The sequence below is a fragment of the Gorilla gorilla genome, chromosome 6 (genome assembly GCF_029281585.2).
Source record: "Gorilla gorilla gorilla isolate KB3781 chromosome 6, NHGRI_mGorGor1-v2.1_pri, whole genome shotgun sequence".
NCBI lineage: Eukaryota > Metazoa > Chordata > Mammalia > Primates > Hominidae > Gorilla > Gorilla gorilla.
This window is the reverse complement of record NC_073230.2, coordinates 102,194,146-103,303,205: the sequence shown is the minus strand read 5'-3', so window position 1 is coordinate 103,303,205 and position 1,109,060 is coordinate 102,194,146. Positions and strand designations below refer to the sequence as shown.

The 1,109,060-nt window shown below is 34.7% G+C and overlaps 2 long non-coding RNA genes and 1 pseudogene across 2 annotated transcripts; 1 reads left to right on the top strand and 2 right to left on the bottom strand.

Annotated features, from left to right (window-relative positions):
- Positions 1 to 145,663: 145,663 nt before the first annotated feature.
- Positions 145,664 to 1,073,301, bottom strand: LOC134758937 (uncharacterized). The gene is made up of 7 exons (XR_010134715.1): positions 1,073,242 to 1,073,301; positions 818,200 to 818,289; positions 708,045 to 708,096; positions 641,324 to 641,402; positions 476,813 to 476,879; positions 159,801 to 159,863; positions 145,664 to 146,675 (listed from the first exon to the last, which is right to left on the bottom strand). It is a non-coding gene; the product is annotated as an uncharacterized lncRNA (long non-coding RNA).
- LOC134758938 (uncharacterized) lies at positions 279,574 to 334,373 on the top strand. The gene is made up of 5 exons (XR_010134716.1): positions 279,574 to 279,624; positions 288,795 to 288,859; positions 318,668 to 318,700; positions 332,369 to 332,427; positions 333,984 to 334,373. It is a non-coding gene; the product is annotated as an uncharacterized lncRNA (long non-coding RNA).
- Positions 744,342 to 779,720, bottom strand: LOC101135655 (suppressor of cytokine signaling 5-like; annotated as a pseudogene).
- Positions 1,073,302 to 1,109,060: the final 35,759 nt, after the last annotated feature.

The window sequence follows — 1,109,060 nt, the reverse complement described above, 5'->3', positions numbered from 1 at the left end:
AGCTTGGGTGTGCAATGACTGGGACAGATGGTCTCATTATCCATACCCATTTATCTTTTCTTTCTTAATTTCATTCATTACTCAAATAACAGTAAATGACTACTATGTGCTCAACAATATGCAAATTACAGTGCTATATAAAATTGAGAGATACACAGGTTTTTTTCCCTCAAGATACTAAGGTTGGTTGAGGAGTAGGATATCATTGCTAATTGAAGTATTGTTTTAGAATCATGAATTCAAAAATTCCATTACATTAACTGATTTGTCATACAAGGCTCAATTAGAAATCAGGAATAATTAAATATATTTACCTAAAAATATCTGAGTGTCATTTGACAAATACATAAAGAAAGAGTGATTCAGCAATCTGTATTCATGACAAGTAAGAATCATATTTTGGCAATACTTGCCCTTCTTTGAAAAGTTGTCTTTTGCAGTTTGCCTTAGAAAACAATTTGGAGAATATTGCTTGTTGTTCATAATATGGTTGAAGTTTCATATTATTACAGATAATATTTTTGATTCATGAACTTCACTTACTCCTCTCCAAATTTGTTTTAATAAGCCACATCTAGATTTTTAAAATTTGGAATGTGAAGGCAGACTTCTATGCCACCAATTATTTTCCTAACCATTTTCCCTTTTCCTTTCCTTTCTTTTTTCTTTTCTCTTTTAAAAATTTTTCTTCTCTTTTTTCCTTTTCTGAATAAATCAGAGACCAAGATTCTGTGTTTGCATATATCAGCACAAATGGCCCTAAAATACATGTAATGTTTCATTTAATTCAAAACAGTCTTGGTGGATAACAATAATTGGGTGAACTATACAGATAGGCTCCTCCTTGGTTCTTCACCAAATAAGCCTAGTGCTCACAAGCTTTGCTCTCTATAATCCTGGCACCTGAACAACATTAGAAACATTGCAATCCATCTAAAATAAGGAAGGTTTTCTAATAGTTTTAGAATTACAAAACTATAGCTACTTTCAAATTACCTTTTAAGTTTTGAAAACTTTAATTACAGAATTTTATCTTGACTTATACAATGTATACTTGAATATATTACCTGTTATTGTTAACATTTAATTTCCTTTTTGTTATAGTTAAGAAAAAATACATATTAATAAGAATAGCAATATCTATACAATAGTTTTTTGGGTGTGCCATCTATGCCTGGAAAAATATTAGATTAGACATAAAACACAGGTAGTTTTATGAAAAATTTAGTTTTCATTTTCTATTTGGTCACCTTTACTTTTCTGAATTACCTGTAATCATGGGCACATAAGCAAAACATTGATGTCTTATAGAGGACAGTACTAACAACATTAAAAAAGAAAAAAATTACCCCCAGCGATTTATACTACTTTTAAGATAGGTTTATTCAGGAGGTTAGGGCTTACCAGTACCTCTCTACCTCCACTATGATCTTCACTAAGAAGACTGTGTGGGAATTATCACTAAATTGGTGGTGTTTTCATTAGTTATGGCATCTAACCAAAGACATCTGAGGGGCCATATTACAAATTTGAAACAGCAGAGAAAACTTGCCTTTTGTTTTCCTTGTGGAGTAATTAACAGAAGGTGCAGAGTATCATTTCTCTGTAAATTGCTTGGGATATATTTCTAAATTAACCATCTCCAAACATTTTATGTATAAATAGCATTTTATAATTCCATGCTGTAATTACTTCCTCATGCTGAAATCAAAGTTGGTAAAAATATATCAGCTTCTTTTATTGGACTTATTTTTTATACTCTTCCCAGTTTACCCATTGGGGATACACTCTCCAAAGTTTTTTTCCATAAAACAAAACAAACAAACAAACAAAACCTTTAGATGTTTGGGTTTCCATATTTAGCCAAAGAAAACATTGCATGTAGACATCCAATGTTTCTTTATTAAATTTTTAATTCTTTATTAAACTCCTGTCCTTTATTTGAATTTTCTTTTTACCATTTCTTGTTTAAATCTATACAAGACCATGGTCCTCTAAAAGCCATCAGTTTTACTTTAAACCAAAATTTTAATTTACATATTTTTTCAGAATTCTAAATTGAGCCCCAATGATTACTCTTACAGTACAATAGCAGTGTTAATATAAGAGTCTCAAAACTTATACAGAAAATAGTAACAGGTTTTGACAGAAATTTCAAATGTTTACCTACAAAACCATATATAATGAGATTAACATATGGCTGAAACACAACACTCATATCTTATTAAAATGATAACTCCATGGAAGTGGAATATTTTATATCCTTATTTTAAAAGCTAGCTGTGTTAGTTTGGCTGGGCTGCCATAACAAGGTACCACAGACTGGATGACATAAACAACAGAAATTTATTTCATACAATTCTGAAAGGCAAAATGTCCGAGATCAAGGTGTCAGCCAGGTTAATTTCTTCCGAGGCCTGTCTTGTTGGTTTGCAGATGGTCATCTTCTCTGCGTATGTTCATATGGTGAACATACCATGTTCTGTGTGTGTCTGTATCCAAATTTCCTCCTCATGTAAGGACGCAACTTATACTAGATTATGGCCCATTTTAATGATTCCATTTAAACTTAATTACCTCTTTAATTACCCTATCTCCAAGTACAGTCACATTCTGAGGCACTCTGGGTTAAGGCTTCAACATGTAAATTTTGGGAGGAAATAATTCACCATAATATAAGCTGTTAAATTGAAAATGCTGTATTTAAAACACTATCTACATACTCTATTTTAGAAGTAAGCACAGGTTAAGAGTTGAAAAATTGTTAATTATATATAAAGCCAGAATTTAGTAATTCTTCCAGAAGCAAAACTTATTTTCTTCTTTAAATAATATCCTTAGTATTTTGACTGGAAAATGTTCATTAACTAGAATTTTAAGCACCTAATATCTAAATTCATTGGTAGATTTTACTGCCAATTCATTTGTGGTAACTTTGTTACTTTGTCTTGGAGAAGACAAAGATCAATAAGATACTGGTTCTGTCCTTAAAATATCCACTCAAGATTCAAGGGGGAAGGCATATTATTCCAAGAAAGAAATGGCTATTTTTCCTGAACAAATTATCATGGACATATAAATATTAACGGATATAAACAATTTTCTACTGTTCTTTATTTTTTTATTATAATTTCGCTAGCACTGTCAAATTTAGGTAATGCCTTCATTATATAGAAATTAAATACTTATTACTTTTAAATATTAATACATTTTGTTGCAATTCAGTTCTGGAACAACGAAATGCTTAACAGGAAGAGGAAAAAGGTTCAATTCTATGGGTCTGCATAGCAACCAAATTAAAAATAGTCTAAAAATACCTAGAATAAGGCAAGGGAAAAACTGCATGATTCATTTTTCATTTTGATACTTCAATGTTTTTGACACTCTTCACACTGATGTAGGATTTTTCTTCTTTGTCATTTTGTAAGCCAGGACCCACAGCTGGCAATGCTCTGCCTGGGCCTCGCTTGGCCATGCTGGTGTGCCCCAGGTTGCCTGTGTTGTAGCTTGCACTCATATTTGGTGGTTCCTGAGCTCTTGCACCATGTCCAAGAAGAATGAAGATACACAGGACATTGAAGGAAGGGGAAGGTGGAGAAGAATTTTATTGAGTGAAGGAAATGGCCTTCAGCGAAGAGGGGATCTGGGATTGGTCCCCCTACTTGAAGGCAGGAAAGGTCCTCCACCTCATGTGGCTGAGTCTGGGGCCTTTTGTTGATACAGAATGGGGAGTGCGTGCTGATTGCGTGAGTATACAAAAAAAGATTAAAGCAAAGACACCACTCAAAGGTGGGCACCACAGTGTAGAAAATCAATTAGGAGAGGGTAGACATATGTAAAATAGTTGAAGAGTGGGGATCAATCAGAGGAAAGCATGCCAAATGGGAAGACAAGTTCTCAATCCAATGCAAGGATATAAGTTGTAGCTTGGCTTTCAGGCTTTAAACTGTCTTTGGCTTGAGGTGGGGTTTCAGCAGCAATTCCCCATCCGCCTAGGCATTTAGCTGCCTCCTGCCACTCTCAGTATCACTAATAAATAAGCACTGAGTTAATTTAGCTTATTTTCTGTTAAAACGTTTTATATTGTAAAGTATGGAATACTGATCTTTAGTAAAGATAGCCATACAATTGGAAAAAAATCAATGTAAAGATAATGAGTACGTATTTAGTTTTGTCCAATATCAATCATTGCTTCTAGAAAATAATCTCTCACTATCTCTTAATTTTATAATTCATTTGAATATTTTCTAACACAGGATTTTGCTAATTCACATTTTAAACTGTTTTTATGAAAGTAATTGATGTTAACACAACTTCGTAAACATTCATGCCCATGTTCCTTCTTCTCTGCAGATTAAAATTTTTCATCATAGCCATTATATCTCGTTCTGATACTGCTAAGGCAAAGTAAAGGTAAAAAGAGGTAAGTGCTCAGAAGAGCTAGAAATGTAGCTTATTTTTTTATGATAGCATGTGCTGGTAACCTTATATCAAATTCCATCACCGTATAACTGAATATTAAACTAAAAAGTATGTAATAATTTGTCCTGTATGTATCCCTAAAGTGCATTTTATTATAGCCAATGTATCAGAATACGTTAAGCTGGACATACTCACCTGAAAGAGGAAATAAATAATTTTTTTAAAAAATCAGTCTGAAGGAGGATTGTCCATCTTTTTATATATTAAAAAAACTGAGCCGGGGCGGTGGCTCATGCCTGTAATCCCAGCATTTTGGGAGGCCAAGGCAGGCAGATCACGAGGTCAGGAGATCAAGACCATCCTGGCCAGCATGGTGAAACCCCGTCTCTACTAAAACTACAAAAATTAGCTGAGTGTGGTGGCGCATGCCTGTAGTCCCAGCTACTCAGGAGGATGATGCAGGAGAATCTCTGGAACCCAGGAGGCAGAGGTTGCAGTGAGCAGAGATGGTGCCTCTAAACTCCAGCCTGGTGACAGAGCGAGACTCCATCTCAATAATTTATAAATGAATAAATAAAAATTAAAAATTAAAAAAACTGAAAAGAGAATTCTCTAGTCTATTGCTTTGCTGTTTTTATTTAATGAATACAAACTTCCTATCATTTCTCCTTTTTTTCTTGCTATTAACATGGAAAGAAATATGTAATTTTGTATTTGTATTTAGTAGCTCCTTAGCTACAGTTTCCCTTTCCCTTTCTCTTTCTTTCTTTCTTTCATTGGAACAAATTATGTAAGGACATTATATAAATTTTCTTAGATATTATGCTTTCCTCTTCTAAAATTTTCATTTGGTTCCTTTAAATTGTTTTCATTTCCCTTAAGATTTCTTACTCGTTCATTACAAGCACATTTTCCTTTATACCCATGCACATAAATGTAACAACTGTTTTATCTAGTAATTTCAACATTTTTGTTATCTCATGTTGGTTCCTTTCTTACTGAATACAGGTCACATTGCCTTTCTTCTTAAATACAGATCACATTTTCTATGTGTCCTGAGTATTGTGGATTAGAATATTGCAGACATTCCAATTTTGGTTATATTCCACCAAAGTTTAATGAGTTTTGTTTGTAATAAAACACTGTTAAATTGGCTAAGTCAAACACAACTTTCCTGAAGTGGTTAGCAGCAGAAATTTGTTTAACTCTTTCAGCCTTAGCTGGGCCGTTTGAAATCTGTCACGTGCATCCATCATTCAGCAGTTGGCTAGAGATTTGAAAAGAGTTCATGTGCAGAATTTGAGGATGTTTCCCCCCATGGATCCCCCTTTTTTGTGGAATTCTTTCCATTTGTAATAGCTCTCCTTTCCTATGGCTCTTCATGCCATTAAGCTGTAAGATTCTAAGTTTTTGTCATTTTGTATGCCACCAACTGGGGCCTGCTTTTAAGGTAAAAGCTATTAAAAAAAAAACAAAAAAACAAAAACAAAAACAAAAAACATGAGAAAGTCCTCTAGCTTCGGCTTGCTTTTGGTCATTCTCCAGTACCTCTAGATAATTTACTTATATTATTTATTTATTTTTCTCCTAAGATCATAATTGTTATTTCTTGGAGAAAAGGTCTGACAAGATCTACTCTATCACTATCAGGGCAGAACTTTCTGTATAAATTAACATATCTAATCTTCCAAACTTTTCTCTAACACAGAATAGTTATTTCATTAAATTTCATGACACATATGTAGCTCTTTTAAGAATGGTGCTATTCAACATATCCTCATCTTGCTCCCCAATCAGATGAAGAGCAAAACTATTTGTTTTACTAACATTATGTTTAAAATATGTCTGGCCGGGCGCGGTGGCTCACGCCTGTAATCCCAACACTTTGGGAGGCCGAGGCGGGCGGATCACGAGGTCAGGAGATCGAGACCATCCTGGCTAACACGGTGAAACCCCGTCTCTACTAAAAATACAAAAAAAAAATTAGCCGGGCGTGGTAGTGGGCGCCTGTAGTCCCAGCTACTCGGGAGGCTGAGGCAGGAGAATGGCGTGAACCCGGGAGGTGGAACTTGGAGTGAGCCGAGATCGCGCCACTGCACTCCAGCCTGGGCGACAAAGCAAGACTCCGTCTCAAAAAAAAAAAAAAAAAAAAATATATGTCTACAACATAGATATATTTGTATAGACATATTGTCCTACAACAATATTCAGTAACCAATATTTTCTGATTTCCATGCAACTTCCTCCACATAAAACAGTACACATACAATAATTTTACCTCAGGAATGTAATACAAATGTGAGACTGTAACACATAATAAAAAATTACTTATTAAAAAGTCTATATGTTTTCATTTTAATATAAAATGTGTCTGGCTTATAATTCATGCTGTTTTATAATAATCGGCAGCATTTTGAAAAGGTTGGTGGCACATTATAACATGATGCATCCTATGACTGAAAGTGTCTTTGATTTGACGGATTAAAGTAAACATTTTTGCATATATGCATATAATGTTGAAGGAATCACAATAAACTTGTGGAAAATATACTATATCGTTTGGATTCACTTGGATTTAAAGTAATGTACTTCACTAATTATAAACCAAAATCAGCATACACTTGTTTCATTCATTTTACTGTAATCTTCTTAAAATGTGACAATAAAAATTGCACATAAAAGTGTAATTTTTTTCCTAGTTGCTTTCGTGTATATGTGAGTGTGCCCCTGTATGTGTGGAATCAAACAATAAACTGAACATTAATCAGTAAAACACCATCTTCTACAAAAATCGAAGTGAGCGCTTTACTATAAAATCAAAGTCTCAGCATATTAAGAGTAAAAACCCAAGGGATAGATATGAATCTCATATGGATTATAGAATAAGGAATAAAAGTCACTGTGTTTCCTGTCTAACATAGAAACTTCAGCTGAAAAATATTAATGACAAAGCAAAAAGTTTATAGAATACATAAAAGAAATATGTTTTCAAAACTAGGCATTTGGCCAACTGTGACTGTGTCTGATTCTATACAAAGTTTTTAAAGCCAAGGCTGTCAAAATGAACTTGAACTAAATTACTAGAATTATGAAACTCCCTATAGAGACAATAGCCATTAAATAGCTGGTGGCCAAAAAGAGTTAAACATTCTCTATTTGATTTCCTTCTTTTGATCTTCTCACCATGATTTAAATGTTAGAAGAATGTTAATAGTGATGCCACAAATTCTAAGCAGTTATTTATTTACATAATTCCAGTTATGTGCCCGAGGAGGAGATTGAACCTACTGACATGCTTCTCTAGGAAGAGGTTGGCCTTAAAAACAGGGAAAGAAAAGAAATATATGAGATTAACAATAAGCAAAGAAACTTAGACTTAACTTTAACAACATCAATAAAAATTAGAGTTGGAATTGGAGACCGATTTGTAATAACTCTGTCTCCTGTGTGGCTGACCTCATGTTAATTAAACTCTTTGCTGCAATATCATGGTATTACTGTTTTGGTTTTGTCTGTGCAGCAGGTAGGAAGAACCTGCCAGGCAATTATAAATTTGGGAGCTCACCCAGGATGTACCCTTGCAGATGCCTGTCTGAGGTTTGTCAGCCCACTACCGGTACACAGACCTGGAGGTGAAATCCGGTGGCCACTTGTTTCTCTTGAACTGAGGGCCATCTGTGGTGCTGTCCCTGTTGGGGGCAGTATTACTGACCTATAGTGCCTGGACCTAATTGCAGTGGAGAAATAGTTCTTGGAAGACATCTTTAAACTGGTCTGGTGAGTATTTTAAGCGCAGCCAACAACTCCTTCCCTCTCTGAATTGGTTGACTCCTTCCAGGGTCATGGTTGGCACCTTCTGGGATCTTGACCCGCTCTCTCTAAATGATAAGAAGCATCTTTGTTTGGGGAGATTTATCCCCAGTTAGATGGAAAATAGGAGGTTCCTTTGGAAAAATACTCTTAGAAAATTTGTGTTAGAAGTCTTGGTTTTGAAGGCCTTTTTTCCTTTACCATGTTGTGTGTGTTTGTAAGTGTGGAGAGGATTTCCCAAAAAAATTGCTGGCAGAAGTTCTGTAGGCTCTCCTAGTTTGATTGACTATTCACATTTGGTGAGCCCTGAAGGAAGCTCATTAGTCCTAACTCAGAGTGACCATCCACTCTTCTACCTTGACTGGAGACCATCCGTATAACTTTTGGTCAAAGATCATTCCATCCCATTTTGAGTGGATAAAATATAACAGGGCCAATGGAGGCAAGTTTGAGCTTTGTCATGTCAATACTTGGGTGCTGAGTGGGTGACTGGTGCATAGACAAAACCAATTTATTAAGACTATGATATTGCAGTAAAGAAAGAATTTAATTTAAATGAGGTCAGCCACATGGGAGACAGGGTTATTATAAATCAGTCTCCAACCCTAGCTGTAATCTTTATTGATGATATTGAAGATATTGAAGTTACTTGTTTCTTTACTTATTGTTAAGCAAAATTGTGGTCTCTTGCCTATGGTGCCATTAAATAGAAAAGGATAATTTTCTTTTGTAACACAGCTTGGCCCCTACTGCTATGGTGCTGTGAGCAGGATCATCAAAACCTGCTGTGTTCTTCCAGAAGCTGCAGATAAAGGGAACCCAGAAACCTGTCAAGCTGGCAAAAGCATACTAATTCCTTAGCAGCCAGGCTACTAGTCTCTCTCTCTCTGCCTCAACCAGTGGACTGAATGATAAAAATCACTGTTTTTCTTCTCTGCAAGATTCTGATTAATGGGAAAAATGATCTGTGAGACTAGTATTAGGCTCTAGTAAATCTGATGTACTTTGTGCTATAAATGTGTCTTGTTGTGTTATTCTGTCATAAGGAGGGCTACCATAGGATACAATGCAGGCCTGGGACTCCTATAACCTTGTGTTCAAACTGAGCTTGCAGATTGGTCAATTAAAAATTTAGCTGCATTTCCCTTAGGCAAAAAATCTGGATATGGTTTCCCTCTTGTTTTAACTCTCAAGAGCTTGACTTTGTGATCATGTAGGGATTCTCTCCCTTGGTCTCTGCCATCCAGAGGGTGGGAATTTTCAGGTTCATATTAGGTTACTGGTCTGAAAGGACCAAGGGTCTGAAAGGACCAAGAGTCTGAGATGCATTAGCACATTGTTCATCCCAAACGTGTCAAGCCCTCTGATGAGTTTTGTTTTAAAATGTCCCATGCTATGGGGTTTTCGTCCTCTTTTGCTATATTAAGCCCCTTTCTGAGGGTGAATATTTGGGGATCGTGAGGATGCCTTCTCTATCATCTCTCCAGGAATACCTCTTCTGTAGTTGATAAGAACCTGGAAAATTACCATCTGAGTTTTAAAAGGGCTTTTGGATTGAGTTACTATTTGAACTAAGTATGCCATTGAAAAAAAAATATTTTTATAGATATTTTATTCTCAATAATTGAATAAAATGGTTTAAACTTAGAAAATGACATATAATAATGTCATGGATTCTCTTGGGCAGTGAAAATTCTTTGCAAGCTTGATGGCTGTTCTAGACTTCTTTTCAGAAAAGTTCTGGCAACTGCCCAATGCTGTAGCTTGGTAGCTAAGGCTTTGCCCTTTCATGATGGTGGCCTGGGTTCATATTTCTGGCTTAGGAAATGAGTCCTTCTTGGCTTAATACCTGGGGGAATTTTGCTACTTATTGATTATTTTTTCCCTCCATGGACAGCTTCTGATGTTCAGTCCTGCACCATCTCATCTTACAGTGGTTCCCTCCTTTGGGGGATTCAGGATTTAATGTAAAAATTGGATCCTTGACTTTTGGGGATCTAGTCTGCCTTCCACCTATCCCTCCCCATTAGACCTAGAAACTGCATGCTTTCTTGGTGCTGCTCCTTATAAGATTCCACCTTTAAGCCAGTAATACAATTAAGAAACTTACATCTAAGAAAATCACCACATGTAAGGATGTCCTTCTTTTGGCCATTTGAACTTCTACTAATACCATTTTCTCAGAGTTTGAGTAAAACATTAATTATCTGTTTTGTTTCACTTAAGAATTACTCCTTTAGAAATGCAAATTTAGGGTTGTCTAGCTGATATCTGTTTAGGACAGGGAACAGGTAATCAAGAGACTAGTGGCCATTAAATTCTAGGAAACACCTGGGTACCTGTAGAGTTAGCAATGTCCCTTGGCTGTGCTGGGAAAAGTCAGACAAGGTCAGGAGTTCTATTTTTGTCCTGGGTTCTGCAATCTAATAGATAAATAAAGTTATTTACTTGGCTGATGGGTGGAGCAAAATGGCAGATAGAAGGCTCCACTGATTGTCCCTCCATCAAGGACACCAATTTAACAACTAACTATACAAACAAAGCACATTCATAAGAAACAAAAATCAGGTAGGCACTCACAGTACCTGGTTTTAACTTCATATTGCTGAAATAGGTACTACAGAGGAAAGAAAAACAGTCTTGAACAGTCAATGCCACTCCTTTCCCATCCCCCTAGCAGGGGTGCTGTGGTGATGAGAGCATTTCTGCTCCCTGTGGAGAAGGAGAGCCAATAATTGTGATGCATTGAACTCAGTGTTGCCCTCATTATAGCAGAAAGCAAAACTAGACCAAACTCAGTCTCACCCATGAAGGATGCATTTAAACCAGTCATAGCCAGAGAGGAATCACAAATCCCAGTGGTTGGAAATTAGGTTCCTATACTCCTTGCTACCATAGGCTAAAGTACTCTGGGGTGGCAAATTAATTTCAAACATAGTTGAAGCCACTAGAACTGCAATGCCTAAGCAAGTTTTTGTTCTGAGCTATGCCTAGGTACTACATTGAGGGCCTTGGGTGAAATGCTGAGACTTGCTGGACTCAGGTGAGACCCAGCACATTCCCAGCTGTGGTGGCTGTGGGACAATACTCCTGATTAAAAATAATAGAGGAAAAAGTGAAGGGGCCTTGTCTTGCACCTTAAGAACCAGCTCAGCCACAGTAGGGGTAGAGCACCAAGGAGGCTCCTGGTGTCCCAAATTCTAGGACTTCACTCTTGGATAGAATTTCTGGACCTACCCAGGTCTGACATACCCTCACCTGTAAGGTGAGTCCCAGGCTGGACAACATTCACTAGAAGCTGACTAAAGAGTCTGTGAGCCTTAAGGGAACCTTGGCAATAATCTGGTAATACCCCCCACTGGACTAAGGTGGCAGTGATTACAAGGTAAGGTACCTCTGCCTTTGGAATGGGGAGGGAAGAATGGGAAGCACTGTGCCTTGTCATTTGAGTGCCAGCTTAGCTGCAGTACAGTAGGACCCTAGGTGGACATCTAGTTTTTGATGCTAGGCCTTGGCTCCTGGACAGCACCCCTGGACCTACCCCAGGCCTGATGGAACTTGCCACCACCCAAAGGGAAGGAAATAGACCTGGGCTGGCTTTGCCAACTGCTGGTTGTAGCCCAGCCCTCTCCCAGGGCTTTGAGCAAAAACATAGGTGGTAGCCAGGAATTGGTTACAGCAGGCCTTGGATGAGATCCAGCACTACTGGATTCAGGTCTGACACAGCACAGTCCTAGGTGTCCTAGGGGTGGTGGACACAGGGGTGCTTGTGTCACTCCAACCCCAGTTTCAGGTGGCTCAGAACAGAGGTACAGATTTTGTTTGGGAAAAAGTAAGGGGAGTGTACAAGACTCTCTGCCTGGTAATTCAGAGACTTCTTCCAGAACTTGTCCAAGACTATCAAGGTGGTATCTCTACAAGACTGAAAGAACTACAGCACTAGTGGCCTTGGGGTCCCCCTAAAGCAGATAAAGCTTAGATTACAACATTAAAGTCCTTTCAAATATCTGGAAAGCCTTCCAAAGAAGGATGGGTACAAACAAGCCCAGACTGCAAGAACTACAATAAATAGCTAACTCTTCAATGCCCACACATAGACGAACATCTACAAGTATCAAGACGATCCAGAAAAACATGACCTCACCATGGGAACTAAATGAGGCACCAGGAACCAGTCCTGAAGAAATAGAGATATGTGACCTTTCATACACAGAATTCAAAATAGCTTTGTTAAGGAAACTAAAAGAAATTCAAGATAACACAGAGAATGAATTCAGAAATCTATCAGATAAATTTGACAGAGATTAAAATAATTAAAAATAATTAAGCAGAAATTCTGGAGTTGAAAAATGCAATTGTCATAATGAAGAATGCATCAGAGACTTTTAATAGCAGAATTGATCAAGCAGAATAAAAAATAGTGATCTTGAAGACAGGCTATTTGAAAATATAGTCAGAGAAGACAAAAGAAAAAATATAAAACAATAAAGCATTTCTACAGGAGCTAGAGAATAGACTCAAAAGATCAAATCTAAGAGTTATTGGCTTTAAAGAGGAGATAGAGAAAGAGATAGGAGTAGAAAGATTAAAGAAATAATATCAGAGAACTTCACAAACCTAGAGAAAGATATCAAAATCCAAGTACAAGAAGGTTATAAAACACCAACAAGTTTATCCTAAAGAAGACCACATCAAGGCATCTAATAATAAAACTCCCCAAAGGTCAATTAAAAAAAAAAAGAATTCTTAAAGCAACAAAAGAAAATAAGCAAATAACATAAAACAGAGCTCCAATATGTCTGGTAGCACACTTTTCAGTGGAAAACTTATAGGCCAGGAGAGTGTAGCATGACATATTTAAAGTGCTGAAGGGGGAAAAAAAATCCCTTTTACCATAGAAGAGTGTATCTGGTTAAATAAACTTCAAACATGAAGGAGGAAAAAAAGACCTTCCAAGATAAAGAAAAGCTGAGGAATTTAACCAACACCAGACATGTCTTTCAAGAAATGCTAAAAGGAGTACTTAAATCAGAAAGAAAACAATGTTAATAGGCAATAAGAACTCATCGAAGGTACAAAACTCACTGGTAATAATAAGTATACAAAAATACATAGAATATTATAACACTATAACTGTGGTGTGAAAACTATTCTTCAATGGAAAGACAAAATGATGAACTAATCAAAAATAAGAACTACAACAACTTTTCAAGATATATTCAGTACATCAAGGTATAAATATTAACAACAAGAAGTTAAAAAGCAAGGGAATGAAGTTATGGCATAGAGTCATTATTAGTTTTTCTTGTTCATTGTTTGTTTCTTTGTTTATGCAAACAGTGTTATGTTGTTATCAGCTTAAAACAATGACTTATAAAATAGTATTGCCACATGGTAACCTCAAATCAAAGAAGATACAAAAGATACCTAAAAACAAAAGGAAGAAAATAAGTCAATCACTTCACTAAAAGGAAGACAAAAAAGAAAAAAAAAAGAGAGAGAGAGAAAAAAGAAAAGACCACAAAAAAAAAAACCAGAAAACAAATAACACAATGGCAGGAGTAAGTCCTCACTTAGCACCAATAACATTGATTATAAATGAACTAAAGCTTCCAACAGAAAGACATATAGTGGCTGAATGGATGAAAAAACCAAAACCCTTTGATCTGTTGCCTACACAAAAGACACTTTACCTATAATGGCACACATAGAGTGAAAATAAAGAGATGAAAAAAGATATTCTATGGCAATGGAAACCAAAAAAGAGCAAGAGTAGCTATACTTATGTCAAACAAAATAGATTTTAAGACAAAAACTGTAAGAAGAAACAAACAAGTAAGGTCTGATAAAGCTTGAATATATAAAAAATTTAAAATATATATGCTCCAATAGTCTTTAACATCTAACTTTCAGCATTGAAAAAAATCTTCCTGACACAAAATCAACAAAGAAATATTGGACTTAATCTGCATTATAGAACAAAGAGATCTAACAGATATTTACAGATTATTCTATCCAGTACTTGCAGAATACACGTTTTCTTCAGCACATGGATTATTCTCACAGAATGGAAGAAAATATTTGCAAACTACCCATCTAACAAGGGGTTAATTACCAAAATACATAAGGAGCTGAAACAGCTCTGTAAGAAAAAAATCTAATAATCCAACTAAAAATGGGCAAATATTTAAATAGACATTTCTGAAAAGAAGATATACAAATGGCAAACAGAAATATGATTAGGTGTTTAACATCATTTATCATCAGAGAAAGAAATGCAACTCAAAACTACAATGAGATATCATCTCACCATGGTTAAAATAGCTTATACCCCAAAGACAGGCAAGAACAAATACTGGTGAGGATGTGTAGGAAAGGGAACCCTTGTACACTGTTGTTGGGAATGTAAATTAGTGTAACACCATGCAGAATAGTTTGAGGGATCCTCAAAAAGCTAAAAATATAGCTACCATACATACCAACAATTCCACAGCTAGGTATATACCCAAAAGAAAATCAATTTATTGAAGAAATATTTGCACTCCTGTGTTTGTTGTAGCTCTGTTCACACTAGCCAAGATTTGGAAGCCACCTAATATTCCATCAACAGATGAATGGATAAAGAAAATATTGTATTTATACACAATGGAGCACTACTGAGACATGAAAAAAAATCAGTTCCTGCCATTTGCAATAACATGAATGGAACTGGATGTCATTATGTTAAGCAAAATAAGCCAGGCACAGAGAGACAAAGTTCACATGTTCTCACTTATTTGTGGGATCTAAAAACCAAAACAATTGAACTCATTAATATAGAGAATAGAAGGATGGTTATCAGAGTTTGGGAGGGGTAGTGGGGATATGACGGGGAGCTTCAGATAGTTAATGGAAACAAAATATAGTTACAATGAATGAATGAGACCTGGTATTTGATAGCACAACATGGTGACTGTAATTAGTTATAATGTGTTAATTTGGAAATAATTAAAAGAGTATAATTGGATTGTTTTTAACAGAAAGGATAAATTCTTGAGGGGATAGATACTCCGTCTTCCATGATATGATTATTACACATTGTATACCTATATCAAAACATCTCATGTACTCCATAGAATATGCACTTAAAAAAATAAAGAAATTGCTTATCAGTGTTTTCACTAAAAATAAAAGTTTATTAAGAGTTAACATTGTAACATAAGTAATTTGGACTGCTGAAGAAACAGTTTTACATTCAAGGCATGTAAGGAAAGTAGAATGTGTTCTTGGCGAAAGATTATAAGACATGGAAATATGCTTTTTGTTAAAGGAAAAGTAGCTTTGTATATATTAGAGGGGTTTTATTGTATTGTACTGTGTTAAAAGAATGATAAAACAACACTGAATATTCATGCAAGTTGTAAAATATTCATAAGAGATTGATTTACAAAGGATTTTCTATGTGTGTAAGCAAATTTGCCCAAATTTAAATGGGATTATTCAATATGCAATATTCAAAATTATTCAATTTGTTTTTCAATGAATTGTACATTAAAGCACATTGACACAGGGCTAGCATCAGCTATTTCAGAATAACAAGATTTTCTTGTAGCACTGATTTGCTCTATAATAGAAAATTACAAAAGTTATAAGAGGTTTATGAATATCTCACTTTATGGTCAAACTGATTAAAACTAGATTTATTTACAAAATCTTCTTAAAAGTAGCTTTAGCATGAATGATACACTAATGCAAAGGTCAAATTTGGTTTTCTCTTTTAAACTTTTTTTTTAGAATATTGAGATATAATGAAAGTTTATTTAAGCGCCTTTTGATTAAACTGCAGGAAAAGTGAAAAAATAGGGAAGATGGAAGAGACAGATTCAGTTGGCCTCATCCCATCTTTACTGGGTCTTGTTCTTTGGAAAGCTGAGTCTCCCTTCTATCAGCAAGTAAAGATTTTTTCATATTTGAAATCTTTGAGCTATAACTTCTGCTAAATGAATAATTTGTGATCCTATTCTGTGATATCCAGTGTTTTAAATCTTTGATATTTGACAAAGCTTTCAAAATCGAAATTTCAAGTTATAAACTAAGTCCTTTTGACCTCATTTACCTTTTAGATACTAAGTTCCCAAGAGCCCGAAAGAGACATTTGGCTTATTTGGTATGTTAGAGTCACAAGGAAGCATTGTCAGGTATAAAATGGTGTTTGTCTTTCTTTGGGCTGTCTTTGTATAAATGGGTCCTTGGTGTGTATTTCAGAATTGTGTGAGACTTCTATAATTCTGATATGACAGTGTATACTATTAGTAAAAATTGATTGTTATGTTAAATTCTTGTGTGCCACACAAATGACCCAATTTCTCTGTCAATTTTGTCTTTAACTGTGGTTATTCTAAGACTTTTGTCATCCACAATTGTTATACTTTGATTCTTTTCAAAAGGTGCTTTTAAAATCAACTATAAGACTCTGTTGGGTGCTGTTAAATGCAGGCTCCCCCAAAATTTGGAAATAATGTCATTGAAATAAAGAAAAAAACTTTCCAGGACTCTCATGGAGAGCCCAATATAAAGTAAAACAGAAGTTAATTGCATGAACTGACTTAATAGAAGACTACGATAACCTTGTTATGATGTTTTGCTTAAAACATTGCTAATTATTTTTGTTTTGTATTTCAGAGTCAAGAAAACATATTTTCTTTTGAGCCATTTACAACATTTAATAGTTGAGTAAAGTATACTACCGTGAGAAAAAATAGAACATATCTATATGTCCCTACATGATTTCTCCAGAATTTTGAAACAAATTGTGAGTATTCTTAGTTTATGGCAATATAGTTATTTGCGTAAGTTCAATAAGAATCTGTTTTCTTTTGTAACACAACAGAATTGGAGACACTGGTTATTTTACCAAGACTTTGAATCAAATGGCATGTTTTCAGACTGCTTTAAGAAATTGAAGTTGACCTATAGAGCTGATAAAAGCCTTTTGGAAAAACTGTCCTCATATCTTGTTCTGTACAGAGTTTCTAACCCTGTAAAATATCTCACTGTCTGGAAGGCCCAGGAACCCCAGGTTATTTTTGGACTTCAAGAAGAGAGAAATTCACTCAATTTATACAGGTATCTGCAGGCACAAATAAATCCTTGGCTGGGTTCAAGAGGCTTTTAAAAGACCTAATTTGAGATTCCTTACGAAAAACTTCCAGCAAAGCCATAAAAAAAAAAAAAAAAAAAAAAAAAGCCTATCTGGCTACAAATTAGGTCAACTGTGATAAGACTAAACCTTATTTTGCAAATAAATTGGTCTTACTCTGATGTGTCTTTGGCAGAAATGTAGAAAGAAAAATTATGTTTCACAAAAACTATAGTACACTTATTAGATTGCAGCCCTGTTCGTTGTTTTTGAGTCTCTCTGATGACCCAGCATTTGATGGGTTCTCGGGGTTATTCACCTAGATCTCTCAAGGCTTCGAATTAGCTCTCTATGGACTCCTGAAGCTAGGGCTTTCACTCCTGTGATAGCGCTTACTAAAACTGTGGATTCTCAGTAAACTATCGCAAGAACAAAAAACCAAACACCGCATATTCTCACTCATAGGTGGGAATTGAACAATGAGATCACATGGACACAGGAAGGGGAACATCACACTCTGGGGACTGTGGTGGGGTGGGGGGAGGGGGGAGGGATAGCATTGGGAGATATACCTAATGCTAGATGACGAGTTAGTGGGTGCAACACACCAGCATGGCACATGTATACATATGTAACTAACCTGCACAATGTGCACATGTACCCCAAAACTTAAAGTATAATAAAAAAAAAAAAAAGAGTGCCTGAAGCAGCTACATTGCCTGGGTATATACTCTGGGGTTCGTTGTCTCACGCCAGGAAAATTTAGGACATGAACACACAGTAGGAGCTTAGCAATGGAGGTTTAGTAGGCAGAAGAGAAGAGGAAGAGAAACAGCTTTCTTTATATATAGAGAGAGGGGTCTCTGAGCAGAAAGGACCAGCTGGCAGTGGATGTGCTGGAATTTATAGTCCAGTTTGAGGAGGTAGTGTCTGATTTATGTAGGGCTCACAGGTTGGTTTGATCAGATATGACACTTACATCGTTTGTGAAGAAGGCTGGTGGCCTCACCCTAATCTTATTACGCAAATGAATTCTCCTTGGCTGGCGCCATCTTGTCTGTTCCTTACTGTACATGTGGCTGGCAGAGAAGGGAAAATGGAGCCACCATCTTGAACATGTCTAGTCCCTAGCTTCTGCTGGCATTCACCTGTGCAAGCTCCGAGCTTGCTTGTCTGTGTCTGAAGTTTGACTTTACAGGATGCTCTTTGTTAGAAAATAATTTGGGGCTGCTTTTCATCAAAAAGAAAAGCCTTACCAAGGACTCCTGTACCCCCACTATCTGCCTAAGTGATTTCTTCTTAATTCCTGTATCAGTACTAATGTTTTTGCTATGTGGATGTCGAAATTTAAAGCAGACACCAGTGAATATATACAGACAGCTGCAAGATGATTTCACTCCTTTTACCCTGAGAGCAACCCTTACCACAACTATGCATCCTGTCAGCAAGAAGAAGTTAGAGTAGTTGCCAGTCTTTCTCATCTTCATGGCTCACACCTCGGAACTGAGTCAATCTGAAGCCCAAGTTGGGTGCCTAAATAACCTTTACAGAAATTTTAACACAGAGAAAAATCTAAAGTAACTACGTCTTGCTTCTAGTTTCAAAGGTTGGCTGTCTTCACTCATTCCTTGGCATAAGGCAAAACTAACCATGTAGAAATTTAGTTTATAATTTAGCTTTGAAGCAAGGGTGATAATAGGCCTTCTTGAAACTGATCCCTTCCTTGTTCAGTGACTGAAATCACCTTTGTAAAACTAATGAAAGGCCACAAGATTAGGATCATGGGCGGGTCCTGAATTCTGCTAAAATGTAGGTGTCCTTTGCTGCTTAGGAGTCATGTGTCCAGAGATCATAAGATTTATGACATCCCTAATTGCTCCTACAGATAGCATCACTATTGTAGAGCCTAAGATTGGTCTTTGGAGATGTTTTTGACTACTTTTGAATTCTCAGGACTGACTGACCCCACCCAGACTCATGACTCATGGCTCAACTGGTTCGGTGGTCTCCCTCCCTAAAGGCAGCCTCAGTGTATGAAGACCATTTTCCCTGCCCCTATGATTGCATCCCCAACCAATCAGCAGGACCCATTTCCTAGTACGCTACCCACTAAACTATGCTTCAAAAACCCAAAGCTTCAAGCCTTCAGGGAGATTGATTTGAGTAATAAATTTATCTCTTGTGTGGCTAATCTTGTGTTAAACTCTTTCTTCAATACACTAATGATAATAAAAAATAGTGTTGAAGATCAGGAAATTACTACGTTGCAAGGTAATTTATTGTAAATTATAGCTTGGAGTATTATGTTTTAGCAGACTATTTCCTCTCAAAAGAGACTGGAATCCTTTCCTACAAGTAGAATCTGAGAGACATTTTTCTTAACTAGAGATAGATTTATACCTAAGTATTTTATGTGTTTGAAATGTTCTTGTTTTCTAACATGCTTTTATTAAGATAAATAACCATATTAGTCAAAAATTTTAGATATATTACTATTGCCTGGTTTGATTTGCACAGACTTTTTTGGTAATAATTTCTCTTAAATTAGGTTGTGAGTACCTAGAGCTGAGGCATTGTGATGTGTTCATCTGTATAATTCAGGAACTGTGCACTTAAAATTGAATTAGCCCCAATTGGAACTGAGTTAGCCCCACATGTAAGTCCTCAAGTATCCTAGATTCATTATGATTTTGAATGAGGGAGCACTTCAGAAGACTTAGCCTGACAAGTGATCATCAGATAACGAGTCATCAAGTGTGCTATGCTGGCATTAATCGAGCTTCACCAATTGAATTTATTTCTATTTCCTGCTTGTCATTGCTAGAAACGGAATTCTTGTGGGAAAAAATTCATCTATTGATCTCCCTATCATTTCTACTTTGCTACACTTGGCTCATTTCAGCAAAAGTCCAAGTCCTTTTATTCAATAAACAAATATTTATGGCTACATTTCATGTTCCAGGCACTGTTCTAAGTGCTTGGCATATGTCATTGAAGGAAACACTGATCGCTTTCCTAATACAATTCACATTTAAGTAGGGTTGGGGAGGCAGATACAGAAAACGCATGAAATGGATAATATGCCAAAAGAAGAAAAGTGGTAAAGGAAAAAACAGAACAGGGTAAGGAATATCCGGAGTAAGAAAAGTAGGAGTGTTTCACATTGCATTTTATGGAGGTGGTCATTGAGATGGTGATGTCTGAGCAAATAAAGGAATTAATCTCAGAAAAAATCCTTTTATGTACAGAGCAGTCAGTGCAAAGGCTGTAAGTTGGAGGTACATGTAGTATTTATAAATGATAAGTCCAAGAGCTGGAGCAGTCAAAGTAAGAGGGAGAGCAAAGTAAGAGGGAGAGACAAGGTTACAAAATAGTAAAGGGGTCAATTCAAGCACTGTCTGGTCATTACCAAGACTTATGTTTGCTCTGAATAAAAATGGGAGCCAAGGCAGGGTTCTGTTCAAATCTCCTATGTTTTTACAGCCTCTATCTTTATTTCCTCTATTAATAATAGGAGTACATCAAAATATCCCATTATAGTAGTAGATTTGTCTATTTCCCTGTAGTCTTAAAAGTTTTGCTTTAAATGTTCTATTAGGTGAATGTAAGTTAAGAACTGTCATAAATTCATGGTGAATTTGATGTTTTAAAATCATTATATAGAGGCTACTACTAATAAAGCTGTTTTTGTACAAAAAATTATTTTGTCTGAGAGTAATATGTAACTATTACAATGCCTTTTGGCTATTATTTGTCTGATGGATTTCTTTTTTTCATTTTATTACTTTCTACTTTTCTTTAGCTTATGGACATATTTTAGAGAAGAAGAATACAGCTTGATGATGGTTTTGCTTGTTTCCTTGTTTTCTTTTTATCTTTTCCAATTCTATCTGATATTCTTTACATTTTCACTGACCCATATTTTATTATTTTTACATTTGTAGTTATTGTGCTTTCTACATCTTCTGTATTTTTATGTTCTTTCATTATTTTTTGTCTTATATTATGAATTGATTACTTGCATTGTTTTTAGATTTATTTTATTGATTATATATGTTAATTTGAGAAGTATAAACATAATTTCACTTTATAAAGCATATGCTTTGAAAATTTACTGTGCACATTTAACTGGATATTAAATTAAATAATACCTTAGTTGTTACTGGATAAACATAAGAATCTTAGGAAATTCCAGTTTGATTATTTTAAATGCTAACATTGTCCAGTAGTTTATTTATCTTCTTTTTAAAAAGAGTAAAACCAAATAAAAACATCATTATTATAAGGATTACTTTTATATATTATCTATTAAGTTGTATTTATTTCCCCAGAGGGAGTGTTACAGCACTCTTTTAGCTCTGCCATCTGCAGACAGTTTAAGTGTTAACAGCTCAGTGGGCCCTCTGTCATTTTGCATAAAGTGGTTGCTTTCCATCAGTGTGGGCAAAGGGGAAGTGTGATAGCCTTTTGTATTCACACTCGTGGCACCTGAGCTCTTGTATGGCTTCCAGGAGAAATGGTGTCCCACAAGCAAATTGAAGGAGGGCAAATGCAGGCAATTTTATTGCTGATGTAGGTGGCTCTCAGTGGGAAGGGGAGCTGAAAAGGGGATAGGTCAGGAAGGTAATTTTGCCCTGCAGTCCGGTCAGGGGACCCACTACGTTCCACTCCTCACTGGACGAATTATATATATATATAATGTGTGTGTGTATACATATATAATTATAATTTTATATATATAATTATATAATATAGAATTATATTACATATATTTCTTTTTGCATTTTTTTCTTGGCATTTCAGTTGAAAGTTTTTCTTGATTTGGCTTAACGTTCACTTCAGCTGTGTCACATTTACAGACGAATCATTTGAAGTCATACATCATTTCTATTTTTGTGTTTCGTACTTCTAGGATTTCCTTCTGATTATTTTATAGTGTTAATCTCTCTGCTTACATCATCCATCTGTACTTTTATTGTGTCTCTTCATTTCGTTAGAACCTATAATATATTATAACCTATAATTTATTAATCATAGTTATTTTAAATTCTCTGCCTGATAATTCCTACATCTGTGTCACATTTGAGTCTGGTTCCGATGATTGCATTTTCTCTTCAGAGAGTGTTATATTTCATAGCTTTTAGCATGCCTTCTCAATATATGGTGACAGCTGGACATGATATATTGGGTAATAAGAACTGAGGTAAATAGGCTCTTACTGTGAGGATTTATGCTAATATGCATGGGAGCTGTGAAGTTTTTAAGGTTTGTTGTAGATGTAGGTGCCAGAAGCTTCCACGTCTTTTAGTATCCTTGATTTTTCTCCTCTCTTGACCTTGGGCTTCTGGAAGTACTCCTTCTTAGATAGAGTCTGTCTTACACCTCTTTACCTGTTATCTTTATTACTGCACCACAACCCTGGTGTTAAGTTGTAAGAGAAGGTAAATGTTGTACAGTCATATAACTAAACTTTATTCTTTAAATGGGTTTGTGTCTCAAGACTGTGACATCATATTTTAAAATGTTATCATACTTAAAACAAATATGATAGCCCCTCCCCAAGACTACCTATCTATCTATCTATCTAGATAGAAATATATATATAGATAGAAATATATTTCTTTTTGCATTTTTTTCTTTTGGCATTTCAGTTGAAAATTTTTCTTGATCTGGCTTCCAGTTCACTTCAGCTGTGTCAAATTTACAGATTAATCCTTTGAAGACATATTTTATTTCTATTATTATGTTTTGTACTTCTAGAATTTCCTCCTGATTCTTTTATAGTTGTCATCTCTCTCCTTACATCACCCATGTGTACTTTCACTTTGTCTCTTCATTTCATTAGAACCTATATTAACCATAGTTATTTTAAATTCCCTGCCTGATAATTCCCCCTTATTCCCCATCCTCTTCCTGTTTACAGCATTTTGTTTGTTTCTTTAGTCCCTTAAACATTATTTATCATACTCCCCCTCCCTTAGATGAGATAAAAAAGGTTGAGGGAACTACAGTTCCGAGGGATTACCTATCCCCAGCTGTTATAAAGGTTCAGAATTATCCATTGGCAAAGTATTTTCTCCTAAAGAATAGACATTTTTACAGAGAGGCTCTGGATATGCCTATTCCCCAATGCACTGAGCATCTTCATTGCTACCTCCACACAAGGAAGAGAAAATTCTTCAGAGATCCTAACAAAGAAAACCTGGTGAGGTTTCTGGAGGAAAGGATGAAAATGTGGGAGGTCTTCCTAAGACTGTAGCCTCCAGGAGTTTTCTCATTTTTGTGCTAGCTCACACTCAACCTCAAGTAAATCAAAATTAGTATTTAAATGTTCCCAACAGTTATGGCTTCAATGGCTGTTCTAAATAAAGTAGACCTTAGTTGCTCTGTCTCCCTGGATGAATTTGTCTCTCCAGCTTTTCGACTATTAGTTTGTCCTTAAAGTTGATTTTTTGATGGATCCAAAAAAAGTAATTGATTCTAAGTTTTTCCAACTATTTTTTGCTGCAAGGATAGATGAGATGACATTCAAGAACATTACGTGGTGAATTTGATACCAGAAGTCCCCAAGTGGTCTTATCTAAATCAGTAAAGACAGTGTAATTGCCATCCCCTGCCAAATGTGATATATTCTGTTCTGTTCTTTCTTCATCTTGACCCTCTGCACTTTTTGATTACTAATTCCCAATCCAGGGTTCTCTTTTCTTGCTGTGGCATAAATGATGAATATCAGAATCTGATTCATACTTCTAAATTTTTGGATCCAGAACTTTCTGGGTCCAGATCATCTTTTCAACTTTCTACTATCATTCTTCTACACACTCTTCTCTATTCAGCGTACACATAAAACAATTTCTGAAACTGTCTTTGCAAAGATTATAGCAATAAGAGGGAGATAATATCACTGAGTCCATCTTGCTTCTAAAGCTAACTACCCTTTCTTATTCTTGCAAGTAGGCCAAGTTAACTATGGAAGGAATTTAGTCTATAGTTTAAAACAAATATGATAACAGCCCTTCCCCTAGACTAACTTCCTCCTCACTCAGAGACAAAAACTATAGCATTAATGAAAGGCCACAAGGTTAGAATTGTGGTAAAGGCCTGAAATCTGTTAAGACATAGACAGAAGTTAAATGGTAACCAGCCATTGTTCCTTAGCTTGCTTTTCTATAATTGTTTACTTACCACTAAGAGAGTCATATAACTGGGGTCCAGAAGATTTATAACTTCCCCAAATTTCTCCTGTAGATAATACCTCTATTATGAACCTCAGGACTAGTCTTTTAAGATATTTTTCAGTTTGCATTCTTGCGGACCAACTGATGCCCACTGAACTCACGACCCATACCAAGGAACTGACTCAATTTGTCCTGCAACCTCCACCCAGAAACTGCCTCAGAGTATGAAGATAGTTTCTATACCCCTATAGTTTCATTCCTAAGCAATCAGCAGCCTCCATTCCCTACCCTCTTGCCCAGCAAATTATCCTTAAAAGCCTTAGCCTCTGAGTTCTTGGGGAGGCTGACTTGAGAAATTTCTCCCATCTTCCTCTCTCAGCTGCCTTGTGATAATTAGACACGTTCTTTGATGCAACACCTGTTGTTCTCAGTGTATCAGCTGTTTTTGGACAGTGGGCAAGAAGAACATGGTTGGGCAATAATATTTTCTGCCAGAATTTCAAATAACTGGTATGAAAATAACTACACTTTGGCACAATGTTTTGACCACTCTTCCTTTTTGAATGTAACTTTTCCTGAAATTTACTTTTTGTTTTTATTTGCTCAACCCAAGTTTATATTTATAGTATGCTACTGGCTGTGCTTTCACCCTCCATTTCTCCTCACCCCAAATCCTAGAACTTCCAAAATACATTATTATAACTTTTGCACTTTAGCCTCTTTTGGAGTTGATTGCAATTTCCAGTTCAATCAATTTTATATGCTACCATTCTGAACTCCATACTATAACCCCAATATGATTGTATAACTTGTGTAATTACAGAGGGATTCTGAAAAATTCCTGTAAATATTACTTCTATCTAGATTATAACATCATATTGATCGACTTCTTGCTTTGTTTTACTCAGAGCTTTAGAGAAAACGTGCATGGCTTTAGAGACGAACCTCTTCATGTAAAATCTAGCAGCTGTATAATTTTGAATGGCCAAATTCCTCAACTCTTTGGAGCTTTTAAAGAGTTGCCATATTGTACAACCTCGCAGAGCACCGTTTACATAGACTCCAGTATAAATGACACTTTCCAGAGGGGCTACATGGTGTTTCTAATATTTGTATTAACTATAAGTAACAAGACATTTAATGGGGTATATCCTGTTGTTTAAAAATCTCATACAAATTCCTGCAACTGAGAATAATAGCTGATAACTGCTTGATGTCTACTAAACTCATCCATTCAGAACATATTAGATAGCAGTACTAGTGTGCCTATCATCAACCTCCAATTCAAATTCAAGTTAGGTCAAAGAAGACTAGAAATTAGGAGATAATTTTATCACAGTAAGAGTGTTTTAGATTTCTTCTCTCCCCATGAGGTTGTAGGAGTATATTCTACAGTTGCATAAAGTCAGAAGGTAAGGTACAAGAGAATTTCTTATAAGTATGGGCTTTCAAGAAGGGAACACTCTTATCTTACTGCCTGCCTTAGTACAGAAACCAGAGACAAATGCTATGAAAGGTCTTTTTGGCAAAATGGACGTGTATTCCATAAAAACATTGAGCTAACCAAGAATACAGAGCCTGCTGGCTGCTTTCTACCTGAGAAGTTCTTTAAATAGAGGTTGCTTGGAGCTGCGTCTAACAGCATGGCAAAGAGAAAGGGCACTGGCAGCAGCAACCTTCACAGCCATCTTCTGGCGTGGCAAGGATGAATGAGTATTCCATGGAGCCAAGTGAAAACAAAAAGGTCATTTCAAGCCATCTTTGTCTAAGAAGGTTTCTGTTGAACTGCAAAGACTTTAGCATTAGAGGCCGTAGTTCTGCTAGGGACAGAAAGTGAGTAGTTTCAAGAACTGAGCCAAGGAATGACACATCCATGTTAGAAAAGACAGCAGTGAGGAAATCCTTGATGGCCTTATAAGGACCTACACATTTACTGTATAAGAGTTAGTATTTGGACACTTCTTTCGGTAGAACACAGAGTAGCTAGGTAATGTTAACTAGGAGACCAGAGCAGCATAAGTAAAAATATCTGAATCTCTAGGTCTCCAGTTTCTCCTTATTTTTGCTCTGACTCTGGAAGTAGAGTGGGGCATGGAGGCCTGAGTCTAGAAGAGTGAGAGACAATTTTATGTCCCTCCTTTTCTTATAGGAGGGTGTCTATAAACAGGAGTCAGACTTGGACTGAAGGAATCAAATTTGTTTTTACTAGATATAAAGTTGAAGTTTTAAATTCATATTAGATTAAATATTTTAGTTATTTAAAAAATGAATTCATGAATCAATCTATATCGCTGAATGATATCTTTATAAAATAAATGCTGAACTATATCATTATTAAATGTCTATTTTCACTGAAATAAGTATGACGTAAATCTGGGTGGACTCCCAAGTCGATTTCAACTTACTAGAATGATATTATATATTTATGAGATAGAGACGCCATCCCTATCTGGCTTGTCATTAGTTCTTTATTATTTCCTAATAAAATTTCTGTAAGTTTCTAAATAAACATATATTAAAAATAAGTAGTTTATTAAATGTCTTTTTTGTACTTATCAGTCTCATATGTATACAAAATAAAGTACCTAAAAGAATAAGAGACTATTCACAAGTAATTTATATTTGATTAACAGAAAAAAGCAGATACAATTTAATAAATGTGTCAGTAATTTAACATATACTTTAAAATATACGATTTAAAATATATGATTTAATAAACTAGTATAGGTCATAAGATACTTTCTTTTTCAAAGTAAATTAGTTATGCATGAACAATCAACCAAAAATATTAAGAATAATGTAACACTAAAAATCTGAGAAGCCCGTATGAATATTCTTGTAGTCATATCTCTGCCCTTGAAAAAGCAAGTAAAGCATCTTAAGATAATAAATATTCTTTTAGGTTTTGCATAGAAAATTTTTACGTTTTCTTTCTGATTCTCTTTTGCTTCATTTTTTGTCATGATATCATTCTCCATTAAACCGAAGATCCACAGTATACTTGAGGTCAGTTTCCTCTAAAGATTTCTTTTTTTTTTTTTTAAATGTTTTTAAAATGATCTATCATGCAAAGACATTTTAAGAGTTTACTATTTATCAGATTGAATTTTAGAAAATATAAACCTTTATGCTCATATTATAAAAAAAGTCACAGTAAATCAAAAGTGAACATACTTTCTTTTAGAAAGTAAAATAAAGATAGAATGCAAATTTCAGACTCAACTACTAGGAAAAGAACCCAACAAATTCTAATTTTGGGGGAACACAGAATATTTTATATTTAAACAATGAACAAATAGGATAGCTTTCCAACTTTAGCAGGAGTTACATATCTAAATTATTTATAGAAAAATTAAATATGATTTCTAAGCAAAATAATCTATCCACAAGGGATGGCACAAAAATAATTAATCTTTATTTCAGAATTTTACTCATATTTTTGAATATACAATTTGTTCCATTTGGAGTAGAAATGTTTTGATGGACCACCTTGGCAGCAAGAAAACAATTGCATATATTCCCTTCTGGAAGAAATTACAAATGGAATAACTTCCTTTTAAGAAAAAGCAAAACTATAATTCTTTATAAGATGATAGAAAATTATTTAAAAAATCAAAGTAACTTATCATTTGCCTGTGTTATATGTGTGATATTTGTACTTGGTATTTGAAAAAGAACATGGGAAGGGAGAGGAAGAGAGAGAGACGGAATGAGGGAGAAAGTTCGGGGAGAAGGAAGGAGGGAGGCAGACAGAGATAGAAGGAGGAAGAAAAGCAGGAGAAAGGATAGAAGAAGGAAGGAAACTGGGTAATTTATATTACAAGGGAACAACAACAACAACAAAACACTATGCCAAATCCAATGGCTAAGCATGTGATATAAAATTTTGGTACAAAATATGTGGTATAGAGGTTACATGCTTCTTTAGAATGTAAGTACCTCAACGGCATAGACCATAAACGGCACAATTTTTGTTTGTTTGTTTGTTTGTTTGAGATGGAGTCTCGCTCTTTCACCCAGGCTGGAGTCCAGTGGCGCGATCTCGGCTCACTGCAAGCTCCGCCTACCGGGTTCACGCCATTCTCCTGCCTCAGCCTCCCCAGTAGCTGGGACTACAGGGGCCCAACACCACGCCTGGCTAATTTTTTTGTATTTTTAGTAGAGACGGGGTTTCACCATGTTAGCCAGGATGGTCTTGATCTCCTGACCTCGTGACCCTCCCGCCTTGGCCTCCCAAAGTGCTGGGATTACAGGAGTGAGCCACCGCGCCTGGCCGGCACAATTCTTAAGAATGTTTATTCCTAATAATGTTTTGCAGCATAGTGGAAAGAACTGCAATAAGCTAGTATCCAGGAGTATTTGATTTGGATCTGGCTGCATAACCAGTTTACTACTAGGGAGATATGGATAAATTCTGTTAATATCACTAGACTTCAGCTGCTTCACACGTTGTTCTGCTAAAAATAAAATATCTAACAAAAATACCATTGAGGTATTAAAAGTAGCTACCAATTGATTGACAATATTTATTCATACTGCTTAAAAGGGAAGTACATGGTTGAATTTAGGTCATATTTGCATTTTTCAAGCACATCTATTTAATGGAAATAAAGACTTAGAGCTTCACTCGAGTAGGTATGTTTAGGCTCAAATTTAGTCAAAGATCTGTAGCCATATTTGCCAAAAGAATCCAGAATGTCATGGACCCAGGAGTACTTGTGTTACAATTTTGAAACCATATTTGGAAAATTGTTCCTAAAATTAAGCTAACTTTTATAAATTTGGCAAAATAATATACATGTGGATTAGACAAAATAATTTAGATACAATGCAGTGAAATGAATTATTGATTTTACTACACATAGTAAATTAAAAAAAAAAAAAACTAAATAAGCCCAAACAATTATCCAGAGATACCATTTGACATCTACAGGCTATATGTAATTCATATGATCTTAATGCATTAATTTGCCTCAGCAGAAAAGAAAAATTAAGTAGTATTTAATGAAACAGTGGCTCACATATTGAGCTAGAGATACATGACTGCATATTTTTGAAGCTCAAACATTTGTGTGACATGTTACTGCCTTTATTTATTAAAGAATAATGAATAATGTTCTATTTAATGACATTCTGTTTTTTAAAATGTGTATACTGTACTGCCAGAATTTATAAGCAAGAAAAAAAATGATTTTTTATTACTATTTTATACTAGACTATGTTGGCACAAAGAGCATTGTGGAGAAATGGGGCTATTTTCCATCAGTGAAAAAAGCCTATTGCACTTACAATTGCTTGTATTACACTAAGATTTTCTACTTTTTCAAAAACATAACACATCACTATATAATTTTATGTTCTGCAATAAAACTATCAAGTGAGCTGGATTCTCAGCTTGTAAAGCAACACATTATTTCACTATAAATGAATCTGCAGGAGATGCCAAGTTGTAAGGGGATTTGAAGAGTTTGAAGTAAGAGACAACATACTTACTGTAAAATTGAACCAATTGATTACGCAATTCCATTGTAGCTGATATTACCTTATAATTATATATAAATGTATATTTATCTATTTACATCCTTTTTAATTTACTGAACTATACATTTCATGAGGGAAATATCTACTTTTTTCACTCAGTATTTAGGAGAGTGCTCAAATTTGAGCAACAAATATTTGTGAAATGAGTGAATACACAAACGACTGGCTAGTGATATCTAGTTATTCTATCAGAGATTTTTTAAATACCCGTTTAAACTTTAACCGCCAAATGAAAACAAATCATTTCATTTTGAAGAGTATTATCAAGTTAGTAGAAAAAACAGGAAGGCAAATCATCTGACTCTCAGCCTCTTTTTTCTCCGAAATTAGTTAAATATCTTTTCATTTTAAGGTTGATTGTGGTTGCAACTTTGGCTGAGATGCGTGTGTTTGTATGTATAATTTTATTAAATATATAAAATATACACGTATAATTATATGTGTAATTTTCCAAAAATAGATTGTTATAAAAACAAATAAAAACCCCAGACAGTGAGAATATAAATATTTCTTGAGCATTTATTTACAGCACATTTCAATAAAAGATTCTGCATTATTAATACACAAGTCCCTTTTTCTCTTTTTTGTAAAGAAAAAATGAATTTAGCCATCAACAATGGGCCTGAAACTTATCTAAGTTCTGCATGGTTGGAATGTTTTGCCAATTTACAGTGGACTGAATTACATGGGATTTTTAAAAGCAAATAAATGAATGTAATCTTACACTAAGAGAAAGGGGAAGGCTGGAAAGAATTCTCTTATATAAGCACTGAGTCTATTTTCTATGTGGCATGTTTCCAAAGTGATAAAGGAGAAAACCAAATCCGAAACTGATATAAATATGCTGTATATACATGCAGCAGATTTCTGTACTAGCACTCAGGAGTGCAGTTAGATTCAAAGAAGGAAGGGAAAATGAGAGTGTGGGTATAAAATCCCAAATCACTATTATAGGAGAATTTTTGCCTTGTCAGCAGTATTCTCTTCAGTTGGAAAAAATACTCTTTGTGTATTTGCATATGTTTGTGGGTATGTTCGCACACAGATTTACCATGTATACTACCAGGTCCAGACGGAGGCATGTGGATGCCCCAGGCAGACTAATAAACTGGCACTCTCTGAAACCAGTATGTTTTCAGTGTTTCTTCTATATTCATGTAGAAGAAGGTTGACCTCTATATGGCAGAAAAGGAGGGAAAGTGGTATATTGGGAAGAGTGATTAGCCTCTTCCTATTTTCTCAGACAGTTTATCTTTAGCATCATAACCTACTTGGCAAAACAATCTTGTAGTTAATGAGGTCTATGTTTAAGAAGGCAGTTTAAAGTTGCTCTGTTGATACTTGATGCCTTTCCTGTGTTTTACTCATTTGCTTAATCAAAGAATTTTCCTACCTCATGTAATTCTTCTAAAAATGATCTTGCAAACATAATATTCTCTCTATATTTACATTTTAGTGATTTTAGAACCTGTTTTGGATTTTGTTCCTGAGCAATTACCTAGGTGGCCTGACACCTGAACCATTTTATTAAACCACAAACCTGTTCAGCCGAACCTGTCAAAGCAAGATGGAAGCAACCCACTGAGCTTCTGTCATGAAAAGCCTCCTTACGGTGGAAATGTCTGCACCACCTTTTATTTATTTAGACTCTTTAAAAACCTCTTGACCTCATTTTTCTCCTTTAAAATTCTACTCTCAGAAAAAAAAAAAAAAGATTATACTGCCAATGTGTACACTTTGGAGTGTGTGAATAGGTAATCTCTCCTCAAACACTATCCCTATTCAGATATTCTAAAGACTTTAAAAGCTTCTTTTCTTTTAAAATATATTGTAAAGTCCAAAAGACAATTAAGAAAAGGACTTTATAAGTGGTATAGAATATCTTAATGGAGTCACACCACGTAATATACTTAGGTATTTAGGGGATTTACTTTTACTTTTTGGAAGTCAGTATATTTAATTTTATGAGTTGGAAGTTTTAGACTGATATGGTTAACTTACTTTTCTAACACAAGTAAATGATTGCTAGTCTTTATATATTTCTGGTAAAGGCCAGATGTGGAGTAATGGTTGTATGTGTATATAAATTAATGTACATTCAGGAACACACAAGCACATGTACACACACACACACACTCACTACCAATAGCCTCTCTCTATAGAGTAAGAAGGGATAGCAGACTTTGGTAAATGTTATTTGTTTGTCACTTCCCCTGAAGTTCATAAACATGCAAACACAAACACAATTAAAAATCATGCAATAATAAATATTCTAGGCTATTATAATGGCGTTTAAAAAGATTTATTTTAAAACATAGACTCAAAGGAAGTTGCAAAACTAGTACAAAGAGTTCTGTCTACTCTTCACTGAGCTATCCTAAATGGAGATATGACAAACTCAGGAAATTGGCTTGTTACTGCTAACTAAACTACAGTGTTTTCACCATTTTAAAATCTGCATTTATTTGAGAGTATATACAATTCTGTGCAATTTTGTACCATGTATAAAGATATATATCCACCACCAAAATAAAAATACAGAAGAGTTCCATCACCACAAAACAACTCTGGCATGTTACCTCTGTGTATCTGTATCCACGACATCACCACACACATATCCTGTCACCTGGCAACCATTAATATGTTCTCTGCTTTTATATTTTTCTGATTTCAAGAATGTTATGTATATAGGACTACACAGTATGTCACATTTTGAGACTGACTTTTTCCATGAAGCATAAAGCTCTTGAGGTCCATTCAGATTGTTGGATATATCCTATAGTACATTCCTTTTAATCTATGAATAGTATTCCATTGCATGGATGTATGAGAAGGTATGAATATTCATATATTCACCAAAGAAAGAATATGTGGACTGTTGTTAGAATTTTTCTATTAAAAATAAAGTTGATATGAACATTCATGTACAAATTTTGTGTTTTTTTAATTTTTTTTTTGATGTGAACACAACTTTTCATTTCTCTGGGATAAGTGCACAAGAGATAGCGCATGTTTAGATTTGTAAGAAACTGCCATACTCTGCAAGAGCAGTCGTACCATTTCACATTACCACCACCGATATAAAAGACATCTAGTTTCTCTGCATCCTCTCCTCCTTTTAATATTATCACCATGTTTTATTTTATCTCTTAAAAAGATACGTAGTAATATATCATTGTGATTTTCATTTGCATTTCTCTAATGACCAAAGATGTTAGAAATATTTTCATGTGTTTATTTTGTGTTCGTATCATAGTCATGTCTTTTGCCTGCTTTCTGATTGGATAGCTTGTTTTTCTACCTTTGAGTTTTGAGAATTCTTTATATATTCTAGATATAAGACCTTTTTTGTTAGTTATGTGAGATTACCTCCTCAAAAATGATTGAATTCTATGGCAGCAGGAAACAAGCGCCTTCTTTGGTACCAGCAAAGTAATACTTTTTAATCTATGTTTGTTATACAGGTAGTTATTGTATTACTAATAATTAAACTGTACTTATAATTATATATTGTTTTTATATGTTGTATATTTTCAAATAAAATATAATAAAATAGCAAACAAAAAAATGGTATTGCTTGTTTTGTTTTGTTTTGTTTTTGAGATGGGATCTCACTCTGTCACCCAGGCTGGAGTGCAGTGAGTGACCTTGGCTGGCTGCAACCTCTGCCTCCCAGGCTCAAGTGGTTCTTGTGCCTCAGCCTCCCGAGTAGCTGGGATCGCAGGCCTGTACCTGCAGGCTGTACCTGCAGCCCAGATGGGGTTTCACCTTGTTGCACAGGCTGGTCTTGAACTCCTGGTCTCAAGCAAGCCGCCTGATTCGGCCTCCCAAAGAGCTGGGATTACAGGCTTACACCACTGCATCCAGCCTCCATTATTTTTTAACTTTATTTACTTACTCTAGTCCTTTTTCTCTGACGTGGATCCATGGATGATACACACACACACCCTTCGACTTTGCTTTTGCTTCTCATTCTTCATAACTTAACCTGGTGTCTGATCAGCTCATAAATTAAATGAAGAGAGTAATGTATTTTCTTTCCCTGTACAGTTCTTTCAACATTGATGTATTTTAATCATATTTCTTGTACTCCACATGTAATTAATATATGTAAATATTGTCAGTACTTCCTGTGGGGCTGGGGGAGTGGAGGTACAACCTAATGCTTTTGTAAATTAGTTTTCATTTTTGAAAGAGCTTCTGGAAATTTTATGAAATCTGGAATTTATTATAATTAGGTAAAGCCTTTTACTATCTGTTTTGAAAGATCAAGTAGTCAGCAGAAAAAAGAAATAAGTTTAACTGCTCTATATATTAACAAGGGAAAGTGAATGAAATCTTCATTCATTTGATAAGTGAACAAATAAAATTTAATTTTAATTTTTTCCACAGGCAAATAAATCCAGACAGACATGTAACTTAATGATATTACTTAAGAAAAGCTTATGGTATTAATAATTTTCTTTAAAAATTGAGTTTATAAGTGTAGGCACATAAAAATTATAATTCTGTTAAAAGATGATATAGGTATAGGGCCGGGTGCGGTGGCTCACGCCTGTAATCCCAGCACTTTGGGAGGCCGAGGCGGGTGGATCATGATGTCAGGAGATCGACACCATCCTTGAAACCCTGTTTCTACTAAAAATACAAAAAATTAGCTGGGCGTGGTGGCGGGCACCTGTAATCCCAGCTACTCTGGAGGCTGAGGCAGGAGAATGGCGTGATCCCGGGAGGCGGAGGTTGCAGTGAGCCGAGATCGCGCCACTGCACTTCAGCCTGGGCAACAGAGGGAGACTCCGTCTCAAAACAAAAAAAAAAAAAAAAAAAAAAAAAAATTAAATAACTAACTAAATAAAATGATATAGGTATAAATGTTTATTCACCAAATATGTGGAACAATATATTAAATAGTGTCTTATTTTTGCAGTTTAATTAATTAGAATAATTAAGCAGTATTTTTCACATTAAATCAGACTTTTAAAGTTATTAGTAAGACCTCTTTTATTCAGGAATAAAATCAGCTGGGGTGGTTTTTATTCATGAAGGTCATCTTTGTATCACCAAATGTGTGTTAAGCTTTTTCAAAATATCATTGTAACTTGTATGAACTACGTGACCTGATACTAATAATACACAGGCATTTATCATGAAAAAAATACGTTCTGTTCTCCCTTCAGGAATTAGATTTGTTTTTCTATTTGTGAATAACAACTTGCCTTGTAATTCATTGAATTTATTTTTAAAATACTCTAATTTGTGTTCCAGTTTGCAATACATTACTCAGACTTAGCTATTAATAGAACTATGCTCCAAGTAAACGTATAGCATATTTCCAACGTTAATAACCACCCAATTTATCATGTACTTGCTGATGATAGAAAAGTGCTTTTTTACATGATTTTAAGGATGATAGGAATAGCAATTATAATATTTTTACAGAGTATTTTGCAGTTCACAATGCAGTCTAAACTGATTGACTATTGTACAGTCAATTTTACAGATTGAGAAAGGAGAGTCAGAAAGCCTAAGAAATGTACCAAAGTTCCATAACTTTCAAATTTTGGGTGACGAATCTTTGTGGTTCTGCAACATTTGTGTTTGTCTTATAAGCAAACACAGATGGCTCTAGACTATTATTTCAAGAATATTTGTAGGTAGAGTAACCACTAAGATAGACCAAATGTAGGCAACTTTGCTTGAAGCCCATTAAAAAAGATCAAGACTCCATGGTGTATATGTGCCACATTTTCTTAATCCAGTCTATCATTGTTGGACATTTGGGTTCGTTCCAAGTCTTTGCTATTGTGAATAATGCCATGGATGAAATTGGAAATCATCATTCTCAGTAAACTATCGCAAGAACAAAAAACCAAACACCGCATATTCTCACTCATAGGTGGGAATTGAACAATGAGATCACATGGACACAGGAAGGGGAATATCACACTCTGGGGACTGTTGTGGGGTGGGGGGAGGGGGGAGGGATAGCATCAGGAGATATACCTAATGCTAGATGAGGAGTTAATGGGTGCAGCACACCAGCATGGCACATGTATACATATGTAACTAACCTGCACAATGTGCACATGTACCCTAAAACTTAAAGTATAATAATAAAAAAAAAAGATCAAGACTCCTTCAGCTTGATGGTTCCTAGCTGTGATGCAAACCTACTGTGTCAGCTGCATCCATACTGACTGTTCCTCATCGGTCCCTTGGGAATTAGGGACAAAAGAAATAGGCAGAAAAATGAAGCCACGAATAATAAAGTTATTCGTCTCTGATTCAAGAGTTTTGTGTCTTTTATCGGCACCTATAAAACTGTAGCCAACTTGTTAGTATGAAGTTATTTCAAAATCTCAAACCGTTAACAGTTCTTGACAATAAATTGTGCAGCAGAAGAGCTAAAGATTTCCTTTGTTTCATGGTTCAGTACACATTTTACATACTGTGATGGGTCCTAAACAAATTAACATATTCAGATTCCCAGGATATATTTTCTACATAAAAATGAAGGATGTATGCTATTGTATCCTAATCGGGCTAAGTATCTCATGTACAGTCATTTTGGTTTTATGTATATGTTTGGATATAGGATGTCTCTGGAATGATATGAACAACTGACAACAACGGTAGCATCTGGCAAAGGAAACTACATAGTACAACAATGGGAGTAAGATTCCCTTTTCAACACCATACATGTTTGCTCTTACTGAATGCTATTCGATGTGAAAGGCAGTATATTATAACGGTCAATAAAATCAAGCTCTCCAGGTTCACAGACTTAACTGACTGTGTTATATTGATTCAATTTATTTACAGTTAACTTGTATATGCTTCAATTTCCTTATTTATAAAATTGTGGAGTTATAATATTTCCCAACAGGTTGTAAAAATTGAATAAGTTTTTACTTTAAAGGCTTTAATACAGTGCCTTAGAGTCAGAGTTCAGCAAGAGTTAGCAATAATTATTCAAAATAATTTTAAAAGATTTTCAAATAATTTTCACTTGTTCATATATTTCTAAATTAATTCTGAATGACAGAGTATTTCATTATGTGCATACAAGGTACAACAGTAGTTGAAAAGACTGACAGAGTACAGTGTGTGTGTGTGTGTGTGTGTGTGTGTGTGTGTGTGTGTGTGTGAAGTCTTCAGTTCAGACTGAGACTGAGATGTAAATTACTGATGCCAGAACATACATTTTGAATATGTTGTATTGAGGGGATGTAAGAGAACACTGGCTGTACTAAGAAAAGGCTAATGATGCTACAGATACTGTAAGAAAATGACACAAGGAATTTTCAAGAGTGAAAACACAATCTGTTCATGACAAATCTGTCCCTTAAATGAGCACTACTTCAGTAAACGGTTACCAATTAATTATTTTCCCTTGCTTTTCTTATGCATTTATTTATCCATCAATTCAACCGTTATTTATTCAGCACCTTCAATCTGCCAGGCCAGTTAATAATGAAGAAAAATGCTAATCAAATAATTTACTATTAATAGTACTTAATAGGTACTCTTATAGCCCTTTAACAAGCGTGGGATTGAGGTTTAAAAAATTCACAAAGTGTGCTGAAAGCCACATGGCTCAGTTTAAATTTCCCAAATGTTGATAAAAATTTTATCAATTTTTGAGGCTTAAGCAATATAATCACTGAAAATAACTTATTTCAGTGCTTATAATTCTGATCGCAGACATACCATCCTTTGGAACAATGTGTGATAGTTCTGAAATTGACACACTCTGGTACTGATACTTTTTTGTAAGTATAAATCTCACTTACACAGATAATACATCTCACTTCTATCTGATAGTATACCCTCTAGCCATCTTCTACTCCCCAAAAGGGGAATAGATAGGGTGCTTATGAAACTAAAGTTCTAGAAGTACAGCTTTTTGGCTCTAGCCCTGAGGACCTAAAGTTAAAATGAATTGGAAAAATACCCCTTTGTTTTGTAATAACTGGTTGACTGTACATATTGGGTCTTAACATATGTACCAGAAACCTAAGTAACATCTGCTCACTTGTTTGCTTTCAGCCAGACCATGTTAGCCCTGGGATGAAGCCATTGTTGTCTCAAATTAACACAAGTATTTTAGTCACATCCACAGGGTCAAGTCGCATCACTGAAGTAATGCCCACTACTTTTCTCATTTTCACAATTTCTTCTAGGAATTCTAGCTCATGAAAATGTAGTCCACATATGATCCCTAGTCAAATTAGGACTTGCAAAGAAATATGGACGAAGTATGAATAACTAGAAAAGAAAACGCTACTGGCTTCAGATGAAATCCATTACCCAGCATGGTTTTTCTGCTACCAGTACTTAAGCATCCCTCTCTGATTATAACAATTCTGTGGACACGACCAAGGCAGTGATGTTGTAAGTCAGGCCAGATCTTAAAGGGAAGTCCCATTCTTGACCAGCGTTGTGTCTTTCTTATCTATGGTGCCATGTGTTAACAAGATGTATCAATCAGATAGTCAGGATAGTTGGGAAGTATACATCAAGACCTAACTCAGTTAAAAATGTGAGGCAACTCCATAGAATTGTGAAAGTGAACTCTGCCAAGACATTTCTATGAGAGAGAAAGATCTTGGAATTTCACAATCTGCATCCTGTTTAGAAAAGCTGCCTAAATTTTCATATGCCTAAATATTATTACATCTGTTTGTGATAGCCAGAACTCTAAGATAGTGCTCCCCAAATTTCCAGCCTCTGGAGTATACATATCTTTTCCCAGTCAATTACACCCTGACCTGGGTGCTGCTATAAAGGAATTTTTCAGATGTAATTAAGTTCCTAGATAAATTGACTTTAGCAATGGGAGAATATCCTACCTGAGACTGATCGAATCATGTTAGCCCTTAAAGGGATCTAGCTTTTCCCAGTTAGAGAGATTTGAGGTATGAGAGGAATTTTAGATCAAGATTTTCTGTTGCTGAGTTTGAAGATGGAAGGGGTCTCATGGCCTCCGGGAGATGTAGGAGATTCCATCTGAAAGCCAGAAAGGAAGTGGGGACCTCAGTCTAACGGCTACAGTGAACTGAAAGAGGACTTCAACCTCCTGATGAAAATGCAGTTGCTTGACACGTTGATTTTAGCCTGTGAGACCTTGGACAGGATCCCAGCCACACTGTGCCCAGATTTCTGACCTACAGAACTATGAGCTAATAAATGGGCGTGGTTTTAAGCCATTATGTGGCAATTTACTATGAAGGAATAGATATACAATATACAGTTTGGCTGTGCTCTGAATGCAGCTTTACTGCACTATTATTTGATTTTTAGAACTTTTTCTATTTTCTAGTCTACTCTTTTACCTGGGTAACTGTATTAGAATTTAAAAAGTTTAGTAGTCTATCCAATATATTACAAAAGTGAGGGAGAGTTCGAAGAGCTTGGATATAAATGTACAAATGAATAAATGTCTCCTGCCAACATTCGATAGAATTATTCCTGAAATTTTGTTTAAGTACACATGTTTCCATAACATTGAACAGACATTTGTCTAATTGCAACAGAAAGTCAGTTTTTTAAGCCTCTTTCTATTAGGGGCTCAGGAGCGTTGCTTGATTTTCTTTGGCACTTTCCACCATATGGAAGACTTGAAGGTCCAAAGACAGTTATACTGAGGCTGAAGTATTTAGCCCATGTACCACTTCAAGGGAAGTCAAACTTTCCATAACAATCTTTCATTTATTTCATAGTTTCCAAGACTTTTCATTTCTGTGGCATTTCCTTAGTGTGGCTAAACCACACTTCAACTCTCATCCTGGCAACAACTCTGCTTCCTGGCAAGTGCTCAGTCATTTAGAGTCGACTGTGGGTTACATAGCCTGCTTTATAGTCGACCCCAAAACATCATGGTCTGAAGCTGTTTCAGCATTCCAACGTCCTGTCTTTGCTCTCCTGGAGCAATCTATCGCTACTTAGAAGCTCTGAGATAGACAATGAGACCTTGTACACTATCAGAGGGATTAGCCTGATTTCTTACAGGAATGTTTACATAATCTGTCATTTGTTCATTTAACTTTATATTCCCAGCAAAATAATAAATGTTAAGAACTCATAAATATTCACTGAGTGAATTAATGACTCTTTGTATTCTAATTATCTATTACAGTTAGCAAGGTACATGTTTTTAGCCATAAACAGCGGTATTCAAGTTTCACTTCTCTGCTATGTCCTATACATTCTATAGATGTGATATAGGAGACTGCTTGAGAACAAAGGAACAAAATTAAACAGGTTAAACTTCTAGTCCCCACCCCTACCTCCATGAGATAAGGCCCAATTAAATTCACTTCTTATACTGGGCTTTCCTGTATAATATCATTCATATTAATGAAAGTTTGAAAACCACTGTGATATGAAATGAATGTTTATATCCCCAAAACATTCATATATTGAAGCCCTAATCCCCAGTGTGACTACATTTGGAGACAGGGCCTTTAGAGAAGTAATTAGGTTTGATGAGGTCATGAGGAAGAGACTGTTACAAGATTAGTATTTTTGTAAGAAGAGACACCAGAGCTTGTGCTTTCTCTCTCTCAGCCATGTACGGACACAGTGAGATGGTGGCAGTCTATAAACCAGGAAGAGAGACCTCTCCAGAAACTGACTATGCTGGCACCTTGATCTAGCATAGCTGGCACTATGCTAGATTCCAGAACTAAAAGAAATGAATTTCTGTTGTCATGGAATCCTGAACTGACTTAGACACACTGATGAAAGGAGTTCACATGTATTGAATGCACACAGTTTTAAAATTATATTAAAGAATGAAATCCCCCAATAACCATATGAGATGGCGTTTTTATTATTATTCACATTTTACAGATGAAGGGAATAGGAAAGAGACAGTACAAATATCTTACCCAGGATTTCCTGGCTGCTAAGTGAAGGAGTGTATTAGTTTCCTATTGCTGTCATAACGAATTACCACAAACTTGGTGGCATAAACAACAGAAATTTATTTTCTCACAGTTCTGCAGACCACGAGTCCAAAATCAAGGCACTGGCAGTGCTACATTCCCTCTAGGGGCACTAGGAGAGAATTAATTTCCTTGTCCTTCCAGCTTCTGGTGGCTGAAAGAGGTTTGTGCCCACACTGCTCCAGTCTCAGCCTCTGTCTTCATATTGCCTTCTCCTCTGTATTGGTCTCAAACATCCTTCTGCTTTTGTCTTAAAAAGACTATTTGTCACGGTTTTATTCCCCATCTGAATAATCCAGAATGATCTCCTCATCTCAGAGTCCATAACTTGCTTACATCTGCAAAGATCTTTTATTCCAAATAAGGTAACATTCGTAGGTTCCAGGAATTAAAATGTGAATATATTGTGCTGGGGTCATCACTCAACCTAGTATAAGAAGCCACAATTTAGAACAGGTAATCTTGTTCCAATAACTATAAGGTATAACAAATGAATTAAGGCAACATTTTAAAACCTAAATTTAAAGCAATTTGGTCCTATTTTTATATTTAGCCTTATACCTTTCACAGAGTACATATGAAGACCTTCTGGATAATAAAATCTCACATATACGTGAGTTAAATTGCAATAAGCAAAGCATCATAACCCCAAATTATGCTACATGCATAAGAATGACTGAATTCTTCTGATATAAGTTCCTCTTAGACCAACATTGACTCTTTCTTATAAACACTATCTAAAAATACCAATATCTAAAACACTATCTAAAAATATCCATCATGCCAATGTGTCTCAAAAAATATTTGTTGATTGTTTTGTAAAAAGAAATCTAAGTACACCTCCCAATTAAAATAGTTTTCTCTAATTACCCAATATTATTAAGAACTAAGTTTATTGCTGGAGATAGCATCTGGAGATTTTGCTGGAGATATTTTACTGGGGTGAATGATATTTTAGACTCAATACAAATACTTCCTCTAGGCCTCTCAGTGATGTTCTTTTGGGGAAGTCACATTGGATCCCCTGTGATATATTTCGCTGGAAATACCCAATTAGATTGCCTGATTGGTATACATAAAATATGGCATGTAGAACAAAAGATGCTGAAAATCTTTGATAAATATATGCAATGGCAGGAGTATTCTTGTATCAAAAGTTGGATATGAATGCCAGAAAAAAATAAACTTTTAAAATACCATTTTCTTTCAACAAACAGAATTGAAAATATGTTGAGTGTTCTGCCAGCCATTTTCATTTTGTTACAATTATTCTATCATTTTTAGGACTGATATTATATCCTCTCTTTATTATCTTACCAAACATACCAGAGGTTTTGAACTAAATTTCTCTCCCTTAATTCTGTTTCAATAGTATAAACATTTCTTAGGCATATAACCTCATTTAAATATTTTCTTACTTTAATTTTATCCTGAAAACCCCATGTTAATTTTTAAAGGCAATTCTTAAATGAAAAATTTATAATAATGACTTAGTATTTTGGTGTAAATCAACTAGTACTGATGGGGAATTAATTCTTGTGGTTATATTCTGCAAACAAAATCACAAATGCAGAAACACATTTTGCATTTCATATAACTTTGAGCGTCCCATTTCAAATCCCAAGCTGACTGCTATAAAAAGGGAAATAAGTGCAATATATGCCAAAAAATGAAAGAAACATAGAGAGACACTTTAAAAATATTAGGAAATATGTGACAAATCTTGGTGTTATATTATTACTCACTCTTAAGAGTTTGAACATTAATTTAGAAACCAACTGACATGTTGTTTTCTAAAATAGCATTTTGCTATCACTTTTATTTTAGGTTTCAGACATGGCAAATTCTTTCCTGGATTATCATGTATAAATTATGAAGTTTTTAAGTAGGAAAAATGGAACAAACTAATCATACAAGTGCTCAGATTCTCTTTCCTAAGCCATTAGTGGAGAGTCAACAATTTACTTCAATCTCCAGAAATAGAGTAGGCATTGACGATATATAAACCTTTATTTAGCCGATAATGGTATAGTAAGGAGGAAGGCATATTATCCAAGGTACACATTAGAAGATGTAATATTTAAAAGAACACTCTTTTTAAATAGGAAACTACATGAAGATCTCTCACAGGTTTAGAAGAAGAGTTTGCAGACTATAAGACATTTAAATGTTTTAATGCTGAAACAATGTTATCCATATTAAGACTATGTTAAATATTAGACAAGAGTCTGTGGACTAAATGACAGCATTTTTTTCAGTGTTAATTTTGTAATTTTTCAGGTAATATTGTGATAACAGAGAATTTATCATTTACAGGAAATGTACTCAAGTATCTATGGGTTATCATGCATTATGCCTACATCTTATTTTCCTACAGTTTAGTAAAAATGTTCTTTGCATTATTATTGTAACTTTTCAATAATTTTGAAATTATTTCTTGGTATAAAGAAAAAACATATTTCCAGGACAATTTTTGGGTTAGATGTAGCTCAACTAACAAGGCTACACATAAACCAAAATGTGGTAAAATATGATCCTGAGTAACCTATAGTATTAACTTATAAATAAACAATACATGGAAACTATAAGAAATAATAATATAAATTACTTTTAATTCCTTATTTTTTCCTTTAATACTAACAGTGACTTTCTAAAATTTCAAATAAGTTTATAATTATAGGGGAAAATTGCAAAAATTGTGAAAAGACCTTCATGTTGATTACCCTTCATTTAGGCTACCCCAATCGTAACCTTTTATTATATTGCTTTGTCATGTCTCTATTTTATATACTTATCATTATTACTATTGCTATTCCGAATCATATGGGAGTAAGTTGCTGAATTACTCCTAAATACCTGAGTGCCTTTTTCTACTTTACCACTCATACTAATGATGCTAATAATGTCCTTTAGAGCATAAGGAAAAAAAAAAGTTGTAGTCCAGGATCCAATGCAGAGTTACACTGCATTTACAATCTGGAAGAATTCTTCAGTCTTGTTTTCTTGTCTTCCTTGATCTTTACATTTTTGAAGATTACAATTTGGCTTTGGAGGTATCTATTACTAAAATATCCTGATATAAGCAAGAAAGTCTCTTTCTGGGTATTTGTCCTAGATAAACCACATATAAATATATCTGAGCTTAGAGAAGCAAACTAAATAATAGCTAGTTTTAGAGTTATTTAATATTTTTAAATATGTATGTATACAGCTTTAATAAAGATTAAAATTAAAAAAAATTAAAAAGTGAGTAAATTTAATCACATAACTGGCAAGCCCCGTCTTACCAATTATTAGTAAGGAGAAAGACAATTTGATTTTAGTGTTTGAATACAAGGGCTGAGCCCCAACCTGACCAGGTTGCCAGGTTACTATGTCTGCTCTCAGGCTTCCTTTCACAAATACTCCTTGGATCATAATGACCAAGACTGCTCAGGAAATCAAATTTATCCTTTAAGGTTGGTTTTCAGATATATATATATATATATATTTGCCTCACAGAACCCTACTTCTAATTCATGGTTTCTTATCTGGCAAGTTTTCAGCAGATGGGGCATTTTGTTTCCAAGAACTCTACTATTGTACAGTATAAGACTCTTTTCTCCTCAGAAATCATCCACTATTTGAGAAATGGCATTCTGCTTAAGGCAATGAAACATAAAGATCCAACATAGGTTCTTGCTCACCACATAAAAGTTATGGAGACCAAGATATAGAAATCAGGGTGGGCCAAAATTCTAGAGTAAGGCTCCCAGAATTGTAACCTTGGATCTGTGAATAGATTTCAGAGGGTTCATGAAACTCTATGGGCAAAAACTGTATACTTATTTCACTAATTTCTAATAAAACTGAGCACTCTCTTCACTTAACAAAGTAGTCAACAAAGTTTAATAAGTTTAGCAGTACCTGCAATTTTTAACGGATATCACATGTTTTCACACAAGTTTAATGACTCTTGGCCTGCTGAAGTTGTTCATGCCTGTAATCCCAGCACACTGGGAGGCCGAGAAAGGAGAATCACAACATAGGGAGACTGCATCTTTACAAAAAATAAAAGCAATTTAAAAAGTCCAGGCTTGGTGGTACATGCCTGTGGTCCCAGCCACTCCAGAGGCTGAGGTGGGTGGAAAGATTGAGCCTGGGAGGTGAAGGCTGCAGTGAGCCTTGATTGCACCACTCCACTCCAGCCTGGGAAACAGAGTGACAGCTTGTCTCACACACACACACACACACACACACACACACACACACACACACCCAAGATTCTTGATGGAAGATCTTTGAGTCCTTGCATATAAAGTTGTCTTCACAAAAGCAAGTCATGGTACACATGTAACTGAGTTAAAAAATAGTTTCATGTGAGAAATAGACATTTTTGTAGTTAAATTTGCAGAAAGCCAATTTAATAAAAGCCAATTTGCCACAAAGAATCAACTTACCTAATCAACTTAATACATTTTAAACTGGTTTTAAAATCTTTCAAAATTATTGTGCAAATATAGGCGATCAATTACTGTGTTAAAAGTGTTTTTCCATTTTATGGAATATAAAATGTTCATAAACTGAAGAGCCAAAGAGTGTTTAGTTGATACATGCAATCAACATAAATATGTATTTGATTAGGAGTAATAAAAATATCATCATGATCATGTTGGTGTCATTTGTTCTTCGAGAAGAATTATACATGATCTTCTGAATAGAGACAGAAAAAAATTTGATATGATTCAGCACCCTGTAAAAGTCTGGAAAATAAACCAAGTGAAAGACAGCAGCGAGAGGAATAGAGAGTGAAGTGCCACACTATTTAGAGTGTGGCAGCAAGAACTCAGATACTTACAGTCAATAGATCAGTTATAAATGTTTGAATCCCAGGTGAGATGGTTGTATTCCAAAATAAGAGCCAAAGCTACTACTAAACTGTATGCACAGACTGCTCTTGCTTTACCAGGCACTGGCTAGGTGCTCTCCCTCTGTAGTGGTAGCTATCTAGGGCAATCTCCCACAGTGCCTGCTTCCAGTGTTTAAAAAAGTTGATATCCCAATATTTAACTTCCTGTCCTCCTAAAAAGTTCTTTAACTAACTTGCAACATAAATACTAATAATTTTTTTAAAAACCTGAAACTCATAATTCAGATATTTATTAGTTGTTCTACAAAATTTAGACTCTGGGAAACAAAAAGAATAATATTTGTGTGGCATTTTGCAATGATTTTGAACTGGTTAGTGGTAAAAAATGTCAAATATTTTTACAATGTAAATAAATTTCTGGGGGAATAATTGTACTAGAGATGTGAAAGCACTCATATCTAAACAACGTGCTGTGTGTAGTTGAGGTAGATGATGTTGTAAGAACCAGTCCTAGGCACAACCATTTAAGTCATTGTGCCCATGTACAAATTAGGAACATTATGAGAACTCTTCACAGTTGTAAAACCCTGAGAAACTTTCTCAAATTCAATACGTAGATCAAATCCTTCTGTCATTTTAAAACTCTAAGTATAACAACGTGAAAAGTCACATAAGAAGAATTCAGTGTCAGAGAAGCCCAGCCCATTAATCCATTTCTCACCACAACATTATAATTTCTCTGGCTTCAATAAAATGAAAAAAATATATAGTGTATAGTTTTGTTATCTGTTCCCCTGTATGAATGCTCTCCTTTTCTTTCTCGAAAATCTCTGATTTTCATTTGTGAATCCATGAGGTTTTGGGGGAAATGACACTATTCATATAAAACTGAGGTATCTTACCTGTTCTAGGGTAATCAGCATATGAAATAACCTAGAGAGAGTGATTAATTTATAAATAGGCATGTGCCTCAAGCCAGTCAAACGGAGCAAAAGTCAAGATTTGTGAGGCAAATAATGCCTATATAGTAAGGATGGTATTTGAAAAATATTTAGAACCATTTTTGCTACATTACAAAACTAATTTTAATGAAACTAACACACAGAGGAAGGGAATAATGAGGAAATCTTAGATAAATGGAGCTTTATGTCATTGTACGTCTCTGAAATAAGACTCAGCTTTATTCACAAATAATTCAGTTTGGATTAGTATTTCTGTTACTATTGTCTGTAAAGTAGTCTAACTGGGCAAAAACTGTTCACTTTAAATATGATTTTGATGCAGTAACAAATCACAGGGTACATTATGTTAGTAACTTTTTTATAAAATATAAACTTAGATCAAAAGCAAAATGTGATATACTTTCTTAAGCAGGATATAAATTTCGTTAGAATGTATATATAGTAGTTATTTGTCTTTATTAGGAATATGACTGACTGTGGCTATTTGTCACACCAGTAGCTAAAATGTGGATTACCTCAGAAAAAAAGCCAAGTAGGAAGAATAATATTTGAGGGACCTGCTTAGGAAGAGAAAATGTGAATTAAATACCTCAATTAATTATTTCATCAATCTTTAGAATGGTTAAGAAATTCAGTCAATAAAACTCTATTCACGACACCATACAATCATGTCATAAATATGCTAAAATAATAGCTTATAAATTGTGAAGGACAGATTTGCATTTCCATTAAGCTGTCTCTCTTAAAGGACATTGTAGCAGTAATTGATTTGTATGTTTTATCTTAGCCATAGCCCTTTTTACACGAATCTAATTCTTTTTGTCTCCAAAAATACTTCGTATAAAGTTTGATTGCCTCAAGACGTACAATCTCATCAAAGAAAAGTGGTTTTTTTTTTCCCAATACTATTTTGTATTATCGTTTATGGGGCTCAAGGAACCTATCACAGTAAAATTATTACTTTATGTTTTGGTGAGCTAGTCTTTATTTGGTGAGCTAGTTTTCCATACTGTATAGATATTCAACTCATTAACTCATTTCATAAAATGAATATACTTTATTCTCAGAAATTTTTTCTTGCAAGCATCTTTTAACCTTTCTACAGGAGATAATTTATATATTTATAAAAATACCATAAATATTATCACAATATTTACAAATCTCTAAGCAAATAAGAGAACTGGAGAAAAGTGTTGATATTCTTTCTTTTTTATGCTATTTTATAATAATTTCTTTTTCATTAAAGAGTTGAAGTTTTACAATATGGCCAGAGATTTTCTAGAAATTTTTGTCTGTTTTGTATAAGGTGTAAGGAAGAGATCCAGTTTCAGCTTCCTATATATGGCTAGCCAGTTTTCCCAGCACCATTTATTAAATAGGGAATCATTTCCCCATTTTTTGTTTTTGTCAGGTTTGTCAAAGATCAGATGGTTGTAATTGTGTGGTTTTATTTCTGAGGACTCTGTTCTGTTCCATTGGTCTATATCTCTGTTTTGGTACCAGTACCATGCTGTTTTGGTACTGTAACCTTGTAGTATAGTTTGAAGTCAGGTAGCGTGATGCCTCCAGATTTGTTCTTTTGGCTTAGGGTTTGTCTTGGCAATGCAGGCTCCTTTTTGGTTCCATATGAACTTTAAAGTAGTTTTTTTTCCAATTCTGTGAAGAAAGTTATTGGTAGCTTGATGGGGATGGCCTTGAATCTATAAATTACCTTGGGCAATATGGCCATTTTCATGGTATTGATTCTTTCTATCCATGAGCATGGAATGGTCTTCCATTTGTTTGTGTCCTCTTTTATTTCATTGAGCAGAGGTTTGTAGTTCTCCTTGAAGAGGTCCTTCACATCCCTTGTAAGTTGGATTCCTAGGTATTTTATTCTCTTTGTAGCAATTGTGAATAGAAGTTCACTCATAATTTGGTTCTCTGTTTGTCTGTTATTGGCATATAGGAATGCCTGTAATTTTTGCACATTGATTTTGTATCCTGAGACTTTGCTGAAGTTGCTTATCAGCTTAAGGAGATTTTGGGCTAAGATGATGGGGTTTTCTAAATATAAAATCATGTCATCTGCAAACAGGAACAATTTGACTTCCTCTTTTCCTAATTGAATACCCTTTATTTCTTTTTCTTGCCTGATTGCCCTGGCCAGAACTTCCAACACTATGTTGAATAGGAGTGGTGAGAGACGGCATCCCTGTCTTGTGCCAGTTTTCAAAGGGAATGCTTCCAGCTTTTGCCTATTCAGTATGATATTGGCTGTGGATTTGTCATAAATGGCTCTTATTATTTTGAGATACATTCCATCAATACCTAGTTTATTGAGAGTTTTTGGCATGAAGGGCTGTTGATTTTTGTAGAAGGCCTTTTCTGCACCTGTTGAGATAATCATGTGGTTTTTGTAGTTGGTTCTGTTTACGTATTGGATTATGTTTATTGATTTGTGTATGTCGAACCAGCCTTCCATCCCAGGGATGAAGCCAACTCGATTGTGGTGGATAAGCTTTTTGATATGCTGCTGAATTTGGTTTGCCAGTATTTTATTGAGGATTTTCGCATCAATGTTCATCACGGATATTGGTCTAAAATTCTCTTTTTTTGTTGTGTCTCTGCCAGGCTTTGGTATCAGGATGATGCTGGCCTCATAAAATGAGTAGGGAGGATTCCCTCTGTTCCTATTGATTGGAATAGTTTCAGAAGGAATGGTATCAGCTCCTCTTAGTACCTCTGGTAGAATTCGGCTGTGAATCCATCTGGTCCTGGACTTTTTTTGGTTGGTAGGCTATTAATTATTGCCTCAATTTCAGAACCTGTTATTGGTCTATCCAGAGATTCAACTTCTTCCTGGTTTAGTCTTGAGAGGGTGTATATGTCTAGGAATTTATCCGTTTCTTCTAGAATTTCTAGTTTATTTGGGAAGAGGTGTTTATAGTATTCTCTGATGGTAGTTTGTATTTCTGTGGGATTGGTGGTGATATCCCCTTTATCATTTTTTATTGCATCTATTTGATTCTTCTCTCTTTTCTTCTTTATTAGTCTTGTTAGCAGTTTATCTATTTTGTTTATCTTTTCAAAAAACCAGCTCCTGGATTCATTGATTTTTTGAAGGTTTTTTCTGTCTCTATCTCTTTCAGTTCTGCTCTGATCTTAGTTATTTCTTGCCTTTTGCTAGCTTTTGAATTTGTTTGCTCTTGCTTCTCTATTTCTTTTAGTTGTGATGTTAGGGTGTCAATTTTAGATCTTTTCTGCTTTCTCTTGTGGTCATTCAGTGCTATAAGTTTCCCTCTACACACTGCTTTAAATGTGTCCCAGAGATTCTGGTATGTTGTGTCTTTGTTCTCACTGGTTTCAAATAACTTCTTTATTTCTGCCTTCAATTCGTTATGTACCCAGTAGTCATTCAGGAGCAGGATTCAGTTTCCATGTAGTTGTGTGGTTTTGAGTGAGTTTCTTAATCCTGAGTTCTAATTTGATTGCACTGTGGTCTGAGAGACAGTTTGTTGTGATTTCTGTTCTTTTACACTTGCTGAGGAGTGCTTTACTTCCAACTATGTGGTCAATTTTGGAATAAGTGTGATGTGGTGCTGAGAAGTATGCATATTCTGTTGATTTGGGGTGGAGAGTTCTGTAGATGTCTATTAGGTTGGCTTGGTGCAGAGCTGAGTTCAAGTCCCGGCTACCCTTGTTAACCTTCTGTCTCATTGATCTGTCTAATATTGACAGTGGAGTATTAAAATCTCACGTTGTTATTGTGTGGGAGTCTAGGTCTCTTTGTAAGTCTCTAAGGACTTGCTTTATGAATCTGGGTGCTCCTGTATTGTATGAATATATATTTAGGATAATTAGCTCTACTTTTTGAATTGATCCCTTTACCATTATGTAATGGCCTTCTTTGTCTCTTTTGATCTTTATTGGTTTAAAGTCTGTTTTATCAGAAACTAGGATTGCAACCCCTGCTTTTTTTTTTCTTCCTTTTGCTTGTTAGATCTCCCTCCATCCCTTTATTTTGAGCCTATGTGTGTCTCTGCACGTGAGATGTGTCTCCTGAATATAGCACACTGATAGATCTTGACTCTTTACCCATTTTGACAGTCCGTGTCTTTTAATTGGGGCATTTAGCCCATTTACATTTAAGGTTAATATTGTTATGTGTGAATTTGATCCTGTCATTATGAAGTTAGCAGGTTATTTTGCCCGTTAGTTGATGCAGTTCTTTCCTAGCATTGATGGTCTTTACAATTTGGCATGTTTTTGCAGTGGCTGGTACCAGTTGTTCCCTTCCATGTTTAGTGCTTCCTTCAGGAACTCTGTAAGGCATGCCTGGTGGTGACAAAATTTCTCAGAGTTTGCTTCTCTGTAAAGGATTTTATTTTTCCTTCACTTATGAAGCTTAGTTTGGCTGGATATGAAATTCTGGGTTGAAAATTCTTTTCTTTAAGAATGTTGAATATTGACCCCCACTCTCTTCTGGCTTGCAGAGTTTTTGCTGAGAGATCCACTGTTAGTCTGATGGGCTTCCCTTTGTGGGTAACCCGACCTTTCTCTCTGGCTGCCCTTAACATTTTTTTCTTCATTTCAGCCTTGGTGAATCTGACAATTATGTGTCTTGGGGTTGCTCTTCTCGAGGAGTATCTTTGTGGTGTTCTCTGTATTTCCTGAATTTGAATGTTGGCCTGCCTTGCTAGGTTGGGGAAGTTCTCCTGGATAATATCCTGAAGAGTGTTTTCCAACTTGGTTCCATTCTGCCAGTCACTTTCATGTACACCAATTAAATGTAGATTTGGTCTTTTCACATAGTCCCATATTTCTTGGAGGCTTTGTTCGTTTATTTTAACTCTTTTTTCTCTAAAATTCTCTTCTTGCTTCATTTCATTTATTTGATCTTCAATCACTGATACCCTTTCTTCCACTTGATCAAATCAGCTACTGAAGCTTTTGCATGCATCGCGTAATTCTTGTGCTATAGGTTTTAGCTCCATCAGGCCATTTAAGGTCTTCTCTACACTGGTTATTGTAGTTAGCCATTCGTTTAATCTTTTTTTCAAGGTTTTTAGATTCCTTTTGATGGGTTTGAACATCCTCCTTTTGCTCAGAGAAGTTTATTATTACCGACCTTCTGAAGTCTAATTCTGTCAGCTCATCAAAGTCATTCTCCATCCAGGTTTGTTCCGTTGCTGGTGAGGAGTTGCAATCCTTTGGAGGAGAAGAGGCTCTCTGGTTTTTAGAATTTTCAGCTTTTCTGCTCTGGTTTCTCCCCATCTTTGTGGTTTTGTCTACCTTTGGTCTTTGACGTTGGTAACCTACAGACGGGGCTTTGGTGTGGATATCCTTTTGTTGATGTTGATGCTATTCCTTTCTGTTTGTTAGTTTTCCTTCTAACAGTCAAGTCCCTCAGCTGCAGGTCTGCTGGAGTTTCCTGCAGATCCACTCCAGACCCTGTTTGTCTGGATATCAGCCGCAGAGACTGCAGAACAGCAGATATTGCAGAACAGTAAATATTGCTGCCTGATCCTTCCTCTGGAAGCTTTGTGCCAGAGGGGCACCTAGCTGTATGAGGTGTCAGTTGGCCCCTACTGGGAGGTGTCTCCCAGTTAGGCTACATGGGGGTCAGTGACCCACTTGAGGAGGCAGTCTGTCCATTATCTGAGCTGAAACACTGTGCTGGGAGAACCATTTGTCTATTCTTTTACCAATACCACACTATTTTAATTACTGTAGCTTTATAGTAAGTAAGTTTTACAGTCAGGTAGTGTCAGACTTAACTTTGTTCTTCAATACTGTGGTGGGTAGTCTGGGACTTCTGCTGTATACTTAAACTTCAGAATAATTGTGCCTATTTCTGCAAAGTAACTTAAGATTGCATTGAATCTATGTATCAAGTTGGGTGGAACTGATATCTTGACAATATTGAGCCTTTATCCATGAACATGGAATATCTTTCCATTTAGTTCTTTTGGATTTTTTTCATTAGAGTTTTGTAGTTTTACACATATACATTTTGCACATTTTTGTTAAATTTGTAAGTGATGCTTTTTGGTGCTAATGTAAATAATATATGTTTTAAATTTTGAATTCTAATTTTGTTTATTGTTGATATATGGGAATGATTGATTTTGTGTATATCCTTATATCCTGTAATCTTGCTGTAATTGCTTATTAGTGATATCGGGATGTTTTTGGTCTATTATTTCACATTTTCTACATAGACAATCATGTCATCTGTGAACAAAGACAGTTTTATTTCTTCTTTCCCCTTATGTATACCTTTTGTTTCCTTTTCTAATCTTATTGCATTAGCTTGTACTTTCATTATAATGTTGAAAACTAGTGGTGAGAGGGGACATCAATGCTTTGTAGTAAATATTAGCATGAAAGCTCTTAGTTTCTGAACATTTAGATTAATGTTTACTGTAGGAATTGTATAGATATTCTTGATTAAGTTGAAGAAGTTTTCTTCTATTCCTAGTTTACTGAGACTTCTGTTTATCATAAATAGGTGTTAGATTATGTCAAATGCTTTTGAAATCATCATGTGACTTTTCTTCTTTACATCAGTTGATTTCCAAGTGTTGTATCTGCCTTGATATCTATGATAAATTCCACTTGGTTATTGTGTATAATATTTTATACATTGTTGGATTTGATTGGTCATATTTTGTTGAGGATTTTGCATTTATTTTTATTTGAGATATTAGTCTGTTGTTTTCTGGTCTTGTGATGTTTTTGCCTGGTTTTGGTAGCAGGGCATTAGCCTCATAGAATGATTTAGAAAATATTACTTCTACCTTGTGAAGTAGCATATAGAGAATTGCTATAATTTCTTTATTGGAAGTTTGGTAGAAATCAGCAGTGAAAGCATCTGTGCCTGTGCTTTCTGCTTTAGACCTTTAATTATGGATTCAATTTCTTTAATAAATACAAGCCACTTAAAATTGTATGTTTTTTCTTGTGTGAGTTTTGGCAGATTATGCCTTTCAAGGAAATTTTTTATTTCTTATAACTTATCAAATTTGTGGGAATCAAGTTGTTCACAGTACTCCTTTACAATCTTGTTAATATACATGAGTTATATAGTGATGTCTTTTCTTTCATTTCTGATATGAGTACTACAGCTACGTTTTTCTTACCCTAGCTAGAGGCGTACTGACTTTATTCATCTTTTCTAATAAGTAGCTTTTGGTTTTCTTGATTTTATGTTTTTAATCTTATTGATTCCTGCTCTACTTTTTATTATTTTGTTTCTTCTGCTTACTTTGGATTTAATTTTCTTATTTCCTAGTTTTCAAAGATAAAGTTGTGGTGATTTATTTTGGATATTTCTTCTTTTCTAATATATGTACTCAATGCTATAACTTTTCCTCTAAGCACTGATTTGCTGCATCTCACAAATTTTTGATCAGTGGTGTTTTTATTTTTATTCAGCTTACATTATTTTTGAAATGTGTATTCTGCTGTTGTTGGATTTAAAAAAATATAGAGATATCTGTTATATCCAGTTGACTGATGATGTTGCTGGGTTCAGCTAAATCCTCACTGATTTTCTGCTAGCTGCATATGTCCATTTCTGATAAAAAAAAAGTCTGGGTTTATTTATTTCTCATTTTAGTTTTTGCCGCACAAATATTGATGCTCTGTTGTTAAGCATGTACACCCTAAAGATTTCTATGTCTTCTTGGAGAATTGACCCCATTATTATTATATAACTTTCCTTGCTCTGAAATCTGCTGTGTCTGAAATTAATATAGTTACTCCTACTTTGTTTCGATTAGCGTTATTCTTCCTCTATTTATTTTAAATCAACTTGTTTCTTTATATTTAAAGTGGATATCTTATACACAATACATAGTTGGGTCTTTTTTTAATTCACTCACAGTCTCTGTCTTTTATTTGGTGTATCTAGGTAACAGTAATTAATCATGTTGTTGGATTCGTATTTATCATATTCATGACTGTTTTCTATGTGTTGCCTTCACCTTTGGCTTCTATTATTGTCTTACACTTTTTTTCTGCTTTTTATGGTTATAATAAGGCATATCATAAAATTCCACTTTTCTTAACATATCAGTTGTACTTTTTTTTAAATTACTTCCTTAGGAAATTTTAATTCCTTTCTCTCCATTCATCTACTATAATGTAAGGAGTGTGTACATGTGTGTATGTCAATATCAATAAATATATGTTAAATGGATTAACTGAAGTAATTAAAGTAAGCTCTGGCACACAATTGTCCTTTGTAATAAGTACATCAAAAAACCATAATTCAGGTGAACTGAAAAATAATTAATTTAGTGTTGCTCATGTGTAAGGTATTATTTTTTAGTGTTGCAATCCTATTATGCATCTATTTGATTTTAACTCCTCACACAGGTTCTAAATTTCTAAATCAAATAGACGACATACTTTTGACAATGCTGATACTGGCTTGTTCCTTAATTATTCCTACAATTAGCCTATAAGATTCATGAAGCTCAATTCATACCCAGTACAATAGAATTTGGCACATAACTTTGCAATTGGTCAATTATATACCTGTGTCTTTAATCCCTGAGAGCAGAATGATGAATATTTGAGCCCCAGTATATCATATATACATGTAATTAATTTTAAAAAGGTAATTCAATATTCAGATTTATTGCAAAGGTGGCCAAGACAGTGCAAGTGTTGACGACTTATAAATAGAACTACATTGACTATTTACATTAGGTTCTTGAGGATTGAAATAACATTCTTCTATTTTTCCTAGTAAATGACAGGCTTATGTACATAGACTTGAGTTAAAAATTGACCAATATGAACTGCCATGAGCCCATGGTGAACCAATTATTGCCGTCATCTAAAACACAATAATTAATAGATTAATTACTAGGATTTACCAAAATGGCTTTTTGAAGATCTATTTTTAATGTTGTTTTCTGTTAAAAGCAGCTTACACAAGTTTCCTAAATCTATACTTCCACTAATGATAGTACCACAGCATCTTAGTATAAAATTTCTGGAGTTTGAATGTTTGCCCCCTCCAAAATTCACGTTGAAATTTAATTGTCATTGTAAAAGTATTAAGATATGAGACCTTTAAGAGGTGATTAGGACACCCAGTATTATGGGTGGAATTAATGCCATTATGAAAGAATGAATTTGGTTCCCTTTTTCCTCTGTGTCCTTTGGCCATGTAATGAGACAACAAGAAAGCCCTTGTCAGATGTCACCACCTTTATATTGGACTTTCCAGCCTTCAGGTCTGTAAGCTATTACATTTCCATTCATTATAAGTTACCCAGTCTTGGTATTCTGGTACAGTAGCACAAAACAGATTAAGACAAAAAATGTTCCCTCATATTTATATAAGAACGAATAGTCTTCCTTTTAGTTCTTTTATTTCAATGATCAAGATTTGCTCGTCCATCTGCCAGTTCTAGTCTTGCTGTGTTATGTATTGATTAAAACAGTTGTACTTAGTTGAAACATTGGAACTCACAGGGCAGTAAACATACATAACAAGACAGTATTGAATCTGTGGTATTCGTTATAACTAAGGAACTATGTAGAGGCCAATTACTCTCACCAAATCACACCCATAAAAGTAGCTTAACTATAAAAGGGAAATTTGATATTTGAGATACTGGTCTTTCAGGTCAAAGTAATTATACAGTCAAATTATGTCCGTAATCTTGGGAAACTTATAGCATAAACTGCATAAATGATAACTACATGCTCTGGAATATGTGCAAGTTCTTGTAATGCAAACATAGTAAGAAAACTGTTAGCAAACTTTATTTTCCCTAGGAAAATTATTCAAAATTATGTCATGTAAAATATGATATTTGAATTTGAATGTCATAAACAGGTGTAAAATATATGGGAAAACACAATGCAATTTTGATATCCGTAAGAATTCAAAATTTAAAACCTAGCTTATAATTAAATTTTAGCAATGTTGTCTACCACTTATAGCATACTCAATGCGTGCCAAGGATTTTACATGAGTAATTTAATTTAATCATCACAGTTCCCATATCAACTAAACTACACTATTCCAAATTGCCAAATAAAGTAAGTAAGGCTCTGAGAAGTAACTTAGTTGTTAAGTTCAAAATTAGATCTGTTTGACTCTAAAGACCCTGCACGTTCTCTAGGCATATCATGCTTTTTTCAGTTGGCCAAAGTTGTTAGGGAAGTAGATTTGTTTCTTCTTACCTCTTATGGCTGAAATTTAGAAACACTCAGATAGGGAAAAATTATAAAATTACATTTAGTTTCTGGAGCAGAGGGTCAAATGGCCCAAAACACTCCTCAGTTCTCTTTAAGCAGACACATATAGCATTTTTTATTCAGGGTAAATGTCTGGAAGTACATTAATTCAAGTTAAGAGTTAAGTAATTTTAAGGATAGAGACTCATTTTGAGGAAGACGCAAAATTTAAGCACCTAAAATTGTTGAGTTGTTTCTCCAACATATTCTTCTGTTTCAGCATATGATCCTATAATAGTGCAGTACTTTTTGAATTGGCCTGCCTCATGTCCTCCCTGTTTCAGCCCATTCTGCCAAGCACAGCTGGCAAAGTCATTATTCAACAGCATTTTAGTAAACACAGGCTCTTTGAAGACAGAACCCAGGTTGCCAACAAACCATCAGCGGATACATAAATAAGAGCCACAAAGCTCTGATAAGTATGGTATCTTCTAGAAATCATAGTCTTGTTTTGCCAAAGTGGACCCCAGAATTTGATTTAAGGCCATCTTCATTATCTTCTCTTTTTCTCATTGCCTAAGGTGCTCAGATATGGGATGGAGAAAGGAGGTATGGGGACAAGTATCATGATCATCTATTCCAGCCAGTTGTTTATTTTGCTGCAGACTGATAGTCTTTGCAATATAGTCTAAGAAATTTCTGGTATTATGGTTTGTACCATATATACATGTCTTACAAAGCACATTGGGAAAATGATGTAAATGAAAATTGCATGGAATAACAAGTACTGTTGAAGATGTAGAAAGATTGCAATCATTATAGCTGGTGAAAGTATAAATTATTACAAGCATTTTGAAAAATTCTAGGGCAGCATCTACTAACGCATGTAACATATAAACTTAGGTTATATACTAAACATAAATGCATACATATATGCATCAAAAGGTGTGTTCATAGAAGCACTATTCATAATAGTCCCAAACTGGATAAAACTTATAGTATATTTATACAATGGGCTATCATATGGCAATGACAATAACAAGCTACAACAATTAATGGAACTTCATAAATGTTATGTCGAGTGAAATAAACCAGACACAGGATACAGTCTGAGTAACTATATTTATATGAAATTCAAAAAAGACAAAGCTAATCTTTTGTATTAGAAGTTATAATATGGTTATACGGATGTAGTGATGAAAGTTAATGTTAGGCAATCCTGGGTTTCTGCTTATGTTCTATTTCTTGACCTTATTGCTTGCTACCTAGGTGAATTTATTTTGAAAATCAAAAAAAATTACCAGTGTATACACTTCGATCTGTATTATTTTCTACATGCATAGTATACTTTAATATAAAGTTTGTATTTAAAAAACCCACTTTTCTCTCTGGAGTATGAGATTTGAAGCATGTTTAAGTAACACTTATATTTTAAAAAATATACTTTACATAAAAGTTCCCTGTTACTCTCAATTTATCCATGTAGCCCATCTCCCTAAGTCAATTTTATGGGAAAGACAAAAAATGCTTGTGTTGATGTAAGTCACACTATATCTGATTTAGGCTTATCATGCAGCACATTCTGTCACCTCTGGTGTGACTTCAGGGTCTATTGACAAAGATTATTTTTCTCTACAGGTATCTTCCCCACTTAATGTAAATTGGAAAACCATTCTGGACCTTTGTTTTGCTAGGAGCTTTTATATTTTAATGTGGATTTGCCTAGTGATATAATAGTTTGAGTCATTTATGTTCTAAATTAGTTTATAAAAATAAACATAAAATTTACTGACATAGCAGGCAGGAGAAATATGAAAGAGAAGTATGGAAAGCTCATAGAGTGGAAGAACTGACATTTCTCCAGTTTCATAGATTTATGTAGAGTTGAGATAAGGCCCTCTTGAGTAGGGTAGAGACAGAGAAGGCCTGTGAATGAAATTAATATTATTCATCTTATCTTTGAAGTAAAGTTATAAATCTAGTAGTAACTTTGGAGCAATGCTTAACAATACTGCATTCATCAATAGAACTAAAAAATAACTATACTATATATCACAACTTTTTTTTTACTTTTTCCTTCATGCTTGCCTTCTTTCTTTTTTATTTTACTTTTATAATTGACAAATACTAATTTTACATGGGCTACACAGTGATGTTTCAATACATGTAATGTAAAGTGATTAGATCAGGGTAATTAGCATATCCATCATCTTAAACATGTATCATTTATTTGTGTTTGGAACATTGAATATCTTCCTTCTAGCTATTCGAAATTACGTAATATAGCTAACTATAGTCATCCTACAGTGGTAAGGAACACTAGAATGTATTACCACTATCTAGCTTATAACCCTGTATCCTTAACAAATCTTTCTCTATTCCTTCATCCCTCCCATTCTTCCCAGCCTCTAACATACTCCGTTCTACTTTTTGCTTCTATGAGATCAAGTTTGTTTAGCTTCCATATATAAATAAAAACATGCAGTGTTTAATTATCTTTCCCTGGTGTGTTGGAGGACATAAAGTCCTCTAGTTTCATCCATGTTGCCGAAAATGACAGAATTGTTTTACATGGCTGAATAGTGTCCTTGTGTGTGTGTGTGTGTGTGTGTGTGTGTGTGTCACGTTTTCTTTATCCTTTCATCTGTTGTTGAACACCTAACTTGATAAGACCTCAAATGCAAAAACAAAAATAAGAAAATGGGATTTTATCAAACTATAGAGCTTTTGCACAGCAAAAAAAAAAAAAAAAAGAGTAAAAAGGCAACCTACAGAATTAGAGAAAATATTTACAAACTACTCATTTGACAGGAGAGTGATATATAGAATATACAAGGATCCCAAACATCTCACCAGCAAAAAAAAAAAAAAAAAAAAATTAAATTAAATTAAATTAAACAATGGTTCTGGGCTTATATTTTTGTTGGTAGGCTATTCATTTCTGACTCAGTTAGAGAGCTCATTATTGGTCTGTTCAGGAATTCTATTTCTTCTTGGTTCAGTATGGAAGCGTATATGTATCCAGGAATTTATCCATTTCCTTCAGATTTTCTAGTTTATGTGGTTAGAAGGGTTCACAATATTCTCTGATTGTTGTTTGTGTTCTCTAGGGTCAGTGGTAATATCTCACTTGTCTTTTTTATTGTGTTTATTTCAATCTTTTTTTTCTTCTTTATTATTCTAGCTAGTGGTCTATTTCATTAATTAAAAAAAACAGCTCTTGAATTCATTGATTTTGTTTAAATTGTACAAAAAAGAGCTGGTACCATTCCTGCTGAAATTATTCCAAAAACTGAGGAGGAGGGACTCCTCCTAACTCATTCTGCAAGGGTATCCTGATACCAAAAGCTGACAGAGACATGACAACAACAACAAAAACTTCAGGCCAATATCCTTAATGAACATGCAAAAATCCTCAAAAAAATGCTGGCAAACTGAATCTAGAAGCACATCAAAAAGCTTATCCACTATGATCTAGTAGGCTTTATCTCTGGGAGCCAACTTTGGTTTAACATATGCAAATCAATAAATGTGATTCATCACATAAACAGAACTAAAGGAAAAAAAAGCACTTAATTTCAATAGCTGCAGAAGAGGCCTTCAGTAAAATTCAACACCCCTTCATGTTAGAAACTCTCAATAAACTAGGTATTGAAGGAACATACTTCAATATAATGAGAGCCGTCTATGACAGATTCATAGACAACAACATACTGAATGGGCAAAAGCTGGAAGCATTCCCCTTGGAAACTGGCTCAAGACAAGGATGCCCTCTCTCAACACTGCTATTCAATGTGGTATTGCAGTCATGGCTAGACCAACCATGTAAAGGAAAGAAAGAAAGGGCATCCAAATAGAAAGAGAGGAAGTCAAACTATCGCTGTTTGCAGACGACATAATCCTATATCTAGAAAATGCCATAGTCTCAGCCAAAAAGTTCCTTAAACAACTTCAGCAAAGTGTCAGGATACAAAATTAATGTGTAAAAAGTCACCAGCATTCCTATACAGCACCAGTCAAGCTGAGAGCCAAATCACAATTACCACACACACACACACACACACACACATAAATATCTAGCAATATAGCTAATGAAGGAAGTGAAATATCTCTACAAGGAGAGCTATAAACTACTGATCAAATAAATTAGAGATGACATGAACAAATGAAAAAAAGCATTCCATGCTCATGGATAGGAAGAAACAGTATCTTTAAAATGGACACATGGCTAAAGCAATTTGTAAATTCAATGCTATTTCTATTAAAATTACCATTGACATTCTTCACAGAATTAGAAAAAAAAAACTATTTGAAAATTCAGGTGGAATCAGAAGATAATCCAAATAACCAAGGCAATACTAAGCAAAAAGAACAAAGCTGGAGTAATCACGCTACCTAACTTCAAACCATACTACAGGGCTAGAGTAACCAAAACAGCATGGTACTGGTACAAAAACAGACACATAGAACAATGGGACAGAACAGAGAACCCAGAAATAATGCTGCAGACCTATGACTATCTGGTCTTTGATAAATCTTTCAAAAACAAACAATGGGGAAAGGACTTTCTATTTGATAAATGATGCTGAGAAAACTGGCTAGCCATATGCAGGTGATTAAAACTGGACTCCTTCATTACCCCATTTACAAAAATTAACTCAAGATGAATTAAAGACTTAAATGTAAAAACCAAAACTACAAGAAACTCTGGAAGATAATCTAGGCAATACCATTTTGGATACAGGAACGAGCAAAGATTTAATGAAGAAGACAACAAAAGCAAATGCAACAAAAGCAAAAATTTAAAAGTGGGATCTAATTAAAGAGTTGTGCACAACAAAGGAAAATGTCAACAGAGTGAACAGGAAACCTACAAATGGGAGAAAATTTTTGCAAACTATGCATCTGACAAAGTTCTAATATACAACATCTATAAGGAACATAAGCAAATTTACAAGAGAAAAATGACGCCATTTAAAAGTGGCCAAAGGACATGTATAGACACTTTATAAGAAGACATACATGTAGCCAACTATCATATAAAAAAAGCTCAACATCAATGATCATTAGGGAAATGCATATTAAAACCCCGATGGGATACTATCTCACATCAGTCAGAATAGCTATTATTAAAAAGTCAAAAAATAACAGATGATGGCAAGGTTGTGGAGTAAAGAATGCTTATACACGGTTGGTCACAGTGTAAATTAGTTCAACCATTGTGGAAGACAGTGTGGCAATTCCTCAAAGACCTACAAACAGAAATACCATTCGACCCAGCAATCCCATAACTGGGCATATACCCAAAGAATATAAATCATTCTATCATAAAGACACATGCAAGCATGTGTTCATTGTAGCACTAGTCACAATATCTAAGACATGGAATCAACCTACATGTTCATCAATAACAAACTGGATAAAGAAAATATGATACATATATACCATGGAATATTAAGCAGCCATAAAAAAACAAGATCATATCTTTTTGCAGAAACATGGATGGAGCTGGGGGTCATTACCCTTATCAAACTAACACTGAACAGAAAACCAAATACTGCATGTTCTCACTTATAAGTAGGAACTATATGATGAGAATACACGGACACATAGAAGAGAACAACACACCCTGGGGCCTATTGGAGGGTGGAGGATGGGAGGAGGGAGAGGATCAGGAAAAACTGATAATGAATTCTAGGCTTAATACCTGGGTGACAAAATAATCTGTACAACAAACTCTTCATGGCACAAGTTTACCAATATAACAAACCTGCACATGCACCCCTTAACTTAAAATAAAAGTTAAACTTAAAAAAATGGGCAAATGATCTAAACAGATATTTCTCAAAAGAAGGCATACAAATGGCCAAAAAATATTTAGAAAAATACTCAACATCACGAATCATCAGGGAAATGCAATTCAGTGTCATCTCATTCCATTTAGAATAGCTATTATCAAAAAGACAAAAAATAAATGCTGGCAAGGATGCAGAGGAAAGTGAACTCTTATACATTATTGGTGGGAATGAAAACTAGTACAGCCACAATGGAGAACAGTGTGGTAGTTCCTCAAACACCTAGAAACAGAGCTACTATATGGCCTTCTTTCTTGAACAGAGGAATCAGTAAGTAAGTTATATGTTTTTTTCAGAATGCTTTGTATCTCAGATTTTCATTGAGGTTAAGAATTCACAAAATATTTATGACTCTAAACTGCAAAATAAATTTTCAGGGAAAATGATAAATTTTTAATGCCACTTTCCTTTTTAGTCTCTCCTTGCCTATTTACAGGGATGCACACAAGCATATTCATATTTTAAACAAAATATGCAAGATATAATATAAAAACATGCAGGTAAGTACTTTTTCTTAGGAGAAAAAAGGAAAAGGAAACTTTCATAAATTCAGTGTAAATAGCAAGGACCTCCTCCATTGCCACTGCTTCCTCAAGTACTTCTTGTCTTCTCCACACCACTCACCAGTGCTCCATATTTTCAGTCACTGATAGTTACCAACCCTGCCTGGTCTAGAAATCTCTATCACCATTTAGCTGACACATCTTCTGCAAAAGCCATAGTCATGACCAGGGAAACCAGGGAGGGCGAACTACTATGATAAGTGACCTCTGACCTTCATACATAGGTTTTAAAGACAAGAGTGGCAAGATAAAAAAAGAAAAATGTGGAGTTCCATATATACTTCCATATTAAATTTTACAACAAGATTATACTTTCTCCAAGTTGGCTGAAAAAAATATAATTTTATCGTTTAGTAAGTCTTAATAATCTACATTGAATTTTTTTTCTCTGCTTTTGTTTTTATCCTTTCTTATTCATGTTTTCAATATAGCCCTGTCTGCTATGGATGGCACAGCATAGCACTGTCTGCATATGTGCAGACTGAAGAACTCCTCAACAAATAATTATTTATGAGAGTGTATCCTAGAAAATCTCATAGTTAAACAGGCTGTATTCTCATAAGTGACAGAGAAGTGTCAAGCCAAGGTCAGCCAGTAACTCTGACCTCCCTGGAAAGCTGGACCTTGGCTAGATTTAAGATTTCATGCAGTTCACAAGTGACAACCATATAGTCTTCCTTGAGGGACATGGTAAGATAATAACAAGGAATTTCAAAGCAGTTAGAAACCCATGATTTCCCCTATAAATAGTGTTTTTAAGTGCATGCACATCTCTTGGTTAGTAATAGCCAGTAACCTGCAAGTTGCATTATTTACGACACACTTTCATATACATACTGCCACCTGCTGGTAACTGTGTAAATATCAGCCCACAAAAAGTCCTAAATCCTGATTTTTCAAAGGACTGGTTGTTTCAAAAGCCCAATGACTCAGCTTTGGATTTTAATCATTCTTTCTGTTAATAATTAGAGAAATGCACTGCTGTCAACACCTAGATTCAAGTGAATACTTATAACGATAACGGAGGCTTTTATACAGGGTTTTGTAGTTTAATTGAATCAACTTTTTGAGACAAAAGCAAGCAATACTAGTGAAATATATGGTGAACTTTTTATAAATACACTGACTAAGTAATTTGTAACAGTCTTTTTATCATTTTTATGACTTTTAGTTTACAAATTAATTAAAGTTAAAAACATATGACATTCTTAATTATAGCTGCTGTTAATATGGAGGGTGTATTATATCCCAACTACATTAATTATCTCTTTCCATCCTTACAGCAGCATTATGGGGCATTTACTGGAAAATCCTCTTCTTAAAGATGAATTCAAGGACACAAACCTGGTAAGTGGATTATAAATAGATCACTGAATATTGTGAAATATTAGACAACGTCATTGTTAAATTAAACTTGTCCTCCAAACTGGCTGACTTAAAAATTGGAAACTGTGACTTTCTAAAAACAGCAAACATTTTTGTTATTTTGCAATAAATCTAATTATGATCCTACATTTAATTATAAAGGGCTTTATGTGATGAAAACACACACGACCGGCAGCTACTTAAAAACACAAAATTGAACAATTAAAATACGTAGTCATGATAGTACACACAATCAGTAAAGGCCTAAAATGAAAAATTATGCGGACATTTCAAAAAAGTTATGCAGTATAGATTTAAATTAGGGAGGAAAAAATGTTGAAAACATGTCTAGGATGATGATACCTATGCTATTACCTAATACAAATACAAGAAATCATTTCCAAGTAGATTCTAGTGATTTAATAACTAATAAAACAACAAAGACATTTTAAAAACATATATTTAGAAGACAAAGCAATTTCTAAAAAAGACATATTAATTCATTTTTTGAAAAGACTGTCACTTAAATTCTGAATGGTGTCCCCTAATGCGTATCCATTTACATAGATTTTAGAGACACAAATGATGTCAGAAGGATGAGAAACCTGATTTGTTTCACCATGCCGCGCTGAAAAGCACAATGTAAGACTTAATCATATTTATAGTAACCATATGTTTTTTATTTTCTGGGACAGTCAGGATATCATATTTGCTTTTCAATAAAGATGACCAGTTAAACTTATAACTAATACAATTTTATTTTTATGCCTTTAGAGTGATAATAAATATATCACTTAAATAAATACAAAGTACAGTACAAAATGTTTTGCTTTATTGAATGCACTCAATTTTTATTTGTCCAATATAATTATTCTTTGTGTTATTGAGCTGTTTTAGGATAAAGGAATTTGGTTGTATCGAGGGACAAGTATGATTTAGAACCTTGAATTTTCTAGTATGTCCAGAAGTATCTCATCTTATGAAATGATGTAAAGAGTGACCAGCTACCTGTAGTCAGGCTTAGGACCAGTGAAATCCTATGCTCTGATTATCCTTTTACCTAGCTTACTAATTTGAAACCCCACCTTTAGATGCCTACTCCTTTATTCAAAGTAAACATAGCTTTATACACTTAAAATGGAATTTCTCTGTAGAAATCTCTATGTATTATGAGTTGTGCATTTAAATAACTTATATTATTTCATATGATCAGGTGTCATAGAATACTGAGAAGACAGTGTGATCCTGAAGGGAGAAGCAGAGGTAAACTTCATCTACCTTACTATTATGCTTATCTACATAATATGATGCTGTTTTTGTTCAAATGGACCTAAGTTAAAGCTCATTTGTCATGCTCTCCAGATGGTTCCATAAACCACATATTGGTAGACTCTAAGATTATTATAATATAAATAAATTCCATGTTAAGAAGATTTTTCTCCTGAATTTTGACATTTAAATGAAATAGCTGTACAAGCTTTAAGGCACATTACACATAAGTGTTATTTTCTTCTTTTCTCGAAGTTAACTATGACCAGGTCCATACATAGCTCATGTTATGTTCTCAAAAGTAAACTCCAAACCACATTTTCAACCTTATGTTGAATGTTTTTCTCTGATTGTTAATTCAACAGACATTTTTAAAAAATTCAATGAAACCACCATCCATTTTCATACTTGCACCACAAGGAGAGTACATGTATGGGTAAGGCCCAAGCTATGCTCTTAAAAAGCTTATAGTCTAAGAAGAAACAAGTTAAACATAGGGATATGCTGATAGGTATTTAGCAATCACCTCTTCAGGGAAAAGAGAGAGCCTGATTTGAAGCATTTGCCAATATTTTTGGTGTTAATGCTCCCACCATGACAGGATTTAGGCTACCAAACTGAAGTCATTGAAGTAGGGATTGGGAAGGAAATGTGCATAGTTAGCTTTTGCAAATTTGTAAAAGTTGACACTAGCACACCATTGGTTATGTACACATTATTTCAAGCACAATGTGATAAATGATGTGATTGAAACATGTCGTAGTGCTGAGGAAACCCAGGAAAATGTAGGGAGTTTTGTCAATCAAAATCAGAGAAGGCTTCCAGCAGGGCAAAGTCAATAACCCAAACTCAGTGTGATCTCATTATTTCCTCAACTTTATTATTTTCCTCATCTGCTTGCTTATATTAAAAATAAAATAGTATTTTTTAAGTTACTTAGAAGAAATACAATCTTAGATTTACCATTATTTCTTCTTCTTTTTTTTTTTTTGTCCATCACCGCATGTGTTCAGATGTGAAGCCCCATTATTTTGACTTTCCTTAAAACATTAATATGGATCTCCTGACTTCTGAGCCTCACTGACACAATCCTTTTGCCCTGGTCTAAGACACTTTTCTGATCAAGATAAAGCAGACATGCATTTTCAAGGTGTTGAAAGAGGTTATCTGTGGTTTAGCATTTCTAGCCTCATTCTCGCCATTCATTATATCTATATTTTCTTTGTAATTATTTATTTGCCTTTATAAGTCTTCCTTCAATAACTTACAATTTGCTTGAGGGCAAATGTGTTGTTTTATTCACCACAGTAGCCTTAGGACCTAGCAGGTGTCTCATATTAGTATCCCCAATAAATATATATTGAATAAATGAATTTATAAATAAGTATCTACTGAATATTTTTTCTTTATTAGTTCTCTAATTATCCCTCTCCTCCATTTTTAGTTTGATCTTCATATCCTTTATTAGACACTGCTCTTTTACCTACAATAACATGCATTCTCTCCCTCCTAAGTAACAAATATACTCAAAGTAACAAGACTTGCAGCTACAGGTTGGTTTTGTTTGGCCTCTCTGTGGCTATATGACTAGAAATGGCTTTGTGACTATTCCTATCCAATGATAAGTAAGTGGAAGCGTCTAGGAGTAGTTCGAGGAAGTCTTAAAAAGAAGATAGTAGGCTTTCTTCACCCTTTTTGCTTTTTTGATGCTGGAACACAAGTGTAATGACTCATCTTCCATCAGCCATGTTAGGACACGAAATGACTTCTAAAATGAAGGCCATGAACAGGACGGTGAAGTAGCAAGATAAAAAGAACCTGTGTTTATGACATAACTAAATCATTACGTTATCTCTGAATTAAATTTCTCAGAAATTAATTGACTGGAGAGATAAACAAAGAACACTGAATTCTCATAGAAACTACTATAATCATACAAACTGCTCCTATTTCTTATCAAATATAGCATAACCCAATATTAACCAATACTGTTTCCACCATTTCTTGCTGTTCCAACTTTATTTTCCAAGGTCATTTTATTTCCTCTCATGATCACCATTTGTTTCTATTATGCACTGTATCTTCAGCCTGATCTTCTAAATCAATTACTGATTGATTAAGGATTTCTCAGGGCCCAATACCATCTTCTTGGGGGACTTGTACAGGTTTTGAGCCTCTCCAAATATCAAAGCCCAGTATATCTGCATGTGGTTATTGTCTTCTGTTTCTGAAGCCGCTTTCAGTTGTATTCCAGAAATAGTGCAAGTTCTCCAAGCCAAAAAAAGCTCTTCCTTTATCTTGGAGATAAGGAAAAATTGCAAACAGACCCCTTTAGCAGATTTGTCTGTAGAATGTATTTCTTTTATTCTGGGTTTAGCATTTTTCTGATATATGTCACTGAGATTCATGACTACATGGAAATATCAGGCATCTGTATAATTCACTTTGTGAAGTTTGAGACTTTGTCCGCTTCATAAGATACTTGCCCCAAAATATGATGGTGTAGGTAGCTCCCTGGCATCACAGATGTGGAATGGAAATCACTTAAATGTATGAAATTATGTATAGTTTACAAAGTTTGCCATTAATTATCTGATTGCAGCCTCACAAAACTTAGTGAGGAAAGAACCAGCATTACTACTTATATATTGCACAAAAAAGGATTGAGACTCAGGGAACTTGCCCAAAGAAAATAAGAATAATTAAATTCGACACAGGTGTTTTTAATGCCAAGTCCTATGATCCTTCATTTTAACATTTCTTTGGACCTCTGCTGAGCAAAATTTGAACTTGGAATACATTTATTATGAGGGTATTAGTAAAATCTTTCATTTTAATATCAACAGGAAATTATTAATCCCCAAATACCTTTTGCCTGGTTTAATCTTGAATATGGACTAAGGCATGTTGCAGTAAATGATGGGCCAAACATTTCAGTAGCTTAAAACCACAAAAGTTTATTTATTGATGCCTTTTAATACATACCCTGAGTAGATAAGCTGGAGTAATATGTTAAGTCAGTCAGATACACAGGCTGATGGAAGCATCGTCTTGATTCACGTGTCCACAATCACTGTCTCAGTTCTTGCTACAGGGCCCTGTACTAACAATTAAATGCTTCCACCTGAAAGTGACTGTCTTCATTGATGCTCATATTTTACTGGTCAACACAAGCCACATGGCCCCAAGGAATGTGTGTTAGTTTCCTAGGGCTGCTGTAAGTAATTACCATTAACTTAGTAGGTTAAAATAACAACAACAACAACAAATTATTTCACAGTTATGGAAGGCAGAAGTCTAAAATCAAGGTGTGAGCAGGGCCATTCTCTCTGAAGCCTCTAAAGAGAGTCTTTCCTTGTCTCCTCTAGTTTCTAGTGGCTCCAGGTGCTTCTTAGCTTGTGGCTGCATAACTTCAGTATCTGCCAGTGTCTTCGCATGACCTTCTCTTCTGTTTGCTAAAAGATACTTATAATTGGACTTAGGAGGATGGATGCAACCAGATAATCCAAGATTATCTTATATTAGTATGTGTCTTGTTGGGATAAACCCTAAATATTCACTTGCCATTTGAGTTTAATTTCTGCTGCTTTTGCAGGGCTCATATAATTTGGCTTCAATTTGGGTGACTGATGGTATCCTAGTTTCCCTTTTGGAATGGAAGTCAATACTTTCCCTGCCTCTGCACCCCCTCCCACCACTCTGCTTAAGGCCAACCCACATATTTCCATATTTCCATATCTCCATATTTCCATATCTCTTATATATGGGACATGGTAGGCAGAATTCTAAGATGGTACCCAAGATTACTGCTCCTTGATTTACATAGTCTATGTAATCTCCTTCCCTTGAATGTAAGCAAAATCTATGAAAATGATGAGATGTCACTCCCATGATTATGCCCTGGTATATGGCAGACGTTGTTTTAAAGATATAACATTCTTAATCTGTTGATACTGAGTTATTGAAAAAGGAGGTTATTCTGGGTGAATCGAACCAAATCACGTAAGCTCTTAAAAGAAGTCAGCAATCTGAAGCCAGAAACACTCACCTACTAGCTTTGAGAAAGCAACAGGCCATGTTGTTGAGACTGCCACGTGTCAGAGAATGATGGGCATCCTCTAAGAGCTGAGGAATTCAGTCCTACAACCACAAGGAAGTGAATTCTGCCAACAATTTGAATATGCTTGGGAGTGAACCCTGAGCCCAAATGACAACTGGATTTGGCTGATACTTGGATTTCAGTTTTGTGAGATCCTGAGTAGAGAACCTCTTATGGTAAACCGGATTCTGAGCTACAGAACTGTGAGATAATAAATGAGTGTTGTTTTAAGCTGCTACATTGGCTGTAATTTGTTATATACCAATAAACAACTAATATACGGAGCATTGTACTTTTTATTGCTTAGTAATGTTTGGCTTTAGCTCCAAACGAATTAGCCACAACAGTAGCCTAAACAGTGATACTGTCACACATGTAACTCATTGACTTACTGTTTTATAAAAATGACAGCTTCCGATTTTTGTCTGTGGAATTATAACCCCCTTATAAGTATTGATGCTGGCCCATGATACATCTAAATATGTCACATCCCTTGAACACTGGTTTTTTATTCTGCCACTGGTCATAAAGCTCACCCATGGTGTAACATTAAGCCAGTTATGACCCATTCTCTGATTTCTGGTTTCTTTCTTTTTCGGAGTAATTACTGATGGGAATTCCTGTCTATTTAGCAGCAAAGCCAGGAGGGATTGCAACAAACATATGGTTAAATTGATTAAAATTGTAAGAGAGCGGTAAATGAAGATGCCACTCTTGGTTACCATCAATGAGATTTCTAATAAGATATTGCTTAGAGTAGAAAAAAATAGATGGTTTTAGATCATGTGAATTCAATCATATAATAGCAGCAGAGCTGTACATCTAGTATTTTCTTTGTTTTGACATAAAATAAGTTTTCATTTTCACTGAGTTTTGTACTTCTGATTATATGGGTATTTTTCCCTTTTATTTCATTGTGTAAACATCTAATAATTTCCTATTAGAACTCTGGTTACATTTGTGTGTATTTATATATAATCCTCTCATTTTATTCTTTAAAATATGCATAGTTTTGAATTCCTTTAAGCCCATTTGTACTGCACACCTCTGTATATCATGTCAGTAGTGAAAAGTTCATCCCAAGAACAAAGATGATGAAGAGGACACCACAGCAGGGAAATTTAAAATAAAAGAAAAAACATAATTATTAGCATGGCTATAAGAAGGAGAAAGATGTATATTGTGTAGAAGACCTTCTGCCAACTCCTCAATTTAAACTCCCAACAGTCCTCATTCAAAATAGAAAGAATTCCTCCCCATTTGATGTAAATTCCTTTGCGCTACAAGAATCTGCATTGGACACAAGGGAAGAAATAGGCATGCTTTCAAGAATCCATGGAGGTTACCAGGAAATCAGGAAAGACAAATGGCAACCAACAAGGAGTAGAGTAACCTGGCATTTTAGAAACCTGTGGAACAAATCCAGAAGAAGAAAGGGCACTTTAAAAGCTTGAACAGTCAAGACTCTGATAAATTTGATTTAAATTAAAACTACGTGTCTCTTTCATTTTTAAAACATGGATCTTGCTTTGTAAGAGACAACAAACAACACAGTGGAAACCTGGCTGCCTGGCTGCTAAGCTCAAGTTTGGCCCTGTGTTCAGTTTAATCTGTAGTCTTGAGTAAGTCACTAAACTGTCATATCCATTGGATTGCAGATGTTTAAATCACTAAAATAATATTTACCTAACTCAGGGGGATTTTGAGTTTTTTTGTTTTTAATTCTTATTGCAAAGCATTTTTTTCTTTAAAACTTTTAAGTGAACAGTACTGAGATATATAAAATAGCATTATCAGTTTCCTTCTAATTGATTGATTACAAAAATGCAGTCATGTCCCAGTTTTCACCAATGAGTCAAGTCAAAATCTAAAACTGGTTAAGTCTTAAATTTTACCTTTTTTTTTTTTTTGATAAATGTCCCAGGCCAAATGTACAATATATCTTAAATACATGGCAGGAAAAGAGGTAAAGACAACCCCATATGCACATTTATCTTACTATATTCAGTAGACAGACTTTAGTCTCAAGGTAATGGATAGTCATTATCTCAAATATTTGAGATTAAAACAACACTTAGTAAAAAAGAAAAAACTTGTATGCTCTTGTGGCTTAGTGCATTATATCTGTAACAGCAGAGTAACTTTGAAATCTCACATTCAGACATATTTTATAGTTTTTTAATTTAATATCTTCCAAGGTGACCTCACTAAAAACATCTGAGGCTTATACACTAGAAATTATTTTATACTATGCACGTTCTGTATATTACTACAACTTTTATTAATTATTTATTTCCAGGTAAACTACAGTGGCTTATAATTAGCAACTTACACTTCTATGTATTGTGGGACTCACAAAGAGTGTAACCACTCATCCTCAAAGAATCTAAATTTTACATTGGTAGGTCAAATATGTAAACATAAAAACTCATTTAGAAGAGAATTAAAATACAAAGCATCGCAGGTTCAAAGAAAGCACCAGAAACATTGTTCAAAAATAATTTCTTTCAGATGCATTTCCTTATAAAACAACAAGAAGACCAAAATGTTTCCTTTTTTCCAATATTGGTGTTCCTTTTGTAACATGTGAAAACTGAGGCTCAGCGAAGTTAAGAAACTCTAGAGTAGAAAACAGAGAGAAAATCTTTTGTAAGTTAAAGAAGTCGGACTGCCAATAGCACATGTAGGGTGAGGAATCTAGACTGACTAGAGCAAGGAATTCAGTTGGGGAGTAGTAACATAATACTAGAGAGAATGGTTAAGTTGGTATCTGGAAGAGATTTTTCTTAAGAAATCAGCTTAATTATTTTATGAGCACACACAGTGTCATCTAAGACAATAGAGTTTGGCTTTTCAGTTTTTTAGCATTGTCTTCTTGTTTGAGATAGACAATTATCAGTGATTCTACTTGGTTGCTGTGAGTGTAAAGTACACTGGTAGAGTAGATGATGATTTTTTGTTCCCCTGCGTTCCTTCTTTTTTATATATATTTATATATATATATTTTTTGCCACCCAACATCCGTTAACTTTACATCTGACATTAGCCACCAGTTCCCACTTGAGATTCCATACCATATTCATTCTCAGTCTGTGTGTTTCTGCCATAGCTAACAGTATTCTTGATGCCAAAAATGGCACGTAACTTCAGCCTTAAAACCTCCAGGAACAGTGATTAGATTAATAATAGGACTCAGGCCAGGCAATAAAAGCCCAAGACGTTAAATTGAGATTTTTATTTTGGCTAAGCGAAATGGACACACAATGTGGTTGGAGCTGCTGCAGCACTCATTTTGGTGAGTTAAAGGAAATAGAGCTGAGATATTGAGAGAAATATGGCCCTGGTGAAATAATTTATACAAATATTCTAGATGAAGCTCTATCTGACTAATTCTATTCCCTAGAATTTTTTGGAATATGAGTTTGGTAGGCAGAATAACGCCCACCAAAGGTGTCCAGGTTCTAGTCCCTGGAAGTCATGAATTTACTAGGTTACATGGCAAAGGAAAATTAAGGTGGTGGATGAAATTAAGGCAGAAAAATCAGATGACTTCACAATAGAGAGATTAGTCTGAATTATCTACTAGACCTAATGTAATTGCAAGAGTTCTTAAATGTGGAAGAGTGGGGTGGAAGTAGAGAATCAGAAGATAATCAACCTAAGAAAAAAGAGTGAGAATGTTGTAGTATTGCTCTCCTGCAAGATGAAGGAATGGGGGTCAAGAAATGTGAGTGGCCCCTAGAAGCCGGGGAAGGGAAGAAAATGGATTCTTCCCTAGAGACTCTAGAAAAGAACGGCCTTATGACACCTTGATTTTAGCTGAGTGACATGCATGTTTAATGCTAATCTATGGAACTGTAAGAATAAATTGCGCTGCTTTAAACCACAAAGTTTATGGGAGTTTGTTACAGCAGCCACAGAAAATATATTGAGCGAATAAATCTCCCCCCCACCACTTATTTTATTTCTCAAAAGTTTTCTTTCACTTGCAGCAAAGTGGTTTAACTGGTTAAGGTGAGAAAATATATAAAAAACTTACAACTACTTTAAATCAGCTTAGGACTTTGTGACACAGTCCAAGGACTACATACAAATTCCATAGTACAGCAGCTTTATGTTATCAGTTTGAGAAACTTAAAACATTACGCTTATTGCTAGGATAGATTGATTCCTTGGAAAATTGATGTTAACAGTGTTGATGTCTGGGGAAATAGAGTGAACTACCAGGTACATTTCATGTTGTTTCTTTTTCTGTAATTTTTATTCTTAGATATATCAAAAATCATTATTTTTAAGGTAATTTCTTTCAAAAGAATCATTACAAGACATTTTTAAGGTAAACAAAGGGTTAATAGATCTAATTTTATACAACAATGCAATTTAATTTAAGGAAAATGAGTTTTCTGTACCTAGTCAGAAAAAGTTATATTAATTTAGAGCAAGATAGGGGAATTCAGTATTGCATTTCATGAATTATTTTTATAAAGTATCTGTTATGTTTACCATTTATAAAATTGTATTGCTCATGAAATGTGGTTAATCATACTCTTATGTTCTAGGAAAAACAAAACAAAATGTTACTCTTTGTAGAAACGATGAGGCCACCCCATTTAAAAATACCAGCCACATGCTTTTAAACTGTTTTCCAATTCATAATGTGTCTAAGAGTGTTAGTGGATTATACAGTCTCAACATACGTTTTTCATTCAGCTGTGGCCTGGAGCCTTGGAGAAACTTTGCAACTGAATCAAGCAATTTTTGTTAGAAACGTGTCTTTTCCTTTTTTTTTTTTTTTAAAAAAAAAGGCTGAATAGTTTGTTTATGTGCACTCATATATACAACAGCAGCCATGCAAGTTATTAATGATTATTAATTAAACTATACGTAGACTTAAATGTATCAAGGAGAGTAATTTTTTTATTGGTAACTAGAAACAAAATGATGTAAGATGTGAAAAAAAAATTGTAGCTTCAGAAAACCAGGCTCATAGCAATATTGGACAAATAAAAGCATGCTTTGTGTTCCTGACACAGATGACCACCAACACAGTTATGTGACTGTCTTGAAGTCTTCCAATCTATGAGGCATGCAGGAAACAATGACAAAGTAGTTATTCCACTTCACTTTGAGCTGTTGATAATGAAAGCAAAGAAGTCATAGAAAAACTAAGAATTCAGACAATTCTCTAGTTTCAGAACAAATCCATAAATGCCATCAGCTAATTCTCAGAAACTGGATAAACCAGTCCTTATTAAAGTTTTAAGAGTTGACAAGTCAGTATCGTAGAAGCTGAGCTATATTAGGAAAATGAACCGGATTCTAATCTTGGGATCAAATTCTTAAATTACGTATTAAGTGAAATACTTAAGAGAAAAAATACTGTCTTCACTTAAATACTTTTATTTTCCCCAAAGGAATAATTACCCCTGCTTTATGTTATGGAATAGTAGGCTCTCAATGTAGCAATTTGAAAACACTTGGAATATTTTATTATGGTTATCTCTTTTCAAGAATATTTTCTATTAAATTTTTGGATGACATATCTGGAGAAATTAATTCATGCAGTTGATGAATCATGATCCAATCTTATGCCCCATTATGTGTAGGGCCCCATTTCTTCATGTCCTTCTAAAAGTACATTCTCTCCTGCTTACTTTGGGCAGGAGGCTTTTTTTTTTTTTTTTTTTGAGACAGAGTCTCGCTCTGTTGCCCATGCTGGAGAGCAATGGAGCGATCTCGGCTCACTGTAACCTCTGCCTCATGGGTTCAAGCAATTCTCCTGCCCAGCCTCTTGAGTAACTGGGATTACAGGCGCACAGCACCACGCCCAGCTAACTTTTGTATTTTTAGTAGAGACGAAGTTTCGCCATGTTGGTCAGGCTGGTCTTGAACTCCTGACCTCATGATCTGCCTGCCTTGGCCTCCCAAAGTGCTGGGATTACAGGCGTGAGCCACCGTGCCTAGCCGAGGATTTTTCAAAGAGTTGCCTGCACAAGTAAGAGCAACCTTACTTGGCTGTCTTCACAGAAGTATGCTGCCTATATGTGTGAAGATGATCATATCTCATTGCATCCCTGTGGATGTTTTATAATATCAGTATTACACAATTGCAGGCATTTGCTGTTCTAAGCACTTAAAACAGAATTTAAAGTATAAAAGCTATGATAAGGAGCGAAATGCTATTTTATTGCCAGAATAAACCTTAAGAGTATGCTGAATGAATTACTTTTTGGCAACAATCTGATATTACTGTGTTGCTCCACATGTATTGGCATATTGCATTTCTGGCTTGCTATTTAAAAAAAAAATGTTGATTTCAATATTCCTTTTGGTGTAAAAATGAGGGAAGCAATTATGTTTGACTCAAGCCAAGAAAAAAAATAGGAGTATTCCATTTGTTATGATAAACTGATCATGTAAGTAGGACAACGTCAATAATAAGTATGAGAGAAAATAACCATGCTTTTGGGCTCACCAGTTCTCACTAAATTTTTATAAAAGAAAAAACAACCTTAACTAAACAATTGGCTATAATGAGAATAATAATAAAATAATCATTTACTGAATATAAAGTTTCTCTAATCTGTCATTTCCTTTCCATCCTTACTAACAAATCCTGGGTTAGATTTGTATCTTTTCTCCCTCGATTGTTAGTCTCTCTCCCAGTGCAGCTAAAATATTCTAACTGAAATACAAATCAAACCACATTATCCCCCTACTAAAATCTCTTCAATGGTTCTCTATGTTTAAATCCACTACTTGACACTTACTTACTGGTAGGTTTTGTTGTTGTTGTTGTTTTTGAGATGGAGTCTCGCTCTGTCACCAGGCTGGAGTGCAGTGGCGCAATCTCTGCTCACTGCAAGGTCTGCCCCCTGGGTTCACGCCATTCTCCTGCCTCAGCCTCCCGAGTAGCTGGGGCTACAGGCGCCCATCACTGCTCCCAGCTAATTTTTTGTATTTTTAGTAGAGACGGGGTTTCACCTTGTTAGCCAGGATGGTCTCGATCTCCTGACCTGGTGATCCGCCTGCCTCGGCCTCCCAAAGTGCTGGGATTACAGGCGTGAGCCACCATGCCTGGCCACTTACTGGTAGCCACTCGTTCTTTTATGACTTAGGAATACAAATTTTGTTCAGTAGAGTTCCACACATACCACATTCTGGTATGCTTTGTTGACTTATTCATTCCCTCTGCCTAAGGGGTCTGCCTATGTAATTTTTGCCAGGCCTATTTTAATTTATCCTCTATAAATTAGCTTCCTGGAACTGAGTTAACTTTATTATTCCTGCTTGAGCTAAATACTCTTATGTTCCCTTAACTACCCCTCCTCCTTGGATATCTGTATCTTAGCATTTATCACTTTATTTTGACATCGTCTTTCTCTTCCATTAGATTTTAAATTCCCTAAGACCATTTATGTATTCTCAACAACTAGCATGACTGACACATAATTTACTTGCGATGAATTTTTGTTAGGATGAATTAAGTTAAATCAGATAACTTAGTGCATTATTATCTAAATAATACTCACACAAACATTTCAGATAGTCTTCACTAATATTATTATTTACATTTTATGTATGAGAAAACCGAGGCATAAACAGTTCTGGTGATTGACCCAAAACCACACATTGAGTAAGAAGAGATGCTGAAACCAAACTCCAGACCTTCTGATATCAGTTTTCTTTCTTTCACTGCTTTTCTAGAACATGGGCAATGACAAATCAAAGTTCTGATTTTGACTTTTACATTAAATTTACTATGTGACATTAGGCATGCCATGTGAGTTCTTTTGGTTTCATTTCCCTCTTTGTAAACTTTGAGCATTAAACTAGACTCTAGAGTCCTGCCATTTTGTTTTATGGTCCACTGAAACCAAAACAAGCAGTTTGTTGTTTCACAGTAGTACATTACTCTGATTGCGCACTTTTACTTGAACTTTTCCATAATATAAACATTTTATGGACTTAAATTTTGCTCAATTTCAATTAGCTCCTGTGTGCTAGTTGTTGAGGATTGAGGGAGTCCACTCAATAGCTCTATTCTTGCTTCCCTCACATTTTTACCAAACCAGATACCAGAGTTAGCCAATGGAGAAAAAAAATCATTACTGTTGAAACAGGCCAAATTTGAAGATACAGTTGAGTGTGATTGTGAAAACAAGCTTTCTAAGCCCCCTTTCTCAGTCTTGACCTTGAATAACTTAAGAGCACAGGCTCCCATAGCTCTGAATGAATAAGCAAAAAGAAAAATACCAACACTACCTCTTTCAAGATAAGATGCTCTATTGGTAAACTTCCTTCAATCCATAAACATGGCTAATGGCAATCACAACTATTTAGCGAATAATTTTCTCTGTGTGAATAAAAAGACTGGGGATAAAGCATTTATTTTAATATGCATATAGATCAGAATAGCCTCGTACCAAGCAACTGGTGGGAGCATAGTATTAATAAAGGACAAAATTATAAATTTAATAAATTTATGGACCAGTTTTTCATAGAATATATCATGGTTTCAACAATGCAGCTAAATCGCTAATACCAGTCTATAATCCCAAAAGACGGCAGGTAAGAGGCAGGATTTTAGCTGAGTCGAATTCAACACGCCTATTAGAAAAACAAATAAACAAGAACTCTGCAAACAACAAAACTCAAAAAGCCGGTGATTATATATAACTATACATAAATGTAGTTATGCTTAATGAAATTGCTGTGTAAGCTCTCATCAAATAATAATTATGAAATGTGGACAAAATATTTTTGAATACTCAAAAGCACTGGAGAAAGACTAAAAATAAACAATATCTACTCAGCAATAAAAAGATATTAAAAAACTGATACAACATTAGGTCGAGTGAACAGTCTTTCACAAAATAATACATATTGTATGATTCTCTTTATGTGGAGTTTGAGAACTGGAAAAACTAATCTGTGGTAGAAAATATTAGAAGACTAGTTGTCTCTAGGGGAGGGTAAATTTAGCTCTACTAGGAAGAGGCGTAATGGGACTACCTCGGGTGAGGGTAATATACTATAACTTGATAGGAATTATAGTTATGTATTTACTTGCCAAAACACAGAAAATGATGCTTTTACAGTGTATGCATTTAATTTATGTGAACTATACCTAAAATAAATAAGAAATAAATATTTAACTTTGGTTAAAAATATGCATTCTGAAGTAAAAACTGAAGTAAACTGACATCTACAGGTTTGAAGTACGCCACAAATGATGGAAAGAAAGATAGAATAATTGATAGATGGATAAATATGTAATAAATCAAGCATAGAAAATATTTATTACAAAACCTGTGTAACATATATAAAGGTATGCAGTATAAAATTATTTCAGCTTTTCTGTATGTTTAAAAATTTTTATAATAAAAATATAGATTCATGAAAAACATGTATGTATAATGTAGATTACACATATGTGTAAAATATTATAAATAAATGTAAAACACCTCAAGCAGAAGTTAAGAAGGTAACTCACCTTTGCTGCATTGGGTCTTGTGCTAAATACTAGTTCAGTTTTCATTATCCTACAGAAGATTATGGCTCAATTGTTTGTGGGAGTACTCATGCCTTGTAGATATATGGTTGCCTTTGACAACCATTGGATGGTATTGACATCACCCTGAATCCAGGAGAACTTCCAAATTAATACCCTTATTTCACAGTAATGGGTGAATAATCTAAAAAGTTTCAATTAGAATCAATGTTAGTAATTTAAAAAAAAACTGTAGGGGAGATGCTCTCACTCACTTAGATAAGTATCAGAAAGCATGCAGCTGTTTTTGTACCCATACCATGATGTTTTGCTTACTGTAGCCTTACAGTATAGTTTGAAGTCCAGCAATGTGATGCTTCCAGCTTTGTTCTTTTTGCTTAGGACTGCTTTGGCAATTCAGCCTCTTTTTTGGTTCCTTACAAATTTTAGAATATTTTTTTTTCTAATTCTGTGAAAAATAGCATTAGTAGCTTGATAGAAATAGCATTGAATCTGTAAATTGCTTTGGGCAGAATGGCTATTTTAACAATATTGATTTTTTTCCTATTCATGAGCATGGAACGTTTCTCCATGTGTTTGTGTCCTCTCTGATTTATTTTAGTAGTGTTTTGTAATTCTCATTGTAGAGATCTTTCACCTTCTTGACAAACTATTTTCCTGGGTATTTTATTCTTTGTATGGCTATTGTAAATGTGATTGCGTTCTTGATTTAATTCTGAGCTTGGACACTATTGGTGTATAGAAATGCTATTAGTTTTCTTATATATTGATTTTGTATCCTGAAAAATTACTGAAGCCATTTATCAGTTCTAGAAACCTTCAAAAACAGACACAAAAACCAATGGAACAGGAAAGAGAACCCAGAAATAACATCACACACATACAATAGTCTGATCTTTGACAGAGTCGACAATAACAAACAATGTGGAAAGGAGTCTCTATTCAATAAATGGTGCTGGAATAACTGCCTACCCATATGCAGAAGACTGAAACTAGACCACTTTAATTATATACAAAAATTAACAAGATGGATTAAAGGCTCAAACGTAAGGCCTAAAACAACAAAAATCCTAGAAGAAAACTGAGGAAATACTATTCTGGACATCAGCCTTGGCAAATAATTTATGACTAAGTCCCCAAAAGCAATTGCAACAAAATTAAACATTGATAGTGGCACCTAATTAAACTAAATAGCTGCTGCACAGCAAAATAAACTATCAACAGAGTAAGCAGATAACCTACAGAATGGAAGAAAATATTTGCAAACTATACATCCAAGAAAGCTGTAACATCCAGAATGTGCAAAGACCTTAAAGCAGCAAAAGAAAACCCAAAAAACAAAAAACAAAAAAACTATTAAAAAATGAGCAAAGGACATGAACGGCCGCTTCTCAAAAGAAGATATACATGCAGCCGACTCTATGAAAAAATGCTCATCATCACTAATCATTAGAGAAATGCAAATTAAACCACAATGAGATACCATCTCACATCAGTCAGAATGGCTATTACTAAAACGTCAAAAAACAACTAGCAAAGTTGTAGAGAAAAGGGAACACTTACCCACTGCTGATAGGAATGTAAATTAGTTCAGCTACTGCAGAAATCAGTCTAGAGATGTCTCACAGAACCTGAAACAGAACTACCTTCCAACTTAACAATCCCACTACTAGGTATATACCCAAAGGAAAATAAATCGTTCTACCAAAAGACACATGCACTCATATGTTCATCACAGCACTATTACAATAGCGAAGACCTGGAATCAACCAAGATGCACATTAAGGTGCACTGGATAAAGAAAATGTGGTATATATACACTGTGGAATGCTACCCAGCAATAAAAAAGAACAACATCATGTCCTTTGCAGCAACATGGGTGCAGCTAGAGGCCACTATTCTAAGTGAACTAGCACAGGAAGAGAAAACCAAGTATCACAAGTTCTCACTTACAAGTGTGAGCTATATATTGAATGCACATGGACAAGAAGAAGGGAACAATATACACTGGACATTGCTTGAGAGAAGAGGCTAGAGAAGGGAGTGTGTTTTGGAAGGCTACCTATTGGGTACTGTGTTCACTAACTTGGTGATGGGGTCGTTTGTACACCAAGCCTCACTGCCACACAATTTACCCATGTGACGAACCTGCACATGTACTCCCTGAACCTAATATTTTTTAAAAAGCAGGTAATTATTCTTCCCATGCGTGAAGCCAACCTGAAAATAAAACTGTCTCATGCAGTGGGGCAGAGCCAAGAGAGCCACAGGGAACTCACAGGGATCTGGATTTGCAGTCTTGAAAATACAGTGGCCTCTGGATCAAAACAACATTATTTCTGATAATTCTACTTACATGAATTTTCTCACTGTTCCTTGATATTTTGACTTGAAGTTTTAAGTAATCTGCCACCAAAGGCATACTACTATTACACAAGCATATGCCTTGTATATATTAAAACATATACTGTCATCTAAAAAGTAGCATCTTTCTGTTGTATATTCTCTTGTTTTGCTGTGGTTTCCATTCTCCTCCATGTCTACTTACTGGGTATTATAAGGCATGCTGTGCTGGATAGAGCTGATAGTCAAGCATGGCATTTTTATTCCCACATGCATCTATACCCCCTCTTCCAAGTTTCACTTCTGTGCCTTACTTAGTTACCACCTACTACTTCTTCGGATATTCCAGAGTACTAACAGTGTAAAATTTAACTTTCTTAAATTTTTTAAGCTTTGGCTTTCTTATGTTTATAATCGGCATTGTCCAATACAGTAACCACTAGCCACATGTCGCTATTGAAATGTGTCTGGTGCAAATTGAAATGTATTCTAAGTATAAAATATATACTTCTGAGAGATTTCTTATAAAAATAATGTAAAACATTTTATTAATATTATTAAATATTAAATGTATGTTTCAATGATAATATTTTGGACATATTGGGTGAAATAAAATATATTATGTTTACCTATTTACTGTTTACAAAAGTAATTTTTTTAAATTTAAAAAATTGTGGAGATTTTAAGTTGTATATTTGAATCACATAATTCTATTGAGCAACACTTTATTATGCTGATAATAACGTATGCATCATAGAATTATGGTAAAAATTAATTAATAAAATGTGAAACTATTAACAGAGTCAACACATAGTGAAGACTCAATAAACATTATCTATTTTATTTTCTTCATATAAAATACACATTAATAGTAATGAAATATTAACAGTATATGTGAAAAAGTAGTTTGCATAAATTTCTAATCTATTCAGAAAAATCAATCTCATATTTTTAATATATGTAATTCCATGTTGTATAAAATAAAGCTAAAATATAGCTTAAATTCGTGACTTACTTATAAATATTTTATAAATGCCTATGAGATAAATACTGTCATTATTCAAAACATAAATTAATAGTTTATTTTAAGAAAAATAAATATACCAAATGTGACAAGATAATCCACTTTATTTGGACAGTTTATTAGAGAAAGCATGACTCTCAAATCACATTCTTGTAAGTTTCCACTAGAATCATTCATTGACAGTTGAGTAATTCGTTTAAGCTACATCTACCATTAGCATATGCTATAAACCAAAGCGTGGGAGGAGGACAGTGTTTAATATTTTTATTCAGGAAATATCTTGACACATCCCAATGAGTAAAGTGTTTTCATAAGGCCAGAAGGGAGTCCTGACAAGCGGGAGTTGAACCACTCTCCATTGTAGCCACACAGCCAAACAGGTAACACAGATGGGATGCAGACTGACAAGGGAAAAGACAGCTGTTGCAGAAGAGAGACTGCTTGAGTGTACAAGTAAAATAGAGGGTCAATGTGGTTGGATAGTCACAGTGGAGGTAGTGAGCCTTCCACTATCTCCTACTTGAACTCAATTGTTAGACTGTACAGAATGTGTCTTAAGCAGTATGTTAAATTAAAAAAAAAATGACAGTACTGATTTGACGAACTTATTATAACCATTGTGTAAACGCAAGAATGGAACATGTAAATGCAGTAAGGGACCCAAAGAAATTAATCAACAAAGTCCTTAAAGTAGAATGTAAACAGGGGGAATACATTGTTAAGCAAGGTCACCGCTTCCTCAAGAAAGAGGAACTGCAAGGTGACAGTACAACTGCTCTGTACATTTCTATTTGTTGCATCTACTTCTGCTTATTTGGTGTATAGTAAATTGCATATAGTTTTCATCCTATAATGATAATGACAATCCTTTTTTGGATATCTAACTTGTACAGTTAAATAACGTTTTCAGATATGGTTATAGCCATCTAAATATGGTGAATACTACTGAAGTATTATATAGAAAATTTTGGAGTGTAAATAGGCAACAGGTAAGTATTGCCTATTTATATACTGAGTCCTTACTTACTGGTCTATTGAGGCTAATTTCTGACTGAATAGGCTGTATGTTACCTTATTATTTCCCTTTTTTTGTTTTCTTCTGAGTATGACTTTTTCCCTTTGGTCTCTAACTCTTTCTCCTTAAAATTATGCGCCACCTCCATATAGTCACAGTCAAACAAATTGTATTTGACAATATATTAGTCAGAAACAGTGGAGTTTATAGAAGTTCCCATTTCTCTCCCATTGGGCTCCTGGGAGGAATTTTCTAAGATGGAGTTTAGTGTAAAGGAGATTTATTAAGCCATATACTTAAGATCAAAACCTGTAGAATGCAGAGGGAGGAGGAGGAGTGGGTGGGGGGAAGTTGAGCTCCAATGCAGGCCCAACAGCAGCCTTGGCCAAACCTGGGGAAGTACTGAAACTAGAATAACACTTCAGTTGTGTCCTGAGTTGGAGAGGTAGCCAGGCCTTTAAGTCCTGTCTTGAATGTTCACGAGATTTGGTCACCTCTGGGATGAGCATAGCCTCAGGTAAATCTGCTTTGTTTCACTACTGTACACTAGAGTATTTGTCATTTAATATTAACCAGCTACAGAATATTTTCATCAAGTATATATATATTTATATATATATTTATATATATTTATATATTTATATATTTATATATATATTTATATGTATATTTATATATATTTATATATTTATATATGTATATATGTATATATATTTATATATTTATATATATTTATATATGTATATATGTATATATATATTTATATATGTATATATATTTATGTATATATATTTATATATATATTTATATATGTGTATATATATATTTATATATATAAATATATATATATATAAAATTTTAGAATTTTGGCCTGCAGAAATAAGTCAATAGGGCACTCTGCAATTGTAGTCATATTATGTGGAAAGTTAACTATTCAGAATAGCTACAACATAATTGTACATTATGAGAGAATGACAGATGTATTAATAATTGAAATGCTTTCTACCATAAGTGGGATCATACAGGTTTACTCCACCCTTGAGGTTTAGATTAAATTATTTTATGGCAGGAGATAACACGTTTATTAACAATTTGGTGACAAGTCCTTCCTCTCATTGTTAGATTTATGTTTCCCACTCAAGTCTTTGCATGGCTTCAGTTTTCTTCACATTGAGCCTAATGTGGACTCCCAACCCTTTTCTTGGATTTTCACCTAAACACTCATCATTCGTATGATATATGTGTAGGTGTGACAGATTTGGGGAGACAAAACACTTTGCATCACAGAAATAAAACAAATTATTAATAAATGAGCAATTGCTCTAAAAAATGCCTTTTCTCAGCCATCATGTTCAACCATTTTTTTCCCTCTTTCTTTCTCTCTGTCTCTCTTCTAAGACTCAGTTCTCAGGTATCTGCTCATATATATATATATATATATATATATATATATATATTTCATTTTGCTATACAGATGAATTTAACTTTTTACTCTGTTATTTGAAGTTTTTTTTAAAGATGATGCACCATTGTTTTACAGTTCACCTCCACTGGTTTCCAAACTCAGTAGTACAAAAATACAAATAGGCACTGAAATTTGAATCTTTACTTTTCTTCATCACCTAACAGTCTGTGAGAGCAAGGGAGTAGCGACATAAGGAACTTTTCTTCTAGTAATCTTTACTTCATACTTCTTTGGAGGCAGAAGTGGCCACAGTCAGGGTTTCTAGAGTATCCCTGTGATATCAAACCAAGACAAAACTTTAGCTCCACCTCTACATCTTCTCTCGCTGTCCCAACTTTCCTGATGGCATTCATGTTGAGAGAGAAGGAGAAAGGCTGTGAGGTAAATTAAAGTGAATGAAATGTGTAAAGATAAAAAATTGTTTTCAAATGGCTTAATAAATAATTTATAGGAGGTTGTCTTGCTTTAAATTGAGGAAGTTTAGTACAGGTAAAATTAAAAAGCAGTAAGTGGAACCAAATATTTTTTTTTTCAATTTAAACATAGAAATCAGAATTTCAAAGATAGAATAATATGATGTGTTTTAGAGAAGATTACTCTGACATTTGCAAGCATGGTAGACTACAGTGAGAAAAGAATACACATTTGAACTGAAGCCTTATGAAGGAAAGGAAAGCAATAACTATAGCTACTTTTTGATCTTCAAATTTTTTTAATGAAGAAAGGATCACAAATTAGAAATATAGAGAAAGAGTTCATAAAACCACTCACGGTAAGTAACTTTTAGAGTTTTCAATGAAGTGAATTTTTAGGATTGCTCTTTGAACCAAATATCCCTAAGTCTAGATACAGGAAACTAACCATCCCTAAGTCTAGATATAAGGAAAATAAGGATCAATTCACAGTACTTGATTTTAGTCATAATATTATTTTAACTCAAGTGCCTCATACATTACAATTTTTGAAGACATTTTCTATCAAGATTTTTCAGGACGTTAGTCAAACAGAATGTGGCTAAAACTGATTTGTGCAATCAACTGTTAGTAAGTATTAAGTATTACTAAGTATTAGTAGTAAGTGTTACAGACAAATTTGTTTTTAATTCATGTACCCTATGCTGCTATAAAAGTGTTTAATATTTTCTAACAGCTATACTTCCTATTCAAAATGTCTCATGAGAAGCTACTTAGAAGAAGGCTTTCTGAATAGCTTATCATAGGAATGATAAGCTCATATTTACATTTTTTCCACATACTTGCATTAGTTAGTGACTTTATAAAATTATGTCAGGAGTTGTGTGCAAAGGGTTAGTGACTTTAAAATCATGACTTTAAAAAATTGATAACAAGGCTTATTTCTTGTATATAATGTTCATTAGCACTACCGAGGATTAATATAGTATTTTTCACAATAATAGAAAAAGAAATAATTGATCAAATATATTCTAATTATCAAGGTAATTTTCAGAAATGATAATCTGTTTTTCCTGAGTTTTGCTAATGTTTGTCATTTCAGCATGTGTTCAAAATACACCAGCTACTTCATTTTCAAGGAATCTCTGAAAGTCCATTATTACTCTTGATTTTCCACAACACATTTATTGAAATTACAAAGCAAGGAGTTATTTTACTTTCTAAACGGAGAATTCTTAAATTATCTTAATTCAAGTTTCTGTGACAAGCAATTTCTATGAAGCCACAACAATGAAGACCTCTGCTTTTGGAAATGGTGAATCACTTAAGACCAGCCTTCCCAATGAGAACAATCAGAAAACTGGTTAAATAAGTAAATAAAAAAAAAATGTGTGTGTGTGTTTGTGTGTGTGTGACAGTATCAGACAGTAACCAAAGCAGTAAGGATACACAGAGCCTAGTTCTCAGAGAAGAAGAGATGAGAGAGGTGAACTTAATATTTGGTGCAACTGTCCCCCTTCAGGCATTTGCCAATTGGAAGGAGATTATTGAGATATTGATAAAATGAGTAGATCTTACATCAAATTCATGGGCTTATATAAATAAACATTATAATACAGATCATGCCAAAGAAAAAAAAAACACCCAAGGATTTCAGTAAGGATCATGAAGGGACACACACATTCACAGAGACTAAAGCCCATCTCCAAGTCCAATATTTGAGTGGATTAAGGTGCTCAACTCTTACTGACATGCCTGCTAGAAGCAAACATAAACATACTTGGGAAAAAAATATCATAATCTAGAGGACCAGATGATCACTACCTTTTATTAAATCTACCATGTTTGCCCCCACATTAATTACCATGCAAAACACAAGATTTGACCAAAGTCAAGTTAAAAATATATGCAAGAAACAGACCATAAGAGCTTGGATATTGAAATTATCTTACATGATTTTTCGAATAAACATCAAGGAATTCGATGACAAAATACATAATTTTGCTACAGAAATGGAAATTACAAAAATATATTGAAGAGAATAAGAATATATATAAATTATTAATTTTTATATTAGAACATAATGGGTAGTTTAAGAACAGAAACATAATATTGATGAGGACACCTCTGAATAAAAGATTGGTGAAAATTTTACAGCCTGAAGTGTAGAAAGAGAAAGAGCTATACACAGCACACACACAAGATTCTAAGAAACACACATGGTCCAACACATATAGTCCTAGAAGGAGAATAAAAACTAAGGGCAGCAGCAATATTTGGAGATACAATGGTTATGAAATTTCCCAAACTGACAAAAGTGGGCAAGCTGCAAATTCAAGGAGCACTACCAGCACTAAACAAGAATGCAGCAACAAAAACAACCAGTCAACCAAAAAACCTCATGCACATCATAGTAAAACTGACAAAGAAAAGTAAAACAAAACAAAACAAAAATTAAAAGCAGGCAGAAGAAAATATGTAATATTTAGAACATAGCAAAATTAATCTAATTACCAACTTCTCAACTAAATAAGTGGTAGTAAAAAGAAAGTGAAAAATGCATTCATAGATAAAAAGACTAATCTTAATATAATAATAATGGAAATTATTAGAATCCCTAAATTTCAAATAAAATAATCTTGAATTCCTGGGAAAATATTTTTATTTTGTTTTGCCAAAGGCTTTATACTTTTCAAGTATTTCCTAAGATGCGTAATATCAGAAAAAATATATAAGCAAATTTCTTTCTATTTGACCAGTTTAAGAAATCATAAACTCTGAAAAGCCAAAATGCATTCAAAAGAAAAGACAATTTAGAAAGAAAATTCAGACATCTATTATCTCTATCTTAGATTTATAAATAAACCGTGAATGACAAAACTAGACATTCTCTCTGTACTGTTACTGAGAAATAAAAAAGCTGAGCTAACGCATACTCAAAAATACAGATGCCAATGTATGTAAAACACTGTCTGACAAAAAGAAAGTGAAAAAGAAAGTGAGTTTAAAAGTTGATTTACTGTGTGTTTATTTTAAACGTAAAAAAATAAAAATAAATGAAACCATAATAATTTTATTTGTAATGTTACCTTAACTAAAACCCTTCACAGTTTACATATGCAAGATCATTATTTTATCAAAACTTGTAATTACAAAATAAACTTTGAACTTGTACAATCTGCATCTTCCAAAAATACTTTTTAAGCCTATCTTTATTCTAATGAAGAATCATTGACAATAATCACAAGATGGCCTGATGGAATTTATCATATGTATTCTGTATATTTTTTTCAGTCGTAACATGTTCAGTCTTAACATTTTCTCTCTCTCATTAAAAAGGATTGAATTTAAAAAGGCAGGAAATTTTAAAAATTACTTTAAACCAGTTAATACTCGTTGTATGCATGTATATGGCTGAGGGTCACGGTAGTTGGATTCCCAAGGCTCATAAGGATGTTTTAGGCATGTATAAGCAGAAGCATAACACATCATTGATTGCCAGCGGTACACTCCTGTGTGTGCTCTTGAGTCAGAATAATCTGAATAATCTGTGTTCAAATTTGTGCCCTATGATTTATAAACTGTGTTTTCTTCATTTACATCTAAAGTCTCAGTGGTCTCCTCTATAAAATAATACCTATGTCATGTTGTTTTGTAATGATTGAATGTAATAATTCACAAAATAATCTACTTAACATAGTTCCTAGAATATAATGCACACTAAATTCATATAAGTTGTTTTTGTTATTGGATTTTTCTTCTTATTATCAAATATAGTGAAAATCACAGACCCAGTCCTTTCCACATTTTAAACGGTTGAATTACAAGTCATTAATCTAATTGGAAAACAAGACTCAGTAAAAAAAAGAGGAATGAGTTGAGTTCAATCAATTTATTAGCATTTGATCTTTTGCAAATTACTTAATTTCTCCAATAATTGTAAACTAGAAATAATAATAATAACTTGACTCATAGCATGAATGAGAAATATTGTGGTGGTGCTTAAGATACTAAAGGACACATAACAAAGACTCCGTTATTGGTAAGTTTCTCTCTCTTTTAAAAGTTTACTCAATTCTATACCTGACAAAGAGACTGTTTTTTCCTGTAAGTGATAAAAAATTTTGAGGTAAAACTTGGTCTCATGTACATCAACCGCCAAATATCATTTTGAAAAACAAATAATTGGGAAGGATAGACAGGCTTATGAGTATTTTTAAAATTCTAATACAAATACAGTTTCCCAAAAAAATAAAATATGAAGCCTTTATAGAAATAATAGCTATATTGTACACATGTTTTTGAAATTTTCCTTAAATTCACAACAAGACTGAAACTGGGGTATGAGCCTAAGGTTCTCAAACCCCATTTTGTTCACAAAATTTTTATGCTTAAAGCATTGGACAAATAAAATTTGCATCAGTGATTCTGATTCATAATATTCACATTCATAGCCTTAATTGGTTGGATTTTACTCAAAAGTTAAAGTTGCTTGATAAGGATTTCAGCTTAGGGAAGTTTTTTACAATTCACATTACTCCATTCAAATAATTTCTCTTTAGGCTTTTGGATGGGTTTGGAGAGACAAGGAAAGAAAGATCACCAATTATGTATTCCACCCATGGCAACGGGGAATTTATTTGGGAATTTATAGAACAAAACAATGATTATCTTAAACAAATGAAGATTTAATACAGTGTTTAAAAATGTGTTGGTTTGTATTCTGATTGGAAAATAAAATTTGCAATTAGCAAAATTATATTTCCATTTAGACACTACAAAATAAGACATATCCAAGTGTACCCAGGGAATCTTTCTTTTGATTATTTCTTTTGCAAATCCATTAAGCTCATACAACCTTTGCAAATAATGTGACTGATAATTTATGATGTCTATGCTTTAATTATTAGATAAATGGGCAGATTAAAAAAATAAATTACTCCAGCTAAACTTTATTTGACAAGTATGTTTCATTTATACTGTAGTACTTTTAGTCTAATTTATATATGTTATTTTATACACATATATAATACAATTAATTATAGACACTTAACTATATTTTTCAAAAAAATTGATTGAGTTTGCACTGCAGATTTGTGTGATTGAAGAGTGTAGTTTCAAAATGTGTACCTAAAATGAAAATAATGTTTAGACAAAATAATTACTTTGAAAAATTTCTTAATTCTTAAAGTATCGAGATTATACATGTCACTTGCCAATAACATTACATCATGCTGAGGTGGGCTTGACATAGATGTAGACCTGGACCACGTAACTAAAGTTACATGGTCCTTGAGTCATTGAGTCATTGAGTATAATGGCAGTGAGAGTCTCTCTCTCTCATTCTGTTGCACCCTTGCTTGCTCTTGCTGTTTATCTCTGCTGATTCCATATAGTTAAATGTGTGATTGTTATATTTCCACAGTAACAGATACAGTACCATGTTTTTGTATGTGTGTGCTATTCTAGTCCGTACTGAAAGGTTACAAATCAGAATAAACCAAATTTCAGAAAGCAAGGTATAATCTAAATGTAGATTTAAACATAAACATGTATGTATATACACATATATATACATGTGTGTATATATGTGTGTATGAATATATACACATATAGCTTTCTTCTCTTCCTAAAAGTCCTAGCCCTGATTTTGACACTTTTAATGTGCTGCAGAAAGCTGAAAGTGTATGAATAATGATAAGATTTGTGTTTTTAACTTTATAAAACATTAGGTGGTTTATAGTTAGGTTTTTAACCTTTTGAAAAATTTAACCTTTTTTAAAGTGCTGAATTAGTGCACTGTAAGATTGAAAAAAACCATAAAACGTATTAACTCTTGAAATCTAATATATGACTTGACCAAATGATGATAATATCTGTTCTAAGAACTAAGCTAGTTTGGCCTTTGTGAAACCCCTAGGTTCATATTATGCATGCAGTACCCTGTATAACTTTTAAGGATGACTAGTCATGGAATCTATTATCTATTCCCATTGAATATGATATTCTAGCATAAATTAGATTTTTCAGATTTCATACAAGGTGAGGTTGGGTAGATGTTTAACTGTGGCAAAATATTCAAATATTCAGGTCTTTATAAAGCCCATGATAAACTATTATCAGTAAATGTACTATTTTACTAATTTTTTAAAGCAGAAATATCCTATACTTGCCTATACTCTGGCATTAGAAGTTTTAAGAATGTTTGAAATGTAGAACTTTCTTACATAAATACTTGTTTCATCCAAAAAAAAATTTAATTAACATACAGAGTGTGCAATAATGAACATCAAATCAGTATCTTCACACTTGCTCCCAACTTGCTTATCTAAATTATTTTACTCAACCGAGTCTTGAGATCTTGTAACTTCTTGCTAAATGTGCGATTTTTAAAATATTGTATGTTATCTTATTTTATTGCCAAGGGTCTGCTTTGTAAGCTTCAGGTCATGTTTCCCCCCAGACTCTAGGTAAAATATATCCTTGGCTGTGTGCTTGGTTCCTTGGATCTTTTAAAATTGATCACTCACTATGTAAATTTGAACAAAAAGGAAAGCGGATGATACTATTTATTTCTGTTATGTTATACCCCTGTAGACTTTCCTCAGCGCGCCTTTCTCTTATATCGCCAAGGTGTCTGTTTGGCTGATTAGTCACTTTTGGTCTTTCTGAAATCTTGCTCTCTCTCTCTCTCTCTCTCTCTCTAGGCCCCTCTTATTTCTAGTTATTTCTTGAGTAAACCTTTCCTCTTATCCAATTCTTAAATTTACAACCATAGTCACGTTACCTAAAGTGACAAATTACTTGCAAATTTTTAGGAAATGTCTAACCCCAACTTTCTAATTATAATTGATGCTACACTCTTGTTTCGTGTTGTAGCTTATATATACTAAAATTAGCTAATCTAGAGGGAATCTGAGAGTCCTACTTAGTGAGAAATAACTGAGTTTTATTACCAGAAGAATAATTGAGTATGTACGTTTATAGTAAATCAGTTATGTACATGGTATTGAAAAACTGGGGAAAGAGAACTGTAACGCAGTTGTTCCTGCTAATAGATGTGATTCAACCCTTGCTGAAAATTCTCCTTACTCAGAATTTTGGCATTCCATTTATATAAACGGCTGTTCCACCTTAAATTTCTGGTGAGATACATTCATCTTACAATATACAATAAAATGTAAGGAAAAATGCTGTATTACTAGCTTTCAAAATGTGCAGTATATAAAACAGATGGCTGAAGCACACCAATACATCCATTGTGAATACCAGGCTGTCACCACACCTCTGGCACATCTCCTGCAAGCCCTACTTCATCTGTCATTATTAATACACTTCATTTTAAAGAGACATAAGACAGAGTAGAACATGCTCCTGAATACATTTTCCTGCTTAAAGGCCTCAAATGTGCTCCCATTATTATTTTAAGTAATTAACTCATGTTATTGGGCAGGTTCTGGCCCAGAGATAAACTTTAATGTCTTCTCTAATGTTTTAGTATCTCTGGTATGCAGGTGATAAAAAAACAAAGTCCACATTCTAGATAAACCTTGAACAACTCCCTGAAATAAACTTACTCCTGTTGAATAGAGCTGTCATTTTCCTCTCATCTCTTGGGCAGCAAGATTTGGGAGGTCTCCTTTCAAATTAACTCTAGAGGACTATGTTCATTGCTCATATGGGCTACGTTTACTGACTTAAGAGCTTGTGCTCCACCAGTATCTGCCTCTCTTAAGAGCTGACAGATCTGCAATTCCAAGTGGGTTTTAAAATTCAGAATATTCTATTTTGTTTAATAAGATTATTGCCATGAAAGGGGCCGGCCACTCAAATATTCAAAGAGAGTACAATGAAGATGCAGCCTATGAAATTGCAGTTTTGTTAATGTGGGATTATTTAATTTCAACCTTGGACCTTGAAAATAACTTATACTAGTTCATTGGAGGAGTTCTGAATTGTGAATTACAATTACAGAAGTTTTCATAGAGATACTTTTTGCAAAGGGCTTATTATTTGATAAATTATACTTATTTTATGTATTAACTATATAAATGATTGCACTTCCTATGCAACTTATGAGACCAACATGGCCCTGATACTAGAACTTGATAACAATATTACAAGAAAATATCATAGGCCAATATGCCTCATAAATATGTCTAAAAATTCTTAATTAAATATTACAAATGAATCAAACAATATATAAAATTGATAACACATCATCATCATAACCAAGTGGGACTATTCCCCAAATTCAGTTAAAGTCTACATAGTAAACCTCATTAACAGAATTAAAGAGAACACCATTTTTAATCTCACTAAAGAAGCAGTATCTCTTCATAATATAAAATTTATCTCAGTAAATTGAAAATGTGAAAGAACTTCCTCCTTCTAATTAAGGGCAAATATGAGAAAAAATTTTAACATCGTAATTAATTGTGAAATATTAAATATTTATCATTGGCTATAAATAATTCAAGGATATTTGTTACACTTGCAATTAGGCAAAAATTAGAAATAAAGAATTAAGAGAAGTAAACTTTCATTGATTACAGATGTTATGACTTACACATAGAAAATCTTTAAAAATATATAAACTATTACAAATAATAAATGAAGTTAAGAAGCCATGAGGTACAAGATTAACATAAGGTACAGTTATTTTGTTATATCTAATAGCAATAAACAAAAAATTATTTTAAAATATGCTTTAATAGTAGCATGAAGAAACATCTGATGATGAGGAATGACTAATAAAAACTGAATAAGACCTCAATACTGACTCTGTGAACAATGTGAAAATAAATTAAATACATAAATAAAAACAAAGATAAGCCATATTCATGGGTTGGAAGATTCTGTATTATTATTTTGATTCCCTCTAAATTGATTCATACATTTAGCCATATTCCTGATTAAAATTTCAAGAGGCTCCTTTGAAGAAATAGACAATTCTCAAATTACATGTAGGTGAAAGTATCTAAAATAGCCACATCCTGAAAAAGAATAGTGAATTATTTTATATATATCTTATAAATAATGTAATTATAAAATGTACCACCTGAATTAAAGGTTCACTATAAAGCTACAATACAGACAATGTGATATTGGCACACAGGTAAGCAAATACATCAGTGTAGCAAACTAAAGAGTTCTGAAATAAATCTATCATCTATCTATGTATCTATCCATGTACCCATGTACGTATCTATTACAAATAACACTACTATTGCAAATAATAAACTATTACAAATAATAAATACAGTTAAGAAGACACAGGATACAAGATCAACATAAGGTACGCTTATTTTGTGATATCTACTAGGAATAAACAAAAAAAATTAAATTGCTTTAATACTAGCATCGAAAAACATATATATGGGGTCAAAGGCTTTTCATGAAAGATGCCAAAAAAAAAAAAAAACCTCAATGGAGAAATGACAGTTTTTTAAAAAAATGCGGCTGAACAACTGGATATTTATGTAGGGAAAATGATTATTGCAGTCTATACCCCCAAACTTGAGATAAATTGTTGATCTATACATAAATCCCAAACCATAAAACTATCAGAAACACAAAAGAATATCTTCATAGCTTTATGCTAAGAGAATATTTATTGACAGAACACAAGAAGCACAAATCATAAAAGAAAAAAATATAAACTGGAATTTATTAAAATTAAATTTTTTTCAACCATAGAAAGATGTCATTAAGGAAATGAATAAACAAGTGACGGACTTGGGAAAATAATCACACAGATCAGACAAAGAACTTGTGTACAGAATACATAAATAACTCCCATGAATTAGCAATAAACAATTTAACAGTCTCCAAAATGGTCAAAAGACTTGAATACATACTTTATAAACGTAAGATACAAGTGGGCAATAAGCACATGAGAAGATGTTCACCATTATTAGCCATTAGGGAAGTACATATTAAAATCACAATACAATATCACTACAAACCCAGTAAAATGACAAACAAAAATGACTGACAATAACATATTGATGAGAATTCCAGTAACTTTCATATTATTGGTGAGAAACTAAGCCTATGAATTACTCTGGAGAACTGCCAACAATTTTTATTTAAAATTGAGTATACATCTGCCATATAACCCAGCAATTCAACTTTTGGTATTTACCTAAAAGGGATGAAAATATAGCCACACAAAAACTTGCACAAGTAAGTTCATGGCTTTATTCATAATAGCCCTAAGTTGGAAACTTTCCAAATGCCCATCAACAAAAGAAAAGATAAACAAATTTTGATACAGCCATATTATCTAATATACTGAGAAGTTAAAACAACAACAAAAGGAATAAATTGCTGAACACTCAAAAATAGGAAAAATCTCAAAATATTATGTAAATAAATGAAGCCAGATGCAAAAGAGTACAGAGTGATTTCATTCCTCTAAATACAAATACAAAAAAATAAACAACTAATCTATGTCTTAGTAATTGTGATAATGACATGAGTGTACTTTCTGGGGGCTTGTAATTCATGCTCAATATTTTCATGAGAATGTTCGTTACACATTGATCAAAATATTGAACAGTTAAGACATTTTATTGCTGGTTAATTGTATCTCCATTTAAAAAAAAGAACAGCGTGCCATTTAGAAAATGGATGATCTAGTTTGGAAAACTGAACTATTTGATACTGTATATAGAATCACCACAAAATGTATTTTTTATATTGAATGTATGTCTATATTATTTTTTAAAAAATCCAAAAATTCTTTTTTCCTATTTTTGTGTATTTTTATAAAACATTTATTTTCTCAACTTTCTTATTTCTCTTTGTAATACAAACTCATTGTAAAAAGGAAACTTAAGCAACATAAAAGTTAAAAACAATACTACAACTTGGAGAACAAAATAAAACAAAGAAGCAAACAAAAAACCTCACTATTAACCATTTGGTGGATACCCTTTCCGGTAGCACTCTGAGTAGTAGACAGCTTGATGGGTAAATTCAGATTAAAATGTGTTCATTAACACCAACACAAAAAATAAAATAAATTGACTTAACCAACTGTTTGCAGAAATGAGAATATACAATGAGAGATAACTTTTAAATGAATAAAGGTATTATTTAATTAGTATTTAGACAAGCTTGCTTTATGACAAGTGGTTCCAATGGGACATTTGAAACTATACTCTAAAACCTCTTCAAATCTCTTTTTGTTCCCCTTAGAGATTAGCCTACTCTATGGATGTTTCACATCCATCTCTATGGACACTCATTATCACTTTCCTACATTTACTCCTTATGTGTTGAAGTTTTCCAGGGACCCTCCTTTGATCACTTTAGTACTCTCTCTTGATGATGTCATCCACAAAAACAGAACTCATAAACACTCATACACTGAGGGTCTCAAAATGTGTTTCAAGCATAAATTATTGCTCGAGGCTTGGAGATAGCATTTTACTGTCCACTGGCATTAACGATTCAACATGTTCAAAATAAACCCTCTCCCTCTGCGCACCTGCTTCTTAGCCTACCTTGTTTCACTTAACAGAATAAATGGCATAAACAGACACTCTCCTGTACATAACAGAAACTAAAGAGTCCTCTTTATTTCTTTATTTTGATTTTTTTTTTTACTCTTTAACAGCCATACACCACAACCTTCCCAACCTATTTTCTAAATTGCTTGTAAACAAATTTTCATTCTCCCTTGCTACTGACACTGCATTAGTTCAAATCCTCAAGCTTTCTCTTGCCCCTGGTCAATACACTAATCGTGTTTTTTCTTTTATCCATTGGCTTCTTACTGGGTCTGTGTCATCTTCCACTAGTGAAAATATAAGAAGGCCATTTTCTATTTAAATCTGCTTATTACCCATTGTATTTTGGTAATTCTTACTCATTCTAAGAATCAGAATTTGCATCACTTTCTCAATGGAGCTATCATTTACATTCCTCTTCTAACTCTAGCCTAAGGCAGGGGCCTTCTCCTTTGACCTAGTAGCATTCTTTGCATATCTTCTCAAAGCACTTATTACTCAAAATAATTTTCATTTGTCTATCTTTGCTTCTTTACATTGTCCTCTTTGATGACATGAGCTTTTTGGCATCTCTTTATAGTTAGCGACTAACTCTAAACCAGTACATGGTAGATTTTGAAGAAATATTTTTAAATGAATGCCATATATTGAAACCATTTTTCCAAATAAGCATACACCTACATTAACACAGTAATGTTGAAGATTAACAGATAATTTTAGTCCTTCATATTGAATGCATTCATCATGTCAACAAACATTTATTCAGTGGCTCTATTATGACACCCAGGGTGTTTAGTGCTGTGCATGTGTGATGAATTACACAAGGTCTATAATTTAAAACCATTTTTATTCTGAAATAGAAAGATCCATGTAGATAAACTGTTATTGAACATTTTTGGAAGTATGAGATACATAGCTCAGAAACAGAATGGGAGACTATTGGAAAATCTTTGAAATTAATCTTAAGTAATGAGTTGTGTAGAGGTAGTGTACAGATAGATTCGTGGAGTGGGTCATTTGAAATACAAGTGATTTCAACAAAGTCATGGAAGTGTGAACCATCCTGCACTTAGAGAACCTTTATTGTAATTTAGGATGGATACAGTAAAGAGCAAAAAAGAAGTTTCCAGAAGAAATGAGTTTGGCAAAAGACAACCAGATTTTGCAGGCTCGTGTATGCTATGCTAAAGAGAGCAAAGGGGAGATAAAGTCAAGATGGGAAAGAGAAACAAAGCCATGAAAAGTAAGATAAGGAAAGGAAAAGCAGCTAATTCAAATGTGCAGAAGCCAGAATTGTAACTGAAGCACTAGCATGGTAAAAAAGAAAAGAGAACGGTAGAGTTGTGGTTGAAATTGTGGAGTATGTCAGACAACGTTGCCAGAGAAGGATGGATACAGGGTCAAAATCGTCTGCTTCAGATATTAGGCAGACTCATTATTCTGGCTATCTCTTCTATTTTAACTATTTGCTATACTGTTATCTGGATAACACGAAATGTGTTATGTTGCTGAACATAGGACTATTTGCATTTTTTTTCTAAAACAGAAGTCTGTCATGAAGAATTTCATAGAAAACCTACTCTAAAAAACAATTGATATAATTATTGGCAATTAGTGTATAGATGGATTTAATTTCTATGTTTCTTTTAAAAGTAAGTTCCTATACCCTTAAGTTTTTATTTGGAAAAACATCAAATTGATGGAAAAATTTAAAAAATAGTACAACACTCATGAATACACCTTTCAACTACAATCATCAATAGTTAACAATTTATAAAGTCACTTTCCTTCAGTTTTCTCTTCCTCTCTATTTACATGTATATTTTCATTAGCTGAAAATCATTAGAAAATTAATGGCAGACTTTATGATATTTCACACTTAAGTACTTCGCAGGAAATTCCACAGGATGATTCCTGGTTGAGCTAGTTAAATAGTGAAATAGTTATTGGAAATGTTCCCCTGCAAATTATAGCTCTGGTTAAGTTCTTTAAGCTCCATCTTTCACTTCTTAACAGAAATGCATGCTTAAAAGGACTTTTTCTATGGCCCTTTCTAACATAGTTCCCAACTCTATCACCTCATTATGCACTATCTCAACAACCTGATTTTTGCTTTGCCAACATTATTTATTACTTATATATTTCTTTTTACTGTATATAATAATATGTATTTTATAAAGGAAAAAAACCTTTGTTTTCTTCACCATTTTTGCATTAGGACTAAATTGACAATGCAAGACTCGGATTTAGAAACTACATCTTCTACTTTTGAATTCACAAGTTTCTTTATATTTAATATCTTCATTCTATTTTCAATTAAAAAAACACTCAGGGCATTTTTGCCTTTTTGCCATTTTCAGAATTAAATTTTGGATTCTAAACAACAATAACTTCTAGGTCTTTTAATAACAATCAAAATTTTCTCACATATTGGCATATTATGAAATGATGAGATTAATTCACTATTTTATTTTTAATGATTTTGTGTAAATTGAATATAAATAGGCAGTCTTACCACAGATGTTATTTGTGTTGGCTAGACATTAAATCACTGTATTTTGAATTTCTTATATAAACATTGAGATTTTGTTTGGAACGTATTCAGGTAAACAGGAGCACATGGATTCTATTTTCCAGTGTAGAACTATCTGGAAAATCCTCTTAAGAACCCACGCCCAAAGACCTGATCACTTTCCATTTTGTAAGGCTATAAAGCTTAAAGTATTTCCATAATTTGCAATTGCCGCATGTAACTCAGTAGGGTTTAAAATTAATGTTGCCTCTCAGATTTGTTTTTATAAGCACCTGAATTTGGAAATCTGTCAAGTGGTGTTTTGTGCTTGCTGGTAAGAAACATCTTGATTTAATTTAGCATATGTATCATCTAAAATGAACAACTTGCTATATGACAAGGTATCCTACGCAGCAAACGTATACCCACAATAGCCTTGACAAGCCCATGTGCAGCATTTCCATTCGTGTTGTACTGCAATCAGAGATGACCAGAATTGATCACAGAGTTGCTGAATGAGATTTGAGACAGTTTCCCTTGCATACTATTGCCTGGCTCTTTAAATCCCCCTCCCCCACAAAAGGAAATTAAAAACCCATAATTTATTCTTCAGGCCTTCTTATGTTTGGCAAGCACAAAAATTTAATTTTGTTGAGGTAAGCATGATTTTAGCATGGTTTTCAAATTATTGCTCTTCACCACTGTAAACACACATATACTCATCCTAAATGAAATATTCAGTCTTTCTTTCATCTGATTTTAGGTGAGATCATTTTTTCCTCCCATTCAGATTATGACAATATGCCTTATCTTATTTAAACTAAAGTATTATTATTGGTGGAGAACTGCTGTTTATAAGTCACTATGCTTGGGTCTTATGAATGTGGTGGAATAACACTGAGAATAAGATATATAATCTCTGCTTATAGGAGTTCACAGCAAAGTTACTTCATATGCATACACTTTTCATGTTTCAATATCTGCTGATGTCATTATAAAAATATGAAGTTCAGATATTACCTCAGACTCAGAAATCTGGCTGGCTTCTCTCTTTTAAGCATGATGGCTTACTCCTTATTCTACTAATATCTAGACACCAAACTCATATCCAATATCAACTTTACTAAATGATTCGATGTGCTGTTTAAAAGCTATTATAAGTATATTGGTAGTTTATAAAAGCAAATGAGCAATGTTAATACTAATACATTAATGTTTACTCAAGAAGAGTCTATTTTTAGTAATAAAAGTTCATCATAATAGGAATACGCCTTGGTACACTGGATAATAATGAATTGCTGAATATAGATTTTAAGTCACAAAAAATGTCAGCATTTGAAACTTAAGATATATACTTAGTCTAGACAGAGAAGTGAAGTTGGCTTAAAGAAAATGAATTTCATCACTAAACAAGCACATCAGAGCCTCGTGGTTGGGTAGGGCAAGTAAAAGATTTCCCTGTTCATCAGTTCCCAGGTTGGAAGGATCTATGTCTCTGAACTTCTTAAAGAAGCAAGGATCTAGGCCGGGAGCGGTGGCTCACGCCTGTAATCCCAGCACTTTGGGAGGCCGAGGCGGGCGGATCACGAGGTCAGGAGATGGAGACCATCCTGGCTAACACGGTGAAACCCCGTCTCTACTAAAAAGACAAAAAAATAAAAATAAAAATTAGCCGGGCGTGCTGGCAGGCGCCTGTAGTCCCAGCTACTCGGAAGGCTGAGGCAGGAGAATGGCATGAACCAGGGAGGCGGAGCTTGCAGTGAGCGGAGATGGTGCCACTGCACTCCAGCCTGGGCGACAGAGAGAGATTCCGTCTCAAAAAAAAAAAAAAAAAAAAAAAAAAAAGAAGCGAGGATCTAACCACCCACGAATTAGGAGAGAGAAGGAAAGCTCCTTCCATTACTGACTGCCAGTCACTGTTGAGTGGTTAGTCACATTTGCCTTGTAAGCAAATAGCCTTAGTGATTCTTGTTTCTCTTCTTTCTGATATCTGAATCCTGATACTCCTTTAACTGAGTAAAGTAAATTTGCTTTTATTCTATAGCAACAGATAAAATGCTTAAACTGGCAGTGTTCCTGGGTTCATGGTTTTGAAAGTAACCACATCAAAGACAATCCTCGATCTTCTATATCTCATTGTGGAGAAGGTGAATAAACCTGACAGCTTCAAACGTCTATATTTGAGGAAGAGATAGAAACCTTAAGATAGACAGGCTTTTCCCCGTGCTAAATATTGCTTCTATTGTAACAAAAAGGGAAAACAGACATTTTACTTGAATCTATGTTAGGCATGATGACACATGCTGATAATGGCTCATGAGTAAAAATATAATGTGAATGACTTATTCTGAAGGGGCCTAACGTCCAGAAAATATTTTAATTCAGATAATATTGCTAATATTTTTCTGTTTTTCAATGTTATGTTCTTGGCACTAGAGATACTGAGAGAAAAAAAAATCCACTTCTGCCCTTGAAGAACTCAAAGTTTGTGGGATTTTAACAGGTATGTAAATATGTGCGATCTTAAAAGATACCTTCAAAAGGTCAGAAGGATAAAGAAAAGGGGGAAACTAACTGTGGGAATGGCTTAAGTCTGGAATGGGTTCTTGACATCCTGGATATAGGATTTTTTCTCAGTCATGGTTCTTAGACTTTTGTTACTACTTACCAGTTAATAAACACCAGCAAACTACAGCACATATGAATCACTTTTAAGTAGTATTAATGGAAGTAATTGGAAGTGGTGAATCATCCTATACCACCATCTTGCCTTTTTTGTACCGTAGGATATAATTCCTTTTGCAGAGTTATAATAGAGTCATATTTCTGCTGGTAAAAGTGTTTCCACTTCACATGAGATAATTAAATATGTCAGTATTTCATGGTCTGTTGTTATGGCTATGAAAATCTCCAAAGAACACTATGACTTCCAGGTGCTTTTCCATATTAGCACTGGGCCAGATGATGTTTAACATGTATTCCAGCTCTATATTTTTGTAATTACTTGATTCACAATTAGGTATGATGTAGTCAAACTGAAATAACACATCAACACAGACTTTCAATAAAACGACTTTCGAAAGTGACTTTCATAAAACTATTGAGGTATACTTTACATTAGATTTAACCTTTTACATTGCCTTATGCTTAAGAAAGATCACTAAATGATGGGTGAGGATGAGTAGTGAGGATGTCAGTCAGGATCTGGCCAGGAAAACACACACTAGATAATTTAATAGAGAAAAAATTAAATATAAAAATTGTTTTCAGGTATTAGACAACTAAAAAGGCAAATGGAAAATATTGAGGTATCACAGATATAGCAAATGAAGAAAACAGTTACCACTACAAGGGCTGGGAAAACAAAGGGAAATGGTGGAATTTGGACTGCAGACTAGAACTTGAAGGAGAGGCCCTGTCTGTGGTGCTGGGGCCCAGATACTTGAGAGGAGAACACTACTCAGCTGGTGCTTGTGCTTCAAGAGCTCAAATGAGAGCCCCTGTGCAATTGAGACAGAACTCTGTGGCCAGGGAGCCAACCAGTTGTTGCTGTATTTCCAAGGGGACTCAATGAGGCTAGTTCTGGGAGTGTGACACTAAAGTAAAGAACCAGAACCAGGGTAAAGAACTATTGCTGAAGCAATGCTGATGGGATCGGGAAGCAAACAACAGGAGTAAAATCCCTTTTCTCTCCCAGATTTCCCATCTCCCTCTAGTAAAACCTAACATGGAGCCAGCTGGTAATTGAAAAATGTGTTTCTCAGAGTCCCACACTCAGCCTCACACAGCAAAGTACAGAAGGAAAGCTGCAAAATAATAACTTTATAACCAGCACAGTGAAGTGGGGGGGCGGGGGGCGGGGGGCGGGTGACAGGCATTGTAACAAAGATTTAGAGTACAAGTATACATTCAAAGGTAAAACTGGGGAAAATTGTTAAGCTATGAAAGCAAAAGCTGCACTTTTAAAAGCTTTATATTTCTACAAATGAACTTAAAATTACAGCTTATTTATCTTGCAGAAGAAAAAGAACATCAACTTCATTGTTATACTGAACAGTTTTTTACTAGTCAGATGTTAAGTAATGACAATTAAGACCTACCAATTCTTTCTTTACATTAAATAAAAACTGAAGCCCTGGTACAAAGTAGTTTTTTTTTCTTTCCACAGGACTCACAAATACAGACATGCAAATACAGATGCTTAAACAATTATTTTTTAATCTGATAATTTTATTTTCCAATATGGAACATTAGCAAATAATGGATATAAGTTTAAAACATTTATTCCAGTAAGTTGTTTTGAGAATCAAAACCTAAAATGCTCAGAAGATAAAATGCTTTTAAAAATAAATTGTCATTTAATGAAAAACAAAGCAGAACATAGAGGTTTACTTATGTTAAAAGAAAAGAACTATTGTAGTAGAAATTCACTGAAATATTTACTCACAACTTAGGTAACTCTATGAGTGCAGTAAAATTTATACAATGTTATTGTATGGCTCTTGGAATGTTCCAGCTGCACTGACTGTTTAATTGATCTACCCATTTATTTTTCACTACTGAAAAACATTAATTAATAAAAATACTCGAACTAATCATTTGAGCATTGTGTAGACATAACAGATTTAAAAGCTATTCTGTATCTCCCAATTAATATAAGAATCAAGAAAAAAGTTAAAGTAGAAACTGTTAAATAGACAATGTTTGGTAAAAAAAAAATCAATCACTATTTTTCCAATTTTATATAACTAAATATTAAATAAAGATAACTATGGTTTATTTAATGTAAAATCAAAAAATCTATATCCTTTTGCCCAAGCATATTGTAGATTTTAATCTAAGCTATCTTAATAGGATAATATACTATTTTATAATTTTGCTGTTTGTTACAATATTTCAGTGAGGTTGGAACAATTTAAATATTTTCTTATATGATTATGCACCTGTTGAAACTTATGTTAAATGCAGATTTTCATCTTTAACTTTTTAGTTTAATTCATTTTCATAGAATGACACAAAAATGTTGAATAAACTATTTTATGCCAGCAGCTTCTGATTTAACATTCAGAAACCCAGAAAAAAAAAAAACAACAAAACTTCTAAATTGTGCACAGGGATCATAGTCCTGAACTTGAAAAAACACTATAATTTATATTAAATGAATTACAGCTTTAATTATCATCTTGATGACTTCAGTCATTCATTCAATAACATTTTTAAACTAATATTTATATGGAGGACAGACAGGGTTCTAGGAGTCATAAGGAATTAAAAAATGTGTAATCCCAATCACCGTACATTCTCAAATTTCCAAGACATGTCAAATTAAAATATTTTGTTCCCATATGAGACCTGTGTATTTTAATATTTGGTTCATAAATATAGTCAACACAGTATAAAGCTTACTCCTTGCCCTTGAGTTCTTACAATTTAATGGGGCAGTAAATTGTGTAAAAGACTAAATGCCAGACAGCTTTCAAAATAGTCACCAAATTATTTTTTTAGGACATTAAGGGACAAACACATGACTTCCCAATGTCTTTATTACAAACTAGAATTCTTTTGAGCACTGCTGTTGGAATCTATAGTTTAGAGAATTGTCCTTTGCAATTGTTGTGACATTCTTCACTGTCTTAACAATCTGGTGGCTACCTTGTAAGCACTTGCCAGCTATTTAGTGATATACCTCAGGGGCATATTGGAACTATTTTATATGAGAAGTCAGCAGTCTTGACAGCTAATAGAGCTTTCAGTGGCTGAATATGTCAAAGTTGTGACACCTGCAAATTCCTAAGATATTGCAAACTAAAAAATCTAGACAGGCAAATTAATGTCCATTATATGTAATTATAGCCTGAATTCCAGCTACCTTTTGGAATTCAGAGAGAGCAGCTGTTGCTGCTATATATTTGAAACTTTTTTCTGGAGAGAAAAGGAATATTTGTCCATCATAAACAGTCCTTAGTTTCTAAAATAAACATCTTGTTTCTCAAATATTTTGGCATAAAGTGAGCAATAAGTCCTCAAGAAAAGATTTTCTTGCTCCTTTCTTGCAGATATTCTCCTGAATTGTGCCCTTGTCTTTCTGTTCTGTTCTCATCCATAGCTGAGAGAGGATTAGAGAGAATATTTTTGCTTCCTGAAAGTGTCTTGTACTTAGTCAAAGAATTCTGTAAGTGCTCTCATCAAGAGAGCTGTGAAAACATTGTTTATGATTATGAATTAAATATGACACATTGTCCACAAAAAGGTAATATTTTCAGTAGATTGTGTTCATTGCAATGATGATTAATTGGCATGTAAGTTATTCCAAAGCAGGTGGATTAACTTCATGGTTTATCAATGCTTTCAGTAAACTCAGTACATAAGACACAATTTAGAAGCTTCTAAATCCTCTGGTACTTGTATAAAATACCTTCCTAATAACTTTTTTTTAAAAAAACACTGCTAATTATTTTAGCTAAGAAAAATAATAAAGATTATGTAGGAAAAAATTGATTTGTAATAAATCTTTTCTTACCAGAAAAGAATCTTATTTATCTACCTATTTTGTCATTTTTATTTGTAACTCTTCAAGGGAATTTTTAGTTTCTTTTCATCAAGTCACATGGGAAGTGTATAGATTGTCTGACCTCGTTCTTGTTATTCTTTATTAATTCTCTTCATAACCTAACTTACCTTTTTAATAAAGTTATTGAACACTTTACCTTCTTGAAATAAAGTATGCTATTTTACTTGAACAATATTCTTGCTTTTCTTCTGAAAAAAAGGCAAATTTTGTTATATTTGTTTTCACCCTCAGATTTTTTTGAAAAAAGTAAATCAAGACATTTTAGCCCACTGGTTAAATTCTTCTTACTATTCAGGACCATTATGTTGTCATCTGAATAACTGAGGACTACCTTTAATGAGGTGTGCGTGCCTGGTTGCATTAGCTGCCTAACAGATGTCTGAGTGATTAAAGCTCCCCTGAGTACCATAGCTTTGGTATTTCATTGAATCTCATTTGCTTTCTGACCTAGGAGTTCCACTGTATATTCCCAATTGATGCTTTATTTTTCCCTTTCAACTGTTAACTGGATGATCAAAGTAGTTTATAAATATCTTATTATCAAAGGTCATCTTCCTGGAGTTTGTACAAAATTATTCCTTTTATCTTTATCTCCTCTAAAAAATTCCAGTGTCAATGAAACAAATAAAAATATTTAAGAATTTTAAACACCCTATTGAGAGCAGGTGGTTATAGGCGCACCTGGTGTTTTGTTCTGAGTCCCAGAATTGTTGCAAATACAAAGTTGTGCTATTGAACAAACAGACAAAATAATCTTAAATATCTGTAAAATATAGCCAGGCTATGATTTGAAGGTGTCATTGAAAGATCCCCACTTCACACAAAGAGCTGGCTTTTTGGACCTAGTTTATCTGCTTCAGAAAAAGGAAGGGGTTGGTTGACAGGATTTAAACCTGTGGCTCCAGGCAGTCTAGGCACTCTAATTTGGATTCTCAGATCACTAAGCCAAGTCTTGTAGCTCTCTGAAACTCTGTATTTATACATAGATAACGATTATACCAATCAAGTTGACATTCTAGCAATAAGAATTTCACCAAGCTTCACTTATACCTTCAAATGTGTTATTGTTTAATCTCATCATGTAAGTCAAGTTGAATGAAAGCCAGTCTTTCCTTTTTTTCCTTCCAGTATCAATTATGAGTAATTTTATTTAGCTTTGTTTCTTGCATTTATAGACTCTGTTCTCAAAAGACACTGGTACTAGTTTTGATGAAATATAATAATGCTGCTTTAACTATAAAAATATGGAAAGAAGTCACAGTTTTCTCTAATTGCAATAAAAATGATGTAGTATATTGAGATTGGTGTTTGTAAAGAAAAAGTTGTATAACATACATTGGGTGCAATTTTCATATTACATAAAGGAAAAATCATTTCAAAATATAGTCTTATTTAATCCTCCTTTTCATATTCAGTTGGCTCTAAATCTATTATTCTGCATATTTGACCTATAATACAAGCTAGAGAGTAATTTTCTGGGCATCTAAAGTAGATAAATAGGAAAATATATCTAATATTTTATATTATAATTATATTATTTGAGATTGCTGTCAATACAGACATTCCCCTCATTAACTTTATTCTTCATTTTACAAGATGTCTTAACAAGTTAATTCACTGATCATTTAATCTCTGTATAAAATTACGATAGGAAAAATGAGATAAACATCAGGAAAGTTAAAAAAAGAATTTAATGGCAATTTGTAAAACATATACTCAGAAACATATATAGAAATCTTCCAGTTGAAAAACATGTCCATTGTTTATAAAATATAGCATTCAAAGTTTAATGTATATTGAATAAAGGTTCAATAAAAATAGCAGATAATGCTGAATACTTACTTGATATTAGCTATTTTATGTACATATATAATGTGGTAAGTGAAGTAAAACAACGCTAACCACTCGTCTGTGCTCCCAGTTATACTAGATGGCAAATTAAGCTTATCTCTAGACTCTGCATAACAGAAATTTATCAAGACATTTATATTACGATTGAACAGCTTCAAGTTTTAAGGCATTTTTAAAAGAATTTCTTCACTGAGGATGAGGCCTCAAGAAGTGACATTGCTGGCTCACTCTCCAGAGGAGGAAAAAAAGAGAAGGGTTGCACTTTGACCTTGCTGTCCTCTTTTTGAAGACTGTATACTCTGTTATTTTGATTTCTTACTGTTTAAGGTGTTTATAAAATTATCTCATTTAAGGCAAATAATGACAAGAATGTAGACATTATTTTTAATCATATGATTCCAAATTTGTCCTTATTTTTAATATTTCATTTGAATAAAAGTGAAATATTCACAGGTAAAATTAGTTGTGACATACCTTGAAACCATACCCTATGTCTCCTGTATATCATATCATACATTTCTATCATACATATTCATACATTTCTAGACAAGTTGAATCATACTAAAAATTCAAATATACCCCACCCCAAATAAGCTGGAATAAAATAGATTTATATTAAGTGACTAAAGATGAATTTGAAATGAGAAAATCTAAAAAAGATATTTTTGAATGGATTGTACTCCATAAATGAACAAGTTAATAAGTAGAAGCTTTCAGAATTCTCTTATGTGCAAAATATATCAATTATGGCTATTTCCTTTTAGATTTTTTACATGTCTCTATATATAAGATATAAAAGTCACAATAATTGAGTAATGGAGGTGTAGCTTTTAATTATGACAATATGTTAAAACATGAATTTCACTATAAAAATATATCTAGCTATTTATTTTGTAAGATGGTAGAGTATAAAAATAGACTGAGTTATAAAATATCTAAATTTTTACCCAGTGGATTAAAACTCACTATCGACCCACTAATCCTACCTTGCGTTTTTGAACTATGAGTTTTCCAGCTTGGGTACTGTTTACTTACTGAGTTGTCAGTAACTACATAACCTTGTATTATACATTTTTCTAAAAGCATTTTTATTCGTGTTCCCACATAACTAGGAGATACTTTATTGCAAAAGCTGAATTAACACTCAAATCATGCCTTACTGCATTTTATTGAAACTCTCTAAATTAACCTTAAAGCTTATGTATGTGAATGCTTTTGATCTCATTCCTCTTTATGACTGATCTTACCATTGATTCTCTCACTATAAATCAAAAAGCAACTGGCATAATTCCAGGAGTCTTGAATAACATTTAGTATTCATTTAAGTAGAAAATAAGCTTTATACTTTATCAAGTGGTGAATTACTTCCGCTGCCTCATTGCAATGTACCATTATGCAAATGGCATTTGTGGAGTTGTGTGGTGCACAGCCTAAGCAGCCATACACACAGGCAAAAAGCAACAAAAATAATCTGTGTTGTAGAGATTCAGTGTAAATATCTTCATTCCAATTCTTTATTTTTAAAAGGCATTGCTATAACTACAATAAAAACTAATATTGATTGGGACACTTACAATGTGCTTGGCATTATTCTAAGTATCTGCAATTGATTCTCTTAATCCTCATAACAATACTATAAAGCAAATATTATTATCCTAATTTTACAAAAAAGGAAATTGAGGTACAAAGAGGCTAAGCAGCCAAGGTCAAACATCTGGTAAGCGGTAAGTATCCTAAGCCTCTTTAGATTGCCTTCACAAATGGATATCATAGGATTTATACCCTTCACTTTTTTCCCTCAATTTCTTAATTTATCTACATACTTTTAACCAGTCCTTGGGTCTACTATTATCTATATATCAGTGGGATATTAAATAAATGAATGAGTGAAATCTGGATCTTTAATAAAAGTATTTCCTCTATGCTAGAGACATATACAAATATCCAGCTGCCTGCATTCTATCTGCACTCCTTACAAACGTCTTAAATTGAACTACCTCGGTTCTAAATGCATTATCTACCCCATCAGCAATAATGCCTCTAGTCTCTATAGAATTGTGCTAGTTACGTACCATTTTCTGTGTCAGAAACAGGCTCACCTTTTTTTTTTTCAAAGAGCCTCTGTGAAAAATCTGCAAATTGCATTCCTCCTTTCCTAATGGGCTTCCTTGTTATATATCTGTGAGTGGCAACACAGGATTTCTTAACAATCTGTTTGCCATTCCTGTCAGCATCATCCTAGCAGCAGCTGGTTCCAGCATCCTGCTTCTCTAGCACCCACAAAACCAGTAGCAGCCAGTATTCTCACTCAGGGATATAAGTCCCAGACCACAGAATCCCTTCTCTGAGCTTCTAGGTTCTGACAGCAGAAACTTCTTCCATTTATTTCTCTCAGATCTAGGGATAGTAGCACTTCCTTCAATTATATTCCTAGAATATCCTTTAATTCTTCCAGCCTCTAAAACCAGTGTAACTAACTAAATTAAATTCCATCAGTTAAAATACCTAATGTGATTTCTGTTTCCTGACCAAACCTCCATCAATATATTCATGTATTAGAATTTCCTCTAACTACCCCAAGAAGTTTTCCTTTTATTATTCCAGGCACTTTCTTTAGCCACTTTCGTTGCTTTTTCTGCCACATTCAACTGATTTCCCAAAACTACCAATTATACTCCACAATATCTGAAAAATCTGTCTTGTTCTTTTAGTGCCAATCAAAATGCAGTAGTAAAGAGCAAGGAGTTTTGATTTAAAAAAAAAGGCATGGTTTCAAAGTTACTACTGTTTGCTAGGTCTAAGCCTGAAAGAGACTTGATAGTTGCCTGGTTTAACATCAATAGCCCTAGAAAGTGCTAGTTTAGGGGAAATACTGTGACTGTAACCTCACAGAACAGGCTACTGAAGGAATTACAATCTTTGCATTTTATTTCAGAATTATTCTTTTGTCCCTTTCTATTTCGCAGAGGCAAAGAGAAGGAAAAAGGGCAAGAAAATGAGGGAAAAAAATAGAGGAAAAGGAAACAAAGAAACCAGTTAGGGAAAGAAAAAAAATAACAGAAGTAGAGGAAGAATTTTATATATATATATATATACACACACACATACACACATATATACATATGTATTTCTGAATTTATATACCCATATATAAATATAAATTCTATGTATAGTTTCATATATAAACATGTATATATAAACACATATGTGCATATATGTTTTTATATGTTATACATATTATTTTATACTATACATAATTTTAATATGTTAGGAATATATCATATATATACACACCATTGTGTCATCAGCACTCTTGCTCTGAGGCTGTCTTAGCTCTAGTGACAAATGTTGCCATCATCCCTTAAAAATTAGGAAGAACTTATAACAAATGCTATGTTTACTGAAAAATAAGTGTTTTCAATTATTCTGTTTTAAGTATATTTATCCTGTTTTCTTTCCTCTTTTAAATAACTTTTCTAAATCAAATAAACTAAAACTATATTCTAGTAGATAAACTAGTCTTCTCTTAAATATACAAGTTTACCAAAACTCTAAGTGGAGTTCTGTGAAAAGATACCAACATAAAATTATGGATATTAACTTAAATTTAGTGTATGGTATATTTATATTGTACAATTTTGGAATGTTCATCTGGCAAAATGCAGCATTGTGATTAATAAAATTACTGTAAGTTCTGTGCATATGTAATAAAATAAATTCACTTATCTAACTTTTTAGAATATTCTTAAAACATGTCTGTATAATTAAGTTTGGTAGTTATCATTATGAATTGCAATAAGCTGTAGTTGAATTCTAGTGAGTAGATAATTCTGGTGGATAGAATGTCAGATACGCCATTTTTGCTGCTTTGGGCAACATTTGTTGAGCCTTGGTCTCTCATGCCCAGGCAAATGAAAAGTTCTATAAATGAAAACTTTCCATCTGTTCTATGCTCTTTGACTTTCTACCTCATAGTGTTGGCATTATTCCCAGGTCTCTCTAGTTATTCATATAATAACTCTATTGAGCTATGGATAAAAGACATTGATATGTTCTTTTAAAAAATCCAGTAAAGGAAGATGCTTTCTCATGTTTAAAAGTTCAAAATTACTTTTCTGTTTCACTGTACTGGTATGTTTCCACATCTTAATTATTATAAATAAAGGTAGTAAATTTAAAGCTTTGCTTTTTACTAATAGTGTTTTTGAAAATGTTCAATGTATATGTTTTGTGCAACCAGAACATATGGCATATTTCACTAATGTACAGTTATATTCAGGTGTTTCAAATAACTTCCTGGAGATACGAGCTATATTAAAAGTGCTTTACATGAAAAAATACCACACAACAAAACAAATGTTGAAAAGGTTTTAAAACAGCTGTAGGTGTTAAAAATAATACTTAGAACAGCCTGTTCAAAGTAGACTACATAAAGGGATTATGGGCCCAATTGTAAAATAAATTTTTTTAAAAAAAGAATTTGTGGCCTATGACATAGAGAGCCATGTATTGTATATGTATTTTATTTTCCTTACATATCTGGTTTGGCATTCTACACACACACACAAATTTTATTTACTGACTGACTAAGCCAGTGATAGGTCTCTACAGATGGTAGGACTGTCATTCCATTCAATCAACAGGTACTTATTGATTGTTTCAAACACTCGTGACCTGGGGATACTATATTGGACAAATAAGCATTATGCATGATTCCATGAGTTTAGTGTCTAATGGGGGAAACAAATTTTAAAATAAATCAATTAAAACAATCTAACAGAATGTACAACAATTACTAACATATTTACCAACATGGATGAATATATTTATATACATATATATACACATACATACACATAAACAACAAAGACCTAAAAAATTTAAGTGAAAAGGTACATTAGAAATTATTTACAAAACTTATCATGTCAAATAATCAATTCCCAGAATATATAAAATACTCATTGGAATTCATTTCTTTTACAAAGACAAATGGCATCAAATAAATAAAAACAACAACAACAACAGCTTGCATTTTTTTCCTTTTACTCTGTTGACCAGGAAAACACACATTTCTTTACAGAAGAATAAAAATTATAAATTATACCCTTATATTAATAATTACAGAAATAAAAATGAAGGCTTCAATAAGGTATTTTCTCTTTTTAATTCTTAATATTTGTGGGTACACAGTAGGTATATATATTTATGTGGCACGTGAGATATTTTGAAACAGACATTCAATGCATAATAATCACATTATAGAAAATGGGGAATCCATCCCCTCAAGCATTTATCCTTTGTGTTACAGACAATCCAGCTACAATCTTTTTGTTATTTTAAGATGTTACAATTAAATTATTATTGATTGTAGTCACCCTGTTTTGCTATCAAATAATAGGTCTTATGTATTCTTTCTAATGAATTTTTGTACCCATTAACCATCCCCCAGTGTCCCCCACCTTTCCACTACCCTTCCCAGCTTTTGTTAACATCCTTCTACTCTCTGTCTCCATAAGTTCAACTGTTTTGATGTTTAGAACCTACAAATGCATGAGAATATGCATCATTTGTCTCTCTGTGACTGACTTATTTCACTTAACATAATGACCTCCAGTTCTATCCATGCTATTGCAAATGACATGATCTCATTCTTTTTTAATGGCTGTAAATAGCACATTTTCCTTATCCATTCATCTGTTAAAGGACACTTAGGTTACATCCAAATCCTGGCTATTGTGAACAGTATTGCAAAAAGCATAGGAGTGCAGATATCGCTTTGATATACTGATTTTCTTTTTTGGGTATATACCCAGCAATGGGATGGCTGGATCATATGGTAATTCAATTTTTAGTTTTTTGAACAAGCTCCAAACTGTTTTCCATAGTGGTTGTATGAGGGTTCTTTTCTCTCCATCCTCACCAGCCTTTGTTATCATCTGTCTTTTGGATATAAGCCATCTTAAATGGAGTTAGAAGATAGCTCATTGTAGTTTTGATTTGCATTTCTTTGATAATCAATGATATTGAACACCTTTTCATATGCTTTTTTCCCTTTTGTATGTCTTCTTTTGAAAAGTGTCTATTCAAGTCTTTTACTCTTTTACCCATTTTTAAATCAGATCATTCTATTTTTTTCCTATAGAGTTGTATGAACTCCTTATATATTCTGGTTATTAATCCCTTATCAGATGGGTAGTTTGCAAATATTTTCTCCTATTTTTGGAGTTGTCTCCTCACTTTGCTGGCTTTCCTTTGGTATGCAGAAGTTGTTTAACAATGTGACCCCATTTGTTCATTTTTTCTTTGGTTGTCTGTGCTTGTGGGATATTACTCAAGATATTTTTGCCCAGACCAATGTCCTGAAGACTTTCCCTCAATGTTTTCTTGTAGATATTTCACAGTTTGTGGTCTTAGACTTAAGTAATCCACTTTGATTTGATTTTTGTGTATGATGAGAGATCGGGATCTAGTTTCATTTTTCTGAATATGGATATCCAGTTTTCCCAGCACCATTTACCAAAGAGACTCTTTATCCCAATGTATGTTCTTGGCACCTTTGTTGAAAATGTGTTCACTATACATATGTGGATTTGTTTCTGGGTTTCCTATTCTGTTTCTTTGGTCTGTATGTCTGTTTTAATGCCAGTACCATGCTGTTTTGGTTATTATATTTTTGTAGTGCAATTTGAAGTAATGTAATGTGATTCCTCCAGTTTTGTTCTTTTTGCTTAGGATAGCTTTGGCTATTCTGGGTGTTTTATGGCTCCATATAATCTTTAAGATTTTTTTTCTATTTCTGTGAAGAATGTCATTGGTATTTTGTTGGGGATTTCATTGAATCTGAAGATTGGTTTGGATAAAATGGATATTTTAATCAATATTGACTCTTCCAATCCATGAATACAGAATATCTTTTCATTTTTTGTGTCCTCTTCGGTTTCTTTCCTCGGCATATTTTGGTGTTCATTGTAGAGATCTTTCACTTCTTTGGTTAGTTAATTCCTAGGTATTTAATTTTATTTGCAGCTATTGTAAATGGAATTAATTTTTGATTTCTTTTTCAAGATACTTTCTTAATCCCCCAGTTTGGCAAAAATAGAGTTTTTGATCATACCAAGTGTTTGCAAGCATGTGAAATAACCAGAATCTACATGAATTGTTGGATTGTAAATTTAGAAAAACCCATATGAACACTAACTTAGTATTATCTTATAAACTAGAAGATGTATAGTCCCTACAATGTCCTTTCAATTATAGGTATGTATATTCTATAGAAACACTCACACATTTAAAGAAACAAAAGAAACTATTGAATAGCACCAGACACTGGCAAATTCTCAACAGATTAATTCAATCTCCAAGCACAAAATATTATCATGGCTGAGCCTGGGATATCTTACAGTATTGTTTAAAATAGCAAAAATGTTAGAAACAACCCAGATAATCCATTGTCAAGATAGTGTACAAATAAGTTATGGTGTATTCACACAGTGTAATATATGCTAGTGAAAAAATGAGCCAGTATTACACCAACAAAGTAAAAACCGTTATAAGTAACTTTTAAATTGAAAAAAAAACTCATACATATACGTACACAAATTGTAATACTATTTTCACCAAATAAAATATATATTGTTTAAAAATACATATATTTAAAACCATATAAAAACAAGGAAATGCTTACTAAAAATATGTTAGATAGACATTGGAAGGTAAGGATGAAGAGAACTATAAAAGTAGAGATTCAATTATGTTGGTAATGTTCTAGTAATTTTCTTAGATTTTAGGTATATACGTATTTCTTTCATTAGTATGTTTTAAAAATTACATGTAATTACATGTATAATATTATGTGTAGAAGATACTACAAAATAAATGTTGTTTAAACTTGAATAGAATAAAGCATTTTTTTTTTTGAGACAGAATCTCACTCTGTCTCCCAGGCTGCAGTGCAGTGGCACGATATTGACTCACTGCAATCTCTGCCTCCTGGGTTCAAGGGATTCTCCTGCCTCAGCCTCTTGAATAGTTGGGATTACCATCGACCACCACCAAGCCTGGCTATTTTTTGTATTTTTAGTAGAGATGGGGTTTCACCATGTTGGTCAGGCTGGTCTAGAACTCCTGACCTTGTGATCTGCCCACCTCAGCTTCCCAAAGTGCTGCGATTACAGGCATGAGCCATCGTGCCCAGCCAGAATAAATCAATTTTGAAGGCCATATTAAATTTGGATTTTCTGGAAAATATGCAGGTAATTGCATCAGATAAACAATCAGATATGCGAATTGCAGCAAAGAAAGATGTGGCTAGTTAAAAATGTAGAATTTTAAATTTTGGAAATATATATATTCTATATGAAATTCTAAGATTTTATATATGTAAATATGTATAGTATTCATTATATAGTATATATTATATATGCACTCATACACATATGTGTATTTAAAGAAGAGAGATTCTGGGTAGAAGCCATGGTTCGCACAGTTAGGTGGAGAAAGAGGGCCAAAAAAGAAGTCTGAGAAGGACCAGTAATTTCACTAAGAAGTAAACCAGCAGTCAAAAGGTAGGAATCATTTAACAAGAAGGGAGGTGCAAGTGTATAGATTTTTACCAAGAGGATGAATAAAATAGAACCAGAAAAGATGCATGTCAAATTTTAAAACTGTTTTTCTAAAATGTAGAGTACTAGATGCAGAATCCAGATGAAAGTGAATTAAAGAGTGAATGGTGAATATATTGGAATATCCTGAACAAAACTCCACTGTAAACAACTAAAAATATTAGATGCAATTTAGAAAATATGACTTTCTATGTGCTGTTCAACTGGGAAGAAAGTAAACAGTCAGTGTCTATGAACCAAACAAAAGTATGGATTCAGTGAGATGAACTAGCCCCTACCCTAAGAGCAGCTTCAGACTTTGACTTTTAGCTTAAGAGCTTCCTAAATAACAGGACTATATGGATTAGGGATAGCATTAGGGTTAGGGTTGGGGTTAGAGTCCAAGCCCCGCACATGAGTCTGAAGCGAGACATTGGCATGAAGCCTGGACTCCAAAAAGACTATATTCTCCATGGAAGGTTGAACCACAGAAAAAATTGCTTGCAAAGACTGAAAGAACATGCAATTGTCTTTCTGAAATCTAGCTCTGAGTGGAGAGAACAAAATAATCTCCTTTGAGTATTTGTAACCATGAAATAAAGTCCATGAATATTTGTGTCCTGACCTCAGAGTACCAGAATAACACCTAATCATCCTCAAAATGCTCTGATAGACAACATTTATATTAAAGAATTAAGGTTGACCTGGGCTTGTAATGGTTGTCAGTTACTCAGCAAAAGCTAATGCAGATCCTCTCTAATAGAGGGCACCTTGAACACAGGCCTTAAAGAATCTCCACATATAAAAATTCATATGAACAGGAGCTCTTAATAAAATGGAAAAAGCACATACATAAAGAAAAAGGCACAACGAACAAGAACAGGCACATGAGAAAACACAGAATAAAGACTCACAAATAATTCAGATATTAGAATTATGGGACACAGAATATGAAATATGTTATAAAAAGCAGAAAAAAATAAGAAATCATGAAAATAAGATGAAAATTTTAAAAAAGATAATTTTTAAAGAAAATTATGTATACATAAAAACCGATTGAATGGGTTAAGCTGTAAAATGGCAAATTTCTATCTACTATAAATCTAATTTGGTTCTTGAAAAGTATCCTGTACACTCCTAGGAAACTCTGAGACACTTATTTCAAGGAGTCCTAAAGTTAAAATTAGTTTCATAATAATACTACAGAGTTAATAACCTTTTTCTACTGTATTTATATTCGCAAAAACAATAGTGGGTAAAATCGCTGACATCTTTGAATAACCAAGGCAATGGCAACAATATATACTAGTAACTGAATCTGTTATTACTATGTACATGCAGTTAAAAATAAAACATAAAATAAAAGTCCAGTTCATACTTAAAAAGGGCATGAACAGAATAAAAACTACTAATTATTTACAATCTCCTTCCTTACAAAAATATACAATCTTTTTTGTATTTTCTGTAGTTACATGGGGAATATGTATAAAACACTTGTGCTGCATAAACTACCATAGTTATTTCAAGGAAAATAACTTGTATGATGTTTGAATTTTTAGCTTAGCCAATCAGTTATTCATGAAACCCGTCATTTTAGTTGAAATAATAACTGACAAACTATGGTTATTCATACTTCAGTACTTGCCAAATAACTTCTTGAAAATGAACAACAAAAGCCTGTCATATCAAGAAAAATAGTTGACAGTATTTGTTGCCAATAGTAAAATTGGATCATGGAGTGAAAATTAAAATTTTATGTAACTTCTATTCACCACTATAACTTGACAGTTTCCCAATTCTAAAAGATTTGTCTAATGAAATCTGTAGCAAAGTAACAAAACTTATTGTTTGGTATGTATTATGACATGTCAAAATTTGGAAAATCTGCATACTCCAATCAAGAAATATTTTCCAAATGATCAACTCATGATGTTGCAAAATCATGCTTTTAGCTAAAGTATATAATTAAATTGCAAGATAAACTGATGGATTTTAATGTAACAGAATATAAAATGTTTACTGATAAGGCTTCACATTTCACATTGGAATCATCCTTTAAGATATTACCTACCACTTGTCAGATTTTAGTGCAGTAGCAAAAAGGAATATTTATAGTTATCTGAAAATGTTACTAAAACCATTCTTCTTTTTTCAGTTACATATCTGTATGAACTTTGGTTTTCTTCATACACTCCAACCAAAATGACATGTAGCAAAATTTTGATAAAAAATATGAAAAACAACTGTTTTCTATTATGGCAGATATTAAAGAGATTTGCAAAAATACCGTTCTTCTCACTGGATTCCTTCTGTTTTGGAAATATAGTTATTTTAATAAAATATGATCATTTAATTAAACATAGGGTTTTTTTGTTTTGTTTTGTTTTGTTTTGTTTTTTGACAGTCATGATCTCGGCTCACTGCACTGCAGCCTTGACCTCCTGGGCTCAAGGGATCTTCCCACCTCAGCCTCCCAAGTATCTGGGACTACAGGCGCATGCCACCATGTCCAGCTAATTTTTTGTATTTTTGTACAGACAGGGTTTTACTGTTAAAAAACAATGGTCTTGAACTGGGTTTGGCTGGTCTCGAACTCCTGGGCTCAAGCTATCCATTGGCAGCTGCTTCTTAAAGTGATGGGATTATAAGTATGAGACACCATGCCCATCCAAAATATAGGTATTTAAAAAATATTTCCATTTATATTACAAATAATATTTTCATTTTAAAATTAATTATTTGGAGTCAATTAATAATAGCCTAATTTTTTCAGTTTCTAATATACTCAATATTGACTTTGGAGATTATCAGTAATTTTTAAGTAAGAAAAGAGTTCATGAGACCAAAGTACTTAAGACTGTAGATAGACAAATAAATAAGTAGATATATTATATTGGTGCAAAATTAATTGTGGTTTTCGCCATTTAAGAGTAATAGCAAAATTGCAATTACTTTTGCACCAACTTAATATATAGAGTTAACAAGCGCAGTTATCAGGGTCCAGTGGAGAGAGGCCATGGGAGAAAAAAATTAATAACAATAAAGTTATGGAGTATAGAATAAGAATGACTAATATATGTTTTAAAAGATTACTGAAAATAATTATAAATGAATGTGAGAGAGAGTTGGCAATATTACAAAATATGTAGGAGAATATAAGGAACTTCCAGAGTTAAAAACACATAAAATTCCAAATTCAGGAAATATAACGGATCTGTCAAGACAAATAAAAAATAATTGATACTTAAGTCATATTGTAATTAAACACCAAAATCATATCAAATATAAAGTGAATATTTAAAATTTTACCAAGAGAAAATTATTAAAAAGGGCCTACAAGATTGACATCAGAATTCACAAAATCAACAATGAAAGCCGAGGTATTTATACAAAATAAAATGCCATCTAAAGTTAAATATCCATCTCACATTCAAGTATTAGAGTAAAATTAAGATACATGTAGATAAAAAATACCACTTGACCCAGCATCTCATTACTGGGCATATACCCAAAGGAATATAAATTATTCTATTACAAAGATACATGTATGCGTATGTTCATTGCAGCACTATTCACAATACCAAGGACATGGAATTAACCCAAATGCCCATCAATGATAGACTAGATAAAAAAGAAAATGCAGTACACATACATCAGGGAATACTATGCATCCATAAAGAAGAATGAGATCATGTCCTTTGCGGGGACGCTGATGGAGCTGGAGGCCATGATCTTTAGCAAACTAATGCAGGAACAGAAAATAAAAGATAACATGTTCTCACTTATAAGTGGGAGCTGAACAATGTGAACACATGGACTAAGGGGGGAAACAACAAACACTGCAGCCTATCAGGGGGTATAGTAGGGGAAGGGAGAGCATTAGGAGAAATAGCTAATGCATGTTGGGCTTAATATTTAGGTGCTGAGTTGATAGGTACAGCAAACCACCATGACACACATTTACCTATGTAACAAACCTGCACATCCTGCACATGTACCCAGAACTACAAATTTAAAAATAAATAAAACCACAAAAAAGTTTAATTGAATTGATTTTGCACCTTTGTCAAAAATTAGTTGTTGTTGGCTATATTTCTTGACTCTATTTTTTTCCATTTGTGTATGTGTCTATTCTTTGTCCACTACTACAACAGCTGTATTTTTATAGTAAGTTTTAAAACCAGATAGCCAGAGTTCTCCAACTTTGTTCTTTTTCCCAACTTGCATTGGCTAATCTAGTTTACAAATTTTAGAATTGTTGTTGAGATTGTTTTGAATCTAGAGATCAAATTAAATCTGAAAATTCATTAGCCTACTATGTCTCCCTATTATTTAGGTCTTATTTGATATTCTCATTAATGTTTTGTAGTTTTCAGCAGACAAATTTTGCATGCATTTTGATAGAGTAAAAGTGTTTTCATAGTAGTGTGATGAAAGTAATATTTTCAAAATATCCAATTGTTAATGATACTAATAAGGAACTCAATAGGCTGGGCATGGTGGCTCACACCTGTAATCCCAGCACTTGGGGAGTCCAAGGCTAGTGGATCACCTGAGGCCAGGGGTTTGAGACCTGCCTGGCCAACATGGTGTAACTCTGTCTCTACTAAAATTACCTGGGTGTGGTTTGGGGGTGCCTGTAATCCCAGCTCCTCAGGAGGCTGAGGCTGGAGAATAGCTTGAACGTGGGAGGCAGAGGTTGTATTGAGCCGAGATCACATCACTGCACTCCAGGCTGGGTGACAAAGAGAGACTCTGTCTCAAAAATAAAATAAAATAACTCCAATTGATTATCTTATATTGAATGTGCATCTTATGCCCATGCTTAAATCACATACTTATTTTAATAGCTTTTTATTAGGATTTTTTCAGATTTTCTACATTCACTATTATATTGCCTGCAAATATAGACGGCTTAATTTATTTTTAAAATATGTATGCATGTTATACATTCTTTTTGCTCTGCTGAGTTTACTCCAAACTTCAGTACAATGTTAGATAAGATTATTAAAAGTGACTATCCCAAATGTGGTTTTTATTTTAGGAACATACCTAACCAAGGAAGTGAAAGACCTCTACAAGGAAAGTTATCAAACACTACTTAAGGAAATCATAGACAGAACAAACAAATGGAAACACATCCTATGCTCATGGATAGGTAGAATAAATATTATGAAAATGACCATACTGCCAAAACCAATCTAAGAATTCAGTGCAATACTCATCAACATACCACCATCTTTCTTCACAGAACTAGAAAAAACAATCCTAAAATTCATATGGAACCAAAAAAGAGCCCACGTAGACAAAGCAAGACTAAGCAAAAAGAACAAATCTGAAGGCATCACATTACCCAAATTTAAACTATACTATAAGGTTGTAGTTACCAAAAAAAAAAAAAAAAAAAAAAAAGAATGGTACTTGTATAAAAATAGGCACATAGACCAATGGAATATCATAGAGAATTGAGAAATAAAGTCAAATACTTACAGCCAGCTGCTCTTTGACAAAGCAAACAAAAACATAAAATGGAGAAAGGACACTTTTCAACAAATGGTGCTGGGATAATTGGTAAGCCACGAATAGAAGAATGAAACTGGATCCTCATCTCTCAATTTATACAAAGATCAACTCAGCATGGATCAAAGACTTAAATCTAAGACATGAAACATTTTCCAATGTTAGAAGATAACATTGGAAGATAACATTGGAAAAACCCTTCTAGACACTGGCTTAGGCAAAGACTTTATGACCCATAACCCAAAAGCAAATGCAACAAAAACAAAGATAAATAGATGGGACCTAATTAAACTCAGAGGCTTCTGCACAGCAATAGAAATAATAAGCCAACTAAAAAGACAACCCACAGAGTGGGAGAAAACCTTCACAATCTATATATCTAACAAAGGACTGTTATCCAGAATCTACAAAGAATTCAAGCAAATCAACAAGAAAAAAAAAAAATCCCATCAAAAAGTGGGTTAAAGACATGAATAGAAAATTCTGAAAATAATATGTACAAATGGCAAACAAACATATGGAAAAGTGCTCAACATCGCTAATTATCAGGGAAATGCAAATCAAAACCACAATGCGATACCACCTTACCAATGCAATACCAAGAATGGCCATAATCGAAAAATTAAAAAAAAAAACTAGATGTAGTCACCACTCACTAAATAACATATCCATGTAACAAAACACCACCTGTTCCCCAAAAGCCTACTGAAATAAAACTAGTTTAAAAAATTTAATTAAACTTAATTTGAAAAATACAAATGGCAAACAGGCATATGAAAATATGTTCAACATCATTGATCATCAGATAAATGCAAATCAAAACTACAATACAGTGTCATCTCACCTCAGTTAAAATGGCTTTTATTCAATAACAAATGCAGCAATGTGGAGAAAAGGAAACCCTCATACACTGTTGGAGGAAATGTAAATTGATACAATCACTGTGGAGAACAGTTGAAGGTCCATCAAAAAAGTAAAAGTGGAGTCACCATACAATCCAGCAATCTCACTGCTGGGTATATGCTCATAAGAATGGAAATCAGTATATCGAAGAGATATCTGCACTGCCATGTTTATTGCAGGAGTGTTCATAATAGCTAAGATTTGGAAGTAACCTAGGTGTCCATCAACAGATGAATGGATAGGGAAAATGCGCTACTTATGCACAAGTACTATTCAGTCATCAAATAGAATAATATCCTCTCATGTGCAACAATATGGATGGAATTGGAGATAATTACGTTAAATGAAATAAGCCAGGAACAGGGAGAGAAACTTTTCATGTTCTCACATACTTGGGGGATCTAGAAATCAGAACAATTGAACTTACGAAGATAGAGAATAGAAGGAGGGTTATCAAAGACTGGGAAGAGTAGTGGAAGGGAAGTTGTGAAGATGGTGAATGGATATAAAAAAATGAGTTAGAAAGAATGAATAAGATCTAGCATTTGATAGCATAACAGGGTGACTGTAGTCAAAATTATTTAATTGAACATTTAAAAATAACCAAAAATGTATAATTGGATTGTTTGTAACACAAAAGAAAAATGCTTGAGACTATAGACACTCCATTTTTCATGATGTAATTATTGTACTTTTCTGCATGTATAAAAATATCTCATGTACTCCATAAATGTATACATCTACCATGTACTCACAAAAATTAAAAATAAAAATAAAAAGTTTGAGGTCTCTGGTGAGATAGCCGATAAGACACAGACAAGTGGAACAGCTCTCACAAAGAGACGAGATGACTGCTGATCTTTTAACAGATCTTCAGAGGTAAGGCACGGAGAGTAGACTAAAGGAAGACACAGAAGCTGGGCTGAAGTGGGAGAAAACTGGCAACCCAGCACTGGGCTACCACACACAGGGACTTATTTTTGAACCAAAACATCTCTGAGGTAATGGGTGATTTGAACTGTCAAGGAACAACCTGCTGTCATCATGGGCCTTTGGAACCCCAACAGCAGGAGACCCCTCTACCACCACGGACACTAGAGGATGTAGGGAGAGCTGCTTACAGAAGTGGTGTGGGCAGGAAACCAGCTTATGTGGAGCCCAGAAGGCTTGGGGTGTGGGAGCATCTCTAACAGAGCATGGCCAGGGATGCCCATTCTCCCTAGGTTCAACTTGCTCTCATATGAGACTTTAGCCCCAGGGAAACTGTTAGACCTAATCTCTGCAGGTTGGTTTTGCCTATCAGATGGAGCTAGTTTGACCTGAGCACCCCGTGGTCGGCTGGCCTCTCCCTGAACCCCATCTTGGCCACACCTGCTTGCAGGGCAGCCCTGGGGACTGTGCCAGAGCTTCCATGCTGGTGGGCCATGCCTGAGCAGTGGAAAGTTCCAGGCAGGCAGTCCCTGTGACCACGCACCAGTCCGCATGCTGACTCCCAATACTGCAGCTTCCCCTTGGCCCATGGCAACTCCCCATATCACTTTGCTGTTGCACGGGAGGGCTTTGCTTTGCTTGTCTTGTCAGCACACAGGAGTGCAGTTTGCCCCCATTTCCCCACTGACCACCATCGCAGAAGGAGCTTTGGTGGGCACAGAGCCAAAAAGCCCAGCCTCCACCAGTGCCCTTGCACTAACACTGCATAGAGAACAGCAAATCCTCCCACACACTGAGCGATCACTCTTGCTTGCAGGGTACAGAGAAGGCACCCAGACCTGCATATCTATGGAACTCTCCACTCCAAAACAACAGAATATACATTCTTCTCATCACCACAAGGCACTTATCTAAAATCAATTACATAATTGGAAGAAAAACACTCCTCAGCAAATGCAAAATAACTGAAATCATAGTCTCTCCAAGCACAGCACAATCAAACTAGAAATCAAGACTAAGAAATTCACTCAAAACCATGCAATTACATGGAAACTGAATAATCTGCTCCTGAATGACTTTTGAGTAAATATTAAAATTAAAGTAGAAATCAAGAAGGTCTTTAAAACTAATGAGAACAAAGATAAAACATGCCAGAATCTCTGGGACACAGCTAAGGCAGTGTTAAGAGGGAAATTTATAGCACTAAATGCCCACATGAAAAAGTTAGAAAGATCTCAAGTTAACAACCTAACATCACAACTGAATGAACTAGAGAACCGAGATCAAACAAATCCCTAAGCTAGCAGAAGACAAGAACAAAACAAAATCAGAACTGAACTGAACTGAACAAGATTGAAATACAAAAATAATTTAAAAAATCAACAAATCCGGGAGCTGGATTTTTGAAAAACTTAATAAAATAGATAGACCACTAGCTAGACTAATAAAGAAGAAAACAGAGAAGATTCAAATAAGCATCAGAAACAACAAGGGGGATATTACCACAGACCCCACAGAAATACAAACAACCATCAGAGAATGTTATAAATATCTCTATGCATGTAAACTAGAAAATCTAGAAAAAAATGGATAAATTCATGGACACATACACCCACCTGAAACTGAATCAGGAAAAAAATAAATTCCTGAACAGACAAATAATGAGCTCTGAAACTGAGGCAGTAATAAATTGCCTACCAGCCAAAAATTTTTTTTTTTAATTAAAAAGCCCAGGAGTAGGTGGATTCACAGCTGAATTCCACCAGATATGCAAAGAAGAGCTTGTACCATTTCTATTGAAACTATTCCAAAAATTTGAGGAGAAAGAACTTCTCACTAACTCATTCTATGAGGCCAGGATCATCCTGAAACCAAAACCTGACAGAGATACAACAAAAGGAAAAAAAAAAAAACAAAACTGCAAGCCAATATCCTTAATCAACATGAAAAAAAATTTCACAACAAAATACTGGAAAATTGAATCCAGCAGCACATTAGAAAACTTACCTACTATAATCAAGTAGGCTTTATCCTGAGATGCAAGGTTGTTTCAACATACACTAATCAATAAATGTGGTACATCATATAAACAGAACTAAAGACAACACATAATTATCTCAATAGATGCAGAAAATGGTTTGAAAATGCAGCACCCCTTCATGATAAAAACACTCCATAAACTAGGTATTGAAGGAGCATACCTCAAAATAATAAGAGGCATATATGACAGTCACTGCCAACATCACATTGGATGGGCAAAACCTGGAAGCATTCCCCTTGAAAACTGGCACAAGAGAAGGATGTCCTCTCTCACCATTCCTATTCAATAGAGTATTGAAGTCCTGGCCAGAGCAATTAGGCAAGAGAAAGAAATAAAGGGCATCCAAATAAGAAGAGAGGAAGTCAAACTATCTCTGTTTGCAGATGACATGGTTCTTTATCTAAAAAACCTAATAGTCTCAGCCCAAAAGCTTTCAAGCTGTTAAACAACTTCAGCAAAGTCTCAGGAAAAACAATCAATGTGCAAAAATCACTAGCATACCTATACATCAACAGTCAAGCCGAGAGCCAAATCAGGAAAGTAATCTCATTCATTCATAATTGCCACAAAGAGAATAAAATACTTAAAAATACAGCTAACAAGAGAAGTGAAAGATCTCTACACGGAGAATTACAAACGACTGCTGAAAGAAATCAGAGATGACGCAAACAAATGAAAAAACATTTTATGCTCATGGATAGGAAGAAGCAGTATCATTAAAATGACCATACTGCCCAAAGCAATCGACAGATTCAGTGCTATTTCTATTAAACTACCATTGAGATTCTTCATAGAATTAGAAAGAAGTGTTTTAAAATTTAGGTGGGATCAGAAAAGAGTTCAAATAGCCAAGGCAATCCTAAGCAAAAAAACAAAGCTAGAGGCAACATGCTACCCGACTTCAAGCTATACTACAGGGCTACAGTAACCAAAACAACAGGTTATTGGTACAAAAACAGACATAGACCAATAGAACAGAACGCAGAACCCCTAAATAAGTCCGCACACCTACAACGATCTGATCTTCGACAAACCTGACAAAAACAAGCAATTGGGAAAGGATTCCCTATTCAGTAAATGGTGCTGAAATAACTGGCTAGAAATATGCAGAAGATACAAACTGGACCCCTTCCTTACACCATGTACAAAAATTAATTCAAAATAGATTAAAGACTTAAATGCAAAACCCAAAACTATAAAAACCCTGGAAAGAACCTAGGCAATATCATTCACGAAATAGGCATGAGCAAAGGATTTCACGATGAAGATTGCAAAAGCAATTGTAACAAAAGCAAAAATTGACAAATGGGATCTAATTATACTAAAGAGCTTCTGCAATGAAAAGGAAACTTCCAACAGAGTGAGCAGGCAACCTACAGAATGGGACACAAATTTTGCAAATTTTGCTTCCCTAAGGTCTAATATTTAGCTAATATTTAGCAGAACTTAAACAAATTTACAAGAACAAAAGCAATCCCATTAAAAAGAGGGCAGAGGGCAGAGGACACGAACAGGTAATTCTCAAAAGGAGACATACTTGCAGCCAAGAATCATATGACAAAAGCTCAACATCACTGATCATTAGAGAAAATGCAAATCAAAATCACAGTGTGATACCATCTCACACAAGGCAAAATGGCTATTATTAAAAAATCAGAAAATAACAGATGCTGGCAAGGTTGTGGATAACCAACACATAATAAGAGAAACAAGAGTATTTTTATTCGTAAAATAGATAATTTTAGTAAAAGAAAAAAGTTGGCATAGTACATGTATTATTTTTCTATGAAATATAAATAATAAATACAATGAAGTTGCTAAGTTTCCAAATATCTTGAGATTTTAAAACTATATTTATTTTACTGATTTTTGGCTTAATTCTGCAGTATTCAGGGCACTTATATAATTTTGCTCATGTTATTCAAGTTTGTTTCATAGCCAAGAATATGATCAATTTTGGCAAATGTTCCACGTGTACATACTCTTAAGTGCACATTGGTGGGTATGGTTACTGTTAGTTGGTATTGTATATAAAGACAAGTTAATTAATGATGTTGTTCAGAGCTAGCATACCAGGAGTTAGCAAAGATTTTTTGAAGGACTAGATATTAAGTATTTTGATCCCATAGATCATATTGTCTATCACAACTACTCAGCTCTGCTGTGGTGATGTGAAAGCCATCATAGACAATATGTGAATGAACAGATGCATCTGTGATTCTGTAAAACTTTATTTACAAAATCCAGTAGTTGCTCCATAGATCATAGTCTACTGAGCCCTAGTTTCAGACCCTTTTGGTGGCTGATTTACTTGTTATATTGATTACTGTATGGGGCATTGACATCTCCATCTATAATTGTGGATTTGTATTTCTTTTTTCAGTTCCATCAATGTTTGCCTTGTGATTTTTAAAGCTCTGTTCTTATGAGCATACACATTTTTGGATTATTATGTTTTCTTCCTGAATTGATGTTATCATTATGTAATATCTTTCTTTTATCTTTGAATTTTTTTTTAATTGACGGAGTCTCACTCGTTGCCCAGGTTGGAATGTAGTGGTGCAATCTCGGCTCACTGCAACTTCTGCCTCCCGGGTTCAAGTGATTCTCCCGCTTCAGCCTCTCGAGTAGCTGGGATTACAGGCAACTCCACCATGCCTGGCTAATTTTTGTATTTTTTTAGTAGAGACTGGGTTTCACCATGTTGGTTAGGCTGGTCTTGAACTCCTGACCTCAGGTGATCTGCCTGCCTCCGCCTCCCAAAGTGCTGGGATTACAGGCATAAGCCACCACACCTGGCAGAATTGTTCATTTTTTAAGTCTACTTTGTCAGCAAATATAAAAAGTTAAACTTTATTTTCATCAGTATCTTTATGTCATATATTTTTCCATCTTTCTGCTTTAAATTTACTTTCTACTTCTCAAACACTTGAGATTTTGCATATGCTAATGCCTCCCCTTCTTTCTGCATCATATCTCAGTTTATCACAGATGACAATCCTAGCAATTGCTATGCTAATGGATTCCAGGGACTATCAATCATACACCCACCATCAGTGATGAGAACCCGTAATTCAGTCAATGATTGACTGTCCCCATACAAAATTCCAGAGCAAGAAAAATCTGTGGGAACACACGGATTTGTAAGTAAAGGCAACTCCCATTAAACTAAGGGGAAGTGTCCAGAAAAGGGGAATGTTGTAAGCTTTTAGCAATCTATGTTTGTAGCAGCTGGAGGAAGGATGTCCTGGTTTGTTAAAGGAAATCTGAGGTGAATGCAATGGCCTCTGCTATAAAGGGAAAGCACAGCGCTTTGCACAAAACCAGATTAACTCAATATCATCTGAATGATTGTTAGCCTTTTCTACTTCCCTAAGACTTTGTTCACTAATACCAACATCATGTCCTTTTGTATATGAAACAAAAATTCCTTATTTCTCCATTTGATGATCACATTTCACATTGAATATCCTACAAATAAAATGAATTTCTCCTAACACACTTGTCAAATACATTGAACATGTTTTTTGTGCATACGGCTTTGCCCTTTGGTTGATAGTCCTTCCTTACATGATTTTTAGTATTTTGGGGGGGGGGGGAATTTTACATATCAGCTCACTCTAGTTTTAGTAGACAGTAAAATACACATTCAGAAGCCTTTCCTTTACATACAAATTTACAGTGAAATTTCTCTCTTATGTTTGGCAATAATTCTACCAGTACTATTCATTTAGACCTTATGTAATGGTGTGCATTACTACTTACCCATTTTGGGGTATATTTTATCCACACAATCAGACTAAGTTGCTTGAAACAATGGGACTATAAAGTATGCCTGTTTTTATTCTTCTCAAAATTAAAGAAAGTGTTTCATCTAAGAGGGCATTGTGTAGCAGTCTCAAAGAGAGAAGCCAAATCTATTTAAGTTGTGCCCCCATCATATTGCATAGTCCCTGGCACATAGAAAACTTCACAGTAGCAAAGACTTGGAACCAACCCAAATTTCCATCAATAATAGACTGGATAAAGAAAATGTGGCACATATACACCATGGAATACTATGCAGCCATAAAAAAGGATGAGTTCATGTCCTTTGCAGGGACATGGATGAAGCTGGAAACAATTACTCTCAGCAAAATATCACAAGGACAGAAAATCAAACACTGCACGTTCTCAGTCATAAGTGGGAGTGGAACAATGAGAACACATGGACACCAGGAGAGGAACATCACACACTGGGGCTTTGTGGGGTGGGGGGCTGCGGGAGGGATAGCGTTAGGAGAAATACCTAATGTAAATGATAAGTTGATGGGTGCAGCAAACCAACATGTGACATGTGTACCTATGTAACAAACCTGCACGTTGTGCACACATGTACCCTAGAACTTGAAGTATAATTAAAAAAAAGAAAAAGAAATTAAGACAATTCATTTCTGCTGGTTAAGTGCATATCCTGGCATGTCTGTCTGTTTGTTTGTTTGTTTATGGGTGCTTATACAAAAACACAAATCTAATAACTTGATTTTTAAAAAATGGGAATATTCTCTGAAATGGCAGTTTTTTTTTCTAAATTGCATTAGTCTGTTTTTAATTACTATGTGAAAAGTGGTTAGTTTATTCCATTTATAACCCACATAGTGATGAACATTCTTGAATTTATTTCTCAATTTCTTAAAAACCACAGACATACAGATGAGTTTGAATCAGATCCAAAATGTATGGTTACTTAAAACATAAAACACATGAGGACAGGCTGCAGATTGGGGGGAATTCCATAACCACAGGCACATGACAGCTAGAAATTAGGAAAACAATTTGAATGGAAAGAATTGAGCCATATCTTAGTTAGAACTAAATTTACTGACTTGTTTATGAAATAACAGCTGAGGTAAGTTTCTTAAGAAAATACTGGTGAATGTAAACCAGTTTCATTTATTTATTTTGTGCACATATTTACAAGCCCTTAGGATTCTACATTATAGTCAGAATAATGTGTGTTTTTGTAAGGCTATACAAGAGTAAAAGAAACTGAGCTGGTATTGCCAACATAGCCGAAAGAGGAAGTATCTAAAATCTAACGAGAATATCCTTCCATTTCTGAGAAGTATTGCAGAACAGTTTTGCAAACCTAGGAGATTTGTACAACCTAAGAAAAACAAACATTTGAGTGCTTATTCAGACTGACTCTGTCAAAATGTGCCCATTATTAAAAGACAAATTTTCTCTGGTGGGCTAGATAATTTCTCTTTTTGACAAATGAATTACCACAAGGGAAGCCTGTCAACTCTATTATGTGTCCCTCTTTCTCTTTTATTTGACTTCTAGTCATTTCAAAGCCATTTTCATTTGGCCTCTACTACTTTGACATTGATGTTTTTCTCATTTTTTCCCTCATCTTAGTTATTTGATTACCTCCTTAGATACCTTTTAAATTGCCCTTTCATTTTGTTCTCCTCTTTTGTATATTCCTCTTCCGTATAGAAATATACTTCAACCATTTTCCTCAAAGCTGTGGTCACATTTTATTACAATGCAGTAAAATTATACTACAATCTCAGTGCAAATGTGCTTCAGTATTTTGTACATGCTATTCTTTTTTGAATAAAATATGCTCATTGTCCCCCTTCTATCACATGCCATAAACAATTCACGCTGTATCCTGTTCAACCTGTGGCAAAACACTCATTTGTCAATAGTCGGCTTGGCTATCATTACTCTTGAAATATCAACATTTGGTCTGGTTTTTCAGAAAGAAACAATGGAAGAGTATTTGGCCCTTGAATGAAGCTAGCACTAGGGTTTTCAGGAGTAAGAATCTATGAGTCTTCAGTCTCATATCACAAATATTGTGACATCCCACTGAATATGTCTTCTTTCTTGTGACATGTCAGCAATTGCTAACATTCTTCTCTACTTTTAGTTTAAATTTCCAGAAAAGAGTATCTTATGATCTGAGTGAATTACTCACTTCTGCTAAGCCAAACTCCTTCATGTCTGACCATATATTTGTGTTTTGACTTGCCTAGGGTGGAGTTATCTTGGATTACATGTCTGCTACTTGTCCAGTCATTGGTGGCATATAACATGGCTAACCAGTGGATAAGGGCTGTGACCTGGCAGTGCTCCTCATTCGAGCATGTGAGCAAGGAGATTGCAGTCACTGACTGACATCTCACTTTCAAATTCTTTTTTTGTAGCACAATCTATTTAATTTTTACTTTTTAATTTTTGTGGATACATAGTAGGTCTATACATTTATGAGTTACATGAGATATATTGATACAGGTATGCAATGCTTAATAATCACATTAGGGTAAATGGGGTATCCACCACCTCAAGCATTTATCCTTTGTAACACAAACAATCCAATTATACCATTGTAGTTATTTTACAATGTACAATTAAATTATTTTTGACTGTAGTCACCTGTTGTGCTAGGAAATACTAGGTTTTATTCTTTCTTTCTATTTGTTGTACCCATTAACCATCCCCATATCCCTCCCACCACCCACATACTCTTCCCATCATTCTGTGGGTTGTCTGTTCACTTTTTAATTGTGTTTCTTTCACTGTACAGAAGCTTTTTAACTTGACATGATCCCATTTGTTTACTTTTGCTTTGGTTGCCTGGGTTTGTGGGGTATTTCTCAATAAATCTATGAGTTTTAATTGTTTTAAAACAATTAAATTAGATTGTTTTAATTTTTAGCTTCCCAAAATAAGTGAGTACGCATGATGTTTGTCTTTCTGTGCCTGGCTTATTTCACTTAACATAATAACCTCCATTTCCATCCATGTTACTGCAAATGGCTGAATCTCATTTTTTTTTTTTTAGTGGCCGAATAGTATTCCATTATGTGTAAGTACCATATTTTCTTTATACATTCATCTGTTGATGGACACTTAGGTTACTTCAAAATATTGGCTATTATGACTAGTGCTGCAGTAAACATGGAAGGATTGCAGATATCTATTTGATATACTGATTTTTTTCCTTTTAGGTATATAACTAGCCATGGGGTTGCAAGATAATATGGTAGCTCTATTTTCAGTTTTTTGAGGAATCTTCAAATTGTTCTCCACAGTGGCTTACTATTAATAATTTAGATTTCCACCAACAGCGTACGAGAGTTCTCTTTTCTCCACATCCTAGCCAGCATTTGTTACTGCCAATTTCTGGATAAACGCCATTTTAACCAGGGTGAGATGATAGCTCATTGTAATTTTGATTTGCATTTCTCTGATCGTCAATGATGTTGTGACCTTTTCATATACTTGTTTGCCATTTGTGTGTATGTCTTCTTTTGAGACATGTCTGTTAACATCTTTTGCCCATATTTTCATCATTTTATTCAATTTTTTCCTATAGAGTGGTTTGAAATCCTTATATATTCTAGTTATTAATATCCTGTCAGGTAGGTAGTTTTCAGATATTTTATCCCATTCTCTAGGTTGTCTCTTCATTGATTGTTTCCTTTGCTATGCAGAATTGTTTTAACCTGATATTATTCCACTAGCTCATTTTTGCTTTCATTGCTCGTGCTTATTGGGTATTACTCAAAAATCTTGAGCCAAGATTTTTGGCCTAGTCCAATGTCCTGGAGAGGTTTTCTAATGTTTTTTTGTAGTTGTTTCTTAGCTTGAGGTCTTAGATTTATGGCTTTAATCCACTTTGAATTGATTTTCATAAATGGTGAGAGGTAAGTGACTACTTTCATTGTTTTGTATACAGATACTCAATTTTCCCAGAACCATTTATTGAAAAACTTTCTTTTTCCCAATGTATATTATTGGCATCTTTGTCAAAAATGAGTTCACTGTAGATGTGCGGATTTATTTCTGGGTTCTCTATTCTATTCCATTGGTAAATATGTCTGTTTTTATGCCAGTACCATGCTGTTTTGGTTACTGTGGCTCTGAAGTACAATCTGAAGTCAGGTAATGTGATTTTTCCAGTTTTATTCTTTTTGCTTAGGATAGCTTTGGCTATTCTGGGTCTTTTCTGTTTCCATTTAAATTTTATATATTTTTTCTATTTCTGACATTGATATTTCGAGAGGGAGTGCATTAAGTCTGTAAATTGCTTTGGGAAATATGGACATTTTAACAATATTGATTCTTCTGACTCACGAACATGGAATATTTTTCATTTCCTTGTGTTTCTTCAATTTTTTCATCAATGTTTTATAATTTTCATTTATAATTTTCACAGAGAAGATCTTACACTTCTTTGACTAAGTTAATTATAGGTATTTTATTTGTAGCTGTTATAAATTAGATAAATTTCTTATTTTTTTCAAATTATTTGCTCTTGGTATATAGAATTGCTACTGATTTTTGTATGCTGATTTTTTTATGCTGAAACTTTACTGAATTTATTTATCAATTCTAATAGTTTTTATATGGAAAATTTAGGTCTTTCAAAATATAAGATTATACCATCTGCAAACAAGGATCCCTTAATTTCTTCTTTTCCAAATTAGATGCCCTTTATTTCTTTCTCTTGCCTCATGCTCTAGCTAGGACTTCCAACTCCATCTTGAATAACAATGGAGAAAGTGGACATCCTGCTTGTCCTCCTGATCTTGTAGAAAAGGCTTTCAGTTTTTTCCCATTCAGTGTGTTACCAGTTGTGAGTCTGCCGTATGCGGCTTCCATTATGCTGAGACATGTTCTTTCCATACCAAGTTGTTTGAGGGTTTTATCAAGAGGGGATGTTGAATTTTACCAAATGCTTTTTCAGCATCAATTAGCCTTGCATCCCTAGGAAAAATCCCACTTGGTCACGACGAATGACTTTTTAATTTGTTGTTAAATTCGGCTTACTATTATTTTGCTGAGGGTTTTGGCATTAATATTCATCAGAGTTACTGGCCTGTAGTATTATTTTTTTGAAGTATCTTTCATTTTGGTATCAGAGTAATATTGGCCTCATAGAATGAGTTTGGAAGTATTTCCTTCTCTATTTTTTGGAATAGTTTTGGTAAGATTGATATTAGTTCTTTAAATATTTGGGAGAATTAAGCAATGAAGCCAATGGGTCACAGGCTTCTCTTTGCTGGGAGACTCTTTATTACAGCTTCTATCTTGTTACTTGTTATCGGTCTGTTTAGGTGTAGGATTCCTACATGGTCAGTTTGGTTTTAGTTGCGTAGAAATGTGCCCATTTCTCCTAGGTTTTCCGACTTATTGGCCTATAGTTGTTCATAGCAGCCACTAATGATCCTTTGAATGTCTATGAGATCAGTTGTGGTGTCTTTTTTCATGTCTGATTTTATTTATTGGGTCTTCTCCCATTTTTTCCTTGTTAGTCTGGCTAAAGATTTGTCAATTTTAGACATTTAGGTAGATTCCACTGACACAAAAAGGGGAACAACAGACACTGGGCCTACTTGAGAGCAGAGAGTGGGAAGAAGGGCAGGATCAGAAAAAATAACTATTGGGTACTAGGCTTAGAACCTAAGTGACAAAATAATCTGTACAACAAACTCTTTTGACATGAGTTTACCTATATAACAAACCTGCACGTGTACCCTTGAACCTAAAATAAAAGTCATTGAAAAAAGATAAAAAAGAAAAGTTGTTTTATTTATTGTTTTTATTGGTTCATCATTTAGTCTTTCTACTTAAGATACAAGTAGTTTACACACCACAGTTACAGTGTAATAATATTTTGTGTTTTCCTATGTACCTACTATTTCTAGTAATTACTGTATCTTCACTGCTTATTGCTCATTAACATCTTTTATTTCTGATAGAAGAACTCTCTTTAGCATTTCTTACAGGAAGGGTCTGATGATGAAATCCCTCAGTTTTTTTTTTTTTTTTTTTTTGGTCTGGGAAAGTCTATATTTCTTCTTAATGTTTTAAGAATATATTTGCCTGTTATAGTATTCTAGGGTAACAGTTATTTATTATTATTATTATTTTCTTTTTGCTTTTTTTCCTTCATCCCTTTAAATATGCCATGCCACTCTCTGCTGGGCTATAAGGTTTCCACTGAGAAGTCTGCTGCTAGACCCATTGGAGCTCCCATGTTTATTTCCTGTTTCTTTTTTCTTGCTGCTTTTAGGATTATTTCTTTACCCTAGACCTTTAGGATTTTGATTATTAAATGCCTTGAGGTAATCTTCTTTGGGTTAAATCTGTTTGATGTTCTATAACCTTCTTGTACTTGGATATTGATATCTTTCTCTAGGTTCCAGAGTTCTCTGTTATTATCCCTTTGAATAAACTTGCTATCCCCATCTCTTTCTCTATCACTTAAGGGTAGCCTCAGCTGATGTTTATGCTGTTTACATGGGATGACACTCTGAGAGTCACTTTTGTAAAGAATAGCATGTTTTAATAAGGAAGAAGAGACCATTCCATTTAAAATGATGCTGAGACATCAGGTAAGATGAAGAGAAGATTGTTCATTCACCTTAGCAAGATCACTTGTGGTCTTCATAAGAGCCACTTTAGTAGAATGGGTTGGAGACATAATGAAGTATAGTAGAGTGAACACAACAAGCCTAAATAATTCTTTCAAGAAGTAGCTTTTAAAAAATATTAAAATTGCTTATATCCTTTGGGCAGTGAGAGAAGATATACTCCAGAGCACAACTGGCAGGTTTTCCCTTAGAACAGAAAAGAGAATTCCCACATGATATTAGAGAAGAAAAATAAAGTTGGTCATACACGATGAGGTCATCAACTCCATCACCAGAGAAGGAATTATAAAATAATTACTGGAAAGAAGGGGAAGTTATTTTCTAGAGTATCTACTAGGCTTTTCTGGCAACAATGGATGCCTATTTGAGATTTGTGATTATAAATTTAAAGGGAGACCAGGTAGAGCTGGAAGCCAGTATTGGCTATTAAGCTAACATTGCAACTCTCAAGTCAGAACATCTGAATTCAAATCTTGCTTCTATCACTTATTAGTTGTGTGAGCTTGGGCCAATTAGTTAACCACTTAAAAGTCAAACTGCGTTTTATAATATTAATTTAGATGAGAACATGTCAACATTTGATGGTCTAAATACTACTGTGTTAAACAATTTATTGTTCTACTCTAGGTAGATAATTAGTGCCATGTCTCACTTTAATGCTAGGCCTATAGCAGACTTGCCTGAGTCTGATCAAACAAGTAGTGGCCCCGTGACTATAATGTAGTAAGTATTGTGTTTGTTCCTAAAACATTGGGACTCAATCTAGGAAAAAACACAATACGAAGAAGCTTGTGTTCTTGATTTTGTGAAACACTCTCATCCCTGCTTTTATGGTTGCTTTGGTTTTGTGCCATTAGAAAAACGAGGTCAGATAATGAAAAAAAAGAGTCACACGTCTTGGGTAGTTTAATCAATTATTTGTTAAACATCTTTTCTTCAGTGAAGGTTCTCCAGTGAGCATTAAATGTAATTAAAGTATTTTCAAACTTGGGATAATTATTGGAGTAAATTTCATGATCTTTCCCAAATCTTCATTATTATCTAATATTTCTGTCTTGCTACTTCCAAATCACCGACCCACTAGTCAAACTAGTCAAACTTACTAGGACAGTCAGCTTCATCGGCATGTGCTCTGTACAGTCACACAGAACCCCATGCTGAGAAGGGTTCCTGCTTTGTTAATGCTTTGCTTTCACCATCTTGAAATTCTTTAGACTTCAGTTTTCTAAGTGAAGCCTGATGGAACATTATAGCCTGCATGTAAACAGAGGGGACACACTGGGTGTCAGTGCAAACACATGGCAATGGGCCAGCAGCAGTCAACACATGCTAGCTCAAGCTTGTGGGATCAGTGGGAAGGATGAATGCATAGCAATTGGCAACGCATGCAAGCAAATGCCTTGGGGATGTTTGTGGTACCACGGGGCTTCAAGGCGGCTGCCAAAGCAGGACCTGCTCCCAGACAGGAAGCAGCAATGGCTATAGAAGCAACAAAAATGGCAGTGGCAGTAGCCACAGGAGGAAAAGAGGCTCTGCTTGGAGTGTCAGGACATGTGGTGGAGGCTGGCTAGCTTGTCTGTTTCCAGAGCCTGTGCCTGAGGCATCTTTAAAGATATTAACTCTCCAGTTTGAGTGCTGGCAGTCAAGAAGCAAACTATATCAGTAAATTATTACAAAATAAAAGTTTATTCTGAATGTCATAATGAAGACTACTGGGATTCCTAGAAAGAACACTTCTAAGCGATTAGAATCTCCAGTATTAATAACTGACACAGCGTTGCAAATTAAATATACACAGGCTTAAATATAGAAATGACATTTAAACATTGAAATATTGGAAAAGAACACTATTTTTATATGAGATTTGGGATACAGTGATATATTTTATAAACAGGCATTTTGAATTATGTACAAATCATGAAGTTGCTCTCTTCAGAAGAAAGTTGCTTTCTTCATAGAAGTGTTTCTTCTATGACCTCCACAGTTATAGGAATTATCAGAGCAAACATTAAAATGTCTTTGTATAAATTCTCATTTAAATTAAATTCAGACTTACACAAAACTGACTTCTATGAAGAGTTAAATCTTTTTAGAAGAAATGTGAGAAATATCAGGTCTAGAAGTACTAAAATATATATTTCAAAATGATTTGTCAAAAACATTTCATCCCTGTCACACCTTATGAAATACTCTCAATAGTTCCAGAAATTTTCAGCAACAGAAAAAAATTTCTTCTCAAAATTAAAAATTATCAAAATTATTTGAGATCTTGCATTTATCAAGAGCAACTGAAGTTATTTTCAATTATATAAATTGTAAATAAAGTGGTGATAACTATAAATTTTGATAATTTACCAAGCAAATTTATAGAAAAAGGAGAAAAAAATCTTATGGTCAATAAATATTTTACAGTGAGAAGTTATTGTTATTTATGGCATTATACATAGAAAAACTGTAAAATGTGTAAAAATTGCTACAACTATAAAAAATATTTACAATTTATAAATTAATATTGTTTCTCATGTATCACTGGTATACCTATTATGTTTTATTAGTAACAAATTGTTTTAAAGAAGAATGTTACATTTTTGCTTATTTAATAATGAGGTAGTAAGCAAACAGTCCCACATTTTTATTTTGCACCGGGCAGTACAAATTATGTAGTGTAACTTGCCAACTACCTATAAATTATTGCAAATCCTACCTCTAGTTAACCTCCTACTCAAGCAGAGTAAACCTTGAAATGTAATGTTTAAAGATCTACTGTTGGGAGAATCTTTTGTTTATTTCTTAAGTGTCCCTGAGAAGGAATGTCTTTCACTGCCCACACAGACTCATCCAGGAAATATTTCCAATCTTTGGGTGTAGATGCCAGATTTTATATCATTGATAACACCCCACCATATTAATTAATGTTGGATGTTTAAAAGCTATCAGGGTAGCCAGTCCATAAGGTATTCAGTGAATTATGCCAGGGCATTTAATAACACAAAAGGGCCAATTAGATACAATTTTTAGTTTTGATTTCATCATTTTAGAGTTGTATGATCTTGGGCTGGTAGGGGTGGTGACTCTCATGTAATCTCAACATTTTGGGAGGCCGAGGAGGGCGGATCACCTGAGGTCAGGAGTTCGAGACCAGGCTAGCCAATGTGGTGAAATCCGATCTCTACTAAAACTAAAAATTTTAAATTAGGCTGGCATGGTGGTGAGCACCTGTAGTCCCAGCTACTTGGGAGGCTGAGGCAGGAGAATCTCTGGAACCAGGGTGGCAGAGGTTGCAGTGAGTGGAGATCAGGCCACTGTACTCTAGCCTGGGTGACAGAGAGAGACTTGGTCTCAAAAAAAAAAAAAAAAGTTGTATGATCTTGGACAGCTCACTTAATTTTTCTCGGCCAAAGTACACTGATTTGTAAGATGATAGATTTGTTCAGATATCTTTTGAACTCCCTTTTAACTACAAAATTTTATATAACAAAAGTAAATACTTCAAATCACAATGATGGTCAACTTCTCAAACATAAATGCGATAACCAGAAAAATAGAGAATTATAATGTTAAAGCAAAATTAATAATTAATAACTTAAATCGTGGAAGGTGTCATTACTTACATACTCTTGGATTGTATCACAGAATCAGTACAGATCAGCTTTATATAATTAAGTGGTCTGGTTTTACCGAAGAGTTCCCGTTTTGGCTGAATAAAAATAGCAGCATAAACCAGGGTATAACATTGACAAACTTAGTTACAACATTTTTTTTTTCTTTTTTAGACACTCTACAATTTGGCCTGTGTTCCCTAACCCATAATCTCATTTCTTTGTTTTCTTTTTTCACTTCTATATGTTGGATTTACACTGTATTTCAGAAAGCATATTTCCAGGTATCAAAATAGAGGTTTTTTTTCAATTAAATTTAGAAAACCTTTCTGAAGCCTAGTATTCTCATATTAAGAAAGCCATGTATTCAAGAAATTTCCTGATTTATCTTTACAGCAACATGAAAAATGCATTTGTTTTACCAAAAATAAAGCAACCAGTCGTTAGAAAGAGGTAAGTATTTTCTTGTTCCCAAAGTGTCACAGGTCATTAACTGAGTGGCTAATTGACAGGTATGGCATAGTGTTGTCTGTTCTTAAGCAAATTAGCTTATTCTTCACTGAAGAGCCCTAAATAGTGTGTTGTGATTGCTTAGTGTGATGGAAATGAACAGCCCTGAGTAATTGATTGCAGTGTTCACAATGCCTGTTTGTTTTTAGTATTCTTTGCAATCTCTGGATCTGTTTATTCTGGGCCTACTCATTCCTTGGTCCCAGACACTCTGCTGGTTTTTGAACAGAGTTCAGACTGTTCTTTGTAACACAGCCTTACAAACAAGGATGAGGAGATGTGCAATAGCCTGGTGTTGATCTGAAACTTCTGAAGGATTCTGTGCAATACTTGGCACACTGCACAGACTTTGAGCAAATAAATGGATTTCAGATCAGTCTTCCACTTCTTAATTTGACTTCATAAAATGGAGGAAACCATGTGGATGAAATTAGGAAATTTAGATTAGAACAAGAAACTATTCTGGAATGGAAGGCATGCTATGTTGTAGAGTCCTCTTTTAGATAGGATGTTGGCCAGAAACCTTACTAAAACTAAAAGGGAAATGCTTAGTCATTTCCCCATCTTAAACTGCATACTATGTATACTATGTTAAAACAAGAGAAAAAGAAACCTTCCCTAAATTCGGTCAAATGATAATTTAAAAAATTGTTTAATAGAAATCAGTGACAAAATTAATACTTCACAAATGTATATCATGCAAAATGTATCAACTATATAGCATTTATTTTTATTTTAGAATAAAAAGTTCAGAATCACATTATCCAAATTATTTTTGTACATACTCTGTTTAAAACTTGAAAAATGTAATTAGCAATTTATCATTGATACTGTCATCTTTCTAAATATCTTCCAGTTTAACAGGCTTTATTGATGAAAGCATTGACTGTTTTTATTTCACAATGCAGTCATATGGAACAATTATTATTATCTATAATGCTTTTTTAGAAGTCACATGAAAATAAAAATGTACTCATCAATATTGTTTCTTAGCTTATCAGCTACAAAATAGCTAGCAAAAATCGAAAAATTTTATTACCATCGTCAACATTAACTTACTGTAGATTGAAATTTGGGTCATTTAAAAATCATTTTTTTCTTTTTAAAAACATTTTAATTGTTTCATTTTAAATTAATGTATAATAATTGTACATATTTATGGGGTACATAATGATATTTCAATACATGTTATGTGTAATGACCAGATTAGTGTAGTTAGCATATCCGTCATCTCAAACATTTATTATTGCTTTATGTTGGGAACATTCAATATCCATCTTCTAGCTATTTGAAACTATGTAACATATTATTGTAAACTAAAATCATCCTACAGTGGTATAGGAAAGTAGAACTTATTTGTCCTTTCTTGCTGTAATTTTGTATTCTTTTAAAAATCTCCCTATCCACTTTTACCCCTTACCCTATCCAGCCTCTGTTCTACTTTTTACTTCTCTAGATCAACTTTTCTAAGCTTCCACATGTTAGTGAAAATACGAGGTGTTTAACTTTCTGTTCTTGGGTTATTTCACTTAACAATATGTCCTCTGGTTCCATTCATGTTACCACAAATGACAGGATTTTATTAATTTTTATGGCTGAATTGTATTTTATTGTCTATGTATGCCACATTTTTTGTCCAGTCATCCGGTGTGGAACAGCACAGTCGATTCTCTATCTTGGCTTTTGAGAACAGTGCTGCAATAAACATGGGGGTGCAGATGTATCTTTAATATACTGATTTTCTTTCATTTGGATGAATGTCCGGTGGGATTCCTGGGTGACATGGTAGTTGTATTTGTAGTTTAAAAATATTAATTCTGCATGTTTGTATTTCTATATAGTTTGTATTTAATTGACCTTTATATATAATTAATTTCTTGGATCCAAGAAGGTTAAACCTGAAACAATCAAAAAACTTAATAGCTGTTTATTCATGGAATTATGTCCTTCCAAATTAATATGTTGAAATCCTAACTGCTAGTACCCCAAAATGTGACCTTATTTGGAGAGAGGGTTTTCACAGAGGTAATCAATTTAAATGAGATCATCAGAGTGGACCCTAATCCATAATGACTGTTTTATTTATAAAAATAAATATTATACATATGGCCAGGCGCCGTAGCTCCCACCTGTAATCTTAGCACTTCGGAAGGATGAGTTGGAGACCAGCCTGGCCACTATAGTGAAACCCTGTCACGACTAAGAACTAAAAATACAAAAATTATCCAGACACAGTGGCCCGCACCTGTAGTCCCAGCTACTTGGGAGGCTGAGGCAGGGGAATCACTTGAACCTGGGAGGCAGAGGCTGCAGTGAGCCCAGATCATGCCACTGCACTCCAGCCTGGGTGACAGCAAGACTCTGTCTCAAAAAAAAAAAAAAAAGAGTTAGTTTGGAGAGAGATGCGCAGATAGAAAGCCATGTGAAGATGAAAGCAGGGACTGGGATGATGCTTCTATAATTCAAGGAATGCCAGAGATTGCCAGAAAACAACCAAAGGCTAGGGACGAGGAAAGGAACAGGTTCTTCCTCACAGATCTCAGAGAGAAGAAACCTTGTCAACACTTGATTTAGGACTTTTAGCTTCCAGAACTTTGATAGAATAAATTCATGTCATTTAAACCATCCAGTTTGCAGTACTTTGTTATAACAGCCCTAGCAACTAATAAAATCGTACCATGTAATATATATATATATATAATGTGCGTGATACGTATTCAAACATATATGCACATGTTTATAACTCGTATCTTTATCTCTATTTATCACACATACTATATATGTATATATGAGTGTATGCAAATGCATGGACAGAGAACATTTTTAACAGTGGTGGTGAGAGTACATGAGAGGGATTGTTAAAGGGTTGTGTTCATCTTTAACATTCTAATTTGTAAAAGGACAAATTAACAACCACTTATGGAATTTAATTATAAAGAAAATAATAAACTTTAACTTTGAACTTGTGTTGAAGTTGTTATTATATTTCATCTGAAAAATTACAAAAGTTTCCTCCTGGTTTTCCTTTATTTAAAATCTCACATAATTCATTATTTCTCCACTAGTAGAAATCCTATTAACACTTCAAGAACTAATCCTTACCCTAATACTGATAAGTAAAAGTAGTTATTCCTTTGATTTTTGGTATAAAACTTAAAAACTTGATATTTTATAGGGATAGTTTGGTATATTTTGTGTCACTTACTAGAGTGCGAGCTTCTTGGTATGAGAGATTTTTCTGCAAACATAATATTTATCATTTTGCTTTATAAAAACAGGGATGTTTTAATTATTTTTTGAATTTTACAATATACTGACTAAATGGAGGCTAATACCACAGCATTCAGGAGCATACATTTTGGCACTGGACAGATTTGGACTTTTATTTCAGCTCTGACAGTTACTTGTTCTGTGATCTTGGGCAAATAACCTAAACATGTATCATTTAAATAATGGCACTGAGCTCAAAGGTTTATTGTTGACATTTAATGTGAAATGCATATACAATTTTTTTGGCACCCTGTTCGTAGTGTTAGCTTTTATATAAATACATTTTTATTTCTTGTATCAAGTAGGTCTACAGATTTTAACTGGCAGAAGATCTTCATCTAGAAACTAAGAATCTACAGCACTACATTAAGATCCATGATGAAGCAAGTAGGCTGGGCACGTTTGAATAACATAAATGGAAATACTAGGGGCAGTGATTATCTGGTAATGCAGGTGCTCATCTCATGGTGATTGTGGAATAATAATTACAAATATATATATATACACATATATAGAGAAAAATATATAGATGCATATGTCTTGAAACCCTTAAAAATCTCTGTAGTTATAGGGGTGGTGGGAATCTTTTGTTCTGTTACTTAATCTTTGATCCTGGTTCCTGTCACAGGGCTTCTAAATCCCTGGGAATTTCCTAGGTGATAGTGACATATTGTGTTCTAATGAGCTGAATCTTGATAGGCTCCTAGATAAAGCTTCAGGATAGAAAGACCAAAGCATAATAAGAAACTTAGAACTTACAGCTGGACAGAAGTGTTGGTAATCTGGGGACCCACTACTCATGGTTGGTGTTTGAAGAAGGAGGTAGTATTGTGGTCTGAGCCCTTAACCTGGGGATTCTGCCCTAATTCCAGGGAGTTTGTGCCATAATAGAATTGTATGACATGCAGTTGATGTCTGAAGAGTTGTAGAACTGGTTAGTCTGGGTAAAACTGGCACATCTGGTGTCAGAAGTAGTGAATGTAATAAAGAAAAGAGTTTGTTTTTTCTGTATAGTGATTTACCCACATAAACATTGACAGTGTGTTTCTCTCTCTCTCTCCTTGTTTTGACCTCTACTGGTACTGTTTTAATCCTAAATTCCGTGTGATTGACTTTTTTTTTTTTTAATTTTTGATGGCTTCTTTATGCCAGCTCCTGATTTTGCTTACCTGATATCCACAGACCATCTGATTGTTTATCCTGTTTACCCCACTTTTGCTTGAAAATGTGGCTACATACTTGAACTTGGAACATGTTCTCTTTTAGAATCTGCAGCTGGAGAAGGATGTGTAGAAAGATCTGAGAGACAAGGCAAAGATGGCAAATAGTCTGGAAACATTGTTAAATGAAGAACAGTTGTGGAAAAAGCTAGAAAAGAAACAAAATACTAAGAGACATTAGTAATAGCTTTTAAATATTTGAAGAATTGGCATGCAGATTCTGGAGTGAACTTTATTTCCTGGAGATCAAGGCAAATAGTAATGGTTGAAAGATACAGAATGAATAGAAATTAATTTCAATATAAGATTCTTTACACATATTTAAATATCTCTCTTTACATTTTTTTGCACTTGCTTTATTAAATGCATCTGATACATTCTGTCAACTAAGATGCCAGAAGCAGATGGAGTATGATGTGAGTAATCTTGAGAAGCGGTTGTAACGAACACCCATTTCAAGCCCACAGCATCTGCAGATGCTCTGTTACAGCCGCCAGCCCTACCTTACATATGATGCATTGGACTCCAGAAACACAGCAGAACCTGTACTCCTGATGTGAAAACAAATGCTGTTCGGGCCCTTTTTCAACTAGGGGCCATGTATGCCTCTCCCTGTTCTTCCTTCCTAGACTCTCTTCTTTCCTCACAGAATTTTATCTCCATCTTCAGGCATTCTCCCATTTCCCGCCTTTTGCTGTCAAGTACTAGTGACAGAGTGTTTTGTTTGAAAGCATAGTTGCTATTCCTCGGACTCTGGAATTTTAAATGGTATCTTCCTTTTCCTTATGGTGGCTCATTGAATGGTCCATCCTCTAAGCATTTTTGGTAATCCCTCTTTTGAGTACAGCATCCAAATTTCTGGTCTTCATGAGAAAGCCTTCTAGGATAGCTTTCAGATAATATAATTATGGGAAACACACAAAAAAACTGATTGCTTTAATTAAAACATTTCAGCAAAGGCTGAATGCTGCAACTACTAGGGATACTGCAATGCTTACCTTAGCAGGAAATTGAAATACGACATTTGTATATCTATAGGAAACCTCCTGGACCCACTTCAAATTCTCTTTGTCTGAACTCTTATTTTAGACATTTCTTTATTGACAAGTCCCAGAAGTCTTCATTCACGTAGGTATAACATGGATGTGCCTTGACTCAGACTTCAGCCTCAGTCCCCTCACTTCTTCCCGTTGGTCTTCACTGATACTGCAACATGGGACAGCCAGGGGAATATAGCTGGCACATTTTCCAGCACATCTATAGGGAACAGGGGTTATTATTCCATTAGACAGCTCTCGATGCTAAGACTCAATATGGCACCGTTCCTCCCAAAAACCAACCACTTGGCAGTGTGTGGATGACCATCATATCCCTTCCATCGTAGAAAGACAAGTAATTCATTCTTAATAGAAATAACACAAAAGCCAGATATGGGTTCTATTTCTCTGTGTACAGTGCATCTACAAGCATCATCATCTATATGCCTGCTTTACCAGCATAGTATATAGCACAATATTGTCTCATATCAACTCTCCCATTTTATGTCAATAGAGATGCAATAATAGGCGTGAAACTATGGGATCTGCTGGTCTAAAGTACATTCTGTCACTCCAAAGCAACTGGTCTGGTGAAATGATGAAATAGTCTGTTATTATAAATAACCTGTTATCCTTTGAAATATAAAATATATTTCTATAAAGACAGCACCAAATCTCGAGCCCACTCTGTATAAGTCTGTCCCAAGGCTGCTCTGTCCAAGCACTCAAAATATGCAAATAGAGAGTGTAAGGAAATTAATATCTCATGGAGCATTATTTTAACATAAGGATAGAAACTGATAAATAAGTATTATTCCTTTTTTTTCTGCCAAGTAGGCATTCGTGAGGTTTCTTATACGGTCTTAAGAAATCAAGTACCTTGTTTTCATAGCAATGAAACAATTTGATAGCATTGAGTCTCTCTACATTTCTGATTTCCTTGTCTCATCCTTCACTCTTGGTCTCTGGGATTACTCTCTCAAATAAACTAGTCATACATAATCCTTTGTCTCAGGCACTACCTTCTGAGAAACACAGGATAAGAAATACTTAAAGTCCCTACCAATATTGGCAATGTATCTACTTCTCTAATGGTAATTGCACTCTAAATCTGGCCAACTTTTCCATAATAGCCCAGCAGAAAGATCCTGGGCTCCTTATTCTGAAAGGAGCTGTCACTATTTGCTTTTGATCGAAAGGCCAAGAGGGTACAGTAATAACCTATTTTTAGTCCGTGGCTTAACGGGTACAGTTTTGTGCTATTAATCATTTGAAAGACAAAATAAAACTGAATCCAAATGGCATGATTAACACAACAGTGCCAAGTTTAGGTATTAGTATTTGACAATAAGGACATGCAATAGAAATATTTGGCAATGGTTGTTGCTGTGGGTTTATGCAGATGAGAATGGACAAGTTTTCTTTGAGGCCATGAAAACCACAACATCATTATTATAACATAAATAACATTAGACAAAGGGTCTTGAGGATTGTATCTGACTTACTGTGAAGAAACTAAAGACATTTTTAATCCTTAAATATTGTTTTATTCTTTAATCAAATATAAGAGCATGAGAAATTCTGCCACTTAATCTTCTGATGTGATTAAGCTTAGTCTGTTTTGTGAGTGCTACCATGACAGATGATGACTAGACTTGTAGATTTTGGCTACTGATACACCTAACTGGTTTGCTGTCAGTTGAGGTGAGTTACTCTATTATATTCAGATGAGAGCTGGGTACTTAGGATTGTCACTTTTAACTACCATTTCCTCCTACTTGCAGAGGTTAAAAAGCTAAAACAAAATTTCCCAGAGTCCTTTCCTGGTTCTAAACGTAAAATGCGTTTTGCTCATTGGATATATTTGATGAAGTTTTGGAAGGCAAAAATGAGGTTACGCTTAGCTTCCTGTGGCTCTTGACTATCACAGCAAGCTAGCAGTATAGATTTATGGGGCTTCCCCACAGTGGTATTCTAATGTCCCCTCCCCAGCTTCCTAAGTATAATAGATACTTACAGAATGATAGTGGTTGTTTCTTGCTCTCAGTATAGCCTCAGAAGAGTAACTGCTATAGTGGTTCAATGCTGTATTATTTATGGAGATATTCAAGGAAGTCATGCATTCCAGGAGCCTATTTTTTTTTTTTTTAGCAATTATAATGACTTCCTAAGCGTTTTAATTCCCTGAGTCAAATATCTTGCTGCTTAGAATGTCCAGATTGGCTTCTATTTTCTTCCCTGATCCCTAATGGATGAACCCAGTTAAAGAGAACTAAACCTCATGACATAGTAAAGAGTGGAATTTCATGTGATTGAGGAAGTACCATCACAGAGATAAAGACTATGCAGTGATATCTACGTCCACATAAAATATTTTTTTTGTAAATACCATGTGTTAAATATATTAGCAAAATTGAGAGAAGCAAGGTCCAAGATAAAAACCCCTGGCTTGTGTTTATTTTTGAAAGACTTAATAGAGTTAGATGGATTTGGTGACTGGGAAAGAGATGACACTAACCTTTGGGCATATGTGTATTCTGGACTTTAAACCATGATCCTTTCTGTTGACCTTAAAAAAATAACATAATGTCCTTTTTTGAAAAGTAGGGGCATACTTAAATTTTACCTGACTTTGATTTTTTTAAAAAAATGTAAAAATACAAGATATACCTACACACTCTATGTTCAATTCCTAGCTCCCATTTAATGATCTTTAATTCAGAGTAATATTCTGAGGGAAAAAAACATTTTCCACACTGGGCACTCATGTTTCTTTGATGAATGAAGGAAAGCTGTTATTACAGCCAATGAATGTGCATCCTGGACCCCATAAATTCCTGACACTTCCATCAGTACCCAGAAAACACGGTTTATCAACAGATTGTAACTTTAGGAGCAATTCATAGACTCTAGAAGATGGGAGTTTAAAAGACACTAGACATCACCTGATTTTCTGAATATTAGCTCTTTGTTAGCTTATGTTTTAGAGTTCTAAAACAGTACCAAGTCTTACTGGCATTATGATCTGGAATTCATTAAATATAACATGTATGCAAGAATTTTTTTAAAGTTACACATTTTTCAGTTTTAGTAAGTGGTGAAAAAGCTGACTCTTAGAATATATTTCCAATCATGTTATTTTGTTATTGCAGGAAAATATGGATTCTTTCCCATGTTCACTCAACAGCTCACAGTGACTTTTGAAATTATGAATGGCATACAAAAACAGTCTCTTGCTCTTTTGTGTTGCAGCTGTTACCACTATCTCTGTTTATAGGAGTCTATGCATTTTTCATAATCTTTACTCTTAAATAGTGATTTGCATGGCACAAAAATGTACAAATTAAAATAAATTAAATGGCATAGAAATCCCTCAAAGATACAAAGTTTTTTAATGAAGTCCAATTATTTTCAGATATCCTGAAGATGCGGTTATAAGAACAATGATCATTAAAACATTCATTGTGCTAAACATATAGTGAATAAAGAAAAATACACCAAAAACACATCTTTAATTTCTTTAGAAGCAAGAATAAAAATTTTATCAAAAATAAAAATACGGTGATGGAAGTGGCCTGGGCTTGGATGTTGAGAAGTATATTTCTGCTATTTACTGCTCTACTGAATATAACTTCTATGCTTGCTTAGAGTTTGAAAAATGTATGCATATTGTTGACTTACTGATTATTTAGTACAATGCTTCTCTTAGTGCAGCATTGTCACTGGTGACCTCTTTGTCCTGAAATTAAGAAGATATTAAAATAGACATTTTTACTTAATTTGAATTTTTAATATCTGCCTCTGTCAAGCTGTTTCAATGCCTGCCGCAGAGGAATGGAAATGAATAAATTCTAAAAATATTTCCCTTCCATTGGCCTGAAACATTCCTTTGAGACAGAATTGAAAGTTGTAGGGGTTCCTCTTCTATCACAGAGGTGATCTGTTCATACAGTGAGTTGAATGACTAATGCATTAATGTCTGGAAGACAGACAATGGAGATTTTAGCAGAGCTAGCATGTTCCCTCTGCATCCCCCATGCACTCCCACCCCCCTCAACACACACACTCACTTTTATAAAAGCACCTATCATTTCAAGTTCACGTGGTAATTGTTTGCCAGGAATTGCCTTCACTTAAGGGAACAGAAGAAACAAAGAAAAAAAATTATCTGGCAAGAAGGTACATATGCCATTTATCCCTTTTTCTGTTGCTCTTTGTAGACATTCGAAGGATAATATGATCAAACAAATGCTTTATCTTCTATGCCAAAATTTCTCCAAGGAAATATTTCATTTGGCATATGGCTTTGACTTGTCCTGTCAACCACCTCTCTTCTCCCACAATTTTTCCTTCTTTATTTCTTTTTTACATTAATATATTACACAAGGGAGTAATATTTTCACAAAGGAATCAAGCCAGGATTTAGAGCTCTTTCCTTAGGCTACTAATCATTTCACAAAATTAATTGATAGTTGCTGATGATTTTTCTCACCACTACTTAACCATTTGCAAGCGGTTTTCTACCCCCCTCCCCAATCTGAAAAATATTTCTATCTTCAAAGTCAACAGTGTCTTTCCAATGGCTAATAACAAAGATTTTCTCTCTGCGTTCAATATTGTCACCCACTTATTAAAAATTTTGTTTCTGTGTTTATTTATGCAATATTATGTATTTAGGCTCTTTTTCTACTTTCCTTTCTTTTCTGTCTCCCGGCTTTCTCTTTTCCTGGTGTGTTTTCCACCATTCCTAAAGGTGTTCACCCAAAGTGTGTATCTCTCTTTGTCTTTATACTCTTTATGATAAGCTTCTGTGATTTCATCATCATAATTTTGAGAGGAATCTAAAATTATACACTTAGTATTAGTCTTTTCTCTCCAGGTCAAACATATGAATTTAAAAATGGGTATGATAACTCTGCATGAATGATGAGGTATCGCAAACCCAGTATGTACCAAACCAAACTCAACATTGTCACTTCTTATGGCAGGCAGAATTTTAACTGTGACCAACATCTCCACTCTCCTGTCTGCACATCTTGCATAATCTCTGGGACTGTGAATATATGAGGAATTTTACTCCATGACTCAGTTATATTTTATGGTGTATTTGACATTAACAAAAAGAGATTATCCAGATAAGCCTAACCTAATAACACCAAAAACTTTAAATCCGAGTCTAGAGGTCAGAGACAGAGAAAGTCAGAGATACGGGCATGAGAGGGATTCAAAGCGGGGAAGAGTCTTTGTATCTGACTTTGAATATGGAGGGTAACAGCATGACAAGGAATGAAGGCAGCCTTTCAGTGCTGAGTGGTCCCAGCTAACAACCATCAAGATAATGGAGATAGCTCTACAACCAGAAAAAGCTAAATTCTTCCAATAACCTGAATGAACTTGAAAGTAGATTTTCCCCTAGAGCCTCCAGATGAAAACTCAGCACAGTGGGACACCTTGATTTCAGCTTTATAATTGCTTGAACAGAAAAACCAGCCATGCTGTTCTTATATTTTAATCTATGGGAGGAGGGGGTGTGGAGAAAGAGAGAGAGGAGAGGAAGGAAACAAGGAAAGGAGGAAGGGAGGGGGAAAGTGAAGAAAAAATACTGGCTTCCTATCACTTACTAAAAGTCAAATACTGTAGCCAGAAATTTCACATGTAGAACCCTAAACTGGCATGTTAGTGCAATACATTTTAAGCAATGAAATAATGTTATTAAGGTCACAGGATCTGTAGCCAACTTGGGTTTGAGTCCCACTCTTTTAACTATTTTCTTTCTGTTATTGGGCAAGTTATTTTATCTTTATGTGTTTTAGACTTTTATCCATAAAACAAGGATGTTAATAATAACACCAATCTCATAGGGTTATTTGAGGATCAAATGAACTAATATATTAAGTACTTTACAAAGTACTTGGTCCATTGAAACCTTTATATATTTTAGGCTTATATTTTCTCAACCTAATTTTTAAGAATTAATCAACTATAATGTGTCTGCTTTATTCTCTGAATCACTTACTCTAGTGTGTTACAGTGTGTACTCAATTCCAGATTATTGAATGAATAATGATTGAACAGACACCTTTTCCATGAGGCATAGCCACTCATCCTTCCTTGCCATGATACCTGAGTTTGTTCTGGTGTTTATGTGCTTCAAGAGGTTGGGCTCTTTTCCACCTTCTGTTGAGGAATCTTGTAGATCATAACCAATGGTGGTAACTCCATGCCCCTGGCCAGTAATTCATTTAGAAGTAAACATGTGCCACAATTTTGGCCAAGGAAATGTTAGGCCGTATCTGGCATGAGAGTGGAGGATGGCATTGTCAGATAGTGTTTGTTGTTTTTAAAAGAAGGTATATCAAAAGAGGAGATTGTCTTTTCTGCCTGTGGATGGTGTCATCTGTAACACCTAACACCTATGCAGCCATCCTGAAACAATGGGTAATGTTTATCTGAAAACAGAGTTAGCTGAAGAGCACAAGTTAATGTGATGAGGATGGCATAGCAAAAGATAGAAGGAACCTATCTTGTATCATGTCACTGAGCATTAGTAATGCTTAAATTGTCCAAACTCAAGACTTACTCTTTTGTGAGATAATGAATAGCCTCAATTCTAAGCCATTTATAGTTACAATTTCTATTGCTTTGAAATGGAACACTCCACCTGACACACTGATGTGTATAAAACTCATATTAGCCACAGGATTAAATAATGCTAATTTTCTAGTTATAAAGTGTTCTCTAACATTAATTTTATATATCTGAAATTTTTAATAAACTGATCAAACCAGGTCTAATTTTCTCAATTATGCTCCTTGCTATAAAATCAGATATTTGTTTTTCATTACAGTTGGCTTTGGGTTAGTTACAGAGATATACTATTTCAACAACAATTATTATGAAAGTTATGAAAGCCAAGAAAATGTAATCATCCTGTAGATAAATTAATTATTCTGGGAGACGTTTTAATATTTCAGACTAATTGAAAATGTGGCAAAATATATGAATATGTGGCTCCATATTCTCAATAAATAATTTTTAATTGCATATATTTTGCTTGTGTACACTGACTGTGCACTGAACCCATGCCCCTGTTATCCTAACTACACCCCACCTATAAATGCCTATTGACTTACTGATTTATCCAATTTGGATTCACAATAGACAATTCTTGGCAATGGCTGACTTAATGATTACTTTAAATGTGCTGAGAGATTACTTAAAAACATTTGGAATATGGCTTCTGCTATAAATTCACTCAGATTATTTTGAAACATTGATTTTAACCTTACAAATTTGTTAACTAAGCAGAAGAAAAATACTATCCCCAATGGCATAGCATGAGGTAGGTTTAGAAGTAGAAACAGGACACATCCCATGTACATGACATAGTTTCCTATAGATCGTCTCACATAGCTTAAAATCATGAAGAAAGTGAGATAATTACACTATCTACAAATCTTGAAATAATGTCTAACTCTCTCAGTTACAAATTTCTCTCTTTCCCTTAAATTCCAGATGCTACTCAATATGGGTAATTATTGGAATACTTTCTTTTGTCCTTAATTAAGTTTTCTACTTTTAGATACCCACTTAAAATTTAGTGAGTTTAAATAATTTGAAATTATGACAACACTAAATTTGTATGTAAAGATAAATTAGAGATTGAGTACACCTGTTATGACCAACACCACATCTGTGGGTGATGTTCTCAGTATTTGTAATTACAAAGCCTAAGTCATGATTTCATACTTAAAAATAGAAGATGTTTAAAAAATGAAAATGGCAGATCAGTAAAACCATGTTTTTAATTGATATTTTTTATTTAACATTTGGGTTGGTCTACCCTCAAATTACCTTTGTTCATTAGATAGTAAAACAAAATTTTAACTAAAGACAGCTCTGTTACTCTTTGCCCTTTTTATTCTGAAAATCTGTTTCATGTTAGCACTCTGTGCATAAATAACAGAGTCAGAGAATTATGCGTGTCAAGTAGACACTCATTCATTTAACACATGTACAACACACTTTGCTCACCAACTTGCTCATCACCACTGGGGTTCAATTCTAGGTCACAAAGGAGATATCTGGGTTTTCTCTGAAGTAAATGGGGACATTTATTTTTCATCTAGGCTTTATTTTCTTTGTAGAAATGGTGCTATGTCTTAAATACCAAGATACAGAAAAGGAAGTTAGAAATTACAACAAAAGTAATTTTGTGATTGCAAGTTAAAACATACAAGAAAAATTAGCAAATGTGAATGAAGTCTATATGTAAAAATAAATTTAAAACCCCATAAAATCCAAATCCATTGTTTCAGTCTTTTCAGTTATCTTAAATTACATTTTATCTTTTATCATAGCAGGTCACATTTTTTGTGCTATTTATGTCAAACATAAATAAGACATTTCATTTAATGTTTGTTTAGTGCTATAGATAGATGCATCTTATTGTCTGGAAACATGTGCATACTAGGAAAATCTCAATTAATTACAGCCTAACTAATCAGTATATTTTATAAGTAACAATTCTAGTATTTTATTTTACAAATAACAAAGGCTACTATAATTGCATTTAATTTCATCAGAGAAGTTGAGCATATTGGAAAAGATAAAGAAAGAAAATACAATCTGTATTAATATCTAACATTTATGAATGATACGGTTCTGCTGTTTCCCCCTTCAAATCTCGAATTGTATCTCCCAGAATTCCCACGTGTTGTGGGAGGGAACCAGGGGGAAGTAATTGAATCATGGGGGCTGGTCTTTCTCGTGCTATTCTCATGATAGTGAATAAGTCTCACAAGATCTGACGGTTTTATCAGGCGTTTCCGCTTTTGCATCTTCCACATTTTCTCTTGCTGCCGACACGTAAGAAGTGCCTTTTGCCTCCCACCATGATTCTGAGGCCTCACCACCCATGTGGAATTGTTAAGTACAATTGAACCTCTTTTTATTCCCAGTCTTGGGTATGTCTTTATCAGCAGTGTGAAAACGAACTAATACACTGAGGTTCGGCATAGTGAACCTCACTATTTGTAGAAGTTTTAATAAACTGACTAAAACAAACAAACAAACAAAAGAACTTCTGTTGCTATCTGAATAGATTCACTGAGTTGATGAAGTCATCATGAACAGATAATTAATATCTGTTACTTTGGATAGTAACCATGGAGAACTCATAAATCTTCCATCATTCAATATTTTACCTTCAACATGTAATGGGCAATTAAGTCATTTGCACTGATGTGCCTGTACCATTTTCCAATTCAGTGGGGGAAAAATATGTAAAGATATAACAAACAAAAATGAAAATTCATTTTTTAAAAAGTCTGAATAACACAGAACTTTGTGTATTTTTTCATAAATATACAATAGGTGTTTATTTCACTGAAAATTACAATTCAAGCAATGTGAACCTGAGACTTTGTTTTCATCATCAAAAAAAAGATGATCTTAAAGTTTACATCTTTTCAGTACAAACAGTTAAATGTTGTATAAGCCCATGTAGACACTTAAAGCCAACAAGCTTTTTATTACTTTTTGTTAATCCAAGTCAAATAACCATTTTAACAATATATTAAAATATGAAATTCATTTATATTATATGAAATCAATGAGTAAATGCCAAAATAGTTTATTTTGAAATGTCCACTTTATTAATAATCAATCTCAAGCCAGCATTAAAAAAAGAAACTACTTGAAAATTGCTTCCACCACCACCAAAAGTCTCACTCTTGTAGATGCTGTATTTTATTTTATCTCAATAACATCTAATTTCATTTAGAAATAAGAGATTTTTTTACTTCAGTTAATAAATTTGATTTATCTTTCAAAATGCAATTAATTATAACATGAATAGAAAATACCATAGAGGGGGCTTACAGAAGCACTTCTGATTTTATCCTTATGTGAGTGCTATGATATACTTAATAATATAAATAATAATATGATGAGCAAGATGAATATCCATGGAAAAATGTCAGTGTCAGCTAGGATGACAGCAAAATATATGTCTTTTTTTTGACTTCTCAAATCTACATCCTTCAATTCCTGAAGCCACTCACATTCCCTGAAGTCACACTTTCTACCTTGTGTTCTGAGGTTATATCATCTGTCTCATTTACTACAAAGTTCACCAAGTGGAAACTTCCCTTAAAATCATTGGGTTTTGCATGCAGATTGTCTTGGCAGAGATATAGACCGAAAAGAAAAAAGTGGTTTAATAATTCTCATGGGTTGTAGACTTAGAGAAATTAGCCAGTAAATCATTGCTGATGTGACAAAACTTATACCGTCTATCTTCATGAATAGGAGGATTACATATGGAAGACTTCTATATTAAGTTATGTTTAAGAATAGAGAATAGAATTTTCTTCTCAGTATAATTCCAAATAATATTTTATCCTCTAGTTCTAGTAAGTATTTTGATATTTAGTAACAATATTTTAAAATTTTGATAATTTTCTTATTCATTGCTGTGGCTCTAAATCATCTTTTATATTAGTATGTTTCATCTTCCCCTTTGTTATTTTGCAAGTACCATGTTTCTTAATTTAGAATTATATAGCTATCATTAGGAATATTGTTATAAATAAGAAAATAAACATACTTTTACAATACTTTTATTCATGTAATAGTTATTAGGTGGAAATGCTAATTCAAATTCTCGGTTAATATCTGAGATATAATGGTGATTAAGACACAGTTCCTGCTCTCAAGGAGTTCAGTTTAATCAAAGAAAAAAATTAAACAAATAAAAAGCATTCATTGTTATATCTTCTTTTCCTATATGTAAAATGACAGGCTTTGAATCTTTTTTTTTTTTTTTTTGAGATGGAGTCTTGCTCTGTTGCCCAGGCTGGAGTGCAGTGGTGCCATCTCGGCTCACTGCAACCTCCACCTCTCGGGTTCACGCCATTCTCCTGCCTCAGCCTCCCGAGTAGCTGGGACTACAGGCGCCCACCACCATGCCTGGCTGATTTTTTGTATTTTTAGTAGAGATGGGGTTTCACTGTGTTAGCCAGGATGGTCTCGATCTCCTGACTTCGTGATCCGCAGGTTTGAATCTTAAATACTGAAAATATCACTTATATATATGTTGTTGGTAACGACAATTGTACTCAATATACAATTTATCTTTTCATAAAAACTCAGTGCTATAATTTTAGATTATTTAAATGTGTGAAGTTGCACTATGGAAGCATAAGAAAAAGAACACTAAACTTGGCCTGGAAGGAGACAGAGATGTTTCCTCACTGTATTATTTCATTTTCATGCTGCTGATAAAGCCATACCCAAGACTGGGAATAAAAAGAGGTTTAATTGGACTTACAGTTCTACATAGGTAGTGAGGCCTCAGAATCATGGTGGGAAGCAACAGGCACTTCTTACATGGTGGCAGCAAGAGAAAATGAGGAAGAAGCAAAAGCGGAAACCCATCAGATCTTGTGTGACTTATTTACTATCACGAGAATAGCACAGGAAAGATTGGCCCCCATGATTCAATTACCTCCCCCTGAGTCCCTTCCCCAAAACATGGGAATTCTGAAAATACAATTCAAGTTGAGATTTGGGTTGGGGCACAGCAAAACCATATCATTCAGCCCCTGGCCCCTCCAAATTTCTTGTCCTCACATTTCAAAATCAATCATTCCTTCCCAACAGTCCCCCAAAGTCTTAACTCATTTCAGCATTAACCCAAAAGTCCACAGTCCAAAGCCTCATCAGAGATAAGGCAATTCCCTTCCACCTATGAGCCTGTAAAAAAAAAAAAAAAAAATTTCCACAGTCCAAAGCCTCATCAGAGACAAGGCAATTCTCTTCCACCTATGAGCCTGTAAGATCAAAAGCAAGCTAGTTACTTCCTATATACAATGGGGGTACAGGTATTGGGTAAATACCGTCATTACAAATTGGAGAAATTGGCCAAAACAAAGGGGTTACAGGGCCCATGCAAGTCCAAAATCCAGCAGGGCAGTCAATTTAAAGTTCCAAGATGATCTCCTTTGAATCCAGGTCTTACATCCAGGTCACACTGATGCACAAAGTGGGTTCCCATGGTCTTGGGGAGCTCTGCCCCTGTTGTTTTGTAGGGTACAGTCTCCCTCCTGGCTGTTTTCATGGTCTGGCATTGAGTTCCTGTGGCTTTTCCACAGGCACGGTATAAGCTGCTGGTGGATCTGCCATTCTGGGGTCTGGAGGATGGTGGCCCTCTTCCCACAGCTCCACTAGGCAGTGCCCCAGCAGGGACTCTGTATGGGGGCTCCAACCCCACTTTTCTCTTCCTCACTGCCCTAGCAGAGGTTCTGTGTGAAGGCCCCACTCCCACAACAAACTTTTGCCTGGACATCCAGGTATCTCCATACATCTTCTGAAATCTAGGTGGAGCTTCACAAACCTCAATTCTTGACTCTTGTGCAACCACAGGCTCAACACTACCTGGAAGCTGCCAAGGCTTGGGACTTTCACACAGCCTGAGCTGTACATCATGAAGCCACAGCCTAAGCTGTACATTGGCCCCTCTCAGCCATGGCTGGAGCAGCTGGGACACAGGGCACCAAGTTCCTAGGCTGCACACAGCATGAGGACCTTGGGCCTGGCCCAGGAAACCACTTTATCCTCCTGGGCCTCCAGGCCTGTGATAGGAGGGGCTGTTGTGAAGGTCTCTGGCGTGGCCTGGAGACATTTTCCCCCATGGTCTTGGGGATTAATAATAGACTCCTTGCTACTTATGCAAATTTCTACAGCTGGCTTGAATTTCCCCTCAAAAAAATGGGATATTCTTTTCTATCACATTGTCAGGCTGCAAATTTTCTGAACTTTCATACTGTTTCCCTTTTAAAACAGAATGCTTTTAACGGCACCCAAGTCACCTCTTGAATGCTTTGCTGCTTAGAATTTTTTTTCTGCCAGATACCCTAAATTATCTCTCTAAAGTTCAAAGTTCCACAAATCTCTAGGGCAGAGGCAAAATGCCACCAGTCTCTTTGCTAAAACATAACAAGACTCACCTTTGCTGCAGTTCCTAAAAAGTTCCTCCTCGCCATCTGAGACCGCCTCAGCCTTGGACCTTATTGTCCATATCACTATCGGTATTTTGTCCAAAGCCCTTCAACAAGTCTCTAGGAAGTTCCAAACTTTCCCACATTTTTGTGCCTTCTTCTGAGCCCTCCAAACTGTTCCAACCTCTGCCTGTTACCCAGTTCCAAAGTCTTTTTCACATTTTCATGCATCTTTTTAGTAACTTTCCACTCTGCTGGTACTAATTTACTGTATTAGTGCATTCTCACACTGCTGATAAAGGCATACCCAAAACTGGGAGAAAAGGAGTTTTAATCGGACTTACAATTCCACACGGCTGGGGAGGCCTCAGAATCACGGCGGGAGGTGAAAGACACTTCTTACATGGCTGCAGCAAGAGAAAACAAGGAAGAATTAAAAGCAGAATCCCCAGATAAACCCATCAGATCTTGTGAGACTTATTTAATATCAGGAGAATAGCATGGGAAAGACTGGCCCCTATGATTCAATTACCTCCCCCTTGGTCCCTCCCACAATATGTGGGAATTCTGGGAGATACAACTCAAGTTGAGATTTGGGTGGGGATACAGCCAAAGCTATCACTCAGGGACTCAATGTGTTACTGAAATGCTAGGCATTCAGTCTAGTTCCTCTTGCTTGCCCCACAGAAAACCAGTATTAGGACAATGAGTATTGCCAGGGAAAGAGAATTTAATAGGATGGTGCAAAATGACCATCGCCATGGAAGCAGAATTTAATGGGGTGCTTTAACAGGGTGCTGCAGCCAAGAATATTGGAGATCAGTCTCAAATGTATCTCCCCAACCAACTAAAATTAGGGGTTTATAAGGCAAGGAGAAATATAACTACATGTGAGAAAATAGGAATTAGGGAGGGGTAAGGAATAGGAGTTGGTCAACAGGCATCAAGTGGTCGATTAGGCAAACATGACAAATGAGGGATCTGACATCTTATTGTCCAGATGAAATGACCTGGTAAGTTTCAGTTCCTTGATACTATCAGGGAGACCTGAAGGTCGGTTTCCTGAGCAAGGAACTCAGATAAGACGAATGCAAGTTTAAAGCTTTAAGGCCGGGAGGGTCAAATTTCTGTTTATCCAAAAACCATAAACACTAGTCCTATAGTGAAGGTGGGCAGGTTTCAAAAGTCCCTGGGTTGTCTTTTGACTGAATACATTGAAATAATGTTAAAAGTAGCCTACTTTAAACATTCTAATTTAACTTTTCTGGAATAAGTTATCAAGAATTATATGTAATTAAAAATGTGTAAACTGATATGTTAAAAAATTAAGTTTTTATCTTTAGTTAGAGACACACAAGTTCCTGTTCCCAGATGCAATTGTTCTTACTAAATTAGTGGGTTTACTTCCGGAAATGCTCACATAAACTGTTTCTCTCTCTCTTTCTCTCTCTCTCTCTCTCTCTTTCTCTCTGTGTGTGTGTGTGTGTGTGTGTGTGTGTGTGTGTGTATTTGTGTTAAACTTATGGATACATAGAGTTGTATAGTTTATAGGTATACAATTTATTTAAATAGTTCTAATAATAAACATCTATATAGTTTCTAAACTTTGCAAAGTTTTTTCTTTTAAAAGATTGTTCAATTCTTACCATTGACCTGTGTATATGCCATATCAAGCTATTTAAAGACTAGACTTTAATATTTTAGTATCTGATAAAAATAAAGATCAGATGTAATTTTTAGGAGTTCCCTGAATTTTTGGTTATTTATTTTCCTATGAAGTCTTCGTAGTCTTTTAAAAATAGTACTTGCATTTGAATAATTTTAAATTGATAAATTACTGTAGTGAGAATCACTATTTTTATCTTGTAGAGTCTTCCTAATGAAGAACTTTTTGATCTCTTGGAATGTTCTTTTTGTATCCTATCTTTCTTTATATAGAAATGGACAACTTCATGTTAAATGTATTAACAAGCATTCTAAATCTTTGTTATTCCTAACATGCAATAACTTTTTCTACATTTTATATGCCGATTGAGTCTTGTTTGATTTCTACAAATGTATACTCTTAGATTTATCAGGTAAAAAACTATTTCATCTTTAAATAACAATATTGTGCTGTGCCCTACTTCTATAACTTTAATTGTTTGCTTTTTTTTGCCTAGTAGTATTAAATATTATTATTGATTTCTAAAAATTAGTTCAGTAGCAATTCTTCCATAGTTTTCTTACTAACTTCAGTGTTGTATTTTGTGATACAGTGGATGTATTTTAGCACGTAAAAAAACTATTCATTCATTCCTGTTTATTGGGAGTTTCAGTCGAAAGTTTTATTGATTGTTATAAATGACTTCACAGAATTTTTTCAGATATTTTAATTTAAAAATTAAAATAAATAGATATGGTATAAGATTGATAGCCTAATACTAATTCTGGAACCATTGCACTTTTAGACTAAACATCATTGTGTCATGTAGTTTTATTATTGTTTTAATGTGATGAATTTTTTTTGTTAGAATTGTATTTAGGAATTTCTTCATTGATATGCACATGTTACTTTTGTGTTGACATCCTATGTAAGATTTGGGGAGCTCCAGTGACCCAGTTGGTTAGGGCACAGTACTTATATGTTAGATATGATATAAAACTTGCTCCATCAAATACCTAAATGATTTAATGCCTTTTTTTCCCCAAGTATTGGATAATGCTAAATGGCATAGAGTGAATTTGTCACTTAAAGTCTCTGCGAGATGCTCTTGTGAAAAAATTCTAACCTGGTTCTTTCTTGAAGAGAGAATCTCTTAGATAATTTTATTTACTCGATATGGTCATTTATTTTTTCAGTTTCAACTTCCTATATTCTGATTTAGTTTCAAAGTTTATATTTTTATGAAATCATCTATTTTATCCATGTTCACTAATTTACGTCATAAAGTGGAACAAAGAACTTTCAAACATTTTTTTCTAATTTTTTCTATATCTGTGGCAACTTTCCACTTAACTACCTTTTTATTGTATACAATTTTCTTTTTTTCTATCTTGATTTAATTTCATCAACATTTTATATGTTTTCCTATTTTGTTATATAAAGAAGGATTCTTGGTTTTATTCATTACTACAGTAATTTCATGGTTTTGAATTACTCAATTTTTGTTACTTTTATTGTATTTTATCACTCTTTGATTTATTTTGTGGTTTTAAAATTATTTTATATATTGGTTGTTCAATGATTTTATTTTCATTTTTTCATTTAACCTAACACAATTATTTTCTACTAGCATCTTTCTCTAGGAACTGCTTTAGTTCACTGACCTAGATTGTGATATAAGGAATTTTCATTGTAATTATTTGCCTGAATATAAACCTTGAAATTGATTTTCACTTTAATAAAAGCTTAAGAGGGAAAGATTATTTCTCCCACCCAAATAGGTAATTATTAACTGTTGTCATTTTTTTAGATTAATTTTAGTATTATAATTTCTTATACTATGTTTTCTGTTCTATTTATGCTGGCTATAATTAGATTTTATATTTTTTCTTTAAAATATTCCATGAGTACTTGGAAAAAAGAATGTGTTTTATATGTCTAGAGTAACCTTCAAAATATGGGCATCATTAAATAAATGAATTATATGTGCCTTATTAACTATATTATTAGGTATAGAAACTTTGTTCCTCTTGTTTGATTATAGACTGATAAAGGTACATTAGAGTTTACTAATATATTGAATTTGTTCTTTTTTCTTGTGCTTCGTATCTATTTTGCTTTATGAACCACACAATGATCTTTTTGCTTTAATATGTGATATGATATAGCAGACTATTTGATCATGTCTATCCCATTTTATTTTTTGTTTTATAGCATTTTTCCTTTCATTATATCATGTTTGTTATATTTTGTGTCAGTTTCCTGTCACTATTTGAGAGGTAACTATTTTATTTCATCTTCCTTTTTATCTATAACATTATAGAATATATTTAGCCAACTATTTAGGCAGTGTCCATTGATTTTCTACTAGGTGTAATAATAAAAAATAAAATTTTCTAATGTTTTCTCCGTATCCTCATTCTATTTACTTTCACGTATTTATAAGTATTATTTTACTTTTGAGTATCAGAGTTTATTTTACACTTCTGCTAGAGTTTACTGAAAAATAATTTGCTGGAAAATAATTACCCATATATGTGCTATTTTATTAGCTTTAAATAATTTTTATGTGTGCGAAAAAAGAGGAAATAACATTACGTACCAAATTTTTCTTCTCCTTTCCTGACATCTCTCTCTATTTATATATTTTCCAGTTTAAAGGTTTATGGTAGTCACACGGTAATTTGTAAACCTAAGCTCAATATCAACTTACTCGTAGCCACACATTGCTCTTGCCATAGTTTCAGCATTATCTCAGGTTTGTCTGAAGTTCAACCTCAAATAGTGTGTTAAATAAAAGCTTATGAGCAATATGCAAGCAATATATTCCCTGAGTTATTGTAAATTCATAAAGATCTTTTACCTTTATATTTGAATGTATTTGGGTTGTATATAAAGTCATTGAGCCATATTTTCTTTTTCTTTCCCGGAGCACCCTGCAGGCATCGTCCAACTGTCTTTTACCAGTGAACATCCCTAGAGACAATGCTGAAACTATTTTCATTTTCCTCTGTGAGTTCATCTTCTTGTGTGTTTGTACAATAGTTTTTATTTTCTTTTATATTTAAAGCCTAGTACATTTATTAGGCTGTGTCTTACTGTGTGGGACTATTTATCTTTTTACTTTTCCTGATATTGAGTGTGACTCTATTCTCTGGATAATAAAATCTCTACTATTTAGTGAAGGTTTCCTCAAATTATATTTAAAAACATTTTTTCTTATATTATTTTGGTGATGTTCATCAAGGAAAACGTGATTTACCTACGGAAATCATGAGATATACACATATACATGTATATATACACACACATACAACTACATGTGTACATTTACTGTATGTATATACACATATACATACATATACACGCATATATATACACACATATACACGCATATATATATATATATACACACACACACAAACACACAAATGTACATATATATAAATCTAGTGAAGCAGTGGAATGTGGTGATTAAACATAAGACTCTAAAATGGACATGATTAAAATACAGACTTTGGCTCCACCATTTATACATTGTGAGACCTGGGAAAATCATTTAATTATTTAATTATCATTGTATCTCAGAGTTTTTCATCAGTAAAATGGGAATGATCATATTCTTAAAAGTTTTTTTTTTGTTTTGTTTTGTTTTTTTTTTTTTTTTGAGAGAGAGTCCTGCTCTGTTGCCCAGGTTGGACTGCAATGGCGCGATCTCAGCTCACTGCAATCTCCGCCTCCCAGGTTCAGGAGATTCTCCTGCCTCAGCCTCCCGAGTAGCTGGGATTACAGGTGTGAGCCCCTGCACCCGTCAGAAGTTGTTTTGACAATTAAAGTTTATATGGTTAGATTTGGTGGAGAGTAAAACATTCAGCTCATATTATTATTCATATACTAATTGCTATTATTATTACTTTCTAATACATTGCTAATTTTCGTTTCAATTTGTTCAGTTTTCCTAATACTAGGCACTCCATTATTAACGGTTTTCTGCTCTATCGTTTATCTTTTCTTTATGTTGCTTCCAGTGTGTCATTCCTTTATGGATTTGCATTTTTAAAAATTTTTATTAAAAGTATTATATGCTGCATTGTCTTATTATGCTCTTGTTTTGCAGTACTATACGTGATTTCTTGTGTTTTATTTTGACCTTTGTTTCATAAAAGCGATTTTTGTTATTAAAATCCTTTTAATTTTTTTCATCATTTGTATGTATTATTTTAAAAATAATAGTTTTAGCTATCTCTTTGGCAATTTTACTTGTAGTAATTTTGCATTAATTTCATTGCGGTTTTTAAAATTTAATTGAATTGGATTTCTGTGCCAGTATTTCCAACAGCTTTATTTTGGAAGGGCCTGAGTCATTTCCAGGATAATGAGATTTATTTTTATGAGAGGGTTGTGTGAGCGAGTTCTTTTGTCTCTTACTTTTCTCAGGCAACCTAAAGTACTGCTTCCAGTTCGGTCACTGCCCCATCCCAGTCACTGCCCCGAGCTCCATGACAAAATGCAGCTCTCATAAATATTGCTCATCTGTATGATTGAAAACCCAATCAAGTCCTAGAAAGTTCCGCCTGCTATCCCAGGGACCTACTTTCAGTGCATGTAAACAAAGTTGTATTAGTTTGCACCTTTGCTTTTACCCCTGTCTTTAAGAAATGTAAGTTGCTGCCCAGTGTAGCCTTGGGCCAGCTTATTGCGTCTTCTTGGACACCTGTTTGACTCTCACTGCATTTGGGATTTCTTCCAATGAACTTGTGACATAAGGTTTCAGGTTTTTCCATAAGGTTTATCAAAGATGGAATTTACGTTTTTATTTCTCATTCCTTCTAGAATTTTGGAGTAAATCCCAAGAAGAGATAAGGAAAAATACAAACAAGTTCACTCTGATAAAACCAGTTTTAAAATATACTTTTATTATTTTTCAAATAGTAAGCTACATGGGATGCTATTAAAATTGTATTTGTGGAGTATTTGACTTAAAATAATACTTTATTTTTCAAATTCAGAAGATAACAGATACATCATTCTATTTGGCATTACGAGAAAGAATTAGTAAAAGTCACAGGACAAGAAGAAAAACCAGAAATAATTTCACACTGATTTATTATGTTTATATGTCCCCTTTTTCAGTTTAAAAGTAATGGTAATTTTAATGCATTCATTAATTTGTAGAAAATGAATTACAATAGTCTATATTTAATAAAAATTAAATGTTTGTGTTTCAACTTGCAGGTCAAAATTATAGAGCACAGTTCTATGTTCTATATATCTTAGTGTATAAAATAACTCGAACATAAAAGCAACATTCCCCATTTATTCTTTTCATATTCTGCTAATATCTTAATTAGAATTAATTAATTCTAATTGTATTCAGAATTACATTCTAAATAAAATGAATATAATAGTCTAAAAGATTTATTTTCTAAAATATGAATTAGTTATTTTGAAGTCAAGTATTTCAAAATATAAAGATGTGGTTTTAAAAAAGACATATAGGTTGGGCATGGTGGCTATCACCTCTAATCCAAGTACTTCGGAAGGCCAAGATGGGTGGCCTCAGCCTTCCAGCCTGGCCATCAGGGTGAAAGCATGTCTCTACTAAAAATACAAAAATTAGCCAGGTGTGGTGGCATGTGCCTGTAATCCAAGCTACTCAGGAGGCTGAGGCAAGAGGATCACTTGAACCTGTGGAGGCCGAGGTTGCAGTGAGCTGAAATCATGCCACTGCACTTCAACCTGGGCTGTCTCAAAAAAAAAAAAAAAAAAAAAAAAAAAAAAAGAAAGAAATAAAACAGACATGTAAATCATTAGTATGATACAACTGGTGAAAAACTCATTTTATTTCCATGTGGTCTTGGATTTTTTGTTGTTTTTTTTCTTTTATGTAGTGTTGTTTTAATGCAAGTGTTTGACAATATTGATTTATAGCTACTAGCAAGATGTACATGTATAACTCACGTATGTGATCAATGTCACTTACTCATTACAATGAAGCAACAATAAATCTTACAGGAAATGCTGGAGAGTAATATATATATTAAAGACACTCATGCATTTAGCAAAATATTTGTTAAACAACATTAAAAGAAAATTTAATCGTATGTGAAGAACTGCATAATTTTCAAATTATGTATCTTCTGCAACCATATGAAAGAAAATACTATATAGAAAGAATATCAAAGGCAAGAAAACTTGAAAAAATATTTAAACACATTTCTCTAGCATAAATCTTGTTATGAATTGTAATAAGATTTTCAGCCTCCTACTTGTAGAGATATTTCATCTGTCAATACCTTAAACTTAAATTAAAAACATTGAAATATGAGGGCACATTATTTTGTTTAGAACTTTTATAATATCTTGGACATGCTAACTTATAAAACTGGAAAAAATATGAACTTAAGAGTTTAGTTAGCAAATATAATTTAATGATCTTTTCATGCTAAATGTTTAATATATTTTGCAATGTGTGAAATTAAAAGCCTTTATTTAGAAAAATATATTTTTAGAATATCTTTTGTTTATATTCAAGACACATGTATTCATGATCTAAAATATATGAGGCACCATGACACCAGTGAGAATTGAAAGACAAAACAAATACCTGATATTTTTGTTAAACAATAAAATATGTTGTTAATAATTCCTAATTTCAATGTCCTTTTCAGTTGAGATATCACTCACCTGCAGTGAACTGCACTCATCTTAAATACACATTTTAATGCATTTCTACCTGTACTTTCACCCATGAAATCATCTTCCAAATTAGGATGTAGAATTTCTTCAGCATCAGAGAACCCTCCTCCTTGCCCTGTTTAACAATCAATATCATACACATGCAACTTCTATTTTATTCTCTGTCAACCACAAATTAATTTTCCCTGATTGTGAACTTGCTCCCACTCTTGCCAACACACTTGATAAAAGTATAGTGAAGGTATATGAGTGTGCTACGGCTTAGTTACCATTACTCAACAAGTCACACATTGCTAACCCTTGCCTCATCACAGCCCACTGTGGGAACTGGTGTTACCTCAGTCCCTTGAGGCTTTTGCGGAATGAAACAGGAGGTTGAAATTTTACAACTCTCCCTGACAAACCCTTCAGGTACTTTCAAGAAATTTGTTTTGCTATCATAGCTTCTGATACTTTCTCTTCATTTTCTTTTTCCAGTTTGAGCTTAGACACTAAACAGAATTTATATTGAGTTTATACACTAAATAGAATATAACTTTTTGTGCTTGTATTACTGTCTTAAGAGGGATATGTAATGAGTATTTGTGGCTAGTCTGTCATGTTTATTGGAAAATTTACAATGTTGTTAAACATTATTGATCACGTATATGGAGGTATAATGAACATACAGTAAAATTTCACCTTCTTAGAGTAAAAATTCTGAGTTTTTACACTCATATATTGCTGTGAAACCACTATTACAGTCAAGGTACAGAACATTCTTAACCCCAAATTATCTCTTGCACCAACTTATAGTTAAACATACCCCAACTCCCAATCCTTGGCAACCTCTCATTAATTTATAAATTTACTTTGTTCAGAATGTGATATAAATGTAATCACAGTCTTCTGGTTTGCACCATTTTTAATGAGAACATTTGGAATGTTTCCAACACAAAGAAATGACAAATGTTTGAGGAGTTTTTAATTCTTATCGCTATTCCTCTGAGTGTAATGCGTCCTTATTCTATTACCAGTTGTATGATTTTTTCTTTATTTTTGGGTTTACATAAACTTGAATATGATGCATATAGGTGTTTTCTATTTGTTTATTGTTTGTTTATTGCTCTTTGTCCTGCTTGGGAATCAATACATACAGTTAATGTTGAAGCTTACTGGTATTTTTGAACAATTATTGGTCATTCAGTTTTTTTAAATTTTTATTTTAGAAACTTTTATTTTATTTGTATTTTTTTAATTTGAGACGTAACATTCTATGTTTTTATCATATACAACATGATGTTTTAAAGCATACATACATTGTGGATGATTAAATCTAGTTCATTAACAAATTCGTTACTTCATATAGTCATCGTTTTTGTGATAACACTCAACATCCACTGTCTTTATATTTTTCAAGAATACAATATGTCATTAACTATAGTCACCTTGCCATAAAATAGATTTGTTGAAATTTATTTCTCCCATTTTATCATTCAATCTTTAAATATTTGTTCTCCCTTTTTATTTCTCTCCTTCTCCTTCTGGAATTTGCACATGTTACAGAGTTTGATATTTTCATCCAAATATTTGATTGACTGTTTCTTTTAAAATTATTTTAAAAAATTTCTCCATGTGTTTTAAATTGTGTGATTAATACTGAATAATCTTCAAGGTAACTGTTATTTTCCCTTGGCTATCTTTAGTGTACCTATGAGTCTGTCAAAAATATTCATCATCTCCTATTGGGTATACTATTTTCTAGTACAGACAGTCCTTGACTTACAATAATTTGACTTTCATTTTTTTTTACTTTATGATGGTGCAAAAGCAATATGCTTTCAGTAGAAACCATACTTCAGATTCTGAATTTTGATCTTTTCTAGGCTAGCAATATGCAGTATGGTAATCACTCGATTCTGGGCAGTGGCAGCAAGCTGTGGCTCACAGTCAGTCATAAGATCATGATAGTAAACATCCAGTATAAAGTACAATATCTCCCTGAAGCACGCCATCTCTGCTAACTCATCAACTATGATGCCTCAGTGCCTTCTATCAGCTCTTCTTGAGCCTCATCAGAAAAGAGAGAAACTGATGACCCTGCATCTGTAGCAACCCCATCATCCAGCAATTAATTTTAGTTTAACACTTAAAATGTTATTCAGGCCCAGTGTGCTTTCAGCTGTGTTTGTTAATAGTGAGTACACACATAACCATTCTGTTTTTCACTTTCAGTACAGTATTCAATAAAATACATGAGATAGTCAGCACTTTATTATAAAATAGGCTTGTGTTAAATGATTTTGCCCAACTGTAAGTGAATGTACATGTTCTGAGCACATTTAGAAAGCCTAGGCTAAGTTATGGTGGGTTTTCTAGTATCCATTGAAAGGTAAGGAGCATCTGTGCTTCCATTTGACCCAATTTCATACATATCAGCTTCTTGCTGAAATCCTGCCATCAGTTTATGCAGGTTGTCTACATTTTTACTAGGTTTTTAATCCTATTATTGATTGTTATTTTCAATTCCATGCCTTATAGTAACAATATTTAGCTTCTCTCTGAGTTTTATCTATTGAATGCATTATATCTTGAAAGTGGGTTGATTTTTCTTTCTTTTATCAGTGACTCATAAACTTTGATTGTATGCCAGACATGTATAGGGTATATTTGAGATAGAAATAAACATATTTGTGCTTAGAACTGGGAGTGCCTCTTTCTTTTTCTTATTTTTTATTATTATACTTTAAGTTTTAAGGTACGTGTGCACAACGTGTAGGTTTGTTACATATGTATACATGTGCCATGTTGGTGTGATGCGCCCATTAACTTGTCATTTACATTAGATATATCTCCTAATGCTATTCCTCTCCCCTCCCACGACAGGCCTGGTGTATGATGTTCCCCACCCTGTGTCCAAGTGTTCTCATTGTTCAATTCCCACCTATGAGTGAGAACGTGCAGTGTTTGGTTTTCTGTCCTTGCGATAGTTTGCTCAGAATGATGGTTTCCAGCTTCATCTATGTCCCTACAAAGAACATGAACTCATCCTTTTTTATGGCTGCACAGTATTCCATGGTATATATGTGCCACATTTTCTTAGTCCAGTCTATCATTGATGGACATTTGGGTTGGTTCCAAGTCTTTGCTATTGTGAATAGTTTCTCCTAGGTCAGTGGTTTATGCCATTGTAGTCAGAAGTTGAGATAACTTTAAATTTATTTTATTTTATTTTTTATTGCCACCTTCAAAGCACCTTTGAGTTCAAATTATTGCAGTCTTACTCTAAACTGATTGCTTGAGGGGTTTTTTTAATCATTGTTCTGCTCCATTCTCTACTCTCAGTTTCCTTTGTATGCTTATGTCTCAGAGAAAGTCTGTTTTGAAGATTTTTCTCCTCCCCTGCCATATGTTACTTGCTACTTACTAATCTGGTGGTGCTGTGAAAGAAGGAGTTGTCGCTGTCTGTTGCCTTAATCCACCCTAGGTCTTAGGCAAATATTGTGCCTCTGGATATCAGGGGTTCAAGATTTTCCATAATCACGTCCCCCTTCTCCATGGGAGAAAAATTCTGGCTTAAAATATGTACAATAGGGAGTTTCCCTCTCTTTTCCTAGTGGTAGGAGACCTCTATTGGCATTGTTTCCTGCCTCTGTCCTAGGGGTAGAGGTTTTTTCTCTCTTCCCTTATAACAGTTGCATCAGGTCTTCACCTGTGCTTTGGGAGTGACAGAGTTTTCCGATTTTCTCTAGAAACACAAAGCTTTTGCTCCTCAGAGTGAGAATCTATGTGGGGCTTCACGCTTTTCCTACAGCTGTGGCTTCAGATGAATCAGGCTTTTTCTAATGCCTTATCATATGATTGTAAGAAGAGTGAAAATAACATATTTACCCAAAAACATCTCAAAGGAACACATGGTAGTATGTCAGATAGTTTGTACACAAGAAACTAGCTCCATGGCCTTAAATTTTTGTTTCAATATGGCTGTCTTGCTTAATGCAGTGAAAAGCATTTCAAAGGAAGGGAAATCAGAAGAATCTATCCACAATTTTTAGGAATTTTCCCATCAAGCACAGTCAACAGATACACTGAAAAGACAAACAATATATATATTCCTTAAAAGGAATAAGATCTAGTCTTAACAATAATCTATTGTGTATTTCAAAATATCTAGAAAAGAAGTATTTGAATGTTCGCAGCACAAAGAAAAGGTAAATGTTTGAGGTGATGGATTATTTTGTTAAACTATTTAATCATCATGCATTTTATAAACACACCAAAATATCACATGCACCTCAACAATATGTTCATATATTTTGTGTTAGTACAAAAATAGTATTTCATAAAATCACACACAGATTAGGTAAGTAAGACTTATCATTGGGATAGATTGGGTTCTTAGTGTTCAGAGAGAGAGAGAGAATATGAACATTTTAAGTATAAGATAAAGTAAAAGTAGCATTAAAGACATAAAACACTTTTAGAGTGTTACAGATTCCAACATAGGTGAATACCTAATATGGTAAATAAATAATGAGAAGTAGTGCTGGAAGAAAAGTTGTGGACCAAATATTCAGGACTTTTGTTTCACAGACAAATTATATCACTTTGCTATGTATCAAAACTGTTTGGAACAAACAGTCGAGGTGTTCTCTACACATAGAAAATGCTGCTTTGCATCATACTGTCTTACTACCTTGATTTCAGCTGATCAAAACACAAATTAACAGCAATCTCCAAAGCAAGGTATTTATAGGATCTTGGCTTTGATATGGCTTGGCCTGAGAGAACTGTCAAGCTTGTGTACTCTAAACTGTACGATGTCTGAAAATCTTGATCAATCTTTCTCTCTGATATTTCTAATGTTAATATTCAGATAGAGAAAAAAGACCACAGTTTGGGGGCAGCATGCATGATATAGAGAAGACAGTGAACAGAATCAATGAGATGCAAAATAATTAAGAAAATATAATCTATATGGTAGAAAGAAAAGGAGATCAAATCAGTAGAGAGTGATTGGAAAACCAGGAACAAGTGAGAGATAGAATGAGAAGGCATAGACCCTAGACTGAAGGAAAACAGATACTTTATTCTAATGTGATAATTATGTTACTTTTGAGTCAACTATAACTGGTGTATCAGAGCTACTATTGATATCTTGAAGTCCATTAAATTCCCATCTGGGCTGGCAGCATAATGCCTGAGATTATTTTGGAGTTTCTTTTCCTATTAAAGCAAATTTTATTGTGGGTGGCTCCAAATCCATACCGAAAGCTTTCTTTTTACTGCATCACATGATAGAGAATGGAAAGCGAAATACCGTACTCACTTTTCCCGTCTCACAGCCAGTGAGGACAACAAAGCTTTGTTTTAATCTCTGAATTATAAGTGGAAATATGCTGCAAGGGCTTCTGGATGTTTTTTGTAGTTTAGATGAAAATAGCAAAATGCATCTGGAGAACATTTCCTACCTACTTTATGCCATTAAGACAGAATTTTTGACATTACAGTGGCCATCTTGGGCCCATAGAACTGTAAGCCAATATGCTAAGAATTGTAGAGCTGAAATGCAGATGAAAGCTGACTCTTTAATACTGTTGAGCTACTGAAACAATCATGAAATTTCTGCACTTTGACTTTTTAAAAAAAATTAGTCTTGAAAAAATAAAATATTATTCAAATCCAAATTCTAAATTCAATGATTTGTACTTCTAAAAAGAGTTGGAAATATAGACATTTCAGATAAATAAAAGCTAAGACATTATGTTACCAGTAAATCGCACTACAAAAAAAAGCTAAATAATGTTGTTTTTTTTTTTTTCAGAATGAAGGAAAGTGATACTGGATAGATTCAAATTCAAAGAGAGATTGAGAGAACTAGAAATGGTAAATAATTGGACACATATAAAATTTGTGTGTAATTCATAGCAATATTTCTTTAAAAGGCAAGTAACTGTTTAAATAAAGAATAATAACATGGTAAGACAGAATTTATGACATAGATACAAATAAAAATTATGACTAAAATAAAAATAATAGTGGTTAGGTAAATGAAATTATATAACTTTATAACACTTAAATGGGAAATATGAAATGTGAAGTAATAAAATATTTCATTTAAATAAACTTTGATAATTCATGCATGCAAATCTTATCCAAAGCTACCAATCAATGTAATTAACAATTAACTTTCTAAAAATTAACTATAGTTGTATAGGCTAGAAACAAACAACTATATTTTAAATGGCATTAAAATATTTAAACTACTGAAGAATAAACATTTTAAAATGTGTCTAAAACCTGTATTTTGAAAACACAAAATATTTCTGAGAGGAATTTAGGAACCCTAAATAGATTATGATGTATACTAAGTTCATGAATAGAAAAAAATTATTATTAAAGTAGCAAATTTCCCCCAATTGATCTATAGATTAAAACATCAAGGAAGTTGTTTTTCCTTTTTTGTACATACTGACACACTAATTATATTATTTATATGGAAACTAAAGAACTTAGAAAGTCAAAACAGTATTTAAAAAGAAAATTTAATTGGATGACTGACACTATCATCTTTGAAGACTACTATAAAGCTATAGTAATCAGGAGACTGCAGTTTGTTAAAAATATGGACACATAGGTAAATGACACAGAATAGAGGTTAGGACTAGATTGGTATACATATGGGCCACTAATTTTTCCAGAAAGGTGCCAAGATAATTCAATAGAGAAAGAATAGTTTTTCCACCGAATGTTCCTGAAACGAGGTATCTGTATGTAAAATGTAAACATTGACCACCTACGTAATATTATAATTCAAAATTAAAAATGAATAGTATCCAAAAATATAAAAGTTAAAACCATAAAAAATAATAAAGAACAAGAGTAAACATTTAATAAACTTGAAGTAGACAAAGATTTATTGGAGGGAACACAAAAAGAACTAGCAACAGGTGAATTCATAAAGTTGACTTAGTGACAAAGTATTTCCTTTTGAAAAGCGGCTGATACTGTAGGATAAATCTGTTTGAAACATAAATCTGTTAAAGAGCTTATATCTAGGATACATATAGAGACTTTAACAAATACATAATAAAAAGGCAAACTTTTTTATAAGTGGACAAACGTCTCCAACAGACACTTTGTAAAATAAGATATATAGATTGCCAGCAAGATCAAGGAGAGGTGTTCAGCATAAAAGAAGAGCTTAAAACTAAGACTACAATGAGAAATCATTTCATATTCACTAGAATTGCAAAAAATTAAAAACAGTCACACAAGGTATTGGCCGGAATATAAACTATTTGAACTTTCATACATAATTAAAGAATGACTTCAAAATATATTTTGTCATTTCCTGTAAAACCCTAAAATTTTTTGGTATTTTTCCAAGATACATAAAATCATGTCCAATGTTTTATATGTTCACCAATGACATATACAAATAGATTTATTTGTAATAGTATCAAACTAAAAGAACACAAATGTATATAAACATGTAAGTGGAAAACAAACTACTTTATCAGAGAAAAGGAACACTTTTTTGCTACATTCTACAACATCCATGTCTTTCAAACATTGCGATGAGCAAAAGAAGCCAGAGACAAAATAAAAAAAAAAACCACATACTGTATAATCTCTTTTATATGAAATCCTGGGAAATATAAAAATAAGTTACTATGATAGAAATTAGGTTAGTTGTTGCCTGGCGTCAGGGTATGGGTGAGAATTTATTGAAAGAGGGGCATGAAGGAACTTTCTGCAGTGAGGGATGTCTTTACTATCTTAATTGTGGTAATTGTTTAAAGGTGTTTACAGTTGCCATAACATTAAACTATGCAATTAAAATGTGGGCATATTAATTATGCAAATTATACCTCAAAGAATTTATCTAAAATATTATAATCAGAAAGATAATTTGTCAATGATGTTTATATGTAGTGACGGTTAGGAAGTAGGGGTTAGACAGATTGAAGGCTGGTAGATCGATTAAGAGAGTATTGTCATAGCCTATACAAGAGGTATGGAAAACCTGCCAAGGAAAGCATAAATAAAACACTCCCAGCACTTTAGGAGGCTAAGGCAGGCAAATCCCCTGAGGTCAGGAGTTCAAGATTAGCCTGGCCGATATGGTGAAACCCTGTCTCTACTAAAAACACAAAAATTAGCCGGGCGTGGTAGCATGCCTCTAATCCCAGCTACTCGGGAGTCTGGGGCAGGAGAATCATTGAACCTGGGAGGTGGAGGTGGAGGTGGGCTGAGATCGTTCCTCTGTCTCAAAACAAAACAAAATAACAACAACAACAACTTAAAAAGGGAAATATAATAAAATAATTGAGGAATTTAGTACTTTGCTTTTGTTGGACTTCTGAACTTGTAGAGTCAAATCTTTGAAATACGTAGCCACTATATTTTCTTGTTCGAAGTTATTATAATAATAGTATACTTTATGCTATAGAATGTTTGTGTCCCATGAATTAAGAGACTGAAGCTTATCCCCAGTATGATAGCGTTTGAAGGTGGAGCATTTGGGAGGTAATTAGGTCATGAAAATAGAGCCCTTATGAATGGGATTTGTGCTCTTACCAGAAAAGACAAAAGAGACTATCTCTCTGTTTGTGCCATGTGAGGACACAGCAAGAAAATGTCTCTAAACCAGGAAGACAGCCCTCCCTAGACATTGGATATACCAGTCCCTTGATCTTTGACTTCTTAATCCCTTAACAGTGAAAATTAATATTTGTTATTTAAACCACTCAGTCTATTGCGTTCTGTTAGAACAGTCTGAACTAAGACACTTCACAGAAGATTTGTTAATCAACAAAATAATAGCCACAGTTTACTCCATGGCTACACTGGAGCAAACCTAGAATATGAACTACATATTTACCAGTCTATGCTACTTGTACAGCTGTTTTCTTGTTATAAGTGGGTAGTAATATATGCTAACACAAATGAAAATATTTCTGAAGTATTCACTCAACATGTCCAAATACTCTGTCAAAAACTATCACACTTGCATTGAAAGTCCTGTGGATCCTTGGCTTACCTGTAATGCTTGGGGAGATTTATTTGAAAAAAATTGACAAATATAGCGGAAGTACATATAAATCCTTCATTTGGAAATTTTTCAGCAATAACCTTTGCAGCAGTAATGAACTATCGTGTTCATGCCCTATTGAAGGCATTTAGACTTCAATATATTAAATAGTGGATTTTAATTGTACTAAGAAAAACTAGACTACAAACCTGGTTTTGCAGAATTAAGACTTTTTTCATATTGCAAAAATTTTATAAGGAAATACTCTGATTCTTTTCTTACTTTGCCTAATTTACATGCTGTTTCAGTAAAAATGAAACTCTGTTACAGAAAGAAACAGCTGGAATTTTTCTGTAAGGTGAAATAGAAGTATTTTGACAAGATTGCCATGAATTAAGGTGAACTGTGCAGTGAAGGCAGAAGTAGCCAACACAAAGGAGATGAATATTCTGAGAAAAGGAAAAAGAGTCTTATAGAAAGAGGTTAAGGGTTAAATACCACAGTATTTGAATGTTGGCCAAACAATACTCTGTAGTTTATATTTTAGTTCAAGTTCTGAGGTGTAACCCTTTCCTTTTGCCAAGAAAAAATGATAATAATAAATAGGTTTGTGTTAATATATATTTAAAGTGAGGAATTTAGAGGAAAGAGATACTTGAATTTTAGAAAGACAGGAGGAGATACTGGGACATGGAACAGTCTATGCTCTGGCAAGACTTTAGCGAAGATGCTATATTTAGGGAAATGTTCACTTAATGAACAATCCTTTTTGTGTTTTTAGCACTTTCTAAGTCATTAACATTTGCATATTTAGGCAGCAAGTCTTAGAAGATCACAGTTATAAGTTATAATCACTCAGCCTCTAGAATCATGAGAATAAATACTGTACTCTAGAATCATGAGAATAAATAGTCTAAAGCAGTTTCTAAATCTCAGGATGAGAAAATTTATCATCAGAAAGTTAGGGATGTTTCTAATTTAATTTAATCTTTCCTTATGTCTTTTATAAAAACGCATAATTGCACAACTTAGTCATCCACAGAATTTTAATTTGTGTATATCTATAAGTTTACTTTTTGTATGTGCGTTTTTTTCCAGAAAGCTGTGGGTTACATATAATTCTTTTGTTTAAATTATGACAAATCACAGGACCGTCTCTGAATTCTTAGACTAGTTTTGACACCTCACACTGGGCATTTTATTAGTATCATCTGCTACCCTATTATTGCCTTTGTCATATCACAATATGATCTCTGGTTTGTGTATCCGGGACTATTGTAGGTTCAATGAACGCACAGGCAAATTTTCAAGCACAGTGCTCGGAACAGAAATATAAGTGTTCAGTATATATTATTAAATGAGTTTTTAAATTGAGCACATTGAAAACCAAAGGTCTTCAGTTGACAACATTTTAAATAAATATACATAACGCCCTTTAATTAACTCAACAATAGTGAAGTAATAAAAGATATAACATATTTGAGCGATAAGTTAAACTGTCTTCTAATTTGTAGCTCCTTCTTTCCTACTATGTGCACCTGGTCTGACATCAACGGTTTTCCTTAAGTCTCCTTAATAAAAAGGACACTGTTATACTAGCCACATCACTGACTTTTACATGCTTTCAACATAATCCAACCGAGAAAATTGTTTTGTGAACAATTAAGAATACAATAAAAGGATTTCCTGATAACATTCTAGTTATAGGAATTGTACTGTTACCTAATGAGAAGCCAGAAAGTAAAACAGTTTTGATGAATTATATATTTTCACCCCTTTCTATTGCTTACAAAAAAATCCCTGAGCTTTAAATAAGCTCAAAGGGACATGACAGATTTAAAATAATATTCTAGTACTAAGCAGTTTTTCCTCAATGTCCTCCAGGTAGTTAAAGAACCTTTGATTTTTCCCTGGTTGTTTCCCCTGTTTTAAGAAAAAATTAATCATTGACTAATTTGAAAATGCATTTTGTAAATGTGATTTATTTTCTGATGGCACTAAAATACATATTTCCGAAAGGGATCTCCAGTGTTCTGTTCATGTTTTCAGATATGAAGAAACTTAGACAGAAAGGTAAACTTATCTGAGCTAGCAAGGAGACTGAAAACCTGGCTCTGCAGCCAGCCTGCCTGAGTTGGTGTCTGGGTCAGCACTGAGAAGCTTTTTTACATAAGGCAACTGATTGAAACTCTTTTCCTTGTTGTAAAATGTGGATATTAGTGAAGCCTAAACCATAGAATCATTGTGAGGATTAAATAAACAAATGTGAAACACTTAGAAAAAGTAGAGGATAGAAAACAGAGACAAAAACTAATTTTCATGATTGATCTAAACTACAACTTGGTAAATAATAAATGTCTACTATTTTTTATTTTAAAATCTGAAATCAGTTACTGTTAATTAGTCCAAAAGAGAATATTTAACTAGATGCAGGTTTTATTAGATAGCAGTTCCAATAAGTGGTGTCAGTATAAAATGTTAAATAGATTAATTAATCTACTAAATAGTTATCTCTTTTGAATGAATACATTTTCTTAGTAGCATACAACTAAAATTAGCCATTCCATTTCCTGTATTTAACATTTTATTTTTGTTTAGGAAGATTTTATCACAGACAATTAAATGTTTAAGGAATACACGGTTAAAAACTGGCCAATCTTCTTCATTAACAGGCAAAAACATAGAGTACCATTTATTGTTCATTTGGCCATATAATTTGGGCAATACGCTTTCTTCAAATCCCCAACTACTCCCCTTAAATTCCCTCAACTGTTCAACAGAGCACAGTTTTTTCTCCTTTTTCAGAAAGACATGTCTGTCACAAGCCCATTCTCGTTCCCAAACACTGTCAAGAAATGTGAAGGGTCTGGAATTTTCCCTATTTACAAAATGGTAAGTTAACTTGCCACAGTTTCACGCAAACTGACAAAAGACAGAAACTCTCAAATTAGAGATGTCTTTATTATTCATAGTGAAAACAGCATTCAAACTGCCAAAATACTTACGCAGTTTCTCTGACCACCAATTTCCCCAGGACCACATGAAGGGTCAGATGATTCCTGTGCATACTGTAGGTGGTTTTGGGGGGCCAAAGACTTAGTACATTTTTTTTTCTTTTTGCAAGTAGCAAACATTGTGGCAAACAACAAACTAACCAGCTTCCCCACCTTTTGGAGCAAAGTTTACTAAACTCACTCTGTGGTCTCCATAACCTATTTAGTTGCCCATGTGACTAGCTACAAGAACTTCTCAGAATCAGGACAAGCTTTGTAATGTGGTACATTCAGCAAATACAAGCAGAGATATTAAGGGATTTGGGGTGGTAGATTGTTTCTTCCAATACACACCACAAAAATAATAAAACTAAACCAACAAAATTAGGACTAAACAGTAAATTTAGAAACTAAATTTACTTAATCTTGCAGATGACATGATTGTATATTTAGAAAACCACATCATCTCAGCTCAAAATCTCCTTAAGCTGATAAGCAACTTCGGCAAAGTCTCAGGATACAAAATCAATGCTTGTGCAAAAATCACAAGCATTCCTATACACCAATAACAGACAAACGGAGGGCCAAGTCATGAGTGAACTCCTATTCACAATTGCTAGAAAGAGAATACGATATCTAAGAATCCAACTTACAAGGGATGTGAAGGACCTCAACATCATCAACAGCTGGAAATTAGATTACAAAGCCAAAATAAAAACCCATCATCACCTTTTCTTTTTTAATTTAATTTTTGTCCCTCTCTTATCCCCCTTTTGACCTTGGCAGAGTCTCAAATTGTGATATCTATAGTGATAGCTGCTGGCAGGGAGTAAACAGAGAGAGAGAAAGGAACATCCCAGCCTCTTTATAATCTGCATATTCTGCTTGTTTCTGGCATTAGTTATAAAAAAAAGGAGTGTTATATTTGGAAGACTAAAATATCAATAGATAAATGAAACTGGACAGTTTTATTGCCAAGTGAAGCAGTACTTACAGCATAAAGGTGAGAGGTGAAGCCACCTGGACTTCCTGGGTCCAGTGGGGACTTGGAGAACTTTTCTGTCTAGCTAAAGGATGATAAATGCACCAATCAGCACTCTGTGTCTAGCTAAAGGATTGTAAATGCACCAATCAGCACTCTGTAAAAACACACCAATCAGCACTCTGTGTCTAGCTAAAGGATTGTAAACGCACCAATCAGCACTCTGTAAAATGGACCAATCAGTGCTCTGTAAAATGGACCATTCAGCAGGATGTGGGCAGGGCCAAATAAGGGAATAAAATCTGGCCACCCGAGCCAGCAGTGGCAACCCGCTCGGGTCCCTTTCCATGCTGTGGAAGCTTTGTTCTTTCGCTCTTCACAATAAATCTTGCTGCTGCTCACTCTTTGGGTCCACACCACCTTTAAGACCTGTAACACTCACGGCGAGGGTCTGCGGCTTCATTCCTGAAGTCAGCAAGACCACAAATCCACCAGGAGGAACAAATAACTCCTGACGTGCCAATTTTAAGAGCTGTAACAGTCACGGCGAAGGTCTGTGGCTTCATTCCTGAAGTCAGCGAGACCACGAACCTACCAGAAGGAAGAAACTCCAGACACATCTGAACATCTGAAGGAACAAACTCTTGGACACACCATCTTTAATAACTGTAACACTCACTGTGAAGGTCTGCAGCTTCACTCCTGAAGTTAGCGAGACCAAGAACCCACCAGAAGGAACCAATTCCAGACACATTTTGGTGACCCAGATGGGACACAAAGGGATGGTACTTTTCTTGCTATCCGAGAGTGAAAAGTAAAGTAACAGGACTTACCAACATAAGTTTGGATCTAGCTCTCTTTTAATGTGGCTAAAAATCTTCTAGCTACCACGAATTATATTAGTTATGTTAAGTCAATTCCCATTTTTTAAATTTTTGTTACTGTGCATGTTTAATGACCTCTGAATAGCTAAGATAAATTTAATATTCTTAATCCATAAATATATCAGATATGAAGGGAATGATCAAAATCACATACATTTGGGTTACACAACCCAAATCAAAGTCATTTGTTAACTTGAAACCATAACTATCTAGAATTTTGGTACATGCTGGGTCCTTAGAGTTTATATGGATTAATTATTTTGCAGGACAAGTTGAAGCTCAGTAATGCATTGATTTGCACAAGGCCATACAGTCAATTAATGGAGAGTTGGTCTAGAGACAAGAGTCATGACACCCAATCTAATTACCTTTTCATTGTAGCATGACTCATGTCAAGTATTTCAACCTAATTCATGTAACAACAGAAAAACCAGAAATAAACAAAACTTAAAAAAACTCAACATAGTTGTCAAAATAATTAATTGTTGAAATAACATATCTTTGAATATTGCATATAAATCTTGTCTTTATCTGGCAAGAATTTATAATTTCCCACTTCTATTGTTTTCTTCTCTTTGCGACAGGTCACTGTCAGGGTAATGATATTTTGGAAAATAACAGTTAGGTTTGAATTTAGTTAGTGAGTTACCTATGCCCATTTTCATCAATACTCTGTGTCACCAGACAACTGGGGAGCAAAACAGCTTATAAAATCCCACTTTTGATCTGCCAAATGACAGGTAGAGATCCAAATTTAAGAGGAAAATATTTGTGGTGTATTTTTTGACTTTTGAAACTAATATATTTGGAGAATGTTTTAAAAATAAAATCCAAGGGCGGGGAGATACTCAAAAGTATGACAATCTGCCCCAGAACCATAAATTGCACATTGCTTACTTCAGATGACTAAGCCTTTGCAAAATAGAACTGAAGAAAGATAATTCACCACTCAGAAGTACAGAAGTCCACACACCCAGATTTCACTTTCATACACTACCTGGTGTTGCTAGCCTAAAGTTATACAACATCCTATCAAGTGTTCTCTAAACAACTTTTAACTGAGGCAATTTACAATGCTTATTTGGCTTAGTTTCTATCTTAATGGAAATAAAAAATTTAAAAAATTCAATTAAAATAATATCAATACAATAAAATATTTTGGTTAACAAGTGCATAATGAAAAATGTCCACCTGCCTAACTGACTTTGTGCCTTTTGACTCCTCTTCTTTGTAATCAATAACAGTACTTTAGCTATTTTTCCCTGTTTACTTTCACATTTCAAGTTACAAAGCTTATATTATTTTTAATATATCCACTTTATATACTTTTTCATTTTATGATAGATAACTATACTGCAATCTTATATCATCCTGCAGCTTATTTTTCTCACTTCACCATTGTAATTCGTTCCATCAAAAATTTACTAAAGTATTTCCCAGATATATATATTGAGCCAATATTAAGATCATCTTTAGATTACATTTGAATTCCATATATATTATTCAATACATGATTATCTAAGTAAATAATATATATTTTACATGCATATGTGTATGTGTGTGTTGAGAGACAAAGAGACAGAGACAGAGAGACAGGGAGTAACATATAAATTTAAAGTTAGATAATTTATATAAATATGACTATGCAAACCCTTCACTCATGGTTCAAGTCACTCTCTCTACAATTTTTGGACTTTTTTTAAGATTATAATTATTTTATTTGCATTATTTTCTATAAAATTATTCCAAACATTTAAATTATTTATGACATTTTCCATCATTGGTTTCTGTTTCATAGGTCTTCACACTTTTTTTTTATTATACTTTAAGCTCTAGGGTACATGTACACAACGTGCGGGTTTGTTACATATGTATACATGTGCCGTGTTGGTTTGCTGCACCCATTAACTCGTCATTTACATCAGATATTTCTCCTAATGCTATCCCTTCCCCATCCGCCTTCCCCACGACAGGCCCCAGTGTGTGATGTTCCCCACCCTGTGTCTAAGTGTTCTCATTGTTCAGTTCCCACCTATGAGTGAGAACATGTGGTGTTTGGTTTTCTGTCCTTGCGATAGTTTGCTCAGCATAATGGTTTCCAGGTTTACCCATGTCACTACAAAGGACATGAACTCATCCTTTTTATGGCTGCATAGTATTCCATGGTGTATATGTGCCACATTTCATTAATCAAGTCTATCACTGATGGACATTTGGGTTGGTTCCAACTCTTAGCTATTGTGAATAGTGCTGCAATAAACATACATGTGCATGTGTCTTCATAGTAGCATGATTTATAATCCTTTGGGTATATACCCAGTAATGGGATTGCCAGGTCAAATGGTATTTCTAGTTCTAGATCCTTGAGGAATCGCCACACTGTCTTCCACATGTTTGAACTAGTTTACGCTCCCACCAGCAGTGTAAAAGTGTTCCTATTTCTCCACTTACTCTCCAGCACCTGTTGTTTCCTGACTTTTTAATGATTGCCATTCTAACTGGTGTAAGATGATATCTCATTGTGGTTTTGATTTGCATTTCTCTGATGACCAGTGATGATGAGCATTTTTTCATGTGTCTGTTGGCTGCATAAATATCTTCTTTTGACAAGTGTCTGTTCATATCGTTCGCCCAGTTTTGATGGGGTTGTTTGTTTTTTTCTTGTAAATATGTTTAACTTCTTTGTAGATTCTGGATATTAGCCCTTTGTCAGATGGATACACTGCAAAAACTTTCTCCCATTCTGTAGGTTGCGTGTTCACTCTGATGGTAGTTTCTTTTGCTGTGCAGAAGCCCTTTAGTTTAATTAGATCCCATTTGTCAATTTTGGCTTTTGTTGCCATTGCTTTTGGTGTTTTAGACATGAAGTCCTTGCCCATGCCTATGTCCTGAAGGGTATTGCCTAGTTTTTCTTCTAGGATTTTTATGGTTTTAGGTCTAACATTTAAGTCTTTAATCCATATTGAATTAATTTTTGTATAAGGTGTAAGGAAGGGATCCAGGTTCAGCTTTCTACATATGGCTAGTCAGTTTTCCCAGCACCATTTATTAAATAGGGAATCCTTTCCCCATTTCTTGTTTTTGTCAGGTTTGTCAAAGAACAGATGGTTGTAGATATGTGGTATTATTTCTGAGGGCTCTGTTCTGTTCCATTGGTCTATATCTCTGTTTTGGTACCAGTACCATGCTGTTTTGGTTACTGTAGCCTCATATGTAGTTTGAAGTCAGATAGTGTGATGCCTCCAGATTTGTTCTTTTGGCTTAGGGTTGTCTTGGCAATGCAGGCTCTTTTTTGGTTCCATATGAACTTTAAAGTAGTTTTTTCCAATTCTGTGAAGAAAGTCATTTGTAGCTTGATGGGGATGGCATTGAATCTATAAATTACCTTGGGCAATATGGCCATTTTCACGATATTGATTCTTTCTATCCATGAGCATGGACTGTTCTTCCGTTTGTTTGTATCCTCTTTTATTTCTTTGAGCAGTGGTTTGTAGTCCTCCTTGAAGAGGTCCTTCACATCCCTTGTAAGTTGGATTTCTAATTATTTTATTCTCTTTGAAGCAATTGTGAATGGCAGTTCACTCATAATTTGGCTCTCTGTTTGTCTGTTATTGGTATATAGGAATGCTTGTGATTTTTGCACATTGATTTTGTATCCTGAGACTTTGCTGAAGTTGCTTATCAGCTTAAGGAGATTTTGAGCTGAGATGATGTGGTTTTCTAAATATACAATCATGTCATCTGCGAACAGGGACAACTTGACTTCCTTTTTCCTAACTGAATACCCTTTATTTATTCCTCTTGCCTGATTGCCCAGGCCAGAACTTCCAACACTGTTGAAGAGGAGTGGTGAGAGAGGGCATCCCTGTCTTGTACCAGTTTTCAAAGGGAATGCTTCCAGTTTTTGCATATTCAGTACGATACTGGCTGTGGGTTTGTCATAAATAGCTCTTATTATTTTGAGATACGTTCCATGAATATCTAGTTTATTGAGAGTTTTTAGCATGAAGGGCTGTTAAATTTTGTTGAAGGCCTTTTCTGCATCTGTTGAGATAATTATGTGGCTTTTGTCTTTGGTTCTGTTTATATGATGGCTTATGTTTCTTGATTTGCGTATGTTGAACCAGCCTTGCATCCAAGGGATGAAACAAATTTGATCTTGGTGGATGAGCTTTTTGATGTGCTGCTGAATTTGGTTTTCCAATATTTTATTGAGGATTTTCTCATCGATGTTCATCAGGGATATTGGTGTAAAATTCTCTTTTTTTGTTGTGTCTCTTCCAGGCTTTGGTATCAGGATGATGCTGGCCTCATAAAATGAGTTAGGGATGATTCCCTCTGTTCCTATTGATTGGAATAGTTTCAGAAGGAATGGTACCAGCTCCTCTTTGTTGAATTGATCCTTTTACCATTATGTAATGGCCCTCTTTGTCTCTTTTTATCTTTGTTGGTTTAAAGTCTGTTTTATCAGAGACTAGGATTGCAACTCCTGCTTTTTTTTTTTTTTTTTTTTTTTTTGCTTTCCATTTTATTGGTACATCTTCCTCCATCCCTTTATTTTGAGTCTATGTGCATCTCTGCCTGTAAGATGGGTCTCCTGAATACAGTACACTGATGGGTCTTGACTATCCAATTTGTCAGTCTGTGTCTTTTAATTGGGGCATTTAATCCACTTACATTTAAGGTTAATACTTAATACTGTAATGTGTGAATATGATCCTGTCATTATGATATTAGCTGGTTATTTTGCCCGTTGATTGATGCAGTTTCTTCCTAGCATCAATGGTCTTGACCATTTGGCATGTTTTTGCTGTGGCTGGTACCAGTTGTTCCTTTCCATGTTTAGTGCTTCTTTCAGGAGCTCTTATAAGGCAGGCCTGGTGGTGACAAAATCTCTCAGCATTTGCTTTTCTGTAAAGGATTTTATTTCTCCTTCACTTATGAAGCTTAGTTTGGCTGGATATGAAAGTCTGCATTGGAAATTCTTTTCTTTAAGAATATTGAATATTGGCCCCCACTGTCTTCTGGCTTGTAGGGTTTCTGCCAAAAGATCAGCTGTTAGTCTGATGGGCTTCCCTTTGTGGGTAACCCGACCTTTCTCTCTGGCTGCCCTTAGCAGTTTTTCCTTGATTTCAACCTTGGTGAATCTGACGATTATGTGTCTTGGGGTTGCTCTTCTCAAGGAGTATTTTTGTGGTGTTCTCTGTATTTCCTGAATTTGAATGTTGGCCTACCTTGCTAGGTTGGGGAAGTTCTCCTGGATAATATCCTGAAGAGTGTTTTGCAGCTAGGTTCCATTCTCCCTGTCACTTTCAGGTACACCAATCAAACGTAGATTTGGTCTTTTCACATTGTCCCATATTTCTTGGAGGCTTTGTTCATTTCTTTTCACTCTTGTTTCTCTAAACTTCTCTTCTTGCTTCATTTCATTCATTTTATCTTCAATCACTGATACCTTTCTTCCATTTGATCGAATTGGCTACTGAAGCTTGTGCATGCATCACGTAGTTCTCGTGCCATCGTTTTCAGCTCCATCAGGTCATTTAAGGTTTTCTCTACACTGTTTATTCTAGTTAGCCATTTGTCTATCTTTTTTCAAGGTTTTTAGCTTCCTTGCGATGGGTTCGAACATCCTCCTTTAGCTCAGAGAAGTTTGTTATTACCGACTTTCTGAAGCCTACTTCTGTCAACTCGTCAAAGTCATTCTCCATCCTGCTTTGTTCTGTTGCTGGCGAGGAGCTGCGATCCTTTGGAGAAGAAGGGGTGCTCTGGTTTTTAGAATTTTCAGTTTTTCTACTCTGGTTTCTCCCCATCTTTGTGGTTTTATCTAACTTTGGTCTGTGATGATGGTGACCTACAGATGGGGCTTTGGTTTGGATGTCCTTTTTGTTGATGTTGATGCTATTCCTTTCTGTTTGTTAGTTTTCTTTCTAACAGTCAGGTCCCTCAGCTGCAGGTCTGTTGGAGTTTGCTGGAGGTCCACTCCAGACCCTGTTGCCTGAGTTCCACCAGCAGAGGCTGCAGAACGCAAATATTGCAGGACAGCAAATATTTCTGCCTGATCCTTCCTCTGGAAGCTTTGTCTCAGAGGGGCACCTGGCTGTATGAGGTATCAGTTGGCCCCTACAGTGAGATGTCTCCACGTTAGGCTACACGGGGGTCAGGGACCCACTTGAGGAGGTTGTTTGTCCATTCTCAGAGCTCAAACACCATGCTTGGAGAACCATTGCTCTCTTCAGAGCTGTCAGACAGAGACGTTTAAGTCTGCAGAAGTTTCTGCTGCCTTTTTTCAGCTATGCCCTCCCCTAAGAGGTGGAGTCTATAGAGGCCTGTGGGCCTCGTTGAACTGTGGTGGGCTCCGCCCAATTCAAGCTTCCTGGCTGCTTTGTTTACCTACTCAACCCTCAGCAATGGCAGACTCCCCTCCCCCAGCCAGGCTTGCTCCCTCACAGTTTGATCTGGGACTAGCAGTGAGCAAGGCTCTGTGGGTGAGGGACCCGCTGAGCCATGTGTGGGATATAATCTCCTGGTGTGCCGTTTGCTAAGACTGTTGGAAAATTGCAGTGTTTAGGTGGCAGTTTCCAGATTTTCCCAGTACAGTCTGTCATGGCTACCCTTGGCTAGGAAAGGGAACTACCTGGACCCCTTGCTCTTCTAGGGTGAGGCAATGCCCCCCCCGTTTCAGCTCACCCTCCGTGGGCTGCACCCACTTTCCAACCAGTCCCAATGAGATGAACCGAGTACCTCAGTTGGAAATGCAGAAATCACCTGTCTTCTGCATCGATCACGCTGGGAGCTGCACACCAGAGCTGTTCCTATTGGGCCATCTTGAAATGGGGCTTCTTCACACTTTTCAGATGTTCTGATGACTTGTTTTAATTTCTTTGACTGTAGCCTAATGATTTCCTCTTGGAGAAGTTCAAATATTTTGTTCTGCACATGCTGTTCTCTCTGTAGGCCCCAGGCTTCCCATCACTGCTTTTTCTGTGCCACACTTTATCTCTGAATCCCAGGTCTTCTTTATTGGTTTACTCCATCACTTCTAGTAAACAAAGATTCAAAGGAAAGAGTGTATAATAAATCAAAATTTGAGCCCATAGGTATCTGCAAATTTATTCTATACCTTTGCTTTGGCAGGCTGAGCATATAATTTCAGGCTAAAAATCATTTTTACTTATACTGTGAAATTCAAAATTGCTCTATTTTTTCCAGAATCTATACTTGTTCTTAAGAAATTCACTGACATTTTATTTTCCATTTTTCGCATATGATTTCTAATTTTCTCTGAATTGCTCAGAATTTTTTCTCTAAAAACAAATTAATGAAAGTTCATCATGTCATATTTTGGTGTGATTCCTTTACAGTCATCATTTAAGACCACTTAGTGGTCACCTGAAACCAGGTGACTGCTGCCCTTAATTTCTGAGAAAATTTTTTTTGTTATTATTTTAATCATTTGTTTAAATTTGTTTTTTGTTGTTTCTTTCTTTCTGGAATTCTTAGTTGGCACTGGAAACCCCTGAGTTTATTTTGCAGTTTTCTAATAATTTCTCTCCTATATTTCATCTCTTTATTCTTTGGTTCTATTTTATGGTATATTTATCAAATTAGTCCCAACAATTCTTATAAAATTTATGAAATTTTCTTTTACTAGCTTGATTATCTTTTTGTTATACCACCGTGTTTTGCTGTTTTTGTGTTGGATGCAATATATTTTGTCCTCTTAGAAGATTTCCATGAAATTTATTTATTTGGATATTTTTATTTTCTTTTGAATTCTGAATTCTCCAGGATTAATTGCATGCTATTCATCCATATCATGTTAGAGGCTTTCTTCAAATAATCTGAGAATCTGTGGCTATCGATTTATATTTAAGAAGAATGCACTGGAAAGCCAACTAGAAGCTCTGTGTGCATAGATGGATCTTGTTGACTTCCGGCTTTAATTTAGAATGGTCAGGTGGCAGGCCAGATTTGGATAGGAGTTCCTCACGTCAGCCTTTTCTTTGAAACTATTCTGTTTCTTCAGGAAAAAATATCTTAGGAGACCATGTACTGCTACCTGTTTTATTTTGGTTTAGAGTTATAAGGCTTGAGAGATGCACCGCATGGTTTGTACAATTATACTTAAATAACCCATTTAATACCACCTTTAGACCTGAGCAAGCTATGCTCCTGTTCTGGGCTGCTTGAATGGTTGCCTGGGATTTTGAGTGTCTTCCTTGAAGGATACCCTACTCTAGGACTTGACTAGGGCTGAGAGGGATTCTGGGACTACTGACTCCCACCTCTGCTATTGTATTGGCACCTGTGGTATGTATGGTATTTCTTTCACTGGCTCATATAAGATTGGGTAACAGAAGGTTGCTGACACAGTGATTTTGAGTTACTCTCAATTGAAGTTGAGGGATTTGGACTCCCATACAATCTACTGTCAAACCTTGAGGCTGAGCCAAGTGTGGGGGCCAGTGTATGGGTTCTTGAAAATATTTCAACTACAGTGCTATTTCATAGCACATCACCTGAGGAAGAAGGAGGTATTAGTAAGCGTCTTTTATCCCGTGTCCTACTTTCCAACCAAACCCTCACTTCTGGCACCAACAGATAACTCTACCTCTCCATAGGCTTCATACAACATGACAAATGGTGATTGGGGATGGTCATATTTATCACCTCAAAGACATTTAGATGTTATCATTCCGTTAGGTTGAAAGAACCTTCTGATTGACATCCTCCCCTGTGTGGAAGGTGGGAGTACATATAACATTAAAAGAGATCATTTTCTAGGAATTCATTGGTTATAGATTAATTATTTAAAAAGTCATAGTTAGAGGATGTGTCACTCTATATTTATGTTAATAAATGATTTAGGATAAATTTAAGATGGCCAGAAAATGAATTGTTGTTCATATGTTTATTTACAGTATGGGTAAGATTTGCATTTGCTGTCATCATCAACAAAATATAATAATATAACAACCTTTGAAAGAATCATTGGAAGCCAATATTCATAGGCTACACTACGTATAGTACAGAATCCTGAGTGATAACATGATCGGTATGAAATAACTGGTATTCAGAAATTGCAGAAGTGATAATTTCTATATTGTTTCATGGCACTCTGAGTGTGAATAACATTGCTGCCTTTTTCCCTGGGTTGGAAATATAAAATTTCCTAGGATGGCACACTTAAAAATAACCACAAAGCCTTCATGAATATTAACAGGAAGAAATGGTGCCTAGACACTGCAAAAATTGCCATGATCAGTGATTGGACAATAAGGGAAATGCAGAAACTTCTCATAAGGCTGTACCTCTTCTTTGCCCATTATTCTGAATCTTCATTGATACCTCACTTAACATGGTGTTACTTATTGTGTAACTAGATTCTTCTTGAAGAGCAAAAGGCCTACCAAATATATTTCCTCAATATTCTACAAAACCAAAATATTAAATTAAAAAGTGAGTCTCTAAAAAACATCAATGGAAAGACCAGCTTCAGTGCTTCAGCACCTTGATGCAGTTGGCATTTTTCACATTTCAGTCAAATAAGGGCCAATTTGAATAAACTACTCTTCATGGCTTCCACTGTCACCTAGCGTTCTGAGAAAGGTTGGTAAGTTGAAACTGTTATGAGTCTAGAAGTGAAATTAAAAATTTAAAAGCACTACTGTTATTTGTGGTATGTGTATATGACAATGAGATCAACACTGCAACCACACTTCCAAAACTGTGAACCAAGATACTCTCTCAAATGTATTACCACACTTATGGGGAGCTGCATAATATTTTAAATTTTCAAGGAAAACACGGTGATACTAAGCATCTGTCAGACACTGAGTGCACTAATAGCTTGAGGTAATTCACAATCTCAGAGTTGCATTGTGTTACATTCCTTTTGATGACATCATACCTTCCTAAGATGTGTTTCTTTCATTGCATGACAAAAAACAAATGCCATGTGGAAATCAATGTAGAAAAGGAAATGAGCGTGACAGTGCTTGATCTGACTTAAGGTCTTGGGGCATTGTGCAGTGCCAAACAGGTGCATGCATCTAATTTGTAAGGTACTGTGGTTATTTAAGAATGAACTAAAAATATAATTTCGTTCTTTGGATTTATGTGTATTTTTTCCAAAAGCCTACTAAACTGTTAGAACATAAACATTTATTAAGTTGTTTGGATTTAACTACTAAATAGATGGAACTGTTAGATACTGCTTTTGGCCAAGAGTGTATGCAAAGAAAAGTTACTAAGACATTAAGAGTGTTGTGAATCCAAACGTTTGGGAATCTCCAAAGCTTTGGAAGAAAAAGGACTGTTTCAAATAAATTTTTGTTAGAGTAAATTGCATTCTCTTGACCCATTGCTCCTTGGGAGATTTAAATGCACAAGCCCAGACTTTGAGGTTAATCTGTCCCATCTGAAAGTTACTGACATTTTAGAAACATCAATGTGTATTTAGGCATCTATGTAGTAATTCCTGTAAGGCTAAGGTTTCATTACTTTAACAAAAAATGTGAATGTGAAGAATATGAAATAAATTGATGTGTAAATGAATTGGACTCATTTTAAGATACTGACATGTGCCCCAAATTTGAAATTGATCATATTGAGAGACAGGACTAGCTAGATTTCCTCGGCCAACAAAGAATCCCTAAGCCTAGCTGGGAAGGCGACTGCTTCCACCTTTAAACACGGGGCTTGCAACTTAGCTCACACCTGACCAATCATCTAGGAAAGAGAGCTCACTAAAATGCTAATTAGGCAAAAACAGGAAGTAAAGAAATAGCCAATCATCTGTTGCCTGAGAGCACAGCAGGAGGGATAATGATCGGGATATAAACCCAAGCATTGGAGCTGGCAAAGGCTACCTTCTTTGGGTCCCCTCCCTTTGTATGGGAGCTCTGTTTTCACTCTATTAAATCTTGCAACTGCACTCTTCTGGTCCGTGTTTGTTACAGATCAAGCTGAATTGAGCTCGCCATCCACCACTGCTGTTTGCCGCCATCGCAGACCCGCAGCTGACTTCCATCCCTCCAGATCCAGCAGGGTGTCTGCTGTGCTCCTGATCCAGCCAGGCGCCCATTGTCACTCCTGATCAGGCTAAAGGCTTGCCATTGTTCCTGCACCGCTAAGTGCCTGGGTTCGTCCTAATGGAGCTGAACACTAGTCACTGGGTTCCATGGTTCTCTTCTGTGACCCACGGCTTGTAATAGAGCTATAACACTCACCACAGGGCCCAAGATTCCATTCCTTGGAATCCGTGAGGCCAAGAACCCCAGGTCAGAGAACACGAGGCTTGCCACCATCTTGGAAGTGGCCTACCGCCATTTTGGAAGTGGCCCGCCACCATCTTGGGAGCTCTGGGAGCAAGGACCCCCAGGTAACAATATGTAATCTATACCCTCTAGTTTCTAAGAACTAACAGTCAAAAAGAAAAAATCAAACAGTGAAATGTAATGTAATTAAACTTCCTTTTTAAGAAAGACAGGTCTCAACTAATTTTGTGACTATCCTTAAAACTTTACAATCTGATTCTGCCAAATTCCCCATTTATAAGTGGAGCATCTGACTTTGAGAAAGTAGACTTGTGATTTAAATTTTAGCACTTCAAGAGTTTTGTTTTTATGTACTATATGTCACTCTGCTACCTGGAAGTGAATAAATCATTGCTTGAAGGAGGCAAACCAGCAGTGCAACTGAAATGAATTAATAGCAATGGATTAAAATAGTACAGAAGGCCAGTGAGAAAGATTCTTTCTTAGGTCCATTTTGTGCACTGAAGGATTTTGGCATATTTTATGTGAGTAATAAAATTAAGTAGCCATTCATTTTTCTAAACATGTTGAAAACCAATTTTATTAATTAAAACATATTTTTATAATTCTGATTACAAAACAACTGCTCAAATATTTGTAATTAAAGATCACATTTTTATACTGCATGTTTTTTAATAGCTATCCATAAATGTGGCATAAAGTGAGTGTAAAATCAGTGCACATTTCATTCTCAAGCTAGTAGTCAAGGTTTGGCTAGTGATACAGAGATAATTAGTATTATGTTCATTTTTACTTATTCTTTTTCTAGTTGTTTGACTCAACAGTATTCTTTTCAGTATGACTTTCTACTAAATAGGTGTGGTCTTCATTAGAGGGCAAAATGACCTTCAATGTGAATATAAGGGAATATGTGAATAAAAGTATTTTGTGAATATGGCTTTTTCCCATTGTGGAATAATCCTGCAGATTACTCCTTAGGGATGAAATGAGTATCAGACTGACATTTAAATGCTTCATTATTAGTTTAAAAATGAATGAAAAATTACAGAGACTGATTAGATAAAAACAAGAAAAATGATCATCAAATTTCTATAAACTTGATGGTAAAATTATGGTTTTATCAAAGCATTGTAAAGCACATGGTGTGTGGTATAAAGCGCATCTAAAAGTGTTTTAATCCCTTCTAACTAAGTAGCTTCCTTCTATCCCTTGCTCCTCCTTCTAATCATCCTGCTCCTCCTTCTGAGAAATATACCTGATTAAAGCTTAGTGGAGGGAGTGTGGTCCTTGGAGTGAACCCAGATTTAAGTCAGAATCCCATAGTGTGTAGTATTGGGAAAGATATTTAACTTGATAATGATGTGAACCTAAAAAAAATGGGTACAAAATCATTCTCTGAGGGTTTGTATGTGGATTAATTCTGATAATGAGCATAGATGTTTAGTATAATGTGTCTCTGATAAGGTTTGGATATTTGTTGCTTCCAAATTTCATGTTGTAGTGTAATCTCCAGTGTTGGAGATAGTGTGTGGTTGGAGGCATTTGGATGACAGGTGCAGGTCCCTTGTGAATGAATGGCATAGAACCATCCCCTTGGTGATAAGTGAGTTCTAAGTTCACATGACATCTGTTTGTTTAAAAGTATGTGGCACCTCCCCCACTTCTCTCCTGCTATCATGCTCATCATGTAACATCCTGGCTCCCTGCTGCCTTCCAGCATGATTGCAAGCTTCCTGAGACCTTGCCAGAAGCAGATGCTGGCATCATGCTTCCTGCAAAGCCTGGAGAAACATGAGTCAATTAAACGTCTTTTCTTTATAAGTTACCCAGCCTGGGTATTGTTTTAAATGGCAACACAAAAGCAAACTAACACAGAAAATTGACACCAAGGAGTGAGGCATTGCTACAAAGACACCTGAAAATGTGGAAGTGACTTTGGGGGTGGGTAATGTGCAAAGGTTGGACAACTTTGGAGGGCTCAGAAGAAGACAGGAGGAAGGGGGAAAGTATGGAATTTCTTAGAGACCTGTTAAATGGCTGTGCCCAAAATGCTGATACAAATATGGACAATGATGACCACACTAATGAGTCTCAGATGGAAATAAGGAACTTGTTGGGAACTGAAGTAAAGCTTATCCATCACCCATGTTACATCCAAGAAAAGAACTCAACTGCATTGTGTTCATGCCCTTAGGATCTGTGGAATTTTGAACGTAAGAATGATGACGTAGGGTATCTGGCAGAAGAAATCTTAAAGCAGCTAAGCATTCAAGATGTTGTGGCTTGGCTGCTTCTAACTGCCTATGAATAGAGGTGGAAACAAAGAAATAATTTAAAGTTGAAACGTGTATTTAAAAGGGAAGCACAGCATAAAAGTTTGAAAAATTTGCAGTCTATGCATGTGGCAGAGAAGAAAAAATTTTCAGGAGGGAATACAAGCAGGCTTTAGAGCAAGCAGTTACTTGCTAGAGAGATTAACATGACTGAAAGGGAGTGAAGTGTTAATATGCAAAACAATGGGGAAAAACTCCAGCCATGTTTAGAAGGGCTCTGGGTAATGCTTAAGCTGCTACTCTACAGGATGCAAGCCATAAGCCTGGGTAGCTTCCACCTGGTGTTTTCTGCAGGTGCGCACAATGCAAGAGTGAAGGAGGCTTGGCAGCTTCATTCTGGACTTCAGAGGATGCATAAGAATGCCTGGGTGCCCAGGCAGAAGCCTGTTGCAGGGTTGGAGCCCTCACAACGAACATCTACTAGGGTAGTATAGAAGGGAAATGTAGGATTGGAGGCCCCACACAGAGTCCCCAACAGGGCATTGCCTAGTGGATCTGTGGAAAGAGTGCCATTGCCCTCTAACCCCAGAATTGTAGAGCCATGGGCACCTTGCATCCTGAGGCTTGAAAAGCTGCAGGCACCCAACTCCAACTGAGAGCAGTCACAGATGCTGTACACAGCAAAGTCACAGGGGCAGAGCTGCCTAAAGCTGTGGAAGCTTACCTATTGTACCAGTGTGCCCTGGGTATGGGACGTGAAGTCAAAGAAGATTGCTTTGTAGCTTTAACACTTAATGACTGCTCTGCTTGGTTTCAGATTTGTGTGAGGCCTAGTGTCCTTTTTGGGTGATTTCTCCCTTTTAGAATGGAAATATATGCCCAATGACTGTACTACCATTGTATCTTGGAAGCATATAACTTGTTTTTGATCTCACAGGTTTATAAGTGGAAGGAACTCATCACTAGATGAAACTATGGACTTGGGACTTTTGAGTTAAAGTTGGAAAAAGTTAAGACTTTTAGGAAACTATTGAGAAAGTATGATTGTTATTTACAATGTGAGAAGGACATGAAATTTGTGGGGGGTGGGCAGTAGCAGAATGATATGGTTTGGATGCTTATGCCCTGCAAGTCTCATGTTGAAATGTAATCTTCATTGTTGGAGGTGGGGCCTGGTGGGACATGTTCGGCTTATGGGGGCAGATTTCTCATGAATGACTTATCATCATCCCCTTGCTAATGAGCAAATCCTGGCTCTGAGTTCACACAAGATATGGTTCTTTAAAAGTGTGTGGTGCCTCCCCACTACTCTTTCCCCACTGTTGTCATATGATGTGCTGGCTCCCCATCACCTTCCACTGAGCTTCCTGAGGTCCTCACCAGAAGCAAACGCCAGCATCATGCTTCTTGTATAGGCTGCAGAACCATGAGCCAAAATAAATCCTTTTTTTAAATAAATTACCCAGTCTCATGTATTTTTATAACAATAAAAGTGGAGTAATACAGTTTCTCTTACTTCCCAAGCATTTATTTCCTAGCTCTGTCAGATTACTCAAGGTCTGTAACTTGCCTGAACCTCAATGTCTTCAATTAACAAACCGAGGCTAATGGTAGTACTTACCCATAAGATTGTTTTAACAATTACATAATGATCCTAGTAAAATATACTTTAAAATTGCTGCCACGGGTAATATGTATTAGCTGTTTATGATTATATTACTTAATTACTATATTATGATTATATTACTACCTTTTTTATTACTACTAGTGATGTAACTATTTTTCCAACAAGTTCCACCCACAGTAAACAGTTTACTACAGCCCTTCTTTTCATGCTTGACAGTATAGATTCATTATAAAATTAATTACTGAGTGAATTAAAAAACAAATTGAATTTGGCACTATTTAAGTATCTAAAAATTTCAAAAGAATGTTCATGAGATAAATTGCACTTTCATAAAAGGCCTGTGGTTCAAATATGTTTTCTCAGATGAGTTGGATGTATAACTGAAGCTGCTCTCCCATGTAAAAATTGAAGATCTCAATGAGAACAAAGTAGAGAAAGGGAATTCTATCTGTTTGCAAAGGCAGCCAAAATAATTTAAGATTGATTCTCTACCCACTGGGAGATTTCATACACTCATCACTTTCTTTTAGTCTGATATACGGGCAGTTCCTTTTAATTCTCTTATTCTTGGCTCCCAAAAATGATTGCTTTGCCAGAAATAAGGCCACAACTCAACAATGCCAGATGGGCTGTGCTCCACATGGGCTCAGAGAAGGCCTGAGGCCTGTTTGTGACACAGGTCGTGTCTGAGTTGAGTTAGAGATTTCTCTCAAATTTCACAAAAGCTTATGGTGGTATTCAGCAATTGTTTGAAATGGAAAAAAAAATCAATTTGCTTTTCATAATGTCACATGAAGGGACACAATGCCATGCTTGTAAATAAAGTACATTGAATAAGATAGAGTATGAAAGCCATTTTTAATTTAAAGAGCAGAATACATCCAAAACTGAAATTTCACATTTGAAAAACATAGGCCCTAAACTTGAATGCTTCTACCTTGCTTATTGATTCTTTTTAATTAAAAACTTGTTAACAGAATTAATATTATATGGATTAATAAATTAGTAAATGGTTTGCCAGGACTTTGCGCAGGATTCTTATGAATTGTAAGACTGGGAAATGCAGTGTAAACTTTTTGATCTATTTTGACATTGTATCAGACATGTCATTGACATAGCTATCTGCATATCAAAATCAATTTTATTCATTAGAAGCTATGATGTTTTCTACTAACATTTGCCCTGAAATTTTAAGACTAAAGAGTATTTCTGTAACCCATTTTTCTGAACTAGGATTTGAAATAAACCAGTTGTGATGCTTCTGGGCACTGGAAGATTTTCCTGATCTCACCTTCTCAAACCTCATATGCTATAAAGATAAGATAAACAGGGACTAAATGCATAAAACAGAATTGTATATCTGAAATTCATAGAAAACATGTCAAAATAAACTGTTGAAGCACTTGTTTCAAAATCTTGAATTGTATATGAGATCACAAAACAATGGTTTAGAGATTTCTTCTCGATGGTGGCTTTCTTATGAGGTTGGAAAGCAAGCACTACGTAATGCTTAGTCTGCAAATGTCAATGCGATAATACATAATGATTTAAGATGAAATATTAAATGTGAGTTCCTTGACGACAGAGACCATCCCTTACTTATATACACATACATATAGCATTACAGAATCCATGACCTATTGCAGACACTCAAAGCATGTTTATTAAATGTAACTAAATTGAGTCACACCATTTCATTGTAGAGTAAACAGAACACTAGATTGGCAATCTAGGTCAGCAGCTCTTAAACTAGCATGCACAAGTTTTCCCAGAAGAGCTTTTAAAATAATTTTCTTGGCCGGTCGCGGTGGCTCACGCCTATAATCCCAGCACTTTGGGAGGCTGAGGCGGGCAGATCACGAGGTCAGGAGATCGAGACCATCCTGGCTAACACGGTGAAACCCTGTCTCTACTAAAAATATAAAAAATTAGCCAGGCTTGGTGGCGGGTGACTGTGGTCCCAGCTACTTGGGAGGCTGAGGCAGGAGAATGGCGTGAACCCGGGAGGCGGAGCTTGCAGTGAGCGGAGATTGCGCCACTGCACTCCAGCCTGGGAGACAGAGTGAGACTCCGTCTCAAAATAGATAAATAAATAAAATAAATAAATAAAACAGTTTTCTTTCTCTCTCTCTCTTTCCACACACGTGCAAACATGCACATATACACAGATATGCATGTATTCATGTCTAAATGCATGATATGCATGTCTAAATTAATAGTACAGGATAAAAATTCAAATAATAAAGAGAAAAGAAGGGGAAAAAAAGAAACTCATGTTAAAAAAAAAAAATTCCTAGGCATTGAGAAGAAAACAAGGCCATGTCTTCTAGCAATCAAAACAAAGGAAATATCTTTATGTCCATTTTATTTAGAATTGAATACATGACATTCGTAAAGATGAAGAGGAAACTACTGGTAAGCGGCCATGTATCAAGTAATGAGAGTCTTTTTTTTCCTAGGCATTTCATCATAATTAAAATATTGTTATAAAATAATTCTGTATTCCTGTAACTAAGGAAATAGCTCCCATTTTAATTCCATCTTAGAGGTCTTCTGTCTTAACCCCCAACTGAAGCCAACCTCAGTGAATAATTTGAGCAAAATAATGGGAAGACAAAAGTTAATAGAAAAAAATGGTAGAAGCTTACAACACAACACTATCATTTGTAGTAACCTTCCACACACGCATGATTTTGCATTTTTACATCTAGACTATATTTGGTCTTAGGGTAAGATTATTTTGTAAAAACTAAAGCTTCCATAATTTGTTTGGTTTACAAGTTATGTGAATTGACTGCTTAGAGCACATGGTAAATTTGTTTTACAAACTTTGCAGTAGAGTGAACTCTACCGGGTTTTACACTTTTTCTGAAGATTATTTGATTTGAGAAATCCTTGTGCATCCTGGGGTTACCAAATATAAAATGCCAGGTCGATCTACTGTCAGGTCCTTCACACTGAGTCTTGGGATATATTTAGCAGTTAAAGTGACTGCTAACAGAATGTGAGTAAAAGTTGACTTTTGGTTGAATGTTATATTGACATAATTATTAGTTCCATACTCATTAAGTGAATATCTCATCTATATATATGGATGTTTATGTTACATTTGGCAGTGTTTAATTAGTTGAAAATGTTTTATGGTACGTTTTATAGTTAGTAATTTATTTATTTTTATTACAAATCTCCAGTTGTAAAGAAAATAGCATTCCCTGTCTAAGTACTGCCTGAATCTATATATTCTAGCCAACGGTGCTATGGGTGTTCATGTCAGCTGCCTTTCTCTTATAGCTGATGCAACCTGGAAATCAGTATCTCCCAGTAAAGCCAGTACAACTGTACTAAGGACAGATCCTAGATTGCACAGGGAAGTGAAACAAATGGAAAACCATGCCACTGCATGAAGAGACATTTTGGAGTGAGGTTCTTGCCGAATTCATTGGAAGAAAACAATGCCTTTTAAATAAAATTTATATTTAATTAATCACTCTATGAAAGCCATATCTAAAGTTTAAAACTTGAACAATTGCAAATCATAGCATCTCTTTACATCCAATTAGTAATAAAAAAAAGTTATAAGGAAATGAGCATTCCAAAGTAGAACAGAGGGTGTGTGAGCAATGTGAGATATGGAGGAAGAATAGGCAGAGAGAATAAATCAGACCATACACTTCCCATCCAACAGATGCATAAAGATTTCACCAATTCTTAGTGAAAAAAGGTTGAATGAAACTTAATAGCAGGAAACAGCATATGTATTTGTTATTGCATACATTATTACCTTACTTAACTATATGAAAAAACTAATACTTTTTTAGATTTTGGGGGACCAAATTCTGGTAAATATGTAAAACAATCCAGTTATTTTTGCAGATTGATCTCTAGCCAATTGGACTGTAGCTCGCAATTGAAATAGAAGATTTCATTGTGGAAATTAAGAAGATGAGGCAAACAGCATTCTTTGTGGTGGATTTAGCTTAGTTGATACGTGTTCTGTACTGAATAAGAGTTGAGAAAGCCCTATACAGAAATCAGACAATCTGTCTTCACCTTTTAATGCTGCATTCAACCAGCAATGGATCCAGTTTTGAAATATCTACACTTAGACACGTAGGCTAGGCAGCTAAGTTTTCTTCTATCTATAGAAGTCTTAGATATTTCCTCTTCTCTAAGAGGCAGAATTGGACAAATTATGCAACTTTCAGGGCCTCAGTTTCCTCATATATAAAATCAGTATAATAATGGTATCTATTTAATATGGTTGAGAAAAGAGTGTTTGAATTAATACATACAAAAAAACTGCAAAAAGCCTCGTGGCACATAATATATGCACAAAATCATAGCAAGGCAGAATAATAGGGTGTCCAAGAGCACAACACTACTAAAAATTAATTGCCTGAGCTCAAATTCAGGACTCCCCCACATCCTAGTGGTGTGACCTGACTTCAAGCTCAGTTTTCATATGTGTAAAAAGGGGATTAAAATAGTACTACCTTACAGAGGCATTTTGCTGAATTGAGACTGTATGTGTAAAACACTTAGGGCAGCTTTGTAAAATTTAGTTACTTTTTTGTAATTGTCATTATGAAATATTTATAAAATTATGCATGTTAGTACCTATGTAAAGCGTTTTTTTGTTGCATTCAATAGTGTAGCTTTAAAGGCTTTATCATGTTTACTTATAAGGAAAATGGCTAAAAAGTAGAATTCAGGTTCTTGGGTTAGTATTCGAAAGAGAAACTGATGTCTTCTGAGAAGTTTAACATATCAGCAAAAACATCTACAAGGCAAATTATTATTGCCATGTCATGGCATTATAATAATAATAATTCTCTAAAAATGATAAAAGTTGCTTATAGAAAGAATATGCAGTGATGTGATGTGATATTGGAAACATATCCTGGTTACTTAAAAATAAAAATAATTCTTTTTGCCATGTAAACACACCAAACACATTAAAATCAAGGTAATTGATGGCCCTGTCTGAGAATTTTTGTTTCATATTGTTTACAACTATAGCATTTCATACCTTATGAAATTGAAATATGTAATTTCTCTAAAGGAGGGTGGTTATAATTACATGATGAGACACTGTGAATAAAAATTGTGTAATTATTTGTAATCCCACAAAGTGAATTATTCAATTAGATGTTTCCACATAATGCTGAGCTCAAGAAGGAGTCACCTAATTTGTGCAGCCTGTTTCTCCATTTTCTCAGCCTTCTTCTGTGCTTTAGAAGCCTGAGTCAACCAATTAAGTTTGGGATCTCAGGCATTTTTTGCTGAGATCTCATAAATAAATAACTGTCCTTTATTTCTTTTCCCCTGTCCTTTTCCTGTTGTTGCCAACCCATGTTTTATAACAGCCACTTCCTTTAACATTCTTACTCTATGGCCTGTAATGCACGCACCCTTAATAACCACTTAGTTACTGATGGCCTGCTTCATACAGTAGCTTTATACATATTTCATACATTTTGTGCATTCCTTTAAGTGATTTTTACATCTTCAAGAGATAATCCATTCCACTGGTAAACTATAATAATGATGTCAAATGACACTTTCCAGTGGAAGGAGATTGTATTTATGGAAATTTTTATTGAAAGCTTTTACTTTCCAAAATACTAAAATTTAAATCATGTAAAGGAAGATGTATAATAAATTTAGCTTGATTTTTAATGATAATGTGTCTTATTCTCTGTAGTTGTCTTCTTTATGCTGCACGTCTCTTGTCCATCTGTTCTCCATTTTGTGATGCTGATCCAGGTGGTTCTTCAGTACATGAGTACATGAGACTGCAGGAATTTATAGATGGAGAAGAGCACATGGTAGTCCTATTACCATAATCAGATTTTGATAGAGAAGAGCACAAGGTAGTCCTATTACAGTAATCAGATTTTATGTTGGTTTCAAAGTGAGAAGAGTGTTTTGAAATGCCAAAAGCAATTTCATCCTATAAAAAGACCAGATTGCTATTGAAAACTTTCCTTAGGCAGCATTAAGCACATTTTTTTTTTCCTGGAAGTGATTTTGGTTCAGAGCATAAAAAGAAAGTTAATGATTTGGGGAAAATTTTTCCTAACTCAACATGTCTGTGATAAAACAGTGGGTTTACTGATAGCAGAAAATCATATGATGCAGGGTTTTGAAAATTAATCCTCACTACCATACACAGTGTTTGGGCTATTGGCTAGTAAATTATAGCTTCTGGCTTTTTCTATACTTTTAGCTCTTATAAAATGCAAAATAGCATACACCTGGCTTTTAAAAGCAGTAGTTAATCAAGCACTTGAAATTAATGCTGGCACTCAAAATAATTATGTTTACTTTATCCTAAGTTTTAAATCTTATAGTTTTCAAATATATATAAATAAATTAGTGACACTATTATTGAAATCATATATTTATTTCTTATAAAGAAATGTATGGAAAATGTATTGTTCAATGAGTGTGTTCAGTTCGTTTTGGGAGAACATTTCTGCATGAGAGAATTGCTAATTGTTTTGGGAGAAGACAGTTCTGCATGAGACAATAGTAATCTTGTTTCCAAAATTTTATTACCTTGGGCAAACCATGAATTATTATTGTGCCACTGTTTTTTGAAATCATGTTCAATAATCTGAAGTCAATGTATTTAATCAGAAGTAGTATGAAATGAAGTTTCTTGAATGAAGTGTTTCAAAACAAAATGATATAAGTTTTTTATAGCAATATTTTGAAAATAATTTGGTGTATTTTTAAATTTAATATTGCATTGATATTACTGGACTCATTTCTATTTTATTGACACACAAAAAAATCTTAACATGAAAAGCCTTTCTTTATTCTTAAACCACCATAAATATTTCAAATATATAACCTACTGGTTCTTTTTAAGAAGGAAATAAATTCATGGCACTAGACTTTGGAGGGAGCAGACCAAAGCAACATACCACAAGCATGAGACTTATATAAAAGTTTTTATGATGTGTATCCTGGAAAAAATGTAATTCTACCTGAGAATATATCAGTGTACTTTTACATACCAAAACATAAATAGCATTTATATTTCTTATCTATTAAATAACATACTTTCCCCCAAAACTCCAGATAAAATTGAAAGAAAGGTCTGCTTAGTTATCTTCTAAGGAAGCTTATATTTTTTCTCACGTTTACAACTAATCTTATGTTTTGCAGCAGTTAGTGCCATATTAGTACCGATTTTTAAAGCTATTTTACCTGTATAAGATTATAATTTAAACTCCATGCCTTTTTACTTGCATGAGCAACTTCCAGGGCCCTTTCAGAGGACCTAGCAATGTATTCTCATGTACTTATATTTTCACTACAATGTACCAAAGTAAGTTATTTCAACAAAAATCACTTGAGATTATTGTCTCTTTACTCCAACTTCGATGGCAAGTGGCTTTGAAGTAGCCATGGGCATTTTTGGAATCTGCCTAAGGGCATGTTTGAGATATATCTTGTCTGAGTTTAGTGCAATATCTTTTTATTTACATTTGTAGTCACTTCTGTGCATAGTCAACTTATTGCTCATGGTTTCCTCCTAGCAAAGGTTTCTAGAAGTGCTGTGCCAACTTGTTCAGCATTGTGGCAGGGAGGTACAAAGCCAAAGAGCATATTGCAGTGCAGTATGAAAGACTTGTTTTATGTCATGAAATGTATTAAGCTACTTATTGATGTCTGTAAAAGTCTTTCCATTGGCTGACACTTAGGTCAAAACAAATTTATCCTCTTCAGATATATACTCAATCCTAAAATCCTAGAGCTAAATAATCGTTTATAAACATTTCTTTCATCTGTGCTAAAAGATAACTTCAACTATTTCTCTATAGAGCTAATACAAAAACACTATTATATAAAAAGGTAATGATGTTTACACCAAAAATAGTAGGACAAAATGTATCATACGATTGTGTCTGGCTGATAATTAAGTTAAAAACACATTTTTATTATTTTTCTGGATTTTTGTAATGTACGTACTATATGTCAGTTTGTTATGTTATTTTTTGTGATTTAGTTTCCCATTTTATATAAATTTTCATTTTCATGCAGTAACTCAATTCATAATGTTTTATTTTTAAACAGAATCCCACAAATTATATAAGCTCCAGGCCTCACAAAACTGAATCTGCCTCAATTTATAAATAATAATTAATTTATATTTATCTTGGTTATGTTATGATTTAGATCATGTAAGTAACAAAATCAAACTTGCATCTGTGATAATCTAAGCTAATAAATCTTCAAAACTATCACAAAAGATAGCACTTAATTCTAATAAAAAATAACAACTAGCAGTTACCAGGTACTTTTCAAACACTTTTGTCCATTTTAACTTAATTATTAATTTCTGTAAGCTCATAAGGAAGATTCAATAATTATATTAACTCTATTAAATAAATAAAATTGATGCATAGAGAGGATCAGAGATTTGCCCAAGCTTGTATAGTGAAAATTTGAATCCAGGCAGCTTGATTCCAGCATCTGTACTCCTAACCACTATACTATACTATGGCTCAAGGTACCGTCTTTCACCTAGTAGGAGATCCTCAAATGGTAGAAATGCTCAGATGAACTTAACCAGCTTACCACCTTAGTAGTTGTTTGTTGTTTTTTTTAATCCCATGTTTGGGCATGGAAACATATGAAGTGATTAAGAATCATCTAGTATCTTTTTAATGTCCAGGAAGCTAAGGCATCTTCCCCACATGGTGTTGGTTGTAGGGCTCAAAACTGTATCTGTATCCTGAAAATTCCTCCAGGTCATTCTGACATACTTTTTAGATGACAACTACAACAATAGAATAATTGCAAGAATAGATTATGAAAAAAATTAGAGAAATTAAAATTCTTCTCGAATGAATTGGCATTCTGTTTTTTTAATGGTACTCGAATTTGGTGTCCCCACAAACTGTTGTGTGTTTATACTAGTTTTAGAAAGAGAAGAACTTACACTTAACATGCTAGAGAAGGTATCCAAAGCAATTCAAACAGATTTAATTAGACAATGAGCACTTTAAAATGACTTAAGTAGTACCTACTTGATCTTGGAAACATAGCTGAGTTTTGTTTTGTCTTGTTTTTGAAATGTACAAGATTGAAAAAGCAACACCATACAATATGTTACTCACATATATTTGTATATGTGATAAAACTCATTTTAAAACTTGGCAATAATAACACAGTTCAGAATAGTGGTTATCTCTGCAGTAGAAGAGCTGGGAAGAAAGGAAGAGAAAGAAGGAATAGGCAGATATGAATAACCAATTATATGTGTGGGTGTTTGTAGGGAGTTGGGAGGTTGTCTTTTTCAGTTTGCTTTAGTTTTGAGTTAAATGATGTGTTCTCTATTTCAGTAAAATTATTTTAGTAAAATAAACAAATGAAGTAAAAAGTTAAATGCAAGCAACACTAAAGAGTATATTATTTAGGCAGACACATATAGGTACTAAAATAATTTTTTAAAGGGTTACGCATAAACCAATAAAAATAGTGTTTTACCAACCAAGTATGATGTTTATACTGTACACATTACCAAATCCAGGAAAATAATGAAAATGTGTTTTTAACTTAATTACCTGCCTGACACAGTTGTATGATACATTTTTTCCTACTATTTTTGGCTTAACACTCTAACTTTCTATATAATCATGCTTCTGTAATAGCTCTGTAGAGAGTTTTAGCACAGATGAAAGACTTTTTTAAAAATGATTATTTGCTCTAAGATTTTAGAGCATTGTGGGTGTATACCTGAAGACTGATTTAGGCAATTTCCTGCCCCAGAATGGGTGCATGTCTTTACTTAGTACTTCTTCCTATGTGCTTAGTGCTAACCCAGTTCTTCGATTTTTTTACTTGACCTACAACCTAAAAGGAGAGATCCTTGAAAGAGGAGGATTTTAATTTTTTTCTGCCTTCCTGATGGCTCAGTGTATGAAACAAAAGAAGCAGGCAATTTGCTTAACAAATGAATGAATGCTGGCTATAATGTTTATTAGTCATATCATGTATTATTTATTAACTCAACTCTCTCTCTCTCTCTCAGAGCATATAATCATTGTAAAGTATTTACCATGAAATAATATGAAGAGCCTCTAATAAATGTGGATTGTTCATTCAACCTGATAATTTATTTTAAAAACCCACAGTGCTATTAAAATCATAGAGAACTTAATAAATTCTTTACTTATTTTTAGATCAAAAGAAACATACAGTTTGCCATGTAGAAACAACTACTGAGAAAATTAATAGCCATATACCTAGCTAGGCCAATTTGAAAAAAATCAATTCATTTGATTCCCAAATCCCGTTACCACTCTTTCTCCTTTTTCTTTTTCCAGTACTTTTGCTTTGAACAATACCTTTTCATAGTTAATGTACTTGTAATATAAATCCTGGATATGTGTCAAAAACTTTGTGAGGGTAGGGTGCAATTCAATAGCCCCACGAAAACATTGTTTGAGTTATGTTGGTTTTGGATGCTTCTCATTAAAATTTGAAATTACAGCTATCAGATGAATAAGATGAGTGTGTTGGTATTAACAAGATCTTATGATTATGAGGTTTTCTTTTTGCTGAAAATTCTTGACTTCTGGTCAAATTGGATATGCTTCAGTAATTTTCTCTTGTGTGCATTAGTATCAACTTTCTCTCATACATTTAATTAAAACTTTGGTGTTCTGCTTTAAATTCCACTTCCCTTCTCTAATCAGAAAGATGGTAATTATTGGGAAGTTTATCAAGACTCCCCATAGGCACACATGAAGGCCATAATTTTCTTTAATCATCATTTATTAATACCCTAAATGCAAATATTATGAAGTAAGCGTTTGTATGCATATAAAACAACATCTTAGTCCAAACCTTTAAAATTTTACAAAGCACAATATTACATAAAGGGTATGCCATTTGGAAAATGTGTTTTCCATTTCTTTCCAACTCTTGATATTCTCCTTCATGTTCACTCTTTCAGAACTCTTTCCACCTGGTCCTTGACCTAATGCCTCAGGGTCCCACTCTTTGTTAGCTAATCATACTATTCTATTTGTGTTAATGTTTTATAAGTGGTAACCCTTAAAGTTTTGTATCCTTCCAGCTAACAAATTTCAACAGAAATTTTTTTGTCTCCTGTAATCCAAAGACAGAATTAACACTGAGGGTTTCAGACTTTCTAGCAAGTCATTATAATGAGTAATTTTCTGGTTTTAGATACCTTTGGTATTTAAAAGAATCAGGAATTTCTATATTACTAGATGATTAGGAAAGAGAAAGAGACAAATACTACCTTTGTTTCCTCAGAGTAGCAATTCTGAGAGTGAATATGTGCTCCTCCACGAGTAAGTTCTGATATGATACAGAAAAAAAAAATGTGGTAATAGAATCCAGCTCTCATGGTAAATAACTCTGGCCCTAGTAGTATGCAAAGTGTGAGAGGTGCTAACTTATAGGCCAGTGCATACTCCCAAGTGAATTAACCTGGTTTTAGATGTATAGAAACAAAATAAAAAGAAAAGTCAGTGGTTAAAAAACACTAACGTTCGGGCTTTCATGCTGTAAAAATGAAAGCCATTGTGGAAAGGCCATCATCTGAATCATTTAACAGGAGAAGATGAAGCATTTGGTAGTATTATTTGGGGAGTAATGTTTCAAGTGCAGAAAGAAGCACTGAAGGAATAAAATGGGCCAGCGGGCATTTTTCAGTTTTAGGCTGTCTAATATTATGGTTCTTTTCTATCTTCCTTTGGCAATAAAAATGGTTTGTTTCAGTATCCACAGAGCTTTATTCCTTGAGGTGAGTTTCATTCTCCTCAATGTTTTCAGACCGTGCCTATCTGGGACATACACCCTCAAGTGAAAGAAATATCAGCATGATGATAGTTTTTTAGCTCCATGAAGTTAGAAGGTCAATCAAAGTTTCTTTTCCATTGGACTATTTGACATCTGTTATAATCAAGTAAAAGCATTGTCTAGCAACTGAATTTCTAGATATGCTTTAATGTTATTGCAATTATGCCCTTAAGTTTAATTAGCTAGATATTATTAGAAGTTTATGGAACGGAGCAAATTGGTATGAAATAGAGTAAAAACAGAAGTAATGATATTTCTTTTCTCTTTCCTCATTGCATATCAGACAAAACTTTAACAATATGGGAATTTTAGAAGACACTGTTTTCTCACTGTCTCCTCTGAATAGACCCTATTTGTTATTTATAATCTCATATTTAGAAAGCTCTTTGCTATACATTTTACTCATATTTTATTAAGCCATGACACAGTGGTCTCAATTTAATAGATGAGGTCATTGAATCATATGCTTATTAAACATAAAGAGATGCTTGGGCATTTGAAGTTAAAGTAGAAAGGGACAAAAGATGAAGAATGGTGATGCAATATGTATATACCTACAAGGGAAATAATTCTGACTACTAGAGAATTAGGAAACATGCTTTCATCAGCGGGTGAATATAAGTCTAGGAATAGGAATGTTTTGTGCATGGTTATAATGTTATATAATTATATATATACACACACTTAACATATATAATTTTAATATATTTAATATGATACAAATATAGATATATTTAAAATGGTATATATTGCTATTTAGTGTAAATATCACTAATACTTACTATTCCATTACAATAAAGTATACAATGGAATATGCCTAGCGTATGTGTTTGATTCCTCAGCTCACTATTGAATGCAAAGAAATTAGAAAAATTTTATAGTTAAGTGAATTATCCATAAGCTTCTAAAATTATTTAATTTTCTTCTCAAAATAATTCCCTGCATTTTTATATTTTATTTTTTTATTTTCTTTTTCATCTTATTTTCTTATTTTTTATTCTTATGTTTCTTCTTCTCCTATTATAAACCTTATCTCATTGATTTCTAACCTTTTATCTTAAAACTCATTTTCAATGTTTAGGATTTTTAAATCCTTAAAGTGAGGAGGTAGCATGGCAAAACAAAACAAAACAACAATAAGAGCAAATATTTTAAAATTGCTTACTACAATATAATCTATTTTAATAATTGTATTCATATTTAGTCTGCAGACAGTCCTTTGCAGTAGATTATATTATGATTCTTGCTTTCAAATTAGAATATTGACATTGAGAGGTTCAATAACTTGTTCATGTCACACAGATAATTAATGTCAGAGCCTGAATGCAAACTCAGAGCCTTTCTGAACCTTCCCTGTTGATGCTCCTTTATACATATTCTATGTTTTTCTGAATGTTTCCAAAAAATTTACCACAAGGATACCTAGAGGCTCATTGGTTAACTTTTTCCAGAACACAAATTATTCAATGTACAATTAACAGACTTGAGTTTTTGAACCAGAACTAAATCCTTGCCCTTGTAGGAAGGGATTTATGTCTTAAGGTTATGGCATGTACAATCAGTACATTTTGAGTAAAAAACAAAAACAAGTGATGGATAGAAGTCAGAAGATAAATGTAAGGGAGGGTCCCTTCTGGCAAGACTGTTTCTCAACTTTGCAGAGAAATGAAGTACAGTGGATATCTTAAGAATCAGTAGCAGAAACTCAATAGAAAGATTATACTCCCTAGCTCTGACATCGTAAATATTCAAGCCTGACTCCAAAAGCATCATTTACCGTTTTTCTGTCCCACTAAAATTATTGTTGGAATCATGTGTGTATTCTGGTGGTATGTGGGACCCCTCAATATTTTCTGTTAATTATGAAGTCAGTAGAGACTATTGTGGACAGTTACTCCAGAAAAGTTGTTTATTTTATAATAAGAGATTAAGTGTGGTCTGCAAAATGCTTTTCTTTATTTCAACTGGAGCCCTCTTTATTTCAGCCTGAGGCTCAATCTAACCCAAGCCTGCAGAATATGCTAGCCATAACTTTAATATTTGTGAATCTCATTTTGGATACATGAGGATTGAACTTTTTAACACCAAATATTTCCAAGTAAATTATTAATAGTTTAAGAAATAAGATGTTATTGGCTTTCAGATGCATTATTTTATATAATACAACAGCTTCAAAATTCAGAAAATACTATTATTCCTTCTTTATAGGTATAAAAAAGTGAAAAAAACTGCCTTAAAAATAGCACATCTGCTAGGCTGAAAGGCCCATTTAAAGGCTATGTCTGCCTCAATTCAGAGATCAAGATCAACATGTTAGCTTTCATATTTGATTAGTTTAGCTTCTCCAGATACTTACTTGAGTTATTTGTGGAACCTAAATAAAGAACTCTCTCTTTTGTTAGGAACTGCTTTCTAACTTTTGAATGATAGCTGTGATTATATGCTTTGTCTGGCTTTATTTTATTTCTGAACCCAGATCCTCTACCAGTGCACTTTACCCAGTTTAGTCAATCTCTGTTTAAAGTCTAACCATGCTCCATATTGAGGCAGTAGAGAGATAAATACCACTTAGCACCATATTAGTTTGATTTACCCCCAAACAGTTATGACATTAAATAATATTAACTTCTCTAGTGAGGCTGATTTTTGTATTTTTAAAATAACTGAATTAATCTCTGTCTTCAATTTATTTCCTTTTAATTTTTTATTTTATTTTATTTACTTCATTTATTTTTATTTTATTTTTTATTTCCTTTTTTATATTATCAATTCACTTATTGACTTATTGCATCATATGCATTCTTATAACTATAAACACCTTTTTGAGCATCGTATGATAAAACTAGATGTATTCATAATTAGTACTGTTACTTATTATTATTAATGCTTACGTTAGGTCCATTATTAAATCAACATAAACACACATGAGACTTTGTTTTAAATGAAGCAGAATTTAAATTAGTATTCTCTATCTATTAATGTTTTTATGGATATGATGTCTATAAATTTTTATGGATGTTATAAGCTGAAAGTTACATTTTTAAATAACAATCCACTTTTTAAGTAACACACTAAATAACATTTAAAATAATCCACACTTATAAAATAATTCACTTCAAAATAACTTTAAAAATAACTGCCTTTGAAGCAAAAGAAATGAAGTATATAAAGAGCTCTGTAGCCTGTGAATACATGCATTTCACAGATTGGAGAAGGGAAAATGTGAACTTAATTTCTGGTAATTCCAGATGTTTGATGTCTAGGATGCATAATTTAAAAAGACATTGTTGCTACAACTATCTGATCCCTTCTTAAATTTTGTTGTGTTTTGCTTTCCGGTTGTTCATTTTATGATTACAAAAATTACTTTGATAACAAATATAATGTTTATTTTAAAAAATAGAAACAGGAAACAACTCAGTATTTTCTGCATGAAAAATGAAAATGAAGACTTTCATTGAAAAATGACATCTGTGCTAACCTCTGACACTGCCTCTTACAAAATCCTAATAAAAGCACATTTGGAAACAGAACTTAATTATAAGATTGTTTAAACTCAGTTTTCAAAGGTCTTGACTTAATACATAATTTATCTCATAAAAAATGATTTGAAAAATAGGAATAGATGTTACCAAGAGTGTCAGAGGTGTTCCAGCCAGGGTGGCTCCATCTTGAGTGAGGGCTAGGAAAATGATGCTGGGACTTCCTGGGCTGCATTCCCAGAAAGTTAGGTATTCCTAGCCTCTAGATGTTTACAGTTCAGGGAACAGATTGATAATGTTTACTAAACAGACCCAGACTTGGGAGTGAGTGTCCTTATATCCGATATCTTGAGAACAGAAGTATTCCTAATTTTGCTTTAAAGATAATATTGATTCTTGCAAAATATAGTGATTAAGTAAATTAATCCTTTATCACAAATCCCTGTAGCAGAGCATATCTCCTCATGATCTTTTCTTTTTTTTTTATCCTACATAAACGAGTATTGTATGGTGGACACATTCCTCCTTTTACTTTTGGAAATGTCCCACTCTGTGTGGATTAGCTGTACTTTGACTACTTTACTTTCCTAATAAACTTGCTTTTGCTTTGCACTTTGAACTCACCCTGAATTTTTTCTTGCATGAGATCCAAGAACCCTCTCTTGGGGTCTAGATCGGGACCCCTTTCCTATAACAAGACTGTCATGAAGAAATTGAAAATCCAAACAGACCAATACAAGAAGTAAGAAGATTGAATTGGTAATCAAAAATTTTCCAGCAAAGAAAAGCACAGGACCAGAAGGCTTCACTGTTGAATTCTACCAAATGTTTAAAGAAGTATTGATATTTATTCTCTAACTCTTCTAGAAAATTGAACAGGTTGTAACATTTCCAAATTTATTTTATAAGGGCAGCATTACCCTGATATCAAAACCAGACAAGGACACTAAAGAAAAACAAATTACAGACCAATATCTCTGATGAACAGAGATGTAAAAATCTTAAGATTAAGTACTAGCAAACTGAATTTAAGAGTTCATTAAAAGGATCATGCACCATGATCAAATGGGATTTATTCCTGGGATGTAAGAATAGTTCAACCTATGCAAATCAATCAATATGATACAACCTATAAACAGAATTAAAAATATAAATTGTATGAACTTCTCAATGGATACAGATAAAGCATTTAACTAAATTCGATATTATTTAATGTTAAAATCTCTCAACAAATTAATTGTAGAATGAATGTATTGTTCATCATGTTAATGAGTCAAAAAAGAAACAGCATGGCTTTAGTCAATAGTTACCTTAAAAAAGTTGATGGATTTTTCCGAAATTCCATGTTGAAATCATAAGAGGCTATGCTCTTTGAACCAATGTCTATTATTTCACATTTTATACAAATATATATATTTAAATCACAGATTAGAGGCATATTTCCCTTTTTGAAACCTAACAATTCACACAAATTCAGTATTATTCATAGGTAATGCCACAGTGGATGAGTCCTTACTAACAATATAACTGAAGTTTGCTTTAGAAACCACAGATCCGGCTTGGATTGAAAGTGATAGAATCAGCCGGGTGTGTTTCCTTAAGCTTGTCCAAATTCTTCATTTATTTTTTTTTCTTTTCTTTTTTTTTTTTCAATAGCTTCTGAAGTACAAGTGGTTTGTGGTTACATGGATGAATTGTATAGTGGCGAAATCTGAGATTTTAGTGAACCCATCACCCAAGTAGTGTACATTGTACTCAATATGTAGGGTTTTTTTTCCAGCTTCTGCAGAATTCAGTATTTTACTAGTATTGTTAATGTTGATGTAGAATTACCTCTAAATTCATTATTCAATTGGTTGATCTTGGCTAAGTACTTCAAACACCTTTATTTTATTTATAGGGAATTTGGGTTGGGAGGAGGTTAAATAATTTGCCAAAGGTCATGGTAGGGAAAGAGAGGGAGAAGAGAATGTTTAAAGGCAGAAAAATGACAAATACTAGGTTTCCTGAATCCTCAGTTGGAGTTCATTCCATTTCACAACGCTGTTAACTAACAGGTGAGACATTTGTAGGTCACGGATAAATACTCAACTAACTACCTGAGGGTGAAAAAATTTGCATACGCCGTTTTTTTATGTTGGGTTTCTATAGGACTGAACTATTGGGTTTTCTATATTGTTAAACTTTTAATATGTATGCAATAAAAACTCACATGTGATATAAAAATATAGTTTAATTTACTAATAGAATGTATTTCTTATTTATGACAAAATATAAAAAAGTCTTCATCATAGAAAGGAAACAATTCCACTGCTTATAAGCTGTATGACCTAAATCCTGTGTGGTTACCATGAAAACACGCAGATCATATATCCAGCTGTAAGATGCATAATTAACCAAGGGTTCCATTCTCTTCCCCTTTGGATACCCCACCATAGTCATGCCACGACTACATATCCCCGCTGTCACTTTCAGTCAATTGCCTAGCATGTCAGGTACTAAATAAGGCAGGCCCACTACGGCGAGATGTGGAAATCCTCCATTGGAGACTTAATCTCATGATATGCACATCGTGGATGTAGTAATAAACTAGTTTAATACAATTATTCTTATTTCTCTCCCTATGACTCACAGGAGTCACATCATTATCAAGATTTGAAGGATCTCTCAAACCTTGCTCATTACATTTTTTGATGTATAATTTCCTTTTGCATCTCTTTTTGGAGGCATGAAATAACATACAGTTGATCTTACTGTAGTCTGGTCTTGGTTTTTTTTTATGCTTTAAGTTCTAGGGTACATGTGCACAACGTGCAGGTTTGTTACATATGTATACATGTGCCATGTTGGTGTGATGCACCCATTAACTCATCATTTACATTAGGTATATCTCCTAATGCTATCCCTCCCCCCTCCCCCACCCCATGACAGGCCCCGGTGTGTGATGTTCCCCATCCTGTGTCCAAGTGTTCTCATTGTTCAATTCCCACCTATGAGTGAGAACATGCGGTGTTTGGTTTTCTGTCCTTGCAATAGTTTGCTCAGAATGATGGTTTCCAGCTTCATCCATGTCCCTACAAAGGACATGAACTCATCCTTTTTTATGGCTGCATAGTATTCCATGGTGTATATGTGCCACATTTTCTTAATCCAGTCTATCATTGATGGACATTTGGGTTGGTTCCAAGTCTTTGCTATTGTGAGTAGTGCCGCCATAAACATATATGTGCATGTGTCTTTATAGCAGCATGATTTATAATCCTGGTCTTGGATTTTTATATTCATAAAATGTAGAAAAAAAATATTCATTTTGCTGATTGAGTAGGATTTCAGTTTAAATTCTTTTTTTTTTTTTTTGAGACTGAGTCTCTCACTGTCGCTCAGGCTAGAGTACAATGACGCAATCTTGGCTCATTGCATCCTGCATCCTCTGCCTCCCTGTTCAAGCTATTCTCCTGCCCCAGCTATCTGAGTAGCTGGCATTATAGGTGCCTGCCACCATGCCTGGCTAATTTTTTGTATTTTCAGTAAAGACGGGATTTCACTATGTTGGCCAGGATGGTCTCAAACTTCTGACCTCATGATCCGCCCACCTCGGCTTCCCAAAGTGTTGGGATTACAGGCATGAGCCACCATGCGTGGCCCCCAGTTTAAATTCTTAAAGAAGGCACAGTGCTATTCAAATACACTGGGCATATTTTTGTCTAATCTAAGACACATCATTTATTTTTTCCTATACAATGAAAAACAGAAACTATCAATAAACTGTGAAATCCCAGAAATAATAAAATGCATCACAATTCCAGAGACTTATGTTATTTTTTAACTTTAATGTGTTTTAGAATTAGTAAATTCATCATTATTGTTTTTATTATGCACAGATATTTTCTCAATACAGATACTGTATAGTATATTTTTCATTTTTTATAGCTACTTTTTTGCTGAATTGTATTTTTTTTTTGTCTGGAAGAATACACGTTAGTAAAAATCTCTTGCTTCCTTAGTTCTAAACATTTGCTTAAACATCTGGTTGTACATAAGAAGAAACATAACAGTTTAATTATACATACTATACATTTAATTTAGTGCAAGTGCCCTTGAGAAAAAATAGGAAAGTTCTGAAAGCATAACTGATCATTGGATTTTATGAAGTGCTTTTAAAATTTTCAGAGTAACTTTTTCTAATTTATTAACTGATTTCTATCAGAATCCTGGGGTAAATGAGTTTTTATCATCTTTTTGCAGATGGGAAAATTGAAAACTTAAGTAACTTCGTAAGTTTGAACAGAAAAGCAACGAAGGACAGGTATATATGGTCCAAGATTTTGACCACTCGATAGGACTTGTTTAAGTTTTTCTTCTGAATGTATTTTATTAGCTTTCTGAAAACTCATTTTTTAAAGGTAATTACTTACATAAAACTATACTGAGACCATTTTGAAAATCTTACTAGTAACATGGTCTTGTTTTTCAGTTTTAAAAAGTTGAGACAATTAAAAATATTAGTTTAGGATAAGTTTTCTGAACGTTGAGTTTCTTGGCTTTTATTCATTTGTAAAATGCCACACTGATTATTTAAACTTGGTGATTATATTTTTGACAGCAGTGCTATGGGAACACTGTTAGGAAAAACCTTTAATAACAATGAGATTCGAACACCACTTTGACAATTAAAGCCTTCTAAATAGTGAAATGGCCACCAGGAAGCATCTACTCAGCTGGCATATAGCAGACTAAAGTACATCATTTGCAGGGTATCATATGTGTGAGTCAGGGAAATGCCATTTCATCAGGCCAATTCCTCTTTTTTTCAGTAAGTTTTCATTTTTTTCTTTCTGTCAATCATCTCAAATACTGCAATGCAAAATTTTTAATAAAACTTTTGGACAATTTTATAAGTGTTTTCCTCTTTTTTCTCAGCTTCATATTCTTCCTCTCATTACTTGTTTTTCAGAAAATAATTATCTGTTCTTTCCTAGTCCATTTTTAGATATGTGTGGAAATAGTTCTGCAGTAAGTAATAGTTCTGTAGTAAATTAATTGCTGTGATTGGACAGCAGTCAAATGGGCATGGTTGTGTCTTCTTCAAGACCCTTTGGAAGTCTCAAATCTTCTTGTGACATACACATGCTTCCTCTTGATGAATTGTAATCAATATTTTTTTCTGTTTAAGTTATTAGCAAATAATATTTTCTAATTGTTGGCCAAGTTCCAAATTTACTGCCCCCAATATAACATTTATTTTTTAACAAGAGAAAATAAATATATTGAATGCATACCATGTTCTTGATGTGTGAGGATTCTTTATTTCTAGCCTTTATTCCTTGAGTTATTATGCTAATATTTCTGTTTATGGGCTATTAGCAAGCTCATTACATCATACACTCATTATTTTGTTTCTAGTTTTGTTTTCTCCTATCTAACTTCTCAGTTAGTGGTTCCTTTATATGCACAGATGCCAGAAATTAGAAAATAACTTCTGATTTTCCGTTTATCCTAACTCTCCTTTTCCTACTCAATTACCTAAGAACTTCAAATTTTGCCTTATTAGCAGTGATTAGATTAAAACCTCTTTCTACTTCCCATGGCTCTGCTTTTGTTCAGGTCTTATTTTCTACTTGAATAAATGTAACAGATTTTTAACTTATTTGTCTGCTAAACCACTTTAATAATATTCTCCATTTTGGTACCAGATTAACCTTTTTGAAAAAACACAAACCTAGTTATGGTCCTCAACCCCTTTAAAAATCCTTCAGGGCCTCCTTATTTTTGACCATGTGATTTTTAGTGTTTTTTTTTTTTTATGATGTATGAGGATCTTGCTCATTTTTACGGCCCTGCCTGTTGATACATGACTATCACATTTTATACTTTGGCAATATTCAACACTGGAGATTGTTTCAGAACTACATGCCTTCATATATATGTTTACTATTTTTGATGACTGTACTATGTGGTTCGATAGTCTATGATTCACTTGTTAAAATTTAAATTTTTTATATATCCAGAAATAAGCTGTAATATTTAAGTTTAACATCTAAACTATGTCTGACATAGCCAAGGTAGTAAATGGTAGCTGCTACTACAGAAACACCAGGGGCTTAACAAGACAACGTTGAATTTATATTCTCGCCAAGACCTCTCCTTCAAGCCCGCTCAGAGTTCCAGGCTACCTCTGTACTGTGGCTCTCCAGCCTCCATAAGACTATTACCAAAGGAAAAAAAGGAGAGGGGGGAATCTGTCTTGTGATACATAATCAAAAGGCAGACATAGTAATATAGTCTCAAACCAACTGCAAGAAATAGAATAAATTAGCACATAGAATATTGTCTGCCATTTTTCCTGACTTGCCTCAACAATTTAATCATAACGCCATCTGTATTTCTTTGCCTGGTTTGCCTTTGTATAATTATGCATGTGTTATATTGTGTTGCAATTGTATGCTTACATTTCTCTCTCTTCTCCTACTTAGAATGTAAACTTTTTGATAATAGAGGAAGTTTGTATTTATCGTGCCTCTAAAGAATCACATAATGGCATATAGTAGGTGATTATGTCTACAGATTGAACTCATACATGTGGTTTTGATGTTTCAGTATGATCATGACCAAATGTACTGAGGCAGTTCTATGTATCGACTATATAGAAAACAGCTTGTAGACTTTGAGGATAAAGAGTAGGAAGAAAGAAATTAGAGAGGCTTTTCAATTCTCATATATAAAATTAGATGTGAAATTTTGGTCTATGTCAGTGTGCCTTGTTGTGTGTTTATTATTTAAAACTCGAGTCAACATAGAAACATAACTTATCAGAATATCTTGTGCCACAATTTGTCAGAAGTGCCACCATAAAATGCCATCATGCACCCTAACATCAACAAACATCGTAGTAAGTCCCTAATGGAAGCAGAAAATAAAATCTTTTTACCCACAGAGTTCCCCACATTTTTATTGCATTTCTGATGTTCTATGTGCATCTCTACTACAATTGTAATTTTGGTCTGTTTGCCATGTATGATGTTGTCTTTTATGTCAGGGAAACCCCTTTGTTATTATAAGCATAGATATCTGGAAATCACACAAAAAAAGATCTTCACTTGGAATACTGACCTTTCTCAGGGCTTGTGGAACTAGACAGTGGTTGGCTTGATGACCTTCCTTCTATGGGACTAGCAGGCAGCAGCTTTTTATCTCCTAAGTATACCACATATGATAGTAAATTTTTCCCTTTGTAGAGTGAAGAGCTTTTTGCTTCAGCTTCTATTAATGTCACTATAGAGACAAATCACTGGTTACTTCTTCCGCTATACTGGAAATGAAATGGATTCTTTTATCAATAATTCTTTTGGGGAAATTGCTTTTGACATACACATTTTAAGTTGCATATGTTTTATTCATAAACACATACATCCAACATTCAAAGAGTGACAGAGTTCATGTTCTAAGATGACAGAAACTCTCTGATGTTTGTGAGCAGTGTGATGATTAATCTGCCAGAGGTATGTGGTACTGAGGAGAAACTGCCGGTAGCAGACCAATATGAGGCTCCTACTATGGTTTGAGATAAGTCACACAGACTGAAACTAGGCTGCTAGCAGTATTAGTATTTAACTGAATCTTGTAAATCACTGAGGGACAAGAGCTTGAAGGAGAAGATTTGGGAGAGAATAATTATTCCAGTTCTCCAGGTAAAGGCATAAGGGAACCAGTAGGAATTTCTCCAACAGCTTTAGGTTTAAATATTGTCATAGGAAAACTGGCTCCAATAACAACTAGCTAGATTAGCAGAAAATTAGTATCTCTCTTTCTCTCTTCATGGAACTGGCCAAACAATAAAAACCTTTGTAGTCAAATACCTTCAGAGGTTGAAGTGGAATCTCCTACTGCTCAATTTACCCCTATATCCTTAGTCATTGTTCTCAAAACATGCAGGCCATGTTAGAGTGACTATTTTGGATTTGGGGTACAGGTATCCAATGTCAACCACTTTGTTTCAGAATGAGCCTTCCTATTGACAAGTTAAATCCTAATTCCAGACTTTTTATTCCATCTCAGTAAGTTTCCCTTTCTCTGGGTGAGGGTGCCCCTTGACATCCTTTCTTACAAGCATATATCAGTTGGGAACATATGGACCCATTACGGAGTTTTGCTGTTTATGAAACTAAAAAGGAAGAAGGATAAAGCCTTGATATTCTCTCCTTCAAATATATTTGATCATTCAAATATTTAACCTACAACCCAAGAGCATTTGTGTTTGCCTAATATTGGGTATTGGAAAAGTCTTAATTACCTAAATATTCTGTTACATCTTTCTTATGTGATAATCAGTGCCAGTTTAATTTACATCTGTATAACTAAGAGGGGTGATTCTAGTAATTCTTTCAAAATAATGACCAGTTAAAGTGACTTCCTCTTTCAATATAGATTGCTAAAAGAACAGTATCAGAAAAGAAAATAGAAACCTTTCCAGTTATTTCAAGTGAGAAAAGACTGACTGCCGGGAACTAGTTTCTGTCTTACTCTGTTGCAGAATGATTGGAGTTGATAGATCAAGAGATTGCTATTGCAATTGTCGTTTCAGAGCTCAGGAAGCTTCAGTTGCTAAAACCTATGTTAGTACGTCTTTCTCTTAACAGCAGGTTACTAGTCACTGCAATGCTGTGTCCACCAATGTAACTGTTAATAAACATGCACATCTCCAGGATACTGTTCAAAACAGAAACACTTCTCTGTCTTCTAAATCTCAACTGAGTTTGGCAATTGCTAGTACCGAAGTCACATCTAGAAACTGAGTTCTAAGGAACTTGGAAAAGTAGATTTTAAGTTTTCTAGTCTCTCTAATTTCAAGAAAGTGTGGGAAAGCAATTTTTACAAAGTTTTTCAGCCAGTATAGGGAAAAAAAATACTATGCGGAATACCAGCTTAGCCTATCCAGCATAGGCAGATAAACCCTGCAGAAATGAAAAAGATCAAAGTAAGAATGATGAGAAGTGTAAGGGATTATTTTAAATTGAAGAAAGCACATCATATCTAAAGAGGAACCCAGATTTTTAAAATACTAAAAATTTATATATTTATGTAAAATGTTCCATTTAAAAATATATACTCAATTACTTAATAATATTTAAGAAATAAATCATTAAGTCTGGCTCAAGGGCTTTTATTTTTCTGCCTATGACTATATATATTTATAATAAGTTATCAGCAACAGATAGAAAAAACTATTAATTATTTATTTTCATAATTAAGAAATTATATTTGAGGTATACTTAATGCTAATGTGGCTCTAAATAAAAATATATACCTTTGTCATCATCTTAATCTAATTAACAATGTATGATTTTCTATAAAATTATTGTGCTATTTCAGGTAATCATTTTGTCATATAGTTTAAAAAAAATTTACTAAACCTTTCTTTTTCTGATTTTAAAATCAAATTTACAAATATACATTATATTAGTTATATTTATTCTAAAGAGTAATATCTGAAAACTGAAAAAAACTCAGAAAGAAGATACCACAGAAATACCCTGAAACTATGCTCTAGACTATTGCAAAATGTTTGACCTAATTAAATAAAGTGTGTAACAAGATGATCTTTCTACTCCAATTCTGATGTCTAACCTGCCTTTGGAGATTGTCAGCTGCTGGCATGGAACATGGAAGATGTTTCACAGATTTTTAGCAAAAACATGACTTGTGTTGTAAATGTAATGAGAACCAGTGACCTAACAGCATGTGTTTTAAAAGCATATCACATTAAAGAACTTCTGAGCCATTCCACTCCTCCAAGGATTTTATTAATTGGGTCTATATGTTTCCAACTGTGCTTTAAAAATACATTTTTAAATAATGACAAACGTGATATAAATCAATTTTTCTGGAGCAGAAACTATTTTTAGTCTTGTTGGAACACCTGCAAGTTTTAGGTCTTAGATCTTGAGCCAAACATAGTATTTTTGGCAATCATCTCTATGCTCATCACACCTACAAAGATTTGAATCAGATAGCAGATATTAGACTTGTTACCAGAAAATTTATGCTGACTACTTTTTCTGTCTATCACATTGAATCTACTCTTTATAGCACTTAGGACAATAAAAGATAAGTAAACTCTTAAAAAACAAAAAAGTTACTGTAACACAATATCAATGATTATAGGTTTATTAAATAGTTTAAAAGAACTTGAAACATACGCACATCAATTAGTCTATCTATTTATACACATAATTATCACTTACCAAATATCTTTGTTATGGGCAAAATCTGGGTCTCTCTGTGGACAAGGCCTTTCATATGGCTTAGTAACCATACAATTCAATGATCAAATTGGGACAGTTTTGAGAATAAAATGGGACTATATTCCTAACTTACCAGAGTGGCAGACCTGGTCTAGATCTGTTCCAAGCAAAGTTGGACATAAGTCTCCCACATATTGTGTATATTAGGGTAATGAAAGGTTCATCCTTCCTTCCAAGCAGAACTCACACAAGTCCTATTTGTACCTGACATTACAGAATTGCCTTTGTATATCCTTTCCTTGAATAGGGCTTTCAACTGCCAAAAAATAAATTCCAGTGGGGAAGTTGACATAAGTGTTTTTGTTTGTTAGCTGAAATGTAAATGAGGTCATCAGCTGTTATCCTGAGAGCATTTCTTGAGAGACTACCTAAAGTTTGAGTAAGCAAGAGAGGTGAAATGTGCAGAAAGTAAAGGCTGGGGAACTGAAAACAAACTTTATGACTTCAACATAGTGCGATTTACTGTATCTGAGAACTGTGAAAACCAAAATGCAAATGTAAAACATAAGTCACATGAAAAACCAGAAAATAAAATGCGATGGATTGAGTCAAGTGTATTACCACTTCCAGAAAAACAAATGAAAGTTCATATATTTCTGTTGGTGTGTTAAAAGGGTTGACTTTATATATGTAAAATGGCATCATGATGCTAGCTATTGATTTTTTTTTTTTTAAGATGGTGTTTTGCTCTTTTGCCCAGGTGGGAGTGAAGTGGTGCAATATCGGCTCACTGCAACCTCTGCCCCCAGGTTCATGCGATTCTCCTGCCTCAGCCTCCCAAGTAGCTGGGATTACAGGTGCCTGCCACCTGCACCCGGCTAATTTTTGTACTTTTAGTAGGGATGGGGTTTTGCCACGTTGGCCAGGCTGTTTTCGAACCTCTGACCTCATGTGATCCACCTGCCTCGGCCTCCCAAAGTGCTAGGATTACAGGCCTGAGCCACCGAGCCTGGCCTTGATTGTGTATTTATGTTAGGTTCCATTACTTATTGAAAATTGGCCAGTATTATCATGAGTTAAATTTTCATTTGACAGCAAAATAAAATATTCTGTTTTGAACAGGTTGAATGAAGTTAAAAGCTTAGAGATATTACAGCACTTAACACTAACATAAAACTGAGTACTTTTGTGAGAAACAAGGTCAAGTTTTCATACTGCTTGAAGAAGCCAAATGGTAATGTGGTCCATCTGGATTTCTCGAAACTCAAGTGGAAACTCTTAGGCATTTTACTGATAAAAAATGGACTGTAGCATGTTAGCTAAAATATAGTTAAACATTTATAAAGCCTTTCCAACGAAGCATTTACAGTATCAAAACATACACTGACATTCACAGTATTTCATCTGTTCACAGAACCTCCTATTAATAGGTTTCCAAATAATTTGCTACAAAAGAAGATTCTATATTGATTTATAATTATTCTCTAAAGTATACTATGTTTGTGAATATTAACATAGGACTCTTATCAAATACAATGATCAAATTAGTTTTCATAATCCTATTAAATATCGTAAATGCAATTGAATATAATTGAGGAGCAAATTAGAGTAAATTTTTCCACTTGAAATATGATAGATGTCATTTTAGACAGGCCTAACCAAACTCCAGGTGTGAGTTTTTGTTTCTTAAAAAAAGCAAGCATTTCTACAAATTTAACTATAAGAGTATGTAGAAGTATATTGTGATAGAGATTGTTACCTATATACTGTCAATTTCAATTGAAATGTTTAAAATATTATGATTATTCTTGGGTTTCTTGCTAATTCAAAACCATTTGTGTCTGGAATAGATAAACCAACTTGCATACCATTACTTTATTAACATTTATTATAATTAAGAAAAAAACATATATATTACATCTATTTATCTGAAACCTTACCTGTTATTCATAAATAAAAATATCTTTTTTACTTAATATAAAATTATTTTATATAATATAATAAATATTACAAAATATATATAAATTTTTTTTTAAGATTAGTCACACAGAAATTTTTTTCAATATTATCCGTATAATCGTATGGGATATATGTCTACAAATTTTCATTTTTATTGCCTCACACTGAAAATTAAGATAATACAATGAATTTGTGAAGTATTTCCTGAATCCCTAAATATTCTCCTTTTTCTTAGCCAAGTAGAGTGGTTTTCTCTTTGTCATGTGCCCATTTGCCCTCTGCTCATATTTATACACACAAAGGCCATAGTGGTTTACAGTGTATTTTTAACCTAATTAGACTATTAACTCATTGAGAATAGAAGCTATCTTTCTTTCAGAAGGATTTTTCCCTCCTGACTACTCCTTAGCACAGTTTAGCACAAGATTGATACTCAATAAATCTTTTTTACTTTAAACTTTTTATTTTGTATAGTTTAAAATTTACTAAATGTTTGCAAAGATAGTTGAAGGAAAGTACACTTTCCATTCGGCTTTCCCTAATGTTAACAGAATGAGTACCATGGTGCTTTAGTCAAAAGTAAGACTCTGTTAACTAAACTGAAGACCTTATTTGATTTTTATCAGTTTATGCACTAATGTCATTTTTTCTGTTGTATGATCCAGTCCAGCATACCATACTGCATTTAGTCATCATCTGTCCTTAGTCTCCCCAGATAGTAACCGTTTCTCAGTCTTTCCTTGTTTCTCATGACCTTAAATGAAAGAGAATTTTGCTTAAACAAATAAATGTCTTGTATTGAAAAATCAACCAATCTAGCTTACATATTAAGTGTTTTGTATATAGAGTTGTGTGATATATAATAAATGCTCATTCTATTATTTTATTATTATAAAATATCTTGTAGGTATTATGTAACATAGCTTAAATATTTATATAAAGGCAAATGTAGTAAGAAAAGTTAAACTTTTTATTCTAATTGTAAATTTTAAATGTACAAAATATTTCCAAAGATAAATGATTATGGACTTCTGCAGGGAATAGGAATTAAAAACCAATAAGCCATGTAATGGTAGTGAGACTAAGATAGAATGGATTAGGGTTAAGAGCATCTACTTCAGATTCAGAAAGACTTGGATTTTGTTATCAACTTAGTCATTAACCAGCTATGGACTTAGATGGGTTATTTCATCTTTCTAAAACTTAATTTTGTCTTATTTAAATAAAGGTAGTAATGTTACCTACCTCGCAGATTTATTGTAAAGATTAAATGATATAATAAATGTATCTTTGTAAATTAAAAGTAGCCTTTAATATATGTAATTAATAGATTAAAAAAGCAGGAAAAGGATATAAAAAGAAATAATAATTTAACCATGTTAACAAAAACTTATTAAAACTGACCAAATTAGAAGAGATCATACAGTTTCTCAGGAGAAAACCCAGACAATTGATTTGTTATCTGTTGACATTTAATGTATATCAGAAAACTGTATAATTATAGTCTTCTTTCATGTTTTAGTGTTTCCTTGTAAATTAATTTATCTTAATAGAGAACTTCAATATTAATGCAACACGCACTAATAAATATTCCAACATTTTTTTTTTTTTTTTTTTTTGAGACGGAGTCTCGCTCTGTCGCCCAGGCTGGAGTGCAGTGGTGTGATCTCAGCTCACTGCAAGCTCTGCCTCCCGGGTTCATGCCATTCTCCTGCCTCAGCCTCCCGAGTAGCTGGGACTACAGGCACTGGCCACCACGCCCGGCTAATTTTGTGTATTTTTAGTAGAGACGGGGTTTCACTGTGTTAGCCAAGAAGGTCTCGATCTCCTGACCTCGTGATCCGCCCGTCTCAGCCCCCAAAGTGCTGGTATTACAGATGTGAGCCACCGCACCCGGCCCCAACATGGTTTAACAGTTTCCTGTGACACCAAGGAACTCAAGAAAAAGAACAAGAATTAACTATTGGCTTAATCTCCAGGCACAATCTTCAGCAAATTTATTGATCGTATAAAAGTCATATGTTTTATGTGCCACAAATAAAAAGTATACTATGCTAAAAATATTTTCCATAGGAAATTTATCAGAAAATAGAAAAAAATATTTTTGTAAATCTTAGTTATTTCCCACACTAGCAATTTAAACGGGTTTCACATCCATTGCTTCTGGCTATTTCAGTTTGCTGCAGAAAGAAGAGTCCCAGCTTCATGTATCAGTTTTCTGTTGGAGTTTTACTCCCAAATTCAAACAGAATCCCAATAAATGTAATTGATAAGAAAGGCATAAATTGATGATGGAGAAGAAACAGACTGAAAATAGTAATATCCTAACATTTGTATGTTGTTTACATATTTCAAAGCTTTTAAAACATTTTCTCACTTTGTGTGTATCTGATCTGTTAAACTAATCAGGAGAATAACATTGGATTATATATGTAATAGGAAAACTGAGTACAGACATATTAACTTATTATTTCTGTTATCCAGGGATTTCCTGACAAAGCTGGTACTAAAACTTGGTTTTCTTTAATCATAATTCTGTTTTATTCCTTAGACCATACAAGAAAATGTTTTTGTTGAAGTCAATCATCTGGAATGGTATCTTTTCCCACTACTTGAACACACACAGAGGTCTAACCAAAGGCCTTTTTTGACTCCATAGACAAAACTGATTCTCAGGAACATCAAAGATATATGGATCAGAGAGAGTGAAAGACTCTACAAACAGCAACATTACCAGTAGAATGGGAAATGTATGCATATCTTGTTTAACATCTTATGCAAAAAAAAACCTATTTGTGTAATTAATTGTACAAACTTTTCTTCTAAAATCAAGTAAGCAAGCAGAAGTGCTTCTTAATTTTTTTTTAAAGTTCACAAATACCTGGAACATTACTAAATGTCAGAGCTGCTAGCTCTTATCTCTCTTATAAGAAGATGTCAATCTACTTAGAAATATAAGACTAACATATATGCATAACTGTAGTCAAATATTAAAAACTAACATATTTGACAAAATAATATATTAATATGGCTATATTATACTCCCCACTGAATGATGTAAGAGATCAGAGGGAGGGAAAATCAGTGAAAAGATGAGCAATCAGGGGAGGTTTCCTGTTAAAAATTTGAAGGAGGCTTAGCCAAGGAGAGGGTGGAGGGTGTTCAATACTAAGGAAATATAAAGAAGTACAATGATATGAATGAAAATTTGGAAATACCAGTGTCTGGAGAGAATTAAAAGAATCTTGGTCTGAGTTTGGTGGCTCAGGCCTGTAATCCCAGCACTTTGGGAGGCCAAGGCAGGAGGATTTTTTGAGCCCAGGAGGTTGATATCAGCCTGGGCAACATAGTGAGACCCCATCTCTACACAATTTTTTAAAAATTAGCATGGCGGCCGGGCAAGGTGGCTCACGCCTGTGATCCGAGCACTTTGGGAGGCCGAGGTGGGCAGATCATGAGGTCAGGAGATTGAGACCATCCTGGCCAACATGATGAAGCCCCATCTCTACTAAAAATCCAAAAATTATCTGGGTGTGGTGGCTCATGCCTGTAGTCCCAGCTACTTGGGAGGCTGAGGCAGGAGAATCACTTGAAGCCGGGAGGTAGAGATTGCAATGAGCTGAGATCGCACCACTGCACACCAGCCTGGCGACAGAGCGAGACTCCGTCCCCCCAAGCCAAAAATAAATAAATAAATAAATAAATAAATAAACAAACAAACATAAATTAGCCTGGCATGGTATGGTGGCACACACCTGTGGTCCGAGCTACTCGGGGGCTGAAGTGGGAGGATGGAGACTGCAGAGAGCCGTGATCCCGCCACTGCACTGTAGACTGGGTGACAGACCAAGACCCTGTATTAAAAAAAAATTTAAAAAAAAGAAAGAAACTTATAATTTTAGAGCATGAAGGGACTTCAAACATTATACAACCCAATCTCCTGTTTTCTCAGTTTGGGATCCCAAGAATAAGAAAACAGAGGTGACTTGCCAAAGACACACAGCTTGTTAATGATTCAGTTGGTATATGAATGTGGGTCTCTTGATTTTCACAGTCCAATGCTTTTAAAAATAAATAACAAGTTAAATTTTACTAGTTCACATTTAATTCAATGTGAATGGAACAATTAAAATTAAAGACTGGAAAGGGGAGACTGGCAAACAGAGGGCTTGAAAATATGTTGTTGCAATTATTCTTAACCTGTGAGAGTTTCATCATGTTCACTTATCTTCCTGTTTCTGGCAGGAGTCAGTATTTCTGAAATCTAATGTGGCCTCATGCAATTATTTGGCATGAAATGACCTAAAGAGTGCCAGAAATATCATGAGTGAGACTGTACAGCAAAGTTCCCACCCCATTTTCAGTGCTAAGATTCAGACAGTTTGCTTAAAGCTTCTGATGAGAGGTCCAGGCTTGGAAGTTCTAATGCACATGTGTTAGATGGTAATTGCATCAGAAGGGCAGGCAGGGTTACAATTTCACCATGCAGATGATTCTTTCTGTTATCTTGATGACTAAAATGTGTATTGAGGTATAAACTTGTCAAAGTTGTAAAATATACACTATGAAATTCACAGTAACTAATACAAATAATGATTTTCATGATTAGATACGTTAGGAAACTAACTCGACTAATTCAGTAAAACCTCATATATACAATGAATATTTTTATTGTTTCCTATGTGCCAGGTACTCATCTAGGTAATCACGACACATGGATGAGCAAACACTTATAAACTCCTGTTCTAATGCAGCTTCTGTTAGTGGAAACTTATATTCTAGTTCATCTTCTGCATTCTGGAAAAAGTGTCAAGAAAAGAATATGAAAAGGTGAGACAAAACTGACCTTTTGCTTACAAATTCATTCTAAGAGGAAAGGCTGATATAAAGACTTAAAATTACAAAACAACAAGGCATGAATACCAGCTGAAAATGTATTGTGTCACACATAGCACAGAAGAAAGAGTGAGTCACACTATTGGGTAAAAAACAGAAAGAGTTTTGTTAAGAAATAGGCTCTATTTTGGCTGCATTTTGAAAGCAGGGTTAAAAGTTGCTAAAATAAAATTGAGTATGTTAGCAAATGTACAAAATCTAACAATTTTGGAGTGGAGATAAAGGGTTATTTTAACAGCAAGCAAAATTTTGTCTTATAAAATTTTACATTCTTCTTGCTTCTTCCTTTTATCCCTCTTTGTATGAAAGCATTATAACTGTTATAATGGAACCCTTTGCAAGATGTATTGGATAATTGGATGTAATGAATGCAGATTAAGAATGTTGTGCATTTACTTAGTAAAATATAGTTCATTAAATATAATATTGAGATATAACAATTACTTCTTAAAATTTGAGTCTTTTTTGTTGATTACTGCTCATGATTTCCACATTAACCTTAAGGCATAGAACGGAATTTACATACTATAACAGCAGTGGGCTCAGATGGAATCAATTTTTACATTAGGTTATTAACATCTCTCTAATCATCTGCTATGCCATCTGCAATTTTTATCCACCCAAGTTAAAAAATAGCCAAAAGGAACACAATACTTAAAAATTGCTAAATGTAGAGGGGAGTCATGTCCTGGTCTACTTTTAAAAGGCATATTCAAATAATTGAAAATTTATTTGGAAATGCAAGTGGATAAGTTGTATCAATTTTGGCAGCTAAATATGACTTAAAAATAATTTTTGAACTTCACAAGCCCACCCAGTATTTTGATTTATTTTCAGTGGAGCGCTTAATTTTTCTAATGAAATATCCATGACTCCTAATAAAGATAAAGGTATCCGGTGACTTTAGAAACTCCCACAACATTGGAGAAAAATCTGAATGAAAGAGAAAATAAAGAAAATGGATTTTTAATATGAATTGTTGGTAAGTCTAGCTTAAAATTGTGCTGATCTATAAGTTAAAAGTTGTTTTTGTGGCTCTCAGTTTACCTAAAATGAATTTCAGAGAGTAATAGTAACTGTTTAACAGAATGTTTGAAAAGCAATAGCTCATCATATAAAGAGTAGAAATTGTAAAAAGTTGAGACACTTTGAAATAATGTATCAAATCTGTGTGTGGTTAAACATTAGAGTAGAGAAAATGTACAAAGAAGTAACATTACAGGGAATATATGGACACAGATGAGTCCACAGACTGTGCAAGCATGTCTCTCTCCATGAGTTATCATCATATGACCACTTATACACTAAGCTCAGGGGTAGACTGAGAGGAGTGTAGACTGAAGGGGAACTGAGTCAATCCCATTCGAAGATGCATACTTTGCAGGCATTGATTTTATTCTAAGGAATTCTATATTGTTGTTTTCTTTTTTTAATATGAAGAAATCCTGAGTAAGGGTGAAGGAAAGATATCTGAGAAAAATGATTTTGTTTTGTTTTCCTCTTTGATTAGAATTACATGGGATATTTCAGTTTAATATTTTCCCTTTGATACAAGAATTAGAATGGCTATATTTGGTTATTTAAAATAACTTTTCCAAGAATTATTACCCTTTCTTTGAAATGAATTATTAGATCTCTCTAACTGGTCTCCTCTCCTCACTTATAAAGTTGGTTTCTCTGAGACTTAAATGAGATAATCTACTTTAAGCATAATTAAGTGTTCCCTAATAATTTTAATAAAATAAATGGCAAGCTGTGGATATCCCTCTGATTCTCTAAAGGGATTATTTTGTTTTGTTTTGTTTTGTTTTTGAAACAGGTACAACCCAAAATATTTAAAACTTTAAAAAATATATAAATATTAGTTTCCTACTATGCATAATGCTAGGTTCTATATAAATTACAGAATTATAGCTTATAAACTTTAGCCCCAAATTGTAATCTCTTAATATACTGTAATCTAACTTTAGAGATGATAAACTAGGCTAAGATTTCCTGCTACATGATGCAGATTTTAGTTAGTAGCATGACTTCTTACAAACTGAAAATTTATCCTCGTAATATTTTCTGGGTTTCTATTATATTCTATGGTTAGATAACTATGCCAGTGAAACCCTTTTATATCCATAAACAAACCTCCTTGAATATAATCCTATAGAAACCAACTTCATCATCACTAAGCCAAAACACAATATGGTGAAGCTATAAGGCACATTTTACTCAGCATTCTAATAAGTATAGAAAGCCAACTTTGAGGACAGAAGGTTCTTAGGAAGCTACACTCATTCTTTTGCATATTATTTTGAACATTCAAAGGAATGTTTACTAAATGTCACCCTAAATGTCTAAATGTCACTAAAACTTTCTCTAGTTCTAAAAATTCATGATTCTATGATTCTGTAATTTAGCCTAGAAAAATATGCTTCAAAACATAACTTGGGCCATTCAGGAAATAATACCACAAAGCCAGTCATGTTTGTGCTTCTGCCTTTTGGACAGACCACTATTTATTTTTACAGCTTTCCCCCTGATGGACCTATATGGGAGGGGGAGATAGCAAAATAGGATCCTCATTATTGTCAGTTCTTAGTTTTTGCAAACTTGGAATTCAATTGGTTGAAAATCATTGATTTAACCTGACTCTAGTAAGTTTGTGTTGGACTAAGGTTGGTAAGTAAAATAAAATATTGGACATAAAATTTCTATGACATTTCCAAACAATATAAACCCTTTTTCTTCTTTTATTTAAAGCACCCTCATGAACTGTGACTTGAGTTGGATTAATTTTTCTCTGTAAATTGGAAAGTGCAGTAAAAGGAAAAATTTTAAGTGTCTCTGATTTCATATTTTTAAAGCTACAGTTAACTGATCAAAAAATGGAAAGTGAAACATATCAAAGTGTGTGACATCAGCTCCAACCTGTAATTAATTACATCTCCAAAGCCTAAAAGTGTAACCAATTATCAAAGATCCTTGCATTTTTGAACCATTGGTGAATGGTTCAAAACATGTATTGTATAAACATATATTTATGTTTATAAACATATATTTATGTTTATGTTACAAAATATGTATCTATTATAGATGTTGTGTATTATAATGCATACATAAATATATAATACATTCTTAGTATATATTTCAACATAAGCACCAGATTAAACTAAGGAGACTGTTAGCAAATAACACTACTTAACATGTTTTGAAATAATTTTCTTTGTAAACATTTTATTTTCAAAAATATAAAATAATTGAATAATTGACACATCATAACCCTGATATCCTTCTTAATCATGAAATAGGTTCAGTTATTTTAGAATTGAGAAGTTTATCAAGCAAACTTAAGGTATAATCAACATAAATCTCTCCCAGATTTCATTTTATCTCAGGTAAAAAGTTGTAATGAAGTTATCAGCAGTCCCCAGAGAAGCTACAAAGTTTTTTTTACACATTTCAGAGTAATCAAGATTTGAATAAATTTTATTAAATGTGTAAATTGGAGTAATACTGTAAGATGATAAAAATATAGCATTTTGTTGTAATTAGGTATTTTGGAATTTTAGGAATACAGGCATTATAAAATTTACAGCAGCAGTGCTGCTTTGGGAATAGTGATTTGTGCATTTTACTAAAGAAATGGTGTCTAAATCCTTTTGTGAAGGTAAATTATGATTTTTTAAGGGAAATCCTTAACTAAATGTCATGAAAATGTGCCTGAAAAACATATTTTTGTTGTTGTTGTTGGTTTGTTTGTTTTTACTTCAAAATAAAGTATCAAATCAGGTCACATTAGATTGAGACTAAAAATTGCTTCAAGAAACATCATCATACTACCTTTTGTGACACAAAAGGGCTTAATCTTAATATCCAGAAGGAATATTTTCTTTTGGGGTGGAGAATGTGATGAAAAGTCAGTACTAGCTGTACCTATGCCCTGATTCTTTTATCATCTGAGGGACATAGAGAGAGGAAAAATAAACACTGGAGACTTGGAAAAGTGAGAGCGTAGGTGAGGGATGAGAAATTACCTAATGAGACAATGTACACTATTTTAGTGATGATTAATCTAGAAGCTGAATCTTTACCACTACGCAGTAAATCCGTGTATCAAAACTGCACTTCTATCCTCTAAATCTATAAAAGAAAAAATACATAGAACACAATAATAATAATAATAATAAGTAAAAAGGGGTAATGGTGGGGGAAAAATGCTTGGATCATTCTTGGTTTGTTTCTCCCAGTGATATGGCTACTGACGCAGAGTATGCACTTTAGACTGAAAAATTTTATTCATTGTGCTTGAAATTCCAGGAAGATGGAATGTCATTCTTCATCTCCCCAGTTGTCAGTTGTAAATTTGAAAAGTTGTATTGGGGTTTCCATTGAATTATGTATCGAAGTGGTTTTCCTGTTAAGTCCAGCGGAAATCTGCTGAAGAAAGGCCACAACAGAATCCTGGAAATCAATACAGAGCATTTTGTGTCAAAAGTACTTTCTGTCAACCTAGAGTACATTTTGCTCAAAGGAGATGACTGGTTCAGGCATAGATAAACTATTATTAGAGAGACACATCCTCAGAGGCCTCATTGCATTTATTTGTTGCTTTTAATTTTGTTTTTAATCAACTACACCTATCCTTATTAACATGACCTTTGTACATGGCTTGGTAAATTGAAAATATCTGGAATTTAACAGTAACTTTCCCCACCTGATTAGGGTGATCAGGATCATTTTCAGAATGCAAAATTTGAATATATATGTTTCTGATTTATTTACAGTTAATTCAAAAATAGTTACTGTTTCAGAGCAGTTTAGGGTCCAAGAATGCTATGGACAAAAATGAAAGGTCATCTATCCTCTTTCCTTTAGGTTTAGAATTATTTTACTGTATCCACACTCTCATTTAACCTCATCTAGTTTTAGCAGTCACAAGGTTTCTTTTACTTCCCCAGGGAGATAATGCTATAATCTAATAATTTTTTGTGGTTTCCCTAAAATTTAATGTTAATTACTTTGTGGTTTTTTTCTATACTCAACAAAATATACATTTTTTTAATACCATTGTAAGTCATTTCTTCTCTTCCAAAGGATACATAATATTATACTCTTGGATAAAAACAAAAAGCAGTTTTTGACATTTTCTTTGTAATGTTTCAAATAATTATTTTATTTATCAATGTATGCTGTTGTGCTGAAGTGTGTGTAAGGCTTTAACAGGCTAATATGGTTTTAAACAGAATCTATATAAAAGGTCAGGGGTAGAGGCTGGGGGTGACTAAATACAGTATTAAGGATGCAACTATTTATATGCTCTAGGTAAAAGAAACATTTATACTCAGTATCTTTACTTAACTTTAGTAAATGTTTCATTTTATCTACTCTGATCCATTCTGTCAAGTCCATTGAGTCAACTGATGTTAATATTATAATCCTTCACGAATGTATTTCTGTAAAAAAAAAACTCTTTTGAATTTGGCCATCATATCATATGCACATTGTATGCATTCTTATAGCCCTTGTATATGCATTATATCTCCAATTTTTTGCTTATAATCTCGGTAAAGACAAGCCTTTGACTTAGGCCTACAAATTTTTATTATTTTTTAGTGTTTACAAAAAGCATTCATATACATTTACATGTATATGTATAGAGCTATATTATCTCAAGTTTCTTTTCACAACAATTCTGTCCAATACTTGTTTAACAGATTTTTTATTAGTTAATAAATATGGAAACAGAGATTTAAGAGGTTAAAAAACTTGAAGAAGGAATCATATCTAGTAAGTAGTAAGACTAAAACTGACATCGAGGTTTTCTGATTTATCTCGTAATGAGAATAATGATGATGATAACTAACATTTATTAAATGTTCATCACGTAAGAGATACTGAGCTATACCTAATATAAACAAAATTTTTTTACTACTCTATTATAGTGCTCTTTCCTTTCTCCAATATTTAATATAATCCGTTAACAAGGTGGAAACCCAGTAAGTATTTTTTATTTAGAATTTTTCCTTATTAGATCTGAATCATCTTTAAATTTCTGGATGTCGCTATAGCTTTCCTAGCAGAAAATAACTTCATTATAAGCTTTTCAGGCAGACTGAATATATAATCTTTGTAATTCCAGTCATCTGGTGGTACAAACTGTATGTAGCTGTGTCAAAAAAAGGTGGGCAACATATTACGAAATATCACTATGTATTAGTTCACATTTTAGCCACAAATGACAATTTGTCTATCTCCCAGTTTCCTTTTCAAGCTATTTTTTTCTTTTTTTTTCTTTTTTTCTTTTTTTTTGAGATGGAGTCTCGCTCTGTCGCCCAGGCTGGAATGCAGTGGCGCGATCTCTGCTCACTGTAAGCTCCACATCCTGGGTTCACGCCATTCTCCTGCCTCAGCCTCCTGAGTAGCTGGAACTACAGGCACCCACCACCACGCCTGGCTAATTTTTTGTATTTTTAGTAGAAACGGGGTTTCACCGTATTAGCCAGGATGGTCTCGATCTCCTGACCTTGTGATCCGCCCGTCTCGGCCTCCCAAAGTGCTGGGATTACAGGCGTGAGCCACTGCGCCTGGCCTCAAGCTATTTCTACCTTATTATCAGCCCTGTTGAAACCTCATTGTTCGACGTGGCCCTTTGTGAAAACAATCATACCATATATTTCCAAATAAGCCCAGGCCTAAATTACACTAATTATTCTTTGCATTTTTTGGCTAATTCCTCCTGTCTCAAATTCCCAGTAAGAGAACATCTTTTCACCTATAACTGTCCCTGACTCCATCCACCAAAGCCTCCCACCCCACTGTCAGTTCATTTTCTGTGAGAGACTTCTTTCTTCAGCCTTTGTCTAGAATGTTCTTACACTTTTTAACATTGAGCAATTTTCATTTTCCAGTTGGTATTTGAGTCTCCTAGAATCTTTCAGTCCATTTTTTATAGAATCATATATTTGATAAATAGGGGAAATTTATGTATCTTATGAATACAGAAAAAAAAGGACTATAGGGATTAAACACATGTCCCAGTTGACAAATTTTGGAATGTCTTTTTCTTACTTGTTTTATAGTTCCGTCTTACCCCATCTGATTTTCCTTGGCATTTATTTTTCCTTTCCTAGGCACAAGATGTATTCTTTAGCATTTCAACACCTTCTACCCTATTACAAAATCATCACTCACAAAATTTTACTTGAATCACATGTATATGTTTTTGTTTAAGGTAAAGAGAAGGCGTGTATATAATTAGAGGATAAATTTGAGTAATATGATTTTAAAAATGATTTTCAACATTTGATATTAGAAAGTACTTTTTTACTTTATCAATTTATATCATTTTGTATTATATCATTTGTATTCTACTTTAAGTAAATGGAATTAAATTTGTATTTTAGTTTTGAAATATGAGACATAACATAAAATATAAATCCTAATTTAGCATTATCTGAAATGTCATAAATATGAGATTGTTTCACTTTTCCATGTCATTAATACATTTTGGTATTAAGACCCCTGCTTTCACTAGCCTATTAATCATGTTTCAATGCAATTGTTCTTAACTCTAAAAAAGGGCTTTTTATGTTATCTATTTTTATTTCAATTAATATTTATTTCCCTTGACAATGAATACAATGAATAACTAAGTCAAATAAAAATAATTTCTATAAAATAAACTAAAAGTAATATGTATTTACTTTGATCAAAATGTGTCTAAAGCTATCCTTTATTATCTGCAAACTCTAAGAAAAAATAAGGCTCTCTGCTCATAATTACACTATTTTCTGAGCTGTTAGTGTCAGATTTGCACATTTCTAAAAGTAACAGTGTTATGTTTTGTTGTAACATTCTGCTCTGTTTCAAGTTACTGGTATGCATCTTTCTCTCCTAATTTTGTGTCCTCATTAAAACCCTCCCTTTCAGAAGATAATACTGTATCTTCTGGATTTGACATGAGATTGTCTAGTTTTAACCTATTATTTTGAATATGAGAAATTCAAGATGCAACATAAACATTTACATATATATAAGATTTGCTTAAGGTCATACAATTTTCAGACATTGGATTAAGAACCATACTTCCATTTTGTTTCTGAAAACCCAAGAAGTCATACAGGATTTTTGTATTTGTTCTTATGCACCTTCCAGAATCGTTCACTAATTTGCAGTGCCCAGAATGTGGACATAAGCAGTTTGAGATCTTGGTGAGATTTGGCCATTTATCTGTACCACCATTTTTTATTTTCCATTTTTTTAAGGTGGTGATGTAGCAGGCAAAGTAATAGTCTCTAAAACATGTCTACATCTTAATCCTCGGAATCTGTGAATATATTGTGTTATATGGCAAAGGGGAATTAAGATTCCAGGAAGTAAGATTGCTAATCATTTGACTGCTGAATAGAAAGTCACAAGTGTAATTATATGTGGAAGCAGGAGGCAGGAAAGTTAGTGTCAGAGTGATGAGATGTGAGAAGAACATGGCCTCCCATTGCTAACTTTGAAGATGATGAAAGGAGGCTACAATCCAAGAGATGTTGGCAGCCTCTAGAAGCTGAAAACGGCAAGGAAACATCTTAACTTAAAATGCCTCCAGAAGGGAACACGGACCTGATGACACTGACTTTTAGTTCAGTAAGACCTGTTTCAAACTTCTGACCTCTAGAACTGTAAGATAAGTTTGTGTTGTTTTAAGCTACTGTGTTTGTGGCAATTTGTTACAACAGCAATAGAAAACTAATACGGGTGGTAATCCTTCTTAATGTATGTTAAAATTTGAAAATCTCATTCATTGGAAATGATCCATTAGTGAAGTATTCAGAGAAGACTCTTTTCCACTGGTTCCCTTAGTAGTTTTCCCAAAGTCTACCTCTTTTTTGATGGAGGCACAGCGAATAGGTTTTAACTGTAGTTGACTCTTGAACAACATGGGCCTGAACTGTGTGGTGGATTTTCCTCTGCCTCTGCCGCTTCTGAAACAGCAAAGTTAACCATTCTTTTTCTGCTCCTTCTCAGGCTATTCAACATGAAGACGAAGAGGATGACCTTTATGATGATCCATTTCTTCTTAATAAATAAAAAATACATTTTCTCTTCCTTATGATTTTCTTAATGATATTTTTTCTAGTTTACTTTATTGTAAGAATATGGTATAAAACACACATAACATATACAATATATGTCAATTGGCTGTCATTGGTAAGGCTTCCAGTCAACAGTAAGCTGTTAGTAAACAAGTTTCTTGAAAATCAAAAGGTATAGACAAATTTTCAACTGCACTAGAGGTCAGTATCCCTAACACTGCATTCTTCAAGGGTCAACGGTATTTGCATTGTAAAAAATAATAATAATAAAAAAAGAGGTCCAGAACATGGGTGTGTGCTCTGGCATTCGGCCCAGGCAGTGTGATTTCAGTCAGCTGGGATTGCCGTTTTTGTAGACAACAGATAATTGTGACACTGGGACTAGAGAATCATTCAGGCAGCAGGAGTTTTCAAATAAAGACAAAGTGGGCTTTAATTTCTTTATAATATACTATCATATGATTCCTCTGGCTTCAGATCCTGCACCTATGAATTAAATATGATATCTTACAGTTGTACAATCAAACTAGATAATACATATACAATGCCTTGTGCAAAAGCTCATGTGTAATAAACATTTAAAAACAAATATTTTGTGATACTTTGCGTCCTGGACCAAAGAATTTAGTTTATTCTTACCTGGGTGCATATGCCCTCTAGGAAAGAAAACAAGCAAACAAAAAAGGCGTTATAAAATCAGTTTTTCTCCCTGAGGTTTGTGACTACCAAAACAATGGAAAAGAAAACATGCGTTAGCCTTCTTTTACCATTCCCCCAATTTTTTTCTCTATTAATATATTAACAAAAACAATGTAGAGATGTGTAATATTGTCTTTATTTCTATTCTTTAGTCAAAATAAGGATGAAATTGTAGAAATGCTTTCTTTTTGGAAAGACACACCAAATTCATCCCAGTGTAGAGAATGATTAGGAGTACAAGTAAGTATTTCAAGACGGTATTGCTTCAAGTTCTAATTTTTGGAAGCCAGTATTTTGATGTCAGTAATGACCATGACTTAATCAGGAAGAATTTTCTTATTGCTGTTTACTGTTGCAGGAAGTCAGGGACCCCAAATGGAGGGACCGGCTGAAGCCATGGCAGAAGAACGTGGATTGTGAAGATTTCATGGACATTTATTAGTTCCCCAAATTAATACTTTTATAATTTCTTATGCCTGTCTTTACTGCAATCTCTAAACATAAATTGTGAAGATTTCATGGACACTTATCACTTCCCCAATCAATACCCTTGTGATTTCCTATGCCTGTCTGTACTTTACTCTCTTAATCCTGTCATCTCGTAAACCGAGGAGGATGTATGTCCCCTCAGGACCCTGTGATAATTGCATTAACTGCACAAATTGTAGATCATGTGTGTTTGAACAATATGAAATCTGGGCACCTTGAAAAAAGAACAGGATAACAGCAATGTTTAGGAAACAAGAGAGATAACCTTAAACTGTGACTGCCAGTGAGCCGGGCAGAACAGAGCCATATTTCTCTTCTTTCAAAAGCAAATGGGAGAAATATCGCTGAATTCTTTTTCTCAGCAAGGAACATCCCTGGGAAAGGGATGGGGGTAGGTTGTCTGGGGGTAAGATGGCCCCTCTGGGTGTGGTCATTTTCTATGGTCTGTAGACTGTAGGGGTGAAATAAACCCCAGTCTCCCATAGCACTCCCAGGCTTATTAGGAAGAGGAAATTCCCGCCTAATAAATTTTGGTCAGACCAGTTGCTCTCAAAACTCTGTCTCCTGATAAGATGTTATCAATGACAATGGTGCCTGAAACTTCATTAGCAATTTTAATTTCGCCCCTGTCCTGTGGTCCTGTGGTCTCGCCCTGCCTCCATTTGCCTTGTGATATTCTATTACCTTGTGAAGTACTTGATGTCTGTGATCCACACCTATTCACACACTCCCTCCCCTTTTGAAAATCCCTAATGAAAACTTGCTGGTTTTTGTGGCTTGTGGGGCATCACGGAACCTACCGACATGTGATGTCTCCCCAGGACGCCCAGCTTTAAAATTTCTCTCTTTTGTACTGTGTCCCTTTATTTCTCAAACCGGCTGACACTTAGGGAAAATAGAAAAGAACCTACGTGACTACTGGGGCAGGTTCCCCGATAGTTTACTTCAATAAAGTTCTAGCTGGAAGGATGCTCAGCTAGTGTCAATGGATTATCCAAATTCTACAATAAGCAGAATGTAACAAATAACTGAAATTTGGCTCATCAGAGGACACATATATCTTAGCATAGTTTCCATTTTCAAAAACTGGATTGGTTTTGTAGACATTCAGATTGTTAGCTTTCTCTCTTCTATTCAATCCCTGTGTTTTACAATGAAACATCAACATGCTGACTCCTCAAACAATCCTCGTACATATTATAGGCATTCTGCAGCACAAACAATACTCACATTCCCTCGAAGTTACTGGCATTGCTCCTGATACTTAAAAAGTGCTCACTCCTGCCAAGATTGTGCCACTGCACTCCAGCCTGGGCGACAGCGAGACTCTTTCTCAAAAAAAAAAAAAGAAAAAAGAAAAGAAAAAGGCTCACTCCCTTCTTTGGTCAACTAAAATTCATGTAAGCCAAAAATTTTCATCCACATCATTTGACACTCTGGAAAATATCCGTGTTGTTTATTCAGTTTTTAGTTATTGTATAGCTTTACAAGTCTATTGATTGTGTTATTTAAATCACAAGCTATCTTCTAAAGTTTTATATAAAATCCAACTAGAATATCACAATTCTTATTTATAAATACATATACTTTTTACTCCTAATTTTTGAACTTGTGAGATTTATCATTTTTACTTGAGTTGTTGACAAGATTAAGTGAAACGCTCGATGGAAAAATAACGTAGGAACAGTAAACTTATAAATAGTAGCAGTAGCAGTAGTGTTGTATCTTTGATACGTTTGAGTAAGTATTGAGATTGTGTGTATATGTGAAGTGGAACCTCACAAAGAGATGCAAAGTAAAAGTCATGGTTTCAGGCAAGAAATCATAGTATTTTCAACCATAGTAATTGCATTATGACAATTCTATATTACATGTTATCTACATTGTAAGTTTTATTAAGATCATGATAAAGACATACACATTTGTTAGGCAGTTATCTTTATCTTTTGACTCATCTTTCTTTGTAGTTTACTTTTTTTCTCTTCCACTAGCCATATACATCCTTTGATGCATGAAAGTATGAAAATCTGAAAGAAAGAAATAATGTTTTAGAAAATCAGTCAGTTGCTGTCCAAACAAATATTTAAAAAATTGCTTCCCCCTTGCTGCCTGTTGTCTGTTGTCCCTGTCCTACCTAAGTAACTTGACCAAAAAGGAACAAAACGAAACACAAAATGTATTTTTAAGTGTTGGAAAAAAGTGTGCTGAGGTTCTTATCTAGATATTAAGCCTAAATAAACAAAGTCACATTCTCTGAATTCTAAAGCCTTGATTCAGTTCAATAAGCATCTATTAACTTGGCTGAGGAGAGAAGGATAAAGGAAGCCACATTCTTCATATCAATTACCTATCCATCTAGATGAGGGAAACTTGGTTAATAGACAACAAGCCTATTGCAGCTTAGAATACTTGTCCATCTCAAGACAATACAGTAAAGTACAGTACTCAAGACAGTAAGAAGGCTAGTGCCAACTTATCTTTTTTATTTACCAGAAAAATTAAAAGATTTTTTAGAAACATGCTGTAGTTCTCCAATTCTGCCCCTCTGATTAGGAATTCATCACATGCCCCCTTATAACAGCAAAGGAAAAGAAAATAATTTCTGGTTGAGCTCATTGCCCTCCAGGGCAAAAATCTGTGTTTTGTTAATAACGAAAAATGAAAGAATGGATTGTTACACTAGAGTTTCTCCCAAGCATCCCAATAAATTACTTGTTTGCTGCTGATGTCCCATAAGAAATTCAAATGGGTATTTTCAGAAAAAGAGACAATGTGTTCTCCATGAGACCAACTTTCAACATTATTTACTAGATATTGTTATACTAGCTGCTAGAAAACACGTTTTGTTGATTTGTTTGTTTTAACTCCAAGACAGTGGACCAGAGGCTTTGTTAGCATGCCTTACCTGCTTAGAAAGAGCAAAACAGTGTGTAGAGATTCACACTGTGAACATTTATCTAAGAAGCAACACAGAGACTCAACAGAAACCTGAAAGAAACAACAGACACTTTGAAAGAAATGATGGGGAGCAGTGAGCCAGGCAGAAAACTTTCTGTCCAGAGCATGAAACGAGGAGAGACTGCCTCTGCGATGCTCACTCTCATCTGGGAGGTGGGCAGTCCAGGTCACAGGGGAGCTCCTCAACCCTACCCAGCACTGGAGCGTATTTGGTGAGCAGTCGGGAACACATGAGAAGGAGCTGCATCAGAAAATGCTTTGTATGCACTCCCAGATCCCAGTGGGGAAAGAGGGAAGCCATTCCTGACCTTGCAGAAGTCAGCCAGCTCACTCAGGTGGCAGTCACAGACAGAAGCTCCCAATTGACATTTGTAATCTAATCTCAGGTGAAGGTAAATCCCATTGGCCAGAACTAAGGAGTGAGTGAAAAGTGTGCTCTTATCATGGGTACAGGAGCTGGGAGCTCCTGCTTTCCAGGCAAGTCAGGAGCGGCTTGGCCTAAAAGCCATGGTTTTTACCACGGGTGGGAAGGCTTGTGGTCTGAGGCAGTTTTGCATCCTGAGAACAGGCTGCTTGGGATCCAGTTAGCTCTTGCCAGCAGAATACTGCAGGTGTGAGACCTGCCTTGTAGAGGGAGTGGGAGCTGGGTGGGTCTTATTGCCATCTGATACCCTCTCTCCCATTTCTGTGCAACAGAGGTAGCTTGCTCCTCTCTGGAACATTACCCCAGCAGCCAGAGAACCTCCCTCCAATCCCCACTGTGGCTACTGCTTGCACCCACACGTAAGGAGCCAGAGCATAAACTTGCTTGACCCAGGCTTCACCTGGTCAAGATGGACAGAGATCTTGGTAGGTCCATGGCCCTTCCCAATTGCCTGAGACACATGAGTACTTCCCCTGGGTAACATAAGCCAAGCACAAATCCAACAGCCACCACGACAGCTGGCTCTTTCCTGCAAGTGCCACTTTATGGCTAAAGGCCAACCAGCACAACCCATTACTGCATCTGCTGGCACAACAACACAGTATCCAGGAAGCCGAAAACTTTTGGACAACCTGTGCTAACACCATTGCCTACATCACCCTGGCTAATCAGAAGGTCTTGAGTCTGTCCATGTGCCCAGTACATTAATACTACAGCTGACATTTGAGAAAACCACCACAATAAAGCCATTTATAATGAAGAAAATCATAGAGTTAATATCATCACTCTGCCACCCCCATCAGAGCTAGTGCTTGCACTGACTGCGAGGAAACCAGAGGACAAGAAAACTTGATCCAGCTCCACCCAACATTGCCTCTCTCTGGAGCTAAGCGCAGAACCCAGCCACTGCACACCGTGCAAACCTGTCCACAGCCTGAGGCAGCAGAGAGCTTCCCTAGTTGACTAACAAGAGATGCTAGTGACCAATTCTTCTCAGAAGGCAGAATCAAATTACAGGTGAATAATCAGAGTCCAAATGAATTGGTAAAGGGAGAGTGCTAGACTCTATAGGAAAGTTCACTGGAAGAATCTACAACAAACACATATACAAAGGAAGTAACAAGCTCACAGAGATCAAACAGAAATCAAACCCTGAAAAACTTAGTAATCCATGGAAAGGATAGGTGAGAGCGCTCTTGACCTCTCTAGCTCTTGCAGTAGACTGCTGATATATGAGCTCAAGGAGAGCTTCTTTGCTTTTGTGAGCAGAAGAATTACAGTGGGCTATAATTTGGGGACTTTCTGAGGGCATTACCTTTGTTTATACAATGCTTTTTCCCTTTCCCTCTGGATCTAAGCTGTAATAGCATACACCATACTGAATGCACTCTCACTGAGGGACCTTGTTCTATTTAAGGACATTCAACCCTTGTACCTTAATAACATTGCATCCCTTGTAGATATTCCCCAGCACCACCTGGAATGTGGAAGCCCTACCAGGCACCTAGACTCAGAAGAGCAGCAGCATTCACAGTAGTCTGGCCTTCAGGGACCACCATTCCTAGGAGAAGTGGGAGTGTACCACATCAGGGGAGCACCCTGTGGCACAAAAGAAACCAGAGTACAGGTCTTGAGTCCCAGAACTTTCTGCTTGTGGGAAGTTTCTTTCAGCAGAGTCACAAGTGCAGTGCTGGTCTCAGTGAGGAAGGACTGCAGTTCTACGCAGTAGTTGGGCAGCCCAAATACTCATGAAGAAATTTGGAGGAGACTTTATCTCCTCCTTACCACCACTGCGTACACAGCTGTGGTTTCTCCCACAGGAACTCGGCATGGGTCCGCCCATACCTAGCCTTTCCGGAGCACTTAGAGGTGACTGCCTCCCCACAACATGAGTGTCCTCCAGGCTCAGGCTTGCATGAGGAGTAGAGTAACAATCTCGCTTTACAAGGAACATCAGCATTCCTGAATCTGGAAAGAGGCACCTATCTGATACGAATAGCCAGAACAATGAGACAAGTGCATAATGTGGAGGCAGACAGCTTTCTTACTGTTCTGAAAGAGGAGAGAAGGTGGCTTTCTCCCTTCCCCTCAAAAAGACCTGAATGTATTTCAATGAGTGCTCCCCCAACCACCACTGTCAAGGCTGTGAACTTTTCCCACCATTGAGGTATTGAATATATCCACCTACTTCAGCCACAACAAAATTTTAGCCTTGGCCACCTCCTACTAAACCACGGACTGGTTTCCAGTTTAGTTTTCACCAGGTTGATGCCAAACTCGTTAACCCGATGAAAACTAAACTAGAAAAAAATTTTAAAAGTGTACACCACTGGGAGATAAGATAAGCTTCATTATACCTCTGCCTTTCCAGCCCCACAAGAGACAGTGAGCCTGTTCACACACCAAGGACATTGTTAATACAACCAGCATCAGAGAAAGCCATCACAAAATGATTATCTATAACCAAGGAATTAATACAGAGTCTCTACCATGGAAAGCATTCAGAGCCAAAGCTAGGTCAACATAAACTGTACATTAAAGTCGCATCTTCAAAGGAAAAAAATATTTTTAAAGAAACCCAGTCAAATCAAAAATAAAGTTAAAAAAATGAGAAATAGTCTACTCAAATAAGAAGTAACCAGCAATATGAAAAATCAGCAATATGAAAAATCAGAACTTCTGGAAATGAAAGATACATTTTGGGGATTACAAAATATAGTGGAAATTTTTAACAGTACAGTAAACCAAGTAGAAGAAATAATTCCAAAGCTTGAAGACAAGGCTTTCAGATTAACCTGATCAGACTAAAATAAAGAGAAAAGAATTAAAAGAAGTGAACAAAGTCTACAAAAAATGTGAGACTATGTAAAATGTCCAAACCTAAGAATCATAGGTCTTCCTGAAGGAGAAGATAAAGCAAAATGTCTGCACAACCTATTTCAGAAAATAAGAAAAAATTATTTGGTCTTGCTAGAAATTCAGACATGCAAATACAAGAAACTCAAAGAACTCCGAGGAAATTCATTGCACAAATGACATCACCAAAGCATATATGATCAGGTTATCTAAAGTCAATGTGAAGGAATGAATTATAAGAGCAGTGAGGAAAACCATCAGATAACTTACAAAAGAAGCTCAGTTGGAAGTAAATGCTCAGTGCCGCAAAATGAAACCTGCCCTCAGGCAAAACTTCTTTTTCAGAAAGGCAATTTACTTCTGCAGAATGGTGCTGCCTGTGTCAATCATGATAACAAGAGCACACTGAACAAAGGAGGGAAGGGGTTTTTATTTCTGAGGTATAGTTCCTACATCTGTGTTACTCCCCCATGGGCTGGTGTTAAACTGCACAGTCTAAGCTGACCCGATTGGCTATTTGCGAATATTTTACCCAAATAAGGAAGTGGGAAAGGGAAAGTGAGTTACAGTTGTTGGATGTGCAGTTTTGGTGGGAGGAATGGGTACAGAGTGAATAACCAAGGTAACAGATGTGAGTTATTGATTAGCACTGACGAGAAGGTTGTTTATAGTAACTAGGGGCAAGGAGGCATGGAGAACAAGAAAGTTAGGTTCGAGAACAAAGAACAAGGAATTAACAGGATGAACCTTTGAAGAGGAATTTTATTGTATCCTAGAATTCCCCCTTCTAATTTTTATAGTTCTTCCTCTTCAAACCTTTTTAACATATCTTTGCTTTGTTGTTCAACTTGATCCTCTAAAAGGAAAAGCTTATCTGAATAAGGTGGAGGAGAACTAAGAGAAGTTTTAGTAAGTGCCGTTTCTACAAGCCTTTGTACTAGCCCATGGGTGTATGGTATAATACAACACCCAACAAGAATGAGTACACCTATTATGACTTCAAGAGAAGTGAGAATTGAAGCCGCTATTCCTTTCCATTACCGAACCATTTTTCTAGTCATCCTGAAAAAGGGTTATCGACTCCAGAATTTCTAGCTAGTTCATTGGATAAAGTGATAAGTCCTTGTGAAGGCTTTGTTATGTTTTCATCGGGGGCAGTATTGTTTGGGATGAAGGTACAACACTGAGTTTTAATCATAACTCAAACTCCACATTTTCAGCTAACATCATTTCTAGGGCTACTGTGTTTTCCCAAGCCATTTGGCTAACAGGCCCTAATTGCTTGGCTATTACTTTGACAGCATCTCTAGTGTAATTAATAAATCACTGTTGGTTATAATAGATTTAATTTATCTGGTCTATATTTTTATTAATAGTTACCCATGGAAATACTGATTCAAATCCTGCAGCTATTTGGTCTCAGGCTTTGAGTTTATTAGGTACTCCCTGTGGGACTTCAATTACATCCAAATAAACTTCAGAGTCAAAAGACCCATAGGGGCTTTTCTTATTTTACAGTGTTGTGATTTTTCTTTATCTGGCTAATGAAATATCAGGGTGAAAGGGATAGTCAATTGGACAAGAATGCAAGTGCGGCTCCAGTTACTTCATAGAGTGTCCAGTAAGGGTCTACCATAATACCACCATACATCCACTTGAGGATGTCTAACGGTAGACTGATAGGTAAGCTCTTAGAAGGGCTTAAGCTCATTACATCTCATTAAGTTTTCAAGGAACGCCAAGTTCTCCCCTTGTCATGAGAGACATGAGGTGAAATTGACGTTGGGAGATGGAAGCTGGATGGCCCTCGGGGGCTGATCCGCAGGGTGTTGGACTTCAGGATAGAGCAGAGAGAGAACTTGGCATGATTTATTGTCCCAAGCTGTAGAATCCTGGGGGAGAGCTTTCATGCAGCCCATGTGTGCTCTACTGGGAGACCACTCAAGTGGAAAGGGGACAATCTGGGCCTCTGGAGGCCGTGCACACAAGCATAACAATTGCTCTTGTTTAATGTGTGGATGGAATATTTGATTCATTCCAACCAGGAATTTATATGTTGATATACTGTTTCAATTGTTAAAGTTTACCTTAGATAATTTACTTCTACAATATTTGCTTTAGTATTATCATTGGATATAGAAGGGATGGCCGTCTGATTAGAAGAAAGCTCAGAAGGAGAAGAGAGGGAAGGGGGCAAACAGGATAAGGGATTAATAAAAACACATTTCAAAAGACCCTGTGAGGTCTGTGCCAGGAAAGTTGGCTCCTATGCCATAGAAGTGACTCAAAGTAGGGCTAGGGTCGGTAGAGGTGGGAATGAGAATAGAAATTTGCACTGGATTACATTGGTTACGCTGGCAACTGGGGGGAGTTCTTTCTTTAGTAAAGTGAATGCATGGTTTTAAGGATATACAACCACCTGTAGATGAGGTCCAGCCTTGATACTCGGTTGTCCACAGAACATCATTCCAGCTATGACAGATCTGTTTTCCTGCATTTGTTAAGGAGCAAGAGTCTTGGTAGGGGGAGTCTGTTATTTTAAAGGGGCAGAGATACTTTTCTGAGGCTGAGAGTTACCTCTGACTTTGGAGATCTCTATAGGTTATGACTAAACAAGCATCAAACATAATAACTTGGGGTGAGTTTGATTTAGTTACATTGATAACAAGGTGGTCAGCAATAGAATGGGCAAAGAAGAAAGAGTAATAAAATAGATGGAAGAGTGCTAAACTTTTTTTAGCTTTAGTTTGAGGGAGTATTCCCCTGTGATAATGGCCCATGACTCCTGAGGTGGTGGTGCTTTCTTGACTCGGGTGTGCAGTCCTGCTGTCCGGACTGCAGTTTCAGTAGTTAGAAGTACCAGGTAAGGCCCTTCCCAGGCCAGCTCAAGTTTTTCCTTTTTCCACCTTTTGATGAGGATGTGATCCCCAGGCTGATGTTGACGCATCGGAAACTTCAGAGGTGGCACCTGTGCTAGGAGACTTTTGGTTTTAAGTAAACAGAAAGCAGAGGAGAGACCAAGTATGTAATTCCTGAGGAATTGGTCTTTCATTTTAAATGTAGAGATGTCAGCAGTGGAGTGTAAATAAGGCAATCCATAGAGCATCTCATGAGGAGAGAGGCCAATATCTTTCTGAGGAGCAGTTTGGATTCTTAAGAAGGCAACAGGAAGACAATTTTGTCCATGGCAACCAAGACTCTAGAACTAATTTGGTTACGTGGCTCTTTAAGGTTTGATTCATCCTTTCTACTCTTCTTGATAAAGGTGGGTGCCAAGGAGTATGATACTCTCATCTAATGTCTAGTGCTTAGGATAACTTTTTAATGACATACACTGTGAACTGGGTTCCATTATCTGAGTCAATATTTTCTATTAGTCCAAACCTGGGTACTATATTTTCAGTTAATGCTTCAACTACATTATTGGCTATTGCATTGGAAAAGGGAATAGCTTCGACACAGTGAGTGAGGTGATCTACTATCACTAATAAGTACTTTAGATGAACTATTGGGGGCATTTCAATATAGTCAATTTGAACACTTTGGAATGGTCTTAGGCCTGGATCCCTCCCCCCAGGTGTGATTTTTTAATAACTTGTTTGTTGGTTTTCTTACATATTAAGCAACTGTCTGTAACTTTTTTTGGCTAGGGTATAAATTCCTATACACCCATAAACCCTGAGAACTGCATCACACATGTCTTGGGGTCCCCAGTGGGTCCCTTGATGCACGTGAGACAAGATTTCTCTCATGAGGGGTTTGGATAGCATTTCTCTTTGATCTGGTAACACCCATTTTCCTTATGAATTTTCTTTGGCTCCTATTCTTATTAATTTTTCCTTTTCTGCAGCAACGAAGATAGGGGTTGCAGCAAGGGAAGGAAGACAAGGAGTTAAGTGAGAGATAGGTATTTCAGATGAAACTGCAGCGCGTTTGGCTACTTTATCTGCAAGGCTATTTCCTTGACTTGTAAAGGAAAAGTCTTTCTGGTGTCCAAGGACATGTACAATGGCCATTTCTTCTGACAGCTGAAGATTGTTTAAAACATGGACAATTAGCACTTCGTGGGCAAGATTTTGGCCTTTACTATTAATAAGACTTGGCTTAGCCCAAATTTTTCCAAATGTATGTGCTACTCCAAGACATACTTAGAATCAGTATAAATAGTTCCTTCCTTGTTTTGTAAGCATTTTAAAGCCTGGCTGAGTGCAAATAATACACAAGATTGGGCAGACCAACTGTTGGGCAACCTCTTTGATTCTGTTTTTTCAATAGTTTCTCCATCAATTACTGAATACCCATTATGCCTTTCTCCTTTATTTACTTGGGAGGAACCATCTATAAATAAGTGTTGCCCTGTTTTGAAAGGAGTTTCTCCTAGATCTGTCCTGACCTTTGTTTGGTGGTCAATTAAATCTAGACATAAGTAATTTCTTTTTAGATTTGGATCTCCTGTCAAGAAACCTGCTGGGTTGACTGAATTATCAGTAGTCAAGGTTAAATCATCTTTTTCTAGTAAAATGGCCTCATATTTTAAGATTCTGGAGTCACCTTTCTGCTTTTTGATTTAAAATTGCTCTAATTTGGTGGGCTGTTTTTACAGTCCATTTCCCCCCAAAAGTTAATTTTCTACTTTCTTCAATTAATATTTCTGTAGCTCAGTGGATTGGATGCATTGAACCCACCCACATGTGACTGGGTCCAAAACTTTTGATAGGAAGGCTACAGGCTGCCAGAGGCCACCATGTTTTTGGGTAAGCACCCCCAAAGCTACTCCATTATTTACATTAACAAAACATGGAATGGTTTTTCTAGGGAAGGGAAGGCTAGAGCAGAGGCGGTTATGAGCCTTTCTTTTAGTTCTTCAACCTGATCGACTTGCTCAGACATCAACAGGAGACGGTCAGGTTGTTCCTGGGCAAGTTTTTGGTATAGAAGTTTACTGTTTAGTGCATATGAGTCAATCCATAAGCAGCAGTACCCAACTAACCCTAAAAATTTGCTGAGTTCTTGCTTAGTTTGGGGTAAGGGTAAGGACACAAGGCCTTCAACTCATTCAGGCCCTATTCTTCACTTACCTGCACTTATTAAGTGGCCTAAATATTTAACTTTGGGCTCCATATACTGAAGATTTCCCTTTGAAACTCATAACCCCTCGAACTCCAGATGGTTAAGCATATGTGTAGAGAAGCCAGCTGCTTTCTCTATATCCTCACCAGATATGAGAATATTATCCATGTACTGGAGCAGGCATATTTGATTTGGGACAGCCACTTTTTTCAACACTTGTTTTAAAATTTCACCATAAAGGTTTGGGGAGTCTGTAAACCCTTGAGGTAAAACTGTCCATCGATACTGTTGTTTATGCCCCTGAATGGGGATCCTCCCACTCGAAAGCAAATATGTCTCAGCTGTCTTCAGCCAAGGGGCATGCCCAGAAGGCATCTTTTCAATGTATTACTGTAAACCACTGATGCTTATATGGAACTTTCCTGAGAATGGTGTATGGGTTGGGGACAACAGGATTCATAGTTTGGACTACATGATTGATGGCTCTGAGATCTTGTACCAGTAAGTATGACTGGTCTGATTTCTTGACTGGCAATATTGGAGTGTTATAAGGGGACACACAGGGTTCAAGAAGCCTATCTTTGATAAGACTTTCAATTATGGCCTTTAACCCTATTCTTTCCTCTAGGGGAATGGGGTATTGTTTCCTCCTTACCACTTCCCTGGGGGTTTTAACTTGATGTGGATTGGAAGGATTCAGAGTATCCCTCAGTTTCCTTCCCTTGAACAGACATTGGGGTTAATATATTTTTCATTTGCAGTGGTGAGTAGGTTTAATTAAGTAAGGAATCATTTAGGGCTAACTTATAGACCTATACCAAATTTTAGGATTTAAGTCTCTTCCTAATAGATTAATTCCTCTTTCAGGAATCAACAAAAAATGGATATGAGTTAATCAATCTTGTTATTTAACTGTACTTTCTATGACTTTTGCTTTAAATCCTTGTCCTTTTAACCCAGAGACCAAAGTTCTTTTGAAGAGCAGGCAATGTTGGATGGAGGGAAATAAACAGAGGAGTGAGCCACCCCTGAATCAACTAAGAAGGTGATAAACTCATGTTTGGGTCCCACCTCTAAATTTATCAAGGGCTCTTGGTAGGACTTGAGGTAAGAGAAACAGAGCCCCTGACCCCCCTATTCTTCCCCAAAAGTCATGAGTGGAAGGGCTTCTTTTCCTTTTTTAATTCAGGATATTCTCTCTTGAAATGGTCTGTCCTTCCACATTTGTAGCACCTATCCTGTCCTTCTCTCTCAGTCCTGGGATTCTGCCACTGTGCCCTCCCCCCATATTCTGTAGAGGGGCTGGTAAAGAGGGCCTGGGTAATCTAGACAGTGGCTTGGGTCCTTTAAATAGGGGTCTGGACCCTTTATAGTTTCTGGCCCCCTGGAAGCTTTGTTTAGAAGCATGTGGGTTTGGAGCCACCTGTAGGAAAGTGGATACCATAAATTTTGCCTTTTGTTTCTGCTTCTCTTTGTCTTTTCTCAGGTACGCTTTTTGAGTTTCTCTGAGAAGTTCACTTAGTAGTCGGTTCTCCCAGTCTTCTAATTTTCATAACTTTCTTGAAGTATCTGGCCAACTTTTAGTTATGAAGTGTAGCTTTAACATTCCTTGTTAAGGGGATCTTCCAAATTTAGGCCTACATATTGTTTCATTTGATCTGTTAGTCTGTCTAGAAATTTAATAGGTCCTTTATCTTTTTCCTGTTATACATCAAGTGCTTTAGAGAGGTTTTGGGTTCGGGGTACTGATTCCCTAATTCTCTTCACTATTATTTCCCTAGGTATTGCATATTTTCCTGTCAAGCTGCATTATTATTGTCCCACCAGGGGTCTTGGGCAGGAAACTTTTCATCTGCAGTAGGAATGTTTTGATCAAGAGGGTGTTCACATTCCCAAATTGCCATAGCAGCCCTATGGATCATGCTTCTTTCCTCCCCTGAAAAGAGGATGCCTAGGATGAACATTAACTCGACCCAAGTGTACAACTTAGGTCCCCAAAATTGATAAACTGGATCTGCCACCCCATAAGGGTCACCCAAAAATGGCTTAAGTTCCTTTTTTAAACTTTGGAATTCTTGACCTGGTTAAGGGAGGATTCACAAAGCCAATAGCTCCTCCTCCTTGTGGCACCTCTTTTAAGGGGAAGAGAGTTGAGGCTGACTCCTTAGGTGTGGAGGGAAGTGGGACATTTTGAATATCGTTTTTACATTGTTCTATCCCATGATGGAGTCTTTTGGGGAAGAGTACTTTGGCTGAGACGAAATAGGTTCATGGTATAAGATTCCCAACAATTCGGATTGTAAGGAGGAGGAATAATATGAGCAGGGGAGGGTTTGAACTGGAACAGCAGTGGCTGCCTGAGGGGAAGGGTTAGGAGCACTGAGCGAGGGAAGATGGTCTAGGGGATCCCATGTGCTGGATTCTTTAGGCACAGGAATTGGTTTTTTTGACTCTTAATTTTGGTGTTCTTGATTTAATTTTTCCCTAATTGTCTTTAAGGGAAAAAGGAAGATAGGTCCCTGCCTCCAACAAAGAGCACAGTCCAGTTATTCTTGAGAAACCAGACTTTTCTCACTTACATGTTGAATTAGAAGTTGGCACATCAAATCCTCATTTGACCTAAACTTTGGCCAGAAGATTGAAGGTTTGAGGATGGGTCCCTGAGTCCAAATAAAACAGCAATATTTTATCACTTGTTGCTTTTTCTTATGTTTAGTTCTCTCATTATCTTTCCAATATTTTAACATGAGTCCTAGGGAACTATCGGGGGAATATCTTTATTACTATCTTTATCCTTTTTATTCTGTCTTGCTTGGGGGTATTTCCCATATTGGGTCCAGTTAGGCTCAATCCCTCATGCTAGAGATTAATTGCCTATCTGTCTCTGAAGGCTTGCTGGGGCTCAATCCCTTGTATTAGAGATTTCTTGCCTATTCTTCCCTTGGGGCTTGTTAAGGCTCAATTCCTCATATTAGAGATTTCTTGCCTATCCTTTAGCCCCACCCGCTGGAGGCTCCTTGCACACTTCTTTTGCTTTGTCCACTCTGGCCCCTTCCTCAAGGGGAATTTAAGTCCCTGCTGGCATTGGTGTGCCTGTATAAACCCCATGGCAGGATCCGCCCTAAGCCGTATGAGGTGACCATGGAACCACCGATAGGACCCACTCACTCTGCAGAGCAGTAGTGCTTAGAACCATTCACACAAGCAGCACCACAAGCAGTAGTGCTTGTGATCATTCACACACTTTCAACCTCCAGAATATCCCAACCACGAAGGAAATACTTTGTCACCTTGTGATGTTTCTTACCTTGGTCTGTGCACAGAGTTACCTGGTTGCCGTGGTGTTGCAAGCCTTTTCCTCCCCATGTTGTTGAGGGTCCAGGTTTATTTGTCACACCAGTTGGTTGGGGGGACCTGATCCCTCACCCTGAGACCACAACAACGAGGCAGTGGGATGTGCCTCCTCATGAGAGGTGACCATAGACCCCTTCCCCAGGGGAGAATGGGAATCCTGGACAAGCCCCAAGAAATTATTGGAAGTAAATGCTTGGTGTCGCAAAGTGAAACCAGCACTCAGGGAAAAGTTTTTTTCAGCAAGGCAATTTACTTCTGCAGAAGGGTGCTCCCTGTGTCAATTATGATTGCAAAAGCACACCGAACAAAGGAGGGAAAGGCTTTTTATCTTGGAGGCGTAGTGCCTACCTCTGTGCCACTCTCCCGTGGGCTGGGGTCGAACTGCACAGTCTAAGCTGACCCTATTGGCTTCTTGTGAATATTTTTCCTAAATAAGGAAGGGGGAAGAGGAAGGTGAGTTACAGTGGTGGGAAGTGAAGTTTTGGTGGGAGGAATGGGTGCAGAGTGAGTAACCAAGGGAACAGATGTGAGTTATTGATTAGCTCTGACAGGAGATTGTTTACAGTAATTAAGGGCAAGGAGGTATGGAGAACAAGAAAGTTACGTTTGAGAACAAAGAACAAGGAAATTAACAGGCTGAACCTTTGAAGAGGAATTGTATTGTATCTTACAGCTCTATCAGAATAACAGCAGATTTCTTTGCAGAAACTTTATAAGCTAGACAGGTTTGGGGACCTACCTTTAGTCTCCTCAAGCAGAGTAACTATCAGTCAATAATTTTATATCCAGCAAAACTACATTTCATAATTGAAGGAGACATAAAGCCTTCTTAGACAAGCAAATGCTGGTAGTATTTGTCACCACCAGCCCAACCTTACAAGAAATGTTAAATGGAGTTCTAAATATTAAAACCAAAGGTGAATATGCACCAGTATAAAAACACCTGAAAGCATAAAGCTCACGGGAATTATAAAATAGTAACACATTGAAGAAAATAAAGCAACTAAATAACAATCAACAGGATGATTGTAACTGTACCTCACATATCAATATTAATGTTGACTCTAAATGGTCTAAATTATCCACTTAAAAGACATGGATTGGCAGAATGAATTAAGAAACCAAAACCAAGTATCTGCTGTCTTCAAGATACCCATCTAAGTTGTAAATATTCTTACAAACTCTAGGTAAAAGGGTGAAAAAAATGCTTAATACAAATAGAAACCAAAGATGAATAGGAGTTGCTATGCTTATATTGGATAAAGATGACTATAAAGAAACAATAGTAAAAGAAAAGACAAAGATAATTATTATTCTATAATAATTTAAAAATCAATTTAATTAGAAGATATAACAATAGTAAATATGTATTCTCTAACTCCAGAGCTCCCAGGTTCATAAAACAATTAGTACTGGATATAAGAAAAGAGATAGACATCAAAGCAATAATAGTGGGGGACTTCAACACTATACTGACAGTAATAAACAGATCACTAAGGACAAAAGTCAACAAAAAACACTAGACTCTAGAACAAATGGACCCAACAGAGATTTACAGAACTTTCTACTACAATACTGCAGAATAAAGATTCTTCTCATCAGCACATAGAAATTTTCCAAGATAGACCATATGACTGGCAACAAAAAACAAGTCTCTATAAGTTTTAAATAATCAAAATCATATTAAGTATATTCTACAATCAAGCAAAATAACACTAGAAATTAATTCCAAGGGGAAACCTAAAAAACATACAAATAAATGAAAATTAAACAATTTGCTCCTGAGTAATATTTGGGTCAACAATGAAATCAAGATGAAAATTTTAAAAAATTTCACAATTAATAATAACAGCCACACAAGTTATTAAAATCTCTGGGATTCAGCAAAAACAATACTAAGATGAAAGTTTCCAGCACTAAATTCCTACATCAAAAAGACACAAATACCACAAATTGACAACCTGACTTCACACTTCAAGGAACTAGAGAAATGAGAAAAAACCAAACCCAAAGCTAGAAGATGAAAAGAAGTAACAAAGATCAGAACAGAACTAAATGAAACTGAACCCCCCCCCAAATAAAAAGGATCAAAATGGTGCTTTAAAAGATATGCAAAATTGATAAACCACTAGATTGATTAACCAAGAAAAGATTCAGTTAAGCTCAATCATGAATGAAAATGGAGACATTACAGCTGATATCACAGAAATATAAAAGATTATTTGAGGTTACTATGAACACCTTTATGCACACAAAATATAAAGTCTAAAGTAAATGAATAAATTGCTAGAAACATATAACCTGCTAAGCATAAATCATGAATAAATAGAAATCCTTAAGCGACCAATAACTAGCAGTGAGATTGAATCAGTAATAATAAAAATATATCTTCCAACAACAACAAAAGTCCATGACCAGATAGATTTACAGCTGAATTACACCAGACATTCAAAGAAGAACTTGTACCAACCTTACTAAAACCAGTCCAAAAAATTAAGAGGAAGGGAATCCTCCCTAACTCATTCTACAAAAACAGTATCATCATAATATTAAAGCCAGGAAAGGACATAACAAGAAAAAAAAAAGAGAAAACTACAGATTAATATTCCCAATGAACACAGATGTAAAAATCCTCAACAAAATATTAGCAAACTGAATCCAAAAGCACATCAAAAAGATAATTCACCATGATTAAGTAGTTTTCATCTCAGGGATGCAGGGGTGGTTCAATATATGCTAGGCAGTAAATGTGATTCACCACATAAATGGAATGAAAACAAAAACCAAATGATCATCTCAATAGATGCAGAAAAAACATTTGATAAAATCTACCATCTCTTTGTAATAAAAACCCTGAACAAACTAGGCATAAAGGAACATATCCCAAAATAATAAAAGCCATATAAACCCACAGCCAATATCATGCTGAATGAGGAAAAGTAGAAAACATTCTGCTCTCAGAACTGGAACAAGACAAAGATGTCCACTTTCAACACTTCCATTCAAGGTAGTAAAAGACTTCTAGATTTGATAAACGAATTCAGTAAAGTCTCAGATTACAAAATTAATGTACACAAATCAGTAGTACTGCTACACACCGATGACCAAGCTGAGAATCAAATCAAGAACTCAATCCCAGTTACGGTTCAACAGTTACAAAATTAATAAAATACCTAGGAATATACTTAAACAAGGAAGTGAAAGATCTCAACAAAAAGAACTATAAAACACTAATAAAACAAATCATAGAAAGAGGTGAGGGGTCAAGATGGCAGACTTAAAGCAGATTACCTGTGCTGCTGTCACAGAGAGAAATCAAAAGGCCTATTGAACACTGACTCTATAAGCTGATAATCAAACCACATCGGAAACTATCACAGCAGCGAGTGAACACAGAGAGCAAAGAGGAGCAAAGCTGGGCAGCAGCCAATCTGGAATCAATGTGGATCCAGGAGAAGCTCCATAACGTAGGAAAGCATGAGGGAGTGACTGAGGGCCTCAGAGGGATTCATGCTCTACACAGGGACCGTGCTTCTAAACTGAGGCAGAGAGTCACCCAGAGACTTTGCAGAGATAGCTCCAAATTCTCGACCTCTACAATCCTTGGACCTGGAAATAGACCTTCACCAGCACCATAGCCCCAGTAGAGGCTGCAGTCAGGGTGCCTGGGAGCAGGAAGATTCCTCTAACTGCCCTGCACTTGCCAGACAAAGATCTGTCGAGCTTCTGGCCAAGCCATCCCACTTCTATCCAAACTCGGCTACTCCCACTGCATCTTGCTGCCCAGAATGCCCTGATGGCAGAGCAGGCAACCCCACCTACCCCCACCATTGTTAGGTGGGCAATGCCTGATGGAGCTTCTAGCTCAACAGGACAGCAAGGCACAGCCTCCTGCTGTCCCAAGAAACACCCAAAGGGCAGGGTGGATGACCCCACTCACCTCCACCACTGCTGGAGCTTCCACTCCAGTGGTTCAGCTCCTGCCTGAACTCAGTCAGGGGGTGCAGCCTCCTGTTGTCTAGGAAGCACTAGGACAACAGGGAGGGTGACTCCGCCCGCTCCCACTGCTGGTAACCAGGCGGCCAATGCCTACTAGAGCTTCCAGCATCAGCCATCTCACTTCTGCCTGAACTCAATCAACACATGCAACCTCCTGTTGTCCTGAGAAGCCCCAGACGGCAGGGAGGGGGCGCCCACTCACGTCGCTGGTAGTCAGGCTGTGAACGCTTGCCAGAGTTTCCAGCCCAGTGGTTTTGCCTCTGTCTGAACTCAACCGGTGGGCAAAGCCTCCTGTTGTCCCTGGAAACACCTGGATGGCGTGGGCGAGGGCAGGGAGTGGTGGTGGTTTTACTCAAACCACCCCCATCTCTGTATTCAGGCCGGCCACACCTGCTAAAGGTTTTAGCTCAGTGGTTCCACTTCTGCCTGAACTCTGCAGGAAGGCACAACACCTTTTCCCCCCCAGGAAGCATCTACATAGCAGAACAGGTGAATCCACCCACCCAGGCAGCTCCTAACTGAGCAGGATTTGAGGGCGTGGGCAGTGCTAAAGCTGGTGGGAGCCCTCATTCTCAGATCACTGTGAAATGTACAACCCGGGTTCCTAGGGTGGTTGGTGGAGGAGCGAGGTGTGCCTCCCTCTACAGGGCCCACCTGACAAGGATACGACCTGCCTGCCAAATGTGGCCCCTGCCTGAGGGAGCCTTGTGGACCAGAATGCCCAACAAAAAAAATGCAAGCACGGTGCCTATAATCGGAGGGGGCACCTCCAAGGCCCAGGAGTAGACCAGGTGAGGGGGTCACCTCTCTCCCTCCTCACAACATACCACTACTGCTAACCGCACCAAAACACAAAAGAGTCGTACAGTTTACTAAGAACCTCTCTGCTAATAGTCTTAAGCGCCACCTGCTGGATTGCAGCCCAAAATACAACGCCAAAATATTTTGCTCCCTTATAGTGCCTATTAAGACTAAGGCAAAGGTTCCTGACAGACCCCTACCCTAACCAACGCACATGCACCTCACACCGCTGCTGCAGTTGCTGACACGGCGCGAGTGACCACGGATCCCACTGCCACGTCCCTACAAAGCGCTCTGGCAGGCAACTTCCAATAGAATATTGAGGCCAGCAGACTGGAAACACCTTGGCCCCTTCAGCCTAGCAGATTCCTAACTCCAAAGAACAAAGCCAGGCACCTGTTATCAACCCCCTAAGTTAGAATATGCAGCCTAGGAGTGCTGAGGTGAGCTTTGACCACCTGAAATCTTACAGAAACAAAACCAATCGACAGAACAAGCCAGTCAATTAAACCCACAATCAAACTTCCAAGCACATCAAAAAAGGTAAAGACAGAAATTCCTGTGCAATGGACCTCAACTTCAAAGATTAAAGGAACAACATCCCCACAAATAAGAAAGAACCAGCACAAGAACTCTGGCAATTCAAAAATCCAGAGTGTCTTCTTACTTCCCAAACACTGCACTAGTTCCCTAGCAATGGCACCAGACTGAAATGGCTGAAATGACAGATGTAGAATTCATCATATAGATAGGAAGAAAGATCATTGAGATTTGGAAGAAAGTCAAAGCCCAGTCCAATGATTCTAAGGAATACAACAAAACAATACAGGCGATGCAAGATGAAATGGCTATTTTCAAGAAAGCCAAATTGATCTAATAGAGCTGAGAATATCACTTCAGAAATTTTATATATAATCTCAAGTATTAACAGCAGAATCAACCAAGTTGAGAAAAGAATCTCAGAGCTCTAAGACTGGTTCGCTGAAATAACTGAGTCAGATAAAAATAAAATTTAAAAAATGAACAAAACCTCTAAGAAATATGGGATTATGTAAAGAGTCCAAATCTGCAATTCATTGTTGTCCCTGAAAGGAAACAGATAAAGCAAGAAACTTGGAAAACATATTTGAGGACACAGTCTATGAAAATTTCCCAACCTCACCAGAGAACATTCAAATTCAGCAAATACTCGCTCAGGTACAACAGTAGAAACCTCCTGTGAGATACTATACAAGACGGCCATCCCCTAGACACATACTCATCGGATTTTCCCAGGTTGAAATGAAAGAAAATGTTAAAGGCAGCTAGAGGGAAGGGGCAGATTACCTATAAAGAGAATCCCATTAGGCTAACAGTGGACATTTCAGCTGAAACCATACAAGCCAGAAGAGATTGGGGACCTCTATTCAGTATTATTAAAGAAAACAAATTCCAACAAAGAATTTCATATCCAGCCAAATTAAACATCATAAATGAAAGAGAAATAAGATCCTATTCAGAAAAGCAAATGTTAAGGGAATTCATTATCACCAGACCTGCCTTACAAGACATGCTGCAAGAAGTTTTAAATACAGAATGCAAAGATTATTCCTAGCCACCACAAAAACACACTTAAGTATGAAGACACTATTAAGCCAGCACACAATCAAATCTGCATAATAACCAGCTAACAACACAAAGACAGAATCAAATTTGCACATATCAATATTAACCTTGAATAGGATGGGCTGAATGCCACAATTAAAATGCACAGAGTGGCAAGTTTGGTAAACAAGAAAGACCTAACTGTATGCTGTCTTCAGTATGCAATAAAACTCGTACTCTCAAAGTAATCAGATGGAAAAAAACCTACCAACCAAATGGAAAACAGAAAAAAAGCAGGGGCTGCTATCCTAATTTCAGACAAATCAGACTTTAACCCAATGATCAAAAAAGACAAAGAAGGGCATTGCACAATGGTAAAGCTTTCAATTAAACAAGACCTAACTATGCTAAATATATTTGCAATCAACACAAGAGCACCCAGATTCCTAAACCAAGTTCTTAGAGACCTGCAAGGAGATTTAGATAACCACAGAATAGCAGGAGACTTCAACAACCCACTCACAGTGTTGGATCATCAAGGCAGAAAAAAAACAAAGATATTCAGGACTTGAACTTGACACTTGTCTAAATGGTTCTAATAGACATCTTCAGAACTCTCCACCAAAGGAAAGCAGAACATGTATTCTTCTTACCTGTAGATAGCACATACTCTAAAATTGACCATAAAATAAGCCATAAAAAATTATCAGCAAAACAAAACAAACAACAAAAAGAAATGGAAATCATATCAGCCACACTCTCAGATTACAGTGCAATAAAAATAGAAATCAACATGAAGAAAATCACTCAAAACCATACAATTACATAGAAATTGAACAACCTGCTCCTAAGTGACTTTTGAGTAAAAAATATAATTAAGACAACAATGAAAACAATCTTTGAAACTAATGAGAACAAAGATAAAACCTACAAAATCTCTGGGACACAGCTAACAGTGTTAAAAGGAACATTTATGATGCTAAACGTCAACATTGAACCATGAGGCTTGTCTTACAAGAGCTCCTGAAGGAAGCACCAAATATGGAAAGAAAAAACAGTTACCAGTCACTGCAAAAACATACCAAATTGTAAAGATTATTGACAATATGAAGAAACTGCATCAACTAATGGGCAAAATAGCCAGCTAGCATCACAGTGACAGGATCAAATTCACACATAACAATGCTAACCTTAAATGCAAATGGGCTAAATGCCCCAATTAAAAGACACAGACTGGCAAATTGGATAAAGAGTCAAGACTCATTGGTGTACTGTATTCAGGAGACCCAAACTACGTGCAAAGACACACATAGGTTCAAAATAAAGGGATAGAGGAATATTTACCAAGAAAATTGAAAGCAAAAAAAAAAAAAAAAAGCAGGGGTTGCAATCTTAGTCTCTGATAAAACAGACTTTAAACCAACAAAGATAAAAAAGACAAAGAAGGGCATTGCATAATGGTAAAAGGATCAATGCAACAAGAAGAGCTAGCTATCCTAAATATATATGCACCCAATACAGGAGCACCCAGATTTACAAAGCAAGTTCTTAGAGACCTACAAAGACTTAGACTTCAACAAAATAATAGTGGGAGACTTTAACATTCCACTGTCAATATTATACAGATCAATGACACAGAAAATTGACAAGGATATTCAGGACTTGAACTCAGCTCTGGACCAAGTAGACCTAATAGACATCTGCAGAACACCACCCCAAATCAACAGAATATACATTCTTCTCAACACCCCATCACACTTATTCTAAAATTGACCATATAATTGGAAGTAAAACACTCCTCAGCAAATGCAATAGAAGGGGAATTATAACAAACAGTCTCTCAGATCACAGTGCAATCGACTCAGGATTAAGAAACACACTCAAAACCACACAACAATATGGAATGTTGTGTGAATTCTGCTCCTGAATGACTACTGGGTAAATACAGAAATTAAGTCAGAAATAAATAAGTCCTTTAAAACTAATGAGAACAAAGACACAATGTACCAGAATCTCAGGGACACAGCTAAAGCAGTGTTTAGAGGGAAATTTATAGTACTAAATGCCCACAGAGAAAATGGGAAAGATCTAAAATCATCACCTTAACATCACAATTAAAAGAACTAGAGAAGCAAGAACAAAGAAATTCAAAACCTAGCAGAAGACAAGCAATAAATAATATCACAGCAGAATTGAAGGAAATAGAGAAACAAAAAAACCCTTCAAAAAAATCAATGAATCCAGGAGTTGGTTTTTTGAAAAGACTAACAAAATAGATAGACTTCTAGACAGGCTAATAAAGAAGAAAAGAGAGAAGAATCAAATAGACACAATAAAAAATGATGAAGGGATTGTCACCATTGATCCCACAGAAATTCAAACTACCATCAGAGAATACTACAAACACCTCTATGCAAATAAATTAGAAAATTTAGAAGAAATTGATGAATTCCTGGACACATATACCCTCCTAAGACTAATTGAGGAAGAAGTAAAATCCTTTAATAGACCAATAACAAGTTCTGAAACTGAGGCAGTAATTAATAGCCTACCAACCAAAAAAAACAAAAAACCCAGGACCTGATGGACTCACAGCCAAATTCTAACAGAGGTACAAAGAGGAGCTGGTACCATTCCTTCTGAAACTACTCCAAACAACAGAAAAAGAGAGACTCCTCCCTAACTCATTTCATGAGGCCAGCATCATCCTGATACCAAAACCTGGTGGAGAAACAACAAAAAAAGAAAATTTCAGGCGAATATCCCTGATGAACATCAATGTGAAAATCCTCAATAACATACTGGCAAACTGAATTCAGCAGCACATGAAAAGCTTATCCACCACGATCAAGTCAGCTTCATCTCTGAGATGCAAGGCTGGGTAAACATACACAAATCAATAAACGTAACCCATCAAATAAACAGGACCAATGAGAAAAACCACATGATTATCTCAATAGATGCAGAAAAGGCATTCAATAAAATTCAACACCCCTTCATGCTAAAAACTCTCAATAAACTAGGTATTGATGGAACATATCTCAAAATAATAAGAACTGTTTATGACAAACCCACAGCCAATATCGTATGTAATGGACAAAAGGTGGAAGCATTCCCTTTGAAAACCAGCAGAAGACAAAGATGTACTCTCTCACCATTCCTATTCAACATAGTATTGGAAGTTCTGGCCAGGGCAATCAGGTAAGAGAAAGAAATAAAGGCTATTCAAGTAGAAAGAGAGGAAGTCAAATTGTCTCTGTTTGCAGATGACATGATTGTATATTTAGAAAACCCCATCGTCTCAGCCCAAAATATCCTCAAGCTGATAAGCAACTTCAGCAAAGTCTCAGGACACAAAATCAAAATGCAAAAATCACAAGCATTCCTATACACCAATAATAGACAAACAGAGAGCCAAATCATGAGTGAACTCCCCTTCACAATAGCTACAAAGAGATAAAATACCTAGGAATACAACTTTCAAGGGATATGAAGGACCTCTTCACAAACAAATGGAAAAACATTCCATGCTCATGGATAGGAAGAATCAATGTAATGAAAATGGCCACAATGCCCAAAGTAATTTATAGATTCAATGCTATCCCCATAAAACAACCATTGATTTTCTTCACAGAATTAAGAAACAACTACTTTACATTTCATATGGAACCAAAAAAGAGCCAGCATAGCCAAGACAATCCTAAGCAAAAAAAACAAAGCTGAGGCATGACACTACCTGACTTCAAACTATATTGCAATGCTACACTAACCAAAACAGCATGGTACTGGTACCAAAATAGATATATAGACCAACAGAACAGAACAGAGACCTCGGAAATAATGCCACACATCTACAGTCATCTGATCTTTGACAGTCCCGATAAAAACAAGCAACGGGGAAAGGATTAACTATTTGATAAATGGTGTTGGGAAAACTGGCTAGCCATATGCAGAAAACTGAAACTGGACCCCTTCTTACATCTTATACAAAAGTTAACTCAAGATAGATTAAACACTTAAATGTAAGACCTGAAACCATAAAAACTCTAGAAGAAAACCTAGGCAATACCATTCAGGACATAGGCATGGGCAAAGACTGCAAGACTAAAACACCAAAAGCAATGGTAACAAAAGCCAAAATTGAAAAATGGGATCTAATTAAGCTAAAGAGCTTCTGCACAGCAAAAGAAACTATCATCAGAGTGAACAGGCAACCTACAGAATGGGAGAAATTTTTTGCAATCTATCCATCTGACAAAGGGCTAATATCCAGAATCTATAAGGAAGTTAAACAAATCTACAAGAATAAAGCAAACAACCCTATCAAAAAGTGGGCAAAGGATATGAACAGACACTCCTCAAAAGAAGACATTTATACAGCCAACAAACATATGAAAAAAGCTCATCATCACTGGTCATTAGAGAAATGCAAATCAAAATCACAAAGAGTTACCATCTCACGGCAGTTAGAATGGCAATCATTAAAAAAATCAGGAAACAATGGACGCTGGAAAGGATGTGGAGAAATAAGAACACTTTTACACTGTTGGTGGGAGCGTAAATTAGTTCAGCCATTGTGGAAGACAGTGTGGCGATTCCTCAAGGGTCTAGAACCAGAAATACCATTTGACTGAGCAATCCCATTACTGGGTATATACCCAGAGAATTACAAATCATTCTACTATAAAGACACATGCACATGTATGTTTATTGTGGCACTATTCACAATAGCAAAGAGTTGGAACCAATCCAAATGCCCATCAATCATAGACTGGAAAAAGAAATGGGGCACATATACACCATGGAATACTATGCAGCCATAAAAAAGGATGAGCTCATGTCCTTTGCAGGGACATGGATGAAGCTGGAAACCATCATTCTCAGCAAACGAACACAGGAACAGAAAACCAGACACCACATGTTGTCACTTATAAGTGGGAGTTGAACAGTGAAAACACATGGACACAGGGTGGGGAACATCACACACTGGGGCCTGTTGGGGCATGGGGGGCTAGGGGATGGATAGCATTAGGAGAAATACCTAATGTAGATGACAGGTTGATGGGTGCAGCAAACCACCATGGCATGTGTACACCTATGTAACAAACCTGCATGTTCTGCACATGTATCCCATAACTCAAAATATGATAATAAAAAAGAAAAAAGTTAGAAAGATCTTAAACTAACAAACTAACATGACACCTAGAAGAACAAGAAAAACAGAGAAAGCCAACCTTAAAGCTAGCAGAAGACAAGAAATCAATGAAATCAGAGCTGAACTGAAGGAAATACAGACATGAAAAACTGCAAAATATCCACCTATGACAAACCCACAGTCAACATCTTACTGAAAGGGCAAAATATGGTGGCATTTCACTTGAGAACTGGAACAAGACAAGATTGCCCACTCTTACCAGTCCTGTGCAACATAGACCTGGAAGTCCCAGATTGAGCAATCAGGCAAGAGAAAGAAATAAAAGGAATCAAAATAGGAAAAGAGGAAGTCAGATTATCTCTGTTTGCAGACAATAATACAAATAAATAAGATTTAGTACACTAAACAATTCCGTGTTTTCTGAGGAAGATATTCTAGATCTGATTAACAACTTCAGAAAAATTTCAGGATACAAAATCAAGGTCCAAAAATTAGTTGCATTTCTATACACCAGCAGCATCCAAGTTGATTGCCAAATCAAGAACACAATCCCATTTAAAACAGACAGACAGACAGACACACACACACACACACATTTAGAAATACAGCTAACCAGGAAGATAAAAAATCTTTACAATGACAATTTTAAAATACTTCTCAAATAAATCAGAGATGACAAAAACAAATGGAAAAACATTCCATGCTCATGGATTTGAAGAATCAATATTGTTTAAATGGCCATGTCTAAAGCAATTTACAGATTCAATGCTATTTCTATCAAACTACCAGTTACATTCTTCACAGAATTATAAAAAAAAGTATTCTGAAATTAAGAATGAAAAAGAGAACAAATAGCCAAAGTAATCCTTAGCAAAAAGAACAAAAATGGTAGCATCACATTACCTGAATTCAAAGTATGCTACAAGGCTACAGTAACAAAAACAGCAAAGTAGTGGTATAAAAACAGACACATAGAAAAATGGGATAGTATAGATGGCCAACACATAAAGCTGCACATCTACAACCATTTGATATTTGATAAAATTGACAAACCGAAGCGATAGGGAAAGGACTACCTTTTCAATAAATGGTGCTGTAATAACTGAACTGTCATATGCAGAATATTCAAACTAGACCCCTTCCTTACACCATACACAAAGGTCAAATCAAGATGGACTAAAAGCTTAAATGTAGAACTTAAAACTATAAAACCCTGGAAGAAAATCTACTAATTACCTGTCTGGACATAGGCCCTGGGAAACATTTCATGATGAAGACATTAAAAGCAACTGAAACAAAAACAAAAGTTGAAAAATGGGACCTAACTAAACTAAAGATCTTCTGAACAGCAAAAGAAACTATCAACAGAGTAAATAGACAACCTACAAAATGGGAGAAAATATTTGCAACCTACTTATCTCACAAAGGTCTAATATTCTGAATCTATAAGGGACTTCAATGAATTAACAAGCAAAAGACAAACAATTCCATTAAAAAGTGGGCAAAGGACATAAACAGATACCTCTCTAAACAAGATATACACATGGCTGTAATGCATATGAAAAAATGCTCAACATCACCAGTCATTTAAGAAATGCAAATCAAAGCCACTATGCTTATTACCTGGGTAACAAAATAATCTGTTCATCAAACCCCAAAAACACGTAATTTATCTATATAACAAACCTTCACATGTACCCCTAAAACTAAACTAGAAGTTTTAAAAATAATTTAAAAATATATAAAATGCAAAAAAAATCATAAATGATGTAAGTGGGAAAACATCCCATTCTCATGGATTGGAAGAAACAAGACTGTGAAAATGACCACACTGATCAAAGCAATCTGCAGACTCAATGCTATTCCTATCAGAATACAAATGTCATTTTTCACAAAATTAGAAAAACAATCCTAAAATTCACATGTAACCAAAAAGGTATCCAAATAGCCAAAGCAGTTCTAAGCACAAAGAATAAATCAGGAGGCATCACATTGCCTGACTTCAAACTATACTGCAAGGCTATATTATCCACAACAGCATGGTACTAGTATAAAAGTAGACACTCCAATGGAATAGAATAGAGATTCCACAAATAAAGCCAAATACTTACAACTAACTGATCTTTGCCCAAGCAGACAAAAACATACACTGGTGAAAGGACACCCTATTCAATTAAAAGGGCTAGGAAAATTGGATAGCTACATGAAAAAGAATAAAACTGGATCACTATCACTCACCATATACAAAAATTAACTCAAGATTGACTAAAGACTTAAATATAAGACTTAAAACTATAAAAATTCAACAGAAACCCTAGGAAAACTGTTCTGGACATTAACCTAGGAAATTATTTACAAATAAGACTGAAAAAGCAAATGCAACAAAAACAGAAACAAATAAGTAGGACCTAATTAAACTAAAGGCTTCTTCAGAGTAGACAGACAACTTACAGAATGAGATAAAATATTTGCATACTATACATTCAACAAAGAATGAACGTTCTGAATCTATAGAACCTATAGAAAGGGCCTGGAGAACCTACAGAACCTATAGGTTATAGGTTCTGTAAACCTATAGGTTAACCAGAATCTGTAGGTTATCAAGAATCTACAAGGAACTCAAACAAATCCTCAAGAAAAAAACCAAATAATCCCATTTAAAAAATGGATGAGCAACATGAACAGACATGTCTCAAAAGAAAATATACAAAAGGCCAACAAACATATGAAAAAATACTAAAAACCACTAATCATCAGGGAAATGCAAATTAAAGCCACAATGAGATACCACCTTACACCAGCCAGAATGGCAATTATTAAAAAGTTAAAAAAAAAAAAAGGTGTTGGCACAAATGTGGTAAAAAGAAATGCTTCTTCACTGCTGGTGGGAATTTAAGTTAGTACAAACTCTATGGAAAACAGTATGGAGATTTCTCAAAAAACTGAAAGTAGATCTACCCATCGATCCAGCAATCCCACTATTGGGATTTCCTACTACTGTAGGAATTTCCTATGGATGCCCATAGGAAAATAAGTCATTATATCAAAAACATATCTGCATTTGTATGTTTATTGCAGCACAATGCACAGTTGCAAATACATGAAATCAACCTAAGTGCTCATCACCTGATGAGTGAATAACTAAAATGTGATATATATTTACCAAGGAATACTACTCAGCCATAGAAAAATAAAATACTGTATTTTGCAGCAACTTTGATGGAACTGGATGCCATTATCTTAAGTGAAGTAACTCAGGAACAGAAAACCACATGCAGATACTCTCATATATAAGTGAGAGCTGTGTGTATGCAAAGGTATACAGAGTGGTATAATGGACATTGGGGCCTCAGAAGTGGTGAGGGTGGGAGGTGGGTGAGGGATACAACATTGCCTATAGGTACAATGTACATTATTTGGGTGACAGGTGACATATATTGTTAAGTATATGTAACAATATACATGTATTGTTTCATCTATATCCATATGTAATAATATAATTCCATGTAACAATGGAATTGTTACATATAGATATATAATTTCATTACTAAATTTTATACTCTACATTGTAAAGTAAAATTGCACTAAAATACTTAGGAAGAAGGAATTGCACAACTTTTATAAAGTCTAACAATTGAGATAATAATTTTGAAAGTTAAAAATTACACATAAACAGAAGAAAAATAAAGTATTTTAATCCATGGTTAAAAAATATTTACAATGCCCTTTCAAGGATTCACCTTCTAAACATTTATTCTGTAAAGGCAGTTCCCACAAACCACTATGATGTAAATCAAACTCCTGGTTTATTTAATAACTATGAGGCAGAAAAGAGGTAACCATCTGAGCAAGGTTTATTTTTGTCTAACTAATGGCTATATCATGATGAAAAAGTTGTATATGCTAAGTAATTTTCACTTGCTTTATGTGTTGCTTATACAGTATTATTAATTCCCTAATGAAGAAATATATAATAATGTGACATAAAATTATATCAATCATATTGAACAAACTTAGTTTTTACACGATTTGCTATGTTTAACCAAAAATACCATCCATCCAAATGACTGTGAAGTTTCAAAGAGAAAAAGAACAAGAGTTGTGTTGATACAGTATTTAATTGGAGGCCTGTTTGGGGCTTCTAGTGTTTACTTCTTAATCAGCAATTGGACTTGAAATTGTGGACTTGAATAAGAAATACTGGAACACAGCGACCTTAGTTGAAACCCTTTATTGGGTTGATGGTAGAAATGGGAATAAATCCTGTAGCCATATGAAAGACATGTAAGCCACAGAGGCAAAATATTGCCAGAAAATTCTAAAAGCAAATAAATCAGATTGTGTGCACGTAAGTAGAATTTCATAAAAGCAAAATTCATTTCTGTGGTTAGTCTGATTAGATTGAATGGTTCTAATATGTATATTCCAGAATTACAACTGAAATCAAACTTTCTATACATATATACTTTTATCTGAGGGGTTTTATCCTCAAATCAGGAAAATAATACAATATTACAAACCTAGGCATATAATAAGCTTTTTCTTTAAAATTATAAAAAATGAGATTATTTCTTTTTAAATAATCTTTGCATTTCCGGTAACTATAATGTTTGGTACTACAGTATAATTCCTCCCTACTAGTTATTGTTTTAAATACCACTGTGAGTCTATGTCATTGTGAAAAGAAAGAGGCAAAATTGATCAAGACTATCAAGAAGATATAAGTCTTGCAAAATAATCGAAGGCCTCTTCAAGGAAACATTGACTTGGGAGTTTAGGGAAACAAAGTTTGAAAACAGGGTGAGGGAAGAAATCAAAGGCAAAACACAACAAGCTTAAATGATGTTATTTTTCAATTAAGATTTCTTGGAGTAAGAAAAGGGAGACACACCATTTTGCCATTTATCAATTTCATTTAAAAATTACTAGTAAATTGAACTTAGCTCATAAAATTCTATATTAGTAAGTCAGGAGTCAGTAGATAAGTGAGGAGAGGAGCTATTGTAGGTTTGTATTTTGAAAATAGTGAAATCGGTGCCTGAATGTAGACTCCCAGCTGAGTTTAAGGAAATATGACATTTATGGCCCTGTATTGTTTTTCTTAAAACTTGTGTAGTGACTAAAGTAATCATAAATAATGCAAAGGAATATTAAAAACTGGAAATTGTAGCTCTATAAAGGAACACCAAAATTTAATAATATTTTAACTTTTTTTCAGTGATAAATCTATACATCTAACTGGGTAGAAATAGCACTGGACCAGGAGTCATAATGCAAATAATTCTTTCTAATTATCTTTCCATTAATTAACTCTATGATCTTAAGCCTGTTTTTCAGCTTATCTGTAACACATGTGTCTAATTTATAATAAAGAAAATTGGAATACATAATTCCAGACAGTCTTTGGAGAACTTGAACTTCTTTACCCTCCATAATGGGGAGCATTAAGATGGTGAAAACACAATGTGGAGGGAGGCCCAGCGTATGAGTGCAGTAACAGTAGGGTTAGAAAAGGGTAGATGCAGAACATGAAACTGAGATTTGAATTACAGAATAAAAATGAGGTATAGTATTATGAATGTGTGTTGAAGCTGCCAAGAACTCAGAATGATAGGTAACAAAGATGTAATCAGGAAGTGGAAACAGACTCAGGAAAAAATAAAAGTAGAGAAGTCTAAAAGCAGATATTAGAAATGCATGACTTTTTGTAAACTGATTTTTAAATTTTATTTTTACTTAGATACATAATAATTGCACATATTCATGGAGAGCAGAGCGTTATTTTGATGCATGTATATGACATGTAGCAATCAAACCTGGAAAATTATATCTATCACCTCAAATATTTTTCATTTATTTGTATTGGGAACATTAAAAATTCTCCCTCCTAATTATTTAAAAATAAACAACAAATTATTTTTAACTATAGTCACCCTATAGTGCTATAAAACATTAGAATTTAATCTGTTTTTAATGGGCCATGTGCATACTTCCAGTCCAGCCATCCAAACATGGAACTTTATGTTTAATTTTTTCAACTGGAAAATAAACTGGTTTTAATATTAGGATGCTCTGTAATCCAGCAGGCCTGAGAAATGTTTTGATTTTCTAATGCTCATTAAATAGTCTCATTTATATTAAAGTCCAGAAGTTCCTGAATGTCTGCAAAGATTTATCTTAGTTCGAGTTAGGATAATCTACATTTATCAAATGGTTTTGTTAATTGCAAGAAACTCAAATGATTAAGTTATATAAGCCCTTTTCCTATAATATGCATGCAAAGCTCATCATAAAAGAAGGCAAAATCACTTTAAAATGAGAATCAAATGGTCCAGAAAGATATATATGTATATATATTTTTTATATATCTTTTAAAATTAATTGACTTGTTCGATCAAAAATTTATTAAATATATATTATTTATATATATATCATATCACAAACATACTCATTATGGAAGAATAACAGGGCACCTTCTCAGTTATGTGGATGAGAGTTGATGAGTTGATAGTATTTCTTCTTAACACCTTGTGTGCCACTTGGGGATTGTGCTATTCCTCTCCCACTTAGCGTTAATAATAATAAGTATCTTAAAATTCTCTTCTGAGGGAGATAATGCTTTTGGTTTAATGACAAAATTCCACTGGGCCTCTCATCATTGTTTATCCTATCAATCATCTTTTAAAATGTATACGCAGATAGTCCCCGAGCTTTTTTTTGACTTGGAACCAACCCAAATGTCCAACAATGATAGACTGGATTAAGAAAATGTGGCACATATACACCATGGAATACTATGCAGCCATAAAAAATGATGAGTTCATGTCCTTTGTAGGGACATGGATGAAATTGGAAACCATCATTCTCAGTAAACTATCGCAAGAACAAAAAACCAAACACCGCATATTCTCACTCATAGGTGGGAATTGAACAATGAGATCACATGGACATAGGAAGGGGAATATCACACTCTGGGGACTGTTGTGGGGTGGGGGGAGGGGGGAGGGATAGCATTGGGAGATATACCTAATGCTAGATGACGAGCTAGTGGGTGCAGCGCACCAGAATGGCACATGTATACATATGTAACTAACCTGCACAATGTGCACATGTACCCTAAAACTTAAAGTATAATAAAAAAATAAAAAAATAAAATAAAATAAAATAAAATGTATACGCAGATAGTCCCCGAGCTTTTTTTGATTTTTTGACCTTATGATGGTGCAAAAGTAATACTTAGTACATTCCTTGACATAGAAGGGTTTACTGGGACATAGCCCCATCATATGTCGAGGAGCATCTGCATTCTTATTTTTTATGCACCGTGCTTGTCAAGGATTTCCTGTGGCCTTCCTTGGCCGAGAAGATATGCTTTTACTTCATGACTTCCCTACTGGGTTCTCCTTCTGAGGCTGGTTCAGAGAGTCATGAGGTATTTGTTTTGCCCAAGAAAACAAACAGAAAAGATCTACAGCAGGCAACTGCTTCAATAACTTTCATTATGTGTATATAGTAACATATATAAACTTGCAAAAGAAAATAAAACTTTAATTAAACGTCAAAAAACTTTTTTTTTATTATACTTTAAGTTTCAGGGTACATGTACACAATGTGCAGGTTAGTTACATATGTATACATGTGCCATGTTGGTGTGCTGCACCCATTAACTCTTCATTTAACATTAGGTATATCTCCTAATGCTATCCCTCCCCCCTCCCCCCACCCCACATGAAGCTGGAACATCTTAACACCTCCCTTAACACCTGGCATGAGACATATCATAATTCCAGTCACAACTATGGTATAACCTTTATTCATAATCACACTGATCAGTGCCTGGTTTTCACTACCCATCCATATGTTTTCCTTATGGGAACTAACATTTCCATTACACCCCGAAACTCACGTTTACAACCCAGGTGCAGGGACAGGCTTGGTTTGCCTCATGTATCACTCACTAATCACAATATATCTAATTAAAAAATTACTAGTGTCATGGTATTAAGGAGACAACCTGAGGCATTTCTACCAGTCAATTTGACAAGTGATTGGCAAGGTTCCTCTGCCCTTGCCACCTTAGAACGTGGCCTGTCCCAGGTCAGACACAAAAGATTCATATTTACACTTATGGCCTTTATAGTCTCAGCCATAGTCATCCTGTCAACTGCTTGGGTTGCTGTTGCATCTATTCCTGAATCAGCACAAACAGCTGCTTTTGTAGATAATCTGGCCAAAAATGTGTCTAGTGAACTTCTCTTACAGCAAGGTATAGATCAAAAAATTCTTGCACATCTGCAAGCCCTTGAGGCTGCTTTAGAATATGTGGGAGAGTGACAAGATACAGTAGCATTCCGTCAACAGTTAAACTGTGACTCGGAACATAAACATATGTGTATCACTTCTCTACCATGGAATCAATCAATACATAGCTGAGATGACGTGAAACAACACCTCTGGAGAACCTTTCACGACAATTTAACAGCAGAGGTGAAGCAACTTAAAATTAAAATTTTAGAATCCCTTCACACCATATATCTGCACACCCAACAAACAGCCATATGGAAGGGTGTACAAGATCATCTCTCCTGGTTAGATATCCGCTCCTGGTGGTCACTCTTTGACTGGAAAGTAATGTTGCTAATTGTGCTTATGGTTGTTTTATGTTATTTGCTAATCCTAGGATGCAAAGCTGGAATAAGAGCAGGGACCGCCCCCCTCCCCGCCTTAACTGACAAACCCATGGCTAACAAACCTGCGCTCCCCAGTAAAAAAGAAAAAAAAAAAACTTAATGTAGAAAATAAAAAAGGGGAAGATGCTGGGATTCGATCAGGCTGGTGGAAAAAATATTAGTTATGATAGCCACAAAACCTTTTTGGAAGACCTGAGGGTTTTCACATGACTTCGGTAATAGACCGGCGTGGTCCCATTACCTTTAGCTAAATAGATTAGAGTAGTAAACAAAGGGAAGTTTATCTTACTAACCTGTTTACTTATATGGGCTTAAGACTAACCTTTGTCCTACCGCAGGTACTTTACTGCCTCCTACTGCGGGGAGGGGTCAGGGGTCCCTAGAAGTTTATTACCCACAAATGGTGTTTGCTTTAGGCCTGGGAACCTGGCCTTTAATCTTTATGTTCTAGTGGTGTTTACTCACAACTTTTGTTAATTAGTCTTACTGAATAAGTGCAAGCCTGACTATCTGATCCGGGCTGAGTTGCAACTGTTTACAGAACTCAGCTTGGAGCCTGTAAGCGGCTCAGACCCTCAGCTGGACTGGCAGAGCAGAATATCTGTGTGTCAGTGTATGTTTTACTCATCCATCGCCGAATCAGGGGTTTGCAAGAACAATCCCCCCGGCAGCTAGTGCCCCCAGGAAAGGAGCGCTGCCTCACTTATTATTTCTGCTGCTGATGCTCCTTCATACGTGATATTCCAAATTTATTTCTGGTATCCTTCTGATGGAAAAGCTTCTTTTAGTAGGTCTTTTGGTGCAGGTCTAATGGTAACAACTTCTCTTGGTTTTATCTGAAAATGTGTTTATTTCTCCTTCACTCCTAAAGAATATTTTCACTGGATATAGAATTACAGACTAAAAGTTTATTTATTTAACACTTTAAAAATTTTGTTTCATTAATTCTTTTATAAATTATTTCTGAGGTCACGTTTGTCAACCTTCAAATTATTATTCTCCTACAATCAACATGTTACTTATTCTGGCTAATTTGAAATATTTTTTGTCTTTAACTTCCAGTACTTTTATTACAATTGGTGTAAATGCAGATTTCTTAGGGTTTATTCTCTTTGAAGTTTGGTGAGTTTCTTGAATCTGTAGATTTATTTCTTTCAAAAAATTGAAAAAGTACTCAGTCAATATTTCTTCAAATATTTTTCTTGCACTATACTTTTCCTTGTCTTCTTCTGAATCTATTTAATATTATCTCATATGCTCCTTAGGCACTGAGCATTTGTTCCTAATATACTTTATTTCTGCTTGGATAATTTCTATTCATCTACATCAAGTTAACTTTCTCTTTTCTATGTCAATTCCATTATGGCTTAATCTAAGCCTATCCAGTAGGGGTTTTCAAAATGTATCTTATTATATTTTTTAGTTATGAGATTTCCATTTGATCCTTATTTATATATTCTATTAATTTGCTGAGATTTTCTAGTTTTCCACTCCTTTCAAGAATGTCCACTTTTATTATTTGTTGTTATATGTTTTTAATAGCTATTTTAGAATCTTGTCAGATAGTTCCGACATGTGTGCCATCTCATCATTGATATACATTGATTATTATATCATATCTTTGTTGATATTTTCCTTGTTTTTTGTATAATGAATAATTTTTAATGTATCTTGAAAGTTTTGAATATTGTGTTATGAGACTTACCTCTTCTTAAAAAATCAGTGGATTTTTAACCTTTTCTTTATAGACAATAACTTTGGCTGGATTTATGGCACAATTTCCAACCAACTATCTGAATTGTGTTTTCAGTATAATTTTGTTTTCTATTTCCAGTGTGTGCTAGACACTGGAATTGTCTGGGAACTGGGTGATTATCTGTCTCTTAATTTAATTCTCAAGGCTTTTGGTTTGCTGTTTAAGACGTGTGCATACCTTAGGGCCAAGAGGGGGTAATCCCAGGACTTTTAAACTATTTTTATAGATTGGTTTTCTCAAGTTCCTTTCTCTCTGTGTTTTCCTTACTACCTTCTAATGTCCGGAAAGTCACCTTTATAATCTTTTATCTAGAATGCTGGGATTTTATACACTGTGTACTGCTGTACATTCCTTGTCATTTTGCCTGCATTTACGGCCAATGTCAGGTGGACAGAAATAGAAAAGATTAACAGAACATTACCATAAATACTTAAGATTATAGCTTCTCCAATCAGAACAATGTCCACCTCCCACAGTTCCTGCTGCCTTGTTATGGCTTCTAGGAAACCTCTTTATCTCTCCTCTGGCCTGAACTAGACAGCAACTCCTGAAGCATGCTCTACATGTGCCAATGCCCCCTTCCATTGTAGGCTTCCTTGATTCCAGGCCAACAAATCCTGGAGAAAAAAATATATAGGTGACTTCACTATTGATTTAGTGTTACCTCCAACTGTGGTTTTTCACCCCAGATACTCTGCTATTTACTTTTTGGAGCCAACATATATTTTTTATGTTTAGGATTTTTAGCTTCATTGAGTCAGAATGACAGGGTTGAGTGTGCTTACTCTATCATACCAGAACTGGAATACTGATAGCAGGAGGCAGACAAATGCCTAGGCAGATAGGGTGAAATCCCACCTATAAGCTGAAGACAAGCCTGAAAGCCAAGCTACAAGTCAAATCCACAGACCAGATTAAGACCCTGTCTTCCCATTTGGCATGCTTTTCTCTGATTGATTCTCACCCTTCACCTATTTTGCATATACCTAAGCTTTACTAATTGCTTTTCTATACTACTGCGCCCACCTTTGAGTGGTGCCTTTGCTTTAGCCTTTCCTTGCATACTCACAAACCAATCTGTATGCACTGCCCTATTCTGAGCCCATAAAAGCCCTGAACTCAGCCACATTGAGAGAGAAACCAACTAACTGTGGGGTAGGGGACCACTCCCCACATGCCCTCTCCGCTGGGAGCTGTTTCATCACTCAATAAAATTATTCTCCACTCTCCTGACCCTTCGAATTGTCAGCTTAACCTCATTCTTTTTCAACACAGGACAAGAGCTCAGAAACCACAGAAGGCAGGTAGAAGCTAAGACACAGGTGAGCTGGAGCATGCCTGGCCCAGCCATGGGTGAGCCAGTGCACAAGCCAGGCTTGACACAGGCAGGCCAAGTGGGTGGGTGCCTCCAGCAGGAGGCCTGAGGCTGAGTAAGGCCCAGGCAAAGTGGCCATTGCTGGCTGTGAAGGCCCCTGGTCAGCAAAGTGGCTGAGAAAAATCTTGCATCAATACTTCTGATAATATTTGAGGTATACTTATAAATTATAATTTCTTGATAATTGGCTAATCTGAGTCAGAAATACAGTTTTTGCTTATCACATTGGATATATTTACTTAACACTTTGAATATTCCTCATGAATAGATTATTTCAAGGTCAGGGCCAGGAAAAATAATGGCACTGTAATGTTTTGTATTATCATCCTTTTGGAGAGGAGTAGTGACTTATAATTTTGCTTTGGTATTTTTACATGTCCATCTCAAGGAAACATCCTCCCACTTCACACTTTCACATTATTGATCATTTGTGAAAATAATGAGAAGTGTTTTGTTCGGATATGATTTACATATATAAACAAAATTTAAAGTAGAATAAAATTTGAGAAACACTGTCTTAGACATATCTTTCAAGTACTTGTTATCATTATCTTTTAAAGTAATTTTTAAGTATTAAAATAGACATTTTTTTTTTTTTGAGATGGAGTCTTGCTCTGTCACCCAGGCTGGAGTGCAGTGGTGCAATCTCAGCTCACTGCAACTTCCACCTCCCGGGTTCAAGCAATTCTCCTGCCTCAGCCTTCTGAGTAGCTGGTACTACAGGTGCACATGTCGCCACGCCTGGCTAATTTTTTTGCAGAGACAGGGTTTCATTTCATAGCAAATGCTTTTTTATTTAGGTTCTCAATATCTGCTGGCAATATTTAATTTAAAATAGTTTTTAAAATTTAGTTATCACTTGTAAAGTATGGGTAGTAATTATAAGTAACAGACAGTAATTTCTGCTATCTGATTAAAACAAAAAATCATCTAACCTTTACATGATCATGGAATCGAAAAAGTACCTGCCATTAGAGTCAATCTTTACCTCAAGACAATGCTATATAGATAATGTAGTGCCAAATGCAGATTTAACAGAAAGTCCATTGTACAATAACACAGAGCATGTTAATACATGACTTGAATCTAAATCATGTTTAGAAATTTGTCATTTAATATACAACATATGTATGAAAAAGAAGATTCCATAAGACGTCTGATTTGGAGTAGCAGCGACTCATTTCAGAGTCATCATTAGATATAAAAATATATATCTATACCACTACATTCTTATAGTATATAACTTAAAGAAATGAAACTCAACATTTTTATGTAGATTTAAGTTCAAGATTGGGAATAATACATCAGAGTGCATTTAAAAAGTACAAATGAAAATGAGACCAAACTGAATTAGCTTAGTCCCAAAGTTGATATTTTCAAATGATTTTGGGGTTTGTCAATGTCAATAACTGTAAATTGTCCAAAGATCCAAAGATATAAAAAGATCAAACACACACATTCCATACCTTCTACAATGCCACAATAAAATCCCAAAATACCATCTGAGCTCAAAATAAGAAAATTCACTTTGATATTTAAAATACAATCTCTTTTTGATAGACCTTATAAAATAAAGTTTGTATATTAAATGATAAAGGTGACTTACTTTAATTAGGAGTATTATTTTAGAGTGTTTTGGCAAGCTGCCTGCTTTGTGTATGTGTGTGTGTGCATGCTGAAGCTGATGAGATCAGCAAAAGAAAGTAAAATCTTTTGATGATACAAATCCAGTGGTCCATATAAGGTCACTTTTTATGGGATCCAGGGTACATCCCAAGCCAATGGTCAATTAGCACTAATATGGAAACTGGCTTCTATCATTGCTGCAACTCAGTACTTACAGTGTGCAATAACAACCTAGAACAGACTTGGTGACCTACACAAGGCCAAATGCCAAACCTAAATTATGATAGTTTTGCAAGCGAGACATCTCATGTTACCACAAACCTTTTATGGATGATTTCTGCAGTGTTTTTAATTATGACTAAGTAGAATCACATCATTTCTTATACTTGTATTGTCGTCTCTGAACATCAATTTGATATTCATATGGTATGTATATTTCTGATTGTTTGTAACTATCCAGTTCTTCCTCAGTAGGATAATCTAGGTTTTGAGTTTTACTTATAGGTTTTCAGCATGCTTTCTGAATTATAAGCAATACAGTAGACACAGCATTCTGGATTTTGGTTTCTCCTTAAAATGCAAGTCTATTCTTTCACAATGTGTTACCTACGCATGCATTTGATACAGAAAGTTCTCTGAGAGTCAGAATCTAATTTAGAATAAAAATGTATTTTAAGGATAGATGTGGTTACATTTAAATTAAATCTGATGCTTGAAAAGATAATCTATATTTAGAAATATTTGGTCAATGACTTGCCGCATTGTAAAGTTGGTGCATGTATGTTTGTATATGTGCTTAGTAAATTACAAATGTATCTAGAATATAGAGCAATACTTATGGCTCTAATTCTATTCCAAGAAGTTGTGTTTATATTCCCAATTAATTTTGAGGTTTTTAATTTAAAATAGAAGAAGAAATTTTATTAATGAAATATCCACTCAGAGTCTAAATTATTTATAGAAAAAACCTATATATATATATATATGTATATATAATACTTTCCTGCTAAGGTGAGCAAAATTTCTAATGACAATCAAGTATATATACTTTGTAAATAGCAATATAATTATTGTTGCTTATTTTAAGGCTCAGTCTTGCATCTGTTTTTAAATAGTAATTCTTGTTGTTATTAATAGCTAACATTTTGTGTTATGAATTAAGTCTGGGTTGTTTCCCCCCATTAGACTGCTTCATCTTTTACTTACATAATCTTCTTATAATAGTCCTGCACCCCTATAATTATTTATCCTTTTTATCCGTCCAGTGGCTTGCTCTCATACACTACTGAACTGATTCTTCATATGAGCACAGAGACAAGTATCTATAAAAGTAGTTCCTTCCATCAATATTCAAAAATCTCAGTGTGCCAACCTTAAAGCTAATGTAACTACAGAAAAATTACCGTCCAAACATTAAACTTCTAGGTCATCAGAAACATGTTGTACAGAATTCTATCCAGACTGATTTGCTTCCAAATGTTTAGCTAAAATGGGGGATAAAATAACTCATATTTTCCTCAATTGAGTATTTAAAAAATTGAATGTGTGGCAAAACAGTATATTACATCATACTTAGTGATAAACTTAGTAACAAGACATACACACACACATATATAGATAGATATAGATAGATATCTATTTATATATATATATGTAGATAGATCTGTACGTATAATATACCACTACACAGGTTTATTTCATAGCTACAATTATTGTGGGATAGCATGGGTTTCCACTTCAGTATGTACTAAATTTTTATATGTAAATACATATACTATCATATATATAACATTTTATAATATAGCATTTATAATATGATATTATATATATAAAATATTTAGTACATACTGAAGTGGAAAGCCATGCTATTCCATAATAATTGTAACCATGAAATAAACCTGTGTGGTGGTATATTATACATGCAGATCTATGTATATTAAAAAATTGGATTTGATGTGATGCTCAATATTGAGAGAAAGCAACTTCTGCTATGATTTTTATTAAGCATTTTTGAAAATAAATTTTAATATTAGGAATAATTTTACATATGCTGTCATGGAGATTCCTGCTTTCTTTAAGCATCAGTCTGGTGTGTAAAAAACACAGCAATACCATAGTAAATTCTCTAAAGCCCAAGATTTAAAGCAATGCAAAGGCAATCCATACATCAATTACACTTTCATGCAACAAGTAAAGGAGTTAGGAACATGAGAAGTGTGTCAATTATTATTTTTTTAATTTCTAAATAATCTATCTTCATTTTACAATAACAATCACATGAGTTTTCAATATAGATTATTTAGAAACAACAACACATAAACAATAATTGACACACATCTCATACCCCTATCTCCTTTACTTATTGCCTGAAAGTATAATTGATGCATGGTCTACCTTTTCATTGCTTTAGAATTTCTCAAAGCATTATTGATATTCTGGCTCACATTGTACATGTCCTTTCTGAGGACCTGAATTTGAAAATTATGTGAATCTATTCATAAATATAATTGTTCATATATTTAATTTCTTACATAAGCAAATGAGATTTTATGACAAAACTTTTTGTTAATATTGTATTGATGGCATACATCATCAGTATCTTCAAGTATTATCTTCACAGTAACAAAAAGTCACACTGAGAGAAATGTCTTACATACCAACTGTTACAAAATAGTCATTGATAACTTAGATTATTGATATAAACTGAGCAATCTGGAAGCAGCTTATAAAATAACTTTATACAAATCTATAACTATGTTAATTATACTGTCAATATAACACATATTTAGTTTTCTTTAACTAGCAAGAGATCTTTGCTTTTGTGACTTAGAATAGATCAGTTTTACAAAGGATATGTTTCTTAACTTAGTACAAATCAAGTATTGTTTAAGTTTTGACTTAAATGACCACAGATTACATTTTGTGTTCTCCAAAGTACATAACAAAATTCAAATACAAAAAAACACACTAAGATAGAGTAAGATGTTCTTACATCAGCCTCCAACTCCCCTTCATTTCTGTGTATGACACATTTTCTCCTCCATGCCAGATGTGCTGAGAATTATCACTCTTTGTCCCAAGGGCCTTTTTAATATTTTCATGTGGTCCTCAAGTTTTGCTAAAGCAATTGCTAAAAGTGTTTGTGTATATATACACTTATCCAAGAATTGGAAAGTCACAATAACACAAAGGAAAGCCTCTATATTCAAATTTTAAAGAGGCTTTAACTTGTTTCAGTATGACTTGTCAATTCCTGGATGCCTATTTCATTTATTCACTAGAGAAGTATGCAAGCTGAGTTTGGAAGACTCAGCCTGTCTGTTATTTGACTGTTTTGCAATAATCTGTATTCTTAACCACACTGCAGTTATGGAGAGCAAAAAAACTTCTATTCTCTTTGGTGTGAATAGTTACTTTTGAATGTGGTCAAACTGAATTTCTATTCCCCAGGAAACAGATACAGGGACACGATTAATGTGACATCATTAAGTAATACAACTACTCCACTTTTTCTATTTTCTGCCCATTAATCAGTTAACAAAAGTTAACTTGCAAAAGTTAGAATGTAAGCTGAGTTTCTCACAAGGGTATATTTCAGATATGTTTGTTGTGGTTTAGACTATGAAACACTGGGTATCATACCCCCTCCTGCCATAGCTTAAGGGATACAAGCATGCAGTATAAAGTTACACTCGATTACCACTCTAATTTATAACATTGACTAAAAAATACTTTTCTATTCTGAAGAAAAGGTTGAGGAAAAAGGTGGAGTCAATGAAACATACTCTACATCATTAAAGCTGCTGATGTGACTGAGAGATTGAGATCTACTATGGAAATAGGGGTTGGGAGAATCTGAGATTGCTGATAGGAAGAAAATGTTAAAGGGGTCTCAGTGTCACTTCAGTCCAAGACATGAACCTTGAAATATGTTCTGTTCTTTATATGTTATCTTTGATTCTCAAGGTGGCATAGCTACATCAGTAATTTATAAACTCTAAAATCAGACTACTTACTAACTCTTTGAATGTAGGTATTGTATACAAATTTCTCTGTGTTGGTTTCATCATGTGTAAAACTGGCATGAAAATAATAGTACCTAATTTATAATATTACTTGGGGGATTAAATTAGATAAAATGTGTAAAACGTGAAATAGTGTTAGAAAATGAGGAATTGCTATGTAACATTGTTATTGCTATCATTTCATATTTTTAGAACCTTGTCTTCTGTCTTGTCTAATAGACATTTTGTCCTGCTGATTACCTATTGGAAAAAACAACACAAGGAGATAAAGCACACAAAGCCTTGGGAAAACATTTGATTGGCTTGGGAATATTTTGAAATGTATGTTGTAATCTTGATATGTGTCAGATGGGATAACATGTTGTGACTCTTTTTACAATAGTCATAAACTTGAAAATGCCTGTTGTTATTAAGGAATTTGATTTATAAATTTCCATTTTGATTCACCAGTAAAATTTTACTACTGCTACTACTACTAATGATAATGATAGAATCATTACATTACAGTGATCAGTGGTTTTTTCTTCGCAAAAAATACAATTTGTTTACAATTTTATTATTAAAAATCTCAAATACCCAGTATAGTCTATGCTTAAAATGTTAAATTCTAAATGTACAAATGATGATATTCTCTAGATACGATATCAGCAGTTTTAATGTTAAACATGCAGATCTGAGAAAGAAAAGCTACTTACAATTTATTCATATATTATAAAGCCAAATGCAAGAAATAGCCTTTACACATTGATGTATCAGGCAGATGAGCCAGGACTCATGTATCCCTAGATCAACCATTGATTACGTTCCCTGACATGTTCCTGGCTCCAGAAGGCTTCGCCAGACAACACCACGCTTTCCCAATACCTTGGCATATCTGTAAAAGGGTAATACACTGGAATGGAGAACTGGGATGAGGTAGTGTTATTTTCTTCTTTTTTTTTCATAACGTAGCCAGTAAGTTTAGATGGATTTCACAGAGCTGCAGGACTAACTGAATCCACAAGAACAAAAAAATCAAATGGACTCTTTCTTAGGAAAAAATAAAGAAAATCAGCAATACCTCAGAAAACTCTGAGTGAATAAACTGCCAACTTTTCTGCTAAAATACAACTAATGTCAACGCTTTGTAATTTCTAGTTACTTTGCAAGCCAAAATCACTTTTCCTTAAATTAAAGACAATAAATGTGATTGTGTGCCAATAATTCTAGTTTCTATACGGTAGTTATACGTTTTGCCTTTGCATCGTATATGAAATGAGGCCATGTAGACAGCACATATATGCAACATTGTACATCAATTACTGAAGACTTTGCAGAAATATTGAAGTGTCATATCCCCTTTCCAGCAAGCCAGTGGGCTTTCTCACAAGTGAAGTATTTATCAGGCAACAGAACACTTGGCACAAAAATTGTTTGATTATAACAGGCTGTATCCAGAGCTAAAATACAAATAATTCTGAAATTGGCTGCTAATTAAGGGAGTACAGCCGAATGAGGTTACCAGATACATTCTCTCTCAATGGAATTCTATTTTTCAAACACATAAAATCTAATTTACCTTTCCCTATATTATTTACTAATCTTACAAGAAGACATGAAGTAAATAATTATTTATAAAAGACTTTAAGAAAATAACTTATTAAATATAAAGCACTGATTATTATCCAGCCCGCCCACAATATTATTTTCATCATAAAAAATGGGATACAAAGACATGAGTAGAATTCAACTTCTTTTCATCTAGCATTGTTTCTTTGTTGCATCAGAAAAACTGCCACTTTCAGGACTAAATTTCAAATGATTCATAATTGTATCTCCAAGTAAACATGGGGATTGTATTATGCTGATGAATATTTTCTCTTTATTGGTGGCATTAACTTAAGACGGTGCATCCTGTACAGACCTGACCCTCACATTCTGAGGCTGGTATTTCTTTAAAAATCCTAATGCAAGCTGACTTCACCTCTATGCTTGGTCTATGATTTTAGTTATTGCATCTACAATAATAGCTTTCACACTTTTTAAAGGAAAGACAGATAAATATACACAAAAGTTGTTTCCAATACATAAAAGAGAGAAAAGACGAACCTATCTAATTGAAGAGTTAGATATTGAAGAAACAACCCCACCCTCTTTGCTCTACTTCTATCCTATCCAAATTCTTCAGAGGCTAAAATCTACTAACTTAGAAAATTACCTTCTTTTCTTACTATAATCTAAATGGACATAATCACAAGACTTTTCCCCGCATTCACTGTCTAGAATATAAGAGCCTTTGACTGTTCTGACAGAATAGTTAATAAACTGCCATTCATTTTACCTACCTTAAATGCTTGCTCCTGATGTTTTACCTAAAATACATAACTTAAAAATTTCCTAAGTGGCCTGATTCTGAAAGACACTGGAACTCACAGTGAAACATAACTTATACACTAACCAAACAGATTCTGTGCATTACACATAAGAAAACCTTGACTATTGTGTAGGCAGGAAAGAAAGCAAACAAATTCTGTTTTACTCATTTGCACATTGCATTACCATAATTTTTCCCTTCCAAATAATATGCAGATGGAACATTAGGCAACATGCTGCTGTAAATCACTGTTAGTGCTGTGGTAGTGGCAGGAGAAAACAGTTAAGGGATTCATTTTTATTCCAAGAAAATCATACTTTTCAAATCCATCTGAATCACAGCCAACGGATTACTTCTTATCTGGCTATAATAAATGTTCTTTCCATCAGCCTTGTATGTAAAAAAAAAAAAAAACACCTCATTGTACTAAAAAGTACAATGCACTTCAAGGTCAGCTACAGTTGCCCAGCTTTCAAATAGGCACCGCAGCTTGTGTTTTTATAGAGAACAGGTGAACCACAGACTGGGATGTGGTTCCTGCTTTTAAACTTCCTGTATGTGTAGTCTTTAAGTGAGTCTGAGCATTTTGAGGTGCAAGTCTTTACAGTCCTTCTGATTGCCCACTTATTTACTGGATTTGTGAAAAATCTGTGAGAAAGTCAAGAAGTCATTCTGTTCTCTAGGATGAGGAAAAGATTCTTACAGTAAATGACAGAGGCAGTGTTATAATTTATGACACCTCTATCTCACCAAAGGAAGTCTTCCTGAGAGCCCAGTAAATCATTTGTAGCACAATGATGGGTGAGAAAGGGAAAAATGAAATAAGTTAAATCACCTGAGCCTCAGTTCACATCCTGCCATGTAGGTCCAGGTGATAGGGCCCAGCAGGCCTAGAATTATGAAGTTCACAAATACATATTTCCGTTCAGCCTACGCCTAAAAAGCTGTAAGAATCATTTTGACATACTATGTGACTATATTGTATAGGTACATATCTGCATTTATTTCTAGCTTTAAATCATTTCCATTCTCTAAATGCACACGTTTTTCAGTATTATGAAGATGAGGAATCTTAGAACTTCTAAAAGTGCTTTCTAAGAAATGAATCAGATTAAAACAACAATTAGCAAGAAAAGATAAAAGCAGAAGAAAGATGAATGAAATTTACATTTCAATGATGTAGTGATGTCAGATCAAGAGTTAAAAACAATGTATATATGTATCAAAATATCACATTGCACTGTATAATACATACATATAGTTATTTATCAATCAAACATAAAACAAAAAATAAAAATAAAAATACGAAAATAAACTAGATATAAAAATGATGGTGCTATTTCAGTGAAAAAAGCCTATTAAGCAAAGGTTTGGTTGTCAGTTTCACATGACAAAAATGTAAAATTGGAGTAAATTTACTGAGTGAGTTACACAAATGAAATTATGAGCTTTGGTACTTCCAACTAGATGATTACTACTTGAAAAACGCAGCTGTTTGGTTTGTCCCACTCATGGAGAAGTTGCAAAGATAGAATATATTGAGAGAACATTAGGAGAAAAGTTGTATTCCCCTACCTTATTATTATTATTATTATTATTATTTTACTGAAAAGTAAAATTTCAGATAGACCAAAGATTTAAACATAAACTATAAAATACTGGAAAGACACAAGGATTCTATTGTATTTTTTGTAATACTTAGAGGAGTAAATGTGTCTCTAGAGACTCAGAAGCTACTGAATAAAAAGTAGACAATAAAAAGTAGACTACCAAATATAAAGTCGACTTTATTATTTTTAAATATGTGGATAAATTAAAGCAATAGTACTTTCATCTTCACAATGTTTAAAGAAAATTAGGACTGTTATTTGAAACAAATAATATACACAACACATTTATTATATAACCCAAAACTCATAAATATAAAAACAAAAATAGCCATTCTAAATAAATAGGGTAGGGGTGTGTTTGTTCAAGGATTATACCATGTACTTCACAGGGAAAAGGATGAATGGCCAAAATGTTATCAAAAGATGCTCTATTTGTTTGACTTGACTTACCATTAAATACATTCATATTATATTAATAAAATATTAATTTTATGTATGTATATAATTATATGCATGTACATATATATGTATATATACACATATACACACAAGCTGTTTTAAGGAAAAAAATACTCTCATATTCTGTGGATGATATTTAAACGTAATTGGAGTGAATTTTGTCAATAACTATCAAAATTTAAAACACACATTCCCTTGGATCCAAAAATTCTACCTTGGGGAGTTTATTCTATGATTGATTATACTTCCATGGAAATCATATAGAGCAATTTTGAATGCAACATTCTCTAAAGTAGAAAAATATTTACATAAACATGCATCAATAAATATGTATATGGAAATAGGCCCATGATTATTTGTTAAACTGTTACATAGAAAAAAATTTAACACAATGTTTGATTGATAATGTGTTAAAAATACAATTATCTGTTCATAAAACACATTTTGCATGAATCCACAATAGACTGTTAAAGTTCTTTCTGAAGTTTGTGGTGCTTTGGACCTCTTACTTTTTAATTTACAATCTTCCCATATGGTTTGGGATCTTTGTATAAGAATACATGATGTTTATAATGAAAATAACTGTGGTTTTTATGAATTTCAAAAATTGAGTTTTGTACACTAAATGTGCTTAATTACTCTATTGTTTTCAAAACTGAGTTGTATAAAAATTACATCTTGATAAAAACTAGAAAATTGCTTACACTAAGCTCATGATTTTTGATGGAGTAGAGTTTACAAAATTGGAAAAGTAGTAAATTAAGAATGAGAAATGAAGTTTTCTGGCTTCAATTCTTGTTTTAAATCCATGCTTCATTATTTACCACTTATGTGTCAACTATGTCAGTATGCTCCCAAAAGCTTGATTTTTTACCTTTTAAAATTTAGTAAGATAATTGTCCTCTATGTTGTAATTTTATATGATTAAATAGAGGAAAGCATGAAAAAGTGCTTTGTAATTTATTTTTGAAGTTGTTCTTATCTATTTTATTTAGGATATACTGAACTTCACTACCTTTATGCTATTGCAGTAAGAGACAAAATAAGGCTAAATTTTATTAATAATTACCTGAGTCAGCTGGCTCTAGCCTATGCCTTTCAGTGTAAGACTTAAAACTCTCTTCAAAATTATTTTCACTTATTTTGTAGATGTTTCCTGTGTCCCATGGACAAGTTTTCTCAAACCCTGTGGCCTCTGGTGCTTCTACTAATCAGTAAGAAATTCCCTAAACATAAAACCAAGAAAAGGATCTTTCTGTGCGCTAAGTTACCTCCAGTCTGCTGTTAAATGTTGCCCTTGGTTAAATATTGCCCTAGTAGCGCCCAGTAGCTCACCAGGAATCCCTGGATGTGTCCAGCCACTCTTGATGGCATTGCTACTACCAGGTTCCCGGATGCTATCATGGTTGTTGCCTCATGAAAGGGAAATAATCGTTTTCAAGAAGACTCTTGGGTGACAATAGTTACATTAGATTTTGTTTTCTTTTTGTTTTGTTTTATTTTCTAACAAATTTTCTCCAAAGGCACTGAGACACAAATCACTGGAGATAAACTGGAGAAATATGTTTTGTCTTCACACTTTGGGCAAAGCTAGTCCTCTCTTCCAAAACTTCCAGAACTTTCATTATCAATAGCGTTTCTCAGTTCTCTCGAATTATGATATATCCAGGTAGACCATGTAGATTGTCATAAATAAGGTCCTACAAGAGGCTTATAAACATGTTGGACATATTGACTACTTGTGGCAAATAGCTCATTATAAAAAGGATTTGCACATTTTTTTGTTTGTTTTTTTGTTTGTTTTTTTGTTTGTTTGTTTGTTTGTTTCTGAGACGGAGTCTCGCTCTTGTCACCCAGGCTGGAGTGCAGTGGCACGATCTTGGCTCACTGCAATGTCTGCCTCCCAGGTTCAAAATATTCTTATGCCTTATAGCTGGGATTACAGGCCACCACACCTGGCTAAATTTTGTATTTTTAGTAGCGACGGGGGTTTCATCATTGTTGGCCAGGCTGGGATTTGCACATTCTTTATGTCCACACCTTATCTACACATATACAAGTATAATATACTTCTATATAAAATATCTTTCTGCTTTTTCAAAGAATAAAAGAGAAAAAGAAACTTTGAGAGTATTTGAAAATGCATTCCTAAATTCCTACCAGGTTTTGTAACCCCACAAATTCTGTTTTCTCATAATAGCTGTTCTGTATACCTCTCACAAAGTTATCTGAAAGTTCAAACGAAATAACAAATGTGAAAAATGCTATTTGTTAACAATGGTGGAAAACATGAAGTAGATAAAAAACCCATAGCACCAAAATGCTCTATCTACAATTATGTCTCTACAATTCATGCTGACAGCACAAACCAAGATATGAAGATCACTGTTCACAAAGAATAGCTTTACACCTCTATTCAAAATATATTACATCATGGCAAAAGGCTAGAGACTTAGCATTAGGTCTTTAAACAACAGAAGGATCAAGAACAAAAATGTATTCCATGCCAATTATGAATGTATTGGGTAATATTAATTTATCCATGCATTGAACAAGATAGCTTTTGAGTACAATATGCCAAGGCATTATTTCATACACATGGTAATTAATCTCTCTGAACTCGAGATCCATCTTCAAAATATGAAGGGAAATGATTTAGTCTGGTTCAGAAGTGGGCTGTATTCTGAGTTCTAACTTCTCTAAGAAATAGGCATTTGGGAGAACATACTAAAAACAGAGCCATCTCTGTATAAAGAAAATACTTCCATTTAGAAGGTACTGAAAATAAGCATATGGTATTAACAGCATTTTGAAGATAATTTTTTTAAACTGAGAACTCTATTTTAGAGGTTTACATGATTTTTAATGAAATACCAAAACTCATGCATCCCACAAATCTCCAATTCCTGGAATTTTTTTCATAATACAATTTGAGAAGATAATAAAACATTTGACTGCCTTAATTTCCTGGGGAATATAAAAATATATTTGTTTTCCATAGATTTTCAATCAGAAAACCACTTACCACACCACCAAGATGAATCACACAGACTATTTCATTTGGCAGTTAGTTATATCTTCTTTAATTTTAAAAAATTGTTTGCCAAGGTTGGGTGTAAATTATGATAAACACTATGTCTGTCTACTCCTTCAGGGTTGTGTCATCATTTTGGTTGAATTCTATTAGCTACACTTTGCACTCGGTAGTTGTTATGTCTGAAGACAAACAAGTATGCTTTGGCTCCCCAGTATATATTTTCTTCAAAACTATCATGCAAACGATGAAAGAAATACTATTTTGAGATTCTATAGTTTACTATGTACCACATGGTCTGTTCCAAAAGATCACAGATATCATTCTTGCAATAGATAATCCACAGAGGAAATGTGCAGGTTTTAGGTCAGTGCTTTCTGTCATTGTTTCACTCTGAGACTTAACTAGATTCAAGTGTTTAGTGAAATTTGCAAAAAGAAACAGGCTCATACTATTTGATGAGTGCTTTCTGTCATTGTTTCACTCTGAGACTTAACTAGATTCAAGTGTTTAGTGAAATTTGCAAAAAGAAACAGGCTCATACTATTTGATGCCCATAGGGGAAAGAGCCTTGTCTAAAATTAGCTTTTTAAAACAGATGCATCCATAGACACAAATTAAAAGAATCATTTTAAAAAGAGTGATTGAATGGAAAATTCAGGCTCTGTTTGCCAAAGCTAAAGAGCACTGTTTAGTCATGAAAATAGCTTGAATTTCCATGTAAATTTATTATTTTCAAAATATTTCATAAACGCTATTGCATTTAATCCTTAACAATCACTTCCACATGTAACTAGGATATGTGCAACAATAATATAAATAATAAAATGAGAACAATCAATATTCTTTCTATGTGCCAGTCTCCTTTCTGCACGCCTGAAAATAATTTTTTATCATTAAATAAATTTAATAATTAATTTAATTACTCTTTGAGTTACTCTGTGAGTTAGGTACTATTTATATCACCATAAAAAAGTGAAGAAAAGGGAGATTAAATAACTTGTCCAAGAAAACAAAACTAGTAAGTGGAGGAGCCAGACATTCTACTAATGTCACCTCAATGATAGGCCAGCTAGGCTAGACTCGTTTAGTTATTTTGACAAGTATATATATATTTTTGGATATATTTTTAAGATTAAAGAAAGAAAAAGATACTTCAGAGACTTTCATCTACTGATTAAACTGAGAATAAATTAACAACATTTTAGTCTAATGTGCTTCCACCTCTAGTAATGATCACTCTTCAATTTTCTAATTTAGTTTTTTAATTGACAGATATAATTGCATATATTTACCATGTAGAACATATTCTTTTGGAGTAAGATACATTGTGGGGAATAAATAAATCTAGCCAGTTAACATATGTATTACCTCACAGTTATCTTTTTTGTGGAGAAAAAAAACCTTACATCCATTCTTTTAGGGTTTTTCAAGAATACAATATATTGTTTAATATAGTTACCAAGTTATACAATAGACCTCTTAAACCTCTTTCTCCTATCTGAAATTTTGAATCCTTTGAGCAAGATCTACCGGCCTCCCTTCCCTAACCATTTCAGCCCCTGATAACAAACGTGAGATAAACTTTTTTAGGTTCTACATATGAATAAAATCATTTGATAGTTGTCTTTCTGTGCCTAATTTATTTCACTTAACACAGCATTCTTCAGGTCCATCCATATTGTCCCATATTACAAAATTACCTTCTGTTTTAGGGCTGAATAGTGTATATATACCAGATTTTTTTTATCCATCCATTCATTTATTGATGGACATTTAGGTCGATTCCATATCATGGCAGTTGTGAGTAATGCTATAATAAACAAAGGAATGCAGATATCTCTTTGACATACTCATTTCATTTGCTTTGCACATGTATTCAGTAGTGGAATGGCTGGATCATGTGGAAGATTTATTGTTAATTTTTTAAGGAACCTCCATTCTGTTGACCATAATGGCTGCACCACATTATATTTCCACCAAAAGTGGAACAAAAAATGTTGTCTTCTTGCCACATCCTCATCAATACTCATTATATTTTGTATTTTTTATAATACCCATTATAATAAGCATGTATGTAGTGTTAATTTTCATTTCCCTGATGATTAGTAATACTGAGCATTTTTTCATTTCCTTGTTGACCATCTTCATGTCCTCTGTAGAGAAATGTCTATTCAGGACCTCTGTCAATCTTTTACTTGGGTTATTTGTTCTCTTGCTATTGAGTTACTTAAGTCCCTTATATATTTTGAATATTACCCCTTATCAGATGTGTAGTTTGCAATTTTTTTCTCTTCCCTATATTGATTTTTGTTTCTGTGCAGAAGAGTTTTAGTTTGATGTAACTTCATCTGTCTATGCATACTTTTCTTGCCTATGCCGATATTGTCATGTCCAAAAAATTATTGCCCAAGCTAATATCATGGAACTTCATCCATATGCTTTCTTCTAGAAGTTCTATAGCTTTGGGTCTTACAATTAAGTTTTTAATCCATTTTGAGTGATCTTTGTGTATCATGAGAGTTAAGAGTCTAATTTCATTCTTCTGAATATAGATATCCAGTTTTTCTAACACCATTTATTGAAGTGTCTGTCCTTTCCTCATTGTGTGTTCTAGGAGGCTTTGTTGGAAATCAGTTAACTGTAAATGCATGAATTTATTTCTCAGCTCTCTGTTATCTTCCATTGATCTCTGTGTCTGTTTGATGCCACTGCCATACTGTTTTGATTTCTATAGCTTTGTAGTATGTTTTGAAGACAGGTAACGTGAAGCCTCCAGATTTGTTATTTTATTCAAGATTATTTGGCATTTGGGGGTCTTTTGTTTTTCTGCATGAATTTTAGGATTGTTTTCTTCTAATTCTGTTAAAAAACATTGCTATTTTGGTAGAGATTGCATTGAATCTGTAGATCTCTTTGGGTAGTAGGACATTTTAATAATATTAATTATTTTAATATATTAATACATATCTCTCTATTTATTTGTGTCTTTTCAGTGTCTTTCATCAGTGTTTTCTGATTTTTAGTGCAGAGATCTTTCACCTCCTTATAAATTTATTCCCAAGTGTTTTACATTTGTTAACTACTGTAAATTGGATTGATTTCTTGATTCTTTTTTCAGATAATTTGTTGTTAATGTGTGGAAATGCTACTGATTTTTGTATGTTGAGTTGTGTCCTGCAACTTTCCTAAATTCATTTATTAGTTCTAAGTTTTTGATGGAGTCTTTAGGGTTTTCTACATGTAAAATTACATCATCTGCAAACAAGAATAATTTAATTTCTTTCTTTCCAATTTGGATGCCTTTTTTTCTTGCCTAATTTCTTTGGCGAGGACCTCAAGTACTAAGATAAATAGATGTGATAAGAATGGGCATCTTTGCCTTGTTCCAGATCTTAGAGGAAAAGTTTTCAACTTTTTCCCATTGAATCTGATGTTAGCTGTGGGTTTGTCATGTATGGCCTTTATTGAGGTATGTTTCTCTTGTATCTAATCTGTTGAAAGTTTTTTATTATAAAAGTATGTTGAATTTTGTTAAGGCTGTTTCTGCCTGATTGAAGTAATCATGGATTTTGTCTTTCATTCTGTTAATGTGATATAACACATTTATTGATTTGCATATGATGAAACATTCGTGCATCACTGGGATGAATCCCACTTTACCATGGTGAGTGATTTCTTAAATGTGTTGTTGAATTTGGTTTGGTAGTGTTTTGTTAAGAATTTTTACATCTTTTTTCATCAGGGATATTTGTCTATATTTTTCTAATAATGATCACCTTAACACACTTATCAAAATGTTCATGAGTGTTTCCTGATACAGATTCAAGACTGTACCCTTCTGTAAGTGCAGTGTTGTTATAAAGTAGATGAGTAATCAGGGACCATCTTTCCCCTGATATCCATTTTTGGCCGTAAGACTGGTTTGCACAAGTAAAGTGTAACCCAAGGTGATTTGGAAGAAACCTTTTCTACCATCTGTTTTCCCATATGTGTATTAGAAATGGATGACCAGGGAAAATTTTGAAAGCTTTTGTTAAGGTTGGAAGACCTGCTAGCCAATTTGGACTATCAATTTTGAAATTTCATGAATGGTATGCCACGATTTTGGATTATGAATTTTGGGAATTTCTTTAAGATTTTCCTTAACCTAGCTTATACAAAAGCCTATTCAGTGAGTTACAATTTTAAAAGTCAAAAAATAAACACATTTCAAGTTACAAAAATTATATAACTTTTGTATTTGTATAGATGAGGCAGGGTGGGAAAGGGGTTTTCTATTCTTGTTTATCTTTCTGGGCTTTTGAAACTCTTATTTTTCTACCAGCTCAGCCATGCAATTAAAGAGATATGATACTCTATCTTTACAATTACTTCTAAAATATGAAAATGATAATGTATAATTCCAAACTAGTAGATAAAAATAAAAAAAATCTATCAAACAGGCGACAGAAAACAAGTATAATAAAAATATAGAAAAAGCCTAAGGATTAGATAATAGGAAAAATTCTAATATATCAGTAATTTCAGGACATTTACTTCCCAAGGAAAAAAAAAAAACTTCTGTATCTAGCAATATGGAAAACTGGATGTCCAGATAAAGTTTCCAAATAAAGAATATGTTAAAGTATTTGATGAAACATTAACTATGGAGGGTTGTTAAATAATACCAATGACAATGGTTCAAATTCTTTGAATTCCCATATAAAAAAAGACTAAAAGTATTTAGCAAAAACAAAAACTCGTGGATAATGTTTACAATGAATCTAAGTGGCAAGTTTTTCCTATGAGTTCAAATATATAAGTAGGTGGAATATATGAAAAGCACAGAACTTGCATGGCATCCATATCGGTGAGGCAGAAACCAAGGAAAACTATAATGCATCTGACAGACCTGAAAGCAGTAGACATCTGTGCGGGTTATCTTGATACCAGTTGTTGAAATGGTGGTGGTGGTAGAGGAGAGGGAGGAGCATTGCCCAATGAAATAGTGTATTGGTGCAAGGGCTCCATAGTAAGCACTGAAGGACTAGATAAGCCTAGCCTTTAAGATCTCCCCAAACTGACTAAATTCTTCCCAAGACAGAACAACACACAGAGAAAAAAGTGATGAGAGTACAGGAAAAAGTTATAAGAATGAGATATAAACAACAAAGAGAAAGAAAAGAAAAAGTCCAGACAAAAGTGGAGTAAAGGTAGGAGACCCAGAAAATCTGAGAAAGTGAGTTACTATTTGCTTAGACTATTAAAAAACAACAGAAAATGGAACTCTGCAGGTAGGACAGTCCCTGATCCAAGACATTTAAAAACTTAAGAAAAACACATTTTTAAAAATAAAAATAAGAAACAGATAATTGTCAAGGTCAAATCCCAACATGTGTATTATTTTTATAGAAAAGATAATTAAGGCCGGTTGTGGTAGCTCACATCTGTAATCCTAATTCTTTGGGAGGCCCAGGCAGGTGGATCCCTTGAGGCCAGGTGTTTGAGACCAGCCTGGGCAACATGGTGAATCCCCATCTATACTAAAAATACAAAAATTATCGTGGTGTGGTGGTGCACACCTGTAATTCCAGCTACTCAGGAGGCTGAGGCAGAAGAATTGCCTGAACCCGAGAGGTGGAGTTTGCAGTGAGTGGAGATCACACCACTGCACTCTAGCCTGGGCAACAGAGTGAGACCCTGTCTCAAAAAAAAAAAAAAAAAAAAAGAAAAAGAAAGAAAGAAAGAAAGAGATAATTAGGTGTAAAATAATATCCACACAGAAAATAAAAATTTTAAGATGGGTTTTAAGCCATTTAAAAATGATGTATAACAGAGCAAAATAAATGGGAATGAGAAGAAAACAGAAATAAGGTGCTACAACTTGGGGAAAAAAAAAACAGAAATAAGAGAAAAATCACTTTATAAATGACAACCAGGAGAAACACAGGTAAATAGATATAACATAAAATAAAAATGCCTTCTGTGATTTAGAAGATTAAAAAGGACGATTTAAAAAATCAAAATAAATAAAGAGACAAGAATCAAATAAAAAGTAAGTATTGAAGCTGGGCAAAGATGATCTAAAAAATGTATTAAAAAAACTTTCCTGAAGTTAAAAAAAATGGAAATTCATAACGAAAAAAGTTCATTTTTATACCGAAAAAAACACATTAAATACCTAAGAATCTTGATCTAGAAGACAAAGCTCAAGACATACTCTAATAAAGTATTGAACTTAATATATTAAAACAAAAGCTCATTTGAGCACTAAGACAAAAACAGTAAGTAACTTACATAGGATAGAAAATTAGATTGTCATTAGACCTTTCACCAGCAATGCTTTTGTCAGAAAAATAGAGTAACATATTTAATATACTCAATACAAGAAGATAAATGACTTACCAATATAACAGCATGAGCAAATTATAATCAACATGGAAGAATTCAGGGAATTATTGGGCCTTCCTGGGAACTCTACTAGGAAATAGTCTTCAGGCAACCAAAATGGGTACACAGGCATCAATATGAGAAGAGTGGTAAGAATTAAACATAGAGTTATCTATAGAATTATAATTGAAGAAAGGTTAAACATGAAGAACAGTATGCAATAACTCTATGCTTAGTCAATATAGATATAGCACAACTATTAAACCTGAGGGAAATTGGAAAAGCATATGCAAAAAAAAACTCTTCTCAGTAATTGCATATGTAATGTGTATATTGTTTTTCTGATAAACTTGTGTATACTTTTAGATAAATTAAAATAATGGTTATAGAATATACAAAATTTATTACCTCTGGTGTACCAGAGAACTTAAATTATCTGTGTAAAAGAAGGGAGATAGAAATGTAATAGAGCAGATAATATACAAAAAGACCTGTGGCCCTAAATTTGAGTGGAAGTATTAGTAAGATCTCATGAAGCATAATACATTCTAAAAATGTGTATTCATTGACTGTCTATCCATATCTATCTACCTATCTATTCATGTAGCCATCAACCTATCTCCTTAGCTCAGTCAACTCCAGAGGCCCATATAGTATGACCAACCTTGTATCAATAAACATCCTTATTACCCAGATTGAGGTTTTAATTACTTATACCACTAAGGACAGTGAGTACCTCTCACAGAAATAGCTGATTCCAGTTTCAGAGTGGGCAATGTCCAAGAAAAATATGGTATATGGTGTCACACAGGATAGAGGCAAAGGTATTAAAGACTTCCAGGGTCACACTTAAAAGAAACAAAAGCCAATTCAAAGAGGTCACTCATGCTAAAAACAGAACAATTTGAATTTAATTTTGAAAGTGATAATAATTACAACTGATAAAAAACAGTCATATATGTTGGGATGCATATTATTCATCTCAAATTACGTAAATAACATCCAATTATGTTTCAGATTTTTAAACTTTTTTTTCATTCTAGATAATTAAAATGGAGTTCAGATCTTAACTTTTTGTTTAAATTGTTAACACTGAAGGAAACATATGTTTTGTCTTTTTTAAATCTTGGAATAAAGTTGAGAAATCATGTGAAAAAGATGCTAAAACGACTAAATAATTGCTACAAGACTTCTACAAATGACCACAGTTTGAGTGATAGGTAAATTTTTATGAGGTTTTTAGGGAGTCCTAGGGGGTGAGGGAGGGAGGAGAGTAAGGACTGAAAAAGTATATATTGGGCACTATGCTCACTACCTGGGTGACAGGATCAATTGTACCCCAAACCTCAGCATCATGCAATATACCCATGTAACAAATCTGCACATGTGCCCCCTGAATCTAAAATAAAAGTTGAAATTAAAAAACAAACTGGACAGGGGAAAAAATAAAGTTTTCCTTATATTAAAAAAGATAAAGAGAGTTAGGGTAGGTCGAAAAGAGAAGGGATTAAAGATCTGCTCCTAGTTTACTCTAATATTCAATTAGGGAGATGAAGATGGAGCAAACAAAGGCATTGGGATGGATTGGGAAGTTGGGAAGTGGAGTGGTAAGATTCAGGAGATGGTTGTGACCTTGAAGCTGATAGCAATTTCAAGGAAGAAAAGATGACAATTTTTTCAAATGCTGGAAATAAGTATTTACTTGACCAAGTAAGTTGAGGACTGAGAACTGACAACTGGATTTAATGAGATAGTGTTTGTTGTTGACCTAGTAGAACAGCAATTTTGTTGAAATAGCAGAGCAGAGGCATAATTGAAAATGTTTCAAAAGAAAATGAGAAAAGAAGAAACAGAAGACATGTACCTCCAGCACTTTCTGGAGAAAGATGTGGGGCCAAAGGAGATGTATGTTTTTATTTGTTTTGAAAAGAAAAGAATAGAAAGAGAAAAATCTCAATAAGAAATACAAGTTTTATTGTCTAAAGTGTTGTTTTGTAATTGTTTGAAAATAGTCAATTACTCTGAAGACAATATGAAGACATCTTGATTTTGAGATTAATTTATTGCCTCAGTATGATATTTATGGCTCAATTAACATAAGAGTTAATTGACTTAATGACTGGCAAATCTTGTCTCTTTCTCGTTTTTAACAAAAGCTATCCAAATTTTATTTTTTATTAATCTAGATAGCTATCAGTGGAAAAGTCACACATGCATATTATCTGTTTTTCAATACTTTAAGGTGTTTTGTTTTAAAAGCTTCATTGAGAGTAATAGTGTTTCTATTTTCTTAAAGCAAAGGGATTTGAAGTTTCCATTAAGATTTTTTTCTCTAAGTCACTGAACTATACATCTCTTTCCCTCAAGCTTTATTGGATAGAATTACATAATAAAGTATGTTGATACATATGAATTCACCCAAATATATGTACCATTTCCTTTTCTTTGTATCATATGCCAAATTACTATTTTACTCACCCAAAAACTCTCTATATAGAATAGTCTGTTCCACTCACGACCCAAGAAAAGTATATGTCAATTATAATGCTATTTTTCATGTGCCAAATCTTCATTACTAACATCTACAACTAAAGATGAAGTAATAACATACATATCTCATTTCAGACCTCATTACTTAATGCATTATGATATTCAAGTGCTTATGCTTTCTCAATTATTCACATTTCATGAAAGCATTCAAGTCTTGCCAAAGTCTTCGAGTCTTAAGAAATCCCATGAGGGATTATAAATTGGATGAAACTAATAAACCTTCACTGTTTTTATACACTTAAAACTACATTTTCTGCCAGGCTCTGGAATATTTAATCATTGTTGAAAGGATAGGGATCTACCTGAAACAGTCTTCCTAGTAATTAAATGAAGGGTTGGATCGTTCTAAGATGGCTGAATAGTAACAGTTCCAGTCTGCAGCTCCCAGCATGATTGACCCAGAAGATGGGTGATTTCTGCATTTCCAACTGAGGTACATGGTTCATCTCACTGGGACTGGTTGGACAGTGGGTGCGGCCCACCAAGGGTGAGCTGAAGCAGGAGGGAGTGTTGCCTCACCTGGGAAGTGCAAGGGGTTGGGGAATTTCCCTTTCCCAGCCAAGGGAAGCTGTGACAGACGGTACCTGGAAAATCAGGACACTCCCACCCCAATACTGCACTTTTCCAAAGGTCTTAGCAAATGGCTCACCAGGAGATTATATCCTGTGTCAGACTTGGCAGGTCCCACACCCACAGAGCCTTGCTCACTGCTAGCACAGCAGTCCAACATCAAACTGCAAAGTGGCAGCCTGGGCTGGGGAAGGGGCATCCACCATTGCTGAGGCTTGAGTAGGTAAACAAAGCAGCCGGGAAGTTTGAACTGTCTGGAGCCCACCACAGCTCAAGGAGGCCTGCCTGCTTCTGTAGACTCCACCTCTGGCAACAGGGCATAGCTGAACAAAAGGCAGCAGAAACTTCTGCAGACTTAAACATCCCTGTCTGATAGCTCTGAAGAGAGCAGTGGTTCTCCCAGGATGGAGTTTGAGCTCTTGAGAACTGACAGACTGCCTCCTCAAGTGGGTCCCTGACCCCCATGTAGCCTAACTGGGAGACACCTGCCAGTAGGGGCCGGCTGACACCTCATACAGCTGGGTGCCCCTCTGAGATGAAGATTCCAGAGGAAGGATCAGGTAGCAACATTTGCTGTTCTGCAGCCTTTGCTGGTGATACCCAGGCAAACAGGATCTGGAGTGGACCTCCAGCAAATTCCAACAGACCTGCAGCTGAGGGTCCCGACTGTTAGAAGGAAAACTAACAAACAGAAAGGAATAGCATAACATCAACAAAAAGGACATCCACACCAAAACCCAAAGGATTATAGCTTAACAGCTATCCATACAAGAAAGCACCCTCGTAAGAATGAAAAATCAGGTAAGTAATCACAATACCTGGTTTTAACATCATAGCAAGGAAAGAGGCACTGAAGAGAATAAGAAAGAGAGTACTGAATTGCTGACAGCAACCCTCTTTCATCCCCAGCAGTGACCACATGGCACTGAGAGAGATTCTGTATATTTGAAGGAGGAAGATTGTAGTCATGTCGGACTTTGCTTTGGAATCCAGTGCTGCCTGTCACAGCAGAAAGCAACAAGGGGCAGAATGCAGCTGACATCAACAAATGTATCATTCAGACCAGCCATAGCAGAGGGGAATTGTCCATTCCGGCAGCTGGAACCCCATCACTGAAAGATAAAGCACTCTGGGGTCCTAATAAGCTTGAAAGGCAGTCTAGGCCACAAGGACTAAACATCCTGGGAAAGTCCCGATGCTGTGCTGGGATTGGAGCCAGTAGACTTCTGGTGTATGTGACCTAGTAATGTACCTGCTGGGGAACCCAAGGAAGTACTTGCATCACTTCTCCCTCAACCATAGGCAATGCAGCTTGCAGCTCCAGGAAAGACACTTTCCTTCTGCTTCAAGAGAGGAGAGGAAATAATAAAGAGGATCTTGCTTGCAACTTGGATACCAGCTCAGTCAAAGTAGAGTAAAGCACCAGGAAAAGTCCTGAGGCCCCAATTCCAGGCCCTAGCTTCCAGATGACATTTCTAGACACACCCTGGACCAGAAGGGAGCCCAGAGTCTTGAAGGGAAAAAACCAGTTACAGCAGGATCCATCACCTGCTGACTAAAGAGTCTTTGGGCCATGAATAAACATCAAAGATAGCCAGACAGTACATGGGCCTTGGGTGAGACTCGGTACCATGCTGGCTTCAGATGTGATCCAGCACACTCTCAGCTGTGGTAGCCACAGGGAGAGACAGATTCAGCTTGAGCAAAGGAGAGGGAAGAGCAAAGGGGACTTTGTCTTGTAGCCTGGGTACCAGTGAACCCACAGTGAGGTAGAGCACCAAGTGGGCTACTGTTGTCCCCAGTTCCAGGCCTTGGCTCCTGGAAGGCATTTTTTGACCAACCCAGGTTGAGAAGGAAGCCCATTGCCATGAAGAGAGAGATACAGGCCAGAAGCATTTACCATTAGCTTATTATAGAGCACTTGGGACTTGAGTGAACATTAGTGGTAGCTGGGAGGAGGTCACCATGGGCCTTGGGTGAGACCCAGTGCCATGATGGCTTCAGGTCTTACCCAGCACAGCCCCAGTGGTGGTGGCCACAGTGCTGCTTTTGTCACCCTTCTCTTAGCTCCAGGCAGCTGAGCATGGAGAGAGAAACTCAATTTTTTTTTTTTTGGTCAAAAAATAGGGGAAGGAACAAGAGTCTCTGCATGGTAACTCAGGGAATTCTCTCAGATTGTACCCAAGACCACCAAAGCAGTACCTCTGTGACTCTGCAAGAGTTACAGTGTTACTGGACTTGGGGTGCCATCTAATACTGATATGGCTGAAGTTACCAAAGACTTAGATCACAACAATCAATTCCTATGAATACCTGGAAAGCCTTTCAAAGGCTTGTTCCTTGTACAAACAAGCCCAGACTGTGAAGACTACAATAAATAACTAGTTATTCAGTGCCCACATATCAACAAATATCCACAAGCATCAAGGCCATCCAGGAAAACATGACCTCCCCAAATGAACTAAATAAGACAACAGTGACCCATCACAGAGTGATAGAGATATGTTACCTTTCAGACAGAGGACTCAAAATAGCTGTTTTGAAGAAGCTCAGTAAAACTCGAGATAACACAGAGAAGGAATTCAGAATCCTAATAGACACATTTAACAAAGAGAATGAAATATTTTTGAAAATAAAACAGAAATTATAAAGAAATTGAAAAATTCTATTAACATGCTGAAGAATGCATCAGAGTTTCTCAAAAGCAGAATTGATCAAGCAGAGGGGAGAATTAGTGAGCCGGAAGACAGGCTATTTGAAAATACACAGTCCAATACATCTGGCAGCTCCAGATGTAAAGTAGCTCCAATACATCTGGCAGCAGACATTTCAGTGCAAACCTTACAGGCCAGGAGAGAGCGGCAGGACATATTTGAAGGGCTGAAGGAAAAAAATAACAAAAACCAACAAACAAAATGTATTCTAGAATAGTAAATCTAGCAAAATTGCCCTTCAAACATAAGGAAGAAATAGACTTTCCCAGACAAACAAAAGCTGAAAGATTTCATCAATACCAGACAAGTCCTAAAATAAATGCCAAAGAGAATTCTTCAATCTGAAAGAAATGCACATTAAAAAGCAGTAAGAAATCAACTGAAGGTATTAATAGAAAACTCACTGGTAGTAGTAAGTAAACAGACCAAAATAGAATACTAAATATAACACTGTGATTGTGGTGTATAAACTACTCAAACATTGAGAAGAATGACTTATAGATGAAGGTACCAAAAAGAACTGGAAAAACTTTTTAAGATACAGACAGTATAATAAGTTATAAATAGAAACAAGAAAAACCTAAAGGGGAGGGGATGAAGTTAAAATGTACAGTTTTTATTAGTTTTCTTTTTGCTTGTTTGCTTATTTTTATAATCAGTGTTAAGTTGTTATCAGCTTAAACTAATTGGTTATAAGGTGTTGTTTTCAAGCATCATGACAACCTCGAGTAAGAGAAAACAGTAAAACAGATACAAACAAATAAAAACACGAAATTAAAACATACCACCAGAGAAAATCACCTTCAGAAAAAAAGAGAAGAGAGGATTACAAAACAACTAGAAAACAAATAACCAAATGGCAGTATTAAGTCCTTAGTTATCAATAATAATCTTGAAGGTAAATGAACCAAACTCTCCAATTAAAAGACATAGAGTGGCCAAATGGATAAAAAAGCAAGACTGCCTACATTGAACCAGGAAGAAATCCAAAACCCGAACAGACCAATAACAAGTAATGAGATCAAAGCCATAATAAAAAAGGTTTTCAGGAAAGGCAAACCCAAGACCTGATGGCTTTACTGTTAATTTGAGCAAATATTTAATAACTAATACCAATCCTACTCAAACTTTCCAACAAATTGAGGCAGGAAACTTTCAAACGCATTCTATGAAATCAGTATTGCCCTAATAGCAAAACCAGACAAATACACATCAGAAAAAGAAGACCACAGGACACTATTACTGATGAATATTCATGCAAAAATCCTCAACAAAGCACTAGCCAACCTAATTCAATAACAAAGTGTACATATCATTCATCATGACCAAGTAGGATTTATCCCTGGAATGCAAGAATGGTTCAACATAAGCAAATCAATCAATGTGATACGTGATATCAACAGAATGAATAACAAAAGCCATATTATCATTTTAATTGATGCCAAAAAATTTTTAATAAATTTCAACATCTCTTTATGATAAAGGCCCTAAAAATGGGATGTAGAAGAAACATACCTCAATACAATAGAAGCCATATATGGTAGGCTCACAACTAGTATGATATTGAATGGGGGAAAACTTAAATTCTTTCCTCTAAGATCTGGAACACAAGGATTCACACTTTCACCACTGTTATTCAACATAGTACTGGAAGTTCTAGCTAGAGCAATCAGACAAAAGAAAGATATGAAAGTCATCCAGATTGGAGTGGAAGAATTCAAATTATCCCTGTTTACAGGTGATATGATCTTATATTTGGAAAATCATAAATAATCCACCAAAAAAATTAAAACTGATGAACCAATTCAGTAAAAGTTCCAGAATACAAAATTTATGTATAAAAATTAGTAGCATTTATATATGCCAACAGCGAACAGTCTGAAAAAGAAATCAAGAAATTTATCACATTTGCAATAGTTACACATAAAATTAAGTACCTAGGAATAAACTCAACCAAAGACGTGAAAGATCATTATAATAAAAACTATAAAACATTGAAACAAAAAATTAAGGAGGATGTAGGAAATAGATATTTCATGTTCATAAACTGGAAGAACGAATATTGTTAAAATGTCCATGCTATCCTCAAAAATATACAAATTAAATGCAATCCCTACCAAATTAACAATGATGTTCTCACAGACATAGACAAAAAATTCTAAATTTATATGTAACCACAAACGACCCAGAATAGCAAAAGCCAGCCTGAGCAAAAATAACAAAACTGGAGGAATCACATTACCCAACTTTACTTGACAGAGCTATTGTAACTAAAACAGCATGATACAAGCATAAAAACAGACACATGGACCTATAGAACAGACTAGAGAACCCGAGAACCTAGAAAGAAACAAATTTACATACTTACAGCTAACTGATTTTCAACAAAGGTGTCAAGAATATACATTAAGGAAAGTAGTCTCTTCAATAAATGATACTGAGAAAACAAGACAGCTATGTGCAGAAGAATGAAACTAGATTGCTATCTCTCACCATATACAAAAATCAAATCAAAACATATTAAAGACTTAAATCTAAAACCTGAAGTATGAAACTACTGAAAAAAAAGATTGGGGAAACTCTACAAGTCACTGGGTGGCAAAGATTTCTTGATAATACCCCACAAGCACAGGGGTATTGCCTATCCAAAGCAAAAATGGGCAAATGAGATCAGATAAAGTAAAAAAGCTTATGCACAGGAAACAAAAAAAATCAATGAAGTGAAGAGACAACACACACAAGGGGAGAAAATATTTGCAAACTATCCATCAGACAAGGGATTGATAACCAGAATATATGAAGAGCTCAAACAGCTCAATAGGAAAAAATCTAATAAACAGAATAAAAAATGGGCAAAAGATGTGAATAGACATTTCTCAAAAGAAGACATACAAGTATATAAAAAGGTACTCTCCATCAATGATCAGCAGAATAATTTAAATCAAAACTACAATGAGCTATGATCTCACTCCAGTTAAAATAGCTTTTATCCAAAAGACAGACAATAACTAATGTTTATGAGCACGTGGAGGAAAGGAAACCGTTATACAATATTGGTGGGAATACAGTAGGGACGCTCTTAAAATATTAAAAATAGAACAACCGTATGATCCAGCAATCCCACTGCTAGGTATATGCTAAAACAAAAGGAAATCAATATGTGAAAGAGATATCTGCACTCTCATCTTTATTGAAACACCACTATCTAGTCAAATAGCTGAGACTTGGAAGCAACCTAAATGTTCATCAACAGATAATGGATTGAGAAAATGTGGTACATATATACAATGGAGTACTATTCAACCATCAAAAGGAATGAGATCCTGTCATTTGCAACAACACGGATGGAACTGGAGGACATTATGTTAAGTGAAATAAGCAGGACATGGAAAGTCAAGCTTCACACATTCTCACTCACTTTTGGGAGCTAAAAAGTAAAACAATTGAACTCACGAAGATAGATAGTAGAGTGGTGGTTACCAGAGGCTAGGAAGGGAAGGTGAGGATGGTTAATGGGTTCAAAAATATAGTTAGATAGAATGAATAAAATCTAATAGTATTTGATAGCACAATAGGGCGATTATAGTCAACAATAATTTATTGTATATTTTCAGATAACTGAATGAGTATAATTGGAATGTTTGTAATAGAAAAAATGATAAATGCTTAAGGTAATGGCTATCCCATTTACCTTGTGATTATTACACATTGTAAATCTGTATCAAAACACCTCATGTACCCCATTAATATATACATATGCTATAATTTAGTGATCTAATAAAATTTTATTGTTCTCCACTTTTCTTGTGTAATCAACTTACTCTTTCTTTTACCTAGCTATGATTTCATGACTCCTACATATAATCTCAGCTACCTTGGCCAATCCAGACTAGTTTTACTTCTTTGGGATAATATTGACTCTTGTTGAATTCATTTCTCTGTTTAATGTATGGGGTACCAATACACCTAAACATGTCGAGAGTCATACAGACATACTTCATGCTCTTGTTTTACAACAGTATCTTTATTTCTGCTAACACTGATACAAGGCTACATTTTCAGACCAACACTGACAGGAAAAGAAACTTAAAATATTGTGTAAACATATGCAAAACAAAACAGGACTACTAGGACCTTTTGATAGGATAGTGAAAATTTTGTTTTTTTTTTTTTTTTTTTTGAGACGGAGTCTCACTCTGTCGCCCAGGCTGGAGTGCAGTGGCGCGATCTCGGCTCACTGCAAGCTCCGCCTCCCAAGTTCACGCCATTCTCCTGCCTCAGCCTCCCGAGTAGAGTAGCTGAGACTACAGGCGCCCGCCACCACGGCCGACTAATTGTTTTGTATTTTTAGTAGAGACGGGGTTTTACTGTGTTAACCAGGATGGTCTCGATCTCCTGACCTCGTGATCCGCCCGCCTCGGCCTCCCAAAGTGCTGGGATTACAGGCATGAGCCACCGCGCCCGGCTGGATAGTGAAAATTTAAAGATCAAAGCAGCAACCTAAAGAGGTTGCTTTTACTCTACACATATTTGTTAGTTATGAGAATGTGAAATGAAATTGTGAGGGCTCAAAGGATAAAGGGGATCTATATCCAACCCAATGACCACCCGCTTCCAAAGCAGACAGGCTGCTCAACAACCATAAGTAATGTAAACAAGAAACATTCATTCTTTACCTTTCAGTGAAATTATGAATTATTGTTCTTTCAGCAAATGTTGCTGTGGTCCTGGTTTGAGTCGGGGGAAAATTAAAAATGAAAAAAGGAAAAAGAAAAGTCAAACCGTTTACTCAAGAGATTGTGAACAATTGGGAACATATCACATGAATTTTCACTCAAATTTGCTTGATTGACTGGTCCAAGATTCTCCAAGCATGGATTTGCAGTTTTTCCATTCGGTAGTATCTCAAGCATTTGGAAAAAGCAAATGTAAATCTAAATACTTTCTGGAAGAGATATCTTTATTTTAAGCTTTAGGTTTCCCCTGAAGCCATTGTTAAAGGTCATTAAATAGCACCAGGCAAACAAAACCATGCACACAAGCAAACTCACTAAAACTAACCCCAAACAGTAATATATAAGATATGGAATTAGTGAAAAATATTAGATACTGAAATTATTAGAACAGATACCAAAATTATGTATATATTATACTTTTTAAAGAAATTAAAGAAAAATAATAAAATATAGAGAACCAGAAACTATAAAATGACTGCAGATTTAAAAATAACAACATATAACTTTGAGAAATAAAGACAACAAAAATTAAACTAAAAATGAAAATGAATGGATTAAAATTAAATATTCAGTAAAAGTTGGAATTAATTGGACAGATCTGACAATAAAATTTATGAACTTTTAATAAATCAGAATTTATTCAAAAATTAGCATAAAGCTACAAAATTCATAAAATATAGAAAAAAATAGTAAAATATATGGAAGACTCAGTGGAAAAGTCTATTATACATTATTAGAGTACTTGGAGTAAGAAACCTTAAATTATACACTGGAAATTAAAAAACGAAAGAAATGGCATGCCATAGCAGCAAGGGAAAAATGGTCTCTTCAAAAAATATGCTGGAAAAATTACATATACCTACAGAAAATTGATATAGAAACCTTTCTCAATAGCATAGAAAAAGTCAGTGACAGATGGATTCCAGAAAAATATATGGAAATCCAAACTGGAAAGCTTTAAAAGTATATTTGAATATCTTCACAACTTCAATATAGGATAAAATTTCTTTGGCAAAATAAAGGCAAAGATAGATAATCTTAGAGAACATAAAGAAAAAGTAAATAATTTTTATCATATTAAATTTAAAACTCTTGTTTATTCACAGAGAAGAGTATATAGATAAACATAAGAGTTCCAGAATATGATAAAATATGTGCAACGTGTATATAATAAATGGAGAGATTTTAGAAGTCAGACAAAATGATCACACACACACACCCCTCACATTTGCATGTTAATACATACAAATAGTAAAATAGAATAGAGGAAAAATATTCTACAACAAATAATTCATGAAGACAAACATCAAACAAATAATAAATAAAAGACAAAGTTTTTTGCCATATAAATAGTAAGAAGAATGCAAATAAAAGGAACAGAACAAATCACGCATCTGTCAGAAACTGGCAAACACTGCTGAAGGGAATGCAAATTGTAATAACAATGTTGAAAAAAACAGTTTGGCATAATCTGCTAAAACTGAAAGTATTACCCTGTTATGCTGTTACCCAGCATATAGAGTCAAAGGCTCTAGTTTCTATAAACTAAAAATCATTTGCCCATTTACAACCGTATATCTGAATTTTAAAAGTTCCAAAGAAGTAATGTGTGCACCTACCTCACTGGAAACATCCAAATTGTTTAGCATACATCAATATAAACAAACAAACATCTGCTGATGTAGAGAGAAAGGTAAAACACAGAAATGCATGAAGTTTCATTTTATTCTTATGTGGTTCAAAAACAATGAAATAAACTATGCTCTTTGGGGACACACATATCTTGTTTAGGTGTTTATCGCTAGTAAGCCTATAATCTACATACTGATAAAATGCTCACAAGGTCAATACGATTAACAGGAAGAGAGAGAGGGTTAAAAACCACTGAGACGAATAGGGATGATTCTAGGTTTTTGTCAATGTGTTATTTATTGAAGAGTGTACAAGTCATATACATTTTATATTGTAATTATTCATTAATTGCACATATAATTGTATAATCATTAATTAAATTTTGCAAATTTTCTATTTGCTATTATTTTACAATTAAAGGAGAAATAATAAGAAGGCAAATGTTCAGAAATTACAGATTATATATAGGCATGGCAGAAACTGTCAGGGTGTAAACTACATTAAAAAGTTTGTATAACATTAAGCCAATATATTAAAAACATGTAATATAGTATCTAGAACTATATTGTCATATATTTCAATATATAAGAAATTGCTCAATATGTAGTAGAAACTGTAGGAAAATACACATGCACATATAGACAGATATGTGTACAAATATGTCATTGCTATATATATCTATGTATATAAATATATATGTATGCGTAAAATTGCGAAGATCAAAACTACAAACACTATCGATTTTAGTTAATGTACTGAAAGTCCTACGTAGTTTACTATCAGAAAAATAGACATTAGAATTTGAAAAAATTATTATTCACAATATACACAACTTCCTATATAGAAAACTTAGAAAATCTACTACCAAATTATTATTATAATTTAGCATTATTGGGTTGTATAACAGTTCATTCAGAACAAAAAACATCATGGCTGCAAACCACAAACAGAAAACAATATAATTGTATTAAAAATATTAAATTACATATTGTAATATATGTCATAAATATAACAAAACTTATTCATAACCTTTGCAGAAGGTATAGCATGCATTTATCATGGGAATAAATACCAGAGGTTCAAAGTGAATAGGCTAGTCACTGTACTCATCCTCATTGAGTGTTCTGTGCTAGAAACAGATAATTGGATAGCAAATTAGCAATATTGTGACTGCAAAAGCAGAGTTTGCCAGAGGTAGAGTAGTCCTGATTTACACCTGTTGCTCAGGCATAATTATAATAGCACCTCCTTTCATGCTCGATTATGTTCAAATTTGGAAGATAAATTTTTTGGTCACCATAGCTATGAAAGCATTAGGTATATAAAAATGGGGCATTAATGCTAATTTGGAGGTGTTAGGAAAGACATTTCTGAAGATGTGACATAAAGACTTGGATGGACCTAATTATGATTAGAATTTATTGAAGATAAATTAACAAAGGGATGGGTGACATGTGGAAGCAACTAAATCCTTTGGTAACTATGATTAGCAGTAGTTTATATATAGACTGGTATTAAGGATCTCAAATAAAGTTATTCTCAACCCAGAAGACAGCATTACTGATGTTTTACATTAAAACACTCCCTTTACTTTTATTCTCTGTATTTCCTTCTTCTCTGCTATGATTATATTTTCTTTTCTCGGGACCATGAAACCCAGTAGAAAGTCATTATATGCATGTCCCTTCTTCCCATATTGGCCATCACAATTCACTTACTAAGCCAAAGTATTCACCTTAAATTGTCTTAATACATCTAAATTGTCATATATCCACAATACATAATTTCTTAAATCAGTTCTAGCTATTCTCTAAACTTCCTATAGTAGTTTACATATTCCTTTTCAGTCTTTAAACAAATATTAAACAGATTTTGTAATTGATAGTAGAGATGATTAATGAAAAACACGTGATTTTTTTGTTTACTGTCCCTCTACAGTTTTATTATTTCTCCCATACCTCAATTTTTGCCCTCTGTTCTGCTCAAGCAGAAATACCTTACTGTTTCCTGTTTGCCAAGGATCCATTTTCTGCTTTCAAATCACTTCAACAGACTCCTTCACATCCTGTGATGGTTTTATGAACCTATTTTCCACACTATATTTAAAAGAAAGTCTAGTATTGAATTATTTTCCCATATTGCCAAACAGTGTTGAATTTGCTGTAACCCGATTTGTTGTGAGGAATGGTGCCATGTTTTAGTGGTGTTGACATAAATATGTCCTGGCAGTCTCAATAATTGGGACAAAATGCACCATTTCATTTGGCCAATATACTGAGCTAATTTCTGACTTACTCATCTCTGGCATCAAAAAACGCTGAGGCTGAACATCCATAGAAACCAAATGTTTGCATAAAGGTGTCTTATAGGAAATGGAAAAATCAAAGTGCAAATTAAAATTGCATTTTATTGATGACAATAGCCTCAATTATTTTTTAAAAAAATAAGTGTATGTAGAAAACATTTGCCTAAACAATAAAATAAAATGTACTGAATAAACTTTTTATTTATCAAAAGTGAAATTTTCACAGTCTATTATGGGATAGAGTGTATGCTGGTACACCCTGAGTCCTCAGAAATCACCATCACAAACCAATAAATATGCATTCTCGTCTTATTCCTTGAAGAGCAAAAGCTATGTGGTTGTAAAGTACTATAAGCATATAAAATCCTTTCCTGCTTGCGGTTGAGTGTGGAAATTCACTGCAGATGAGAGAGGAAGAAGAAATTACTTTGCTTTTTCCTTACCACGGCAGGTCAAGAAAAATAAAAGATTTTGAAAAATGAAAGACTTCTTTCCAATATATATGTACTTTGTGGTTCAAAAGTGTACTGCACAGATGTCTTCTCTACAGTTACATAGAACTCCCTTTCTTATTACAGTGAGGGAAAATCAGTGATGCCCATAAATTGGAATTTGAAAAAATAAATAAAATTAAACTCATACAACTTAAATGGTATGAAATGTTTTGATTTTTTTTCAACTTAGGGATTCTAAGGATAAGTTTCTAAAACTGTACGCTTCTATTATCTAACTTTCTGGAGTACTTTATCTCTCAAAAAGAAAAATAGAAAGCTATATCTTTTCTTATATTCTATAATAGCAAACTGACTAAAGTTTAAACATTTGTTAAAGTTATATTTTATTTTTAATCTGCTGGAATTTATTAAACTCTTGAAACTTTGATTGAGATTACCAATTCCCTAGCCTGTGACAAGTGCAGGTGACTTTCGAACTCAAGTCATGTAGTCCGCCACAAGGTTTCCGTGAACATGAATGGGCTCTGACCAGACTCAGACACACAAAAGAATTCCTTGCACCTTTGGTCCATACACTTTTCTGCTAGTTTTACTTTGATTGGTCCAGAGAGAGAATTGAAGGATCTGGCTCAACAGTCTAAAGAGATAATTTATTTTTACTGGGAGTAGGGAAAATGTAAGTACCTTATGGGCAATCAGAAATCTAAGGTAATATTGCATCTCTTGGCTCTAATAGGCATTTATATTCTATGTACACTCTCTGTACCTACATTTTCCTTTGTCACAGTAAGAGAACCACACTTCAGGGAAAATTTCTAGGTAAATTATTTCCAGAAATGTGATAGCAAAAGGAAGAACACTGTATTCTATTGTAACCATATCATTTAATGGTACGTTTCCTCCTAGCTGCTTCACCGAAGTCCCTTTGCGAGTCAAAGACAGCGTGTCCTCGCTATAGATATTTACCTTGGCATAACCTTGCCTCTCTTTTTCTCCACTCACCTTAGCTTGCTGAGACAGGAGGCCATTCAGGGAAGTAGGCAAAATCAAACCTTGCATTAAGGTTAGTCAAGGGGAAGACAGAATTCTGGATGTGTATTCGAGGGAAGCTGAGTTTTTTCACTGTACAAGTCAGTTAGTCTGTTACTGGGTTCTCTGTAATACTGGTATCTCTCCCTCTCACTTATGTTGTCTTCTTCAGCGAAGAGGCACTTCAGCACTGTTCCCAGTCACTCTTTCTCTCCTTCCTTCTCTCTCTATCTCTTTCACTTCCTTCTTCCTCCCTCCCTTTGTCTTCATTCCATTTCCAAATACTTGATGTTTTGTTTAAAAAATGAAAAGATTCAGAATACAACTAAAAAGTCTGCAATAATTAGCATCTTATCACTATTACAGTATAACTATTTTATAGTCTGTGTAACTGTATCCCTATATCAAAATACTTGTTGGGCCAACTCCTGCCCTCACTATGACACTGTTTGAAGATAGCTTTTTTTTTCTTATAATAGTGCTTTTTTGAATTTTCATGAAGCATAGTTTTCATATATTGCAGAAAAATACTTGATATATTTTTTGTGACAGTATGATGACCTGAAAAGTTGTCTGTTTTTTTGTTATTGTTGTTGTTTTGTTTTGTTTGAGACGGAGTCCGTTCTGTCGCCAGGCTGGAGTGCAGTGGCCCGATCTCTGTTCACTGCAACCTCCGACTCCCTGGTTCAAGTGATTCTCCTGCCTCAGCCTCCCGAGTAGCTTGGATTACAGGCATGCACCACCCCCCCAGCTAATTTTTGTATTTTTAGTAGAGATGGGGTTTCACCATGTTGGCCAGGATGGTCTCAATCTCCTGACCTCCCCCTGCCTTAGCTTCCCAAAGTGCTGGGATTACAGGTGTGAGTCACCGCGCCTCGCTAAGTTGTCTGTTTTTTATTTATAAACAGCACAAAGTGTGCTACTGCATTACAAGATCTGCTCATTTCAGTATTTTTCAGGAAATGACCGCCATAAAAGCATGTGCATTCAATTGTTATAAACCTATTTTTTACTTTTTGACTGCAGTGGAATAGTACATCCATGAAAGAAAACTCCTGGCATACAAACAGGCAGCCTTATTGGTTGAAAATTCTTACTTTCTCGTTAGGGCTTACAATTTTGGCCTGTGGCTTCTGATATAATCTAGCTTTTCTACAATAGCCAAGAAAATATGACATATATTTCCATTGTTATGGCCAGTGAGTAGGAAAATACAGAAAATACCAGAAGATACTAAGAAACTATGAACATTCAGGCACTGTGCTAAATGTTTATTATGTATTATCATTTAATTCTCAAATCAATCATGTGTTAAAATTATTATGATGAGCCTTAGACTTGGAAAGATGAAGTAAATTCCCAGGGGTCTCATAGTCCCTTAGTAAAGAGGCCTGAATTGAGATGTGAGTTGTTTGCTTAGTGCCTGCCCCACTCCACCAGTGCGTTGAACATCAGTCTGGCCACTCATCTTTTAAAAATTTATCTCACTACAGTTCTTGATTTCTGACATCGCTTATTGAGCCCTGTTTTCAAAGACAGGTAAGTTTGCAGAAATGTCATCTTTTTCTGAAAGAGAAAGTTCTGAAGTAAATATACTTGTAGACTAGAGGAGCAGCCCCACTTTATTATTGTGTTTTATCCTAATTAATTTAATAAGCCATTTTTCTCATTAAAAAAGATATGCTGTTACTTTCCATTTTTTTAAACACAAATGAGAGACTGGTTTACCTATTGGATGGAAGAAAATAGTTTAGTTATCTTGCCTAGGACTTAATCCTCTGCCAGGAAAGATGAAAACAGCATATTTGGACATAAATCCAGAATCAGAGCCAGGAATTGCACTTTCTTCCTGTTTATACAGCCAAGGCTTGGTAGAGAAACCTTGGCTTACAATCTCAATTTTCAATACAGGGGCCTCATGACTTGATTTGTATATACTCCTTGGACTACCTATTTATGTATCAGCTTTTCTTAATCAAGCTTAGATATATTATATATATAATATGATTATCTATCTATCTATCTATCTATCTATCTATCTATCTATCTATCTATCTATCTATTAGAAATGACTTTGGGGTTTGTGAGAATTATGTTGATTACCTGGAGGTGCCCTGTCCACCTCTGAGTAGGAAGAGCTTCATAAGCACTGTCACCACTATCTATCTAATTCTTCAGGAAGTAACGTGAGTCATGCTAGACACTCTTATTTTTCCTAAAATCTTTTGATCCTATTTATTATTTATTTTAAGCCAGTGCAACCTACCTCAAATTTTAATCTTCATAGAAGCCACTTGAGGATATTGTAAAAATGTAGATTCTGATACAGCAGGACTAGGGTAAGGCCTAACAGTCTCCATTTCTAATAAGTTCCCAGGAGGCCTAACATTCCTGGCCTCTTTGGAGTGAGGGAAGTCTCTGTCCAAGGGAACAGTCTGTCACAGGATAGTTACAGTGCAAGGCACCAAGACCTTTACTGCCTACTAGTGGCAAATGGGAGTTTGGAAGTGGCTGAGAGTGGTGACAGTGGTGTCACTACTGCCAGTGCTGCTCATCCCAAGGTCCCATTTTGAGTGAAAAAACAGACTACTGGTTTTCATCATATGATTCTGGATAACCAACAATAGCCTCTCCTGGAAATTTATTTTTTTTTCTTTTTTTTTTTTTTTTTGAGTCCGGGTCTAACTGTTGGCCAGGATGGAGTGTAGTGGTGCAATCATGGCTCAGGTGATCCTCCCGATCCTCCCACCTCAGCCTCCCATGTTGCTGGGACTACAGGTGTGCACCAAAATGCCCAGCTAATGTTTGTATTTTTTGTAGAGATGGGGTTTTGCCATGTTGCTCAGGCTGGTCTTGAACTCCTGGGCTCAAGCTATCCACCCACCTCAGCTTCCCAAAGTGCTAGGATTACAGACATGACCCACCATTCCAAGCTCTGAGAACTTCTTAGAGCAGCATAACCTGAGCCCTCTTCCCAATATCAAAAACTCTCAATCTGATGCCCACTAAAGTTTGAAGAATCACTGCTTTATAACACTTGCTGTCTCTCCATCCCTTTTGCTAATGTGTACACCAAATCCCTTTTAGACTCACCAGAGGAACTTCTTACTGGTCTTTCTCTTTCCCTCTTTTTTGTTAACAGTTAGAATTTTATTAAAGATAATAAAATACTTAATATTATAAAGTTCCTTAAATGCTAGTGAGAGACTTAGCCCTTCCATAAGACCAGAACCCACACACCTGGTTATCCCCACCAAGGATTAGTCAAGCAAAGTTTTCCATTCCCAGCCACTCTCAGTCTCCCGTCTGCCACTCAGTAGGCAGTGAAGATCTTGGTGCCCTGCACCCATGACTAGCCCATGACAGAATGTTTCCTTGGACAGAGCCCTCACTCACTCCAAAAAGTCCAGGAATGTTAGGCCTCCTGGACATTCCAAGGCCTAGGCCAGCTTTGGACTGGGACCAGGCCTACAATAAAAGGACAAGAGCAGCAGAATAACTTGTAAAGGTTCAAAGCGGGTCTCCATTTAATACCAGGAACAGTTTTACCCCACCTCAATGGCTGAAGTGCACCCATTCCAGCTCCTCTTTCCCCACCTACAAACTATCCTTCACATTGATACCACAGTGACTTTTAAATTGAAAATTAGGATATTTATTCCTCCTTAAATCTCTCCTTGCAAAATAAAGTCTAAAGTTTGTAACCTAGTACCTATAGACTAATTAAAATAAATATCAATGATTTGCAAACAATAAGTGATGATTCAAGGTAAAATTTCCAGTTAGAGTATCATATATGGATGCAAAAAAATTGCTGGATGTGAGTACTCATATTGATATGATTTGGCTGTGTTCCCACCCAAATCTCATCTTGAATTGTAGCTCACATAATTCCCATGTGTCATGAAAGGGACTCAGTGGAAGGTAATTGAATCAGGGGGTTGGGTCTTTCCCATGTGTCATGAAAGGGACTCAGTGGAAGGTAATTGAATCAGGGGGATGGGTCTTTCCCATGCTGTTCTCATGATAGTGACTAAGTCTCCCGAGATCTGATGGTTTTATAAAGTGAAGTTCCCCTACACAAGCTCTCTCTTGCCTGCCACCATACAAGATTTGACTTTGCTCCTCATTTGCCTTCTGCTATGATTGTGAGGCCTCCCAGCCATGTAGAAATGTGAGTCAATTAAACCCCTTTCCTTTATAAATTACCCAGGCTCAGGTATGTCTTAATTAGCAGCATGAGAACATACCAATACAGTAAATTGGTACTGGTAGAGCGGGGTGCTGCTGTAAAGATACCCAAAAATGTGGAAGCAACTTTGGAACTGGGTAACAGGCAGAGGTTGGAACAGTTTGGAGGGCTCAGGATATGACAGGAAAATGTGGGAAAGTTTGGAACTTCCTAGAGATTTATTGAATGGCTTTGACCAAAATGCTGATAGTGATATGGACAATAAGGTCCAGGCTGAGGTGGTCTCAGATGGTGATGAGTAACTTGTTGGGAAATGAAGTAAAGGTCACTCTTGCTATGCAAAGAGATTGGCTGTATTTTGCCCCTGCCCTAGATGTCTGTCGACTTTGAAGTTGAGAGAGATGATTTAGGGTATCTGGGGGAAAATTTTTCTAAGTGGCGAAGCATTCAAGAAGAAGCAGAGCATAAAAATTTGGGAAATTTGCAGCCTAATGATGCATTAGAAAATAAAAATCCATTTTCTGAGCAAAAACTCCAGCCAGCTGCAGAAATTTGCATAAGTAACAAGGAGCCAAATGTTAATCGCCAAGACAATGGGGGAAATGTCTCCAGGGCATGTCAGAGACCCTCACAGAAGCTCCTCCCATCACAGGTCCAGAGGTCTAGGATAAAAAAATGGCTTCCTGGGCTAGGGCCAGGGCCCCCCTGCTCTGTGCAGCTTAGGGACTTGGTTCCCTGTGTCCCAGCTGCTCCAGCTGTGACTAAAAGGGGCCAAGGTACAGCTCAGGCTGTGGCCTCAAAGTGTGCATGCCCTGTCCTTGGCAGCTTTCACATGGTGTTGAACCTCTAGGTGAACAGAAGTCAAGAATTAAGGTTTGGGAACCTCTGCCTAAATTTCACAAGATGTATGGAAACACCTGGATGTCCAGGCAAAAGTTTGATGCAGGTGCAGGGTCCTCATGGAGAACTTTTGCTAGGGCAGTGCAGAAGGGGAACATGGGGTGGGAGCCCTCACACAAAGTCCCGAGTCAGGCACTGCCTAGTGAAGCTTTGAGAAGAAGGCCACTTTCCTCCAGACCCCAGGATGATAGATCCACCACAGCTTGCACTGTGCACCAGGAAAAGCCACAAACACTCAATGCCAGCCCATGAAAGTAGCTGGGAGGGAGGATGTACCCTGCAAAGCCACAGGGGGAGAGCTGCCTAAGACCATGGGAACTCACTTTTGCAGCATGACCTGGGTGTGAGACAAGGAGTCCAAAGAGATCCTATTGCAGCCTGAAGATTTGGCTGCCCTGCTGGATTTTGAACTTGCATAGGGCCTGTAGGCGCTTCATCTTGGTCAATTTCTCCCATTTGGAGTGGGTATATTTACCCAATACCTGTACCCTCATTGTATCTAAGAAGTAACTAACTTGCTTTTTATTTTACAGGCTCATGGGCTGAAGGGACTTGCCTTGTCTCAGGTAAGACATCAGATTGTGGACTTTTATGTTGATGCTGAAATGAGTTAAGACTTTGGGGGACTGTTGGGAAGGCATGATTGGTTTGAAATGTGAGGACAAGAGATTTGGGAGCTGCCAGAGGTGGAATGATGTGGTTTGGTTTTGTCCCCATCCAAATCTCATCTTTAATTGTAGCTCCCATAATTTCTACATGTCATGGGAGGGAACCAGTGGAAAGTAATCAAATCATAGGGATGGGTCTCTCTAATTCTGTTCTCATGATAGTGAATAATTCTCCCAAGATATGATGGTTTTATAAAGGGGAGTTCCCCTACACAAGCTCTCTCTTGCCTGCCGCCATGTAAGACTTGACTTTGCTCTTCATTTGCCTTCTTCCATGGTGGTGACACCTCCCCAGCCATGTAGAACTGTGAGTCAATTAAACATTCCTTTATAAATTACCCAGTCTCTGGTATGTCTTTATTAGCAGAGTGAGGACAGACTAACACACATATAGAAAAAAAATGATGCTGCTTCATGGATATCAGTGTTCTTGACCCCCTTTTCTCAAACTGTAAAAGAAACACGGGAAAAAAATACAAGTGTAAATCTGAGAGATGCTAGAGTAGGTTTTGTCCATATTTGGAAAAATGTAGAATAAAACTTGATACTTTGGCTTTTCAACTTATACTTAACTTGTAGGTGGATTGGCTGAATAACTTCTCTCAGCCTCTATATTAATTTTTAAAAGAAATTCTAGAATAGAGATTGGAAAATTTGGGTCAAACTATGTAGTTTAGAAAGTTACAATTATCTGTAATTGCTTTATTTCCATGCCCAACTTTTTTTTTAATATGAAAGATATTAAATATAGCTGGTGTTCTTTTTCCATTTGTAGTGCCACTATTTGGCATTTTGGTGTAAGAAATAGAGTTCAAAATGTTTTTCACACCTTCTAATTTTGTTTCCCAAGATCTGTTTTTAGGTTAGGTAGACGGACTCCCTTATGAAGTTCCTTCCAGAAGTTTTCATTGTGATATTTTATTTTTGAAAACTGAGCCTCTAGGTGTGGTTATAATCAGTGTTGTTTTAAGAGGTACTTTAAGAACTTACCTAAAGAATAACACACAATTCTTTGAATTTAGAACTTGTTATGTTAAAAATGCTTTCTTTTTATTTGAAAGCTTTTACTTTGCTTCTTTTTATCCCTTTGCTTTTATTTAGTTTAAAGGATGTTGCTAAGTAATGAAAGTTTCAATATTAAATTAATTAAAAAGTGGTTCAAAAATTAAAAAATGAAGAAAATGGTTTCAAAAAAAAACCAGACTTTGTAGCCTTATAAAAGTTTGAATCAAGGTTTATATAAAGTTTTGCTAAAAGTTATTGACATTAATGGTGGTGGCCATTAGGTTAAATTAACTTGAAAATAGTCTAAGAAACATATTATACTGGGAGATGAAAAGAAATGTTCTATTTAGCCATATTATTTCTTTTCTATAACTGTAAGCAATTGACTTAAGAAGGCAGAAGCTTTCTTAAGTCCTGTGAGTCCACGTACATTCAAATCGCAATTATCAACACACAACAGAGTTTCAGACAACCTATTCTATTTCGAGTGTATGACTTTGTACAAATCATCTATCATTTCTGGGGTTCAGTATTCTGTATTACATTATGGAGAAGATTACCATTGAAGATTCTTCCAGCTCTGAAATATTCTGATTAGGTATGTAGTTAAGAAATTCATACCAAGGGTTGGTTCCAGGACTTATTCTTCACCTGCCAAATTTTTTTTTTAGTTCCTGATACACAGGAGCTCAATGTATCTAGATATCCCTTAAAACAAATTTTTGAATAATAAAATTTAATTAAAAATTTTGCATTGCATTCCATTGGCAACATTTCATACTGATTTCACTCAGTCCTATCAATAAGATAATTTCCTTATACTTTTAACATGACTGTTGTTTTAATAGTTGGAGAAATAGCTATCTCTATGTTAAAACATTTCTCAAAGAGTCCACACAGATACGGATAAATTTTAATTACAAATTTAAGAAGAAGAGGTAAATATATAAAAGCAATATCTATCATTTTCCGCTAGATTGTTCTACTTTTTCTGATTTGTTTTAAATTTTTGCACAAACATTGAATCACTTTTATATGTAACTTTATAGCTAATGTGATTAGAAAACATATTGATGCATTATATAAATATTATATGGCCATATGGATTTTTGAAGTGATGTCTGACATACCAAATGTGAATCCATTTTATACATTCTTTTATATATAGTCAAGTGATAGCTATATAATAGGCTTAATAAAATAGCAAACAGCTCATTTGTCCTCCCTCTTTTGTCTAATTACCCAACTTTCACAAATGAGGAAAATCTAATACCAAATATATCATTGTAAGTAGAAAAGTGTTTTGTTTCACTTTGTTGTTCCTTATTTTAAAAATGTATTCCAAGATTGAAAGAACTAGAAGGTCACGGAGAGTACCAGAAATTTTTGTGTCCACAGACCTTGTAGAAGCTATGTTGGGGGTAGAGTTTGGAGTATGAATAAGCTGGAAGTAGGGAACCATAATAAATAATGAGATTTTGGTCATTTATTTTTTACATAAGACAATACTGTATGGCTTTTTGAGTCCTGGAATTTTATGACATTCAGAAGATGGATGAGAAGAGCATTCCCATTAAGACCATTAAGGCAAGATTGTGAAGGTAATTTTAAGAGGATCAAGAGCCTGTAATACTAGAATCGGATCATTTGACACTGTGTCATTAACCTGATACTGCAGCTAATGTTCTCCAGTTTCCTTCTCTCTAAATATGAGGATAATAAAAGTATTTATTTTCTATTTAATAGAAGTATAAGTTTAACACAAATAGTACACTTAAAGCACTTATTTAAAGTATCAAGTAGTTTGTAGTTATAAAATATTGTTTATTGATAAATATAATTTACATAGATTGGATTTTACTAAGTGGTATCTATAGTACTAAGTTCCTTAAATCTATTATTTAATCTAAAACTAACAATAACTCTATAGAACACTAGTTAATACCCTTTAGAGCTGAATTTTACTCATGAGAAAACAGTCTTGTCCATGCCCTACAGATTATTGAGAAATAGAGCCAGAATTTAAAGCTGGGATTGAAGACACCCTAATCTGCATTTGAGCACCAAGTAAGTCCTAAAAGCCACTTTAAAATGTATTTTGTATATTATAAATATTTAAGTATTATGCTCAAAATTTCATATGTGGTAATCAGAATTCAAACTAAGTCTATGGGTCTTTATGTTTCTGCTTCAAGATAATCAACCACTGTTTCAATATTTCTTCCATAATGTGTATTGAGGCTGAAACAAATCCATGTAATTTTTATTTTACACAAGATATAGAGTATCTCAAACAAGTGTAAATTCTCAAAAAGCATTTTGAGATTTAATGTCAAGAGTTTTCATCAATGACTATAGACATTTTGAAAGAAAGTAGCCCAGCCTGTCTATGGAAGAAAAAGAGAAATAAGCCTATAATTTATTTTAATCTTACTGCGATCTGAGGTAATCATTAACAAATGTTATCTAACTTACTCCCAAGAGAAATTATAAATAAAAGACAGAATAATCTCCCAACCATGACTCTTTGTGGGATATTATGTTAAATCAGTGGTTGGCAGAATGTGCCAAATTATCTTATTTAAAACACACACACACACACACACACACACACACACAAAGCATTTTCTCACTCATCAAGGAAATTATCAACGTCAACAATTCCATTTGGCTTTACAAATAAATGTTGCTCCTAAAGTTGCCATTAAATATAGGACCAGTTTATAGATTAAAATAAAGTAAGCTTTTCCTCCAACTCATCCATCTCTATTAGCAACGGCAACCTTTTAATGAAGACATTCAGACCGTAACTACAATATAACACATGCTGAATTCCTCTAGTGCCTTCCAACTAGCACACCTGTGTATGATATACAAAAGCCAATAATGGAAAATTGATCTAGGAAGAAACAGTTTTATTTGTTCTGAGGCATGAAACACAGTTTATCATGAGTAAATTCACGAAAGATTTACATGAGTTTTTTTGTCTGAAATAAAATATGGGGAAAACATAAGCAACAAATATACTAAAGATATAATGGCATTGCATGTGACATGTAGGCAACAGAAACAAAATTAATAAATAACATAAACAAGTAGCTTTCAAAATTTGACTTGGGTGATAGGAATTGTTCATTATCTAATGTCAGATATTGCCTAGAGGAAGTGTATTCTTTTCATTCATATTTGGACCATCACACATTTACATAAAAAAACTGTAGTTGACTGCTAGTTTCAAAAACCTAATTGCAATAGCCTACACATTAAAAGGTTTATTTTTCTCCTATAACAAGAAGCCCTGTATTAGTCCATTCTCACACTGCTATAAAGACATACCTGAGTCTGGGTAATTTATGGAAAAAAAGAGGTTTAATTGACTCACTCTTTCACAGGCTGCCCAGGAAGCATGGCTGGAGCAGCCTCAGGAGACTTACAACCATAGAGGAAGGCGAAGGGGAAACAGGCACATCTTTACATGGTGAAGCAGGGGAGATAGAGCAAAGTGGAAGGTGCTACACACTTTTAAACAACCAGATATTGTGAGAACTCACTCACTATCATGAGAACAGCAAGGGGGACATCTGCCATCATGATCTAATCATGTCCTACCAGGTCCCTGCCCCAACATTGGGAATTACAATTTGACATGAAAATTGGGTGGGGGCGCAGAGCCAGACCATATCAAGTTCACAGTGGGCAGTTTCTGTCATTTTTTCAGTGGTTCAGGATATTAGGACCAAGTCTCTGTGCTTTTCTGAGCCTTATATATTATGATCTCAACACGGCTGCTATAGCCTTGTCCAGTCTTGTTTGAGGGAGCTAGAATGAGAATGGGACAAGAGCAGTAAAGTGATGCCCCCTCAACTAAATTACAAGAAATTACAGTGCTTTTTCTAAAACCTCATCAAAGGGCTCCTGCTTATATTTCCTTGGCACCCTCATCTCAAAGGAGTTTCATACTAAAAAGTTTGCCACTAACCCACATAGAGGAATTTTCTTACTGATGACGAAGATGAGAATATCTGTAGGAGAGACGAGCAGGTATTTTTGTTAACTGCACCCTAGCGAAACTTACTTCACAACTGATACAGAGAAAAGTGTATATAATTTAAACGTTGTATTTATTATAATATTATGGATGGGCAATGATAGCATGAGTTTAATTATCAGATGAGAATTGTGAGATTTAAAAGTTAGTATTTCCCAGCCAGGTGTGGTGGCTCGCACCTGTAATCCCGGCACTTTGGGAGGCCGAGGCAGGCAGATCACCTGAGGTCAGGATTTCAAGACCAGCCTGACCAACATGTTGAAACAGCATCTCTACAAAAATACACAAATTAGCCAGGCATGATGGTGGGTGCCTGTAATCCCAGCTACTCGGGAGGCAGAGGCAGGAGAATCACTTGAACACGGGAGGCGGAGGTTGTAGTGAGTCGAGATGGTGCCACTACACTCCAGCCTGGGCGACAGAGCAAGACTCTGTCTCAAAAAAAAAAAAAAAAAAAAAAAGTTAGTATTTCCCATCAATCTGGTAAAACACATTATAAAAAATAAAAGTGGAAATTAACTTAGCCAGTTAAAGCAACTTATTACAAGCATCAGTTTCAAGTTTTCATAAAAGAATTTTAATATTCTTCACACTTATTCTAATGTTATTAGTTAGCTTTTAAAGAAACGGTTATCTATCTACAACAGAATAGTTCCACAATAGTTCCACAAATACACCTACTATTTACAAACTAAAAATAAAAATTAAGTTAAATAAATAAAATTGTTATATATAATATGTATTTATGTATATATGATTCAAGTTAGAAACAACAACTTTACATGGCACTCAAACTTTCTAATGTCAAAATAGTCTTCAATTTGACTTAACATATTACTTTCAAAAGTAAAATATCCAAGTTGGACAAATTAATAAATAATAAGTAGTGGGAAGTAGACCCTTAACTTGATTTACTTCAGAAGCTTCATTATGTATTTCTCACCCTCCTTTATATGTTGCTTTATCATTTAAACTATAAACGGTGTAAGAGTTTATGGACACATGGGGATAAAACAGATTATTCTATGCAACTATAAAATTTGTAAAGAAAAATTATTCACAAATGTCAGCATGTGTGTTTTACTTTATTCATTCATAAAATTAGTATATAGAGCAATAAAACCTAAAATTTTATTAAATATAAAAATGTATACTATGCACATTAAATTTTATATTTTCAATTTTGTTCTTTTTGCAAGAAAATTTTGCTACTTGATAAAAGATTATCTGATATGATGTATATATTTGAAGGCTGACTGAGTGAGTGATATGTTGGAAATATTTTCTTGCTAAATATGTTTTCAGTTACTTAAAAGATGCAATAAGTTGTAAGGCCTTAATATAATTGCAGTACTAATGTAATCTATTTGGTCCTTTCTGCAATAGATAGAAATAAGTGACTAAGAAATTAACAAAGTATAAGTCCTTCTGGAAATTCATGATAATAAAGAGCAACTTTATTTAATATTCCACAAATGTTCTATTTACATTATGCATCCTGATTAAGTGCCAGAACACTTTTTATTCAGTAAATATGACTGCACGCATTTTCTTACATTACATTTTACAGAAGACAGATGGCCCCAGCATGTGTTCCCTCTTGGCATATGATCTAAATTCCTGATTCCAATGAGTATGCATGTATATGTTTGCATGTGGATGTGTATGTACATCAAATTGAAATGTAGTCTTTGACACCACACATTTTTGTCTCGTGATGGAAGAAAAAATGTTATTATTAAAAACAAATAATTACACAGTAAATAAAGAATTCTGATTTTTTATGAAATTGCACATTTCATAGAAATGGGAGTGAAGGGCTTTCCAAACTTTCTGAAGTAGATTTTTGTAAATGTTCTTTATCCCCAAATTTTAGTGTTGGATAGTCCCTTAGAGGTCATCTAGTGACTAAGCCCTTCGTAAGAAAAGGCCTTGATGCCTTAGCCGGGAGGTTTTAAGTGTATGAACAAGGTCACAAAAGCAGAGGCAGAGGACTTTCGTTTTGGGTGATAAAGCACATTATTCCAGTCTTTACAAGCAGGAAAAAGCTAGGCAATCTGAAAATTAATTCTTTTTTAAGCCATCAGATAACTAAAATCCCAGAGCAACCAAATAACCAAAACTCCAGGGAGATACAGGCATTTGCAGGCAGAAAGATTCTGACTGCAAAAGTGCTTCTGGAACACATGCCATAAGACTCCATAGAAGCCTATACAAAGATACATCTAAAGGTTTTCAATTAACTGTTAAATATTGAATGCAAGTGTATGAGAGTGAAACCTCTGGGAATATGTGTAAAGAGGCTCACACTCTTGTAGGCTTTGCCTCCACAGATGCCACACACAACACTCATAAAGAAAATCACAGAGAACCCTTAGAAAATGCTGAAGCTCTGTCACCTTGGGAGGATAGGAGTGGTTGTCAGATGCCATTGCTACAACTCCAGCCAGACCGTTCCATCCTTCCTACAGATAACAGCCTTGATCTCCGGGGAAGGACAAAAAAACTTACCACTTTAGGGCACTGGTAGAAAACCACTGCAGCTGGGACAACCACAGGGTGAAAAAGCATTACCTCTGAGGATGATCAGGGTACATGCCATTCCAACCTCTAGTATTTGAGGAAATGCAGGAGAAGTTGCAAAGGGCATACTACTGAGGCCCAGGGACACAGTACCATCCTAAAACTGTGGCTTAATCTCAGCGTCCCTCCTTCTCACCCACGTGATTGCAAGCATTTGGAAAACAACAGTGGAATACAGCTGGGAGGTCTGCAAGAGATATTTTTTCTTGTAATGCAAGAAATGCAATATAATGTAATGCAACGTAGTGTAATGCAAAAGAAAGACCCAAACCAACATGGGGAAAGAGCCATTGACAAAAACAATACTCTGGCAGTCTACCTGATCGAAGGACTTTGAAGCCTGTGTGTGACACCTTAATGGGTGTGACTAAGTATGACCATTCCAACCAACTTCAAATCCAGCCTAATCCCTAATAGGATTACATAAACCAACACCTTGCTGGCCTAGTACAAATTTCTCTAAGAATAAAACATTCTTACTTTCAGTAACTACTCTCCTTCATAAGACGTCAGGTTTTAACAAAAAATTATAAGGCAAACAACAAGGCAAAAGAGAGAAAACAATCATCAAAGCAGACTTAGATATGCCCAGGCAAGTATTCTTAAGAATATGATTACTATGTTAAAGGTTCTAATGAAAAAGATAGACAACATGTAAGATCAGATACATCATTTCAGCAGACTGAGGGACACAGTAAGAAAAAATTCAAATGGAAATACTAAATATTAAAAACATGGTAACATGAAAAATATATGAATAACAGTGAAGAATAATGCCTTCAGCACATTCATTGGTAGATTTGTCATGCCTGAAGAAATGATTGGTAAAATCACCCAAATGAACATAAAAAAATACGACCATAAAGGAAAAGAAACAAAACAGAAAACAACAACAACAAAATATAGTCTCCAGGAGCTGTGTGAAAATACCAGTTTTACATTCGCATAATTGAAATTCAAGAAGGAGAAGAAAGGGAAAATGAAGTAGATAAAATATATAAAGAAATAATGTTGAAGAATTCTGCAAAATTAATGGCAGGCACCGAACCACAGACCCAAGAAGCTCAGAGAGCACTAAGTAGAAAAATTAACACAGATATATGTTATATTCAAAATGTTAAAAATTGAGTCAAATACAACATATTGAGAGAAGTCAGATAATAAGCACATATTACCTGTACAGAAACAAAAATGAGAATTTCAGCTCACTCCCATTAAAAACAAAACAACAAACAAAAAACAGGTAGCCAGGAATGAAATAAAGTAACACTTAAGTATTGAAAGAAGAAAAAGTAAACCCAGAATTCTATATATAGTAAAAATATCTTTCAAAAAGTTGGATAAATGCCTTCTAAAACAAACAAAAGAACTTCATTTTACTTCCATTTATTTTCATTTCCAATTCTTTACACTCTTCATGTAAAATTTCTGATTAAAATTATGTTTCTTCTGCCTAAAACATATCTTTTAAACTTATTTATCAAGATATAATTAATAAATTATATCTGCTGAGTTACAAAGAACATCCAGATACACATTCTTTTCAAAAATATTTAACAAGAGAGAGCCTGTTGTGGGTCATAACTTATATTATGAACTATAAACTTTAAAATTTATATTATGAACTTTTTGAAAAGTGTATATCTGCATGTTCTTCGCTGACACATTTTATAAATGTCAATTAGGTCAATTTGGTTGATAATGTAGTTCAGAATATGTGTATCCTTACTGGTTATATGTATCCTTACACAATTATAATAAATTAAAGTGGAAAGCACTGACATAATAATACATTTTAAAATTCCCAAATATTTAGAAATTAAGCAACATATTTCTCAATAACCCATGGGTTATAGGAAGTTTGGGGAACATTTGAAATCATTTTGAACTGGATTTAAAAAATACAATATATTAAAATATGTGAGTTGGAGCCAAAACAGTGCTTAGGAGAAAATGTATAGCATAAAATACTCTTTTAGAACAGAAAGCTGATTTCATATCATGAATTAATTTTCCAATTTAAGCAAGGGGAAGAATATAAAATAAAAGTCAAATCAGGCAGAATGAAGGAAAATGGGATTTACTAATATTAGGAATCAAAGATGGCACATCATAAGTGATCCCAATAGAATCTAAAAGGAACTTAAGAGAACCTGCAACAATTACATGCTCATAAATTCAGAAATTTATAGAAATGAATCAATTCTTTCAGAAACAAAGACTGCTAAAATTCACACAAATATAATTAGATAACTTTAGGAGTTCTACATTTATTAAATAGTGTGTAGTTGAATATTTTGCATAGATAGAAAACTCCAGGCATGAATGGTTTCAGTGATGAATTCTACTAAATATTTAGAAAAGAAATAATATCAATTGTAAAAAAAAATTTCAAAAAAATGGAGAGGGAACATTTCCCAGCTCACTGTCTGAGGTCAGCAATACTCTAATATCAAAATAAGAAAAAAACTACAAACTATCATCTTGAACAAAAATCCTGAACAAATTTAATCCTTCAAAATATAAAATGGATTAAACATCACAACAAACTAGATTTTATCCCAAGAATGAAGAGTTGACTGAATATTTGAAAAACAAACAATATAATTCACGATATTAACAAATTAATTAGAAAACATGAATATTTCATAGATACAGAAAAGAAATTGATAAAATGTAATGTCAGTTAATGATACCTACAACAAACTGGGACTAGAATACTAGAATGGAACTTCCTTAGCTTAATATAAGGGATCTATAAAACAACATAACATTGAAAATGTCCAACCTACAGCATTCTTAATTCTGATAAACTGAATAATTTATTACTAAAGTCAGTATAAAGGCAAAAATGTCTGCTCTCACCAATCACAGTCAACATTGCTCTCACCACTCATAGTCACCCTTGTTTTTCAAGTCCTACTAAAGGTCATAAGGCAAGAAACAAAAATAGAAAGCATACTGAATAGAGAAAGAAAATTGTTGTCCATACAGAAAATTCAAATTATCTACCCCAAATAGCCAGAACTAATATGCCCAATCTGCAATAGAGTTAATTTCTGTATTAAGAATCAATACAGAAAAATTACTCATATTTCTATACATCAGCAATGTACAGTTGGAGTTTGAAATTAAAGCAAACAAGCAAACAAGAAACACTATAGCAGCCACAAAAAAATATTTAACTGGGTGCGGTGGCTCACGCTTGTAATCCCAGCACTTTAGGAGGCCAAGGCAGGCAGATCACAAGGTCAGGAGATCGAGACCATCATGGCTAACACGGTGAAACCCCGTCTCTACTAAAAATACAAAAAATTAGCCGGGTGTGGTGGTGGGCGCCTGTAGTCCCATTCTGAGGCAGGAGAATGGAGTGAAAGAGCTTGCAGTGAGCTGAGATCGCACCACCGCACTCCAGCCTAGGCGGCAGAGCGAGACTCCGTCTCAAAAAAACAAAACAAACAAACCAACAAAAACTTACATATAATTTTTTGTAAAAAAAAAAAATGTATGCTAGACCTATATGCTGGAATCAAGGAAACAATGATGAAGGAAATAAAAGAAAACCTATAAAATGGAGAGATATAGCATGATCATGGATTGTAAGGCTCAATATTTTTAAGCTGTCAATTATATCTAATTCACCATATAGATTTGGTATAATGCCAATCAAAATCTATGAAAATGTTTTTCTCGGTGTTGACAAAATGATTAAAAATTTATATGGAAATGCAAAGGCACTAGAATAGACAAACAACTATAAAAAATTGGAGGATTTGGTACTACTGAAATTGAAGACATTATAAAGTCACAGTAAACAAAAGTGTCTTAAGTCTCACAACTTGTACAAAAATTAACTCAAAAATATCATAGACCTGCATAAAATAAAAGATTATATAACTTTAGAAGAAAACATAAGAGAAAATTTACATAACCTCAAGTTTGACAGGTTTTAGATATTGATGGCAGTGGCCACTTCAGAGGGCCTGCCAGTGTCATCATGCTGACTGCAGCAGGTAGACTAGGCCCAAGTTGCACCCAAGTTGTGGCTACAGATCTATCCTCTCTGTGCTCTTGTGGGGGCCAGGGACAGGCAGGAACCCTGTGCTCTTGGACACAGTGGCAGCCGCTGAAACCGTGGCTGCTGATGCAGGCCTCCTGCTCTGGACCTGGGCCTCATGCTCCAGACCCAGGTCTCCTGCTCCACAGAGCAGGCAGGGACCCCACTCTGTCCCCCACCATTCCCACTCCTACCTTTGTTTAAACTGCAGCTGCAGACTCAGGCATCCCTACACTCTTGAGGGCCCAGAAAGCTCCCCCAACCCTGCCCTTGCAAGCCGGGAAGTACCTGTTCCAGCTGCCTGGCTTTTCCCTGCTGTCAGGGCTGCTCCAATCTCAGAGCAGTCAGACTGAGTCCAGGTGCTATGAATGGCAGCAGAAGGCAGACAGATTCCTGGGCAGAAGAGGGAGGGCCCACTGTGAGGCCCCCCCTTCAGGCCAGGAAGTGTGTGAAGGCTGGGAGCCAGGCTATCAGTCCCATAGACTGGATTGGGAACTTGCAGTGCCCCTTCCAGCCGGCCCATGGTCACACATGGACCAATCGGTGTGCACTTTCTCCTCTCTGAGGCCCATAAAAGCCCTGGACTCAGCCAGAGCTGAGCAGATCACTGGATAACCAGCTGCAGAGAGAAGCTATGCTCTCTGCATATAGCAGGAGACATGAACAAGCAGCTGCAGAGAGAAACAACCCAATCCAGGGCCTCCTTTCTGCTAGGAGCTGAGGAGATGATGAAGGATCTGCCTACAGGGAGGAGCTACCCTCTCCAAAACCTCTTCTCTGCTGAGAGCTACAGAGAGGACAGGATAACCTGCCTGCAGAGAGGACCTTCCAACTCCAGGGTCTCCTCTCTATTAGGAGCTGAACATTTGTTGGGACATGCTGACTGTGGAAAGGAGCTACCCATTACGGGTTTCATTCGAGCTGTCCCATTGTTCAATAAAGCTCCTCTTCATTTTGTTCACCTTCCACCTGTCTGCATACTTCATTCTTCCTGGTTGCAGGACAACAACTCAGGACCTGCTGAATGGTGGAGTTAAAAGAGGTATAACACAAACAGGGCTGAAACAAACCCCTTGCTCACCATGTTGTGGGTGAAGAGAAGCAGAGAAAAGTTGCCTCCCCTCAGGGAGCCGAGACCAGAAAGCTCCAGGAGCCGGGGCTGTGGCTCTTTCTTTGGGGTCCTGTGGTGCCTGTCATGTCCGAGCTTCTGGGTGCCATTGTGTTTCCCAGTGACAGCTGGGGAGGCTGCTTGCAGTGTGCCTGGTCCAGCTGCAGCCCTGCAGAGAGCTGGTGCCTATGCTGGCACCTGGAGCTGCCTGCCCTGCTGCAGCAGCCAGTGTGTCTGGCTGCACAGTGGCCAGACCCCACACTCGCTCACACATCCGTCACCATTCCACACCTGACTCGCCCTTGGCAGGCATGGGATCCAGGCTGGTAGCGTGAGCTGAGCACAACCTGCCAGGCCAAGTGGGCAGAAAGAGCCCAGTGGGCCCAAGAAAACTTGGGCAAAGGCATCACTGGGCAGAGGTTTCAGGCCAGAAAAGTGACAACCCAAGAATCCTATAACAATATGACACCAAGCTTAAGTCTTAAGTTTTCAAAATTTGATAGATTTGACTTTTTATATTATCCTAAATTGTTATGTGAAACACCTTTTTAAAAGTCTGAAAAAATAAGCAACAGACTCAAAGAACATATATGCAGTTAACATATCTCATAATAATGTTTATCCAGAGTATATTTAAATCTTTAAAAATTTAATCATAAGAAAACAACCAGATAACACCCTTCTAAGGATTTGGGGCTGAGTTTGTTTTTGTTTTTCTAGTTATTTCAGGTGTGGTTTACTTGAGATCTTTATTTTTATTTATAGGTGTTTATTGCTATGAACTTCCCTCTTAGAACTGTTTTTGCGGTATCTCATAAGTTTGGGTATGTTGTGTTTCCATTTTCATTTAGGAGAAATAAGTTTAAGAGATCTGTTATATAGCATAATGACTATAGTTAATGATACATTGTATTCTTGAAAAATGCTAAGAGTAAATATTGTGTTCTTACTAGAACTATGTGAGGTGATGCATATATGTTAATTAGCTGGATCTAACCTTTTCACAATGTATATTACTGTAAAACATCTTGTACAAATAAATACAATTTTGTCTGTCAAGTTAAATAAATATACAGGTAGGTGATAGATAGATGATAGATAAATGCACTGATAACCCAATAAAAAATAGGCCAAAGATTTAAATAAGCACTCTATCAAAGATATACATTTGGCTAATGAGCACATGAAACAATGATCAACACAATCAGTCATTAGAAATTTGCAAATTAATAGTACAACAAGATATCACTATGAACCTGTTTGACTAAAATTTAAAAAAAACAAAAGACTGACAATACCAACTGCCAGTGTGGACATGGAACATCTGAAACTCTCAAAGACTGTGGTGCAAATGCAACATTGTACAGTCACTTTGGGAAATGGTTTGACAATTTCTTTATAAAACAAAACATGTACTTACTATATGATACAGTAATCATATTTCTTGGTGTTTAACCAAGTAAATTGATCCAAAAGACTGTATATTGTATAATATCATTTATATGACAACTTGAAAAAGCAAACATCTAAGAACAGAAATGAGATCAGAGATTTTCATGGATTCCAGTTGGCATGAGCACTAGGGAATCACAAGGAAATGTGGGTTGATGGAATTGGTTCTGCGTGATTATGTGGCAGTGGATACATGACTCAATGCATTTGTTCAAACCCATAGAACTGTACACCACAAAGAGTGAATAGTATTGTATGCAAATGAATAAAGTCAACCCAGATGTCTGTGGAGCCCAAGATGAAATACAGACTGTTTCGAATGAATCTAACTGTACTTTGAACGCATGACGTAACTACTCTAAAGGAGAGAGGGGAGAAAGGAGCTGAACTAAATAAATTTGTAACTCAGTGTTTTCGCCAGATAGTGTCAGTTAAAGATAAAAATAACTATCTACATATACACAAACAAACACACCCAGAAACAAAAGAAAATATAGGGACAGAGTTAATAGCATTGCTCAGCTCTCAGTCTGTTGCACTTTCTATGGGGGCCCACTGCCTAAGTCATTTTCTTTTTAATCTCAGTTCTCAGTTTAGTTTTCGAAAATTATAACAAAAAGTTCACTTTTGACAACATAGATGTTGTAATCATGAAGTTGCTTTATGATCTTTATTTGCTTGGAAGTATAACGTTGTTCTCAGGCTCCCAAATCTAAAATATCTCTAATAACAAAAATGCATTTGTCAGCAGTGTTGTCTCCCTTGAAACAGCTCAAGAAGCAGCTTCTTTTCTATGTGTTTTATAAAATGTTCCATCTGGAGTTCATGAACAGAAAGGTCCACTCCAGCCACAAAACTGGATAGATAAGCAGGCTTCATTTGATGCTGGTGTTTCACAGGTATTTTCTTTCTTTCTTTTTTGAAACAGAACCTCGCTCTGTTGCCCAGGCTGGAGTGCAGTGGCATGATCTCGGCTCACTGCAACCTCCACCTCCCTGGTTCAAGCAATTCTCCTGCCTCAGTCTTCCGAGTAGCTGGGATTACAGGCATGTGCCACCATGGCCAGCTAATTTTCTGTATTTTTAGTAGAAACAGGGTTTCACCATGTTGGCCAGGCTGGTCTCGAACTCCTGACCTCAAGTGATCCACCCACCTCGGCCTACCAAAGTGCTGGGATTGCAGGCGTGAACCACCACGCCCAGCCTCACAGGTACTTTCTAATCAAAGTTAAAAGAACTGGCAAAATAAATAAAATAAAATATTCTGTCTGACTAATATACTGCTCAGTTTCTCCGAATCTCAAATATCATCCACCTCAGCTTCTTGTACTGAAATGACAACACCTGCATCTTAAGGGAATGCCATTGTTGTATATGCCATTATTATTTTCTAAAAGGCTTATGCTTTGTTATTTTCAGTGACTTTGGTCTTCTGTGTCATTAAATATGCAACTACTTGAGCAATTTGTTACTGGCTAAGAAAGTATTCCTTGCCCCTTTTAGCCTGTCTTTTTCCCATATCCAATGTAATGTTCCACAAACTCAATTCTGCTGCTTCTTTCTTCTTATTTTGATTTACAGACAATCTTAGGATCAACTTTTATTTATTTTCTTCTTTATTGTATAAATTTAAAATGTACAACAGCATGTTTTGATATATATGTGTATATATATATATCCATGATGTGTATATATATATATATATATATATATACACATAATTAAATGACTGTTATAGGTAAGCAATTTAACATGCACATCTCACAGTTTCCTTCTTTTTTTTACCCCATTGCAATAAAAACACCTAAAATCTACTCCCATAGACTGTTTCAAGTATATAATACAATGTTACTAAATCAATATATAACTCTATTCTGCTTCTTGACTGAGTACTTTGTCTAACTTATCACATGAGTGTGTTCTCTTTAGCAATTATTTGCCACTATGATTACTATTATTATTATTATTATTATTCATTATTCATCTTGTATTGGCTGAACTTCCTGCTTTCTGCGTAAGATCTGGTTTTTCTTGATTTTGAACTATTCACAAAAGCCTCCTGAAATATACTTTCACCAAATGCTAAAATAAATTTTGTTATGAATTCTTTTTCTCCTCTAGAGGATTGCAAAACTACCAGTTTGAAAAAAGTTCAACTGGCACTGGCTTTGTACATATGATGCTGTTGATTTGACAGAGATGATGATAAAGGTAGTTGCTCAGGAGCTAATTTGATTGTGTTCTGACTGCCGTTTCATTGCATCGGGACTTCATTTTCTTTAGTAAAAAAATGTGTTATTCTTTTGCTAATGATCTTAGGGAAAATCACGTAATCTCCTACTAGGTTACCTGAGAAGATGATTGGAGGAATTACATCTAGAAAATTCTTAGATAAATGCAAGTGATTCCAAAACTTTTTTGTCTAATTTAGGATTTCTAAATAAGTGTATATGAGAACAATAGAGATATTTATTAAAATGAAATCAAACAAAACAAAAATTGGGCAATGAAAACATGTTTTTCAAGGATGGACTAATTCTCTTACAAGGCATAGTCCACAGCACTTCCTGTGTAGGCAAAATAATGACCACCCAAAGATGTCCATGCCCTTATCCCTGGAACCTATGACTGTTACCTGGCAAAAGGGACTTTGCACACGGAATTAAGATTAATAATCAATCAGCTGATCTTAAAGTAGAGAGATTATCTAGGCAAGTACAATGTAATCATGTGGACCCTTAAAAGTGGAAGAAGAAGGCAAAAATGTCAGTGAGAAAGGGATGCAGCAGAAGATAAATCAGGAAAGATGAGGCTCCAAAAGGATCCCATTCAGCTGCCACAGTGTTCACCTGTAATCTCAGCTACCTGGGAGGCTAAGGGAAGAGGATGCCTTGAGCCCAGGAACTTGCAACTGCCGGTGAAGCTACTATCACGTGACTGCACATGAACCCAGTAGGTGAAGGTTGCAGTGAGCTGAGATTGTGCCACTTGAAAGAATGACTTTCAAGGACTGGAGAAAGACGTCTAGGACCTAAAGATATATCTGAGCTGACAGCCAACAAGGAATCTCAGTCCTGCAACCACATGGAACTGAATTCTGCAAATAACCTGTATGTCCCTGGAACAGCGTTTAAAATGGAAATTGGCTCTCCCTGCCAATTTGATTTTAGCATTGTGATATTTAGAGCAGACAAACCAGTCAATCCCACTGGATTTCTAACCAACAGAACTATGAGATTAAAAAAATATGTTATCTCAAATTGCCAAGTTTGGAGTAATTTGTTTCAGCAGAAATAGACATTGAATACACCTAGTAGTTCTGCAGCACTGGGCAAAAAAGTGCTTAGGAGAGTTATAGAAAACAGAATCCTGGACTAGAAATCCCTTCCTGACTTACATTTTTACTTTTCAATTTTTGAATATAAATCTCAGTTACTACTAATGGGTACAAAAATACAGTTAGATAACAGAAATAAGATCTAGTTTTCATTATCACAATAGGGCAACAATAATTAACAATAATTTTTTGTATTTCAAAATAACTAGAAGAGTAGACTTAGAATGTCCACAACACAAAGAAATGATAAATGTTTGAGGCAGTGAATATCTCAATTACCCAGATTTGATCATTACACATTGTACACTTGTATCAAAATACCACATGTACCCCATAAATATATACAACTGCTATGTATCCATAAAAATAATAAAAAAATAAAAAATAAAAAGTGAAAAATTGGAAAAATCTTAGTCATAACAACTTTCAATTAGTAAAGTGTTTCAATAAAATCTCAGTACAAACAACTGTTAAATAAACAATACATATCAGATATAAATTCTAAGATAAATGGAGTATATTCAGACTCTTGTTTTATTCAATGAAAATGTCTTGGCTCTGTGACATATTGTTGAAATTATGTGGCATTTCTGAGACATATTCATTCTGAGATATATTCATTTTCTTCTGCTTTTTCTATTAATCCCGGAATGTCTTAAAATGGAAGAAGCAGATGTCTGTCAAAGACTACTTGGGGCTTATGTGTGGTGACGTCTCAAGCCTGTAATCCCAGCACTTTGGGAGCCCAAGGGGGGGCAGATCTCCTGAGGTCAGGAGTTCGAGACCAGCCTGACCAACATGGTGAAACCCTGTCTCTACTAAAAATACGAAATTAGCCAGGCACGGTGGTGCACACCTGTAATTCTAGCTACTCAGGAGCCTGAGACAGGAGAATCACTTGAACCCAGCAGGCGGAGGTTGCAGTGAGCTGAGATCACACCACTGCACCCCAGCCTGGGCAACAGAGTGAGACTTCACGTCAAAAAAAAAAAAAATGACTACTTGGGGAATCTTTATCACAGAGATCATGGATCATTGGATGGGACACTGGATAGGTTTCAATCACTGTCTTCATCCAGTTATACTCTTTTATGTTTTGAGACGGAGTTTTGCTCTTGTTGCCCAGGCCGGAGTGCAGTGGCACGATCTCTGCTCACTGCAATTCCACCTCCCGGGTTCAAGCGATTTTCCTGCTTCAGCCTCCTGAGTAGCTGGGATTACAGGCGCTTGTCACCACACCCGGCTAATTTTTTTGTAGTTTTAGTAGAGGCAGGGTTTCACCATATTGGTCAGGCTGGTCTCAAACTGCTGACCTCAGGTGATCCACCCTTCTCGGCCTCCCAAAGTGCTGGGATTATAGGCGTGAGCCACTGTGCCTGGCCCCAGGTATACTTTTATTAGTATTATTGCTGCACATTTCCAAAAGTTCTATTTTACTTTACTATTTGACTGGTTACATAAGAATTCTGAATCGGTGAAATTTTAATATTTCTATTTTAACAACTATCAAAGCAGGAGACCTCCAAAGGTCTGTCTGGGCAGCCATTGCACAGCCTAAGGCCATCATTTGAAAGTAAATACACCACAGATAGAACCCTCATTCCAGTCTATGAATTCTGGAAAATTTTTCAATGCATACTTTTTTTAACAGAACTGAGTATAAGTGGGGCTCTACACACACAAAAAAAGACTTAACAAAAAAGCTGTAAAGCAAGCCTTTTGTGTATTTAACTAAAAAGAAAATAAAAAACAAAATAATATTTAAAAAAGATTTTCTTCTCAAAACTTCCTTTTTCTTTCTAAGGTGGCAGAAAGTTTCTCGAAGTTTAGACCTTAGCACAGAGACAGTGGTCTACAGTGTTTGGTTTGAGGATTCCATCCTCAATCGGCCAGCACAGTAGTCCCCATTCAGCCAGCACAGTAGTCCTCACTTAGCCAGCACAGTAGTCCTGAATTTAGTTCCTTGCTTTGATACACAAGAGATTTAGGTTTAATCTCTCAAATCCGTTTTCCACTCCAGAGCTGGCCAAAGCTGAGGAAGTCAACAGATTCAATCTCTCAGATTCTAGGGTGAGAAAGTTTGAGTCATATATGACTTTTCATTGACCCCACTACCCATAGAGGGACGGTCCTATAGTTGTCTGGGAATTGTACTACACGGTTTAAAGAGAACTGACAGCTCTCTGAGCAGATCCTCTCACTCACAGGAAGTTGTTATTTAAACATGAAAATCTTCCCTAACCATGCCCAACCTTTTCAAATGCGAGAAAGGCCTTGGAATTCTACTATAACAGTAGTTTAAAAAATAGGCTACACCTTGCTGTTATAAATGTACCCTTTACACTGCTTCTCATAGTGTTTTCATCCACTTTTTAATAATGTTGTACCTAGAAATGTAAAACGGTTGAAACTCTTATTTATTTTCTGCATAGACTTAGCCCTTAAAATCTAAAGGAAAGGACCGTTTTTGTAGGTTCAGAGTTAGTCCAGCTAAATTATCAAGGCTTCTCCCCTGTGTTTAGTCTCCTGCTAATGCTCTGACGGTGTTGATGGCCCATAGTGATGTTGACAGGCCACAGAACAGTTCAAATGCAAATGTTTATTTCCATCCAAAGCACCCATATGGATAGGTACAATGAGAAAGTGTTTTTCCCAGAGAATATATAATTGCTACATAATCAAAATATTTCAGGTGACAGAAACACAAAGTCAGACAAAAAGCTTTGATCTTGAGAGCAAAATACAGACTATATAAAACAGAATAAAATGTCTTTTTTTGATATTTTTTCCATGTGGGGGTTTAATCTATTTTTTTAATTTTATTATTATTATACTTTAAGTTTTAGGGTACATGTGCACAATGTGCAGGTTAGTTACATATGTATACATGTGCCATGCTGGTGTGCTGCACCCATTAACTCATCATCTAGCATTAGGTATATCTTCTAATGCTATCCCTCCCCCCTCCCCCCACCCCACAACAGTCCCCGGAGTGTGATGTTCCCCTTCCTGTGTCCATGTGTTCTCATTGTTCAATTCCCACCTATGAATGAGAACATGCAGTGTTTGGTTTTTTGTCCTTGTGAAAATGTCTTTAATGGAAACAAAAGGCATAGCTTTGAATGCAAGAGCTGAATAATATGGTTGCAGGTTGTTTGCCCAGAATGAGCATGGTAAAATTAAAGTGAAATATCTGTTCATGTAAAACAATCAGAGAAGGCTACACACTTTTTTCCCCTAGCCCTATTATAGAATATCACATTTTATATCTTTGCACCTGGCAAGAATGAACACTTCCTAGTGAAGCTTGCCATCTTGTGGCAAATCTACTAATACAATATACTATGCAACGTTATTAATAAAGCTAAAGATTTAGAGTATATTTGAAATTTTAATGGTGCATTAAAACATGTATAATAAAATCCTGTTTATTCAGAATATTTGAGTAACTGGATGTCCTTGTCAACATTTTAAGTAGCTTAGAGATACCACAGATATTAATATTTATATCTATATGGTACTTTTCAAGGCACTGGAAGTTAACAGTGCAAGTTCTGGAGATGGAGTGTCTAGATTCAAACCACAGCTCAATCATTTTCTAGCTGTATAAGCTTGGGTAAATTGGCTTTTCTTAGGATGCTTCCATTTTCTTATATGCAAAATGGGGATAATTTTAGTAACTACATAAGGTTGAGATGATAAATGCGGCATGTAACAAATTCAGGACAGTGCAAGGCAAAGCTAATCTCTCCTTATATGTGGTAATTATTAATATTATTATCTGTGCCCTAAATTATCTGGGATAGTTATTATAAATAATCTTCATATTGTGAATTAGTGTGCAAGGTTTTTATTTAGAGACTCTGAAGAAAAATATGCAGATAACAATAATATTTAAACAGCTCTAATGGTTCAGAGGCTCCCAGACATTCTTCCAAGCACTTCCCACATAGGAATTTATTTCATTCACACAACAATTCTGCAAAGTAGGTGTGATTATCATCCTAGTTTATCAGTAAGAAAATATAAGCATAGAGAACTGAAGTAACTTTTTGAACGTCCACTTAGCTATAATATTAGAGCCAAGATTTAAACACAGATAATCTTGCACTGTAGCTTATGCTCTTAATACCTTAACCACATATTGTCTCCTGATATAACTTATATTTGGGTAACAAGTAAATATTAGAGAGACACTTTAAGGGCATAAAAATTACTAAATTCTTCCAGATGTACCAGGTTCTTTAAATCTTGTATATTCCATTCCCACATGGGGCCTCCCTTCTGTATTATCATCTATTCTTTCCCTATTTGATGTTGCTAGACTGTATTTTCAAAATGAATTATTTAAAGGTTTCCTATTACTTTAATTTCCAATTTGAACAATCTAATAATGTATTATGTGTCTGTTTTCTTTTCCTTCTCAGAACATTAAACAAAAATAATAGCTTTTCAACTTTTTTAAAAATACTACATCAGCAAAAACCTTCATTCAAATTTTTCACATTAGACATTTAATAAATATGTATTGAATAATTTATAATTGAGTAAATGAATGAATACTATATTACTTTATCAAATCAACAACAATATGAAAACCACTACGTATTTAAATAACATCTGAAGGTTCTAAAAGCATGTGCACCATCTTCTCATCTCATTCATTCAGTGGCACTGAAAGGTTAGCAGAGAAATTAGAATTATCTGTACTTCACAGCTAAGAAAGGACAGTGAAGGCTGTTTGCTTTGTTCATGGTAGTCACAAGGCCAAACCAGGGGAAAATTAGAAGTGAAATGTCAGAGCATACATTCAAAATCATAGTGCAAGACAGTAACTTTATGTTTATCATTATTTCTATTGCAAAATAATAATTCCTTATCAGTGTGTTTGGGGAGTAAGATGTTGCTAAACAGCTGTTTTCCAACTTTGTTTTGTTGTTGGGGAAATGCTTTTTTTCTACTCTATTTTATCTTGTATTTTCCTTTTATATGAGAAAAGTCTGCAAAACCCATTCTTCCCTTTCAAAAGAAAAAACAAGTCCCTCAGGAAGGAATTAAAAAAAAAAAAAAAAGAGTCTCAGAATGGCCCTTCAAAGTTTGCCTTGAGAGGAAATTGAAAAGTGGGTGGTTAAAGGAGAGTAAATTTTACATTTCCAAACACAGGTCACTTTTATCTTTTTACATTATGTTTTGATCTACAGTGATACTTTAAGAATATACAGAAAAAATGGCTTGTGTGACTGATGTATCAATTACCACAAGGGAATGAACTTTAATGTTACCAGAAGTTCCAAACAGTGGAATGACTGTGTGAAAACAAAGGGAGGTTTATACATTGGTTCTAAAGAAAGAAAATAACGGGAGAGCATTCCTAAGGTATCCAGTACACTAACTGATGTCAGGATCTCATAAAATGTGGAGGTATAGTTGGATATTTCTTGAGATTAGTAAGATTTTCTTCATGCCATTCCTGAATGAAAGATGGAATCAGATCAAGCTGTCGTTTTTATTAATAATGGGTGTATATCTGAACACTTTCTCTTTGACAGGGACTCTTTTGTGGCCTTACTTTATTTTTCTGCATTCTAGCTTTGGCCTAAATGTCTCCCCTTCATACTTAGCATCTTTTCTGATGACTGAATGGGACCTCGTAACAGCTCAATTCACTACGTGGGAAATGTTGGCCAATTTTGGAGGGCTTTACGTTACTAAATACAATCCTGGAAACTTTAAGCATTTGAAAAGTCTTTTAAAATGATTACTTACTATTTGGATAGGATACAAAAGTGCCACACATTTCTCACTTCTTCATGAGAAGGACAGACATTAAAATTTAACAAATACTGTTTTTGTGTTTTCTTCCATGATAGAGATAAATGAAAAAAATTAATGATTTATAAATGCTTATTAGCATTGTTCATGAAATCTTTCTAGTAACAGTTCTAATAATCTCTACCCCATGCCTCTTCAATTTCAGATAAAATTTTACCAAGAGATAATATTTTAGTATGCAGTTACTTTCATAAATATATGTTATTTAAAATTTATGTTTTCCAATAATTTCACTCTAACTGCTGTCAACTGACATTTTTTGACTATAGAAGTAAGTAGAATTATCTTCTTGAACATTTCTGTTGGTTTACTTCTGAATTGACAGTTTCTATACCTGTTTGGAAAAGTGGCAGATAAACCAGTTTACTAAAGAGTTCAGTTAACATTCAGCATATACTGCTGGGCAAAAAATTAAATGTTTTAAGGGGAAAAAGGCACAGCTTTTCTGATATATTGTTTCTTACAAATGAACTAAGTAATATGTTCTGCAAATGGGTAGAATTAAGATAACAGCTCTCATGTGTCCAAATATACTTCACTCAAAAAATGATATTATAATTTTCCACTGTTCAGTTTTCATGTTTGTATACTGGAACCAGTAGAGCTATATATTACTTACAGATCACGAAAGCCAAAGGAACACATACTTGCATTTGGTGTGCTTCCAGTGCAAAATGCCTTTGCAGTGGAGGAGTTCACACAGAATTGCACAGTATTCATCGGCTCACAAAAATGTAATGTGCCAAATCAGCATAGAAATATCTTGCCAAGACGAACTCAAGACAAAATGTTAGAATGTTTAGTGTGAAACTAAATATTTCAAATATTTTTTTCATGAGCAAAGCAACATCTGTAATTGGAAACTGTATCATCACTGATGATACAAAATGAAAGGATTAAAAAATAAAAGTTTACATTGTTTTAAAATACTGTTAACTCAATTAATTAGAGTTAGTAATTCCAAGTGGCTAATGTGGAGATTATTTCCCTTCCTTCTTTCTTTTTCACTTATTTCATTTGTTTTTGTTTGTTTGTTTTTGGAATACTACTTTAAAATATCCTAGGCATATAGACCTTTCTTTTTTTCACTGATTAAAAGTCATTATTACACAAATACATATTTTGCAATCAACTACATCCCAACTTGCTTTCAGATTTTCTTCTAGCTAGTCTTATATGAGGATCTGTGCAACTGCTCTCCTCCAGTGGAAGTGGACAAAAATAAAATTAAAAATCAACAAACGGCAACAGAATAAAGGATGAAATTGTATGTGTCAACATGACTGGGTCAAGGGATGCTCAGATAACTGGTAAAATATTATTTCTAGGTGTGTCTGTTGAGGTATTTCCAGAAAAGATTAGCATTTAAATCAGTATACTGAGTAAAAAAGACCTGCCTACACTAATGTGGGCAGGTTGAGGTCCTGGATAAAACCAAAAGGTGGAAGAAGAAAGAAATTTCCCTAACACTCCTGAGCTGCAACATTCATCTTCAGCTCTCAGGTATCAGAGCTCCCCACCAATGCACATGTCTTTCCACATCCCCTTCCAGTTTTTAGGCCTTGGGTCTCAAACAGAGCGTTACACCATTGGTTCCCCTGGTTCTCAGGCCTATGGACTCAGACTGAATTACACCACTGGCTATCATGGCTATCCAGCTTGCCTATTGTGAGACTTCTTGGCCTCCATAATTGTGTGAACCAATTTCAATAATAAATGACCTCTCCTCTCCTATCTCTCTATCTTATCTATATATCCTATTGGTTCTGTTTCTCTGGAGAACCCTAATTTAAACATCTGATTGTGGACCAACCACATCGTCTCTGAAGGATCAAAAGTCACCCTTGTATATAAAGTAAATCATCAAATCTTTGTCATATAAATCAGGATGTCTTTAAATATCTACAAAAGGTATATGTAAAATACTAAGAACTACAAAATAGATTTGATTGATTAAAATCTATATCAGTGGTTCTCAAAACATAGTCCTTGGAAAAAAAGCATGAGTATCACTTGAAAGCACTTTAAAAATGCAAATTTTCTAGACTCCTATCAAACTCACTGAATCAGAAGCTTGTGGGCAGAAACCAGAAATCTGTGTTTTATCCAATCACCTAGGTAATTCTCAGATACATTAAATATTGAGAACTTCTATTCTAAAAATACTACAGCAATGATTTTTTTTTCATTAGTTATCCCTGTATAACCAGAATTTTGGTAAAAAGTCATTACCTTAAATGCGTTTGTTTTCCACTTCAGCTCTGGATAGGAAGGACACAAGGAAGTTATCATTTCTGCAAATCTGTTTCTTTTACATTACAGAAATTTATGCTGGTTTTAACAATTGTTTTCTAACTAGATTTTTAGGAATTATTAAAATATAATTGCATACTTCAAACACCCAAAAAGTTTATGTCAAATAATCACTTTTTAATATATACTTAGAATATTTTGAAAAATTCTAACCAGTATTGTGGAGTTATAATTAATTACGGGATGAATTGTATTTTTGGTAAACTTTCCACATGACTTGTTAATTTTGTTAGTGGGAAGGTGTGAGTCTTTGCATTTACTTTAAAAATTTAGACCCAATAACAAATGTTGAAAGAAAGAGACAGAGAGATAGTTCACATTTGTCGTAGAAGCACTTTATTTTCAGAAAATAAACTGTGTGCTGACTAAAGAATAACTATAATGAAATATATTATGATAGTGTAGGCAAACTTTTGAAAAGCTAGGCAAGCCAGGTAGCTTAGCAAGAAATTTGGTTTACTATCAGAAGGAATGATCACTATGCTACTAAAAAATAGAAAGTGTTTTATAGATTTTTAATAGAGTATACAGTTATATCCAAAAATACAAAATCATATTATAATTTCAACCCTGTCACTTTCCAAAACGTATTTGGAATAATCAGAATTAGCCAAAGTGGATAATTAGTAAAGGCTGCAATGATTCCATTTCTTCCAGAAACCAGTACAAGCGTTAAGAGTTTTATTTCACTATGATGTGCTAAATATTATGTGTTTAGTCTTTTCATTGTAACCTATTTTGGGTGTGAATCCACTCGAGTTTCAGTGTCTCTTAAGGTAAAAGTAAGTCCTTGGCAGAATGTATTTGGCAAACTGGGCTCCATTCTATGTACAGCTAAGAAAACCCTGAAAATGTCCTTTCTAATAGTGGGTCAGGTCAAGATTACCTTCCCATATAATACTTCCTATTGCATTTATACATTATAATTTTCTCAGAGCATTTTCCTGCTCTGTAGATTTAAAAATATCTCCCAAAATATTATATTTTATGAGTATAACTCCAAAATTTGTTTCCATATAAAATATTTTCATTGTAAATCTAAAAAGGGTAAAGTATGGAATTATTCGAAGTTATCTTACTCCATTTGTCTATATATGCGAAATACCAATTTCTCTCAAGATCTTCATGTCATATATGTCATAGATAAGTAACTAAATAGTGAAAAACTAGCAAGAGTACTGGTATAGCAGTTTTCTGTACAAAAACTACAGACAACTGTTATAGCAGTTTATTTTTATAGTAGGATATACCATATAATGGAAATAAATGTTGATTAGCTGCCATAGAATCCTAGAATTTTGAGTAAAATTTTGAAGCTAAGAAGTAACTTTGAATTCATGTAGTATTACTGCAGTGGCACAATCTCAGCTCACTGCAACCTCCGCCTCCCAGGTTCGAGCGATTCTCCTGCCTCAGCCTCCCAAGTAGCTGGGATTACATGTGCGTGCCATCTTGCCTGGCTAATTTTTTGTATTTTTAGTAGAGACAGGGTTTGACTGTGTTAGCCAGGATGGCCTTGATCTGATCTTGTGATCCACCTGCTTCGGCCTCCCAAAGAGCTGGATTACAGGTGTGAGCCACTGCGCCGGGGGGAAAAGTTGTTTTTAACCAAGAAGGCACTTCAGAAGCATGTGGGTAGTGTTTTACAACATATACTATACTATAAACATTATATCGTAGGATATATATATTTAATTAATAGACCTGGGATAATGATAGATAGTTGGTTAAGAACCACTAATTAAATTATGTATTTTTATTTTATTGATAGGAAAGTTCAGAAAACAAATTGGCTTCTTGGTATGTATAGTAGCTGGAGTTAAACTAAATTTTCTAACCTGATTATTGGATATTTATTTATGCTTCACATTATTTTGCATTCTCATTGATTTAATTATTAAAATCATATCACAGTAAATGTAAAGATACTGTCTTGATTAAAAGAATATGTTAATGTAACTGGAAGTTATCATTTTTATTATTTGGGGGGATTACAAATCTTGTCTTTCCCCAGCCCCCTTTCTAATCCCATATGTTCAGTTTTATTGAAGCTAATCAAATGCTTTCCAGACTTGTTCGGTTTCCTCATTTAGTTTGAGTTCCCTTTCTCCTCACATCAGGGTTCATATTTCTTCTCTCGATCTTTCTACTCTTTATCCTTTCCTTCTCCTCTTTTCACTCCTCCTCCTTTTGGTTCTTCTTCATTACCTATTTTGTGTCTTTTGGTTTCCATTTACTTTTGTTTCTTGCCTTTTCAAAGAAAAGCCTGACAACAACAACTTGTTTAGTTTTAACCAGTGGACAAATAGAACACTGGATATAATGGAGGCCTTTACTCCTCTCTTCTGTTTTATTTACTTTCTTCTCTTTAAAGAAGGACTCTTTGTGGCCTTTGTTCCTCCTACACTTTCCTCTTTCATTTATACATTTGGAGCTTTTCAGTTACGGGAAGCATATAGACTTCTAGATAGTTGATTTAGCCACATTTTATTGTAATACCTTCCAGGTAACTAAGATGATATATGGAAACATAGAAATTGGCATTTTTATATTTTAAACTAATTTTAATATTTCTTATAGTTAAATATACTTTATTTTACTCTCAATATTCCTGAATTGACATATGGCTGCTTTTTATTTTGCATACATTTCTGATTACCATACCTTTGTTTTACTTCTTGCTTTTTTTCATTTGGATGTGTAAGGAAACATAATCATTGCATATATACAGTATTGGGAAACGACTTAGCAAATTAATTTTCATTTTATTGCTTTTTCTCATCAGCAACATTGACAGAAGAAAAACTAATTTATAGACATAAGTGTATTTTCATATTTTGATGGAATAACTACAAATACATTCAAGCAAAATAAAAAGTCAATTTTTAAAAGGGGGTTCAGTGAGATGTTTTCCTGGGGTGGTTTCTCATTTCTAATTATTTATTGCCAACAATTGAAAATACCTAAGTCCATTTTGATTTAGGACTTTACAGCTATCGTGTTCATTTACAAGAGCTCTGTAGCTAAGATTACAAAAGATAAAATTCTAATGTTCATTTAAGCATGTAATAGCTTTTTAAATGGTTATATATTTGAAAAGACATTTGGATCCCATTAAAAATGAAATTGAAGCTATGAAAATTGAAAGAAAGAAAAAACTAATCCTTTGGATAAGTGTTTTCTTAAGTGCTTTTAACTCCACCCAATTCAGATAATACTGTGTGTCCAAGGTTTCCTTTAAAAGATTTGAATTATAAAAAACAGAACTTAAGTTTAATATCTCTTTCATAATTTTATTTTTCCCACCTCATGTCTTTGGTTATATTTAGCTTTTACTAATTAAAAAAATCTATAATTTTTTTAAATGAAACAACAATAACCCAGTGGCAGAATTGAAGAATGATCACTTTTCCGGGCTCTGACTGTAAACAGATTTTCCAAATAACCCCAAATACCTCATTAGTGACTAATACCACATTTTTTACCTGAGAATATCATGGGTAAACTACTCAATTTCCCTACCCCTCATGGAACACCAAACAAAAGTGTGATTTAATTTACCATTATATGAAATGCAAAACTTACCCTCTGAATTTTAAGTATATGTAATTTATTACTAATCTAGTTGTTAATGTTTCAAGGCTACTAATGAATTGTGATTATATATATGTATGTATATATATGTATATATATGTATATATATCACATTTTTTATTGGAGTAACTAATATGGTCACGGAGAGAAATATTTTTCCCTCATTTGTCTTTTTCAATTTTCAAAGAATAACCGAATCTATGAGCTGGAGGGAGTGTTTGTTAGAAAGAGCTAACTCAGCTTTGTCACTAGTGTGGCTGCTTTTGTTATAGTAACTCTTCCATCCATGGCCTGAACTGTTCCTGTGATATCAAACATACATTTCCCAGAAAAGCTTATTTCCATATTAGATTCTGCTATTTTCATAAAATTATTTCTATATTAAGCTGAAATATATTTAAAATATTAGCTCCATTATTCCTAGGTTGTTTATTTGGAGTTTTATCTGGATATAATAAGTTGAATCCCTCATTATATTTGTTGAAGATAAATATCTGTGCTCATTGTCCTCTAATATTCACATATAACATTGCCAACTCCTTCAAAAGTTTATGTAACAGTGAATAGAATTTTTATCATTTAGAAACTTTAACTGAATATTATATTGCAAATATTCATTTAAGTTCAAGATAAAAGATACTGCTGTTTCCATAGTTTTGTACAGCATGAAATTTAAAATCTCATTTCTCCTGACTGTATATATTTACCATAATGCATCAAACTGTATATTTAAAATAAATAAATATTATCATATGTATATCATGCATCAGTAAATTTTATAAATACACACATACAAATGTACATGAATCTCTCTCTCTCTGTCTATAGTGATAGCTCCTGTTCCATTCCACCTTTTCCATTATTATTATTTTCTTTCATTGTTTTCATAAGCTATCTAGAAAATAGGCTAAAATAAAACTGAATTTCTCATCCACTTGATGAATATAGTGATGTTCAAGGCAGAAAAAAAGGATTAGAATAATAAAATAGTAAAGGTTGAAATATACAGATAATCTGAAATGCAGGAAAATACTTATTTTCAAGTGTTCATAGACTAGCTACAAATATTAAACATGATTTAGCATAAGAAGAAAATATCTATAAATTTAAAAGGAAACACAATAATAATAAAGTTTACTTTTTAATTAAAAGAAAAGCCTAACATTTTAAAATAAATAAGCATGTTTTAAAACTCCACTAGTTTACTGCTGGGTAAAAAAGGAATAAAAACTAGAATTCCTGATTATTTTAGAATTGTACGTATCAAAAACTGTAAGGTATAGATAAAGCTCATACCAGAAGAAATTTTTTGCCTTAGTTTATCATTAATTTAAAAATAATAAAATAAACTAAGTGTTAATAAAATAATATGAAAATTAAAAACAAGAAAGCAGGCTTATTGAATGACAAAACAAGCAAAAAATAATAAATTACAAAACATGAAAAGAATAAACTTAGAGAACAAATCTTAGATTTGTTTTATTTTGTGTGTGAGTATAATACCATAACATAGAATTAATGTTTTAGAGTAATTACTACATGAGGAGTACTATGCCAAATAGTATGCATATCTGTCATTTACAACAATATAATAATTTCTGTCCTTTGCTTATATGTACTTTTTAAAAAATTTTAGTACGTATGCACGTTTTTTATGTGGGTTTATTGCATAATGGTATGGATTAGGCTTCTAGTGTACCCATCACCCAAATGTTGAACGTTGTATCAAATACGTAATTTTTATTCTCTGCAGCTCAACATAAATTATTTTATTCATCACTCATCTTCCTGTTTCAGAAAGCTTAATCTTGTGTTTTCAGTAAAATTATAGTCAAATTCAGGGATCTTTAGATATACCTAAATAAGGTAAGCTTGCTAGAGTATAAGCTTCAAGAGGTTCAGGGTCTTTATTTTGTGCCAGTACATGTCAGAGAGTAGATACTGAATACATAATTGTTGGAAAAAACTTAACATTGAAAATTCAGAAGAATTCAAGATTGAGTCTCCATTTCTCTCCTTACTGCCAGAAATGTGTTGTCCGTGTCTCAGTGTTTGTGTCTCAGTTTAATACAGCCGTATTATGCAACATAATTTACCTCATCTATTTCTCCAGTTCTCGCACGACACATTCATGATTTGAAATGTAAACACATTACTGCCTTATCCTGGCAGGATGTTCTACCCTGTATTCTATGCTAGGGATTTGCTTTATGTCAACTCCAAAACCCCTTACACACTCATTGGCCTCTTTGTCTTTCAACTAATTTACATGCTGTCCGTGAAGCAGAGATAAAATATTCAGTCCCCTCAAAGTGTGCTGAACACACAGCTTTTTTCAGACTTATCTCCCGGTAAGGCAGCATAGTAGTGAAGACCACAGACCCATAACTAGATTCAGCTGCTTACCGTATGTTTGGGCCAAGATATGTGACTCCTCTAGATCTGCTTCCTCAACTGTAAAATGAGGACAATAATAGGACTTACATCAAAATGCTACTGAAGATTAAAAAAGTTAATATATGTGAAGTGTTTGTGGCATAAAAATATTATATGAAAGTGTTCATTTTTCTTTTTCTGTTACCTCCTCCAGCGCCTCATATAGTCAGTAGTATTTGCTATTCTGGAATTATACATGGGATTACCTCTACAAAAATGGGTAACAACCAGTGAATTTACAGATGAATCTTTAGAATTAAAACTGACTATAAAATGTGTGTATGCTCATGTTTAAATTGTATAGTAACAATAAAGAGTAGATTCAGCAATGTGAAGAAAATTAGGCTTGTACCTTTGCCCGCACACAAAAAGAAGAAAATAAAAGAAGGAAACTAGTACATAAACTAAAACAATAATGAAAAATGAGATCAATTAAACACTAATTGACTTACTATAATAAGTAAAGAAAAGTAAATAACTGATTCTTTGTATAATGAATCACAGAAACTGAATATGGTTATATACATCTTAAAGTAAACAGACATTAGAATTATCATGAATACTGTGCAATTATCAAATGAGGTAACCTGGAACCACTAAATCATTTTTATATATGATAATGTCAAATATATAATTGAAGCAAGAGATGGATATTCAATCCCAGTTTGGGCACAGAAGTAGGCACCCTTGCGCCCAATGTTGGATAAACCATAGATCAACTAGAGGGGAATAGTGAGTGTTGAACTAGAATTAAAGTCAAAAGAATGAAAGGAGGAGTTTGTCATTTTGTATAAATGTACAAATCAAAGCATGTTTGTTTGAGAACATATGAGATACTGCCAACCTGTTGTTTCTCTCACTGACTTTTGTGTAGGAGGAGTTGTTAATAAATCATGTAAATATAATCATTTTACCTAATTTGTTCTTCTAACTCATTAATATTGCTGCATAGTAGATAGCAAGACCTAGAAAAGGGAAAAAAATTTCTCTCCTTGAGTGCCTTAAATGAGTTGACCTAAACTTGAAGGAGTCTCAGTACCTATTCCTTTTTTTATTTATATACATTTAAGGGGTACAAGGGCAGTTTTGTTACTGTATATGTATAAATGTATTTATATACATTTAAGGGGTACAAGTGCAGTTTTGTTACTATGTATAAGTGTATTTATATACATTTAAGGGGTACAAGTGCAGTTTTGCATAGTGCTGAAGTCTAGGCTTTTAGTGTAACCACCACGATAAATAATGTACACTGTACCAATTAAGTAATTTGTTATTCTTCTCTCTTCTCCATCCACTCTTCTGTATCTCCAGTTGTCTATTATTGCATATTCTATGTCCATGAGTACACATTGTTGAGCTTCTTCTCATAAGTGAGAACGTGCAGTATTTGCCTGTTTCTGAGTTGTTTCACTTAAGATAATGGCCTCCAGTTCCATCCATGTAGCTGTAAAATACATGATTTCACTCTTTTTTATAGCCGAATAGTATTCCATTGTATATATGTACCACATTTTCTGTATCCATTTATCTACTGATGGATAAATATACCAAATATTTGCAACTGTTAATAGTGCTGAGATAAGCATATGAGTGCACATATCTTTTTGATATACTGATTTCTTTTCTTTTGGGTACCTATACAGTAGTGGCATTGTGGGATTGAATGGTAGCTCTATTTTTAGCTATATGAGAAATCTCCATGCTGTATTCTGTATACTGTATTTTGCATTCTTATTTACATGCTGACCAGCAATGTATAAGTTTTCCTTTTTCTCTTCATCTTCAACATCTGTTACTGTTTCACTTTTTCATAATAGGCATTCTGACTAGTGCAAGATAATATTTCATTGTGGATTTAATTTGCATTTCTCTAACAATTAGAGGTAACAATTTTTTTCATATGTTTGTTGGTCATTTGTATATCTTCTTCTAAAAAATGCCTATTCATGTCTTTTGCCCACTTTTTAATGGGGTTATTTTGTTGTTGTGGTTTAGTTGTTTGAGTTCCTTATAAATTCTGCATATCAGTCCCCTGTTGGATGTACAGTTTATAAATAATTTGTCCCACTCTGCAGGTTGTCTGCTAACTCTGTAGGTTATATCTTTTGCTGTGCAGGAGGATTTTAGTTAAATTAAGTCCCTTTTGTCTATTTTTGTTTTCATTGCTTGTACTCTTCAGGTCTTAGTCATGAATGCTTTGCCAAGCCGGGCGCGGTGGCTCACGCCTGTAATCCCAGCACTTTGGGAGGCCCAGGCGGGTGGATCACGAGGTCAGGAGATCGAGACCATCCTGGCTAACACAGTGAAACCCCGTCTCTACTAAAAATACAAAAAATTAGCCTGGCGAGGTAGCGGGCGCCTGTAGTCCCAAGTACTCCAGAGGCTGAGGCAGGAGAATGGCGTGAAGCCCGGGGGGCGGAGCCTGCAGTGAGCCTGAGCCAAGATCGCGCCACTGCACTCCAGCCTGGGCGACAGAGCGAGACTCCGTCTCAAAAAAAAAAAAAAGAATGCTTTGCCAAGACCAAATGTCCAGAAGAATTTTCCTGACCCGGCTCGGTGGCTCACGACTGTCATCCTAGCACTTTGGGAGGCCGAGGCAGGTGGATCACCCGAGTTCAGGAGTTCGAGACCAGCCTGGCCAACATGGCAAAACCCTGTCTCTACTAAAAATACAAAAATTAGCCGGGCATGGTTGCAGGGGTTTGCAATGCCAGCTACTCCGGAAGCTGAGGCAGGAAAATCGCTTGATCCCAGGAGGCGGAGGTTGCAGCAAGCCAAGATGGCGCCACTGCACTCCAGCCTGGGGGATAGAGCAAGACTCTGCCTCCAAAAAAAAAAAAAAAAAAAAAACAGTTTTTCTTAAGTTTTCTTCATATATATATATTTTTATTTTCAAATCTTACATTTTGATGAAGTCAACAAAAATATACAACAGGGAAATGATGCTCAATTAATGATGCTCAGAAAATTGAATTGTCATATGCAGAAGAATGGAACTGAACCCGTATCTCTTATCATCTACAAAAATCAATTCAAGATAGATTTTACTCTTGCTTTAATCCCGGAGGTTTTTGATAGCTCAGAACAGGGAGTAGGATAAGAAGTCAACCATAGTTTCTTCCCAGCTGTCAATAACAGATAATTTTAAAATTTAAACTCTTCCAGAGCATTTAAATGGTACTTATATACAATGGAGTACTATTCAGCCATAAAAAGTGAGATCCAGTCATTTGCAATATGGATGAAATTGGAGGTCATTATGTTAAGTGAAATAATTCAGGTGCAGAAAGACAAATTTATTTGTGGTAGCTAAAAATTAAAACAATCGAACTTACGGAGATAGAGAGTAGAAGGATGTTTATCAGAGGCTGGAGGGGGTGGGTCCTTGGGAGGGAAGCAGTGATGGTTAATGAGTACAATAAAACAGTTAGAAAGAATAAATAATATCTGGTATTGGCTAACCCAACAGAATGACTATAGGAAAAATCATTTGATTGTTCATTTAAAAATAACTAAAAGAGTACAATTAGATTGCTTGAAACACAAAGTATAAATGCTTGAGTTGGCAGATACCCTATTTACCCTGATTATTATGTACCACATCCCTGTATCAGAGTATCTCACGTAACCCATAAAGATATACACCTATTATGTGTCTACAAAATTTAAAAAAGATCATCATCTATTTCTAAAACCAAACAACCAAGTAACAAACAAACAAAACTTTAGCAAGCTTTAAAGACTCTGCAAACTTGATCTACGTAAAGGATATCAGTGACTAAATAGCAAGAAACATTATACTATAAAGTTAAATATTGGAAGCATCTCTTTGAAGTCAGAATGTCTGTAGCAAGACTAGTATTTACCACTTTGAGAAGTTGAAGACAAAACAATGAGATAATACATAGGACAACTGGGTATAACTTTTGGAAATAATTATTTTCAGAAATATAATTATACAATTATGAAAACCAAGATAAAATTAAAATTCCAAGAATGTAAAACAAAAAAATGAAAGTGGCCATCTAGGAGGCAAATGTACACAAGAACATGGCTTTCCTCTATTTCAAAAATAACCTTTCCAGAAAGGTTGGCACTTAGCAAATTATCTTTACTTTCCAAACTACAGGGGAAAATGTACCTTCTGTATTGTCTCTAACTGATTGTATGTTTCTTACTAGTCCCTGCACTGCTGGGCAATATTAAGAACACGGGGAAGTGAGGAAAATTTGAACTTGCTTATTAAGGGAACATTTCTGATATATTATTTTGACTTAAAGCATACTCTAGCAACAAGGTAAGTTACTTTAACATTAAGATACTTTATCTTAGTTATATTGTAAGGTGCTGGAATAAATTCTCATTGCCACGAGACCTTCTATCCACAAAACTCATAGAAATTGTCCTAGGTATTGAAAGCTGAAACAGACAGTTCATGTAGGTCTGTTGCCCAGTTTTAACACTAGAGCTGCCTAAAATCTTCTCTGGTTTTATTCTGAAGAATAGTTCCTCACGTCTCATTCTGAGATTTTGTAGATATATCTTTTTTGTTGATTTCTCATGGCGAGAACTACTGAGAGGTAGATTTAGGATAATTTAAATCCTCAAATTCTCACTGAAATGGTTCTGTTCACTTGGTGTCACCACATCAAACAGAAATGTAATTCAGTTTTAAAAGTGAAAGACAACACTCAAGGCAGAAATAAGAATGAAGAAAACAAAATATGTTTCTAGCTGGCTATCGCAAACTGTGATTAAATGTTTGTGCTTCACAAAAGCTGAACCACAATTTGTCAGTCATTTTCCCCAACAAATTCTGGTTTTGGCATCTAGCCAATGACATTAAATTCATTAACTATCAGACCATCAAAAGACGAGGTCTTTAAAATCTATTAGATAACAAAGGTGCCCTATTCAATAAGAGCTTTTTAATTTTTAAAACGGAAGACTTCAATTCCTCAATCCCCTTCAGACATAAAAGTTTTAAGATCAAGTTATCATATTTAGGACATACTTTAATGGTACATTAAATGTTATAAGCTGTATATTCTACTGGGATATATTCATTAAGCTTAAAAGCAAGCTATTTATGATATCTAGATGCATAAGTAGTGGTAAAAGGAAAAATGTAAAGATAATGCAGTATATATGCAAACATTCAATAACAGTATTTTTTAACTCCTAGCCACTTTAAAACATATCAGTACCTGCTGACCATTTCCTAAGTAGCAGTATGTAATTTATGCCTGAAATCTATGGTACACAAAGATAAAAAATCCAGTGATATATAAAATATACATGCCAACAGTTTTTCAATTTTTTAAAATTTCCATAATTTAGTGACTTTTTTCAAACACATAGAAAATAGAAAAGGAAAACAGTAACTTTTCAAAGGGGGAAACCTTGTGAACACCATCCTAATATCATTAAAATATGTAGAACCAGTAGTGTTGTCAACTCACTCATTCCTTATATTGGTAATTTGTGTCTTCTCTCTTTTTTACATAATCAGTATTGTTAGAGATTATCTTTTTAGTGATCTCAAAGAAGCAGCTTTGATTAATTAATTAAGTGTACTATTACTGTTTGTTATTTTATTAATATCTGCTGTGATCTTTATTATTTCTTATTTTCCTGCTTTGGGTTTCCTATTCAATGAAAGTATCTTATAAGTAACATATAACTGAATCTTGCTTTATTGTCACATCTGACAATTTCTGCTTTTTAAAAGTTGCTTTAAGTTGACATACATTTGTTTTTTTAATTGGGGTTTTTAAACTATTTACATTGAATGTAGTTATTGGTATAGTTGAACTTAAACTGCCGCCTTTTATTTGCTTTCTATTTCTTCCTTGGTACTTTCTAAAATACTTGTGCCATGAATTGGGTATTTTGTCTAAAATTCCATTTTATCTTCTTTATTGACTGTAACAGATTTACCTCTTTGTTTTTCTGGAGTCTGCATTAGGGTTTATAGCATATATCTTTAACTTAGCATATATCTTTAACTTCCACAGTCTTTCTGCAAATGATATACTACTTCACATAGAGTGAAATAACCTTATCACAGTACACTTTGACTTTTCCCCTCCTGATATTTATGCTATTGTTGTCACATGTCACACTTCTATATACGTAAGTTAAAATATCACAGGTCATCTTACTACTTTTGCTTTAAATAATCACCTAACTATTAAGATTAATAAATGAAAACAATCTACTATGTTTACTGACATAGTAACCATTCCTGGTGCTCTTCATTCCTTTGTGTAAATCCAGATTTCCATCTGGAAATATTTTCCTTTTGCCTAAAGGAAAGCCTTTAACATATTTCTATTATGGTATTCTGGTGACCTTTGTGTGTGTGTGTTTTCTACATTTGAAATAGTCTTAACTTCACCTTCATTTGGTCAGTTATTTTATTTTTTAAGTAGAATCCTAAGATAGCATTATTATTTTAACACTTAAAAGATGTTACTGTAATGCCTTGTGATTGCATAATTTCTGATAAAAAAGCTGACTTTCATCATTATGTTTGTTTCTCTGAACAAAAGTGCTTTTAGTCTCTGGCCGCTTTTAAGACTTTTTTTTCTATATCACATTTAAAGTATTTTGTTTGCCTTAGTATCATTTATTTTATCTGTGTGTGTGTGTGTGTGTGTGTGTGTGAGTGAGTGTGTGGGTGTGTGTGTGAGACAGAGAGAGAGAGAGACAGGGAGAGAGAGAGTTTGTGTGTGTGACCGCAAATATGAATGCACATTCTTGGGGTTAATTGATTTTGGATCTCTGGGTAAACATTTTTAGTCAAATCTGGAAAATGCCAATTACTTATTTTTCAAATATTTTCTTGGTGTCCTTGGGGAAACCCAATTTTATATTTTTCAGTTACTTAAAGTTATGACCACAAATCACTCATGCATTAATATCTTTTCAATTTTTTTCTTCTTATATTTGATTTTGGATCATTTCTATTGTTATGTATTCTCACTTACTAATCTTTTCTTTTGCAGTGTTACGTGCCATTAATCTCATCCAATATATTTTTCCTTTTAGACATTGCTGTTTTCATCTCTGGAAGTTTGATTTAATCTTTTTACGTCTTCCATGCCTCAATCTCTCAAACCTCTTGAACATATTTAACAGTTTTAATGGTATTGTCTACTAATTCTTTCATCTGTGTCGTTTCTGAAAATCATCGTTTCAGAATCATCATACTTTCATCATACTTTCTTCTGTTCAGGTGTTTCAGTCAGGTGTTTCGGTCAGAAATATTTTCCCAGATAATCTATCTTGTTGGAATTCTAATTACTATATTTGAATTACATTTGTACCTCTTTTGTTTTAAAATAAAAATATTTTCCTATAGCATTACTATATTTATTATGTTATTCCCGTCTAAAATAGGTCTAGGTTTAGTTAAGAGAAAGCCATAGTGAAAAAAAAAAGCAGTAAAATAGACTTAAAAATTCATCTAAAAAAGATCTTTGGGTATGTACTGGCACATAGAGCTAGCTCAGAACAAACAAGTGAGAAGCATAAAAAGGTTTTGAGTGAGAAGCATAAAAGGGTTTTGAGTGAGAAGCATAAAAGGGTTTTGAGTAATGCCAAAGAAACATTGAGTTTAGACTAAAAAATCCTGTGATTGTTGAAAGTCTTAAAATAATACACTAGGCCGGGCGCGGTGGCTCACGCCTGTAATCCCAGCACTTTGGGAGGCCGAGGCGGGCGGATCACGAGGTCAGGAGATCGAGACCATCCTGGCTAACACGGTGAAACCCCGTCTCTACTAAAAATACAAAAAATTAGCCGGGCGTGGTAGTGGGCGCCTGTAGTCCCAGCTACTAGGGAGGCTGAGGCAGGAGAATGGCGTGAACCCGGGAGGTGGAGTTTGCAGTGAGCCGAGATCGCGCCACTGCACTCCAGCCTGGGCGACAAAGCAAGACTCTGTCTCAAAAAAAAAAAAAAAAATAATAATAATAATAATAATAATAATACACTAAATTGTGCAGAGATGGTGAAGGAATTTGCTCCTCAGTGATCTGGAAAATTTTGGAAAGGTTTTGTGAACAGTAAAATAAAATTCGCTACAGTCCAAGGAGGAGTTTTCTTATTTGCTGTAAAACACTGTTGAATGCATTATCCATTAAAATTAGAGACCTAGCAAATGAAGAGCTGTGTTATAAACTCCTTTTAGAACTCCACCCCTAGAAAAAAGCAAAATTTTTCTTTTTCCTCTGGAATTATTAAAGCGCTGAATCAAATTACCAAGTACTTGTGTACATTTGCATAAGTAGCTTTTTTTTTTTTTTTTAATACTCTCTGTCTCACTCTGTCACAATGGTGCATGGAGGTCATAGCTCACTGCACCCTCAACCTCCCTGGCTCAAGCAATTCTTCCACTTCAGCAACCCTCACAGTCCTGCTTAAATGTGACATGGAGTATCACCTTTGCCCAAGCTGGTCTCGAACTCCTGGGCTGAAGTGATCCTCTTGCCTAGCCCCACAAAGTGCTGAGATTACAGGTGGAAGCCACCACACCCTGCCAACTTTTCTTTATTTTCATGGAAATCTTCAGGAATCTCCACGGTTTTAAAAGTTGTACTGAATATGTGAATTTTATTACAATTTGCCTACAATATTTTTGGAAAGTAAAAGTAAATATTATTCACTTAAATAATCAATGAATAATAAATTTGCTGTGGGAATTGATTTTAGATTATAATTCCTCATAAGCCTCTTTATTTGTTGTTCAAAAGATATGAAGTGAGTACAGGTGTGCTTTATGTGTTGAGGGACATTAATTCAGAACCAAGATTAGCATATTAGACAACATATTGCTAGATAAAATGTTGTTTTGTGTTTTGTTAGACAGCTGAATTTTAAGGGCTGAATATTTCCTGATTTCAGGCAAAAATTTTACATATACATATATGTATGTGTATATATATATATGTGTGTGTGTGTGTGTGTGTGTGTGTGTGTGTGTGTGTTAGGCTTTACCTGTTGTGTTTACATTTCATATCATCAGTATCATTAGATATGGGCTGCAGTCATGATGTAGATCTTATTTTCATTTATGTATTTAAAATTCATATCTTAAGATAGCCACATGTAAAGAAAATTGGATGCTGAGAACATGGATAATGACTAAAAGTCCAGTGAGTACAAAGAAAACCATGACGTACTCAGAAGGTAAATATTCAAAGAGTTTAATATTCATAAGTTAATGCATGAGATATAAGGATGTGGTGATTTAGATTGAAGAGAACATAGCAGGTTGAGTGCTGAAACAAAAGTGAGAAGGTTAATCCTAGAAATGTGTTTTATGAAAACAAGTTGCAGAGTTAAAATAAATATTGTACTGGGCTGAAAAAAAAATTCAATAGGTTTCCTAAAGATATTCTTCAATATGCATGTACTTTGTGAATCATAAAAAGTATGTGGTAAGGACATGTAGGGGTATACTATGAAGAATTTTCCTACCTCTGGCAATAAAAGTGTTGCTAATGAAGCCTTTTTAGCTCCAATTTTCCAGGTAATGGACTTAGAAAAAATGTTTGACTCTACAAATAGAAGCAGTAATTATAGGAAAGTCAATGAGATAGATACTACAATGTAACTAGTATTAGCAGTGATAATAAAATATAACATGTTCCCTTTGAAATCCTTACTGGCTTTACAATGAATAAAACTGAGGAATCTGGAATGCATATGTTGGGTACATTTCAAATGATGCTTTAGCTATATTAATTTAATTATTTATTCTTATTTTTTTTCTAGCCATAATGTTGTTCCATTCACTTTAGCTATATATGCTTGTATTTAAAGTAAAGAGGCACTATGAACAATTTCAAATACCTTGTACTGCCATGCAGTTTTTTGCAAATGTAAGTAATATGTGTCAGCCTTATGCAGATGTGGAGCACAGAACAATCACAGTACCTTGGAGAGAATTGCAAAGTTTGTGTTGGATGCACACTTGTAATGTTTTAATATTAATGGCAGTGCTCACACCAGATATTGGCCATGCTGTTTATTTCCCTGGACAGATAAAATGGCTGGAAATCAAAAGATAACTCATAACGTGAGGATAAATGAATTGGAAATGTGTCAGAAATGATTTATTTGAAAGAATATTTGACTAGGCCTCTAATTCCAGTGATACTGAGCTGGTCATTTAATCTCCATAAGTTTGCATAATGAGAAAGTTGTAAGAGGTTTTCACTGAGCTAGCCACAGTTCAAAAAGTTTATTAAAATCTTTGTTTGATCAACTTGAAAAATAAGAAAGCTATTATTTTCCAAATATATTTTTGTGTGGCCAAATACGTGAGGACAATTTAATGATCATTTTAATTTTATTATGATGCACCTTATTAAAAATTATGCTCGGCCGGGCGTAGTGGCTCACTCCTGTAATCCCAGCGCTTTGGGAGGCTGAGGCGGGCAGATCACCTGAGGTCAGGAGACCAGCCTCATCAAAATGGTAAAACCCCGTCCCTACTAAAAATACAAAAATTAGCCAGTCATGGTGGCGGGTGCCTGTAATCCCAACTACTCAGGAGGCTGAGGCAGGAGAATCGCTTGAACCCGGGAGGCGGAAGTTGCAGTGAGCCGAGATCACGCCACTGCACTCAAGCCTGGGCGACACGGCAAGACTGCGTCTCAAAAAAATATATATATATTTTTCTCATTTCATAACATGAAGATATAACTTTCTACTTTGCGAATATATAGTTTAGCATAATTAATCTTTCTTTGTAAATATAATGACATAAAGAGGTTATTAAATTCATCATATTCAAGGTTTCTTCATCTTTAATTTATAAGAAGCTCTTCACAAAACATTCTATTAAATGACTCTAGTAGAAGTAAAAATGAGTTTGAGGCCAAATTAATTGAGCCTCATGAATTATGATCAGTATCGGAATACATTTAAAACCCAAGGAGCTATTCTTGCCAAACGCTAATAATCAAGCAAGAATCACTTCAAAAATTTTAATAGTTTTTGAAATTAATAGACATTTACTCACTGGAAATTTTGTTTCCTTTTAATTTTCTTGATATTTGAAGTCCTTGCCGATTTACTCGTGCTGAGCCATTTAAAAAGTGTTCTACCACCATCTAGTGTTGTCAAATAGAAGTTTCACCACTTCAGTTACTAGATCTAATTCATAAAAGGTTAGTTGAAATTGTATATCATTTTGATAATGAGATATACAAAACACGAGTATCAACACTTAAAATTGGCATTACTGGCTTTGTAGGAGAAAGATAAAGTACACAAAACAGTGCCTTATATTACGGAAAATAACGCATTCTGTTTAATATTCAACAGGAATATTTACTGAGATATTTTATTTCTAAACTAGAAAAGAGGAAAATAATTGGGAATCTTATTTTAAATGCACTGAAATATATAGGATATTAAATATTATAGCAATGAAAATTTGCCTATACTAAAACTCGATCCAGTCTTCACTGTTCACTCCTATGTTAATTTAATATTGAAATGTATGTTAATGAATTCAAAATCATAATTGCTTGTTCAAAATTCCAAATACTGTGTTAGTAATTTCTGATATTAGTGTACATATGCTTTTGTGTGTTATGTATCTATTATCATCAGTATTTATAAGCTGATTCAATTTCCTTTCAAGTTATAATTCGGATCCGTTTGCATTCCATATCTTGATTAAATACATTTTAATTCATCTGCAGTTTCTCATAATTTGACATTTGAATATTATAATAGATTATTACCTTTTTAAAGCAATTGTATTAGACTATTTTGGGCTAATACAGTAAGTATTAATCCAAAGGTAATGAAGTTGGGCAATTTATGAAGAAAAGATGTTTAATTGGCTAATGGTTCTGCAGGTTGTAAAGGAAATATGGCACCTGCTTGGCTTCTGGTGAGGCCTCAGGGAATTTTTGCTTTCTATGGAAGGCGAAACAGAAGCTGGTATGTCACATGAAAAGGGGAACAAGAAAGCAGTTAGGTTACCGAGCAGGGGGAGGTGCCACACTCTTTAAATAAAAAAAAAAAAAAAATATGAGTGAACTCACTAAGGAGAACTCATTACCATGGGAAAGGCATCAAGTCATTCATGAAGAATTACTCCATCCCAGTGACCAAAACACATCCCACTAGGCTTCCCGCCAACATTGAGGATCACATTTCAACGTGAGATTTGGAAGGAATATACATCCTAACAATATCAGCAATTAATCAGTTAGTAATTGTTGAGCATTTCTATGCATCCAGTTTCCTAACTCTTATAACCTCGGGGCAGTAATATTCTGCTTAATTCAAAATAGTTTGGCCTTTTATTTTTAGTTAACCTGTTGACAGTAGAATCGGTATTTAAAAATTTAATATCAACCAAGTATAAAAATGTAGCAATCAAAGACCTATTTATGGGCAAATGTTAATAGGTTTCTAAAAATTGCTACTGAGGTGAATATCTTGTGTTAAGGAACAAGGTCATGTCTTCATTTTATTGAAACTTCTTGATACTTATCCATTAGCAGGCACAGAAATTTGCCAAGTGTTCTACTATTCCTCATTATTATAAGCCCACTGGGTCCAGATTTTGACACATGACTAAAGAGTCCTATGAAAAAACACATTTCTAAGCTTATTATATTTTATAACAATGAAGTTTTGAAAATAATAAGAAATAAAATCAGAAAAGGTAAAATAAAAGAAAATAATAAAATCTACCTTAGAGTCGAGTGTAATATTCCATTTCCATAATTTGATCTCTAGTCTTCTGCCATGCCTAAATATGTACATAAAAGGACAATGCTGAAGTGCTTTAAATACAACCTATAAGCTCATTTTGCCTGACTTTACTCCTCTGTTCTGGGCCTATTTCCTCAAATCCAGACTCATGTATTAAACAAATTATTCAACATTTCTACTTGAACATCTACCAGGCATTTCACAGTAAACATTTTCAAAACTAAGGCCAACTTCTTTCTTCATAATGTGCCCCTTCCTAACATTTCCATTTCAGTTGCTAGTAACTTACATTCTCATGTTGTGTAATGCACAAACCTTGGCATTCTCTTTTACTCTTCTCTTCTATCACATCCCACAGCTCTCAGTAACTTTTAAGTATCACTCAAGGCTGGTGACTTTACACCAAGTCCACAGCTACCTCCTTTGCCTAAGCCACCTGCAATAGAGTCTTAACTGGTATTTCTATTTAATTATTTTTCATAGCTTCCTCCTCCATAGTTTTATCTCAGTCTTATTTCAACAATCTTTTCAAATTATCAGAAGAATCTTTTTAAATCCTAACTGTAATCATGTTATGCTGCTTCTTAAAACTGCCAGTGACTCTTCATATTATTCAGAGGTTAATGCAAAATCTTTGCAGTGATCTATATAGCCCTACACATTCAGCCTCCCAAAACATTACCTTTTTAACATCATTTAATTATCTTCCTCACTCTCTTTTCCAAGCACTTTGTCCTCCTTTTCCTTCTTCAAACACACCATGGATGCTTCCATTAGTTATTGCATTTTCATTTATCTAAACTGCTCCTCCCCAGCCCTTATGGCTCTGTCCTTGACTTCTTTCCAGTTTGGTACTTAAACATAATCTTAAACGAGGATTTTCTGCATCTATCTGTCTACAACATCCTCTTGTAACAACCCCCCAATATTTATTACTTCCTGTTTTATCTTCCTTCACAGTGCTTATCATTTTGCATGCCTATTATGATACTCTTTTGTTGATTTTGTTATATATCATCCTATCTAGAGCATAATTTTAGGAAAATACAAAACATCTTAATTTTTTTCATGCATTGCTATATTCCATGTGAATAGTTTGGTTGACCATTTTATCATTTTCCTGTTGGCTATTTATATGTATTTTTTCAGAAATAACTAATCAATTATTTGCCCACCTTTTAATTGAGTTATTTGTTTTCTTGATATTGAGTTGAGTTTCTTATGTATTTTAAAATTAACCTTTTATCAGGTATAAGTTTTGCAAATATTTTCTTTTTTGTGGTTTCTCTCTTTACTCTGTTGACTGTTGACTTTGCAGTGTAGAATATTTTCAATTTGATGTAATCCTACTTGTAATTTTTGCTTTTGTTTCCTATGCTTTTGGAGTCATATCCCAAAAAATATGACCTCGGCCAATATCATGGAGCTTTTTGCTGGTTTTCTTCTAGTTATTTTACAGTTTCAGGTCTGACATTTAAATCTAAACCATTTTGAGTTGATTGGTGTCTAGGGTGTTATTATTCTACATGAAGATATTCAGTTTTCCCACCATTTATTATTAAGGATATTTTCATCTCCCCATTGTTGAAAAGTGTCTCTTGACACCTTGTTAAAAATCAATTGGCTATAAATGCGTGGAATTATTTCTGGACTCTATTCTGTCTCATTGTTTTATGTGTCTGGTTTTTTTGCCAGTATATGCTGTTTTGGTTACTGTGTCTTTGTGATATATATTTAAAGTAAAGTAGTGTAATGCCTTCAGCTTTGTTCTTTTTGCTCAAGATTATTTTGGCTATTCGAGGTCTTTTGGGGCTTCATATGAATTTTAGAATAGTTTTTTTCAATTTTTTCAACAAAATTCTTTTGGGATTTTGACAGGGACTTTATTGCATCTGCAGATAATTTTGGGTAATATGGATAATTTTAAAATATTATTTTATTGCATGAATATCTGATGTCTTCCCATATATTTGTAATTTCTTTGATTTCACTCATGAAAATTTTAGTTTCCAGTGTACCAATCCCTTACCTCTTTGGTTAAATTTATTCCTAAGTATTTTATCTTTTTTGATACTATTGTAAATGAATTTTTTCTCTTGATTTTCTTTGGATTGTTTATTGCTAGTTTAGAAATTCAACTAAATTTTGTATGCTGGTATTATTTCCTGGTCCTTATTGAATTTATTATTTCTAACAGTTTTTACAGCATCTTTAATGTTTTCTACCTATAAGATCATGTCATCTGCAAACAGATAATTTAACTTCATCCCTACTGATTTGGATACTTTTTTTTTTTTACCCTTTTCTAATGGCTCTGGCCATTACTTCTAGTGTTATGCTGATTAAAAGCGGGCATCCTTTCCTTCTTCCTAATCTTAGAGGAAAAAATGCAGTTTTTCACCATTGAGTATAATATTACCTGTAGGTTTTTCATATGTGGCCTTTTTATGTTGTGGTAAATTCCTTCTATACCTAATTTATTAAGAGCTTTTATTATGAAAAGATATTGAACCTTATCATATGACCTTTCTGCAACAATTGAGATGATAAACTGTTTTTTTTTGTTTGTTTGTTCTGTTAATGTGGGATATTACATGAATTTATTTTTGTAAGTTGAACCAGTCTTGCATTCTAGGGATAAATCCTACTTGGTCATAATATATGATGCTTTAAATGTGCTGATAAATTCAATTTGCTAGTATTTTGCTGAAAGTTTGTACAGTTTTGTAAGTATTTTCTTCAGGAAATTTGGCCTGTAGTTTTTTTTTTTTTTCTTGTAGTGTGTTTGGCTGGCTTAGATATAAGAGTAATACTGGCTCATAAATTAGTTTGGAAGTATGTTTCCTATTCTTCAATTTTTAAAAAGGAGTACAGAGGGATTGGTGTTAGTTCTTCTGTAATATGTGATAGAATCAACCAGTGAAGTCATTGGGTCCTGAGCTTTTTCTGTTAATCACTGGGAGATTGATTCAGTCCTTCTCTTTATTATAGGTCTGTTCACAATTTCTGTTTCCATGATTCAGTCTAGCTAGGTTGTATATGTCTAGGGAATTTATTCATTTTTTAGGTTATTCAATTTTTTGGCTATCATGGTTCATGGTAGTCTCTTTTGGTGCTCTTTATTTCTGTAGCATCAGTCATAACATCTCCTTTTTCATTTATGATTTTATTACTTAAGTTTTTAATATTTTTATTATAGTTACTGTAGCTAAGGGCTTATCCATTTTAATATATATTTTCAAAAAACTCTTAGTTTTACAGATTTTTCTATTTTTTACTTATCTATTTCATTTATTTCTGCTGTAATCTTTATTTCTTTCCTGCTGTTAAACTTGGCCTTCATTGGTTCTTGTGATTTTAGTTCCTTGAGTTGTAAGGTTAAGTTGTTCACTTAACATCTTTCTTTATTCTTAATGTAGAATTTATAACCATAATTGTCCCTCAATACTGCTTTTGTTGCATCACATAGGATTGGTGTGTTGGGTTTTCATTTTTGCATATATCAAGCTATTTTCTAATTTCCCTTCTGATTTCTTCTTTGATCTATTGGTTGTTTAAGAGTGTGTTGTTTAATTGGTGCATATTTGTACATTTTCTAGTTTTTTTCTGCTATAGATTTCTAGTTTTATTCCATTGTGGTAGGACAAAGATACATGCTATGATTTCAATCTTTTTACATTTTTAAGACTTGCTTTGTATGCTAACATATGATCTATCCTAGAGAATGTTTCATGCACACATGAAAAGAACATGTATTCTGATATTCCTGGGTAGAATGTCTTACATACGTCTATTAGGTTCATTGTTTACAATTTTGTTCAAGTTCTCTGTTTCCTTATTGTACTTTTATTGTATTTGTACTCGTATTTACGAAGTAACTAATTTGCTATTGATTTTACAAGCTCATAAGCGGAAGGTATTTGCCTTGTCTCAGAGACTTTGTACTGTAGACTTTTGAATTAATGCTGAAATGAGTTAAAATTTTGAGGGACTGTTGGGAAGGCTTGATTGGTTTTGAAATGTGAGGACATGTGATTTTGGAGGTCCACGGGTGAAATTATATGGTTTGGCTGTGTCCCCATCCAAACCTCATCTTGAATTGTACTCCCATCATTCTTATGTGTTGTGGGAGGAATCTGGTGGGAGATAATTGAATCATGGGGGCAATGTCCCCATACTGTTCTTGTGGTAGTGAGTAAGTCTCACCAGATCTGATGGTTTTATAAGGGGTTTCTGCTTTCTCTTCTTCTTCATTCTCTTCTCTTGTCTGCCACCATGTGAGACATGATTTTTACCTTTCACCATGATTGTGAGGCCTCCTCAGCCAGGTGGAACTGTGGGTTATTGATTAAACTTCTTTCTTTTGTAAATTGCCTGGTCTCAGGTATGTCTTTATCAGCAGCTTGAAAATAGACTAATACAAAGGGAGAGATATAACTTGCCAATGTCTTTGAAAGAAATTGGGATTTTGAAGTAACCTCCCCAACTCACATTATTGATATGAAGAGATCTGATGTTTCTCTAATATTGAGTCTTCCCATATGTGTGTGTGTGCATGTGTACACAAAATAAAATAGTCTCTGTCTTTTATTAGTCAGCCTTTTAAAAACTCTGTGATAACTATGTAAATTCCAAGCAGAACTTGAAATTGAGCTAATCATGAAAAAGAGAAAAACAGTATATATGAGTGATATCTAGTACATTCACCTATAAAAACCTAAGTTTACTATCAATCACAGCAATATCCTTTACTTATGTGCTTAATGCTATAAGGTAAAATATAAATATAATGTATCTATATTTACTAACATCAAGGGCAATCTAAATAAAACTTTGGGAACAATCCTGAATCTTCTCTTCGATTGAAAACTAGAGTATTTTATGTGTTTACCAAATTGTAGTAAAATTTTGCTGAATAATTTTAGTAGGAAAAAAAAGCATTACTACTATTTCTGTGACTAGTGAAAATTTCTGAACCTGTTAACCTTAGCAAGATTTGAAATAATTTCAGAGTCTCAACAATTTATTATGTAACTATTTCCACCCAATTTCTTGTTATTCCTACAATATTATTAATTTAAAATTAAAATATATTAGAGATGGTGAGAACTTCAAAATACTGGGTAGGATGGTGTAAAAGGTGATGAATCAATATTAAAAGTATTGAAGAAATAATTTGAGAGGAATCAGTTATATTTCCTTATTTCAGCAATTTTGCCCATTGAATTTGCAGTCCTATAGCTAAATAGCAGCATGTATGCAGAAATTACTCCTTCTTGATTGTTACATAGTAAAAGAGCACGATATTAACATTATTATTTAATTACAAATACATTAATATGTATGGATTATTTTATTTACCTCTAATTTCTAATTTTTCCTTTTAGATTTTTTTCACTGAAGCACCAAAACGGATTTTAAACAAACAAAAACGACGTTACTTTTCCTCTTTATTGTGTAAATAAACACTTTAATAGAAAACCACTTCAACATAAATTTGGTACACAAAATGCCAAAATTTATACATGAATTATTATGTTTTCCATCATGCAACAGTGTATTTATGGAGAACACTGATATGTTAGCCTCAAAATAAATGATTAAAGATAGGAAATGAATAACAGAAGTGTCAGACATTACCCATTAATTTCAAAATTCACTAAATTTAAGAAAAAGGACTGCCAGAAACAATTGATTCAGAATGACAGAAAACAATGAGATATCATACATTAATGAGTTATTATAGGTTCTTAGAGAAGAGCAGTATTAAAAATACAGATAAAAATTGCTTTTTATTACCCCTCGTCAAAAAAAGAAAACCAAAAAGCAAAAAATTAAATTGTAGAAAAGACATTTAGAATACCTAACTGGAATGAGGGTTGGAGATTTGTAGGTTGACTGCACAGTTTTATAAATGAAGTATCAAAAATGTGATTAAGTTTTACAAAGATAGAACAATGTCTAAAGTTCATACTTTTGAAATAAACCATCATGACAATTTTGTCCTTTACTAGTTATACTTGTATTTGTATGTAATTCATATTTTAAGGGTAGGATTTTTTAGACATTTTAGAGAACACAAAATAGAATAGAAAAAGGTAAAAATATAAGTTTGGGATTAAAATATTTTTTTCTGTCTAAGAAGAACAACATTCTTTTAATATATTTATTTAGTTCTTCATTTCTAGAATAATTTCTGGTATATTCAAGAAAATAAACTGTTTTGCATAATTTTATATGGTATCACTTTTTTAAAATTTTATTATTATTATACTTTAAGTTTTAGGGTACATGTGCACAACGTGCAGGTTTGTTACGTATGTATACATGTGCCATGTTGGTGTGCTGCACCCATTAACTAGTCATTTAGCATTAGGTATATCTCCTAATGCTATCCCTCCCCCCGCCCCCCACCCCATAACAGTCCCCAGTGTGTGATGTTCCCCTTCCTGTGTCCATGTGGTCTCACTGATTTTTACCAAATATGCTCCAAAATTTTTAATAGAGTAATATGGTGATATGCGTTTATTTGTACTTCTATTTTCTTTTCTTAAACTATTATTTAAATGATTAATTATTCACATTTTCCTGTGATTGTCCTTAATTTATACAAGTAGTTTTCCATATCATGTAGCAATTTTGCATTTAGGAAATGTCTCTTAAATACTTAATGACTTAAGGAAAAATAAACACCTTTATATTTTATAGAGAGGAAGTACAGTGGTTCCAAGCATGAGTGCTTTCTTAATTATAAGTTATCATGGTAAACAATGGCAATAGTGAATCATGAAACATTAACTTGTCAACACCAAGGACTGACAGTCACTTTAAATCACCCTATGCAATGATGATGTTCACAAATTTGCTTGACTACCTTGATTGATACTAAGTATTTAACTAGACCTAAAATCTATAAGCACAGGGGGTTATGAGGAAAACATTTCATTTGAAGATATATTGGTTATATGGCATTAGATTTCACTGAATAATGGGTATAGTGATTATTGGCTTGCCTATGGAGCCCAGTTGTCATCAGCATGGGTCTGTGAAGGAAACTATTTCCTACTGCTACTCTCACATCAGCCTACTCCTGAGCTTTAGAGGGATTTTGAAATCAAATTTTCAAGACTGCTGTTTCCATTGTTAATCTCTTATTGTCTACACTGTGTAGAAAATATATCATTAAAAACGTGCTATGTAGTTTAAACTTTATAATAACTCTACAGTGTATATTATACTGGAACCAAAACAAAAGTTCAAGGAGATTGGGTAGCTTGTCCAATGTCACAGAATTAATAATAATGACAGAAAAATAAGAAACAGAAAACAAAAAAGGAATTAACTGATTTGTAGCTAGAATGTCTTATGCAGAGTGGTCTAAATATTATAAATATTTTGACCAAGGAGGTGAAATTTTTCAGATTGTTTTGGCAAATAAAGGACTATCTCTGGAGCTGTGATATTGTCAATCCCATTCAAACTCTATGACTAATAATGGAAAAGAGATGTTTCTAAGGAAATCTGGAGGCTATTAGAGAAACGGATGATCCATGAAAGAGTTGGGTTCACTCACTGTAGCTAGTAAATGATGATGATTGCATTTCAACTTAGATCTATCTGTCTGATTTATAATATATATGTATCTACTGTGTAGACTAGACATACCAAGGGAATAAGAAAGTATGTATAGCCTCAGGACTAAGTATTTTAGAACTTCTTAAAGAAATTTAAGAAATTCACTTAACCAGTCATATGTTTACTGTTACTGTCATAAAAGCAGTTAGATAATAAAGAGATCATAACAAAATTTTTCAGATTTTATTATCCATTTGGGAATATCCCTTCACTGTATACAATATTAAATATATATAGAGATGAGAAAAGAATTTGCAATGTATATTCCACAAAAATGAATTAAAGAAAGAGAAATTCTGAATTCCACAATTCCTGACACCATATGTAACTTCGTCAAAGGATAAGTAATTTAGGCTGTGTCATCTTTCTTCTATATGAAAATGTAAACATAAAATATAAAATATCACTGCAAATTTAGAAGAGCAGATACAAGCTTTCTTACTAATTGCTACCTATGCACAGCAATCAAAGTGCCAAAATAGGAATAGAGATAATAGGGGGTGTTAAATGAAGACCAATATATGTCAGTGGTTTTGAATTCCTTATAACCAGGCAGTTATGTATTTCATTAGCTCTTCTGGCATTCACTGCTTTATCTAAGGGAGGTTTTGGAACTCAAGAAGCAGGCAGAATCAACATACAAAAAGTTTAGGGGGAAACAATTTATAATAGATTTCATTACATGCTCAAAGGAAGACATGTCTAGAGAAGAATAAATATAAATTCAATTATTAATTAGCACTTAAAATCAGAGACAATGATTCTTATTTAGAGAGAAATGTCTCATAATTGATTTACTTGAGAGAAAAAGATATGAAAGTAATGCAGACTTTTTTTGTTTTACTGTATCTTCCACTTATTATTGGTTATCAAGGTGGGTAAATAAAATATTATGTGATGATTGAATTTTCATCATTGCTCAAGAAAATAAATAAAAAACAGAATAGCCAACACTGAAGGAAAATGTAAATAAAATAGGTTATACTCATGCTATAAAACACTTTGTAGACCTTTTAAATTCTAAATTAGGGCTATACCAATTAGGAGAGTAGAGTTGCATGAAAAATCAAGATATAGTAGAGTATGTATTATATGTTCCTACTATATTAAGCAAACAAAACAATGAAAATGACCACAAAAACTCCTAAAAAGTATTGTATGTGTTTGTGTACCAGTGTGTACATAAAATAGTATCATAATGAAACATACCCTTAAATGCATAAAGATGTTTAAGATGAATTACTTTGTAGTGCTAAAGCGAGATAAGCTTATACAAATAAAGCAAGAGATGGAGGGTAAGAAGAATGCCAGGAAAATCAGAAAAGAAAAATAAATACTGCTCATATCAGAAATGAAAGAAGGGAAAAAAATGTAGTCCTGTAGAAAAATAACACTATGATATTAAGTGAAAAAGCAAGATAAAACTCTGAATATACTAAATTAGTTGCTTTATTAAAATATATTTAAAGGAACATGCATACAGAAATGTTGTTTTAGAAAATAGTATTTTATGTATAACATATATATAATATTGGTAAAATAGTGATGATCTTTTGGTAATAATATTATGTTGATGTGTGAATATTTATTTTCTGACACAAAATATTTGCTTGTGCTTTAAAATTTTCACAGGTTTTAAAAATCAGGTTATCATATAAAGATAAATTTAAAGCTGCTCAAGAAAGACAATAATACTATGTCATGAAAAAAATAGGACTTTTGTATCAGAGAATCTCAAATTCACATCTTACACCTGGCTGCATGAATGTGGGCAAGAATTTTCACTTCCTTAAGCGGTAGTATCTACTTCTATACAGTATATTAAAAAAGAAAAACTTACTTAAATTGTTGCAAAGATTAAATTAGGTCACTTATGTGAAGGTGTTTTCATTTATATTTATAAAATATAATAATAATCATAAACAGCAAAAAGGAAGCAAAATCAGTTCCAAGAGCCAGATGGAAGACAATGAAAATAGAGAGAAATATAAGTACTAAAACAAGATTCAATAGCAAAATAGAAATATTTTGTTTAAAAAACTTCCATTTTAAAAATCAGTAGATGAATTAAATAATGGAATTTTTATTATTGAGACCTGAGTTTGTGGCCCAAATGATCAAAGGAAAGCAACGTTTTGTACACACAATAAAAATACGAAGAGTTGCACATATAAGTCAGTGTCCTGTAGGACTGACACAGAAAAGGTGACTAAAACAATTCCCACAACGAGCAAATAAAGGACAGGAAAGGATTTAAAAATTTAAAAATAATATCTCCATGAACTGAGAACTTGAATTTGAATAATGGAAGAGTCCCAAAATTTTAGATAAAATAGGAGGACAAAAAACACATCTAGATATATGATACATGCTCAACATTCCAAATCTGAAAATTTGAAATTCTAAATGTCCCCAAATGCAACACTTTTTGGGCATCTATATGACACTCAAAGGAAATGCTCATAGGAACATTCAATTTGAATTTTTGAATTTGGGATGCTCAACTGGTATAATGTGATAATTCCAAAATCTAAAAAAATCTAAAATCTGAAATACTTCTGCTGGTCTCAAGCATTTCAAATAAGGGGTATTCAACCTGCATAATGATTCCTAAATTTCTGTCTAAAAATAAATATTGCAAGTTTTTATTCCAATTTTTTTTCTTCAAAAAGGAAAAGAATGAAACTGACCTCATACTTCCCATCTATAATGTTAGACGTTAAAGACAATGGAATAATATGTTCAGACAACTACTAAGAGAAAAAAGGACTGAGAATCTTACACTTAGTCATGGGATTACTTCCCTGTCATGAAAAGAATATGTGGAAGCTAAAAAAAATTTGATCTTATAGAAGTACAGAATAGAATAGTGGTTACTACAGACTGAGGAAGGTAGAAGGAAATGAGGGACAGGGAAAGGTTGGTAAAAGGACACAAAATTACAGGTAGATAGGAGGAATAAGGTCTACTGTTCTATAGCACTGAAGTGTCTATAAATAACAATAAGTATTGTATATTTAAAAATAACTAGAAGGGAGTATTTTGAATTTTCCTAACACAAATAAATAATAAATGTTTATGGTAAAGGTTATGCTAATTACCCTGATTTGATTGTTGCACACTGTATGTATCAAAATATCATTCTGTATACCATAAATAGGCACACTTATTATGTGTCAATTTTTAAAAGTCATGTATTGATTCACAGCATGTAAACCATTAGGGCAAGATGCATGAGTCTTAGCAAACATTTAGATATATTACTTAAACAAAAAATGAACAGAGATTTTAGATTTTGGAAGATAATGAGGACTGATAACAGTGGTTAGTAATACACAGCTTAATCTAAATCATTGACTAATGACTTAGCTGAATTGGGATTCTTGAGATGAAAGGGACATACTGTGTAGGGAATTATATTAGAGCCAAAGTGAAGTACTAAATTGTCTCAGATAAACTTAGTGGATTGATAAAATAAAGTCAGGTAAGTGTGGTAGAAGTATTCTAAATATTATGCTTATAGCAGATGAAAAGAAACAGTGGGTGAATTGTGTACATTGACTAGGTGAAATAATCAGTGCTTTGTTTTCAAATAATAGTAAGGAAAATGTTTTTGGTTGTCAGTGTTAGAAAAAGATACATAATTAACTGTAGGTAGACAATCTAATATAACTTACAATTTAATAAGGGAAATAAGTAATGACTGATAACCTCATCAATTAATAAGGATATAGGGGTTAAAAGGATGGAACAAACAGAAAGCTTATAAAATAGTAACTAAAAATGGATAATATAAAATCAATTACATCTGTCTTTATAGTACAGTTCAATGGACTGAGAGAGATGTCAACCTTAAATAATGAAAGTCAGAATATATGACTCATTATAGAGTTTATTTGAGCCCAATACTGGGAATGACCATCTGGGAAACACAGACTTTAGAGAAATGGGGTAAGTGCTCCAAAGTTAAAAATTAAAGTCTTGCTTATATGAGAAAAAAAATTAACAGGTTTACAACATTTTCTATATGATGCTGGTTTATACAACTGTTTTATTAGTTAATTTTTGTCAAAGCTTGCTTTTTTCTCTTTACATCCGTTTATATTTCTTTACTAATTTAAAAATATGTTTAACATTTTATTGTAGGATGATATGATAGTTATGAAGTATTTGTGTGAGAAAGATAAGAGGGAAATTAATCTATAATGAAGATGAACAGTAAAGAGTAAAGGGGTCTTCACTGTGCCCTTTAGTCATTTGCAATATTTTACAAAACAATGTAATTAAGGAAGAAGACTAATGTATAATCAGAGAAACAAAGGTTACTGCTGACTAGGTTATATGGCCTGTCCTGTGACTCAGGTTTCATAATCACATTCCTTTAAGACTTTAAATACTTAAAGTTCCAACAGCTTGGATTTTGAATTACTTATATTCATGAGAAAAAGTGGTGGTCAGAGAGAGAGCGGGAGAAAAAAGAATTTCAGGTTACATTAAAAGGACTATTAAGAAATGTGTTTCTTCATAAGAACCATAAATAAGAAAGTGGTGAGGAAAGGTTAAAAGTAAATAAATACATAGAAGGCGAAATAATACCTAGCAAAGAGCAACAATTGGGTGAAGTGATCATGTTATTATCTAAGAACATGATCTTAAAATTAGAGGCATTAAGAGGGGAAAAATATATCATTAGAAAAATAATTTATGAAGATGCTATGGCAGTCAGAGCTGTAACTACACCAAATAACAAAGAGTTAAAAGTATTTAGTTTGAAAAGGCAAATGAAACTAAGTAAAATCAGAATAAAAATTTGATTTTGATATAACTTTTTTGAATTATATAGGTCTATTACACAAAAATATGGAAAAACTGAGTGATTAAATAACAATGAACCTGTTATATACATCCTAAAAATAGAGAATAAAAACATACTTTATTGAATGTCCTTGAAATATTTCCAAAAACTAATTTAGTAGTTGGCCACACACACACAAAAAGAACCTGACTAAATTTAACCTGTAAGGGCTTTGCAAGCTATATCCTCTGTTCACAAGACAAAATTGGGAGCAAAAGAAAATATTTTTTAAAAGTTCTTAACTTCATAATAATTAAACAACATGAACCTAATAGTGCTTGAGTTAAAGATAATGACAAACCTGTCATAAACTTAGATAACTTACTAAAAAACAAAGAATAAAAAATAAAAAGGAGGGGACAAGATGGCTGACTAGAAGCAGCTGCTGTTGGTGGCTACCACCGAGAAGAATGAAAATGGTGAATGGATCCTGCACCTTCAGCTGAAGTATCGCGGTTCTCTTATTGAGAATTACTAGGCAGTTGGCACAACCTACAGAGAGTGAGGAAAAGAAGTATAGAACAATGGCCCACCTGGGAGCCGCATAGGGCAAGGGGAGCATCCACCCCCAGCCAAGGGAAGCAGTGAGTGATAGTGCTATCCCACCAGGAAACCTCACTGTTTCCACAGATCTGTGCAACCCATGGATCAGGAGATACCCTTATGAGCCCATGCTTGGGGTCCAAGCATAGAGCTATAGAGACAGTCAGCAGCCACTTGTGTTGCAGCCAGTGGCAGCAGGCTGGAGACTGCCTAAATTGATTGAGTTCTGGGGGAAGTGGTGGCGGTGATCACTGTGGATCCAGTCTGCCATTTGCCCTGCTAGTGCCAGGAGACTGGACAGTTTGAACTGGGAAGATTTTCTTATGGCGCAACACAGTGGCTGTGGCAGATCGTGGCCAAACTGCTTCTTTGGGTGGGACCATGATCCATTTCCCCTCACCGGGTAAAGCCACCCTGCAGGAATTTTAGCAACTCCACCCATGGGTTTATGGACAGAACTCTGATCTCCCTGGGACAGAGCCCCTGAGGGAAGGGCTGCTGTGGTCTCCACGGCTCAGTGGACTTAGTCTTTCCTGCCTGCTGGCTCTGAAGAGGCCAGGCAGTCCAGACAAGGGGGATTCCTCCCAACACAGTGCACCCACACCTCCAAAAGGCAGCTAGTTCTTCGTTAAGTGGGTTCCTGATCCTATCACTCCTGACTATGTGAGATCCCCCTGTAGGAGTCACCAGACACCTTATACAGGAGCATTCCCACCAGCATCAGGTCAGTGTCCCTCTGGGATGGAGCTCCTTGAGTAAGGAGCAAGCAGCCATCTTTGCTGTTTTGCAGCCTCTGCTGGTAACACTAACAAGAGTGGGAGGGACACAGGTGAATAGGGTCTGGAGTGGACCCCCAGCAAACCGCAGCAGCCCTATGGAAGAGGGGCCTGATAAAGGAAAACAAACAAACCAAAAGCAAAGCAACAACAATATCAACAAAAAAGATCTTACAAAAATCCCATCCAAAGGTCAGCAGACTCAAAAATTGAAGGTAGATAAGCTCACAAAGAGGAGTAGTAAACAATGCAAGAAAACACCGAAAGCTCAAAAAGCCAGAGTGCCTCTTGTACTCCTAATGATTGTAACACATCTCCAGCAAGGGCACAGAACTGGGCTGAGAGTGAGATGGATAAACCGACAGAAAGAGGCTTCAGAAGGTGGGTAATAACGAATTTCACTGTGCTAAAGGACTATCTTCTAACCCAATGCAGAAAAGCTAAGAAACATAATAAAACATTACAAGAGCTGTTAACCAGAATAACCAGTTTAGAGAGGAATATAAATAACCCGAAGGAGCTAAAAAATACAACAGGATAGCTTAACAATGCAACCACAAGTATCAATAGTCAAATAGATCAAGAGGAGAAAAGAATCTCAGAGCTTGAAGACTATCTTGCTGAAATAAGACATGAAGGCAAATTAGAGAAAAACATAATAAAAAGGAATGAACAAAACATCCAAGATCTATGGGATTTTGTAAGAACACCGAACCTATGATTGATTGGGGTACCTGAAAGAGACAGGGAGAACAGAATCAAGTTGGAAAACATAATTCAGGACATCCAAGAGAATTTCTCCAACCTAGCAAGACAGGCTAACATTCAAATTTAGGGAATCCAGAGAACACCATTAAAATACTCCATGAGAAGATAACCCCCACAAACATAATCATCAGATTCTCCAAGGTCAAAATGCAAGAAAAAATGCTAAGGGCAACCAGGGAGAGAGGTCAGGTCACCCACAAAGTAAAACCCATCAGACTAACAGATCACTCAGTGGAAACCCTATAAGCCAGAAGATATTGGCGGTCAATATTCAATATTATTAAAGAAAATAATTCCCAGCCAAGAATTTCAGATCTGGCGAAACTATGTGTGAAACATTAGTGAAGGAGAAATAAAATCCTTTTCAGACAAGCAAATGCTGTGGGAGTTTATCACCACAAAGCCTGCCTTGCAAGAGCTCCTGAAAGAAGCACTAAATATGGAAAGGAAAAACCATTACTAGCCACTACAAAAACACACTGAAGTACACAGACCAACAACACTATGAAGCAACTACATCAACAAGTCTGCAAAACAACCAGTTAACATCATGATGATAGGATCAAATTAACACATAACAATATTAACCTTAAATGTAAATGGGCTAAATGCCCCAATTAAAAGACACAGACGGGCAAGCTGGATAGAGTCAAACTCACTGGTGTGCTGTATTCAAAAACCCATTTCATGTGCACACATAGGTTCAAAAAAAAGATGAAGAAAAGTTTACCAAGCAAATGGAAAGCAGAAAAAAAGCAGAGGTTGAAATCCTAGTTTCTTACAAAACAGACTTTAAACCAACAAAGATCGAAAAAAGACAAAGAAGGGCACTACATAAGGATAAAAGGTTTAATTCATCAAGAAGAGCTAACTATCCTAGATATATATGCATCCAATACAGGAGCACCCAGATTCATAAAAGAAGTTCTTAGAGTCCTACAAACAGACTTGGACTCTCACACAATAATAGTGAAAGACTTTATCACTCCACTGTCAATATTAGACAGATCATCAAGGCAGATAATTAGCAAAGATATTCAGAACTTGAATTCAGCTTTGGATCAAGTGGACGTGACAGATATCTACAGAACTCTCTAACCAAAAACAACAAAATATACATTTTTCTTGCCACCACATGGCACTTACTCTAAAATTGATCACATAATTGGAAGTAAAACACTCCTCAGCAAGTTCGAAAGAACTGAAATCATAACAGTCTCTCAGACCACAGTGTAATCAAATTAGAACTCAAGATTAAGAAACTCACTCAAAACTACACAACTACATATAAATTGAACATCCTGCTCCTGAATGACTCCTGGGTAAATAACAAAATTAAGACAGAAATCAAGAAGTTATTTGAAACTAGTGAGAACAAAGAGACAAAGTATCAGAACCTCTGGGATGCAGCTAAAGCAGTGTTAAGAGGGAAATTTATAGCACTAAATGCCCATATCAAAAAGCTAGAAAGACGTTAAATCTACATTCTAACATCACAACTTAAAGAACTAGAGAACTAAGAGCAAACAAACCTCAAGGGTAACAGAAGACAAGAAATAACCAAGACGTGAGTGGAACTGAAGGAGATGGAGACACTAAAACACTTCAAAAAATCAATGAATCCGTTTTTATGAAAAAATTAATAAAATAGACCATTAGCTAGACTATTAAAGAAGAAAAGAGAGAAGAATCAAATGGATACAATAAAAAATAATAAAGACCATATCACCACTAACCCCACAGAAATACAAACAACCATCAGAGAATAATATAAACACCTCTATGCAAATAGAGTAGAAAATCTAGAAGAAATGGATAAATTCCTGGACAGGTACACTCTTCCAAGATTGAACCAGGAAGAACCTGAATCCCTGAATAGACAAGTAACAAGTACTGAAATTGTGGTAGTAATAAATAGCCTACCAACCAAAAAAAAAAAAAAACAAAAACACAGGACCAGATAAATTTAGAGCTGAATTCTACTGAATATACAAAGAGGAGCTTGTACCATTTTTTTCTGAAATTATTCCAAACAATTGAAAAGGGGGTACTCCTCCCTAACTCATTCTATGAGGTCAGCATCATCCTAATACCAAAACTCGGCAGAGATAAGAGAAAAAAAAAAACTTTAGGCCAATATCCCTGATGAACATAAATGCAAAATTCCTCAATAAAATACTGGCAAGCCAAATCCAGCAGCACATCAGAAAGCTTATACACCACAGTCAAGTAATCTTAATCCCCAGGATGCAAGGCTGGTTCAACATATTCAAATCAATAAATGTAATTCATCACATAAACAAAATTAAACACAAAAACGACACATGATTATCTCGATAGACGCAGAAAAGCCTTTAGATAAAATTCTACATTCGTTCATGTTAAAAACTCTCAATAAAGTAGGTACTAAAGGAACATACCTCAAAATAATTAGAGCCATTTATGATAAATTCACAGCCAATATCATACTAAATGGGTAAAAGCTGGAATTACTCCCCATAAAAACTGGCACAAGACAAGAATGCTCTCCCACCACTCCTATTCAACATAGTATTTGAAGTTCTGGCCAAGGCAATCAGCCAAGAGAAAGAAATAAAGGGTATTCAAATAGGAAGAGAGGAAGTCAAATTTTCCCTCTTTGCAGATGACATGAACCTATTTCTAGAAAACTCCATCAACTCAGCACAATAGCTTCCTAAGCTGATAAGCAACTTCAGCAAAATCTCAGGATACAAACTCAATGTTCAAAAATCACAAGCATTCCTATAAACCAACAACAGACAAGCATAGAGCCAAATCATGAGTGAACTCTTATTCACAATTGCTTAAAATATGTAAAATAAAATAGCTAGGAATACAGCTAACAGGGGAAGTGAAGGACCTCTTCACAGAGAACTATAAACCACTGCTCAAGGAAATGAGACATGACACAAACAAATGGAAAAACATTCCTTGCTCAAGGATAAGAAGAATCAATATCATGAAAATGGCCATACCACTCAAAGTAATTTATAAATTTAATGCTATTCTCATTAAACTACCATTGACATTCTTCACATAATTAGAAAATAAAATCTATTTTTAGATTCATAGTGAAGCAAAAAAGAGCCCATATTCCCAAGAGAATCTTAAGCAAAAAAACAAAGCTGAAAGCATCACACTACCTAATTTCTAACTATACTACAATGCTACAGTAACCAAACAGCACAGTACTGGTAGAAAAATGGACACATAGACAAATGCGACAGAATAGGGAACTCAGAAGTAATACTGCACATCTACAACCATCTGATCCTTGACAAACCTGACAAAAATAAGCAATGGGGAAAGATTCCCTATTCAATAAATGGTGCTGGGAGAACTTGTTAGCCATATGCAGAAAACTGAAACTCGACCTGTTTTTTACACATTATATGAAAAATAACTCAAGATAAATTAAAGACTCAAATGTGAAACCTAAAACTATAAAAGCTATAGAAGAAAATCTAGGCAATACCATTCAGGACATAGGCATAGGCAAAGATTTCATGATTAAAACATCAAAAGCGATTTCAACAAAAGCAAAAGTTAACAAATGAGATCTACTTAAACTAAGGAGCTTCAGCACATCAAATGAAACTACCATCAGAGGGAATAGACAACCTCCAGAATAGGAGAAAATTTTTGCAATCTATCCATCAGACAAAAGTTTAATATCCAGAATCTACAAGGAACCTTAACAAATTTACAAGAAAAAAATAACCCCATAAAAAAGTGGGCAAAGCCATGAACAGATATTTCTCAAAAGAAGACATCTGTGCAGCTAACAAAGAAATGAAAACAAGCTCAACATCACTGGTCATTAGAGAAATGCAAATCAAAACCACAATGTGATACCATATCACACCGGTCAGAATGATGATTATTAAAAAAAAAAAAACAAGAAACAACAGGTGCTGGAGAGGCTGTGGAGAAATAAGAACGATTTTACACTGTGGTGAGAATGTGAATTAGTTCAACCATTGTGAAAGACAGTGTGGTGATTCCTCAAATACCTAGAACCTGAAATACCATTTGACCAAGCAATCCCATTACTGGGTATATACCCAAAGGAATATAAATGATTCTATTATAAAGATATGTGCACATGTATATTCATTGCAGTACTATTCACAATAGCAAAGATATGGTATCAACCCAAATGCCCATCAGTGATAGACTGTATTAAGAAAATGTGGCACATATACACCATGGAATACTATGCAGCCATAAAAAGGAATGAGATCATGTCCTTTGCAGGGACATGGATGGAGCTGGAAGCTACTATACACAGCAAACTAATGCAGGAACAGAAAACCAAACAATGCATGTTCTCACTTATAAATGGGAGGTGAACAATGAGGACACATAGACATATGGAGGAGAACAACACATACTGGGGATTGTTGGGGGTATGGGAAAAAGGAGGGAGGGCATCAGGAAAAATAGCCAATGTATGCTGGGCATAAAACCCAGGATAGGTGCAGCAAATCACCATGGTACCCATTTACCTATGTAACAAACCTGCACATTCTGCACATGTGTCCTGGAACTTAAAATAAAATAAAAAGTTAAAAGAAATAGTAAAAGTCTTAGAATATTAAAATAAATAAAAAAAGAGAAATATGAAACGGAAGTATTTTTTATAATAGAAAATATAGGATAAAATGCAATCAATACATATATAAGAGGATAGATAAATGATAGATATGATAATAATGCTAATACAATAATTAGATGATTTGAAGATACTAGAATATTTTAAATAATCAGAATAAACCTAATATTTTGATAAGGTTAGTAATTAGATAAACATTGCTGAACTTTTCAAATGAGAAATAAGGAGAACAAAAAAATTAGCTGTGAGGAAAGAATAACCACAGATACTGAAAATATTTAAAAAGCAATATGGGATTATTATAGGAAATTATATGGCAACACATTTGAAAACCCCCCAAAGTGGACAGTTGTTCAACAAAATATATATTACTAAAACTGGCACACAAATTAAGAAGAAATATGAATAAAATAATCTGAAAAGGTCTTAGAAGCATGATTACGGAAGTATCATATAAAATAAACATAATAAAATCGACTTGCCACCGTATCTTTAAGGTTTAAATAAATTTATTACATTAACAATTTGCAAAAACATATAGGCGTAGTCAGAAACTCCCCAATAATATCAGTTGCATTTTCTTTTTCTCTTACTTTAATGGTGTTGTACAAGATGGACTATCTTTTTCTGTGCTAGAGTTTTTGGCTACTTTTAATTGGCTGTTTTTAACTCATCCAGCTAAACTTTCTAAATTTACCTTCTAGGTAGTTTAGCTGCATAAGCAGCTTTCTACTCATTTCTCTCTACTTCTTGCAATTTTTCTGCTAAGAGTGACGTTTGATAATGAGATGACATTAAGGCCCAGAAGAAGAGGAAGAGGAAATAATATTTTGCTTTTGCCACACTTGTAAAATAGTGTCATTAAAGAAAGTTTAGAGCTACACATTTTTTGGTTAGTAAATATACTGCATCCCAAGTTAAGTGTAAAACATGACAGTAAATTTGAATTATGTTACTTGTTTCTTAATCATTATGTCAATAAATATTCTTAAGAACCTCTTTTGTGACATGCACTGTGATTGTTAGGGAAACATATGAGAACAAGCTAGACCCACTTCCTGTTTTGTGGGGTTTGCATATGTACATGTATTAGTAGTATCTGGCCTTAAAGGATTACAGATAGGCCTTAAAATATTTGGCCCAAATGTGTACTTCCAAATCACCTTCCACTGATATATAAAAAAAGTAAAATTTCGTCTTTCATTTTCACATGGTCAAAGTGCTTTACAATTTGTCTAAATTTTATATATTTTCGGGGTGATTTGTAGGATATATTTTATGTACACTTCATTGCCATCACACTCATGCAGTCTTTATTTCATTTTTATATAGGAACACAGTGATGTACATTTTGCTTAATTTAATCCATACATCCTTAGAACTACAATAAAAAGTCCCACAAAATTAAGGGGACACTTGATAAATTAATTCTAAATTGTATATGGAAGATCAAATGGTCCAGAAGAGTTTCTGCATGTTTTAAGAACAATAACAGCAGAGGACTTGAAAAATTTATTATCTTTTTGCTATTAGTATACTGAAAAATAGATTAGAATGAAAAGACAAGTTAATTAATCGAGTGAATGGAGAGCCCTGAATAGGTACAGAATTTGCAAACTGGGAGGAAATATTTATCATTCATATAACTAGCAATTACTAACTAAGAATATGTAAAGAACTTATACCACAAATCAACAACAATAGAATATAAAAATAGACAATACATGAAAAATATTTCACAGATAAAGAAACATATGGCCAACAATTAACAAAAAACCCTCCTTGCTCTTGTTGACTCTCAGTAAAACACAATTCAAAAGAACTTAAACACCACTTTTTATACCCTTTCTTTAGCAAAAATTAAGTTTTGGTAATATCAATGTTGGCAAGGATGTGGATCATTTTTACTTATAAAAGTTAAATTGTAAATTCCTCCAACCATACTAAAACAATTGGAAATCATTTTATGCAGTTAATCATTCAAATATCCTATGATTCAAAATTCCACAAAAGTGGAAAGGCTTATACCAAAAAGAGAACTTTGAACATAAATATCAGTTAGAATATTTAAGAATGTTTATAACAGTACTTTCATAATAACAAAAAACTAGAAACATGCCAAATGTCCACCAAAAATATGGATACATTAATTTGGTATATTGATACAATGATTATAATACAGCAGGAAAAATAAGTGAAGTGCAACTATATATACAACTACATGCATAAATTTGCATAAGAAACTGCTATCAGAAGAGGCATATTAAGATGACTGCATGCAGTATGAGAAGTATGTAATATGGTTTTCTTGGGGGAAAATGGTGGCTAGGAGACAGGACTAATGTGCAGCTTCCACTTGAATGGACAGAAGAGTGTGTGGAGACTCACATCATGAACTTTTCTGCAAGAACCACTGCAGGACCATACCAGGAAAACAAAAGAATTCACAGACCCATTTGAAAGAAGTGGCTAGCTACTGCAAACTCTGTGAGATAGCCAAAAAACTGTGAGTTCTCAAAGTGTTAGCGGGGGGGAAAGTCTGCCTCTGAATACACATCCGTAATGGAGAACCTGAAAATCCAGATCACAGGAGATGGATTTAACCTTACCTATAGCTGAAACAGTAAGGGAGCTAAGCGAAATATAAAAGTAAAAGAAACAGTGTAAAGAACCCTGTAGGCACTCCCAGTCCCTACCTCAAGCCCAAAGAAGCCATCCTTGACTTTATTTCACAGGAGTTCTTGGGGAAGGTAGCCAGTAGAATTACGGAGGGACCAAAGGGTGAAAGAGGCTTCTAACTGAACTTTGTAATAATTTCAACCAAGCCCAAATTTTTCTGAGCAGGATCTGGGGAGTGAGCTGCAAGTGCAGATACAAGCACAGAAGTGTTGGGGAGAAAGGCCTGAAAGCCCTGCTTGCTTTCTCAATAGGGAGGCTTGTAGCTTGGGGCGACATCTCAGACCTGCTCACCAGCTGCTGGATACAAACTGGGTGCTGTTGGTGTGGCATGGTGGGAGTGAGACTGGCCTTGCTGCCTGTGTGGGAGCTTGGTGAGGCCCATTACTTTCAGCTTTCCCCCACTTCCCTGGTAATCTGTATGATGATCACTAGAACAAGTAAAAGAAAAAACTTTAGAGCTTGAAGACACAGCTTTGGAATTAACACAATCTGACAAAGACGAAGAAAAAAGAATTTAAAAAGTGAACAAAGCCTCCAAGAAATTTGGGATTATGTTAAATGACAATACTTAAAAATAATTGCTGTTCCTGAGGAAGAAGATAAATCTGAAAGTTTGAAAATCTTATTTGAGGGAATCATTGAGGAAATCTTCCCTGGTCTTGCTAAAGATCTAGACATTCAAATAAAAGAAGCCCAAAGAACACCTGGGAAATTCATTGCAAAGAGATTATCAAGTTATCTAAGTCAAGACAAAGAAAAGAATTTTAAGAGCAGTGAGGCAAAAGCATCAGGTAAACTATAAGTGAAACCCTACCAGATTAACAGCAGATATCTCAGCAGAAACCCTACAACCCAGAAGGAATTGGGGTCTTATATTTAGCCTTTTTAAACAAAACAATCATCAGCCAGGAATTTTGTATTCAGTGAAACTAAACTTCATAGATGGAAGAGAGATAAAATATTTTTCAGACAAACAAATGCTTAGTAAATTCCCTACTACCAAGGCAGCACTACAAGAAATGCTAAAAGGAGCTATAAATCTTGAAACAAACCCCAAAATACACCTCTTTAAAGCATAAGTCTCACAGAGCCTATAAAAAAGTAACACAATGAAAAAAAAACAAGGTATTCAAACAACAACTTGCATGATGAATAGAATAATACCTCATATTTCAATACTGACGTTAAATGGAAATGGTCTAAATGCTCCACTTAAAAGATACAAAATAGCAGAATGGATAAAATTCCACAAACCAAGTATCTGCTGTCTTCAGGAGAATCATCTGACACATAAGGACTCACATAAACTTAAAGTAAAAAGGTAGAAAAATATATTCCATGCAAATGGACACCAAGAGTGAGCAGGAATAGCTATTCTTGCATCAGACAAAACACACTTTAAAGCAACAACAGTTAAAAAAGACAAAAAGAGACATTGTATAATGACAAAAGGATTAGTCCAACAGGAAAATATCACAATCCATAATATATATGCACCTCACACAGGGGATCCCAAAGGTAGAAAACAATTTCTATTGACCTAAGAAATGAGACAGATGGCAAATCAATAGTAGTGGGGGACTTCAATACTCCACTGACAGCGCTAGACAGGTAATCAAGACAGAAAGTCAACAAAGAAGCAAAGGACTTAAACTGTACCATAGAACAAATGGACTTAACAGATATTTACAGAACATTCTACCCTACAACTGCAGAATATACATTCTATTCATCAGCATGTGGAACATTCTCCAAGATAGACAATATGCTAGGCCACAAAACAAGTCTTAATAAATTTAAGAAATCAAAATTATATCAAGTACTTTCTCAGACCACTGTGGATCAAAATTGGAAATCTACTCCAAAAGGAACCCTGAAAACCATGCAATTACGTAGAGAATAAATAATCTGCTCCAGAATGATCATTGGGGAACAATAAAATAAAGACGGAAATTTAAAAATTTTTTGAACTGAATGTTAATGGTGACACAACCAATAAAATCCTCGGGGATACAGCAAAAGCAGTGCTAAGAGTAAAGTTAATAGCATTAAATGCCTAAAACAAAAAGTCTGAAAGAGCACAAATGGACAATCTAAGATCAAACTTTAAGGAGCTAGAGAAACAAAAACAAACAAAACCAAAACACAACAGAAGAAAAGAAATAACTAAGTTCAGGGCAGAATTAAATGAAATTGGAACAAAAAATGCAAAATATAAGTGAAGCAAAAAGCTTATTCTTTATAAAGATAAACAAAACTGATAGACCATTAGTGAGATTAAACAAGAAAAGAAGATAAATCTAAGTAAACTCAGTTAGAAGCAAAATGGGAGATATTACAACAAATACCACAGAAATACAAAAAAAAAAATCATTCAAGGCTAGTGTAGACACCATTATGTGCACAAACTAGAAAACCTAGAGGAGACTGATAAATTCCTGGAAACATACACCCCTCCTAGATTAAATTAGGAAGAAATAGAAACTCTGAACAGGCCAATAACAAGTAACAAGATTGAAACAGTAATTTTAAAATTGCCAACAACAACAAAAAAAGTCCAGGGCCAGATGAATTCACAGTTGAATTCTATTAGACATTCAAAGAAGAATTGGTACCATTTCTACTGAAACTATTCCAAATGACAGAGAAAGAGCAAATCCTCCCTAAATCATTCTATGAAGCCAGTACCACCTTAAGACCAAAACCAGGAAAAGACATAACAACAAAAAAAGAAAACTATAGGCCAATACCCCTGCTCAATATACATGCAAAAATTCTCAACAAAATAGTAGCTAACAAAATCCAACAGCATATCGAAAACATAATGTATCATGATTAAGTGATTTTATACCAGGGATGCAGGGATAGTTTAACATATGCAAGTAAATAAATGTGATACACCACATAAACAGAATTAAAAACAAAAAAATTATATGATCATCTCAGTAGACACAGAAAAAGTATTTGATACAATTCAGCATCTTTTTATGATTAAAACCCTCAGCAAAATTAGTATAGAAGAAACATACCTTAAGGTAATAAAATCCATTTATGACAAACCCACAGGCAACATTATACTGAACCAGGAAAAGTTGAAAACATTCCCTGTGAGAACTGGAACAAAACGAGGATGCCCACTTTCATGACTCTACTCAACATAGTACTGGAAGTCTTAGCCACAGCAATCAGACAAGAGAGAGAAACAAAGGGCACACAAATTTGTAATGAGAAAATCAAACTGTCACTGTTTGCCAATGATATAATCATATCATTTAGAAAACCCTAAAGACTCATCTAAGAAGCTCCTAAATTTGATAAATGAATTCAGTAAAGTTTCAGGATACAAAATCAATGGACACAAATCAGTAGCATTGTTACACACCAATAGCAGCAAAGCTGAGAATTAAATCAAGTACTCAACTCCTTTTACAAAAGCTGTAAAAAAATAAAATAAAATAAAATACTTAGGAATATACCTAACTAAGGAGGTGAAAGAGCTCTACAAAGAAAACAATAAAACACTAGTGAAAAAAAATAGACAACACAAATGAAAACACATTCCATGCTCATGGATTGGTAGAATCAATATTGTAAAAATAACCATACTCCAAAAAGCAATATATAAATTCAATGTGATTCCCATCAAAATACCATCATCATTCTTCATAGAACTAGAAAAAATAATCTTAAAATTCATATGGAACCAAAAATAGCCTGCATAGCAGAAGCAAGTCTAAGCACAATGAACAAATCTGGAGGCATCACATTACCCGACTTCAAACTATGCTACAAGCCTATAGTTACCAAAACAGCATGGTGGTGGTATAAAAACAGGCACATGGACTAATGGAATAGAACAGACAACCCCAAAATAAAGCCAAATACTTATAGCCAACTGATCTTTGAGAAAGCAAACAAAAACATAAAATGGGAAAAGGACACCCTATTTAACAAATGATTCTGGGATAATTGGCAAGCCACATTTAAAAGAATAAAACTGAATCCTCATGCCTCACCTTATATAAAAATCAACTCAAGATGGACCAAAGACTTACATCTAAGAAATGAAACCATAAAAGTTCTAGAAAATAACATTGAAAAAAAAACATTCTAGACATTGGCTTAGACAAAGACTATATGACCAAGAACCCAGAAACAAATGCAACAATAACAAAGGTAAATAGAAGGGACTTAATTAAACTAAAACGCTTCTTCACAACAAAAGAAACAATCAGCATATTAAACAGACAACCCACCAAGTGGGAAAAAAGTCTTTGCAAATAATGCATCTGACAAATGACTAATATCTAGAATCTATAAGGAACTCAAACAAATCAGAAAGAAAAAATATAATCCCATGAAAAAATGAGCCCAGGGCATGAATAGACTATTCTCAAAAGAAGATACACAAATGGCCAACAAACTTATGAAAAAATTCTCAATATCACTAATGATCAAGGAAAGCAAATCAAAACCACAATGAACTACAACCTTACTCCTGCAAGAATGGCCATAATCGAAAAGTAAGAATATAATAGATGCTAGTGTGGAGGTGGTGAAAAGGGAACACTTTTACAGTGTTGATAGGAATGTAAACTAGTACAACCACTGTGAAAAACAGTGTGGATATTCCTTAAAGAATTAAAAGTAGATCTACCATTTGATCCAGCAATCACATTGCTAGAGGAAAAGGAGTCATTATACGAAAAAGATACTTGCACACACGTGTTTATAGCACCACAATTTGCAATTGCAAAAATATGGAACCAGTCCAAATGCCCAAAAATCAATGACTGGATTAAGAAAATATTATATAACATGGAATATATATATACATATATATACATATATATACACATATATACACATATATACATATATATACATATATATACATATATACATATATATACATATATACATATATATACATATATACATATATACATATATACATATATACATATATATACATATATATATACATATATATATACATATATATATAATGGAATACTACTCAGCCATAAAAAGGAATGAAATAATGGCATTCACAGCAACCTGTATGGAATTGGAGAATAGTTTTCTAAGTGACTTAACTCAGAAATGGAAAACCAAACCAAACATTGTATGTTCTGTTCTTATTCATAAGTAAGAGCTAAGCTGTGAGGATGAAAAGGCATAAGAATTATACAGTGGACTTTTGGGGCCCAGGGGAAAGGGTGGGAGGGGATTGTGGGATAAAAGACTACACATTGGGTACAGTGTACACTGCTTGGGTGAAGGGTGCACCAAAATCTCAGAAATCACAACTAAAGAACTTATCCATGTAATCAAACACCACCTGTTTCTCAAAAACCTATTGAAATAAAAATTAATTTTAAAAAAGAGCAAAAAATGAGTAAATTATGAATAATTGTAATTTACAGCCATTGTCTTTCAAAGCATGAGGTCTCTGGAGGAGGAAAAAGCAAAGCTAAGTGGCCCTGTGGTAAAATGATAAAAAATAGATGTTCTTTATTTTTAGGCATAAATTATAGATGATAAGAGGTTTGGCCCCTAAAAGATGATTGGGTCATGAGGGTTCTGCTCTCATTAGTGGATTAATCCATTTATGGATTAATAACTTAATGAAATATCATGGGAGTGGGTTACTTATCGTGAGAGTGGGATTATAAAAGCCAGTTTGGCTGTCTGTATGCATGTCTCACACTGTGATGCCTTTTGTGACATTATAACACAGCATGAGGCTGTCACCAATAGCTGATCAGGTATGGCCACTCAGTCTTGAACTTCCCAGGCTCCAGAATTATAAGAAATAAAACCTTTTTCCTTATAAATTACCCAGTCTTGGGTATTCTGTTATGGCAACAGAAAATGGACTAAGAAGGATATATATATATATATATAAAATATTTATATAAAATAAGTATTTATGCTATGATTTATACTAGTACTATATAGGAGACTGGGATATATACTAGGATAAATTTTATATTTATCATTCATATTTTATGTAGATATATGCATGTACTAGGATATATGTAGAATATATAGTATCCTAAGTATATACTATATAGTATATACTATGTATACTATATATAGGTCATACCATATATATACTACATATGGTATATTATATGTTTGACATATGTCTTAGTGTATGCATACATAAACATACACATATTCATACAATTAAAATTTTAGTGTGTGTGTGTGTGGGTGTATCCTGCTATCATGTAATTTTAATATGCTAAAATTTTATTTAAGCAAGAAATAGTCTAGTTGTTTCATCATTAAAAACTTTAGGAGGCAATGCTAATCATAAATAATGCTATACATCCTCTTAGTCTTAATGGTGAGGAAATGATGGCAAATGTCAACTTTGCATGTGGTGTATTACATCCTAGGTGTAATGTAACAGGAGCAATCCTATTGTTAAGGATTCTTTATTATGAAGGCATTAACTCATATGGTATGGTAAAATTATATGAAAAGTTGTTTATGTGAGTATGTCTTTCTTTGATTATAATCTATTAAAAAGTCAGAATGGGCTGGGCACAGTGTTCATGCCTGTAATCCCAGCACTTTGGGAGGCCGAGGTGGGCGAGTCATGAGGTCAGGAGATCGAGACCATCCTGGCCAACATGGTGAAACTTCATTTCTGCTACAAATACAAAAATTGGCCGGGCATGGTCGCGCGTGCCTGTAATCCCAGTTACTTGGGTGGCTGAGGCAGGAGAATCGTTTGAACAGGGAATCAGATGTTGCTCTGGCAACAGAGCGAGACTCCGTCTCAAAAAAAAAAAAAAAAGTCAGAAGGAACATTGTGCTCTGTTGCCAATCATTGCCAAACTAAGTACTTGTGAAAATATTTGATAAATGATGGGGAGGGAAACAATGTTATTACTAAAATAGAAGATTCCTATCTTATCTGGATTATTTATTGCTTTGTTTAAACTAGTTTTCAAAGACAATGTTTTTAAATGTAGGCACCTAATACTGGACTGTTTAATTCATAGACAAAGTGCCCGTAACATCTAAACTATCATACAACTAGTTATAACTGCAGTTGACCCTTGAACAACATGGGTTAGAATTGTACAGGTCCATTTATGTTAAGGGGATCGATAATACAGTATTCAAGGAATGCAAAATAAGCATCGAAAGCTCTACTTTTCATATCCACCAGTTGCACAGGGCCCACTGAAGGGCTTGAGTATGTGGGGATTTTCACATATGTGGAGTTGGGGGAGTGGTCCCAGAAGGAATACCTTGCATGTAGCTAGAGGCAACTGTAAACTGTGTGACTCAAATTTCCTGAATATAAATGTATTCATTGATGTGACAACCTCAACTATTCAGAATGCTTCTAGGAATGTGTAATTCAGTATTGAAGTCAGGAAGTCTATGTGCTAAAAAAATTTCTAAGACATTATCTTCAAACCTAGTTTAATTTTGAACAAAATTCTTGCAAGTTTGGCAAGATGGCTTTTCAGCTCACAGAAGCTTACATGTAGTAAATAAGAGAGACAGATTGGGAAGAACTTGGGAACTGCTGGTGGCAGATATAGAGATCAAGAACATGTCCTTGAGTAGATGAGTGGAGACGTATGATGACAATGAGACAATTCTGCTCTTTAGAATCTCACCTAGACAGGCATAGCCTGCCTGACTGTGAATGAAAACAAAATATAAAAAAAATCAAATTATACAAAAAAGATCATTTGGTGGGAAGGCAAAAAGGTTAATATTTTTAAACATATTTCAAAGAGTTTACTTGCCCTTGAAATCTTTGTTCTATTGCTGTTCATTATTAACAATTTTTTAAAGTATATCTGACTTCATTAAGAGAAGACTAACTTATATTCATCCACTATTTTAAGTATATGTAAAGGACATAGTATGCTTGGGAAATCTCTAAATGTTATTTGAAAATATAAAGATAAGCTCTTAAAAACTAAGCATAACTCAGCTGGAATGTTATCTCATATGCAAGCTTATTCTGTATGTCAGTTAGGATCTTCATGAAAACTTAAAGTTAGTTTGGTAAATTCAAAGCTATAGAAAATAGGAAATAGATGTTCTTATGAATGTAATACTGTATGTCTAGTGATTTCAGAAATAGCATCATGCAAGACAAATATGCAAGCTATGTTGTGTCTTGTAATTATGAGTAACAGTTCTTAAGATTTAGCAAGTAGATGTAAATACCTCACGTAAAGTAACCCTGCCGCATCTCTGAAGACAAGAACAATAGTTAACATTTACCTAGTCGATCATTGCACATCATTAGCTTCTCTTGACCCTTTAAACTGTTATGGTAGCAAAGAAAAGCAGATAATAGGTAAAAACCGTGCTTTTATTAATACATTTAAGATTTTAGGCTCATTAAACTTAATATTTAAGATACTTCTGCAAAAGAGCAAGAGTACATAGACACAGCTTTGAAAGACTTGTGTTTTGAAAAAAAGTTTTATAAAATGTTAAAATATAACAATAGAAATCATGGAGCACATTCAAGCAAGTATTCCTTCATTTGCTAATAAGGTGATTTTCCATAGCAAATATTAAAATAAAATAATTTAGTTATATTCATATTAGTTCTGTGTAGCAGTTTTATGTCTGTGTCCATTGCTTACTGGTCTAATTTAAGACTACAAATCACACACACACACAAAAATATCTCAATGTAGATGTTCCTTTCTGTTTTTTAAAATACTTCTATACATACAGTCTCATTTTTCCCTCACAACTCTAGCAAAGGTGTTGTTATTTACATTGTAAGCATTTTGCATCAAGAAGGGAAAGGGAACAGAAACTTGTATTACAAGAGGAATACTGATGAGAATTATCATTTGTTTAGAACTTATTATGCTTTTCATACACTAATTTAATTCACATTATCACTTTATAAAATAAGCATGCCATTAAAATAATCACTTAGCAGATTAGATTTTTAATAAATGATTTTGCCCAAAGTCACGCAGCTACTAAATGATGAAGCCACGATTTGAAGGCAGGTTTTCTGTCTGATGCATCAACTGTTCTAAGCTTTCAATTTAAGTATATTATCACATTTGACCACAATTTATTACCCTTGCTTTACAAATGAGTCAACTGATATTCAAAACATGTCAATGAATTGTTCTCTGATTTAAAACCCAGCCTTCTGATTTTGAGAGTTGTGATCTATGGTAAATGCATGGCTAATTAAAATATGGGTTTTTTTTTTTGTTTGTTTTTTTTTTTTTTTGAGACAGGGTCTTGCTCAGTCACCAGGCTGCTGTGCAGTGGCACAATCACGGCTCACTGCAGCCTGGAATTCTCTGGCTCAGGTGAGTCTTCCCCCTCACCCTCCAGAATAGTTGGGACTACCATACCCAGTTAGGTTTTATATTTTTTGTAGAGACATGGTTTTGTCATGTTGCCCAGCCTGGGCTCGAATTCCTGGGCTCAAGCTATCTGCCCATCTTGGCCTTTCAAAGTCCTGAAATTAGAGGCGTGAGCCACCATGCCCAACCCAAAATGTATTTGAGAAAGGTTTGCTTTCTTTGAAGCTCACAACAATACGTTTTTTTACATGTATCATCAAGAACACGTGCCAACTGTATGATTTTTATAAGATAATCATTATATCAATTTTTTTTACTGGAGCAGGCTACAGCTTAGGAGGAGTTGGAGACAGGTTGGAACTATAGGAGTTGGGGACAGTTGGGGAGAGATAGGTTAATTTTTGTATAAATATTATGCAAATATTACAACATTAATTTTTACATAAAATCAAAATTTTCTACTTATTATCTATAGATGTCGTAGGGGCACATATTAGTGAAATAATAAATTGGCCATGCAATTTGTATGCAGTTAATATAATATTTTGATGAATATCCTTTTTTCTGCCTTTATGTTCTTTATTGTAACAATAAAGAAAATCAATTTAGGAATTACACTACTGTGTTACTAGGGATGTAATCTTTTCTACAAACTGAAACTAGCTCTAAGGTTATTTGCGATACTACATTTAGATATTTTAATGAGGGTCAGGGCCCGCTTGAGTTGCAAGTGAGTTGCAAATGACATGGCAATCATTCTTTCTTCCAAAGAACCAAAGGCTGCTTATTTATTTATTTATTTATTTATTTATTTATTTATTTATCTATCTTTATTTGTTTTTTTGCAAGAAATGTATGTTTTATATACATCAACTTGATTTCAGCATAATTATCAAATTATTATGAAATTTCTGGTATGGCTAGCTCTTTCTGTCTCAGAATGTAAGAAAAAATTGAATATCAAAACAGTTGTTTAAAATTTCTCTTGTGTCTTTGGAAAAAAGTTTATCTTACTCTTTAATATATTTGGTTTCAAATACATCATTTTTATAAATTATAAAATTCTAAAAGAGCAGAAGTTACATGTCCATAGCTCAATGAATATAATAGCAATATCTGCTCAAGATCTGCTGAGACTTGCCTGTAGTTTCATCTGTAGTTTTCTAGTGACACATATTCTGCACTGTTTCACATAGCTTAAAATAACAATTAGGACAAATAACTAATGCATGCGGGGCTTGAAACCTAGATGACAGGTTGATAGGTTCAGCAAACCACCATGACACATGTATACCTATGTAACAAACCTGCATGTACTGCACATGTATCCCAGAACTTAAAGTAAAATAAAAAAAGTTAAAAATTAAAAAAAATACCAATTAGGCCTAAAAGGACACATAGCTTTACTACAGGTATATGTCAGCAATATTGCAGGTTTGGTTCCAGATCATCACAGTAAAGTGAGTCACATCAATTTTCTGTTTTCCCAGTCCATATAAAAGTTGTATGGACACTATACTGTATTCTGTTAAGTGTGCAATAGCATTATGTCTACAAGAATGTAATTTAATTAAACCTTAATTTAAAAACAGCTTATTGCTAAAAAATAGTGGCACTATCATCTAAGCCTTCAGTGAGCCATAATCGTTTTGCTGGTGGAGAGTCTTGCCTCCATGTTGATGGCTGCTAACTTATCAGGGTGGTGGTTGCTGAAGGGTGTGATGGCTATGGCAATTTCTGGAAATACAAGAACAGTGAAATTTGCCTCATTGATTGACTCTTCCTTTCATGAAAGATTGCTGTGTGGCATGAAATACTGTTTGATGGCATTTTACCCCTAGTAAATATTTCTTTCAAAATTGGAGTCAGTCCGCTCAAACACTGCAGCTGCTTGACCAACTAAGTTGATGTAATATTCTAAATCCTTTGTTGCCATTTTAACAATATTCATAGCATCTTCACCAGGAATAGATTACATCTCAAGAAACTGCTTTCTTTGCTCATCTATAGGAAGCAACTCCTCAACCACTCAAGTTTTACGATGAGATTGCAGCACTTCCGTCACATCTTCAGGCTCCACTTCTAATTCTAGTTCTCTTGCTACTTCTGCTCTAATGGCAGAAAATGAAGTAGTGTGACAGACAAGTAGGGAGTTCATTTTGAGGTTCACGTTCTTTTCTCATATTTTTCTTTAATTTAACCTACTTTTGCTCCTTGAATCATAGAAGAGCATTTAAATCATTATTTCTTCCTTCAGTAAGAGTGATCTTACAGCTAGATTTGGACAAAACTCCATGCTTACTTCTGAGGGGTACCTGGAATCCTGGTTCTGATTGGATGGACTAAAATAGTGACTTAAAATGTGTTATTTAATATTTGAAGCTTCTCTGGCAGCACCTAGGGCTAGCTTGTTTATTTATGTCTTATTGTTGGTACAAAAGTTTAATTCACCTGTCCTGGCTGTGTGACCAGTAGGTCATATAAAACCACAATGGAAGCATTTGCATGAGGCCCCCTGAAGTCAAGATTCCTGTGGTAGGCCAAATAATGCTTCCTCTGAACATATCCATGCCCTAATTCTTGGAACCTGTTAATGTCATTCCATATGGCAAAAACAAAGAAAAACAATTGCAGATGTGACTATGTTAAAGATCTTGAGATGGGGGCATTATCCTGCATTATTCAGGTAAGCCCTAAATGCAATCACATGTATCCCTATAAGAGTGAGGATGAGAAAGATTTGACACACACAAAAGAAGAAAAAGCAATGTCATCAGGAAGGCAGAGATTGGTGTGAGGCAGCCATAGGTCAAGGAATGCCAGCAGCCACCAGGAGTCACCAGGAGCTGCAAGAGGGAAGTAACAGGTTCTCTACTAGAGCCTTCAGAGAGAGAATATCTTTGCTGGAAGTGTGATTTTGGGCTCAGTGATGCTGAGTTTGGAACTTTAGCCTCTAGAACTATGACAGAGTGCATTTCTGTTGTTTGAAGCCCTCAGAGCAGTGGTAATTTGTTACAGCAGCCACGTAAAACTAATACAATTCCTCACACACATCTTGGTGGTTCATGATCTGGAAACAAATGCTAATTCTGTATGACTAAGAAATGATCCAGGAGAGCAGAGCCTGGCAGTATGTTGGGCCCTGTTCCTGGCCTGTGCTGCCTTTCTACTTCATACTATAACCTTTGCCTTTATTAGAGACTTCCTGAGTATGCTCTGTGGAAGGTTGTGAATGTTTTTAATTATCTGAACTGTGTAACATATGCAGTTAACATTATGAAGATTTTTGCAATAATTCCCGATTTGTAATTTTAAAAATGAGTAAGGCTTTACTTGAGAGATAGAAAGACAAGAAAAGTAAGAGTGAGAAATCATTGTTGCCTTTGGGCTTCCGTGGGGTGAAGTCACAAAAACACTGCAAGCATTGATGAGACAAAATTGTATCAATGCCACTTGCAGTTGGTAGATCAAGGTTTAGGGGAAGTGCTAAATCCAAAACAATAAAAATTCTAATAAAGAGGAAGTATTAGCTGCTTTTGTCTCTTTTAGCAGAAATAAAAGTAAATGAGAAACAATCCAAGAATGCTAGAACCATAAAATTATGGCTGGTGACTGAGTTTGTAAAGCAAAGGGGTATATTTATTTATTCCAAGAAGGAAGTCAGGCAGATATCTGTTTTGATCAAAAAGATTTATGTCAGGCTAAAAATGAATGAAATTGTTGTACAGGTTGTACATTCTGAATCCCTACTGAAATAAATTTTGCACATGGAAATATCTCCCACACCATAGTCATGTTGACTGGAGCCCTTAGGAAAAGCCAAGACACCCACCCATCAGCAACTGCTAGGGTTTTGGGCTAGAAAGTAATCTGACACTCTTTGCAAGGCAGTTATTCGTCTGTGATTGGGCATTTGTTGGATGTTATCCTAAGGAAAATTATAAAATTATTTGGAGATCTGAAATGTCCATTGTTTATGGTTTTATGTAAAATCTTCATTCCAACAGGTAAGAAGATGTGCAGGAGAGGTTCCTTATTGAAGAAAATAATATGTCCAAAATATAGATCAGGGGAGCCACTGGAAGTGCCCATCATCCATATGAGCAGCTGACGACTATGACTTCAGTCCTATATTAGCTTCCCTGAGGAGTTTTCTAACTCCATTGCTGAAACAGTTTCCCTCTGTACTCAGTTATAATCAGATGATGCCAAACATGAATCAGAGTTTAAGGATAGTTGCTCAAGAGTGAAGGGCAGGCACTCAACCTGGAAACTAGCTGCATTGCAGTGCATTAATTGCTGTAATTTAACTGATGAAGAAAAAGATAAACCTGGTGAATGGGCAGAATTAAATAGGTAATGCCTATGACATTAAATAAACTAGCTAATAACAATATTAATGTGGTATTATGACTTTTTATTGATTATTGGGCATTAGCCAATGGAAATAAGCCTTTGGTTGACTGGAAGACAAAAGGAGCTCCAGATGGTGTACTATCTTATAGAAGTCTTTATGGACTTGGAGGGGGAAAATCTAAGTGAGGCTAGACTAGGGCAGACCTTACTCTAGGATGTGGTCCTTATTCCTAAGATGGAACTTTTTTGTTTTAGGTGGATACTGGGATCTTAAAGAAGTGTTAATAGAGCCTTTCTATACTGCCTGGGCTGAAACTTTACATCTCCTAAAACTCTTTGACCTTTACTGTCTTGGTCCTGCTCTTAATATAATATTAGCCATATTCTGTAATAATCATGTGGATTTTCCCTATGGATGTGAAGCTCATCTTTCAATCTTAAATAAGTACTATTGCCTTAAAAGACACAGTTTCAGTATTTTTCATTGCCTTCCTAGTTATTCTGTGTAGAAGCTGGCACTAGGTATATAACCTGCCCTAGAGCAGAAATCTCTTTAAGCTGAATTTAGTTTTTCAAATGATATTCTCTGTAGTTCTGGTGTTAAAATTTTTAAACTTGATACTCCTTCCCACTTGCTTGACTTATTGTTCCTTCTTTTCTCACATATCTCATGAGTATTTTCTTGCAAACTCTCCTAACTTTAAACTTTTAGCTACTGTTTTCACTTGTAAGATACACTATATCCTCATAGTTTCTTATTGTTGACAAATATACATTTGCAAATCTATAAACTTAATATAGCCCTAGTTTAAAACCAGGAAGAGAAATACACTGTATTTATAGTCTAGAACTAATGTGGTGATTAGCATTTCATCAAAATTAACATAGAATTAGCATATTAGAATTTTGTTCTCCACAAACCAGAAAGGTTTAAACCTGCAAAAACAAAGATATAATATTTAAACCTGCAAAAACAAAGATATAATATTTATCTAAATTTTACACTAAGTTACCTTCATATTACCTTTGATAGCCTTTCAAGTACCCACTTAGAGCTAAATGTACCAATCCTGCATTGCAGCTCCAAGAAAACCACCCCGTCATAGGTAGCCACTGGGCTGAACATCCAGCAATTCAGGAATAACTTGTGTGGACTGGTAGACAATGCCCACACTAGCCTTTCTTACCCCCTAGTGATGCCTTGACAAAATCCAAGATTCTGAAATATAATAAAATGATGAGAATTTTTGTTTAGAAATTAAACAGAATTATTGAGAACAATATTTATTTCACAATAGCAAATATATTTTTTAGTAAGATTTGAACAAAAATTCCTATCCATTAGAGTATCAGTTCTTGTAAAATTCTTCCCTTTTAATCAGTCAATAGCAAAATATATGCAAATTATCCCTTGCTTTACAAAAAAGAAAAAAAGAGATATATCTTCACTAGTTCTGATGCACATCTGACCATTTGCAAAAGTATCTTTTGGTAATTCAATTAGAGCATTTGACATTTCAGTAATACTTTCAGTCATGTAGTTATGTTTACATCCTCAAGAGGGCACTTTGATATAAGCTAAATCTTCCCAGAGCTGATAACAGTTCTCTATGGGCAGAATACTGATTTTACTGAATTTCTGCCTTTCAATATAACATTTTTCACATGTAGTCTTTGAACTTTTTACAGTAAAAACTAAATATAGGTGTGTGCTTCTTTAATTGTGTAAAATGTAAGATTTTTGTCAACTTAGGCAAATGTCATTTTTTTCTTTCATCAGTTTCCCTGTTATGATAGATGTTGTCAGATCATCAAGAATCTTAAGGGTATTTTTCTTTCTGTGACTGATAAGTAAAATTAAGAGTGGCACTTGGTTGATTCTATGGGATTAATTTCCAGTGTTATCTAGTTTTCATGTGTTTGTGTTCTAATCAAATGTGTATATTTAGCAATATCTCAATCCATTTACAAATTCTCTTTGAAGGAAGATTCTCTTTACATAACAATTCTGAATTATGAAGGTGTTAGGATAAGTTCCAGGATACTTAATGTTTAGGAGAAAGATAGCAACTAGCCAGTCTTAGGTTTAGGTATCTCTAAGGGAGACCAGGATTGGAAACAGAATAACAAAAACATCATTCTCAGTGATATAGTGTTTCCAAGACTGAAGCCATATGCAGCAGTCAAAAAAAGATACCCTTGCAAGAGAAGAATGTGTCCTTCAATGGTAAGGAGAGTCTGAGAGTAAAATTTCTCTTTCTGTTGGAGATGAGAGAGGTGCATAATTCTGAAGTGAATATTTATGCCTCTTTAAGTATTTTAAACTTGATTTTCTAGATAATATAGCCTACTTATTACATATTGTATTTAAATTATTGTAGTACTAATTACTACACATTTATTTGTTTGGAATATTGACAGATAAATAATGAGATACTGAAGGATAAAACAGAACTAGAGTTTTAAGGTATTTAATACATTTTAATATTTAAGTTTGCTAAGGTTTAAATGTTGATAATCATTTCAATACTTTAATAATTTTGTATTTTTTCACTCTATGTTCTGACCACTACCTTCAGTATCAGATTTTTTTAAACTCACACCTAGGTTCAGACTCTATGTAGATTTAATTAAGTTATAAAATAAGTAATCAGCCTATACAACTTGGAAGAAAACAAAAATATGAAAAACACATGTAAAATGTTGAAGATCACATTTGCAATGAATTATCTTACTTGCCAATTTCAGGAATGTGTAACTGGAGAAGTTGCTTTATAGGGAAATGCCCTCTATTTGCTAACAGTTATTTTCATAGGCCCCTTAGCTAACATCATACTGTATTTATTTAATATAAATTTATTATAGCTACTACCAAATGTCTGCATGCCATGTCAGGTTACTTAATTTTCTATCCCAGTGTCCTTTATAATGGGAGAATTCAAGCTTGAAATTGTCTACTCAAAATTTCAACTATAGGTGTCAAATACAGTTGTAAGAATTAAACTTCAATTTTGTTTGGGTCTCTTGGCAGCTAGAAAAAAAGAGAAAGGAAAAGAAAAGAAAAAAGAAATCAATGCTGTTTCCTAGGCACGGTGGCTCACACCTGTAATCACAGTACTTTGGGAGGCTGAGGCAGGCAGATCACTTAAGCCCACGAGTTCGAGATAACCCTGGGCAACATGGCAAGACCCAGCCTGTACCTAAATAAATAAATAAATAAATAAATAAATAAATAAATAAATAAGAATAGCTGAACGTGGTGGCACACGCCAGTTGTCCCAGCTACCTGGGAGGCTGAGGTTGGGAGGATCATTGAGGCCAGGGCACAGAGGTTGCAGTGAGCCAAGATGGTGCCACTGCACTTCAGCCTGGGCAACAGAATGAGACTCAGTCTCAAAAAACAAAACAACAACAACATCAAACAAAAACAAAAACAAAAAACAAGCTGTTAGTTGTATGCAGCCCCTACTAATCAAATCATACTTAGGTTCAGTATATAAATTAGTGTATACTCGAGAATTATTGTTGGATTTCTTTTCTGGGACCCAGGAGGTATCATAAGGACACTAAAGAAGCCATATTAAGGTGCAGTATCTGGGTTGACACATTTTGTTTCAGGAAGGAGTAACTGTGTAGAATTGGAACAAAGATCCAAGTCTACTAGCTATCATTATCATTTCTTGGCACAAGAAAGGTTCCATTTTAAATATACTGAAAATACTGGAAATAGGACATATCCATAAGTAAACCATTCATTAATATGTGTCATGCTCCATGTATCCTCCTTGGAAATCTGGCCACAAAAACACTCAAAAGGATAAGTCCAAGATGGGACCAGCAGACTCCTCTGGAGAAGTATGAGAAAGAAAAAATCCTGACACTCATGTATAGGGAACATGAAAATCTCAAGTAAATAAAATATGTCAGTAATAATAAACATTACAACTGATTACATTTCACCTAGTAGTTTTGTTCAACAAGTGTAGGACTTCTAAATTAATTAAATAGAACAATGAAAACTGACATTATGGTCCCTTGACCCATTGCTCCATCTGAGATTACCCATTCTTAATAGCTTTGAGGGATTGAATTATTTAAAGCAAGTGAATCTCCAGGAAATATTCATTTTTCACAGGCGTTAATTAGACCTTGAAGCTCATGGAACTGAAGATATTAGTTATTGAACTTACTCACACCAGCTGGGTTGCCCGGCTTGGCCTCTATTACAAATACTTCACTTCTACCTTAAGGCTACTGTGAGTATCACTAGGTACCATTAGTTCAGACGTTTAATTTTCACAAAGCTAATAAAATTGAAATTTTTAAAAATGCATACATATGATGTTATAAAATAGATATCTATAGGACAGTGCCCCAAGTACAGTTAAAAAAAGAAAGAAATCTTATTTTTCTTTTTTTTTGAAGTTTAGCTGAACTCTTGAATCCCTAGTTAATTGGGTGCCAAGATATCAAACAATAGGAATGACTGATAAGCATTCAGTGAGCTGTCTTTTCTTGAGAATTTATGTTGGATAAATGATAAGTGAACTTTAAAGCATTAGGTTTTCTGTCTCCTGTTAACCTTTATATCCCTTACACCCACTTCAAAGAAAGCTTCAAGTACAGAGAAGAGATGCAAAGAAAGATTAGAAAATGAGAGTTGGAGTGTGACTGTTTTTCTGGTAGAATGTTTCAATGGTTTAAAACTGGTCAAACAAATCTATAATGTAGACCTTGTTATCTTGATTCCCAGAGCTACAGGTAAACAAGTAAACTATTTTTCAATAGCATATAAATGCACTTTAGGAAATGTAAGGTAGGCTATAAATACATACATACATGCACACATAATACATACCACATATAAAATAGCAATTTTATTATATGGCAACAATATTTTTTTCTGATGATTACAAATAATGTCAGGAACATGCTCATTATATTTTTGAGAAAATGTTTTCTGGAACATATTCTGCATATTATCATTGTGGATTCATGGTATTGTGATGTGATTTAATATAAGAAGCCATGAAGAGCCATTGCTAGGGTTTTCTGTGGAAAAGAAAGTTTAAAATAATGCCTGAAGAACCTATGGTGTTGTCTGCACAGAAAAAATTACAAGAATTTACTCTAGAGATTGAAAATGAATTGCCTTGTGATATTTAAATGAATAATAACATATAATGAAGGAGTGTTGCTATTTCATTCAGTCATCTATCACAAAACAATGTATACAATTATGTAAATGCAGAGAACTGGAAAATATCAGGATGAAAATAAGAGTATCCTCAGTGCTGGAACACACCTTGGTGTTTCCGGAGGAAAAATATGTCAAGTGAAAATAAGTAGAGGCATGTGCTGAGGTATGTACACATGCTACAAGAGCAGGAATTAAATATCAATTTTTCAGGAAAACTGTCAAAGGGAAAAAGACACCATCTGGTAGGCATTAGTGTCACCAGAACACGGGAGCACTTATCAGATTGGTGCAACAAATTTCTTAAGACCATCAAATTCCCTCTTTTTGTTTCAAATTCATTAGTATCTAGAAGCATTGTTTTTCACATTTACTGAAATTCTTTTTGAGAAATTAAAGTTTTTGTAGGAAAATACATTTTGATAAGAACTTGAGCCATAGGTTAGAACATAACAAAGCCGGGCGGGCACGGTGGCTCAGGCCAGTAATCCTAGCAGTTTGGGAGGCCGAGGCGGGCGGATCACAAGGTCAGGAGATCGAGACCATCTTGGCCAACATGGTGAAACCCCGTCTCTACTAAAAATACAAAAATTAGCCGGGTGTGTTGGCGGGCGCCTGTAGTCCCAGCTACTCGGGAGTCTGAGGCAGGAGAATCCCTTAAACCCGGGAGGCGGAGGTTGCAGTGAGCGGAGATTGCAGTGAGCGGAGCCTGGGCAACAGAGCGAGACTCCGTCTCAAAAAAAAAAAAAAAAAAAAAAAAAAGAAGAAGAAAAAGAAAAGAAAAGAAAAAAAAAAAAAGAAAACCCAGATGAGGGCCAAAATAAGGAATAGAGAGACAATATAATATTATAAGACAGGAGAGGACGTTGTCTCTCGAATCCCCAGTTAACTGGGGCTTAGTTAGTTGAGAAATCCACACATCTTCCTCATGACCTCCAACACCATTCACTCCTGCACATGAGCACGAGACCGCCCCCCACCCGGCTTCCCGTCTCGCACACGCACACAGACCACATTTTCAATAACGGTATCAAGGCCTCTAAATATTGGAAGTGTTTGTGGAAATGGTGAAGAAGTAGTACTTATTAGAATAGCATAGGTAGAATAAAGGCAATATCACATATTAAAGAGAGCAGAAAAACCTGTGGAAGTCAGTGAATTAATATGAAAGAAAAAAAAGAAAAATTATTTTGACAGTCACAAACTTTGAGTTTGGTGGTCTAGCCAGGGTTAACCAGATTAATAAGAGGCAGAAAGTAATCTAGCTGATACGTGGGTTTTGTAAATCAATAAATATGTATGTTTAATGAACATAATAGTTCCTGTCTTCTTGATTTGACAAGCATCATTACCAAAACAATCTCTAGACACACTGACAGAATTTTTGAATCTGCAAATTTTAAGAACCAGCCTTGGGCCCTAGTGAACCAAAGACTTTGCTCCATGTAATGTTTGATCTCTTCTTCCTCCTCCTCCTCCTCCTCCTCTTCTTCTTCATCTTCTTCTTCCTCTTCATGTTTAAAGACAAAATAAATGTTAAACTATTAGTAAGATCCTATTACGGGAATCTAGATGTAAGTCGCTGAGATCCTAAATAAGTTGTTTTCTTCAAGGAACTAATTTTCTATGAATGTGATTCTGAGCTCCACTTGTTTTCATTTTCTCTATCCATGTTTTTATATAATTTTGCATGGGAAATGCTTTTGCTTCCTGTGGTGAGACTTCTGAAAATGAAAGCAAAGTAATACCATCAAAAGAATAATCAAAATATCGATGGGAGATGATTTTATATTAGAGCTAAAGGGAAAAAAACATGAAACATTACTTAGGTTGGAATAAACAAAAAATGACTGGTGGCAATATATGCAAAGGGGTGCCTATTTGTGTTTGAGATGGAGGAGGCAACAGGAGTGTGTATATCGGATGATTTAAAATCAACCAAGTGAAGAGAAACATTGGAAACATGTCACTGAATATGTACATTTGTAGGCTGTATGGGTGAGGTCATATTTCCAACCCAGGAAAAGAAATAATTCCTATGAGCCAGTAAATGTTAAAGAAAAAATTTAGAGGCACAGTGACAGAGCTAGAATTGAAGCTTGCCTCAAACCTTTAGGCTGACTTTAAATATGCTTCTTTAAAACAGAAATCATGACATAAAATCATACTTTGTAAATGTACACTAGATGACAAATATAAATGTTACTGAAAAAAACATGGAATTAAAAACAAAGGAAAAATGGTGGAAGATGTAACAGAAAGTACAAAGGAAGTATTAATAATTCTGAGAATAAATGCAAGAAGAGAAAACATACCTTTTTAGGAACTGAGGTCAAATAGGTTCACGTTTTTAACATCTGCTAGCATCCAAATGTAACTTTTTCCTCTAACGTATAATAATAGTTTTTATTAAAAACCGAGTCTAGCACATAGCTAGTCTTTTATTCCCCCAAAAAAGCCATCTTTAAGTTGGTTTATCCCTAACATTTTTCATACTATAGTTTGTAAGTTTTGTGCTCTGTAATGCAGTATCAGGTTCGAAAATGCTGGGGTCATTATCACTGCTAAAATAATCAGAGGTCTGAAAGGAGAGAAGCCTGTGACTCAGTTTGTATCTATCCACAAAATGCGAAATAAGTTCATTGTCTGGTCTGCCAACATTCAACGCATGGCCTTTGATCGAGCAAGAGAATGAGAAATCCAAATTTAAGCAATTATCCTGGCAAACATAGCTTGACATGGTCATTAGGTTTTATGCTGTTTTAAAGCAAATGTGTTACCAGAAACCCAATTTACTCCTGACAGAATACTATTAGGCAACCAAAGCATAAAGACTGTCAAAGGTTTTCTCCAAGTAAAGCAGGTTGCTGACATAAGGTACTCTGCTCTCAAAAATATATTTATACACTTAACAATTTTTAAAAACCAAGTTTCTTTACTTCCTTATTCATTCTTATAAATATCTCATTCTTTCTAACACTGATATTTAAAAAGAGTGCTTTTTCTGTGTTCACATCTCTACTGCATGGATGGTGGTACCCTAATTTAAATGATGGTGGGACAGCTGGCCCAGCATGTTGGCACTAAAATAAAAAGAGGGAGGGTAACAAAAATGCATGCCCAGTGAGAAATAAGGTTACAAGCAATGAGCTATGACTAAGAAGAACTTCAGAGCTTGAAAACTCTTCAAATGCCTTCACCCCTTCCTCAACTAAATTCTGACAGGTGAAACTTCTTCAAATCTGAATTTGAAAGACATGTCACAACATGACAAATATATTTCAGCCTGATGAATATGAGTATATTATAATAATATAATGATGTACCTTTTGACTCTTAAGCAGCTAAAGAGCTGAGATACTGATTTTTTAAAAAAAATCTAAAGTTGACATTTTCTGATTAGCATTTCAAACCTTGTAAGATCACGGAATATTTTTCCTAATTTAGTCCAAGAAATGGTAAATAAGAGTTCTTCAAAGAAAGGTGGTGGAACTGAAGGAATACAAAGTTCTATGGGAAAAAATGCTCTATGGGAAAAAAAGCATATGACAAAGGGCATAGTATAATGCCACAGGAAATAATGACAAATTCTGTGTTGAAGGCATATAATACATGACTTTTTTCACAGGAAGAGTTTCAGATTAACTTTGGTTCATGTTTTAAAGAATATTTGATAGATTTAGTTATATATATAGATAAATTAATGCTTTTTTAAATAAATATTCAGTTAGTACATACTATATTCCAGGTACCACCCAGCTTCTGGAAATAGAGCAGTGAAAAAGAGAGATACATTGTATGCTATTAAGGGACTAACATTCTTATGTGGATATTTCACAATAAACAAGTTAAGTTATTCCAGGCAGTGCTACATTTTAAAAAAGAAAGAGAAGCTAGCTCCTATGACAGCAAACAAGTGGAATGGATGTGGGCAACATCAGATAGGAGTTAAAAAAGACCTGTCTGAGGAGATGACATTTGGGTTCACTAAGTGCTGAGAGACACTTCAGGCAGAGGAACAGCATCTGAAAAAAAAAGTGAGCTTAAAAAAAAAAAAAAAAAAAAAAAAAAGACCAGTCTGGCTAAACCTTGCTGACAGAGAGTGACAAAGAATGGAGTTGCTAAGAGATGGCAGAGAGATAAGCAGAAGCCAGGTCATGGAGAAACTCTCAGGCTAGTAAGAAGACTGGCTTTAATCTTCTGCATGGTGAAAAGTCACTGGAAGAAATGCAGCAGGGGTGTAGTTGAGCTGATTTCATATTTTAAAGAGATCAATCCCTGTAGGTTTTAGGGAGACAAAAGTTGCCAATTAAAGGACTTGTGGCTGCAGTGTAGGAAAGAGATAATGATGCCTTGGACTATGTGTCCCATGAAGACAGATAGAGGTGGATAGGTTTGAAATATGTTTTGCAAGTAGTGTTAATAAGAATTTTTCAATAATTGAATGTAGGAATTGAGGGCATTTTAAAAAATCAAGAATGACTCTTGGCTTTTTATTTGAGCCATTAGATAAATATGGTGCATTTCCTGAGTTGCAAGGGACCCACTTGTCATTTCGTAGGATTTAAATGTATTCTGTCAGCAAAGGGGTATCAACAGAAGTGGTTAAGTAAGGAAGTATCAATCAGATCTAATTTTTATGAATATAACATTGGTAACACTGTAGAGAATGAACTAGACTTAGGGGAAGACTGGTGTCAAGGATAACGTATAGCTTTCTGTTAAAATTTTCCTGGGAGACATGAAAATATCTTTCAGATGTTGCCTGATTTTACATTTCCTAAATAAAGAAGTATTAGTAATTATAGCGATATGTAATGCTTTGGAGACAATTAGCTTTAATTCCCCCAAAATACAAGTGATTCACTTAATTCGGGGCTCTTTAAGTGACCTACTTCTTTATTCTAGTAGGTTCTTTAGTTTTCTAGGCTAGAAAATATGGAGAAATAATACATAAGGTGGGTATTCATAAGAATAAAGTTTTATAGGGTATATTAAACTAGAATCCATTACAAGTCATTATAGAACAGGGCAATATTGACAGGACTTTTTCTTCACAACACGTTTTAAAAATTTCATTTCATTAGTATGATTAGGAGAAAACCATTCCTAAAATAATCTCACTGCTTCTTTTACATATCAGCAAGGAGAATGATTGGCACAAGGTCTTTTCTCACTTTGGGGATAATAACTCATGAAATAAAATTAGCTGCTTGCAATCCATTAAAGGAAAAAAAATGAATGGACTTCATTTTTAAAAAGACGTTTACTCTCTGAATGGCCCTGTAAACAGGAAGAAAATCAAGCAACAGTATGGGAAAAAAATATTTGCAAATCACATATCCAACGATAGACTTATATCTAGAATATATAAAGAACTCTTAAACCTCAAGAGTAAATACACAAATTATCAAATCAAACGATGGGAAATATAGAAAAAGACATTTCACTAATGGTAAGTAATTGCATGAAACAGTGTTAAACATCCTTACCTATTAAGAAAATGCAAATTCAAGCCACAATGAAATATCACTGCACATCTGTCAGAATAGCTAACATAAAACATGGAAATAAGATCAAGTCCTTAAGAAGATAGAGAAAAACTGCATCACTCTTACATTACTGGTGGTATGTAAAAAGGATATAGTCTATCTGGAAAATGGTTTGGCATTTTCTTTAAAAAAATGAAATTGAAAATGCTGTAAAAACCAGCATAATCACACTCCTGGGCATTTATTACAGAGAAATGAAAACAGGCTCACAAAAATCTGTACATTAATGTTCAAAGCAAATTTACTTGTAATAGCTCCAAAGTGGAAACAACCCAAATAGCCTTCAACAGGTGAAAGTTAAACAAAATGTGATACATACATACTATACTATACTACTCAGCAATAAAAAATCACAATAAATTATTATTAACTATGATCACCATGTTGTATACTAGATATCTTGAAGTTAATCCTCCTATATAACTAAAATTTTCTACCACAAGAATGATAATTACGTGAGGTACTGCATATGTTAATTAGCTAAATTTAGTCTTTTCATGACATATATATACTTTCAAACACCATGTTGCGTGTGATAAATATATACAACTTTATGTCAATTAAAAAGATCAAAAATACATTTAAAAAACCAAGAAGTTATTGATACAGCAACAACTTGAATGAATCTCAAGGGAATTATGCTGAATGAAAAAAGACAGTCTCAAAATGTTGTATTCCTGTAATTACATTTATACAACATTCTGAAAACAGCAATAACATAAAGATGGAAAACAGATTAGTGGCACGGGGCAGGGAAGGACGCGGCTGTGGCTGTAAGAGTTTGATGTGGTATATGTACACATACGATTATACAATTATATAAAAATAATGTTACAATTGTGAGGAAAACTTTGTGACTGTGATAGTAGTCAAAAAAATCTATACATGAAATAAAATTTTATACAACTAGATACAAACACACAGACACATGAAGGCATGTAAATTTGGCAAAATCTGAATATAGTCAGTCGATCGATGTTCATTTTATGGTAGTGATATTATATTACAGTTATGCAAAATGTGCCAATTGAGAGAAACTTCCTGAGAGGTATACAGCTCTTCTCCATATCATTTCTCACAATTTCATGTACATCTAAAATCATTTCAGAATAATTTTTTTTTAATTTGCTGCTGGCATCCTGAAGAGAAGGTGAAAACAGACTGAATAGCTGCAATGTGAATTACGGCTTTTCATGTGAGAAAAGCCATGAAAAGCTAGCTTCTGATTTTGTAGATCATGTCATTTTAATTACTCTTCTTTATTATCTTAGATTGAGACAGCTTGAGCTGCAAGCAAAAGAGAAGTTAATTCCCTGTGATGTTTATTTGCCTTTAGCAACAGATATTTTACCTTTGCCTTAAATTATAGCCATGGGGGAGTTCTGTAAGTGCTCTCATATTGTGGATGATGGACCGTCTGTAACAAAATTACGTGGTGTGCTTAGGAAGCAATGCAGAGCTCTACACTGTACCTCTGAGCTACCCAGATTCTGGGGGCATAGTAAAGATCTCCAGAAAATTATATGAGGTTTCTTTCAAGTGATTTCAGCATTTTAGCAGTAAAAGTGACATCCTATTTAAAGAAAGGAAATGTAGCATGCATAACAGTTGAGTCTTGGCTTTGAAGGCAGGCAAGCAGGCCTGTGTTGGACTTTCTTACCCATCACTTCCTAATAACTGGAATTTTATCAAATTTGCTAACTTTTCCTAATCTCAAGTTCTTCATTTATTAAATACTAGTAATAACGCAGGATTTGGTGAGGACTTAAGTTAAAATTTTAAATTGCTTAGAAAGTTGCCTGAAAAGTACATATTCAATAACACCCATATCCATCCATCTATCTATCTATCTATCATCTATCATCTCTCTCTCTACCTGTCTATTTATCATCTCTAAGTTTCTTTATCTATAATTTTGATATTTAAATGCTTACATAAATCTTCCATTTTAAATTATAAGTATTTTAAGACAAGGACTTAGATTTTTTGTTTATACTGCACCAGGGTCCTAGATGACCTGGTTAATCTAAAGCATTCTTAATTGACTTCTTCTTTGATAATATAGATACATTTGAAAAAGATGGGTATCTTAGGTAGTTTGTCCAATATTGTTACAAGTAATTAATGTGCTTCAAGAATTATTTCTATCTTATACCTCATATGTAATTTGCAATTTCTGGTTTCTAATCAAGGTTTGATATTGACTTAGCTTTCTAGGACACTGAACCCATTTTTTTCCATTTATTTTATTTTTAAATTGTCTCCCAAAGCAATGTAATTATGAATTTAAATATTGGCAACAAACGATTTATTATATTCTAGTGTCTAGTTTATGTACTGTTAAATCTATTATGGAGCCTTCAAATGAAATGAAAATTGATTCATTGTTAAAATAAAGTAAATATTTCTGTTGTGTGTGTTTTCCCATTTTTGAGCTTACAGAAAGTAAAGGATATTAGCTCAGTCAAATGTGAACATATCCCTGCTGGGACTAAAGGGTTCACCAGCTCTGTGCACCTTGGCATAGATACTTGTTGAAAACAAACTTTTATTTTTATTAGTCTCTAAATGATGTATGAAATGAAATATCCTTGCCAACTTCAGATAATGGACTGAGTTTTGCTATGCTCAATTACTTCTTTGAATGTTTGTGTGTTCAATTCTATTTACATTTATTTTTTAACTATAAGTATACCTTTTAATTTATTCAAAAGAATAGTACAATCATGATTTAGATATAATAAATGATTATTGGGAACAATTTTGGAAATTCCATTGTAACATGTTACTACATTCCGCATGTTAATGTGTGGAGAAATATAGTGCTTTCTTCATTTATGTAGTTTACAAATACCTCCAAAAGCACTCAGGACAATTCTTTGCTGGGGAAAGTAAATACATTTGAATAATTCTGAGCCACATTATCAATATCTGAAAATTCTTGCATTGGACTCATAGTGATCTCAATTGTCCATGTTTAGGATCAATTTTAAGATAATTGAGTTTGAGATCCACAGGTTTCGAAATTCATTTTGCAAGCATAAAATATTTTAAACTATAGAGATTTGTAGGAGAGAAATAAATTTCAAAATTTAGCTTAAAGTGTGAATAATATACCTCTCCCTCATTATATTAAAATGCTAATTTTTTTTCCAAAAATGATATGATTTATTTCTAACGAATATATATATATTCAAATATTTCAGAAGTACAAATACATATTCAATGTAATAAAAACTATAGGTAAATATCGAATTAAGAGAGTCTGTTATTGATACAAGTGAGATGCTCAACCATTTCTTATTCTTACTTATACTTGGATATATTTCAATTTTGCTTCCTGATTTACAGAGACTCAACATAGAGTAAAAACTGAGTTAGTACCTACAAGGCATGATTCAGGGAACAATCTTTTATAACAAATTAGTAATTCACAATTTCTACCTCATTTCAGTTAGATGTCAGAGGAAAGTTATTATAATTGGCACTCTAACTTCAGACATTGATGATTATACAATATTTTGTGTTAAATTTTTTTCCTTTTATTGTTAGAGAAACTCTTAACTACAATTGTAATATACTTCTTAGTTTGAACACTGGAGGCCCAATTCCAACTTTTTTGTACAAAACACACCCCTTTTTTACCCCACATAGACAAATTATTCAGTGTGACTTGAAAGAAATATTCTGATGTATATCCATGTCTTAGGTTATCTTTCTCATAGTAAAGTTGGGAGGAGGAGCTTTTATTTAGGAAAGACAGTGTTCTTGGGAAAAACTGTTGTAAGGGAGTGAAGGAAGCAGAACTGGGCAGAAGTTACACTCCAATGCATTTGAAAAAGAGATCACAGTTCATCTTAGGAGAAGCACTGAAGCTGGGGTGGCTCCTAAAACTTGTCCCAAGTTGAGGCAAGGGGGAAAAGTCTTTGTACCCTCACATTGACCAGTTATTGGATGCAGTTTGCCCCTAGATGGAGTGTGAAACTTAGGGTGAAGCAGCTCTCTTTGGCTAAGTGCAATTTTCTGCTATGCTCTGAGCTCTGGGCTATTGGCAACCCAAACCCCTAGAGCTCGTGTGCCTCAGTCCTGAAGGGCAAATCTGGGTTGTGTACCACAGTCCACCCAGCATGCTGTTCATGTTCACTTGTTTCATATGGTAAATTCATAGGATCTGGGAAAAACAGCTCATTCAGAATTCTCATTAATCTCTTTTCCTGAGAAACATCTGAGGAAGATTAGTTTCAGGCCTACACTATAGCTGTTCTCAGGATCACAGTGAATATTCATCACCTCCTTCTTCTGTAAATCATTCTAGGCTCCTTCCACTCTTGGTTTGCACATCTGCTGGTCTAGGTAGCTTAATGTGTGGAGTAATCTAGACTTTCATCCCTGAGGAGGTCAGACCCTGGTCACCATATCCTACTATATTTGTCTTTTTATCTTCAAAATTGGGTGAAAACTTACCAAGAGATATCCAAATAGACGATCTGGGTATAAAACTCATTCTTCTGTGTTCTAATTTTATTACCTCAGTCCTGCCTCTTCCTAATGTTGAGTTCATTATCCCTTTCACAATGGTGACTCCTTGCTTTCTTGTTAGTCTTATTGCCTGAGGAACCCAGTGTAACGCTAGCTTAAAGCTTAATGGGGCTTTTACTATACTCTTTGATATGGTTCTGTGTCCCCACCCAAATCTGATCTCGAATGGTAATCCCCTCGTGTTCAGGGAGGGACCTGGTGGGAGGCGATTGGCTCATGGGGACGCTTTCTCCCATGTTGTTCTCATGATATTGAGTGCTCACAAAATCTGGTGGTTTAAAGACGGCAGTTTCCCCTTCTCTCTCTTTCTCCTGCAGCCTTGTGAAGAAGGTGCTTGCTTCTCCTTCACCTCTCGCCATGATTGTAAGTTTCCTGAGGCTTCCCCAGCCATGTGGATATGTGAACCAATTAAAACTCTGTGATTTATAAATTACCCAGTCTCAGATAGTATCTTTATAGCAGTGTGAAAATGGACTAATACATTCTTCAACAGAGTTATGTTTACTCTGGGAGCCAGAGTAAACCCATAGAGTCCAGAGTCACAAATTATTCAAGTAAGTCAGTGGGTAAGATAGTAACTAGGGCCATTCCTATATTCTCTGGTTCCTGGACCCATATATTCTAATATTCTACCCATATATATTTATATGTGTGTATATACACACACACACACATCACACATATACATAAGTCAATTAATGTTATATGATTCTGTATCCACAGTGGGAAGACTATTAGAATATATGATGTATACATATATATGTATACACTGCATGTATACATATATATATATCTATGTGTGTGTGTATATATGTGTGTGTATATATATATGTACACACACATATGTGTGTGTGTGTCAGTTTGCCATTCCTTCCACAATCCTGCAGGGTACATTTAGCAATGTCTGGGAAAGTTTTTGGTTTTCACAATTGGGTTAGGGTGACCCTGAAATCTAGTGAGCGGATTTTGTGATCTAATAATTCTAATAAATATACTATAAAACACTGTAAAACCCACTAACACATAAAAATTATCTGATCCAAAATTTCCGTAGTACAGAGGTCAGAAAGCCTTACATTAGCTCATCAAGCTACAGGCTTCTGGCCATTATGATATGACTACCAGATCCGATGGTCATGTGCCAGCTGTAATTTTTCTTCTGCCATGAAGTGTTTGTTTGGTCTTGCTGGACATCATACCATATAATGATGTCCCCTTCAGACTGAGACACTCTAGCTCAGGGGGTTTGGGTTGCCAATACATCACAGCTGAGACACAACATTTTATAAGAGCTTAGATTATGGTTCTGCCATGACAGTATTAATAGGAAAAGCTAACCCATATCTGGAATATGTATTGTGTTTATCCCAGTTAATGATAATTACAGTTGGCCATTGAACAACACAGGTTTGAACTGCATGAGTCCATTTATACACTAATTTTCTTTGCACTCTGCCACCTCCCACCACTGAGACAGCAAGATCCACTCTTCCTCTTGCTCTTTCTCTCCATCCTACTCATTGTGAATATAAGAATATAGACCCTTTAAGATTATCCACTTCCACTTAATGAAAAGTAAATACATATTCTCTTCCCTATAATTTTCTTAATAACATTTTCTTTTCTTTAGTTTATTGTAAGAATACAGTATATAATACATATAACATACACAATATATGTTAATCAATGTTCATGTAATCAGTTAAGGCTTTCAGTCAACAGTAAGCTATTAGTGGTTACATTTTTGGGGAATCAAAAGATGTATGTGGATTTTTAACTAAGTAGGAGCTTCAATACCCCTAACCCCCACATTCTTCATAGGTCAACTGCACTGCTTTTTCAGGGTATAAAGTATCTGATGTAATGAATTAACCATTAAATGATTAGTTGGCCTCCTCAAAAAATGATGTCCAGTTAGGAAATCAGTATTGATTTATGTTTCTGCAAGTTTTGACATTTGACAATACCGACAGCTAAATTCATCTTGGAAAACAGAAGGCTAAGCTGTTTCAATATGCATAGGCTCCACCCATGGCAATCATGGCAATTTTATTCATACTCTGACAGTTGATGAAAGGGGCAGATTGAAATCAGTTGGATGGGTTATTGTATCTGTATGGCTCTTTAATTCTTCTGCCATGTTAAATAGTTATTGGTGTGTTAACATGTGAATCAAAGATCATCATACTTTGTGCCCACTCATGTATGAACAACTGAATAACTCTTCTTCACACCTCTTTATCCTTCACCATCCTATCGTTCCCCTTCAAAGATAATATGCAGCTATCCAGGCCATTTATCATTCCCTGCTATTTCATGTATATAATTAGTGTGAGGTGCTTCTATTTAGCAAAACATAATGGCTAGGTACAACACCTAAAGCTCAGCATAGTGGGAGGATTTTGCTTCAGCCCCACTTTTCAGAGCCACCCCGAGTGTGAAATGAAGTAGCAATACATTTTTTATTTGCACCAGTACACCAAGGCACTTCATCCATGAGCAGCACTTAGACATTTTCCTCATCCATAATAATGTGTTAAGAGACTGTCCCCCCAACATGGATATAAGTTTGAGTTGAAAGAAATATCTATAATTTCATTTTGTCTCAAATGGTGATATAAAAACTAAACAACCTATTGTCCACCTTTAATGAGAGAATACAATAAGATTATAAATATGTAAAATTCATTGGAATATAGAAAAATATGACATTGTTAATACTTTTATCATATAACAAAGCAGAAATAATATTATGATAAACAGAGATTCAATAAATAAGCTGGAGGTGGTGATGTGTGCCTATAGTCCCGGCTGCTTGGGAGGCTAAGGCAGATTGCATGAGGCCAAGAGTTTGAGGCTGCAGTGCACTATGATTGCATCTGTGTATAGCCACTGTGGTGTAGTCTGGAAAACACAGTGAGATTTCATTTTTTAAACAATAATAAATAAATAGGCCAGACATGGTGGCTGATATCTGTAATCCCAGCAATTTGGGAGGCTGAGACAGGCAGATTGCTTGAGCTCAGGAGTTCTAGATCAGCCTGGGCAACATAGTGAAACCTCATCTCTACAAAAAATACAAAAATTAGCCAGGCATGATGGCCTGTGCCTGTAGTCCTTGCTACTTGGGAGACTGATATGGGAGAATCGCTTGAGCCCAGGAGGAAGAGGTTGCAGTGAGCTGTGATTGTGCCCCTGCACTCCAACCTGGGCAACAGAGCAAGACCCTGTCTTGAAAAAAAAAGAAGGAAAAAAACAAAGCAAGCAAGAAAGGAAAGCAAGAAAGAAAGGAAGAAAGAAAAGCAAAGCAAGACAGGCAGACTAGATTACCTACCTGAGATTTGGGATCTTTAGTTAAAAATGGAAAAACAAAAAGTAGCCATTACTGTTAGGGGTCTACTTATACTATCTGAAAGGATTCAATGGGCAATTTCTCTAAATCTAAGGAGTGTTTGTCTGTATGTAAAGAATGTAAAGTAAAATACTGCTTCCTTCATCAACAAAGTCTTGACAAGTGACTGCTATGGTCTGAATGTTCATGTACCCTCAAAATTCACATGTTGAAATACCAACCCCCAAAGGAGGTAATTAGGTCATTAGTGCCATTATAAAAAGACACCAAAGAAATCGCTCTTCCCTTCCAAAATATGAGGACACAGAGAGAAAGCACCACCTATGAACCAGAAAGCAGGCCCTCACCAGACTAAATCGATGAGTGCCTTGATCTTGAACTTCCAAATCTTCAGAACTGTGAGAAATAAATTTCTGATGTTTATAAAATGCCCAATTTATGATATTTTGTTGTAGCAGCCCAAACTTACTAAGAGAGAGACAAACAAAGATCAATAAAATCACACAGTTGCAAGGAATAATGCTCTCAAGACAAAACTGGACTATTTTACAATTTTTCTTTGGTTCTTCACTCCTAGGAAAAGATGTTTTAGGTTCTTAAAACAGATGTTTTCTAAATAGTCCTAAGTGTTGGCAGTACACACAAGAACTCCAGTCACTCAAGTGGTCAGAGTGTCGTGTGTCCTCCAAACTGCCACACCAGTTTTTCAACTTCATAACCAGGGTTCATAAGACTTCATAACCAGGCTTTCTGCCAACCAATAGCTGGCAGAAATGACAGGCATGGAATTCAGAATATGAATAGGTATGAAGATTATGAAGATTCAGGAGGATAGTAAAACCCAAACCAGGGAACTAAAAGTCACAATAAAATAATACAGGAGCTGAAGGAGAAAATAGCTGTAATAGCAAAGAACCAAAAACAAATTTGACACAGCTGAATTGCACAATAAAAATTTTCACAATGCAATCACAAGTATTAGTAGAATAAATCAAACTGAAGAAAGAATCCCAGATCTTGAAGACTGGCTTTCCGAAATATGACAGTCACACAGAAATAAGACAAAAATAATAAAAAGGAATAAACAAAAACTCCAAGAAATATGGGATTATGTAAAGAGGCCAAATCTATAAATCATTAGCCTTTCTGAAAGGGAAGGGGAGAAAAAGAAACAACTTGGAAAGCATATTTCAGGATATCATCCATGAAAACTTCCCTAACCTTGCTAGAGAGGCCAAGAGTCAAATTCATAAAATAACAGAGAACTCCCACAAGATTCTACACAAGATCATCTCCAAGACATACAGTCATTAGATTTTTTTCAAGGTCAAATGAAAGAAGAATCTTTTTATTTATTTATTTATTTATTTATTTATTTATTTATTTATTTTAGTTTAGTTTAGTTTTTTTTTTTTTTTTTTTTGAAACGGAGTCTTGCTCTATCGCCCAGGCTGGAGTGCAGTGGCGCGATCTCGGCTCACTGCAAGCTCCGCCGCCTGGGTTCATGCCGTTCTCCTGCCTCAGCCTCTCCAGTAGCTGGGACTACAGATACCCACCACCACGCCTGCCTAATTTTTTTTTGTATTTTTAGTAGAGACAGGGTTTCAATGTGTTAGCCAGGATGGTCTCGATTTCCCGACCTTGTGATCCGCCTGAAATGGCCTCCCAAAGTGCTGGGATTACAGGCGTGACCCACCATGCCCAGCTGAAAGAAAGAATCCTAAAAGCAGCTAGAGAGAAAGCGCAGGTCACCTACAAAGGGAACCCCATCAATATAACAGCAGACCTCTCAGCTGAAACCCTACAAGCCTGAAGAAATTCAGGACCTATATTCAACATTCTTAAAGAAAAATATCTTTAACAACAAATTTCATATCCAGCCAAACTAAGCTTCATAAACAAAGGAGAAATAAGATCTTTTTTAGACATGCAAATGTTGAGGCAATTTGTTGCCACCAGACCTGCCTTACAAGAGGTCTTGAAAAGAGTGCTAAATATACAAACGACAGAATGCTACCAGATAATACAAAAAGACACTTAAACACACAGACAAGTGACACTATAAAGCAACCACACAAACAAGCCAACATAATAACTAGCTAACAACAAAATGACAGGATTAAATACACACATGTCAGTACTAATCTTTAATAAAGACAAACTAAATGCCCCCACTTAAAAGGCACAGAAGGACAAACTGGATAAAAAAGCAAGGCCTAATGTTATGCCATCTTGAAGAGACCATCTCACACGTAAGGACAACCATAGGCTCAAAATAAAGGGTAGGAGGAAAATCTACTAAGAAAATTGAAAAAAGAAATAAAAGTATTTTCAGACAAAGGAAGACTTCAAACCAGCACAGATAAAAAAGGACAAAGAAGGGCATTGCATAATGGTAAAAGATTCAGTACAACTAAAAGACCTAACTACCCTAAATATATAGGCACTCAACACAGAAGCACCCAGATTCATAGAGCAAGTTCTTAGAGACCTACAAAGGGACATAGAACCCCAGATAATAATAGTAGGAGACTTCAACACTCCACTGACAGTATTAGACAGGTCATCAAGACAAAAAATTAAAGAAGATATTCAAGACCTGAATTCAATGTTGAACCAAATGGATCTGATAGACCTCTGTGGAGCTCTCCACCCCAAAACAACAGAATATACATTCTTCTCATTGCCGCATGACACATACTCTAAAATCAACTACATAATTGGACATAAATCAATCCTCAGTAAATGCAAAAGAACCAAAATTATACCAAACATACTCTTGGACAACAGCAAAATAAAAATAGAAGTCAGGAGTAAGAAAATTGCTCAGAACTATGCAATTACATGGAAATTAAACAACATGCTCATGAATAACTTTGGGGTAAATAATAAAAGTAAGGCAGAAGTCAAGAAGTTATTTTAAACTAATGAGAAGAAAGATATGACATACCAGAGTCTCTGGGATACAGATAAGGCAGTGTTAATAAGAAAATTTATAGCACTAAATGACCACATCAAAAATTTAGAAAGATCTCAGATTAACAGATTAACATCACAACTGTATTAGAGAAGCAAGAATAAATCAACCACAAAGCTAGCAGATAGCAAAAAATAATTAAAATCAGAACTGAACTGAAAGAAATCAAGATACAAAAACAATCAAAAGATCAGCAAATCTAGGAGTTGTCTTTTGAAAAAAAACTATTAAGATAGACTACTAGCTAGACTAATAAAGACAAGAAAAAAGATCTAAATAAACACAATTAGAAATGATGAAGGGAATGTTATCACTGATCTTACAGAAGTAAAAACCATCATAAAATACAATGAATACCTCTATGCACACAAACTAGAAAACTTAGAAGAGATGGATAAATCCATGGACACGTACACCCTCCCAAATCTGAACCAGTAGGAAATTGATTCCCTAAAAAGACCAATAATCAGCTCTGAAATTGAATCAGTAATAAATAGCCTCCCAACCCAAAACACCCAGCATCTGCTGAATTCACAGCCAAATTTGATCAGATGTACAAAGAAGAGCTGATACCATTACTACTGAAACTACTCCAACAAATTGAGCCATAGGGTCCCCTCCCCAACTCATTCTATGAGGCCAGCATCATACTCAGACCAAAACCTGGCAGAGACACAACAAAAAATAAAATGAGGTTAATATCCTTGATGAACATAGATGCAAAAATCCTCAACAAAATATTGATGAGCCAAATCCATCAGCACATCAAAAAGCTAATCCACCACGATCAAGTAGGCTTCATCCTCAGGATGCAGGGTTAGTTCAACATATGCAAAAGAATAAATGTGATTTCATCACATAAGCAGAAGGCAAGCCCACATTATTATCTCAATAAATGCAGAAAAGACTTTTGATGAAATTCAATAGTGTTTCATTTTAAATACTCTCAATAAACTGGGTATTGAAAAAACATACCTCAAAATAATAGAGCAATCTATGACACACACTCAGACACTATCATACTGAATGGGCAAAAGCTGTAAACATTCCTTTTAAAAACTGGCACAAGACAAGCATGCAGTCTCTCACAATTCCTATTCAACCTAGTATTGGAAGTTCTAGCCAGAGCAATAAGGCACAAGAAAGAAATAAAAGGCATCCAAATAGAAAGAGTGAAAATCAAACTATTTGTGTTTGCAGATGGTATAATTTTATATCTAGAAAATCTTATAATCTGTACAAAAGATCCTTCAGCTGATAAACAACTTCAGCAACGTTTAAGGATACAAAATAAATGTACAAATATCACTAGGACTACTATACACCAACAGCCAAGCCGAGAGGCAAATTAGGAAGGCAATCCCATTCACAATTGCCACAAAAAAATATAAGATAGCTAAGAATACAGCTGACCAGGAAGGTGAAAAATCTCTACAATGAGAATTATAAAACACTGCTCAAAGAAATCAAAGACACAACCAAATGGAAAAACATCCCATGCTCATGGATAAGAAGAATCAATATTATTAAAATGGCCATATTTCCCAAAGCAATTGATAGATTCAATGCTATTCCTATCAAACTACCAATGACATTCTTCCCAGAACTAGAAAAACCTATTTTAAATTTAATTTGAAACCAAAAAAGAGACTGAATAGCCAAGGCAATTCTAAGCAAAAAGTACAAAGCTGGAGGCATCAGGCTACCTGACTTCAAAGTATATTACAGTGCTACAGTAACAAAAACAGCATGGTACTCACACAAAAACAGACATATAGACCAATGAAACAGAGTAGCGAGCACAGAAATAAGGCCACACACCTACAATCTTCTGATCTTTGACAAAGCTGACTAAAACAAGCAATGGGTAAAAGACTCCCTATTCAATAAATGCTGCAGGATAACTGGATAGCCATATGCAGAAGATTGGAAGTGGACCCATTCCTTACACTATATACAAATATCAACTCAAAATGAATTAAAGACTTAAATATAAAATCCAAAACTATTAAAAACCCTGAAAAACAACCTAGGCAATGCCATTCTGGACATAAAAACCAACAAAAATTTCATGACAAAGACAACAAATGCAATTCCAACAAAAGCAAAAATTGACGAGTTGGATCTAATTAAGCTTAAGAGCTTCTGCACAGCAAAAGAAACTATCAACAGAGCAAACAGACAACCTACAGAATGGAAGAAAATATTTGCAAACTATACATGGGACAAAGATCTAATATCCAGCATCCATAAGGAACTGAAGCAAATTTACAAGAAAAACACAAACAATCCCACTAAAAAGTGGGAAAAGGACATAACAGACACTTTTCAAAAGAAGACATATTTATGGCCAACAAGCATATGAGAAAAAGCTCAATGTCACTGATCATTATAGAAATGCACATAAAAGCCACAGTAAGATAGTATCTCACACCAGTCAGAATGGTTATTATTAAAAAGTCAAAAAATAAAAGATGCTGGTGAAGTTATGGAGAAAATGAAACACTTATACACTGTTGGTGAGAGTAAAATTAGTTCAGCCATTGTGGAGCGCAGTATGGCAATTCCTCAAAGAGCTAAAAGCTGAACTGCCATTTGACCCATTACTGGGTATATACCAAAAGGAATATAAATTATTCTATCATAAAGACACATGCACACAAATGTTGGTTGCAGCACTATTCACAATAGGAAAGAAATGGAATCAACTTAAATGCCCATCAATGACAGATTGGATTTAAAAAATATGGTACATATATGCATGATGGAATACTATGCAGGCATTAAAAAGAAGATCACATGTTTTGCTGGAACATGGATGCAGCTGGAGGCTATTATCCTTAGCAAACTAACACAGGAACAGAAAACCAAACGCTGCATATTTACGCTTATAAGTGGGAGCTAAATGATCAGAACTCATGAACACAAGGGAACAACAGACACTGGGTCTAATTGAGGGTGAAGGATGGGAAGAGGGAGAGGAGCAGAAAAGATAGCTATTAGGCACTGGGCTTAATACTTGGCTAGTGAAATAATCTGTACAACAACTCCACCATGACTTGAGTTTACCTAGGCAACAAACCTTCATATTTACCCCCAAACCTAAAATAAAATAAAATAAAATCCACTTTGCAGATATGCTAATTTACACACACACACACACACCCCACAACACTGAACACTCTTTACAACATATTTTTTTCTTATTGACAGGCCTGTGACCGAACAAAAATTGCAATGCATGTGCTTTTATAGGCGTGTAACAGCATAATACCTATTCTGTTTTGCATTAAGACCTCTGAAAAAAGGAATGATGAGAAAGACAGATGTTGGATACTTTTCTATATTGAATAATGTTACAATATGCACACACCAACAGAACAACCAATCCTTTTATTTATAATTAATTTGCATGTTGAATCATTTATTTTATTATATTTACCTTAGGGTAGCATTCCTTAAGATTTTATTTTCTAGATGGCTTACTGAGCAGTTGTATGAAATCATCTTGGAGTTAATAATTAGTTCAAATAATATTCAAAATGACAAAACTGCACATGTATAGCCAACTGATGATATTTTGTCTGAAACATTGAAAAGTGGAATTGATGAGCTCTTAGGATTTTTTGCACTTCTTGAATGTGAAGATTGATACTTTTGATTACAAATCATTCTTTCTGAATCCAGTGTTTTATTTTAGATTGTAACAAGATACCTTTTACCTCTAAATCCTTGAAACTTATATTCTGTTTTCCACTAACAATTTAGATACTCACTAGGTTGTATCAACTACTTTCTCTGTTAGTAAAAGTTAAAAAATCTGGTTGGGTGTGGTGGTTAATGACTATAATCCCAGGACTTTGGGATGCTGAGGCAGACAGATCACTTCAGGCCAAGAGTTAGAAATCATCCTGGCAAACATAGAGAAGCCTTGTTTCTACTAAAAATGCAAAAATTAGCTGGTCATGGTAATACACGCTTGTAATCCCAGCTACTTGGGAGGCTGAGACATGGGAATCGCTTTAACCCAGGAGGCAGAGGTTGCAGTGAGCTGAGATCAGGCCACTGCACTCCAGCATGGGTGACAGAACAAGACTGTCTCAAAAACTATATAAATAAATAAATAAATAAATAAATAAATAAATAAATAAATAAGTAAATAAATAAATAAATAAATAATACAAAAATAAAATATATATTTTGTCTTTTTCTTCTTCTAATGGATGATTATTGCCAAGGATAAATGTCATTTCAGTGATTTAATGCAGTCTGATAGTCAAAATAGTTTCAGGCACTAGCAGTAAGATCATATATCTTTGGGCAAGAAGATCGTGCATATAGCCCTTTTTCTGCAAGATACATGTATTGCAGAAGATATATATATATATATATATATATATAAATATTTTTATAAATATTTATATATATATTTATATTTATATATATATTTATATATATTTCAATCTGTATATTTCATCCTACAGATTGAAATTAATATGAAGAAAATCTAAACAATAAAATACAAGAAGTTATCCTGAAACTTAAATTAATTTTCTTTTAATCCCTTTAAAAGAAAATTAAAGGAATTGTTAATAATGGTTCTTCAAGCTTCAATTCCTAAGACTGCTAAGGAAGTGTTAGTACTTTCAGTTATAAGTAAACCAATTTAAAAAAAACCCACCATTTGCATAGCACATTTAAGAATACACTCTGTGGTATCTAATTATAGCCAAAATTATATTTTATAAATGTGCCATAGACAACATTTTCAGTAAGAGTAGTTCTTCTAAACATTTAGAAAACTAAACTGTTTCCAGTTGTCTATTAATAGTTACCATAATAAAGAATGCATCACCCAGGCACATTTTCTTCTCCCATGAACAAAAGTAAAGTGTTAGCTATACTCTGCCTGCTTTTTCTAGAATTACAAGGTACAATTCTCAATGGAAATGAACTAAATTTTAAGAGTGATATGTAAGATATTGTTCTCCTGAGCCTAAGTTTCAGTTAGTGAAGACAGCCAATACAAATACATCTATTCGTTGCACAAAGAGAATAGATTCATGGGGTGAGAAAAATTGTCAGTTTACCAAAAATACCCAAGCAAAGTCTTGAACTAAATAATCTCCAGTATAAATTGTATGCTTAAATACTTTTATTATGAGGACATTAATATAACTAAGTAACCACTTATTAATGAATGGATTAAACAGAATCATTTTATGGTAGTTTACAGCATTAATATTCTATTATATAACTAATAAGTATTTTTAAATAAAGAGGTTTTAAACTGAATTCAGGACTATTTAGAAGCAAAAGTAAAAACCAAAAGACAGAATTGTGGTATTAAGGAAAGTAGATTGTTAAAAGAACTTAAGACACAATATTACATTTCATTTGTTGCAATAATTATCACCAACTTTTAAAAGATACATAAAATATATTACACTAGACAGAATAATAATCTATTTCATTCTGCTGATAATAAGAGTATTGGTAGAAATGTAGAATAGAGAACAGAATTTATAACTTATTTCAAATGCATGCACTTCCCTATGAAGTTGTGTTATGTGTGACAAATGTCTGTGTCCTCAAAGATTGTGAAAATTCATTCTATAATGCTCCACTTATTAGTGTCACCACAAATTATTTCTAAAGTCCTGAGTAGTTTCCTAATACCTAGGAAAAAGAGATGCCCTAGTATCCTCTTACTTATAATCAACCATGTGGGAAGCTGTCATCTCCTATTCCTCAGAATATAACTCAGTCCAATAGATTTTTAATGGCCTGCAATCATACTTTAAAAGGAGTCTGTTTTCCTTACCAGATGAAGGAGGGATGAAGACTGCATATTTCTGAGAGAGCATATAGACTAATCTGAAAGTAGGATAAAATAATGTTTTAGATTCTTTCCTGGGAACAGATTTTGGTATGAGTAGAGAAAGACAAAAGGTAAAACACTAGACAGAAAAATATGTGATGGGGCCAAATAGAAGGAGGACAGTGAAACAGAAAGATTAATTACTTCAAATTAAACTATTTTAATTACTTTAAAGTTAATTACTTTAGAGTTTTAACAAAAGACAATCCTATGCTTCCTTTATATCGTTTCTCAGAATTTGACAATATTGCTTGATTCAGAGAAACTCAGAATCATCCCTAGTTTCTTAATAACTATGGCATTCAGCTTCCCATATAAGAAAAATTATTTGCTATCTTACCTTTAAAAATCACTTTCTTAAAAACCTAAGGCATAATTTATATATAATATATGCAAAAACATTACATGTACAGTTGTATGTTTTGACTAATTAGAGTATTTGTACACTTCTTTAAATCTTCAAATGCCCATTTTCAGTAAATAAACTCCAAAGTCAAACACGGTTTGATTTTTATAAACATAGCTTAGATTTGACTGTTTTAGAACATAATATTAATGGATTAAAACATATGTTCTCTTTTCTATCCTGCCTCTGTAGCTCAGCCTACAATTTTAAGATTCTTGTTATTGAAAATAATTTTTATGTTGCTTTCTTGTAAATTTGTTTGAGTTCTTTGTAGATTCTGGATATTAGCCCTTTGTCAGATGAGTAGATTGCAAAAATTTTCTCCCATTCTGTAGGTTGCCTGTTCACTCTGATGGTAGTTTCTTTTGCTTTGCAGAGGCTCTTTAGTTTAATTAGATCCCATTTGTCAATTTTGGCTTTTGTTACCATTGCTCTTGGAGTTTTAGACATGAAGTCCTTACCCATGCCTATGTCCTGAAAGGTACTGCCTAGGTTTTGTTCTAGGGTATTTATGGTTTTAGGTCTAACATTTAAGTCTTTAATCCATCTTGAATTAATTTTTGTATAAGGTGTAAGGAAGGGATCCAGTTTCAGCTTTCTACATATGGCTAGCCAGTTTTCCCAGCACTGTTTATTAAATAAGAAATCCTTTCCCCATTTCTTGTTTTTGTCAGGTTTGTCAAAGAACAGATGGTTGTAGATATGTGGTATTATTTCTAAGGGCTCTGTTCTGTTCCATTGGTCTATATCTCTATTTTTCAATTTTTAATTTTCATGGTACATAACAATTGTACATATTTATTGGGTACATATGATATTTTTATATGAGCATACAATATGCAGTGACCAAATCAGGGTAATTGGGATATTCATTACCTCATGCACTTACCATTTCTTTGTTTTAGGAACATTCTAATTCTACTTGTCTAGCTATTTTAAAATACACAATAAATTATTGTGAACCATAGTAGCCATATTGTGATACCAAATACTTGATCTTATTCTTTCTATCTAACTACATTTTTGTACCCATTAACCAACCCTTGCCCCATTCCCTTCCCAGTCCCTGGTAACCATCATTCTACTCTACGTCTCCATGCAATCAATGCTTTTTGGCTCCCACATATGTATGAGTACAGGCAATATTTGTCTTTCTGTGACTGGTTTATTTCACTTAACATAATGTCCTTCAGTTCCATCCATGTTGTTGCAAATAACCGGATTTCATTCTTTTATGTGGCTGAAAAATATACCATTGTTTCTATATTACATTTTCTTTATATTCTTCCATCAATAAAAACTTGAACTGATTCCATATTTGGGCTATTGTGAATAATGCTGCAATAAATATGGGAATGCAGCTATCTCTTTTACATACTAATTTTAATGCATTTGGATATGTATGTAACAGTGGAATTGCTGGATCATATGGTAGTCCTATTTTTAGTTTTTTGAAGAACCTCCATACTGTTCTTCATAGTGTTTGCACTAATTTACATTCCCACCAACAGTACCCAAGGGTACTCCTTGAGAAAGTTTATAGTTCATTGTTTATATTGCTGAGTAGTTTACAATTGTACTTCTATACCATAATTTATGCATCCATTTACCTGCTAAAGGATATGTTCAATGTTGGAACTATAATGACCATTTTGTGTAAATATAGGTATTCTATTGCCAAGCTGTTTCCCAAATGGCACCATTTTCTACTCTCAACCACAACGCATGAGAGTTCTAACTGCTCTACAACCTCATCCATATGTGGTGGAGTAAGCCCTTTTTATTTTAGCCATTTTGGTTGGTGTGACATTTTAACTCAAAGTGATTTAATATCCACTTTCTTTATGACTATTAAGTCAGTCAACTTTTCATAGGCATAGTGGGCATAGTTGACATTTACTTACTTTTTTGTGTCTGGGGTCAACGTCATTTCTCCTATTTTTAGTACGTTATTTGTCTTTTTATTATTGAGTTGTAGGAGATCTTTATATATTCTGAATGTCAATATTTAGTCAAACACATATAGGTAATATTTTCTTTCAGTGCGAGGCTTGTCTTCGCATTTGGTTAAGGTATCTTTAGAGCAAGGGGCAGCAAACTACATCCTAATTTACTTTTATTTTATGTTTTATTATAGAGACAAGGTCTTGCAAGTTGCTCAGGCTGGTCTTAAACTTCTAGGCTCAAGTGACCCTCCTTCCTTGGCCTTCTAAAACCCTGGAATTACAGATGTGAGTCACTGTGCTCCACCCTATAATTCTAGATTCATGCTTAGGTATAAGTTACACATTGAGCTAATTTTTAAGTATGGTATAATTCAATTTATAAACCAAGGCCTGCCTCAGCCTCTGTGGGAATATCAAGTTGTTCCAGCACCATTTGGTAAAAAGGCTGTCCTTTTCTTACTGAATTACCTATACTTATGTTTAAACATGGCACCATCTATCCCATTGGTGTTTTCGTGTATCATCATACTAATAACATATTTTTTTATTTCATTTTCTACATTATTTTGTCTCTATTAAGTCTTTTAAATGTCCATATTAATTTTAGTTTAAGTTTGTCATCTTCTTCAAAAGTTAATTTTTGTATATAATGTAAGGAAGGGGTCCAGTTTCAATCTTCTTCATATGGCTGGCCAGTTATCCCAGCACCATTTATTGAATAGGGGGTCTTTTACCCATTGCTTGTTTTAGTCAGTTTTGTCAAAGATCAGATAGTCATAGGTGTGTGGTCTTATTTCTACACTCTGTATCCTGTTCCTTTGGTCTATATGTCTGTTTTTGTTACCAGTATCATGCTGTTTTGCCTACTGTAGCCCTGTAGCATAGTTTGAAGTCAGGTAACAGATGCCTCCAGCTTTGTTCTTTTTGCTTAGGATTGTCTTGGCTATTCAATCTCATTTTTGTTTCCTTATAAATTTTAAAATAGGCTTTTCTGGTTCTGTGGATAATGTCATCAGTAGTTTGATAAGAATAGCATTGTATTTGTAAATTGTGTTGGGCAGTATGGCCATTTTAATGATATTGATTCTTCCTATCCATGAGCATGGAATGTTTTTCCATTTGTTTGTATCTTCTTTGATTTCTCTGAGCAGTGTTTTATAATTCTCATTGTAGAGATTTTTCACTTCCCTAGTTAGCTGTATTCCTAGCTATTTTATATTTTTTGTGACAATTGTGATTGTGATTGCCTTCCTAATTTGGCTCTTGGCTTGGCTGTTGTTCATGTATGTGAATGCAAATGGAAAAAAGAAAAAGCAGGGGTTGCAATCCTAATTTCAGACAAAACACACTTCAAACCAACAAGGATCAAAAAAGACAAAGAAGGGCATTACATAATGCTAAACGGTTCAATTCAACAAGAAGATCTAACTATCCTAAGGCAGTTAAAGAACAAGAACGATAAGGAAGAATGTTAATTTATAATCTAAGAATGAGAAATACCAAACATGCCACATGACTTAGTCTCCAGTACTTAACCTCTCCATTGACATAATAAATTTAGAGGGTCCTGAAATTTTCTTTTATTTTACAGGTACAATAAGAAACCTGGGTGTTGGCTCACAGGAGACGAATACTGTGTCTGTAAAGATGCCAGAGGCCAAGGAGACACATTCATTTTCAACACGAGCCTAAAGTTAAAAATCAAAAGTTAATTTGTTTATTAGCTCTAACAGTTTTCTGGTGAAGTCTTTAGGGTTTTTCTGTATAAGATTATGTCATCTGAATAGAGGTACAATTTGACTTTCTCTTTTTCAGTTAGATGCCTGTTATTTATTTATTTTGTCTGATTGCTTTTACTAGGACTGGGGAGGAGCAAGATGGGGCAAGGATGAGAAGAGACTGATCATTTGGCATGAATTTACAGTTAGATAGGAGGAATAAGTTATGGTGTTCTGTGGCATGGTAAGGTGACCATTGTTAACAGTAAAATGCTGTGTAACACTAAACTGCTAGATGACAGGCTTCATAATGTTCTCACAACAAAGAAAGGATAAATACATGAGGTGATGGATATGCCAAATACCTTGCTTAAATCGTTATACTATCTATTGATCATTATATCATACCATATAATTTTCTATATGGTATAGTTTATTATAGTACATATTATTATATGTTTATACTTATATACATCATATGCATTATATTATACATATACACATTACACAATATATGCATATATTATATATAATTATATATGAAATGATACCCCATAAATATGTGCAAATACAGTGTGTCAATAAAATAACTGTGTATTGTCCAAAAAGTAAATGATGAATTGAATTGAATTGCCCCTCACATTCAAACTAATGCTGTATTATCTTCCCAAGGTTACTGATGCTCAATGATTCTCTTGAGCTAGAAAGGCTAGGTATATCGGAATATCTTTAATCCATCAGGGAGTGGTTTTAGGTTTCTCTATTTAAACAGTGATCAAATTATGTGGATTATATGGACTTTTAAAATAACACTGAAAAGTATACTTGCTGTATATTTTCTTCTCTGTGTGATACTAGAAATGCCTCTAAATTGAGAACAATAGATTGTTTCCACGTTACAACAATGTCACTTAACAGCTAAGTGACATTGGACAGAAGAAAACATGGTACTTCAGTTTTCTGAGTTGGTAAATTAAAATAAAATCTACAAACAATGATTGTAAGTGCTGAATTACTGAAACACAACAGGGTTTGTTATACAGTAGTTTACCATTGTGCATGATAGGTGTCAGATACCAGTTTAAATACCGTTTCTTAATTTTTCTATGTTTGCCTCAGCAAAGAGAATAAACTTCACTAGGAGGAACAACAACAACAAAAAAACTTCAGAAAGAATGAGTAGGTTTTAACCTACGGAAAGTTTGTGGCTTCAAAGGCATCCCCATCTAAATTAAGACTGTTTGATAAGGGTGAGGTTTTTGCTGATGGTTGAGGAACTATTTTAGAGATTTTGGAGTCCACAGTATATATTGCAGAGTTAAAACTGAATTCTGAAAAATTAAGCAAAAATTATTTTTAGCACATTTGATCTTAGTCAAAAAATCATGGATAGTTAAAAATGTCATTCGTTTATTTATTTGAAGTTGTCGAGACTGTTTTGCCAGCACAAGAAAAGATCCAAGGATTGAGGACAACTGCTCTTTCTATACAATAATTTTGTTCACTATTGAGGCTGGACTACTCAATCTTCCATATATTTTGAATATGAAACGTTGAGTGCAATAGCAGGAGAAAGAAAATCCTGAGTGTGTGGTGTGTGTATGTGTGTGTGTGTGCACGCATGTACGGGAAAGAGCTCACATGAATGGGAGTGTTTATGCATGTACAAGTTGTGCATGTCTGTGGGTGGTTGTGAATATGTGTGAATAAGTTAGAGAGAGTGCTGTTTTTGAGAGTGTTATTGTTTTTAACTGTGATTGTGTTAAATAAAACCATATGTGAGTTCAATGAATATATGCTATTTTGAATGGAAAAATATATACATATTAAACTGTTACAATGCTCATTGAACTTAATTAAGCATTAGTTTTAGGGCCCAAATAATTTTGAATCTGTATGCCATTTATGAAATAAATCATCGATAAATTCAAAACAGATAATTTGTAATTAAACTTGTAAACATACTCTCCTTTCATTTGTAACACATTTCTTTTTATGATGCACAGTTTCTATTGTGTTAGACTGAAACTACTTTCTTAGACATTATTGAAAGTATAATTGATAAAAATATGGGGTATTCATATCTATAATGTGTTGCTTTATAGTCTAAATTGACAAATTCAATAATAGTTTTAAGTTTTTATGTTTGTTTGTCTGTTTGTTTGTTTTTTTTTGAGGCAGAGTTTCATTATTGTTGCCCAGGCAAGAGCGCAATGGTGAGATCTCAGCTTACTGCAACCTCTGCCTCCTGGGCTCAAGCGATTCTCCTGCCTCAGCCTCCTGAGTAGCTGGGATCACAGGTGCCTACCACCACACCTGGCTAATTTTTTGTATTTTTGTAGATATAGGGTTTTGCCATATTGGCCAGGTTGGTCTTGAACTCCTGACCTCAGGTGATAAACCCTCCTCGGCCTCCCAAAGTACTGGGATTACAGGTGTGAGCCACCGTGCCCAGCTAAGTGTTTTTTAAAAAACATGTTTTAGTAAGTTGATTTCCTCAGATAGCTATGTTATGTCGATAAATCTAATGCAGGAAAAAATATGCACGTATTATAATTTGCATAAACCGTATTACACATACAATAGAAATGAATTGTTTACATAGTACTCTAATTTAATTTTGGAATTTAGTGTTGGGAGTGAATCCTAGAGTTGAACTATTCCTAGTACCTCATTTTATATGAGGGAATTCAAAGTATCTTATTAGTCTGTTAAATGAGTTGCTCTTTGTGGAACTCGAATCTGTCACTAAAGTCCCAAGACCTATGACACATTTTAATTGAAATCATCTCTGCTTTTGGAAAGTTTAGTCATTTGTAAATTTGAGTTGTTAAACATTCTGACCAATTTTTCCTATAAAGAAAATTTTAAGGGCAAAATGTGCCATTGGTTTTTGAGTTTTACATAACTCTGGAAAACCATACTGTGTGGTGTGAATTTTGATGTGTGGGGGAGATGTAAGGCTCTATATGTAGATGTGGGGAAGATGCTTGGCTATAAGTTGATGTAAGGGGAGGACTATAAATTTTACTAGTTTGTGAACAGGTTTAAAAAATGTTGCTGTCTGTTCAGGGAGTTAGGAAATACACTACTCAAAGCCTGATTGTGTGGAACCATTACTTTACCACTATGTTGATGATTCTCAAGTCAACATTTTCCTTGAAAACTTACTTGAGCTCCAGGCCTATTTATATAACCATTTATTGACTACCTCCACACCTCCACATGGACATCCCAAATTTATCACACAAAAGCCTCCTCCTCTTCTCACCAAATCTATTTCTAGGCCAGGTCTTTACAATACCATGCTCTATCCAGTCAAACACACAAAAATTGAGGATAATTTAAGATTCATCTTTTGTCTCTCCCTGATTCCCGACCCAGTCAAACCCTGTGTATTTTATGTCTTAAATATGTATTAATTTTTCTCTTTTGACTTTAGGTTCATAGTAATATTTTTCTACTGGATTACTCTGACAGTCTTTTAACATTTTTTGGCCTAATTTTAAATGTGTTCTCAGAAAAATTGTTAATTATTTTTAATGTAAATAGTTAATACTTATATTCTTTTATGCAAGATTCTTAGGTGACTTTTTATCATTTTAAAAAGAAATCTAAACTTCTCAAAATAAAATCCAAGGCCTTTCATGATTTGTCTCTTTCCTTAGTAATCAGGCGTGATTCCTGTCACCATTTCTGCCATTGTTCCATCAAAGCTGATGTACTTATAGAAGTCTGAGCCCTTCACATTCTGAATGCTCTATTCTTTGCATCGTCTGCTTTTCTGCTTTGCCCATGCTTCATCATTTTGTGTACCTTTTAAGACTCAGAGTAAATATCATCTCTTTTAGTAAATGTTACCTAATGTGCTCTTCTCCCATATGTCAACATTAGACGTTCCTCTGTAATGGTCTCTTCCTCTGCTTACATAGCATTTAATAAAACAATTGTGTTTTCGTATGATTATCTTTCAGATTGACTAAACAGCCATGTCATAAATGAATAAAAAATAAGAATAGTCTTAGGTTTACTATAATATTAAATAATTGAAATATTATTGGCCATGCATGGTGGCAAACACCTGTAATCCCAGCACTTTGGGAGTATGAGGCAAAAATACAGTTGAGGCTAGGAGTTAGAAATCAGACTGGACAACAAAGCAAGACCTTATCTCTACAAAAAAATGAAATATTATTATATGGACTGAAATATTACATGGACTGAATACAGTATTGTACTGTATTCGAGATAATATTATCTTCCTTTAATATGTAGGTTTTTAAAATGAAAAAACTAGTGAAAATACAATCAGTATATTAAGCAAAATCAGAACTTCAGAGATAAGAAGAAAAATATACATGTTGCTCGGAAGTATTTATCCAGGGAATCAAATGAAGAGAATGACTCGAGGTTTCACAATGTATTTAAAGTTCACAGGCACTCATCCTTTTGATCGTCTCTCTACTTTAAACATCTTCACTTAGCTTATGAGCAGGAACATTGATTTTTACAATAAGGATATCAGCTCCTATTTACAGCGTTTCTGACCTTGGCTGAGCACAATCATCACAATTGCAAGCATTCCTACATTTGCTGTACTCATACTGCAAATCCAGGTCATTGTAATTCTTGCCCTAGGTAGGTTACTTGACCCAAATTATTAGTTACTCATTTCATTAAATAGTTTTGTCATACTGATCTTGTTTGTAACACTTTTGTACTGTAAAAATTTAATACAGTTAGAGAAATTTGGAAAACTGTTTACAACACAAACATGGCTAGTAATACTTCCATCTAAATTATTTCTATTGATAAATATAATAAAGCATACATTTTGAGGCTTGGCTTGCAGCTTCAGAACCTGGAGAAATCCTACATGGAAAACTAATTTTTTAATTAGAACTTAAAAATATGACGTCTTTAAAAATTTGATACCACAATTTTATAATAAACTGAAAAATTCATCAATTAGCTTAAAAACTGATAAGTGTAAGAATGGCTGAAGAAAAATTTATGTGCAAAATAAGCTTTTCAGTGGGCAAGGATATCTAAATGTCAGATCACTTAAATAGAGGCATAATATCAATTAATAGTTTACTATGCTGATCATGAATAAGTGACAGTTCAATTTGAACTGTAGCAATAATTTTATGAGACTTCCATTTCATTTTCAAAGTAACTCAATACAACATTATCTTTGTAATATACAACAGATATTGGGCTGCCACTTTTAGATATATTTATTCAGATCAAATAAAATTTATCTTTTTTAAAAAAAGCTTTTAAATAAACCTTTGAAAATCTGATTCCCCCCTCCTTTTTTTTAACATAGCACAAACCACAGATATCACTGGAAAAGTGATTAATGTTACAGCCTCATCAAGTGTACTGAAACATTATTGAAAAATACAGATTAATAGGTTTCTAGAAGTCTTTTATGTGTTTACAGCCTTGCAGAGCTTCCTAATTTTCAACTAGTTACCCCTGACACTCTTTCTAAGGCTAGGAATTGAATGTCCCATTATTTCTCTTCTTATATGACTCATCATTAGAGTTTTTAAGTGGGAGAAAGATATCAAGTTTTGGAAAAAGAAAGTGAAGCAGAGCCACTCTTTTAGGAGGTCATAGTGGCTAGAGCAGTGCAGACATCTCCACAAGCTCCCACTTCAAAACTGGTGCTTTCTCCATCCTGTCCTGTCCCTCAGGCTGAAGTCTTTCATGGCTCCTTCTACAATCTTCCCATTCCTTCCTTCCAGATGACCACTCCCACAGTTCCTCAGTCCTTCCCACATATACATAAGCTCTAATCCTTCCATTAAACTTCTTTATTTGTCTAATTCCTCTAGTTGCTCTCTTTCCTTCACTGGACCTAGACTGATATATCACCAAAAGATAATTCATTCCTTATCTCACTGGGATATTCCATGTCTGTGAAAGAATGAATAGCTTAGAAGGACACACATGGTGCTTTGAGGGAGAACAGGATCACCCAAATGTCAACTGGGTCAGTCAAGTCAAACCTTATGAAAAAACAGAAAACAGAGTTAACATCAAGGGCACTTTTATTCACAAAACAACTGGAATTTCAGAAAAAAGGCATACCAAAAATTATCTACTCCAAAATCTTAAACTTGAGCTACAAATGTGGCCATTGGAATGTATGACTTTTCTTAAGACAACTAAGTGACTGTTACAGTTTACTCACTAGTGTTAGTGAGGACTGGGGCTAGAAAAAGTGGTATTCTCTGTGCTTAAAGAGTTTAAACTCTATTAACTATAGGTTAGAAAGTCACAGTGGCATTTTTTTCTTTATGAGTTAATAGCTTGATTGTAGCACACACGCATACACATATGTATAATATATATTTATATATAATTTGTCAATTTAAATGTTTGATTTTGTAGAAATCTAACTACTTTTGGGAAACTAGTTGAACCCCTTTATGTTCTCTGTGAAGCAAGAGCTCTCCCCTGTTGCATATAGTTTTTCTATATTTTGAGTTTCCTTTGGGTAAAACTTTAGAGAGAGTGTCAAAATATAACTATTTGAATGTAATATACACCTTATGTCTTGGCGGTCTTGAAGATCATCCTGGGGTGTGATAATTCCTTAGGAGAACTTTGAGAACACAGAAAATAGTTATGCTCACAGCTATGATTTATTGAAGTAAAAGAATACCAAGCACAATAATAAAGGGAAAAGTCTCATAGATGGAGTCTAGGAGAAACCAGAATCCAGCTTCCAAAGATTCTCTTCCACGGGAGTCACACCAGATATACTTAGCTCAGTAACAAGTGGTGAGCACAGATGTGAAACATCACCAAGTAGGAAAGTTCATTAGGCACTCAGTGCCAGAGTTTTCACTGGAGGCTGATCACATAGATAGTCTTGCCTGGTAAGCACACAAATCCCATCTCCCAGAATAAAATCAGGTGTTCTACATAAACAATATTGTTTGCTCAAACAGTTTAGACACAGTGAACCACTCTTGTAGATTAATGTTGGGAACCTTCCCAAAATCTAAGTTCTCATATGCCAGCCAAAGGCCAACCTTGTAAGCAGGCCTTTCAAAGGAGACCAGTCAGATCTGTGTGACTCTTTTCTATACACCCTATATTTACAATTTGATTGAAAATATACCTGAACAAGTACCAAAGCTGTGGTCATTGATGTCAGGGCTTAAAGATCAGGTTTTTTTAGTTTAAAAACGTTTGAGAGAATAGAGTGAGGCTTCTCTCATGAGATTTGGTAAGATAGCTAGTCTATGTAAAACACTGATGGCATATGGTTTGGCAGATTTGTCTCAGCTTGAAAGACATTGGTTTTATAGCTGATTTCCCAATTTTACACACTAACCAAGACAGTATCTCTTGAATTAGAGTATTGGATTCTGTTATTTCATGTTTTCATTTCCTTTTTGGCTTGTTTGTTTTTATGAAAATAGGGGAGCTGTGTATATCAATGTTATAACTCTGTTCAAAGATATTCTAAAACAAAAATCATAATCATACCCTGTTCTCCACACCTGCTTAATGGTTAGGTATTTCCTTCTCTGGATACTTACAGCTACTATAATGTGTATTTATGATAATGCATTACATTGTAATGTAAAATTTATTAATGTGTATCCATCTCTCCCCACAAGATGAGCTTCTAAAAAATTATTACTGTATCCAGAACTACTATACTAACTACTACTAATTGATAACAAATACTTATTTTCTAATGAGTAAATTCTCTGTATATATGTTTGTACTGAAGTAATGGCTGATAGACTAAATAACAGACATTAAAAAAATTATAAAGAAGGTCTTGTAAACTTAAAGAAAATTAAGACATGATAATACAGCATGTTTCGTTCTGCATGATTTATTTTAAAAGCTTTTAGGAAAGTCATTCTCTTATTTGAAAATGAATATGATCTTTAGATATTCCAGGGTCTTTAGAAGTTGGTGCTAGATTAGAAACATGCTTGAAATATTTAAACTGTAAAACTGCAGAAAAAAAAAAACAAAATGATAAGTTCCATAACCCAACCACAAGAAAGAATATAGTGTAAATGACTTCTAAGGCTATTATGGCTAGATAAACTGGAAGAAATGGAGAGTATTTCTCTTCTTCTCAAGTTAGAGACTCTTCTCTTTCCACCAAGAGCCAAGAAATCTTATATAAGCCCTCCTACAACAGCAGGCATTTAGATTCATAAGTTCCTTGGTATTTACGGGCAGCTGCAGCTAGCAGAACTGGGGGGGAGTTCTACCTCCTGGAGTTCTAGAATTTGCAAAGATCTGTGCATAACAAATAGGAACAGAAATAACTAGAGCTATGGAATGCACTTGAAAAAAGTTCTGAAAATCGGAACTTGAATCAATTTCAACCTTAGTGACCGAGATTTCTCTGCATTTACAATGCCAATCTTCATCCAAGGACTTGACCATTTGATAAGATATTTAATTGGATGCATCAAAGTAAGGGATGGGAAAAATTTTGATAATGGGACAACAAAATCTATTTTCTAAGCATCCCTTGACTAAAGTTTTTTCTCAGTACCCAATATGGAATCGTTAAAATGCATGTCACAACCCCATTATGACTATGTTCACTTAAAGATTACTAGCTATTAACTCTTTAATTTTATTCAGCAATACACACTTAAGTACATCTTTGTTTTCCTTACAAAAAATCCAGGTATCAGCAATGTGTCTTCTTTCACCATATAAAGATTACTTTTTTCCCAGTATAATGGAATAGGTAAAATCTATTTTTACATTTGCTCTAGATTCAACCAGTTGATAGATGTTCCTCCTCCTGTTCGCTAGAACCATCAACACTGCTTACATTACGGCCTTTCCTCTGGGAATTTCAGGATGCTGGTACCCCTGATATGATGCTGCCTCATCTGAATGGGTCTTAGAGAGGTAGAAATGTGGGTTAGTCCACACCTTCCTTTTGACCAGCTTCCTTTTTATTTTAGATTCATACACATGTAACCTAAAATGCCTACAAACTAGTAGAACCAAAGGCCTTACTTTAAAAGAAATATCTTTCTGCCAGACTTCTCTCTTATCTCTAGTCTCACTCCACCCTGAGAGCTACTTTTAAACTTTTGTTTTTTGAGATAGCTACATCGAAATCGCTAAAAACAATATCTTATAGCACTATTTTTATGTAATCTAGTTCAGATTTTATGTACTGAATTTCTTCTATGGTGGATAGGATTTAGCTCGCCTACATTACATCCTTTCCTCCATAACTCCTACCATTATACTTATATCATTTTTAAAAATTTATTATTTAATGAGCTTTACATATTTAAATATTTTCTACATATATGTGTGTATGTATATATATATACACATATATATGTGTGTACATATATACACATATATATGTGTATACATATACACATATATATGTGTATATATATACACATATATATGTGTGTACATATATATACATATATATGTGTATACGTATACACATATATATACATATATATGTGTATACGTATACACATATATATGTGTGTACATATATACATATATATGTGTATACATATACACATATATATGTGTGTACATATATATACATATATATGTGTATACATATACACATATATGTGTATATACATATATGTGTGTGTGTGTGTGTGTGTGTGTGTGTGTGTATATATATATATATATATAATTTTTTTTTTTAAAAGGCAGTGTCTCGCTCTGTTGCCCAGGTTAGAGTGCAGTGGTGCGAACTCGGCTCACTGCAAGCTCCGCCTCCCGGTTTCACGCCATTCTCCAGCCCCAGCCTCCTGAGTAGCTGGGACTACAGGCGCCCACCACCACGACCGGCTAATTTTGTGTATTTTTGGCAGAGACGAGGTTTCATCGTGTTAGCCAGGATGGTCTTGATCTCCTGACCTTGTGTTCCTTCCACCTCGGCCTCCCAAAGTGCCGCTGTCTGGTCCTAAAGTGTGCTAGCTCTCTCTTGCATCCTCTTTCTCTCTCTCTCTCCCCACCCACCTCCCTCTCTCTCATTACCTCCCTACACACGCACACACACACACACACACACTTTTTTAACTTTTATTTACTGTTTCCCTTAAAACTAAATTATGCTGAAGTTTGTTGGTTGCTGATGAACTCTTCTTACTCTGGTTGTTTTTGTAGTGTTTACTTCCTTTCCATACCATTGGTATTAGTCATCACTATTGTCTAGCAAATATTTCTCATTTTCTTTCTAAGTACATGGTAGGATAACACTTCTTTGCACTTTTGGATTTATGCATTGGCTAGTGAAATAGAGACAGGAGTACGAGCATATTTATTGAGACTGGTAAATCATAAATTACTTCCCCTTAAACATGCTACAATTTGTAGCTATGATATCATTATTGTTGAAAGAAACTGCTTTCAAGGACTTTGCTTATGAAAATGATTAAAATTTATTAGTGTTCTTTCAGAACTCACTATATAAAAGCCATTAGTCAAATAAGTGATCATTAATCTCTTACACATGGTGGTGGAAAAAATCCTAAAATTTGGTCCTAAGTGTATGTATCATGGAGAATCAGATAAGGCTGAGCGTGTTCGACAAACTGTGGGCCAAACCGTGGATATATTCAATGTGCACAAATGCTAATACATTTACTGTCGATGATTTTACTCTAGAAGAGAAAAAGTAATAAAATACCTTCAATGTTAGAACTCTGGTCATAGAAAATGAAAAAAATCAACCGAAATATAGAATACAACACGATGTTTGTCATTTAGCTATGTCTTTAGCCAAAGTGTGTCCATGTCTTATGAATAAAGAGAGCTTTGGAAAAAGTTAAATTCTGGGTTATAAAAATATATTTAATATATGATGATCTAAATAACAACATTTTAGGGCTCCTGTAAGAAATTATAATGAGGAGAGGATGCAGGTATTTCTTAAGTTACCACAGAACCCAGTGCATCAGCAGCTGATAAACTAAATAAGCGTCGGCAGGTTAGAGAGATCTTCCTCAGAAGTTCTTGATGGAATAAACAATTTTTCACCCTCTATTAGGGGTAAGAAATGGAGACAAGTAAATTGTGGCAGACACCACATGGGAGTTACATGACTAGTTTCTGAGGACATTTGTTCTTATATTTTCAACAAATGTAAGTACCAAGCATAATAAAAATGCCAGGATTTGGTATATACAATATTAATAGAATGCATTATTTGCACAGAGGAGCTTAACATCTATTGAGTGATAAAAAACAACTTAGATCAGCAATTAAAGTTATCTTTAATAAGCGCTATATTGGTGCATGCACATTTTCTGCCACTCCATGACAACTGTTAAGAATACTACCAGTTGGAGGTTATTTGGAAGAAGCTGGATTCCTTCAATAGGAACTGAGCAAATTCAGTGAAATATTATTGCTTTAAAATAAAAGTAGACTGCTTTATTTTAAAGCAAAAACAACACTTCCAAGATGAGAATAAGTGTGTGTACACATGAGCCTTCTTATATAGATTAAATATTTTCATATTCTGCACACTGAATGATATCATTTGGCTGTGCCCCCACCCAAATCTCATCTCGAATTATAATCACCATAATCCTCACATGTCATGGGAGGGACCTGGTGGGAGGTAATTGAATCATGGGGGCAGTTTCCCCCATACTGTGCTTGTGATAGTGAGTGAGTTCTCATGAGATCTGATGATTTATTAAGTGTGTGGCATTTTCCCTGATGTCATTCATTCTCTCCTCTGCTGCCCTGTGAAGAGGTACCTTCTATCATAATTGTAAGTTTCCTGAGGACTCCCCAGGCATGTGGAAGTGTGAGTCAATTAAGCCTCTTTTCTTTATAAATTACTCAGTCTCAGTTATTTATTCATAGCACTGTGAGAACAGACTAATACTGTAAATTGATACCAGGAGTGGGGTGCTGATGTAAAGATACCTGAAAATGTGGAAGCAATTATGGAACTGGGTAACAGGCAGAGGTTGGGACCATTTGGAGGGCTCAGAAGAAGACAGAAAAATGTGGAAAAATTTGAAACTTCCTAGAGACATGTTGAATGGCTTTAACCAAAATTCAGATAGTAATATGGACAATGAAGTGTAGGTTGAGTTAGTCTCAGATGGAGATGAGGAACTTGTTGGGAACTGGAATAAAGGTGACACTTGCTATGTTTTAGCAAAGAGACTGGCGACATTTTACCCCTGCTCTAGAGATATGTGGAACTTTTAACTTAAGAGAGATGATTTAGGATATCTGGCAGAAGACATTTCTAAGCTGCAAAATGTTCAAGAGGAAGCAGAGCATAAAAGTTTGGAAAACTTGCAGCCTGGTGATACGATAGAAAACAAAAACCCATTTTATGGGGAGAAATTCAAACTGGCTGCAGAAATTTGCATCAGTAACAAGGAGTAGAAGTTTAATCACCAAGGCAATGGGGAAAATGTCTCCAGGCCTTGTTAGAAACCTTCAAGCAACACCTCCCATCACAGATCTAGATGCCTTGGAGGAAAAAATGGTTTTGTGGGTCAGCCCCAGGGTCCCCCCCACTCTGTGCTGCCTCAGGACATGGTGCCCTGACACTTAGCTGCTTCAGTTTCAGCCATGGCTAAAAGAGGCCAAGGTACAGCTCATGGCATTGCTTCAGAGGATGCAAGCTGCAAGCCTTGGTGGCTTCCACGTGGTGTTGGGCCTATGGGTACATAGAAGTCAAGAATTGAGGTTTGGGAACCCCTGCCTAGATTTCAGAGGGTGTATGGAAATTCCTAGATGTCTAAGCAGAAGTTTGCTATTGGAGCAGAGACCTCAAGGGGAACCTCTGCTAGTGCAGAGCAGAAGCGAAATGTGCGGTGGGAGCCACCAGACAGAGTCTCCACTGGGGCACTGCCTAGTGGAGTTGTGAGAAGTGGACCACCATACTCCAGAACCCAGAATGATAGATCCACTGACAGCTTGCACTGTGCACCTGGAAAAGCCTCAGGCACTTAGAGCTAGCCATGAAGGCAGCTGGAGAAGGGCTGTATACTGAAAAGCCACAGGGGTGGAGCTGTCCAAGGCCATAGGGGCCCACCTCTTGCATCAGCATGACCTGGATGTGAGATATAGAGTCAAAAGAGATCATTTTGGAACCTTAAGGTTTAATGGCTACCCTACTGGATTTCAGACTTGTAAGGATCCTGTAGCTCCTTAGTTTTGGCCAATTTATCCAATTTGGAATGGCTGCATTTACCTAGTGGCTGTACCCTCTTTGTATCTAGGAAGTAACTAACTTGCTTTTGATTTTACAGGCTCATAGGCAGAAAGAACTTGCGTTCTTAGCTGAGACTCTGAACTTGAACTTTTGAGTTAATATTGGAATAAGTTAAGACTTTGGAGGACTGTTGGAAAGGTATGGTTGTATTTTCAAAAGTGAGAACATGAGACTTGGGAGGGGCCAGAGATGAAAGCATATTGTTTAGGTCTGTCCCCACCCAAATTTCATCTGAATTGTAATCCCCATAATCCCCAGGTGTCATGGGAGGGACCCAGTTGGAGGTAATTGAATCATGGGGGAAGATTCCCCCATGCTGATCTCATGATAGTGAGTGAGTTCTCATGAGATCTGATGGTTTTATAAATGTCTGGCATTTTGCCTGCTAGCATTTATTATCTCTCCTGCTGCCCTGTGAAGGGGTGCCTTCCACCATGATTGTAAACTTCCTGAGTCCTCCCCAGCCATGCAGAACTGTGAGTCAATTAAACCTCTTTTCTTCATAAATTACCCAGTCTTGGGTATTTCTTCATAGCACTGTGAGAACAAATAAATACACTGGATCTAATAATGATTCTCTGTCAGCTTGTTATATAGTGTAATGGATCTTTTAAATTCTTAGTTATTGGAATTCTTAGTCGATGTATGTGTGCGTGTGTGTGTGTTTCAATACTTGTCCTAAAGCAATATGCCCTAAGCAGTATTGCATCCAGGCCAGGTTTTTTAGAATATGGATTTATGTGGTTAAAGGAGTCATAATTGTGTTCATATTTCTATTATCTCGAAACAAAATAAGTTATACTAAATGATTAAAAAGTGAGGATTATTTTTATGTATCCTTAAAGATGTGAAAGGTATATGAAACATGGTTCTAACAGTGTTTTGCTTTTGTTGTGTTTTGGTATATAGAAAGTCACACTTGAAGATGTAACAATCCTTCCTCTCCTTGTTATCTCATTCTAATTCTCTCCACCTTCCCCCTTTTTTTCCTTTCCTGCTCATTTTTTGTAAGTAATCAATTTGTTAATTTTGGATTTCTTCTTTCTGTATTTTTTGTGCAAAGATATACATGTAATTTTTGTATATTTTTCCATATGAAGGATTGCACTAAAGTTTTTCTCTTCTTTTTTCATGTACTGGAAATCACTTTATATCAGTTCATGGGGAACTTTGTGGTCCATTTTAAAGCAACTCTATATTGCAAATGAATCAAAATTTGTGTACTCACTCTCTTATAAATGAGCATTTAGTTTGGCTTCAGTATTTTACAATCACAAACAAGAGTGTATACATGTGTTTATATGCATTTTCATATTTTTGGATATGTATTATTAGGATAGGTGCCAAAAAGTTTAGATTGTTGAGTCAAAAGTTAAGTGGTCATGTGGTTTTGCTATGATTGCCAAACTTCTGTCCTGAGAAGTTGTACCAGTTTGCATACTCACCAACAATTATAAGACTGCCTATGCTCCTGCAGACTGACCATCATAATATGTTGTCATATTTTAAAATATTTACCAATCTAATAACTGAGAAATGGAATCTCAGTGTTGTTTAACTTGATTTTTCTAATTATGATTGAATTTGAACATTTCTCATGCTCAATAGCCATTTTTCTTATTGCTTTTATGAATTTATGTATTATCTGTTCATCTTTTCTCCTATTTTTCTATTATTTCTCTACAAGATAGTTGTCAATTAATCATTATCTATTAATTATCTAGGTCATTACAGTAAAATTTTTGGTATTTAGAAAGGCCTGTATTTTTTTTATTGGTGTATTAGTGTTCTATAGCTTCCATGGCAAATTATCATAATTTAGTGTATGAAAACAACACAAATTTATTATTCTAAAATTCCATAAATGAGAAGTTAGATTCAGGTATCACTAGGCTAAACTCAGATTGTTAGCAAGCCACATTCCTTTCTGGAAACTATAGTGGAGGATCCATTTCCCGATTCTTCAGTTTCTTGGCAAAATTTACTTCCTTGTGGTTGTAGGACTGAGGTACCAATTTCTTTACTAGCCATGGACTGGGGCTTGTTCTTAGCTTCTAGAGATTGCTACATTCTTTGGCTCACATCTCCCTTCTTCCATCATTGAAGTCAGCAACACTTGGTCAAGTCTTTCCTACACCTCACCTCTCTAAAATACTTTTGTGCCTTCCTCTTCCACTTTCTAAGATTCATGTATTATATTCTGCTCAGACAATACAGGATAATCACCCTATCTCAACATCCAAAAAACATTATAACATCTGCAAGTCCTTTTTACCACTAAGATAACAAAATTTTAGAGTAGGTTTTGGATATGTTTGTGTGGCCACTGATCTGTCTACTATAATTTGTTATGTTGGTGTATACATCATTTTAATGTCCCTAGTTGCTTTTCTTATTTAGTCATTGATTGTATATTTTGTCAGATTTTTAAAATTACTTTCACAGTCTTCATTATCATTTAACATGCATATGTTACCTATATAATGCTATTCCTAAATTATTCTTTCCTTTTTTCTTCTCTCATTTTTTTCACTCATTTGCATTATTTCTATTTTATCACAATACATGAGACTTGTAAATGGTCTTCTACCTTCATGCCATCTTCACTTTGGTTTCATATGTAACTATATGTATTTAAACATGCTAAGCATAATTTTTGCTGAATTTTCCGTCATAATTTGATTGGATAAAGCTAATTTTCTAGATTTCATAAGAAGCATTGATGATTACATACATTGAAACTGGTTTTCTATTTTTAAATTTTTTTAATTTATTAATTTTTTTTGGATACAGGGTCTCACTCTGTCACCCAGGCTTGAGTGAAGATGGCAAAATTTTGGCTCATTGCAGCCTTGACCTCCCAGGCTCAGGTGATCCTCCCACCTCAACTTCCTGAGTAGCTAGTACTACAGGCATGTACCACCACACCCGGCTAATTTTTGTATTTTTTGTAGAGATGGTGTTTCATCATGTTGCCCAGACAGATTTTTTTTTTCAATTGGCTTGATATTTGAAGGATAGCTTGGCTAGAAATAAAATGCTTAATTCACACATTGTTTCATCTATATAGAATGCATAGTCTATTTTTGTCTTGTTTTGTATGCTGGTTTTGCAAAGTTTGATGCTAACATAATTCTTTTGTAACATATTTATATTTTTGTTTTAAGACCAGGAAGATTGCATCTTTATAATTGAAATCAAAAAGTTTTATTCAAAGATCATTGTTTTAGGTTGATTTTGGGTAATCTAGAACCTTTGCCAACTTTCAGATTCTGATTTATTTTTATAGATTAGAGTGTTAAATATTAGCTCTGTTCTTTTGTTTTTCTTCTTCACGGGCTGATAGGATAAAATGTCATTCCTTCTTTGCCTGCTTCTTTCATTCTCTTGGTTGTTTTCCTACCTTTCTTCGATATAGCATATTAAATTTTCATTGAGTGTATACTCCATTGGATACCTTCTAACTTATTCTTGATTTCTAATGTTATTCTATGTTTTCTTCCATTTCATTTCTAAATTATTTTCTCACTTATTCCTATTTTTTGTTCATATTTGTTTTTTGTTTGTTTTTAAGTTTCTGGTACATGGTGACTTTTAATATCTTCAAATGCTCATTGAATATATGTAATTCTGTTTGATTAGTAGACCTACCATTTATATTCTTTATGACTGTTACTCCAAGGGATACTTTTCCTCATTTGTTTTATATGAACATTTGTTACCTGATCTTCTGCAATACAGTTTTCTATAAGCTTTATTTTTTTATTCATTTTATGATATTGAGGAGTTTTTCATGATTTGTAATTTACTAACCTACTTTTCTGATAATTTATTAACATCCAGTCACTTTAGAATAGTTGTTTGGTTTGGGGATAGGAGATGAGTTGTTGATTGCTCATCCTCTGATTTTATGGTTCTGTTTTGCCTTCCATCACACCAAATGTTTTCTTTTGTCTTCTTGAATCTTCACCATTTATTTGCCAGATGGTGATTCTTCCTTCTCCTTCCCTCTTTTTCTCATCCAGAAGCTATGTATTCAGAAGACTATTTTTTGTTTGTTTGTTTGTTTTTGGTTTGTTTGTTTTACAGAGAAAGTAGTACTTTGTCGCCCAGGCTGGAGTGCAGTGGCACAATCTTGGCTAACTGCAACCTCCACCTCCCAGGTTCAAGTGATTCTCCTGACTCAGTAGACGTGGGTTTTCACCACGTTGGCCAGGCTAGTCATGAACTCCTAACCTCAAGTGATCTTCTTGCCTTGGCCTCCCAATGTCGGAAGACTATTTATTTAAAATCATGCTTATTCTTCAAATTAGGCTTGGCATAGTTTGTTCCTTTAAATCAAGTAAGTAGAAGTTCAAGAGATCTATTGTACAACATGGTGGCTCATAACAATATATTGTATTTTTGCAAAATGCTAAGAAAATAGATTTTAAGTGTTCTTGCCACAAAAAAGTGATAACTATGTAAGCTGATGCATATGCTGATTAGTTTGATTTCACCACTTTTTAATGTATATATATTTTTAAAAATCATGTAGTACTTAGTAAATATATACAATTTTATCTATCAAATAAAAAATAAAATAAAATATTGTCTAAAAAGAAAGAAAAGTCACTAATTAAAAGAGACAGATTTTGTTGGGGAAAAAAAATCAGGTAAGTAGAGTTTGACCCTCTGATTCAAGAACCTAGCCTTTTTTATGACAATTATCTCTTATACCCTACAGCCTACTTTTATATGGCTTCTGTATTTTGGTAATAAATATTCCTTCTGTATTCATCCTAGACAATATATATTGCTTTTCAATATTTGTGTTGAATAGATTAAATAATCAAATTGTCAAATACCTTACAGAGCAAATCAAAGCTGTCATTTTACAATGTGTCTAAATTCTTTCTAAATGTTTTGCTATTAAAAAAATTTGTATAATTTAGGAAAAGGAAAAGAAAAGAGGCTGCAGACCAAAATGTTAGCATAGCTTTTGCCTAGAAGTGAAGTAAATTTGTCAGTAGAAATAATTTTTCAGAGTTTGGAATAAAATTGGGAATCTAGGAAGATCTAAAGATAACAATTAGTGTTTATATTATGCAAGTTTTCATTTATATTAATATATTCATTATATTTCATTTATATTATATCTCATTTATATTATGCAAGTTTTCATTTATATCATCATTTATATTTCATTTATATTAAACAATTAGTGTTTATGTTATGCAAATTTTCATTATACATATTAAGTTTTCATTTATATTATATTACATTAAACACTGAGTTAGCTATTTTACTTCATGCAAGTCAAAATGTATATTTTCAAAGTGCTGGTTTTGTTTCTTACAAACAATTAGATGTCTAATTAATAATAGACTATGTTCCTGATAAAAGCAGATACCAAATATGACTATCCCTAGATAAGTACACAGAGATGCACAGATAGGAAGTACCACAAGATTCTTTCATTTTTAGCATTTCAGAACAAGAAAACTAATGTACAACAAATTAAAGAAAGATGGTTCCAAATCCAGTTAGTTGACACAGAGAAGGTTGTATTTTGTCAAGTGAAGTACTTTTCCTGTATATTTAGAGAAATAGATTAAAGGAAATAAAGAGCCCCTGCTATGTTTTGTCTTGCTTTTCTTTCCTTTAGTTTTCTCAGAGTGTAAGAATGTTTTTAAAAGAGGCATCTGAATAATTGGTGTTAGGATCTGCTACTAGTGGATGACCCACCCAGGTTGTGGGTGCTAAAAAAAAGACTTTTAAAAAATACAAATAAAGAACGAAGGCACAGGTCACTCCATTAACATCATTATGTACTGTAGCTGCCAGCTGCTCTTGTTAAAACTAAGACACTTTATTCCTTAAATGCATCATCCTATTTTATTAGGCAACATGATGACTTCTTAGAGAGACAGTGTCTGCCCCCTGAGTGACTTACTCAGTGGATCTATGGAAGAATTATGAGTGAGGACAAAGATACTCACATTTTAACTTTTAAGAATTATTGATTACTTTTTTGAATGATTAATAACTTTGTTTTTTTTTTCTCTCTCTCTTTTTTTTTTTTTCACCAAATGCTTGCTTCTGCCACAAAACTCAGTAGAAATAACCTAGTAGTGGTATGTGAAGGTCCTTCGTTTGTGTGGGTGGGTTTAGAATTTTAGAGTCAAATACCAATCTGATTTTCAGATTTTAAATGACAATAAGCACAAAAGAAAATAAAGAATTTTAAACAGAATTAATTCAAATGAGAGACTCATAGGATCTATACTTCAAACAGATGTTGGTAATACAGACAAAAATTAACCACAATTAGCTAAGATACATAATAGAACCAATAAATCAACTAGTTCAAAAACAAAGAAAATGCAATGCAAGGCAGAGCAAAGCATAAAACTTCCCTTTGCTAGCGCTATGATTAATGTGGTTTGTGCACATGGAGTTAATTGTTTGGTATTATTAAAGGCAAACCTCGTGAATGAAGGGTTAAAATTTTAAATTATAATGAAGGAAGAATTAATTGAAAATTGCTCAAGTTTCTCCCATTTTATAAAGTGAACTTTTCTTTTTCTATTTTTTACCATCTGTCTGTCTTTCTTACAAGCTATAATGTGAAGTGTTGATTGAATCTTGCCATTCAGATAGAATTCTTTTTCTGTTTTGTTCTTCAAAAATGGCTAGTTTTATGCTTTTAAATTAGAAATAAAATTACTTTCTTACCTGGAAATCCTAGTTCACCATTCAAAGAGAAAATAAGGAGAACCACTGATGAGTAAAACTAGATATTTAAAATGTATATAAATGCAAATTAAAACAGACATATACAGCCAGAGCTGCAAGCTGATTTTCATTAAAACTTTTAGGGACGTCTCACCTTTCAGTCCTCATCATCACCTAAAACCTGCCCCATGCCACAAACATTTAGCAATATAAATATCAGAAAAATTTTTAACTAAGAATGTAAAAGCATTAACCCTGAAATGAAATGCCATTAAATACTTCTTTATTCTGTAGCCTTATTTGGGACTAATAATACCTGTCCTATGTCCCATAGAATAGTTGTGAGTACTGTATAAAATATTGTATATAAAAAATGCTTTGAAACTACAGTGCACTATGTTACTACAAAGTGTCATTTTTATTTTTATTTTCTAAGGTTTTTTGTAATCTTTTATATGGTGAAACCATGGATGCTATTAATCAAAAGAGAAGGCAGGGAAGGGAAGACTGCATAAAATCTGTCAGAAATAACGAAGGCTCTTCGTAGTCCCTCCCATAGATTCAGTAAAGCCTAATTCTTTTAAATGTCATTCATGTCCACACATACCCACTGCCCCTGCCCCTGAATACAGGTCATCAGTAAAGTGATAGTTATGCCACTTTTGAGCTCTCTAGGTCTTTAATAGATTTTCAGATCATATTTTAAAATTTGAGATCAGAGGAAGGCCATCGTAGTTTCAATTCACTCCACAGTCACAAGAACGTACTTGAAATGTCTCATCGAGTGTAATGATTGTTATGACAGCAGTGACTAAAACAAAAGGTACTTTTTTAGTACTTATGTCCTTTCCAACTCAGTGAAGGACAGCTAATCTCTACAAGTTGAAACTATTTGGCACCTTTAAAAGGGAGGCCCTAAATATTTGCCAAATGATATTATCAAAGTAATAAGCACTTTTTAAAGTATTACCAGGTGTAAATACTGACTGTAAGCTATACATTTTCGGCTTTTGTCAAAGCAAATTTACTCAATATTTCTATTTTTTTTCTAAAGACACCTTTCTGCCTCTCCTCCCATTACTCTTTGTATATATGAGATTAGGTTTTTCTAAGGTCAATTTGGGCCTGTCTCATTCCTCTGTTATTACAGTGTAAGTTCATATTAGTCATCCCTACATACTCGAATCCTAAACATTGAATTGTACATAGTTAGCATCAACAAATATTGGTTGGATTATATTGGATCCAATATAATTATCATCCATATATGTGGATAACAAATGTAATATACATGTATTAGATAATTATAAACTTCAAGAATGTGAGCCTTATATATTATGCCTTTTGAGCAAAAGATGACAATATACTGATTTTCATGACTGAAAGCTGCCATGCTCAACTATTGGAACTATTTGAGATTTTAAAAGTTCCCTGAAAATGACTATCAGCAAATCCATTTCTTGCAATAACTTTCTTCTTCCATATTGCTGTTCCAGTTGCTGACAGGTGATCTATCATTTTACCTCAAAATGCTACAGTGACACAGTGAAAATTGCTAGCTGAAGCACTAGTATAATGAAAAAAGAGAAAAGGAAAAGTGAATATATATAGTTTGTGAGTTTTCTAGTTGTAATGCCACTTCACGCTTCTTGAAGTTCTGACGTTCAGGGAAGTATAAATTAGATTAAAAAAATTACAGTACTAAATAGTCTTTATAATGAATAAGCAGGATAACTTATCTCACTTATTCTTAATATTATTTTAGCACATTTGATTTCTCAGTACAATAGTTTTACAAAGGTAAACACCTTACTCTTTCTGTACAGTTTAGTATTCATTCACAAAAAAACTGAAAATTATTCTTGTAATTTTCTTATTCACTATTGCTACAAAAAATCTGTCTATTCTTGATATTACTACACTTGAAATTTGCTACTAGTATTATCATTTCATTACCTATTCATTTGAAAAATGTTCTAAATTATATCAGGACAGATTCATTAAAAAATTAGATTTATATTTAAGATACTGAAAACAGTTCAAATAAAAACAATTCTTGTATATGTTTCAGAAATGTAGCTGGAAACTAGTTGTACCTATACTGGAATTTATCCTAAAAGAGATTCAACTGAAGAAAATAAAATATCAGTGAGTCAGAAAACAAAGCATAAATACAGCACAGAAAAATTGAGGGCAGATTTGGTGTCATGTGATTCTTAGCCTAAAATCTTTTTCTCACTGTTTTAAGCTGTTTGTGTTTCAATCTCCATCATTCTGCAATGGGGATTATATTGACATCATGTTGAGTGAGTCCCCCACAACCATTTTTCCTTTTACCTTTCCAACAGTCTGTGTTTTCATCTTTCAGATTCTGGTGGTTATAGGAAGCTGATCCTATCTTCTTTCCAAGTATGGGGCATATGAGAGAGACTTAACAAATTACTTCATCTTATCCCCTATCCATATTTATAACCCAAACGGCCCAATCCAGAATGAGTCAGGACACGGGCTTAATATGTGGGGGCAAAAGGCACTGCCACTCTGTGTAGTTGTACTGAGGCCATTACCAGTGCTGATATTTGTTGTTCTTAGAGCCAGCCTGAGAAAGCACTGGAAAGAGTCAGAACCCAGTAATTCCCAGGGGAGGATCTAATTCTAGTGAAACCCACACTACTTCTTATCTTTTTTATTGGTTCAATTATTTGTAGCAAGAAATTTCCTTTATTTCAGATTATTTGAGGTGGATTTTCACGGACAGCTTGTCCCCAACTTACAATGATTTGACCTAACAATTTCTCCACTTTATGATGTTGCAAAAGTGATACACATTCAGCAGGAACTGTACTTGATTTTGGATTTTGATATTTTCTCATGCTAGCAATATGCTGTTCTGTACTCTCACAATGCTGGGCAGGTACAGCGAGCTGCAGCCTCCAGTCAGCTATGCAATCCCAAGGGTAAAAAACCCATACTCTACAGCATATTGTGCTTATTGTATTGCCAGATGATTTTGCCAAACTGTGCGCTAGTGTAAGTGTTCTCATCATGTTTAAGTAAGGTAGGCTAGGCCAAGCTATGATGTTTGGTAGGTTAGGTGTATTAAATGCATTTTCAATTTACAATGGATTTATCAGGACATAGCTTATGTAAATGGACGATCATTTGTGTTTTTAACATACCCCCAATTTGGGGAAAATAATTCCTCCAGTCTATTGGTTATAAGGTTTAGCAATATAGGTTGACAATGTATCTCTAAAATGTCTGAGGGCAAATGTGCTTTAAATTCAGAATTTTTCATTTATAAACAGAAGATGCAATGCATATACTACATAATTGAAGGCAACACTGCCAGAAAGATCTGTTTCAGTAACCAGTAATTCAACTCATTAATATTTCTGCTGCAAGATGTATGAACACTCACAATTAGAAGGATTTTTTTTTTAAAGGAACTACAAATAGCCCATTTGTAGATTGTCCATATCAGGCTTTACTAAAAACTAAAATTTGAAGAGAAAACTGGATGCAGAGCTCTTTGGATTTTAGATTTTCAGTTAAGGGTATGCATACATTTTCTTTCTTTTTATACTATATATGTAAAAATATACATTGTGTCTGTACAGGTGTGCAAATTTTATGTCATAATATAGGTTCTTATTTACCTTATAAAATGATTTTGTTACATTAATTACTGGTGTCACAGAGTGCTTTTTTATGAGATAGAGTTAATAGTCAAATTATATTATCATCATAATCATCATAATCAACATCATTCAAAGGATTAATTTTATTATCGCTTATTCTGCCATGTTTCTCAAATGTAGTTAGACTGAATTAAGAATAATTTTTCTGAAATGTAAATAAATGCATTTTTCATGAAATACATTTTAAATATTTTAATTATTAAAATAATAAATTATATTTGTGGGTTATATACTTTATTATTTTATTATTTATAATAAAATATTACGGGTATATAATAGGTGTATATATTCATGGGGTACATGTGATGTTCTGATACAGGCATGCAATGTATAATAATCATAGCAGGGTAATTGTTGTATCCATTACCTCAAACATTTATCCTTTCTTTGTGTCAGAAAGATTCCAATTCCACTCTTTTAGTGAAAGTATAGAATATTATTGTTGACTGTAGTAAGCCTGTTGTGCTATCATATACTGTATCTTATTTGTTCTACCTAATTATATTTATATAATCATTAACCATCCCTACTTTTTCCACCCCCCACCCCACCACACACACACACACCCCACAGCTACACTTCCCAGCTTCTGGTAACCATATTCTACTCTCTATTTTGATGAGTTCAATTGTTTTCATTTTTAGCTCACACATATGAGTGAGAACATGCAAAATTTGTCTTTCTGTGCCTTGCTTCTTTCACTTCACATAATGTCCTCCAGTTCCATCCATGTTGTTGCAAATGTCAGAATTTCATTTTTTATGGCTGAATATTTCATGATGTTTATGTACCACATTTTCTTCATCCATTTGTCTGTTGTAGGACACAGGTTGATTCCAAATTTTGGCTATTTTGAATAGAGTTTCAGTAAACATGGGAGGGCAGATATCACTTTGATATACTGATTTCCTTTCTTTTCAGTGTTTGCCTAGCAGTGGGATTGCTGCATCATATGGTAATTCTATTTTCAGTTTCTTGAATAAGCTCCATACTGTTCTTCATAGGGAATGTACTAATTTACATTCTCACCAATGGCCATTTTTATTTTTTCTTTTAAGAAACGTCTATTTTAGATTTTGTTTTTCTTAGAAGTTTCATAGTTTGAGGTTTTAGATTTAAATCTTTAATCCATTTTGATTTAATTTTTGTATGTGGTGAAAGATGGTCTAGTTTCATTATTCTGTATATAGATACTAACTTTTTCCAGCACCATTTATTGAAAAGACTGCCCTTTCCCTAATGTATGTTTTTGACACCTTTGTCAAAAATCAGTTGGTTATAAATGTATAAATTTATTTCTGGGTTGTCTATTCTGTTCTATTTGTTTATATGTCTGTTTTTATGCCAGTACCATACTCTTTTGATTACTATAGCTCTGTAGTATAATTTGAAGTGAGGTAATGTAATTCATCCAGTATTTTTTATTTCTGGAGAGCTTAGGATATTTTCAACTATTCTGGGTTTGTTGTGGTTCCATATAAATTTTAAGATTATTTTGTATATTTTTGTGAAGAATGTCATAGGTATTTTTATAGGAATTGTATTGAATCTATGGTTTGCTTTGGGTAGTATGGATATTTTATAAATATTAATTCTTTCAATCCATGAACATGGAATATCTTTTCATTTTTCATGCGTTCTCTTCAATTTCCTGCATCCATGTTTTTGAGCTTTTATTATAGAGATCTTTCACTTTTTTATTAAGGTTATTCCTAGGCTTTTAATTTGTAAGTGTTCCAAATGGGATTACTTCCTTGATTTCTTTCACTTTTGGTACATATTTTCGTATGTTGATTTTGTATCCTGTAACTTTACTAAATTTACCAGTTCTAACAGATTTTTGGGTGCAGCTTTAGGTTTTTCTAAACATAAGGTCATGTTGTCTCCATCTAGGACTTCCAGTGCTATGTTGAATAACAATGGATTAAAGTGAGCATCCTTGTCTTGTTTCCACATATTAAAAGAAAGCCTAAGAGTTTTTCCCTGTTCAGTGTGATACTTTCTGTGTGTCTATTGTGCATGGCTTTGATTGTGTTGAGGTATGTTCTTTCTATATCCAGTTGTTTTTAGAGTTTTTATCATGAAGGGATGTTGAATTTTATCGAATCCCATTTCAGCAACAGTTAAAATTATCATTTAGTTTTTGTTTTTCTTTCTATTGATATGATGTATTACACTGATTTGCATATGTTGAACTATCTTTGCATCTCTGCATGCATTCAACTCAATCAAAATGAATCATCTTTTTATGTGTTGTTGAATTTTGTTTGCTAGTAATTATTGATAAGTTTTCCATCAATGTTCATTACAGATATTAGTCTAGTTTCCTTTTTTGGTTGTGTCTTTGCTTTCGGTATCGTGGTAATACTGGACTCATATAATTAGTTTAAAAGTATTCTCTCTTACCTCAGTTTTCAGAATAGTTTGAGTAGAATTGGTATAGTTTTTCTTTAAATGTGTGGTAGAATTCTGCAGTGAAGCCATTATGAAGCCATCAGGTCCTGGGCTTTTCTTTGCTGGGAGACTTTTGTTAAAGCTTGTATCTTGTTACCTATTATTGGTCTTTTCGGGTTTTGTATTTCCTTATAGTTCAATAGGTTGCATGTGCCTAGGAATTTATCCATTTCTTCTAGATTTTCCAATTTATTGGCACGTAGTTGCTCATAGTAGTCTCAAATGATTCTTCAAATTTCTGCAGTATCACTTGAAATGTCTCCTTTTTCATCTCTGATTTTATTGATTTAGGTCTTCTCTCTTTTTCCCTTAGTTCTGGCTAAAGATTTGTTAATTTTGTTTAACTTTTCAAAAACCAACTTGTTTTTCATTGATCTTTTGTATTTTTTGTTTCAATCTTGTTCATTTCTGCTCTGATCTTTAGTATTTCTTTTTACTATGAATTTTGGGTTTGGTATTCTCTTATATTTCTATTTCTTTAAGATATATGGTTAGTTTACTTATTTGAAGTTGTTATTCTTTTTTGATGTAGGCTTAGTGCTATAGCCTTCTCTCTTAGTAATACTTTTGCTGTATTCTATAGGTATGCTTTGTTTTCATTTAAATTTGTTTTAATGTAATTATTAACTTCATGGACCACTGGTCATTAAGAAACAGATTGTTTCATTTCCATGTGTTTGTACAGTTTCTAAAGTTTCTCTTATTCCTAATTTCTAGTTTTGTTTTTTGTTTTTTTGTTTTTTTTGGAGTCTCACTCTGTCTCCTAGGCTAGAGTGGCGCAATCTCGGCTCACTGCAAGCTCCGTCTCCCAGGTTCACACCATTCTCTTGCCTCATACTCCCGAGTAGCTGGGACTACAGGCATCTGTCACCATGCCTGGCTCATTTTTTTGTATTTTTAGTAGAGACGGGGTTTCACTGTGTTAGCCAGGATGGTCTCACCTAATTTCTAGTTTTATCTCTTTGTGGTCAGACAAGATACTTGAAACGATTTTATGGTGCTTTCTGGAATTTTTAAAACTTATTTTGCGGCCTAACGTATGTTCTATACTTGAGAATGATACATGAGCTGAGGAGAAGAGTGCATATTTTGCAGCTTTGGTGTAAAACATTCTGTAAATATTTATTAGGTCCATTTGGTCTGTGGTACAGATTAAGTCTTATGTTTCTTTGTTGATTTTCTGTCTGGATGTTCTGTTCAGTGCTGCAATTGGGGTTTTGAGGTCTCCTGTTATTATTGCATTGAAGTGTCTCTCTTTAGCTCTAAGAACTTTGGCCTTGCATATCTGGGTGTTCCAGGGTTGGGTTTATATATATTTATAATTGTTACATCATCTTGCTAAATTTTTTTTATCATTATATAATGAGCTTCTTTGTCTCTTTTTATAGTTTTTTTTCTTGAAATCCATATTATCTGATATAACTATTCTGCTCTTTCTTTGGTTTCCATTCTCATGAAATATCTTATTCCATCCCTTTATTTTCAGTCTGTGTGTATTTTCATATGGGAACTGAATCTGTTGTAGGCAGTATATAGTTGAGCTTTCGTGGGTTTCTTTGTTTGGTTGGTTGGTTGGTTTTTTTTTAATTTGATTTTTGTTTTTGTTTTGGTTTGGTTTGGTTTGGTTTTTTGGTCCATGTAGGCAGTCTATGTCTTTTGATTGGAGAGTTTAGTCCATTTACATTTAATGTTATTATTGATAGATAAGGACCTACTACTGCCATTTAGTTATTTGTTTTCTGTTTGTATTGTGCAAAGAGGAAACTATTAAGAACTCTACAATTTACCTCTCCATGCATTCTACATTTTGTTCCCCTTATTTATATTTTTTATATTTACACACCACAATTGTGTGGTGTGTAAAATGTTCTGTATTTGTCTGTGTATTTACTGTTACCAGTAAGTTCTGTACCATCAGATAATTTCTTATTGCTTGCTAACATACTTTTCTTTCAGATTGAAAAACTCCCTTTAGCATTTCTTGTTAAGACAGGTCTTGTATTTATGAGATTCCTAAGCTTTTGTTATTTTGAGAAAGTCTTTATTGCTCCTTCATGTTCAAAGGCTATTTTAACTGAGTATATTATTATAAGATACAAATTTTATATTCTTCAGAACTTTGAATATGTCATGCCACTCTGTCCTGGCCTGTAAGATTTCCACTGAGAAGTCTGTTGTCAAAAGTATTAGAACTCCTTTAATTGTTATTAGTTTCTTTTCTATTGCTGTTTTTAGAATCCTTTCTTTGTCCTTGACCTTTAGTAATTTGATTATTAAATGCTTTGACGTAGTCTTATTTGGGTTAAATCTGCTTGGTGTTCTATGACCTTCTTATACCTGAATATTGATATCATCCTCTAGGTTGAGATTGATCTCTGTTATTATTTATTTGAATAAATTTTCTACCCCAATCTCTCTGTCTTTTAAGGCCAAAAACTCTTAGATTTGCCCTTTTGAGGCTATTTCCTCGATCTTGTAAGGGTGTTTCATTCTTTGTATTTTTTCCTTTGACTGTGTGTTTTCAAATAGCTTATCTTCAAGCTCAGTAATTCTTTCTTTTGCTCAATTAATTCTGCTACTGAGAGACTCTGATACATTTTTTAGTGTATTAATTGAATCTTTTAGCTCCAGAATTTCTGCTAGATTTGTAAAAATTATTTCAATCTCTTAATGTTTTCTAACTGTATTCTGAATTTCTTCTCTCCATTTTGTTAATGGTTTTTGAACTTCCTCAAAACAGCTATTTTGAATTATCTGCCTGAAAGGTCACAAATCTCTGCTACTCTGGGGTTGATTCCTGGTGCCTTATTTACTTGATTTGGTAAAGTCATGTTTTCTTGCATATGCTTAATGTTTGTCGATGTTTGTTGAGGTCTGGGCATGAAAAGTTAGGTATTTATTGAAATCTTCACTGTCTGAGTTCTTTTGTACTTATCTTTCTTGAGAAGTATTTGAAGTCTTAATTCAAAGGGAATTAAGTATTGTGATCTAAGTATTTGGTCACTGCAGGTGTATCTGCACAAGGGACACAACAAGCTCCTTAATGCTGCAAGTCTTGCAGTCGCATATACCCCTCGTGGGTTTAGGTAAGATCTTGGAGAATTCCCCCGATTACCAGGCAAATTCTCTCGTTCTCTTCCCTCATGTTCCCCCAAACTGGGGTCTCTCTCTCTCCTTGTTGGACTGCCTTCAGCCAGGGGAAGATTGATGCAAGCACTTCCTTGGCCACCACAGCCAGGATGCCCTGGGTCAAACCTGAACCCAGCACAGTACTGGGTTTCACCCCAGGACCATGGTGACTACTGCCTCACTACTACTGATGTTTATTCACAGCTCAAGGACTTTTTAGTCTGCAGGTGGTGAATCCTGCTAGGACTGCTTTCTTCTGTTTAGCACAGCAGATTCCCTGCTAGCCCAAGGTGCATCTAGAAATGCTGTCCAGGACCTATGGCCTGGAATCAGGGGCTTCAGGGATCTTCTCTGTGCTTTAGTTTATTGCAGCCAAACTGGTACCCAAGTTGCAAGACAAAGTTCTGTTTACTCTTCCCTCTCCTTTTCACAAACTGAAGTCTCTCCCTGAGCTACTCTGGGTGGAGTTGGGGGAGGGGTGATGTAAGCACTCTCTTGGCTGCCACAACTGGGTCTTGCTTGGTCACTTGTACTCCAATTCCACCGGCTGTGAGCCCAGCACAGCACCCATACTTGCCCAAGGACTGTAGTTCTTGTGGCATGATTACTTTTTGAATTTATTCAGGACCCCAGGGCTCTTTATTTGTTTATTTCATTTTTTTATTTTTGGAGACGGAGTCTCGCTCTGTTGCCCTGGCTGAGTGCAGTGGCACGATCTTGGCTCGCTGCAACCTCCACTTCCCGGGTTCTAAGCGATTCTTCTGCCTCATCCTCCCAGTAGCTGGGATTACAAGTGAGCGTCACCATGCTTGGCTAGTTTTTGTATTTTTAGTAGAGACGGGGTTTCACCATGTTACCCAGGCTGATCTTGAACTTCTGACCTTGTGATCCGCCCGACTCGGCCTCCCAAAGTGCTGGGATTACAGGTATTGAGACACTGTGCCCGGCCTAGGGCTCTTTAATCTGTGGGTGGTGGAGATAGCTGGAACTCTGGTTTCTACTGCTGGAGTGGTGTATTCCTCTCTGTCCAGGGCTAGTTTGAATGCTCCTTCTGTAGGAACTAGCAGAATTCTGCCCTGCATTGTTTTCTGCTGTGACAGGGCAGTTCTGAGTTCCAGTGCAAAGTCCCAGATTTGCTTCACTCTCACTCCCCCAAGTATGCAAACTCTCTTTCTCTGATTCTCTCTCCCCATGTTTCCAGGGTAGATGGGGGAGGGGTGGTACAGGCCATATGAGACTGTCTTTACAACCCTCTTCAGTGCCTCTTTCCTTGATATAATATTAAAACCAGGTAGTGTGATTGCTCACCTGATTTTGGCCCTTATGAAGGCGTTTATTTCGTTTATGGATAGGTGTTCAATTTGGTGTTCCCACAGGGGGATGACTGCTGAAACATTCTATTCTGCTATCTTGCTCGAAATCTCTCCTGGTCAGATATATTTTAATTGGACACCTTCACTAGTGCTCTATTTCAACATAAAAACAAAGGGTGTTAAACATCAGTCTGCACTGCACTCCAGCCTGGGCGACAGAGTGAGACTCTGTCTCAAAAAAAAAAAAAAAAAAAATCCGTCTGACATTTATCATGACAAGTAACTGAGCTCTTGGTGAACATATGTGATGTCAGCATTATTCATTCTGTTTCTGTTGATAAATACAATTAGTGCAAATTAATTCTGGTCAGACAAAAGTTTTCAGCAAATAAATATGATTTTTACTCTTGGTTTTTATCATTAAAGCCATATGAAGTTTGCTAAAACAGATAATAACACCCATGACATTGTTAAGAAAACTGGCAATGAAGGAGTTAATATAGTATTCACTGCATGATAAATAAATGTAATTTTAATTCACCTCAGTTGTTTTTCTATTAGCTTTATTGATTTTCTATTAGCTTTATTGATTACTTTTTGTAATTTATTCTGAGTATTAAGGAATAATACCTCCTGATACCCAATTAGGATAAACAATATTTTAAAACATTTCTAAAACTATTACTTTATTAGGTGGTCCCAATAATTCTGTATTCTTTTCATCTTTTTTCATGTAAAGATGCTAGTAAATAAAGAAATAAGCAGCAGCATACTTACTCTAATTTTTTTCTTCTAAGTATAAATTTACATTATATTTGTGACCTATAAATTCAAAGTTTATCTTAAAAGGCTGCAGTCATCATCATTGATAATATTAATACAGTTATGTTTTAAATATATAATATTCTTCCTTTCAAAGCAACACACTGTCATCTACCTTGAAATTTTTCTATAAAATACAAAGTTTGCTTTTTGTGTGTTTTTCTTTTTAGTTTAAGTCCTTTCTACTCAAATGTCTAGCATGATGACTATCTGTCACATCATAATCCACTGTAGCTATTCTGAGTAAAATATAAATGCATAAAGTACAAAAGGGACCCATCAGATTTTCTGCAGTGCCAGAGAATCAGGCAAAGTATCTACATAATCAAGAAAAATGACCAGATTACACCACTTGTCAGCCACCCTAAGGAGCAATCTACTTCAGCTGGGGATGAGCATAAGAATAATAGCTACCAGTATACCACTGCTACTGAGACTTTTGCCACTGCTAAATCTGAATTCTTGTGGTCTCTCAATCTCTACTACACTCATGATAATGGTTTCTATGTAGTATCTCTTTTATGTCCCTCTCCTCCTAATCAAATCTCATGGGATGTGTGCAAACTGAAAAGTGTACTGAAGTTATAGAAAAATGTTTAAAATGTCCTTAGCGGTCAAAAAGCAAGAGATGATTTGTTCAAAATAATGAAATTTGATAGAGCTTCAGATTTTCATAAACTCTAAAAATGTTTTTTGAAAAGTATTGATGACATCACGGTGTCATAATGCTGAGAGGAGGAGCAGCAGCATTGTAGTGAGCATATTAGCTATGAAATAGCCACATTAGTGGTGATGCCTGGGCAAAGACAATAATGAGTGAGGTGGTAATGCCACTACTGATGACATGGAAAGTGAGGTGCTAAATGTGCTGTTCATGGGCGTCATTGCCCTTAGCTCAGGCAACAATATCTTGGGCTTTAACACTGACAACTTTGTCATAGACATCAGTAGACTCACCAGCATCAACAAAACAGTTACTTTGACAGTTATGCAGAATGATGCAGATTGTCCTCAGTGGTCAATGGTGAAAGAGTCTCCATGTTTTGAAAGGAACAAAAGGTATATTGTCCATAGGGTAGGCAGAATTGCTGCAGAAAACAATTATTAGTACTTTAAATATGGAAGAGAGCTATTTCTTGATAAGCCAACGGGAGAATTCTGTGAAACTCTAACACCATTTGGAAGGAAACTGAGGGAAATCTAAAGTCCCCCAAAAATAGCTGATATTGAGATTCTATTCTAAACCGGAGGTACAGGAGGTCTAATACTCACATCAATTTCAATGTTTTAAAGTAGCTGCATTCTCATATTGTGAGAAAAATCACTAACAATAAATCACAGAATTAAATTTATGTTTAGCTTGGAAATGGTTAAGGTTTTCATAGAATTACCGATTTTTAATTTTTTTTTAAATAAAATTGAGTCTCACATGGGAGCCTAATTTAGAAAAGAGCTAACTGCAGAGCTGCTTTGGATGAAGCAGAGTTTAGGGATGTGGAAAATATCACTCCCTCCATTCATTCCCATCTCTATTGGCTTTTTTTCTGCCTTCTCTCTCCCTTTCTCCTTCCCTTCCACTGTCTCACTCTCTCCCTTTTCTCTCCTTCTTCTCAAGTTTCTTGAACACTTCCCAGAAGCCACTCTAAAAATTTGAAAAACAATGATATGATGGGATAGAACTGGAGCCTCAAAACTGTAAACTGTCATTAGGTAGAGAGGAAGTATATTTGTTCTAGAGTGGAAGTGAATTCCAACTCAAAATAGAAAAGAACTTTATAATTAACAGAACTTTTTTGAAAATGGAATAGATACCTTCAGCTTACAGGAAGTTACTGATTCCATTGTTCTTTATAAGTCAGATTTAGGGATTCAAAGCTAATGGAAGTAAATTCTAACTTAATACAGAGAAGAATTTTATAATCTACAAAACATTCTGAAAAAGACATAGGTAACTTCATTAGATTAATTTCCTGATGACTGAACATGTTCAGAGACTAGAAATTCACTACTAGTGTTCTAGGGAATTTAAATATCAGTGGAGTGGTTGTCCTTAGAATCTATCATTAAACAGAATCATTCTCTACATCATCTGCCAATCGAGCCTACAATAACTTCCTGCCATGAGCATCAGGTAAATTGGATATTATTTTACAATTTTTCATATATGTTATATTTTTTAGATTCCAATGACATTATAAACTCCATATTGCTTTTTTCTTCTTTTATTCCATGAAGACCTTTATTTCTTTGAAATCAACACTTTTAAAAATAATAATTCTTGGTTTCTAGATTATTCCAAGAAAAATAAACTGCAGGTAGAGGGAAAATATAAGTGTATTTGCTCATGTACATTGTACTGCATGTGCATACTTTTTATTCCTATGCAAGATCTTCCAAAGGAAGGATAAAAGAACATTGTGAGCAACATAAGATAAGCTAGGAAACATTGAAGCATTAAAGGATAACATCAACTTAATTTATAAACCAATTCAGGAAACCCTTTAATTCTGAAAGTAATAGATACAGAGTTACCAGGTTGCAAAAACACATTATGTCTTTCCTACTTTTGGAAGATAGGGATATTTTTTCTTCTGTGATTACACTGCACTTTTTTTTTAGTAAAAAATGAAAACCCTAATTCCTTATGTACATCATCTTGGACTACTATAGTACATTTATTTCCTTGTGAATTACTTTATAAATATATTTTAGATAAAAATATATTATTTATTTTATGTAAGAGATAAGAGGAAACATCATAAGATAGAAAAGTTGTGAAAGAAACATAATGGAACAAACGTTTTACTTATTGACATAGAACTTTTGTTGATTTAAATTACAACAATCTAAGATTCTATGATTGACAATGTTTCTTCGAAGTGGTCTTCTTAACTCTGCCTTTAACCTTATTTCACAAAAAGTAAAAATTATTATAGCTAATATTTTGCTTTACATTGATACTTAGTATTTCCTGTTTCTGGCACATATTTGTACAGAATTGAGATTGAAGAAAGGGCTGTGCTAGGAAACTAAGAAAATAATGAATGAAACTTCTTTACAGAATGAGCAGTCTACATCTATGAGATTAGGACCATTGTTTTAAATATTAATACTCTAATATGCTTCTGCCAGAGGGCCATTAATTTGTGTTATATTAGAGGTATCATGGAATAGCACAATGGAGATCAATTTTATACTTGAGATGAGTTTTTCAATAAAGGTAATTAAATAATTATCTACACCCACAGAGGCTGATGCACTTAGACAGAAAATATATCTTCTAAATATGATGCAGATATATAACAGTGGGCTTAGAAAGAGAGACAGTTAGAGAAAGAGAGAGAATAAAGAGCTATCTGACTCTTTACAAAAAGAGAGAACCTTTTCTGATTTTGATTATAATGCCATGCTCATCGAAACTAGGTCAACTTTCTCTCAATAAAGATTCCTTGTGGCTATGACAGTGGCACAGCCTGGCTGTCCATAGGGCTAGAACTTAATTAAAAAAGGATAGTGAGAAAAATTTCGAGGTGGATAAAGTGAGGGAGGGATAGGGAAGGAGGTTAGGAGGAGAATGTTTTTGTTGTTGTTGTTATTGTTTTAATTTATTCTATTATTGTAGATCTGAGTTCATCACTGAATGGCTACAGGCCAGTGAGCATCATAGCAGAGCACATGCTTCTCCCTGTTTTCTCAATCTCATAAAAATCTATTTTTATGCCCAAATTCTCCCAGTGTTGCCTTGTTTCCTGGTAACTCTTACGTTTAACACTGGAGGTAATTTTTCTAAGGTTTTTAGTAAATTATTTCTCTGGTTTTAAAACTGTGTTCCATGAGTCCTTGAGTTACACTGAGATACCTCAGGAATCACCTAGTGAGGAAAGGGGAAGGCCAAGGATATGAGACTTTGTTTCTTTTGAAATAAAAATTTGTAGAAAAAAGTTTTAACTTTAAAAAATTTTTAAAAAGTTGTTAAGTTAGCTCAGTTCTTTTCAATGATGTTAACACTTTCTAAAAACATTGCAAAATATTTTGCAATTTATTTCTATTCTACAAGGTATTTTATTTAATCCTTTAAATAAATCACTTTATTTATTTATTTATTATAAGTTTCAATGACATAAAAAACTCCCTAAAAAAATAAGGACATCATTTATCCTTCACATTTCACTTGTGTGATCCTGCCTGGATAAAATTAGAAAAATGTTCAGTGAAGGTTAATATGTCAGAGAAAATTGCTTTTGTGTAATGGAAAAAAGGCCATTCTTACATTACAAAATTACTTTATGTGGGGTCATTAGAGATAATACTTGCTTGAAAATAAATTATGCATCACTATGTTATAATGTTCTAAAGACTAGTGAAATGGAACAGAGAAATATTGAGGACCACACCTTAAATTGTGAGACAACCCTGGCAGAGAGAAGAAGCTTAAATTGCAGAGAAAATTTGGAGCAGAGAAGGGATATAATTTGGAGTCATCCAGGGTGATGCAGAGCCAAAGCATCTAAACACTAGCCCTTACTCTTGTGTATTACCATCATGACCCTGGAGGGCTAAAATAAAAGGATTGTTTCAGAGAAACTTAGAACATGGTGTGGGAGAAAATCCTTTTCTCTCTGCAATGTAACAGTTTTCAAATTGCATCTCTAGTATCATGAAGTCACACTCTGTACCACCCTCCAATTTCATTCAGTTACCTCAGTCCCACCTAAAATGCACAAGAAAAAAATGATTCCTATACGTAGCTTCCCCACTGCACCTCTTCTTTCTACTTCCTGCCCGCCACCAGACATGTTACTTTAGATGCTGAAGAGTATGTTGATAAGTAAATATCACAGACTTTAGAAGTAAATAAATATATTCCAACTGTAGCTCTGCCACTTTACAGATATCATACATGAAGCAATGGAAGAGGATTTATAGTTCACGGGTTACACAATTAAGGACTCCAACCAGACTGATTTCATTCCAATACAGTTTTGCCACTTACTAGATTTCATTGACAAACTGATTCACATCTGTGAGCATCTTCTTTTCTTCTCAAAGTGGGTGGTAATGATAACTGTTCTTATTTCATAGGGTTCTTGTGAAGAATAAATTACATACAGCTCTTAGAACAAATCTTGATACCTAGCAGGTGATCCATAAATGTTTTCTATTACTATATAAGTACATATTCTTATTTTGTCAGTTTCCTCAAATTATAAAATATAAAAACATAACTTATCTTGTGTATGATTAAATAAGATATCACATAAAAATTCGCTATCAATCATTTTAGTAGATATTTGGACAATAATTATTACTTCCTTAATCCTCTTACGGGTCTATTACTAATCTCTCAAAGAATACCCATTTTTTTTATAACTTTAAGACTTTGCAAATCCCCCTGTTTGTCAATTTCCTTCTTGTTTACAGATTTGAAGATGAGTGACTAAAGGTACAGACATTATTATAAAGACAAAATAAGTGACTTGCAATTTATATGTCCTCTTGTTAAAGTACACCATCTGTAGATTTTAAATTTAATTCTACATTAGTTGTGTTTGATTTGATTGTAAATAATAGAAAACTACTCCAACATAGGGAAAAATGAATTTGTTGGAAGAAAATCCACTCACAGACATGACAACATGAATCACTAGAGAAGGCAGAAACCAAATGCCTCTCAGGATCTCTGTAGCAGAAAGAGATGGAATAGGAGAACTATGTTTGAGTTCAAATATAGCTCAATTTTTGTGTTTTTTATTTCAAGTTTCAGATTCCAGAGAACTATATTTTATTTGAACTAGCTTGAGTTGTGTGTTTCTAGCTCCAAATTAATCAGTAGAGGAAGGAGAATCTAGCTATCGGAAAGGACCATTGTTAACAGGCAGAACAACAATATGTGTTTACCCCATATTCCCCTTCTGTTTTATTTTATCAGCTGTATTGAGATATAATTTATGTATAAAAATTCCACCCAGGTGAGTATACAATTTAATGATTTTCAGTCAGTTTTTAAAGTTGTGCAACCATCAGCATTATCCAGAACATTAAAACATTTAGAACATTTCCATCATCCCTAAAATGTTCTGCCAGTCACTCAGTCTGCAGTCTATTTCTGCCTCTAACTCCAGCCAGACCCAGGAAATCACTGATTTCTTTCTGCCTATGTAAATTTGCTTTCTAATTTTATGTAAATACAATTTTATAATATGGAGACTTTTCCCCTGGTTTCTTTCACATAGCATGATGTTTTTGATGTATGTCCAAGATGTAACATGAATCAGTATTTTCTTCTTTGTATTGCTGAATAGTATTCTATCGTATAGATATACCACATTGTGCTTATCTACTTTCCAGCTGATGTTGAATTAGTTCCAGCTATTACAAACAATGTGGTTATGAACATTCATATACAATCTTTATGTGGACATACATATTCTTTTTTCCTTAGGTAATATGTATAAGAATGAAATTGCTGGCTCATATGATGAGTTTTTGCTTGACTATTAAAAAAATGAGGAAAGTCTTTTTCCAACGTGGTTATATCAACTTACATTCCCACCAGCATTATGTGCAAGTTTTCGTTTCTCCACATTCTGGCCAGCACTTGGCATTATCTATCCTTCTGATTATAGCCCTCTTAGTGGGTGGATAGTGTTATCTCGTTATGCTTTTAATTTGGGTTTCCCAAAAGAGTAACGATGCTGAGCACCCTTTCTGTGTTTATTAACCGTTTATATTTTTTAATACATGCTTATTAAATCATTTTATCATTTTAATTGAAACATTTGACTTCTTAATATTGAGTTTAAAGTTTATATCATTTGCATCTATTTTTATATATTTTGTAAGACATAAAGTGTATTTGATTTATATTACTGCATAACCAATTACCACAAATTTAGTGGCTTTAAACAACACATGCATTTATTATCTCACAATTTCTATGAGCCAGAAGTTTGGGCATGACTTAACGGGGTCCTCCACTCAATCTCACTAGGCTGTCATCAACATTTGGACAGGGCAGCACTTTCCTCTGTAGGCTCAATCAGGGAAAGATCTACTTCCAAGTTTATTCAGGTTGTTGGAATAATTCTTCTTCTTCTTCTTTTTTTTTTTTTTTTTGATATATGACTGAGGGTTCCAGCTTTTTGCTGGCCATTGTCTGGAGGCTTTCCTAAGGTCCTAAATGGTACCCACTGTTCCTAAAGGCTACCCATGATTCCTAGAGGCTGCCCATAGTTGCTTGACACTTGGGCTTCCTCATCATGGCTGCTTAGTTTATCAAGCTAGCAAGGAGAATCTCTTGCTGCATTCTGCTAAGACAAAGTCTTACATAACATAACTAATGATTGGAGTGATAGTTCATCATTTTGCCATATTCTGGGTTACAAGCAAGTCAAAGCCCTACCTACATTGAATGGGAAGGGATTGAAGAAAGACATGGGCACCCGGATGAAGATATTGGGTGTCACGTAGGGTCAGTTCACCACAAATCACTTACAAATACAATACATTCTCCCAGTTTGTATTTTGTGTTTTAATTTACTTAAAGGTGTCTTTTGAAGTACAATGGTGTCTTTTTTTCTCTTTCTTTTTCTTTTAAGGTTTATGCTTTTGGTGGTATATCTAAGAATTTTTTTCTTTCAATTTTTTTTCTTTTTTTTTTTTTTTTTGAAGACAGAGTCTCATTCTGTAGCCCAGGCTGGAGCGCAGTGGTGACATCTCAGCTCACTGCAAACTTTCACCTTCTGGTTTCAAATGATTCATGTCCCTTAGCCACCTGAGTAGCTGGGATTACAGACATGTGCCACTATGCCTGGCTAATTTCTGTTTTTGTTTTTTTTTTTTTTTTTTAAGAAGATATGGGGTTTTGCCATGTTGGCCAGGCTGGTCTCGAACTCCTGGCCTCAAGTTATCCACCCCCTCAGCCTCCCAAAGTGCTGGGATTACAGGCACGAGCCACCGCACCTGGCCTATCTAAGGAATTTTTACCCACCTCAATGTCATGAAAGTTTTATCTTTGTCTTCTTCTAGTAGTTTTAGCTTTTACATTTAAATGCTAAGTTAATTCACTCAAAATATATCATTATTGATTTGGTAAAATTTTAGGCCATCATTTTGCTCTTTGCTTTCTATTTTATTTATGATATTTTTGTTCTTCTCTTTCTCTTCTAATGTCTTATTTTGTGTCAAATATATTTTTTCTCTACCATTTAATTTCTTCTGTCATTTTAATCCCTTTTCTAGCTATTTACTTAGTTTTTGCTAAAGGGTTTAAAAAAGATCTTAACTTATTATACTCTACTTCAGAATAATACTGACCTCATTCTGGTAAATATATAGAAATGTTGCTCCAATATATTTTCTCTTTTTCGTCCTCTTTTTTTTTCTTTATTGTCATTCACACTACATCTATATAATTTCATAAAAGAGTATTATGTTTATTGCCCTGTAGATTGTTATAAGAAGTTAAAGAAACCAAAAATATAATATATATAAATGTTATATATTTTTTTTTTTTTTGAGACAGTCTCGCTCTGTCACCCAGGCTGGAGTGCAGTGACACAGCCTTGGCTCACTGCAACCTCTGCCTCCCAGGTTCAACCAATTCTCCTGCCTCAGCCTCCTGAGTAGCTGGGAATACACGTGCCTGCCACCACGCCTGGCTAATTTTTGTATTTTTAGTAGAGATGAGGTTTCAACACGTTGACCAGGCTGGTCTCGAACTCCTGACCTCAGGTGATCCACCCGCCTTGGCCTCCCAAATTGTACTTATGCTACATTTACTGTATCTGATGTTCCTCATTTCAACATATGAATTAAAATCATTTCCTACTGTCACTTTCTTTTAGCCTGACAGATATCCTTTACTATTTATTTTAACACACAATTGCTGGTAAAATGTTATCACAGTTTTTCATCTGAATAAAATATTATTTTACCCTCACATTTTAATGATGAATTTTCTCAATATATAATTCCTAGTTGACAGGTACTTTTATTCCACTCTTTAAGATGTCTTTCCATTACTTTTGGCCCTCCATTTTTGCTAATAAGAAGTCAAGCACTAATGATGTCTTTCCTTTCCTGTATATGATGAGTTATTTTTTTTCTTACTGCTTTCAAGAATTGCTTTTTTTCTTTGGATTTCACTAGCTTGACTATGATGTATCTCTGTGTGTATATCTTGCTCAGTTTATTTTCTTCTGCTTATTTGTATGCCTGGCTTCCTAGAGGTTGCCCCTGTGTCTGCATATTCTGTGTTCAGCCAAAAGTTGGCCAGAGTATGCACTGAAACAACTCAAGCCAGTAAGGATTCCACTCTCTAAAGATGGATCTATGTGCGTGCAGTAAGGAACATTCAGATTCCAGGCCATTTTCAGCTCAACTTTTCCCCTTAATTGTAGATTCTGCCAATCAGTTTCAATCTCTCTATCTCTCTCTCTTACCGTGTGTGTGTGTGTGTGTGTGTGTGTGTGTGTGTGTGTGTGTGTGTGTGTGTGTGTTATTGGCTTCATCAACCAGGAATGTGGGGTGGCATGGGCTAACTACACAACGTTGTTTGCATGGCAACAACTCCTGTCAACCTGAGATACGTGAAGAACTTAACAAGCCTTCCTCGTATCCCTAACTTCTTGGTCTTTCCTACAAAATCCTCTGCTAGTCTGACAGTCTGCTACCCGCACCAAACAGAATCTAGTTCAGGCTAGCAGAACTGCTGGTCCTCCTTATTTACTTGTTCATGAGAGCACCTCTGGAACTGACAAGATTCTACATCAAGTGAGTTTCCCTGGTACCAGCGCTAAGACTATTGGTTTCATAGCCTGTCTCATCCAGGTTGAACTGTCTAGCAGTAGAGCTACAGGTGAGGCATAGGAATGGTCTTCATCAAGAAAACTATAAAATTGCCCTATATCTGCCCATGCTTCAGCGATTCTCATGAATAACACTTCTCTCTTCATTTGCATGCATATCTTTGGTTAATTTCCAGAATGCTAAAATAATTGTTTTGACACTTTCATTCACCTTTATAATTGCTTTCTGAGGAGATTGTTCAACTTTTCATCCGGTTAGATGGAAATGCTACATACTGTTAACAAATTAAAGTCTAATTAAACCGATTAAAATCTAATTAAACTTAAAGTCTAATGAACTAATTAAAGTCCATGACTCTACTCAGATTGTTTCTATAATACAACGAATGTGAGTGACTGGGAATTGGGAGCCCAAGGAAAAATTATGGGTAGCCAAGATGAAATGCCAACAACAAAGAATTCCTACAATGGCAGTCATTTTTCTTATAAAAGAAATGTGGCCCATTAAAAACCATGTGCATAATTTTATTGGTATTACATTTTTTAAATTATGTTTTCTAGCTACTTCTTGTTGGTATATAAATATGTAACTGGTTGTTGTATATTAACTTTTTATATAGCAAATTGTCTTCAATTCTTTAGTTTTTAAAATAATTTCAATAATTTTCTTCAGTTTATTTGAGTTTTCGAGTTTATTTGAGTAGGCAATTATATTATTTTCAATAGTATATACTTTACAATATTTGGAGTCAGTTTTACATTTTTTTAACATTCTTACCATTGCTTACTCCGTTTTGTCTTAACATGCTAGGCATAATATCTTTTTGTATAATGTTAAATACACATGGCATAAGCAAGTATGCTTTTTCCTGACTTTAAAAGGATGTCTCCAACATATTATTAAATATGATACTAATTATAAATTTATGATACTTTTATTTTCAGGGAAAATAAGTTATATTCTACTCATGGTTTTTAAGAGATTTTATCATGAATGGATGCTGTATTTAATTTTTTTAACTATAATAGCTAAAATACTTATATGCATTTTCTTTTGATTTAATGTGTTAAACTATATTTTCTAATGTTAAGCTATCGTTGCATTATTTTGTTTAAATAGAAATGTTCTATGGCGTATTTTTATACAGTTTCTAGATGTCTATTTTATTTGTGAACATCTTATTTAGGAATTACATCTATAAACATTTATATAAAGTATGTTGGAGATTTTCTATTCTTTTAATATCTTGTACTATATGAAGTTAATACTAGCCTCAAAAGGTTAATTGATTTTCCTAATATCTGTAAGGGTGTACATGTATATGCTTTTTGATTAGTTATTAGGTCAAAGACCAATTTAAATTAGGTGAATAGTTTAGAGCATTCTGAAGTTCCTGGCAGAGGAACAGTCATCTCTGCAAAGAGATCTGTGACCTCACAGAATATAAGAAGATTTGAGACTCTCTCTCTCTCTCTCTCTATATATATATATATATGTATATAAAATTATTACTTATTACTCTGTAAATCATATATATTAGATGATTAATTGCCACTTTGTAATCTTATTTTTAAATTAACTATATCTGAAATATTTTTGATGAGTGACATATAGAGGTATATATTTTAAAATACTGATAAAATGTACTTAATGGTTGGGTCTTCTCAACTTTTCAATTGACTTATTGCTTATTTGATGCTCTATTTATTCTAGAAATTGTGAATTTCTGTAGGATTTTACAATGATTTGCCTAAACTATTTTAGTATATTGTTAATAATTTAATCTGTGGTTATTCTTTGGTCATTTTTTTTCTAATATAGTTCATTAATTACTCCCTTTCTCTCTGTCTCATCAACTATGTCTTTTTTTTCTATCTTATTGATACATTCAACAGAACAGGCTTTGGCAGTTTGGAGCCTCTTTTTTGTTTTTTATTTCATATTTTAGTGATTAGAATGTAAGACACCATCTTGCTAAATGCTTTTTCAGCTGTTTTTCATGGATTTTGATGTCATATTCTTATTATCTTGCTTTTTACAGTATTTTTAAATTGTTATTATTGTGTTTATTTAGACAAAGAACCATATAACAATATTCACTTTCTAATTTAAATGTGCATTGTTTTATATACACATAAATATTTGGATAAATTTTGCTGATTTATAACACGTCCAATATGCATATTAATTTCGATGCATTTGTTCTGATAATTAATGAGATTTGATGTTTCATAATTTTCCACTATGGTTATGTAATCATCTATTTTTCTTTCAATTGTATCTATTTTTGTCTCTAATCTTTTGATACTTGGTGAGGTGATAGATAGGTCTATCTATCTACAGAGACCTATAGATAGATAGGTCTCTTTCCAGAGAGAATTTCTCTCTGCCAGGTACTTCAGAATGCTATAAAATATTAACCTAATCCTAATTTAAATTGATCATTGACTTAATAACTACTCAAAAATTGTAAACCCAAACCAGTATCTTTATGAGGCCAGGCATATCATTATAAATGGCTAACAAAATTTTTCTTTTTCTGTTTTTAAAATTCTACCTTGGATGTGAGCTGATACAGATATATATTATTGCCTGATGTTGCCTGTGGGAAGACATTTTAAAATTACACTTTCCTAAAGTTGAGCCTTTCCAATTTTCTTCTTTTAGGTAAAACTCTTATTTCTAAGTAACCACCTTAAACACAACCAAAGCCTTGCTTCCTTTCACTTATACCAAAATTAAAACCCAATATTTCAGCTACTAAACTTAGTAAATGCCCTCAAGATACCCATGGTCTTAGGCCTCACTTTAGCTGTGTTTTTCAGCTTCTTTTCCATTTTATATTTCTGGGGATTTCCCTCAATATCTTGCAATGTCAGCTACGCATTTAGAAACAGCATTTCTATGTATTCCGTGTCAATGGTTTCTTTTCCTCCCCCCACCCCAGGGTGTATAGTCAACACTACGGCTGGGAATGAAAATCATAATATAGATTTTCAACAAGAAATAGAAAGTTTTCTCAAACTATAAACATAGCTGTTTTTTTTAAGCATAAATCCTTCCAAGTTGCAGACATTATCAGAAAGAAAATACAAGATATAGTTAAGGCATTTCATAGTGTATCACTGTTTATTTAAGCAGGATACTTACTTCATAAAACTGGACACTTCCTTCTTTGCTAAATAAGTTTTGATTGTTAGTTATTCAGTTGTATTTTCCCATCATTGAGAAAGGAGTCTGCTGGGAGTCTGGGGTAGAGTGATAAATCCTTTGGGTGTTGAATTATCAAACATTTAGCAAATGAATTAGCAAGTGGCATCCACATTCAGGAAGGCAATAAAACACTATTTGATGCAATGCGTAATACTTCTGAGAAGATGACCAAATAGATGGTTTAATGAAAGTTAAACATAACTTTTGTGTGCCTGCTTATTTCCTGTGAATAGTTTTACATCCACAAGCAATTGAAAGGTGGAGCTCTCAGAGTGAAACTTTACTCCTTTTTGCACAATCTCTCAGTGTCTCTCATAGAATAAATCTTCTACATTGGTATTCTGCATTATCCCAGCTGTCACTGTTGTAGTAAAGACTCTCAAAATCTGTCATGGAAACAGTTGCAATCACTTTCTAAATAGCCTCTGTCATAAATGTTGATGACTCTCATAAATGTCATCAACACCAGGCTATCTGGAAGCTATTTTCTTACTATTTTATATCTCTGTAAGATATTAATAGTTCTTAAAATTATATCTGCTAACACATTTGATTGATGTTGAATTAATTCAGTATTAATAGATTCTTTTATCTCAAAAATTGTCAGAATATTCACTAGGCTAATGAGTGTGGTAAGTTGAATATAGATATCTCACACATATTTAACTACTGAACCTGATTTTTTGAGAAGTTTCTACAGGATCTTCTACTTCTCTGCCTTGAAGCATTTCATCATGCAAAACATTTTGTGGAGCACTTTATTTTACTTTCAACCAAATCTCATCATATTAATCTCCAGAGTTAAAAATCCTTAATAATTTTCCATTTTCTAAAAATATGGGATAAAGCCTTTCACACCTTGCCCCAAATACTTAACCAAAATAATTGCTATTCCCCATTTTCTGCCACTACCAAAGCTTGTTCCTTTTTTCTTCCTCCCCAAAAAATTATTCTCTCATTACCATTTGCTTTTGAACATACAGCTCCTTATGACTGGATATTCTTTAGCTATTCTATTACGACCAAACTTTTAAGTGCCATCTTTCAAGTACCCCTCAAATATTACCCGCCTTTTAAATTTTACCTTATGTAACCAGACACAGTTTTTGACACAATTATTTTCCCACTCTTTGGGAATCTCAACTTATACAGTTTATGTGTCTTTAAAGCAAGTATCAGGGTGGCAGTAAATATTGTACACCTATTATTTTCTCTTACAATGTGAACTCCTATACAGCAACTTCCTATTCATCTTTGCACAAAATGATGCTAAAATGGGATACTTTCTCCGTTTTAGCTGAGATCCTGAGATAAGAGATGTTGGATATTTTTATATTTTAAAGACTATTTTAAGCAACCAATATTTCATTCACATAGGAAGTGGATAAAAATGAGTTTTCTGACCATCACCCATATTCTGGCTATGTAAGTAAATTTGATGTTTCAACAAAGATGTAGAAATTTGGATTTCTTATTTTTGCATAGAATATTGCCTTAAATAGCAATCCATATTTCAATAGGGAAAGCAAAAAAGGTTACTTTTTTCTTTTCACTTTAAGCCTGGCATTAGAGACTACAAGGAGGCCATTTGAAGAATTTAATATAAGTCTTCTTCCATTATAAGGAAAACTATAAACTGTTACATGCATAGGAAATACAAAGGGTGAGAATTTGACTGATATTTCATGTGGCAACATATAAAGGATTGTGTTAAAATGAACGAAATTTCTGCAGATGATGGTTCAAATGTGTGTTTCCCAAAAATCAGATGTGGCCATGTGAAGAAAAAAAAAGGAACTTTCCCATAACTGTCTTATTGACTTGGAAGACTTCCTAACTCTGCGTTCCCACAGAGACCATTGAGTATAAGTGGACTGCCCAGATAAGAGAGCCATGGGAAAAAACAAGTGGCCAGCAGTACAGTAGAGTTATTTACTTACTGTAGAGTGCAGTAGGTAAGTGATGATGAGCAATCTGAGGATATCTCCAATAAGCCCACGAAATGCTCTGAAAGAGAAAAGGTGTTGTTCAGTATCTGTCCCAGCAAAAGGAAATCAAAGTTCAAAACATTACTAATCTAATACGATTTTTCCTGGATAACCAACTCTCTCTTTTCTGGGCAGATGTTACTGAGTTCAACCATTGTGGAAGACAGTGTGGCAATTCCTCGAGGATCTAGAGCAAGAAATACCATTTGACCCATCAATCCCATTACTGGGTATATATCCAATGGATTATAAATCATTCTACTATAAAGAAACATGCACACATATATTTATTGCAGTGCTATTCACAATAGCAAAGACTTGGAGTCAACCCAAATGTCCATAAATGATAGACTGGATAAAGAAAATGTGGCACATATACACCATGTAATATTATGCAGCCATAAAAAAGGATGAGTTCATGTCCTTTGCAGGGACATGGATGAAGCTGGAAACCATCATTCTCAGCAAACTAACACAGTTACAGAAAATCAAACTCTGCATGTTATCACTCATAAGTGGGAGTTGAACAGTGAGAACACATAGACACAGGGAGTGGAACATCACATACTGGGACCTGTTGGGAGGTAGGGGGTTAGGGGAGAGATAGCATTAGGAGAAATACCCAATGTAGATGATGGGTTGATAGGTGCAGCAAACCACTATGGCAAGTGTATACCTATGTCCAAACCTGCACGTTCTGCACATGTATCTCATAACTTAAAGTATAATTTTTTAAAAAGCTGGCTGAAAAAATGAGGAAGAAATCAATCATGACCCTCATTTCCCACTGCTGACAAAAGATGAAAGGAGGAAAGCATTACATTCAAATAAAATTTGTAGATTTGACTATTCCCGAAATGGGATTATATTTACAATCAGAAGTGACAAGAGGAATTTTTATCATCTAAGCATGACTGCATAAAACATAAAACTTGCCCTAGATTTTATCTAAGAGTCAGGAGAAAAAACTTACAGAGGAAAGAAAAGAGAGAATAATAATCTTTGTTTCAATTCACATCCTTGAGACTTGATTCATGAAAGTTATTTCTGTAATGTCTGCATCCAATATACAGTATTATATATAATAAGCACTCAAGAAATTGTCAATTGACAGTTATTTTCCTTCTACAGAATGTACACCAAGTCTCTGGTCAAACAATAGAAGCCATTTTAAAATTAAGAAAATCTTATTCGTGTACACTAAAGAAGAACCAGTGGTTTTTATAAGAACCCTAATGGAAAGAATCCCTAAATCTTAAATGCAAGTGATTTCTGCACCTAATCTTGAAAACTATAGCTATCTAACCATTTAAAGAGTGTATTTTATGAGGTAAAATCAGTGGTAGCTGTCATGAATATAAACCAGTAAGTTAGTCACAGTCTTAATTAAAGAAGTTTATGAACTGTTGGGGAAATGAGATATATAGAAAAATAAGTTTTAAAAATACCGTAGGTTCATTGTTTTAGAATGCATTGTGCTTAGTGTGGGTACAAAAGTGGAGGTAATCAATACTGTTAATATATCAAGCCATGCTTTGTAGATTTTATTACATTTGAAATAGGTATGAAAAGACAAGTAAGAATATGAGAAATGTAAATTAAAATGTTGAAAAAATATTTGAAGCAAATAATCTAAAAGGAAACTAACTACCTTGCCTGTAAATCAGGAACACATGGAAGTATACAGTGAAGGAAAGGATGAACTAGGAACAAACCTGTTCACCAAAAGAAAATTGCCTGTACAACTTTGGCACTGAATGGAGAGAAGTCATCCATGAGAGTGTGTAACTATAATCCTGTCATTTCATGCATTGTTGGACTGAATTCATACTCTGTGGGTCATAAAGCATTATTTTGCTTAAGGACATAAAACATTATTTTAAACACGAGTAAAGGGCATGCTTACTCATGTTACAAAAGAGATGTGGAGAACACCAATAAGCCTTTTAGAAATAAAAATAAAATGAAATTAATAATATTACCAAAAAATAAAACCTTCAATGGATGGACTTAAAGGGTGATTTTAAAAGCTGAGTGAACAGTTAGTTAACTGGAAGACATAACTTTAAAAAATCTATGTTTAACACAATATAAACACACAACCATAAAAACTATAAAAATAAATTTGTTAAAATTGTGGATAAAGTGAGGTCTCACATGGGTTCAAACGGAATTGCAGAAAGAGGAAATAAAGGATGGTAGTACAGGTAGTATTTGCAGAGCCTATAAGTGAGAATTTTCTAGTACTAATGAAAGCTCCTCTTAATCAGGAATCCCAGTGAATCCCAAGTAGAGTAAAAATAACAAATCCACAACTTAATGAATTGGGAAGACCTTAAAGTACACAGAGAGAAAAGAAATAGTACAGTCAAATAAATAATATTAATTTTCAGTACAAAAGTGGAAGCTATATGAGAGGGTATTGTCTTCAATAAAATAAGATAAAATAAATAATACATAAAAATAATCAACACACTATTTTCTAAAATTAGAGTAAAAAACATTTTTATACTAATAAAAACAAATTTTTCTACCAACAGATTCTTATTAAAGAAAACGCTAAAAGACATACTTCAGAGTAATGGAAAGTGTTTTCTAGTCCAAAGTCTGAAATTCAGGAATATATAATGAACAAAGTTGCAAATGTGTTGAAAAATCTATAAAAATCCTACTTCTGATAATGATACACCAGTAATGTCCGCATGTAGGCCGACTAGAAAGAATATAGTAATCTAAGATGGCGGTAAATAATTGCCAAGCCCCAATTCAAAATCAGAAAAGGAGGGAAATATGGACAGGTAAAAATAGTTGCCTATTAAGGCAAGTTAATATAATATGGATCAAATAAGTTGCCCCTTTCCATTTAGGGACATTTGGCTCCCTCTCTCATCCTTGTTGCCCTCACTTAAAATAAAAATGTGGTTAAGATACTGAAGAACTAAGCAATCCTTTTCAGTTCTAAAAATCAAATGTTGGACAGCAAGACACAACAAGGCATTTGTACTTTTAAACCCCTCTACATCGAAGTGATCCATCCTAGGAGGCAGTAGTGTAATATTTGCAGAAGGAATGACCCAACTTCATTTTATTTCAGTTCCGGAATTAGATTAAGTTGGTATTTGATTGTGAGTGGCTGACTCTCAGCCACTAAGCTAAATCTTAAAAATTCAAAAAAGTAATAAGGCTTTGAGAGATGTAAGAAAGATTCAGAAAATTTAAAATTACATTCACCGTAAGATATAAACATCTTAAACTTGTGCGCATCTTTGTGGCATCAAAATACATGAAGTGGAAATTTACTAAACTAAAAAGGGAAATAGACAAATAAATAAGCCATCAAGGAAGATTTTATACATCTTGTTATGTAAAATATGATTAATATAAAAATATTAAATAAATACAATTTATATATAGTCAATATAATTAATCATGTGATTATATATAAAAATTTACCCAATAGATACTTTTAATGAATATATGGAATATTTGTACAGTTGACAATATACTGGACCATTTGACAATGCTCTTTTAAATTCAAATTATTGACATCATAGATAATTTTTTTTAGACACATCCAACAAAACTGGGAATCAATAGTAACAGAATAATTATAGAATACTTGTATAATTGGAAAGCCAATACTAGAAGCTGGTGATGATGAGAAACAACAAAACTCTCATATACTCTTGTTGTGAAAATAGATTCTCTTTGAAAAAGTTTGCCATCATCCATGAAAGTTGAGGAAATATATAACTTATAGGTATTTTGATATAGGTAGTATCTACCAAATACATATATCCTATAAATATTTATAATTTTAATATATACTATTTAAATATAGTATACATATATACATAGACAATATACATGAATTAAATTAATATAAAATATAAACAATTATAAAATACATAAAATATAAATAGAAAACAAAATATAAATAAATTGTAAATGGAAATGTATTATATGTAAATACAAAATATATTAAAATAAGAAATGTATAAATTCTATAAATTTACATATATAAATTAATATAGCCCATCATTTCCGCTCTTATTTAGCCAACTGAAATGTTTATATATGTACATGAAAAGACAATAAATATCCATGGCTGTATTACTCATAATTGCTTAAAATTGGAAATGATCCAAATATGCAAGAACAAAGGAATGGATAAATAATTTATGGTGACCTTATTAATAAAATATATAAAATGATGAAAATAAAAAATAATACAGTAGAATGAATCTGACAATAAACAAATCACCAAAAAGCAATAACTAATTATAAAAATTTAAATACAGGTGAAATTAAAGTATAGGTCTATTAAAAGTACTGGATGTCATGGGTCATGCTTGTAATCTCAGTACTATAGAAGGCTGAGATGGGTGGATCACTTGAGGCCAGTAGTTTGAGACCAGATTGGCCAAAATGGTGAAACTCCATTTCTATTAAAAATACAAAAAATAGCGGGGCATGGCGGTGCATTCCTGTAGTCCCAGCTACTAGGGAGGCTGAGGCAGGAGAATCACTTGAACCTGGTAGGTGGAGGTTGCAGTGGGCCCAGATTGTGCCACTGCACTCCAGCCTGGGCAACAGAGTGAGACTCTGTCTCAAAATAATAATAATAGTAAGTTTAGAAAAATAATTTGGTTATAAACTAATTGATACAAATGTCAATGTGATTTCATAAATGGGAGTTTATAATTTGTAGGAGGCAAGAAGGAAGCTACTAGGGTGCTGTATGTCTCTTTTTTGTTGTTTTATCATAGTTTTATACAATGATTGTTCTGTTATAATTGAGCTGAACTGATAAGTTTTGTATGCTTCTCTAAGTGTATATTTTATTTTACAGTAAAAGAGTTAAAGCTAAAGATACCAAATTTAAAACATCTCATTGAACTTTGAATAACATTGTAGCTATGTAAAATTATAAAAATAATATTAGTGTCACAGGATCCCTGGGGTGTTGCTTGGCCAGTCAGAAAACTTTGTGGCCAGCATTGTCTCTGCTTGGGTTTTGCTTGTGCCTGCTGGGCTCATTTTGCCTACTCAGCCTGGCAGGCTGCATTCAGCTCATGCTGCTGCCCCGAATATCATGCCTGACAAGGGCAAGCCAGGTGTGGAGCGGCGAGGGTGTGTGAGCAAATGTACACAGAGTCTGGTCACTGCTCACAGCCAGGTCCTCTGGCTGTAATGGAAAGGGCAGCTCCAGGCTCTGTCACAGGTGCCAGCTCCGTGTGAGGCTGTGGCTAGACCAGATATACCGCAAGTGGCTTCCACCAAGGGCACTAGCATTTGGACAAGGGGAACATGGTGACGCCCAAGAGCTTGGACAGCAGGAACTGCAAAGCTTCAAAGAGGGGTATTACAGTGTGTCATAGGCCTGGCTCTGGGAGCCCCTAGGTCTGCACTCCCAGAAGGGCTTCAGCTCTTTTCTCCTTCTTGATATCCACAATGTGGTGAGCAGAGGGTGTGTTTCCACCCTGTTTTTGTTACAGCTCTTTCAGTCCCACCATTCAGCATGACCCAAGTTCTTGTCCCGCATCCAGTAAGAATGAGGTACACGGACAAATAGAGGGTTAGCAAGGTGGAAAGGAACTTCATTGAGAGACAGAATAGCTCTGAGAAGACCTGAAGTGGGTAGCTCCTTTCCGTAGGCAGGTCATACAGGCATGCGTCCAGCTCTTAGTGAAGAAGAGACCTGTGGTGGGTAGCTCCTTTCCACCAGTAGGTCGTCCAGAAGAGTCAAGGAGACCCGAAGTGGGTAGCTCCCTCCCACAGAGGGGAATGAGTTTGTGTGAGTTTGGCTAAGTCTGGGGTTTTTATGGGCTGGGATGGGAGGAAGTGAGTGCTGATTGGTCTGTGGGCAGGCCGAATAAAGCACAGTAAGTCCTCATTCTGGGCCACAGACTCCACCCGAAACTGACAGCCCGCCCCCAGGCTTAAGGCTGTCTCTGCCTTGAAGGTGGGGTTTCACTAGAGATTGCCCCTTTCTGTCCAAGAATCTGTCTGCCTCCTGCCATCAACATGCCATCCATAGCACCCAGGCTGTTCATGCCAAAGGGCACCTGTAGGCCTGTGCAAAGCCGCCCTGGGTCCCTGTGGCCTCCCTTGTGTGCTAGTCAGTGCCCAAAGTCCAGAGGGGGATGAGGCGGCAGGGGGCTGGTGTGTCAGCACGACCCTGAGCTCATGCATACCCAGCCAGGTTGCAACAGTTCCTGGGGTTGGCCACAACTTTGCTTTGTGGCACAGGCACAAATCAGAGCAGGCACCAGGAGCAAGGGAGAGGCCAGGGAGCAGGCACTTCGAAACCTGCGGGGGCAGGGTGGCTTACTGGACCTCCGAGAGAACAGGGATGTCCGGGTTTGAAGTCGCAGCTGGGCGGCTGCAGCCTGTGCACAGCAGTGCAGAACTCCCACCCTGCCCACTCAGTAGTGGGCAGGGCTCCTGCCTGTTCTCAGCCCCCAGTGGCTCTGAGGAGTGCGCCATTTTGGCCACGCCTACCCCACTACAGCAGACATCTTCACAGCAGCCTCTCCAGACAGGCCACCACTGCCATCATTGGGAGGTAAAATCTTTAATAGGTACAATGTTAACTATTTGTTGAGAGGTGTCAACACATTTGTATTATTGGCAAAGTTATTAACTCCAGACTTTTGACACCAAGTCAGGATGGTAACATAATTGTGATAATCACAAAAAGAAAGAAATAGTATAATTTCCAAAATAAAATAGAATAGAATGAGATTATATATTGAATCAATCTAAAACAAAGCATAGAAAATAAAAATAGAAAAAAGTGAGTAAAATTAAACACAAAATAAGTGAAAGAAAAAAGTTATGGGTAATAAGAATTAATTTAAATTTGGTAATTATTTCAATTAAAAGAGCTTTAAAAATGGATTCTAAAAATATTGATATGTTATTTACAAAGTTATGTGTTACACAAAATATACACAAAAGTTAAAAATAAGAGAAAGACAAGGCAAAAGTTAATCAAAAAATTGATATGACTATATTAATAATTAAGATATTAAAGCAATTTTAAGAAAAGATTATTCCTAGATATACAGAGGGTCTTTTGACCTCCTGAAGGATTTTCTAATATTGAATCATGCTTGAATTGCTGGAATTTTTTTCCCCTTCTTTTCACAGGTGTTGAACTTGGGATTTTAAAATATTTTTTCAGATAAACATGAAGCCTAACTCATAAAAATCCTGTTTGTACTTTAACATGATTCAATCATAATATAACAACTCTTACAGAGATAAATTTACAGGACACAGAAGTAGGTAGGAAGCCAATCATGGATAAAATTGTTCTAGTTATCTATTCTTCAGTAACAAATGAACCACATTTCAATAGGAAGGCAAATAAGATCAAACCAATTATTGAAAGTGACAAGTTTTTGGAAGATCATGTAGGAACCGAAATACTATTGTGTTACTTGTAAACGAACTTTGGACTATCCTCTATATAATGGAGATTATTTAAGGATTTTAGTTGCAAAGACACATGTTCAGATTTGTATTTTTATTAGAAAATTCAGAAAGCCTTCTTAGGTGCAAAGACTGGGAAAAGAAAAACCTGTGAGGAATATACAGCAATAATCAAGTGACAGGTAACAGACTAAACTAACTTAGTATTCCTTAAGTTCTACATAAGGAGATGGAATTGCAAGATATAAAGAAAACAGAACCACTGAAACTCAGTTATGTATTTATGGGAAGAATGAGTAAAGAGGGAAATAACAGTTTTTAGGTTTCTGACATGGCTGAGTGAACAGATGGTAGTACCATGTGCTCTGATACAGGAGAAGAAAATAGATATTTTTATACATATTAAATTTGAGGATTTCCCAGGAAAACCCAGAAAGAGATGCAATCAGCCAACTATGAGAACCGGATGCTTGAAGAAATGCAGGGAGAACAATTTTACTGTCATGAAAATGTAGATAGATTTTTTTTAAAGAACACATTTGATAATCCAGTGAATATATACAGTAAGATTACCAGAGATAAGCATTTCTGTGAACATAATTGGGCAAATATAAGGCAGCTTGCCAAAAACGCCGAGAAAGAACTTTACAAACATGAAAGGAAAATCATAACAGAGAAAAAATGAAAGTCAAAGGGAAAGATAACTTTGTGGAGGGAAGAGTCACTGATTTGAAATACTGTGATGTAGTAAGTGAACAACTGAAAAGATCATTAGTCCCTATTTTACTTTTTTTTTTCTACCATTTGGAAAATATTGTTGACAATTGTCACAGAAGATTCAAATGGGTTGGAGGCAAAACGTGCATTTTGCTGGATTGACATGAACATTTAAAGTCAGAAGTCAGAGACTGTAAATGTACATGATGATTTTTCAAAAAGATTTTAAATATACTAAGAGAAAATTATTTTCTCCTCTGTGAATGAATAATTGGATGAATGAAAAATGAAAATCTTTATGGTCATTAGACAATATCTTGCAAGTTCACAGTGAAACTTGTCATATATGATTTCTTAGAAATCTTACAATGAAAAATTCTGTTTCAATTTTTCTGATCCAAACACTCTTTAAATTATTTAATCTTATAATATTTTCATGAAATTTTTGTAGAAATACCATTCCCCTGGGAAATATTAGCCTTCATATCATTTTCATGATATTAGCACCTCAGCAATGAAGGATGAAAGAAATAAAGTATCTAATAGTGGTTGTTAGGTTGCTGTATGGTTCACTTCTTTTTACGTTGTTTTATAATGGGATAAATTTTAGCATGTCAGTAATCTGTGGGGGAAATATACATATACATTGGCAGGTACAGGTTGAAAATATAGGAATGAAATTACCTGGTAATGCAAATTCCAGAGACCAGACTGGCTGAAGAATAGGGATAGGGCAGCTCAGTGCAAAGTGAGGCATTTGAATTTTAGGTACTTAACAAAAAAAATGATGGGAGACAAATTTTGGAAAATACTGAGAATTACACCATATGCTGCAAAGGTACAAACTCAAATTTATCTTTGTCTAGGAGTCAGAGTAACAACTGACAAGTTTCTTTATACATAACCCTGAGAAGACAGAACATTAGACCACAAACAAAATAATTTAGCTACTTGTCATATGAGTGAAAAGGCCAAGCAATTAGTTTAATACCAAATACGAATTGCTTGTCTCATTCCTATCCTACTGAAATGTTTCTTACCAATTAGAGAAGCAGTCTCTACCTCATTCCTTGGAAATGTCTCTTCCAGAAAAGTTTTGAATTGGCAAGTTCTCTTTTCAGTTTTCTACCCTGCTTCTCCAGCTCACCTATTCATCCAGCTCTCCTCTTGGTGATTTACTCAGAAGTCTCAGGACTAATTTCTGTGTACTGAACCTGAGCTACCTGCATGTGTATGTACGTATCTATATGTGTTTGAATTCCTAAAGTGAAAGAAACACTTAAATATTAAAATTAAAAACAGCTACTTGAATTTCATTTTGGAAAACACTCATGCAGCATTTATTTGATGAATCAAGGCTCTCTGTTCTTTTAACTGATATGGTTCTCATTGAATTTATAAAAAATCTTTATGCAACTTTTACTGAGTGCCACCTAATTTGATCCTAAATGCTAGCACACACTGCCTTTTATTTTTAAAATTTAATTCAAGGCCCATAGCATGAAATTTGGTTTAATTATCTAAATCCATGGATTTTATTTATTTATTTATTATTAAGGAATGAAGGGATTTATTGAAAATGAAAGTACAGGGCACAAAGGCTCTGTTACAGAATTTTTGAGAGTTTAAATACCCCCTACAGGATTCCATTGGTTACTTGGGGTAAGCTTTATGTAAATGGAGAGGATGAAGTAAAGTTACGAAGTCATTTACTTGGCCTAGGCCCTGTGGAGAGGATATTTCCTGTCATAGCTGAAGTGTGAATCGGCTTCACGTTCCCTGCCTTGAGACCCTATTTTCCTGCCTCATCTCCCCCTCTAAGAGATGTGATCCCCATAAATCTTCATGGGAGGCAGAGTTTTGTTTTTGTTTTTGTTTTTTCTGTAACTGCTTCATTATGGCTTGGAGCGTAGTGCCCACCTATTGGGGATCACAAAACTCTCACCCTGCTCTGTCTAGTGGAGGCAGAGTAGCTCCTTGATGGCCAGGGGTGGTGTCTTCACCTAAAACTGGCTGGAACCTTTGTTGGATGATCATCTGAAGCTTGATGTTTTCTAGGTGAAAGGAAATGAATTTTGTTGAAAGATTTAATGGGAATTTCAGGGGGTGGAAACCTATGCTGTCAGAAATGTTAGTTACAGAGATTTGCAGGAGAAAAAACAAAACCTGGTCTCTTCTAGAATCTATGTGTTTCCATAAAGTCTTAGCACAAGCAACTCCATTTTGGTTTGGTTCAGTTTGTTGGGGCCTACTGCATGAGCTTAGTCTTTAAATTCTCTTGTGGAAGTTATGTTAAATAATAGAATTAGCTAAACAGAAAAGTATCTGTGCAGCTGCTGGCACTTGTGGCCTATGGAGAAATACATAAAATGAAGATTATAGAAATTCAGTGGCAGGAGACTCACAAATAAATTGCTTAATCAAGTGAGTAAACTCTTTAGCTCATTCTTTGACCTATTTGATGTTAGGAGTTTGGTTTATGGGGATCTTGGGTAAGGAGCATACTCCAAACTCTTGGTATTATCCTCCCAATAGTCATAATAATAGTTTCCCTAGTGCTCTGTATTCTCTCAAAGGTTTTAAATGCTTGCACGCAGCCATCTCTAGAATATCATATGATCTCTCTTCAACTGTAATAACAGGAGCTGAAAGAAATCTGCAACCATGAGGACACCGTAACCTATAAATGATGTGCTGAGACCAGAAACCCAAGTTGATGGTAAACACCGTAACCTATAAATGATGTGCTGAGACCAGAAACCCAAGTTGATGGTAACTGAGAGTAGCGCTAAGGCCCTAAGTTTCAGTTACACTCTCACCTAAGTGAGAGCCTGACCAAAAAGGGGGATTTTTTTTTAAACAACCTTATGGTAGACCATTATTTTGGACTAATCCATTGATTTTTGAAAGGCAAAATTATCATGAGTATACTGAGAAAATCGGTTCCATAGAAAATATATGGACTTCAACAATTCTTAATCAAATAAGTTTCTTTAGTTTGGATTTTTGTAGCAACATCTAGTTGGTATAGTTAAGCAAAAGTCAAGTGAGTAAAGGATTGTATCAATCAAAGATCTGACAAGTAGAAGCTGATCAGAGTAACAATGCCTTACAATGACTCACCTATAATGAAATGCTGACAGCTACAATGAAGTAGTAATTAAGATTAAAGGTCTTTGAAATGCTTTAGCAAAGATGCTTTAGATCATCTTTTGAATTTACCAGAAAACAAGCTCTTGATTGAATAATCAATAAAAAATAGACTCTTGCAATTTATTTTTAAAGGTATGTTTTCTTTACCGAGATTAATGCTGCAACAAAATTGTTTTCTTGATTTTCATTTTTTGAGTGGGTGTTGGGAGTGGCAGGGTGGGAGAATCCAAAAAGCATCTCCTCTTACAGTGTGAATGCAATAAATTTAAAAGCCCAAGGTTGATTTTTTTTGGCATGTACAGTATTCTAGACAGTGCATTGATGGGTTTGAACTTTTCTACTGACTAGATTGTTCATACCATCAAATGTGATGGGAATTGGATGAAGTCGGGGGAAAAAATCTGAGAAAGAAGACACATTCAAGAGAAAGAGGAGAGGAGTGAGAAAAGTAAGCAATGCTGTTTTTCTGGTGTTCTGTGATGCACAATAAAAGTATGAGGGCACAACTGCTCTTTCTGCTTTCTCAATTGACCTATATACAGGTAGTTTTGCTTGGCTTGAAATACTGAGTATCTAAAGGTCTGGAATAACATGTTTCAAAAAAAACTGTTCAAAAACAAGTTGAAAATAACGGTGGGAATTCTAAACAAAAGGCTAGCTAATGAAAGGAAAGGGTGAATAGGAAGTCAAATTAGTAAATTAAGTATTCAAAACACTTGATATAGGTTGCCATAGAGAAAAGACTACATTTAATTTATTACAGAATAAAAACTAAGCTAAAGGATATTGTCTATTATCTTTGTAATATAATAAAATACAAAAAATGTTGAGTGATTCACATATATGAAATGTGGAATTAAATGAGCAAAAAATTAATAGTTTTTCAGGGGTCATGATATCCACTTAATATATGTTATATTATGAGGTTTCTCGAAATAGTGCTGTCTTGGGTAGAAAGAGGTCCCCAAAGGAGAATCTTAAAACCCAAATAGTTTCAATCCTTTTGTCCTATCTTTCTTAAATTTAATCTACAGTTAAACATTTTGGCTGGGCTTGGTGGCTTATGCCTGTAATCCCAACATTTTGGAAGGCCAAGGCAGGTAGGTCACCTGAGCCCGGGAACTGGAAACCAGCCTGGGCAACATGGCAAAACCTCATCTCTATAAAAAATACAAAAACTAGCCAGGCACAATGGTGCACGCCTATGGTCCCAGCTACTCAGAAGACAGAGGTGGGAGGGTCTTTTGAGCCCAGAAAGTTGAGGCTGCAATAAGCCTTAATTGTGGCACTGCATTCCAGCCTGGGCAAGAGAGTGAGACTCTGTCAAAAAAGAAATAAAAAGGAGACTCCTGAAGATGGCGGTTAGGGGCTTCACATGACTCTAATAATATAACTCTATATGCCCCATAGGAACCTTGTACTCTCATCGATGACTTTCATGTTTATGCCTGCTCCTACATGTGCTATTATGCGTTTCAACTCATCAGCACCACTATAGCACCAACTCTATAGAATCTGTCAAAAATTTACCAAATGTCAAGACTTTGCTCAAATCCAAAAGTTTTCATGGCATAGATGATTTTATATCTGTAGTACTCAAATTGTTATATACTCGTACTTTTAATGAATGCAAAACATTCATGCATTATTTCATTCATTTATTCATTATGTGATTTATTTAGAAAAACATAGTACATTCCTATGCTAGCAGACTTCAGAGATAGAAATTTAAGTGGTACTGGCTGGAGAAGAAAAACACAAACATAATGACTTCGTTACTATATGTAACATGATAGAAATGCATTTAGAACAAAATTGAGGAACAAAATAAAGTGTGATCAATTTACTAAAGCAGTCAGGGTATGGCATACCAACCCTAGGTGAGCCCCAATGATCCCTACCTCCTGGTGTACATGCCTTTGTGTAATCCCCTTACTTGAGTGTGGGCAGAAGCTGTGACTTGCTTCTAACCAAGAGAATATGGCAAAGGTGATATGATGTCACTTCTCTGACTACAACACATTCTGCAAGACTCTGTCTTAGCAGACTGGACTAAAAAACTCATCACAAGCCTTGAAGAATCATGCTGCTATGACATGCATGAACTGCTTATTAAAAGGTTCAAGTGGCATGGAACTGCAGGCAGCCTTTAGCTGTTAAGGGCTTCAAACCTCCAATTGCAAGGAACTGAATTCTGCCAACAATCATGTGATCTGGGAAGAGGATTCTGAACCTCAAATCAGCTCACAGTCTCTAACGATATCTTGATTTCATCCAGTGAGCAAATCATTGTAGAATTCCTGGTCCACAGGACCTGGGAGATACTAAATGTGTGCTGTTTCTAGCTGCTAAATTTGTGGTAATTTGTTACACAGCAATAGAAAACAGATATACCGATGAAGTTAGGAAAAAAGTTTTTTCAGTCAAGTGCTACTTGAGAAAAGTGAGCTCTGATCTGAAGAATGACTATTATATTGATGAAAGTCTGCAAATTCAGACAAAACAAAAAGCCTTTATTTAAGACATTGGCATAAGCCATTTTAAGTGCCCAGAATGATACACCTGGTCCTCCTCTGGCTCTGGTAAGAGGAGTTATAAAATAATGGAAATGTTCCTTGTACTTGTTCTAAAAAAATGTTACTTACATGCCTCCGGAAAACACACACACACACACACACACACACACACACACACACACACACACACACACACACAATTGGGAACATTTTGGCCCCCATCTATAAATTCATTGATCATCCTAAATTGTTTTTTCTGGCTTCCAGATTTAAATCAATGTTGTCTTGCTGACTTACTAAGCAATTAATATAGTATCACCCATGTAATTCAGAAAATAGCTCAGGATCTTCCAACTACATGTGTATATGCATCCACCCTTTCTCAGATGCAAAATCTGGCCCCGTCACATATTTTCAGATGACATCTGTTCACAGCAGGTATTGAAATGTTTGTGTAGTCTTTCTTAAAGTCCTTAAGGTGGTAGAAAAGGGTCATATTTCACAGTGCAGAAAATCACACACACACGCACACACACACCACACCCACACACACCCACACACACATTTATATCCCATGTGAACTGTTGGTCCATCATGGCTGCTTCCTGGAATTCACTCTCTCTCTCTCTTCTTAAACAGATGACAAATCTTGTTGGCTCTTTTTTCTCCTTCCTAGATTGTTCCTTGGAGAATTTGAAATTTTTTATTGTTTTGCAGAAAATGTAGTAACTGCATTTTGATGCTTCAGCAATTTCTCCAGTTACCTCACCCTGCTCCAGGTGGATAAACAAGGAAGAAAGGTGTTTCTTCTTAATAGATACAATGTTCTCATCAGAAAACCTTGTTTGGACTTACCGATGAAGTAACATCTTTGGGCCATTTTGTGTAGCTGCTTTCATTGTGAAAAAACGATCAACTACCCCAGACCAAAAAAAAAAAAGAAAAAAAAAAAACCAGAAAAAAACCAACAAAACAAAAAACAAAAAACTAGTTTGGATCACCCAAGTCAATGATGTTAAAGCTATAGTTTCCTTATCAGCAAAGTTCCAGTCTCTGCATTACAGTTTTTTTTTTTGAATATGGATTGAGGAGCATTTGCTAGACCAGAGATTATTGTTCTACAGAAATAAGTTATTCTTGGAAGAATAACTGTCTAAACCATGTGCTGTGTGTGCTTAACCTCTGCTTGATATGTACTTCTGATTTTGACTGGAAATAATAAACTTTCTAAGTAACAGGTACTTTGGGTAAATCTTCATGTCCTGAAGAGCAAGAAACATATCCAACATTAACACTGGAACCTTACTCCTTAGCATTTATAAAGGAGTTATGAATTATTAAAGGTTTTAATAAGTTTGGAATTTTACTGTAATTCATGATTAAATATTAAAGAGTGACCTACAAGTTCAGGTTGAAGAAGTTAGACTTCAGAAGGAACAAAAGTGAATATAGAGAGATGTTCATAATCAGAGTAGAATAATAAAGAGAAACTTATAATCAAGAAATATTTCTCGAAGAGAGGGAAGCCATACTATACTGAAAGATAAAATATATTATGTAATAGAAATCGCTAGGCCAAATGACAGAGTGTGTGACACTCTCTTTAGCAGTGACACTTTCTCAGCCAGACAGCCTAAGTTTGAAATCCAACCGTGATGTTTACTGGCTTTGGACCTTGGGCAAGTTATTCAATTTCTTTGGCCTTTAATTTTTCCCATTTTTAAAATGGACATCTACCTCACAGTGTTGTTTCTGAACTAAATGAGTGCTTATAGTAATGCCTAGGACATTTTAGGTGCTGACAATAGTTGATACTTTTCTAATGAGATCAGAAGTGAGGGGTCACAAAAATAATACTAACTGAGAAATTATTAAAATAGGGCATAGAGGAAAGCAGAAGAAAAATGAAGCAGTACAAAGAGAAAGTAGTCCCCTATTACTCCTGGAGGAATGCCATGTACTGGAAGAATTCAATAATAACAACACTTGTCTTACTGTTGTCATTTTTTTTGGGGGGGGAGACAAGAAATGTTTTCATAAAAATGGGTGTGGCAAAATATGGTATTGCAATAAAAAATTATAAGGGCACAACCAAACATGAAATTAAGAGAAGATTATTTTCAGTTATCAACTGTAAGCACAAAAAAATATGGCATGGATCAGAGATGTGTAATTTGAAGTTGCAGTTATGAAATCAATATTAATATGTATGCCTAGATGAAATATTGTATTAGAAGGTCCTTTTTATTTTGCAGTCACATCTCAGTTATGTGTCAGAAAACATGGACAGTCTTAAAATTTCAAACTGCCTATCTTTGGCCACTCATTTGCATTTTTGGGTTCCTGACAACATTTGCTTAAAGGGGTACTAAGCTGAATTTTAAGGAAAATTACCATGTCATAAAAAAGCGTTGGGACAATTATGAAGAAAGAGTTAGATTGGCATAAAAGAATGGGTAATAGTACAAATATTAGGTGCTATTGTGATTAAGAGGGGAGAAGAAAATATCAATCTGGATTTTGCAATCTTGACAGTTTTCATCAAAGCATAGGAATATTGAATTGCTATAAAGATGACCTGGACAATGATGTCTAGTTTCTGTTCTATACAGAAAACATTTTCATAGAATTCATTCTAGATACAAATCTTTATGAGGTCATGATTATCCCAGAGCTCTAAAGTGAAAGTAGAGATATGTACTCAGATGGCAGGAAGAGAGAAGTGAAGAGTGGAAAAGCAAAATCCTATGTGAACATTTTTTGGGGTGCACTTCCATTTTACTTTTTTTCTCAAGGCCTTCTATTACTTGATATAATGTTAAAGATCTTTAAATTCAGCAAAAATACAAAAAACGGGCTATGCAAATTATTGTCTCAGTTTTGAAAGATTGCTGAACCTTCTTTTATAAATACTGTGGGAAAATATACAGTTGTGTATTATGACATACAATACAGTGATTTGGACTACATCTTTTATCTGGTTCCCTGTTTAAACTTTTAAAAAATTTCTTTATTCTGCTTATCTGACAGTTGATGGGGCCTAATATATTTTTATATCTCCTAAAATTACTTACTCAAATAAGTAACTCCCTCTGCCAAACAACTCTTGGCTCCTACCTGGTATTAGTTTCCAGAAATATTTCAACTCACACAACAATTACAAATTGCAAATCCAGAGCCATCTCAGGCTTTACTTTTGCTCTTCTGTTAATGATAAGACCATAAGAAATAGACTATTAGCTAACAGAATATCCAGGAATTATTTATTTGTTACGTATGTCCTCCACAACTAGGGATTCAACTTGTGGCTAAAAAGAAGTTCTCAGAAAGAATTTATGAGTTACACATTTTTAAATAATCGAATAAGTGTCTTCTCATGAGTTCTTCACTGCACTCAACTTGGCAATCACCCTCCTCTATATGATCAAAAATATTCTGCAAAAGTAGCTTTAAAGAGTGTTTGGAAATTTTGGCCTTGAATTTATTTATTTTTAAATAAATTCTAAATTCACTTCACCATACATCTAAGCAAGGCAATTTGATATTGACTGTTTTCTTTCCGGTGCTTCTCTTCTGGGAATACGTGAGCTATCTGAGTACAAAGAACCTAGATCTTTGTCCTAATGCTACACATTATCATGTTATAGGTACATATAGAATACCTAAAAATGTATAATATTTTGGTATAAATTTATAAGAAAAAATCCTCCAAGATCAAATCCAAAATTACCAAGAAAAAAATTGTATCTTCTCAGAAAAATAACCTCCATGAATTAAAAAAAAAAAAACTTTCAAAAAAGATAACAAGGAAAAGAATGTTGAGTTTTCAGGAGTTTCAAAAATGGGAGCAAGTGTGTGATACCTAAGAAGTTTACAGCTATTATTTGGTACAATTGAATTTAAAAATAAATAGAAACATTCATTTTATTAATCTTTCAAATTGAATGTTGCTATAAGAAAAAATCAAAGGAAAAACGAAACAATAATTCTGACTACAATTGTATTTAAACACATTGAAATTTTTATACATAAAATTCTGAAAATTCCTATCTGGTTAATTCTGTTTAAAACTATATATATTAACCTCAGTAAAATTAGACATATTGGTGGTAAAATTGTACTTGATAAAATGTGTTACTGATTAAAATCAAATAAGATAACTAAATGTTTTAACTATTAATATCTCCAAATTTGATCAAGCAAAATGCACTTAGCCAGAAAATAAAACTGCAAGACAGAAGTTGTTATAAAATTTGATACAAATTATAGAATTAAGTGAATCTATCCTTATAGTACAATTTATGACAGAAAAAATCAAGTTACATGAAAGTAATTTAAATATTTTATCTTCATATTATGGAAAATTATCAAAACACATTTGTGTTAACTTCAAAAACTGTATCTCAAAATTGACTGTTTATGTACTTATCAAATATTTGCACTCATCAACATGAATTTTGGAAATCCACAAGGTAAAAAGATAAGTGAAGAGTTAATCAAAATAATTGGTTCAAAACGGTAGAATAAAAATATTTTTTATTTTAACATCTATCCACAAATACTAAAGAAGTCTGATTTAGCCAAAATTCTTCACATCCATATGTAATTTTCAAAGACCATGATTGTTGTAATTGATAGAGGAAGCGTATTTCTGCATGGCTTTATTTCTAGATGCCTATGAACATTGTAGTTTCAAAAGGTTGTTGTCAATTAAGTGTTGTAATTCACTTAAGAAAAAAAGGAGAAAAAGGAAATGTGACACTGTCAGAGTTACTCTGTTTTAAGCTGTGAACAGAGAAAAAATCATTTCAAAGTTTTCTAAACTATAGCTAGCATTATTTTAATATTAGACATTGGAATATATGTATTATAATTCTACACAGGCCTCTAGGTCATGTTTGCTTTTTAGTGACTCTCATTTGAATGAGAGAGGAACAAAAGCAACTGAACAGAATCTTGAACAGCCATATAGAACAACCTAAGTGCCAGATCCTCTTTTTTGTTGTTGATCTTATAGTATTTATCTCTTATTGTTTCTGTTCCCTGTGGTTCTTATGTATCACCTGCTAACCACTTGGCCTCATATACTGGCCATCAACTCCTGAATATACCATTGCCACTACTGAAAATAAACAAATTGTATAGACTTTCAAATAAATTTACCTTCTATATGTGTTTTTATTTCTGTTAGTAGATTCGTTTTTGCCTTGACCTTCATATTTCATTTGACATCTGCTTTCCTCGTTTTCTATAACATTTTCATTTTAAGATATAGAAATCGTAGCAAATCTTTGTCATGGATATTATCATGAATGATTTCAAAATTAGGTATAGATTTTTGACATAGATAAAATGATGCACAACGGAAGATATGACTGATAGTCAATGGTTATTTTTCTTAACTAGATAGTCAATGGTTATTTTTCTTAACTACAATCCAAGGTTACTATAATAATTATTTGAAAGAGTAACTATGTACTGAGGGAGGATACACACTTATACCATGATAACTATGTAAGAGAAAGATATCCATTGCATCACAAATAAAGCAAAGAGTGTTTGTAACAGGGTTTGGGGTGGATCCACATTTTTTGCTCTGCAATGAAAACAGAACCATTGTTTTACTCTTTAAGGCAGTGTATTGAAAGTAGTTAGCAAAACCCCTGTATCATCTACCCCAATCATTGAGAAAACTGATGTTTCCCACATATCAAAAGGAGCCTGGAACAAAGACACATAATATATAATTTTTTTTTTGGCATTCAGTTTGAAAAGTAATGAAGGGAATATGAACATACAACAACAACAAAAACAAAAGGAACAATCTCTCTCTTTTGGTAATATAAAATCTTTGTTTCTTTTTAATCAAAATAATCAAAATACAATCTAGTCCCTAAAGCAGACGTACCAAACCTTGACAATCTCTAGAAGACACCTGGGTGGAATTGAACCTTGATAAATGCATACACACACACACACACATTTTTTTAGTGTTAAGAGTGAATTTATTCATGCATGTATTCAACAGATATATATTGAATGCCCCATATGTGTCATCTGCTCTACTAGGCATGAAAAAATGTTTAGAAATAAATAAAACAGGGTCCCTAGCGAGAGGTAATTCAACATCTAGGAATAAATACACGCATCAACAAATAAATTCTAAAATAATGTAGTATGTGCAGCAATAGAAAAATATATGTATTAACATGAGAACACTATAGAGAGGCATCTAATTTAGGTTGATGGTACTAGGGGAGAAGCAAAAAAGACCCCCTGTAAGTGCTGATAACCAAACTGAACTTTAAATAATTCAATTCATTTTTTCAGAAAATATTTGTTGAGGGTCTACTACATGCCAGACACTAGTGCTGGCAATAGATCAAGAAACTAAATATTTTAGTGCATGACTTCCATTTACAATTTACACTCTAGTGGATGAGAATTTAGTGAAGCAAATGGCAGGGGTAGGTATAAAGGAAAATCACAAGGTGAATTATGCTGTTTAAAACTTGAGAAAGTTACAGTGAGAAACTAAGCAAGAGTTGGGGATAGCGGTCATAGTATAGAAAGCTGGTAGCTCATGTTAGTGCTTGGTACTACGAATTGGAAATGAATTTAGTTCTCTCTATATAGCTTCTTGCATGTATCTTTGTAAAATATTGATTAGCAAGTGTCATAGTTATATTTTTGTTTGTGACAAATCTCTGAGGAATTATATTTAATATGGCAGGCATTATGGGAGAGACAAATACCGAAGCCAGATAATTTAGGACATTTCTGCATCTCAGTATTTAATCTCCACAGACTGGCATCGTCATCTTTACACAGGTTCTACAAATGAAGTGAAGTATGAGAATTTTTGGCTAAGAAGACTAGAACTATATTTAATCATGTTATATTGTATTCTCCCAAGATATGGTATTATTTTATAACTGCAGGATTGCAGAAACCTCACTTGGAGGCCTTTTGTAGTGTTTGAAAGATGACAGGATCTTCTATCATCAAGATTTTCCTGAACAGTATAGCAGTTTTCTTTTCAATGCTATAGTCACATAATTAATCATAATATTATGTGACTATTAAGTAAAAAAGAGAGTAATATAAAAAATTTAGATGCTGATCATGAGGCTAGATCAAATTATATTCTGATGTAGTGTTTAAAATGCACTTCCTTTTCTGAAAGCTTTGAAGTGTTTGAGCTCAGGATCACACCGCCTAATCTTGTCCCTGGATCAACTTGGTCATAGTATGTTTAAAGCAGATCAGGCCATACAGCATCTGTTCCAGAAACCTAAGATGTCTGATTGTCACGGAATTACATTCAGACTGTTTGAAGTGTATCTTTCCATGCAATACAGAAGTCATCCTTCTAAAATGCTACTGTGAGAGGGCAACCACGACTAAGAAACTGTCAAAATAAGTTCTGCCTAAGTGCTTTTTAAGTGCAAATAGTTTGAGAATGAAGTGTCTCCTACAGAACAGTACTTCAGAGAGTAGGCAATAAATATTAAACTACAAGAGTCCACACTAAAACAGTTCTTAACAAACAATAAATCAACTTCACTCTCACCAAGATCTACTTCTTGCATACCAAATGTGTATTTGGTGCTATGTACATATATATAAGTCAAGAGATACTTTTTCAGGTTCCAGAAATTTAAGAACAGGCAAAATAAAAAATAAGGCAAACACACATACAACTAGGGATTGCATAACTGACTTTTCACCAAATCAGTGTTACTTCAGCTTTCCTATGGAACATGCTCTGCAATGCAAGCTCCGCCTCCTGGGTTCAAGCCTCCTTGAGTAGCTGGGACTCAGTAGCTGGGACTCAGTAGCTGCCTGAGCCTCCCGAGTAGCTGGGACTACAGAAGCCCACCACCACGCCGGGCTAATTTTTTGTATTTTTAGTAGAGATTGGGTTTCACCATGTTACTCAGGAAGGTCTGGATCTCCTGATCTCGTGATCTGCCCACCTTGGCCTTCCAAAGTGTTGGGATTACAGGCGTGAGCCACCGCGCCTGGCCCTATATCTAAGTTTTAAAATAATTTAAAACACTTGTGTGAGGAAAATCATCTCAATGAGCTGGTGTGTTGCCCTTACAAACTATTTTTGTCCATGGCTGAGACAATGAATCCATAAAAACAAATTTAATTAATTAATATCCATAATGGATGGACTCCAAGAGTGCCCCTACCTTCCACCTAACAAACACACTCTGATTCTTCTCTCCCAGATAGACTATGTCATTATCAGGTAATTTAATCTTGTCTGGCTTCTACCTCTCTGCCCAAGCCCTTTGGATGGATCCCAAAATCCTTTGCTATAAGTCTCTGTCTCTAAATTCTTCCTGGGTTTCCAGTGTGCAGATAAGGCTGGAGGCTTTTTCCCACCCTTTGCTTAGCCAGCCTCTTGAAATTATACTTTACTGGGAGGGGAATTTTTATAGAGAGAATATGAATTGATTTGTTAGAAGTAACAAACATTAACTAGGAAAGCAAATAAAATAGAAATGATAAAATATTTAAATGTGGAATCTTTGCAATGTGTAGAGTTTGTTCAAGCGTGAGCAGTGAGTCTGAGAGGAAATGCCAAAACCAAGCCTGACACAGTGGCATGGCCTGCAGTCCAACTATGAGGGAGTTTGAGGCAAGAGAATTGCTTTGTCCCGGGATTTCAAGGTTGTAGTGCACTATGATTGCACCTGTGAATAGCCATCCACTACAGCCTGGGCAACATAGTGAGACCCTCATTCTGGAGAAGAAGAGGAAGAACAAAGAGGAGGATCAAAGTTACTCTACATCTATAGAAAGAGTGCAACATTATTACAGGTTTTAAGAGATTTTACTGATATTATAGATAAAAAAGTTTGCAAAGAAGGGATTTGTATCTTCTTTAGTTGGAGCTATATATTAAAAATGGGATGACTTGTATGCCTTCAATGAGTTGAAATATGTGGATATTGATATTGTCAGGAAAAACCTATAATGTGACTTAATGGTCGACTTTGGTTATTCTTTTTAACTCTGATTGTTAAGTGAAGGCAGGCAAACATTCTAATCATGTTCAGTAATTGTTTCTTTGAATTTTCACAATGTTAAAAATGCAACATCCATATAAATATAAATATCAAAAATAGTGTTTTACTCAAACATTTTTATCTCAAAATTATGCTGGCAGTGAAGATGTCGTTCATAACTATAGATCAGTTTTCTTTGGGGGGTCTATAGCAGATCTTCTTTGGGTAATTTTAATATTTTTTATTTCTTTTAAAATGTCATGGGAATATAGTGTATATATTTACAGGGCACATGTGATATTCTGATACAGGCATACACTGTGTAATAATCACATCAGGATAAATGGGTTATCCCTCACCTGAAGCATTTATCATTTCTTTGTGTTACAAACCTTCCAATTACACTCTTTTAGCTATTTTTAAATGCACAAAGGCCTTTTCTGCATCTATTGAGATAATCATGTGGTTTCTGTCTTCGGTTCTGCTTATATGCTGGATTATATTTATTGATTTGCGTATATTGAACCAGCCTTGCATCCCAGGGATGAAGCCCACTTGGTCATGGTGGATAAGCTTTTTGATGTGCTGCTGGATTCAGTTTGCCAGTATTTTATTGAGGATTTTTGCCTCAATATTCATCAAGGATATTGGTCTAAAATTCTCTTTTTTGGTTGTGTCTCTGCCCGGCTTTGGTATCAGAATGATGCTGGCCTCATAAAATGAGTTAGGGAGGATTCCCTCTTTTTCTATTGAATGGAATAGTTTCAGAAGGAATGGTACCAGTTCCTCCTTGTACCTATGGTAGAATTCGGCTGTGAATCCATCTGCTCCTGGACTCTTTTTGGTTGGTAAGCTATTGATTATTGCCACAATTTCAGCTCCTGTTATTGGTCTATTCAGAGATTCAACTTCTTCCTGGTTTAGTCTTGGGAGAGTGTATGTGTCGAGGAATTTATCCACTTCTTCTAGGTTTTCTAGTTTATTTGCGTAGAGATGTTTGTAGTATTCTCTGATGGTAGTTTGTATTTCTGTGGGATCGGTGGTGATATCCCCTTTATCATTTTTTATTGCGTGTATTTGATTCTTCTCTCTTTTTTTCTTCATTAGTCTTGCTAGTGGTCTATTAATTTTGTTGATCCTTTCAAAAAAAAACAGCTCCTGGATTCATTAATTTTTTGAAAGGTTTTTTGTGTCTCTATTTCCTTCAGTTCTGCTCTGATTTTAGTTATTTCTTGCCTTCTGCTAGCTTTTGAATGTGTTTGCTCTTGCTTTTCTAGTTCTTTTAATTGTGATGTTAGGGTGTCAATTTTGGATCTTTCCTGCTTTCTCTTGTGGGCATTTAGTGCTATAAATTTCCCTCTACACACTGCTTTGAATGCCTCCCAGAGATCCTGGTATGTTGTGTCTTTGTTCTCATTGGTTTAATAAATTAGGTATTAATGGGACATATCTCAAAATAATAAGAGCTATCTATGACAAACCCACAGCCAATATCATACTCAATGGGCAAAAACTGGAAGCATTCCCTTTGAAAACTGGCACAAGACAGGGATGCCCTCTCTCACCACTCCTATTCAACATAGTGTTGGAAGTTCTGGCCAGGGCAATTAGGCAGGAGAAGGAAATAAAGGGTATTCAATTAGGAAAAGAGGAAGTCAAGTTGTCCCTGTTTGCAGATGACATGACTGTATATCTAGAAAACTCCACTGTCTCAGCCCCAAATCTCCTTAAGCTGATAAGCAACTTCAGCAAAATCTCAGGATACAAAATCAATGTACAAAAATCACAAGCATTCTTATACACTAATAACAGACAAACAGAGAGCCAAATCATGAGTGAACTCCCATTCACAATTGCTTCAAACAGAATAAAATACCTAGGATTCCAACTTACAAGGGATGTGAAGGACCTCTTCAAGGAGAACTACAAACCACTGCTCAAGGAAATAAAAGAGGATACAAACAAATGGAAGAACATTCCATGCTCATGGGTAGGAAGAATCAATATCGTGAAAATGGCCATACTGCCCAAGGTAATTTACAGATTCAATGCCATTCCCATCAAGCTACCAATGTCTTTCTTCACGGAATTGGAAAAAACTACTTTAAAGTTCATATGGAACCAAAAAAGAGCCCGCATCGCCAAGTCAATCCTAAGCCAAAAGAACAAAGCTGGAGGCATCACCCTACCTGACTTCAAACCATACTGCAAGGCTACAGTAACCAAAACAGCATGGTACTGGTACCAAAACAGAGATATAGATCAATGGAACAGAACAGAGCCCTCAGAAATAACGCCGCATATCTACAACTATCTGATCTTTGACAAACCTGACAAAAACAAGCAATGGAGAAAGGATTCCCTATTTAATAAATGGTGCTGGGAAAACTGGCTAGCCATATGTAGAAAGCTGAAACTGGTTCCCTTCCTTACACCTTATACAAAAATCAATTCAAGATGGATTAAAGACTTAAATGTTAGACCTAAAACCATAAAAACCCTAGAAGAAAACCTAGGCATTACCATTCAGGACATAGGCATGGGCAAGGACTTCATGCCTAAAACACCAAAAGCAATGGCAACGAAAGCCAAAATTGACAGATGGGATCTAATTAAACTAAAGAGCTTCTGCACAGCAAAAGAAATTACCATTACAGTGAACAGGCAACTTACAAAGTGGGAGAAAATTTTCACAACCTACTCATCTGACAAAGGGCTAATATCCAGAATCTACCATGAATTCAAACAAATTTACAAGAAAAAAACAAACAACCCCATCAAAAAGTGGGCGAAGGACATGAACAGACACTTCTCAAAAGAAGACATTTATGCAGCCAACAGACACATGAAAAAATGCTCATCATCACTGGCCGTCAGAGAAATGCAAATCAAAACCACAATGAGATACCATCTCACACCAGTTAGAATGGCAATCATTAAAAAGTCAGGAAACAACAGGTGCTGGAGAGGATGTGGAGAAATAGGAACACTTTTACACTGTTGGTGGGACTGTAAACTAGTTCAACCATTGTGGAAGTCAGTGTGGTGATTCCTCAGGGATCTAGAACTAGAAATACCATTTGACCTAGCCATTCCATTACTGGGTATATACCCAAAGGAATATAAATCATGCTGCTATAAAGACACATGCACACGTATGTTTATTGCGGCATTATTCACAATAGCAAAGACTTGGAACCAACCCAAATGTCCAACAATGATAGACTGGATTAAGAAAATGTGGCACATATACACCGTGGAATACTATGCAGCCATAAAAAATGATGAGTTCATGTCCTTTGTAGGGACATGGATGAAATTGGAAATCATCATTCTCAGTAAACTATCACAAGAACTAAAACCAAACACCGCATATTCTCACTCTTAGGTGGGAATTGAACAATGGGAACACATGGACACAGTAAGGGGAACATCACACTCTGGGGTCTGTTGTGGGGTAGGGGGAGGGGGGAGGGATAGCACTGGGAGATATACCTAATGCTAGATGTCGAGTTGGTGGGTGCAGTGCACCAGCATGGCACATGTATACATATGTAACTAACCTGCACATTGTGCACATGTATCCTAAAAGTATAATAATAATAAATAAATAAATAAATAAATAAATAAATTTTAAAAACAGCACAATAAATTATTGTCGAATATAATCATGCATTGGGCTGTAAAATACTAGCTCTTATTCATTTTAACTATATTTTTGTACCCATTAACCTCTTCCTCCACTCCCCAAAACACTCCCCAGTGTGGTAACCATCATTCTGTTTGCTCTCTCCATTAGTTCAAATGTTTTATGTTTTAGCTGTTACAAATTGTGAAAATAAGCAAAATTAATCTCCTTGCCTGGTTTATTTTACTTGATACAATGTCCTCTAGTTCCTTTCTAGTTCCATTCATGTTGTCGTAAATGACAAAATGTCATTCTTTTTATGGCTGAATAGTACTCCATTGTGTATATGTACAACATTTTCTTACCCATTTGTCTGTTGATAGATAATTAGTTTCCTTCCAAATATTGGTTATTGTGTATAGTACTTCAGTGAAGATGGGAGTGCAGATACCACGTCAATATACTGAGTTCCTTTCTTTTGGGTAAATACCTAGAAGTGGAATTGCTGGATAATATGGTAGTTCAATTTTGAGTTTTATCTGGAACCTCTGTACTGTTCTCCATAATGGTCGCACTAACTTACTTTCCCAATGCACTTCCTTTTCTAAATTTACATTCCAAATACAGCAATTCCAAATCCTCAGGAGCATTCATTATTGCCTGCCTTTTGGATAAAAGTCATTTTAACTGAAATGAAATGATATTTCATTGTAGTTTTTATTTGCATTTCTCTGATGACCAATGAGCACCCTGTTACATACCTGTTTACAATTTGTATGTCTTCTTTTTAGAAATATCTATTCAGATCTTTGGCTCATTTTTAATCAGATTATTACATTTTTTCCTATTGAGTTTTCTGAGCTACTTTTGTATTCTGCATATTAATCCCATGTCATATGGATAGTCTGAAATATTTTTTCCTATTCTGTGGGTTGTCTCTTCACTTTGCTGCTTGTTTCCTCTGCTGTGCAGAAGCTTTTTAACTTAATGGGATCCCATTTGTTCATTTTTGCTTTGATTGTCTGTGATGGTTCATGAAAGATTTGCCCAGACCAATGTCCGCAAGAGTTTCTCTAATGTTTTCTTTTAGTAATTCTATAGTTTGAAGTTTTATATTTGTCTTTAATCCATTTTTATTTGATTTTTATATATGATAATAGTGGTCTAGTTTCATTATTCTGCATATAGATATCCATTTTTCCCAGCATTGTTTATAAATGAACTGTCCTTTCCACAATGTATGCTCTTGGAACCTTTGTTGAAAAGCCGTTGGTTAAAAATGTGTGGATTTATTTTCGGGTTCTCTATTCTGTTCCATTGGTCTATGTGTCTGTTTTAAGCCAGTACCCTGTTGTTTTGGTTCCAATAGCTGTATAGTGTAATTTGAAGTCAGGTAATGTGATTCTCCAATTTTGTTATTTTGCTTAGGATACATTGGCTCTTCTGGATCTCTTGCGGTTCCTTATAAATCTTAGGATTGTTTTATCTATTTATGTGAAGAATGTCATTTGCATTTTGATAGGGATTACATTGAATCTGCAGATTGCTTTGGGTAGGGTGGACATTTTAACAATATTTATTCTTCCAATCCATGAACATGGAATATCTTTCCATTTATTTGTATTCTCTTCATTTTGTTGATCCAGTGTTTCATAATTTCATTATACACATCTTTCAGTGGTTTAGTTTATGCCTAGGTATTCTATTTTATTTGTAGGTATTGTAAATGATATTACTTTATTGATTTCTTTTTCAGACTGTTTGGTATTGACATATAGAAATGCTACTGGTTTTTGTTGGGTGATACTGTATCCTTGAACTTTACTGAATTTACGTATCAATTCAAATAGTGTTTCGATAGAGTCCTTAGGTTTTTCAAAATATAGTATCATACCATTGCAAACAATGATAATTTGACTTCTTCCTTTGCAATTTGGATGCCATTTATTTCTTTGGTCTTGTCTGATTGCTTTAATTAAATCTTCCAGTACTATGTTGAATAACAGTGATGAAAGTGGGCATCCTTGTCATTTTCCAGATCTTTGAGGAAAGGCTTTCAATTTATCCTCATTCAGTATGATACCAGCTGTGAGCCTGTCATATGTAGTTGTTATTGTGTTGAGGCATGTTCCTTGTATACCCAGTTTTTTAGGGGTTTTATCCTGAATGGATGTTGAATTTTATCAAATGATTTTTCAACATCAATGGAAATTATCTTATAGTTTTTATTCTGCACTCCGTTGATCTGATGTATCACATTCCTGGATTTGCCTATGTTGAGTCATCTTTGGATCCTTGGGATAAATCCCACTTAGTCATGATTAATGATCTTTTTAATGTGTTGTTGAATTCAGTTTGCTGGTATTTTGTTGAGAATTTTTGCATCAATGTTCATTAGGGATATTGGCCTGTAGTTTTCTCTTCTTTTCTTTGTCTGGTTTTGGTATGGTGATAGTACTGGCCTTGTAGAATGAGTTTGGAAGGATTTCCTCTTCCTCTGTTTTTTGGGAATAGTTTGAGTAAGATTGGTATTGGTTCTTCTTTACATGTTGGATAAAGTTCAGCAGTGAAGCCATAGAGGCCCTAGCTTTTCTCTGCTTGGAGACTTTTATTATGGCTTTGCTCTAATTACTTATTGTTCTATTCAGGTGTTTTTGTTTTGTTTTATTTTGTTTTTTGAGATAGAGTCTTGCTCTTTCACCAGGCTGGAGTGCAGTGGCACGATTTCAGCTCACTGCAACCTCTGCCTCTGGGGTTCAAACAATTCTCCTGCCTCAGCCTCCTGAGTAGCTGGGATTACATGCATGCACCATGACATCCAGCTAATTTTTGTATTTTTAGTACAGATGGGGTTTCGCCATGTTGGCCAGGCTGGTCTTGAACTCCTGACCTCAGGTAATCTGCCAACTCGGCCTCCCAAAGTGCTAGGACTACAGGTGTGAGCCACAGTGCCTGGCCCTATTCAGGTTTTGAAGCTCTTCATAGCTCAATCTTCATAAATTGTTTCTGTATATCTAGGAATGTATCTATTTCTTCCAGATTTTCTAATTTATTGGCACATATTTGCTCATAGTATCTTCTAATGGTCCTTTGAATTTCTGTGGTATCAGTGTCAATGTCTCCTTTTCCATCTCTGATTGTATTGATTTGGATCTTCTGACTTTCTTTCTTAGTTAGTCTGGCTAAAGATAGTTGATTTTGTTTATTTTTCAAAAAGCCAAATTTTCATTTATATATATATATTTTTCTAGTTATTTAAAATGCATCATTCTGTTGTTTATTTGAAGGTTCTCTATTTTTTTATATAGGTGCTTATTGCTATAAACTTTCCTGTTTGTTTTGCTTTTTCTGTATCCAATAGTTTTTCATATGTTGTGCTTCCACCTTTATTTGTTTCAATAAATTTTTCAAGTTTCTTTTTAATTTCTTTATTGGCAAACTGGTCATTTGGAAGTATATTATTTAATATCCTTGTGTATAGTTTCCAAAGTTTCTCTTATTGTTGATTTCTAGTTTTATCCTTTGTGTTCAGAGAAGATACTTAGTATAATTTCATTTTTTTGATTTTTTTAAACTTGTTTTGTGGCTTAACATATGGAATATCCTTGAGAATGATTCATGAACTGAGGAGAAGAATGTTTATTCTGCAACCATTGGATGAAATGTTCTTTAAATATTAGGGCCCTTTGTTCTACAGTGCAGATTAAGTCTGTTGTTTCTCGTTGATTTTTTGTTTGGATGATCTGTCCAATGCTGCAAGTAGGATGCTGAGGTCTCCTACTATTATTGTATTGGGGTCTCTCTCTTTCACTCTAATAATTTTGCTTTGTAAGTCTGGGTGCTCTGGTATTGGGTACATATATATTTAAAATTATCATATTCTCTTGCTGAATTGATTATTTTATCATTATATAATGACTGTATTTGTCTGTTTTTATAGGTTTTGCCTTGAAATCTATTTTGTTTGACATAAGTATAGCTATTTCTACTCTTTTATTGTTTCTAATTGCATGAAATATCTTTTTTCCATCCCTTTATTTTCAGTCTGTGTGCCTTTATGGGTAAAATCTGTTTCCTGCAGGCAATACAACATTAAGTCTTTTTTAAAAATCTATTCAGCGATTATTTTTTTTTTTATTGAAAAGTTTCTTCCATTTACATTCCATGTTGTTACTGTTGAGGAAGGACCTACTCCTGATATTTTGTTATTTGTTTTCTGGTTGTTTTGGCCTTCTCTTCCTTCTCTCTTTCCTTCCTATCTTCCTTTTTGTGAAGGTAGTTTTCATTGATGGTACATTTTAATTCCTGGCTTTTTATTTTTTGTGTATGCATTGTAGATTTTTTTTTGATTTGAGGTTACCATGAGGTTTGCAAATATATATTATATTAACCATTATTTTAAACTGATAACTTAATACTAATTGCAAAAACAAACACAAGCAAAGAGATAAGTAATAAAAACTCTTCACTTTAACTTCATTCCCTCACATTTTAACTTTTTGTTTTTTTCTGTTTAAATATTTTCATACTGTCTTTGTCTTGAAGATTATTGTAGTTATTATTTTTATAGCTTCATCTTTTAGTCTTTCTACTCAAGATATGAGTAGTTTGCACACCATAATTGCAGTGTTATCATAGTGTATGTTTGTTTGTGCACTTACTATTTCCAGTGAGTATTGTACCTTCAGATGATTTATTATTACTCATTATTGTCCTTTTATTTCAGATAGAAAAACTCCCATTAGCATTTCTCGTAGGATAGATCTGGTGTTGATAAAATCCTTTAGCTTTTGTTTGTCTGGAAAAGTATTTCTTCTTCATGTTTGTTGGTTATTTTCACTGGATATACTAATCTAGGGTAAAAGATTTTTTCCTTTAACATTTTAAATATGCCATGCCACTCTTTCCTAGTCTGTAAGGTTTCCACTGAGAAGTCTGCTGTCAGACATATTGGAGATATTTTGTATGTTACTTGTTTATTTCCTCTTGCTGTTTTAGGACCCTTTCTTTATCCTTGTGTTTTGGGAGTTTGATTATTAAATACCTGGAGGTAGTCTTACTTGGGTTAAATCTGCTTCATGTTCTACAACCTTCTTGTACTTGAATGGTGATATATTTCTCTAGGTTGTGAAAGTTTTCTGTTTTTATCCATTTGAATAAAATGGATAAAATTTCTACCTCTATCTCTATATCTACCTCCTCTTTAAGGCTATTTCCTAAATTATGTAGACATGCTTCATTCTTTTTTGTTCTTTTTTCTTTTGTCTCCTCTGACTGTGTATTTTCAAATAGCCTTTCCTCAAGCTAAATAATTCTTTCTTCTATCTTCTTGATCTTGAGACATTCTGATGCATTCTTCAGTATGTCAGTTAATTTTTTCATCTTTAGAATTTCTGCTTGATTTTTAACAATTATTTTGATCTCTTTGTTAAATTCATCTGATAAGATTGTTAATTCCTTCACTGTGTTATCATGAATTTTATTGAGCTGCCTCAAAACAGCTATTTTGAATTATCTGTCTGAAAGTTCACATATCTCTGTCACTCTGTGATTGGTCAGCGGTGCCTTATTTAGTTTGGTGAGACTGTGTCTTTCTGGATATTCTTGATGCTTGTGGGTGTCCATCAATGTCTGGGCATTGAAGAGTTAGGTATTTATTGTAGTCTTCAAAGTCTGGGTTTGTTTGTACCAGTCCTTCTTGAGAGGCTTTCCATGTATTCAAAGGGAATTGAGTGTTTTGATGTAAGTCTGGTCACTGCAGCCGTATCACCCACAAGGGGCACCCCAAGACCAGTAACATTTTGACTTGTACAGACTTGTAGAGGTACTGCCTTGCTGGTCTTGAGTAAGATCTGGGAGAATTCCCTGGATTAGCACTTAGAGACTCTTGCTCTTGTCCCCTAATTTCCTCACAAGCAAACAGAGACTCTCTTTTTATGCTGAGCTTCTTAGAGTTGACAGAAGGGTGACAGAAGCATCCCAGTGACCACTAGCACTGGTACTATTCTGAGTCAGACCAGAAGCCAGCACAGCACTGGGTTTCACTCAAGGCCCACTGCCAATATTCACTCACGAATCAAGCACTGTTCACTCAGCAGTTGAATCCAGCCAGAATAGTGTCCTTCCCTTAATAGCGGTGAGCTCCCCCTTGGCTCAGGGAAGGTCTAAAAATGCCACCTGAGAGCTAGGGACTGTAATTCGGAACCAGAGGAATCTACTTAGTTCTGTATTCTACTGAAGCTGCATTGGCACCCAAAGAACAAGACAAATTTCTTCTCTCTCTTCTTTCTCCTTTCCTGATGCAGAATGAGTCTCCTCCTGCCCCAAGCCCACAGTGAGAGCTATCTGGAAACTGCTGATGTTTACTCAAGGCCAAAGGGCTCTTCACTTAGCTTGTAGCAAATGCTGCCAGGGCTAGGTCTCTTTCTTCAGGATAGTAGGCTCCCCACTGATCCAGGGAAGATCAAGAAATGTCACCCAGAAGCCAAAGTCTAGAATCAGGGATCTTAAGATCCGGTGGAGAAGGGTTGTTTGCAGCAATTGGACACTGTTTTTTTTTTGTTGTTGTTGTTGTTGTTTTTCTTTTTTTTTCCCTGTTTCCTTGATATAATGTTAAAGCCAGGTACTTTGATCACTCATCTGATTTTTGGTTCTTACAAAGGTGTTTTCTTGTATGAAGAGTTGTTCAATTTGGTGTTCCTGCACTGAGGGGGTAAGTGTGGGAGGAGAATGATCACTGAGGATTCTACTTGGTCCTCTAACTAAAGGCAGTAGTTCTCTTGTAGAATTAGAGATTTTCTCCTGTTAAGGCTTTGGTTCCCCTCGGTTCACACATTTTCATTTCATGAAAATGATGTTATAAAGTATGTAATTTTAGTCCATTACTTAAAATTACAAGAAGTTTAAAAAATAATGTTCTTTTACTTTAGTTTCTCTTCAAATGTAAAAATGAATGCTTAAGTGACATGTAGTAACAAAGAACGTCTAGATATCGATTTCTAAATGCTGTTCAGCTATAAAAGCAATCAAGAATCCCTGAACAAGTGTTTGAGCCTAAGACTGAGATAGAGATAATACAAAATGAATCCATAGTATAGTGTAGTGCCAGGAAGTATAAAAGTATAAAGAAGAAGGAGGAGGACAACAATGACAAAAAAGAGAAGTACAAGAAGGCATGTTAAAGAGATGTAAGAGCAAATGTAAAAGACTTAGCAATTACCAAAAAGGTAGCAATTTCAGCAACAAAATAAATAACTACAGTGTTATATAGCCCTAAGATAAAGTGAATACTCTTGAATTTGGAATGATAAAAATAAGTGAGGAAATTCAAGAGGACACACAAAAAAATGGAAACACATGCCATGTTCATGGATTATAAGAATCAATATTGTTAAAATGAATATAGTATCCAAAGTGATCTATGGATTCAATGCAATCTCTATCAAAATAACAATTATATTCTTTTTTTTTTTGAGACAGAGTCTCACTCTGTTGCCCAGGCTGGAGCGCAGAGGTGCCATCTTGGCTCACTGCAACTTCCGTCTCCTGGGTTCAAGCAATTCTCCTGCCTCAGCCTCCCAAGTAGCTGGGATTACAGGTGTCTGCCACCATGCATGACTAATTTTTGTATTTTTGGTAGAGACGGGGTTTCACCATGTTGGTCAGGCTGGTCTCAAGCTCCTGACCTTCAGTGATCTGCCTACCTCAGCTTCCCAAAGCACAGGGATTACGGGTATGAGCTACTGCATCCGGCCAACAATTATCTTCACAGAAATAGCAAAAGCAATTCTAAAATTTGTATAGAACCACATAAGGTCTCAAATAGCCAAAGCAATCCTGAACAAAAGGATTAAGCTAGAAGCATAATATTACCTGACCTCAAAATGTACTACAAAGCTATAGTTGTCAAAACACCATGGTACTGGCAATAAAAACTGACACATAGACCAAGGAAACAGAGTAGAGAACCCAGAAATAAATTCAAGTATTTACAGGAAACTGATTTTCAACAAGGGCACCAAGGACTTACATTGGGGAAAGGGCAGTCTCTTCAATAACTCGAGCTGAGAAAACCACAACAAAAGAAAGAAACTATATGCTTATTTCTCACCATGTGAAAAAAAAAAAAAAAAACTCAAATGTATCCAGGAACTAAATGTAAGAACTGAAATTATAAAACAACTAGTGTGAAACATAAGAAAAAAGCTTCAGGAGTTTGATCTGGGCAAAGCTTTTATGAATAAAACCTCAAAAACACAGGCAGAAAAAGCAAAAATGGACAAATAAGAATATATCAAACTAAAAATCTTCTACTTCAGCAAAATAAACAATCATTAATGACAACCTACAGAATGGGAAGAAATATTTGCAAAACATTAATTTGATAATGGATTAATATTCAGAATGCATAAGGAACTCAGGTCAACAGCAATAAAACAAATAACCTAATATGATCAAATAATCTTAGTAGATATTTCTCAAAAGTAGACATACAAAAAATACTTTATTGCTAATATAGGCCAACAAGCATCAAAGTCTTCCACAGTCTTTTCTTTCTTGTTTGTCTCCCATAAGCAATTCTTACAAGTCTAGGGGTGATAAATTTCCTCAGCTTTTGTTTGTCTGGGAAAGACTTTATTCTCTTTTAACTTATGAAGGATAACTTTTCTGGGTATAGTATCCTTGGCTGATATTTTCCTTTTTTATTTTTCTTTCAGAAGTTTGAATATAGTGTCCTATTCCCTCCTGGCCTGTAAGGTTTCTGCTGAGACATCCACTGCTAGTCTGATGGGAGTTTTCATATAAATGACTAGATATTTTTTCTTTTTTGTTTCTAAAATGCTCTCTTTGCCTTTGGCTTTTACCAGTTAGACTTTTAGCATACTATGGAGAAGACCCTTTTGAACTGAATCTTTAGGTTTCTCTGAGCTTCCTGTATGTGTATGTCTAAATCTCTTGCTAGATTTGGGAAGTTTTTAGCTATTATTTTGTTAAATACATTTTCTAACCCTTTTAGTTTCTGTTCACTTTCTGGGACACCAAAACTTTGAATATTTGGTCACTTTATGGTTCTCCATATGTCATGCAGGCTTTGTTCATATTTTTTATTTTATTTTTTTTATTTTTATGTGACTTAATTTTTTAAACCTGGCTTCAAGTTCTGAGATTCTTTTCTCCGCTTGATCTAGTGTATTATTGAAGCCTTCAAATGTATTTTGTATTTCATTCAGTAAATTCTTCAGTTCCAGAATTTCTGTTTGGTCTTCTTTGGTGATATCCATCTCTTTGGTAAATTGTTCATTCATACCCTGAATTGTTTTTCTGATTTCTATGTATTGTTTATCTGAGTTATTTCTCTTGTATCTCAGTGAGTTTCTTTAAAATCATTATTGTGAATTCTTTTTCTGGGATTTCATAAATTTCTTTATCATTGGAATCTGTTGCTGGAGAATTTTTGTGCTCCTTTGCAGGTGTCATATGTCCGTGCTTTCTCTTGTCCCTGTGTTTCTTGTGTCCTTACATTTATTTCTGTGCATCTCATAATGGTTGCATCTTACAACTTTTTTAAACTTGTTTTTGTATGTAAGAATATTTTTCTGAAGATGTAGCTATGTTGTTGGTTAAATAGGGTGGTTTGGCTTAAATTCTGGGTATGTACAGTACTGTAGTATCTACATGATTTCCTTGGCAATAAACAGCATCAGTAGTGTGTGATTTTCTCAGCAGGGTGCAGTTGTCAGTGAGGGCTGTTGTGAAGTTTTGCTAGTAATAGAGATGTTAGATAGGCTAATAATCCTCCGGCCTCAGTGGTGGAACTGGTGTAATAAGCTTGCCTGTCCCTGGGACCCAGGGCAGAAGACTCTGGCACTGATGTGAGTGGGTGCAGGAAGGCTGATTTGTTGGCCTTCAGTAAGCTTGCTCAGGTGCTGGCAGTGTCAGTGGCTGGCCAGGTGGGTGAGTAGATCCTTGGGTCCCAGGTCAGTGAATGTGGCATGAGCAATGACAGTGGTAGTGGCAGGGCAACCTCTGGCTCCCAAGCAGTCTGCACTAGTGTTGGCATTATCTGCAATGTGCTGGGTCAGCCAGTCCCTGGGGCCATATGTGGCACATGTGGGTGGGTTCCAGCTGTAGTAGTAGCATGTTGGGTGGGCCCATCTTCATTCCTCTAGATGGAGTGCTCAGGTGCCAACTGTAGTGGATGGGGCAGGGTCATCCCCAGTCCCCTAGATAGTGTGCTCTGGCACTGAGGGGGGTGAAACCAGGCTAGTTGGGCCTGTCATCAGTTCCCTTGGTGGTTCATGTGATTGCTAGCTGTGGTAGGCAGGGGTGGAGTTATTACCAGGCCCTCAGGAGAATGCTTGGCTGGAAGAGTCAGCAGCTATACTGTGGCCATGTTGCTGGGGAGGGTACAGTTGCTTTCAGTAGCAGCAGCTATAAACAAGTAACTAGGGAGTGCATGCTTCGGTTCCAAGTAGTGGCTGCAAGCCAGTTACCTTGTTCTCAGGATGCATGTAAATGCATGGCAAACCTGCTACTGGGGGCAATAAGGTCACTGCCAGCCGTTCATGCTTTGGACCTAATGACAGCAGCCAGCAGCAGTGCCCAGCTTTGGGTGGGGGGTATCAATGGGTTTTCAGGGATATGGACATGCAGGAGCTGTTGGATCCAGGGCAGGATGCAGTCTAGTGGGGGCTTGGCTCTTAAAAGGGCACCTTGCTGTAACTGTTTAGGACTCCAGGGTGTGTGGAATCCAGCATGAATTCCCTCTCTGGAGCAATGTCATTGCATGGTTTCTAGGCACCTCCCTATGTTAGTCTCAGGACCTGCGTGAGTTAAAGGGCTCTGGCTGTGGCTAAGATTGCATCTGTGGTGAGAATGTGGACCAGTGGGGATCACTCACTTACCCTTTTCCCACATTGGGGAGCCTCTATAGGCTCTTAGCCAGTCCCAGTCAAGTAGGCTACCCAGCTTCTCTCCTTCTTTGCTCTTGGTGTTTCCTGTCACTTCTCTGTTGAAGCCCAGCATTCTCTCTTAAGTGTGATCTATTCTAAGTGTGATTATCTACTCATTATCTTGATTTTTCTTTGTTGGGGAGGTGAACCCTAGATGTCTCTAGTCAGCCATCTTGAAGCTCCTCCTTATGAAATGTATTTCTAAAATAATAGGACATGAAAGTTAAAACTATTTATTGAGCCATAAGCTATAAAGTGGATGTTATGTTAGCAAACATGAAAACAACATTAATGTTTTTGTACATCTCCACTGGAACTCTTGAGTGACCAGGCGCATTATCAATGAACAGTAATATTTTGAAAAAAATCTTTTTTTTTTACCTGCACAATAATTATCATCAGTGGGCTTAAAATATTCAGTAAACCATTCTATAAACAGATGTGCTATCATCCAGGCTTTGTTGTTTCATGTGCAGTGCACAAGCAAAGTAGATATAGCATAATTCTTAAGGGCCCTAGACTTTTCATAATGGTAAATGAATGTTGTCTTCAATTTAAATTCACCAGGTGAATTAGCCTCTAACAGGAGAGTCAACCTGTCCTTTGATGCTTTGAAGCCAGGCAATGACTACGCCCCTTGAGATATGAAAGTCTTAGATGGCATTTTCTTCCAAAAGAAAGCTGCTCTATCTACCATGAAAATCTGTTATTTAGTGTAGCCACATTTATGAGTTATATTACATAGAGCTTCCACATAACTTGCTACAGCTTCTACATCAGCACTTGCTGCTTTGTCTTGCACGTCTATGTTATGGAGACAGTTTCTTTTTTGAAACCTCTTAAAGCAACCTCTGCTAGCTTTCAACTCTTCTTCTTCTGCTTCCTCATCTCTGTCTACCTACATAGAACTGAAGAGAGTTAGGGCGTTGCTCTGGATTAGGCTTTGACTTAAGGGAATGTTATGGCTGGTTTGATTTATCTGGACCACTAAAACTTTCTCCATGTCAAAATAAGGTTGTTTCACTTTCTCATCATTTGTGTATTTACTGGAGTAGCATTTTTAATTTCCTTCAAAAACTTTTCCTTTGCATTCCTAACTTACTTGTTTGGCATAACAGGCCCAGCACTCAGCCTACCATGGCTTTCAACATGCCTTTCTCGCTAAGCGTATTCATTTCTAGCTTTTGACTTAAAGTGAGAGTCATGTGACTCTTCCTTTCACTTGAACGCTTGGAGGCCATTGTTGGGTTACTTATTGACCTAATTTCGATATTGTTGTGTCTCAGAGACACCTGAGGAGGAGGAGTGAGATGGGGCAATAGCTGGTCAGTGGAGGAGTTGGAACACACACATTTATTGAATGAGTGTGCTGTTTTATATGGATGCAGTTTGTGGCTCCCCAAAACAATTACAATAGTAACATCAAAGATCACTGATTACAGATTATTATAACAGATATAATGAAAAGTTTGAAGTATTTTTATAATTACCAAAATGTGACACAGGGACAAAAAATGATAACATTCTATCAAAAAGTGGTACCAATAGACTTGCATGACACAGGGCTGCCACAAATTTTCAATTTTAAAAAAGGTAACATCTGCAAAGCACAAAAAGTGAAGCGCAATAAACTGTGATATACCTGTACACTCTTGATGGAAATGTAAATTACATAAACAAACAAACAAAAGAACTACCATATGATCTAGCACCCCCACTGTTGGTTATATATCCAAACAAAAGGAATTCAATATATCGAAAGATATCTGGTGCACACTCCTATGTTTATTGCAGCACTATTCACAATGACCAAGATGTGGAACCAATCTAAGCATCCACCAATAGATAAATGGAAATGGGTAAAGAAAATATGTATATGTGTATAAGATATATATATATAGATAGATAGATAGATCGATCGATAGATAGATAGATAGATAGATAGATATGTCATTTTGTTTTGTTAAGTGAAATAAACCAGGCATAGGAAGACAAATACCGCATGATTGCACTCATATGTGGAAGCTAAGTTGATCTCATAAAAATAGAAAGTAGAATAGTGGTAACTAAGGCTGAGAAATGTGGGGGATAGGGATGGATTGGTTAATGGATAAAACATTACAGCTAGATAACAGGAATAAGTTCTAGTATTCTATAATACTGTAGAGTGACTATAGTTAAAGCAATTTCTTCTATATTTTCAAATATCTAGAGGATTTGTAATGTCCCTAACCTAAATCAATTATTATTGTTTGAGGCAATTGGTATGCTGATTACCCTGATTTGGTCATTACACATTGTGTACAGAAAGAAACATCACATCATAACCTATAAATATGTACACATATTATGTGTCAATTAAAAATATTCTAAATGTTTTAATTAATTACATGGAGGAGAATATACTATTCTTCCTTACTTAAAAATTTTACTTAATAAATATAGAAGGATGAAAAAAATAGAAATCACCACTAAGCAAACAACATAATAATTTCTGCATGATATATTAGCATTTTAAAATTACTGAGCCAAAAAATTAGTGATAAATAGATTTATCTAATGTTAGGGTTCTTCTTCCAAAGTATTAACTAATTATAAAAGGAAAAAAATAAAATTACAGTAAAAAAATCTGGCAAACACCATCTGAACCCAGTGTTTAAGCCATCACCAGTAATAAGACATAGCAGCATTATGTAGTTTCTGATATGATGCACTTAGAAGGGCATATCATGTTTATGGTATTATTTTCTACAAACCCGTGATCTCAAGTGAATCATGAGAAACCATCAAATTCAAATAAAGGGGTGCATCACAAAACATTTATTGAAACCTACTCCACATTAATCACCATCTCCATGTACATAAGCAAGTCATTTTGTGAAATTGTAAACAATAATTCAAGGGATCTTTGAAATATTTCTCCTGAAAATTATTCACCAGACCAATTCAGGAAGAAATCAGAGAAATGGGACTGAGTTGTGGATGAATGTTACTAAAAACAGAATATATTACCCAGATCAGGCTGTATTAGTCTGGTCTCACACTGCTACAAAGAACTACCAGAGACTAGGTAATTTATGAAGAAAAGAAGTTTACTTGATTCACAGTTACAGAGGCTTAACAGGAAGCATGACTGGGAGGCCTCAGGAAACTTTAAATCATGGCGGAAAGTGAAGAGGAAACAAGCATATCTTACCATGGCGCAGCAAGAGAGAGAGAGAGAAGGAGAAAGTACTACACACTTTAAAGCCATCAGATCTTGTGAGAACTCACTCACTATCACAAGAACAGCAAGGAAGAAATCCACCCTCATGATCCAATCACCTCCCACTAGGTCCCTCCTTCAACATTGGAATTACAATTTGAGATGAGATTTGGGTGAGGACACAGAGCCAAACCATATTACAGGCTCACAATCCAGGAGAAACTAAAATAAGAAATATACTCTTGCTGGGGTTTGTTTGTTTGTTTGTTTGTTTCCCTGAACCATGTAGAGGTGAATTCGGATAAATCTCCTATGGGTGTAGGATTATCATGTTTTCTATTTAATTTTGTTTTACTAGCTCTCACACATGTAAGTACAGTTTCTTTTACAGATATAATTCACATTTATCACAGTTTATTCTAAATACCAAGCTCCAGTTTTGAAACTTGAGAAAATGCCATGAGTTTTTACTTGATTAAAACCAAGAAACTTGTAGAAGCATTTTAAATTTAATTAATATATTTATTATAATCTGTCTCACAAAGTTTCAACTAGAAGTTTATTCTCAGTGTTATTGTTCAAATTTAAACATTAAGATATTCTAGTTGTTTATTTCTTTGTTGTGCAGCTTTATGAAATATCACAGACAGATTTTTATTGAATTGTCTATAATTTTGTTGCCGAGTTATTTTTTCCTTTTTTAAAAATAAAAAATCAGTTATTTGAGAGTCTTTTGCTCTATTGTAAGTTTCTCCATAAACATCTTCCTTTACGCATTTTATTCATTTAAATTCTAAACTCTTTTTAAAATTGATCTATTAATATAAACGGAAATGTTCCTACTGCTAGCATAATCACATATAACCAGCTTTATTATAACATTGTCAAAAATACTATTTGAAATGCTATTTTATATAACTATCATAATTTTCAGAGTTACATTCTTGTTCCTGGTGCTAGTCTCTGATTTATTCCATGTTTGTGTGGGTCCTTCACTGATTAAACAATCGATGTCCAAAGCTTTTCTTATTTGCCCTTATCCCCTGTTCTTACACTTGGTCTCATTTGTTCAGAACCAGTTTTTACTGGTGCTGGAAGCCATTATGTTTCTTATCCCCAAATCAAGTGATATCTAGCCAGTTTCTCACCCAGGCCTAAGAGCCTCAAAACTGCTTCTGTATTGCGCTACCAGTAAGAGCCATGCGCTGGCCCTCTGGTATCAGGTAATGAGGTTTTCTGACATGTCAAAGCTTTTGACTAATTATGGAGAAAAAAAAAAAAACCTCTAAAAATTTGACTAATATTATTGTCTGCTTTTGTTCTCTAAACTAGGGGTCTCCAATTCCTGGCCCATGGACCAGTACCTGGCCATGGCCTGTTAGGGACCAGCCACACAGCAGAAGGTGATCCCTGAATGAGCCAGCATCACCACGTGAGCTCAGCCTCCTGTCAGTTCAGCGGTGGCATTAGATTCTCATAGGAGGGTGAACCCTATTGTGAACTGTACATGCAAGGTTGCTTGCCCATCCTTATGAAACTCTAATTAATGCCTGATGACCTGAGGTGGAATAGTTTCATCCTGAAACCATCCCCCAACCCCTTCCTGTTGCCAAAAAGGATGGGGACTACTACCATAGAACCTTTCTAGGATGAGAGACATATCTTGAAAACTTGCTCTTTGTTTTAGGATCATCAGGTTTTCTTTTTGCTTTTCTCGTATCCTCTTATGAGAAGATAGTGCTATTTCTCATTTCCAAACCTTTTTAAAAAATTCAATTCCTCATACTTTATTTGCTCAGATTAGAAAAGTGAGTTCAATGACATTTTGAACATATTTCAAAATGATGTTTTAAATAGAGATTTCTAAATCAAATTTACTTTCTATAGATTACTTGATTCCCAGAGGCCCATGTTAGTCATGAATATAAAGGGTCCAGCTCTCATTGAACTAATAGGCATAAATCATCAGGAAAAACGAGGCAGAATACAAGAAGTAAAAGAAGAAGAAGGAGAATAGGAAAGGAGAGGAAAGGAAAACAATTGATACTTTCTAATTCATTCAGAGAACATTTTTTATACCTGAGAAGATATTTTATAATTAATATGGATTTAGCACAGATATTAACCATTGTCTTTAGTACTTTAAAAAATATAGTTAGAAGCTATGATCCTGATTGGCACTTTTAATTGGCAGTGTCATCTTCACAGCTGTGTTTCAAGTATTAGAGTGAGAGGTAAATTTCAGAACTTCACAGTTTATGACTTATTCTACTTGCAAGCAGTCAGAAGCTGTTCACAGTCAACATGATTAAAAACGGAGGAAATGTAATACTCAAATATTGCAGGCTTGTATTTTATAATTTTAAATATCTCTCTTTTATCTCATATAAATTTGTCTTCAATTAGCTTGTAGTTTATCTTGATTCATTGTTTCTGTGAAATGCCATTTCTGATCTTGTTCTTGTTCTCAGACTAAAAGGTCTTTGCTGATCCAGTCATTTCTTATTTCATTTGTTTTACTGGGATTGTTGAAATGACAAGTGCTAGCCAAGTTCTATAAAACTGATTGATAGGAAAACTATGAAGATGACTTGAACCATCACGCTAAAAACAACTCACTAAAATAACTCTAGTGTCAAAAAAACCTTAGTAACGTCCTCTAAAAATTTGTTTACTTTAAGAGATAAGGTTTAACTTGGATTTTTTAAGAAAGTTGAGCTAAATTTATAAGACTGACACAAAGGTTTTCGGCTTTATTTATGTATTAAAACAAGTTGCATCATTTAATGTGAACTATAGCAATCCAAAAAAAGGCTAAATAATAATAAATAATCATAATCTAAACTCAAATGTTTAGTCAATAAGAAATACCACATATGTGAGTGTAAGTTGAATGTATCCCAATATAATTCAGGCTATTGTTTGTTTTTCCTCTTTTTAAAATTTACTTTATTTTACTTTTATTTTTTGTTCTGCAAATAATTCTGAATTAAATAACACAATTAAATAGCAACTGTATCCTCAATGAGTACAATGTGAAAAAAAATTCATAGCCCTCCAAAAGAAACGAAACACTGTCATTGCTTTATTCTCAGTGACTTTCAAGCTGCTCGTATGAATACCCTGAAAAGATCTAGTTTCCTAAGTACATTTAACATAAGTTAAATGTTGTTGAGTATATAACCACCCTAACATTTGTCTCTCTAGTTTTTAGAGACCGGGAGGGTCTCGCTATGTTGCCCAAGTTGGCCTCTAACTCCTAGAATCCAGTGATCCTCCTTCCTTGGCTTCCCAGTAGCTGGGATTACAGGCATGAGCCACTGTGTCTGGCTCCAACACTTGTGTCTTAAATCAATTAAAATTATTTTGCCACAATTCTGTGAGTTCACTGGGAAGTCCTATTGTAGGCAGCTCAGCTGATCACTGGTTAGCAGGCTGCTGGGGCAAGATGGTCTCAAACACATGATGCCTCAAACACATGTCTGGCAGCTGACTCAAAGTCAGCCGGGTAATGAGGGTGACTTGACTAGCGCTTTTCATCACGCAGAGACAGTTTGACTCATCACATAGTAAAATGTTTAAGAGTTTCCAGGAAGAGAAAGATCAGATATGATGCAATGCACAAGCAATTTTTCTTCGTCTGCCTGTGCCACACTTTCAGAGATTGTCACATGATTAAGTCATGAGTCAACATGGTAATGGGACTCAAGGGCAGAATAGAAGGGTGGGTTAATATGGCCATTTTTGTAAATTTATTTTTATATTCATTGGGAGATATAAGATTGCTAAAGTGATGTGTCCATTTATTTTTTATTTATTTATCAAAATTTAAAATATTCTTAGTTGCAGCATATAGCCTGGAGCTTAGGGATTTTAGTACCTTTATTACCTTTGAGAAAATTAAGGCTCACATGCCAAACAATAGCAATGTTATACATGATAGATTTCTTATTATCTGGATACAATCTTCATTCTACAGGATCCTATATTACTGCAATTCTAATATGGTTAAAAATCGAACTCTGAACTACTGCAGCAAAAGGAGGATGTTTAATTCCATCAAAGTTGCAATAATGCCCATACAACTGCCTAACGAAATGACCAGTTTAAGATTAGATACAAATATTTTTTCAGAAGAAATTGTTCATACAACTCCTTCCTCTTTCCTTTGGCAAAACATTGGCAAAATAACAAAGTAGGATATTCATTTATAAAAGACAGAACATTTTAAGGGTCACATGAAGCAAAAAAGAACAATTTTTTAACTAGGAAAAGCCTTGAACAAATACATAGACAAACAATTTAAAATAATTATTTTGTTCCTAGACACACACACACACACACACACACACTATATTTCCCACATTTCTTGTTGATGTTGTTCAAGTCTCATCAATGAAATTTAAACAAAATTTATGTATGCCATTTCTTACCCAAGGATTCTAGAAAGTGGATGAAAGATGTATGGAAATCACCAATTAAAAATTAACATTAGTACTTTCTTATTAAGCAAGCAATATATTGTACTTGGGAGTATTTATTACTCAACCTTTCCCATTCTCATAATAAGTGGTTCAATGGAAAGAGTTCAGACATGGACATCAAGATGATAATCTATTTCTATCATGATTTGATGGCATGTCATAAAATTCTTACAATTTTAAAATTTTATTTTTTCATTTATAGAAGTTGAGTTCTAAATAATCTATGAATTCTTGCTTAAAATAATTTTTGAAATGGCTTCACACATATTATTTAATCATGACTGTATAGAAATAATATTTGCCTAGCATGTAATATTAACATAGAAAACATATGATATCAAAATTGAATTTATTCTAATGCAAATATTAGTATAGCTTTAGAGAATATTATAGGGATAAATGACAAATTTCACTGCTAGTGCTGAGGCTTAGATGTTAAGCAGAACTCTGTTTTTTCCTATTATTTATTATATTAGTAATATACTAATATTGTTGCACCGCATATCAATAAAGGCCATATATGACATATTCACAGCTAGCATCATAATGAAGAAGAAAAATTTCAAAGGTTTTCCTCTAAGGTCTAGAATAACAAAATCTCAAAACTTCTATGCAACATAGTACTGGAAGTTCTAGCTAGGCAATTAGAAAAGAGAAAGAAATAAAAGGCATCCAGAGTGGAAAGGAAGAAGTTAAAATATCTCTGTTTGCAGATGACATGGTCTTATATACAGAAAACCGTAATGACACCACCAAAAAAACCTGTTAGAACTAATAAAAAAATTCAGTAAAGTTGTAGGATACAAAATCAACATATAAAAACCAATAGTGTTTCTATATACTGATAGTGATCTACCAAAAAGGAAAACAATCTGATTTATAGTAGCTGGGTAAAATAAAATAATTAGGAATCAATTTAATCAAGGAGATGAAAGATTTCTATACTAAAAAGTATAAAATATTGATGAAAGAAGTTAAAGAAAACACAAATAAATTGAAATCTATTACATGTTCATGGATTGGAAGAATTAATATTTTAATATGCCCATACTACTAAAAGCAATCTGCAGGATAAATGCAATCTCTGTAAAAATGCCAATGAAATTATTCACTGAAATAGAAAAACAATCCTAAAATCTGTACAGAACCACAAAAGATCCTGAATAGTTTTATTAATCTGTTCACATTTTGCTACTAAAGACAAACCCAGAATTGGCTAATTTATAAAGAAAAGAGGTTTAATTGACTAACAGTTCCACATTGTTTGGGAGGCCTCACAATCATGGTAGTAACAGCAAGAGACGTCTTACATGACAACAGGTAAAAGAGAGCTTGTGCAGGGGAACTTCCCTTTATAAAACCATCAGATCTCCTGATACTTATTCACTATCATGAGAACAGCACAGGAAAACCCACTCCCACGATTTGATTACCTCCCACTGTGTCCCTCCCACGACACGTGGGAATTGTGGGAGCTATAATTTGACATAAGATTTGGGTGGGAACATAGCCAAAATATATCAATAGTCAATACAATTTTAAGTAAAAAGAAAAATCAAAGCCAGAGGCATCACACTACCTGACTTTAAAACACACTGCAAAGCTATAGTAACCAAAAGAGCTTGGTACTGGTGTAAAAACAGATGCACAGAAAAATTGAAAAGAATAGAGAACCCAGAAAATCCACACATTTGTTGTCAACTGACATTTGACAAAGTTGACAAGAACACACAATGGGGAAAGATACGTTCTTCAGTAAAAAGTGCTGGGAAAACTGGATATCCAAAACAAAAGAATGAAAAAAAAGAAGAAAGATAATCTAAGTAGAACAAACAAGTAATGCAATTAAACTGTTAATTAAAAATCTTCTAACAAATATAAACTAACTTAGGCATAGATGCCTTTACAAGAAGCCTTCTCCAACTTTTACAAAACCGAGAAAAGGAAGGGATAGTTCCCCTTGGACCCTATAAGGTCAGTATATATTATACCCTGATACGAAAACCAAAGACAACATAAGAAAACAAAAAAGGTGCAGAATAACACCTTTTAGACACAAAAATTATCAACACAAGATTAACAAACCATATCCAGCAACATGTAAAAAGTATTATACAACATAGCAAATTGGAACTTATTCCAGAAATTCAAGATTGGTTTAACATGTGAATATCAATTATTTTAATGCACAATGTAAACAATATATAAATATATATTTTATTTATGTTTTATATATTTTATATATTTATACATAATTATATATAAACTATATGTTCATATATAAGTATATAAAAACTATATGTTCATATATACTTATATAAACTATATGTTCATATATACTTATAGATAAACTATATGTTCATATATACTTATAGATAAACTATATGTTCATATATACTTATAGATAAACTATATGTTCATATATACTTATAGATAAACTATATGTTCATATATACTTATAGATAAACTATATGTTCATATATACTTATAGATAAACTATATGTTCATATATACTTATAGATAAACTATATGTTCATATATACTTATAGATAAACTATATGTTCATATATACTTATAGATAAACTATATGTTCATATATACTTATAGATAAACTATATGTTCATATATACTTATAGATAAACTATATGTTCATATATAAGTATATATAAACTATATGTTCACATATAAGTATATATAAACTATATGTTCACATATAAGTATATATAAACTATATGTTCACATATAAGTATATATAAACTATATGTTCACATATAAGTATATATAAACTATATGTTCACATATAAGTATATATAAACTATATGTTCACATATAAGTATATATAAACTATATGTTCACATATAAGTATATATAAACTATATGTTCACATATACTTATATATAAACTATATGTTCACATATACTTATATATAAACTATATGTTCACATATAAGTATATATAAACTATATGTTCATATATACTTATATATAAACTGTATGTTCATATATACTTATATATAAACTGTATGTTCATATATAAGTATATATAAACTATATGTTCATATATACTTACATATAAACTATATGTTCATATATACTTACATATAAACTATATGTTCATATATACTTACATATAAACTATATGTTCATATATACGTATATATAAACTATATGTTTATATATACGTATATATAAACTATATGTTTATATATACGTATATATAAACATATATGTTTATATATACGTATATATAAACTATATGTTTATATATACGTATATATAAACTATATGTTTATATATACGTATATAAACTATATGTTTATATAAACATATAAACTATATGTTTATATAAACATATAAACTATATGTTTATATAAACATATAAACTATATAAACATATATTTAGCTATAATTATATCTAAACATATATTTAGCTATAATTATATCTAAACATATATTTAGATATAATTATATAATTATGTAATATATTATATATAATTATATCTAAACATATATTTAGATATTAAATATGTAAGCACATATAATTATATATATTATATTTAGATATATTTATATATAATTACATATAATATATAATTATATATATTATATTTAGATATATTTATATATAATTATATCTATTATATTTAGATATAATATTATATAATAATATATAATATATAATTATATCTATTATATTTAGATATAATTAATAGATATAATTATATATTATATATAATAATATATAATACGTAATTATATATTATTATATATAATTACATATGTAATAATATATAATATATAATTATATCTATTATATCTATTATATATAATTACATATATAATTATATCTATATAAAATATAATATATATAATTTATATAATTATTTATATATAATATATATAATATATAATATATTATATGTTTTTTATTATATTTATTATATATATTATATATAACAAATATACTATTATATATCTTATATATTATATATAATAAATATATTATATATTATGTAACATATATAATAATAAATATATAATTATATATAATTACATATATTATATATTATATGATATATTATATCTATTATATAATATATCATATAATATATAATATATATTATATATAATAAAAAATTATATATAATATATTATATAATATATAATACATATAATATAATATAATATATAATATATAATAATATAATATACAATATATAAAATATATATAATAATATAATATATATAATATAATATATAATACATGTAATATAATATATAATATATAATTATATAATTATATATTATATTATATAATTATATAATATATATTACATTATATAATTATATAATATATATTATAATATATAATTATATATATTTATATATAAACTATATATATAATTATATATAATTATATATAAACTATATATAATTATATATAATTATATATAAACTATATATAATTATATATAATTATATATAAACTATATATTTTTATATATAGTTTATATTGTGCATTAAAATAATTGATATTCACATGTTAAACCAATCTTGAATTTCTGGGATAAGTTCCAATTGCTATGCTGTATATGAAATCAATTCCTTTTAATGATAAAAATATTCAACAAACCAGGAATAGATAAAACTTCCTTAATGTTTCAAATGGCATCTATGAAAATCTCTCAGCTAGCTAAGTGTGAAAGGCTGAATAATTTCTTCATAAGATTGGGAACAGGAGGCCGGGCTTGGTGGCTCACACCTGTAATCCCAGCACTTTGGGAGGCTGGGGCAGGCGCATCACCTGAGGTCAGGAGTTCGAGACCAGCCTGGCCAACATGGCAAAATCCCATCTCTACTGAAAATACAAAAAAAAGAAAAAAAAATTAGCCGGACATGGTGGCACGCACCTGTAATCCCAGCTACTCGGGAGGCTGAGGCAGGAGAATCACCTGAACCTGGGAGGTGGAGGTTGTGTTGTGCTGAGATCATGCCATTGCACTCCAGCCTGGGCAACAAGAGTGAAACTCCGTCTCGGAAAAAATAAATAAATAAATAAAGATTGGGAACAGGATAAGAATGTTCTCTCTTTCACATCAAATCAACTGGATGTTTTGGGCAGGGCTATTAAATAAGAAACATAAAAGTCATCCTGATTAAGAAGGAAGAAATAGAACTATTTCTATGTGCAGATAAAATGATTTCAAACAGAGATTTTTTTTTTTTTTTTTTTTTCTGGTGGGCTGGGAAGAGACAGGGTCTCACTCCCATTGCCCAGCCTGGAGTGCAGTGGCACAATCATGGCTCCACTTCCTGGACCCAGCTAATTCTCTCACCTCAGCCTCCCAAGTAGCTGAGACTACAGACATGCACCACCAGGCCCAGCTAATATTTTGTATTTTTAAAACAGAGGGATTTTGTCACATTGCCCAGACTGATCTCAAACTCCTGGGCTCAAGAAATCTGCCCACCTTAGTCTCCCAATGTGCTGAGATTACAGGCATGAGTCACCACACCTTACCACAAATATAGAAATTCTTAGATACATTCAAGTTTATATATTAGTTCAGCAAAGTTACAGGATAAATTTAAATACAAAAAATCAAGTGCATTTCTATACACTAGCGTGAATAAATTTAAGAAAAAAATTTACCAAAATTCCCGAGTGGAATTGCTAGGTAGTATACTATGCACTTGTTTAGCTTTGTCAGACACTACTCTTTTTTATATAAAATATTAGTAGGTCACTTATTATTATTATTAAGCTCCTATGATATGCTAGGCTTGCTTCAAGGTACACTTCTAGGAGATTTACAAAAGCAATGAACAAAACATACAACATTCCTTTTCTCACATAGCACTCCTTTTCTTGTGGGAAGAAAATAACAAAATAAACAAGCAAATAAAATATGTCAAATCCTTGAAAAATGTTAAGTCAGAAAGCACAATGCAGAAAAAAAAAAGACAAATAAAGGAAATAAGAAATGCTGGAGGCCAGAACATTTTTTATAGTTGGGTCAAGGAAGACCTTTGGAAGAGGAGACCTGTAGAAACAAAGCTTGTGGCTATTTGAAGGAAGCACATTCTAAATGTTCCTCATCAAATATAAAGTATATTCCTCAGGAGGCAGCAGAAACCACCTGGCCCACAATAATTCTAGGAGTTCACAAACTTTTACATTTTAATTTCTTTTAAAATTAGAAGAAAAAATGAGTGTGATAAAAAAGAATATATAGTAAAACATCCATCCTGGGTTATACTCATCTTTTTCCAATAAAAATCACAAAAATATAATTTTAATTTTTTTCTGTAAAAAGGGGTTCATGAAGACAAATAATCCTAAGCTCATGAAATTGTAATGCATCCCTGATAAGAAGCAGAGTGAATGAGGGAGAGTGAGGTACAGGTAAATTCAAGTAGCTGTAGCGTTGGTGGAAAAGATCACAGAGGTCTTTAAGGCAATATGAATTACAATTGGGCCGTTATCCTGAGAGAGAGAGAGACGATTCAACTACAGAATTATAAGCATGACAACATTTTAGAAGAATCATTATTACTGCTCTGTACAGAGTTGATTGAAAGGACAATGGATTGTTGAAGATACTGACAAAATCAAAGTGAAGCTATTCTCAGCAGGATGGCTCTGACAGAGACTATGTGAAGTGACTGCACTTATAACTTAGAATCAACAGGATTTGCTAACGGATTGGTTCTGGGGCTATTAAAGGGAGTACCAATAGATGTTCTTTATTTAAAGAAACAAAAAACAAAACTGTGATCAACTGCTAGCTGTCTACTCTTAAATTCTCCAGTAAAAGGTGACGGCTTCTTTCCTAAAATCTTTATGTTTAGCAGCAACTTCCTTTTCTTCATCCTGACAAATGAATGCAGAAGTATAAAATAAAAGTGTGATAATGGCTGAATAATGATACTCGAAACAGTGTATAAACTTTTGAATTTTTTTGTTTCTCCACTCAGGAGGCATTGTTGGGGAATGGAGGTATGTTAAGGCCATTAGCTCCTTAGTTTCCTGTAATAGTGTTAAAAGCAGTTACAGTGAATATCAGATGTCAAAATTAATGTTTGATGCCAACGATTTTCAAACATATACTATGCGAACACTGCAGAGAGAATGAGAGTTTTGAGAAGGGAAGTGCATGATGGGCATTTTCCAGAGGAAGTACTTGGAAGACAAGTTGGTGATGGGTGAAAAGAAAGGAGTGTCCCCTGTAACTGATGAGCAGACTGCCCGGTAATATCTAAACCTTGTACTGAAGATGGGCTCTGCTCCATTATAATTCGTGGCTCTCTGTGAGTAAAGAATATACTTTGAGTTGCTTTTATAATAATGATTCCTTGATCCATCTCATTTTCTTACTTTTTTTGTAAGAAATAATAGTATACACTATGTGAGTCAGTTTCACTAGGGAAGGAAATGTCTGGAAAAGAAATACTAACTCCCTAAAATGAAGATCAAAGTTATAACTATGGCTTCATTAACAGAATGCTTAGCCAACTGAGCCACAAACTAGATTCAGTATTTTTGTTTTTTGGAGAAACTAAGAATATAACCAGAATGACACCTAAAAGTACGAAGTTTGCTTTAATAACATAGCTGTAGATAGTTGTGAGATAGTTGTAGTATATTGGAGTTTTTGTCAAGAGATTATAAATTTACATTGTTTTCTGCTTAGTAATGTAAATGCAGGGGAAAATTCCTTCAAGGGTTGACACTCTAAAGCCTAATGATATCAATAGGTCATAGGAATTTTATTATCTTATTGTAATTTTACCCGTTGGTGATAACAAATGAGGATACTTTACAATACTGAGGCTTGCAGTCTTCTCAATGAGATAGACTCAAACCACTTGCTGCCTTTTAGGCATCATTTTGCTAAATGGTGGAGTCGGCTTTAGTTTCTGACTTTTCTGTTGACCTGATTAGCTTAACTCAGTATTTAAATTTTATTCATTTATTCATTACTTGTTCTTGTCAATTTTCCAAAAGGATTTCAGGTGAGCTTAACTGAAATGGCCTTAACAGAACCCTAGGCCTTGCTCCTGTTTTTAATTCACAAATCATTGACACTTCTGTACAAGATGGCCTTATCAGAGCTCTAGAATTTTTGTTTTATAAATTGTATTTGTATTATTTATCCTGAAATGTTCTTTGTGCAAATCTACATGTAATTTCATGTTTCATTGGGACTCTTGGAATTGCATGTTCTGCATATCAATATATCTTATTGTTTGAATGTTCTTATCTATCCGCTACCAACAAAGAAGAGATTCCTTAAAAATGAAACATTAAAATAGTTTCTGATAAAAGTTATTTAGTAGTTAAAATATTAATTTACCTTATTTAATTGGAAATGGTTTTGAGAAAGAAGAAAAAACAGAGTATCACACTGAAGATAACGTCTGAAAAATGTTATTTACTATAATAAGCATATCCCTCTGTGAATTTAGACAGGTGAAGTTGCTTAAACTATATTTGTGTTAGTGCAGTGGTTCTCAAGCTTTAACCTATTTTAGAATATCCTACAGGATTCTTGAAACACAGAATGCTGGGATCCAAATCCAAAATTGCTGATTCATGTGTTTTTTGGCTGCATAAATGTCTTCTTTTGAGAAGTGTCTGTTCATGTCCTTCGCCCACTTTTTGGTGGGGTTGTTTGTTTTTTTCTTGTAAATTTGTTTGAATTCATTGTAGATTCTGGATATTAGCCCTTTGTCAGATGAGTAGGTTCTGAAAATTTTCTCCCATTTTGTAGGTTGCCTGTTCACTCTGATGGTAGTTTCTTTTGCTGTGCAGAAGCTCTTTAGTTTAATTACATCCCATTTGTCAATCTTGGCTTTTGTTGCCATTGCTTTTGGTGTTTTAGACATGAAGTCCTTGGCCATGCCTATGTCCTGAATGGTAATGCCTAGGTTTTCTTCTAGGGTTTTTATGGTTTTAGGTCTAACGTTTAAGTCTTTAATCAATCTTGAATTGATTTTTGTATAAGGTGTAAGGAAGGGATCTAGTTTCAGCTTTCTACATATGGCTAGCCAGTTTTCCCAGCACCATTGATTAAATAGGGAATCCTTTCCCCATTGCTTGTTTTTGTCAGGTTTGTCAAAGATCAGATAGTTGTAGATATGCGGCGTTATTTCTGAGGGCTCTGTTCTGTTCCATTGATCTATATCTCTGTTTTGGTACCAGTACCATGCTGTTTTGGTTACTGTAGCCTTGTAGTATAGTTTGAAGTCAGGTAGTGTGATGCCTCCAGCTTTGTTCTTTTGGCTTAGGATTGACTTGGTGATGCGGGCTCTTTTTTGGTTCCATATGAACTTTAAAGCAGTTTTTTCCAATTCTGTGAAGAAAGGCATTGGTAGCTTTGGGGATGGCATTGAATCTGTAAATTACCTTGGGCTGTATGGCCATTTTCACGATATTGATTCTTCCTACCCATGAGCATGGAATGTTCTTCCATTTGTTTGTATCCTCTTTTATTTCCTTGAGCAGTGGTTTGTAGTTCTCCTTGAAGAGGTCCTTCACATCCCTTGTAAGTTGGAATCCTAGGTATTTTATTCTGTTTGAAGCAATTGTGAATGGGAGTTCACTCATGATTTGGCTCTCTGTTTGTCTGTTGTTGGTGTATAAGAATGCTTGTGATTTTTGTACATTGATTATCATCACTGGCCATCAGAGAAATGCAAATCAAAACCACAATGAGATACCATCTCACACCAGTTAGAATGGCAATCATTAAAAAGTCAGGAAACAACAGGTGCTGGAGAGGATGTGGAGAAATAGGAACACTTTTACACTGTTGGTGGGACTGTAAACTAGTTCAACCATTGTGGAAGTCAGTGTGGCGATTCCTCAGGGATTTAGAACTGGAAATACCATTTGACCCAGCCATCCCATTACTGTGTATATACCCAAAGGACTATAAATCATGCTGCTATAAAGACATGTGCACAGGTATGTTCATTGTGGCACTATTTACAATAGCAAAGACTTGGAACCAACCGAAATGTCCAACAATGATAGACTGGATTAAGAAAATGTGGCACATATACACCATGGAATACTATGCAGCCATAAAAAATGATGAGTTCATGTCCTTTGTAGAGACATGGATGAAATTGGAAATCATCATTCTCAGTCAACTATCGCAAGAACAAAAAACCAAACACCGCATATTCTCACTCATAGGTGGGAATTGAACAATGAGATCACATGGACACAGGAAGGGGAATATCACACTCTGGGGACTGTTGTGGGGTGGGGGGAGGGGGGAGGGATAGCATCAGGAGATATACCTAATGCTAGATGACGAGTTAATGGGTGCAGCGCACCAGCATGGCACATGTATACGTATGTAACTAACCTGCACAACGTGCACATGTACCCTAAAACTTAAAGTATAATAAAAAACAAAACAAAACAAAATAAAAAAAAAAATTGCTGATTCAATACATGTGGGTTGGTTTGGGGAATCTGGTTTTCCAACAAGTTCCCAGGAAGATGATGCTGCTTACTTAGGCACCATATTTAGTGAACCACTCATATAGAGATTATGCCAATGCTCACAATAATTGTATAGCTTTATTATGTCTTTCAAAAAGAAAGGCACCAGCTCTAAATTTTAATTTCAGTCATATCATCATATAATACTATATGCAAGCTCTTTTCAAGGTCAGTCTATTATCAGTGGGCTGAATTTGTTTAACATTTAAAATGTTAAATACAAAGCATATTCTGTCTAAGACACATACTATACACAAAGAGAAAAGACTTGTCATTTCTGGTTTCAGTTTGTTTTATGGTGCTTATTCTAACTAATGTAATTCATTTTATAATATAAGCAATACCAGTTAACAGTAGGTAAATTAATATACAATATTAAAATGTTATACAACCAAATATATAACTTCTCTACACTTCCAAAGGTAATCACTTTAAATTTTGGCATTCAACATTACATAGATTTGTATGTATATGTGTATTTTTACATTTATTACATTTACATATTATTTTAATCAGACATGTTCTTAGCCCACTGTAACTATTTAATTTTATTTTCCTGTGAGAATATATGTGTGTATATATAAATATTATTATTTTATTATTATTTTTTTGAGATGGAGTCTCACTCTGTTGCCTAGGCTGGAGTCCAGTGGCATGATCTCGGCTCACTGCAAACTCCTCCTGCCAGGTTCAAGCAATTCTCCTGCCTCAGCCTCCTGAGTAGCTGGGACTACAGGTGCACGCCACCATGCCTGGCTAAGTTTTTGTATTTTTAGTAGAAATGGGGTTTCACCATGCTGGCCAGGCTGGTCTCGAATTCCTGACCTTGTGAACCACCTGCCTCGGTCTCCCAAAGGGCTGGGATTACAGGGGTGAACCATGGCGGCACCTGGGCCAAAATATAATTTTTAAATAGTTAAATAGTAATTCATCACAGTAATATATGAAAATTATTTCTGTATCAGATTTTGGATATTAATATTTATATTATAATTAACACTTTTTAGAGTACTTAATTTTTTATTTTTTAAGTTAACACATAGTAATTATAAATATTTATGGGGCACATAGTGATGTTTTGATACATACAATGTATACTGATCAAATCAGGGTAATTAACATACCCATCAATCATTTATGATTTCTTTATGTCAGAAAAATTCAGGATTCTCTCTTCTGGCCATTTGAAAATGCATAATAAAATTTTAACTATAGTCATACTACAGTGCTAAAAAACACTAGAACTGATTCCTTCTTCTAGCTGCAATTTTGTATCCTTTAACCGACAACTCTCTTTCCTCTCACCTATGCTTCCCAGTCCTTGGTAACCACTGTTCTACTTCTATGAGATCAACTTCTACAGCCTCCACATATGAGAGGCAACATGTGCTATTTATCTTTCTGTTCCCAGGAAACACTTAACATAGTGTCCTCTGGGCTCAACCATGTTGTCACAAATGACGAGATTTCATTCTTTCTTATGGTCAAATAGTATTCCATTGTGCACATGTACCACATTTTCTTTATCCATTCATGTGTTGATGGACACTGATTAATTCTAAATATTGGCTATTTGGAACAGTCTCTTAATTATGTACCTGTTGCTATGCCTGCAAAAATATCTACAAAATGCTGCAGCTCTGTCTAAACCTAAATGAGTTAATCAAGACCCTTCTGCAGCCTGTTAAACTTTCTGTGAATCAAAATATGTTTTCATAGTGTGATCATGGATTATATATGAGGGTTTAAATCTCTTGCTAGTAAGAGTCTCTAAGATTTCCATCCATGCATAGCCATGCCAATTTCTGAGTAATATAACAGTATTATATTTCTACTAGTGAGTAAACACTTAGTACAGTTCTACTAACTTGCTCTATCACAACCTGGATACCATGTGTCTTAGGAAAAATACACTCCCACTTATTTTTTTTCTTCATAGTACTTTCATTGAAGGACAGATAAAGTGCACATTACCATAAAGCCAGGGATTTTTGACAACAATCATGTCAGGATCATGTCAGAAACAACTAATTTAGCAATACTTCTGGCATGTGGCATGTAGTTAGTCAGATGATTTTATACTCATGAGGAATGAGAATTTATATGTACTTACAATTGGATTGTTTTTGCTTTTTCTCATTTAACTCTTGGCAAAATCCTTGCATTTTTCTACAAACAAAACATTATATATTTATAGCAAATTTCTTTCAACTCAAAACTCAACATGACCCTGCCCTACTTCTTTTATCATACACACTGAATTAGACAAAGACCCTCTCTATTATTTACCCTGGTTTAGTTACAACAGTGACGTTTCTTCTGATGAACTTTGTCCTTAAGAACTTGGAGCTGTTTTGGGAACAAATATAAGAACATCCGGACTCATCTCACCCCTTTGTTTCCATCTAAGCTCTGTGAAAAACAAACCTTGAACAGTGACTGGCACACATTAGGTATACAAATAATATTGTTAAATGAATAAATAATTTTAACACTATTAAAAGTTAGCAGATGTTTTACTTTTAACAGAAGCAAACTTAGTTCCTTTTCTAAAAAATCATAACCTGCTATTGACTAGAATTAAAAAGTTCTTGCAATCCTATTATGGGAAGTTTTTTCCCAAAACACCTCCACTCTCTAAACATTACTAGTGAACCATATGAACAAACATTTTATCTTTGTTTACCTTGGCAATTTTTCTCTTTCCTCTTGATACCACTACTTAAAATGTACTCAAAAATGTTGTCTAGCCACTCAGTCTGTCTAGGATATGTCTTCTACCTTCTATATTGCAATCTCTTCAACTTTTCATAAATCTCTTGTTAGTGTATTAATAACATATATCTAGATTCTGTTTCATGGCCAGAGCTGCAGGGCTGACGCCTTTATTGGATGGTTGGCACTCAGCAGGGACTGGGCCATTTGTTGCGGGAAAAGTTTTGGTGTTCATCTTTCACTCCAGGCTCTCTCTCATCTCAGAGAGGGCAACTTTAACTTTCAATTAACATTAGGTTCACTTGGTTTTCAGGCCACCGTTTTTTTATATATTAATTTAAAAATTATATATTCCCTAAAAGAATTTGAAGTACTTTATATAAAATACCTGTGTAAGTCCATTAAAAATTACAGGTTTGATGTAGAATCAGAGTATGCTATATACCTCTCAAATTTACTTAACATTAAAAATAAACTCAATTCCTGTCTTTCACATGCAAAATTCATAATGAACAGCGGATATTGGTTGTTAGAAAAGAGAAACATTGACTTTAAAGAAAAACATCCAGTGATAATTACAACACATTTTAAAAGTCTCTGTGTGCTTATGTTTACTATTACAATAGCATTTATAGAAAAAATTAGGAATAATTTAGATGTGTTGATATTTCTGGGTTTAAAATAGTAGTGATCCTTCTGTCATAAAGCGTATACTGTTTTTGGCAGTGAGCATAAAAATGTTGCCTGGCCACATGAAATTATTCTATTTTGAAAGCATTACATTGATTTCAGTTTTCCAACTTCAAGTGCAGGGCTTAAGATGATTTTGTCATTTTCAGAATAAATATAAAATTCAGTTGGCTTACATCCATATTTCCCCCAAGACATGCAGAAAGAGTTCAAATATTAAAACTGAAATAACTTAACCCTCTATTTAAATTTTGGTGAGTTAATAACAGCTGGAGATTAGGGAGGTATAAATACTTTGGCCAAATTCTATTGCTCTGTTGAAGTTTTGTTTTAACGGAAGTTTGATTTTTTTCTACTGGCAAATTATGTGAGAACTAGCATTTAAATCTGAGCCCTGAAAATTATGAATTACCTTTAATTTTAAGTCTCACTTGTATATTTTTAAGAATGCAGAAAATAAATGCTTACTTCATGGAACGTTGTGAAGATTAAATGAAATATTACATTAAATGGTTTTTCTAAGTAGCATAAAGAATTAGTTATAATAGTATTTTTCCAAGATCTTATTTTATTGTCATCTGGTCTTACATTTTCAAGCAATGTTACCAAAGCTATTTCTTTACAAAAAAGCAAAATATTTTCAAACAAGCAGAGAGAAAAATAATGCCAAAATTTTGAAGAGGCAAAATGGCATGGGATTTTTGAGGAACATGTGTAAATTGCCAAGGCTAGAGAGAAGAGGCTATGAGAGGAAGCAGTCTGAAACACAAGAAGATAAGTGCCTTCCTCTCAGGCCCATTGATGAGTAAATGTTTTCCACACAGACACTGCATCTATCAACTCCAGACACTGTGTTATATATTCTTTTTCCCCTACTCCTGGAATGTGAACGGGCCATCTTTCCCCCTCTGAGCCTGTGGTTGGCTCAACCAAAATTCATTCATTGCCTACCTTTACATCAAATCTCCAAAGATGAAATTAGCTTCTCATTTCTCTGGGAAGTTGCTACATTTTAGTTTTAACTCCATCATGTTACTTAATACATTGTAAGTGTATGGCTTCTAGAAGTTCATCGCTATGGCTATCTCTTACATTTAAACTTTTCTAGTATAAGAACTTAACTTTGAATTACCTTAACATTTTCACAGCTTCCAAAAGATCACCTTATATGTAGTAGCTACATAAGATATGGTTATTAAATTGACTTTTAAATTGTACAATGTATATTACTGTTTATATTATATTTAGTAAATTTTATCATTGCTATATCATTCAGAGGCACACACCATTCATCTTTACAATTAGTGGAATGGAGTGAGATTTTGCAAGGTATATTTGGTAATGCATAGTATATGCTGGAATTTCACAAACTGACTTATATATACATAAATTATGAATATTCACATTAGTTACAGATCAGATGTCTATAACTTATGGGGAGAGACTGCAGTCCTGTGAGAGGATCATTACCAAGCTTGCTTGCTTACAAAACGAACCACATCTGTAATTTAACTTTTATCAGGAATAAAACGGACATTTTAGTCTTGGTATTTTTAACTTCTCTATATTTTAATGAGTTTTAAACTCAGGGAGAGAATTCTATATGCTATACATTGACTCCATTGAACTACAACATGAATAAATTAACTTAGTGCCAAAAATATCAGTTTCTAATTAGTGACATCAGCTCTAAATTTACAACAACAGGCAGATAAAACAGAACTCAAAATTAAACATTTTTCTAAATACGAAGATTCTTAATACATATCATCTGATGCTCTATTTAGTAGTGGCACAAAGGGCTTTTTATAGGGGTATATGGATACTCCTAGTCGGATGTCAGGCAAAACTTTATGCTTACTAATATGTAATGATATTTTGTTGTTGCAAGAAGATAGAGCTATTTGGGAGTTTAAAGAGTATATATTCTATGAGCATATTAAATCTATATAATGACTTTTCAGTGCTAGGAGAAAAGTTAGGTACTTATATTTTTGCAGGGTATATTTTATGTCCAACTAAATTTAGGTTCGAAATCCAGTTTAAACATGGACTACCTGTACAGTAATGAGCAAATCAAGAAAATCCCTTGGTTTTCTCATATGCAAATTAACAATAAAAGATTACTCAGTAGCTCTTCCTCATAAGAAATGAAATAGTTTGTTGAAGGCCTATAAAGTCACTGTCTGGTACATAATAAATGCCACATAAAATATTATTATTACGCTTTGAATTGTGAAAGTTACAAAAATATGAATACTAAAATAATAAGTTAAATAAACAAAAAGAAATAAGTACCAGAAGATTACATATGGCAGGTTACATTATTCTGAAAATCCAAAACAAATAATGCTAAACAAGGTATTTTCTAAACAATAAAAATTTTGATTAAACCACTGAAAGCCATTAAAGCAAGTAAATAAGAATATAATTAATTCAGGATTGTGTTTACATGTGGGGAGATGGGGGACAGAACAGGACAGGAACATGCAGAATACATAAACAATTGCCAGCATTTTAGTCCACAGATAATATAACTAGAATATTGGCAGTAACTGTGATTTATTCTGTTCTGTTTACCTAAGTTCCATGAAAATTACAAAAGAAATATAATTAAATTGCTATGAGGGAAAAGGATATGAAAAGCAATTGGAAGGGGAATGGATAAATATATTTTTAATCTGTTTCATGAAAGAATGAATTCAATATTATATCCAAGTGATAGGTGCTGACAAAGTCTCTTCAAAGTCTCCATAACAAGTGTGTTGCAGCTCATGGATGAAGACATTCTCTGTCAGTTACCTGGATGTTCCAAATCTGACGTGATCAGGCTAATAATATTTTTTTTTTTTGGAATTTGGATTCCTAAGTCCAAAAAGCTTAAAAATAGGGCAATGGTCAACTGAAGATATCTTGTCATAAATGAATATATTTCAGCAACTATAATTCATTGCTTTAAGACAGTTCTTACCTAACAAATCATATTAATTACTCTGAACCAAAGGATTTCTTCTAACAACAACATAGTTTTACTGAACTTTTTTTTATTAAAATCGTGCTATTCTTTACAAAGTATTTCAATTAGGAAATACTATTATCACAAATAGGTACTTTGTACCCCAGGATATCCTTTTTTAATTGGTAGCATATATTTTAAAAATGATGACAAAAATTATTTTAGAAGGTTTTCTGTTTTTAGAGCTTTACTGTATGGGTTTTTTTTTCAACCTTGTAACTACTGACATTTGAAGCCAGAAATTCTTTGTTATGGAAGGCCATCTTATGCATTATATGAGGTTGAGCAGCATTTCTGACTTCAATCCAATAGTTCCCACCAAATATGACAACCAAAAATATCTCCAGATATGACCAAATATCCAGTTGGGGGCAAAATTGCTTCTATACTAATTGAGACTCACTATTATATTGATTAGATGATCAGGTAAACATGTTCAAGTACAGAGAAGAAAAAGAACCAAATGTAGATCCAGTTATAAGGTTCAGAAAAATGGGTAGTACAGGGTTGAAGAAAAAATGATATAGATTTTTTCCCTAAATTTTTGTAACTTAAGCTGCTAACTCTAGACATAGCTTCAAAATGAGGTATCATAGAGAAAAGAGTTAAAATGATAATCAATTTTAGATAACCAGTGAACTATAGGGCACCATTTTCAACCATTCAGAACTCATTTTGGGTGAGCTAGTCATCCTGAAAAAGGACCTACTGAAAACTGAGATGAGATGTTCCCCCTGGGACTGGAACAATGTCCATTCATTTCCACTGCCAGTTGCTGTGGGTCACTCCTTCTCTGCTCCACCCAGAGTATTATTTAGCATAACTTATAACTGTTTATTAATAGTTATGGCTTAGTTTTTAAAGTAATAAGCACAACTCAGTTTTATATCAGATAAAAAAAAATTACTCCAGATAAGAAAAAGAAAACAAACCCCGTTTTGTTTTTTTGTTTTTGAGACGGAGTCTCGCTCTGTCGCCCAGGCTGGAGTGCAGTGGCCTGATCTCGGCTCACTACAAGCTCCGCCTCCTGGGTTCACGCCATTGTCCTGCCTCAGCCTCCCGAGTAGCCGGGGCCACAGGCGCCCGCCACAACGCCCGGTAATTTTTTGTATTTTTAGTAGACACGGGGTTTCACCCTGTTAACCAGGATGATCTCGATCTCCTGACCTCGTGATCCGCCCGCCTCGGCCTCCCAAAGTGCTGGGGATTACAGGCGTGAGCCACAGCACTGGGCTCAAACCCTTTAAATAACTTAAAAAATAAAACAAGTAAGAAGAGCTCCTCAAATATTAGAAATTTACTTATTACAAAGATAAATATTGGACACCTACACCACACCAGGAACTGATCTATATGTAGATGGACAGCAAAGAACAACAACAATAACAAAAAACCCAGTCTACTTACAAAACATATAGTTTCTGTAAAGGCAGACAAAAAAAGTAACTAAATAATATAGTATATTAGAATGTGTTAATAGCTATGTAGAGAAATAAGGCAAATGATATGAACGCTAGGGTAAAGGCATTATAATTTTATACAGAGCATTTATAAAATCACCCACTAGGGAGGTAGTATTACACAAAGACCAGAGGAAAGTGAATGAGACAATCATGCATTGATCTGAGGGAACAGCCAGGGCAGCAGTCCATTATTAATGTGCACCTGGGGTATGCAGAGACCAGCAAGTACGGCAGAATTGCTGGAACTGACAGTACATGAGGGAGGATAGTAGATGATTAGATCACGGCGGTAACTCTGGTGCTGTGAAGTTCATTATAAGAAGAGTGAGCTTTTAGGCTGGGCGCGGTGGCTCATGCCTGTAATCTCAGCAGTTTGGGAGGCCGAGGTGAGCGGATCACGAGGTCAGGAGATCGAGACCATCCTGGTTAACACGGTGAAACCCTGTGTCTACCAAAAATACAAAAAATTAGCCGGGCGTGGTGGCAGGCGCCTGTAGTCCCAGCTACTCGGGAGGTTGAGACAGGAGAATGGCGTGAACCCAGGAGGTGGAGCTTGCAGTGAGCCGAGATCAGGCCACTGCACTCCAGCCTGAGAGACAGACTGAGACTCTGTCTGGGAAAAAAAAAAAAAATAGTGAGCTTTTAGATGGGGAGAATGGAGGGTTTTAAGCAGAGGTTGAAGATCTGATGTACATTGTCTGCCTCATTCCAGCTTCTGCTCTGTTGACAATAGATGGAGGAGGCCTCAAGGTCAGAAACAGGAATAACTACTTCAAGAAGTATTGCAATAATCAGGTGAAGCATTAAGGAGACTTACACCTGAGTTGTAGCAGTAGGGTGTATTAGTTCATTTTCATGCTGCTGATAAAAACATACCAGAGACTGGACAATTTACAAAAGAAAGAGGTTTAATTGGACTTATAGTTCCACGTGGCTGTGGAAGCCTCACAATCATGGTGGAAGACAAGGAGGAACAAGTTATATCTTAAATGAATGGCAACAGGCAAAGAGAGACTTGTGAAGGGGAGCCCCTCTTTATAAACCATCAGATATTGTGAGACTTATTCACTATCACGAGAACAGCATGGGAAAGACTTGCCCCCAGGATTCAATTACCTCCTACCCGGTAGCCTCCCACAACACGTGGGAATTCAAGATGAGATTTAGGTGAGGACACAACCAAGCCATATCAGAGGGTAACAAAAAAATGTTGAATTCTAGATATATTTTTAAAGTTAAGCCATTTATTTGCCGATGAATTGGATGCAGGATGTAAGAAAAATAGTTGACAAGGATGACTCCAAACTCCGTGGCCTTAGTAACTATTAGGTAGAGTTGACACTGTGTCAATAGGGAAGATAGCAGATGGAGCATATTGTAGAAGAAAGAAGAAAGAAGAGGTGTTTAACCTTGGGTATATATTAGAAATTCCTACTAAACTTACAAGTGTAGTTTTCAAGGAGGTTGTTCAACATAAGTCTGCTTGTCAGCATATAAACTGCATTTAAAGCCAAGGCCTTGAATGCATAACGAGTAGATGGGAGAGTGTGTAGATGGAAAAGATATTTAGGAATTGAGCCCTGGAGCCCTCCACCATTAAAGAGAGAATAGTAAGAAGGAGGAAAGCCAGAGCATGTGGTGTCTTAACAATCAAGTGCTTCAATGTTGAAGAAGTGATACACTTTTTCAAATGCTGGTACAGTTTATATAGGATGAGGAAGGAGAATTCAACTTTAGGTATATCATTTGGAAGTTTTTGTTTAGCACAACATTAAGATTATGTTTTGGTGTAAGTGAAAGCCTGATTAAAGTAGGATTATGAGAAAATGGGAGGAGGGAATTCTAACACAGCGAGCAAAATTGATGAATTTGAGGATTTTATTCTAAAGGGAAGCACAGAAATGGAGTAGTTGCTGAAGGGGAAGTGGAATAATAAAAATGATTTTTTTCAAGACAGAAAAAAAAGAAATGGAAAATGATGGAAATGACTTAGTGGGTAGAGAAAAATTGAATATGTGGGAGTTAGAGGGAAGAATTCTAGAATAATGTCTAAATAAGAAAGGAGAGTGAATAGGATCTGGTTCATAAGTGGAGAAATTTGACCTCACCAAGAGCAAGAACCTTTATATTCTTAGATACTAAAAGAAACACAGAGTAAAAAGCGTTCAAGAGCAGACAAATTATGTGAATAGCTGCAACGTGGAAGAGTGAGGATATTCTCTTCTAATTGCTTCTCTTTCCTTGGTGAAAAATGGAGCAAAATTATTGAATTGGAATGAAGATGAGAGAGGTATTGAGGGCCTGAGGAGTGAAGGAATCAGAATTGTCTGGAAGAGGAAGACAATTACTGAGTAGAGAAATGTAGTGGGATTGCCAGACAGCATAAACCATCTCATGGATGCTCTAGTCACAGCTCTCTGTTTTTCTCTTACCACATTCAGTTCCATGGAAACTCATTTGGCCTAAATGACACTTTGCATCAAAACAAAACAAAACAAAAAATGGCTTACAGTTTTCTTGACAAAGCTAGGAGGGGCAAGGAATTAAGGGAATGCGCAAGGGATGATTATGATTGACTGTAAACTTTAAAATGAGGGAAAAAAGAAAGTGAGAATATGAACCTATATATAGTCTGCTATGTTTTACTTTGGGGCCATTTCACGTTTCTGTTCCATTGACTGCTTATATTTAATTGACTCTGGATTCAATTTTCTTTTCTTTAAATATGTATTTATTTTCTTGAACACTGGATATTGTAGAACTCTGGATCCTATTCTCTTTCTTTGAGTGTCTTGATTCTTCTTAAAGTGGCTTTTATCTACTGGTTACTCATTTGAATTTCTGTAAGCATCATTTTCAATTTTTTTGAATAGATATTAATCATCTGTTGGGTCTTATGTGATAAAAGTTTTTCTTTTAATTTATATCTATTTACAGGGTGAATGTGCAGGTTTATTACATGCCTGTATTTGATTATGGTAAGAACTGGGCTTTTAATGTACTCCTCATCAGAATAGTGAACACTGTAGCCAAAAGGTAATTTATTAACCCTCAGCCCACTCTAACCTTTTTCAGTCTCTAACGTCTATCATTCCACTGTGTATGTCCATGTGAACCTAAGGTATAGCTCCCAATTGTAAGTGAGAACATGCAGTATTTGACTCTCTGTTTTTGAGTTTATTTCACTCAGGATTATGGCCTCTCTTCCATCTATATTTCTGTAAAGATATGATTTTATTCTATTTTTATGGCTGCATAGTATTCCATGGCATGTATGTACCACATTTCCTTTATCCTATCCCACATTGACAGACAGGCTGATTCTATAGCTTTGCTTTTGTGAATAGTGCTTCAATAAACATAAAAGTGCAGGTATCTTTTCAACATGATTTATTTTCCTTTTGGGTAGATACTCAGGAGTGTGAATGCTGGATTGAATTATAGTTTTATTTTTAGTTTTTTGGGAAATCTCTATACTGTTTTCCACAGAGGTTGTACTAATTTACATCCTCACTATCAGTGTATATGGGGTTTCCTTTCTCCACATCCTCACAAACATCTGTTGTTTTTAGATTTTTTTAGTAATAGCCATTGTGACTGGTGTAAGATGGTATTTCATTGAGGTTTTAATTTGTGTTTCTCTGGTTAGTGATGTTGAGCACTTTGTCATGTTTGTTGGCTGCTTGTATGTCTTCTTTTGAGAAATGTCTGTTCTTGACCTCATTTTATGGTTTTTTAGTGTCGATCTGCAAAACCCAGGTATTCCCCAGGTTATTCAGGACTAATTTTTAAATTCTGTTCCCCATAGATATCTTTTTGAAACCTTATTTTAAGATTCGTTAGGGTGGATCTAATGCAGTTTATACTCTAGGAAATCCTTACTTCTATAGAGAAGATTTTCTGTTGTTTTAATTGGTCTCTAGAGGTATTAAGGAGGTGATAATGATATCTCTCCAATCGGGCAGAACCAAAATGTAAGTGTTCCCATGATCGCTCTCCCCTCTAGCATTTCTGTTCTGCCCTCAACCTCATAGCAGCTGCTATCAGGAAACCTTGGAAAGTTTACTTTGTGCATGTTAACTCAGCCCTCAGACATAACTGTGACCACCTTACAAATATTAATAATCAGAATTTAATTATTGTCACTTAAATGAGTGTAAAATAATATTTTATTATGGTTTTAATAAGTAATTTATTGGTTAGTGATATAAACTAATGTATTTTTATTTGGGATTTTTTTATTTGCTGCTACTGATTTTTGGATCAGAAAGATTTTACATTTCATGAAAATTGGCCAAATATTAATTAATTTTTTATTGGATTATACTCAAATGAGTAAAATTATGTTAGGATTAATGTCCATTGATAAATAAGAGAAACACTTTTATGAAAATAATTTTTGGACAACCAATAATCATCTACTTATATTTAGCTTCATTTCAATACACATACTCTTCCTATTAAAATATTAACTGAAAATTTATTTAAAGCTTAACACTTGACCGTTGGTTCCAATTACTTCTGTAAAATGTTATTAAATAGAGAGAACAATTAAAATAAAGTATAAATACATTTACAGATTTTAATATTTTATATTTACATACTGTGAAAATACCAATTAATACCTATTTGCCCGTTGTATAGTTTTAACTCTTGAAAAAATATTGATGGGCTTTGTTCATAAAACGTAAATTTTTGAAAACATGACCTCAGTTGAAAATTTGTCTCAATAACATGCCAATCTTTCTGACAAGTAAAAAATGTGGTATTGTTCTAATGTAATCTTAATAATAAATCTGAATGATTTGTGCAGTTTTTACATTCTGCTGATAATTGTACAATTACTCATTTATATTATATTGAAAGATCTTATAAACAAGAAATAAATTTCCCCAAAATTAATGCAAGTGTAAAACACAATTTTATTTTAAAGATCTATATAACTATTATAATTAATAACCAAATATTTCTGTAAGGTAGCCCACCAATAGCTAACTTGCCATTAACTCAATAATAAAAATTTGAAATTTACTGTCTTGACTTAGAAATTAAGCATAATTAATTTTTGATTTAGTTTCTTTCTAACTATAACTTTATTCCTCTATGAAGGTTTTATGCATCACAAAGCTGCCTCTCTCTTGATAAGTCTATGATTCCCAAATCACATTATGGACATGAGAAGCCTTTGGGCTACCTATCAACTCTGTACTGTTAGAATGAAGTATCCACATTTCCCACTTTTATGACTGATCAAATCAGTCAGTATTTAACAAGTCGAGCACAAAATACTGTTTGTCTCCCTCGTTTTCTTACTCCCTCCCTTTCTTTCTCTGGCCTCCCTATTTTTTGCCTCTTTTTTTTTTTTCTTCTTTCTTTTCTTATCATTGAATTTCCTTCAAGTAAGTCGACTTTCATTTTGCAGGAAAAGTAAAGCTCTCCTGGATTCATCATTGTTCCTCTAAAAAGCACTAAATATTGACATACCAATTTACAATGTAAAAAGAAATAGCTGTTGACCCTAAGAGCTCTACTACATTAGGCGAGACAGAGAGGAACTTAATGGAACTTATGCAAAATGATAAAAGTTATAATATATGAATTTATGGAGAAACAAGATGTTTTACTATAGGTGTCAGCATGGATTCATGCGGAACATTGTCCTCAACATCTTAAACATTTAAGATATCCAAAATTGGGTCTGTTCCCTTCATCCTCACCTGGCTGCCAAAGAAACTTCTCTTCGAATTTATAGGTCAATATTTCCCCCATTTTGTTGTATCAAACGTCAAAATAAAAAACATGAGTCTTTTCACTAAAATAAGAAATACATTGGAAAGTCATCAAGATTTTAGGGTAGCCAATATGCAGTTCATTATTAACTATAGACAGAACAGTCTGAGCTTTTGTCTTCTTGGCAATAGAACCACCACACTCCATGCTTTTTCTCATCAATGTTGAGAAAGCACCTTAGGTTTGAAATTCAGATAGAAAAGAGAATAAGACACTATGGCTTGGCTGATCATTTGACAAGCAGATATGTCTCCTCACTCTTGTTATTACAACAGCTTTTGCTTTTAAATATCTGGACATCAAAAGAGCTGCAAATCAAAATGTCTCCTAACCCCAAAACAATCATTGACAGATCATTCTATGCAATTCCATCACTAGTATTAAAAAGCACTACCGGTTGTGGCAACATCAGACCATTAGATTCATAATGTATGTCAAAATAAAAATTATAACTATAATCCCATAACAAATTGGTCAATAAATAAAGAATAGGATACTGTAAAGTGTGAAATATCAGACTGAAAGTATAAAAAGGTACAATATTAAATGTAATTAGATTCTGATATGTAAAGGATGCACATTGTTAACTCGAGAGTAGCCACTAAAAATAATTTTAAAAGGCACAACTAAGAGAACAATAAAGGAAATAAAATGGTTCTCTAAAAACTAATGATTCACTCTTTATTGAATAGATTACTCAATGCACTTTTTGTTTAAAGAGTCAATACTTTAACTGGAAAAGTTTGCATCCAAAAGGTGAATTCATTGAGAAGATACTGAGGAATTTCATGTAATTCCCGAAAGGGTTGAATTATCTAACAGCAAGAAGGACAGGGATACAACTGGGACTCAGGAACCAAGAGATTAATTTCTCTGCCTATCTTTTGCCCCTTTTCTCCATGAGTGTCATGATCAATTTCTGTCAGTGTAACCTGGCTTCATAGCCAGAAAAGTAGCTGAAGAAAATTTCCACTTCTCAACTCCCAAAGCAGCCATTTCTGAAGGAGTGACCCTTTCTTGGTTCAATGCAAACAGTCATGAAGAAGGAATCTTTTTAAAATTTTTATTTATTTTTATTTCCCAAACCCAGGATAATGTCTGTAGAGGAAGGACTCTTAATTGCTTAGTTTGAATTGATACTGTTAAAGTATGCCCCCATCTGGGGGACAAAAGAAACTCCCCATGGCTAACTGAGGTGCTCAAAGTTAAAGCAGAATTAGAAGCCATGATGTATGAGGCAGCAGTTCTGTAGTCTATGTTCTGGAAAAGATGTAAAAGTGTCAAAGGATCTCCCCTTGTATCATCAAGTCAACCCAGTTCCTGATGTCAGTACCAAGATAAACTGCAGCTGGAAACCAACCCACAATGGCTTGAAAAAAACATCTGATAGATATTTCTGGTTTGGGGTTTGGAAATCATTCATTCAAGGCTCTGCTATTTTGACCAATCACAGAAGAACAAGTTTAAACCCTGCATTTGCATAAAGAGATATGATTGAGAGCAAAAGCCAGAACTTTCCTTATTTAAACTAGACCCTTTGTTCTTCAGAGAGCACACTGTCACTTGTACTGAAGGCTGTGCCTCCCCAGTGTGCAGATTGCTTTTTTAATAGAATATAAAGCTTTCCCCCTTTCCTCTGCATATTTCACAGTTTTTTTTTTGTTAACAATAGACTATGTCACCTATGGATAAATTAATAATGGCCATAAGGATGGTGCGATGTGAAAATGTGCTATCTAATGGGAACTGAAAAGCTGAAGTAGCAATAGGAACAGTTTACCACAAAAAGGAAAAAGATTATTTCTAGGAAAAAAAATTGAGGGTTAGCGAATTGCGAGACAAAACAATAGTTATCTATTACATGCAGTAAAATGGAATAAACCACCAGTAAGATACCTATTCAAGATCAGATGTTGATACTTACTCGATGGGAGGGTTTAATTCAATCAAATAACTACTCTGTGACTTGGTTTAATATTATGTAAAAGATTATATGAAGACTTTCCCCTGCAAACCTTATTTGGTTGTCAAGGAGATGAAATGAGAGAATTAGAGTAAAAGTTATTTATCTACAAAGTACCATAAATTTGAGATATTTTGGCGTCATATTTGTATTATTATTTATATTATTACTGCTTCTATGCTTCATAATTATTTATTGATACATTAGCTCATAAACACCAAAGTATGATGAATCAGGGAAACTACCTCTTTAATTAACAATTTGCTAGAGTTCTCTTCAGTAGAAAAGAGGAAACAATTAATCATGAAGTATTTAGTGAAGGCATAAGAGAGACTTGACCTGCAATTAAACTCACTTGGACAATTCCAGACATTGATGAAAAAAAGACAAAGAGGAGGGAAAGGAAAAAAGGAACAGATGGAGAAGATGGAGGAGGAACAAGAGGAGAAATACAATATCAGGCTAAGATAGAATTCTATGATTGAATCGAGGATGCTACAGGTCTGAGCACTATGATAAACCTGCAGTTGAGCCTAAAAGATGACATATAAATAATCATTTCCAAACTTATAATTAAGCTGTGTTTATTATTTTTATTTATTTATATATTTATTTATTGAGATAGTCTTGCTCTGTCACCCAGGCTGAAGTGCAGTAAGAAGGATTATCAATAGATTTGTACAAAAAATTTGGTTTAATCTAAATATGTTTCTTTCAATATAATTTAAGCAAGGCATGTGCAATATTTTTCTTGTCTTCCTAAAATGCTGTTATCCTATGGTTGGTAAACGATGCATTATTTTTTTACATACATTTTTTATTACTTCAGCCTCTTCTAAACTTTGCACTAAAAGTACTAAAATAATTAATTCTACAATGCATCCAATCAATTATATATTAAGTAAAAAAGGATAATAAATATTTTATGAAGATACATAGTTTTAGAATCTTCTAATTAAAGTTACATTTTGAAAACTGTAGATTTTTATTTTAAATTAATGTGTAGTATCTGATTTCTGTTTAGAATATCGTGTCATGATTACTGTTAAAATTAGTATTTGTTAATTAAGTATAAACTATCAGATTTTTCATATTTTAATACATTATTAGAACTGTTAATTGCACTGCATATTCTTAGAGAAATATACATATAAATAGAAAGTAAAAGTATGTATAAATATGCATAGGAAGACAAATGAATTTAGTTGCCTCAATTTAGGAGGACCATAAAGCAATCAGATTAAATGCATAAAGAAAAAGGGTAAATATACACTTTTGTATACATATATGTATGTATAATATAAAAGTACACATATGTGTATTTCACATATATGTGTATTTCTGGAATACTCTACAATTAAATTTTAAAAAGAAAATAATTGCGAAAAACTTACCATCATCTAAATCTTTGTAAGAAATTAACATTGTTTAATTAAAACCTTCTCTACCTAGCCATCTAATTTAAAATGGGAATCATCACATCACACACACACACAAACACACACACCAACACAGCAACACACACACACACACACACACTCAACATAGTGTTCTTTCTTGCCATATTTTTTCCATAACTCTTAATTACATGTTAACAGCCTAGAAGCTCTATTTATTTTGGTTTTGCTTTTTCAATTAATAATCACTAGATTGTGAGCTCCTATTGTATCATAAACAACTTATCTAGTTTTTGTGTCTGGTTGCTGTCTAAACACTTGTCATTTCCTGCATGATAAGAGTGTTTTTCTTATTCATGAGCCTTTTGGATCACACCTGAGTTTATAGGAAGAAGACTGAGGCTGTCACTAGAAAGATTAACCATGTAATTAGAGGGTTGGGCCGGCCCTCTTTGGGCTTTAGCACGGCCCAACCACTGGGGAAGAGGAGATGGCCTAGAGATGGAGTTCAATCTAGTAGCTAATGATTCAATAAAATATAATTCAATCCAAATTTTAAAAAACTCCTGGTTGCTGAACATATTGATGGTCCAGGAGAATGACACATTTTCTGTAAATGGGCCACACAAGCTATTACAGAAGTATAAAACAGGCTATATATTTTATAATATCTTTACAAGTACAAAAATAGTGTGATGCCTTCATATTAGGTTTTCTCTGACTTACTGAACTAAGTTATTTACCAATCTTGTGCTTTATCCTAGAGACTCTTCCGTTTGACTAGAACTCATCGTATTATAATTATTTGTGTAATTTTTTATCCCTTCAAAATTATAAACTCTAAAAGGTCAGACATCGTGTCTATTGTGTGTATCAAAGCACGTCACTGATAATAGTGCTTACTTCATATTGGATAGTCAATAAACATATATTTAAATAAAATGGCAAAAATTATATATAGCTCACACCTCACTTAGATTTATACAGGGATTCAATGTAGAATATTTGTAATATAGCATGAGCCATATGCATTTCAAATAATTTTACTAAACATAATACATTTTAACTGAGCTTGTTTTAAAATTGTTTGTCAGTACTACATAAAGCAATCTACAGAACCAATGCAATCCCTATCAAAAGACCAATGACATTCTTCACAGAAACAGAAAAATTCCTAAATTTCTACAGAACCACAAAGACCCCGAATAGCCAATGCAGTACTAAGCTAAAAGGACAAAGCTGGAGGAATCACACTATCAGACTTAATATACTACCAAGTTGTAGTAACCAAAACAGCATAGTACTTGGAATAAAAACAATCACATGGACCAATGGGACAGAATAGAGAACAACAACAAAAAACAAAACTCTGTATATATAACCAATTGATTTTTGACAAAGATGACAGATGACAAGAAAACCCACTGGGGATAGGGCAGTGTCCTCAACAAACGGTGCTGAGAAAACTGAACATCCATATGCCGAAGAATGTAACTAGACCTCCACCACTCACCCTGTACAAAAGTCAACTCAAAATAGATCTAAAATGGAAGACTCAAAATTATAAAAGTACTAGAAGAAAACAAAAGGGAAATGCTTCAGGACGTTGGTCTGGAAAAGAGTTTATAAATAATGCCTCAAAGCACAGGCAACAAAACAAAAAATAAACAAATGGGTTTAAATAAAACTAAAAAGGTTCTGCACAGCAAAGGAAACAATCAATAGAGTGAAAAGACAACCTACAGAATGAAGAAAATATTTGAAAACTATTCATCCAACAAGGAATTAATATCTAGAATACACAAGGAACTCAAACATCTTGATAGCAAAAAAAAAAAAATCCTGATTTAAAAATGGACGATGATATTTACAGACATTTCTTAAAAAGAAGAGATGCAAATGGCCAACAAATATATGTTGTTCAATATCACTAATCATCAGGAGAATGTAAATCACAATCACAATGAAGTATTATCTCACCCTACTTAGTAGATTATTATAAAACAGACGAAACATAACAAATGCTGGAGAGGGCGCAGTGAAAAGGAAACGTATAAACTGTTGAAGGAAATGTAAATCAGTACAGCCACTTCGTAGAATAGTATACAGATTCCTCAAAAAAATACAAATAGAACTATATGGTCCAGCAATCCCACTACTGGGCATTTATCCAAAGAAAAGGAAATCAGTATATTGAAGGGACATCTGCACCACTATGTTTATTGCAGGACTGTTCACAATTTCCAAGATATGGCATCAACCTAGCTGTCCAACGACAGATGAGAAGATAAAGAAAATGTGGTGTATATACACAATAGAATACTTTTCAGTCAGAACAAGAATGAAATCCTGCTGCAACATGGACGGAACTCAAGGACATTATATTAAGTAAAATAAGCCAGGAACAGAACGTTGAATGCCACATATTCTCTGTCATATGAGGAAACTAAACAGAGATGATCTCATATAAATAAACATAGAACAGAGGATACTGGAAACCGGGGATGGAAGGGAGGAGAGACAGGGATAGGGAGAAGTTTGTTAAAGGTTACAAAATTATAGCTGGATGGGAGGAATAAGTTCTAGTGTTACACAGCACTGTATGAATATATTTAACAATGATATTTAATTTCAAACAACTAGAAGAAGGACATTGAATGCTACCAACACAAAGAAATCATATATATTTCACGGGATGGATGTGCTAATTGATCTGATCACTATACATTATATGCATGGCATCATTACTGTGTACCCCATAAATATGTGCAATTATTATGCGTTAATTAAAAAATGAAATACATTGTCAGTATTTACAAGCGTCCTTTCTAGCAAATAATTTGAAATTTGTTTAAATACAAATTGTATGACTAAAAACCATTTGTCACCAATCATTACAGCATGTACTTCATTCAGGTAATGCCTAGGATAAAAAAAGTAGCTTAATAATTTGTAATAAATAATTTGTCTGAACTGTATGTAAGATGGTTGTATCACACATTTCTGAGATGCAAATAGTAAGACTAAATGCTTAGTAAAGATATTCATTAAATATTTTCATATTAGTATCCGTGTTGTTATACTTCCAGGTCCAAAAAACTTTCGAAACCTGAAGAAGGTGTGTAGCATAATTTAGCAACAGCCAAAATTAATATTCAAGTACCTCTTTATTGTCTACTCCATTAAAAGTGTCAAGTTTTGTAGAATGTAATCAACTAGAATGCAAATGTCACACAGACAGCATCTTGATTAATGAGAAGGTCAAAGAAGCACAATCCTTAGTCTTTAATATTCCAAATATGAAGCATTTGGGGAATTTGACACATTGGACTTCAGATGTTCTCTTTTCATGACAACATTATCAATGAGGAAAGAAAATTGAAACAATAATAAATTATCCTGACAGGGATTGTAACTACAGTGGAAAAAGACATATTTCCTATTGCAATTTATTTTGTCTACTTAAAAAATGTTGCTCAGAAATGGCAGAGAAGCACTGAAGAGTAGAATCTAATACATTTTATTTAAATTAAATTATACTTAATATGTCAGAAAACACATTCATGTACATGGAGAGCATTTTAAATGTTTTAAACGTTTAAACGTTTAAATGTTTTAAATGTTTAATTTTTTAAATAGAAATGTTACTAATATGGTTGTAGGTATTTTTTGTATACCCTTCATCCAGCTTCCCCTTTATGTTAGCATTTTGCATAATGAAACACTTTATCATAAAGAATTAAATTCAGTAAAATACTATTAACATATAGAATTGTTTGAATTTCACCATTTTTTCATTAATTTCTTTTTCTATTACAGGATCCAATCTAGGATGCCACATTAAATTTTGTAGTCATGTCCCTTCAGCAGACTCCAATCTATAACTGTCTTTATTTGTCCCTTATTACCTTGCCTCTTTTGAGGACAACTGGTGAGATATTTTGTAGAATATTCCTCCATTTGTGTTTGACTTTTGTTTTCTCATGGTTAGTTTGAGATTATACATTGTCCAGAAGGATACTAGAGAGATGATATTCCCGTCTCAATATTTCACATTAGGGGATAGAATGATATCAGTATTCCTTTCTCACAACAATAACCATGACCACCTGGCTAAAGTGGCATTTTCTGGGTTTCTCCAATTATAAATTTATTGTTTTTTTCCCTTGGTAATTACTAAATGTTTTTAGGGAGATACTTTCAGACTCTGCAAACATCTTGTTTCTGCTTAAATTTTTACCCACTAATTTAGCATCCATAAATGATATTCTAGTGATGATTTTCTATATGCTTCATTCTTTGTACATTGGAATCCATCTCTAAGAAATGTTTTTACTTATTTCCATTCATTTATTCTGAAAACTGTCTATTTAAACTGGTATGGATTAATACATATTTCTTTTCTTTTTGGATTATAATCCATACTATTGTTCCTTATATTGTCATTCAAGTTGTTTCAACTTTGGCCATTGACAGCTCTTTCAGGTTGGTGCTTTGAACATTGCTTTATTTATTTTTTCTTTTTTCCTTTTCTTTTCTTTCTTTTCTTACTTTCTGCCACTGCAAAATGCTCTAGGTTCAAAGTTCAACTTGCACTTTCCCTGCTCCAGGTCTAGAGTCATTTTTTTGCAGTATGGTATATAGAAACCAAGAACTAGATTTGCTCATTGCTACTTCAGGGTCACTGCTTCTCACCTTTCTTAGTGAATAGATACAGCAAATACATGTATATATACTAAATACAAAAACTCACACTCATCCGCACACAAAACTATACTTATTTCTCTAGTTGTACAGATATTTTTGAAACATGTGCTAGTCTGTACTGACACCTCCACCTAAAATCCGGCACCCTGGGCTGCATTGTAGACTTCTCCTTTTCCCTTATTTTATTTATAACTTCTTTCTCCTATAGTGAGAAACCTGTCCATAATTCATTTATATTGCATTCACTTATTATCTCCAGCCTATGATACAAATAGTTTCAATATTCCTAAACCTTACTCCTGTTTAAAATAAATTTATCAACTAGCAGTGTTTTGTGTGTTTGTTGTCTTTAGCTTTATGGTATCACACCAAAATATTGTTTTGCTAAGTTACATAGGTCAGCTTCCTTTTTTCCTATCATTTCAGTTGAGTTTTGGGATTCATGGTGATGCAGTTTCATTTGTTACAATCTCCTTTCCATTTTTCCCCCACAACCTAGTTGATTTTTTAAAATTTACACGACACACAAAAAATTATCTTTTGGGGCATATTATTCTGTCAGTTTTGACAAATGCATACAGTCATGTAGCAGTGAGCACAGTTTTGGAGAGAACAGTACGTTTGTCCTCAAGTCTCCTATACCACCTTTCTACTGACAACTGTTTATACTAACCCCCCTACCCTTCGGCATTAATGATTGGTTTTTTTCTCCAGATTTTCTTTTTGTAAAACATCATATATATGGAATCATATGATATCAGCCTTTAGATATTATTTTGCTTAGAAAATGCATTTTACATTTATTTATATTGTTGTATGTATCACTATTTTGTCCTTCTTGACTGTTCAAGAAACATTGCATTGTATAGATATGCCATACTTTGTATTACTAATTGAGGGACATTAGAAAAATTGTCCTCAATTTGGGGAAACTATGAATAATGTTATACCTGAATCAACATTTTTCTTACATATTGGTTTATATTATAATGTAAAATTACAATATAAAATTATAAAATGAAATATAGAACTTCTAGTGAATTTCTTTTACTTGATTAAAATATAATTGTGGAAACTACCTTCACAGCTACTCTCACCAAGGCTTAGGGGAAAATTTTCTGTAATTTCAGAAATTATCTTATCTTTTGTGATAAGATAATTTAAGAACAAACTAAGCTTTGACCTTGTATAGTGAAAAATATTTTAATGTTCTAAAGAAATATGAGCTTGTTATAAAAGACTATTGAAATTAATATTTATAATTATTTTATCTCTAAAGTAATTATTTTTAATTATATGGCTATGCTATAAAAGTCTGAATTATTTAATATAACATTCTGAAGTGATATTAAAATAAGTTCAGATTTCTTGTGCATATTTTGAACTAAATATCTCAAATAGTTAAATTACTTTATAAAATCTATTCGATTTAAATTACTCCGAACTGTTTTGGGAGCAGAAAAGATAAGTTTTGTCTTCAAAACTTAGCTACTATCTATCTTTTCCTTCTAAAACTACATTTCAGAATACAAAAAGGATTTTTAAAAAGCTGGCTACTGTTTTACAATGGAGCTTTTTAATAACTTCAAGAATTATACTGATTGAATGGTTACAAGAGCAAGAACTAGGAAAAGATAATTTAAATAATCCTTCCTTTATCTGGACATGCTGGCATTTTTTATCTCATAAATGAAATTTTAATTCATTGCCATTTTAATGGGTAAAACAAATGCCTTTGTTAGAAGCTAGTTTTCTCAACTTCAATTAAACTTCAGCATGACTTTTGTGCATAAGGACGTACATAGAAAATATAAACCAATCACATATTTTTTCACCAACTTTGTAGAATTTCATATTGCTGTCATCATTTTCTATGTGTAGTTAAAAATGTCATTAAATTTTGTGCAGTTTTTTGCATTTTCACTTTTAAAATGGGTTTGAATTTATTATTTTTTCTAGTTAATACTTCTACAAAATCATTAATCATAGTGTGTCAATTTGTTAGATAGAAACTTGAAAACAAGTCAAGTAATAAACCTCTCAAAATATATCAAATGATCCATGGATACTTTTTAGCTCTGTATAAAGTGGAATAATAGTACATTATCTAACGAAGACAGTGAACACTGAATAATTTATAATTTATGTAATTTTCAAAACTAGACTTTTCCTTTAAAGATCCATTAATATCAAATTGTCTTTGGCTGTTGAAAGTACTATTATAGGAGTTTTATAAGTACCCCAAAGGTTTGTAGCACAATCATCTAAACTCTTGTGATAAACTTAGATATAGTAAATAAAATTAGGACTTCCCCTTAGGGAAATGTATTTCATTTTAGCTAAAATTAAACTATTCACATAATCCCATGATCTGAGAATTATAGCATATGGTATGTCTATTTTTGTATAAGTGACACCAAACAGGAGTGAAAAAAAAAATTGGCTATAGACAAGGAATAAAAATTCACTCTAAAATACTATCAAGTCATCATGAGCTGAATAATAAAAACCTCACTTTAAACTCCAAGCTGTTTATCTGCCAGTGCTGTCGTTGTTGTTTTTTCTTTTAAAATACTATCGCCAATATTTAAAACCAAGTGGTCCTAATATTATTGGTATTCATAAGGTATTCACGGCCAGTAATGAACTCCTAATTTATTGTTGTCCACAATGAATTCCAGAAATTATAGTTAACAATTACACACTGATATAACCTGAAGGTGTCTTAATATCATTGGATGCTCAATGTAAAGAACAAAGGTAAATTTATAAGCTCTTCTTTAAATATATATATTAAAAATATACATACTTACCTATAAAAATGTTTATGTAAATGTATTAGAGATAGGGTTTCAATATGTTGAACAAGCTAGTCTCAAACTCCTGACCCTAAGCAATCTTCCTGCCTCAATGTCCTGAGTAGCTTTGGATTACAGGCATGAGCCACCACACCCAGCTGCAATCAACTCTTCTTGATTGGAAGCTCTGCCAAATTGGGTATTATTCACATTACCATTTTCCTTAGCCAATAATTGAGACAAATAAAGACAGAAGATAATTTCTACTATCTAAAAATGGTACTTTTATGTTATATTAAATCACCAAAAATATTGTAAGATAAACTAATATGTTATAGATTGATTTTCAAATATTTATAAATTTTTCTTAATATTTTTCAAATGGCATATCCTGGGAATAACGGTATAAAGAAAAAATTATTATCTTTTCTCTTTTACTTTATTTTATTTAGCCTCAAAGTTTTGTTTTTTGATATCCTTTTCTTTTTTTAATTGTAGTATTTGATGGCAATTGTTTTATATATTTCAATTGTTTTTATATAAATAATGTCAAATAACAGTTGTGAAACTGTTGTTATAATTATGGACTTTTCCTGAAGGGTCCTTTTAAGCAGCATCTTGGATCTTCTGTTCTTCACTCAAATGATTTATAAATAGAGTGTTCTCAGTGCGGTCATTTTAAAAACTTTTGGTTGAATTTTTCAATAACTGCCTGATATGATTTCAGATTTATGTGTTCTTTCTTTAATGTTCTCTTTTTCAGCTCTATTATTCTGTATTCAAAAACTACCTTTCCTTATTTCTAAGTCTCTCAATTCTCCATTTCTTAAAGTTAAAATTCAGATTCTAGATTTTTATAAGTTGAGAAAAAAAATCACTTTTATCATGGAGATAGTTTTAATTTTTTTTTCATATTTTGAGTTTCATTGAATGAACAAATGTGATTATATGTGATTATATGTTCCTATATTGCAAATCTTTATTGTATGAATAGGTCTTTTCTAAAGACAGGTCCTAAGGACATAGCATGACATGTTTAACCTAAAACAACAACAACAACAACAAAACAACAACAACAACAACAACAAAACCTTACTCTTCAATTAAAGGAATAATTTGTTTTTATTTCTGATTTTAAAGTTTTTGTCATTTGACTTTCCATCTTAAGTCTAATGTATGATGATGAAATTCCAGGAATCCTGCCTTTTCTGTAACTTCCATTGCCAACACACTAATATTCATGGTCATTCCACATTCTTTCTTCAAGCAGCAGTAGAACACAGTTATTTTCTTTCTTGAAGAAGTTGTTTTTCAGTAAAAAAAAAAAAAACCCAAAAAAATAAAAATAAAAAAAACCATATTCACAGTGGCAACCTCAGGGCAGTCATCCAGACTATAGAAAGAGTTTCTTTTTGGCAAGAATAAAACTTAGGATACATATAATATACATATAACTCTCTGAAAGAACACATTGCTTCTCCAGAGTTCAGATTTGAGATTTTTAAAAAATAAATCTTATATATTTATTTATTTTCATATTTTATTATACTTTCAGTTCTGGGATGTATGTGGAGAATGTGCAGGTTTGTTACATAGGTATACATGTGCCATGGTGGTTTGCTGCACTCATCAACCTGTCATCTACACTAGGTATTTCTCCTAATGCTATCCCTCTCCTTCCCCCACCCCCTGACAAGCCCCAGTGTGTGAGGTTCCCCTCCTGTGTCCATGTATTCTCATTGTTCTCACTCCCGCTTATGAGTGAGAACATGTGGTGTTTGGTTTTTTGTTCATTTGTTAGTTTGCTGAGAATGATGGTTAAGGACAAGCAGCATTCAGTAAAACTTAACCTTTCACAGGCATAGAATACCAATCGCTTTTTGCAGCTGAGAAAATATGCATGTTTTACTACTTCCACTTGCTTCTGCCTTAAATCTTGCAAGCTTGCCTCAGTCCGACTCTTCACTGAACAAGCAGGGACTATGTCATGCTTTCAAGGCACATCGTAGAGCAGGAAACTTCTTGAATCTCAAATTCAACCTATCACCTAGATAGGCAGAACTGCTCCAACTTGGTATTTTTTCTTTATTTCTCGGTTTCATATTCTGTCACATATTCCTCACTGAGTTGCTTAAGAGCAGATGTGTATTCCATCTATAATAAACATCTTCTAAAGAGATAACAAGTGCAAATCTCAGTGACCATTGCATGCCAATAGAAGACTTTTGCCATTTCGGAAGTAATATATGATATTCATAGCTATAGGCTATTTTAATAGACATGTGTCTAAGAATGCAATTTTCTTTAATTTCTTTTTTTTTTAAACTGAGACTTCAGCTCACCAAGGTGGTGAAGCCTTAGACTTAGTCAATAAAATGACTTAACCCTTTTCCCTAGGGTCACATCTGTAATTTTTGATTTCTTAAAAATAAAGGCATTAGAGAAGTGGTCACTAAGATCAGGACCTGGTGCCACTGAGACTTACAGACTTCCATCTCCTCTTTGATTAGAACCCAGTCAGCTTACTTCTGAGTCTTAAAGTCTTCCCTTTTTATTAAAAGTCTTCTTCACATTCCTTATCCTCCTTTCTCCTCTTCTCTTCTCTCCCCTCCTCTCCTCTCTCCTCTCCTCTCCTGTCTCCTCTCCTCCCCTCTCCTCTCCTCCTCTCTTCTCTTCCTTTCTCTTCTCTTCTCTCTCTCTTTCTCTCTCTCTCTCCCTCTCTCCCTGCCCACCAGCCTCCATTACACTTTAAGCTCAGATAAATATGCTGTTCTTATTCTATAGTGATGCATTAGATAACTCTGAGGATCTGAGTCTCTCCAAGGCTCTCAGACATAATTAATAGCCATTTCTGTGTTTGTTATTGTTGTTGTATATTTGTTTTGTTTCGTTTGGGTTGAGGAAGAATGGTGGACATGCCAATCCTTATGTCTCTATCTGTGAAAAGAAGTACACAGGGTTTCTGACAGCTTATTTTCTAGAGCTTATGTGTAGGGGATAGAGGAAAATGGAAAGTGGACAAAGTTTCCAAATCTCCTGGGTTCTAAAATTTCTTCTCTTCCCCTAAAACTCTTGAACTCTTATGAAGGTGGAAGTAGATGTAGGGGTAAAATTGGTAAATACTTTGAAGTTACTATTCTGTCTTGCTGCAAACGTGAGGATTATAGTTGCAATTAGAAGCAATAATTGAATTATTTTATAGCATTGTCTACACTTGCAGGTATTCTATACTAAACATATACAAGTATAAAACAAACAGAAAATTATTTGTATAAATTAGTAAGCAGTTTCGAGAATAACGTCATTGAAATATATATCTGGAATTATTGGGGAAATATTAACTGTAATTTAATTGCTAGGAAAAAATCAGAATTCTAAAATAGAAAACACGTTTTTATTATTGCTTAATAGAAAATTTGCATCTCTAATTTTTATATTTATTATTATGGGATCAGTATCAAGCAACCTCATTATTTTCATTAACTTTCATATTCCTGGGAAATACTGTAGCCTGTTTAAATGCTATTGGTTATTAAAATGGCACATTCATGATAATTCAGGAGTAAATGTTAGGTTTTGATCCATAACAATAAAATTTTAAAGGTATCGGGTTAATGAACACATCATTACCACAAATTCTGTAATCCTAAATGAGTACAGAAAAATTTTAAAATAGCATATTTTGAAAAAGAATTCAATAGTTTCAGCCAAATTAGGAAAAAGTGTTTTAAAAAATGGGATACACTACTTTTTTTCTGTCTTAAGAAAATTAAACATGTTGAGTTAATTAAACTAAACTGATCTGTGTTGCAGAAATAAAAAACAGATTCCTACACATTGCAGTTCCAAGAGGTTATCTCTATAGAATATTTTGATTTTATATATTTCAGAGGCTGGAAGTTGATGGCATTCACTTGGGAAGTTCGCACAAACCTAAAAATTACACTGTCACTTAACTATTTGCTGAGATTCAGATTGAGTGAATTTCAGTACAAGACAGGGTAACTGATGTGTTCACTTTATTACAAATTACTTGTCCAGTCATCAGTAGAGAGATTTATGGCAATTTTACTTTTTGAAAAATTATACGTTTTCTATTTAAAGGCTAATATAATCCCATTTTTATCCAGATAGCATTAGACCATACTGCTAATACAAATGAGATCTCTTGAAGAAGAACAGATAGAACATTGCAATCAAAAATATTTATGAGATTTCAAAGCCTGGGATGGAATAGCCTCCTATTAGAAACATAAAAAGCCATCTAAAGTAAATTTAATAATAAAGAAACAAAATAAAGAGCACATCTTCGGAGTCCAAGATCCCAGACAGAAGGGAACCCCATGAGCCACCATTCTGCAACTGTTTCATTCTTCAGAATATTTGTTGATTTTCAAATATCAACACAACTCTTCTTGCTGAAGGTTGCTGCCAGAGGGCAGATAACCCAGCAACAATGTTGGTGATCTCAAAAGATTAGGGTGAGAAAACTTAGAATTTTGTGCCAAAGCGGCCGGCACTTCAGTGGAGCAAGCAGGAGAAGCTGCAAGGAATAATCCTGTCCCTTTAAAATTGTTCACTGAGGCATTTGCCACATTCTTCACTATACAGAGCAGGTTGTTAGGTGGGGGGGAATGGAAATGAACACATGTTGGTGAGAATATGTAAAAATATGTAACCCTTGTACTTTGTTGGTGGAAATGTTACATTAAATGATGCAGACACTGTGGAAAACAATTTGGCAGTTCCTTAAATACTTAAACACAGAGTTATCACATAATCCAGCAATTTCATTCCCAGATACATACCCAAACAAATTGAAAGCAGGGGCTCAAACAGACAGATATCAATGTTCATAGCACTTTTATTCACAATAGCCACAAGGAGGAACAACAAGTATTTAACAGCAGATAAATGAATAACCAAAATTTATATGCACACAAAGGAATAGTATTCAGTATTAAAAAAGACTAACAATGTTATACATGCCTACATCATAGATGGACCTTGAAACATGCTAAGTGAAATAAGCTAAACATAAAAGGACAATGTTTTTATTCCATTAATATGAGTCATGTAGAATAGGCAAATCCTTAGCCACAGAGACTAGAATAAAAGTTACCAAGGTCTGGGAGTAAGAGACAATGGAGAATTGCTATAATGGGTACAGTTTCTGTTTGGGATGATGAAAAAGTTCTGGAAATGGATAATGGCAAAGGTTGCAAACATTGTGAATGTACTTAATGCCACTGAAGTGTACACTTAAAAATGATTGAAATACTAAATTTTGTGTTATGTATATTTTACCACAATAAAAAATAAAATAAATACACCCAAAAGAAACATAGGCAAAATACATGAAAGAGCACTTCACTTTAGAAAACATATAAATTAACAATAAAAATTTTAAAAAGCATTCTATCTCATCATATGAGATATTCAAATTTAAAACATTTTATTTTAATTTGCATACACTAGTATAGCTAAAATAAAAGAGACTGATCATACAATCATACCAAGTATTGACAGGGAAAAGAGACAACAGAAACCCTCATCCACTGCTGGTAAAATTGGAAACAGGAAATCTGCATGTTATCCTCGAATGAAGGTGAAAATATGCATATCCCAATAACTCTCTTTCTAGGTAGATCCAAGAAGAAATACACGTGTACAATAATGCTCATAGTGGTAGTATACATCATGGTTCCAAATAGGAAATTACCTTGACGTCCATCAATTTTAGTACAAATCAACATATTTTGTTATAATTTCATGCAATGGAAAATTATAGAGCAACAAAAATGATTGAAGAGCAACTACAATGTTGCATGAAAGTAACCTGTGATGTCAAAGGTCAAAATGTCAGTTACCTTCATGAGAGGGAGAGAGAATGAGGAGTGCCTCTGTAAAAGTGATCCCTACTTGATATAAATTCAGCTCACCACGCTTCGTTTACCTTTTAAAATTCACTTACTTGTTCAGGTGCACATTTACAATTTGTACAAACACACACACAGGTTAAACTGTGTCAAAATTATATTTATTTGTAACTGTCAGTTGATCTTCACCAGAAGCCTAAGTCCTCAACATTTTCTTCAAAGCATTTAACTCTACAGGGAAATAGTAAAGGGGACTTCTGTCCTATGCTCCAGTCAGTAATCCACAGCTTGTCCCCTTCATAAGCAATTTACTCTTGCTATGTGTAAATAAGTGTACTGAGGTGGGAAACGTTGTATCTGTAACTCCAACCACTTCTAATATTCATCGCTAAAACCTACTATTTACTTTATTTCCCCATACCTACCATCACTTAATATTAGACATATGAACTGAAAATAAACTGATTTCATCAAACACTTAGCTGAATCCTGCCTTTATACATGCTCTGTTCCACATCCTTTTTATTTTTGTTTCAGTGCTCCAAGTGACATTGTATAACAATAATATAGATCCTTACTAAAACTCAGATTTTAAAAATATCCAAAGACAAAAGCATAATTAACCTGATATTCATTATTTTTCCTGATACCGAACAAATTGTCTAAATATGTTACGTTTTAGTAGTAATGATGAAAGGAAACTTTTTGACCAAAACCAACAAGAAATAGAATAATTGATTCACAATTTCATTAATGGGTAGTCAAGGCTAGATTTCGGCTGTTCATTTGATGGTAAAATTAAATATAAGACATAGCTTCAAAGGGCATTGTTAACATGACCATCAGATTCTCAGCCATTTAATCAAAGAATCAGATTTTTAAAAAAATGTTGGATTCCTCATAAAATAAATTGAAGAGCTCCTTTTAATTCTCAGGGGCATACATGGCATTTAAAAATATTCCACAAATTGTGGAATAATTTATCAGTGAGACAATTGAGGTTGAGATTTCTTTGGCAAAAGTCTTAATAATGAATTTTGATTTATTCAATAGATATTAGACTAGGCATATTTTCTATTCCTTCTTCTGGTCAGGCCTAGTAAGGTATATTTGTCATCCAAGAGTTCAAATTTATTAGCATTTTTTTGGGGGGAGCATTTTTTGATATCTCCTGGCATTGGGCTGATTGACTTTCTGACCAATCATCCCATCTCCACACTATTTTCTGTTACACTCACCATGGCTCATCTCTGCATTGCGATTAACTGCTTTGAGCAGCCTGTATATTTTATTTTAGTTTTTGAAACTGTGGATTTTTCTTCTTTCTCTTAGAGTTGCTGAAAATGGACTTTTCTGACTGGTTGTTATTTGCACCTTGTGAAAGATAAGAAGAATATTTCTGTCTCCTATAATTCTGTTCATATCACAAGTCTTCTCTATTTTGAGAATAAAATTAAGAAAAAACTGTTTCCATATTTAAAGCCTTTTGAATGTTTTCCTCTAAAACAGTCCTCAGAGTTAGCAGTGTAAAATTCAGGTTATTTGTAAAATTTTCCAGATTCAAGAATTTACCTTACACAATGAAGAAAAAGTGCAAGATAGTATTAAATTCTAGAAAACTCGAATAGTAAAAAATAGTGGTAATAAAACAGTAAGCCTGATAGCACAGGAAACATGATTTGGAGTATTTTCTGAAAAAAAAAAGAAACAGAAGGAAATTTCACATGGCAAAGTTTTTGCTCATGGCTTAGGCAGTAAAATTAATGCTTTATAAGATGTCTTTAAACAAACTTATTTTAAGCTCCGGGTATATGTGCAGGTTAATTACATAGGTAAACGTGCATCATGGGGATTTGTTGTACAGGTTATTTCATCACCCTGGTATAAAGCATACTACCCGTTATTTTTTCTGATTCTCTTCCTCCTTCCACCCTCCACCCTCCATAGGCCCCAGTGTGTATTGTTCCCCTCTATCTCTATGTGTTCTTGTTTTCTCACAATTAACCTGTCATTTATATGTGAGAACACACTGTATATGGTTTGCTTTTCCTGTGTCAGTTTGCTAAGAATAATGGCCTCCAGCTCCATCCACGTCCCTGCAAGGGGCATGACCTCATTCTTTTTTATGGCTGCATAGTATTCCATGCTGTACATGTCCCACATTTTCTTTATCCAGTCTATCTTTGATGGATATTTAGGTTGATTCCATGTATTTGCTATTGTGAATAGTGGTGCAATGAACATATGTGTGCCTGTGTCTTTATAATAGAACAATTTATATTTCTTTAGATATATGCTTAGTAATAGGATTGCTAGGCTGTCTCAGCACAAAAGATTATTAGGCTGATAAACAACTTCAGCAAAGTCTCTGGATACAAAATCAATGTGCAAAATACACTGAAATTTCTATACACCAACAAGAGTCAAGCCAAGAGCCAAATCACAAATGATCTCCCATTCACAATTTCTGTAAAAGAATAAAATACCTAGGAACACTGCTAACTAAGGAGGGGAAACATCTCTACAAGAAGAACTACAAACCACTGCTCAAATAAATCAGAGATTATTCAAACAAATGGAGAAACATTCCATGTTCATGGGTAGGAAGAATCAATATCATTAAAATGGCCATACTTCCCAAAGCAATTTATAGATTCAATGCTATTACCATTAAACTACCATTGACATTCTTCACAGGACTAGAAAAAAATTATTTAAAAATTCATATGGAACAAAAAAAGAGCCTGAAGAGACAAGGCAATCCTAACCAAAAATAAATAAATAAATAAATAAATAAATAAATAAATAAATAAATAAATAAATAAAGGTGGAGGCATCAATCTGCCCCACTTCAAACTATACTACAGGTGACAGTAACCAAAACGGCATGGTACTGGTGCAAGAACAGACAACAACCATTGGAACAGACAAGAGAACCCAGAAATTAGACTGCACACCTATAACTACCTGATCTTTGACAAACCTGATAAAAACAAGCAACAAGAAAAGAATTCCCTATTCAATAAATGGTGCTGGGATAACTGGCTAGACATATCCAGAAAATTGAAACTGGACTCCTTCCTTATATCATATACAGAAATTAACTCAAGATGAATTAGAGACTTAAATGTGAAACCACAAACTATGAAAACCCTGGGAGACAACCTTGGCAATACCATACAGGACGTAGGCATGGGCAAAGATTTCATGACAAAGATGCCAAAAGCAATTGCAACAACAACAAAAAATTGCAAATGGGATCTAATTTAACCAAAGAGCTTCTGCACACAAAATGGGAGGAAAATATTGCATCCTATCAATCTGACAAAAGTCTAATAGCCAGAGTCTATAAGAAACATAAATTTATAAGAAAAAATAAACAACCCTATTAAAAAGTAGGCAAAGGACATGAAAGAAAAAGGACATGAACCGACACTTCTTAATAGAAGACATATTGGGCTTAAGACTTAGGTCATCAGCTGATTGGTGCAGCATACCGCCATGGCACACGTTTACTTAGGTAACAAAGCTACCCATCCTGCACATGTACCCCAGAACCAAAAATAAAATAAGAAACTATCAAAGCATGTGCTTTCTAAGCCATTTTTACATTTTTCTGATTTTTTTGTTTACTTCCTTCTTGTTTGTATTCTCAGGACAGAAGCTCCCATTTATACCTGAGTGTCATTTTAGAATTATAGGTTACATGTCATTTGTGCTATTTATACTTTTGCTGTATTTCTAAGAAAAGACATGGAAGACTTATTTTTTGTTCTGCAAATAAGTTACAGATATCATTAATAGGCAAGGGATACATTTTGAGCTATGAGTCCCATTTTGGTGTTTCGAATATAATACCCAGAACACTGTCATTTATGTGAATGCTGGCATTGCTTTTCCCTGTAGTAGAATGCTCACCAGGTGAAACTGATTCTTTTGGGGCAGCAAAAATATAGCTCTAAAAAGGTATATCAGCAAAGTACAGTTACAGTGCCAGCAGTTTTCACCCTCTGTGCTAAATACTGATTTTTTTATGCTTTATTTCCATTCCCATAATATAGACATTGATGGGATACAGCTTACTGTTTTAAAACACTACCAACATAAAGTTTATAAGTGACATTCTCTAAAATAAGATTTCACAGTGAAATCTACCACATAGCTTAGCAAAATTACTGCATTTATTTAATATAGCAAGAGTTACTATATATGCTAATTCACCATCAAAAGGTAAACCTCAACTCTTTTCAAATTGTATTAACTCTGCTTCAGTTATTCATTTTCATTCTATTTTTACTTTTGTCAGTTTGGAGAAAGAAAAAGCCTAGAGGTATAACGGAGATAGCTGTGATTAAAAATGAAACCTAAAATATAATTCTAAAAACAAGTTTTCAACAGTATGTGAACACCATAAAATATTATTTCCCTGAAGTGTGCTTGTCAAAATGTAAACATCAAAATCTAGGTGTTTCTTAAATCTATTTTGGATTTTTACTTCAAGACATCCAAAATAATTACTTGTTGTCTTTGGAACTCAAAGAGTAACTTTTATGTTTTTGCTTTTCTACAAAAAGAAGTATTAAGGGAGGATTAGATATTGAACACGTTTTCATGATACATATTTTTAAAAAGATAAACTAATAAAATTCAATCATTGTTGTATACATAACTGTCATCATAATAAAAAGACAGGTGTTAATTTTAACCTTTTGCTTCTTTCTGCAAACATATCTTCTGACCAAAATCTGTTTTTCAAGAAAATATACATGAATTGGGCCCATTTTTGTCTTCTATAATTATTCTAACTACTAATAAGTGGATTATTTGAGACTCTTTATACTTCCACAAAGAAGTTGCATATGAAAGTTAGTACTACTGATTAACTTGACATCTGGCAATGTCTCCTGTTATTACCATTGCAACCTGACTCAAACACTCTAGTAACAAAGAATAATATGAAAACTTAAAATAGAATTATAAACTAGAACTTAAAGAAAATACTATTCTAATGCCAGAAGAGATTTTTAAAATTTCAATGCCAACCAATTAGATTAAATAAATGGAAGTACCTTTATGCCAGTGAAAATTAAATTTTATACTAAGCAGAAAACTTGTCTCACTTCTCTCTACCTTATAAGGTATACCGCATGACTGACTGCTGTTTTGTGCATAAGATTTGTACCCCCCCTCCCATTAGAAACTCTCATCCTCCATTTCATCAAAAACTACAATTTTTGGAAAATAATTGGGTAGAGGTGTTTGGGTTGGTAGTGACTCATTTTTGAATCTCAACTGGTGAAATCCTAAGAACTATTACCAGAGGGAGTGGAAAAATGGAAAAAACCTTGTAGTTGAACATTCCGGAAACAGCAGTTAATACATTTAGGGCACTGTGAATGAATAGCATAATATTTAAGAACACTGGTTTAGCTAGGAATCAGAAAGTCCTAGATTTTGATCCTTGATTTTCAAATTGCTATTTATTTGGTCACATTATTTACTCAGTATATGCTTCAACTTCTTCCTTTTAAAATTACAATAATTTAATTCTTTCTCATATGGCTGTTGATCAGGAGGGGAACACAAAACATTTAGTCCAGCATCAGGTACATTCAGTGCACCATGGATGTTTCATTTACTTTACTTTTTAGGGGTTGTTATGCTATTGCGATTCAAGTTTCTGTCAGTACTAGAAAGCTTCCCAAACACTGAAGCATGGGCTATGAGCTGGATGTATTAGATTGTTGGTCATTCAGTTGAACAATCCAAGAAAAGGGTTCTACCAGGAATAAAGTAGACAGATGGCAGATACACAGAATATCCAAGTTAATGCCTGTGGGCAACTCTGGATAGAGGAAAATATTTCCTATTGTGAGGTAACGCTTTTCTAATGGAACCTATAATAATATCACCAAATAAAGTAAAGGAAAATTCATACTAGATATGTAGATCTCTGATAATCTATTGAAAGATCAAGGGGGAAAGAAAAAAGAATGGCATCTAAGATTATGAGGATACATTGCCTCTCAAAACAGCAGCTAAAAACCATCAGAATAAAAGGAGTCAAAACTGAAAAAATAAAAAGATGAAAAAAACTGAATGAGATGAAAAAAGGCAATGACAAGATAAGAAAATATAAAAATAAAATAGCAAAATATAAATCCATGAAGGACAGCTGACACCAAGAAAAATTACAACTGTGATATGAAGAAAAATATCATGGAAATTCCTCTGAAAACAAAAAAATGAAAAAAATAAATGTAATGAGGGAGAAGATTACAAATTCTATTATTTTGTGCTTTCTTCAAATATATATATTGAATTCTATTTCAGAAATGAAAACACATCTTTAAACAAAGTTATCACAAACAACCTCTGCTTCTTAGGTGCTTATATTAAGGTAGGGAGAGACAGAAAATAAATGATACATTATTAACTATACATAAATAATAACTCTTAGAGTACATAAAAAGATATTTTCAAAGATAATGTTTGAGCAAATATTATGTGACCTCTGTAAGAGAGTTATCATGTGACTATCTGAGAGAAGAACTTCCCAAACATAGGGAACAACCAATACAAAGCTTTGAGATGAGAGCTATTGGAATGTTTAAAGAAAAGCACTAGGACTATATCCAGTTGGAAAGAAGACAGGAAAGAGTTAAAGAAATATAGTTGTTGTAAATCATTAAAGCTTATTGCAGTATTTTGGCTTTCATTTGAAAGATTTAGAGGAATGAAATGAAAGGCATCTGCCTGCTGTGTTCAAAATACAATACAGGGTCAAGGATACAGGAGGTAAGAATGAAAACAATATTACGGTAAGAAATGACGTTGTTTGCACCAGAGCAGTAGGAGAAGGAAAGAGTTTGAATCTGGAAAGAGTTTGAAGTTAGAGTCAGCATAATGTCTTGACAAGCTGTAAAGGGATCTGAGAAAGTGGAATTGAGTTGCCATTCAACTGAGATGGAAAAGGTCGTGAGTGAAGTAGTTTGGAAGAGAAGGTAAGAAGCTCAGTGTTGGCCACATGGAGTTTGTGATTACTTTCAGACATTCTAGGAGGGCTGGGGAGTTGGATATTCAAGTCTGTAGTTTATATCTAGACCGTAGACATACATTTGTGCATTATGGGTAAATAGGCAATTATTAAAAGCTCTGAGGCTGGCTGGCATCATGGGAATGTGAATGTAGTTCAAAATAAAGAAATTGGGGAGCAAAGATGACTGATAAAGAGTGATGAATTTTGAGTTGGTAGTTTAATTTTTTTCCCCAGCACTGTAAAGTTGTTCTCCAGTCTTATGGTTGCCATTGTGTCTAACGTGATATCAGTGGTAATTTATATTATTTGCATAATTGTTCACTGCACACAGTGTGTTATTTTTCTCTGGTTGTTTTCAATATTTTAAGTACTTTTTAAAAAATTTTCATTTCCATTGTTCAACTATCATGTGCTCAGGTGTTATTCCATTTTTATTAATACTTTTTGATATTCACTTATTTTTTGAATTGATAATTTTATGTCTTTTACCACTTTTTGGAAAATTTTGCCATTAAATGTCAGACATTTCATTACCTCGCCTCTCAATTTTAAGAATCCAGTAATATATGTGCTTGAATGTTTGAATATTTTATATTATCTCTCATGCCCAGAACACATCATCATTTTTTTCATCTTTTAAAAATCTCTATTCTTCAGATTAAATGATTTCTATTCATTTAATTTCAAATTTAACAACTTTTTTCTCTATAATCTCCATTCTTCCATTAAACTGACTTGGTGAATTTTTGTTTCAAATACTGTATTCCATTCATTTAAAAATTTTTATTAAAGAGTTTATACATCTATGCTAAGATTTTCTATCTTTTTATTTATTTGAGTATATTATTCTTAACATCCTTGAGCATAGTTATAATAGCAAACATAAAACTCTTGTTTACTATTCTGATATGTATATTATCCTAGATCAATCTATGCTAATTTTTTCTCTCTTAAAATGGGTCATATTTTATTCTTTTTTGTATGTTAAATAAGTTTGGAATCTATTCTAGACATTTTGAATGATATGTTATATAAAGTCTGAATTCTATAATGTTCCTCTAAAAATCAGCTACTTAAATTAACATGCAATTGATCTGGCTGAAATAAAATTGTTAGAACTTTGTCTTCAGTGTCTGGTAGGCCAAATTTCAAATCAGTAATTTTTATTTTTACCAATTTACACTATTCATCATTCAATCACCTCCCAGCAGGCCTCTCCTCCAACACTGGGATTTACAGTTCGAGGTGAGATCTAGGCAGGGACACAAATCCCACAAATCCAAACCATATCACCCAGTAATGGAATTGCTGAGTTCAAGGGTAGTTCTGCTTTAAGTGTGAGAAATATTCAAACTGCTTTCATGGTGGCTGAACTAATTTACATTCTCATCCCCAGTGTATAATTGTTCCCAGATGCCTTGCCAGCATCTGTAATTTTTCAAATTAATGATAGCCATTTTAACTGGTGTGAAGTGGTACGTCATTGTAGTACTGATTTGCATTACTCTAATGATGAGTAATGTTGAGCATTTTTTCATGTTTGTTGGCCACTTGGATGTCTTCTCTTGAGAAGTTTCTGTTCACATCATTTGTCCACTTTTTAAGGGAGTTATTTGCTTTTTGCTTGTTTAAATGCATACAATCATTTTAGATGTTGGATATTAGACTTTTGTTGATGCACAGAATGTAAATATTTCCTCCCATTCTGTAGGTTGCCTGTTTACTCTGTTGATAATTTCTTTTGCTGTGCAGAGACACTTTATTTTAATTAGTGCCTACTTGTCAATTTTTGTTTTTGTTGCAATTGCTCTTGAGGGCTTAGTACTAAATTCTTTGCCAAGGCCAATGTTGGGAAGGATATTTCCTAAGTTTTCTTATAGGATTTTTATGGTTTTACATTTTATATTTAATCAGACACACAGACCAATGGAACAGAATAGAGAATGCAGAAATAAAGCTGCACATATAGAGCCATTTGGTCTTCAACGAAGTTAAGAAATTAACAAAGGGACAAGGACTCTCTATTTAATAAATGGTGCTGGATATATGACTAGCAATATGCAAAAGAGTGAAACTAGACCCCTACATTTCAATATATATAAAAATTAACTCAAGATGGATTAGAGAATTAAATGTAAGACCTCACACTATGAGAATCCTAGAAGAAAACCTGAGAAACATCATTCTGGACTTTGGCTTGGGAAAGAATTTAAGACTAAGTCCTCAAAAGCAATTGCAACAAAAACAAAAATTGACAAATGGGAACTAGTTAAACTAAATAGCTTATGCACAGCAAAAGAAACTATCAACAGAGTAATTAGGTAGCATACAGAATGAAAGAAAATATTCATAAACTATGCATCTGGCAAGGTCTAATATCAAACATCTATAAGGAGCTTAAATAAGTGAACAAGCAAAATGCAAATAACACCATTAAAAAGTGGTCAAAAGACATGAGCAAACAGTCCCAAAAGAAGACATCCAAATGGCCTAGAAACATAGGAAAAAATGCTCAACATCACTAATCATCAGAGAAATGCAAAGTAAAACCACAATGATACATCATCTTACACCAGTCAGAATGGCTATTATTAAAAAGTCAAAAAATGACAGATGCTGGCAAGGCTATGGAGAAAAGGAACACTTTTACACTGTGGGTGGGAATGTAAATTACTTCAGCCACTGTGAAAGCAGTTTGGAGATTTCTATAAGAACTTAAAGCAAAACTACCATTTGACCCAGCAATCCCATTACTAGGTATATATCTAAAGGGAAATAAATCATTCCACAAAAAAAAAAAACAACAACATATTCACTTGTATGTTCATTGCAGCACTATTCACAATAGTAAATATATAGAATTAACTTAGGTGTCTGTCTAAGGTGTATTGGATCAAGAAAATGTCATACATATTCACTATGTAATACTACACAGACATAAAAAAATGAAATCATGTTATTTGCAGAAACATGGATGCAGCTTAGGTCATTATCCTAAGTGAATTAATGCAGGAACAGAAAACCAAATACCACATGTTCTCACTAATAACTGAGAGCTAAACATTGGGTACACATGAACATAAAGATGGCAACAATAGAAAATGGAGAATACTAGAGGGGAAAGGGAGTGGGTGAGGGTTGAAAAATTTCCTATTGTTTACTATGCTTCGGGGGCTAGGTAATTGTATCAATCATATTCCAAACCTCAACGTCAACAATATACTCAGGTAATAAATCTGCACATGTATCCCCTGAATCTAAAATGAAAGTTAAATTTTTTTTTTAAAGTTTAACATTGAAGTCTTTCATTCATCTTGAGTTAGTTTGTTGTATATGATGAAAGATAGGGGTACAGTTTTGTTCTTCTGCATATGGTTAGCCAGTTTTCCCAGCACTATTTTTGAATAGGTAGTCCTTTCCCTACTGATGATTTTTGTCAACTTTGTTGAAGATCAGATGGTTGTAGGCATGTGGTTTTATGTCTGGGTTCTCTATTCTGTTTCTTTGGACAATGTATCTGTTTTTGCATCAGTATCATGCTGTTTTGGTTAGTGTAACCCTGTAGTATAGTTTGAAGTTGGGTAATGTGATCCCTCCGGCTTTGTTCGTTTGATTAGGATTGCTATTTGGGGTATTTTTTGGTTCCTTATGAACTTTAGATTTTTTTTTTCTATTTCTGTGAAAAAAAAATGGTAGTAGTTTGAGAGGAATAGCACTGAATTCATAGATTGCTTTGGGCAGTATGGCCATTTTAATAATGTTGATTATTCCAATCCATGAACATGGAAGATTTTTCCATTTGTTTCTGTCGTCTATGACTTCTTTCAGCAGTGTTTTGGAGTTCTTCTTGTAGAGATATGTCACTTCTTTTGTTAGATGTATTCTTAGGTATTTTACTTTGTGCGGCTATTTTAAGTGGAACATGTTCTTAATTTGGTTCTCGGCTTGAACGTTATTGATGTATAGGAATCCTACCAAGTTTTGTACATTGATTTTGTACCCTGAAATATTACTGAAGTTATTTACCGGTTCTAGGAGCTTTTTGGTGTAGTCTTGAAGGTTTTCTAGGTATAAAATCACACGATAAGGCTGGGTGCAGTGGCTCACACCTGTAATCCCAGCACTTTGGGAGGCTGAGGTGGATGGATCACAAGGTCAGGAATTCGAGACCAGACTGACCAACATGGTGAAACCCTGTCTCTACTAAAAATACAAAAATTAGCCGGGCATGGTGGCACGTGCCTATAATCCCAGCTACTCACGAGGCTGAGGCAGGAGAATCGCCTGAACCTGGGAGGCAGAGGTTGCAGTGAGCCAAGATCGTGCCACTGCACTCCAGCCTGGGTGACAGAGTGAGACTCCGTCTCAAAACAAACAAACAAACAAAACCAAAACAACAACAAAAAAATCATATGATAAGCAAAGAAAGATAATTTGACCTTTTCTTTTCCTATTTGGATGCATTTTATTATTGTCTTTCTCTGGCTAGCACTTCCAGTACTATATTGAATAGGAGTTGTGAGAGTGTGCATCCTTGCCTTGTTTCAGTTATCAAGCGGAATGCTTCCAGCTTTTCCTTTTCGGTATGATGTTGTCTGTGGGTTTGTCATAGATGGCTCTTATGATTTTGAGGTCTGTTTTTTCAACACCTAATTTGTAGAGTTTTTATCATGCAGAGATACTGAATTGTATTGAAAGCTTATTTTTTATTCTATTGAGTGATCATATGGTTTTTGTTTTTAATTCTGTTTATGTGGTAGATAACATTTATTGATTTGTGTATGTTGGAACAACCCTGTGTGGCAGGAATAAAGCATACTTGACTGTGGTGAATCCACTTCTTGATGTGCTGCTGAGTTCGGTTTGCTAGTATTTTGCAGAAAAATTTTACATCTGTATTCATCAGGGATATTGATCTATAGTTCTTTTTTCTGTTGTGTCTGCCAGATTTTGGTAACAGAATGATGCTGCTTTCATAGAATGAGTTAGGGAGAAGTACTGCATCCTCAATTTTTGGTAATAGTTTCAGGAGAATTGGTACCAGCTCTCATTTATAATTCTGGAAGAAGTTGGCTATGAATCTGTCTGGTCCAGGTCTCCTTTTTGTTGTTAGGTATTTTATTACTTACTCAATTCTGGAATTCAATATTGGTCTGTTCAGGGTTTCAATTTCTTTCTGATTCAGTGTTGGTAGAGTATGTGTTTTCAGAAATTTATCAGTTTTCTCTCGATTTTCCAGTTTGTGTGGACAGAAGTGTTCATAATAGTCTCTGAGGATATTTTGTATTTCTCTTGGATCAGTTGTAATGCCATCTTTGTCATTTTTTATTGTGTTTATTTGGATCTTCTCTCTTTTTCAATTAGTCTAGCTAGTGGTCTGTTGATCTTGTTTATCCTTTCAAAGAACCAGATTTTTCTTTTGTTTATCTTTTGTATGGGTGTATGTGTCTCAATTTCATTCAGTTCTGCTCTGTTTCAGATATTTTTTTTCTTCTGCTAGTTATGGGATGAGTTTGCTCTTGTGTTTTAGTTTCTCTAGGTGTTATGTCACATTATTAATTTGAGATCTTTTAAACTTTTTGTTGTACGTTTCCAGCCTAATAAACCTTCCTCCTAACACTTACCCAATGTACATACTGCTTTTCCTGCATCCCAGAGATTTTGGTATGTTGTGTCTCTGCTTTAATTCATTTCAAATTTTTTTTTAATTTCTGCTTTACTTTCATTGTTTACTTGAGACTCATTCCAGAGCAAGTTAACTTCCGTGCAATTGTATGGTTTTGAGAGCTATCCTGGTTATTGATTTGTATTTTATTCCACTGTGTTCTGAAAGCATGGTTGGTATGATTTTGATATTTTAAAATTTATTGAGATTTGCTTTATGGCCAAATATGTGGTTGATCTTAGAGTATGATCCATGTGCAGATGAGAAGAATGTATAATCTGTGGTTGATGAATCGAATGCCCTATAGATGTCTATAAGGTCCAATCAGTCAAGCATTAAGTTTAAGACCAGAATTTCTTTGTTAGTTTTCTGCTTTGATGATCTATCTAACACTGTCTGTGGGGTGTTGAAGACTCCTACTCTTATTGTGTGGTAGTCTAAGTCTTTTCATAGGTGTAGAAATGCTTGTTTTATTAATCTAGTACTTCAATGTTGGGTGCGTGTATATTCAAGATAGATACAACTTCTTGTTGAGTTGAACCATTTATCATTATGTAATGTCATTGTTTGTTCTTATCCCTGTTGTTGTAAAGTCTGTTTTATCTGACCCCTACTCTTTTTAGTTTCCTGTTTGCACGATAGATCTTTCTCCAACCTTTTACTTTGAGCTTATGAGTGTCATTACATGTCAGATTGATCTCTTGAAGACAGAGATGGGTGGGGTTTGTTTTTGTACCCAATTTGCACTCTGTGCCTTTTAAGTGGGGGTATTTAGACCATTTACATTCAGGGTTAATATTGATATATAAAGTTTTATTCCTATCATGAAGTTATTAGCTGATTATTTTGCATTTTTTATCATGTAATTGTTTTATAGGATCTGTGGGCCATGCACCTAAGTGAGATTTTGTGGTAGCAGGTATTGTTCTTTCATTTCTGTGTTTAGCACTCCCTGGGGATTTCTTGTAATGCCAGTCAAGTGGTAATGAATTCCCTTAGTGATTTCTTGTCTGAAAAAACATTTTCTCTTCTTTGTTTAGAATCTTAGTTTCTTGGGATATGAATTTTTTGCTAAAATTTCTTTTCTTTAAGAATGCTGAAAATAGACCTCCAATCTCTTCCTGCTTATAAGGTTTCTGCTGAAAAGTCTCCTGTTAGGCTGATGGGATTCCCTTTGTACATTATCTGATGTTTCACTCTAGCTGCTTTTAATATATGTTTTATTAATCATTGACTTTGGACAGTCTGGTGACTATATGCCTTGGTGATGTTCATTTTGTATAGTATCTCGCAGACGTTCTCTGGATTTCTTGTTTCTGAATGTCTATCTCTCTAGCAAGATTAGGACAATTTTCTCGAATTATTCTTCTAATAAGTTTTTCCATGCTGTTTACTTTTTCTTTTTCTCTCTCAGGAATGCCTATAATTAATAGGTTTGGTTGCTTTAATTCCATATTTCTTGGATACATTGTTCATTTTTTAATTTTTTTTTTAGTTTTGTCTGACTTGGTTAGTTCAGAAGACTTGTCTTCAAGCTCTGAATTTCTTTTTTCTGCTTGGTCTAGTCTATTGATAAAGCTTTCAGTTGTATTTTCACAGTCTTTAATGAGATTTTCAAATCCAATAGCTTGGATTGATTTCTTTTTAAGATGTTTATCTCTTCTTTCACTTCCTGGATTGCTTTATAAGTTTCTTTGTGTTGATTTTGAAATATGTCCTGGATCTCATTGAGCTTGTTTCAAATCTGTACTTTGAATTCCTCACCAGTCATTTCTGAGTTTCCATTTTGTTTAGGAACCATTGCTGGAGAGCACGTGTAATCTTTTGGTGGTGTCACAACGCTCAGATTTTTCATGGTGCTGACATTCTTATGCTGGTTCCTTCTCATCTGGAGATGCTGGCACTTTTAATTAATGTAATTCTTTTCTTGTAGATACAATTTTTTTTCTTTTCCTATATACATATATTTTTTTTTCATTCTTTCCCCTACTGCCTAAAGGACGCAGCTGTAGAGTATGTTGGGTAAGGTCTTTTGGCTTTGCTTATAGAGTCTTATGCACTTCTGCCAATAGATTTTATATTGGGATGTACAATTTGACCTACAGGCCAGTTGCGGGTACTTACATGCGGGAGCCTGCTATAGAAAGAGCACAGGGGTATATACTTGATCTTTGTTTACTGTGTGGTGCTCTATATTGTTTCAGGTGAAAGGCTGAACAGTAGAGTCCTGGTGTCCTGAGATTCCTGTTTTGTGGGGGTGGCAGAAACATAGCTAGGCAGAACTAGAGCCCCTGGCTTGCCTATGCATACCTCAATGGCAAGTGCAGGCACCAACCCTGACAAGTGTGGCTGGATCTCCTGATGAAGTGTTCTGAGTTCTCTGTGGTGGGGTGAGGGGGCTGCACTAGCTTTTTACCCTATATAGGCAGGAACTTAATCTTTTGTCTTCCAGTCACACCCCTATTCCTGCGCTCATGGCTGCTAACTGCTAGTTCAGCTGTTCACTATAGTATATTTCTGGACCACAACATGATGGAAAGCCATGAGAAACATCTGTTTTATGATTCTGTGGGCATCGTTTCGGAGCATAACCTCATCACTCAACCTGATACAGATAGCTTTTTTAGCTCACCTATTCTCCAATATGGCAGTAGTATACTGTTGGTTCCTGTAAAAGGATGTGCCACCTTTGGACCCATGCAAGTGGGTGCTAGTTTTGGTGGTGTCAGCTGGTTTTGTCAGCCTGACCTCAGGCCCTGAGGCAGTGGTCTCGTGCCAGCAGAGTTGAAATGGGGTAGGTAGTTCCCAGGCCCCTAGGTGGACTGCTGGACAGCATATATGAGTCCTGAAGGGGCTGGACCAGGATTGGGTAAGCCCAGAATTCAGGTGCTGGCTATGATGGGGAGGGGTGGGATGGTCATTGGGTCACTGGCTGAACCCTCAGGCAGGGTCAGACAGAATACTTAGATGCCGGGAGCCTCAGTGATTATCATAGGCCTTTGGGGGTGTAATTTTCAGAAAGGTGCTGGGCCACAGGTGAAATGTTCAGGTTGGAGTAGGGCAGCTGTACTGTGGGCTTTTCACTGAGGAGGACAGGACCCCTCCGCTGGGACAGTGGAGACTGGGAGCTTTGAGATATGTGGTACCTCTCACTTTCCTCCCACTAAAGCAATATTGGGCTTTACTATTAGGGTCATGTGACAGGGCCAAGCCTGGTCTGTTACCTCTGGGAGTTTTGCCCCAGAGGAATGCAGAGCTGTGACATGTACAATTTTGTATTGGTGGTGGGCTGCTGTGCTGGGAGCTCAAACTGGTCAGTCCCTCCTGGCAAGGAGCAGTGGGGGTGGGGGGTTGTGCAGTCTGTAGTATGGGCACTTCCCAGAGGAGTGCAGATCTGCAACCACCTGCAGTGTACAGGCAGGGGTGGGGTCACTGCACTAGAGCCCAAGCTCAGGAGCCTTGCCTGGTGACAAGCAGTAGAGCAGTCTGGCCACTTCTCAGCACCATGGCTGTGGCCTCTGTTTGGGCTATGGCAGCTAGTGCTTGACTCTTCAGGGATCCAAGGCCTGTGGGGCTCCAAGTGGGCTTGGTCAGTGCCTCTGCAAAGACTCTAGGTGACTCTGTGTTGATCTGGAAACTTGAAGGGACTGGAAGGCGTCTCCTGTGCCCAGGATTGCAAAGGTCTGTGACAAATGTATGAATTCCCTGAAGATTCTCATTCACTCACTCTTTCTTCATGACAGGGAGTTTCCCCTGGCTTCACACCATCCCAAGTGGGCAACTGCTTGGCTTTGTTCCTCTCTGTTCTCTGTGGGTCCTGTCACTCCCTTAGTGAATCCTGACGTGAGCTCTTAACCAATCCACTTGAAATGCCAGTATTTACTTGCCACTTTGTTTACTTCCCAAGAAAGTGGCATGAAATAGCTGCTTCAAGTCAGCTATCTTGAACCAGAACTAAATGGTGATGTTTCAATATATACATAATGAAGAGTGATCATATCAGATTAATAAGCACATCTGTCATCTCAAACATTTATCATTTCTTTGTGTTGGGGACATTCAATATCCGCCTCCTGGCTTTTTGAATATATATATATTATTGTCAACTATAGTCATCCTACAGTGTTACAGAACACTAAAACTTATTCCTCCTATCTTGCTTTAATCTCTCCCTATCCCCCATTCCCTACCATTGCCAGCCTGTAATATCCTCTGTTCTACTTTTTTACTTTTATGAGATCACCTTTTAAAACAAATATTTAGCTTTCACATATGAGTGAGAACATGTGGTGTTTAACTTTCCATTCCTGGCTTATTTCACTTTACAAAATGTCCTCAAACTTCATCCATGTTGTTTGAAATGACAAGATTTCATTCTTTTATATGGCTGAATAGTACTCCATTGTGTATAGACACCACATTTTCTTTATCAATTCATCTCTTGTTGGACATATCTAAGTTGATTCCCTATCTTAGCCTCACTATTGTGAATAGTGCTTCAATAAACATGGGGTGCAGATGTCCCTTCAATATACTCTTTCTTTTGGATAAATGCCCATTAGTGGGATTTTTGGATCCATACTGTTCTCCATAGTGGATGTACTAGTTTACATTTTCACAAACAGTGTGAGTGTACACCCTTTTCTCCACGTCTTTATCAGCATTTGTTTTTTGTTTTTTTTTTTGTCTTTTTTAATAATAGCCATTCTAATGGGGTTAATAAGATATTTCATTGTGGTTTAGCCAGACGTTTTGGTAGAGTCCCTTTCTAAAAAGTTTTACTTCATTCTCCAACTTGTGTTGCTGGCCCTGGCTTTTCAAGCATAAGACTTCAGGATTTAATCATGTCACAAGAAGCACTCTGAGGCCTGCCCTCAGGATAAAAGGTAGAGGAAACAGGAAACTTTCCTAATGGCATTTATTTCTTTCAAGTGTTAACTCCTTTCCAATATTGGTTTGCTTTTGTTCATCTTCCATGGCTACTATCTATCTAGTTGGTTGTTACTGATGTTGACTTTTTTTGTAATTTTTCAACATTTATATTTGTTTTTTGTGAGTGATTAAGTTTTATAGGAGTCATTTGGCCATACTGAAAGGAAATGTCCAATTGTTTGCCTTGTGTACTAGTCCTTTTTCACATTGCTATAAAGATACTAGCCAAGATAGGGTAATTTATAAAAAGAAAGAGGTTTAATTGACTCATAGCTCTGCATTGCTGGGTAGGCCTCAGGAAACTTATAATCATGGTGGAAGGCAAAGAAGAAGACAATACCTTCTTCACAAGGAGGCAGGAAAGAGAGAAAGCAAAGTGGGAAGAGCCCCTTATAAAACCATCAGATCTTGCAAGAAATCACTATTGTGAGAAAAGCATGGGGAATGCTGTCCCCCATGATCCAATCACCTCCTCCCTGCCTCAACAGGTGGGGATTACAGTTTGAGATGAGATTTGGGTAAGGACCCAGAGCCAAATGATATCACCTTCTAAATCTTATGTTTAACTGTAGTGAAAGCATTATTTCCCTGATGAAAGCATGGAGGGCTAAACAGAAATTTTGTCAATGACCCAATGTACATTGCATTTTTTATTAATAACACTTGGTGATAAAAGAGAAAAAATGTTTTGCCTTCCAATAGACTCTGCTCCTCTTCATCCATGTATTCATTAATTTATTCAACATATATTTATGAGCTAGAAATAAATTATGTACTTGGGATACAGCTATAAAAAACATGTAACATCTATTTTTGTGGAGCTGACATTGTAGAAGAATGAAAGAAATATGAAACAGAAGGTGAATAAGTTAGACAATTGCTTTATACAATAGAAAGCAATAAGCACCATGTAAATTAGGGAGCAAAGAAACAAAATTGTGGAGGATGGTGGTGCATGGGGGTTTGTAGCTGGAAATAAGGTGTTACTGCCTTGAGAGTTAGGGTACCGAGAAAAATTATAAAGGAGATGAAATAAGTTAACCAAGTGGACATCTGTGGTTCAATAAGAGGAAACACCCAGTAGACATTCAAAGCCTCTAGCAACTGCAAAGAGGTCTGTGTGTCTACAACAGTGATCCAGGAGGGGTGTAGTGGGAACTGAGGACAGATATGCACAGGGAAATACTTTATAAAAGGCTTGCTTGCAGATGGTATGGAAATTAGCTTTTACATTGAATGAAAAGGAGAACCATTAAAAGGGTTAAAGCACTGAGGTGACATCTAACTTAGACAAAGGATTAAACTAGCTGCTGTATCAAAAGTACATTGCAGCAAAATAACTTGGCAAGAGTTTATCAAAGCAAGCCAAGTTATCTATAAGGGGATTTATACAAGGCTAATACACGACAAAAATTGGAAGAACGTTCAAATTACGGATATATGTCAAAAGCAGGCATGAAGGATTTTATGTAGATTATATGTGGGTCGTCAGAAAAATAGAAGGGCCGAGGTTAACTCTGAAATACTTGCCTTGATCAACTAAAGTTACTAATATGTGGAAGTTTATTAGGGAATATTAAGATAGTGCCAGTTTGAGAGAGTGCAAGTTTAAGATAGTGCAAGTTTGAGAGAGGGATAGCTGAAGATATAAAGTGAGGTGTAACTGCAAATATGTGGTATTTAAAGCCATAAAAGTAGATTTCAGGAGAATGAGTGCAGTCTCAATCCAAAGAGGACCAAAAGGGGCATAAGAGGAAGGTTGGAGGTCTGCAAAATTAACTCACAGCAGTCCTTGAATCATCTCTACATAAATCCATGACTACAACAAACGAAATATAAAAATCACTGATTTGTATAAGATCCTAATTTTACTCATGAACAAAATGAAAGACAGAAGGGTAAGATTATTTAATTAAGTATCTAATATAAAAATGGCAATAGAGCTCAGACAAAATGCCTCAGCTAGTTGACTAATGATTTTGGAACTACTTGTAAAACAAGAGGTGAAATGGCATGGCTCTTTGTCCCCACCCAAATCTCATCTTGTAGTTTGTATAATTCCCACATGTTGTGGGAGGGACACAATGGGAGATAATTGTATCATGGGGGTGAGTCTTTCCCACGATGTTCTCATGAAAGTAATGGGTCTCACGAGAACTGCTGGTTTTAAAAATGGGAGTCTCCCTATACAAGGTCTTTTTTTTTTTTTTTTGGCCTGCCACCATCCATACAAGATGTGACTCGCTCCTCCTTGCCTTCCACCATGATTGTGAGGCCTCCCTAGCCATGTAGAACTGTAAGTCCATTAAAGCTCTTTCCACACACCCTCCCCCCCACCAGTCTTGGGTATGTCTTTATCAGCAGCATGAAAAAGGACTAAAACAGTAAATTGGTACCAGTAGAGTGGGGCACTGCTGAAAAGATACCTGGAAATGTGGAAGCAACTTTGGGACTGGGTAACAGGCAGAGATTGGAATAGTTTGGAAGCCTCAGAAGACAACAAGAAAATGTGGGAAAGTTTGCAACTCCCTAGAAAAGTGTTGAATGGCTTTGACCAAAATCCTGATAGCTATATGGACAATAAGGTCTAGGCTGAGGTGGTCTCAGATGGAGATGAGAAACTTCTTGGGAACTGTAGCAAAGGGGACTCTTGTTATGTTTTAACAAAGAGACTGGCAGCATTTTGCCCTGGCCTAGAAGTTCGTGGAACTTTGAACTTGACAGAGATGATTTAGGGCACCTGGCAGAAGAAATTTCTAAGCAGCACAGCATTCAAGAGGTGACTTGGGTGCTATTAAAGGCATTCTGTTTCAAATGGGAAACACAGCATAAAAGTTTGGAAAATTTGCAGCCTGAAAAGGCAAATAGAAACAAAAATCCCACTTTCTGAGAATACATTCAAGCTGGCTGCAGAAAATTGCATACGTAATAAGGACCTGAATGTTAATCACCAAGACAATGGGGAAAATGTCTCCAGGGCATGTCAGAGACCTTTGCTGCAGCCCCTCCCATAACAGACCCAGAGGCCTAGGAAGAAAAAGTGGTTTCATGGGCTGGGCCTAGAGTCCCTGTCCTGTGCACAGCCTAGGGACTTGGTGCCTGCATCCCAGCAGCTCTAACTGTGGCTGAAAGGGCCTCTGTGGAGCCCAGTCCATGGCTTCAGAGGGTGCAAGCCTCAACGCTTGGCAGCTTCCATGTAGTGTTGAGCCTGCAAATGCACAGAAGTCAAGAATTGATGTTTGGGAGCCTTCACCTAGATTTCAGAATATGTATGGAAACATCTAGATGCCCAGGTAGAAGTTTGCTGTAGGAGTAGAATCCTCATGGAGAACCTCTACTAGGAGAGTGCAGAAGGAAAATGTGGAGTGGGAACCCCCATACAGAGTCCCTACTGGGGCAGTGTCTAATGGAGATGTGAGTAGAGGGCCACCATCCTCTAGACCCCAGAATGGTAGATCCACTGACAGCTTGCACTGTGCACCTGGAAAAGCCATAAACATCAATGCCAGCCCATGAAAGCAGCCTAGAGGGAGGCTGTATCCTGCAAAGCCACAGGGGCAGAGCTTCTCAAGACCATGGGAACCCACCTCTTACATCAGCGTGACCTGGATGTGAGACATGGAGTCAAAGGAGATTATTTTGGAGCTTTAAGATTTACTGCCCTTCTGGATTTTGGATTTGTATGGGGCCTTTAGTGCCTTTGTTTTAGCCAATTTCTCCCATTTGGAACAGCTGTATTTACCCAAAGTCTGTACACCCATTATATCTAGGAAGTAACTAACTTGCTTTTGATTTTACAAGCTCATAGGCAGAAGGGACTTGCCTTGTCTTGAGTTAATGCTGAAATGAGTTAAGACTTTGGGAGACTGTTTGGAAGGCATGATTGGTTTTGAAATGTGAATATATGAGATTTGAGAGGGGCCAGTGGCAGAATGATATGGGTTGGCTCTGTGTCCCCACCCAAATCTTATCTTGTATCTTCAATAATTTCCATGTGTTGTGGGAGGGATCCAGTGGGAGATAATTGAATCATGGGAGCAGGTCTTTCCTGTGCTGTTCTCATGATAGTGAATGGATCTCATGAGATCTGATGGTTTTAAAAATAAGAGTCCCCCTGCACAAGCTTTATTTATTTATTTATTTATTTATTTTGCCTGCCTCCATCCATGTAAGATGTGACATACTCCTCCTTGCCTTCTGCCATAACTGTGAGGCTCCCCCAGATATGTGGAACTGTAAGCCCATTAAACCTCTTTTTCTTCCCTGTCTTGGGTATGTCTTTATCAGCAGCATGAAAACAGACTAATACAAGAAGGTAGAAGTTATCAAGTATTTTTCATGGAAGATCCCAAAAGAAAGATGTATACATTTATCAAAAAATTAATTACAGTCTTTCCTATGCTAATTAATTAAACACAGACTTTGAAAGTTGAAATATTCTTACATATAACCAATATTCTTAAGAAAATTCAAAACTATTATATTGAGGGAATATAAAGTGTGTAAATTCAATATATTTCATCACACACTCTTAACCATTTCTGTTCAGTAATGGAAGAAGTAGAAATAATTTTATTGGAAGTTTATAGGAAAGAAATCTATACAAAGTCTTAGCCAATGATAGTTTAATTGTTTTTTATAGAATCATTTATGGAACTTCTGGTAGACTCTAATGCTTAAACTTCTAATTTCCTCTTTCATGTATTAGATTAAAATATTTTGCTATAAAATATTCTATCTTTGAATACAAATATATTCAAAGAGCTCCAAGGTTTGAGAGGCTTCTCTTTTTATCTTTGAATACAAAGATAAAATCCTCCAGATAAAATATTTCAAGTTTATACAAAAGCTTTTTTATTGAAGGATTCAATAATATCTTCCCAACTTTATAAATAACATCATTTCACACACTGTTAGATTTCAGCTTCTATTAAGTTGCTAGACATCGCCATCAGGCAGTAATTCTCAGACTCCAAAAATACTAATCCCATATCTTATTTAGTGAACTGGGATCATAAATATATGGAGCATGTTCACTACGGTGCTTCAGGCAATACGTAACCAATACATTGCAAGCAATGATCTTACTCTCAGGTGTAAATATCTGCCTCTAGATGAATGCATTTGAAAGTAGATACTAGATAATATTTTTCATTCTTTATTGGGTAATTGTGTTATATTCCCAAAGTGATATAAATGCTTCTATGTTATTTCCATTTATAGACATGATTCTGTTTCTAGAGTCCTAAGATCAACATTAAGCTTCTAAGGAAACCACACAGCAATTGATAACTTACAGTCCTGGAGAATGGTTGTATGCAACCATCACTACTCAGTTCAGTAGGATTCTATTGGGAAATCCCTAGTAATGTGACTTCTCTGATCTGCCAGTACTTTTTGTACTTTAGAATGAGCACTTCAGTATTGATTTTATTAAAAATCTCCTACATCAAATATGTCAATTGGTGGGAATAGCAACAAAGTTAAATGAACTACACCCAAGGTAGAAAAGAAGAAATCTTACTTATTACCTCCAATTTGCCTCCTTGATATTTGCAGATTACTCTACCTGAGAACCATGTGTGTGTATGGGAGTGCAATGTCACTACTTTTAGTACTTCTTTCACTACTCAACGCAAGTATTAAATGTTATTGTACTCTTATTTAACTCTCACGTGTAATACATTTGTCTTTCCTACATTATCACATCATGTTTTCATTGTTTCATGCCACCTTTCCTAGAGTACCATTTCTGTTTCTATTTTTAAAATGTGCTTCATTACTTATGCTCTCGTGTTTTAATACAGCTGGTCCCCTTTTAGTTATCAAGTTTCACACTGAGTTCCAAACAAAGAGGCTGGAGGAAAGTAGATATGCAACTTATTCTTAGATTTTTTTTTTAAATTGATACAAAGTATTTTACATATTCATGGATACAGGTATTTCTTACATTCATAATGTGTGTAATGATCACGTCAGGGTATTTGGAATACCCATCACCTTGAGTATTTATCATGTCTATGTGTTGGTAACATTTTAAGTTCTCTCTTCTAGTGGTTTTGGAATATACAATATATTATTGCTAATTATAGTCACCCTTCTCTGATTGTTTTTTAACACTAGTGTTCTTGGGTCTCTGAACCATTGGATAATTTTTTAAAATTAAGTCATTTTTGTTTCACATAACGCTTGGTGTCAATTTTTTTTAAAAAACCAGTAATTATATATTTCTTCTAATTTAAAAATGGTGCTTCACAGATAAAGTGTGTAATTCTTATTTTGTCCTCTACCGTTTTCCCCCTCCTGTTTGTTTTTGTTCTTTGTTTTTAATGATATTGCCACTAGCTGGTTTAGACACTATTTTGAATGTTTTTATGTAATTCTGTCATTCATATCTTAGGCATATTTCTGAAACTTGGCATCATGTACGTGTGGTTTGTGAGGTGGAGGGGTGATAAAATAGATTGTTTTTATGAGGTATTTCAATTTTTTATTTTCTTTAATATAAAAATTTAGACACCACTTAGTTCGAAACTCTCATAGTGGGTTAAGTGAGGTATAGTTACTGCTCTAGGGCCACTGAGATATTTACTAGAAAATACAAAGGCTGCACTTTGGTGTTCTTGCTTTTAGTAAATGCTTTTTTATATTTCACTATGATGAACTCATTTTAGATTATTAGAGTTATAAAGATGCATTATTTCTGTTTGCTCTGCAAAAGAAAAATGTGGGTAAAATCCAGTGTCTCTTCTGTTCTGAAAACTAAGGGCAAATTGAGAATGGGAAAACAATGGGCAGGATACTGGTCAAGTATAATAAAAAGCAGCAGATCACAACCATCTGAAAGAAGGAAAAATGTTAAAAATGTAAAGAAAATTAAACTTTGACATTTGTTTTTAGAGAAAGTTTTAGTTTGTAAATTTTGACTCTGGATTATAAAGTTTTGTTTTGCTTTGCTTTTAATCTTTTATTTTAAAATACTTGACAAATAAAAATTCGATGTGTTAAAGGTGTACAATGTGATAATTTTATTTACATAAACACTATTTAATAATTACCACAATCAATTTACTCAACACATTCATCACCACCCATGCTACACAGTAGATACCCAGAACTTTTTTCATCTAGTTACTGAAAGTTTGTACCCTTCGACAAACATCTCCTGATTTGCTCCATCCCTGTCCCCTGACAACCATTGCTCTAGTCTCTGTTTCTATAAGTGTGATTTTTAAAAATAATATCCATATGAGTGAAATAATACAGTATTTGTCTATACCTGGCTTATTTTATTATATATAATGTTTTCCAGGTTCATCCATGTTGTTGCAAATGGCAGGACTATCTTCTTTTTCATGGCTGAGTAATATTGCACTGTGTGTGTGTGTGCGTGTGTGTGTGTGTGTGTGTATTCATCTATTTAGTGATGACAAAATTTTTTCTTTATTTTGAATTTAAATGATTGCTTTCCCACTTAGATTTTTGCTATTAACCCCCTGTAAGTTCTCTAGATTCCTGGAATTGAACCACTATAAAAATATAATTTTCATAGATTTTGTTTGCTGATCTTTTGCCCCAGAGTTTTTCCATTTGTTTTTAATAATGAGATTGTGCCCCACGCTTTGTTGTCAAGGTAACTCTGGGTTCATAAAATGAGTTTAAAAGCATTTTCTCTTTCTCTGTCACTCTTTAGGTTTAAAAGTGTGTGTTCTCTCTCTCTCTCTCTCTCTCTCTCTCTCTCTCTCTCTCTGTCTGTCTCTCCCTCTCTGTCTCTCATTATCTGGAAGAAATAGAGTAAGACCGGTGCTTTCCAAAACATTTAGAAGAATTCCCAAAAGAAATTACCTGGAGCAGTATATTTGTTTCTCTTTCTTAATTATAGGTTTCAGTTCCTCTATGATTACAACAGCTTTTGTATTTTTAAATTTATCCTCATGTGTGTTTTAGTAAATGTACTTTCCTAGACATCCATACATTTATATTTATTTATATAATCAAATTTAGATGACAAAATTATTTAAAATAGTCTCAGGATTTTTGAAGTCAAGAATCTGTAATAATATCCAACTTTGAAATTCTTCATGTGGGTTATTCTCTCCGTTTCATTGATAAGTTCTAATAACAGAATTTATCAGTTCTATTAACGTTTTCAAAGCATCAGCTTGCAGCCTTATTGTTCTATTGGTTGTATATTTGTTTGTGGTTCCTTAATTTCTACCCTTATCTGTATTATTTCTTTCTTTCTGCTTTCTTTAGCTTTAATTTGTTGTTTTTGCAAACTTTATGAGAAGGCTCCTTAATTCATTTGTTGTTAACCTTTCTTCTTTATTTGTATATAGATTTTAGGCTATGCATTTCCATATATGCATAGTTTCGGCTTAATCCAACCTGCTTTGAAATGATTAATTTTGTATCACTTTAAGTTTCAAATTATTTTCTAATTTCCAATGTAATTTCTTCTATTATACATGGATTCATTAGAAGATTAATATTTCCTAATATTTGTGGATTTTATAAATTTCTTATCATTGCTCATTTCTAGCTAACTTGCAGAATTTGCAGAACATATACTATGTATAAATTTGTAGTTTTGTCAGATTCACTTTATGCCCTTGAGGATGTTTTATTAGAGTAAATCACCCATTATCACTTAAACAAAAAGTGTACTCTGCTGCCCTTAGATGTGGCATTGTCATATGTTTTTCATTTGTTTATTCATTCTTCCTATCCTACTATCCTCATCAGAATATACAGTGTTTCAAGAACAGACTACAAAATTTATTAGTGGAGTGCTACATATTGAAGAAGCCCCCTTTTGGCTCACCTAAGAGGACAAAATATAAACATGAACCTAACAATAGTGTTTAATAGTTGCTTGCAACCAGTACAGATACATACTTTTAAAACAGAAAGTATAAAATAGGTTCTAATAATTTGCTAGGTTAATAGCTAGGCTTTTTTGAAAACTGATAAATAAAAATTTATATATATTTATCATCTATAACATGTTGTTTTGAACTATGTATACATTGTGAAATGGCTAAATCAAGCTAATTAACATATCCATTACCTCACCAGTTTATTATTTGTGAGGTAAAAACACTTAAAATATACTCTCTTAATAATTTTCAATACAATTATTGTTATTAACTATAGTCACTATGTTGTACAATAGATCACTTGCACTTATTCTTCCTACATAACTGAGATTTTGTTCCTTTGACCAATATCTTCCCCATCCCCCTTCCACCTCCAGCCTCTGGTAACCACCATTCTACTCTCTACTTCTATGGAGTTCAATTATTTTACACTTCACATATAAATGAAATATAGTGCTGTCTGTCTTTCTGTGCCTCTTTTATTTCACTTAACAAAATGTCCTTCAGGTTCATCCATGTTGCCCAAACGACAGAGTTTCTTTCTTTTTTAAAGCTGAATAATATTCCATTGTGTATATATCCACATTTTATTTATCTATTCATTCACTGATGGACACTTGTGTTGTTTCCATATCTTGACTGTTGTGAATAATCCTGCAATGAAAATCGGAGTGCAGACATCTCCTCTACATACTGCTTTCATTTCCTTGGGATATATCCAGGAGGGAGGTTGCTGGATCACATGGTAGTTCTGTTTTTAATTTATTTTAGGAAACTCTAAATCATTTTCCATAATGGATAACTTAATTTACATTCCCATCGATAATGTGCAGGGTTCCTTTTTTTCTACATCTTCTCCAATACTTGTTAACTTTTGTCTTTTTGATAATAGCCATTCTAACAAGTGTGAGGTGATTATCTCACTGTGGTTTTAATTTGTATTTTCCTGATGATTAGTGTTATTGAGCATTTTTCATATATCTGTTGCCCATTTGTATGTTTTCTTTTAATAAATGTCTATTCCAATTATTTGACTCTTTTTTTAACTGGGTTATTTGGTTTTTTTTATTTCTATTGAGTTGAATTTCTTATATATTTTGGATACTGGCCCTGTATCAAATGTAGATTTGATAATATTTTCTCCCATTCCATGGGTTATTACTTCATTCTGCTGAATGTTTCATTGGCTGTGAAAATACATTTTTGTTCAATACAATCCTATTTACCTACATTTTATTTTGTTGCCTATGCTTCTTAGTTCATCTCTGAAAATCATTGCCCAGACAAATATCATATGTCGTATTCTACTAACGTTGTACTTAACAAGTCACACCTTTAAGTCTTCAATGCATTTTGAGGTGTTTTTTCATATGGCGTGAGATAAGGGTTAAATGTCATTCTTCTGCCTGTGGATATTTGGTAGTTCCAACATTTAATGAAGAGACTATCGTTTTCCCATTATGTGCTCTTGACACCTTTGTCAGAAATCAGTTGGCTGTAAATGCATGGTTTTACAGGCATTTTTATTGCATTTAATCCCTATCATCAGATCATGTTGAGTAGGCATGGACATCTTAACAATTAAGTCTTCCAACTAATGAACATGAGATATCTTTCCATTTATTTGTGTCTTCTTCCATTTCTTTCATAAATGTTTTATAGTTTTCTCTGCACTGATGTTTCACCTTCGTGGCTAAATTTATGACACAATATTTTCTGTATTAGATCAAGTTTAATGTTTTTCAAAATTTTTATCAACTTGATTATTGTTGATTTTCTTAGTTACTGAGTTTTATCAAAATCATTTATATAATTGTGGAATTCTCCTCTTATGCTAATTTTTGGTTTCCATATTTAAATCTATATTATTAAGTATAAAATTTAGAATTATTATATCTTCTTGATAGTTTGATTTTAGTCATTGAAAAGTGTTGCTTATTATCTCATTAGTTCCCCTTATCTTAAAATTTACTTTGTTTGTATTTATATAGCTATAGAGCAACTATATTTGAGATCATATTGGTTGTATGTCATTTTCCTTCAGGAATTCTGTGTTCTGGCTGGATGCAGTGGCTCATGCCTGTAATCCCATCACTTTGGGAGGCCTAGGTGGGTGGATCACTTGAGGTCAGGAGTTCGAGACCAGCCTGGCCAATATAGTGAAACCCCATCTCTACTAAAAATACAAAAAATAGCTGGGTGTAGTGGCATGTGCCTGTAGTCCCAGGTACTCGGGAGGCTGAGGCAGGAGAATTGCTTGAACCCAGGAGGCAGAGGTTGCAGTGAGCCAAGATAGTGCCACCGCACTCCAGCCTGGGAGACAGAGTGAGAGTCGGTCAAAAAAAAAAAAATTCTGTGTTCTTATAACAATACATACATATCTCCTGTTAGCAGCATGTATTTTAAAACTAACCTGGTAACCTCTTACTTTAGTTGCAGCTCACATGTGTGCTAAATAATTAATCATATAATGCTGGTTTAAATACATCCCTCTACCTTTTTTTTTTCCTATTTTTGCTATCAGTTCTATCTTCTTTTTTTCCATTTCTTTGTCTTCTGCTAGATTAATACCGTATTTTTTCAACTTGTCACTTTTCATGCTTAAGTCCTTTATGATACATTCCTTTACTCTTGTTTTTATTATTATCTTAGAAATTACTACATTTGCTATTAATTCATTAGATTGTTCGACTATTTGATTATTAAATAAATGAACAATTTTACACTTTCACAGAGTAAGGACTTTTTATAATATTTTAACTTCAATTAACCTCTACCTTCAATAGTTTTTTTCATGTTATGTATTTAATAATTGGTACATTTTAAAGCTCATCAGTTTTTCAGGTTATTTTATAAATTCAATATTTATATATTAGCCACATATTTACACTTTTTGTTGAAAATCGCTTTCTTGAATATCTTTGGTTTTACCTTATATCATATGCTTTTTCTCTGAAGAATGATTTTTAAGGTTTCTTTTAAATGTGACTCTACGCTAATGAGTAATCTTTTTTATTCTTCATCTAAAAATGTCTTTATTTTCCATTGATTTGTGAAGGATATTTTCAGTAGTAATATAATTCCGCGTTGGCTATTTTTTTCAAATAACATTTTCTTATCTTGTCTATTGTTTCTTTCGAGAAGACAGACAGTCTTATTGTTGGTTCTGTAAAGGAGTTGTTGTATTTTATTTTATTCACTGTTTCTCATATTCTTTTCCTGTCTTGGATCTTTAGCAGATTTCTTATGATGTATAAAGAATGATATTATTTATAGTTATACTATTTGGCTTTCACAGTACTTCTTGGATGTTTAGCTTAATGTCTTTTATCGATTTTGGAAAACTCTATGCTCTTCTCTCTTCAAATATATATTTTTGCCATTCTCCCTTTGACTTTTCTCAAGACCTCTTATTACATATATGTTATATTCTATTTAAAACAGTTTTTATCCTTTTAATCTTTTTTATTTATTTTGTTATTCACATTTTTACTTAGTTTTGGTTTTAAAATGTCTGGTACATTTGAATTCATTGACGGGTTCAATATTTTATGTTATTTTCCTCATATTTTCTTGGGCTTGCTGTGGATTGAAAGTTTGTTTCGCCCCAAAATTAATATGTTTAATCCTAATTCTGAATGTGATGGTATTGGAGAAAAGGCCTGTTGGAAATAATGAGGTTATGTAGGTGGAGCCCTCATGAATGAAATTAATGACCCTATAAGAAAAAGCGGGAGAGAGAGATAATCTCTAACTTTACTATGTGAAGATAGGGCAAGAGGCAGCCATCTGCAAACAAGGAAGAGAGCCCTCACAAGGAAGCAAATCAGTCAGAACCTTGATCTTGAATTTTCCAGCCTCCAGAAGTGTGAAAAATAAATATTTTTTGTTTAAACTACTCAGTCTATGATAGGAGCCAATCTAAAAAGGACTTCACCTTTTCAGTTATTTTATAGGAAAATCATAAAGTACTCATCAGGTCTTCTTTTCTCCCTCCTCCTCCTCCTCCTCTTCTTCTTTTTCCCTCTCCTTCTCTCTTCTTCCCTCTTTTTTCATTTACATCATTTCTATCTTGTATTTTATTTCATACTCATATTTATTTTAAAATCTATATCTGATTATTACAGTATGTTTTTCTCTTGCTAGTTTGTTTTTTATCTGTTTTATTTATTGGCTTTTGCTTATCTGTTTTTATATGTTGATAAGACTGGCAATTATTGTGGAATGTTGAAACTTTTTGAAATAATTTGTCTTTAAAAAATGAATTCATAGATAATTTACTCTTCATTTTAGGGTGCAGTCGATATAGGAGCATATCATCTCCTCTAAGAGGAACCAAGGGTTGAGATAATTTGAAGCTCAGCTTGGGTCTTTAAAGGAACGGCTCTAGTTCCAGTCTACCCTCACTCTTATAGAAGGATTCTAACCTAGGAATTCCAGTGTAGGAAATTTTCTCAGGCACCTTCTTCTTTGAAGGACCTTGAAGTCCAGTTATTCTCAGTCTACTATCAATTGCTTTGGAATTCATTAATACCTCAAGGAAAAAAGCTATTTTATATAGAGATCCTCATTTTGTAATTCTTTTAAGTAGTTGCTGTCCTGAAATTTATATAGTGCCTCAACTCGTGCATTTATTTATTGGGTTGAATATTTTGGCCAACTTGTTAAGATTTCTTTCTTGTTTGATTTCATGAGAGAATATTTCTGGAACAAGAAAGTTATTCATTTTTATCCTAAATGTCTTCCATTTTTATCTTGACTTGTGCAGCTCTGGGCTTGGTCCTCCCGGTATCCATGCTTTAAAAGTGGATGGTTATCAATGTGGCATTTGCTTCTTTCTTCAAATGCCATCAAGTTGAAAGTCACTTTAAGTAACAATCTGTTCTTCCTATATTTACTTAGTTTGGGCTTTAAAATGTCTAGTGTGTTTGATTTCATTTATGGGTTCAACATTTTATGTTATTTTCTTCATATTTTATTATTTTGTCCTCTGTTCAGTCAGTTTTTGTCAAAGTATATTTGACATATTACTAGAGACAAAAGGACATTTTAAATATATTAGTTATTTTATTTAAAATATTTTTTTAAAAATAGTGGTTATTTTGAAACCTTAAAAATAATAGCTAAAATAGAGAAAAAAGTGAAACTTATTATTCAAGAAATTTATATTCATGAAAGATATTTCTTGGCTTAAATCTGGAACTGAGTTACATAAAACCATGGAATTGTAAAAGTGATAAATGGATCTGTCAATTCCAGATCTACACAACCAATCCACTGACTGTAAAATTTTAACTTTAATTTTAATATACTTAAAAAATAATATTATATTTGATTCTCTTTCAAATATACTTTGGGCATTTTTCATAGTGTTTTGCTATTATTTGTGGATTGCTTTTTACATTTTCTTTCTTTAAATATATATTTTTATTCTGCCTCTGATATTCCAATATGTGAGGTTACCATAAATCTGACTCTCCTCTTGCTTTTGTTTCCTCTAGGTTTCACTTTTTCTAACTTATTTTTCTTTAATTTTACCTTTTTTCAGTTGTGCCATCAATCACTTTATTTTTAACAATTATAATACTTTATGGTCTAGTTTGATATATCTTCCCCCAACAGAGGATATGCATTTGTTTGTAGCAGATAGCTCATGCCACTAATATACAAGAGCATTTTAAATTAAAATGTTGGTCAGGCATGTTTTCTCAGTACTCAGCTACTGTGAATTTGTGTTGCTGACTCCTTTGTAAGCAGCCCTTTAATTATAAATTCTCGGGTGAGATTTTTCACTCCCTTATATAAATATAAGAAAAAAAGATAAATTCTTATTTTTCATGGATAATTTTCTGGTATTGGGTAGTGAACTGGCCGCTGTGACACAACAGAACTGTGAAAGCAGACAGATGTGAAAATGAACTTAATTGCTTTAGAGGCAATATATTGATTATATACTAGGACCTTTCCACTTGTAATATCTTTCTGTAAAAGTGCTCATATGTACATGACAAATGTTTCATTACTTGGAGAAAAGAAAGATATACATTTAGATGGCAGAAATGTGTTAAACTTGACCTATATTGTCTATTCCTAACAACAAGGCACAAGGCACTGGGAGATAGATACATGGTTATACTTACTGTTTCTTGAAATTCTTTAAACAAAAATATTTGTATATACATAAAGACACATCTGTAACAAACATATATGAAAGATGCAGAAATATAGGTAAGTTAGTTGTAGAAAAAAGGAAAATGCTTGAGGAGATTTTAAAAATATTAAATTGACTTTAAAAACACATGAAAAAATGCTCATCATCATTGGCCATCAGAGAAATGCAAATCAAAACCACAATGAGATACCATCTCACACCAGTTAGAATGGCGATCATTAAAAAGTCAGGAAACAACAGGTCCTGGAGAGGATATGGTGAAATAGGAACACTTTTACACTGTTGGTGGGACTGTAAACTAGTTCAACCATTGTGGAAGTCAGTGTGGCGATTCCTCAAGGATCTAGAACCAGAAATACCATTTGACCCAGCCATCCCATTACTGGGTATATACCCAAAAGATTATATATCATGCTGCTATAAAGACACATGCACATGTATGTTTATATTGGCACTATTCACAATAGCAAAGACTTGGAACCAACCCAAATGTCCAACAACAATAGACTGGATTAAGAAAATGTGGCACATATACACCATGGAATACTATGCAGCCATAAAAAATGATGAGTTCATGTCCTTTGTAGGGACATGGATGAAGCTGGAAAACATCATTCTCAGCAAACTATCGCAAGGACAAAAAACCAAACACCACATATTCTCACTTATAGGTGGAAATTGAACAATGAGAACACATGGACACAGGAAGGGGAACATCACACACCGGGGACTGTTGTGGGGTGGGGGGAGGGCGGAGGGATAGCATTAGGAGATATACCTAATGCTAAATGACGAGTTACTAGGTTCAGCACACCAACATGGCACATGTATACATATGTAACAAACCTGCACGTTGTGCACATATACCCTAAAACTTAAAGTATAATAATAATAAAATTAAACAAAATATATGTGAAAATCCACAAAGAATAAAAATAGAACAAATAGCTTATTAATAAACTTTTCTACTCTAGATTGTCATTTTGGTATATTGTTGTTTGCATTAATAAGACTGTGATGTCCTTGAATCTTAATTGTGTCTAATGGAATAAAATGCATCTGTATGTAGGAGAAAAAATATATAAATAATAACAAAGTTATTTACTATGCATTGAACTTAGAAGAATTATTCATATTTTAATAGCTTTTTTATTTTGTCAACTAGCAAACTATAACAATTCGACAATGTACAAATCTGTCAAGGAATTCTACACGTTACTTCAAAGTAAAATTCCTGGACATCAAGGATAGAACAAGGCTCAGAGTGACTTGAAATCAAGTTTGTGTAATGAGGGCTTTAATTATCAGCTGGTGGCTGCATAAGCTTCACCTTCTCACTCATTGATTTAGGGCCTCTCTTTCCTTGTTCGGTAAAAATAGATATTAATAAAGACTTGAAGATTATCAATAAATAATAAAATGCTACTACATTTTGCATGTAAAAAAGGGTAAATAGCAAATAGACATCTTACAATTGCATGCCTGATAAGTTATAAAAAATAAACCAACTAATTTATTTGCTTCTGCATCTTCTGGAGAAAGGCTAGATAAAATATTTTGAACATAAATACACAAATTATTTACTTTCAGTAAGTGTTAATGTCAAAGATTCAAGGAAATATAGAAATTTTTTATCTACACTGAGTAATCAGTCTATGAATAACTATAGACATTTATTACTTTACGCCAGCAAGGTTTGCTATTTTTCAGATAAAAATCAGAGAAAAAATATATAAATATATACAATTTTATTTTGCAGCATAAAGAATAAACTTTAATCACTAAAACTTGGCTCAGCTCTCTAAAGGTAAATTAGATGCTAAATATACCATACGTTTTTCCATGCATAATTTGTAAGTGTGTATAGAGAGTTTTAAAAAATAAAAATAGAAACTGAACTTTCATTTTTTTATGTTTTTATGTTAAATACATAACATAAAAACATAACGTTTTTATGTTAAATGTTTCCCAAAAAATTATGAGAAAGAGCAGGTAATAGTTACATTTAATGAAAGAACTATTAGAATGTCATATCTTACTGGAATGTTTCAAGTTTTTTAAAAGTTTATATTGTTACTAAAATATATCATTCCTTTCACACCAATAATTTTAGGCAATATTAAATCAAGAATAAAATTAGAACTGATATATATATATCAGTATATATATATTTACATATGTCAGTATGTATGTATCTACATAGATAGATAGGAAGATAGATAGATAGATAGATAGATAGATAGATAGATAGATAGATAGATATACTACCATGGAAGCACATTTTACTTATTAATAGTGAAGTATGTTTTACTTACGACAGTTGTTTTGAAAATCTAACATTATGTACAATTTTACTCTCTAGTGACATTCCAATTTAAATATATATGACTATTATTTATGTTCTAATCAAATTGTATCAAAGCAAACTTGACGATATGAATTTTATGTTGCAGTTATTAGAGAGAATTGTTAAATAAAATTCAGTATTATTTGATTATTCATAACAAAAAGTAATTGTTAGCATAGGTAATTGTAGGATTCTGTAAACACAGGCAATATAATTTATATAAATAATACACACTAGCATCAAATGTAACTGATTTTTAATTTCTTTTCAGATCGTGACAATCAACAGAAACTGTAATAGAATCTATATAAAGTCAAAATTTAAATGTATTCAAGAATTTCATAAACTTCCCGAATATCCAAAGTGTTTACCAAATAAGTATACAAAAGCAATGATTATTTATATAAATTACTATAAAAATAGAAATTGAAGGTTAAAAGATGTCAGCAGGCCGGGCGCGGTGGCTCACGCCTGTAATCCCAGCACTTTGGGAGGCCGAGGTGGGCGGATCACGAAGTCAGGAGATCGAGACCACGGTGAAACCCCATCTCTACTAAAAAAAAATACAAAAAATTAGCCGGGCGCAGTGGCGGGTGCCTGTAGTCCCAGCTACTCGGGAGGCTGAGGCAGGAGAACGGCGTGAACCCGGGAGGCGGAGCTTGCAGTGAGCCGAGATTGCACCACTGCACTATAGCCTGGGCGACAGAGCGAGACTCCGTCTCAAAAAAAAAAAAAAAAAAAAAAAGATGTCAGCAATTAAACCACCCCCACCTAAGTGAACAACCAAAATGCAGAAGAAAACTATATTATGATACGTCAGGTTAAATTAAATACCTCAAAATGCATTGTGGTATATAGAAATACTTTAAATAAGAAGTTCAAAAGATGATAAAAGGAGACAAGTAAGTAGGAATACATCTAACAAGGTTTGATCAAATCTAGGAAAGAAATTGAGGAAAATACAAATAGTCTTAGAAATTAAGCCTAAAATACAGGATACCTAAAAGAGAATGAAGCTGATAATCATGCAGGAAAATGAATAAGAAAATTAATATGTGGGAGACTGGAATACGCTTCCACAAAATATGAAGGATTTTTTAGCTGATTAGAAGACAATTAAGACAACTAAGAAGAATCAGATGCAGAAAAGCTCTCTGCACTCCCTAAATTTGCCTAAAAGCACAGCGTAGATTTCAAAAACAAGATAACCTGTCCCACTTTCTACCAGGGAGAACAAATGTTAACCACTGAAGGCAAATTTAGACCCTAATTGGCCTGATGATGGTACCAGAGAAATTTACATTCACAATCTTTACTAACTAGCCTTTATCTCACATTTATTTGCCTTTCCCCAAGTTACTGCCCATAGATATTCAAAGTCTTTTTCCTTTGTTTTGTCACTTATCTAGAAATTTGCTGTTTTTTAAGATGCTATATAAACTGTAATTCAAAGCCATGCTACTTTGAAGTGCTGTGAGCAGGTAAGGCAAATATATATATATATGTAATTGTTGTCAACTCCAATAAAGATACATGGTTTTGCTCCCCAGTGTATAAGAGATACAATTTATTCAACTTGACATTAAGTGGCTACATGGTCTCTATCTGTGATGCTGTTTTAGCAAGGGCTTAGCTTTGGTCTCTACTGGAATATCATACATTTGACAAAGGCAAAGTTACACAGACTTTTGTGACACAGAGTGCATACTTTTACTCCCACGCTTAGATTTCGTTGTTGGCACCATGGCTATTCTACTCTTTGTTTTATTAGTGTGGCTGACTGCAAGGTTTCTCTGACACTCATTGATTTCATAAGTCAATCTGTTAACTCACTTTTTTATTTTGTTTTGTTTTAGTTTAAAATGACAATAAAAATTATATATATTTATGTGTACATTGTCCCCCCAGGTTTTTTTAGTGCCTCCTACAGTAGATTCTCTTTTATGGGTATTTACGTGAGACAGTTTCACACACAGTGCATGTTCATTTGGGTCCATCTATACACCTCTACCCCAGATCTCTTTGTCTCTAATTTTCCTAATTACATGCTTCTGGGCTGCTGACCAAATGTCATGGCACCCTGTATATCCTTATACCAGCCCAATATTCCCTCCACACAGAGTAGACATCCAATAGTACTGCTCAAGCTCTTTTAACTGGGAATTTTTCTCTCATCATTCACTATTAGAGCCCTCTTTGAATGAAGTGTTAGCATGGTAGCAGTAGATTTTTGGCTTGCACTATCTTATCAGATTGAACTATTTGTAAACTAAGCTGAAGAATTTTCTCCCATGTCTGCTGGTCACAGAGAACGATTCACAAGGCCATACATGTTAGGTAGGTGAAGCATAGGCCAGGGCTATACTTAACATATGGGTTACACTCACTTGGTCATAATGCATTAACATATTTATATATAGCTGGATCGGATTAGCTCACATACTATTGAAGATTTTCGCATAGATGTTTGTGAGAAATATTGGTCTGTAGAATTTTTTTTCTACTTAGTTTTTGCTTTTGGTATTAGGGTAATGCCAGCCTCATAAAAAGAGTGTGAGAATGATATGTTATGTTTTATATTCTGAACATACTTTGTAGAACTATTACTATTTTTTCTTATACCCATGTAACAAACCTGCACATGTACCCCCTGAATCTAAAATAAAAGTTGAAATTATTCTAAAAAATTGGTAGAAGTTATCTGGATCTGGACTTTCTTTGTTGGAAAGGCTTTAAACTGCAAATACAATTTTGGTATAGAATATAGAACAATTTAGTATTTTTATCAAATAATTTGGCATTCTTAATTTATTAGAATAAAGTTTTTTTAATACCATATTCTTAGCTTTGGGGTTGTGTTGATATTCTCTTTCTTTCCAGATACTTGTAATTTATTTCTTCTCTATTTATTATAGTCACTTTTGTTGATTTTTCAGAGAAACAGGTTTTGTTTCATTTGTTTTCTCTATTGTTTTTCAGTTGTCAATTTTATGATTTCTGTTTGTTATTCTTTTCTTCCTTATGCTTACTTTGAGGTTAATGTATTCCTCTTTTTAAAAATTTTCCTAAGTTGGAGGCTTAAACCATTCATTTGAAATCTTTATTCTCCTCTCGAATGACTATATAATGTCATAAATATCCTCCTGAATACTGCTGTATCTACATGCCAAAATTGTTAATACGGACTTTCATTTTTTAGACAACTAAAACATTATCTAATTTTTCTTATAGTTTTCACCTTATTCGTTAATTATTTAGAAATGTTTTGTCTAATTTCCAAATATTTGGGGTGTTTTTAAGCTAGTTTGTTTTTCTTTTTCTTTTTGTTTTCATACAATTCCATTATGCTACTGGAACATACATTAAGTAATCCCAATTCTTTTAAATTTTTAAGGTTATATTTTCTGAATAAAGCAGAATATGACCAAGCAGTGGATGTTCCACATGCACTTGAAAGAATATCTACTCTATTTTCCTAGGTTGTAGAAATGGCTTTTTGTTATTGTTGCTGTTGTTTTGTTTTCTTTTCTTTGGTTTTGTTTTTGAGACAGAGTTTCGCTCTTGTTGCCCAGGCTGGAGTGCAATGGCCCAATCTTGGCTCACCGCAACCTCCATCTCCTGATTCAAGTGATTCTCCTGCCTTAGCCTCCTGAGTAGCTAGGATTACAGGCATGTGCCACCATGCCCGGGTAATTTTGTGTTTTTAGTAGAGACAGGGTTTCTCCATGTTGGTCAGGCTGCTCTCCAACTCCCGACCTCAGATGATCCACCCTCCTCCACCTCCCAAAGTGCTGGGATTACAGGAGTGAGCCATCATGCCCAGCCCTATATATGTTAATTAGACCAAGTTGGTTGATAGTGATTTTCAGGTCTTCTATATCTCAGTTTTTATGAAAGTCTGTTGTTAACACATATCTAGGATTGTTATGGCTTCTTGGATACTTGATAGTTTTATTATTATCTATCGTTACTTATCATTGGTAATATTTCCCTGCCAAAGCCTATCTAGTCTGATGTTAACGTAACTATTCCCACTCTCCCTTGATTACTGTTTGCCTAATATATATTTTTCCATCCTTTTACCTTTAACATGTGTTTATATTTGAAGTGTGTGTTGTGTGTGTGTGACACATGTACGCACATATAGGTAGATATAACTTTTTTATTTACTCTGATGATTTTGTGGTTTGATAGGTTTCTGTATATTTATTATAATTATAGATATGATTAGATTATAATCTGCTGTCTGCTAGCTATTTTATATTTGTCCCATGACTTCATTATTGGATTTTTATCCTTTTTTCTACCTTCTTATCAATTACTTAAACATTTCATTTTGTCTCCAATAATCATATTATTTATTATGTATTCTTCTTTTTAGTTGTTCTCTTAGTATTTATTTTTTTAATTCATCAGAGTCTAACTTTAAATAATAGTGTACCTCTTTATTTATAATTTCAGTAGTTGACAATATGCCTTTAACTCTTCCTTCATAACCTTTGTGCTATTAGTGTTATTTATAATTTAAGTAGTTGACAATATGCCCTCAACTCTTCCCTCACAACCTTTGTGCTATTCCAGTTATGTACTTTAATTACACTTATGCTATAAATACACACAATAGCAATGATTAATTTGCTTTAGAGAGTTCATAATCTTTACATGAATTAAACTCAAGAAAAAAAAATCTAGTTACATCCTTATTCCATTTCTAGCATTCTTTAGTTTTGTGTATATGGATACATACTTATGTCTCTTATCCAGTTTCTACTGCCTAAAGAAGTTTACTAACATTCTTAATCCTCAACAATCTTTAATTCTGCTGGCAACAAATGTCCTTTTTTTTTTTTTTTGTAAGTAAAATGTATGGTGTAGTATTCATTGTTATTCCTTTGTATGTAATGTGCTTTGTTTCTATCACTGTCTTAAATATTTTTTTTATCTTGGATGGTGAGCAGTTTATGTACAATATGCCCAGATATGCCTAGGTTTTTCATTTGTTTTGTTTACTTTTTTCAATTCTGTTTGGAATTACCTAAATGTATTGGTTTTGTCAGTTTCTGTTAATAAATTTATTATTTATTAAATTTAGTATCTTTCTTCAAATATTTATTTGGTTCCATTCCTTTCTCTTGAGATTCCAGTAACATATATTAGGCTGTTCTGAGTTCATTGAAATCATTCTTTCCTGTTTCTAAAACAATTATTGTATTCCCATTTCATTGTTTTTTTTTTATCATTTTCATGTTTCTGCTGAAATTATCTATCTGACATTGCATGTTATCCATTTTTTTCCACTAGAATCCTTAACATACAAATCATAGTTATTTTAAATTATTATTGTGCAGTCGATATTTCTGAAGGGTCATCTCTAATTTCTTTTTATATTTCTAAATATTGAGCAGGGTATGATATGTGCATAGAAATAAATTTAAAATGCATGCTCAAAATTACTGTTGATTATTAATGGTTTCCACAAAATTAAAACAGTGTATTAACATTGTAATCTTGAAGCAGTTAGGCACCAGTAAAACTGCAATTAGTCCTAACACTCTGATTTATATAAAGCAAAAGAAAATTATACGTAGAATTAATGAGGTGGCCACAGTGTATCCAGTTAATTTGATTTTAAGTTGACAGCAGCATCGTTCATTAACTTTGGAAGAATATAATAAAACACACCAGAAGATAGAACTGGCCTAAAATTCATTTACATTATTCTTATCTTCTGATTATAGAGTGTAGATAAGAAATTTAACTACAAAATATAAAAAATACAATTGATTCGATTATGAGCTTGATTTAATGAATTTTTCAGTAATGGATACTCCATGTTTTACATTTTTTTTTACTTGATTGTGGAAAATAAATTGTTCTCAATGTTGGGATCTGGCTCTATCTAAAGGACACTATATACTTTCCACATAAGCTACATGATCAATGAAATTAGAAATTCATAGCACACTAATAATGTTCTGTTTTTGAATCATCTAGCAATGGTCAGAGAGCCTAATATACCAGAGAAAGCCAAATAGTTTATTCTAAGGTAGTGTTTTGCAATTGAAAGTAAGTATTCTACTTATCATTTCTAGTTCTGTATATTTTCTGGGACAAAGAAATAAATTTTATTATAATAAATCTTTGTTAAGTATTTCTAGAAGATATGGCTGTAAAAACATATACTTCCTGGCCTTTATATTAAATCAAATTACTTTTTAATTATTTTTAATCTCAATAGATTAAAATTTAACACAGACAGTAAAACACTGATACTGTCAAAATATGATTTGTTTGGTTATATGTAATATTCTTCCCTATTAAATCATACACCCTTCAGTCATGAAAAATTTCATTTCTACTATTGATGGAGCCCTAAATATGAATAAGGATATTGAATTTTCATACTATTAATAGCTTAACTATGAACAAGGGTGCTTGAATAACATCTCAGACTTATGGTTTTGTCTTGACTCAAGAGATTTAGAACAATGTTGACAAAATTAGTAAATATGAAAACTTGATCATCTTAGTATAAATTGTGTAACTATTCTTAGCTAAGATTCATTAAGAATATAATACATAAGACTCGAGAAAATCGTACAGATGCTAAAAGATACGGTAACTGAGAAAGTACCCAAGAATAAAAAGAATTAAATGATTCAAGGGCAAATGTATGATGAATTCTTCCTGCTATCAAAATTTTTTGGCATTACTTTTTAATCCAAATCCTAAATGTTGGCCAGTTCAGCATCATCAGTAATAATAACACCACTAGTTATAGCCTACACTTATTATTATTTTATTTGATAAGCATATCCTGCAACATGACCCAACATCCTGGATCATCTCTGAAATCCAGTAATTTTTCTTTTAAAAACTACTTTGTAGGTATGAAGCAGAGGCTCAGAGGATAAGTAACTTGCTCAAGATTACCCAGTTGGGATCTAAACACAATACTTTTTTCACAACATCATATTTTATTTTTAAATTACAGTATAAAATGGAAAAAGGCATGTCCTTTATCTTAAATAAGTAAACTACTTCAACTCCATGTATACTTTATCACAATTTTTCCTTTTTTACAAGCCCACAATTTTAAAGAACTCTGACATTTTATTTACCTTACTCTTCATATTCACTGTCACAAAACACTGCTATTTCTTCCCTTGAAATAGCTCTTCAGTGTGTCCTTTTCTGTATATTTCTACCACACTAATTCATATCCCAATCTCAGAACAACATAATAGTCTCTCCTTGCCTCTAGCTTCAAACTCATATCCCTGTCAGCTAAATTATTCCAAATTATCACGTTCATCAGAGGCCTCCCAGGATTAAATGTCTACAAAAATCTTTATGATTAATAATATAGTTTAGACTTTCATCATTGTGTTTCACACACAAACCAGTGAAATTATTCTCATGATCCCCCATCTTGGTCTCTTCTTATATTACTATCTACACAGTTTCCAGAGTAATCTTATTGAAAGGCAAATGTGAACATATTTTCCCTGACACCAAATATTCAGTGATTTCTAAAGATTTAAGGTTAAATCCAGACTCCTCTACATAGGAAGGATGCACTGATGTCCTGTTGGCCCTACCACAATTGCCCTGCACCAAGACTTATTAACTGACTTGTATGCATTTTCTCATGATCTCTTTACTTGGAATCTTTTATACAACGCTTTTCTCCTATGTACTTACACTTTCTTCCCCATCTCCTTTACATTATTACACATCTCATTTTTCAGGGCCCAGCTCAAAAGATACCTACTTTTAAATGAATACTTTTCCACCCTATCTTTATATCCCAGACTGAATAGAACACATTTTTAAAATATTGAGGTAAAATTAACATATAATTATTTTAATACACACAATTAGTGACATTTCCTACTTTCACATTGTTATGCAGCCATCACCTATATCAACTTCCAGAATGATTTCATCATCCCCCATAAAACCTCATATGTTAAGCTCATGCATTTAATATCATATCTAAGAATCCATTGCCAAATCCAAGATTACAAAAATTTACCCTTAAGTTTTCTTCTAAGCTTCAGTTTTGGCTGTTGTATTTATGTCTATGTTTCATTTTTTTTATTTGGATACATGGTGTAAGATCTTGTATACAGATATCTCATTATACCAGGAGCATTTGTTGAAGAGACTATACTTTACCTGTTGAACAGTCTTGGCACCTTTACTGAATTGGCCAGAGATGAATGGTTTTATTTCTGGACTCTCATCTCTATTCCATTGGTTTACATGTCTATTCTTATGCCAGTAACACACTTGTTTGATCACTGTAGCTTTGTCATAAATTTTGAAATATGGAGGTGTGCATCGTTTACTTGCTTTTTTTTTTTTTTTACCAGATAGATTTGTTCAAAGGACTTACTTTCATTCCATATGAATTTGGCATTCAGCTTTTCCATTTTCACAAAAAAAGTTTGTTGAAATTTTAATAGGGATTATATTGAATCTATAGACCACTCTGGGTAGTATTACCAATATTAAGTTTTCCAGTCCATGAACACATATTGTTCTCAACTTATTTAGATCTTCTTAACTTCCTTCAGCAATATTTTCAAGTTAATAGTGTACAGGTATTCCACCAGCCTGGTTAAATTTAGCCCTATGTATTTTGGTTTTTAGATGCTATTGTAAATGGGCTTGTTTTATTAAATTGTTTTGGGATTTTCTATTGCTAGTGTACAGATATGCAACTGATTTTTGTATGTTAGCTATGGTTACTGTACTTTGCTGAAAAGTCTATTGGCTCTAGCAGTTTTTTTGTGGATTCTTGAGGTTTTTCAATATATAAGAAAACATCATCTGCAAAAGGTTTACTATCTCCTATTTAACATGGATGCCTCTTATGTCTTTTTCTCTCTTAATTTCTTTGACTGGAAGAGGCACCATCAGTACGATGGTGAACAGAAGTGGCAAAAATGAGCATCCTTATTTTTTTTTCTGATCCTCGGAAGAAGGCTTTCTGTCTTCCAACATTGAGTAATCCTAAATGTAGGCTTTCCATAAATGTCATTTACCAGGTTGCTGGAGTTCTTTCCTATTACTAGTTTGAATATATTTTTGCAAATGTATGTTGAATTTTTTCAAATGATATTTTCTGAAATAATTGGAAAGATCATGTGGGGTTTTTTCTTCATTCTATTAATGTGATGTGTTATAAGTATTGACTTTTGTATGTTGAACCACCCTTACTTTCCAAGTATAAATCCAACTTGGTTATGATATGTAATCCTTTTAAAATTCAGCTGGATTGGTTTGTTACTATATTGTTGAGAATTGCCATATCTATATGTATCAGTGATATTTGGCTGTAGTTTTCTTGTGGTGTCTTTGGCATTAATTATATTTTTATTCTACTATGGTCAGAGAAGATACTTTATATGATTTCTACCTTCTTAAATTTATTGAGAATTATTTGCAGCATAATATGTGATCTATCCTGAAGAATATTGCAGTCTCCAACTATTATTATAGAAAAGTCTATTTTTCCTTTTTAGTCTGTCAATTACACTTTATATGTTTAGTGGCTCTCTTATTTTGTGTGTATCTGCTTGTAACTCTTCTGTCTTCATGAGGAATTGACACATTTATCAACCTGTTATATCACTCTTTGCCTCATGTAACAGTTTTTGACTTAAAATCTATTTCGTCTGATATTAGTATGCCCACTGAATTTTGGTTGCTACCTGCATGGAATGTCTTTCTCCATCTGTTCATTTTCAACGTATTAGTGACTTCATATTTGAGCCAGTCTCCTACAGACAAAATATAGTTGGATCATTTTTAAAATCCATTGTGCAGGCATTTGACTTTTAATAAGCAAGTTTAATTAAAAAAAAAAAAGAACTTCTGCACCACAAAATAAACTATCGAGAGATTGAGCAGACAACCAACGGAATGCGAGAATATTTTTGTGAACTATGCATCTGTGATGGTTAATCCTGAGTGTCAGCTTGATTGGATTGAAGGACACAAAGTATTGTTCCTGGGTGTGTCTGTGAGGTTGTTGCCAAACGAAATTAACATTTGGATCAGTGGACTGGGGGAGGCAGACTCCCCCACACTCCAAGTGGGCACCATCTAATCAGCTGCCAGAATAGCCAGAATAAAAAGCAGGCAGAGGAACTTGGAGAGATTAGACTGGCTTAGCCTCCCAGCCTACATCTTTCTCCCATACTGGATGGTTACTGCCCCTGAACATTACACTACAGGTTCTTCAGCTTTTGGACTTGGACTGGCTTCCTTGCTCCTCAGCTTGCAGGTGGCCTATTGTGGGACCTTGTGATCATGTAAGTTAATGCCCCTTAATAAACTTCCCTTTTTACTTTATATATACATCTATCCTATTAGTTCTGTCCGTCTAGATAACCCTAACACAGATTTTGGTACCAGCAGTATTTCCAAAGGAACAGAATATTAAGGATAGAGTTCTTTCATTGGTTTTTGGGTTTCTGGAGTTGGCTGCTTAATATGATTAGACCCAAAAATGCTAGGGACTCCACTTCTAATGGTATGGAGAACACTGATAGTCCTTGGCATGAACTATTTAGAGAGTTATGTAAAATAAATGTATTTGACACCCCTGATTCACTACTCATGAGAGGCAAGGAGTTTAGTGACTCTATACATAATACCTTTGACCATATGTGGAGAACCAAGGAACATAATGAAGTTGATTGGTTGCTCCTAAATTCACTGGACAAAGTGATGAAAGAAAGTGATGAACTTGGGGATTCTAACTCCTGGCTTTGGAAGCAGATACTGAGGCTCAAATCTGCTAAGATTACCCTTAGTGAGGGATTCTTATCTCCTGTAAAGAAAGAGCTAAAATTGTGAAAAATCAGTCACAAGTTCTTATCATGAGAGTGGCTGACCTACAACAAAAGGTGCATACACAGCTTCACCAGGTGTCTACTGTTAAAGTGAGGGCATTGATTGGAAAAGAATGAGACCCTGCAACTTGGAATGAGGTGTGGGAGGACTCCAGTGAAGCTGGGGACACCGAGCTTATGAACTCTGATGAAACTTTTGTGCCAGGAGAAACAGCTTCCCCAGCCCCAGTAGTAGCAACATCCCCTTCCTGACCTATGCTGTCATCAGCCTTTCCACCTTTGTCTAAGGAGATAAAACCTATGCTGCCTGAGGCAACAGTGATGGCCTCCCCTGAGGCAGTTGCCAGGCAAGACAATGTTGATTCTTCTCAGTACCCACCACCAACACCCCTGTTTGCTACTAGACCTATAACTAAAGTCCTGGCAGGCCCCTAGAGGTGAGGTTCAGAGTGTGACTGACAAGGAGGTGTACTACATTTGAAAAAAAACTGCTTGAGTTTTCTAATTTATATAGGCAAAATTTGGAGAACAGGCATGGGAATTAATATTAAGGGTATGGGATGATGTTGGAAGAAACTTAGAGTTGGATCAGGCAGAATTTATTGATTTGGTCCCATATAAGTAGGGATTCGGCATTCAATGTTGCAGCTCAGGGAGTTAAAAAGGGTTCTAACAGTTTATTTGCTTGGTTATTTGAAATGCGGATTAAAAAATGGCCTACTGTGAGTGAGCTGGAAATGCCTGATCTCCCTTGGTTTAATGTAGAGGAGGGGATCCAAAGGCTTAGAAGAATGGGATACTGGAGTGGATTAGTCACTTTAGACCTATTCATCCCACCTGGGAGGGTCCAGAAGATATACCCTTGAGCAATGCCTTGCTCAGTAGATTTGTGAGGGCAGCGACTGCATCATCGAAGAGCTCTGTGACTACTCTTCTCTGTATGCCAGATCTAACAGTGGGAACCACAGTCACTCAACTACAAAATGTAAATGCAATGGGAATAATTGGATCCTGAGGTGGTAGGGTCCAAGTGGTGGCACTCAATCTTCAAAAGCAAGGTGGACATAGCTACTGTAATGGACAGCAGAGGCAAAGAGCAATCAGATGTTTGACTCATGTAGAACTCTAGCATTGGCTAATTAATCATGATATTCCTAAAATTGAAATTAATAGGAAGCCTACTGCATTCTTACTTAATTTATATAAGCATAAAACTTTGAGGTCAAGTGGAAAAAAGACTAATTTGGATTATAAACACAGAGAATCACAGCCCCTCAATCAATTTCCAGGTTTAAGCCAGTTTATAGACCCAGAACCCCTTGAATTAAAGGGAGCCTGGCTCTTCTTGAAGAAGGACCCCAATACACTACTGTCAATTTATGCTGTTAGTCTCTCTCCCATCCTTACCCAAGGAGGCCTCCGGCCTTTTACCAGGGTAGCTGTGCACTGGGGAAAGGGAAATGATCAGACATTTCAGGGACTACTGGACACTGGCTCTGAGCTGACAGTGATTCCAGGGGACCCAAAACGTCATTGTGGTCCTCCAGTTAAAGTAGGGGCTTACGGAGGTCAGGTAATTAATGGAGTTTTAGCTTAGGTCTGACTTACAGTGGGTCCAGTGGGTCTCCAGACTCATCCTGTGGTTATTTCCCCATTGCCAGAATGCATAATTGGCATAGACATACTTAGCACCTGGCAGAACACTCAAATTGGCATCCTGACTGGTAGAGTGAGGGCTACTATGTTGGCAAAGGCCAAGTGGAAAGCATTAGAGCTGCCTCTACCTAGAAAAACAGTAAATCCAAAACAATATCACATCCCTGAATGGACTGCGGAGATTAGTGCCACCATCAAGGACTTGAAAGACGCAGGGGCAGTGATTCCCACCACATCTCTGTTCAGCTATCCCATTTGGCCAGTGCAGAAGACAGATGGATCTTGGAGAATGTCAGTGCATTTTCATAAGCTTAACCAAGTAGTGACTCTAATTATAGATGCTGTACCAGATGTGGTTTCATTGCTTGAGCAAATTAACACATCTGCTGGTACCTGGTATGCAGTCATTGATTTGGCAAATGCCTTTTTCTCCATTTCTGTCTATAAAGCCCACCAGGAGCAATTTGCCTTCAGCTGGCAAGGCCAAAGATATACCTTTATTGTCCTACCTCAGGGGTATATCAACTCTCTGTCTTTGCATCCTAATTTTATTCAAAGAGACCTTGATCACTTTTTGCTTCCACAAGATATCCCACTGGTCCATTATATTGATTACATTATGCTGATTGGATCCAGTGAGCAAGAAGTAGCAAACACATTGGACTTATTTGTGAGACATTTGTGTGCCAGAGGATGAGAAATAAATCCAACTAAAATTCAGGGACTTTCTACCTCAGTAAAATTTCTAGGGGTCAAGTGGTGTGGGGCCTATCGAGATATTTCTCCTAAGGTGAAGGATAAATTGCTGCATTTGGCCTCTCCTACAACCAAGAAAGGCACAACCCTTAGTGGGCCTATTTAGATTTTGGAGGCAACACATTCCTCATTTGAGTGTGTTACTGCATCCCATTTATCAAGTGACCCAAAAGGCTGCCAGTTTTGAGTGGGGTCCAGAACAGCAGAAGACCCTGCAAAAGGCCCAGGCTGCTGTGTAAGCTGCTCTGCCACTTGGGCCATATGACCCTGCAGATCCAATGATGTTTGAGGTGTCAGTGGCAGATAAGGATGCTGTTTGGAGCCTTTGGCAGGCCCCCATATTTGAATAACATCAGAAGCCTCTAGGATTTTGGAGAAAGACCCAGCCCTCTTCTGCAGATAACTACTCTACTTTTGAAAGATAGTTCTTGGCCTGTTACTAGGCTTTGGTGGAAACTGAACATTTGACTAGGGTCATCAAGTCATCACGTGACCCGAACTGCCTATCATAAACTGGGTGTTTTCTGATCCATCTAGCCATAAAGTGGGTCATGCACAACAGCATTCCATCATCAAATGGAAGTGATATATACATGACTGGGCTCAAGCAGGTCCTGAAAGCACAAGTAAGTTACATGAGTAAGTGACTCAAATGCTCATGGTCTTCACTCCTGTCACCCTACCTTCTCTCCACCAGCCTGCACCAATGGCTTCCTGGGAGTTCCCTATGATCAGTGGACAGAGGAAGAGAAGACTAGGGCCTCATTTACAGATGGTTCTGCATGATATGCAGGCACCACCCAAAAGTGGACAGCTGTACCACTACAGCCCCTTTCTAAGACATCACTGAGGGACAGTGGTGAAGGAAAATCTTTCTGGCGAGCAGAACTTTGAGCTGTGCATCTGGTTGTGCATTGTGCATGAAAAGACAAATGGTCAGACGTGCGATTACATACTGATTCATGGGCTGTAGCCAATGGTATGGCTCGATGGTCAGGGACTTGGAAGAAGCATGACTGGAAAATTTGTGACAAAGAAATTTAAAGAAGAGTTATGTGGATGGACCTCTCTGAGTGGTCAAAAACTGAAGATATTTGTATCCCATGTGAGTGCTCACCAATGGGTGACCTCAGCAGAGGAGGATTTTAATAAGTGGATAGGATGACTCCTTCTGACGACACCACTCAGCCTCTTTCCCCAGCCACCTCTGTCAGCACCCACTGGGCTCATGAACAAAGTAGCCATGGTGGCAGGGATTGAGGTTACTTATGGGCTCAGCAACATGGACTTCCACTCACCAAGGCTGACCTGGCTATGGCCACTATTGAGTACCCAATTTGCCAGCAGCAGAGACCAACACAGAGCCCTTGATATGGCACCATTCCTCAGGGTGATCAGTCAGCTACCTGGTGTCAGGTTGGTTATGTTGGGCCTCTCGCATCATGGAAAAGGCAGAGGTTTGTCCTCACTGGAATAGACACTTACTTCTGATATGGGTTTGCCTTTCCTGAATGTAATGTTTTTGCCAAGATTACCATCCGTGGACTCACGGAATGCCTTATCCACTGTCATGGTATTCCACACAGCATTGCCTCTGACCAAGGCACTCACTTTATGGCTAAAGAAGTGTGGCAGTGGGCTCATGCTCATGAAATTCACTGATCTTACCATGTTCCCCATCATCTTGAAGCATCTGGATTGACAGAACATTGGAATAGACTTTTGAAGTCACAATTACAACACCAACTAGGTGACAATACTTTGCACGGCTGGGGCAAAGTTCTCCAGAAGGCTGTGTATGCTCTGAATCAGTATCCAATGTATGCTACTGTTTCTCCCATAGCCAGATTTCACTGGTCCATGAATCAAGGAGTGAAAGTGGAAGTGGCACCACTCACCATCACCCCTAGTGATCCATTAGTAAAATTTTTGTTTCCTGTTCCTGTGACATTATGTTCTGCTGGCCTAGAGGTCTTAGTTCCAGAGGGAGGAATACTGCCACCATGAGACATAACAATGTCTCCATTAAACTGGAAGTTAAGATTGCCACCTGGACACTTTGGGCTCCTCCTACCTTTAAGTCAACAGGCCAAGAAGTGAGTCAATCCTAGGTTGATTGACCCAGACTGTCAGAATGAAATCAGTCTGTTACTCCACAATGGAGGTAAGGAAGAGTATGCGTGGAATACAGGAGATTCCTTGGGATGTCTCTTAGTATTACCATGCCCTGTGATTAAGGTCAATAGGAAACTACAACAGCCCAATCCAGGCAGGACTGCAAATGACACAGACCTATCAGGAATGAAAGTTTTGGTAAAAAAAAAAAAAAAAAAAAAAAGAAGAAGAAAAAAAACCCCTCAACCTCCTGAGGTGCTTGCTGAAGGCAAAGGGAATACAGAATGGGTAGTAGAAGAAGGTAGTCATCAATAACAGCTATGACCATGTGACTAGTTGCAGAAATGAGGACTGTAATTGTCATGAGTAATTCTTCCTTTTTTTGTGTGAAGAACATGTTTGTGTAAGTATACACTTGTACTAAGAAAATATCTTCATTTTATTGATTGTTTCCTTTATCATATGACATAAGATTTATTGACTTCATATCAGCATTTAAGTGTTGTTAACTTTATGTAATAGCATTTCGTTTGGGGATTGGTGCATTTCTGGTTCTATGAAGGATAGTTGTATTATGTTACGTGTAATTATGACCTTATTATTGTCCTTATGTGAAGATTATGTATGATCTCAGGAGATGTATATAGGTTTAAGTTGACAAGGGGTGGACTTGTGATGGTTAATCCTGAGTGTCAATTTGATTGTACTGAAGGATGCAAAGCATCGTTTCTGGGTGTGTCTGTGATAGTGTTGCCAAAGGAGATTAACATTTGAGCCAGTGGACTTGGAGAGGCACACTCACCATCACTCTAGGTGGGAATCACCTAATCAGCTGCCAGTACAGCCAGAATAAAAAGCAGGCAGAGGAACATGGAGAGATTAGAATGGCTCAGGCTCGCAGCCTACATCTTTCACCCATGGTGAATGCTTCCGGCCCTCAAACATCAGACTCCAGGTTCTTCGGCTTTGGGACTCAGACTGGCTCCCTTGCTCCTCAGCTTATAGATGACCTATTGTGGGACTCTGTGATCATGTGAGTATGATACTCCTTAACAAATTCCCCTTTATATATACATCTATCCTATTAGTTCTGTCCCTCTTCAACCCTGACTAATCCAGCATCTAGCAAAGGTCTATTATCCAGCATCTATAAATAACTTAAAGAAAAGTACCAGAAAAAAAAAACCCATTAAAAAGTGGGGAAAGGACATGAACAGATACTTCTTAAAAGAACACATACATGTAGCCAATAGTCATATGCAAAAAAGCCTAACATCACTGTTAATTAGAGAAATGAAAGTCAAAACCACAATGAGACAGCATCTCACGACATCATAACAGTTAAATACTATTAAAAAGTCAAACAAAAGAAGAGATGCTGACAATGTTGTGGAGAAAAAGGAACACTTATGCACTGTTGGTGGGAGTGTAAACTAGTTCAACTGTTGTGGAGACAGTGTGACAATTCCTTAAAGAAAAAGACAGAAATACCATTCAATCCAGCAATCCCATTGCTGGGCATATACCCAAAGGAATATAAATCATTCCATCATAAAGACACATGAACATGTATGTTTATTGAAGCACTATTCACAATAGCAAAGACACAGAGTCAACCTAAATTCTCATCAATGAGAGACTGGAAAAACAAAATTTGGAACATACACACTATGGAATACTATGCAGCCATGAGAGGAATTAAGTCATATCCTTTGCAGGGACATGGGTGCACCTGTAGGCCATTATCCTTGGCAAACTAATGCAGGAACAGAAAACCAAATATCACATGTTCTCAGTTATAAGTGGTAGCTAAATGAGAACACATGGACAAATAGAGGGGGAACAACACACACTGGGGCCTGTCAGAGGGTGAAGAGTGGGAGGAGCAAGAGGATCAGGAAAAATAACTAATGGGCATTAGGCTTAATACCTGACTGATGAAATAGTCTGTACAACAAACCCTATAACACAAGTTTACCTGTATAACAAACCTGCATATGTACCCCTTAACTTAAAATAAAAGTTAAATAAAAAAGAACTCACTTCTGTCATTTCTTTGTTTTTTATCTTTGTGATAATTCAATTCCTCCATTATATAAGGCCTTCTTATTTTTACTCATTTTTTGTAGTGTTCCATTTTGATTACTTTTGTGTTTTATTTTCTGTACATCTTAGTTATTTTCTTAGCTGTTACCTTATGGGCTACTTTTGGCCTTTAAAATTAAAAACAAACTATCTTGAATTAATATCATCTTATCTTTAGAGTATACACAAATTTGGCTTCTGTAAACTTCCTTCCCTCTCCCTTTATATTGTTTGCAAAAATTAAACCTTTATACATTGTGTGCCCATTAACATAGATTTCTAAGTACTCTTTTCTGCATTTGTTGTTAAAATACTACAGGAAAAAAAGAGAAGTTAAAAACCAAAAATGCAGTAATATCGGCTTTTTTATTTACCTATTAATTAGCTTTACTAGTGTTACTTATTTCTTCACTTGTCTTCAAGTTATAGTCTAGTGTCTTTAACGTATTCCTATAAGGTTCCTTTTAACATGTCTTATAAAGCAGGTCTACTCGTGACAAATTTCCTCACTTCTTGTTTACTTGTAGTGTCTTAATTTTTTCTTCAATTTTGGAGAAAATTTTGTAAAATATAGAACTATTTGTGTACAATTTTTCTTCTTTCATCACTTTAAATACATGCCCATTGCCTTTGGCCTTGATGATTTCTGCTAAAACTTAGCCATTAATCTCTTTAAGGATCTCTTGCAGATGAATAGTTTTATCTTGCTACTTGTAAGATAGTCTTTCTGTCTTTGGCATGTATCTGTTTGATTATAATAATTTTGATCTTTTTGTCTTGGTCTTGGAATTCATTGAGCTTTTTGTGTTTGTACATTCATATTTTTAATACAATTTGGAACCTTTTCAGCCATTATTACTCCAAATATTGTTCTGCCTCTTTCACTATCTCCCGGGCTCTGGGACTTCTGTTATGTGCATTTGGCACTCTTATGGTATCCCATAGGTGTCTTAAACAATGTTTTTTTCTTCATTCTTTTTTCTTTCTCCTCCTCATGCTAGATAATTTCAACTGACCTATCTGTAAGTTTACTGATTATTTTTTATACTTGCTCAAGTAACCCATTTAGACCCTAAAGTAAACTTTTCCTTTCAGTTATTGTACTTTGCATCTCTGGAATTGTTTTGGTTTATTTTATAATTCATATCTCTTTATTGATATTCTCTATTTGCTTGGCCATTATTCTCACGGTTTATTTTGATTCTTTTTTCATGTTTTTCTATATGTCTTTAGGCATATTTAAAACAGTTGTTTAAAATCTTTGTCTAGTAAGTCTAGTGTCTTACTCTGAAATAATTTCTATTCATTTCTCCTACAATTAAGCCCTACTTTCTTGTTTTGTTTTATTTTGTTTTGTTTATTTTGCATGCTTCATTTTATTTAATGCTAAAAATTTGGAACATTATGCTAGGGAAACTAAGAAAATTGTATTTTTTTTCTCCTGAATGTTTGTTTTTGTTGCCTGATGTGGGTTATTGTTTTTGTTTGTTTAGTGACTATTTGAAACTACTTTTATAATGTCTATACTCTTTGTCAGGTTGTACTCAGCTAGTGCTTTGACAGAAATTTTCTGTAACATCTGTAGTCAAAAGGAAAGAGAAAAGAAAACAAAGAGAAACAGAAATAAAAGAAAATAAATGAGATAAAAACTTTCTCTATATTTGCAGATTGGCTCTATGTTGAGGTACTCCTTAAATGCTTAGCCTGACCATTTACAACACTATCTTCTCCTCCCAGGTTTCACTTAACCTAACAATTAGCCAGAGGTGAAAACTTAAGAGACTTCTCTGGTCTTCTGAGTGTGCATCTTGGCTTAAGCACATGCATTAATTTCTAAATGCTCCGGTATAGGCAGGAGGCTGACTTAAATGTTCTAATTTTCTAAAGAAACTTTGTCTCCAGCTAATCCTCTCAGACTTTTGGCACACTTATTATTTTCCTCAACTGTAAACTTCTGCCCTGTGGCAGAAGTTTGTTCATTTACCTTACAACATTTTTTGAGGAATTTCCTTTGCATAGCCACTTTTCCATCCTGAAAAATTCCAAGGTAGGTAAAACAATGTCAGTTACCTTGTATGACTGCTTTAGGTAGGCCTAGACAAGTCAAAATACACAAACATAATTCTGTGATAATAAGATCTGCTCTATCTTTGGAACCAACAACAAGTCCAGTGGCCAAGCTGGAAATGTGGGCTGCTGCCGCTTTCAGACTGCCACTGAACTAGGGAGGAGGTGAGGCGAAGTCAAGGTAAAATACTGCAAAGCTTCTAAACCATTTTTAAGTTGCCTTTATCCTGGTGTAGTCTTTGCTTTGTTGCTATAAATATTTGAATATTTTCTATTTCTGATAAAAATTGGTTCTGACCCATTTGCTCAACTATGCAGTGTTTCTTTTGAGAGACATGCCCTTGACCCTACCTACTCAACCACTTTCACTGATGTCCACCTGGATTGAGCACTTTTGATTATGTCTCAGCTTTTTAGAAACCTTTTTATCATTCCTTTTTAAATCTATTCCTCTCTTTCTTTATGCATCAGTATTCTACTAGCAGAAAAAAATATGTTTGAATGTAGAAACTATCCCAAATTTGACAAATTGTCTGTCCTATTTTGGGCTCTCATGGATGTTTAGTAAACAAGTGTGACATGTAATAGACTATGGTGGGGAGAGGCTCCTTACATTTTATCATACATAAATGTATAATTTAATAATGTTGTAGAACTATTTAAAAATATTATCATGGCTGGATGTGGTGGCTCACGCCTGTAATTCCACCACTTTGGGAGGCCGAGGCAGGCGGATCATGAGGTCAAAAGATCGAGACCATCCTGGACAACATGGTGAAACCCCATCTCTACTAAAAATACAAAAATTAGCCGGGTGTGGCGGCCTGTAGTCTTAGCTACTTGGGAGGCTGAGGCAGGAGAGTCGCTTGAACCCAGGAGGAAGAGGTTGCAGTGAGCCAAGATCACGCCACTACACTCCAGCCTGACGACAGAGCGAGACTGTCTCAAAAGAAAAAAAAAAAAAAAAAAGAAAAAGAACTTCACACCTAACCCTCCATTCCAGTGAATCGTAGTTCTTTTCTTAGTCTAAGTCAAATGTTTAGAAAAGATACTATTCACTGTTTACTCTCAATGTTATCTCAGTCACTTTTCTATCCAAAAAATTAGATTATGGTAGCATTATTCCAGAAAAACAGCTCTCATTATTCAAACTAAAATATCATGTTTTTAAGCTTTAAATTAGCCATTTGACCATTTCTTCCCTGCATGCAATCTCTATCTTTCTTAGATTTTAACAAACGTAATCACTCCTGGTTGTTCTCCGATTCTATTAGCCACTCCTCATTATCCTTTTCTGGTTCGTCTTAATACTCGATTCTGTTACAGATGGTGATGCACCTCATAGCTTGACCTTGGGTCCTCTATTTTCACACCCTCTTTCTGGGTGATACTATTAATTTTTGTGGTTTAGGTTAGTATTTATATAGATATGCTTACCACCCCTAATCTTACATCCCTTGAGATCTATGTACCCGATATTCAACAGCTATTTTGTATTTCCAAGTAGATGTCTCAAAGATAATTGAGAATCAACATGTTTAAGTTTTAACCAATTACTTCAATCTCAGTATCCTTTCAGGTGCTGTATTTAAATATATATTTCCCATATCCAAGAAGTTGTATAAAGAAGATACTGTGACATCATTTTTGAAATTTTTTTTTCACAAATTGTGCAAGTACAAAGACACACATATATACAACCGATCAGTAGGTCCTAAGTATCTTCAATTTCCTCATTTTTTCACAGTTGCCTCCTCCCTTGTCCACATTACCACTACCTCACCCCGTAACACTGAGACTGTCAATATATAAGGCTCATCACATGCACACTGATGTCCTTCCAATTTGTTCTTCACTAAAGGGCTTAAGTGCTATTTTGAAAATGTATCCTGATTATGTCATCCATCTAGCTTAAATTCTTAATATTTTTTATTACTCTTAGGATAAGGAATGATATCTATGACATGGCCTATGTGACCATAGGCAATATAATCAGATTTAGTTGTTTGTTGTGTACATTCTCATGTATATCCAGAGAAGTAGCTCTAGGTAAGACATAGAAAATGTTATTGAGCATTCCTTGACCTCATTTGTTTTAGAAAAGAAAACACTGTGTTATTTTATTAGTAGTACATTATTTTGTAATATTTTCTCTATGACACTGGAGTTGTTATGAGGCTTAGATATAATAGATGTAAAGCACTTAATGCAGTAAGTACACATAGTACTTTGCACATTGGGAATGCATGAATTTAACTTCAATATAACTGTACTCACACAACAGACAGAGAGAGAGCCATTCATGCCATTATCTTTAATGAGCATATATCTCAGAGTAAACATCTGATGAGAAATGCAAATCACTTTTTCTTTCTGCTAATATCAGTTCTAATGTCTCTCATAATGTGAGTGGATAATATGTGTGTACATATAATAGTGATTGTGCAAGTCTTATTTCAAACTCTAACAGCACCAGTTGAAAGCCATTATGCTTTAGGCAAATTAATTGTCTTGTATGGACTTTAACTTCCTCATCTCTAAAATAAGAATAAACATAATAGTATCTATTGCACTAAGTTATGGTGAATATTAAATGAGTAAATATATATGAAGATCTTAAGCTTTAGTACATAATAAGCACTGATATCTGTTACCATCATTATTGTTACCATATTACTATACAGAGATATTAACACAGAATCACATAGATTAATTGAATGGTTAAAATACGTTTAAAAAAATATTAATTGGACTTTATTTTTGAGAAACATGCCAAAGATAAAAAACAGTCCATGTGTAAGATGGATGTCAAAACAGTAAAATTATTGTCATTATTGTCATCATCATAATTATATCCTAGATTAAAGAAGCATTTTAAGTGTATTTCGAAGTACTTATGTCAACTAAATGGATGTACATGCCTATTGAGAGGTGAAAAATAACACATAAGCATGTTGGCCTACATACTGTATAAGGTTGATGAAATAAAATATTTAATTTTTCTGGGCTAGAAGTGAGCCTAGATAATTCTATAAAAGACATAATATGCAGTGACAAATGTATAAACATTTTCAAATAGTGCCCAATATTGTGATCTAAGTCTTTCTTATCATACTTTATGAAGTCATATTACCAGCATGATATTTCTTATCTTTGTTTTCTTAGAAATTCACCAATATTTTTAGCTGAGTGTCAGTAACAAGTGTCTCCTCTTATTCATCTTCATAGAACTCGTAACATTAACTGTGCCTGGAACTTAAGCAACAGACTGTAGAATACTGGCATAGGAAGCTATGAGGTTCTCTAGATTTTGTGATAATCTGAAAGTTCTTTTAAATGTCCAAAGTGATACATCAGAGTATAATTTTGTAAGTTAGCTTCAATACAATTTTTAAATAGGATGCTTATTCTTCTCGACCCTAGTAGAGTCATGCCTTGTTTAGCCTAAAATCAACCTTGAAAGGTGGGTTAATAAACATGCCCATCCTTTGACTCTCGTCACTTCACATTTTGCCACATTTACATCACGGCATTTTCATAATGAGGTTACAGTCTCTGTCAGATTAATATAGATTGTTTAATTAATTTTGCTCACATCATTAAAAGCAATGAGCTCCCTTAATGTCACTGAGATTGAAAATATAAATACCATCCTGGCTAACACGGTGAAACCCCGTCTCTACTAAAAATACAAAAAATTAACCAGGCGTGGTAGTGGGCGCCTGTAGTCCCAGCTACTCGGGAGGCTGAGGCAGAAGAATGGCGTGAACCCGGGAGGTGGAGCTTGCAGTGAGCCGAGATCGCGCCATTGCACTCCAGCCTGGGCGACAAAGCAAGACTCCGTCTCAAAAAAAAAAAAAAAAAAAAAAAAGAAAAAAAGAAAATATAAATATAACATTAGAAAATTAAAACACTCATTAATCTCACTGTAGAAATACCTTAAATAAAATAGTACAAATAATTAATACTGACCTACTCAGCATAAAATTTTCAAGACTAAAATTCAGACAATTAGGGTTTGGATTCAGAATTTAACATCAGTAGCTACAGCAGATATGGGTGACTTGTTAACTCAATACAGTTTTCATTGTCTTTATATAAATGAGTTTATTTTACACTTTTAAAGAATCACAAAGAAAAATAAAGTATCAAAAATGTGGAGAAAAATATGTTGGCACATTTAATACTAAGGAATCAGTAAACTAAACAATTGTCCATTTTAAGTAGATCAAAAGATTGATGTATCATCACTGTACCAGAGAAACTATATTTCAGCAAACCAACTAGGAAACAAAAGACTATAGACAAAAATAAAAAAAACATGAACTGGACCATAGCTACATCTTGGTTTCCTGTTCTATCCAATTAGTTTGATTAATGGTTTGTTAACTTATCACTGTCATAAATGTTCAGATGAAAGAGAGGGCTTATTATCAAAATTTTGGATGACACAATGTTTGTAATTGTATTGGCATTCAATCAAAAAAACTAAAGCTACAAAATTCAGTAATAATGTCTGTAAATAAAGCTCTTTTTTTCTGTCTTTCTTTTTTTTTCTTCTTTTTTTTTTATTATACTTTAAGTTTTAGGGTACATGTGCACATTGTGCAGGTTAGTTACATATGTATACATGTGCCATGCTGGTGTGCTGCACCCACTAATTTGTCATCTAGCATTAGGTATATCTCCCAATGCTATCCCTCCCCCCTCCCCTCACCCCATCACAGTCCCCAGAGTGTGATATTCCCCTTCCTGTGTCCATGTGATCTCATTGTTCAATTCCCACCTATGAGTGAGAATATGCGGTGTTTGGTTTTTTGTTCTTGTGATAGTTTACTGAGAATGATGATTTCCAATTTCATCCATGTCCCTACAAAGGACATGAACTCATCATTTTTTATGGCTGCATAGTATTCCATGGTGTATATGTGCCACATTTTCTTAATCCAGTCTATCATTGTTGGACATTTGGGTTGGTTCCAAGTCTTTGCTATTGTGAATAATGCCGCAATAAACATACGTGTGCATGTGTCTTTATAGCAGCATGATTTATAGTCATTTGGGTATATACCCAGTAATGGGATGGCTGGGTCAAATGGTATTTCTAGTTCTAGATCCCTGAGGAATCGCCACACTGACTTCCACAATGGTTGAACTAGTTTACAGTCCCACCAACAGTGTAAAAGTGTTCCTATTTCTCCACATCCTCTCCAGCACCTGTTGTTTCCTGACTTTTTAATGATTGCCATTCTAACTGGTGTGAGATGGTATCTCATTGTGGTTTTGATTTGCATTTCTCTGATGGCCAGTGATGATGAGCATACTGCCCAAGGTAATTTACAGATTCAATGCCATCCCCATCAAGCTACCAATGACTTTCTTCACAGAATTGGAAAAAACTACTTTAAAGTTCATATGGAACCAAAAAAGAGCCTGCATCGCCAAGTCAATCCTAAGCCAAAAGAACAAAGCTGGAGGCATCACCCTACCTGACTTCAAACTATACTACAAGGCTACAGTAACCAAAACAGCATGGTACTGGTACCAAAACAGAGATATAGATCAATGGAACAGAACAGAGCCCTCAGAAATAACGCCGCATACCTACAATTATCTGATCTTTGACAAACCTGAGAAAAACAAGCAATGGGGAAAGGATTCCCTATTTAATAAATGGTGCTGGGAAAACTGGCTGGCCATATGTAGAAAGCTGAAACTGGATCCCTTCCTTACACCTTATACAAAGATCAATTCAAGATGGATTAAAGATTTAAATGTTAGACCTAACACCATAAAAACCCTAGAAGAAAACCTAGGCATTACCATTCAGGACATAGGCGTGGGCAAGGACTTCATGTCCAAAACACCAAAAGCAATGGCAACAAAAGCCAAAATTGACAAATGGGATCTAATTAAACTAAAGAGCTTCCGCACAGCAAAAGAAACTACCATCAGAGTGAACAGACAACCTACAAAGTGGGAGAAAATTTTCGCAACCTACTTATCTGACAAAGGGCTAATACCCAGAATCTACAATGAACTCAAACAAATTTACAAGAAAAAAACAAACAACCCCATCAAAAAGTGGGCGAAGGACATGAACAGACACTTCTCAAAAGAAGACATTTATGCAGCCAAATAAAGCTCGTTTTTAATCTTGTAGGACTTTGGAGTGGTTGGTTGCCGGCCTAAATGACACTTCTCTTTATAGAAATGTAGTACAAACCTACTGGTCAACATGCCCCACAGAGGTAGGCAGTGCCTCTGTTAATTACATAGTGTAACATCTAGTTAAAAAAAGACACATACTAGCTACCTAGAAATCTACTAAACCCAATTTTTTTTTCATATCTTCTATTAAACCAAAGAACGCCACTTGTGTGAGGGCATAAATATCAAACATGCAATATCAATAATGTAATTATAGAATGATATAAAATGACACCCAAATGTCAAAAAAGGAATATTTGGAAGACAAGTTTTCTTTAATCTCTTCATATCAAAACTTTAGCAGCAAATTTTCTCAGATATATTTCCATTCCAGAATACTACATAGATATGTCTCTCTTCAGAGACTTTCCAGGGTCATAAAGATAGAGACAACTTCCTTGCCTCCTCAGAGAGATTTGCTTATTATCCAAGGTGATAAAGATAACGTCTCTTTGTGAAGGGGAAGATGGACAAGTTCACCAGCCGCCCCTACATAAGATTAGAGATGATTTCCAATGCATGCAGGCTTTACCTGGCTCTCATTATGTCGCCTTGTGAGTGGGGATAAAGAAGCAAGTGTCAGAATGTTACAATCACTGTAAGTAGTAAGCTGTTTAAATCCATTTGGTCTGCTTGTCTCTTTATTCTACAATCTATGGATGTGTGACAAACCAGCCTAGCACCTGTTACTGCACAGCTGCTTAGAACTGTGTGATCACTTGACATAAATGGTATATTTAATATTTTATAATTAGAAAAAATCAAGTTTTTTGAGGTGAACTTATATGCAATGAGATAACTAATTTTAAATATGTGATTTGATGAGATTTAACATATTTATTGAGTTACATAAACACCACTACAATCATGATAAAACGTTTTCATTAACCCTATATTTTCCTGTGCCTTATCGCAGTCAACTGCTGAACTCCATGCTCAATCCTTGGGAAATGCTGATCTGTTTCTGTCACTATATTTCTGTTTGTTATAAAATTACAGTATGTATTAGTTTGTGTTTGGGTGATTTCACTTAGAATAACTAATTTAAGCATCACCCATGTTGTAGAGTATATCAGCAATTTGGTTTTTTATTGCTGAATACTATCCATTGCATTGATATATCACAATGTATTTATCCTTTTACAGTTGATAGGCATTTGGGTTGTTTCATGTTCCTAGCTATTATGAGTAAAACTTCTGTAAGCATTGGAGTACAAACTGTTGTGCAGACATATAACTTTATTTCTCTTGGAAAATACCTAGGAGTGAGATTCCTGCAACAAATGGAAAATGAATGTCTAAATGTATATTGCTAAAAATGTACACTGTTTTACAAGGTAACTGAGTCATTTTGCACTACCACCAAAAATATCTGAAATCCAATAGTTCACATTCTTGTCAACAGTTGTCATTGTCAGACTATTAAAATTTAGCCAATTAGTCATTCTAATGAATGTATAGTAGTTGTATCTCCTTGTAATTTTAACTTGTGTTTTTCTAATTAATAATTATGCTGAACATGTATTTCATTTGTTTATTTCCTATCCTTATTTTTTTCTTGGTGAAGTGCTTGTTTTAATCTCGTGCTGGAGTTTGTTGAACTACTTGGATAAATGAATCTATAATTTTCATTGAAATTATAAAATATTCAGTCATTATTCTTCGATATTTTTTTTTCTGTTTCCTCTTCTGTGATTCCAATTATATGCGTACAAAACTCTCTTCTTTATTGTTTTAAGTTGTTTTTTTCTTTTTCCTCATTTTAGATAGTTCACTTTTCTTATTTTATTTTAACATATTCTAATGCATTTCTATTGCAGACATTTTCTTTTTTATTGATACAAGTTCTACTTAAGTCTTTCACATATCTTCTAATTCTATCCCGATCATGTTCACATTTCCCTCTTCCAACTTCAACAAATAGAGGATATTTATAATAGCTGTTCTGAGGTCCTTATTTGCTAAATTTACTATCTCTGTCAATTACTGATCTTTTTTATTGATTTTAATTCTGGTAAGAGCTGTATTTCTCTTTTTATTTATATTATCAGAAAAATTTTATTAAATGCCATATGTATGAATTTTAACTTGTGAGGTGCTGAATTTTGTTTTATTCTTTGAAACAGTGATGGCCTTTGTTCTGAATTTCAGTGTTTTACTTGGAATCAGTTTAAAGCTTCTGAGTTTATTTTGTTTGTTTTCTTAGGGAATTTTAAGAGCCACCAGAAGTCAGGGACTAATTTGGCCCAACTACTGAGGAAAGATGCTTCTGGGGCCTTTATAGTTTGTCCAGTAGGAATAAGATCTTTCACAGCTTTTTATGAGTTCCAGGCATTGCTTATCCTGCTACTTTCTGTGTGTTTTTTTCCCCAGCCTTAGATAAACTCCTCTCATCCATATGCAGGTCAACGTTCAGTACTTTAATGCTCAAAGGACTTTGTGTATATAGAGAAATTTATAATTCACAGTTTGTCTAATGCTCGGTGCTAAATTAATAAAATATTGTTTTCAATATTTAACTATAAATTTTATAACAAAATAACCAAAATCAATAAATTTCTTCTATCAAGAATTCTTAAGAAAACATTATTTAAAACTTAATTAAATTTATCCAAAATAATGATCACAATATATTTAAACTCTTGGCTATTTAAAACACCTGAAAAAAACTAATTATAAATGTTTGATTAAAGTTACTACAGCTGCTACTGTTATTACAGCCTGTTGATTTATTTGTTCATTATCCTATAGTCATTTAAATCTTACTGACATGTAGAAATACTTAGGTTTCTATATCAGGCTCAAGAAATAGGAAACTAACTCAGAGATTCTGAGTTGGGAAAGTCCGAGTGATTTTCAACTTAATTTTATGGTGAAAAAAATAGTTCGTTGAGTCTTCCATATTAATACAAAATTTTGGTTCATGAAGCTTTTTGTACTTAAATAATAAAGGGACTTATTATTTCATAATGTCCCTATTTGTAATGTCACCAACACTTCCCAAGACAATGGCATTTACTCTGTTCTGGAACAACCAATCCAGTTCCCTTCCAAGTTTATTAAGTTAATATAAAGAGTGTTTGGCCCAGTTTACTATTTTATCATGATGCTTACTTGGCATCAGACTGTTCATTAAGAAGTTTCATCTCCCAGAAGGTGAGAGGATAATTCTGTATATTTCATATCTATTATGGTTCATTTGGCTAATTCATCATTTTGCTACATCTCACCTACAAAGCACAGGTTTATTTCCAATCTCGCCCCAACACGTTGGTTTATTTACAGTTCCACATATCTCTTTGTCCAGCTGCAAAAAATAGATTTATACTATATAAAATAATATATAATAAAAGAAACCAAATACCTGCATATTATAGCATATATATATAAAATACATATATATTACATATTATATACACATATATATAACAATTACATATGTACATATATGTCTACATATGTATATATTTTTACTTATAGCACATAATATATAAAGAGCTTAGGTTATTAACTAATCTTAATATTTATAAAATATTTTCATTTGTTAAGACCATCCTGGCTAACATAGTGAAACCCCATCTCTACTAAAAATACAAAAAATTAGCTGGGCATGGTGGCAGGCTCCCAGCTACTTGGGAGGCTGAGGCAGGAGAATGCCCTGAACCCAGGAGGTGGAGCTTGCAGTGAGCAGAGATCGTGGCACGGCACTGCAGCCTGGGCGACAGAGCGAGACTCCATCTCAAAAAAAAAAAAAAAAAAAAAAAAAGAATACATATTTTAGGGCTGAAGGTTTTAATTTCAATTTGCTATTTTTTGTAAACTAGGACTTTATCACAAACAAAAATGTATTATGACTAAGGAATTAGGCAATTATTTAGCTTGTTGCTTCAGATTTCAGGCATGTTGCTTCAGATTTCAGGGAATATCCAGAAAAATCACAAACTAATGATATACTTTCAGGTGTAGCAATAGACACATTGATAAATTAGGTATTCCCAACTAAACATCACTGTAATTGTAATCATGACAAAGATAAATATGCAGATCCTCCTTTTGATTATGTGTCGAATCTTCTGCCTTGCTAAATTAGCAATTTATTATGAAATTGCTATCTTAAAGAGCAATGTGTATCTCTCTCCATTTATTGGTCTACCCATCTCTATGTAGCAAAGTCAGAGGAAGAAAAAAATACTAGTAGGCTACAGGAGATTATTATTTTCTTTATATTACTTCATACATATATGTTTGTTTTTTGTTTTTGTAGCAGGGAAGATGGAAGAAGGTTGGCCATTGCATTGCTTCCAAGTCAAAAACTGTACAGAAGTTTTACTAAACAGACCACTGTTTTAGTAATCTAGTAAGAGATACAATAAAAATATAAAAATAATATAGTGAGCTCTTTTTTTTCTCTTCATCTTTAATAAATCAGTTCTTGGATAGTGGGAAATCAGCTATCGGTAAGGTTAAAATGCTATGTATACATGTTCCCAAATTCCTCATAAATAGAAATCTGAAATGGAATCCTCACAATTTGTCAGGTTTACACTGATGTCAAGTGTTATGGTTTGGCTCTGTGTCCCCACCAAAATATCACCTTGAATTGTAATAATCTCCATATGTCAAAGGCAGGACAAGGGGAAGATAAATGAATCATTGGGGCAGTTTTCCACATGCTGATCTTTTGATAGTGAGTGAGTTCTCATGAGATTTGATAGTTTTTTTTTTTTTTTTTTTTTTACCTTTTTTCTTTCTTTTTTTTTTGAGACAGAGTCTTGCTCTGTCTCCCAGGCTGGAACGCAATGGCATGATATCAGCTCACTGTGACCTCCACCTCCTGGGTTCAATCGATTCTCCTGCCTCAGCCTCCTGAGTAGCTGGGATTACAGGTGTGCACCACCACATCCTGCTAATTTTGTAATTTTAGTAGAGACAGGGTTTCACCATGTTGCTCAGGCTGGTCTTGAACTCCTGACCTCGTGATCCAACTGCCTCGGCCTCCCAAAGTGCTGGGAATAGAGGTGTGAGCCACCACAACTGGCTGAGATGTGATAGTTTTATAAGGAGTTTCCCCCTTCACTTGGCACTCATTCTCTCTCCCGCTGCCTTATAAAGGGGTGTCTTGTGCAGTAATTGTAAATTTCCTGAGGCCCCTTCAGCCATGTGGAACTGTGACTAAATTAAACTTATTTCCTTAATAAGTTACCCAGTCTTGGGTACTTCTTCATAGCAGTGTGAGTACTTCAAATTGGTACCAGGATTGAGGCACTGCTATAAAGATACCCAAAAATTTGGAAGCGACTTTGGAACTAGGTATCAGGCAGAGGTTGGAACAGTTTGGAGAGCTCAGAACAAGACTGAAATATGTGTAAAACTTTGGAACTTCCTAAGGACTTGGAGGGCTCAGAAGACAGGAAGATGTGGGAAAGTTTAGAACTTCCTGGAGACTTGCTAAATGGCTTTGACCAAAATGCTGATAGTGATATGCACAATGAAGTCCAGGCTGAGGTTGTCTCAGATGAAGATAAAGAACTTCTTGGGTACTGGGGTAAATGTGATTCTTGGTATGCTTTAGCAAAGAGACTGGTGGCATTTTGCCCCTGTACTAGAGATCTGTGGAACTTTGAACTTAAGAGGGATGATTTAGGGTATCATCAATTTTTTTCCGGCAAGAAATTGTTAAGCAACAAAGTGTTCAAGAGCAAGCAGAACATAACAGTTTGGAAAATTTGCAGCTAGACAATACAGTAGAAAAGAACAACCAATTTTCTGGGGTGAAATTCAAGCCCACTTTAGAAATTTGCATAAGTAACATGGAAACAAATGTTAATCACCAAGACAATGGAGAAAATGTCTCCATGGCATGTCAAAGCCCTTTGAGGTAACCCCTCCTATCAAAGGCCTGGAGGCCTAGGAGGAAAAACTGGTTTTGTGGGCCAGGTCTAGGGCCCTGCTGCTGTGTCCAGCCTGGGACTTGGTGCCCTGCATTGCAGCTGCTCTAGCCATGGCTAAAACAGGCCAAAGTACAGTGCAGGCCATTTCTTCAGAGGTTGCAAGCCCTAAGCCTTGTGAGCTTCCATGTGGTCTTGAGCCTATTGGTGCATAGAAGTCACAAATTGAGGTTTGGAAACTTCTCCCTAAATTTCAGAGGATGTATGGAAATGCCCAGAAGTCCAGGAAGAAGCTTGCTGCAGGGATGGAGCCCTCATGGAGAACCTCTGCTAAGGCAGTGCAGAAGAAAAATGTGGGGTTGGAGCACCCACACAGAATCCCCTCGGGGCACTGCCTAATGGAGCTGTGACAAAAAGGCTACCATCCTCCAGATCCCAGAATCGTAGATTCACCAACAGCTTGCATTGTGCACCTGGAAAAGACACAGGCACTCAACTCCAGCCTGCAAAAGTAGCCGGGAATGGGGCTGTACCTTGCAAAGTCAAAGGGACAAAACTACCCAAAGCCATGGGACACCACCTTGTGAATCAGCATGCCCTGGATGTAAGACATGAAGCCAAAGGAGATCATTTTGGAAATTTAAGGTTTAATGACTGCCCTATTGGATTTTGGACTTGCATGGGACCTGTAGCCTCTTTGTTTTGACCAATTTCTCCCATTTGGAATGGGAGCATTTACCCAATGCTTGTACCCCCATTGTCTAGGAAGTAACTAACTTGCTTTTGATTTTGCAGGCTCATAGGCATAAGGGACTTGCCTTGTCTCAGATGAGAATTTGGACATAGCTTTTGGGTTAATGTTGGAATGAGTTAAGTCTTGGAGGACTGTTGGGAAGGCATGATTGTGTTTTGAAATGTGAGGACATGAGATTTCGGAGGGGCCAGGGATTGAATGGTATGGTTTGTCTCTGTGTCCTTATGCAAATCTCATCCTGAATTATAATAATAATACCCATGTCTTAAGATCAGGACCAGGTGGAGATATTTGAATCATGGGGGAGCTTTCCCCCATGCTGTTCTCATGATAGTGAGTTCTCATGAGGTCTGTTGGTTTTATAACGGACTTCCCCATTTGCTCTGCACTCATTCTTTCTCCCTCCATCTTGTGAGGCGGTGCCTTCAACCATGATGGTAGTTTCCTGAGGCCTCTCTAGCCATGTGGAACTGTGAGTCAATTAAACCCCTTTTCTTTATAAATTATCCAGTCTTGGTTATTTCTTAATAGCAGCCTGAGAAGAAACTAATATACCAAACCAAAAGTTAAAAATTAAATTTAGTAATATGCTGCTCATTTCCACTACCAAAACATTTAATGTACACATACTTCAAAATACTTATTATTATTGACACTCTAACGGGAAAGAATCTGGGATTATAAAGACGTTTTTGGTGAGGTTAATCTGAGCAGCATTAGTGGCTAACATATTGGGAATAGGCAAACTTATACTATGGATCACTAATTAGAATATCCTTTTAATCTCCAGTGTCAGTTTCTGTAGTCACAAAATGAGGTTGCTGAGCTAAATGATCATTAATATACTTTCATATTTGATTATTCTTTTCTAAGCAGGTTTTAAGTTTTCAAATAAAGAAATGTTGATGACAGTGGGTCTGCAAGAAAAGAAAACAGAGAAGCCTGGTTTAGGGTGCTATGATTATTTTGCTTTTATATATATATATTTATATATATATATTATATATATATATTTATATATATATATTATATATATATATTTATATATATATATTATATATATATATTTATATATATATATTATATATATATATTTATATATATAATATATATATATTTTTATATATATATTATATATATATTTTATATATATTATATATATATATATTTATATATATATTATATATATATTTTTTTATATATATTATATATATATATTTATATATATATTATATATATATTTTTTTATATATATATAGTATCACTTGCCAATAGGATGGTAAAATTCTTGTATTTTAGCTGTGTTAGAAAAAAATTGTTCTTAGTTTAACTTATCAATTCTGTTTATTTTTTTCTACAATGCTTAAGAGAATGCACACTAAATGTATGTCAAGCCATAAAATATTCATCAATTAAAAACAAGAGGAAACTTTATATGTACTCAGTGTATCTGAACAGATTCGCTCTGTTCTTGCTCAGATTAGTAATATTAAGATTTTTATTGCTTCTATATTTTCCTTTTAATCATTAGTTTAATTATCTCAAGCCCATATCTATTTTTTCTTCTGAGATAAAGTACTGCCACTAAATATTCAGGCTCCAGTTACATGTCAAGTAAATGGCCCTTGAAATCTAATCCTCTAAATCTTTAAATTCAAACACTTATTTCCAGAATATATCTGTGGCTCTAAGCTATTAAATACAAAATCTTCACATTTTGGCCTTCACTTACACATTGCACTTAAACCTCATTCCAATATTGGTGGTATTTTATTAGCAAATTTGATCTGCATCCATGGTCAGTGATCTTGCTGATTACCCAAACTTTACATATTGACATTTAAACAAACTTATATGATGAAATAGAATACTGTGTGGTTGGAGTAGGGCAATGTTGGAGGGCAGTGTAGGATTCTCAATTTTCTTTAGTATAAGGAAGGGAGATTCTGACAGCAAACACATGATATATCAGGATCCCCCTCTTAGGAGCCTGTGGGTACCTACCCAACCCTGGAAATAAGGGAATTAGTTCCTTCAAATAAATTCCAGGCACTTCACTAGCCCAGAGAAAAATCTTGGGTTCCTTCAAAAGAAATTCCAGGCACCTCACTAGCCCTGAGAAGAAAATAAGCAACTTGATAAGCAAGAAGGCAATAGTAGCTTAAAAACAGCCAAGGTAGCAACAATCACATTTTGTTCCCTAGATAAACTAAATATAACATCTTAACATATGTCTGAGTGTTCTTCAGAAAACTGGACCCCAACAAAATGGATCTGTGGGAATATAGACCCCAGCAAAGGGGAACTGAAATTTTACCACCATTCATTGTTCTAATTTCCTTCCTACAGTCCTGGAAAGTTGCAACCATGAGCCAGAGCTAACATTCTTTTCTGCTGACCCCAATTCCTTTTTAAAGCTTCTCTTCCTTAATCAACTGCAAATCAGAAAAGTTTTGATTCTTTCTATGACCTTTAGTCCCCTGCCCAAGTTATTTCACCCTTTTAGGCCAAAACCAATGTGTAATCTCCATGTATTGAATTACAATTTTGCCTGTAACTTCTGTTTTCCTGAAATTTACACCTGCCTTTTAAAATTCTTCCTTGTAAGCCATTGGAGGAGGTTAGGACTTAAGCTTTAGCTGCCTGATCCTTCTTGCTTGGCACCCGGACAATAAGCAGCTTCCTTTTTCCTGCTGCCAACTTTGGTGTGGATATCTGGTCTTACAGCATTGGGCAAATGGACCCCAGTTCAGTTCAAAAACAAACAGAACTTAGAAAACAAGGGGTGGCCTCTCTGCGCACAATATCCAGGTAAAGTCTCCTTCAACTCCTCAACCAATTTTGTGGCCTATAAAAGCTCATACCTCCCCTCAAAATTTTGGCTAATTTCTTCAGCACTTTCATTCTTTGGGTCTCCTCTTGTTGGGTGGTGAATTTTTAAAGTATCATCATTCTTCTGTTTCATGCTGAGGCTCACATGGTTTTGAAATAGCCTCCTTTTTGCTCTCAGTCAAAAGCTATTCACAGACAACATTTATTTATAATAGATTTACTGAACTATTTTGGAGTTTTGAGTGCAGTTATATTGTGTAGCACAAAGGCTAAACTATCCTTATGAAATCTACCCGTGTTGCTCCCTTAAATCTTTTCTCACCACACTCTTCGTTTTATGATGTAGAGTAGTTAATTCTTAACTGACTGTACATTTATATTTGCATACCCAGGTAATTGAGGTACACAGTAGAATAAATATTCCCCTTGTGCAACACATCTGGGAAGAGAGCTATGCTTATGGGCAATTTTATTTTTTTTTCTTACAGGAATAGTATGTAAAAAAGATTTCCTGTCATTACAGAGCTGGGTCCAAATCTCATCAAACTGAGGGAATAGAAGTTGCAGGGATGAACATCCTCCATATGATTTTAGGAGCCAATCAAAGTAAAATTCCTTAGCAAGACCTATACTAAACAGGCTATTTCTAATTGTTAATAGTTAGCATACATCACAATGACTGAGTACAATCATATCTTGGCTTAGTTCTTAGTTTCCTAGCAACTAGGCTTTTCTATAGGCATGTTAACTGAGATTAAGACTTTAGCATTGTATTAAATCATAAGATCTCAAAGAAAACCTCACATCATTAAACTATAATAAAAAATAGGTCAGTTACTGTAAACCAATCTGTGGTATTTTTTCTTTCCCACAAAAGTAGATATTTACTTCCTTACACTCATTACAGTGCCTGGAAAGCAGGAAGGATTCACTGTATTCTTTGTTCTTCCACTCCACCCCTGAAATACAGAGTGACTGATATGCCAGTGTTTCAGAAGGCATCATGCTCTGTTTATGAGTTTTTATAGCCCATTTCTTATCTTTTTTGTGTGAACATTCAGCAATGGCCTTTGGAAAAGTTAGTAATTGGATGCATACTTACTCTTTACCGTATGTTTGGGAGTCCTAAAGAATCTAAGTTGCTACCCCAGTACATAATTAAACTTGAAAAAAAAGTGTTAAAAGTCAGTCTGGTGATCACCTTTCTACACTGTGTTTCTATGAGGTAAACTTATTTAAATTCCACATATAAGTGAAAATGTGTAGTATTTATCTTCCTGTGCCTGGCTTATTTTTCCTGGTATACTGTCCTCCAGAAACATTCATGTCATTGCAAATGATAAAATTTCCTTGTTTATGAAGGTTGTATAGTATTCCGTTGTGTGTGTGTTTGTGTGTGAGTGTTTATACTACTTTTTTTTTTTCCATTCACTCATTGATGGACACTTAGGCTGCTTTCATATTGTAGCTATCATGGTGAATAATACTGAAATGAACATGGGAATGCAGATATCTCTTTGACATACTGATTTCAATTCCTTTGGATATATAACCAGTAGGGGAATTGCAGGATCATACAATTTGAAACACAGGTGGAGGAATGGGGACATGTCGATCAAAGGGTGTAAGTTTTAGTTTGATTAGAGGTATACATTTTAGTGGTCTATTGCACTGCTTGATGACCACAATTAATAACAATGTATTGTTATGTTTTGCAGTTGCTAAAAGAATAGATTTTAGTGCTTTTGCCAGGAATAATAAGTTGGTGAGGTCATGGATATGTTAATTAGCTTGATTTAATCTTTCTACAGTGTATACACAGATCAAAACATCACATTATAACAAGTAAATATACAAAATCTGTGTCAATTTTTTAAATCTGCTTTATTTACATGTGTATATGATGATTTCTCCTATATTTACTTCACTATGAAGAGAAAAAAATACAATTACATCTTTTCTTAAAGAAATCCATATTTTGGATTTTGGGTAATTAGGTTATTTGTAGCCTAAGTGTTCTGATAGGTTTAAAATAATTCTGTTTGTAGATATCTCAAATGTTCTCATTTTTAATGTTGGGATAATATTTCCCTGCATACTTCTGTACACTAATGGAAGGGGACATTTCAAATATACTTTTTAAAGGAGTTATCACACTTTGCAAATTATAGATTTATAAATATTAGAACATTTCTTTCACTAGAAATTTAAGATAATATTTTAATATAAAATATAGTGATCTCATGATCATGAATAAGTGATATTTTAATATCATAAGAAAGTAAAATTTTATAAGAACATTAATTACATAAAAATATTAAAAATGGCTCTTTCCTGAATAAAATTCTGACACATGCTACAACTTGGATAAAACTTGAAGATATTTTAGGTGAAATAAGTTAGACACAAAAGACACATTTGTATGATTTCACTTACATGCGGTAACTATAGAAGTCAAATTCATAGAGACCAAAAATAGAATGGTGGTTTCCAGGGGAGAATTATTATTAAATGGGTACAGAATTTCAGTTTAAGATGAAAAATTCTAAAAATGAATAATAGTGATGGTTGCACAATAATGTACAGGCACTTAATGCCACTAAAATATTAATCTAAAAGTGATTAAAATGCTAAATTTTATGTTACATGTATTTTACATAATAAAAACAAGCTTTTTTCAAATATATATCAAATTCATTGACAAACGACGGCTGTTTCTAAGGGTGAGATTAGGAAAATATAAGAGGAATTCAGAGCATCTTACCCTGACAGAAAGTAATGATGTGCTAACAGAATTAAAAAAAAAAAAAAAAAAGTATGCCAAAAAGATATAACATCCAAGCTGAAAACATTCCCAATGGCGAAAGTAGGAACAATTTCTGTATCAAAAGTAAACAGCATTTGATTACAACTCAAATACAATATGTATGAGTCCATAGAGATATAAATAAATGATTGAATAAATACATAAAATGGAGAAGAGAGAAACAATTCCTCCTTGCAGAATAACCCCTATTAACAAATATGGAAATAGTGAAATAGAAAAACACTATTAGTATAACATAGTAATAATTGCTGGAGGTAAGATCCAGAGATTTATGGTAATACTCATGAGCAAAAATTTACGGACAAACAATATTTTCACATTCTCAAAATATGTCCCCTGATATATTTTATAATTACAAATGAAAACAAAATAACATTATATTGGAGAACCCTGGCAGACATTGCAAAATTCCTAATTTTTTCCCTTTGTAATAATATAAATATTATGTTACACCCGATCTGATGCACTGAGTAAGACACATCATCTCTGTAACATTCTCCCCCAAAATACTATACTCTTTGACTATACTATGAATAGAAAAACACCACAAATTAAAAGATAGTCTACCAAATGCTTAACCAGTACTTTTCAAACTAGTCAAGATCAAGAAAGACAAGAAAAGACTGAGGATCTGTCTTAGATTGGGGGATAAAAAGGTTAGTAATAATGAAGTGCAATGTGGGAAACCAAATTTGATTCTGAAATTTAAAAAGGATATTAGAGAAAATACTGGTGAAACACGAATAAGTTATGTAGTTATTTTTTTAGTTTGGAGTATTATGCAGTGGGTATGTAGGATATTAACTTTAGGATAAGCTACGTGAAATATGAGGGAACTTTAAATGTTATTTTTGCAACTCTTCTGTTGAGTCTAAATTCTTTTAAAGGACAAAAGTTTTTTTTTTTTTTTTTAAATGAATTTCATCCATTATTTAAAATAGGGCATTTTAGGGGCAACAATTTTCCTGTCTCTGTTTTGGGGATTATTTTAGATACTTGAAGTTAATCAAACAGTATTTTTTTTACTAGATGTATACTCATTGGTTCTTCATTCATTCATTCATTTGTTCATCACTCAATTCATTTAAGAATATTTCAATACTAAATTTTCACGGAATTACTTAGGTTTTGCCACATACAAATAAATGTAAACAATGTAGATCATCTTATTTTTAGAAACTTTAACTGGTATTTCAATGTAATATTTAACACAGTTTTTCTCACTTTATAGTCATATAGGCTATTATATTATATATTTTCTCTTTTAAATAAGGACTATCTAGAAAATTAACGTTAACATTTACCTATTAGTTTAATTCTTGTCTTTAGTCCTGTTTGTTATTAATTTCATTATGCATATTCTACCAAACCTTTATTAAGGTAATTATTAAATCATTATTTCCTTTTCTTATTTTTCACAAAATGCTCCAAAAAATAAAAAAAAAAAATCAAAGGAACTCTGCAATAGAGCAATCTAATAGAAATGCTCTCTCTCCCCTTCTACTTATGTTTAGTTACAATCATTTCCAAAAGAAAAGTATCTTTTCTAAACGCGAACCCAAAATTTACAATGAGACTATTAAAAGTAAAATATTATTACTGTTTATTCTCTACTAAATAAAATTAGACCTAATGCAGACATAACAGCAACATCTTTTCATTCAGATAATTTCACATCATGCCAGTCTCCTTTAATGAAGCTTTCAGTCACTAATCTATCAAAACATGAAGTGTGTGTAAGCATCATAAATAAATATATGAAAATACTTCTTTGAGCCTACAGAACCATCTGTTTATCTTGTGTACTCTGTATTGCTACAAAAGTTAATTTCTGACTTGAAATTTGCATTCCCAAGGGCTGTAAGACTACTATCGCTTTGCTTGACAAAGCAGCAAAAAACCTGACAGTTGTCAGAAAAAAAAAATTGATAAGGTTTCTATACATAAAAAGAAAAATGAACTCATTTTTATCTCTCTCCAAGTTATGTCAGCTTTAAAACGTCCCAGAAAAGTGAACAGAAATGAAAGAGTTCATTTTGAAAGATGCTACTAATTGATATTGGAATCATAGTAACTAATTCTCTTGAGTAGACTTGAATTAAAACTGTAAAGTAGATGACTTTTAAATTTGAGAATCTTAATGGCAATTATTCTACTTTCTTTTTGGTCTCTGTCATGCTTTATGGTCATGCAATCTTTGCCACTGTTATCACCTCTGCAGCCCTGTGATACTCATGTATTACTTTGTATAGACATTTGACTTGTGCTTTCTCTTCTTGCTCTTCTCCCCTGCTCCCTTCCTTCTGTCTTTTGTTCCCATCCATCTGAGAAATATTAGGCATTCATTATGGCACTGAAAATAAAATAGACAGTCAGAGCTCTAAGTCACACACAGACTGTGTGGCTCATAGTCCAGAAGATAAGAGAGACAGGAAATAATAGATATATTTTGTATTTTATGATACGTCTTCTTACCACAGACAGTAGCCTGTGCTGCAGTACACAGTTCTAGTGAGACCAGACTCACCTGGTGCTGACACTGTCCCCATTCATATACTGAGCTTCTTGTCACTCTTTTTCCCCAGTGCCTTCTTCAATACCATTATAACTATATTGGCCTCTGTCCACATGCTTACCAAAACTTTTGGTGATTGAGGCCCCTATAGGCAATTCTCAGACAGTAGAAGAAAGCAGCAGGGAGATAAATGGCCCAGCCTTTCATAGATCAGGCAAACAATTCTGGAAGCCATTTCCCCAAGAGCTGCTAGTAGAATTGAGCCTCCGTAGTTCATGAATGTAAAATATATACTACAACCTGAAATAGAATTTTCTTTATTTAATGAATCATTCACTTTGTTCCATCACATCTCCTTGCTGGCTGAAATTCTCCCAAAAATATCTACACTCATATCCTTGTCTCAAGTTCTTCTGGAGGATCACAACTAAAAATATAAATTTATTAAATAAATATATGATTATGAATCAGATTAACTTCGATGACTAAAAATGAAGAGAGTTTTACAACAGAGAAATAATTTTGGATCTTTTTTTCCCCTCAAAACTTGTTAGAGGTCCATTGTGTTAACCAATGTAATGAGTCTGTGACAAGTTTTGTGATGGTTTGTACAAGCTTCTTAGTGGTGTTTATTGATATCAATGAAGTTAATGATTTATACTTTGCGAGAATCCTGGGGAGCTCTGCCACTGATACTCTCCACATAGCTAGAAATATGCCCATCCGTTTAACTAGCAGCATATAAGAAGCTCCAGCTCAGATTTCAATTTTGGGATCCTGTTTCCTCTGTGTTCTTGGCCCACCTGTTTGGCTTGTGATCAGAAAGAGAAAGGAGATGGTTCCCTTCTGCCCAGCAGCCCCCACTGACGCGAGAGAGGCCCTATCTTGGGGATGCTGCTGTGAGAATACTGGCACCCCAATTGTGTTTATCTTGGCTTGTAACACTGGGATTCCATGCCAAAAGAGGCTACCTGGTGTTACCACTCTCCTCAGCCACTAAGCACAACTTTTAAAGCAAGAATGTCACTCAGGGAAAAACACATCATTGTCCCTGCCCCCAACACCAGAAACTGGATGACAGATTTTGTCTGAGGAAAAAAGCAGGTCATACAATGGAGCGCCAAATCTCTTCCCAAAGAAACTGACTTCCTTTACAACAGAATGTGAAAGAGTACAAGCTTAAAAGTGCTCTCAAAAACAGTGGAAGTTGTGATATAAGGCAATTTGAAGATGAGTGGGGTCATTGGACATACAGACTAAGCTGTAGGACAGCTAGTTTACTAGAAAGAAATGGGAAAAGAGACATCTTAAATTGCAAATATCTGGCCTTAGAATTTCTCCTTCAAAAGTGCCCAAATCTGATTGGATTTGGCTGTGCAGCAATTTATGCCTGAGACATTGTTGAAAACAGAGCAATCAGCTGGCAATTAATTAAGTTGAAAACTGTGTCTGATCAAGGAAAAAGAAAAACAGTCAAAGAAAGCCCAGTCAAAACCACTATCATTACAGGTGACTATGGGCCTATCTAACATTATACCCCGAGGAGCAACATCAGAGACTTCACACTGCCAGAGGGATGAGATGAGGAAGAGAAATAGATTTTACTGAAGTAATACAGTCAGTCATTAAATAAGTAAACAAACAAATAATAATGACAATCTTTGGAGAGACTAGCACTTACAGTTACTACAGTATATTATCCAAAATATAAAGTTTCTAACAACACAAAAAAAAAGATACATGCAAAGACACAGCAAAATATGACCTGTGTATGGCGGAGGGCAGGGAGGGGGAGCTGGAAGTAGGCCACAAACATTGACTGTGACTGAGATCAAATGTCAGATTTAACACAAACAAATTTCAAATTAGCAATTATAAATACGCTCATAAAACTAAAGGAAACCATTCTTGTTTTGTTTTGTTTTATTATTATAATTTAAGTTCTAGGATACACATGCAGAATGTGCAGGTTTGTTACATAAGTATACATATGCCATGGCAGTTTGCTGCACCCATCAACCCGTCATTTAAAGAAATAAAAGTTGGTGCTTGGTTCAGGTGCTCATGCCTTTAATCCTAACACTTTGGTAGGCTGAGGAAGGAGGATTGCTTGAGGCAAGGGTTATAGACCAGCCTGGGCAACATAGCAAGACCTTGTGTCAAAAAAAGAATAAAAAATGTTCTGGGCTTAGTGGCATGCACTTGTAGTCCTATCTACTCAAGAGGCTGAGGTGGGAAGATTGCTTTAGCATAGGAGTTCAAGGTTACTGTGAGCTATGATTGTATGATTGTGCCACTACACTCCAGCCTAGGTGACAGAGTTAGACTCCATCTCTAAAAAACAGAGAAAGAGGCTGGGTGCGGCAGCTCAAACCTGTAATCCCAGCACTTTAGGAGTCTGAGGTGGGAAGATCACGAGGTCAGGAGTTTGAGACCAGCCTGGCCAACACAGTGAAATCCCATCTCTACTAAAAATACAAAAATTAACCAGGCATGGTGGTGTGCACCTGCAGTCCCAGCTACTCGGGAGTCTGAGGCAGAAGAATCGCTTGAACTGGGAAGCAGAGGATGCAGTGAGCCGAGATTGTGCCACTGCACTCCAGCCTGGGTGACAGAGTGAGACTCCATCTCAAACAAAACAAAACAAAACAAAACAAAACAAAACAAAAAACAGAGAAAGAAATGATGACAATTTTGCATCACATTGAATATTAATTAAAAGATAGAAATTACATTTCTTTAAAAAAGGAATCAAATGAAAATTCTGGTGTTGATAAGTACAACAACTGAAATTAACATTACCTTAGAGGGACTCAGCAGTGGATTTGAACTGGTAGAAGAAAGAGCAAGCTTCAAGATGTATTGATAGAATTTGTGCAATCTGAAGAATGGTGGGGAAAAAAAAGAAAATGAATTGAACATCAGAGGAATATGGAATGCCGTTAATCATACTAAATGTGTATAACAGGACTATAAGAAGGATAGGAAAGAAAATGTAGAAAAGATATTTGAAAAAATAAAAGCCAGATTCTATGGCTCACACCTGTTATCCCACCACTTTAGGAGGCCAAAGTAGGAGGATTACTTGAGGCCAGGTGTTCACGATCAGCCTGAGCAACATAACGAGACCCACGTGTACCCTAGAACTTAAAGTATGATTTAAAAAAAAAAAGAAAAAAAATAAGCTGGGCATAGTGGCATGTGCCTGTAATCCCAGCTACTTAGGAGGCTGAGCTGGGAGGATTGCTTGAGCCTTGGAGGTCAAGGCTGCAGTGAGCTATAATTGCACCACTGCACTCCAGCCTGGGTGACAGAATCAGATCCTGTCTCAAAATAATAATGATAATAATAATAATGATGGCCGAAAAATATTAATATACACATTCAGAAAACTCAATGATCTCCAAGTAGGATAAACACAGAGAGACCCACAAATAGTAAAAATACCGAAAGCTGAAGATGAGGAAAAAAATCTTGAAAGCAGTAAAAAAAGAAAAAAAAAATACATTACTTATAAGGGAACCGATGTTAGGTTAACAGCTGTATTCTTATCAGAATCAATGGAGTCCTGAAGGCAGTGGGATAACAAAGTGTTCAAATTACCAAGAATCTTACATTCACAAGACTGCCTTTCAAATATGAAGGCAAAATAAAGAATAAACAAAACCTGAGAAAATATGTTGCTAGCTAACCTGCATTATAAGGAATATTAAAGGAAGTATTTTAGGCTGAAAGCAAGTGATCCCAGACAATAAGTCAAATCCACACTAGAAATAAAGAGCACTGGGAAAAGTAACTATGTAATTATAAAAGACATTAGAGATGTATAGTTCTGGTTCTTTCTTCTTTAACTGACTTAAAACACAATTGTATAAAATAATACATACATAATATATTGTTGGGCCTATAACATGCAGAAAATTAATATATTTACCAACAACAGCACAAAGAAAGTAGATGAGCAGAAAAGCTTATTGGGCAAAGGAAATGACTCCAAATAGTAACCGAAACCCACAGGAACAAATGAAGAGACAGAGAAATGATGAATAAGAAGATGAATAAGTTACAAATATATATTATTTTTTCTTCCTTCTGTCAGCTTTTTAATTTTTTATTTTTAATCTTTTTTTTATTTCCATACCTTTTGGTGATACTCACCCAACACTTAGCCTCAGCAACAGGTAGCTGGGGTAAAGATGAGCAATGTCAATGCCCTACTCCTCCCAGGAAAATAGCCCTCAGACTGGTAGCAGGAGGGAGAAGAAACCCTGTGTTTTCAGCGGCAGCAGTTTGGAGTGAGTCTCCACCTTACTGAGCTGGGAGAGGGGAGGAAGTATGTAGATTTTGGTTCAAATATTGCTAACATATGTATTTTTTAGTTTTAGTAGATTTCTATGAGTGTTTCTTCATTTGCTATATGCTGGTAAGGCTTTCTCCAGATACTTTAAATTTTTGTTTTCAAAAATAATTGTTACCAGTTTCACTGAAAAGTTGGTCTGCAGAACTCATGCTCAGGGAAATTTCTCAATTATAGGGTAGGGATTCTTCGTAGAAAGTGGGTACAAGAAGAGCGATTCGAAAGCCCCTGTTCAGAAACATGGAGAGTCACTGGACTGGTTCATGAACTTTGCCTATCAGTGGTAGCATGACATCTCCCATGAGTGTGTTGGGATGAAAAAAAGGCAGAAAATTACTGTAGTTCTTTCCTACAGTTTGGAAGTTCCTTATATGAAGAAATGGATATGCTATCTACACAGAAAATTCCCACAGATCCCAAGTAGATAAAGAATATAGTTTAATAGTTAATTTAAAGTAATGTAAACAAGTTTACAAGAAAAAACAACCCCATTAAAAAGTGGGCAAAGGACACGAACAGACACTTTTCAAAAGAAGACATTCATTTGGCCAACAAACATATGATAAAAAGCTCAACACCACTGATCATTAGAGAAGTGAAAATCAAAGCTACAATGAAATGCCATCTCATGCCAGTCAGAATGACAATTATGAAAAAGTGAAGAAACAGCAGATGCTGATGAGGATGTGGAGAAAAAGGAACACTTTTACACTGTTGGTAGGAATGTAAATTAGTTCAATGATAGTGGAAGGCAGTATGGCAATTTCTCAAAGATCTAGAACCATAAATACCATTTGATGCAGCAATCCTATTACTGGGTATACATACATCATTCTAGTATAAAGATACATGCATGCATATGTTCATTACAGCACTATTCACAATAGCAAAGACATGTAATCAACTGAAAGGCCCATCAGTGATAGACTGGATAAAGCAAATGTGGTACATACATACTATGGAATACTATGCAGCCATAAAATGGAAGAAGGTCATGTCATTTGCAGGAACATGGATGGAGCTGGGAGCCATCAACCTCAGCAAACTAACCCAAAACCAAATTGCATGTTGTCACTTAAACATGGGAGCTGAACAGTGAGAACACATGGACACACTGCAGGAACAACACATACTGGGGCCTGCTGGTTAGGGGTGGGGGAGGGAGAGCATCAGGAATAATAGCTAATGGATGCTGGTCTTAATACCTATGTGGTGAATTGTTCTGTGTAGCAAGCCACCATGGCACAAGTTTACCTTGTAACAAACTTGCACATCCTGAACATGTACCTTGGAACTTAAAAGTTGAAGAAAAAAAAAGACTTAAAAGCAAAAATAAATAAATAAAGTAATGTAGGGAATTAACCACAAAAAGAGAAAAACAATAAAGAGAAATGATGTCCATTATGGCTCTTACAAAGGGAGAAAAATTCGAGTTTGTGTCTGTGATGCAAACATTGACTAAGATGCACACCTTTATTTTAATGCTGTTGCTGTATTGTATCCTTTGCCTAAAATAAATTGTAGATTAGTGAGCACTGACATTTTGGGTGCTGTAAGTCCTCTTTAACAATCAAACCCTATATAACTCCTAATGTTATGCAGAAAGAAATCTTCTTTCACAGTGAGAATGATACTTTTTTTTGTTATTGCTGTTAAGAACAAATTATCCAATACATTATAGCCTAAACATTAAAAAGAAGTAGTATAATTTACCACATTAACAAATTTAATGAGAAAAGTTATAATTGTCTTAATAGGTGTGGAAAAGGTAACAAAAATCAATACTTATCACTGAAAAAAATTCATCGAATAGGAACTGAAGAAAACTTTTTCAACCTGATAAAGATACTCTATATAAAACCTACAGCTGATATCATACTGAATGTTGAAAGAATATGATAAGGAGCAAGGCAAGAATATTTGCTCTTAACTACTTATATTCAATATTCCAGTGGGGATTCTAGCCAGTGCAATAAAGCAAGGGAAAAAAGGCATCCAGATTGGTAAGGAAGAAATAAAACTTATTTGACATGAGAAAATTATATGGTCATCTATGTAGACAATTTAATGGAACCTAAAATAAGACGCTAGAATTATTAGGGAGTTTAGTGAGAGTCTAGTTTACAAAATCATTTACAAAAAAATTATTGTATCCCACATACTATCAATGACTAACCAAAAGCTGAAATAATAATGATTTATTATAGCATAAAAATATAACATAGGAATAAATCTGACAAAATATATGTAAGATTGTATAGTAAAAGTTGGATAATATTGTTAAAATAACCTTAATGAAAAGGGAGATATACTCTGTACATGGGTTGAAAAATATATATATTTAAGAAGTCAGTTTTCTACAAATTGAACAGTACATGTAATAGAAACTTAAAGTCCGAGCAGATTTTTCTCCCATAGAGTTTAACAGGCCAGTTTTAAAATTAAAATAGAAATGTAAAGGAGTTGGACTGACCAAAAATCTGCAAAACCATGATAAACACAACTTAGTTTTATGACTCATTATAAAGCTACAATTATCAAGAAAGTGTGGAACTGGAGACAAGACAGATGAACAGATTGATAAAACAAAATAAAGAATCTAGGATTAGACATGTGTATTGATAACTGATTTTAGGCAGACATGCACAGTATACTCAGGAGGGAACAAATAGCCTTTTCAACAGATGGGACTGAAAAATATATACCCCTATATTAAAAATTAACTTGGATAAATATATTGTACCATATACAAAAATAATTCAAATTGGATCATACATATAAATGTAAATCCTAAAATTATAAAACTTCTAGAAGAAATAATATAAGAGATAATATTTGTGACATGGGATTTGGCAAACATTTCTTAGATATAATAACAAAAGCACATTGCATACAAAATATTTTGGTAAATTAGACAGCATTAAAATAAAAAGTTTCTACTCTTTAGAAGACACCATCAAGAATACTACCATAAAAAATAATATTTTTTGCAAATCACATAGCTGATAAAGGACTTTTGTACAAAAGACTTGAACAGACATTTCAAAGAAGATTTCAATTAAATGTATGAAAAGATGCTCAAAGTCCGTAAGGAAACACAAAACAGAACCCCAAAAAGATACCACTAGATTCTTACTGAAATAGCTAAATCAAAAACGAAACCGAGAACAGGCATGGTGACTCATACCTATAATCCTAGATTTCGGGGAGGTTAAGGCAGGAGGATCACTTGGATAACATAGAGAGACCCCATTCCTACAAAAAAATTTAAAAATAGTTGGGCATGGTGGCTGGTACCTGTAGTCCCAGTTATTCAAGAGACTAAGGCAGAAGGATTTCTTGAGCCCAGGAGTTCAAGGTTATAGTGAGCTATGATTACACCACTGCATTCTAGCCTGCGCAACAAAGTGAGTCCCTGTCTTGAAATAAAATAAATCAAAAAGGAAAAAGAAAAATTAACTGATTATACCAACTGTTGGCAAGGATGTGGAAGAACTAAAGAATGTACCGATGGAATTTGTATGTAAACAATGTAAAATGGTACATCCATTTTGGAAAACCATTTGATAGTTTTCTAAAAATTTTAAGTGTAAACTTACCATATGATGAAGACATTGTACTCCTAGGTATTTATTTGTCCAGGGAAATACAATCTTGTGTGTCTGCTCATACAAAGACTTCTACGTAAATGTTCTTAGTGACTTTATCTGTAAAGTCTCTAGGAACAAGAGACTGGAAACAACATAACTATTTATTAGTAGATAAATGGATAAATAAATTGTGGTGTATTCACTCAATGAAATATTACTCAGCAATAAAAACATGTAATATTGACATACATGTAAATGAGTCTCAAAATAATGTTGCTGATTGAAAGAAACTAGGCAAAAAAGAATACATACTGAATAATTCTATTTGCATAAAATGAGACTATGCTAAGTAATCTTCCGTGACAGAAAGCAGATGTTTTATATACAAGTCTGTGATATACTGCTACAACTTAATTTTAGGAAGCAAATTATCCTTTAAAACAATTAAATATTAGAAAAAATATAATTTCATTTTTAGCATTTCTAGAGTGTCATGATCTTTGTCCAAATCCAAGATTCTGTCTGGCATTATGTTCCTTTAGTGTATGAAGTTTTCTTTCACATTATTTTTAGTACAAGTCTGCAAGTAATAGATTCTCTAGCTTTTGTGTCTCTGAAGAATCTGTACTTCACTTTCAGTTTTGAAAGATGTTTTCTCCAGGTATAATGTCCAGCGTTGAATGATTTTTCCTTCATTATTTGAAGGATGACAGTCCAATGACTTCTGACTTCCATTATGTCTAATAATGAATCTTCTGTACTACATAAACTTTATGCTCCTATAGATAATGCAGTTTTTTAATATGCTTGTCTTAGACATTTTCCCTTTATGTTTGGTTTCATAAGTTTGTCTTTGATATATCTGGGTGTGTGTGTTTGAGTCTGTGTGTTTTTCCATGTGTGCAGGTAGTTTTTTGTTTTCCATTTTGGTTTCACTCTGCTTTTCGGATATGTCATTTAACTTCTTTAATCGTTTTGTTTTTAACTTCCAACATTTTAAATTGTTTAAATTCTCTATTGTCTTCCTTCTGGAGTTCCAATTATATCTTAATTCTGCTGAATGTTTTTGTTTGTTTGTTTGTTTAAGTGTTTTGTTTTCCTACTTCTTCCTCTTACTTTGGTGTAATGTAATTTTTACTGAATTCTAGAAATCCTATGGAGCATACATCTATGGAATACTGAATCAATAGAGTCAGAGCTAACTCATGTTTGTGTTGTGCTATTTCTCTGGTTGCTTTCAGGGAAACAGATTCTTCAAATTCCCTTAATAATTCCTGGCATATAGAAAAAATGTGAATGCATATATCAAAGCCTTCATTAAAACCTAACATTGGTTGCCTAAAGCTGAGAGATGCATGAAATATTTGACCAATGTTATTATCTATGTCCCACAAAAAAATTCCATTAAAGGGAATAATGTATCCTTATTATCTTTTCAATTATCCTTATTATTTTTCAACTTTCTAATCATGATGATGCATGCATTTGGTCCTTAGCTACTGGACTGACCAGAGAGGATAGACTTATCTGTACAAGTGGAACAAAAGGATCAGATGTTATCTCCATATCATGGCAAATAATATCAAAAGGGAATAAAAAACACACTATGGACTATTACATATACCATTCCAAGTGGAATATGAAAATGAAGTGAAATTAAAATAATGTACCAAGGTAAAAGTTTAACATGGAACAAAACAAAACAACTACATATTTTTTATGTGGTTCTTAATATTAGGTAAAAGTGATTTCACAGTTAGTACTGAAATGGCAGAAACGTATTGAAGGTTAAACATATTCAATGTGGACCTGAAACAAATGTATGCCCACAGCCAACTACTGCATGTAGTTTAGGATATTATTTAAGCCTTCCAAGTAGTAGCAATTGTTCTATTTTTTAGGTTTTAGTATTACTCTGTTCCAACAGGATCATGAGGGAATTGGATATCTGGAAGTATTTCAGAAGTGATCACTCAAGTGCAACTTCTATTCTTGCTTATTCTGATCTTTCAGAAAAATCAAAACATAAAACCAACCAAACAAACAAAGAAACAAGGAAACACATACACACAAAACAATTCTTTTAACTAACTTTAATATTTCAGGCTGTAATTTTATAATATTTATTTATCTCCTTCACAGGAGACTACTCTAATGATTATGTTGAGGCTTTGCTTCTTGATAAAAATACAAAGAGGCCGGGCGTGGTGGCTCACGCCTGCAATCCCAGCACTTTGGGAGGCCGAGGCGGGCTAATCACAAGGTCAGGAGATCGAGACCATCCTGGCTGACACGGTGAAACCCCGTCTCTACTTAAAAAAAAAAAAAAAAATTAGCCGGGCGTGCCGGCGGGCGCCTGTATTCCCAGCTACTCGGGAGGCTGAGGCAAGAGAATGGCGTGAATCCAGGAGGCAGAGCTTGCAGTGAGCTGAGATCACACCACTGCACTGCAGTCTGGGTGACAGAGCGAGACTCCGTCTCAAAAAAAAAAAAATACAATGAATTATAGATGAAATTTCATATACATTACAAAATTATTTTAGCATTGTTTATATTTATTTATTCATTTATTTATTTATTTATTTATTTATTTTTGAGACAGAGTCTTGCTCTGTCGCCCAGACTGGAGGGCATTGGCGTGATCTTGGCTCACTGCAACTTCTGCCTCCCGGGTTCAAGCGATTCTCCTGCCTCCCGGGTTCAAGCGATTCTCCTGCCTCAAATTCCCGAGTAGCTGGGACTACAGGCGCCCACCACCATGCGCAGCTAACTTTTGTATTTAGTAGAAACGGGGTTTCACCATATTGGCCATGCTGATCTCAAATTCCTGACCTTGTGATCCGCCCACCTCGGCCTCCGAAAGTACTGGGATTACAGGCATGAGCCACCGCACCCGGCCTATTTTGGTACTGTATACTTTTTATTGTGATTTAATTTAGGTACAATAAAATAAACCTATTTATGTGTACAGTTTGATGAAAATTGACAAAGATGTGTACCCATGTAATGACCAACCCAAACAGGATACAGATATTCCTAACACCCAGACAGTTCCTTAATGCCTCTTTCCAGTCAAAATTTATCCTCAGAAGCATATACTATTCTTATAATTATTATTATAGAGCATTTGGTCTACTTTTGAACTATATATACAGGATATCTCACATTGTATACTTTTTATGTGTTTGGCTTCTATTCTGTAGCTCAATAAAACGGTCTCTAAGATTTGTCCCTGCTATTGCATGGATTGGTAGCTCATTCAATTTTATTTTATAGATACATCACAATTTGTTTATCCATTCATTAGTGGATATTTAGGTATTTTTAGTTTTATGCAACGATAATTAAAACTTCAATGAATATTTTTATATGAGTCATTTTGCGGGGCTATGTGCTTATTTCTCTTGGATAAGTACACAAGCATTGAATTGCTTGGTCAAAGTGTAGCTTTAATTTTATAAGGAACTAGCAGTTTTCCATAAGTATCTGCACAATTTTAAACACTTGCCTGCACCATATGACAGTTCTAGTCACTGTACACCTTAACCAGTAATATTTACTTTCACTTTTTAGTCATTATATTAGTTGTAGAATGATATTTCTTTATGGCTTTAATTTTCACTTTTCTGATGTCTAATAATCTTGGCATTTTTTTTTTTTTTTTTTTTTTTTTTTTTTTTTTTTTTTTTTGAGACAGAGTCTCACTCTGTCGCCCAGGCTGGAGTGCGGTGGCGCAATCTCGGCTTACTGCAAGCTCTGCCTCCCGGGTTCATGCCATTCTCCTGCCTCAGCCTCCCAAGTAGCTGGGACCACAGGCGCCTGCCACCAGGCCCGGCTAATTTTTTGTATTTTTAGTAGAGACGGGGTTTCACCATGTTAGCCAGGATGGTCTCGATCTGACCTAGTGATCCACCCACCTCGGCCTCTCAAAGTGCTGGGATTACAGGCGTGAGCCACCGTGCCCGGCCATTCTTAGCAATTTTTTATACCCTATGGGATATGTAGATATGCTATTTTGTAAAGTATTACTCAAAGTTTTGTACGTATTTTAGGTTATTTGTCTTCTTATTATGCAATTTTAAAAGACTTTCCATATTTTGACTGAAATATATGTGCTTATATTACATCATTTTTTAAAAAAACATAATTTTTACAGTTTCAGAGTTACAGAAAAATTGAGAACATAGTACAGAAAATTCTCATATATCCGGCACTCAGTATCCCCTGTTATTACCATCTTGCATTCATATGGTACATTTGTTATAATTAATAAATTAATATATATACATTATTGGTAAGTAAGTTGATAATTAAATGATATTCCATTAGCTTTTATGTAATATGCTTTTCTGTTGCAACATTCGCAGGCTACCACATTACATTTCATTGTCATTGCCCTTAGGCTATTTTGATTGTGACTTTGTTTTTTAATTTTTTAAAATTCAACAGATAATATTGTATTTAACATGTACAACTTTGATGTATTGAGGTACAGATACATTGTGGAATGGTTACCTCTAGTTAATAATAAATGCATTATTTCACACAGTTATCATTTTTGTCGTGCCAGCACTCAACATCCACTCTCTCTGCATTTTTCCAGAAAACAATATATCATAATTACCTATAGTTACCCCACTGCACAACAGATCTCTTGAGTTTATTCCTCCTATCAAACTGTAATTATGTAGCTTTTGACCAACCTCTCCCCATCCCACCCCCTCCAACCCCTGCCCCATGCCAGCCTCTGGTAACCATTATTCTACTCTCTACTCCTATGATTTCACATAATGGGTGAGATCATGCAAAATCTGTCTATCTGTGTCTGCCTTACTCAGTTAACATGATTAGGTACATATCCAAAGGAAATGAAATAAGTAGGTCAAAGGGATATCTGCTCTCCTTGTTTATTGCAGCACTATTAATAATAGCCAATATATGGAACTGACTTCAGTGCTCATCAATGAATGCATGGATAAGAAAGTGAGGTATGCATACACAATGGAATACATTTCAGCCATAAAAAAGAATAAAATCTGTAATTTGTGAGAGCATGGACGGACCTGTAGCCTTTCTTATTTTTTGTGGCATTGGCAGTTGTGAGGAGCAGTAGTCAGGTACTTTGTAGGTTGCCCATCTATTGAAATGTGTTTGATATATTTCTCATAATTAGACTGGGGTTATAGATTTTGGGAAGACCACAGAGGTAAAAATGCAATTTTCCTCACATAATACCAAGAGTAAATATTGACATGATAATTTATCACTTTTGATGTTGATCTCGATCACCTCTCTGAGGTAATGTTTATGAGGTTTCGCCACTGTAAATTTGCTCTATTTTTTCCCCTTTCAATGCTACACTCGAATTGTTCCAGCTTTGGCATTTGGGAGCTCTTCCAATTGATTCCTGATTCCCTCTAATATAGCCCCATGTATGTGAGCTCTGTTTTCATGTTTGTTTGTTTGTTTTGCTTCGTTCTTCTTAGCATTTCCCCACTTTCTGGTATTATAAGACCTTCCAGGATCATGTCGCATATTTTTCAAAGTAGCCTTGGTTCTTTTTTTTACTGTAGAATGGTATTCAAAGGCAAGATCTGAGTGTTAGGTAGATTTTGTTCCTGGGCTGTCATTTCTTTTAGACAGAGTGAGAAAATATATGTGTATACTAAACAATGTATATGCCACACATATTTATAATATTTCATTATGTGTGACCCTGTCACTACATGAAGTTAAATATGAATACATACTCACTTCTCCAACTTCAATCCACTAACACATAGATCATTCTAGTCTCATTTTCTTGCTTATCTATAACCCTCGAGGTCAAAATAAAGAGAACCAGCTCTCACAATCCACATGCTTTTTTTTTTAATTCCAGTACACATGTATAGTATCACAATTACTAACCCAAAGCCACATAACCCATTGAAACGTTTTCTAAATTAGATTACACTGTGTTTGTGCAGTTCCTTTCATCTTACATCTTACAAATTCTCCTAATTTTCAAAATGATTTAGGTCAGCACAGTTTCTTTCTAACTCCTTAAGTGAAATTGTTTCACACATTTTATAATAGTGACAGATTTCTTATCACAGTCAGGATTCTTTTCAGAGATGCCCCAACCTTCCAGTCTTCAAATTTGCAGAAACTAAGATTCACTCTTTTTGCTTTAATGTTCTGTGGGTTTTAACAAATGAATCATTTTATATAACTACTGATACAGGATATTTCCCTGACCCCTTTGCGAAACTGGTGACAGGGGTGCCTCTTTTACTCAGCCCGCTGCTCTCAACTCCTCGCAGGAGGAAACACGTGAGCGAACAAGTGCGGGAACTGGAGTGAAGGAGCACTGGAACTGCCTGGCCGCTTTGTGCGGGAGGGATCAATCTCCACTCACTCAGACCTGCTGGGTTCTACCCCTTGCAGGAGGGAGTGCACAGGTGAGTGGGTGCAGGAACTGCCAGATGCTTTAGCCGCCACAGGAGCAAACTCCATGCAGGACCCACGGCAGCATCCAGGCAGGCATGTTAAAGTGCTCTTTTAGCTCTGCCATCCACGAATGGCTTAAGTGTTAACAGCTCAATGGGCCCTTTGCCTTTTCACGTGAGGCACCTACCTTCCACCAGCGAGCGCACAGGGCCAGTGTGACAGTCTTTTGTATCCACATTTGTGGCACCTGAGTTCTTGTCTGGCTTCCAGGAAAAATGAGGTCGCATGAACGAATAGAAGGATGGTAAATGTGGGGCATTTTATTACCGATGAATGTGGCTTTCAGTGGGAAGGGGAAGTAAAAAGGGGACGGGGCAGGTAGGTAATCTTCCCCTGAAGTCTGGCCATCTCTGGATGGATTCTTCTCTGAAGTTACGCCATCAAGCTGTCCTTCTGAAGTCAAGCCGCTTCTCTCCAACATCCAGCCATAGTCCTGTCTACTGGTTGAGTCTGGAGTTTTTATAGGCACAGGATGGAATGGGGCAGGGCCATGGTGGTTTAGGAAAAGGCAACATTCAAGCAGGAAAACAGAGACATAAGTTATCACCTTGGGCCACAGTTTCAGTCTTCTCGGCTTGAGCGTGGGGTTTCATGGAGGACCCACCTTTTTCTGCCTAGAATTTATTGGCCTCCTGTCCCTATCAATACCATTACACTAATTTTAAAATTTGCATAAACTAAGATTCATTCTTTTGCTTTAATGTTCTATGGGTTCTAACAAATGCATCATTTTATGTACCTACCGTTACTCTATCATACAGAATAGTGTCACCTCACTAAGTGTCCTCTGTGCTTCACAGACACAACCTTCATACTCTACCCCACCACCCAACTCCTAACAACTGCTGATCTATTTTTTCTCTATAGATTTGCCTTTTCCAAAATGTTATATAATGTGTATCATATGGTATGCAGCCTTTTCAGATTGTGTTTTATTCAGCAATATGCATTAAAATTTCTTCATATGTTTTCACAGATTGACACTTCATTTTACAAATCTCTGAATAATGTTATGTGATTTTTGTAGTTAGATTATCCATGTACCTATCAAAGGACATCCTTGTTGCTTCTAGTTTGGGGACGAGGATAAATAAAGCTGCTATAAACATGTGTGTGCAGATTCCTGAGTTGACATACATTTTAAAACCAGTTAAATAAATACCTAGGAATGTGATTATTGAATTGCATGGTAAGATTATATTTAGTTTTGTAAGAAATTACTATGTGAGTTAATGCATCTGGGTATTAGCTAGATTTTGTCATTTCACAATGTGTATATATATATATTTTCAAACAATATGCTGTATACAATATACACATAAAATCTTATCTGTCAATTAAAAAATAAATTTAAAAAAATAAATTGCCAAACTGTTTTCCAAAGTGACTGTACATCCTCACTAGCAATGAATAAACATCTCGAATTTCTCTGTTGGTCTTCATCCTTACCAGAATTTGGTTTTGTAAGGTTTTGTGGTGTTAGTAATTGTAATTGTTTAGCCATTGTTATAGCCTTTCAATAGGTTTGCAGTAGTTTCTCAATTTTTTAAAATAGGCTATTCCCTAATAATAAATGAGGCAGAGAATCTTCTCATACGCTTACTTGCCATCTGTATATCTTCCTTAGTGAGATGTCTTTTCCAATAGCTTACTCATTGTTTTAAATGGGTTGTTTGTTTTCTTATTGCTGAGCTTTACATTTTCTTTGCATATTTTTGGATACAGGTCTTTTATCAGATATGTGTTTTGCAAATATTTTCTCCCCATTGTGGCTTGTCATTCTTTTAACAATGTCTATTTTGGAAATCCGATTTTTCCAGCATCATTTCTGGGAATCTCTATTTTTTCTCCATGGAAACCTTCGCTTCTTTGTTAAAAATTGGTTGTCTGTATGTGTTTGAGTCTTCTTCTGGGCTCTGTATTTTGCTTCATTTATTGATATTCCTATCTTTATTACAACCCTATGCTCTCTTGTTTCTTGTAGGTTTATAGTAAATCTTAAGGTGTTCACTGCCAGTTCTGTTTCTCTATACGTCTATTCTTTTGCTAATACCACACTCTTCATTACTGTAGACTCTTGAAATCCGGTAATGTCAATTCTCCAACTCTGTTTTTCATCAGTATTATGTTGGAAAATCTAGGTCCTGTGGGTCTCCATATAAACTAAAATCACATTGTCAATATTTATAAAACCACTTGAGGAGATTTAGGTTGAGATTGCCTTGAATCTATAAATCAAGCTGGGAATAATTGACATCATAATATTGATAATTTTTTCAATCCATGAACAGGAAATACTTCTGCATTTGTTCTTAATGTTTCTTGAGGGTCACTTTTAGACCTATGTGTTATTTAGAAGTGTGCTACTTAAATTCCAATTGTTTCAGGATAGGATTTTTCTTCCTCATTTCCATTATTTACTTGTATTTTAATTACAATGTGGTCTTGAACCTACTTTACAAGATGCTTATGATTTAAGTATATTGAGGTTTATTTTATGACCCAGAATGTGACCTGTCTTGGTGAAAGTTTCATTTGTACTTGACAAAAATGTGTATTCTGCTATTGTTGGATGAAGTATTCAGTAAATGTCAATTAGATCAAGTTATTTCACAAGAGCCAAGAAATTTAACTTTCCAGGCTTCACATTTTTTTTTATTCTATAGAACGATAGCATTGGTGTTTAAATATTTAAGAAATATGTTTTACAGTTAATTTTCTATAACATATGTTTCTATTAAATGGTGTTAGAAAAAGAGCAGGGAAATAATTTTTAAATTGTGGATACGACACAGTCATTTCAACATACTGCATCTTGATAATTTTAATATTAACATGTATCACTGGGACACATAAAACATATAAACACACATGTCCAAATTAAAAAAAAACCCTGTGTTTAACCTGGATGAAGAGAAAAGATGAAAGACACTTTGATTTATGTAAGTGTCATATCCATACTGATTGGAAAATTATAAACAACCCCATTATTCACTAGAAAGTTGGTTAAAGATTAGCTCAGCAGTTGAGGGTAACTCAGAGTCTTCGAACTCAGAAATGGTTAGTCCAGGTAAGCTCTTGATCATTATACAAATTTTTTTAAAGTAAATGAATATAATCTGAATTCACATCAGTTACGTTATCAGTCTCTTAATAATGACACAATTAACATTATTCTAATAATCTATGAAAATTTGTTCAACTATTAAATATGCCCCTGCATAAATTTGTAACTCTTACAATGTTCATTTGAATATACATTAAATTATTAAATAAAGTCTCTTATTTGCTATTCTGAATGTCATTTGAACTGTCCTTAATTATCTAAAAGTCAATAATGTTAAAACGCATATTTTCAACTGATGGTGTTCTGCATTTGTGGCTGACACTTAAAAGGAGGCTGCAAAAAGTTTAGACTTTCATATACCTCATTTTGAAGCACATTATCTTTTCTGTATTCTACATTAAAGCCACATAAAACCTTTCTTTTTTCATTTTTAGCACTTACATTTTAGTTGCTCTTGAAAATTATCCTTTCATATTCATAATCATTAATCTTTAACTAATGTAAACCTATTGTTTTGAAATGAAAAAATGAAGGTTTATTATACTTGAAACTCTTAAAGGTATATTGTTAAAATCAAGTATATATTTATATGTATATATACAACACATAAATATATATAATGAATCTTAATTCAAACAAGAAATTCACTCCATTAGAATTTTATTTTATTATGTTCTTAAATTTTCTTCCTTTAGCTTGAACCACACAGCAATAAAGTTGCCAAAGACTTCACAAAATGTTTGAATACCTCTTCTTTCTTTCACATAGCACTTAGCATTGATTCATAATATCTTAGCTCTGACAGAAGTGTTGCACAAACTATAATCTCAGTAAATACTGCTGTTTTATAAATAGACTAAAATTTAAAGATATAAAATATATTTTCAGAAATTATCCAGCTATTATGGCAGAGCCAAGGTTTAATTCAAATTCCTTCTTTTTTCTCCCATATCAGTGCATTGTTCTCCGTTTCATTAAATCCTCTCTTATTGAATTGATTAAACATTTTGGGAAGGAGAGAGGATGTATTTACTGCCTTTGCTTGCGAGTACAAAATTTAACTCTGACAAAGAATGGCTAGTAAATATCTGCTGTGGTTATGGCTGCTCTTATTACTTCAATTTATCCTTCAGACAACTTCGTGATTTAGGCAGATGTACTATATTTTTCAAAATTTACAGATTAGCACATTAAGACACAAAGTTATTTGGGACTTATATCATGATCTTTGTCGAAACAGACCCAAAATTCAGGCCTATGGATTTCAAATAATCATTCATTTTCTCCTGAAACATATATTACCCCAAATAATAACACATGATTTCTTCTCTCCCATTTTGGAAATTCCCACCATATTGATAAACTGAAAAAGAAATGATCGGCCGGGCGCGGTGGCTCATGCCTGTAATCCCAGCACTTTGGGAGGCCGAGGCGGGCGGATCACGAGGTCAGGAGATCGAGACCATCCTGGCTAACATGGTGAAACCCCGTCTCTGCTAAAAATACAAAAAAATTAGCCGGGCGTGGTGGCGGGCGCCTGTAGTCCCAGCTACTCGGGAGGCTGAGGCAGGAGAATGGCGTGAACCCGGGAGGCGGAGCTTGCAGTGAGCGGAGATCGCGCCACTGCACTCCAGGCTGGGTGACAGAGCGAGACTCCGTCTCAAAAAAAAAAAAAAAAAAAAAGAAATGATCACACCCTTGGAGTTCAGTGCTATAACAGAAAAAAAAATCTGAGAGTAAAAGTAAAATATTTGGAATATCAAAAATGATAAATATTATTCACATAAGTTGTTTAACATTTTCGTTATTTTTTGAAAAAATTAGAATCAGATATCAAAAAATAAGAATTGCCTATATTTTTGAGCCTGTTTGATAATGTGCTGACTTTCAGCATTTCTTAAGCCTCCAATCAAAATATTTTCCAACTGAGATGGTTTTCCTGACATCAGGCTTCTAGTTTTAATTGTCTGTTTTTCTCCACGAAATATCTTAGTATAAGAAGAAATAGTTTTTCTGATTAAAAAATGATTACCTGTAGTACTTAGAAGAAACCAAAAATATAACAAAATATTTCTTTTATATTTAAAGTACAGTTGCAAATTATAATGTTGGCAGTAGTAGCAATAATAAGTGTAGCAGAATTAGCATGAGTGGCCACATAATATCACAGGAGTAGTTTAGATAGACAGAACATTGAACAAATGCCATAAAGCCTGTATCCTAGTCTATTCTGTTGTCAGTAATTAGTATTGTACTATTGGTCAAGTTCTTTTCTTTTTAAAAAAAAATATCACTTTCATGTCTTTTTTTATGAGATGATTTGCTTGACCCCTCCATCTCTTTCTAACTCTAATATGCTGAATCTAATATCTGGACATTGAGATTTGGAGTGAAGATGTTGTCAAATTCAATTCCTTACAAACTGAGGGCTAAAAAACTTTAATAGGGAAGTTGGGATATATAACAGCTTCAAATGTGATCCAGAGTGATATCTGCTTTCATCAATGGTAATGAACTTAAGGAGAGACAATAAGCCAACAAAAGGAGATTAGAAAAACATTGGTTGTATGAACTTGAAAGTTACAAGGAAGACAAAGCATTTCCTATAGCATTTCTCTTTGGATTTCTGAAGACATTCAATTACAGGAACTTAACAAATGTTTAATGAATGAAAGGATAAAAGTGACTGCCAGTTTGAAACAATGAATATAATTAAATTCTGAGGATTGGGTTAATTGAATTTTCTCCAGCTATTAAAAAGAATCTGAATCCAGGAAATCATAGGTTCAGTTCAAATATAACTCATGTTTAGTTCATAAGTCATTTACTACCTCAAGTCACTTTCTTCCAGAAGCTATTTTTCAGAAGTAAAGGATGAACACAGCAGCCCTGAATGTGGAGTATATCTATGCCAGGTATCAGGGAAAATAAAATGAAAGGATATTGCACAATGAATTACCTACAACTGTGTGACTTGAGCCTCATTTGAGAAGAAGATGCACAGCAGAAGCCTAGTTTAACATACAAAATATTTAACATAGAAACTGATATTTAAGTCTGCACAATTTACCAGAACACACTGGTATGTGTGAAATCCCAAGAGACAAGTCTATAGACTGGTAACTGAGACTGTGAAAATTGAGGGAAATTAAAGGGAACAAATACATTTCTTCTTGGGTAATTTTAAATAAACTCCCTCAATTGTCTTCATTTTTCATTTCCATGGAGGTTTTTGCTATGAATCCTAATACTCTAGACATGGTACAATCAATGGCACAAAATTTGAATAATTGGTTTTTATTGCTAAATCACAGGGACTTTTAAATCTAAAGTCATCAAAAATTGGCTATGAACAAAGGTTTATTAACAAATAGACTAACTTTCAGAGAATTTCTGAAAAATATGTATGTTCTTGATTTTATAAATGCATGTACGTTAAAACCTAAAATATATCCTAGGAAACAACTATTCATTGGAACCTATAATTTGAGCTTATATGCATTTCCTGAGGACTATTCATGATTGATCTTATGAAATAATGAATGTATAAATAATTGTGTACTTTTTCTCAGAAGCAAAAATCATACTTTTAATAAAGGTTCAAATAATCTCTACTCATAAAAATCAATGGTTGAGTTTGAAAATATTATATTAGTCACTTGGTTTTTCTTGTCTGCTTCCTCATGAGGTTCTTTGAGGAAAACAAAAACATATACTTAAAATTTACAGTATTAATCAGGGATTTTAGCTACAAATAGCATATTTGGTTGCAAATAGCATAGTTTACAGAATCTCTAGGTGGGCCAAAAACAAGGCTTGAAGGCCACACAATTGGGGACCGTGCGCAATGACATAAGGTAGAGCTGATTGGAGGAAACACTGCTGCTCCTCCCAGTGTGCTCAGAATCTACAGATAAGGGGCAGTGGATGCCAGCATTCTAACTTCTTCATTGTCTGCTTTTGGAAGCTGCATGTCACCAGCATGGATTTGACAAGGGGTCTGAACTTTTGTCACTAATTTCTGATTCAATTTGGTGCATGTGGTTTCTAGATGGTAGGTAACATATCTGTGTCCATAGTATACCACATCACCTGGCTTCAAAGTATGGGGGACATAATAGCATGTTCAAAGGCATAACACTTATTCCACTAGCACCAGCAGGCCATTTGGTGATGTCTCCACTCTAAATTAGAATAAATTCAAATTATGCAAGTTAATGAGTCATACAGCTTTACAATCTGCAAGCTGTAAGCAAGTTAGGATGTGGCATCTAAGGTCTTTGGGGAGAGAGAGTTGCAAGTGAGGCAGATGTTGTTAGACACATCTTTAGGGATGTGAGCTTAAGAAAAGTTAAGACTCTATCTCACATCAAGTCAGCCAAGCTTCATTCTTCATTGTGTCTATGCAACATACTATTAATTATTTTTGTCAAGAATAAATAAGATAAACTAACAAGAAAAAGAGATTCTGTAGGGGATTTTTTAATTCTTTCCTTTTTTATATTCAAAATTTATAATAAAAATATTTCAGAAAGTAATAGTAGTTAATGCTCATTAATCGTTTACTATATGCAGTACTTACTATTCATTTACTATATGCTAGGCACTGTTCTAAATATTTTATACATAATAACTCAAACTTCACAAATAATGAAATACTGAAATATTTTTGTTCCATTTTACATATAAGAGAAATAAGGCACAGCAAGTTTAAACAAATGGCCTATGGCAATACAGCTAGTAAGTGGCAGAACTGAGATTTGAACGTATGCAGTCTGACCACCTTGTCTGTTTTCTTCAACACCGTTCTACATAGTCTAAATTAGACCCTGGAATAGGGACCCTAAATGCAAATAGAACACCAATGCTGGCTGCCAATTAGAAACAGTTATACTAATAAACTATTTTACAATACTTAATTATTAGAGTGACTACAAATCCATATTTGCCTGGGACAATCCTGGGTTATTCCTCTGCCCTATTATTATAATGAATAGTGATCCTTTTATTCCTGAAATGGCCTGCTTTCAAAAATAAATTACAAAGTCATTTGATGAAAAAATGCATGTGTGATTTTAGAATACGGATTTTTGATATTTTAGAATATCAAAAAAAAGAACTGTAAATGTTAAAATGAAGGCTATCGAAGACCTTCTTTTTCTTATTCTTTGGAGGAGAGTCAGCTATTGTATTTAACATGTCATCAAAGTATAATAAATTAAATATATAAAATATTTCTGTGCACATACAAGCAGATTATTCACACATACTGTTGATTAAATTGGTTCATGCTATGTTTCTTCCACATATTTTACATAATAGAAAAACAATCATGGACTTAGTTTCTTTTGTACTTAGTAATGGATGAAATCATGGTTTTCCATGTTACCTCATATTTAATAAATTCTGGGAGATATAAGAAGCTAGAAAAATGGACAGGGCTTCCAACTTTTTTGAGGAGCCATTAATTATATTAATTAAACACATTTTTTAATCTGTCATCAATATTCCCAAGATTTCCAAAGCTTATGGTATGACCTTTTCTTTAAGGTGTGACATAGAAAACTTTGATTATCATTTTTGAAAAGAAAAATTATGGCATTATATAAATGGATCACAATTGCCATAAACCTATTATCTTATAATAATAGGTTTACAACCTATTATAACAGGCTTACAACTTATTAAAGAACTATAAATAATCTGAAAAACAAATCTAAAAAACCCTTCCAACTCCTTCTCCCCATTTGCAAAACTTAGAAAACCTTAAGAGAATAATTTCATGGAGCATGATTTAAATATTATAATAAATTCCTATCATTTATGTAACATGGTGATTACAATAAATTGTTTGTTTTTAAAAGTTCAACCCATCATTTTTTTCTTTTTTTTGTTTTTTGAGACGGAGTCTCGCTCTGTCGCCCAGGCTGGAGTGCAGTGATGCGATCTCAGCTCACTGCAAGCTCCGCCTCCCAGGTCAATGCCATTCTCCTGCCTCAGCCTTCCGAGTAGCTGGGACTACAGGCCCGCTCGGCTAATTTTTTGTATTTTTAGTAGAGACGGGGTTTCACTGTGTTAGCAAGGATGGTCTCGATCTCCTGACCTCGTGATACGCCCGCCTCGGCCTCCCAAAGTGCTGGGATTACAGGCGTGAGTCACCGCACCTGGCCCCAACCCATCATTGTTTTCAATACTTCTATAGAAACCAATAAATATTTAATATATTTTAAACCTATAAATATAAGACGAGTAGACAACATTAAAAAGTAGCACACATATATGTAAAAAACATAATTTTCATAGAACAACAAATTACTTTTGACCAGATCATTCTAAAAAATTAAGGAAGCACGAATGCATTTTATTTGTGTTGGATAATTGATGCTATCAGGGCTGACTGATAGGATGCTTATATATTACATATGTATTTCATAAATCCCATGATGCTTATCTTTTTTCTAATCTTCATTTTGTCTTTTGGGCAATGGTCTTGTGTTTGCTGCATAAGGTTATGAATGATGTTAATGAGAGCATCTGTCACAACAGAAAAAGTCAAACTGCTATTATTAGGAGGCAGGTTTAAAGTTGCTCCTTAGCAAAGCAAAAACAAATAAAAACCGTTGCTGATTTTGTACTTTGAAGAAGAAAATTAGCTGCTTCAATGCATTTTACAATGTAATATTGCTAATATTTCTAAATGAGAAAATAAACCACTAGTTTTAGTAGGACCAGAGTTTCCTTTTAATTTTTCAAAATCTATGTAGGTTTCTAATGATACTCTAATTAACTGTAATAGGTGTTTGCAACTGAAATTCAAAACAATACTAAAGAGAAATTTAGAGGTCGGTGCCTGAATTTGTCTTCAAATAAACTACCTGTAATATATAACTTAAATAAATTTCTGAAAATATCACTTTCTTAGGTGGAAAACTGCTTTATTATTGTATTACACACATACACACACACACACATGCACATTTCTGTTATATATTCACCTGTATTTCTATTGAAATACTACCAATGACAATTCCCATTTACTAGGCTTTTCTTTTTCATAGCCAGTTCACCTCCAACTGTTTGTTTCTTCCTAAAGATGACACTTCATTTCCACCTTACATTTAAAAGTTTGGACTTAATTTTTTAGACAAATGAATATAGTTGAACTGAACATTCAAAAACAAGAAGTCTTACCAGCTCTCTATATTTTAATTTAAGGAAGTCTGCCTTTTAAGATAAAACAAATAGTAACTATATTAACTTTAGGCAAGTCATCTCCCTAAATTAATGCATGCAATATATTTCTGTTCGAAAGTCTGAAGGTGTCTCAATCAGTCTTATATATCACCTAGTTATTAAAAATAGAGCATTTATACTGATTTCTTCTACCCTTCTGTTTTGCTTTGCGAAGCTGCTACAATCAGACCAAGTCCGGAATGGAGTGGGAAGAGTGTAAAGATAAGCAGAAAACAGAGATTGCAAATACAAGAATGAGAAGAGTTTGAAACTAACAACTTTGTCAGCTGAACGTGTGTACTGCAAAAGAGGCACAGAATTGCCTAACATGTCCCAGCAGGAACCAATGTAGCATTCCTGGGATTGAATTTTGATGGCTCTTGATCAAGGAAACAGACAGGGTTTAAACAAGAGGTCATAGACTTGGGAGCACTTTCTCACACATGAAATTTAACATACTCTGACACTTCTCAAAAGAAGATATTTATGCAGCCAAGACACATGAAAAAATGCTCATCATCACTGCCCATCAGAGAAATGCAAATCAAAACCACAATGAGATACCATCTCACACCAGTTAGAATGGTGATCATTAAAAAGTCAGGAAACAACAGGTGCTGGAGAGAATGTGGAGAAATAGGAACACTTTTACACTGTTGGTGGGACTGTAAACTAGTTCAACCATTGTGGAAGACACTGTGGTGACTCCTCAGGGATCTAGAACTAGAAATACCATTTGACCCAGCCATCTCATTACTGGGTATATACCCAAAGGATTATAAATCATGCTGCTATAAAGACACATGCACATGTATGTTTATTGCGGCACTATTCGCAATAGCAAAGACTTGGAACCAACCCAAATGTCCAACAATAATAGAGGATTAAGAAAATGTGGCACATATACACCATGGAATACTATGCAGCCATAAAAAATGATGAGTTCCTGTACTTTGTAGGGACATGTATGAAGCTGGAAACCATCATTCTCCGCAAACTATCACAAGACAAAAAACCAAACACTGCATGTTCTCACTCATAGGTGGGAATTGAACAATGAGAACACATGGACACAGGAAGGGGAACATGGGGTCTGTTGTGAGGTAGGGGGAGGGAGGAGGGATAGCATTAGGAGATATAGCTAATGTCAAATGATGAGTTAATGGGTGCAGCACACCAACATGGCACATGTATACATATGTAACAAACCTGCATGTTGTGCACATGTACCCTAAAACTTAAAGTATAATAAAAAAAAAAAAAAGAAAAGAAATTTAACATACTGGCTCACTGCAAAATGGCTCTTAGAAGCCTGGAGAAAACCATTGTCCACACCGAGCAAAGTAGAAATGCCTGAGTTTTTCTGGCACACAGTATAAGAAGGAGTCTAAATGGTTCAGAAAAGTGACCTTGCAGTAAGGAATATCCAAAGTGAGATCAGACAACCACCAGGGGATTACATTCTGCAAGAATGTGCAAAGGACATCATACTCATTTACAAAAGTCATCAGCAATACACTGGTAAAGGGAGCACTGGCCCCAGTAACTTCAGTCATGGCCTTCTTCTGTAAGCCAAGGTGACGGTAGGCAGGTGGTCACAGAACTGTATTTGATAGTAATAGAAAAGATGGGACCTCAATGTTCCATCAATAGACCCCAAAGCAATAAAGGAGAAGTAGAAGTTTTTAATTGCTGGAAGCCAGGGGACCACAATGATTATAGTGACCAGCATTCAGAAAGAAAGGTAAGGATCTTGACCAACAGGAGTTAAGGAGATAATTAATAGAACATAGTGTCTGTAAAAGCAAAATAGTTGGGCAGAAATTTAATCCAAAAGAAAGTAGATTTCTCTGTCATTATTATATAATTTTCCTTGTGTTTTCTATGAGTCCTAGCCTTCATTAATTGGTGCGTTTTTCTTCATTTTTAGGCATTCAATAACCTCGTTTGTCTTTATTCATTAACCCATCTGATGTTTATTAAGGGTATATTATATGCTAGTTTTACTGGAGATATGACAGTGAACAAACCAATGTTCCTCTCCTCTTGGCACTTACATTCTCTAAAAGAAAGAGAGGCAAGAGAGAAATTAGCATGTGTATTATTCTGTTCTCATGCTGCTAATGAAGACATACCTGAGTCTGGGTAAAGGAAACAGGTTTAATAGACTCAGAGTTCCACATGGCTGGGGAGACCTCACAATCATGGCAGAAGGGAAAGGAGAAGCAAAGGCACATAGCTCATGGCGGTAGGCAAAGGAAACATGTGCAGGGCAACTCCCCTTTATAAAACCATCAGATCTCATGAGATTTATTCACTATCACATGAACAGCCCAGAAAGACCCATCCCATGATTCAATTACCTCCCACCAGGTCCCTCCCACAACATGTGGGAATTATGGGAGCTATAATTCAAGATGAGATTTGGGTGGGGACACAGCCAAACCATATCACTATGCAAAGTGTCAGATGATAATCGCTGTTCTGGGTAAAGTGGAAAAGGTTCCAGGAGTTGGTAGAGTAGTATAGCTTTATTGTTTTCTTGTCTCTTTCTTCCTGGTTAAATCACAGTTTCAAGATAAACAATTTTCACCCTAGTCTGCAGAAGTTTTAACAAAAATTACAAAGAGATACTAATGTTTGTTTGCATTAATTACAAAATATGTCTCCATCATTGTTTAGTAGGGGAAGCATTTTGAAGAAGTTAAACAAAAGAATCTTCTTTGGATTAGTACCATGTCTTCTGCCTATACACACCCCAAAAATCCTTTCACCAACATCTTGCACTCTTTTCCATAAATTATACAACAATTAGGGCAGAATTTATTTAAGCTTTTGATTAATTCTTGTAATGAATATGTTCTAAGTGCCTACCTCAGAAACAATGGATTCTCCAAGATGTAGGTTTGAATATTTCTATAAAATATTTCATAGGCAAATATATAGATAAGACAGGCAGACATCCAATTTCTGTTCTTACTGATTTTCATGAAGTGTTAAAATATTGCTAGGGTAAAGTGACTGTCATCACCAGTAAAAGCTGATGCTCCAGGTGTTTTGCTCATATGGTAACAAGATAGCGATGGTTGCTACTTTAATGATAATAAGCTAAGAATCTTGCATACTGTTTAACTCTGTCATCACACTAATAGCTTCATTTGGGCACAGCCAATGCCACATTATTATATCTTATATCTACATAATATATATAATCAGTGGCACTTTTCTCTCTCTCTTCAACACTAAACACCATGCCATCTATTTTCCTCTTGCTATTGAAACGTGTCCCTTTCAAATACCTCAGACTTCATTGGCATTTGCTGCTGCTCTGAAGAAGGCATTTGGCAGCAATTTTTAAAATGACAGTGGGGTTATTTAGAAGACCTCATGCTCCATGGAATTTTTGTCATTCTGCCTTTTCCCTGTAGCTGTGTAGCAACACTAATGTGACAGCAAGCTATCTAACCTTGTGTGACCTAGTTTAATTAGCTTCCCTAGGCCTCATGGTATCATCTGTAAAATGAACCAAGTAGAAAAGAAACGACAAAACCATGCTGATAATGTAAATTACAGAACATTCCATTTTGAGAAAATTTTATTTTGACAGATGAATTTCAAACTATCATTTACTTATTTTTTATTTAGTAAAACAAGAATTTAATATTAAGAAGATGATAATTATATACTGAAATTAGGTTAGAGATTTTGCTAATAATATGAGAGAAACATAATATATTGGAAAATATTATTCTTAAGTTACTAGTATGATTACCATATAACAATGTGCAAAAGTTAAAGTTGCTTGAAAGTCATATTCCAAATTGGATCAAATGCACTCTGATGCAGCCATCTGCAATCAAATCTGTGCTACGCTACGTGATGGGAAAGCAAAATAAAATAATGCTGGAGTGAAAAACTTCCCTTAAATAATAGATGCTGATAATTGTGGCCAGATTGTTCTTGCTTTAATCTATTAATATAATTCTTAGTAATTTATTTATTCAAATATTATTAGAAGGACATCAAAACAAACTAAATTTGAGAACACAGCAAAAGAAAACTGCTATGTTTTAAATAGCTTTAGATTTTAGGAATATGATTGGGGAAAGACCAAGGCTGCTGGAGGGTATGTAACAGAAATGGAGAATCAGGCTTCCATATTGTTCTCCCTGTGGTTTAGTTGTCCCTGTACTGAGAAAACATATTTTCACCTAATACTACCTCTACTGGCACCCTAGTGATTGGTGACAGGGCTATATCTTTTGGCTATCTCTAGATACATGATTCTTGAAAACATTAATTGCAACAAGAGCAAGCACAAGAACAAATGAGTTAGATAAAACTCTATCAAAAGAATTGGTACAATAAGGACAATACACCATGATATGGAATGGCACTCCTCCAATTTGTTAAACCCATCCCTTTCTTCCCATTATTGCTTCTATCTGTTGCATAAGAAATGCACTTGGAATTTCAGTGATTACTCTCCTAAGAGTTTAGCTAAAGATTATAAATTATATTATCATCGCTGTGTGAGCTGCAATTGATTTTATTTCCTGGATAAAGGTCTGGAAAATATCAGCTATGTATAGATCCTTTACTGGTTTTGATTTGATCAGTTTTCTCTGAGAAATTAAAATCTTGGATAATATTTCTTCATAATAATAATGGAACAGGGAAATGATTAGTCGGTTTCCCTATTTCTCTGAGTTAAATTCACTCTGAAACAATCCAGCAAGAAATTATAATCCCCAAAATACAAGCAATTAAACAAAGAGTTGATAGCATATATTTAATTCTTAAGCCAGAGATAATGATAAGCAGCTTAATAATACATAAGAACAATATGGAAATATTCCAAGTATATCAGCAGGGTTCAGGACCCATTCCTTCTTGCCTGCACAAATATATCACTCTAGCAATGCTTCTTGCTTCTTCCTGAATACTTAATTTTTCTTTTTAAACTTGTTCGTTACCATCTAAAAATACACCCATTTAAAAAACTGTTTCTGGCTTGACCTTCACCTCAATTTTTTCCCCATTTTTTTATTCCCCTTCACAGAAAATCTCATTGAGAGAATGTGTTATTTGTAGTTTCTGTGATGCCTCTTCTATTTCCCTTCAGCCCCGCCTATTCAGACTTTCACCCTAACATGCCAGTATAACTCTCCTGCCAAAGTAACCAATCACCTCATTCTTACTAAGTACAATGTCAATTTTCAGTCATTATTCTAATTAATGTGGAGGCTCTGGAGTATTTGAAAGCCATTCCTGGGAGTCAAGAAATAGTTCTTTGCTGTCACAGTGTTTGTTGTGTTCGCTGTTCTTTGTCCTCTATTAAATCTACTAAATATGTTGCTGTGTTAAGCCTATTGTGCCTTATAAGTTTGATTATCAATCAGAACTCAGGACCAGTGCTACTACTTAACCACTTCCAGCTATTGCAGATTGGTATCATTAATGCAACTGACTTTTAGACCTACAACTCAATATGGCAAGGGTGCTTTATGGTGAAGAAAAGAAGAGGAAAGACAGACATAAGAATAAAAAGAAAGAAGGGGAAAGAAAGAGAAAAGAGTGAAGATTTTGATGTCCAACGAGTTGCTGACTCACTATCAGTATGAAGTCACAAAAATTCTGTGTCGGAATATCAGGCATAAATTTCATGTATTTTATTTATTTGTTTGCTTGTTTATTTATTCATAAGTAAAAAGGTTTGAATCACGAAGATTTGGCAAAATGAATTTATAAGATAAGGCAGACAGACAAAAAACTAGTGAGTAGTACTCCGATGTGGTTGTTGCTTAGCTGAATTTTAGTGTTAGTAAAATTGTTAGAAACTGAAGGAAAGAAAAGAGTCAATCATACCTGGTAAGACAGATCATCAAACAAGGTCTTGTTATACACCAATGATTCCACTGGGGATTTGGAAAATACAGTGTTCAGTTATTATTCTCTATGTATGACTATTGTTCACTAGACACACTCCTAGGTACACAATGTAGTGGAGAGGTGACCACAGATATTTATGGATAGAATACAGTTCAAAGGCACGTGACTCTTTGCTTGATAATACTAGCAACCACCTGATGAATCTTTGCTCTCAGATTCTTTGACTAATGATCAGCAGACTAACAATTCTATGGCAGACATATGTGAACAAAACGGACTATATAAGTTGAGTCCCAGCAGTGTTCAGCATACAAACAATTTTCTAGAATTTAGACGTAATTGAATTGATTCATTTGGAATAGATAAAGGCATAAACAGAACATAAATACAGCAGGTTTGCGCTGGAAAAGGTTTCTGTTTGGCTTTCTCACTTTTCTAAAACAATGGACTATCCCCTGAAACTCTTGAAATATTTCAAATACAAGCAAATTGATTGGGTTTATGATGACAAGAAACAACCCAACCAAAATAGTATGTGGCTGTAATGTAAACAAATATGATATGGGCAGTGCCTTTTGACTGGGCTCCTTTATTTCAACCCTATATTCAAAGGGTTATAGACCATATAGGAAATAACCCACCTGCTATCATATCAGCCATGCATTTATTTGATTTAATAATTAAAAAGGTTTTAACCGTTCCAAAGAAGGAAGATGGGCAAAATAAAAATAAGAGAAATTGGGGAAAAATAATGGTTAAGTTGAGTCGAAATCTGTCTGTAGGTGATAAAAAGCAAAATGAAAATCAAAATGAGGAAATTAACAATGCTGTTACAAAATACCTATTCAACCAAGATCACCAGATCAAGGATGATATTACATTATGCTTATCCCAGCTTTGGTAGCTATCAAACTTCAAAGGCTTAAAAAATCCTTCTCCACTTATCCTAAGTGGAATAAATTTAAATCCAGTGATGCTGAAAGAGACTGGAAGAAGAAAGCATTGATGTGATATATTAATGAAAGATTTTTAATTGCCAGAAATTGTCAAACCATTATTAATACATTATTATTAACTGAAGTACATAGTTTATAATAGGATTCACTCTTTGAGTTCAATACTTCTATGGACTTTTTTTTTTTTTTTGAGGCAGGGTCTTACTCTGTCGCCTGGACTTGAGTGCAGTGGCATAATCATGGCTCACTGCATCCTTGACCTTCTGGGTGCAAGCAATCTTCACACCTCAGCCTCCTAAGTAGCTCAAACCATAGGCATGTACAGCCATTCCCCATAATTTTTTGTTTTTGTTTTTGTTAAGATGACATCTTCCTATGTTGCCCAGTCTAGTCTCGAACTCCTGGGCTCAAGTGACCCTCCTACCTAAGCCTCCCATAGTGCTCAGATTACAGGTGCAAGCCATCATGCCCAGGCAGTTCTATGGATTTTCAAACGTAAAATATCTTCTATCCACCATTACACTATCACACTATCACACAGATTAGATTCACTCCCCTAACATTTCCTATGTTCCAACTATTCATTTCTCACCCTCTGCCCACACCCTACCCACCAAATTTTTAGCCACTATTGATCTTTTTTACTGTCTCCTTACTTTTGTATTTTTCAGAATGCCTTATAGTTAGAATCATACATTAGGTAGTCTTGCCAGTTATGCTTACTTCACTTAGAGATATTCATTTTAGATTCCTCCATGTCTTTTAATGACTTGATGGCTCATTCATTTTAACTGCTGAATAATATTGTTTTATATGGATGTACCATAGTTTATCAACTAATTAACTGAAGGACATCTTGATTTCTTCCAATTTTAAACAACTGTGAATACAGCTATATAACATTCATATGCAAGTTTTTGTATAGACAAGTTTGCAACTCACTTCAGTAAATACTAGAAATGTGATTGATGGATGGTGTGGTAAAACTAGGTTTAGCTTTGTGTGTAATAAACTGCCAAACTGTCTTTCATTTTTGCATTCCCGTAAGCGATGTATGAAAGTTTCTGTTACTGCATATTCTCGTCAGGATTTGGTGTTGTTCTTGTATTAAATTTTAGTCATTCTAGGTGTGTAGTGACATCTTATTTTAATTTTAATTCGATGACAATATAAGATGTTGGGCAGCTTCTCATATGTTTTTAATAGCCATGTTTGTCATTTTATGTACTTCACTTGTCTTTCTGCATGAGTGAGGACTTCCAGTATAATGTACAATAGGAGTGGCAGAAGGGGGCATCCTTGCCTTGTTCCTGACCTTACGGGAAAATCATCTATTTTCTCACTACTGAATTTTAGATTAGCTACTTGATTATTATTTTTAGATTTTTTTTTTGTCAAGTTGAGAGGGTTCCCCTGTATTCCTAGTCCGATGAAAGTTTTGTTTGCTGGTTTGTTTGTTTTTATCATTAAAGGGTATTGCATTTTGTCAAATACCTTTTCTGCATCTATTGCTATGAAAACATGATTTTCTTGTTTAGCCAGTATATGTGATGAATTACATTAATTTATTTTTGCATGTTGAAACAGCCTTGCATACTTAAAATATACCCCTATGACAAATTGGTATAATTTATATTGTCTATGCATCTATTCTGAATGTAAGTTTAACCTTCTCAGTCACCCTTGACACAGTATCCCGTTCTTTACCTCCTCTTAGTTCTTCAGTGTGGCTGCTCCAGAGTCTGTCTTGTACAAGTCTCTCCTGGTGACTGCCTCCCTATAGGACAGCTAAATTCAATCTACTTGACTCATCAGTTGTTCATTCCCCACACCCCACAAGGACTGCATAAATATGTTCCAGTGACCATCTCTCAGTCACAGAGTAACCTCACACATCTCATGCCTGGTTGCCTTAAACTCAATAGTTAGAAGTGCCTGAGGAAAGCATGCTTGGGTAATGCTCTAGACCTCAATAAAGGTTTTGGTCTAAGGGGTTCCTCACTGTCTTTTTCTCTTGTTCTTCACCTACTGCTTGAACACATTTGTCCTGGACAGCTGCCCTCTTCCCATTGGCTGTGCAAAGTGTGCTGCCCTCTTCCCTCTGGATCTGTAAGTAATAAAAATGCTTCTGTCATTTCAAGTGTTTGACTGTGCTGCCTCCTCTGTTTCTCACTAACTGACACACCTGAACCTAAATTCTTTCCTGATCAGAGCTATAATTTATAGCTACCCTCAAGAGGGAGACTTCAACACCAAATTAGAAAGAATTTATAAACAAAAAAAACTTTGCTTGTTCATTGTCTATACATCTTTGTATGCATGGTTAGACTTGATTTACTAATATTTTGTTGAGAGTTTTTTGCATCCATTTTCATGAGAGAAAATGGTGTGTAGTTTTCCTTTTTTTGTAATGTTATTATCTACTTTTGTTATTAGGGTAATGCTGACCTTGTAAAATGAGACAGAATTCTTTTGTGTGCTTCTAATTTTTGGAACAATTTATAAAGAATTGGTATTATTTCTCTTGAAATATTTGGTAAAATTCACCAGTGAAACTGAGACTGGGTCTTCTCTTTGTTTTGGAAGGTTATTAATTATTGATTCAATTATTTTAGTATGTAAAGTTGTGTTTGGATTATCTGTAGCAAGTGTTTCTGTAGATTGTGTCTTCTACGGAATGTTCTTTTTCATCAAAGTTATCTAATTTTTGGCTTACAGCTGTTTATTATATTCTTTTACTGACCTTTTAATGTCCATTGGGCCAATAGTGATGGTCATTTTTTAACTTCTGATATTTGTAATGCTTGTGTTGTAATTTTTTGTGTGTGATTCTGGCTGGGGCTTACCAATTTTAATCTTATAGAAGCTAAAAGCCTGGTGACCCATATTTTTCTTTGGCTAAATAAAACTGTCACCTGAGTTAATATGAAAGATAGAAAAAATACCTGACACACTTTGTTTTGGAGAAGAGGTTTTGAGGTAAAATGTTACTACTGCAAGGTGTTTGCTATTACCTTCATATCGCTAATGATTATAAGAAATTAAACTCAAAAAAGAGTTGAAGTCAGACGTGGTGGCTCAGGCCTGTAATCCCAGCACTTTGGGAGGCCAAGGTAGACATATTGCTTGAGTCCAGGAGTTCGAGACCAGCCTGAGAGACATAGTGAAACCCCATCTCTACTAAAAATACAAACATTTTCCAGGCATAGTGGCACATGCCTGTAGTCCCAGCTACTTGGGAGGCTGAGGCAGGAGGATTGCTTGAACATAGGAGGTGGAGGTTGCAGTGAGCCAAGATATCACCACTGCACTACAGTCTGGGTGACAGAGTGAGGCACTGTCTCAAAAAACAAACAAAAAGCATTGAACTTTTTACAACCAGGAATGCATTGGAAGAAATAAAATACATATTCAATAAAATACAAGAAAATAGATAATTTAGAACTTTCTGGGTGGTTACTTGAAGCTATTTCTTTTATGAAACCATAATAGATAAGTTTGAGAAGTGGCATGAGAAACATTTGACTAATTAAGATACTCTTTGGGGGCAAAAAAGTTACAGGAAGGCTGCTAAAAAATTACTAAATAAGAAATCTGAATAAATTAATGTTGCTCACAGGCAATATTTTCAATTTGACATTTCAATAAAAATTTCCTTTAAACCAGTTGATATGGTTTGGCTGTGTTCCCACCCAAATATCATCTTGAATTGTAGTTCCCAATATTCCCATGTGTGGAGAGAGGGACTCAGTAGGAGGTAATTGAATCCTGAAGGTGGTTTCTTGCATGCTATTCTCATAATAGTAAGCTCTCCCAAGATCTGATGGTTTTATAAGGGGCTTCCTCCCTTCGCTCAGCTCTCGTTCTTCTCTCTCCTGCCACCTTGTTAGGGACAAGTTTGTTTCCCCTTCTACCATGATTATCAGTCTCCTGAGACCTCCCCAGCCCTACAGAACTATATGAGCCAATTAAACTTCTTTCCTTTATAAATTATCCAGTCTTGGGGATGTCCTTATAGCAGCATGATAACAGACTAATACTTTAAATTGGTACTGGGAGCGGGGCGCTACTGTAAAAACACCTGAAAATGTGAAAGCAACTTTGGAACTGGGTAAGAGGCAGAGGTTGGGAAAGTTTGGAGGGCTCAGAAGAAGACGGGAAAATGTGGGAAAGTTTGGGACTTCCTACAGATTTGGAGGGATCAGAGGACAGGAAGATGTGGAAAAGCTTGGAACTTCCTAGAGATTTGTTGAATGGCTTTGACCAAAATTCTGATAGTGATATTGACAATAAGGTCCAGACTAAGGTGGTCTCAGATGGAGATGAGGAACTTGTTGGAAACTGGAATAAACGTGACTCTTGCTATGCTTTAGCAAAGAAACCGGCTGCATTTTGCCCCTGCCCTGGAGATCTGTGGAAACTTGAACCTGAAAGAGATGATTTAAAGTATCTTGTGGGAGAAATTTCTAAGCAGCAAAGCATTCAAGAGGAAGCAGAGCATAAAATTTTGGCAAGTTTGTAGCCTGATGATGCAAAAGAAAAGAAAAACCCATTTTCTGGTGAGAAATTCTAGCTAGCTGCAGAAATTTGCATAAATGATGAGGAACAAAATGTTAACCACCAAGAAAATGAGGAAAATGTCTCCAGGGTATGTCAGAGACCTTCACAGCAGACCCTCTCATCACAGTCCCAGGGCCTAGTAGAGAAAAATTGTTTTGTAGGCTGCGCCTAGGGCCCTCCTGCTGTGTGCAGCCTAGGGACTTGGTGCCCTGCATCTCAGTGGCTCCAGCCATGGCTAAAAGGGGCCAAGGTACAGCTCAGGCCATGGCTTCAGAAGGTGCAAGCCCCAAGCCTTGGCAGCTTCCATGCGGTGTTCTTTCTGCAGGTACACAGAAGACAAGAATTAGGTTTGGGAACCTCTACCTAGATTTCATTAGTTGTATGGAAATGCCTGATGTCTAGGCAGAAGTCTGCTAAGGGGGCAGAGCCCTCATGGAGAACCTCTGCTAGTGCAGAAGGGAAATGTGGGGAGGGAGCCCCCACACAGAGTTCCCATGGGGTACTGCCTAGTGGAGCTATGAGAAGCAGGCCACTGTCCTCCAGACCCCAGAATGATAGATCCACCAAGAGCTTGCATCATGCACCTGGAAAAGCCACAGGTATTCAACACTGACCCATGAAAGCAGCTGAGAGGGGGCCTGTATCCCAAAAAGCCACAGAGGCAGAGCTTCCAAAGGCTGTGGGAGCCCACCTCTTGTATCAGCATAACCCAGATATGAGACATGCAGTCAAAGAAGATCATTTTGAAATTTTAAAGTTTAATGACTGCCCTATTGGATTTTGGCCTGTAGCCCCTTTGTTTGGACCAATTCCTCCCATTTGGACTGGGTGTATTTACCCAATGCCTATACCTCCATTGTAACTAGGAAGTAACTAACTTGCTTTTGATTTTACAGACTCATAGGCAGAAAGGCCTAGTCTCAGACAAGACTTTGGACTTGGAATTCTGGGTTAATGCTGGAATGAGCTAATTTGGGGGGCTGTTTGAAAGGAATAGTTGTGTTTTGAAATGTGAGGCCATGAGATTTGGGAGGGGCCACAGGCAAAATGATATGGTTTGGCTCTGTCCACATGCAAAACTCATCTTGAATTATAATTCTCATAATCCCCATGTGTGGTGGAAGGGATCAGGTGGGAGGTAACTGAATCATGAGGGTAGTTTCCCCAATGCTATTCTTGTGAAAGTAAGTTCTCATGAAATCTGATGGTTTTATAAGGGGTTTCCCCCTTCACTTGGCTCTCATTCTCTCTTCTGCTGCCTTGTGAAGGACGAGTTTGCTTTCCCTTCTGCCATGATTGTAAGTTTCCTGAGGCCTCTCCAGCCAGGTGAACTGGGAGCCACTTAAACCTTTTTTCTTTATAAATTACACAGTTTCTTGTATGTTCTTATAGCAGCATGAGAACAGGCACCAGTTAAAACCAGAATAATACATTTTCTTAATCCAGTCTATCATTGTTGGACATTTGGGTTGGTTCCAAGTCTTTGCTATTGTGAATAGTGCCGCAATAAACATACGTGTGCATGTGTCTTTATAGCAGCACGATTTATAGTCTTTTGAGTATATACCCAGTAATGGGATGGCTGGGTCAAATGGTATTTCTAGTTCTAGATCCCTGAGGAATCGCCACACTGACTTCCACAATGGTTGAACTAGTTTACAGTCCCACCAACAGTGTAAAAGTGTTCCTATTTCTCCACATCCTCTCCAGCACCTGTTGTTTCCTGACTTTTTAATGATTGCCATTCTAACTGGTGTGAGATGGTATCTCATTGTGGTTTTGATTTGCATTTCTCTGATGGCCAGTGATGGTGAGCATTTTTTCATGTGTCTTTTGGCTGCATAAATGTCTTGTTTTGAGAAGTGTCTGTTCATATCCTTTGCCCACTTTTTGATGGGGTTGATTGTTTTTTTCTTGTAAATTTGTTTGAGTTCATTGTAGATTCTGGATATTAGTGTCATGAAATTGGAAATCATCATTCTCAGTAAACTATCGCAAGGACAAAAAACCAAACACCGCATGTTCTCACTCATAGATGGGAACTGAACAATGAGAACATATGGACACAGGAAGGGGAACATCACACTCTGGGGACTGTTGCGGGGTGGGGGGAGGGGGGAGGCATAGCATTAGGAGATATACCTAATGCTTAATGATGAGTTAAAGGGTGCAGCACACCAGCATGGCACATGTATACATATGTAACTAACCTGCACATTGTGCACATGTACCCTAAAACTTAAAGTATAAAAAAAAAAACACCAGAAGAACACAAAAGAACTGAAACCAACTATTTAAGTTACTACAATCAAGCTGATTTCACATAGGATTAATTAAACATATGTTTTTAATGTCTAAGTTTTTGTAGTTAGTTTTGCTGCAGAAAAAATAAATGTTGCATAGCACAGGATGAGAAAGAGGAATTATTAAACCTATTATTTTTATACAAATATTTTAATCTCCCAAAGTTTATAGTATGTAGCTCTTAACACACACAAAAAATGCTTTAATACTTATGGCATCAGGTCCTTATAGTAATGTTGATAGTTAGACCAAATACATAGTGTCTGTGCTGTAGGTTTTTACAGTCTAGAAAACTGAGATTTGTATAGGTAAAGTAATTTTCTAGTCTTGAGAAAGATAAGGTGAGGACCTAGGTGTTTCACTTCCAGTGCTGGTATTTTATATTGTACTAACTGGTTTGAATATTTATTAAGCATTTATTATATTAATGATCTCTGGTCTATATTTATACTAGTTATTTAAATGGCAGTGCAAAAAACTTTTTTGAAAAGAAACTCTTCAAAGAGATATAGGCATTATTAGCTTATTCTTTCTTGGTTTGAGAAGGCGCTAAATCATTCAGCAACCAAACTACCTGTGGTCATAAAAAGCACATCTATCAGCTTGATTCTAATAAAATATTGGCTGCATCTGGCTTCCTGATTTGTGTCATAAGTGACATTTTAGATAGAAAGAAAGTAGTAGCATTTCCATCTGCTCTGTACCACACAATCTAACACCTGATTTTATTTTCATTTGTTTTTATCTCCAAATCGCCAACATTTGTATATCATCTGGTGTTCTTATATAGATTAAAATCTCCTTGAGGACAAAAACTCTATTTTTTACTGTATCCATCAGGGCTGTAAGAACAATTGTTAGGTATTTTATTGTTATTGTTTAACCAATAAATAAATGAACATAATTTTCACCTTTATTCTTAAAATCAATTTTTTTGTAGAATGGTATTAATCTACATAAAAGCTAATCTTCAATTGTATTTCACTTTATGAATGCATATTTTCCTCTAAGAAAATGTAAATAAATAGTTCTTGTGTTCCATAGTGACTTTTTCAATGATTAAATAATATGATTTATTATTATTTTAGATATATATGTATAATCTCTTAAATAGCAACAGTTGCTGAAGCAATATAAATAAAAATGTTTCTTGACTTCAGAGCTCTTATTATAGACTGAAATTTCAAAAGATTGATTTATGGATAGTTACTATTAATAAAATCATTCAAAGGAAAGTTAAAATTCATTAATTCTATAAAAACAAAATAATTTTTATTCTGCTTTATATTCATGAAATTGAATTTCATGGTTAACCAAAAAGTTCAAAATTATCAGTGAAGAAATGTCTTCAGCCTAATTAATGTCAAGTTTTGAAAATGTGTAGTCTATGCTGTGAAAACTGATATTTTCAGCTAAGAATAACAAGATGTTAAGACCTGGTAAAATTGAAGAGGCAGTGTTAGTATTTAGTATTTATTTTTCTCATGAAGTGTTTATCTTTAGTGAAATATGTGCATAAAATTTTCAATGTTGCCTCATGGCTAGTTAAGTGCATTTACAGATTACTGTACTATGGTGTCACTCTAGGAGGAGTCAGTCTGTCATGATTCTCTGTATTCTACAATTTGATAATTCACCTGAAGATGATTGGGTCCTCTGACAGTTTACTTAATGAAGTTCTGTAAATGCTCATGCTTTCAACAGCAGGATTAGATATCTGTGTAGACATTCAAGTCAATAATTTTATTCTGAATTTTTCTCTAAAATGTATAATGGAATTGTGTGTATAAAACAGGTTTTAATCTTCAAGATCAACATTACTGTTTAACAATTACAATTATATTCAATGCTGCTGAAACAATTGCTTTTCCTTGGCACCTAAAAAGTTCTCCAAATTTGTCTAAACTACTCTGATCTCCAAATCCTCCTTTCATGTTGAGTTTTTCTACTTGGTCCATGTTTATTTGATCTTAAAAGAATCTTGTTCTACTGTAACTAGAATTTAAAAATGACTAACTTTACATTTCAGTTCAATTTTATTATATTAAAAATCCATATATTGAGCCAAGAATTGTGCTCAGCTGTGGTGATGAGTAGGCCAGCAGTGCTCTATAAGAATTGCTATTGAGATTAGAGAAAATAATAACAAGGGGAAGAGGCAGGGAAACAAAAGATTGATTATTCATTGTATTAATGATAGTAATGGTATAACAGAGTTCGAAATTATTTGCTTTATGTGCATGAAAGAAGATGCTACTACTAATTTCACATAAGAAAATCTTCATATTTATATGTTGCCCATAACCATCTGATTGTCCCATGTAAAGCTGTAATCTATAAATCTATCTATATAATATGTCCAATCATTGGCTGTATTGCAAGTTAAATTGTTTTATTTTCTCTCTTCAAATATTACACACTTTTAACTATAACGTTTGATTTCTTAAGCCAATCTATTAAGAAGAGTACATTATACATTGTTTTATAAGTGTATTAGAAACTATTTCTATAGTTATCTTTGTTTCAAGTCAACAATCTGAAATTATCTATCTTCAACTATTTTGAAAGTTCTGAGGAATAAATAGTTATAGATGAATTTGAAACCATCACATTTCCACCATAGTTTTCTGTTAACGAAAGGAGGTACACTGAAATCTGAGATCAGCTAGCACATTTAATTTTGGAAAGTTTAAGATAATATTGCCAAATATTTCTCATATATATATGAAGGAAAAAATGAGAATAAGAATCTTAAGTTATTTTTCTTACATCATTGGTTATTGTTACCCAATCTTCTTAATATCTCATCATTTAAATGTAAGTTTGGTTCTTATTTTTTTTAAAGCTATTTAAAGTCTTGTTAATGAGTTGTAATATACATGTAGTGAATTGCACAGATCTTAGGTGTATAGTTTGATCCACTTTAACAATGGATTCACTCAATGTAACCCATATACCATTCAAAACAGAACATTGTTTTTACCCAAGAAAGTTTCCTCATATCCTTTCCCAGTTAATTCCTGCTTACTCCAAGGAGTAATCTAACCTGATTTGAATCACTATTTGTTAATTGATTACCATTTTTAATTTTTAACTGATTGTAGAATTTGTAAAATGAAATAATATGTATTCTTATGTGACAATTTTTTTCTTAGCTTATTTTTACATGTTATTTTTAATGAAAATTATATTATTATATTTATCCATGCATTTGCATATATCATTGGTTTATTCTTTTTTATTGCTGAGGATTTTTTAATTATATGAATTATGTGAATATCAAATAGTTTTTCCATTGCCATTTCTTCTTTGTTTTCAGTTAGAGACAGGGTCCTATGCTGTCACCCAGGCTGGAGTCCAGTGATGCAATCACATCTCACTGTAACCTCGACCTCGTGGACTCAAGCCATCTCCCAACTCAGCCCCACAATTAGCCTAATTTTTTTTTCTAAATGTTTTGTAGAAGCAAGGTCTTGCTATGTTGCCCAGGCTGGTCTCAAATTCCTGAAATCAAGTGGTTCTTTCACCTCAGCCTTTGAAAGTTCTGGGATTACAGGTGTAAGCCACCATGTCTGGCCATCCATCACCCTGTTGATAGACATCTGGATTGTTTCTAAATTGGCTATTATAAATAAACCTGCTATGATTACTATTATACAAGGCTTTTTGTGGACATATATTTTCATTGCACTAGAATAAAACTGAATCACAGTGAAGAGGTATGTATAACATTTTAAGACACTGGCTAGAATGTGGCATAGCGGCCCACCTGAGACGTACATCAGGCAGGGGAGCCCCAAACCTCAGCCAAGGGAGGTGAGGTGGTGAGTGAGCATGCTACCCAGCTAGGAAAACCATGCTTTTTCCACGGAACTGCGCAACCCACAGGTCGGAAGACCCCACTTGGGACTCATGCCACCAGAGCCTAGGGTCCCAACCCTGGAGCTGCGCAGATTCTCAAAAGCCTCTCAGCTAGAATCTGCTTAAGCCTGTGAGTTCCCAGGGGGAGGGGCAACCAGTACCACAGCTGTGGCAGCTTGCTGTCTAAGCCTTTTGAGCTCCTTGAGGGAGGGTGCAGCAGCCAGCACTGGGACTCATAACTGCCTAACATGCTAAGCTCCCTGAGTGGGGGAAGGGTGGCATCCACTGCTACAGCTCCAGGACACACTTTTCTCCCACTGGAGCCAGGGAGGCTGAACAGCTTAGTCCTAGGGGTGACCCCCACAACCCAACATACCGGCTGTGGAAGAATGAGACCAGAGCACCTCTTCAGGCCTGACTCTGACCCATCCTTACTCACTGTGTGAGTCCCCCCACTGCAGGAACCCCAACAACTCCAGCCAGAGGCTCAGGGACAGAACCCTGGGCCTGAGCCCATAGGGGGAGGGCTGGCCAGAGACTCTGCAGACCAGAAGACTTAGCCTTTCCTCCTGGTAGTTCTGAGGAATTCAGGCAGCCCAGAAGAGTAGGTATCCCCCCAGCGTGAGACCCTCCAACAGGGGTTATCAGACACCCTACACAGGAATAATCCTACTGGCATCAGGTTGGTGCCTCTCGAGTTTAGAGATCCCAGAAGAAGGAACAGTCACCCATCTTTGCTGTTCTCCAGGCTCCTCGAGTGACATCTTTAGGCACAGGGGTGAACCAGAAGAATAAGGTCTCAACTGAACCCCTAGCAAACTGCAACAGCCCTACAGAAGAGAGACCTGATCATTGAAAGAAAAACAGACAAACAGAAAACAACACCATCAACAACAAAAAACGTCACCACAAAAATCCCTTCCAAGGGTCAAAAGTCTCAAAGACCAAAACTCAACAAACTCACAAAGATGAGAAGGAATGAACAAAAACACCTCTGAAAACCCAAAGGTCAAGAGTGCCTCTTCTCCTTGAAGTAACCACGATGCCTCTCCAGCAAGAGTGCAGAACTGGATGGAGGATGGGATGGATGAATTGACAGAAGTAAGCTTCAGAAGATGGGTAATAAAAAACTCTGCTGAGCTAAAGGAGGATGTTCTAACACAATGCAAAGAAGCTAAGAACCTCAATAAAAGGTTAGAAGAGCTGCTAACTAGAATAACCAGTTTAGAGAGGAACATAAATGGCCTGATGGAGCTGAAAACCATAGCACGAGAACGTTGTGAGGCATAGAGAAGTATCAATAGCCAAATCAACGAAGTGGAAGAAATGATATCAGAGTCTGAAGACCACAAGGCTGAAAAAGTCATGCAGACAAGAATAGAGGAAAAAAAAAAAGAATGAAAAGGAACAAACAAAGCCTTCAAGAAATATGGGACTACATAAAAAGACCAAACAAAAAGACCTTCAGTTGATTAGAGCAACTGAAGGAGACAGGGAGAATGGGAACAAGCTGGAAAACACATTTTCGGATATTATCCAGAACTTCCCCAACCTACCAAGACAGGCCAACATGCAAATTTGGGAAATACAAAGAACAAGAACACCACTAAGACACTCAGTGAGAAGATCAACCCCAAGAAACATAATCATCAGATTCTCCAAGGTCAAAATGAGGAAAAAATTATTAAGGGCAGCCAGAGAGAAAGGCCAGGTCACCTACAAAGGGAAGCCCATCAGACTAACAGTGGATATCTCAGAAGAAACCCTACAAGCCAGAAAAGATTGGGGGCCAATATTCAACATGCTTAAAGAAAATAATTTTCAGGCCAGAATTTCACATCCAGCCAAACTAAGCTCCATAAGCGAAGGAGAAATAAAATATTTTCCAGACAAGCAAATGCTGAGGGATTTTTTCACCACCAGACGTGCCTTGCAAGAGCTCCTGAAGGAAGCACTACATGTGGAAATGAAAAACCAGTACCAGCCACTGCACAAACACACCAAAATATAAAGACCAATGAAACTATGAAGAAACTGCATGAACTAGTGTACAAAATAACCAGATGGCATCATGATGACAGGATCAAATTCACACATAACATTACTAACCTTAAACATAAATGGCCTAAATGCCCCAATTAAAAGACACAGACTGGCAAATCACATAAAGAATCAAGACCCATTGATGTGCTCTATTCAGGAGACCCATCCCACATGCAAAGACACACCTAGTCTAAAAAGAAAGGGACCAAGCAAATGAAAAGCAAAAAAAAAAAAAAAAAAATCAGGGTTTGCAATCCTAGTCTCTGACAAAACAGACTTTAAACCACCAAAGATCAAAAAAGAAAAGAAGGGTATTCCCTAATGGTAAAGGGAGCAATTCAACAAGAAGAATTATCCTAAATATATATGCACCCAACACCTTGGGTGCATATATCAAGGGAGCATAACATCAAGGGTGCATAACATTAAGGGAGCACTTTGCTTCATAAAACAAGTTCTCAAAGAGACTTACAAGGAGACTTAGCCACAATAATAGTGGGAGACTTTAATACCCCACTGTCAATATTAGACATATCAACAAGACAGAAAATTAACAAGGATATTCAGGACTTGAATTCAGCTCTGGATCAAGTAGACCTAATAGACATCTACAGAAATGCACATATCGCCAAATGCAAAACAAACTGAAATAATAACAAATAGTCTCTCAGACAACAGTGCAATCAAATTAGAACTCAGGATTAAGAAACTCACTCAAAACCACACAATTTCATGGAAATTGAACAACCTGCTCCTGAATGACTCCTGGGTAAATAATAAAATTAACACAGAAATCAAGAAGTTATTTGAAACCAATGAGAACAAAGAGATAATGTACCATAATTTCTGGGACACAGCTAAAGCAGTGTTAAGTGGGAAATTTATAGCATTAAATGCCCACATCAAAGAGCTAGAAAGATCTCAAATAGACACCCTAACATCTCAATTAAAAGAGGTAGAGAAGCAAGAGCAAATTAATCCAAAAACTAGCAGAAGACAAGCAATAACTAAGATCAGAGTGGAAGTGAAGGAGATAGAGACATGAAAAAGGTCCAAAATATCAACAAATCCAAGAGCTGTTTTTTGAAGCAATTAACAATATACATAGGCCGCTACCTATACTGATAGAGAAGAAAAGAGAGAAGAATCAAATAGACACAATAAAAAAATGATAAAGGGGATATCACCACTGACTCCACGGAAATACGAACTACCATCATAGAATATTATAAACACCTCTATGCAAATAAACTAGAAAATCTAGAAGAAATGGATAAATTCCTGGACACATACACCCTCCAAATCTAAACTGGGAAGAAGTCGAATCCCTGAACAGACCAATAACAAGTTCTGAAATTGAGGCAGTAATTAATATCCTACCAACCAAAAAAAGTCCGGGACCACATGGATTAACAGCTGAATTCTACCAGCAATACAAAGAAGAGCTGGTACCATTCCTTCTGAAACTATTCCAAACAATCGAAAAGGAGGTACGCCTCCCTAACTCATTTTATGAAGACAGCATCACCCTAATACCAAAACCGGGCAGAGACACAACAGAAAAAGAAAACTTCGGGCCAATATCCCTGATGAACATCAATACCAAAATTCTTAATAGAATACTGACAAACTGAATCTAGCACCATATCGACAAACTTATTCACCCCAATCAAGTTGGCTTCATCCCTTGGATTCAATGTTGTTTCAACATATGCAAATAAATAAACATAATCCATCACATAAACAGAACAAAAGACAAAGACCACATGATTATCTCAATAGATGCAGAAAAGGCCTTTGATATAATTCAACATCCCTCATGTGAAAAACTCTCAATAAACTGGGTATTAATGGAACATATCTCAAAATAATAAAGGCTATTTATGACAATCCCACAGCCAATATTATATTGAATGGGCAAAAGCTGGAACATTCCCTTTGAAAACTGGTACAAGACAAGGATGCCCTCTCTCACCACTCCTATTCAACACAGTATTGGAAGTTCTGGCCAGGGCAATGAGGCAAGATAAACAAATAAAGCATATTCAAATAGGAAGACAGGAATTCACATTGTCTCTGTTTGCAGAAAACATGATTGTATATTTAGAAAACCCCATCATCTCAGCCCCAAAACTTCTTAAGCTGATAAGAACTTCAGTAAAGTGCCAGGATACAAAATCCATGTGCAAAAATCACAAGCATTTATTTACACCAACAGTAGACAGGCAGAGAGCCAAATCACGGATGAACTCCCATTCACAAATGCTACAAAGAGAATAAAATAGCTAGGAATACAGCTAATAGGGGATGTGAAGGACCTCTTCAGGGAGCACTACAAACCACTGCTCAAGGAAATAAGAGTGGACACAAACAAATGAAAACCACTCCATTTTCATGGCTAGGAAGAATAAATATCATGGAAATGGCCATACTGCCCAAAGTATTTTATAGATTCAGTGCTACTCCCATCAAACTACCATTGACATTTTCACAGAATTAGGGAAAAAAACTACTTTAAATGTCCTATGGAATCAAAGAAGAGCCCATATTGCCAAGACAATCCTAAGGAAAAAGAACAAATCTGGAGGCATCATGCTAGCTGACCTCAAACTCTACTACAATGCTATGGTAACCAAAACAGCATGATACTTGTACCAAAACAGTACAATGGAACAGAACAGAGACCTCAGAAATAACACCACACATCTACAATGATCTGGTCTTCACCAAACCTAATAAAAACAAGCAATGGGGAAAAGATCTCCTTTTCAATAAATGGTGCTGGGAAAACTGGCTAGCCATATGCAGAAAACTGAAACTGTACCCCTTCCTTACAACTTACACAAAAATTAACTCAAGATGGATTAAAGACTTCAATGTAAAACCCAAAACCATAAAATCCCTAGAGGAAAACCTAGGCAATACCATTCAGGACATAGACATGGGCAAAGACTTTGTGATGAAAATGCCAAAAGCAATTGCAACAAAAGCCAAAATTGACAAATGGGATCTAATCAAACTAAAAAGCTTCTGCACAGTAAAAGAAACTAGCTTCAGAATGAACAGGCAACCTAGAGAATGGGAGAAAAATTTTGCAATCTACCCATGTCTAATATCCAAAATTTACAAGGCACTTAAACAAATTTGCAAGAACAAACAACCCATCAAAAAGTGGACAAAGAATATGAACAGATGCTTCTCAAAAGAAGACATTTATGTGGCCAACAAACATGAAAAAAAGCTCAACATCACTGATTATTAGAGAACTGCAAATCAAAACCACAATGAGATGCCATCTCAAACCAGTCAGAATGGCGATTATTAAAAAGTCAAGAAAGCCTCACAGCTGGTGAGGCTGTGGAGAAATAGGAACACTTTCACAGTGTTGGTGGGAATGTAAATTAGTAAAATGACTGTGGAAGACAGCATGGTGATTCTTCAGGGATCTAGAACCAGAAATACCATTTAACACAGCAATCTCATTACTGAGTATATACCCAAAGGAATATAAATCATTCTACTATAAAGACACAAGCACACATATGTTTATTGGAGCACGATTTACAATAGCAAAGTAATGGAACCAACCCAAATGTCCATCAGTGATAGACTGGATAAAGAAAATGTGGTACATATACACCAGGGAATATTATGCAGCCATAAAAAGAAATGAGATTATGTCCTTTGCAGGGACATGGATGAAGCTGGAAGCCATCATCATCAGCAAACTAACATAGGAACATAAAATCAAACACCACATGTTCTCACTCATAAGTGGGAGTCGAACAATGAGAACACATGGACACAGGCAGTGGAACAACACAACCCAGGGCCTGTTGCGAGGTGGGAGGCGAGCAGAGGGAATTTATAGGACTAGTCAATAGGGGCAACAAACCACCATGGTACACGTATGCTTATGTAACAAACCTACACATTTTGCACATGTATCCTGCAACTAAAAGTAAAATAAAATAAAATAAAACACACTGGCTAACAGTTTTTAACAGTGGTTGCATGCTTTACACACCCAAATACTATCTATGAGACATCTAATTTCTTGACATCCTTTCCAATATTTGGTGGTGTCCATTTTCTCATTTTATTAGCCTAATATTATGGTGTCTGTGTAGGGATAATACTTGTGATTTTAATTTGCATTTCTTCGATGACATAATGTTGAGCAAATTTTCTTATTTGCTTGTGAAGTGTCTGTTCAATGCTTTGCTCATGATATATTAGATTATTTATTTTTATTATTGAGTTGGAAGAGTCCATTATATATCCTGGAATCAAGTGCTTTTTTTTTTTTTTAACGAGACATGGAGTTTTATTAAGGGCTTAATACAGGGGAGAGAGTCCAGTGGTGGTTGGCTGGACAGGAGAACCACCTTATGTACAGACAGAAATGGTCCAGTGGCAGCTAGATGGACAAGGTAACCACCGGCTCAGTGGCAGCAAGCTGGTTGGGAAAACCACAGCTGCCTGCAGACATCATGCACTTTATATGGCATTTCACTTAACACCTGCCCTAACGACCTCCACCTGGTAACCTTCATTTAACCTGAAACTCAGCACCTCAATCCCCTATACAGCCTGTGTTCCAGGGAACAGGAAAGGAAGGAACAAGACTGCTGGATGGGATGGGATGGGATGGTGGGAGAGTAGCTCAGATGTTCCTCATAGATAAGGAAAGACTCTCCTGATAGCAATAATTTAAGCATACCCTTAGAATGACCCTCTAGGGCAGATGCACCTGAATGTGTGTTCCAAGGTAGGAAACTGGATATGATCAAGTGCTTTTTTAGACATATGTGTTGCAAAGGTTTTCTCCCTGTGACATGCGTATTTATTTACTTAATGGTGGATTTTGTTTTGCAGAAGTACTTAATTTTGGTAAAGTATAATTGCTGATCTTTTGAATTTTTTTTCTGTTATCATTTCTGTGGAATCTTTGTTTATCCCAAATATACATATATATGTCCAATATTTTATTATAGAAGCTTTTTAGTTTCGGTTTTATATTTAGCACAATTATTCATTTCAAATTAATATTCATGTATAGTGTAAGGTAGGGGTCAAATTTATTTTTTTGTTTTAATTGTTTTTACTCAAGACAGATACGTAACTGCACCAGTATCACTTACTGAGGGATTATTCTATTTTTACTGAATCACTGTGGCAAGTTTATTCAATTTTAACTGTTTTTTTGTGTGTGTGTAGATACAGGTCTTGACCCTCTGTTGGGTGTTAATGATCTATTTGTCTGTTTTTTCTCTTAAACAACAGTGCTTTTATTACTGTATCTAAACAATAAGGATATAAGTAAGGTTCTGTTAGATCAACTTTGTTCTTATTTTCAAGATCACTTTGTTCCTTTTAGGTCATTTGGGTTTTCAGATATTTTAGCACCACGTTGTCAAAATCTATTAAAAGGTCTGCTGAAAGAGTCTTCACTCTATAAGTGAAGTGTTGGCAACAACTGCCCAAAGATCAAACTTGATCTCAGTGTTAATAAAGTTTTATTGAAACAGAACTATGCCCATTTATTACATATTATCTGGTTTGGGGCCAGATAATGGCTGGTTTTGTGCTACAATGGTTTAGGGGAATAATTGTGACAGAAACCATATTTTCTAAGTTAATTTCGAGAAATACACATCCTAAATGAGTTTTCAAATCCAATACATTTAAATTTCATTTCTTTAGATACTCTAATTTATTCAAGTTTTATAATTCAGTGTAGAATTATTGAATATTTGTTGAATGTAACCGTATATATATACATATTTGTTTAAGTACATATATTTATACATTTATATGTACATATATTTTGTTTTGTATATGATTTTGTTATATTTTAGTTTCTAATTATATACTATGCAAAAATACAATTAAATTTTATATTTTCATTGTGCACCTACACTATTGCTGAATTCATTGATTAGTGTTAGCTGTGTTTTGGGGTGTTTGTGGGTTTTCTTCTTTTATATATTTCTTAAAATTTCTAAGTACATAATTAGGACTTTAAAAAATCAAAGTATTTTTCCTTCTTTCTATCTATTCCATATGCCCTTTTTCTTTCTTCTTTTTTTTTTTTTTTGCCTTCTTGTGCTAACCAGGCCTTCAATAAAATATTGAATTACTCTGGTAAGACTGGAACACCTTGTCTTCTTCCTTATCTTTGGGGGAAAGTGGTCTCTGTTTCACTATTAGGTATAATGCTAGCTGCAACTGCAGGGTCTTTTGGTTTTCTCGTGTTTTATATTTAATTTTTAAGGATAAAAATATATCACTATTCCTACTTTATTAAGAGATTTTATCATGAATGGTTGGTGAATTTTCTCAAATGTCTTTCTGCATCTTTTGCATTTGTCATATAATGTTCCTCCTTTTTATTAAGGGAATAAATTAACTCATTTATATAGAATGATTTTTTTATGTTAATACAAGTTTATCTTGCTCTGATTTTAACTTGTTTTTCTTCATGTAGCCTGTGTGTGTGTGTGTGAGAGAGACAGAGAGAGAGAAGAAGAAGAAGAAGAAGAAGAAGAAGAAGAAGAAGAAGAAGAAGAAGAAGAAGAAGAGGAAGAGGAAGAGGAAGAGGAAGAGGAAGAGGAAGAGGAAGAAGAAGAAGAAGAAGAGAGAAAGAGAGAGAGAGAGAGAGAGAGAGAGGGAGAGAGGGAGAGAGGGAGACTTGCTATGTTACCCAGACTGAAGTGCAGTCATGTGATCATAACTCACTGCAGCCTGAAATTCCTGGGCTCAAGTGATCCAGTTGCCCCAGCCTCCGAGGTGGCTAGGAACACAGGCACACACCACTATGCCCAGCTAATTTTTAATTTTTTTTGTAGAGACAGTGTTTCACTGTGTTGCCCAGGTTTGTCATGTCATGTAGCTTTAGAATGTGAAAATTTATATCATTGAATTTACATCTTTTTCCTTTACTCTTTTTGCATTTAATGCTATAAAACTAAGCACCAATTAACTCATGACATAAATTTCAATAAGTTGTGTTTTCATCATTCAATTCCAAATATTTTCTTAATTGTTTTAAGACGTTTTTCTTTAAGCCATAATCTATTTAGATATGTATAATTAGTACATCAAGTCCTAATTATATACTTAGAAATATATGTATATATTTTCTAGATATATCATAGTTATTAATAATTTAATGTTGCTGTTCTTCAAAAACATACTCTATTCAGTTTCTACTGTAACAAAACTTTTGATTTATTTTATGTCCTAGTATATGGTTTACGTCACTGAATGTTTCATTTACATTTGAGAAGGAAGTGTATTCTACAACCAATACATGTGGTATTTTATAAATATCAACTAGATCAAATTGGTTGGTAGTGTTCTTCAAATCTTCCATACATATCACACTGATTTTTTTGGCCTAACTCTTTTATCATTTACTAAAATAGTCATACCAAAGACTCTCCCATTACTAATTTATAACTAGGTTTTCTTAAATAAAGAATTGTTATCTTTGCTACATATTTATATTTCATGCATTTTCCATTACTTTCCTCAGAATCAGTGTTCTATATGTTAACTCTTCTCTTCAGTCTAAAGAAAACCTTTCAACACTTTTTAATTTGCCAGGTCTGCTGGGAGTAATTTATTTCAGATTTTTCCTGAAATGCCTTCATTTATTGATTCTTCCTCTGGTGTTTCTGAATAAATCTTCACGTCTAATGTGTGATCTTTTTTATTCTGTCACTTCCATTCAGCATTTTGAAAATGATCATATCTGCTGAAAAGCATCATTTGTTCTTACTTGTTACTCACCTTTGTTTCTAGATTCTTTAAGATATTTATGATAGTTACTTTAAAATCACTTTCTGATAATTTTAACTGCTTGTCATTTCTAGATCTGATAGTATTGACTACTTTTTCTCTTAACGATTATAATATGGTCTTGCATTTTATAAAGCTTCACTGAATGTCTGATCTTGTGTGCAAAAGAAAACAAAAGTGATGTAAATAATAGCATTTTCCATAAAAATTCAGTTCTTTCCATAGTCAGGTAATTAGTATAGGACTCAGGGGTAAAAGGCCACTGTCTGATGCTCCGTATAAGGCTCAGATTGCCTATTAGCTTTATCTTTGTTCCTTCACATACTATCTCAGATTTCATCAGACCCTATGCTGCCTCACCGGTAGCAAATTTCTCTAATTTCTCCTGTTCCAATTCCTACAACAGATAATCATTCCCTTCGTTAAAATTGCAGCTGTTTTTTCCTTACAAGCATTGTATTTGTCCATTCTCACACTGCTATTAAGAACTTCCTGAGACTGAGAAATTAATAAAGATAAGAAAGATGTATAATTAACTCATAGTTCCACATGCCATACAGTAGGCATGGCTGGGCAGCCTCAGGAGACTTACAGTCACGGCAGAAGGGTGAAGGGGAAGCAAGCACATCTTCACATGGCATCAGGAGAGTGAAAGGGGAAGTGTTATACACTTTTAAACAACCAGATTTCATGAGAACTCAGTCAGCTCAGTCATGAGAAGAGTAAGGGATAAATCTGCCCCCAATGTCCAATCATCTCCCACCAAGTCCCTTCCCTGACATTGGGGATCACAATTCAACACAAGATTTGGGCGGGGACAGAGAGCCAAACAATATCAGGCATCTAACATAGCTTCTTTCTCCTCTCATTATTCTTTCAAAGACTAAATCCACCACGGAACTTATTTAGCAGAAGCTTGTCACATTTTTAGATTTTAGTTCATTAGGTTTAAATTCTGACCTCAGTTTTGTAATGGCTGAAAGTAACTATGGTTTTCAGTAATATTTGTTTTTACTCATTATTTGTTTCAAGTGGTATTTTCTACTGATTTCTCACCGGGCTAGTACTATTTCAATATGGCATTTAGAAATCAGGTGTTAAGTTAGCCTTTCTCTTCTGTAAATTAAAATATTTGTGACGTTATGGAAATGAGAAAAAAGCAACTATTGAAACTACAGTGAAGATCAATTTATCAATACTTCTGCTACAGCAGTCACTCTGGGGAACAACTTATTTTGTCCTGATATTTATAGTTTTCTTGGGTAAAGTGATAGAAATTTGAGAGAAAAAATAAAAGTCCGTATAGCAGGTATATTGAAGATTGTAGGCTTATACTTTTCAGAGAAACAGACAAAATATATTCCAAAATGAATAGAAACTGACAAGAATACAGTTAACAAGAAGTGGCTAGTTTACGTAAACACATACTCCTCTTTAGAAGGGCAAATAGGAAGAAATATGATGGAATTTACACATTGGAGGTCATTTCATGGAAAATCCGTATACTTTGTCAAATACGTATTAATCTAGCTACACTTATTATATACTATGTATGTATGAAAACAAGGAAACTATAAATCAACTAAATTAAATGTCTTGGGGGAGCCAGGCCATATATTGCAAAAGGAATTTGCTATAATAATCAGAAGATAACTTAGAAAGTGGATTAAAGTTTTGTAATAAAAATTTTATATATATATAATATTATATATATAAAACGTTATATATATAATATTATATATATAAAACTTTATATATATAATATTATATATATAAAACTTTAATATATATTATATATAAAACTTTATATATAATATATATTATATAAAACTTTATATATAATATATATTATATATAAAACTTTATATATAATATATATTATATATAAAACTTTATATATAATATATATTATATGTTATATATAAAACTTTATATATAATATATATTATATGTTATATATAAAACTTTATATATAATATATATTATATGTTATATATAAAACTTTATATATAATATATATTATATGTTATATATAAAACTTTATATATAATATATATTATATGTTATATATAAAACTTTATATATAATATATATTATATGTTATATATAAAACTTTATATATAATATATATTATATGTTATATATAAAACTTTATATATAATATATATTATATGTTATATATAAAACTTTATAAATCATATATATTATATATAAAACTTTATATAATAAATTAATCCATAATATTCAAGTAGAAAATTATGAGGAGAAAAGAGAGACAAAAAGAAAAAAATAGAATATAAAAGTTCATTATGATAATGAAGAATGAAAATTATTTAGAAATAAAAAACTCTTTACAGTATCAAACTCTTTACTGGAGAAAGTTGGAAGCAGCATCTTAGTTATAAAAAATTAAATCATATATACACTGACCATTGGAAACAAAGAAAGTGAGAAAACAAAATGATTGACATGGAGAAAATTAAGCAAATATTAACTTTCAAGATAAAAATTTTCTTAAAGGTAAAAGATAAAATAATTACAATAGAAAGAAAATAAATCATAAGTTAATAAATTGAAATAATTGCATATAAAGCTTAAAAATTTTTATTAATTTTTAATAAATTAAAAATATAATAAAATTTTTATTTGTAATAAAACCATACTTTATTCTAGAAAAAATTGTAAAAATACAGAAAAAGAAAATAAGAATTATTCTTGTTCTCATCACACCTAATTATTGTATCTCTTTTCAGCCAAACCTTTTTAAAAAATTATAAACATATCAAACACTTTATTTCCAAATATAGTTATTGCTTCTTGTAATTCTAAAATTCATAAGCTCTATGGTAAAGACATTATTTTGTCTACTATTCAGAGCCTAAAACAGTAACTTTTGTATAGTAGATGTTCCCTAAACATTTCCTTCTTTTTTTTCCTTAACACTTCTGAATGAGTAAATAAATCAATACATATTCATTGGTTAAAAAACTGTTAGAAATATATGAAAACACAAAGAATAAAAGCCTTCTATAGTCACATTGCAGTGATAACCAATGCCAATTATATATATATATGTATATATCTGCCCAGATTTTTTAATTACATATGTGTATGTATTTAAAATGAGATATCTTGTATACACCAAAATACATATTTAATGTGGTTTCAGTTTTTCTTCAGTCTTTTTCTGTAAGCACGTTTTGTCAGAAATTATCAAAACCCAGCCTGGGTTTGAGAAGGGAGGTGTTTATCTTGGAACCATGGCAAAGGCAAGGCCACAAAATTTGAAGAGCCAAACAAAGACCATTGAATGAGCTTATCCACCTTCCTCTAATCTTACACATGCTTGAAAAAGACCTCTGGTGTTTTCTTAAGATCAAAGCTAAGTTTTATCAAAAGAAAAGCACAAACAGGAGAGTGTTGCAACAACTATTAATTACATATTAAACTGGTTATTTTCTTTATAAATACATTACTTTCTATTTAGAACACCTGGTATTATATAATAAATTCATTTTCTTATATAAGATTTTTACTTTGCATGCCTCAAATAATTGTTTAAGAATATGATGTAATGCTTTATTTGAAAGACATGAAAATTTAATTTAGTTTTACATAATGAGTATTTCTTCCAAGAAAGGAACTTCATAAGATTTTCCATAGGAAATGGCTTATGCATTTTGTATCATCAGATACCGGCCTATTTTAATGTTTTCCTACTGTAATAATTTTGTAGTGATCATAAAATATGTTACCCTAAATATTCTTTATTGTAAAAAGATTTTCTTTAGCTCTAGATCCACATAGCACCTAAAGCATCTGATAACACAGTGACTGATTGAATCTGATCTGAATTATAGTATTATGATCAAATGCACTGTGCATCTGACAAGTAAGCCAAAGAATGCATTGCAATGTGAAGCCAGAAGAGATATTAAATCCATGATTTAACTATCTACAATTTATGCTCATAAGATTTATATCTTAACTATCCTTAAATAAAAATAGCCATACTGATGGTAGTAAAAAGTGTTTCCTATTTAAGTGTGAATCAGAGAAGACAGTAAAATGAAGTAGAAATCATTTCAGCTCTTTTCTCACAGTACATCACCTTGAGAGGTAATGTAATGACTTTCATGAAGTACCAGAATGTTTTATATGTAGTCTCTCTAGAAATTGAACTGTTAAATCATGTATGACTAAATGAACCCTAATTAATTTATGCCATAGAACATTAATCAAAAACATGCCCATGTATAAGCTGGTCTATATCTCTAAAATGAAACAGAATGAAAAGTGCAATTTGGAAAAGTAACAAGTTTAATTAATACACATTTTAGAATACACAGAGTAATGTGTATGTTTCTTTTATTGATGAGGACATTACAGTAAACATATAAACACCAATTTCAAGGCACTATTTATATCTGGGTTGGGTAAGAAGGATTTTACCTTCCATTAAGGGAAAGTCTATAGATCATACAGATATAAAATAAGTCCTCTAAGGTAATTCAGGCAGGTCATAGAGAGTTAGTGTACTTGTATTTCAAATTTAAATCTAATTATAGTATATAGTAGTCTGTATTAGTCCTTTGTTAGCAAAGAATACTCTTCGAGCTATTTTCTGAATAAATGTGCTATCTGAGTACATGTGCAAACTTCAGATATAATTTCTACATAAGAAATTATAGCAGGCCAAGAAGTATTTTCTCTAAATAAATGAAATAATGTCTGTACCAAGTAAATGACCTTTCTTTAGTTTTTTCATATTTTATTATCCAAGACCTTCTCGTATACTTTCTACCTATCTTTGCATTATTTATTTTGGTAGAAACATTTCTATAGAAATATACCACTCTAGATTTACAGCGATGCTTGTAATTTAATTATAATTGTCTATAAATTCTGACCTGCTCATAAGTAATGTAATAATTGAATATATTTAACCCCAATATTATTTAAACAGTTGAAGTAATTACCATATGCTTAAGACCTACTTTTTTCATCTACTGGGGCAAAATGATCTCGACATTTACTTTTAAAAAGTTATGTTACTTTGAAATAATTATCGGCATGTAACAATACTCAAGTTTCCAGTTTTTAAAAACAAATCTCTCTCTGAAGTAGTATCTCAGTTCCTCTAAAAGTAAGCATGAAAATCTCAGGTTAGAAAAACTTAAAACTTATTTCATGCAGTATTATTGCCAATACATGTGTACACGTGTGTGTGTGTGTGTGTGTGTGTGTGTGTGTGTGGGTGTGATGCATGTTTTAATAGAAAGCATACAAAGATATCTGGTGTTAAACATGATATATGGTTATCGTAGTTAACCCTTTCAGGAGGTAAAAAATGAAATGACTTGTCTTTATAAATACTTGTTTATTGACATGTCACATATCTGAAATGTCAGCATTAAAAATATTCTTTATGTGACTTAAATTATTGGATCTTCCAAAACCCTTTTTAAAATAGAATTGATTTACTTGGTTTACCTCAGCTCCCCAACATGGTAACATAAATGTATTTCATGAAAATTAGCATGGTTTAACGCTTTTCTAAAATCTAGTTTTAAATAGCAGGTTCTTGATACATGGTTGAATGGATAGATACATTTTATAACAAACATTAGGAATCTGAAAGACATTCCAAGGTCATGGTGACAGAATGTCATTATATTAATGAGAATATCAAGAAACATAATTAAAACCCAAGCTTTGTTTTAAGAAACAAGATGAATAAATTAGGATATGTTTGTTCCTTATTTTCTACATAATGCATATATGCATATAAGCCTACTTGTGGATGCATGTATACACACATGTAGATATATGCACTGACTTTTTAAAAATAAAAAAAAATTATTCTACCTAAATATACAAAATAAAGGACAGTGATATTCAACAGGCGATCTGATTGTTTTATGTGTTTATCAATCAAAAATGTTGTGTTTCTTTACATCAGAATACTATAAGTTAAATTTAATTAACGGTTAGATTATTATTCAAAAATGAAGAAAACAACTTTAAAAGAAGGTATTCATACATGAATTACTCTATCAGTTCATGCATAGAAATTATACTTAATATTTTCAATATTTATTTGTAGTTATTCTTTTTAAGGAATATTTTGTTTTTAGTCACCTTTGAGTTTTACATTTCTTATCTATTCCAGTTTTCCAAATTATAATATAAATGTGTACGTGTGTGTGTGTGTGTGTGTGTGTGTGTGTATAATGTATTCTCTCTGTTCCAATACCCCTAAAAAACTCAAGTTCCATGTTTGTTGGAAGTGTCTTTTTTCTCTCGGTTTTATCTATAGGGCCTAAAATATAGGGTTGGAATATAGGGGCCACTTAGAAAACATATGTCAAAAGGTTGAAAGAGTAAAAAAATGAATATAAATGGCTGATCTTTATTTGCATTATATCTCAAATAGATCTTGATCTCTTTACAAGATATAAAATGTATTATTTCTATGCAACTATACTTGCATCTTTCATATTTCTGGAAAGACACATTACATAAATATCAATGAAATATTTGTATATTATACTAGGAAAAATACAATTTGACTAAATTTTATTAAAGCATGTATGTTTTTTTCTATCTAAAATATCAGGTGTTAATAAAACACTTTTAATTTTAGAAAATTTTCCTCACATCAATACAGTTACATCATTGAACATGTATGCTGTGGTCCTATGAAGACATTAAAATGTGATGAGGTAATCCAGCCCACATGAAAAAGAGTTTGTGAATATATAAAACAGGTTTTGATAGTTGATGCTTAACCTCATGAATTAGTAGTCTTGTCACTTATATAAAATTTTTGTAGAAAGAATAAGCATCAAGATAAATAGTTTATATGAAAAATCAATACACACAAAAAAAGCACCTTTGGACCAGATGGATAATGATGTGAAAGTAATTTAAGACCAGATCTTAAGGTTTCAAGTTTTCCCACTATTAATTTTGTAGGAAATTTTCATTTTTCTTAGTAATACTAGTCAGTATCCGGGTGATTTCTGCATGTCCAACTGAGGTACCAGGTTCATCTCAATGGGGCTTGTCAGACAGTGGGTGCAGCCCACGGAGAAGGGCGGGGCATCGCCTCACCTAGGAAGCTCAAGGGGTCGGGGAATTCCCTTTCCTAGCAAAGGGAACCCATGACAGAGGGTACCTGGAAAATCGGGACACTACCAATGGCCTTAGCAAATGGCACACCAGGAGATTATATCCCACGCCTGGCTCGGAGGGTTCCACACCCATGGAGCCTTGCTCACTGCTAGCACAGCAGCCTGAGATCAAACTGCGAGGTGGCAGCGTGGCTGGGGGAGGGGCATCCGCCATTGCTGAGGCTTGAGTAGGTAAACAAAGCGGCCAGGAAGCTCAAACTGGGTGGAGCCCACCACAGCTCAAGGAGGCATGCCTGCCTCTGTAGACTCCACCTCTGGGGGCAGGTCATAGCTAAACAAAAGGCAGCAGAAACTTCTGCAGACTTAAACGTCCCTGTCTGACAGCTTTGAAGAGAGTAGTGCTTCTCCCAGCACGGAGTTTGAAATCTGAGAACGGACAGACTGCCTCCTCAAGTGGGTCACTGACCCCCAAGTAGCAAAACTTGGAGACACGTCCCAGTAGGGGCCGACTGACACCTCATACAGCCAGGTGCCCCTCTGAGACAAAGCTTCCAGAGGAAGCATCAGGCAGCAACATTTGCCTTTTTGCAATATTTGCGGTTCTGCAGCCTCTGCTGGTGATACCCAGGCAAACAGGGTCTGGAGTGGAACTCCAGCAAACTCCAACAGACCTGCAGCTGAGGGTCCTGACTGTTAGAAGGAAAACTAACAAACAGAAAGGATATCCACACAAAAACCCAATCTGTACATCACCATCATCAAAGACCAAAGATAGATAAAACCACAAAGGTGGGGAGAAACCAGAGCAGAAAAGCTGAAAATTCTAAAAATCAGCACACATCTTCTCCTCCAAAGGAACGCAGCTCCTTTCCAGCAAAGGAACAAAGCTGGATGGAGAATGACTTTGATGAGTTGAGAGAAAAAGGCTTCAGACGATCGGTAATAACAAACTTCTCTGAGCTAAAGGAGAAAGTTCGAACTCATCGCAAAGAAGCTAAAAACCTTGAAAAAAGATTAGATGAATGGCTAACTAGAATGAACAGTGTAGAGATGTCCTTAAATGACCGGATGGAGCTGAAAATCATGGCACGAGAACAAAAGGATGCATGCACAATCTTCAGTAGCCAATTTGATCAAGTGGAAGAAAGGGTATCAGTGATTGAAGATCAAATGAATGAAATGAAGCGAGAAGAGAAATTTAGAGAAAAAAGAGTAAAAAGAAATGAACAAAGCCTCCAAGAAATATGGGACTATGTGAAAAGACCAAATCTACATTTGATTGGTGTACATCAACGTGATGGGGAGAATGGAACCAAGTTGGAAAACACTCTACAGGATATTACCCAGGAGAACTTCCCCAACCCAGCAAAGCAGGCCAACATTCAAATTCAGGAAACACAGAGAACACCACAAGGATACTCCTCAAGAAGAGCAACTCCAAGACACATAATTGTCAGATTCACCAAAGTTGAAATGAAGGAAAAAATGTTAAGGGTAGCCAGAGAGAAAGGTCGGGTTACCCACAAAGGGAACCCCATCAGACTAACAGCAGATCTCTCGGCAGAACCTCTACAAGCAAGAAGAGAGTGGGGGCCAAAATTCAACATTGTTAAAGAAAAGAATTTTCAACCCAGAATTTCATATCCAGCCAATCTAAGCTTTGTAAGTGAAGGAGAAATAAAATCCTTTAAAAAAATGCTGAGAGATTTTGTCAACACCAGGCCTGCCTCACAAGAGCTCCTGAAAGAAGCACTAAACATGGAAAGGAACAACTGGTACCAGCCACTGCAAAAACTTGCCAAATTGTAAAGACCATCAATGCCAGGAAGAAACTGCATCAACTAATGAGCAAAATAACCAGCTAACATCATAATGACAGAATCAAATTCACACATAACGATATTAACCTTAAGTGTAAATGGGCTAAATGTTCCAATTAAAAGACACAGACTGGCAAATTGGATAAAGAGTCATGACTCATCAGTGTGCTGTATTCAGGAGACCCATCTCCGGTGTAGAGACACACATAGGCTCAACAAAAAGGGATGGAGGAAGATCTACCAAGCAAATGGAAAACAAAACAAAACAAAACAAAAAAACCCAGGGGTTGCAATCCTAGTCTCTGATAAATCAGACTTTAAACCAGCAACGATCAAAAGAGACAAAGAAGGACATTACATAATGGTAAAGGGATCAATTCAACAAGAACAGCTAACTATCCTAAATATATATATATATATGCCCCCAATACAGGAGCACCCAGATTCATAAAGCAAGTTCTTAGAGATATACAAAGAGACTTAGACTCCCATACAATAATAATGGGAGACTTTCCACTGTCAACATTAGACAGATCAATGAGACAGAAAGTTAACAAGGATATCCAGGAAGTGAACTCAGCTCTGCACCCAGCAGACCTAATAGACATCTACAGAACTCTCCACCTCAAATCAACAGAATATACATTCTTCTCAGCACCACATCACACTTATTACAGAATTGACCACATAGTAGGAAGTAAAGCACTCCTGAGCAAATGTAAAAGAACAGAAATTTTAACAAACTGTCTCTCAGACCACAGTGCAATCAAACTAGAACTCAGGATTAAGAAGCTCACTCAAAACCACTCAACTACATGGAAACTGTACAACCTGCTCCTGAATGACAACCAGGTTAAGAACGAAATGAAGGCAGAAATAGAGATGTTCTTTGAAACCAATGAGAAAAAAGACACAACATACCACAATCTCTGGGACACATTTAAAGCAGTGTGTAGAGGGAAACTTATAGTACTAAATGTCCACAAGAGAAAGCAGGAAAGATCTAAAATTGACACCGTAACATCACAATTAAAAGAACTAGAGAAGCAAGAGCAAACACATTCAAAAGCTAGCAGAAGGCAAGAAATAACTAAGATTAGAGCAGAACTGAAGGAGATAGAGACACAAAACACCCTTCAAAAAATCAATGAATCCAGGAGCTGGGTTTTTTAAAAGATCAACAAAATTGATAGACTGCTAGCAAAACTAATAAAGAAGAAAAGAGAGAAGAATCAAATAGATGCAATAAAAATGATAAAGGGGATATCAACACCTATCCCATAGAAATACAAACTACCATCAGAGAATAATATAAGCACCTCTACGGAAATAAACTAGAAAATCTAGAAGAAATGGATAAATGTCTGGACACATACACCCTCCCAAGACTAAACCAGGAAGAACTTGAATCCCTGAATAGACCAATAACAGGTTCTGAAATTCAGGCAATTATTAATAGCCTACCAACCAAAAAAAGTCCAGAATCAGATGGATTCACAGCCAAATTCTACCAGAGGTACAAAAAGGAGCTGGTACCATTTCTTAAGAATGTATTCCAATCAATAGAAAAACAGGGAATCCTCCATCCCTAATTCATTTTATGAGGCCAAAATCACCCTGATACCAAAGCCTGGCAGAGACACAACAAAAAAAAGAGAATTTTAGACCAATATCCATGATGAACATTGATGCAAAATCCTCAATAAAATACTGGCAAACTGAATCCAGCAGCACATTAAGAAGTTTATCCACCATGATCAAGTTGGCATCATCCCTGGGATGCAAGGCTGGTTCAACATATGCAAATCAATATATGTAATCCATCACATAAACAGAACAAAAGACAAAAACCACATGATTATCTCAATAGATGCAGAAAAGGCCTTTGACAAAATTCAACAGCCCTTCATGATAAAAACTCTCAATAAACTAGATATTGATGGGACACATCTCAAAATAATAAGAACTATTTATGACAAACCCATAGCCAATATCATACTGAATGGGCAAAAACTGAAAGCATTCCCTTTGAAAACTGGCACAAGACAGGATGCCCTCTCTCACCACTACTATTCAACATAGTGGTGGATGTTCCGGCTAGGGCAATCAGGCAGGAGAAAGAAATAAAGGGTATTCAATTAGGAAAAGAGGAAGTCAAATTGTCCCTGTTTGCAGATGACATGAATGTATATTTAAAAATCCCCATCGTCTCAGTCCAAAATCTCCTTAAGCTCATAAGCAACTTCAGCAAAGTCTCAGGATACAAAATCAATGAGCAAAAATCACAAGCATTCCTATACACGAATAACAGACAAACAGAGAGCCAAATCATGAGTGAACTCCCATTCACAATTGCTTCAAAGAGAATACAATACCTAGGAATCCAACTTACAAGGGATGTGAAAGACCTCTTCAAGGAGAACTACAAACCACTGCTCAACGAAATAAAAGAGGACACAAACAAATGGAAGAACATTCCATGCTCATGGGTAGGAAGAATCAATATCATGAAAATGGCCATACTGCCCAAGGTAATTTATAGATTCAATGCCATCCCCATCAAGCTACCAATGACTTTCTTCACAGAATTGGAGAAAACTGCTTTAAAGTTCATATGGAACCAAAAAAGAGCCTGCATTGCCAAGACAATCCTAAGCCAAAAGAACAAAGCTGGAGATATCACACTACCTGACTTCAAACTATACTACAAGGCTACAGTAGCCAAAACAGCATGGTACTGGTACCAAAACAGAGATATAGACCAATGGAACAGAATAGAGCCCTTGGAAATAATACCATACACCTACAACCATCTGATCATCGAAAAACCTGACAAAAACAAGTAACAAAGAAAGGATTCCCTATTTAATAAATGGTGCTGGGAATACTGGCTAGACATATGTAGAAAGCTGAAACTGGATCCCTTCCTTACACCTTATACAAAAATTAATTCAAGATGGATTAAAGACTTAAATGTTAGACCTAAAACCATAAAAACCCTAGAAGAAAACCTAGGCAATACCATTCAGGCCATAGGCACAGGCAAGGACTTCATGACTAAAACACCAAAAGCAATGGCAACAAAAGCCAGAATTGACAAATGGGATCTAATTAAATTAAAGAGTTTCTACATAGCAAAAGAAACTACCATCAGAGTGAACAGGCAACCTATAGAATGGGAGAAAATTTTTACAATCTTCCTGTCTGACAAAGGGCTAATATCCAGAGTCTACAAAGAACTTAAACAAATTTACAAGAAAAAATCAAACAACCCCATCAAATAGTGGGCAAAGAATATGAACAGACACTTCTCAAAAGAAGACATTTATGCAACCAACAGACACATGAAAAAATGTTCATCATCACTGGCCATCAGAGAAATGGAAATCAAACCACAATGAGATACCATCTCACACCAGTTAGAATGGTGATCATTAAAAAGTCAGGAAACAACAGGTGCTGGAGAGGATGTGGAGAAATAGGAATGCTTTTACACTGTTGGTGGGACTGTAAACTAGTTTAACCAATGTGGAAGACAGTGTGGCGATTCCTCAAGGATCTAGAACTAGAAATATCACTTGACACAGCGATCCCATTACTGGGCATATACCCAAAGGATTATAAATCATGCTGCTATAAAGACACATGCACACATATGTTTATTGCGGCACTATTCACAATAGCAAAGACTTGGAACCAACCCAAATGTCCATCAATGATAGACTGGATTAAGAAAATGTGGCACATATACACCATGGAATACTATGCAGCCATAAAAAAGAATGAGTTCATGTCCTTTGTAGGGACATGGATGAAGCTGGAAACCATCATTCTGAGCAAACTATTGCAAGGACAGAAAACCAAACACCGCATGTTCTCACTCATAGGTGGGAATTGAACAATGAGAAGACTTGGACACAGAGTGGGGAACATCACACACCAGGGCCTGTCATGGGGTGGGGGGAGGAGGGAGGGATAGCATTAGGAGATATACCTAATGTAAATGATGAGTTAACGGGTGGAGCACACCAACATGGCACGTGTATACATATATAGCAAACCTGCACATTGTGCACATGTACCCTAGAACTTAAAGTATAATAATAATTTTTTTAAAAACTAATACTACTCAGTATCTCATTGAAATCTTCTTCTAAAAACTAAATCAGGCAGTACTCTGTGATCTCTATTTCTGTGTTAATAAGTCATATTGAAAGCATTAGGATAAGAGAAAACCTTGGACTCTCACCAAACAAAATCAATAGCTCTGTATTATTCTCAAGATAAAACAAACCTGTGCAGAGACAAACAGTATAGCTGACTCAAGAAATCTTTACCTCTCAGAGTTGTACTCAATTTTCTAAATATGATTTTATGTTAGTGATTGGCTAATATTATTAATGAAATAATTTTAGGTTGTATAGTTTACCCTGAAAAACAGAGGTTTGTTTATAAAATTCCTCCACAAAGCTGTGATGTAATATTCATAGCTTTATTTATGCCCAGTTTTTTTTTACTATATATTAGAATGGATTCATCACCATCTAAGACAGTTGTAATTTGCTCTAGGCAAGATGGTGAGCATTTTTGGGCATAGCTCCCCTTTCTTCCAAGGCTCAAACTATGCACAGCAATAACCACAAATGAGTATGTTTTCTAGGAATGATGCACTCTAGGGTATAACCCATCCCATTTATCACATTAGTATTATTTCCTAGTAAACTGACTAGTCACCTGCATGCACATACTATAAGGTTAGATAAGAAGCAGGAGAGCTTCTTACTAAGACATTGAGTGCATATATACCATTTATATAGTGCATTTATAAATATGGTATATTTGAAGTCTAGTTATATCTCCAAACATATTTAATTTACCCAACAACACTGGTATTCATATTTTGTAAAAACTGAAACTCAGAAAATTCAAGCCATCTGTTGAAAAGTCACACTGACAGTAAAGGCCAAAACCATTCCACTTAAGCCTCACAATGTTAACCAAAAGATTACAATGAAAGTTCTACTTTTATAGTTCTAAATTGGTTTGAATGGAAAATAAAATCTAGTAGTAGCCTTACAGGGAAGATTGATTCTTTTACTAATAATAAGAATAATTATGCAGTGAATAATTAAGGAGTTTATATTATCAAAATCAAGGTTTTGTATGAATTAAAATGCCACTAGTAGGTTTCAAGAAAAAAGTATAAACCCACAAGAACCAAAGAAAATGGGAGAGATGATAATAACCATAAAATTTAAGATGGGAAGCACATTATTAGTAGAACAACAAACAGAAATAAGAAAACGCAAGAAACAACCAATTTCAATAAAATATACTTGAGAGCCTTAAAAGTTTATGGCATCAAGTACTTGCGCAAGTAAGGTTGAGGATGGCTGAAACAGGAGAGTATTTTGAGATTCTATTTAGGTTTAAGGGTGTGTGTGTGTGTGTGTGTGTGTGTGCATGCACGCACACATGCATGCACGCATGTGTGTGTGATATATATCTTTATAATTAAATACAGTCTGTTTATGAGATTCCAATAATGTTATTCATGACTGGTAAATAGAGGAATGATGTCACTATAACACAGAATGTATTTTGGTTTACATGAGAATTTTCTGAGAATTTTCATATTTTATGCCAAGTACCAGTAGTTCAACACAGTGCACAGTATCAGCTGAGAGCAATAAACCAAACAAATGTTGTACATATATGATGCAAATTCACCCCACATTCTTCCCCTTTGCCACAGGCTTTGTTCTGGAGGTGTTATCGGGTGGTCTTTTCAAATCTTTCCACAACTCAACAGCTCCAACTCTTCTTTACATTCCCATCTATGGAGGTAGCTTTATAGTATTTTAGGTAAAAAGATATATTTATTATAGTGCTTCATTATTTGATAATTTAGTATGTATTTAACTGTACTTGTAGTTTTCCTTAGGAATTGTTGTTGTCAGCATTCTGGTTTTTTATTTTCACTGATATTAAGTAGGCTCTTCTTAATTTTATTTTTTCTTCATAACTCTATGTCTAATTTTGTATGATGTGAAAGGTTATAGCAGCATATAAGTTACTTTGCATACACAGCAAATAACATGTCAAAACTATTGTGGGGAGACTTTCAAAATAAACATAAAATTTTAAATGGGTGATATAACAGCATACATGGTGTGATTCCATTTCTATATGAAGGAAGCAAGATGAAATCATACATAGACTTGCTTTTGTATCACAGCATACATATTTTTAAGAAACCTTCCAGGTAGATAAGACAATGGCAGAAACCTGTGAATAGTTCTGCATATTTCAGTATTTTCACCTAAAACAAAATAGAACAAGAAGAAAAGAAAAAAATTCACTGAAACCATGCATTCAGCTTAAGTTGAAAGTAGAGAATGTCCAAACTTAAAAATAACTGAAATAAAAGTTTGTGAGAAAAAAGTAGAGAAGTCACCAAATCTTAGTGCACAATGCCTTTTGCTCCTGCCCTATTTCAAGTCTTCATAGCAAAAGGGGTACCCCATAAGAAAGAGAAGAGTAGAAGTAAAGAAAGAAAGAGAGGAAAGAAAAGTGCTAGGAAGAGAGAAGAGCTACCAATAGGCCTTAAAGTTATTCTGAAACTAATGTCATTATGAGTGCATTAACTATAATGGTGACAAATTTTAAAAAGGTGTCCTGGAAAGATAACTGCATTATTTACATAGAAGAAATTTAAAGTTCTCCCTATGTGAAGTGGCAGTCTTTGAAACACACCGCAACTGAGAAAGGAAAAAAAAAAAAAAAAAAAAAAAGAAGAGGTACCAATTATGGAAAAATAATGAAATATAACTAACATTTTAAGATCTGTTCCTAAATATTTTCCTGAAAAGAGTAAAGACCTAAATCTTCAAATTGAAAAGGGAAACAGGAGAAAATTAATTAGAATGATTAGTACCTATAAGTATCATATTAAAGCTATTAAGTGTGGAGATAGAGATTAAAAAATACTGAAGCTCTTCAGTTAAAATGATCAAATAATTTACAAGGCAAAAATAATTCGACTCATGTTCAATTTTTTTAAAGAGACATTCAAAGCAATCCCATAATGTAGTAGGACTTTCAAAAAATTAGTAAAATAAAGTGTGAACCAAGTATTTTATATCTAGTTAAGCATTCCTTAAATAGAAAGGTTATAGAAAAATTCAAGCACACATGAATTTAGGGATTGCTCTACTAATGAGACCTTTTAGAGAAACTAGAACATGCTCCATCTAAACAAGAGATGCCTGGGGAAAATTCAGCAAGAGAACTAATAGTGAGCATTTTAATGTATGCAATTTAAATTTAACGCTAAAACAAAAGTAAGGATGAGGGTGGACTACTAATGTACAAGTTCCTTACGTTGTGATAAAGTATAATTTTTTAATGGAAGGAGAAAGAAAATATAAAGAAGAAATTCGAATGCATGCATTGATTGTTGTGTAGACAATGGGAGATGAAGGAAAGCACTGAAAACTGACAAACCAGGTGGTAAAAAACGAGCATGACAACTGGGAACTAAAGGCATTAAAAGGCCATAAGTCTAAAGGTAATAACTAGAACGAAGTTCCGTCCTCCCAAAATACATCAAAGAAAATTTGATCTTATTATATGGAAAAAGTAACATAAAATTATAACATAAAACACGTAATTGTAAAGTGTTATGACAGAAATAAGACCAAACATATCAGACATGTCAATAAACCTGAACAGCCTTAGTTCACCTATTAAAAGAAAAATATTTTCAATTTGCTCATTGCTCATAAACGGAGACTTAACTACATGAGTATGTTGTATTCAAGAGGCAAACCTAAAAAAAGTGCCTTACAAAGGCAAAATATTAAGGGATGGACAAAGACATATGAGGCAAATACAAACAAAATAGAAGGGTTAACACTTATTTTATCAGACCTACTACAATTTAAGCCCACAAGCATTAAAGGCAAAAGGAGGTATTTTTAGAACTAAAAGTTCAGTTGACACAAAGATGTTAATAAACCACAATAATGGGAATAAAGGAGAAAATAACCTAAAGAAATTACCTTCTTGACTATCTAAAATAGGCATGCAAAAATACTGTAATTTAATTATTTAAGTTTTTTTCTACATGGATTTGGTGTAATAATTCTGAGATTTTGCATATTTGAGGATTAAGCAAATTAATACATATGTTTTAATGATGAAATTAAAAGTTATTATCATTGAAGAATGGAGTTGCACATAAATAAAAGGGAAGGCCCTAAGGTATTGGTTTGCCCATGACCAGTAACAGTAAGAACCTATAATTTTCTATGTCAATGACACTGTAGGAAAAAAGAGCACAACTATTTTCTTGATGTTGGTTTCTAAATATAGGCTCAAGTAAAAGAAAACTAGGCTACTTACCAAAATGGGTGATTCCAAGACTGGGGCAAGGGAAGCACAAGTCTGGAATATCCTGTTGTACAAAAGAAGTAGAGAGGGGTCAAAATAAAAAAGGGGCAGTTCCAACAAACAAAACATCATTTTGGTGAGATTCATATAGGTTTGTACTTGTAGTTATACTTCATACTCATTAGTGCATTTGTTCCCATTGTATGAATATACCAAAATGTATTTCATGCATTCTCTGTTGATGGGCATTTGAATAGTTTCCAGTTTGCGCCTATTAAAATTATGTTGCTATGAACATTTTGTACATGTCTTTTGATAAACATGCATACATTTCTGTTTTGTTCATATTTATAAGAAGGAATGCTAGGTCAGAGGGAATAAGTATATTCTGTTTTGATAGGTACAAGTAATCAATTTTCTAAAGAGGTTTTACCCATTTACTTTCCTAAGAGCAGTGTATGAATTCTAATTGCTTTATATTCTATCCAAACCTCACACTTTTCTGCCTTTTTATGTTACCTATTCGGATTTTTAAAGAAGTCAGTAAATTGAGATAGATTATCTCAAGTAATGACTGTTAATTGGCAGCTGACCTCAGCATAATTATACTCTGAAAGTCAGGAGATAGTAGAAACTTTATCTTTAAAAAGATCTTCCAGCTTCTGTTCCAGACTTCTTATAGCCTATCATCAGCATAACCAGAATGATTTTATCAAAGCATTGTCAGATCATGTAACTTCCCACTTCAGAACCGTCCAATAGTTTTCTATCTTATTCTAAATAAAGGAAACGACCCACCCCACAAATCCTTAATATAATGAGATCTTCATGAATTAGCACCCTTTTATAATTCTGACCTTCTTTCCACCTCCTTATATGGCCCCAGCCACCTAGACCTTTTCTCTGTTCCTTGACCACATACCAAGCATTCTCCTATCTCATGTTCTTTGCAGTCTGTTTCTTAACATGAAAAACATTTTCCCCAGATGTTCACATGGCTTCTTCATCAGGTCTTCTCTAAAACTTATGAAACATCAATCTTCCTATCACTTTCTACCTTTTTTTTTTTTTTTTTTTGGAAATAGAGTGTTACTCTTGTCACCCAGGCTAGAGTACAGTGATGTGATTAGTGCTCACACCAGCCTCAATTTTCAGGGCCCAGAGCACAAAAATGCAGGTCCAATTTTAAAAACTTTAAAAGAAAAATTTAAGTCTTCTGGACTCAAGCAATCCTCCCGCCTCAGCTTCCCAATTTGCTGGGGCCATAGGCACATGCCACCACATCTAGCTAATTTTTAGAAAACTTTTGTAGAGACAGGGTCGCCTTACGTTGCCCAAGCTGATCTCCAACTGCTGGGCTCAAGCAGTCCTCCTGCCTCCACCTCACAGAGTACTGGGATTACAGGCATGAGTCACCAGGCCCAGCTACTTTCTATCTTTGTTGTATTATTCTATTCCTTAGAATGTATCTCCATGTAACATCTTAACTTTACTTCTTGATATTATGTGTCTGTCTCCCTTTATTAGTCCATTAAGCAACGCTTTTTTTTTCAGGTTTTAAAATACACTACTGTATAGCCATGGGTTAGAACAACAACCACCACATAAAAAATTGGGAATAAATTAACACATTAATAAGTTAATAAAACCTAACAAAACATTGGTCTTCAATATTTTGATATTATTTGTATAGTTTTACTTTTTCTTTGGACTTACACTGCTTTGCATTCATATTGATTTTTGGCTTGATTAATTTCATAAGTTTTGGAAATTTTTCAGCTTGCATTTATTAAAACATAAATTTTTCTTTTTCTCTTTATTTCCTTCTGGAACTATAGTGACACATAGTTTAAACTTTTATGCCATATTCCTATGTCTCTTTCATGCTTTTCTCTGATTTTAATTTCTGTAATTTCTCTGTATTTCTATCTGGACATTTTCTATTTCTTAGTCTTAAAATTTAGGAGTCTTCTGTTATCTCTTAAACACCAACTTACATTCACTATATTTTTCATTTCTATGAAGCGTTTGCTTCCTGTTTTGTGGATTCAAATTATCACATGAAATTAACTTCTTATCTATTTTATTAAAATTGTTAGTTCCATTTAAATCACCTTTGGAAAATTCCAGTGTTTTGATCACTTGTGGATTTGCTGTTTTATTTATGTTCTTGATTTTTGTCATTTGGTCCTTATTTCCTCTTAATTCTGATAATTGTTTTAATTTCACATGCATGAATAATACCAAAGACCCTAGATAATATTTTTTTCTCCTTAGTGGTTTAATTTTTTTTCCAATAGGCAGAAGAAGTTTGGGAAGATTATCTTATCCCAGATCAGGTATGCCATTTTTTATAATCCTAGAGTTTATCACTTTTGAAGTGAAACTCAAATAACTTGAATTCTTACTGTAGTTCTTCATTCTTGTCATGCTGGGATATCAGTTTGTCTTCCAGCAGCACTCAATATTCTGGAAAAAGTGGTTATTGTTATGGTCATTTTGGAATCTGTTTTATGCTTTCTGAGCCTCTCACCCAATAAATGAGCTCTTTAACAGTTGGTAAATAGGCTGGGCACAATGGTTCACACCTATAATCCCAGCACTTTGGGAGGCTGAGGTGGGTGTATTACGAGGTCAAGAGATCAAGACCATCCTGGCAAACATGGTAAAACCTTGTCTCTACTAAAAATACAAAAATTAGCTTGGCATGGTGGTACGTGCCTGCAGTCCTAGCTACTAGAGAGGCTGAGGCAGGAGACTCGCTTAAACTCGGGAGGTGGAGGTTGCAGTGAGCCGAGATCATGCCACTGCACTCCAGCCTGGCAATAGAATGAGACTCCATCTCACAAAAATAAATAAATAAATAAATAAATAAATAAATAAATAAATAAATAAATAAATAGTTGGTAAAAAAGATAAAATTATGTGGAGAATTTTGAGGTTACTCAATTTTCTTTTCCCAATAATGATACTTTTGTAGTCCCTGAAGTCCTTGTTTTCCTCTGGTTTATTTAAATACATTTTTTAAAACTTTATTTAACTGCTTCTAGTTCATGCCAGGACAGTTAGTTTAAAACAAGTTAGGATATTCTTGCTAAATGTAAAAATTTCTCTGAAGATATATTTTGGATTAAAACATGCAGGTATTTCAAATAAAAGAAAGCTGTGGTCTGAAAAATGAGAAAAAAAAATCTCCTTTCATTTCTAGGTGAAGAAATATTAATGATAAACCCAAACACCCTTCTTTCATTGACAGATTTTTAAATTTAATAGCAGAGAAGGTACCGATACCCAATAAGTATCATGGAAATTTAAAGTCCTTTTTTTTTAACATAAAGTTGATAAGGAAAAAATTATATTTTTTCTCACGGTATAGATATCTGTCTTTTCTTCCTTTCTCTCTTTCTTTTTTTTTTGAGATCGACTCTGGCTCTGTCACCCAGGCTGGAGTGCAATGGCATGATCGCAGCTCACTGCAACCTCTGCCTCCTGGCTTCAAGAGATTCTCCTGTCTCAGCCTCCCGAGTGGCTGGGATTACAGGTGTGAGCCACTACACCCAGCTAATTTTTGCATTTTTAGTAGAGGTGAGGTTTGCCATGTTGGCCAGTTTGGACTCAAACTTCTAGCCTCAGATGATCGACTGCCTCGGCCTCCCAAAGTGCTCCCAAATACAGAGATATCTATATATCACTATAGATAGTGATATATAGCCTCCCAAATATCTATCTATATCTATATCTTTATAGATATCTATATATCTTTACAGTGAGTAGAATAGAATATTTCTAAAAAGAAAACAAAACAATCACAACAAAAATAGTTCTCTGTATGAAAAAAGGTAAAACAAAAAGGAAGACTGGCTACATAATTTTCAGAGCCCAGAGCACAAAAATGCAGATCCAAATTTAAAAACTAAGAATTGCAAAATACCTATAGCAGAATATTAAACATGTTTTAGAGACTAGTAAATATTCCTCCTTTGTTTCTAAAACTTATAAGTAGAAAATGATCAAACATTTACCTTATTGTAATGTTCTAAATGATTTGTATGGTGCACAATATGTATACATGCAGTAACACATTATCCACTGGGGAAAACATTCTATACAATAACAATATGTACATGAAGTACTTATTCTTTTAAAAGGATATATGTTAGCTGTGTAGAAAAATAACTTACACTGCTCTTGATACAGCAAAAAATGTGTTTTCTATAGTAAATATAATATATATCTTCTTGAGAGCTCTTCTGAGAGCTGCCATTTATGCACATGGAGCCATTGTTTTCATTCTACTATTAATACTTTATTTTGAGCCCAAACATTCACCAATGTTATCACTTCTTTTTCATATCATGATACAGTTTCTTGGTAAAAATTAAGTTAAATGTAAAATCATACAGTGGAACATTACAACTCCTCCAATTTGAAATAAATATGACAAAACTAGGTATCAACTATTGCTTAATAATTAAAAAATAGCTGATTACTTAACATTCTTCCCATTAATAATGCTCTCTCATACTTTTGAAACTGGTTTTTCTATTCCTTTCGCTTGGAATGCTTTTATCATCCTCATCTAACTCTCAATTCCTTGGCTATATTTCAGATTTGGTTTAGACATAAATTCATAACGTTGGAACTTGCTGGCTGCATTCTGGCTGACTCTCTAGTTCCATAGCATCTGACCGATCATTGATGGGCCACTGGATATAGAATACTAGAATAATGTGTCTTGTATTATCAGTACCTCTGTTCCTCATGGCAGATCCCTGCTTTTGTAATCTTTGTATTCCTAGCATATAGTAGGTGTTCAACAAATAGCAGTTTGACCAAACTGACATAAATACACCAATTTTGTTTGTAATTTTATTCATCAAACATTTCTTGAATACCTAGCACTTTTCAAACAGCGGACAAATACCAGTGAGAAAGACAGATATGGTTACTGCCCTTACATAACTAAAAATACCAGCAACAAAGATTAAAAATGAAAAAGAAATCTACTATGATCACAGCTATAAGGAGAGGATAGGGTATCAACAGGCGTGTAACAATGATCTTAGGATTCCAAGATTACTTAGCATAAAATGATGTTGTTAAACAGATGTCTTTAGTATTTGTATTAAAAACATTATCAGAAAGATTGTGCAATGATCAATCTTGTTAAGCCTATTGTTTTATTCTTAGTGATGTTATCCCCCTTTTCAATTTTAGACTTTATTTTAAATGTATATTATTAACCAGCTTTCCAATGAAACATCTTTACTTTATATCTGCTCTTTGACAATATTAAAATGTATATGTTGATATGAACTGTGAAACATACTATCTTATTGTTAAGCCTTCTGTTTTAAGATGTAGATGTAATTTTAATGACATATATCAAATGATATATAATTAACTGATTACATATCAAATGATTACAAAGAAGCTTTGTTAGAGAACTCCATTCCAATGTTAGTATAAAGTAGAATCACATGAAGTTATAAGTGACATAGACTCTAAGATTATCTTGTCAAGTACTATAATATTTATATCTCTGTCTATTTGCATACCAATAGATGAAATATTTATTTTCAAATCTGACTTTACTTAACACACATATTATAAGTGTGCTCATTTTTACTACTTGGGCATAATTTATATTAAAAATTGAACAATTTATTATCATCCTCATAAGTAAAAGGAGCATACACTGTCTTGACTACCAACCATCTCGGAATAGAAATAGCACCTTGGCGGATATGTTAAATGGGAAATAGTGCTTTTTTGTTTCCTATATTTACTATTCTTTGTCATCTTATATTATCCAAACCTGAGATGCCTAGACATGAGTAATTTTAGTAACTCAATCTCACTTATTTTGGAGAAACTGTTATTCAGCTTTGGAAAATTAACTTTTGTTCATCAGTCATATTGCTTGAGATGGAGATAAGTTTTCGATCTTCATGAAGAAAATATTTGGACACATCCTATGCACTATTAGTTTCCAAGTATAAGGTTGTTAACTAGTTACAAATTATAGTGAAGCAAAGTCATCCAAAAAAAGGAAGAAAATTCTAATTTTTAGCTATAAGATGATCCACATGAGTTGGGCTACCTTCTGTGCAAACCTATAAGTGTTCTCCATGAGTTAGTAGTTAACTAATTAACTAATAGTAGTTAATAGTTATGATACTAGTTATTAGTAGTTACTAGTTAGTATTACTAACTAGTACTAGTAACTACTATTAGTTACTAGTTAACTAACCAGTGAGTTGTGGCCTTGGGATAACTTTAAAGTCTTCAAATTCTAATACTTAAGTTTATTTCACATGTGGACTTCTGAGTTGTTTATTTTTCAGTAGATACTATGAACAACTTATTTATTACTTTTTCCTAGGTTTCTTAAAAGACTGAGACCCCAGATGAATAATTTAATTTTCCCTACCCATTGGAGAAGGTAGAAAACTACCCAACGTGCGTAGTCCGGCCTTTGATCCTGGAACACTAGGACACGATTAGTTTAGAAAAATAAATATATTCCAAATAAGCTAAGATTATTTCTTCCTGAGAGCAAAGGAATAATATAGCAAGTTAGCTTTTCTATATTAATTTAAAAGCCTACATGGGCATGGATATTAAATGACATGTCTCTGTTAAAATTGTAAATACGTGGCAAAAATCTTCTTAGCAGTGATAAAACATAGAAATACTTGTTTTTAACCTCAAAAGATATTACTTACATGTGAATATATTAGTCCCTGTACCATATCTGAGCTATAAAGAGTGTCAAATAATGTCTTCTATAAATAAAATAGAACCAATTTTTAAAAAGCTAAAAAAAGTAAACTATTTGTAAAACATCTTGTTCTAAATTATTTTAAATATTTAAAACCTCTGGTAGAAACTATTATTAATATCAATTTTGCTTTTTGTCTCCAGAGACACAAAAAATAAAAATCACAGTAAAACAAACTTGAAAAAAAGTTCAGATTTCCAGAGAATAAAATTAATACTTCAGATATATTCCCAGAGATTTATACTTGTATTTTCTTTCTAAGCATATCTTTTGGTTGAAATCAACGCTTACATATAAACCTGTCTATGTAATTTTCAGGACTCAGTGCAACATAAAAGCGCCACGTTAAAGAATTATTAATAATTACAAGATAGCAACAGCAGAGGGTTAAACTAAGCATGGTGCCATCTTTGTATTGGGTCCTGTGTGATTCTGAGGTTACTTGCCTAAGAAGTGGGCCGTGCTTATACTTTCTCTCCATAGTTGCTTCTCATTCTATAATTGCTTCACTTTTATGCCCCTATTTCCATTTCAAACTCATGTTGGGGCTTATTACAAAGTATATGAATATTTATTAAAAATATTGAAAATGGTCATAATTTTATTTATTTATTTATTTTGAGATGGAGTCTCGCTCTGTTGCCCAGGCTGGAATGCAGTGGCGCAATCTCTGCTCACTGCAAGCTCCGCCTCCCAGATTCACACCATTCTCCTGCCTCAGCCTCCCGAGTAGCTGGGACTACAGGCGCCCGCCACCATGCCCGCTAATTTGTTGTATTTTTAGTAGAGACAGGGTTTCACCACATTAGTCAGGATGATCTTGATCTCCTGACCTCGTGATCCGTCCGCCTCGGCCTCCCAAAGTGCTGGGATTACAGGCATGAGCCACCGCGCCGGGCTGAAAATGGTCATAATTTTAATGCAAAAAAATATGTTTGAATACATTGGTTAGTGAATTGTTGATCAGCAAGTATAGTCGAGAAAATTATCCTCGGCTGATTCATTATAAATACTGCAAGAAATAAAACCAATGAAAGTCTTTTTTGGTTAATTGGTATCAATTGCCCTCGTATGGATTTATGTAGATGAAATCATTTAGTGTTTGTAGCGTGCATTGATAATCATGAACAAATTATTTGTATCTAATACTGTTGTAGTGTGGGCTAAGCTTTGCTAAGTACCCACTAAGAAATTGAGACCAATAAAATGCAATGAAGAAATGAGCACTACCTATTATATTAATGTGGAAATTACTCAAATTTGATTACAAGTGGAACATTTGAGAAAACTGCTATTTAAAGTTCCCTATTAAAAATTACATTTGTCTATTTTAAAATTTTGAGGCCGGGCACGGTGGCTAACGTCTGTAATCCCAGCACTTTGAGAGGCTGAGGCGGGTGGATCACGAGGTCAGGAGATCGAGCCCATCCTGGCTAACACGGTGAAACCCCGTCTCTATTAAAAATACAAAAAATTACCCAGGCATGGTGGCGGGCGCCTGTAGTCCAAGATACTCGGGAGCCTGAGGCAGGAGAATGGCGTGAACCTGGGAGGCGGAGCTTGCAGTGAGCCGAGATCATGCCACCGCACTCCAGCCTGGGAGACAGAGGAGACTCTATCTCAAAAAAAAAAAAAAATTGAAATTCACAGAGGAAAGCTATTGTATTATGGTTAAAAATAAGTTATTGCCTATATTTTAGATATATTAGTAATAACAGTCTCATATTAAAATACCAAAAAAGATGGATGTGTATCATGAATTAATTTGCTTTTGTAATATTTAAAATATAGCAATGTGTATATGCATAGTAGAAAATAAAACAGTACTAAAGTAACCATAGTTCAGTGGAATAGTTTCACCTCTGCCCAGGGCCAAATCCCAGAAAACTTGTTTATTACCTCCAAATTATTAAATAGTATGCTCTATGGGTCTTTAAATTTATCATCATTAGAAATTATCTCCTGACTTATTGTTATAACAGCTGAGACTCTGGATCATATTCATCTTCCCTTATTTCTTTCTACTAATTCTTCAACCTCCATTTTTTGTACTGTTTCAGATCCTCTCTTGATTTGACTCTCAGCTGTTAATTTCCCTTCCCACCGTTCTTTTTCTGAGAGTTATAGCTTTGCCTTTATGTTGTCCAGGTTAATAAAATTTATATGTGTGAATAATGAAGTTTTTAAACAAGGCGGAAATGAATAAATGACTTGTAACCAAGCCACTTGCATAGCCAGTAGTATGCTGATGGTGAACTTCCTTCCCTGTTGGTTCAATTTCGTATCTCTGACCTACTGAAGAATGCAATCCACATCTTGTTGAAATTGATTATATTTTCTTACACTTCAGCTAAAAAGTATGGTTTGCTATGGTTGTTATATATTAGGATCAGGTTTGCTTTATTTTCCCAGAATTTCAAATATTTGCTTTGTTCTTATTGAGTGAAGTAATGTGAGCTTCCTTAGTATAGCCTTATTCTATTCCATATATTCCTTTTTATCCAATATGGTTTTTTCTTCCAGATTTGTTTTTACAGGTCACTCAACTTAGGCTCTAATTTGGACCTCTTTTTTAAGTTCTGCTTCTTTGCTCATATAGCAAGTTGCCATTTCATTCTCCTGGAATGCCAGATGAATTTCACTATTGCTGGTATAGCCATCATTTGTTTTTACTTTTAACTCCTCTTTTCCTTGTTTATATGTAAAAACAAAACTTTCCAAAAAATGAAGGTAATAATAAAGAAAAAGGAAGGAAAGGAGGAGGACAGAAGTGAAGAGAAGGAGGGAGGAAGGAGGAAAAATATAGAAAATGTGGAAGGGAAATGAGGAAGATATAAATTGGGAGGTAAAATTTTTCTGAGTCGAATGAATCCATAGTTACAGAATCCCAGCTTCCCAATCATATTTTATAATCAAAGAATTCAATATATTTTACATTTTTTGTATATTCTACCGTGATTGATGAAAATCTGATGTAATTGACTTGTATTTTCACTCTGGAAACTTAGCGTTCTGCAAATTCGAAGTCATATATCCAGGTACAGTCTTATTTATTTGTATTTTCCACCTTTTCAAAAGGGGACTTAGCAGACCCTTCCCATTTTGATATTTTTTCTTTATTTTAAGCTTTTATAAGTTAATTCTCTTCCAACAGTAGTTATTTACTCTTCTCCATATTTTTTCCTATTCTCTCCTTATCAAATTCTGTAATTCATATATTGACACTATTGGAATGTTACATTATGCCTCTTTTCTCTCAAAATCAACTTTTTAAAGTTTTTATTTAACTCTAAGTAAGAAGATTTTCTTTCCTTAATTTCTAATCTTTAGGGTTTTTTTCTTTTCCCTAATAAATTTTATTTATATTATTGTTGTTGTTTAGGGACAGGGTCTCACCCTGTTGCCTAGACTTGTGGTACAATGGCACCATCATAAGCTCACTGCAGCCTTGAAATCCCAGGCTCAGTTGATCCTCCTGCCTCGGACTCCCAAGTATTTAAGAATACAGGTATGCACCTGGCTATACATGCTTAGTTTTAAAAGTCACTTTTGCCTTCTCCTCTCCACCCACTCCCCATCTTTTTTTTTTCTCTCATTGTTTATAACATCATGTTCTGGCTTTATGTAATCAACATGTTCTTGAATCTTTCTGAAAATATAAATTTAAGATGTTTAAATTTTTGTTTGAGGCCTTTAATTCTCTCTTCATTCTTTTTATTGCTCTTTATTCTTTTTGACTTTCCTTTTTTTGCTCTGCTGCTGACTTTTATCATATGTATAACAATCAGTATAGATATCCCCATTTAAATGTATGGACAGGGACATTTTCTAGGTAGCTAGAACAGATTTCCCCTATTGTTGAAAGGAGGAGAACACCATAGACATATGTAAGGATGCTGACTGACTCACTTCTTTTTAGGATGAATAAACCAAAATTCTGAATTTAAGCCAAGGGCCTCTCAAAGGTCAGAAGGCTTTAAACATTGGAGCCAGCATCTACCCTAGGATCTCTAATCCTTTTAGGAATTTTGATAAATCTTTCATGTGTCCTTTAAGTCTCCACTGATCCAGATAAAGCGTAAGGTACTTAAACTCCCTGTATAATCAAAAATGGCCAGATACAGGACAAGGGGTATAAATAGAGTGAAGTCAACTCTTCCAGTTGTTCCATATATGGACAGTCTATTAACCACCCACACCCCTCGCCCTCTTCCTACAGTTTTATACCCCATCTGATTCTCCTGCAGACTCATATCCAGGTACCTTTTTGGTCCTGTTCTGACCTGTCTGCCAAAATTGGCTGCATTATTTTCTTTTGCCATTTTCTCCCTTACTTCACCAGTAGAAATGTGTCAACAATCTCTTTACTTTCTTAGACAGGGGTTAAATGTATTACTCAACCAGAGTTGCTCATTCCCAAACCACCCATGCATCCCTAGATTTCTTGGATGGCACAAGTCCATTTGCTTACCCTCATTGTAAATGGACCTTAGGAAGGATAAAAGAGAGTGTATATTCTCAGAGCACTCTTTGATGATTATCTTTGTTCCTATTTTATGCACTCCTCTAGAGAAGTTACATTTTTCTATTTATTCCTTCCACAGCTATTCTTAAAATTAACAAAAAATACATGTTCCTACCTCCCATCAAAAATGTATCTAATTCCATTTTTTAATAAACTTCACTGTTATAAAGTCATTGCTTATTTATATACAATGCAGTAATTTTCACTCTCTTTTTAAAAGTTATCATTAGCTCTGTCATCACTTCTTCCGAAATTCCTTTCCTTCCTTCTGGTTTTTGTTATTTTCATAATAGAAAATTGTTTATAATTCTGTCAACCACAGTCTGCAAGTAGTGAACTTTCTCATTTATTATTTTGTCTAAAACTGTTCTTTTTATCTTGATTTTGAATGATACCTTAGCAGCATATGAATATCTAAGTGTTAGTTATTATCACTGAGCAAATGGAAAATGTTTTCCAGTGTCTCTCTGTTGCAAATATAAATACTTTCATTGGTCTAAATTTTATCACATTTTTATAATGCCTGCATTTTCTCCCTGTTTTAAAATTCCTCTATCTTTTGATATTCTGCATTCTGCACTTTCTATTTTAAAATTCTTGTTTGTTTTGATATTCTTTTTTTTTTTGACATTTCAGATGGAAACTTTATTAAATGATTCTGTATTACAAAAATAACCTGTGGGCTTGACAAATAATATCATGTAAATAATCGATAAGTTGGCCATCTAAACTGAATTTTCAAGGGAAATAAAAAGAACTTTGGTTCGTGACCAAATAATAATGTGTGATCAAGCTCCATGCTATATGCGTTAATGGCCGAAAATTTGTTTATTTTTGTTGTTTTTTTGTTTTTTTTATTTATTATTATTATATTTTAAGTTTTAGGGTACATGTGCATAATGTGCAGGTTAGTTACATATGTATCCATGTGCCATGCTGGTGCGTTACACCCACTAATTCGTCATCTAGCATTAGGTATATCTCCCAATGCTATCCCTCCCCCCTCCCCTCACCCCACAACAGTCCCCAGAGTGTGATGTTCCCCTTCCTGTGTCCATGTGTTCTCATTGTTCAATTCCCACCTATGAGTGAGAATATGCGGTGTTTGGTTTTTTGTTCTTGCGATAGTTTACTGAGAATGATGATTTCCAGTTTCATCCATGTCCCTATGAAGGACATGAACTCATCATTTTTTATGGCTGCATAGTATTCCGTGGTGTATATGTGCCACATTTTCTTAATCCAGTCTATCATTGTTGGACATTTGGGTTGGTTCCAAGTCTTTGCTATTGTGAATAATGCCGCAATAAACATACGTGTGCATGTGTCTTTATAGCAGCATGATTTATAGTCCTTTGGGTATATACCCAGTAATGGGATGGCTGGGTCAAATGGTATTTCTAGTTCTAGATCCCTGAGGAATCGCCACACTGACTTCCACAATGGTTGAACTAGTTTACTGTCCCACCAACAGTGTAAAAGTGTTCCTATTTCTCCACATCCTCTCCAGCGCCTGTTGTTTCCTGACTTTTTAATGATTGCCATTCTAACTGGTGTGAGATGGTATCTCATTGTGGTTTTGATTTGCATTTCTCTGATGGCCAGTGATGGTGAGCATTTTTTCATGTGTGTTTTGGCTGCATAAATGTCTTCTTTTGAGTAGCGTCTGTTCATGTCCTTCACCCACTTTTTGATGGGGTTGTTTGTTTTTTCTTGTAAATTTGTTTGAGTTCTTTGTAGATTCTGGATATTAGCCCTTTGTCAGATGAGTAGGTTGCGAAAATTTTCTCCCGTTTTGTAGGATGCCTGTTCACTCTGATGGTAGTTTCTTTTGCTGTGCGGAAGCTCTTTAGTTTAATTAGATCCCATTTGTCAATTTTGGCTTTTGTTGCCATTGCTTTTGGTGTTTTAGACATGAAGTCCTTGCCCATGCCTATGTCCTGAATGGTAATGCCTAGGTTTTCTTCTAGGGTTTTTATGGTTTTAGGTCTAATGTTTAAGTCTTTAATCTATCTTGAATTGATTTTTGTATAAGGTGTAAGGAAGGGATCCAGTTTCAACTTTCTACATATGACTAGCCAGTTTTCCCAGCACCATTGATTAAATAGAGAATCCTTTCCCCATTGCTTGTTTTTCTCAGGTTTGTCAAAGATCAGATAGTTGTAGATATGCGGCATTATTTCTGAGGGCTCTGTTCTGTTCCATTGATCTATATCTCTGTTTTGGTACCAGTACCACGCTGTTTTGGTTACTGCAGCCTTGTAGTATAGTTTGAAGTCAGGTAGGGTGATGCCTCCAGCTTTGTTCTTTTGGCTTAGGATTGACTTGGTGATACGGGCTCTTTTTTGGTTCCATATGAACTTTAAAGTAGTTTTTTCCAATTCTGTGAAGAAAGGCATTGGTAGCTTGATGGGGATGGCATTGAATCTGTAAATTACCTTGGGCAGTATGGCTATTTTCACGATATTGATTCTTCCTACCCATGAGCATGGAATGTTCTTCCATTTGTTTGTATCCTCTTTTATTTCGTTGAGCAGTGGTTTGTAGTTCTCCTTGAAGAGGTCCTTCACATCCCTTGTAAGTTGGATTCCTAGGTATTTTATTCTCTTTGAAGCAATTGTGAATGGGAGTTCACTCATGATATGGCTCTCTGTTTGTCTGTTATTGGTGTATAAGAATGCTTGTGATTTTTGCACATTGATTTTGTATCCTGAGACTTTGCTGAAGTTGCTTATCAGCTTAAGGAGATTTTGGGCTGTGACAGTGGGCTTTTCTAGATATACAATCATGTCGTCTGCAAACAGGGACAATTTGACTTCCTCTTTTCCTAACCGAATATCCTTTGTTTTGATATTCTGCATTCTGCACTTTCACTATAATGTGTACATATGTGAAGATCTATCTCTGTATATATCTAGCATTATATATATATATATATATATAATGTGTGTGTGGCTATATATACATATTATATATATGTATACATATATGTGTCTAAATATATACACATAACTTCATATATACATATATATACAACTTTATATATAAATTACTTAAGCTTCTTCAGTTTGAGGATCAATATCTTTTAACAATTCGAGGAAATTATCAGCTATCTGTTCTAATATTGCTTCTTACAAGGCTCTCAAATTTCTTATTCTTTAATTTCTATTATATTTATATTGTACCTTTCATCCTATATTAATATTTCTTAACCTCTGTTTTCCTATTTTTAATTTTCTTTTAACACCTATTGTTTATGTTTATGTTAATGTATTAATAGCTATTATGTACTTACTTTTCAGAATTTATGAATAATTTTTTCAGTTTTAATGTGTTTTTGAAACATTTCTGCTAAAATTTTTACTTCTAGCAGCTCTGTTTTCATTTCTAGAGATTCTACTGGATTTATTACAAATCACTTGGCAATTTTCATGGAGTCTATTTTTTTTATTTCATTTCTCCTTTTATACCTTAAATAACTTACCTCAATATTCTGAGAAATACTCTCTCAGATTTTTCAATTTCTTAAGTTCCAGGGATGCTATTCCTCCTTGGCTTTCTAGGCATATCTTCTGACTTAGTATCATTGTGGATTCTTTCATTATTATTATTATTATCATTACTATGGATGTGAACTAATCTTCAGTGGAAATTGCCTAATGTTTGGAAATAATGTGAGACCGGGATTGTGAAAAACAAAATAAACACGGTTTAACAGGTTTATTTTAATTTATTAATATCTTAGCTTGGTAATATAAATTCATACTCTAAATTTTAATAGCTTGGATTAGAACGTTGATTTCTTTCACAAGAAAAAAATGTTCTTTCTTATGTTTATATTCCCCTCTGAAGAACCTTGGCCCTAGGGGGAGATTAGCATCCTGGATGTCTTTATAGAGAGTGCATGGAGAGTTCTAGTCTCTTCTGCTTAGGGATAGCCTCGTGAGAGTCTGTGTAGGAGTCTCCCTTGCAGTTTCCTGCTATGTGCACAGGCGAGGCCTTGTTTATAATTTGCTGTTATTTTATCCAGTATTTTAGGATCTTATAGCAAAAACAAAATTTTGTATTAATTCGGTTCACCATGTTGCCACATTGCTCTGTATGGTAGCTAATAGCCTATTTAAACTTTATAAATCTGTTTATTATGTAAAGAAAAATGTGGTTCTAGATCCTGGGTCAGCAAACATTTTTCTTTGAATGGTCAGATAGCAAATATTTTAGGCTTTGTGAATCACATGGTCTCTGTTTCAACTATTGAACTCAGCCATTATAGCATGTAAACAGACATAAACAATACACAAACAACTGAGTATGACTGTGTTCTAATAAAATTTCATCCATTAGAGGAGGTAGGTTAAGTCTGGGCCATGGGCCATGGGCCATTGTGCTGAACTCTGATTGAATCACAGATTCTTATTCGTTTTTATTTTTTTTTTATTCATATTAGTGTTGGTGTCATTTGGTTGTCCTTCTATTTTTTAATTTTTTTATTTCAATAACTTTAGGGATACAAGTGGTTTTTGATTACATGGATGAATTGTGTGATGGTATGAAGTCTGGGCTTTTATTGTACCCATCAGTTAGTGTTCATTGTGTAGATCACTGATTCTTATACTGATTTCACATTCAGAATTCAGGAATGTCCATTAACCTCACTGAAAATGTCCACAACATAACTGTGCAAGAGTTTTTGTAAATGTGTGAGTCTGCATATATGTTAATATGTGTGAGTCTGAATATATGCAAATGTGAGTATGTGTGTATGTGTATGTTTGGTGTGTGAATATATAGATGTGGATTAGAGTATGGGATCATTCATATTCACATATAATTATTTATTTTCTGTGGAAAAAGGCTACATTTTCAAACATTTTAAAGATCCAAGGCTCTGAAAACATTAGTTAAATCATGCAAATATCCCTGAATTCTAAAGGTCTAGAATTGTCAGAAAAGCTTTTCTCTTAACACATTCCCTTTCTCGTATAAAACAAATCTAATAGATTTTAAATAACTTTAAAGTAATATTCTGGGACCCTTTTTATTTCAATAGATGTGGGAGAGGGAGGCTGATACAGCTTAATACTACCATTTCTTTTGATAATTCTAGAACCATGCCATGACATATAAAGAATTAAAGGTCAACTTATTTAACAAAGTACTTCCTCTCCCACTAATTTTAACTGCTAATTTTAACCTCCTATCATCAAACCACTTGATGTTCAACTGCCGATGGAAAAACTAATCTCTGCCCATCTGGATGCACTCTATTATTTCCATATATATGTTGGCTCCAAAAGTATAAAAATAGTGCAACCATAGCTTTACCTTCTGAATAGAACATAACCTTTTTTTTTTTCTTTTTGATCACTTGGGCTAAGACAGAGACACAAATAAATGCTAGTGCTTATTTCTGGCTTTTAGCCAAAGTTTCTGTTTAAGGTAGTTTAGAGTAGGTCATCACTGGCAGGCATTTTTGGCTGAGATTGTTTCTGAAAGAATAAAGTTAAATTAGTAATGGTCTAAAATTTATTTCTGAGCTTTTGTAATGGTTTAATTCTCATTTCTATGTATTATTAGTTAATCATTAATAATGATAAGTAATACATTATGATTTTGCTCATCTATAAATATAGTTGGAAATACCAAATTAATATTTGGAAGCAATATAATAATAGCTATTGATAAGATATAAAAGTCTACCTTGGTAAACAGTCTGACAGTCAAAAATGAGTTCTAAAATACAATTTGAATATTATCTTTTTGCAAAATAAAACAATGAAACTAAGGTATTCTTAGAATGATAGATTTTCAGGATTATATTTTAAATTCTTCCAATAACCAAACCATACTGTTTATACATAAGAAATCATAAACATATTATTTCCTTCAAATTAAATAGAATAGAACTAAATCTGGAAATCTAGCTCATCAGATTTTACCCATTGGTACCTCTAGAGTACTTTCAGTTAGGTTATTTAGATATTTTTTAAAATTTATTTTGTTCTTCCTCTCATTTAGTTATGTCACAGGACCTTTAGGGTGTTGCTTCACCAGCCAGATACCTCTGTGGCGGGTGGCACCTTGCCTGAGTTTTGCTTGGGCCTGCTATACTTCTCCCACCCACTTGGCCTGACAGGCTGCACTCAGCTGTCACTACCAGCCCAGATCCCATGACCGCCAAGGGGAAGCAAGGCACAGAACAGTGAGGGGTACATGAGTGAGTGAGCGCAGGCTCAGGTCACTGCGCACAGCCAGGCACACTGCCTGTGGTGGGGCAGTCAGCTCCAAGCACTGGCACAAGTACCAGTTCCCTGCTGCAGCTGGATCAGGCCAACCACAAGCAGCTTCCACTGTAGGCACTGGGGAACATGGTGGCGGCCAGAAGCTTGTAGATACCAGGAACTGCAGAGCCCCAAAGAGGGTGTCACAGCCCTGGCTCAGGGAGCTCCTAGGTCTGGACTCCACAAAAGGCCACAGCTATTCTTTCTTTCTCATTCCCCACAACATGGTGAGGAGGGGACATGTTTCAGCCCTGTTGTGTTATAGATTTTTCAGTCTCACCATTTGGTGGGTCCCAACTTCTTGTCCCACAACCAGGAAGAATGAGGTATGTGAACAACTAGAGGGTGAGCAAGGTGAAGAGGTACTTTATTGAGCAACAGTACATCTCTGAGGAGACCTGAAGTGGCTAGTTCCTATCCACAGTCAGGTCATTGCAATAAGTATACAGCTCTCAGCAGAGTGGAGACCCACAGTGGGTAGCTCCTCTCCACCAGAAGGTCATCCCATTGAGTCTGCAGCCTGCAGCCCTCAGCAGAGAGGAGACCCAGAATGGGTAGCTCCTATCCACAGGCAGGTCATCCTGACATTTCTGCAACCCTCAGCAGAGAGGAGACATGGAGTGTGTAGCTCTTATCTGCAAGCAGGTTGCTGCAATGACCCAGAATGGGTAGCTCCTATCCACAGGCAGGTCATCCTGACATTTCTGCAACCCTCAGCAGAGAGGAGACCTGGAGTGTGTAGCTCTTATCTGCAAGCAGGTTGCTGCAATGAGTGTACAGCTCTCAGCAGAGAGGAGACCCACCGTGGGTAGATCCTCTTCACAGGCATGTTGTCCTATTATCTGCCTGAGTCTGAGTCTGGGGTTTTTATGGGCTTCAGAGTGGAGGAAGTGCATGCTGACTGGTCCACAGGCAGCCACAGGAGAGTCCAAAAAACGCACAACAAATTCTCACTCTAATCCACAAAACTGGCAGACTGGCACCCAGACTTCAGACTGTTATTTGGTTGAAGGTGGAGTATCAGCAAAGACCTACCCCTTTCCGCCTAGAAGCCTGTCTGCCTCCTGCTGCCATTCCTGGCACCTAGGATGCCCATGCCAAAGGGTACCTGCAGGCCCGTGTGAGCCACCCTCAGTCCCCCCTCAGCCTCCTTCTTGTGCTCAATTGCATTCAAAGTCTGGAGGGGGCTGATGCAGCAGGGGCTGCCTCTATCCATGAAGTAGGAGGACCTAACTGGTAGGAATGAGTCATGCTCACCTGTACTGTGCCCCTAGACTACCACAGTTATCGGTCTCTGGATTCCTCTGATGTAGATTTCCTTTCTAGGGCCTCAAATCAAAGATTGGGATTGCCTCAGGAGGGTGTAGGCACTCATTAACTAAGTCCCAGATGGCCCTCACCAAATTGCAGAGAGCAACCAGTGGGGCAGCCCCTCTGTTGCTTCCCTATGATAAGCAGGTAAAACTGTGGGAGCCAGTCCTCTTCAAACAAGGGAGACAAAGGGAGTGCAGGGAATTGGGGACCCAGACTATAAATATGCCTCTCAAAAGGAAAAACAAATTAGTCTCTCACAAAGAAAAATTCCCTGTATTGAATCCTCCCTAACTCATTTTATGAGGCCAGCATCATCCTGATACCAAAGCCGGGCAGAGACACAACCAAAAAAGAGAATTTTAGACCAATATCCCTGATGAACATTGATGCAAAAATCCTCAATAAAATACTGGCAAACTGAATCCAGCAGCACATTAAAAAGCTTATCCACCATGATCAAGTGGGCTTCATTCCTGGGATGCAAGGCTGGTTCAATATACGCAAATCAGTAAATGTAATCCAGCATATAAACAGAACCAAAGACAAAACCCACATGATTATCTCAAAAGATGCAGAAAAGGCCTTTGACAAAATTCAACAACGCTTCATGCTAAAAACTCTCAATAAATTAGGTATTGATGGGAGGTATCTCAAAATAATAAGAGCTATCTGTGACAAACCCACAGCCAATATCATACTGAATGGGCAAAAACTGGAAGTATTCCCTTTGAAAACTGGCACAAGACAGGGATGCCCTCTCTCACCACTCCTATTCAACATAGTGTTGGAAGTTCTGGCCAGGGAAATTAGGCAAGAGAAGGAAATAAAGGGTATTCAATTAGGAAAAGAGGAAGTCAAATTGTCCCTGTTTGCAGATGACATGATTGTATATCAAGAAAACCCCATTGTCTCAGCCCAAAATCTCCTTAAGCTGATAAGCAACTTCAGCAAAGTCTCAGGATACAAAATCAATGTGCAAAAATCACAAGCATTCTTATACACCAATAACAGACAAACAGAGAGCCAAATCATGAGTGAACTCCCATTCACAACTGCTTCAAAGAGAATAAAATACCTAGGAATCCAACTTACAAGGGATGTGAAGGACCTCTTCAAGGAGAACTACAAAACACTGACCAAGGAAATAAAAGAGGATACAAACAAATGGAAGAACATTCCATGCTCATGCGTAGGAAGAATCAATATCGTGAAAATGGCCATACTGCCCAAGGTAATTTACAGATTCAATGCCATCCCCATCAAGCTACAAATGACTTTCTTCACAGAATTGGAAAAAACTACTTTAAAGTTCATATGGAACCAAAAAAGAGCCCGCATCGCCAAGTCAATCCTAAGCCAAAAGAACAAAGCTGGAGGCATCACACTACCTGACTTCAAACTATACTACAAGGCTACAGTAACCAAAACAGCATGGTACTGGTACCAAAACAGAGATATACATCAATGGAACAGAACAGAGCCCTCAGAAATAACACCGCATATCTACAACTATCTGATCTTTGACAAACCTGAGAAAAACAAGCAATGGGGAAAGGATTCCCTATTTAATAAATGGTGCTGGGAAAACTGGCTGGCCATATGTAGAAAGCTGAAACTGGATCCCTTCCTTACACCTTATACAAAAATCAATTCAAGATGAACTAAAGACTTAAACGTTAGACCTAAAACCATAAAAACCCTAGAAGAAAACCTAGGCATTACCATTCAGGACATAGGCATGGGCAAGGACTTCATGTCTAAAACACCAAAAGCAATGGCAACAAAAGCCAAAATTGACAAATGGGATCTGATTAAACTAAAGAGCTTCTGCACAACAAAAGAAACTACCATCAGAGTGAACAGGCAACCTACAAAATGGGAGAAAATTTTCTCAACCTACTCAACTGACAAAGGGCTAATATCCAGAATCTACAAAGAACTCAAATTTACAAGAAAATCAAACAACCCCATCAAAAAGTGGGTGAAGGACATGAACAGACACTACTCAAAAGAAGACATTTGTGCAGCCAAAACACACATGAAAAAATGCTCACCATCACTGGCCATCAGAGAAACGCAAATCAAAACCACAATGGGATACCATCTCATACCAGTTAGAATGGCGATCATTAAAAAGTCAGGAAACAACAGGCGCTGGAGAGGATGTGGAGAAATAGGAACACTTTTACACTGTTGGTGGGACTGTAAACTAGTTCTACCATTGTGGAAGTCAGTGTGGTGATTCCTCAGCGATCTAGAACTAGAAATACCATTTGACCCAGCCATCCCATTACTGGGTATATACCCAAAGGACTATAAATCATGCTGCTATAAAGACACATGCACACATATGTTTATTGCGGCATTATTCACAATAGCAAAGACTTGAAACCAACCCAAATGTCCAACAATGATAGACTGGATTAAGAAAATGTGGCACATATACACCATGGAATACTATGCAGCCATAAAAAATGATGAGTTCATGTCCTTCATAGGGACATGGATGAAACTGGAAACCATCATTCTCAGCAAACTATCACAAGGACAGAAAACCAAACACCGCATATTCTCACTCATAGGTGGGAATTGAACAATGAGAACACATGGACACAGGAAGGGGAACATCACACTCTGGGCACTGTTGTGGGGTGAGGGGAGGGGGGAGGGATAGCATTGGGAGATATACCTAATGCTAGATGACGAGTTAGTGGGTGCAGCGCACCAGCATGGCACATGTATATAAATGTAACTAACCTGCACATTGTGCGCATGTACCCTAAAACTTAAAGTATCATAATAATGAATAAATTTAAAAAAAAAATTCCCTATATTTGCAGGACAATGTTAACTCCTGACATGATGAAGAAAAGAGAAGAAAACAAATTACATGCAAGGAAGCGGAAGGTGCCTGGGGGAAACCGCTTCTTGCCCTATGCAAATGGGTTCTTCAATGGGAGAAATAAAACTCAATTATTACATGTTCATACTCCTATGAATTGGTAGATACCACAGTGTTCTCATTTATAATATACATTCCTGTTGAGTAAGACAAATTCAAAATGCTCATTGTACTCAGGAATATTTATGTGATTTGCAGCAAGACCCATAACGTTACATATAAAGAAGAGATAGGAGCCATGACAGCCAGGGAAGGGAAGGGAAGGGAAGCGAAGGGGAGGGGAGGGGAGAGGAAGGGAGAGGAGGGAAGGGAGAGGAGGGGAGGGGGAGGGGGAGGGGAGGGGAAGGGGAAGGGGGAGGGGAAGGGGAAGGGGGAGGGGTAGGGGAAGGGGGAGGGGGAGGGGAAGGGGAAGGGGAAGGGAGGGGAGGGGAGGTGAAGGGAGGGGAAGGGAGGGGAAGGGAAGGGGAGGGAAGGGAGGGGAAGGGAAGGGGAGGGAAGGGAGGGGGAGGGGAGGGGAGGGGAGGGGAGGGGAGGGGAGGGGAAGGGAGGGGAAGGGAGGGGAAGGGAAGGGGAGGGGAGGGGAGGGGAGGGGAGGGGAGGGGAGGGGAAGGGAGGGGAAGGGAGGGGAAGGGAAGAGGAGGGGAGGGGAGGGGAGGGAAGGGGAGGGGAGAGGAACGGAGGGGAAGGGAGGGGAGGGGAGGGGAGGGAAGGGGAGGGAAGGGGAGATGGAGGGAGGGAAAGAAAGGAAAAGAAAAGAGAGAAAGAGGAAGAGGAACAGAAAGAGAAAGGAAAGGAAAGGAAAAAAAAGAAAAGGAAGGACTGGGGGTTCTAGTGCCAACACTCTAACAAGTGGTTGGGGATTAAAGTTAGTTCAGGGGCCTTTGGATAACACTGAGGTGTAGCCTCAGCCAGCTACCCTCAGTTGCCCCAGGACCTCCTTTGGATTCCATGCGATGTCTAGACCTCTGTGAAGGGAAATTGGATTGGAACGAAGCCAACATTCCTAACACTGGAAGGTGATTGGGGATTAACAGTTGCTTCTCGAGCAAGCCTGTCCTACATGTCTTAAGTCCCACAGCTGCACTAGTCACTTTTCACTGGCTAACAGTGCTTCAGTGTTTTTCTTTCATTTTAGCTGTTGTGGAGTTTAGAGACTCTGAAAACAGGAGAGAAAGCAGCAAATCCATTTTTTTTGTGTTGTTGTTTTTTGTTTTGTTTTGTTTTGTTTTGTTTGAGACAGAGTCTTGTTCTGTCTCCAGGCTGGAGTGCAGTTGTGCGATCTCAGCTCACTGCAACCTCCACCTCCTGGGTTCAAGCAATTCTCCTGCCTCAGCCTCCTGAGTAGCTGAGACTAGGTGTGCACCACCACACCCAGCTAATTTTTGTATTTTTAGTAGAGACAGGGTTTCACCATATTGGTCAGGCTGATCTCAAACTCCTGACCTCATGAGCCCACCTTGGCCTCCCAAAGTGTTGGGATTACAAGCATGAGCCACCATGCCCAGCCGCAAGTCCGCTTTTATTCAACCTTCTACAGATCCCAGAAAAGCGCCCCAAAATGTCACGGGATCCTTAAGGTGTCACTCCCTCAGCCAGAAAACTCTGTGGCTGGTGGCACCTTTCCCTGAGTTTTGTTTGAGCCCATGGGGCTCATTCTGTTCACTTGGCCAGGTAGGGTGTACTCGGCTTTTGCTACCAGCCTGGATCCCATGCATGCCAAGGCATGGAGTGTTGAGGAGACTGTGAGTGAGTGAGCATGCAATCTGGCCACTGTGTACAACCAGGCATGCCAGCTGCAGTAGGGTGGGCAGCTATAGGGACTGGCATAGCCACTGGCTTCCTGCTGCAATGGAACCAGGCATACCACAAGCAGCTTCCACTGTGGGCACTGGGGAACATGGTGGCACCCAGAATCTTGGAGACACCAGAAACTGCAGAGCTCCAAAGAGGTTGTCACATCTCTGGCTTAGGGAGCTCCTAGGTCTGGGATCCCTGAAGAGCCACAGCTCTTCTCTTCTCTCCTTCTCATCCACAACGTGGTGAGGAGGGGGCATGTTTCAGCTCTATTTTTATTGTGGCTCTTTCAGTCCTGCCAGATCCGAGTTCTTGTCTTGTATCCAGGAAAAATGAGGTACACAGACAACTGGAGCAAGGCAAACAGGTCCTTTACTGAGTGACAGTTCAGCTCTCAGGAAACCTGGAGTGGTTAGCTTCTATCCACAGGCAGTTCATCTTGATGTGTGTACAGATCTCAGTGGAGAGGAGACACACAATGGGTACCTCTTCTCTGCAGGCAGGTTGGCCAAACATCTCTGCAGCCCTCAGTGGAGAGGATTCCTGGAGCAGGTAGCTCCTACCCGCAGGGAGGTCATCCTGATGAGAGTACAGCTCTCAGCAGAGAGGAGACCCACAGCAGGTAGGTCCTATCCACAGTCAGGTCCTCCCATCATCTGCTCAAGTCTGGCTGAATCCAGGGTTTTTGTGGGGTTCAGAAGGGAAGAAGTACCTGCTGATTGGTCCATGGGCAGCCAGACTGGCCTGGAAAAAGCACCATAAGTTCTCACTCTGGTCCTTGGAAGTGGCAGCCTGGCCCCCAGGCTTCAGACCATCTCTGGCTTGAAGGTGGGGTATCACCAGGGACCTGTCTCTTCCCACTCAGGAGCCTGTGTGTCTCCTGCCACTGTTCATGGTTCCCAGGCTGTCCGTGCCAAGGCGTGCCCATGCCAAGCCACCCTCGGACCCCCTCAGCCTCCTTCCTGTGCTGATCAGCACCCAAAGTCTGGAGGGGGCCAAGGTGGCAGGAGGCTGGCATGTCAGCACCACCCTGAGCATGTGCACACCCAGCCGGGTCGTGACAGTGCCTGGGCTTGGCCACAACTTTACTCTGAAATCAGAGTAGGCATGAGAAGCAGGAAGAGGCCAGGCAGGAGGAGCAAGCACTTCTAAGCCTGCAGGGGCAGTGGGGCTTCCCAGGTCCCTAAGAGCACAGGGGTGCCTGGGTTCCTGGCTGCCACTGGATGGCTGCAGCTGTGCCTGAGAGCGCTGGGCTCTTGTCCCACCAACTTGGAAGGGGTGGGTGGGGGGCTTCCACAAGTTACATGCACTGTGGAACCAGCAGCCCTGGCCGCACCTCCCCCGCTGCAGCCGGTCTCTTTGCAGCAGTGGCAACAGACCCAGACCGGCCGCTTCTGTCATCAGTTATGCATTTCAATCGCTGAATGTAACTCGCCAATGTAAAGAAATCATAAATAATTATCAGCTGGAGATAATGCTATAGTTTTGTTTTAAAGGAAAAATTTCAAACATTTACTTCTTTTTGTTTGAATCTGTATTTTTATAAATTTGCAAAATGTGCAAAAATCTAAGGCTTACATGTACAGAATTTCATGCACAATGATTGTTAAATGCTGAGACACCTATTACATTGGAAATAAACAGTAGAAATAAAATCTGGCAGCTTTAAATGTCCCAGTTGCATCAACACCAACACCATTTATTTATAATATTTTATGGAAAGACAAACAAGTCCCACTCAGAGGGCTCAGAACATCATTAGTCACAGGGCAGTCCACGACTAAAAATAAAGATTCCTATCAAAACTGTATACTACTTTAGTGCCTTTTAAATATTAAAATGAAGAGGGGCATGAATTGTAACTAAATTTTCTATAAATAATATATAAAAGTCTATATGTGAAACATCTGTTTAGATTTCTATTGTAAAGATAAAGCATTTTCCCTTTATTAAAACTATTTACATATACCATATATATATATATATTTCAAATGCCATATATATATATCTGGCATTTGAACCAGACATCAAATACATTTTTCCTTTCTGGAGATATCTTTGGTTGATATAACCTACTGAAGATGATCTGATCATTAGCATTAAATTTGAATCACAAGCTTATTATATTTATATTTTCCCTTAATTCCTCATGCACTTTATAAGTTTTGGAAAGTGAGGATGGTCATGGCCAACTGGAGGAAAACATTAAAGAAAAGTGTCCGTTACTATTTAGATACATTTGAAAACCTGTCCTCTCAGTCAATATTTCAGGAATTCAGATTAAGAGATATTTGGTACAATTTGGTACAAGAGATTCTGGTACAATTACCAGAATCTCATGGAGAACTGTCTCCCAATGGCTACATGATTGCTCACTCAACAATCTTATACAAATTACCAAAATTTTCATGCTTACCATTGAGATTTACAATTCTGAGTCTCTTCTCTCCTGGTCAAACTGTGTTGACTCTTGAATCCAATTTCCTAATTCTATGGTTTGTCCAAATCCAGTCTCCTATATATCATATTCATATTATAAAATTTAATTAAAATTATATTAATATAACAGATAATCTGAATCTTATAGAAATTATGAAGTAGCCAAAATTTTTATTTCAATATCCTCAAATTTTCCTACTATATATTTTTTTCTTTACGTCTTGATAATATTTGTTTTATTATCGGTTTTCTTGCCTTAAGGAAAATAATGTAAAAACAATTTATTTATTCTAGTGTTAATAAAATAATAGACTGATTTAATTACCCCTTCAAGAACATTTGCACTTTAACAAGTGTACAGTCATAACCAAAGTAATTGTTATTATTTCTACAAGTAATAAAGGTTAATTGAAAAGCTCTGTTGAGGCAGAATAAGCCTTTTGTGTCTCTATCTAATTCAGAAAAAGATTCCATTCTGTGTGTGGCCTCAGGTGCATGAAGCAGACCCAAGAGACCAGGACCTGTTTTATCCTGAGCAGCTCTGCTTTTATCTATGTTATATGTTGGACCAGCACCAGAAATTTCACTGAATTAAAAGCTTTGTAGCTAAAGATAGAAAAAAACCATCATCAACAAAACAAATCTGAAGGTCACTGGTCTAATTTATTTATGACTTGGAACTCACTATACCTTGAGTTCTTTCATTTTTACTCCCGTCATTTGTTTAAACATTATTAATTAAGGTGGCATCATTTGGTACAGATTTTCTATCTACGATTTATCTTAACCAAGGAGCTATTTTCTAAGCTGAACTTGCCTTGGTAAAATCTGGGAAAATATTAGTTCATGGTGATTAATGATTCTATATTCTAGACAATAAATGTTGTTGTTTACATAGAGTATGTAAATATATTTTAGGATATTCAGATTACCTGAGGAAAATATTTCTTTCAACTTGCTTAAGGGGCATTTACTTCTAATTTCTATGTAATTAGAAAAGATGCATTTTCTATTTGTTGCCACAAAATGTAGTGTCTGTGAGTGCTTAAAACTTCTGACAATCTAAGATTGTGACTTTTGATTTGTAGAATAGTGTCAAGTATCATGGGCATTATTGGTGGGGATTTGCATTACGATTTTCCAGAAAAAAAATGGTTCTTGTTTCTATGACTGTATTCCCAGAATACCCAATTACTTCAGCTCAACAAGAAATACCAAACTCTTCTTTCGATCTTAGTGACTCAATCATTAAAACTGCATGACAGAAATTTTCTTATAATATGCAATAGGGAATTAATATTCCTCAGAATCAAAATATTGCTTGTCTTTTCTTTAGGGTTTTATTTTTCTTTTCAAAAAAATGCATTAAAAACAGGTATTTTTCCCAATTATGTTATTAAAATTCAAAGCTAATTTAATTTGATTGCTATTCTTAAGGAAAAGAAACTTTAAAAAATTATTAAAGCTTTGTCAATGTTTTTGATTTTCACAGAAATTTAAATATTCACAGTCTACAGAAAATTCTCCCCATTCAGCCTTGCCGCACTGTCCCTCACCTTGAGGGCATGTTTGGCTTTAGTCTGCATGATCATTTGCTAAACACATTGTGGTGATCTGTCTACCTTGGTTGACAGCCTTGAGTCCTGTCTAAGGCTAGGCTGCATTCCTCCAGGAGTTTCAGAAATAAATCACTGACACTTCTTCTACTGCCTATAAAACCTAGGAAATCAATATGCTTCTCTCTATATGTGGGCTTCCAGGAAGATTTCTTATAAAAATTGTCAAATAAGTACTGCTTGATAACTGAACTAGATCTAATATCAAGCCTGTAAAGCTGCCATTCTGGAACATACTGTAAAGTAAATGCTAATGTAAATTTAATCTGTACATTTAAAAAACACCATATGTTCTTCATAGAAATTCCCTTTTAGTAAGGCCTCTATGCCCTAAAAAGTATATAACTTTCTAACTTTTGTCTCATAAGTTTTCAGACACTTATTCTGTATATGTGTAAGATTTCTCTTCAAAAATTTTAGCAACTGTTTGTGTATTTGTTTATTTGCTTATATTTTGTCTTTATTTCATCTTTATTATATGGTTCTGAAATAATCTGTTTTGTGATTCCTTAATCTTCAATGAAAATATAAATTTCAGAAATTTATATATTTGTATATTTTATATCTATAGTTTGAAAATTTATGAGTATAAATTTTATTTATAAAACTATGTTAATTTTTCAAGTGAATTTTCTCTAGTTTACGTTTATCAATTTATGAATTTTCTGAAGACGGGACCATTTAACCATTCTTTTAATAGCTATTACACTTGATTACATTTTTTCTGGCTTATTAATTTGTGTTTTGTATCTATTTTTAAAAATTTGAGCTGAAAACTAATGAATTTTAAAACTTGTGAAATGCAGCTATGCTTAAAAAGAAACAAATTTAAGCTTGTGTATTAGAAGAAAGTACATGCTGAAAATATAGAAATTAATTATCTAACTCTAAGAAAGAAAGGAAACTAAATAAAAATGTAAAATAAAAAATTAAAGAAATAGATAACAATTAATGATATTGAAAAATATACAAACAATGGACAAGATCAATGAAACAGTTGATTCTTTAAAATTACTAACAAAACTGATGAGGAAAATAAAACCACTAAAAAGATTAAAAGTATCAAGAACTTTAAAAGGTGTAATTGCTGTTTATAGTCTGTATTACTATAAAAATTTTAAAAAGGTATAAATTTATGCCATAACTATAAAAATATACCATGTAAATATTTCTAGAAAAAAATGCATTTTAGTGAAACTAACTCAAGAAGATTTGAAATCTCATATTATTATAACTATTAAAAAGTGTAGTGCATAATATAAAACCTTCTCGCAAAGGAACTATTGAATCAGGTGGCATTACTGGTGAATAAATAATGTTAATCCCACAAATACTATTACAGAGAATAAAGCTTTGACAAGACCAGCATAAACTTGTTATCTAAACACAATTCAATTTATACAAGTGTAAATACTCCTAAAGTTACACTGTAGATTCAATGTAATCATAATGATTCAAAGTTTTTTGCGTTTTTATGTGCAACTTGACAAATGATTTTAAAGTTATATGAAATTTCAAAGGCCAAGAGTAGAGATTTTTAAAATATAAGAATAATGAGGGAAATGTGCTTTACTGGACATCTAAAGTTTGTAAATCAGTCATTAATCCTGGGTCTTATTGGTGATAAATGTGTATGAGAGAGAGAGAGAGAGAGAGAGAAGAAAATAGATTAGAGAAAGTGAAAATGGAGTGGAAAAACAGATCTACAACCTGATTTAGAAAAAAGTTAGCAACAAAAGCATTGGGAAGGAACGGTCCTTTTTAGTAAATGGTGCTAGATCAATTGGATAACTTTGTGGAGAAAAAATAAAACCTGATGAACACCACACCACATACACAAAAATAAATTGTGGAAGTGTTGTAGATCAATATATAAAATGCAAAATAACATATTTTCAGAAGTTAATATTGCAGAATATATTTATAGCCTTGTAGTAGACAAAGATTTATTAAATAAGACATTACAAATGTGCTGAACATAAAGGTATGGACTGATAAACTGATCTGCCTCACAGGTAAGAATTTCTGTACATCAAAAGAAACTATTAAGCGAATGAAAGTGCCAGGCACCAAATTAAAAAACAAATGTATTTGCAACACCTGTGAAAGTTTGTGCCTAGAATATCTAATGAATCATAAAGTAATATATGATTAATAATGAACTAAAGTCTATTAAAAATAGGTGCAAAAGGCTTGAAAAGGCATTTCACAAAGAGAATTCAAGTGGTTATTTAATATTTGAAAATTGCTGAACTCAGTTATTAAGGCAATAAAAATTAAACCTGCAATGAGATACAAATGCAAAACACACCAGAATGGCTAAAATTAGAAATCTGAACATACCAGATATTGGCAAATATGTGGAGTAAGGGAAACTCAGAAACATTACTGTGGAGTGTGTACATGGATTCAAATTCTGTGGAAAAAGTACGTTTCTTGCTAAAATTGAACTTACCACCCAGTCATTTCATTCATGGTTTTACATCCAACAGAACCATGTGCAAAAGACGAGCTCCAACTTATACATAACTGCCTTCTGTAATAATAAAAATTAGAAACAACCCAACTTCCTCTGAAAAGTAGGATGAATAAATAACCTGTGTTTTATTTATAGAATGGGGTACTATGCATCACTAAAAAGCAGGAATTGCAGTTATATGCAACAACACACATTAATCTTTAAAATAATGAGTTTGAAAGAAAGAAACCTGACCAAAAATATACATCCTGTATGATTTCACTTATATAAAATAAAGGGCAAAGCTAAAGAATGGTGTTTAGAGATTAGAAAGTAATTGTTACAAACCTCAATATAAGGTGTAAAATTGAATGGGATAATGATAAAAATTGAGTGAAGGTTTTAGAGGAACTGTGGTGCACTAGACATAATCTGTTTCTTGATCTAAGTGCCTTGGTTACCAGCATTTTTACTTTGTGATATATCATTAAGCTGTAAAGCTCTCTTTTGTCCTCATTTTAGTTTACTGTATGCAATACACAATAGGTTAAGAGGGAAAAGATGCAATGGGAGAGAGGAGAAATGGAGAGAGAGAGAGATAACTAGGATATATAGATGGTGTTTCTTTTTAACTTTCTTAAAATATTTATTTTAAGTGTGATTTATTACTTTTAGTATGTTTAAATTAGATTTTTCAGATCCTAATTTAATCCAGGTTCACATGTAACAATATTCAGAAAACTCTAAAAAATGGCTTATTAGTGTTATCTCTTAATAACATATATTTATTCAAAAGAAAACTGCAAAACTGATCATCAGCACCAAATGTATACTATTTATAGTTTTGGCCAGTTACTATCATTTTTTTACTTCACAAATGTCCATGTTTCTTTTGGTTTCCCAAGAGAGTCCTGAAGATATGAATTAAAATATGTTATCAAGAAGCACTGTAATTTTTATCAAGTGTAATATTAAAAAGGGAAAACATCTTCATGTCTTAGCTATTGGATCCTGCCTCTGAACCCAAATGAAACAATGACTGACAACTGATACTACTGTAAGTCCTGGTGTTTTCGTTTATAAGATTTTTACATTATTAAAGCCAAAATAAGTTATGCCAAATAAAATTTGACAGCTAAATGACTATTTTCCAATTCTAATTAGATATTAGATATGTAATAACATTTTAGATTTAAAATCTTTCTAATATTATTTTAGATTAAAAGTCCTTCTTTGACAGAAAGAACACCTATGCACGCACCAGCAGGATGGTGGGCATTTGTAGTCCCTGGGGAAGCTGAGCCCAGACTTTGAGTCCAGCCTCGGTAACATAGTGAGGGCCCATCTCTAAAAAAAAAATAAATAAAAAATAAGTAAATAAATACAAAAGAAAGAACACTTACATAGTGTAATATGTAGCATGGATTAAAATAACGATGTTTTTCATTTTGGAGGCAATGAGCAATAGTCAGAACCTCAACTCGCCTTCCATGATGCAGGTGCACAGTTTGAAAACAATTTCATGAATGCATTTTCTAAATGTTAGAAGTTCCAAAATTTAAAATTTCAATATAATCTTAGAATCAGTACAGGCAATCCTTCACTTGGAAATAAAAACATAATTTTGAGTGACACATCAGCTTTCTGATGATGGCAATTGGTTTATTCAGCTTTTCTATACATTTGATTTGTGACATGACCTTCTGGGGTTTTCAGCTGCTTTTAAGAACTAGTGCCAAATAGCAGCTTCATGTAAACCTAAAAATGACTCTAAAACTGAAAAATCCGAGTTGATTAAAGGCTAACGACAACAGGAACTATTTTTAGTAGAAGGTAAAGTTTACTAGTTATTTATTTGATTTAGATGTATCCAAGAGCTAGCAAAACATATTACTTAGTATTTAATTATCTTGCAAACTGGCAGTATAAAGCGAACAAAATCTGACAAAGTATTTTCAAGATCATAAAAACTGTGGGTTTCATTGAAAGGTTTTTTTTTGGATTTTTAAAAGCTGGCTTTCCTTTTATTATTTATGTTTTCTTTATTCATTTGAGTAGCACAAGCTGTGTTGTACTAAAGGGTTTGGTCAGCATTCTTGGCAGGCTGCAGATCTAGATTTAAAGAATCTTTACCAAGTTACTATTTCCACTCTCCTATTCCTGCTCTCTCGCTTGGTTTAAAGCAATTTTTTATCCAGCGCAAGTGTAAAGGTGATGAGAAAGCAAATAAACAGTGTGAAACCTAACTATGATTTTGTTTTAAACCAGTGCTTTACAACACATTTAGATAAGTTAAACAAAATTTTCTCATATTCTTTCTATATTCTGATCATTTGGTATATGCTGATCTTTTGTTATAATATATTGCAAAATAATTTGACAAAAACAATAGAGCTGATTGGTATTTTGTATGTTCATATATAATCAAAAAGCCTTAATTCCTGTTTCAGGTTTTGTTCACCATTTCAACTGTTGAATTTTTTTATTCCTTGAAAGTCAGAATATTTTCAAATTTCTGACTAACTAATAACCAATACTCATATAAATAGTTATAATCATGAACATTAAGTCTTATTTATTGAGTGCACTTGATCATTTGTTTTAATAAGCAATTACTTGATAAAGAAATGGTACAATTTATACAACCGTTTCTGTGATGAGTACAAGTTTTTGTTCCCCGTTATTTCATTTTCATATGCTTCCTTAATATTTCCAGAATACTTAGAAAATGTCCAAACTTGAAAGAGATGATAGCCATGTAATTTATTTTTCCACTTTGGCATGTACTGAAAGCAGGTTTGTCACTTCCTGTGTTAGAGTGAGCATTTTAATATTTTTTTGTATTTCTATACATTACTTTTCCTGCTCTTAAAGCTCAGACATTATAAAAATAATTTCCCAAAGTATCACAAATATTATAAAAATAAATATATATTTATTCCCACATGATTGTTTTCTTCTTTTTCTTATATTTCCAGAATTATTTCAAAACACTAGTCATTGAACTCAAATTCTGAAATTACAAAAGGTATCAGGTTCTGTATCTAAAAATAAGAACACCTGATGGGTGTAATCTTTAAAACAAATTACTGAGAAATTCAGCAAACAAAAGTCTGCAATTAAATTGGATGATAATACACTGGAAATGAGGCCTCAAGTGAAGATGAAACACTGAACAAGATTCAGCCCTTAGAGTTATATTCACCCAGCCAATGATTATTGAGAGATGTTGACATTTCAATTTATGGCTCTTTTAAAAAACTGTAGTTAAGGGCATATATCACTATTTTTTTTTGCAGTGGGAATAATATGAAGCAACATAAAAAGGAAACAACCTCCCTTCATTTATTATTTCCATCTTTGGAAATCCTGTAGTAAATAAAACACCTTAAAATTATGTAGATTGAAGCAGTTCTGATCTGTACAATGAAGTTTAAGCTCTGTATCACCTACATATTTTTCTTTTACTTTTGTTTTATCAATTCCAGTATGCTTCTCTGACATTTATGGGGCAATAAATAGGTCCTCTGTTGGCTATTTTAACACCTGCACATTGGGCTTAGTATAAACATAAAATCTGAATAACTTAGATGGCTAAAATTTCTTACACTGGTTTAGAAGATTCTACCTAGCTCTTAAGAACCCATTACAATGAGAAGCTCACATAGTAAATTCTGGACTGAACAAATGAGACAAAGTAACTATCATCATGTGATGGTTTTAAGGGACCACTGTTCCTTCTATATTTCTGGATATTTTATGTAAGGGGTTCCTCTATTATCCTGCTTTAACCAATGTCATTAAATGTATATTCACTAACCGCTATTAGAGAACACTTAGGAAAGTCTGTGTTGATGGAAACTCAAAAGGTATTACAAGATGTAAAGTGAGCATAATATCCCAGAAAGTGAGTAATCTAATATATGTGATAAAATGTCAACACGAAACCACCATTAAAAAGGAATAGGTAAGCAAGTGCAGCACATCCTAATATTGTACGATTGATTAAGCATGCCCAGGCTAAAGGGATAAAGTGAAACACAATCAAGTAAGTTGAAATCATTTTGTTACCACCTGTTTTTCCCAATGAACCATCAAGAACACAGCAAGATTTCAATTATAATATATAGACCCTACAGACAAATTGAATTTAAATAAAGTAGGTGAACAATAAAAGCAAACAAGACTTTGCAGAATATTGACTTATCCTTTCTCATAGAAGAATAGAGAAAATATTTTTCACATTCTGAATGATAATTTTACAAATCAAGTCATTCTTGTCATACTCAGTTAATCAGAATCGAAAGTCAGTTGGGGCATATAGCACTGCTCCAAGAACTGAATTCTCTGCCAGCTGCAGAAATGGTCTGCTGCAACCTTAAGACCAGTTTTACCTAGTAGCGGGTTAAACCACCTGCCATGACTTTAAAATTAGTATCACCTATCACTGTCACTCACCAATCAGAGTTTACTGATTCCAAAAAGATTCTTTAGTGCTCATGAGCTTTCTTTCAAAACCATATGCAATATTTATCTTCCTAATAAAACCCTAACCTTTTCTTTGTTCTTCAGACATATCAAAGACCACCGGATCTACGTGTATGCTCTGAATTGCAATTTTTGCTTCTCCAAATAAAATGTTAAATTTAGACATTAATCCCTACACTGTATGTTGAGTTTGATAATACTATTTCTACATACTTAAATTTATTTATTTATTTCAATTTTTTTACAAGAACACCAAACATCCTTTATTAGCACAAAAAAGTAGCTGTAACAAGGCACATCAAGCAGAAACATGCATTACTAGTCAAAGGGTTAGTGTTGTATACAAATACAGCTATGCTTTTTTTTGTAGCCTTGGCAATAGCCATAGGGATGTAAAATCACATTTTGTAGCAGCTAGTGTAGAAACTATGGAGCACTCACCAGTAGTACAGAGCACAGTCACAAAAAGACATAAGAATGGATTTGGCTATTTTACTGCCAAATATCTAGAACTGTACATTCAGTTCTCTTACTTAGAAGTGAACACTAGAACTTGAAATAACTTCAAGAACAGCTCACTCCAATAATGATACATATTATTCTAAATGATAAAAAGGAGCTAAGCAATTTATGGATATAATGTTTATGCAGTACCTTTTAAATCTAAATTTTAGATTTCAGATTTCCCACTAAGAATTAACTGCACAGAGATTCTATAAATTATACTTAATTCAGCTATAAGAGTTTACAACAAAGAGATAAGTACGCTATCCAAATTATTAATTACAGTTTAACAATAATCTCAACATCACCAACCACTGAAGTTCTTATTTTCTGACTTGTTCAGAAATCTTCTAGTTTCATTTTCTTCATGGTTCACAAACTAATTATGGGCATAGGAAAATATCCAGTTTTTATGAAACAACAATTAGACTGCATGTCAACTTAAAAAAAATGACATGGAAACATACATTGTAGCAGCTATTCCAAATACTTGTTTTAAATTAAAGCACTCGTTAAAAAATCAGTACGTAGGGCCTTTAAATAAAATTCTACTACTAACATTGTAAGTCTGAAATTTTAAGAATGACTATTCAGAAAAGCTGGTTTACTTACCAGTACCTTTTGCAGAGGAGAAAAGCAGTGTAACTATAAACTACTTCAACGCTTAATTGAACTGCACTATGCCCTTGTGGCCAGAAACTTCCATTTTTTTTTTTCTTAAAAGGAAGGCAGTCTTTTATTTTTTTGGACTCCCAAAGCTTGAATTATAGCAACTACAAACATCACTACTTCTGGAAGATTATAGAAAAACTCTCAGACAAAATAATTTCAAACAGTCACAATGCTGAAATACTCATCCAATATTAAGCATTTGTCCTTCAGAAAGTAATAGAATTCTTCATAACAAATGCCCCAGCGTTGCCTCACTGAATTACTACAGCCATTAAAAACTGTTAGCTAAATCACCAAAATGTTTTTGTAGTCTTACTGAATACCTGTAGTTCTATCCTGTTGTTTCAATAGGCAACACGTTTATCTGAATAAGTAACAGCAAATCTGAATAAGTAACAGCATCTGACAGATACAAACACTAAGTTTACATACTGTATGAAAAAACCCACTACTGATGTGTATGTTGCTATAGGTGTGCTATCTCATCCACATGAAAGCAGACCTAGTTAATACCCTCTAAGGACAGGAGAGTTTACTTTGGCTTGACTGGTCCTCACTTTAACTTCTGAATCCTAACTTTTTGTTTATAATGATACTTTTAAAAATTCCTGTAACATTGACGGTAAAGGGATCCAATTAATCCATCGTATATAGTGCACCTGCAGATTACCACATGGCAGATATATCGCAGGCTAAAAGGAGAAGTCCCATCTAGAGATATAGCAAGCAACAGTCCAAAAAACATGCAAGATCTAGGATCTTTATAAAGTTCTAAAAGTTCTGTTACAGTATAGAAGTGAAATCCACACGAGTCATGGACATCAAAACTAAAGTTGTGAATCCGCTGCTCAATTTGCGTATGCAGGGATCTGTTGTCATGGCAAAAGCTCAGAGAAGAGGCTGTCCTTGTGCTCAGAGTCCATGAGCAAAATTTGCCTTTAGGTTTCCCTTGGGAAAGGTCCATTGCTCCACAGTAACAGGGATTCCCTGTAATCTAGAGCAAATAGGACAGGAGGCAGTGTATGTAATCAATCTGTGGACTTTCCATGCTCCCTCTCTGGTCACGTGGGCATGGCTGTCTCCAGATACCTGACGCTGCTTCTCCCTCAATGACTATAAACACAGGGTGGTCCTCTCCTCTTCCAAGTCACAATTAGCTTGCAGGACTGCAGAGCTGTTTCCTCTTATTTCAGTCATTCCAGGAATTAACTTTGGTCTCAGCTTATCTAATGGGTTAACCTGTGGAGTAGCTTCAAATGTATGTATTTGTGCATTAGGAGGGGAATCAACTTCTTTAATACTAAGCCATCTCCTCCATCTTGTCTTCTGTAGAAACTAAAGATGGATCAAATGTATCAAAAATGTTGAATGTGGACTCACAGGAGCTGTATGCTGTTGAATCAAATGCCATTTTTGGGCTAAATGTGAACCAGTAGGAAAAGGACATTTCTCAAGCATTAATTCAGAAAGACAGATTTTTCTTTATTGGAGAAAGGAGGTTTGACTGCAATATTTTAAATAATTTTGTACATGAAAGAAATTTTGTGTACATCAAACCATCAGAAAGCAAAGGTGTCAGATGTGGAATGTTCCACTTGTGGTGTCATGTCAGTTCTCAAAGAGTTTCTATTTAGGAGAATTTCGGATTTTGGATTTTTAGAATAGCAATGTTCAATCTGTATATCATGGTGGTTTTAACCCATATTTACTATATGATTAGAGAAATTTGTCAGATTTTCTATTCTGTTGTGTTTCTAGGTGGAGTCCGAATATCCTGTGTATGAGTATTATGTCAAATATACTATTGAAAACATATTTCTCCACCTTGCCTATTGACTTATATGCTCTTAGTAGTTCAGTTTATAAACAAAAATAATTATTTTTTTCTGTAATTCTCTACTGATTAATATTTTTTGCATGAGGTACCTAAATCTCGGTCAACCCTAGTGTCACAAAGTTAAGTTTTCCTATGAAGGTTGTATTTGTTTATAGATACATAGATAAAAACAAAGTTGTATATTTTTATCTTCTATATCTGTGACTTTAAATATATTGTGACACCATTCTGAGTTCATGGTGTCATCTTATTGTGACTTGGCACACAGTTTAGAAATTTACAGTTATTGGCATATTTCTTCTTCTGTCACTTTAAAAACTGTTGTTTTGAAAGAATTTGTCCAAGTCATTCTAATTTTCAAATTTATTAGCAAATATAGAAGTCGAGGCCGGGCGCGGTGACTCACACCTGTAATCCCAGCTCTTTGGGAGGTCAAGGTGGGCAGACCATGAGGTCAGGAGATGGAGACCATCCTGGCCAACATGGTGAAACCCAGTCTATACTAAAAATACAAAAATTAGCGAGGCTTAGTGGCGAGTGCCTATAATCCCAGCTACTCAGGAGGCTGAGGTGGGAGAATCTCTTGAACCTGGGAGGCAGTAAGCTGAGATCATACCACACCGCACTCCAGCCTGGCAACAGAGCTAGACTCTGTCTCAAAAAAAAAAAAAAAAAAAAAAGTTGAAAACCACTTCATATTAACTCCTATTTAAATCTATCATGATGTTCCCTATTCAATCCTAATAATTATAGCCTGTGTTATTTTTTCTCTCCCTGTTATTTCTTTTTGTACAGATTATCAAAACTCTTATCAAGTATAACTTTTAAAAAAACAAACTTTTGACATCGTTGAATTTTTCCATTATACATTGGTTTTGATTTAATTAATTTAAAATGTGGAGCATTTGCAAGTGAAAACAAAAAATATTTAAACATATTTGCCCTAAAATAAACGTGCTTATTCATTTTTGTGTTTCTTCCAGTTTTTCATTTACAAATGTAATTTTCTTTTACTAATTTTTTTCTGAAGCAATCTTATCTCATTTTTTGAGATTCTCATTTGGAAATAGCAAACTACAGGATTTACCTGCTTTGTGAGCATGCATCTAAGTTATACTTTTATTGTGTACAGGAAGGTTATTCTATTATTTATTTCTTCTTTCCTAAAATAATTTTAGATGAGTTCGACCTAAACATTTTCTGTTTCTCAATTTTATATTAAATTAGTTTTCCTAAAACACTAAGAATGAGACAGAGTTTGGAATAATTTTTCAAACTTAAAAAAAGTTATTGGAATAAAGGTGTTCCTAAAATTTTTAAATCTTTTATACTTTTAGGTTTGAAATGGTAGCCCCTCATTTATTCTCACAATTTTAAATTGCCACCCTTTCCCTGTCTTTCTCTTTCTCTATTTTTTAATCACTCCTGTTACAGGTTTGTCAATTGTGTTAATAGTTTAAAAGAACAAACATTTTTATGTATTAATATACTGTTTGCCATTTCCTGTGTCATTGATTGCTTTTCTTATCTTTATCAGTTCTCTTCTTCTACATACTTTGCATTCGATTTACTTGTTCTTTTCTAGCTTTGTAAGTGGAACATTCAGATAATTGGTTTTAGGCCATTCTTCCTTTCTATTATAAAAATAAAAAATCTATACACTTTTATCTAAGCATTTTAGTTCCCTCCCACAAACATTGATGTTTAATATGTTCATTCTGATTTATTCAAAATATTTTCAAATTTTACCTATGATGTCTTCTTTGATCCAAGGGTTATTTAAAAGTGAGGTTTTTTTTGTTGTTGTTTGTTTTTTTTTGTTTTGCCAGTAGCAGAGGCTCTACATTTCTCTGAGGTGGAGCTCCCAGAGGCAACCAAAGACTCCATTGTCACTACCACTGCATTGATACTGCCCTTGCTGGCCTCAGACTGGGTAAGGAGCAAAGACCCCGAGTGCTTTAACAACACCTCAAGCAAGTCACAGCTGACCTAAGGAGAAGAGGTCACTCTGCTCCCCAACAAGCTCCCCATGCCCCTGGTCATCACCAGGCAGGGCCCCTTAGCTTGGGCCCACATCACAGCTATCCCACTCTAGGTTGATACACCAAGATGTTCTGCATTCTTCTGGGGTAGAGCCCCAAGATACTAGTGGAAGGCCCTCTGCCACTGCAACTGCCAGAGTCCCTTCCCCTGCTACCTCTAACCTGAGGAAGAAACAAAGCCTGAGTTCACCCAAGGACTGTGGTGTGCAACCTGGGAGTGCCAAGTTGAGATCTGCAGTCAGCACTTCAGCAGGGGAGGAGCCCACACTTTCAGAGCACTGAGAGGGAGCATGGCTGCAAACATGAGGAAATCGAGAGGAGCCACATGGCTGAGCAAGAGCCTATCTACTAGCCATTATACTTATGAGCCATCTATTGGATCACAACCCAAACTTCAACACCAAAAATACTTTACTAATATACCACCCTGTGAAATCATTGTCCAAAACTCAGATACAAATAGAGACCCTGTACAAAGTATTAGCCCCCTGGAAACAACCAGAAAAGAAGTCGACTGATGGTACTCAAATTATATCAGATTAAAGGAGCATCAACCCACACAGATGAGAAGGAATCAGCTCAAGAACTCTGGCAACTCAAATGGTCAGCATGTCCCCTGTTGTCCAAACAGCCACATTAGCTCCCCAGCAAGAGTTCTTAACTGGGTTGAAATGGCTGAAATGAGAGAAATAGAATTCAGAATATAAGTAAGAATGAAGATCATTGAGATTCAGGAAAAAGTTGAAACTCAATTCAAAAAATCTTCAGAAAATAATGATACATAAGCTGATAGATGAAACAGCCATTATAAGAAAGAACCAAACTGATCTGATAGAACTGGAAAACACACAACTATTTCATAAGGCAGTTGCAAGTGTTAAGAGCAAAATAAACTAAGCTAAGGAAAGAATTTCAGAGCTCGAAGACTGGTTCAAGGAAGTAACTCTGTCAGACAAAAATAAAGGAAATAACCAAAATGAACAAAGAAACCCTTCAGGAAATATTGGATTATGTAAAGAGAGCAAATCTATTATCTATTTGTATCCCTAAAGAAGATGGAGAGAAAGCAACCAACTTGGATAACATATTTCAGGATATCATCTGTGAAAATTTCCCAACCTTATTGGAGTGGTCAACATTCAAATTCATGAAATGTAGAGAATGCCTACAAGATACTACACAAAAGGCCATCTCTAAGACACATAGTCATCAGATTATCCAAGGTTAAAAATGAAAGAAAAAAATGTTAAAGGCAGCTAGAGGGAAAGTGTAGGTCACCTACAAAGAACCCCATCAAGCTGACAGTGGACCTTTCAACAGAAACCAGAAGAGGTTCAGCATTCTCAAAGAAAAGAAACTCCAACCAAGAATTTATACCCAGCCACACTAAGCTTCATAAGCAAAGGAGAAATAGATCGTTTTCAGATAAACAAATGCTAAATGAATTCACTACCACCAGACCTGCCTTACAAGAGGTCCTGAAGGAAACACTAAAAAGGAAAGACGGTTACCAGCCACTAGAAAAAAACACACTGAATAATACAGACCAGTGACCCTATAAAACAACCACACAAACAGGTCTTCATAATAACCAGCTAACAACAGGATGAAAGGATCAAATCCACGCACATCAATATTAACCTTGAATGTAAACAGGTGGAATGTCCCAATCAGAAGGCACAGAGTGACAAGCTGGATAAGAAGGCAAGACCTAATGGTACGCTGTCTTCAAAAGACTGATCTCACAAGCAATGACACTTATAAGCGCAAAGTAAAGGGATGGAGATAAATCTAAAAAGCACATGAAAAACAGAAAAAAGCAGGGATTACCGTCTGCATTTTCCAACAAAACAGAGAACAGCATGGGAAAGACCCAGCCCCATGACAATACCTTCCACCAGTTTCCTCCCACAACATATGGGAACTGTGGGAGTTACATTGCAAGATGAGATTTGGGTTGGGACACAGCCAAACCATATCATTCTGACTCTGGACCCTCCGAAATCTCATGACCTCACATTTCAAAACCAATCAGGCTTTCCAACAGTCCCTCAAAGTCCTAACTCATTTCAGCATTAACTCAAAAGTCCACAGTCCAAAGTTTCATCAGATACAAGGCAAGTCCCTTCCACGTATGAGCCTGTAAAATAAAAAGCAAGTTAGTTACATCCCAGATACAATGGGGATACAGGCATTGGGTAAATACTGCCATTTCAAATGGGAGAAATTGGCCAAAACAAAGGGGCTATATGCCCCATGCAAGTAAAAATTCAAGCAGGGCTGTCAAATCTTAAAGCTCCAAAATGATCTCTTTGACTCCATGTCTCACAGCCAGGTCAAGCTCATGCAAGAGGTGGGTTCCCATTGTCTTGGGAAGCTCTGCCCCTGTGGCTCTGCATGGTACAGTCTCCCTCCCAGCTGCTTTCAAGGACTCATGTTGACTGCCTGTGGCTTTTGCAGGTGCATGGTGCAAACCATCACTGAATCTAATATTCCGGAGTCTGGAGGAGCATGGCCCTCTTTTCACAGCTTCACTAGGCAGTACCCCAGTGGGGACTATGTGTGGGGGCTTCAATCCTACATTTCCCTTTTTCACTGCCCTAGAAGAGGTTCTCCATGAGGGCCCTGCCCCTGTAGCAAACTTCTGCCTGAACATCCAGGTGTTTCCATATATCCTCTGAAATATAGGCAGAGGTTCCCAAACTTCAGTTCTTGACTTCTGTGCACCCACAGGCTCAACACAACATGGAAGCTTCCAAGGCTTGGGGCTTGTAACTTCTGAAGCCATGGCCTGAGCTGCACCTTGGCACCTTTTAGCCATGGCGACAGTCACTGGGACACAGGGCACCAAGTCCCTAGGCTGCACACAGTAGGGGTCCCTGGGCCTGGCACACAAAACCATTTTTTCCTACTAAGCCTCTGGGCATGTGATGGGAGGAGCTTCTGTAAAGGTCTATGACAAGCACTGGAGAGAGTTTCCCCATTGTCTTGGTGATTAATATTTGGTTCCTCATTACTTATGCAAATTTCTACAGCCAACTTGAATTTCTCCTCAGAAAATGAGTTTTTCTTTTCCAATGCATCATCAGGCTACAAATTTTCTGAACTTTTATGCTCTGTTTTCCTTTTAAAACCAAATGCTTTTAACATTTGGTCACCTCTTGAATGCTTTGCTTCTTAGAAATTTCTTTTACCTTATACCTTAAATCACTTCCCTCAAGTTCAAAATTCCACAAATCTCTAGGGCAGATGCAAAATGCCACCAGTCTCTTTGCTAAAACATAGCAAGAGACACATTTACTCCATTTCCCAACAAGTTCCTCATCTCCATGTGAGACCACCTCAGCCTGAATTTTATTCTCCATATTATTATCAGCATTTTGGTCAAATCCACTCAACAAGTCTCTAGGAAGTTCCAAACTTTCCCACATTTTCCTGTTTTCTTCTGAGCCCTCCAAACTGTTCCAACCTCTGCTTGTTAACTAGTTCCAAAGTTAATTCCACATTTTTTAGTATCTTTACAGCACTGACCCACTTTATTGGTGCAATTTACTGCATTAGCCTGTTTTCATGCTGCATAGACATACACAATACTGGGTAATTGTTTTAAAAAAAGAGGTTTAATTGACTCACAGTTCCACATGCCTGGGGAAGGTTCACAATCATGGCAGAAAGCAAAAGGCACATATTGCATGGCAGCAGGCAAGAGAAAATGAAAAACCAAGCAAACAGGGAAACCCCCTATAAAAACCACCAGATCTCATGAGACTGATTCACTACTATGAGAACAGTATAGGGGAAATCACTCCCCTGATTCAATTATCTTCCATCGGGTCCCTCCCACAACATGTGGAAATTATGGGAGCTATAATTCAACATAAGATTTGGGTGGGGACACAGCAAAACTGTAACAGGTATCTAATTAATTTCTAATTTGCTTCTGTTGTGGTCAGAGAACATACTATGTAAAAGTTCTCTTTGAGCTTGAATGACACTTGTTTTATGGCATAGTTCAAGACATATCAGTAAATGTCCCATGTTTATATTCAGAAGAATTTGTATTCTCCGGGTGTTGAAAATAGTCTTCTATAAATGTTATCAGATATAATGATCAATAGTGACAATCAGGTGTTCCATATTCTTTAATAAGGTTTTATCTAGTTGATCTGACAGTGCTGTTAAAGATTCCAACTATACTTATGAATTTTTCCCTTTAGCTTGCTAGATCATATTTCACTTATTTTGTGGTTCTATTATTATTTATATATCTAGGGAATGCACATATACAAATATTATGTTTTCCTGATATATTGACCCTGTAATTACTATGAAATGTCATTTGCCTCTGGTAATATTCCTTGTCTAAAATTCCATTTGTTTTTATATTAGGTAGTCACTTTAGTCCTTCCATCTTTATTTACTACTATTCATGTGTACCTGTACAGAACATGTATACAGTATCATATAGAATAGTTTCACCACCCTAAAAATCCTGTGCTTTACATATTTCTCCCAAACTACCTCCTCCCAATTTTCTAGCAATCACTGATTCTTTACAGTCTCCATAGATTTGCAAATCTGAAAACATATATTATTTATGTCCTTTTTTACTCCTGTGCTTTTAAGTTTCCAGGGTAATTATTTCTGTTGTATCAGTGGGTGCAGTTAGTAATTAAAACTTCATTATTTTTTTCCCTTTTTAATCATCTCCTATTTTCCTGTAGACCTTTTGTCTGGAAGAATTGTATGCAAGAGAGACTAAAGTATTTTAACCAAAAAATATTTTTATATAGCTTAACCAGGAAGATATACTATGTTTAAAAATTATTCAGCACAAAATTTGAAAATTTTAAAATATTTTAAAATGGGCTTACAAAATCTCTACCTCTTGCTCTTTAATAGTCATTTTCTTCTCCCCTCTCTTTGAGTGTTCAGAAAACTAGTCAAAGAGTGTCACAGGATCCTTAGGGTGTCACTTTTCCAGCTGGAAGCCTCTTTGGCTGGTGGCTCCCTTGCCTGTGTTTTGCTTGGGCCCACTGGACTTGCTCCACCCACTCAACCTGGAAGGCTGTGCTTGGCTCATGCTACTGGCCTAAATCTTATGCCTGCCAAGGGTGATCCCAGTGTATAACAGTGAGATGTGCATGAGTGAGCAAGCGTGGGATCTGGCCACTGCACACAGCCGGGCACACCAGCTGCTGCAGCGTGGTAGGCAGCTCCAGGTGCCAGCACAGGTGCCGGCTCTGTGGGAGGCTGTATCTGGACAAGGCATACCTAAGCAGCTTCAACTGTAGGCTCTGGAAAACACTGTGTTGCCCAGAAGCTTGGAGATGCCAGGAACTGCAGAGCCCCAAAGAGGGTGTCACAGCCTTGGATCAGGGAGGCCTTAGGTCTGGGCATCCTGAAGGGCCGCAGTTCTTCTCTCCTTCTCATCACTTGTAACATGGTGAGCCTGGGGGGCAGGAGGTCAGGGGACGTGTTTCAGTCCCATTTGTGTTACAGTTCTTTCAGTTCCACCATTCAGTGGGTCCCAAGATCTTGTCCTACATCTAGGAAGAATGAGGTACGTGGAAAACTGAAGGGTGAGCAAGCCAAAGAAGTGCTTTATTGAGCAACAGTACAGCCCTGAGGAGATCCAACTTGGGTAGCTCCTTTCCACAGGCAGGACTTGTCCCATCGAGCCTGCAGCCCTCAACAAAGAAGATACCTAGAGTGGGTGGCTCCTATTTGCAGGCAGGTTGTCCTGATGTCTGCAACCCTCAGTGGAGGGGAGACCTGGAATAGGAGGCTCCTCTCTACAGGCAGGTTGTCCTGATGTCTGTGGCCCTCAGCAGAGAGGAGACCTGGAGTGGGTAGCTCCTATCTCCAGGGAGGTCATGCTGACATCTCTGTGAGTCTGGCTGAGTCTGGGGTTTTTACCGGCTTCAGAAGGGACAAAGTGCATGTTGATTGGTCTATAGGTAGCCATCGGCAGGCCCAGGAAAAGCACCATGAGTTCTCACTCTGGACCGCAGACTCCACTCAGAATTAACAGCTCTGCCCTCATGCCTTAGGCAGTCCCTGGCTTGAAAGCGGAGCTTCACTGTGGACCGGCCCCTTCCCACCCAGGAGCCTGTCTGCCTCCTGCCACCATCTGCATGTCATCTACAGTGCCCAGGCTGTCCATTCCAAGAGGCGTCTGCAGGCCCCTGCCAAGCTGCCCTCAGCCCTTCCCTCAGCCTCACTCCCATGCTTGTTAGCACTTAAAGTCCAGAGGGGGCTGAGGCAGCAGGGAGCTAATGTATCAGCACTGCCCTAAGCATGCATACACCCGGCTGGGCCATGACAGCAACCCGGCCTGGCCACAACTTTGCTCCAAAATTGGAGTGAGCACCATGAGTGAGGAGATGCCCGGCAGTGGGAGCAGACATTTCTGAGCCTGCAGGGGCATGGGGGCTTCCAAGGGCCTGAGAGTGGAGGGATACCTGGGTCCACAGCCACGTCTGGGCAGCTGATGCTGTGCCTAAGAGTGGGAGGCTCCCACTCTGCCAACTCGAAAGGGAGCTGGGCTCCAACCTGTTCCCAGCTCCAACCGGCTCCAAGGAATGTGCAGCCTTGTGCACACCTGCCCTGCTGCAGTTGGCATCTTCATACTGGCCACTCCAGATGGGCTGCCACGGTCATTAAGAAGACAGAAGATGATTAGGAGTTCCCCTGTGGAGACTGAACGTCAAAAACTGCCAAATAAGAATGTACAATTGAAAGAAGAGAGCAGACATTTTGATCAGCTTTGCAAATGAGAAGTTCCTTTTCAGGGAATCACTGCTTTGAGGCTCCAAACAGCTCACCTGAAATGAACATCCAGGCTAGGATCATCTTGTCACTACAAATCAGCAGTTTAAGTATGTTCTTTAATTGTCCATTAGAATGCTCAACCACCGTGTAACCTGTGCTGATGTGAAGTACAGAAAATCCAGCTTATATCTCATGATTTGTCCTACTAATGTATAGCTTAGGTCACAAACTTGGGGCCTTATCAGATGCAATGTGCTCATAAATCCTAAACAGAAAACAAATGTGATCTTATATCTGAGCATTGTGGCAGAACCTACAGGGATGGCTAGGCTAAACCCAAAGAAACTGTTCCCTGCAGTCAGAACCCAGAGAACCCCTCTGGATAGAATAAGAGGCCCTAAGAACCTTTTGGCTCATAGACTTAGATCTGTCCTTGACAAGGTTCTGGCAAGAAGGGTAGCTTTTGCATGTTATCTCAAAATCTTCTAACAACAGTAGCAGTCTATACCAGCAGGCCCAACCTAGGATGGTGTCTGTGTTTCAATGGGCCACCATATGGTTAATCCAGGAGTCAATCAATCACAAATCTACTTGTTTTAGGGCAGAAGCAGACAGTTCATTGAATCTCCATACTTATTTGACAAGTGCAAACTGCTCATTGGTTATATTTCCCCTAGTCAACATTGAGGATTTTTTAAATAATAAATCCACATAGGTAACAAAGAGCTTTTTAGAAGGAGAATGGATTTGTATCAAAAAATTTTCTCCCCACATGGCAGTTTGTTTTCTATGTCAGTTTTAGGCTTGCCAGTGGCCTGATCTAATGCCCAATTAGCTATAGCCCATGAGTCAGGTGGGTTCATGGCTTTCCATATGTCCCACCAAGACATGACTAACTACAGCAATTCCCACTAGGGCTTGGACAGAAAAGCTATCAGGAGTGCAAATAAACTATAGATCAATACTAATAATGTATCCAGCAGTGGGGAACAAAATATCTTGCTGACATTGGAGTATAGGTATCTTAAATGGAAACTGATATTAATCATAGAAGAAAACAATGAGAAACCAGATTCTTTTTTTTTTTTTTTTTTTTTTTTTTTTTTTTTTTTTTTTTTTTTTGAGGCAGAGTCTCGCTGTGTCGCCCAGGCTGGAGTGCAATGGCACTATCTTGGCTCACTGCAAGCTCTGCCTCCCGGGTTCACGCCATTCTCCTGCCTCAGCCTCCCGAGTAGCTGGGAATACAGGCGCCCCCCACCAGGCCCAGCTAATTTTTTGTATTTTTAGTAGAGACGGGGTTTCACCGTGTTAGCCAGGATGGTCTCAATCTCCTGACCTCGTGATCCACCTGCCTCGGTCTCCCAAAGTGCTGGGATTACAGGCGTGAGCCACTGAGCCCGGCCAAGAAACTAGTTTCTATTAAAATCTAAAATATCCTTTCCTCACCATTAGGAAAGTGCCAAGGCAAATTACAGTGTTCCCAATGCAAATATCAGACAAAGGTCTAACATCCATATCTTAAAAATTTCATAAATTGCTAAGATAAAGACATGCCACCTACCCAACTATGAAAAAGACACACAAAATCTTGAAACAGAGGCCTTAAAATAATACATATTTAAGTGGCAAATATACATATGAAAAGATGTTCAACATAATTATTCACCATGGAATTAAAAATTGAATCTAGAATGAAGTACTACTACAGAATGAGGTATTTAATAAAATGGTTAAAAGGAAAAAGATAAAATATCAGAGGAGATAAAATAACTGAAACTCTTCTACATTGCTTTTGGGAGTGTAAATTAACATAATCACTTAAAATGTATGCCGTTATATAGATGACTATGTGCATGCCCTATGACTCTGAAATTCAACTCACGAGTTTATACTCAACATAATATAAATACATATTAACAGCAAAATTATAATCAGTAGCCCTAAACTGAAAACAAAGGAAATGCTATAAAAACTATAATTCTATACAGTAATTGAATGAATGAATGATGAGTACATGTAACAATAGGAATGAATGTCATAAATAAAATGTCAATAAACAGAAATAAGACATAGGTCAACATACAATCTATGATTTGATTTGTATAATACAAACACAGGCAATATTAATCTATATTGTTCACAAACAGATTAAGTAAAGACTTTTCTTTTGAGAAGTGGAATGGGATGTTCATGACTGTAAAAAAAAGATAAAATGAACTCGTAGTTGCAGAAAATGAGCTATTTCTTGATCTGAAAGTTAGTTATATATTTTCCATTTGTAAAAAAGTCATGAAGATGCCACTAATATTCTTTTCTGTATACACAATTATATTTAAGTAATAAAAAAAGAGAATGGTAAAATGATGATGTCAAAAGGCATATTTCCCATGAGGGGGTAGTGATGGTAAATGGTAGCAATGAGTTATGTTGCACTGGTTACAATCTTTTTCTTGGTGTCGATGCTAAGTTCACTGATTTTTGCACACTTGGGGGTGATAAATGCATTTATTTCCTTATTTGTGGTGGTGATTTCACTGACATTCATAAACCAAAAGGAAAAGAATGGCGGCATCAAATTTGGTGACAATTTGGGGAAGAAAATGGGAAAATGATGGAGGAAGATCTACCAAGTAAATGGAAAACAAAAAAAGGCAGGGGTTGCAATCCTAGTCTCTGATAAAACAGACTTTAAACCAACAAAGATCAAAAGAGACAAAGAAGGCCATTACATAATGGTAAAGGGATCAATTCAATGAGAAGAGCTAACTATCTTAAATACATATGCACCCAATACAGGAGCACCCAGATTCATAAAGCAAGTCCTTAGAGACGTACAAAGAGACTTAGACACCCATACAATAATAATGGGAAACTTTAACACCACTGTCAACATTAGACAGATCAATGAGACAGAAAGTTAACAAGGATATCCAGGAATTGAACTCAGCTCTGCACCAAGCGGACCTAATAGACACCTACAGAACTCTCCATCCCAAATCAACAGAATATACATTCTTCTCAGCACCACATCGCACTTATTCCAAAATTGACCACATAGTTGGAAGTAAAGCACTCCTCAGCAAATGTAAAACAACAGAAATTATAATGAACTGTCTCTCAGACCACAGTGCAATCAAACTAGAACTCAGGATTAAGAAACTAACTCAAAACCGCTCAACTACATGGAAACTGACCAACCTGCTGCTGAATGACTACTGGGTATGTAACGAAATGAAGGCAGAAATAAAGATGTTCTTTGAAACCAATGAGAACAAAGACACAACATACCAGAATCTCTGGGACACATTTAAAGCAGTGTGTAGAGGTAAATTTATAGCACTAAGTGCCCACAAGAGAAAGCAGGAAAGATCTAAAATTGACACCGTAACATCACAATTAAAAGAACTAGAGAAGCAAGAGCAAACACATTCAAAAGCTAGCAGAAGGCAAGAAATAACTAAGATCAGAGCAGAACTGAAGGAGATAGAGACACAAAAAACCCTTCAAAAAATCAATGAATCCAGGAGCTGGTTTTTTGAAAGATCAACAAAATTGACAGACTGCTAGCAAGAATAATAAACAAGAAAAGAGAGAAGAATCAAATAGACACAATAAAAAGTGATAAAGGGGATATCACCACCGATCCCACAGAAATACAAACTACCATCAGAGAATACTATAAATACCTCTATGCAAATAAACTAAAAAACTTAGAAGAAATGGAGAATTCCTGGACACATACACCCTCCCAAGACTAAACCAGGAAGAACTTGAATCCCTGAATAGACCAATAACAGGCTCTGAAACTGAGGCAATAATTAATAGCCTACCAACAAAAAAAAGTCCAGGACTAGATGGATTCACAGCCGAATTCTACGAGAGGTACAATGAGGAGCTAGTACCATTCCTTCTGAAGCTATTCCAATCAATAGAAAAAGAGGAAATCCTCCCTAACGCATTTTATGAGGCCAGCATCATCCTGATACCAAAGCCGGGCAGAGACAAAACAAAAAAAGAGAATTTTAGACCAATATCCCTGATGAACATCAATGCAAAAATCCTCAATAAAATACTGGCAAACTGAATTCAGCAGCGCATAATAAAGCTTATCCACCATGATCAAGTGGGCTTCATCCCTGGGATGCAAGGCTGATTCAACATACACAAATCAATAAACGTAATCCAGCATATAAACAGAACCAATGACAAAAACACCATGATTATCTCAACAGATGCAGAAAAGGCCTTTGATAAAATTCAACAACGCTTCATGCTAAAAACTCTCAATAAATTAGATATTGATGGGAGGTATCTAAAAATAATAAGAGCTATTTATGACAAAAACCACAGCCAACATCATACTGAATGGCAAAAACTGGAAGCATTCCCTTTGAAAACTGGCACAAGACAGGGATGCCCTCTCTCACCATTCCTATTCAACAGAGTGTTGGAAGTTCTGGCCAGGGCAATCAGGCAGGAGAAAGAAAGAAAGAGTATTCAATTAGGAAAAGAGGAAGTCAAATTGTCCCTGTTTGCAGACGACATGATTGTATATTTAGAAAACCCCATCATCTCAGCCCAATATCTCCTTAAGCTCATAAGCAACTTCAGCAAAGTCTCAGGATACAAAATCAATGTGCAAAAATCACAAGCATTCTTATACACCAATAACAGACAAACAGAGAGCCAAATCATGACTGAACTCCCATTCACAACTGCTTCAAAGAGAATAAAATACCTAGGAATCCAACTTACAAGGGAGGAGAAGGACCTCTTCAAGGAGAACTACAAACCACTGCTCAAGGAAATAAAAGAGGATACAAACAAATGGAAGAAGATTCCATGCTCATGGGTAGGAAGAATCAATATCATGAAAATGGCCATACTGCCCAAGGTAATTTATAGATTCAATGCCATCCCCATCAAGCTACCAATGACTTTCTTCACAGAATTGGAAAAAACTACTTTGAAGTTCATATGGAACCAAAAAAGAGCCCACATTGCCAAGACAATCCTAAGCCAAAAGACAAAGCTGGAGGCATCATGCTACCTGACTTCAAACTATACTACAAGGCTACAGTAACCAAAACAGCATGGTACTGGTACCAAAACAGAGATATACATCAATGGAACAGAACAGAGCCCTCAGAAATAATACCACACATCTACAACCATCTGGTCTTTGACAAACCTGACAAAAACAAGAAATGGGAAAAGGATTCCCTATTTAATAAATGGTGCTGGGAAAACTGGCTAGCCATATGTAGAAAGCTGAAACTGGATCCCTTCCTTACACCTTATACAAAAATTAATTCAAGATGGATTAAAGACTTACATGTTAGACCTAAAACCATAAAAATCCTAGAAGAAAACCTAGGCATTACCATTCAGGACACAGGCATGGGCAAGGACTTCATGTGTAAAACACCAAAAGCAATGGCAACAAAAGCCAAAATCGACAAATGGGATCTATTTAAACTAAAGAGCTTCTGCACAGCAAAAGAAACTACCACCAGAGTGAACAGGCAACCTACAGAATGGGAGAAAATTTTTGCAATCTACTCATCTGACAAAGGGCTAATATCCAGAATCTACAAAGAACTCAAACAAATTTACAAGAAAATAACAAACAACCCCATCAACAAGTGTGCGAAGGATATGAACAGACAGTTCTCAAAAGAAGACATTTATGAAGCCAACAGACACATGAAAAAATGCTCATCATCACTGGCCATCAGAGAAATGCAAATCAAAACCACAATGAGATACCATCTCACACCAGTTAGAATGGTGATCATTAAAAAGTCAGGAAACAACAGGTGCTGGAGAGGATGTGGAGAAATAGGAACACTTTTACACTGTTGGTGGGACTGTAAACTAGTTCAACCATTGTGAAAGACAGTGTGGCGATTCCTCAAGGATCTAGAACTAGAAATACCATTTGACCCAGCCATCCCTTTACTGGGTATATACCCAAAAGATTATAAATCATCCTGCTATAAAGACACATGCACACGTATGTTTATTGCAGCACTATTCACAATAGCAAAGACTTGGAACCAACCCAAATATCCATCAATGATAGACTGGATTAAGAAAATGTGGTACATATACACCATGGAATACTATGCAGCCTTAAAAAATGATGAGTTCATGTCCTTTGTAGGCACAAGGATGAAGCTGGAAGCCATCATTCTCAGCAAACTATAGCAAAAGAAAACCCAAACACCACATGTTCTCGCTCATAGGTGGGAACTGAACAATGAGAACACTTGGACACGGGAAGGGGAACATCACACACACTGGTGCCTGTTGTGGGGTGGGGGAAGCAGGAAGGGAACACATTAGGAGATATACCTAATGTAAATGTCGACTTAATGGGTGCAGCACACCAACATGGCACATGTATACATATGTAACAAACCTGCACATTGTGCACATGTACCCAAGAACTTAAAGTATAATAGAAAAAAAAAAAAGAAAAGTAATTGGAAGTTTTTATTTTAATAAGGTTAAACTCCTATTTATTTATCCTTGTGTTAAATTCCTATGTCAATTATCTATTTAAAATATATAAAATATGTCTACAAAAAGACTTGTACAAGCCTTCCCTTTCTCTCTTCCTAAATTTTTCCATCTGCCCTTTCTTTGCCTTCCATTCCTTTTTTCCTCTCCTAAGCACAGTCATCTATGTTCAAGAAAGCAGGTAGAAAGAGGGAGGAGGTTCCTCCAGGAATCTAAGCTCAGGTACGCAAGGAAGCTGGACTTTGAAGTGGAGTGTTACATGTTCTGGTGAGTATGACACTGATAGGGAGCAGGAGGCCAAAGAAGGAGCCACAGCATGGCCTGACATCCTAGGCACTAAGGTGGTAAAAAAAATCAGGCAGAGGAGGCACAATGATTGAAAATTTAATTAGATTGACCAAATAAATTTTTTTATTAAGCAAATAAGTCAAGACATCAAGAATAATTACATTTAAGATTATTTTACCTGCTGAGAAATGATTTTGAAATGTGGAAAGAGAGAAGTTTAGTTAGAACCATGAGGTATTATACTAGAATTGTAAGTATTGGTATGATTTTTTCATATACTGTCAATCTTCATTATTCATGTAATCTGTATCTACGATATTCACCTACTTACTAAAATGTATTTGTAATCCCAAAATCAGTAGAGCACTTTCATTGGCATGTTTAGGCATTGGGAAAAGCATCAAAAAATTGTAGTTGCCAAATGTACATTTTTCCAGCCAAGGTCAAACAAGGGAGTGTTCTGCTTTTTTGTTTCAACACTTCCAGTATAAACAAATGTTATTTTCTTGGTCTATTGAGTGCCACAGCTCATTTTTGGGCTTTCAGTTGATGCATTTGCTGTTTTAAATGGTCCCTAAGGATAGTGCTGAAGTGTCGTCTAGTTTTCCTAAGTGCGAGAAGTATCTGATGTGCCTTACAGGGAAAGTGCCTGTTAGATAAGCTTTGTTCAAGTAAGAGTTACAGTGCTATTGGTTGTGAGTTCAATGTTAACCAAAATTATATATCAAATAAGGTGTTTTTACACATAAACACATATATAACAACATTATGTATTAATTAATTGATGAAAATATTATGACTAGAGGGATACTGTATTACCAGAAAGTGAGGGCATGATCAAAGAATAGAGATATGTCCAAAAAACTAGTAAGAGCCTCCTTGAACGTTTTTTTAATCAAGAAAATCTAGGGCAGTTTGAGCATCAAAATAAATAATGAGAATATCACACTATAGGCTATTTAATAGAAGAGAAGTTAATGAGTTTATACATATATAAATAAATGAGGAAGAAAGGAAAGCTCTTTTTCCTATTAATTAAAAATAAAGAAGTATTAACAGATATTCATAATTAGAAAATCATAACAGTGACTGAAGTTTTGCCAAGGAATGATATACTAGTATCATATTGGAATATCTCTCTACACAATGATGGCTTTCACACTGGAAGACCTGGGCCTAGGGATGGGAAAATAGCCTCCAGACCTAGGTAGATGGTCATTTTACAGAATGAAAAGCCTGCAAACCTTCAAGGCTACAGAGAATAACAACAAAAGACTATTAAGGACATAAGAGACAAGGAGAGATAAAGTAACTGCTCCACATTGAAGGAGACTAATAAAGCATATAAATTAAAAGCAACAGTTTTCCTGGACAGGTATCTGGATGTGAAATGAAACATATACACTGATACAATGATTGATAAAATTAAAATGGAGTATGTGGATTGGAAAACAGCATTTCTAAATGGAAGGTGGTATGTAGGAAAGTATTCTTGTTTTTAGAAGGTGCACACTAGGGTATTTTAGAGGTGATGGGGCATCATATCAGACAAAGACAATTTTCATCTATCTTTCTGTCTTTTGTATATCTGTATATTTATCTATGTAATCTATAAGATAGAACACTATTTCTCAATTTTTTTTTACCCTGCAGAAGCCTTAGAAATAATTTGTAAGTTTTCCACAAAAAAATATTATATCCATAGGTCTTAGTAACTTAATGAGGTCTGCAAATTTAGATATATTACAATAATAACTTTCAATGCTATTTTAAATTGAGAATGTTTTTGGTTTTGTTTTTGGTGGAGGTGCTTATTGGGCCATATCATTAGCCAACTCTCTTTGTGTAGTTCCCCTTCTCCATAAACTACATCACTTTGAATGTAAGTCAAGTAAGGCAGGTAAAGGAAATGAGAGTTTTTATATTTTTTAATAAATCTATTTTTTTTTTGCTTTTTGGTAGGTATTATACTACTACCCCAAATTTTCACTATACAAAATGCTAATAAAGGAAGTACATGGTAAATGACTTGTTTAACTGCAGTTTCAATGCCTCCTTCCATTAAAACTAGATCCAACCATTCTTGAAAAAAAGATAAACACAGCATACCTTTCTTAAATTTAATTTCTTTGTATAAATTTTAAAAACACATAAGGCAAACAATGTTCTTATTAAATTACTGTCATAAGGCAAAATGAGATTTAAAAATTTAAAGAGAAGCTAAATATATTTAATTTAAATAAATGATATATGTTGATTTTCATTAATGTTATTGTGTTGAGTAGTACATTTACTTAACCATAATCTAAAACAATGTGAACACAAATTAGTCTAAGACACAAATTTATACAAGACTTTGAAAAAATATTTTTTAACTGACTGACATAAGAGGAGCTAATATATGAGTATAGTAATTACAAAGTTATCATATATAGGTGTTAGTTTTTTCATCTTTTTATTCATGAAATGTGCTACTGTTGATGCCAATAATGAAAGATGTAATTTATTCAAAGTGAAACCTGAGCTTGATTTTTCCTGCACAAAATAGTCAATCCCTCATCAAAGCTGAGATAAGTATAAGGGATTTATTTTCAATTGAAATTAAACATATTTTGCTTTTGCTGAAAATATTTGTTAAACAAAGCTGCTTGCTCGCACGTGAAGAAGTTAGAAGCAGTGGTAAAATATTCACTGTTTTCTTATAAATGGCAAAATATTCTTCTTTTATATAAATTGTAAAAGAAATTCACTTCTTGCTTACGAAGGAGCAGTAAACCTCAACTGAAGTATAATTTTACCACGGCTTACCTATCCTCTTCTCTCAAAGTCAAGTCCTCTAGCTGAGCAGAAGATTCAATAAAAGTGTCACAGTCACCAAGTCTTGAAATTGAGTGAATGTCATTCAGTTTTGTTCTGCAGTCCTTCTAGGTAGTTCTCAAAAAGACTTAAACCTACTGATTAAACCTACTGATTTCATTTCTCACATTCAAACCCAAGTAGCGGTGGAAAATATCACATACAACCTCACCATCACCCCCGTGCGACATTTTTTTTTGCAATGTGATTTTCCCAAAGATTTAGGTTCTTTTTAAATCCTAGGATCTTTTCACTTAATGTCAAAATATTTTCTCCAGGGCCTTGCAGAGATTAGTTCAACTGGTTTATGTGGTGAAAATATCTCTTAAGTAGACTAGTTTTTGAATTCATTCTTAATCTTCAAAGCACTGAGCAAAATCTGGCCTACTATTTCCTTGAAAAAAATTCCTGCAGTAAGATGAATAAGTTCTGGAGATCTAATGTACAGCAGCATGAATACAGTAAATAATACTGTATTGTTTACTTAAAGTTTGCTAAGAGAATAGATCTTAAGTATCCTTACCATCCCCCTGCCTACACACACACACACACAATGGTAACTGTGTGTGGTGATGAACATGTTAATTTGATTGTGGTATCATTACACCATATATGTTTATGGATACACATGTCAAATCATCACAATGTCTACCTGGAATACATATAATTTTTAATTTGTCCATTATACCTCAAAATGCTGAAAAAACTAAAAAAAATTCCTGCAATTCTTATTTCACCTAAATCATGCTGCTTTGAAATATTCCTTCATTAAATCATCAGATTTATTTGTTTGGCAGGGAATTTATGTCCTGTTTGTTCACACTTATCCTTCAGTGATAAAGTAATAAAGTTATCTATTTTTGTAGTATTATTCAGATTTTATTTTCATTTTATTATTAAAAATTGTTGACACGATATTTGCAACACAATGTTTTTTTAAAGAAAAATAGTTCTACGTTATAACACCAGAGTGTTCTTTACTTTTTTTAAAGAGTTGAAACCTCTTCTGAAGCTTACTATTGATGGGGCACCATAAATACATATGCCAACGTAGTCTTTATAAAACAGACTTGTTGTTTAAATGTATAAAGACAAAACTACTAAGTATATCTGCCTTTGCTTGCCTCTACCAGTTTTTTCAGTAGCTTCCATTACAACAACAAACTGCTTTTGTGTTTTTTATTGCAATAGTGTATGGCCATGCTTGAGAAGATTGTAACTTTTCACCCTAAGCTTTTCTTCCTCCATAACAAAACTCATATTTAAAAAGCTCTATATAGAACTCTAAATGTTACATAAATTCATAAACTCATAAAATATAAAGCAAAAGGACATAAGTAACATGAGAAAAAAATAAATAAATCACAATAAAATTCATGTCTGACCTAACAATCCTTGTTTTGCAATTATTTTAAAAAGCAGCTAAATGTGGTAGTAATGGGGATGGCAAGTGAGTTGTGGCATGCGAAAACACATTATATAGAATCAAACTCCTATTTCTTATTAACATGTAAAGGTTATTCCCACCCACAAGCCAATCTGATGGATTAAGGAGAAATTGAGAAAGGTAACTCTAGAGGGAAAGGCTGACATTATTGGCCCCTCCATGCAATGAACAGCTTACAAACTGTCTCTTTGGGAATTTCACCTCATATAAAACACTGAGAATGGATACGACTACATGACCACAGTTTTAGTGTACATTTCCATGTGTGCTGAATGACTTTCATTAACTTGCTACCCAGGCTGCTTGGTCAATCTCCATCAGTACAAACTTTAACATCACATGGAACTCCAAGTTAAAAAAGAAACAAACAAACAAACAAAAAGCCAACAAACAAAAAGGCAACTATCACTATCTCTCACAGAAATTGCAGTGACATTTCATGGCACTTTAGATTTCTTGTAAATCCCATTTGAATACCTTTCTCTCTCTCTAAATATGCATGTACTATTACTATATGTACTATATAGTAATATATACTATATATTAATTTAGCTATTACTATATATGTATATAACACCATCTTTGTATGTGTGTAACACACCTATATATATAGAAAGAAAAAGGGATAAAGAAAACTGTAGATTAAATGATAGTACTACATCATTGTTAAGTTTTGTGAGTTATGTAATTGTACAGTGGATAGGTAATGATATAAGAAAATCTGGAATTTGGGGGATAACTGGGCATATTTCTAAATTTACTCTCCAGTGACTCAAGAGAGACAAAGAATGCTAAATCCAAAGAGCAAAATGTAAACAGTTAAGAAATCTGAGGAAACGTATATTGGTATTCTTTATAATACTATTGCAACTTTTCTATAAGTTTTTGTTTGTTTGTTTGTTTTGTTTTGTTTTGTTTGTTTGTTTGAGATGGAATCTCACTCTGTTACCCAGGCTGGAGTGGAGTGGCATGATCCCGACTCACTGCAACCTCCGCCTCCCAGGTTTAAGGATTCTCCTGCCTCAGCCTCCTGAGTGGCTGGGATTACAGGTGTGCACCACCAAACCTGGCTAATTTTTGTATTTTTTTTTTAGTAGAGACGGGATTTCACCATATTGGTTAGGCTGTTCTCAAACTCCTGACCTCGTGATCCACGCACCTCGGCCTCCCAAAGTGCTGGGATTACAGGCGTGGGCCACTGCACCCGGTCCTGTATATGTTTTTATTTAAATCAAAATATAAGTTGTAAGGAATGAAAAGTCCACATATACATGAAGCCTTTAATAGTTCTTTTATATTTGTAGCATGTTATGTCTAACCACATTACTTCCTAAATTAACTACATACTTAATTTAGGAAGTGACTAAAGATATAAAAAGTTACAGCAAATTTTCATGCTAGCCTTTAACAATAAGTATTTTTGAGTCAATAAATTAAGGGTTACTTCCAGTCTAAAAAATATGTAGAATTAAACATTCCCTTTATTATTTCTTAATGCTCAAGACATGTATTTGTCATAGCCTCCATAATATTTTATAACACTTTTATAGGTCTTAAGTCAGGCATTAGCATTATGTGTCATTCTTAATAACTGAGTCAGATTCAGAGTAGACGCATAATACTTATTTAATTAATCAATAAATGCATCAATGGATTTGTGCTTTTTTTATCATATCTAAAGAGAAAGTAATTAAAATTGATTAATTATTTATTAAAATTTTCAGAGATTATTTAGACTTCCATTAATGAATTAAACCGTGATAAATCTGGGCAATGTTTATGTTCTCATGAAGTGAAATGTAATAAAAAGTGAAGAGAACTAACTTTTAGAATAATCGTTAATGTCTTTAGAATTGGAGTAGTCATCTTATCGAATATTCACCATTCCTTTATCACTACTATAAGGACATAAAGCTAAACAATTATGAAGACTCCTTCCAGCTTTAAAATATTAATCCTAAATATTATCAGAAGAACCATAAGCATGGGATAGCCTAAGCATATGTGCACACACACACACGTAAGCAATCATGTCTTAACTTTTTAAATAAAGAGCCTATTGTATTTCAGTTCCAGTCATATTTAATGATTGTGCTGTTTAATATTCCTCTAAGAACTGAAGTATATTTTGAGGAGTAAAAATAATTTAGACAATTGTAATGTTAGATCTGAAAAGTCATAAATATACATTGTTCCAGGATCAAGCTTTGTACTATTTGCAAAGTGATAGGTTTGAAAATTCTTGTTTAAAAAATAAATTGATCACTTTTTTTTCTGAAGACACAATTAAAGTGAAATTAAATAAAAGAGTATAATTCCACAAGAAACAAAAATAAAAGGGGTGCCATTAGGAGGAAAAACATTTCAACCAATTCCAAGTCCCAGACTGCAGACTAATGAATGTTAACCAAATATTGATGACAAAGGAAAATGCAGCCTAAGTTCCTATAGAGGAGAATGGAGCCCAAAGCAAGGCATTCTCCCAATAACCTCAGAGACCAGGATTCAAAAATACCAGAAATAAGTCAGGAAGAATGTGAGACAGGAGAGAAAACATAAATATGAATGAAATGGTATTTGGAACAGTAGACCCCTCACCCCCAACACTGATGCAAACTTCTCATGCAGAAAACTTAAATCTGCCCTCCAGGTAAAGTGAAACACGGTGAATAGCCCCTGGGTTGGGGAGAAGGCAGAGTTCTTCATGTACTGTCATTTAGACATCCCTTACACAAAAGCTAGATCCATCTTCAAACTTGGAAGCATCAATTTTCTAATCAATAAGACACACCGAAGTACACAGTGTTCTGAGACCTTTATTATCTCATTAAATATAAACAGAAAGTCACAATCACCACACATTTAAGGAAAGCCTGAAACATGGCATAGAAAGAACAGATTACATGCACAAATACAATCTTCCTCTAACAAATATCTTCAGGGAGATTTGAAAAGACCTATTATTCACAAAGGGTGATGCTATTTAAAAGATAAGAAGTGTGAGAGAGAAAAAATAGGGAGGGAGAGAGAAAAAAAAAGGAGAAGGAGAGAGGCAGACAGCAGTAGGTGTTAGAAAGTGAAAATAAATGAAAATGCCAAAGACAAATTAGTGAAAGCGGAAAATCTACAATATTTTTTAAAAAAGCATACATGGATAACAGATGCTTTTATGAGCATAAAAGCACAAATGGATAAATATAAGGGAAGATATAAAGGACATAAAAATCAGTCTAAGGTGTCCAGCATATGTTCAATAAAGGTTCAGAAAGGGCAAATGAACGATCATGCCTCCATATTGAAAGGACATTCCAAAGTTCATGAAAAAAAATGTATCAACCCTGACACTATAATATATTGTGAAATAGCATAAAAAATAACAAAATGTTTAAAGCTTTTTTTATTTAACAGGGGGAAGAAAAATAAAGAAATACAATTGTTGAGGAAGTAGCTACCTGCAATATTATAAGAATTGAATTCGCATCAGTATACTCATCAGCAACACTAGATTTCAGGTGCCACTGAAGTGGTGTTTGTTACATTCTGAGACATTATTTTAGCCAAGTGTTCAATACTCAATACCTTCAATTAAGTTTTAGCCAGAATAAAAATATTTTCAGACACAAGAAGAATCAGAAAACTTCCTTCTATACATTCTGTCCTAGGAAATTACTTACGGATATGCTTAGCAGTATAAGGATATAAACTATGTGAGAGAAGATCACAAAGGAAGTGATATCACAGTTCCAGTTTCTATAACAGACCTAAATAAGATGGAAATCAGTCTACATTGAACATTGAAACAGGTGTGTTACAATCTTCAGGTCAGAGGTAGGTGTTCAGTAAAAAAGAAAGAGAAGTGTATTCAAAAGATTTCACTTTTTTCTTTTTTAGTTTTTGGAACAACTTAGGGCAGTCAATGCAAGGTAAAAAAGAGAAAGGAAGAAATCACAGGGATAAGAAGCTATATGGGAGATTAATGAAAGTTATAGAAGACTGTAAATTGTCAGATAAATGATTTACATTGTCATACAAAATAAACATTTTGTCCTGGTTTAACTAGAAACAGTGACAATTTAATTTCTGAAGATGGGCGTGAAGGAGTTGAGGATCTTTGAAAACTAAATGTTAATCACAGGAGAGAAAATTAAGAAATCAAAAATTAGTTATTTAAGCATTTAGTTTTTAAATATAGAATTCAAAGGGGAATGAAGCAGGAAACTACTTTTTATTAAAAGTCTTTCTGCTTTCTCAAGCATTTGTAAATATTACTTTGATTATTCTTCAAATGAATTTTTCACATGAACCAATCATTATCAATTTGCATTTTCTTATTTCATAACAAATTTGTTGACATTTTTACAGTGTCAAAAAGTGGCAAATATCATATATAATTTTAATATAAATAAATAAAACACATGGAATGGGTTCCTGAGTCACTTCTCCTTGTATTCTTCTCAAAACACAATCACATTGTTTTGCTTTATCTAAAATTTTCTTTTCCTGAATGGTTCTTTATAATTGCCAGCTGTTGTGATGTTTTGATTCGTTTTTTAAAAAACTCATTATAAAACATTTTATGTCATTTCAACACCAGCTAGAAGGCATTAACAGTCCTCAAGGTACAGAGCCATAGCATTTCCTTCTGGAACATTCAAAATTTCCTTGAAAAATTAAGGCAATTACTTGTTTAAAATATTTTCAGAAGATACTCCCACAAAAGCAATGATATGCCATTTGCTTTAGCCTCACAAACTTTCTGGCATCATATTACAGTGTATTTATCAAATTCAGACATCCACTTATATATCAATAGCAAATTTAAAAACTAAATTATCATAATCAGAAACTGAGGTCAGTGTGCCTGAATTAGCACTGAGGCTCACTTATAACCTGTGTTACCTTGAGCAAGTACTTATTCTGTCCATTTCTGATTTCCTTTGTGATGAACAGCATTAGTCATTTCTATTTCTGTGTACATTGTGAAGATTAGATGTAAATTGTTTTGTGCTGTGCCTGGCACTGATTACGTCTGTAATTCATGGGAGCAGTGTTGTTGTCAATGTTGCTGCTGATGATGCTGATAAAATTTATCTTTATCATTGCAAACCCCAACCTTCCAACATAGCTGTTCGTATTTCCTAAGTGATAGTTGATGGATATCACCAATTCTCCCTTCAAGCCAAAAATACCCATGACTGCAGAAACTAGTGGATAGTTATTCTAAAAGAGATGACATTATAGGAAATGCAGCATATGGCCACAGAGCCATATAACTATGGTCCTTATGGCACCTATAAAATGTCTTCATAGCTAATTCCAAGTGAGCTGTTACTCAAGAGCTATCAGTCACTGAGAACAAGTATCAGGTAGCTGATGCCTTAAAAAGGCAATATACAGTTGATTATGTAAGTTCTGATGTATCTTAGAAAATGTTTCTTGTATACTCATTTTACTGATGTCCATGCAGTACAGAGAATCTTATGTATTAAAGAGAAAATATATACTAATAGCAAAGTTTCCAATTTACTCACAATACTCCTTATACATGCACAGAAAGCTTAATTTTCATTTTCCATAAAAGATAAAAAAACTTACTCATAGTTTTCCACCTTGCTAGGTTTTAAGGGGAGATATTAATATAAAACAGTTTAATCTGCCAATATACGATTTCATAGTCTTCACAATTATAAAATTCTATTTTCAATGATTTAGTCACTTTCAAGGACATATTCTGCCATTCAAATGCCTCATTCTGTTGTAATTTTTATCAAGATATGTCAGGACATACTGAGTCCATCAACATTCTTATAGTAGCAGGGGATAAGAGGAACTTATATCTTCTTTTGTTTTAAATCAGCTTCCCTCTCATCGATGCTGTGCTGTAACTGGTGTAGTCTGGATCCCATGACGGTGACATTAAAATGTGATTTTCTGATTAGTCTTTGTAGGGCAATATTCTGACGTCTACTTCTAGAGGCCATGGTGCAAAAACTGCTTGTCCCCAGTCATGATGTACTTTGTCAAACTTGTGTTAGACTGTCTACAGGGCATGAGAGTTCTCCAGTTCCACACTGACATGTCTAGATTCCCCATTTTCTTCTCCGTAAACAGTTTTCTGGGATTCAGGACAAAGGCCTTAGGTTCAACTGTTATGCCACCTCCACTGGCATACTGCACTTTTGTTTTGCATCATGCTCATGCTTAGTATCAAGCTAAATAAGCTATATTTGCTAAAACTTGGGAAACTAAATTTCCTAAAGGAAGTCATCATGTTTTCAGAAACGTTTGTTTCTGCCTCAAATTCTTCAAATCCCAACAACCTAGTACAGTGTCTATCAGCAACAATTAATTAATAATAATTGGCTGAATTGGTGGGTGGATCATTCAAGGCCAGGAGTTAAAGAACAGCCTGCCCAACATGGCAAAAACCTGTCTCTAGTAAAAATACACAAATTAGCCCTGTGTTGGGGGTGTGCACCTGTAATGCCAGCTATTCAGGAGGCTGAGGCAAGAGAATCACTTGAACCTGGGAGGTGGAAGTTGCAGTGAGCAGAGATCTCATGACTGCACTCCAGCCTGGGCAACAGAGCAAGACTCTATCTCAAAAAACAAACAAACAAACAAAATGACTTAATCAATCACCCAATCAATAAGATCATGTGGCACCAAGCTAATTACTGAGTAATTGAAAGAAACAGGATTATAAGTCACAATGAAAGTAGATAATAGTTTCAATAAATACATAATTTTGCTTTGCTCCAACTATGAGCTCATTGAGATGGATCATTTCCATCCATGATGAAAAGCACAGCCCATTCCTAATAGAGGGCAAATTAAGTGGTGTAAAAATGACATTAATATATGTAGAACTGAGTGAGGAAGTCTGACCTTAGGTACCACAGGGGTCATGGTTGCCGATATTGAAGTTGCCAAGAATTTAGGCAAGTTAGAGCTGACTATGGGAGTTATGAATTTGCTGATGAAGTCATTAAGGAGAAGGGATTGTATTTTGAGTGTTTGTTGCTAAAACACTAAATATAAAGATGCTGGTATTAAGGGCATGGTAAGCATTTTCAAAAAGTCACTGCTGACTGGCAGTGGCCAAAGTGTAACCTATAATTAGCATGGGAGTCTACAGCAAAGAGGGCTAGAAAAGAAAGCAAAATTTCAATTAAAGTAAATAAGTTGTATTTGTTGTTGATAGAAATATCTGATGATACAAGAAAATATATCTTAATAGTATACTGTTACTTTGAGGTTCATTGGAAAAATCCAGGAGTTGTTTTGACGATAGGGAATAGTGAGATAAGTAGTGTAATAGAATAATGCTACAAATACTGAATAAAGTATTTGAGAAGTAGAGTTTCTCTACGGTAAATACGATGAAGAAAGCACAGGTAAAGGAGGAAATTAATAGTGGCATGGGAAATAAACGCTAAACAGAAGCTGTATCGGTGGAGAATATTGCATAAGTGACCAAACCTAGACTGTAAAGGTCCCACTTGTGAGCAAAATTGCTCATAACCCTTGTAATAAACTATCTCAAATAACTCATGAAAGTATGCATATATTAAACCATTGTCTTAGGAAGAGTCACAAACACCTATGCTGTGATTAGTGCTGCAACATTCATTAATTTGCTTTTGTAAATTAAGGGCTAATGAATTAAATGAAGGCAGCTGTCAGTTTTATTGTTTCAAACCCCAAATATGTGACAATACTCAATAAACATTTTTAATTATTGTTCAATGACTAAATCACTAAAGTATGTCTTTAATTAACAAATACAAATAAATTCAAAATAAATTTATATGTAAATGGACTCACAGGTGGACCTTAACCACCTGAAACAACTTAAATGCTGGTAAAATAGGGGTACAACAATTCACAATACAATTAAAGTTATGAAATGTATCATATACACAAAAGAGAGTCTGGAAAGATCTACGTCTCATTGTAATGATTTTCTAGACTCTAAAGCACTAAGATGAAATTTTGGTTTCCAAAATTTCTAAACTGAATCTCCATGTAAAAGTCAACTTTTAAGATTTTTAACAAAAATCTTATTTTCCATTTTACTTTTTAGTGCACATAAAGTGCTATTTATCACTGCCCTATCCTTCATTTAAGCTCTTCTGGACCCTTTAACATTTATTGTTTGCATAATACATTCTATTTCAAAACAGTCCCAAGAGTTTTCTTTATGATTTCCATAATTTCCCTGTGAGATAATTAAGAATGTCATCCTCCCCTGGGATTTACAGATAAAAATATTACCTGATCAATTTACATGGCTTGTTCACATAGATAATGTAGTCAAACTTCATTAATTTAGTAATTTAGTTTCCTATTCCAAATCATGACATTATATATTAACTTTTTACTACTCTTCATTTCATCTCTCCCATAGCCTCAATCTAGCATCATCTTCAAACTGTAATCACTCTCTACCTCAAGTGTAAAATACTTTCCTTCTTTATGCCAACTTGTCATTGGCTTTCTCAGTATGGCTTTAACTGGCACCTTTTCCTTTCTGCAAATTGCTAGTACCTAAAATGAAATTATTCTACAGCCTTAATTGTATACAAAATGCTGTATAACTACTTCATCCTAGAACAAGATCAAATGTAAATTATAGGTTATACTTTTAAAATAAAGATCTTTCCCAATTCAAGGACTGATCATGAATTTGTCCTTCATACTACCTTATGATACAATAAAATATTGTCAGTTAACACATTTAAACTCCTATAGAGTAGAATATAAGACAGTTTTTCAAGAGAAACTTTAAATATAGTTCCTCCATTTTTTTTGTAGTCCCAATAAATTGCAATCAATTTTGTCATGACTTCACTGGCAAAAAGAGAATTTAAATACACTAGGATTATTTCTTTATCTTTCCCTGAAAGGTAAGTGGGGAGAAGACCACATGACACAATAACTTGACCAAAATTTAAGACATCAAGATTTTAATTTTAATTCCCATACTAACACTTCCTTACCAACCTCAGTTTCTGCAACAGTGAAAAAATGTAATTGTAACTCCATCACCTATTTCAGTGGTGTTAAAGAAGATCAAAGGAGATGACCTATTTGATAGATCTTTGAAACATACAGAACTGTTTAGAAGTGCAATGCATGAATAAATAGCCACATCTCTGCTCTCTTTTTATATTGCAGCTCTCAATATTCTGTGACCAAAAAAACCCTCACATTTTTAAGAAAAATGCAATAACAATTTTAAATTAAAAACACAAATCTGGACAAATAAACAAACAAAAAAACCCTCAAGCTTGAATTCTTTCAAATCTTTAAATTCTTCACTAGCCTCTGGGCTATCTTATATGCCATACTATTATCCAGGAGACTTTCCCAGTAAGTGTTGTGCTTTATTTCACTATCAGTAAGTCATCATGTCCTGGAAGCCTCTCTGTCTATTCCCCTTTGCCTACTCCAATTTGGCTTTGTTTCCATTTCTCTGTGCTTTACTTTCTCCTCTGCTCTTTTCTATCCTGAACAATTAAAACTGTGTAATATAATCATATATTCACCTTTCTGTATTCCTCAATAGACTGAAAGTTCTGGACAAGCTGCTAAGTTATCTATTATATCCGTCATTGTTTTTCCAGAGCCCAGCACATAAAGGTTTTTATAAGTGTATAAATCAAGTCTTTAACTCCAACCAGAACATGAGTCTGTAGGTCTTTATTATCTTTAAGTAGTAACCAAATAAATTTAGAACATGGAGTTTAGATGAGTGAGGCTTCTCTAAGTTTTGCTGTAGCATATATTTTGAATAATAGAAATGCACTCTTAAATGCAGAATAGGAGAAAACAACTGACCAAGAAAGATCTGGAGTATTTCGAAGATATCATACTCCATATAAAATGACTGAACAAGGTTATCAAAATTATTTCTGATACTGATAACCCACATTAAGGACTCAATTTTAATAACTTTATCATGTAATCTATTCATAGGAAGCCCAATGAGCTCAATACATGCCCTTTGGTAAGTCTACATTTTATTACACCACATTTCCAAGCACATTACCTGAGGTTCCATATTCTATATAAAATTGCTTTGTTGAATGGAAAAGAGTTATCACTTTTGATTAATATTTCATCAGAAGAACTTAGTTTTCTAGGTTCAGATATCATAAAGCATGATCATGTTTAACAATAAGAACTCAAAATTTCTTCTCCCCAATAACATATCAATATCTCTTTAGCCTAAGTTCAACTGGGAATGATCCTAATGTCTTACATGGAACATACTAATCTGTACAAACTCTTTATCATCTTTCCTATTTCCTGAGTCACAGTGGTATTTCTACCTGTTGGGCATATGCATTTTTAATCATGTTTTCATTGTGCTATTTTCTGCTATTCTCTAAATTATCCTTTGTGTTTAATCCTTTGCTGCTTTATTCCCTGGAGTCTGTTTGGTTGTACAAAATCTCTTGGCCTAGGTTTTTTGTTTGTTCGTTAACCTCGTACCAAGTACTTCACCATCTGACCTTCCCTCTCTATTATCTACCAATCACACTGAGGTCCAAAATATAACATTTTCATTCTTAAGAAAGAATGTGTTTTTTTTTTAATATAAAAACTAACAGGCAAGGCACAACAATTAACACATATTTTCCTGGTTCATGACCATTCAAATTTCAGATTTGCTTCTTTCCATGAATATCAAATAGTTCTGGTTACTAGTGTTTTTTTTTTTTTTTTGGAGTATTGTGGTGTTAAATATTTCATGGTGACAAGGCAAAAATAAGATGTACCATTAAATACAGGGCTGGCTGTATTAGCACCAACTAGCTCCTCTTCATAATGGTTACATGTGCTATTTCACAATACATGGAAATGAAAAATCTTTCATTGTGTACTTCTGTGTGAGCAATGGCAACGTTCCAGTCTTTGCCATATTTATCTACTCAATTACACAGTTTTCATCCACTCATGGCTTGACAGAACATCAGGTATACTTTTTCTTCAGCCTTTTAATAAAGCCATATCATAATATTGGTATTATTAAAAGTAAAATAAATTTAAATATCTGGAAATATAAAATCTATATATAGTCAAGTCAATGTTCACATATTATACATTTTTTACTGAAAATGATATTATACATTTTTTACTATAAATGATAGAAAAGTATATGTTCATGCTTTTTTCTAGTCCCCTTTCCTGTAACACACACACAGACACACACACCCAACCTCTCTTTGCAGCTTTTACTTTTCAGCATCTATAGCCTGTGTACTCCAGCAGTTTAAAATCTTTCTCTTTGCAGAGCAGATAAAAACCACATTGAAGCTGTTAACCTTATAAATCCCCAAAGCGTTTACTGTAGGGTATGTGGACATAGCTTTTGACAGGAATAGAATTTCAACAATGCAACCCAGTGATATGAGGTATTCTCACAAATACTACCTGCAAGGCCAAATCATTCTGTCATCAAACGTTACATTTAACATACAAAATGAATGAGTGTGGTTGTCAGTTGGCTATGACTTTTTTTAAAAGGTACATAATGGCCCACACAGCTTGGGTTCTTTAGGGTGGATAGCACTTAGCTCTTCAAATTTTAGGAAGACATGCCCAATCCGTTAGAGTGTGCTGGGTCTCTATGGTTCATTGTCTGTCCTATTGCAATCCTTCTTATTTAATCTTCTCTAGTCTTACCATATCAAACCATCTAAACGTTTTTACATCTTCAGCTGTTTGTTTTGTTATCGACTAGAAAGCTCTTCTCAATAACACTCATGGTTTGCTCTCACTTCCTTATGATCTGTGCCCTAGAAACTCTGGAGTGGTGTGGCAGAGATATTTTCTCTGCTGTGGTGAGGCAGAGATATTTTTCTGCATCATCGATTGTATTTCCTATACTATCACCACCTGGAAGTGAAGAAAGAGAAGGTAAGCACATCTATAATTTCTTTGTCTCATGTAATACATGCACCATGTCCACAAAATCATAAAACATTAAGGTATAAGTATATCTAAAGATTAGGAAGCCTGTACTCTTACTCCTATGTTAGACTGGAATCTGCTCTGACAGTTTTCGCTAATTAGTGAGTTTATTCATCTATGATTTCAGCAAAACAAGATCAAAAAGTTCATTTATTTATTTATTTATTCATTCATTCATTGAATATTTATTCAGTGATATACTCCACAGACAGAACAGAGAAGTGAAAAGTTAAAATCCTTGCTCTTATTACCTTTGGATTATCATGGAAGGAGAGAGACAAAATAAAAAAAAATCAAGTAAAAAGACATGCTGTTAGATATTGGTAAGAACTATGAATGAAAACAAAGCAAGCTACAGAGAAGGGCATTGTTAAATAGAATGGGGAGCTCAATTTTAAATAAGATCACGGTAAAGGCCTCACTGAGGAAGTTTCTGGGGCACACATCATAAGGAAGTGAGAGCAAACCATGAGTGTTATTGAGAAGAGCTTTCTAGTCAATAACAAAACAAACAGCTGAAGATGTAAAAACGTTTAGATGGTATGATCTGGTAAGACTAGAGAAGATTAAATAAGAAGGATTGCAATAGGACATGAAGTTAGGTAATGTTGGAAGGGAAAGGTATAGATGTTGAAAGACTTTCCGGACTATTTCAATAAATTTTGCTTCTTTGAATGATATGGGAAGACATTAATGTCCTTTGGAGCATAAAACTGACATTATTGGATAGATATTTCAAAAGATATATAGATAGAATCAAAATAGATTAATAAATTATAGCTAGCTAGATATATAGATAAATAGAAAGTATTTTCATCAATGCTGGGTAAAAAGTATATAATGAGGGTCATTATTGTAAGTACAAGACAAAATTAGGCCATTGCAATTATCTACAGTAGGAATGATGTTGGCTTAAAATCATGTTGCTCTGTTGGAGGTAGTAAACTGTTAGTTAAATTTTGACTATATATTTTTTTTTCAGTGAAGAATTCTTTATCTTCATTTAATGAATTTTGACCACATTTTAAAAGTAAATCTGATAGGATTTGGCACCAAATTGAAAGTTGGTTACAAAGAAGAAGAAATGATGATAAAAAGACTTCTAGCCTAAGCAGCTAGAAGGATGGCTTAGCTGTAATCAAGATGGAAAATATTTCAAGAAAAGAAAGTCTTGGTGGATACAAGTCTTATTTGAAGAAAAGTAAGTGGAAGATGCATTTTGAATATTCAGGTAAAGATATTGAGTAGGTGGTATTGTGCAGGTGTGGAATTTAGGGATTTGGGAGAGAAGACCAAGCTGGAGAAATATTTTTATAGGTTATTGACATGTATATAATATTTAAAGCCATGATTGTCAAGGAGTGGATTTATATGAGGGTATAAATTGTCCTCTGTGCCCAGAGATTCTACAATATTGAGGTGGCAGAAAGCTAAAACAGGGTAGCTATTGACAAAATAGGAAAACCACCATGAGAGTGAAGTGTCCTGCAAAGTAATTGAAGAGGTAGTTTGAGGAAGTGGGAATGATCACTGCATAAAATCATGATGATATATAAAGGTTGATTAAAACTGAGGATTGCTATTGGGTTTAGAATTGTAAAAATTACTGGTGATTTTGACGGAAGTAGTTGGCAGTGAAATTCTCATTGTAATATCTTCAAGGAAAATAGGAAAAGAAATGCAAATAGTTCATTTAAAAAACTGTTTTAAGCTGATTTCCAGTTGAATAGGGTAGAGAAAAAGGGTGATAGCTGGAAAGAAAAGGGAAAGGGACCAAAAGTTATGTGCATGTGTGTGTATTTTAGGACAGAAAATATCAGGGACAGAAAGAGCCAGATGAAGGAATAAGATTCTCTGGAGTTATCCAGCTACAGAAACATCAATTTGAACAACTTGAATGAAGGTATCCACACATACTCTCACAAGAGGTAAGGATACCAGACAAAAGGTCATTGTACCTGGTTGCAGTAAAATTATAAGAAAAGATGCATTGAAGAGTGTAGGAAGGGCAGTTTTGCATTACCTGTGTCACCTTTACCCCAAGCCCAGGAAGCACAGTGCAGGGAGATACTGTCGACTTGGAGGAACAAAAGGCAAGTGAGCACAGGACTTTACCTGGTACCCTACCACTGGGCCCACCAGCACCAGGAATATTTCCATGCCTCATATGATTTAAGCAGCTGGTATCTGCTTTCTGAGCTTCTATATCCACCCTGGTACCAGGCAGAACCACACTGTTTCAGGTTTCAGGGTTGCATTATGAAGTTGATCTCAAGCTCATACCACTTCCGGGCCATTGTAAGCAGCGCCAGGCTCCAGAAAGCCCTTAGCAGGAGGCAGGCCTCAATGGCCCCTGACTTCAGGTGTGCCCCAGCACTGTGCTGGCTACATCTTCCATGGGCTTCTGGCCTACCCAAGCACCCTGCCTCCCACAAGGCTTTCTCAGACAAAGCCAATCTGCAAAGACTGGAGTAAGTAACTAGCTTCTTCAAATGTATAGATGTTGACACATGAATACAGGGATGAATAACACTTGTGGAAACATAACATAACAGAAAAGACAAAATAAGGGGCCACTGGTTGACCCTAAAAAACTGGAAATGCATAAACTGCCTGACAAAAATTCAAAACAACTGTTTTATGGAAGCTCAGCAAACTTAAAGAAAATATGGAGAAACAATTCAATGAAATGAGGAAAATAATAAGTGACCAGAATGAGAAATATGATACAGAGATTGAAATATAAAAGAAATCAAAAAGAAACCCTGGAGGTAAAATTACAACGAATAAAATAAAAACTGTAACAGAAAGCATCAATAGCAGACATAATCAGGCAAGGGAAAGAACTGTAAACTCTGAGACAGTTTATTTGAAAATATACGGGCAGAAGAGGAAAAAGCAAAAAAAAAGATAAAGAATGCTTACAGAAATGATGGAATAGCATCAAAAGTTTAAATTTTCAAGTCAGGAAGTTTCAATAAAAAAAAAAGAGATAAAGGAGTAGAAAGCTTATTTAAAGAAATAGTAGCAGAAAACTTTCTAAACCTGGTGAAAGGGATAAACATCTATGTATATGAAGGGCAAATATTGCCAATAAGATTTAATAGAAATAAGACTATTCAAAGACATATTCAAACTGTCCAAAGTTAAAGACAAGAGAGAATCCTTAAAGAAACAAAAGAAATAAAGCAAAGTATATGTTAAGAAGTTCCAATATGCGTACCGGCACACTTCACAGCAGAAACCTTAGAGGCCAGGAGGAAGAAAAGCTGAAAGCTTATCTTCAAAGATATGGAACAAAACAAGAATGCCCACTCTCACTACTTCTATTCAACATAGCACTAAAGTGCAAGTCAAGCAATTAGGCAAGAGAAAAAAATAAAAGGCATCCAATTGGAGAAAAAGGAATTTAAATTGTCCCTATTAAATTGTCAAAGTGCTGAGGAAAAAAAAAAAACACTTTAAACCAAGAATGCTGCACCCAGCCAAACTGGTCTTAATAAATGAAGATGAGATAAAGACTTTTCCAGGCAAACCAAAACTGAGGGAGTTTATTACTACCAACCTGATTGAAATGAAATTCTGAAGGGAGTTCTTCAAATTGAAAGAAAGGATGTGAGTGAGTAACATGAAAACATGTGAAAGTATTAAACTTAAATTGACTCTTTAAACTCAGAATACTTTAATACTGTAATAGTGGTGTGTAAATCACATATGTCTTCAGTATAAAGGTTAAAAGACAAAACCATCATAAAAATCAAAGCTACAATAATTTGTTAAGGGATATATAGCATAAAAGGCAGTAAATTATAACATCAAAAATTTCAAAGTGTGGGAGAAAGATTAAAGTATAGAAAGTTTTTTACTTGTTTGTTTCTTTGTGATCGAAGGTGTCATCAGCTTAAAAATAACCTGTCGTTACCATTCCTTCTGAAACTATTCTAATCAATAGAAAAAGAGGGAATCCTCTTAACTCATTTTATGAGGCCAGCATCATCCTGATACCAAAGCCTGGCAGAGACACACACACAAAAAAAGAGAATTTTAGACCAATATCCTTGATGAACATTGATGCAAAAATCCTCAATAAAATACTGGCAAAGTGAATCCAGCAACACATCAAAAAGCTTATCCACCATGATCAAGTGGGCTTCATCCCTGGGATGCAAGGCTGGTTCAACATACGAAAATCAATAAACGTAATCCAGCATATAAACAGAACCAAAGACAAAAACCACATGATTATCTCAATAGATGCAGAAAAGGCCTTTGACAAAATTCAACAATGCTTCATGCTAAAAACTCTCAATAAATTAGGTATTGATGGGAGGTATCTCAAAATAATAAGAGCGATCTATGACAAACCCACAGCCAATATGACACTGAATGGGCAAAAACTGGAAGTATTCCCTTTGAAAACTGGCACAAGACAGGGATGCCCTCTCTCACCACTCCTATTCAACATAGTGTTGGAAGTTCTGGCCAGGGCAATCAGGCAGGAGAAGGAAATAAAGGGCATTCAATTAGGAAAAGAGGAAGTCAAACTGTCCCTGTTTGCAGATGACATGATTGTATATCAAGAAAACCCCATTGTCTCAGCCCAAAATCTCCTTAAGCTGATAAGCAACTTCAGCAAAGTCTCAGGATACAAAATCAATGTGCAAAAATCACAAGCATTCTTATACACCAATAACAGACAAACAGAGAGCCAAATCATGACTGAACTCCCATTCACAACTGCTTCAAAGAGAATAAAATACCTAGGAATCCAACTTACAAGGGAGGAGAAGGACCTCTTCAAGGAGAACTACAAACCACTGCTCAAGGAAATAAAAGAGGATACAAACAAATGGAAGAACATTCCATGCTCATGGGTAGGAAGAATCAATATCATGAAAATGGCCATACTGCCCAAGGTAATTTATAGATTCAATGCCATCCCCATCAAGCTACCAATGCCTTTCTTCACAGAATTGGAAAAAACTACTTTAAACTTCATATGGAACCAAAAAAGAGCCTGCATTTCCAAATCAATCCTAAGCCAAAAGAACAAAGCTGGAGGCATCATGCTACCCGACTTCAAACTATACTACAAGGCTACAGTAACCAAAACAGCATGCTACTGGTACCAAAACAGAGATATAGATCAATGGAACAGAACAGAGCCCTCAGAAACAATGCCGCATATCTACAACTATCTGATCTTTGACAAACCTGAGAAAAACAAGCAATGGGGAAAGGATTCTCTATTTAATCAATGGTGCTGGGAAAACTGGCTAGCCATATGCAGAAAGCTGAAACTGGACGCCTTTCTTATACCTTATACAAAAATTAATACAGGATGGATTAGAGACTTACATGTTAGACCTAAAACCATAAAAATCCTAGAAGAAAACCTAGGCAATGCCATTCAGGACATAGGCATGGGCAAGGACTTCATGTCTAAAACACCAAAAGCAATGGCAACAAAAGCCAAAATTGGCAAACGGGATCTAATTAAAGTAAAGAGCTTCTGCACAGCAAAAGAAACCACCATCAGAGTGAACAGGCAACCTACAGAATGGGAGAAAATTTTTGCAACCTACTCATCTGACAAAGGGCTAATATCCAGAGTCTACAATGAACTCAAACAAATTTACAAGAAAAAAACAAACAAACCCATCAACAAGTGCATGAAGGATATGAACAGACACTTCTCAAAAGAAGATATTTATGCAGCCAAAAAGCACATGAAAAAATGCTCATCATCACTGGCCGTCAGAGAAATGCAAATCAAAACCACAATGAGATACCATCTCACACCAGTTAGAATAGCGTTCATTAAAAAGTCAGGAAACAACAGGTCCTGGAGAGGATGTGGAGAAATAGGAACACTTTTACACTGTTGGTGGGACTGTAAACTAGTTCAACCATTGTGGAAGTCAGTGTGGCGATTCCTCAGGGATCTAGAACTAGAAATACCATTTGACCCAGCCATCCCATTACTGGGTATATATCCAAAGGACTCTAAATCATGCTGCTATAAAGACACATGCACATGTATGTTTATTGCGGCACTATTCACAATAGCAAAGACTTGGAACCAACCCAAATGTCCAACAATGATTGACTGGATTAAGAAAATGTGGCACATATACACCATGCAATACTATGCAGCCATAAAAAATGATGAGTTCATGTCCTTTGTAGGGACATGGATGAAGCTGGAAACTATCATTCTCAGCAAACTATCGCAAGGACAAAAAACAAAACACTGCATGTTCTCACTCATAGGTGGGAATTGAACAATGAGAACACATGGATACAGGAAGGGGAACACCACACACCAGGGACTGTTGTGGGGTAAGGGGAGGGGGGAGGGATAGCATTAGGAGATATACCTAATGCTAAATGACGAGTTAATGGGTGCAGCACACCAACATGGCACATGTATACATATGTAACAAACCTGCACATTGTGCACATGTACCCTAAAACTTAAAGTATAATAATAATAATAAATAAATAGATAAATAAAATAAAAATAACCTGTCGTAACTATAAGGTTTTTTGTAAACTTCATGTTGAGCACAAAACAAAACTTACAGTACATATGTGCAAAAACCGGCTAATAATCTAAACATATCACCAGAGAAAATCATTTAACTCGAAGAAAGATATTAAGAGAAGAAAATAACAAAACATCTACAGAACATCTAAACACAATAAATAAAATGGCAGAAGTATGTCCTTACCTACCAATCATTACTCTAAATGTAAATGGATTAAGTTCTCCAAACAAAAGACATAGAGTCGAATAACATGGAAGAGACAAATTTCTGGACATAAACAATATATCAAGATTGAATTATGACAAAAATTAAAAACCTGAATACATTAATAAGGAGATTGAATCAGTAGTATAAAGCCTACTATCAAAGAAGTGTAAAACATAATGGTTTGACTGCTGCCAAACATTTTAAAATATATATATTAGTTATTCTCAAACTGATACAAAAATTGAAGACAAAGAAACACTTTCAAACTCATTTTCATAATGCCAAGATTACCCTGATAGCAAAACCAGACAAGGACACAACATAAAAAGAAAACTGAAGGCCAATATCTCTGATGAACATAGATGCAAAAATTTGCAACAAGATACTAGCTGAGGTAATTCAACAGCCTATTAAAAAATTATTCATTGCTTCTTGGTCTTTGTCTATGATCAAGTGTAGTAAATGTTCATTAATCAAGATCAAGTGGGATTTATCCCAGGCATGTAAGAATTATTGAGCATACCTAAGTCAATAAACATAATATATTACATTCACATAACAAAGGACAAAACAATACAATTACCTGGATATATGAAGAAAAAGTATTTTACAAAACTCAACATTCATGACAAAAACTCTCAACAAATTAGGTATAGAAGGAATGTACCTGAACATAATTAAGGTAATGTATTACAAACCAATAGCTATCATCATTCTTAATGGGGGAAAAGTTGAAAGCTTTTCTTCTAAGATATGGACCAAGAAAAGAATGCCCACTCTCACCACCTCTATTCAACCTAGTACTAGAGTCCAAGTCAGGCAATTAGGCAACAGAAAAAAATAAAAGGCATCCAAATGGAAGAAAAAAAAAAAAAAAGGAAGTTAAATTGTCTGTGTTCGCAGACAGTATGACTTTATACATAGAAACCCCCTTACAAACAATGAGAAACCTTGTCTCTACTAAAAATACAAAATTATCCAGGCATGGTGGTGCACGCCTGTAATCTCAGGTCCTCAGGAGACTGAGGCAGAAGAATAGCTTGAACTCCGGAGGTGGAGGTTGCGGTGAGCTGAGATCATGCCATTGCACTCCAGCCTGGGCAACAAGAGTGAAACTCTGTCACAAAGCAGGAACAAAAGCACCTAAAGATTTGACCAAAAAAACCTATTAGAACTAATAAACAAATTCAGTAAAGTTTCAGGGTACAAATTCCAAAATAACAATCAATAGTGTTTCTATACACTAACCTCAAGCTATCTTTAAAAAATCAAGAAAACAATCACATTTACAATAGGTACAAAAATAATTAGGAATAAATTTAACCGAGGAGGTGACCTCTACACAGAAAACTATAAATCGTTGATGAAAGACAATGAGGAAAACACAAAAAATGGGAATACATCTGTGTTCATGGACTGAACAAATTAATATTGTTAAACTGTGCTAGCCAATACAATCTACAGATTCAACTCAATTCCTATCAAAACACTAGTGACCTTCTTCACAGAAATAGAAAAAAAAATTCCTAAAATTAGTATGGAACCACAAAAGACCCTGAATAATCAAAGCAATCTTGAGTAAAATAAAACAAAGATGGAAGTGTCACACTGCCTGACTTCAAAATACATTACAAAGATATAGTAAAAAAGCAGCAAACTACTGGCATGGAAACAGACACATAGACCAATTGAACTGAATGGAGAGCCCAGAAATAAATCTATACATTTAAAGCCAGCTGTTTTATGACAAAGGTGCTAAGAATACATAATAGAGAAAGAACAGTCTCTTCAATAATTGGTATTGGGAAAAGTGGATATCCACATGCAGAGGAATGAAATTAGACCCCTTTCCCACACTATATAAAAATTTCAACTCAACAAAAAGACTTAAATGTAAGACCTGAAACTATGAAACTACTATAAGAAAACTTAGGGGAAAAGTTCCATGACATTGGAGTAGGGAATGAATTTTTTGATAAGATCCCCAAAACACAGGCAATAAGAGCCAAAATACACAAATAGTATTACACCAAACTAAAAAGCTTCCATACAGCAATAAATAAATAAATAATACATAAATAGCAGAGTAAAGAGATAATCTACAGAATGGGAGAAGATAGTTATAAACTACATTTGACAAGGGGTTAGTATCCAAAATATATGAGGAACCCAAACAACACAATAGCAGGAAAGCAGATTACATAATTTAAAAATTGGCAAAGTAAATGAATAGAAATCTCTCAAAAGAAGACATATAGTAAGATAGAAGGAATAAATTTAATGTTTGATAGCAGAGCAGGGTAATTATGCTTAAGGAACATGTTTTGTACTTGGATGATAAACATCCTAGGTACTCTGACTTAATCATTACACCTGAAATACATGTAACACAATTTCACATGTAGCCCATAAACTTGTACACAAAAGAAGACATAAAAATGGCCAATAGGTATAGAAAAAATGTACATTTCTAATAATCAGGAAAATGCAAATTAAAAACACAAAGAGTGATTATCTCATACTTTTTACAATGGCTATTATCCAAAAGACAAAAGGTAAACTTTGTTGGTGAGGATGCTATTAGTGAGAATGTAAATTAGCATAGCCTTTATAGAAAATTGTATAGAGTTTCTTCTAAGTATTAAAATTACCATGTGACCTACCAATCTAATTATTAGTTATATAATCATAGGAAATGAAATCAGTATACCTTAAAGATATCTATCCTCCCATATTTATCGTAAGATTATTCACAGTAGCAAAAATACAGGATCTAACTGTTTATCAACAGATGAATCCCTAAAGAACATGTAGTATATACACATTGGAATACTACTCAGCCATAGAAAAAAGAAAAACCTGTAATTTATAATAACATCAATGAACCTAGAGGACATTATACTAAGTGAAATAGACCAGGCACAGAAAGACATATGCCATGTATCTCACTCATATTTGGAATCTAAAAAAGTAGATCTCACCGAAGCAGACAGTAAAATGGTGGTTATTGGAGCTTGGGTGGCTGGGAAGGTGGGTTGGAGAGATGTTGGACAAATGGTATCAAATTAAAGTTAAGTAGGTGAAATAAGTTCAACAGATCTACTGTAACGTGGAAATAATAGTTCACAGCGTATTGTGGAAATACATTACTTGAGAAATGCTAAGAGAGTTAATTATAAAGTATTCTCACAACAAAATAGTGAGGTCATGCACATATTAATTAGAATTAGTCATTTTACAATGTATATATACTTCAAAACATCATGTTGTACCTGGTAAATACATAAAATTTTATCTGTCTATTTAAAATAAAGAAAGAAAAAAGAAAAAAAAAGTAAGCATATTGCAAGTTTGTTGCCCTCTGTGCAAATGGTACCATGTTAAATTCATATCAATCTATTTTAATGAGTTTTGACTTTTACATTTTGATTATCCATTAAACTTTCTCATCAACTCTATTATAATATTCTTAAAATTGAGAACATTGTTCAGTAACTTTCCTACTCCTGCCAAACCATCAAAAACAATTCTGAAATTCAAACCTCACTTCTATTGGAGTATGGTAGAGTCAATAAAAATACAAATGTCTTCCTAAATTTCGCAAGTTAACGCAGTTATTTTTCCTAAATTCAGAGATACAAATTTCATTTTCTACATCTCAATACTTAAACATTAAAGTTTACATAATATGGGATATGTGTGCTGCTTTTAATTTTTTTTCCTTCTAGTGTTAACAAATCTTACTCTTTTACGATATAGAAGAGGTATCTCAATTGAAATTACTGACTTTAGTCACATTTTAAAATGTGGATCCATAGTTACATTAAACAAGTTATTTGTACTTATTTTCATTTCAATTTAACACAAAAGAAATACTTCTGAGATAATGACTACTCTGTACATATATTTAAATGGCCTTCTGGGGTACAATAAGGACTAAAATCGAAGATTAAATCACAAAAATAGGTTTTTAGAAATTTGAAATGTCAACTGTATTTGTCAACTATTGTCACAAAAAATACTTCATAACAAACCACTTATTACTGTGTGTATCTAGTATGTCCATGAGAGGTAGAAAAAGTAGTCTCAACACTTTGGCACCAAGGACCAGTTTCGCGGAAGACAATTTTTCCACGGACAGGGAAGGGATGGCTCATAAGGAGCAGGCAACCAAGATCATTTGCATGCACAGTTAACAATGATAGGGTGAGTGCTCCTGTGAGAATCTAATGCCACCACTGTGTGGCCCAGTTCCTAACAGGCCATGGACGGGTCTGCAGCCCAGGGATTATGGAACCCTGCAATATATCGGTAGTGGGCAGGACTACAAAGTTACTTGGCAGACAGAGTAGATAAAGAGAGTTGGGAAAAATTGGGAACAATGTTGCAATCCACTTTGTTTCTACCCTGCTATTTCTGTTTGCTGTTTTTGTTGTTGTTGTTGTTGTTTTCCTGACTGATAACTATCCACAGTTCAGGACATATCTTAAGTAGGCAACATTAAAAATAAGGTGATAATATGGGAAGTACTTAAACTAGTATACCTTTAATTATTAAATACAGAAAAATATTGTGGCTGAGACCGGAGTTTTTGAAATCGGGCAAGCAGGAATTCCTATGTCAGCCCCTTCATTCAATTAAGCATGTGTCCTTGGAAAAAAATGTATCTTCTTGTTTTTTTTTTATTGTATTTATGTTAGTTTGGATTTTATATATTTGTGTAGTTTTTTTTTTCTGTTGCTTCTGGTAAATTGAAAGCTTCACACAGACATAGACATAACAGGGAGTCAACAAGTACAAGGTGAAGGAAAAAATAAAATCGTGAGTAAGAATTTGCCAGGTGGAAAGAAACAGAGAATTCCAAGAGGAGACAAAAAGAGAGTAGTGGGATCTGAGGTGATAAGGAATGCAGTATGGAGTCCTGAAAGTGGTCTGTTTAGTGTGATTGGCTGAGAGGGACATGGCAGAAGAGGTAGTTTAGCAGCAAGCAGTATTCTCATCACATAAAGACATGACAATCATTTTTTAGTAGTTTTAAGAATAATGAGATTCTATTTATATGTTTTAAACAGATAAGTTATATTATCATACATCCCTTTAAAAAACAGCACTGTGGTTTCCATCAGAGAGGTCTGGGAAGACGGGGCTAAACATAAGTTCATTCAGCTCCACACACACTACTCTACCCCCCTTCCTAAGCCAAGCAGTTTAGGGAGCAAGGCAGCCTTGAACTCTGAGGAAGTCTCAGTAGGGAGTTGATGGATTTTTCTCCCATAGGTCTACTAAGCACCTGGAGAGTGTGATTAACAGGAGGATAACCTAGACTGGGTGTGAGTGTGTCTGTTATTCCTTGACTTCCCATAGCTGAGAAATAATCGATTGCCTCAGCTGGGTTCTTCTTCTGCTGTTGGGTCTGGAGGAGCTTGAGGAACTTAAAGAGTGGAAAGAGAAGTTCCTCCAGATTTTCCCACTGCCTACCTAGCCCCCAGGGATAAAGTCATTTTTGTCTTGCTTGTAAAAAATGAGGCTCATTACATCACACCAACACATATTCTGGGATGGAAAAATTTCTGTTTTTTAAACTAACAAATACAAGTTCATAACTGATGATTTTCCTTTGTCCCAGAAAATCAAGTAGAATAATAATTCAAAGTATCAAGCAAAAATAAAGTGATATAAAATGCAGGAAGGAAAATATAAGACTTGAAAAAATTTCAGAATATCTAATATTATAATATTAGGACTTTTAGAAGGAGAAAAGTATTGGATGAAGGGCAGGCAATCCTTAGACACATAACAGAAGGCAATTTTCTGGCTAAGAAGAAAACTGAATATGCAGATTAAAAAGGCAAGAACAGAAGTCCCAAGAGAAGTTTGCCTGTCTTGCTCACCACTGAGTCCCCTGGGCAAGAAAACTATCGGGCACATAGTAGATGTTAAATGGATTTTATTATGTGAATTAATAAATCTAAAATTTGCTTCGGGCTGAATTTCACATAATTTTTTAAGGTCTAGTGATAAAATGACATATAATTTCCTTAAGGGAAAGGAGATTGGAATGGAGAAAAAAAAAGGTAACTGCATTCAAATAAGAAACACAGATGGAACATTGGTGTTTTCTTCAATATGCCTCAACATACTATAAAACCCTGAATACAAAAAGTGATAAAATATTGTTGATCATTCATACAGGTCATAAGCATTATTAGTCAGTCATGCTATGCCGTACCAAATTAAAAATGGCCAAATTGATATAAAAGTATGTTTAGATTACATATGAAAAATGTAGAACATTTTATTGTACAGAAATACTTGCAATATAATTGGATGAATAAGTGTCCTTTATTCTTAGCCAAAAAGTGGACATTTAATATAGCAGTTTCTTAATTTCCTTTTATGAAAGGCCCCCATATACTTGCTAAATTTTAAGTAACATGCTTTACATCAGCATATAGCCATTGGATGCTGTGGGAATGAGGAGAGAACCAGAGAAGAAAGATTCATCACTGTGGTTTTGTCCTTAGTCATGGATCACACATCTCCTTTTGAATGACTAAGGCAGCACAGGATAGGAGTAGTGAATTGAATTTAATGTTTCTGGGTTTAAAAAAAAACTGGTTTTGTTTCCAAAATCTTATATTTTTTTTTTATTGTTGACTGCTATATATAAGGATGGTTGTTGTTTCTTGGAGTCTTGAAAAATGTTAAAAATGTTGCAGTGGCTTCTTCCTAAAGCTACTAATTTTACTATATGAAGTTATAATGAAGTATAGACTGGTCAAAAAACTATGGGTTCCTTTTTAAAATATCTCAAAAAAATTAACTGGTTTTAGAAAGCAAATTCCTCAAGTTCCTATTGCAAACTGTGTAAAGAAGTATTGCATTCTCCCTCTCTGAATATGTTTAACAATACTTTCAAATAATTTTATATACCTCCCATTCTCCTTTGGTATATAAGAATGTATAAAAAAGAAATAACAGCAACTTTTGAAAGGTCTCTTTAGGATTGTAAACATCTCTGTTATGGCTTTTATGGGATAAAATCACTTATCATATTTTTAACATTGTTCTAATTTTAAACGTTTATTGACTCCTTTTACCCCAGGTAATTTTGTCTATATTATCCATCATCTTATATGATGTTAATTCTTTACAAATGATGAAATGTCCCATTGTAAATATGAGTGTGCTGTACTACCAAACTCAGGAATTTTATTAGTACCATTTTTATTAATATTATGTACACACTTGATGGAAGGTTACTAAACTGGCCTATAAAAAACTTTGAGACAACTAATTAATCAAATTGCTTTGAACATAAACCTTATGCCATTGATGCTTGATTAATAAAAACTCGCAATCCTGTATCATGAAACAGAGCCAAAGAATGATTTCGTGGAAAACAAAATAAATTTTTCCTCATTTTGGACTTTTTGGAATTAAATTACACTACAACTAAATATTAACAGTAAGGTGATAATACTCTTTGGTAAAATGGAAATTTGTTTAACACTAATGGCAAAAGCATGTTAGTAGAGAAATACACCATATATAACTTTTGAGAAACGCTAAAATAACTCATTCTGCTGATTATGTATTAGCTTGATAGCAAATGTTTGTTTTGTTTAGGATCACATTTTTCTTTTAATAACCAAAATGACATGAGTGTTTTTCTCTCACTAACAAGCTTACTTTTAACATTGCCATAGAGTTTCAATTTCTGGTTTAAAAAAACCCAGAAATTTGATATAGAGCACCCTAGAAATCCCCATCTTCAACACCTGATGCCTTTGCAATCTTACCTTCCACAGAACTTATGCCATCAAAGCACGGTGAATCATTAAGCTGTATAGTTCCACGTGGGAAGGGCTTGTAATTTGATGTTTTGTGTAATTTTACTTATCTCCATTTCACAGAAACACTGTACTAATAACCGAGAATCCTGAGATTTTTAACTCAAAGCAATATATCCCTTCCAAAAATCAACCTTTGGACTGATTTTCTCCAAATATTTTTAGGAAAATTCAGTTAATTTTTTTTTCTTCTTTTTAATCTTCTACCTGTGGTCCCTGGGCAAATGTCAGAGCCCTGGAGAAATGTGAAATTTAGCATTTCTTATGTTTATATCTCCCTCTTTTCTTGTATATCTATCTATCTATCTATCTATCTATCTATCTATCTATCTATCTATCTCTGTGTTCTTAATTGGATGCCATCCTTAGACTGCGTTTTTGGGCAACAGAATCATTATTGATCACTTCCCTTTTATGTATATTAGATCAAATCAGACTGTGCTCTACCTAACCTAATCTGAGGAAGAAATTTTTGCATTTGGGATAATGTGAAGTGACTAAAGTGTCGCCTATGTCATCCTAAAATGGCTATTCACTTTCAAACTATTCTCTTTAAAATATAGATTCACATAGGCTTAGTTGGGGGACGATATTTCGAAGCAGGTAGGACTTCCTACCATCGTTTAAATGACAGTGTGGATGAAGCCACCATCTATGCCTCATAATGAGGAAATTTCTGATTTTTATCTGCTTTCAAAGGATAATTTAAAAACCAGGTAAACAAGAGTGGAAAAGAGTTTGGGCAGAAGTGGGGAGTGATGACATAAGTTTTATTTAAAAAAACTTTCATCGGAAACTCAAAAGCATAGATTTCTGGTGCCATGATAAAGATCTACCATGGCACCATGACTTTTCTCAGATCACAATGTATTCTCAAGAATTTTTGAAATCATATTGCTCTTTAAGCAAGAACATGTCAGGAATATTGCTATTCATTAAGCTAAAACTCCATGTAGTTCTCAGAGAATTAGATTTATTCAATCAACAAATTTTTTGAGTTCCTCAAAAGATTATGCTTGTTGATAAATAAGACAGTTCCTAATGTTATATATATGCACACATATATTTATGATTTAGGATATCAAGAATTTTCATGATGTACATTTTTATTTGTTATTAGGAACACATTTATATTAATAAATATTTTCAATTAAAGTATTACCGATTGCGTATTCTTGAGATTTAATTCATTAAGCTAAAAGTAATACATTAACATATTAAAAATTATATCATTCTGGGAGATTAATTTAAAAAACGCCATCCCTCACTCCATCCTAACTTCTCCCCACTTTGAATATAAAAGGTCAACATGTAACTGTTTTAGATCACTTTGATTTTTTTTCTTGGCAGTCACCATCATGTCACAAAATAATATGCTCATAATGTTAACGCTTAATATATCAATATGAATTTCTGTAATTTCTTAGCTTGGATCCATTTTCTTTCTAAAAAACATGTCTCTTACATTTCACACTTAGGATTTTTTGGTTTACCTTTTGAGTTTGCTGGAGCACAATTTCAAGCAACTTCCTAATAGAAAGGTATAAAAGAGGTAATTTTTCTGTGATTTTTCTGTTTGAAAATCCTTATTCTAAATACATATATGATTAATAAATTTATAACTTATGAATATATAGGTTAAAAACATTTTAATAAATTTCTAATTGATATTATTTATTCTGATTATTGTTTTTATATAAATGACTATGTCTTCCTGTGTCCACTTTTATCTTCTTTGATTTATTCAAATCTTCCTGAAGTGATGATGCATCTTTGGGTGTCATTTTATACATACTGTGTTAGATTGTCAGCTAGGCCTTTTTTGATGTCACTTTTATTTCTACATTATGCAACATTTAGTTAACTTTTTAAGCCTTCTGCTTTACTTTAATTTTAGAAACTATCATCAGAATGAACAGGCAACCTACAGAATGGGAGAAAATTTTTGCAATCTACCCATCTGACAAAGGTCTAATCCATAATCTACGAGGAATTTAAACAAGAAAAAAAAAAACAACCCCATCAAAAAGTGGTCAAAGGATATGAACAGACACTTTTCAAAAGAAGACATTTATGAAGCCAACAAACATGACAAAAAGTTCATCACCACTGGCCATTAGAGAAATGCAAATTAAAACCACAATGAGATACCATCTCACACCAGTTAGAATGGCAATCACTAAAAGGTCAGGAAACAACAGATGCTGGAGAGGATCTGGAGAAATAAGAGTGCTTTTACACTGTTGATGGGAGTGTAAATTATTTCAACCATTGTGGAAGACAGTGATTACTCAAGGATCTAGAACTAGAAATGCCATTTGACCCAGCAATCTTATTACTGGGTATATACCCAAAGGATTATAAATCACTGTACTATAAAGATACATGCACAAGTATGTTTACTGCAGCACTATTCACAATAGCAAAGACTTGGAACCAACCCAAATGCCCATCAATGATAGACTGGATAAAGAAAATGTGGCACATATACACCATGGAATACTATGCAGCCATAAAAAGGATGAGTTCATGTCCTTTGCAAGGACATGGATGAAGCTGGAAACCATCATTCTCAGCAAAATAACACAGGAACAGAAAACCAAATACTACATGCTTTTACTCGTAAGTGATAGTTGAACAATGAGAACATACCGGCACAGGGAGGGAAGCATCACACACTGGGGCCTGTCAGGGGGTTGGGGGCAAGGGGAGTGATAGTATTAGGAATAATACCTAACGTAGATGACGGGTTGATGGGTGCAGCAAACCACCATGGCACATGAATACCTATGTAACAAATCTGCATGTTCTGCACATGTATCCCATAACTTAAGTATAATAAAAAAGAGTGAAAAATAATAATAATTTTCCAATAATGTATTTGTATTCAATGTGTTCAGAAAAGCAGAAGATGGGAAGAAAAAAAGTTTACTATACATTTTTGAATTGTTGAAATTTAAAGGTAAGTGCATTTTTAGGAAACCCAGAACCTTATCTATGAATAAGATTAGAAAGTAATAATAAAATAATTTCTGGTATTGTGATTATAGAATACTGTTGAGAATATTCGTTGATACAATTTTCCTGGAGGACAATTGTGTTTTTAAAGTCGGAAAACTTTAACGCTATACATATCAACTAACTACATACACACAAAAAGTCTACTTTAAGAAATTTAAAATTAGGAAATTATGAGAATACCATCAAAAAGTATATAGACAAATTTGTATTTTGTATAGCCACCTCCACAGCTTCCATAACTTTTGTCATAAATGAAAATTCCTTTATCTTGCCCTTCAGTGTCTATCAATGATATAATCGTTCTTGGTAATAATTATGCAGGTGGTATATGATACAACTCTAGCAATTGTAAGAGAATTAGAAAATACTTAGGCTAAACTTTTAAGAATAGAAAGTTTTATCTTTATTAGGGCATTTTTGTTTGTGAAATAAACAGTGTTATCTTCTAAATTAATTGGGAAAGGATAAGAATGCAAGAGTAAGACTCAATTTGACTAAGAACTTCAGGTCAGATAAGTTGCCATCAGTGAGTGTATCAAAGATATATATGTGCTTAGTTCTACATAAGCTCAGAGGGACTTTCTAAAATTTACATGATTTTCCAAAGCTCTAGAAAATTCTACAGGATTCAAGGAGAAACACTACAGAAGCAATGTCAATGGTTATAGAAAATAATTCGAAATGTATTCTTTGGAATAAGAATATAATAAAAAAATTAAAATGACATATATCTATTTAACCTTATTCATCAGCTAACAGGCTCTTTTGATGTTAAAAGAGTAAACCCAAGAGAGAGTTAAGTATTGACTCTTTAAAATGCAAATGACAAAACTGGTGCTGAAATAGCAAACTGAATCAGAAGAAGAATAAATCTCGAAAGAAGTGTATTTAATCCAAGATTAATAGGTGAAGTACAGTCAATGTCCAGAAATGACCATGAGTGAGTCTGATTTTAGTACATAGTCTAAATCAAATAGTCTGATTTTTTAGCATATCAGGAATTAAACTTAAAGAATTTTTATGAGAGGAAGTTCTCCATTAGCCATACTTGGAATTTAAAATACCAATATCAAATATTATAACACTATTCTTTCCTTATTTCCTTTACAGCAAACACTCTCTAATCCCAATTATTGGTACAGATTACCCAAGAAACTGAAATTGGTTAAAACAGGATAGACTGAGAATTAACTGTTAAGTATAGGTTAAATAGATGAGGTATTCCCTCCCTTTAGACAAGAATATTTTTTAGATGTCTAAATATCCTGTTTCTTAAAGCTATAATTATACAGATTAATGGCTAAGTGAAAAGCCAATAGCGGCCATTGACCTGAACATGATTCATAGTTAAAAGATTTGGCCAGGCGCAGTGGCTCACGCCTGTAATCCCAGCACTTTGGGAGGCCGAGGCAGGTGGATCATCTGAGGTCAGGAGTTTGAGACCAGCCAGACTAACATGCAGAAACCCAGTCTCTACTAAAAATACAAAATTAGCCAGGCATGGTGGTGCATACCTGTAATCCTAGCTACTCAGGAGGCTGACACAGGAGAATCACTTGAACCTGGAAGGCGGAGGTTGTGGTGAGCCAAGATCATGCCATTGCACTCCTGCCTGGGCAACAAGAGTGAAACTTTTTCAAAAAAAAAAAAAAAAAAAAAAGATTCACTAATGCTGTGTGATTCTGGTTAAATCATTTAAAATATCAAATATCTAGCTTGAGTTTACTTCTCTATCAACCTATATTCATAGGATCATTGTGAGCAATAAATTCAATAAGAAATGTAAAGAATTCTGAGAACCCTAGAAGATGGACTTGGTGTGGATCAGTCTCCAGCCAAATAGTCATAAAAACTATGAACAAGCTATGACAAAATTACATATCCAGTTTCAAAAAAATTGGCAAAAGAAAATATTTTTTAAAAATAAATACACACACACACACACACACACACACACACAGAATCACAAAGCAAAGAACTCAAGATAACGTTACTGACCCTTGCCAAGCATCAGATTAAGATATTTACCAAACTGAGTGCTTAATTTTTTTGTCTAAGAATATGAAGAACAGTGCTGTCGTCTTGAGGGCAAGCAAGATGGAAGCTAGAAGTAAGAATATTCATAACACCAGAAACCTTGAAACGATGTATACACTTTGTAAAGGAAAGAAAAACTACAGAATTAAGTTTTTCTTTAGGATGCTGAGGGATTCAGAACACACTATCCCAAAATATTTTAAACTAAAGGAGTTTGAGAAAACTACAGAAGCAGGAAGATTATTTGTACCTTCCTTCATCCTTTTCACCTGAAGCAGGTCATAGAACCATGGAAGGATTTTCTCGTCTTTCCCTGAAGCAAGTGATAAGACTCTAATGTAAGAGATGTCTTCCTTCTACCTGAAAGAAAGGAGCATCCTTATCTCTGAAGATGGAGGGACATGGAAAAGAATCTGAACAGATGTTGCCTTTTCCCCAGTTTGTTAGCATGAGACCATACCCTATTTATTCTATCAAATTTCTGCATGACAGTTTCCTTTTCATCAAACCTAGCATGAAAATACACATACTTAATCATTTCTTTGGGTCTTCATTTCCTCATGGCAGCTCCCTCATCACATAAAACTTACATTAAATAAGCATCTATACTTTTATCTTGTCAATCTGTCTTTCATTATAGAAGCCTTAGTCACGAACCTAGGATGGATGGGGAAAAGATATTTTTTCCTCCCCTATAGTATATATAGAAAAATAAAAACATCTCCTGTGAAAATTTTAAATTCCAACCATGGGTCAAACAGGAAATGGGATAGGAATTCCAAAAGATAATAAAACTTTAAAACTTTACAAAAAAAGAACAAAATGGATATCTAGAAATGAAAAATATAGATAGTGATTTTTCAAAAATAAGTAGCATAGGAAGAAGATTAAGAACTGAAGAAAATTAGAGAACTGTTAGAAATGAGGAAGTATGCATTAGTCAGTCACAGAAAGATAGATGAGAACTAGCAGGGAGAGAGAAAGAAACATGAAAAGGACCAACACATTTCTAGTGGTAGTTTCCAGATGGGAGAATAGAAAGAATATGAGATAGACTATAGCAGAGGGAATGGAGTAGAAATTTATAAATTTGAAGTACCAAAAAAAGACCTAAATTAATTGAAAAATCACAAGTTGCAAACATATTGAACACCTAGAAATACAGGGGTAAAAAACTAAAGAAATGACCATTAAATGCAGTAGAGCGTTAGGCGAGATAAAACATCACTCAATCAAGAATGATACAAAATTGACATAGATAATGGAAATTAGCAGAAAGGATATCAAATAAGTTACTATAACTTGGGTGCATATGTTCATATAGCATCGTGAACCATATTAAAAAAAAGACCCACATCTACATCCTGGAAACCAGACCAACAATGTGTGAGATTCAAATTACACTGGATTGGATTAATGAGAGATATGACATTGCCAAAAAAAAGATTAGTGAACTTGGGACAGACATAGCAATGGAAATGAACCAAAATTTAGCACCGAGAAAAGAAAATAGAAAAGAGACTGCAGAAGGGTAAAATATGGGACAACTTCAAGTGGCCTAATATATGTGTGATAGAAGTCCCCAAAGGAGAAAAGAAGGACAAAGGCAGAAAAACATATTTGACAAAATGATAGCCCCTAATATTGAATGTTTGAAAAAGTAATAAATTTCTCCAAAATATAAGTGATTCCTCAAAACAAGAAATCTGAAGAAAATGACAAGAAGGCACATGAATATCAATTGTGCAAAATCAGTGATAAAGAAATATGTTAAAAGCAGCTAGAGAAAGAGAAACGTTATATTCAGAGAAACTAAGGTAAGGAAGACAGTAAATTTTTCATTTGGGGAAAAAAAGCGAAAAGAAAGTGGAGAAACAGCTTTAATGTAGTGAGAGAAAAATATTCTCAGTCTAAAATCTAATAATAAATAATAAGAAAACACAGACAAATGAAAGCATCTTGGATTTACAAAAACTGGAAAAAGTATTACTACCAGATTGACACTACAAGAAATATTACAGGAGGCCTTTCATTAAGAATGAAAATAATACAAATTTGAAATATGGGTTGCCAAAAAGTAATGAAGAGCCATAAAATTGGTAACTACAAGGGTAAATGTATTTTTTAAATTTTGTTAAAAGATAATTGTCATAGCTCCATCTCTGATAAAGAAATTGAATGAATAATAAATAACTCTTCAAAAACAAAAGCACTAGGCCAAGATGTATTCACCAATGATTTCCACCCATATATTTGACAGCACTACAACTTCCACCTATATTAAAATTAAATTAAAGGAATATTTTGAGCAACTACAAATAAACCTGACAGTTTAGATGAAATAAAAAATTCCATGAAAACACAATCAAATATCACTCAAGAGAAAATCAGAATATCCCTATACCTATTAAATGAACCCAATTTATAGTTTAAAATCTCCCCCAACACCTACCCACTCCCTACACACACAAAAACTTGATAGCTTCAATGATAAATGCTTCCAAATATTTAAGACAAAATAATAACACCAATTCTAATAATGTTTTCCAAAAATTGAAAAGGACAGAATACTTCCCAATTCATTCCATGAAGTTAGTGTTATCTTTAAATAAAAGATATTCCCCCGAATTTATTTTATGAATTATGTTATAGCCTACTTGTGGTACATTGTGCATCCATTAGCACTTCCTAAACTGGGAGAAATCATTAGGATATGTTAAATATATTAATATTATTCCTCCCAATTTTGATAAACAGAATAAACTAATCTATGCTCAAATAAATTATCTCAAATTTCCTGTAATGATTTTGCTTACTGACAATAGCAGTCTTTCAAAATATATAAGCTTTTTTTTTTTTTTTTTTTTTTTTTTGAGACAGAGTCTTGCTCTGTCCCTCAGGTTGAAGTGCTGCGGTGCAATCTCAGCTCACTGTACTCCGCCTCCCAGATTCAAGTGATTCTCCTGCCTCAGCCTCTCTAGTAGCTCGGATTAGAGGTGTGCACCACCTCTGGCTAATTTTTGTATTTTTAGTAGAGACAGGGTTTCGCCATGTTGGCCAAGCTGGTCTCCATCCTGCCTGCCTCAGCCTCCTGAAGTGCTGGGATAACAGATGTGAGCCACTGTGACGGGCTGAAATACATGGGCATTTCTATTGATTTTCAAGGGGCAAGGATTTCAACTGTGTGTACTTATGTGTGTACAGAAAGAGTGTTGCTTGACACTTATATATAGTGATACACAGAAAAATAAGGCTTTTAACAGTTTTTACTTGCAAAAAATGAGCACTAGGGTTTGAAGAAATATTGCTATTTTTCCTATTACGGAGTTCTTTAATCATGAATTACTCTCAATGTTAAATGACAAGATCAAAAAAATACTACTTCAGAGAAAATATTGTTTTTAATATAGGGAGAACACATATTAGCATACATATTAGTTTGAAGATATGAATAATTTCCTCATTCTTACAAGTCCAAATACAAAATTACATGTGGAATATATCAATAATTGTTTCATATATTTGTGCACGAAAAAGAACAAAACTATAAATGTTCAGAGATGCTTGATGTACAAGAACAAGATCCTCATTATGAATCGAACTGAATTAAACCCTGTGCACAGAAATAATTTTTAAAGCTTCTCCCTTCCTCATTCACTTTCGCTTTCCCAATTTGCAAGTTCTTTGATTTGATTTTCTCATGATTTCCCCAACCTTTATATGGCCAGAATATTCACACTGAATGACTTAATGAGTGCTGTAGGAGCAGAAGGAAATAGAGAAGCATCGAGGTACCTGGCATGGCTAATGAACAGAGCCGGGAGGACTAGTGCCCTTTGCATGCCTGCTCTACCACCAAGTAGACTCAGGATTCATTCCCACATCTAACATGGAGCCTTACACCACATCACAGTTTTTTAAAGCAATAAGGATTCTTTGAGCTTTCTTGAAAACACCTCTAACAATGTACTTTTAATGTTTCAAGGAGATAAGGGAACAAACAAGGGCAAGTGGGACCTCCATTTTAATAGAACAGCTTTGCTTTTAGCTATTTTGTTTTTGAACTTTCATACGATTTAAATTGGATAAAACAGAAAAGGTCTAAGAACTGCCGACCCAAGTGATCTCTAAGGCCTTTTCTATCCCTATAATACTCGAGGTTTTATTCCATTACTGCCTAAGTGAACAGCCAATCTAGAAGAATTAAATGGGTTTTTCTTTCTGACACATCATCTCAACTATTTGACATCCCTTTTAATATTCTTGTCACTTCTTGATCCCAAGCAACATAATTACAGATTTCTAAACAAAATACAAATACTCTCCTCATCCTGAAAATCTTTTTAATTCTGGTCTGTTGTAACATTATAGTGTCTTTAATTAAATTCAAGATCCTTTGTGTTCTTACAAGTAGTTGAATCAATATAGTTGCTCTATTGAAAATGTGGAATATTACAGATTGACATTTTCAGTAAGGACCAATTTCAAAGAGCACTTGTGACATCTACATACAGACAGACATTTTAAGTAAGATTTCATATAAGACAGATGCTGTCCCAGGAGTTTTACATTCAGTATGTCAATTACTCTCACAACGTCAATGTAATAGGTGTTATCGTACCCATTTTAGAGATAGAAAAGTAAGGACTGGAGGATTGCCCAAAATTAACAAGGTCATAAGCAGAGTGCAAGGACTCCAGGTTTGACTTTAAAACATGCAGTATTAAATTGCAGTATCACATTGGAATGTGGGAGTTTAATTTGGAGATTTTAAAATGCTTCTATTTTAACACAGAGAGAGAGGGGAGAAGGAACAAGAACACAGTTTCCCACTGTGACAATAGCTAGTTGACCACATCCTGTTGAGACAGGTTTTATAGTGAGTGCCCACTGTTTTCTCATCTGCAGACTTGAAGAAAATGAATATCTACATGACAGGACTCTTCTGAGGATAAAATAAGTTAATATATGTCACATATGAAGTACTCAATAATTTTTAAAAGTCCTTACTATTATCCACGTAAAACTTTTCTAGGTAGGGTGATCGGGATGGGATATTAGCAAATGACCTACCAGCAGGGTACGATTGGCTATGAGAACTTGTAGGATGGAGGATAGAACAATGGCAGAGATAGTTAACACTATTTCATTTTAGATTATTTGTTCTTGGATAGACAATGTCTTTTAAAAGGAGAAATTGTGTTACTTTCCTAACAGAAGATAATTTTTTAAAAAATTTGCAAGGAAGTATAATTAAAAACTAAAAAAAAAGTAATAGAAAGAAAAATGTTATAGACACAAAATCTGAACACAAAGAACAAAACTAAGGGAGTCATGAGCACGATTGAAATGTGCACATTTGGGGATGCGTTTTACATAATACTCTTTTCTGAACAGACTTTTTCTTTAAGATTATCTTACACTCTTTTAATTCAACACAACCATCTGACCAGTTAGCATGTTAAAACCTAGGTATTTCTGCTGAATGCAAAGAATATTTATCCAGTAATGGCATTGGAATGATTAAGCGATTTTCAGCAACTGTCACATTAATCAAGCACAGCAAGGGTCAGAAATCTTTGAGGCTTCAAATTAGTGAACTGCCCAAGGGGAGGGAGAGAAATGGCCTGCAGAGGTCACTTCCCAGGTGAAAGTGGCTGTCTGCACAATCAATACAGTACAGAATGCCAAAGTCACTACTCTTTACAGCCCTCATTATCAACATCAGGAGTCACTTTATCAACCTTGTCTTTTAAAATGATGAAAAAGAGGTCATTTTGATGAACACTAAGGGATGGCATAAATTAGCAAAATTGTTTTGCAGCATAAAGCAAGAGCTTAATTCAGTATCTGAGGTAAAGGCAATTTGGAATGGAAAATAAAAAACAATTCAAAACTGGGATGAAAAGATTTGGGTTCAAGTCCTACCTTGATTCTGGTAGAAAATTATTTAAGATATAGAAAAGCTTCTAGGAGAGTGCTTGATAGACAGAAGGCATTCATTAGACTTTAATGTCTTTCCTCAGTAGACAGTGATATCCTTATACTCCAATTTGCAGTTGACCTTTGAACAACAAAAATTTGAATTGCATAGGTCCACTTATATGTGGCCTTTAAAAATAATTATATTGAAAAATTTTTGGAGGTTTGTGACAAATTTTAAAAACTCATGGACAACCGCACAGTCTAGAAATATCAAAAAGTTAAGAAAAAGGTATGTCATGAATGCATAAGATATATGTAGATAAGAGTATATTTAATAATTTACTACTATAAACTATACAAACATCTATTATAAAAAATTAACTTTTCTAGAATTTATATACACACAGACTACATGGCATCATTCTCAGTGGAAAGAAATGTAAAACAAACATAAAGATGCAGTATTAAACCATAACTCCATAAAACTAACTGTAGTACATACTGTACTATTGTGATAATTTTGTAGCCACCTCTTGCTGCCTTTGCAGTGAGCTGAAGTGCTGTGAGTATCCACTTAAATTTCTGTGAAATGCTAATCAACTCCAGGGGAGGATTCTTCTCTCCAGCAAATTACGTATTGCAGTCAAAAGTGATCTTTCTCTGGTTTCCCGTATTTTTCATCCTGTTTAGTGTAATACTCTAGCTCTTGAATAACACTGGGGTACCCATACAAAGTAAAGCTGAAAGTGCACCCAAGAAACAGACAACAGTCATAACATTACAAGAAAAAGTCCAGTTACTAATACGTGTGGTAGATTGAGGTCTTGCAGCTGTGTGGTAGACTGAGGACTTGCAGTCTGCTGTTTCGAGATAAATGAAGCCAGCATAAGTAACATTGCAAATGAAAAGAAAAGAAAATTTATGAAGTTGGCAGGGCGCGGTGGCTCACGCCTGTAATCGCGGTACTTTGGGAGGCCGAGACGGGCAGATCACGAGGTCAGAAGATCGAGACCATCCTGGCTAACACAATGAAACCCGGTCTCTACTAAAAATAAAAAAAAAAAAAAAATTAGCTGGGCGTGGTGGCACGCGCCTGTAGTCCCAGCTACTGGGGAGGCTGAAGCAGGAGAATGGCGTAAACCCGGGAGGCGGAGCTTGCAGTGAGCCGAGATTGCGCCACTGCACTCCAGCCTGGGCGATAAAGTAAGCCTCCCTCTCAATCAATCAATCAATAAATAAAAATAAAAAAAATTGTGAAGTCATCACTACAACTATTCCAGGCAAAAAACCCTTGCACTTTTTGAGAAATACCTTTTTATTTTGTATTAAAAATGAAGGTTTTATGTGCATGCAAGATTGCTGTAAGGAAGGCATACCTATGGACTCTAATACAATTTGAGTAAAGCACTCATTATATGAAAACTTTAAGCAACGGGAAGGTGAAGGATCTAATGTTAGATAATTTAATGCCAGCAAAGGATGGTTTGATGATTTTAGAAAAATGTTTGGTTTAGAAAATGTTAAGATAACAGAAGTAGCAGCTTCTGCTTAACAAAAGGGCAGCGAGTTCACAGACACCATTAAGAAAATCGTTGAGGAGAAAGGATATCTTCCTGAGCAGGTTTTTAATGCAGACAAAAATACCCTATTCTGGTGGGAAAAAAAAATGTCACAAAGGACATTTATTAGTAAGGAAGAGACATGAGCATCAAGATATAAGTCAGGAAAGAACAGGCTAACTGCTCTTTTGTGCAAATGCAGTTGGGTTTATAATCAGGACTTCCCCGATAAAGCTGTTAACCTCTGAGCCTTAAAAGGAAAAAAATAAACATCAGCTGCCAGTTTTCTGGTTGTACAAAAAAAAAGCCCTGGACAATGATAACTCTTTTTCTGGATTGGTTCCATCAATGTTTTGTCCCTAAAGTCAGGAAGTCCCCTGCCATTTAAGGCGAATTTATTTTGATATTGGACAATGCCTCTGGCCACCCAGAACCCCGTGAGTTCAACCTTGAAAGTGTTGAAGTGGTTTACTTGCCCTCAACCACAACATCTCTAATTCAACCTCTAAATCAGGAAGTCATAGGAAGCTGTAAGACTCATTACCCACAGTATTCTATGGAAAGGATTACCAGTGCTACGCAAGGGAACACTGATACAGAGAATGTCACCAAAACTTGGAAAGATGACACCATTGAAGATGACATTATTGCTATATAAAAAGCCATGAAAGCCATCAAGCCCAAAACGATAAATTCCTAGTGGAGAAAAAACTGTGTCCAGATGTTGTGCATGACTTCACAGGATTTATGAAAGAAACAATCAAATAAATCATAAAAAGATATTGTGGGTATGGCAAATATGGTGGTGGGGGATGAAGGGTTTCAAGATACGGATCTTGGAGAAATTTAAGAACTAATAGACATCACACTACAACAATTAAGAGATGACTTCATGGAGATCAGTGCTTCTGAACCAGTGCCAGTCAATGAGGAAGAAGATGTAGAAGAATCAGTGCTAGACAACAAATTGACATTAGACAGTCTCTCAGAAGGGTTTTGTTTAAGACTTCTTTTGACTTTTATGACATGAACTGTTCTGTGATGTGGGTACTGAAAGTAAAGCAAATGGTGGAAGAAGGATTAGTATCATATTGAAACAGTTTTAGAGAAATAAAAAAGTGAAAATTCAAACAGAAATTATTATGTATTTCATAAAGTTATACAAAGTGTGCAGGTCTCAACTTGCCTCCCATTTCACCTCTTTCACCTCTTCCTCTTCTGCCACCCCTGACACAGAAAGGCCAAGCCCTTCTTTTTCTCCTTTTCCACAGCCTATTCAATGTGAAGAGGAGGAAAAACACCTCCTAATGATACACCTCCACTTAATGAATAATAAATATATTTTCTGAATTATATTTTCTTTTCATTAGCTTAGTGAGAATACAGTAATAATACATATAACATATAAGATATGTGTTAATTTAGTGCTTATGTTCTTGAGGAGTCAAAAGTTATACAGATTTTCAAATGCATGGGGGATCAACACCTCTAACTCCTTCATTGTTCAAGGATCAACTGTACTTATCTATAAGAAAGAGAATTAGACCAAATGAATAAAGGACGTTTTAACATTTTCATCTTGTCTAATCCTTTTATAAAAAGACTGAGTATGATGGTCATGTTGGTGTCTGTATTTAACAGCTATATGCATTTGAATCCCTTCCCTCCCTGATTGGGTGTGTATGTAGGATTCCCAGTCCCTCATGGGGATAGGAAAACTTTGGCTCACACCTAATTTTTACAGCAGCTGAGGTCAGAGTAGAGGGTGACAAGAAGCAAGGGAAGAGTGGAAAGTATCTGCACCAGCGATTTTTATGCCCTCAAAGCAATACAGTACCTTCCAGGATTCCTAGGTTTTTCCTCCTGCTATCTGAAGAAGAGATCTAACAAACTACTCTTTTCAAACCATTCAAAACCCAATGTCAACACAGGATCCCTAGACCATTTTGCCCACCAACTAGAGGAGAGAGAGAGAGAGAAAAAAAATGTATCACATAGACTGCTTGTTTTAGCCTTACTTCCCAGTATCCTTTGAACAAATATCCTATCTTTCCTTACTGGCAACAAAGTAGAGGACCATTTATGGAATGAATGACCAAATAATTTGTCAACATGTCTGCAACCAATTCCCATTGGAATGCAGGGCCTTCATTTTTTCTTTAATAGGGCTATGTTATGGCAAGTATATCTCATTATCTTTGCCATAATACTTCAGTTCAATTTGAAGTGTCTAATATGGGACCTTATTTGGGGGCTAAAAAGATATCTGGATCAGGGAGCGCACATGGTACAGTACGCACCACAGAAGAGAAACTTTGAAATTATGAAATTCTGAGCTTATATAAAAGCTGCTGGTGCATTTGCCTATCCTCCCTTCTGAAGACAGAATGAGTGAGTAATCTTTGCTCTAGAAAGAGGTGGAGTAGGACGGGAGGTCTATAGGTTTTATTATAATTTGTGTTTTTAATTTCAAATTCCAATTGTTCATTGCTGGCATATAGAAAATCATTTGACTTTTACGTATTAACTTGTATCCTGCAAACTTGCTCTAACTGATTATGTTTTCCGGGAGTTATTTTGTTGATTCTTTGAGATTATCTACATAGATAATCAAGTCCTTTTTGAAAAAAAATATTTTATTTCTGCCTGTATACCTTTTATTTCCTTTTATTGTCTTCTTGCACTAGCTAGACTTCCAGAATAATGTTGAATAAGAGTAGTGAATGGGAATATCCTTGCGTTGTTCCCCATCTTAGAGAGAAAGCTAGTTTCTCACCATTAAGTACGACATTAGCTATAGGGTTTTTGTCGATTTTTTAAAAATGAAACTGAGGAACTTCATGTTGATTCCTAGTTTTCTGAGAGTTTTCATCATGAATTATTTTGTGGAATACATTCTTTTTGGATTTTGTAAAAAGCTTTTACTGCATTTATTGATGTGATCCTGTGATTTTTCTTCTTCAGCCTGTTGATGAGACAGATTACATTAATTGATATTCCAATGTCAAAGTAGCCTTAGATACCTGGAATAAGTCCAAGTTTCTCATGGCATATAATTCTTTTTATACATTTTTGGACATAATTTGTTAATATTTTGTTGAGGATTTTTTCAGTTTTGCTTATGAGAGACATTTTTTCCTGTAATTTTCCTTTCTTGTTAGTTGTCTGGTTTTGCTTTAGGATAATGCTATCTTTGTAGGATAAGTTAGAAATAATTTCTTCTGCTTATATTTCCCAGAAAAAAAAATTCAGAGAATTGGTATAATTTCTTCTTTAAATGTGTGGTGGAATTTACCAATGAACTTATCTGGACCATCATGATGCTTTCTGTTTTGAAAGGTTATTGATCATTTAATGTCTTGAATAGATATAGTCCTACTCAAGTTATATATTTGTTTCTGTGTGAGTTTTGATAGATTGCATCTTTCAAGGAATTGATTCATATTATCTAGTTATCAAATGTATTATCATTTAAAAAATAAGAAAATCTTTTTGGAGCAATTCACTGCCTCTAACTTCAAAATTGTGTTTATCATTCAGTGTTCACACACAGATTGCCAGCATTTTTTTTTTTTTTTTTGCTGACAAAAATCTGATTCTGCAGAAACATGAAAATATTCAGAAAATTTCACTTGACACTTAATGAGATTCAGCATCCTTTTGTGTTTTCGGTTATTTGTATTGCCTTTTTTCTTCTTATCTGATGTACCTTTAACATTCTATTTTTCTCTTCCTATTATTTTGTTTGAAGCATCCTATAATCTATTTTATATTGAAAAATCTTGCAGCATTCCTTTGTACTTGTGTATTAATTAAATTTGAGATCAAATAATTTGTGTAATTCATATTTGCTACATAGGATCAATAAATCTTGACATTCAACTTTTCTACTATTGCTGTACAAGGTTTCTTTCTGGTAGAGTTCAATGTCAGTTAGCTAGAGTCTATCTCTCATCCCCAAATTTTAACAGTGAGGCACATATGCAAATAGCGTTGCACCATAAACATAGTAATGGAGAAAAAATATTTTATAATAATTCTTTTTTTATACTGAAAATATGTTTTCTCTTTTTCTGGTCGACGATTATTAATGGCATGGGGCCTAGTAATCTTTCATACATTTTATGTGTAAAAAGGTCCATAAAATCATGTATATTCTTTTTTATTAGAGAGTGTCATTCAAATTAAAATGAAAAATACATACATCATGATTATATAAGGAATTTAAATATAAAATGATTTTTACCTCTCACTCATTTGTTATTAAGCCCTTAAAGAACAGTTGGTTAAGTAATCAATTATGTGTGAGAATATGCAGCATTATCATTTCACATATCTAATGTGAAAAAAGCATTGCTGGGTATCAAGGAAAGGAAAAAAAATAATGGTTTGAAAATGTTTATATTTGTCAAGTTGGTTCAGTTGAAAATTGTTTAAAAATTTAAGTTCTGAGATCTAATAAAAACTGTCTCTAACTGAGCAATAGGTCCACACATTGGAAACTATTATTAACAGGCCTCTTTGTTAGAAGCATACTATGTATCAAGTTCTATAGTGCACAGTTCACTTACATCATCTCATTCATTACTCACAACAATAAAATAAACAATATATTCCAACGTTATATATCTTAAGAAACCAAGGTCCAGAGAGACTTAGTAACTTACTCAGATTATAAAATAGTAAGTGATATGCTATAGTTAGGATTCAATCCCCACTCTCTCATACTAGTGTTGTAGTTTTTTTTAAATCCTATATAATACATATTCCACATTTCTAAAAGGCTCCAGCAGAAATGCATTATTTACTCTATGATTAAAAAAAGGCACTTTTCAATTTTTTAATTAATAAGGCAAATTTGATTATAAATTTTTAGATTTTTGAATTAAGGATGCTCAACTTGTATATAAATTTAATTCTGAAGCAAACATTGAAATGCAATTTGTTTTTAAGCACAAATATTATTGAAAATTGGTTATATATTAACCCCCCAAAAAAAATCAAAGAATACAAAAATTGTTTCACTCAATACTGTAAAAAGTTTTATTAAACAATATATTTCACCATCAAAAAATTATTTCAGAATTTCTTGAAAAGAATGGCAGTTAAACACAGAAAAACAGAATAGTAAAACTAGAAAGTCACCAAATTGCCTGTAAAATTTTACTATATAATAATATACCATTTTAAATTATTGGGAGAAGTGGATGTTTTTAACATATGTTATGAGATGTCGGCGCAGTTAGCATCTGAGATTCTGGATAAAGAGGCTGGACAGAGAGGTAAGGAAACTAGCAGAAATGTTGACAATCTCACAGGGTTCTAAAAAAAAAATAAGTAAAAGTTCAGGGCTACTGAGGCAATTTGGGAAAGCTAAGACTTTTGAGTGAAATGAGATTCAGGAATTTGAGCCCGAAACACTTAATATACTGTACAAAGCAAGATATGGGAAGCTCATAGTGCTGAGAAAGCACAAAGAGTTGAGGCTCTGTACTGAACAAGTAGTTCCAGTAAGACTTTGGGAGGGCTACATCTTAGGAGCAGGCATGAATTAGAGTTAGACCAAGTCTCCCTGAAAGCGCAAACCAGATTTAACAGTAATTCCCATCTGCCCAACAGGGAATAAAATAAACTTTCACGTTAGGGTAAGAGTATCATCCAAAGCTTAAAGATATATTATACAAGATACTCTGTATTCAATATAATATTAAGTTAAATTAATGTATACTTAAGTATAATGATCATGGAGAAGACTCAATATGATAAAGATATTTATCAATACATCTGATGCAACTGCATTAAAAATTCCAGCACTTTATATTTGATAGAAATAATCTTTTCCTAACATTTATTTAAAAAGAGTTAGGAAGTAGGGCAAAAAAAATTCAATAAAAAGTTTTACAGGAATAAATGTCCTGAATAATTAATTCAACCACATATTAATACTATAACTTTATCGCAAATATAGAAAATAGAATAATGTAAGAAAAATCGAGAAACACAACCATACATACATGGTCCCCGTTTTTGTAATAAACGTGACATGCTGGTCATTTGGGAAAGGATCATCTTTTTGATAAATGGTACTATGTCCGGAATTGGTGGGTTCTTGGTCTCACTGACTTCAAGAATAAAGCCACCGACCCTCCTTGTAAGTGTTACAGTTCTTAAAGATGGTGTGTCCAGAGTTTATTCCTTCTGATGGGTTCATGGTCTCACTGGCCTCAGGAGTGAAGCTGCAGACCTTCGTGGTGAGTGTTTCAGCTCATAAAGGCAGTGCGGACCCAAAGAATGAGCAGCAGCAAGATTTATTGCAAACAGCAAAAGAACAAGGATACCACACCGTGGAAAGTGACGAGAGCAGGTTGCCGCCGCTGGCAGGGGCAGCCTGCTTTTATTCCCTTATCTGGCTCCACCCACATCCTGCTAATTGGTCCATTTTTACAGAGAGCTGATTGGTCCATGTAACAGAGAGCTGATTGGTCCATTTTGACAGGGTGCTGATTGGTGCATTTACAATCCTCTAGCTAGACATAAAAGTTCTCCAAGTCCTCACCAGATTAGCTAGATACAGAGTGCTGATTGGTGCATCCACAAACCTTGAGCTAGACACAGAACGCTGATTGGTGCATTTACAATCCTCTAGCTAGACATAAAAGTTCTCCAAGTCCCCACCAGATTAGCCTGATACAGAGTGCTGATTGGTGCATCCACAAACCCTGAGCTAGACACAGAGTGCTGATTGGCGCATATACAATACTCCAGCTAGACATAAAATTTCTCCAAGTCCCCACCCAACTCAGAAGCCCAGCTGGCTTCCCCTAGTGGATCCCGTGCCTGCCAGGCCCGCACCCCTGTACCTGCACTCCTCGGCCTTTGGGCGGTCAATGGGACTGGGAGCCCTGGAGCAGGGGGCGGTTCCCATCAGGGAGGCTCCGGCGCCTGGGAGCCCACAGGGGTGGTGGGGGGAGGGGGGCAGTGGCTTAGGCCACGTGGGCTGTAGGTCTGAGCCCTGCCCCTCGGGCAGGCGGCTGACACCTGGCGAGAATTCGAGCTCGGGGCAGGCTGGCAGTGCTGGGAGGACCTGGCACACCCTCCGCAGCTGCTGGCCTGGGTGCTAAGCCCCTCACTGCCTGGGGCCGACGGCGCCGGCTGGCCCCTCCGAGTGCGGGCCCACCCAGACTGCACCCACCCGCAGCTCACGCTGGCCCGCGAGCAGCCTCGGTTCCCACCCGCCTGCGCCTCTCCCTCCACACCTCCCTGCAAGCAGAAGGAGCCGGCTCCGGCCTCGGCCAGCCCAGAGAGGGGTTCCCACAGTGCAGCAGTGGGCTGAAAGGCTCCTCAAGTGTGGCCAGAGTGGGTGCCAAGGCCCAGAAGGCGCCAAGAGCGAGCGAGGGCTGCCAGCACGCTGTCACCTCTCAGTACCAGGTCAATCAAATATCCATATGAAAAAGTAAATATAAAGTTTAATTTACATAAAAATAATTCTGAATATAACATAAAAATTCTAGCAATATGTCTTTATGATAAAAATGTCAGGGAATATTTCATATACCTTGGATAGGCAAATATATCTTAATTTAGTAAATAAAGTTCATAAATAAATGCTTAGCCTTAAAATAAATTTTGATAGATAAGACTATATTAAAATAAAGTTCTGCTTATTAAAAGATCTCTTGGAAGTGAGAAGATACAAAATGGAAGAAATAATGGACAATACACATATTTGACAAAGACTAGTAATCATAACATAAACTACAAATAAAAATGATTGAGCCAAGCCTAACAAAACTGCAAAAAAACTTGAACATGCTCTTACAAATGAGTTCATGTATAAAGCCAATAAACATATCAATAGCTGCTCTACTTCATTAGTCTTCAGGGATATAATAATTAAAAATTTAATAAAGTACCACCATGCAAAATCAAAATGGTTAAATTTTAAAATGAAAATAATACCAAGTGTTGGCAAGAATGTGGAGCAACAATTTTCTATATAGTAGAAATATACATTAGTGCATTCATTTTGGAAAATTGTTAAATTGTTTGGCAGTGTCTACTAGAGCTGAACAAATACATATCTTATGATTAACAATTTCATTCTCAGACAGAAACTCAGCTAAATGTATGTCTTTATTCACCAAAATCAATTCATGCTTATTGTTCCACTAGTAATATAGGAAAATTAGAAATAAGCCAAAAGTGTATTAACAATAGAATAGATAATTACATTTTAGTATACTTACACAATGGAATACTATACCATGGTTGGTGTAATGATAAGTGAATATTACTGCATATAACCAAATGAATAAATGTCACAAACATAATTTGAAAAAACAGACCAGAGTATACACTGTATGTTTTTATTTATTTAAGGTTGAAAGCCAAGCATAACTGGAAGTGGCAATAATAGTTACTTTTGGGGAGACATGATGATACTTTCTAAGATACTGGCAATATGCTATTTTTTTAATTTTGAGGCTGGAAAGTGAAAGTGTTCATTTTGTAAAAATTATTTTGCTTGTAATATGTTCACTTTTTTATATGTCTGCTACCCTTGAACAATTTTTAAAAGGTGACTTGATTCACAGTCTGCATTAGTAATTTTAAATCTCTTAATGAAAACCATATTATGTTTACAACTATAATACATTATTAGTAGTACTAAGTACTCCTAAGCTCAAAAGTTGGAAAACCCCACATTTCCTTCCTCCCTAGGAAGAAAATAAATAAAATGATTCATAAAATACCTTTCATTAAGTTTGAAATACACAGAATGCTGACAGCTACCTACCACTCATTTAATGGCAGTGTTTGCTTTAGGCAAAAGATCTAAAAGAAATATGGCTTTTGAGTGCTAAGTTAACTGGTAAAATCACATATACATATTGTAAATTGTGCTACAAGAATGAAAGAATAATATATCTAAATCACCTGTTAAAAGTCTCACTTTTGAGGCATTAAATTAGATTATCATTGTGAAAGACCCCTGTGATTTCAAATGTTGTAATTGTAACACCCATGTTATCTTTGCTATGTACTAGTTTTGCGAGAAGATACCTGGATCTCTCTACCTATAGTGCTTATTTATTTCATCTCATGGAAGGTTTGATTTTTAATAATATCTCCTTTTAGTGCTGTCAAATACTGTACAATCTACTGATATTTTCTGCTTTAGTTTTAGTGATATCCTTACTCTGAGTAAACTTCACCTATGTCTGTTTCTATTAACTGTATGCCTGTAAAGAGTGACTTGGAGGTAGCTGGCCCAGCTTCACAATCTTTATTGATAAAAATTTCATTTTGACAGCTATGTATTTTCACCAAATAAGGCTATGCTAAAACAAAGCCTTCAAGGGAAATAGATTTGTATAGGAAAAATATAGCAAGGGCTTGAAAAAGTTCAAAGGATGAAATAAATAGGGATGACACTTGGTCAGTATCTAAAATGGGAACATCAAATATAATATCAGTTACATAGGAATATATTTATTCAAAATTGAATATTAAAATAAAATGGCTCCAAGCAAAAATAGTGTTGGTTAAAGGCAATGATTATGAAAATCAAGGATTTGCTTTCCCATTTAGGAAGGAGAGGGAGAATTAAAGAGGGAAGAAAAGAAGAAAGGTAAAGAAATTCTTTAAATCAGCGTTATGAATGCATGAAACACCCCGGGCAGTCGATGTGTGAAACAGAGCAGAATCAAAACAGCAATTCCTTGAGAAATGATCTACATTGTGGAATACCCAACGGGTTTCTGAATGACCTATGGATAGCACATAAGCAGGACAGATCAGAATAGTACAACAAGGACTTTGAAAACAAAATTGACATTTTATCCACAATCCCACAAATTAGGCCAGGACAAGTGTTCTGAACCGAAACAGGTTAAATGCCTGCTGAAATAGAAGAATTTGATTAGGAAACAGTCTCATGACTGTACTCAAAATGTCCAAGATACAATCCAAAGTTGGTCTGGGTAAGAATAAGAAAAATCTCAAATAGAATAAGAAAAAGGAATCAAAGATGACTGAAATGTTGGAAATACAAGCAGCTATTATAAAATATTCCAACAAGCAATGACAATCATCCTTGAAACAAGTGATAAATAAAAATTTTCAGAAAAAGGTATATAATGAAGAACAAACTGGGAATTCAGAAATAAAACTATATGATAACCAAATTACAGAACTCTGTGAATGGACACAATAGCAAAATGGAGATGACAGAGGAGCAAATCAGTGGATGTGAAGACATATTCATAAGAAGTTTCCAAGCTAAACAACAGACAAAATTATCTGATTTGGTTCAAATGTATGAGAGAAAATACACATAAGAAAATCATAACATAAAGGGAGAGAATAGTTATGGTAAGGTGCCTACATTCTATTCAAAGTGGTGAAGTATTGATAGTATTAGACTGTGATAAGTAAAATATATATTCCCTAGGAAAGGATTTCTCAATTTAGTATGAATGACATTTTCAGCCAGATAACTGTTGTGTAGAACTGTTCTGCACATTGTAAGGCTTCTGACAATATGCCTGGCCTCTAACAACCAGATAGATGTCATTAGCACCCCACTTCCCAGTTACAAATGAAAAACATCTCCAAATATTATCAAATGTTTCTTAAAGGAATGGGGGGATTTTCATTGGTTGAGAACCTCTGTCCTAGAGTAACTATTAAAAAATTTATACAAAAGTTATTTAGTTTAATTAAATCCTACCTATTTGTCTCTGTTTTTTATTGCATTTGCTTTTGGATTCTTGGTTATGAAGTCTTTTCATGAGCCAATGTCTAGAAGGGTTTTTGCGATGTTATCTTCTAGAATTTTTATAGATTCAGATCTTAGATTTAAGTCCTTGATCCATCTGTAGTTGACTTTTGTATAAGGTGAGAGATGAAGACCCAGTTTCATTCTCCTACATGCAGCTTGCCAATCATCCCAGCACCATTTGTTGAACAGGTTGTCCTTTCCCCACTTTATGTTTTTGTTTGCTTTGTTGAAGATCAGTAGGCTGTAAGTATTTGGGTTTGTTTCTGGGTTCTCTATTCTGTTTCATTGGTCTATGTGGCTAATTTTATATCAGTACTATGCTGTTTTGGTGACTATGGTCTTATAGTATAGTTTGAAATCAGGTAATGTGATGACTCCAGATTTGTTCTTTTTGCTTAGTCTTGCTTTGGCTATGCGAGCTCTTTTTTGGCTCCATATGAATTTTAGAATTGTTTTTTCTAGTTATGTGACAAATGTTGGTGGTATTTTGATGGGAACTGCATATAATTTATAAATTTCTTTTCACAGTATGATCATTTTCACAACATTGATTCTACCCATCCCTGAGTATGGGATGTGTTTCCATTTATTTGTGTCATCTATAATTTCTTTCAGCAGCGTTTTGTAGGTTTCCTTCTAGAGGTCTTTCACCTCCTTGGTTAGGTATATTCCTATGTATTTTATTTTTTTGCAGCTATTGTTAAAAGGGGTTGAGTTATTGATTTGATTCTCAACAGCCGAAGTGGTCGCTGTTAGTCTACAGCAGCGCTACTGATTTGTGTACATGAATTTTGTATCCTAAAAATGTTGCTGGATTCATTTATCAGCTAGGAGCTTTTTGGGGGAGTCTTTACGGTTTTCTAGGTATACAATCATATCATCAGCAAACAGTGAAAGTTTGACTCCCCCTTTACTGATTTGGATATCCTTCATTTCTTTCTCTTTTCTGATTGCCCTAGCTAGGACTTCCAGTATCATGTTGAATAGAAGTGGGAAAATTGGGTGTCCTTGTCTTGTTCCAGTTCTCAGAGGTAATGCTTTCAACTTTTCCCTGTTCAGTATTATGTTGGCTGTATCATAGATGTATTATAGATGGCTTTCATCACATTGAGGTATGTCCCTTATATGCCGATTTTGCTGAGGATTTTAATCATAAATGAACGCTGGATATTGTCAAATGATTTTTATGCAACTATTGAGATGATCATGTGATTTTTGTTTTTAATTCTGTTTATGTGGTGTATCACATTTATTGACTTGTGTATGTTAAACCATTCCTGCATCTCTGGTATGAACCCCACTTGATTATGGTGGATTATCTTTTTGATGTGCTATTGGATTTAGATAGCTAGTATTTTGTTAAGATTTTTGTATCTGTGTTCATCAGGGATATTGGTCTGTAGTTTTCTTTTTTCATTATATCATTTCTCGGATTGGGTATTAAGGTAATACTGGCTTCATAGAATGATTTAGGGAGAATTTCCTATTTCTCTATCTTGTGAAATAGTGTCACGTAAAACTTTTACCCAGAAAAAGAAACAGTCAGCAGATTAAACACACCAACCACAGAGTGGGAGAAAATCTTCACAATCTATACATCCACCAAAAGACTAATATTCAGAATCTACAACAAACTCAAACAAATTAGCAAGAAAAAAAATCCCATCCAAAAGTAGACTAAGGACATGCTTAGACAATTCTCAAAACAAGATATACAAATAGCCAACAAATACATGGAAAAATTCTCAACATCACTAATGATCAGCAAAATGCAAATCAAAACCATCATGTGATACCACCTTACTCCTGCAAGAATGGCCATAATTAAAAAATAAAAAAAGAAATGTTGGCATAGATGTGGTGAAAAGGGAACACTTTTACACTGCTGGTGGGAATGTAAACTAGTACAGCCACTATGGAAAACATATGGAGATTCTTTAAGGAACTAAAAGTAGAACTACCATTCTATCGAGCAATTTCACTACTGGGTTTCTACCCAAAGGAAAATAATTCATTACACAAAACACATACTTGCACACAGGTTTATAGCAGCAGAATTCACATTTGCAAAAATGTGGAACCAGCCCAAATGCCCATCAATCAAGTGGATAAAGAAACTGTGAGATATATATATATATATATATATATATATATATATATAATATATTCAAATGTGATATATGTAATCAAATGTGATATATATAATCAAATGTGATATATGTAATCAAATGTGATATATATATAACCAAATGTGATATATATACATATATATACATATATACACACACACACACACACACAAACACATACATATCTCACAGTTTCTCAGCCAAAAAAGGAATGAATTAATGGCATTCACAGCAACCTGAATGGGATTGGAGACTGTTCTTCTAATGAAGCACCCCAGGAATGGAAAACCAAACATCATTATGTTCTCACTCATATGTGGGAGCTAAGCGATGAGGATGCAAAGGCATAGAATGATACAATGGACTTGGGGGACTCCAGAGAAAGGGCAGGAAGTGGGTGAGGGATAAAATGCTACACAATGGGTTCATTGTATACTGCTTGGGTGATGGGTGCACCAAAATCTCACAAATTACCGCTAAAAAACTTACTCATGTAACCAAATACCAACTGTTCCCCCAAAAAATATGGAAATTAAAAAAATTAAAAATGAAAAATAATTCAAAAAGGCCTTACATGTAAGACTTCAGGGAGTCTGGGTCTTCAGGACGAACTGCACAATTCTCCTTTCTTGGTGCCCTGCAATAAATGCCTCACTTTCTCTCCCTGAAAAAAAAAATGCAAAGAGATATATTAAAATAATTATAAAAATTGTACAGTAACAAATAGAAACACAGTGAATTGGAAACAAATGAAGAAACAGAGAAACTGGGGCTCTCGGTAATCAACGGAGCAACTGGATAAAAAAAATGAGACTGGATATAAAATAATTGAACAACTTTATCAGCCAAAAAATCTCATTAAGATTTGTGGAAACACTCTATTAGACAGCAGCAGAATATGCATTGTTGCAAGCGTAAGTGGAACATTAACCAAGATATAGGACACTCTTTTGTAAACCAATCTAACACATTTTAAAATATCAAAATCATGCAAAGTACGATAAGCACTGATCAACTGGAATTAAAGTAGAAGGCAGTAACAAAAAAAGAGACAAATCTGCAAACGCTAGACAGTATACCTCTAAGTGATGCATGTGTCAAAAGAAAATACATTTTACTAATTAAAATTATAATACAATGTTTAAAATAGGAGATATGCAACTAAAATAAAGCACAGATGTATATGTATACACTAAATGCCTCTATTTCTTTAAAAAGAAAGAATACTTTCCAAACAATGCTATAAGCTTCCATCTAAAGAGCCTAGGAAAATAGAAACATTAACTCAAAGCAAAGAGGATATAAATAATAGAAAAAGAAATAATAAGAGAAAAATAATAAAACTGAAAACCCAAAAATAATATATATAAAGAAAATCAATGAAACCAAACCTGCTTTTTTTAAAGATGAATAAAAATTTCTAGAAGATTGTCAAAGAAAAAAGAAGAGACACAAGGCAATATCAGAAAAAAAAAGAAAATATCACTATAGATATTAAAATATAACAAGAAAAAACTACAAACAATTCATACAATTTCAACAACTTAGATAAATTGGACCAATTACTTAAAATAATGATGTTACCAAAACTCATCCAAGAAGATATAACCTAAATTGTATATAAGTATTAAAAATAAATTTCCAGTTAAGTTTTTTCAAACATACATTTCCATAGTTAATTTTATTAGTAAGTTCGGCCAAAAATTTAAACAAGAAACAACATCAATTCTACCCAATTTATTTGAGGAAACAGAATAGAAAGAAATATCTCCTAGTCATATTATAATTCCAGAATTACCTTATTACCAAAAACAGATAAATACAATACAATACACGAAAACTCTTAAAAATGGTGCTGGGAAAACTGGCTAGCCATATGTAGAAAGCTGAAACTGGATCCCTTCCTTACACCTTATACAAAAATCAATTCAAGATGGATTAAAGATTTAAACCTTAGACCTAAAACCATAAAAACCCTAGAAGAAAACCTAGGCATTACCATTCAGGACATAGGCGTGGGCAAGGACTTCATGTCCAAAACACCAAAAGCAATGGCAACAAAAGCCAAAATTGACAAATGGGATCTAATTAAACTAAAGAGCTTCTGCACAGCAAAAGAAACTACCATCAGAGTGAACAGGCAACCTACAACATGGGAGAAAATTTTCGCAACCTACTCATCTGACAAAGGGCTAATATCCAGAATCTACAATGAACTCAAACAAATTTACAAGAAAAAAACAAACAACCCCATCAAAAAGTGGGCGAAGGACATGAACAGACACTTCTCAAAAGAAGACATTTATGCAGCCAAAAAACACATGAAAAAATGCTCATCATCACTGGCCATCAGAGAAATGCAAATCAAAACCACTATGAGATATCATCTCACACCAGTTAGAATGGCAATCATTAAAAAGTCAGGAAACAACAGGTGCTGGAGAGGATGTGGAGAAATAGGAACACTTTTACACTGTTGGTGGGACTGTAAACTAGTTCAACCATTGTGGAAGTCAGTGTGGCGATTCCTCAGGGATCTAGAACTAGAAATACCATTTGACCCAGCCATCCCATTACTGGGTATATACCCAAAGGACTATAAATCATGCTGCTATAAAGACACATGCACACGTATGTTTATTGCGGCATTATTCACAATAGCAAAGACTTGGAACCAACCCAAATGTCCAACAATGATAGACTGGATTAAGAAAATGTGGCACATATACACCATGGAATACTATGCAGCCATAAAAAATGATGAGTTCATGTCCTTTGTAGGGACATGGATGAAATTGGAAACCATCATTCTCAGTAAACTATCACAAGAACAAACAACCAAACACCGCGTATTCTCACTCATAGGTGGGAATTGAACAATGAGATCACATGGACACAGGAAGGGGAATATCACACTCTGGGGACTGTTGTGGGGTGGGGGGAGGGGGGAGGGATAGCATTGGGAGATATACCACCAGCATGGCACATGTATACATATGTAACTAACCTGCACAATGTGCACATGTACCCTAAAACTTAAAGTATAATAAAAAAAAAAAAAAAAAAAAGACATAAAAACTGAAAGAAAAAAAAAAAAAAATAAAAAAATAAAAATGTCTCCCATAAACATAAATGCAAGTATTCTCAAAAAAATCTAGCAGAATTCTATAATATATAAAAATAATATTACATCATAGTCAAGGGAGTTTCATTCCAGAAATACAAGATGGATTTGAAAATCACTATTTGAAAACAAAGCACTATAATCCATCATACTGAAAATCTAAAGTGTAAAAAGTCCTCATGGTACATTAACTGACATAAAAAATTATTTGACAAAAACCAACACCTAAAAATTATTTTTAAAAACTCAGAAAACTAGGAATAATACCATCTTTAATCTATTAACGAACTTCTACAATAAACCCATAGCAAACATCATATTTAATTATTAAAGACTAAAAACTTCCACCCTAAGATTAAGAAGAAGGCATAATGCACACACTATTTCTATTCAGCATAGTACCAGAAGACCTAGCCAGTGAAATAGGGTTGGAAGATAAAATACAGGCAACTATAACTGAGCCTATCTGCAGATTACATGATTGCGTATGCAGAAAATATCAAGGAGTTTCCAAATGTTTTCTAGAACTAAAAATTGAATTTATCAAGGTTATAGAATGCAAGGTCAACACAGATAAAAAACTGTATTTTTGCACAAGAGAAATAAATAATCAGAAAGAAACAATAAATATATAGTAACATTTATTATACCTCAAAAAGTTAAATACTTAGGTATATCAAAGCATACACAGGATATCAAACCACATACAGTATATATAATCCTGAAAACTACAAATTTTGATGAAAAATAAAAGAAGACCATAATAAGAAATATGGCCATGGTCACAAATCAGTAAACTTAGCATAGGGAAGATGACAATTCTCTCCAAATTGATCTATAGATTTATTGCATGTCATATAAAATCTCAGCAGGATGTTTGTGTAGCTATAGACAAGCCAATTTTAAAATGTATACAGAAAGGAAAAGAAACTAGAATAGGAAAACAATTTGTAAGAGAAAAATGAAGGTGAAGGAACTCCACTATCTGATTCTAAAACCTCTTTACCATAAACCTACAATTATCAGGAAAGTATATTATTGGTGGATGGATAGACACAGAGATCAATGGAACACATTAGAGAATCAATTAATAATATAGATCCGCTCAAGTATAGTCAACTAATTTTTTAAATAAAAGGGCAAAAGCAATGTAAAAGAGGAAGGATAGTCTTTTTAGCAAATGATGTAGGAATTATTAAATATCAGTAGGCAAAATTAAACCTGGAACTAACTCACACTTCATACAAAAATTTATGAAAAATGGATCCTGTATCTAAATGTGAAATGTAAAATAAAACTTCTACATAAAAATATGGAGAAAATCTTTCTAATCTGTGGTGAAACAAAATGTTCTTAGACATAACAAAAAAACATGATCTATAAAAGAAAAAAGTCAGTAAAATAAATTTAGTAAAAATCCAAAACCCTGCTCTGTGAAAGCCACTATTAAGCAAATAAAAATGCAAGCCACAAAATATAAAAATTATATGTGCAAATCACGTTTGACAAAACGTTTTTAACCTAAATATGTAAAGAATTCACTATACTCAATGATATGAAATCAGATAATCAAATTTGAAAATGGGCAAAAGAACAGAAAGTTTATTAAAGATGATATATACATTGCAAATAAGCTCTTTTAAAATGTTCTACATATCCCCCATTAGAAACATGCAAATTGTAGCAATTATTTGATACTTCCACACATAAGAAAGGCTAAATGAAAAATAGTATTAACACCAAGTGCTGATGAGGATGCACTGGGAACACAAAAACAGTTAAGGGCCGGGCGCGGTGGCTCAAGCCTGTAATCCCAGCACTTTGGGAGGCTGAGACAGGTGGATCATGAGGTCAGGAGATCAAGACCATCCTGGCTAACACGGTTCCTGGCTAACATGGTGAAACCCCGTCTTTACTAAAAAATACATAAAATTAGCTGGGCGTGGTGGTGCACACCTGTAGTCCCAGCTACTCAGGAGGCTGAGGCAGGAGAATGGCGTGAACCCGGGAGGCGGAGCTTGCAGTGAGCTGAGATCGCGCCACTGCACTCCAGCCTGGGCGACAGAGCAAGACTCCGTCTCAAAAACAAACAAACAAACAAACAAAAAAACAGTTGAACAGTATCTTTTAAAATGAAAAAGGTACTTGCCATATGATTCATCAACCCCACTGCTGGGTATTTACCATGGGAAAATAAAAAAAAACTGTATAGGCAAATACTCATATTTTTTAATAGTCAGTAGCTGGAAACAACCAGTGAATAAATCATATCTATCTATATATAATTTTCTACAGATAGATATATCTTTTTTTAATAATAGATATCCTAATAGTTGTGAAGATATATTTCATTGTAGTTTTGATTTGCATTTTTCTAATGATTACTGACATTAAACATCTTTTCAAATATTTTTGGGACATCTATGTATTTTTTTAAATGTCAATTAAAATCACTTGCCCATTTCAAAATCAGGTCCTTTTTTTTCTGTTGAGTTGTAGGAGTTCCTTGCATATTTTGGATATTAACCCTTTATCAGATATATGGCTTGTAAATATTTGTCTCCATTTCAACCAGGTTACATTTGCCTTCTCACTATTAATAGTCTCTTTCTTTGTTTCTCCTCTTTTTTTTTTTTTTTTTTTTTTTGGAGTCTTGCTCCGTCACCTAGGTTGTAGCACAGTGGCACAATCTCGGCTTATGGCAACTTCCACCTCCTGGGTTTAAGTGATTCTCCTGCCCCAGCCTCCTGAGTAGCTTGAATTACAGGCACCCACCACCAAACCAGGCTAATTTTTGTATTTTTAGTAGAGACGGGGTTTCATCATGTTGGCCAGGCTGGTCTTGAACTCCTGACCTCAAGTGATCCACCCATCTTGGCCTCCCAAAGTGCTGGGATTACAGGCGTGAGTCACCGTGCCCAGCCTAATAGTTTATTATGCTGTGCAGAAACTTTTCAGTTTTATGTAGTCCCATTTGCCTAATTTTTACTTTTGTTTCTTGCGCTCTTGGTATTATATTCAAGAAATCACTGCCAACACCAACGTCATGAAGATTTTTCTGTGTTTTCTTTTAAGATATTTACAATTTCAGGTTTTAAGTTTAAGTATTTAACCCATTTTGAGTTGATTTTTGTGTATGGTGTAAGATAAAAGAACACTATTATTATTTTGCATGTGAATATTCATTTTCTCAACATTTTTTGAAGAGACTATTTTTCCCTATTGTGTATTTTTGGCAGGCACCTTGGTGGAAGATAAATATCTGTATATCTGTGGGGTTATTACTAGGGTCTCTATTCTCTTCCATTATAATATGTCTGTTTTTATACCAATACCATACTGTTTAATTACTATAATTAGTATAACTTTGTAATATATTTTGAAATCAGGTAGTATGATGCCTCCAACTTTGTACTTTTTTCTCAAGATTGCTTTTGCAATTTGGGATATTTGGGGTTCTATATGAATATTAATTCTGATACCAAAGCCAAACAAAGACACTATAAGAAAACTACAGAACAATGTCCCTGATTAACAGATGCACAAATCTTCAATAAAATACTCAAAAAACTAGGTATAGAAGGAATTCACCTTGACGTAATAAAGGCCACATCTGAAAAACTTATAGCTAAGATTGTATTCAATGGTAAAACATTGAAAGCTTTTCCCCCTAGATCAGAAACAAGACCAGGGTGCTCATTCTTACCACTTCTATTCAACATAGTACTAGAAGTCCTATCCAGAGCAATTAGGTCAGAAAAATAAAGGACACCCAAATATCAAATAAAGAAGTAAAATTACCTCTGTTCACAGAGAACATAATCTTATGTCTACAAAAGCCAAAAGGGAAAACAACTTTTAGAACTAATTAACAAGTATAATGAAGTTGCAAGACACAAAGCTAACATATGAAAATTATCTGTGTTTTATATGCAACAGCAAATGGAATAAGAATTAAGAAAATTCCATTTGCAATGGAATCAAAAGGAATGAAATGCTCAGGAATAAATTTAATCAAGGAGGTGAAAGATCTATATACTAAAACCTACAAGGCAATCTAGAGATTCAATATAATCCCTATCAAAATGCCAACAGCATTTTTCACAGGAATGGGAAAAAATCTTAAAAATCAAAGTTTATAGAGATGTTTTCTGATTACATTTTTTTCTCAATAAACTAGAAACAACTCAATAGCTAAGTCAAGAATTGGGGAGGAGTGTCTGAATAGAAAAGAAAGGATATATATATATATATCCTTTATTTAATGTATCTAATATATATTAATATATTTAATATATATTATTTATTATATTTAATATATATTACTTATTCTATTTAATATATTGAGATATTTAATATATATTGTTTATTATATTTAATATATATTAAATATATATGGTGAGGCTATATATATATGAATACATATATGAGAATATCTTGTATGATTGAAAGAGAACAATGTATTCCCACTTGAAACTTGTGATCATCAATTTTAAGTAAGATAAATCTCCTTAGTTGTGTTTTCACTTGGTCACATTCAGTAGTGAGGTTTTACCCTGGCTAAGGTTTCGCAAAAGTAGCAAACATAGGGGGAGGGGGTGGGCAAGGTAGCCGAGCATATTTTCCAGAGAGTGAATATAATGATGGATGCTGAAGTCTAAGCAGGATAAGAAAAAAAAAAAATAGGACTTTTGGACAACTTTTCTATAATAAACAAGCTTTTTTACACTGTTTGCACTTAACTTATCTGTGATACTGTTTCGTATATTCTCTGTGAGTCATTTTAGAAGCACAGTAGGATGGATCTTGCCTATAAAATCCACATTGTATTTCTTACGTTTATATATGTCACTGTGCCTCTGAAGTCAGGTAAATATTAAATACAAATAGAAATTGGTGGACAAACTTGTTAAATTCCATATTGTATAATAATCAAAGTTAAAATGGTATATTTTCTATTAAAATCACATATCCAGATTATCTTTGAAGAAGATTAAATATTTTGTTATAGATGTAAACTTACAGTCTTATAAATAGTGCTTTTCCCTTTCCCTGCCTCTATGGTAAGTGACATTTTCTAATGGTACAGGAATAAAATTGTACTTTAATATCAATGTATTTCCTGTAAATGAATAAATTAATTATTAAAACAAAGGGAATGTTAAAATATATTTTTTAATAATTTCAATATATAGGCATTTTTTCTCTTAGTGGAGTATGTCCTTAACCCACTGTGCCTAAGTTATTATAACTTTTTATTTCAAACACTTACAGTAATCATTTTAACCTTATTAACCAATTGGCAGGAACTCATCATGCCTACTGTGTGGCACCACACCCATATACAGGGAAAGAACTTATAGCAAATAAGTAAATAAGTAACAGTTGTTTATTACTAGGTTCAGTGAAACATATGTGGCACAATATTAATCCCTAGTATAGTAGAAAATAATCAGATCATGTACATTAATTTTATCTTTTTAATGTTAGTTCCATAGGGCTGAAGATATTTCAGTTTTCCTTATTTACAAAGTGAAGCATTAGTGTAAAAATCAACTCTGCAGTTCTTTTGTGTGATGTCTCTGTGTCATATCTTTACTTTCCATTGCATAAATGCTGCCTCAGAATTTGCGACATGGTCATAAAGAGTCTAAACACAGGCATCAAATTTATGCTTGCACAGCACACATGCTTGCAAATTCCACATATAAGCTGTTGAAGTTTGGAAATGATGTGGTAATTGCTACCTCACCAGAGACCAAAGAGGAATCCTTATCTGAGAAGTACAGTAAATCACATTTTGATATAAGTAGTTCTTAACACAGTCAGATATCTAATTACTGCCTGCCTGTCTGCCTACCTACAGAGAAAACTTTTATCTAGGTCAGTATAAATTATTAGTAGTAAAAGGAAAGAAAACTACAACTCAAAAACCACTGCCACTAAATAAAACTAAAACAAAGAAACCAAATATAAAAGGAAGAAAAACAAAAATAGCTTGCATCTCAAAATTTAATCTTATGTGAACTAAGATTTTTTTTTACAATATCTCTCAAACTCAGGAGCACTAAGAAATGGTCCACAATTAAAAATTATTACTAATTATACTTTCAATAAAAGAAAAATTTATATAGTTGGATTCCATGAGTTAAGAAAGTGTCTCATATCATACTATGTTACTGGGAACACTGTCCTGGGATTCAGAGAACATAGAAAAAGAATTTGGCATCTCCACAGAAAACAATTGCTGTTTCTTCACACCAATTATAAATTGTAAGCCCTTCAAACTGAAACTTATTTGCAACTCAGTAGCTGTGTGCTCTTAGCTGGTCAATTCTGTTTCTCTGAACTTGTTTTTTTCTAGTTATGGGTGTGTGTCAGGCTAATACATAATAATATTTTAACTCCTTCAGAAGATTGTGAATCTGGATCAATGGACAATAATCATAATCATAATTGCTTACAATTACATAGTGCTTACTGTCCCCTGATGTTCTTAACACTTTACAGGTGTTAATTTATTTAATCCTTACAACAACCATAAGAAACAGTGCTATTATGAAGTCCAGTTTTTGGATGAGAAAACTGAGTTTTAGAAAGATAAAGACACTTGGGGAAGAGCATTCAACTATTAAGTAGCAGAGGTGAGATTCATACTCATGATCATCTGTCTTCAGAATTGTAGAAATTAATTTAGTATTTACAAAGACCTAGGCAAAGCCCTATTATTTTCTTATTGCATAATGGCATAGCAATCATGAAGATGACCAGAAAGATAACCACCAAAAATTCCTTCCTTGCATTATTAATAAAATATTAGAGACATAAGAGAGGATTACAGAATGATGCTTCAACTGTACTCAGTACTCTTGAGGCACGAACCAATAGAAAGTAGGGGAAAAAAAAGCATAAACTGTGTTCTAGGTTTAGAACACATCAAATGCCTGAAACAATTTTGCAAACACTGAAAATCTGACAAAAATCCAAACCCAAATTGCCCCAGAAGTTGTTATCCATTAATTCTTTAAAGTATGTGTATTTCTAGGGAACTGAAATCGTTACTTGTCTAATTCAAATTATCAAAATGTTTCTAAGGGCTATGTGCTGTTAGAATTTTTCTGATGATTATTTGAGAAAATAAACGTGCTAGTTTTAAGTGAAACTGAAATAACATGAATTGGTTTAAACGCCCTTCTAGAGAAAGTCTATGTCTCCAGCTTCATCTCACATACCAAACTAGTTACATTTATTTCTTAAATCATTACTAAATATTAATTATACTATTGATGCTTATTATTAATGGAACATTAATAATGGGCAGGACCCATATGGTCATTAATTGTTACATTCTTAATACTCCAGCTCCTATCAAATCCCCTTCAATCTGGGTTCTGAGAGCCTCTCCAACTTTTTCTGATAATCTTACAGAGATTGAAGTAATAAATATAGTAGATTAATTCATTTCAAACCTAAAATTATTAGAGTGGTGAAATAAATAAAGCACTCACAATTTTAGTGGTAAATATAAATAGATTAACAAAATAGTGCTTTATTCTGAGTTCTTAATATGTTGTCAAAATGTATATTATACCAAAATAATTTCTCCAAATGTATCTAGGCCAACTGATTCTTCCCTGTTTAGGCACTCAAATCTCCAGGCTAATAGCATTTTTCTATGATAAAAATAATGATTTAGTAAGTTGAGTATGCATGATCTTCTAGGCCCAGTAGACTTGGTTTCAAGAAAAATAATTATTCATTCATTTATTAGTTGATGTATTTACTCCTTCAATAACAGCTACTATGTGCAAGCACTGTAATGGGCATTGGGGAAAGAGTAAATGTCATCAGGGCCTTCAAAGAATTTACCTTCTCCTGGGAAAAGTAAATAATACAGAAGCAAATAAGTAAGGAAATTGCATTTTGTGATAGGTGTTCTGATATGAATAGTAATTGGAATGGCTACTTTAATTAACATAATGTGGTAGCGAGTCGCCAGTGATGTACCCACCCCCTTCCCTTCCCCCCATCCATAAACCATGTGTTCTTGTATTCATGTCCTAGTGTAGTCCCTCCTCTTATATCTATAACGGCCATATGATTTAATTTTGGCCAATGAAACACATAAGTGATGCTTCATGGCTTGGAGGGTAAATTATAAGAAACATTGCAGTTTCTGTCTGGATCTCTTGGAATGCTTGTCCATGAACCCAGCTTCCATGCTGTGAGAAGCTCAAGCTACATAGTGTTTGGGTTGGCACCTCCACCTGGGCTCACAGCCAACAGCAAGTATCAACTTCTAGCCATGTGAGTTAGCCATCTTGGATGTCCAGCTCACCAGAGCCTTCAGATGACTATAGTCCCATCTGCCATCTTAATGAAACTGCTTGGAGACCTTAAGTGAGAACCAACCAGATAAGCCCGGTCAACCCATAGAACAATAAGTGATAAATTGTTGTTTTAAGCCGCTAAGTTTTGGCATAGTTTGTTATACAGCAATAGATAACAAAACTGTTGAGAAGTTTATAGTATAGCTTCTAATGTAGGAAAGATATCAGGCACAATTACTAAGTAACGAAGTTTGCATTTTTGATATCTATCATCCTTCCCTATCCCCAGGTAACCTGCTATCCTTGGACTCTGGCATTTTCAAAGGTTCATAGATGGCCTTTTATTTGATTTATTTGCCAGAAATCTTTCAGCCATGATTGTGACGAATTGAATGCAAATTGGTATTAACAAAATAGAGAATTTACTGTGCCCGGCCTCACGCCTGTAATTACAGCACTTTGGGAGGCTGAGGCGGGTGTATCACATGAGGTCAGGAGTTTGAGACCAGCCTAGCCAACCTGGTGAAACCATCTCTACTAAAAATACAAAAAATGGCTGGGCGTGGTGGCGGGCACCTGTAATCCCAGCTACTTGGGAGGCTGAGGCAGGAGAATCACTTGAACCCAGGAGGTGGAGGTTGCAGTGAGCCAAGATCACACCATTGCACTCCAGCCTGGGAGATAGAGCGACACTCCATCTCAAAAAAAAAAAAAGAGAATTTAATGGTTTCCATAATTGAAAATGCCAATGGTATATCAAATCTAGTCAGCTGGCTGAAGGAATTCAGAGCATGTCTGAGAAACGAATTTTGTCTTTCTCTCTTTCATCCCTTTGCTCTGTTTTCTTCTGCATTGTTTTTGCTTATCCTTCATTGCACAGTCTCTCTTCTGGCAGCCTCAGGGTTATATTCTAACACATTTCCAACCACCTAAAATTAAGGTCCCTTCTATTAACCAGTAGATTCAGCAGATTTCCCTGGTTATTTCTCTTTGACTTGGTTTAGAAGATAATGTTCTACCACATTCTACAACTTCTAGGTAAGATTGACTATGACAGGACTCAATCTTGGTCAAAAGGAATACTTTGTGTCCCTAGTCATGGTGTCTAGCTCATACATTATCTTTCAAGCTAGGTTAAGGAGAAACAATTTGAAACATTTGTTAGAACTATAGAAAAAAGGAGTCAATATTTTCTGAAAGGTTTGAAAGGCTTCTAGAATATTGCATAGGTATGCATCAAATATTTCAGACATACTGAAAATGTTTTCATGGTTTATCAAAAGTTTATATTTAACTAAGTGTCCTATATTTTACATGCTAAATCTGGCATACTTAAGAGATTATTTGCCTACATGATGAATTGGACTTTTCAGATATGTTAATATGCATGCCCTAAAGGGACACTCATAAGTGAAATGATAATAAAATAATAATGAAACAAACTATACACAGCAACGATGGAATTTTCTATGCCAAAAATAATCCAAAGCCCTTGGCATGCAAAACTCCTATAATCTTATAAAAGTATTGTGAAATAAATGATCTCATTATCTTTGCTTACACATAAGGAAGTTGGGGCAGAGAGGTTAAATAACTTGTTGAATGTGATACAACCAACAGGAACGAAGCTATTAGTGAACTAAGTTGTATGGCTCCAGAGACCTTTTCCAGATTAATTATTTTAATAGCGTTATCATTATTGCATTTCAAGGTGAGATTAACACAGTTACTCTGATGAAGACTAACCTTGTGTTTTTTTCTACTTGCATTTCCATAGCTAGCTTTCTAGAACTATAATGGCAAAGGCTATATTTGTTCCAGATATTTGAATTCCAAATGCAGTATTATTTCAGATAAGTTAACAAAACCAGTTTGCCCTATTAGCATGAAATTCAGCATCTTTCTCATTCCCAAATAGTCTGCTAAAAAGGCGGTAAATCTAGCTTCACCTCTATAGAACATGTCTTATCAAGCTTTAACAGCATTTGCTTCTTGCTATTACATCATATCACTGTGGAAGACAAATCCTTAACAATGGGGCAAATGACATTTTGTAACATATATAGGTACCTCTTGTGACTCTGTATTCATGCCCAGAAATGAGTGCCTCTACAAGAAAAGAATTTAAATTAGTCATGGATTATTCATTTTCGGGGTCTCAATATTCAAGGTCTTAATCCAACAAATTTTCTACACTCTGGGGGAAAATGGCCCCTGAACTCGATTCTCACCTTATAAATCAGAATATCCATAGCCCTTTGAATTCACTCATGAATAAAGAGACGAAAACTAAAATTAAATGCTGGCAACCCTTTTTGGTTGAATATTCCAACACATATATTAGGCTTTCGCCCTGTCACTCTTCAAAATCTAGGTGTTTTATAAATTTTATAGATGAGGAAATGAGAATTTTTTTCAAGTAAATTTCATAATAACTTGGTTCCAGTTCTGGGCTCTCAGAGGAACATATTTTTTACACAAGTTGTTGCTATAGGTCAGCGGTCAACAGGATTACAGTTAGAAGCTTTCAACTGGATTTATAATGATATTTTTAAATTTTCCAAATAGAAGTTGACGTTTCTTTGGCTGCTCAAATATTGCCAAAATATTTATAACATCCTGGCTGATTTCCAACATATCTACTGTAGTGTAAGTCATTTTAACATAAGTATATTATGGTTAAAAGTGCCTAATTAAAATATGTGCAATGTAGGTGGTCTTTTATGATGGATTTATATGCCAAATTTCCACACTTATATACAAAAACAAAAACATACCTATTCTAAACAACAAAAAAAAAATTCTCAAGACCACTTAGCAAAGAAATTAGGGGAAAAAAAAACATTCACTGCATTAGGTCATAGATTCTCAGCTTTCCAACTCTCCTCCAAAGACCAATATTACCTTCCTGAGGGAGAGAATCACCATGTTTTATGAAAATATACTTTTTTATGAATTTGTTCATGTGGTAAGCCAGAAGGCATTTGTGCTTGCCAAGGTAGGGAAAGTTTTCAAATAAATTTGCAACCAGCTACTCATCACGGGTCTTGTGAGAAGAGCAAGTAAGACACACATTGCTGTGCCTCACTGCCATTCATTTGCTTCCCTCCTTAGCACTTTAGCCACCTCCTGGGTAAGGTGAGACTTGTCTCAGGATGTAACAGCTTGATTTTTCCTTTACAAAGAAAAGACAAGGTGGGGAGCTTAGTTGATACAGCAATAGGTAGAAGAAAAATCTACAAGCATATGATTTCTTACAGTGAAGCTCTTGGTCACCTGCATTATGATCACCAAGCTTCCTGGTTGCAAATATTCATCCTTTAGGACCACACTAGATCAACTCTTCCAAATCTCTCTGGATGGGGCAGAGAAATTTACCATTTAAATATTTAAGTCAATCCTCTAAACATGAGGTATTGTATACCCTTTTAATGATAGTGATCTGGAGGATATAGAAAACTATTTTATAAACTTGGCACATTATTTTGAAGGATCATGTTTAAGAGCATAGCTATGGAATCAGATAACCCTGGGTTGAAACACTGACCTTATCACTTCAGAGTTATCCATTAATTAGACTCTTTGAGTATCACTTCACTGAATTGAGAATATTGAATGAAAAGCTATGTGTAAACGCTTTACATAGTGCCTGGTATATACTAAGCACCAATAAATGGAACCTATTATTATGAAAAAAAGCATCTCAAATAAAGATACTACTAAACAGAATTTATGAGAAGCATGAATTTCTATTTTGAAACAAGGGATTTAAAGAAATGTTTCATTTGAAGCTGGTCTTTTCTGTTTAGGTATCATTGTTATTCACTCTCTTCCTTCCTTAGCACCTCCTGCTCTACCTTATTCACACCTTCTTGAAAGGTTTAAGATGCTGTTATCTGAGGGGAGAATGACTTTTTATATTTTTTTTTATTTAAAGTATTTCTAGTAGCTAGTCCTTTCTTTGAAGTCTTACTATTATTAGGACTTGATATTATCTAGTTCTTTCTTTGAATACATAGTGTTGCAAAGACTTAGAACTGACCAGGGTTGAGAAAATGACTAATGCTAACTAAAATACACTTGAGACTAAGTCAGATAACAGAACACCAGATTATTCATTTTAAACAGAAAAAATAAATGTCAAAGATTGTAAATAATTGTATTGGCATAATCATATTATTCCCCTTAGTCAAGCTATAGAGAAGCCAAAAATATTAAAAGGCAACAATTTGTATTTAAAATCAAAAATTGTATTTGCAGAGACTTTTAAAGTACCAGATGAATGAAAGTTTGTACTGTAATCTGAAGTCATAGAAATCAGAAGGTCACTAAAAAGGACATTGACTCAGAAAAAGACTTCTACAAGTCAAATGTTAATGGCTGTAGGTTACAGTATAATTTTGCCACAGGTTCTATAACCTTTATAGCCTAAAAAGGCCTATAGACATTTCCAGTTGAGATTTATCTCTGTCATCAATGCTGGTAAGTTTGAGATCCATTAGCTAAGATTTCCTTTCCTGTGGACAACCAAAGACAGTATCCATCCAAGGTTGTCCTTTTTGTTGACATTTTTCTTTTTTTTTCCCCCTTCAAAACCACACAGTACACTCTAACTTTAATAACCTTACCTTTTAGGTATGTTAATACATTAAGCTGTAAAGGTTGTGACTTGTTGATGAATCCAGGTCTGAAAAATGCTATGCATGTCCCACTCTGTTTCTTTCATCTCACTCTGTCCTTAATCTTACTATTATATAAATGTCACTTACATACCAATATTTAAAATACTAAACCACTTTAACAACTTACAGAAATTTTAGAATAAATTTTCTTACAAGATTGCAGTCCTATTTCTATTAATAGCTATTATAACATATATTTATTCACATAAGAAAAAATAGCTACACTAGAGTTACTACAGAGTATACCCATGTAACAAAACTATGCATGTATCCGAATCCAAAATAAAAGTTGAAGTAAATATATAAGAACAAAAAAGTATACAAAAGGAAATAAATACTTAATCTTTAATCAATTCAGTCGTTTCCTTCTTTTCCATTCCATAAAGATTTACACAGTGCCTATGATGTGCTGTGCATCATTGTAAATATTATAAACATTGTTTCAAGGATTTTTTTGAAAAGAGAGCAAATGAGGAAGATCAGTAGGTATTAAGGTTAGAGTGGTAGGAAGTGGCTAGAATATGAGAGACTGTAACAATGATAAAGAGTTTAAATTTATATCTATATGAAGCTATCAGAAAGTTTTAAGCAGGAACAATAATAAGATGATAACACTAATTCAAAATAATTCATCAAATAATTTATTTCACGCCTACTATTGTGAGTCATGTAACATGTAAAAGTGTAAGAGCATTTCTAGCAGAGTATTTTTTGTCCTTTTCTGTAATTCCAACATTTATTTATAGATAAACTACATGAATCCTCAAAATTTAGACCCAGTATTCAGTTAATTATTTCTGTATTAATGTGTGTTAGGGTAGATAGTGTATTTAAAACTCCTTTTGAAGAGTATGGATGTTTGTTGCTTGTTCGTGACAATTATTAGAATAGATTTTGGTTAGAAGTAACTTACTAGGAATAACCATCAAAAAATTAGTCGCCTGTCAACAGCAAATATCTCTATTTAACTACCTCTTAAAAGTTGAAAATATGATTTTCCTGAGACAGATTATACAAGTGGAAGTGGTGGCATTGAGAATGGCCACCAGATTGGCATCAAAGAACGCTCAGTGTTAGTCTCCTCCAGGATATTAAATGATACTTTCACCCTCAGCTGCAACATGTATACTCAGCAAGCTGGCCAATAGCTAGCTGAGTTAACCGACCTGGGCAGCTGATTCTAATAATTTAGTTCCTCAAAATGAATTTAATCCAAATAAAGTCAATTTGAGGGTGTGAAATAAAATTTGCCCAGCAATTAATGAGTGTGTGTCTGTGTGTGTGTGTGTGTGTGTGTGTGTGTGTGTGTGTGTAAGAGACAGTCCTAGCTGAACAGGGTAAGACTTTACCTCAAAGACATCCTGAAAATTTATTTCATATTATCCTTTTATAGTTCACAAAACTCTTGATAATAACATTTAGTGCAATTATACTTTAATAATTTATTTGAGAAAAGTTAAACCTTATTTTAGGTCCATCTTAATTCAAAATTCATGACATTTCATGAAAAATGGTATTACAGTTAGCCTTGTTTTAGCAACTCTTTTGTCTTCTCACAAAGTATAAAATTGCATTGAAAAATATAAAAATGTATTATTAAAAAACAAGAGATTTTTCAGGGGTAGACTCTCTAAAACTTTCTAATTCCTGTTACTTATGTTCCTCTACATTTTTATCCTGAGGTTCCTAATTTCCAGAGGAAATGCAGTTCCTAAAATCTATGAAGCATATTGATGTGATGTTTGCTGACTCACATAGCTGAACAGGGAAATAAAGTAAAAATGAATGAGTAAGTATAATTTCCCTCAAATCGTAATGTTCCAGATCACAGAGTTTTAGGTATCATCTAAAGCACAAGATAATTCTTTGCTAAATGTGCATTTCTAGAGAGTCTAAACAAGTTTACCTTTTCCTTGTGCCTGTCTGATTAGAATGCCCCCTCAATTCAGTCACAGGATATTCTCCTTAGGTAACTTCTTAATACCTGATTGGTTGTAGACACTACATGCCTCCAATTTTGGCCGAGAATCACAATAAGATGACCGGGTGCTCATTTTTGGTAACCTTATATTCACTAAACACAGGTATCCAAGCATTAGAATATCTCCATATGAATATCTTGCTAATGGTGACTTACGCCCCTATTTCCTGCAATCGAACATACATATGCCAAGCTTATTAATTAGGAAATTGTTGTTGTAGGAAGCTGGCTCAGGTTGTTTTAAAATTGTACTGAAAGAGAACTACAAAATAAAAGTACAGGGCATTGTTATAAAACCCACAGGCAGGAATCCAGACCCCTTGCAGAAAAGTCTTATGTTAAAAAGTGCTAGACAGGAAGAACTCCCTGGGATTCTCCCCATTTCCTCTTTTCTTCGTTCTGCAGACTTTATTTACTCTTCTCTTCCTTTTCAGCCCAAACTGTTCTACCTCTATCCACATGAGCCCCAACAGCTCTCAATTTACTAAACTAAATTTAATACATGAAAAGATGTATTAATCTCTTATGTCCCAATTCTCAAACCCCTATTAGTGTAAATTTAACTTCTTCAATCTCTGGGCTGGGATCTTCTCATTGTTTGATTAGGTATTGCTGGTGATGTGGAGCAAATACTGTTGAAGAGTCCCAGACTGTGAATGGTGGAGCAGATCCCCACTCAGAGAAAGAGTCATTGGCTCATAAGTAGAACAACACCGTCTGAATAAAAATAGCTTTTTCATTTGCCAAAAAAAAAATTACCTGCAGAGGATGACTGTGCTTAAAATATTTCAGTTGCTACATTTTGTAGTCTACTAAATATCAGTATTGTCTGATAGGTAAGATCAGAGAGTTTCTATGAATCACTACAGAAATGCAAATTCAAATAAACATGTCTCAGTAGGTTTTACCATATAATTATGCCCTTGGTTATCAGATTTCTGTACCATTTTACCCAATCCTAAGTCACTGATTTATCTAAAATGGGATATATTAGGTTTCAAACAACAAGGTATGGAATTTATATAGCATACCCTAACCTTGTATAAAATGGGAAAGAATAGAAATCTGTGTATCTATTTTTAATAATTGCAAAAATAAATGCTAGAGAAATAGCCATAAAATTACTATGTATGGATGAAGAAGAAAACAAAGTAGAGGGATCAAATATAGAAATTAATATTCCCTGCATGTAACTGGTTATGTGTTTTGATTTTGGGATAATGTGATTTATATATTTAAAAATAAAAATAATTTAAAATAACTACAATTTCTAAAATTGAAACCAAACTTATAAATTCAAACTGAATATAAAGTTGATTGCATAGTCACTAAAAAAAGAAGAATTTGAAGTGATTTTAAAATTTGATATTTTGACTATAGATCTAAAGTAGAAATGCAGTCTAAGGACAAAGTAAAACTATAAAGACATCTCAAACTTCACTCACTTTTGATTTTTAGTGATAAGATTGTTATTATTTTGAATCTACTATACACACATACACATAGCAAATAATTATGTTAATGTTTTAAGACCGAAGGATTTTAGTATAAGGAAAAAACCATATAAATATAACAGCAAAATAAATTGTAATAATATACTTTTTGGAAATATTTGTATCAATTATTTTTTACCAATAATCATATATCCTAGCTCTGTTCACTAAAAGAGCCTATCAACAACAGCTGCCCAGTAGGAATAGGCACTCCATCTTCAAAACTGTGAACTCTGAAATTTTACAGCAACTACTACTTCTGCAAGATTTGGCTGATTCCAAGATTGGTGTAAGAACTGTTCAAGGTGAGTTTTCCACATCTGTATGAGAAACAATATTACCAAACTTGAAACTGAATCAAAGGAGCAATATATTCTGATAATATTACATCAAAGGACTTTGGAACTAAAATGAAGAATCTCCAACTAAACAAAGATGAGAACATTTGTGCAGAAAAATAAAACAGGTTCTATTGGTCAATACACATTAGTCTTTATTAACTCAGTTTTTAAAAATACATTTTTAAATCCATATTACCTCAAAAATACATGTTTTTACAAACATTGAGTTAATAAGGATACTTGAAGAGAGGATATAGTCAATGAATAACAATCACATTAAATAACAAAAACAAAAAAGTACTGATTTCTATCTAAACATCTAGAGCACCATTTCCTTATTCTAAAATAGGCAATTAAAGGAAAATTTAATATCTTCCCTAAAGTCCCTCATGTTAACTGTATTTTGATATACTACAGTAGTCCTAGCCAATGATGAAAAGTGCTTTTTAGAAAAGAATTAAGCTAATACATGAGGAAGAAATGCCAGAATAAAATCATTGCTATTTTGCAATTTGCAGTAAATCAACTGTTTCAGGCAGAGGAATAAACAATTAGAAGAAAGATTGATGGGGAACTTTACAAAGAAAGGATTAGGCTGTTGGCACAGAACCTATGATTAATCTTACCATTATTAAACACTAGAAAGCAGGATATTGTATCCCTCCTAGAAACAGTACCACCAAAGTTGAAACTGAATCTAAGCGAACTTCTAGATATCACTTCCTGGTTTTGTTTGTTTGTTTGTGTGTTTGTTTGTTTGTTTTTGAGATGGAGTCTCGCTCTGTCGCCCAGGCTGGAGTGCAGTGGCACAATCTCGGCTCACTGCAAGCTCCGCCTCCTGGGTTCACACCATTCTCCTGACTCAGCCTCCCCAGTAGCTGGGACTACAGGTGCCCTCCACCATGTGCGGCTAATTTTTTGTATTTTTAGTAGAGACGGGGTTTCATCGTGTTAGCCAGGATGGTCTCGATCTCCTGACCTCATGATCCGCCTGCCTCGGCCTCCCAAAGTGCTGGGATTACAGGTGTGAGCCACTGCGCCCGGCCAAAACTACAGTTCTTACCACTAGACAATTGACTTAGTATCTGCCATGTGATAAGAACATGAAAAAAAAGGAGGCAGGAGTTAGAGAAAAAAGCTTATCCTAAATTAACAAAGATCCAAGAAAAACAACAACCAGCTTGCAGCTTAAGTGGGTACTAATTTGAACAAATTGAGTTTAAACAGACATTTTTGAGACAATTGAGGAAATATGAATATAAACTGTATTAAATATTAAGGAATTACTGCTATTTTTTCTTAAATAGGTGTGGCAATGAAATTGTTCAAAAGAAGAAAAATCTCTATCATTTTGAGAGGTATTTTAGGATTGTCTGTAGGCAGAATGGCATGAGGTCAAAACTTGGAGGGAAAATGAAAAAGCAAGCATATAAATCTTGATAATTATTGAATCTAGATACTGGGTAAATAAAGTTCTCTTAACTTTGTCTAATTTTATTTTTAATATTTCCTATATTTGGAAATTTTAGTTTAAAACACCTAAGTTAATATAAATATTCTACCAATATAATTTCAAAATTATGACTAATGCTTCTGCTTGAAAACTTGGACTGTATCCTCTGTATGCTTTTTGTTGCATCAACTAAGTAAAGAATATCTGAAAAAAAGTGATAAAACTAAGAAAATAATATCTGAAAAAAACATGGCATTCAAGATGAGAAAGAAATCTCAAAAACAAAAACAGCAGAGCTTGGCCATAATATGTTTACAATTTTACTCTATGCTCACAGCAACTGTATGTTGTTGATTATTTTAAAAGAAAAATTTTAAATTGAAAAGGAGGGAATTCTTTTTAATTTCTTGCATAGGTCAGCATTACTCTGATACCAAAATCAGACAAGGACATTAAAAACAATAAAAGCCCATAGACCCATATCCCTAATGAACATATATGCCACATGCTTGTAGACCTAGCTACTCAGGGAGCTGAGATGAGAGAATCACTTGAGTGCAAGAGTTTGAAGTTGAAGTGAGTCATAATCTTGTCACTGCACTTTAGCCTAGCAAGACAGTGACTCAAAAAAAAAAAAAGAAAGAAAAGGAAAATAAAAGCCAAAATTATGTGTGTGTGTGTGTGTGTGTATATATATATATATATATATATATATATATATATATATATATATATAATACTAGCAAGCCAAATGTTCAATTTTCTATTTCTCCCTCAATTTTGCCAATTTTTGTGTATTTTTGGGTTGTGATGGTAAGCACTTATTTGTCTATAATTGTTATGTAGCCCTGGTGGATTTACCTTGCTATTATTTTAAATATCCCAATTTGTTTTCAGTAAAATTTTTTGTTTGGAAATCTATTTTGACTGATATTTTTTTAATTTTTAATTTTTGTGGGTACATAGTACTCATATATGTTTATGGGGTGCCTACAATATTTTGATACAAGCATATGGTGCACAATAATCACATCAATGTAAATGGTGTGCCCATCACCTCAAGCATTTATCTTCTGTGTTACAAACAATCTAATTATATTCTTTATTTAAAAATGTACAAATAAATTGTTATTGACTACAGTCACTCTGTTGTTCTATCAAATACCAGATCTTATTCATTCTTTCTATTTTTTTGTACCAATTAACCATCCTCACTTTCCTCCCAAGCCCCTAATCCCTGGCCTGGTCTAATATTATTATAATCACTCCAATTTAGTTGCGATTACTGTTTGAATAATATTTTTATTCTATTTTTAATGAATTTATATCTTTGTATCTGAATTGTGCCTGCTGTAGACACCATAAAATAACATTGTTGTTTTTTAAGTGTAATCTGAAGATTTCTGCCTTTTGATTGATTGCTTAATCCACTTAAATTTAATATGACTATTAATATGTCTTCTATTATAGCTCCCCATTTGGTTTTTGTTTTCTATGTGTTTCATTTCCATTGTTTCTTTATTCCTCTTATTTTGACTTTCTTTGTATTAAGTAAACATTTCTAACATAACATTTAATTATTCTAATAAGTTATAATGCTATATTTGAGAGGTTTTTTTTTAGTTTAAATATTCTATGTCAGTGGTTATAAGGAAATGGAAGAGAAAAATGAACAAATTTCTCAATGGAGGTGAATAATCATCTCTAGGACTTCTGGTGTTCCTTTCTAGAGATAAGTTCTCTTCAACCCCCAAGTGAATCACTATTATTATCAAGGTATGTTCCTGATGGGAGTGTATTCTGTGCTGGGGTAAGGGGAAAAGCATTTGAGAACCACCGTTCTATGTAAAGCAAAACAGAATCCCATCATTTATGTCAATATATAAACAACTACAGACTGGGCACGGTGGCTCACACCTGTAATCCCAGAACATGTAAACATATATAACATCATATATAACATGCACATATATATATATAATTTTTATATTATATGTATTTATTACATAATAAGCAATGCCAAGGTGATTACTTCAATTACTTTTCCCAAAATCCAGTGTTTTTATATTTGTCACTATACTGGATTCTTAAGGTGAATATTGATCACAAGATAATGCTTTAGTTTTTGAACTAAAGCCACAAAGTTAATCTCTTTACTTGTTGTTGAGGTTTAAAGAAAATGGAGAAGCTTTGATAATGAATTAAACCTGTTAAAGCAAACATCCGGGGCACCTGGATTTGGGATTTCTATATTTTCTCTGCAAAAAGCCTCTACATTTTTTTCCTTAGGAAGCCCAACAAAACTTATTGAGGCATGCATTTAAGAAACCATGGCTAAAGGTATGTGTCCTTGCAGCTCTAAATGCGTATTAATTGTCTAGATCATCTTTAACCACAGGCAAGTATAGATTATTGTACTAATTCCAGGAAAATCTCTCCGCCTCTCTGTCCTACTGAACAAATCCTTTCTTTCCCCATCCCTCATTCAGAATTTGCAGAAATTATATTAGATATATTTTTCCAAAGTTATCTTGAATGTTTAATTTAATTTTGGAGCAGTTATAAAGCTCCAAACATTCAAGATAACTGGAGCTGATCGTGAATAACAGGTAAAGGAAGTCTTCAGTGTGCTTGGAATTCCTGATTCTCCTGCATCTATAAACTTTTTTGAAAGGCCTATTAGTCTATTTTTTGTTGTCTATAACAGAATCTAAAACTGAGTAATATATAAAGAAAAGCAGTATATTTCTTATATTAATGGAGGCTAAGGTGTTCAAGGTCAAGGGGCCATATCTGGTGAGAGCTTTCATGCTCGTGGGGACTCTCTAAAGGGTCCCAAGATGTCACAAGGCATCACACGACAAGGCAGCTGAGTGTGTTAACATGCTTCTTGGATCTGTCTTCCTCTTCTTATAAAGCTACTTGTCATACTCCCAGGATAACCTATTAGTCCACGAATGAGTTAAGACTTTCATGAGTGCTCTAAAAGCCTCTTCAAGGGCCCATCTTTGAATAGTGCCGCATTGGGGGTTAAATTTCAACATGATTTTGGGAGAGAACAAGTATCCAAACCATAAAAAAAGGAAGGCATTTCTGCCCATAACCAACACTGGAATATTTCACCAATTTTGCTACTATGCCTTTCTGAAAAGCAGACTGCAGATTCCCCGCTACATTTTTAGGTTCAAATTCTATGAACACACAATTGTCCATTTACACACGAAGAGATATCCAAAATACCTTCAAATAAGAGATTGGACATTTATTTTGGAATAAACATTTTCTATTTCTATATGAATAGCTATTTCCTATCATCTTATAATATTGATTTTTAATGTTTAAATGAAGAGAGTACTAAATATTTGAGGGCAATCTTTATATGTTATACACGTAAGATCGTTCTCAAAAATTAACATTTCTAGTTAATTATGAAAATAAACTTTCAAGTTACTGTTTCAAATAAACATAATCCTCACTTTTTCCAGACACTGCCTTGAAGAAACCTAGGCTTTTCCATAGAACAAAGAACAAGTTTTATTTTAAAACTCAAAAATTGTCATGTTGTAACCTGAAAATGCCTAAAGGATTTTTTAAATGTCATCAGTTCGAAAAATAATCTTCTGATTTTGTAATTGGCTTTAGCCAGTGTGTTTTAACACATCACTGTGACAGATCAAGAGTTTCAATTTCTCAAGTTTATCATATTTTAGTATATATAGTTCAACTGCTGGCTTAATTTTTTGATAAGCTCTAATGAAAAATTTAGACAGAAAAGAAGCTATTATCATTTTTAAAGAAAAAGCTGTTAAAGATATTGTAACTGTGAAGGTATTTTGCCAGTAATGAAGTAAGATATAAAATAGTGAAGATGATGAAGAAATAGGAAAAATAACCTCTCAATATAAGAATGCTTATAATTTGAAGATAAAAACCTGTGAATTGTAGTTCATTAGAAAATAATTTACCACTAATTTTTTACAGCTGGATTCAAAATATAGGACAGGCATACAAGAATGGGCTTCAATTTTTATTAATTTTCTCTTCTGCTGTATTTTATTTTCCAAACAATCTACAGGGCAAGCCCCATTATAAGGGCTGTGGAAATAGAGTCTTGATGGGAAAAGCTGCAAAATCATATTGCAAAGGCATGGATATTAGAACTAAATAATTGGGGCAAGATATGTGTTCTAAAGGAATGAAACATTTCTGTAGGAAATAAAAATCTGAATTTATATTTCTGGTAATATACAAATATACACACATATATGGCATATTAATAAACACATATAAGTATATGTATATTTTTCCAAGAATCCAGAGAATCAGTAAAAGTGTATTCCTTAGCATATATAGATATGTAAAGTTTTCTACTTATCTTTAATTCCACTACCATTGCTTAAGTATGAACCATCACACTTCTCTTTTAAAATACTGCAGTGGTCTCCTAAAAGATGTCTCTTCATTTTCTCTTCATTTTTCCACCCCCCACCCCCCTGCCAATTTTCTTTCTCCTGTAGCATAATCAGATTGATCTTCTAAGAATGTGATCATGCAATGTATCTCTGCTACCTAAAATTCTGCAGTGGCTTCTATTTGCACTTACAATAATGTCAAAATTATTTCTCATGGCCTGAAGAGCTCTAAACAATGTGGTCCTTGCCTGTATTTCCAACCTTACATCATGGCACTCCTCTGTGTTTAATGCACTCCTGCACAGGGTCTCTGTGATAGTTGATAAAATGCATCAAGTCCTTAGCCTTACATGTATGAAGAAGTATTAAGACTTTGGAGTTATGTTGAGAGCTTACAGATTGGCTTGCAAAACTAATCTGCCAGTATACTCAATAAATTTTAATTCCTCATTTATTTCTTGGTGCAATGAAGCAATATAGCACTTCTGAACCAGCCAAGTCCCCAGTCTTTGGAATTCCAACTTTCTTTTCTCATTAGAAAAATTCTAAAATGAGTATCACCTCAAGCTCAGTTCGATTCCATTTACTGGGACCAAACATGACCTAAAACAGAAGAAATTTTGCTTCTTACCTTCTTGTATTCAATATTATTGTTGCTGCTCATTCAAATGTGATGCTGTTCCAGTTATATTATGTTTAAAAGTTTACTATGACAAGTCCTTGACAAGACACTTTTTTTTTTTCGTAAGATTCAGTCATTGTCCTTAATGAGCTCTCAGGTTCAAATTCCTCATCTCTATACCTTTTATTCTGAGAAGACCTTGTTCCTATCTGTCCTCCCCATCCAAATACCCAATCTTATACCTGTAATTAGCTTTGAATTTTGTTTTACTCTTTCTTTTCTGGAATCTGACCAATAAGTAGGTATTTTCATAGGTGGGAGGGTCTGTGGTGGACTGTCATTTCCTCTCCCAGAAATAAAGGCATTTACCCTTAAAAGAGATCCTCCAGTTTGTGCCTCAATTCCAAAATAGCAATTATATGAATTGCTTCCAATTTGATAAGTTGCTTAATTTAACTTAATTGTAATATGCTCTTTATTTCTTTAGCTTTGCCTTCAAGTCCATCTATTCCTATCTTTCTAGTATTTGCCAGAGTAGTAAAAATCAATATGTTTACAACTCCTCATCAATTCAAAAAATACAACATAACGGTAGTTATTGGTGGAATAATTGTGCCACAACACTTATTTCATATGCAAAATGTTGGTCTATGATTTATCCATAGAAATAGAATAGACTGAAAATTATGCCTATACAGCTGATTAAAAAGTCTTATCACTGTGCTTTTATTAAAGGTAATCTAAGGAGATAACCAGTGTCAATAATTTGCCAAGGCATGGGTTCCACCTTTCAAAAACTTTATAAATAATTCAACTTTAGGTGAAGGAGCTGATATTTTTAAGTGAATGTGTTTACTTGATCTACAAATTAATGAAATTTTAAATTCAAATGAAGAATTTGCCTAGCCTATTGCTTTACATTTGCAACTCTAAAGTCTCTTCTAGAAAGCTACATAACAAAGTGATATATTAGAAAATGAGGAGACAGATTGGTTCCAATCTGGTATCAACATTTTTATCTTTATGATTATATTAGTTTCCTAATACATTAGCTTCTCTAACAAATTACCGCAAACTTGGTGGCTTAGAATAACATACATTGATTCCCTTGCAGACCTGGATGTCATAAGTGCAAAATCCTTTTCACTGGGCCCAGACCAAGGTGTCAGCACTCCTCTGGAGGTTCCAGGGGAGAATCTGTTTCCATGCCTTTTATAGCTTCTTACAGGGAGTAGAACCTGAATATCTTTAATTCTACCTCAAGATTATTCAGCCTACAACAATGACCTTGTGTAACTCTTACCCTCAGTTTCTTCTATAAAATCGAGCTAATCAGGATATTTTGAGAACTAAATAAAAAGAAATCTTTAAAGCACCTAGAAAAATGTCTAAGAGTGATAGAAACCTAATTAATTACAGTTGTGCTATCACAGGCAGCAACATTTCCTAATTTACATTTACCTTTTGCTTTTTGATTTAATATGAAACCTCTTTTTGGCACTTTATATAACCATAATATTTCAAGAGAAAATGTTTTTTAAAAACAGAAGTTAATTTTCCAAGTTTGTACATGACTGTATGTAATTACTTTTTGAGGTTTGCTATTTCTCTGACTTTTTCCACGTTGGTATTTTGGATTATTGGAGGTGTTAGCATATCAAGAAAAGGTAATCAAACCCCTGATTTCTCAGATATAATACCACAAAGGCAAATACCAGCATATCCACTAATGTTTCAAAAGTTCATTTTGTGCGCACTGAGAAGAATTATTTGGACTTCACTTTTAGAATTGCAGACATCTTCGTTGTAACTGAAACTTATCAGCGAAGTCATCACTTCCATTATATATAGAGTCAGACTTAGTGATTATAATACTGACAGTCAAAGTAAGTTCAAGGAGAAACTTATCTCTTTTAAACCTGTCTAAATTATATATCTCAAGGTCTCTGAAAGTTATTCGAATGACTAAAGATTTTTCAGGATATCTGAGGGAAAGAAAGCTATCAAATTAGTACAGCATTTAAGAAGTGACTTCTTAGAAAGAGACATTGATTAAGACATATAGACTTAATCTTATCAGAGACCAAAACCAGGGTTTGGAACAATAGATTTGTATCACAAGCATAGCTCAGGAACTAATCTTCTACTTTTGACTATAAATGACATCAAATACTTCACACTAGTGTTTGTTTAAATCACTTTGTAATAATGCCATATTTTAAAAGAGCCTAGAATATTGGAATTAGATTTCTTTTTACCTAATCAAGTTTTCATATAAACAATGTTAATATCTGACTGTATCTTTAGATTGCCAAATCATTGGGCATATTTATTTATTGTGAAATATATCCTAAGATATTTAATTCTCAGATTTTGCATGGTTGGCTACTTCTCATTATTCAAATCTTGGCTGAGATATCACCTGCTACGAAAAGCCTTTAATGAATATTATCCTAAATTACTATTTCCTATCCAGTTACTCTTTGCAACATCACTCTATTTTACTTTCTACATAGCATTTGTGTCTTTCTGAGATTACCTGCTCATTATTATCTGTCTTCTCACAGCATATAAGCTCCATGAAAATAGTGACCTCTATAACTCAAGTGCCTAACAGAGAGTTTTTTTAGGCACCGAATATGTACTTGAATATATGAAAAACTAAAAACATTTTTATGGAGATAAAAATACTTTTTTGGATATTGGAATTTTATGATTGCATGTTGACTGACTTAGTTATGTCTTTAGGATTAGCAAACTCTCTGATGACTTTCAATTCTCAAGAGAGTACCTAGAGCTTGACATATTCAGACAGCATTAGAGATCCTTGTTCTCAAAGGACCCTGTAATGCAGTTCAAGAACTAATTACAAAAGAGCCTCATGGAGTTGATTTTTTATAGAGAAATATGACCTAACTAACAAGAGTCCTACCCTAGACAGCTGTTCTTTAACTTTTATATTGAGACCAGGTGGAAGGGAAAGACTACGCATTTTTTCCTTTTGAAGTCTTCCTGGTAGAAAGGGCATCAATTGACTCAGACATCTGCTGGAGGATAATTGGTCTGAAAGAGATTTGCATACTTTAGTTGAGATGCTCTGTTGTGCCTCCTGTTAAAGAATACTATGAAAAATTTCCTATTGTCTATTTCTAGAACTTAAATCAGTGGGAAGATTTGATATCCTTACCTAAATTAATGTTTTGCTCTGTTTAGTATCAGTCCATCATGTGAACTCATCTGGAGGCTTAATCTATGTAGAAGAGCATATGTATTGGAAATCACAATTTCCACCCCTGAATATAGGCATGTATGGATTGAATGTTTCCAGCCATAAAAAAATAGATATTCCAGTAGCTTTATTCATCAATATTTCAGACAGAATTTTTCATTCTATAAATTGACCTGTTTTTCCACTAATTTACTAGAAGAATAAGTAGAGAAAACTGCAAGTTGGTGCAGAAATAAGTGATGTGATTTTTGCCTGCTGGTATCCAACATTCATACTTTTCCTGATAAAAGAGAACCAGCTAATCTTCCATTCTCAATACTTATATTTTCAGGAGTTGATTCAACTCTCATATCCAGAAATAGGACTTGATTAATCTAAAATAATCACCAGATCCTCACTCTGAAATTAGCACATAGAAGAAAACAGAGACAATATTACTTTGATCCTGAACCAAATCTCATTTGAAACTAGTCCTATCCCTGGATTTTTCAGTTATATGAGTCAATAAATGCATTTTTTTTGCATTAAGCAACTGGGTGAGTTCTCTTCCATCTGGAACTAAAACATTACTAAATAATAGACCAGTCCACATGCTTTATGTGTAATACTACTTCCCCAAAAACATTATGTTTAGGACCAAGGACGATCTAGAAAATTTAAATAGATGTATCTCAGGACTTTGGAAGATTCTCTGTGAAGTAAATGTGAAGTGCACAGATATCAAGCACAGTATTCCCCACTCTCACAAAAAAATTACATGCTCTTAAAATATTTAAACATGAGAAAAACACAAATAAGAGATAAATAACATCCCTAGACAGAGATAAATAACACATCTATTCATCATAGAGGTGATAAATAAGATAATAAAAAATGGAAATAGTGAAAAAAATTTCCTGGCTTAAAATAATCTCACTAAGTATAAGGCAAAGATGTTACACAACCATGTACAGATAATTACAAAGATCAGGACTTTGCACATAAAGCAACAGAACAGTGTTTTAGTAGTTTTTAAGACATATGATCATTTAAAGAGAAAGTCATGAAGTAAAATACTCTTTGGCATTGACACTCTAGGATAAGACCACTTGGGGAGAAGGAATTCTATCTATTAGTGAAGGGAAGGCCTCCTGATCCTTGATTACAGCCAGGCCCAGGCAAACAAATGGATGAATACCTTGTGATATATTCATAGCTGCTTTCACCTCAAAATTACAAGCTCCTTGAGGCAAGATTTAGTCAAGGGCATTGTCATATCCTCAGCACCTTGTTCAGTGACTGGCACAGAGGAGATACAGAATAACATATGTGATGAATAAATGAGTAAATGGACTGTTTAGCTCCTACTAAATTTAAGAGATTGTCAATTTGAGCTTGTTTGTATCTTCAGAATTTTAGGTCACCAAAATAATAAATACCCTTTAGAAACTTCTTTGAAAAATTCAGAATAAACTGCAGAGTTGCATATTCCATCTCTGAAGAAATACTCATTGTTATATGGGCCATGTCCATTTCTGATAATTCTGCTATTTGAACATCATCCCAGAAAAAGAGTGAAACTGCCTATTAAAATAGCCATCTAATCTACATCCAACATTCCTGAAATATGCTGAGTAAATAAATAATAAGTGAAAATATTCTGTAACTTCCTAACAGGAACAAAATTCACATAAACTAGAGCAGCAATCAGGTATCTTCAATAATAAATATTTATAATATTCATTATTTTCTCATGCAACTTAATGTTTTTTCTTTTTCATTTGGAAAATGCCTAAATGATGTGCATTTTCTAAAAGATAAGATGTATTTTTAGAAGCAAATTTTTTACTAAGAATCTAGCACTTTTTCAACTCCCTTTTGGGAAATAAACTGAAAGAGTATATTACTGAAATATATAAAAATGTTGTTCCATAATTGTAAATGCTTTTAAGAAACAGAAAACTGCTTGGAATTCTTAAGGCAGGATTAAATTTAGTGCAGCAAAATTCAAAATGCCCTTTGAACCTCCTGCTTTTTATTTTCAGAATATAGCCAAAGTGACATATAAAGGTTTTAAGAAGTAATTTCCTTTACCATGAAAAAGCAAAACTTTTTGCATCTTCCTGTAAACAACTCAAGACTCTTTGCTCTAGTCTAGGCCTAATTCATTTAGACTCTTCAAACCAATTCTGAGCCTGGACTTTTAAAAGGACCTAGTAAAAACTAAAATTAATAGAGTAACTTTCTAATAATATTAATTTTAATAGAAATGTATTTGTATAGCTTCTTAGAGTTCAGGTAAAGCTTTCCTATACCTTATCTAATTTGAACTTCTAAATAGCCTATGTAAGAGTCCTAAGAATGGCTCTGTTGACCATTTATAGATAAACAACTCATTCAATGTCTCATAGCTTGTAAGAATGAGACTTCATGAAATTTTCATAAAAAGCTCTTTATGCCACAAAATACCCTACATATGTGAATGTGCATATCATGAAGAACAGATATTGCCAATTTTTATTATATCTGACATGAAGAGAAAATGCATTATTCATAGCAATCCATAATAAGATATAGCTACAGAAATGGTGCTATTTATGGTGCAATTAGTAATTGATTAAATTCTTTGTTAACAAGTAAATCATGTTAATTGGTGCATAACAAGCCACCTCAAAACTTAGAGGCTTAAAACAACAATTTTCAATTACTTGTGAGCAATTGCTCACAAATCTGCAATTTGGTCAGGTAGTGATGATGTGGACAGACTGTCTGCTCCAGCAGCTTCAGGTGAGATGGGTCAACTGGGGATCGGAGGATCTACTCTTAAGATGACTCACTCACATAGCTACCAGGTTGGAGCTGCCTGTTGGCTAGGAATTCAGTGAGGGCAGTGGGTCAGCTGCACTCTTTCGTTCCAAGTGGTCCTCGGCTTGAGTTTCTTTATGGAATGATGAATAATTTCAAAGAGCAAGAGTCCCAAGAAAGCTAGGCAAAGGCTGTATCAACTCTTATGACCTAGCCTGAGAGGTCATACAGAGATCATGTACACCATGATCATAAGCCTACCCAGATTGTGACTTGACAATACCAAATAAAAGCTTGGAGTATTATGGTAAGCACATCTGTGAATTTCCCATGCCTTTTTATCAAGGAAACACAAACTTTTCTAGACACTACTAAACAGAGGGAGGAAGGCGGAGAGAGAGGGAGAGAGAGAGAAAGAGAGAGAGGGAGGGGGAAGAAGAAGGGGAGAGAGACAGGGAGAGAGAGGAAATGTATTCTTACTGATATTTAAGAATGCTAGAGTAAAAAGTAAATTGATATGACAAATTTTGACAACTGTATAAATTCGTGTGTGTGTGCGTGTGTGTGTGTGTTTAAAACTTCTCAGGAATGGAGAAGAATCTAAAGTCATCTGCATAAATGATGCATTTGATATATGCATTGAGTTCCCTGAAATTTCCCAAAAGATACTCTGTTTCCTGGGGGTGATCTATCTCATCTTTAGGCAGCCTTATTTCCTTGCATTATGGATACAAAATCCATCATTCTGCAGCATTCACATGCTTATCTTAGTTTCACACAAACAAATATTGAGCACCTACTAATTTTCAGTATGCTGGTTCAAGTACTAGATTCCATATAGAATATGATTCATTCCTTTTATATATGACAACTCTTTAAATATTTGAATTGATGAATGAAGATTTTTGTGCAGCCATAACTTTGAATAAAGATTCCATGGATAGATTCCATGGAGATTCACTTAGTTCTCAAGTGAAATAAAATATAAGCATGTATGAAAATGTACAATGATATTTTAATAATATATAATATAATAATTATGTTTATAATGGTGTGAGAACTTCAGTGAGATTGAATTTTGAAATGTTTTATAATTACCATTTATATTAAATTATCTTAATTTTCTTAAATTAGGAATTAGTAGGAATAATTCCCTTTTTACACTTGATTCTTTGAGTCAAAAGTTAAATTAAGGCGCTAATATATTTACGGTATGAAAATCAAGTATATATATTCAATATTTTATAATAAAACAGCATTGTTAAGTTTCAGTAGAAACTAAAATAATTAGCACTCTTGCCTTCTGCAGCAATGCTGGGTGCTGGTTGACTGCACATACTTCTAGATTTCTAAATAACCTCCCATTGCATTTAATTTGAATGCTGTTCTGACAGCTGTAATCAACCATAAAATGTTAGCAGTATAAAACAGACTGAAACCTTCAGATGATTTTCATAGTATTCAGTATTGTCATAAACAATAAGCTTTGTTTGCAATGTTCACCCTGGTCCTACCTCAACCCCTCTTAATGCTTTTCAAATGAAATGGAGTTACACAATAAAAAGCTTGTTAAAATATGATTAATTAACTTCCATTTCTTCCAACAATAGGATCCTCCTATTCAAAAATGAAAAACAAGTGAGAAATATCCTTGCTGAACAAATTAGGCCAGGAAATCTCTTTCACTAAATACAAAAGGAATATAAATTTAGCACTCAGGTATTCAAATGGAAAATATATGCCTGTTGATATACTGCCTATCCTGACTGAAATACTTACACAAAGGCTATAGTAATAGGAGATTAGGCAAGAATTCCATTATGCTTTATTTCTATGAAATCAGGCCATCAAGTGTGCTTGACACAGGTATACTTTTGTGGGCTCTATCTTTACATACCAGGTGGCTAACTGTCATGCATGGCTTAAAGACATCTGACAGTTTCAAACTACTATGTTCTAGTGAAAAGTTTTTGGATCCTTTACCTTAGCAATTTAATGTTGGGACAGCTCTTACTTATTGGTAACAGCACTCACCAGAAACACTGTAATCACACTTGGAGCTATACAAAGAATAGAATTCTGAAAGTCTGCTTTCTGCTAATAGCTATGATTGCTTTCAGTGTTTGGTACAGACTCAGAGGCATTCAGAGCCAGTAAGTGTTCAATGTCTGAAATAGAACCAAAGGCATTTGATGCTTCAGCGATCTGAGGGAGGACAACAGGCTGGGGTTTATGTGAACAAAAAACTCTTCAAATGGATGAGCTTTAGTAAGCACAGACCACTCCAGTCATCTTTGTATCTCAAGCACTGAACACAATGCCCTACTCAATAAATGTCTTGCTCTTATTGGGACTTCCCATCACCATGGATACCATATTAAATATAGAAAATGTTCATAATTTCTGAATTGTTTTCAGACATATATAGAAAATAGCTTGCTATTTATAAGTGTCTTTTATGTTTGTTTGTTTCCTTAATGTAAAGCATTTCCTTTTATTCCAGTGGGTATAAAACAAATGAAAGGGCACCAAAAAAATTCGGAAGAGTTGAACAGCTCTCAATAAATCACCGGAAAAAAAAAAAAGGCTGAGAAAAGTAATGGGAGGCTACTTTCAATGGATCAACATTTTTATCTTGAGCATTATACCAGATGAGGGGCTTTTTGTTTTGTTTTACTCTCCACTTTGTTTATTATAAACAACAATAATACAGCTTATCATCTAATATCTGACATTTGGTCATCTAAATAAATAGGGGAGACATATAAGAATAAAAGTGAAAGACAAGTTCAATTACTACTAAGTTCAGCTTATGTTTTAAACTTCCTTCTAAATATATTTTAAGCCAGAATTTCTAATAAAATATGCATTAATTATACTCTTTACCCATTCACAGCCAATACTCTAAATTTTAAAGAGAAGTCTAATATTGCAGAAAAACGTGAAAAGAAAGAAAATCACAAGCAAGAGATTAAAAGTCACCTGCAATACTACTTCAGAAATAATCACTATAAAAAATTGTCAAAGCAATTGACAAATATTCATTTATTAAGTCACTGTATGTAAGGCAAACAGTGCAATGCACATAAGATATGCTCTATAGATCTTGGTTATTTTGCATACTATATTTTCTGTTTGGTAAGCCACATTTTTCACTTAAAAATATGTCCTGAATTTTACTTCATGTCATTAAATGTCTTGCAAAAACATCATATTTAATGTTTAAGAGCAGTCCATTATATAAATATTCCTAATTTTATATAAGTCAACTGAATGGAAGTTATGTAGAACATTAAAGAGCTGAAAAGACACCATGGTAGGGAAAAGGGGAAAAAACCCTACAGGGCAATAAATAATCAAACATCATGATAAATGACAAAATAACTGAAAATTGATCTAGATCTAGATTTTTTTTTTCTATTTTGGAGAATGAGTTGGTAGAAACTTCCTATTTTGGTCAGGTCAGTTTGAATGACTCCTCAATGTTGATTACAAATGTCTAAATAACATTCCCATCTATGCTTACAATGTCAGCTTCCCTATTAACCTTCGAAAATGATTTGAAGAAAAAGCAATTCAATCATTTCTATTTTGTACCACCAAAAAAAAAAGAGAGTACTGCTTTGTAGTATGAAATAAGTTTCATCTTGGTTCTCAAATTCATTGTATTTTATTTAATATGAGAAAACATTAAAAGCAATAATTGTACCCTACTTTATTGTATAGCCTTAGCCACTTTATTAACACCAAAAGTAGATGTTACATTTTTAATTATTTACCAACAAATTAAGTAGATGACACATGTGTGTAATAGAGCTTTCTGTTTTTCTCAAACTGCAACTTTTATTGGGTAAATTTCCTGTGGATAATTTCTGCTCATTTAAGCTTATTTTTCTTTGATTTGCTCCTCTGATTTGCTTAATGAACTGGGCATTTGCTGTGTTCATAACTGTACAAATCATGCTTTAATCTTTACCACTCTTCAATAGATCTCAAAATGCATCACTACTTCTGGCATTGGCCATCTATAATTCTAGTCCCATTTTTAAGGCTAGATTCTTATATACCCAACATTTGTAATAAAACTGGAAGAGAACTCACGGGAGAAATGGAATTGGCACTGACCACTTTAACATTTCTTGGAGCAGTGAATCTATGTGAGAGACTGACAATGTACGTTATGGCACTGTACCTGAGGGACTAATTTCTGATGATGTTCTTTTGAAAATAAATGCTAAAAAACTACATCTAAATTTGAGGGTCAACAGAAATTAAATTGAATTTCTTCTATCTCAGCACTTGAAACTCCCTGATGGGATTTAAGTGTCCACCATTATTGAGGGATAACTTCCAATTTATAAGCCAGACACTTTTGTCATTAAAAATATCTGAGCTATAAACAAGTGTTGAGATATTGCATCTTAAATATGAATATTATTGTAGGAACATCACACCAAGTATCACCCTTCTGATTATTATGGATGTTCTTCTCCATCCTACAATCCAAAATTAGCTTGGTCAGTACTAGATTCTCTATCCCCATAAACTCTTTCTCTCATGTATTATTCCATAACAGCCAATAAATCTAGATCTGAATTAAATCAATCATCCATCTTTGGTGCTATACTCCTCTCTGCTTTTATCTTGCAAAGAAACTGTGAATGGACAGAAATCAACTGAATCTGTGATTTTATTACTTCAGCAATGGCAGATTAGCCTAATTGAGAGTCACTCCTCTGGAAAGAACACTTGAAAATCTTGAAAAATTCCAAAAATTTTAACCACATAAAAATATGTGATTGAAAATATTAAAGTAGTAAAAACTTGAAGAGTAAGAATCCTATAGAGGAGAAATGCCCCAAAAAGTGTGCACTATGTGCAATGCTTTTCCTCTAAAAATATTAGGGCCTTAACCATAGCACCACAAGCATCTTGGATTTGATAATTCTTTGTTATGTAGGGCAGTCCTGTGCATTACAGAATGTTTAGCAGCATGGTGAGACTCAATCTTCTATACACAAGTAGTATATGACAGTTGTGGCAATAAAAAATGTCTCCAGATATTGTCATATGTCCCTTGACAGGCAAAATTTTCCCCAGTTGAGAACCTCTGCTGTGGAGGCATTTGATGATTCAAAAGAAGCATCTGAAAAACTTGGCGGAACTTTTATTTGGGCAGTTACTTTGGGCTAGAGCACAAACTTTGATGTTCAGGACTTTCAAAATAAGCTGTCAGCTTAGAAACCAAAAAGGTTACCACATAACAGTAAACGTTAGCCGAAATAGAGAATGACTAAGACCCAATTTTGAGTCATTGCCATCCCTGATTGGATTAAAATAATCTATCCCAGTCACAACTGCCTGAAAGAGGCAAAAGTTAATTCTTTTTGAAAGCAAATCATCTCTAAAAGAAGATAATATCATCCAGAGCCTCGAATATATCAACAAGTTTTTATACACATTCAATTTTTCAAAAGGCATGAAAGAAGACAATAACCGACCAAGACAGAGTCTATCAAAATAAACTAAAGGAATTTATAGGCATTGGCTTAACAGATACAGGCTTAAAATTACATGTATAAGAAATGAAGTTACAAAATAATTAAAGGACAGAACTGATAATGTCAAAAATTATAGAATGAAATTTATGTTCTAGAGCTGTAATAAAATAAAAACAAATTAGGAATGTAATATATATTTAAAAGCAGATTAGACGCTGTGGAAGAATGTGTTTTTGAACTGGAAACTAGTTCAAACAAATACAAACTGAAGCACGGAGAGACAGAAAATGAAAAATCCAGAAAAGAGCAAATAACATACAATTATGGGATAAAAGCTTAATGCATGTGTAATTGGAGGACCAGAAACAGAAGAGAGATAATGAGGAAGAAGTGATATTTGAAGATACGATTTAGAATTTTCTAAATATAATGAAAAGCAGCAACACATGAATTTAAGAAGTTTTATAAATTCTAATCCTCATTAGAATTTAATAGGAAATAAAGTATACATAGGCACATTATAGAATACTGATGAAAATCAAAAACAAAGGGTAAACTCAAAAGCAACTAGAGAAAAGAGGTATTAAAAATGGAGTAATAAAACTGACTTCTCATTATAAACAATGGAGACTAGTATATAATGGAATGATAATGCTTTGCCAAGTTCAAACTCTATACTCAGTGAAAATATCCTTCAAAAATAAAGCCAAAAATATTTTCAGATAATACAAAGTATATATTTTAGTTGCCATTAGCATATTTGCATTAAAGGCAATACTTAAAGGTGTTTGTTAGACAGGGGAAAAGTGATCCTAGATGGAAGCTTGAAAATTCAGGAGAGAACATAGCACAACAGAAAGGAGAAATAGTTGACTAAATTTAGAGGAATATAATTATATACAGAATGATAACAATCAATCTTGTGGAGTATATCAGTCAGTTCAGGCTGCTATAACAAAATACCATAAAATGGGTGGCTTAAACAACAGAAATTTATTTCTCACAATGTTGAAGGCTGGGAAGTCCAAGATTGAAGTGCTGGCAGATTCAGTTTCTGGTGAGGGCTCTCTTTGTGGGTCACAGATTGCCAGATTTTCACTAAATTCTCACATGGCCTTTTCTTAGTGCATAAACATGGAGAGAACATAATCTCACTTTCTTCCTCTTCTTTTAAAGCTAACAACCTAATCATAGGGGTCCAAACCCCATAAACTAATCTAATCCAGATTATTGCCCAATTGCCCCATCTTCAAAAACCATTTCATTGAAGGTTATGTCTTCAACATATGAATGTCAGGGGATCCAAACATTCAGTCCATAACATGGGCTTTAAAGCATATGTGAAATTAAATTACATGACAAGAATGTAAAAAAAAAAGGCAGAAGCAAAGTATAAATGCCATGGGTTTTATAACTTTATAATTAATGCAAATGTATTAATTTATATGTCACATATGTTTCAATCTATAGACTAACCACTAACAAGTTAAAAGAGAAAGAAAATAAAATAGTTCATCGAAAAGATGGCAATGAAAGGCGAGAAAATGTAAATATATTTCATTTGCCCTATATACATGTGATAGGGCAAATTAAATATAAATAGTAAAATGATAGTTTCATTTTTAAACATGTCAGCACTCATAGTAAATATAAGCTGGCCATACCATTAATTTATTTAAAAATATTTATCAAGTGCTTGTTATGTAAGTTATTCTATAAGATGACTGCCTATTACAAATAGGTGTAAAAACCTCAAATACAACTATGCTACAGGCAATGCAATACATTTCTAATAATCCCCTGGGAAATCTTATTATGCACACAAACATATTTTTCTCTCCATTTCAGTCTAAATTATTCTTGACAGATTTACCAATAATATTTTAAATAATACAAATGACAGAGTTGTCTTATATAATCTGCTGAAATGCCACCACCTTCACCTCAAATTTTGTCTTTTTATTTCCTTTCCTGCCTCCTCCTCAAAATGTCCTGAAGACATTATTCTCTTTCAAATTCATCCACACGTGTTCTGCCTCTCAACTCTGCTCTGTCAACAAGATCTTTCCATCATATTTCTTCTTCCTCCACATTTTTAAGTTATTAAATATATTTGTGTGGAAAGGTAAATACCAATGTTCAAGACCCAGTTCAGACCAATTAAATCAAAATCTCTAGGGCTGGGGCTGAAGTGTTGGTATTTTTAAAGCTATCAGCTGAAAGGTGGCTTAAGGGAGCATTCTGTGATGTTAGAACTGTGTATTTTCAACTGGCTAAGGTTACATGGGTCAATGCTTTTGTAAATATTCACCAAGCTGTATACTCAAGGGGGCTATGCACTTTATATAAGTTATAGCTTAATAAAACTTTTTTAAAATCCAAATCATCCCAATGTTTCTAATGCACAGCTATATTTAAGAGCTATTAAAGTAAAAGGGAAAAAGAAAGGTTGACAAAAAGATTTGGGTGCTGAATATAAACAAGAAGAAAAAAATATATAAAATTCATAGAATATGCTTTATCATATAGTATATAAATACTTGGGGAATTATTAAAATTAAATATGGATTTATGAAGAAAAAAGTGGTTAAGAAGAAATAAACATAGAATAGAAAACTAAGAATGAAAAATATAATTGATGTTCAATTATATCTTGGGTAGAGCTGACTGCTCTTGGATTAAGATGAGTTTAGTTTCCAATAAGTTTAAGAATCATAAAATTACACAAATAAACATGCCTTGAAGATATTTTGAGAGTTAAGAGTGCCATTTGAATGCCACTAGTTGAGTTTAAAGATACAGATTTGAACATTTTCAAGGTTTACTTGGATAATTTCTACCAAATCATTGATATAGCAATAAATTTCCAGATGTTTAAGATTAAACCTTGAGTACAATCATAATCAATACCTGAGGAAAAAAAGAGGATTAAGTTGAAAAGAATACAAGCAATATATATAAAGACAAAAGAGTATCTGTAAACTTAGACTCATGAAACTAAAGATAAAAATAGTTTTAGAGGCAGAAAGTAACTGCTTGTATCAAAGGATGTTGAGAGATCCAAAGTAAAAAAATTAGAAAAGATCAATAAATTTCTGAGGGCTCTGTTCTGTTCCATTGATCTATATCTCTGTTTTGGTACCAGTACCATGCTGTTTTGGTTACTGTAGCCTTGTAGTATAGTTTGAAGTCAGGTAGGGTGATGCCTCCAGCTTTGTTCTTTTGGCTTAGGATTGACTTGGCGATGCGGGCTCTTTTTTGGTTCCATATGAACTTTAAAGTAGTTTTTTCCAATTCTGTGAAGAAAGTCATTGGTAGCTTGATGGGGATGGCATTGAATCTGTAAATTACCTTGGGCAGAATGGCCATTTTCACGATATTGATTCTTCCTACCCATGAGCATGGAATGTTCTTCCATTTGTTTGTATCCTCTTTTATTTCCTTGAGCAGTGGTTTGTAGTTCTCCTTGAAGAGGTCCTTCACATCCCTTGTAAGTTGGATTCCTAGGTATTTTATTCTCTTTGAAGCAATTGTGAATGGGAGTTCACTCATGATTTGGCTCTCTGTCTGTTGTTGGTGTATAAGAATGCTTGTGATTTTTGTACATTGATTTTGTATCCTGAGACTTTGCCGAAGTTGCTTATCAGCTTAAGGAGATTTTGGGCTGAGACGATGGGGTTTTCTAGATAAACAATCATGTCATCTGCAAACAGGGACAATTTGACTTCCTCTTTTCCTAATTGAATACCCTTTATTTCCTTCTCCTGCCTGATCGCCCTCAGAAATAACACCACATACCTACAACTATCTGATCTTTGACAAACCTGAGAAAAACAAGCAATGGGGAAAGGATTCCCTATTTAATAAATGGTGCTGGGAAAACTGGCTAGCCATATGTACAAAGCTGAAACTGGATCCCTTCCTTACACCTTACACAAAAATCAATTCAAGATGGATTAAAGATTTAAACGTTAGACCTAAAACCATAAAAACCCTAGAAGAAAACCTAGGCATTACCATTCCGGACATAGGCATGGGCAAGGACTTCATGTCCAAAACACCAAAAGCAATGGCAACAAAAGACAAAATCGACAAATGGGATCTAATTAAACTAAAGAGCTTCTGCACAGCAAAAGAAACTACCATCAGAGTGAACAGGCAACCTACAACATGGGAGAAAATTTTCGCAACCTACTCATCTGACAAAAGGCTAATATCCAGAATCTACAATGAACTCAAACAAATTTACAAGAAAAAAACAAACAACCCCATCAAAAAGTGGGTGAAGGACATGAACAGACACTTCTCAAAAGAAGACATTTATGCAGCCAAAAAACACATGAAAAAATGCTCATCATCACTGGCCATCAGAGAAATGCAAATCAAAACCACTATGAGATATCATCTCACACCAGTTAGAATGGCAATCATTAAAAAGTCAGGAAACAACAGGTGCTGGAGAGGATGTGGAGAAATAGGAACACTTTTACACTGTTGGTGGGACTGTAAACTAGTTCAACCATTGTGGAAGTCAGTGTGGCGATTCCTCAGGGATCTAGAACTAGAAATACCATTTGACCCAGCCACCCCATTACTGGGTATATACCCAAAGGACTATAAATCATGCTGCTATAAAGACACATGCACACGTATGTTTATTGTGGCATTATTCACAATAGCAAAGACTTGAAACCAACCCAAATGTCCAACAATGATAGACTGGATTAAGAAAATGTGGCACATATACACCATGGAATACTATGCAGCCATAAAAAATGATGAGTTCATGTCCTTTGTAGGGACATGGATAAAACTGGAAATCATCATTCTCAGTAAACTATCACAAGAACAAAAAACCAAACACTGCATATTCTCACTCATAGGTGGGAATTGAACAATGAGATCACATGGACACAGGAAGGGGAATATCACACTCTGGGGACTGTGGTGGGGTGGGGGGAGGGGGGAGGGATAGCATTGGGAGATATACCTAATGCTAGATGACGAGTTAGTGGGTGCAGCGCACCAGCATGGCACATGTATACATATGTAACTAACCTGCACATTGTGCACATGTACCCTAAAACTTAAAGTATAATAAAAAAAAAAAGAAAAGATCAATAAATTGTTCCAGAAGGATGTCACATAAAAATAAGTAGTTCTGTAATCTGAAAATGGAAGAGATCAAATTGCAACAGACTTTTAAGAGAATCATAAGAAAATGAATCAATTGTACATTAAGAAAATTGTTACTTAGATGTTATGTGTTTTAGGGAAGAAATAAAATTAATAAATATAGAAAATGATAATAACTGCAGAAAGAACTGAAGACCAACAGACTTGCAGAATGTTTAGAATTATACGTTAAACACATTTAGCATCTAATATATAATATCACCCATAGTAATTGTTTAATATGTGTTAATGAATACTATGAATACTGGACATAATTAGAAAGCCCTTGTACATACATTTCTATTATTGTGTGGGTATTTGTTTTGAGCAGGAAGGAAGATGAGAATCCTTCAACAAATAGCAATGTCAAGATTGTATTATTATAGACACTTTTTTCAGGAAAATTTAAATTTAAGAGAGAACATTGGGCAAATTTGCTAATATTTTGCAAATAGAGCTTCACGTATTCTTATAAGCTTTCATTAGTAAGACTCAACCGGTCTTTTATCATAGTCCAATTTCTATTTCCTTATTTGTAGTCAATTCTATAAATAGGATCATATTACTGGAGCTTTGATAAACTGCCTCTGAAACTACTAGTCATGAAAGAATTGTAAGACTCAGTAACATTCAAGCAAAGAAAATTTATAACGTGGCACTGGGTCAAAGTTAAAGACTTTTCAATCTGTTGAGTGTTGACAATTAACATACAAATAACCCCTCCATTTCAAAAGCTACTGTGTGTGTGTGTGTGTGTGCGTGTGTGTGTGTGTGTGTGTTCATTCCTCAGTTTGCCCTCAAGCATATATTCAAGTCAGTATGGAAATTTTTAAGAGTGTTCTTTGTCATTTCTTAACTGACACAGCTCATGCTAGCCTGGTTTATATTCTCAACTATGCATTGACACCAAAGACACTAAAGTGGAGTGATGCTAATTCCTGTTTTAAACAGTTAAATTCCAACTCAGTAGTGCACAATGGCTAACAAAGAAGGTCTTTGAGTATTGACATTCTAGATGGACAAACAGATGCAAATTAAGTGATTTACCAAGTATCTCACAGAATATTAACAAAGCAATAGTTAGTTATTATCATCTTCTATTCTTTAAATCCCATTGACTTCCACATGTCTTTATTAGTGTTCTTAAAACCCACAAAGGTATTTTTATATAGAACTTAAAAATACATAAAAGCATAAATAAGAACATCTGAAATTAATCTGATTCCCATTATTCAGATATCATTATAGCACTTAACATTTTTTACATCTTTCTATGCATATGAAATCACTTTTCTTATCACACTGAATGTGCTTCAAATGCTAACGTATTGACTGAATAATTTTATAGGTTATGATGGGCCAAAATATATCCAATTCCATATTTTACAATTTCCAAATTTTACTCCCATAAACAGCCTTGGAAAGAACTTCCATTTGCAAAAAAAAAAAAGAATGTAGTATCCTTAATTAATTTTAGAAAAATCTTCTAGAACTGGGATTATCAGGTTAGTGAATGAGAGTACTAGCAGTGGTCGTGGTACAAATCACTCTTCAGAAATGTCATGTTGTTTTTCTTTTCTACCTGACTACAGAAAGGCCCATTTCACTGTGCCTTTCTGTAATTGGAATGCTTTACTTAAAATAACATGTGCTTTAATTAGCAATAATACAAATATACTAATATCTTAACTTCTTTCATTAAGGAAAAATGTTTCCAATATGTATTGACTACCTGGTTTCTTCTTCTTTTTTTTTTTAATCTATTTTCAAAATAATTTTATTGTGGTAGAAAACTCATAACTTTAAATTTACCATCTTCTTTTGTGATTATCTGGACTGGACATGTCTACCAACAGGTAATATAGCAATCTTAATTTTCCAAGTTTGGTTGTTTTTTAAAAATTGGATGCTTATTTAATTTTATTATGATTATTTTTAATTGTTATGGATACATAAAAGGTGTATATATTTATGTTGTTATTTATCTAAATAGTGAGATTTAGGGAGACTATATCTGAAGATGCTAGAAAACATTGGTTTTAAAATGGTAACTCTAGTAGATAAGCAGCAGAATGAGCAATTTAATGGGAAAATAGAAATAAATTTTCTATTTTGAGAATAACTTTGAGAATAACTCAACTTTGAGAATAACTCAAAGTTTATAAAGTTTTTGAGCACTCTTGATATATTTTTAAATTATTCCTTAATGTTTGTGTTCACTTACGCTTGTAAGAATAACATGAAGAGAGCTCAACTCACTGCACCTGGAAGCATTTTATTATTCGTAATACGCTACCTTCTTAAGCAGTAAAATGAAATTAAACCAGAATTTACTATTTCACAGTCATTAAATCCACAACAATTTGAATGCATCACAAGTGATATAGACAAAAACATCATACTTCCAAGCGAAGCATAACATGATTATTAAATATTTCCTGAATTAATTGAAAACTTCAAGAAAAAAAAAACAAGGAAGGGGAAAGAAGAAAATATTTTGGCCTCAAACAGCACTACTTTTGCTCTGCAGTCTGATTCTTGAATCATGAGTAAGAAATTCGGAAACCCTCATAGAAAATAACAATTTTAACTGCACAGGCTTACGATATCCTTCCCTTATATCAAGAATTAAGGAACAGACCAGTTCCTCTGTATCCACATTACAATTAATACTATACAAATTATTTAAATGAATGTTGGATTTTATAATATAGTAAGGTATTAAGCATTACTCATAAATTTGAAAACAATCACCTTCTCTGATTTCGAGATACCTTTTTGACTTTGACTCAGAAAGTACAAAGGATTTTTGCTTTGAACAAGTGGTATGTGTCAATCAGAAGTATGCCTTGAGCAAATGGAAAGTGCATAGAAAACTTTTGGTTGTTTTGTATAAATATATCAGGGCCTTATAAAATCGTGGGCACATTACATTTGTGGTTTTTTGCAGGGAAGGTGCGGAAGGAAAGGAAGTTTCTAACATGAAAAGTTTTTTTTTTAAGTTAAAATATCAACATTCAAATACATGAACACAAATGTGGTAATTCTATCACCAAGTTTTTTTTAAATTAATTAATAGACAAAAATAAATAACAGCTTCCAGATTGGGAATTATTTATCACTTCTTTAAGATATCAGAAGCAGAAGAAAATAAAATAACTGACATTTAAAATATCTGAGTATCCGTTTTTCACTCTTTGTTTTAAAGTTCTAAAAGCTGTCAACAAAATAATACTTCCATTCATCATCACCTAATGTCTGAGTATAAGAATGAAAAATGCCTTCTAATTATCTCCTGGATAATGGATCACATCTGAGAAGTATGGAGATTTGATAGCAGGAAAATAAATTTAGCTTAGCTTTTTATGGAATTATCTAATTATGCTGAATGTTGTTTATTGTGGCACATGTTACTATAGAATTCATATAAGCAGATACACTCTTCTACTTTCCTTCCAATAAGTGACTGCTCCATTTTTTTTCTTTCTTTAGATGTCTCTAATAGTTTTGAAAATTTGCTATATGCCAATTGTTATAACCCTGTATCTCCTTCACCTTTGTAGTGAATGTGCTAAATGCCAAGATACTAACTAGAAAAATAAATGAAATAAAAAGATCAAACCAAGAGAGGGTAAATGTATTACCTTCAACATGTGCTGTACTTGAGGCTGGATTTGGAAGTGGATGTAGCTGAAGCTGAGAACTGAGACTTAGTTCCTGAGGTTCATAAGTGAACTTTAGGCCTTTGAAGCATTAAGGAGGAAAGAAACATTGTGATATTTGCCTATATTTATGAAAATAATCAGGAATTCAGTGAATGGAATAACTCAAAATCACACTAAAAATGAATTTAAAAAACAGATTTTTTTTCCCTGATAGAGTGAATGCTATCTAGGGTAACAAGTTTAGAAAGGAATATTTAAAATAAAGTGTAGATTTCTGAGTCAGTGCTAGAATGACAATCTTCCGTTTCAAAAATACGTTATTTTTCTGCTTCTATGAGCAAAAATACATCAAATCTATCTATCTATCTATCTATCTATCTATCTATCTATCTATCTGGAATTCAATGAATGGAATATACACACACACACACACACACACACACACACACACACACACACATATATATATATATTTCAATGAGCTACTTTCCACAAAGAACCAGGCAGAGTTTTACTGGAAAATTCTAATAAACATTCAAAAAGTGGTCATTTTAATGCCACCTAAATTGCTACAGAGATTAGAAAGGAAACTTTCAATGCTTTTTATAAATGCAGATATTGTCATACCCGTTCAAGATTTTATAAGAAAAGTTCAGACCATTCCTACTTATTCATGAATAAAATATTATTAGAAATATTTAAAAGCACACTAAAAACTACAGCATGATTAGGCAGGCTTTATTCCAGAAATCCAAAGAAGATTCAATACATGTATTAGTTAGTTCTCATGCTAGTAATCAAGACATACCCAAGACAGGGTAATTTATAAAGGAAAGTAGTTTAATTGACTCACGGTTCAGCATGACTGGGGAGGCCTCAGAAAACTTACAATCATTGTGGAAGAGGAAGCAAACATGTTCTTCTTTACATGGCAGCAGCAAGGAGAAGTGCCAAGCAAAAGGGGGAAAAAGACTTTCTCCTTATAAAACTGTTAGATCTCCTGAGAATTCACTATCACAAGAACATCATAGAGAGTAACCACTCCCATGAATAAATCATCCTCACTGGGTCCCTCCCACGACATGTGGGGATTACGGGAACTATAATTCAAGATAAGATTTGGTTGGGGACACAGCCAAACCATATCAATACAGTATATCCATTAATGTGATTACAATTATATACATTTTTAAAGTTTCAAAAAGTAAAGTAACCATTTGTTACATAAAGCACTAATAAAATAAAATATTGTGACTTTCTAAGCTTGATAAAAATCTATGTACTTCAATTGCAAAGCCAGTATCTGACACATTAGAAAGAATAGAGCTCTATCCACTACAATCAAGATAATCTTTCTATCCTATTGTCTAAACTGATGTTTAGCATTGAATTATAGTTATTATCCAAAGCAATAGGAAAATAAAAAATCAATTTGAAAAATAAGAATTAGAAAAGAGGGCAACATTTAGTAGCATGTCCAGAACATTTAAGAGAAATTTTTAATAAAACTACCACAAAGAGTAAAAACTGATACAAACATTTCAATAAGGTGTTAATGTATAAAAAATAAGAAATTCAAATCCCTTCACATATTCAAACAATAATCACAAAAATACCTTTTTAAGAAAATAGAAAAAGATAATACCTAAAATAAAATGTGTAAAATCTATAGAAAAAACAATTTTAAATACTTCAGTAAAAGACAAAGTCCCATTATTTTGCCAAAACAATCAAACATCATAAAGGTATCAATCGCATAAGATAAAATATAAATGTAATATGGTCTTAGAAAATTATCAAGAGACTTTCGCTGAATTTAAACAAGTTCATATGAAAATCAAATGAAAAAAAATAACAATCATGACTAGATGAAGAAACCCTAAAAATGAAGATCAGCAACACAGGCAAAGGAGAATTGGCCTTCCTAGAATGTAAAATAAAATAAAAATCTTCTCATAAAAACAATATGGTCCTTACATATGAATAATCAGAAAGATCAATGGTACCAAAAAGAAAGCATAAAATGGACACAAGTACCTAGGAAAGTATAGTATAGTATATGATAAATTAAATCACTAGTGCAAATAGGTTTTTTTAAATTATTAATGTTTTAAAGTCATCTGATAGTCATTTTTTTCGAAAGGTAAAACTGAACCTATATGTCATCCTTTCACTCAAACACCAAATGAATCGAGGATATAAATGTTTAAAAATAAACCATGCAAGTACTAAAAAACATTATTATCTTAAGTGGAAGTTAGAAAGCCTAAGTAAGCCCCCAAAATTTAGAAACAATAAAAGATGAATAAATGTGATAATCATGTCTTATATTTACATATATCTCTTTTAGTCAGATATTACAGTTTTAACATTCCCAAGATATCAAAACATCATTAGCTGATTTGAAATAAAAAACTAAAAAGTAAAATGAAAATAAAAATGTTTATATCTTGAAAATTTATTTATCTATCTTACAATAGAACTTTAGCTTACATAAGTAGAAACTCATATAATGATTTAAGTATTAGAATTTCCTACAACAATATTTAGATTAAAATTGTTAATAAAATACATGTCCAGTAATAATGGATTGGCTAAGTTAATACTATCTGTCTGAATTTATATTTATATATTCAGTAAAGATCAGCTTAAGTACCATTTCCATTTGAGAGTCTCAGCTTTAAATATAAAAGCTTGACAAACTCAAACTAATGCCCCAACTAAATGTGTCACTCCAAACCTGATAACAAAGCCCCAGCCACATTGACATTGTTTATGTTCCTTGAACATGCCAAACTTATTAATACCTAGAGCCTTGGCACTCCAGTCACTATTATATTTTCTATTTCCTTATTTTTATTAATGTTATCACTACTTTGAAAGGATTCATTTGATTTCTTTCTCTTAATTATCATCTCCTTCTACTGAAATATAAACTATGAGCATTAGGGTATGGCTTACTTTCTTCAAAAAAAAGCATAAGCACATTTCTTGGTATATTTTAGGCACTCAAAAATGTTTGATGAAATAATTAATGAATAAGTAAATTAATACCAGGATATTTAGGGACCATTAAAGCACTTGTAGTAAGTTTCAGGAAAATGATGCATACTGAGCAAAGTGTAGTTATTATATACTAGGCAGAGGGAGAATGAAAAATATATTAATCTGTTAAGAATGATAACCCCAAGAAGTATCAAAGATAATATCGTGTTCTCTATATCATTCCTTGTTTGCTAAATTATTCTGTAAAATGGCTAGTGTTACTTTTCTAATCAGAAAACTAAACACAGCATTTAAAGCTACCATAATATGATGGGAAAATTTGATTAATTAGAAACATTTTTCTTTTTAAATCACTAATGCCTACATGACCCTTGAATATATTACTAGAGCACTTAAAAAATTAACAGAAAAATAACATTTACATAACATAGAAACAAAGATGTGTACATTTTCTTAAAGGAAGTATCTCTTGATAAAAAATTATAAAGACGATCAAATGTTTGTAACCAATAAAAGATATTCAAAATAGGCTGCAGTCAATGCCCAAGAATGTCTATAAACAAAAAAGGTGATGATTTAAAAAACTATTTGTAAGACAGACTTATTATATCATTTTATAAATAAGAAAAAAATACAATGAAAAGACTAAAACATCTTTAAAAAGGATCTTCATTATAAAATATCGACCATCATCATAACTATTATGACATTATGCATCTAATATCCTTGTAAAATGAAATGGCAATTGAGTGTAATTTTCTTGACATGATTAGTTGTGAAATACCATAAGTGAATCACAGATCTGAAAATAAATCCCAATTATCTTTGCTTCTCCTCCAGAGTGCTAGCCACTTAAATATTTCTCATTTTTCAAATTTATATTGAAAATACTATTCTAATAAACATTAAAATTTCCCAAACAATTCTTGCCTAAAATTTACCAGTAGTATTTTTAATGACTTGTATATATAAACAATGGGTTTCCTAACTGTTATCACTACAAATTCATTTCAATTATGTTATTCAGCACATCTAATATTACATAGACCATACAATTATGCGCTTATCAAATGATTAATCCGAGTGTAATTTTCAGAACAAAATAATGAGTACACTCTACTTCTGCTTAGAAATATAATTGCACTGTTACTGTGCTCAACTTAGTATCATTAGAGAGAATACACAATAAGCTAAATTAGTAATGACATTACTTTGCTGGCTGAATTTTTTCTTATAAAATTATTTGACACATGAGAGGAATTTATAACTTACATATTTAAATAATAATATTTAATCTTCTGAAAATGACTGGGTTATTTTTATACCACTTTGACATAACTAAAGGCAAAAAAATTGAGAAAAGTGACATTAATTTAATTATTTAATGTCATAAAGTGCCAAAGTCACTTTTCATAAAAAATAAAATCTCCCAAATTTTTAAGAAATTAAAGAAATGCATGGTTTCTAAGGCAGACATTAGTTATTCATATTTCAGGATCTTGATCCCACTTGTTTAAAATTTCCATTGAAATCCCCTCTCTTGTCTGCAGCCGATCTGGGCACAATGGTTTTGGCATCCATCAATTGGAAAGTTTGCTCAACTTTAATTTTTTAGTCATAATTGTGTAAGCTGAAAAAATTGAGATGTCAATGATGTTGGCTATTGTTTGTGCTGTTGTCGGTCCTCTTCAATTAGAGCATGAACAAGATTAATTTGTTCCTCACAAATCAATGTAGACGGTCCGTCCCTCTGGGGTTCATCTTCAACATTGTGTCATTCCTTCTTAAAACAAGTTATCCATCTGTAAAGTGCTGATTTCTTTGAGGGAATTTTCCCCATACACTTTTTGGAAAGCGTAAGTTATTTTATCATTCTTCCATCCAAACTTCAACATAAATTTTATGTTTGTTTTGGCTTCAATTTTAGCAAAATCCATGTTGCTTTGATAGGGGCTGTTTTCAAACAGATGTCTTTAGTGTGCCAAACTAGATTCTATTCAGACATGTTATACAAATTAGTATGAGTTTAATTTGGTACAAAACAATTTATCTATGCATAGTTTTTTTAATAATATATATTTTCTATAAACTTTCTGAAGACCCCAACACTTCTCTAACTCCTTTTTCAATTTGTATATAGTTTTCAAATTTATTTTCTATATATGTTATAAATATCACATTGTGTCCTTTTCTGTTTGTTTAATCATTTGGGAATATTTAAGTTTTAAATGATATGAAAAAATGTTATATATTTGCTAATGTACTTAGCATGTCTTGTACTCTTCATTTCTTTGTGTTGGCCCATATTTACATTGGGTAATATTTTTCTTCTGTCTGAGGAAATTTCTTCAACTGTTTTTCATCATAGGTGTTCCAGTAATTATATTCTTGAGTTTTATATATCTGAAAAAAGTATCTATTTCATCTTTCACTTTGTAAGACCTTTTCTTTGGGTGTAGAATTCTAGTATTAGAATTCTTTGTTCTCCAGTACTCTAAAGTTTCTCTCAGTTATCTCTGATCTTGCTTTGAATCTGATGAAAAGTTTTCTGTCATATATTTTTGTTTCTCTATAGATAATCTATCTTTTTTTTTCCAAGCAGACCTTTAAGAGTTTATCTTTATAACTGATATTTATTCATGTAATTATGTTTCTTGGCAGAGTTTCTTTTTTCCCATATTTTTATGTCTTGCTGTATCTTGAATGCTTCAAGGGCACTACTCTGCCCTTGAAACTTTGGGTTTACAGTGTTTATCAAATTGTAAAATTGTTGTATAATTATTTCTCCAAATAATTTTCTGCCACTCCCTCTTTCAGGGACTCCAATTATACATAAAAATAGACTTCTTGAATTTGTATCACAGCTAACTGATCTGTTCTCTTTCTCTCTCTCTTTTCTCACTCTCTTTGCTCTCAATGTTTTATTTTCAACAGGTCCTATTGTTACATATTCAATTTCATGAATCATTTTTTCTGGGGTGTCTAATTGGCAATTTGTCATTAATTTTATGCCAGACATTATTTTCACTTCAGAAAGTTCAACTTGGTTCTTTTTCATATCTTACCTGTCTCTCCTTAAAAAGTTCAACCTTTCCTTTAGCTTTCAGAATATATGAACTACAGTTATAAAAACTGTTCCTGATTCCCTTATCTGTTAATTTTATCATCTGCACCACTCCTAGGACAGGTGTGATTGATTTTTTTCTTCATTCCGGGTGTATTTTTTTTTGCTTCTGTGTATGCCTAGTTATATTTCATTAAATGAAAGCTATTGTAAACTTTACTTTGTCAGGTGCTAGATAATTTTCTATCCCCATAAAATATTCTTAAGATTTGTGCTAGGACATATTTAAGTTACTTAAAAACAATTTGTTTTTTTTTTTTTTGAGTATGATTTTTAGGATCTGTTAGTCGTTACTAGAATAATGTTTAAAGCTAATTATTTCAACTACTAAAGCAAGGCCTTTCGGGGTTCTCTGCATAATGGTTTGTAATGTGTGAGATCTTCTACTTTGACTGGTGGAAACAGGCAATAGCCCAGGCTTTGTGCTACAAGCTATGCCTGTGAAAGCTGAAATGTTCCTCTTGTATTTTTAGGTGGTTCTTTTCCCAGCCTTGGGTAATTTTCTCACACACACATAATGGTCAGTTATCTGCTAGTTGTTCTGGAAGGACCTTCTACAGATATCAGAATTTTTCTTTTCTCCGCTACTCTGCCCTGCAAACCCTACCTACCATTGTCCCTCTAGACTCTTAGCTGTATTTCCTCAACTCAGGGAGTTCACCCTTTCTGCTGAAGTTACTGCTGTTTGCGTTAAGGCCTAGAAAGTCTTATAGCAGTAAGTCGAGCAATTGTAGAGCTTGCTTAGTTTATTTCCCATCTCTCAGGGACTCTATTCTTTCATTGTATAATTTCAAATTTATTGAAAGCCTTTGTTCTTTTGCTTAGGATTTTCTTGGCTATTTGGGCTCTTGTTTGGTTCCATGTGAATTTTAAAATAGTTTTTTTCTAGTTTTGTGAAGAATGTCATTGACAGTTTGATAGGAATAGCATTGAATCTGTAAACTGCTTTAGGCAGAATGGCCATTTTAACAATATTGCTTCTTCCTATCCATAAGCATGGAATATATTTCCATTTATTTGTGCCATCTCTGATTTCTTAGTGTTTTTGTAGTTTTGTAACCTCCCTGGTTAGCTATATTCGTTGGTATTTCATTTTCTCTTGTGGCAATTGTGAATGAGGTTGCATTCCTAATTTGGCTCTTGACTTGTCTGTTGTTGTTTAGGAATGCTAGAGATTCCTGTGGGTTGCTTTTGTATCCTGAAACTTTGAGGCAGTTGTTTACCAGCTTAAGGAGCTTTTTAGGCTGCAACTATGGGGTTTTCTAGATACAGAATCAAGTTACCTGCAAAAAGTGAGAGTGTGATTTCCTCTCTTTCTATTTACATGCGCTTTATTTCCTTCTCGTCAGATTGCTCTGGCAAGGCATCCAATACTATGTTGAAAAGGAGTGGTGAGAGAAGATATCCTTCTCTTATGCCAGTTTTCAAAGGGAATGCTTCCAGTTATTGCCCACTCATTATGATATTTGTTATAGGTTTGTCATATATGACCCATTATTTTGAGCAAAAAGAACAAAGCAGGAAGCATTATGCCACCCAACTTCAAACTATACTACAGGGATACAGTAACCAAAACAGCATAGTACTGGTTCAAAAACTGACACACACATCAACGGAACAGAATAGAGAGCCCACAAATGAGGCTACACACCTGTAACCATCTGATCTTTGACAAAGCTGCAAAAGCACCGGGGAAAGGAATTACCCTCTTCAATAAATGGTGCTTGGATAACTGGCTAGTCATTTGCAGAGGACTGAAACTAGGCCCCCTTTTTATTCTATATACGAAAGTTAACTCAAGATTTTTGGATTAAAGACTTAAATGTAAAATCCAAAACTATAAAAACCCTGAAAGACAACCTAGGCAATATGATTCTAGACATAGGCCCTGTCAAAGATTTCATGATGAAGATGTCAAAAGCAATTACAACAAAAGCGAAAATTGGTAAATGAGATCTAATTAAACTAAGGAGCTTCTGCGTAGCAAAAAAAAAAAAAAAAAAAAAAAAACTATCAAAAGAATGAACAGACAATCTACAGAATGGGAGAACATTTTTGCAAACTATGCATCTGTCAGAGGTCTAGTATCCAGCATCTATAAGGAACATTAAAAAAACTATAAACAAGTCAACAAACAATCCCATTAAAAAGTGGACAAAGGACATGAACAGATAGTTTTCAAAAGAAGAAATATGTGTGAGTAATAAGCATATGAAAAAATACTCAATATAACTGAACATTAGAGAAATGTAAATCAAAACCATAATGAGATATCAACTCATACCAGTCAGAATGACTATTATTAAAAACCCAAAAAACAAACAGATGTTGGCAAGGTTGCAGAAAAAAGAGAACACTTACAAACTGTTGTTGGGAGTGTAAATTAGCTTAACCATTGTGGATAGCTGTGTGGTGACTCCTCAAAGAGCTTATAACAGAACTGCCAGTTGACCCAGCCACCCCATTACTGGGTATATACCCAAAGGACTATGAGTCATTCTATCATAAGTACACATGCACACATATGTTTCTTTCAGCACTATTAACAATAGCATAGACATAGGATCACTTAAATACCCATCAATGGAACAATGGATAAAGAAAATGTGGTACATATACACCATGGAGTACTGTGTAGCCATAAAAAGAATGAGACTATGTCCTCTGCAGGCACATAGATGGAGATAGAGGTCATTATCTTCAGCAAACTAACACAGGAACAGGATACCAAATACCACAGGTTCTCACTTATAAGAGGGAGCTAAATGATGAGAACACATGGATACAAAAAAGGGAACAACAGACACTGGGTTATAATTGAGGGCGTAAGGTAAGAGAAGCAAGAGGATCAGAAAAATATGTTGGATACTAGGCTTAGTACGTGAGTGAGAAATTAATCTATATAAAAACCCCCATGACACAAGTTTACCTATATAACAAACCTACACATGTACCATGAACCTGAAATGAAAATTAAAAAAATACTAAAAAGCCTTTGTTTTATATGTTATTTTTTCTTTTTTACGTTTTAAAAGAGAAATGTTCATATCTTCTTGTTATTTCATTATTAGAAGCAGAAATTTTCCCCCTTTTATTGAACATTTACAGAATCTTTAATAGTTCTCTCTTCACTCCAGTTTCTGGTAATTAAAAATCTCTATTTTTAACCAAACATAAAATTCCTCCTATGTTTTCAATGATATTGTCTTCTTCTTAGTCAAACAAAATATACTTCATCATTTAATTTTTTCTTTATTTTGTTAAATATTGCCTTTTCTGTAATGACTCTATCCTCTCCATCTGTTGGTGTTTCTCTTGGTAGTTAATTAGCAATCCTTTTTTTAAGTTATCTCTTAACTTTCTGACTTACATCCCAAAAACTTTTCTAGAAGTTATTAAATGACATCACTATTTATCCTATTTCTGAAATGACATTCTGCAAGAATTTTGATTTTATTACTAGCTCATTGAGTTGGCGAATTTCCAACGCTTATGCAGCTATATTTAAATATAATGTTAGCGTTCCTGTGGCATCCATCAGATATTTCAGGCAAGTAACCATGACATGAATAATGAAATTCTAAGACAAGAAAGAAATAGAATAATATTCAAGTCAGGGCAAGTATATCACAAAGGCTGGTAGTCCTCTATGAAGTGGGGGTGGAAAGGAAAAAGAATAGTTCTACAGATTTCTCGGTTTTGACAACCATGTTTCTGTTCAGAAAAACTTCTCTATCATCTCTCCAAGAGCTAAGAGATTTAGACTTTGGTTCAAATATTGTCTAAGAATGTATTAGCATCTTCTTAGTTGAAATAGCTTTTCTATGATAAAATTTTTCCTTTTCACTTTGGACCTTGAAACAACCATAAAATTTGTGTTCATATAAACATATATATTCTCCTGAAACTTGAATAATATCTCATTTATTTGAGTTATTTCTACTGATCTTAGTGCTCCCTCTTGTGCATCATCAAATGGTACTACACTGTATTTATAAAGTTGCTATGATCAAGGGATTTCAAATGACAGCATTGGGTACCACTGATAAGCAACTGTTTCCATATAATAGTTGTATTAGATCATTCTCGCACTGCAATTAAGAAATACCTGACACTGGGTAATTTATAAAGAAAAGAGGTTTAACTGGCTCACAGTTACACAGGCTGTACAGGAAGCACGGTGGCATCTGCTTTTGGGGAGGCCTCTAGGAGCTTTTATTCATGGCAGAAGGCAAAGTGGAAGCAGGTATCTTTTTTTTTTTTTTTTTGAGACGGAGTCTTGCTGTGTCACCCAGGCTGGAGTGTAATGGCGCAATCTTTGCTCACTGCAAGATCCGCCTCCCAGGTTCACGCCATTCTCCTGCCTCAGCCTCCCGAGTAGCTGGGACTACAGGCTCCCACCACCACGCCTGGCTAATTTTTTGTATTTTTAGTAGAGACGGAATTTCACCATGTTAGCCAGGATGGGCTTGATCTCCTGACCTTGTGATCCACCCGCCTCGGCCTCCCAAAGTGCTGGGATTACAGGCGTGAGCCACTGCACCCAGTCAGAAGCAGGTATCTTATACAGCAGGGGTCTCCAAAGGGAGAGGGTCTGGAGGTGCCACACAATTTTAAACGACCAGATCTCATGAGAACTCACTCACTATCACCAGAGTGGGGAAATCCACCCCCATGATCCAGTCAATTCCCACCAGGCCCCACCTCCAACATTGGGGATTACAATTCAACATGAGATTTGGTTGGGGACAGAAATAAAAACCATATCAATAGTCTTAGGATACTGGTGAGCAACTTTGGTAAGTAAATATGTTTAGATGAGCTAAGTGCTATTGAAAATAAATTAGTGAATTATGAAAAGATATATGTTTCTTCAAGGGGTTTTTAAACATATTGTTATATTGATGATGAATATAAAAACCAATCTGACTTAGTTTTTTCTATGGTAGTCTCTCTTACTTTAATTTTGTTCTTTCCTCCTTTTTTGTTCTTTTCCCTTTCTACCATTTTATTCATTTCCTTCAGTGCTATTTTCTTGTCCTTCAAATGTTGAAAAATAATATTAAATGGATTTCAGATTTAAAGATAAAACAGATCTACTGTATAATTATAACATTTTGCATTCTAAACTCACTTTGCAATTAGTTTAAATATTATTGAAATTAGTTGTGTTTTACATTTTTATGCAAAATCACTATATTCCATTATAAAATGTCTAATGAACTTTAAAAAATTACTTACAACAGCATTTCCACATTAACAGCAAATCAACATTTATTACATTCATAAGGCAAACCTAACCAATTGCTGTTATTTTATTTCTTTTCACAGAACATAGAGAAGAAAAGTCATTATCTTAGGATATTATGTGCAAAAAGGAATAAAAATATTCTCATAGACTTAGATAAATATATGCATATCTAATTGCCTCCAGGAAAGAAAAGATTCTGGGTATGTCTTTGGCAACCTGTGTAGATTGCTTTATTCAAACAGTATAATGTTCTAAAATATTCCTAGGTTGCATTAATTACTTATCTAGTTCTGACTGCAAGGTAGAATTTAAGAAGGGTACAGAAGACTGGGTGAAGGTAGAAAGGAAGAATCAAATCTCAAGTTAACAAATGGCTGTGTACGAAGATTACATAGCACAAACAATGTCTAGAGAGGGTGTGATAATTTATACGTGTATTAATTCAACTAAAATAACTAAGACCTCATTAAATGGCAGATACCTAATACTAAAGTGCTGTATGATTGATGGCATAAAAAAATACATACTTAAGAAGTCAATTGAGGTTTGGAGTAAGATTTTAGTTTAGGTGCCAAAACTTAATAAGACAGAGAATCCCAAGGAATCCAAGAGGCCTGGAGAGAAAGGGGTGAAGAATAAAACACTTATTAGTTGCCATCCTTATAGGATATTTTATATATGGATGAGTAGGAGATAATAGAAAAAGAAAGAAAATTTTCATTAATGATACCTAAATGCAAAAGAGTAGGAATCATAGTATTCTTTAGGGTAGATTTAGAGCAAAAACAAGGGTAGGTGTGGTAGGATTTTAGAAAAACCTTAGGCTATTAATTAACTTCCAAATAAAATAGTGGAAATATGTCTACTTAAGAAAAATGAAAATAAATAAATCTTAGAGTTTATTATTGTATTTGCTGAGGGAGGTGAGTATGATTAAGATTATTTGTGAATTAAATACAAATTGAAATATAAGTATTTTCAAATCATTTTGATCATTCTGCTTCCCAATGTGAATAAAATATTTAGAAATGTATACTCCTTCAAGTTTAATAATTATATAACAACACCATTATAGTCCATTTTTTTCATGAAATATAATGCTGTTTGTAGTTAATAAATTGGATCCTTTAAATAATTTTAAGGGTAATTTTTATTTAATTAAAAACGAAAAGCAAGGCCGGGCATGGTGGCTCACGCCTGTCATCCCAGCACTTTCGGGGGTCAAGGCAGGTGGATCACGAGGCTAGGAGATCAAGACCATCCTGGCCAACATGGTGAATCCCCGTCTCTACTTAAAATACAAAAATTAGCTGGGTGTGGCGGTGTGCATCTGTATTCCAAGCTACTCGGGAGGCTGAGGGAGAAAGGAGAATTGTTTGAACAAGGTAGCTGGAGGCTACAGTGAGCTGAGATTGCGCCACTGCACTGCAGCCTGGGCAACAGAGCAAGACTCTGTCTCAAAAAATAAAAAATAAAAAAGGCAGCTAGACTTCTTGTTTCACATTCAATGTGTATAAATCTCAGAAGATGGTACTCTCTTTACAATAATAAAAGCTGGAAAGACTGAAAATAAACAACTTAATGGGCTCATGAGAGAACTGAGGTCATAAAGCAAGCAGCTTACCAATATTTGGAGAGACAGAAACAGCTAAACAGAGAACTTGAGAATTATTTGTCTTGAGCAGAAGCAGGGAAGCCACATAAATAAATCTACTGACTTCAATGGAAAATCTGAGAAATTGCTGAGACTTGAAGGTGAATTAGAATTGGTGAGAAGCTCTTGGGGACAACAATATAAATGAGTCCTCAAATTTCTGTGGGCTTTCATTCCAGGAACCCACTGGCCTTTCAAAAGAATGCTCTGAGAAAATATCCTTATGACCTTGTCAGAAGAAGAAGAGAAACCATTATGAAATTCTTCAAGAGCCTTCATAATAAAGTCTTATTTTCAAGGGAGACATCCAGAAGATTATCCCACATGGAGAAAAGAAATTACACAACACTATATCTTCTGCATACTTTCTACCTCAAGTACAAAATTAAAAAAAAAAAATATATATATATATATATATATATATATATATATATATATATAGTTAATAGGAAATAGGGCTTCAGAAAAATATAGATTGGGAATCCTAAAGCTACAACACGGAATATGAAGCAGGGGAGATAATAGTTGTATCACTGGAAGAGGGGGAGAATTGCTTGAGAAAGTCACACTCCTAAGCCACTATTAGATTGGAAAACTATTAAACTGAGATTTAATCAGAAGACTACATAGTGCTTCCCCACCCCACACCCTAACACTACACAAACAAGATTCAACTATAACAATAATGGTTTGCCATTGAAAGGGCTGCAAGATATACACTCTTTTTGCGAAACAGTGCAAAGAGAAGTCTGGAAACTAAGAAGAAGGGCAAAAACGAATAGAGGTATTTGAAGCCTCTCCTATTTATAGCTAAACAGAGCCCAACTCCTAGGCAGATTAACATAAATACTCACATTATGATCTAGTTAACGGCCGGCGCAGTGGCTCACGCCTGTAATCCCAGCACTTTGGGAGGCCAAGGCAGGTGGATCACGATGTCAGGAGTTCATGACCAGCCTGACCTATATGGTGAATTCCTGTCTCTACTAAAAATACAAGAATTAGCTGGGCATGGTGCTGCCCCTGTAATCGCAGTTACTCAGAAGGCTGAGGAAGGAGAATCACTTGAACCCGAGAGGTGGAGGTTGCAGTGAGCCGAGATCATGTCACTGCACTCCAGCCTGGGCAACATAGCAAGACTCCATGAAAAAAAAAAAGATCTATTTAACACAGTACCTGTTATGGATACAACACAACCAACTTTGAAGCAAAAAAGTTATACTGTCTGGAGAAACAAAGAAATAATCTGAACCAAATTCAGATATGACACAGATATTAACATTATCAGATGAGGATTTTAAAATATTTTTTGTACACAGCAGAGAGATAACAGTGGGAAAGAGTCAAAAGAAAATACTAGAAATCAAGAAGACAGAAACAAATGAAGAATCAGGAGATTTTATACAACCAAGGAAACAATCAGTGAACTGGAAGATCATCAATAGAAACTTTCCAAACTGAAAAGCAAAGAGAAGATAAAAATAATTAAATAAAGGCAAACATATAGAAAATGCAAGAATAGTTGGATTGTTAAAGAATATCAAAAGTTGTATGTAATCATAGTTGGAAAACCAGAAGAAGAAAGAGATAATATGGCAGAAGAAATAGTTCAAGTAATAATAGCAGAGAAGTTATAAAATTGAAGAGAAGACTTCCAGTTTCTGGGTCAGTGTGTAATGAACTTGGAAGTTGCCACTTAATCACAATAACAAGTAAAAACCTGAAGAAACTGAAAAGTCAACAACCCATCTTACATATGAAAAAGAAATGATGGGTAAAGAGAATCATAACTTAACAGAGCAAAAACCCACAAGCAGAAACAGCCATGGGAACCAGTTTGAGGTTAAGAAAATCTGAGTTATAATTTAGTGATTGGGGGAGGCTTATCATGGAGAAGTCTGAGAGCCAAAAACTCTAATGGGGCCCAGTAATCTGAACATCCACATTTTTGTGAGTTTTAGCTCCAGGGGTTCAACCAGGTTCTCACAGTGAATATATATATAAATTCACTCTTAGTTTTAATAAAGGGGGGATAAAAATAACAATTTTGAAATATGCAAGAACATTATATTCTTAACAAGATTTTCCCACAGAAGAAGCTATTTAACTTTGGTTAAAGTTAACTTTTGGTTAACTTTTGCTGTTTAACTTTGGTTACTCTTAACCTGCTAGGGTTTTACCAGAGCCTAACTGACCTGGGGGAAGGGAAATACCCCAAACCAGCTGGCACTAGCTTTTCTTGTGGGGGAAAGGAAATACCCATATAAAGCCCACTCTAGCTGAGCTGTACCATGTAAAGATGGGGATTTTTTTTTTTACTCAGTCCATTATTTTTTGCTACCAAGAAATAAATGGTAGCAAAAACAAAAACAAAAAACACATTTTGAAGTAGCACAGCAAATATCACAATCAGACTCAGATATAGCAGGGATGTTGGAATTATCAAACCTAGAATTTAAAACAACCACAATTAATATGTTAAAGGGTCTTAAAACCTAGATGACGAGTTGATAAGTGCAGCAAACCACCATGGCGTATGTATACCTATGTAACAAACCTGCAAGTTCTGCACATGTATCCCAAAACTTAAAGTAAAATTAAAAACAAAAAGATGAAGAAATCCAATACAAAGATATAAAATATATAAATATATTAAGGGGTCTAAAGGATGAAGTAGATAGTGTACAAGAACAGATGGACAATGTAAGCACAGAAATGGAAATTCTAAAAAAAATTAAGAGGAAATAATCAAAACTAAAAAAAAATCTGGAAATAAAAAGCACTGTAACGGAAATGAAGAATGCCTTTGTAACAGAAATGAAGAATGCCTTTGATGGACATATTAGTAGACTGAACATGTCTGAGGAAGGAATACCTAAGCTTGAGTATATGACATTAGAAACTTCCAAAATTTAAATGCAAAGAGAGAGAAAAAAAAACACAAAACCACAAAGGGCAGGAAAAAAGATTGAAAAATAAAAGACAGAACAGAAAACCCAAGAACTGTGGGGCAACTACAAAAAATACAACCTGCAGGTAATGAAAATATCAGAATGAGAAAAGAAAGAAGAATAGAAGAGAAATATTTGAAGCAAAAATGACTGATATTTCTCCAAATTAATGGCAAACACTAAACTAAAGATTCAGAAAGTTCAGAGAGCACCAGGAAGGATAAGTGCCAAAAATAAAACATCTACACTTAGTATATTATATTCAAATTGCAGAATATCAAAGATAATGATTTACCAATAAAGGAGCAAAAATAAGAATTACATTTAACTTCTCCTCATAAAGTGTTGAGAGAAAAACAAAAACCCCAACCAGCCTAGAATTCTACACTCTGCAAAATTATTCTTCAAAGGTGAAGAAAAAATAAAAATATTCTCAGATAAACAAAAATTGAGAGAATTTGTTGCCAGTAGACCTGCCTTGCAAGAATTTTTTTTTTAAAGGCATTTAGAAAAAAGGAAAAAGATATGGGTCAGAAACTATGAACTACATAAAGAAAGAACATTAGAGAAGACATGTTAAAGTAAGATAATAACTTTTATTATCCTTATTCTAAATGTAGTTTTTAAACATATAACAGTATTTTAAAATAAGAATGATGTATTTAATTATGTATGCTTATGTCTATAAATATATATAAATGTTTATGTATACTGAGGTATACATCAGTATATATATAAATGCTTCTGTATACTGAGGTATATACATCAGTATATATATATATATAAATGCTTATGTATACTGATGTATATGTGAAATTAATAAAAGCAATGATGCAATCAATGAGAGAGAGGAATTAGAATTTTTTTTTGTATAAAGTATCCATGAAGTGTATGATGTTATTTAAAAGTGGACTTGGATTCACTGTAAATATATGTTGAAAACTCTAGAGCAACCACTTAAAAATGTAAACTAAGAACTATAACTGATATGCTAAATAAGCAGAGAAAATTGAATAATATAAAATGTTCAATTAAAACTAAAAAAGGAAGAAAAAAGTGGAAGATTAAAAAATAAAAAACAAGGGCAACAAATATAAAAGAGTAACAAGACAGATATTTACCTAACACTATCAATAATTACATTAAATATCAAAAGTCTAAATTACAGTGATTACATTGATTAAAAAAGACTGTCAGAGTGGATTAAAAAAACACAATATGCAACTATATGTTGCCTACAAGAAACCACCTTAAAAATAAAGACACATATAGATTAAAAGTAAATAGATGGAAAGAAATAAACCATACTTATATTAATTTTATAAAATAGTAGTAACCACATACATTTCAGAGAAAGCATACATGAGATCAGGGAAGGTTACATGGTAAAAGAAGAGCACTACATAATGATTAAAATGATCAGTTATCCAAGAAGACAAAATAATTTCCAGTGTGTATGTGTCTAACAATATAGTGTCAAAATACAACTGTATTAGCCTGTTTTCACACTGCTGATAAAGATATACCTGAGACTGGGCAATTTACAAAAGAGAGAGGTTTAATACAGACTTACAGTTCCATGTGGCTGGGGAAGCTTCACAATCATGGCAGAAGGCAAGGAGGGGCAAGGAGGAGCAAGTCACATCTAGGAAGACAGCAGGAAAACTCCCCCTTATAGCATCATCAGATCTTGTGAGACCCATTTACTATCACTAGAACAGCACAGGAAATACCCACTCCCATGATTTAATCATCTCCCACCAAGTCCTTCCCACAGTGGGAATTATGGGAACTACAAGATGAGATTTCGGTGGGGACAAAGAATCAAACCTTATCAACATCAGACAAAAACTGATAGAAATGCAAGGAGAAATGAATGAATTCACTATTACAGTTGGAGACTTCAACTCTCCTTTATCAAAAGGGACACATTAATAGGTAGAAAATCAGTAAGGCCATAGTTTAAATAAACAACACTATCAATCAACTGGATAGAATTTATATCTATGGACTACTTCATCCAACAACAGCAGAATACGTATTCTTCTCAAGCCCACAGGAAACATTCACCAAGACAGATTACATTTTGGCTAACAAAACACAGCTGAACAATTTAAGAGACTATAAATTGAACAATTTCTGTTCTCAGATTAAAAGGGATTTGACCTAGAAATCAATAACAAAAAGATATCTGAAAAATTCCAAAATACATAGATGTTAAACAACAAATTTCTAAATAATACCCAGGTCGAAAAAATAAATCTCATCAGATTTTTTTAAAAATTTGAACTAAATAAAAATCAAACTACAGGTCATCAAAATATGTGGCCAGCAGCAGTGGCTCGTGCCTATAATCCCAACACTTTGTGAAACCAAAGGGGGAGGATCACTTGAGGCCAAGAATTTGAGACCAGCCTTGATAATATAGCAAGACCTTATCTCTACAAAATAATAAAAAATAAAAAATATTAGCTGAGTGTGGTGGTGCATGCCTATATCCCTATCTACTGTGGAGTCTGAGGTGAGAGGATAACTTGAGCCCAGGAGTTCTACGTTGCAGTTAGCTATGATTGTATTACTTGCCTTCCAGCCTGGTGACAGAGCAAGACCCTGTCGTTAAATAATAATAATAATCAATAAAATAAAAATAGATTAATTAATTAAAATTTGTAGTCTGCAGCAAAAGCAGTGTGTAGAGGGAAATTTGTAACATTTAGTGCATGTATTTAAAAAGAATAAAGTTACAAAATTAATTATCTAAACTTCTATCTTAGAAAAACAGAAAAAGAACAAATTCATTTCAATGAAAGCAAAAGAAAATAAATTATAAAAATTAGAATACAAATAAAGGAATTGGAAACAGTAAATCAACAGAGAAAAACATAAAACCAAAAGCTGATTGTTAAAAACATCAGCTAAACCAGTAAGTCTCTAGCAAGGCTATATAAGAGAAAAAGAGAGATGAAACAAACTACTCATATAAGGAATGAAAGAGGGGACATAACTACAGATTACATGAACATTGAAAGGATAATAAAGGAATACTAGGAGCAACTTCTTATCCACCAATTTACCTATTGGATAATATAGATAATACAGACCAATTCCTTGAAAGACACAATCTGCCAAAATTTACATGAGAAGAAATAAGCAATCTGAATAGGTCTATAGCAATTCAATAAATAAATTCATAAATAATTCATAACCTTTGTAAAACTGGAAGCAGAGGGCCCAGATGGGTTCACTGGTAAATTCTATCTGACATTTTAAGGAAGGAATTTTACCAGTTCTCTGTGATCTCTTTCAGAAGATAGAGGCAGAGAAAATGCTTTCTAAATCATACTATGACCCAAACTTACTCTTAAAAAGAAAACAGACAGAGACATTGCAGGAAAACTATACACCAATATCTCTCATGAACATAGATGTAAAAATCAACAAGATATAAGCAAATCACATTCAACAATGTGTACAATTAATTATACACCATGACCAAATAGGATTTATCACAAGTATACAAAGCTGGTTCAGCATCCAAAATTCAATTAATGTAACCTATCACATCAACAGGGTAAGAAAGAAAAATCGCAGAATTCTATCAATAGATACACAAAATTTATTTTGCAAAATCTAACACTCATCAAAAACTCTTAGTACACTAGAAGTGGGGGGAACTTCCTCACCTTGGTAAATAATATGTACAAAACAAAACAAAACAAAACAAACAAAAAAACCTACAGCTAACATCACACTTAATGGTGAGTTTTCCCACGAAGAGATCAAGAATAAGGCAAAGATATCTCCTTTCACTACTCCTTTTCAGTCCTATACTATAGTTTTAACTAATTCAATAAGACAAGAAAAGGAAATAATAAGTATACTAATAGAGAAAGAAGAAATTAAAATTGTCTTTTTTTCACAGATGAGAATATTGTCTATGTAAAAAACCTGAAAGAAATGACAGAAAAACACCTAGAAATAGTAAGCAAATATAGCAAGGTTGCAGAATGAAAATTTAATATACAAAAGTCAATCACTTTTCCATATATCAGCAAGGTACAAATGTAACTAGAAGTTTAAAACAATACATTAGCACCTCCCAAAATGAAATAGGCACAAATATACCAAAATGTGACTAAGATTTACATGAAAATAAACAACACTCTGATGAAAGAAATCAAAGAACTAAATGAATACAGATATTATATGTTCAAGTACAAAAAGACTCAATATTGTTAAGATATTAGTTTTTTTCTCACTTGATATATAGATTCAATGCAATCCCAACCAACATCTCAGTAAGTTATTTTACGTATGTCAACAACTGTTACAGATATTTTGATACAGATATCAAACAAACATCATAAATTTTAAATGAAGGGCAAAAGGCCAAGAATAGCTAACAAAATATTGAAGGAGTAACAATTGTGGATGACTAACATTGCTTGACTTCAAGACTGACTACAAAGCTGTAGAAATCAAGACAATGCTGTATCGATGAAAAAATAGAGAAATAAATCAATGGAACAGAATAGAAAGCCCAGAAACAATAAATTCACATACATGTAACCAACTGATATTTGAAAAAAGAACAAAGGCAGTACAATGAAACAAATATAGTTTTTTCAACAGATGACGCTGTAACAACTCAACATCCACAGGCAGGCAAAAAAAAAAAAAAAAGAAAAAGAAAAAAAGGATCTATGCACAAACCTTGTATCCTTCACAACACAAAATGAATCACAGTCCTAAGCATAAATGCAAAACTATAAAACTCTTCAAAGATAACATAGGAGAAAATCTAGATGACCTTGGCTGTTTGGCAATGACATTTTAGATTCCATATCAAAGGCTAGATCTATAAAAGAAAAAATTGAAAAGCTGGACTTCCTTAAAATTAAAAATTTCTGCTCTGAGAAAGACACTGTCAACAAAATTCAAAGTTATGCAACAAACTGGGAGAAACTATTTGAAAGAGACATACCTAATAAAGGACAGTTAGCCAAATATACAAAGAAATCTTAAAATTCAATGAAAAGAAATCAAACAACCTGATTACAAAGTAGGTCAAAGACTTTAACAGACACCTCACCAAAGAAGACATACAGATGGGAAATAAACATATGAAAAGGTGATCCTCATTGTATATCATCAAGAAAATGAAAATTAAAATGACAGTGAGATATCACTGCTAGAATGGCCCAAATCCAGAACACTAAGAACACAAACGGGTGGCAAGGATGTGGAACAACAGCATCATTCATTCCTGCTGGTGGAAATGCAAAATGACAGCAACTTTGGAAGATGATTTGACAGTTTCTTACAAAACTAAACATACTCTTACCACATGATCCAACAATTGAACTTCTTAGTATTTACCCAAGAAGTTGCAAATTTATGTTCATAAAAAAACTTGCACATGAATGTATAGCAGCAGTATTCATTATTGCAACAACTTGGAAACCATCAAGATGTCCCTCAGTAGGTGAGTGGATAACTGGTACATCCAGATCATGGAATATTATTTAGCACTAACAAGAAATTAAGTATCAATCCTTGAAAATACATGGAGGAACTTTAAATACATGTCACTAAGTAAAATAAGCCAATCTGAAAACACTACATACTATCTGATTCTAAGTATATGATATTCTGGAAAAAGTAAAACTGTGGAGACACTGGAAAGATCAGTGATTACCAGAGGTTGGTGGGGCAGGGGGCAGCGGTGCAGGGAGAAGGTTAACTAGATGAGCACAGAAAAATTTTAATGCTATCTTGTGATAGTCTTATGGCAGATATATGTCGTAGACATAGAATATACAATGCTAAAAGTGAACCACAATGTAATCTATGGACTTCAGATAATAATGATACGTTCATCAATGTAGATTCATTGATTGTAGTAAATGCACCAGTTTGGTGGCAGATGATGATTGTGTGGGAGACTATGCATGTGTGCAGACAGGCTGTAAATGGGAAATGTCTGTGTCTTCTGCTCAATTTTGTTGTGAATCTAAAACTTCTCTAAAAAATAAAATCGATTAAATAAAAAGAAATGGAAAGATACATCAAATACTGAAGACCCTATAGGGGCCAAAGGAAAGTTTTTCCTCTACCCTCTTAAGGTTTGCTGGTAATAAAATGTCTAATAGACAGATTAATAAGAGAAAAGGCACACAGATTTATTTAATATGCATAACATGAGGGAAATATTGGAGAATGATTACCTAATAACCCAATAAATTACAGGTGCTTATATATCTTTTATTATTATTTTTTGGGGGGACAAGGTGTCACTGTGTCACCCAGGCTGGAGTGCAGTGTGCGATCTCGGCTCACTGCAACCTCCGCCTCCCAGGTTCAAGTGATCTACATGCTTCAGCCTCCCAGGTAGCTGGGATTACAGGCATGCGGCACCATGGCCCAGGTAATTTTTTGAATGTTTAGTAGAGACAGTTTTTCGCTATGTTGGCCAGGCTGGTCTCGAACTCCTGGCCTCAAGTGATCTGTCCACCTCAGCTTCCAAAAATGCTGGGATTACAGGCATGAGCCACCATGCCTAGCTATATATACCATTTCTTATAAAGGAAAGAGAAATGGAGGTATAGGATTAAATAATTTTGGGGGAAGGAATGAATGGACCCAGGAGCAGACATTATCTTGTGAATTTCTCTGTTTGGAAATTGAATGGAACTGTAGGACACACAGTGGTTTGGGACAAAGTTGATCTGGGTTCTAGGTGTGGTTCAGTGTTCTAGGGTTCAGTGTTCAGTGATCTAGGGTTCAGTGTCTTCCTCTGTAATATGAGTTTTACTCTCCTCTGGTTAATATCTGGGAAGAGACCAAAGGCAGTTGTGTTCCTCTTTGGTGGTTCTGGTTTCTAGATAGTAAAGGAAACTTCAGAAAATAGCTTCATCTTGTGCTTTGGGAGTAACAAAGGGTGGAGAGATAGGAGGGAGGAAGAAAGGTTAGAGAGGCATTAAGGCTGCTTCCTTTGTTCAGCATGCTAAAACACTATATTTTAAGGCTTCATTTTCTGAGCCCCAACAATAGTTTTGCCCATCAGGGAAGGAGGGAACAAGGTAAAAAGGATAAAGATGGAATATTGATAATTCTAAATGTATTTTGTTTTGCTATTTTTGTGTGGTTTTACTTATTTATAAGATATAATTAAAGTTTAAAAAATCTTTAAAACTTTAGAAAAAATAAAACAATTGAATTTAATTGTTAAAATAATTCATGAGAGACATAGAACACAGATCCAGGAATTTCAATAAATATCAAGTAAGACAAATACCAAAAAACACTTCTAAAATTGTATTTATACTACTAAAAAACAAATACAAATATAATATGAAATCTTGAAGGATGCCAGTGGTGACTAGGGAATACCTTCCCTACAGAAAAGCAAGTATGAAAATCAGAGTGAATTTCTTATCCGATGCCATGTAAGCAAGAAGAGAGGGGAATTAAATCTTTCCAGTGTTTAAAAAAAAAAAAGCTGTCAATGTAGAATTCTATGTTCAACAAATTTATCTTTCAAAAGTGAAGAAAAATAACTTTTTAAGAAAAACAAAACCAGGGAATATGTTGCAGGCAGACCAGCACTGCAAGAAATGTTAAAAATTCTTCAGATAATGATATAGGTCATAAATTTGAATCTCATAAAGAAAGGAAGAGTGTTAGAGATGAATTAAATGAAGGAAAAGTAAAATGTTTTATTTTTCTTATTCTTGATATAATAATTAAAACAAGAATAGTAACAATAAATTGGGTGCTTAGAACAGATTGTTACATAAAAATAAATTACAGTAATATCACAAGGGAAAAGAGAGGAATTGACAATATTCTGTAATATCTCCTCTACAAATGAATTGATATAGTGTTATCTGAAGATGGGCATAGTTTATGTAAGAATTATAAGGCCTCGGGCAACCAGTAATATATTTTTGAAAGTAGAAATATAAATGAGGTGCCTGGCCGGGCGCGGTGGCTCATGCCTGTAATCCCAGCACTTTGGAAGGCCGAGGCAGGCGGATCACCTGAGGTCAGGAGTTCGAGACCAGCCTGACTAACATGGTGAAAACCCGTCTCTACATAAAATACACACCCAAAAAAAAATTAGCCAGGTGTAGTGGTGGGCGCCTGTAATCCCAGCTACTTGGGAGGCTGAGGCAGGAGAATCGCTTGAACCCAGGAGGCGGAGGTTGCAGTGAGCCGAGATCACGCCATTGCACTCCAACCTGGGCAACAAAGCGAGACCCTGTCTCAAAAAAAAAAAAAAATGAGGTGCCCAAAGAGGAGGTCAAGTGGAATCGTGTAAAATACTTAAATACAAGAAAAGCCATAAAAGGGGGATGCGGAGGAAGAGATGTAAATAATAAACACAAGGGATACTACCAAAAAACCTGATATACTTAAGTGCAAATATGACAAAATATGTACAGAATTTACACTTTAAAACACTGATAAAAAAATTAAAAATGTTCTAAATAAATGGAAAGGTATTCTATATTCATTGATTGGAAGATTCAATATTATTGAAATGTCAATTATTCCTAGCTTGGTCTACAGATATAATGCAGACCCAGTCAAAATCCAAGTAAGCATTACTGACTCTAAAGTTTATTAAAATGGCAAGACAATAGTAAAGAGCAAAGTTGGAAGATTTACTTTACACATTTTCAAGACTTACTGCAAAGCTGTAGTAAACAAAACAACCTGTTATTAATGAAAGAATGGAAACGTAGGTAAATGGTAGGTACAGAATAGGAAGGCCAGAAATAGTCTCACATAATTAGAGACAACTGATTTTTAACAAAGACAAAAAAGCAATTCAATGGAGAAAGAATAGTCTTTTTTTTAACAAATTTTGCTTGAATAATAGAATTTCCAAATGCAAAAATAAAAACAATCTAGGCACAGGACTCACACATTTTACAAAGAATAACTCAAGATGAATCACAGACCTAATTGTAAAATGCAAAAGTATAAAATGCTAGAAGAAAACATAAAAGTAAATCTGAATGACCTTGGGTTAGATGATGAGTTTTTGTATATAGCACCAAAAGCACAATACATGAAAATAAATAAAGCCAGTTAGACGTTTTTAAAATTAAAAGCCTGTGTTTTGCAAATGATAAAGAATAAAACAAGTTACACATTAGTGGAACATATTTGGAAATTATATATATCTATTAAGGGATTTATACCTAGAATGTTCACACTTTACCAAACAAGATATGCAGATAGTGTGTAAGTATATTAAGAGATATTTAAACATCAATTGTCATTAGGGAAATGCAAATTAAAAGAATAAGTTACAAATACACACTGTTAAGATAGCTAAAATAAATAAAAAACTAACAATGGTAATAGTTGGTAAAAAATATGCAGCAATAGGAGCTTTATTCATTGCTGGAGGGAATGTAAATGGTATGTCCATTTTGGAAGATAGTTTGTCAGTTCCCTACATAGCAAACATATGATCTGGCAATAACCTTTCTAGGTATTTAACCGTTTGAAAACCCTACATTCACACAAAGTACTTTATGTGAAAATTTATAGCAGGGTTGTTTATACCTGCCAAAAACTAGAGGCAACCAAGATGTCCTTCAATAGGTTAGTTATAATCTAACAATATTAAGTGATAACAGGAATGAGCTGTCAACATGGTTGTATCTTAATTGCATATTGTTCAGTAAAGAAGACAATCTGATACAGCTACACATCAAATTATCTTATTTATATAACGCTAAGGAAAAGTAAAAATTAGGGGATCCAGGGATGTAATGCAAACTATAAGACAATAATTTAATGGTATCAAAATGTATGACATAACCTCACTAAATGGGGTGGGGGAAAAAAGCACTTACCTAAGTAATGAGTGAAGTGAACATTCTATGACAAGATACTGTATATAAAAAACTGTACAATAAATAGCCTTTGCTTATTCTCATTTGGGTGCCCTTTGTTTACATCCACACTAGATATCAGGGTAATGTAGATTAACACTGTAATGAGATACCACAATAGACATACTTAAATGGTAAAGTTAAATCACTAATCACTAACAAAGTCTTAGTGAGAATGCAGAGCAGTGGTTCTCAACTGGTGGTGATTTTTGCACTTGGTGAATATTTGATAATGTCTTGAGATATTTTGGTAATCACAAATGGAGGGGAGAAGTGTGCTCCTGGCATCTAGTGGGAGAAGAGGCCAAGGATACTATTAAGCATATAAAATGCACAAGAAAGTCCCTCACAACAAAGAATTATTCATTCCAAGATGTCATAGCGCTATTGTCGAGAAATCCTGATGCAGAGAAAATTGAAACTTCAAAGACTGCTAGTAGGAATGCAAAATGATATATGCATATTGAAAAACATTTTGGCAGTATCTTACAAAGTTAAATTTGCATATACCATATAACCCAGCGATTTCATTTGTAAATGTTTACCCAGAAGAAATGAAAATATATGTTCACACGAAGACCTGCAGGAGTATATTTATAGAGCAGTATTATTTATAATAATTAGTACACTAGAAACAACATGACAAATAAATATACAAATTTTGGTATCCTTACTGTGGAATTCTACTTAGCAGTGAAAAGGAGTAAGATGTAAATATATTCACAGCATGGCGAATCTTAACATTGAATTAAGTAAAAGGAGTCAACACAAATGATTTTACAGCGTTGATCCCATTTGTAAGAAATTCTAGAAAGGCACATCTATAAAGGCAGAAGTCAGATGTGTGGTTGCCTGGAGGCATAATCAGGAAAATGCTTGAATGCCAAAGGCAGAATCTTTAGAGGGTAAGGGAACTATTCTGCACCTTAATTGTAATGATGGTTAAATATACGCAATTACTAAAACTCATCCAACTATATACCTAAAATGAGTGAATTCTATTGTAAAAAATTTCTGCCTATAAATCTATTAAAAATTTAAAAATAGAAACTAGAAAATAGAAAGTGCTCTTTGGGTTTGATTCACTAATTGTGTTGAATGTATGCAGAGAAGTCATAAAATATCAATGAAAACAAAAGGAGGTCATTGATGATCTGATTGTATCAAGAGCAGTTTGAAAACTGTTAGTACCAAAACTCAGAATTCAGTGGGCTTTGCAAAAATGGGCAGTAAGGACACAAACAATAAATACATATTACATTTTTAAGAAATTGAATTGAATGAAGAAGAGAGATAGCATGATACCAAAAGCAAGAACAAAAGCTGAAGTGAGACTTGTATCATAGAAGAGACTAAGAGGGCTGATGAAGATGCAAAAGAGAAAGCCTGATGCCAAGGGAATGAGGTTGAAAGCTTAATCAGGGTGGTTGTCCTTAGTCAAAATAAAGGATGCTCCCTCATGCAGACTAGAAAAAAAGGAAATTAAGACCAATATGATTGTATATACATTTGTGGGGAAAACAGGAAGCTGAGAGAGATGGTGGTTTTCTGGATTTTCTCAGTAAGCAGGAAAAAGATAAACTTGCTTAGAGTAGGGAAGAATGTGGGCCTCCAGGGGGTAAGTAAAACTTTATAGTCAAAAGGGAATGAGCCAGTATGACTATAACTAGTGGAGATTTGTAAAAGGATTGAGGAACAGTGCTGAAGATCTTGATGCTATAGACCATATGTTGCTAGTGGTTCACATTTATAAAGTTGACTGATACCTTTAGAAAGTATATTCTTACAGTTTTAGAGCAGAAAAGTTTAACTTTAGCATTGATCAATTCAAGTTTTGCTTCACAGGTGTGGTTGAAGGCGGAAGATACTAAGCAATTAAGGATGTTGGTGAGAATATTGTTTTAGAATATTGTTTCACCTAAATTATCAAATTTGCCCAACCCAAGACAAGTAGAGAAGAGAGAGCTCAAAAATAACTATTCGACTTCTTAGGGTACCTTATCTCTTAGGTATCCTAACAGATATACTTCTGCTTCAGTAACACACACACACACACACACACACACACAAACACACACACATTCAGGCACTCACATGTTAAGTGAAAACAGTTTCAAAGGACGTCTTCCTAAGCATATGTTAAAGGAGCCCAAATCTGTAAAACCACAGAGTAGACAAAATTATTTTTTTCAAAGCTTCTTTATCTCTGGTAGTGTTAGGTTGCTTATATCAAATTACACATTATATAAAATAAAAATAGAAGTGTTTAAAATCTTATTCTAATACTTAGTCTGATTTCAATTAAAAAAAACTCTGAATAAGAATTTGAGAATGATAGATCCCTTAAGATGGTCTTCTGGTTTATGATTAATCTATCATCCCACCACTGTGACATAATGGTTAATATAATTTGCCTAGTGTCATAATTATATGTCTTTCATGCATGACATGTAAAAATATCTGCTAGGAACTGGCAAATATTTTCATATGGTTACTTTAGTACTATTTGTACCTCAACAACAATTGAAATTTATAAAATCTGTCAAATCAAGTATTTACTGTTTCATATATATGCAAAAATGGTATAATACACTTATTTTTAGTTATATAAAATGGTTTGCAAACTTAAATATAAAAATATACATACAAATAAAATGTGACAATCTTGAAATTCTTATATAACAGACCAAAAAAGCCTCAAAAGAAGTATTTTTCACATTTTACCTTTTAAGCATTATCCATAGACAATTCACAATTTATTTTTCACTTGACATTATTAAGCCCATAAACATGTGTATCTGTGAATCTGCCTGTATGTGTGCATGCTTCTTTAGAAAAAATGGCAGATAGAACAATGACTTTGAATGCACAACTTAGCCATTTATCAGTCTCTGGAGTTCTAGAAGCCTTGTTTTTATGATGTGTTTCATTTCAGATATTGTGATCCACGACACTGAAACATTCCAAGTGAAGCTCAAGGTTATTTACAAGGAAGCATTTATTATTTTAGAAAATAAGCAGTTAAAAAATCCTACACATCAGTACAAGCTAGGTTAAGCATCACTTTTGAAGGCAAGGAGAATTGTATTTGTCTAGGCTGTAAAACCTAAGTTTAGATAAAGAATCCAGCAATAAAGCTGAAAGGAAGAAGGGATAAAAGGGACAGGATATTATTAAAGCTTATCACTCCTTAGGTCCATACAGTTCAATGACAGTTTCAAAAGGATGTGCTGATAAAGGATTTGCCTGCAGTTTGACACACTGTGCAGGGGTTCCAGTAAGCCTCTTGTAGAACAAAGAAAGCTAAGACATTTCTGAAGCTTGAATAGAAGAATGACAGCTCTGAACCCAAGGGGCAGCCTTTCCCTAAGGCTTTTACTATATATATGGCTTTTACTCCATATATATATAGAGAGAGACTGAGAGAGATAGAGCAAAAAATATATATAGCTATATATAGCTATATATAAATATATTTTACTGTGCTAATGATAATACCAAAGCTATAACCAAAATTGCTACCTCCTTCCCAGAAATTTATGAGAGCCCATAGTAAAACCTTAAATGTTTAGAAAAATAGCATTGTTTATACTTTATCATAGTTCTTATATTTGTTAAATCTTGCTGAGCCATTATCACTGTGAAGACCACTAGGTTAGTACCAATGACAAAACTATGCCAAAAAATAGGGTGTACGGGGTTGATTTATTCTACCAAATAAAGCATCTTTAAAATTTAAAGACAATGAACTCCAGCTAAATGTTACATTACCATCTTGAATCTATACAATCTAATAAACAAAAATACAAATAATAGTTTAAAATTGAGGCAATATTTTACTTGTTTGGTTTACCTAATTATCAACTTACTTATGTAGTTAATGCAAAATGTCCTTTGCACAGGCCTTAACTTGCATGTGACAGAGTAAAGATTCTGAAAATATATCAGATAAATAGTTTTATTTTTTAAACTTTTAGGAAGTAAGGGATACTTTTAAAAATATATAAACATTACACACTATTATTTTATATAACCTGGAAAACATTCACTTCTGAAAATATGAGCAGTTTTATTTCCTTTATCTTTGTAGAAATTAAGAGATAGTATCAAAAATAAATATATATAAAAATCACACAGTTTTACCATATATAATCTGGTAAACATTAAAAGTATAAATTTTCTAAAATAAAAATTTAACCACCATGAACATTGCAATATATTTAATTTTATTTATTTACTGCAAATATAGTTAAAATTATTCATGGTATATATTTTGTAACTATTTTTCATTTACATTTTCATGAAAATGAAGCAAGAACTCCTGAGAAAATCATCAATTACAAATATATGCAGTTTCTGGCTAGCCATATGTAGAAAGCTGAAACTGGATCCCTTCCTTACACCTTATACAAAAATTAATTCAAGATGGATTAAACACTTAAATGTTAGACCTAAAACCATAAAAACCCTAGAAGAAAACCTAGGCAATACCATTCAGGACATAGGAATGGGTAAGGACCTCATGTCTAAAACACCAGAAGCAATGGCAACAAAAGCCAAAATTCACAAATGGGATCTAATTAAACTAAAGAGCTTCTGCGCAGAAAAAGAAACTACCATCAGAGTGAACAGGCAACCTACAGAATGGGAGAAAATTTTTGCAATTTACTCATCTGACAAAGGGCTAATATCCAGAATCTACAAAGAACTCAAACAAATTTACAAGAAAAAAACAACCCCATCAAAAAGTGGGAGAAGGATATGAACAGACACTTCTCAAAAGAAGACATTTATGCAGCCAACAGACTCATGAAAAAATGCTCATCACTGGCCATCAGAGAAAGGCAAATCAAAACCACAATGAGATACCATCTCACACCAGTTAGAATGGCGATCATTAAAAAGTCAGGAAACAACAGGTGCTGGAGAGGATGTGGAGTAATAGGAACACTTTTACACTGTTAGTGGGACTGTAAACTAGTTCAACCATTGTGGAAGACAGTGTGGCGATTCCTCAAGGGTCTAGAACTAGAAATACCATTTGTTCCAGCCATCCCATCACAGGTATATACCCAAAGGATTATAAATCATGCTGCTATAAAGACACATGCACATGTATGTTTATTGTGGCACTATTCACAATAGCAAAGACTTGGAACGAACCCAAATATCCAACAACGATAGACTGGATTAAGAAAATGTGGCACATATACACCATGGACTACTATGTAGCCATAAAAAATGATGAGTTCATGTCCTTTGTAGGGACATGGATGAAGCTAGAAACCATCATTCTCAACAAACTATCGCAAGGACAAAAAACCAAACACCTCGTGGTCTCACTCATAGGTGGGAACTGAACAATGAGAACACATGGACACAGGAAGGGGAACATCACACACCAGGGCCTGTTGTGGGGTGGGGGGAGGAGGAAGGGATAGCATTAGGAGATATACCTAATGTAAATGACGAGTTAATGGGTGCAGCACACCAACATGGCACATTTATACATATGTAACAAACCAGCACATTGCGCACATGTACCCTAGAACTTAAAGTACAATAAATATATATATATATGAAGTTTCCTGTGTTCAATTTTATTTTAAATTAACAAATAAAATTGTATATATTTACCATACATAGCATAATATTTGAAGTATATATACATTAGGGAATGCCAAAATCTAGCTAATTAACATAAGCATACCTCATATAGTTATTATTTTTGTGGTGAAAAAACTTTCTATCCACACTCAGCATTTTTCAACAATACTATAATGCTAACTATAGTCACCATGTTTTGCAATAGATTTCTTGAAGTTATTGATCCTATCTAGCCGAAATTTTGTGGCCTTTGACAAACGTCTCCCCAACAGCCTCTGCCCACCACCACCATCCTAGTCCCTGATAACCACCATCCTATCCTCTACTTATATGAGGTCTTTTTTTATTTTTGTAAATTTCACATATGAATGATATGCAGTGTTTGTCTTTCTGTACTGGGCTTATTTCACTTAGCATATGTCCTTCAAGTTCACCCATGTTGTTGCAAATGACAGGGTTTACTTTATTTTTATGGCTGCATAGCATTTTATTGTGTATATATACCAATTTTCTCTATCCATTCATCTGTTGTTGGATACTTAGGTTGATTCCATATCTTGGTGATTGTGAATAAGGCTGTGATAAACATTGGCATGCAGATGTTTCTTCCACATACTGGTTTCATTTTCTTTGGATAAATATTCAGTAGGGGGATCATATGGTAGTTCTATTTAATTTTTAGAGAAACCTCCATATTGTTTTTATAATGGCTGTACTAATTTACACTTCCACCAATGGTATGTGAGGTTTCCCTTTCCTCTATATCCTACCCAACACAGTATAGTCTATCTTTTTTATATTAGCCATTCTAAATATGAGATGATATCCCATTGTGGTTTAAATGTGCATTTGCCTATGATGTTGAGCAATTTTGTGTATACTTTTTTTTTTTGCCTTCTTTTGAGAAACGTCTATTCAAGTCCATTGCCCATTTTTTAATTGGGTCATTTGCTTTCTTGATATATAAGACTCAAAATACTATGCAGCCATAAAAAAGGATGAGTTTATGTCCTTTGCAGGGACATGGATGAAGCTGGAAACCATCATTCTCAGCAAACTAACACAGGGACAGAAAACCAAATACCTCATGTTCTCACTCATAAGTGGGAGTTGAGCAATGAGAACACATGGACACAGGGAGGGGAACATCACACACAGGGGCCTGTCCGGGGGTGCAGGACTAGAGGATGGATAGCATTAGGAGAAATACCTAATATAGATGATGGGTTGATGGGTGCAGCAAACCACCAAGGCACATGTATACAAATGTAACAAACCTGCACGTTCTGCACATTTACCCCAGAACTTAAAGTATAATTTTTAAAAAATCAACTCAAAATGGATTTAAGACATAAATGTAAAACCTGAAACTGAAACTACTAGAAGAAAACCTATGAGGGAAGCTCCATGGCATTGGTCTGGGCAGTGACTTTTGGATATGACCTTAAAAGCATAGGCAACAAAAGTAAAAATGGACAAATGGGATTATATCAAAATAAAAATCTTCTGCACAGAAAATGAAACAATCAGTGGAATGAAGAGATAACTTACAGAATAGGAGAAAATATTTGCAAACTATACATCTAATAAGGGTTAATATCCAAAATATATAAGGAACTGAAATATACATGTTTTCATGAAAAAAATTTATTAAGCCATCCAAAAACTGTGTAGGTTTTAGGGAGCTAGAATGTGTTTGGAATGAATTTTTAAACTTAAAAGTAGTAGATGAAGCAAGTAAAACATTGCATTTATTAAGAGTATAGATAATAAAAATGAAAATGAGTCTTCTTCCTCACCACAGAACCACAATAATCTACCCAAGACACAACCATTTTCATTGGTTTCTTTTATACCCTTCTGGATATTTTGTATCTTTGCAAACAAAAAAAAAAAACTCTCCCCCTGTCTTTTTTTATCTTCCTCTCTGTATACGTGTGCTTAAGTGACTGCAAATATATTTATCTACATGCTTAGTAAGCATATATATGTGCTTGGTAACGTTTTCTTATCTGCAGATATGTATCTAAAGTCATTAATCTTAACAGTTGTAAAAGTTGTAAAGGGATTTAGGATACTTAACCAAAGTTTATTTAACTTGTTATTTTTGAACTTAAGTTTATTTCAGAAATTTATTTTTAAAACAAGGTTATAACATATTAATGTACTTAGAACTCTATAGAAATGTGTGATATTTGGAAATATTCCTAGAGGTAGAGATGCTGATAAAACAAGTAGGCTTTTTAAGTTTGGTAGCTGTTGCTAAATAGCTTTCTAAACAAGTTACTCGAATTCATATTTTCACCAATAATGCCTCAATAGCCTGTCAATCCATGTCCTTGTACACTCTGTACATTATCAAAATATGTGACTGTTTTCAAAATAATAGGTTAAAAGAATGGACTGTTAACTTTGATTTAGCCTGCATTACTTTACCTATGAGTGTGCCTGATCTTCAATATAGCTATTGTAATTGTTTTAGAGCTCCACTACTGAGCCCATATAAAACAGCAAATGTAACTGATACATGTGTATGTTCTGACTGTTCCACCAGCTGGCTCTGTCCCCCATCTCTCTCACTCTCCTCGGGTCTCCCTATTCCCTGAGATGTGATAATATTAAAATTAGGCCAATTAATAACCTTACAATGGCCTCTAACTGTCCAGGTGAAAAGAAGAGTCATGTGTCTCTCACTTTAAATCAAAAGGTGGAAATTACTAAGCTTAGTGAGGAAGGCATGTCAAAAGCCATGATAGGCTTAAAGCTAGATATTTTGCATGAAACAGTTAGCCAAGTTGTGAATGCAAAGGAAAAGTTCTTGAAGAAAATTAAAAGTTCGACTTCAGTGAACCAACAAACAATAAGAAAATGAAACAGCCTCATTGCTATTTTAGTGGTCTGGATAGAAGATAAAGCCAGCCACAACATTCTCCTAAGTCAAAGCCTAATCCAGAGCAAAGCAACAACTCTCTTCAAGTCTACGAAAGCTGAGAGAAATGAGGAATCTGCAGAAAATAAGTTTGAATCTAGCAGAGGTTGGTTCTTGAGGTTTAAGAGAAGAAACTATCTTCCTAACATAAAAGTGCAACAGGAAGCAACAAGTGGTGATGTAGACAGTGCAGCAAGATATCCGGAAGATCTGGCTAAGATAAATCATAAATTGGATACACCGAACAGCAGATTTTTAAGGCAGATAAAATTGCCTTCTATTGGAAAAAAATACCACCTAAGATTTTCACTGCTAGACAGGAGAAATCAATGCCTGGCTTCAAAGCTTCAAAAGACAGGTTGACTCTCTTGTTAGGGGTGAATTCAGCTGGTGCTTTGAGTTGAGTTGAAGTTCATTCTCATTGACCATTTGGAAAATATTAGAGCCCTTAAAAATTATGCTAAATCTCCTCTGCTTGTGCTCTATACATGGAAAACAAAGTTTGAATAACAGCACATCTCTTAACAGCATGATTTACTGATATTTTAAGGCCACTGTTGAGACCTACTGTTTAGAGAAAAGATTCCTTTCCAAGTATTACTATTTATTGATTACGCAGCTAGTCACCCAAGAGCTCTGATAGAGATGTATAAGATTAATGTTTTTATGCCTGCTAGCATAACATGTATCCTGTAGCCTATGCATCAAGGAGTAATTCTGACTTTCAAGTCTTATTATGTTAGAAATAAATTTTCTAAACATATATAGCTTAGTAGGCAATGATTCCTGTGATGGATCTGGGCAAAATAAACTGAAAATCTTCTAGAAACAATTATTTCTATATGCCACTAAGAACATTTTTGATTTATGGGAGGATGTCTAAATATCAACATTAACAAGAATTTGAAGGAGTTGATTCCAACTTTCATGGTTTACTTTGAGATGTTCAATACTTCAGTAAAGGAAGTTACTACAGATGTGGTGGAAATGGCAAGAGAACTAGAAGTGGACCCTGAATATGTGACTGAATTGCTGCAATCTTATGATCAAATTTAAAAAGATGAGGAGTTGCTTCTTATGCATGAGCAAACAAGGTGGTTTATTTAGATGGAATTTACTCCTGGTGAAGATGCTGTGAACAGTGTTCGTATGACAAAAAAAAAAAAAATTAGAATTTAGAATATTACCTAAACTTAGTTGATAAAGCAGTAGCAAGGTTTGAGAGGATTGACTCCAATTTTGAAAGAACTTTTACTATGGGTAAAGTGCTATCAAACAGCACTGCATGCTACAGGGAATCTTTTTTAAAAGAAAGAATCAATTAAATTTCAGTGGCAAACTTCATTGTTATTTATTATTTTAAAAAATTTCCAGAGTCATCCCAACCTTTAGCAACCATCACCTTGATCAGTCAGCAGCCATCATCACTGAGGAAAACCCTCTACCAGCTAAAAGATTATGACTCACAGAAAGATTACGTGATTAGAATTTTTAGCAATAAAGTATTTTTAATTAAAGTACGTACATTGTCTGTTAGATATAATGCTATTTTTTCTTAATAGACTACAAGATGGTGTAAACATAACATATACACTGGGAAACCAAAACAGTTGTGTGACTCAATTTATTGTGATATTCACTCTATTGTGGTGGTCTGGAATCAAATCTGCTATATCTCTGAGATATGCCTAATTTGTAGTCATTTGCATCTTTTTTTAACCTAATATTCTCCCTGTTAGATTCACTATGTTGTTGCATGCAACATTTTTTTATAGCTGAGTAAGATCACACTGTATGAATATGCCACATATATTTAACTTGCATCTGATCATTTTTGATTGACTTTTATATTGCTTATAAAATTTCAAAGTAATTTCGAGGCTGATATGATGTTAGCTTCTTGCAAATAGGATTTACATGTGCTTTAAATGGTATCTGGTGGCAAATCACTTTAACCTAAATAAGTTTTAAGATGCTTTTAAACGAGGATTTCAGGACCAGTGTATTTCTAATTAACTCTTATTTCCTGGTTGTAGCTCTTTTGGGAAACCAAGCTAAAGTATTGGTGATGAGCCAGACACCCCCATTCTCAGCGGATGGGGAGCACCATTTTTTATTTACTAATCCCTGTAGTTTGCCAAAAGATCTGCTCTGCTCTTAATTCCTCCACTTCCTTTTCTGCACCTCAAGAGTACATTTAGGATCAAATGCATTTCGTCTGTTTTTCAAGGGGACAAGAAGGATTTTGAAGGAAGCAATTCCTTATATGTGTACTTTTAAAATACAGAGAAGCTATTTTATTTTATGTTGTCATACCTTTTAATAGTTGCTTCTTCTTTTACATATCTTTACTATTTCTTCTAAACAGTAGGCACTTATTCAAGTTTGAAATAAATGAAATATTGGTGTATACTAAGATTGGCATTTTATACATTTTATTCTGTATAAACTTGCAGACTTTTCATTTTGTCATCATTTTTTCATTAATGTTTACCAAAAGAATTTTATTTTTTTCTGTAGTATTTCTACATCTTACAAAATTTTAACAATAGCACTTTATGTAGAAGACGTCTACTCACCTCACTGTAGGCTCTTTTAAACCACTTTCATTGGCTATCTTTCTTAACCAAGAAGAGTATATTATGAAATTCAGTTTCATACCAAAAAATGAATAAAATAGCTTTGGTGAGAGAGAGAGATAAAATGAAAAGCAAGAGGGACTGAAGTGAGGCTTTGAATGTGATAGAGTGAAACAATTGCCAGGTAGAGACTGTGGGCAGAAAAGTGATACCTACTGATGTTTCTTTAATAACGCAATCGTCAATAGGTATCACTTTTCTGCCCACAGTCTCTACCTGGCAATTGTGTTACTCTATCACATTCAAAGCCTCCCTTCAGTCCCTCTTGCTTTTCATTTTATCTCTCTCTCTCACCAAAGCTATTTTCTTTAGTAACTCAGTCGTGCCTTGGGGGTGGAGCCAAGATGGCCGAATAGGAACACCTCCAGTCTACAGCTCCCAGCATGAGCAACACAGAAGATGGGTGATTTCTGCATTTCCAACTGAGGTACCGGCTTCATCTCACTAGTGGGTGCAGTGAACCAAGCCTGAGCCGAAGCAGGGTGAGGCATCGCCTCACCCAGGAAGCGCAAGGGGTCAGGGAATTCCCTTTCCTAGTCAAAGAAAGGGTGACAGACGGCACCTGGAGAATCAGGTCACTCCCACCCTAATACTACATTTTTCCAACGGTCTTAGCAAACAGCACACCAGGAGATTATATCCCGCGCATGGCTCGGAGGGTTCTATGCCCACGGAGCCTCGCTCATTGCTAGCACAGCAGTCTGAGATCAAACAGCAAGGCTGCAGTGAGGCTGGGGGAGGGGCGCCCACCATTGCTGAGGCTTGAGTAGGTAAACAAAGCGGCCTGGGAGCTCGAACTGGGTGAAGCCCATCGCAGCTCAAGGAGGCCTGCCTGCCTCTGTAAACTCCACCTCTGGGGGAAGGGCATAGCCAAACAAAAGGCAGCAGAAAACTGCAGACTTAAATATCCCTGTCTGACAGCTTTGAAGAGAGTAGTGGTTCTCCAAGCACGCAGCCGGAGATCTGAGAATGGACAGAATGCCTCTTCAGGTGGGTCCCTGACCCCTGAGTAGCCTAACTGGGAGGCACCCCCCAGTAGGGGCAGACTGACACCTCACATGGCAGGGTACTCTTCTGAGACAAAACTTCCGGAGGAATGATCAGGCAGCAAAATTTGCTGTTCACCAATATCTGCTGTTCTTCAGCCTCTGCTGCTGACACCCAGGCAAAACAGGGTCTGGAGTGGACCTCCAGCAAACTCCAACAGACCTGCAGCTGAGGGTCCTGACCGTTAGAAGGAAAACTAACAAACAGAAAGGACATTCATACCAAAACCCCATCTGTACATCACCATCATCAAAGACCAAAGGCAGATAAAACCACAAAGATGGGGAAAAAGCAGAGCAGAAAAACTGGAAACTCTAAAAATCAGAGCACCTCTCCTCCTCCAAAGGAACACAGCTCCTCACCAGCAACGGAACAAAGCTGGATGAAGAATGACTTTTGATGAGCTGAGAGAAGAAGGCTTCAGACAATCAAACTACTCCAAGCTAAAGGAGGAAGTTAGCACTCATGGCAAAGAAGTTAAAAACCTTGAAAAAAAATTAGATGAATGGCTAACTAGAATAACCAATGCCAAGAAATCCTTAAAGGACCTGGTGGAGTTGAAAACCATGGTACAAGAACTACGTGATGAATGCACAAGCCTCAGAAGCCGATTCGACCAACTGGAAGAAAGGGTATCAGTGATGGAAGATCAAATGAATGAAATGAAGCAAGAAGAGAAGTTTAGAGAAAAAAGAATAAAAAGAAATGAGCAAAGCCTCCAAGAAATATGGGACTATGTGAAAAGACCAAATTGCGTCTGATTGGTGTACCTGAAAGGGACGGGGAGAACGGAACCAAGTTGGAAAACACTCTGCAGGATATTATGCAGGAGAACTTCCCCAATCTAGCAAGGCAGGCCAATATTCAAATTCGGGAAATACAGAGAACACCACAAAGATACTCCTTGAGAAGAGCAACCCCAAGACACATAATTGTCAGATTCACCAAAGTTGAAATGAAGGAAAAAATGTTACGGGCAGCCAGAGAGAAAGGTCAGGTTAACCACAAAGGGAAGCCCATCAGACTAACAGCTGATCTCTCAGCAGAAACTCTGCAAGCCAGAAGAGAGTGGGGACCAATATTCAACATTCTTAAAGAAGAGAATTTACAACCCAGAATTTCATATCGAGCCAAACTAAGATTCATAAGTGAAGGAGAAATAAAGTACTTTACAGACAAGCAAATGCTGAGAGATTTTGTCACAACCAGCCCTGCCCTAAAAGAGCTCCTGAAGGAAGGACTAAACATGGAAAGGAACAACCAGTACCAGCCACTGCAAAAACATGCCAAATTGTAAAGACCATCGAGGCTAGGAAGAAACTGCATCAACTAATGAGCAAAATCACCAGAGAACATCATAATGAAAGGATCAAATTCACACATTAACTTTTAATGTATGAATATTAAATTTAAATGTAAATTTAACTTTAAATGTAATTAATATTAACTTTATTATTATTAACTTTAATGTAAATGGGCTAAATGCTCCAATTGAAAGACAAAGGCTGGCAAATTGGATAAAGAGTCAAGACCCATCAGTGTGCTGTATTCAGGAAACCCATCTCACGTGCAGAGACACACATAGGCTCAAAATAAAGGGAGGGAGGAAGATCTACCAAGCAAATGGAAAGCAAAAAAAGGCAGGGGTTGCAATCCTAGTCTCTGATAAAACAGACTTTAAACCAAGAAGATCAAAAGAGACAAAGAAGACCATTACATAATGGTAAAGGGATCAATTCAACAAGAAGAACTAACTATCCTAAATATATATGCACCCAATACAGGAGCAACCAGATTCATAAAGCAAGTCCTTAGAGGCCTACAAAGAGACTTAGACTCCCACACAATAATAATGGGAGACTTTAACACCCCATTGTCAACATTAGACAGATGGAGACAGGAAGTTAACAAGAATACCCAGGAACTGAACTCAGCTCTGCACCAAGTGGACCTAATAGACATCCACAGAACTCTCCACCCCAAATCAACAGAATATACATTCTTTTCAGCACCACACCTATTCCAAAAATGACCACATAGTTGGAAGTAAAGCACTCCTCAGCAAATATAAAAGAACAGAAATGATAACAAACTGTCTCTCAGACCACACTGCAACCAAACTAGAACTTAGGATTAAGAAACTCACTCAGAACTGCTCAACTACATGGAAACTGAACAACCTGCTCCTGAATGACTAGTGGGTACACAACAAAATGAAGGCAGAAATAAAGATGTTCTTTGAAACCAATGAGAACAAAGACACAACATACCAGAATCTCTGCGATACATTCAAAGCACTGTGTAGAAGGAAATTTATAGCAGTAAATGCCCACAAGAGAAAGCAGAAAAGATCTAAAATGGACACCCTAACATCACAATTAAACTAGAGAAGAGCAGACACATTCAAAAGCTAGCAGAAGGCAAGAAATAACTAATATCAGAGCAGAACTGAAGGAAATAGAGACACAAAATACCCTTCAAAAAATCAATGAATCCAGGAGCTTTGTGAAAAGATCAACAAAATTGATAGACGGCTAGCAAGACTAATAAAGAAAAAAGGAGAGAAGAATCAAATAGACGCAATAAAAAATGATAAAGGGGATATCACCACCGATCCCACAGAAATACAAACTACCATCAGAGAATACTATGAACACCTCTACGCAAATTAACTAGAAAATCTAGAAGAAATGGATAAATTCCTCGACACATACACCTTCCCAAGACTAAACCAGGAAGAAGTTGAATCTCTGAATAGACCAATAACAGGCTCTGAAATTGAGGCAATAATTAATAGCTTACCAACCAAAAATGTCCAGGACCAGATGGATTCACAGCCGAATTCTACCAGAGGTACGAAGAGGAGCTGGTACCATCCCTTCTGAAACTATTCCAATCAACAGAAAAAGAGGGAATCCTCCCTAACTCATTTTATGAGGCCAGCATTATCCTGATACCGAAGCCTGGCAGAGACACAACAAAAAAAGAGAATTTTAGACCAATATCCCTGATGAACATTGATGCAAAAATCCTCAATAAAATACTGGCAAACTGAATCCGGCAGCACATCAAAATGCTTATCCACCATGATCAAGTGGGCTTCATCCCTGGGATGCAAGGCTGGTAAAACATACTCAAATCAATGAACATAATCCAGCATATAAACAGAACCAATGACAAAAACCACATGACTATCTCAATAGATGCAGAAAACTCCTTTGACAAAATTCAACAACACTTCATGCTAAAAACTCTCAATAAATTAGGTATTGATGGGAGGTATCTCAAAATAATAAGAGCTATCTATGACAAACCCATAGCCAATATCATACTGAATGGACAAAAACTGGAAGCATTCCCTTTGAAAACTGCCACAAGACAGGGATGCCCTCTCTCACCACTCCTAGTCAACATAGTGTTGGAAGTTCTGGCCAGGGCAATTAGGCAGGAAGAGGAAATAAAGGGTATTCAATTAGGAAAAGAGGAAGTCAAATTGTCCCTGTTTGCAGATGACAGGATTGTATATCTAGAAAATCCCATCGTCTCAGCCCAATATCTCTTTAAGCTGATAAGCAACTTCAGCAAAGTCTCAGGATACAAAATCAATGTACAAAAATCACAAACATTCTTATACAACAATAACAAACAAACAGAGAGCTAAATCATGAATGAACTCCCATTCACAATTGCTTCAAAGAGAATAAAAAACCTAGGAATCCAACTAACAAGGGATGTGAAAGACCTCTTCAAGGAGAACTACAAACCACTGCTCAATGAATTAAAAGAGGATACAAACAAATGAAAGAACATTCCATGCTCATGGGTAGGAAGAATCAATATCGTGAAAATGGCCATACTGCCCAAGGTAATTTACAGATTCAATGCCTTCCCCATCAAGTTACCAATGACTTTCTTCACAGAATTGGAAAAAACTACTTTAAAGTTCATATGGAACCAAAAAAGAGCCTGCATTGCCAAGTCAATCCTAAGCCAAAAGAACAAAGCTAGAGGCATCACGCTACCTGACTTCAAACTATACTACAAGGCTACGGTAATCAAAACAGCATGGTACTGGTACCAAAACAGAGATATAGACAAATGGAACAGAACAGAGCCCTCAGAAATAATGCCGCATATCTACAGCTATCTGATCTTTGACAAACCTGACAAAAACCAGCAATGGGGAAAGGATTCCCTATTTAATAAATGGTGCTGGGAAAACTGGCTAGCCATATGTAGAAAGCTGAAACTGGATCCCTTCCTTACACCTTATACAAAAATTAATTCAAGATGGATTAAACACTTAAGTTTTAGACCTAAAACCATAAAGACCCTAGAAGAAAACCTAGGCAATACCATTCAGGACATAGGCATGGGCAAGGACCTCATGTCTGAAACACCAAAAGCAATGGCAACAAAAGCCAAAATCGACAAATAGGATCTAATTAAACTAAAGAGCTTCTGCACAGAAAAAGAAACTACTATCAGAGTGAACAGGCAGCCTACAGAATGGGAGAAAATTTTTGCAATTTACTCATCTGACAAAGGGCTAATATCCAGAATCTACTATGAACTCCAACAAATTTACAAGAAAAAAACAAACAACCCCATCAAAAAGTGGGAGAAGGATACGAACAGACACTTCTCAAAAGAAGACATTTATGCAGCCAAAAGACATGAAAAAATGGTCATCATCACTGGCCATCAAAGAAATGCAAATCAAAACCACAATGAGATACCATCTCACACCAGTTAGAATGGCGATCATTAAAAAGTCAGGAAACAACAGGTGCTGGAGAGGATGTGGAGAAATAGGAACACTTTTACACTGTTGGTGGGATTGTAAACTAGTTCAACCATTGTGGAAGTCAGTGTGGCAATTCCTCAGGGATCTAGAACTAGAAATACCATTTGACCCAGCCATCCCATTACTGGGTATATACCCAAAGGATTCACTTTTGCACTGTTGGTGGGACTGTAAACTAGTTCAACCATTGTGGAAGTCAGTGTGATGATTCCTCAGGGATCTAGAGCTAGAAATACCATTTGACCCAGCCATCCCATTACTGGGTATATACCCAAAGGATTATAAAACATACTGCTATAAAGACACATGCATACATATGTTTATTGCGGCACTATTCACAATAGCAAAGACTTGGAACCAACCCAAATGTCCAACAATGATAGACTGGATTAAGAAAATGTGGCACATATACACCACGGAATACTATGCAGCCATAAAAAATGATGAGTTCATGTCCCTTGTAGGGACATGGATGAAGCTGGAAACCATCATTCTCAACAAACTATCACAAGGACAAAAAACCAAACACCGCATGTTCTCACTCATAGGAGGTGGGAATTGAACAATGAGAACACATGGACACAGGAAGGGGAACATCACACACAGGGTCTGTTGTGGGGTGGAGGGAAGGGGAGGGATAGCATTAGGAGATATACCTAATGTTAAATGACGAGTTAATGGGTGCAGCACACCAACATGGCACATTTATACATATGTAACAAACCTGCACGTTGTGCACATGTACCCTAAAACTTAAAGTATAAAAAAAAAATTTTAAAAAATCTCAATCGTAAAGAGAAGAATCGTTTACAAGTTTAATTGAAAACAGACATATGACAGTAATTTCAGACCCCAAACAAATTAACCTCAAGTCGCAGATAGGTATATACAGAGATGTAGATATAGGTACAGATATTTCTCTATCAAATGCCTTACTAATTCATATATCAAAAACCAAGGAGATAGATTTTTTTTTCCAATTTTCTCCAGCTGGTTGTTTAAATATAATTAGTCTGATACTCACAAACTACAGTCACAAATCAGTCTCATTGCATTAGTATAATTATATTATATATAATTAGGGGTTTACATAAACATGCAATCAAATACATTTTGAAAATTACAGCTGAAAATGGCTACTTTTGTTTATATGTGTAAAGTGTTAATAAAGTATTTCTCCTCTTTTAGTCTCAGGTTCTTTTTTTAAAAAATCAGGGTACTAGTAATATTTACCTCATATAAATACTGTGAGGGGTAGTATAAAATAGAGTATGTAGAGTGCTCGATAATGTGGCAATCTCATTGTTACTGCTTATTAATATTATTTGAATCTGAATCTAAAACTCATCAGTCTGGATGTCCAGACTATTTATATTTTTCTTCTTTTTCTATCAGATACCACTTAAAATAAAATGTGAAGCTATATCACATATATATGGAAATTTTAATTTTTTTTATTTTTTAAATTGCAATGGTATGTTCAAGTCATAATTTTTTTGGTTATCTAAATAAAGAGAAAAGGAAGAAGATGTGGCAGCAAATGACAAATCATGCTGTAGAATTAATAAATGTTGCCCAAACAAGCTGTGCAAGGCGATCCATTCAAGGGAAAAATACTGAAAATTCTGTTTACAATTTCAAATAATATTTTGAGACTTTCATGTTGATGCAGCTTAAAGGAATCAGAACTCAAATATTAGAAACTCTCCCTCAAAGTCCAAACAAATTTCTTGGAACTACCTCAAAATGTGATAAACAACAGGGCATCAGCACACCTGCTCCTACCATTCTTGTTTCTGAGTTTTCCCCAAGGAACAGTACTACTTGGCCAACAGCCATCATTTGCAAAAAGGTTCAAGGCCTCAAACAGACATCAGAACAAGTAGATTCTGGAAGAAAAGTATTCTGAAAATACAAGCAAACAGTTAATGCAAAAAAAAAATTCTTTAATAGATAACAGAGCATTTTTTGTGGTTTTTGGTTTGTTTCTGAAACAACAAATTAGCCTAAGTTTCCCAGTCCTTTGGCCTCCTGACTTAACATATCCATGAAGGGATAGAAAAAAATAATTAAACTTATATTATTATAACACTTGTCAAGATGATTTAAGAGGATTATTTGGAAAAGCATCATTTAGCTTTTAAATGAGTCATTTTTCTGTAACTCAAATGTTTTATGATTTACTGAGTGTATTTAACCAACATAGACTTCACAAGTCTTTCACATAAAATAGAAAATTTACAAACAGCCAGTACTATATTTGAATACATTTTTTGTTTCCTTCAACCAAGAGTGGAACATTTAAAACCTTTTTTCAATTGATCACTTTTTTTTCAATTAATTTTTATTTTTTCAATTAATCACTTTCTCATTCTATTTTTCAATTAATCACTTCTATCTACTGGTTTCTGGAAATCACTTAAGGAAGGAAAAACTCTGAACTCATTTCCATTTATTCTTTTATTATAGTTTAGTTTCTAAAACATTTTATTCAATCTCTATTTTACAATATTCCTGAGAAGGACCTTATTGTCTTCAGCGAGCTTGTTTATTTAATTTTTTAAGAAATAAAATGCATTCTTATCACAATTTGAATATACTTTTTTAAATAAAAGAATTTAGAGTACAAGAAGTTACAAAGACAGCACGGAAAGGGCTCATGTAACCATAACCCAGCATCACTCATTGGTTATGTCTTAGTTATCTGTTGTATATAATACCTAATACCGAGCCCAGGAAATTCCATAAGATATATGTGCACTTCTATGTAATTTAAGGACGTGTAGATCTATGTAACTACCACTGCAATCAAGACACAGAATGATTACCTTACCTCAAAGATCTCCCTCATGCTACTCCTTTTTAGTCCTATCCACCTCCTTCCACCCACCTATTCAAACTCTTGCAATCACTAATACATTCACCATCTCTATATTTTTACCATTAAAAGAGTGTTATATAAATAAAAACATACAGTATATGGCCTTTTGAAACTGTCTTTTCTTCACTCAGAATTATGCCCTTGAGATCCATTCTAGACAAACCGTGTGTCACAGTGTGTTCCATTGTATTATTGAGTGATATTTCATGGTATGCAGGTACCACAGTTTGTTAACTATTCACCTATTGTAGGATATTTTGGTTGTTTCAAGTTTAGAGCTATTACAAAAAAAAAACCTCCTATTTTATACAAAAATGTATAAAATATTGTGTGTAGATATAAGTTGTTATTTCTCTGGGATAGTTTCCCAGAAGTGTCATTGCTAGGTTCATATGTTAAACATATATTTAGTTTATTAAAAAACTGCTAACCAATTTCAAAATGGCTACATCATTTTAGATTTCCATAAGCAATGCATGGAAGATCCAGTTTCTCTACATCCTCACCATAATTTGGTATTTTTTTCTCATTTTAGCTGATATAATAGACATATGATATGCACAGTTGTGATCTTAATTTGCATTTCCCTAATGGGTAGTTGTGTTGAATATTTTTTCATGCACTTAATTGCCATTCATGTATTATGTTTGGTGAAATGTCTTTTTCTGTCTTTGGCTATACTGTAACTTGTTTTGTTAAAAAAATAGGAAAATGAAGTTCTTAGAAGAGTTTTTAATTGGCTTAGAAGAGCTACCCATTCATATATTATGTTTGGTGAAATGTCTTTTTCTGTCTTTTGCCTACATTGCAACTTGTTTGGCTAAAAAAATAGGAAAATGATATTCTTAGAAGATCTATGATCTAATAGTGAGCAGTATATTCTTTTATGGCTATAAAAATATAATAGATTTATATAGACAAAATCAATATAATGAAATAGTACTCCAAAGGTGTTTAATAATGTCTTTTAATCTTTATGTCATGATGAATTTGGTTTATTAATTAACATAAACATATGACATCATATCTCCCTTCTTGATGGTTTATATTATTTAATTTAAAAAATATATGTATTTATTTAGTTCCTTTTCAATGAATATTTACATTTTCTTATAAATTGAAGCACTAGTTCTTTTTTCTATTTAGACATATTAGAATTCTTTGGACAAACAGCATAAATATATTACATGTTTATAATTTTTGTCTAATTGTCCTCATTTTTTAAAAAAGTGACACTAATATGCTGTTTCACTAACAACAAACACACATGTGGTAATGGGCATTGTTCTGTACTGTCAAGATGCTCACTCAGAATTAAGATAAACATTTCCTAGATGCAGGAAATAATAACTGTTGATAGTTCACAGCCACCTATGACCATATAATCTAGAGGATCTTATAGTACTAGAGATATTAGAGGAAGGAAAAGATGCAATACACAACTTACAGGCAATCTTATGGTTCGGGAACATGCCTTTTCTTTTGGCAGAGAACTATATAATACTCAAAAACCAGTTCCTACTAATCTGATTGGCCAAAATGAGAAGGTGTATCTGACCAGGTGACATCAAGTAAACATGCAGCCTGAGCTGTCATTCAAGAGCTTGGTGTCTGCAGACCTGTAAAGTCAAAAGGTCCTGACTTCTATGTCATTTGCTGATGCTATTCCAGTTCCTATATATCATCTCACATCAATGGGCCCATAAGATTGATACCCATGATAGCAATAACAACCTACTCATGAATCCAACAGCGTGGGCTGCTATTCAACAAGACTGATCTAGTTGCTGTATTGATAAAAGTTAAACTTGTCAGGTAAAGAGCTGCCATAATGTGATACCATCCCTTGAGGGTGGCTATTGATTACATTACACCCGTTCTCTAGTAGCAGAAGCAGTGATTCTTCTTTACCAGAATCAACAAATATTCTGAGTATGGGTTTGACATTCTTGCACCTCTACTCAAGGATATAAGGAGTATCTCATACAGTAAACCTGGTAAACTGCATAGATCAAATCTAAGGCACACACTTCAAAGTAAAGGAAGTGCAAGAGATAATAGGATACACTGGTGCTATCACATTTGTACTGCCAGAATCTACTGGCTTGATAGAGTGACAGAACTGCCTTTTGAAGATACAGCTGAGACTTCAAGTTAGATATATTTCCTATGAATATGGTTAACTATCTAACAGAATGCAATCTATACTTTAAGTCAACAACCATTATTCTACATATATGGTGCTTCCAATGGGTAAAATACATGGTTCTGTGAACCAAAGTTTGGAAGCAGGCATGAGAAGTGCCCGGCTTATAGTCATTCACTGTGACTCACTTAAAGAGTTTGTGCTTTCTGCCCCTTGTTCCCAGAAGAAAACTGAAACAAAAACAAGAAACATTTCCACCAGAGTTTCTGTGTTATATTAAATTTAAATTTTTAACCTATGCCTCCTGCCTGACCACTTTGATCTGATGTCAAGATGAGAAGTAAAGGAGTCATAATTTAGACAGGAGTAATTGACCCTGAACATCAGGAGAAGACAGAACTTTTAGAAAATATTGGGGCAGGGAGGAATATATTTTATATCCACCTGATCAGCCAGGACCTATGCTATCTCATATAATGTCCCTGGCCAATTATTATTATGGAGAAGGCTGAATACAATCTCATTGTACCTCTTTTAAATAAAATACTTTTTTACTAGGATATTTATATCATCTTTCCTTTTTCTTCATGCTTAAAAGATTCAAAATTTATTTTTTATTCAAAATTGTATTCATTATTATTCAAAATTTATTCATTATTTTTTAATGAAAGTGGGTGCTGACAGTCTGCTCTAGCAGTTGGCCTCCTAGGAGAACCCAACATCTAAAGCAATAATTAATAGAATAATGGAAACTGTGGATAAGTAATAACATGATATATTAGTTTATATATTAACTTAAACAGGAGCAGCAGAATGAAGCACCGTAGAACATGCCAGCTCTTAATGTTTTACACGTAATCACATTTTTCCTCTTCTTGACATCATTTTTTTCTCTAGAACATATACCCTACGTATCTTCCTCCAAAGTAGAAATAATCAGACCACAGTTTCTCACTATGTGCACATGAATCATCAGATTTCAGGCAATGCCTGAGAGTCCTCATTTCTGAGAAGGTACCTAGAATTCTGGTCTGTGGATCACACTTTCAGTAGTAAAGACCAGACTTCATATGGAATGACACTGCTGGTTATTTCAGCTGCATATTTTTTTTTCTAACTTTTCTAATTTGAGGCTCTACTTAACCTGGACAGTTGGGACTTGAATAAGTACCAGTGACTTTAAGTAAAATCCATAATATATCTTGGATTCATTCTAAATTCTCAGCTCTCCACAGATTATGATTAAAACAATAAAGATACTCCTAATAGTTTTATTGAATTTTTATCCAGAAATATGCCGCCTCTTTTTCTTTATTTAAACACCCTCTCCTCAGTATCAATTTTACCTGATTAAGTTATCAAGAATTTATACATGTAAGTTTCTTATACCTTTTTTCTTCCTAAATAATAAACGGTCACTTTTATCAATACTTTTATCAACACTTCTTTCTTAGCATTGTGTCTTTGGATGAGCATATTGTGTTATCCCTTCAACTATAATATAATCATCTTATTTTGTATCTCTCCATTGTTTTTCCATTATCATGCTCTGCAAGTCCTTACATTAACTATATATTGTTTCATTTTTCCCTCCATATTCCATATCTGAATATTTATTCCTACATACTTTCCTTCCTTTGATCCTCCATTCATTTATTTTCCTCTATTCTGTGGATTACATCTGCAGGCTCTATGTGACATCTCCAATTATTTGATATGAAGTCCACTCTTTCTGATTTCTGGATTTATTTTTTAAGTCTCAGGTTCCATCCTAAGCAACATGGTTCTTCTTTTCTTCTACCTCACTGTTTCATTTCTTATGTCATACACCATCATAACCCACATATTCACATAGATATTCAAGACACAGAACCTTTCCATCACCACAAAGATCTCGTGTGTTGTCTTTTTATAGTCTCTCTCCCTCCCTCTTTCTCTCTCTTACACACACACGCACACACACCCACACACTTCCCTCTCATCCTCAGTGCTTCATAGTCCCTAGCAACCACTAACATGCCTTCTATTTCTACAATTTTGTCATTTTTTAATGTTACGTAAGTGAAATCATACTACATGCAACCTTTTGGGATTGACTTTTTTCCCCCTTGGTATAATTCCCTGGATATTTATCCATTGTTTCATATGTCAATAGTTTGCTCCTTTTTTATTAATTAATAGTATCTCGTGGTATGGATGTACCACAGTGTATTTTACCATTCAACCGTTGAAAAACATGTAGACATTTGGAACCTAGACTGTTTCTCTTTTGCGATTATCACAAATAAAGCAGCTGGAAGTATTTCTGCACATGTTTTTGTATGACAATAAGTTTTTTATTTCTCTGGGATAAATGCCAAGGAGTGCAATCATTATTTCATCTGGTAGTTGTATGTTTAGTTTTTTAAGAACCAGCTGACTGTTTCCTAGAGTGGCTATACCATTATACATTCCCACCAACAATATATGAGATCCAATTTTTCCACATCCTCGCCAGAATTTGGTGTGATTTACTTTTAAATTTTAGCCATTTCTATGTAATATCTCATTTACTCACACATTATTTAGACGTGTATTAGTTTTCAAATGTTGAAAAATTTGCCTATCTTTTTGAACTGATTTCTAATGTGACTTAAGAGCATACTATGGATATTTATCTGAGAGCATGCTATGGATGATTTCAATTATTTTTACATTTTTTGACTGGGTGTGGTGGCTCACGCCTGTAATCCCAGCACTTTGGGAAGCTGAGGTGAGCAGATCTCTTGAGCACAGGAGTTCAAGACCAGACTGGGCAATGTGGCGAAACTCTGTCTCTACAAAAGTACAAACAAAAATTACTCGAGCATAGTGGCCTGCACCTGTAGTCCTAGCTCCTCAGGAGGCTGAAGTGGGAGGATCACTTGAGCCTGGCAGGTTGAGGCTGCAGTGAGCCATGATCATGCCACTGCACACCCTCCTGGGTGACAGGTTGGGACCCTGTCTCAAAAAAAAATAAATTATTGAAGATATGATCTACATTATTAAATATTGTGTGGGTACTCGAAAAGAATGTGTTGCTGCTGTTGTTAGATGAAGTGTCCTATAAATGTGATTTAGATCCTGTTGGTTGATAGTGCTGTTGATTTCTATATCCTTGCTCACTCGAGGATTATATCCTCTATATCCTCACGATTTTTTGTTACTATTCTTTCAATGCATCACCTACTTCTCTGTAAATGTGGATAAAATCAATAAAATTAGGAGAGTAATCACAGAAGAGTAATATTTTACTGAGAGAAATGGAGGTTTGGGAAAGCTGAAGAAGTAGGCTCACCTTGCATTGAGAAACTGATATTAATTGTGGGGGCACACAGCTGCCCAAAAGACTAAATATGCCTCCAACTAAAAGCATAAAACTTAGTGAGATTGACCCTTCTATCATTATGTAATGCCCCTCTCTGTCTCTTACCTCCCTTTTTCTCTCTACCCCTCCCCTTCATAAAATAGCTGTTTTAAACAGTCCCTCTGCATACTCTTAGAATCACATCTAACAGGGCAATAATTTTGCTTTAACTACTAATCAATTTAGAAGACATAAAAGCAAAAGGATAGTATATTTATCTATTTTTTCTTTTCTCTGTTCTTTCCTGATGTTCCAATATTTCTTCTTTCATTTTCTTTTCTGTTTAGCAAACTTTCTTTAGCAATTCTTTCAGGGTAGGTCTGCCATCTACAATTATTTTAATTTTCCTTCATCTAACTGTCCTTTTCTCACTTACGAAGGATATTTTTACTGACTGTAGGACTGTCAGTTGAAAATTCTTTTCTTCCAGCACTTGAAAAATATTGTGTCACTACTTCTTGCTTCCATGGTTCACAATGGGAAATACACTGTCATTTACTATTTTCTCCTACAGGTAAACTTTTGCTTCTCTCTCACTCTCAGACAAGATTTCTTTCATAATCAAGATCTTTTCTTCGTTTTTGCTTTTCAGAGGTTTGTCTATATGTGTTTTGTTGAGAATTTATTTGTGTTGAAGTTGCCTGAGGTTTTCTTAGCTTCTTCAATCTGTGAGCACATATCTTTGGTCAAACTTGGAAAAGTTTTCAACTATCACTACTGTGATATATCTTTCTCCCTCTCCCTCCCTCTCTCTCTTTTCCACTGTCCTTCTGAGATTTCCCTGATATGACTGTTATAATTTGCTGCATTCCCAGAGGTCTCTGAAACTGCTATTGTGGTTTTTTTCCTAGTATATTTTCTCTCCATCATTCAGCTTTGGTAATTTCTATTGTTATGTCTTCTAGTTCTCTGTTTCTTCTGTCCTTCCATTCTACTCTTGAGTTCATCCATGGAGATTTTAACTTAGGTTATTATATATTTTAATTCTAAAACTTTCATTTGTTTTTTCTTTAGGTTTTCTATTTCTTTGCTTAGAATTCTAATTGTTTTTGTTTCTGTCAAAGAAAACTGTGTCTATAACTGCTTATTGAAGCATTTTTATAATGGTTGCTTTAAAATCTGCCTCAGATAATTCTAAAATCTCTGTTTTCTTGCTATTGACATCTGCTGATTGTCTTTTTATGTTAAGTTTTACATTACATTCTCTTGGTTCTTGGAATAACAAGTGATTTTTCATTTGATATTGGTATTATGGATATTATATAAGGAGACCCTGGAACATTTTTAAACCTTTTGTTTTAGCTGGCTTTCTCTGGTAGCACTTTAGCAGGGAAAGGGAGACACCAGCTTCTTTCTACAAGGTATGAATAAAAATACAGCTTCCCCACTCAGCCTCTGTTGACACCTAAGGGGTAGGGATTTTGATTACTGCTGCATGGAGAAGGGAGATTCAGAGCCCTGCTAGGTCATCTCCATGGATAACTAACTGTATTAGGCTGTTTTCATGCTGCTGATGAAGACATACCTGAGACTGGGTAATTCATAAAGAAAAACAGGTTTAATGGACTTACAGTTCCACATGATTGGGGAGGCCTCACAATCATGGCAGATGGCGAAGGCACATCTTACATGGCAGCAGACAAGAGAGAATGAGAGCCAAGTAAAAGGGGAAACCCCTTTTCAAACCATCAGACCTTGTGAGGCTTATTCACTACCACTAGAACAGTTTGGGGGAAACTGCCCCATGATTCAGTTATCTCCCACCAGGTTTCTCCCACAACACGTGAGAATGATGGGAGCTACAATTCAAGATGAGATTTGGGTGGGACAGAGCCAAACCATATTAATCTGCTCCTGGACACTCCCAAATCTCATGTGCTCAACTTTCAAAATAATCATGCCTTACCAACAGTCCCCCAAAGTTGTAACTCATTTCAGAATTAGCTCAAAAGTCCTCAGTCCAAAGTCTCATCTGAAACAAGGCATGTCCCTACTGCCTATGAGCCTCTAAAATCAAAGCCAAGTTATTTACATCCTAGAGACAATGGGGTAGCAGGCCCTTGCATGAATACACCCATTCCAAATGGGAGCAATAGGCCAAAATGAAGGGGCTACAGGCCCCATGCAAGTCCAAAATACAGTGGGGTAGTCAAATCTTAAAGCTCCAAAACCATCTCCTTTGAAGAGATCCATGTCTCACATCCGGGTCATGCTAATGCAAGAGGTGGGCTCCCACAACTTTGAGCAGTTCTGGCCCTGTGGCTTTGCAGGGTACAGCCTCCCTCCTGGCTGCTTTCACAGGCTGGTATTCAGTGCCTGCAGCCTTTCCAGGTGCATGGTGCAAGCTGTCAATGAATCTACCATTCTGGGGTCTGGGGGATTGTTGCCCTCTTCTCACAGCTCCACTAGGCAGTGCCCCAGTGGGGACTCTGTGTAGGGGCTTCAACACCACATTTTCCTTATATACTGCCTTAGCAAAGGTTCTCCATGAGGGCCCTGTCCTTGCAGCAAACTTCTGCCTGGACATCAGGCAATTCCATATATTCTCTGAAATTTAGGTGAGAGGTTCCCCAGTCTTAATTCCTAACTTCGTGCACCCACAGGCTCACCACCATGTGGAAGCTGCCAAGGTTTGGGGCTTGCACCCTCTGACATCACAGCCCAAGATGTACTTTGGCCCCTTTTAGCCACAGCTGGAGCAGCTGTGATGCAGGGCACCAAGTCCCTAGGCTGCACAGAGCACGGTAGGGGGTGCACGGGGGTGGCCCTTGGCCCAGCCCATGAAACCGTTTTTTCCTTCTAGGCCTCCTGGCCTGTGATGGAAGGAGCTGCCACAAAGGTCTCTGGCATGCCCTGGAGAAATTTTTCGCATTGTCTTGGTGATTAACATTTGACTCCTTACTACGTATGCAAATTTCTGCAGCTGGCTTAAATTTCTACCCAGAAAATGGTTTTTCTTTTCTATTGCATGGTCAGGCTGCAAATTTTCCAAATTTTTATGCTCTGTTTTCTTTTAAAACTGAATGCTTTTAACAGCATCCAAGTCAAATCTTGAATGTTTTGCTGCTTAGAATTTTCTTCCACCAGATACCCTAAATCATCTCCCTCAAGTTCAAAGTTCCACAAATCTCTAGGGCAGGGGCAAAATGCCGCCAGTCTTCTTGCTAAAATTCACCAAGAGTCACCTTTATTCCTGCTCCCAGCAAGTTCCTCATCTCTATCTGAGACCACCTCAGCCTGGATTTAAATCTCCATATCATTATCAGCATTTTGGTCAAAGCCATGCAAGTCTCTAGTAAGTTCCAAACTTTTCCAATTTTCCTATCTTCTTCTGAGCCCTCCAAACTCTTCCAATCTCTGCCTGTTACCCAGTTCCAAAGTCGCTTCCACATTTTCAGGTATCTTTACAGCAGCACCCCACTCTACTGGTTCTCACATACTATATTAGTCTGTTTATATGCTGCTAATAAAGACATACCCAAGACTGGGAAATTTATAAAGATAAAGGTTTAATGGACTCACAGTTCCATGTGGCTGGGAAGCCTTCACAATCATCATGGTAGGCAAAAGGCACATCTTACATGGTGGCAGGCAAGAGAGGAGAGCCAAGCGAAAGGGGAAACCCCCTTGTCAAGCCATCAGATCTCATGAGACTTATTCACTACCAAGAGAACAGTATGGTGGAAAACCCCTTCTTGATTTAATTATCTCCCACTGGTTTCCTCTCACAACACATGGGAATTACGGGAGCTACAATTCAAGATGAGATTTTGGTGGGGACACAGCCAAACCATACAACTTCCCCATCTTGTTCCTTTACCCTTTATGTTCTTAACTTCTCTGACTTCTTTCTGCTTTTCAGTCTTTCTATGTCAGCTTATTGTATCCAGTGTTTTTAGTTGTGATTAGCTGAAAGAAAATTAGAAAAAGTATATCTACTTCACTTTCCCAGAAGTGAAACATTTTATTTGTTTTTAATTTTTGTTATAACACTATACAAAAGCTCACTGCTTTTAGTTGGAGGCATATTTAGTCTTTTGGGCAACTGCATGCCCTCATAATTCATATCAGTTTCTCAATGCAAGGTGAGCCCCCATGATCAGCTCTCCCAAACCTCCCTTTCTCTCAGTAAAAAATTATTCTTCTGTGATTATTCTCCTAATTTTATTGATCTTATCCACCATTACAGGAAAGTAGGTGATGCCTTGGAAGAATAGTAACAAAACTTAGTAATCCCTTCAATTCTAAGTTCAACATCGGCTGTAGCCTATGGAGAAATTAACGGGAGTCTTAGTGATGCAGCTTTATATCCTCAGGTCAGCTACTTGACCTCTTGCTATATCTGGAGAAGCAACTGAGATCTTAGCAATCTCATGGAAAAGTAATATTGTCTTCGTACATTTTTACTTTTATTTCTTGAATCAATTGTGCAAAATGCCAAATTTCCATATCTGATTTTGTATCATTTTATAGTCTGCACATATATGGTATAGATATTTCTAGAATCTCCTATACTTTCTGCCTATTGAATATTGTTCTAGAAAGTTATCTCATATGTTGGCATAAAATTCCATTTTTAACAGAACTCTGTTAATATTTTAACAGAAATTTAAAAATGGCAACATCACGTTGGTTTATCTGCACTTATTATTTACTTATTTCTCATAGTGCAAATAGAGAAATCTGACTGTGAAACTATAGACTAAAAGTGTTTTGCAGTGGAGGCTCTTTGTTTCTCTGTGACCGGGCTTCATCTCCCTTCCACTGCACTTTGGGGAGCCAGGTCAGACACTACTTGTTGTGGCCTCATATTTGTTTTTATGTTCCTGCTGCTACAGTCTTTGAACTTTCCATTCCACAGCAATGAAATGAGCTTTACCTGTGAAGACCATCTTTCTCACTGTTCATCTTTACATCCAGCCTTCATGCTTTCAAATATGAGCATGCTAGTATAGTTTTCTGAAAGTTTTATTTATTTTCTTTTTTGTTGTTTCCTCTTAATTGTCTTTATGTTACTTTCATCACCCTGCTCCTATCTTCAATCTGAGTTGCAGAGTTCTATGACCAATATGATAAGGCTCTCTTAGCTAGTTTACACTTGCTGAAACTACTTCACTAAAAAGTCATAAAGCTATTGCCCTCTTTGTGGATTATTTTTGAGATTAGTGTTTTGCAAACTGCTTTTATACCAATTGTTTTTTGTAAGAAATCTATTAGTACCCTATTTGTTAGATATATGAAATGCAAATAAATTTTCAGATGTATGTCCATATTTTACATAACTAGCCCTCATAAGGGACAATATTGAGTGTTTATAACTGGATTTAGTGATTTCCTTTTCAGCGCATATTATTGGAGAAGGGATGCTGTACTGAAAATAATTCTGCACTTATGAAGTTTGCCATTTCACATACTTTAAGAGAATGTGTGAACGAATGTAAACAAATAATAGAAAATTTGGCTGAAACCCTTAACATACCAATTAGCTAGCAACTTGTCTTAAATGCATATTCTACTGCCTACTCATAATAGAACAGAATTCTACTCCCACTGCCTACTGATGGACATTTTAAAGTCAGGAAACAGACTCCAGAATGCCTGCTGCAGTAACATCAGATGCGTTTATAAGTAGCACTATTTTCATTTTGGACTTTCAAGTCTCAAAAAGATCATGTGCTTATAGAAGCTCATCACACATGTATAGCTTAGTCAAAAAGAACACTAAGAAAAGTAGTTAGAGAAATCGAGTAATGGAGAGAGAAATATGGAAAAGACTTTTGTCAAAGTGCCATTGTTGTATTATGGTATCTTCAACTGTCTGCACAGCTTAAATTTTCCAAAGAAGTTTGTACTCATGCAGATTTTACTTACTAATTTCTATTAGTATGATTCCTATGAAGAAATGCTTAAAAACATTGTCATTTAATCAGACAGTACCTAAGAAGTAAATAAATGAAGTTATCTTTCTTAGCTACCAATAGGAGAGCATTCAGGTTGGATACAAAGTGGCCTCCTGTATCTCATTGAGTCTAAATAGCATTCATATCATGATGTGTCTTGTTCTGGGGGAAGTGAAAATCAATTGCTGAGCCTTTACTGCTTAAATTCCATTGCCATCAAATTCTTGTAAGGTTTTCAGCTTGTGTAAAGGTCTGTATTTGTGGAAACTATTAAAATTAGATTGAAAATGTGCCACAGACCTACCCAGTTTATATTAGGCATTGGCTTCAAGAAAAGTTTTGATATTCATATCATAGTCGGCATGAAATCATAGCAAAAATAAAGAAAAATTACAATTAAGTGTTTCAGGTTTACATCCTATTCATCAGAGAAGGCAAGAAAAGATTTAATGCATCAGCCTGCTTAAAATAAGAAAACAAACAGAAAACCTTAACCATGAGAATTATCTATGGAAGTAGAATTTAAAATTAACTGATAAAGACTGTAGCAATTATTCTTCAAATTAAATCAGGATTTCAGCACTAAAGAACAAAAGGCAGACACTAATTTAGATAGTTTTACACCTAATTTTCAAGGGGATTGGGAAGAATGCTGAATATCTTCAAATCAATAGGATCAATTCTCCTGACATGTTCCTCCTTGCCAGTGATAAAAGTATAGATAAGAAGATGAGCCAAATTTTATTAGTTTCTGCAGGCACTGTAAAAATATTAACATGAATATAGAGGATGATTTTAAAAAAAAAACACTCAGAGCTTTTTAGAAAACTAAACTCTCCCATGCTTTGTGAGTCAGTTGATTTCATATCTTTAAACTCAGAGCGGCAAATGTGTTGCAAGTATAATAGTTTGCTATGGCGAATATCTTCTCTGTCACCTCTAACCAACACCTAAAGTAAATTTTCCCAATGAGGAGCTTGTAGTGGAGTTGTTACTTGTAAAATTAATTTTGTTTAATGATTACTACTACGTGGTATATCTTCTTTTCATCTTGAAAAACTATGTAATTGTCTTTGTATTTTTGTGGATTCTTCACTTCTGTGCTTCAATTCGGTCTTCCAAATTTTACTGCAATTTCTTTGAGGGCAGACATTATTTCCATCCCCCAAAGCATCAAGCAAAATATCTTAAATACAGTTGAACATTAGTTTAATTTAAAACTCAATCTTTAACTGAGAAAATCCATAATAATACATCACAGAATTTCATAATCCTCCTTAATAGCTCTGTGAAATAAATAAACAGTAGATATCTCTATCATATGGAAAATAAAACAGAGACCAATATTTGTAAAAAGGTAAATCATAAATCAATATTTTTAAATATCTTCAGAGTTTTTTCATTACCTTTCAGCAATTGTTGCATAGTTGGGTTTCATTTTATGTTTATTTTGTGGTTTATGAATTCTATTTACCAAATAAAAATCTTCACACCCTAAGGAACTTTCAGCTTACGAAATTTGAAAAATGCGATACAAAGCCCTATATTGGCAAAAACAATCTAAGCACCACAACAAAGCATTGCAAAAATAAAAGAAAGAGTATACATTTTATGCAGTAAGTCTTGATTTTAGAGAATATTTTTACTTGTATAGTAGTTTACAATAAATATTTTCACAGTTCTTTTAAAAAAAGGATTGCTATATCATAAATCAGGATATCAGCTCTGCCGAGCATAAAATTAATTCTAGTTTACAAAGAAGTCAACAGAAATTTGGGGGATAAAATTAATATAATGCTAATTCTTCAGTTTTCTCTGCCTCTCTATATTAACTAAAAGTCCTGGGATCACTTCACCTCTAGTAGAGCTCCCATAAACTTATGGTCTCCAAAGAGTAGAATAAAACATGAGGATGACCATAAAACAGTTGGAGTTGCTCTCTCCTTGAAATAAACTTCAAATTTCAGTATATATAGAACCACAATACATAATTCTGTTACTAAAACAAAGAGAAATATTACATTGAGCTCTACAACCTGGCTAGTACTGTACCATCTTGCACCTATAAAATATCATGTTCTGACCTCATATTTGTTTTAAATAATTGTTTTTGAAGCATTTAAAAGGAACATGGAATCAATGCAAAGTATAATCTTCTCCCTATAAATAATCAAGACAATCAGCAGTGATGACAGTTATGTAAGTTAATAAATTTAACAGAAAATTAAGACTTTTCTCAGGATTGGAGCTTCTATAATAGTGAAAGGAATACACCTTTTTGTGGGTACATAACTGTGTTTAACTAGGGTTTACCCCCAATGCGCAAAAGTGTGTCTTTTAAATGAGTAGTCATTATCAACAATTTTTATTAATTTATACTCTGACTTGTTTATTGAATGATTTCAATGTATTGGCCATGACTTTCTACAAACAAATGCAAAAAAGCAAATCTGTGTACAACTCACATTGCAGCATCATTGCAGTAGAGTTTCTCAGGAGATATAACATTATTTTCATTAAAGATCTAGTGAGGTAGTGAACCATTATTTATATAAAATTGAATAAGTCTAAGGCTTATGAATCTTTTTCATCAAGGTGCATTGTAACCTTTAACTCTGAAGAGAACAGTGAAAAGATGAAATGCGTAATTGGAAATGCAGATAAATATATCCTAGTAATTACAAATGGAGCTATCCTAGGACGTGATCATATTATAACGAGTTGTAACAAGGATAAATTGTGTAATGTTCACCTATTCATGTTTTAGTCATTTATTTACTTACTTATTTATTCCACAAATATTTACTTTAGAATTCATACATTACAGGAAATGCCTTCCTTTGAAAAATTGACAACCTATTGGTACTACAAGAGTACTTATGAATACTGTGCTCTAGAGTAGGATGCAATATAATCTTACACAATTTAATTATAAGACAACACATACATATCTGACCACTTCTTTCCCTGCTCCCTGACTATCTCCTTAGAAGAAAATGCTGTCATCACCAATGTGAACTATTGCAATAACAGTCTCACACCCTTCTATAGTCCTCACAGAATAGTTAAGATGTGTTTTTAAAATAAGCTTAATATTTTTTTCTTCTGCGCTCCAAATCTTCTAATTTAAAAAAAAATCTCCATCTCACTGAAAATTACACAAAATTTCTTACCTTTGCTTACAATGGATAATTCATATTATCCCTCTGACTTCATTTTCATCAGTCTCTCCTTCCTCACTCCATCCATTACTCTGGATGTCTTGCTGCTCCTCAAACATTCTAAATATGCTCCTACCTTAAGACATTTGGACTTACTCTTCCCTGTGCTGACAACACTCTTTTTCCAGGTATTCACCGGACTCAGTCCCTTACTTCCTGCTGAACTCAACTTGAAAGTGTTATCTAAGAAGCCTTCCTTGGTCACTTTATATAAAATAACTCTGATCTCAATTTCTTACCATCTCGCTTAAAATATTAAATTTTATTTTATGCTTAACACAAGCTAACATGAAAAATGCTGTGTTCTTCAATTTAGGGTTTTATAAAGAAGACAATAAGTTTAGTATTAATATATGCAACAAATTATGAATGCACTCTGATGTCAATATTTACTTTCTCTCTAGGGATCTGGTGAGACTTCTTTAAACTTAGAATTAATAATGAACCATCACTTTTCCTTTTGCTTATCTGGCTTAATTTAATCCTCTTCTCTTTCTCATGAATTTCCTCTTCGTTACATTGTATATTTTTATATTTTTTTGTTTCTGGTCATTTCTATTTGCTGAGTTTTCTTAATTTTACATCTGCAACTATTCAAAGCTCAGTTTTAGTACAGCGTTTATCAATTTATTTCTGTGGTGATGCTTTTCCAATAAATTATGCAAAATTCTGCTGTTTTCTATTCAATAACAAGAAACATCTGTTACATGGCAGACACTGTCCAAATATTGGAGAGTCCTAGAATAATGCACACAGCCAACAATCAAATAGATGGGAGTTAAGCACTACCTCTGAAAATAAAGAGTATCAAAGAGTTTGTGGACATATTTTTAAACCACCACACAAATTAGTTAATAAACATTTAAAGGCATGGCTGATCCCAACATAAAGTATGAGAATTCCTCTGAGGCCATAAACATAAATAAAACTGAAAGCAGGGAGATAAGGAGCTGTTCTGGGACATTTGCCTATGAAAGAAGCCTAGAGAAGGATTATGGAATATACCTGTGAACTCATATCCCAGCGTCTCTTGCAAGAACGCTAGTCTTGTAACTATGCTTACCAATAGAATATGAATGAAAGTACAGTTGTTCCCCCTTATCTGCATTTTTGCTTTCCATAGTTACATTTAACTATGGTGAAATACAGTCCAAAAATATTAAGTGAAAAATTTCAGAAATAAACAATTCATAAGTTTTACATTGTGTGCCATTCTGAGGGTAGCTGATCATAATACTGAAAGACACAATCCCAAATGTCAATATCCTGAAAGATCAAGATCCCAAAAATATCACTCCAGAAATAAAAATGATTTAAAAAATACTTCTAAGACATGTATTAATATTTACATTTTAAAGGGTGATTCATCTGAGAAACATGAAGACATGACAGAATACTTCATAGTTCACTTTACCTGATAAAGTAGGCAATAAGAACAAACATTTCTGCAAGCATAAGCAGATGAACCATATTCATGAAGAAATAGGTCAAAAAGAAAAATGTATCAATGCATATCACTAGCGTTGGTAATTGTGTGCACCTAGCTTTATAACTGCAGTTGTCTGAAATAACATGGCAAATAACCTAAAGTCTTGATGAGACCTATCAAAAACTGCAATGTGTCACCCAAACACCCGAGATCTTCACAAATTTTATCCTTCTCAAATGCAGATGTCCAAAAAGGACAATTCTTTGTTTACTGAAGAAGTTTTAACATTTTTACGTACATGCACAATGCTTACGCTAAAAGTCAATGTTGTGATAATGCATTTTTATGGAATCAAATTTGCAAAAATGCATAAAACAACTTAGAACTCTCTACAAGTCTCCACACAATTTATAACTCCAGTATTGGGAATGATGCAAAGATTAAATACATAGCATAGCAAATTGCATTACCAAATTTCTAGGTATTCCTTAATCCAGTCAAGTTGATACCTAAAATTAAGTCCACAAATCCACACCTTGTCGATTTGACACCCATACGCATCTCCTTAAACCACACAAAATTTATAAATTAAGATAATAAGATAAGTTCTGCTTAACATGTGGCAACTCTCCTGTGATTGTAATTTTGGGGATTTTAGACATTAGGGATTTAGACTTTAGGGATTTTGGTCTTTTGAGATTTCCACATATAAGATTATGACATTTGGGATTGTGTCTTTCAGTATTATGATCAAAAATTACATTCTGAGTAGTGTGGTGAAATCTCACATAATCCTGCTTCATCCTATCTGGGAGATAAAATGTCCCTTTGTCCAGCATAATTGTGCTCTAGATGTTACCCGCCAAAAATCAATTAGTTGCCATTTCTGTTATCAGATTGACTGTCGTGGTATTGCAGTGCTTGTGTTCAGGGAACCCTTATTTTATCTAGTAATTACCCCAAAGCATAAGAATTGTGATGTTAACAATTTGGATATGCCACGGAGAAGCCATAACATTCTTCCTTTAAGTGAAAAGGTGAAAGTTCTTGACTTAGGAAAGTAAAACAGTTGCATGTTGAGGTTACTAAGAGCTATGGTAAGAACTAATCTTCTAGTCATGAAATTGCGAAGAAGAAAAAGAAATTTTTACCAGTATTGCTGTTGTACCTCAAACTGCAAAAGTTACAGCTACAGTGCATGATCATTGCTTAGTTAAGATAGAAAGGGCATTAAATTTGTGGGTGGAAGACACGAACAGAAACATATTCTCATTGACAGCAATCAGGTTCTGTACCATCCATAGTTTCAGGCATACCCTGGGTGTTTTGGAACATATCACCCATGGAAAATGGGGAACTAATATAATGGGCACATTTTCAATGCCAAGCTGGGATTTATTCTGTCTTCTTCCTTTTTCTCTTTTCACTATGTGGTTGGTAATGAAGAACTCTAAAACGTCAGAGTTGCACAATCAAAGTTTGGATTCCAGAGTAACCATTTGAAGAACTGCCTGGGAGTCCAACTAGCATTGGACTTTGCAGTAGTAAAATATATGCTTTTATAATATCAAGCCTCTGAGACTTCAAGATTCATCCATGACAGAATACTTTGTTCAGCCCAATTCATCCAGAAATTTGATTCATTTAATCCAGAAATTAATCCACTGCTTTGGGGTAATGTTCTTCTATAACAAAAACATAATGTATGTGGCAATGGCTTAGTGCAGTGGTCGGTAAAACCTTTTCTTTGAGGGGTCATCTTATAAACATATTAGACTTTGAAGACTATATATATATATGGTCTCTATTGTAACTACTCAGCTCTCCTGTAGTCAGCCATAGACAATACATAAATGACTAAACAAGGCTATGCTCCAAAAACAGGCCAGAGGGCAGATTTGCCCCATAGGCAGTAATTTTCTGGTGACAAAAAAAATTAATAATGAAGGATGGGAATGTTGTGATCCATGTTATGCAGTGACAAAACATTTAGCAAAACCGTTACTGCCATGACATGGGAGGCCAGTTAGGTGCCTACTGAGTTAGGAAATCTACCAAAAGTTGTTTCAAAAGCAGAACGTTAGTGTGTGTGTGTGTTAATACAGGCTAAGTCTAACAATGTATAGAAAGAAAGGAGTTTAAAAAAAAAAAGGATGCATTATTCACAAGTAAATATGAAAAGAATATCAGGGACTTGAAGTGGAGAAGCTGAATAATTTCAGATCTCAGTAAAATAGATGAAATTTTAAATGCCTTTGGGCAACAAAGATCTAGAAAAATTACTCATTTGCATAAAATAAACCGGGAATCACAAAACCAGATTGAGAAAATGACCTTCACAATCACACCATTAGCAGCAGCTGAGTTGAGGGAGAAACAAGGAAACTGAAAAGCAAAATTGAAATGGCCAAAAGCACATGTATAGGTGCTTATTAAATTTGGGGGGATCCATATTGTCAAATAAAGTATAAACACAGATTAATTAAAAAAAAAAACTTTAGGAAGAAACTTCAAGGTACCTGTAGGCAATAAATACTGTGTAGTAAAAACAAACTAACAAAACCCATAACAACAACATACTACCTCTCTGAATCTCTTCCCAGATGACAGGAATTAACTACGCTGAGCATTTATGAAACGTCTATGCAAAACCACACCCTCAATATTAACAAGAGTAAAAGACAAGAGAATAAAAATGACTGTGAAGAAAAGAGAAAATACAAGGAATATTAGTGCTGCAGTACATGTCCCTGCCCATCCCCATGCATGTCAGAGCTCTGTGGCAAGCAAAAGCAGAAAAAAATTGCAAGAAATATAGAGGAGGGATACCAGCTAAGGAGCCTGAGGGTGATTTGAAGCAACCATTGACAGGAAAGATTAAATCTACACTAAATTTGAAGATACCAGAGAAGAAAAAATAAAAAAAAAAAAGCAGATCACACAACAAACTGCAAGGAAGGGATTTCAAAGTGCATGCTCTCAAAGAACCAAACACCATAGAAAGAGATAGATGCAGGATTTAAAGAGACAGAATATCAGGCATCCATTTTAAAAAAGGCAAACTATTTAATGTTTTAAAACCAAAACAGAACCCCCTCCAAAAATATATAATTAAGAGAAAACACACACAATTAACTTCTAAGGAGAATAACATTCAAAAGAAAGGGAAGAGAACCCTCTGTCAATTAGGTGGTGAAAGAGAAAACAAGAAAAAGTGAAAAATTCAGGGCTCTGCAAGACCAAAGGATGTAAAATCTGAGTACTAACAACCCCTCATTCACTTCCAAAACCAAACAACCAACCATTGCTGAGCTACCAGTTCTTTACCACACTAACAGAAAATGGTGCAATTAAGATGAGAATCATGTAAGCCACCTGGATATCACTAAAAATGAACACAAGAAAACAAATCTATAGAGAACTAATGCAGAAAATCAGTCAAAAATGTGCATGCAACTTAAATGAGTTGCACCTTACATTAATACCTGGCAAAATATCAAGCAAAAGAAAACTGTAAGACTGCACTCCAAACAGCAGTAAAAGTATTGAAACAAGTATTTGAAAATATGGAAAGCCACCTTGAATCAGAAATTAAAACTAAAAGTCAAAACAAATAAAAACAAGGAGAAATTATTTTTTTAAAAAAGCATAAGTTACAGCCAACCAGATGATAACCGGGAAAATTTCAGAAAAAGATAGTGAGCATTTAAAAAATATGAATATATATATATTCATATTTTATATATATATATATCCCATGAGGGAAAAACAAATATATACATATTATATACTCTAATAACATAGAAATAATACGACTAAAATTGAGGGGAGATGAAAGAGGGAAAAAAAGAAAACATGAAAAGCTAACTATTGTATAAGCAATAGGTATATATTAAATAATGCCCCCCACCAAAAAAATACCTGATAATGCAGATAGTATAATATTAAGCAAACAGGGGACTAAAGTCATCAGAATAGATAAAAGCGCAAAGGTAGTCCTGACAATAAACCTTTCAACCTTCTTGAACACCCAATTTTATTAAATAAAAAGGCAGAGAATGCATATCCTATAGATAAAGAAACATACCACATAAACTGCGCATAATTATAAATTGCAGTTGAAACTAAACCTATCAGTCCTAGAAACAAATGTAAACAGGCTTAATTTCTCCATTAAGAGAAAAAAAGTATTTTCAATTTTGCATACACAAACACACGCACACTCACACTGTCACAATATTCTCAATGTTAAAAAGTAAACTATCCAGTAAGATCTGACAGAATAAGCTTTATATTGTAAGCAGCTAACACATTTGTGACCTTTGTGATTTTAAAAAATTTCCCTTTTGTCCCACGGGGTATTTTACTTGTAACTTCATAGTCAGAAAATGTAACTACTGAGCTTCATAGATTAATCAAGGGAAACATATGATAATGCAGGGTCATTAGTTAGGTATTCCCAAGCTAATTCAGCAGCCATTATTTTCAACTGAGTATTGATGTCTTTTTGGGCAACAAAACACTTTTGATTTATTTAGATATATTTGGCTGTCTCATCTAAGACTTGCAAGATTCAGCCTCCATATGTGCTTCCATCTCCTTTTCTGCACCATGCCCAATCATAAATGTTCTGTTTTTGTTATATATGTCTTTCCATCTGTCATTAAAATAATACAGTCATTTCACTTTCTTTTTCAGTGGTGCCTGGGTCATGCTGGCGTTGGTGTTGTAATCATTTGGACTTTCTTTTTCTGAACTCTTAGAAAACATGGCCTCAATAATCCCAATATTAGAAAGTAAACTAGCGCTATCTCCATACAAACTACAGCAGTTAATTCACAGTCAAAGTCAAAGAACATCTGCTGGCATTCACAATTACAACACAGTAAAGTTGCACACTTAAAGTGGTATCATCTGAAGTGATAAAACAATGGATAATCATTACTGTGAACTGCAAAACATGGTTGCCCCATCAGTCACCAGAAACAGTGATTACAGCCCATGGATAATCTAAACTGCATTCATTTGACACTAAAATGGAGGACTAAGATGCTTCTAAAACAGAATATATTCAGAAGAAAAATTAAATTTAAAAGTATGTCAGGACTCATGCAATAAAACCTCTTGGGTTTAGGCTTCTGCCACTTTTTATTGAGAGTAGGGCTGCAAGAAAGAAAACTGAAAAATATCCATTTCATAAATAACTCTGGGAAATTTAGGATCATGAAAACACACTAGTATATATCTCTCTAACAGAGTGCAACACAAAAAAGAGTGAGGCATTGTCCTTTTGTAGAGAACACTTTGTAGCTCAGATGAGTTACCTCATTATATTGGATAGAAAATGATTCTACTCTGCCTTAGAGTTTTTCCAGAGAAACAGAAAATACTAAAAGGTTGAGGGAAAGCAGTAGAATAGAACAAGTCCAGGGCATCTGAGCACCTGCACATGGCCTCCCAGAGTCTCAGCTGGGAGTGAGTTAGCAAGAATGTAAGAAATGGTAGCCAGACACCCTTAAGAAAAAAACAGCAAGGTTTGATGTAGGTGGTAGTGCCTGGTAGAACCTCAAAGATGCCCATCCGCAAAGGTCATGAACAGACACTTTTCAAAAGAAGACATTCATCTGGCCAACAAGTGTTTGAATAAATGCTCAGCACCACTAATCATTAGAGAGATGCAAATAAAAATGAGATACCATCTCACAACAGTCAGAATAGCTATTATTAAAAAGTCAAAAATAACAGATGCTGGTGAGGTTGTGGAGAAAAGAAGATGCTTCTGCACTGCTGATGAGAATATAAACTAGTTCAGCTATTGTGGATAGATTGACGACTTCTCAAAGAACTTAAAACAGAATTACCATTTAATCCAGCAATCCCATTATTGAGTATATACCCGAGGGAATATAAATCATTCTACCATAAAGACACATTCTTGCATATCCTCATCACAGCACTATTCACAAAAACAAAGACATGGAATCAACCTAAATGCCCATCAGTGGTAGGCTGGATAAAGAAAATGTGGCACGTATACACCATGGAATACCATGCAGCCAAAAAAAGAATGGGATCATGTCCTTTACAGGAACACGGGTAGAGCTGGAGGTCATTATCCTAAGCAAACTAATGCAGGAACAGAAAACCAAAAACTGCATATTCTCACTTGTAAGTGGGCCCTAACATTGGGTAGACATGGACACAAAGAAGGGAACAACAGATACTTGGGTCTACGTGAATGTAGAAGGTGGGAGGAGGGTGAGGATCAGAAAAGTACCTATTGGGTACTATGCTTATTACCTGGGTGACAAGATAATTTGTACACAAACCCCACAGCATGCAATTTACCTGCATAATAAACCTGCACACATACCCTTGAACCTAAAATAAAGGCCCAAAAAATTAAAATAAGATAAATAAATTAACATGGAACACTACAGCAATGAAAGTGAATGATCTGAAGCACGGGGTTCCTGTCCTTTCTATGACCTTTTAAGAACCAGGCCACACAGCAGGAGGTGAGTGGCAGGTGAGCCAAGGGAAGCCTCATCTGTATGGACAACAGCACCTCATTGCTCACATTACCACCTGAGCTCCACTTCCTGTCAGATCAGTAGCAGCATTAGATTCTAATAGGAGTGCAAACCCTTTTGTGAACTGCACATGCAAGGGATCTAGGTTTTGTTCTCCTTGTGAGAATCTAATGCCTGATGATCTGTCACCGTCTCCCATCACCCCCAGATGAAACTGACTAGCTGCAGGAAAACAAGCTCAGCGCTCCCACTAAATCTATACTGTGGTGAGTTGCATAATTATTTCATTATATATTACTATGTAATAATAATAGAAATAAAGTGCACAATAAATGTAATGCATTTGAATCATCCTGAAACCACTCCCCACCCCCGGTTCATGAAAAAATTGTCTTCCATGAAAACCGGTCCCTAACGGCAAAAAGATTGGGGACCGCTGATCTGAAGCATTGGTATTAACATGATTATATTAAAAATACATACTGTTTAGTAAAAACTTCAGTTATAGAAGATCATACACAATGTAATACCAATTATATACAATGCTAAACTAGGAAAAGCACTATATACTGTTTAGGAACATAGATATATTTGGTAAAAGTATGACATCATGCAAATAAAAAGCACCAGATTCAGGGTTGTGGTACCTCTGGGAAAAAAGCGAATGTGATTGGAGAAGGTTACACGAGAGGCTTTACCTGTGTTGGTCATGTTTTATTCCAGAGCTGTGTGATGGGTACACAGGTATTTGTTATATGATTCATTGTGGCTCTTTGTAAATGTAAATGTTTCATGATATAAAATGTAAAGGTAATACATATTCCTCATGAAACTAAAAGAAAAAAAAAAGATACCCATCCAAAGCTAGAGTGACAAGCAGATGACCTCGCTCTAGATTAACGTTATGTACTTATGACAATTCATACAGATATTTCTTATTTTCAGTGGTTTGTGAAATAAAATTATTGCTATTTTTTTCTCCTTCTCTGGCCATAAATTAGTAACTTGGTCTGGTGAGATGCTTCTTCAAGTTGACGCTAATTCCCATGGAAGCGGCAGCGTACAGGGTATAAGTAGCATGTGGAGAGCTGGGCAGGAGATCAAGTTCCTTTTGATGAAAGTCTAATGGTTTTCTGCAACCTCAGAGGAAATCAGTTGCACGTCAGTGATGTGGAATGAAATGTTTAATGAAGCTGTCAATGCGGTTGCCAGACGATCCTGTAGGTCTTCCGTGTGTGGCCACCCTTCTTAGACACTGCAGATGATTCTTCTAAATTGTTGCTGGATTTAAAGGGGTATAATTTTCCCAAGTGTTAACTATTCTTTTCAATTACTCTTGGGTACATAAAGTTATCGGGGTAAGAAAATTAATTTGATCAGGTTTTTTTATATAAAGTTTAAAGAAAACCTTTAAAGTGAAATAGTTGAAATCAGTAAAGCTTATCCTTTTTTTTCAAGTAATATAACATTCTTTATGAGTGCCCACATAATTTGTTTACATGACAGAGATTATTCATTTCATTAGCTGGTTACTATATTTTTTATTTTAAAAATGTTGGTTAAATTTCTCATGTTTCTCTGAATATTTTAAAGTATCTGATTGTTATGCTAATGTTTCTGATTTCTAGCAAAGTCAAATACAATTTTTTATAGAACCTGTTTAAAGATATTCATTTCTTCAATAACAAATGTGTGTGTGTGTGTGTGTGTGTGTGTGTGTGTGTGTGTATTCCAAGCACTACTGCATCTAACTTAGGCATTAACTTAATAGTATATTTTTAAAACCTCAATTTTTATATTGATTGAAAATATTTCCCACCAATCAATTGGGGAAGTAGTAGAAGAACCTATAGAAAAACCGAAAGGCTGAATGAGAAAAAAACAAGAATCAGAGTAGGGCCAGGACTTTGTAGACTATTAAAACATTTGTGGATTTCTTACCCCAGCCTCACCTATGTTATTGCATGAAGGATGTCATCCTCAAGAATTCTAAAGCTAAATATTTAGTTGATGAGTGTTTAAATAGGTATTAATATCCTTGGAGTGAAGCACCCACTACATTAGTCACTGTTCAAAGTGTCTATAATTCACTTGGGCTGGTTATCATCACACACCACTTCTAGTTAGCAGAAGTGAATGCTCATTAGCAGGGCAGAATCAAGTCACCTTGCCTGAAATTTGAATCATGACTCTCCTAGTTAATTGAGAAATACATTGGCCTCTCTTTGCCTTTATTTCCTCAATTTAAATATGAATAATAATAATGGTTACATCATAAAATTGTTTTTAACATTTATTAAGTTGATATACCTAAAATATCTCAAACATGACCTGGCACAGAGGAAATTTTATAAAGCATTAGCTTTCTATGATTAAGATGCAATTAAAATGCAATACAAGATTGTATACCATCTCACAAACTAAGGAGAATCAATTTCCTGAATGTAACTCTATTTACATATGATATAATCTCTCGAAGGATTTTTGTTGAATAAAATCACATATATATGCTGACAGCAACGTGAATATCTGGTTCACTCCCAAATTTCATTAAGAATGTCGGGGCATGAAGCCTGTAAATAAACATAAATTTGTTTTATTTTGCTTTATTTACTTCATTTGAATAGTGGTTTTCTCTTGGTACCTTTGTTTATAAAAGCTACCTGATATTCCTAATACCTCAAGAACTTTCCTGATAGGATCCAGCACACTGATATGTAGAGGATAGATATTATTTTTCTGCAAAGCACTAGACTGACTATTCTAAGTACTAAACATACTGTATCATGACTGCACCACTTGCCTAGAATGATGGAAGGGTAATAGAACTGGGATAATACTGAGCAATTTTTAGAAACTTCGTAGCTTTAAAAATATTTCTGAATATTTTTTTTTTCTGGCTGGCTACTGCCTAGACTGAGAGATCTTACCTAATATCCATAGCATAGTAGAAGACATAAGCCAGTAACATTTCCTGTAATTGTAGTGGTTTAAAAAATCTTAGACTTGTTCTCTATTCTTGTATATTACTACTGGAACCAGGGGGTCAAAAGTTACATCAATACATAGAATAGATCTAATACCTGTAAATGATGAATAGAATTTCATCAAAATAAGAAACTTATACATTCTGAAAGATACTGTTAGAAGAATAAAAGGACAAGCCACAAACTGGGAAAAATGTCTGAGAAGCTTATATATGATTAAGGAGTTGTATGCAAAATATATAAAGAAATCTCTAAGCCCAATAACAACAACAAAAAATAAACTCAATTTTGGGGGGTAAAAATTTGAGCATGAGCTTAACTAAAAAAGAAAGTGATTGTGTGGCAAATACACACCTCCAAAGATGCCCCGCATAATTCCTTAGGAAATACTAATTAAAACCACATTAAAATAATATTACAATTATTAGAATTGTATTAGAATATATTAGAAATGTCTAAAATTAAAATCCTGACCCTATGAATTGTTGAGAATATAGAGAAACTGTAACTCTCAATACACTTGTTGGGAATTTAAATAGTGCAATTTCCTTGAGAAACAATCTGGCAGTTTCTTTAAAAGCTAATTATGCATGTATCATATGGTCCAGACATCCTACTTCTAGGGATATACCTGAGAGAAAAATAAAGCAAATATCCATGCAAATACATGTACACTTATGTCCACAGCAGCTTAATTTGTAATAGCCAACACTAGAAACAATCATCTGTTCATTAACAGATAAATTTGATAAAGCAATTGTGGCATATTCATATTCGTTAATAGTGAATAATACAATTCACTATCAACAATACAAAGAAATAAACTATTTCTATATGCAGCAACATGGATCTAGCTCCAAATTATTATGCCAAGTAACAGCATCCAGAAAAAAGATACATGTTATATTACACAATTTATAAAAGTTCTAGATATAAAAACTAATCAAAAGTGACAGCAGATTAGTGGCTGTCTGGGAATAGGAAGGGAGTAGGAAGGAGGGATTAGAAAATGGTCCTAGTAAACTTTCCTGGTGATGGAGCTGTTCACTTCTTGATTGTAGTCATAGTTTCATGGGAGTACATATATGTCAAAACTTATCAAATGATGCTATGTAATTTGTTCAGCTGATTATATGTTAAACATATCTCAATTAATATTAGGAAAACAAAAACTTAAAGAAACGAGTTTAGAGGTAAATGGAGGAAGAGCTCTTTAAAATATGCCCAGTTTGGCCAAGTAATTATTTTCATATGATTACGTTTAATAACCATTCCTCAGAACTACAATTTCACTTAATTCAATGAACATTTTTTTCAAACATTATTGAGCATTCTCTCAGTGCCAGATCTGTGCTAGAAGCTGATAATTTTAAAAGGCAGTAGTGTTATGCGGACTATTTTAGCACACTGGTTAACAGCACTGATTTACAACCACACTGACCTGGGCTTACTACCCAGCACCACCCCTCCTCACCTGAATCATCATGGGTCCAGTACACAAACTGTCTAAGCTTTAGTTTCTTCTAGTGTAAAAGCAGATTAAATGTGATAATGCATATAATATGCTAAATAATGCTTAGGGCATGGTATGTGTTCAATAAATTATTATTATTGCTATATTACCATTAAGGAAACAATGTTCTCAACCACCTCATCAAGACTTCAGAGAAGTAACAGAAAAAAAGTTATTTAGAGATTAAAGATTTTCATAGGCTTAATTCTAACCACAGAAGCTGTAATAATTTGTCAGTCTACAAACATACTTTCTGGAAATTTTCTACCTTTAATATCCCCTTCTTCAGTGGCCAAAGAAACCCAATATTCCTTTAAAATGTTAAAACAGAACACATGAAACCAACTAGTGATGTCTCAGTTAGCAAGCGGCAATTCAATTACCCACATGCAAGATGAAGAAAATAAAATCCTGAAACCTGTTTTTAAAGGCCTTCTGTAAAATGTAGCAAAGATCACCTGGTATTTTAAAGTTGTGACTAAGCCAAAACATCTAATACACTTTCAAAATGCTTTTTTTTAAATTTCAATTAGGACATAGAATGTCTCTACCGGCAATCTTCAGAGTTTTCTCAACGATGTCTACATTTTAAACCGTAAAATGATTGCATTGCTGATCATCTTTGAGGCAAACAGAGTGAAGAAACAAATAGAAGAATAAAACTCTTCTTTAAAGTATGTTTTTCCCTTGAGAACATCAGCAGGGGAGAGATACTCTGAAAGACTCATGTTAAATGAAGAGTTAATGGGTGCAGCACATCAACATGGCACATGTATACATATGTAACAAAACTGCACGTTGTGCACATGTACCCTAAAACTTAAAGTATAATGATAAAAAAAAAAGACTTAGCCTTGGCTGCCATGCAGATTCCATTATCTCTAACTTCAGAATTTCCAGGCTAATCACCTATTTTAGTGGCCAGGAAAGGACAATCATCAGAGGCAAAAATGTTTTTGTAAAATAATTGATTCCTACAAAATACTGTTTTCAAGACAATACCTTTTTCAAATGTGTAAGCTCTTCGATGTCAAGACCTAGGGATGGTCCAAAAGAGTAGACAGTAATTTGGTATTTTAAAGTTGGATTACTCACTGCCTGATTAAGTCGTCCCCATGCCGTCACCCTCTATCACTCGTGGAGCACAAATAGCTCCTGGCACTCTGATTGTGAGAGCTTTTTCTGGTGTTGAATTGAGCTATTACATTGGCCAAGGGAATGCATTACCTGGGTACAACATTATCAGGCATTTGAAACTTACAGAGGAAATAATTACAGATGCAGTAGGATTGATTGGCTTATTCTAAACTTCATTGATATTATTGAGAAAGATAAAATGAAACGCTGAAGGCAGTTTTAAAGCATTTTAAAACCAAGTATGACAGCCAGAGAGCCTATTTGGTAGCATACAAGGCTCTCATCTCTTATATTAGGAGTGTAAAAAAATTATTACATCCTAGGCAGAAGGCCAAGCCCAGGCTATAATAGTTTGAGTGGCTGAGATTTAAAAGGTTAAATTGTTACTGAAACACCAGAGTTTTAGTCTAGGTCCTGTTGCTCACCACATAGAAAGCCAATCACTGAGACAGTGAGTATTTCCAGGGAAGAAGCTTTTATTTGGATGTTGCAGCCAGAGTATAAGAGATGAGTCTCAAATCCATCTCCCCAGCTGACTGACTTGCTATATAAACCAGGCTTATATAGCAGGGAAGAAATGTAGCTACGTTTCAGAAAACAGGAATTAGGGAGGGGTAACAAAGAGTTGGTAATAGTCAGCAGGTGCTGGGTTAGGCAACCATGCCAGATGAGGGTTCTGGTGTCTCATTGTCCGGATGCAGTAATCTGGTGAGTTTCAGTTCCTTGATACTATCAGGGAGCCTGATGGTTTGTTTCCTGATAAAGGAACTTAGATAAAACAATTCTAAGTTTTTCAGTTTTAAGGCCAGGAGGATCAAGTTCTATGTTTACTCAAAACCTGTAAACATCAGTTGTATGGAACAATTGGGCTGGTTTCAAATTGGTCAAGCCAGGCAAGTCAAGTAGGTAAACATCAGAGTCTTGGTTGGGAAAACTTGGAAGCCTGACACATGGCAGGGAAACATCTGGAAAAAAAATATCCTATGATTGTAGGCACTCCAGATTCCTCTGAAACTTCTAAGCCTGTAGAAGTGGGTGGCATCCAAAAAAGAGCCCACATCACCAAGTCAATCCTAAGCCAAAAGAACAAAGCTGGAGGCATCACACTACCTGACTTCAAACTATACTACAAGGCTACAGTAACCAAAACAGCATGGTACTGGTACCAAAACAGAGATATAGATCAATGGAACAGAACAGAGCCCTCAGAAATAACGCTGCATATCTACAACTATCTGGTCTTTGACAAACCTGAGAAAAACAAGCAATGGGGAAAGGATTCCCTATTTAATAAATGGTGCTGGGAAAACTGGCTAGCCATATGTACAAAGCTGAAACTGGATCCCTTCCTTACACCTTATACAAAAATCAATTCAAGATGGATTAAAGACTTAAACGCTTGACCTAAAAGCATAAAAACCCTAAAAGAAAACCTAGGCATTACCATTCAGGACATAGGCATGGGCAAGGACTTCATGTCTAAAACACCAAAAGCAATGGCAACAAAAGACAAAATTGACAAATGGGATCTAATTAAACTAAAGAGCTTCTGCACAGCAAAAGAAACTACCATCAGAGTGAACAGGCATCCTACAAAATGGGAGAAAATTTTCGCAACCTACTCATCTGACAAAGGGCTAATATCCAGAATCTACAATGAACTCAAATTTACAAGAAAAAAACAAACAACCCCATCAAAAAGTGGGAGAAGGATACGAACAGACACTTATCAAAAGAAGACATTTATGCAGCCAAAAAACACATGAAAAAATGTTCATCATCACTGGCCATCAGAGAAATGGAAATCAAAACCACAATGAGATACCATCTCACACCAATTAGAATGGCGATCATTAAAAAGTCAGGAAACAACAGGTGCTGGAGAGGATGTGGAGAAATAGGAACACTTTTACACTGTTGGTGGGACTGTAAACTAGTTCAACCATTGTGGAAGTCAGTGTGGCGATTCCTCAGGGATCTAGAACTAGAAATACCATTTGACCCAGCCATCCCATTACTGGGTATATACCCAAAGGACTATAAATCATGCTGCTATAAAGACACATGCACACGTATGTTCATTGCGGCACTATTCACAATAGCAAAGACTTGGAACCAACCCAAATGTCCAACAGTGATAGACTGGATTAAGAAAATGTGGCAGATATACACCATGGAATACTATGCAGCCATAAAAATTGATGAGTTCATGTCCTTTGTAGGGACATGGATAAAACTGGAAATCATCATTCTCAGTAAACTATCACAAGAACAAAAAACCAAACACCGCATATTCTCACTCATAGGTGGGAATTGAACAATGAGATCACATGGACACAGGAAGGGGAACATCACACTCTGGGGACTGTTGTGGGGTGGGGGGAGGGGGGAGGGATAGCATTGGGAGATATACCTAATGCTAGATGAGGAGTTAGTGGGTGCAGCGCACCAGCATGGCACATGTATACGTATGTAACTAACCTGCACAATGTGCACATGTGCACTAAAACTTAAAGTATAATAATAAAAAAATAAAAAATAAAAAATAAAAATAAATAAATTTAAAAAATAAAAATTACAAAAAAAAAAAAGAAGTGGCTGGTATATTCTATTAAGATCTACCACTTCTCCATGCTGTAAGACAATGCAGAAGCCTCTTCCCCTCAAGGAAACAAATTTCCCCCTAAGGATCTTTCCATCTCTCTTTCTGACTACTAGGCATATATCTAAGGTTAAATTATGGCATAGGCTGGTTGGGGACATACTGAGGCTAATAAGGGAGGAAAGGTCTTATATACATATAAAAAAAAAACCTGCAAGACCTATTGTACCTACAAGAGCTGGGAGAATATGCCTGAGAATAGATTCTAAGAGTGTTTTTTCAAGGAGTCCATGACAAAAAAAAAAAAAAAGTGAATATGGAAGAGCTAGAGATGTGGAAGCACTCTGCTGGATATAGGATTTTTAACAAGCAAAGACCTTAGGAGATGATTCCTCATAACATGGAAAAAGTGAAGAGAAGGCTTATGTTAAGTGAAGTTTAATTGTCATGACAGATGGTGAAAGAGAAAATTTAAAGGCTCAGATATTGGGCACTCTTGAATAAATATGCTATAAATGTTCAGAACATTCACCAGATGACTTTGTTCTGTAGGAAAACACAGAGCCACACAGAATGATGCTGGGTAAGAGGCATAAAAGAGTTAACTGGTTATTCTTCTCTGTAGACCAGAGCTGAAGGTAAGAGAGTCCATTACAGAACTTGGCTTGCTGAGAGTAGTATGGAGGTCATAAGACATTTAGCATTCAATAAGAGTACTATTAAGCTTGTACAAGAATGAAGAACTGTGAGAGAGAAAGCTGGTCATGCCAATAAGAAGTCTTGAGACATTGTCCAGTTCACAGCCCTACATCATTTTGTAGACCTGGAATCCTTTGCTTCACTGAAATCTTTTCATACCTGGAACGCTTCGTTTCCTTCAAAATAGAAGGATCCTGCAAAACCATAGCAGGTAAACATGATAGCGTTTCCTCAGTCCTTCCCCAATAGTACTTATGGCCTTTTATTCAGGTAATTGTATACCAGAAAAAAAGAAAACACCTATATATTTCAAGGAATGTTAGAAATAGGATCTGAATTGATATTAACAACTAGAGAAGCAAAGTGTCATCTTGGTCCTGCTGCTACAGTGGGGGTGGGGGGAGTACATGAAAAACCTTTTAAAAAACAAAATCCTGGACAACTTCTGACTTCATGTGGGTGTCCTGAGTCTGTGGATCCACACAGTAAGCATTTCCCCAGTTCCTGATTGTATAATTGAAACTGATATGCTTGGTAGATAGTGCAACCTTCACATTGAGTTCTTGGCCCATGGAGGAAGAGCTATCATAGGTAAAACACAAATGGATGCCTCTAATACTACAGTTTGTCAAAATAGTAAATCCAAAACAGTATCTGGATACAGGCAGCAGAAATTTGTGCTGCACTTAAGCATCTGAAGGATTTGGATAGAGTATTAATTCATTATCATCAGTTTTGATTATTACTAGTTTTGTGTTTTACCATCTCATTTTTATGTCTATCATCTTCTGATTATTTTCCCATTTTCTGCCTTTTGAGAGCAAAATGGCATTTCCTAATTTCACAGATGTTTTGGAAAATATCGTTTATTCCTAATATTTTAATGCATATCTCTGCATTTTAATGTGCATACTTATTTTTTAAAGTCTAAAGTTATCCATGCTGGCTCCTCCTTCAACATAAAGATGTTAGCAACCTTATGGCGCCCATTCAATATCCTATTTTATTATTTTTCTTAGCTTTACTTTTATCTTTTTATAGCTAAAACAGGCATTAGCTTTACAGTCAAGAGTAAATTAAATTTACCCACAAATCTTATCAATTACTAAATGGAAAACTCTATTAGTTTGTATATCTTACATCTTCCCTTATCATCATTTTCCTTTTTACCAAAATGCAATTTTAAAAGTTCTTTAATTATGTTCTGTGGTTATTAAAAATGTCAAAGTATTTATATGTTTCAGTGTATATTTAACTTACGTTTACTCTTGAATAATCACTTAACTGGGCATATGTTTCTAAATTGACGGTTATTTTTCTGCAAAACATGGAAAATATTGTTTTATTGCATTTTAGCTTGTTCTTGGTGAAGAGAAGTTTGTTGTTTAATTATCACTATTTTGTTGGTCATCTGCCAGCTTTTGAAATGTTCTCTTTAACCTCGACAGTCTATAGTTTGACTATGATGTGTTTAGATGACATTTGTTTGGGTGTTTGTTTTTAATATTTATCTCACTCAGAACTCTAAAAGATATATCAAATTGCAATCTAACTCTCTTTAATATTTAAAATTTCTCAGTTTTTAAAATATTGCTTTTTTAGTTTCTATTTCTGGAATTGTTAGAACATTTTGATATATACTCCATGACTCATATTTATTCATTTATTTTTTGCATTTTTTTCTATCAGTGATGTGTTATAGATGAAATCATTAGTAATACATTTCTGCTTACTTTTCCTAGTTTATGTCCAGTCTAGAGTTTTTCCTCTCTCAAATTTTTTATTTTAATAAGTATATTGTTTTATTCCCAAGATCCATTTTGTTCTCTCTCATACCCACCTTTTCTTATCACATTTTTGCCAATTTCCAGATATATCTATATATATATATATAGATGTATATATTTGTTGTTGTTATTGTTATTGCTGCTGCTGCTGCTACTGAGATGGAGTCTCACTCTGTCACCCAGACTCTAGAGTACAGTGGTGCTATCTCAGCTCATTGCAACATACACCTCCCGCGCTCAAGCAATTCTCCTGCCTCGGCCTCCTGAGTAGCTGAGACCTCAGACACATGCCACCATACCTGGCTAATTTTTGTATTTTTGCTAGAGATGAGGTTTCACCATGTTGCCCAGGCTGGTCTTGAACTCCTGAGCTCAAGCGATTCGCCCGTCTTGGCCTCCCAAAGTGCTGGGATTACAGGCATGAGCTACACTGCCTGGCCACTGCCACTTCTCTATTTTTTTAATGTGATTTCTTTATGTCTTTGAATAGGCTGAACATCTCATTTTAAATTTTATTAGATTGTCCTATAAAGTTGATTTTATTAAAAGCATTGTTTTTCTTTTGGTTATTGCTTTAATTTTTCTTAGTATACTAGTTCTCCATAGTTCCCCCAATATTAATTTACCAATGTAAGGTCCTTGGTCTCCATGAATTTTAGAAATTAGATTGGTTTATTTCCTTTCTTATTCTGTTATCTTATTTCCTGCACACTTGTCTCTATCTAGTAATTTTGGAATTACTTCCAGCTCCTCAACTTCCTCAGACTCCAAAATATGGGTCTTAAAATAGGGATTTAGGGTGTCTTTTACAAAAGTTGAATAAACAGCACATCCATTAATAGGATCAATGTTTCCAATAACAATAGCGTACCTGTGCCGTACAACCTCACTAGGTCCGCACTTTTGTATAAAAATGTAAGTCTAGACATTTATAAAATGTTAGTGTTCGCTTTCCTTTTCTTTGGGGGGCAGGCAGTGGTTCTCACTCCAACATACTGGCTTATCACAAGTTCAGTTTATAAAATTTTTAAACTAACAAGTGTTATTTTCTTTTAAATAATATTCATTTGTAAGGAAAATAAATTCCCATGAAGTGATATTTTAATGAATTTTCAATAAAAATAAACTTCAATCCAATTTCTAAGAGAATAATAGATTAGAAAGAAAGAGCACAAACGCTATTTCATTCTGTGAACACCAAGAGAAACTTTCTAGGTCTAATATGTCTTGTGTCTCATAGCTAGGTAAGATGAGGAAAATTAGATGGGGTCCCCCCAAAAAAGAGCAAATAGAAATTTGGAAAACTGACAAGAGAGGAAAACCCATGAAAACAAATTTCTTAGACTAGAGATGAGTTAATTGAAGGAGGATTGTTAGAGGACAATTAGGTATACGGAGTCAAGTGTACATTTGACTATGAGTAACAATTTAGAATCCGTGCATGAGACTAAATAGAGAAAAGGGAGGAAGTGAGGAAAGAAGGAAGGATAAAGGGAAGAAGAGAGTATGGATGAAAGATACAAAGGGAATTTAGTGATAGCCAAAAACTCCCTGACTCTAAAGATTGTTAGATATTAGTACAAAATCGAATTTACTGGGGATTATTTAGAAAAGTATAGTTAGCTCTCTTTCTGAGCTAGTTTAAATGTACTTAAATAGAAGCCTTAGCTGGGAAGCCAACTTACTGAAGTTTCTTCTAGCTTAGTCATGCTCTATCATGTGCCCCACAAAAGTTATTTCAACTTCTGCATATTCTAGGCATGAAATTCGAAACTAGTTTTGCTGAGATTCACACTTCAGTATTACTGATATAAGAGGCCTGTGAGCACATATAAACCTTTGGATACTGATTTAAACTATACTCTAGGGCTTCTAGGGTTGTCTGCTACTTAATTAGACCTTCCACATAGGAAAATAACAATAAGCTGGTGTCCCGTCTCCAACAGATGCCTGAGCCAGATGCTCAGAGAAACACACACTCCATTTCCTATAATGTTGTCTATTGCTTATTTTTATAGTGTTAAAGAAGCCTGTCTGAGAATACTTTGAGAATTTACAGTAGAAATGAATACAATATGAAGAGCAAAAGGACTAACCTCTATTTTAATTTTTTTGTTGCGTATGCTTTCTTATGAATAATCTTTTTCTATTACACTTTACTTTCCTCACATTTTAACTTCCACTTAGTTCTTTTGGCCATTCTTAATTGGATTTAATGTACAATGAAAAGGTACATTAAATCCCTGATTATCTACAATATACCAGAGAACTTATAATGCCTGAAATTCCAGGGTCAGACCTGAATCTGTCCACCTTAGGGAAGACTTTGATAAAATGTAATGTTGAGGGCACTGACACCTGATGTGTTTTAAAAAAAAAAAAAGAGAAAAGAGAAGAAAGAATACTCCTGCAAGAATGTGAAGATTTTGAAGAAAAAATAAGACTCATGATAAATTATATCCACTGTGTTATTTTCCTCAAGGCAGTCTCAGTAAAGCTTCCCAGGAGGTCATTAAAAAGAATTCAAGAAGAAGGAAGGACATCCAGCCGGACAGTAGTTTGTCCCATTTGTTTAGAATCACAAAAATGGTTATTTAAAAAATACCAATAATATCACTAGTTGTTGTCTGATATTACCTCTGATAAAAGAGTACATCCAATAAAATTTTCCTAGAACTAGGTGAAAGTCTGCATTTGGCAGCATCTTGGACTTGCAGTCACATTCTTAGTAGATTCAGGAACAGAGTGAGGAATAGTAAAGAGAGTGATGACTTTGAAAGCAAATAATTTGATTTTTATCCCTTACTAGCTATGTTACCAGTCTCTTTTCAGCTCTCTTATGTGACAGTCACATGGAGACTATAACAGCTAACAGAAAATCTTTGCTAAATCCAAGTGATAAAATTATGCCAAGATATAGCACCACGTTTACAGTATAATTGGTGATCAGTATATATTAGTTTCTTCCCACCACCTCCAACCACCCCTCCAAGCTTTTCTCTCAAGGATTATTTTTTGTATGGCCCATTCTCTGTAGCATATGTGCCCTTGTATATAGTGTACCACGTATATCAGCTAACGACATTCCATCTTTGGATATTTAGGTAAAATTATCTCAATTTTCTATCTTATGTTTTACATGAAATCCAATGTCCTCTCAAAAATTTCAGCAATTTCCAAAAAGCTTACACTCATGGTTATGTCTAGATCCTAGTTTAGGCCCCAACTTCCCTTGCATCTTACCATCTGCTGCCATTATTTCTTTCTACTCTGTGCTGCTCCATATACCCAACAAATTGTTTTCCTAATTTCAAAAAAAAAAAAACTGTATAAGCCACAGAGATAAGCATAATACAGAGATTAAAAGACTTAAAATTGAATAAAAAGATACCACTATGTGAGTCAATTTCGCATGTCAACTTGATTGGATAAAGAAATGGATGGGCAGGTATCCAGTTAAACACTGTTTCCAGGTGTGTCTATGACAGTGTTTCTGGATGAGATTCATATTTGAATCACTGAACTCAGTAGATAGCTCTTCCCAAAGTGGGTTTCATCCAATCCATTGAGTATCTGGATAGAACCAAAGATGGATAGAACATCTCAGTATCTCCTTAACTTGGACATTTACATCATCAGTTCTGTTGATTCTCAGACCTTTCAGACTCAGATTGAATTATACTACTGACTTTCCTGGATCTCTAGCTTGCAGAGGGCAAATCATGGGACTTAGCCTCCGTAATTGTGTAAGTCAACTAATCATAATAAACTTCCTCCTGAAAATATATCTCTCTTTAAAACCCATTAGTTCTGTTTCTCTAGAGAACCCTAATACATACTGTTCCTACACTTCCTTTTGACTATCCAGAGTTGACGTTTCTTATTGGACATCCTTCTCCTCAAGATTCTGCCTCTAACCCCATTGCTCACCCTCCTTTTCCTATTCATCCGTCTTCAGTATTCTCCTTTGTTTTTCCCATCACTGAATTTATGTTCATTTCCTACTGTTCAGATATCTTTCCTGTATTTTTCCAATCTGGTCCTTCAGGAGCTTATCTTCCACCCTCTATTAACTTAGCAGAGCACATTCAGTTCTTCCTTCACTGAGAGGAACTTTGACTCCAACTACAAAAATTGTGTTTTTATGTCACTTAAAGAGTACTGAATATACATACTGAAATAAGTAGTATTTTTTGTAAATATTACTGAAAACATTAAGGTGAAGTATCTTTTCCATAGGCTAGCAATATAAGGTGCATTTCACTTTCATTTTTTATTACTTTATCTTTATTCTGTTGTTATTCTATAGCTGAATCACTTTTAGCATTCATGGATTTATGTCTGATCCTTGAATTTTACTTTAACCTTTGACATTCTATCCTGAGTCTTTGTACAAGAATAAACTCTAACTTATGATCAAAACTGGTCTTTCTACCACAGAACACTCAACACTAGAGACTTCTAGTGTTTTTCTAATGTAATTATACTGCAACTTTTATGAGGGCTGTTATTTTATTCACTGCTAAATTCCTGGAAGTACATATGTGTTTTATATTTGTGTGTTGTGTGTGTTCATGTGTGTGTGTACATACATGAGTGAATGATATTTGACTCAATTATCTCATTATTCTTCCAATAATGATACAATGTCCTGATTATCTATTACTGTGTCACAACGTCCACTCCAATAAATATAATGGTTTATACAAAAATTGTTTCTCATGATTTTGTGGGTTAATGCGGCTCAGTTGCACATTTCTTACTCGGATATCGGCAGTATGGCCTCTTCACTTATATATCTGGCCCTTCGGTGTTCCCCCATGTGATCTCTATCCCTAGAAGGTTCTTGGACTTCTGTTTTGGTAGTTCAGGGCTCTAAGATATTAAGAAAAAGCTACTTATTTCCTGAAAGATCTAGCATGAAACTAGCATAGTATCACTTCTGCCATAATCTGTTGGTCAGAAAAAGTCACAGGCATGCTAGCTCAGATTTAAGGGGAGGGAACTACACCCCATTTCTCAATGGGATGAGCATCAAAAATGTGTTGCCATCTTTCATTAACAGTATATGTATTGAGCCCTCGCTAGGGATTAAGTTCTATACAAAAGAAAAAAATTTAAAAAGTCATCTCATTTAATGCTCACAATGATTCATTGAAATACGTACTACCATTGCTGTAGTCACACAGCCAGTGAGTTGTAGAGTGGGCTGTTTATTTTATGGTCTGATTGAATTTAATGCTCAAGTTCTTTATCACTATGACATATAAAGTCTGTTTAGCTCACCAAAAGATCCTTCTAGAAAAAGTTATCACCATCTATCTTCCACTGCATGGCCAGCACAGTTGATACATTCATATACTTTTGAAAAATCCATACAGTTGTTTTGCAAAGATAACATAAAATTGCAATTCAACCTGTTATGGTGCAATTTTTTGTTAGTCCATTGATAACTGAGTACATGGATCAACTAATAAGATTAAAACTTTCTATTTGGTTATGGCCGCTTTTGAGGGAGGGAAGACCACCTATATTTATTTGTCAGTTTTTTAAATTTTACAATATACATTGGCTTGATATTGGGTCACAAGCTTAGGACAGAGCTCAGAACCAGCTGCTTGCTGAGGAGGGCATGTCAGATAACTACCGAAAGTTGTTGTTATTCCTTTACTGGCAAACATGACAATACTCCTGACTTTTAACCTAATCTCTCCAGTCTTAAATGTATGAAAGGTTATATTTGGTGCATGAACAGTATGCTAATAAAATATCATTGTTTCCTTTTTTCCATAAGAACTTTTCAGAGTAATCTAGATTATCCTGTATGTGGTAAAGAATAGGATTATTCATTTTTGGCAGGAAATTTCTTGATATTAAAGCATTATTAATTTTTCCTAATTGAAATAAATATTGTCAACTATTTTGTATTTTACCAGGAAAGCACGATTTAAAAAAGAAAAAAATTCCCACATCTGAAGAAGTGAATAATTAAAATGGAATAGAACAAAATTCACTTGGTAAAGCACCTTACACCTTATCGTTCATTGTTCAAAATTGTCCCTAAAATACAAGCAAAAACACTAAATAATCTTAATGCAATTTTACACACATTTATGTTTTTTAATCTTTGCTTTTTTGTTCAAAAACTAGTCTGACAAACTGATAGATTTCAAAATCTGTGAAACAACTTGATATTCTGAAATTCACATTTTAGTGATTTTCTTTTTATAGTTTGTCACTGTGTTAGGAACCCAGTATGATTTGAATGTTATCATAGATCAGTCTTAACTTTCAATCCCATCTGAATTTCCTTAAAAGGAAAGAATTTATTCATCTCTCATTATCAAGTCTCTACATTTCAAGTCCCTAGGTGTGTTTCAGTACATTGTGTTTTAGAAAAGCACATCTAGCATTTCACATTTCCTCAGTGACTGTGATAAAGGACTCAGTAATGGAGGAGACTCAAATGAGAAGGTCAACTTGGAGGTTAAAATTAAAAAGAAAATGTTCTTCTATGGCAATCAGCCTTTTCCTATTCTCCAATCCTCTTCAGGGGCTAAGAGAATGGAATGGGGCCCAGAATTACAATAACGGTCCAGAGCATAGTCGTATAAACAGGACATACAGTCTGAAGCCTTGAGTTCATTTCCTGGCTTGCCCTTAAGTTGGTTAGGAGTGTGCGTGTGCATGTGTTGGTGGGAAGGGGTTGGAGGAGGGTATCCTTGCATGCATTTACAATCTAAAATAAATGTTTCTAAGAAAGGAGATGCATGATGTCCTCTCAATATTCTTTGAAATCTTAAAATCTATAATGTTGTGGGGGTTGTAAAAATTGTGTCAAATTTAGTTTAATATTATGTGAAAATTTTAAGATTAGACAAACCTTAGTATGATTTCAGAATAAAAGAAAACTTTCATTCTGGAGATTAAAATTAGCACTAAGAATAACTGAAAACTTGATAATGATCTTATTCAAAAGGAAGTTATAATTTTCTATCCACACTTAGTAATAAAGGTAGTCTCTGAATAATAATGAGTACTTTCTAAAGACAACCTCTAAAATACGGTTTAAAAATTATGAGTTTGGGCTTCCTTTTGTCTCTAGTGACTTGACTATTTCAATTTCTAGGCTATGTCCAAGTCATGTTTGTATAATTCTGTATGTATTAATATGAAAAACAGTGACCAAAGTTGATAAACGTAGGACTTAGCAAAAACAAATTCCTGCAGTGAGGAAGAAATAGAAGAGGGGTAGGTACTTCTTAACTGAATAGTTTATTGAAATATCAAAAATAGATGAGAAGCAGTATTTGTTGAAATGCTGTCACTTTTATTGCAATAAAACACAAATCTCTTCTCCTGGAAACCTAAGGAAAAGTGTAATTTAGTAGAGAAAAAATTTTCAAAATGTTCCATTGATCTCTAAAAGATAATCAATTCATAATAACTCACTCAGGAACAATGAATGTCTACAATTCTAAGTTGAATATAGAGGAGAAAATGAGAGGACAGAAATGAAAATAATAAAAAGAAAGAGAAGATATTGTTAAATCATCGTCCTCCAATTAATTTTTACAACAGAGGATTGTGTAGAACATTGTCAAATGCACGGCCGTGGCAGTCAGGATGAAATATATTTGCTTATGGCTTGGATTGGCTGGTGTATTATGTAAGAAATATTCTACAGTCATAGTTAGCTTATTTAATTTTGATTTTAAAGTACTCTTTCATATTCGCAGTGTATTTAGTACATTAAAGTAATGAGATGATTCTTTGGAGAATATAACCACATTTCTATTAAACTATATCCATTCTCATTAAGCACAATACAGTTAGGCTCCATCTCCAGTGTTGAGACAACAAAATAATATTTACACATTAACATTAAAGGATATTATGCTAAAGTTTCTAAATCCATAGTTTAGAAACCTTCAAATGGATTAAACTGTTTTTACTTTACATAGTCAGAAGTTCTCATACTCTAATTTTGTTCACTTCCAAGGCGATTAAAGTTTTTATATCTAAAAATCATCTAAATATTATCGACTAGTATTTGAATATGACAAGTTAGCTAACGAATTTGAGCAGTAAACATAGCAAAACTGTTTCAGTCCTGGGAAAACAGCCCTGTCCTCTATTCAGTTTACCTCCTAGATGATTCCTGAATTCTCTACATAGAAATAACTTGGCATAGAAAGTCATTTTATGCTCCCATGGTCTTTATGGAGTCATAAGCTTTTATTTTTCCAAATTTAGATAATAGATGAGTTAAAATACAGGTAAGTAGTTCAGGCCATCTTTCAAGGTTCAGAAATGCTAAATACTTACTGTATCTTAAGTCTTCGAAACGTTCAGCTTCAAGCTAATATTTTTCATTAGCTTTATAAAACCTTTGAACTCTTAACTGGCGATACATTAGATGATTTCAAAAATCTACTTTAAATTCTCTAACATCACACATTTTTTTCAATTATTTAACTGGGATAATATAAAATTTATTAAAGGATATTAACATATGGGAGGATAAATGATATGCTAAACAATTAGACTGTAATATTAAGAAGGAATATATTTGGAGTTTTCATAGACAAATTGTCCAGGAATTTCTGAATCTTGATGATGAATACACATGGATAAGGCTTTAAAGTGTTTTGTGCCACTAAATAAATGCAGGGGATTTTACAGATGGAAGTCTGAGCTTAAAGAGTTTGGGCCCTCTGTTTTCTCTAGTGACTTGACTGTGAATGCGATCGTGACTGTGTAAAGGCCAGTAGATATACACTAACAAGACTTAATTCTAATAAGAGTTCTTTAATAAGGAAGAGTTACTAATAAATCGTGCAGTGTGAGCAAGGAACAGTCATTTAAACCATGAGGAAAACTGAAATGCAAATCCCAGGTGTACATAAATAAATAAATAATCTGCTTAATTTAGATTATAAAGCCAACTACCCAAAAGAGATTTTCTGATGGCAAAATTAAAGGGAGCTTTTATTTCGACACCTTTATAAGTGCTCAGCTTCCAACAGAATGTAGATGTCTAGGCTGATGACAAAAGCACAGGTAACCCTCTGTCAATTCATTCTCTTTACTGGAAATTAAATGAGGTTTTTCTTTGCACTGAAGTGGGAAACAATTTTTTTTCAACAGGTTGTGTTAGTTGCTTTAATTGGAAAATTCCAAAAGAAACAGCTTTAAGAAATCATCAAGATATTTAGGTAACAAAGGGTATCCTCATCTGGCAATCAGAGAACTTTTGCTCTAGTAGAGAAGACATTATTACAGTCAGAATAGTCTGGGTAGTACAGCAGAGAACTCTCAGCTGCTTACTTAGCAGAACAGTGTTTATTTATTTTTATTTACTCAAATGACTAGCAAAACCATGATTAACAAAAGTAAGCTGTTATATAAAATAATGATATCCAGTACAACCAATATGGTGCTAGATAGAAATAACTCAATAAATGAAAATTCTAGAAAGCATCCAGTAGTACTGCCCACATTCACTGGCATTAAAATCTTTCTCAGTTAGGAATCACTTTTCTGAATTATATTATCCAAATGTTTAAAAAATACTGCTATGAGGGTATCATCCCCTAAGGTATATTTTACTATTGCTTTCATATTTTCCACACTTTCCTGCCTTTTATGGTTTGCTAAGTTTTACTAGCCCAAAACTTAATTCCTTTTGCACATATAGTCTATGTTGTCAAGTTATTGTCACTATTAGAAAAATGTTCATATGAAGACTTGCTCATCCCACAGACAGAAATTAAGATCACATTTTCTAGGCTTAGAATTTCATCTATATGTTGAGAGGACAATATAAAAAGTTTTTGTAACCTATCATATGACCCAGCTATACAATCAGCAAGAGAAAACAGAAGCTATTATTATTTTCTTTGGTTTAAGAGAATTAAGTGGACCATGTGTATGTAAAATGATTACTGACATTTTGTTTCAGTGTATTAGTAAAAATTTGCATCATTTCCAAAATTTATTTGGCAAAAAGTAAACCCCTCTGTGGAGGACAGTTAAGAGTCCCACTTAGATTTTAAAGTATCTATTGGAATCTTATAAACTAATTTTTACTTGTAAAATTGCTTTTTCAATCTTTTAATTCTAAGAGAATCATACAATATTTTACATTGGTTGTATTCATTACAGCTAGCTAATGAAATCACAAACCAGTAATTAAGTTTAATGAGTAAAATAAAATTTTTATGACAAAAAATGTTTATAATTCAGATGTAAAAACCCAATCATTTAAAACCAATACTTGGCTGAGTGCAAGTCTATAATCCCAGCACTTGGAAAGGCCAAAGCAGGAGGATTGCTTGAGGCCAGGAGTTCAAAAACCAGCCTGACCAATATAGCGAGAACCCCATCTCTTAAAAAAAAAAAAAAAAAAAAAACAACCAGGTGTGGTGGTATGGACTTGTAGTCCCCACTACTCAGAGGCTAAAGTGGAAGGATTCCTTGAGCTCAGGAGTTTGAGACTTCAGTGTGCCATGGTCAAGCCACTGCACTCCAGCCTGAGCAACAGAGCAAGACCTTGTCTCAAAATTAATTAACTAATTAATTAAAAAATAAATAAACTCAGTACTCCACCAAAGTTAGTCCCTCCTAATAAATGTTTACAGTTTTAGAATTACCAAAGTCATTCAAACTATTAGAACAAACATTTAATTTGCCCCTGTTAAGTAAATATACTTAGAAAAAAAGTTTGATTTAATAATGATATTTAGGTGCAGAGTAAGTACTGATTTAACTTACATTTTAACATAACTTATGTAGACACTAATATTCTTTCTTATCTAAACAATAGCTGTCTGATGACTACCAGAATGTGTCATTCACTTATCACACAGGCCTTTCCACCAAGTGCCACTGATATTGATGCTTTGTGATATCAACTATAATTTTAATTAAGTCTGAAACTAAAATGTTAGAAATTATTCAGCCAGAATTTGAGGTAACCTAATATCAGATTTTTACTAATATTTTAGGAACATAAATTCAACCTTTGACTCACCCTTAAATTTATGGAGCATATTTACATAATATAGAGAAAGGTAAAATGTATCTCTAGTAACTACAAAGTTCTTTCCATAGAAATCTAAAAATCCTGTATCTACTGGTTCCGATCAAACAACAAATTGCTCTGGTACTGTGACTTCAGGCTCCGAAAGAAAACATGGTTCAAGGTCATGGAGGACTAAAAGGAAATTCAACAAGGAATATCTCTGAAAGTAGAAAAAGGAAAAATAAAGAAGCCAAAGTGGGCTTATAAGGACACAAATCTCAAAAATAAACCTATGGAAAATGCGTAGAGATGTAAATATCCAGGAATAGGTAAAAAAAGGGTGAGAGCCCCTAAATATCTTCCAGGAAAGCTCATCTAAATCAGTCTCAGTGTTGGAATCAAGCCGACCTTTGGGTGACTCCAGGGTTTTCATTTCCTCTAAGGCTTCGGACCCAGAACTTCCAGAGTAACAAAGAAAAAAGTATAATTTCTCCTGAATAACAGCTCTTCAGTTATTGAAAGATAGAGCTATCAATCCTTCAGTGAGTCTTGTCATTTCTAACACACATCATTAGTTCTTTCCTAGCACTTCAAATGACAGAGTTCCTTGGTCATTCACTTGGTCCTTCACTATTATAGTCATTTTCCTTTCATTCTATGTCAATTTTTTTTGCCTTTTTGTTTAATAGTATAAGGGTCCAAAATAAACTCAACACTACAGATTTTGATGAGAAGCACAGAACACGTTGGTGCCAAGTTACTTGAGTGTAATTTTTTAATTACTGTATTTCAAATAATAACACTTTATATTTTCTGTGGGCTAAATCAAACTATTCAGTTGCCTTTAGGTCTCAGAGCACATTGATTGCCTTAATTAGGTCTATAGTTGTTTTGTGTATATAGCATTTGTGTATTTAAATAATTGGCAAATTCTTTGAGGACTTTAACATATTCAATGTCCAAGGCATATTTAATGTACCCAATATGACATTTTCTAATAGGTGACCAAATGATCACTGAGAAATTTAAAGCTAAATTGAACACACACACATGCAAACTTGGCATTAACTTAGTATATCACTCACTCCCTTCAATAAATATGTAACACGTGGATAAGAAATCTTTTTCAATTCATATGTTCACTCTACTCCGTGACTCCTTCAAACTTTAGTAAAATACAGACAAAATCAAACATAATTTAGTAATAAGCATTTTACTATTGTCACAAAGAAAAATACCTCTTTACTCAGGATTTACACTGTTTCAAATGCATGCTGCTGACGTTTTTTAACAAATATGACCCTTATGATTCAATTATTCATTTGGATTTTTAAATAACGGAAATGAACAAGATTTATCGTCTATTCAAGGTCATCCAAATGACTATTGTGAATTGAAAAGAACAAAAGTGTCATATAGCTTGAAATAAAAATTGTGGCTCTGAATTCAGGACCAGGATTATAATATTGGAATTTTTTGCTTTAGTTCTGATGTTGATTTACATTATATAAAGAAATTAAAAGCAAGCTAAGAACTTTCTAAAAAAGTCTAGTTAAAAATAATTTTGCTTAAATTATCTGAGATTATAGTAGCTACATAAATACATAAGAAAAATTACAAGTTTTGGAAGCATGAAGTCTTGTAGTTGAACCTCACTTTCACTGTTACTAGCCATATGACCTGTGGCAGGTTACTTTACTCCCTATCAGAATGCTACTGACATCCTTGAATGTAAATGTTATCTTTAGGAAGATTAAGATAAGAACTTCGTCAGCTTTTGTTTTAAAGTTTTAATCTTTTCACTGTCTGGGTGGTCTTACTGACTTTCCTTATTTCAATTTCCACCTCAAAGTTGATGACTTCTAATCAGTATCTTCTACAAAGTGTTTCCTCTTAAATCCCATAAATCTACATCTAACTGCTTCTTTGAGACTTCTATTTTTCTGTGCACAGGCAATTCAAATTCAGCATTCCCAGTCTGAACTCATATTTCCTTTAATCTGCCTCTCTTCCTGGATCCTACTTGGGTGTATCATTGACTCACTTGATCGATTATAATACCTCTTATTTGGCATCCCCACAGCAATTTTTGTTCTCTACTTTATTGCAAAAGTAATTGTTCTTGGTAATTTAATTTTGTCATTCTTTTGTTTAAACACTTAAGTGAATCCTCATAACTTACAATTTAAAATTCAGATTCCATACTATTATTCAGGACTTCCATGCAGTAAACCTTATCTCTCTCTTCAGTTTCAGCCCTCATTATCCATGGACTCACTTTTTGATCACACTAAATTGTAGTTCTCCAAATGCATCACTATATTTCCAACTACTCTGCCTTTCTTCATGCTTCTCTATTCATTTGGACTTTCCCTTCTCCAACTAATTAACATCATCTCTTAAGACAGTTCAAGTGTGATCTCCTGAAGAAGTAAAATTAAACAAAATCTTCTCTAATTCCTTTCCTCCCATCCTCTGATTTATATGGAATAAAAGCTCACTAAAAATCATATTGCTGCACTTCCAGTTTATTTTTTAGTTATCTTTGCATGTGTCTACAGTCTCTTATTTTTCTCTGGGTCTTATCAGTTGATTCCTAACGGTATAAGAAACACTCAGTGTAGATCTCAAGGACAAAAGAATGAACAAATGACATCTGAGTTACCCTTTAAAAATAAGCAACATACTGACTTGTGCAAATGGCAGAAAGATTGTGTCAGGCAGTGGGATAGCATGAGCAGAGGCATAAGGAAGAAATCGGAGAACACATACAAATCAGTGTAAAGCTGGTCAAAAATGAAGACAGTTTAGACAATATGGTGCAATGGCTACTACTGATCTGGCCTTATTCTTTTTGAGTACTTGAAATTATCAGGAGAGTCTATCTAATCCAGGTAATTCCTCTTTACTTTGGTGCTTTATATAAATAATACACGGATTTTTTGAAAATGACTGAATTCATTTCATATGATAAGTACTACATAAAGTAAACAAAAATACATGGCCAGGCATGGTGGCTGATGCCTGTAATCCTAGCATTTTGGGAAACCAAAGCAGGCAGATTGCTTGAGTCCATGAGTTTGAGACCAGCCTGAGCAATATGGTGAAACCCTATTTCTACAAAAAATACAAAAATCAGCCGATGTGGTGGCATGTGCCTGCAGTTCCAGGTACTCAGGAGGCTGAGGTGGGAGGATCAATTAAGCCCAGGGGCTCAAGGCTGCTGTGAGGCATGATCAGGCCACTGCACTCCAACCTAGGCAACACAGAGAGACCCTGTCTCAAAAATAAAAAATACATACAACTTTGTGCATAATATAGTATATAGAATCATGTTCTGCATATTTCCAATTTCCACTTGATCGGGTATCAATAAAAAGCCTTGTTAATAACTATAGCAAAGAGAACAGTCTCTGCTCTGGGCTTCCGTGCTCTCTCACATTGTCCTCAAGCTACACCATTCTGTATTATGTCTTCATTCTTGCATTGCAGGCTTTCTTTAGTCTCTGCTTCAAGGCCACCTTCAGTAGATTTATTTTAATCAAAGTGATTATTAAGCTAGTTTCTTCTTGTCTGTTATGTGCTATAAAATGTCTGGCCTGCAGTACTTAGGATTGTGGACTTGCTTCTTTCTATTTGGGGGGACCTGAATTTTCCTGTCTCTAATCTTAGGACATTGTGTTCTCCAGCCATCTGTTTCTGGGTTCTGCCTACACAGCAGAGATGGGGGAAAAAAAGTTTTATATCCTACTTCTTTTGTTGGGAAGAGTAACTTCCAGATTGAGTGTGAACTAACAGCACAACTCCCACCACACAGGAATGTGGAGGTCGTGACATTTCAGGTATGACACCAGTGACACCCACCCCCAAATCCAGTAACTCAGTTTATATCCAATAGACGACTTATATCCAATGTCACGAAACCTCACAGGGAGCACTTTGTGACAGGAAAATGGAATTTATGAAGCTACTAAATTTGGAAAGTCAGATGAAATAAAAATCTTGAATCTTAAAGGGCTGTAAAAAGATAATGAATAAAGAAACAAATAAAGGTAATTTCATGGGAATTACAGTAAAACTATAATACTTCTCACAGTGAGGGTAAAATAGAGTTTTTCATTTTACATTGAGAACTTAAGTGGGATGCAATGAATATATTATGTGCTCCAAAATTCTAAATAAACTTATTTAGCATTGGTCAAAATTTTCCATTAAAAGATGTGACCTTTCTTCATAACGTAAGTATTTTTTCAGGTTGTTTTAATACTAAAAGTAAATTGCTCCTGAGTACCCATGCATTTACACAAGACTGGTATCCACAGTAGTTATAGCTAAAGGACAACCAAACCTGCTGAAAGCATAAAAATTGGTCTCTATTTACCCTTAGAAATTGACAATTCTTAGTGGCATGTGTTATGTTTGATAACAAATGTTACTTGGCAGGATAAAGTAGTGACTTTAAATCAACATCAAAAAGGCACATTGGAATATATCAGAGAGAATGTTATTTTGACACATTGAAAATGTGGCATAGATAAAAAGAGATCCATCTGAGCTTATTTAAATTAACTTTATTTAAGTGTGAGCTTTTTAGACAGATGTTATATCTATAATATTAATATATGATATTTAACATTTAAGATATTCATTGAAATATTTGGCTATCATGGAATTTATCATTCTTTTCTTCTCTATAACTAGGTTATCCATATGCAGGGAACTCACATTTTAAAGATAAAGGAAAATGGCAATTAGATATTAAAACTGTAAAGCATTAAATAAATCATATATATAAATGGTACTCACTTGGTATTTTTAAATAATCACCTGTCTTGTTCATACTGGTTATTGTCTTACTAGTATTTCTTATTTTTGAGCAATGTTAATACTTTCTCACAAATGTATAAATTACTACATAGATATGACTAGCCCATATTAATAGTTGCCTCCTTTCTATTTTTGTGTATATAAAATTATGTTGCCTCAATATTTCAATGTTGCGGATAACAAAACCTCATGAGAGGCTGAATACATACACAAGAATGATTTCTACAAATATTTTCCTTTAAAAGTAACAATGTGCAGAAATAAACTTTAAATTCAGTCATAGACTTTTATAGGCTTAGTGTTAGACAATATTTGCTCTCATTTATGATTTGATAAAAATTAAAATGCCATGGAATGTACCAAAATCTCAATACAAATGCAGTTTTCTGACACTGGAGGAGCTACTATGTTATGCCACCCGGATCTACCCTTTAGGGCTGAAGCATTCATCCCATAGGGAAAGGGCTTCTGCCTTCTGTTAGCCACAGATGAGTTATTTAGGAATAGCTCTCTGCAAAAGGGAGATGGAACATTCAAGATTAATTGCTTTCCCCACAGGGACAGCCAACATCCAATATTGTTGATGTGGGGAGAAAGATCCAACCTCTTTACCACAATTTTGAATACTTTTGGACCATTTGTGCTTCAGAGCTCCAATGGAGACAGTTGAGTCCTCTGCTGAAACTGTATCAATTTCAAATTCTCCCTCTGCTTACTCTTGCTTTGCTCACTCTCTTACAGGTATTGTTCCCGAGAGCATTCTCCAATGTACCAATGGCATGTAAATTCTATCTCAGGGTCTATTGCCTTGGGAAAATAACCTATGAAAATTAGTGTTAGAGTGGTAATAGGAAACAGGCACTAAAATGAGATTTTGGAGCCATATCACTCACTGTAAGGCTACTACCCAATTACTGGTGTTAGATGAAGCAATGATAGACCATGGCATGTGGCTTTCCCCGGGAGTGAACTGGGAGAAGATATTAGTGGAAGGGAATGCTCTTGTGGGTGTAATAGACCAGCTGCTTGACAACTTCATGGAAGTAGCAATTATGATGACAATAAAATCAAATGGCTCTTGGTAGGTGCTATTGATGCATTAAAGAAAAAATACCAATAGAAAGATGGAGGGTGATTAGTTACTAATTGAAGACAAAGTATGAAATCTAGAACATCTTTCTGGTAAAATAGAAAGAGAATCTTTTGTCTTTTATCCTTGAGGTAGTAAATTCTGAGGACCAGATCCAGGACTTAAAAAGATAGAAAAGCTTCCAGGAAGATTGAATTCTCAATGTTAGCAAGTCTCCTCTACCATGGTCACATCCATGACTGGGAATGAGTGAGAACTGAAGATTAAGATTGGAAAATCTGTGTCTGCAAACTAAAATTCCCAGATGTTCCAGAACCCTCTGGCCCTGCAAAAGTGTTTCACTGCTCTTTGTTAATAGCTAGTGTCTTTCTACTTGCTTGAACACACAGTTAGAATTTATAGGTGTGGGAGCAAACTCCATGATTCAATAATTTAAAATCCTAGCAAGGACTCTAGGAGACAGGTGGTAACATTCTATGAAAATAACTCTTAGAAGCATGTAGAAAGCAATGGTGGAGATAGGTGGTAACATTATATCAGAATAACTCTTAGAAGGATGGAGAAAGCAATAGCCCACACTAAGTGAAGTAAAAATGACAAAAAAGGCCGTAAAAGATGTTGGAAGTAGAGTTTGAGTGGCTCAGAGAAGTGAATATGCTATATAAGAGAGTAGATATACTACATAAAGTCAGAAAATTCACCAATTACTGTGCTTCACAGAGTGGGCCTTGGGGATCTTGTTTACTAAAGAGGTAAGAAACTTGTTTGATATAATATTATTTTAAAAGCTCAGTGGTGGCTGTCTTCTGTAGAGCAGGCATAACAGGAGCTGCTGTTACAGAAGTGGTTTCCCTAATGGCAATGGGAATGATATAATCCCAAAATAATCGAGGTCATATGGTGTTATTTAACCATCAAAGATAAAGTTGAACCAATTATCCCAATGAGAACAAGGTTAGACTAGCAATAAGGGTGGCCTTACTCATAGAGAGCCTTGGAAATTGTGAAAGTAAGACAGCATTTCCAAGGACAGGATAGGGTATTGTTCAACCAAATACAAAGAAATCAAGGTTGGTTGATCAGGAGGTTGAGTGAAGCTGCCCCAGTAATACTCACGATTCCTTGCAGAGTGTCCAGACAGGAGCCAGTTTCAGATGTGGAACCCTTTGAAGACAGGCTAGGTCCACAGAGGGGAAGATCCTGCCTTACTGCAATAGGGTATATAGTAAAACTTCCTCTGGCATTTTCCCAAAGTGCTGTATAGCCATTTACTCAAGAAAGTTTATGTTGAGGGAAAGAAAATAAGCAGATATTTTATGACTCTTGAACACTGTGTCTGAGATGACTTTAAAGTATGAATGTCTCCATCCTCTTCAGGATATACAGGCAGTGTAATTGAGACATGGAAATAATGTTCCAATGCATTTACTGGGTTTCATAAAAGGCTACGAGTTTTGAATGGACCCAGAGAAGAATACAGCTTGACATCAGGTCCAGGTTTCAGTGCAAGTATCCCTGTCTCTTAGGCCATGTAACCCAATAGACTCTATGATCTTAGAGGTAAATGAGGCAGAAAAAAGATGCAATGAGAATAATTCTATAGCAGGAAAATCACAACATAGATTTATTGGGTTCTTGATCAAGGCTATGCTATCTGCAGCAGAGAAATATTATTTGAAAAGTAGTCTATATTGTCCTTCTGGGCCTTGGTAGAGACAGAATACCTGATACATCAAATGTCCATGCAGCCAGCATGCTCCATCGTGCGTTAGTTGTGTTTTGTCCCAATATAGAGTGGACTGGACCTAACAACAATCTCTTGTAAGATGAAAATGGAATATGTGGATATGATCAAGTGAAAAGAACCCAAGATTCTGCTCACAAACAGGTGGAACAGATATGAGTGCCTCTCTCTTGGCTCACTATTATGGTTGTCTGTTGGGGGAGAATCACTTGGATTATAGATCCATTGGCTCAGTATGTAAGATGAAGATAAAAATTAACTGCTACTATAGGTCTTCACCCTGGAGTGGACATGAAAGTCAGCCACAGGGGAAACTCCTTGTACTGGTCAGAAATTTGTATAGTAGGCCATCCATATTGCCTGGGGGAAAATGGCCTCAAATAATATATATAGTCTCAAGGCAGTGGTGAATGATTTGACTATTGGGCCATAGACATGAAAAGAGAAAAACTGGAAAACTTGGAGGTCTGGTAAAAAAAGGAATATAGATAGGTCTAAGAGAATTTTTGTAGATCTTTGTATTGTATGTTGACACTCATGCAGGAACATCCACCATAGAAGTGGCACTGATAACACAGAAATCAGAACAACTCTGCCATTTGACATCAGCCAGTCTCTATCATTGGCCATTTCGGTGCTCTGGGCTCAAGAAGAGAGTAGATGGGAAGGAATATATGGAGCAAATAGCACGGGTGTGCACTCACTAAGGCTGATTTAGCTACTAACGGTAATGAATGTCCAAATTTTCTGCAACAGAATACTAAGCTTCCAAAAATCAGTGAAGTGACAGTAAATGTTTAATAACTGGTTATCCAGGGAAAAGAGCCCTGATCTCTGTGGCATTAATACACCAAGCATGATAAATTTCAAGTCCCTAACTTGACATCACTGAATGTAAAACTGTGAAGAAATGCAAATTTAGATCGTAAGAAAAAAAATCAAGACAGCTTTAGCATACCACTAACTATATGACACCATCCCTTCAGGAAATCAACCTAGGAACTTGATGGCAAGTTGATTACATTATACCTTTTACCATCATGGAAAGGACAGTGAATCCTCTTGAATGGAATCAATATATATTCCAGAAATTATGCTTCTCCAACTTAAAGGGCTTCAGTGAGTGCTACTATCTAAGGATTAATAGAATGGTTCTCTGGTGTGGGATTCTGTATAACATCACATTGGATGAAGAGAACTTTTTCCCAGCAAAGGTAATATGGCTGTGGGAATATAACCATGAGATATAGTGGTTCTACCACACATTGTACTACAGCAAAGATGTTGGCCAGATCAGACAACTGAATAGCCTTTTGAAGTTGCAGCTAGCTGCTTGGAAATAATCATCTTGACAGTATAAGGCATCATCATCCAATACTTAGAATATGTCAAATCAATAGCAGTTATGTATCCTTAGTAGGTTGAATACATGGAACCAAAACTGTAGATGTAAGAGAGATCTTGCTTTCAATGAGTTCTGGTTTGCTGTTTGGGAAATTAGTGGTTCTAGTTCCTAAAATTCTAGGTTCGACAGCTCTAGATGTCTTATTTTCATATAAAATAAATACTTCTACATAGGGTACTCAGCAAGAGCCTCATCGAATTGCAAGCTCTCATGCCCCAGCTGTAAGGATTATTGCCTACTGAGAGCTCATAAACAAATTCCCCTTTGAATAAGGTCGTTGCCTTACCCTCTTCCCAGGGGCAGCCTGCATGAACTGTCCTGATAAGCATATCTCAATTTGGGACACCTTTGAAGGGCCATCTCAGATTCAGAGTTTCATTTATGTCAAATGAGGCCTCTCCTCCAATTGTATTCCAGTTCAGTTTCCTCCCACCCAAACGTGCTTTCCTCACAGACACTGGTCCCAAGAGCACTTCTTATCAAACCACTTGTTTGAGAATGTCCATTTTAGCATCTGCTTCCAGGGAAACCCAAACTGTGATAGATACCACTTCAATCTCATCTTCAGAAATTTGTAACAAATTCTCTAACCTCTATTTCTGTCTGCTTCATACCAAAGCTCTAAAGTTTTATTTTTCTCATCCTTACTTGCTCTTACATTTTTTTTAATGCCGGAAGCAGTCTTCATGCAATCTGGCTTTCAATTTTCATAGTATATTTATATGTGCTAAAAACGACCATTTTATCAGGAGCAAATATCCAGCTCTGAATTAAATTACCTCATTCCCCTGCCACCTCACCATAGATAGAACACAGCCTGACTTCTCTGTAGATATGAGTATTACAAAAGACAAGGCTTTAAGAGCGAAACAACCATAAAACTCCTGTTCAATTTAAAACAAAACCATGCACCTTTTAGCCAAGTCCCACTGTCATCTCTTATCTGTAATTGCATCACTATAAATAGCAGTTTTCTTTTTCTTTTAAAATTGCTTCAAAGACTAATGTACAGGAATTCTTATAATTTTAACAAATGAATAGGTGGTGAAGGAGTCTTTCCTCACCAATTGTGAAAGGGGTTTTTGTAGATTATAAAGACTATTTGGCTTTTTATTACTGAGACATCTAGGTGTCCAACACATCATTAAATCTTTATGTACTTTTAGAACGTTCTGAAAAATCTACTCACTTTTCAAATGCATTCAGTATATAAGCACTGCTAAAATAAATAGGGTGTTAAAATAAAACTTTTAAGTAGGCCTTTATAAGGTGAGATAAACAGTACTGCCAGATAAAATTTTTCTTGTTAAATTGGCCTTCATTTCTCAGACCTCCTACTTTTTTTTCTTCGAGTTGTCTAGCAACATGAAAATCCACAGATCTCAGGTGGTAGTTCAGATTTTTTTCTTCTCTTTTTCCCCTGTTTTCAAAAGCTTTGCTTCCAGAGTAAAGAAGCAATGTTCTGGTTGATTCCTAAACAGTGTGTTTTAAAGTAATTTGGAAAACATGAAATGGCTAACAAGATAAATTTGTCTCTGTATCTATTGAAGTTTATGAATAAGATACTATAGTCAAGTAATCCAAGGTTTTTCTTGACACATCAATATGTAACGTAAGAGCAAGATTTAGTAGCAAAGTATCAATTTCACTGTAAATGGTGCATCACAATATCAATATATTAAATCAATCTCTATTCCCGTAACTCACCTTTCTTCCACTTATCCTTAAAGTCTCTCAACTCTAATAATCAGCAACTACTGAAGTGTGATAAATTATAGTATTCATCTTTCATTTTTCCTCCAGTACTCTAGATATTAGTCTCACCATAGGCGTAATTGCCATGTCATTTTAAAAAAGACATGAAAATAATTTTACTGTATAGTAGATATATATTTCAATCAACCTTAAGGTAAAATTAACATCGGAAACATGCACGACTGAATATTCATTAAACATGGAGAAAAAATCATAATTTGCAATTCATGCCATTCAATTAAATGTACCATTTAATGTGTATGTAAGGAAATGAAGTTTAGGAAAGTGTATATTACCTGTTTGCCTGTTAGTCTCTCTGCTCTTCCTTTCTTTCTTCCTACAGGTGCTATATTTCTCTTAGTACCCCAAGCATACAGCACTGCACAATTGTTGTAGAAATCTTTTATTGATTTCTAAAATAGGAAATCAATTATTGATTGAATTTACAATAAGTTACTGCAATAAATCTCTATCAGCAGAAAGCCAAATCTATTTCCCCAACAAGTTCAAATAAGTACATCTACTGCATTAAGTGACTGCATTGAAAATTAAAGCATTTAAGAGGCTCGCTAAATAATATGTAAAAATTTATTCATAACTGGTAGAATTATTTGGGAACTATAGGAGCTAGTTAGAAACTAGTCTTCAACAAGGTAAGTTTGAAGTAAAATTGTATACTTTCACAAGTTCAAACCAAATAATCACATTCACATGAGATAAATAATATAGGTTGCTCATATTTTTCTAAAAATTCAAATACTAGAAGGGATATGTAATTCAAAATATATAGTTTTTGACATTAAAACTGGCCAACTTATAAAATTCAGAATATCTGTTCAGGAACCCTTGCCCATAGTCCCTGGAATCTAAGGCAGATTCAGTAGAGCTAGTAAAGCAATAAATGAACTGGCCCGAAGCATTTAAAAGTGAAAGCCAGGAGTTACACCAAACTGAGCACTGTAATAGCTTTCTTATAGTGCATGACAGTGGAAAGTGTCTTTTACTCAAGAATCAGTATGGTTGACTAGAAAGGAATTTAAAGATCTGGTATGGTTTTATGAGATTAAGGAATAAAACTGTACTTTATTTCATTCACTAAGTGAGCAAATTACTTCTCTGCTTGCTCTTGTTACGTCCTCATAAATTGGTGATAACTTTATCTTCCTTGTGAAAATCAACAGATGACATGAGGGTTAAATGGCGAATTTAGGGGGGAAATATCTGTAAATAATTACAAAATAGTGTCATTCTCCTTAAGTTAATTTGATTTGTATATAGCACTAAGAATGTATGTAGCTGTTTTGAATCTACCACAAGCTTGTCAAGTAACTTGAGGTTTTGTTATTGTTGTTGGGTTTTTTTCCTGCCTGTTTCTTCCTTTATACATGAGAATTCTGAATAAAAATTGAGAGGATTCTGACCAAAGAATTAGTCCTCAGACTTACAGATTATTTCCTTCCTAGACACTGAGAGGTGACAGCGTGCTGGCAGTCCTCACAGCCCTCGCTAGCTCTCTGCGCCTCCTCTGCCTGGGCTCCCACTTTGGCGGCACTTGAGGAGCCCTTCAGCCCGCCGCTGCACTGTGGGAGCCCCTTTCTGAGCTGGCCAAGGCCGGAGCCCACTCCCTCAGCTTGCAGGGAGGTATGGAGGGAGAGGCGCGAGCGGGAAACAGGGCCGCGCGCGGCGCTTGCGGGCCAGCTGGAGTTCCGGGTGGGCGTGGGCTTGGCGGGCCCCGCCCCCGGAGCAGCCGGCCGGCCCTGCCGGCCCCGGGCAGAGGGGCTTAGCTCCGGGGCCAGCGGCTGCGCAGGGTGTACTGGGTCCCCCAGCAGTGCCAGCCCACTGGCGCTGCGCTTGATTTCTCACCGGGCCTTAGCTGCCTTCCCGCAGGGCAGGGCTCCGGACCTGCAGCCCGCCATGCCTGGGCCTCCCACCCCCTCCATGGGCTCCTGTGCGGCCCGAGCCTCCCCGACGAGTGCCACCCCCTGCTCCACGGCGCCCAGTCCCATCGACCACCCAAGGGCTGAGGAGTGCGGGCACACGGCACCGGGACTGGCAGGCAGCTCCACTTGCAGCCCTGGTGCTGGATCCACTGGGTGAAGCCAGCTGGGCTCCTGAGTCTGGTAGGGACTTGGAGAACCTTTATGTCTAGCTCAGGGATTGTAAATGCACCAATTGGCACTCTGTATCTAGCTCAAGATTTGTAAACACACCAATCAGCACCCTGTGGCTAGCTCAGGGTTTGTGAATGCACCTATTGACACTCTGTATCTAGCTACTCTGGTGGGGCCTTGGAGAACCTTCGTGTCCACACTCTGTATCTAGCTAATCTGGTGGGGATGTGGAGAACCTTTGTGTCTAGCTCAGGGATTGTAAACACACCAATCAGCGCCCTGTCAAAACAGACCACTCAGCTCTACCAATCAGCAGGACATGGGTGGGCCAGATAAGAGAATAAAAGCAGGCTGCCCGAGTCAGCAGTGGCAACCCACTGGGGTCCCCTTCCACATTGTGGAAGCTTTGTTCTTTCACTCTTTGCGATAAATCTTGCTACTGCTCACTCTGGGTCCACACTGTTATGAGCTGTAACACTCACCGCGAAGGTCTGCAGCTTCACTCCTGAAGCCAGCGAGACCACGAGCCCACCTGGAGGAATGAACAACTCCAGATGCGCTGCCTTAAGAGCTGTAACACTCACCGCGGAGGTCTGCAGCTTCACTCCTGAGCCAGCGAGACCACGAACCCACCAGAAGGAAGAAACTCTGAACACATCCGAACATCAGAAGGAACAAACTCCAGACGCGCCACCTTAAGAGCTGTAACACTCACCGCGAGGGTCCGCGGCTTCATTCTTGAAGTCAATGAGACCAAGAACCCACCAGTTCCAGACAGAACACCATACCAGGAAGACAGACACCTAGGAAGTACTTGTAACTACAAGAACAATCATTGTTTCATTTATTTATCCACTAACACTTCCTTAATATCTGTCATGCATCAAGCCCCCTTGCAGACATTGGAAATACAAAGATGGATGTTACTGTAACATAGTTTTCACATGCTAAGATCTCATAACCCCTAGCCTGGAAATTCCTAAGGAATTTGACTCTGTAGGACTCCTGGGGAATAATTATCACCAACCTCTCACTCAGAGCCACTCGCTCTAGGTAGCATCAGCCTTAATAATAATGACAGACCTAGGACTTTACATAAGGAGGCAGCTACTAGCTTTTTATTAAAGTAGTATGTCCCAAAATCATGAGCCCATTTCTTAAACTCTGCCTCTTTCCAGTTAAATTCCTTTGGTCTCTGCACACTAGAATACACTACAGTCTAGTTCCATAGTGAAGTATTTAAGAGTTTAAGTATTTAAGAATGCAGCTATACTATCTGTATTCAAATCTTTATCTGGAAAGTAGAGATATTAATAGTACCTAAGATTTTGGAGAGACAAATGAATTATATTCATAAAGCACATAGAATGGTAGAATGATACTTGTTTCATAGTAAGGACTAACAAGTATTAACTACAATCATCACTGTATGCCACAGATACGTTTAGAGGTAATTGGTAACAAACTGCTTAATACTGAAATCAATCTTTCCTAGGATTTACAAATCTTGGTCTTGGAGCAAACAGAAAAGCCATCTTCAGATCTCTCTTCTGAGCTGCCTTGTACTCACCTAAATGCCAGAACCTACAGCAACAATGCCTTTGCATATAAACTACGCAGTTAAAACCTTCTCTCAGAAACCTGGTCCACCTCCAGCATTTCATCTCAGTAAATGATCACTTTAAACCAAAAAGTTACACAAGCCAGAAACCTTGCAGTCATCCCTCTTGGAACTTCACTTTCCACATCTATCAAATTAATCATGGAGTGCATTGGACTCTATTTTTGAGGTTTCTCTGGATTCCATCTCTATCTTTCCATTTTTATTCCCATTGAACCTGACCCCTTAAATTGCAATAAGTTCAGCTGTCATGGCCATTTCTACTCCTCCATTCTCTCCACAGCCAACAGAATAAGCTATTAAAAATACAAAAGTGAATATGTTTCTCCCCTCTAATGAAAAAGATTTTCATGGCCCTTGAAGCAAAATCCAAAATCATTAGCATGAACTACAAAGTCCTTTGGAATTTGGCACTGCCAGATTGGATTTAACTCAGGCTACTGATTTTCTTTCTCACATTTCTCTCACAAACTGGCCTTTTCTCAAATACTCCAGACAACAGTGCCACTTTTACTTCCATAATTGCTGTTTCTTCAGCCTGGGAAGCTCCATAATCACACCTTCCCCCCATCTTTTTGCCATGCTAATGCTTATTCATTCATCTATCCACTCTAGATCAATTTCTCAAAAAAAAACAGACAATTCTTTTTTGTTTGTTTCCTTTTGGAACAGAGTCTCACTCTGTCACCCAGGCTGGAGTGCAGTGGCAAGATCTCTGTTCACTGCAACTTCTGCCTTCAGGGTTCAAGTGATTCTCCTGCCTCAGCCTCCCAAATAGCTGGGATTATAGGTACACACCACCACGCCTGGCTATTATTTGTATTTTTAGTACAGATGGGGTTTCACCATGTTGGCCAGGCTTGTCTCGAACTCCTGACCTCAAGTGATCTGCCTGCCTCTGCCTCCCAAAGTCAAAGTTCTTTTACAAACTATACTTCTCTTTTCTGACACTTATCACTAATATAATTCAATTATGAATTGTATAATTCATTGTTTAGTATATGTTTCCACAATTATAACATAAGTTCCACAAGGGGAGGGGCTTTGTATCTTTTATTCATAGCTGATTCCCATAGAACTTGATTTTTTTGATGCACAAAATTATTACATGAGTTAATTTAATATTGAGACTCAGTATTATGGTAAATAAAATAAGCCAGACATGGAAAGAAAGGTAAGGCATGACCTCACTTATATGTGGAATCTAAAAAAACACTGGCTACAGAGAAAGTGTGCAGAACAGTGTTTACCAGGGGTATGGAAGGGGAGGAAATGGGGAGAGGTACATCAAAGGGTACAAACATGCCACTACATAGTGATATGGTTTGGCTGTGTCCTCACTCAAATCTCATCTTGAATTGTAACTCCCACAGTTCCTATGTGTTGTGGGAAGGACCCGGTGGGAGGTAATTGAATCATGGGGGTGGGTCTTTCCCACGCTATTCTCATGATAGTGAGTGAGTCTCGTGAGATCTGATGGTTTTATAATGGGGAATTTCCCTGCACAAGTTCACTTCTCTTTGCCTGTTGCCATCCATGTGAGACGTGACTTGTTCCTCCTTGCCTCCACCATGATTGTGAGGCCTCCCCGGCCATGTGGAACTGTGAGTCCATTAAACCTTTTTTCTGTATAAATTACCCAGTCTCTGATATGTCTTTATTAGCAGCATGAAAATAGACTAATACACATCGATGAACAAGTCTAGGGATCTCATGTACAACAGAATGACTATGGTTAGTATAGTTAATACTACTGTTTTGTATACGGGAAATTTGCTGAAAGAGTAAATTTTAGTTACTCTTACCTCCCCCCCCAAAAAAAAGAAAGAAAAGAGATCTCACATAAAGATAATTATGTGAGATAATGTTTTTTGCTTACCTGTAGTAATTTCACTATGTATATGTATCAAAAAATGTATCAAAATAATCATGAGGTATACCTTAAGTATAAACAAGAAAAAATAAATTAAAAGGAAAAAAAAAGATTCAGCAGGGTCACCATTGGCCAATTACTGGCTTACAGAACATAGATTTTTTGAAAATCTAAAATCTTTATTCTTGATTCCCCATGTTATTTCAGAATAAGACAGAACCACCCCCACCTCTTAACTGTTTCACTGTTCTTTTATTAACAGAAGATTCTGGAATTCAGGTCTCAGTCCTGGAAGTTTTCCCAGCCCTTCACAATAGAAAAACAATTAGTACTTTATTCACCTGCTACAAAAGTTAACATCATATTTTGTGCAAAAAAAAAGAAATAAAAAGTTACTTCCATCTGTGGGAGTAGCTCGATGATTTTGCCTGAAATAGAAGTGATAACAACACCTAGTTCCAAGTTCAACAAGCATAGAGTATGAAAAATCTAAAACTAATCTGAATTTTTTTTAGGAAAATATATCTTTTAACTAGAACTGAATGGAAATGTGGAAATATTTCTAACTTTATATGAGGGTGTATCCAAACCCTGTATTAATGAATTCTAATTAATCACACTTTGCTTTATATTTGCCTGTAGCAATGCATATTTCAGGATAAATCTCCTGCAAGAAATCATTAAGATGATAAATTTTAGCCCATATTTCAATTATAAATGATTATTAAAAGCAAACATATGACTGATATATAAATTTCATTACAACAAAAACACATTACATACAAAAATCATTAATGAATTACACAAAAATTGTCCTTTCCTTTCTTCATTTAAGAAAAAATACTTCTGAGTCTTTGACTTATATTTTTGGCATCTTCTTTTCACCCTTTTTGAGAGATGCTCCTTTTTCAAAGACCAGTTTAAATGTCTCTATTCTTCAGAATGCTGACTTGGCAATCCTGTTACTACGGTTTACCAAAGATCTGCTTTTCCTCCCTGGGAAAAAAAGTATACTCCCCCACCCCTCATAAGTCAGTTTTGGCCTTGTATCTTGCTTTGACAATGGAAATGTTAGCAGAAGTTTTATGTGTCACTTCCAGGCAAAAGCTGTAAGGGTTAATTCATGCTTCATCACATTCTTTTTCCCCTTGTATAATGATAAACAATGTTTCATATAAAAGTTGTTCTGGAAGGCTGCACCCAAGAGATAAGAGCAGAGTCTAAACCCACCCAATAAATATGTAGTGAAAGTAAGAAGTAAATCTCCATTACTGTAAATCACTGAGATTTGAAGATTTGCTACTGTAGGATAACCACATCTACTCTTACTGATAGAGCTATCTTATTGTATCTCTGTCTGTTCCTGGCTTTATAATCTTGACTGTAGCTGCCACCTATATACTGATTATGTCCTCCTAAAAGTCTTCATCACCAGGAATGACCATCTGAACCCGATATGTATTTTCCACATCCCTCATGAACAATTTCATCTGGGTACCATTCAGGCAGTTTATAATGACCATTTTTTTTTTCAAAAAAATGTTATACATGTTATTTTACTTCTATATTACTCACCTGTCAGAGTCTTCCTCACCTGTTTTCTCCCTCTCAGCTCCACTCCATATCTAATTTGTCATCAAGTTCTATCAATTCTGTAACCCAAATAGCTATTTAATCTGTTTCGTTCTCTTTAACTTCATTGCCGAAATTTTGGTTTAGACCCTCGTTGCTAATTTATTGGGATTTTTAAATAACCCTCCACATTGTTTCTACATCCAATATTGCACAATTTCAATTTATTCTCCAAATTGTCTTCAGTATGTTCTGTCTGAAATTCAAAGCTAATTTTATCACGTCACAGCTTGAAATCTACCAATAGTACCACCAACCATTCTGGACAAGATCTTACTATAGCATTTGGGATTCTTCATGCTCTTTCTCCACTTTTACCCACAGATATACCACCATTTCATCTTCCAATTTCCCAAACTGCTTCTACAGGCACCATATTACCCAAAACCACTGCTACTTCTCATGTTTTTGTTTCTCATATTGCTGTGCTCCCAACAACTGCCTAACTTTCTTCATCCCTGTAACCCAAAGTTACACCTCTGAGGACCACCAAAAGCCATAAGCTGCTACACATGATACCTCTTAGCTCCTATTTAATTCATGTACATCATATGAGAAAAAGAATTGTCAGAAGAATACAAATAGAACCAGAAGCCTAATAGATCATGGAAACAAATGAAGTGCAGAATCTTTCAAAGGAAGGACTAATCAAAAGTGTTATAGTAGGTCAGGTGTGATGGTTCACACCTGTAATTCTAGCACTTCGCGAGGCCAGGGCAGGTTGATCCCTTGAGCCCAGGAGTTTGAGACCAACCTGGGCAACATGATGAAACCCCACCTCTACAAAAAAGTATAAAGATTATCCGAGCATGGTGATGCACACTTGTAGTCCTAACTTATCAGGAGGGTGGTAGGAGACTCACCTGAGCCCAGGGAGGTTGAGGCTGCAGTAAGCCATGATTGCACCATTGCACTCAACCCTGGGCAACAGAGCGAGACCCTGTGTAAAAAAAATAAAATAAAATAAAATAAAAATAAAAAAAATTAAAAAGTTTCACAGTAGGAAGACTCAGTTGGATAAGAATGACATTTTTTATGTTGGATTTAGCTATTAGAAAGAATGAAGAGTACTATAGTAGCCCATTTGCAGAAGGTTAAGCAGTAAGTGGAAAGTGGGACACGACATTAAATACAAACAACTCTCCTGAGTAGCATAGATGAGTCAGAACAGAGAGAAGTAGTGAGGTAGCTAGAGGAGACATACAAAGGAAGAATTTTCTCAGGATTGGATACCAGTAGAACTAGGAGACAGATTGATTAGAGATGCTAGAGGGGCATTACAGTCAAACGTAATTTTTTAAGTGGGTGGAGGTCTGAGACAGTGGAATGGTAGAAAGAAATACAGTAGCTGAGAAACTCATGCTTTGCCAGGAAAGGAGGGAATATAGGAGACAAATTTAGGCTTAGGCATGTAGAATTCATAGTGAGAGTAGGCCTGGGAAGTAGAAATATCCTACAGATTTGAAAACATTGGTGTGATAATAGATGAAAGGTCAAACTTGACCTTTTGTAAATCACATACATTGATTTCCTAAGAAAACAAGACCAAGAAACTATCAAATTGTTCTCAGAAGGATGAAGCACAGAGTTGCATTTATCAGCTTCCAATCTATTTTCAAAACAGTATTTTTAATATGATTTTACCAACTATCCTTGACAAAAACATTTTACCACATAAAATGAATTTTCTGTCTTTAAAAATTGTGAATGATCTACAAAACCAAGTTTAAATAATGTGGAGAGCTGGACAATGTGCAATGTGCAAGCTATGTAAATATATATAAAGAGACAAAGAGCCACAGTAAATTCTCAAAAGGAAGAAAGAAGGAGAAAGAGAGAGGGAAGGAGTGGCATAGAAAAAGATACAGAGAGAGAAAAAAAGGAGGAGGAGGAGCAGTGGGAGGGAAGGAAAGAAAATCATTTTTCTCTTTTTTAAATTTGGAGATGTAGAATGATCTTTCCTCTCTGGGGTCATCCAATTTCTTTGAAATTAATTTTCCCTTGGCAAAATCAACCTAAAAATATTGGGATTCCATTCCTGATTTGTATGTATGTTTTGAAGATTCACTAGATGTTGCTTATAAGGCTAATGGTCACCTTAGCTAAAGTTATTCTCTATGTATAAATTATGAGTCTATATACAGACACAAATAAAATTAAATGCTAGCTATAACATTGCTTTAAGGGAATATTATTTCTAAGAGTTCAGCATTATTTCTAATTAAACTATTTTTCCTGAAATCAAGTTTTTAGAGGTTCTGTAGATTTCTTTTGCCTAAGAAAAATTTAAAACTCTGTGTTGTTGGCTGAGTGCCTCTCACCTTACACTTTTAGCTTGAAGCAGCTTTTTGTTACAAATACTTAGGGTTGGTGTACATAACATCTTTAAAATACTTTACTAAGTTTTTCTGCACAATTTTGACTTTATCTTCTTAGAAGCGTAATAAAAAGGGATATGGATAGCCACATAGCCCATTGCCCTAGTAGCACTTCTGCATATGTTGTTAAAAAATGTGTGCATGGGTTTACATCAATAATCCATATGATGTTTGAATGTTCAAAGGAGCTCCACAATCAGGTGGCCAAACATCCTGATAGGACTTCTTTTTCTGTTTAACTCACTGATTGATATTAGAAAAATACAATGAGTCCATGACATTAGAAAAATATATATATATATACACAAGGAAAACTACTTTTTTGATGCTCTGATTATGACACTTCAAACATTGCAAAAGGGCACTGCTTACGTTTTAACTTTTAGTTTTACGTCCCTTTACAAGTTTAGTTTTTCCCTTATTCATGCTGTCATCACTTTAGTTTATCGTTGTTACTAAGCCCTGGAAATAGACCAGCAGCTTTGGACTTGCAGGAACCATTTGAGCAATTACTAGTTGTGACAGATAGGGGGAAGCACTCACAGCTCTCTGGTGGCCTGTGTGAAATGCATCAGTAGCCTCCATCTAGACTGGTGAATAAGTGTCCACATCAAGAAAAATATGCCATTTCAATTGATGCTAATAAGTCTCAGAAATATATAACCTGAATGAGAGAGTTCTAGTTGTCTTTCCTTACTTTGTGATAAATTTTCTTTGCACACATTATAACTATGAATTTTTTATCTTTTGTAAAAATTGTAATCCAGTTCTGGCAATAATTAACATGGATAGAGACCAACTAGCTATTTTACGATGCACACTGCTATGGTTAGATCAACTAAGGAGAATATAATAAAGTTCAGGAAGTCACTCTTTGTACATAGAATCAAGAAAAATAAAATCCTGTATTAGAGAATGCAGGATGGTGGGGGGAAAAATTATCACTTTGTATAAAAAACAAAGAAATAGGATTGGTCAGAAAATTATCCCAGATGCAGATTCTATCTGACAATTTTGTTGAAAAATTAAGTTCTGAAACTTTAGCTTCCTTTTGTATTTTTAGACCCAACCATTACCTTGGAAAGCAAATTGATTGGTACCCAAAGCAATGTGTTTCAAGCATCGATAATTGGGGCTAAGGAAAATCTTAGGGCTAGATAGAGGATGGCAGAAAAACACCACACATAACTATTTGTGAATTTGGATACTGGCAACAAATGTCTGAACAATTCATTAAAATAGGCAAAAATAATGGATTATCTCATAGATCAATACCCAGTCAAAATAATTAAATAATTTATATAATCATCTCAATATTGCATTTTATTTTGCATAGTTCAATACAATTCTCTGTAATACTTTCCATTTACATGGCTTCTGAGATTTTACCTTTTTTCAAAGGTGTTGTTCTAACTATCCAATTTAAAAAGTAGCTCCCGTCCGTGGAGAGGTTATACTTTATCGTTTATTTTCTTCATGGTTGTTAAATTTATCTGAAATATTATCTATGTATTTGTCAACTTGGTTTTTGTCTATCTCCCTGTGATAATGTAAGCTTGATGACAACAGAGACCACATCTATCTTATTCATCCCTATAATATCCCTGTATTCATCTGTCTTATTCAGGCCCTGGATAAAGGTCTGCCACATGGAAGATGCTCACAACTTTGTTTAATTAACATATGAAATAACAGTTGTTTACTTTGATAAAAGCTTACCAAATTTTGGTGAAAATGTTTAAAATGTATGCGTTTCAGCTGCATAGGTAAAACTTATTTCACCTCCCCCCAAAACGTCTGAGTCACTAAAATAATCAAAAGAAAGAGAAAATGCATAAATTTATCACTTTGCCACTCCAGTAAATTATTCCATGCTCATCTTTTAATGTGTTGGAGTTAACCTGTCTCTGAACAAGATATACATTCACTTTTGATATATGTGGATGTAGGGAGTGTTTTTGTCAGGCACTGACACCATTTGGGAGGTTATCTTCTCCAGTACTTAATATTATCTTAATATGCTACTGCAACTTTACTGTGGTTAATATCACCCCAACACCACTGACTTGTAACAGCATATAAGAGAAGAAAAACATTAGTATTGATGAAACCTGACCTCCTTAAAAGCTAGTGATGTAACAGCCTCAAGATGTGTGATACTGATTTTTGTATGGAACTTGCTTTAGTGAATTTATTCTTTTTAAATGAGATTTAGCACCATAAATCACTCTAAGTTTTGTCAAATAGAAAATTAGGTCAGAAATAAAGTCAAAACTGAAAGAGAAAGTATTTAGAATGTCATTTGTGTCCGTTTAATATTTAAATTCTCAAACATAATCAGAAGTTTTACCTTCAGAAAAGCCTCTGGAAAGACCTTGAGCTTTCTACCCAACTGCTCACATTTCCAGGAGGAAGAAGGAATCCAAAAGCAAAGGGAAGGTAGAAATGCAGGCAGTAATTTAGTCAGCTGTGCTAAAGGAGTTACAAAGTGCACACAGGTGGAAGGGATTATTGCCTTTGTGAGAGTGATTTCACAGGAGGTCCTGATCCACTGCCGCCCACCACCTCAATTGTTTTCATCTGTTGATTGATGCTAGCATTTTCATTCCTGTTAGCTTAACTCTCTGCTCCAGGTTGATAACAATAATAAACATATCTGGAGGAATTATGACCTGAATTTCACTAGGTAACCTTATTTATGAAAGAGGAAAGAATATACAAGAGAAACTTGGATGGGTTAGGTGGATGATAAAGTGGCAAGTGCAGCTTGAAAGACCATTTGACACATTCACAGTGTGTCAACTTATTCTCTCTTTGCCTTCTGTAAAGCCAAGCAAAGAAGAAAGTTCTAGGAATGCTTTTCACCTGTTTTGTTCTCTACTATGTGTAGGTCTGCCTTTAAAAGTGAAAGGTAATAGATTGATGGGGCAGAGAGAGAATCAGGTTTAATCATAAACAGAACTTCAAAATAGTTGAATCTTTTCTTTAGCACCTCTGACTTCCTTCTTGTGACTGAGAATACCCTCTTGTTTTATCCATCCATCTTATTCTCCCTTTCTGCTCAACCCAAACCTCTGGGGTCAGAAATGATTTGATGATCCACCCGCTACAATACGTCTTCCAGGGATGTATAAGGAGAAAATGGAATTAACATTTTAGTAGACATTATAATCTAGGTGTTTTATATATGCCATATTATGTAATCACCAAAATAAATTGATGAATTAAGTGTTATATCATTTCACAGATAAGAAAACTGAGGTTTTATAATCTGTTCTTCATTACTCAGTTTCTGATCTGCATTCAGGTGCTATTTTTTTCTGACCTTAAAACCGGCTTCTCTTCTACGTATTGCACTGCCTCTCCTTCTATCTCCTTATCCAGACTTACCCTCAGTTGGCCAAACAATTGGATTAACTAGATCCACCAAAGCCTGAATAATGAATCAGACTTATGTTCTCCCTCCATGGAATACATATATTTACATAAGAGAAAACATCCTTAACTAATGAAGCATTTCCTGAGGTAAATTTTCTGGGCTAAGTATTACTTTTCCAGTGGAGTGACTTTGAGGCTGAATGCCTCACTGGCTTCATTTAGCAGGTCATGGCTCTCAAATAGTCAAACATAGTTAGTCCAAAAAGACAACTAAGCATTGTACTACACTTTTTTTGTGATTGTTACTGGCAGGATTTGAAGCAGTTGCCGTAATATTTGGATTTGAAGCAGTTGCTATAACATTGTTTGCTGGAGGGATTGGGTCCATTCTTAATAAATGTGTTTGTCATGTTTCTAATTTTCTTTCTGCACTCTTCAAATGCTGTTGCTTTCAAAGTTTAAACTGAGATAACCTCAGTTTGGTGTTATTGGCACTATAGTTTCACGTAGGATATCTAGAGAGTGGAGAAGCAACATGAATTCCTGGCAACAACAGACTTTTCCAAATGAACTTCTTTAGTTAAATGTCAGGGAGTAATAAATTTACCTATCTCGTAGCTACTTACTCATGTTCATATGGTGTTAATGCTAGCATCTCACTGGGCAGTTTGTCTAGAGCAAACAGCTTCACATAAATCATGTAGTATAAGAATAAAGGGTCAAGCTTCAAAGCCGAACTTTCTGAATTTGAATCCCACTCTGTTAACTAGTAGCTTTGTGGACTAGATTAACTCAAGTAACTTCCTTTGCTTAGATTTTGACTGTATGAAAAGGGAATAATTACAGTGTCCACCTCATTACTCATATGATTAAATGGGCAATGCATATTAAGTGCATAAAACAGTACCTGACATATTGTGTTAACTATATGTGAAATTGCTTTGTAATTCACATAGCACTTTCTGAAACATGTGATGTTATTGTTTTGCATCACATGGGGCAAGAGAGGACTTCTTGTCCCCTTTTTTAGGATGAGAAATCAGGATTCATGTGAAGCTAATAGAAGACCTGTGTGATTGACCCTGCATTCAATCCCTAAATAACAAAGTAGGTAATATGCAAAGAAAGTGGTGCTCACCAATTGCATAAAGTGGTGTTACTGGCAGTGAATGTGTATGGGTCTACAGCAACCTCAATTCTTGCCTCCTCAGGAAAAAGAATTCAACCAAGGGGGCATAAGGCAGAGTGAGAGACTGTGGCAAGTTTTAGAACAGGAATGAAAGGAAGTAAAGTATACATGGAAGACGGTCAAGCGGGTAACTTGAGAGATCAAGTGCACAGTTTGACATTTTGATTTGGGGTTTTGTATGTTGGCATGTCTCTGGGGTCTTGCATTACTTCTCCCTTGATTCTTCTTTTTGGGTGGGCTGTCCGCATGTGCAGTGGCCTGCTAGCGCTTGGGAGTGGGGCATACACAGTGTGTTTACTGGAGCTGTATACATGCTCACTTGAGGACTTTCTCCTTACCAGTCAAATGCTCCTAAGAAGGTCATATACCAGTTAAACTCTGACATTTTGTCTCTTAGTGTACATGCTGGAGCCCATTCACCCAACTCCTGAGATCTTATTACGAAGCTCCCAATCACTAGCTTCAGGTTTTTTCTATCTATTGGGAGACTGCCTTTCCTGGTGCTGGCTGCAACCAATTATTTTAGACAGGCAATTAACAACCACTTGACCATCACCTGTTGGGGGCCTGACATTCCTGGTGGGGGAGGGTGCTCTCTCCTGCCCTGCTCATGTCTGCCTAACTACCCACTGCAACAGTGGAAGACTAGGAAAAACAGATGCTGGACCACTGAAGGTAACATGAGAATTCAATATTGCTTCTCATAACCAAAGAAAAGAAAATTCTGTAAGAACTCAGAGAAGATAATGAAACTAAAAAAAAAAAAAAAATTGCTAAATGGGTCATTAGAAACAGTGGGTCACAATGATACAATGTAATAATTTAGAAGCTATCTTAACAACAAAAGTGATAAAGGCAAACTTAAGAATTATTATAGACAAAAGCAAGAATACGGTTGAGCATATAGCTGTTTCATATTAGTTTAACTTGCTGAGCATGGTGGCTCATATCTGTAATCTTAGGGCTTTGGGAGGCCAAGACTGAAGGATCACTTCATCCCAGGAGTTTTTGAGACTGCAGTGAGCTATGATTATGTCACTGCACTCCAGCCTGGGCAACAGACTAAAAGTCTGTCTCTAAAATAAATAAATAAATAAATAAATAAATAAATAAATAAATAAATAAATAAATAAAAATAAATAATGAGCCTGGCATGGTGGCTCATGCCTGTATTCCCAACACTTTGGGAGGCAAACGCTGGCAGATTGCTTGAGTCTAGGAGTTCAAGACCAGCCTGGGCAACATGGTGAAACCCTGACTCTACAAAAAATACAAAAATTAGCTGAGCATGGTGATGTGCGCCTGTAATCGCAGCTACTTGGGGGACTGAGGTGGGAGGATCACTTCAGCCCAGAAGGTTGAGGCTGCAGTAAGCCATGATGGTGCTACTGTACTCCAGCCTGGGTGACAAAGCAAAAAACCCTATATCAAAATAAATAAGTAAATAATAAAAATAAAATTATATATAATAATATATATAATATTAATTGTATGTAACAAACTATGTATTTATATTTAATATTTTATATATAATATACACTTTAGATATATCTGTGTGTATATATTATTTAAAGTTTAACTGAGCATTACAGTAGAGCAAGTAAAATTTTGAAGTACCACGCTAAACTTTGAAAGTGACCTTTTCTCCAGATGTATCAAGACATGATCAACAAAAGTACAGGCAATAACACTCTCTCATTGTCAGCGGGGAAAAATTTACCAGCTAACGGCTTGAAAAGGGAGGTATGGAATGTAGAGAAAAGCAGCAGAATAAGAGGAAGAAAAGTTCCAGAGACAAGTTCATCTACATACAAAAATGAGTCTCACTACCACTGCTCCTTCATGCCATCCACCACCCATGAATCCCCAGAGACACTACCATGGACTACTATTTCAAAACAATCTATCTGTTATGCAAACCAAAGACAGGAAGCTTTTACCAAATCTCTAGATTTTAAAATGAAAATAGGTGAGAAGAGGTAAAATTCAGGAACATTCCAGGAGAGCTGACCATTAGTAGAGCTCTCTGCTCAGGGACTGACCACAAGTTGACCCTCAGCCCCACATACATTTTCCCATGTAAACTGAAAAATTTAATATGTTCTATTACACCACTGGAATGGTCTCAACTCAAAATGTATTTGTGATATTAAACATCTCCTTCTAAAAATGAAAATGCCTCCGGGAATGTGAGGAAATTTGCCTCTAAATATTTAGCAGAGAAGAACCACATTGGAGAATTGGAGTTCTTTTTAAGTAGGATGGAGGTAAATAACTTAGAAGGAAAGTAAGTTTTAGGGGGCAAGTGAGATCTCAGCATGAGATGCAGTGAGGACATAGAGCAACAGAACAGCACATGCTGGGTGCCTGGGGAAGTAGAAGAAAGAAGAAAGGGAAATACGAAAGCACCACAGTTTAATTTTGCCTAAATTTTAACTTTTGCTTTAGATTCTTGTCCTGAGAAAGTAAAGAAACTCTTTTCCTTTGCTACTCTATTCTAAATTGCATGGCCCCCAGAACTTGGATTAGATTTGGAAATTAATATTTTATTTTGATTGCTCATTATCAGTTAACAGGCATCTGAGCACTCTTTTCAAACCTAGTAATGAAGATTTTTTGGAGAACACGTTCTCAACATCTTAGATCTTTCCTGTCCCATGAAGAATAAACCTTCTGAAAAAGACTGCAGTCATAAATATAGGACAAAATGTAAAAACTTAGGTAATTTATAATTTTTAGAAGTGGTCAGTGCCTAGATTCTACTAGATTCTACCTCCTGGGAGAGAGATTGAGAACGCACAGGAGGAAACAACATTAAGAAGCTGGAAACTGGGGACATTTCCAGGAAAAGGGTAGAGTAAAGTGATCATGCGAAACTTCTGCCAGATATTAATTATCAAATAAATCTAAAGGAAAATATAAAAAAGAAAAACTAAAGTCACTAAAGCTTTTTTTTAAGAAGCTAGGGAAGAGCTTACTCTTAACAAACTGCAACTAGAATGAAGAAAAATTAACACAGTTTAGAGAACTATGGGTTAACATATAAAGACACAAGCCATCGCACAAAGGAAAGAACAAAAGGTGAGCTCTTCAACTACCACAGCTACAGGGATAGGAAAGGGAGCATTTGAAAACCTCAACTTTACAGCTCAAGGTGACAGAGAACAGAGTGCGGGGCTGGCAGAACATCTGGAAATTTAAAGAAAAAATACTGCCAACAAAAGAAGCAAAGAAATGAGACCCAAAATTTAAGTATAAATTCTGCCCATATCCCTAGCTGACAGCTAAATTACTCACGCTTGGGAAGGAACTTATGAAGCATGGTGAAAAATTAGGCAAAACCAAAGAGGAATCTACTATCGAAAGAGAAAGACAGGAGAAAGTTGTGAGTTTAGTGCTTCAATAACTCAGTATATTTCACTAAACATTAATTAGATGGCTAAAATTTAAAGACTGAAAATTCTATGCATTAGTAAGAACGTAGAACAAATAAAATTCTCATACATTGCTGGTGGGATGTATATTTGTCCTGCTACTTTGGAAAGGAATTTGGCAATCTTAAATTTAAATGTACAATTATCATATTACCATACAATAACACTCATGTTTATCTGAGAAAGATGAAAACATATGTCTGTACAAAGATCTGTATGTGAACATTCATAGTAAGTTAATCATTAATCATAACAGTTCAAAACTGAAAATAATCCAAATGTCCATCAATCTATGAATGGACAAAAGAAATTGTAGTTATATATATATATATATATATATATATATATATATATACATTTTTTTTTTTTGAGACAAAGTCTCACTCTGTCACCCAGGCTGGAATGCAGTGGCGCAATCTCGGCTCACTGCAACCTCTACCTCCTGAGTTCAAGTGATTCTCCTGCTTCAGCCTCCCAAGTAGCTGGGATTATAGGCAAGTGCCACCATGCCCGGCTAATTTTTGTATATTTTGTAGAGATGAGGTTTCGCCATGTTGGCCAGGCTGGTCTTGAACTTCTGACCTCAGGTAATCCATCCTCCTAGGTCTCCAAAGGTGCTGGGATTACAGGTGTGAGCCACCACGCCTGGCCTATAGTAATTTTTTTAATACAAAAATACTACTAAGTAATATTAAATGATTGAACAGCTGATACAGCAACAACATGGACGTATCTCAAAATCATTAAGCTGATTTAAAGAGCCCAGATACAAGAGTATACACTGTATTATCCGAGTTGTATGAAATTATAGAAAACGCAAACTAATCTATAGTGACAGAAAACAGATCAGTAGTTTTCCATGTTGGGTTGGGAGAGGTGGACTGCAAAGTGAAATATAAAAATTTTTGGAGTGGTGGAATTGACCTATATCCTGACTAGGGTGGTTATTACACAGGTATTTACATTTGTCAAAACCCATCAAACTGTACACTTAAAATGGGGCCGTTTACTGTCTATGGATTATGCCTCAGTGAAGTTGACACAAAAAGGTAGCTAGTGACTTCTAGTTAATAGCAGTGATTCAAAAGTTGTTTTTTATATGTCTTTAAACAATTATTTATATAATCCAGTTATTTTGTAAAATAGCAAACCCAACAATGCTTGTGACTAAAAAGCCGAATTGTAAGATCAAGTGAGATTGGAGCAGTTCTTGCTTCTCCATTTCCCCTCCATTTGTGTGTGCAGTTTTCCTCCTCTTGCCCCTCCTCCTACTCTCTCCCCACACATCTGATACTTAAAAATCCTTACCACCTGAAAGTTGTTTATACAGTTTAAAATTTCAGTACATAAAAGCTTGGGTTCTTTATAGAAAATATCCTTAAGAAATGGGTGAATAAATATTGTGAGGGTAGTCGGGAGTGGTGGCTCACACCTGTAATCCCAGCACTTTGGGAGGCCTAGGAGGGAGGATTACCTGAGATCAGGAGTTCGAGAGCAGCCTGGCCAACATGGTGAAACCCCATCTCTACTAAAAATTACGAAAATTAGCCAGGAGTGTGGTGGGTGCCTGTAATCACAGCTACTCGGGAGGCTGAAGTAGGAGAATCACTTGAACCTGGGAGGCGGAGGTTACAGTGAGCCAAGATTGCACCACTGCACTCCAGCCTGGGTGACAGAGCAAGACTCCATCTCAAAAAAAAAAAAGAAAAAGAAAAAGAAAAAAAGAAAAAAGAAATATTGTGGGGGCAAGAGAGATGATAAATAAAAATGAAATTTTAAGCCTCCTAAATGACTGAACAGACTCCCTCTTGGCCAAGGGGACCCCAGAGTAGTCTTGAAAATTGAGCTCTTGACAATGGCAGAATGAGAGGTCAGACACGCCTAACAGAAACTAACACTAAACAGAAACCAGCCCTTGTGAAAGACTCCATCACTGATAGCAACCAACCCCTGACACTGTCCCCTCCCTTCAGCAGTTTGGACACAGTTGACCAGCATTCCTTCCCAATAAGAGACCACTGACCACAGAGTGGTTCTGGTCAATCTACATGCTACATATGAGGGGCCAGGAAGCTCCATTGTGCATGTTCATGTTTCTTCTTTCATAAATATTCATGATTTCTCCTATAGGTTATTAAATGTAGATATTCAGCCACCCTGCTCAGCATGAATTCCTATTCCTCACCTTCCTCCCCCACTGCCCCCCCCCCCACCCCCACCTTCCAATTGACTGTTTCAGGTTTTTGGCAAGGAGCTATGCTTCTCCGCCTGTCAGAGTGTCCACCATGCAGGTTGCAACCCTTTATGAAAAATAAATCTCTTCTTTCCAAATTTATGAACCTTGACATTCTTCAATTGACAGAGGAAAAGATTTTGTTGTTTTTATTTTGATATATATAGAAGGGACTTTAGAGATCACATAGTCCACCATGGTGAACTGTCAGATCCATTGCCTTCCTCCTCTATGAACAGAATCATAATTTTATTTGGTAGGACATTACTCTTAAATGAAATCCAACAAATAAACAAACAATAATTCCACTCCAATATCCACTCCCTTGAACTAGCAGTGAGCATATGGCACAAGTAATGACATATAAGCAGAAATGACTGGGCAGAGCTTACGGGAAAATCTAAAGCAGCTGATACAACTTTTATTCTACACTCTTCCTTGTCTTGTTTCCTTAAAGAGAGACATAAAACTGGAGTCAGGAAAGCCATCTTGCAACCACTAGGTTATAAGTATAAAAGCAAAAGTATAAGAGCAACTCCAAGGCTGAGGGATTAGAAAGCTAAGTGGAGCCTAAGTCCTGATGGCTTCCTGGGGCTACCAAGCCCACCGTGTATTTTCTAGTTCTGAAATTTTTGTTACTCACTAAACAAAACAAAACACCTTATTTGCTTAAGCCACTGTCTATTTAATTTTATATGCCACTGAATCTATTCCTAAATGATACAATGATACCTGCATCCCCTTCATCTCCTTTTACAGATAAGAGAATGAAGATAAAGGAGGTTAAGTAGCTTCCTTCACTAAGTTCTACCTCTACTTAAATGATCCAGTTCTGCAATCCAGTTCTATTGACTCACAATGCCATAACAGATTTTCCAATAAAAAAAAGTTCATAGAAGAGAAACTGGTGCGATTAATTTATTCATTCAACCATGCAAGTCTAGAAAAGCTAAACAAAAAAATACTAGCATTAATGCCTTGAATTATATATAGATGCTTACATTTGAAGAATTTCATTGTGTGTTGAGTAGTGGATTTGCAGTAAAAAAAAAATACCTAATAGGAATTAAAAATACCAAAAATTCAAATACATGTCTTCTTGAGCTAAATTGAAATTGAAATAGCAAGAAAAGAAGAATTGAAGTGTTCCCAATCCACACAGAAAAGAGAAATGTTTGAGGTGATTTTTATCCCAGTTACCCTGGTTTGATCATTACACATTGTATACATACATCAAAATATCACATGTACCCCAAAATATGTACAACTATTATGTATCAATAAAAAACTACACCAAGAAAGTGGATTTAAAATATATCATCATGTTGGACAGAAGACTCAACATAATTAAAATATCTGTTCTCGCTCATTAATTTAGAATCCTGTAAAAATAAATATTCAACAGCTAGATAGGTCTATTATAGAGTTCATCTAGAAAACAATCAAGCAAAAATAATCAGAAAAAACGTGACTCCCAATAAAACATTGATTGAGAAATAGCCTCACCAGACATTAAATATTATAAAGCCATTTTAATTAAAAGTGAATGGCATTTGCCCATTAATAAGAAGACTGTTAGAAGAGAATTTAAAAATTAAAAATTAATCAAATTGTATGTGTAAATTTGGTATAAAACAAAGGTATAATTAATACCATTATAATCATGAAAAAGGATCCATTCCTTATAGCAGTCACTAGAATAATTCCAAAGAAATCATAAATTTACATAATTTAAATATTAAAAATGAAACTACATAAATATTAGACAAAAACATGAGTAAATTCCTTTATAGCTTTAGTGTTAAAAAAATTTTCCTAATTATGGCTCAAATCCAGACGCACAAAGGAAAAAAAATTTGGTGAGCTTGACAAATAGACTATAGATATAAAAATAAAAATGTTTCATAGCAAAAAATAAGTACCATTGTGATATTTGAAGTGAAACACCATAATGACATAATATAAATCTACCTCTAATTTATATCATAGACAAAATACTAATGTTATTAGAATATATGAGCTTCAAATCTATGAAAAAAAGGAAAATTGGCAAGGTATATAAATGTACTGTTCACAGATAAAGAAGCATAAATCCTTTAACCATAAGAGAAAATGCTCAACCTGACTCATTTAACTGAATGCAAATTAAAACTAACTGGGTTTCCAATTCTCCCCTACAGATTAGAAACTATCAAAACTTTTGACTTTATCCTCTGTTGGCCAGGTTGCGTAAATGAGCCATTCTCATGTACTGCTGGTAAGGATGCAAAGCAGCATAATCCATATATGAGAAAATTGATGAGGCAATAATTGGCAAAATTATGAAAGCATTTGCCCTTTGACCCAGCAATTCTACTGCTAGTAAACAACCCCAAAGCTAAACTGGTAAGCTTTTTATTTTTTTTATTTTATTTTTCAACAGTCAGGGTCTTTCTCTGTCAGCAGGCTAGCATGCAGTGGTGTGATCCTAGCTCACTATAGCCTCAAACTCCTGAGATCAAACAAATCCTTCTGCCTCAGCCTCTCAAGTAGTTGGGACTGCAGACACACATCAGCACACCTGGATAATTTTATAATTTTTGGTAGAGACAGGGTCCCTCAGTGTTGCCCAGGCTGGTCTGGAACTCCTGGGTTCAAATGATCTTCCTTCCTCGGCATCCCAAAGTGCTGGGATTACAGGTGTAACCCATTGCACCTGGCCACTGGTGAAAATTTTGAAAAGGCATATAGACCAGAATCTTTATCCAGCAAATGCCCAACAATGGGAACAAAATAAATACACTATATTTTATCTTTACAGTGGAGTACTATGCAGTTATACAAAAATAAGAAATATCTGTGCTAAGATTAAATGATCTCCAAAATGTATATTTTACATGACAAAAAACATGAAAAGTGGATATCTAAGGGCAAAACAAATGTATGTGTGTGTGTATATATATGTATATATATGTATATGTGTATATATGTATATATGTATATATATGTATATATATATTTGACTACAATTGAAGTTTAAGTCAATTTTTAAAATTAAAAATGAGGGAAGAAATAGGATACAGTAGACAGTAAGAAACACTAGGCTTCTCTTGGTACACATGGTTTTATAGGCCACACTTTGGAATTCTGTAGATATTTTACCCAATAATAAAAACAAACAGAAAAATGATCTCAAAAATTTGTATTTGCAATGAAATGAATAAACCTAACTGTGCATTAAGCTGATGACATACTCAAAAACAGAGAAACTATTCCAAGTTACTATAAAACAGTGATTTCATACATTCTGAGTAAGATATACACTAAGCCAAAAAACGAGAAGGTGTTTAAAAAATTCTTAAACAGTTTCACCAACTATATTTTTGGTGGCGGTGGTTAGTATTTTTGTCTTATACTGTTGCATAGTGTATATTGTGGGATAAATAATTTGGGAAATTATGTTGGTGTATTTGAAATCCAGGATATTATGCATTGGAAATGGAGATGTGAGACTGGTGAAGTAAAATGAAACTCTGTAGGCCTAAATGGAAATGTAATTGTTAATATAAAATTATTAATGGTAGTCTTTACAAAATTAACAAAAATTTGTAAACTCTGGTCACTGAAAAAGCCAAGAAACAATGACAAACCAGTAGTAATGATGACTCTTAATACCTAGATTGTGATTTTCAACGATCTGTAAATACTATTTCCCACCAAAAGCAACTGGTCTTGAGGGCAGGACTGATTTGAGGTCTGAGAAAGGACATGGACAAAATTTCCCTGGAAACATTTCTCATAGCAGAAAGCAAGAAGATAGCAATGACTACTAAGGTCATGGTAAATGGACCAAGCCAGGAGCCAACATAAAGAACTCTCGTTATGCAAGAGTAGAACAAATTGAATCTCATTAAAAGTGAAAAGTACTATGTATTGAAACACAGCAAGTATTTTTAAATATATGAATTGAAATATATGAATATATAAATATATGAACATGAAATATATGAATGGTTAAAAACAATCTTTGGACACCATTAGTAGATGCTATTTTTAAATTAGTTTTTTAAAGAAAATCTATCAAGAGTTTATCTATTTATTGGGGGAACCACACATTGAGAAATAGGAAGCAAGTTTTCTCTTTATTGCAGTATTTTAGCTAATGAATAGAAAAGAAATAACAGAATTAAAATATGTCAATTTTATAACACCTCTCCCCCAAAATAATAGACCTAATCTATGACCATTTATAATTGTTACAATTACACAAAATGGTATAAGCAGGCATTACATGCCTTCAGGAAAATGATATTCTGAAAATATTCACACCCAATTCTGATTTAGCTTCTGGCTCTACCTATCAGTTTACAAGAAGTACCGGGGTCAGGGTAACACAGTAATTGACATAAGGGGATTATAATTAGTAAAATGCAGGCTAGAGGAAACTCCAAAAGGTCCATTTACAGGTTTATTGAACAAGTAAATATATGTTATAGTCTCAAAAAATGCTAAGAGTGGATGTAAAGTGTTGTTTTGTTTTGTTTGTTTGTTTGTTTTTGAGACGGAGTCTCGCTCTGTTGCCCAGGCTGGAGTGCAGTGGCCTGATCTCCGTTCACTGCAACCTCCACCTCCCGGGTTCACGTCATTCTCTTGCCTCAGCCTCCTGGGTAGCTGGGATTATAGGGGCCCGCCACCACACCCAGCTAATTTTTTTGTATTTTTGGTAGAGACAGGGTTTCACTGTGTTAGCCAGGATGGTCTTGACCTCCTGACCGGGTGATGCACCTGCCTCAGCCTCCCAAAGTGCTGAGATTACAGGGGTGAGCCACTGCAACCAGCCATAAGGTGTTCTTAACTGAAAAAATTAAAACTACGTGAGGGAAACATATATATGTTAATTAGCTAGATTTAGTCATTCCACTGTGTATACATACTTCAAAACATATTGTAAAAGATAAACCCATACAATTTTGTCAGTTCATAAAGTAAAATAATTTTTAAAAATTTAAGAAACTTAACTAAATGTATAGACCTTTTTGATACCTAATTAAACTGTAAAACGTATTTTTGAGACAATCAGAAAATTTTGAACAAATACTATACATTTTATATTAGTTCTTATCAATTTTTAAGTGTGTTTTAATTATATAATAGTTATATTTAAAACATATTTTAGAGATATACACTAAAATGCTTACAGATAAAATGTTAAAGTGCCACAGATTTGTTTTATAATTATCTGAGTGTTAGAAAATAGATGAGGCCTGAGTTGATAATTTTTAAAAGCTGGGTGGGTGGCTTCTTGATGGTATTCCTTCCATACTTGAAAATGCTAGATACTTCATATAGTGAAATGTTTTATCTTTCCCAAAGCCTACATGTGTGCACAGAGTATAGACATTGTCATAGCAGAAAGCAAGAAGAAATCCAAAATTGAATTTCTGATTGTAGAAATCTGAAAAAAATAATTTATACAAGCCCCTCTAGAACACTAATAATTACAAAATTTTTTCTATCTATCCCACACTCTGGTTTTACTCTTTAAGCCTAAATCTATTGTTTGACTACAGTGACAAGAAAAGGTGGCTGAGAACTATGGCAGCTGCTGTTGGCTGAGCATGGGAGAATCGAAGACTTGTATTTACTGGAGGCATTTAAAAATAGGATAAGGGTCTCACCAGACGAATGCATTATACATTATATAGGGAGAAGGATATCAAACTGGGATATGATCATCAAAAATGCTGGATAGAGGCCAGGAAGTGTGGCTAACACCTATAATACTAGTACTTTGAGAAGCTGAGATGGGAGGATATCTTGAGCCCAGGAGTTTGAGAACAGCCTGAGCAACATAGCAAGAGCACAGCTCTACAAATAATAATAATAATAATAATAATAATAATAATAATAATAATAATAATGATGATTACTTGGGCTTAGGGGCAAGCACACTATAGTCTTAACTACTTGGTAAGCTGAGGTAAGAGGATCACTTGAGCCCAGAGTTCGAGGTTCCAGTGAGCTATGATCATGCCACTACATCCCAGCCTGGATGACAAGAGTAATATCTTATCTCTAAAATACAGAGAATGCTGGATAGAGAATAATTTACACAATTTAGCAAGCTAAAATTCAAAGGTTTCCATCCGGAATTGTAATATCAGAACAACTGAGGAATATGCATGGTTAAGTTGGATTTTATGTTACATAAATGTGTAGTACATAGCTTTCTTTTTTCCTAAAGCAATATGGGAAATTAGAAGAGCAGCCAATACAAGCAACTTGGCATTGCATTTCACTTTATTTTAGTGTCAGATATGTGTACAAATAAGTTTCTATCTTCCTTAGGATAGTCAAAGGTTAATTTAATTTATATGTGATAAATGAGATAAAAAAGGAGATTTTATATTCAGATAGAAGTGCATTATATTATTATTAAAACCATAAAGAATTTAGTTTTATCCAGAAGCCTAAAATCCCAGCCTATAAAAACTGACTTCAGAAAGCTGCATTTTTTAACAAAAAGCGTTTTTTTCTATAGCCTTCATTAAAATAAGTTGTATATACCTAGTTTGCTTGTGAATAGTTTATAATGCTTTCAGTATGTCTATTTTTTTATTTAAATAATAATTGGTGGGGGGAGCTTGAGAAACACATTTTTCCCATTTCAGTTCTTTAATATTTTTGTCTTGATTATAGAAATCCAAAAAGAAAAAAAAAGAAGAAGGAAACAAGGAGAGAAGAGGAGAGGAGAGGAATATGCTCATAGAGAATACACTGGCCCAGAGTGCTGCAATCCCATTCAGTACTTCTTTTTTGAAAGGAAAGAAATCCTAGCCCTGCATAGTTATGCATTTCCAGCAAAAGATAACGAGTCCCTGAAAAACAAGAACTCATTATAGTAGGCAACAAAATAGAATCAATATAAGTTTGTAACATAAACAGTTTTAGATTTTAATGATTCATTGTAGTTCTTTTAGTAATGTGTAATTTGAAAGTTTACATTGTTATTTGCTTGTTGGTCATAAAGACATTGGGGTTATTATACTTAAAATAGGTGGGGTGCATGTGTGCACGGGCACAAGTGTGTGTGTGTACTTTGAATAGTTTCTACAGATTAACTTACTTTGGACAGAGTCTGAGTCTCTCCATATATAAAAGTCTAATTAAAATACAGTTTTTACAGATTTTATGGCCAAAAACTAAAATCTAAATTTAAAATATTAACATGTAAGTTTATTCCTTACTTAGAAATACTTGAATGTCTCTTACCTTTATTCAATACAGGCATACAAAATAAAATGTCATTCCCTTAATCCTCTTCCTATGCTGGAAATGCCTGTAAAAGAGTCCTACATTTTCTATATTTTAGATCTAAAACAATTTTGAATATTACCTAGGGCAACAGGATATTATCTCTTCAGGGTATTAATTACTTCACATTGAGCAGTTAATATAAAACCAGGCTAAGATAATGATTATATCACCAAGGGAACATGCTTAGACCCAATTAATCAAATTAATAATTTGATTAACAGATATAATGAATTAATTTAATCAATGTACTATTATCTAAAAGAGTATCAAAATATGCAGATCTTTTGTGACTAAACATAGAGGCTGCATAAATTTAAACATACATTTACATTATATTGAAGAGTAACTTTGATGTATTTAGTGTTATCAACCTGTTCTCAACACTTTTCCATTCTAAATTGCAGATCTGGAAATACTGTAGAATTCTGGAACTTTGATTGCAGGCTTTTAAAAATAGAAACAAAAACAAAAAGCAGTCAAATGTATCTACTGAGAGTATAACTAAAACACACACAGTAACAAGCCAGTTGGTAGCTTAGAAAAATAAATCAATTACAAGAGTTTGCCAACAGAACACCATTAGACCCCATGTTTTCTGCTGCATTGGTGGGCCATATGGTAATGGATTTATTCTATGTTGACAGCAGGACAATTTTCCAAAAAAAAAAAAAAGATTGACATTTTGGGTTTTTTTGCACTGCGCTTAGTTATGAGGTAATTATATTAAAATATGGTGCATGTTTGTTCATATATGAGCCTTGATTACGTTTTCAATCAAAGAAATAATTTAAGATATATCTCCATGCTGCATTCATCCAATAACCAAAGTCCATGGGATGAGTGAAACACTGCAGAGCTGGAGTTCAGGTGGTCTGCAGTCATAAGACCTCCCTTTAATTTGCTGGTTATTCTTCAACAAAGCTTCGGAACAATCCTAGATTTCTACCACCATTCTGAAGCCAACCTGCTCTGAGTAAGAGGATGATGGTATCAAGAGATCAGCTTTTTGGTCCCGACCACAGAATATGGTACAGTTCTGCCACCTAGTGGTTGCCTTCTCACACGTGACTTGGCAGCATTTACACTTGGTAGACTCTGCATCTACAAAGAAAATGGTGAAGTTGGGAACAGCCAGCAAAAGCTTGGCAAGTCGCTTTCCACCATGTAAATAGAGAAATAATCCAGGTTTTAACTGAAATAAATATAAACGCTCTTATTTTAACATACGAAACAGGTGAGGCCCTTCACATTCTGGTCTCTGTCCACCGTCCAACTTGCGGTTATTCAAATGCACCGTATTCTCTTATGGTCTCTTCTTTGGGTGCATAATTCTCTTATTTATCTTGGCTAGACTGAAGATTCTTATATCCTTTAATTTGGGAATTGTGTCCCCATGAAGCCTGCACTGAATCCTGGTCTATTTGCCCCATGGTATTTCTCCCAGCTGATTCTCCTTGTGAATCCCTGCTTACCTTGTAGAAGAAAAATTCCTGGGCAAGAGTTTTGCCTTTACATCTTTGGATAGCCCCAGCACTTAACACTGTGTCTTTGGCCCGTAAATATGTGATGTATGATATGTATGATATAAATATGTGATGTATGTGATCCTTTGGAAGAGGAGTTTAATTCTGAATTTAGCACAATTATTCTTATAGAAAAATGAAGCAAACATTTATTTAACAACATACTATTTGCCAGATGTGGTCTTCTCAGGCTTTCTAAACCAGAGTTCCCAATGTTGTCATATGATTTACATGCATTCATGTTAAATATATGGGAAATTTAGATCCTTGGTAGTACAAGGAGTAGAATCTTGAGGAGTGCTGTAAAAAAATCTTTAAGGTTGATTGTAAAAGAAAATCTAAACAAATTATAAACAATATTTCAAGATTCATCCTGCCAGAGTGGTGAAATAAAGAACAAAACTAAAAAATGTGTACACTTTACTTAGAAAATAAGATTCTAAATCTTCAATTTGTGCAAGACCTTTAATCTCATAATATGCAATATAAATTTTCATGGTGGTCAGAAAAGCAATTATGTAAAAATTCCACTTTGACTTAATTTAGCTCATCCTGGCCTATCTTCAAGCCACACCTGCTTACTGTGTTGACCAAAATAAACATTCACCCATTTCTGTATTACATAACTAAAAGAATTACGTAAAAGCCAGCTTAGATTCTTTTTTCAATATTTGCTGAGCTTACAACACAATCCTGGTTTAGAATTTTATTGTCCATAGATAAACTATAGAAGATAAAATTTGATGCTAGATGTTGCCATGTGGAGTTTGCAAAACTACTGGTTATGAAATAATATCATCTTTGCATGCAGATGGAACATTTGATATGGAGAAATAAACAGCAAAGGTTTAGAAGGCCAAGATACATGATTAAGTATGGTACTCTTTAGCAAGTGGCTCAATACAATCTGTCATCAAAATGTTCTTATGTGAGAGTTCACCTGCCTCATTTCTCATGCCTTAGATGACTATTTTTCAGATAACTGTGATAAATTTAGAATGAACCAAATACTTTCTGTGATGCTTTTGCTTAATAAGTTTAAAAAGAGATAAATAACAGAATCACATTTATAAGGTACCATGTATATTATAATATATATGTGAAATCTTAGCGTATCAGCTTCCACTTGCTTTTAAGGATGTATAAAACTCAAAACAATGTTATCATTCTTTGGAAGGGAATATACATTAAATAAAAATGTCAAGTTGTCTTAAATTTAATGGAAATTTAATGGAAATCAAGTAAGCCAATATTTTCCTAGATAAGAAGTAGCTCTATTTGTTGCTTTCTTTCTTTACATCAGGGAGCTGTTTTATCATGTTTTATTGTTAAGTTTATTCTGAATTTCAATCCTAGGAAAAGCCTATGTGGCGTAGTACGTATAAACAAAACAGACCTTTAGCTTTACGTAGAGAAGTAATTTCCAAACCTGGCTTCTTAGTAAGTCCTGGGAGCTTTCAAAACACACAGATACCTTGGCCCCAGCCAGTACCTGCAGAAGCAGAATCTCTGAAAGTTAGTTCAGGAATCTGTGTCTTTCAAAAGTTGTCCAAGTGGTTCCTACATATTGCATTTTAGACTAGTAATTAAAGTGGTATTTGGTTCTCAAAATGTGAGAACAAAGATTGGTTCTCAAAGTGTGGTCCTCAGAACAGCAGTGTCAGCATCACCTGAGAGCTTGTTATAAATGCAAATTTTTAGACACTCCAGATCTGCTGAATCAGAAATTCTGGAAGTGGGGCCCAGCAACATGTACTTTAACAAACTCTACAGGTGATGCTGAATCACACTAAAGGTTATGTTTGAGAACCACTGGTTTAAAAAAAGAAGTTGAAAATTGAGGATTCTTTTAATTCAATATGATTTATCAAATGCTTACTGTTTTGAGAAAATATAAATAAGATTCCTAATTTATGGAGGATACAATATAACCAATTCTATTGTGTCTTTACTTGTGATTTGTTTTATGATTTTAAACGAATTATTTACTTGTTAATATCTCCTTTACAATAATTGTTTATTTTCTTTATCAGTATAAACCCCATATGCAATAGGTTTAACTTAATTATATTTTTACTGAAAGTACTATATTGCCTCAATAAATTGTTCTCCAAAATACCTATTTTGTGAATTTTGAAAGTCTCTTCTTTTGGAAGAATCACAGAATTATAGAGACTGGGAAGAGAGATAATTTTGCCTCATTTTATAGACTGAACAAATAAACAAAATTACACTCTGAAAACAGAACAGAAAGTCTTCTACATGATAACAACAAAGAGCCCTTGATAAAAAGATTTTTCAAATATTACCTTGTTTGTCATATCACCGTGAGACAGGCATTACTGCTATAACAATGTAAATGTCGAAAGTGAAGTTAAATGACTTTCTGGTAGATACTGATCTGGCAAATAATTGAGCACAGATTATAAAACCAGACCCTATAAATTTTAAATCTGTGATCTTTACAACAGACTCTACTGCCAGGAAATTGAATGTGCATAGTAGACTCATAATATATATTTGTGTAACTGAACTGAAAAGATAGCTTCATTTCTAGGATGAGGAAAAACTGGTCATTGCTTTTCTATTCTATTAATTCGTGTTGGAAAGAGATATCTTAAGAAATAGCACTTGGAATTTCCAGCCATGAGCATAAAGTAAAAAAACCAATTCATCTGCATTGAAGGCACTGATTTACAGAGGTACACAAATAATGATGCCTAGACAATATCCAGGGTTAATTGTTTTCCGGCATCAAAAAGCTTGAATTCATTGTTCCTGGAGCTATAAAACAAATTAGTGCTACCCAGATCTCAGGAGCTCATGTTTTTAAATAACTCATCAACATTTAAAATGAGCCATTTATTTTTCTAGACATTTGATTTCAGCTGAACTATTGATCACTATGAATTTTCTTACTGATAAGTATGAATTGCTCCACAACATTAAGAATACCAAATACCTCACGTTTCTTTTCAGTAAAATCAAAACCAGATTTTAGCTGCCAGTCATCTTAGTTGACCAGGCCAACATCCATTCATTTTCAAGTCTCACTTCCTACTATTGATCAGACAAGAACAGTGAAGCATACACAGTTCTCTCTCCCGCTCCATTCAACCTATTTGATTAATTAATAGAACAATACTTTACAAATTTTAAACAAAAGAACATGCACATAAGGCATCCTTGGATGCACTGGATTTTCCCTCTCATATTATATGGAAGACACTGCTCTTCCTGTAAAATTCAAAAAGACCATTTACTTCCCTTGGAGTAAGAACAATTCAAGCCTTTAACTATATGATTCTGGCCTCTCTACTGAGTCTACAGCAAGTATTACTGCTAGGAATAACAATAAATTAAACATGGAAAGCCAAATAACAATATTTCAATATATCAATTTTAATACAGATCACTTTGCCTCTCAGAAACCCTGGATAGCCTAGAAGAATTATGGAAAGTCTCTCTAAAAGCCCTCGTTCAATTTTTTCCCAATTAGCCTTAATGATCACCTCGATTTCATCCCATGTAGAGGATTATAGGAAGAACAAAGAAATCTGTGGATTTATAGCCAATCTATTTATATTTTTTTAAAAAAACTGGATTTACAGCCAACCTATTTATCTTCAAACGGCAACACCTCTTCTCATGAGTAAAGTACAAAAAAATGTATGTAGAGATCCACTGTACATACATCATGTAGTCTTCATACTATGCTCATAAATGCTTCATATGACAGGCAGTCCAAAGTGGTCATTGAAAGCAGGGATTCATCCTGCTCTGGATAAACTGGGAAAGCTGAGCCTGCACCAGGAAAATGGAAGCCAGGACTTGATGGATGATTGGAAATGAAGAATGAAGGAGTTAAAGGAAATGGAGGAGGCAAATAACAATTTGAGTGTTTTAACTGCCTAGCAGTTTATACCTTTCATTGAGACTTGGCTTTCAGAAAGAAAAAGAGAGATCTAATAAAAACTATAATAATTTCAGTTTTCAACATGTTAAGTTTAAGGTGCCTCTGAGACATTCAAGTTACCTGGGGACTATTCACACAGAAGTTCTCAATAGAAAGATATTTAGATATGGAATTCAGAAGAGAGGTCTGAGTATGAAAATTTCAGCTTTGTACAAAGATTTTCAGCTTCAAGCATCAGAAACTTTAAATTACCTTTTTATTTTAATTATTGTAATCACCTCATTTCTAAAGGCTTATCTTTTCTTGCATCCTGCTAATCCCCAGAATTTAAATTTTGTGTCCTCCTTTGCTAATAAAGAACTATCTTTAGGAACAGCTTCTATTTTGGAGGGATAAGGGGAAAGGACTGCTTTAAAAACTAATGCTGAGATATTTCAAAGTTTTAAATAAATTCCAGGGGCTGACTCCTTTTGGTTGTAAGTAAATTGAAGAAAAAATGCGTTCTGTATTTTATAGTCTTAATCAAAGTTCCAGGAGTCCAGAGACCAGATTTTATGGAGCTAATAGGCAAAGAACTCCACTGATCCAACTGATATAAATAAGCCATCTTGAGTCACTAAGGATTACTAAAATGCCACGTCCTTCATTGCTCCTCCCAGTGTTTGTTTTGTTTTGTTTTCTTTTGTTTCAGGGAATGAAAGCACCATGTATCCAATCTATTCAAGCTAGGAAAGTTTTATTCTGGCAACCCCTCAGCTGAAATTTTTTGGGTCAGTCTGTACTTCACCAAAGCCATTCCCTTCTCTACAAACTCACTTTGACTGCTCTAACTTGAACTTCAGTGTTAGTAAATAGCCATCACGTCTTCCTGCCTGCTGTTTAGAGTCAGGTAACTTAGTTTTGAATGCTGGCTTTCTTCACAATCCCCACACACAGGCCTCCCCTCGACTAACTACCTGGAAAAATTTGAGTAAATTATTCAGCCTCTCTATGAATCTCTTTCCTTAGATGTAAAATGGGCGTAACACTGCCTATTTCATGAGATTGTGAGGATTAACTGGTAGTGTATATTAAGGTACTTTGCATAATGGATGACACATAACAAACACAAAAACCCAATTTTTTTACTTTTTTTCTCTTCTGTGCTTATTAGATATTGTTACTATGATTTATAAATAAGAAACCAAATAAGAAGAAAGATAACTAAGGTAATTTCACAGCCACTAGGTGACAGATGCCATTCACTGTGACTCCAACTCCACGTCTGTTTATCCTACAACGACACTGCTTCCTTGCATTTCCACCAGCACTTCATGTGTTCCAATTCTACGATTTTGTACAAGCAATCTCTTGCACCTAGAATGCTTTTCACTGCCTGCTCTACATGGAAAACTCACCCTCATGTTTCTCATCCATTCAAATATCACCTCTTCTCTAAAGTATTTTTTATATCGAGGCAGAGATAGCAGTTTTGTCTTCCCTGAGCCTAGAGCACATTCTATATAATTCTCTATATAAATAACTCCATTAAAGCACCAGTAAACTATGAAATCCTCAGGGGCAGAAACAGTTTTATTCACCATTGAATCACAGACCTATCACAGTGTCTCGTGCATATTAGGGTCTCAATAAATCTTTTATACATTGTCTCATTTCCCCTATTTCATGGCGCCTTCCATAACTACCTTATCTCTAAATGTTAACATGCCCCAGAGCTCAAGCCTTAGACTTCATTTTCATTCATAGACTTGCTTCTTCAGTGATTTCAACCAGTCCCTTGATTCTAAATGATCTAAATACTTAGGATGCCCGTATTTATTCTTTTAGCCTGAACCTCTCTCCTGACCTTTAGACTGATATATTCAATTATAAATCTTCACTTTACATAGTAAATAATCTTCACTTTATATAATAATACATCATCATTAAAATGTATAAAACTGAGGCCTCCAATCTTCCCCATAACTTGTTTCTCCCACAGTCTTATAATCTATATTAATAACACCTTCACCATTCCAATTGTGGTCTTGGGGTTGTCACCGACACCTCACCTGTAGCACCCTGTGTCCATCCCTACTCTCTGGAAGTCTCTATATGGCAGGCAGATTGATCCTTTTAAAATATAGGACAGATTACCTCTTTGCTTACAATCCTCTGATCATCTACTAATTTTATTTGGATCTAATTCAAAGTCCTCATAATGGCCTACTAGTCCCAATATGATTCACACACACCCCAACCTACTGGGTTTCATTTCTCACTCTTCTCCCTGTATCCCACCTTAGCCTCCTTAATGTTCTTTCAACACAAAAATTGTTTTCACCTGAGTGTCTAAGTACTTTCTGCTCCCTTCAGGACTTTCCCCTACCCAAATACTCATATAAACTTATTCATTTTCTTCAGGTCACTGCTCAAATGCTGTCTAATCTACAATAGCACACACCCTACCTCCAGCTGTTACTCTATGCTGCTTTACAATATTTCTTTTCTTAGGACTTATCACCAGCTGGCATAATGTATGCCTACTTAATTATTTATTCATTATCTTTTCCCTGGCTAAATGTGAGACCCATGAGAGCAGGAACATTTCTTTTGGTTCACAGCTTGTTCCTATTGCCTAAAACAATTCTAGGCTCATAGCAATGCTCAAAAAATTATTTGTCAAATGAATGAAAGAATAATAAGTTACCCAATGAGATGATAAAAAATATCAATGAGGTAGTTTTCAAGTTCCAACCATATCTCCCCATTTTTTGCCCAATTTTATTTTTCCAAAAATTCACAATTCCCACCTCCCTCACACTGAGGCATAAAATGCAGTGAACTAACTATTTCCTGTGACTTGGCTCTCAGCACATCGAATCAAGCCCCATGATATTTTGAAGCACATGGACCACTGAACAAATGGATTAAGTTCCATTTACTTAGCCAAAAAATTTAACTTTGAACATTAGCCATTTCCTATACAGGGAATACTGATGGGAAGGAGCCCTGAGGAAAAGCCAAATTTAGTCCAGACCTCTGAAATTCTCCTTAGAATAAATGGCAATGATGAGTAGAAAGTAGGGATGGGGGGTTTGTAAAGAACTTAATAGTGAGCTGTTCTGAAAAATGCTCTCCCCAAGCCTTTTTTGGATTAAGTTTAGTAAAGAGAACTAAAAGTAGATTGAGTCTAAACCAAAACCCCTAGGGGCCAGTTTCAACACATTATCAACCATGTAACTGTTCTTGAGTAAAAGCCAGTGGAACCTTTGAAATCTCTTGCACTGAAATGAATGAATCTTCTATAAGTTTCTAAGATACTCTAATACTAAGAATGTTGGGCCCAACCTTATAAAAATAAATACCCCAAAGAAGTAGAATTATTGGCTCAGGTTCTACTATGCAAATTTAATTTTATAGGTCCCCAGTCACTCTTTATACCCAGGCTCTTATCTAAGTGATTTCATGGGAGTATAGGTCTATTTACACACAAACACTGTATGGCTGAAAAATAATCATATAATAAGGTCTTTTTAATAAGTTAATATAAACGAGAGATTTCTCAATAAGACTATACTCAAGGGAAAATTTGCCTTAAAATTAAGCCTGTTCTAGAAAATTTTAATAACAGGAAGGGTGTGGCCCCAAAAACCTCCTGGAACAAAAGCACGCACTTATCAAGCATAGGCATCCAAAAATCTGGTACCTTACTGTTGAGGTCAAATGGTTCCACTATTTTCTGGAGGTTCACCCTCTTGATGAATAAAGCCCTTAGAAGAGCAGACTGTAGACATCCCTTGAAAAACAAAAAACTGGCAGGAATCCCTAAAATAAAACTATTACAAAACTGAAATTATTGATTCATTTTTAGTGTCTTCAAGTAAGAAGCCCTTTAGCAGAAAAGAGATTATTATATTTTAGCGTTTGCATGAAAAACTGTCTCAATTCAATTCAATGACTGTGTAGATTGCTCATTTTGTAGTTTATATTGTCCTTCATACCATGGGAGAATATGAAGAGGTGTAAGACCCCATTCCGAACTTCCAGGCCCCGATCAATGAATACATCTGAGGGCTATGAATACTATAACAAAAAGCAGGAGATGACATATGACCTAAGATGTGTGCCAAATGTTTAGGGAACTTAGACATTGGGACAATCCCATCTAACTGAAGGATTCGTAATAAAATTCACAAAAGGAGATCTTAACTGAATTGTGTGTTGAAGGTTGAGCTGCATTTGAGAGTGGATTTATAGAAAGAAGGAAATCCTGAGATAACTGAGAGGAAGTTAAGTCCAGGATATGTTTAGGGTGTAGGGAATGATCCACGTGTTAGGCGGCTTTCAAGATGACCCGCAATGATCCCCACTTCCTAATATTTACACTAGTGTGTTGTCACCTCCCATTCAGTGTGGGATGACACCCCCCCCCCCCAGTAACTTGCCTCTAATGAACAGAATAAGGCAAAAGTGATGAGATGTTATTTCCATGATTAGATTACAAAAGAATGACTTCTATCTTGCTGTGTTCTTTCTATTGCCGTCTTGGCTTGCAAACTTTGATGAAGTAAGCAAACTACCATGCTGGAAAGGCCATGTGCCAAGGAACTGAAGACTGCCTTCAGTCAGCAGCAAGTAAGAAACCGAGGCTTGTATTCCAACAACCAGCGAGGAACTGATCCTGCCAAGAACAATGTGAGTAATCTTGGAAGCAGACCTTTCTCCAGCTGAGTGTTGAGATTATGATAGCCACAGGAGACACATTGATTGCAGCCTGTGAGAGACTCTGAAGCAAAGGACTTAGTTAAACTATGCTCAAATTGCTGACCTAAGAAAATTTAAATGAATTGTTTTAAGCAACTAAATTTTGGGGTAGTTTGTTATGCAGGGATAGGTAACTCCTGGAATCCATATTATTACATGGAATCATTATTTACATGGTGCTTTACTATTTTCAAAAAACTTTCCCAAACATTATCATTTGATTTTTCATAATCCTATGGGGTAGAAAAAGCAGGTGCAATGTGCATTTGATAGATCAGGAGAAATTGCTGTAGTTTTATGGTTTATACTCAGTGTCACACAACTAGCTAATGTTTTGTCTTTAGTTCAGTGCTCTTTTCATTACAACACCCAAAGGAATGGAAGGCTGGAAATTTGAAAGATTTAACATATACTAGGATTATAGTCTTTAATGTGGATGAACAAAATGGCAAGTACTTGAACACAAGGGAATTTGGTTCTGCTGTTTGTCTTTGTCTTCCTAACTCTTAAAATCTGAATGTTTCATAAATAAACCTTCTACTGGATTTTACAGATGTGTTTTGGCGTCTTTGTACCTCTGCTAAGTATGTCACCAAAATGTCAAAGAGTGTTGACATTTCAGTTGGTTTGGAATGGCCTTTCATTTATAAGAGAAAATTGAATAGGGCTGATATGCAAACAGGCAGATTTTCCATATGGAACATAACATATGCATATACCATAATATATTTTATTGAATTATTTTGAAAATTCATGGCCCACCTGTTAAAATACTCAGAAAATTGATGCTTCTTTCTCTCAGAAGCATTTTTACTTATATAAATTACTATTAACAGTTATAAATATATACCTCCTCTCATGAGTGAAGTATACAAAACAAAAACGAATTTTTCTTGGTAGGTCAGAATTATTAAGATTAATTCAACTCTACTCAAATACAATAGTACTCCCAATAGCACTAAATATTGCTGCATTTGGTAACATTTACAACTCCTATGAAGACCTCAGATTTCCATGATTTTTGAACATGGAAGGACTTTATATTTTCAATTCTTATCCCTCAGAATCAGTTTCCCAATCATAAGTATACTACCATCAGTGTTTTTATTTCTACTGGCACCTTTCATTTCTAATTTCCTGCTTTTCTTGTGAAAAAGGAACTCAGAAAATAACCAGTAATTGTAATGATATTTTCAAATGGAACTAAACACACCCTACACAAGCATTTAAGCCAACATGATTGTGGTAGTAGGAGCCAGCCTGTGCAGGTTTAAAGCTTATCACTTAGTAGCTGGATAACGTTGGACAACTTTCTTTAAAAAATTGTGCTTCTCATAATGATTTCTATCTTATAAGGTTGTTATGGGGATTACATAAGTTGATACTTTGAAAATGAATTTGGATCCCTGGTGATAGATGGAAGATATGATATCAAAAATGTCTTAGGGGATTCTAATGAGCAGCCATTCATCAGAATTAGAGGTTCTCAATCTGGCTGCTTATTAGAATTACCTGGTACCTCTTAAAAATAACCTAATGCTTGGGCCCTGTATTCATTTCCTATTTTCACTGTAACGAATTACCACAAATCTGGTAGCTCAAAACAACACATTTATTATTTTACAGCTCTGGAGCTCAGAAGTCCAAAATGAGTCTCCTGGACCAATATCAAGATGTCAGCAGGGCTGTGTTCCTTTGCAGAGGTCCTGGGGGGAGAATCCATTCTCTTGCCTCTGCAGCTTCCAGATGCCACCTGTATTCCTTGGCTGGTGGCCTCTTCTTACAGCTTCAAAGCCAGCAATGGCTGGTAGAGTCTTTCTCACATGCATCACTCTGGCACTGACTCTTCTGCTTCCTCTGCTACATTTAAAGACTTTTGTCATTATATTGGGCCCATGTGGATATCTCAAAATAATCTCTCAATTTTAAGATCAGCTGATTAGTAACCTTAATTCCCCTTTGCCATGTAATGTAGTCACAGGTTTCAGGAATTAGAACATAAGCATCTTTGGGAAGCCATTAGCTTCCTGCTACTGCAGGCTGCCACCCTCCAAAGATGCAGATTGGATTGCTCTTGTCAGGGATATGCTTCAAATACTCGCTAGGTGATTCTAATGTCTAGCTTCCATTAAAGACTATTGATGTAAATATTCACAGAGTTTCATGAAATATTATCCCCATGAAATGTTCAGTAATGCTCAGATTAGGTTTTAAAAGTATTTAATTAAATACATTAGAGGTTAAAGAGAGTAAGAAGTTCTGTAACAGAGAAATCTGCTCAACCCTATTTAACTAGTCTCTCAAACTTTTTCGTGTAACACCTTCTAAGGACCTAAGTAATCATTTATCTATGTAAGGCATCTGGGAGCTAATGTTCTAGGGAGGAAAAGGTCTGAGTGTAATGATACTTATTTTGCTTTGTTTTATTCACTCAAATGCTTTTTAAAATATTTTTTGTTTTCCTATTAAACTATCTGTTGAAGTGGGACATTTCAAGTGCTTAAAATTAAAATGCAAGGCAATTTATTCTGTATTGAATAACTACACATAAGAATAAAGTTGTCAATACAGTATAATTATTATTTGAGGAGAGAGGAAAAAAATGAGAGCTAAAGAGACCCCAAAGCAGAATTGCTTTATTAAATAAAAACTGGGATTTTTCATACTAATATCTGAGGACTGACTTGTTTATACAAAATCATATAATGACTCAATAGCATAAATGAAATTTGATCTGTTCATTTTACATAATTTTGTTGTGAAGACAGACAATATCTGAAAAATTATGAAATTTATGTCCATATTTTCTAGAAGACTTGTTCATGTATAAACTATTTCCCTCTCTGCAGAAATCTACCTTCCTTAATTGCAAATATATATATGGACCATATACCATGTGAAACATTTTGTATCTATTGAAAAGAGACTTGTGATTATCTACATCCCATGGTTGGACGGTCACCAAGTGCAAACTGCATTTAGAGCACATGGCAGAGATTCTACAGGCAGTCATTAGAGATTTTGTCAATACAATTTCAGACAACATCATGTTCAATGTTTAAACATTGTCCTACTCCCTAGCTCAAAATATATGGTTCAGGGCTTTTTCTCTATCTTGGAAGTGATGCAGAGTGACACACTGCATAAAGTGTTGGTTAAACACACAGCCCTGGAACCCAGCTACCCATGTTCAAATCCTGACTGCCTCTTTTATTGGATATATCACCTTGGGTAGGTTATTTAACCTTTATGGTCTTTGATTTCTATTCTGTAAAATTGGCATAATAATGATATCTCAATGCTTGTAACTTATTAGGCTCACTAAATGTTAGCTCTTATTTTTGGTTCATTACGTTTACATTTAGTAGAAGTAATTTGATTAAATGCTCAAAAATTTAGTTTAAATATATTATTTTAAAAATTTTATAAAAAACAAATTTGCAGCTTATATAATTAAGAAGCTATGAGGAATTCGATCTGAAATACTGCTAAATGAGATTTGCATAATTTTTCTACCAATTAATGTTTTTCATTTTTTAAAAAATAGAAGCAATTTTAGAAGCACAGTTCCCATATTTGCAGATAAAAGCACTGAGTCCAAAAGAGACTAAGTGACTTACATATTTTTACAACACATAAAACATAAAGGATAAAAGGCAAAGTTGCAAGCTTTTTTGCTGAAACAATTTTACTGTATTAAGATCTAAAAACTACTTAAAATCCTTGAAAGCGTTTAGAATTAAAATTTTACAAAAAGTTCATTCAGAAAACCTTCACTGAATACTTACTGCGTGACAGTCACTGTCCTAATGCTAAGTAAAAAAGAGGAACAGTGATAAAAAGGTATGTGGGAATTAAGGAGATTTATTTTGAGAGTGTCAGAAAGGAAGGGGCCCGTTGACTCCAACACTCTTATATAACTGATGAGGTTATCAAGTTTTAGAAAATGTTTAAAAACCTTGCTCATAATCCCTCAGCCAGCAAATCACATATCAAAGTTATGCAACTGTGAGTTTGTCTACCCAGCAAATATTGACCTTTATAAGAGATTTTGAGACATACAGGGAATAAAATTATGCAATCATTATATTGAATAAAAGAGGAGAACTGCTGTCTTAGAAAATTTTCTTAGCATTTATTTAATTTTAAAAATACTTAAAAAAATGGCCCGGCGCAGTGGCTCACGCCTGTAACCCCAGCACTTTGGGAGGCCGAGGTGGGCAGATCACGAGGTGAAGAGATCGAGACCATTCTGGCCAACATGGTGAAACCCCATCTCTACAAAAAATACAAAAAAATTAGTCAGGAGTGTTGGGACCACCTGCAGTCCCAAATACTCAGGAGGCTGAGGCAGGAGAATGGCATGAACCCAGGAGGCGGAGGTTGCAGTGAGCCGAGATAGTACCACTGCACTCCAGCCTGGGCAACAGAGCGAGACTCCGTATCCATACACACACAAAAAAACACACACACACAACAAAAACAACAACAACAACAAAATTCTGAACTTTCTCCCAGGATATTGAAATTTTTTTTGAAAGGTTTTGCATTTAAAAAGCAAATTTTTTGTTTGTTTTCTTTTTTTTACTTTATTATTATTATACTTTAAGTTTTAGGGTACATGTGCACAATGTGCAGGTTAGTTACATATGTATACATGTGCCATGCTGGTGTGCTGCACCCATTAACTCATCATTTAGCATTAGGTATATCTCCTAAAGCTATCCCTCCCCCCCCTCCCCCCACCCCACAACAGTCCCCAGAGTGTGATGTTCCCCTTCCTGTGTCCATGTGTTCTCATTGTTCAATTCCCACCTATGAGTGAGAATATGCGGTGTTTGGTTTTTTGTTCTTGCGATAGTTTACTGAGAATGATGATTTCCAATTTCATCCATGTCCCTACAAAGGACATGAACTCATCATTTTTTATGGCTGCATAGTATTCCATGGTGTATATGTGCCACATTTTCTTAATCCAGTCTATCATTGTTGGACATTTGGGTTGGTTCCAAGTCTTTGCTATTGTGAATAGTGCCGCAATAAACATACATGTGCATGTGTCTTTATAGCAGCATGATTTAGAGTCCTTTGGATATATACCCAGTAATGGGATGGCTGGGTCAAATGGTATTTCTAGTTCTAGATCCCTGAGGAATTGCCACACTGACTTCCACAATGGTTGCACTAGTTTACAGTCCCACCAACAGTGTAAAACTGTTCCTATTTCTCCACAGCCTCTCCAGCACCTGTTGTTTCCTGACTTTTTAATGATTGCCATTCTAACTGGTGTGAGATGGTATCTCATTGTGGTTTTGATTTGCATTTCTCTGATGGCCAGTGATGGTGAGCATTTTTTCATGTGTTTTTTGGCTGCATAAATGTCTTCTTTTGAGAAGTGTCTGTTCATGTCCTTTGCCCACTTTTTGATGGCGTTGTTTGTTTTTTTCTTGTAAATTTGTTTGAGTTCTTCGTAGATTCTGGATATTAGCCCTTTGTCAGATGAGTAGGTTGCAAAAATTTTCTCCCATTCTGTAGGTTGCCTGTTCACTCTGATGTTAGTTTCTTTTGCTGTGCAGAAGCTCTTTAGTTTAAGTAGATCCCATTTGTCAATTTTGGCTTTTGCTGCCATTGCTTTTGGTGTTTTAGACATGAAGTCCTTGCCCATGCCTATGTCCTGAATGGTAATGCCTAGGTTTTCTTTTAGGGTTTTTATGGTTTTAGGTCTAACGTTTAAGTCTTTAATCCATCTTGAATTAATTTTTGTATAAGGTGTAAGGAAGGGATCCAGTTTCAGCTTTCTACATATGGCCAGCCAGTTTTCCCAGCACCATTTATTAAATAGGGAATCCTTTCCCCATTGCTCATTTTTCTCAGGTTTGTCAAAGATCAGATAGTTGTAGATATGCAGCATTATTTCTGAGGGCTCTGTTCTGTTCCATTGATCTATATCTCTGTTTTGGTACCAGTACCATGCTGTTTTGGTTACTGTAGCCTTGTAGTATAGTTTGAAGTCAGGTAGCGTGATGCCTCTAGCTTTGATCTTTTGGCTTAGGATTGACTTGGTGATGCAGGCTCTTTTTTGGTTCCATATGGAGTTTAAAGTAGTTTTTTCCAATTCAGTGAAGAAAGTCATTGGTAGCTTGATGGGGATGGCATTGAATCTATAAATTACCTTGGGCTGTAAGGCCATTTTCATGATATTGATTCTTCCTACCCATGAGCATGGAATGTTCTTCCATTTGTTTGTATCCTCTTTTATTTCATTGAGCAGTGGTTTGTAGTTCTCCTTGAAGAGGTCCTTCACATCCCTTGTAAGTTGGATTCCTAGGTATTTTATTCTCTTTGAAGCAATTGTGAATGGGAGGTCACAAATTTTTGTTTTTGATATTTCAACTAGCAATGAGCAAGCTGAGTAGAAACAATAATAACCGGTCTACTAGCAGTTAGGGCAAGAAGCAGATGCCTTTTCACTTTTCTCCCAGTAGTGCTCTAATTGCCGGTGCATGCCCTGGAGTGTGAATCAGACCTTTCTCTGACCTGTGCAGCTTACCTCATTCAGATTGAGAATTGTCCTGCTTCTATTGGGCTTCTGCAGTACATAGTTCAGTGGGCTGAACTGAGAATTTCACTGGGTTCTGACTATGTCTTATTCTTCTAACTCCTGCCAGTGTACACACATTGTAAAATTGAAAATGGATAGTCTTTTTTCCTTTACATTTGAAAAACATGCCTTTACATTTGAAAAACTTGCAGTTTGAAAACAGAAATCCTTACTCACTCACTAAGTACTTTTGCAGTGTCCAGTGCTGTGCTGGGCACCATCCATCCCAGGTTGTCATTGTTCATCTTCTGTACTACTGCAAGAATTTTTCATTTAGTCTTCCTACTTCCAGTTTTGCCTGTTCACTATTGCCAAATAATCTTAAAGCCTACCTCCAATTACATAATTCTGCTGATTAAAGAGTAAAAATACTATCACAAAAACATGCACACATACACAAATGAGTGCAGGTTTTATAAAAATGGTGAAAACTGAATAAAGTCTGCATTCTAGATAATAGTAATGTCAATGTTCTGGTTTTGATATTGTGCTATAACTATATAAGATGTCGTCACTGGGGGAAGTCGGGTGATGGGTACGTGAGAGTCTTTGTACTGTGTACTTTCTGAGTCCACAAGTACTTTAAAATAAAAAGAAAGTTAAAAAAATAAATAAAACCTAAAACCTATAAATGACATTCTTCAGATTTTCAAAGTAAGTTTGAAACTCTGTATTGTATTTCAGCATACCCTCCAAATCAGAACCACTTAAACTCTTTAAGTCTTGTGCTTACTAAAATACTTTGGCCTTGACCTTCCAATGCCTCTCTGTTCCTCCATTTGACTTGTTAAACACATGGTCTCTTTCAAGGTGCACTTTAAATTCAGCTGCTCCCTTTAAGCACTGCCTGGTCACCAGGAAAATATAATATCTTCCACCTGTGCAACCTTGTGACATCTTTTGATTTTTAATCCCACTAAATTGTAAGCTCTTGCAGTAAAGAGTTTATATCTCACTTGCCCTTTTAGTCTACACAGATTCTAATAAGTGCTCTCATCAATATTTATTGAAATGAAATAAAATGAATTCAGCCTTCAAATGCAAGGGCCATTGTCTTATAAAAATGAAAGTGGAGATCAGTTCTAATCAACTAATAAATCAAAAAATTAAACACACTGAAGATCACAATAATATGTATTTTTAATCTAGTGTAACTTTTCATGTTGCAGAATTTCTTTCTTTGAATATTATTTTCTAGACAGTAGAAAAAGATAACGTCCAGCTACAGTTGATACATGCTCTAGAGTTGAACTTGAATAGCAGATCCAGCCTATGCAACATTCAGGCAATCATTGTGGTATATATGTATCATACACATTTCACACCAATTAAAAAGAAATGCCAAATTAGCAGGGTCTCTAAAAGTACATTTCAATTTCACCCTTGGATAAATTATTTTTTTCTCAATATAAATTTCTTTTTCTTAGGGTACTTCCCCTTTATCATCTCATTATTTCTTTCCAGTTCCAATAATACAGGGTCCAGCATATTTCTTCAGGGTTACTGGACTGTAGCTCCTATCAAATAAGCTGGGCGATGACCTCAATCTAAGATTCTGCTGCCACTTCAAGGTGGCTTTCCAATCCTGAGACTCAAATAACTACTTGTCCAACACTCATTATGACATGGCATTATTATTTCAGCACCCATTTTAAGGATGGAATATTTAAGCAAATAAAAAACAACATAAAAATGTAAGAATAAGCTCAATAAAAATTAAACGAAACACGTGTACTTATTTGTTTAATGTGAATCTCTTTGCTTAGTTTCTGAAGTTGCAAAAAGAACCTGTTTTAATCCACTGATAAAGGTAGGTTTCTTTTAAATAATGTGTTTTATCTTGAGCTGTTTTTCATTTGAGGTAATTAAGACACTGATATTCTATAATTAGTTCACGTTCAATAGCGCATATTGAGAGCCTCCTAAATGGCCGGTACTGTGCTAGACACTGAATCACTTCATTTGTTTTTCCAATCTTTGTGATGAATTTGAACATGGTAAATATTCCCTCCAAACACAGTCAGTGTCTCCTTATTAATAAAAAGCATTTTAATGACCAAATTGGTGAGAACATTTACCATTCACTCTCTTAGCATTTTTCAACAATACAATACACTGTGTTGTTATTAACTCTAGTCACCATGTAGTAGAGTAGATCTTGAACTTATTCCTCCTATCTAATTGAAATTTTGTATCCTTTGGCCAACATCTCTGAGTTAGTCTAGTTATGTGCTGCTATTTTCTATGACTACAGAAAGTTCAAGCCACAATTCCTAACTTGCTGATCTTTAATAAGTAGCACAAACTTTCAAAGAATTCAGGATGAAGTAGGACTGAACTCTGTTGGGGAAGACTAATAAGTATCTTATCAGAAAGCTTATGTCCCAGATTTCACCCTCTGCATCATTTCCTATCACATCACAGTGTGCTGCTCTTTCATCCTGCCAACTCAAAGTTGAAGTAATTACTTGGTGAAAATGGGCTAACTTTTCCTTGGTGCTGAATATATCCCAGTGACTATGGAGGCGAAATTGTCAGCACTTTCTGAAATTGCCAAAATACCAGGTGGTAATGCTTCTATTCCTTATGATGTGGTGGATATAAAACATGGTGTGTATGTGTGTAAAATGATTCTTTCCTGATGCAATATTTCAGCTCTACCATGATACAGAAAATTAACTGAATATGTATATGTTGACATATCTGGTCTTATTAAGGATTTTTTGGCTATGTGTCACTATCCTTATTAACTATCTGGTTTTATAAAAAAGATTTCCTTAAGTGTTAAGTAATCTTTTTTCTAAGGTAATATTTTAGACATTTAAGGGAGCATTCATTGTGCTATGTTTAAAGTATCTAATGAAAATAGTTAAGTAAATCAATATAAGAACAGTGAATAGTCCATCTTGTTCTACCTTTAAAACATATCTTTGGTTTGTCTGCTCCACAACATTCTTGCCCAAATCTTTGACTTTGTTCACTGAGGAACTTATATAGGCCCCTTCAGATATTCACTGTTGCTCATAGAATAAAACCTGGAGTTCTTTTGGTAGAAGGCCTTCAGAATCTTGCTCCTACTACTTCTTCACCATCATCTCATAGCATTTTTTCATCTTGTTCACTACATTAACCACAATGGCCTTTCTTTTCCTTGAATATACCTTGCCTTTCCCCATCTACGGGCTTTGCACATGTTACCCCTTCTGCCAAGCCTTCTCCTAACTGGTTCATTATCCTTGAGGGCTCACTCAAATGCCTTACCATGTAGCAGACATACATGTATCTATTTATTTAAAGTATCATCTCAATCAATATCCAATGCATTATTCTGTTGTTTCTACTTAAGCACCTCTTATTATCTTGTTTATTTATTTACTTGGTTACTTTCTAATGTACCCACAAGAAAATAAGCCTCCTGAGCACACTTTACCTGTATGTATAGACTTTATCTATATGCACAACTAGAAACCTGCCTTCACTAAGCATTTGTTAAATCAAGAAATGATTAGTAAATATCCTGATAGTGCATGACAGACATTAAGACCTGATACACTTTATTCATAATGTATATGAAAGAAAAAGAAATAGTAAGAAAAAAAGTTTGTCTGTACATAGGCATATCACGCCTGTATTCTGTGTGTTCCATATCTGTGAGCATATGTGATTTGATCCTTCACAGAAAGCAGATATGTAATTTTAAATTATGATTTAATATGGTTGTTTCACCAATTCATTAGCTCTATAATTCTAATCAGTTATACAATAATTAATTTTATATTTATTAAATATAAATTACCTTTTTATTAGCTTTTGGGATGCCATGCATGTGTTTTGGGGGGAATCATTAGCAAATGAACATATTCGCACTTGTCTATTGTGATCCAATAACAAACAGTGCTAGGCCACTGATGGTTTCTAATAAATGCCAGGGAGTAGCAAAATATAACTTTAAAAGGCATTCAAATATGCAAAGGAGAAAAGACACTTGACAGTTTCATGCTACTTAGAGTTGGAGAATTCAGATTTAAGACTGCAGACTGTGTAGCGCTATATTAAATGGCACTATTTTATGTGGGTTGAAAGGAAAAATGGGGGAAAAAAAGACTTTCTAGTTTTTCTAAAGTTGGCTTCTGATGCAAAAATAGTAGACGGGAGAAACTTGACGTTTAAGAAAACATTGTTTTGTCAGAAGAAAGATTCCCAGGGGGACAATATAATATTGCAAAGGTTATGTTCACCTCCCCAGCAAGGCTGTGAATTTATCTTGAAAAAAATATATATGATGAAAAATTAAGAAAGCATATTGCTTTGTTGAGTGACATAGAGGGAAATTGTTCATTTAAAAATTTCACAGATCCTTTGATGCTTGCTTGCAAATCTCAGCAAGGCTTTCATCAGTCAAATATACAGCAAAATATGAAGACACAAACTGGAGATATCAAGACACACTGTCCATTTACATTTTCTCCATCTCAAGCTCTCCCTATTTCTGAAGTCGTTTGTCAGCAAGCTGAATGAAATCTTATGGCATGTGAAAGTTCCCTTTTAAAATTGTATTATCTTTACTTTATAGATTATTTTTTCTCCTTACTCAGCCAAGATACTAATATTATTCAAGTTCTTCAAATATATATTGCGTGTACTTTGCAGACAATATTGGGTATTGCCTCTGGTTAAGCCACAAACCAGGAAAAAGAGAGCTGAGTTTTCTATATAACAGAAAACTTGTGTAACAGGACAACAAAAGACTTTAACAGTTCATTCTTAAACCTGAATGAACCTGCTGCATTGATAAGAAGGCTAAAACTAGAATTATAATACTGCTCAAACTCAGCCTTTGAGCAGTGCCCCTGAGCTGTATATATAATTCACTTTCTCTCATTCATTATTATTCCCAGATAAGGGAAAGGGAAAAAGAAACTCCAATGTACATATTAATATTCAGGTTTTGTGAAAGAAAATGTAACTTTCTCTAGGAGGGTAAATGGTGATAAGGTTTTCCATGTGGAAATCTTTTGAAGAGTGATGTCAGATAGAAACCTAAACAGCAAGACTTTGATTTCTTAAACAAAGAAAAAGTATCTGGAGAAATCTTCTCTTTTTAAATTCTTTAAAATATCGATTTTATTTTAAATTTGCAAATGTCAAAATTGTCATGTACAGATATAGTGAATATAGAATCAGGGGTACAATTAACTAAAAACAAAGTAAATACATTTTCCAAAATATGCCCACCAAAATATGAAAAAATATAGTCAGATTATTTTAAAATTTTCTCAGTTTTCAATTTAATCAAGTGCTAATGATTAATTGGAATTTTATTAAATACCATTGATTTTGAGACTAAAGGAAAATTGTGTTTTCATTTCATCTTCATTATTCTCTAGAAATCTTTTTTATTTCAACCATTCTTAATGTTCAAAGTGGCCCATCCTCAGTCAGCAAAATTATTCCAATCAATACATTTACATTAAAGTACTACTAACAATGGTTCAATATTTTACTCACTGTAAAGTTTTAGTTAAACAAAAGGCTATGAGAGAGGGAGTGTTTTAATCCAAAGAAACAATTCTCAAATGCTAAAATTTTAGACATTTTTGCCACTATACACATAGAAACATGGACCTCTACAATTAACATCACAAAGTGTATCACCTATTTTGTCTGCATGTGGGCTCATACTTTTAAGAAAATGATCCTCAAATTTTAGCACACACTTGAAGCATCTGGGCAACAAAATACAGATAGCTTAGTTTTACTCCCAGAGTTTCTGATTCAATAGAAAAAAGATGAGTCCAAGAATTTGTATTTCCAATTATCTCCAATGCCGCTGGTTGGTGGCCACACTTTCAGAAACATTAATCTAACTCAGTGATTTTCATAGTTGTCTGAAATCACCTGAGCAGCTCTAAAAAAGAAAAAAAAAGAAACAGATGCCACCCAGAGATTTGGATGTCATGTGCCTGCCATATGACCTAGAATCAGTCTTTTAAAAAAAATTCTAGGTGATTCTAACATGCAGCAAAGTTTGCTGATTCACTTATCCAAGTACTTCAATAGTGATAATATTAACTAATATTATAAAATTAGGCAATACTGCTCATTTACTTCAAACCTAATCTAACAATATTCAATGTATGCTCATTAAACACCAATTGTGTGCCAGGTGTTAGAAGTATGCTGATCTGTAAAATCCTCTGTGATCTGACCCCTGGAAATCTTTCTGACCTCATCTCTTAATATTCTGCTCCACCTGCCCACCATCACTACTCTCCAGCCTCAAAGGCTTCCTTGCTGCTCCTTCACTACGTGAAACACACTCCCATCTTAGGATCTTTGCACTCACTATCCCCTCTCCCAGGAACAGGCTGCAGCCTTGTCTTCCTCCCTCAGTTCCTCTAGTTCTCAGCTCAAATATCACCACTTCAAAGAGGACTTTATCTAAAAGAGCCCTGCCTTCCCTGCAATCCACTTGCTTTATCATCTTGTCCTTCTTTGTCTTATAGCACTTACTACTATCTGAGTGAGTACAAATGTATTTACCTATTTTATGTCTCTTTCCACTAAACATAAGCTTCACTGCCATATTACCAGTGCCTCAAGATGTACCTGGTATATAGTAGGCACAAAATAAATATTGTTAAACAGATGGGGATGTAATGATAACAAGATAAACACGCTTCTGATGTCATGCAGCTTACCCTTGAATGGGGTTTATTGGGTTTTTGTTTGTTTGTTTGTTTAAAGGGAGGCACTACACAATGGGAGGAGAATGGTCCACTTTGCTAAGGAGAGCACAAAGGGCAAGAACCCAACCTGAAGTAATCAGAGAAGATTCCCCAGCTGAAATTATTTGTAACTAAGAAGTAAAAATGAGTAGGCATCTTCCAAGGGAAAGGTGGCAGAAGCACAGGATAATGATGAATTTTAAAAAGTTTAATAGGTAATTCAGCATGAGTCTACTAAATTTGCACTAAGAACTAAGAGCTATAATGGAGCTATAAAACATACATAGAGTCAGATTGAAATCTGAGACCATGAGATCCTTGAAAGCAGGAATCAGACTGATAAATGTTTTCTCTTTTTTCCTGTCCTACTATTGTTCTAGCAGGTCATCCTGTGCACATAGTAGTCTCTCTATGTGCATATTGATGAATGAATAAGTATATGAATAAAAGACCTCCGCCAGGCGCGGTGGCTCACGCCTGTAATCCCAGCACTTTGGGAGGCGGAGGCGGGCGGATCACGAGGTCAGGAGATTGAGACCATCTTGGCTAACACGGTGAAACCCCGTCTCCACTAAAAATACAAAAAATTAGCTGGGTGTGGTGGCGGGCGCCTGTAGTCCCAGCTACTCGGGAGGCTGAGGCAGGAGAATGGCGTGAACCCAGGAGGCAGAGCTTGCAGTGAGCCGAGATAGCGCCACTGCAGTCTGGCCTGGACGAAAGGGCGAGACTCCGTCTCAAAAAAAAAAAAAAAAAGACCTGCAACCCATGAGAGCTCATAGGTCATCTTTATATTTCCACAATTTCTTACACAGAGCAAGGACTCAAAGAATAATTATTGATTGATGATCCCCTAAAATGAATGATATCACACTTTACTCAAATGCCAAGCTATGTGACTCATCCTACATGAACATGAATTAGATATTATTATTGTATCTGTCAAAATGAAACAATAATTATTTTATTCCATTTCATTTTTTCCACAAGCGATCATGAAATGTGACTATGTTTCCAGTATTGATTTGATTTGTTGCTATGTATTTTTTTGCAAAAATGATTCAGTAAATTATTTGGTGCAAGGTGCCACTGTACTAACTAAAAGAGAGACAAAAGATTTGCCTTTTGAACCTGTCAGCCTGATAGAATAGTACATCTAAGTTTTTGTAATCTTTTTATCCTATTTTAAATCTTGAGCTATCTTAAACTCTTGCATTCTTTCATTGTGACAAATTTTAAAATGACACCACAGAGAACACAGAATACTTCTCAATCTAGCTTTAAAAGTAATTAAGTTGGATTTAATAAACACCAACACCTTCAATTTCAAGCTTCTATATTAGAATGCTGAAGCTATCAGAAACATTATTCAAGCAAATTAAACAATGTCTAACAAGCCCATCACAATTGTGGTAGGCAAACTCTAATGTGGCCCCCATGTCCTTCACCTTCTGGGATAGTTACCCTTGTGCAGTCCCTTCCTTTTGGCTGTGGGATGGGCCTATTAACTTAGTCTAACAAATGAAATATGAAAAAGTGATGGAATGTCACTTTCAGGAATTGCCTAGGAAAAGTGGCACCCATCATAATCCAAAAAGACACAATCCCAAATGCCATAATCCTGAATGTTAAAATCACAAAAGATTAAAATTCCTGAAGATCAAAATTCCTAAAGTCTAAAATGCCTAATGCCTGCAATCCTGAAATTCACAATCCCAAAAGATTAAAATCCAAAATATTAAAATCCTAAAAGCGAAATTCTGGAGAAAGGATTAGTGCATTTTCAGTTAAATGCAGGGTAGTTGCCTGACTGACTCCCACTCCCCTTCCTCTCTCACTATGTGATCTGCACATGATGCTGAAATCCCTTTGCCTTTCTCCATGAGTGGAAGCTTCCTGAGGCTCTCATCAAAAGCAAATGTCGGCACCATGCTTTCTGTACAGCCTGCAGAAACACCATGAGCCAAATAAGCCCTTTACCCAGCCTCAGATATTTCTTTACAGCAAGAAAAATGGATAAGGCAACATTAGAATAGATATTAGGTTATAAGGTAAATGAACAGATGTAGGTCAACCCTCTTATGCTATGTAATTCTCTCCCTTTCTTCTATTGTTTTATCTTCTGCCATTCTTCCTCATCACCTGCAGCGTACATTTTTGAAGCTCCATTGCCTTGATTATTTTTTCATTAAAAACAGCTATGCCGCATAGAAATAGTCTGTGTCCCGCAGCTATGTCAATCTTTCTCACATAAGAGTTCCTAGTATGGCTTAATCTCTTTAAGATTCACTGAGTCTTAGATAAAAACCTATTGCAGTTATATTCCATTTTTTTAAAAAAGAAATATTTTATAACTGACTTGTAATGCTCCCCTTCATTTTAAAATCTGTTTACTTTCTCAACATTAGAAGTCCACATGATTACATTTGGAAAGATAAATCCTATCCAATCAATAACCTTTAAGTTTTTTATGTATTTATATTCTCTACCAGCTAGCTAAACTGAAAGAAATTTTAAAAACTCTTTTTCACAGAGCATTTAAGGAATTTCGATAAGGTGGCATGTGCACCTAAAAACTGCCCAGCGATTCTTCCACATAAATCTGAATGCAATGAAAAGAAGCATGGCTAAGCGTTTTCGATGACAAACTCTGAGAGACAGACTGCTCAGAATCAAATGCTATTCTTATTTTTTAATAGTGTCACCGTAGTAACATACTTCCACCCTCTTGCCTATGTTTTCTCATCTGTGAAATATAGATAACAGGAATATCTGCCTGGGTAGAGTTTCCATAATGATTAGATAAGTTAATATCTCTAAATTGCTTACAATATGGTTACATAGTAAATACCACATGTGTTTGTTAAATAAAAATAAAATAGTGAGGTTTAAAGCTCTCTTAGATGAATTCTTTCAAAGAAAGTAAACCATAAAAAAGAAAGAAGAGCTACTGATAGTCCTGTGTTCTATCTCAGGGTCTTAATTTAAAAAAAAAACTACTTTCAAATATAGCACAGTCTTCCAAGTATATTTATGTCCAGGAGAAACACAGTGGGCACTCCAGCACTTCCCTGGAGACAACAGCAGTTGAAACAGGTGGATACTTGAATGAATTATGTGAATAAATCAGAATCAAACCTACTATGCTCTAATGTAATAATTTGGATGCCAGTGAAACTTGGAGATTGTAAAAAGGCAAACTTTAATTCAGGATTTCTAGCCAGTAAGCAAATGTCAGTTGAGCTGAAAACTTATTTGTACATTTGTTCATTCATTTAGCACATACTGAAATCCAGTTCTTTTGAAACAAAGGTGAATAGTTGCTGGTTTCAAGAAACTCATTCTAGAGAAGGAAAGAAGTATGCAAAGAAATCAGACTGTGGTAGATGCACTGATGAAGACATGCAGCAGATGTAATGATAATGTAGTAAAAGGAGGATACTGTGAATGGGATAATAACGGCAGGCCTCTAAAAAGAAATAAAAACCTAAGGACATAAAAGAGTAAAGGTTGGAGTGAAAGGTGTGGTCAGGGGCCATTCCAGGCAGAACAATCATGCTCTGCAAAAGCAAGGACAAACACACACGTAGCACAGCAGAAACAAAAAGAAGCTCAGAGTTGCTGTTTGAGGAATGTACGGGGGAAAGTGGTGGAAAAGAACCGAGAAAGAAAGACAGTGGGGAGGGTCTTGAAAAGCCTTGTGTACCATGGTGAGAAATGAATAGTTCTTCTTACAGGCCAAAAAGTGTTTCACAAAAAATGGACTACCAGTCAAATAAGCTTGGGAAATACTGAAAAGAACATCCCCTTGGACAGTACATTACATGTAAAGGCTCTAAAAAATCACAATGAAATCATTTTTCAAAATTATTTGAATTGTTAAATTCCAGTGGGATTCCATTTTCTGGAAATAAGTATTCCCAGAAACACAGTTCAGAAAATATTATGTAGGCAATGGAGGGTTACTTTGCTTTTGATGTGGAAGGCAGATTTGATAAGATAAAAGATTAGTCAAGGAGACGGGGCAGGAAATAACTTGACCACTAAGTAAGGAAATGGTAGTAGGATGTCAATAATAAAATCATTAGAAGGCAGAAGGTGAACTAAGAGGGAGGGAACAGAGTTTAAAGTGACCCAGGGGCTTTATCATTTATCTCCCAGCAAGTACTTGCCGTCTGCCTTTAATGCGTTAAATACAAAAAAAGGTTCAGACAAATTCTGAAAAAGAAATGTAAAAGAGAAATCGTCCTCAAGGAACTTATAGATAGGTAGTGAATAGGTAGATAGGCAGAGAATGCTAAATCCAAGACAGAGCAAAATTTGTTAGACTGGCACGATTTCTTCAATGGTCACAGACTTCGCATTCTAAGCCAGTTTTTCAGTCCCTGTGGTGCCCCACTCCTCCTCAACATCCCATATTAATGCCCTTAACATTCCTTTCCCCACTGCACTTCTTTTACCAGAAAAGATTCCATTCATTTACACCTAAGTATGAATTTAAATAGATACATTTTTCTCACAAATATTTCTAATTTAAACCTTAGTACTGGTACACATTTATGGCTTTACCCTTTGGACATAAATTACCTCAACAAAGGAAGGAAGTGCAAATGCTTGAGGAAAAAGAAAATGTCTGAAGTGCCCTAAAAACCACAGGGCACAGGGGATGGCCTACACCTTGTTAAGGATAGTTGTGGGTCTGCAAGCAGAAAAACTGTAACAGCCAACCAACCTTCCTCCAAACACCTGTGAAGTATACCTCACAGCATCTTTTTCCCAAAATGCCTGGAAATAAGAACAACGAGATGAACATTTTCTCAAGTGTGAACGACTATTATTTACAGTAGAATAGACGGAGAAGTTTGTTTAACATATGCAGATTCCCAGATTTTCTCCCTGGGAATGTCTAGGTTGGAGCCCAAGAATCTAAATTTTTAAGCAACACCCCTAAATGATTCCTTATTAACACCAAAACCTAAGAATTATTAACTAAATAAAACACATGGAAATTATGTTAGATGAAAGGCTTAATAGAAAATATAGGCAAACAACATTTCATTAATTAAATTTGGGGCTACTTTTCTTAGCAGTGGTAGAGAAACCAGAAAGCAAATTTCATTCTGAAGTTGTCTAAGTTAATTATAGAGGGATTTACCGCTGTTTCTCAGAATGGACTTAGATTCAGCCTGGAACACTTTTATTATTTTGATTTAAGAAAGGATTTAATTTAAATCAACACAGTTTAAAAACAGCTAGTCAATGTAATCAAATTTTAACCCAAAAAAGGTATTTCATTATTTGACATTACCTCTGTCTATTGTTCACAAATTTGAAATAGATCTTTTGGTACAAAACATAAAATGTAAACGGTAACATAATTATTTGGAAATACTTTTAAAACAACATCACAAAATTGAATGGCTAATTATTTTGTTTGCCATAGATTAATATGAGACTGTGTGAGAAAAAAATAAATTTAAAAAACAGATTTTTTAATATGGTAAGTGAATTGCGTGAATTTTGGATTTTTTCCATCAAAAAAGAACAGATATTGTTTTTAAAAGCTTGCAGGTTAAATGTAAACTTTTATAGAGATAAATACTCTGTTTAAGTGTTGCATAAATAATATCTGCCCAGGTGAATATAAAAAATTAAAAATATATTTTAGCTTGCTAGTTGCCTTCATCTTATTCCTTTGTTTACTCTTATTAGAAAGAGAAGATCAGATTTTACTTTCTCAAAATCCAATTTTGCAATTTCGCATTCATTTAAGCAATACTGCTTATTCCTGGCTAAACAAAAGGATCATCAGGGTTCTTTTTAAAACACACCAGTGCTCAGGCTCCACCACAGACCAATTTAGGGGGTAAAGCTGTACTACTCTTTGTTTTTCTGTTTGTTTGTTTCGTTGTTGTTGTTTGTTTTGTTTTGTTTTTTGTGATGGAGTCTCGCTCTGTCGCCAGGCTGGAGTGCAGTGGCACGATCTCGGCTTACTGCAATCCCCGCCTCCAGGGTTCAAGCGATTCCCCTGCCTCTGCCTCCTGTGTAGCTGGGACTACAGGCGTGCACCACAACGCCGGCTAAGTTTTTGTATTTTTAGTAGAGATGGGGTTTGACCATGTTGGCCAGGATGGTCTTGATCTCCTGACCTCGTGATGCACCCACCTTGGCCTAGCAAAGTGTTGGGATTACAGGCGTGAGCCACCGTGCCCAGCCCTACTGTTTGTTTTAAAAACTCATTAGGTTATTCTAACACCTTGCCAAGGTTGAGATGTGCATTTTATAGGAAAGAGACATCAGTTCTATAGATGAAAAAGATTCTATTGTTGTTAGATCGGCTTATCACTTGAATAGCTTCAATTATTTCAACCCAGCTGTATAAGTTGCTCTCACCTGCTCATTGGTGAGGGGGTAGGGGTACGCATGTGTTGGGATTTGTTTGTCTGTTTTCTTGTTTTTACCATTAATAATAAATACAAATTTCTGAAAGTTTCACTGTTCATACCAATCTATCTCAGGATTGATTTTGCTTGCAATCACAGTCAAATTTCCCCTTATATATCCAAATTGTCCCTGCCATGAAATATGAGTAAGAAAAAAAGAGCTGAACATAGCCCTTGACTTGTTGTTAGGCATTCATAACATTTATCTTAAATGGTTTTTTAATATATTGTCTGAAGTACCTAAAACTTGAAGACATAACACACTTTAATTAAAATTAAAACACAGATCATTTCTGGGCTGGTATGCTTTGGTTTCATATATTAAAACAATAGTATGCCTAAAATAATATAGAAGACTAATGATTTTTAAAAATGTGAGAATAAAATAAAAACATATGAAGTGCAAAATTTTAGTTGAAATATATGTATAATATAATCCCGGTTTTACTGGGAAAACTGTGCATCAATATATGTGGGCAAAAGACAAAGAACAGAAAATGAAGCGTTTACATGACTTATTTCTAGGTGATGAATGCAAGTGATCTTATTATCTCTACTTTCCAAATATTCCCTCAATGAAAACTATATTAACTAGGAAGCCAGATTACTTCCAAACTAGCTTCCTAAGCCAAATGATTCATTTAAAAAAATTATATTAGGTTCATTTTCTAAAAATATACTATATGTTATTTTCATTTAAAAAATAATGTAAAATTACTTATTTTACCTATAATTTTCTAATTGTTAAATTCTCAAATTAGAAGAGAAATGTTTTTGCCTATTTTTACTTTAGGAGAAATGATGTAAGTTGAGTTGATTTGGCTTATGCATCTTGGCTGGATTCACACATATGCAGAACCCAGGAAGACAAATATGTTCAAGAAGATGTAGCAAAACATCCACATGCCAACTTTCATTTTTGTCTACCCATTTCCTAAATTTTCTCATCTCTTTTTCTACTTTGCTTTTCTCTCATTTTTAATTCACATGCTAAAAAGCAAATTTTAATTTTTGCACTTTATTAAATGCTATTGGATCAGTGCCTGCCATGTGCTAAGCTCCTAACATATAAGAAATAAGTTATGCATCTTTTCTTCTTTCAGAGCTTATATGGTAGATATGAAGTGATATTTAAATCACTAGTGATTTCTCTATTTTTATAGAGTAATAGAAAAAATGTTGTTTAATAATTATTCTTAATTTAAGACCTCATAATTAAGAAAAAATCTGCTTAATAATGTGAAATATAATTAGCATTTAGAACAAAAATAGGTCAAGTAATTTGATTTTTAGGAAAGAACTGTAGGGTAAGGACAAAGGAGGTTTAAAGGTGAGAGAGAAGAGTAAAATTGTTGTAAATGAAGTAGAGGAAATTAAGGGATTTTAGACATTTCATCAGAGACATCCTGCATGGTTCAGAGCCAACTAAGATTTCTCTCTTAAATTTCTTTCTGCAATTATGTCGATTCAAGTTAGTTAGAATGGTAGTTACCGAACAGCCAATTTGCATTAATGCTTTTGAATAAAAGACATTCATACATAAATCTCTAAAACCTAATTGCTCAGAAAATCCTGTCCTTAATAACTGTGGGTTAAGAAAAACATATTCAGGAAGTTTTTTAATGACATGCAATAATGCACATAATATTAACTGAAAAAGTGGAATACAAAGTTACAAATAAGGTGAAATCACAACCATTTAAAAATAAATGACTGGGTGCACTGGCTTATGCCTGTAATCCCAGCACTTTGGGAGGCAGAGGCAGTAGGATTGCTCAAGGCAAGGAGTTCAAGACCAGCCTGTGCAACATAGCAAGACCTCTGTTTCTACAAAATAGATTTAAAAATTAGCCAGGCATGATAGTGCACACCTTTAGTCTCAGCTGCTCAGGAGGCTGAGGCAAAAGGATTGCTTGAGCCCAGGAGTCTGAGGTTACAATGAGTAATGATTGTGCCACTGCACTCCAGCCTTGGTGACATAGCAAGAGTCTGTCTCTAAAAAAATGAATAAATACATAAATAAATAAAATTAAATGTAAAAATTTAAATATTTTAATGAAGTTAAAAATAAATGTATACATCTAGGAAACTGACTGGAAATGAATATACTAAAATTAGTAGTTGTTAAAAAGTGACTCTGAGTAGAAGAATTAAACATGATTTTTAGACTACTTCTGCATTATTTCCTATTTTCTAAAATGCTTGTTTCAAAAAAAAAACACTAGCTGTTCATTAATATAGTAGTACTAAAAGTATATACAGTTAGTGATGTAAAATAAAGCTAAAATAAGAAAATGTAAGCTAACAGCCCTAGACCAAATTATGACAAAAGACTTATTTAGACATGCTGAACTTAAAGATTAAAAATCAATACTACTTAAAAACAAATGAAACAGTCAATAGGGCACACTAGAATTTAATGAAGATACTTCACTTTCTTAACCATCTTTTTATAGATACAATTAGTCCCATAAAATGAGGGGAAAAATATACAGTTTGTGAGATCAAAATCGAAACACTTAGAAAACAAGAAACAGTGTAAGGTCTAGAGGTACTACTTCTCAAACATGTTGATGAAAACTCACTTGTTTTTAATGGATCATTGATGTTTCCCAAAATGAGGTCTTGACTGATGCACTGAGGCAGTCTATCATACCTTTTTTTTTTTTTTTTGAGACAGAGTGTTGCTCTGTAACCCAGTTGGAATACAATGGCGTGATCTCGGCTCACAGCAACCTCTGCCTCACAGGTTAAAGCGATTCTCCTGCCTCAGCCTCCCCAGTAGCTGGGATAACAGGCGCACACCACTATGCCCAGCTAATTTTTCGTATTTTTAGTAAAGATGAGGTTTCACCAATTTGGCCAGTCTTGTCTTGAACTCCAGACCTCAGGTGATCTACCCACCTCGGCCTCCCAAAGTGCTGGGATTACAGGCGTGAGCCAGCATGCCTGGCCTATTATACCATTTTAAGGTGAAAAATGAAACAGACACAAAATAATAATCAGAATGAAAGGTGATGTGGGGGATTGCTTTAGTCCTACTGATGCAGGACAGGTGACTCCCAAAATAGAGATTAGCTGGCAAGGGTTCTTGGTTTTGCCCAGGAAATAATTCAAGGGCAAGCCAGAGGTAGAAGAAACAGCTTTATTGAAGAGACAGTCTTACAGCTCCTGCAGTGTTACAGCTCCGTGACTGCTCCTGCAGAGCACGGATACCCTGTAGGCAAAGAGTAGCCACTCAGGGCAGTTTTGCAGTCATATTTATACCCACTTTTAATTGCACGCAGATTAAGTGGTGGCTTATGCAGAAATTTCTAGGGAAGGGGTTGTAACTTTGAGGTCATTGGGCCATTGCCATGGCAAGGGGTGATAACTGGTTGTTGCCATGGTAATGGTAAATTGACATGGCACACTAGTGGGGGTGTCTGATTGAAAGCTGCTTTTGCCCTGGCTCTGTTTTAGCTAGTCCTCAATCTGGTCTGGTGTCCGAACCCTGCCTACTACCTTCACTACCTCCCTCTATCTTAGGTAAGAACTTGTATTTAAATATTTCCTCATATGGAAACCTATTAAGTAAAAATGTCTTTCTACATTCTCTCTAATGACTTCTCCAAAGTTATACAAAAGGGAGATGCACTTTAGTGAAAGCTTCAATCTATAAAACAGGTCTTCAACTATTGCTTGAGTTATTGTGAGCACAATAAGACTAATCTTTTTTTAGGCTTCTCTTTTTTGCTGTTCATGCTCTAGCTTGTTGATTTATTCTTAAAATTTGGCACCCAAAACTAAGGATTACTTCAGATATGGTCCTACCAGCAGGACAGCTTTTACAGAAAATGTATGCTAAATCCCCACAAATACTCTAAGTCACAAATTTCACCATACCATATAACCATCACAATAAAATTCTTAATGCACTCTTGGATGTATATGCACACACATTCATCGTGAAAAAAAATGGAGCATGAGGTGGGTTATAGGAAGAATAAATGCTTTGGAATTAGCTGGATGATAACTTTCAGAAAACAAGGATAGTTATGCGGAACAGTGACAGGTAAGTCTGGTCACTGAATAAGGGCCAGATCTTGAAGGGTCCTATACTGACTGTTCAGAAACCATAGAGAGCAAATAAAGAATTTTACATAGGAGACTGTCAGGATAAGATTGATGTACATAAGACTCACTCTGATGGCTGGGAAAAAATATGGTTTGAATGGTGGCAAAACAAGAGGCAGGGGGGATTTATTGGGAGATTGTTGCAATCATCTATTCAAAAATGATGACATTCTAATCTAAGATGGTGAACTTATAGAAAACGGTCAGAATTGGGAAGTATACATACAGAATTAGAGTCGAATTTGATGTGTTCTCTGAGGGAAGCAGAGGCATTAAGGACTAAGTCAGGCTTTATATATATATATATATACATGTATATATATACATGTATATATATATATTTCTGAGAAAGGCTAGTAATGTTTTAATTTTGCAAGGTTAAGCTAATCAGCATAGGCAATAAGTTTTACTAGTCAACAAAAGCAATCATATCAATCCACTGGTAATTAATATCCAAAACAGCTAAAAAGCATTTTACTGAAAGCAAAATGTTTAGAGAAAATAGATATTTATAATAAATTATAAAATGTTTACAATAAGAATAAGCACATTTAAAGGAAAACAAATTTATTTTAACTTATAGAACCAGTTAAAGCCTTAAAAATTTAAGTAGAAATTGAAATATGTGATGGTCATTTACCAAGAGAGTAAATCTGCACCATCTTAAGTAGATATTCAATAGGCACCTGGATATATAGGCCAGGGTTTAGAATGAAATCTTGGCTCAAATTTCATACACAGTTACTAAAATTATATAAGTTGGCAGTTGAAGCCGCATGATCCTGTAAAATCTGAAGATGGATCACTTCCTGTGAAGTAAAATTGGTGCTTTTTAATGTCTTTCCATCTGCTTTCTCATTGGCATTATTGGCAACTGAGTATCAGACTTCTACTCCTCACAGCATCCATTCTGGAGAATACTAACTTTAATGAAAATTTTATTCATGTCTGAATATTCCAAAATTACCTCTTGTAATTTTTTAAATGACTTGGTCAATTTCTTAAAAACATCAATTCACTGCTATACCACAAGTTTCCTGTGGGTCAAAGTTAAAAGTACAGTAATAGTTTATTTGCTCTTGTTACACCTGGAGCCAGAAAAATCACAATGTCAATTTCTTTCTCCATGATTCACAAAATACTCACACAGCCCTGGCTTCCCATAAATTGTTTAAAATGCCAAGTGTTCAGAAAACAAAAATCACCCACCCCATTTTTGTTAAACCTGCAACAGTAGTTCTAAAAATTCACTATAGAATTAATATCCTCTGAGAGTCTCCCAGTATGAAGTAGTCCTTGGTTATTATAATCAACCACCACCTATTCTAGAATATTTTCATATGATGCTGTTCTATGGTGAGTCTCGTTGCTGTTGCCACCCAGTATGAGGAAAATGTTCTCTCTAGGGACCAATTTGTAGTTTGAGTCTTTTACATTTCAGTGCAAAATTCCCTTGGATTAACTCCAAGAAAAACTAACCCTAGGCAAGCATCTGCTGTCCAACATTTAGTGATATTTATGATTACTAGTATACTACAGTTTGTGGTTGAGTGCATGTGCTCTGTAGCCAAACTGCCTGGTTCAAATCCCAACCCTTCCATCTTCAAGCTTTGTGATCTTGAGCAAGTGACTTGATTCTGTATACCTCAACTTTCCTATTTATAAAGAAGAGATAATAATAGTATCTACTTCTTGAGATTATCCTAAAGAGTATATTAGCTGGCATGTGGAAAGTGCTAAAATAATACCTGGTTTATTGTATTACATAAGGGTTAACTATTATTTTTATTATTTGTAGTTATCAGCATTATTTTACCTATCCATCCACCTTTGAGGTAGGATTCCAAATATCTGGTAAGCTATTATCAAAAGAAATGAAAACACTTAACTTACTAATGTTGTCAGCTTTCTAGAGTGAGAGAAAAGGATGGGGGTGAAGCATTTCTACTTAATCCTTGTCAGCTGGAAACAATGCTAAACTTTTGTTCTATTATGGTGCCTGTACATTCATAATATCAATCAATAATTTAAAGATATGTAATGAATATTTTATGAGTTATAGCTGTGGTCAGTCACTAATAATTCCCAGTTATGTGTAACTCCAGTAAATATTTAATGTTGTTAGCCAAAGATGAACAGGGTGGGGAGGAAAATATCATTGGCAAGTAGAAGTACAGTTTATTTCAAAGTAAAAACCGTTCCATGTCTCTAGAAGAATCAACCATTAAATACCATAAAGCAATCAGCTTTGAATTGCCCCAGCACCACTAGAGATATGGTTCTGTTAACGGTACCATTACCAGGCATTTATTGTGGTGGTGTTCACTTGCAAAGTGGCCTCTTCTGCTCAAACAGCCACCTCTCATCTTTAAAGTCACTCGAGGAAATTCTGGGTGCTGATTTTCAACCCTCTAAGGTTCTTTCAATGTCTTAAACTGCATGTTCTCACTTATAGGTGGGAGCTCAATGACGAGAACACATGGACACATGGTGGGGAACAACATCACTGGGGACTGTCAGAGGGTGGGAGTAGGGAGGAAGGGGAGCATCAAGAAGAATAGCTAATGGATGCTGGGCTTAATACCTGGGTGATGGGATGATCTGTGCAGCAAATCACAATGGCACACGTTTATCTATGTAACAAGCTTGCACTTCCTGCACATATACCCCTGAATTTAAAATTTTAAAAATACTTAATATATAAAGATATTTTGCAAATAACAGAAAATATAACTTATATTGTTTATAAATGTTATTACTGAAACACTCAAAGGTAGGATTAACTTCAGGTATGCCTTGTCACACTTTTAGCTCCATCTCTCTTCAATTATCTCTGTTCCAGCCTCATCTATGTACATGTGACTTTCAGTCTAGTATTGATCATGGTAATGAGATGTCTGAAACAGTATCGGGTGCTACCACCACACAGAACTATCTGGATAATTTCTCTTCCCCAACCATGAATTAAAAGCTCTGAGCTTCGCTCGGGACCAATTTGGATCACATGTTCATCTCTGATCAATTACTTTGCAAAAAGGAGTGATTTTATTGACTAGTTGTGACTACTACACAATAGGACAAAGAATAAATTATAAGAAGGCAACGAATCATGAGCACTATAATCATCTTTTTTTTATATGAATGGTGTCATTTCCAGTTTAATTGCATTTACATTTCTATGGTTGGTATTATATATCAAATATTAAGTATTTTAAGTCTGTTGTAAATTCAGATTCTAACCAATTACTGGATATTAAATAGCAGTACCCCCCACCAAAAAATACATTTCCTTTTTTTCTCCACCAATCAATGGAAATAATAGCTTTAACACTACTATTTTAGTTAACCACTATTATGGAGCCAGGTCTGAGATTCCTATTCCTATCAAAAGTGTCATTTCCTTTATTTAATGCAGCCAAATTACCATCAGTAGGATAAACACAGGGCAGGGTTTTCACAAATGTCGTTAAGGCTCTAGCTGAGCCAGCTGTCCAGTTTGAGTATAAGCTACATCAGTAAAAGTTATCAGATTTAGTACTACTTATAGAGTAATTCTTGTTCAGATAATGAAAACTGATGGTTAAAAGGGTATATATTTTAAAAGCATTTAGAATATACTGTTTTAACTTAATATTTGATGTATCTAATGATATTAATTATTTTAAGTTATTGAGAAGAATAAATACTTTTCTTCCGGAGTTTTAAACATTTTACCAAAATATTATTGGTTCATTCAACTGTAAGTCATAAAAATATATAACATATAATTGTACCTATGATTTATTTGAGTAATGCATAAGCAATATTTGGCTCTGGATTCAATTTTGTAGCTTCTTTATATTTATTTTTTCTGTCTATATATAGGATTTCTATTTATTTTTCAGAACATTAACTATAATTATTTCTTATGTGTTACCTTCAGGAATCTCTAATTGACTTAAAATCAGTTAATATGCTGAAATGCTAATTAGTTTTTTGTTCAGAGTTTACCATAGCACTATCATCTCAACTGATATTTCTCACCTGTATTTATCAAAGGCTAAAGTAGTAGTTTAAGTTGATAATAAAAATACATTATGAAAATCTTCGTTTAATAAATCTTAATGATTCTCTAAGACCTGCTTTCTTGTCTTGTATGTTTTTCAAAACTGGCAATTTTTGCCTGCATCACCTTTTAAAACAATCTAGAACTCTTTATTACATGAGCTGAATTTAAAATGTAACATTGATGAGACAAAAACATTTCTTGGTGCCTTCAAGGTTTTGACATTGAGTTGTGAAAGTGTGTTATCTAAAAAGGCTTTGACTTTTTATGTAAATTTATTTTTTTCATGTTTCTTTGAATAATTCAGAATTCACCCATGTTGATTTTTGTGAACTATAATCAACTGGTAAATATAAAATATTTATGTTTTTGAAGTTCTAGAATTTGCTGATTTTTTAAAAAATAGCAATTTTGGATACAAGCTGCATTGCTACAAGAGGTTGCTATGATTTCTTCTTTGAATTTCTGATTCTAAATGTTGCATGCTCTGATTTTGTGCCATTATTTTTGTAAGAAAATGTGACACATTCTCATTTAGACCCAATTCTTCAATTTTATAGAGTTGCTCTCTAATCCAATTTTCTCTATTGATGAATGACTTTTAATCTTCTGTAAGTCTCTGAGCAGCATACATATCAGCAGATAATTGCTCCCAGTTAGTGTTTAATATGTGAATCCCGTAAGTTTTGTTTTTTTCCAGCTTCTATATCAAACTCAATTTGTTGACAACATCTGGGCCATATTTTTGTTGCAATGGCAGGGCCTTATTGAATATGGTTGATAAAATTTTTACTTTATCTCTATTGCATAAGTCACATCCATAATGGATCAGTTATAATTTGAGTTTGCATTTATTTAAAGTAGGAGAAAAAATTAGACACTCATAAAAAACCTGTACGTGGAATTAGAGATTGTTATTTTTATAGTGCTCTAATCCCACACATAATTCAAAAACGTTTTATATACCAAATTTATATATCATGTCTTTACAAACATGTAACAGTTTTTATGCCAACAACTCTCTTTTCCCACTCATATATTATTGTTTTTCACTATTAATTAAAACAAATGATTAAATTAGTAAATAAACAACTGTTGTGACAGGCAGACTCAATGATGCCTTCAATGATTCCAGTCTCCTAGGATTCGTTCCTTGTATAATTTCTTCCCCTTGAGTCTGAGCTATCTAGTGTTTTGCTTCTAATCAACAGAATATGACAAAGGAAAAGGGATGTCACTTTTGCATTAACATACATAAAACAATGTCTCCTGTCTTGCTTTCAGATGCTATTACCTTCTTGGCTTACGTGCTTTAATGAAGCTAGCTGCCATATTGGAGAAACAAACATGACAATGAACTAAGAGTAGACTCCATCTAATAGCCAGCTAGAAACCAAGGTCCACATTTCAGTGACTCTCAAGCAAGTGAATTCTTCCCACAACTGCATGAATTTGGAAGCACATCTTTTCCCAGTTGAGCCTTCACATGAGACCTAATCCTGGTAAATAACTTAAATGCAGCCCTGTCAGAGACTCTGAAGGATAGCACCAGGTTAAGCTGCACTGAGACCTCTGACCCACTGGAACTATAAGACAATAAATGTGTGTTGTTTTGAATCATTAAATCTGTGGGGATTTGTTACACACCAATAAAAATCTAACACTGTTGCCATAAATAAGTTTGAGAAAAATCAAAGCTATCTGGATAAGTTCAACTAACAAAGGCAGAGTAACTGATATACCAGGGACTAATTCACTACAATTGTGCAATCAGGATCTTCAGTCATTGTTTCTTACAGAGTGAAAGGACAGCACTGAATTCTGGTAAGTCCATGAGGTAGAGGCATATTGAAAGTTTTAAGCACTTTACAAAATGAGCTCGTTCATACAAAAGTGTATTGAGCACCTACTAATTTACACAAACCTAGAAACTGGCTGTGCAATGAAGACCAAGAAAGACAAAATCTCTGCTCTTGTGGAGCTCACATTCTTGTTAGGTGTACAGTAAAAGTAAACAAAACTAAAAAGGATTTCAGAATATAAGTTCCATAAGAGCAGAAATTTCTCTCCTTTTACTGTTGTGTTACTTTCAGCCCCTTCAACAGTGCCTGACACATTGTAGGTGCTGAAAAAAAATTCTGTAAATAAATATTGGTAGTAGTAAATGAAATGAAGAAAACCAAGATAGTATAATGAAATAAGGTGACTAGAATTGTTACTTTAGATGGAAGAGTTAGAAGCCTAGCAGAGAAGCTGATATTTGAGTCGAGACCTGAATGATGAGATGGAGGCAGCCTCTTGAAGATACAGGAAAAGAGGATTTTGAAGAGAGAAAGTGACAAGAGAAAAGACTGAGGATTTCATGTGCCCCCGTGGCTGGGGCAAAGTTCACATGTAAGCAAAGCAAATCAACCTGTCCAACTATTAAACCAATGAAGCTATAAACAATTATACTTCCTGAGGAGTCCTTTAACATAAGCAGAAAATATCTTTAGAATATTCAAATACTCCCCTAAAATTACAAATAACTTTCCTTTGTGAGAGTGATAGGAAACATAGTTAATGCTTACTATGAGTTTAAATAGCTTCTAGTTAAGAAAGTCATTAGCATTATGATTTTGTAAACTGAACATTCATTAAAGTTGTACCTTAATATGAGTGTGATTTTATTGTCATTAATTTATTTTCTTTCTAATTTATCATTCTAATGTAGTACAGCATTCCCACTCATCATTTCATTTGTACTTTTTCTAAGAATCATTTTCTTAAGCAAAGAGGCAAATGAGAAGGTTAATGTAACACTGGAGTTGTTTATTACATAAGAAACTTCTCTACGTCTCAGAATGATAATTCTAAAAATATTTTCATATACTGTCATTGCTCTTATGCAAGTTTAACAAAAATTTCCGTAGAACAAGTAAATTCAGGGGTTTTTGACTACTAAAAATATAATTTGGCAAGTTTTTCAGTAAAAATATTAGAACTGAAAAAAATTAAAGTTTTTTAATCTACCACCCTGTTCCAAGAAGAGCTGTATTATACTTCATCCTGACTAGATCTGTAGCAACTCTATTTGGTGGACTTCTTTTTCTGTTTTTATTTTTTAACTGATACATTGCAATTGTACATGTTTGGGGGTACAGTGTGATGTTTTGATACACATCTATGTTGTATAGTGATCCAGTTAGGGTAGTTAGTGTATTCATCACTTCGGGCATTTACCATTTATTTGTAGTGACAATATTCAAAAGCCTCTCTTCTAGCTATTTTTTAATGCACAATATTTTATCATTAACCACAGCCACCCTACTATGTGATAAAATACCAGAATTATTTATTCTATCTAATTACAACTTTGTAGCCTTTGACCAACCTGTCCTCATCTTCCCCTCCCTTCTCCTTACCTTAGTCTCTGGTCATTACTGTTCTACTCACTGCTTCTGTGATATCAACTTTATGTTTTCAGAGATTCCACATATGAGTGAGATCATATGGTATTTGTCTTTCTGTGGTCTGGTTTATTTCACTTAATGAGATATCCTCCTGGTTCATCCATGTTGTCACAAATGACAGGATTCATTCTATTTTATGGCTGAATAGCATTCCATTATGTATATATGCCAAGTTTTTTGATCCATTCATCTGATGTAGTCCATACCTTGGCAATTATAAATAGTACTGCAATAAACATGGCAGTGCAGATACCTCTTTGATATACTTATCTCATTTCTTTTTTATGTAAACCCAGTAGTGAGACTGCTGGATTATATTGTAGCTCTATTTTTAATTTTCTGAAGAATGTTCATAGTTTTTCATAACAGATGTACTAGTTTACAATCCCACGAAAAGTGTGTAAGTGTTCTCTTTTCTCCACATCCCTTGTTTGCCAACACTTGTTTTCTTTCCTCTTTTTAGTATCTCACTGTGATCTTGATTTGCCTCTGACGATTAGTGATGTTGAGTATTTTTTCATATACCTGTGGCCATTTGTTAAGTCTTCTTTTGAGAAATGTCTATTAAGGTTTATTTGCTCACTTTTAAATGGGTTTTTGTTTTTCTGTCATTGAGTTGTTTAAGTTTCCTACGTATTGTAGATGTTAATTCCTTGTCAGATGTATAGCTTGCAAATATTTTCTCCCATTTTGTCAGTTGTCTCTTCACTGTTAGTTTCCTTTGCTTTGCAAAAGCTTTTTAGTTGATGTAATCTCATTTGTTTATTTTAGCTTTTGTTGCCTGTGCTTTTGAAGTCTTATTTTAAAAATGCTTGACAAGATCAATATCATGAAGTGTTTCCCCTATGTTTTCTCCTAGTAGTTTTATAATTTGGGGTTTTTCGTTTAAGCCATTAATCTATTTTCAGTTGATTGTTGTATATGGTAAGAGGTAGAGGTCTAGTTCCATTCTTTTGCATGTAGATTTTGAATTTTCCCAGCACCATTTACTGAAAAGACTGTCTTTTTCCCACATCTCTTCTTGGCATCTTGGTCTAAAATTAGTCAGCTGTATGTGTGTGAATTTATTTCTGGATTCTCTATTCTGTCCCTTTGGTCTATGTGTCTGTTTTTATGCTAGCACCATGCTGTTTTTTTTACTATTGTGTTGTAGTGTATGTTGAAGTCAGGTACTTTGTTCTCTTTGTTCTCTTTGTTCAGAATTGTTTTGGCTATTTGGGGCCTTTTGTGGTTCCATATGAATTTTAGGATTGCTTTTTCTATTTCTGTGAAGAATGTCTTTGGTAGTTTGATAGAGATTGCATTAAATCTGTAGATTCCTTTGGGTGGTATGGCCATTTTAACAATATTAATTCTTTTGAGCCATAAACATGAGATATTTTCCAATTTACTTGTGTTTTTCTTTGTCAAAGTTTCATAGTTTTTCATGTAGAAATATTTCCCCTCCTTGGTTAAGTTTATTCCAAGGAATCCTTTTTTTATGAAGCTATTGTAAGTGAAATTGTTTTTATCATTTATTATACAGTTAGTTCACTATTAGTGTATAGAAGTGCAACTGTTTTTTGTGTGTTGATTTCGTATCCTACAACTTTATTGCATTCATTTATTAATTCTTTTTTTTTGGTGGATCCTTTAGGGCTTTCTATATATAAGTTCATTTCATCTGCAAACGAGGACAATTTAACCTCTTCCTTTCCAGTTTGGATGCCTTATATTTATCATGCCTAATTCCTCTGGCTAGGACTTCTAGTTATTACATTCAATAGAAGTGGTGAAAATAGGCATCTCTGCCTTTTTCCTAATATTAAAGAAAAAGTCTTTTTAGCTTTTCCCTGTTCAATATGATGTTAACTGTGAGCTTGTCATATATCGTCTTTGTGGTGCTGAGATACATAACTCCTATACCTTTTTTGAGAGTTTTTATCAGAAAGGGATGTTGAACTTTGTCAAATGTGTTTTCTTTCTATTGATATAATCATATGGGTTTTATCTTTCTGTTAATGTTGTGTGTCACATTTATTGATTTGCATATGTGAAACCATCTTTGCATTCCTGGGATGAATCCCACTTGATCATAGTGAATGATCTTTTTAATGTGCTATTGGGTCTAGTTTGCTAATATCTTGTTGAATACTATTGCATGTATGTTTACCAGGACTACTGGCATGTATTTTTCTTTTTTCTTTTCTGGTTTTGGAATCAAGGCAATACTGGTCTTGAAAAAACAAGTTTGCAAGTACTCCATTCTCTTCAATTTTCTAGAATAGTTTGGTGATAATATTAGTCCTTCTTTAAATGTTTGATAGAACTCAGCAGTGAAGTCATTGGGTTCTGAACTTTTCTTTGATGGAAGACTTTTTATTACTGATTCAATTTCCTCACTCACTATTGGTCTATTTGGATTTTCTTATCTTCATAATTTATCTTGGTAGGTTGCATGTGTTCAAGAATTTATTCATTTCTTCTATGTTATCAAATTGGTTGACCTACAGATGTTCATAATAGGCTCTTATGATTGTATTTTTATGATATCAGTTGTAATGTCTCTTTTTTCATCTCTGACTTTATTTATTTGAGTCTTTTTTCTTCCTAGTCTAGCTAAAGACAGGTTCATTTTGTTTATCTTTTCAAAAAGCCAAGTCTGTTTTATTAAACTTTTAAAATTTTTAGTCTTTATTTTATTTATTTCTGCTCTGAGCTTTATTATTTCCTTATACCAATGTTGAGTTTTAATATGTTATGGGATTTTTTGTTCCTTAAAGTGCATCATTATGTTGTTTATTCAAAATCTTTCTCTTTTTTTAATGTGGCGTTTATTGTTATAAGCTTCCCTCTTACAACTGCTTTTGCCATGTCCCTTAGGTTTTGTTATTATATATTCCCATTTTCATTTGTCTCAAGAAAATTTTTCTTTGCTTTTTAATTTCTTCATTGACCTATTGATTGTTTAGGAGCATGTTGTTTAATTTTTATGTATTTATAAAGTTTTCAAAGTTTTTCTTGTTGCTAATTTCTAGTTGTATACGATTATTGTAAAGAAAGATACTTGATATAATCTCTCTTCTTAAATTTGTTAATAATTATTTTGTGGGCTAACATATGATCTATCCTGGAAAATGTTTTATGTGCAATTGAGAAGAATGTGTATTTTGCAGCTGTTGGATAAAATGTTCTGTAAGTTTCTTTTAATTACATTTGGTATATGGTGCAGTTTAAGTCCAATATTTGTTTTTTTTTTCTATATGATCTTACTGTTAAAGTTCCTTACCGTTATTTTATTGCAGTCTATCTCTCCCTTTAGGTCTAGTAATATTCGCTTTATATATCTGCATGCCCCAGTGTTGCGTGCATATATACTTACAATTGTTATATCCTCTTATTAAATTGATCATTTGTTATTATATAACCTTCTTTATCTCTTTTAACAGTTTTCCTGTAGATAGGACCTAGGATGTAAGTTTGTCAGAGTGTCAGGACCTATGTTGCATTAGCTTTGGTTCTGGGTGGACTCAGTAGCATAGTCTCCATGCAGTGTCTTTACCTGTAATCCTCATTAGCAATACCTGTGATTGTTTCAGTGACCTAGGCTATGGAAGCTTGAGATGGCATTGGCGCAGTCTTGCTGTGGTTGTGGGCACTGGGCTGATTGTTGGGCCAAGCGTGTACAGGGGCAAAGGTTGTCAGGCTGTCTGCTGGACTCTCCTGGGAGGCAAATGGCCACTGTTGGGCTGGCTGTCAGGCCAGGCTCAGGTGCACACAGGCATGCATGGGCACAGCTGGCTGGGCAGCTGTGTAGCTGTCTCCAGGGAGGTGGGAATGCCACCAGACTGGATGTTGGGCTAGGTATACATGATTGCAGTATGGTGAGGCAGCCCTATGACTGGAGGACCAGCTATCAGGCCAGGTATGGACACATGTAGGCTAGACCAGCCATTTGGCTGTGCAGCATGTGTACACACAGGTAAGGCAGGTGGCCAGCTGGTTAGTGGCTTTGCTGCTATGCAGATCTATCTGTTTCCTGGGTTGGGGGCTGCTGCATAGGTTTGGACATTGGGATTTCAATTGTTTGGTATGGCATAGACTTCAGGCAACTGGGGTTATAGTGCTGCAGACACTAATGTGAATGTGGTAAAATGATCATGGGTCTTACGGATTGAGAGAATCTGTTGCTACTATCCCTCAGGATTAGATGCACTCTAGTAATAAATCCAGTTGCAGGATGGTGCCAAGCCATAGCTTCTTAGGTCATGGGGGTGGGAAGTGCTCAAGGTGAGCTCCTACTCTGGGGCAGTGCAGCTGCATGAACTCCCAGCTAATCAACAAACTGGCTTGGAGCCTGTGAGGACTTGTGTAACTCTCTTGTAGCAGGGATTGCTGGTGTTTGTGGCAGCAACAGGTACTACTGAGGAACTTCAGCTTACGTTTTCCCCCGTGAGAAGTACCCCTGACTCTGAACTCATTCTCACTGGGGAGACAGTGTGGCAGAGGCAGAATGCCTCACTTCCATCTCTGTGGTGCTATCCAGGGATTCTATTCTGCACGGGGAGTTGTTTATTCATTGTTTGGATCTCTTTCCTTGGCGTGGGAGGGATGATCACCAAGTAACTCTAGTAAACTGTCTTGCTGACATCTCTTCAGATATTTCAAGAAATCCAGTTTTCTAATGCTTAATTCACCATGTAAAGTCTGTGTAATTCTGTAAGTCATCTAATTTTATGATGTTTTATGTATAATTAATATATAAATTAAGTTCTTTTCTATTTATTTATGCATTACACTATTACTGGAAAATAGTGGTTCTGATTATTCCCAATTAGAGTTTAAGTTTCAAATGTGTTATCTTAAATATAAACTACACAGTACATTGAAATAATACTTTGGGAGATTCTGGAAGACATCTCAAAAATAGCAGATGGCTTCTAGAGTGCTGACCAGTGTGAGATTCCAAAAAGGTAATTATCAGCATTGGTATTTGACACCTGTTATTGAATATTTAATGTAAGTAAAAATAAATGTGAATTACTTTTTTTCTTTATCACAACAATTATCATCATTTTACTAAGAGACATAGAGCGCTAGAAAATGACAAAGCTAAAGCAACCTAGATGAAATCCTCAACCCCTGTTGTAACATTTCCACATCTAAATCAAGGACAGAGAAATGGACATTGTAGGCAAGTGAAATGGAGTGTTGGTTTCTGGCTTTTAAGATTTTTCTAGCATTTTCCTTCACATAATGTTTATCTCTCAGTCTTGAAAACCTACAGGTAAATAATGTTCGCTCACCCTGATAGTTATCTCTGACCCCTCTCTTCAGAGTCACTACCACTAACTACTTTTTTTCAGGGAATATTTTACATATTCTCATGCACATAGTTCACTCAGCTATGTCATGATTGCACCATTTTCCATTGACTTAATCTGTATCTTCTGCTGAGGCTTTAAATGCCTCTAGAGTGATTCCAAGCCATTGAGTGCTCCAGTCATTTTAAGACTGCAGACACTATTTCCTTTTGATGCTCTGAAGCTTGTCCATAAAAATATGCTTTACCAAAAAGCTTAGAGCTGAGTCTGTATACGGAAAGTGTCATAAAAGAGTTAGCGACTATAAATGTTACTACTAATACTATTTCTACAATTACTACTATTTATCATGTTCATATATTCTGGTTAAGCCTTATACTCATGTAATTATTATCCATTCTGGGTTTTACCAGTGATCACAAATGGGGGAATTATCTGCCCAATTTTCTCCCTCTTTTCTCATCAGCAACACACTCAACTTTTAAGCAAGAGTTATAAAATAGTATTAACTTTGGATTCCTGTCTTTCAGAAATGTATGCTTTTATATGTTTACTATATCCTTTCCTGAGGGTTCAGGTTGTAGTTTGTTGGAATAATTTTAACACTGATTTGAATGATATATATTGTACAATACATTTCACCATCCCTCTCCTCCAATTCTGAGATATAACGCTAAGATCACGTTTGTGGGCTTCATGTCTATTTCTTCGAAGTGAGTTTTTTAAAAAGATATTTAAGTCCTATTAAAATAAGCCATGAGGAAGCCCTACCCCACCAATGCTATAGAAATAACTGAAAAATGTCTAAATTCTAGAGCTAATATACTTATAAACATTATACTTTAGATAATCATTCTATGAAATAAGAAACTTGCATTGAGTCTTTTTCCTTTTAATTAATATTGAAATTAATGCATGCCAAAATTCTTGAATCCAGTTTCAGCATATCTTCATCCATCCATGACTATGATACTCTGTAAGGATGGCCTTAACTATTGTGTTAGGTCAACCTCACACTCACAACTGCCATATCACTATCTCTAATATTTTCCAACATTCTCTATGAAATGTACATTTGCCTGGAAAATAATTACAATGTACTGCATGCTATCTGATTCAAAGCCATGCTGTATAACAAGCTCTTTATTTATAAGTTGCTTGAAAAAGAAATCTGCACCAGAGAAAGGTGAATGTTAAAATCACAACTATAAAAAATGATGAGTTAATTTACAAGTAAACATTAGCTATTAGACTAAAATATGTATTTTAGATAATTTAACATGCACAATTAATATTTAATAATATTATGAGATCTGTTATTTTGTGACCTAATATCCCAGCTGGAAACTGTAGAAACAAGAAAATTCAAGGTCCCACAGTCAATTATTTAGATATGATATGAATGTGAATATCATGCTTCCTTTAATCGAGGGCTAAGAGAAATCTTAAGAAAGCAGGGCATCCATTTTTCTGCCCTGAGGTAGATCTACAAATACTAAAGTAATGCAGTGTCCTGATTCTGAAGATGACACTGCTGCCCATTATGAGTGAGTCAGATTATTGCAGTATTTTTCCATTTGCAGTGAGGTTTTTTTTTTCCTATTATACCCCTTTTTATCAGACAATGATTTGCTAGATCAGCTTGAAGGTCCCCAAATGCACTGAAATCAGTTAACCCACTCAACAGAGAATAAACATAAAATCACACCCCAAATCATATTAGAACAGTGATCTGACAAACTACCCACATACATGGAGTCCAAGCTATAGTATTCACTTATTTCCTGTAGAAAACAACATTCTCAGTGGGACAGTGAAGTATGTTCTACAATGAAGGATTCACAGTCAATAAATAATGCTATTTCTTTTCCAAGTTTAGAAACAATAAGAAATACAGGTGTCAGAGATGAAAATGGCAAGCATGTTTAGTGGAAACAATGGGCTTACTAATGCTTCACCCTCCATTCACACTCCCAGTGCCTAGCATAGTGTAAGGCAACCAAGACTGGGTGTCATGGCGCACATCTGTAATCCTCGCATTTTGGGAGGCTGAGGCAGGAAGATCACTTGCATCCAGGAGTTCGAGACCAGCTAGGTAACATAGTGAGACCCCCGTCTCTACAAAAAATAAAATACTAATTAGCCGGGCATGGTGGCACATGCCTATAGTCCCAGCTACTTGGGAGGCTGAGATGGAAGGATCATTGAGCCCCGGGGGGCAAGGCTGCAGTGAGCTGTGATCATGCTACTGCACTCAGCCTGAGTGACAAAGCAAGACCTGTTTCCAAAAAAAAGGCATTTTATCTCAAGGCAGAGTACTGACCATAGTACATTCTCAATAGGCAGATGAATGCAAAGTTGACTAGAAGTGGCCACATTTCTAGTAATCATTGTATTAATGTTATATCCATCTGCCTATGGATCTCAGCATCTCAGTTCCTTCTGTTAACTCATCAGCCAAAAATATTACTTCCCCCTTTCTGGAATGCAGTAGAAGAAGGAGCTGCAAGAGGCTGGAACTGTTTTTCTCATTCACAGTCCTAAGGAAGAAAAAAAGGGGGGACTTTGTCTTCTTTCCTTTAGAAACATGGGGAGTGGAGAATAAATGTTCCTACCTTCAACACTAAACATAAAATACCATCCACTTTCTATTAGTTCTCTACTAAAAGGATTGCTTAGTTTATATTTTTTCTTTTATTATCTATGTTCATTTCAATATCTCTTTCATAACTCAACCTCAGAAGGGTGATACATAGAAATCCCAGAAAACAACTGTATCATGGCATAATTAGTAAGTAGTTTACCCTTCATTGATATGAACTTAAAATTCATGTGGCTTAAAGGAGTAGTTTTAAACAGGATAATAATTATAAAATCATATATTAAAGACATATCTATAAAATTGAAATATTCATCCTTGTAAGATTAGCTTTAGCTGAACTGAAAAATAATCTCCTTAAATAAAATATGGCCTTTCCTACATATTTCTCATACAATTTTCTGGTAGATTATGATTATTTTAAATTGCACCATATGCATCAAAATTTTTAACACTGAGAATTACAAGTATTGAAGTCTTATATTTTTATACATTTTCCATCAAAGAAGTTTGAAATCCATACATTTTTATTGTAAAAACAGTTTAAATCTATTTCAAACTGAACTTTAGTATTTTTTAAATGAATCTAAATAACTTGCTTTTACTACTAATCCCGGGAGAAAGAGGAGTAAGAAAAAAAATGTTCGACTCTTTGCTTGTTCCCTTTCTGTCACAAATTTACACTTTAATTATCCATCATATCATCCAATTGACTAGATGTTTCTCCATAGACCATCCAAGACTGATAGAAATCCTCATTTGTGGAGTGAATGAATTATTTGTTCAGGCATGATTCCTCTGCTATCTCAATTTCTGAAATACAGGAAGAGGATAAGCGCTATTAAATAACTATTAATTATACTTGCTCTATACTCCTTTATAGGTACCTAATTTAATCTGACACACTAAGGAAGGATTAGGAAAATAAAAGTATTCTGCAGTTCATTAATTCTTTGCAAATATAACATATTTTATAAAAGCATTATATCTTACATAATTTAAAGATTTTTGTCAAATCTTTGGAACTATAAAATTATTTTACTCAGTTTTTGGAAAATATTTTCCACATAAACTAAGAGGCCAAATTAGTTTCTATTGTCAAACCAATGGGAGAAGTCAGATTCAACATTTTTTAATAAAAATTAAAACTTTTTTCCTATGATAATGTCCGTATTTTCCATCTCTTCTGGAGTCAGTTTTATAAATAATGTATTCTAATAGATGATACTTTGTGAATATTTATGCCACATTTTAAATGCATCTTTTTTTAATCTTAATTTTGAATTGCAACCATTGGCATTATAGAATGATCTTTTTCCTTGTTTCTTTGCCTGTATTTACAGGAAGGGGGCAAACTGTAACTTTATTTTGTCTGCTGGCAAATGCATCCTTCCCTGGGAAACTTTTGTTATATTGAGCTGAAATTTTCAGGGATGTGAAACATAAACTCTGCAAGGGTGTCACTAGAACAGTGATCCGATAAAGTACTCACCTATGTGGATTCTCTGTTATGGTATTCACTTGCTTGGTGTAGATTCCTAGGTACCTGGACCAGTGTATTTTACCTGTTAATGGCACAGAAGTATATATGGCTGCTATTTCAAAATATACACCTAAACTGGATACTTCTGTATACTTTTCAGGGGTCATTCCAATATTTTATCAGTTCTGAAGCTCCTAGTTAATGGGGAAATGGTCACGTGCTCCTTGTTAGACCTTTATTGCAAAGTGGGCCACTTAATCTGAAGCAGTGTCATGTGGGGACTCAAACTGTTAAAGCATTCTGCATATCCGAGGCCTCAGACAGTGGTGCTGATTGAGGCACTGAAGGCAAGCAAACTAAACTTATACCAGAAAACATGTCAATCACACAAACGACAAATATCTGCTCCCTCTAACGTAGGCGAAGTCTCAATACCACAGAAGGCTGATTGGTGTCCTCAGCTCACTACTGGTCTCTGCTGCTGACAGATCAAGCATTCAGCTACAGAAATAGGCTAAGCGAACCTTGTGACAGGAGACTGATGCTTTGGGGCCTAGGAAAAATGTCCACCCTGCAATCATAATCATTCAATTCACGGTCTTATAACACAGTCACTGGTATACGCAAGGACAAAGACTGGACAGATCATCATGTATAGCTGATTGTTCAGTACCACCTCTATTTTGAATGTCTGTCATGGGCATTGTTGTGGATGCAAAAATCTTCAAAGTTTGAACCCATTCCCATAAGCCAATCTTTCATAAACAATCTCTCTCAAATCTCCCAATCTTTTTCATTCTAAGCTCATGACTGACTAGACAAGCTATTTGTCATAGCCAAGGATTCCACATATATTTTTTATCTCATGCCAATTCTCTCTCCAAACCAAAACCAAACCAAGTGTATTCCTTACAGATAGGCCCATATCTGAGCTAACTTATCCATAAACCAGAGCCAGGTATTTTCCACCTACGTCCTCTGTTTTCAAGAGCCTACTACAAGGCCATAGAACACTGGACCCCATCATGTTACAATGATCACCCTACAAGTCATCATTGTAGCAGGTCCCTAAATCTTAATATGATATATCTTACTTCCTGTACCACATGTATTTTAACACAACACCCAAAGAACTTTCCGCTTCCTGATCCCCAGATAGCATTAAAATGATGTTATCAAATACAGTGAATGAAAATAATGTTCTGTGGAATGTCTAAATCAGTACGATGCAATAGAAATACAATGGGAATACATAAATAATTTTAAATTTTCCAGCAGTCACATTTTAAAAAGCAGAACATGTGAAAGAAATTTAATGATATTTATTACTTAACCCAACATATCCAAAAATATTATCATGTCAAAATGTAACCGCTATAAAAATATTAATTCGATATTTTATATCATTTTTAGTACTAACACATCAAAATCTGGTATCTATTTTATACAAACAGCTCATCTGAATTTTCACCAGACACATTTCAAGTGCTCCATGTGAATATGTGAGCTTCCACTTTTGGCCAAAGTGGAGTAACAAGAACCAGAACTACCCTCCTGCTAACTGCCGGACAAAACACATGAAATAATGGTTTTCAGGACCCTGACTACAAGAGAATAAAGGACAGGGATCTCTTGGAGATGAGAAATAAATGAAGTTAGCCCTATGACTGCCCCAGCATACTGCCTTGAAAGAGCTTCCAAGACATGCACAAGGAAGGGAAACCCAAGCAGAGTTCAGCAGACTCACTGATTTCAAGAGAAGGCCTAGGAGACTGAGGTGGTCACAGTGCTCAGGAAAGAGTACCAAAGAGGAGAATGCTGCACAGAGTGAGATCCATGGGGACCTTCAAAGGGTACCTACGGTTTGACTATTCAGCTGAGTACTGATCAGCACATGTGTGTAAGAAAACTAGAGGAGTCAGGCAAATAATCACATGAAAGATTAGAAAAAGTACACACTTACACAGATCCAGGAATAGTGTTTATTTCCACCAGCCAGTTTGAGAAACCTCAAGATTCAATAAGCATGGAGGGGAATACACAAAAGTATCTTGCTTCGGTAGTGGTAATAATTAGATCTAGAATAAACATTGCTGTGGTTAAGCCTAAAAAAATCTAAAAAGCAAGACCCCAAAGGATAAAACTATTTCCAAATAATTTCCTTTGTATTTCCGAAGGATCGAAGTATTTCCTAGCTGAACTCCAGGACAAAACAAGTTTATAGGACTGAGAAAATATCTGGCTAACAAATGGATACAATTCATAATGTCTGGACTCCAGTAAAAATTACGAGGCTTGCAAATAAACAATATGCCTTATAATGAGGAGAAAATTAATCCACTGACACCAAACTAGAACAGAAAAATGGAGCAAATTAAAAATCAATGACTTCTCTTACACACATCAGAGAACAAGGTCACAAAGCAAACCACCATCTTGAAATCTGGAGAGACGTGTGCATCCAAAGACATCGTATTATATAATCTACTAAGACATATATTATAGAATATACCTTAGAAGATAAAGAAATACAGGTCAAAATTAAAATTATGAGGATCTAATATAATTAAATCATCTGTTTGTATAATTTATAAATATGAGAAGATTAATAAATGTGTCATTTTTATTAATTTTTAAATAAATTAATGTAATATTTAAGTATATTAAATTATTTAGAAGGTGAGGAGTACGATAAAAAGATACGGCATCTCTTTAGTAAATGTGCATGTGTATATAGAACTCTATTAGTTGCCTTTGGAGATTACTTCAATAAAACTCGAGAATACAAATCAAAAATAACTCCATTAATTTTTTTCACACATCATGAACAAATAGTACTTTTATATTTAATGAAAGACCAAGATATGGGTAATTAAAAACGAAGCAGTCTTGAGTTAGCATACATTCTAAGTTTCACTGATAAAAACTAGAAAATATTAAATATTTTCTGAGGTAAATGAAGATGATTGATACACTTGTATTGATATTTTATCGTACAATTACTAAAATACATCTTGGCCACCTTGTAGCACACACTGACTTCACAAGAAATTACACAAAATTTTTTCTATGTATTGTGTTGAATGTGCTGTCAAAAATTTCAGTATTCGAAAATCATTCTAATTACATTTGAATGAGGCAGCATCACTAGTCCATAACATTTTTTAGCAATTAATATTAAGAATAGGCAAGTATTCATTATATTTAATTTTATGTAAAGTGTCATTTTTAGCATTCTTATCATTATTCTATTTGCTTTGCTCTAAAGCTAGACATTTTTTAAAAATAGTCAAGGGATCAAATAGACAAAATTGCTGATTGAAACTTTCTGTTACTTCTATCACTCCACTCTACCCCGTATCTTAATTCAGATATAGTCTAATGTGCTAATAACTTATTTTTAAAGCCGTGTTTTATACTTAACCGAAATATATATCAGAGGGAAAGATAGGTTTTTAAAAGTATTTCCATAGTTTGATGTTTTCAGATTTTGAGGCCTTGGAGCAGTGTCAATTATCAGGACGTAGGATACATGAGAAATATACTTACCTGCTGTAAAATAGGAGAAAATTCCTATAAACCCAACCACTTTTCAGATAATTTTAAGATCCATTTTAAAAACACATACACACAGAGTTTCAAGACCTGAAAATTGGAAAGTCTATAACCAATTGTCTATGGCCAATTAAGACAGGTTGAGAGATACAGAAACGTATAAATGTACATCTTCAAAATTCTTTAAAATTAGAAATAATGGGAATAATTCACTTGAGAATTGTCTTAAATTGGGGAAAATCAGAGGTTAACATAAAGGAGAAAATATTTTCCATTTCTAAGTTCAAACATTGGTTCCTACTAATATATGCAAATTTAAATGCAAATTATTAGAATAGTAAGTATTCAAATGCTGCTATACATCGTGAAGGAGATCACTGCTTTGTCAGCTTTGTAAGTTATATGTAAAAAGGTAACAGAAAATGCAATATTGCACTAAATATTTCTGAGGGTATTTTAAGTATAAAGAGTCTTTACTAGATGCACATCCTCTCAGCCCAAAATCTCCTTAAGCTGATAAGCAACTTCAGCAAAGTCTCAGGATACAAAATCAATGTGCAAAAATCACAAACATTCTTATACACCAATAACAGACAAACAGAGAGCCAAATCATGAGTGAACTCCCATTCACAACTGCTACAAAGAGAATAAAATACCTAGGAATCCAACTTACAAGGGATGTGAAGGACCTCTTCAAAGAGAACTACAAACCACTGCTCAACAAAATAAAAGAGGATACAAACAAATGGAAGAACATTCCATGCTCATGGGTAGGAACAATCAATATCGTGAAAATGGCCACACTGCCCAAGGTAATTTATAGATTCAATGCCATCCCCATCAAGCTACCAAGGACTTTCTTCACAGAATTGGAAAAAACTACTTTAAAGTTCATATGGAACCAAAAAAGAGCCCGCATCGCCAAGTCAATCCTAAGCCAAAAGAACAAAGCTGGAGGCATCACACTACCTGACTTCAAACTATACTACAAGGCTACAGTAACCAAAACAGCATGGTACTGGTACCAAAACAGAGATATAGATCAATGGAACAGAACAGAGCCCTCAGAAATAACGCTGCATATCTACAACTATCTGATCTTTGGCAAACCTGACAAAAACAAGTAATGGGGAAAGGATTCCCTATGTAATAAATGGTGCTGGGAAAACTGGCTAGCCATATGTAGAAAGCTGGAACTGGATCCCTTCCTTACACCTTATACAAAAATTAATTCAAGGTGGATTAAAGACTTAAATGTTAGGCCTAAAACCATAAAAACCCTAGAAGAAAACCTAGGCATTACCATTCAGGACATAGGCATGGGCAAGGACTTCATGTCTAAGCAATGGCAACAAAAGACAAAATTGACAAATGGGATCTACTTAAACTAAAGAGCTTCTGCATAGCAAAAGAAACTACCATCAGAGTGAACAGGCAAACTACAACATGGGAGAAAATTTTCACAACCAACTCATCTGACAAAGGGATAATATCCAGAATCTACAATGAACTCAAACAAATTTACAAGAAAAAAACAAACAACCCCATCAAAAAGTGGGTGAAGGACATGAACAGACACTTCTCAAAAGAAGACATTTATGCAGCCAAAAAACACATGAAAAAATGCTCATCATCACTGGCCGTCAGAGAAATGCAAATCAAAACCACAATGAGATACCATCTCACACCAGTTACAATGACAATCATTAAAAAGTCAGGAAACAACAGGTGCTAGAGAGGACGTGGAGAAATAGGAACACTTTTACACTGCTGGTGGGACTGTAAACTAGTTCAACCATTGTGGAAGTCAGTGTGGTGATTCCTCAGCGATCTAGAACTAGAAATACCATTTGACCCAGCCATCCCATTACTGGGTATATACCCAAAGGACTATAAATCATGCTGCTATAAAGACACATGCACACGTATGTTTATTGCGGCACTATTCACAATAGCAAAGACTTGGAACCAACCCAAATGTCCAACAACGATAGACTGGATTAAGAAAATGTGGCACATATACACCATGGAATACTATGCAGCCATAAAAAATGATGAGTTCACGTCCTTTGTAGGGACATGGATGAAATTGGAAATCATCATTCTCAGTAAACTATCGCAAGGACAAAAAACCAAACACCGCATGTTCTCACTCATAGTTGGGAATTGAACAATGAGAACACATGGACACAGGAAGGGGAACATCACACTCTGGGGACTGTTGTGGGGTGGGAGGAGGGGGGAGGCATAGCATTAGGAGATATACCTAATGTTAAATGACGAGTTAATGGGTGCAGCACACCAGCATGGCACATGTATACATATGTAACTAACCTGCACATTGTGCACATGTACCCTAAAACCTAAAGTGTAATAATAATAAAAATAAATAAATAAATAAATTTGCACCATAGAATGGTGATATCAAATGACAAAAAAAAAAAAGAAAAGAAAACCCCATCATCTCAGCCCAAAATCTCCTTAAGCTGATAAGCAACTTCAGCAAAGTCTCAGGATACAAAATCAATGTGCAAAAATCACAAACATTCTTATACACCAATAACAGACAAACAGAGAGCCAAATCATGAGTGAACTCCCATTCACAACTGCTACAAAGAGAATAAAATACCTAGGAATCCAACTTACAAGGGATGTGAAGGACCTCTTCAAAGAGAACTACAAACCACTGCTCAACAAAATAAAAGAGGATACAAACAAATGGAAGAACATTCCATGCTCATGGGTAGGAAGAATCAATATCATGAAAATGGCCATACTGCCCAAGGTAATTTATAGATTCAAAGCCATCCTCATCAAGCTATCCATGACTTTCTTTGCAGAACTGGAAAAAACTACTTTAAACTTCATATAGAACCAAAAAAGAGTCTGCATTGCCAAGACAATCCTAAGCCAAAAGAACAAAGCTGGAGGCATCACACTACCTGACTTCAAACTATACTACAAGGCTACAGAAACAAAAACAGCATGGTACGGGTACCAAAACAGAGATATAGACCAATAGAACAGAACAGAGGACTCAGAAATAATACCACACATCTACAACTATCTGATCTTTGACAAACCTGACAAAAACAAGCAATGGGGAAAGGATTCCCTATTTACTAAATGGTGCTGGGAAAACTGGCTAGCCATATGCAGAAAGCTGAAACTGGATCCCTTCCTTACACCTTATAGAAAAATTAATTCCAGATGGATTAAAGACTTACATGTTAGACCTAAAACCATAAAAACCCTAGAAGAAAACCTAGGCAATACCATTCAGGACATAGGCATGGGCAAGGACTTCATCTTGTCTAAAATACCAAAACCAATGGCAACGAAAGCCAAAATAGACAAATGAGATCTAATTAAACTAAAGAGCTTCTGCATAGCAAAAGAAACTACCATTAGAGTGAACAGGCAACCTACAGATTTTTGCAATCTACCCATCTGACAAAGGGCTAATATCAAGAATCTACAAAGAACTTAAACAAATTTACAAGAAAAAAACAAACAACCCCATCAAAAAGTGGGCAAAGGATCTGAACAGACACTTCTCAAAAGAAGACATTTATGCAGCCAAAAGACACATGCAAAAATGCTCATCATCACTGGTCATCAGAGAAATGGAAATCAAAACCACAATGAGATACCATCTCACACCAATTAGAATGGCGATCATTAAAAAGTCAGGAAACAACAGGTGCTGGAGAGGATATGGAGAAAGAGGAACACTTTTACACTGTTGGTGGGACTGTGAACTAGTTCAACCATTGCGGAAGACAGTGTGGCGATTCCTCAAGGATCTAGAACTAGAAATATCATTTGACCCAGCCATCCCATTACTGGGTATATACCCAAAGGATTATAAATCATGCTACTATAAAGACACATGCACACGTATGTTTATTGTGGCACTATTCACAATAGCAAAGACTTGGAATCAACCCAAATGTCCATCAATGGTGACTGGATTAAGACAATGTGGCACATATATACCATGGAATCCTATGCAGCCATAAAAAAGAATGAGTTCATGTCCTTTGTTGCAACATAGATGAAGCTGGAAACCATCATTCTGAGCAAACTATGGCAAGGACAGAAAACCAAATACCACATGTTCTCACTCATAGGTGGGAATTGAACAACGAGAACACTTGGACACAGGGCAGGGAACATCACAGACCAGGGCCTGTTGTGGGGTGGGGGGATCGGGGTGGGATAGCATTAGGAGAAATACCTAATGTAAATGACAAGTTAATGGATGCAGCAAACCAACATGGCACATGTATATATGTATGTAACAAACCCACACGTTGTGCACATGTATCCTAGAACTTAAAGTATAATAAAAATAAATAAATAAATAAAATAAAAGTAGATACAACTCTATGCCTACAAGAAACATATTAAATATAAGATGCTACCTATAGGAAACACATTAAAGATGCCTACAATAAATTTACATTAAATCTAAAAATATAAATACATTATAAGCAAAAATATGGAAAGACATAGCATGCATAAATTAATTAAAGAAAATTAAAATACCTAAAATAAGATAAAATAGATTTTAAAACCTAGGATAAAGAGCTACCGGGCTAAAGAGTGACTTACATAATGTTAAAGCAGTGAACTCATTGAGAATGCATAAAAATCCTAAATGTATATTCAACAAATACATAAGATATATAAAATAAAATAAGATGAACACTGATAAAAAAGAAAATGGAAAGTTCACAAATATACTTGGAGATATCAACTCTCTTTTATCAATATTTAATCTAATAATTAGACAGAAAATGAGTATATGAAGTCCTGAAAAATCCTAAGACCAATCTGACCAAATTAATATTTAGGGCGGCTTCTCCCAACTATTGTATAAGTCATATTCATTTCATGTGCATGTGTCCCAATATAAACCATATCTTGGGCAATAATTAAAATGTCAAAAATTTTTCAGGTTGAAATAGTATAAAAAATATTTGATGAAAATAAGACAAAAGTGAATGATAACTGGAAATTGCCTAAGTATTTGGAAATTAAATAATGTACTTTAAATAATTCATAAGTCAAATAAATCACACAAAAATATTAAAAATATATTGAAGTGAATACAAATAAAAATGCAATCTACCAAAGTTTGTGAGATACAGCTGAAGCAATAATTATGAGGAATTTTGCAAGATTATATGTTAATATCAGAAAACATTAAATATCCAAATCAATAAGTCTAATATATCCAAAGAAGGCATAAAGGAGAAAAATTAAGATAAGAGGTCAATAAAGTTGAAATAAATAACTAAAAATTTTAGAAATCAATAAAACCACAATCTAGTTTTTTGAAAATACCAATATAATTGACTGATCTCTAACCTGACTGATCAAAGAAAAAAAATGTAAGACACAAATTACTAACAACAGGAATGTAAAGAGACATCACAGAATCCTACTGTTTCTACAGAAGTTAAAATAGAAATAAGGAAGTATTATAAACAAATTCATGCCCTTAACTTTGATAACATGTCTTGAAAAAGTCAAATTCCCTGAAAAATGCAAAATCCCAAGCCCAATTATTGAAAACTGGGTAATCTGAGTAGTCTTAACATCTATTAGAGAATCTAAATTTGAAGACCTCCCCAAACTCTTCCAGAAAATAGAGAAATAGAAAACACATCCCAACTCATTTTATGAAGCCAACATTTTCTTTATAGCAAAACAAGAAAATGGCATTTAAAAAACTCCTAAACACCAATACTCCTTGTAAACCTAAGCACAAAATTCCTTAAAGATGTATTATCAAATTGAATCTAATAACATATTTTAAAAGTAACAACCAATGGGGTTTGCTCCAGGAATCATAGTTGGTTCAACATTAGAAAAATCAATCACTGAAATTATTCACAAAACAGACTGAAAAAGAACAATCATATGACAGAAATAGAAAAAGTATTTTACAAAATTTAACACTGTTCATAACAAACTCTCTCAGCAAACTAAGAAGAGAAAGGTTCTTCCTCAATCTGCTAAGGGACATCTATAAAATATTTATAGCATCATAGTTTATGGTAAAGATGGAATGTTGTTATACTAATATCAAGAGCAAGACAGCTGGGCGCGGTGGCTCACGTCTATAATCCCAGCACTTTTGGGAGGCCAAGGCAGGTGGATCACCTGAGGTCAGGAGTTCGAGACCAGCCTGGCCAACATGGTGAAACCGTGTCTCTACTAAAAATGTAAAAATTAGCTGGGCGTGGTGGTGGGTGACTGTAATCCCAGCTACTCAGTAGGCTGAGGCAGGAGAACTGCTTGAACCCGGGAGGTGGAGGTTGCAGTGAGCCAAGAAGAAGCCATTACATTTCAGCCTGGGTGACAAAGGCGAAACTCCATAAAAATAAAAATAAATAAATAAATAAATAAATAAATAAATAAATAAAGAGCAGACAAGGATATTTGCTCCCACCATCACTGTTAATCATTTCACTGGAGGTTCTAGTCAGGTCAATAAGGCAAGAAAATGAAATAAAAGATATACATATTGAAAAGGAAGCAACAAAACTGTTATTTTTTATAACGTGTATACATGTAGACAACATAACCATCTACACAGAAAATTTCAGATAAGCTATCACAACTAATGGATGAGTTTTTAGCAAATCCACAGAGTATGAAGTCAATATGAAATTGAATTATAAGTCTATTTACTAGCAGTAAACAATTACGAATTACAATTTTAAAGTATAAGTGTTATTTGCAATAGCATTGTAAATATAAACTGTAGATAAATCTGAGAAAATATGTACATAATTTGCAAACTATAAATCATTGATAAGAGAAAATAAGGAATATCTACACAGAGAAAAATATTGTGTTTATAAATTAGCAGACTTGATAACATTAAGGTGTCACTTCTCCCCAAATTGATCTTAAAGTTCAGTGCAATCACAATCAAATTCCCAGCAGAGTTTTCTGTAGAAATTGACAAGCTGGTTTATCATTAATATGAAAAATCAAAGAATCTAAAACCATCTACAGAAAGAACAAAGCCTGGACTCTAATATTAATATTATCTTATTTCAACACATACTATAAAGACTACATTAATCAAAATAGTGTGGCATTGGCATAGGTTATAGACCACTAAATACACAGATAAGCAAACACATCTAAAGTCAATTGTGTTTTAACAAAAATGCCAAAGCATTCCAATGGGAAGTCAAAATTCATTCGAACAAATGATTCTGGGACAATTGCACAATGATACATAATATAAAATTAAACAAAAAAATTAACCTTATTCCATAACTAGTTTGAATAATCGACTTTAAATGAATGATATACTTAATGTAAATCCTAAATTATAAATCTTATACAATAAAAAAGAAGAAAATTTTAACTTAGGGTTAGGCAATTTTTTAAAAGATACAATACAAAAAGAATGAGCCATATAAAAAATAATAATTTGGGTCACATTAAAATTAAAACCTGTCTTGGAAAGGCACTACTTAAAAATTAAAAGACAAAACAGACTGTAAGAAAATATTGGTAAAACACCTATCTGATATACTGCTTGTAAAGGACCTCTATAGTGTGTGTGTGTGTGTGTGTGTGTGCATAAAATTACAAATTAATAAAACAATCCAATAAAAATGTGCAAAAGATGTGAATACTGAATTCATTGATGATAATATATAAACAAGCCCATAATAAGATGTTCAGCATTATTAGGGAAATGAAAATTAAAACTGGTATGTCATATTACTAGACACCTATAAAGGTGGCTAAAATAAAAAATGTGACAATACCAAGTTTCTAGCAAGGATGAGGTGAAACTGGGACTCTCATTCATTGCTGTCTGGAATGCAAACTGACACAACCACTTTTGTCTGTTCTTTTATAAACTTTAACAGACATTTATTATATAATCCAGTAATCCCACTTCAAAATTTACCAAGAGCAATAAAAACTTGTGTTCGTACACAACACAAAAATTGTATGTGGACATTTGTGTTGGCTTTATTCATAATCATCAACAATTGGAAGCAACCCAAAAGTCTTTGAAATGGCAAATGGATAAACAAACCACTACATCCATAATTAAGTGTTACTCAGCAACGTTAAGAAATGAACTTCTCATTCACACAATGACATGACTTAATCACAAATGCATTATGCCAGGTGAAAGAAGCTGGTATCAAAAAACACATAATGTATGAGTCATTTATGTGATATCATGGGATAAGCAAAACTGTAGAAACTTAATTCATATCAGTGGTTGCCAAGTGTTGTTTCTAGGGAAGGAGGGTTAATGAAAAAGGGGCATGAATATTTAGAGGTGGTGAAACTATTAACATGATTATATACGTTTATTGCATTCATCAAACTGTATAACTAAAACGGGTAAATTTTACAATATGCAAATTATGCCTTAATAAACCTGACTTTGAAAAAGTGCATTTGACATAAAAATGTGTTAATAAGCCGGTCAAGTAGTTTTCTTCCCTTAATGCACATTAAAAAGAGGTATAAATGTCCCTTTGGAGATGTGTCAAGAGTCTCTATATTTCAGAACCAGCATCAAAGCTTGAGAGTAGAATGCCATAAATTTTCTCTGATTCAGCTCTCAGCACCCTGGAGGGCACTAAATAAACAGTCCTTGCTGAATGACTATTCTTTACAGTTCCTGCAGCACAAAGTTTAGAAACCATTGACTGGAACGTAGAAAAAGAGGTTACAAACTATAATTTCTGAGAGGGCAGAAACAAGGCCCCAGCACTGTATCCCAAGGCTTAACCTTCAAATTTAAGCACCATCAAGAGGAAATATAGCAAATAAATCAGGAAACTATAAATTCCAGCCTGTTTGTTCTTATTCTTCCTCATTGATAGCTCATCTCCCTGTATCTTTACCACACTCCCCTCACACACACACACACCCCTACCAGTACTACATACACTAAAACTCTTTTTTCTCACACAAGTATAAATATCTGAAAAGAGATTCATTTGCATTTTAAAAGGCTCAATGGATTAAGTTTTAGATACTAGATTTCAATCACATTTGAAATCACATTTGAGAGAAAGTTTGCCTCAATTCCCTAAACCACACCTATATGAATAGCCACTCCCCTAACCATAATACAGACCACTTTCACTCATCTTTACCTTTTTACCAAATATACACTGCACTCTGGAAAGATGTACAATGTTATCTAGATCTTAAGGGGCTCACAAAGTTAACTGACTAAGATATAGAACTTATTCCAAGCGACCTTACTATTAGTTTAATGTTTATGCCTCAGAGTCAATTGACCAATTCTCCTTCGCTCTTGGAAGTGTATTTGGGAAATGTCAAGGATTTCAGGAGGCAAAATCTGGGGGCCAAAAACAACAATTTCAGAGATGACCTGCTCAATTTGTGGTAATTGTAACATAGACTTTCAGCTCATAGGTAAAGGGTTAATTGATTGTAAAATAAATAACTTACTAAATCACCTGGGGAGAGAAGCACATAATAACTGTTCTGCTCTAACTCCAGTTACTTTACTTTCTGCATAGTTCTCTTGCTAACAGAGAAAAAAAATATATACGTGGTTTTGGGAGTCAGGCTCTTCATCAGAACACTCAGGTCAATGTTTATGTTAAAAATGCAGATTTCCAAGATGGTCCAACCAGATTCTGCTTCATTTAGGTCGGGGAGAACTTTGAGATTCCCTTAAGGATTTATTCACATGATTCTGATGGTTTGCCAAATTTGAGGAATATTTACATTATTCCTTACTTTTTCTGCTCACTTCAAGTCAAAGTTGCTAACAACTAACATTACATGGAAGCATTATACAGATATTTCACACACATTTTGGAAGCATCTCTGTTAGGTTTCATCCAGATTAGATTATTTACATTATCAGAAGAAGTACCTTAGCTTTATACATATAGAGCATAACAGCCCAAAATTATGACATACACAGAAGCTTAAGAATCATATGCATTAAAAAAAGAATCATATGCATTATACTAAGCAATTAACTTAAGCAGATTCAATTTGCTTCTCAAAAAATATACCTGTAGTACAGATTTTAACTTTTGATCTTCCTTTAGTAGAAATCCATATTGCCTATAAAATGTTTCAAGATTTTTCAAAATCAGATTTGAAATGAGTTATAGTTTTTCTATACAAACATTTGCTTATGGGAGGCTTTAGAATCAGTCCTATTTATAAGGAAATATTTTTGGCCTCACCCTGCCTTTTGTTTTCCTTCTTACATAATATTTTGTTTTCCTTCTTATATAATATTATTCACATTTCTCCTGGAATTGTTACTTCCTTATATTAGGAGTGTTAACACAAATTACAGAGTATTCTCATCTCTCCAAAACTCAAAATTCTCATATAATTATAGTTTCCACAAATTTTATTTCTAAGGAGTTTTTCTTTTCTCAGTGCACTCTCTTTGAAAGTAAAGAAAAAAAACCATTCTTTTCACTCCCTAAAATCACATCTTTCTCTCTCCTGCACACTGAACTCTTTTGCTTTGAGCAGTGCTATAACCAAGGCTGTTTGTTTCACATTCTAGTGAGGGAATTATTTCAAGACTTAAGCTACCATAGAGATAAAGAGCTCGGGTTTTAAAGTAAGACAAAAACTGAGTTTGAATCCTGACTTTTCCACTAATTAGCTATGTGGCTTTGGGCAAATCATATAATATGTCTAAACAAGGTCCTTCATGGTTCATTCTTCCTTCAACAGATAATTATAGAATGCCATTATCTGGCTCTTGTTAACCTTACCTGTGTCATCTCCCATCAACCTTATCCCACCCCTTCACCAATTAATTTCCTATAATAGATCATGAACAAAGCTCAAGTTCTCAATGTGCCAGGAACTTGTTGGGATCCAACTTCTTGTCCATGCTTTGTTCCATTTGCCTAGAATACACTTTCAACCATCACCTCCACTTTGACCAACTCCTACTACAAAATAATGCTCAGAATTGATTTTACAATGTGATGAATAAATAGAAGGTAATATCTGATTGTGGAAATTTAAAAGGCTTCACAGAGGAGATAAATCTCAAAGAATGGGTAGGATCATATTGGGTGAATTGAGAAGTGAAATGCACACAGAAAATGAGCCCAAGGAAAGGAATGGGATACTACAGGTAGGAGAGTAAAGAAAGTTGAGGAGAAACTTAGTACATTGTGACTTATGTGAAGGGTATTCTCTAAGCAGAATCAATAATAGCCAATACAGCAATTCTCTTGGCCACGGAAAAGCCATGGGTCAACTACAAGATATATTTCTTGCTGGGTTCCAAGATCTAGAAAATTTCTTCAATAAGGATACAACCCTGTTTTCCTGCCTCCTCCCCAACTGTATTTCAAATCTCTCCTTTTTTTCCCCCTCCTTCTATCCATTCTGTGTAGCTCTTTGTATTGATGACTGCTGAAGGATCGGCCTGGCTTTTGATTGCAAGCATTTCATGGAAAGATGTCCACCTCTCAGTCTCAAAACCATTCACTGTTGTCTGTGGCAATATTTCTCACTCACACTTTACCCTGAAGTTGGACACAACAGATCCCAGCCAGAGGCCCAAACTCCCTCCTATCAGGGGTAGTGATGAGGTAATACAGTCGATCCATTTATGTGTCAACTCAGCAATCAAGTTTAAACTAGAAAATAATTCTAGAAAACAATTTTTAATTAATTTAATTTTGTAAATTAATTTTTAAAAAATTACTATAATTGCTACAAGTGTGTAGCTATAATTTCTACAAGGAATTCCTACAATTTTTATGTCTTCTATAGATAAATCTGGCAACAAGCCTGCCACAAGTATTAAGATAATGTTCCTAGTATTTCTCAGTTTCAATCTTCTACTGCCAATTGTGTGTTTGTGTGTTTACATGCTTAAAAGTCACATGTGAACTCTTGGGCAGGAGACTAAATGTATTCCATTTACCAAATGAGCAATTAGGCCTGCAACTTACCACACCTTAATCTGGTAACTTCAGGACAGTATCTTACTATTCTACCTCAAATATTTCCTTTTATTATTCGAAAAACACACATAGGCAGGACTACAGAAAAACTGATTCAACAAGTGACAGAAAACTATGCACAGAGTGGCCTGAAAATGTAGAGCAGGTCTTTCTTTGGTTACACATGCTCAGCAACACTGACCTATCAAGGGTGGTTTGCATTGTTTGTAGGAAAGTGGATATTTGGTAGTTTGCTAAACTTCGTGCTAAAAAAGAAGGTTAATGAAAAAGAAAAAATACAATGTGAGTTTTTTCTGAACTTCTCTTTGAGCCAATCTTGAAGACACATGGAAGAAGACCCAGGAAACTATGAATTGTGTAGAGTTTAGCTTCATCATTCTCCCTCCTCATCACCAAACCCTTTTTCTGTGCCTGATTCTTGCCTTGATAGATCCTTATATTCTCACCTTCCTCTCTTCCTCCGATGATTAAATCCAGAAAAGGGTCTACTGTCAGTCATTTGTCCCATAGTTTAAATTTAGTTTGAAATGTTAAAACCTTAAATAGGCCAGGCACATTGGCTCACGCCTGTAATCCCAGCACTTTGGGAGGCCGTGGTGAGTGGATCACCTGAGGTCAGTAGTTTAAAACCAGCCTGGCCAACATGCTGAAACCTCATCTCTCCTAAAAATACAAAAAAGTTAGCCGGGCATGGTGGCACATGCCTGTAATCCCAGCTATTAGGGGTGCTGAGGCAGGAGGATCATTTGAACCTGGGAGGTGGAGGTTGCAATGAGCCAAGATCGTACCATTACACTCCAGCCTGGGCAACAGAGCAAGCCTCCGTCTAAAAAAAAAACTTAAATAAAGTTGGAATGAAATGCTTTGTTTCCTGCTGAAAAAATTTAAAACATCAACAAAAAAGTTGAAGAAGCAGAGAACCTACCCAGTAAATTATACTATAGGAGCAGTTAATAATCTCTTTTATTTAAATAATTATCTATGAAATGATATTTTTAAAAGGTATTTATTCAAGTTTTCAAGTTCTTAAGACTTTTCTCAAACTGCATCTTATCCACTACCTTACTATAAAAGTAAATTTATTTGAGAGTATCAATTAGAAAATACTTAAATTGTATATTTGGCCGAAAGTCATAATAAAATAAAAGAAGGGCACCAAGTGATAGCAACATTTTGCTTTTAAAAAATCACCTCTGTTACAACTATAAGCTCCCCAACTATCTACAGATTATTGATCTGGCATTTTTCAAGTCTCATAATAAATTCCTCTTCTGCAAATTAAATTAGTGTTCTGAAGCAAGTCTTTTTAGGAAACGAAATCATTTTTAGGAAAAGACAATTCTAAAGAAAACTGTAGAAAGCAAGAAAAGGCAAACAATTTTTAAAGTTTTTTTTAAAATCTCCCTTGAATAATGTATTATTTTATTATATAAGCACTGTATGGTAATTGTATAAAAATTAGAAATAAAAAAATCACCTTTAATTCCACCATCTAAAAAAATAACTGTCGTTGGCACTTTGGTATATAGCCTTTCATATTTTTCTACACATATCTATATTACAAATTAGACATTACATTCAAAGTTATAATTGATAGACCAGAACTTACTCTTGTTATTTTGTTAATGATTTTTTGGTTGTTTTGTATATCCTTTATTCTTTTCTTTCTCTACTGTTATTTACCTTTATGATTTGAGGCTTTTCTGTGCTACTAAGCTTTGTTTTATTTCTCTTACTCCTTTATGTATTTGCTGTAATTTCTTTACTTTGTGATTATTACAGGGTTAACAAAAGGAGTCTTGTAGTTGTAATATACTATTTTAAGATAATAACAACTTAATCTTGATTGTATAAAAATTAAGACCCCATATTCTCAGGAAATAGTGAGTATACACAGTAAACATAATTTGACAAAGGAATATGCAACCACTTCATGTACAATGCACATGCAAAGTACCATGATTTATACATACCGTTCAAAGATCGATACCTAAATTATCAATAAGATTTAAGAATTGATGCTATACAATATATTTAAGTGAATATTCATCATTTAAATGAATAAACTTTAGTTTTCTTAAAAACGCTATTTTCTATAAACTGGGCTGTCAATTAAATAGCTGCTAGCCACATGTAGCTATCAAATAGTTGAAATGTCAATAGTATGAGAAAATAAAACTTTAATAAAATTAAAAATTTTTATACATACTTTAAGTACCAGGATACACATGCAGGGTGTGCAGGTTTGTTACATATGTAAACATGTGCCATGGTGCTTTGCTGCACCTATCAACCCATCACCCTCCCCCAAACCTCTAGAGGCCCCAGTGTGTGTTATTCCCCTCCCTATGTCCATGTGTTCTCAGTGTTCAGCTGCCACTCATGAGTGAGAATACGCAGTGTTTGGATTTCTGTTCCTGCATTAGTTTGCTGAGGATAATGGCTTCCAGCTCCATCCATGTCCCTGCAAAAGATATGATCTTGTTCCTTTTTATGGCTACATAGCATTCCATGGTGTATATGTATGACATCTTCTTTATCCATTCTATCGTTGATGGGCATTTGGATTGATTTCATGTGTTTCATGGTGAAACCCTGTCTCTACTAAAAATACAAATATTAGCTGGGTGTGGCAGCTTATGCCTGTAATTTTAGCTACTCGGGAGGCAGAGGTAGGAAAATTGTTTGAACCCGGGGGTGGAGGTTGCAGTGAGTTGTGATAGCGTTGCAATGAACATATACATGCATGGATATTTATAATAGAATAATTTATATTCCCTTGAGTATATACCCAGTAATAGGATTGCTGGGTCAAATGGTATTTCTGGTTCTTGGTCTTTGAAGAATTGCCACACTGTCTCCCACAATGGTTGAGCTAACTTACATTCCCAGCAAGAGTGCAAAAGTGTTCCTATTTCTCCATACCATCACCAGGATCTGTTGTTTCTTGATTTTTTTCATAGTTGCCATTCTGAGAGGTGTAGGATGGTATCTCACTGGGGTTTTGATTTGCATTTCTCTAATGATCAGTAGTGTTGAGCTTTTTTTTCATAAGTTTGTTTGCTGCATAAATGTCTTCTTTTGAGAAGTGTCTGTTCATGTCTTTTGTCTACTTTCTAACTGGTTGTTTTTTTTTCTCGTTAATTTGTTTACACGTGAGATGGGTCTTGAATAAAGCACACTGCTGAGTCTTGACTGTTTATCCAGCTTGCCATTCTGTGTCTCTTAATTGAGTATTTAGCCCATTTACATTTAAGGTTAATATTGTTATATGTAAACTTGGTTCTGTCATCATGATGCTAGCTGTTTATTTTGCAGACTTGTTGATGTAGCTGCTTCATAGTGTCATTGGTCTGTGTACTTCAGGATGTTTTTGTAGTGACTGGTAATGGTTTTCTTCTTTCCAGATTTAGCACTTCCTTCAGGCACTCTTCTAAATGTTAAAACTAAAAACCATTTGGCAGGACTACATTTCCCTTCAACCTTTTAATATAATAAGGTAGTATTTTTTTTTTTTTGCAGTTTACATGTAGGAAAAATACATGGTTTCACATATTACACATAAACATATTGCTGATCTATTGGTGTCAATTGATTCAATTTGAATCATTTTTCTAGGCAGAAATATAACATTATAGTATATTTATTTGAATATTGTATGCAGTCACCATGAGTCAAAGTGATACATGTAAATCATATTTGGTAATTAAATGAAAGTATTAATTATAATTTTAATCAGAATAAAAATTAATTTTACACTTAAAAAATAAGTATGGACACATCTTTAAATTTAAAATATAGGGTTACTGCCAGGTGTGGGGGCTCATGCCTGTAATCCCAACACTGTGGGAGGCTGAGGCAGATGGATCACCTGAGGTCAGGAGTTTGAGACCAGCCTGGCCAACATGGTGAAACCCTGTCTCTACTAAAAATACAAATATTAGCTGGGTGTAGCAGCTCATGCCTGTAATTTTAGCTACTCGGGAGGCAGAGGCAGGAAAATTGTTTGAACCCGGGGGTGGAGGTTGCAGTGAGTTGAGATCATGCCACTGCATTCCAGCCTGGGTGATGGAGTGAGACTCTGTCTCAAAAAATAAAATAAAATATATGGTTATAATGGATATACAATTAAATGAAGATGCAGAAGCTGGTACTATCACAGAAACAGTAAAGACAAAAGAGACTGGAAGGAGATATAAGTTTCACAAAAAATGTCAGTTGAAATTTTCTGTATCATAATAAAAGAAAGGAGATTTTTGAGTACAAAATAGAAATAAGAAATTAGAGGATTTCTGGCAAGATGGCCAAATAGAAACGGCTCTGTTCTGCAGCTCCCAGCAAGATTGACACAGAAGATGCGTGTTTCTGCATTTCCAACTGAGGTACCTGGTTCATCTCATTGGGACTGGTTGGACAGTGGGTGTAGCCCACAGAGGGCAAGCTGAAGCAGGGTGGGGTATAGACTCACCTGGGAAGCACAAAAGGTCAGGGGATTTCCCTTTCCTAGCCAAGGGAAGCCCTGAGAGACTACATCAGGAAGAATGGTACACTTCTGCCCAGATTCTGCGCTTTTCCCAGTCTTCAGAACCAGCAGACCAGGAGATTTCCTTCGGTGCCTGGCTCAGTTGGTCCCATGCCCATGGAGCCCAGCAAGCTAGGATCCATTGGTTTGAAATTCCTCCTGCTAGCACAGCAGTCTGAGATTGACCTGGGACTCTGGAGCTTGGTGGGGTAGGGGTGTCTGCCATTGCTGAGGCTTGAGTAGGCAGTTTTATGCTAACAGTGTAAACAATGTGGCAGGGAAGCTCGAACACGGCGGAGCCCACCGAAGTTCAGCAAAGCCGACTGCCTCTCTAGATTCCACCTCTGTGGGCAGGGCATCTCTGAACAAAAGGTAGCAGCCCTAGTCAGTGACTTATAGATAAATCCCCCATCTCCCTGGAACAGAGTACCTGGGGAAAGGGGCTGTTGTGGACACAGCTTCAGCAAACTTAAACATCCCTGCCTGACAGCTCTGAAGAGAGAAGAGGTTCTCCCAGCACAGCGTTCTCACTCTGATAACAGACAGACTGCCTTCTCAAGTGGGTCCCTGACCCCCGTGTAGCCTGACTGGGAGACACCTCCCACCAGGGGCTGACAGACACCTCATACAGGAGAGCTCTGGCTGGCATCTGGTGGGTGCCCCTCTGGGACGAATCTTCCAGAGGAAGGATCAGGCAGCAATATTTGCTGTTCTGCAGCCTCCACCGGTGATACCCAGGCAAACAGGGTATGGAGTGGACCCCCAGCAAACTCCAACAGATCTGCAGCTGAGAGGACTGACTGCTAGAAGGAAAACTAACAAACAGAAAGGAATAGCATCAACATCAACAAAAAGGACATTCACACCAAAACCCCATCCATAGGTCACCAGCATCAAAGACCAAAGGTAGATAAAACCACAAAGATGGGGAGAAACCAGTGCAGAAAAGCTGAAAATTGCAAAAACAGAATGCCTCTTCTCCTCCAAATGATCACAACTCCTGGCCTGCAAGGGAACAAAACCAGAAGGGAGTTTTGACAAATTGATGGAAGTAGGCTTCAGAAGGTGGGTAATAACAAACTCCTCTGAGCTAAAGGAACATGTTCTAACCCAACGCAGGGAAGCTAAGAACATTGAAAAAAGGTTAGACGAATTGCTAATTAGAATAACCTGTGTAGAGAAGAACATAAATGACCTGATGGAGCTGAAAAATACAGCACGAGAACTTCGTGAAACATCCACAAGCTTCGTTAGCCAAATCGATCAAGCGGAAGAAAGGATATCAGTGTTTGAAGATCAAATTAATGAAATAAAGCAAGAAGGCAAGATTAGAGAAAAAAGAGTGAAAAGAAACAAACAAAGCCTTCAAGAAATATCGGACTATGTGAAAAGACCAAACCTATATTTGATTGACATACCTGAAACTGACCAGGAGAATGGAACCAAGTAAGAAAACACTCTTCAGGATATTATCCACGAGAACTTCCCCAACCTAGCAAGGCAGGCCAACATTCAAATTAAGGAAATACAGAGAACACCACAAAGATATTCCTTGAGAAGAGCAAACTCAAGACACATAATCGTCAGATTCACCAAGGTTGAGATTAAGGAAAAAATGTTAAGAGTAGCCAGAGAGAAAGGTCAGGTTACCAACAAAGGGAAGCCCACCAGACTAACAGCAGATCTCTTGGCAGAAACCTTACACCCAGAAGAGAGTGCGGACCAATATTTAACATTCTTAAAGAAATAATTTTCAACCCAGAATTTCATATCCAGCCAAACTAACCTTCATAAGTGAAGGAGAAATAAAATCCTTTACAGACAAGCAAATGATGAGAGATTTTGTCACCACCAGGCCTGCCTTAAAAGAGCTCCTGAAGGAAGCACTAAATATGGAAAGGAAAAACTCGTACCAGCCATTGCAAAAACATGCCAAATTGTAAAGAGTATCAATGCTATGAAGAAACTGCATCAACTAATGGGCAAAATAACCAGCTAGCATCATAATGACAGGATCAAATTCACACATAACAATATTAACCTTAAATGTAAATGGGCTAAATGCCCCAATTAAAAGACACAGACAGGCAAATTACCTAGAGTCAAGAACTCTCAGTGAGCTGTAGTCAGGAGACCAATCTCATGTGCAAGGACACACATAGGCTTAAAATAAAGGGATGTAGGAAGATCTACCAAGCAAATGGAAAGCCAAAAAAAAAAAAAAAACAGAGGTTGCAATCCTAGTCTCTGATAAAACAGACTTTAAACCAACAAAGATCAAAAAAGACAAAGAAGGGCATTACATAATGGTAAAGGGATCAACACAACAAGAAGAGCTAACTATCCTAAATATATGAGCACCCAATACAGGAGCACCCAGATTCATAAAGCAAGTCCTTAGAGACCTACAAGGAGACTTAGACTCCACACAATAATAGTGGGAGACTTTAACACCCCACTGTTAGTATTAGACAGATCAGCGAGACAGAAAATTAACAAGGATATCCAGGACTTGAACTCAGCTCTGGACCGAGTGGACCTAATAGACATCTACAGAACTCTCCACCCCAAATCAACAGAATATACATTCTTCTCAACACCACATTACACTTATTCTAAAATTGACCACATAATTGGAAGTAAAACACTCCTCAGCAAACATAAAAGAACAGAAATCACAACTAACAGTCTCTCAGACCACAGCGCAATCAAATTAGAACTCAGGATTAAGAAACTCACTCAAAACTTCACAACTACATGGAAACTGAACAACCTGCTCCTGAATGACTATTGGGTAAATAATGAAACAAAGGCAGAAATAAAGATGTTATTTGAAATCAATGAGAACAAAGGCAATGTACCAGAATCTCTGGGACACATTTAAAGCAGTGTGTAAATTTATAGCATTAAATACCCACAAGAGAAAGCAGGAACAATCTAATCAAAACACACTAACATTAAAATTATAATAACTAGACAAGCACAAGCAAACAAATTCAAAACCTAGCAGGAAACCAGAAATAATGAAGATCAGAGCAGAACTGAAGGAGATAGAGACATAAAAAAACCTTTCAAAAAATCAATAAATCCAGGAGCCATTTTTTGAAAAGATCAAGAAAATTGATAGACTGCTAGCAAGACAAATAAAGAAGAAAGAGAGAAGAATCAAATAGATGCAAAAAAATGATAAAGCGGGTATCACCACCGATCCCACAGAAATACAAACTACCATCAAAGAATACTATAAACACTGCTACGCAAATAAGCTAGAAAATCTAGAAGAAAGGGATAAATTCCTGGACACATAGACCCTTCCAAGACTAAACCAGGAAGAAGTCAAATCTCTGAATAGACCAGTAACAGGTTCTGAAATTGAGGCAATAATTAATAGCCTACCAACCAAAAAAGTCCAGGACCAGACAGATTCACAGCCAAATTCTACCAGAGATACAAAGAGAAGCTGGTACCATTCTTTCTGAAACTATTTCAATGAATAGAAAAGATGGACTCCTCCCTAAATCATTTTACAAGGTGAGAATCATCTTGATACCAAAACCTGACAGAGACACAGCAAATAAAGAAAATTTTAGGCCAATATCCCTCATAAACATTGATGTGAAAATCCACACTAAAATACTGGCAAACTGAATCCAGCAGCACATCAAAAAGCTTATCCACCATGATCAAGTCAGCTTCATCCCTGGGATTCAAGGCTGGTTCAACACTCGCAAATCAATAAACGTACTCCATCACGTAAACAGAACCAATGACAAAAAACACGTGACTATCTCAATAGAAGCAGAAAAGACCTTCAATAAAATTCAACAGCCCTTCATGCTAAAAACTCTGAATAAACTAGGTTGATGGAATGTATCTCAAAAAAATAAGAACTATTTATGACAAATCCACAGCCAACATCATACTGAATGGGCAAAAGCTGGACGCATTCCCTTTGAAAACCGGCACAAGACAAGGATGCCCTCTCTCACCACTCCTATTCAACATAGCATTAGAAGATCTGGCCAGGGCAATCAGGCAAGAGAAATAAATAAAGCTTATAAAATTAGGAAAAGAGGAAGTCACATTGTCTCTGTTCACAGATGACATCATTGTATATTTAGAAAACCCCATCATCTCAGCCCAGAATTTCCTTAAGCTGATAAGCACTTCAGGAAGGTCTCAGGATACAAAATCAATGTGCAAAAATTACAAGCATTCCTATACACCAATAACAGACAAACAGAGAGCCAAGTCATGAGTGAACTCCCATTCACAATTGCTACAAAGAGAATAAAATACCTAGGAATCCAACTTACAAGGGATGTGAAGGACCTCTTCAAGGAGAACTACAAACCACTGCTCAACAAAATAAAAGAAGACACAAACAAATGGAAGAATATTCCATGCTCATGGATAGGAAGAATCAATATCGTGAAAATGGTCATACTGCCCAAAGTAATTTATAGGTTCAATGCTATCCCCATCAAGCTACCACTGACTCTCTTCACAGAACTGGAAAAAAACTACTTTAAACTCCATATGGAACCAATAAAGAGTCCACATAGCCAAGACAATCCTGGGCAAGAAGAACAAAGCTGCAGGCATCACGCTACCTGACTTCAAACATTACTACAAGGCTACAGTAATCAAAACAGCATGGTACTGGTAACAAAACAGATATACAGACCAACGGAACAGAACCGTGGCCTCAGAAATAACACCACAAATCTACAACCATCTGATCTTTGACAAACCTGAAAAAATAAGCAATGGGAAAAGGATTCCCTATTTATTAATGGTGCTGGGAAAACTGGCTAGCCATATGCAGAAAGCTGAAACTGGATCCCTTCCTTACACCTTATACAAAAATTAATTCAAGATGGATTAAAGACTTAAATGTTAGGCCTAAAACCATAAAAACCCTAGAAGAAAACCTAGGCAATACCATTCAGGACACAGGCATGGGCAAGGACTTCATGACTAAAACACCAAAACCAACACAACAAAAGCCAAAATAGACAAATGAGATTTAATTAAACTAAAGAGCTTCTGCATAGCAAAAGAAACTGTCATCAGAATGAACAGGCAACCTACAGAAAGGGAGAAAACTTTTGCAATCTATCCATCTGACAAAAGGCTAATATCCAGAATCTACAAAGTACTTAAACAGATTTACAAGAAACAAACAACCCCATCAAAAAGTGGGCAAAGGATCTGAACAGACACTTCTCAAAAGAAGACATTTATGCAGCCACAAACTTATGAAAACATGCTCATCATCACTGGTCATTAGAGAAATGCAAATTAAAACCACAATGAGATACCATCTCACGCCAGTTAGAATATCGATCATTAAAAAGTCAGGAAACAACAGATGCTGGAGAGGATATGGAGAAATAAGAACGCTTTTAGACTGTTGGTGGGAGTGTAGATTAGTTCAACCATTTCAGAAGACAGTGTAGCGACTCCTCCAGGATCTAGAACTAGAAATAACGTTTGACCCAGCAATCCCATTACTGGGTATATACCCAAAGGAGTATAAATCATTCTACTATAAAGACACATGCACACATATGTTTATTGCAGCACTGTTCACAATAGCAAAGTCTTGGAATCAACCCAAATGCCCATCAATGATAGACCAGATAAAGAAAATGTGGCACATATACACCATGGGATACTATGCAGCCATAAAAAAGGATGAGTTCATGTCCTTTGTAGAGACATGGATGATACTAAAAACCATCACTCTCAGCAAAGTAACACAAGACGAGAAAACCAAACACTGCATGTTCTCACTCATAAGTGGGAGGTGAACAATGAGAACACATGGACACAGGAAGAGGAGCATCACAAACTGGGGCCTTTCAGTGGGTGGGGGGCTAGGGGAGGGATAGCATTAGGAGAATACCTAGTGTAAATGACAAGTTGATGGGTGCAGCAAACCAACATGGCACATGTATACCTATATAACAAACCTGCACATTGTGCACATGTACCCCAGAACTCAAAGTACATATTAAAAAAAAAGAAATTAAACAATATGAAGAGACATTTTAGCAAATACATAGTGAATCTGATGAAAATTGAAAAAGTAAATTCACCTACCTACCTTATTCTAAACATGTTTTTAGATTTATCTCAGCAGTCAAAAAAAGAATGAATAAAATAATTAAATATCAAAGAATTTAAAATAATTTTAAATAAAATATGAGCTTATAACTTTAGCAATACATAATATGGTTTAGCTTGTTGCAAAATGAATAAACTATTTGTAGATGAATATGTGGAAAATAAATTATTTTATTTAAAAATTTTGTAAGAAAATTATGAGAAGAGTAAAATAAAGATATAAAAATATTTAAATTACATCACCAAGCAATTATGTTAGACAATCAGTTAATTCAAAATTTGAAAATGAGTACTTTTTAAAGTTTATCATACAATATATGACATATTGCTTAATTAATACTTTAGGGTGGTTTTCTCTCAAAGTATTTACAATTTTCAAAAAAAAACAACAATTCACAAAACTGTAGCATCGAAAAAGCTTCTCAGCATTGATCTGGTCAATGACTTTGGATATGATGCCAAAACACAGCCAAAAGAAAAAGCAAAATTAAGCAAGAAAGTTTGCATTAAATTATATTCTTAAAAATCAGTTTCACATGTTTCTTGTTACCAGTTTAATATGGCTACTAGAGGGTTTAAAGTTACATATGTGGCTCACATATTTCTTTCAATAGTACTAATGTATAAAAATATATTACCCCTACTCTGTCTCTACTAAAAATACAAAAAAATTAGCCGGGTGTGGCAGCGTGAGCCTGTAGTCCCAGCTACTCCCTACTCAGGAGGCTGAGACAGGAGAATGGCGTGAACCCGGGAGGCGGAGCTTGCAGCAAGCCGAGTTCGTGCCACAGCACTCCAGCCTGGGTGACACGGCGAGACTCCATCTCAAAATATATATATGTATTTATATATATAATTTTTTATTGTTTATATATTTATATATAATAAATACTATATATTATATATTATATAAAAATATTATATAAAATATTTATTATATGTAATATAGTATATATTATAATATATAGAAATATAACATATATAAAAATCATACATATATATATTATATATATATTCCCCCTAAATCTTCAGATTAACTGTCTTTAAGTTTTCTCAGACATGTTTTCCTTTTGTAGTAATTTTTCTATAAAAAGATTACAATTACTGTAGAAAACTTATAATAAAAATACATAAAAGCAAAAAGTTTTAAATCATTCATAATTGAATACATAATTATTAATATTATGATGTATTTTCTTCTGCTCTTTTTCCAGTCAGTCTCATATATATGTGTGTGTATATAACATATATAATTATATATATACATCATTATTATATATGCATATATAGTTATACACATATTATATCTATTCATATATACATATATGGTTATATATATAACTATTATTGTGTGTTTGTATGTGTGTGTATATATATAGTCCCCCTTCTCTCTCTCCCCCCTTTCCATTACCCAAAGAACTAAAACAGAAGATCATACTTTTTCCAAAAATTATTTGAGCTAACAAGAAGAAATAAAAAGTAAATTTAGGTTGTAGTCAATAAAATATTAGAGAAGTTATGTTGTGGGGGGATTTAATAATTAAATGTAGGATATTCAATTTATTCTCTGTGAAGGACACTATCAAGAGAAGGAAAATCCAAGCCCAGACAAGGAGAAAACATTTGCAAAATACATATCTATTAAAAGATTGTTAACAAAAATGTACAAAGAACTCTTAAAATTCAGTAATAAGAAAACCAACAATCAATTTAAAAATAAGCCAAAGACCTTAATACCTTACCAAAGAAGGTCTATAGATGGCAAGTAAGCATGTGAAACAATGTTCCGCATCATATGTTACCAAGGAAATACAAATGAAAACATCAATGAGGTATCACTACACACCTATTAGAGTATCCAAATCCACAACACTGACAACAGCAAATGCTAGCAAGAACGTGCAATGAGAGGGACTCTTATTCACTGATGGTGAGGATGCAAAATGGCAGTTTCTTATAAAACTAAACATATTCTTACCATATGATCCCACAATTGCATTGCTTGGTATTTACCCAATGGAATTAAAAATTACATCTACAACAAACATGCACACAGATGTTTATAGCTGCTTTATTCATAATCACCAAAACTTGGAAGCAACAGAAATGTTCTTCGGTAAGTCAATGGATAAACAGTTGGTTCATCCAGATAATGGGATATTGTTCAGTACTAGAAATAAATGAGCTATTAAGCCATTAAAACACATGAAGGAAATTTAAGCGCATATTATTAAGTGAAAAAAGCCAATCTGGAAAAGCTACATACCATATAATTATGTCTATCTTACATTCTGGACTACAGATAAGTAAAACATTGGGGCTTCCAGGGGTTAAGGTGGAGAGAGGATGAAGACATTAACACAGAATATTTTTAGAGTGGTAAAACTACTCTGTGTGATATTATAATGGTCAATACACATTATTACACATTTATCCAAATTCTTAGAATGTACAATAACAAGAATAAACCCAACTACAGGCTTTGGAAGACAATGAAGTGTCAGCATAGTTTCATCAATTGCAATAAATGTCCCACTCTGAGGGGATGTTGATAATGGAAGAGGCTATGCATGTGGAGAGGCTGAGTATATACGGATAATCTGTTTGCTTTCCATTCTATTTTGCTGTGATTCTAAAACCACTTTTTTTAAGTCTACTTTTAAAAAATGAAAGATATTCCATTCTTTCTTTGAAGTTTAGTAAGATTTTATTTCCTTGGATTTTGTCTCTAGGCTTACCAGAGGAAGTAACATACTTTAGAAAGGGTAAGCTGTCCTATTTAAAGCCTATTGTAAGCTCTTTATAGAGAAGATAACTAGAGTTAAATAATTTAAATAAACATATACGATATTAGCTCCTTGGAAGAAGAATTAGTATCTTTAATTAAATCATAAACATTTGTAAAAATATGACATATGCATTTCAAGTTATCATTCACAAACATAAAGCTTAACTCAGCATCATCACTATTGTTAGCAGTTGATAGAATATGAATCGAATATTTCTCTATGTGAAGCAAAAGCTTATGTGCCTTTGATGTCTATTTTATTTATTCAACAAATCCTATATACTATTTTTTTAAATAAAGGCAGTTTCAGGTAACTCTTAGTTACTGTGCAAAAATTAAAAAACTATGGTGTGTGTGTGTATGTGTGTGTGTTTGAGGTGTTATCAAACAGGAACTTCATAACATTTTTCTGCTTATTTTGAAAAGGTGGGCTTTAGGATGGGTTCCTCATTGTAAGTGTATTATATTATTATTATATATATGTATATATATATATATATTCACATAAAAGTTTGAAGTTTGCATGAATTGACAATTGGAGAAATTTAAACTCAATTTTTCCATGTCAAGTTTTTATTGGAAATTAACAAATCTAAAATAAAGGTTTAATAGTAACAAACCACATGCATTAACATTTGTCCCTAAACTAAAGCCTATGCAACAAAATTCATCGGAATGTGAATTTCTAATTGACAGTAACAGTTGCATCACTTAGAAATAAATTATTCACCTTATGAAAACGATCAACCTTCCAGATATATTTTCTTCTTGTTCTTCCTCCACTCCATCTATAAATGCAACAGTAGATGGGATTTCAGATATAATGTTGATATGGTTTGGCTGTGTCCCCACCAAAATCTCATCTTGAATTGTAGATCCCATAATTTCCACGTGCCATGGGAGGGACTCAGTGGGAGGTAATTGAATCATAGGGGTGGGTCTGTCTCATGGTGTTCTCATGATAGTGAATAAGTCTCACAAGAGCTGATGGTTTTATAAAGGGCAGTTCCCCTGCACATGCTCTCTTGCCTGCCACCATATAAGACATGACTTTGCTCCTCCTTTGCCCTCCACGATGATTATGAGGACTCCCCAGCCATGTGGAACTATGAGTCCATTAAACCTCTTTTTCTTTATAAATTACCCAGTCTCAAGTATTTCTTTATAGTAGTACGAAAATGGACTGACACAAATGTATATTTCAACACACACAAAAATGAACCACCTTTCTTTTTACAATATTTTATGGAGTAAACCAGACTTATGAACCTATGAAATTCCTTAACATATTCAAGGGATGGAATTTCTCCTGGATCAAAATTTTTAAAGAGTGCATCTTTCTTGTGTCTTAGGAAATCTACTTAATGTGATTAAAAGATAATAATAGCATAATTGTGACTATAGAAATAACTTTCTTGTAGCTTTGTAACTAGTAAGAAACAGAAAAGTTGTTCCCTAAAATTTTTTCGTTTTGTTGTTTGAACATAATTAATTTCATTAATTTAACCTATATATCTCTTGGTACAGAAGATGCTAATTTTACATTATATTCAATTAAATTTTGTGTTTGTGGCCTTTTCTATTTTTCTTTCTATTTTCTGCTTGGCTTGTTGCATCAATAAGAAGTGATGAAGTTTAATTACATTTATGAAAATGAACTTAAAACTATTATTATTTTACACAAGTTCTAATGTCAAAGCCATTTTAGAATGAACAACAAAAGCTTATCAAATGAGTCATAGTACTTACAGCATGCCAAGTGATAGAAAGGAATTATTATTTATTATTAGAACAGCATTAGACTTTCATAGTACAGAAAATTGATTATCCTCTCCTGATTTGTTTGTTTTCGCCATGCTCTTTGGGGCCATTACATTGCTTCCATATAATTCTCTAACTTGTTATTTCCCACTAGCAATATAGTAAAGCAATTACTTTCTTAGATGATACATTATGGTGACTTTAAATGTAATAAACTAATAGAATTGATAGTATTTAAGCTCTCACAATATAAGCTTTTTAATCTAATGAATAGTATTATACATTAAATTTCAAATGAACAGAAGCAGTAGTTCCCTGTTTGATTTCCCTTTATGTGTTATTCAGGGAATGAGGGGAGCCTGATGGGGTGGAATTTGGATAATTTAATGATGACTTACAGTATTTTTTTCTTTCTCTCTTATGTAATTCATGCATTTTGCCTTATTCAGTAATTAAAATATATGACAAAATGGAATTGCTAAAACCACAGAGTTTCAGAAAAGGAAAGAACACAAATGCATCTTATAATGCTTGACATATAGTGCTCAATAGTAGGTACTGAACTAATATTGAGGAATTGAGAAATTAGTCTCTGGAGTCAGACAGACATGGATATAAAACTTATCTCAAACATTTACCAGCTATATGGCCTTAGGCAAGTTACTCAGCTGTAGCCAATTTTTTGAATAAAAACTCCATAAGATTTCATAAAGATTCAGAAAGAAAATGTACATAAAGAACTTAGCACAAAACCTAACAGGTGTTAAACACATATTAGCTTTCATCAGTATTACTGTTGTTATTGTTAGTATTTTTCTTTGATCCTTAATAAAAAAACAGAGTTAGGCATTTAATAGATGTTTTTATCATTGTTAGCACTGTTGTTGTCCACCAATACTAATAATTAATAAGTACTATCATTTCTTTTCCTCCCAAGTTTTATAAGCCACATACAAACTGCCCCATCCATTTTTATCATCCAAATAAGATGGTGTTTCTACTCCAGGCTTTCTATTGTGTTTTAATTTATTATTCAGAGAACCAACTCTATTTCCAGCATATGGTGTGGATAGAAGAAACATAGAAGAAGTTTGAGGTACAAATACTAGGGTACCTGGGGTCCATGCAGCAAAGACTGCCGATGGCAACAACAACAAAATATTAGAACCTCTGCTTCACTCCTCCACAGCATTTATACTACCTTGAAAAGGCTTCACATAGACAGAGAGCCAGTCCCCTTCCACATACATTCTGAATTAAAATGCCAATAAAAAAATGTTTCCCAGCCTCAACTTATAGATAATTTATTTCTGAATAAAATTAAAAATTTTAAAATCCCAACGAACTTTGCTGTGACAGATTTTTTATCTGAAGTAGCCAAGACCTTCCTTAGAATGTATTATTATCTTAGGAATAACCCTAGAAAATGAAGAAAGCAATGGATTAAAGACTTAAATGTTAGACCTAAAACCATAAAAACCCTAGAAGAAAACCTAGGCAATACCATCCAGGACATAGGTATGGGCAAAGACTTCATGACTAAAACACCAAAAGCAATGGCAACAAAAGCCAAAATTGACAAATGGGACCTAATTAAACTAAAGAGCTTCTGCACAGCAAAAGAAACTAACATCAGAGTGAACAGGCAACCTACAGAATGGGAGAAAATTTTTACAATCTACCCATCTGACAAAGGGCTAATATCCAGAATCTACAAGGAACTTAAACAAATTTACAAGAAAAAAACAAACAACCCCATCAAAAGTGGGCAAAGAATATGAACAGACACTTCTCAAAAGAAGACATTTATGCAGCCAACAGACACATGAAAAAAAGCTCATCATCGCTGGTCATTAGAGACATGCAAATCAAAACCACAATGAGATATCATCTCACACCAGTTAGAATGGTGATCATTAAAAAGTCAGGAAACAACAGGTGCTGGAAAGGATGTGGAGAAATAGGAATGCTTTTACACTGTTGGTGAGAGTGTAAACTAGTTCAACCATTGTGGAAGACAGTGTGGTGATTCCTCAAGGATCTAGAACCAGAAATACCATTTGACCCAGCGATCCTATTACTGGGTATATACCCAAAGGATTATAAATCATGCTACTATAAAGACACATGCACATGTATGTTTATTGCACCACTATTCACAATAGCAAAGACTTGGAACCAACCCAAATGTCCATCAATGATAGACTGGATTAAGAAAATGTGGCACATATACATCATGGAATACTATGCAGCCATAAAAGAGGACGAGTTCACGTCCTTTTCAGGGACATGGATGCAGCTGCAAGCCATCATTCTGAGAAAACTATCACAAGGACAGAAAACCAAACACCGCATGTTCTCACTCATAAGTGGGAATTGAACAATGAGAACACTTGGACAGAGGGCGGGGAACATCACGCCCCAGGGCCTGTCATGGGGTCAGGGGCAGCGGGAGGGATAGCATTAAGAGAAATACCTAATGTAAATGATGAGTTAATGGGTGCAGCAAACCAACATAGCACATGTATGCCTATGTAACAAACCTGCACGTTGTGCACATGTAACCTAGAACTTAAAGTATAATAAAAAAAATGAAGACAGCAAAAAACTAAGAATATTATTTCAATATAAAGGATATTTTGCCCACATAATTAGAATATTTATCTATTTATAAGCAATTAGATATTTCTAAGTAATTAGATATTTATCCTCATAATTAGAAAAAATGAAAGATGTCCTTTGGGGGATACTTTTCTAGTTCTTTTTTTCTTTCTAAGACATACAGACATGTGCTTGATTAAATTTGATTAGGTATTGTACTGCCATATGTTTGAGTTTCTGTTCGAAATTGTTTATTATCTGAAATAACTAGGCATTATTTAAAACATAGAGGAATTTAAGATCATATAAATAATGGGGTTACGATGAAGCTTTCTGAATACTATTTTCTTCCCTTTACTTGACTCATCCAAAAGGATGGATGATGCCTATTATAGTAGTAAAGAGAAAAATGCTGACTGAGGTGTGGCATGCAAAACAAATAAAAAATAAAGCAAATGTGCAAAAGAAAATGAGAGAAAGGACAGAAAGCAAAAAAAAGAGAAAACTGGAAAGTGTCATTAAGAAGACATCTAAAACTAAACAACCTAACTACAATCAAGGGAAATGGGAAAAATATTACAGAACAAAAGAGATACTTTAAATACGAAAAACAGCGTAAAATGAAAAAGAAACAAAAGGGAAAAAAAGAAAGACAGCTGGAATATTTTAACAATTTGAAAACGATAATGCTAAAATGAAGGAAAATAATAAAGACAGCAAAGTCCTGCTAGAAAATAAATACTAAAACAAGATTCAAAGAGCTGAAACATAATTAGAACACTGTTTTCTTAAAATGGACTTAGGTAAAAGTAGACACTAAAATTACAAATAGTAAAAATTCCTTCAGATAAAAATCAGGGTCAAAAAAAGGAAATACTTCAGGGAAGAAAAAGAGGGCTAAAATAAGTCACTGGCACTTCTTAAAAAGTCCTTTTACTGTTTTATGAATGTATGTTGCCAAGCCACAAATAGACAAGGGGGTAGAGGGGGTGCCAGATGCTGTCAAGTGGCATTTTTCTGTAGTAACACAAAATAGATGTTCCAGAGATATCAAAACATCAGAAAAAAAACTTTCTCTTTCAACTCAAGAAAAATACAATATTTGAACTTATTGAAGTGATAATATAATACAAATGAAATGATAGTATGTGCTTGAAGAATGTAAAATTAAAAAGTCATTATTAAACATAATTTTTAAACACTATTGTTAAAGGAAAAGATGTAGATTTGAGGAAAACACATTTTAAAATGTTTCAGAGAGGCTCTTCTAAGTACAGGTAAAAAATAGTGGTTAAGCATAATGATGACAAATGAGAGGGCCTAGGTTCGAATCTTGGTTCTGCTGCTTACTAGTTGAGTGATAACGATGGAGGAGTTTAACCACTCTCAGTTTTTGCATTTATAAAGTGGAAATTCTAAAGTTGTTCCAGTGCGTAAATAAGATACTGAATATAAGTTGACCTAGTGCTTGAGACCTTTTATGTACTCATCCATTCTTACTCTGTTATAGATAAAAATGTAAATGTTTAAAAATCTTGGTAATGATTGAAAGAAAAATAATAACATTTATTCAGCTCTTTAAAATTTCTCATAAATATGTCTTGGTAAACATACCATAATTACATAATTATGTTAATTATATTACAATGAAATTATCTTCTTTGGGAAATTTAGATAGTCCTTTTAAGGGTTTTTTAAATAAAAAACATTCATACCCAGTCAACTTTGTGAGAGAGCAGTAATAGCAAAAAGACAAGGAACATGAATGAATGACATTGTATTGACAGAATGAAAGTTTAAGTATTCAAAAATAAAATTACAGGGTGTTAAATTAATACAGTTGGTTATATGTAAAAGTACCTTTGGCTGCAGATCACTTCTTAATAATTCCATAAATGACTGAGAGAGATCAGACTCTTGCCTTCTAAATTCTAATGATAGGTACAAATGTGTGTTTCTGCTAAAAGGCTAAGTCTAAATTTTAAAATTAGTAAATAAACAAAATCTGTTTGATTTAAAAGTCAAAGTTCTAAATTATGAGATAAATGTGGAGAAATTTTGTGACAGCCAAAATATTTATTACTTTGTGGCTAAGAGTTTAGTCTATCTACATGTCATTCTTTCCACCGTAACAAAAATTCAAAGTATAATACCAACATTCTATAATATAAATTTAGGTGTCTACAGTTTAAAACATTATGGACAGGCTGGGCACGGTGGCTCATGCCTGTAGTCCCAGCACTTTGGGAGATCGAGGCAGGTGGGTCATGAAGTCAGGAGTTCAAGACCATCCTGACCAACATGATAAAACCCCATCTCTACTAAAAATACAAAAATTAGCCAGCGTGGTTGCGTGTGCCTGTAATCTCAGCTACTCAGGAGGCTGAGGTAGGAGAATCACTTGAACCCAGGAGGCGAAGTTTGCACTGAGCCGAGATTGCACCACTGCACTCCAGCCTGGGCGACAGAGTGAGACTCCGTCTCAAAAAAACAAACAAACAAACAAACAAAAAACCGTTATGGACACTACTAATTTAATAAGGTGTGTGAAATATGTAGCAATCACTGCTCAAGTATTTTTAATTCTACTATTTCTGTATTTCCAAATAATAACTTTTGCTCTTTTGAATTCTTATTCCTATTTTAAAATTTTTAACTAATATTCTTATTGTTTATCTGGTTCATTTAATTTAATGTTAATACATTTATTTTTCACTTTTTTCTTATTTGATAAGTTTTTTAAGACAACAAATTACCCTTTGGCCACGACTTTAGATGTGTTGCATAGGTCCTGATTCAGAGTGTTTTCACTTTTATTTTCTATATATTCTGAAATCTCGGCTTTGATTTCATATTTTTAAAACTGCTTTTCATCTTCATTTGATTATATCAATAGGAAAGGGAATTTTCATTATGCCGAGAGTGCAGGTACTATCTTTTTATTCACTGCTTTTATTTCAAAGTAGGACAATGTCATGCATTACTTACACTGTGTCTGCCAGAGAAAGCTCTCTTCCACTCACACAAGCCTCCATTCTCCTTTGCCTCATAGAGCTAGTTGCTTGGAAAGACTCAGTGCAAGGCTCACAAACTGAAGTTCCTGGGCCAGGCAGGCAGTCAAAATGAATGAAGCCACACAGCTGAGGGCTGTGTTTAGCTGGAGAGATCATGCCTGCCACAAAAAGGCCAGCTGCTACTCACCTATTCCCCAGGAATCCACAGGAGAATGTGTGTTCAGCATTGCCATAGCTTTTCAAAACTGAAAAAGCCCAAAATGAAATCTCCCATTTTTTTTTCTTTTTTTTTTCTTTTTTTTTTTTTTGAGACGGAGTCTTGCTCTGTCACCCAGGCTGGAGTGCAGTGGCGCCACCTCAGCTCACTGCAAGCTCCGCCTCCCGGGTTCATGCCATTCTCCTGCCTCAGCCTCCCGAGTAGCTGGGACTACAGGTGCCCACCACCACGCCCGGCTAATTTTTTTTTATTTTTAGTAGAGACGGGGTTTCACTGTGTTAGCCAGGATGGCCTTGACCTCCTGACTGCGTGATCCAGCCGCTTCGGTATCCCAAAGTGCTGGGATTACAGGCGTGAGCCACCGCGCCCGGCCAAATCTCCCAATTTTTATATGTTGTCACACTATCAAATTTTTTAAAGAAAGCATAGAATCTAAGAAAGGAAAAAAATGTGTCTGTGGGTAGGATTTGACATGTGGCTGCTTAAACTTTCTGGCCCAGGCTTTTGATAGAGCAGGATTATTTTCAGTGATCAGCGTGATGACCTGTTTTGCTGAAGGTTTATTCATCACTAGGGATAATGAGAGACTGGATGTTAGAGTCAAAAGCCTATATATATATATATATATATATATATACTTTAAGTTTTGGGATGCATGTGCAGAACATGCAGGTTTGTTACATAGGTATACATGTGCCATGGTGGTTTGCTGCACCCATCAAAGCATCATCTACATTAGGTATCTCTCCTAATGCTATCCCTCTCCTAGCCCCCCAACCCCTGACAGGCCCTGGTGTGTGATGCTCCTGTCCCTGTGTCCATGTGTTGTCATTGTTCAACTCCCACTTATGAATGAGAACAGAACATGTTCCTGTGTTAGTTTGCTGACAATGATGGTTTCTAGCTTCATCCATGTCCCTGCAAAGGACATGAACTCATACTTTTTTATGGCTGCATAGTATTCCATGGTGTATATGTACCACATTTTCTTTATCCTGTCAATCATTGATGAGCATTTGGGTTGTTTCCAAGTCTTTACTATTGTAAATAGTGCCGCACTAAACATACGTGTGCATGTGTCTTTATAGTAGAATGATTTATAATCCTTTGGGTATATACCCAGTAATGGGATTGCTGGATCAAATGGTATTTCTAGTTCTAGATCCTTGAGGAATTGCCAAACTGTCTTCCAGAATGGTTGAACTAATTTATACTCTCACCAATGGTGTAAAAGTGTAGCTGTTTCTCTATGTCCTCTCCAGCATCTGTTGTTTCCTGAATTTTGAATGATCGCCATTCTAACTGGTGTGAGATGTTATCTCATTGTGGTTTTGATTTGCATTTCTCCAATGACAAGTGATGATGAGCTTTTTTTCATATGTTTGTTGGCTGCACAAATGTCTTCTTTTGAGAAGTGTCTGCTCATATCCTTTGCCCACTTTTTGATGGGGTTGTTTTTGTTTTTGTTTTTATACTTTAAGTTTTAGGGTACATGTGCACAACGTGCAGGTTTGTTACATGTGTATCATGTGCCATGTTGGTGTGCTGCACCCATTAACTCGTCATTTACATTAGGTATATCTCCTAATGCTATCCCTTCCCCCTCCCCCCATCCCACAACAGGCCCCAGTGTGTGATGTTCCCCTTCCTGTGTCCATGTGTTCTCATTGTTCAATTCCCACCTATGAGTGAGAACATGTGGTGTTTGGTTTTTTGTCCTTGTGATAGTTTGCTGAGAATGATGGGGTTGTTTTTTCTTGTAAATTTGCTTAAGTTCCTTGTAGATTCTGGATATTAGCCCTTTGTCAGATGGATAGATTGCAAAAATTTTCCCCATTCTGTAGATTTCCTGTTCACTCTACTGATAGTTTCTTTTGCTGTGCAGAAGCTCTTTAGTTTAATTAGATCCCATTTGTCAATTTTGGCTTTTGTTGCCATTGCTTTTGGTGTTTAAGTCATGAAGTCTTTGTCCATGCCTCTGTCCAGAATGGTATTGCCTAGGTTTTCTTCTAGGGTTTTTATGGTTTTAGGTCTTACATTTAAGTCATTAATTCATCTTGAGTTAATTTGTATATAAGGTGTAAGGAAGGGGTCCAGTTTCAGTTTTCTGCATATGGCTAGCCAGTTTTCCCAGCACCATTTATTAAATAAGGAATCCTTTCCCCATTGTGTGTTTTTGTCAGGTTTGTCAAAGATCAGATGGCTGTAGATGTGTGACGTTATTCCTAAGGCCTCTGTTCTGTTCCATTGGTCTATATATCTGTTTTGGTACCAGTACCATGCTGTTTGGGTTATTATAGCCTTGTAGTATAATTGGAAGCTGGGTAGCATGATGCCTCCAGCTTTGTTCTTTTTGCTTAGGATTGTCTTGGCTATACAGGCTCTTTTTTGGTTCCAAATGAAATTTAAAGAAACTTTTTCTAATTCTGTGAAGAAAGTCAATGGTAGCTTGATGGAGATAGCATTGAATCTATAAATTACTTTGGGCAGTATGGCCATTTTCATGATATTGACTCTTCCTATCCATGAGCATGGAATATTTTTCCATTTGTTTTGTCCTCTCTTATTTCCTTGAGCAGTGGTTTGTAGTTCTACTTGAAGAGGGCCTTCACATCCCTTGTAAGTTGTATCCCTTGGTATTTTATTCTCTTTGTAGCAGTTGTGAATGGGAGTTCACTCATGATTTGGCTGTTTGTCTGTTATTGGTGTATAGGAATGCTTGTGATTTTTGCACATTGATTTTGTATCGTGAGACTTTGCTGAAGTTGCTTATCAGCTTAAGGAGATTCTAGGCTGAGATGATGGGGTTTTCTAAATATACAAGCATGTCATCTGCAAACAGAGACAATTTGACTTCCGCTCTTTCTATTTGAATACGCTTTATTTCTTTCTCTTGCCTGATTACTCTGGCTAGAACTTCCAATACTATGTTGAATAGGAGTGGTGAGAGAGGGCATCCCTGTCATGTGCCAGTTTTCAAAGGGAACACTTCCAGCTTTTGCCCATTCAGTATGACACTGGCTGTGGGTTTGTCATAAAAAGCTTTTATTATTTTTAGATACGTTCCATCAATACCTAGTTTATTGAGAGATTTTAGCATGAAGAGCTGTTGAATTTTGTCGAAGGCCTTTTCTGCATCTATTGAGATAATCATGTGGCTTTTGTCATTGCTTCTGTTTATTTGATGGATTACGTGTATTGATTTGCGAATGTTAAACCAGTCTTGCATCCCAGGGATGAAGCCAACTTGATTGTGGTGGATAAGCTTTTTGATGTGCTGCTGGATTTGGTTTGCCAGTGTTTTATTGAGGATTTTCGCATCAATGTTTATCGGGGATATTGACCTGAAAATTTCTTTTTTCTTGTTGTGTCTCTGCCAGGATCTTCGTGAAGCACATGCAAGTATCAACAGCCAAACTGATCAAGTGGAAGAAAGGGTATCAGAGATTGAAGGTCAACTTAATGAAATAAAGATTGAAGACAAGATTAGAGAAAAAAGAATGAAAAGGAATGAACAAAGCTTCCAAGAAATATACAACTATATTAAAAGACCAAAACTATGTTTGATTGGCATATCTGAAAGTGATGGGGAGAATGGAACCAAGTTGGAAAACACTCTTCAGGATATTATCCAGGAGAACTTCCCCAACCTAGCAAGATAGGCCAACATTCAAATTCAGGAAATACAGAGACCACAGAGATGCTCCTCAAGAATTGCAACCCTAAGACACATAATCGTCAGATTCACCAAGGTGGAGATTAAGGAAAAAATGTTAAGGGCAGCCAGACAGAAAGGTCAGGTTACCCACAAAGGAAAGCCCATCAGACTAATGGCAGAACTCTCTGCAGGCCAGAAGACAGTGGGGGTGAATTGTCAACATTCTTAAAGAAAATAATTTTCAACCCAGAATTTCATATCCAGCCAAACTACGTTTCATAAGCGAAGGAGAAATAAAATCCTTTACAGACAAGCAAATGATGAGAGATTTTATTACCATCAGCCATGCCTTACAAGAGCTGCTGAATGAAGCAGTAAATATGGAAAGGAAAACCCAGTACCAGCCACTGAAAAAACATGCCAAATTGTAGAGACCATCAAGACTATAAAGAAACTGCATCAACTAATGGGCAAAATAACCAGCTAGCATCATAATGACAGGATCAAATTCACACATAACAATAATAACCTTAAATGTAAATGGGCTAAATGCCCCAATTAAAAGATACAGACTGGCAAATTGGATAAAGAGTCAAGATCTCTCAGTGTGCTGTATACAGGAGACCCATCTCAAGTGCAAAGAAACACATAGGCTCAAAATAAAGGGATGGAGGAAGATCTACCAAGCCAAACAAAAGGAAAGCCAAACAAAAAAAACAGAGGTTGCAATCCTAGTCTCTGATAAAACAGACTTTAAACCAACAAAGATCAAAAAAGACAAAGAAGGGCATTACATAATGTTAAAGGGATCAACACAACAAGAAGAGCTAACTATCCTAAATATATAAGCACCCAATACAGGAACACCCAGATTCATAAAGCAAGTTCTTAGAGACCTACAAAGAGACTTAGACTCCCACACAATAATAGTGTGAGACTTTAACACCCGATTGTCAATATTAGACAGATCAATGAGACAGAAAATTGAGAAGAATATTCAGGACTTGAACTCAGCTCTGGACCAAGTGGACCTATAGACATCTACAGAACTCTCCACCCCAAATCAACAGAATATACTTTCTTCTCAGCACCACATTGCACTGATTCTAAAATTGACCACATAATTGGAAGTAAAACACTCCTCAGCAAATGCAAAAGAATGGAAATCATAACAAACAGTCTCTCAGACCACAGTGCAATCAAATTAGAACTCAGGATTAAGAAACTCACTCAAAACCACACAAGTCATGGAAACTTAACAACCTGCTCCTGAATGAATACTGGGTAAATAACGAAATTAAGGCAGAAATAAATAAGTTCTTCGAAACCAGTGAGAACAAAGACACAATGTACCAGAATCTCTGGGACACAGCTAAGGCAGTGTTTAGAGGGAAAATTATAGCACTATATGCCCACAAGAGAAAGCAGGAAGATCTAAAATCAACACCCTAACATCACAAATATAAGAACTAGAGAAGCAAGAGCAAACAAATTCAAAAGCTAGCAGACAAGAAATAAGTAAGATAAGAGCAGAACCAAAAGAGATTGAGACATGAAAAACACTTCCAAAAAATCACTGAATCCAGGAAGTGTTTTTTTGAAAAGATTAACAAAATAGATAGATTGCTAGCCAGACTAATGAAGAAAGGAGACAAGAATCAAATAGACACAATAAAAAATGATAAAGGGGTTATCACCACTGATCCCACAGAAATACAAACTACCAGCAGAGAATACTATAAACCCTCTATGTAAATAAGCTAGAAAATCTAGAAGAAATGGATAAATTCCTGGACACATACACCCTGCCAAGACTAAACAAGGAAGAAGTCAAATCCCTGAATTGACCAATAACAAGTTCTGAAATTGAGGCAGTAATGAATAGCCTACCAATGAAAAAAAGCGCAGGACCAGACAGATTCACAGCCGAATTCTACCAGAGGTACAAAGAGGAGCTGGTACCATTCCTTCTGAAACTATTCCAAACAATAGAAAAAGAGGGACCCTCCCTAACTCATTTTATGAGTCCAGCATCATCCTGATGCATTTATATTTACCAGATATAAAATTTTCTAAATGTGAGGTGCTAGAGATGTGTGTGATTTTTTTTACTTGCTCTTTTAGAAAAATTACTATTTTAAAGTCATAACCATAAATACTGAAATTCAAAATTTTCACACGTTATAACTTTTTCAGAGGATAAAAAGGTTTTCCAGGGTAGAATTTCATTCAATTAGATCACAGTGAAACTAAAAATAACCTTAGAACAAAAAAGATACTGCCATTGTATTTATTCTAGGTCACTGTACAATCTCCACCTGTTCTCTTGGCAAATTTTAGTCTATAGATGTTACTGTACTAATTTTCACACCCTTTTCCAAAAAATGAAAATTATCATATTTACTATCCAAAGCACGAATCAGCAAATATTTCAGTGAAGTTCTGGATAGTAAATATTTTGGAGATCATATGGTCTCTCTTGCAATATAGCAATATACTTCAATATATCATGGTATCATGACACAAAGCAGCATTCACAAAGCAGCAAAAACAATATGCAAATGAATGTCATAGCTATGTTCCAGTAACATTTTATCTCTTGCTAAAATTTGGATTTTATGCTGGGTATGGTGGTCCACTCCTGTAATCCCAGTTCCTTGGGAGGCTGAGGTGGGAGGATCACTTGAGGTCAGGAGTTCGAGAACATCCTGGTCAACGTGGTGAAATGCCATTTCTAATAAAAATACAAAAATTAACTGGGTGTGGTGGTGCATGCCTGTAATCCCAGATACTCAGGAGGCTAAAGCACGAAAATTGCTTGAACCCAGGAGGTGGAGATTGCAGTGAGCTGAGATCACACCACTGCACTCCAGCCTGGGTGACAGAGCAAGGCTTCATCTCAAAAAAGTAAATAAAATTTGAATTTTATATAATTTTCATAAATCCCAAAACATTAATTTTTATTTTTTAACCACTTAAAAATGTAAAAACACTTGTCAATTCATGGTCCTACAAAAACAGGTGGTGGGACAGGTTTGACCCACAGGCCATAGATGCTAACTTATAATTTTAGAGCAAATCATTCCCAGTATCAAGATAACCTGGAATACCAAATTCCATGTAAATTTTTAATAATTTTAAAATTATATTGCCAAATTAATAAGGTTGCTTAGAAGCAAAGAATCAGAAGAGAGGAACATGGATTATCTGAAGGAACATTTCATCTAAAACCAGGTAGCTTCCAGGTAATTATCAATATCCCACAAAAAAGCGTATCACATGGAAACTGCTAATAAATATCTCCTTGCCCACTTGTGAAGTTTTCTCATTTTACAAATCCACAGTCAAGCAGAGACTTCAAAATTTCAGTGGGGATAAGCAGTATTCCTAATGGTTTTTCCAGCTCTAACTCTGGCTAATTTTTTTTTGAAGATGACATTTCCGACTATATTATCTCTTAACAACACATTGAAGGCAGATAAAAGCCAGGAGTTATAAGACCAATCTCTATCATATGGGCAACACCATAGGTAGATACATATTTAACCTTATTTTACCAAGGAAAATGTGAAATAATTTGTTTGTTAAGTGTACCAGTGGGTTTCTATTTTCAGTTTCCTAAGGAAACTATCATTATCCCTTATTTTCTTTCAGGAATTAAAAAACACACAGTAAGTAGATGTATTTCATACAATTTTTAGAGGTTGTTTATATTACCAAGATATTATAAAGCCATTTATCATATATATTTCTTGTGTCTGCAGTCCTATCTCATGTGATACATAGATGTTCCCTTTTGCAAAGCTGTTGTATCCAGAATAAAGAAGAATCTAGGAGGAAGGTGAGGAAGTCTGAAACAATCCAACAGAACAATGAGTGGTTCCTTAATCATTTCTGAGTATTTCCTTGCACAGATTTTAGACATTATATCTGTTCTGAAAAAATATATAAATAAGATAATCAAACCAAAATATCTTTTGCAAATGTCTCCTTGGCTAATGAAGTCCATAGCTTGGATTCAGCATTTTATACTTAGAGTTATCTAAGGTCTTCAGGAATATATAAGTTAGAGAGTTAAATCCACCTTCTCATTTTGAAAATAGCAATAGATGGATGTCTGTTGTGTCAGAAAAGAAGAATCCTAGAAGCCTCACAAAAGTGTGCTAAGTAATTTGTATGGCTTAATTAACATTACGTTCTACTGAAATCATGAAATGAAGGTATGATTAAATATTTCTAAAGTATGGAAAATTTTAGGAAAGATACATGTTTGTGTTAATTTTGCTTAATATTCCCAGCTATTTTATTAAAATCCAACAGGAGTTCTTTTCTTCCTTGGGGAATTTAAATTTTTATAAAATAGTCATAACTAGGTATCCTGCTAATGTCCTACTCATGATAAATGCCCTAAGATTTCAGGTCCAGGAACTAGGGGCCTAGGACTGGGCCCAGGAACTAGGGGCCAGTAGAAGTCATTACTGTACTTATTGAAGGCGGCAGTAATGATGGTAATGGTGGTGTGTGTGTGCGTTTGTTTTGTCTCCATGGCAATTTGTTTAAATATTCCAACTGTATGAAGAGAAATCATCCCAAATGAAACTATTTTTAAAAGAAAAACAAAATGTTACATTTTTTTCACATGCCTCTATAACTTTTATCCAAACTGTCATTGATCACTCCTTAATCAGCTATAAATATGTAAATATTGATAATAGTATTATCTAACTCAAATTTAAATGTTTTAACCTTAAGAAATTTATAGAAAACATTTGTCAAATGCTTTACTGAAAAATAATCTGTCATGAAATCTCCATGATTTAGTATTCTACCAATTATTTTTGAAAAGTATATTATCTTTTTATTTTCACATTCTTTTATAATTATTTACACTTGTCATTTCAGTAATACTTTCTAGAATCTCACCAGAAACTGAAACTTACCAGTTTTGTTTTATCTAGTACTTGCTATCTCCTCCCACCACATGTAAACACACTAGGGTAATTAAGACAAATTGAAGCTAAGACATATTATAAAGAACTATAATGAACCCACCTCTTGTCTACTTGACACCCAAGATATTTAGAAATTATTAAACTGACAAAATTCAACTAAAAAGAATATTTTATAGGTACTCAGTCTTGGTAAAGGAGAAAGCCCTAGAGTAGAAATCAAGAAGAAGGCTTTTAGTTCTGGCTCTGACACAAATTAGCTACATGGTCTTCAGTATGTCTTAAATTTTTTTTGTTTCTTCATCTGCAAGATGGGATTAAGAAAAGATCTGTTCAATTGGTGGAGTTATTTTGCATTTTATTGAAGTTAATACATATGGAAATCTTTAGAAATATATAAAATGTTCTAAAATTTTGTGGTCTAACATTAAATCAATTCTACTTAAATTTACTTATATATTGATCTTCTACTATGTTTTAATTTCTGTGCCACTTTCAGTTATAATTAGATTTATAATAATTTCAACCAATGAATGTGGGGTCAAGGCAAGATTATGACCATGTGACTAACAAAAATTCTGATGTTTTAGAAAAATCTAGTTTTCTTCCACCCTGCTCCACAGAATCAGCTTGTGCGCGTGTGCATGTATATATATGTGCATGTGGTTTTTATGTTGGGAGGTGTACACTGAGAAATTACAGCATAAGGATCTACTTAACTTCTATTACTGACAATGCTGGAGCATGCCCCCAGAAAGAGGTACTAGATTCAAGTCACACAGTATTATGACTCACTTTGTTCACAACCATATCACCAACTTAATCACAGCAACCAGAAGCAATTCATTAAGAGCTACATGATGGTCATGATGTCTGGCTATAACAAGTTTTTTTGTTTGTGTGTTTGTTTAAAAAAAAAATTAGAATGCCTTAACCAAAACAAGTCACTTAGTAGTCCAAAACATACCACCACACTCATAACTGTTAGAATACAAGATAATGATTTGTGTTTCTCTAATAACCAGTGATGATGAGCATTTTTTCATGTTTGTTGACTGCATAAATGTCTAACAAACCTACATGTTCTAAACATGTACCCCAGAACTTAAAGTATAATTTAAAAAAAAAAAAAGAATACAAGATAATGCCATATATGCTGCTAGTAAACTACAATTAATTCAGGATGATAATATCAAGAATATTAACGATGTTCCAGTTAAACACTGGCTCATATAATACTGTTTTTGAACTTATTTCTGGTTTGTAGAGGACTAATGATCTGTATATGAATACAAGACTAAAACTTAGGATGAAAATGTCCCACTAAGACTGAAGACTAGTATCTGAAACAGGCTTTAGAATTTAAAATTGCATTGCTACATTCAGCAGTATCTGCTAAAGTGCAATTCTTTGTTAATATTCACAATCCATGCACACTTGCTCCCAAGAATACCCAATACCAAATAAAATTAGTCATCAATAAGTCTTCTTCTCTTGAATTATATGTTAAATCTCCTCTGATCCATGCTAAAATCTATGATCCCTAAAATCCTTTTCAAATGTGACCTACTCACATGGGCTGCTCACATTTATCATTGGTAAGTTTTATTTAATTAAAAAAATTTTCTTAACACCTTTTGACTACTCAGAAATAGGTATGTATATTGGTATTAGGTAGCTATTAGTAACCCCGTTCACTAGGCATAGAGCCTTAGACAAATTCAGAGAGATGGCAAAATTTGGTATTTTTCTGCAGTAACATTGAATCCAAGAGGAAGGCAATATACAAGAAAATTACCTCTGACTGAGTCCAGACAGGGTTATCCATAGCTACACATTACTAAGTAATATTTTACAGTTTCGTATCTATAAGGTGAGAGAAAAAGAATGTGATCTGTTAGAGAAATTTTATCTTATAATTTAATATAATCAACATTTACCTCTCACAAAAAGTATTCACTGGGTTGTTTATAATGGTGGCTTTATTATGGCCCATCTGCTTTATTTGCAGCCTGGGTGACCAGATGGCTGGGTCAAGGGAGCTTCATCTTTCTTACCTAGATACAAAGAACACTTAAAATAGATTGTAGTATGTGTGATCAGAAACTAGCTTACTGCTGACCATTATCTATGTATAATCAGTTTATTTAAATGTAATTATTGTAAAAGTAAAATCCATGTCTTATGCATATATATTCCTAATTTAGCATTGCACTGAACACATTGAAGCCATGCACTAAATACTTATTGTTGATTGTAAGGAGCAAACTTAGTACAATCCACCCAGTAATATTCACTTATGTATTTATTTGAGATGGAGTTTCATTTTTTCGCCCAGCCTGGAGTGAAGTGGTGCCATCTCGGCTCACTGCAGCCTCCACTCCCCCCACCACCACCCCTAGCCTGGGTTCAAGCGATTCTCCTGTCTCAGCCTCCCAACTATCTGGGATAATAGGCACCCGCCACCATGCCTGGCTAATTTTTGTATTTTTAGTAGAGACAGGGTTTTGCCATGTTGGCCAGGCTGGTCTCAAACTCCTGACTTCGAGTGGTCCACCCACCTCAGCCTCCCAAAGTGCTAGGATTACAGGTGTAAGCCACCACGCCTGGCCCAAAAAAATATTTAAATAACACTCAGTGGCCCAAGAAAAATCTTGCCACAGGCTCAATAATATGTATAACTATTGGTAACTCCTTTATAAATATTGGTAACTCTGACAAAAATAACAGCACTAATTTTTTACCCACTACTAATATACTGCTTAAGGTAATTAGGGGCCTGAAAAAGCACCCGAATTATTTCAAGAACTAATTTATAAACTAAGAATCTGTCTGATTAAGGAAATTTTATTTTGACCATGCTTTCTTTTTAAAATCATCAATAGGTAACATACTAAAGAAACAAAAATTTCCAAGATGTGTTTGTGTATGGTGGTTATTTAAATAATAAACACTAACAGACAAAATGCAGTAGTACATCAGGAATAATTGCCAGGTTATTTACAAAAGCTCATCAAATTGAGATCATAATTATAGTACTGCTTCAAGGTATAGACAGGCATCCTCAAAAAGATGTATGTTTTAAATGGTGACAGTTATACTTAGTATAGATATAAATTTTTATGATGTCCTGTTTATTTTCAAAGTAATAGAAAATTTATGTCTTCTTAAATGATCTCTTTCTCTCTCCCTCGCTGTCTCCCTCCTCTCTCTTCTCACTCACTTTCAATTTAAGAAATAAAAGAGATCTTTGCTGTAGGCAAAAGCACAGACTAATAATTACATTCGGGTAACATTTAGAGATTTCTATTCGTTTTTCAAATTTAGCTAGTTCTCTTCCTTCCAATTTACTCTTGGAATGCAAATTAACACAAACATATGTGGGGGAGGGCAAATATCTCTTCATAAACATAAGCATCTCTGATTTATTAGCAATCTGAGTATTGATAAAATTTACTTTATTTAGTATCAGGAGTGTGTTGCACTGACTTTTTCATCCCCTTTACTTATTTTCTTATACAAATTCAATATTTGAAATATCTTAACCTTTGTATAAAGTTTTATAAAAAGAGTCATAGTATATTTTAAGATTATACTGCTAAAGAAATTATCTTTTTTATAGTAAAGAAAAATAGGATAAATAGCATTTATTTATATGATATCAAAACAATTATTTGAAAACTGAAAAAAAACTCATTAGCATTTTAAATAATTTTTATATATAAAGTTGCTCAATTTAAAATACCACGATATGGGTAATGCTGAATATGTTATCATCTACTTGGGGTGGTTTCTGAATGGCTACATTTAACAGAAAATGTGTTAGCTAAATGAAAATGGAATTTATTTAGTGGTTTTTATCTCCAAGAAAAAGGAAAGAAGGAAAACACCTTTTGAATATTGCACTCCTCCTGCCTCTGTAATAGGCTTTCGCTTTAATTATCTAATTTAAATCTCACATACGTCCTACCAAAAAATATTGGAATAATTATCCACATTTTGTAGATGAGGAAACTGATATTTTCAGAAGCCAGGTAATTTTCTTGTGGTAATTTTTGCTGTTGTTCTATTGTTATTCATACATGAATTTTTTCCAATAAATTTAATAAATCTCATTAGGATACATAAATACGGCCAGCTAAATTAAATTTAGAGTAAGTGAGGTTGAGGTATAGAAAAACTAAGTGAAGTTATATATAGCTTCTAATGATAGACCACAACTTTAAGCATTCTAGCAGATAAAATTTAAAATATAGTTAATATGATATATACTATCCACAAGTTAAAAACAAGCAGTTGCTTAGGAAATTACCTTTATTTTTTTTTTTTTGGTAAACTCATGGTACAATTACTGTCACATGGGGGGATTTTATAAAACTATTTCTTAAAACTCATGTAACTTTATTATATTATATTGTCCTGGGACAAAGAATGCATAGTTCATCAGCAGTCTATTGCTGGATGGTGGAAGAAGAGGTGTTTCCTTTAGGAGAATACTTTATAGCCATTGAAAACAATGTTTTTGAAAAATATTTATTACCATGGAAATTGGTCAGAATACATTGTTAAATATATAAACATATAAAAATAAAAATTTCTATTCTCATACACTTACCATGTTTAAGTTTTTCCATATTTTCTCTTCAGTTCTAACATAAGTGCTTCCAATTTGTTACTACTAGAAACAGAAGTAATATTTTTAATTATTAAGTAGTAATTGGATCATATTTCTTTCTGATAGTAACCATCAAATGCTAAATAACTTTTAAAATATCACAAAATATAAAAATATATTAAGGTAAGATAAACACCTTTAACAATTCTCTTTCAAATGTAAATGTTCTGCAGTTTTTTTTGTTTTTTTAATTATATTATTATACTTTAAGTTTTAGGGTACATGTGCACAACGTGCAGGTTTGTTACATATGTATACATGTGCCATGTTGGTGTGCTGCACCCATTAATTCTCACTCATAGGTGGGAATTGAACAATGAGAACACATGTTCTGTAGTTTTTATTGCAACAAGAGAATAAAGTTGGCAATTAACCTGTTGTCATGGGATCTAAATTCCAATTTGTCACATGACCTTAAAATGCACAACAGCATAGTCTATCTTAAGGTAATGTATGTGTGCATAATAAATAAAGATAAAAATTGAAGTAGAGTATGGAACACACCCTTCTATTCATTACTGTTTTTCTGACAGGTTAACTAGCTTCAGGCCAACAAACTAATAATTTCCAGTTTCCAGTTCTCTAGTAAAAAGGGTAAACACATTCCAGAAAACATAAAAATACCTTCAAAACATTTTGGAATCTGCAAATATATAAACCAGTCTTTTCATTAGTGCTATAACATTTAATGACACTTTCACTTATAATTGGCTTTTTTTTTTTAATTCGGGATTACATTATGTGGCTTCTATGTCTTTCTCAACTTTTATCTCTTCTCCACAGCTCATTAGGCAAAGAAGGGAGAAAATAGGAACACAAATTACATGGCTTTATCGTTGGTCCTTTAGGCGAGATACACATCTATGCTCCTTAGAGAGTTACCTATATTCCAAAAATCAGCAGCAGTTCTAAGTTATTTTCCATTCTACAGTATATTTGATATTTCCTAGTGTCCTTGATAAATCTTCCTTGGATAAGTACTATAGAACTTTTGTCTAATTACATACTAACAGAAGAAAAGTTGACAAACACAAAAAATATATCACCACTGCAAAACTTTCATGTGTATCTCTTATTCTATGTAGGTTACAACACATGTATTTTAAAAGTTATTTTATGTTATACAAAACAGTCTTGTAGCACTTCCTCAACTCTAGCAATGCACTCTGCAAACAAATTTTAATAGCTAAATATTTCATCATCTTGGTATACTGTCATTTACTAAATAACTTTAAGGTTATATCCACTTTTTGCTATTGAAAATAAAGCTGAGGAAGAGTCCAAGATGGCAGACTAGAAGCAGCTAATATGCGTTGGCTCTCAGAAAGAGAAACGGAAGGGGCGAGTAAATACAGCACTTCCAACAGAAACATCCAGGTACTTGCATTGGGACTAATCAAGGAAACGACTTGACCCACAGAGACAGAGAAAAGCAAGGCAGGACAACCGCCCACCTGGGGGCAGCACGGAGCCAAGGGAGCCTCCCCCGCCCAAGGAAGTGGTGAGCGAACGTGTAACCCCAGGGACCCATGATTCTCCCATGTATCTTTGCAACCCTTGGGTCAGGAGATCCCCTCGTGAACCCACTCCATGGGGGCCTTCAGTATGACACACAGAGCTACCTGGAGTCTCGGCACGGCAGCCGCTCAGGCACGCATGGAGACCAGGAAGACTTAGAAACTCGGGCTTTCTGAGCTTTCTGGCAAAAGTAGCTGTGACTCTGGCAAAGTGGGAGGTTGGATCCCCATACACACCCCTAAAAAGGAGGCTGAATCCACGGGGCTGAGCAGCGACCATCTGCAGACCCCACTTCCCTGGCACCTCACGGGATAAGACCCACTGGCTTGGAATTCCAGCCAGCCGCTGGGAGCAGTATTACACCTCTCTGAGATGGTGCCCCGGGAGGTGGGGGAGTAGGGGACACCATCTTTGCTGTTTGGGTGACTTAGCTGTTCCAGCCTTCGGGCTTTGAAGTGTCTGAGCTGACTGAGCACGGAGGCAGTGCCCCAGCACAGCGCAGCTGCTCTACCAAATCATGGCCAGACTGCTTTATCAAGCAGGTCCCTGATCTCATTCCTCTTCACTGGCTGGGACCTCCCAGCTGGAGTCTTCAGCCACCCCCACCAGTGATCTCCACTTGACGCAGTTTTTTTGTTGTTGTTTGTTTGGTTTTTGTTTGTTTGTTTTTTGAGACTGAGTCTCACTCTGTCTTCCAGGCTGAAGTGCAGCAGTGCGATCTCGGCTCACTGCAACCTCCACCTCCCGGGTTCAAGCAATTCTTGTGCCTCAGCCTCCTGAGTACCGGGGATTACAGGCACCCGTCATGACGCCCAGCCAATTTTTGTATTTTTAGTAGAGACGGGGTTTCACCATGTTGGCCAAGCTGGTCTCGAACTCCTGACCTCAAGTAATCTGCCTGCCTTGGCCTCCCAAAGTGCTGGGATTACAGGCGTGAACCACCACGCCCGACCTGATGCAGTTTTGAAACCTCCCTAGGATGGAGCACCCAGAGAGAGGGGCAGGCCACCGTCTTTGCTGTTTGGGAGACAGCTTTTCCAGCCTTTGGGCTTTGGAATGTCCGAGGTGACCAGGGGCTGAAGTAGACCCCCAGCACAGTACAGCTCCTCTATGAAAATGTGGCCAGACTGCTTTTTCAAATGGGTCCCAATCTCATTCCTCGTAACTGGGAGAGATCTCCCAACCAGGGTCTCCAGCCACCTCCTACACGTGCATTCAGTCTAGAAACAGGCCCGTACCTCCCTGGGACAGAGCTTCCAGAGGGAGGGTTAGGCTGCCATCTTTGCTGTTTCATAGCCTTCACTGGTGATACCTCCAGGTACTGGAAAGTCTGAGGCAACTACGAACTGGAATGGAACCCCAGAATACTACACCAGCCCTGTGGAAAAGTGGCCAGACTGTTACATGTGCCCATTCCCATATATCCTCACCTGGCAGTTCTAGGCCTCTAGACACCCCTAACCAGAGCTATTGGGGGCAGTAGCAACTCAGTGACTCGCTGGACAGAGCCTCAAGGGGCAACTGAAAGTCTCTCTGCTACTGCCTTTTCAGTGAAACTGTCCTTGCTACCCTCAAACTAATAAAGGAGTAAAGACCCTAAGTGCCTTATCTACACCTTCAACAAGTTGCAGCTGACCCGAGGAGAGGAGGCCAGTCTGTCTCCCATGGAACCATGCAACCCCAACTGCTTGTAGCCAAACAGGGAATCCCTGGCTTGAGTCCACAGCACAGACCCTCCATCCTGGCCTGAGTGCACTGAACAATTGCTGACCTGCATCTCTCTAGGGTAGAGCCCCCAGGAGACAAGCAAAGTGGTGGGGCAGTAAGCCAGCTGATGTTGAGCCCACAGGGTTTGGTGCGGGAACATCTGTAGCAGAGTATGGCCAGGGATGGCCATTCATCTAGGCTGCACTTGCTCCCATAAGAGACTTTAGCCCTAGGGGAGCTGTCAGACCTGATCTCTTCAGGGTGGCCTTGAACATCAGATAGGGCTACTCCAACCTGAGCGCTCCTTGGTCAGCTGGCCTCTCATGGAGCCCCAGCCTAGACACACCTGCTTACAGGGCAGTCTTGGGTGCCCTGGGGGCCCATGCCATAGTTTCTGTGCTGGCAGACCATGCCTGAATGGTGGAGAGCTCCAGCGAGGCAGCCCCTATTGCCGCACACCAGCCCACACATTCCCTCTGCATACTGCAGCTTCCCCTGAGCTCACAGCAACTCCTCACATCGCTTTGCTGATGCATGTCTACACAGGTGGATTTTGCTTTACTTGCCCCACTAGCAGGCAGGAATGCATTACACCCCTCCCACCCCTGCTGACCGTCATTGCAGATGAAGCCTTGGCAGGAACAGAGCCAGCCAGCCTTCCAGCATCCCACCCATGCGCTAATACTGTGCAGAGAACAGAGGATCCTCCCACACCCTAACTGATCACTCCTGCTTACAGAGCACAGAGAAGGCACCCAAATCTGCACTAGCCAGCACACTGCCCTACGCCAACACCACCTCTAGTGCAACAACACACACAGCTTCCAGCAGGGGCCTCCCACTCCCTATCAGCTGCCTTGCCTCTGCTACTGTGGTGAATACCCACAGGGAGGCAGGCACCCTGGGATCCACTAGCACTCAGCTGCAGCTGCTGCACCTCAGCACCACCAGCACAGTGGACTCCAAACCCCAAGGAGATAGAGAACAAAATTGGGGCCCAATACAATTCCCCCCCAGGGAGAGTATACAGTTTAGGAGTTGGGAGCTGAGCGCTGGCCTCCTAAAACCTCCCAGAAACAAAGCCAGTCATCTGAGTCCACCTTATACCACAATCAAATCCTTAATGTCATCAAATCAGATAAAAGGAAACAATCCAAAGATTAGCAACCTCAAAAAGTAAAGGTAGATAAACCCACAATAATCAGAAAGAATTAGCATGAGAACACTGAAAACTCAAAAAGCCAAAGTGCCTTTTTTCTTCCAAATGACTGCATCATCTCTCCAGCAAGGGTTTAGAACCAAGCTGAGGCTGAGATAGCTGAAATAACAAAGTAGAATTCAGAATATTAATAGGTACAAACTTCATTGAGCTAAAGGGGTATGTTGTAGCACAATTCAGGGAAGCTAAAAATCATGATAAAACATTGCAGGGGCTGACAGACAAAACAGCCATTATCGAGAAGACCATAACTGACCTGAGAGAGCTGAAAAACACACTACAAGAATTTCACAATGCAATCACAAGTATTAATAGCAGAATAGATCAAGCAGAGAAAATAATCTCATCTCTTAAACACTGGCTTTCTGAAATAAGACAGGCAGACAAGAATAGAGGAAAAGAATGAAAATGAATTAACAAAACCTCCGAGAAATGTCAGATTATGTAAAGAGATCGAATCTATAGCTGATTGGTGTACCTGAAAGAGATGGGGAGAATGGAACCAACTTGAAAATCATATTTTAGGATGTTAGGCATGAGAACTTCCCCAACCTAGCTGGAGAGGTCAACATTCAAATTCTGGAAATGCAGAGAACCTTAGTAAGATACTTCACAAGAAGACTATCTCCAACACACATAATTATCAGATTCCCTAAGGTTGAAATGAAAGAAAAAAAATTAAAGGCAGCTAGAAATGTTAGGCTACATACAAAGGGAAGCCCATCAGACTAACAGCAGACTTCTCAGCTGAAATCCTAAAGCCAGAAGAGATTGGGGGCCAATCTTCAACATCTTAAAAAAAAAAAAAATCCAATCTGGCAAAACTAAGCTTCATAACCAAAGGAGAAATAAGATCAGTTTCAGACAAGCAAATGGTAAGGGAATGTGTTACTACCAGACCTTCCTTACAAGAGCTACTGAAGGAAAAACTAACTATGGAAAGGAAAGCCCCTGCAAAAACACACTAAAGTACAAAGACCAGTCACACTATAAAGCAACCATATAAACAAGTCTGCAAAACAACCAGCTTAACATCATGACGACAAGATAAAAAGCCATACATATCAATGCTAACCTTCAATGTAAATAGGCTAAATGTCCCAATTAAAAGACAAAGAATGACAAACTGGATAAAAAATCAAGACCCGTTGAAACGCTGTCTTCAAGAGACCCATCTCACATGCAGTGAGAAACATAGGCTCAAAATAAAGGAATGGAGAAAAGCCTACCCAGCAAATGAAAAACAGAAAAAAGATAGGGGTTCCAATCCTAGTTTCTGATGAAAGAGACTTAAAAGCAACAAAGGTCAGAAAAGACAAAGAAGGGCATTACATAATGGTAAAGGATTCAGTACAAGAAGATCTAACTCTCCTAAATATATATGCACCCAACATAGGAGCACCCAGATTCATAAAACAAGTTCTTAGAGACCTTCAAAGAGACTTAGACTCCACACCTCTATGTACATACTAGAAAATCTAGAAGAAATGGATAAAATTCCTGGACACATACACCCTCCCAAAACTGAACCAGGAAAAAATGGAATCCCTGAACGTACTAATAATGAGCTCTAAAATCGGGACAGAAATAAATGGCCTACCAACCAAAAAAGTCCTAGGACCAGACAGATTCACAGTTGAATTCTACCAGATGTGCAAAGAAGAACTGGTACCATTTCTACTGAAACTATTCCAAAAATTAAAGAGAGGGACTCCCCACTAACTCTCTATGAAGTCAGCATCACCCATGATACCAAAACCTGGCAGAGATACAAAACAAAATAAAAAAAAACTTCCAGCTAATAGCCTTGCTGAACATTGATGGAGAAATCCTCAACAAAATACTGGCAAAGTGAATCCAGCAGCAAGTTGAAAAGCTTATCCACCATGATCAAGTAGGCTTTATCCCTGGGATGCAAGCTTAGTTCAACATACACAAATCAATAAATGTGATTCATTATGTAAACCAGAACTAAAGACAAAAACAACACTATTATTTCAATAGATGCAGAAAAGGCTTTTGATAAAATTCAATGTCCATTCATGTTTTAAAAAACTCTTAATAAACTCTGTATTGAAAGAACATACCTCAAAATAATAAGAGCCACATATGACAAACCCACAGCCAACATTATATTAAATGGGTGAAACCTGGAAGCATTCCTCTTGAAAACTGGCAAAAGACAAGGATGTCCTCTCTCACCACTCCATTCAACATAGTATTGGAAGTTCTGACCAGGGCAATCAGGCAAGAGGAAGAAATAAAGGGCTTCCAAACAGGAAGAGAGGAAGTCAAAAGATCCCTGTTTGCAGATAAAGTGATCTTATGTATAGAAAACTCTATAGTCTTATCCCAAAAACTTCTTAAGCTGATAAACAATTTCAGCAAATTGTCAGGATACAAAATTAATGTGCAAGAATAACTAGCATTCCTATACACCAACAACAGTCAAGCCAAGAGTAAAATTAGAAACAAACTCCCATTCATAACTGCCACAAAATAATAAAATACCTAGGAATACAGCTAAAACCAGGGATTTGAATGATCTCTACAAGGAGATCTATAAATCACTGCTCAAAACAATCAGAGATAATTCAAATAAATGAAAAAACATTTCATCCACATGGATAAGAAGAATCAATATCGTGAAAATGGACATACTGCCCAAAGCAATTTACAGATTCAATGCTATTCCTCTTTTTTTATTTGTTTAAACTAATTCAATTCTCATTTTATTTTATTTTATTTTATTTTATTTTATTTTATTATTATACTTTAAGTTTTAGGGTACATGTGCACAACGTGTAGGTTTGTTACATATGTATACTGCGATTCTTCACAAAACTAGAATAAACTATTTTAAAATTCACATGGAAGCAGAAAAGAGCCTAAATAGCCAAAGCAATTCTAATCAAAAAGAAGAAAGCTGGAAGCATCACACCACCTGACTTCAAACTATCCTACAGGAATACAGTAACCAAAACAGCATGGCATTGGTATAAAAATACAGACAAAAATCAATGGAAAAGAATAGAAAACCCAGAAATAAGACCACACACCTACAACTATCTGATCTTCAACAAACTTGACAAAAACAAGCAATGGGGAAAGGATTCCCTACTCAATAAATGATGCTGGGATAACTGGCTAGCCATGTGCAGAAGATTGAAAATGGACCTCTTTCTTACTCCATATACAAAAATTAACTCAAGATGGATTAAAGACTTACTTAAATGTAAAAGCCAAAACTATAAAAGCTCTGGAAAACATCTTAGACAATACCATTCTGGCCATAGGCACAGGCAAAGATTTCATGATGAGGACACCAAAAACAATTGCATCAAAAGCAAAATTTGACAAATGGGACCCAATTAAAGAGCTTCTGTGCAGCAAAACTATCATCAGATTAAACAGACAACCTACAGAATGGGAGAAAATTTTTCGTAAACTATGTATCTAACAAAGGTCTAATATTCAGCATCCATAAAGAACTTAAACGAATTTACATGAAAAAAAATCCTATTAAAAAGTGGGCAAAGGACATGATAAAACTCTTTTCAAAGGAAGACATGCATGCAGCCAACAAGCATATGAAAGAAAGCCCAGCATCACTGATCATTAGGGAAATACAAATCAAAACCACAATGAGATACCATTTCACACCAGTCAGAATGGCTGTCATTAAAAAGTCAAAAAAAAAAAAAAACACCCAGATGCTTGTGAGGTTGTGGAGAAAAAGGAACACTTATACACTGTTGGTGGTAGTGTAAATTAGTTCAACCATTGTGGGAGACAGTGTGTGATTCCTCATAGACCTAAAGACAGAAATACCATTCAAACCAGCAGTCTCATTACTGGATATATACCCAAAGGAATATAAATCATTCTATTTTAAAGATACAGGCATACATATGTTCACTGCAGCACTATTCACTATAGCAAAGACACGGAATGACCATCAATAATAGACTGAATAAGGAAATGTGGTACATATACACCATGGAATACTATGCAGCCATAAAAAAAAGAATGAGACCATGTCCTTTGCAGGGACATGGATGGAGCTGGAGGCCATTATCCTTAGCAAACCAACGTAGGAACAGAAAACCAAATACCGCATGTTTTCACTTAAAAGTGGGAGTTGAATTATGAGAGAAATGGACACATAGAGAGAAACAACATACACTGGGGCCTGTCAAAGGGAGAAGGGAAAAGATCAGGAAAAATAAATAATGGGTACTAGGCTTAATACCTGGGTAATGAAATAATCTATACAACAAACCCCATGACACAGGTTTACCCATGTAACAAACCTGCATATGTATCTCAGAGCTTAAAATAAAATTAAAAAAAGAAGATTCACTACAAAAAAAAGAAAATAAAGCTGCAATGTGCACCCTTGTAGACATACCTTTACACACATTTAAATGTTCTTATAAATTCCAGGGTTTTAATATTTAAGACAGAAGATAAGGTGTTTGTTTGTTTGGAGACAGAGTCTCGCTCTGTTGCCCAGGCTGGAGTGCAGTGGCACAATTTCGGCTCCCTGCAACCTCTGCTTCCTGGTTCAAACAATTCTCCTGCCTCAGCCTCCCATGTAGCTGAGACTACAGGCACGTGCCACCACGCCTGGCTCATTTTTTTTGTATTTTAGTAGAGATGGGGTTTCACCATGTTGCCTAGGCTGGTCTCAAACTCCTGAGTTCAGGCAATCCGCCCGCCTTGGCCTCCCAAAGTGCTAGGATTACAGGCGTGAGCCACCACACCTGGCCTGACATTTTTAATTTGGTTTGCATAGTTCCACCATTTTTCTACTCCTTATAGAAGTGTGAGAGTGCCCATTTCTAAGAAATCTATGAAATAATATTTTTTTTTTACTTTGTCAGTTTTGTTGGTAAACATTTCAACTCATTAATCATTTTTAGAGAGTAAAAACCTAAAAGAATTAATCTCTACTATAAAAAAATTAAAAGAATTTCTATAGGCCAAAAGATAATGATATCACATAGAAATCTAGTTTATAAGAATGGAGAACAGCATAAAAAGTAAATTGGTCGGTAATTATTAGCAGCCCTTGAAATTATTTCTATACTTACACATATTTTGTTGTCTTCTTAAAGACAATTAACATTTAAATAAAAAATAATAACAAAAATATGTTTATAGAATATTTAGAAGTAAAATATCTGACAACTGAAAAATATATTGTCATAAATTTCTTAAATTTTTATGACATAATAGGATTTTTTAATATAGGCTGTGAAAAATTATAAATGCATATTTGTTATCTAAAGAAACATCACTGGAAAACAGAAAGAGGAATGACTAAAATGAGATAAAATGTGTACTTAGAAAAATTAAATATAAACATTACAGCACAAAAGGTTTGAAAGCTAAAGGATTTTTTTAAAAAGATTCATTATGTAAACAGTAAGCATAAAAAACCTGGTACAGCTATAATAATACCTACCAAAAAACTTGAGGATAAATAGTATTACCTAGAAATTAGAAAACATATTTAATTGGATGATAATAAATGCACAACAAATTAAAATTAGTGAAATGCATCTAACTCAATTCTTAAAGGAAATGTGTAGTTTTAAATGTAACATTAGATGAGTAGAAAGGTATAAAGCAATGACTTTTGTTTCCAAGTTTAGAATCTTTGAACAGTAAAAATAGAACCTAAAATAAACATAATAAACAAAATAATAAAATTAAAATAGAAAAAAGAAACACAAAAATAATAGAGAAAATCAACAAAACCAGAAGTAATTCTTTGATAAAATTAACGGAATTAATAAGTCACTAGAATGACTTTTAATAAATGAGAGAGAGAGAGAGAAAAGACCAAATCTAACACAAAGAATGAAAAGAGGAACTTCCTCAGAGATGCTGATAAAACTACTAGTCTAATAATGGAATATCATGAACAACTTTATCCCAATAAGTTAAAAAACTTAGATTAAATGGAAAAAATTATTAAGGCACAAATCACCAAAACTGATTAAAGAAAAAATAGAAATGCTAAATAGCCATCTAGCCAATAAATAAACTCAATTATAATTAAACAAATATCCTCAGCTCCCCTACACACACATACACACACACACACACACACACACACACACACACACACAGAGGAATAAACAAAAAATACTTTAGGCCCAGACAGCATCACCAGCAAATCTCAATAAACATTTAAATAATAACCCATACTAGTTGTATACAAAAATTTCAGAAAATACAGAAGAATGAACATTAACAACTCATTTACTCATCTTACGAGGCCAATATTTCTCATTATCAATACCAGACAAGAACATTACAAGAAAATAGATTATTGACAAAATGTTTTTGAAAAATATATTCAGAAATTCTTAAAAGTATAAATCAAATCCAACAATATTTAGAGCTCAGATACCATACTCAAGTTGAGTATATCACAGCAACTCAAGATTAGTTTAATATATGATAATCTATTGATATAATTCACTGCTTTTGTAGCTTAAGGCCAAAAATGTTATATAAATATTTAATAGATGAAGTTGGCATTTGACAAAAAAAGCCCCTATAATTTCCAAGCCTCTTAGCAAACTAGGAACAGAAGGAAACTTCTTCAATGTGATAAGTGACAATCTACAAAAATTCGCATTTAATATATTTAATAGTGAAATATTAGATATTTTCCTTCTAAGATGATGTAAAAGGGAAAGATGTCTGACCTAGTGACACCTATTGAACAATCTATCAGAATTGACAATATTTTGCTAAAGAGAAATCGGAAAATTATAGCAATAAATGCAGAAAAATAATAAAGATCTCAAATCAATGCCTTTATTATTCATCTAAAGAAACTAGTAAAAGCAAACAAACCCCAGCTTATGCAGAAGAAAGCAAAAATAAAGATCAGCGTGGTAAACAACAAAGGGGAAAACAAGAAAATCATAGAAAAATCCAATTAAAACTTTGAGAACACCAATAAAATTGAAGAACCTCTTGTCAGACTAATCATGAAAAAAAGAAAACACAAATAACAATGTGAAGAATAAGGGCAGTGACATCACTAAATTTTTTTAAATTTTTAAATGGCAATCAAGGAATACTATGAATAGCTTTGTGCCAGTAAATTCAAGAACTTTGATGGAATCAACAAATTCTTTGACAAATTCAAATTTCCAAAGCTTAGTCAAGAATAAATAAATAACTTTAAAAGCCCTATATCAATTAACTATTGGAATTTGCACTTAAAAATATTTTCACAAAAAGCACCTTAAGCAGCACAAAACTTCAATGGTGAATGCTAGCAGAAACTTATGAAAAAATATCAATCCCAAAAATTATAATTTAAACTAAAACTAAAATTTAAAGAGGAAGAAATTACTTTCCAACTTATTCTTTGATCCAGCATTACTGATTCCAAATCCAAAGTCACTACAAGACAAAACTTCATGCCAACATCCCTTTTTTAAGAAAAACAATACACCATAACCAGGTGCAGGAATAAACACCTGGTTTAACATTTAGAAATCAATCAATATATAATTCACCATATTAAAATACTTTTTAAAAAACCCAAGTAATAACATCAATAATTAAAGACAAAGCTTTGGACAATGTCTCACAGATCTAATAAAACTCTCAATGAACTAGGCATACAAGGCAACTTTCTTAACCTCATAAAGTGCATATACAAAAAAACTTATTGTTTACATCATACTCACTTATTGTGAAAATTAAACACTATTTCTCTAAGATTATGAACCTAGCCTGAGCAATAAGACATAAAAAAGGAATCAAAATTAGACATATTGGTGAGAAAGAAATAAAAATGCTCATATCAGGAAATGATCTGATCATCTATTCAAAAATCCTATGAAATCTATAAAAAACTATTAGAATAAATGAATTTAGCAAGATCAGTATATAAAAAGTATATTTCTGTATACTAACCATGAAAAATTAGAAATAGAAATTAAAAATCAATAACAAATAGCATCAAAATTATGAAATACTTAAGAGTAAATCTGACAAAGAAATGGAAAGCCTATACTATAAACTATAAAACTATAAAACATTATTGAGAGAATTAAAAACCTAAACAAATGAAGAGATGTAGTGTGCTTATAAATTGGAAGTTCAAATATTGTTAATGTAAGAACATGTATGAAGAGCAAATATGCTCATGAAAATTTGCTTAGCTTCATTAGTGATTAGAGAAATTCAATCAAAACCCAAAAGATACACTATTACACACTACTAGAATGTCTGTAGTTGAAAAGACTGACTATATCAAGTTCTGTAAAGGATGCAAAAGAACTAGAACTTTCATACACATAATCACTTTGGAAAACTATTTGGCAGCTTCTAAAAACTGAATACATTTACCTACCACATGACCAGACATTCCACTTCTAGGTGTTTACTCAAAAGAAATGAAAGTATGTGTATACACACATTTAAATGAAATATTCATAGCTTCTGTAAAACTAAAAACTGAAAATAATCCAAATGTCCATCACCAAGTGGATGGATAAACAAATTGTGATATATCCATACAATGAAATTCTACTCATCATTAAAAAGGAATGTCCCATTGATATGCACATGAACATTCAAGAATTTTAGAATAATTATGCTGAGTGAGATCACAAAGTGAAATGAGAAAACTTTGCAGTGAACAGTACTTTTAATTTCTTGATTGTAGTGATGATTTCACAAGAGTCACAACTTAGCAAATTATACACTTCAAACTCGTGCAACTTATTATTTCAATTGTGCCTTAATAAAGCTGTTAAAAACTAAAAGAAAATAGATAAGTACTAATATGAGAAGATGTATAAGAAATATCAAGTAAAAAATATCAGGGGAATAATATGTATATTATGATCCTAATTTTGTACAAAAATGATACATGTACATGTTTGCATAAAACTAAAAATCTAAAAATAGAAATTTACACTCACAGTGGACCACATAAGAGAGGTAGAGAAGGATTAGGGAACAGCAGTAAGTAGGTTTTTTGCTTTATACATAACACATTTTCACAAAAAGCAAACTATTAATTTGACATTTAATTTACATAAATAATGGCCTTAAAGGAATTAGGACTCCCTCATATATATATGTTTTAACTCTTTCTGTCTCATTCCTGATTTGTATTTCACCAAGAAAAATTATTTTTATTTCAAGATGTGCAGCACGAAGTGAGTGTTTGCCTTTTCTAAGGTTATTTTTTAAATTTTAGAGTTTAGTCTTGTAGTCTTGGCTACTCCAGTATATGTACAGAGATATAGATAGATATATATTTAAATTCAAAAAAAACTTTTGAACATCAGGTAAATAAAACCAAAATTTAAAACGATGATGAACTAAATCTATATAGAAATATGTTTTTCATTCCAACTAGTAGTAAATTAAAATCTTGGTTAAATATTTAGACCCTGGTATATCTACAGATGGTCTCTCTGTGTGAGTGAAATCTAAAATAAACAGAAGAAAATCGCTAAAACAGTCAAAGTGGCAAACTTAGGACTCAGAAATCTGGCTGCCTCTAGGGGATAATTGCATTTCTTTCCAGGTAACCTCTCACCTTGAATTAATGAAAACATGTAGATATTGTTTTTTAACTTTATCTCTATTTTGTATATAACAGATCAAAAGAAAAGAAACCACCAAAAAAAATGCTCTATGAATCTTTACCCATAACAATCCTAGACTGAACATTTTCATAGATAGGTCAGTTTAAGGACACAACAAATTCTTTACATCTAAATAGCCAACATTTCAAACGGATAACATCCTGATAATGTTATATAATTCTTATAAATTAATAATGAGATTTAAATGTCAAAACCACCTATAGTCAATAAAAGAAACCTATGGTAAAGAAACCTATGATTCCCACCTAGACATGTTGTTATAGAAATCATTTTTTACTTAAAATAACCTTGCAACATGGTAAATTGCCAACTTAACAAATGGTTTGTAACAAATCGTTTTTGTTCTAAAAATTCATTTGCAAATCTTATTATTTGGAAATTGAAATAATTTGTTTGTTTAAAAAGCAATGCTGGATTTGGTTCCAGGCAGGATACTAAAGTTTAACATTACATAAAGTTTAAAATTACTAAGCTTATTTTAGTGCCTAACATATGTACAGCATATCCTGTGATTGCTAAGGAATAATAGAAACACCATTTCAAATATTGATTTTCATAAACAACATAATCCCCTGCTAAAGTGGTACTGAGGAGTTCCCATTTTCTACATATTCTTCTTTCTGACATGAAGCAGAATCAAAAACAAAACTATAAAATGCCTTCATAAAGCAAAACAAACTTCCTGTTCAAGATGGAAGACTGAACATATTCATTAATTTCATCTGCCTGCGTAGATCTATTAAGATGAAAATAAGTTAAAAGAGCATTGACTCACTAATATTTCGATTTCAACAAAACTCTGGGAAGAGGTTGAAAAGAAGTCAAGCATAACAGAGGAAACATAAACTAGAATGCATTCTGTAGTAACTTCTTTTGAGGGAGGAGCCAAACTGTCTACCAAACCCCACAGAAGCTCTGCACTCAAAAATGGTGAAACACTATAGATTGGAAATAAAAATTAGGACTGAAACATAGTTTATTTAAAATTCTGTATACTGACATGCAACCCCCACACAGAATGACTGACAACCAGGTATTTATTTTAAACTAAAATTCAGGGGGTTCTTTGTGCTGCATAAAGCAGGTTAATTTGCAGTTAGATGAGAATAGCTCTGTGAGTATCTCCAGAATGCCTACCAGTGAGATATAAATGACCATTCATTAATTGCGCCATGGTTCCCCTGAAACCAAGATATCTTGTACATATCTTGATAGTTTGTAATGTGAAAATGAAGCATGTCCTGCGCAACTGAGAAAATATTCAAGTGTGATGCAACTTTGCCTGCATTTTATCTCTTCTGTTATACAGAATTGCCCTTACTTTTTTATTAAAGCCTTACCTGAGTATACCCTGTGTAGTCTTAAGAGTCCTTTCAACTATCTGAACTTGAGCAGTTTCTGTATTTACTAAATGAATGGAATAAAATATATGGACAGAAGTTGGCAAATTACTAAGGGTATGGCATCCAAAGTGATGTACTCCAATTTTTACTGCTTAGGGTCTCATAAATTAATGTACACTCACTCTAAAGTAAAACCAGCCAGTTTACAAATCCCTACTTACACAA